Source organism: Podarcis bocagei, assembly GCF_964188305.1.
Source record: "Podarcis bocagei genome assembly, chromosome: 5".
NCBI lineage: Eukaryota > Metazoa > Chordata > Lepidosauria > Squamata > Lacertidae > Podarcis > Podarcis bocagei.
Window position 1 is genome coordinate 97407055 of NC_138129.1, and position 933464 is coordinate 98340518.

At 45.2% G+C, this 933464-nt stretch overlaps 4 protein-coding genes and 3 long non-coding RNA genes across 12 annotated transcripts; 3 read left to right on the forward strand and 4 right to left on the reverse strand.

Annotated features, from left to right (window-relative positions):
- Nucleotides 1-237874: 237874 nt before the first annotated feature.
- BRINP2 (BMP/retinoic acid inducible neural specific 2) lies at nt 237875-336758 on the reverse strand. 2 transcript variants are annotated; one of them, XM_081194372.1, is made up of 8 exons: nt 336631-336758; nt 280983-281323; nt 260852-261042; nt 256164-256363; nt 251476-251581; nt 248962-249198; nt 241981-242203; nt 237875-240319 (listed from the first exon to the last, which is right to left on the reverse strand). In XM_081194372.1, exons 2-8 carry the CDS (start codon nt 281246-281248, stop codon nt 239206-239208), a joined length of 2337 nt encoding a protein of 778 aa, XP_081050498.1. In that variant the 5' UTR covers nt 281249-281323; nt 336631-336758; the 3' UTR covers nt 237875-239205. The 2 variants fall into 2 exon arrangements, with proteins under 2 accessions (XP_081050498.1, XP_081050499.1); XM_081194373.1 differs by lacking the exon at nt 336631-336758 and adding an exon at nt 334285-334303.
- A 5384-nt stretch (nt 336759-342142) lies between these two features.
- Nucleotides 342143-625379, forward strand: LOC308587148. The gene is made up of 3 exons (XR_014008232.1): nt 342143-342159; nt 616145-624563; nt 624619-625379. It is a non-coding gene; the product is annotated as an uncharacterized lncRNA (long non-coding RNA).
- On the forward strand, nt 380187-623771 carry ASTN1 (astrotactin 1). 2 transcript variants are annotated; one of them, XM_081194294.1, is made up of 23 exons: nt 380187-381195; nt 463365-463552; nt 480303-480696; nt 483516-483662; nt 487021-487128; nt 500095-500244; nt 502511-502678; nt 507423-507507; nt 547325-547399; nt 548011-548148; nt 551466-551616; nt 557764-557930; nt 559980-560174; nt 560925-561052; nt 568534-568638; nt 569765-569953; nt 601413-601681; nt 603680-603813; nt 606372-606523; nt 609348-609483; nt 609650-609750; nt 610236-610419; nt 614486-623771. In XM_081194294.1, exons 1-23 carry the CDS (start codon nt 380853-380855, stop codon nt 614718-614720), a joined length of 3942 nt encoding a protein of 1313 aa, XP_081050420.1. In that variant the 5' UTR covers nt 380187-380852; the 3' UTR covers nt 614721-623771. The 2 variants fall into 2 exon arrangements, with proteins under 2 accessions (XP_081050420.1, XP_081050419.1); XM_081194293.1 differs by having other exon boundaries at nt 380201-381195; nt 483489-483662.
- Nucleotides 431024-444571, reverse strand: LOC308587884. 2 transcript variants are annotated; one of them, XR_014008556.1, is made up of 3 exons: nt 444446-444571; nt 433720-433815; nt 431024-431133 (listed from the first exon to the last, which is right to left on the reverse strand). It is a non-coding gene; the product is annotated as an uncharacterized lncRNA (long non-coding RNA). The 2 variants fall into 2 exon arrangements; XR_014008557.1 differs by having other exon boundaries at nt 431030-431130.
- Nucleotides 619817-746174, reverse strand: PAPPA2 (pappalysin 2). The gene is made up of 22 exons (XM_081194270.1): nt 745697-746174; nt 728184-729246; nt 709912-710057; nt 705052-705345; nt 701534-701726; nt 695297-695418; nt 694441-694933; nt 693296-693424; nt 691801-691892; nt 681653-681846; nt 680362-680493; nt 675871-676006; nt 674373-674583; nt 666899-667070; nt 664064-664241; nt 663669-663882; nt 650659-650827; nt 649586-649718; nt 648756-648865; nt 646628-646699; nt 627076-627174; nt 619817-625937 (listed from the first exon to the last, which is right to left on the reverse strand). The coding sequence occupies exons 1-22, from the start codon at nt 746157-746159 to the stop codon at nt 625863-625865; spliced, it is 4890 nt and encodes a 1629-aa protein (XP_081050396.1). The 5' UTR covers nt 746160-746174; the 3' UTR covers nt 619817-625862.
- Nucleotides 746175-781349: 35175 nt separating this feature from the next.
- LOC308587164 lies at nt 781350-784784 on the reverse strand. The gene is made up of 3 exons (XR_014008249.1): nt 782763-784784; nt 781886-782422; nt 781350-781827 (listed from the first exon to the last, which is right to left on the reverse strand). It is a non-coding gene; the product is annotated as an uncharacterized lncRNA (long non-coding RNA).
- Nucleotides 784785-786203: 1419 nt separating this feature from the next.
- On the forward strand, nt 786204-892735 carry COP1 (COP1 E3 ubiquitin ligase). Of its 3 annotated transcripts, none has more exons than XM_081194387.1 (20): nt 786204-786755; nt 789821-789880; nt 792470-792567; nt 795972-796048; nt 796945-797064; nt 800508-800576; nt 806649-806708; nt 808369-808445; nt 809676-809730; nt 813602-813716; nt 816127-816262; nt 827857-828000; nt 838347-838455; nt 840902-840983; nt 844344-844460; nt 859142-859259; nt 864638-864762; nt 865537-865697; nt 889761-889805; nt 891619-892735. In XM_081194387.1, the coding sequence occupies exons 1-20, from the start codon at nt 786328-786330 to the stop codon at nt 891634-891636; spliced, it is 2214 nt and encodes a 737-aa protein (XP_081050513.1). In that variant the 5' UTR covers nt 786204-786327; the 3' UTR covers nt 891637-892735. The 3 variants fall into 3 exon arrangements, with proteins under 3 accessions (XP_081050513.1, XP_081050512.1, XP_081050514.1); XM_081194386.1 differs by having other exon boundaries at nt 786209-786755; nt 809673-809730; XM_081194388.1 differs by having other exon boundaries at nt 786210-786755; nt 795972-796036; nt 809673-809730.
- The last annotated feature ends 40729 nt before the right edge of the window (nt 892736-933464 follow it).

A 933464-nucleotide genomic window follows, 5' to 3' on the forward strand; every position in this document is an offset into this window, starting at 1 on the left:
AAAGCACATCAAAGTGCAAGTAGATAAATAGGTACCACTCCGGTGGGAAGGTAAACGGTGTTTCCGTGCGCTGCTCTGGTTCACCACAAGTGGCTTAGTCATGCTGGCCACATGACCCGGAAGCTGTATGTCGGCTCCCTCGGCCAGTAAAGCAAGATGAGCGCCGCAACCCCAGAGTCGTCTGCAACTGGACCTAACGGTCAGGGGTCCCTTTACCTTTACCTTTATTTTCCATGCAAAAAATCCATAGTTCACTTTACAGTGCCTCCAGGTAGGGCTGGGAATTTTGTTCAATGGCATTTATTCCAGTGACAAGTTAATCCAACAACTAATACAATTCAACACAAACTCATAGTGATTCAAAATATCAGAAATGTCTGCCAAGCAACAGTCCTATGCCAGATGGCATGCTCTCTGACGCTTGTTACTTTTTCCATGCCTATTTCTTGCTGTTCACAGTCTTAGTTGGCTGGTGCCTGGGTAACATTTTTTTTTTTAAAAAAATCCCTTTTTATTTCTAGTGGCAGTGCTGCCATCCTATCACTCAGATGTGATTATGTAATGACATTACAGAAGGCAAAAAAATGGAAGTTATTTCAGAGTGAGGGTCTTTCTTCCTGTATAGGCACTGCTTCGTCTCTGTACAGTGGTACCTCGGGTTATGAACTTAATTTATTCTGGAGGTCCGTTCTGAACCAGAAACTGTTCTTAACCTGAGGTGCGCTTTCGCTAATGGTGCCTCCTTCTGCCGCCGCAACACTGGCGTGTGATTTCCATTCTGATTCTGGGGTAAAGTTCGCAACCCGAGGTAACTACTTTCGGGTTAGCGGAGTTTGTAACCCGAAGCATTTGTAACCCGAAGTGTTTGTAACCCGAGGTACCACCAGTGGCAGAGCTTCATGCTCCGGCACCGGGGGGCAGAGAGCAGGCAGGGCGGGGCTGGTGTGCGTCCTGGGGGCGTGGCATGCTGCCCGCAAGGTTGTGGCACGCTGCCCTCAGGGGCGTGGCGCATCTCCTGGACGCGTGGTGCCCAGTGCGGGTGGGGGGCAGCCGCAATGGTACCCCACCGGGATTGCGCTGCCAGGGGCGGTGTGCTCCCCCCGCACTCCTCTTCCTCTGCCAGTAGATACCACTGTATTAGCTTTGTTTGCTCACAGTGACGTTTTCACACGTCACTGCAATTAGGAATAAGGGTTTAAGAGCTGGGGAAACGGTGTTGAATCTGTTGTGGACTAGGGTTTCAAAGATGCTCCTGGAAGAGAATCCATGGTCCAGGGAGTGCAACAAGGTGGGTTTTCTCCCTGCATGGGTGTGTGTGGACCTTATTTCTGAATGTGCACCTTCTCTCTGTACTGGTCCTCATGAAAAACCAAAAAGCCTCTGTAAAAAAGAGCTGAACGCTCTTTGTGTGCTTTTTGCAAAGAGAAAAATCACACAAGCAATCCTACCATCTGGGCAAAGCTGGGTGCTGGATTTCTTCCTCTTTCCCTTCACAGGCATGGTATAAAACCTTCCTGATTCTTAAAACTATTGCTCTGAATGATGTCTTCCTTTCTTGTGGCAATCATACTGGACAGGACTAAGAGCTGTGAACACTCCTGTCTTTTATTTCCCTGGCATTCATCCCCTTAGCAACATATCAGCATTCTTTAGGAGCAGGTTGCATTAACCTTGTCACTGGCCTGTGAGTGCAGGAGCTATAGTGAGAAATGGATCCACCATGTCAGGTCACCATGACTAGTTTCTATACAGCAGCGGGTGGTAGGAGGGAGAGAGAAAGAGAGGAAAAAAATACCCTTGATAGGCTGCCCAACACTTCATAGGATGACAGCCAAGCTATGCTGCTGCTGCTCTCTTGATAAGCTGGCTGATGGCCAGCTAGATATGCAGTTGTCACTGTCAAGGTGCCAACCTGGTCCAGCGATCAGCTGTGAAAGCTGTATGTGCACACAACAGCATTCAGAAACCTGAGCAACCATAGGCAAAGTAGACTAGAGTTCTTTCACACCTGCTGCTCAAAACACTGTTTTGCCTCCTTCCTATACCTAAAGCATTGCTAAACTTCTGGAGTCCAAGGCAGCTGATCAGTCACCCTCCTTCTGCTGGTCAAGTGATTAGTGTGGATCATGGGTAGGCAAACTAAGGCCCGGGGGCCGGATCCGGCCCAATCGCCTTCTAAATCCGGCCCGCAGACAGTAACTCCAGACAATGGTTGGTGAAGGTTGGTATAGATCTTTACAATATTCTGCAGTGATGCCTCAGTTTTCTAACGTTATGGGACACATACGAGACACACGCAGAGCATTAGCTGGTATAGGTTTGTTCACTCTTATTTAATTAGCCTTTGGTGCTTGACAGACACCTTGAAGAAATTCTTGGCGAACAGGTGAGGTCCCTGCAGATTGGAGGTGGGCAAATGGTGTACCCATCTTCCAAAAGGGGAAGGTTCTTAAGCCTTATCAGAGGAAAACTGGCCACTCTCCAGGCACTCGGCTTAAGCTCCTTGTTGACCTCCCCATGTGCGTCTCCCGGCAGGATCAGGCTAGGTCACTATCGGCGATCCTCCTCAAGCGTGAGAAGAACACACCACTCTTCCCTCCTCCCTGCCTCCCCCAGGGAGGGGAAAGAGACAGACAGAAATGTATTTACATGTCTTTATTTCTGTCCTTGCAGCAGTACAGAGAAACGCGTCTGCACTCTTCAGACTCCAACAGTAGAGAGATTAAACTCCACCCCTGTACTTCCAGTACAGGTCAGATGACACTCTGAGCTAACATCCGGTGCTCAGTACAGTGAATAGACTGCCCCTTTGTTCCCATGGTACAGTCCCAAACATCAACATCCTGTTTTGTTTTCCAGCCACCTGCAGCTCGCTCCCGCATTGCTGCTTTTCCGTAACAAAAAAGAAGACCCAGGTAACCAGCTTGATGTAAACAGCTGCTAAAACACATACTGTATATATTCGAGTATAAGTTGACTTTTCCAGCACATTTTTTATGCTGAAAAAGCCCCCCTTGGCTTATACTCGAGTGAGGGTCCTTTCGGGCTGCTCCTTCCTCCTCCTCCTCTGCCACCACCAGGTTTGTGGTCTGGTGAACTGGGTTATACACGAGTCAATAAGTTTTCCCAGTTTTTTGTGGTAAAATTAGGTGCCTCAGCTTATATTTGGGTCGGCTTATACTCAAGTATATACAGTAATTAAAGGGTCTGTCTTTGAGCATTTAGAAAAGGATGCTGTGATTACTAAGACCCAGCATAGGTTTCTCAAAAACAAGTCATGCCAGACAAACCTCATTTCTTTTCTTTTTTTTTTGATGGAGTTACAAGCTTGGTGGATCAAGGGAATGCCATGGATATATAGAGTATGTTGATTTCAGTAAGGCTTTTGACAAAGTCCCCCTGTGAAGAAACTAGACAAGGTAACTGTTAGGTGGATTTGTAGCTGGTTGTTTAACTGAACCCAAAGGCTGCTCACTAATGGTTCTAATCATCCTAGTTCATCATCCTGGAAAAAAGTGACAAATGGGGTGTTGTCTCGGGGTTCTTTCCTGGGTCTTTATAAATAACTTGGATGAAAGAATTAAGGGGAAGTTCATCAAATTTGCAGATGACACCAAACTGGGCGAGATAGCTAATAATGCAGAAGACAGAATCAGGATCTAACATGACCTTAAGGGACTAGGCCCAAACTAACAAAATGAATTTCAATGGGCACAAATGTCAGTTTTTACACTTAAGCAGGAAGAACCAGCTGCATAAATATAATATGGGGAACACCTGACTTACCTGTAGTACATGTGAAAAGCATCTGGGGGTCTTAGTAGACCATAAGCTTAACATGAGTCAATAGTGTGAGAAGCAAAAAACAAACAAAGAAAGAAAAGGTAATGCTATTCTAGACTCCCTCAACAGAAGTAGAGTCCAGATCAAGAGAAGTAATAGTACTGCTCTATTCTGCCTTGCTCAGAACACACTTGGCAGAATGTGTCCAGTTCTGGGCACCACAATTTCAGAAGGAAATTGAGAAGCTGGAATGTGAGCAAAGGAGAGCAACCAAGATTATCAAGGGTCTGGAACCCAAGCCTTAAGAAAAACCTTACCCCTAACCCTAACCCTAACCCTAATCCTAATTCTACCCCTAACTATACCCCTACCCCTACCCCAAACCCAACCCTAACCCTACCCCCTACCCCAAACCCAACCCTAACCCTAACCCCTAAAACTAACCCTAACCCTAACCCCTACCCCAAACCCAACCCTAACCCTAACCCCTAAAACTAACCCTAACCCAAACCCGACCCCTAACCCTAATTCTACCTCTAACTATACCCCTACTCCTAAAACTAACCCAAACCCTAACTCAAACCCAACCCTAACCCTAACCCCTAAAACTAACCCAAACCCTAACTCAAACCCAACCCTAACCCTAACACCTAAAACTAACCCAAACCCTAACCCTAACCCTAACCCTAACTCGAACCCCAACCCTAACCCTAACCCAAACCCAAACCCAAACCCTAACCCTAACCCTAACCCTAACCCAAACTCGAACCCCAACCCTAACCATAACCATAACCCTATCCTCAACCCTACCCCAACCCTAACTGTAACCTCAACCTCAACCTCAACCTCAACCCAAACCCTAAACCATACCCTAACCATAATCCTATCCTCAACCCTAATACTAACCCTAACCCTATCCTCAAACCTAACCTAACCTAACTTAACCTAACCTAACCCGAACCCTAACTCGAACCCTAACTCGAACCCTAACCTGAACCCGAACCCGAACCTGAACCTTAACCCAACCCCAATCCTATCCCAAACCCAAACCCAACCCTAACCCGAACCCGAACCCGTACCCGTACCTCAACCCTAACCCAAACCCTAACCCAAACCCAAACCCAAACCCAAACCCAAACCCAAACCCAAACCCAAACCCAAACCCAAACCGTAACCCTACCCCTACCCCTACTCCATCCCCTAACCCTAACATTAAACCTAACCCTAACCCTAACCCTAAACCCTATCCTAACCCTAACCCTATCCCTAACCCCAATCCTATCCCAAACCCAAACCCAAACCCAACCCTAACCCGAACCCGAACCCGAACCCGTACCCGTACCTCAACCCGAACCCGTACCTCAACCCTAAATATAACCCTATCCTCAACCCTAACCCTAACCCTATCCTCAACCCTAACCGTAACCGTAGCCCTAATCCTAAAACCTACTCCTTCCCCTAACCTCAACCCTAACTGTAACCTCAACCCAAACCCTGAACCTTACCCTAACCTCAACCCTAACCCTAACCCTAACCCTAACCCAAACCCTAACCCTAACCCTAACCCTAACCCTAACCCTAACCCTAACCCTAACCCAAACCCTAACCCTAACCCTAACCCTAACCCTAACCCTAACCCTAACCCTAACCCTAACCCTAAACCTAACCTCAACCCTAACCCTAACCCTAACCTTAACCCAACCCTAAACATAACCCTAACCCTAACCATAATCCTATCCTCAACCCTAACCTTAACCCTAACCCTAACCCTAACCCCAATCCTAACCCTAACCCCAAACCTAACCCTAACCCTAACTTTTTTTGTTTCTGCTTCCCTCACTGAGCAGCAGCTGCATGTCACAAGACAATGTTTTCATTCCACAGTCCAGATACTGTTGGATTCCCACGTGAAAGGGAGACTGGATGTGATGTTCACTGGTTTCCTTTGTTCTGTCGTTTCTTTGTTGTGAGTTGCTCTCTGCTCTCACAGAGGCAAGATGTACATTTGTGTGTTCTCGGTATAGCTTAGCAATAAAGTAGCAATGTAGCCATACCTGATTCATCCTTTCGTTTGCGGACTATGAGATTACACTCTGCTGGGCTCAGGACAAGATGAGCCATATCAGCTCAAGGGCCGAAGCTGAATTAAACTAACAACCCTACCTCTACCCCTACCCTACCCCTACCCCTACCCCTACCCCTAACCTCAACCCTAACCCTAACCCTAAACCTGGAGGAGGAGGATTGATGGATCTCTGCAGTGGTAAGACTGAGAAGTGAGCTGAATTAAACTAACAACCCTACCCCTACCCCTAACCTCAACCCTAACCCTAACCCTAACCCTAACCCTAAACCTGGAGGAGGAGGATTGATGGATCTCTGCAGTGGCAAGACTGAGAAGTGAGACGCTCCATCTGGGGCCACGCCAGCTGGCTTTTCACCCCTGTTTCCAACAGATGGGGCAAGCTTGTTTTCTCTGGCTCTGGATGGTAGGACCAGTACCAATGGCTTCAAGTTACAAGAAAGGAGATTCCGACTAAACACCAGGAGGAATTTTCTGACACTGAGAGTTGTTGGACTGTGGAATGGACTCCTTTGGAGGGTGGTGGACTCTCCTTCCTTGGTGATTTTTAAGCAGGGGGTGGATGACCATTTGTCATGGGCGCTTTAGTTGAGATTCCTACATTGCAAGGGGTTGGACCAGACGACTCTCAGGGTTCCTCCCAACTAAATAATACTATGATTCTATGAAAGTCCACCAAATAATGATCTATGGAAAGCCCAACATTTTTTGAGCTGCTCTTCTATAAGATATAAAGGTTGTGGGAAGTGAAAGCCTGAAGCCTTTTAAATTAGAAATTATTAGAATTATGAATGTGAGAAATTTTGAAATCTGAGGTGTAGGAATAATGGAGGAGACGGGAAGTTGGATGCAGGTGAGCTGTGCAGGAGCAAGTTGGCAAGCCTGCTTCAAGCAGGCTGCCAACTAGCTGTGCAGAAGCTCCTTTTATTAACAGAAGTCAACAATTGGAAACAGTAGTGAAACCACTCTGAACACGACGCATCTCCATCTAAGCACATTTCCAGCATCAGCAAATACACGTGTTAGCAGGTGTTTCCCCAAAATGTTCCCTGATACTTGATTACATCTGCGTCCCCTCGTCATGCTCCAGCCAAGCGTTAGGTCTAGTAACCAAATCTGTGAGAGGACAACCGGTCAGGCGAAAAACCCTGTTTGGTAGCCAAGAAGCCACATGTTCATGGAGCGGGGGTGAAGGCTCCTTGGCACACTGTGGCATGCCGGGTGCGAGGTGTGCCTCAGCACCAGCGGAGCCTTACCTCCATAGCTCCAAAAGGTCAGGGGGAAACCCTGTCTTCTGGCCAAGAGGCTAGAGTTCAGGGAGAGTGGGGGTGCAAGGCTCTTTGGCACACTGTTGCATGCTGGGTGCGAGGTGTGCCTTAGCACAGGTGGAGTGTCACTGCCACACTGAGGGAGTCCTCACTTGGTATCAAATGCACAAACTTCTGGATGCCCAGCCGGATAGTTCAGCAGCTAAATGAAGGCAGGTGTTTGCATCAGAAGCTGAAGAAGTGGGCTTCTGAGCACCCCTAATTTGTTACTTACAACCAATACCAAGATGAGAGTCTACCAGGCTTGAGTGATGAGCAAGCTGCTTTACAGTAGAGAGAGGTGGGCAGCTTACACCTGCCAGGAGCGATGCCTCAACGCCTTCCACATGCGCTGCATCAGGAAGATTTTGGGCATCGCATGGCAGGGCAGAATCTCAAACAGAGATGTGCTCTCCCTTGAACACATTTCCAGCATCTTCACATTTCTGTCTCAGTGACGTCCACGCTGGCTTGGAAACGTTCACAGAATGGAAGACTGCCGAATCCCCAATGATGTACTGTACAGGGAGCTGGCTTCAGGCACCAGGCCCATTGGCAGACCAACGCTGTGTTACAAAGATGTCTGCAAACTCTCCAATGGTTTGACTCAAAGGCACACTTTCCCATTGTCTCCCAAGACAGACAGATGCCAACAATAACCACAAGAAATTTATTTATTTCCAATATTTATAGACTGCTTTTCACCATAGAGGGTTACAAAGTGATTTTACAGCAATCAATAGTGGAATTCATCAATCAAACTTTACAGTGTTGAAAGCAACAGCAAACCACATGTAAAAGCAGCAGCAGCAGCAACAACAACAACAACAACATTTTTTTTTGGTCCTGTGAGCCTCCCAACCAACAATCAGACTGACTTCTAAAGCTCAAAGACAATATTGATCTACACTACAAACTTATATCTGTGTAACTTCTATACCAGTTTAACTGTCCTGGTCTCCATAAAAGAATCATGGGAGGTTTTTTGGCGATGCTTCTGAGAATCATTTGTTAGAGAGCCCTCCCTGCACAGTATTACTGTTCCCAATGCTTCCTGGGGTTAAGAAAATACTATTAAACCATTTTAAGACAACAGCAGCAGCAGCAGTAGCAGTGACAACAACAATTATTTATACCCCGCCCATCTGGCTGGGTTTCCCCAGCCAATCTGGGAGGCTCCCAACAGAATATTAAAAATAGAATCAAACATTAAAAACTTTCCTAAACAGGGCTGCCTTCAGATGTTTTCTAAAAGTCAGGTAGTTGTTAATTTCCTTGACATCTGATAGGAGGGTGTTCCACAGGGCGGGTACCACTACTGAGAAGGCCCTATGCCTGGAACCAGTGGAAGACACTCGAAGGAGAACCTCAGTGTCTGGGCTGAACAATGGGGGCGGTATAGATATAATCTTAGACCTTCTGACCTGAAACACCAGTCACTGTTCTTTGCTTCTCTATTTGTTGCATGGGAAATTGGCAGAATCTCTGCAGGGAAATGTATGTCAAAGCTTTCCTTCTCAACTCACAAAGGGATTCTAGACCCTCTGCCTACAGGCTTTTCATCAGAAGAATTATTTATTCCACAAGCAGCCTGCAGGCTTATAAACACAAGCTGCCGTCTTCAGTTGAAAGAACAACTCCTTATTGATTTCCTCGGGGTCTGAAGGCAGATCTTTTCCTCTCCATCCCTCTCTGTGGGACTAGCACAGAAGCAGAAGCAAAGCAAGGAGACAGAATCCGAAGTAGAGGAGGTACCAATTGCTTGGATGAAGGAACCATAGAAACCATGAGCAGGAGAGCATGTGATTCCACTCAGCAGAATGGGCCTGGCTTTCAACTATCTTGCCTGCTGGGGATGGAGGGGGTACACCTGGCTTGACAGCAGTACAGTGGTACCTCAGGTTAAGTACTTAAATCGTTCTGGAGGTCCGTTCTTAACCAGAAACTGTTTTTAACCTGAAGCACCACTTTAGCTAATGGGGCCTCCCGCTGCCTCTTTAAAGGTATGGTGTATTCACACTGACTTCCACAGGGATTATTTCCAAGTGTTTCATTTTTGGTTTGGTTTTAGTTTGGTCTCTGGAATCAGTTTAAAGTTACATTCTACATCCCCTCTTCTTACCACCGTTCATTCATACACATGGGCAGAAGCTGTAAAATGGAAAACAAGTGCAAACTCTCACAGTGACCACATTTCACAGACTCATAAAATTGTTTCGTAGTCTTTTTGAAAAGGCAAATCAGTGGCAGAAAGCTAAAGAAAGGATAGAATCCCTTCCAATGTTTCAACCCCCCCCACCCCTCAAAATCAAGCTGTGCTTGCTTAGAAAATTTCAGCTGATCATGAAAAGGAAAACTGAGCCAGGCCCTCAGCTGCCGCTAATGTTTAATCTATGCAGCCCTGAGCAGGGTATGTGCCAGCATGGAATTCTGGGTTGCAATGCTGATTCTAGATGCCAAATCAGTGGGCAAATGCCTTTGTCAAAAAGCCAAATTAGAAAGATGTTTGGAAGTCTGTCTCAAAGTCAGGAAGGATGATATGTGTTCAGGTTCTCTCTTCTCTGATATGCAGCAAGCAAGCAAGCAAGCAAGCAAAAGAAAGAAAGAAAGAAAGAAAGAAAGAAAGAGATGACCTCAAACATAAGTTATAAATTGGGTCAATTCATTCCTTCCAAAATCCAGGGTCTTAATTATACTTGAGCTGGTGTCCCTGGGCAGGCAGGGATTTTGCTTCCAACACAACAGAAAACTGTAAGTGATTCTGCTATCTAGACCAAGATAGAATTGCCGTAACCATCTTACAGCTATATCATTAACATCACCATGACCATTTCTATTTGCTCAGGTGCGATGTGCAGATGTATACACACACAATACGGTTGGGAGAATCCAGAGGTTGTTGTTGTTGTTGTTAATTAATTAATTAATTTCTATACCGTTTTATATTTTTAAGAAAAATCTCAAAGCGGTTTACAGAATATTAAAACATCAATGAAACATCAATAAAACAATCTGAAGAAGGTCAGAGTATACAGTCAAAGCAACATAATTAACAGAAAAATATTATCTTAAAGATTTCAAAATAAAACATTACAAAGGCGGTCAACTACAGAATACATATTCAACACAAACAAAGTTAACAAAAAAACCCCCTGTAAACATTTCAAGAAATAAAAAATAATAAAAAATTGCTAAGTGAAGTCAAATATAAAATGCACATTTAAAGCAGCATAATTAGCAAGAGAATAAAATATTATCATAAGCATGACATGGCTGTTTGGCAGGCAAAAGAACCCAATAGTTAGGGTTTGTTGTCAGGCATAACTAAAGGAGGGAGAGTTCCTGCAAAACAGCCCAATGCAGGCTGTGTGTGCTCAGGGGCCACAGAATGCAACTTTTGTGGCAGGTCTCACTTGTGCCTGCAAAAACCAGCTCCTAGCATCCCATGATTCCACCCTTCTAGCCAGTGCTGCCCCTATTAAAAATAGCATCCTGGGTGAGGAGTGCCTTAGCTGCATCTTCCCCACCTGCCACTGTGCCCAGCTTTGCAGGGCCACCCAGAGGTTTGACAGCCGGAGCCTGGTGCAGATGTGATGTCAGGGGCCCCTACAAGGACTCATGCATGTGTGTGCAAAGCTGGGGGCCACAGGTGAGAAATATTGCATGCACAGACCAGAAATTCTCACCTGCAACTCCACCCTGCCCTGGGATGAAGTGGAAGATAGAAGCACTTCATTTTGTTTCCTTACATGGGGATAAGGGATTAAGGAGCAGGTTGTACTTCTCTTGCGCATCTTCTCCAAATTGCAACCCTTTTCTGGTGGGGCTTCTTCCCAGGGCTCAGCACTGCAGGTCTTCAAGCAACATACACAAGCAACATCTTTCCCCCTTCTTTGGTAGAGGATGGCTTGCTACTCATCACTCATATGAAAGAGATCTTCACCATTAAAAATGAATGACATATCTCGACCAGACCCAAGAATAACCATCAGCTCTGAAATCAAGGAGGCATCTTAATGAAACAAGCCAGAGTGCTGTGAAATTCTGGGTGAGAGAAAGTGTCAGATACTACTTTATTTACTTACCAGATCTATATCCTGTTTTTCTGCCAATGCAATATTCCTTTCCCTTAGTGAATTACTTATAAGGGAACCATTTTATGCAGGGTGCAAGCTGCATTTCTCCCCCAGTCAAGAGACAGAATTAATTTGGGGTGAGACAAGTCACTGCGTGAGCATATTATAGTTATGTGCCCATTTAACAAGTTTCCAGGGAGCAGGAGCACAAAGGATCTACAGGCTCCCTACTTCCTCTCTGCTTTCCAAGTGTAAAAGGAAGAGAGAGGTACAGTAAAAAGGTTGAGCAATGCATTGCAAACTGAACATAAAGGGAGCATGGAATCTACTGTGGTTCCAGTCTTTTCAAACATGAGGACCCCGTTTAACTGCAGATAATTTTTTCTTCTTATTTTTTATTATTTATTAATAAATCCGAAGGTCTCAGTGTGGTTCACAAGATAAAAATACAGGATAAAAGCACAAAATAGATAGTGAAATAAAAAACAAAACAAAAACTGCCCCTCCCACAACACATTTAAAAGGCTGTGGAATATTAATCAGCCAAAGCTAGATAGTAGCCGGGTTTCTGCAACATGCAGTGAGAATTCGTGAATGTTATACAAGAGTATTATATTTGTTAGAAGCGGATTTTGCTGAGTGATTTTATTGTACTGAGCCTTTCAGAATTTTTTCTATATGACAATAAAGGTTTGAGATTGAGAGTGAATCAGCCAAAGGCCTGTATGAAGAGGAATGTTCTTACCTAGTGCCTAAAGATGTATAATGAAGGCACCAGACAAACATTCCAGAAACAGGGAGCTACGGCAGAAAAGCCCTGTTCTTGCCAAAAATTAATAAAAAATTCCCAATTGTGTATATATTGTGTATACATTTGTTATGCTTCTGTGAACCCTTGTTATCTCTTATATAGGCATTATGCCACGATGACATGCTCACAGCACTTTGATTCCCATTCAGCAATTTTTGGAATTTTAGACTTTCTCCAATATTTTGCATAATGGTGCCCGGTGGCAACTATTATATACAGTATTAGCTCTCTTAAATGTGCAGGTACCTTATTCATATAAGTCAGTAAACATAAAACTGGTTCTAATTCTGTTTGTGCCCCAGACCCTTTCACTGATGCTGATGAGTTTGTGGCAGAAGCAAGATGCAAATCAAGGACTTCAGACTTGCAGCTCAGTCTCTCAGCCACTCTGCTCACCTGAGGCCATGCCACCTTGCACTCCCCAGAGACATTCCACCCTTTCTCCTGCAAAACCAAGAGAGTAAGAAGGCTGGAAACCAAGTGGGTGCACAGAGAGAGAGAAATTGCCACCTCCTGCTAAACGTAGCTATGTGTTCCTTCAAAGTGGGGTAAACTCTGTTGAGAGATCAATGAAAGGTTCCAGCCCTCCTGAATGCCTACTTTGTTGTGATCCAATGATATCACCATGATTTATAAATCATTGTTGTGCCCAAGGTTAGTTTTGTGCTTTGGTTAACCAACACTTGTCCTGGTTATTGTGACTGAGTTAATAGAGACCCCACACACCTGGAATGAAGGGGAAGAACACCTCTGCCTGCCCAGTGTACAGACAGAGTTGTGCTTCAATCCCCATTTTTAGAACAATGGACAGCTCCCATCTGCTGGGAAGGTGCATCAATTCCTGTTGATTCAGCACTGGTTCCCTTTAAAGCACAAACAGCCCTGCAGGAGTAGCATGTAGTGATTTCCTCAGAAACACTTCCAGTGAGCCTTGGAAGACCCCGGTGTCCTTTCTGATGTTCTGGGCCATTAAGGGATTTGTTTCCCAGCATATAAAAGGTGCTTAATTCATTTCCTATCCTCTGCTGACATTCCTTTAAGGTGAACGTGACCCATTTGCACAAATCCTCTGATGCCTCTAATTGACTTGAAAATATCTTGTATCTCCTTGGAAATGTCACCTAGGCCTTTAGAAGTGCAATTCCAGGCAATCAGGATCAATAGATGTTGCTTTGGCTAAGCGTATTAGCAAATGGTTGGCATTCTATGGCATTTGACTTTTTTACTTCAAGCTTCTTAGCCAATAGTGAAGATTCTGGAATGAGAACGATGGTTGCAGCAGTACCAAGGGATCTGGCTTGATAGTGAAGGCAGCTTTAGGTGTCTCTCTACTTTTCTCAGCTTTATGTGAGGTGGTGGACAGTTCCCATGCATTCAGACAAGGGCTGAACTGAAACTGCAGACAGGCCAGGTTAGATATAATAACCCCAGGCTAGCAAACAGTGGTGTATTGGCCCAAGATTCAGCTATGTGCTTGCATGTCCCTCCCTTCCTGGCCTCAATGCTTTTATTGGGGCTTATTTAGACTAAAGTTTCCTGTGATGTCCAAAGTGGGAAATAGCAGGTTAAATAAGCCAGAATTGAAGCATAAATGGCAGGATAGAAGTACACCTCAACCTGGTTTAGTTTTCACTAAATTTTCAGCACTGCCTCCTCCTTACTGTGATAATATTTGAGCACTCTTGCCAGCCTCCAACTGCTTGTTCACTCACTTCAATTGCCCTTTAAAAGTGAATCTACCTAATTTGCGCTTTCCCAAACACTATGTGGACTGAAACAAGTCATCCTTAAAAATTCACACTTCTCCAGGTTTCGCAATCCAGTTCTCTGGTCAAGTTATGTTTACAAAAACGCATATACTAAGGTAAAGTGTACATACAACTGCATATATAGTAGTGGCAAGAACATAGGGAAATGCAATATATTGGGGGGGGCAGCTTTGCAAAAATGTGTATATCGGAAGAAATTTGCACTCAATTGCTAACGAATTTCCATGAGGTCTTTTTAATATTATAAAGATCACGAATAGATGTGGAAATGTGGAGAATTGTACTTAATATTGAAAAATGTGAAATGGACAGATTTGCCCATTCCTATTTGTGTGGGAGTGAGGAAGAAGAAGCAGCCAGAAAAGAATGGAGTCAAAGCAGGAAGTGCTGCCAGGAGAGCATGGTGTCAAGCAAGAATGTCTGAATATTCATCTTTTCATTCCATCTAAGTGCCTCTTTGAGGGACGCAGGTGGCGCTGTGAGTTAAACCACAGAGCCTAGGACTTGCCGATCAGAAGGTTGGCGGTTCAAATCCCCGCAATGGGGTGAGCTCCCGTTCCTCGGTCCCTGCTCCTGCCAACCTAGCAGTTCGAAAGCACATCACAAGTAGATAAATAGGTACTGCTCCGGCGGGAAGGTAAATGGTGTTTCCGTGCGCTGCTCTGGTTCGCCAGAAGCAGCTTAGTCATGCTGGCCACATGACCCGGAAGTTGTACACCAACTCCCTCGGCCAATAAAGCGAGATGAGCACTGCAACCCCAGAGTCAGTCACGACTGGACCTAATGGTCAGGGGTCCCTTTACCTTTACAAGTGCCTCTTTGGAAAAATTTGCATGGAAAAAATTCCCTAGTTTTTTACCCTGAAGACCTGAAAAATGGAGAATATCCTGCACCTTCCTAATTTCAAACCATTGGGACAGAGCAATTTTAAAATGAAACAAAACTTCTGAATAGAGGCTGTCGATTGAAAACTTGGAATATGCGAATGGCACTCTGTTTTAATTGTGCAATTAATTGACACAGTGTGTTCCATACATCCAAGCGCAGTTCTATGACAAGCTGTTCACGGGACACAATATACTGTAATGATGATAATACTAATCTTTTTAATTCAGTGCTTTGGTGGCTGTGCCCCACCACTTCCCTCACCTCCTTCCCTTCCTCTAAGCTCTGAAGAGGACTACAGCAGCAGGATCCTCACCCCTCCCCATTATAAGCAATATGCTCCAGGCTGCATATTGCAGGCAAAGGGTCCTCCATTTGAAAAGCAGATGGGTTAGCTGAGAGTTCAAAATATATTCTCTCCAGATACTTAGAAAAAACTGAAAAATATATTGTGGCTTTATACTTGTTCTGTGTTTTTTCCAAGTATCTGCGCAGAATATCTTCTGAATTTCTCTGCAAACCCACCTGCTTTTCTAACCCCATAAAAGTCAAGCTAAAGGTGAATGAGGGGGTGATCTTGGGGGATAAGAGTCCTTGAGCAGGAAAGATATGCTGATAGTAATCATGCAATTCTTTCACTTAGAACAAGAGTCAGTGTGGTTAGATTCCAGACCACAACAGGAGATACCCAGATACAAAATTCAGCCATAAAGGTCATTAGCTGTTTTGGGGTCAGCTACTATTTCTTAGCACACAGGGATGTTGTGAGGATAAAATGAGGTGAAGAGGAGAGAACCATATATACTGCTTTGAGCTCGTTGGAAGAAAGACATAACATAATGTAATTTTCAGATTATTAATGTTGGCCAAGATACATTATTGGTCGCTGGAAGTTGAACTAAAATACTATGGCATTGTTTTATTATGCATTATATTATGTATGCCACTGTGTATTCTGAATGTCATGTGACCAATAAGTGATTTAGATAAACGATTAAGCAAACAATGTACAGTTTCTGAAGGCAAAGACTTTCCAACTCACTTAGCCAGGGGCAACTCCAGAAAAAGTAGTTTGGGAAGTAGCAAAGACCATTATTACGGGAAGCAAGGATTTAATCTTAGGCAGGAAGAACCAGCTGCACAAATAGAAGATGGGGACATCTGGCTTGCCAGTAGTACATGTGAAAAGGATCTAGGGGTCTTAGACTACAAGCTTAACACGAGTCAACAGTGTGGTGATGCAGCAGCAGCAGCAACAACAAAAAAAGCTAATGCTAAACTAGCCTGCCTCAACAGTAGTGTCCAGATCAAGGGGAGTAATAGTACCATTCTATTCTGTCTGCCTTGATCAGACCACACATGGAATAATGTATCCAGTTCTGTATGTCACAGGATGTTAAGAAGGATGTTGGCAAGCTGGAATGTTAGCAAAGGAGGGCAACTAAGATTATCAGGGTCTGGAAACCAAGCCTTATAAGGAACAACTGAAGGAGTTGGGGACCACTGGCCCTGTTAGCTAGGGATGATGGGAGTTGTAGTCCCAAAGCATCTGGAGGGCCAAGTTTGGCCATGCCTGCTTTAGAGTCCCCTCTCTGAAGAGCCAGTGTGGTGTAGTGGTTCAGAGCGGTGGACTCGTAATCTGGTGAACCAGGTTCGATTCCCCGCTCCTCCACATGCAGCTGTTGGTGACCTTGGGCTAGTCACACTTCTCTGAAGTCTCTCAGCCCCACTCACCTCACAGAGTGTTTGTTGTGGGGGAGGAAGGGAAAGAAGAATGTTAGCTGCTTCGAGACTCCTTAGGGTAGTGATAAAGCGGGATATCAAATCCAAACTCTTCTTGTCAGGTGAGGGAATCCACCAGCTTGCTGTGCTCCTTCCTTTAGGACTGTTGACTTGGGTAAGGAGGCTGGCAGCAACCAAAGACTTGAGTCAAACTTGTCCTCTGATATATTTGTTTGATTAAATTTCTATCTTGTACCTCCTCCCAAGTGAGCCCAGGGTAGCAAACTACCAAACAATAAAACAATACAATTAAATTTGCAGCAATCATAAGCATAGAGTTTTTATCAATTTCTCTAACTGAAACACCAAGAATGGCTCCCATTGCCAGTTTCAGATTCAGATTCAAAGTGCACAAGAAGGTTCTGCCCATGTTTCTACCTTCACAGCCTTTTTATCCCAGGAGCCATTGCAAGGAAGAGCAAACAGCCCCAAATGGCTCCTTCTTCCCACAATTCATTCCAGCCCCCGGAGCTTATCAAGCAAAAGACAAACTCTATTAATTTCCGGCAACTAATTCCTCCAGATGTCTATGGGTCTTGGGCACTCAGCACACAGATCCGTAAAACATGTTTGTATGCTTTTCTATAATTCATCACCATGCCTATAAATCTTTGAGTTTCCCCCGTAAACAAAGCAAGAGGCAAAATGTAGCACAGAACAATCTGTACGATACTTTTGGCTGTGTTGTTTTTAGGGAAATATAGATTTTCAGGGAGATGATAGGAGGATAATGTATGATGGAGTCGGCATCAGCTAAATGGGGAAAGTGCTTTCTGCTGACAATAGATTAAGAGGGGGAAATGGACCATCGTCAGGGCACTTTACATAGACAGAGAAACTTGAAAATATGTACTGGAGTATAGTCAGGGCTGTGTGTACAGATATTATAATTCTGTGCAATGGGGGGGAAAGTGAATTCTGCAACCTATATAAATTATGCAAATTGAGCAAATGTGCATAATTTGCCTTATTTTACATAATTCATTCTCCAATTTGCACTGTTCCAGTTTTGTTACACTTGAGAGGCAAGAAGCTTTGCAAGCCAAGTATCATTTGTAGCCGCCGGAAATTGTATTCAGTCTTCCTTGCCCCTACCTCACGCCTTCTGAGATTTCCAGCAGATAATTGTCCACACACTTTTCAACCATATCTTCATGACCATAAGAGCTAGGAAGTTGTACTTTTTAAAAAGTGAAAATTGGGATTCCACAAGTCATTCAACAATACTTCTAACATTTTAAGCTTCATCATCCCTCCCCCTCTTTCTGCAGTTCCTTAAAGTTATTTTCATCTTTCCCTGTATATCCTAATTTATCTTGTCTTACTCTTTTTATTCCTTTGTTATTATATGTGTTTTTAAAACTGCAAGTTTTTACAGTAGTCCTTCAAATGTCTAAATCTATTTGCAATTTGTAAATATTCAATAAATCATTTCTATTTCTTTTCCTTAATAAAAGGTTTGTTGTCTTGATTTCTAATTATTCCAGTAAGTTTTGCTATTTCTGCATATTCCATTATTTTAACCATTCTTTTCTTGTCAGAACTTCCTATTCTTTCAATTTTTGGGCAAATATCATTCTTGCGGTGGTAGTTGTATACATCAATAAATTTCTGTATTGCTTAGGTAGCTCTGATTCCATTATCCACAAAAGAAAAGCTTCTGATTTATTTTTTTTACAAATGTTACCTTGATCATCTTTTTCAATTCATTATATATCATTTCCCAGTAAGCTTTAACCTTATTGCAAGACCATCACATATAGAAAAAGGTACCTTCTTTCTTACCTTACATTTCCAATACTTTCTCGATTTTAATTTGTACATTTTTGCCAATGTACTATATCTTAAGTACAATCTATATAACATTTTCATATAGTTTTCTCTTAAACCATTGCATGCTGTAAATTTTATATCCATATTCCACAATTGTTCCCATGCCTCCATTGCTATATTATGACCAATATCTATTGCCCAATGTATCATTGAAGATCTCACTTGTCTGTCTTTTGTCTCCCATTCCAATAACATCTCACACATTTTAGACATCACTTTAACTTTACAATCTAACAGGTCTTTCTCTAGTTGAGATATTTGTCCTCCAAACCCCCATTTCATATCCTTTTTAAATACTTCGTTCAACTGATGATATTGCATCCGTGTTGTTAACATTCCTGACAAATCCTTAAACTCTTTTAACTTTAATTCTCCACCTTCCTCTCTTAACAAATTTCTATAGGTTACCCAGTTTTCCATCATGTTTTTCTTCTTCACCACTTTGGTGAAAGCCAAAGTGGTGTTTTTGTCTCCAATAAATTTTTATATTTATCCCATACCCTGTACAATATTTCCCCTAATTATGTGGTTTGTATATCCTTTATGAACTTTCACCTTTTCATACCACAAATGCGCATGCCAGCCAAATATATTATCATGACCTTCCAAGTCTGAAATATACGAGTTTTTCAATAACAATCGCTCCTTCAACCAGCAAAATCGGGAAGCTATGTTCTGTGTTCGGTACAACATCCTTCACCTTGGTGGAACTGTGCAGTCCTGAGCAGAGTGAACAACACTAACCCAACAAGAGGCCCTGTGAACATGAGAAACTGCCTCAAACTGAGCCAGACCACTGATCCATCTTGCCCAGTACTCTGTGCACAGGTTGGTTGGTTGGCATCCAGTCTTGGTTGGGAGGTTGGTTGGTTGGGAGACAGTCTTGAAGAGTCTGTCTTCGAAGGTGAAGTCAAACTACTGGAGACCTATATGGGAGAGACATGTTTTGTTGCAGCTAGGGTATAGGATTGTGCTGATGCAAGTGTACCATGGCGTTTATTCATTCTGCACCCCTTCCAGCAGTCATAAGGAGCTAACTCCTAGGGGCCGAGAAATCTTTGGTGATCTTCGGCCTCCCAATAAAATATTTGAGGAGCCTGCCCCCCTCCCAAATTCATAGGCATTGCCATTCAAATGCTGTATGTGCACCACATCATGTGATCAATTATTTGGGTCAGGGCTTCCCTGGGCTTCCCAGTATTGTGATCAATTATTTGGGTCAGGGCTTCCCTGGACTTCCCAGTATTTTATGCAAATTGGCACTCCTTTCAGCAGTCATCCCACCTCTGGTCACTGCTGTGGATACACTCTGTACATAGGCTTTCTAAGATCTACAGGCAGAGAGTTCCCCCCAGCTTGTAGTTGCGGAAGATGGCTTTTCAGGTATGAGTTTCCATACCTGAACCTCAGAATAATATGTGTGAATTATGCTACACTGCTAAGAGTTTTCATTTCCCTGCTCTGTATTCATGGGCACCAGAAACCTGATCGTGAAAAGTTCACAGGATTCTGCTGGGTAACATTCCGTATTTCAAAGCTGTGTGCTTTCGTGGTGATGCTTGTTCCCCGATAAGCTGAGACCAGGCTTGGAGTAAATGTCAGATGACTGTAAGGAGAGCCCAGCTGGATCTGACCTAAGTCTTATCTACTTCAGCAGCTTATTTTGCACTGTGGTCAACCTGATTCAGCCTTTCCTCATTTCCCTTTACCATGCACCTTTCTTCCCTGAGTATCATAGCTGTCAACTTTCAGCTGTCAACTTACAGGGACCAGCAGCCTTGAAAATAAGGGACCTGGAGCCTCACCTGTTCCAGGCACTCCAGCCTTCCTGTCCTCCTGCAGTCTGGTCAAACTCATGCTGGTAGCTTCGAGAACACTGTCCCACCAACTTTGTAACCAGAGGTTCAACTGAATAGAATCTGAATCACATGCACCACAAGGCCTAGGCAGCCTCAACTTAAGATGGCTCCCCGGCCTGGCTTTGCACTGCAAAGTTTGCACGTGCAACAAAATGCCGTCCAGCATTCAAAAAACCCCTCAGCTTGCATTAACTAGCCACACACACACAGCCTCCCCCCCTCACCACGAGATCGCCAGTCACCCACCATTTTAGTCAACCAGCTGCTTTCTTTCCCCCCATAAGTCAACCGAAGGAGCCTCCAAAACAAATTCAAAAGCCCCCCCATGAGATCGCCTTTCCTTTCCCCCCACCATGTGTCCCCGCTCCAGACAGACCTTTTTGCCAGCAAGGGTGAGTGGGACATCGATGACGTATCTATCCGATTCCGATCCAAGCACTCAGCACAGGTATGTTCAACTTCTGAGCCCCTCTGAGGCAAAGTCAGAAAGCCCAGCCAGCAGCCAAATGAAGCCTCAAGGAAATCCACCATCCCCTTTCTGCTGGGAAGCTCTGAGCAAAGGCGAGTCCCCAGGGAACACAGCCGATTTGATCAGCACAAGGCATGCAAGCTCCCAGTCATTCTTAGACTTCTTATTGGGTGAGCAACACAGCCAAGCAACACAGTTGGAGCGTCCCTCCTCCCTGGCCGGCAGGGAGAGAAGCTGCTTCCTTTGAAATTTAAGGGACATCATTTAAGGGACATTTAAGGGACATCCATCAATAAGGGAAAGCAGCGGGACATGGCACAGGAATAAGGGACTGTCCCTCCAAATAAGGGACGCTTGACAGCTATGCTGAGTATAGTCCTACCCACTTCCCGAACTTCCACCTTTCCTCCATGCAGAATTTTCACCAAGGAGTCCCTCTTTCTTCCGCTGCATTCCTTTTGGAAGTGAGGGGCTTTTAAATGCACTCGTAAGCAGTGCCTGCCCTGCATTTTTTATGATGAGCTGGAAATTAATTCCATATCCAGCCGCATCGGGCTATACATTTCCTGCACGCCGTGTTTCCAAAAAGGTCTATAACTCTCTCTTGACTGCCGAGTTGCTGAGTTATGGGCTTCACTACCTCAACCTTTGTGACTGGCCCTTGAATAGAAGGCTCCTCTTGGGCTGAGAGAGAGAGAGAGAGAGAGAGCACATGCATGTGCGCGCACTTCATTTCTCTTGCTGAAAGCTCCTTTGCATTTTGCTGATTGCACCCAGAATGACCTTGAGATATTAAAATGGGAAACCACTATTTGCATATTAATACCTATAACTCAGGACTGTTTCAGACAATATGTTTTATGGATATAGATCAAATCCACCATGTTACGATAGGTTTTCTTGGGAAGGTTCGGATGAATTCCAATTCCATGTCAATTTACCTTCTCTCCCCTCCCCTGAAGCTCAGGCCATATCCTGATCACGGGAACAGTTTATAAACTGGAAAAAGCATTTAAACTCCCATCGTTTTTGTGATGTGCAAACTGCCCTCAGCTTGATCTGGAAGCAGCTCAGTATTTATTTATGAGCTTTCTTGATGAGTTTTCAGATAAAGCCCATCTGTTTTCCAGACGTTCCCTCCCAGTTCACAACGTTAGCCTACTGACTCCTGGGAAATGCCGTGTGGCTTCATCTGTCAACAGTGCCAGCCATAGTGGGGAAGAACTATTTGGAAATTCTACTTCCTCTCTCCACCCTGGGCTAGCAAACCGTCCAGCAAGCAAGAGACAAAAAGGTCTTTGGGCCGGTGGTTGGTGCATTTCTTGACTGTATCACCAAATGTCAGTAAGGGTTGCACATGGACCTGCAAAGCAGCTAAAGAAGGGCTGTCCGATCTACTGAACACTGTGCAGAATCTCACTTAATGCTTTGATCTGGGGTGCCTTTCTTTAGCATAAGAGGTGGCAGCTCCCTGCTCCCTGGAAAGTAAAATGGAGAACTCTTACAGAGTCTCTTGTTAAGTTGTGGGTGAACATATCAGACGACACAGTGATTCTTCAAACAGCTCTTGTTTATTCAGAGGCCAGAACAGAACTGAACTGAAGGGTTCAGTCAGTCTGCTTATATAGAGCTCCAGTACAACGTAACTGTAACAATTTTCTAAAACTATCCAATCACTGAACGTCACTTTCGATCCTTCATTTGCATAACTATCTACAGTATCCCCCTGCTGGTCCAGGGTGAGAACTTCAGTACATAACATCTCTCTTGGCTTCCATGAATGTGATACACTTTAATGGGGAGAAAGTGGGGAATTAAGTGCATTCCCGGTTTTCCTGAATTTAGTGCCACTCAGCTTTGTTGGGTGTCGTCAATTTCTAACCCTCATCTGTGTTTATTCAGGCTAAGTGTCTTGCTTTTAATAATGTGTAGTAACCATCACCTTAGAAGTCTAGGCCAGGGAGTCACCATATTTTCCCGTGTATAACACCCTCCCCCCCATGTATAAGATGACCTCTATTTTTGGGGACTCAAATTTGAGAAAATGGGGGGAAATGGCCCAGAGTTGTTGAGCCTTTTTTTGGGGGGGGGGTGCCGAAAATCACTGACCTGACTGGCAAACGCTGACAATCGCTCACGTTGCTGAAGACAGCAAGTGTGTCCCCACTCGCCAACAGCAGCCGGTAATCACATGCCCAATTGCCGCAGTGTCAGCCAATCTGCAGCAGCACTTGCCGCAGCAACCACACACCCACCCAATAACCACAGCAGCAGCCAAGCCGAAGCAGCCCTTCACCGCTGACAACCAATCACTTGTCTCCCCTATGCAATATCCATGTATAAGACGACCCCTGTTTTTTAACATTAAAAAGGTAAGGGTAAAGGTACCCCTGACCATTAGGTCCAGTCACGGACGACTCTGGGGTTGCGGCACTCATCTGGCTTTATTGGCTGAGGGAGCTTCCGAGTCATGTGGCCAGCATGACTAAGCCGCTTCTGGTGAACCAGAGCAGTGCACGGAAATGACGTTTACCTTCCCGCCAGAGCGGTACCTATTTATCTACTTGCACTTTGACGTGCTTTTGAACTGCTAGGTTGGCAGGAGCAGGGACCGAGCAACGGGAGCTCACCCTGTCACAGGGATTCAAACCGCCAACCTTCCGATCAGCAAGCCCTAGGCTCTGTGGTTTAGACCACAGCACCACCTGCGTCCCTTTTTAAAGATTATTTTATAGTAAAAAAACCTCGTCTTATACACAGAAAAGTATGGTAGTTTTGTTTGACAGCATTTCATAGAATCATAGAATCATAGAGTTGGAAGAGACCACAAGGGCCATCGAGTCCAACCCCCTGCCAAGCAGGAAACACCATCAGAGCACTCCTGACATATGGTTGTCAAGCCTCTGCTTAAAGACCTCCAAGGAAGGAGACTCCACCACACTCCTTGGCAGCAAATTCCACTGTCGAACAGCTCTTACTGTCAGGAAGTTCTTCCTAATGTTTAGGTGGAATCTTCTTTCTTGTAGCTTGGATCCATTGCTCCGTGTCCGCTTCTCTGGAGCAGCAGAAAACAACCTTTCTCCCTCCTCTATGTGACATCCTTTTATTTGAATCCACTGAAGTAATTGAGGAAGGAGTTCATGCCAGGTCAGCTGTCTGGCCCCTCCCTCCTTGCCAGGGGCAGATGGGAAGGTGCTACCCCTGCCCCCTACCCAAGCCTCGCTTACCAGGGTTATGTAGTAGGATTCTGCTGTCTGAGGCAGCCACTTCACTTTGCCTGCTCCTTGCTCCTACCACAGAAGCTATAAATTGGGCTCAGGCCTGGGCTGCTCTTCTTCGAATTGTCCCAATTTTTATCTGTAGGGAAGTCTGGAAGATGCTCAGTCAATTCTGGGTACCAAAGGAGCACTGGACCTCGCCTTTGAGGCAGACCCTGGGCGAGGTCCTGGTGTTTGCAGTAACCCAAGAGTATGTACCATACTCTCCAAAATTTCTCCAAAGAAAACAGGGACATCCCTTTCCATAATGATAATTTTACTATTTATACCCCACACCTTACTGGGTTGCCTCAGCCACTCTGGGCACATTGCAACAAATATAAAATCATAATAAAACATTAAACATTTTTTTTCAAAAAGCTTCCCTACACAGGATTGCCTTCAGATAATTCCATACCCTCCAGCATTTCTCCAATGAAAATAGGAAAAGCGGGACATTCTGGGATCAAATCAGAAACCGGGACGGCTTCTCTAAATCAGGGATGTCCCTGGGAAACAGGGACACTTGGAAGGTCTGCTGGATCATTCATGGCAGAGCAGACATCTATTGAAGGAACCTGCTGTGTGCCTCCTCTCTCTGTGTTGCACTCAAATGGGAGGATGAAAGGCCTTGTGGCATAATGTGAACGTGGTTTAATGGGGAGGGGGGGGAAAATCCTGACACCCCCTACGGTCTGACAAGATAATAATCCACTTCCCTTCAGCCCTCTGATTCAGTGTGTCTCTGTTGATAGCAAAGACCAAGTTCAAAAGAATAATCCCCTCTTCTGTAAACCTCGTCTTGCTGGTGCCAGTGCAAATTCATAGAAAGAGGATCAGATGTGATTATTTATTTATTTTTTCAAAAGGGCTCTTTAATTCTGTGTTGAACATCCTTCCAAGTTTAGGGAAGAAGATTTAAGACATACATGTGGGATTAACTCACTGTTCATTTTTATGCGACAGACTTCCTTATTATTCTACATGACATGGGAGACTGGCTTGCTTAGTCATTTTATTCAACAGGCTTTTGCAGAAGTATTTGTTTCTTTTTTAAAAATGCATATCATAAATATATTCTTCCTAAAAGAAAAGCATCACCCTTGATCTTCAGCCAGCCCAAGCAAGCATTGCTGAAATATTTGCAGCCTAAAGCAGGTAGACAGATTTGAACCAGTTGAGAATACTGCCGATTTCTGCTGATTAAAATGAGAAGATTAGTCAGCCCTGCCATGGGGACTTTGGATTACCATCAGACGAGTGAATAAAAGCAAGGGGACAAGTTATTAAATATAAAATAATCCAAGGATGAACATTAACTACAACAAGGCTGCTGTGAGTTATACATGAAGGAGCAGCAGTCGTTGAAGCAGGTCTATGACTGGAGATTTGACTACAGAAGCAGAAGTTTCAAAAAGATGTTATTGTCCCTAACCTGGGACTGCATCTGCAGAAAATCCAAGTTGCTTGGGTAACAGTACGAGTGAGAATAAACTTGTGGTAGATCTTGAAAGGGTCACGGTGTGAAGAGGGGAACTTATTCTGCCAACCTTAACTGTTGCATAGGAGAAGGGACTCTCTGAGGAAGATGCAAAATAGGCAATCAACTTTTGAGCTTCACATAAGGAATATCCCTGAGCAGTAACAAATGCACAGGGCACCACATTGTCTTGAATTACACTATTCTCCTACAAATTAGCGTGTTTGACGCAGCCCAACAAACTACCCAAAACATACTCGCCTTGCAAATGTTTACTTTTGTCTCGAATGCTTTTGGATACACTTGGATGCCCAGATTGCTGCTCCTTTTCTTGGTACCACAGCTGCTTCCTCCTACGCCCTTTTGGTTCTTGGTCTTGCTAGTCCTCATCGCCATTCAATCCAACTGACGTTTTTGCAACAATGAGAGAGAGATAAAACTGTATTCGCATTAGCCAATGGCCGTAGCAACAGTAAAACATTACAGTATACGCAGAAAAGGAAATTTGATATAAAAGCACAATCTAAAGTCCTGAATCAGCAGGCCCTTATTCTGATTGCCCCTGCTATGAATCGAGCAACCTTTGCTGTTATCTGCTCATTTTGATCTGATAGAAGAAAGGACATTGTGGCAGTGGTTGAGCGCCCTGGGATGGTTAGTACGAGTGGGGTGATGATCTCGTTCCTCAGGTCTTTGTAGAGAGTACAGGACAGGAGGACGTGTGCCACTGTTTCGGTGCTACCATCTCCACAGGGGCAAAGACATTTTTCATGTGGGATCTTTTGGAATTGACCTTCAAGTACCACAGGTGGCAAAACATCCAGTCTTGCAAGTGTAAAAGCATGTCTGTATTTTAGGATAATACGTTTGTGCAGATATGGGGCCAGAGAATCACAATGGAGAGGTGGAAACTGAACATACCAAGGGCAGAATTTCCTTATAGTGGCCAGGTTGTTCTGGTGCTCAATATCTTTTAGACATTGACCAATTAGACTGTTTGCTTTAGTGGGGCCCATAGGGAGTAGGTGTTGTGGGGATAGGCCACAAGAGTGAGGTTTTTGATAGACAGTTTTAAGCCTGGCACTTTTATGGGAGTCTTGAAATACTAGGGATAGTAAACCAGGGAGATTTGAGTTTAGGTGGAGCCAGAAGTTAAGAGTTCTTTGCCAAGTCCGTACTTCTGCTGAAGGGAGACTTGCCTCCAGTCTAAATGATGCGTTTGGGATGCATGGCAGTACAGAAAAAAATCTGCAATAGAAACTTTGATTGAACAGCTTCCAAAGTGCTAATGTGGTTACCAGTCCAAATCTGAGCCCCGTATAGTAGCTGTGCTGGGGGTTTAGCTTGGAAGACTTCTAGGGCTGATGGTATATGGTTTTTTGCAACAATAAAAAAGACTTCCTCCAAAATATTTCAGGTGCTCCATGTAAATGTGGCCATTTGCATTGAACACCCAAGGCATATGAGGAAGCCTCTTCTTTTTTTGTCACAAAAATAGCACTGTTTTTGAAGTAATAATAATTCAAGCAACATAGGGTAGGAGAATCTATAACTTTTTTTTCTGGCTTAGGAAGTTTCCCTTCATCTTAGTTAGACAGATTCTTGGTTTGCAGCCCAAGGAGGACAGACGGGTGGTAATTTTATTCTTTATTGACAAACCATGAACTTACAGTAGTTCCTGAGATGGACACAAAATGCTTCTGGTGGTTAGGCAGTTGGTGCCCCTCTCTGAACTTGTGCTCCAAGGTGGGCTGTTGGAGCAACCATGTCATCACACAAACTCAAGTACCATAGTTTGACGGTGCAAACAGAAGCATCCTGCAACTCCTACACTGAAATTCTTGCTGCGCTTGCCTCTTCAACCCCCTCCTAGTTCTGGGAGACAGTGCTGGAGGGGACGCTGCTATCCCACCTCCCTTCAGGCACTGTTTCCCCCTGAAATATACTCAGTCGAGTAGTAATTCCATGCTCTTTATTTCAACTCATAGGAACAGTGATTGAATTCCTCCCCAAACCTCAGGCTTTATATACATTATTTACACAATGAGTACCATCTCAGTGGTTGATTATGTTTCCCTCCTGGGGTCTGATTGGGCTGCTGCTGCCGGCCAATCAGTTGTTGCATCCTAGTATCCTACTAGTCTAATAGGCTGATAAACTTCCTCAGGTTGTTGCATTCTAGGATCCTACCTGCCTATTCTTCTAGGATCCAAGCTTAGTACATAACACCCCCTCTGCTCCTGGCACATCTTGCCTTGTGGGAAGCATGAAAGCCCATAAATCGCTACTCCTGGATCAGCCTCTGGCACCACTAATGTTTCCACCCACTCCCTTGGAGCCTTCCCAATCCCTGACATTCACTCATTCATTCATTAAATTTCCATCTCACCCTTCCTTTCAAAGGAGCCCAGGATGGCAAACAATAAAACACCAAAGAAATAGTGTGTGTGTGTGTGTGTGTGTGTGTGTGTGTATGTACGTATGTATATAATAATTGCTAATAAATTCAAGGTTGCTAGGCAACTACTCTATTCCGAACTTAAAAATGGAAAACGTAATGCTGGTGGTCAACAAGAGATTTAAATACTGTCTCAAGGCAAATCTAAAAAAATGTAGTATAAACACCGACAACTGGGAAACACTGGCCTGTGAGCGCTCCAGTTGGAGAACAGCCTTTACCAAAGGTGTATGGACTTTGAAGACACTCGAATTCAGGACGAAAGGGCGAAATGTGCTAAGAGGAAGGCACACTTGGGAAATCCACACCGTGATCAACTCCCGCCTGGAAACCTATGTCCCCACTGTGGAAGGATGTGTGGATCCAGAATTGGCCTCCACAGTTACTTACGGACTCATTAAAATCGTGTTTATGGAAGACAATCTTACTCGGCTACGAGTGATCGCAGAAGAAGAAGAATTTAATAAGTGCTAATAAGTTCAAGGTTGCTAGGCACAGTATCTTTTAGCCATAGGGTACCAGGGTAAACAGGAATATTCTTGAATTCCTCCTGAATGTTAATAATGAGGAAGACAGACACACCTTACTTGGGGCATTCCATAATGATTGTTTCAGAAGGACACTATGGCAGCGGTGCCAACTTGAATAATATATTGGGGGAGGGGAGGTAAACTCCACCCTGCATAATCAGATTACATGATGCAGTGCATAAACACAATGTCAATGGCAATGCCCATTAACTTTGGGGGGAACTGGCCCCCTCAAATATTTTATGGGGGGCTGAAGACTCCTTGGCACCTAGGAGTTGGCTTCTGTGCACCCTGGTCAACAATGTCAAAAGTCGCTATGAGATGAAGGATAACTAACAGGGTCCCACTCTCTCTGTCCTTCACCTGATAGAGATGACCAACCATGGCAACTAAGGTGCTGAAACTGGGCCTGAAACCAGGCTGGAATGACTCTAAGGAACCTGCTTCTTCAAGGCACACCTGCACTTTGCTGGCTACCATTCTCTCAGCCACCTTGCCCAGGAAGGGAATGTTAAGAGACTGGGCAGTCTATTTCTAAAATGTCTGCATCCATGGCTTTCTTCTCCCAAGACTCAGGAACAGGGGTGGACCATCCCATTTTACTACCTGATGTGAAACAGGAAGGTCTGTCCATCCCCCCCCCCCCACACCGCAAGGCTGATACTTGAGTCTGCCTCATGGTGGGCTGGTTCTGTTCAGAACCACTGCTAGGCTTGCCTGGTGGTCCCTGGAGCCCTTTGGAGGTTATTTATTTATTTATTTACTTATTTATTTACTTATTTATTTACTTATTTATTTACTTATTTATTTACTTATTTATTTATTTATTTACTTACTTACTTACTTATTTATTTACTTATTTATTTACTTATTTATTTACTTATTTATTTACTTATTTTGCTCTTTGCGAGTAGAGATTGGTGCTTAGGCAGGACCAAGATTACTCGCTTTTTCCCTCCCTCCCCATCCCCTTCCTCTCTAGACCTTAGCTATTCCGGCTGCTCAGAGAACACTCCACATAATAAATTCATAACATTTCAAATTCATTTGTCACTCTGGCATTTGTTCTTTACGAGTAACAAATTAAATGACACAGACCCATTTGTTTTCGTTTTTCATTCATTATGGAACAAACGCACGGCCCCAATGCCCGGACGCCGTGCAAGTGGACATCCGTTTGTACGGAATGGAATCTGGTAAAACATGGATGTGATGTGAATATATTTCCAAAATACTGCATATTGGTTTTTCCCCAGGTATAGGCAACATCTCAAAGTGCTGTTTGTTTGTAATATCACAATAAGTAGAACAAGCATTGCCATCAGGACAAAAGTTAAACTTGGTGGTCAGTCTAAGGAATGGAATCCAACGGTAGTGGCTGCTAGTAATGATATATTTAGACCTATTATGGCTTTCTTGAACAGGGATACTTTCCTGTTCAGGCACTCAGAACTAGGGATAGAAGGATCTGTCAATTTTGGTTCTCTGTTTCTCATTTTTCTAATCCGAAATTCTGCTCCCCACATTTCTGCAGCAATTTGTGTGCAGTTTTAAGTGCTGTACACATCCATGCTGGCAATTTCCCCCAGCATGGTGCATATTGGTATGCTATTTTCACTATTTATCCTTTTTATTTACATTCCCTCCAAATCTATGCATTTTTGTAACACCTGTGTGATTACATATTCAGATGAGTGTGAATTTTGTGTTGTTGTTTTTTTAAAAAAATTATTAGGTTTTCACAAATTATAAAAACACACACAAAGATGAGTGTGAATTTTGAAGGATGCTTGTGTTTTAGAATCATAGAATCATAGAATCATAGAATCATAGAGTTGGAAGAGACCACAAGGGCCATCGAGTCCAACCCCCTGCCAAGCAGGAAACACCATCAGAGCACTCCTGACATATGGTTGTCAAGCCTCTGCTTAAAGACCTCCAAAGTAGGAGACTCCACCACACTCCTTGGCAGCAAATTCCACTGTCAAACAGCTCTTACTGTCAGGAAGTTCTTCCTAATGTTTAGGTGGAATCTTCTTTCTTGTAGTTTGGATCCATTGCTCCGTGTCCGCTTCTCTGGAGCAGCAGAAAACAACCTTTCTCCCTCCTCTATGTGACATCAAATATATAAATTTGAACATGGCTATCATATCACCCCTTAACCTCCTCTTCTCTAGGCTAAACATGCCCAGCTCCCTTAGCCGTTCCTCATAAGGCATCGTTTCCAGGCCTTTGACCATTTTGCTTGCCCTCCTCTGGACACGTTCCAGTTTGTCAGTGTCCTTCTTGAACTGTGGTGCCCAGAACTGGACACAGTACTCCAGGTGAGGTCTGACCAGAGCAGAATACAGTGGCACTATTACTTCCCTTGATCTAGATGCTATACTCCTATTAATGCAGCCCAGAATTGCATTGGCTTTTTTAGCTGCCGCGTCACACTGTTGGCTCATGTCAAGTTTGTGGTCAACCAAGACTCCTAGATCCTTTTCACATGTACTGCTCTCAAGCCAGGTGTCACCCATCTTGTATTTGTGCCTCTCATTTTTTTTTTAGTTCTCCTACGGGTTTGTGCCTCTCATTTTTTTTTTTAGTTCTCCTATGGGTTTGGGAAGCACACACTGGAGACATTCAGCTTTTAAATTATGAACTGAATTGAATATCTGCCCCATCCCTACCCAGGATATATAGACAATATTTGAAGTTGCTGGCCAGCAGCTGAAGAAGGAGCCAGATTCAGCCCATGTTTCCCATTGCTCCTGCCAAAGGACTGCCAGGTCCAGCTTTATCTTCCAGAGGATGATTCTCATATGTCCTGTTATCAATTTGTATCAATATATCAATTGTATTAATATAGTAGTCCTCACTTATACTGATGGGTTGTTGTTGCTGTCCAGGTGAGTCACAGCAAGGCCAGTCTAAGATCTCTTCCTAATAAAACGAGAGCCTTACCTGTCTCACAACACGAGCAAGATCCATTCTGCTTGTGGCCTCCTCTGCAGCGTGATGTCACACTTGACGTGTCATGCATATGATGTCACACGTGCGCAATGGCCCCCTAAAGTTGGGTCGAACCTGGCACCTAGGTTGCCCAGGAAAGCAGGCCACAGATATCTCATCATTACAAACAGTCTTCGCTGCTGCTCAGCTTGACATGGGTCAGTGGGAAACTCTATACGATTTGCTCTTGTGACTTCTGCACTTGGGTGTGCCTCAGCCCCTTGCACGTCCCAGCAGAAATAGGATATAAATCTATTATGCAAAGAAGCCTACAGGTGCAGAGAAAATGAGTCCTAGTAAAATATGCAGGATGAGAGATTAAGTTCCAGGGCTTTGAAAGAGCCCCCGCTGCTAAATCGTAGTGAGGCTCAGCGCAAATGAAGCACCGATCTTGCACAAATACCTTGCGTAAGCCCTCTTCTCTCCAAAAGCAATTAAAAATGGAATATCTCAGCTACTTGTGATATTCATTTTGAGATGCGTTTTGCATTACATTTGCCTGACATAAAGATGAGGTGACAGATGTTGCAGCATGAAGAGAAATGGTTCTGAGGGGCACCATTCATAACATGGGCATTTGAGCATCATTGCTTCCCTTTTTATTATTATTAAAATCCCCCACAGACACACGTAGCAAAACTCATGCCTCCTCCAAAACTGGAATGATTTAGAGGAGAATCCGGAATACAGGATCAAGCTCACACCAAAGAATTATCAGATGATTGACTGGCCCAGCAATCATCTCCTCCTCCTCCTTTTCCTCAGTTTTTATTTTGTAAGGCTGAACTGGATCTTGGTGAGTTATTATTTTCTTGTCAAACTGTGCATATTTGACAAGGCAGGATTATTATTATTTTTGTTATTGTTGAACACGTATATAAATTATGCCAATTCAAAACAGTTTCCCTATTTTTCATCTGAATCCTGGACACAAACACAACTTCTTACAGGCTGTGAGCCATGTGATGTTAACAGCTTTGACCTGTTTGCTCCTTGTTCCACCCATGTACACATGGTTTGTTGTGGGGCTTGCAGAGAGAAGCTACTGCTTTTTGTGCCAATGGAGCTTACATAGGAGATTGTCCCAGTGGATTATGTTCCATATCAATCTTCAAGCTTAGTTGGCCAGATCATCAAACATTTGATAATCAAAGCAACCTTCCAGTCTCAAGGGGAAAATTAATGGTAAGTCCAGTGTAAGCGAATCCTCAGTATAATCTAAGTGGGTTAATTTTAGTCACAAGCCCAAACCACCAGCGGTTTGTTCATGGGCTGCAAACCTGGACCCCACTCTAAAGGGAGAAACTCTGCACATGCACAAAGCTTGCCCCTTGAACTGGAGCTCTTTCCAGCTTTGCTTGGTGCCCTCCAAATGTTTGGAACTTACAGCTCCCATCTGTTTGGCTCAAATGGGAGTTGAAGTCCACAGCAACTTTCAGGTGCCATTTGGGCAAAGGCTGGCTTGGGCAGATGGACAGCTCTCCCTCTTTCCACCCACTGTGCTGCAACTTGCTTCTTCTGTACTTACAAAGTTTGCAGACAGGCAAGGAAGCAGCACATTTAAAGGCACGTTTGGGGGGGTCGTCCCCCCCCGGTGACATTTCGTATCCCATACTCTGCTTTTGTTCTAAAGCATTGGCTTTAGTGATAATTTGGTTCGGTCCTAAGTTAAAACTGTGCTTCTGCCTTCTCCTGCGTCTTTCCCAGTGGCCCCTCCAGGACGGGCCCCCCCCCTCCTCCTCACAAATCCATAGCCAAATAAGTTACCCTGTGAAATCACATCTTCCCAATACTTATTGGGATCTTGGGGCCAGGGCCTTGGTGGCCGTAGCAAGCAGAGCTAATCACTAAAAGGAAATGATTGATAAGACATGCCTAAGCAAAAGGTTGGAAGTCTCCCACAATTTTATCAGCTAATTTTTTTATATATAAAGTGGTTAAGATTACAACAGCAGACCGCAGCAGTTGGCATCTCTGCCCCCTGCAATCGTAAATCCCTTAAGATTTACGCCTGGCCTAAATAAAGCCTTCCAAAATGGATAGCAGAGAAATTGCAGGAGGGAAAACTAATCCCTTCCTGCTCTCTAGTTATTATGAAGGTATTGGGGCATTCAGCTTCCTGTAGAAAGCGGTTTAATCAGCGACAAAGAAAATAGGTTGAAACAGCTACACAGCAAGGAAATCAATTTGAGCACCACTGCTGGACTGAACGATATTGGCACCATATCCTTGGCCCGTTTCCTCAGGCCTGGCTTCGAATGCATCCCCTCTGCTAGCTTTTGCGCAAACCAACAGAGGTAGTTGTACAGATGAGGACTGGGGGTCAAATACTTATTTACGCATTACCGAAAAAGAACAAAAAATTGCCAGCATTTGCCCCTTTGGATCTTGAAAGTGACATTTCCAAATGAAAATTCAAATCTGAATTTTTAAATATCCCAGTTCATAATGTGTGTGCTTTAGACTTCTTTGCATCTGATTTTGCCAGCAGTCACATTGGACAAACAATATTGAATGGGAGAAAATGGGAATTGTTGGGTATTTCAATAGGAGTGAAAGAAGCATGTGTGTTCAAAGATTGGCATATCTGCATTACAACAAAGAAAATATAATTAAAGTCTAAGAAGCTGTTAATTTCAAACACTATTGTGGCATATGAAAAGAAATATTACCACAATTGCATATCAGCTACCATTCATCAGCAAATACTAATTACCAGTATATATGAGCTGTCAAATGCAAACCTCGATTGCATGTCAGCTGTCAAATGTTGGTAAATTTTAATTTATTATCAGATATTGTCAAATATAAAAAGCATGTCAGTTGCATCCAGAATCATATACTGGAGTCAAATATCATTGTGCATGTAAGATACACATCAAAGGGGGATACTATCATCTTCAGAAGACACCCCATGATAGAATAACCAACAGTGAAATTATCAGAGGAGATTTGAGGGGAGCAAATTCATTTATGATCTATGTTCAAGCATTTGGTATTTTTATTGTTTTGTTATTTAAATATTGCTGCCTGAGCAATTTAAGCACACACCCCAAAGAGTGTATAATCTAAATAGAAATACAGAGAACATAGACTTGCTTCCATCTGCTTTTGACTTCAGCTCCCTTTGTCCCTACTGTATTCATTATTGGGTTGAGCCAATATGAAGGGTGATTTTTTGGGGGTGAAAACTTCATTTAAAAAAAAAAGTGCTCTTCCCTCTTTTGGCAATTTCTCCTGGGATCATTGCACAATGGCTGAAAAACAATTATTTAATTTTTATTATTTCAAACATTTGCTTTTTAGATATTCAGGGTAGCTGAAAGCGATTCCCATTTGGATACGATCTCCCACGAGGCCAGCACAGGAAGCCCTTTTTCTAACGGACTTCTAATTTTCCCTTAGTAACATCAGCACATCACAGGGGCAGAGGAAGGAAAATAAGTGGCTTTGAACACTTATAAATAGCCTGGGGGGAAAGAGCATGAGATTGTAATTTAAGGCAAAATGGAACCTGGTGAAAACTCGGCTTAGCACTCATTCGTTTTTCCTTTTGCCCCAGAAGACAATAGGCAAGGCTGCAATTGTACGATGTACTGGGAGTGACAGGCACATCAAGGAAAGGAGTGAGCCGGAGCCTGGTTTGTGCTGCCTGACATCTTACCACCAACACCACTATGATGGCAATGCAGAAGTTGCAGACTGCGAGAGCTGCGGCTCATGCACTGGGCAACCTCCTCTAAGAGCAGGAGTTTCTGCTGCCTCTTTATGAAGAGCTGACTGCATGATCCTTCGTGCTGCACACCCAGCGGCAAGAGAATAATGGAAGGAGACAAGACCAGTGGCAGGCAGTCTCTGTATGAGCAGGGGTTGGGGGCTCAGAGGACTCTTGAATTATTTCATTACTTTTGCCATTGCTGCTGCTGCTGCTGCTCTCTCCCAGACTTGCAAATGACTGCCTTAGGCTATTGTGTACATTGCAACCATCTTGCGTGGTCTAAACACATTTGCTTCAGCTGTGAAGGGCATGCCGCCATCTTCTGGACTGTATAAAGCTATGGAGGGGCCTGGCTCCGGGTGCAAAGACCAACATTTAGGAATAACTGTATACCACAGTAGTGGCCCCAGTTTGCTGGGGACTTTCTTTATAGCATACCTAAGCCCTACTGTGAATGAAATAAGCTTTATAGAAAATCCAGTCCTGCTGCCCACTTTCTTGTGTGATCTATTGTTACTTCTTTTTTGTACCCGACACTGGATTTCAGTGCTGGGCATGTGGGCAGCGGACACTGAGGGGAGCTTAATTTATTTCCAGTCGCGGACATCAGCTGGCTACACTTCCAATTATTCCTCCATAGCTGTTATTAAAATCTACCTCTGACAGTGCAGCCTTATTAGCCGGAGATTTACAAAGCACAGAAGCCAATATTGATGTTTCACTTCTGACGTCACCTGGCAGGAGGCTTCCCTCTCCTTCCTCTTTTGATTGCCCTGCATTTATTGCCATGTCCTTTTTCCTGGTTGGGAAGGAGGCTGCAGAACACATTTTGGGACTGCATTTTGAGGTATTCTGGATCTTCTCCAGCTGGGGATCCACACACCCCATGGGCCATGTTTGACAGCTGGGAGGGGCACACACCTTCAGTCACCTGAGACACCAGAGACAGAGACATCAGGTGGTATTTTGCACAGTGCAGGGAAGTCCCAAATATCAGCCCGTGGTCGTCTGTATGGGGCTCTATGCAAGTCCAGGGCTTCCATGCCTAGTGCTATGCAAACCCTGATGATCAGATCATCACCGCGGTGAGACTTTTATATGCACAAAGATGGAATTATTCATCATTACCTAAAACGAAGGAATGGTTGTTAAAACTATTGAACTTAGCTTAAATGGCAAAGCTGGTGGGTTTAATCAGAGAAAAACAATTGTCAAAATTTACTGAAGGTTGGAAAATGCTGATAGACTTTTTGCATGGAAAAGAAAATGAAGTTATGGTATCTGGGTTTGAGGACTGAAGAAAATATTGGTTTATAGAAAGTGGAATTGTTGGGCGTTGTCTAGGAGTGTGTGTTTTTAATAATTTTCTATAAAAAGCTGACAAACAAAGAATCAGGAGTTCTTTTTTTCTTTCTTCTTCTTTCCTTTTGGTTCATAAAAAGATATTTGATATTAACCTTTGCATATTTTCTTTCAAATTTAAATAACATTTATTGCAACAAACAAACAAACCCCAGTGACCAGCTGATCCTTGTCAGTGCTTGTGTCAAACCCTCTGAAATTTCTCCAGTGAAAATTGGGACGTCCCATTCCATAGTAATCATTTTACTAGCTACACCCCACCCATTTGACTGGGTTGCAGTAGCGACTTTGGGCTGCTTCCAATATATATAAAAACAAAATAAAACATTAAACACTTTAAAAAAACTTATCTGCCTTCAGGTGGCTGAGGGGGTCAGATAACTCCATACCCTCCAACATTTCTCCAATGACAACAGACATCCTAAGGAAAAACAGGACATTCTGGGATCTAATTAGAAACTGGGATGGAGTCTCTAAATCTGGGACTGTCCCTGGAAAATAGGGACACTTGGAGGGTCTACTTTAAGTTCAGCATTTGCCAACTGCTGCTCACCACTCTGTCCACAGGGCTCTGCAAAGCACCTCCTTTGGCCCAGTGACACCTCTACCTGCCCAACATATATGGCATCATATATGATGCCAGTTGGGGGGCGGGGCTTGGATAAAAATGGGCTGGCAGGCCAAAGAGGGAAGACAAGGTACAGGGGAGTCTTGTGAGGAACGGTTGAGGAAGTTGGGTATGTTTAAATTCCTGGGAGTTTACCTTAGCGAGGACCTCACTTGGAAAATCAACATAACTCAGGTGGCCAGAAAGGCCCAACAGAGACTCCATTTCCTCAGGGTCTTGTGAAAGAATAATGTTAAACAACAATTGATGACCTCCTTCTACCGGTCCACAGTAGAAAGTGTCCTCTCGTTGTATCACAGTGTGGTATGTTGGCTTGACAGCCACGGACAGAAAGTCTTTACAGAGGGTGGTGAACACAGCACACGGTATCATGGGCTGTCCCCTGAGCCCGCTAGATGACATCGCAAGGGATCGTTGCCTTAGGAGAGTGAGAAAAATTCTCAGGGATGACTCATACCGCGGCCATGACCTCTTTAATCTTCTACCCTCAGCCAGGAGATATAGAAATATAATCAGCCGTACCAACAGGCTAAAAAATAGCTTCTCTCCGTGGGCTGTTAGGCTGCTGAACAGAAAATAGCATAGCGAAATTGACTTGCGAGGTGGTGTGTTGTTCGATAAGAGATTGAGTGTTTGGGAGGGAGGCTTGTTTAATTTCATTGTACACAGGTTGTACAATGACAATAAGGGTATTATTATTATTATTATTATTATTATTATTATTATTATTATTATTATTATGCCGGGATAAGAGGAGACTGAGAGGAGATATCATAGCTATCCTCAAATATCTAAAGGGCAGCCCTAAGGATGATGGGGAAATCTTGTTTTCTCTGGAAGGGAGGACCAGTACCAATGGCCTCAAGTTTCAAGAAAGGAGTTTCCGGCTAAACATCAGGAAGAACTTTCTGACAGTGAGAGCTGTTTGACAGTGGAACAGTTTCCCTCTGGAGGTTGTGGACTCTCCTTCCTTGGAGGTTTTTAATCAGAGGTTGGATGGACAGCTGTCATGGATGCTTGAGCTGAGATTTCTGCATTGCCAGGGCTTGGGCTAGATGAATTCTAGTCAATTCTACGATTCTATGAAGATCAGGACTAGATTTCATTAGGACTTATTTCTAAATAAAACAGCATAAGGCATAGCTGTCAACTTTTCCCTTTTCTTGCGAGGAATCCTATTCGGAATAAGGGAATTTCCCTTTAAAAAAAGGGAAACATTGACAGCTATGGCATAAGGTCAAACTGTAAGATAACAGTAGGCAAGTTGTATGGAAAGCCAGAGGACTTCTTTCCCCATTGACATGATTAAAAGGACTAGGCTGCAAAATGGCCTGAAAGGGAGAAAATGAAAACAACAACAGGAAAGGCAAGGGGAGGCCAGGGAGCAACTTCTAAGTTGGTGACTTCCAAATGGGACAGGAAGATGGATCAGAAAACTAGTAGGTGAAATCAGCATGCCTTGAGTGTCCAAGAATAGCTATGGTCCACGTGGGAGATATATGACCTTGGCCTGAAGGAACAAATAAATACCTGTGGAGACTGCTTTCCAGTTGTAAGTTATGTTTCTTGTCACGGTGTCCATTATGTTTGTTTTGGCTTAATGAGGACTTATTAATTGACTCTTGAGACAGGAATTGAGCAGGCTGGCTTGGGGAGTTTCTTCTGCTTCTTCCACTCCTGTGATCCTCTGATGGCTCATAGATGATGCCTCATTAACACACCAGCCACTTATGTTTAGAGCCATGGGAGAAGCTGGACAAGCATAGCAAGGGGTGGGCTGAAATTAACGGCTTTGCACATCCATGTCGTACACGTCTTCTCCCAAAGAATCCTGAGAACTGTAGTATATTAAGGGTGCTGAGAGTGGTGGTGGTGGGGTTACTACGGTTCCCAGGATTCTTTGGGGGGAAACTGTGTGCTTTAAATTCTCTTTAAACGTACAGGGCAGCTGCAGCTGTGGTGGGTATGACCATGGAATTGATTTATAGTGTAGAATAAAGTGTCATTCAGGGGGGAGGCAGTGGTCCCCTCCAGTGTGGGGACCAGTGTGGGGAGCCAGTGTGGTTTAGTGGTTAAGAGCAGTGGACTCGTAATCTGGGGAACCAGGTTGGCGTCTCCACTCCTCCACATGCAGCTGCTGGGTGACCTTGGGCCAGTCACACTTCTCTGAAGTCTCTCAGCCCCACTCACCTCACAGTGTTTGTTGTGGGGGAGGAAGGGGAAGGAGAATGTTAGCCGCTTTGAGACTCCTTAGGGTAGTGATAAAGTGGGATATCAAATCCAAACTCTTCTCCACCCCACACTTGTTTCACATCACATAAGAATGCTGTTTGGGAGCCTCTGCTGTATTTCGAAATTACCCACAGTGTTAAATGCAGGTGTTTAAAAATGTAAACAGCATCAGGTGTGTGTGTGTGAGAGAGAGGGGGGGTTATTTTTATAATTAATACAATTATTTTGAAGGATTTTTAAAAGCATTTTATTATTTTTGCTGTCAGTGTTTTAGAAGTGTTGTCATGTTGTTTTTGTTGCACCCCACCTCCATCAGCTTAATGAAGGGCAGGTTATACATCTTTCAAAGAAATGAACCAATCAGTCAGTCCTGGGATTACAGCAGGCAGAGAGGGAGAGATGAACCCTTCCCTCCCCTGTTGCAATCCGTGGGGCTGGGGTACAAAATTGAATAAAATATGGGGTGGGGTGGAGCCCATACATACTCAGTGTTATTATTGCTAATGATTGCCTGGGTTTCCCCCCCTCATCCCTGGATTTTTGCATCTTCTAGTAAATGTGTTTTGCCTTCTAAGAAGTATCTGTAAAGGTCATTTTTATATGTGATTTCTACCATTGTTGCTTTTATAAACAGATTTTTTAAAAATGCTTTGCGTTTTTACAGTGCAGTCCTAAAGCAGGTTGAGAAGCAAACCAAAGGAATTTCTCAAACCTAATGCAACCCTGTCAGGTTTGGGGCAGCTGGATGGAATAAGGAAAGAGGAGTGCTCATCAACATTTGTTTCTTCGTTTTCACAGCCAGCAAGGTATGTGCAAAACAGACAGATCTCTGCCCCGATGAGTTTAAAATCTGAACTTCAACAACTCCCCCTACTGCTTTTTCAAAGTGAATTATCTTGTACTCTTTCAGGTTTGTGGTACTGTGTTTCATCTGGGGGAAATTCAGAGTAAGCTATCATTTAAAGGGATTGCATTATTTCTTATTTTATAGTCCAACTTGTCCCAATAGATCAAATATTTTACAATGTTTTCATGGCACATGTGACAATAGCAATGGCTTTGCAACATCCGGCAATGAAGCCTTAATGCTGGCAGAAACACTGACACTAATGTTTAGGATCAGGGCATCAGTTGGCAGCTAATGGAGTGGTGCTGAGCTAAATTCTACTGCAATAAAGCTGTAATGTGGGGAATTAATGGTGTTATCACCCAGAACTAATAACCTGTGCCATCACTGAGGTTTATAAGGAAACTTGTGAAATGCCCATCACCTATGATGGGAAGGATATTTGTGCCTGGCAGGGGCAAAGGTGTTGCAGGAATTCTGTTGTCATGGCAAGCTTTGGCTCCATTGCGCTGTGTTCCAAATACAGCATTTTACTTTCTCCATAGGAATGAGTGGCAGCCGTTCGTTCCAGCTGTTAAGAATGAAACCTACTGTTATCTGCGTAGCCTCATCCTGCCTTCTGTTTCTTAGCCACGCTAGAGAGTGACAGCCCAAAATGTTGAGGACTAGATCTATGAAACATTCATTCATATCAATGATCTTGTTTTGGCAGACTTCTCCTTTTAAGGAGAAATAGCACAGGAGACTTGTAATATTTGTTTAATTACAAGCACAGAAGATCAGCATGGGGGAGCAGTCAAGGACTCAGCATTGCTGATCTTTAAGCAGTATCAGCTCCCCTGTGATGATCATTTGCTTGAATACTTCCAACTAGCTGCCTAAATTCACTATTCTGTTCCCATGCAGCTGCTGGCAATGTTCTGTTATCCTACACTATGTCTTTTTGGTAAGTCCCACAGTGTGTAATGGGGTCTACATGAAGTTAGCCTGCATTATTGCTGTTGTTGTTGTTGTTTAGTTGTTTAGTCGTGTCCAACTCTTCGTGACCCCATGGACCAGAGCACACCAGGCTCTCCTGTCTTTCACTGCCTCCAGCAGTTTGGTCAAACTCATGTTGGTAGCTTTGAGAACACTGTCCAACCATCTCGTCCTCTGTCGTCCCCTTCTCCTTGTGCCCTCCATCTTTCCCAACAGCAGGGTCTTTTCCAGGGAGTCTTCTCTTCTCATGAGGTGGCCAAAGTATTGGAGCCTCAGCTTCAGGATCTGCCCTTCCAGTGAGCACTCAGGGCTGATTTCCTTCAGAATGGAGAGGTTTGGTCTTCTAGCAGTCCATGGGACTCTCAAGAGTCTCCTCCTTCATGGATCACTGCCTTGTCATGGTGAAGGGGCTTGAATAATTCAGAGAAGCTATGAGCTATGCCGTGCAGGGCCACCCAAGATGGACAGGTCATAGTGGAGAGTTTTGACTAAACGTGATCCACCTGGAGCAGGAACCCGCAAGCCACTCCAGTATCCCTGCCAAGAAAACTCCATGGACAAAAGCAGCCTGCATAGGAACACAAATTAATCCAAACACAGATGATTAATCAATCAAAATGCTTTAATAGGTGACAGCCCATGGATATCTTTCTCAAACTCACTGCCACCTGACAATATATCATGAGCCAAAGAAGGATCCCACCTGTTTCAACCACAGCTAAGCAAAGCCGTATTGAAACTACTTTCTGCCAAAGAATGTAAGCAATGTTTTGAAAATGTAAGGAGATTGGGAAATACGTGAACACAATTCACGCACAGGAAAGGAATTTAATTTCACCACACTATTGTTTGCAGTGATAAACTCGCCCCAGTCCTTTGTGCTATTGGTTGCTGCCTCTCCCGTCTCCGCTGTTTCTCAAGCAAAAGGTGTGTTTCTGACGCAAAGAAGCAAATATCAGATGTACCTCTGTCTGACGTTCAGCACAAGGAACACAAGGTTTAAATGGATTCCCTCTCTGGTATCTGCGGGAAAATAAACTGACTTAAAATACTGTAACCAGTGGGATCTTAACCCTATTATAATGACTCAGAGAAGCACAATATCTATTTTATTTGACGACCAACAAAGGACTATAGGTTAAAGTGGTAGGCTGGGTCCAATAACTTGCAAACCCCTGATATATTGTGGCAGTGTTGCAGCAATGTACCCTTGCATACATCCAGCTGAAGTACATGGGAAATCAATTGCACAACCACAACACTAAATGATAGAACACCAGATACCGGGGACAAGCAGAATGTCATCACTTTCACACCTTGCAGTTGACCTTGTACAGGAGGGGTGAAGATGTATTTGGAACTTTTGTAGCCCAAAGTTCCCAGGGCAGAGAACACATACAAATTAAAGCCAAACAACACTTTTAAAAAGGTAGTATGCTGACAGTATAATGCATGAAACAAAACGCTCCACCAAATCTCAAAACAATAAAACCATCAAGCAGCAGCAGCAGCAGCAAAAATATGTACATAGCTTGTTCTTCTGAGAATGTGGGTTACCTTCCTTTTCCTGGGACCCCGGCTGGAATTCGCCCTACCTACTCCTGTTTGTTGGTCTCCAATTCCCATCAGCTCCAGCCATGGCAAATAGGGGAAATGGTGTGACTTGTAGTCCAACAACACCTAGAGTGACATAGGGTTCCTTCCTCCTGTCCTGAAGGCATCAGACAGTTGCCTTGTACAAACAGACTGCTATGTTGGAGGGGCTCCAGGCACTATCTGCACAATGCATTTAAATCAGTTTCATACCACTTTAAACAGTCATGGCTTCCCTCAAGAATCCTGGGAACTATAATTTGTTTACAGGTGCTGAGAGTTGTTATTTGTTGTTTAGTTGTGTCCGACTCTTCGTGACCCCATGGACCAGAGCACACCAGGCACTTCTGTCTTCCACTGCCCCCCGCAGTTTGGTCAAACTCATGCTGGTAGCTTCGAAAACCCTGTCCGACCATCTCGTCCTCTGTCATCCCCTTCTCCTTGTGCCCTCAAACTTTCCCAACATCAGGGTCATCTCTTCTCATGAGGTGGCCAAAGTATTGGAGCCTCAGCTTCAGGATCTGTCCTTCCAGGGAGCACTCAGGGCTGATTTCCTTAAGAATGGATAGGTTTGATCTTCTTGCAGTCCATGGGACTCTCAAGAGTCTCCTCCAGCACCATAATTCAAAAGCATCAATTCTTCGGCAACCAGCCTTCTTTATGGTCCAGCTCTCACTTCCATACATCACTACTGGGAAAACCAGAGCTTTAACTATGCGGACCTTTGTTGGCAAGGTGATGTCTCTGCTTTTTAAGATGCTGTCTAGGTTTGTCATCACTTTTCTCCCAAGAAGCAGGTGTCATTTAATTTCTGGACAGCTGTCACCATCTGCAGTGATCACAGAGCCCAAGAAAGTAAAATCTCTCACTGCCTCCATTTCTTCCCCTTCTATTTGCCAGGAGGTGATAGGACCAGTGGCCATGAAATGTGAAATGAGTGCAATTGTGCATTAGTTGGAGCATTCTTTGGCACTGCCCTTCTTTGGGATTGGGATGTAGACTGATCTTCACCAATCCTCTGGCCACTGCTGAGTTTTCCAAGCTTGCTGGAGTTGTTAGGAGACCCACTAATTCCCACGCAGAGCTATCATTCTCAGAGTGGCTTAACCTTCAATTCCTCTTCCCAGGGAACTCTAGGAAGTATTCACTATTGAGAATAGCCCAATGAGAATGATGCTATGCCATGAATTAGTGTAGTTCCCAAGGGCATTCTTGGTAAAAGAAAGGGAGAGATGCTCCCACCCCATGAAGATCACCAAGCCTTTGGGTGCTTTTTCCACCCTGTCCCTGAAAAAAAACAAAAACCCTCCACAAAAATCCCAAACTGGATTCTATACTTTGGCCCAGGACTGCTTTATATTCAGTGCAAAAGCCTGTTGTGTATTGGCTGCTGAATCAGGGGGTAAGTAAAATTACCACTAGACTTTTCTTTACCACACACACACACACCCTTAAGAATGTCAAATAGGATGCTGAACAATGGAAAGCTGTTGCAGAATAGCTGCAATGCAGACATTTACTGTCCGGAGAGGCAATTATGGGAGGATGAGTGGGAGTCGGTGCGCTGGCATTTTGTGCTTATGTACATGTGGATCAAGATGCATCTGTCTCCTCCAACAGATATTTAAATTCTAGAGACTCAAGAGAAAGGATGGAGACTATGGCTGAGCTAAAGTCAGAAGAGCACCTGTGAAAACTTTCATCAGCGGCAGAAAAAGTCCCTTTCTTTTGGGGTGATTTCTTGGAGAGGGAGACTGTGAACAAGAGCAAAAGTGTTCAACCCACGGAGAGCGACTACAGAAAGCATTGCTTTCACTGCTTTGTAACAGTGTCAGGTAGCTAAATCTGATTTGTTGTGTGGCATTGTGGCATCTCCCTGGCTCCACCTTTTTAATTTGGATTGTCACAGAAACATGTGACCAGCACAGTTTGAAGAACTCTGGTGCCCATGAGTTACACATAGATCTTTGAAAATGCATCCCCAACATTTCCTTTTTTAAAAAAATACAATAAGGGAAATACCGGTAAATTAGGGCAGTGATTTACCAGGGACAGGTAGCAGAAAATGAGAACCCTCCTATTAAATAGGGACAGTATGATATTTCACAGATCTGGCAATACAGATCACATTGTCTTCTCTCTGTCTCTCTCTCTCTTTCCCTCAGACCCAGAACAGTTTGCCTTCTGTTATTAGAATAGATTACTTGGTACCATCTACTGGAAAAAATGCTGCTAAGTTGTTCAAACTGGATAAAGAACTATGTCCTGTCAGCAAGCAAATAAATCATGGGGAATTTCCCATTGTTGGGTAAGATGGTTGCTTTATTACTGCAGCCGCAGCCATGGCAGAACTTGTCCTCGGTTTGGCCCAAGCAAAACACATGATCAGCCAAAGCATAGACATGTGTGTGCCTCAGTGCCAGGGGACAGCAAACAAAATAATTACCCAACCGTCCTGCAGAAGGCAAATGAAGCAGGACTTTGCTCCAACTGGTGCCACAAGAAGGATATTAAAATTAATGCTGGTAAACAAGAATAAAATTAATGGTGTAACTAGAGAGGGCTTCACAGCTGTCACTGTACTGCATGGAGAATTTTGGAGCGTTTCTGTGGTAGGGGAAAAGAATTCAATTCGCTGCTATCATGGAAATAAAGGAAGGCTATAGGTTTGCCACCAGGACCCTAATCCAGGATTTAAGGCTTGGGTCTGTCAGAAGTATGGCCAGGGTAGGGGGATGGTGACAGGGGCAACGTGGACAGGGAGTGCAAAATGGGCACCGTGTACGGAATATTAAAAAAAATTAAATCAAGCATATTCTTTTCAGTGTCTACTTATTTTCAGCAGGTTTTCAAGACAACAGATAAAAAGCCAGGTGCTGGCATTCCCAGAGGATTAGTGAGGGCAGCAGGCCCAAGATGAATGGTACCATCACAGCATTTCATTGGCCTTGAACCCACAGCCTAACACATTCAACCATTGTCTGCTGCTGGAGTGGATGGAGGAAGAGGAGGAGAAACGCTTGCACTGTGAGGAATCCTCTGACCTACGGTACCTTCAGGAAGCTCAGCTGGTGTCTGTGTTATGCCAATGGAGTGGAGAGAAACAGGGGATGGAATGAAGAGGCCTTCTCCTAATCCTCTTCGCTTCCTGAACAGAAGTGGTACAGCGCTATGCCAAATCTGGGGATGGCATAGTTAGCTCCCTCCCATTGCAGTCAGTGAGAGAGCAAATTAAAAACTTCCTGCCCCCCACCCGCAGCAACAGAGTGGGGGGCAGGAGGCAGTGGTTGCTTCGCCACCGCTGGATGTTCCTCACATGCATAATGAAAATATGACCAGTTAGTTCATGTTCGTATGCTTATATGCTATCTTTCCCCCCCCCATCATTTTCCCACATGCATGGGAGACCCAAATGGTCTCCCACTCACCCAAAGAGAATGGCAAAACTGTTTGCTTCTGATCCATATCACCTTCAAAGGTTCCATTTCTGCATTAATATGAGGTTTGTTTGTTTTTAGATCCTGCCAAAATACATATTTAAATATTATTTCAATATGTATTTCGATCTCTCTCTCTCTCTCTCTCTCTCTCTCTCTCTCTCTCTCTCTCCACCCACCCACCCACCCACCCACCCACCCACCCACCCACCCTTTATTTATCAACCTGCTGAGAATTCCATTGTAACAAAATCTGTGTGATAGCTAAGCTCCAATCTGCACATTACTTCACATTCAGGATATTCCATCTGCAAATGTGCGAGTGTCAGATTCCTCAAGCGTGCCTCCTCAGGCACAGAGCACACCTAGGTCTGCTTAGTTTCCGCAAGATGACTCCATAACATGCTCAGACTAGGGACGGGGAAGAAATTCATTGGCTTAACACTTTAATATGAACATATCTAATTCACATTTACCAAACCGATGTGCAACCTGTGCAACACCCATCATTCAAAGATCCCAATTCTCAGAATTTTGCTGAATTCTCATCTTAACTAAACCAAACGAAACCTTAGCATTGCACTGCAAGTACTTTAAAAAAGAATTGTAACATGGCATGGCATGTTGTAGGTGGGCTCAGTGGCGTAGCGTGGGTTGTCAGCACCCGGGGCAAGGCAAGTAATTTGCGCCCCCTAACCCGTGGATTTGCACCCCTAACCCGTGGATTTGCGCCCCCTAACCCTAACCCCCAGATGTTGCGCCCGGTGCGGCCGGGCCCCCCTGCACCCCCCACGCTACGCCACTGGGTGGGCTGAATAAAGATGTTTCGCTCCTTTCAGCATTTCCCCGGAGATATGTTTGAAACTGTTCTGTGACCTTTATGATATTTAGTATCAGCAGCCCAGTTTCACTGCAGTTCAACTGGAGGCCATTCCTTTCATAAAGGCTCAGCTTGTCCTAAAATGTTATTGAAAAGGGAAGGGGGCGTTTGGCACTATTTAATGTTTAGAGTCGTTTCTGTGACTTTTTCCAATCTCACCCTTTTCCCCTCCCCTCCTTGCCCCTGAGGTCACCTGGGATATTCACCAACCATATTATTTTTTGCCATTTCAACAGGTATTGCACAATACTTTCAAATATATCCTTGAAACCAAAAGAATGTGCTTTCTACAAACCTCCACTGAATGAACTGTCCATATGTTTCTGCTCTCCACTTCCTGTTACTTAAACAGTTCCTGATCCTCAAGAGGCGCCTACCTCTTATTCCATAACTGTTCAGTTTACTTAGGACTTTTCGTGAGGTATTTTGTTGGAAGCTTTTCGAAAGTCCAAGTACACTATGTCAACAGGATCGTGTCTATCTATGAGCTTGTTGACACTCTCAAAGAACTCTTAATAGGTTAATGAGACAGGATTTACCCTTTCAGAGGCCTTGCTGACTCTACTTCAGCAAGGCTTGTTCTTCTATATGCTTGGTTATTTTTTATTTGAGCATATTCTTCACTAGTTTTCCCAGAGCAGACATTAAGCTAACTAGGCTGTAATTTCCAGGATCCCCTGGTTCTCTTTTACAAAACTGTTGTGACATTGGCTATTTTCCAGTCCCCAGGTGTGATCCTAAAGGCAAATTACTTATTTTTGTTAGGGTTTCTGCACTATTAAGGATGTTATCTTTTTCATCTGGCCACTCTAGTAAGCAGAGCAAGTGTTCAGCTCTCACTCAATTCAAATGATGGTCCCCTAAATAAAAAAGGTGCCCAACTAGGCTCTGTTTACTGACCAAGTGCCTGCTTCCCCCACTGTAGCCCAGCCTTAGTCTTTTCTTCATTTTACTGGCTTCTTGGGAGGAGGAGGGTTAATATTCAGTCCCCACACTGAAAAATAACCTTTTAAGTTTGACCTCTTAAAATATTTTTCATACTAGGATTGAGCCTGCTGAGGTGAATCCTCCAGCTGTATAATATGATTGTACTAAGGCAGCTATAAAGTTCCCAGCAAAAGTCATTTTTAGATTTCTGAAACTGTTACCAAAATACTACTATACTTCTCCATTTGTCTGAAATTTCAGCATTTCCAGACACTGAGGACCAGTTCATACATTCAGTTTACACCCAATGACTTGCAGCAGAATGTGTGAAGTGACTCTATTGAAGAGGTCAGAGTTTGAGGCCATATCAGCTTCTCTCTGTGGTGTCTGATCTGTGATGGCTCATTCATAGTGGGCATGCAAATCCCCATTGATCCTGCTGTCATCAAATGAGCATGTGTGGGTAAACCACTTCCACGTAGACCACATAGACGAACAACTCTGGCCAAATTCACACAACCAGAAATAGGTCTTGAACATGCATCAAGTCTGAGGCCTGATGCAGAGTGGGAGAAACCCTCAGTTTCTCATTTCACACACTACATATACACATTTGGTTGGTAAAAGTTAAAGGTAAAGGACCCCTGGACAGTCAAAGGCGACTATGGGGTTGCGGCGCTCCTCTTGCTTTCAGGCCAAGGGAGCCAGCGTTCGTCCACAGACAGCTTTCCGGGTCATGTGGCCAGTACCAGAGTGCACGGAAACGCCGTTTACCTTCCCGCTGGAGTGGTACCTATTTATCTACTTGCACTGGCGTGCTTTCAAACTGCTAGGTTGGCAGGAGCTGGGACCGAGCAACGGGGGCTCACCCCATCATGGGGATTTGAACCGCCGACCTTCTGATCGGCAAGCCCAAGAGGATCAGGGGTATAGACCACAGCGCCACCTGCATCCCACATTTGGCTGGAGAAGTGCCTTGCAAAACCCAGAGGCAAGGACTTCAGTGGGTAGCTTCATTTTGGTTTAAATCCCTACGTAGCCATGAAGCTTACTGAGTGATCCTGGGCTAGTTGCTGTCTCTCAGCCTGACCTACCTTATTGGGGGGGGGGTGAGGGAAAACTAGGGGAACAGGAGAACCGTGTACATCAGCTTGAAGTTCCTTGGAGGTGGGGAATAATTGTAAAAAAAAAATAAAACAATAAAAAAATTGGATAAAGGGCAGTATAGAAATTTAATAAATAATAGTAGTAGTAGTAATAATAATAACCACTCTCCCATCAACTGGAGGGCGCCCTTTGCATGCCCACGTGTGGCACCCCCAATCCCTGAGACACCGGCAGGAGTTCCTGGTCCGCCTCCCCGCTTCACAGCCCTTTGAGGTTCCCATCTAACCTCAGTTCAAGTGTACCTGTGGTGGGAGGAGGCGGAGCCAGCAGAGTGGACCGTGAGTGAGCAGTCTTCACTCTGGTCCTCTCTTCGCGTAGTAAAAGGGGCGGAGCCTACCTGAGAGCACATAGTAATAATAATAGTTGTAATAATAAGGGACTTCCAGGTTAGCGCCATCGGGGAATGGTGGAGTTCCTCCGACTGGAGGAACTGGCTCCGTGGAAACTGGGTCTTCCCGCTGCGGCGAAGGTGGGTACCCGCTAGAAATCCCAGGCGGAGGAAGCCTGGGAACGTGGGGTTTGGCAGGGCACCAGGAGCGCCCCCCACGCACCGGGAACCCCATTTTGGGGCTCCGGAGTGAAGTGGGGTGAGCGGCACGGTGCTGCGAACTGATTGCTACTTTCACAGAGTGAAGCCGCACAGCCATTGCCGGAGAGCACTGACTTTTTCCTGTGGACAATTGGATTTAAAACAAGTACCCGTGAGTAGAAACGGAAAATTGGATTAAGAAATATCTTAATTTGGCACCGAAGCGGGAAGGTTCAAAACAGGAAGTCCGCCTTCCGCTTTTTGTACATAGACTGAAGCAAAAACCTTGTAAGCTAAAGCCTGGAAAGTCGTTTAAAAAGTTTAAATTTCCTTCATTTATAATTACTGAAACCCCCTTGGAAGCAGAAGAAAAAAGGGGGGGGGCTTTGTTTAACGCCTGCAGGAGAGGGAGTGAAGAAAGATAAGTTTCCACCGTCTCTAACCTGGGAACGGGGTGTCAGAGACAGAAATTCTCGGAGAGGTTCATTGACTGTGAATGGAATACTTTTACAGATAGCTAAAGAAGAGAAATAAATTGATTCCAATGTTGCCTTCTGCATTCTAAAGAAACAAAATATCTGAAAAATGAAAGTAATTTTCCTTTGTTGGACTTGCCTTTAAAAAAATGGTTACAAATAGAAATTGTCTCCTCTAGAGGGAGCTTGTTAAATTGTTGCTGCGTCTACTTGAGGACTCTACAGCTGTCAGATTAAGATTGTGGGACCAGTCCTATTTGACCTTGACTAAATATGAGCTGGGAGGAAGTTTTGGTGCTTGCTTTATGCAAGACAAGTGCCTTGCTGGAACAGATGCATGAGAAGATGGATTTGATGAATGAGAAAATGGATTTGATGACTGTTGTGGTTAATAACTGTGGACAAACAGGGAATATTGATACAGAAACTATTCAGGGACCAACTCAGGAACCTGTACTGATTGGGCAAGTGCAGAAGATAATGGAGGAGGTTGCGGTTGCACCTCAAATAATACAAATGGAGAGACCCGAGGCTCTACAGGAGCATAAGCTGCTGTCTTTGAAGATTGAAGTTGGAGTCGGCCAGGGGGAGTCTGGAGCTGAGGAGGTTCTTAACTTTGGAGAGACCTTGAAGTATATTTTTAAATATTTTTTGGACTACATTGATGATTGTGGGGAGTGGGACTCTGGGGAATGGGCTGGTTGGGTGAAGGGAGACGAAGATAATTTTGGGTTGGAATCCCCCAGAGACCTACTCCCCAACGAGAAAGGAAAGAAACTAAGAAAGAGACCAACAAAAGACAAGGAAAAGGGCAAGTATAAACAAGAAGAAGAAGATCTGCAGAAGGGACATGGAAGAGACTTAAGGGCCTCAGACATTAGATTACCAGGTTGATGGACTAGATGGAATGGACAGTAAGGACTGACACGACCCGAGACCAGGAAGAAGAGACGTTGGATGAAGATTGGAAGAAAATTTATAAAGAATTTTTTTCCCCCCTAGGGAATCAGCCTAAAATTAATGAACATTAGGGAAAATGTTGGAATGAAACTATATGACTCTAGTAGAAAAGATATCAGGAGTTATGTATAATCGAGTATTAAGCGTTAAGCTCTAAAGTATTTTTTGGTAAGATAAGGTTAAATAACTTAAGGTAATTTGAATAACAGAATATGGGGAAAGGATGGAAAGGATTTGTTGAGTTAATCAATAGGTTAAATTGTTAAGATAAATTATTTAGTAAAAATTGAGAAAGATGGAAAGAATTTGCTGAAATAATCAATCAAACTAGAATACAAAAAGGGAGGTGTGAGGAGGTCAATGAAACAAGCAAATGGAAGTTAAAGATATGTAATATGGGATTTGTGTCTTTTTTTCCTTCTTTTTTTATCTTTTTGCTGTATTGTTGCATTGGTTTTTATGTCTTGTTTTTTCCCCTTGTTTTTTTCCCTATGTATGTGTCAGGGAACTGACATCAGAGCAACAGGAGAAGGAGAGGCTCTCTGATTCTGCAGGGGAAGGTACCAGCACTAGGAGGAGACGCAGCTTGATAGAGGGGAAAGGAAATCAGCATAACACCAAGGATCCAGGAGAGCAAATGGCAGAAGAGGTGGAAGGGCTCCAGGATTCTTCCTTGGAAGTCAGTGAGGAGAGCACTGGTCCTCCACTACCCACGCCCTCCCTGCGCAGGAGACTTCTGCGCAATGAGAGGCGGAGACGATTGGGTGTTAAACAGCTTTTATGCTGGCAAAGGTTTAAGAAACGCCCACAGACAGATTCTGCTAGCGACTGAAGCAGCCACGCTGAGATGGGCTGTGCAGTCAAAACGGTTTAAACTATGCAACCAAGCTTCCAAACGGGAAGGTTTACGCACGAGTAACTCCCAACCATTACAGTATGGTAGTGTTGTTTTTAATTTTTTTTCTTTCTTTTCTGTAATTTTGAAATTATTAATAAATTTTTTTTTAAAAAAATAATAATAATAGTTGTAATAATAATAATAATAAGGATGGGTGGATGAGACAAAGTGATAGAGAACTGAGTCCTGCCTAACAGTGGCCTAGTCCTGATTGGTAGGCAGCCTGGACAAACCAGTGACCCCCTCGAGTCGCAGCCCTACCAGATTTGGCGTTTTACAGCTCATCTGACAGGCTCCACCTTCTTCACGCACAAATGTCACCACTCCTAAAAATATCCTGGCAGGGGAGGCGGAGTGCAAAGGCACCGCAGATGGCTCAGAGTTCCGCACGCAGCCAAGTGTGAGATTCAAGATCGGGGCTGTCAGTTCTTTGCCTAAAGCCACGCATGAAACCTCATTAAGAATCACATGGCCCCCTCTCCCCCTCTCCCCCTCCTCGTGCATATCTCCTCCTTCCTCCCTAGCCTGCCTGCACTCAAGCGCCCTTATTAAACATGCACTTGTACGTAAGGAGCACTGACTTCCCCTTAATTGAGGCATAATAATTAGAGCATTAACACATTAGGAGGGTGAGACCGCATGTTTAGCTTTTGTGATTAATTATCTGAGGACTGTAATAAGTTGTAAAGACATTAATTACTCTGGCATGTTTATTGCAATAGACTGCAGAGCAGACACTTTGCAGCAGCATGCAAAAAATAATAATAATGGAAGTGTGTGCTTGTGCACGAGAAAGAATGGGTGACACCCTGTGATGAAATGCTTTTATTTCAGATGGCAGCCAGAAAGTGCATGATGGGATGTGAACACCCTTGCCTGCTTCCCTTTCATCTTTTAGCAGTATCCCCAGAGGTTTGTGGTTGTAGCATAAACTACAGTCAAATACATACTGACCCCCTGCAAGCTTGAGAGCCACATTACACATATGTGATGAAGGTCATGGAGGGATGGAAAGGTTGTTAACAGCTGCTTCATGGCTGTGTTCCATGTGGGCTGTTGGAGATCCGAACAACCACGCCCTTTGTCTTCAGTCAGTTGCTGTGCATAGCCATGTGCTTTTGTATTCTGAGAGTGTACGTTTCACATATTCACCATCTGCATGCCATGCAAATCTAGCCTGCAAGTACTGGTACTTCCAAGTGTTCAAACTGACCCTGGTTCCTCATATTAAGGAGTAAAGCTGTTCTGGGCTGCACCAATTCAGACTGCCAGTAAGGGCTTACATGGTGGGGTCAGGGATGGTGCACCCCATTTCACTGCTTGATGGAAGCGCTGCTGACAACGGTGTTGATTTTTATTTTTTAATTTTTTAAAAAAATATTTTATTTAATTCAACATTAATACATCCATATTACAAATATACAGACAAACATACGTTTCATACAATCCTTAAAAATATTCATACATACCCACACTCAATCCCACACATACTTCCTATTCCCACCACCATCCCTCACCCTTGTGTTAGACTTCCAATCTGCTCAATTGCAACTTCTTTCCACTTCTATTACTTTCTTTCACACACTTTTAAACCAACTTTCTACTTCTTTTTCTGTCACACATTGTTATCCATCTTATTTAGTATTTCAGTATTTATAACGGAACTTATTTATTCTAATAGGACTTCTGATTTTTCAATGATTTTGCAAATATCCTTTAAACACCTTCCAGTCCTTGTCTATCTTCTGTTTTGAGATCTTTCCAATTTCTCCCATTGTTTTGGATACAATGTAGTACTCCAATAATTTGACAAACCACTCTGTTTTTGTCGGTATTATACCACTTTTCCAATTTTTCGCAATCAATAGCCTTGTGGCTACTGGGCAATGGTGTTGATTTTAGGTGAGATCACACCGAAACCACATGAGTTCTCAAACACTCCTCAGGATTGTGCATGATTTCCGCGAGATCTCATTGGAAATTGGTGCAATCTTGTCCCAAATTGGTTCTGGCGGCAGAGGTGGTGTGGCCCACAGAGGTGCCACAATCCACCCAACAGCTGTGGATTGGAACCCTGGTTGGAACACTCCATTGGTGTCTATGCGGAGAGGCGGTACTTCTGCCCAATCCTGAGTGTATTTATTTATTTCACTGCACATAGACATAACTCATATCTAGCCAGTCAACAAGAGAATTAATGTGAACTCGGATACCACTCTTGTCGAGAGAGAGGCTGCCAGAATCAGACTCTCAGCACTTTTCCAGAGGAAAATCTCCCTGTTCCAGCTGGCAGCTCAGCATCATGCTGCTTGTTCTGATCTCATGGTGCAAAGGGCTGAAGCCCCATGATCCACTATGCCAGGGTCCCATCCCTCCCCAGCACTGACCGTTGCTGCAAGAAAAACCCTGTGGTCAAGGGCAAGCAGCATAATGCAGTTGAGCCCTTTGTCCCATCATGATGAGAAATAGAGGCGAAACTGGCTCCAACCCCCCCCCCCAAATCTATCAGGCTATGGCGTGTATGACCCGTGTGTGCGTGTGTGGCAATGCGTCACCACTCTTGCTGCAAGATCAAACACAGGAGAAGCTTGCTATCCTTTGCGCCCACTGCAGCTCAAAGGTGTATAGCCTTTCCGCCTTGGCCTCATTCTGGACGCTTTGAACACTTGGCTCAGGTGTAATAATTTCTAATGTGGCTTTGTGTCAAAGTGAATTTTTTTGGTGTGGAGGGGCATGCTGATTCAGCTCCTTTCCGAGGGCTCATGGGATTCTAGCTGTGCCTCTGATGAGCAGGGGAGATGGGAAAAGCTTGGTGCTTTCCATACAATTCTAAGCCTCTGGCAGGTAGCGTCCAAGAGGTGCTCAACCTTTTGACTAGGAAGGAGTCCAAGAAGGAACTTGGTGTTGGGTCCTCTTGTAGATTTTACAAGTATGCAAGGCACCTTATGAAAGGCAGATGAGCAGTTGAGCTGCATCAGCTGAAAGAAACCTTGCCGAAGTTGGTACATCTGGCTTGCCTTTTCCCAGTCCAGGTCGTTTGGCATCCACACTGAGATGATCACTTTATGCGCCTGAATATAGGCAGTCGCATCAGGGTCAAACCCCATTTGGTTTTCCAGGGACCAAAAACAATAACTCATACCATTTACTATCAGGGCAACATTTTCCACAAGCCGTGTGTGTTCCTGTGATTCCAGCATTCCACAGTATTCGCCATGTCTTACCTTCCCTTTGTCCCTGACTCCTTAAAAAAATCCTTATGCCTTGTAGGAAGCAATGTAGGGATGGTTTTGTTTTGCAGCTTTTTGAGAGTACTTGCAGATTGCTGACTTGCTCAGCACACACTCAATTAGCTGAACTCATTACTGTCTCACGTTTAACAGGCTTACATTGAATTAGACCTGTTTGCTGGATAGGGAGCTATACTAGCACTGCAATATTCATACTGTTTTTAATTGCTGCATTAACCTTTCATTCACTCCCCTGGCATAATTTCAGATGAAATGCTTCTGTTCGGTGTAATGCAGCAGGCAACAAAGCAGATTGAATGGAATGAGCAGGCTTAATTTCTAAAACGAGCAGGGCGATGTGTCAAGGTCGCTCTCCGCAAATCTCTATGCAGGCTTCCCATTCTCTTCTGTATACTCCTTCAACTTGCCCCATCCTATGTCTTCATACTTGTTTTCAGTTAGATCCCTCTCACTGACTTTTATCCTCCTCTTCTCCCACACCAGCTGCCCGTGTCTCTCCCCATCTTTTGCCAACGAAACCAGTATCAGGCCAGTAACTACAAGGGAGAGGCTGGTGTCATGAGCTGTTTGCAAATGGCCTCTTGAAATTCTCTGTCCTTCTTGTGGGCACAGAAATGGGGGTGGGGGTGGAATTTATTGAAGGCAATGCTCACCACCAGCAATGGCAGTAGCACAGCTTCTTTCTTATCCCCTAAAGAGGTGTGTGTTTGTGCGTGCACACGTGCGCGACACTGCAAATGGTAGAATGAGCAACAGTGCTGACAACCTGCATTTTGCAGCCTCCACAATGACCAGACCTAGTGTCATTCTGCAGCATAGTGAGGTGAGGAAAATGGCATCTGCCACAAAAAAATGTTCAGTTAATGTTCTTCAAAGTGGCATACTTTTTCTTGGGGAGCAAGGAGAGAAAAAGAAAAAACTCAGACATTTTTGCAGGATAAAATGTCATTTGAGAAATTTTGTCTGCTGAACTTTACACCTGACCAGTGAAGGGGCTTCCAGAGGGTTTCCATCAATGGATGTGGATGCACCCATAAAGAAAAAGTAACAAAAACACCCCTTGCTGGATTAGAAAGCTTTGGGTTCAAGGATAGCAATTCAAATATTCAAATATATAAAAGGATGTCACATAGAGGAGGGAGAAAGGTTGTTTTCTGCTGCTCCAGAGAAGCGGACACAGAGCAATGGATCCAAACTACAAGAAAGAAGATTCCACCTAAACATTAGGAAGAACTTCCTGACAGTAAGAGCTGTTCGACAGTGGAATTTGCTGCCAAGGAGTGTGGTGGAGTCTCCTTCTTTGGAGGTCTTTAAGCAGAGGCTTGACAACCATATGTCAGGAGTGCTCTGATGGTGTTTCCTGCTTGGCAGGGGGTTGGACTCGATGGCCCTTGTGGTCTCTTCCAACTCTATGATTCTATTATTCTATAATTCATGGCTAATGCCTGGAGTTTCAGGTGAAAGCAGCTGAAATGAGAAGTGGCAAGGGCAGTAAGTTTTTCATCTTTCAACAGAGCACTATTGTTGTATTTTGATAACAGGAGTGTTTCACAGTACACTGCTTAAACTATTTTTTAAAGCTTCTAGCACTGGGTTAACTAGGTGGCAGAAAATTCATAATGATGGATACAGAGGGAAATAGCATTGCTCAGAACCATGAGGGGTAGTTTCATATCAGGGAGAAAGCACTCCATTGCTGGAGGCGGAGGTTGTCTCCAAGTTCATTCATTCCATTTATTGCTCTCCCATAGTAACTGTATCTACAACGGAAGCATATTTAAGCCCAAAACACTTCTCTCTAGCCAACAGCTTGTTAGACTTGTAGAAGTCAGTCGACCCATAACCTGTTAGACTTGGGTCCACCATTTGTTCTTGATACTACACCACACTTTGACCAGTGTGATCTGCAGAGTACGCACAGCTCCTGCAGAGTCTTCCAGCAAAACGTTAGAGTTTTCTTGCTTTCCAGTAGTCACCCTTTTCCTAGAGTTCCCAGTTCAGAAAACTCATTTCCTACTCAGTTCAATACAAAGTATAAAGTCTTTATTGTCTTGTGGCACAAGTCAAGCATAAACACACTAGCTACATTAACTTTAAGATATACTGGTACATCACAAACTGATCTACTATAATATAGTTCTTCTGGCCTTAGAAGTAACCCTTATGAAGATACAAGAAGACAGAGAGATGCCCCAACCCTTTACAATGCTAGCTCACTATACTATAGTCAACCATACAGCATGTAAACTTCAGCTTCTCCACTGATACTTTGTTGTTGTTGTTGTTTAGTCATTTAGTCGTGTCCGACTCTTCGTGACCCCATGGACCAGAGCACGCCAGGCACTCCTGTCTTCCACTGCCTCCCGCAGTTTGGTCAAACTCATGCTGGTAGATTCGAGAACACTGTCCAACCACCTCGTCCTCTGTTGTCCCCTTCTCCTTGTGCCCTCCATCTTTCCCAACATCAGGGAAAGTGTCTTTTAATTTCGTGGTTGCTGTCACCATCTGCAGTGATCATGGAGCCCAAGAAAGTAATATCTCTCACTGCCATATAAAACCATGGCCAAAAAGAAGTTAGCAGTTGACCCGTCTTTGCTTTGAATATGTAGGACTTTGACTCCTACACCATTGGCATGAGTACCTAACCAGGTAGCCATGTTGTCTAGAGCTGAATGCCTAGCATGATGTCACTTTGCTGTTTGTTGTTTAGTCGTTTAGTCGTGTCCGACTTTTCGTGACCCCATGGAACAGAGCACGCCAGCCAATCCTGTCTACCACTGCCTCCCGCAGTTTGGTCAAACTCATGTTTGTAGCTTCAACAACACTATCCAACCATCTCATCCTCTGTCGTCCCCTTCTTCTTGTGCCCTCCATCTTTCCCAACATCAGGGTCTTTTCCAGGGAGTCTTCTCTTCTCGTGAGGTGGCCAAAGTATTGGAGCCTCAGCTTCAGGATCTGTCCTTCCAGTGAGCACTTAGGGCTGATTTCCTTCAGAATGGAGAGGTTTGATCTTCTTGCAGTCCATGGGACTCTCAAGAGTCTCCTCCAGCACCATAATTCAAAAGCATCAATTCTTCAGTGATCAGCGTTCTTTATGGTCCAGCTCTCACTTCCATACATCACTACTGGGAAAACCATAGCTTTAACTATACGGACCTTTGTCGGCAAGGTGATGTCTCTGCTTTTTAAGATGCTGTCTAGGTTTGTCATTGCTTTCCTCCCAAGAAGCAGGCATCTTTTAATTTCGTGACTGCTGTCACCCCACTGATACTTGGTCCTAAACAAAACCCCAAGATGGATTTCTCCAGTTGAAGCAAATGCGGTAAAAAAGAAAAACATGAAAGAAGAATGGATAACATATAATGCTTTATTGTTAGAAGAGGACGGCCAAATTAAATTTAGAAAATATGAGGAGATAAAAGACCAGCTTTCTGGTTGGTTGGAATACCATCAAATATATGAAATATTTAAACAAGATAAAAAGATTGGATTTGATAATCAGCCCTCTAAACTCGAAACAGAATTAATAAATAATAAAATCAGGGTAATTTTGATAATATATTGACTCCTCCTGGAATGGGAAGTTAAGGAGGAGGAGGTTAAGGCAACAATGATTAGATGAGCACAGGACATTGGAAGTCCAATAATCATGGCCGAATGGGAAGAGCTTTGGAGAACAAATATGAAATTTACAGCATGTTATAACATCAAAGAAAATATGTTAAAGATGCAGCACAGATGGTATCTCACCCCCTCAAGACTATCGAAGATGTATAAAAATTTAGCGAATACTTGTTAGAGGTGTGGTGGGACTAATGGCGACATGTATCATATGTGGTGGACATGTAGGAAGATCAAAGTGTTCTGGGGCTTAATTTATGAGGAGTTGAAAAAAATGTTTGGAATAAATGTTTTAAAAGTCCAGAGGCATTTCTGTTAAGCATCGTTGGCAGGGACATCCCGAAGGCCTTTAGGGAGGTATTCTTATATGCAGCGGCCCCAGCTTGGACTTTGGTGGCAAAGGGGTGGAAGGAACAAGAAGCCCCAACAATACTGGACTGGCATTACAAGCTACTGCAATTTGCTGAAATGGCGCAGTTAACAAATACCCTGAGAGGCAATTCAAAACAAAAATTTATGGAAAAGTGGGATAGATATAAACCATATGTTCAAAAATACAGTAAAGGTTTGCTATCTATGCTAGCATTTGATTGACATTGGAGTGAGACTGAGTTGAGAAATAAGACTAAGAGCACATATTGATATAGGAATGCATTAGATAATATGTAAAGAAATATACAATAATAAGAGTACATTCATTTGTAAAAAAGGAATATACAACGGGATAGACAAAAAGTCTGGTGTGTTGGTATGTATATGATTTTTTTTGGGGGGGTTGTTTTTGTTTCTTCTCTTTATTCTTTCTTTTATTTGTTTCATTTTCTTTCTAGGTATATAAAATTTGTATATAATTTATGTATACATGTTGGAAGTTATATTATAGTAAGTCCTGTATTGTAATATGACAGCGTTTACTGATGTAATATAAGAATGTTAACAAATAAATAAAATGCAAATTTAAAAACACACACAAAAACCCTCTTCTCAGTGAATACCTCACACTCCTGAATGCAGCCTTGGCTTTATACCCCCCCCCCCCAACCAAAGTAATTTCCACCCTAAAGTTCTCTTTCTGTGGATTTGGATGTTGCCTATTCTTTGGAAGTTCTCTTAGTATTCAAATCTTTGCAGAATGTTTTCTGTTTATTTGGTTTTTGTATGCAGTAGTTGATATGCAATGATATTCAGTATTCGCCAGCGCTGGACAAATACTATTTCTACTATTGTAACCTTATAGCGATGTTTCTCCTACTTTCCAGCATAAGCAAAAGTGGTACATTCTCACCTGTTCAAATGCCTCTTGGTGTCTTTTCACGTGCCTTAAGATACCAAGTAATCATGATCAAACGTTGCAGAAGAGCATAAGGTGTGTGTGTTTTAAAACTCTTTAAGAGCTATTTTTTGGGGGGTCCTCTGCTAACTGGTTCCCCCCTTCCCTGAAGGTCAGCTAATTTGGCTCCAAGCTGCCAAAGGAGACACCAGACTGTTTAAGTAGCAGGCTGCAAAGTCACCGGCATGACTCTTCCACTTCTGGAGTGCCAGGCACAGTATGCGAGCATTAATTAGAGCTAATTGCGTATAATTAGAAAGCTCCTTCCACCCCTCCTGTTTTCTTAATTTCTTTCCTTGAGGCAGGGCCATCAAAAGTAGCGTTTCCATGGGCCTCTCCCAAAGATCATGAAGTCTTTGCATGATGCACAGATGTGGTTTCTGACATTATTAGTTATATTAGTCGGGATGGCTCAGAAGGAAATAATGAAATAAAAAGAGGTGCCTGCAGGCTAGATGACCTCCACAAAGAGCAAAAAATGCAAATGACTATGGGAAGCAGGTACGTTAATCACTGTGAAAAGCAGTGCTGTGGATGCACTGTATCCTGATTTCAGTAAGGCTTTTGACAAAGTCCTCCGTGATATTCTTACGGTGAAGCTAGTAAAATGTGGGCTGGACAACGGTTAGGTGGTTGGCTGACCAAACCCAAAGAGTACTCATTAAAGGTTCCTCGTCATCCTGGGGCAAAGTGACAAGTGGGGGGCTGCAGGGTTCTGTCCTGGACCCCTTGATGTTCAACTTCTTTATAAATGACTTGAATGAAGAAATTGAGAGGATGCTCATCAAATTTGCAGATGACACCAAACTGGGAGCGGTAGCTAATGCTACAGAAGCCAGAATCAAAATTCAAAATGACCTTAACAGATTGGAGAACTGGGCACATGCTAACAAAATGAATTTCAATAGTGACAAATGTAAGGTTCTGCACTTAGGCAGGAATAACCAGCTGTAGAAATATAAAATGGGGGGCACTGGGATTGCTAGTAGTACATGGGGAAAGGATTTAGGGGTCTTAGTAGACCACAAGCTTAACCAGGGTTAACAGTGTGATGCAGCAGCAGCAGGAAAAGAAAAAGGAAAGAGCTATTCTAGGCTGTGTCAACAGAAGTATAGTGTCCAGATCAAGGGAAGTAATAGCGTGCAGAGGACAACGACGGTTATGATCAAGGATGTGGAAACAGTTGAGGGAGCTGGGTATGTTTCGCCTGGATAAGAGGAGACGGAGAGGAGATATGAAAGCAACCTTCAAATATCTAAAGGGCTGTCACATGGACGATGGAGCAAACTTGTTTTCTCTTGCTCCAAAGGGTAAGACCAAAGGCTTCAAGTTACAATAAAGCTGATTCCAACTAAACATCAGGAAGAACTTTCTGCCGGTAAGAGCTGTTCAGCAATGGAACGAACTCCCTCTGAAGGTGATGGACTCTCCTTCCTTGGAGGTTTTTAAGCAGAGGTTGGATGGCCATCTGCCATGGATGCTTTAGCTGAGATTCCTGCATTACAGTACAGTGGTACCTCGCAAGACGAATGCCTCGCAAGACGAAAAACACGCAAGACGAAAGAGTTTTCCATTTTTTGAGTCGTTCCGCAAGACGAATTTCCCTATGGGCTTGCTTCGCAAGACGAAACGTCTTGCGAGTTTGTTTCCTTTTTCTTAAAGCCGCTAAGCCATTAATAGCTGCTAAGCCGCTAAGCCGTTAATAGCCGCTAAGCCGCTAAGCCGCTAATAGCTGCTAAGCCGCTAATAGCCGTGCTTCGCAAGACGAAAAAACCGCAAGATGAAGAGACTCGCGGAACGGATTAATTTCGTCTTGCGAGGCACCACTGTACAGTTGGACTAGATAATCCTTGGGTCCCTTCTAACTCTACAATTCAAGGATTCTATGATTCATTCAGTTGGTGCCAATTTAGGGGCAATGATGCAGCATTCCTCGCAAAAGGAGCCTGTCACAGCACCCATCCAGGCAACCCACACTGAGTGTTTAACAACACCCTAGGCCACTGAAAGTGGATTTCACCACCTGTTCCATCACCAACATTTTGTTTCTTTTTGAACATATATTTCAAAGGAGAAAAGGCAGGAAGAAGAAAGGAGCTCCACTCTTTTAACTGTGTTTAAGGCATAACTGTGTATTGTTGGGATGGGGCTGTGTCTCCTCCCTGAAACAACCTGTAGTTCTTTATAAAAATAATAATAAATTTTATTTATACCCCGCCCTCCCCAGCCAAGACCGGGCTCAGGGCGGCTAACACCAGGTATAAAAACAATTGATTAAAATACAACTTAAAAACAAGATTGAAATACAACATTAAAATGCAGCCTCATTTCAGTAGAAACTCAAATCAAAAACTTTTTGGGGATGAAAACGTCAAATCTTCACCAAGGCCAACTATCCAGGCTGGTCCTACGTGGACCAGAAAAAAGCCAGGGAAGTCCCCAAATAGGAGTTCCATCACAGAAGGAGAAAGGAAAAAGGAAAAAGGAAAGAGGGGAAGGGGATCAAATTGATTCCAAGCCAAAGGCCAGGTGGAACAACTCTGTCTTACAGGCCCTGCGGAAAGAAATCAGATCCTGCAGGGCCCTGGTCTCATGAGGCAGAGCGTTCCACCAAGCCAGAGCCAGTGTTGAAAAGGCCCTGGCTCTGGTTGAGGCTAATCTGACTTCCTTAGGGCCCGGGACCACTAGGGTGTTGCTATTTATGCACCTTGAGGCTCTCCGTGGGGCATACCGGAAGAGGCAGTCCCGTAGGTATCAGGGTCCTAGGCTATGAAGGGCTTTAAAGGTCAAAAGCAGCACCTTAAATCTGACCCTGTACTCCACCGGGAGCCAGTGCAGCTGGAAAAGCACTGGGTGAATATGCTCCCATGGCAGGAGCCCCGTGAGGAGCCTTGCTGCAGCATTGTGCACCTGCTAGAGTTTCTGGGACAGCTTCAAGGGCAGCCCCGTGTAGAGCTATTATGGAACCCACAATGCACAAGCTCCATCTCATGTGTAGGTGCCCCTGAGCAACTGAGTGTACCGATACTGAGAAAGCCCTACACAAGCAGGAGCTCACTCAATGGGGCAACACACAGCTGTTGGAGGAAAGAGGCATGAGCACAGTCCAAGTAACACATGAGTAACACATGAACAGGACTGATAAGAAAGATCAAATGCACAGCCAGGATCACATGGCATACCATCTGCAGGAGGCTGGACTGTTCACCCCCTGGCACCTGTTTGTGTAGATAACTAAGCACTGGTCAGGCTAAAAGAGAGGGACGGCCAAAGTATTTAAATATGCATCTGAAATATTTTAATTGTGCAACTAAATGCTGTGAAGTGTGAATGTGACATCATGCAGCTTGGCCTACGTTTTGGTGCGCCAGGATTGGCTGACTTGAAGAATAACGGCCATCACAGTACTTGGTGTTTCGCTTGCACTTTTAGAGCGTGCATGACATTCCACACACACTTTTGTTGCAATGACTTGCACGAGCCCTTGCAAGGTAGGCCAGTATTGCATAGTGGGGACTAAGAGACAGTGGGGGACCTAAGAGATGAGATCAGAAGTGGGATAATTTTTCTGGTTTGTAATTTGGTACCTTCACCACTGCAGCAGCCACCCCCAACCTAGTGCCCTCCAGATGTTTTTGGATGGCAGCTCCCAGTCATGCTGGCAGATGCTGCTAGGGGTCCAAAACATTCTGGAGGGCACCAGGTTGAGGAGAGCTCCACTTCAGCAAACCTGCAGTTTTTCCTCTGCGATGTGCAAAAAAGGCATGCAAATCTGTGAATCTGAAGCTGTGTTTCCATGTCTAGATTTAACACACCAGCCATTAGGTAAGGGGTAAAGGGACCCCTGACCATTAGGTCCAGTCGCGGATGACTCTGGGGTTGCAGCGCTCATCTCGCTTTCAGGCCGAGGGAGCCGGCGTTTGTCCGCAGACAGCTTCCGGGTCATGTGGCCAGCATGACTAAGCCGCTTCTGGTGAACCAGAGCAGCGCACAGAAACGCCATTTACCTTCCCACCAGAGTGGTACCTATTTATCTACTTGCATTTTGATTTGCTTTCGAACTGCTAGGTTGGCAGGAGCAGGGACTGAACAATGGGAGCTCACCCCGTCGCGGGGATTCGAACCGCCCACCTTCCTATCGGCAAGCCCTAGGCTCTGTGGTTTAACCCACAGCGCCACCCGCGTCCCATTACTCCCCTCTAATATTTGCTTCAGGAGTTCACAGAGCACCTTGGAGCACAGAGGCATGACAAAGTCAATTGTCTAAAATGGAAATGTTTTAGGTATTTTCCTCCTCCTCCTCCCTGGCACCCCCTTCCCACCCAGGGGCTCCAGCGCCTTTTACTGTCTCCATCTTCCGCCTCCCACAACTTCCCTCTCTTAATGATAATGAACTGCAAAGCACCTGCGCTCCATCTTGATGAGAAGCCAGCTCTCATACACCCAACAGCAGGAGGTCGGCTACCACCTGTGCTCATTCAGAGCCATTTGTTCCCTCTAATTGGCTGCAGACCTGGCGAGCAGGAGGCAGTGCCTTCAGCATTAGAAGCGGAGGCTGGGAGATACACGGTGACCTCGGGATGAAGGGAGGGTTGAATCATGGGAGAAGAACCTTTGGTTCCCAGGCTGCACAGGGAACACACATGGAGGTGAAATGGATTTCCAGGACACCAACACAGCAAACATCTGGAGGTTTCTTTTCAGAACCATTAACTGTCAAGCTCTGGGGAGCGAAGCATCTATCATCCTAATCTTGGAGTGCTATTTAGGTTTTAGCCAAGAATTTCAAGGAGTTTAGACTTCAATCACAGATAGGCTGGGATTGCAAAGTACAGTTTTCACTCTGGAGAAGTATTTTCATTAGCTGGAGGAACTTGACATAGATGAAGTACACCACACACCCAGATGGGCTGCGCTGGCCTGGACCTTGCCTGTGACGGATGCGAACAGAAGCGTGAAGCTGCTAACAAAGGAAACCATGTCAGCTGCTAAAAAGCTTAAGCACTTGGCATGGCCAGATGCAGGAAACAGCTGTGAAACAAAGCAATAGCACTTTGCAGCCCAGCCCAGTTGTTAAAGAATCCACTCACCTCCTCATTTTTTCTTTGTTTTGCGCTTCTGGTCATTGACCGTATTAAATATATTTGATTTGCTTTGTTTTGCCTGCTTAAACAAGAACAGTTTAGAACGGATATCAAGACAACAAGAGAAACAAAATGTATGGAGCAAGGACCCTTTTGGACTAGATTGCTGTTCTTGTGAGTGTACTCTGTAACATGCCATTGATGCAATAATGGTGTGTTAGCGGTAGATTTGTTTATGAGCTGGTCATGCATCTTTCTGTTTTATTATTTGTTCTGCAATGCTTCTCCATTATTGCCAGCTGGTGGGGCACTCTTGGCCAACTGCACAAGAGAAGCAGGGCTAGATAGATAGATAGATAGATAGATAGATAGATAGATAGAATGCAACATTTGTAGTATGAAAAGTTACAGGGTTTTAGCAGGAGACTATGGCCCATGCACTGCAGCTGAAGCAACATAACCGCCCTGAAACTTTTGTAGGTGCAAATAGTGCTGAAAGTATGATCACATATAACCACCCCAATAGCATCATGAGCACAAATCATCAGCAATGCACATTATAAAGGACACCTGCTGCTTACTCATGAGACCCATGAGGTCAATGCACTGGTTGGAAGGCCAATAGATAAAAAGCTTGCCGACTTTTAACCTGACCGGTCCAGTTTCTCATGCATCAGCAGAGCTTTCTGTTCTTGCCAGAGGCACTAGATTATGAGTCCGATGGGGGCAGTGACATGGCAGTGATGATGGACTCAAGGGCATCCTGATCAAATTTGCAGATGACACCAAACTGGGAGGGGTGGCTAACACCCCAGAGGACAGGATCACACTTCAAAACGACCTTGACAGATTAGAGAACTGGGCCAAAACAAACAAGATGAACTTCAACAGGGAGAAATGTAAAGTATTGCACTTGGGCAAAAAAAATGAGAGGCACAAATACAAGATGGGTGACACCTGGCTTGAGAGCAGTACATGTGAAAAGGATCTAGGAGTCTTGGTTGACCACAAACTTGACATGAGCCAACAGTGTGACGTGGCAGCTAAAAAAGCCAATGCAATTCTGGGCTGCATCAATAGGAGTATAGCATCTAGATCAAGGGAAGTAATAGTGCCACTGTATTCTGCTCTGGTCAGACCTCACCTAGAGTACTGTGTCCAGTTCTGGGCACCACAATTCAGGAAGGACACTGACAAACTGGAACGTGTCCAGAGGAGGGCAACCAAAATGGTCAAAGGCCTGGAAACGATGCCTTATGAGGAACGGCTAAGGGAGCTGGGCATGTTTAGCCTGGAGAAGAGGAGGTTAAGGGGTGATATGATAGCCATGTTCAAATAGATAAAAGGATGTCACATAGAGGAGGGAGAAAGGTTGTTTTCTGCTGCTCCAGAGAAGCGGACACGGAGCAATGGATCCAAACTACAAGAAAGAAGATTCCACCTAAACATTAGGAAGAACTTCCTGACAGTAAGAGCTGTTTGACAGTGGAATTTGCTGCCAAGGAGTGTGGTGGAGTCTCCTACTTTGGAGGTCTTTAAGCAGAGGCTTGGCAACCATATGTCAGGAGTGCTCTGATGGTGTTTCCTGCTTGGCAGGGGGTTGGACTCCATGGCCCTTGTGGTCTCTTCCAACTCTAGGATTCTATGATTCTAGGAGGAGGAGGAGGAAGAGCTGGCCACTGTGTTCAGCTCTGTGCTTTGCCTCCATGTATTTTTGGACATGGTGGGGGGGAGAGCTGGGGCCACCCCAAAAATATTTGGGGGACGCAAAAGGGCTCACACCCCTAGTTCTTGCACAGCTGGAAACTTTCTGACTATACACCATCTAGGGTAAAGACTTTTCTGGCTCCCCAATGGTGGCAAAGAGACTGGTACTGATGAATTGGAAGAACAGAGATACAATTCTACTTTATCAATGGCTTGACAACATGACAATGTTGGCAACATATGAATGGACAGCTTATAGACACAGACTTTCTTTGGATAAATACAATGATATCTGGAATGAGTTTACTCAGAATATATTATGTTATTGATAACTATGTGTGTATTAGGAGAATAAGATTAATCACATCTGTATACTAATGAATGGAAATGGGACTGAATATTTTTTCTCTTTTTCATTCTCACTCCCTTTCTTCTTTCTTTTTTTTACACCATCTTTTCATAAATGAAATTCTTCTAATAATTTTTTTTAAAGAAAAACTCTTCTGGCTCCTCCTCACCCCCACCATGACTCTTTGCGAAACCTTGACCACCTGTGTATTTATAGCTCAGTCAGAAGATCCATTAGCATCTTCCCTTTTCCTCCAGGCCTTGTTTGCATAGCATCAGCACATTTCTGCTTGCCAGGAGAGCTGTGAAGGGGAGCCAGGGAGCAGCACACATTCCTAAAGACTCTCTGGACATTTTCTCTGCCATTCTTCCTTTTATTTGATCCCTCTACTGCTGTTACACCCTCATTCACATTCCAGGCTTTTTCTTTTTGCTACATTCCATTCTTCTCACTTCACATTTTGCTTTACCTTTCCTGTCACTTAGACATAATAATTTATAGCACAGACAACTTTCACTCTGAAGGGTCAGGATTGTTAGCCTTCAGTGATTCCATGCATATAGATATGGTGCACTATCTGGAAAGTGGTTAAAAAGTTGGATTCCCCAGAATATCTCTCTCTCATTCTCTCTCATTCTCTCTCTCTCTCTCTCTCTCTCTCTCTCTCTCTCTCTCTCTCTCTCTCATCTATCTTCCTTCCTTCCTTCCTTCCTTCCTTCCTTCCTTCCTTCCTTCCTTCCTTCCACCCACCCACAGAAGCACACAGTCTTACTGGCATGGCCCTGGCATCATGCTGAAAGTCAGAGGCAGAAAAGATGGCCAAGTTTCAGGCTGCTTCACTACCAGTCAAGGTTCCTGATGCTTGTAGTCTATAGTCTGGAACCCTCAGAAGCTGAGGCCAGTGGTCTGGAGTCTGCAAAGCTTGAGACGGGACTCTTGTAGATGTCACCCACCCACACCCAAACAAGGGGAAATAAGTGCTTCCTACAAGGAGACAACATAAAGGTGAAGAAATGCTTCTCTTCAGATCAGAAGTTTGGCTCCTATACATTCACAGTCTTAGGCCAAGGAGGTGGATTTGGGGAGACTGGAGGAAGAGATTCCTGGGGCCTCAGTGCTTTGTCAGTCTGTGTTGGAGCAAGTTACTCACTTGGAGTTGCCCTTGATGATATAACCACTATGCTGCTACCCATGAGCTTGAATTCATGGGTAAATTATATGGATGTGTCAGAAGACTTATGGGTTGTGTGTGTGTGTGTATCTATCCCAGTTAGCAACTCACACCTGTCTGTTACTTCCTCCTCCATAGAAAAGTGTTGTTGATGCTGCCTGGGGAAGACAGAAGAAGATTGCAGGGGAAAGGTAGGCACACCCATTTAGGGTTTGTTTTGTTTTGTTTTGTTTGAAGTGATCCTGATGGAACACAGGCCTGGCCCTATCAGAACTAGGTTGAATGAGGCATATGCCCTAGGCAGCAGGTGTTGCGAGGTACTGTCATAGTCCTGGCTGTCCCCTAGAGGTTCCTGCCCACCCAACATTCTGCAACATGTAGCAAATAGACACCCAGTGGGGTGGCGAGTGGGCAGCTTTTAGGTACTGAGGGCAGCGCATGTGTCAGAAATTACTTTTCTGAGCAACTTCCACTCAGCCCCAGTTAAGTAAGATACAACTGCTAATCAGTTTGTCATCTATATGTAGAATGAGCTTGGGGTGCCAGTTTTTCCTTCACCTCAAGTAGCTAAAGCTTCCCCAACCAAGTCTGGCTTCCAGGGTACCTGATACTGAGTACTCAAGCATTGATGTTTCAGCATTCAAGGCATCAGAAGGGAATAAGGGCCTTGCAGAGGGGAGGTCACCCACACCAATTCCCTCCTTTCATACCTTAATAGAATAAAATTAATTTAATTAGTCTGTAAGGTAAAGGTACCCCTGACTGTTAGGTCCAGTCGCGGATGACTCTGGGGTTGCGTGCTCATCTCGCTTTACTGACCGAGGGAGCCAGCGTTTGCCTGCAGACAGCTTCCGGGTCATGTGGCCAGCATGACTAAGCCACTTGCGGCGAATCAGAGCAGCGCACGGAAACACGTTTACCTTCCGCCGGAGCAGTACCTATTTATCTACTTGCACTTTGATGTGCTTTCGAACTGCTAGGTGGGCAGGAGCTGGGACTGAACAACGGGAGCTCACCCAGTTGCGGGGATTCAAACCGCTGACCTTCTGATCAGCAAGCCCTAGGCTCTGTGGTTTAGACCTCAGCAGCACCAGCATGACTATATAAAAAAGAACAATGCACAATACAGTTACACTCCACATAAAAGTAAAATATGTTTAAAGCCCTATGTAAATATAGGCATGTGCATATATTGGAAGTTGCCATATATTTTCAAACTACCTGTAAATGTCTGTTTATATAGGAATCTTGGAGTGACGGTACAGTGGTGCCTCGCAAGACGAAATTAATTCGTTCCGCAAGTTTTTTCTTCTTGTGAGTTTTTCGTCTTGCGAAGCACGGTTTCCCATATGAATGCATTGAAAATCAATCAATGCGTTCCTATGGAGACCATCCGGGGACAGAGGGGAAGCGCCGCTCTGTCCCCTCTTTTGAAGCAAGGGGCTGCGGGGAGAAGATCGCTTCTCCCCGCCGCCCCTTGCTTCAAAAGAGGTCCGGGGAAAGCGGGAAGCGCAGCGCGGAGAAGATTGCTTCTCCCCGCCGCCCCTTGCTTCAAAAGAGGTCCGGGGACAGCGGGGAAGACGCGCTGCGCTTCCCGCTGTCCCCAGAGCTTGCGGGGCAAGCTTCGTTTTGCGAAGCAAGCCCATAGGGAAATTCGTCTTGCGAGGCAACTCGAAAACGAAAAAACCTTTCGTTTTGCGAGTTTTTCGTCTCGCGAGGCGTTCGTCTTGCGGGGCACCACTGTATTTCTTTTTTTCGTTCAGATAAACTACATGTTCTGATTCCCCTGTCTGTCTTCAATCCCACCACCCCACACACTGTCCAGGCTCCAGACTTATGTTGACACAGAAACATGGGCCTAGTCCCATTGCTGGTGTGAAAGCTGGGGGTTTGGGTGGGTGGGTTGGGTTGGGTCTTTGGTAGGGGAAGGCTTGAGAGGAATAGAGACGAGTGAGGGAAGGGTGAAATCCCCTCCTTCTCCCTGCCATTTCTCTCATCCTAGGAGAAAAGTTTGCTGGGCTTTGAAAGCACACAGGGAAGACAGAGCTTCTCACCCCACTGTTCAGAAGCCCAACACATACGGCAGCTCTTTGCCGCACAATCCCTTCATATTTTCAGGCTTTGGTGGTAGATTTCAACTTCTATTTCACATGTGAGTATTAATCTCAAAGAAAGAAACAGGTAAACTTTGAATCAACTCTGAGGGGCTGAGTTCTGCGAATCGTTTCATTAAGATTCTACTTAGCACTCGCTGCGAGTTGAAGACAAGCATCCCCAGAGACAAAGGCAACATGCAGAACAAAGCATGCTTTAAACCATCACGTTTTAAGAGATGGGGTTTTGTTGTTTTGTTTTTCTTTACAGGCAGTCCTATAAGGAAATGGATAAAACTCAACTGGACAATTCTCCCCTCCTCAGCATGTGATTGAAATCTCTGCATGAAACAAGCTGTCAGCAGTAGTGAATGGAGCACATCGCTCTCTCCTCTCTTGACTCCTTCGCAGTCAGATTGCCAACCCACATTTCTTATTAAGATGCTGATAGCTAGGAAAGTTTCTCCAGAAACTACGACTTCCCCCTGTGTTCTGTTCAGCACCAAGGCCAGAGGGTGAGTGAAGGATAGTGGATCAGCCAGTGTCTTTGCTGTGAGGAATACATTCTGCAGACAGGAAGCATTCTGCACGCAAAGCAAAGGGACACTGGGTTCAGGTCTAAGAACGGGGACCAGGTAGCCTTAAGTCAGGGATGAGGAATGTGTGCCCTTCCAGATGTTGTTGGATTCCAGGTGTTGTTGGGCTCCAGATGTTGTTGGACTCCAATTCCCATCAGCCTCAGACAGCATGGCCAATGGTAAGGGCTGATGAGAGTTGTAGTTTGTCAACACCTGAAGGGCCACGGGTTCCCCATCCCTGGCTTAAGCCTTGCTCTAGCACTGATCAAGGAGAGCCTTCTGAAATATTGCTGCAGCATAGTTTCCCTAGGCGGAATCACACCATAGGTTTAAAGCACATCACTTCCCCCAAAGAATCTTGGGAACTGTAGTTTTGTCCTCACAGAGTTACCATTTCCAACCCCATTAACATACTGCAGTTCCCAGGATTCTTGCAGGGAAGTCATGTGTCTCCTTGCAGCCCCTTTGCCCTCTTTGTCTTGACAAGTTCTGGCTCTTTTCATTCAGAAGGGCTATACAACTCTTGTGAACAATGTGGATTGATATAGGATATCATTCCCAAGGGACATTCAATAATCAATTTTAAGAACGCAAAGAGCCTGGTGGATCAGACCAATGGCCCATCTCCTCCAGCATCCTGTTCTCGCAGTGGCCACCCAGATGTCTATGGAAACTTGAAAGCAGTTCTGTGCATCCTTGGTTGGCAACTTGGTTGACACTCCTCTGAAGTCTCTCAGCCCCACTCACCTCACAGAGTGTTTGTGGTGGGGGAGGAGGGGAAAGGAGAATGTTAGCCACTTTGAGACTCCTTCGGGTAGTGATAAAGTGGGATATCAAATCCAAACTCAGTGGGGCTGAGAGACTTCAAAGAAGTGTGAGTGGCCCAAGGTCACCCAGCAGCTGCATGTGGAGGAGCGGAGACGCGAACCCGGTTCCCCAGATTACGAGACTACCGCTCTTAACCACTACTCTGCACTGGCTCTCAAGGGCTGTTTTGAAGTTCACAACAATGGATACAACCTCTTTTCTCATCTGCAAGGCTTTGAAAAAGTGGGCCAAACTTGGAAGGGTACCAGCTGGCAGTTACATTGGCTTTGCAGGATTGAGATGTTGCACTGGGATGAGATCAGTTCATAATACTTCATATGTGGCAACCGCAGCTTGGGTCAAATTAGTGAGAGGGGTGCAACCCCATGGAAACGTGTAAAAGCTAAACACACTCTTGTGCAGGAGATTTCCCTGCTGGACTGTTCTTCATGTCTGAACCTAGGGCACACTTTGCATCATATGCTGTTGAACGTTTTATCATATTTGCATTGTTGCAACTGATCATAAGCTAAGAATATCTTTAATGCTGCTATGCGGTGTACTACTCTACTTTGGAAACTGAGGAGATAAACCTGACTTGGGTGGGGTTCCAGCTTCCATCAGCCCCAGCCAGCATGGTCAATGACTAGGGATGGTGAGAAATGTAGTCCTGCAGAATCTGGAGAACCTGGTTCCTCACTCCTCTCCCTAGAGCTAGGGTGTTGTATATTGAAAGAGAGGTTTGGAAGAGATTCCTACTCTCCAGTAGCAGAGTTAACACAATGGTGATTGCTCCAAGCACATTAAAACTTGGTTAGATTTACACCTGCCCTTATCCACATTTAAACAAACATTTCCCCTCATGGGGACACTTAGACTAGAATAAATAAACTGGCTGACTGACCGAACCCAAAGGGTGGTCATCAATGGTCCCTCTTCATCCTGGAGAAGAGTGACTAGTGGGGTGCCACAGGGTTCTGTCTTGGGCCCGGTCTTATTCAACATCTTTATCAACGACTTGGATGATGGACTCAAGGGCATCCTGATCAAATTTGCAGATGACACCAAACTGGGAGGGGTGGCTAACACCCCAGAGGACAGGATCACACTTCAAAACGACCTTGACAGATTAGAGAACTGGGCCAAAACAAACAAGATGAACTTTAACAGGGAGAAATGTAAAGTATTGCACTTGGGCAAAAAAAAAAGAGAGGCACAAATACAAGATGGGTGACACCTGGCTTGAGAGCAGTACATGTGAAAAGGATCTAGGAGTCTTGGTTGACCACAAACTTGACATGAGCCAACAGTGTGACGCGGCAGCTAAAAAAACCAATGCAATTCTGGGCTGCATCAATAGGAGTATAGCATCTAGATCAAGGGAAGTAATAGTGCCACTGTATTCTGCTCTGGTCAGACCTCACCTGGAGTACTGTGTCCAGTTCTGGGCATCACAGTTCAAGAAGGACACTGACAAACTGGAACGTGTCCAGAGGAGGGCAACCAAAATGGTCAAAGGTCTGGAAATGATGCCTTATGAGGAACGGCTAAGGGAGCTGGGCATGTTTAGCCTGGAGAAGAGGAGGTTAAGGGGTGATATGATAGCCATGTTCAAATATATAAAAGGATGTCATATAGAGGAGGGAGAAAGGTTGTTTTCTGCTGCTCCAGAGAAGCGGACACGGAGCAGTGGATCCAAACTACAAGAAAGAAGATTCCACCTAAACATTAGGAAGAACTTCCTGACAGTAAGAACTGTTTGACAGTGGAATTTGCTGCCAAGGAGTGTGGTGGAGTCTCCTCCTTTGGAGGTCTTTAAGCAGAGGCTTGACAACCATATGTCAGGAGTGCTCTGGTGGTGTTTCCTGCTTTGCAGGGGGTTGGACACGATGGCCCTTGTGGTCTCTTCCAACTCTATGATTCTAGGATTCTATGAAATCACAGGCACTTAGCTTTGCAAATAAATGAATATTTTGCTCATCAAATTTCCAGAAGTTAACAGCAACAGCATCTGCTGGCAGTAAAATAAAGACAAAAAAAAGTTTCCAAATTACTTACAAAAAGGATTATGCAATCTTTGAGTTAGAAAATATGCAGGTCACCAATCTCCCTTTTGGAGAGATTCAGTTCACTTGTTCCAGGAAGCATGAAGAGAAAAAGACTGAGAAGCGGTTGGGAGCAGGGGCCACTCTGCTATCTTCAGCTCAGGGCTTAGGTTAACCCTTTCATGCATGCAAGTGTGAGTCAGTAACTGCACAACACTGAATTGCTAGCTGAAGGTTCTTGTTTAATTGATAGCTGGTGGGTCCTCCAAACCATTGAAATGTGTGCTTTGCCACCTCCCTAGGTTTGAAGGAACAGGTTTTGCAGTTTGATCCTACTCAGGGGAAGCAAAAGAGCCCTGTATTTTACAGTTAGCTGGCTATCGTGAAGCAACCTGCTTTGGGGAAACTGATGCTGCTGTCTCAACCCTTATAATGCTGCTATTGGTGCTTGACTACTCCCGCTTGGACTACTGCAATGCGCTCTACGTGGGGCTACCTTTGAAGGTGACCCGGAAACTGCAATTAATCCAGAATGCGGCAGCTAGACTGGTGACTGGGGGCGGCCGCCGGGACCACATAACACCGGTCCTGAGAGATCTGCATGGGCTCCCAGTATGTTTCCGAGCATAATTCAAAGTGTCGGTGCTGACATTTAAAGCCCTAAATGGCCTCGGTCCAGTATAGCTAAAGGAGCATCTCCACCCCCATCATTCAGCCTGGACACTGAGGTCCAGCGCTGAGGGCCTTCTGGCGGTTCCCTCACTGCGAGTAGTGAGGTTACAGGGAATCAGGCAGAGGGCCTTCTCGGTAGTGGCACCTGCCCTGTGGAACACCCTCCCATCAGATGTCAAAGAGATAAACAACTACCAGACTTTTAGAAGACATCTGAAGGCAGCCCTGTTTAGGGAAGTTTTTAATATTTAATGCTGTATTGTTTTTAACACTCGATTGGGAGCTGCCCAGAGTGGCTGGGGAAACTCAGCCAGATGGGCGGGGTATAAATAATATATTATTATTATTATTATTATTATTATTATTATTATTATTATTATGGCTGCTACCATACTACTCACCCTATATTTGTACTGTAAGATTTTACAAAAAGTACTTTTTAGGCCTCACTTGCTCTAAAATGCTGCACTGAAATTTGCTACCCGTTGGGAAAGTGGGGAGCAGGAAAAACAGCAGCTTGCTCAGGAATCCCAGGTGGCAAAGGTTAGCCCGGCCATCTCTGGCTAATATTGACACTTTAGAAGCTCCAATTGCTTTGTATCAATGGAATTCCTCACTGTACTGTGTTATTGGCAGAAATAAGGAAGACAGAAGGGACATCTGAGCTAGTGTGCATCCACTTATCTTTGCTTCATTTTATCAAAATCAACCTAAATATGGGCACTGACTGCCTGTGTACATCCTCTGATATTTTATCTTCAGCTGTTCCCTTGATGCATGGAACAGGCAGCTGTTTCCTGCATCTGGAATCTATTAGAAGGCCCTCTAGCTCAGTATGTTCTTCTCTGCCACATGGCACGTGTAATTTGGTGTCTTCTTGGGCTACTTGCCCTTCAATAACCTTTACAAGCCTGTACTAGGCACTGCACTGAATTATATGAACTGGGTGACAATTTAGGGGTTCCCCCAAATTTACCCCCATTAGTCAGGGGATGTGGGAGGAATATGGTTTCTACTGTTTGCTGTTTGATAAGTGAATTATAACTCCATCTCATCCCAAGTGCCTGACTAGAATTAAAACAAATATACAATGGGTGGTACACAACTAAGATTTATTCAGGGTAGACCCATTGAAATTAATGGACATGAGTAACTTGGGAGAAACTCTGTTGAATGCCACTCAAAATGTCTACAATTTAGGATAAAATGGCTGCAATCCCCTTAAAACTAAAGATATTCAAGTAGCCAAAAAATTGTGCAGAGTAGTACACCCTGTTCATTTCTCATGCACACCTCTTGATTTGTTTTATGTACCTGTTACGCATATTGTTCAAATGTTCCATTTCCATTTCCAGAGGCTAAGTTTCTTTAATAGAGGTTGCTCCAAATTTTCTCTCAGAATTGTCTCTTTTACTGATTGCCCAGTCCCCATTTATCCTTTGATTGACTGACAATTTCACCTGATGGACGCCCATTGCTACAGATTACTGGTTTTCTCACAGTCCTGTGTGTGTGTGTGTGTGTGTGTGTGTGTGTGTGTGTATATATATATATATATATATATATATATATATATATATATATATGCAGGTTTTGGTGTTTTCGGGTATCTTCCCATGTAAGAGTTGGGGTGTCTAGGCGACGTTTCGACGAGGTCTCACTCGTCATCTTCAGGCTGGTGCTTTCGGCTTCTTGTTACTAGAACAGAGCAGGATCTCAGTGTTTGAGTTCCTATAAATACTGTTGAGGGGGTGTGGTGTATAGCCTCCATCGTTCTGGGCAGAGAGGAAGTTCCCAGGTTATTGTGCCTTTTCTTCTTTTGTTCATTAATTACTTGAGGGATATCTTGAGTGATTTCTTGAGTGATATTCTGAGTACCACTTAGGAGGGTCATTAGGTGTGGATTAGTTGCTAAAGCTTTCGTGTCTTGACCTCTTGAGCTTGTGAAGAGTTTTTCTGAGTTTTTCTGAGAAGAGTTTTTCTGAGAAGATGGCTGTACTGCACTTAGTTGTGCTCTGGCTTGGCTTCGTGTATAGGGGCGAGCTGTGGTTTTGTGCCCTGTGCCAGCCAGATCTGTGTAGGGATTGCAGGGGGGTGCAGCATCCGGAGGTGCCACTATGGTTTGGCTACTGGATGGTATCTGTAATTTATCTGTGGAGAGGGTCTGGGTTTGGGTCTGGTGTGGTTGATTGGAGATGGCGTTCTGTGTGCCTCTGGTTCTGGTGTCGGTTTTTGTGGGGAGGGCTAATTTCCAGATGTCTGGCAGGCGGGACGTGTCGTCACGCTTGTTCATGTTGTGAGGGTGTTTCTCTATCTCGATGGCTTCCATGATTATTCTCTTGTGGTGATGTTCCATGTTAAAGAGCAATTTGGAATCTGCAAAATTAATTTCGTGTCCTGTTTCTTTCATGTGTTGGTAAAGAGAGGAAGTTTTTTCTTCTTTTTTGACGGCATTCTTGTGTTCTGCGATACGTGCATTTATTCGTCTGTTTGTTTGTCCAATGTACGTGGCTGGGCAGACTTTGCAGGGTATTTCATAGACCCCTTGGTTTTCTAACTGGATTTTATCTTTTGGGTTTCTGAGGATATTGGCTATTTTTTGGTTGGTGCAAAAGGCTGTTTTGATATTGTGTTTATGGAGGATTTTGCTAATTTTATCTGTGGTGCCCTTGATATAAGGAAGGAGGGCCATGCCATTGTTTTCTTCTGTGTCTTGGTTTTTGGGGGGTGTTTCTTTTTGGATTAGCTTCGTAACCCTGTTTTGCTGGTATCCGTTGGCGATTAACACATTTGAGAGATTCTGTAACTCAGTTGTCAAGTGGTCTTCGTCAGCCAGGCGTTTGGTTCTGGAGATGAGAGTCTTGGCTACGGAGTTTATTTGTGCAGGGTGGTGGTGTGATTGTGCATGTAAGTAGCGGTTGGTGTGTGTTTTTTTCCGGTAGATAGTGTGTCCTAGGGAGCCATCAGGTTTTTTGTAGATTAGGACGTCAAGGAAGGGAAGTTGGTTGTTGGCTTCTATTTCCATAGTGAATTGTATTTTGGGGTGTAGGCTGTTGAGATGTGTGAGGAAGCTATCTAGTTTTTCCTTCCCGTGTGGCCAAATTACAAAGGTGTCGTCAACATATCTGAGCCAAAGTTTGGGTTTGTGTTCTGACTTGTCTAAAGCATTGGTTTCAAAGTGTTCCATGTACAGATTTGCGATGACCGGTGAGAGGGGTGATCCCATAGGTGCTCCTTCTATCTGTTTGTATCTTTGTCCATTGTGGATGAAGTACGTGTTGGTTAGGCAGTGGTTGGTCAGGTCCAGGATGTATTCGGGGGGATTGTATTTGTTTTGAATGGCTGTCAAGGCTTCATTAATGGGCACTTGTGTGAAGAGAGATACAACATCGAAGCTCACAAGTAGGTCATCGGGATGTAGGTTTTGCTTCTTTATTGTTTCTATGAACTGGAAGGAGTTTGTAACGTGTGAAGCGATAGATTCTGCATAGGGCTGAAGTTGCTTAGCGAGAAATTTAGCGAGATTTTGTAGAGGTGAGCCTATGGAGCTGACTATTGGTCTGAGTGGTGTTCCTTCTTTGTGTATCTTGGGGAGACCGTAGAGTTTGGGGCATCTGGATGATTTTTCTCTGGGGATGATTCTTAGCTGGATTTCTTCACTGATAGGAGAGGCTTTTATTTTGGATTTGGTGGTTTTTTCCGGATAGGTGGTGGGATCTGTTTTTATAGGTTGGTAGGTAGGGTCTTGGAGTAGATTTGATAGTTTTGCTTGGTAGTCCGATGTGTTCATCACAACAGTGGCATTACCTTTGTCTGCTGGGAGAATGATTATGTTGTTGTCTTTCTTCAGGTTGGTGAGTGCTTTCTGTTCTTCTTTGTGTAAATTGCTTCTGGGTGGTTTGCTGGAGCAGAGGATGTTGGTGACTTCGAGTCTGATTTTATTGGCTTCATCTGGGTTGATTTTGGTTAGGCTAGCTTCGACTCTGCATATGATGTTTTCCGTGGGGATGCGTCTCGGGGCGACTGCAAAGTTGAAGCCTTTGGAGAGTACTTTGGTTTCAGTTGAGGTGAGGATCCTGTCTGATATGTTATGTACTGTTTGTTTCATGGGTTGTTGTGGAGGGTGGCTGGGCTTCTGGCGTTTCTCTAGTTTGTGGAGTTTGTTGGTGTGTGTGTCTGTCTTATGTGAGGACTCTGTTTCAGCTCTCCAAACGGCTAGTTGTTTGCATTTGTCCCAGAGTGCAGGGTGGATTTTGTTACACAGATCCTACACAGATCTGGCTGGCACAGGGCACAAAACCACAGCTCGCCCCTATACACGAAGCCAAGCCAGAGCACAACTAAGTGCAGTACAGCCATCTTCTCAGAAAAACTCTTCTCAGAAAAACTCAGAAAAACTCTTCACAAGCTCAAGAGGTCAAGACACGAAAGCTTTAGCAACCAATCCACACCTAATGACCCTCCTAAGTGGTACTCAGAATATCACTCAAGAAATCACTCAAGATATCCCTCAAGTAATTAATGAACAAAAGAAGAAAAGGCACAATAACCTGGGAACTTCCTCTCTGCCCAGAACGATGGAGGCTATACACCACACCCCCTCAACAGTATTTATAGGAACTCAAACACTGAGATCCTGCTCTGTTCTAGTAACAAGAAGCCGAAAGCACCAGCCTGAAGATGACGAGTGAGACCTCGTCGAAACGTCGCCTAGACACCCCAACTCTTACACGGGAAGATACCCGAAAACACCAAAACCTGCATTCCTGTACCCGTGAAAATCTACGAAAGCAAATATATATATATATATATATATATATATAATATTTATTAAAAGTTTAAGAATTAATGAAAAAAGTAAAAAAGAGAGAAGATAGACAATACAAATCAATACATTACAATACATATAAAAAAGCAAAAGACACAATACATCAAAACAAAAACAAAAGCAAAACAAAAACAAAAGCAAAAACAGTTAAAAACACATCCAACATTTCCATATCTTTGTCTTTCATTAACTTGTTTCATCGACCTCCTCACACCTCCCTTTTTGTGTTCTAGTTATTAATTATTTCAGCAAATCCTTTCCATCTTTCACTGTTTTCTGTCATTTAATTATCTTAATTTATTTTAACCTTATCTTACCATTAAAACCCTAAAACTTATTTATACTTAACTCCTTATAACATTTCTACTAAAGCCATATATTTCATTCCAACATTTTTCTAACACTCATTAATTTTGCAACATTTCTCTAAATAATTTTTTTTAAAAAAACTTTTTTTCCAATCTTCTTCCACCGTCTCTTCACCCTGGTCCCGGATTCTGTCAGTCCTTTCTATCAATACCATATGGTCCATCAACCTGGTGACCTTCTGTCCGAGGCTCTTAACTCTCTTCCATGTCCCTTCTGCAGATCTTTACTTTATCTTCTGCTGATCTTGTTCTTAATTTCCTTCCTTTGTCACTGAGGAGTAGATCTCTGGGAAACTCCAACCTAACAATGTCTTTATTCCTTCTCGACGGGTCAGCCCATTCTCCATAGTCAGAACTAAAGTCCGATAGATATTTCAGAGCGCCACTCTCCCCCTGACCCAAATCCAGATCCCAAAGGCCAGAGCATCCCTGCATTGGAGGATCTATCCAACTTTCCTTCTCCAATCCAAGCAGAGCTCCTTCCCACCAAATCTGACTTTCTCTGGATTCGATCATAAAGGGCAACAGCTTATGATCATCAAATTGCCTCTGTGAGGCCGGGGCTCTCTCCACTTGAATTACTTGAGGTTCAACAACAACTTTCTCCTTCGTCTTCTCCACAGCTTGCCATGTCGAAACAGATTCCTGGGTCAATTCCTGAGTAATTTCTGTATAGATATTCCTTTTTGTCCCAACTCAGTCATTTTTTGTCCCAAATTGTCAATTTTTTTAATCCACACATCCGTCTTCTCATGAAGCTGTTCCAATAAAGCACTTGTCTTGCAAAATGCAATCAGTAAGGCTTCTTCTGTCAACATTCTTGTCCAAGGTCAGACTCTGATTCTCACGCTCTTTAATCTCTGCAGCTGGAAAATTCCCCAGCTCCACTCCTGCAACAGTTTCAAAAGCTCTCTCTAGGGGAAACAATTTCTATTTTTATCCATCAAACGCAGATCCAGCGACAGAATTAGTTTCGATTTTCAGTTACTTTTTTTACTCCTTTTTAAGTGCAAAATGAAACAATGGAAACAATATATTTCTCTTATTTAACTATCTGTCAACATACGTTTTGTTCACAGTCAATGAACTTTCCCAAAACGTCAATCTTACTGGCAGCCCGTTCCCAGGTTCGAAACGGTGGTGATTTATCTTTCTTCACTCTCTCTCCTGCAGGCTTAAACGATCTAGAATTTCCCCCCCTCTTCTCCTGCTTCCAAGGGGGGTTTAGTAGTTTTAACCGATGGAGATTTAGTCCTTTACAAAAGACTTTCCAGGCTTTAGCTTGCGACGTCTTTGCTTCAATCTATTTACAAAAGAGGAAGGCGGACTTCCTGTTTGAGACCTTCCCGTTTCAATGCCAAATTAAGAAGTTTAGAGATCCAATTTTCCGTTCTACTCACGGGTAGTTGTTTAGAGTCCAATTGTCCACAGGAAAAAGTCAGTGCTCTCCGGCAACAGCAATGAGGCTTCACTCCGTGAAAGAAGCAGTCGATTTGAAGCACCGCACCGCTCACCCCACGTCGCTCCGGATCCCCGAAACCGAGTTTTCCCACGAGTAGGGGAGGCGCAAAAGGTGCCAGCCGAATCCCACGTCCACAGGCTTCTCCCGCCTGTGGTTTTTAATGGGTCTCTGCCTTGCCGTGGCAGCCAGACCCTGATTTCCACGGAGCGGATTCCTCCCGATCAGAGGAAATCCGCCATTGCCGGAGGCGCTAACCCGGAAGTCCTCCTCACAGTCCTGTGTATAAGCCCTCATCTTCTCTTTTGCTGATTTATTGTGCAGGTTTGATGCATCAACCTGTGCATTCTGAGATGATGTCAGGCTTCAGAACAGAATAATTCCCCACCTCCCCCACCAAAGATATCAAATAAGAATAAATTCAGGATTAGAAGAAATAAGACTATGGTAAATAGATGAAAGCTACACTGCTAAGCAGAGAGTACAACAGGGATTCCTAATTATATCTTGCTTCTAACCTAACATACTCAATATCAAATTATAAGTTACACAAAATAAAATTAAGTATAAGCAAATTCAAAATATTTCAGAAGAGCACAGTTTGAGCAGCATAATTTGGTATAACACCCCCCCACCCCAGAGAAAAGCAGACATTTCCACCTTCAAACATTCACCAACTTTCAATACACTTTGGCCTTTGTTTTCCTTCATTGCTGATTCTTTGTGCTTCCTGTAGTAATTGTATGGATGCAGTGCCACCTAATCAAAGACCACACAGTGATTGGGATGATGTCACAACCCTGGATATCTGTAAATAATACGGTTCAGTACAACCAGGTTGAGTTATATACTGGACCAAGTTAAGTGACTCATTGAACAGTTTTACAAGAAGTACCAACATGTAGTCGAAAGTGCAGTTGTTTTTCATCGCTGCTGAAAATGGTTGCTTTTGCTATTTTTATCTATGTGACTGCTTTGGGAAACAATATTTAGAGTTACTTTGTCATACAGATTTGGGGTTCAAAATATGGGATCAGATCAAGAATCAGAGACCAAATACTCAAGGATTGCAAAAGCTCCAGAGTTCAGCAACAATGTTATACAACTGCATTTTAATATTTATATCTCTCCTTGCCTCCAAGAAGCTTAGGGTAGTATACATGTTTCCCCTCTTCCATCTTAGCTGCACAGTTAGGCTGAGACATGGTGACTGGCCCAAGTTGGGAATGGTTGTGATTTCCCAGGAAATGTCCTAGTTTATAAATCAATATTTGCACCACCTTATAGTCCAGGTGGTTATAAGGAATCAGTTGCTGTACTATGACTCCCACAATCCATTGCTGGCTGAGGCTGATGGAGTCCAAGAACTTCTGGAGGACTATAGGTTTCCAAAGAACAGTGTTCCTGGAAACCACAGGTAAGCTTGCCAACTCTTGAATCGACACCTGCTGGTGTCTCTTTTAAAGGCCACCTTGATCCATGAACTTTTGTAAGCAACAAGTGGGAATGTTTAGCTGTAAACCATGAAGGGTTTTGCCTTCCGATTTCTGCATATCAGACTTCTGTGCAGGGAACAGCAGCAGCAGCAGGCCAGACCAGTTTCCTGCCCAACTGACAGCAAGCCACAAGGTAATCATTTTTAGAAGCTTTGATTGTAACAGACAAGAGATTGCATATGATTGCAGACATTCTGTAAGCCATCCTGTTAAGCAAGGCTGGCTTTAGAGACAATGCATTTAACACCACATATAATATCAATACATAGCAAAGGGATGAAAATCCAAATCTACACTCTGGTACTTTGTAGCTGTTATGTACTGAGCTGAATCTTAGAACAATAGGATCCAGAATGCAGCAGTCTGATTGGTCTGCAGGAGCCACCCAATCCAGGTGGAAATGAATCAGCGACCTGATTGGCTTGCAGGAGTAGCCAATCAGGCTCATGGATGAAGTGAATCATCAACCTGGTTGGCCTACAGGAGCAGCCCGGAATTAGCCAATCACGCAGGGCCCATTGTGTAAATAATGTATATATAGCTAGACGTTTTGGGGGAAGTTTCATTCATTGCTACTATGAGCTGAATAAAGAGCATGAAATTTGAACTCGACTCCGAGTATATTTCAGTAGCCTAACCCAGAGTTTGTATGCACCAAAATTTATAATTCCGAATGCTCAGTTTGGTCAAAAGGATTGCTAAGAAACTACAGAGCCAGTTTGGTGTAGTGGTTAAGAGCGGTAGTCTTGTAATCTGGTGAACCAGGTTCGGGTCTCCACTCCTCCACATGCAGCTGCTGGGTGACCTTGGGCCAGTCACACTTCTCTGAAGTCTCTCAGCCCCACTCACCTCACAGAGTGTTTGTTGTGGGGAAGGGAGGGAAAGGAGAATGTTAGCTGCTTTGAGACTCCTTCAAGTAATGATAAAGCGGGATATCAAATCCAAACTCCTCCTCCTTCTCCTCCTCCTCCTCCTCCTCCTCCTCCTCTTCTTCTTCTTCTACAGTAAATCAGGTTCAATATGTATTAAAAGGCTACCATGGGAACCCATTGCAGGGCTGGGTTGGAAGTAGTTGACGGGGAACAAGTTTGGGTCAACTATAAATGCTTGGGTTATATGTGCATGTGTGAGTGCAGGTAGATGGAGATAGGAGGTTGCAACAGATGGAGAGTCCCTGCGCTGAAGATACTGTGTTGAAGATGCCTGCTTTGTGGGGTGGAGAGGTGATCCATTTCCATGCAGAACTTGAGAAAACCACTCAGCAAAAAGCAGAAGTTTGTTTGAAAGAGAGCAGCGGGTTTTTTTGGAATCCATTTGGATTACTTTTGTTCGCAGCAAAAATAGCGTACAGCACAAAAGCTGCAATGTTGTGATTATTCTTTCCTCTGCCATTATTTTATTTGACTTTTAAAGTCTGCTCTGTTGGCCCATTTCTCCATGCTATCATTTCCACGGAAAGATTCACAGGTGCTGCTAGCACCAACATGAATGAACCTTCCACTTTCGTGAACATGAAATATATATTTCATTATCCAAGAGTTAACTACTCTTCTGTTCTCCCACATTCGAGCCTGTATGACTGCTTGGAAGCCACTGCCATTTCCAGGTAATGTTTGACTCTGTCTTCCTTTAACTGGTTACACACAGTCTCTCTCTTTCTCTTTCTCCCTCCCTCTCTCTCTCTCCCCCCTCCCTCCTTTCCTACTCACCTTATGAAAAATGGGCTTGCTATCTGCAGCTGTCAAGAGTCTGCAGAGCAAGGAGTACGCCTCAGTGAATATACAAATGTGCTATTGGACTGAAGCCTCCCCTCCCCAACCCCGAATGGCTGGTGCTGAATACAAATTGCTCCGTGGGAAGGGAGAGTTCTCCTCCTAATGTTTGCTGCTTCTGCCGCTGATCTCCCATTGATTTAGGGAGGCATTAAGAAGAGGCCATTTGGGAGAATACCTGGTTGCCCAGAGACAGCCTGATTGTGAATGTACTATCATGTAATACATGATATATATATATATATATATCTGCTTACTTGTTCAACCAAGAAAGTCAAAGGACGAATTAAAAATGAACCAACCCAGAAGTACATAAAAACACACAAATGACTCGCTAAAGAAACCCTTTAAAGATTTACCATGCATGCTTATAAAACTCCAGACCTGGCTTTAGCAGCAGCAAGAACAAACATAACTGAAATATATGTTCCATTCATAGTGTAAAAAAGCTTAATTCTCATTGGCCAACCTTGAATCTAATACAGCAAATCCTGCAATAAGTTTTTCTAGAGTTGGTCAAAAATCTGACACCTGAAAAAATACAATATGTAGAAGTGGGCAATACCCTCTTGATCAGGCACCCCCAAACTCGGCCCTCCAGCTGTTTTGGGACTACAACTCCCATCATCCCTAGCTAACAGGACCAGTGGTCAAGGGTGATGGGAATTGTAGTCCCAAAACAGCTGGAGGGCCAAGTTTGGGGATGCCTGCTCTTGATGAATGTTCTAATCCTGCTGATAATATTTGTTTAAATAACATTAGAATTCCTGTGGATGTTTTGCCTAACTTCAGAGTTCACCATCATTGAAACTCTATGGCAGCCCTCCCTAGCACGGGGCCTTCCAGATGTTTTGGCCTTCATCTCTCATCGTGCACTGTCTTGCTGGCTGGGGCTCATGGGAGTTGTACTCCAAAACATCTGGAGAGACCAGGTTGGAGAAGGTTGTATGGAACTCCCTTCCTCCACAGGAAGCCCTTGCATCCTTCCTCGTCATTCCTTGGAGGACTCCCTCAAATGCACTTCAAATTTTGCTATAGCTGGAACTCGCTGGCCACCAAAGGCATATGAAACTTTCCCTTTGCTTATACCCCTTCATGTTGAAGATAGGAGGTGGAGTGCACCATAATGTGTTTGTTGTTGTTTAGTCGTTTAGTTGTGTCCGACTCTTCGTGACCCCATGGACCAGAGCATGCCAGGCACTCCTGTCTTCCACTGCCTTCCGCAGTCTGGTCAAACTCATGTTAGTCGCTTCGAGAACAGTGTCCAACCATCTCGTCCTCTGTCGTCCCCTTCTCCTTGTGCCCTCCATCTTTCCCAACATCAGGGTCTTTTCCAGGGAGTCTTCTCTTCTCATGAGGTGGCCAAAGTATTGGAGCCTCAGCTTCAGGATCTGTCCTTCCAGTGAGCACTCAGGGCTGATTTCCTTCAGAATGGAGAGGTTTGATCTTCTTGCAGTCCATGGGACTCTCAAGAGTCTCCTCCAGCACCAGAATTCAAAAGCATCAATTCTTCGGTGATCAGCCTTCTTCATGGTCCAGCTCTCACTTCCATACATCACTACTGGGAAAACCATAGCTTTTACTATACGGACCTTTGTCGACAAGGTGATGTCTCTGCTTTTTAAGATGCTGTCTAGGTTTGTCATTGCTCTTCTCCCAAGAAGCAGGTGTCTTTTAATTTCGTGGTTGCTGTCACAATCTGCAGTGATCATAGAGCCCAAGAAAGTAAAATCTCTCACTGCCATATAAAACCATGGCCAAAAAGAAGTTAGTAGTAGATCAGTCTTTGCTTTGAATATGTAGGACTTTGGCTCCTACACCATTGGCATGAGTACCTAGCCAGGTGTCCATGTTGTCTAGAGCTGAATGCCTAGCATGATGTCACTTTGCTAGCCTGTATCATTTTGGCCTACAGACCAGGGTATTGAATATTTGAATGTCCCCTCATGTACAAGAAAACTGGGTCTCTTTAATAGGATGCCTGGTGAAAACTAATGATGTTGTAAAAACCACAGCAACCCCTATCCTCACCCACATGCCCTGGGTTGCTGTGTGCAAGAGAAACCTGGCAGACAAACAGCGACCTAGCGGAGAAGCAGTCCCATCCGCCATGTCCAACCTCTGTTACACATGCCAGGTCAATATCTCCATATCTTATCGCAAAGTATTGGAAAACACAAGATTTACCCACCCGGGAAGAATGGCAGATGAAGTTGATATGGAAATGGCGGAAATGACTGGCAGAATCCGAGACCAGGGAGAAGAATCGGTGGAAGAAGACTGGAAAAAGTTTAAAGACTATTTACAGAAACACTGTAAAATTAATGAATGTTAGAAAAAAGTTGGAATGAAGTTATATGGCTTTAGTAGAAATGTTGTAAGGAATTAAGTATAAATAGATTAATAGAGTATTAAAGGGAAAAATAAGGTTAGAATGTGTTAAGATAATTAGCGGACTTCCGGGTTGGCGCCATCGCCTAATGGCGGACTCCCTCCGAGCTCCGGAGGGAGTCTGCTCGGCAGGGGCTGGGTCCTACCGCGCCGGCGACGCGGGGACCCTTAAAAACCACGGGCACGGAGCCCGTGGACATGGGGACTCGGCTGGTACCGTTAGCGCCCTCCCGACTCGTGAAGGAGCCTTTTTAAAGGCTACGGATCGGGTGCCGGGGAGCGGCGTGGTGCTGTGAGTCTATCGCTTCCCCTGCCGAGCGCAGCCGCATGCCATTCGTCGGAGAGCGCTGGCTTCTTCCATTGAAAATTCGGCTATTTAACAACAACCCGTGAGTAATTGGGTAACCGGGTATAAAAGGAGAAAAAAAGGAATTTTTTTTCGGATTCGGCACGAGCGGGGGGGGGGTCTAAAAAGGAAGTCAGTCCCCTCCCTGATTGTAAACATGCTAAAACAAGGACTGAGAAACCAAGATCGATTCAGAAGCTTATTGCTGACAAAAAATATCAATTACACGATGGGATATTACAAGAATTGTGCTGGAGGAGAAAAGTCGAGGGTGAGAGGGAAAAGGCAACCCCCCTCTGGGAACCGGGGCGATTCGGAGAACCTGGCGGAGAGAGATGGAGAATTTGACAGCGGTCAAAGTAGCTGTCAAATCTTGAGAACATAAAGAGGACTTTGTTATAAGTATTTTGCTGGTAAATTTTGTTACAATTGGACATAAATATGGACACAAAATGTCGGGGGAAAAAAGAAACAACAACTTGACTTTTGGATTAGAGGATACAAAGTTACTGCAACCCCCCTAGAGGGGCTTTGGGACATTACAAGTGGCGTATGTGGAAAATTACTCTGGGATGGGTACAGGACTTATCTCCTGGGAAAGCAGCTAAACTGAAATATTGTTTTGTCTACAGAGGTGACAACACAATAGAATTTTTCTATTGAAGCAAGGTAGGAACTGGACGTAAGTTTTTGTTCCTGAATAACAAACCTCTGTAGAGATACTAGATTTCGGAATAAGAATGGTTTTGCAGCTGAACAAGATAGAAACCTGAGAAAGTAAGAAATAAAAGAGCAAAGGACCAACTACGCCACGGAAAGAACAATGGGAGGAGCAACTATGACCAAAGGAAATTAAAGGCCTCTATTAGACTGGATTTTTGAAGTTAAACAGCATCAAAACAAGCAAATTTAAAGAAAACCGGCAAGATGGATTGAGGAAAATTTGGCTGTGGACTTGAGACCTCCAGGCCGACAACATACAGACTGATGGACATGGGGAATCTAAACCGGGGAAGGGAGGGGGAATTCTAGAATCCAAAGGCTATGTAACCAACTTTTTGAATCTTCTTCTATCTTTTATCTTTTATCTTTCTATATAACTTTGGTATTTTGATTTAACATGTTTTGAAAAAAAGGGGGAATTCGTGGAAGGAAACGGGGTAGATCTTGGGGGAAATTTTTTTTTTCTATTTTGTTAAAGATGAGGAGTGATGTTAAGATTGTAATTCAAATTGGTTAATAGGCACAACATATTAGGTTTAAATTGGGAATGAGAACTTGTGGAACCAACTTAGGGAAAGGGGAATACAGTCGGGAGGGGAAGGAGGGAGTCCCAGAAAGAAGGTTATGAAAATAAGGGGTTAAAATTGGTTTTTCTGTTTCTTTCTTTTCTTTATCTTTTCTATTTTTTCTATTCTGTCACTATTGGAAATTTTAATAAATAAGATTAAAAAAAAAAGAATGTGTTAAGATAATTATAGGATAGAAAACAGAGGAAGATGGAAAGGAATTGCTGAAACAATTAACAGAAGTGGAATACAAAAAGGGAGGTGTGAGGAGGTCGTGGAAACAAGTGAATGAAAGATAAGATAATGAAATTGTTTGATGTGTTTTAAATGGGTTTTGTTTTTGTTTTGTTAGTTTTATGTGTTAGTGTTTTGTAGTGTTTTTGTATTGTATTGTATTGTATTGTCCTCTTTTTATGTTTTTTCTTTTGTAGTGTTGTGTTTAAACTGTTGGAAAACTAATAATTTTTTTTAAAAAAAAACAATATCTCCATCTGTAATCAAGTCATGAATGGCAGTGGTCTTGTGGATCATTGATCTGGCATTGCACAGCAGCACCTTAAGGTCATGTGGGTCTCCCTTGTTGATTCCAGTATCCTTCTGGTCAAGACCAGACCCGGAGGCAGGGATAGTCTCCAGACAATGACTAAACCTGCCTCCTCAGTAATGACATGGTCTGGTCTTAGCGTAACTCCTCCTGCCCATGATCACTGAGATTGGGTATCTCAGTGCACCCCCCCACCCCACCCGTGGAATATGCCCCAGCCATTCTCTTGGCTGGGGCCCACTCCCAGGGCAGCCAATTCCCTCTCTCCTTAAAACAACTTACAGTGGTACCTCGGGTTACATACGCTTCAGGTTACATACGCTTCAGGTTACATATGCTTCAGGTTACAGATTCCGCTAACCCAGAAATATTACCTCGGGTTAAGAACTTTGCTTCAGGATGAGAACAGAAATTGTGCGGCGGCAGCGGGAGGCTCCATTAGCTAAAGTGGTGCTTCAGGTTAAGAACAGTTTCAGGTTAAGAACAGACCTCCAGAACGAATTAAGTTCTTAACCCGAGGTACCACTGTATATGATTTAACTAACATAAAAAACTAAATTAAAACTACAAATGCAAATGAATATGCAAGCATATCACAATTTAAAAGCAATTTAAGACAACTCCCACCCCAAGTAAAACAACACCCACTCCCATTAAACACTAAATTAGAACAACTCAAAGCAGTTTTAAAACAGTTTAAAAATGTTTCAGATAGTTGGGGCCACAATAGCATACTCCAACCCCAAGGTCCAGTCAGCTGTACTCCATCAGTCAGTCTGGACCCCACCCTCCTGGCTCGGATGGAAGTGGCCAGCCTGCCAGACAGGGGGCAGCTCCAGCAAGACTCACAGCCAATGGTCTCGGGCTACAGCTCCCATCATCCCTGGCCATGGGCCATTTATATTGGGGCTGATTGGAGACGCAATTCAGCAGCAACTGGAGGGCCAAAGGTTCCCCTACACCTGCTCTTCCCCATCTGAGAGCAGCAGGGCAGGCCATGTGGCCACCACATCTTCCTCCTGAGGCAGCCTACTGGCTGAGCCAGCCCTGGCTGTCACCAGTTTTTGATGGGCCAGTTTCCTGGGCTAGATTTGAAATGGAACCTGCTCAGAGAAGTTAATTAATTTGGGTTTGAATCTAATAATAATAATAGCAACAATCATAGTAGTAGTAATTGTTGTTGTTGTTGTTTATACCCCGCCCATCTGGCTGGGTTGCCCCAGCCACTCTGGGCAGCTTCCAACACACATAAAAATAACAATAAAACATCAAACATTAATAGCAACAATCTGATCCAATACAAAAAATCACAATAACTTTAAAAACAAACAACATATATAAAATAAAGCAAAATTCAACAATCCATTAGAATCCAATAGTAAACAGTAAAACTAAACAGCATCAAATAATAATTAAACAGTTTACACGTATCAATTGCAATAAAGAATTATGAATTTATAATCAATAAAAAATACAAGCAAATGACAATGCATAAAATACCACAAAACCATGTAAAAGGATCAAATTGAGAAACAAGGACACACAACTTATAAAAATATTTTTGTTTTTATATTTTTAAAAAACCTACCCCTCAGTTCCTTTCTTCCCAGCTGCTTTTGCTCTTCTCAAAATCATGGTCTGGGAAAGGCTCCCCGGGGGGCTGGAGGGGGGGGCAGAGCAGGTGGGAAAGCAATTGCCTGCAGAAAGTCTCTCTCCCCTCAGGCCAACAGCAACTCGTTGAAACTCAGGCCCAGTTTGAAGTGGGCCTCACCGCCTCACGTCAGGTCTTTGCTATGCCAGGCAGTGGTGGCAGGGACCGTTGGTGAATCAGGCACCTTCTAAAATGAAGGCTGTCCCCTTCCATTTCCCTTTTCAAAACTGCCACCTGCAATGTTGACATTCACCACCATCACTCGTAGCAGGGCTCCCCCCGCCCAGCTCAGTTCCGGCACCTCTCAGGTGGGCACCCTTCTAAGAGAATGGGGGAGGTGTTTGTGGTGAGTTCCAGTACCTATTTTTCTAGAAAAATAGCCCTGGCTAGTAGCCACAGCCAAAGATTTGCCTCCCCTGACAGAATCCACTTGGCCTTGGCTGAGGAACTCCTGCATGCTCAGCTCTGAGGAACAGCGGAGCCTAAGGGTCGGCTAGGGAAGCATTTCTGCTGACGGCTCCTTGCTAATGATCCCTCGCTTCCCCCCCTGAGCAGCGGCGCTGACACTAAAAGCAGCCATAACAAATGTTCCTGAAAGGGATATGTGTGTAATTGCAAGCTTTGTGCCATAGATTTCCATTCTATCTGATTGATTTGAGCAGACCCGCATGCTACGCTGCCCTGTATATTCATCCGTCTCCCTCTCTCGTCGCTTTTTCCAAATGCCAAGATGCCTTTCAGAGGTCTTTCTTGTGGCTTGGTCCTGTTCTCTACTTGAGTAACTCCATGGAGTGCAGTTTCTTTTTTTCGTGGGGGTGGAGGAGGTTGAGTGGGTGTAAACAAGGACAGGACGTATCCACCTGGATAAAACGGTCAGTGATGTTTTAAATGTTCATCAGATTGCCTGTTCCAGTTTGTTGGCAGAAGGGCCAATAGCAGGGAAATGTATGTCAGAACACGTCTCCTGTGTGTGCGTCCATCTGGCTTCATTTGTCTCCATGTTGGTTAGAAGGAGCGATGGGCAAACTCCCTTCAGTTCGAATCAGAAATGGGTCACCAATTACATGCATTTTTAGAGATCTCTCAGAGGGAGAAAATCTGATCTCCCCCCCCCCCCAGTTCTGAATTGACTCACAACATTGTGAGCTGCAAAATCAGTCTATTATTTTGTCCACGTTCTAGGCACTAACTTCAACTCCAGCAAAGCAAAGCACATTTTAAAGATTCCAGCGACTAATGGGTAAGCCCCATAGCACTCTGAAGCTGTGCAGCCCAATAACTTAGGCTTAGGGGACCCAGGCAGAAGGGTAGGGTATAAATAGCATCAGCATCAGCATCCTACCTCTGTTGTTATTGTTTAGTCGTTTAGTCGTGTCCAACTCTTCATGACCCCATGGACCAGAGCATGCCAGGCACTCCTGTCTTCCACTGCCTCCTTTGGTCAAACTCATGTTAGTAGCTTTGAGAACACTGTCCCACCATCTCGTCCTCTGTCGTCCCCTTCTCCTTGTGCCCTCAATCTTTCCCAACATCAGGGTCTTTTTCAGGGAGCCTTCTCTTCTCATGAGGTGGCCAAAGTATTGGAGCCTCAGCTTCAGGATCTGTCCTTCCAGTGACCACTCAGGGCTGATTTCCTTCAGAATGGAGAGGTTTGATCTCCTTGCAGTCCATGGTACTCTCAAGAGTCTCCTCCAGCACCATAATTCAAAAGCATCAATTCTTTGGCGACCAGCCTTCTTTATGGTCCAGCTCTCACTTCCATACATCACTACTGGGAAAACCATAGCTTTAACTATATGGACCTTTGTCAGCAAGGTGATGTCTCTGCTTTTTAAGATGCTGTCTAGGTTTGTCATCACTTTTCTCCCAAGAAGCAGGCGTCTTTTAATTTAGCTCTGTAAAGCTTCCTAACTCAAGGAATCACTAGCACAGGGGTGGCTAACTTTGCTCCAAGGGCCACATTCACCCTGGAGCAACCTTCTGGAGGCCACATGCCTCTGGTGGGGATGGCTACCTAACACCCTCAAACACACCTTCTCACATGCACTAGTAGATCACTACTTCACACCTAGTGCACATGTGCACAGTTCCCCCTCTTCAGCTGATCACCTGAGACTGGGGAGCTGCTGCTGTTAATTATAGATTGTGTGTGTGTGTGTGTGTGTGTGTGTGTGTGTGTGTGTGTGTACCACAATGGATCTGTAAAATCAGTACGTAATTAAAATATGGAACAGCAATTCCATTGGGGCAATGATACATCCCAATTTAAAATATACAGTAAGACAATTAAAGAGCATAACAATAGAACAGTTGACAAACAGGTGAAACAATGTCACCAGAAGTTCAGAGGAACGCTTGACTGAGCAGGTTCAGGTGGGATGCCAGCACTGATGAGGCCTCTTGTATTTCAGCAGGGAAATGTCCCTTTCCGCTCATCAAAGGGGCCAATTTTGCATCCCCACCAGAGTGCTGGGCTCTACCCACCCCAGTGTTGTGTCTTTCCCCCACTTTTTGGTGCCACCATCAAAATCGGTGAGATGGAGAGAATTTGGCATACGCAAAGCTGTCTGTTTTACCCAACAGAGCAAATAGCAGAAGAGAACCAGGAAAACAGCACCATAGTCTTCTCCCCCAGCTCTGCAGTCCTGGTCCAAATCCTGACACACACACACCCAAGGCTGCATTTGCCAGATGTAACACTGCAAGAGATGGAATCCACTCTTTCATCTATTTATACTGAGTGCGAAAGGTCTCAGATTGCAGCAAGTTACATTGGGACAAAGAAGCAAGGACCAATCTCTGTTTGAAAATATAAAACTACCATTTTAAAAAATCTGTCTCTATCGCTAATTGGAACATATGGCTGAGGCAGGAAGCAGAGGTAAAGAAAAATATAATAAATCATTATATTAGCAACGCTGGAGATTCCTTTTAGATTTTGAAGTAGGCACAGAGTCAGTAGTAGCCAAATTGGGCAGCATTATCAAGTGGGTTTCCGTCCACTTCTGGATTATAGATGAGAGATTACATGCTTTTCATTGGATTACTGTCAGAAAAGCAACTGAAACATTTTTGTCATGCAATTGTTTACATAGGCCTGATTCAGACAAACATTTGCAGCATTTGATGACTCAAAGGTGGACATGTGCAGAGATGTCACTGAAGGTCATGTTGTGTGATTTTGTGTGTGTGTGTGTGTGTCAGGTGGATGGAAGTTCCCTCTGTGGTGTTTGATCTGCAATGGACAAACCTTGACCCGTACCAGCTCATGTGATTTGCCTAATTTCTTTGCAAACAGTAAGGCATTTACCGTGGATGCCATCAATCTTCTTCTGTATGAGTTCACAGTCTGAAATGTATTATGCAGTTCTGAATATGCAAAATTTAATAGGAACCTTTATGAAAACTGGCTCCTTGCAGTCCCTTCTCCCCTCCCCTCCCCTAAATGATGAAAATACAAATACGCTTCCAAAATAGATTATGCCATGCAAGGCTGACATGCTTTTAGGGCATATATTCTTTTAACTGCTGCATGGTTGTCAGAAATTCAGTAGGTACAGTTTTTGCAGGCAGGAAGATGCCATTGCAGAGAAAAGCTAACCTGTTGAATAACACTGTTAAAGGAACAGAATCTTTGCCCATGAAGCAAGTCCCTCATCCAGTACAGTGCATATTTATGTGAGGGCTGAACTGATTTGCAAATCAGTGCAAAAGTATATGTTGGCTCAAAATGCAGACTTTCAAAAACATTTCTCTGTTATTGTTCTGTTCAAGTATGAACTATTGTAGGACTCGGTCCACAAGGCAAGGGTTGACAGAGATGTCCTGATAACACTTCTCATAACTGGTAGCACATATTTACATAAGCTACAGTCTATATGGGTGAATTCTGAGTATACAAGATCCTATGCAGAAACCGCAAGATAGACAATCACACCAGTGAAAGGAAGCAGGAGTGAAAGGGGGAGGGGGTGATGACAGATTCTTCTTGACATTTCAGTTGCTATCAATTGGAGTTGATGGGTGCTAATGACAGAATCCTGCCATTGCTGGCCTTTACTTTTTAGCAATAAAACCATTCCCAAAGGAAATGTGTGGGGAGCTGTGTTATGTGAGATTACTTCCACTTTTCTACATACTGGCACGGCATGCTGATAAAATCATAGAATTGTAGATTTGGAAGGGACCCTGAGGATCATCAAGTCTAACCTTCTGCAGTACAGGAATATGCAGCTGTTTGCGTCTCCGCTGCTCCACATGCAGCCGCTGGGTGACCTTGGGCCAGTCACACTTCTCTGAAGTCTCTCCAGCCTCCCTCACCTCACAGAGTGTTTGTTGTAGGGGAGGAAGGGAAAGGAGAATGTTAGCCGCTTTGAGACTCCTTCAGGTAGTGATAAAGCGGGATATCAAATCTAAACTCCTCCTCTTCCTCCTCCTCCTCTTCTTCTTCCATACAAATTTGCTATCCAAATATACAGCTTTCAGAGTGCAGATCTATATCATTTGTTCTACAATACATGGGTATCATTACCAGCCAGTGACTGTGCTCCCCATTCCATCTGTGTCAACAATATAGCACAGATTTGCATCATTGTTACACGTTACATGTGCCCCCTTTGGCCACAATGGAATTTACTTCCAAGTAAACATGCATAGGTTTGCACAGCTGACTGCACATTCTCTTCCACTTATAGAAGTCACTTTTTCACGGTTCAGATGATATTCCCAACCATGATGCTTGTTCAGAGAACTTGCATGCCACAGAGAATATTTGCATTTTGCATAGGTGAGGATAAGCATATAGACCTTCATGGCAACCATATATTAGCATCACCTTTGGCACTGTGGTCTAAACCACAGAGCCTAGGGCTTGCCAATCAGAATGTCAGCAGTTCAAATCCCAGCAATGGAGTGAGTTCCCGTTGTTTGGTCCCAGCTCCTGCCCACCTAGCAGTTTGAAAGCACGTCAAAGTGCAAGTAGATAAATAGGTACCGCTCTGGAGGGAAGGTAAACGGCGTTTCCGTGCGCTGCTCTGGTTCGCCAGAAGCGGCTTAGTTATGCTGGCCACATGAGCCAGAAGCTGTACGCTGGCCAGTAAAGCAAGATGAGTGCCGCAACCCCAGAGTCGTCTGCAACTGGACCTAAAGGTCAGGGGTCCCTTTACCTTTACCTTTACCAAGGAGAGAGAGAGAGAGAGAGAGAGAGAGAGAGAGAGAGAGAGAGAGAGAAAGGCATACACCTTTGGAGGAGATGCAAATACATACACAACAGCAACAACAACAACAACAACAACAACAACAAAAACAACAACAGAAAAAGGAAGGAAGGGGCATTTGCCTGTTTTCCAGTTCAGCACTGTGAATAATGAGGTTAAAGGCTGGAGGGAGAGTTCCCAGAGGGATGAGCTGTATACATTTATGGACACAGCATACAGCCTGGATGGGCCTGTATCTGAAACGATCTCCCTCTAATTTTCTACCTCACTGGCAATCCAGCACAGTGCCATCAATCAAAGTCAAAGAGAGGGACTCAGAAAACCACCTCCTCCCTTCATGCTGAGTTGGGGAGGGGAGGGGAGGGGAGGGACAAGACCTTGCTTACAACCAGAGGCCTGAGCTGGAATGGCCTGTGCTTCTCAGGCTTATGCTCAGCAAGCAATCTCTAATGCCCATCAAACCTGCACCAACAGCACCACGGACACCTGTATACTTATTTGCCCTGATGGCTTAAAGCTGAATGAAGGTGTGAGATGGGGGAGGATGCAGAAGCGGGGTTCTGCTGCAGAAGGGGCAATTGCTCAAATCCGGCCAGATCCTTAATTTAAAGGTGTTTGTTGGTGCACCCAGACTTGAAGTTGCCTATGGGAGCCCTCTAGGCAACTGTTATCCCAGAGGAGGCTGGAAGGTTTTCATCTGGGGTGGGGAACCTGTTCCTCTCCAGGAGTTATTAGACTTCAACTCTTCCTGTCCCTGACTATTGGCCTTGCTGGCTGCTGGGAACTGGAGTTCAATGGCATTTGGACATCATCTGCATCCCGGTTCTTCCCTTTTTTTTAATCAATATTTTATTAAGTTTTAACAATAAAAAAGTTCAGAAAAATACAAAGACAGAGAAAACACAAAGTTACAAAATACAAAAATACACACTTTAAACACGAAAAAAGAAAAAAAGAGAAAAACACATATAGAAAAACAAAAAAAACAAAAATTCCCTCTTTCTTAATTTCATCTTTAGTTAACTTATTTTCCTGACTTCCTCACGTCTCCCATTCTTGTATCCCTTTTAATAATTAATTCAGCAAATTCGTGTCCTATTTAGTTTATCTATTGTTAATCCAATCTTACATTTTACCTTGTTGCTAGAGCCCCTGCAATTCATTTCAATGTCATCAGCATTCAAAAATTTCACAGTACTTCTGCAAATAGGTTTTAAATTTCCTCCAATCTTCTTCCACCAACTCTTCTCCCTGGTCTCGGATTCTGCCAGTCATTTCCGCCAAGCATCCCCGTTCTTCCATGGCTTCTGCCTCCTTGTCAGTAGAACCCTGTGCAGTTACTTGGTGGGCTCAGGACTTCTTGCAGGGCCCAATGCCACCTTAGCTCTTGAAGGTGAAGGGGCCCAGGTACAGTGAGGTGTCCATAGGACTCCTTACGGCAACAGCAGATATTTCTGGATTCCTACTTAGAATCATAGAATTCTAGAGTTGGAAGGGACACTGAGAGTCATCTAGTCTAATCCACTGCAATGTAGGAATCTCATCTAAAGCATCCATGACAGATGGCCATCCAATCTCTGCTTAAAAACCTCCAAGGAAGGAGAGTCCACAACGTCCTGAGGGAGTCTGTTCCACTGTCAAACAGCTCTTACTGTCAGAAAGTTCTTTGTGATGTTTAGTCGGAATCTCCTTTCTCATAACTTGAATCCACTGGTTTGGTTCTGAGCCTCCAGAGCCAAAGAAAATTAGTATGCTCCAGCTTTCATGTGACAGCCCTGTAGATATCTGAAGATGGCTATCATATCTTCTCTTAGTTTCCTCTTTTCCAGGTTAAACATATCCAACTCCCTTGACTGTTCCTCGTAAGGCTTGGGTTTCAGATCCTTGATTATCTTGGTCGCCCTCGTCTGCACACATTCCAGCTTGTCACTATCCATCTTAAATTGTGGCACCTGGAACTGGACACAGTATCCCAGGTGTGGTCTGCCCAAGGCAGAATAGAGTGGTACTATCATTTCCCTTGATCTGCAGCCTAGAATAGCGTTAGCTTTTTTTGCTGCTGCATCACACTGTTGACTCATGTTAAGCTTGTGGTCCACCAAGACCCCTAGATCCTTTTCACACGTACTGCTAGTAAGCCAGGTGCTCCCCATCTTATTCTGGTGCATTTGGTTATTCCTGCCTAAATGCAGAACCTCACAATTGCCCCTATTGAAATTCATTTTGTTAGTTCGGGCCCAGTTCTCCAATCTGTTACCAGTCCCTAATCTGTTTTCTGTGGCATTAGCTACTCCTCCCAGTTTGGTGTCCTCTGCAGATTTGATGAGCATCACCTCAATTCCTTCTTCCAAGTCATTTATAAAGAATTTGCACAAGGTCTCAGGGTCTCACATCTCTTCCTCATATATGGCCCCTTTGGGGTCATGGTCAGGCTGAACTCTGGCATCATGGAAGAAAGGTTTCCTATCCCCTCCAATTAGGTGGTTGTTCCCATTTTATGGATCAGGGAACTGAGGAAGAACTTAAAAATTGCCTGAAGCCACTTTGGATTAGCTTAATAAACTCACATTTCATGTTGAGGCAAATTATGCATGTTTCTTGCGCAGGTAATAAGCTTCATGGCTTTTTCTACCCAGCCTGTTGAGATGGCAACTAATTCCCATATCTAAATTAAGACAGACCTTACACTGACTCTCTGTCCATCTATAAAGCATTTTCTCTCTCTCTCTGTATCAAGAACCATTGTAGAACATATAATAGCTGTTGTATTTACATTCATGTTCACTGCACTCTCAGTAATGAAATATAATTCACTGGTTACTTCCAGAGATTCTTTTGGTTCAATAAGAGAAGCAGATCATAGAAAGGGAATATTGAGAAAATGTAGCAGGACTATACAAGATGGGAACAATGAAGGGGGAAATGATAATTACCTGAGAAAACAGAAGGGGCGGGGATATTTGGTAGATAGTAAAATGGTGCGTCAACATCAACATGGATAAAGAGAAAATTCCCCTCCGCCCTTGTAATATTTCTCACCTGGAAGAACTCCACAAACACCCACTAGAGCAGGGATGGCAGATTTTATGAGAGCCAAGTCAAGGCTTCTTGTGGTGCTTGCCTGGGCATGACTAACAACTGCTAATGAACAGGTTGGAAGGTGAAACTAACCTAAAGGAAATGCCTTTGCCCCTCAGGGACCATGTTAAAATTACTAAACTGTACAGTTAGAGTAAAGGTAAAGGGACCCCTGACGATTAGGTCCAGTCGCGGACGACTCTGGGGTTGCGGTGCTCATCTCGCTTTATTGGCCGAGGGAGCTGGCGTACAGCTTCCGGGTCATGTGGCCAGCATGACTAAGCCACTTCTGGCGAACCAGAGCAGCACACGGAAACACCGTTTACCTTCCTACCTGAGCAGTACCTATTTATCTACTTGCACTTTGATGTGCTTTCGAACTGCTAGGTTGGCAGGAGTTGGGACCGAGCAACATGAGCTCACCCCGTCACGGGGATTCGAACCACCAACCTTCTGATCAAGTCCTAGGCTCTGTGGTTTAACCCACAGCGCCACCTACATCCCTTGTACAGTTAGAGACCGCCCCCCAAATTCCCACGACAGATAGATATTCCTCATGATGCAATAGCTTTCCCTTTTTCAAAACCAAAGCTACATATGGAAACCTATCTCCAGAGTTGGCTAAGTTGTTCTTGGCCCCCATTCCTTCAGGGCTCCTGTTTCTCAGCTGCTCCTGATGTCTGGGGCTCCAAGGGAACCTACTTCTTATTTCTTATTTCTTTATTCATTCATTTATTTTATTAAATTTCTATATCCCCCTTCTTCCAAGGATCACAGGGCGATTTACAGTATAAAACTCAGAAATGCACAACACAGTAACAAACAAAAATGATCCCTCCCCACACCCAGTTTAAAAGGCCTGGCTATAGGGGAATGTTTTTGCCTGGTGCCTAAAGATTAGAGCAGGAAGCCAGAGGCGAAGCTTTGTTATTCCGCTAAGCTTACCCTTGATTGCCACAGGGTTAGGTGGTCCTGCGCTTCGTAGCAAATTATATCATAATGAAACTAAAAGGGTAACTAAATATTCAAAAGTATTTTTCCATGGTCAGAGGATCAAGTGACTTTTTTTTGCCTAGTTGACTGACCAACATGCCAGCCTAACTCAAATTATGCCAACTTACTTGATAGTTTGCCCCACTGAACTGAGTGCAACTTACTTTTGCACAGACATGTATAGGATTATGCTATTGATCTGATTCACCAATACTCTTATGCTTTTATGTCATGCAGAACACCTGGTGAACAAGAAAATTTGAGAGAGAAATTATCATTCCATGTTTCAAATTTTGATTTCCTCGCAGAAATGTGAAATATAAACTAGGGTTTCAGAATTTGATTCATGATTTTTGTCATGAATCAGGCTTGAGGTAAATTTCACAGTTTGGGAGGCTGACTGGTGAAATTTCAGGAATAAGTTGTGAGTTTCTAGTTTTTAAAAAGTAGCTTTGCTAACTCAAATATATTAATGTTCTTTTAAGTACCAGCCATTCCCTGAAGGTATACACTGGGGTAATATTTGAGCTCTTCTTCTTGGTAAAGGGTAGAAATATGCTAGCAATTTGAGGGCGATTTGCTAAGTCCCTGATTGTCAAAACTGGCTAGATTTCAAATGTATGCAAATTTTCATTTAATCTGCGACGTTCTCCCAATTACATTGTTCTTACAACCCACTATCCTGAGTCTTATTTAATATCGACTCTCCTCCATCCTTCTGCTTTGTAGACAAGTTTTTATAGAGGCTGTTGAAACAGATTATTTTTTTTTATTAGCAGCCTGAGAGTGGAAGGTAATAAAGATTAATTTTTAAAATAATCCATTGAGTCACCCTTAATTTCCTGTGACTTCAGTATCTGCAAACCAAGTTCAGAATTCTTTTGTTCATACAAGAGTCATTTTGAGGTGGGTGGGTGGGAGAATATGATATCACTATTGAAGAGTCTGTTACACAAGGCATGCGACATTCCTGATTAACCAATATGCTTTTTAAGTATGCAGTTCAAGCTTCAATGGATTCATTGCGGCATTAATGCAAGATTGCAGCATTAAAATCGATTATAGCTTGCAGCCTAAGGAGGCACCTGGTAAAAATGAAGCATACAGATCTTCACATCAGCAATCAGACTTTACAAAAGGTACATGAAAATTTCACTCCATCATTTCAGAGTATATTGAGAGTGATGTCTGTGCAGTGTTGCATAATGCTACGTACCGTAGTTGCCTGCTAACCAAATAACAACAACAACCTGGTGAAGGTGAAGTCCGTTCCCCACATCCAGCACAGAAGTGAGCGTTATCACCTGCTAATTTCTGCACATCAAGTTGGTATAGTTGAGTTGTGAGCAAAGTTTGAGCTGGGCAGCATCTGGTTCTGTGGATCACTTCATGTTTCTGGGAGGGGGAATTGACTTTTGGGATGCCTTAGTTGGGTTATGTGCTGTGAATACACCACTTTTACTTCTCTGCGCTTGGATGCACTTGGAAGTTTGCATCTAATTTTGCACTAAGATGCACTGAAGTGATTTCCATTTTGCTCTTCACAGTTCACATTTCCCCCTTTGCTTCTTCAACTTCCTCCTAGCTAAAGAAATCCATTGCAATGGGGACAGAATAGCCCAGGTTAGGGCACAGATAGTTGGACAATTTCTCTTTTTTAATTGTTTTTATTTTTATTGGAAATTTTATTTACAACATAACATAAACCCCCCACCCCCCCAATACAGAAATCCACCCTCATTAAACACGAACATAACAAACAATGAGCATAACATACAACAATACAAACAACCAAATAAAAGACTTCCTTTATCCTGTATCTGGCCTCCTTATTTACTTCTTATAAGCTGTTTCCTTTATGAATAATTATTAAGATTTTTCTAAATATAACTTAAATATCCACAAAGTCTCCTGCAGACATTAATCAAAACAAGTCCAGGTATGAATTTTAGGGCACTGCTTTGTGAAGTATTCTCTGCATTTTCCCCATGCTTTTTGAAATTCTTGTCTATTGTGATCTCTAATTGCCTTTTGCTCTAGCCAGTTCAATATACGCTAACAGTTTGTCTTACCATTCCTTTTTTGTTGGCACAATTTCTTTTTCCAAGTTTTTAGCAATTAGGATCCTAGCCTCTCCTGTGGCATAGAGGAATATTTTCTGATCTTCTCTTGCTATACCTGCGTCCGTTATCCCTAGTAGAAAAGCTTCTGTATTTTTTATAAAGTTATACTTAAACTTTTTTTAAGCTCATCATATACTATGTTCCAGAAGCTTTTGATTTTTTCACAGGTCCACCAAGCATGTAGAAGTCTCCCTTCTGTTTAGATAGTTGGACAATTTCATGGCATTTCCCCACCTGCTCCTTTCTGCAGTCTAGAATATTTTGGTTGTCATATTGGCAGCCGATCAGGTCCAAGTGCTGCTGAATATTTTGACTAGGAGGGTGATGCTTTGAATACAGCAACCTGGTGAGGGTCTTGTTTTTTTGGTTGTTTTTTTGACAGAGGTAGCGTTTGAACCAGCTTTGCAGCTCACTCGCTTAACCAGCCCTACAGAATGGGCTATGAATTTTAAAGCACATGTTTCTCTAGCTGTATATAGATTGCATTTCTCTTGTTGTATTCAGCACAGTTCCAGAACTGAGAGCTCGCCTGCTCACCAGAGTTTTTCGAGTCATAAACTCAGCAGCACTGGCAGAGATTAAATATTACAGAAGGAACATGATCAAAATCTCCAAGATGGCATAAACTAGGGAACCTTTTTATTTAAAAAAAAAAATAGTTCAGACAGGTATTAAAACCAGCTTCTGTGGCCTGAGTGCCTGATGAGGTATTGGGGGGATAACACCAAAGAAAAGAACAGAGCAGCACAGTACAGACTACGGTTATAAAAACGAGATTGTTAAAATTTACAGCATCAGCAGGAGCTCAGAACTAGAAAGGAGCTATAAGAACTGACATGTGCGCACACTCACTCCTCTCTCCCTCCCTCTCTCAGTCTTTCCAAAAGAAGTTCTAGCACAAACAGAATATCTGACAAAAAATTTGGTAGCTTTTTATAGGGTTGCCAATCTCAGAAGCAACTTGACTTCCAAAGTAATAGGATTTGTAAGATAATTTGGTTGTTTTTATGATATGGTCTTTTTTCTTTTTAGTTTCTTACCTTTAGGGTTATGCAGTTGAGCTTGGAAAGGCAAAGGCAAAGGTTCCCATTGTTCATGTGAAGGAATGTCTGTGCCCTGCATCATACTCATCAATAAGCCATTCTGTCCCCTACAGTGGTACCTCGGGTTAAGAACTTAATTCGTTCCGGAGGTCCGTTCTTAACCTGAAACTGTTCTTAACCTGAAGCACCACTTTAGCTAATGGGGCCTCCTGCTGCTGCCGCGCCACCGGAGCACGATTTCTGTTCTCACCCTGAAGCAAAGTTCTTAACCCGAGGTATATTTCTGGGCTAGCGGAGTCTGTAACCTGAAGTGTATGTAACCTGAAGCATCTGCAACTCGAGGTACAACTGTGTGCCCCCCCCAATCTTTAGATATGAAAATGCAAAATAGTCATTGCCGCTCTTTATGAAAGCAAATTATTTCCACGGGGCAGAAAACAATTTGATTGTGAGAAATTTTTTGTCGTTGGCAACAATCTGTCTCAAGAGACAATGACATGCTCCCCAAGGTGTGAAGTCAAACTGTGTTGTTTTTGCTCTGGGGTACAAGCCTAGGAGGTATGTATGGAGGTGCTGGGCTGCCCAGATGACAAGACTCACCTCTGAGCCTCACTGATGTGATGCAAAGGAAAGCAGAGCAAGACATTTCGCACCAGCTGAGCTCCAGGAGTTGCCAAAAGGAGGCACAGAAGACACCATCCAGGTGATATACAGGTGGTACATCACCCGGAGTAAACTATCAGAAAGGTATAGAACCAACTCAAATTTATGCTAGAGGGGCAGAGAGTTAGAGGGAACGTTCTACCACATGTGGTGGGGTTGCAAGAAAATAAAAAAAAACTTTTGGGACCTCATATATAATGAATTTTTAAAAAATTGTTCAAGATAACGTTTAACAAAAAACCGGAAGCCTTCCTCTTAGGTATAATGGCACCAGATATCCCTAGAAAGAAAAGAAGAAAGGGTGAAAGGGAGACAAAATTCCATCAAAAGAGGAGTGGCAAGTAAAACTGTTAGAACATATGGAATTAGCATATATGATGGGAAAAAATAGAGATTGATCAACCCAAAAGTTTAAAGGAGTGGAAGATGTATAGAAAATATCTAAAAGAACAGTGTCCCCATATAAAAACTTTAGAATGCTTCAAATATCTATCAAATTGAAATAAGAAAAAAAGAATACAAACAAAATTTAGTACAGATCAAATTTATTGGAATATCAGAGGCAAGGAATTGATGAAACAAGGACCCATATCAAGGAAGTTGGAAGTTGAAATATTTTTGTGTATCTTTGCTTGTTTGTAAAAGACATAATGTATATTTTTTCTTTTGTATAATTTTGCTATGTCTTTGTTAGTTTTATTTTTGTTTTCTTCTTTGCTTTTCTCTTCAAAATGTTCTTTGTGTGTATGCATTGATTTTAAGCCAATAAAGATTAATATTAAAAAATACAAGACACCATCTGTAATGGGAATTGGGGGTTGCTCGTGCGTAAGTTGCCGCCACTCTCGGTGAGGTTGCCTGGATAAACCTTTCCCTGGCTGGACAGTCCTGATTCCGCGTCTGTCTCAGTCACTGGCAGAATCTGTCAGTGGGCGTTTCCTGAACTTCTTCCAACATAAAAGTTCCTTGACGGATAGTCTCCGCCTAGCCTCCCTGCGCGGAAGTCTTCTGCGCAGGGTGGGTGTGGGCAGTGGAGGACCAATGCTCTCCCCGCTGGTCTCTGGCGAAGAGTCCTGGAGCCATCCCTCCGAAGCCCGCCTCTGCCCGCCTTTCTCCCTGGTGTAACGCTGATTTCCTTCCCCGGTCACTGAGTCCCCCCTTTTCCTGCTGGGACCTTCTCCGGCATCGCTTGGGAGCCCTTCCACCACTCCTGACTGCGATGGCAGTTCCCTGACACCATCCAACCGTCTTAGAGTCTCCAGTCCGGATTTTTGTAGGGTTCTATTCCTGAGCCTTTTCTCCTCCCAAAGATATCCCACAAGGCAGCAGAGGTTTGTGATCAGAGTTTTCCTTCTTCTATGTGGGCTATGCTATGAGCCCCATCGGCCCCTCATTTCTGTCTACGGCACGTGCAGAAACTGCCTTCTTGACTGTTGGACCCACTATTGGTCTCATCTGCTCAATCTGCTGGAGCCTGTATTCGCATGCAAGGTAAGTCCCTAACTAACCAAGGGTTTGAGACCCTTTGGTTCCCCTCACCTGGTTTAGCCAGCCAGTCAAAGCTGTTTCCCAGGGTGTGGCCGCTGTCGCATGCTGACAACTTATAGGAGTCACAGGTGGGAGCTGAGTGTAGGGTGGGGACCGAAGGTAGGCAAAGTACCCCAGAAGGAGCAAGATATGTCTTCTGCTAGATGATACTCCTCCTCCCCTACCACCCCATACACCCCAAATGTGAATATTCACCACTTTTTAAAAAATCTGTTTAGTGTTGCTGTTTGTTTTAAGTACGGCAGCATCAGTGATGTCCTTCTACCTGGTTACTGCTTCTATCTCATCCCTAAAATGTTTACATAGATGGTCCCAGACAATTAGGAACTGGGGTGATGACATTATCTCCCATTTTATTTGAATATACGATGCTGTTGCTCAGGGAAATCAGTTGGGAGAGACATCAGTGCTTCCTGGATTGGCAACATGACCGGTATCAGCCAATGAGGGATCATAGAAAGACTGCGATGATGCCCTATACCACATATTCAATCAGAATTTGGTCAAAATCAAGGGCATGTTGGTACATGAACAGATAAACGCCCCCCCCCCCATTATTCAGTGCCCAAAAGAAAGAAATGGAGGGCATTTTGAGCCACAGAAATTGTTTCCCAGTGGGCCAGCCCTGGAAATTATTAATGGATATGGCAAGTACTATGATTTTGATGATGCAGCTTAGCTAACTGCCTTGTAATCCATTTAGACAGTGTCTGTGTCAGGATTTATTCCCTGTCATGCCCACTCTGTGAACTGATCTTGCTCTCTACGCCAATAATGGGCTATAACTCTCTCTCTCTCTCTCTCTCTCTCTCTCTGTGTGTGTGTGTGTCTCCCTCTGCCCTCTTTCTTTCACCAATTGTGTGTGTAAGAATGGGCACATATATGCATAAGTGTGTGAATGAGAGTGGAAGGGGAGGAAGTGTGATTTCCATTTTTTAAACACATCTCTTCCCAACTCTCTCTCTCTCTCTCTCTCTCTCTGTGTGTGTGTGTGTGTGTGTGAGAGAGAGAGAGAGAGAGAGAGAGAGCTTGCACATGTGTGACAGTGGAATGAGTAGGTTATTATGGTGGTCTGGGCAACATAAGTTATACCCATTTTTCCCCTAGTGGTATGGGGAACAGCTGGTTGGTCCATAATTTGCTAGGTCTCCAGGTGGCAAGAAAAGATTGCCAGCATTCTGGCAAGGCTGATCCTAGCTCACAACTAGGGCCCTGTGACTTGACCTCCTCCTGTATCTACATCCCTAAAACTTCTTTTCTTTAACCAGTGCCCTAAATCCCTCCACAGAGCTCCACAATTAATTAATAAGCATCATGATCACTTGCAGGCAGAGCTTCATTTGGAAGGGCATGCAATTGCTAATGGGGAGTTAGTAATCCATGAAGTTCCCACATGTAATGAGAACTGAAGGCCAATTTCCACATGTAAAACACTGCTCTTGATTCTCAACACCCTGTAAGAAGAGGGAGGGAGGGAGCTGTTTGAAGCCTTCAAGCTGCCAGCTTTATGTGATCAGGAGTAGACACACAAGTTTGCAACTTGTTGTTAAGAGCACAGCTTTTTATACGATGAATATATTTTTATGGCCCTTTTATACGATGGGGGAGGGGGGGAGGACTGCTTCCATAAATTATTTACCTAAGTTGTAAAAGGCCAACGAAATTGCTCTGCTTCCATGTTCACAGCATCTAAATCCCAGAGTTTATTGGGGCCTGGACAGCCCTCATATTCCACTGGTCTTTTAAAACTTTGTTTGGCTGTTCCTCCTTCATAAAGACCACAGTGGGCTGCTTTCTTGCCTGGCACTAAGCTATATTGATTCCTTGAGTCCGCTGCCAGCTTACACCTTCTAGCCCTGAAACTGGCTTCCTCCTGCGCACCCCACCCCCACAGCTGTTTTCTTTCGCTCTTTTTTCTCTTTCCTTGCACAAATCTCTTTTTAGATCTGCTCTTAATCCTTTCTTCTTCTTTTCCCTCGTTCTGAAAGGTTTTCGATGGAGACCCATATGTTTCCATCTGGTGTGAAGCCAAACAGGAAGGTATAGTAATCATCCACAAAGTAAGTGGCAATTAAAGCTCAGGAATCTGTTTGCAATTTTCTGGCTATAGTTATGTGCTGGTGGAGAAGCAGTCCTGGCTAATCATAAAGGCAGCTGATTTGACCGAGTCAGACAAGAGGTATCACACAAATACCTCCCGATACGCCATGCCCTGCTTCTGCCTTTCTTGTTTTCATTCCTGCTTTGCCCACATAAAGACGCGAATAAAGGGAAGATTTGGTGAACAGCTCAAGATTCTAAAGGGTGAAGGAACATCATGAGAATAAGACAATATCTGCACTTGTTCTTACGCTCTAATAGCTCCATTTGTCAGAGAAAGGCTTAATTTTGCAGTACAGTGGTACCTCGGGTTAAGTACTTAATTCGTTCTGGAGGTCCGTTCTTAACCTGAAACTATTCTTAACCTGAAGCACCACTTTAGCTAATGGGGCCTCCTGCTGCCGCCGCACCGCTAGAGCACGATTTCTGTTCTCATCCTGAAGCAAAGTTAATATTTCTGGGTTAGCGGAGTCTGTAACCTGAAGCATATGTAACCTGAGGTACCACTGTACATGTTTTCTACATGGGCAGACCCTCCAAGTGTCCCTATTTTCCAGGGACAGTCCTGCATTTACAACAGCTGTCCCAGTTTCTGATTCGAACCCAGAATGTCCCACTTTTCCGTGGGATGTCTTTATTTTCATTGGAGAAATGTTGGAGGGTATGGAGTTATGCAACCCCTTAGCCAGGGGAATAAGTAACTATACAACCTTTAGAAGACATATGAAGGCAGCCCTGTATAGGCATGTTGTTAAATGTTTAATGGTTGGCATATAAATAAAAATATTATTTATTATTGTTGTTGTTGAATAGGACAAATGTTGCAGGGTATGTATGAGTGCTATTTATTGTTTCTCCTTTTTTGTGTCTTATCTTACTCTGTGCACTTGCAATTTTGTACCTTTTATTTTTCAATAATGAGTATAAAGTAATAAAAAGGTTAGTTTTGTATTTTGAATATTATCAGTCCCATTGGTTTTTGTTTCAGGCACGGAGGCTAGGTTAGGGGTGGGTGGGTTTGAGTGTTTTTAAACTCCCTCAGACAAATTCTATGCACATGTTCCTGGGAGTAAGCTCTACTGAACATAATGGGGATTTTCTCCCCCACCCGCGTAAAAACCCTCACTATTACTTTAAACTGCACTCTGTCACAGTGCAAAGATCTGGGGCTTTTGCTATGATTGGAATCATAGCATTTTAGGGCTGGAACAGACTCTAGAAATCATATTAAGCCCAACCCACTTCTCAATGTGCACTTGAAAACACTGAACAAGTACACTTAAAAAATATTAAGAGGATGTGCCTGTGATCACAGGGGTGATAGTTATCACCTGAGGACTGTTCAACAAGCGAGACAGGTTGCTTGGCAGGGGGCATGTTCTTGTTTGCCTCAGGCCGTGAAATGTCTTGGGCTGGCCCTGCAAGAACTAGTTTTGCCTATTGCAGATCAGACATTTAAATTCAGGAAAGGCTGTCGCCTATAGTTTCCCCATATCTTGTCATCATTGAAGAGCACAGAGGCAAACACCATCCATTCTTTTAAATCAGCGCAGGATAGGCTACTGCAAAGTTTTAAAAGAAAAATAGGAGGCGGAGAAGCAGCGTTTTACTGAAGGCCATGCGAGGTGGCCTTTTTCTGTCCCACATTTGATGTGAGCTTGAAGGTGAAGGGAGAATGGGGCACAGCAGCAGCCGTGCATTTTAAAGAGAGATAAGCCCACCAATGTGAATATTTCCCCAATTACTGGGCAAATAAATGAAAAACCAACTTGTTAAAGAGGCGCTACCCTGCCATCATCAAAGCAGCAGCTCCAGCGATGCTCTCTTTTCCCTTTTAAACCGCATGCTTAATCAGAGCTGGGTAAAGTCGAGAGCAGACGAATAGGAAGCAAAGGGAGAGGAATCTAGGTCAGAAAGACTAATCTCCCCGCGCATCTGGGTGACCTAGAGTCCAGTGCTCTTTCCTGAGCCAAGGCATGAAGCCAGCAGAACTTGTACTGACTTACGGCATTGCAGTAACGCCAAAGGGACCATCTCTGCTGATGTCATTCGGACAGGGTTTTTTTGTTTCAATGTGGGTTCTTACATCTGATTTGCGTGCTACTGAAGCAGTTGGGAGTTGCTCTCAATTGGCCGGATCCTGGTCTACCCCAGTAATACTTCTTAAGAACCGTGGGAAGGAGGGAAATGACATGGAAACTGTCGGAAATCAAGCCTTTATCAGGAGAAACTGGCAACTCTCCCAGGCACCCGGCTTGGTCTCCTGTTGACCTCCCTGTCTGCTTTCCTGGCAAGATCCAGGCAGAGGTCGCGATAGGCGATCCTTCTCAGCGTGAGAAGAACACACCACTCTTTCCTGCCCCCCCCCCCCAGGCAGGGGAAAGAGATAGACAGAAACGTATTTACATGCCTTTATTTCTGTCTTTGCAGTGTTACAGAAAACATGACTGCTCTCTTCAAACTCCAACAGCCGAGAGACAAACACCTCCTGTACTTCCTGTACAGCTCATATTACACTCTGAGCTAATTCCGGTGCCCTCTGCACTGTGAATTGACTGTCCCTCTGTTTCCCACGGAACAGTCCCAACATTCCCATTATGTTTTGCTTTCAAGCTAGCAGTAGCTTGCGGCTGCATTGCTTCAATATCGTAACACTGGCATCCCAGCTAGGAATGAATGGAAATCTCAGCCTGTTTGCAGGCAGCAAATGGAGGGAGCCAAGTTAAGTGATTTTGGTTATTGGCTGCTGAGAGTTTCAGCAGTGATGGCTTTGGCTTCACGTTCATTTCCTTTTTACTTTTTGGGTGGGCTCACTGCTCACTGCTCCTTGGGGAATCTGCCTCCTAAACAGGCACCCAACCCAGCAGAGGCCTGCCGCCTTTTTCAGCTTGAGGGCCACACACTCCCTTCTGGGGGCCACATGGGTAGGGCCAGAGGCAAAAGTGGGTGAGGCAATGGATGTACCGTATTTTTCGCTCTATAGGACGTACTTTGTTTTAGAGGGGGAGAACAAGGAGAAAAAAAATCTCCCCCTCTCTGCGCAGCACCCCTTCAGCGAAGCGGCAGGAGAAACGGAGTCCCTTCCATTTCTCCTCCCGCTTAGCTGAAGGGGCACTGCGCCTTAGCTGAAGGGGCACCTACCCTTCAGCGAAAGGAACCTGAAGCCTCCGGAGCGCAGCGCATGACCCCTCTCGCTCTCCAGATAGCCTTGGGTTCCTTTCACTTGTGGGGCTTGCAGTGGGGAAAGCTGAGCTTCCCTCACCGCCAGCCCTGGGAAAGCCACCGCCAGCCCCAAAGAGCAGGTTGGGGAGCAGTGGAAAGGCTGAGCGCAGCCTTCCCGCTGCTCCCAGAGGTTGTTGGGGCTGGCGAGGGAAGCCTGGGTTCCCCACCCCCCAGCCCCAGGGACCACACATTCGCTCCATAAGACGCACAGACATTTCCCCCTAGATTTTAAGAGGGAAAAAAGTTTGTCTTATGGAGCGAAAAATATGGTAATTTGTTTGTACAGTAAGTTAGTGTCCTGCAACCACCCAAGCAAGAGGTATTTGTGGGTTTAAGGACACATTCCAGCCAGGCAAAGCCACTCGGGTGAGATGCAGGGCCAGTGATGGGTGCAGCCCGGGGAGAGTTCTGAGGGCCGGATAGAAAGCCCTGGGGGACTCCTTTTGTCCCTGGGCATGTGGTTCCCCTCCCCTGTGACATACCAATGTTCCGAGGGCAATCTGGAGTGGTAGAAATAGCACCAACTGCAGGCCTTCAGAATTACAATACATCCTGGCATCACAGAGCATTAGCAAGGGCAGAGAATCACAGCCATTGGAAGATGGCTTGCTGGAGGAGTTTGGCTATTATTATTATTATTATTATTATTATTATTATTATTATTATTATTCAGCATAAACATACAAAATAAAAGCACAAAATACGTAATAGAAACAAGAACAAAACAAACCCATAACTCCCCTCCCACAAACACATTTAAAAGGACATCACATGTTAATCAGCCCAAGGCCTGGTTGAAGAAGAACATTTTTGCCTGGTGCCTAAAGGTGTAGAATGAAGATGCAAGGCAAGCCTCCCTCAGGTCACCTGACACCCAGGTCAGACCACACACCCCCTTCCTACGCCCCTGAGTGAAGGTCAGCTGCACTTAAAGGGTCCCTGCTTGGCCCATCCACCTGTGAAAAAAAGACAGTCACGGAACCAAGAAATTACACAAAAGAATTTCCGTGAAAATCCCTGAAACGAGAGGTAATTGACTATAGAATTGAATAACAAAAATCAAAAAAGAATTTGGCAAAATTAACCTAGAATTAAACAAAGACTTAACGAGATGCCAGCTACAAAACTCATTTCACTGAACTAATCAGTTTCCTCAGAAGGAAATAAAGAATTTTAAACCTTAAATGATTTTAAGTGATATCAAACAAACCCAAGAGGAGGGCTGAAATGCTTCTTTGAGTTTACAAAAAAGGTATAAAAACCTCAATGACAAGTTTTAAACATAGCCCTATTTAAGAGAACATTATAAACCTTAAATGGTTTTCAACGATTTCCAGCAAACTCAAGAGCAGGGCTGAAATGCTTCCCTGAGTTTACAAAAAAGGTTTTAAGAAAAACTTACAAAGGAATACGAGATAAGCTGTTTAAACTCAAAAACAGGGCTGAAGTGCTCCTGACTACTGATGTTAAAGACCTGGCCCATGCTTTGCTTCCAGAACACCAGCCTTGACTGTCAAGGTGGTGAGGGAACTCTTTGGAATGAAGAACTTCACAAGTCATCACCACCCCTTCTCACAGTTTCTGTCACAAAATGCCACTCCCAGGAGAGACATGTGGCTCAGGCGCGCTGCAGGCCATGCGGTGAGTGCTGCCTGGCATTTTGTCACACCCCTCAGTGGCGACACCCGGGGCGGACCGCCCCCACTGCCCACCTTCCTCTGACCCAGCCTTCCAGACCTCTTGTGGAGGAGGCACCCGAAGAAGGACCTCAGGTGATGATTGCAGGGTCTGCAATGGTTCATCTGGGAAGAGGTGGACCTCGAGGTCTTGTGGTCCTGAGTTGGTTTTAGGGTGTATAGGTCAAAACCAGCTCTTTGGATTGGGCACAGAAGCTAATTGGTGGTGCAGCCTCCATAGAGTGGAGAATTTCAGGAGGACATCTTTTTTATCAGCTCTGGGTAGATCACATATTTTAATGATCCTTTAAAATGTCCCTGAACACAGAAAAAAATAGCATTTTAGAGAGAAGGCTAGCAAATAACCTTTCTCACTCTCTCGATATTTTTCTGTGTTCAGGGATTCAAATAGCTCCCCAGCAGAAATGTACTGGCCTAACAAATGTTAAAACAATTAATGAACCTGACAAATGTAATGTTGGGAGTTCAGGTTTCATAATAGGTGCCGGTGTGTAGATAATTTTTAAGGTGAATCTATCACTTAGACTGACTGAAGCAAAGCACTAATGACAATTTTTACAAAAGAAAACGCTTTTGTCAGGAACGCTTTACAAAAATTTCAACTTTTATTTCGTGCTGCATTGTCTGAAATGAGGCAATTTGTCACTTTATTCTAGTGATCATGTCACTTAAGAGGCAAAGGGCAGTCATGCATAGCACCCAGCTAGAACCTTTTTCTTAAATACCTTTGATACATGTCCATTTCAAAAGCATTTGAAGTGCTATAATGCTTAACAAACCTTTCTCCCCCAACATTGAACTTCTGCTGAAGCAGGTCAGCCCCTGTTATTCCACTTGGGTGGGGTATTATTATTATTATTATTATTATTATTATTATTATTATTATTATTATTATTATTTCCATTTTGAACTGGTCCACATTCTAGAGGAGTGTTCTCAGCTGCTACCTGAAAGACTCCAGAAACCCAGCGTTCATCCCATCCCTCCCAAACTCAGCTTCAGTTCTGCAGCCTTTCTCTATACCATAGTTTTTTGATGTAGAATCACACATAAGTATCCCTTAAGTGTTAAACCTCCCAAATTTATGAAGAAGAGCTGCAGGAGTGGAAAGCCCAAAATTAGCTTCTTATAATTGTACTATTATCGTATTATAAACTTTGGACACATCATTAAGGAATGGAGGGAATTAAAGGAAGAAAAAGTACAGGCTCCCAATGGGTCCCTGCGGGATCCTTGAGGCAATTAGCCTTAAGCTTCAAAACATATTTCCAGTTTTATGGCCTGTTTTCAGAGCTTAAAATAAATTTCCACCCAATAAACCCAAGTATCACCCCAAACAGAACTACAACAATGTATTAATTAATAGCAAGAGACCAGTCAGTGGTAAAACTTTATTAAAGTCAATGCATTTATCATCCTCTTCATTATTTGTTTAGATTCATGATCTCCTTCCCATCCCCCAAAGCTGGTGTGTGGCTTCTAAAAACAAACATTATAAAAACATTTTAAAGCCATAGCCCAGACATAGGCAAACTCGGCCCTCCAGATGTTTTGGGACTACAACTCCCATCATCCCTAGCTAACAGGACCAGTGGTCAGGGATGATGGGAGTTGTAGTCCCAAAACATCTGGAGGGCCAAGTTTGCCTCTGCCTGCCATAGCCTTTTGACATTGCCTGTTCATTGCTCCATCATGGCCAGGCCTCATGGAGTCTAAAAACATCTGCAGGGGCACCCAATCCCTAATCCAGGTCTATATTGTCTACTATATTGTCATCCCAAACTCTGCAACAGTGCATGTCATAAACAGGATGATAGTGTGCCATGAGGATTAAATATGTTCGATTTAAGACTTCTTTGAGCCCGAAGTGCCCAACCTCTGTACGATGCTGGGCTTCCGTATGATAAAAATCAGAGGCGCAGGGTTGATATGTGGAGCTTGTAAAGTTGGTAAGAGCTGCCTTTCCCAAGAATCAGTAACTTCGTATTCTGCATATTTCTTTTAAATCTTGTGTTGCTTTTGGTTTTAAGTTGTGCCATTTTGCAGCGTCCTTTCTAGTTAAGTATAATGTGTGATTTTCATACGTACATTTATACATGGGGGAGCAGCGGCACGTGGCGCACAAGTGTGACATTACATGTGCGACACACGACATCACGCATGTCTCTCGCCACTGTGGGGTCTGGCATCTCCTGACTAGTGAAGCCTTGGGCAATGTCACACCGGACCCCTGAAAATATCGAGAGGGCTGAAGACATCTCTGCTTCCTAGAGGTGGCAGGCCTGGATGCAATGATTTGGCATTGCAGTATATCGTTCTGATGAACCTCTGCTGGAGCACAGGAAATGGGTAATTCTGCTGCATCTTTGCATTGGATGGGAATGTGCAAACATCTCTAGGCAGAGGCACAGCAAAATAACCTGCCCTAAGGTGTTGCACAGGTGGCGCTGTGGTCTAAACCACTGAGCCTAGGGCTTGCCAATCAGAAGGTCGTGGTTCGAATCCCTGTGACGGAGTGAGCTCCCATTGCTTGGTCACTGCTCCTGCCAACCTAGCAGTTCGAGAGCACGTCAAAGTGCAAGTAGATAAATAGGTACCGCTCTGGCGGGAAGGTAAACAGCTGCTCTGGTTCGCCAGAAGCGGCTTAGTCATGCTGGCCACATGACCCGGAAGCTGTCTGCGGACAAACGGCAACTTCCTCGGCCAGTAAAGCGAGACGAGCACCACAATCCCAGAGTCGTCCGCGACTGGACGTAACTGTCAGGGGTCCTTTACCTTTACTGTGGTGAGGCACCCAGTGTCTCACATACTAAAGTACAGTGGTGCCCCGCAAGACGAATGCCTCGCAAGACGAAAAACTTGCTAGACGAAAGGGTTTTTCGGTTTTGCGTTGCTTCGCTAGACGAATTTCCCTATGGGCTTGCTTCGCAAGACGAAAACGTCTTGTGCTTTTTTTAAAAAGCCGCTTGAAGAGGCGCAGTTGCGACGGACCGTGCTTCGCAAGACGAAAAACATCGCAAGACGAAAAGACTCGCGGAACGAATTATTTTCGTCTTGCGAGGCACCACTGTACAGGGAATGAGCTTCTCTGAAAGTGTGTAGCTCTTGGTCTCATGTGATCTAAAAGTAAATCTTCTCAGAATGAAAAGAGTGGAATAGCAATGTTAATTTTAATCCAATTTTAATTCAGAAAAGAACTATGTTGAGGTATCAGACGTTTGAGCATCAGTGGTTTTCTCAAATGGATTGTGGTTTGGTAGTTCAGCTTTTTGGTATAGGGGGTTGCTGAATGTGTGTGGGGCGGCTTCCAAGAGGGTGCCCATTTCGCCCCCCCCCCCGATGCCACTGCACATACCAGTCACCCCCCTGGCCAAAATGTCATCAGCAACACCAACCACGCATTAGCTAGTGTTGGCATCTAATGGTGGGGTCTGGCCAGGCATTTTCTATTTTTCATGTGTTCACTATTTTTCAAGTGTACAAGTGTATTTTTCAAGTGTACAGGCATTTTTTACATGTTCACTATTCACATATAAGGCAAGACTAAAATGAGTTTCCAGGTAGATATTTTCCCCAGGCTTGCTGCCAGCTCTGACTTGATGTTGTAGACAGACCAGCTTTGTCTCATCTGCTGCTGCTTTTCTCTCTCCTTACACTCAGCTGCCTAGAGCCCGTGCTGAGTGTTAGAGTCCTGTTCATCTCAAGCTCCCCAAATCCTTTTCACCTGAATTCCCCCCCCCCCCGCCCTACCATGGGAGTTATTTACTTAGTTTTCTTTATTTAACAAAATGTCTATACCACTTGATTGTTTAAAAAAGTACATTTGTAAAAAGTGGTTTACAAAAATATAAAATAAAGCATTAAAATTCTCAACAGAGAAACAGTTAATAACAGGTATTTGAAATTACTCCAGAAAAGATTAAGATCAACAGTAGCTAAAAAGAGATTTTTTAAAAAATGTAACTTCCACATGACTAGATAGTTCTAAATTACTTGGTCTTGTTTCCAAAGTGGAACCCATTGCATAAGTTCTTCTCTGTGACAATTTTTCTTTTCAAATTTTGTTGCTGGGGCTGGGCATGAATTGTTTGTTGTAGCTTTCAGGGCAGTCATGTTTTCCCACAGCGCATGCACCACACACATACACACACAATTAATGTGAATGTGCACTTTGATATAGCACAACAGCCAGCAAACTCGATGCGATCTGGATCTTGATATTTAGCTGCATATCATAGCACTGAGCCATTTTTGATGCTGTGCTGTACTGTTCAAATAAGCATATTAGTAAAACAGCACTGAATAATAATAATAATATTGATACAACCATATCAAAATGCCTATGTGCATAGGTAACACCAGAGGGGTGTGTGTGTGTGTGTGTGTGTGTGTGCGCGCAAATGAACTGAATTGCAGCAAACTGTGCAAGCCTCAATTCTGGAGCTATGTTTAGAAATCCCCCCCCCCCCAAGATAAGCCAGAATTCAGGAATGTAGGGCACAGCAAAACCACGGCTCAAGAAAGGAACAGAAGGGGGAGGGGGCCTCCAATTAACCTCTTACCTCAAGTACTTTATAAAGCCCTCTAGTTTGTTAAAAGAACCATTCTGGGTTAGAAAAATACCTATTTTAAACACCTATTTTATATAATCTAAAAGTGACAGGTGCCCCTGCCCCCGTTTTGCCGGAAGTCCAGACCCTTTTCCCAGAAGACCCACCTTTTAATATAACACAAATTGGATAACCATTTCATTTCATTTTTAAAAAAGTTTGTTTTAGGGTGGCCTGTGTCTGTTCTATGTGCCGTACGTGTATGTGGCCATCTCTCTGTCCCTGATCTGACAGAGCTGGTTTCAAGCCACCCTTATCTAAGGCATGGGTTGCTAATCTGAAATGTTTGGGTTGTACCCCTGGATGTGCCTGTACGTGTTCACCCCCTCGATGTATGAAGAGCCCTGGGGCAGAGGTCTAGGCAAACATTCAGAATTCCCCGGTGGGTTAGATATTTTCAGGCCCCGCTGCCCCACATCCTAGTCATCTCCAAAAAGAGTTCCCATACTTATGGGGTCAATGAGATGCTCTCCTCTGTCTGTTTTGTATGGGTCTTGTCCTCTACCCTCTTTGCTTATTTCCGCTGGAGGCGGGAGGAGAAGGCGGGAAATGGGGCGATGGAGGAAGAGACACATTATGTCTCGCCAACTTTCACTCTCCCTCTGCACTCCTGGACTTCTCTGTCAGATAGCTATTCTTGCCTGCCAGCCAGCCAATCAGAGGCATTTTGAAGCTTCTAGGGCTACCATGAGAAAAGCAATGACAAACCTAGACAGCATCTTAAAAAGCAGAGACATCACCTTGCCAACAAAGGTCCGTATAGTTAAAGCTGTGGTTTTCCCAGTAGTGATGTATGGAAGTGAGAGCTGGACCATAAAGAAGGCTGATCGCCGAAGAATGGATGCTTTTGAATTATGGTGCTGGAGGAGACTCTTGAGAGTCCCATGGACTGCGAGAAGATCAAACCTCTCCATTCTGAAGGAAATCAGCCCTGAGTGCTCACTGGAAGGACAGATCGTGAAGCTGAGGCTCCAAGACTTTGGCCACCTCACGAGAAGAGAAGACTCCCTGGAAAAGACCCTGATGTTGGGAAAGATGGAGGGCACAAGGAGAAGGGGACGACAGAGGATGAGATGGTTGGATAGTGTTCTCGAAGCTACCAGCATGAGTTTGACCAAACTGCGTGAGGCAGTGGAAGACAGAAGTGCCTGGCGTGCTCTGGTCCAGGGGGTCACGAAGAGTTGGACACGACTAAACGACTAGACGACAACAACAAGGGCTACCATGACCATAATCTCCCCTTCACCATTCACTTTCAGCCAGCCAGCTGATTCCTTCGCCACCGGTCAGTTTTGTTTCTGACTGACTTAATGATCCATGGCTATTGTGCATGTTGTTGTCGTTTTTACAGGGTGCCCTGCTTAGCAGTGTGGCTTTTCTAAAGACCCCCCCCCCAATTCTACACACTATGGGCTTTCCCCAAGCCTGTGCATGCACAATGAGGTTTTGGCATAGTATTTGCAAGTGTTCCCAACAACTAAATGCCGTACTGCAGAGTGCTCCTGTTCATGGTGCCAGCCAGTCATACCTTTTTCCAGAGTACCCCATTCCATCACTGCAACCCCATTTTGAACACCCTCCCCAAACAGCCGCCCAGTATTCTATGCTTAGTCCTCATTGGGCTGGGCTGAACTTCTGGAGCCCCAAGCCTGCTGTTATCTCCCACCTGTGTGTGTGAGGGGGTCTCAGAAGTGTGTGCAGGAGCCAGGCCCTGTGACCAGTAGGGCTTCGCAGGACTGGGGCCTTCCTAAGTTTGTTCTGGAGAGGCAAGGTGTGACCGCACAGGTGAGGCTGCTTGGTAACTCACTGCACCTGGTGGCAAGAGCTAGGAAGGGATATAAGGTTAGCATTTCCCTTTGGCTCTTTGCCATAGCAACTCGTTTCCTGCCTTGGGCTTCTTGCTTCTCGGACCTTAGCTTCTTGGCTCCTTGCTTTTTGACCCTCAGACCCTCGACTTCGTGACTTCTTGTTTCTCAACCCTTGGACCCTCAACTTCGTGACTTCTTGTTTCTTGACCCTTGGACCCTTAACTTCATGACTCCCTGCTCCCTGACCCTTGGACCCCTGTCTTTTGGACCCTCATTCCTGCTCCCACCCCGCCATCTTGCCCCCAGTCCCGACGTCCTCAGCTGGGACTTCGATCGCCTGTAGACCAGACCCTGACGGGGGGCTGGGGCACCATTCTACTTCATAGGGAATTAGATTAAGGAAACTGAGTTCCCATTTAGTATATAGGGTGATGGCGATGATAAATTGCTGTAGTCCTAATTTTTACACCCCTGATCCTCTTGGCATGAATGTTTACCAAGCAGGCTGCAACTTTGAGAGACAGCCTTCTGCTTTGCTAACTTCATACCGATGGCTGGCCACATTAATTTTTGTCAAACCAAAGAGATCGGTCAGTTGAATCCAAATGGGTTTCTCCAATTTATTGATAGAGCTTCACAGAGAGAGCAATTTTCTGAGCTTATTTTCTACTCCATTGAATGCCGTGTTACTGCAAATGAATGCATTCCCCAGTTGGCGAGATGGAGAATACAGCTGTAAATGCTTTATGCTTCATTTGGATAAAGAGTTGGAGATATGAGATTACACAATATAAAGAGGATCTAAGGGCCGTACTTCATTAAAAAAAAAGCTGTACCCCTGTTAATAAAATTCAATGCGGCTGATAAAAAAAGTCTTAAGAGATTGAAAAGCAAAGTTGTGTAATCTGAACCTGTGAAATCTCCCAGCTAGAGTTAAAGTCTTATGGTACCCTGTGTATAATTGGTCCTCATTGCTTTCTACACTTCCAAGGACCTAGTGAGCATCATTCATGCATGTTTAAACTCAAGGCCAGGCTAGACTTCTGTAATGTGGGGCTGCTCTTGATAAGCATATAGAAACTTTAATTGGTGCAGAATGCTACAATTGCTGAAAACATATTACACATGTGCTCCAGGATCATAGAATCATAGAATCATAGAATCATAGAATCATAGAATCATAGAATCATAGAGTTGGAAGAGACCACAAGGGCCATCGAGTCCAACCCCCTGCCAAGCAGGAAACACCATCAGAGCACTCCTGACATATGGTTGTCAAGCCTCTGCTTAAAGACCTCCAAAGCAGGAGACTCCACCACACTCCTTGGCAGCAAATTCCACTGTCAAACAGCTCTTACTGTCAGGAAGTTCTTCCTAATGTTTAGGTGGAATCTTCTTTCTTGTAGCTTGGATCCATTGCTCTGTGTCCGCTTCTCTGGAGCAGCAGAAAACAACCTTTCTCCCTCCTCTATGTGACATCCTTTTATATATTTGAACATGGCTATCATATCACCCCTTAACCTCCTCTTCTCTAGGCTAAACATGCCCAGCTCCCTTAGCCGTTCCTCATAAGGCATCATTTCCAGGCCTTTGACCATTTTGGTTGCCCTCCTCTGGACACGTTCCAGTTTGTCAGTGTCCTTCTTGAATTGTGGTGCCCAGAACTGGACACAGTACTCCAGGTGAGGTCTGACCAGAGCAGAATACAGTGGCACTATTACTTCCCTTGATCTAGATGCTATACTCCTATTGATGCAGCCCAGAATTGCATTGGCTTTTTTAGCTGCCGCGTCACACTGTTGGCTCATGTCAAGTTTGTGGTCAACCAAGATTCCTAGATCCTTTTCACATGTACTGCTCTCAAGCCAGGTGTCACCCATCTTGTATTTGTGCCTCTCAATTTTTTTGCGATCTGTACTGATTTCCCATTACTTCCCAGGCACAAGTTGAAGGTGGTGGTTTTCATCTAAAAATATATGAGTGGCTTTAAAAGGTAAAGGTAAAGGGCCCCTGACAGTTTAGTCGCAGACGACTCTGGGGTTGCAGCGCTCATCTCGCTTTACAGGCTGAGGGAGCTGGCGTTTGTCCGCAGAGAGTTTTTCCGGGTCATGTGGCCAGCATGACTAAGCCGCTTCTGGCAAAACCAGAGCAGCACATGGAAACGTCGTTTACCTTCCCACCGGAGTGGTACCTATTTGTCTACTTGCACTTTGACGTGCTTTCGAACTGCTAGGTTGGCAGGAGCTGGGACCGAGGAACGGGAGCTCACCCCGTTGCGGGGATTTGAACTGCCGACCTTCTAATCGGCAAGTCCTAGGCTCTGTGGTTTAACCCACAGCGCCACCCGCGTCCCTATGAGTGGCTTAGGCCCTATCTATATAACTCAGCACAGACTTATTTCATATCACCTAGTGTGAACACATGTTTCAATGGATTCAGTTCACACATCCTATTGCCATTCATAAACAAGATAAGAAGCACACATGAAAACCATGTGAAGCAAGCCCAAGTGTTTACTCATCAAGTGATGAGAGGCCAAGTGATGTGCACGCATGCGAGAACCATGTCTCAGAGTGCAGTCTTTAGCAAGCTGCAGTCTTTCAACCTCAATGACCTATCCCACAAGGGTTTTGTGAGGGCAAATGATTGCAAATATGTAAGTGCTATATAAATGGCAGGAAGGATCAGACTGGAATAGGTAGAAACTATTTTATTTTTTCATCTGTTCTACCAAGATACTCAAGGCAGCATATAAAAATAAAACCACATAGATTGCGTGCTGCAGCAGGGTTAAGTCCTCCTCCTAACTAGTGCTGCAGTTTTGTCTAGTCAGTCTGAAGGGATGGGGCAGAACATATGGGTAAAGCCATTGGGTTCAGTTGACTCAGGCAGAGCAGCACTCGTGCATTTTATGGTGTTTCTTCTGGAATGACTGATTTACACAGGACCAGGAAGTGAGGGATCTCGTTTACTGTCAAGTAACCATTAATTTAAATTTCACCTAATTTTAAAAGTGAAACTGGCATTGATTGGAAAAAACTTTATCACCCAATTCCAGTTAATGCAGTGGTGCATTTATTTAAAGAAACATTAATGGAGATTTTTGTGATAAATGGTGATGAGCCCAGATGAAGATGCATCGTTAGATGTGGGGAGCAGCACAAAGTCCATAACAGCACCAAGTCCTTTCAGAACGAGTGAATCAGGTCTACATGTTAGTGTAGCAAACAGCATGGCTGGACGGATCCTACTTTGTAACACACACACAATCCAGTCAAAGTGAAACACTGATCTCAGGAAGAACTTCTGAAACACTTAAACTTTCTCACCCACTGTGTGCACTCCAAATGTGATCTCTATTGGAGGATTAAAAATAGGAGGATCTGAATTTTGCAATAGAAATCTCCAGCCAAGTAATGTGTGCAGAAATGCATATACTATGATTACATGTGCATATATTAGTGTGGGTATATCAGAGAAAAATAACATACAAAATGGCATTGTATATTGTTTTAATAATATCAACAAGTGAAGTATACATGATTAAAATTTTATAGATAGATAGATACCTTCAACTGGGAAGTTCTCCTGCCTCTTTTGAGCAAGAGTCCCCAGAACTGCTAAATGGGTTGTGTCAATTCTTGCTACAGAATTGCAGATCCAAAACATTTTGGGTCGTCTAATGCACTGCAGTAGCACGATTCTTGTGACCCAAATTATACCTGAATCAAATAGTCTGAAAAATCTCAGTGATTGAAGCAATCTCACAATTCCCCTGGATAAAGTCTTCCATTGCCCAATTGTAGCAGCTAGGAAGCATTGCCTGGTATCCAGCACAAGCTCTCCTTTGCTGCAACATAAATCCACAGCTGTGTGTTCTTCCTTCAATTGCCTTAGTGACCAGCTGTGAAGATTCCTCTTTTCTGAATTCTCTCCAGTTTATTTTTAAAATCCACAGGCCCAGTCCTTCAGTCTCAGTGCAAGTACTCCAACAGAGACCAAACCAATGCCAAATAGAAGACTATTATTACCTCCTGTGTTGCATCTGGTAATCCAGCTCAAAATGGTATTTGAAGTGTTTGCAAATGATACAGTGCTCACTCTTTTTTCAGTGGGAGTGACTTACAGCCTAGTCTAGTGCATTTATGTTCCAGTGTGTTTGGTTTGGGCCAATCCCGGGTTAAATGTGCATACATTTGAGGCCTTAGATGACTTCTGTAAATTATCTCATCAATATATTTAATTTTTCATTTTGTCTCTGGCACAATCTAGGTTGGATTCTGGATTTTAAGTGGTCCACCCGCTGTGGGTCCAGCTTGGACCAGACTCCACAATCAAAACCATGTTGTCATTGCTGTGCAATAAGACCTAAATGCCAGTGAAGACTCTGGATTAGTTTTCTAGATTCTAGGGGATGCATCTGCTTACGCCACATTATTCTTAGAATGGACGGGGTAGGATAAAAGTATAGGAGTGTGTGTGTTTTGTGCGTGTCCCACAAATGCAGTCTCTGGTTTCCCACAACACCCCATCAGATGCTTTGACAACAACCATTCCATGTTTCTCCCCCAGCAACTGGTAGTCAGAGGTTTCACTTAACTCTAAAAGAAGAGCCCCATTGAATCAGATCAACTCTCCATTCACCCAGACCAGCAATCCTGCTGACCAGCCAGATGTTTCTAGAAAGTACATAAACAAGGTAAAGGTAAAGGGACCCCTGGCCATTAGATCCAGTTGTGACCGACTCTGGGGTTGCAGCGCTCATCTCGCTTTACTGGCTGAGGGAGCCAGCGTACAGCTTCCGGGTCATGTGGTCAGCATGACTAAGCTGCTTCTGGCAAACCAGAGCAATGCATGGAAATGCCGTTTACCCTCCTGCCTGCCGGAGCGGTACCTATTTATCTACTTGCACTTTGACATGCTTTCGAACTGCTAGGTGGGCAGGAGCAGGGACCGAGCAATGGGAGCTCACCCTGTTGCGGGAATTCGAACCGCCGACCTTCTGATCAGCAAGTCCTAGGCTCTGTGGTTTAACCCACAGTGCCATCCGCATCCCTACATAAACAAGACATGAAGGTAATTGTCTTCCCAGATCCTGGTATTGAGAGGTGTACTTCAACTCAACAGGAAGGTTCCATTGGGCTATCATGGCTTATACCTTTTGACAGACTTATCAGCCACAAATCTGTCTAATTCCTACTTGAAGCCATGTAAGCATGTCCTTACTGTGTTTTGCAGGGAATTCCATAATGTGTGGTGATGAAGGCCTTGGGTCGTCATCCCCCCCACCCCCGAATCTGAAGCAGCATGGAATCTTGGAACAAATGTCTCAAATCAAAAGTAGCAAAACTCGCTGCGCAGCATAATACTGCATGCAGGAAAAGTGACACATCGTCTATAAATTGTCCAACTTGCAGAATTTGTTCCAACTTCAAAATTTATAATAGGCGTGCTCTGGAACTGGAATCAGTGGAGATGGAGAATATGCCAATTTTTATCCCTGATTTCCATACATTTGGCGCGGCTTCAGCAAACCTTTGTGTATCTCATGGCAAAAATGGAATCATTCTCAAGAAAGAAGAGTAAGAGACCATCTCTGTTGCTACCCATGGAATAAACGCCGGCAGATTCAAACAACGTGATAAAGGGGCATGTATTGGATTAGATACCTCTGTGGAAATGGAAAACAGTAACAAATAACAGAAAAAATGTAGGAACATCATGTTTTTTGGTTCCAAGTGGCACAGATCAGAACACTGGCAGTGAAGCTCGCATCCCAGCCAGGTACAAACAGGCCCTCGACTGTCCTTGAAGATTTTTGTTTGATGCTCTCTCCAGAAACAAAATGCACTTGCTTCCAACCTTGTTGAGATCTGGGCTTGGAGTTAAAGTGGAATGAGAAACAGCTCTGAAGAGCTCCATTCTAGAGCAGAGTTGGTATCCTATGTGGGTCAGGCAAGCTATATGATGTCAGGGAACTGCCATCAGAGGCAAGAGGAGAGGTAAGACGCTCCAATGATGCAGGGGAGGGAACTAGCAAGGAGAGAGAGAGAGCTTCCGCTGGGGAAGGAAATCCAGGGGACACCAGGGAGAAAGGGGAGGCTGAGAGTACTGCGGAGGGGAGGCTCCGAGACTCTTCCAGTGAAATCAGCGGAGAGAGCACAGGACCTCCGCTTGGCACGCCCACGCTGCGCAGAAGGCTTCCGCGCAGAGAATCTAGGAGGAGACTTGGCGTCAAAGAATTTCTATGTTGGAGGAAGTTTAGGAGACGCCCACTAACGGATTCTGCCAGTGACTAAGACAGTCACGTTGTAAGGGCTGTCAAACCAGGGAAAGGTTTAGCTATACGACCAGCTTGGAGCAGTTTGCAGTTTACGCACAAGCAACCCCAATTCCCATTACATATGAACTACCTGCATGACTGGCAGGACTGAATAAGACCTGGACCCCTGACTGTTGCCCAGGTGGCCAGGAGAGAGAATCACTGTAGGATATAAGAATGACTTTTAGAAGGCATCTGAAGGTGGCCCTGTACAGAAAGTTTTCTAATGTTTGAGGTTTTTTGTTTTTAAATATTTTGTTGGAAGCTGCCCAGAGAGACTGGGGCAACTCAATCAGCATATACACTATTATTCTTATTCTTATTCTTCTGGGTGGCCCTGCCCCCGTGGTCACTGACTTTTGATACACTTATTCAGGAACGTGCCAGACAACATTATAAAAATTAACAGACCCCTGTTAGCTTTGTTGCCTGTGGTTAAATATGCTCAAAATCCTCTTCTGAATCAAGATTGACTTGTCTTTTTGCTAGCAACTCCTAGGATAGAAATAAGACCATGAATAGAATATAAAGCCATGAATGGCGCTCCAATCCAGGGCTGGTTTTCCTTTGCTCTTCACTGAGGTGTGACCTTCCACCTGCAACCCCTAGTTTAGGGAGCTGCCAGGGTTTAAGGCAGAGTTTTTTCCAGGCCTACCTGGAGAAGGAAGGCATTGAACCTGGGACATCTGCATGTCCTTCCATTCAGAGCTACGTCTACCAAGGAGGTGACTGCCCTATGCAGTAGTTTTTTAATATCGTCACAGAGCAGCCAATTGTCAGTTAAATTGGAATAATCCAACTGATCATTATTTCTCTCCCCGTCCTCCATAGCTCAACATCTTACATGCATTTGAGACATTCCCTGGCTGCTCCAAGGCTTGGTCCCTGATTCAGGTCATGCTTGTAATTTTCCGGGTGCCTTCGGCAAAATTGAATACTTGGCAACCCTACCTGCCGATGCCAAACGACACACCAGTTTATACAAGATGTGGAATAATTTGCTAAGCAGGAGTTCTGCCAAGGCATATCCAGGGGACCATAAATTAAATGTGAGCCAACAATGTGATGCTATTTCAAAAGGGCAAGTGCTATTTTGAGACAGATCAGCCGAAGGTTTGTGTTTTCCACCATCCAATACAGACAATAGTTTATTTCTCAACTAAGGTTGTAGGCGAGGGGGGAAGCACCCTTAAGATTTGTCCTTGATCCTTTAAAAACACATCCTACCACCTTTGAAATTCCTCAGGTGGTTCTTCCAACCAAGAACCTCCACCTTGGCCTCAAAACTCTGTAACACTTGTTCACAGCAATTTGGGCCATGGCAATTTGGGCCATTTGCTTGCTCACAGGTTCAGCCCATGGCATCTCAAGTGAAAGGTGCTCAAAAATATCTCAGCTGTGAGTCCCTGGGGAGCTGGTGCTCAGCACAGGAGACAGTGCTGAGCTTGATCTGTGAATATCTGATGCAGTATAAAGGAACCTTGGTCATACGGAGAGCTTGGATCAGGCTGCAAGTCGCTTCCTAGCCATCCCCAAGATCCCTTCACTGCCCATTTTCATCAGCAAATGTGTGTTTCTACACCACACACACACACACTGCCTGTAGTTGATGCTATCTGCCAGAGATATATTAATCCTCACATTTGTGTAGGATAACTCAACCAGCGGCTACCTGTCCTGATATTTGAACAGAGCTCCGTGTAGAGAGGCAGTATACCTCTGAATGCCAGATGGAGCAGACAGACAACAAAGGGAAAGGTCCTTTGCACTCTGCTTTAGAGCTTCCCAAACTTTCACTGCTGGAAACGGAACGTTAGTCCAGATGGTCGCTTGCTGTGATCCAGCAAGGAAATTCTTCCGTCGTTAATTACAGAGCCGGGATTTAATCAGAAAGGCCCCACTTGCCTTGTACTTTGAGAAACAGGTTGGAGTGGGTAGGGGGAGAAAATACTAAACATTTTCAGCAAAATGTCTCGGATGAGGAAATGTTTCCCTGTCTTTTTAGTATATCTTGATATTGGCAGGTTATGCTTCTATTTATAACTTTTCAGCTTTCCAACAGCATAAATTCAAGCTGTTCAAATAAAAAAGCATATAAAATTCTGAAATCTGCCTGGAGTGTAATTTTGCAAAAAAAACCCTTCATTATTAAACATGGGCACAGTCTAACGCACAGTTAAGGATGCTTACATTCCTTTGAAGTCAATGGGATACTCCAGTTTATTTTTAATCTGGCAAAATAAAAATAAATAAAAAGTTTGCAGTCCAGATTTATGGGTCATGCAGGTGAGATATAATCTTGAGTCGGAATGTGAACCTGATGTAAAGTATGATTTCTTTTAAAGGCCACAACGGTGCACTGGTCAGCTTCAGAAACATGCCTAAAATATTGTTCTGATTTTGGGAAGGTGGACATTTTGACCATGGTTCCCCCCCCCCTCCCGAGAGGGTGAAATTGGTATTGATCCAACAATACCAAAGGAAAAGCCCAGCACAATTCCCCCAGCTTAAGGTGGGGTTTTGTTTGGGAGTAAACTTGAGAGAATGGGCAAGGAAGATGGAGCAGTGGGGGAGAAGCAGGGTATGAACATCTTTTCACATCAGGATCATCTCAAAAGGCACAAGACCCAATTCAACATCACACCAAACACTGCAGCTCAATCCAGCTCTGCATTGTCTTTTTTAAAAATATATATATATTTATTAACCTTTCAAAATTTATACAAAAAAAGACAAAAAACAAAAATACAAAAATTAAAAACACATATAATTCCATTCACTTATTTTCTTTTAACTTATTTCTCGGACCTCCTCACACCTCCCCTTTTTGTATTCCAATTCAAATTATTCATTCAGCAAATCCTCACCCTCAATTTTCACTTAATTTTACACCTTTCTTTCTTCTTTTCCCCCCAATCATCTTAATCATTACAGCTGGTAACCGCTTAGATTCATAGATTCATAGAATCATAGAATCATAGAGTTGGAAGAGACCACAAGAGCCATCGAGTCCAACCCCCTGCCAAGCAGGAAACACCATCAGAGCACTCCTGACATATGGTTGTCAAGCCTCTGCTTAAAGACCTCCAAAGTAGGAGACTCCACCACACTCCTTGGCAGAAAATTCCACTGTCGAACAGCTCTTACTGTCAGGAAGTTCTTCCTAATGTTTAGGTGGAATCTTCTTTCTTGTAGTTTGGATCCATTGCTCCGTGTCCGCTTCTCTGGAGCAGCAGAAAACAACCTTTCTATCTCCTCTATGTGACATCCTTTTATATATTTGAACATGGCTATCATATCACCCCTTAACCTCCTCTTCTCCAGGCTAAACATGCCCAGCTCCCTTAGCCGTTCCTCATAAGGCATCGTTTCCAGGCCTTTGACCATTTTGGTTGCCCTCCTCTGGACACGTTCCAGTTTGTCAGTGTCCTTCTTGAATTGTGGTGCCCAGAACTGGACACAGTACTCCAGGTGTGGTCTGACCAGAGCAGAATACAGTGGCACTATTACTTCCCTTGATCTAGATGCTATACTCCTATTGATGCAGCCCAGAATTGCATTGGCTTTTTTAGCTGCCGCGTCACACTGTTGGCTCATGTCAAGTTTGTGGTCAACCAAGACTCCTAGATCCTTTTCACATGTACTGCTCTCAAGCCAGGTGTCACCCATCTTGTATTTGTGCCTCTCATTTTTTTTGCCCAAGTGTAATACTTTACATTTCTCCCTGTTAAAATTCATCTTGTTTGTTTTTGCCCAGTTCTCTAATCTGTCAAGATCGTTTTGAAGTGTGATCCTGTCCTCTGGGGTGTTAGCCACCCCTCCCAGTTTGGTGTCATCTGCAAATTTGATCAGGATGCCCTTGAGTCCATCATCCAAGTCGTTGATAAAGATGTTGAATAAGACCGGGCCCAAGACAGAACCCTGTGGCACCCCACTAGTCACTCTTCTCCAGGATGAAGAGGAACCATTGATGAGCACCCTTTGGGTTCGGTCATTCAGCCAGTTACAAATCCACTGAGTGGTAGCATAGTCAAGACCGCATTTTACCAGCTTCTTTACAAGAATATCATGGGGCAGCTTGTCAAATGCCTTGCTGAAATCAAGGTAGGCTACATCCACTGAGTTCCCTTCATCTACCAGGCTTGTAATTCTGTCAAAAAACGAGATCAGGTTAGTCTGACATGACTTATTTTTCAGAAATCCATGCTGACTATTGGTGATCACAGCATTCCTTTCTAGGTGCTCACAGACTGTTTGCTTAATGATCTGCTCCAGAATCTTCCCTGCTATTGATGTCAGACTGACTGGGCGGTAATTATTTGGGTCCTCTCTTTTCCCCTTTTTGAAAATAGGGACAACATTTGCCCTCCTCCAGTCTGCCGGGACTTCGCCTGTTCTCCAGGAATTCTCAAAGATGACTGCCAGTGGTTCTGAGATCACATCTGCCAGTTCTTTTAATACTCTTGGATGCAGTTCATCTGGCCCTGGAGACTTGAATACATCTAAACTAGCCAAATATTCTTGTACTATCTCCTTAGTTATTCTGGGCTGTGTTTCCTTTGCTGAATCATTTGCTCCAAATTCTTCAGGTCGGGCATTGTTTTCTTTATCGGAGAAGACTGAGGCAAAGAGGGCATTGAGGAGTTCAGCCCTTTCTGTGTCCCCTGTTTGTATTTCACCATCTTCTCCTCTGAGTGACCCCACTGTTTCTTTGTTCTTCCTTTTGCTACGAACATACCCATAAAAGCCTTTTTTGTTGCTTTTAACCTCTCTAGCAAGCCTGAGTTCATTCTGTGCTTTAGCTTTTCTGACTTTGTGTCTACACGTGCTGGCTATTTGTTTGAATTCCTCTTTGGTGGTTTCCCCCCTTTTCCATTTTTTGTACACATCCTTTTTTAATCTTAATTCAGTTAAAAGTTCTTTAGATAGCCACCCTGGCTTCTTTAGGCACCTTCCATGTTTCCGTCTCAATGGTATTGCCTGACGTTGTGCTTTTACTATCTCCCTCTTAACAAACTCCCAGCCATCATGAACTCCCTTTCCTTTTAGTATTGCTGTCCATGGGATCTCACCCAGCACTTCCCTAAGTTTTATGAAGTCGGCTTTCTTAAAGTCAAGAAATTGAGTCCTAGTATGCTTGGCTGCTCCTTTCCGCTGTTTAGTAAACTTCAGAAGAGCATGATCACTCGCGCCTAATGATCCTTCCACTTCTACCCCACTAACCAGGTCATCAACATTGGTTAGGACCAGATCTAAAACGGCTGTTCCTCTTGTTGCTTCTCCCACTTTCTGGACAATGAAGTTGTCTGCAAGGCCAGTGAGGAATCTGTTTGACCTTATGCTCTTGGCTGAGTTTGACGTCCAACAAATATCCGGGTAATTGAAGTCCCCCATTACTACTATCTCCCTTCCTTTTGCATGCTTGGCCATCTGTTCCAGGAAGGCATCATCTATGTCCTCCGTTTGGCTTGGGGATCTATAGTAAACTCCCACAATGAGGTCTCTGTTATTCTTCTCTCCCTTAATTTTGACCCAAATGCTCTCACTTTGGCTTTGAGGTTCTAAATCTTGGATCTCTTCACAGGTATACACATCCCTGACATATAACGCCACTCCTCCTCCTTTCTTGTCTGGTCTGTTTCTCTGAAATAGATTGTATCCCCCCATTATTACATTCCAATCGTGGGACTTATCCCACCAGGTTTCAGTGATGCCTATTATGTCATATTTAGTTTGCTGTACCAAGAGCTCAAGCTCATCTTGTTTATTTCCCATGCTTTGTGCATTAGTGTACAGACATTGAAGTCCATTAATCATTCCCCCGTGTCTCTTATTTAAGGATTTTTTCCTCCCACCACTAGGTCCGCGTGCTGTTTGCTCCATTTGGTCTATGACATTTGGATGATCATCTTCATTAATTGATAGACTCCTACCTTCAGGAGCACTGTCTCCCTCCCCCACATTAGTCAGTTTAAAGCCCTCCTGATGAGGTTTCTGAGATTTTTGGCAAAAACATTTCTCCCAACCGTTGTGAGGTGCAGCCCATCACTTGCCAGAAGTCCATCTTCAAGAAACTGCAGTCCGTGATCTAAGAATCCAAACCGTTCCTGATTCAGTTCAACATCAATCTAACATTCACTAATTTTATAATATTTCCCAAGAAAGTCCTTGAATTTCTTCCAATCTTCTTCCGCCGTCTTTCTTCCCTGGTTTCGGATTCTGCCAGTCATTTCTGCCAGTCCCATGTAGTCTATCACCTTCATCTGCCATTCTTCCAAGGTTGGTAGGTCTTGTGTCTTCCAGTACTTTGCGATAAGTATTCTTGCTGCCGTTGTTGCGTACATAAAAAATATTCTGTCCTTCTTTGGCACCAATTGGCCGACCATGCCCAGCTCTGCATTGTCTGCCCTGAGCAATAGCAGCAGTCCACAGTCTTGGGACAAGATTTCCCCAGTTCGGCTACCTAAGATCCTTTAAGTGGAATTTGCTGCCAAGGAGTGTGGTGGAGTCTCCTACTTTGGAGGTCTTTAAGCAGAGGCTTGACAACCATATGTCAGGAGTGCTCTGATGGTGTTTCCTGCTTGGCAGGGGGTTGGACTCGATGGCCCTTGTGGTCTCTTCCAACTCTATGATTCTATGATTCTATGATTCTAAGTGTGGTTGTTGAGGACTGAACCTGAGACAGTCTGCTAAGCTTGGGCCATATCTCTAGCTATATATCCCAGAATATTGGCTGGAAGGGATGAAAGCGGATGAAGGCATTCACCCTCTTTTGCTTTTCTCCATCACTGATAGATCTTCCATGATGACAGCTGTGGCAGCAGGAGAAGTGCTTCTTCTGACAGCTGACAGCTGCCAATTTTGCCCCAGAATGCCACCAAGTAATGATGGAACATCCCTCAGAGGAGCATTGGGGGAGGGGACTGCCAAGAGGGGCTCCTCTGGTGGTGGCCAGTTGTCCTCACGCGCCCCAAATTGACAACACACACCTGAAAAACTGCCAGCACACTGTTTTGTTACCCACAAATGGATAGTGAATTTTTTTGGGGTGGGGTGGGGCAACTTGGCTCTGCACTCCCATCTGCTTTCAAAGCATCACCCTCTTTGTCTGCAAAGGCAGTCAAGAAGAAGAAGAAGAAGAAGAAGAAGAAGAAGAAGAAGAAGAAGAAGAAGAAGAAGAAGCAGCAGCAGCAGCAGCAGCAGCGTTTGGATTTGATATCCCACTTTATCACTACCCAAAGGAGTCTCAAAGCAGCTAACATTCTCCTTTCCCCTTCCCTTGTGAGACGACTGAGGCTGAGAGACTTCAGAGAAGTGTGACTAGCCCAAGGTCACCCAGCAGCTGCAGGTGGAGGAGTGGGGAAGTGAACCTGGTTCACCAGATTACGAGTCTACTGCTCTTAACTACTACACCACACTGAAATCAGTGGTGGAAGAAAACGCACCAGTCCCAGCTTGTATGCCAAATCTATAAGCACACAATATCAAAAGCAACACGATGGCCAGAAACCATAACAATGTGGACAACTTATGGAATAATTCAAAACATCAGAACTAACAAACTGAAGTCTCTGAAAGTCCTTAAATGAATCACGGTGCCAGACTTTACCTGGCGGAGAGCAAGCTGTGAAGCTTTGTATCATCAGCAAATGTCCAATTCTGATGTCCAACTCTGAACTCTGCTGAAGAGTGTTTCCGGATAACAACTACTGTTTCGTTGAATTCTTCACCAGCCAATTTGTTCAACACTTGTAAGTAGAAAGATATGCAATTTCTTCATTAACCCATCTTTTTCCCCGAATAGATATACAGTGGTACCTCAGGTTACATACACTTCAGGTTACAGATGCTTCAGGTTACAGACTCCGCTAACCCAGAAATAGTACCTCGGGTTAAGAACGTTGCTTCAGGATGAGAACAGAAATCGTGCTCCAGTGGCGCGGCAGCAGCAGGAGGCCCCATTAGCTAAAGTGGTTTTTCAGATTAAGAACAGTTTCAGATTAAGAACAGACCTCCAGAACGAATTAAGTACTTAACCCGAGGTACCACTCTATAAGCACTTCAGGTTCTCAGAGCACTGAATAATATGACCACATGACACACGATGATGGATCAGGACTTGTCTCCTGCCTTCCAAAGAACAGATTTAAGTCAACAGCGTATGAAATAACCTCCAGCAATCCCAGTCCTGGACAACAGAGGGCAGCAACACACATCACTCACCACTTCTGTATAGCACCTATGGACACTCTTGGGTGCCATGCATGGAAATGGTGCCAATTGGGCAGGTGCTTCAAACACACTCTGCGCCACTTGGTGCCTTGAAAAATGCCACGCTGTCCTCAACCACCCCTGGAGCACGAAACAGCAACATTTTCCAACTGGTCTTTGTTTCGTATTTAGCAGTAGCTCAAAAGTAGAAAACCCAAAAGCCATCTGACTACGATGACCTTTATTAGGCACAGTCAAAATGCCACCAAGTTTTAAATTAATCAAGGTACTGTGTGCCTAATCAATCAGACAAAAACGCAGAGATTTAAAAGAGAAGAGTTTAGGGAGGAAGAATATATTTCCATTAACTGGAAGAGACATGTGAAACAGGTATGTTCTGAAGCCCTTCTTAATGTGTGAGAGCGACTGGGTCATAGGAGTGTCGTGGGGCATGGCGTTCCACAGATAAGGCGCTGCCAAATTAAACAGATGGAAGCACAGGGCAACAGATGTGATCTTTGGCATGTGTGGCTATAGGAAAAAAGTGATTAAAGACAGGCAGGAGCAGCAGTGCCAAATATAGACAAATAATTTTTAAATGAATACAACAAGGGATGAGAAGCTAATGCAATAAAAAATAAAAAGAAATGTACGGATACAGATTTCTTTTAAAAAGGCAGATTCTTTGCTAGGAATTTTCAGAAAAAGAGTTGAGAATAAAGCTGTCACTTGTGTAATACCTTCACAGAACTATAGTGCAACTATACTTGGAATAATGGGTTGCATCCTACTCAGAGTAGACCCATTGAAATTAATGACTGTAAGTTGGTTCAATAGGTCTACTGCTCCATGTAGGACTAGCACTTGATACCACCCCATGTGTACGGTTCCTGCACCTCAAAAGAGGTTCTGCCCGGACACTGAGGTCCAGCGCCGAGGGCCTTCTGGTGGTTCCCTCGCTGCGAGAAGCCAAGTTACAGGGAACCAGGCAGAGGGCCTTCTCGGTAGTGGCACCCGCCCTGTGGAACGCCCTCCCACCAGATGTCAAGGAAAACAACAACTACCAGACTTTTAGAAGACATCTGAAGGCAGCCCTGTTTAGGGAAGCTTTTAATGTTTAATAGGTTATTGTATTTTGGTGTTCTGTTGGAAACCGCCAGAGTGGCTGGGGAAACCCAGCCAGATAGGTGGGGTATAAATAAATGATTATTATTATTATTATTATTATTATTATTATTATTATTATTATTATTAAAGGGCAATGAAAATGGCCCAAGAGCTGGAGCAGAGGTTTGAGACTCCTAAATTTAGAGGGGGGACATGAAAGAGCAGGTGTGGGGAACCTTTGACTCTCCAGATGTTGCTGAACTGCAACTCCCATCATCCCTTCCATTGCTCATGCCTGCCAGGGGTGATGGGAGTTGTAGCTTTGCAACATGTGGAGAGTCAAAGGTTTCCCACACCTGTGACAGACAGAAGAACAGCAGCAACAGAAAGCATATCTGTTTTATTAGCAGGGACACCATCTAGGGGGGGGCAAGGGGCTGAGGCCCCCCCAAAAAAAATTTCAAGGAGGGGGCTGGGCCCCCCTCAATATTCTGCACTGGCAATTTTCACCAGGGACACAGAGCAGCAAAGCGTCTTGACGATCGCCAGGGCACCTTCTGGGAAGGTGCGCTGGCAATTTCGAAGGAACACGACCAAGCGCCTCAGCAGGCAACGTGAAGGAGGAGGGGGAGGCCTCACTGAGGTAAGACTGTGGACCATGAGCATCAGGTGGGTGGGAGATGCCAGGCCAATGTATCTCCCACCCACCCACATGATGGCCACCCCCAATTTTAATGCAACTTGGCGCCTCTGTTCATTAGACTGAAAAGAACGGAAGCAAGTTTGATTATCCGAAAGCTGATTAGCAGAAGTGATTTCCCAGAGTTTAGAGACAAAAATAAAATAAAAATAAAAATACAGCAGAGCGCTGGCTGAAAAGAGAAAGACAAAAAGGGGACGGCAGACATGCTGAGGATGTTGGGTACCCTGGAAAAGTTATATTCCCAGGGTCCTTGCTGTAGCAGAGTGCCAGGAAAGGGAGGAAGGGGCAGTGATCATCGCCATGGTAACTTGCATCACAGTAACCGGGTAACTGGGTTCGTTTCCAAAGGAGAACATACAGCTGAACTAACAAAATGAAGAGTGCGGTTAACAGATTTTGTTGCCCAGGCAGGGAAAGGAACAAGGCTGAAGAGCTGAACAAACAGAGACAATTTTACACCTGAAGATTGTAAATGTAATCAATATGTATATTTAAATTTCCCTAACTCCAGTTAGTAGAAGACACGAAAGATGATAACCAGGAAATCAGTGAGAAATTAAGACAAACAAAAATAGCAAAGAAGGACTGCTGCATCTCTGAATCTGTCACAGAGTAAAAATGAAGGGCATCAAACTCAAAAGATGAGACAGAAGGAGGAGGAAAGAGGCTGATAACTGCCATGTGCAGAAAGAAGGGAACCTGCCCAGTTACTTCCCCACCCAAAGGATGGAGAGAGTGGGAATGACAAAAGAGAGACATTTGCTGGAAGACATGGTGCCATGGAAAAATGTTTCAAGCTAAGCAAGACAAGAGAATTGAGAAGGAGGAGAACCAGAGTGGCCATTCAGGAAAGACTCTCCTCAAGAAGAAAGCAGAGACACCACCTTGCCAACAAAGGTCCGTATAGTTAAAGCTATGGTTTTCCCTGTAGTGATGTATGGAAGTGAGAGCTGGACCATAAAGAAGGCTGATCGCCAAAGAATGGATGCTTTTGAATTATGGTGCTGGAGGAGACTCTTGAGAGTCCCATGGACTGCAAGGAGATCAAACCTCTCCATTCTTAAAGAAATCAGCCCTGAGTGCTCACTGGAAGGACAGATCGTGAAGCTGAGGCTCCAAGACTTTGGCCACCTCATGAGAAGAGAAGACTCCCTGGAAAAGACCCTGATGTTGGGAAAGATGGAGGGCACAAGGAGAAGGGGACGACAGAGGACGAGATGGTTGGACAGTGTTCTCGAAGCTACGGACATGAGTTTAACCAAACAGTGGGAGACAGTGGAAGACAGGAGTGCCTGGCGTGCTCTGGTCCATGGGGCCACGAAGAGTCGGACACGACTAAACGACTAAACTTTGTACTGTTTTATTGCTTTTTTATTGTTTATTGCTTTGTACTGTTTTATTGTTGTTAGCCGCCCTGAGCCCGGCTTCGGCTGGGGAGGGCGGGATATAAATAAAATTTATTATTATTATTATTATTATTAAACAATAACAAGAAGAAAACTGATGGACAAGAAAGGAGGGGGGAAGAAGGAAAGCAACCCCAACCAACAGTTACCTGGGTTAAATCAACTAAAGAGTGTCCTGAAGTTCCATCAAGAGAAAATAGGCACCAGCAGGAGAGCACAAGGAAAGGAAAACAGAACCTCCTCATCTTAACACAGGCTGCTTCTTCCACTTCCTGGTTCCATTGCAACAGATGCTATATAACAGCATTGGGTCGTGGAGAGCAGGGAAGGTGGAGCAGCTGCAAGGATTGTGCAGGGCTAGGGCTGAAACATCTTCAGGAGATGCCATTACTTTCCATGGATAAGGTGATGATGAAAGGCAGGAGGACTAATGCCTTAGCTGGAAGGGGCACACTCTTCAGGATGCCTTGTCTTTCTTCTTCCTCCTCCTGTCCAAAATTTTCCCTTCCTCCTATTCTTGGAACACCCTGACATGCCTTGCCACCATTCTGCTTTCCTTCCTCTGCCTCGAACCTGCTATCAGGGCATGTCTGGAGATGTGTGGCTGCAAATGGCAGAGGGTTTGGTATATGGGCCTCACTTGCCATTCTCTAGGACTGTCCTGCTAGCAAGGGGGTGGGGAAAGGTCATACAAATATGAGGTTATTGGAGTACAATTTGAAGAGGCTGGAGACCCCACAAGACCCCCTAGCCAAGCCTCCTGGGCATCAGATGTTCAGTCCTGCAGATGACAGTTTGTGAACAAGATTAGGGGAAAGGATTTATGCTGCGTTCCATTGCTGTTCAAAAATAGTATTGATAGGGCTGCAAACTTTAATTGGTTTACATAGTAACTTAATCAAGTTTTATCTAATTAATTGATTGGAGCCAATTTTAATTTGTTGTGCTGTCTTAAGGGTGCACTAAAAGTTTTGTTTGGCTTTGCTGTGTTACTGTTATGCGGAAAGAAAAAGAACGTATTAAAGACAGCCCTGTTTTCTACCAAAAAAGGGGGGGGGGTAAATGTGTTTAATAAATCACAAGTCATTGTGCACTTTTTTCAGTATATCCATAAGACAGTTGTGATTTTTGAACCATGCTAACTTATTTACATTTAATTGATTAATCACTGACTAGGCCAATCAATTTAAGATTTTTTAAATCAATTGATAGCCCTAACCACATCTATACTGTTTCCTGTCTTCACACACACACACACACACACACACACACACACACACACACACACACTCACTTTCAAATACTCCCTACATGCTATTAGAAAACTCATTATCACCATCTTTATCTAATTTATTTGTGCATCAATTCCAGGTATATGCTCGAAGGCAATTTACTAGCATATCCTTAAAAGCAGCAAAAACAGTTTCTAAAACAGTACAAGAACATCAAAGTATAGGTTTAAGAACAACACAAAACAAATGCAAGATGGAATCTAGATGGAAAAGCTTGTCAAAATAAAAATGCCTTCACTTGTTTCCACAAACTACAGAGGCATACCAGAGGGCGGGGGAAGCAAAAATTGCCTCTCAGACTATAGAGTGTGTGACATGAGTGTGTGGTGACACACCAATACTATTGCAGCGAGATCAAAGGCAGGAGAAACTTCTGGTCCTTCTCAAACTGCGGCACAAAGGCATGTGAATTTTTTCACCCTTCCTCTTCGTCTCACCCTCATTTCAGATGCCTCGAGTGCTGCATGTAAAATGTAGTAATTTCTAACATGGCTATTGTGGTAAATTGTTTTTTTTTGGGGGGGGGGGCTATTACAGCTCCTTGCCAAGGGTGCAAGGGACCCTAGTTATGCCTCTGGGTCAATGGCGTAGCGTAGGGGGTGCAGGGGGGGCCGGCCGCACCGGGCGCAACATCTGGGGGGCGCGCTCGCACTCGCAGCTCTCTGCCCCTACCTGACTCACTCTCTCTCTCTCACTGCAGTGCTGGCTGTGCGAATCCGATCCGAGCCGCCGGGTCGCCGCCCACTGTGGAGGGGGGGTGCCAGGCGTGCAGTGCGGAGAGAGAGCGAGGGACTATCTGGGGGAGGGACAGTGCAGCGGCCCCCAGCGCAGCGCTGAGCGCGGGAGAGAACCACACCAGACCAGCGCAGGCAGCAGCAAGAAGAAGCTGGCAGCGGCGGCAGGTTAGGGGTTAGGGGGCGCAAATTACTTGCCTTGCCCCGGGTGCTGACAACCCACGCTACGCCACTGCTCTGGGCACCAGTCATATCTTGACAAAAATGCTGTTCTGCAGAGCAGAGGCAGCCACACTGAAAGAATGAGTTACTGTCAGGTAAAGGTAAAGGTAAAGGGACCCCTGACCATTAAGTCTAGTCGTGGACAACTCTAGGGTTGTGGCACTCAACTCGCTTTACTGGCCGAGGGAGCCAGTGTTTGTCCATCCGGGTCATGTGACCAGCATGACTAAGTCACTTCTGGCAAACCAGAGCAGGGCACGGAAATGCCGTTTACCTTCCCGCCAGAGCGGTACCTATTTATCTACTTGCACTTGGATGTGCTTTCGAACTGCTAGGTGGGCAGGAGCAGGGACCGAGCAACGGGAGCTCACCCCGTCGCGGGGATTTGAACCACCAACCTTCTGATCGGCAAGCCCTAGGCTCAGTTGTTTAGACCACAGTGCCACCCATCTACTGTCGGTTAAGCTTCTGATTTTTTGAGACTTTAGCATGTAACTCTGCCTTTTTTATCTATAGGTTCAGTCAGAGTCACCAGTAGTGCTCTGTTGTGTTTGGCCTGCCAGCAAAGATGTTTTGGAAGAAGGCTTGGGGAACATGGCAAATCTGCCTAAACATTTTTGGAGATGGCGCAGGAGTTGATGCAGGGATCCAATTTTCAGCACACCCTCAAATCAAGATTCACATCTTGTCCTGCCCTCAGACCTATGAAGAAAATGATCTAGAGCCTTGAATTCCATCCTGCCAGCAATGGCCAGTTTGAATTCACATTTAACATGTAGTGGGAATTCCCTCCTGGACATTTTCAGGCATCTCCACTTTTCAGAGTTGCAAACACCAGGTCTCGTTGGCAGACATCTGCCTTGTTTGTTATGAGCCACAGGATTTCTCAAAGCTGATTTTATATTTAATCACATCTCAACTACCGAGGATGAAGTTTTGTTACCGCTGTAGGGTATTTTACACACACCCTTGTGTTTGTGCTGCTTTGGAAATGGTGTCAGCTTGCTGGGGAATGGCTGGGTCGTCTTCCTTGCAGTAAGCATTTGTTTCCATGCCAAATGACTGCGAGTCCCTTATTAAATTGCACTTAGAGGCAGCGGCTGTCAAAAAGGAATGGAGAGCTTTCCCGATAAGTTAGAGCCATTCATTATTAAATTATCTTCATTCACTCAAATGTCTCGTTTTCATTGAATTAGATGAAGAGTGCTTGAAACCAGCTGCTACCAGCCGCTATGGATCTAAGGAATACCAGGACTGCACACTTAATGCGCAGTCCCCCTAGCAGTGCTGCTATGCAAAAGTCTTCTCGTTTCATTGAGGATTGCACCCTGAGTGGCTTCTTATAGGAACTCTTTTCAGTAACTGTGTTTGGGAAGTTTGCATTCCATAACATGTTCTTATGGGTCCAGATAATCCTTTTCCTCCAACCATGTCTGAAGCTGACCACCTACCTGCTCTGACCTTGGCCACCCACCCCAAATAGTTTTGTAAATGTAAGTTCACCTACAGTGAGTGAGCCTTCTATCCATTTCAGTGTTGCAAAACCATGCATGTGGTAACCAACAGGGCACAGCTAGTCCATATTTTTTTTCTGGAGTAAATGCAATGCATGTGATCAGAAAGTATCCTAGCAAAACTATGATTCAGGACTTTAAATTGTGCTCTTATATCAAATTTCCTTTTCTGTGTATACTGTAATGTTTTACTGTTGCTATAGCCATTGGCTAAGGCGAATAAAGTTTTATCTTATCTATCTATGAGTTATGATGACCTTATTGAATTGCATTAACTATTTTGATGAATTTCTTGTTGCTGTTTGCTATATTTAATATGATATGTGTTTGTGATTGCAATGCCTGCTGTTTTGTTAATGTGATTATTGCAAGCTCAACATTTGTTGGAAAAGTGATATGCAAATATTTCTATATCAAATCAATTCTTAATCCTCATCCTATCTGATCCTTCCTACTCTAACCACTACACCACAGCACCCACACCAGCCACCCTTTTCTTTCTCCCTCCCTCCCTCCCTCTTTCTCCCCGCCCACCTCAGCTGTCACACTTCACTCTCAGCCAGTTAAGAACACAGGCACATTCCAATGTTCTCTCCCTCTCTCATTCCCACCCCCTTGCGCTCACTATTCCTTACATCTTACAAATATCTTCCCATGTAACATTATACTGTGCACAAGCCAGTTACAGTGACAAACACCACAAGGTGCGCATCATGCCCAGCTGGGACATGTTGGGCACAGCTGCATCCTCACTCTACTTATTATTATTTTTCTCTTTCAATTTGTGTAGTTTCTTAATAATTTTGGATGGGAGATGATACTAGTGGATAGTTGCTGAGAGCAGAAGCCCAAGTCGTTCCATACAAGAGTGATTCAGTGGCTCACTCCCCCTTTTCTTTGAATAGCTGACCTCCGAGCCAACCACTTGAGGCCATTTCCCATCGCATGGAGTAAATGCACCATAGCAAATTATCAGTTTACTGGTGAGTTTGATTGCACATGTCTGGCACATCCTCTCTATAGGCGTCTACTTAAAACATCTCTATGTATGCAGCTGAAAATGTAAGATGGAAAGTGATCCTTGGTAAGCAACTAAACTCCTAGTGGCTATTTATTTTCCTTTAAGCAGACCGTGTCCACTGTTCAATTTACAGGGGGCAGCAGAGGAATGCGTTTACCTTCTGTGATGTCTCTCCCCACTCCAGCTACAGGGGACATGGGTTGGCTAAAATGGAAGGAAATCAGGGTCATGTATATGTAATTTACATGCCCTTCCTTTAAAGAAGCAGATATACAGCAAATTGTAGCATAGGTATCACATCTGGACCAGCATAGAGTGCCTTTCCCTCACCAATGATCAGCTGCAGATTGTAGAATGAAAGAGCAGACAGCATAACTTCTGTGCCGGGCTGAGTCTTAAAAAACTGAAGCACTGGTAGCCCTCCCACTCTTGACAACATCCTGATTAACACTGTGCCAATTTTTCTTCTCACAGCTCATAGCTTATGGAATTACTTCTGTAGCTCTGTGATTTAACACTCTGCATCAGACCGCACCTGGAACAGTGCAAAACCCAGGAAAGTCCAGCTGAAGCAATCAAGGGCATTGATTCCCTAATGTCTTTTCCCATGAAGGCTTGGCCCAATGGCCTGATCTAGAAGTGGCTGATACCAGATGCCGCAGCAGAAGGCGCAGCCACTCTCCTCTTAATGAACCAAAGGCTGTAGCTGTCTCCCACTGGGAATGTTTCACTCCTGACCTCAGCAGGTGATCCTCTTTTATGTTCCCAAGCAGAAGGATTGATCAGCTCTCTACGCGCTCCTGGCTGAAATAATTGCAAACACCATTCTTTTTCATAGAACTTGTCTGCAGAACATTTCCCAGGACTGCCCCCTGACAGGGTCCAAAAGCGGCAACTGCACTTTCTTCCAAGCAGTCATCACACTAAGAAAAGTGTTTTGATCAATAAAGATATGGATTTCAGACTGAATCGAGAAAAGGAGTTCAAAGCCCAACAGGAAGAATCTACCCGTCCTTCAAAGTAAGGGAAAGCAATGTCAGAATAAGAGTGGTGTGGGAGAGGCAATTAGAGATCAGCAAACTAGAAATGTTACATTTCAACAGGTCTCGCCACCAGGATTACTGAATGAAGACAAAATGTACATCAGTGCTCAAATTATAAAGCGACACATTATGCCTGCCGCTCATAGGCTTCTCTTTCAGCTTCTGCCTTCTGGAAGAAGGTATAGGGTTATAAAGGCCAGGACTAGCCACCTCAGAAAGAGTTTCTACACAAATGCAATTCTGGTTCTAAACGCAGCATAAGGGGTCTCTATAGTACAGTGTATTTTCAGAGGGGCTTTCAGAGTTTTTAGGGGTTTTTGAATGTTTTATGTAGTTTTTCAATTTCATTGTTCTGCATGGGACAATGGCAATAAAGATATCATATATCGTACATCGTAAAACAGTATCTAGGCATTCCGTAACAAAAAGATAAGTTAACTAGACCGACCTGCCTTTCTCAATATTGTGGAACTGATGCACATAAAAGAAGATGCAGGAAACAGACATATAGTGGTACCTTGGGTTAAGTACTTAATTCGTTCCGGAGGTCCGTTCTTAACCTGAAACTGTTTTTAACCTGAAGCACCATTTTAGCTAATGGGGCCTCCTGCTGCCACCATGCCGCCGGAGCACGATTTCTGTTCTTATCCTGAAGCAAAGTTCTTAACCTGAAGCACTATTTCTGGGTTAGCGGAGTCTGTAACCTGAAGCGTATGTAACCTGAGGTACCACTGTACTACATAAAAAGGTCAGGTGATCTTACAAATACCACACAGAACAAGCAGCCTTCAGCACAAAGGACAGCAACAGACAGAAGTAATGTCATCTATAACAGCTAAAACTAGAGAATGCACCAACGCAGTCCATAAACAACTTGTAGAAATTTTTATTTCTCAATAGCTATTTCACTTTATTTTCCTATCCATATAACATTAGCTCTGCCTGTTAACCCACTGGATTCTGGCTCATGGCTAGAGCTAGGAGCATACTTACGTTTTCCCTTCTTTTGTACAGATATGTTTGCCTTCCTGCATAATGATGTTGTATATTTGGAGCACTCATGCACAAAAGCAGCTATGGTACTGTTACAATGCAGACCCAAATAATAGTTGCTCATCATATGGACATTGCTATCTGCAACAGGCTCAGTTGCCCATGGTGACCCTAATCAAAGAACACTGATACCTCTCAGAGCAGTATAGTATAGATAAAAATCATTATGCAACCCATGCACAATTCACTTAAGTGCACATCAGCTTGTAAATCTAGCCATTCTTTTTGGAGAGGTGGGGGCAACCTGACAATTATATTCTCAAACCTGCTGTGTGTTTGGGACATCTATCTGCCACAGAATTTTTTGCCCTGGAAGTGGAAAATCGCATATATTTGACACATGGACTTAGCTTGGTCCAGAATTCATCAAAGCTTAGCCCTCCTAAAAAATAAAAAAAATAAAAATCTGTTTTCAGTATCAATTTCAGTCCTGGAAACGTAAGGCAATTAATGCACTAGCATTCCCATCATTTCCTGAAGAAAACCACTCTCCATGTCACAAAGCATTGTGGACTCCACTTCCTTGATCTCACTGTCTGCTCTGGTCTCTTCTGATTCCATTGGCTCCTACCCTGGGTCTTTAACTGTCCAGAACCACCTCCCCCCTTCCTCCTTCCTGTGTTTCTCACTCCTCTTCACCTCCCAAAACCAATATCCATCTCTCTTTCAAGCATATAAACTGGCTTTTATCCTTCCGGCTGCTGGCTGCCTGCTCGCTCTCCATACCTTCAGCTACAGATGGCATAAACGCTGCAGTCCTTGTGAAGACAGAGAAAACAGCCAGACAGATGTGTTGTTCATAGCTCCCCAGCCAGGCATAACTAAACATTTACATTTATTACCAATTAGAGGAGAAACAGACTGCAGTTTTATGGACTGTATGTGTCTGGGTGTATTTCTCTTTCAGCTCTCGCTGGAAACTTCTAAATACTTGTTCACAGTGGCACAATTCCCAGCAGTTTTAAAACAAACCTTCCTTTAGTCTCCAAGCTCCAGCATGAACCCCTGCAGAGCCAAAAGGAAGTGGAAACAATGTGCTGTAAAATTGGATTAAAGAAGTGTAATCATTTTCCCAACTAATAATGTCAATGGTAAATAATGCAAAAGAAAATGTATGTATGTAGAGGCACGAGCACATTGTTTTGAATATCAGTACTACATTGATTCATCATCCTTTTCCCCGCAATCCTATTTAAGTAGAGTTTTTTCTCCTCCTGTGCCTGTCCCCATCACCAGCTATTCTGCCTTCTTCATCTTGTTGTTGTTTTTGTTTGGTCATTTAGTCGTTTAGTCGTGTCCGACTCTTTGTGACCCCGTGGACCAGAGCATGCCAGGTACTCCTGTCTTCCACGGCCTCCCGCAGTTTGGTCAAACTCATGCTGGTAGCTTCGAGAACACTGTCCAACCATCTCGTCCTTTGTCGTCCCCTTCTCCTTCTGTCCTCAATCTTACCCAACATTAGGGTCTTTTCCAGGGAGTCTTCTCTTCTCATGAGGTGGCCAAAGTATTGGAGTCTCAGCTTCAGGATCTGTACTTCCAGTGAGCACTCAGGGCTGATTTCCTTCAGAATGGAGAGGTTTGATCTTCTTGCAGTCCATGGGACTCTCAAGAGTCTCCTCCAGCACCATAATTCAAAAGCATCAATTCTTCAGTGATCAGCCTTCTTTATGGTCCAGCTCTCACTTCCATACATCACTACTGGGAAAGCCATAGCTTTTACTATACGGACCTTTTCTTCATCTTACTTTTCCTGAATTAATCACCAGGAGGATTCCATCGGATCAGAGAATCTTACAATGAACAGGATGCAGTTACAATGCTATATCCAAAAGGATGGCAACCCCAGACACCAGTAAATAAAAATCACAGTGGCTACCTGATCATGCAGCCGGGGCCAAATAAGGGCTAGCAATGGCAGTTTAAATTAATATGTGAACATATTCACAAGGTGTGCTGGGGAGCAGTTTTTCAATGCTGTCAGAAATGTTCCCGAAAAATGATCAGTACTTTTGCCAAAGTCCAAATGTATATTGAAAATTCAGTAAACTACTAAATTTTGAGAACTAAATTTTATGATCAACTACACCAAGTCATTTCAGACAGAATTCAAATATAGAAAACCATTATTCAAGGAGTTGACAAATGGGAAGTCATACATTTTAGACAAGACCTATGTGAATGATAAGAGAGAATGTGTGCCCAATGGAAATTAAGGGTGTGGGTTCTAAACCACTTATAAGTTCCCATTTCAAACCTCAGCTATAAAGTCCTCAGACTGCTTAATTTATTTCTAAGATTTCTTCACTATAAGTTCCCAGGGCAAATTGTAACATTATAAACATACAATTTAAAACATGCAAAACAATTTATGTGATTATAAAAACAAGTAAAAGCAAAAGCAGCACAGTGTAGATCAAAGAAAACAAAGGATGTAATTTTAAACTGAGCTAAAAAGGAGGGGGCAGGTCTATGAAACTGCTGGTCAGAACCCCCAGCCCCTGTCTCTTGAGATTTGTTGTTTTCCCACTCCAGGTGAGATGCAGCAGGTGTCTCAGGTAAACCAATTTGGCTGGTACTCTGGTGTCTTTGCAGCACCAATGAAGACCTTTATTATTGACACAACCGTTTTAAAATCAGGCTTTTAAAATGCATCTTGACCTCTTGATTCTACAGTAATCTGGTAAAAGTGTTTAATTTACTTTGTGTTCAGTTGCTTAAGTTTTGTGCTGCATCATGCAACATTGTAACATAGGAATACTAGCTGGAAATTATTTTTTCATTTTTTTGTTGTAAGCTGGCGAAATAACTTCTTGTTATGGTATGACATGTAAATGGTGTGCATAAATTAATCAATCAATAAATTACTTAGCCTGGAGAAAAATAGGGGATAAAGTAGGAAAGGAATGTTGACTAGGGCTTAAATTAATCAGGGGGCAGAATTTCTCATGTGAATGTAAACAATGATGGGTTGGGGAGCGTTATATGCAGTTTGAAGCTTTATGCTATAATATATATTTTAGGAGTATATATGTAGGTTCATGTTTGGGTAAAAAAAAATTGAGTCCAAGGGTGGAATCCAGTAATAGCACCAAGTCTCTCAGTCCATCAGGGCAAGTTCTTCTTCTTGTGCAATGAAGTGCTCTCCCCCTCTCCCCCCCTTGAACTCCCCAAAATCTGTTCTATGTGTTCCCCCCACCCTCCGAACCAGATTTAGGCAGGGCACAGAATGCATGCGGTGGGGAGAAGAGGTGGGAAAGCCTCAGTCTCATTGCACAAGTAGAAATCCTTGCACTGATGGGACACAGTATTTTAATACTGCCCCGTAAAAGTAAGTCTAGAAATTCAAAGCAAAATCAGGAAAAGAATGCAAAATCAAATCCATAACATCAGCCAATTTGAAATGCATGCAAAATATTCCATCCCCCTCCGTTTTAACTATGTGACTATAGTACTCTGAAGAATGCAAAGAAAAACACAGAACAACTGTCCATCACATGAAGAAAGATTTCGCTATCATTAAGTATTTTAAGCACAGGCAAAATTGAATATACAGTCTCAAAGGCAAGTTAGAAATCCATAAAATAATCACTTCCTAGAGATGCTGTAGGAGCTCCTTCCTTGGAAATGTTCAAAAGAATGGCTGAATAAGAATCTGTCGGGTTTAGTATATCATACATATCCACTGTGTCACGAGTTGGGCCTGGTAACCTCTGAGATCAATTTCAGCTATAACTCTACTTTAAAAAAAACAGCAGCAGCAACAACTCTACTTGCTTATTGCTGTTTTATCCAAAGATGTTGCCAAAGTTCACAAGCACCCTAATTTGGAGTGTGAAGTTGTCCTGCTCTTGGTGCTCAGCTGTGTTGTGAGCATGCTTCCTTAGTAAGGTGAGAGGGTTGAATTTCCAAGTGCCTCTCTGCCATTGTCGGAATATGACAGGGTTCATGTGCATTACACAATCAATGCTGCACACATGTCAATATGACAGCTCGGTTGAGAAAAGAATCCAAAAAAAGTTCCCCGAGAAAACTTATAATTATTGCACTGATTCTGAATCAAGTCGAGTTGACTCATCACTAGTGCTATCAAGTCCATCTGCAATCAGTGGTAATCAGTGGGTGTTCACCTTTTCCACCTTGAGGAAGGTGGAAGTGGGGGCAGGGAAATGTCGGAGGCTGTCTGCTTTGCCTGACACAACCAAGTCCAAGAGCAGTCCAGCTCAAAGGTGATTCGACCTTACTGAGAAGGACCATTACACATAGGGTGGCCGTGCACCCTACTTTACAGAAGGCAGTCCTCTATCTGAAAGGCTCCCAGAAGACAATCCTTTGTAGGCATTTGAAGGGCTACCCAGACCCAGTGGTGAAGCTTCATGCTCCAACACAGGGGGGTGGAGAGCAGGCGGGGCTGGGGCTGGGATGCATCCTGGGGGCTGGTCGTGCCACCCGCAGGGGCGTGGTGTGTATCCTGGGGGTGGGGCGTGCCACCTGCAGGGGCGGGGTGCCCAGCGCAGGTGGGAGGGCAGCCACAATGGCACCCTGCCAGGATCGCGCTGCCAGGGGCGGTGTACTCCCCCCGCACTCCTCTTCCTCCGCCAGTGCCCAGACCGACTCCAAGGTAAAGACAGAGAACCATCAGAACAGAGAGCACTCTTTTCTTATTTAAATTTGGGCAATCATTTCTAATTTGCATGTACACATATAAATTAGCATGGACACATTTTGTGTAAGTCTGTGCTTTCTTCTGTCCTCTTCTTTCAAAGTCTTGCCCCATCCATAGGAGAAATGTCTAGTCAAGTGAGTCTAACGTTGTACTGCCTGGACCCATGGTAAACACCCGCCAGGCCATAGAGATATCATCTGCATGACTGCTCCATGCGTCCTCCTCCCAAAAAACATGGAACTTCCTTTTGCCTGAAAACTCCCCAAAGCCTTGGTCTAAAGATTGATCTACATGTTACTCTTCCACTTCTCAGTCCTTCTCTTCTCTTGCTGGAGAGATCTGCTCTTATGAGCAGTGCAGCACATGCTGGTATCCAAGAGTCACAGCCTCAGCAATTTCTGCAGCCTCAAGCACCCTCCCCTCCTCCAAGATATATACTGGAGATTGTCCTGAGTATGAGTATCTTTCAAAACTGTTGGAGAACATTGTTATTGGGGCCAGCATTTATAACCAAGGTCGTGCATTTAATGGCTGGGCTGTTTTAGCACTTTATCATCTTCCGACTTGATCTTATCAGATATTCTTGTGTTGGAGTTTGAAACTGCAGCCTGCAGCCTGCAATGGAGTGAGCTAGAAAACCAAGTGAATAAATTAGTATCCAAATGAATAAATGATGCACACTGAATTTTTATGAAATGCCTTCCATGAAAGGGGGGGGAAACAGCGTGGAGATGTGGCCATCTTATTGTTCCTGGGGCTGGCCGGCCTTCCTCTATAAATATGCACGCACATGGTTGTTTGATATGGGTAAGTATCATGCAGTCCCAGGAAATTAGATATAACACACGAGTCTGTGCTTATTCAGACAGCCAACACAAAGCCACCAGGCAACATGCAATATTTGAGAGGCTCCCACAAGTAGTGATGGCCACCAAGTTGGATCACCTTAAGAGGAACTTAGGGAAATTCATGGAGGGCAAGGCTATCAATGACAACTAGCCATGATCGTAACGTTTCTACCTTCAGTGTTGGGAGTCAGTATGCTTCTGAACACCAGCTGCTGGAAATAACAAGGGAAGAAAAGCACTTCAGCACTCAGAGCAGGCTTCCCGGCTTCCCAAAAACTTCTGCTTGGTCCCTGTGAGTTCAGGATGCTAAACTAGTTGGGCTTTTGGTATGATTCCGCAGTTTCTTACACTCTGCTGAGCCATTCCTCCCTTCCTCTTGAGAAAGCTTTGCCATGGGCCTGCAGTCCCAGGATAGGCCATTTTGCAGGCACTGTTCAAGTCATCTCAGTGATTAGCCTGAAATCTTTCAAGACCAGTGCCCCTTTCAGGCTCCATCTTTTTCTCTTCTCCATTTCTGGCTGCCAACCACAACTCGGGACCTTGTTCGCACTCCCCAAACTCCTGACTTCCCATTTCTGGGGCAGCTCACAACCCCAGCAGGCACAAATGGCACCGTTTCCAAATGCCACAGACTATGACTGAGCCATCTGGACCCAAGAGAGAAATATGGCTGCATGCAGGACAGTAAACAAGCCCTCACATTTGCACATCAGCAAGCAAAGTGCATTGACAGAGCAGTTCCTATTGATGGCAGCTGTTCCGATTTGAGGGAAGACTGCAGTTTAAGGTTAATGTTTCTGATGTTTCTGATGCATAAAGCACATTGCATTGACCAGTCTGTGGCAATGAAATACACGGTGGTTAATACTCCCCTCGCTGTCTTCCAATGATGGTTTGCTCCATTTCTCCACTCAAAGAAAAACTAGACAAAGAGGCATCAATTAAACTTGCAGTGGCCTCATTACAGTTGCCTTCTCTACCTTTCCAGCAATCCCTCCGCCTGAAATTCACATCAGACTGTGATGGCTGCATTTCCTGCACCCTCTTGCTTGGTTGCCACAGCAACGGTGTCCTTTGAGGGGGGGAGGGGATGCATTTTTTATTTAAATACCAAAGAGTACAGAGAGTATTAAGCTTGCATTTCTTGCTTAGAGAAACAAAAAATTACCAAACAGGAGACACATACAAATGAACCCTTGCCCTTCCCATATCTCCTGTGGGATGGCTATGGTGCCTCACATCACGAAAAGAAGTAGGTGAATGGAAGGATTAAGGGAGAGTCATGGAAATCAGGTGTGCTTTAGGACCCAGGGAAAACGTCAGGAGCTGCCAAGTCTTGAACTGGGAACCTTATTTTATTTGGTATTTTTGTATTTGCTTCTTCATTCATTAAATTTTTAATCTGACCTTCATCAATTCAGCTCCCAGGGCAGTTTAGAGCATTTACACTAAAATTAAAATTAAAATAAAAATATATTGAAAATTAAATTTTGCAGCTTAAAAGCCACAGTATACATGGTGTGGTTCGTTTGCCTACCACTTTTTAGCCCAAAGGCCTCCAAGGTGGAGAACGACATTAACACACATTCATATAAAAGAAATATAAAATAAAAGTACAATACATAAAAAGACATCAATCAAAACAATGCAAAATAACCATAGATCTAGAGCTAAAACCTGTGGGCAGCTGTCTTGTATGTTGAGCCATTGGACCATATGTTGGTGGCATCTACCAAGACATTTTAGCATCCTGAAGTCCTGGACAGGCCCACCTACCCTGGCTGGTCATCCTCCTGCCCAGAAAGGGTTGGAAGACAACTTGCTTGAGCAACAAGGCCACCTTGAACTCCGAGGCATCTCTGCATCCTTTGATTTCTCTCCAGTCTTACCTCCAGCTTGCTTCTTGCTTCATCCCACAGTTTCTGGCTCTCAACTCCCTTTGTGCCGTAGTAAGTTACAAATAAGTATTATTCATAATAATAACGAATACCAAAAAATGCTCATATTCATGAAAATAACATACAAAATGTGTAGTTTCAGGAGAAATGGTTTTGCGAAACTGTGCCTATTAGGAGAAATTCACAGAAAATGCTGGTGGATTTTCGTGAGAACTTGTTGTATAAAAAGCAAGCCCCAAACCGATGTGGAAATGTGGAGAATGGGGCATAAGGTTGTAAAATAAAAAAATGAGAAGGTGAGATGAGAAGAAAGGTAGAGATGTTGGCGAATAGAGCAGCCAAGGATGAACTGAGCCACTGACTGCTACACATGAGGCAGTAGATGCCAAAATCTGGGAGGCAGGTCCATTCAAAATTTGGGTGTGATCTCAAGATTGACCCACTCTGGAAGAATGGCAGATGAAGCTGATGGACTATATGGAACTGGCAGAAATGACTGGCAGAATCTGAGACCAGGGTGAAGAGTCGGTGGAAGAAGATTGGAAGAAATTTAAAGACTATCTACAGAAATATTGTAAAATTAATGAATGTTAGAATGATGTTGGATAGAAATTAAGTGGTTTCCAGCTGTAATGCTTTAAGGGAATATGAAAAATGGGTTGTTAATAGGGAAAAATCTAATGTTAATATTTTAAGACCAAAGATTAGGATAAACAAAGAGGTTAAGGATTTGCTGAGCCAACAAATTGAACTGGAATACAAAAAAGGGAGGGTTGAGGAGGTCCGGGAAACAAGCTAAGGAAAATAAGTAATAGAAAAATGGAGTGGTTTTTTAATCATTTTTATTTTGTATTTTTTTTCTTTTTCATTTTGTATTGTAATATCTTTAAAAAATCTTAATAAATATCTTTTTAAAAAACAACAAAATTTGGGTGTGATCTGTTCAGAACAGAGGGAGGAGGGCATTCTTCCTCAGCACCTATGAACAAAAGGTGAGCGTGGAATATGACTTTGGGATGTATCATCTTTCCACACTCTCGGCTGCTTTCCTCCCTCCCTCCCTCCCACAGAGAGCAGGACCTTGATTATGCCACTCTGAAAAGTGCCACATACCATGAGGGCACTTTATTAATAACAGCAACAATAATAAATATTGTGAACCCACAAATCACTGCCGTGTCATGCTGGCAGGCTAGAGGGACCCATTCTTAGGCTTTGCCACGACTGCTGGCAGCCCTAGAAATGACTTAGAAATACAAGATCTGATCAAAAGCCTATTAATCTGACCATGAAACCCTCCAGAAATGATTAAGGAGCAGAATCTCTTGACTCACGTAGCGCAAGAGTCAGAGCCAGCAGAGAAGAGACAAGGCTTTGAGGTTAATGCAGAATGGCTTTGACAACCTCCAGGTATATAACAATAACACAATTCTGCCCTTGGGCACCAGGACTTTGTGGAAAATAAACAACACGTTGGATGTAGGACATCATGTAAGTCAGGGAAGAGACTGTTTAGCAATTCCAAGTCATGAGCAGGGCTGGCAAGAGTGAGACTAAAAGCACAACTTGGGTTACAGGCCGTTAGTTCTACTCTCCTTTTGGTTCGGAATGGGTGTTCTAGGTAACAGACATGAGGAATAAAGTCAGGAATAAGAAATGAGAGTGGTCCATTTTGTGTCAAAAATTCACTAAGCACACAAGGACTTCCAGGAGAAGTCACAATGTTAGGGAACCCAAGAGTTAATGAGCAGATTAAAAATAAGTTGCTACCACAGAATTGTGGGGAGCAGCTTTTATATGTGTTATTAGTATGCATTAGACTGTAGTCATCGAGGAAATGGATGGAGGAGTTGCTGAATTTTGGGGACATTGTTGACTACAGCTTAGGTGACAATAAATCTGAATGACTAGGTTACAGACCTACTTCTGTGTAAATTCTGCAAGGAAACGTGCACCCAGGCTGGATCTAAGCTTCTTTTTTCATAGGAATAGGGGAGTTTATCTGAGAATGAGGCCTTTATTGCTGGTATCATATTGTCTGTCTTTGGAACAGGCTCTCACAGCTTCTAGCATGTGACTCTGCTTGGGGAAATGAGATGTGCAAGAGTTTAAAATGTAAAACATATATGTGTGTTTCATTTACCATAGCACATCATGCCCCCAATTCTACAGAACTAGCTTTGGAAGGAATGGACACATCTGTCAATTTTGATTTCTCTCAGTTCTCATTTTTTCTAATCTTAAATTCCTTTCTTGATGTTTCCACATTAGATTGTGAATATATTTTTTGAAGTCTTCATGAATGTTCACCTGTGTTTTACTGCACACTTCTGATACACACATTTGTATGTGATTATGCCTAATATATTCATTTTTTTGCAAGCAGTTTCTCCTAATATTTATTTCTGTTTGCTGTTTTCACTAATATGCAAGTGTTAATGCACATTTTTCTAATGTCTGGATTTTTGTTTTATTTTGAGAACTGTGTTACGAAATTCAGAGACGTGCGAATTTTGGATAGCGGTGCTTCAGTTCATGCACTGAAATGTGAATTAGGTAGGTCTGCAGTGAAATGTGATCTGCACTGAATTTCTTTTCCATTCCACATTCTTCACTCTTCCAGGGTCTGCTCTGAAGGCGCATGAGGTGAAACAAGTCTTGGTCTGCTCAGTGCCTGAAGGGGAGACTGCCTTAGAATTCCATATAAGCTGTCTTGGCTTCCTCAGTGGAAGAAAATGAAATGTTCCTTTATCACATTGGGAAATCATGAAATAGCCTTTCTCATGGAATTAGGACTTTGTTGAGTATTCCCCAATCTTGATTTTCAGGTAGAAACTAGGGTTTTCTGGGGTAATGGGAATACTTCCCAAAGCACACACTGCTTGTGTTTTAAATAAAAAAATTCCTTCCAGTAGCACCTTAAAGACCAACTAAGTTAGTTCTTGGTATGAGCTTTCGTGTGCATGCACACTTCTTCAGTGTTTTAAATAGTCACCCTTTTTTTATCCCATTGAGTGCCATTCTTTTCCTAGCTGTATTCTTCTTCCTGGATTAGTCACCAGGGTATTCTGGAACTAATGGCACCATGAATAGGATACGTCCATAATGCTTCATAGCCAGATTTGATTATGTGATGACATCAGTGAGAGCTAGTGTGGACAATTGAGTGAAAGAAAGAAGCCAGGGTAAATGAGCAAGCAAGCCCTCTCCCAGGGGGTGCTGAAAAAAGAAAACAAAGGATTTCATCTCAGTCCTGGGTGGAACCAGAGCAACATAAAGCTCGATTTGTTGCATAAAAGATCAAGACCTACAACTTGCTTCGCAACGGTATTGATCCTTCTGGCCTGTGAATTCTGGTAATCAGCCGTTCAGAAACCACAAAGAAGTAGATGAGAGTGTCAAGGGAGATTCTGGTCAAATATATTATTATTATTTTCAAAGAGAAACCTTCACTCATGCACACAGGGAGTGGCGGTGGTGGGGAGATATCTATGTGTTAAGTGGAGAGAACATTGAAGTGCTTTTTATCTGAGGCCCTTTATCATTAAACAGCTTTTAGTGCTTGGCAGGACTGGTAGATAAATGCTAGTGGAATCTAATTGGGGTAATCTCCAGTTCAGTCACTGAGCTCACCATCCAGAAATGTCTGCTGCCCCAACTCATAAAAGTCAAGCCATTTCCCAGAGGGGATGGCCAGACCATCAGCCGGTGTTCATCAAGGCAGCTCTGCTGAAGGAGAGACACGGCAATTTAGCTCAGCAGATCGTTTGGCCGAGTATCGGCTAAACAGTCAAAGCTCCTGTGTATGGCCAAAGATTTATGGAATCCCATTCAACTCTCCAGGCCCAGACACTTCAACAGGCTATAATTTTAGACTGCTCGGTTAGCAATAACAACATGGAAAACTAACTTGGAAAATGCTGGACGTCCACACGCAGAGGGGGAAGAGAGAGAAAAATGTCGCCTACAGCACTTTGATGAAATGGGGAATGAAAGAGCAAGACAGAAAACTTAAAGCCAATTGTCTCAAGCAATAGAATCTGCACAAAGGACTGCAGGGAGCACTTTGCCAGTTTTCACAATATCCGCAACAAATGGAACAATAATACGAAGGTGCCTTGTGCATCTGCTTCCACTGTTTCCTTGCCCTGTTCAAAATGGCCCTGATGACACTGGAACCGTTCAAAGAGGGATAAGAGGGGCAGGCCCCCCCCCAACATGATAACATGGATGGTCTCCTGAGATTCTGAGCTGCACAGAAATGCTGAGTCAGTTTTTAATATCATGACGTGCCCGTTTTTAATATCCAGAGGTGGGGATGGGGGTCTTGTTTGTATTTTTATTTTATTTTTTTACAGAGGAAGCGTTCGAACATGCAATCCCAAATGAGCGCTAAAGTGATCCAGCTCATCAAGATTTACACCACGTGATTCTGTTGATCATGTAGCTCAGCTCTCTCTCATTTCCATCTTTTCCAACTGGGAAGATGTACAAATGGCAGCACTAAGGTCATTCATTGCTCTCCTTCTGCCATTCACTGCACAGGGACTGGTATAGGGGCACATTTGTGGTAGCCTTGCTTCTGGAATCTGGAAATCCAGAATATGATTCTGGAGGCCCGTTTGTGCCCATGCTGGACTTTTTGCTTAAATGGCCAGACATTGAAAACAGGCCCACAAAGGGCTGAAATCATAAAATCACAGAATTGTGGAGTTGGAAGGGACCCCAAATGTCATCCTGTCCAACCCTCTGCACATAGCTGTCAACTTTTCCCTTTTCTTGCGAGGAATCCTATTCGGAATAAGGGAATTTCCCTTAAGAAAAGGGAAACATTGACAGTTATGCCTCTGCAATGCAGGAATCTCAGCTAAAGCATCCATGACAGATGCCCATCCGGCCTCTGTTTAAGAACCTTCAAATTGCTCAGTCTTTTCGAGATTGACTTACTCCACGTGTGTGTGTACTTCACTGCTGCGACTGTCAGAACTGGCACCACGTACTGTAATACTCATTCTGCATTTGTAAGAACTGGGTTGTTTGGTGTGGCAGTACCTAAACTCTGAAACTCCCTGCCTATTGAGATCAAGCAGGGTTCCCCCCCCCCGGGCCCCTGCTAAAAACATTCTTGCTTTGGCAAGGCTACACAGATGCTTAGAAAGCTGAGGTAACATTAATCTGTTTTAATATTTGTACCTTTGTATGTTTTGAAGTGGGTCACGAAGAGTCGGACACGACTAAACAACAAAAATGTTTTGAAGTAAGGGTGTGAATTTTTCTCAGTTTTATTGTTTTATCCTTTTGTAAACCGCCTTGAGGTCTGTTTGTTTTTACAACCAAGTGGCGTGTGAATTTTATAAAATAATAATAATAATAATATAAATCAATAAGATGCCTCTGGGCTTCTTCGGTTGCCCATTTGCATTGCACAATGACACCAGCAGCATGCAAAGAGTCCCAAAAGTATCCATAAGTCCTGAATTGATCTAGATAAAATTATTAATGAGACTTCTAACTGCTATTCCAGAATTAAAATTTAAGACAGGCTCTGTCCACAGACTTCCATTCTAGGAATAAAGCCAAAATGCATAAGGGTAAGAGGAAAGGGGAAGGAAAACCGGGTCATATGCAGAAAAGAAAAGAAAGACAGGATGAAATTATATGTTCACAGTTCTGTCTCCACCCTAACTTGATTCCTTCAATTGCCAGAAGCCATCAGGAGCCTGATTAATTTATCTTATAATGAACTGGTTTTTCAGATTAAGATTTTGTTGTGGTTATTGCTGCTGTTGCTATTTTATGAATGCCCATCGATAAATAGTCCCTAGATGCCTTACAAAAAAGAAGACAACAATATTATAAATAGAACATAATAGAACATACACTCTGTCCTGGAATGAGTTGTGATTCTCAGCGGTTGATGTTCAGAGCCATGATGTCTCTGCCAGAGAGTGGGTGGAAGGGGAATAGAACCACTGTGGCCTGTTGCCATTGGTGGTCTTATTCTCAGTGTGCCAGTGTGGTGTAGTGGTTAAGAGGGGTGGACTCGTAATCTGGTGAACCGGGTTCGCGTCTCTGCTCCTCCAAATGCAGCTGCTGGGTGACCTTGGGCCAGTCACACTTCTCTGAAGTCTCTCAGCCCCACTCACCTCACAGAGTGTTTGTTGTGGGGGAGGAAGGGAAAGGAGAATGTTAGCCGCTTTGAGACTCCTTTGGGTAGTGATAAAGCAGGACATCAAATCCAAACCCATCTTCTTCTCAATAATTTTGCCAAAACCTCTTTTAAAGCCATCCACATACACACTAGCTTTTCTTTGCCCAAAACTCCATTGGGTGGTCCTAAGTATTACAAGAGGAGGAGAAAAGATTCTAGATTATTTTTTTAATGATTCAAGCAGGTGGGAGGGGAGGAGGCAGATGAAATGGGAGTCATGACAGTGGTCTTCCCACTGACAGGTAGCAACTGTTGTCCTAAATTACCACCCCATTAAGATGCAGTGCCATTTCCAAGGAACTTGTGGGATGAAGTTGCGGCCATGGGGATGCGTTCAGTAACCGGCTGCTGCAAAATGGGCAGCAATAGCAGCAAAAACAGGGTGAGGGCTGTTGCCTTTTCACATTCTTTATTCTCCCCCTCCCCACTTCAAACTGAAAATTCTCAGCAGAGAACTTTCAATGGAGAGGAAAAATTAGTTGGAGATTCTGCCGCTGCCTCCTCTCCTGTTTCCACAGGTGACTTAGATGTAGAAGAGGAGCCACCAGGATGCAACCTGGCCCCAAAATGTCCACAAATCGGTCATATAGACCAGTGTTCCCCAACCTTGGGCCTCCAGCTGTTTTTGGACTACAACTCCCATCATCCCTCGCTAGCAAGACCAGTGGTCAAGGATGATGGGAACTGTAGTCCAAAAACAGCTGGAGGCCCAAGGTTGGGGAACACTGATATAGACTACTGTCCCCCCAGTGGCATTTCAGGGACCAATCAGAAATTGCCCCCTGGTCACAGAGCACGGAGGCCCTGAGCAAGAAGCCTTCTAGGATTCCTTAACAAAAAGCTGCTCTAACAGAGGGATAAACAGAAATGCAAAAGGAAAAGAATTAACAAGAACAGAGTAACTGATTTAGCTGTGTTTGCACCAAGCATACTCATTTGTGTCAGGCTCGTTTTGGTGGGGATTGCTGATTGCTAATTCAAAAGGCTGGCTGCCCTGAGGCTAGGAAAACAGTTTTAAAAATTGACTCACCATTCAAGCAACACAATGGGCTGAAATGATGGGTAAATGTAATCTCTTTCTCCCTGCTCATTTCATTTATGAGGCTCTCATAGTTTTGGAGCCGGGTGCAGGAGGCTAAATGAATTCATACGCTGCCGCACGCTGTGCCCATCTGAGCATCATTCATGAGGTATACAAACAGACCGTATACCTATGGCGTTCAAGGAAGCATGCATACTCACATGCACTCGGCATGAGCTGGAAATAATGGGGGGAATGCCTCATTTTTAGATGATTTTTATCTGCTGTGCCTGTCTTTGTTTTATTGGTTTGTAGAGTTATCATTTGGTTTTATTGCTTTCAACTGCTGTAAGCCACCTTTGAGTGATGTGAGAGCATTGGAAGGGCAAGATTGGCCCCTTGCTCGCTTGCCATACACGTGGCGCAAAGGAGGCCCACTGTGGGAATGGCAAGAAGTATACTCAAAGCACATTTCCCCCTCAATGAATTCTAGGCACTGAAGTTCCAATTCCCAGCTACCCTTAACAAACTACAGTGCCCACAATTCTTTGAGGGGGGAAATTGCTTGGAGTGTTTTTCTTAGGTATGAAGTGTATGCAGCCTGTTTGTCTCCTTTGCAAAGACACCATTCCGTTGCCATGTCCACCTGATTTTCCATTTCCCCCAACAAGAGTCAGGATTCTATGGTCACTGAGTACGTGCAGTTCTTACTGGGCTGTTTAGGATCTCCCACAGCACCCCTAGTCTAGTCTAGTTCTAGTCGAAACAGGGCCATCTTAAGCATAGCCAGCGCCGTGGTGCAAAGATCTCTCCAGCACGCCCCCCCCCCATTTCCCAGAGTTGTCGACCTTTTCCCAAGCCTCTGCGGGGATCGCTCTCCTCCTGCGGAAGCCCACCAGCCATATAGTTGGCGGGGCACAGCTTCCATCCTAAGCCTCTGCAGCGATCGCTCTCCCACCGCGGAGGCTTGGGAGACAAGCTGCACGCCCGCCAGCCATATGGTTGACGAGGCGCAGCTGGCGGGCATGCAGGGAAAGGGGAAGCCGCCAGCAAAGCCGCGCAGCTCCCCCACTCGCTGGGGCGCCCCTGAGAGGCCGGTGCCCTGGTGCAACGCACCACTAAGCCCAATGGGAAAGACGGCTCTGAGTTGAAAGATGTTTTGTGCAAACCCTGAGGTGTTCCTAAGATGTTTTGTGCAAACCCTGAGGTGTTCCTAAGATGTTTTGTGCAAACCCTGAGGTGTTCCTAAGCCTGCTGATACCTCTTGTGCATGGATGGTGCTGTTTGTTGACCTAAAGGCTGGCATGTGGAGAGCTAAGTTCTCTATATGATTATTATGTCATTTACTTTCAGCAGGGTGTAATGCCATCTAATGCCAAATTTAAAAGTTTGCGTGTTTAGCTACCAGCAGTGGCCAGTGCAGTAAGTGGAGCCGCTCTTCTGACACCAGAATCACTGTGGCTTACGTGGATGCCACTGGGGTGGGGCAGGGTGGCAGCAAGGTTAGAGCTGCCCAGGACACACTGGCAAGGGTTGGTTCCACTAGTGTGTCTGCACAACCTCACCCCAGCGCCATTCAGGTAAGCTGTAGTGATGCCAGTTTTGTGAGGGTGGCACCACCAACTGCTACTGCCAGCTAAGTGGAGAGAAGGAAACTGGATAGAGGGTTTACTCCCAACATCAGAAGCCAGTATAGGACAGGCTATGGCAAAATAAATGGGCATAGCAAGCAGGAGGCAGCCTTTGGGGCTGTGTAATAGTGGAGGAGGCTCAGAATAATTCTACAAGTAGAATCATAGAATCATAGAGTTGGAAGGACCACAAGGGCCATCGAGTCCAACCCCCTGCCAAGCAGGAAACACCATCAGAGCACTCCTGACATATGGTTGTCAAGCCTCTGCTTAAAGACCTCCAAAGTAGGAGACTCCACCACACTCCTTGGCAGCAAATTCCACTGTCAAACAGCTCTTACTGTCAGGAAGTTCTTCCTAATGTTTAGGTGGAATCTTCTTTCTTGTAGTTTGGATCCATTGCTCCGTGTCCGCTTCTCTGGAGCAGCAGAAAACAACCTTTCTCCCTCCTCTATGTGACATCCTTTTATATATTTGAACATGGCTATCATATCACCCCTTAACCTCCTCTTCTCCAGGCTAAACATGCCCAGCTCCCTTAGCCGTTCCTCATAAGGCATCGTTTCCAGGCCTTTGACCATTTTGGTTGCCCTCCTCTGGACACGTTCCAGTTTGTCAGTGTCCTTCTTGAATTGTGGTGCCCAGAACTGGACACAGTACTCTAGGTGAGGTCTGACCAGAGCAGAATACAGTGGCACTATTACTTCCCTTGATCTAGATGCTATACTCCTATTGATGCAGCCCAGAATTGCATTGGCTTTTTTAGCTGCCGCGTCACACTGTTGGCTCATGTCAAGTTTATGGTCAACCAAAACTCCTAGATCCTTTTCACATGTACTGCTCTCAAGCCAGGTGTCCCCCATCTTGTATTTGTGCCTCTCATTTTTTTTGCCCAATACTTTACATTTCTCCCTGTTAAAATTCATCTTGTTTGTTTTTGCCCAGTTCTCTAATCTGTCAAGGTCGTTTTGAAGTGTGATCCTGTCCTCTGGGGTGTTAGCCACCCCTCCCAGTTTGGTGTCATCTGCAAATTTGATCAGGATGCCCTTGAGTCCATCATCCAAGTTGTTGATAAAGATGTTGAATAAGACCGGGCCCAAGACACAACCCTGTGGCACCCCACTAGTCACTCTTCTAGTCACTAGTCACGCAGGAGGGTCTCTGTTGTCACTTCTGAAACGTGGTGGCGTAAGATAATGGTGCATAATGCAACCGAGTAAAAACATCCAAGCCTAAATCTCTTGCTTTTGGACTATAGCAGTTTGGTCATCAGGGGAGTAATTAAACCCTAGTTCAATAATTAAGGCAGAAATGGCAGTTTGTGCAGAGTGACTGCCATTTGTGATTGAATACACACTCCCAGCAGGCCAGCTCCCTCTTACTTTGTCTAGTGATTGTTCTGCTCCATTAGACACGTAACTGTCCAGTCAAGGAAAAATTAAAATGACTCAGGAGTCTAGGATTAAATTCATTATAGCATTTATTAATCCAGGGGGAAAGGCCAAATTAATCGCACCCAGGCTTGGTCTTCTCTCCAGTCTGAGCCTTGGTGAGAATTGGGGGCGGTGGGAGGAATTCTCTATGCAGCCACCTGCCATGTCCCACAATGATTCTGTTTTTGCAAAAACTAAGGGGAGACAGTGAGTGGCATTCAGCTAAATTTTATTCCGAACAAACCCCCTGAAATTAATGAACATGACTAAGTTAGGTCCATTAATTTCAATTGGTCTACTCTACTAAGAAAAAAACAGTTGAAGATCACCCAGTTTGTATATATATCAATTGTCACGAAGCTTTATGAAAGCCCATGGAAAGATTAGGTACTCCATGCCACAAACATACATTTCTTCCTTGAAGTCACCACATTTGCTGTTTGCTGCAAAACAAATCCAATAAAAATAATAGGATGAGGATTTAATTCTACATGACAGAAATGAAACATTTGGAAGCATTCTATTGTTTTAGAAAATGTGGACTCAAAATATGATATTTGAATGTTTTGCCCTTGTTGCACAGTCTCCTGCTTGGTTTCTATTGGGTATCAAATATCACGAAACATGCGCTGTCATTGATTCATGTCCTTAAATGGAAGAAATAGTTTTATTACGACTTAAGCTTTTGTGTGCTAGAGACCTCCACCTCATATGTATCTTTGTTGCTTCTGCTGCAACAAGCAAAAATGCTGCAACAGACTTCTACTGGTACATGTCAACGATGAAGCATAAGTAACATTTCAAGTCAGTTTTCAAATACTGTACTAAAGAATATCAGTCACAAAATAATGATTAATAAGTACCTCTGCATGTCAACAATCAAATAATACTGCTAAGCATTCGAACCCCCAGCACCCACTCTCCAGATCATTCTAGTCTTACTGAAGGTCTTTTCCTTAGGAATTCATTGTGTGTTTTGTAAGAGCAGGAACTCCCACATTTGCTTCAAACATTTAGAAGATATTCAGCGTTGGCAGAGGTAGATTTTGTGAAGGACGTTGGCTAGAAAATGAACTAAATAAAAGGGTGCCAGCTATATTTGGAAGTCATGTCAATCACCCCTCTGTGTTAAGATAAACCACTCTGAATCCCCAAAGGTCTTATTGTGACATGATATAATTAAGAATGGGTTTCACTGCTGGGTTTCACTTTGGGTTCTGGCAAAGAGGGGAATTGTTTCATTCAGCTGTAAGTGAAAGGCCAGCTGGCCTCTTTAAACACCAGAGACCCCCTCAGCCCAAACAGATTTCTGCTGATGGTTAGATTGTGGTTCTGGGCTTCCTCAGGACTGGAACTGAAGCTGGCTCTGGAAAGGGAGTGGCTCGTAGGTGTGTGACAGGAATAAAAATGTGTCCGGCTTGGAACTCGCTGTACTTCCTCCCTCTGCTAACTGCCATCTCCCTTTAATTGGGTTTTTGTGTACACCAGCCATTATTATTTCATTCTGGCAGCTTGTTCTACACTCAAACCAACCAGATGAATCCTCTCTCCCCAAAGGACCCCATTATGTAATCTAGAGCAAGTTGAATTTTTCAGACAGAAGAGTCAAAGGAACCGGGTGGGGGGTGGGCAGAGAGAGGTGGGGGCAGGTACTAGTTTTAAAAGGGGTTAGGGGACATAGGCGCCGACTCCATGGGGCTTGAGGGGGCCCGAGCCCCCTCAAAAATTCGTTTGGGGGGGCTCAGCCCCCCCAATAATCTCGGGCGGCGGTGGGCGCGTCCGCGGCTTTTATAGGGCGCCCGGCGCGCACCAGCTCGATAACGGGCACCGGCGCGGCGGGGGGCGCCGGGCCGGGGGAGGAGGGCGGCCGGCCTGTCTCCTTGGCAACCCCATTGAACAGCGCCGGCTCCCCCGGGAGGGCCATCCCCCCGCGCCGCCGATCGCCAACACCGCCGACGCTGTGGCTGCCCGAGCCCGAGCCTGAGCCTGAGCCCGACCCGGAGCCCGAGCCTGAGCCCGAGCCTGAGCCCGACCCGGAGCCCGACCCGGAGCCCGAGCCCGACCCGGAGCCTGAGCCCGAGCCCAAGCCCGTCAGTCAGTCAGTCAGGAAGGAAGGAGAAATGGGGAGGGAGACGAGGGAGGAAAATTGCGCGCAGGGTGAAGAAAGGAGAAGGGCGAACGAGACGAGCTTGCAACCCAAAAAAGGGCTGGAAGACTGGGAGGATGCAGGATCGGGAAAGAAAGCGACGCCTTCCCCGCCCGCAACGTCGCCCGCTTGTCATTGGCAGCGCAGCGGGCGCCCAGAGGGGCTGGGCACCGGCGCAGGGCCGCTCCGCAGCCGCGGAGGACAGCTGCGCGGCTAGCAAGGTGCGCCGCGTAGAGCGCGGCCCTTGTGTGGCCCGGTGGCCAGGCAAGCTCGGGCGGGGACCCCCATGCGAATCTAAGACGGGAGAAGAGGGCAGAGCAAAGGGGGTCCCTTCCCCAACCTCCGGCTCTGAGACTTCCCTGCGCCCCAGAAAAGCGAAAGGATTTTCTCTTCTTCTTTTTTTATAAATATTTTATTAAGGTTTCAAATACAAAGTTAGAAACATACACTGAAGAAAAAAGTAAAAGAACAAGAAAAAGAAAAAAAGAAAAAGAAGAAAAGAAAACCAACCATTCAACACATTTTTTATATAACTAACTGGACTTCCTCGCATCTCCCTTACCCTGCATTCTTTATAATAAAGATATCAGCAAATTATTACCTTGTTTCGTACCTTATTTTGTACTTTTCAAATACTATACCTCTAAATTTAACATACTTTTCATCAGTTACTTATATCTTAAATTAAACATAGTATTACCTTAGACTTTGACCTTTTCTTACTTAAAATATAATTTCCTGTTTCCCAAATCTAATTGCTGAAGCTATAGTTTCCGAATCGTGTAAATTTTTAACATTCATACAACTTATATTGTTTTTGTAAATAGTCCTTAAATTTTTTCCAGTCCTCTTCCGTTGTTTCTTCTCCCAAATCTCGGATTCTGCCAGTCATTTCAGCCAGTTCCATGTAGTCCATCAATTGCGTCTGCCACTCTTCCAGTGTGGGCAAATCTTGTGTCTTCCAATATTTTGCGATAAGTATTCTTGCTGCTGTAGTTGCATACATAAAGAAAGTTCTATCCTTCTTTAACACTTTCTGGCCAACAATGCCCAAGAGGAAGGCCTCTGGTTTCTTGGGAAAGGTATACTTAAATACCTTTTTTAACTCATTATAGATCATTTCCCAGAAGGCCTTCACTTTTGGACAAGTCCACCAGAGGTGAAAGAATGTCCCTTCAGCCTCCTTACATTTCCAACATTTATTATCAGACAGGTGATATATTTTTGCAAGCTTGACTGGGGTCATGTACCACCTATAAATCATTTTCATAATATTTTCCTTCAAGGCATTACATGCCGTGAATTTCATTCCGGTGGTCCATAACCTTTCCCAGTCCTCAAACATGATGTTATACCCAATATCCTGAGCCCATTTTATCATGGCTGATTTGACTGTCTCATCCTGAGTGATTTTCTCTTCAACCTGCCCTCCATCCTCTTGCAGAAAACTCTTTGCCTGCCCTGCCCGTATCTCGTTTTTGCTTTTTAATTCCACACACGCACCCTTCGGACTTTGTGGCAATCGGGCGCACGGGTGCGTTTCCTAAGAGAGTGAGGACCCCCGCCTCCTCCCCACCTGCTCCCTCACCAGCCAGCCAGCCACGCGCCCTAGCCGGAGAGCCCCGGCCGTCCCCGTCGCGCAATCGGCTGGATCTCCCTTCAGCAGGCCGTGCTCACAACTCGGCCCAGGGACCCCCCAGCAGCGGATCTCCGGCCCAGCTGAAGAATCCGGCAACAAGCCCCCTCCTCCCCAATCGCTCCGCCGAAATACGCTCCAAAACCCCCCAGATAGGCCGCCGGCCGCCAAGTCTAGTGGCGCCCTGAGCGAGGGTCTCTCCCCAACACCGCCACCTCGAACTGCGTTCTCCCGGCTACCCGAGCGAACCAGCGGCAGGACCCCGGTATAGGCCCCCCCAATATTTTTTATAAGTCGGCGCCCCTGTTAGGGGACAGAAATGGCAAGACTGGAGTCTGTGCGTTTCAGCTGAGGTGGGAAGCTGATGGCTCTTCTCTCCCCTCCCCTTCTCTCCCCCGTAGTGTGACATGATGTAACACTTATTCATTTATTCTGAATGTTTGTGTCCCACTTTTCTTCCATAAATAATCCAAAACAGATAGCAACAAAAAATTAAGGCATTCAAAAGCTGGGGAGGGGCGGGAGGCGAGCAGAGAGAATAATCAAAGTGACAACAAAAAGAAAAACATTCAACAGCAAATGATTCGCCCAGAGAGTCAGCAGAAGGTTTGCTTTACTAAACTTCAGCATGGCAGGGAAGAGGGGGAAGAGGCTGCATTTGACAGCCGTGACTGGTTTTGACCACTGACTCCTGGCCCCTCCCTCCCTGTTTGAATGTGTAGGTGCTGGGGACAGTAGATCGCCAACATGGCTGCTCCCCTCCCCCAGATGTTGTAGCTTCCATCAGCCTTGACCATTGCTGGTTGGAGCTAATGAAAGTTGTAGTCCAACAATATCCAGAGACGCTCTGTTGTCTACCCCTAGCATAAGACAGAGGCTGCAGAGAGCTGGCTGGCAGAGAAGTTGAAGAGCACAGACCAGGCACAACTCTTCCACTAGGAAGTCACTTTTAAGGATGAAAACCTTGTGTGTGTCCCACCAGCCAACATCCTGATACATCTACAGAGCAGGAGATGAACCCCTTAGGTGACCACACTGGCCCCAAACATTTTGCCACCTGAGCCAGAGCAGCAATTGCCCATCACCGCCATCACTCCCCATGCATTTCAAGGTGCACAGTGCATTTGAACATGCCCAGAGTTGGTTTTAAAGAAGCGTTTTATTCTGAATCAGTACACAGAGCAAGCTCAGGCCACATCAACTATTATGTCTGCCTCCTTTTCCTGTTGCACTTGCCCACCAAACTGAGGCAAGGCCAGAAATAAAATTTTACGAAAAGCTACAGTATATATTGTGAGTTTTTGCACGCCTCACCTCCCTTTCTGCGGCACCCATGCTGTCATTCTTAACCCACTGGGCATAAGGCCTGTTCAAATCAATGGGGATTGCTCCTGAATAGACATGAATAGGATTGCAATGCCATTGACCTTGGAGGAGTTACTGGTTTGGCCTCATCATATCCCTGCTTTCTAAGAAGCCCTCTTAGGCATTAATGCTCCCATTTTAGTCAGTGTGGGCCATGCGCATGGACCAAGTAGCCCTGCTGTGTAGCCCTTACACAAACAGCACAGGGGTCTGTACTCTGTGAATACAGCTGTTTGCATGGAGGCTTCTACATGACCTGGAACCCTGGGTGGTTGGGGTTCTGGATCACACTGAAGCCTTTGTGCAGACAGCTCTGTGTGTGAAGAGGCCTTCAATACAGGTGGTTGTGCCTTCTGCAGAAAGGGTAGGGGGCAGCCCCATATTGTGTAAGATGGGAGCCTTAATGCCTGGAGATCCCTGTGCATTAGATGGTAGCTTTAGCCTTTCCCCTTATGCTGCCCCATAGTTAGGGCAAAGGTGAGCGTTTCGATTTCCTCCCTTTTATGAACTGAACTGCCTCCAGTTTGACGCATGTAGGTAACTCATAGGCACCTACAGAGAAGATGCAGCTTTATAGATCGCCCAGATGGATAGTGCCTGCCACTGCAAAGTACTGCTTGAAGGGTTGCACAATATAGCAAATGAACTCACACCCTGGCGTTTGTGAGCATCAGCCCGATGCAATTAAGCAGGGCGGGGGAAGGGTCCACAAATCTTATTGTACCAAATCTCATCGAGCCAGCAAGTTAACGCCCACCTAATAGCCTCCCATAATTAGTAGTTGGCAACTGGTCTGAAGAAATGCCTAATGCCAGTAGACAGTAATGATACCATTGGTAATAGTGTCGCTAATAATGACGGCATTGTGGGGGGTGGATGGAGTTAAGGTTACGAGGAGTCTGGTCCAGAATATACATAATTTGTAAGATGAAAGTGAGTGAGGAAGAGATCATAGAAAGAAAGAAAAAGGAAGAAATATATGAATGGCTTGTTAACAGGTCATCTAAATCTTACCTATTTCCCCTGAAAATTGTTGCAGGGTGTGTAGGCGCAGACATACAAATACACACCAATACACTGCAGAAATCCGGAATTCATTTCCTGGGCTTGTTCTCAACACTTGGAAAGGTCACCCTGATCCTATCTTTGAGACTTTGGAAGTTGAGGGGGGCTTGGCCCATGGTCTTCTGCAGCAGGCCCTGGGTCTCCAGTCCCATTTCCTCGCTTATTCATTTGCTTACATTGAAGCCACCGTCCATCTTAGTTTGCCCAGAGGAATCTTCACACATAAAGAAGCATACATAAATAGGTGTCATGGGCCTGTGCTCCCAAGTCCTTTACAGGTAATCCGAAACGGCCTTCACATGAAAAGCCTCTTGGGCTAACCGACAGCCTCCGTTTCAGCAACTGTTGCTGGGGGAGAGGTTACCTGTCATGGCCTTCAGAGGCAGAGTCCTCCACCAACAGCAGCTCCTGAGGCAGGAGACGAATCCAGATCCCGGTGCATCCTGTCTGGGTCTTTGGTCACACCTCTGCTACAACACTCTAATGATTGGTCCAACAGCAGCCTGTGCAGAATGATAGCTAAACAAAGGTGGGGAATGCTTGAATAAATGCTCGCAGCTGTGTCTGGCCAGGCTAAGATGGGACTGGAAGAACAGTCCCTGCACCTGTAGCTAACTCAGATTGGAATATGCTCTAATAGCAGTGCCCTATTTAAGGAGAGAAAATGCAACCCCAAGTGTCGGCACAACTGTCCAGGATAGGCATGAGAAAGAGAAGTATTGTGAAGACCAAGGGAGTGTGGGATGTGAAACACAAGAGCAGTCAAGTACAACATTCCTAGAGTGAACATGTTTACACATAGGGAGGAATGTTTGTCCAGCCAGCAGGTAAACTTCCTGTTTCCTTCTGGGCTGGGACAAACTTCCTCTGCATGTGACTAGAGGTGGGTGTGGACTCACCTGTGCAGGTAACAACAAAAGCACAGGGCAGGACAGCCATCTCTCTCTTCTTTGACTATATGCATCAAAGAAGCAACATCTGCTTAGCCAAAGATGCTCTCTTGGCTTTCGCCAAGAGAGGACAGAAGGACTGTCTCCTTATGAGATAGTTTCCAGGTGTATGTTACTTTTCCAAGCTAAGTCTGCCTTCTGGGATCCGATTGTGAACAGAATGTGAGTAAACTGTTTTTATACTTTTATAGAAGACTGTGTCGTGTCTTATCTTTTATGAGGGAATATTGGGAAAATACCAGAAGAGTTATTATAGAGGCTTTAGCGAGCCTGAGCAAACGCATCCACTGTAAGTTTAAAAGGGGGAATGTTACTCTGCTAAATTGTGAACGTGTTAACACAAGTTGGAAAGGCTACAATCAGACAATATATCCTCCCCTGCATCCCCGAACATTCCCACAGGGAGTGACGTAGGATGTTGGGAGTGCACAGGAGGACACAGCAAGCCATGTTGGGTGAAGGTGTGCTGGGGGGGCGTTGCATGCCAAGTGGAAGCAAGGGCAAAAAGGAGCGAAGTACCAATAAGAGCAGCCAGATCCAGGACAGGTGCCGGGAGGGGGGTGGAACTTTCTTGGACTTGATGTGAGACCACCACCCCCATCTCAACCCTGAACCAAACGCCGCCACCTCATCTGCAGGAGAGCTAGTATCTATGGTTCTTGCTCCTCCTCCAAGGTACAATATTTTGTCTGGCTTGTTCTGCCTGACTGGGGAATCTGGAACTACTGACTTCCCATTGTTTGGGTTCTCAGTTCCACTCAGGGCTGGACATCACTGCAGATCATCACTTGGTTGACTATGTCTGCATCAGGCAATTTGCTGTGTCCGCAGCCTGTCAACCTGTGCCGTAGCCTCAGGCCTGGTTTCCCTGACCTGACACCTGAAAATATCTTTAAATATAATCAGTCAATTGATCACAGAAAAAGCCGCTGATAAATCAACAGAAATGTTTCGACTGTGGGACGGCCATAATGATAACGCCTTGAAAAGAAGCTCTTTGTTCATACAGAAACTTGGATGAATGCAAAACAGGTTGATTCACCATGTGGTATCAAGATTCCAGTGACATCATGCAGAGCAGCACCAAATGGCAGGTGCTCCAGAAGAAGAAGAAGAAGAAGAAGAAGAAGAAGAAGAAGAAGAAGAAGAAGAAGAAGAAGAAGAAGAAGAAGAAGAAGAAGAAATCTTTTGCATAGCTTTTCCTTTACTTTTGTCCGCAATAAAAAGAATAATTAATGGCCTCCAATTTGGACACCAGGCATGTCACAGAATTCGCACTAAGCTGGCGGTACCTCAGGCATGCATTAATCATTAGAAATTCCTTGAGAGTGGGGGGGGGGGAAATGGTATCCCAAAGGCACCAATTACGTCTGTTTAATATTGATAGCTGTATATATAAAAGACAGAACTTCTCTCCGTTTTCTAGTCTTATTTCTTTACAAACTGGCCCTTCAGGGCTGTCTTCTCTGAAGTTACGGTATTTTTTATTTGTGTAACGGAAGAAGATGATGGAGAGCAAAAGCCTGAACCACGATAAAATAAATAAATAAAGTTGGGCAATCGCAAGCCTTTAAGACTATAGCAATCTATTCTGTGGACTCATTATGACCTCAATATGGCAAAATATTTATGTTCTACCTTTTAAAAATTAAACTCTACCGCTGATTTATTTATTGGGCCATATTCCTGCCTTACCTCTTATCAAGGGGTCATGAGTTGGCTCATAGTATAAAGGGGGGAATCACAACCACCTATGAAAAGCACAATAAACAGAGCCATGAGCAGCAAAACTAGGTGATGGGCCATGACAGAGAAGACCCTGTTTAGCATGACCACCAAACTGTGATAATGTGAGTTTGGGGTCATGGAGGAACAGGAGGTCCTTTGGATACCCGAGTCTCAAGCCTTGCTCTGTGTTAAAACTTGCTCTCTGAATTATGCCTGGGAACAAACTGGGTCCCCCTGAAACGGCAGGGTATGCCTCCTATTATTTGTACTAGTTAGCAGCCAAACTACTGTGTTTCATATTAAGTATCATTTCTTTGCAGTCTTCAAAGGCAGCCCCACATGGCAGGCACTGCAGTAATACAACCGAGATGGCCGCATCTCCTTTTCCCAGGAACAGACGCAGTAGGTGGACCAACTAAAGCTGATAGAAATGGTTATGAGCTACAGAGGATACTTCCTCAAGGCCAGATCTAACTACATTCCCAAACTGTGAATTTTGCTCCTCCAGGAGGAGTACAACCCAAATGGTGGCCTGTCCATATTTTTACTGCATTTTTATATATTTAACACTAAGTCACATATTGCTTCACAGCTCCTCTCATTCTGTCCATCATTTCACTTTTCCTCTTCAATTTTTATTAGAGTTGTTAATTAACTGTTAGCCTCATGATGCATACATTCACCTATTTGCCAGTCATCAAACAAGACTTTGAATGAAACCCTCCTTTTCCTTCGGCTTTCAACACTTTAGGAAAAGTGAGAATGTTTATAGAGGCATTTGTCTACAGAAAGCACATTTTCAACAGAAAAAGACAAAAAACACTAATCCTGCCCAAGAAATAAGGAAAGAAACCAACTCCAGTAATTGTGGCAAGAAACCATATATATAGGTCTCTTTGCTCATCCCAAAGAGATTCTACCCTTCCAGCAGAAACAGAGGATTCCTGTTCTGCATTTGTTCCATGGAAGCCCATGCAAAACACAAGTTCTCAAAACCCTTGCCTCTGCCACCTTTTCCTTCCCCTGCCCCAGTTGTTTGGTGGATCCTTGTGGGTAGCAGGAAAAAGGGCAGGCTGAAAGGTGCCGTGGCAGCTACTCTGGGTGCCAGCAAGTGTTTTGTGTGTCCTGGCTCAGCAGGAAGCTCATGCACCCACCCTTGGACTAGCTGGCATATGGAAAAAGTGGAGTTGGTTGTCATCAACGTACTGCTTACACTGTACTTCTAACCCCAAAGCAAGCTTCTTCCAACAGCTTCACATAGGTGTCTGGCAGGACAACTGTCAACTACAGGAGTCGCAAGCTACATAGCTAAAGTAATCTGAGTTCAAACGGTTAGGGAAAGCTGGAGCAGTCTGACAGTGAGCCCACATAGATGTAACAGCTGGTGATACCTGGAGCCAAGGAAAGGTCCAGAAGAGCGGGTAGAGTTTCTCTCTTCTGCTCCCAGACTGTAAATGAAGATCCGCTTCCACTAATGAAGCAAGGAGTGGATGGCTCAGAACCACAATTAATTGAGGGGGCATCTTTCTGGTCAATTCACTTCAAGATGTGTAGTGAATGAATTCCTCAAGCATTTCCAGCCTCAGCCTCCCATGCCTGACTGGAATGGGCCAAGACATCACCCGCCACCAGGAGTTGCACAGAAACCCCCCACTTTCCCCCCGATGAGGGGTGTGCATTCATTTCAGACAAATCCCAAACCAAAGCGGGGCTTGTCTGAAGTAAAGGGGGCATCTTTCAAAGCAGCCTTAACCAATTCAGGCTCTTGATCCTGAAGGTCCGGGATTAGTCTGGAGATTCAGAGGGGTACAGAGATATTGTTCCTATTAAAAGGGATGGATTGCCCCCCCCCCAAGTTCCCCATCTAAGGAAAACATAAGGCAGGGAGAAGGGACAGAAGGGGTGTCAATTTGTGACTGACAGCTCTAGCTCTGGTCTACTTGTGGAAGCCAGGCCTATGTGATTACTTTCTCAGCAAACAAACCTATTTGGATTTTAATCATTTCTATAATTAACTTCCTCTCAGGAACTCTTCTTTTTTTCTTTTTACTTCCAATCAAATTTAAGCATAGAACAAAAATGAACAGTTTTATTCATCACCATTCATTCATCATAGCTCCTTAACCTCCACACCTATCCATCTGAGGTTTTGCAGGTTACATACCTAGGGTCATTTCTATCAGGTCTGCCATTTTCAAACAAATGCTCCAGAAAACCACAGTGGGAGTGAGTGAACACATCCTGTTTCCCCTTCCAAACTCTAAAGCACCCCCCTGCATCTATCCATCTGAAATTTGGTAGGGTTCATCCCCTAAAAAGGACAACTACGCTTTCAGAGTTCCTCCAATTCTGCCAAAGATAACACAATTATTGTATGAGATCTGGTAGGCCTCATCCACCCAGAAAGGGTTCCTGTGCCTGTAAACTTCACCCATCACTGTCAAAACATTATCGCAAGTCAATGGAGAGACATATGAAGCCTTGAAAGTGAAGTTCTGGATCCAGGCAAAGCGAGTGCCCTCTGTAGCACTCTAGGCCAAATCAGCCTACTTTCCAAAGTGGGATCTAAACCGAATTTTGTCTTCAGCTCATATCCTCAATAGCAACTATCTACTTCATCTACTCAGACCCCAAAATGAAAAAAAAACATTTCCCACTTCTTCACAAGTTGGAAGGTTTCTTCAAAATAGATCTACCTATTGCCTCCAGCATAAAAGACTGAAACATCCCATATTGAGGAAGGTATCATTATTATATATACTGTAGTAGTAATGATGATGATCAAGTCCTTATGTTGCCAAAACAGCAACATATATGCATGAAAGGCGAGATATCAGCAGGTTGGGGAGGGGGGAACCCCAAGGTTTGCAGAAGAATACAAAAATATTTGGAAGAAGCCTAACTGAGGAACCCAAAACATCCCAATAAACACTAAACATGGCCCGTGAAATGCTGACTGGCTCTTGAGGAAAGAGGGAGGGGAAGATGGAGTTTCCTAGAAGTTGGCATGGCTGGCTGCCTTGGTGGCTGGGACCCACTGTGACTGGTGGGGCAGAAGACAACAGTAGCTGAAGCCAGAGCAAACTCATTCTAGTTCCCCCCCCACCCCACCCCCGAGTGCTATAATGGCAACACAGACTCCAGAGGAGGAAGGCAACAGGCAGTGACACCCCTGAGATTAGATGTAAGTCAGAAAGCAGGCAGGTGGGGGCTGGCTAAGGGCAGACTGAGGTTGGTGGGGCCATACCCCTTCTACCCTAGTAATGTTCAAATAATTTTGAGAAAGGACTGCTCGGGAGGCTTTATTTCAAAGCTTCTGGAAACGTGTGAATTTCCACGGCTGGAGAAAAGAACACTTGAAATACAAGGTCTCTGGGGAATTCTCTTGAGACCGTTTTTGTTTTAGCTGCTGCTCCCTCTGATGAGGCGTCTGCTCAGATTCCCTTGAGGGCTTTTCCAGACAATCAATTTGTAGTGCAGCAAATGCCGCCAGTTCGTTATGCAGTGGTCAGACATTTTGCCTCTGGATTCTGCTTCTATCTTGGACCGTTCCATCTGCCCAAGGCTGGATGAACTTTGATTTGCTCCTGGGGAAATGGCTGGATCTATATGCACAGCAGACTCAGGTGGGAACGGTGTTGTACAGTCTGGGGTGTGTGTGTGTGTGTGTGTGTGTGTGAGAGAGAGAGAGAGAGAGAGAGAGAGAGAGAGAGAGAGAGAGAGAGAGAGAGAATATTGTACAGTACCACTTTGGTTTCCAGAGAGGGGAAGACTTACAGTATTAATAATGCCTCAGGTGGAGCAACATCGCAGCCAGGGAGAGGCTCTGCAAGAACATTTCTCCCTGTTCTGCTAACTTTCCTTGTGCAAGATCTTAATGTTTGTGGTTTTTGTTTTGCTCTGTTGTACACAGGATCATTTAAAAATGGTACCCTCATTGCATTCTTCTGCACCTTTCTTTTAGGATCTCGGGACAGCAAACTCTTTTTATCTCCTTAACACCCAGAAAGGTAGGTGATGCCAAGAGAGAGTGGAGAACATGGGCTGGGGTTGGATCTACAACTGGATCCATTGGGTATAACCCGGGGTGTCTTTAATAAAAGCTCACTGCACAGCTCCACGCCAGGCTCCTTCCATTTTAGGAACTTTTAGCATTCCTAAGATATTTCCGTCATGATAAAATAACGAAACAGTGCTAAGTTATAGTACAATTCTATGTATATCTACTCAAAAGTAAATCCCACTGTGTTCAATGGGGCTTACTCCCCAAAAAGTGTGCAAAGGGTTACAGCCCAAAGGAGTTGAACCTATGTCCTAATGTAGTTTGAAACTGTAGTTACGGCTTAGTTCCAATTGATGTCATTATGGGCTTATCCACACTTACCTTTGTGGCGTGTGCAGCCCAAAGCCCAAAAGCATGTTTTGCTAGTCAAGCACAGGGCTTGTGCACAGAGAGTTCTTGAACTTTCTAGAGAGGACCCTCTCTTCCTTTGCCTCCTCTGGGTGGGAACTCTGTAACAAAGGAGACAATCGTTTACATTTCCTTCTGCCTGTGAAGAGATTCTTATTTTTCTACTATGCCTCCAACCTGACCAGACATGTACAGTGGCACCTCGGGTTAAGTACTTAATTCATTCCGGAGGTCCGTTCTTAACCTAAAACTGTTATTAACCTGAAGTACCACTTTAGCTAATGGGGCCTCCTGCTGCCACCACGCCACCAGAGCCCAATTTCTGTTCTTATTCTGAATCAAAGTTCTTAACCTGAAGCACTATTTCTAGGTTAGCGGAGTGTGTAACCTGAAGCGTATGTAACCTGAAGCGTATGTAACCTGAGGTACCACTGTATGGCTAAAGTCCCTGTTTTCAGCTATGTTAGCTAAGACTACCAACTTTTATTTTACCGCAACTTATTTTTCTGCACACTACTTTGCTGTATTTGCTGCCTTCATTGAAATGTAAGTAAACTCTTTTTCAATTTATTTTACTAAAAACGTGGGGCTCATTCTCTGTTTTGGGGGTGAAGTGGGGAAGGCCTACAGACCACAAATAGGATAAAAGGCATAACTGTCTAATTCCTAAGCTTCAATAAGCTGCAAAAATTATAAGGGTTTTTGCTCTGGTTATGATCCCTTAAAGAACTGTCCAAATGCACAGTGAATAGGCAAATAACTTTCCAGAATATATAGTAGATTCTCCTAGCCCCAATTTGTAATGCCTTTAGAGATGGGAAAGAACTCCCCCCCCCCAATTGCTTGTGACTTATTGATAATAAAGAGGACAAGAGAAAGGGTTTGTACTAAGTCACGCCAGAGAAGCATATATTAAAACAACTTTCCCATTTTGCCTTTCTAATGAAGGTTGATCTTCATTAAGTACTCTTAAGTTGAGGTGACTCCAGAAAAGATGGAACATCTATTTTGTACCACTTGTGAGTTCCAGCCAGAGCATTTAAGAGTAATCAAGTATGAATGAGCGGCGATTAGCTAATTGTTGAAAACTGGAGAGATAGGTGTTGCTAGGTAAACAATATGATGAATACACTGTAGGGATGATTAACTGGGCAAGCTGTGTGGCTTCTCAAAATGGAGCAGCATAAAGGGATGGAGGAGGAATTCATCCACTTGACTTTTTGCGTGTTCAGACCCAGAAACCTCCCCCCTAAATAAATTCACACTTGGCTCAAATTTTTGGTTTGGTTTTTGGAGGAATTTAGGCCACAACTTTATTGATTACAGAAAGTGACTGGTTGCATAGGCTCTGGTTCGACTAGCTCCCTGCCATACAGGTAGCGCTGACCCAGGGCACCAGCATAGGTCAGCCAAGGGTGAACACCTGGATAAGCGGAAAGCCGGGAATGGGCTAACTCCGCCCCGCAAATGTCCCCCTGGACTCAGGCACGGGCACAACCCCCTCTCAGGGGTTGACCAAACCATCGAGTCCCTGGATTCCTTTAACGGAATACCATTCACATAGGGATGCGAGAGCATTCTCCCATCCCTATCACCTGGACCAGAGCCTATCCGCAACCTTACAAGTTGTGACGCAGCAGGCGAAACCCAAATGGCAACAGCCAATCAGCCAAGTGGGGAAAATTCCTGCCGTGCCCCTGTCCCAACGACAGACGACACACGACGGCATAGCAAGGTCAAGCGCAAAGCCCTAAAATTAGGGAGAGGTTGGCGGGTGTTCCGATGCACGCACCAAAAGAGGAAGCTCTGGGTCACGTGCATGGGCATAAATGGGTCCCTCGAACCATTTGGACTTCGTCCCATTGGCCAGATTGAACCCAGCTTCGAGAGACCTACCAATCGGGTGTTGTGGCTGACTAATCGTACCCACCATAGCTGTCAATTTTTCCCTTTTCTTGCAAGGAATCCTATTCGGAATAAGGGAATTTCCCTTTAAAAAAGGGAAACGTTGACAGCTATGATACCCACCCACAACACAGGGTTTCAGTTGTCCAGGCCTCACCGCAATACGTGCCCTCTTTAAGGGAGGACCCGATTTGCTGTGGATTGACCCAATATGACACTCCTGAATTTTCTTGCAGCTAGAGAAGCAACTCCCAGCCAGATTATGCTCGTCTCTGAATTTTGCAATGCAGTTTCAGTGCACAAAAGGTGCAAACCCAAATATGTATTTTACATAAACAATATGTGGGGTGGGCGAGCTTAAAAACCCATAGAAAATATTCACTTTACATTAAAAGTCCATATACAGTGGTACCTCGGGTTGAGAACTTAATTCGTTCTGGAGGTGTTTTCTTAACCTGAAACTGTTCTTAACCTGAAGCACCACTTTTAGCTAATGGGGCCTCCTGCTGCCGCTGTGCCGCTGCTGCTCGATTTTTGTTCTCATCCTGAAGCAAAGTTCTTAACTCGAGGTCCTATTTCTGGGTTAGCGGAGACTGTAACCTGAAGCGTATGTAACCCGAGGTACCACTGTACTTGAAATGCAGACCTTTTGTGCATCCCTTCAAAAAATCTGCACAAAACGGGACTCAGATCAGCAGCTACACATGCCGGGTTCTGCCCAACTTTGGGGGTTATGGAGTGCGCATGTAACATCACATGACACATGTGCTGGGAGGAGGCCCAACCAGGTCCACTGTGGCTGTAGGTAGGCCTGAAGGGGCCCATTGTGCTCATGGGAAGTCCCAATGGGGCCTGCCACAGACTGCAGAATATTGAAGGGTCTGGCCCCCTGCTTGGAAATTTGGGAGGCCTTCCCCCTGCCCCCCCCCCAATGTTGCCCCTGCCCCCAGAAAAACTGAAAAGCAGGACTGAGACTATTAACAGCAAGCTGAGATGGCAAGCAGACCATGGAAATCACTCTGGGAAAACAGTGGCAGCCATGCTCAGCCAGAGGGGCTCCTGCCCCTGCTGCCATGGAATTCGCTGGACTGGCATCCCCATTCCCTGGACGGCAGAGGGATCTGTGGAATTGTACAGCAAGCATTGACCCTGTTGTGCTTCATAGAACCAGGCGCATGTAATTAACATTGCTTTCACACAACATAGCACAGCCTAGGAATTCAGCCTACTTCAGATCCAATCTGGAGCATGCATACATTTCCCGACTATCCAAGGCATGTATCTTACTCTGATTATTCTAACTTAATTCAGACACAAAGTTGGGTGAGTCAGCCTCTCGCTAGTTTGATTTTCTGGAATGTTTCTAATCTGTTTCTTGAGTATATGATAGAAGCAGCAAACAAAGAAACAAAATTAAACACATTTGTCTCAATGCCCTTCTTATAAATAGCAGAAATGGCCATTAGAGCATTTACAGGTAACAAGGGAATTATCTGGGCTGCAAAGGCTCGATTTCAATAATCTCTCTGCTGTCTTTGTAAAACTTGCCCCCTTTTTTTCCAAATGCATTCCTTTGGCTTTCTTGGAAGTGTCAGGTATGTAGAGAGCTTTTCTGTTGCTGTTGTTATGAGACTCTCTTTCCTCCCCGCCCCCCACGAATTGCATTGCCTGACACATCCTGTGAAGCTGTGAGCAAAGATGAAGGGCTTGCTGGCTTCTTTCTCTCTTCCCTCCACCCCTTCTCCCTGACAAACTCAGAAGTGCAGTACAGGTGGCAAATTAGCTCCAGTTCCTTGTTAATTGGCAGGCATGAGTGTTTTCCTGCTGTTCAGGTTGTCATACGCAACTTCAGCACATTTGCAGCTGTGTGTGTGTGTGTGTGTGTGTGTGTGTGTGCGTGAGAGCGCGCACGCACACACACACTTCTCTTTTTTGGACCTTTATAAAAGTTTTGAGGACTCTTATCCAGCCACCTTTCCCTCCCTGGGGGCTTCTTGTGTTCCAAAGAGACAGTGAGTCCATTATGGCAGGCCCTGGCGCAAGTGAAGCTGTGATTAATGAGATCTCTGCTCAAAAGCCTCTCTTGCTCCCACTTCCTGCTCTGTCCTTTTTTATTTGAGCTCTCCAGCGAGGCACAGAACAGAGAGCCCTAAGTGACATGTGGCAAAGCAAGGAGACAGGCAGGGAAAACAACAGGCAAGGAAGAGGGCGAATTTAGCTAGTAGTAAAAAGGCAGAGATGGTACAACAGTAGTTGTCATGGTGCTTCATTTCTCCCAAAATCTGGAGGGCTGAAGAAGACTCGCTTATTCCGCATCTCACATCAAGCAAGAGTCTGCAATATATGCACAAATGGGGCACGTGCGTGGTGCTGTGGTCTAAACCACTGAGCCTCTTGGGCTTGCCAATCAGAAGGTCGGCAGTTCGAATCTGTATGATGGGGTGAGCTCCCATTGCTCGGTCCCAGCTCCTGCCCACCTAGCAGTTCAAAAACACACCAGTGCAAGTAGATAAATAGGTACCACTGGGGTGGGAAGGTAAATGGCGTTTCTGTGCACTCTGGTTTCCGTCATGGTGTTCTTTTGCACCAGAAGTGGTTTAGTCATGCTGGCCACATGAACCAGAAAGCTGTCTGTGGACAAACGCTGGCTCCCTTGGCCTGAAAAGCGAGATGAGTACTGCACCCCATAGTTACCTTTGACTGGATTTAACCATCCAGGGGTCCTTCATCTTTTTACCTTATACAGTGGATGCTCGGGTTGCAAACGTGATCTGTGCCGGAGGCACATTCGTAACCCGCAGCGCCATGTCTGCGCACGTGTGGGTCACAATTTGGCACTTCTGCGCATGCGCAAAGCGCAATTTAGTGTTTCTGCACATGCACAAGTGTCGAAACCCAGATGCAACCCGTTCCGGTACTTCTTGGTTTGGCGCGGTGCGCAACCTGAAAACGTGCGACCTGAAGCATCTGTAACCTGAGGTATGACTGTATGCACAAAATAAAGGACTATCCACCTAAAACAGGTCAATAAAAATGATAAATTATTAATTTATGCAAATATGAATGCAAACTGGAGCTAAGGAAAGAGCAAAAACCTAAGCATTGCAGGTTTGCAAACATAGAGGGTGCGCAGGTCCAGCCATGGCATCTAAAAGAAGAAAGGAAACATTTTTAAAATTGTGGTTGATTAACATTTGCTGCTTTTTGAACACAAAAAAATGCAAAGAGCTTGTGCTGAAGGAAACCTCATCCACATTTACCTTTCCTTCACTCTTTCCAGGCATGGTCCATATTGTAAAGCTCTGTGTTTGAGTGCGCCCCCCCCCCCCATTCTGCTCTAGAGAGTTTTCTCTTTTAAAACCCACTCTTTAAAGCTGATTCGAAGCAAACTGCAATCTGTGGGAAACTCAAATTGATACTTACTCTGATTGAGTGCGAAACAGCAGGTTTTAGCAGGGAAAGCTCTGAGGCAAAAAAAAACCCCAAAACAAACCACCCTGACCCTCTTTCTGTGCTTAGAAAGAGTGGGGGGAAAGATTGTGAGAGGCTGATTGAGGATTAAATCTGAGGATATATCTAAACCTATCCTACATGTGGCACAGCTGGGCCACCAGCCGAAGCTGATGGAAGGCACTCTGAGCCGCTGAGGCCACCTGTGAGCCTCAAGAGCAGGCCAGCTCCCACCCATCTGGTCTAGGGAATCACCCACTAACAGCGCCTCAGCCTTATCTGGAATGAGTTTCATTTTGTTGGCTCTCATCCAGTCCATTACTGTTTTTGTTTTAAAGATATTTATTGAGAGTTTTTAAGATATAACAAAAAATGAAAAATAAACATACAAAATAAAAAACAATTAAAAACACACATTAGTTTTCAATAACTTCCGTACACTTATTTCCTCAGACCTCCTCATACCTCCCTTCTTTGTATTCCAGTTCAGTTTGTTGGTTCAGCAAATCCTTACCATTTAGCTTTTACCCATTTGTGAACCTTTTTTCATGTCTCCTAAAGCATTACAGCTGGAAACCACTTAGTTTCTATCCAACATCCTTCTAACATTCATTAATTTTACAATATTTCTTTAAATAGTCTTTAAATTTCTTCCAGTCTTCTTTCACCGACTCTTCTCCCTGGTCTCGGATTCTGCCAGTCATTTCAGCCAATTCCATGTAGTCGATCACCTTCATCTGCCATTCTTCCAGAGTGGGTAGATCTTGTGTCTTCCAATACTTTGCGATGAGTATTCTTGCTGCTGTTGTAGCATACATAAAAAAAGTTCTGTCCTTCTTTGGCACCAATTGGCCGACAATGCCCAGGAGAAAGGCCTCTGGTTTCTTCTGGAAGGTATATATCCAGTCCATTACTGAGGCAAGGTACCAGTCCAGCACTTCCACTGCCTCACCTGCAGATGTAAAGGAGAAGTAGAGGTGAGCATCATCAGCATCTTGCTGGCAACATACTCCAAACCTCTGGATGACCTTACTCAGTGGTTTCATGTAGATGTTGAACAGCCTAGCCATAATGGATAGGATCGAACCCTGTGGAACTCCACACTGAAGGCTCCACAGAGCTGAAAACACAATTCAGGTAGGACCAGAACCACTACAAAGCGGTGCCACCTCCCCCCACCAACTTGGACAGTCACTCCTGAAGGATACCATGGTCAATGGTATTGAAAGCCACTGAGAGGTTGGGGAGAAATAACAGAGATACATTTCCCTCATCTCTCTCCCAACAGAGGTCATCATACAAGGCGACCAAAGCTGTTTAATGCCAAAAGTAAAAGTAAAAATGCTATCTAGAACTGAACATAGAAAAACATTCTGTTCCAAAATCAAGCATTCAGATCATTATTTAGAGGTCCTTTACTGCTCCAGTACATCATAAAGAGACTCCATATCTCCATAAAGACATTTTCTTGCTGCTGACCCTCTCATATAGATGAATGCGAAGTCCCCGATTTTAGCTATCCATTCTCTCGCAGATGGTGCTCTCATTCCCGCATCCTCATCTTGACTAATAGTAATTCTGACAGACGTCAGTAAATAAAAGATTAACAACTAATCATATTTGGCTACTGCGGGGAAATTGTGGCAACTGTGAGCAAGGGCAACAGATCGCAATATAAATGAACAAGCAACGTGTTTTTTCTTTTCTTTTGCCAGGAGTGATGAAAGAAATGCTAGGAGTGGTGACATTCTTCCACCCACCCGCCCTACTGTCAAAATGTTTGTGAAAAACAATAAATAGCTTTTGGCTTAGTCCTAGTGTCAATCCACCTCTGGTACTGTATGTCAAAAACCTGCCATTACAAAAGCACATTTTTCAAAGAAGAAGAAGAGAAAATCGCATGCTGAAGGAGATCATAGCACTGCCAGAAACCTGCTTGCCATTAGCTGTGGGTTTGTTATTGTTATTTTTCCCAGAGAAGTAAAATTCAAACACTCTGAAGAACCCTGTCGGTGCCTTTGATTCAGAGGAAACCATTTCCTTTTGGGGGCGAATTGGGAATGCTGGGTTCATGAAGGAGTCAAGCAGGGCCCAGCCAGGCAAATCTCTCTCACACACGCACGGATATCGCTGTGAGCAAGGATGCCATTGTCAGAACTCAAACTGAGTTCCCCCTCTGCCCAGAACCTGTTAAGAGACTTGCTGGCTCTATCACTTTATGTCTGTCATTCTAAGAAGTCATATTATCCACCCTTTTTGGACCCCGGCCCATGTCCCCTGCACCATCAAGCATCTCTTTGCCCTCGCTAATAACCCCCATCCAAATAAGCAAAACACTGCAACAGGCATCCCCAACCTTCGGCCCTCCAGATGTTTTGGACTACAATTTCCATCATCCCTGACCACTGGTCCTGTTAGCTAGGGATCATGGGAGTTGTAGGCCAAAACATCTGGAGGGCCACTGGTTGGGGATGCCTGCACTAGAACTTGTGGACATCCAGTGACGCTGAACGTTGGGAGATTTAGAACAGATAAGAGCAGCACATAGACCAGCTATGGAATTCGCTCTCCCAGGAGGAAGTGATGGCCAAATTAGATGGCTTTAAAAGAGGATTAGACAGATTCAAGGAGAAGAGGACTATGAAGTGTTACCAACCATGCTGGCTATGTGAGAACAGGGTGCTGGACTAGACAGGCCATTGACTTGCTTCAGCAGGCTCTTCTTGTGTTCTTAAGCAGCATTTCTTGTTCCCACGATATTCAGCACTTTGTGCCTTGTAGTTTGTTTTCAAAACAGGCATGTGTATTCTTTTTTGCCCCTCGCCGGTCTGTTCTTTGTCTCTGTACAGCTTTGAGGCCTTTTTAAAGCAATCCCGAACAGGCCAGATCTTGACAGCCTGGCGAACCTTGCAATATACGCTTTTAACTTTGCCGGGTGTGCAGCATCTTAATGAAAAGCTAAGAGGGACAGGAGCTACTGTGCAAGCACCTTTGTTGCAGAAGACAAGACAGGTGGGCATGTTTAAAGCCAATGTAAGTTTGTGAAGATGGGGGGGAAAGTGAGGTTATGTGCAGCCAGATGAACAAAAAGGCCCAGATAAAGGTTGGCGGAAGAGTGGTAGATTGTTCTGTAGCATGAGCTGTGTCCCAGCATCCTCTATATTGAGGTTATTGATATTGTGCATATGGAAGCAGCCGGATGAATAAAAACAGACTCTTCCTATATACTTGACACTCTAGTACAATTAAAGTTCACTTTCCTCCTAGTTCTCCGTTTCCCGATTCTGCTTTCCTCCTCCATACCCCCTCCCTGAGGTGGCCTTTTCTCCCTTCCATTTCAAAGTTGCCTCTCCAAGGTTGCTCTCAGAGATCATGTTTAATGGATAGATGTCCTAGCCATGCATTATGCAAAGTTGTTGGAGAGTTTGCCTTGATTGTGTGTCTTTAAAAAATGCATACAGCTTGGCGTTTCTTTGTTTGCTTTTTTTACAGATTCAACTGGATCGAGAATAACAAGTTGAGCTTAATGTGTCTCAGAGCAAGATTCCTGCATTAAGAACTTGTCACAGGTGGAGCAGAGAAGATGAGTGCTGTGCTAAAATTTCCCTTGCAGTTCTCTTACCATTCTCTATCAATGAATGAGAAGAGAAATTGCATTGAAAAATCGCCAAAGGAGAGGAGAAATCTCAGTGAAATTCTCATAGGTGGGATGCAGCGGTTTTGTCACTCTTATTGAGGTGATTGAGTGGTGTCTGCAAGGATCCTTTCTTTTGTTTTAGAAATCGCCTATCTAGTGGCCAACGTTATGCAGCCTCCCTAGGTGCCCGTGCTTCGGAATATAGGACACTGCCTCAAACACATATATATTCGGACACTAATTTATATTCTTATGGCCATCCTCCACATGAAAGGCAGCTTTGCTGTCTGCTGCATATATAAGGCTTACTTAGGTTTTGACTAGTTCCAGCTGAACTATTTAAAATTTTAAAAGATGGTGCTGTTAAGGTGCTACACTCAATATGCCAGCAAGTTTGGAAAACTCAGCAGTGGCCAGAGGATTGGAGAAGATCAGTCTACATCCCAATCCCAAAGAAGGGCAGTGCCAAAGAATGCTCCAACTACCGCACAATTGCACTCATTTCACACGCTAGCAAGGTTATGCTTAAAATTTTACAAGGCAGGCTCAAGCATTATGTGGACCAAGAACTCCCAGAAGTGCAAGCTGGATTTCGAAGGGGCAGAGGAACCAGAGACCAAATTGCAAACAAGCGTTGGAATATGGAAAAAGCTAGAGTTCCAGAAAGACAACTACTTCTGCTTCATTGACTATTCAAAAGCCTTTGACTGTGTCGACCACAGCAAACTATGGCAAGTTCTTAAAGAAATGGGAGTGCCTGATCACCTCATCGGTCTCCTGAGAAATCTCTATGTGGGACAAGAAGCTACAGTTAGAACTGGATATGGAACAACTGATTGGTTCAAAATTGGGAAAGGAGTACGGCAAGGCTGTATATTGTCTCCCTGCTTATTTAATTTATCTGCAGAATTCATCATGCAAAAGGCTGGGCAGGATGAATCCCTAGCCAGAATTAAGATTGCCGGAAGAAATATCAACAACCTCAGATATGCAGATGACACAACCTTGATGGCAGAAAGTGAGGAGGAATTAAAGAACCTTTTAATGAGGGTGAAAAACGAGAGCACAAAATATGGTCTGAAGCTCAACATCAAAAAAACGAAGATCATGGTAACTGGGCCCATCACCTCCTGACAAATAGAAGGGGAAGAAATGGAGGCAGTGAGAGATTTTACTTTCTTGGGCTCCATGGTCACTGCAGATGGTGACAGCAGTCACAAAATTAAAAGATGCCTGCTCCTTGGGAGAAAAGCAATGACAAATCTAGACAGCATCTTAAAAAGCAGAGACATCACCTTGCCAACAAAGGTCTGTATAGTTAAAGCTATGGTTTTCCCAGTAGTGATGTATGGAAGTGAGAGCTGGACCATCAAGAAGGCTGATCGCCAAAGAATTGATGCTTTTGAATTATGGTGCTGGAGGAGACTCTTGAGAGTCCCATGGACTGCAAGAAGATCAAACCTATCCATTCTTAAGGAAATCAGCCCTGAATGCTCACTAGAAGAACAAATCCTGAAGCTGAAGCTCCAATACTTTGGCCACCTCATGAGAAGAGAAGACTCCCTGGAAAAGACCCTGATGTTGGGAAAGATGGAGGGCACAAGGAGAAGGGGACGACAGAGGACGAGATGGTTGGACAGTGTTCTCGAAGCTACCAGCGTGAGTTTGACCAAACTGCGGGAGGCAGTGGAAGACAGAAGTGCCTGGCGTCCTCTGGTCCATGGGGTCACGAAGAGTCAGACACGACTAAACGACTAAACAACAACAGGTTTTGACTATTCTGTGCTGGAGCTTCCAGCTGTCTCTGCCCCCAGGCCTGCTAGGGGAACTTGTGTGTTCTGGGATCTGGACAGAAGGAGTTACTTTAAATAATATCATCCCCTTAGTCAATTTAGCCCTGTGTTGGACATGCTCACTAGCAGCAACTCTCCAATATTTGGGGCAGGTTGCCAGGGATCCTTTTCACTGGCGATATATGCTAAGGGTTGAATTTAGACCCCGAGAGGAGCACATGCTACACCCCTGAGCTGCAGACCCACTCCCCATGGATTCCAGAGCTAATCTGATAGCAAGCCCTTCTTCTTTGTTCTACCCCACAGCAGAAGGTAAATGGCTTCCTTTTATCCGCAGAGAAAGGAAAGAATGACAGACCCATTGTCTGAAGATGTGACTTCCTGGTTCATATTGACACACTCTCGCTGTTTCTGTCTCCTTCAGGGCAGAAGTGGTAGCTGTCCGCAGGAAACAGTGTAAAAATCTTGGATTTTGACATCGCTGTAATTAGGTAGTAGCATATCTGTGCCTCTTCCCCCGAGCAAAGTTGGTAGCAAGGACAGGAATCCATGTTCCTTCTGTGTCTCAGAACTCATTCCATGTGGGAAAAAGTTGAGTTTCACTTAGTTTTAAAACCATTAAAAATTATCCTACCAATGCAAATGCAAACACAGCCCATCATTTGCTCAGAGAACATGAAGTCCACTTGTGCCTTTTGACAATCTGTGGGGTTTTTTGAAAAGTGAAATGCAGTGATTAGGTGGGTGTCGTGAAACTGACCGCAGCCATGGCTTGTGGGGAGATAGATGATTGACAGTTTCAGTGCAGCCATAATGTGCAATGATACACCCTCCCCACAGGAAATCCTGTACCTACTCCCTCTGGTGGGAAAATTTCACATAGTGGGAATTATTTTGCTAAGAGCAATGGCCTACAGGGAAAGCGTTAATCAACTTGGTGCCCTTCCCTCCTACTGTATCGCATTTTTTAAAAGGGGGGGGGGGAAATGAACTATGTGTGATCTGAGGCCTAGTTAAATGGTACTTTGAAATCTTGTTTAACCCCCCTCCCCATAACCCCAAGTCTGCCCCCTTTCTCTCATTGGCTGGTTTGTCTTTCCAGCCAAAAATAGCAGCCACCCCATATTGCACCAAAGGTCAATCCATTTAAATTGAACAAACATAGGGAGGCACTCAGCTCAAATGACCCACAGCTTTATGTAAAGGCTCTTCTATCATTACTGTTAGCTTTTCGCCTACTGTTCCACTCCCTAAAGTTTATGATGAGGTCAACACCTTTCCTCCTAAAAGCCTTCTTGCCGAATACTAATTAGATGCCTTTGCTATTGAAGCTGCAGCAAAAAGCAATGAATTTTTACTTTAATACTGAGGCTTCTGGGGGCTGGATCCTAAGCCACATAAAGAGGCTTGTGCAAGGGGACTTTGTTCCTCTCTCCACACAGCCCCTCCAGATGGTCAGAGGGACTCCGTTCAACAAGATGGGGCAGGGTGTTGGGAGTTGCTGGGCAAATTGCCCAATGAGGGGCAAAACTATTTTGCAAATACACCTCATTCTGAGCAATTCCCCCGCTGCAATAGGCAATCTGTACCCAGTGATGTGCTTCTTCTGGGGGGTTGCCTGGCCCTCTTGAAAGGCTTTTGCAGGCAAGATGTCATGTCTGGATGGCTGCAGAGGAGTGGTGGGAGGCAGCAGCTGGTGAACCCCCAAGGGAACCCCCAGGGGGAGAAGGCTCAGAGTCACAGTGAGTGGTCAGAGGGAGAAGAGGGAGCAGACTGGTGTCAGAAGCTGAAGAGGCGACTGGGGCAGAGGGCAGTTCTGATTCAGGGGCTGGAGGGAAGGGGAGCCAGGAGAAAAAGCTGCCAGGCGGCTGAAGAATCCCAGGAGTCTCCCCCTCCTGCTGTGACCAGCTTCCTTCCCTACTGGTCTCCCAGAACAAGCAGAGAAGTGAAAAGAGCAGCAGAGAGTTTGGTTGTGGGCAGAAGTAGTCTCTGATTGCTTGGGGGAAACCCTGGAAGACTTAGGCAGCTGCGGGAAGGCAGGGGCCTTCAGTCCTCACAGCTGCCTCACTGGGGAAAGACAAAGGTATCCACTCTGAGCTTTAGTAGGCTAAGACTTCAATATTATGATACCCATTAATCTACCAGTCAGTTGGCTCCTGAAACAAGCAGAGGGGCCTAGATGGAGGAAGTGGATAACAAAGCGCCGTCCCTTCCTTGTGAGAGTTTCCTTCTGCTTGCTCTGCTTACATTCCTTTTTCAATAATAATAATAATAATAATAATAATAATAATAATAATAATAATAATATTTTATTGAGACTTTCCATAATACATTATACTAAAAGAACAAACTTTTATTATCCAGTCCAAGGCAATGTCTTAGCATCAAACTGTGTGTGACTGGGTGGGTAGCTTCTCATACTTCAGTTAAACAAGTTCAGTTATTGTAGTGTAACTGCTCAGGGGATTTTGTGGGCTAGAACCTTACAAACTCGCCCTTGGCGGGGGGCAGTTTTCTCTTGAAAGAAACGTATATACAATTTTTAGGGACAGTTAAAAATGATACGGCAATGTGATGAGGTGCAGATAATATTGCAAGACAATTTTGAGGTCTTGTGGGGGAAACGATTATTATTTTTGGGCACATTCTCCAATAAAACTTGTAACTGCTGATCCAATTTCAAACTGAGCTGAAAGGAGTTTGTCCATCACAAAAAAATAATGACTTTTAATAAAATTAAAAAGAGAATAGTTTCCTGGCACTGTGCTGATTTGATTTCTTTCCTGCAATGATGATGGTGGTGGTGATCTTATTCCTTGCTGTGAAAGTTGCTGTTTCAAGGGGGCATGAAGTGCTAGCAAAACACACACCCCCACACACATTTCACTCTTCAGTACATTTTTTGCACCTTTCTTCAGCCTTTCTTTCCCTCTTCTGCTACTTCACTTGCAGGCACAGAGGACACATTGCCACTGAGGAAGGCAACTGAGACAACACTGCTTGCCTTCCCACACTGCACTGCAGATTCAGTACTGGTTGTGTGGGGTTATCAGATTTGGCTCAAGACATTTTGCTTTCCAAGGCGAAGAACAAGGTGGTGCCCTCCCGCATGCAACATCTCAAAGCTGTCCAGATTGGTAGCTGAATCTTACTTTGATGCTAGCGATGGGCCAGTGTCTTCCATGGCATCTGAAGGCAGCAGGCTAGCTTAGAAGATGGGGGGTGGGCTGCATGGCACAGACAACTCTGTTCCACTCCCCAGCATCTACCACCTGAGGTGGCTGCCTCCCTGGTGCCTAATGGTAGGGCCAGCCCTGGTCAGTATGAATGGCAAGCCATTGCAGAACGCGAAGAGCAAGGCACATTGGATTGCCAATGTCACCCATCTGCAGTGCACCAACATCCATATTCTCCCTCAAATATTCAACAAAGCATGCCTGGATCGTGATGTGGGAGACCGCTTGCCCTCTAATGGGAAATAGTTCCCTTTAGCCACTCCTAAAAAGGAAGGCACATTTCACTGAGTGCCATTTTCGGCCCCTGCCTGCAATTCAGCTGAGCACTAGAGGTATCACCATTGCATTGGCTTGGGAAACGTTATGTCTCTGATCAGGGTTCCTCTTGCAATTCCTGTCTCCCAGACTCAGCAGCCTATCAGGGTGTGTCTCTAAATTCAGACTGATTACGGTTAACGTTCAGGTATTATCAGAGACAGGGCCTATATCAAATATAGTGGGAGTTTGTTTTCCATCTCACTTCCTTTTACCACTTAAATCAAATTGCACACACAAATCACAAAGGCTCAATGGGGATGTTGCACCTGGGTCAGAAGACTGTTATTCACCTCCTGTCGCTCCCCCTTCACATCAGCAAGTGCAAAACAAACGATAAGGCTGGGACGAGTTCCTATTTTTATCCAAATCTCTTTCTTCTATACCTGGTTGCAACAACTAGATTTTCCTCTTGGAGAAGCTACCTAAGTACATTGTGATTCATCACAGGGAAATTTCCCCCTGCGGCTATAAAAAAGGAGCCATTTCAACCCTGCACATAATGAATGGCCCCGTAGCCTGAGGTCGCTGCCATTGCTATTGAGTCTGCCTTCATGCAGCAACCAAAATTATCCCGATCAATGGGCTGCCCTTTCCGTGTATTTTGCAGAGAATACATTGTGCCCACTGCAGGGCTTAATAAGAAACGTGTTATCCGCACAGATGGGCAGGGAGGAGAGAGTCCAATCTAAAAGTTTGAATGCCCATTCAGGAAGCGCGCAAGTTCATCTATTCCAGGAAGATCCCTCAACAAGTCTCCCTGGAAGCCTTATAGTGCAAAGCTTTCAAATGCAGTTGTAGCTAGGCTGGGTTTGAAGAAGCTGCTAGAAGAGGAAAGGAAGAGCGACCATGGAGATGGGGAAGCCCATCCCATTTTGCTGTCTGAGGCAAAACAGGAAGGTGCCACCGCTCCCCCACACCACCCGCCTTGCTTACTGAGGTCACATAGCAGCAGCTCCTCGGAGATCTTACAAGAGTTCCATGAGAGCCAGCATGGTGTAGGGGTTAAGAGCGGTGGACTCGTAATCTGGTGAACTGGGATTGATTCCTTGCTCCTCCACATGCAGCTGCTGGGTGACCTTGGGCTAGTCACACTTCTCTGACGTCTCTCAGCCTCACTCACCTCACAGAGTGTTTGTTGTGGGGGAGGAAGGGAAAGGAGATTGTTAGACGCTTTGAGACTCCTTAAGGGAAGTGAAAGGCGGGATATCAAGTCCAAACTCCTCCTCCTCCTCCTCCTCCTCCTCCTCCTCCTCCTCTTCTTCTTCTTCTTCTTCTTCTTCTTCTTCTTCTTCTTCTTCTTCTCACAAGAGCTTCATGAGATCTCACCAGAAGCCACAGCTGCATGACCCCAGCGAGGTGGGCAGGGTACCTTCAGGGGCGCCACTCTGTGGGATTCTGCCACCTGAGGCAACTGCTGCACTCTGCCTCATGGTTGGGCCAGCCCTGCCAGTGAGAATGGAGAGCTCAACCCACTCTGTACAACTGCTGAGCCTCCACACAGACCTTGAGCAGGCTTTGCTGCCACAGGCAAATAACACACGCCGACCGACACCAAAGATCTCATGCAAGGGTTCACCCCACTAGCCTTCCCTCTCTTGTAAGCACCGCTCAAGGGCAGTTTATTCACTTAGCAGAATCAAATGGTAAATATCTTCCAGGATTATACCCTTTGTGCTGCATGTGAGCACTCGGCGTAATTACAAGATGGATCCATAGCCAGAGGCAGATGTAGAGGAGTGCAACCACTGGGTGCAGAGCCTGGGGGGGGCACTGGGGGCGCCACAACTATGATTTACAATGGAGCGAGAGAGACACAGGGGTGCCGAATTTTGGCATCCCACGGGGTGCCGCTGAAATTTGAGCCCCCAAGATCTGCCACAACACATTCATAGTCAGGACCCAAAGAGTGGCTTTAGATGTGTTCAGTGCTGTTTTCGACACTGCTCGGTTCTTGGAACTGCAAGCCCCTCTTTTCAGTGCCATCTCACAAGTTGCACTTTAAACTCCCATAGGTTTCACATGGCGGTGATGTTTGTACATGTGTATATATTTGTATAGATACATACACACCTGCCCAAACTTCCCTTAGACTTATGGAAGTGCAGTTTGTGACCCTGGACAACATATTTTCCCACTTGCCGCATAACAACCTGCCTATGCAGCTGTTGCCTGTTTTGGCATGTGCCCAACATACGCCAGGAGTTCTCTTAATAGGGAAGGAGGCTTGCATGCTACCACATCAATTAATTTTCCATCCTGCCTTTCAGACTCAAGAAAAACCCCTCCCCACAAGGCAGCTTGTACAGCCATAAAACCTGCTAATGTTCAAAAACATAAAATAACAATAAGCAAAATAACCAAATAAGAAATAAAATGTAATGGCAATAGCACAAATGCCTAATGAAATGAAAACATGCTGTTGTAATTCTAGAGGCCATCTGGGAAAGAGCTTGGAAGGCTTGCCTGAACAAGGAAATGTCCCAAAAAAAGCCCTGCCACTCTTCACCTTTTAGAAAACTGGGGGTCAACTGACTCATGGTGGTTAACGCATCACTTGCAGTTGTGCGAATCTCTTTAAAACATTATGCAGGTGTGGGAAGTATCAGGACCATCTGGGTAATAATAGTCCCTTTTCTCCACCGTGCGGTTATTTATTTTCTTTTTCTAAAAATAACCCACTTCAAATTGCACCCAGAAGCAAAATGGGGAACCAGTCAAAGTCTCCTCGAATCACTACAATAGGTTCTCCACAATGCATTGCAGTCAACAGTGCTATGAATTGATCATTAACAATCTATCTAAATCCATCCTCTATATGCGAGTGAAACAGCAACACAGATATTGTAGAGTGGCTTAGTGTGAGGAGCATGTGTGTGTGATATCTAAACATATCTAAACATGCAAAAAATGCTGACTGACAGCCTCCCTTTCCCACTGCCGCTTGAACTCATCTGTCTTTTCAAAACTAAAAGCGAACAGCTGCCAGGCTTCCCCTTGCTTTCTACAGGCACAATCCAAAGCTTTAAGCATAGCAGAAGCCTGCCTTATTGACATTGAACATCCACAGGGCCTAGCTGAACTGAAGACTGATTAAGCCAGGGTCACTCCTGGAACAGAGGAATCTGTTCCAGATCAAAAAGATCTGAGCGTCTCTCTCATTCACCCTGAGAAGAATTTCCCATTGGTGTGCAGGCTTTTGTGAAGCTCTTTGCAGTCAATATTGTAAGAACCTACATTAACATAATATGAAATAACAACCTGGGGAATTTGTACTGAAGTGGTTAGTTCAAGCTCACTGCCACGGAGGAAAACACAGAGATTAGAGTTCATCTTTCCATAAAGCTGCTCTTACGCTGGGGAGAAAGCAACTTTGGCTGACAATGCTCAACAGAATAATTACTTAGCAAAGGGCTTGGTGCATAGTCTAAAAATATCCTGCTAGTGGCAAAGACCACATATCTAAATGCCAGGTGTGTTCTGCATCAACAGCCAGGTTGGTTTGCCCATTGGAGAGAAGCTACAGGCAGTGTTCATCCATTCACTGAAATGGTTTGATCATTTTTGCAAGGCAGTGAACAGGCCTATGATTCTCTGCCCTATGTGTAACATAGCACAGGAGGCAGTGTTCCATGTTGGCACATGATCCATGTAAACCCCACTGGCTTTTGCAAAAGCAAGTCCTGCCTCACTACCATCCTTAGAATTCTTGGAGACCTTGATCACATTTTGTATACGAGGGTGATCCCGTCAATGTTATGCACAGTATGCTATGTTTCCCCTGCACAAACGTGGGATGGGGCACAACACAACTTGCTTAGCACAGGAACCCCAGTTAGCCACATGCCAATGACACCAACAGCAGTAACTGGTTAGGAACGTAACATGCTGGGAATCTGACACAAGGAAGACTTGCGCCAGTAAATACCTTGTGTTTTTAATGCTGCTGTGATGGGCACAGACCTTGATACATTTATTTATTTTGGCAAGGGCTGAGGTGGTGTGGAAGGTTTTGATCACCCCCCATGCTCTGCCCCTGGTCCCTCCTTTTGGGCGTATGTGCATTTGCGCACGTGTGTGTCTGCATGTGCCCCAGGCGCTGGCAAAGGACACAACATTGTTGCATGGTGCGCAGCATGGTCCTAAGCCTAGGCTTCTTGCTTCCATACCAGAAGTCTTGTCCATGTTCGATTTCAGGAATTCTGGTATCTGGGTTGGGCTGGGAGTTCATCCTGGGGCAATGCATGGAAAAGTGAGTGTGAAACCAATCCATGCTGCTAGTATGTTGCTCAGTGCTAGACTTTGGACCCCCTGCCTTCCTTGACACAGTGAAACCTGTGTAGGGAACTGCATGTACAGTGGTAGTGAATACAGTGATCTGGTACCTGAGATAAAAGGTTCAAGCATGTGCACTATATGAGCAGTGGCGGAGGAAGCTGCTCAGGCACCTGGGGCAGCACGCCCAGGGGTGGGGTGAGCCGCCCATAGGGGCATGGCGCACCACGGGGCCTCCTCCCTCCTCCTCCCTCCTCCCACTCAGCCAGTGGCATAGCGTGGGTTGTCAGCACCCGGGGCAAGGCAAGTAATTTGTGTCCCCTAACCCGTGGATTTGCGCCCCCTAACCCTAACCCCCAGATGTTGCACCCAGTGCGGCCGGCCCCCCCTGCACCCCCCACGCTACGCCACTGCACTCAGCCACCCTAAAGCTGGGGGGGAGCCAGCGGGTGGACCATTTGGACAGCGTGGAGCCTGTGTGCGCCCAAGCCACTGCGTCTCTCCCACGAGAGATGTGTGTCTCGGGAGCACTTGGGAGTAGTGAGTGTCTGCCGGCATTTTGTCACCCCCCCCCCAGGGGTGACACCCAGGGAGGCTTGCACTCACCATGCACCCCTTCCTTTGCCCCTGTATATGAGCATGCTCCTGGCTGGTTTTTACTCTATGACACACACATGCTAGCTAAAATAGTGATTTCTCTCTGCTGGTCGGCTGTGAAGCCTACATGCAGCAGGGGCAGTAAGTGAATCTAGATAAAGCAGCAACCAGGCATTAGACACCCCTCTCACCTCTGGCCCTGAAGTCTGCTGTGGTACAATCCAGCAACAGTCACCTCCCACAGGAACCAGCTGATGGTGTGCTTTATCTCAGTCCCATTGCAGAGATGTGTTCAGGATTTGTGAAAATCTGGGAGAGTGGGGGGGGGGGGGAAACCTGCCTCTAAGCCAGAGAGCACAAATTTCTCTCATACTAAAAATGCCACCGGCAATCTCCAAGAGAATCCAAGAGACCGGGCGAAAGAATTTCTCATGACTTGGAGGGTGGCAGAAAATAGAACAAATGTAGGCCAGCAAGAGGTTAAGGAATGGCTCCGCTGGAGACAACAGAAGGCTATTAAGAGCAGGAAGAAGGAAATACTAATGCGTCAAACTGTGTGTGATCCTCCCTGCGTCTCTTGCCATGAAACAGTTTTCAACAGGAAAACAAAACACAAATTGCACGATTTTGATGAAGGAAGTTGCCGCAATAATCTTGTGGCTGGCAAGCGGGGGTTGGTTGCCAAGCGATTCCAATTCCAATTCCCTTATTTGTTTCTAGTCCAAAGACCATTGCAAAACAGTATAGAAGTAACAGTACAGAAGTAAGACAAGGTAGCAGAAATAAGAATGAATAATTAACCTGGGCGCAAATGAATTATAACATGAACAGTGCTGAATTTCCTTGGCCTATTGTCATAAAAATTGATGACAGGAGATTCTTTTAGGTCAGAGCGTTTTCAAGAAAGACAGAATGACACAAATCTCTTCAGAATACAATCCTTTGTTAATTAACAGGTAATAGCTAATAAGGACTCATTCACTCCTTTCATTCATACATACTGGATGGTTGGACCCATTAAGAAAGGTGATCAGTCTTTCATAAGAGTCTGTTGGGCGGCTACCTCTGCAGCAGGTGAGCAACGCAACTGTGCCAGGGACTTCCCAGCCATGATATAGTTTCAGGTTCGATCCTTGTATTGTCTTGTACTGCAGGGGGTTGGACTAGATGACAGCTGTCGTCATGCTGATTCCCCAAATAGTTATGAATAGTTATTTGTCCCAACATGTCTTTTGAGAACAGTGGCTGCTGTCTGGTGGGCCAGGCACACACATTAAAAACAAAACAAAACCAGCCCAGCTCTTCCTCTGGGTCAAGCCAGAGGTGACTTGTCTCAGCCTGTCCTCTGCATGTCCTGTGACTCATCCAAGCAGCTGGCACATCCTGTTTGTCCATCCTATTAGCTAGTTCAACAGTCCATCTTTCCTGTTTTCTTCAGAATCAAACAAGCCCTATCTTCATCTATATTTTTATCTTCAGGACATGCACATCTCCATTCATACCATTAGGCTTACTAAATATATATCTTCAATTATACCATGAGATCACTTTTTAGGCCCCTCACTATCACACTTTGTCCTGTAAAAGGGGAGAAAGTTATTAAAAAGATTAAAATGAAATAAAGCATAAGTGATGCAAATCTGAATATAAGTATGTAAAACCAGAATATACTTGAAATTCTGTATCTCCCTGACAGCATCATCTCTTAAGAATTTTTGTCTCTTGTCAATTTCTGCCTATAGAAAACATACATTTTTCATAGCTTTATATTTCTCTTGTCCACCCAGAATATGGAACTCAACTTTCCTGAAAATCTGCCTCAGATTTCACTCTCTCGCAGGCATGGCCAAAGTCCATCTGGGGGGCTTAATCCGGCCCTCTGATCAGTTTAATCAGTTTTCTAAATGAACATAATATACTATCTGAAACCCAGGCAGCCTTTCATGAGAACCATTCAACATCAGACTACTGTCTAATGCTGGCCTTCCTAGCCGAGAAGTATACCAGGCCTCTACAGGGTAAACTCTTCATAGCCTTCATGGATCTGAAATCAGCGTTTGACTCCATCCCCAGATCCCACCTATGGTCCAAATTAAATTTGCAGGACAAACGACTTCTCTTTCTTATAAAAGCCCTGTACAATGGAACCAAACTGCAGGTCCAATGCGGTCAACAGGGACAGTTATCAAACAGCATCAAGATGACTAGGGGGGTGAGACAGGGTTGTATTTTGGCCCCCACATTATTTTGTCTATTCTTAAATGACCTAGAAGAGAGCTTAATGGACCCAGATGGACACCTTCCAAAATAGGAATGAGAAGGACCCCCTTGTTGTTATATGCTGATGACACGGCCATCATCTCACGTTCCAGACCGGGTTTGAATTATCTGCTGAGGAAATTTTCTGATTACTGCTCTGGAAATGGTTTATCCATTAATTATGATAAATCTAAAATTTTAGTTTTTGAAAGAAGCTTCTCCCGGTCTAAATGGGTGCCGAATGGCCATAACCTTGAACAGATCAAATACTTCAGTTATCTAGGGCTCACATTCCATCATAAAGGATCCTGGAAGCACCATTGGCAAACCTCCCTTCAAAAGGCAGAGATCACAATGCTAGCCAAACTCAGATTCTTTTTCACAAAGGGCGGCAAATATGTTCCAGCAGCCTTAAGGGTTTTCAACACAAAACCCGTTTCCCAACTCCTGCACGCTGCAAATGTCTTTTTTTTTAAAAAAAAAATGATATTTATTGAAAGTTTAAAATTACAGAACAGAGTGGGGGGGGGAGTCAATACATATAAAAAAGAAAAAAAAGAACAAAACACACAATACATCAAGACCAAAAACAAAGGCGAAAAAATTAAAAACAGATCCAATATTTCCATATCTTTGTCTTTCATTAGCTTGTTTCATCAACCTCCTCACACCTCCCTTTTTTGTATTCTAGTTATTAATTATTTCAGCAAATCCTTTCCATCTTTCACTATTTTCTGTCATTTAATTGTCTTAATTTATTTTAACCTTATCTTACCATAAAAAACCCTAAAACTTAAAACTTATTTGTACATAACTCCTTATAACATTTCTACTAAAGCCATATAGTTTCATTCCAACATTTTTCTAACACTCATAAATTTTACAATATTTCTCTAAATAAATTTTTAAACTTTCTTCCAATCTTCATCCACCGTCTCTTCTCCTTGGTCTCGGGTTCTGTCAGTCTTTTCTATCCATTCCATCTAGTCCATCAACCTGGTGATCTCCTGTCCGAGGCTCTTAACTCTTTTCCATGTCCCTTCTGCAGATCTTCTTCATATTTATACCTACACTTTACTTTGTCTTCTGCTGATCTTGTTCTTAATTTCCTTCCTTTGTCACTGAGGAGTAGATCTTGGGGAGACTCCAACCTAACAATGTCTTTATCCCTTCTCAACAGGTCAGCCCATTCTCCATAGACAGAGCCAAAATCCAAAAAATATTTCAAAACATGTTTCAAAGTCCCTCCAAAGTTAAGGGCCCCCGCCACTCCAATCTCCCCCTGGCCCAAAACCAGATCCCAAAGGCCAAAACATCCCTGCAAATGTCTGGCATAATGGGGACCTGCCAAAGCTAGACGGCTTTCAGGCAAAATTTTTACGATCTCTGCTGCAGGTACCCAACTGTGTCCCCAACTCCATACTTCTGTTAGAAGCTGGTGAATGCCCAATTTCAACTAAAGCATGGTGGGCTGCCCTAAAACATTGGCTCAGGATTTCAGTGTTTGATCTAGGGAAGGGCTTGTATCAACACCTGCCCAATGAGGAGTTTGTCAGCAAATGGCAGAGAACCATTTGTTTTTGTTAGATTGACACTCCAATCTACCACTTATTTTTTCTATCTGTTGTAGTTTGCCAAGTGAATAGTACCCTTTTGTTACCTGGTAGTTACACTGCCAAAAGATCTCCTGCCCCCTTCCCCCTTTGTTTGACAGATCAGGAGAGGCTCAGAAGTCACAGGCGGGCAGGCATTGCCTAGGAGGGCCACTAGACATGCGGTTTCTCTGCTGGGCAAGGTGCAAAGCCCTTATTTCACACCCTGTGAAATATAAATGTGCAGAGTTTTTTAAAAAAACTGGGCAATGGCGCACTGCCTGCCCGTGACTCCCAAGCCTCCCCCAATCTCCTGCCCCCCTTTGTTTTGACTGATTGGGGAGGCTCGGGAGTCGCAGACCGATGGCAGTTGCCCAGTTTTTGATTCCTATTTGTAGCATTCCAAAGGGCATCTGTTTAACTATCTGTTTAGGAGCAGGGTGACGGACCAGACCATTTTTTTATCTGATCCAGCAGTGACACTCTTACGAGAAGTGCTGTGCTCTTGGGGAAGTGGGTTGTTTTCTTTTCTTTTTTTTTAAATAAATATTTTATTAAGTTTTCACAATAAAAAAGCGTACAAAGACAAAGAAAATACAAAGTCACAAAAAACAATACAATACAGAAATGCAAACATTAAACACATCAAAAGAAAAAGAAAAAAGAGATAAAAACACATATATTAACAAAAAAACAACAACAAAAATTTCCCTCTTTCTTAATTTCTCATCTTCAATTAACTTATTTTCCCAACTTCCTCACGTCTCCCATTCTTGTATCCCTTTTTAGAAAATTAATTCAGCAAATTCATATCCTATTAATTTATCTGTTGTTAATCCAATCTTACATTTTACTTTGTTGCTAAAGCCCCTGCAATTCATTTCAATGTCCTTAACATTCATAAATTTTACAATATTTCTGCAAATAAATTTTAAATTTCTTCCAATCTTCCTCCACCGTCTCCTCTCCCTGGTCTCGGATTCTGCCAGTCATTTCCGCCATCTCCATGTAGTCCATTAGTTGCATCTGCCAATCTTCCAAGGTGGGTAGATCTTGTGTCTTCCAATGCTTTGTGATGAGAATTCTTGCTGCTGCTGTAGCATACATAAAAAAAGTTCTATCCTTCTTTAACACTGATTGGTCCACTATGCCCAGGAGAAAGGCCTCTGGTTTCTTCGGGAAAGTATATTTAAATACCGAAGTGGGTTGTTTTCTAGTCCTGGTCTTGGAACCTTGACCTCAGTACCCTCTGAAGCTCATCCTCCCTAAAATAGTCGCTCTTGGGTTCATAGAATCATAGAATCATAGAATCATAGAGTTGGAAGAGACCACAAGGGCCATCGAGTCCAACCCCCTGCCAAGCAGGAAACACCATCAGAGCACTCCTGACATATGGTTGTCAAGCCTCTGCTTAAAGACCTCCAAAGTAGGAGACTCCACCACACTCCTTGGCAGCAAATTCCACTGTCAAACAGCTCTTACTGTCAGGAAGTTCTTCCTAATGTTTAGGTGGAATCTTCTTTCTTGTAGTTTGGATCCATTGCTCCGTGTCCGCTTCTCTGGAGCAGCAGAAAACAACCTTTCTCCCTCCTCTATGTGACATCCTTTTATATATTTGAACATGGCTATCATATCACCCCTTAACCTCCTCTTCTCCAGGCTAAACATGCCCAGCTCCCTTAGCCGTTCCTCATAAGGCATCGTTTCCAGGCCTTTGACCATTTTGGTTGCCCTCCTCTGGACACGTTCCAGTTTGTCAGTGTCCTTCTTGAACTGTGGTGCCCAGAACTGGACACAGTACTCCAGGTGAGGTCTGACCAGAGCAGAATACAGTGGCATTATTACTTCCCTTGATCTAGATGCTATACTCCTATTGATGCAGCCCAGAATTGCATTGGCTTTTTTAGCTGCCGCGTCACACTGTTGGCTCATGTCAAGTTTGTGGTCAACCAAGACTCCTAGATCCTTTTCACATGTACTGCTCTCAAGCCAGGTGTCCCCCATCTTGTATTTGCTTCCAAACAACCCAGTTATGGAGCATTCAACCTGATTTATCTACTCAAAGTTTGCAGGTAGGTTATAAAATGTTGGCTGTTTTTTGAGGTTCATTCTTCTTCACTTGCAGGGGTGCTACACAATATTGTGTTAAGCAATTGCTACCCCACACTTCCCAGTGCAGCAACCCAGAGGTGTTGTTGTTGCACAATAGTGTGGGAAATTGCGGTCAGACATAACTATGCATGAGTGCTAGTTAGTGCATGAAGGGGTTAATACAATAGAGCTGGATTCCAGCTGGTTCATGCTTTCTCCTCTGAGAGAGAGGAAATGAAGCCCTCGCTTCCTATTCTGTCTCTTTCCATGTCATGGAACATGCCGAAGTGAGCTCCAAACTTAGAGCACGTGTTTGAAGCTATCTTTCCGTAATTTCTATCCAAGAGTATTCTGCCTTCGTTCTTCTTGCTGCTTGGATAGATGCATGCATTTGGAACATTTTGTAAGTAAAGCATTTTAAACTAACAGTGTGCGGTCTGTTCATTGCAAAAGGGGTAGAAATAGAGGAGCGCTGTTTTTGGATTAAATGAGATTATAGTTTAACAACCTGTATTCCCAGCGCTATACTGCTTCTTGACTTTTATGTGTTTAAACTCTGCTACTGGGGTCTCTCTCTCCTGCTGGAGAGTAAGTTTAGCCCATGGGTAGGCAAATTAAGGCCCGGGGGCTGGATCAGGCCCAATCGCCTTCTAAATCTAGCCCACGAATGCTCCGGGAATCAGCGTGTTTTTACATAAGTAGAATGTGTCCTTTTATTTAAAATGCATCTCTGGGTTATTTGTGGGGCCTGCCTGGTGTTTTTACATGAGTAGAATGTGTCCTTTTATTTAAAATGCATCTCTGGGTTATTTGTGGGGCATAGGAATTCGTTATTTTTTTTCTTTCAAAATATAGTTCACCCCCACCCCCCAAGGTCTGAGGGACAGTGGACCGGCCCCCTGCTGAAAAAGTTTGCTGACCCCTGTTTTAGCCCCATGTTTTGAATCCAAACACCCAGCCGATCCTTTTGTTATTCACCCCACATGTGGGACACAGGGATCCATATTCCGCTGTCTGACCCCCATACAAATAGCACCAAATCACTTCAATTGTGCAACCTGAACTTGCCATTATGCAGTTGAATCCCATCCGCAAAATAGTCTAGAAGGAGTAGGCATCAATGCATGTTCAAATATTTATCGGCCCAGGAGATTTGTTAAAAATACCCTGAGGTTAGACTACCAGATCCCTCACAAACCATGGATTGTGCTACACTTTTAAATTCAGCGTTTAATCAGAGGCGAGACAGCTGTTCCCCTTCATCCTCTTCCTCACCCCACCCTGCTGCTGGGTGGAAGGAGCAGAGAGAGAATAGGTGGGGTGGGGAGCTGTGTCTGCCTCCGCCTCCCAATTCAGAGGCTAATTGTAAAGGTACAGTGAGAATCTCTGTGTTGTGATCTGGCAATGCTGTCCTAAGGACATCTCTCCTTCAGAGTTTTGAGTCAAAGGTGCTTCTTTGCATGTGGCCATCAGCCTGCTTTGGTAAGCAGCTTCTCCTGCCTTGGACGTTGGGGCAGCTGCCGTCAGAGAGGCAGGGCGGAGAGCTGAAGCAAGTATAAATAGAACCACTCAAGCTTTGTAACAAGCACTTCTTAACATTCCAGTCAGGTTCGGAGACCTACAACAACAGCCGCAAAAGAGATGGGGAGGTGAAGAAATAGCAGGAACTCTCCAAGCGCTCTTGCAAGCTGTCAACTGGCAGGTTTCTTCTATTGACAGTGCTGTCAAGACCCCCTCCTGGGAGAGAGGGGTGGCTAATCCGCCTTCCCAGCCTCTCCTCCCTCTCACGCCTGTCAGGCACAAGGCTCAGCTAATCAGGCAGCCACTTCCTTCAAAAGTTGCTTTTGATTCCTGTCCACCTCAAGCGGGATGGAAACGTGGGTGGATAAATGGTTATGGTGCCCCTGTGTGTTGGGTTGCCAGCTCTTTTGCAGTGGCCCTGCTCCTGTGGCCTTAAGAAGCAGTCTGGGTGGCAGCGGCGTAGCGTGAGTTGTCAGCACCCGGGGCAACGCAAGTAATTTGCGCCCCCTAACCCAGGGCAAGGCAAGTAATTTGCGCCCCCCCAACCCCTAACCTGCGAGTTGCCGCTGGCGCTGCCGCGCAAACAACGCTGCTTGCCCGGAGGAGGATGGAGGCAGAAGCAGCCGCCGCCTGTGCCTGGGCCGAGGGGATGGCGGCGGCGGCAGGGTGCAGAGGCTGCCCGTGCCCGGCCAGGCGTCGGTGGCGGCGTCGGCGCTGCTGCAGCGGCTGCTCCTCCTGCGAGCAGTGAGCGGAGCGCAGCCACAGCGACGGCGGGGGGCGCGCGCGCTAGGGTGCAAGGCTGGCGGTGGCGGCGGGGAGCCCGGCGGAGGAAGGAACTTGTCCCTTCCCTCTGGACTCGCGCCCCCCCCAGATGTTGCGCCCGGTGCGGTCGGCACCCCTGGCACCCCCCACGCTATGCCACTGCTGGGTGGCGGGTGGGGATCTCTCAGAGAAGCTTTCCCACTGCTTTGCATGGCATCTGACTATGTCCTACTCAGAGCAGGCCTACTGAAACTTCCCATGCCAAGAAAAGCATCGCCTGCTAAATTCCTGCATCTCAGAAATTTGTAGAGCAGGTCGACACCTTTCTGTTACAGTGAAGGGCAAAATGTCCCCTTTTTGTTCAAGACCTATCAGTGCAATGCACAGCTCTTTTCCTAGGTCTCTGCACCTCATTGCGCCGAACTCGGGGAGGCTTATTTCTGAGCAAACATATACAACGCCATGTGTTTTGTAAATTTGTGTTTTGTAAACTGTCGGCAAGCACATATATTGCACATGAAATATGTAATTAAAACATGTTTTCAGCATGAACTGATTTTGCATTAACAGCTATATATAATTCACGAGGGAAGGAAGATGTTGCTTGGGTTACCTTCAATACCATGTCAGGGGGAAAAGGCGTATAACTTTTACATTTACCCATTAAACTAGCTGGTGTTAAAATATGCCTTAAAAGTAGGTAACATCCTGTTTTGACTGCCTTGAACCCTCCCCTCTCCCTTAAAAAATACTTCCTGGATGAGGTGGCAGTCTTGCTCTGTGGTCTGTACCACTTCAGATGGTAGGCGTGCATATGAGGAGCTACCTGTTACCTTCCCCGTTCAATAAGAAAAAGAACATCTTGGTGCATCAAAAGCTAGAAGGTCATGTAGAAGTTGCAGAGTCCAGGGCCAGCCCTCCCATGAGGCAGACTGAAGCAGCTCCTGTGGGCAGCGGAATCCCTGAGGGCACCTCACCTGATGAAGAATCGAGACATGGCGGGAGTGGCTTCAGGTGAGCTCCCATGAGAGTCCCATGAAATCTCGTGAGATCTTGCGGGCCTTTGTGTGAGATCTTGCTGCTGTGCTGCTTCTCATTCCTCGGGTGAGATAAGTGACACTTTGGCAGGTGGGTGGGTGGAGCTGGGGGGTGGCACCTTACTGTTTTGCCTCGGGCGGTGAAATGGGATGGGTTGCCCTTGCCAGGCAGTTTTACCCAGTGATTTTTTGGAGAAAAAAAGGGAGGGAGGTGCTGGTACTCACCATGAAATTGCTACAGTGCCACACTTGTTGTCAGGAATTCAGCCTACACATGAGTAGGACGCTGGAGTACACTTGAGTACCCCCAGGAAAAAGCACTGGTTTTACCACCTCATCTGCTGCTGGTGAGAATCAGACCCGAGAGATGCTGCCAATCTCTGGCAGCAAGTCGACTTTTTATTCTGTGGCTCAGAGGTCAGCGTTGTTGTTTTTTAACTTCTCACAGCAGCGGTCTGACCCCAGCAGCCACCTAGTGAAATTTCTAAATCATCGCTTTTAGAGAACAGCCAAATAATGTTTGCTGAGAACGAATTGCCTTCCTTTGCTGCTTTGATATTATTTCAAAGAAATTAAGAAGCAACATTAAAAGCATTCTTTGAGGAGAAGAGCCTTGCAGTCATCCACTCTCCTTGCTGATTTCTCATCAGGGGGCCATCTCTAGCAGTTTCAGTAGTTACCAGTTTCTGCCTCAGTGCAGAAGTTACGTATCATTGTGGCCTATCATTGTGTCCGCCCCCCCGCCCCCGAATAAGAAACAAAGCATGAAGGGTAACTTTTTACTGTACCAGCTTTTGTTAAGAATATCTTTTTTCTTGAATGGAAATAAATCCAAGCATTCCAAAGATCGCAATGGTATTCACTTTGTTGGTCACTGCAATGGCACATTCTTCCCAGCAAAATGTCCATCAGCAAATGAGGGACTGAGGCCGAGGAAGAGACAGAATTGTTTGTCTAAGGCTACTGATGGCACAATCCTGGACACGTCTATCCAGGAGTCCCTCTGAATTGAATGAGACGTTATCTGTAATAAGTATGTTCAGGATTGCAGCCTCAGGGACTTCTTGCACCAAGTCCCTTCCACCTCTTAAATTCCATGATCCTATGAAAACCCACCATTTACAGTGGTACCTCGGGTTACATACGCTTCAGGTTACAGACTCCGCTAAGCCAGAAATAGTGCTTCAGGTTAAGAACTTTGCTTCAGGATAAGAACAAAAATTGTGCTCTGGTGGCGCGGCAGCAGCAGGAGGCCCCATTAGCTAAAGTGGTGCTTCAGGTTAAGAACAGTTTCAGGTTAAGTACGGACCTCCAGAACGAATTAAGTACTTAACCCGAGGGACGCAGGTGGGTTAAACCACAGAGCCTAGGACCTGCCGATCAGAAGGTTGGTGGTTCGAATCCCCGTGACAGGGTGAGCGCCCGTTGCTCGGTCCCTGCTCCTGCCAACCTAGCAGTTCGAAAGCACGTCAAAGTGCAAGTAGATAAATAGGTACCGCTCTGGCAGGAAGGTAAACAGCGTTTCCATGCGCTGCTCTGGTTCGCCAGAAGCAGCTTAGTCATGCTGGCCACATGACCCGGAATAAAGCCAATAAAGCGAGATGAGTGCCGCAACCCCAGAGTCGGTCACGACTGGACCTAATGGTCAGGGGTCCATTTACCTTTACCTCTGTATAAAGATTGTGGGGATGTTTTACTTCGCCTTCATGGGACATGTCAGGGAGAAATTCTCCTTCCCCCTTTCTATGAACGGGGACTGCACAAAGGTGCTGGAATGGGGCGGTTGTCCAAAGGATCTTTCCACTGAATTGTGCCTCACGAGCCAGAGCTCCTCAAATCCTGTTCTGCTGGCCTAAACGGCATGCAAAATTGACTCCCTGAGTCCATAATATCCCACCATAAAATTTATTCTCTGGATAGTGACGCTGACAGCAGCAGCAGCTCTGACAGTCATCAAGAGATGTATCATATCAGCTGGCAGCAGATGTTGGCGCTCTGGCTGGCTTAACTTCCCTAGCATGTTAAAACATACAGCACAAGAGCTGGGCTAAGTGGATGAATAATAACCCCCGCTGGTCAAAGCCAGCACACAGCAGCCCGCAAGCTCACAGGGAGACTTAAAAGGGTCTCCCGGATTGGCTGGGTCAGACGGTGCCTGGGGAAGGAGGATTTTTGCAGGTCATGAAGCAACTTTAAAGTTCAGACAAATTTTCCTGCACAGATTTACAGTTCCCTTTCGCAAAGGAAGGTGGGCACTCGCCACCCACCCTTGCAATCTTGATCAATTCTCTTCCCCTCCCCCCACATGCCAAAAATAGGGATGGGATTCAGTGGTGACAGAACACCTCTCTGTGCTTGTTTGTATTTTACAATTTGAGTTTTAGCTCAAGGTGACATACAAAGCTAAAATTGTGTTGGTGTTCAATAAAAGAACTAGGGTGAAAATTTGACTGAAGTGTTGAGTTGCTTTTTTGCAGGGGGCATGTTCGGCTATTGTGCCAGCTTCAGGTTGCTCAGCTCATGAATATCCGTATTCCAGGTCTAGGATTGCTTTCCCAACCACTACCTGGGTTCCACTTGTGTCTTAGAGACTTGCAGATGAAACTTTTCCTAACATAACTGTCAGGGGTTTAGGTGCAGAGGCACGGGCAAGGGAGGAAACAGAGAGCGAAGGGGAGGAGACAGAGGAAAGGATGAGTGATGACGACGACCCGAGATCTCCCAGTCTTTCCAGTGAATCAGAGGATTCACAGAAAGGAGCACCAGTGGCCAGGGCAAGGGGGGAGTCTAGGGAGGCACCCCAGGAAGATAGAGCCAGAGGAGACTCAGGGGGGAGCAGCTGGAGATCGGGACCAGCGTCACCGCCAGGAAGCAGGGAAGAGGAAAGGAGCCAGGAGGGAAGCGCTGGCAGCTCACCACAGGAGGGAGGGCAGGAGTCAGGAGTGGCCACACCTCCATCGGGGAGCGAGGAAACGGTTAAGAGGAAAGTGGAAGGTTGGGCGCGCGCGCCAAGTTCAAATGCAGAGGAAGGCGGCGCAGTGAGCAGCCCCGAAAGGGAACCGGGTCCTAAAGCCCGGCGCAAGGAGGCAGAAGGGTCCGGGTCAGCGTCAGAAGAATCCCGGAAGGAAGAAGCCCCGGGGGGTAGAGGGACCCAGAGGAGGACAGTCAGGAGGAAAAGGTGGAGCAAGGCTAGGATATTAAGTTGGTGCGCACGGGGCGGAGACTCAGACGGAGCCTCGCCGATCTAGCTAGTAGACGTAGAGTTGCAGACAGCAGCGTGAGAATGGAAACTGTAATTCAATAAAGACTTTTACTTAATGACCGCTGGCTAGCGTGATCCTCTGTGAGCTAGGATCTTGAAGCAGCTCTGACAGTAGGCTCCGTCCCCACATTGTGGGCATCTGCAGCCTCGAGGAGAGGAGAGAAACAGGCGCCCACTAGCGAGCTCACGAACGGCAGGAGACATGACGGCTGAGCAGCAGATAGAGGACCTCAGAAAAGCAGTGGCACAACTGAACGCCGAGGTTCTCGCATCCAGGAAGAGAGAGGACGAGGCAGCTGCCGCCTGCAGGGATCTCCAGGTCAGGTTAGACGTACTGGCAAAGCAACCACCCCGGCAGGAGGGAATTGGGTTGGCGAGACGGACAGGCGGGCTGCTCTCTCACTTCGATGGGAACCTGCAACAGTATCCCAACTTTAGAGCCGACGTACTGTGCGCACTGCAACTGTTGCATAAAGACTTTAGAGATGAACAGGAGAGAGTGGGGTTCATCATGTCCCATCTGCATGGGGAGGCGAAAGCATGGTTGCGCAATTTATGGAGAGATAACGATCCGGCGCTCCAGAATGCGGATGCCTTTATTAAAGCGATGGATGGGTGTTTCTTATCAAGTATTGACATTGATCTTGCACGGAAGGAGGTGCATGGGCTGAGACAAGGGAGGGCCAGCGTCAGACAGTATCATGCACGCTTTTTCGCCTTGGTCAGCGCCCTGGAATGGGACAGAGATTCGGCTCCTGTAAGAGACCTCTTTTGGGAGGGACTGCACAACTCGATTAAAGATGAGATAGCGAGGGGGGAGAGACCCCGAACCACCCAGGAGGTCGTTCAGAGGGCACTGGCCGTGGGGGTGAGGCTGGAAGGACGTCCGTGGAGCAAGGACGAAGGACGTGGAGGGCGCGAACCAGCCGGGGGCCCCTCCTTCTTTCCCAGAGAAGCAGCGCGAACGCAATCCACGCCTCCGCCAGGAGGAGGAGCCGAACCTATGGAGGTTGGAGGTGCAAGGGCTCAGTCAGCAACCAGAGCCCTAGCACCGGCAGCAGTGAAGGCGAAGCCTCCTAGAGGGACCAGGAAGTGTTACGTCTGTGAGCAGCCAGGGCATATGGCGAAAGAGTGTCCCCAGAGGCCCCACAAGCTTACTGCAGCCTCAGCAATGGTGACTGCAGCAACGCAGCAGGGAGGACCACAGCAGGGAAACGACAATGTCTGGCTGGAGGAAGAGGCACTGGGGCCCAGCCAGACGTGTTAGTGACGCAGTCCCCAGAAATTTTACAGCCAGTGAACCCCCTCCCGCCCAAACCAGTAGTGAGGCTCACAGCATCTCTCCAGCTGCCCAATGGAATCACCATGGACGTGCCAATCACCATCGACTCCGGCAGCAACGCGGACTTTATAGGGCAGGAATTTGTCGACAGGCACGCTGTGCAGTTGCTGCCGGCCACACTGCCCCTGCAGGTTGTCACGGTGGATGGCAGGGAGCTGCTAGGGGGGCAAGTGGTGAAGCAGACGCCACCAATGGTGATGCGACTTGGGAATCACAGGGAAGTCATCAGCTTCAACGTCACTCAACTGTCTGACACGCCCATTGTATTGGGTATGAGTTGGCTGGACAAGCACAGCCCAACGATGGCTTGGTTCCAGAGGCAGCTGGTCTTCGGCTCTTCCTTTTGTGCTGAACACTGCATCGTACCCAGGCAGGAAGGAGAGGAAGAGGAGTCACAGCTGCTGCTAGGCACACTGCAAGCGATTCCCCACAAGTACGCAGAATTTCTGGAAGTTTTCTGCGAGAAGGAGGCGGACAGGCTACCCCCTCACAGACCATATGACTGCAAAATTGACCTGCTGCCGGGGGCGGCGCTGCCTAAAGGGAAGCTGTATTCCATGTCTCAGGACGAACTGCAGGAACTCAAAGACTTCATCGATCATAATTTGGAGCGCGGTTTCATCCGGGAGTCTAAGGCAGTGGGGGGCAGTCCTGTATTCTTTGTTAAGAAGCGAGACACGCCCCAAAAAAGACTCGTAGTGGATTACAGGATTTTGAACAGTGTGACCAAGCCGTCGGACTTCCCCATGCCCCGCATCGACGACCTCCTGGCGAAGGTACGGAAGGGAAAGGTGTTCACCAAGTTGGACCTGCGGGGGGCGTACAACCTCATTCGCATGCGGGAAGGTGATGAGTGGAAGACAGCCATGTTCACGCCACTGGGTACCTACGAATACAGAGTTATGCCTTTTGGACTGCAAAATGGCGCTCACGTTTTTCAAGCATTTATGCATCACGTGTTGGCGGGACTTCTCTACAAGACGTGCGTCTGTTTCTTGGATGACATCCTGATCTTTTCGGAGTCGCAGCAAGAACATGACAAGCACGTCAAGGAAGTGCTGGGCAGACTAAAGCAACACAGGCTCTACGCCAAGCTGGAGAAGTGCCAATTTGACGTGCCGGAGGTGGATTTTCTGGGCTACAAGCTGTCTGCCAAGGGGCTCGCCATGGACAGCGCCAAGGTTCGAGCGGTGTTGGATTGGAAGAGCCCACGCAACCGGAAGGAGGTCCAACGGTTTGTCGGCTTTGCGAACTTCTATCGCAAGTTTATCAAGGGCTTCGCGATGCAGACGGCGGCCATCACTGACACCCTTAGCTCCAAGAAGAAGAAGTTCATCTGGACAGAGCAGGCGGAGCAGTCCTTTCAGGCCCTCAAGCGTCTCTTCGCGTCGGAAGAGCAGCTGCTTCATGTCAACCCCAGCATGCCGATGAGGGTGGAGACAGACGCTTCGGACAGAGCAGTGGGGGCGGTCCTGCTGCAGAAGGACCCGCAGGGCGTGTGGCGGCCGGGAGCGTTTTACTCCAGGAAGCTCAGCAAGTCCGAGCAGAACTACACCATATGGGACAGGGAGTTGCTGGCCATTCATGCAGCGTTCAAGGCGTGGAGGCACTTTCTGATCGGCGCCAAGCACACGGTGCAGGTTTGCACGGACCACAAGAATCTGGAACACTGGCGCACGGCACAGTTCCTGAACCAGAGGCAGATACGTTGGGCTGAGTTCTTTGCGGACTTCGACTTCCGAATAGAGTATGTCCCGGGGGACACCAACATCATGGCAGACGCTCTCTCCCGCAAGCCACAGTATCTGGAGGACGCAACACCAGCGGCCGCCATGCACATCTTTGCACCGACAGTGTGGGCGTGCGCCGCGGCGACCGTGGACCTAGAGGCGGTGCGGCGAGCGTTGCAGGGGGACTCCTTCGCACGAACGAAGATGGCAGAGGTGCGAGGGGGCAAGGCAGCGGCCGACGGTTTCCAGCTACGAGATGGCTTGCTCATCCGTAAAGGGGCCATCTACGTGCCGGGTGACGAACTTCGAGCCAAGGTGCTACAGCAGCTGCACGACGCACCCACGGCCGGGCACTTTGGCAAGGAGAAGACGGTGGAATTAGTAGCCAGGGATTTCTGGTGGCCTGGAATGAGAGGGGAGGTCGCAGACTACGTAGCGAGGTGTGACACCTGCCAGAGGGCAAAGCCGGTGCACAAACCGCCGGCTGGACTGTTGGAGCCGCTGCAAACTCCGGTCGAACCTTGGGAAAGGGTGGCTCTGGACTTTGTCACGGATCTGCCCAGCTCAAGGGGCAAGACGGCAGTGTTGGTGGTGGTGGACCTGTTCTCCAAGATGGCGCATTTCATTCCGTGTGCTAAGGTGGCCACGGCGGAGCAAACCGCCAAACTGTTCATAGACCACGTGTTCAAGGTTCACGGTCTGCCACGGTCTATTCTGTCCGACCGCGGGCGGCAGTTCATCTCGAACTTCTGGCAGAAACTGATGGGCTTCCTAAACGTCAAGATCAATCTGGCGTCGGCGAGACACCCGCAGACCAACGGGCAAGCGGAGCGAGCCAATGCCATCATGCAGCAGTACCTGAGATGTTATGCAAACCAACAGCCTGCGACGTGGGTAGATTACCTGCCGCTTGCAGAGTTTGCCTACAACAACACGAAGCACGTATCCACGGGCGTCACGCCGTTCTTCGCCAACAACGGGCGGCACCCTAGAACCTTTCCGGGACTGGAATGCAGGGGAGAAGGGGAGCCGCAGTCAGCAGATGCGTTCGCGTCGGAGCTGCAGGAAGTCCACGATCAGCTGCGGCGCCACCTGGAACTGGCTAAACACGCATACAAGGTACAAGCGGACAAACACAGAAGGGTTGGTGAAGAGCTCCACGTGGGAGACTGGGTCTGGTTAGCAGCCCACGCAGTGCCGGCCAGGTCGTTGGCCAAGAAGAAACTAGGGCATAAACAACTGGGGCCCTACCAAGTCGAAGAGCAGGTCAACCCGGTGGCTTTCAAGCTGGCGCTTCCGGAGGGTTCCAGAATGCATCCGGTGTTCCACAGATCGGTGCTCACTCCCTACAAGGCACCGCACAGGTTCCAGGAACCCGGAACGGCGCCGAGTCCGCTCAGAGAAGGAACGGGGCACGCGGGAGTGGCACAGGAGGAGCGCATCAACGAAGTCACGGAGATTTTGGACTCCAGATGGGGGGAAGAGGGAGTAGAATACTTTCTCGCCAGGGAGGGCACCCCGGCCAGTGCGAACAGCTGGGTGCCGGGCTACGCTTTAGACGAACCTCTGCTCAAAGACGAGTTTCATGCCCTCTTCCCACATAGACCTATGCCAGCAGACTTTTTCGACGACTGGCTTTTCACGCCCACGCTTTCGGACAGCACGTTCAGGGGGTTCGACTCGGACGAGGAACCAACACGAGACGTCCGTTCCCCGGAGGGGTCACCCTCGGGATCGGTCTCAGAACCCTCGTATTGGTGGGACGATAGGCCGGAGGAGCAGTTCCGCAGGAAGTGGCTGGACTGTTCCGGCAGAGCAACGCCGCCTGGAGGAAGTGCGGGAGAGACGGACATGGACATTTTCGGGGACGACCCTGGTTTCGAGCACGGCGGCACAGAGATGGAAGAGGAGGTGACTGTCGTCAACGAGAGCAGAGAGGAAGAACTGGAAGAGTTCCGCTGGAGGCCTGCCACGGGAAGCGACCGATATCCGACGTTCGTCCCTTTGCAACAGCAGCCCCCAGTTCCAGCACCGGAAGGAGGGGAGGGGGGACTGGGGGGCTTCGAGGGGGGGATGGATGTCAGGGGTTTAGGTGCAGAGGCACGGGCAAGGGAGGAAACAGAGAGCGAAGGGGAGGAGACAGAGGAAAGGATGAGTGATGACGACGACCCGAGATCTCCCAGTCTTTCCAGTGAATCAGAGGATTCACAGAAAGGAGCACCAGTGGCCAGGGCAAGGGGGGAGTCTAGGGAGGCACCCCAGGAAGATAGAGCCAGAGGAGACTCAGGGGGGAGCAGCTGGAGATCGGGACCAGCGTCACCGCCAGGAAGCAGGGAAGAGGAAAGGAGCCAGGAGGGAAGCGCTGGCAGCTCACCACAGGAGGGAGGGCAGGAGTCAGGAGTGGCCACACCTCCATCGGGGAGCGAGGAAACGGTTAAGAGGAAAGTGGAAGGTTGGGCGCGCGCGCCAAGTTCAAATGCAGAGGAAGGCGGCGCAGTGAGCAGCCCCGAAAGGGAACCGGGTCCTAAAGCCCGGCGCAAGGAGGCAGAAGGGTCCGGGTCAGCGTCAGAAGAATCCCGGAAGGAAGAAGCCCCGGGGGGTAGAGGGACCCAGAGGAGGACAGTCAGGAGGAAAAGGTGGAGCAAGGCTAGGATATTAAGTTGGTGCGCACGGGGCGGAGACTCAGACGGAGCCTCGCCGATCTAGCTAGTAGACGTAGAGTTGCAGACAGCAGCGTGAGAATGGAAACTGTAATTCAATAAAGACTTTTACTTAATGACCGCTGGCTAGCGTGATCCTCTGTGAGCTAGGATCTTGAAGCAGCTCTGACAATAACATAAAGGAGATGGAAAATTTCTGCACATCAGGCCGTTGTTAAAAGGACAAGAGCAGGATCAGTGCTATCTACAGATTCTACACCAGCAGTGAGGCATCTGTGGCCTTCCAGATGTTGCTGGAGCACAACTCTTATTGCCCATAGTAGCTGGAGCTGATGAGAGTTGGAGTCCAACAACATCTGGATAGCCACAAGTTCCCCACCACTGATCTATCTACATCAGGGAAATGATGTTCTCTCCAGATATTGTTGGACTTTTAACTCCCAACAGCCCCAACCACCATAACCAGTAGTCAGGACTGATAGGAGCCATAGTCCATCAACCTCCACAGGTTTCCCATCACCAGTCTATCTGCACCATCCTTTGTGTGGGATAACTAGTCTCATATAGCCAACAAGCTTAAGTCTAATTAAGGCATGAAGGGGTTAATATCACAAAGTAAGCTGTCCTGCCAGGCTTAGCTATGCTCCACCTTGGGAGGAACTAGTCTTTGTCCCCCTGTCTCCCCCAGGAATCTGAGAAGCTCAGTGTGCGAAGAGGTTCTGAGCTGGTTAAGCCCCATGGCTCTAACAAGCCATTCCTTAATTCCTATACTAATAATGTAGGAACTTTCATCACTTTGTAACAGCTAAGTTTCATTGCCTGTGCAACCTATTATGAAGCACATTAATCTGACCTTTGAAGAGTTGGTAAGTAAACCATTTTATAAACTTACAAAATGTGTGGTTTCTTTCAAATAGAAACTTTCAAAGGAACTTAGAAGGGAATATTTTAAAGGTCTAACAGCCTATATTCCGACTCTTTACTGCTGCATGTTTCGTGATTTTCAATTTCTGCTGGGATTCTCTCACCAAAAAGGACTTGCCCCAAACTTGGATCTTGGCATCCATAAATTCTCCTTTTATGCCTGTTTTTTCCTCTTCAACCAACACTTTGCTTGAGAGTATGCCTCAGCTGTATGCTTATTGATCGCGTTTCTCGAAACAGGGAACATGAAAACACTGTTTATATCTCCCAACTAAAGAAGCTGGTGTCAGGTAGCACCAATGTGCAAAGAAGGGGTCATGGTGCAGCCTTGCATTTTAAGATGCCGGACTTCTGGATACAGTTTAACAGCATAGCACTTATTTCTCTCTTCCATAGATTCACATTGGCCTCTTCTTGCTGTATTCTGCCAACAAAAGGAGGCTGTAAAAGTCGTTCAGATGGAAAAGCATTTAGTTCAAAGCCTTTAGACAACCATTCATTTGCAACCACCTACAACTTAGAATTAGCAAAAAGCTGGGAAATTGGGGTACTTTAAGGACTTAGACTTAAGGGCTATCACAAAGCCTTCCTGTGCTTGAATTGCCACACTCTCCGTTTTGTCCAGAAAGACATGGAAGTTAGTGCCTCTTTTCTGAAGGATAATTCTTCCTTCTTTTTGCCTTCAAGCATGCCAATGGTGGAATACCTTCATCATAGACTTGTGGAGTTGGAAGGGACCTGGAGGGTCATCCAGACCAACCCGCTGCAATGCTTTTGCTTTTTGATCTATCTTTAAGAAGGTACAGTGGTGCCTCGCAAGACGAAAAGAATCCGTTCTGTGATTCTCTTCGTCTAGCGGTTTTTTCGTCTTGCAAAGCAAGCCCATTGACGGATTTGCCGATTAGCGCTATTAGCACTTTTAGCGGCTTTTAGCGGTTTTTAGCGGCTTATCTGCTGATCGGATCAGCTGATAAGCGGCTTAACGGCTTAGAAAAAGGGGGGGAGGGGAAAAAACCCGCAGGAACTCGCAAGACATTGTCGTCTTGCGAAGCAAGCCCATAGGAAATTCGTTTTGCGAAGCACCTCCAAAACGGAAAACTTTCGTCTAGCGAGTTTTCCGTCTTGCGAGGCATTCGTCTTGCGGGGCACCACTGTAATGTCAAATGATCTTAAAGTGCTTACCATACTTACTTAACGCAACTTTTTACGTTTGATAACTTATGAGAGGTAAATTTTAAATGCAATCAAATAAAATATGTTTTAGGGCAGAACATGTGCTTTGCCTTTGCTCAAGCAATGGAGGGGCTGCCTCCTTGAGATACTATTTCCATACTTTGAAGCCATTTTGTTGTGGAGCTGTAGGGTTTGATGAATGAATCTCTTTCTGTTCCTGTACGTTTGCCCATAAATCTGTTCTCTTCTGTCAGGGGTTCAGGAGCAGAGGCGAGGGCAAGGGAGGAAACAGAGAGCGAGGGGGAGGAGGCAGAGGAAAAGATGAGTGATGACGACGACCCGAGATCTCCGAGTCTTTCCAGTGAATCAGAAGATTCACAGAAAGGAGCACCAGTGGCCAGAACAAGGGGGGAACCTAGGGGGACACCCCAGGAAGAAGGGTCCAGAGGGGGCTCAGAGGGGAGCAGTTGGAAATCGGGACCAGCGTCACCAACAGAGAGCAGGGGAGAAGAAGGGCGCCAGGTATCAAGCGCTGGCAGCTCGCAACAGGAGGGAGGGCACGAGTCAGGAGTGGCCACACCTCCATCGGGGAGCGAAGAAACGGTCAGGCGGAAAGTGGAAGGTTGGGCGCGCGCGCCAAGTTCAAATGCACAGGAAGGTGGCGCAGTAAGCAGCCCGGAAAGGGAGCCAGGTCCTAAAGCCCGGCGCAAGGAGACAGGAGGGTCCGGGGGGTCCGCGTCAGAAGAATCCCGGAAGGAAGAGACCACGGGGGGCAGAGGGACCCGGAGAAGAACGGTCAGGCGGAAAAGGTGGAGTAAGACTAGGTTAGTAAGCTGGTGCACAGGGGGCGGAGACTCAGACGGAGCTTCGCCGGTCTAACCCATAAGACGTAGAACTGCACGCAGCAGCTTGAGAATGGAAACTGTAACTCAATAAAGACTTTTATAAAGTGAACGCTGGCTAGCGTGATCCTCTGTGAGCTAGGATCTGGAAGCAGCTCTGACATCTTCCATTTGCACATTAAGCTGCAACTTCTTTTAACTGGCACCAAAACTGACATTAAATACATATACTGTTAATGAATGAATGAATGAATGAATGAATGAATGAATGAATGCATGAATGATTTGGGACCTGGCTAGCTGAACAATCGTCTCCTTGAACAGGATGAACCTGTTTCCATGATGTGGCCATCTGAAGAGGGCCCTTTGAGGTGCAGATAACAGGGATATAAACTCACGAGTTTCTTGGCTGTCCAAAGGAGCCCTGGGCCACCTCTTCCCTGAGCCTTCAGTTGTCAGCTGAAAACTGTTCTTTGTGAACATGCTTTTCAATAGGCTGCTGGGTGATTTCTAAGCTTTTTGCTGTGTTGGCTCTGGTACTCAATTGCTTTTGTGGGTTTTTTCTCTTCTGGTGGATTGTGAGCCACTCTGTGGACTTCATTTTGGGTAGATGGCATGGGGTAAGAATTAGTTTGTGAATAAATAAATCTCTGTGTACCGTGTCATTTTGCCCCTAGGGTAGCATTGTAGATATAGCTGGTGCTGTTGTGTTTTTAGGTGCTGAGGTATTCAGAATTGTTAATGACATTTTGGGTCTCTCTCTCTGTGTGCTGGCAGGAAACACTCAAAGCCTAGTTCTCACAGAGGCAGTAAAACCTGTGTCTCGGTTATACCACTTCAGACTCCAGGTTGAGGCTGGCATGACTGAACGTTACTCCTTGCACAAATAAGTAAATAAATACCTCCACACAAATAGTAGGTTTATCTGGGAAATAGTTAGAACTCCCCCACCCCACCGGGATATACTAGCTCTCCATGCGAATGTCTTTTTATTGATTTGGTTTTATGAAGGAACATTCCACCACCTGAGTGCCTACCTATACTCTGAAATGGTGCAGCTCAGAGGGATCTTCTACTGAACCTGGCAGGCGGAGGAGCCCAGAGATATATATTCCACAGAGGACATTATCCTGCAATATGCACTTGGGAGCTTCCACCATGTTTTGTGGGCATAAAGGTAAAGGGACCCCTGACCATTAGGTCCAGTCGCGGACGACTCTGGGGTTGTGGCACTCATCTCGCTTTATTGGCCAAGGGAGCTGGTGTACAGTTTCCAGGCCATGTGGCCAGCATGACTAAGCCGCTTCTGGCGAACCAGAGCAGCGCACAGAAACGCCATTTACCTTCCCGCCGGAGTGGTACCTGTTTATCTACTTGCACCTTGACGTGCTTTTGAACTGCTAGGTTGGCAGGAGCAGGGACTGAGCAACGGGAGCTCACTCTGTTGCGGGGATTCGAACTGCCGACCTTCTGATCGGCAAGCCCAAGAGGCTCAGTGCTTTAGACCACAGTGCCACCCACCTCCATAAAAATACGCCTCCATAAAAATACATACATGGGAGGAAGGGAGTTCCATACAGCCTTCTCCAACTTGGTGCTCTCCAGATGTTTTGGAATACAACTCCCATGAGCCTCAGCCAGCAAGACAGTGCACGTTGAGAGATGAAGGCCAAAACATCTGGAACTCTGAAGTTAGTCAAAACATCCACAGGAATTCTATTTTTATTTAAACAAATATTATCGACAGACTTCCAGGTTGGCGCCACCGGCCATGGCGGATTTCCTCCAATCGGGAGGAATCCGCTCCGTGGAAATCAGGGTCTGGACCGCCATGGCGAGGCGGAGACCCATCAGAAACCACAGGCGGGAGAAGCCTGTGGACGTGGGATTCGGCTGGCACCTTTGTGCCCCCCTACTCGTGGGGAAACCCGATTTCGGGGCTCCGGAGCGACGTGGGGTGAGCGGCGCGGTGCCTTGAATCGACTGCTTCTTTCACGGAGTTAAGCCGCATTGCTGTTGCTGGAGAGCGCTGACTTTTTCCTGTGGACAATTGGAGCTTAAATAACTGTCCGTGAGTAGAACGGAAAATTGGAATAAGAAATTTCTTTTAATTTGGCACTGAAGCGGGAAGGTCTAAACAGGAAGTCTGCCTTCCGCTTTTTGTAAATAGATTGAAGCAAAGACACGGCAAGCTAGAGCTTAGAAAATCGTTTGTAAAGGATCAATTTTCATCATTTAAAATTACTGAACCCCCCTTGGAAGCAGGAGAAGAGGGGGGAACTTTTTCTGGACTGATTAAACTTGCAGAAGACAAGCAAAGAAAAGCAATTCTCCACTGTCCTGAACCTGGGAGCGGGGTGTCAGGACAGGCGTCTTTGGGAAGTTCATTGACTATAGACAAACGTCTTTGACAGATAGTTAAAAGAAGAGAAACATATTGATTCTATTGTTCCCCTTCGCATCTAAAAGGAACAAAATGTTGACAAAATATCTGAAAAATGAAACTTTGTTGTTAGATTTGCGAGAGAGAGAGAGAGAGAGAGAGAGAGAGAGAGAGAGAGAGAGATGGATACAAATAGAAGCTTTTTCCCCTAGAGGGAGCTTGTGAAACTGTTATTAAATTCGAACTGGGGAGCTTTGCAGCTGCAATAGATTAAGATCGTGGGAACAGACTCTGACCTTCAACAACAATGTACTCGGAGGCTCTGGTGTTGGCCTTTTGTAAGACAAGTGCTTTATTGGAACAGTTACATGAGAAGATGGATTTGATGACTGTTGGGATCGGAAAGTTTGGACAGGCAGTGGGCACTTATATAGAACCCACTCAGGAATTAACTCTGGAGTGTGCTTTGACAGATCAGATGAGGGAGGAGGTTGTTGCTGGACCTAGTGAGGCAGAGATGGAGGGAACTGTGGCCCAGCAGGAACATGAGTTGTTGGACTTGACGAATGAACCTGGAGAAAGCCAGATTTGGAGAGACAGAGTTCTGTTTGGTTTGGAGATGGGGGGCTGGATAGACCCCCCCTATGCAGGGATGTTTCGACCTTTCAAGTCTGGCTTTGGGCCGGGAGGCATTCAGAGTTGTGCGGGCCCTTAACTTTGGAGGGACTTTGAAACATGCTTTTAAATACCACATGGAGTTCAGTGTTGACTTTGGAAAAGGGGCTGATCTGTCGAGAAGGGACAAAAACATTGTTAAGCTGGAGTCTCCCCAAGTGAAAGGAACAGAAGACAAAGTAAAGCACAGGTATAAATATGAAGAAGACCTGCGGATGGGACATGGAAGAGATCCAAGGGCCTTGGATATAAGGTTACCAGGTTGATGGACTAGATGGATGGGATAGAAAGGACTGACAAAACCCGAGACCAGGAGAAAGAGACGTTGGATGAAGATTGGAAGAAAGTTTTAAACAATTTATCTAGGAAAATCTTGTAAAAGTAAAGAGTATTAGAAAAATGTTGGAATGAAATTATTTGGCCTTAGCAGAAATGTTAAAAAGAATTATGTAAGAATATGTCATGGTTAAGAGAATTTGGTATAAATAAGATTTAAACTTTAAGTTTTAGAGCCTTTTATGGTAAGATAAGGTTAAAATAGATTAAGGTAATTTAATGACAGAATATTTATGAAAGATGGAAAGGATTTGCTGAGATAATTAATAACTAGAATACAAAAAAGAGAGGTGGGAGGAGGTCGATGAAACAAGGTAATGACAGTTAATAATTTGGGAATATTGGATTTGTTTTTAAATTTTTTGTCTATTTTTGATTTTTGATTTTGATGTATTATGTGTTTTGTTTTGTTTTGTTTTGTTTTGTTTTTCGCTTTTTGACCTTGTTTTTTTTATTGATTCGTATTGTTTAAATGTTACTTGTTTTTTTCTTCTTCTTTTCTTTGTTTCTTTGTAATCTTAAAATTCTCAATAAATATTATTATAAAAAATAAAAATACATAGGTCATCCTGTAAATAGAATTGCATGGCCTGTTTCTCATCAGTGGTTAATAATTTCTGCTGTGATCTTATGCATTAATTATTTTTATCTGTGACCCTGAAATATTAAAGTCAAACTGAGGGAAGAGAGTAAAAGAAACTGAAATGGGTGGGGGGGTGTGTGTCACATTTCGCCCTGTTGCTAAAACCAGCGGCGTAGCGTGAGTTGTCAGCACCCGGGGCAACGCAAGTAATTTGCGCCCCCTAACCCGGGGCAAGGCACGTAATTTGCGCCCCCCCTCACCCCTAACCTGCGAGTTGCCGCTGGCGCTGCTGCCCAAACGACGCCGCTTGCCCGGAGGAGGAGGGGGGCAGAGAGGCGAGGAAAATGCAACGGCCCAGCAGCTGCAGCAGCAGCGGAGGAGGCGGGGCTGTGAGGAGGGGCTGCCTGGCGCGTCCTCCGCGGTGAGCGCTGAGAGCCGCTGCCTGCCGGGCGCCTTCAGCCGGGCGCCGCGAGACATGCGGCTCTGCTACAGCTTGCGCCCGAGGCTCTTCGGCGACTCCGGAGGCAGCGAGCGCGCCCCCCCAGATGTTGTGCCCGGTGCAGCTTGCACCCCTTGCACCCCCACGCTACGCCACTGGCTAAAACGGCAGGTTTCTTTCCCAGCCAGAATATTGTATGCTTGCGACTTCCGGTCGGTGCCAGCGCTTAATGGCGGTCCTAGCTCCGAGCTCCGGAGAAGGACTGCTTCGCAAGTTCGGGTCTTACCCGCTACGGCAAGCGGGGGACCCCTAAAATCCCAGGCGCTGAAGCCTGAGAACAAGGAGACTCGGTGGGCACCTTCGCGCCCCCCGGTACCGTGAAAGAGCCTTTTTAAAGGCTACGGATCGACATCGGGAGTGAGCGCGGTGCTGAGAGTCGCTACCCAGCCTGCGAAGTGAAGCCGCGTCGCCATAAGCGGAGAGCGCCGATTCCTTCCTGAAAAGAAATTCGGACTGATTCCCCGTGAGTAAGAACTGAAAAATAACCGGGACTCTTTCAATTTTAAAAATTGGGCTAAAAACGGGGGAGATTTAAACAAAGGAAGTCTGCCTCCCCCCGACTGCATGAAAGCGAAAGCAACGGAGCTCTAAACCTGCATCCGTTTAAATCCGTCCTTTGATCAGCTAAACCGGACATTTAAACCTTTGATCTCCCCTCTAGCAAGCAGGGCAGAGGGGAGGCGAATCTGACCATTAACTGCATGACTTATTTGGAGGAAAAAAACCTCTGCTGTCTCATCTGTTTGAATGTACGAAACGGTCTGCCTTCTTAGTACACTGAACTGACTCTTCCCTGTGAAGTGATACTTTGATACAAAGTTTCCACACTGCCTGACTATTGTATATCATAAGAAGAAACAGTATAAATTGGGCAACTGTGGCAATTTGAAGTTATAAGTATTTAGTAACATTGACTTTGACTGTGTTAATCTCCCTTTTTCTTACTTTTTGGACTGTCTCCTTTGTTTTGGTACTTGGAAATTTTGCTCTATGGCCATTTTGATTTGCTCCCTCTAGAGGATAAAGTAAAGTTCGGCACGGCTTAAGACAGTGGAATTTTCCAAGGGAGAACAAATCCCGTGGGAATTGACCTTGACATGAGTGGCCCACAAGAAGAGATAGTCACAAGAGCCAAGATCAAGCAACAACAGCAACAACAACAGTTGCAGCTGCAACAGGCAAAGAAAAGAGGCTCAATCTCAGGCGCAACAGCCGGATCAGCAGGATCAACAGGTCAAGACAAAGGAGCAGCCGTTTCTATGGAAGCTGTGACAGAGGCCCTGCTCAAGATAAACCAAACCCTGGAGTCTTTGACAAAACAGACTTCAGAGAACACACAAAAATTAACAGAAATATCAGCAAGATTAAACCAGAATACAGAATCTATAAATAGATTGGTAGAGGAGAACGCCACCACGCGCCAAATTGCCGAGGAGGCCAAAGCCACTGCCGGAGAGACACAGGAGAAGCTAGAGCCGCTTGCCAAGAAGGTCTATGAGCATGATGCAACTTTGGCCTTGTGGGAGTTACAGAGGAAAGAGAGAAATTTAAAATTAAGACTGATTCCGGAGAACGAAAGAGACAGCCTTGTGGAATACTTGACACGGGAGTTTGCGGATTGCTGGGACCTTGAGGAAGACGAATTTAAAATTACGACTGCTTTCAGATTGGGTAAAAAGCAAGATAGAAAGACACCGAGAGACTGTTTGATCACACTCAGATCCAAGGAGGAAAGAGACAAAATATTAGGATTACACTTTGAAAAGGCCCTGCAAATTGGAAATTCAGCTGTACAGATCTTCAAAGACATCCCAAAATACATTTTGGATTTAAGAAACTTTTACAAGGACTTGGTTCTCTTGCTAAAGAAGAACACTATTCGCTTTAGGTGGGAGTTTCCACAAGGACTGTCATTTGACTACAAGGCAAAGAAAGTGAAAATAAAGACAATTCAAGATAAAGACAAATTTTTGGCAAGATACCAGGAGGATTTACAGAAGGGGACTGTGGACGTACTTGCAGAACAGAGGAGAGCACTGGACATCCTGAATCTCTCGTTTGGACAAAAACCACCACCATCAGAAGAAGAGCAACAACTTGGAGCTGTTGGAGGAGCCTTAAGAAAATAACAAGATGGCTCTGCAATTCCTTAGTTGGAATTGTAATGGGCTCAATGGGCCTTTGAAGAGAAGACAAGTATTTCATATATTGAATAAAGAACAATTGGACTTGATATGCTTACAAGAAACTCACATAACCAGAGCCCACAGGAGATTACTTTCAAATAAAAGGCTAGGACAAGAATTTATTTCATCAGATAAAGTTAAGAAGAGAGGAGTTGTAATATATGTGAAGGAGAAATGGGCTCCAAAAATGATATTCAAAGATGAACAAGGGAGATATCTGGCTGTGGAGATACAAGTACAAGGAGAAAAATTCTTAGTTGTTGGAATTTATGCACCAAATGAAGGCAAATCTGACTTCTTTAAGAGACTTCATGAAACTTTGACGGACTATTTGGATTACAATATGATAATCATGGGAGACATGAATGGCGTGGTCTCCACTAATATGGACAAGACACAAAGACTAACAGTCACTAAAGAAGGGAGACTCCCTAAGACTTTTTTCGAAATGACAGAAAACATGGACTTGATAGACATTTGGAGAACAAGGAACCCTCTGGAGAGAGAGGGAACCTTTTTCTCCCAAGCAATGATGACCTGGACCAGAATTGACCAAATCTGGGTTACTAGTGGACTGGCTCCAAAGATTAAGAAAGTGGAAATCTGCCCAAAAACTTGCTCCGACCATAACGCCGTGAAGATGGAGATGAAACTCACAATAACTGGTCAATTTAGATGGAGAATGAATGACACCCTCTTTCGAGATAAGGAGATTCTCACGAAGGCCCAAAAGACCCTAAAAGACTATTTTGAAATAAATTTGAGGACCGACGTGGAGAAAAGAGTGATTTGGGATGCAAGTAAAGCGGTTATGAGAGGATTTTTGATTCAACAAAATTCAATAAAGAGGAAAAAACAAAATGAGAAAAAAGAGAAGATCTTGGAAATGATAAAGGAAGGAGAGAGGAAATTAAGAACAAAACCAAAGTCTCAGGACATTTTAAGAGAGATCAAGTTATATCAAACTCAATATATGGAATTGATGAACCAAGAGATTGAATGGAAGATAAAGCAAATGAAGCAAAAAACTTTTGAATCAGCAAATAAATGTGGTAAACTTTTGGCATGGCAATTGAAGAAAAGGCAGAAACTAAATACAGTTACAAGTCTAGAGGTGGATGGAAAGAACATATCTAAACCCAATGAAATCAGAAATTGCTTTTTAAGTTATTTCAAAAAACTCTACACTCAAGGCCCGCAAAATGAAGAAGATATAGACAAATTCCTTGGAAGATATGGATTACAAAACATCTCTCAGCAAAGTAAGATGGACCTGAACCAGAGAATCTCAGAACAAGAGATAGAGGCTGCCATTCAGAATATGCAACTGGGCAAATCTCCGGGACCAGATGGACTGACTTCTAGATACTACAAATCGCTGAAGGAATGGTTGATTCAACCATTAAGAGAAGTTTGTAATGAGATCCTTGAAGGAAAAAGGGCACCTGAATCGTGGAAAGAGGCATATATTTCACTCATACCAAAGTCAGAGACTGAAAAGACCCAACTCAAGAACTACCGCCCAATATCATTGCTCAATGTGGATTACAAAATTTTTGCAGACATTTTGGCAAAAAGACTCAAAAGAGTTTTGATGGAGATGATTCATAAGGACCAAGCAGGCTTTCTCCCTAAAAGACACCTGGCGGACAATGTAAGGAATGTTATAGACATTCTGGAAAAGCTAGAGGTGAATATAAACACTAAAGCAGTATTGATCTTTGTGGACGCGGAGAAAGCCTTCGACAATATTTCTTGGAGTTTTATGAAGAAGAATCTTCATAGGATGGGGGTAGGCCGGGGTTTTGAGAATGGTATGGCTGCAATATACTCTGAACAAAAAGCCAAACTGATTGTAAATAATGTTGTGACTGAGGAGCTTAAGATAGAAAAAGGAACACGACAGGGGTGCCCGATTTCCCCATTACTCTTTATTTCAGTTCTGGAGGTGTTGCTGAATATGATAAGAAATGACCAGCAGGTTAAAGGTGTGCAGGTCGGAGCTAAACATTACAAGTTAAGAGCGTTCGCAGATGACTTAGTATTGACTTTGCAAGAGCCAAACACTAGTACGAAAAAGGTATTAGAAATAATACAACAGTTTGGCCAGGTAGCTGGATTTAAGTTGAACAAGCTAAAAACCAAAGTTTTAGGGAAAAACCTAACAGATATGGAAAAGGAGAAATTTCAAGAGGAAACAGGTTTGACTGTGGTCAAGAAGGTCAAATATCTAGGGGTTTATCTAACATCCAAGAATCAGAATTTGTATAAGGACAACTATGAAAAATGTTGGTCAGAAATTAAAAAAGACTTAGAAATATGGTCAAATTTGAAACTGTCAATGTTAGGCCGAATTGCAGTAATTAAAATGAATGTATTGCCTAGAATGCTATTTTTGTTTCAGACCTTGCAGATTATTGATAAGATGGAATGTTTTAAGAGGTGGCACAAAGATATCTCGAAATTTGTCTGGCAGGGCAAAAAGCCCCGAATTAAATTTAAAATACTGACAGATGCTAAAGAAAGAGGGGGTTTTGCCCTGCCGGACCTAAAATTGTATTATGAGGCAGCAGCTTTTTGCTGGCTCAAAGAATGGATGCTCCTCGAGAATACAGACATCTTGGATCTGGAAGGTTTCAATAACGCTTTTGGTTGGCATGCATATCTTTGGTATGATAAAGTTAACAGTGCCTTCAAAAATCACATTGTCAGAAAAGCATTGTTTAATGTTTGGATAAGATATAAAGATCTATTGGAAAACAAAACCCCTAGATGGGTGTCACCAGTGGAGGCTAATGCAGTGAAAAAACTCAATATGGAGGTCGGATGGCCGAAGTATTGGGAAATTTTAGAACAGGATGGAGATAAGTTCAAATTACAAAGTCAGGAGAAATTGAAGCATAAAGTGGAAAATTGGTTCCAATATCGTCAAATAATGGAATTTTTTAAACAGGACAGGAAAGTCGGCTTCCAGGTGGAAAAATCAAAATTAGAAATCGAATTGTTAGAACCCAATACTAAGAATTTATCTAGAATGTACAACTTGTTGTTGAAATGGAACACACAGGATGAAACAGTTAAATCGGCTATGATTAAGTGGGATCAGGATGTTGGACATAACATTATGTCAGCTGACTGGGAATGGTTATGGAACACCGGTATAAAATTTACGGCATGTAATGCCTTAAAGGAAAACATTATGAAAATGGTATACAGGTGGTACATGACCCCAGTCAAGCTGGCAAAAATCTATCATTTGCCCGATAACAAATGTTGGAAGTGTAAAGAGATTGAAGGTACCTTTTATCACCTTTGGTGGACATGCCCGAAGATTAAGGCCTTCTGGGAAATGATCTATAATGAAATGAAAAAGGTACTTAAATGTACCTTTTCTAAAAAACCAGAGGCCTTCCTCTTGGGCATTGTCGGCCAATTGGTGACAAAGAAAGATAGAGCTTTTTTCATGTATGCCACAACAGCAGCAAGAATACTCATCGCAAAGTATTGGAAGACACAAGACCTACCCACTTTGGAAGAATGGCAGATGAAAGTGATGGACTATATGACATTGGCCGAGATGACAGGCAGAATCCGTGACCAACGAAAAGAGACGGTAGAAGAAGAATGGAGAAAATTTAAAAGCTATCTTAAGGACTACTATAAACTTAATGAATGTTAAAATGTCGTAGTTTCCAGAAACAAAGGGGTACAGGGACATAAGGTCAGAGTGTAAGAGAGGACTAAGATGATAGAGATTGGAAAGTAATAACTGGGAGTTGCTAGTTGAACTATGGACATTGGGATGCAGAGAGGGGGGGTATGGGGAAGTCCTAGAAAGGAGGTTTATGAAAATATGTTTGAAACTATACGTGTATGTTTGTCATTCTTAATGTTTGTCTGTTTTTCTCAAAAATGTTGTAAAACCAATAAAAATTTTATAAAAAAAAAAAAGAATATTGTATGCTTGCAAGGCTCCAGCAGGTGTTTAAGCTAGGATCTGTCTGGCTTCCTAGATCATGGGTAGGCAAACTAAGGCCCGGGGGCCGGATCCTGCCCAATCGCCTTCTAAATCCATCCGTGGATGGTGTGGGAATCAGCATGTTTTTACATGAGTAGAATGTGTGCTTTTATTTAAAATGCATCTCTGGGTTATTTGTGGGGCGTAGGAATTCATTCATTCCCCCTCCAAAAAAATATATAGTCCGGCCCCCCACAAGGTCTGAGGGACGGTGGACCGGACCCTGCTGAAAAGGTTTGCTGACCCCTGGGATGACTGGTGCAAATTTAATCTTCCTTCTTGATGGATGGCAGCTGCAGCAAAAGGGACAGCTGCTCTCTGTCCCCTTAACTGGACAGACGAGTTCTTATAGTAGGAGGAAAGTCGTCTCTGAGACCTTGGCCAATCAGAGTGCTTTCCAAAACCTGCCTCGCAAACAACCCCAGGTGCCCCGGCTGCTTAGCCTGCTTGCTGTTGCTGGACATATTTATTTTATTTCCCTACCTGGATCAATAAACGCAAGTCATCTTTCCGGCCCTCCAGTTTAATTGCAAGTGATGATTAAAGGCCTATTTGCTGAGGTTTAACTGCTTCTCCATTCAGAGTCATTAAACCTTCACTAGGGGCCTCACGCTTCAGCTGCCATGAACTGCTAAACGCACTGTCATTTACCATTGTGCTACCAAGCTAGATCATCCTGGTGGCCGCAGTAACACACGGCTTGCACCCTTGTTCTTGCACCCAACTACAGGATAGATGCACAGAACATTTAAGCTGGTCAAGCTTCTTCTGGCACAAAAATAAGTAATGGGGAAAGTATAACCTGCCATTTGTTTTAAGCTACTCTTAAAGTAACAGCTTAAAGGGGAAAAACCCCGGATGGTCAAGTCCAAAGGCGACTATGGGGTGCAGTGCTCATCTCACTTTTCAGGCTGAGGGATCTGCCATTTGTCCACAGACAGCTTTCCGGGTCATGTGGCCAGCAGGACTAAGCCGCTTCTGGTGCAACGGAACACTGTGACAGAAACCAGAGCGCACGGAAACACCGTTTACCTTCCTGCCACAGTGGTACCTATTTATCTACTTGCACTGGTATGCTTTCGAACTGCTAGGTTGGCAGGAGCAACGGGAGCTCACCCCGTTGCAGGGATTCATACCACCAACCTTCCGATCGGCAAGCCCCAGAGGCTCAGTGGTTTAGACCACAGCGCCACCCGCGTCCTGTTCAAGTCATAGGGTCAGCTAGAAATAAAATCAAGGGGAATAGAGGGGGAATCTTAGTTCTGTGTTACTGGAGGAAAAATGTTGCCTTAGGAGGTGCTTCTAATATTTACCCAAATCTGCATGTGAACATAGAAAAGGATGCTGTTATTCTTCTTATACCTAGAGCTACTTGGATTCTGAAAGTTTACATATGCAGAGTTAGTGCAACATTTGGATTCACACACAAATCTTCTTTCATATGTACACAGTGGGTTTCTATCCTCGATTTCATGTGCACTTTTAAAAATGCCTCACTATCGCAGAGCTATTATCCCACATTTTGGGGGGATCTTAAAAAGCTGCTTATAAAGAATTGTAAAACTATATTTTTCTGGGGAATACATCATAGTCACTGCACATTTTATATCATTTACTCTAGTGGCAACATAACTTTGTCTAGTAAAAGTGGTAAGTTACATTGTGGGTTTTTCCCCATTTCTGAAGATGCACAGGCTGTTCTGTGGCTTAGCCAGAGTTATCTATGCTGCGATTCTGGCAGAGTGCAGGGGGAAAAAACCCAACCCCCCCCCCATGTAATATTGGATGCAGGATTCAGCTTCCTAGGAGTTCAGCTTAAAATTTCAAAACAGCACATTTGTAGCCTTTATGCCTGAAAAAATGTGTGTAATGCCTGCTAAAATTTCAGAAGTGCAAAGTCTATTGTAGTAAGATTTTCTGTGATTGGGCAGTTGTTTAGCTCCTTATCAACAAGTAAAAATAATTCAAATTATAGTACAAACTGCAGATAAAATTAAGCAAAATATAAGTTATGCAAATGTGTTTTATTTGCTTAATTTATACAAGTTGCAGGATTCAATTTTCTTGGAACAAAATGTTAATTAGCTGGCTGAGAAATTTTAGCATGCCTCTACTCTGAGCTTATTTTATATAACATAGTACAATGGTAGCTTGGTTTTTTAACATAATCCGTTCCGGAAGTCCGTTCATGTTCCAAAATGTTTGAGAACCGAAAACTGAAAGTGGAAGCCTCAATATGGAAAACCTAAAATGAAAGCCACGTTTTCTGTTCAATTTCTGAGGCACATTCAAAAACTGAGGCATTTACTTCCGGGTTTTCGGTGTTCGAGTTCCGAAACGTTTGATTATGGAGGTGTTCGAAAACTTGAGGTAATACTGTATACAGTGGTACCTCTGGTTACGTACTTAATTCGTTCCGGAGATCCGTTCTTAACCTGAAACTGTTCTTAACCTGAAGCTTCACTTTCCCTAATGGGCCTCCTGCTGCTGCCACACTGCCGGAGCACAATTTCTGTTCTCATCCTGAAGCAAAGTTCTTAACCCGAGGTACTATTTCTGGGTTAGCGGAGTCTGTAACCTGAAGCATCTGTAACCTGAAGCGTATGTAACCCAAGGTACCACTGTATAGGCTGTAAGGTGAACTGGAAAGTAAGGGCTGCACAATCTCTCTCTCTCTCTCTCTCTCTCTCTCTCTCTCTGTGTGTGTGTGTGTGTGTGTAAACAGTTGGTCCTGGCAAGTATTAACCACTCTCAATTCCAACCTGATAATTGCCACCTGCCCAGATTTTAACTTGTTTGAATTAATTTTAAGATGTATTTTAAACAATTGATGTCTGTTTTTATGTATATTGTGTTGTTTTTATGTTGTTAGCCGCTCTGTGCCCGCCTCGCCTGGGGGGCGGGATACAAATAAATTATTATTATTATAATTATTATTATTATTATTATTATTATTATTATTATTATTATTGGGTTTTAAGACAATAACCCCTAGATTCTGAATTAACAGAGCTCTGCTAAATTTCCTGTAGATTTGTTTTTTTGGTAGAATACATTTAAAGCAATGAAACTGAAATTTGTACCCTTCTGGTGCAAGAGTTTGAGATGCTAACTTTCAAACTTTTTATCCTATGTGGGCCCAAAGACTGGAAGAGATCCACAATGTATTGAAATAATTTGTGGGAACATCATGGAGAAGATGCAGAATATGTGTGCAATAAAGCTTAGGGTTTCAAAATCAATCAATCAAACTTGGTTTAAGGGTGGGGTCCAAGGGTGAGCACAGTTTGAATTTTGCATAGTATCTGATAGCAGGCTAAACGGAGACCATTTTGATGTATAATGTGCAGTTGAAAGCTGACACCCTGAGGTGTTAGGATTTTTTAATTATTAAGTGAAATATGAAAAATAAAAGTTATTCCACTAGTTAGTATACATTTTGCAGGGTCTGTCCTACATATCTTCCATGATGCTCCCACAGATTATTCTTACTGGGCAAAAGGATACTAACTTCTATTATTATTATTATTATTATTATTATTATTATTATTATTATTATTATTATTATTATTTTAGAGCTGTTCATTTAAGTGTACCCTTGCAAAAAAAAAAAGAAGGAAATTTTGTATGAAGAATTTAAAGTAATGTTCTGGAACAGTATTGCCCATCTGAAAGAAAATAAAAACAAAGAATGCATGTTCCACATGGAGTTGCGATGAAGGGAGATGATTGTGGTCCTTGCTTCACAGCCTAATAGCCCTTGCAAGAGAGGTTCATTTCGATGACTGGCTGGTCTTATTTGATCATGGAATGTGAATTTCTTGGTAGAAACTGCTTTGATCTCTCCAGTGCAGAATATGAGCTGGGGAAGTTCAGCAGGGAATAAAACATCTGAGCAGCTGCATAATAATTATGTATCATCTGAGTGCAAAAAGTGCTTGGCGTAAGAAGAAGAGAAGAAGAGTTTGGATTTGATATCCCGCCTTTCACTCCCTTTAAGGAGTCTCAAAGCGGCTAACATTCTCCTTTACCTTCCTCCCTGACAACAATCACTCTGTGAGGTGAGTGGGGCTGAGAGACTTCAGAGAAGGAGTGTGGTGGAGTCTCCTTCTTTGGAGGTCTTTAAGCAGAGGCTTGACAACCATATGTCAGGAGTGCTCTGATGGTGTTTCCTGCTTGGCAGGGGGTTGGACTCGATGGCCCTTGTGGTCTCTTCCAACTCTATGATTCTATGATTCTAAGTGTGACTGGCCCAAGGTCACCCAGCAGCTGCATGTGGAGGAGCGGAGACGTGAACCCAGTTCCCCAGATTACGAGTCCACCGCTCTTAACCACTACACCACACTGGCTCTCAAAGGGGATTGCTGTGCCCACATTCAGAAATCAGAAAGAGGGGCACGTCCAAAAACCTTCAATGAGGGATTCCAGCCTTGGCCTAGTTTTTTGAAAAGAGATCGCCTCTGTGTGCCTACCTGAGGACGCGGAACAGAGTGGGATTGTCTCTGGCTCCTTATTTTATACCCTTCCCCGGCAGTGGCGTAGCGTGGGGGGTGCAGGGGGGGCGGCCGCACCGGGCGCAACATCTGGGGGTTAGGGTTAGGGGGCGCAAATCCACGGGTTAGGGGGCGCAAATTACTTGCCTTGCCCCGGGTGCTGACAACCCACGCTACGCCACTGTTCCCCGGTTCCCAGGACTGGCCTTCAACGACAGTTCCTCCCACAGCCCCACTGCACCTGCCAACTGACTCCATCACCTGTGCCCCACAGATGCTTCTAGAACCCCACAAGCATAACCTGAGCAGAGCCCCTCCTTCTGCCCCAACTCCCTAGCATATACTTGGCATTCGGTGTTACACTGTCATTCTAAGGCTGGAGGTTCTGAGTTCTGAGGATCAGAGTACAGTGGTACCTCGGGTTACATGCACTTCAGGTTACAGACGCTTCAGTTACAGACTCCGCTAACCCAGAAATAGTACCTCAGGTTAAGAACTTTGCTTCAGGATGAGAACAGAAATTGTGCTCCGGCAGCGCAGTGCAGTGGGAGGCCCCATTAGCTAAAGTGGTTCTTCAGGTTAAGAACAGTTTCAGGCTAAGAACAGACCTCCAGAACGAATTAAGTTCTTAACCCGGGGTACCACTGTAGACTTAACCCGAGCAGTTCGAAAGCACTTCAAAGTGCAAGTAGATAAATAGGTACCGCTCCGGCGGGAAGGTAAACGGCGTTTCCGTGCGCTGCTCTGGTTCACCAGAAGCGGCTTAGTCATGCTGGCCACATGACCTGGAAGCTGTACGCCGGCTCCCTCGGCCAATAAACCGAGATGAGCGCCACAACCCCAGAGTCGTCCACGACTTGACCTAATGGTCAGGGGTCCCTTTACCTTTACCTTACCGCTGTAGAAGCATTTCCTCCTCTCTCCTAAATGCCCCTCCTGGATGCCCTTCAGGACAGCCTTGTATAGCTTTATGTTTTTCTCAGGATAGGGGCAGGGAAGGTGCAGTGTGAGGTGTGCAATCTTAGGTCCCAATCCCCACCTCCATTAAAACAAGTCCAGGCAGCATGTCATGGAAGAAGTAAAATGATCACTCTTGGCTGCACATTACGCCACTCGGGTTTGGGGTTTGATGAACTCACCTGGGCTTACTCTCTAGAGTTCAGTCCCCTACACTGAGAGGAAGAGCCCAGGGAACAAGCTCATCTATTAGTCTCACACTTTTGTGCAACTTACCTGTGAAGCGGGTGGCGCTGTGAAGCCTAGGGCTTGCTGATCTGAAGGTTGGTGGTTCGAATCCCCGTGACGGGGTGAGCTCCCATTGCTCAGTCCCTGCTCCTGCCAACCTAGCAGTTTGAAAGCATGTCAAAGTGCAAGTAGATAAATAGGTACCGCTCAGGCGGGAAGGTAAACGGCGTTTCCGTGCGCTGCTCTGGTTCCCCAGACGCGGCTTAGTCATGCTGGCCACATGACCCGGAAACTGTACGCTGGCTCCCTTGGCCAGTAAAGCAAGATGAGCGTCGCAACCCCAGAGACGGCCACGACTGGACCTATTGGTCAGGGGTCCCTTTACCTTTATTGTTCAACTTGCAGTGGAGGTTTTCCCACTGACTTATCCATGCAGTCCCTCAGCTTGTCTGATTTTATTTTAAAAAATGAAAATTTGGTTTGCTTAGTCATCTCAACGTAAAAATAGATATCTTGCTATGGTTCAGCCAGGACTATTAAAAATTTGACTGCAGATGCTATAGCTTAAATTTTCCATTGTTGTGTTCTGATTAAATAAAACAATTCTGCACTGTGTTCGTGCCTACTTGGTGCATTATTTTGTCCCAAACAAAGGAAAGAATGTGTGCCTACTGGAATCATCTATGATAATGTAGGTTCAAGACTCAGCCTTGCCCAGTGAAATGGCTGGGTCCATGGGCCTTTTCTGAAGCTAATAATACAGCAACTTTGGGGTTAAGCATTTCTGCAGCACTTTTGAAACTATACTGAATCCTCTTAAGATGAGGAACTGATTCGAGAAAATGATTAATTGTATTAGCCAAGCTGTGCATCGATTTGGAAAGCACACATGGCATTGCCCAGCCTTGAATTGCATCAGCCACCAGGTAAGCAGGTTTAGGGATTCAAGGGAGGCAACAGTAATGAATGCATTTTAAAACTGGCGTGGGCAGGGGCAGCTAACATTTCACGGCATGGTTTGGCAAGGCCAATCTTAATCTGAATTGTGCCTGGAGTTCACCCATCACTAGTCCTAGAGCCTCCGCAGCCTGATCCAACCCTCACTACCTGAAAGCTGCACCTGTTCTGTGCTACTCATTGTCTCCTTTGGGAAAGGCTCGTGGTTCAGGCCCAGTTTCAACCCCAGCATCTCCAGGCAGAGCTAGGAAAGCCCCATCTGTAAGGCTGGGAAGCCTGCTGCTATCAGTGCTGACAAATATTGAGCCCGATCTGGGACAGGTAAACTGAAGAAGTTGCTGCGGACTACAACTCTCATCATCCGTGAGCATTGGTCTTCGTGCCTGGGGCCAATGGGAGTTGCAGTAACAACTTTTAGAAGGCTGCAGGTTCCCCCGTTCCTGTGCTAGGTCTGACTTTGCATAAGGCCGCTTCTTGTGTTCCTGTCTTGTGGGCACTCAGCAAAGTGAGGTCAGGGCAATGGTATTCATAGAGTCATAGAGTTGGAAGAGACCACAAGGGCCATTGAGTTCAACCCCCTGCCAAGCAGGAAACACCATCAGAGCACTCCTGACATATGGTTGTCAAGCCTCTGCTTAAAGACCTCCAAAGTAGGAGACTCCACCACACTCCTTGGCAGCAAATTCCACTGTCGAACAGCTCTTACTGTCAGGAAGTTCTTCCTAATGTTTAGGTGGAATCTTCTTTCTTGTAGTTTGGATCCATTGCTCCGTGTCCGCTTCTCTGGAGCAGCAGAAAACAAACTTTCTCCCTCCTCTATGTGACATCCTTTTATATATTTGAACATGGCTATCATATCACCCCTTAACCTCCTCTTCTCCAGGCTAAACATGCCCAGCTCCCTTAGCCGTTCCTCATAAGGCATCGTTTCCAGGCCTTTGACCATTTTGGTTGCCCTCCTCTGGACACGTTCCAGTTTGTCAGTGTCCTTCTTGAACTGTGGTGCCCAGAACTGGACACAGTACTCCAGGTGAGGTCTGACCAGAGCAGAATACAGTGGCACTATTACTTCCTCAGTGGGTTGGAGGAAAGGCGTGCAAGACCCTTCAGGCTTGAAAGAATTTCCATCCCAATGAAAGCTCCTTCCAGTAAGAGCTCCTGAAGCCCTTCCTTCCTTCCTTCCTTCCTTCCTTCCTTCCTTCCTTCCTTCCTTCCTTCCTTCCTTCCTTCCTTCCTTCCTTCCTTCTATGCAGGAGTACTGCATTCTGCACAAATCCCTTGGAAGGTCTTCTCAAGAGAAGACCTGATTTGGTGGGTTTTTTGGAGGGTTGCAACAAGCAAGCAAGCAAGCAAGCAAGCAAGCAAGCAAGCAAGCAAGCAAGCAAACACTCTCCTCTAAAATGCCATTGGGCACAAGGAACATTTAAGGGTCTTGATTCTTGCCTTTTTCATGGAATCATAGAATGGTAGAGTTGGAAGGGACCCAAGGGTCATCTATTCCAACCCCCTGCAAGGCACAAATCTCAACTAAAGGAATCCATTACAGGTGGCCCCCCAACCTCTGCTATAAACCTCCAAGGAAGGAGAGTCCACCACCACCCAAGGAAGTCCATTTCACTATCAAATAGTTCTCACCATCATAACGTTCTTCCTGGCGTTTAGTCAGAATCTCCTTTCTTGTATCTTGGAAGGCACTGGTTCGAGTCCTACTCTCCAGAGCAGGAGAAAATAAGCTTGCTCCGTCTTCCATGTGAAAATCTTATCTCCTCTCAGTCTCTTTTCCAGGCTAAACATAAACCCAGCTCCTCATAAGGAGACCCTTGATAATCTTGGTTGCCCTCCTCTGCACATGTTCCAGCTTGTCAACATCCTTCTTAAATTGTGGTGCCCAGAACTGGACTCAGTATTAGAAATACTTTAGCTGCTTTGTGATGGCTTTATGCTTTATTCTGTTAATTTATGTCTAAATCATATTTCTATTATTGTCACAGTCAGCCTGCCAGCTTTGATAAATAGATAGATAGATAGATAGATAGATAGATAGATAGATAGATAGATATAGATAGATAGATGATAGATAGATAGATAGATGATAGATAGATAGATGATAGATAGATAGATATAGATAGATAGATAGATTAGATAGATAGATAGATAGATGATAGATGATAGATAGATAGATAGATAGATAGATAGACAGATAGATAGATAGATAGATGATAGATAGATAGATAGATGATAGATAGATGATAGATAGATAGATAGATAGATAGATAGATAGATAGATGATAGATATAGATGATAGATGATAGATGATAGATGATAGATAGATAGATAGATAGATAGATAGATAGATAGATAGATAGATAGATATAGATAGATAGATGATAGATGATAGATAGATAGATGATAGATAGATAGATGATAGATAGATGATAGAGATAGATAGATAGATAGATAGATGATAAATAGATATCCACTTGAAATAAATGTTAAGAGAAATCAGTGAAGTACCAGCTTCTCTTCCAATGGAGAAGAAAACATGAACAAGGAAACACAAACCTTGATCCACACACACATCCATCAACACTTAAGGCTCTCCAAGTAGGGATTTACATGAAGGTATCTAACACCCTGGAACCATCCAAAACATTTTTTCCTAGGCAATCAGACTGAGCTTTGGGACAGAGTCAGACCTGTGTATGGCAAGAGCAGATCTCAGCAAGCCAGACCTGGAAGCTTTCCCAGTGGGTCAGAGAGTATCACCTGATCCACTGTGACCTATTGTGCAAGGTAGTTTGGTACGACTGGTCTCCTGGCATTTTCCACCCACATCTGGGTGACAGTGCGCAGGCTGAATCTTGCCTGACGTTGCCCACTGTGGGTTGGTGCTCTGACACAAGCACTGATGCATGAAAGTTCAGCATGTAACATTGGACTATTTCAGTGCTTCAAATAGCAAAAGCAAATGCAGAAGGAAAGACTTCCATGAGCTAGGATGCAACGGAAGGAGTCACAAGCATGCCAGTAAAAAAACATAGCTAGTAAACATGTGAATAAAGTGAGTGTGGTTCCAAGGAAGTGAAAAATATTGAAGGGGGCTGGATAGAACTTGAGTAGGGGCTCATTTTACCACCTGGGCCACCCCTGAGCTAAAAAAACCTCAGCAATGGAGTTTTTAAGAGGGTGTGAAATCCCTTACCTGGTAGTTTCCAAGAAAAAGCCAAGTACCTATGAGGCTTGCTTTAATTACAATGCACCCTTTGTTTATAGGAAACTGAACGACTGTGATGATCTATCAGGATCCTTCATGATTCCATGGGATAAACCTGGACTGTTAACACAAACATGTTCTGCAAACAGTGCAAAAAACATTCCCCCCCCCGGCACTCCTAGAGAATTTTAATTGGACGCAGTGCTGTGTTCAATTTCATGGCAGGCAGGTGAGTTCTCCTGGGGTGTAGCTGGAACAAGCAGCAAGTGTGTATTACAAGGATACAACTAGAGTGTGCAGCTGCCTGGCAAAGTCACAGCAGCGGGTCATTCTTGGCACGCACACACACCGTAGCAGCTGTGTGTACTAGAAGGGGAATAACTGGGATATGCAGCAAGAGAGCAGGTGTGTTTTCTTGTGAGATGGTTAGGTCCTCCGGCATCAGCTAAGGGAGCAGTTTAATTGCTAATCTCAGCATCTCTCAGGGATTTCAGCTTCAACTCAGAGAAGGTGAAGTTTAGCTTGCAGGAATACAGCAGAGTACAGAAGACAGGACAGAACAGCAGGATTACATTCTGGCCCCTGCTACATATTGTGGTGGTTAGGGAGTAAGACAAGCCATAGAACCAATCGGGAGTGGGGCTTGTGGGAGATTGCAGTCAAACATAAATATGCATGAGTGCTAGTTAGTGCATGAAGGGGTTAAGGCAACAGAGCTGGATTCCTAGAATCAGCTATGTCACACTCCCTCTTCTCTGATGAGGGAGGAAGTGAGGCCTTTTCTTCCTGTTCCCTCTCCCTCTATGTCATGTAATTGTGCCTAAGTGAGCTTGCAAGCTCAGAGCATGTGTTTGAGATTATGTTTCTGTGTTTTCTATTCAATAATATTCTGCCTGTGTTCTCCTTGCTGCTGCTTGAATAAATGCATCAATCTGACATTTGGAAAATTTTGTAAGTACAGCTTTTAAAACTTACTTAACAATGTGTGGTCTCTTCATTGCAAGAGGGGTAGAAAGAGAGGAGCACTGTTTGCAAGTGGACTAAATGGGATAAAAGGGTCAAACAACCTATATTCCTAACACTATACTGCTGTTTGTGTTTGTGGCTCTACTGCTCCTCAGGGCTCTCTCCTGCTGGAGAGTGAGTTTAGCCCTGTGTTTTGAATCTAGTCATGCTGCTAATTCTTTTATTATGTACCCCACACTCATGGGTCACAGGGTTTCATTTTTTCCTCCCACAAGACTCATTGGCTTTTCATATTAGGCCTGGAACATGCCATAAAACTGTAGATGATCAGGTGGCTGTTAGAACATTCATTTACTTGCTTTGGCAAAATGTTACCAGATGGTTGTGGATAAATTGCCAACTCTCAATGTCACCTACTACCAGAGAGGTTGCTTTGAGGCTAAAAAAAATGCCCCCTTGATCTTTTTGGTGGAATAGCAGAATATACTGTGTGAGACAATATTTATCTAGTTCCCTTATCATCATTTTTACATTTTTCACCCAGTGCTCCCACATTCAAATGGTGCTAGTTTACTCCAGCAACAACTTCATCTCTACTACTTCAGTGGGGAGTAAACTGACAGTTCAGAGGTGAGATGCCTCACTGCCCAAGTTACTGCTAGAGTAAACATTTGCATGAGTGTAAATTTGCAAACACATCCACCCCATACTACATATTTCTATCATATCCTACTCCTCCTCGAAATATTCCATCAACGGTGTCTTGAAAATTTTTACGCATCACTTGGGAAGACAGGTGAACTAATATCAGTGTACTGGAAGAAGCAAAGATCACCAGTGTTGAAGCGATGATTCTTCAACATCAACTTCGTTGGGCTGGTCATGTTGTGCGGATGCCTGATGATCGTCTTCCAAAGCAACTACTCTATTCCGAACTTAAAAATGGAAAGCGTAATGCTGGTGGTCAACAAAAGAGGTTTAAAGACTGTCTCAAGGCAAATCTAAAAAAAGTAGTATAAACACTGACAACTGGGAAACACTGGCCTGCGAGTGCTCCAGTTGGAGAACAGCCTTTACCAAAGGTGTCATGGGCTTTGAAGACACTCGAACTCAGGACGCAAGGGAGAAATGTGCTAAGAGGAAGGCACGCTTGGCAAATCCACACAACTCCTGCCCGGAAACCAATGTCCCCACTGTAGAAGGACGTGTGGATCCAGAATTGGCCTCCACAGTCACTTACGGACTCGTTGTTAAAACCATGTTTATGGAAGACAATCTTACTCGGCTGTGAGTGATCGCCAAAGAAGAAGACATATTTCTTTGCACCCAGATGTCTTTGCACTTGCACACACACACATTCCATCTATTAAAGAAGCCATTTAGTCAATTTTGATTTGTTTACTGCTTTCCCTTTTTACCCCTCCAAAAAACCAAACCAAACTAAACATAACATAACAATTTCTCCCTCATCCCACCCCTTACAAAATATATTAAAACAAACATTTGGATAAGATGTGTAACTCAGCTGGAGGAGTCGACTGAAAATGAACATCCCACTCAAATTTTAAAAAATGCAAAAGCAGAAATACTTTTTTTTAAAGCCAATTAGTTAAAATCAATACATAATAAATAAACGCTTGAAAGGCCAATCATCCATTGGGCTCTGAATACCCATTTAAAAACTGCCTGTGTGCCACTGGGAACACTCTTCAAAAGTGTATCCCCCCCCCCCCGGTGAAATTAGCTTTGTGTGACAGGACCATGTGTTGTGAATGGAACAGAAGAGGGTGACGTGTTCCCTGGGGATGGTTGAGAGAAAGGGGCAATTTAGGCACACTTTTCATGTGCCAAACGCTACCACTCACCAGTTACTGAAAAGATCTCACCCCAAAGGGGTGGGTCAGGAAACAAAGCAAAACTGTGGACCCCAGGTGGTGGTCAGGCAGCTGAAATCAGGGCTCTGCACTGTGTTCTTAAACTCATTCCTTTAAGAGGAGCAAGTTTCACTGGTGCGAGAAACGGACTTCCACTAATGTCCAAGAAAGCGTGCTTGGGGTGGCAGCTTTAGAAAGTAATGCGGATAATGTAAAGGCGATGACATTGTTAGAAACACCCATAAAAACAATACAAAAGTAAACTGCGCCAAGGGAGGCAAGGGCCAAAGAACGGTTCTCCTAAGTGGGTGTTTTTGAAGCACTTGACAGAATCCTCGTTCAATCCTTTTGCTGCTCCTCTCTCTGTGTGTTTAAGGGCTACTGACCAGATCACAAAGGCCAAGTCTTTAGTGCCATTCCCACAAGTTTAGCCCTCGGTCATGTCTCTCTCCCTCTCCCTTCTATGTCTCCATCTCCTGGTTTCTTCGTGGGCCTGTACATTTTCTTGCATGCTCCACAAACGCAGCCTGCAAGAAAAGAGAGGATGCAAGGCAGACTCCTCAGCAACTGAAGCAAGACGTTTGCAGCAGCAGCAGCAGCCGCCCTGCCATTTGGTCTCTTCTTAGCTGCTGTCGTGCCAGAGATTTGTGGCGCATCTCATCCCTGGGTTTGGTGCCACAGAGTCTGCAAACGCTGGAGTCTTCCAGGCTGGCGGCTGGCTGTCTCGCCGAAGAGCACGGCTGGCATGAAAGTAAGGCCTTTGGAAGTCTCAGCTTCTCATTCCCCAGTCCTCCCCTCCGGGAGCTACAAGGACAGCCCTGCCCCACTCCCAAGGCTAGCTGCACAATTTACCAGTCTCATACTCCACTGGGTTTGGCAATTTGGCATTGAAGGCCTGCAGGGTGGACTGGATGCGACTTACCTCGTTGTTGGCCAGCTTGAGCCTGTGCCGGAGCAAGCAAGAGAAAAGATCAAGGCGGGTTTTCCCAGGTGGAGAGAGGCGGTTTACCCGGTCCCTGATCTCAATCAGTTGCAATATAGCAGAGTCTTGAGAGCCTTGAGTATACGGGTAATCCAGCTGGAGGACAAGGTCCCGGATGGCATCAGACTCAAAGGGCAGGCTGTAGCCAAAAACCTGCAAGCTATTGATCCTCATGTAGCCTAGGTTCTTGGAAGAATCCATCTCCAAAGGCTCATAAAATATGGTTTCGTTTGAGCTGTCGTTAAGAGATTTGATGCGACTCCTCAGGTAGACATGGACCGTCTCAAAGAAGGTCTTCCACTTGCTGCCTAAAGTGAGGGTCCAGTTTTGGCACTGGCCAGAGGCATCCACGTTAGTCCTTTCCCAGTCGGGAAAGCCAGTTTCATTGGTGGGCATGAACCAGCTCTCTGAGTGGCTGCCCCCAAATGGGTTGACATAGATTGCCATGACTGGCTCCAAGGTGCTGTTCTTGGTGAGACAGATCTGGAGGGAGAGGGCCAGCATGAGGTGGACCAAACCTGGCTTGTACTTGTTGCTCTTCAGGGTTACCAGCATCCTCTTCCTCCAGGAGGGGTCAAACCAGGTCCCCAGGCGCATGTCATTGCTGATGAAGATGGAGTGCACTTCAATGCGGCTGTCCCGCTTCTGCAAAAGGTACTTGATCTCCAAGTCCTGCAAGTCAGTCTCCAAACCTATATAGTGCTCCAGGGACTCGGCCACCTCTGGGCGGCACAGGCCCAGGGTGAGCACATAGCCATAGTTGCAGGACCCACACTGGGTGGCGTTGTCCTCTGCGCAGGCGGCACATCCTGCTCCTTCGCCCAAGGCACATGGGATAGTCCCCTGGCAGGAGGGCTGGTCATGGGGGCAGCTGCAGCTGTGGCTTTCTTCCACAAACGTTCCTGGCACAGAGGTCTCACTGCAATAGAGGAGGGACTGAGCATGGCTCCACCAGTAGGTCAAGGGCCTGACAGAGGAAGGCACAAAGCAGATGAAAAGTTAACTTTGCATCAACACAGCAAAGACGTGTGTAATTAGTCTGAACCATTTCCCATGTTTCAATCACCCCCTAAAAAGGAAAGCAAAATCCTTCTGCAGTAAACCATAGTACTGCATAAAGTATACACACTTTCCACATAGAAAATCAGGGGGCTGGAATTCCACTTGAGAGGGATGCATGCATGTGTTCTGTAATTATGAAACCTTCTCCGCAGGTGGTAAACTGGCAAGTTGCCAGTGGCTGGTAGTGTTTGATGGAACTCAGTCACCTGAAATCCCTTTATGTAATTATGGGAGAAGCCTGCTCTAGGGATGAGAAGGAGCTGGCCCCTTTTTCCCTGCCTTTCTGTGCCGCATATAGGAAAAAGGAATCAGTCGTGATCCAAAGGAAATGATAAGTGTGAGCAGCAGGCTTTGAGCTAAAATGTTCGCATTGCACTTTTGCATAAATAAAAAACAATTACTCTGGTTAATTATTATTTTAGACTCACTAAGTTGGGGAGGAGGGTGCAGGGTGGGGTGGCCAGGATCCTGCCCTCCTGTTAAAAAATAAAAAAGCAACCCTACCATTGGCAGTTGTGGGCGGGAAATAAATGAATAGATAGATCTATCATCTATCTATCTATCTCTATCTATCATCTATCTATCATCTATCTATCATCTATCTATCAATCATCTATCTATCTATCTATCTATCTATCTATCTATCATCTATCTATCTATCTATCTATCTATCTATCTATCATCTATCTATATCTATCATCTATCTATCTATCTATCATCTATCATCTATCTATCTATCTATCTATCTATCTATCTATCTATCTATCATCTATCTATCATCTATCTATCATCTATCTATCTATCTATCTATCATCTATCTATCTATCTATCTATCTATCTATCTATCTATCTATCTATCATCTATCTATCTATCTATCTATCTATCATCTATCTATCTATCATCTATCTATCTATCTATTTATCATCTATCTATCTATCATCTATCTATCTATCTATCATCTATCTATCATCTATCTATCATCTATCTATCTATCATCTATCTATCATCTATCTATCTATCTATCTATCTATCTATCTATCTATCTATCTATCATCTATCTATCTATCTATCATCTATCTATCATCTATCTATCATCTATCATCTATCTATCTATCTATCTATCTATCTATCTATCTATCTATCTATCATCTATCTATCATCTATCATCATCATTATCTATCTATCTATCTATCTATCATCTATCTATCTATCTATCTATCATCTATCTATCTATCTATCTATCTATATCTATTATCTATCTATATCTATCTATCTATCTATCTATCATCTATCTGTATGTATGTATGTATGTATGTATGTATGTACATACATGTATGTATGCAGCTCCTTCCCAGTCTGTGTAACATGTAGAACACTAAGCCTCTTGGGGGCTTCAGATTCCATATTAGATACTAGATCCTTCCCACTTGGACCCCAAAAGAAAACAACCACAGTCCAAACAGAGTTTAGACATGCTTCAGCACACACAACATAGCAGGCTGGAGGCACATCTATCTTTGTACTGGATTGTGCCCAAGCAAAGCTGTCCAAAAAATATACCAGACCTCTCCTTGGGAAGTCTGAAGCGAGGTTGCCTGTGGCAGCGTTTGGCCAGATTGAAAAGACGCCGGACAATCCGATGGGTCTTCTTGGAGAGCATCTTCAAGGTGCTGCCCAACTTCTGATAGCGGTGCTGAATATCAGGATCCATTGCCCAGTACTGGGAGATGGCTGTTAAGTTCAAGAAGTGGTCCACAGGGAACTTCTTCACCAGGGACTGTAGTTCCTCTGCCAAGACAGAACAGGATGTCAGCAGGAAGGATAACACTGGAAAGCAACACTCAACCCCTGGAAAGTCATCACTCATTTAAGAAGGTAGAGGACCAAGTGGTAAATCTTGACCTGGACTGTATCGCTTTGGGGCTCCTCCAAGGGAAAAAAATCCCTGGCACATAGCAAACTCGAGTAACAATGGAAATGGGGCAGTTTTATCATTTGATTCCAGGAGGTTGTGGAATTTCCTTCCTCGGAGGTTTTTAAGCAGAGGTTGGGTGGCCATCTGTCATGGATGCTTTAGCTGAGATTCCTACATTGCAGGGGCTTGGACTAGATGACCATTGGGGTACCTTCCAACTCCACAATTCTATGGTTCTATGAGTCACCTAGAACTCTAATCCTTCTCTCCCTTTTCACAACAAACAGGTTGCAGACTGGGCACAGCCCTCCTCTCCCTATCCATGCTTCTTCTATGCAGACACTCTTCCATGCCACACTTTGTGACATACCCGTAGTGCACTCTCTCAGCAGAAGCAAAAAAGGGCTGCAGGTGGTGCCCTGGGGAGAGTAAGCCCTTAGATCATTGGTTCTCAACCTGTGGGTCCCCAGATGTTGTTGGACTACAACTCCCATCATCCCTGAGCTCTGGCCTCGCTAGCTAGGGGTGATGGGAGTTGTAGTTCAATAACATCTGGGGACCCACAGGTTGAGAAAGGCTGCCTTAGATGCTCCAAGAAAAAGATGCAGAAGGAGCTTGAGGGTGTGTGAACGACCTGGCTGTACCCTAGGGGACAAATGCAAAAATAGAGGGCAGCACCAGCATCAACCTAGACTGCAACAGGCAAAACCAGGTAGGTGTGAACGCAGTTACTTGTTGTTTCCCAGTACATTTTGGTATCTGTTATTCAGAGGCAAATTATGCAGCAGTGATATATATATATTCCCTGCTAACGCTCCATTTGGGAAAGGACTGTGTCTTTAAACCACTACCTCACAGTGAGGATGACAGAAGTGAACGCAAGGTTGTTTCCCACTAATTGCTATTTCAGAATATTCCGTATTTTGAAATACTTGGAGGGGGGAATGATTAAATTATATAGCAAATATAGAACAGAGTGGGTAGCTCAGTCTGTAGAGCAGGAGACCCTTACCTCAGGGCTGTGGGTTCAAGCCCTACTTTGAGCAAAAGAAAATTCCTACATTGCAGAGGATTGCACTAGATGACCCTCATGGTCTCTTCCAATTCTATGATTCTAGGAAAACCATTGCATTTCTCTACAATTGCTGCTCCTGTTCTGTAGAGCAACATTCCTTGTCAAGACACAACAGACACCTACTTTCTGGAAACAACTGAAGAAATTTTTGCCCCGACAGACTTTCCCAGCTGGGTGAACAGGCATATTTTTTTGTTTCTCTCTGTGTCTCTCCCCCCCCCCCCTCAAATATACTGTATCTGCTGTTTTCTGTTTTGTTTTCATCTGTTTTTTAAGCTCTTTGGATTGTATCTTGTATGCATAGGCTCAGAAGCTGACTGCACGTGATGCACCGCATCCAGCATCACCTATAAGCTGGGCTCTGCCCATGGAGACCAGCAGAGGAGACAGGAAGGGACTGCAGGCAAACATGTTGGGAGGCAGGAGCCACAGGCCGCCTCTACTTTCAAAGCCTTGACTTATTTTGCCTCTCCTTCAGCCGCTGACAGTCCCCATGTGCACAGGGTGGCAGCGTTAATCTCCAGCCATACAGCTGTGGTGAAATAACTGCTGGCTTACAACAGATTTATTAAATCTGACATCCCATATTAGATTGTAGGAAAGGAAGAATATATATATATATATATATATATATATATATATATATATATATATATATATATATATATATATTTGCTTTCGTAGATTTTCACGGGTACAGGAATGCAGGTTTTGGTGTCTTCGGGTATCTTCCCGTGTAAGAGTTGGGGTGTCTAGGCGACGTTTCGACGAGGTCTCACTCGTCATCTTCAGGCTGGTGCTTTCGGCTTCTTGTTACTAGAACAGAGCAGGATCTCAGTGTTTGAGTTCCTATAAATACTGTTGAGGGGGTGTGGTGTATAGCCTCCAACGTTCTGGGCAGAGAGGAAGTTCCTAGGTTATTGTGCCTTTTCTTCTTTTGTTCATTAATTACTTGAGGGATATCTTGAGTGATTACTTGAGTGATATTCTGAGTACCACTTAGGAGGGTCATTAGGTGTGGATTAGTTGCTAAAGCTTTCGTGTCTTGACCTCTTGACCTTGTGAAGAGTTTTTCTGAGAAGATGGCTGTACTGCACTTAGTTGTGCTCTGGCTTGGCTTCGTGTATAGGGGCGAGCTGTGGTTTTGTGCCCTGTGCCAGCCAGATCTGTGTAGGGATTGCAGGGGGGTGCAGCATCCGGAGGTGCCACTATGGTTTGGCTACTGGATGGTGTCTGTAATTTATCTGTGGAGAGGGTCTGGGTTTGGGTCTGGTGTGGTTGATTGGAGATGGCGTTCTGTGTGCCTCTGGTTCTGGTGTCGGTTTTTGTGGGGAGGGCATCTGGAAATTAGCCCTCCCCACAAAAACCGACACCAGAACCAGAGGCACACAGAACGCCATCTCCAATCAACCACACCAGACCCAAACCCAGACCCTCTCCACAGATAAATTACAGACACCATCCAGTAGCCAAACCATAGTGGCACCTCCGGATGCTGCACCCCCCTGCAATCCCTACACAGATCTGGCTGGCACAGGGCACAAAACCACAGCTCGCCCCTATACACGAAGCCAAGCCAGAGCACAACTAAGTGCAGTACAGCCATCTTCTCAGAAAAACTTTTCACAAGCTCAAGAGGTCAAGACACGAAAGCTTTAGCAACTAATCCACACCTAATGACCCTCCTAAGTGGTACTCAGAATATCACTCAAGAAATCACTCAAGATATCCCTCAAGTAATTAATGAACAAAAGAAGAAAAGGCACAATAACCTGGGAACTTCCTCTCTGCCCAGAACGTTGGAGGCTATACACCACACCCCCTCAACAGTATTTATAGGAACTCAAACACTGAGATCCTGCTCTGTTCTAGTAACAAGAAGCCGAAAGCACCAGCCTGAAGATGACGAGTGAGACCTCGTCGAAACGTCGCCTAGACACCCCAACTCTTACACGGGAAGATACCCGAAGACACCAAAACCTGCATATATATATATATATATATATATATATATATATATATATATATATCTCACACCATCACCTTGACATTCTTTGGAAATTCAGACAGTATTGGGAAATAAATTATTGAAAAAACAATTTTTGTCGGATTAATGTTATTGAAGATGAATCCAATATTTTGTCTCTTGTTTTAGGAGCTGGGATGTCCGCATGCTTTTTATAAACTCCGTAAGTATCCTGTATTTGAGGCTATAGTATTGACTAACTTTGTTTTTAGATTAACCCATATTTACGGTGAATAAAAATGTCATCAGCCCATCCCAAATATGTGCAACTCCTCTGTTTTTTCCTCCTCTGTTATCCTTCCATCCACCTCGCTTTGCAGCTCTCTCCTGTGTTGAATTTAAGACTGTAAGCTCCATGGGGCAGGGCCTGTGTCCCCCAACCCCTGCCACTGTTACTCTGTAAAGCACCTCATGCAATGATGACACTATATAAATAATAGAAAACTAAGATACCATTTTAAAAACAAAAGTAGAAATTTACAGTTCAAATGTTTTTTTAAGAATTCAGCCCAGCCCCACTCATATCCCAGATTAATTTCCAAAAAAGTGTGAGGAATATGTTAATAACCAGTGCCTTTTGCAAGGCTCCACTCTTCCGTGATGGAGGGTTGTCCACTGTCTCCCTGTATGAGTTACTGTACTCCTCTTATCTCTTTCCAATCAACCTCTGTTTGTGGAAAGGAATGGCAAGTTCTGTTAACTTTCAGATTTTCATTTCAGCCCACAACATAGCAAGGGAGGGCAAGGGAGCCATGACTCTTTTGGGTGCAAATTTCTGAGGGGGCGCAATCAGGTGCTCCCACAACAAGCTCCCTCAGAGCTGCGGGAAGCAAGCTCTGCCCAGGCTGGGCCTTTGGGGTTGGGGTGGCGCTGCCTCCTCCTCCTCATGGCCAGTGAGGGGACACCCTGGGACAGCTGGGAGGGAGGGGAGGGTGCCGCTGCTGCCCACTGAACAGGAAGGTCAGAAAGCACTGCCAGAGCCACGTGCATTGCCGAGAGTGCCCCACCGCAAAGGCAGGAGGGCGAGGCAACACAGTGGCATTCCTGGTTTCGCGTTCTGTGCCTTATCTCTGCTCCCAAGTTGGGATGAGTTTGCAAGGAGAGACTCCCTTGATTAGACGCTGGCTGGTGAAGGGACCAACCATTGCCCGATCCATTGGAGGCGGCACAACACTTGCCCCGCCCTGGGCGCCGGCAACCCACGCTATGCCACTTATTTCAGCCCCATAGTACCATTGAATCACATACTCAGTAATTAGAAGAACAAGGATTGCTACTTTAGAATTCACCGTTTCCAAGAAAACATTAGCCTTGCAAAATCACAGATTGCAAAATCACATTAGCTTGCAGGACCTCCCCATTTTGTTTCCCCAGCTATCACTACGATTTTGGCTTCTATTGGGTTTCTTTCTTACTTTCTTTTCATTTTTTATAGCTTTGCTGTCATCTGTCAGGCCTCAAAATCCTGCAAGCCCTGAAGGAGCAAGTAGAATTCTTTTAGAACAGAGGGAAGTGGAACTCTGCTCCAGCTATTGCTAATTAGCTGCACTTTTACTGCCTCTCTCCTGCCTTTACCTGATGACTGTGCCATCACTTTCTTGGGAGCTGCAGAAGTCTTGCATTCACCCAGTACAACCAGTGCCTTCCCTTGCCTTCTGTCCTCCACCTCTCCACCCTCCCCAGATCCTTAGTGGTGGGGGTGAAGAAGGGCTTCCTTGGTGCCCCCTTCATTTGTTGTTGTTTAGTCGTTTAGTCGTGTCCGACTCTTCGTGACCCCATGGACCAGAGCACATCAGGCACTCCTGTCTTCCACTGCCTCCTGCAGTTTGGTCAAACTCATGCTGGTAGCTTCGAGAACACTGTCCCACCATCTCGTCCTCTGTCATCCCCTTCTCCTTGTGCCCTCCATCTTTCCCAACATCAGGGTCTTTTCCAGGGAGTCTTCTCTTCTCATGAGGTGGCCAAAGTATTGGAGCCTCAGCTTCAGGATCTGTCCTTCCAGTGAGCACTCAGGGCTGATTTCCTTCAGAATGGATAGGTTTGTTCTTCTTGCAGTCCATGGGACTCTCAAGAGTCTCCTCCAGCACCATAATTCAAAAGCATCCATTCTTCGGCGATCAGCCTTCTTGATGGTCCAGCTTTCACTTCCATACATCACTACTGGCCCCCTCCATATCTCCCACCAAAATAAGGGCTGAAAACTTCTCAGCCTCAAAAAGCCTGCTGAAAAGCACACACACAAAAAAGACTTTTGTGCTCCACACAAAGTGACAGCAGATTTGTCAGGAAAAACTGGAGGAAGCCCAATGAGTAACAGCAGCTGGAGGAACAGTTACCATCTTTCTCCAATTTGCTCACCTAAGAGCTTAACAGGTGACATGAGAGCTATGAAAGGACCGGGGGTGGGGTGGGGGCCTAAAAATCCAACAAAATAGCTTCAAACGTTCAGCAGTAGCTGCGGGAACAAAGGGGTGATGAAACATTCCTGTCAAGCCAATAGTGTTTTCCCCGCAGACTTTCTTCATGATTTCAGCTACCTTTAAAGCACTTTTTTTTACTGGAAATTATATCAGCAGATGAGTCTTCTTCTTCTTCTTCTTCTTCTTCTTCTTCTTCTTCTTCTTCTTCTTCTTCTTCTTCTTCTGCTATTATTAAAATAATTGCTTTGCATGTGTATTTATCTATTTATTTGCCTTGATAAGGTTCATACTTATCTTCTGATCAATTTGTTTTTGGTTTTATAATACACCGATTTAGTGGTTATATGTTTAAGCTGTTCTCAGCAGCTGTTTTACTTGTAGTATGATCATGAACATTTTCCCCCCCTAACTGACCATGCTGGAAATATGCAGAATTAACCTGGGGACTGGAAAAGATCTATTTGTACTGAACACATTGATGACACATTTGAATTAGCCCCACGACTCTAAAAAAAAAATGCTGTGTCTACCTTCTTCTAACATAAAAGTTTAGGAAAAGCCACTGCTGTTAATTTACTTAAGGAAGTCCTCAGAGCCCCAGAACTGCCACTCTCCCTCAGGTTCAGCTCGTCGACCGCCAGATGTCAATAACCATCAATGGTCAAGCACTTCCTAGCTGGCTCTTTTTACAAACTATAGGTTCTGGTTTCCAACCAAGTTTAAAGGAGGTTCCCAAAATTGCTTCCAGTTCCTCCTGCTGTCTTTCTCCCTTTCCAGACATTTATCTTCAAGCTTAGCTCCATCACCACACACTCAGCCAATCTTTGCCTCCCCACATTTTCCTAGTCTTCTCTGGTTCACTTAGTAAATTTGCCTGCCCTTCTTGTGGTTGTTGCAGTGGCTGGCATCTCACAAGACCTGCCTTCACTGCTTCCTTCGTCTTCCGGCTCATCTGCATTCTCTGCCAGGCTGTTCACAAGAGAGGTGCAACAGTGAATGGCTCCTTGCCTCAGTCAGCTGTCATCCTCCTTCCTTGCTGAGTCAACTGGATGTGGGCAATCATCCACCCATCGTCCCGTTCCTCATGAGACCCACGTTTCCCAAACTCACCTGATTCCCGAAACTGTTGGTTGTGGTTCTCCCAAACTCCCTGGATCTGAAAAAGGCTCTGTTCCATAACCTGGATGTCAGCCTCGGGGCAGTTGCATTGTGGGAAACCGAACCCACAGTAACACCAGCAGTCATTCTCTCGGCATATCAGCTCCCCCTCCGAATTGCAGGTGATGTAGCTCAAGGCAGCAGCCACAAAGCGTTCCCGCAAGTACTCGGGCAGCAGGGCTTGCAGGCCTGTGAAAAGTAGGCAGAGACATTACAGGCCTCAGCTCAGCCATATCTGCATTAAGGAAAAACAGGTACTATGGAAACTTAGGAGCCACCTCCTAGGGGGTGTTGACCCCCCAATAAAATATTTGAGGGGCCCTCCCAAAGGTGATGGGCACTGCCATTCAAATGGTGTGCTTGCACCGCATCATGTGATTGATTACGTGGGGTGGGGCTTAGCTGGGCCCCCACAATATTTTATTCAAGTTGGCACCCCGTATGGAAACTGAAGAGCTACACTCACTTCCCTAGCAGATTTTTTCGACCTATGGAACACCCTATGGAACAATGGCTTCTTTCATGATATCTGCCCTTTAGATGTTGCAAAAGAACATAACTCCATTGATTTGTGAGTTTTATCTGTTTGTGCGTATACTGAAAAGTCCCACACCTGCACATGCTTAAAGTGAGTTGGCTGGAGACTGAGGACAAGCCCTGGTGACTGTGCACACATCAAAAGATGGTGAATTAAGGGAGGACTCTGACTTCCACAGCAGAGCAGCAGATGATCTCAGGCGCAGGCAAGCTCCAGCTTCTCTGGCTAAAATGGACCTCAGGGAGAAGTCCTGGGCATGGCGTCTGTCTGAATATGCTATCTTCAGCAAGAGTAGACAAAACTAGCCCAGTTGCCTGACGGAATATTACATGGGCAATATACAAAATTTACTGGAGGCAACACATATTAACAAAACGATGGACTTCATGTCTTTGGTCCATGATTCTATAGTAATAATAATAATAATAATAATAATAATAATAATAATAATAATAATTTATTTATACCCCGCCCATCTGGCTGGGCCTCCCCAGCCACTCTGGGCGGCTTCCATAAAAACCAAAAATACAGTAAAATATCACACGTTTAAAACTTCCCTGAACAGGGCTGCCTTAAGATGTCTTCTGAATGTCAGGTAGTTGTTTATCGCTTTGACATCTGCTGGAAGGGCGTTCCACAGGGCGGGCGCCACTACCGAGAAGGCCCTCTGCCTGGTTCCCTGTAGCTTTGCTTCTCGCAATGAGGGAACCGCCAGAAGGCCCTCGGCACTGGACCTCAGCATCCAGGCAGAATGATGGGGGTGGAGACGCTCCTTCAGGTATACTGGACCGAGGCCGTTTAGGGCTTTAAAGGTCAGCACCAACACTTTGAATTGTGCTCGGAAACGTACTGGGAGCCAATGTAGGTCTTTCAAGACCGGTGTTATGTGGTCTCGGCGGCCACTCCCAGTCACCAGTCTAGCTGCCGCATTCTGGGTTAGCTGTAGTTTCCGAGTCACCTTCAAAGGTAGCCCCACGTAGAGTGCATTGCAGTAGTCCAAGCGGGAGATAACCAGAGCATGCACCACTCTGGCGAGGCAGTCCGCAGGCAGATAGGGTCTCAGCCTACGTACCAGATGGAGCTGGTAAACAGCTGCCCTGGACACAGATTTGACCTGTGCCTCCATGGACAGCTGTGAGTCCAAAATGACTCCCAGGCTGCGCACCTGGTCCTTCAGGGGCACAGTTACCCCATTCAGGACCAGGGAATCCTCCACACCTGCCCGCCTCCTGTCCCCCCAAAACAGTACTTCTGTCTTGTCAGGATTCAACCTCAATCTGTTAGCCGCCATCCATTAGTGTTTGTTTTTAAAAAGCACTGAATGGATGATATTCCAAACTTCTTATTGATTCTTATTGATTATGGATTTTCTCCACATCTTCATAAAAATATGCAGAATCCTCAGTATTTAACCCCAATTTACCCCTGTAACATACACAAGCACTGTGTGTTCTTCAATGAAAGAACACACACGTTCAAATAACTTTGTTTCTGTGTATGTGGTGCAGTCATATGACTCACCCAGGTGGTCAGCAGGCCTGCAAGAGTTTGCATGATCCATGACTTAAAGGCGCATCCTCTGATTGATTTTGAGTGTGATCAGAGCTGAAGGTAAGTTACAGATATAAATGAAGGGATTCCTATGCAGAATCTGCCTTGGGCCAGGAAACAGTTCCAGCCACGGCAGCTGGGCTTAAGCCTTCAACTCAGGGTGAAGAGAGATCTAACTCCGTTCCCATCCTGAGGCCTTCTGCCATGGAAAGGAGGTGAAGATTGTGAGCCAGGAGCAAGCAACACACCAAGACAAACGCATTTTAACTTAGGATTGCTATTTCCACCTTGTGAGCAAGTTAGAAGATGAGTCCAGTTAGTGTCCAGTGGATATTGTGGATGCAATTCCAGGCAGGTGGAAGGAGAAAAATCCTTACCGAGAAGTTGAACTTTGTTCTCAGGGCTCTGGACAAGAACAGAGCTCACAGAATCCAGGTTGTCGTAGTTACTGCAGCCAAGTGGCCCCGTTCTGGTTTCAGTGACCTAAGCAATGGAAGAGGGCAGCTTTACCATAAACAACTGAAATGCAAAGATCAAAGGACCTTTGCCCATCCTTAACATACCTGCTCTGAACATTAGATTGAATTGTGTGCATATGTTTTGATGACAGAATTTGGTGCTAGTAACGCCAAGGTTGCAGGTTCGATACCCATATGGGACAGCTGCTGAAGGAGCTGGACTAGACAATCCGCATGGTCCCTTCCAACTCTACAATTCTACCATTCTACCTGGAAAGTAGAGCCCTTTCCCAATGTTCTCTTCGACCCTCACCCTCCCAAAAGGCTGGTTTTCTCCCAGTGGAGAAATACCCCATGTATTTTCAAGATCCTCTATTGCTCTGCTCACATTCACACCACCCCCTCCTCACAACTGCATTTGTTTTGGTCCTTAAACAAAAACCCTCCATTCAAGTCCTCCAAGAAAGTGTGTGTGTGTGTGTGTGTGTGTGTGTGTGTGTGTGTGTGTGTGTGTGTGTTAACTATGAGCGTTAGCGTGACTTCAGCCTAGCCACCTCACATTTTAGTAGTCATCTCTAAAGCCACAAACAATGGGGTGAACAGAGAGGCAGAGATAGAAACACGTTCCAAGAAGGCAAAAGAGTGTATCTCCACGTGCACAAGACTTAAGCTCCAGATGGAGGGAAATCATGCAATCTTTAGAAGCTTAGCCAGGGATATTTTGAAACTACTATTTAGGCTAGCTTGCCAGGAGCTGGGGTTAAGCCAGGCATAATTGCTTGTATACATTGATTTGCATTTTTGTATGGTTTGAGTTTTGTAAGGTTTGAGCCATTTTGCACACAGAAGCGGTCCTATGACAAAGCATGGAAGCAGATTTTGTGTGCCGTTAAGGCCAGCAGAGTGAGAGACAGAGAGATATGTGCCACTGGGCACAATCCACCAGGACTGTCTCCTGTGCAAGTCTCATCAAAATTTATGGGAGTAGAACTGGAAGAGTGTGGATTCTTGCACAGCTCATGTTTGTTTCAATTGAGCCTCGCAGGCAAACATTGCTGGTGGATGGGACCCATGTTCAACTAGCGGGGGAGGGGGGAGGGACATTTGGATTTTCTACCCTGGACATTGAAACCTCATGAGCTGGCCCTGTTTACACTGAATTACCCTCAACATCCTCAAACTGTGGGTGGGTGTATAAACACAGAAATCCAACCAAAGTGACATTAAATGCGACAAAACAGAGAGAGAGAGAGAGAGAGAGAGAGAGAGAGCTTTGAAACAGTAAAACTTGAGCCAAGCACTCCAGGCTTATGAGAATGCAAGAGGCCACTTTGCTTCTAAAAAGGAGGAATAATTGTGCAGTAATTGGCTTGCTGATGGAGAACAACCCTGCCTCTAGCCACCGCCCCCCCATGAAAGCTCACCATCATTAGCATGGCCGATTTCCCACAAATAGCACAAAGGCGCCAATTGTGGTCTGACTCCCTGCTTGCTGCCCCTCCTGTTTCCTTGGCGGGGGGGGGGGGAGCGGAATGGGAGAGGGGAAGGCTGACTAAAGCGATAGGTTTATAATTGCAGAGCTGGGTAGCAGATCTCAGGGATGGCAGCCTTGCTTAAGCAACCTGCAAATTAAAATCCAGGCATATGTGATGGGGCGGGTGGGCAGGCAGGCAGGTAGGCAGGCAGGCAGGGGGAGAGTGGCTAAGGGGGGGGAATAAAAGCAGAGTTGTTGCACAAAATGAAATGGAACAGGAAAACAAGCGTCTTTTCTGGTCTGAGTCTGACTTTTGCAGTACATTGTTGGAGGGAGCTGGGGGATTGGAATCCTGCCCCCCCCCCCCAAAAAAGGAAAAGAAAATCAGTTAGTGGGGCTGGGAAAGGGATTTCTTGACTTTGGCTCTGGGGTGCAGTCTTGGGTGAGGCAGGGTCCAACAACTGCTGACCCCTGCCCTTTGGGCTCCCCCCCATATGTTTTGCACATCTGCAAGCCCTGCTGATCTCTCCATCTCATAGGAAGATGGTGCCATTTTGGTTACATAATGACCTGCACTCAATGAACGAGGTCATGATTAGGGTACCTCCCATTTTCCAATATCCTGCCACACTGTCATGTGACCGAGGAACCAAATCTGGAATGGGATGACATAGAAAGGAGGAGCAGGCTTGAATGCTCCTCTATACCTGGGATCAACAGGGGCAGGCGGTGTGCTAAGCACCTACAACCCCATTACCTTCCTCCGTTTAATGGGGACAATTTCACAGCAAGAATGAAACCTGCCCCATCCCTCATACAAGACAGCGTGTCCTGATGGATGTGGATCCTTCAAAAGCGTGAGATGGTTTTTCTGTGAATCCTCCAAGGGTCCCTTGTGGTATGTATCTTGCTTATCCCACGCACAATAAACCACCCTCGACAACAATAAAAAGGACATTCTGTATACTGTGTTTACTGTGATATAAGTAATAACCAGTGCCAAACCTCCCCTCTATCATACTCACAGCCCATACTCATATCTTGGAATGCAATACTATCCCCCCCACCCCACCCCCACACAAACACACACACACCCCAACCTGCAGTTCCAATTTCAAGCAGCAAAAATAGGACAGAAAGGCAATTTTTCAGTGATCGGTTGTGTGAAGACCTCTGAAGGCAGCCCTGTTTAGGAAAGCTTTTAATGTTTGACGGACTATTGTATTTTAATATTTTGTTGGAAGCCAACCAGAGTGCCTGGGGAAACCCAGCCAGATGGGCGGGGTATAAATAACAAATTGTTGTTGTTGTTGTTGTCAGCTGTGCAGTTTCTTTTCCTTCTTTTCCTCAGACCTCCTCTGCAGTGGCCTCCCACCAGAGCATTTGGGGTGTGGAGGAATGGTGGCTACCGCACAAGCTCCCCTGCATTTAACAGCAAGAGTTGCCATCTCCCCCACTCCCCAGGAAGCAAACTACCTCATGATTGAGTTTCATTCTGAGAAATGACAGGCAGTGAGCCCTGGGACAAGAGCCAGTGCTACTACCATTTTTTGGCCACAGCGGCTGCCCCCCATAACAAACCCCCTCAAATGCAAAATTTTGCTGCCCGCAAATCACCCCTGTTACAAGTCCTAAGTTTAGCCAAAACTTCTCAAGCAAGACCAGTCCAAAATGGTGTGCATGAGGGGGAGGAGCAAACATGGGCCCCTCCCACTCATTCCCAGTAACAGCAGAGGCCTGTTCATGTGGAACCTTAACCTGGGCAATCTCCTCCCTCTTTCAAAGATGTTTTAAAATGTTTCTAATGTTGGTTCCTCTGTTTTGTTTTTGTCAGGTTGATGTTGTTTAAATGCTTAGTTGGGGTTGGCGGTTATTTTAATTTGGGTATAACTGTGAACTGTTTATTATTGTTATTATGGGTTTCTATTGATTTACTGGTTTGTCTGTTGCTTGTATAGGATATTTTGTTTTTTAATATTTGATGCTTTGTTGTGGGGTTTTTATATGTTGTAAGCCGCCCACAGTGGCTGGGGAAACCCAGGAAGATGGGCGGGATATAAATTTAAAAATACAGTGGTGCCTCGCAAGACGAAATTAATTCGTTCCGCAAGTTTTTTCTTCTTGCGAGTTTTTCGTCTTGCGAAGCACGGTTTCCCATAGGAATGCATTGAAAATCAATCAATGCGTTCCTATGGAGACCGTCCAGGGACAGAGGGGAAGCGCCGCTCTGTCCCCTCTTTTGAAGCAAGGGGCGGAGAGGAGAAGATCGCTTCTCCCCCTTGCCGCCCCTTGGTTCAAAAGGGGTCCGGGGAGAGAGGGGAAGGCGCAGCGCCTTCCCCTCTGTCCCCGGAGCTTGCGGGGCTGGCAACGGGGAGAAGCGATCTTCTCCCCGCCGCCCCTTGCTTCAAAAGAGGTCCGGGGACAGCGGGGAAGACGCGCTGCGCTTCCCGCTATCCCCGGAGCTTGCGGGGCTGGCAACGGGGAGAAGCGATCTTCTCCCCGCCGCCCCTTGCTTCAAAAGAGGTCCGGGGACAGCGGGGAAGACGCGCTGCGCTTCCCGCTATCCCTGGAGCTTGCGGGGCTGGCAACGGGGAGAAGCGATCTTCTCCCCGCCGCCCCTTGCTTCAAAAGAGGTCCGGGGACAGCGGGGAAGACGCGCTGCGCTTCCCGCTATCCCCGGAGCTTGCGGGGCAAGCTTCGTTTTGCGAAGCAAGCCCATAGGGAAATTCGTCTTGCGAAGCAACTCGAAAACGAAAAAACCTTTCGTTTTGCGAGTTTTTCGTCTCGCGAGGCGTTCGTCTTGCGGGGCACCACTGTATTATTAAATTATTATTAAAGAAGAGGAAGAATCAGATGAATTGGGCAGCTGCATAGGGGGCCTATGTACCAACACGTAGCATTGCATCATAGTTATCACTGCTCAATTTACACCTTCACATATAAATTAGCACATGCATGTTTTATGCAAATCTGTGGCCTATTCTGCTCTCTCTCTTTCCCCCCTGATGCTGAAGTGGTGACCCAATCAAGGCCTAGATTGCAGCAACACGCTCTACACAGAGATGCCTTGGAAGCCAACGGCTTCATGTGCTACGGAACATCCCCCTGCCTTTTGGCTCGCCTCCAGGGTTACCTTGATGGCAGCTGTTGCTATCTGGATGTGATGGAGGCGCCGCAGAGTGCTCTCCCGATCAATGAAGTATGAGGCTGCCAGCTGGTGCAGGGTTTCCAAGGAGACCGTGGCATTGCTACCACCACTTCCTGCCAGGCCGCCGGCTTCCGCTTTCCGACTGAGCTTGCGCTTGTCCACAAAAATGGTCAGGGACTCTTCTCCTGCAAAGGCATGAGGCACAGTGTTTAGTGAGCTGCACATCAGGACTCAGATGCTCTGGTCTCAGTGTGCCTTTTGGGTGACTGTCCAATCACCAGCTTAACGAAGGGACAAAACGCACATCTCACAGGAGAGCTTCAACCAGAGAAAATGTTGAAAAGTTGACCACCATCCCATCACGATCACCCCTTGCCTCTCCTTGTCTGTTATGTGAGGCTCACGGCTTTGTTTTCCGGCAGACTCGCTTCACCCACAATCTCCCAAAAGCTAATTCACTCCCCCTGGCTCAAGTCCTTCAATGGTCACCAGTCCATATCTGGAGTCCACAGGTGGGCAAATACCTTTAGCAGGTGAGGCAAAGCTTAGCCCCACAAAGGTGACAGCACCTTCTTATCGGCAAGTCCTAGGCTCTGTGCTTTAACCCACAACACCACCTGCATTCCTGCGGATAGAAATGTTTTAATAAATTAATAAGCCTGGTGTCCTCCCTCAACTATACGGATAGTTTTGGCAGAGGAACGCGGCAAATCCAGAAGTTCTGTATCAGGGACTGGCATCTGACTGGCTCCTTGCTTGTCACCTGACTCTCCAGATCAAGAGGATTTTAGGCTGTTCCAGCAGTGTTCTAGAAACATAGATAGCTCAGTCAGTAGAGCATGAGACTCTTAATCTCTGGGTTGTGGGTTTGAACCCTACATTGGGCAAAAAGATTCATGCACTGTAGGGGGTTGGACTAGATGACCCTTGTGATCCCTTCCAACTCTAGGCTCGCCATTCCTTCCTTTGACCAGTCCCCTTGGTGGCACGGGGGGGGGGGGGAATGAACCAACTCGTGATCCACACAGTTCCTGGTCTTGAGCCCCATAATGCTTGTTGGTGCCTATACTTCAAGCTTTATAAAGCACCCTAGGTGTCTTTTATGGAAGGTCCATTTAAGCCAACTCTCATTGAATAAATTAACAATGATTATGATTATGGCTATGATTGTGATTTATATACTGCCCTTCATTAGAAGATCTCAGGACAGTTCACAAGATTAAAAAAACGAATAATTAAAACAAAAACAGCAAAACAATAGCCCCCCCTCCCACAAACACATTTAAAACTGAGGATATCTCCTGCCTCTGGGCAATTTCTACACACACACACACACACACACACACACACACACAATCAGATCCATTTATAACTGGAACATGCTAATTCTATATATGGGTGTCAACAGCAGTTCCACAGTGGACTTTTAATAGACCTACAGAAGATCAAAACACAGAAAACACATGTTCAGACTAAGGAGGGGAGAGGAAAAAGCAGCCTTGGCAAGTGAGGAGGTATTATCTTAAGCCAATTGGTCACTTGCACAGCAAAATGTCACTAATTGTCTTTAGCTGTCTGGCAAGCTTGTTTTGTTGCTATTAGTAGACATGACTTATGGATTTCTAAAAATCCATACCGCTACTTTAAGCCCTGCCTTGAACTGCGGCTTTAATCAATAACAACAAAGTCTTCACGCCAATTTGTATTAGTGTGAGAACTTTGTTGCCAGATTATGGGGAAAGGGCGATTCAACGGACCCCAACGCCCCACGTGAGGTTCCCAAAGTTGCTCGGTGTGACAAGAGGCATGGGGAGACACATGGGCAGACTGAGAAGGGGTGTGGGTGGCTTCAGCAAAGAGAGCCAGCCCACCATAACATCACGAAGAGTCAGGATGGTACCACTCAGCCATGGAGCTCCCTCACCTTTGACAATGTGCCTTCTCTCAGCTGACCCCATCACAGGGCTGTTATGGGAAGGATGAGAGGGCTGTACAAAAACAGAACAGACTAAACAACTCCTGTGACTGCCCATTGTGGCTTTTCTCATGGTAAGTAAGCATTTCATCTGCTTTGGACCACAGTCTTGTGCTTGGTCTGATGGAGAGCTAGTGGTGGGAAGACCTGGTCCTTGGGCTTGTGGAATCTGTGCTGTCCCGCAGAGCCAAGGGGGAGTCTTTGTAATCTGCCTGTGCTGGTCACACAATGCACTGGGGATCAAGCTTACCAGACAAAGTGCCTCTCACCCCACCAAGATCGTCGGATGAGGCCAACCTGGCAATGCTGCGACCTGCAGAGGTTCGCTGCAGTGCTTCTCAAAGGATGTGGCAGGAAGATTCGAGAACAATCCAATATTATAGTTCACGAAGGATTCATGTTGTTATGTAGCTGCATTATTCTATACTTTCCGGATGCCCTGTGATGATATTTTAAGTAGTTGTGTTTTATGCTATAAATCAAGGGCTGCTAGGAGTTGTTTCTTTTTGTTTTCAGATGTATTTTTTATCAATTAAAAATTTGGTGTGGTGTGAGCCAATTTTTATTCCGAAAGTGTGGCCCAGAGAACTTTTTTTGAGAACCACTGCCTTCCTGTGGAACTGCCTGTGCTCCAAATGCAATTTCAGTACTTGAAGAAAACACATTTGTGGAGGCCTTTCCTGACCATGTAGTGCCAGTTGGATTTTATTTCCTTTTAGTTTCCCAGCACTGACTTAATTTGAGTTTTATGATTATTTTTGGTTGTTGTTTTTTTGTACACCACTTGGCTATTATGTATGAAAAATGGTATATAGATTTTAATAAGCAAAACAAAATACGGCCAGCGGTAGCGAGTGCAGGATGGGGCGGGACAGCCACCAAAGCCAGGATGGCAGTGATACACGTGACTAAGAAGTCATAGGGTGGCTCTTGAGTGTGGGGTGCCTGGGTTTTCCCCATGCCAGGCCCGTTTTATTCACCTTTGCACTTTTCCATTCAACATGGTATCCCCACTGAGTGCCCATAAATATATGTGTGTAATGGGAATTGCGGTTGCTTGTGCGTAAACTGCAAACTGCTCCAAGCTGGTTGTATAGCTGAACCTTTCCCTGGTTTGACAGCCCTTACAACGCGACTGTCTCAGTCACTGGCAGCATCCGTTAGTGGGCGTTTCCTAAACTTCCTCCAACATAAAAATTCCTTGACTCCAAGTCTCCTCCTAGATTCTCTGCGCGGAAGCCTTCTGCGCAGCGTGGGCGTGCCAAGCGGAGGACCTGTGCTCTCTCCGCTGATTTCACTGGAAGAGTCTCGGAGCCTTCCCTCCGCAGTACTCTCAGCCTCCCCTTTCTCCCTGGTGTCCCCTGGATTTCCTTCCCCCGAGGAAGCTCTCTCTCTCTCCTTGCTAGTTCCCTCCCCTGCATCATTGGAGCGTCTTACCTCTCCTCTCGCCTCTGATGGCAGTTCCCTGACAATGTGCATAGAAATCAGTAGTATCCGGAAGCTGTGTTGAAGTGTAGGGCTCTTGGCCGCCTTCCCCTACCTGCTGCCCTAGAGATATTTCAGACTTCACCTTCCCTAAGCTTCGGTCTAGGCTGGCTTTGGTAGTTGTGCTCCAAAACATATGGAGGGCACAACTTTGCAAAAGGGCCGTCTTGACCTTTGTGTAAAAGACTCTGGAGTCAATGTTTGTTTCAGTCAGGCCCCCCAATCTTTATGCTCCTGGTGCTTTGAAATGTGTGGCTGCTTCTCCATGCCAGTTCTGCCTTGAGCTGAAAATACGTGTGTGGCCATAATGCTTGGGATGGGAAGAGGAATTTGAACAATTTGAACCCTGTTGTATGAGCAGCACTATTGGTTGCTGAGCTGTGGTGCCAGCACAGAGGCCTCCCATGAGGTTCAGCCTGATCTTTCTATTTCTTATTCCCCTTGCTGACGAAGCTGCGAAGAGTTGCCTGCGACACACTCATGGCACTGCTGCCTGTGGGCTGCGTGTCAGTCTGCTGAGATGTGGCACTATGATGACCAGGGGGCAGGTGATGTAGTATGACTGTAACTGTTGTCAGCGGAAGGTGCCATGACTTGTAGGGTTGCAAAACTATCGTCGTAGACTCTGTTCAAGAGGGTTCTGGGCATTACCACCAGGCATACTGCTTGCAGCTCGATGGTTGCCATCGTATGATCAACTGTGCACTGGGTGCCAGCCTAGGCGCTGGCACAGCAAGGACATTTTGTACAATGGAATCGAACTGCCTGACTGCAATCCTTTGCACACTTTCTTGGGAGTAACCAACCCCCCTCCCCACTGTATAATGGGACCCGCTTCTGAGTAAAGATACAGTGCATGGGACTGTAAGGCTGCACATCTATGGATAGTTAATTGGAAGTAAGCCCCACTGAACTCAATGCAACTTAATTCTGAGTACACATGATGAGGAGCTTTTGTTCCCACGTTGACAATCTGCAATCTCACAACCGATACACACCTTGAACTCCTTGAAGAGGAAGAGTGGGACATAAATTAAACAAATTAATAAATTAATAAAACTGTTACAGTAGTACAGAGATAACGGTGTGCCTGGAACACATTTTTTTAATATAAAAACACAACACTTAATTCAGGTACTCGGCCGATGTGGCTGAAGACTATAGTTTTTGAATTTAAGAGAGAAAACACATGGGAAGAAAGGGGAACATTCACCTCCAAGTGTGGCAGAGAGCAGGAAATGGGTCCCGTATTTTTTAATCAGGTTCTCGGTGATCTGCTGGAGGCTGGGCCGACGCCCCAGAAGGCGAATGTTGCGGATGAATTCTGGAGCCAGGGGCAGAGGCAAGCTGAAGAAATCTTTCCTTTCCAATGCCAAATTATTCACCTTCCAGCGAGCAAATTCTCTGGAGGAGAAAGCCAAGAAAACAGTAATGGCAAAGTAAGCGCGATTATAACTGTATCCAGGACCCAGGCCTGGTTTTTCCTAATATAAAAAAGGAGCACGTTTCCAGCACCTAGGAATAAGGGGATAAAGGACCCTCTGAAGATAACACAAATACAGACTGTCTATCGTGAGTTAAGTATACACATGGGGAGGGGGGTCAACAGGGGCGAGAACACTAGTTCCACTTCCATTACCTCTCCAGCCATCCTCACAAGTTGGAGGGTGACGTCCCAAACTGGGGAGCCTGATTTTCCAGGCTTCTAAAACACACAAGCCACCCCCAGGAGTAAAAGAGGCTCCCTGCTTCAGACGCTCACCCTCCAACTCAGGGCAGCCTGTCCTGTTTCGATGCCTGAGGCAAAACAGGGGCTGCCTTCACACTGCCCCTGAATTTACCGGGATTGTGTGGTTTTGGCCCCCAGTGGGAGGTCTGCGAAATCTCACCAGAACCCAGAAGCTGCAGCCACTGGTCCTTGCTTCCACAGTGGCAACAGTGGTAGGGTTGCAGGAGAAGTGAGAAGGGGTGGCGATATCTGCAAGAGTCTCACAAGATCTCACCAGAAGCCACCGCTTCTCCTCGCTCCTCCGGTGGAAGAGGGGGAACTGCCCCTTGGGATTCCCCCCCAAAATGGCTGCCTCAGTCCCCCTCTGGCCAGTCCTGCTCCAAGTGAGACTGGGAGAGGGATGGGGACCAAGTTGCACACTAGTCTCTACGGTCCACCTCTTCCTTCACCGATTTCCCTACCACAAAGACAGAAAGCCTGAAGAACTAGAGAATTCTGCACAATATTCTGAGTGTTCTGGGTTTCTGTATGAATCCAATCTTTAGCACAGGCCTTGCAGTGTGAAGATTGTAGGCTTAATTTAAAATGTTCCAGAGGGGGAAGTGAGCCCTGCCAAAGACACTGAAAAGCTGTTCTGAATCAAATGAATCATACTGAGATAGATGGACCAAGTATAAGGCAGCTTCTTATGTTAATACCACACCCTTACATGTATGATGCTTCCAATATGGGATCCAACTCACACAAACATGTAATACCAATTCACACACTTTACTTACCTGACAGTACAGACATCTCCGGAAAACGATAAACAACAGCAACTGAAAATATTACATGCAAAGTGTTCTGAAAACCAGGGGTTTACAGAAAACACCCTGAAAAAATGCAATTAAGACTACAGACCTAAGTATACTTACTAGGGATTAAGTCCCATTGAGCTCAATTAGACTTTTCTGCATAAACATAGAGCCACACTCTAAATTATTTTCTGTTTTCCTTTCCTCCCCCCCCCTTCCCTCAAAATTCCTCATCTGCTCCCCCTGAGCAGAAACCTCCAAATTCACCTGGACATTTAAATTTTGCAGCTATTATCATTTTCCCCACTGCGTGGAGAGTTGCTTCACCAGCCCAAACAGGACATGCAACGTTGGTAAGAGGCAGAAGATAACATTCACAATAACAGTTCGACTGAGAACCTGCAATTGTGTTTTTGGTTGGCTTCAGGTAAAGATGTATGGAACACCACTACCAATAAATTTCCTTAGTCTTACTGAAACATTCTTATTGCTTCCTTAGGAATTCCTTGGATGTTTTGCCTAAGCAGGAACCTCCAAATTCCCATCAATATTTTTGTTTCAGACAAATGTGATGGCAACTCTGTTGAAGACTTCATTTTCGTGCCTAGTACCTTGACAGTAACACTGATTGCTACAACCAGAAATGAGTGATGCCAACAGCTTGTGGAAACACATAGTGGCACTAGGCCAAGAGTGCTGAAGGAATTCAGTTCATATCAGCTTGATCCTATTCCTTCAAGGAATATTTCTGATCCATACCCCATCTGTATGAACCAGCTTTCCAGATGGATAGGACATTAGAGAGATTTATACAAGGCAGTCTATACACCACAGTAAATACTGGCAATCTGTAGATCTGATAAAGTGCCCCAAATTATAAAAGGAGGGAAAGGGCATATATTTGCACGGCTACTCTTTTCCTTCCCCCAAGGCAGGATAAAATAGCAAAACCACTTAAGAGTAACAAGACTACTACACATCTGCTTCGTCCTATGTTACGGTTGTCAAGCTAAACCACAAAGACATTGGCTTGCCTTTTAAAGGGTTTGATGCAACTCCAGAGGTGATGCTCTGGATACTGCTTTGCTTCCATCAGTCCCGCCTGGCATGGCCAACGGGCAGGGATTGTGCGAAACATAGCTGAACAACATCTAGAGGGGCAAAGTTTCCCCATCCCTGCTCTCTTGGGTTCTTACAGGAAGAAAACAATGGCTAGAGACCATGGGATTTGCTATTTCCTCTGCCTATTGATTCAACTGAGGAGACAATGGAAACTGCAAATTCCATGCTGCCTGGTGGGAAATTAGTCTCTTGAGCAAGCTCAGGAACATAATTTACAGTGAAGGAGAAACCGAAAGGCTTCCTGCATTTTAGTGATGCCACTCTGCTGCTAGTTACTCCTACCCCATCTGAAAGTAACCGTTTTTGTCTTGGAGAGGGGGATGGGGAAACTGGCAGGGGAAGAATGTGTAGTCCTCTATTTGCCAGGTTCATAATTGTGTCTACTTCTGCCATTATCAGTACAGTTGCATTTGAGTCTGGTCATTGCATGAAACCAGACTATCACCACCAAGTCCCAAGAAGCCAACCTGACAAAATCTCTTCTCCTTTAGAAGCCCAGCAGCCCTGCTGCCCTTTTTGCACGTTGACACCTTAAGGATACTTGTACCACTGTGACTGGAGTTGTATCTTCCTTCACACTAGATCTTGGCTTATAAAAAAAGGCCCCCATTTATGAAACAGCTTTTACACTGAGAGCCATTTCGGAGTTTAGTTTTTAAGTCTTTCTGTGTGCAAAATATAGGCTTTACTCCAGATGATTCACTTTAAATTCTGATTATTTACTTCAGTTTGACCTTGGGGCAATCTCGCTCTCTCTCAGTCTGACCTGTCTCACAAGATTGCACTGAGATTGGGGAGACAGGGACGTACCTTGCGTATGGCACCTTGAGGGAAGAACGGTGAGGCAAAAATGTAATTAACAAAAGCAGTACCTCTTTTGGGCCACCTATCAGGCCATTCTTTGTATTGAGATCTCGGCCAAAGATAAACGTGTTGACACTCAGCAATTTTATACATATCAGTTTAACATCTGCTGCCTGTGGAACAAGTCATGAGCTACGTGCCAACCAGACCTCCACTTAAGAGGCCTCACATATTCTTCACACTATGATGGCTGGCATGGAGATGATTTCAGCAGCCTGCTGTGTCCCCTAACAATGCGGCTGTAAACAATGATCGGCCAATTTCATTCTAATCTTGACAATTTCACTGTAATTAAAACCAGGCTGTGGCTTGCAAACACTTTAATTAAGTCTGATTGGGAAAGATGGAGGAGAAGCAAGGGAGTATAGCGCATGGCTGGCAAAGCCAGCAATAACACAGAGTTCTAAGACTTCTGAGCATGCCACCCACGCAGCTGCCAAACTAAGTTTTAAACCAGGCTAAATGTGGAGTGGAGCAGAGTTTAGGCTCAAATGACAGTTGCGAGATTGCAAACCCTAAGTCAGTTTCGCCAAACACCTGGTAGTTGAGGAACATGTTTTACTTAATTATAACTGAATGCACAATTCACTCTTCAACCTGGAAAGCTTATTTTTAAAAATGCTAAGAATAAAAATTAAATCCCACCAATTTTGGTTTCTGTTCAAGTCACTGAGATTTGTCCTGGGCACAAACTTTGTGCAAATTGCAGTGCTTCTGCATTGTTGCATCTCCAGTGTGCTCACACACAATACAGAAGGTGGGTTTATTTATTTTTTCATACAACATAGTTTGATAGTTACTACAACATGGCAGTGGCAGCAACAAAAAGAGCATATCTCTTAACCAATACAATCTATTCGGTGAATCTCGCAGCAGAGCTCTTTTTAAGTCTGGTGCAGACCAGGGTTGCATCATTGACAAAGGACCAGTCAATATCCTGCTATGAAAAGTATCCGCCATTTTGAATCCATGCCAGTACAGTGGGTTTATCTATTTGCTCATTTTCACTAAAAATCCTTCAGGGCAACTTACTTTTTTTTTTAAAAAAAAAAGTGCATTAGAATAAAACCCTCAAAATCTTATTAAAATCCTTTTAAATATAGATTGGGAAATAGTGGAGAGATCTGATGGATTTACTATTATTATTATTATTATTATTATTATTATTATTATTATTATTATTATTATTTTGCTGTTGTTACCCATCCTGTGAGATGGAATATAAATCTAAATAAATAGATAAACACACCTATTTATGTATGTTATACTGAATGTACAAAGTTTAGTGGTTATTGACATTCACATGTGAATGCTAACCAGCTGCAGATTAATCTGTTTCCCCCACTTTTGGATACACAATAAAACATTGACAATGACGTTTAGATGACTCTCAACATTCACCGATTCAAATGTTGTGTTTCCATTCCTCTTTTGAGTGCTCTGCATGATAACCAATAAGAGAAACACAGGAGGAGGTTGGGGAGGCGACTGGGAATGGAAAGTTTACCAATGGTGGGCTGGTGCTCAGAGACATTATGCCTGGGTACACATTATCATTTACTTTGGCTCCAGTGTGCTCCCACTCCTGCTGCTTGGAGCCATTTACACATTGTGTTAGCCACAATACACATCTATCTTGAAAAATATATGCAGGCCTTCTATCCCAACACTTGTTAGATGGAATTTCAGTTATCCAAACATGAGTAACCTCACTATACATACTTCAGATTCAGATATCCAAACAGCAGGACCTGAATGTAGTTGTTGTTGTTTAGTCGTTTAGTCGTGTCCGACTCTTCGTGACCCCATGGACCAGAGCACGCCAGGCACTCCTGTCTTCCACTGCCTCCCACAGTTTGGTCAAACTCATGCTGGTAGCTTCAAGAACACTGTCCCACCATCTCGTCCTCTGTCATCCCCTTCTCCTTGTGCCCTCCATCTTTCCCAACATCAGGGTCTTTTCCAGGGAGTCTTCTCTTCTCATGAGGTGGCCAAAGTATTGGAGCCTCAGCTTCACGATCTGTCCTTCCAGTGAGCACTCAGGGCTAATTTCCTTAAGAATGGATAGGTTTGATCTTCTTGCAGTCCATGGGACTCTCAAGAGTTTCCTCCAGCACCATAATTCAAAAGCATCCATTCTTCGGCGATCAGCCTTCTTTATGGTCCAGCTTTCACTTCCATACATCACTACTGGGAACACCATGGCTTTCACTATACGGACCTTTGTTGGCACTGCATGAAGTACTCAAACCAAATAAGCAGCTTAAACAATCCTGTGTTTTTGTGTGGTGGGAAGAAGGGGGGGGGGGAGATCAGACAAATAAGACAGCATTTTTCCTTCCTTGTTTGCTTTTTGAAAGGTTTCAGAATGTTTTGCTGGGTTAAAATTTTGTGGTCAGGAATGCATTAGAAATTTCCCCATAGGAATAAATGGAAATCATAGACTTGCTATGTGAATCCTCAGCTAACAAACTATTTCCTGAGAATGCCTTGTGTTCATCTTCCAAATAAATAATAATAATAATAATAATAATAATAATAATAATAATAATAATATTTAATATCCTGCCCTCCCTGGCCAACCTGGGCTCAGGGCAGCTAACATCAAAGTATATAATACATTAAAACATAAAATCCAGCAATTGACTGAAATACAGCTTAAAATCAGCTTAAAATCAGAATAAATCAGATGGCAACCCCACAATTTATAACTATAACTATAAGGGTTGGGAACATGAAGTGCTCACCAGGCTCAGTTATTTGTATGAGCCACTGAGAAAAGTTAGAGAGGCCACTTACAGTGGTGCCTCGCAAGACGAAATTAATCCGTTCCGCGAGTCTCTTCGTCTTGTGGTTTTTTCGTCTTGCGAAGCACGGCTATTAGCGGCTTAGCGGCTATTAGCGGCTTAGCGGCTTTAAGAAAAAGGAAACAAACTCGCAAGAACTCGCAAGACGTTTCGTCTTGCGAAGCAAGCCCATAGGGAAATTCGTCTTGCGGAACGACTAAAAAAATGCAAAACCCTTTCGTCTAGCGAGTTTTTCGTCTTGCGAGGCATTCGTCTTGCGGGGCACCACTGTATATGCAAGGTCTTGTAAAAAGAGGGGGGTGAGACTGGACCCTGATCAAAGACCTGGCAGAACAGCTCCGTCTTGCAGGCCCTACTCTATTCTGAACTTAAAAATGGAAAGTGTAATACTAGTGGTCAACAAACGAGGTTTAGAGACTCACTCAAAGAAAATCTTTTTTTTTTCTTTTAGTATAAACACTGACAATTGGGAAACACTGGTCTGCGAGCGCTCCAATTGGAGAACAGCCTTTACCAAAGGTGTCATGGACTTTGAAGATGCTCAAACTCAGGACAAAAGGAAAAAACATGCTGGTAAGAAGAAGGCACGCTTGGCAAACCCTCACAGTGATCAACTCCCGCCTGGAAACCTATGTCCCCACTATGAAAGAACGTGTGGATCCAGAATTGGCCTCCACAGTCACTTACAGACTACAGTGGTACCTCAGGTTACATACGCTTCAGGTTACATACGCTTCAGGTTACAGACTCCGCTAACCCAGAAATAGTGCTTCAGGTTAAGAACTTTGCTTCAGGATGAGAACAGAAATTGTGCTTCGGCAGCACGGTGGCAGCAGGAGGCCCCATTAGCTAAAGTGGTGCTTCAGGTTAAGAACAGTTTCGGGTTAAGTACGGACCTCCGGAACGAATTAAGTACTTAACCTGAGGTACCACTGTAACTGTTAAGACCGTGTTCATGGAAGACAATCTTACCTGGCCACGAGTGGTCGCCAAAGAAGAAGAAGCAGCTTGTCTAACAAACTATTTCCTGAGAATGCTCTGTGTTCGGATAGAGAGACCTCTGGGTACTGCTGTTTAATGCATTTGCCTGAAACCAGCTTCCATCCCATTGAAAACATGAGCCACATTCACTTCACAGTGAAGCTGAGGTGTGCGTGTTTCAGACAGTCATTGTGCATGTGCAGGTGGCAGGTTCATGGGGAGGAGTTGGTTCCAGATGTAGGGAAACCAAACAGGTAATGTGCATTGTGTGGAGATATCCCCACCCCCTTTTTGATGTGTACAACAACATGCAAATGTGACTGCTGGCATATACATAACCTGTAATCCCAGATACCATGGGAGGGGGCTGGTACCTTCCTGCCCTGCCCTCGAACTTCTCAAAACAACAGAGCCAGGGATGGGAAAAGATTCTGGGCTAGGCAAGGCCTCAGCTGGATCCAACAGGACTCTTGGGTTTTAATACGTCAGTTCTGACATCACCACAGAAAGTTGCCAAAGCTGTGCCCAACCCTAGTGTAACGCCTTTGTTCCCAACTCCTGGAAACACTCACTGCTGAACAAGCCACTAGGAAAACTGTGGCGGGAAAGAGAGAGAAATGAGACCATCAAAAAGTAGCCGTGTTGATTCTGAGTTAAGTACTGCATTGCCCTGTTAAAAGGCTGTGGCAAAGGTTAAGAAAGGGAGGAATCTGCAGTGGGTAAGGTTGGCCTAAGTTCACCTGCGCTTCTGTCTCTCTGAAACAAACAAAAAACCCCACTCACAAAGGGTTAGCAGCCTGCCTGCTGCAGAGGAACAGAAAGATTAAGGCCGCTCTAGTCCCACAGGGTTGACTCTTCCTGCCCCATTTCTGTCGCCAGAAGCCTCTCAAGAGAGCCTGTGGGTGTGGGTATCCCACAGCAGAAAGGGTGTGTGTGTGCGTGAAGGTAGAGAAGGTGTGGGGAGAACCCAACTCTCTCAAGGCCAGGGCTTAAGAGAACAGACCTAGCTCAGGCACTGGCGCCAGCGATGCTGTTGTTGTTGTCAGACGCACTGCCTTTCAGCATCCCTTTCCTCCCTGTGTGCACTCATTTCCCCAAGCCACATCCTGGCTATTAGGGTTTTCGTAAGCTGGGGAGGGGCCAAACACACCATTCTTTCAGGAATAATCAGGTGGGCTTTGGTGATGCTCATTAAAGTGAGGAATTGACAGGGCTGATTAGAACGAGGCAGCTTGTGAGCAAGAACCGTGAAAAACTGCCAGGCTCAGAACTCCGCAGAAGCTCGTCCATCATGACTTGCAATGCCCCCGTGCCTCTACCTTCCCACTGGCTAGAAATCTGCAAATGATGCCAAATGACATCAACCTACACAAACAAGAGCAGCAGAGCGGGGGAGGCTGGAAGCAAAACTTGAGCAGGGCAAATAAAGTGCCCTTTAGGGAAGTTGACAAATACAAAAAAAAAAAAAAAACCATGATTGAGTGTGGCTGAATCAATGGCCTCCTCATTAGCTCATGTGGGTTGCCCAGTACGTGTAAGGCCAAGAACACAGTAACCCAGACCCAAGAGGGGCCTAAAACAAAATGTTGCAGCGTGTCTTCTCCCCTAAAAGGAGTGCTCTAAGAAGGGAGTGGAGGGAGGGTTTCAGCCATTCCCTGCAAGCAGAGTATTCCACTTCCCTCTCTTTATCTCTCTCTGTCTCACACATACACATTCTGTTTTTTTCTTTTCTAGCTGTCACTCAATATTCCGTAGCTATTAAGCATGCTCACTCCTTATTAGCCAGGGTTTTTTTGGGGGGTGGGGAAAGCTGCCTTCTGGATAGTTTTTTTTTTTGGGGGGGGGTATTCGTTTTGCATTGCAAACATTGCTGTTCCCCCAGTCATGCTGATTCTTGCCTCTAGTTGTAACTTCCCCAAGTTCACCAGCACATGGAGAGATAGGAACATAAAAGCACCAACAGATGCACCTGATACATGTAGCATCACCGAATTTATTTACTCCTTCCAGGGACAGACCATCCTGAAGGAGGCCACTTATGACTGAATATTCCGTGGAATGGTTGAATGTCAGGACACTCTGTTGCTAGGTCTACTGCCGTCCAACTTGCAGGTGGTGATTTTCTGCACCGGGGGAAGGGGGAGACACTTTTGTGTCCATGGAGTAGGGTTACCAGGCGTCCCCATTTCCCAGGGACAGTCCCCGGTTTTGCGAATAAGTCCCCAGACAAATTCCATCCCTGGAATGTCCCTGGATTTCATCTAATGTCCTGGGGAAATGCAGCGGCGGCAGTCTCAGCAGCCCGGAGCAGTTGGCTCTGGCTGGCTTCAGGAGCTACTCGGAAGTCCCCATGTGATGGTGGTGCAGGGGCTCAAAGATGCAGCTTCCGGGCTGCCTCCACCTTCCCTGACCCCCAGCAACTAAGCTGTGAAGGGAAGCTTTGTGCTGCCTATCGGAACAGCCTCCCAACTCCTACTTGCGTGCAAGCAAGAGGGGGCAGGGATCTCTCAGTTAGGCAACGGGAAGCCTCCCTTCCCAGCTGAGGGATCCCCGCCCCCTCCTGCTTGCACACAAGTAGGAATTGGGATGGGGCTGCTCCGATGGGAAGGGAGGCATTGCGCTGCCTAAGAGATCCCTGCCCCCTTCTGCTTGCACACAAATAGGAATTGGGATGGGGCTGCTCCGAAAGGCGCTGTGAAGCCTCGCTTCCCAGCTGAGGGATCCCCACCCCCTCCTGCTTGTACACTAGTAGGAATTGGGTTGGGGCTGCTCTGATGGGAAGGGAGGCATCACACTGCCCAAGTCTCGCCAGCGCCGCTGCTCTCGGCCCTCCTTCTCCGCCTTCCATACCTGACCCACCACACACCACTTCCCCACCACCACCACCGAAGAACCAACAACATGAGCCCAGGCTCATGAAGAAAGGAGATAGAAACCTTGTAGGAAGGGGGAAACGTGGTGGTTGAGGTCAAGGTGGCAGCCGCCCCTCTGCCACCGCCATCACTGCAGCATCAACAAACATTTATTGATTGATTGATTGATTGATTGATTGATTGATTGTGTCCCCAGATTCACTGGGAAAAAAAATCTGGTAACCTTACCATGGAGGCTCCTCCCGTTTTTAGAACTCTGAACAATTTGGAAGGTGACAGAAACTAAAACCAAGTGATGACATGCCCATCCCTGCTGCTGCCTTCACACATATTTTCTTTATTATTCTTACAATTTTTGCTACTTTATTTACACATCACCTTATATCTGAAGGGCTCAAGGAGACTTACATATAGCAAACAAATATTAAAAACAAATATTAAAAACGTAACTCCTGGAGAGGGCTTTAGTCTATGCATTATGCGAATCTACCAACCCCAGATGTCAAATCTTTATTGCTTAGCCAAAGGCCACCATCAGTCATATAGCAATGCAATGGAAAAGCCGGGACACGCCTCAAAATAGGATTAAAACATATGAATAGAACAACCCACTGCGATATCCAATATATATCCAATATATTTTACACGATGATAGCTTTAACTTTCATTATGAAAGCAACAGGTTCTTGCCAGTTTATAATTAGCCCAACACTAACAACAGAATTGACAAGTCCTCCTGCTACAGGAATTCTTCATCTGCCCTTCATTATTCTAAATCATGCAGGCAGTCAATCACATGGGATTCTACCCATTCTTTTTTAATAGGCAAAACTACAACTAGAAAACTAGCTAGGTCATATAGAATCCTCCTACAGGTCTGGTAGTTAATAATAATAATAATAATAATAATAATAATAATAATAATAATAATAATAATAATAATAATTTTATTATTTATACCCCACCCATCTGGCTCGATTTCCCCAGCTACTCTGGTCAGCTTTCAGCATATTTTGAAACATAATAAAACACCAGACATTAAAAACTTCCCGATACAGGGCTGCCTTCAGATGTCTTCTAAAAGTCAGACAGTTGTTTATTTCCTTGACATCTGAAGGGAGGGTGTTCCACAGGGCAGGTGCCACTACCGAGAAGGCCCTCTGCCTGGTTCCCTGTAATTTCGCTTCTCGCAGTGAGGGAACTAGCAGAAGACCCTCAGAGGAGGACCTCAGTGTCTGGGCTGAGTGATTGGGGTGGAGACACTCCTTCAGGCATACTGGGTCTTTAGAGCTTTCAAGTTTAGAGCTTTCAAGTTTAGAGCTTTCAAGTTTGGCACCAACACTTTAAATTGTGCTCGGAAATGCACTGGAAGCCGATGAAGATCCTTTAGGACTGGTGTTATATGGTCCTGGTGGCCACTCCCCGGCACCAGTCTAGCTGCCACATTCTGGATTAGTTGTGGTTTCCGAATCACTTTCAAAGGTAGCCTCACGTAGAGTGCTTGGAATTATCGTTCCACAGATGTGCCGAAAAAGATAAGAGATAGGTCAAAGCCAATCGCCCTGCCACACCCTTTCAACTAAAATCAGTAGCGTCTGGTAAGGTTGGCCAGAGCCATGAAACCACCCTCCCAACATTGGAGACATTTCACCTTACCTAGATAGGGCTGGAGTGGAGCAGAGCAGAGCAGAAACACAGCTGAGGTTGCACAGATGCACCGGCAGAACCAATCTGGCGCTTCCACCAGTGTGCCCCCCCCAGCCCTGACCTCCTTGCTGCCCTGCTCCACCCCAGCCCCATAGAAGCGAGCAGAAGCAATGCAGATGGCACAAGGTTGGCTCTCTGGCTCTGCCCCACCACACCAGGCATTGCTCACTAAAATGATCTGAACAGAGAATCAATGACTCTGCCATTTTACACGCTGTCCAGCGACTTCTAGTTCTTCTGACTGGTGGTGCAATTATTTTTATTATTATCATCAGTGCAGAGAAAAGGAGACTGGTGTGGCACACCGAGCCCCAACCACCATCTCAGGACCATTCAGTCTGCTTCCCCTCAATGAGGTAATGAACTGAGACAATCCCCAGCCACTACTGCTGCTTGTCTTGGATGCCAGAAAACAGCAGGTTCCCTTCTCTCTTCGGCTTGTGGGGATTGATCTTGGCACTTGCTTTCCCCCAGAGGAGAGCAGGGAGCTTCTGGGACAAGTCCCCAACTGCCACCCATCTTGACAGCTGGCTCCCTTCTAGCTGCAAGACAGGCACAGTACAGGGAACCGATTCCATGCCTCACCTGGTTAACAGAGCAAAGCCACTTGGCTCAGACTCAGATGCTTACAGAAATACAAAAATATCAGCTTCCTCCTGATTAATAGTGCTTGAGAGCTGATGTAGTGTACTAACTGAGCAACAATAGCAATGAATCAGGGTGCTTGTGGTTTCCATCTTGCCTTGCCAGGAACTCACAAGGTTCCTTAGGCAAGCCACCCTCTCAGCTTATCCAACTGCAATATGGGGTTAATAATATGATTCTACGTGGGTGACGCTGTGGGTTAAGCCACAGAGCCTAGGGCTTGCCGATCGGAAGGTCGGTGGTTCGAATCCCCTTGACGGGGTTAGCTCCTGTTGCTCGGTCTCTGGTCCTGCCAACCTAGCAGTTTGAAAGCATATCAAAGTGCAAGTAGATAAATAGTTGCCGCTCCAGCAGGAAGGTAAATGGCATTTCCATGTGCTGCTCTGGTTTCGCCAGAAGCGGCTCAGTCATGCTGGCCACATGACCCGGAAGCTGTACGCCGGCTCCCTCGGCCTATAGAGCGAGATGAGCGCACAACCCCAGAGTTGTCCACGACTGGACCTAACGGTCAGGGGTCCCTTTAGTTTACAAGGCTATTGTAGAGATTACAACAAGATATGTGAAATGCTTTGTGAGCTCAAAGGTGAAATATAAATACTGTTATTATTAAGTAGACAGGCTTGTCTTTGCATCACTGCAATGGCTAATGCCCTCCACTGATTTCTTTATTTCCATTTAACTTTTAACTCCTGTTCCAAGAAAACGGCCCTGTAACTAAAGCTAAAATGGGAACCAATATTTCCCCAAATCTGAAGCTTCCCATACATGAAATTGCAGTATTTAGAAGCAAGGTATTTTTAAAGTGCAAAACTGGGCTCTTGCCGCAAGGCACTGACAGCCTCACAGGTCTGCTGTGAGGATGAAACATAGATACAGGGCAATTTGTCTTGAGCTTTTGACATAACTTGGAAAGACATTTATAGAGAACGAAGCTTGTGCAATTTGAAAAGGTTGAGTGTTAAACATTTTTGAATCCTGATCAACAGTAATTACCAAACCTGAATTATCCTTTTCTTGTTTGTCAAAACCCAGGTTTACAGTTTGTGTCCCCGAGACAAACTATGAGAAATATACCAAGAACTAATCTTAGTTATAGCTTGTGATTTTTCTGAAGTGCTATACATTCTAGGTCAGGCTTCATCAAACTCGGCTCTCCAGATGTTTGGAGACTACAGTTCCCATCATCCCTAACCAATGGTCCTGCTAGCTAGGGATCATGGGAGTTGTAGGCCAAAAACATCTGGAGGGCTGAGTTTGAGGAAGCCTGTTCTAGGTGGTGGGGCCTACAGATTTCAACTGCTGGTTGGCGCTGAGCTACTGGAATATATTACACCTAAAATGGTACCAATTGCATTGGCTGCCATTGCCATTGCTGGTTATAACCTTAAAAGCCCTGAATGGTAGGAGACTAGTCACCTGACCCAAACCCACCAACCCACCATGTGTCTGTTCCTTGAGTTTGGCATTGGAGGGCTTGTTTACGTGCCCACTGGAAAAGACAGTCCGGTTGATGTGTACTCATAATATAGCCTTCTCAGCAGTAGCTCCACAGTTTTGGAAGTCGTTCCTTCTGAGATTTGGCAGGCCTCATGCCTGCCAATGTTTAAGAGGACCTTGGCACTCCCCTCCCCCTTGATGGCTTTTAGGGGTTAATGTATATCAGAGTTTTAATATTGAAGTAGTTATGGAATGTCTATTTCATTATAAATGTTAATACTGCTGTGATTTTAAATAGTGTTGCAAGTTTATAGCTAAATAAATAAATACCCTGGAATTATCTCCCCATGGAAGCAAATTCAAAATGGAAGCTTCTGATCTGGGAAAACCATCTAAATTGGAACAGCTTCAGTGCCTCCCAGTTTCATCCACAGCCCTGTCTCCTTTCCCTAAACAAAACAGTGCCAGAGTCTGGCACAAAAATAATAATCACAGTGGCCATTTCCTCCAAATACCCAAAGCAGTATCTTAACTGCGCACTTAATTTATCTCCCTGTAAATCTTTATTTTATTAGCAGTCCTGGCTTCCTTACAGAAAGCAGTTCTACAAGAGTTGAAAAATTAACCATTGAGACCTTTTCTCTTGGAGCATCAAGAGATGCACTATATTGGGAGTTGGTACTGTATCAATTGTGTGGTTATCGTCTAGTGGAGGAACAAGGAATCTTTTTGAACAGGTCAACTCAAAGGAAGTGTGACCTTCCAATCTGAGCCTCTGTAGGATGATGGCAGACTGAGCTTTTGTGGATGATCTAGTGATCAAGGGAAGCAGGTGCTTCCAAGAGAAATGAATTCCTGTTTAAGATCTTCTAGTCACATCAGCCACAGTGAACCTCTGGACCATTTATTTCGCTTAGGTCAGGCATGTCCAAAGTCCGTTTTGGGGGCATAATCTGGCCCAATGGTCGATTTAATCCGGCCCCTGTGGCAGTATATGTAAAAGCTCAACAACTTTGGTCGGCCCTCACACATGTTCACTTCATCAAATCTGGCCCTCTTTGAGAAACGTTTGGGCACCCCTAGTTTAGGCACTTCAATTCAGAGACCATTCCAAAAATCCTATTTTGAATCGTGGTTATCCTAATATCACATCAGCCAAATTTGAAGTTCGGGAGCTTAGAAAGAAATACTCTTCTTCAGAAAGTTCTGAATAGAAACACTTGCACTTTGCCTTTCGGTTACGCAAATAAATGTTTGCAATGCCGTATGCCTAACTATTGGCATTTGCAACAAGACGTACCAAGCTGTGAAAGGAAACCTATAACTGCAGAGCAAAGGACAAGGGACACTCAAGGCTGGTCGATTCATGCTGGCAAACATATTCAACCCTCATTTCAACTGTTTACCCAGTTTGGAGCTCCAGTCCATCACGGCAGACATTGTATGTTCTGCAAATACACCAACAGGATGCATTCCTTCAACAACCCAGGTGCCCACCAGTGTGTATCATTTTAAAAAATTTGGAGCATCACTTGAGTAGCTTATGCTATCAAGGGCAAACCCTAGAGATCTGGCCCACCAAGCCAGTGTTTCAGTGGCCCAACAGCCCCTGGTAGAATCAGGCAGAATCAGGCCCAAGACATTTTGACACCCGAGGTGGACCACAAAATGGTGTACCACCCCCCACCCCTGGAAGAAGCTACTACTGTATTTAATAAGTTAATGTGTGTTGTTAAATGTATTTATTTATTGAGCAATAATTATATACCACTTAATTAAAAACAACAACCCTCTAACAAAAAATAACCCCCCAAAAAACCTCATCAGAAAATGCCAATGAAATAAAACTTTATAAACAAGGCGACACAATCAAATTATCAAAATATAGATAAAACCAACACTTTTACAAATGAATATAGATAATAAAATTACATATCGCGGTAGGCTTGCCTAAATATTTTTTTTTAAGCAGGCGCTGAAAACAGGGTAATGACGTCACCTGCTTAATAAATGACTCAATGGCGAAGAGGATCAACCAGCACTAATAACGATATAATACTGGCAATATTCTCAAAAGTCAGAGTTAGGTTTATATAGGGCTAATTTTGATATGGTAAATCTCATGTGCATAGGTTAAACAACAGAGCCTAGGACTTGCTGATCAGAAGGTCGGTGGTTCGAATCCCCGTGAGGGGGTGAGCTCCTGTTGCTCGGTCACTGCTCCTGCCAACCTAGCAGTTCAAAAGCACGTCAAAGCGCAAATAGATAAATAGGCACCACTCCGGCGGGAAGGTAAACGGTGTTTCCATGCGCTGCTCTGGTTCGCCAGAAGCGGCTTAGTCATGCTGGCCACATGACCCGGAAGCTGTATGCCGGCTCCCTCGGCCACTAAAGCGAGATGAGTGCCGCAACCCCAGAGTCATCCATGACTGGACCTAATGGTCAGGGGTCCCTTTACCTTTTTAAATCTCATGTGCAGCCAGGCCAACTGCGTTGCTGCTATCTTGCGCCTCTGTTATATTTGGTCCAGCCAGTCTCTCTCCTCCTGCAGTTCAGGCTGTGAGTGCCTGTTCAATACTGCTTTGTAAGAACCTTAAATCAGTTTGTTCAAATGGAAGTGTCCACAAAAAGATCCTTATTTTATGTTTTATTTATCATTACATTTCTGTTACTGCTGTTACTAATAGTACTTTGGCGCAAGCTTTTCCGTTTTCATTGTATTTTAGGGTCCTGACGGAAGTAGCTTGCACTGAAAACAGCCACCACAATTAAGAGCACAGAGAGGTGACAGGCACGAGAATAAAAGTGAATTTTTAAATCCCTCCTAGGAGGGAGCACAGCTGACAGCTCCCCTGTCACCAACGGAATTGTCAATCTAAAATGATTGCTTTTCCAATCTAATTTTGATGCCTGGATAGTTCCGTTGCAGCTTGCCAAAATGAGAAAGTCAAGTGAGTAAGCAAGCCAACTACCATAACCCATTGTTGTTGTTGTTTTATTAAAACAAACAAAACCAAACCAACTGAACCACTGATCCTGCCTCGTACAACCGGCTTTGCTCATTTTCTCTGAGAACAGCCACTGAAATATTTATGACAATCTTTCCTAGTGACATCGCCATGAAGTCTATTCAAGCCAATCCCTGAAATGTTGATAATCAAGCTGTAGCCCAGCAGTGCTTTATGCCAGTTCTGAGTCTGATAAACAGCATTCCAAATGGGGGCATTTCATGGGTTACACTTTAAGCCTCCCCCAACCCATGCACTTTGTTTCGTTTTGTTCTCACAGGGCTTCAAAGATCACCCCTCCTTTCCCCAGTGGCAGTGGTTCTCATACTGCCAGATGAACCTCCCTAGCGGGATATCGTCTCTAGAGCAGGGGTATGGAGCCCTTTCCCAAGGGCCACAGTGCCCTCTGGGCAGCTTTCCAAGGGCCACGTGCTGTCAGGGACAAAAGCAGGCAGGGCAATGGATGTCAACTTGACCACCGTACAGTCTCACACCCCTCTCCATCCTCCCTCTAGGCAAGCAAAGGGCACAATCAGAGTTCACATTATGACCAGGCTGAGGCATTCAGAGTGCAAAACTGGAAGAATGAGGGTGTGCAGCCTGTGGAAATTTATTCAGGCCACATTCAGATGCCTCGAGGGTCAGATTTAGCCCCCCCAGGCCTGAATTTCCCCAACCATGCTGTAGAGCAGACTTTCTCAAACTTGGTTCCTCCGATGTTGCTGAACTACAACTCCCATCATCCCTAGATAGCAGGGAAGGGGAAAGCTGCTGTAGAATATTGTGTGCACACAATACTCCTGGAAGGGATAAGATCCTGAAGCTGGTAGTACGCTTCTTTCCCACCAGCAAAGACAATAAGGGGATCCATGCAGATACAGAATGGATTTATAGAAGTGACAACATCTCCATTGCCCCATTATCTGAGGAAAAAGCTACAGCTTTGTTAAGGTGGTTCCCTATGTATGGTTTTAAGACGGGCCAACAATATTGTATTCCGTTCCTCTCCTAAGGCTAGTGTCGAGCTGAGTATCTCAATTTCACAGCAGCAGCTGTATGAGCATTGGAGGCAACCATCTTTGCAAGCTCATCTATAGAGAATCTGGTGCTGAGAGAGGGTGTGAGTAGAGTAAGTTTAGAAGAGGACCCTGAGTTCAAAAGGTTTGAGAAACACCTCCTCTATATAGGTTCATGGCCAAAAGTCAGAAGCAAAATGCAAACCCAGTCCAGATTTAAGGAAGTGCCCGTTTATCAATATGAACGACAAGCATCTGAAACCCTACTGAGATGGAACAATTAATAGACTGTATGGGACTGGCAGAAATGACTGGCAGAATCTGCGACCAGGGAGAAGAGTCGGCAGAAGAAGATTGGAAAAAGTTTAAGGACTATTTACAAAAATACTGTAAAATTAAAGAATGTTGAATGATGTTGGATTGAAATTAAGTGGTTTCTAGCTGTAATGGTATATGATAAAATGGTTTTGGGTTTTTTTTTATAAGTAAGAATTTAAGGTTATAACAGCCTAAGATGATGGAGAGAAAATAAGGTTTTCTTGCTTTTAAAGTTGTAATGCTTTGAGATATGGATTTGCTGTACAAATAATTTGAACTGGATATACAAGAAGGGGAGGTATGAGGAGGTCAGGGAAATATGTTATGAAAAATAAGTTGTGAAATTTATGTGTTTTTAACTTTTTTCTTTTTATGTCTGTCTTTTTTTCTTTTTGTCTGTAAAAAATTGGAAAATTTAATAAATATCTTTATATAAAAAAAGAGATGGAACAATTAAAAGGTTAACTTCTGCTGGCCTTCAGTTCTGTGGCTGAGTTGCCATAATGGTTGGTTTGGTCGGAGCCAACCTTTTTCCTGGATCCAAAGAAAGGGGCATATTGCTGCTGGGGCTGCCTAGCAACATAATATCATGCTATCCAGGACAGGTTTTGCCTCTGGGCAATTGCTGTTGACTTCTCCCTTCCAGCAAAAATCTCCACTAAACCGCAGTGTAGTTAGGAATGGATAGATTTGCCCATTGTACACATTTTGTCTAATGCACACATTTTTAAAAACATTTTTTTCCTACTATAATGCATTTTTATATGTTTTCCCCTACCATGCACTATTGTAAGTACTCTTCCCAAATATGTACAGGATTGGAGAACCTCATCACACAATTCAGAGAAGTGTGGCTTTTCAAGGATTGCTGCATTTCAGTCTGTGATTGGTTTGGGATATGCAAGAAATGTGAACATATTTCTCCATCATCCCTAAATGTAGTGAAGTAACCAACCCATAGATGTGAGGACAGGGTGAGGACATAAGCCTAAATGATGGGAAAGGAGTAGAAGTTGAGAACTTGATTGTCCCTCTGTTGTAGTTCACAGGGGAACTAGCATCTGATCTCCATCAGGGCCAGCTTCACACATTTTGGTACCTGGCAGAATATCCAAAGGACACACTTCCCTCCCACAAAGTAGCACAGGGCAAAATCTCCTCCTTCAGCTCCTCTTAACTTAAGTGAACCAGAGGCCTCTTTCAAGTCCTGCCTGCATCAATGGTATGTTCTGTGGTGACCCAAGGCAGTGTCTTCTTCTTCCGTCACTGTGTCCCAATTGTGAACTCCCTTCTTTAGGATTTGCTGAAATAATTTTGGAAATTGGGATGTAGAAAGGGGAGGTTTGGGGGAGTCTGAGAAGTGAGGGATATGAAAAAAGGTTATGAAATTATACATGTTTGTTTGTCTTTTTATTTGTTTGTATTGTTTATAAAAATTTTGTAAAATCAATAAAAAATTTATTAAAAAAAATAAATTGTGAACTCCCTTCAGATTGTTCCCCTCATTACCAGCTTTTCATTGCCCCCCTCCAAAAAACCCCTTTTACCTTGATTTGTTAGGAGTTTGTTTAGGGGTGAACTGAGATTGTGTCTGTTTAATCTAAATGTGAAGAAATATTGTACTGGTTTGCTGCCTGCTGCCCTGAAATCCTCTTGGGATGAAGTTTGTCTAGAAATACAGGGACTCAATCCATTTCTATATACCGTAGATTCCGGCGTATTAGGCGACTGGGCGTATTAGACGACCCCCCAAATTGGCAGCTGCAATTTGGGGGTTCGACTTATAAGCCCAGTCACCTATTATGCTGGGCAGCTCCGCACCAGGAGAAAGCTGCCAGCACAGCAGCAGCGGGGGATGGGCTCCGCTCCGCGCCGCCCATACCCGGCGCATAAGACGATCCCCGACTTTTTAACCTCTTTTCTGGGGTTAAAAAGTCGTCTTATATGCCGGAATCTACGGTAACCCCTTTCAGTCCATAAGGTGAGATGTGCTGGTGATGGAACTGATGGAAAAAATCCCGGCCCGTCTCTTTGGCTTACCTGTAGATCCTGTACCTGGTGGCGAAACCCTGCCGAAAGCGCTCCATGAAGTCAACATACTCTGGGGCTCGGTGAAATGGTCCTCGATCAGTGAGCAGCCAGTCCAGCGGTACTTGGCTGGAGGAGGCTGTGGAGGCATGCTGTTCGTGTGGTGTGGCAACAGCTGCAGCCAGCCCCCAGCACCCCAGAGTCAGGACCAATACTGAGGACACCCATGGGACCATCAGCCAGAGCCCGTTAAACTGAGCGCTGCGCTGCCACCTCATGCTTCTCCTGCTCGGTTGGCTTCTTCATTCTCTCACCACTCCTTCCCTCTCGGCGCTCCTTCAGGATTTCCTGCACTGAGAAGGCACAAGGAAAAGAAGATGGGTCAATCCCCTTTTTACTGAGGTAAGGAAGAGACAGTAATTCTCTGAGAAGCAGAATAAAAACAGAGTAAACAACACGGGGTCCAACCAGTACATTGAACTCTGCCACCTGAGGAGGGCAGATGGGAGCCAACCTTCACTCCCATTCAGAAGCAGGACTGGCACATGCCCACTGCTGAAACAGCCATTTAGGTGCAGCAAGTGGCAGCACTGCTGGGTCAGATCCATGAGGGGCCTTTGAAGTTCCTGGGGGCACCAGGCTTGACTGACTAAAGCACACAGATCCCAAGTGGAGTGCTTACTTGCCCTCATGGTCTCCATACTGCAAGTGCTTCGTGAGTTTGTTGTTCATCCGGGGCTGTCTGGGGTAAAAAGATAGGGTAGAAGCAAAGTGCCAATGTTCCTTTGCTTTTCCCCCTAAAGGGGTTCAGGTGCTACAGCTGAGAGAGAGCTGCAGTGAATGTATGAAGTTGTCTTATACTGAGCCAGCCCCCTGGTCCATCCAGCCTCACCTGTTCCAACTTTCTCCAAGACAATGGGACCATTGAGTCTTGTATGGCCAGCCCCTCCTAGAGACTGCAGGTCTCCAGGGATTTCAGCAACAATCGTCCCAGCCTGGTGCCTGAGACTCTTTAACTAGAATTACCACATGCAAACCATGCTCCCACATGCAAACCAAGTTCTCTGCTACTCATCTGCATCATCTCCATATAAATATCCCAGGCTAGACACCTGAGGCAATGCTCACTCAGGTATTGCAAGCACTAAGCACTTGCACAGCATAGCTCGAAGCATCATTCCACTTCCCATACATTTAACTCAGTCATCTGTACAATTTAGGCTGACAACTGACCAGGTGTGTGGCCTGGCCTGGCCTCTTGCCTTTTAAGAGCAGCCTGGTGCTCAGAAATAGGCAGGTGAAGTTTTTCAAAGCATGAGAGATGGCCTTTAGGACTTTCAAGATGTTCCCTCACACACGGATTCAAGGAATGCATGGAATTCCTGCCACCAACATCCATCAGTGCCCCCCCCCCGTGGCCCCACCTCCTGATCTATGCACATATCGGACTAAGCAGGTAGGTAGAGGCAGCCTTTACTGATGGCATAGTACAGAGCACCTGGGGGCTGGCTGTTGGATTAGTAGGCAGAAGCCAGGAGGCACAGTCCCACTCCCCATTCAGCATGCACAAACCTCTGATTGCCGTCATACCAGCTGTTCTTAAAGGCACAGCTACAGCAGCTTCTTCAAACAGGTCACAACTGCAGTGGCTGCTTGAAAATTAGCAGCTCCACTTCTAACAGGCCTATAGCATAAGCCAAGGGTCGGCAACCTAAGGCCCATGGGCCACAAGTGGCTCATGGGGGTCGTTTAACTGGCCCATGGACCCCCGCTGCCTGCTCAGTTGGCTCCAGTGCGCCACACTAAACCAGTGTGGAGCAGAGCGGGAACCGCCTTCCGCAACGCTGGCTGGCTTCCCATTGGCTGCAAGAAGCTCCTGCAGCCAATGGGAAGCTGTGCACACCTCCTCTGCGCTGGAAATAGCGTTTAAGCATGCGTGCGCATGCACTCCAGCCCACCGCGGTGTCTGCAGGACCGTGAACCGGCCCAAGCCACAATAACTTTGCCAACCCCTGGGATAAGCCTATATTATAACTCAGGACGGACCCATTGACACTCAACGGCATGACTAGCTTGGGTCCATTAATTCTGTTGGGTCTACCCTGAGTACGATTTGGTCGGTACCAATCCATTGCATGTATGTGGGCTGAGATGCCCCCAGTCACTTGGTAGTCTCAAGCCTTGCTTATCCTGACACAGCAACAGAACCACTGCATTTCTCAAACAACCCCGAAATTTATCCAGCATGTATCCATCACAAGCGGCTTCTCTTCCTCTTCTGGGGCAGAGTCCTCTCTACCTGCCAGCCATCTGTCACTTAGTTATGCCCCACTTGTTCTGCAAGAGGGCACCTGCCATGCCCCCACCTCCCAGAGCACCAGCCTTTTAAAAATAAAATACTGTCAACCCCAATTCGGCGCATCACGCGCCCTGCAAAAGCGAAGGGCTTATTTCTTTTGTTCTAAGGCTTCAGTTGCTGAGGAAATGAAATGCTGATTGACAGCAACGGGAATAATTTGTCAGGATCACAGCGCCAGTTGCCAAACCAGCTAGACAAATAAAATAAATAAATCCCAGACAGACAAAGCAAACAAACACAATATAAACAAACAGCTGAAAGAGCATCTCTCGCTCCCAGTCTGGGGCAGCATTTCCCTGCCCCCTGCAGAATCCAACTTCTATTTCAGAACTAAAATAGATGTGTAGATTATTTCAAGGAGGTTGGTGTGATAGCAACTTTGCTTCGCGTATAAATCTCATCCCGGTTGTAGATGAGAAGCATTTGAAAATCTGCTCACAGGAGTCTTTAGTTCCGAGTCTGTGTGTGATTCTGTTCTTTTCTCAAAGTACAAACATTTTGTTTTCCCACCCACTCCAGAAGAAACAAGAGCAAGAATAGAATGAATTCTGGGACCTTTACCACCATCACTGCTACTATTCATTTATTTATATGCACCATCAATATGCAGAGTGCATAGGCAGAGTAAGATTGGGGGTGGGAATAGTCCCTTGCTTTAGCAGCTTAAAATCTGAATGGAACTCTCTATTCAGGTGACAGGCTAGCAATCTCAAGATGTACCTACTCCACCCCTGATGCCCTTCAAAAAAGGGCTATAACTTTGTCACATCTGTTGTTTCTTTGCTTGCAAGAAGACTTGCACAAGCAGCTGGTACTTCCAGGAGGCTGGGGAAGAGACTTGCCATCATTACCCTCCCCGGCATTTGCTTTTTGCTGCTGTCAGTCTCCTCGGGAATAGGGATATGGGAGCCAGCTGTATGTCATTTTCGAGCCCTCCCCTCTGAACAGTATTTAAGCCAGACTCCTTGGAGTGCGGCAAGGCCAGCACCACAAACTTTATTGTTGGTTAACACCTGTTTTGCTTTCTGTTCTTAAGTCTACATTTATTCATTTGGGGAGGGGGCAATATTGAATTGATTCTGTGTTTGCCAAATTGTTGATTTCCCCCCTGTATTTATTTCCCCACTGGGGAGAGGCGCTGCAGTGATAGCTGTACGTGGGACAGGGGCAGACGTTGCCCTGGAGACATGCTGCCTTGGCGTTCTCCTACCCTGGCGTACAAGTGGCACACAGAGCCGGTGACCAGTGGGCCCTGGTGGTGTTACCATGTGGTGTGTTTTCTTTCCAGGGTGTGTTTTGCCACCGCCACCCTCCTTTTCTTCTTCTTCTTCTTCATTTTTCTTTTTTTAAAAGATTGAAGTGAAGGCCCAAGACAGGTGTTGATCATCATGTGAGCTGCGCACAGGTGGTCTTAAGCGAGCGAGCGAGCTACCACCATTCCTGTGGAGCCTCCTTTTATTGAGACAAATATGCAAGCCAGGCAAATACATTTTTGGGCTGTGACCTTTACACATCTTCCGTCCCGAAATCGTGGGGTGGTACAAAGTTATTTTGGCACCTGTTCCACAGCGTCATTTTCCCCTTGCACAGTGTATGACGAATGGAGACAAACGTCTCATGGAAAAGGGTTACAGACAGGACACTGCAATCTGCTGAGATCGCGAAAGGTCAGGCAGAGGTGGAACTATGTACAGACAGCTGTGGCTTGTCGGGGGGGGGGGTTGCCCCTGCACCCCAAGGTCACGCGTGCAGGCAGACTGTGGCTGCCTGCTGGCGGGGAAGTGTGCTCTCTCCGGACCCCACTCCCCACTCCGCGATATCCCTACAGAAGATAATCTTTATTGATTTTATGATTACATACTATACATATACACATTACTTTACATTTGCATTTACATTTACTCCGAGTTGACTTCCCTCCTTCCTTCTTCTGGCTTTTTTATGTTGTCTCTAAGTTTTTCACATTATCGATTTTGTATATTGTTGTTCTTCTTTCAACTTTATCCGTACAGTGTCTATATACAAATAAATATTTCTGTATATACATGTCTTATTGTTTGTCTATATTCATTTACAGATACCATTAGTTACCTTGATTGTATTTTACATTTTAATTCATATTGTCATTAACATCCAATAAAGCTTCTTTTAATTTCCCATTATGAGGTTTATTTTCATTCTACTGATTTCACTATTTCACCTCATCCTATCCTACCTTATCCTTTTCTGGGCTGGGTATGTGTCTAGGACGTCATGGAGGTTGTACCAGAATAGCAGCAGCATAGCTGCCACTCCATTCTGGTTTAACTGGTATGCAGCCTTGCTTTGGGGAAAAGTACCAGGAGAAAAACAGCAACACAATTTCTTGTTAAAAACACGGGATAAATGGAAAGGAAGAACGAGATTGAGCAAATCCCTGCATATTAAAACAAAAGCTGCTGCGGCATTGGCACAAAAGCCGGTGGGGGGCGGGGGCAGCTGCCTTGAGAGGTTTCTCAGTCCGGAATTGGTGGCTAGCAAGTTGTACATCAGAAAAGGGTCTCAAACTCTAGACCAGGGATGGAGAACAATGTTGTCGGACTACTGCCCCCATCATCCATGACTGTTGACTTTGCTGAGTGGGGCTGATGGGAGTCAGAGTCCAACCACACCCAGCGAGAGGCCCACTGGCTCTCTATCCCTGGTCCAAACAGTTTGATGCTGTTAGGAGCCACTTTAGTCAGCTGACAGGTTAAGAAGGAAGGCCTGACAGTTCTTTGCTGCTCTCAGGAGAAAAGAGTGGCTTGGTTCCCCCATCCCCAACAGCTGCCTCACCTTCACTTTTGATCAGATTAGAGGTTTCATCAAGCCACATTTGTTCGAGTGCAGAACTGTAATCTCGGTCATGGAAGATTTCTGTCCAAATAGGGAATGAACGATGCAGAAAATTTCCGTCAATTGAGAAAGTACAACATAATGTGTCAGGAGATATTAATGAGAAAAGGTTTATCAGAGCCTTCCTGCAGTTATAAACCATCGTGTTTTTGAGTATTTAATAAAAAATTAACTAGTTTTTAAAAATCTGTTCTGATTCGTTACCTGTTATTTTTAAAATTCAGAGTGTCCATTCTGTTTTTGGATTTTTTTAACGTTTCAAACTGGGAGCTAAGGAAGACACTAAATCAAGACCTGGTAGTAATGAGCATTTTTTATTTTTTAAAAAATGTAGTTGATCCATTTAATTTAGTTATTACAACTTAATTTTTTGGTTATTAAATCCATTGAGATCCATCATATGTGTTGCTCTATGGTTATGTAATTTATTCTCTTTCTTCATTATTTTTGCTTCCTACTTTTTATCAGTGCAAGACCCAAGTGCTCTTCCACTGCCAGTAATCCCTTCTACTATTAAACAAATGCATGCCAAAGTTGTAAAACAGTTCCAAATACTATACATTAATTCATTGCTCACTCAGAACTCATTCAGTAAGTTTGCTGAGGCCCTCAGATTTTTATGAACACCATCTGTTTTAACTGACTGCTGCTTTTTTAGTTCATTGTTTTCAATCTGCTGTTTGTGCATTAATTTGTATGATTATTATTATTTATTTATTGTACTGTTTTCTTTCTTGTTGCTCTGCTAGCCCCTCTGTTGAAGGTGAAAGATAGAAATAAATAAACAATTCTACTAAACTCTGACCCAGCTACATGCACATCACTGGGCAAATGTTATTGTAAAATGATGTTTTCCCCATTCCATTTTATTCAACAGGAAAGGGCGGGGGGAGGGGGGAAATCAAGGCGCTTTAACGAAAATTGACTCCTGCTCCCCAGTGGAATATTCTTTAGTTTTACTCAGCCATGTTGCTTCAGCAAAGAAAGAAGTATTTCAATCAGCTCTAATTGATTCACATGCTGTATTCTGGCTTTCAAACAGCCCACTAACCTTTATGGGCTCCTTGGTTGAAGCAGGCCCCCCACAGAGCAAGAAGCATCAAGGGGGGGGAGCAAGCAGAGCTCTGCCAGAAGAGTAAATGCAAAACCTGCAAACAGGGTCTCCATCACCACCTTCCGTAATAAACCGCTCAAAGTGCGAGAAACAAGACATGTCAATCACAGCATGTGGCTTGCCATTCTAATGCAAATATAGCAAAAGCAGCGCACCTTCCAAGGCTGGCTTGCTTTTCGGTTGGCAGACTATTACTATAAGGGCGGACTTGGGGTGCATACAAGCCTACAATGATCTGTGCAGCAGCCTTGTTGTGAAGGAGTGCGCACAAAACCTTTCCTTGTAGGTAACAGAGAAATCCATTATGCAATTCCTTTCCTTGCCTTGCCTGAAGGCAGGAGCTGATTTCCCCCACCCCCCACCCCCTCCCCAGGATCTCCCTTTGTCCTGAGGATGGCACTGATTTGGCCATATTCAGAGTGAGTCAGAGGGGGGAGGGCGGCAGTTGAGGAGAACCTGGTACAGTACTGGAATTTGTGGTGGGGAAGGGGAGGGGAGCTGCTGAACACAGGGCCGTCTTACCCATAGAGCTAGTGGCACAGGGCGCCAGGGTGCCAAGTTCTAGAGGGTGCCAGGGAAGAGGCAGAGGCTGGACGCGGCGCCTTCCGGCATGAGCTCGCCGCCCTCGCCCACCTCTGCCATGCTACGCCGAAACAGCGCCACGCCCAGAGCCTCCATCTGCCGTGGCCACCGTGGCACGAAGCGTCCAGCTGAGCCCGGAGGTGCTGCGTCCAGCCTCTGCCTCTTTCCCGCCGGAGGAGCTGCCCTCCAACCGCTGCCTGCCTCCTCCAGCCCTGCCGGCAGTGCCGTCCTCCCTACAAAACTCTGGGAAACGGGAGGGTGGGTGGGCGCCGGAGAGAGAAGAAGAAGAAGAGTTTGGATTTGATATCCCGCCTTTCACTCCCCTTCAGGAGTCTCAAAGCGGCTAACATTCTCCTTTCCCTTCCTCCCCCACAACAAACACTCTGTGAGGTGAGTGGAGCTGAGAGACTTCAGAGCAGTGTGACTAGCCCAAGGTCACCCAGCAGCTGCAGGTGGAGGAGCGGAGACGCGAACCCGGTTCCCCAGATTACGAGACTACCGCTCTTAACCACTACACCACACTGGCTCTGCACCATGGCACCGGATATGCTTAAGACGCCCCTGGCTGCACAGAATTCCAAGGCAGGTTAGGAAGAGCTGTTTCTTAATCGCTACTTGACTCACATAGGAGCAGAGTCAGGGGGCACAAGAGTGCTGGGACTTCCATGGAAAACATGGCTCCTCTTTAAATAAATGCCAGCCAAGATGCCCCGGAATTGGGTAGAACTATGAGGAAGTGGGTGGAAAACAGTTGCTGGAACACTAGGTATTATTCCCATATGTTGCATTAACTTTGCACTTGAGTCATGCACAGTATATATGGCAGGCTGATCCTGGAGCCAATTCTCTTGCACACAACCTCTGGCTGTGCAGCAAAGCCCTGATCCAAAAGCCCACAGAAAAATGCCAGTCCTTGGCTCCCATGAATCTCTAATAATACATTTTGGATGTGACTGGTAACTGTCCTGCTGTTCTCTTATAAAGGACCTCAAATGGCTCTGCTAGCGCATGCTGTTCATAACCTCCCTCCACCCCACTCCTCCTGCCATTTCAGTCCTGGACTCTACTAATGCATGTCAATCAGCACTTTCAATGCACTCCCTGCTATTTCATTTCTGGATCCCCACCTGGTTCTTCCGCCGAATCTCCATCAAAGCCTTCATTACCCCTTGCTGCTCCTTCTCTTCCTACACACATACAACATTGCCATTGCCACCGGGTGTTATTACTGGCTTCCAGCATCCCCACCTATCCCTGCTGCGAGTCTCCTCCTGACCACACAGCCAACACACCTTAACCTTGACCTGCCACATGCTGGCTGGTCAAGCTCCAGCCAAGTACAGGATGAGAGAAACTATTTGCGTGTCGAGGTCCCCAGGTCCACCCCAATAACTCACACATCACACAGAAGTTTTTGTTTAAGATTTTTGGCATAATTTTGGCCACAACTTTATTAAAATACAAATTTGTGAGTGGTTGCGTAGGCATTGGTTGCGACTATCTGCCCCCACCATGGGGGACAGACTGACATTCCGCACAATGCGAAAGTCAGAATGGGGGAATACACTTGGGGGTTACGCGGAGCAGGGAACCTGCCCTCACCCCAAATGCAACCAGGAGCTCATTGCTATGGCCCGACCCCCCTTGACAGAGTGGACAAGCAATAGTTAGCCCCCAATTCCTTTAACGGAATCCCTTGCAGCAGCAGCATTAGAGGGCCGGGCACAGCCAATCCATGCCCCTCAACCAACCAAACCATAAACCAATGCCTAACCGCGAACCTTACAAGTTGTGACGATTTGCTACGCAGTAGGCAAAAACCAAATGGCCCCAGCCAATCAGCCAGATGGACAAAATTCCTACCAGGCCCCCGCTCCAAAGCAGACGACCCCATGACAGGCATAGCAAGGTCAAAGCGAACAACCCTATTCTAGGGAGGGAGGGACGGGCAATCCGATGCACGGGCGAAAAGAGGAAGCCCTAGCCTCGTGCAAGGAGTTTTACTATTTCTGGCTGTCAATCAACAAATGGCAACATTAACTTCCTCCCAACAACAAGGGAAGCCCCAATCGCATCAGTGGCCAACGATCAATTAGCCCGCCCCCCAACTTTGGAGTGTCCTGGCGGTCCCCACCGCAACACGTGCTCTCCATGAAGGAGAACACGCTTTCGTATAACGCACAGCTTAGGGAGCAATTTCTAAGGCTGTTTCAAAATGGGGCTCGCACTCCCACATAGCCAATAATTGAGACCAGCCAGCAGCAGGTGGGCCACGAACCAGGCTGCATGTATTCCATTCTGCTATGACATGGGTAGGTAAACTAGGCCCGGGAGCTGGATCCGGCCCAATCGCCTTCTAAATCCGGCCTGCAGACAGTCCGGGAATCAGCGTAGAACGTGTCCGTTTATTTAAAATGCATCTCTGGGTTATTTGTGGGGCCTGCCTGGTGTTTTGACATGAGTAGAATGTGTGCTTTTGTTTAAAATGCATCTCTGGGTTATTTGTGGGGCATAGGAATTCATTCATTCCCCCCCGCCCAAATATAGTCTGGCCCCCCACAAGGGACAGTGGACCAGCCCCCTGCTGAAAAAGTTTGCTGACCCCTGTGCTATGGCCTCGGGGTACAAATGCCAAATGGGACATCAAGGACAGAAAGTTGGGATCCTGGAAATCTCAGCTTTCATTAAATATTTTTCTAGAAATTCAATCAGGGAAGAGGTATGAGTAGGCTAAATACTTTACAGCAGGGTTAGCCAAAGTAGTAGTAGTAGTAATAATAATAATAATATTTTTTTATTTATACCCTGCCCATCTGGCTGGGTTTCCCTAGCCACTCTGGGCTGCTTCCAACACAATATTAAAATACAGTAATGCCTCAAACATTAAAAGCTTCCCTAAACAGGGCTGCCTTCAGATGTCGTCTAAAAGTCAGGTAGTTGTTGTTCTCTTTGACATCTGATGGGAGGGTGTTCCACAGGGAGGGTGCCACTACCGAGAAGGCCCTCTGCCTGGTTCTCTGTAACTTGGCTTCTCGCAATGAGGGAACTGCCAGAAAGCCCTCGGAGCTGGACCTCAGCGTCCAGGCAGAACGATGGGGGTGGAGACGCTCCTTCAGGTATACTGGGCAGAGGCCGTTTACGGCTTTAAAGGTCAGCACCAACACTTTGAATTGTGTTCAGAAACGTACTGGGAGCCAATGTAGGTCTTTTCAAGACCGGTGCAGGCCTTCCAGATGTCTTGGGCTCCACCTCAAAGCATTTCCCCTATCATTATTGGCCAAGCTGGCTTCAAATATAAACAGAGTAGCAAGGGGAGAGGGGGAGGCTTAAAAAAATTCCTCGTGGGTTGTCCACCTTATTAAAATCACCTTTTCCAAGCTGCTTTACTCCCCACAGAAGAATCTATGCGTGGGTGCGAAAACAGATGGTGAGGGAGAATTTTAATTGTAAAAACGGCTGCAGGGAAAGGGTTAAGCCAGCCAGCAAGCAAACACACATATGCACCATCTTTCTGGCCAAATCTTTCATGGGCTGTGTTAAAAGTTGAACAAACACAAAAACAGTTGGGAGACTCTCCACATCATTTCCAGGTTCCTTCTTAAATGCTGTTCAGCCAAGCCTGCTGAGTGAGGATGGATACAGGAGGCCTGTAGGGCTTTGCCCCGTCCCTCCGCACATGGCTGTTTCTGTCAAGCGCAAACTGCTGCCTTTTTCTTTTTTTCCTTAAAAAGTCCATGCCTAGGGACCCCTTTTTTCATTAAGAGCCTGTCACCTGTGCGCTGCCACCAGAACGCTGCCTTGCGCTCCGGGCACCAAACCCTCACTGCCAGCGCCAGAGAACCACTGTCTGGCAGAGACAGCTCATTCCAAGCTGAAGCTTCGCCCTGCTGTTTTTCCTGCTGCTGCTGCTGCTGCTGCTGCTGCCGCTGCGCATGCAAACAGGGAGCGGCTCTCACCTCCTGTGGGCCCTGGCGCAATGAACTCCCCTGGGGACTCTGAGGCAGCCGAACGGAAAATGTGACAAACAATTCAACACAGCAGTGATCATCTCTCCCCTGAGGGCCCTGCAGAACCGGCCACCGAGGAGAAAAGGAAATAAACTCACAAGCTGCACAATTCTGGCAGCTGACAACTGGGCTTCCTAGGGTGGTGCTTTGCACCAGACCTTTGCTGGTCCAGTAGAAAAGCCACCTCTTTGTGGAGAGCTGGGCCGGTGGGGTTGGGGCTCAATCATGTTTTGACATCAAAGAATCACAACAGGGCAATGGTGAACATTTTTAAAAAATAATAATAATACTATTTTTAAAATATTTTTAAGGGGGTCTTCTGGAGGGCACAGTGGGATACCTATGGGAACTATATATATATATATATATATATATATATATATATATATATATATATATATATATATGCAGGTTTTGGTGTCTTCGGGTATCTTCCCGTGTAAGAGTTGGGGTGTCTAGGCGACGTTTCGACGAGGTCTCACTCGTCATCTTCAGGCTGGTGCTTTCTGCTTCTTGTTACTAGAACAGAGCAGGATCTCAGTGTTTGAGTTCCTATAAATACTGTTGAGGGGGTGTGGTGTATAGCCTCCAACGTTCTGGGCAGAGAGGAAGTTCCCAGGTTATTGTGCCTTTTCTTCTTTTGTTCATTAATTACTTGAGGGATATCTTGAGTGATTTCTTGAGTGATATTCTGAGTACCACTTAGGAGGGTCATTAGGTGTGGATTAGTTGCTAAAGCTTTCGTGTCTTGACCTCTTGAGCTTGTAAAGAGTTTTTCTGAGAAGATGGCTGTACTGCACTTAGTTGTGCTCTGGCTTGGCTTCGTGTATAGGGGCGAGCTGTGGTTTTGTGCCCTGTGCCAGCCAGATCTGTGTTGGGATTGCAGGGGGGTGCAGCATCCGGAGGTGCCACTATGGTTTGGCTACTGGATGGTGTCTGTAATTTATCTGTGGAGAGGGTCTGGGTTTGGGTCTGGTGTGGTTGATTGGAGATGGCGTTCTGTGTGCCTCTGGTTCTGGTGTCGGTTTTTGTGGGGAGGGCTAATTTCCAGATGTCTGGCAGGCGGGACGTGTCGTCACGCTTGTTCATGTTGTGAGGGTGTTTCTCTATCTCGATGGCTTCCATGATTATTCTCTTGTGGTGATGTTCCATGTTAAAGAGCAATTTGGAATCTGCAAAATTAATTTCGTGTCCTGTTTCTTTCATGTGTTGGTAAAGAGAGGAAGTTTTTTCTTCTTTTTTGACGGCATTCTTGTGTTCTGCGATACGTGCATTTATTCGTCTGTTTGTTTGTCCAATGTACGTGGCCGGGCAGACTTTGCAGGGTATTTCATAGACCCCTTGGTTTTCTAACTGGATTTTATCTTTTGGGTTTCTGAGGATATTGGCTATTTTTTGGTTGGTGCAAAAGGCTGTTTTGATATTGTGTTTATGGAGGATTTTGCTAATTTTATCTGTAGTGCCCTTGATATAAGGAAGGAGGGCCATGCCATTGTTTTCTTCTGTGTCTTGGTTTTTGGGGGGTGTTTCTTTTTGGATTAGCTTCGTAACCCTGTTTTGCTGGTATCCGTTGGCGATTAACACATTTGAGAGATTCTGTAACTCAGTTGTCAAGTGGTCTTTGTCAGCCAGGCGTTTGGTTCTGGAGATGAGAGTCTTGGCTACGGAGTTTATTTGTGCAGGGTGGTGGTGTGATTGTGCATGTAAGTAGCGGTTGGTGTGTGTTTTTTTCCGGTAGATAGTGTGTCCTAGGGAGCCATCAGGTTTTTTGTAGATTAGGACGTCAAGGAAGGGAAGTTGGTTGTTGGCTTCTATTTCCATAGTGAATTGTATTTTGGGGTGTAGGCTGTTGAGATGTGTGAGGAAGCTATCTAGTTTTTCCTTCCCGTGTGGCCAAATTACAAAGGTGTCGTCAACATATCTGAGCCAAAGTTTGGGTTTGTGTTCTGACTTGTCTAAAGCATTGGTTTCAAAGTGTTCCATGTACAGATTTGCGATGACCGGTGAGAGGGGTGATCCCATAGGTGCTCCTTCTATCTGTTTGTATCTTTGTCCATTGTGGATGAAGTACGTGTTGGTTAGGCAGTGGTTGGTCACCTCCTAAGTGGTACTCAGAATATCACTCAAGAAATCACTCAAGATATCCCTCAAGTAATTAATGAACAAAAGAAGAAAAGGCACAATAACCTGGGAACTTCCTCTCTGCCCAGAACGTTGGAGGCTATACACCACACCCCCTCAACAGTATTTATAGGAACTCAAACACTGAGATCCTGCTCTGTTCTAGTAACAAGAAGCCGAAAGCACCAGCCTGAAGATGACGAGTGAGACCTCGTCGAAACGTCGCCTAGACACCCCAACTCTTACACGGGAAGATACCCGAAGACACCAAAACCTGCATTCCTGTACCCGTGAAAATCTACGAAAGCAAATATATATATATATATATATATATATATATATATATATATATATATATATGCAGGTTTTGGTGTCTTCGGGTGTCTTCCCGTGTAAGAGGGAAGTCTTCTTCTCGGGTGTCTTCTTACACGGGAAGACACCCGAAGACACCAAAACCTGCATTCCTGTACCCGTGAAAATCTACGAAAGCATATATATATATATATATATATATATATATATATATATATATATATATTTAATTAAAATGGGAGGGCAGAGTGAGATCTTGGGGGTCCGCAAAAACCCTTTGGTGCCATGACATCACAGCAGAAGACCCACAAAGACAGTTAAACAGCAACAGCCATTTTTCCTGCGTGGGTATGGACAACCCAATTCACTTCATTTCTGCTATAAGGAAAGCCTGTTACAGTTGCTAGACAATCTCAAAAGGCTCAGATTTTATTTAAATTTCAGCTCAGAGCGATTAATGGTCTCCCTCATAAACTCAGAGAGATTTCACTCTGTCTTTTAAGCCCCACAATTCCAATGTGGAAATCTTTCGTGCACAGAAGTTGAACCCAGCTTGCAATTTTAAGTGCAAAATGAAGCTTCCTGATCAGCGTCTCTGTAATTACCAGCAGGCCGAGATGAAAGGATTGCGCTATTCCTAGGTTTGACCTCACAGCCCTCCAAGGGATTTAAAACACATTTTCCTTTCCTTTGGAGAAGAGTCCTCTCTATCTTAGCCCCAAGTCGCCTCTTTAGTGAGCACAAGGGCTGTTGGAATGAGAGGGTAGGAGAACGTGTCTTATTCCTATAATTCAGGCATCCTTCCTTGGGCTGACAGTTCCCCTGAAACAAAGAGAAAGGGCTGTGAGCCTTTCCAGGATGTGTTGTTGTCGTTTAGTCATTTAGTCATGTCTGACTCTTTGTGACCCCCTGGACCAGAGCACTCAAGGCACTCCTGTCTTCCACTGCCTCCCAGAATTTCTCAAATTCATGTTTGCAGCTTCGAGAACACTGTCCCACCATCTCGTCCTCTGTCGTCCCCTTCTCCTTGTGCCCTCCATCTTTCCCAACGTCAGGGTCTTTTCCAGGGAGTCTTCTCTTCTCATGAGGTGGCCAAAGTATTGGAGCCTCAGCTTCAGGATCTGTCCTTCCAGTGGGCATTCAGGGCTGATTTCCTTCAGAATCGAGAGGTTTGATCTTCTTGCAGTCCATGGGACTCTCAAGAGTCTCCTCCAGCACCATAATTCAAAAGCATCAATTCTTCGGCTATCAGCCTTCTTTATGGTCCAGTTCTCACTTCCATACATCACTACTGGGAAAACCATAGCTTTAACGATACGGTAACAATGTGTTGTTACTCAAACCATTAAAACACACTCATACTCAGTCAAGAAACACTATATGGGCCATTGGATTTATACTGGGACATCGGCACACCTTTCCATTTTATTTATTAGTTGTTTTGTTATGCTTCTCCAATGTTTCCACATTTCTGCCATCTGGAGGGGCATTCTTGTGCTACTGTGCAACAGAAGCAGGGCAAAACAAATCAAAACCCCAGAACATTTGTGGTATGAAATGTCACAGAAATTTAGCAAGAAACTGGAGCATGCACGGATTGCAAACAGCACAGTATGTCCCTCCCCCAAAAACCAACTACTGCTGATACAAATGGAATGGAAGTGTATAGCCACACGAATAGCCTCAACACCACAAATCATGATATATGATCCATAGAAAGGGTGTGCAGAGCAGCCCCAACTTAACAAAAGACGTATCTTCATATTAACTGCTGGCATAGTTCCAGCTTTTCCTGACACCTTCCAGAAGCTCCACCACTTGGGACCCCTCTCAACTAGCTAGTTCCTCCACAGGATGAAGGTCCAGGGTATATGGTTGCCAGAGGCACACTTATGGATGGTGCCTCTTAGGGCAGGCAGTGGGAACTTCTAGGCGGGAGCAAAGCTCACTGGGGGTACAGCACTCGTTGGGATCAGCACCTGGTGGGGCAGAGGACAAATATTGGCTCTGCCTGGTTGTTCAGAGAAAAGGCTTTACTAGCACGAGGACAGAGCAAAAACAGAAGCCCTCAAACCAAGGAGAGAAGAGCATGCCGTCCCTATGGGATGCCAGTGTGGTGTAATGGTTAAGAGCGGTAGACTCGTAATCTGGTGAACCGGGTTCGCATCTCCGCTCTTCCACATGCAGCTGCTGGGTGACCTTGGGCCAGTCACACTTCTCTGAAGTCTCTCAGCCCCACCCACCTCACAGAGTGTTTGTTGTGGGGGAGGAAGGGAAAGGAGAATGCTAGCCACTTTGAGACTCCTTAGGGTAGTGATAAAGTGGGATATCAAATCCAAACTCTTCTTCTCTTCTATGGCTCCAGCCTTCAACCTGAGATTTTATCTCTGCCTTTGAAGGCTAAAACTTTGAAACTTCAGGCTGAACTCTCATGACCTGTCCTTGCTACCTGAATACCAACCTATGAAGCCAAGGGTTGGGTGGAGTAAGCCAGGGAGCAAAAGGCCAAAGTGGAGAGTAATAATTTCCTCTGAATTGTCCACCAGCTTTGTGTTTCCTCAGGGGTCAAAAAAGAGAGAGTTCACTATTGCTTGCCAAAGTAGGGCCAAAGCACCGCCCCGGGAACATCAGGGGTTGAGATGCTGCTCCATCACATCTAGGGACTGGTTCATGGGCTGTGGAAGCCGACGGAATCCACCAAATGGCACCTCAGAGCTACTGGCACAGGGCGCCAGAGCTGGGTGGGGTTGCTGTCTCATCTCCCTACTAGAAGTTAGCACCAGCTCTGTTTGAGCAGAGAAATGACCTCATCAGGTCCAGGTGGGACTGAAAGAAGGCCTGCTTGGGAGAGGCAAATGTTTCTCCACCCTGCCCTGCTCCCCCCCACTTCTGCTTCCATGGACAGATGGTATTAATGGGGATAATCACCTTGATGGCTCAAGGCACAGGTGGGAAACTTTTCTGAGCACAAGGACCACCTTTCTTTGTGGGCAACCTTTCTGGGAGGGGGGGGGGCTGCATGCCAGGCACTGGCAGAGTCTGTGTTTCAGCCATGAGGAAGCAAGAGGTTCCTAGACAGGTATCTCTTCACACATTCCGGCCAGGCGGAAGTACCCAAAGGGGGGGGTGCAGAGGAGGGTCACTATGAGTTGTGTTTGGGGGAGTCCTGCATTTGGTCCCCAGACCAAAGATTCACCCCACTGTTCTTAAGAGATGGCCCCACAACTACCAGTTCCAGCTGCTTTTTCTCTTTGCCCAACTGATGATTAAAGAACAAGTAGTAATAATAATAATAATAATTAATAATATTTATTTATTTTATAAGTAATATTTATTGAAACAAATTTTTTTTAAATTACACAGAAAAAGGAACAACATTACAAAAAAGAGAAAGAAAACAAAAACACAAAAAGAAAAAGAAAAAATAAAGCTTTTCAAATTCTCCAATTTCCGTTACCTACTTTCCATGACCTCCTCCTCCTCCCATCTCTTGTATCTTAGTTGATAATTGTCACAGCAAATCCTTTCCATAATTCATAATATTTTATCCTTACGTTACCTTACTCTATTGTCATCTTATCTTAAACAAAACGACCTTAAAGCTTAAAACTTAAATGAAGTGGGCAATAATTATTTATTTATACCCTGCCCATCCGGAGTCTGGGAAACTTGGTAGCAACCCTACAGAGCCCGACAACCAAAGCATGTAAGATTTAGAAGTGAGAATTATTTCCAATTAAGCTATAGGATTAACTTTGCTTTTCATTACTTATAATTTTGTCTTACTCTTATGCCTCGTACAGCACATTATACTCCAGCCTCATTATTTTTGCATCATTAACATTTATTATTTTAATCTCTCTCCATTTGTCTCCATTGTATATTTTGCACGGGTGATTGCTCATATTCATGAACATCCCCATCAGAGTGTTACAGTTCTTGCATTTTCCTTACAGAGTGACCATCCTTCTTATCATTATTTTCAGTCTAATATGTATCTGCTGCCATCTTAATTGTAACCGGGACCCAGGACCAGGAAGGAGCTACTGCAATCTATTTCATTTAAAGGGGTGATTTACAACCCAGTGAGCAATTTGATCATCTGGCCATTGATTTTGGCAACCTAATGGGAAGTTGAAAATCTGGTCCTAAGGAAGAAAAATTGGGCTTTTGTTCAGGAGTCTGTTGATGATAACTATTTATAACTTGCTGGACAATTTGCCTAGGCATAAAGCCTAGTCATAGATATTTTCAGACATTTAAATCCTTTAACACTTGTGCGTTGCCAAGAACACAGTATAAACTACATGTATGTGGACTAGAAACAGGTTGCTAGCTTAATATGCAAACAGCCTGCTGAGATGATTTGAACAGGTCACTGGCAAGAGTTGAATGATGTTGTTTTTAGCTTATAGAACTTCCTCGCAAAAGGAGGAAAAACAGATAAAAGGGGGAAGAAGTGCAGGCTGGCAATTTGATGCCTGGACATCATGTGGATACTGCAAAAAACGCTTGCATGCCTAAGGAGGACCCATACAAGCTCCCATAGTCAGCCCCATGGATTGTCTGCAAGGCTGGTCCAATGCATTTCTGCACTAGAAGCAGACCACCTAATTCTGCCCCCATCCCAGCCAGGGAAGGACTGAGTGAAGATTTACATCAGAAACTAGGGGAGAGTGGAAATAAAAGGCCATTGGGGGGGGGGTGAATCATGCCAGGAGGGTGCAGAGGCCAGGAGATCCCAGAGGGTAGCTCCCACCATTTAGGTTTGCTTTTGTCATGTAGGGCTGGACCATAAAGAAGGCTGATCGCCGAAGAATTGATGCTTTTGAGTTATGGTGCTGGAGGAGACTCTTGAGAGTCCCATGGACTGCAAGAAAATCAAACCTATCCATCCTGAAGGAAATCAGCCCTGAGTGCTCACTGGAAGGACAGATCGTGAAGCTGAGACTCCAATACTTTGGCCACCTGATGAGAAGAGAAGACTCCCTGGAAAAGACCCTGATGTTGGGAAAGATGGAGGACACAAGGAGAAGGGGACGAAAAAGGACGAGATGGTTGGACAGTGTTCTCGAAGCTACAAACATGAGTTTGACCAAACTGCGGGAGGCAATGGAAGACAGGAGTGCCTGGCATGCTCTGGTCCATGGGGTCACAAAGAGTTGGACACGACTAAATGACTAAACAACAACAACAAGCTCTTGTGACTTGTGGCAAACTGCTCCTGAATCTGAGGGTTTCAAAAGCAATTTGTGGTGTGGGATGGACAAAAAAATAATAAAATCCACTAAAGGAGCACAAGCACCCCATGGGAAGCAGCTCTTTGGATCCAGGCCCCCAGGAAAAGGACACAAATGTCTGCATCCAGAACAGACTCCCAATTCGATACCCTCCCCCAGAATCTAAAACAAAGGGATAAATGTTCCTGACCAATGGAATCTAGAAAACAATATGAAAGTCGGGGGGGGGGATGATTCTAAAATGCTTTACTTAAAGCCCCTCATGCACAAAGGACTCAAAAGCAAATAAAAATAGATTGTTTACAATGCCAAATATTTTAACACATTAAGAGCATTTTGTCAAATAATGAGTATGGCCTTAAATAGTGAGCAGTAACTCTAGTTGTCAGGTGTTTCATTCAACCTTGTTGATATCTTCAGTGGCCTAAACGTTGCAAATACTCAGGAAAGTTTCAGGTTCTGCTGTTGAAAACTGAAGTTCGCACTGCTGATAAAGACTGCTCCTGCTCGCAAGTTACTGTACTAGGTAGATATCTGACCACTGTGGAATCTAAAGCAGTTGCCCTGATTCATACTCTCCTTGCCAACTACCAGTATTCAGAGTTTATAGCAGCTGCAATTATTCAATGCAATCTGACCTCCTGACCTCACTAAGCCTTTGAGCAACCAAGTACCTAGTTTTTCATCTACATCTTGAAAATATGCAATATTATTCCATAGTGAACCCAGAATAATACAGTATTTATTTTAATGCCTTTATAACATGTGATGTTTCACATTTTTGCCCCTGTCCGGGTCACAACCATGGCCAGTACTGTCCCGCTCTTAGTATACTACTGCTGGCAATACAGTCTAGTTAAAACCGAGGTTTTCACAAAACCTGGTGCCTTGGAAATCCAGTCCCTTTATGAGGTTAAACTGAGCATTCAAAATTACTAATGACCTTTATAAATGTTGCTTTTAAACTGCTGCAATTCATCCCATGGCTTTTGACAATCACTTGCCCAAGGCTCTGCCTGTACCTGTTTAAATTCGCTGTTTGTACGTTGGGAGCATTAAGCCTAAAGTGCCTGAAGTGTTATCTTGAGTTGCAGGAGTGTGTTGGTGTGCACCAGCACATGGTTGGTGGTGGGGGTGAGGGTGGGTGGGATGGATGGGCTGTAATCATCAGAAAGGTAAAGGACACGCAGAAAGTACAGACAGAACATGGCACTAGCTTGAACATGGCACTAGGTTGAACCAGGGGCGTTTTGCATGCACATATTCACTGAGCTACATCCCTTCACCCAGAGGTCCTGCCCATCCTTGCCGCCTGGTATCTTGGAGATGCTACCAGATGAGCCGGGGATCTTTGGCACACAAGCCATGAGCTCTGTTGCTCAGCTGTGGCCCCTGTCCCCCTTTGTGCAAGGATCAATGCAGAGAAAGCCGTTGGCACGCTGGCATAAAATCCATGCACAGCTGCACAAAGAAAAGTCCAAGGCGCTGTTGGGGCTGAATTCTCCATGCAATAGCATCCCTGAACACTGCCCTAGAACAGGGGCAGCAGAAAGGTATTTAAATATACCTTTCCCAAGAAACCAGAGGCCTTCCTCTTGGGCATAGTTGGCCAATTGGTGCCAAAGAAGGACAGAACTTTTTTTATGTATGCAACAACAGCAGCAAGAGGATTGATTGCAAAGTATTGGAAGACACAAGATTTACCCACACTGGAAGAATGGCAGATGAAGGTGATGGAATACATGGAATTGGCAGAAATGACTGGCAGAATCCGAGACCAGGGAGAAGAGGCGGTGGAAGAAGACTGGAAGAAATTTAAAGACTACTTTCAGAAATACTGTAAAATTAATGAATGTTAAAGGGATGTTGGATTGAAAATAAGCGGTATTGGTAAAAAGATTAACAAGAATATGTGAATACGGATTGATAATGGTTTAAAATATATAGTTATAATAGGTTAAGATATTGGATAAAGATAAATGATAGAGGGTAAGGATTTGCTGAATTAACTATGTGAACTGGAATACAAAAAAGGGGTGTGTGAGGAGGTCAGGAAACAAGTAAATGAAATATAAGACATGAAAATATTGATTTCTTTTTAACTTTTTCTTACTTTTTATGTGTTTTGTCTTTGTATTTTTGTATCTCTTTTTCTTTTATTATTGTTATTCTGTTTTATTTTTTATTTTTAATCTTGTAACTTTTTATTGTTTGTAAAATTTCAATAAATATCTTTTTTAAAAACAAAAAGAACAGGGGCAGCAGAGAATACCCAGGACTAAGACTCTTTTGCATGGCAAAAGGCTTCTTGTGGTGTCCCACAATGATAAAGGCAAAAGAGTTGTTGCTTTTAATTACATTTATGTACCATCTTTATCTTCCAAGGATCTCAGGGTGGCGTACACGGTTCTCCTTCTCCCCATTTCATCCTCACAACAACCCTGTGAGGTAGGCTAAGCTAAGCGATTGTCTGATGTTTGCTGGGGGGGGGTTAATACACACACACATGCGAGAGAGAGAGAGAGAGAGAGAGAGAGAGAGAGAGAAAGGGAGAGCGCTACTTATATTTCATTTAACAGTAAAACCATTACGCTGTTTTCTGTTAATCCTTGTGCTATTCATAGCATTCCTATTCTTTCTCTGTGTTTGCTAGATTGAATGGTTATTTTTTTCTGAGCTCTGGCATTATCAGAGTTATTGTTTTCCAGGCTGAAATATATTTTGCCACACAACCAGTCATGATAGAAGGAAGCAAGGGGTTCATTGAAATCTGCATGGAGGAAAAGGCTTCTGCATGGAGGAAAAGGCTTCCAGGAAAAAGCAGCAAAAAACTAAAAACCAGAACAGCAGCTATAGCCGCGGACATGCCTTGGACCTGGTGTTTACCTCTATGGATGTTGGTGATCTGACACTAAGTAAAAGCGAAATGAAAGAAGTGCCATGGTCAGATCACTTCCTGGTGCAACTGGACTTCTCTGCGACCCATCCCCTCTGCAGGGAGGTGGGACCAATTTGGATGGTCCGCCCCCGCCACTTAATGGATCCAAATGGTTTCCAGAGAGTGGTAGGGGATGCTTTATCCCATGTTGATGGCCTTTCAGCCGATTCCCTGGTGGCCCGCTGGAATGTGGAGTTAACCAGGGCTATTGACTGTTTGGCTCCGAAGAGCCCTCTCCGATTGCATGGAGCCCGGACAGCCCCGTGGTTTTCCACGGATCTGAGGGCAATGAAACAATCGTTGAGACGGCTAGAGCGCCGGTGGCGGATAACTCATTCAGAATCTGACCGGACACAGGTTAGAGCTCAACGTCGAGCCTACCAAGTGGCGATAGCGACGGCGAAGAAGAATTTCTTCACCGCCTCTATTGCATCTGCAGAAAACAGCAGCAGGAGACTTTTTCAGGTGGTTCACAACTTAGCGGAACCACCTGCAACATCGGGGCCCAGTACGGGCCACATGTTCTCCTGCAATGATTTTGCAAAGTTTTTTGCAGATAAAATCGCTCAGATTCGGGAAGAAGTAGACTCCACCGTGGGAGCAGGGCCGGGGCGGGAGAGTGCTAGAGTTCTGTCTAGTCAAGTTGAGTGGGATCAATTCCAATCTGTTACATCCGAGGATGTGGACAGGCTGCTTGGACGAGTGAAACCAACCACCTGTCTCCTGGATCCTTGCCCATCCTGGCTTATAAAAGCTAGCCGGGAAGGGCTGGGCGATGGGCTTCGTGGGGTGGTGAATGCTTCCCTCCGTGAGGGAGCCTTCCCAGACCCGCTGAAAGAGGCGGTTATTAAACCGCTTCTTAAAAAAACATCTTTAGATGCGGCCACGATGGCCAACTATCGCCCAGTCTCAAATCTTCCATTCCTGGGCAAGGTGATTGAGCGAGCGGTTGCCGAACAACTCCAGGCACGTCTGGAAGAAGCGGACCATTTGGATCCCTTCCAGTCAGGATTCAGGCCTCATCATGGGACTGAAACTGCCTTGGTCGCACTGGTTGATGATCTCCGGCGGGCTAGGGACAAAGGTGAGAGCTGTTTCCTAGTTCTGCTGGATCTCTCAGCAGCCTTTGACACCATCGACCATAACATCCTTCTGGACCGTCTAGAGGGGCTGGGAGCTGGGGGCACTGTTATACAGTGGTTCCGCTCCTTCCTCCTGGGCCGTGTCCAGAAAGTGGTGGTGGGGGATGAGTGTTCAGACCCCTGGGCTCTCACTTGTGGGGTGCCTCAGGGTTCTGTCCTCTCCCCCATGCTTTTCAACATTTACATGCAGCCGCTGGGAGAGATCATCAGGAGGTTTGGGCTGGGTGTTCATCAGTATGCGGATGATACCCAGCTCTACCTCTCTTTTCAATCAGAACCAGTGAAGGCGGTGAAGGTCCTCCGTGAGTGTCTGGAGGCGGTTGGAAGATGGATGGCGGCTAACAGATTGAGGTTGAATCCTGACAAGACAGAAGTACTGTTTTTGGGGGACAGGAGGCGGGCAGGTGTGGAGGATTCCCTGTTCCTGAATGGGGTAACTGTGCCCCTGAAGGACCAGGTGCGCAGCCTGGGAGTCATTTTGGACTCACAGCTGTCCATGGAGGCACGGGTTAAATCTGTGTCCAGGGCAGCTGTTTACCAGCTCCATCTGGTACGTAGGCTGAGACCCTATCTGCCTGCGGACTGCCTCGCCAGAGTGGTGCATGCTCTGGTTATCTCCCGCTTGGACTACTGCAATGCACTCTACGTGGGGCTACCTTTGAAGGTGACTCGGAAACTACAACTAATCCAGAATGCGACAGCGTGACTGGGGGCGGCCGCCGAGACCATATAACACCGGTCTTGAAAGACCTACATTGGCTCCCAGTACGTTTCCGAGCACAATTCAAAGTGTTGGTGCTGACCTTTAAAGCCCTAAACGGCCTCGGTCCAGTATACCTGAAGGAGCGTCTCCACCCCCATCATTCTGCCCGGACGCTGAGGTCCAGCGCCGAGGGCCTTCTGGCGGTTCCCTCATTGCGAGAAGCAAAGCTACAGGGAACCAGGCAGAGGGCCTTCTCGGTAGTGGCGCCCGCCCTGTGGAACGCCCTTCCAGCAGCTGTCAAAGCGATAAACAACTACCTGACATTCAGAAGACATCTTAAGGCAGCCCTGTTCAGGGAAGTTTTTAACATGTGATATTTTACTGTATTTTTGGTTTTTATGGAAGCCGCCCAGAGTGGCTGGGGAGGCCCAGCCAGATGGGCGGGGTATAAATAATAAATTATTATTATTATTATCTTTGACATCAGCTGCAGAAGTTGCACATGAAAACAACAACACGGTACATTTCACACTTCAACCTCTTGTAGCATCTTTCTTTCAGACCCATGTAGTTGTGATGTCCACACAACTAGGGCGCACTCAGGCATGGCTGTGACATTATGTCCAAAAGCCGATATAGATGCAACTTTGAAGTGTGCAATCACTCATTTCTGTAACATACATTTTGAAAACTGTGTTCACTGTAAGTTAAATTGAGCAACAACAGCCACATATTGTTATTTTTTAACAATGCTGAACATGGCAGGATTAGCAGCAGAGATCAGCTAAAACCGTGCTGCGAACCAGATCCACAGTCTCCCATTCAGCCCCGATTTAAACAACACATTATGACACAGAACAGTATATATAACTAAATTAAGCAGTGATGGAAGTAAAATTGCTACCTGCTGCTTCTTAGGCAAGACTGTGTTCCTCCGCCTCCAGGGCTTCCCACTGCTTGCCAAGTCCACTGGGTGCTTTCTCCCTCCCTCCCACTGCCGCTCTTTGAAATCCAGGGACACGGTTCTGGCATGGCAGAGAAGTTGGCGACCTCACATTCAGACCACAGGTGGGCATTCTTCCTCAGCATTACCTACATTTTGGGCCGATGCTCACTAAGGTTTGGCCATTAAAAAAAACCAACCACATGAAATGCTGTTACCATACATCACCCTGCTATGAATATCTCTACCTCTCTCGCGCGCACACACCCAGATCTATTTTCTGCCTGGTTTAAAATGTGCCCTTTTTGAGGACCAAGATAAAAGTCTCCTTTGTTTGACCGGAGCCCCCATTAAAGCCCTCTTCCCCATCCATTTTACCAGTCCACCCCCCTTTCTCCACTTGTGCACACAAAGAGGAGATGCATACAGTATATACAGGCTTTTGGAAAACAGCACCTCAAAATTGCAATTTTTATTTATAGATCTTAGAACTGCTTGGCTGGTGGTAACACTTGCTTGGCAGCTCATTAACGGCACAGTTCGGTTTTTCAAAGCCTGGAATACAGGTGGGTAGGGTGGCAAGACACATCCTTGATGAGGAGAGCTAAAAATGACTGCCGCTCTGGCTCCCAGGGTGCAGGGTCCTGCCAGCTTACTCAGCCCCTTAAGGCCAGACTAGACAGGACAACAGTTACACAAAAGCAAGTAACACGAATGTTCTCTGATGTAAAAAGGCTGCCGCGGGGCAGTAGGCCATGTTGCCTTTTCAGCTTTCAAATTCTGAAAATTCTAAAAAAGTTGTGACATGACTTGGGAATTCGAAAGATATTTTGGTTAGATTAATATAATTTAGTTTTGCTTGGTAAGCAAAATGTGTGTAAAATTGCATAAAGGTAAAGGTAAAGGGACCCCTGACCATTAGGTCCAGTCGCGGACGACTCTGGGGTTGAAGCGCTCATCTCGCTTTATTGGCCGAGGGAGCCGGCGTACAGCTTCCGGGTCATGTGGCCAGCATGACTAAGCCGCTTCTGGCGAACCAGAGCAGCGCACGGAAACGCCGTTTACCTTCCCGCCAGAGCAGTACCTATTTATCTACTTGCACTTGATGTGCTTTCAAACTACTAGGTTGGCAGGAGCAGGGACCGAGCAACGGGAGCTCACCCCGTTGTGGGGATTCAAACCGCCGACCTTCTGATCGGCAAGGCCTATGCTCTGTGGTTTAGATCACAGCACCACCTGCATCATTTGCGACATGCTAGTGATGTAGTGGTGATGTATCAATAAAGCTGCTCTAAGTGGATTCTGGGGAAAAGAGGGAAGTTTTAAAAGAGGGTGTCACCCCATGCTTGGGGTTCCAACTCCTGTGGGGACCTGTCGTGCAACAATAAAGATAATGGTTTCATGGGCGGGTTTGGTGTGTGCAGGCTTCCCATCAGCTCAACAACTCTGGTTCCCCTGAAAAGTATGAAATAAAGTCAAACCATTTTTGCAGGTAAAAAAAGAAAAAAAATCGATGTGTGTGTGTGGGGGGGGTGGCAATACATTTTCCGCACCTGATACCATCTGACCTTGCTTTGCCACTACATGGTCTACTGACCGCTGTTTTGCTCCAAATCACTTGGCTGGAACTTCCTTCTTTTACTGACCACATAGACCCGTGGGGGAGGATGCACAGACCATATTTAACTTGAATGATGGTGCCTGGAGGCAGCGCCCTCACATTTTGCATAACCAGGAACAGATGCAGTCCTAGAGACTTCCAATGCCACCTTTGTCATAGGGGAATGTTGCAGTTAAGTCTCCTACACCAGAAAATGGTAGCTATCCTATTCCAAAGGACTTGGAAATGTTAAGATTAGAACATATGAATTTTTAAAAATAATTGGGAGGGGGATAAAAGGAAAACGTTTGCCCCCCTGCACCAATTCCAGGACAAAATCACCACCACTTGGCTTTATGTCTGTGTGTATATATCACTGGAAAGTGTTTAGAGAATTTCATGTGCATTATCATTGCATAACCTTGTAAGGTGGGGCGATCTTATTATTATCCCCATTTTGCAAATGGGAGCTGTGAGAGAATGATTTCCCAGAGGCCAGCGAGAGGCCGCCTAGTGGGTTATGGCCGAGGCAAGGTTTTGAGCAAGGGGATTTCTTACATCCATCTCTGTCTCTCGGCCTCTCGGCCACTACAAAGCACCAGCTTGAAAAGCAGTTGGTTTGACATGCTTGTTCAAAGTAGTGATGCGCAATCCTTCCAACACACTTCAGGCATTTCCTAGTCCTACAGAAACTCCTTTCGCTTCTCTGAAATTCCCCTGAATCTTTTGCACAGCCAGGAAGCTTCAAAATTGTCTTCAGTTTTTGCTTTAGACAAAATGTACAGGACAGTCTGTGCCACTGATCTGCGTCACTGGAGCAGATTTGGGAAGGCATTTCCTCTGCTGGGCTCTACCACCACAGAGGCCCCTTCTGTACTTGCTGAAGCTGCAGGTGAAAAAGAGTGTAAAGCATTGGGCATTGGGCCATAGCTGTCAACTTACAGATTTGAAAATAATGGACCAGCAGCCTCAAAAATAAGGGATCAGCAGCCAAAATAAGGGATTTTCCAAGGACAGGTATGTTCAACTTCTGAGCCCCACCGAGCCAAAGGCAGAAAGCCCAGCCAGCAGCCAAACGAAGCCTCAAGCTGTGGTTCCCAAAGTGCAGCCACCCGGCAAAGGGGATGCAGCAAGGAAAACCACCATCACCTCTCTGCTGGGAAGCGCTGAGCAAAGGCGAGTCCCCAGGCAACGCGGCCGATTTGATTGGCACAAGGCATGCAAGCTCCACCCCCCATTCGTTCTTAGACTCCTTATTGGGTGAGCAACGCAGCCAAGCAACACAGTTGGAGCCTCCCTCCTCCCTGGCCGGCAGGAGGAAGGAGGGAGGGAGAGGAGCTGCTTCCTTTGAAACCCGGGAAATTTAAGGGACATCATCAATAAAGGACAGCAGCGGGACACAGCACTGGGATAAGGGACTTTCCCGCCAAATAAGGGACGGTTGACAGCTATGCATTGGGCATTACAGGGGTGGAATGGCAGCGATGAATCCAAAGCTAGAATCTTTCCTGGAGTGGATGCAACAAAACAGGACAAATTAATAATAACTACCCCAGACGTTCCTCCCTGACAAGTGGTTTTGGATGTAGCTCCATTCTGCCCCATTTCTCCTGGTTTGGGGTCTGAAAGTGATCCTTGTAGTGCTCTAAAAAAACAACAACAACCCCAAATTGGTGTTGCACAACTGAATTGTCATACCATTTTATGTATCCCACTAAATGCAGTGATCTGCATTCTTTTGACCAGCAAAAATACAGGCGGGATCAGCAAACCTTGTTGGTAGAACTACCCAATTTCACCTCTTTCCCTCAGCTTTCTCACAGGGCCATGGGCCAGCAGCATCTGGTGAACCCAGAGGCTATGGGGCAAAAAGCCAAGCAGCTGGTGGAAGGCAAAACCAGGGGTAGCGAGAGGTGAAGGTAATGGCAGTTGCTAAGTAGAGCACCGCAAGGTTGCAATCCTATTCACACTCATGTGAGAGAAAGCTCCACAGTGGGACTTGCTCGCGAGTAAAGCACAAAGGACCATGGTCAGGCCACATGGATGCAGACTTCAAGCAGGAAGAGAGTGTGTAAATATTTGAAAGGGGAGAAAGAGGAGGGGGCATTGGGCTCTGGGGCAGACAGGGGTGGGGGAGCTCCCATGCCTTCAGACCTCTGGGCTGAGAAGAGGACTTCAATGACACCAACTCTCCCTCTTACTGTGCTTAAGAGGCTCCCCACATACTTAGGCCCCTCTGCACACAGGCAGGCTGAATTCCCACTGTTTAGGCATGTGACCATTCTTCTCTCTGCCAAAACACATACAAGCAAACAAACAAACGAAATACCACATTTACTCAAAAACAATGTGAACTTTTTTGGCCAATTTACGTCATGGAAATTAGCGTGCACATTAGATTTAATGGCACCAGCAAATACTTCTTTTGTTTCAAAGTTCTGAAAATTGAGGTGCACGTTAGATTTGATGGGGCATTAGATTTGTGTAAATACGGTCAATATGTGGGTTCCACTTACCCTTCAAGCACAATACAGTGGTACCTCAGGTTACAGACGCTTCAGGTTACATATGCTTCAGGTTACAGACTCCACTAACCCAGAATAGTACCTCAGGTTAGGAACTTTGCTTCAGGATGAGAACAGAAATCATGCTCCGGCTAAAGTGGTGCTTCAGATTAAGAACAGTTTCAGGTTAAGAATGGACCTCCGGAACAAATTACCGTATTTTTTGCTCTATAAGACTCACTTTTTCCCTCCTAAAAAGTAAGGGGAAATGTGTGTGCGTCTTATGGAGCGAATGCAGGCTGCACAGCTATCACAGAAGCCAGAACAGCAAGAGGGATTGCTGCTTTCACTGTGCAGCGATCCCTCTTGCTGTTCTGGCTTCTGAGATTCAGAATTTTTTTTTCTTGTTTTCCTCCTCCAAAAACTAGGTGCGTCTTGTGGTCTGATGCGTCTTATAGAGCGAAAAATACGGTAAGTTCTTAACCGAAGGTACCTTGCTGGACAATATGCACCTGCTGGCAGTCCCTATCAAGAGCACCACATTCCTGTCCCTCTTCCTCGAGTCACCCAACCATATGCAACTCTGCCCCTTCTGCTTTCAATACAGTAAGAACCAAGTGAACTGCAGAGAGCTCAAAGCATTTCATGTTCACTGCCTTCCTTACAACAACCTTGCAAAGTAGGCGGCATTATTGCGCGCATATTGCAGGTGGGGAACTGTGAGAATCCCCAAGGCTTTCCCAAGGCCATCCACTGAGTTCATGGCGCAGGTGAAATGTGGAACAAACACCAGCAGACTCACAACTCGGGTCCATCAAGATGACACATCAACTCTCACACCGCTCTGAGTCACTTTCAGACCCAGCGAGGCCCAATCCCAGTGACAAAAGAAACCTGTTTGCTAATGATTTTTGTTTCATTTCAGACTAATAGGAAGCAGCGGGGGTGGGGTAGCAGAAATTAGAGGTTAAAAGAATCCCTGATCGGATATTTTTCTCCTGCGGCTAATGCAGGATTGGTCCCCAAGCAATGCTCTCTCCTGCTTCCACTTGTCCACTTCTAAACGACTGTAGCAACAGGGATTCGTCTGCTTCCCCAGGGAGCTAATTCCACGGTCTAGTGGCTTGGACTGCTAGGAAATGGTTCCTGATAGCCATTTTATGCATTTCCTTTCCTTAATTTCAGCCTATTAGTATGGTTTTTAGAGTTTCCCCATTTTCCCCAGACTCCAGCCCAGATTCTTGGAGCTGTAATTTGGCCTCCTCAAGTCGAAATTAAAGAATGAAGAGCAGCATCTAGATTCTGTAGCTCTTACTATTTCTAATACATATATTTTTATCCTCTTTTATATAAATCCTATATTTCCTGTTCACCCAGCTGCACTTTCTCCCTTGTCGCAGCACGACGCCCATCTGTTCTCCTAGAAATAGGCTTCGGATATTTCCGACATCATGTTGGATGCTGCTCGGTCACTTGAGAATCCGGCAGACAAGAAGAGAACAGCAAACACTGGCCCTCCCTGCCTCCCGTCCCCAGGAGGTATAGCCATCTCTGCAAAGGGGAGCCTGAAAGGCAAAGGAGGAGGGGGCCAAATCCAACAGATGACATGTAAGCTGCAGCCTGCTGGAGAGAGCTCCCCGATGGCTAGCTGAGGAACAATCAAGGACCAGGCAGAAAAGGATGAGTTGAGGAAGAGCAGGATCAGGTGGGGAGGCAGGGGAAGGACTCATAGCCCAGTGGTAATAGCATATGCATTGCACGCACATGGTCCCACATTTCGTCGCTGGGGAAAAGAAGCTCTGGTCGAACAACTGGAGAACTTCTCTGCATGTGGGAGAGGCGGCAATACTGCAGGGTGCAGGGACCGTTCTCCCACACCAGAGCCTTTTCATGCAAATTACCTGGGAGTGGAACTACAACGCCCACCCTGGAAGAATGGCAGACGAAGGTGATAGACTATATGGGACTGGCTGAAATGACTGGCAGAATCCGAGACCAGGGAGAAGAGACGGTGGAAGAAGATTGGAAGAAATTCAAAATTTATCTTAAGAAATATTGCAAAATCAATGAATGCTAAAATGTTGAGGGTATAGAAAAAAGGGGATTAAGCTGTAAAAGGTTAAGTAAAAGAAAAGAACAAGGGAAAATTAGATAAACTTAAGGGGGAGGATTTGCTGAAACTAATTTGGAAATTGGGATGCAGAAAGGGGAGGTATGGGGAAGTCGGTGAAGTAAGGTTTAAGAAATAAGGATTTGAAATTATACATGTTTGTTTATGTGTTTGTCTGTTTGTATTGTGTATTGTTTGTGTTTATATAAATTGTGGAAAACCAATAAAAAAATTATAAAAAAATATGGGAGTGGCACTACAACGGAAGGCTCCACACAACATTTAATATATCCTGCTACTAACATCACAAGTAACTTCTATTCAGCAGCAAATGCCCTTTCTAATGCCAATTGAAAGATCCCTATTTGCAGGCTCAGGTGAGGGATTAATGACATGTAGCCTCTGATTGGCAACATGAATGGCCTCTTTAAATGGCACACCCACACCCAGCCACAATATCAGACGAGCTTCCTAAATGGTTCCATGCTGAAAGGAATCTCAGGGCAGGGGCCGAAGGCTTTTTTCTGATAAAACAATGATGGGAGTTCACTCATCTCCTGCGCATTGTCAAGCTTGGCTCACAGGTTAGGTGCATTACTGTTTGCTTCCATAGGGTCTGCCCATCTCTCATTTGCACAGCCTGGGTGCCCAGAATCTGAACCTACAGTGGTCCCCCGCAAGACAAATGCCTCGCAAGACGGAAAACTCGCTAGACGAAAGGGTTTTCCGTTTTGGAGGTGCTTCGCAAAACGAATTTCCTATGGGCTTGCTTCGCAAGACGACAATGTCTTGCGAGTTCCTGCTGGTTTTTTTTTCCTTCCCCCCCCTTTTTCTAAGCCGCTAAGCCGCTTATCAGCTGATCCGATCAGCAGATAAGCCGCTAAAAGCTGCTAATAGCGCCAATCCGTCAATGGGCTTGCTTCGCAAGACGAAAAAACCGCTAGACGAAGAGAATCACAGAACGGATTCTTTTCGTCTTGCGAGGCACCACTGTATAAGCCAAAAAGTCTTCTGACATTTTTAATCAGGGGAAAAAATATTGGAAGGCTGTAAATTTAAATCAAGGAATGGTAGGAGAGGAACTACTTAACCTTTCCCCCCTCCTGCTATCGGTCTACTCAATATCTCCTCTCTCATAAGCTGTATTCCCAGAGACAGTGGGTGGTGCTGTGGGTTAAACCACAGAGTCTAGGGCTTGCCAATCAGAAGGTCGGCAGTTTGAATCCCCGCGACAGGGTGAGCTCCCGTTCTTCGGTCCCTGCTCCTGCCAACCTAGCAGTTCGAAAGCACGTCAAAGCGCAAGTAGATAAATAGGTACCACTCCGGCGGGAAGGTAAACGGCGTTTCCGTGAGCTGCTCTGGTTCGCCAGAAGCAGCTTAGTCATGCTGGCCACATGACCCGGAAGCTGTCTGTGGACAAACACCGGCTCCCTTGGCCAGTAAAGCGAGACGAGCGCCGCAACACCAGAGTCGTCCGCAAATGGACCTGACCATCAGGGGTCCCTTTACCTTTACCTTAAGAAACAGCTTTGGGAGAGTGAGTTTGACAGTAAAACAGTGAGAGGGGCAAACATCGACTCCTGCGCCACCCCTCCACTAAACCTGGCATCTCCTCTAAGCTGCATTTAAGTTCAAAACAAAACAAACCAGAAAGAAGTCCAGAAACTTTTCACAGGTTTAGCTTGACCCTGAAAACTAGGCCTCTGTCGTGTTGCTATACCTCACGCCGACATGTTTCTTGCCTCTCTAAAGGCAGTGAAACTCCCAATACACCATCTGTAGTGCAGGCAGCTGGAAGAACATGGCCAGAGAGCAGGCAAAGTGTGTGAGATGTGGGAAATGGGACCACATGTCCACCGCAAAGCGGCCACCCCCGACAAAGCAAGTTCTGTGAAGACGCCTTCAAGGTCCAACACCAGTCCCCCCACTCAGAGCATTCTGCACAGTGACACCTTCCCCCTGTGGCTGTGTTTCCCGATCCCACAATGAATTCTACGGAGAAGGCTACTAGAAAGAAAAACAAAAGGCAGAAAGCAGCCACTGCAGTCCAACGAAGTTTGGAAGCTGAAGGTGGTAAAAAATAGCCTATGGCAGTACCCTCGCCCACTTCACACGTCTTTGGATTTTTATGGCCTCTTTGGACTGTATTTAACAAAGACACTGCAGAAGCAGAGCAACTTCAGCTCATGCAATGGAACTTTTCCTTCCTTTGAACACCCCACCCTTTGCTCTCAGGGTCCCACCAATGCTCCAAAGCAGATTTGAGGTTTGTGTGGAGTCACATACATACATACATACATACATACATACATACGTACATAATTTTATTTTTGTGTTGCCTTTCCATAGTTCAAACCATGCTCAAGGAGGCTTACAACATGAAAAAATGCATAATTACACATAACATAAGCAGTCATAAACAAGAAATAAAACATCAAAAAATACACAAATCAAACGATTTCCACATAAAACATAAGGTAAAGGTAAAGGTACCCCTGCCCGTACGGGCCAGTCTTGACAGACTCTAGGATTGTGCGCTCATCTCACTCTAGAGGCCGGGAGCCAGCGCTGTCCGCAGACACTTCCGGGTCATGTGGCCAGCGTGACGAAACTGCTCCGGCGAACCGGCACCAGAGCAGCACACAGAACGCCGTTTACCTTCCCACTATAAACCGGTACCTATTTATCTACTTGCACTTAAGGGTACTTTCGAACTGCTAGGTGGGCAGGAGCTGGGACCAAAAGACGGAAGCTCACCCAGCCGCGGGGATTCGAACTGCGAACCATGTGATCGGCAAGTCCTAGGCGCTGAGGTTTTACCCACAGCGCCACCCGCGTCCCCACATAAAGCATAATAAGCTCTAAAATAAATATACAAAAACTATTAATTTCAATTAATAGCAGCAATTCCCTCCCCCCCCCCAAACAATACCCCATCCCAAGAGTCTGTTCAGCAGCCTCAGCTTTTGTAGCTGGAGTCAGTCTGGGCTCCACCCTCTCAGGCCAGATGAAGAAAAAAGCCTGCAAGGCAGGGAAAAGGTCTTTCAGGACTCACAGCCAAGATGTGGAAGGAGAAAGGAAGTTTCATAGAGAAAGTGGAAGTTGCTGCACTAATGCAATGACTTTGTTGGATCCAGCCCTTCTTATTTTGGAAGTCTTGTCCACAATGGGTGGGAAACACATTACAGAAATCCTTTGTCCATATGCTTCTCATAAGAAGCAGAATCCCAAATGGAGGACAATAAATATTGTATGGATGACAAGCCCCAAATGATGCATTCACCTCTTTGGAGGGCTGAATGAAACAATACATCTTCCGTCAGTATGGTGCAATTTACACTGCCGTGATGCTTACGCTGTTTTGATGCCAGATAAGGAATTTCCCTTGGCACGAGGAAATCAGAGCACAAATTTGTATAAGCGGGAAAACATTATTTTCCTACAAGCCCTTTTTTTTTGGGGGGGGGGTTGAAGCTCTTATGTGCAGTTCTAGCTTAAAGGAGGAAGGCTGGTGCTATAAAGTCCACTGATTACCTTCTTTTGTCCTACTGATGTGGCAAATGGTGGGACTACTCATAATTTGCCTGGATAAGGTGTCAACTATACCCATGACAAGGAGAGATGAGCTGCAGCTAGGATTTGGGCTTTTACAATTGTTGCTTGGAGGCATTTATCTGCAGCTACTGGTGGGTTTTAGCATAATGGAAATCCTGTGCTCGTTTCATATGACAATACAAACATATTTTGTATTTCATATCCAGTGCATCTGATGACATTTGGAGAAAGAAGCAGCAAATAGATTAGACTGCTAGAAATGAAATCACCCATCAATTGCGTAGCCAACACATAATGACCATTGAGACATATTTTTTAGTACTGTGGAGACCTAAGTGTAGGTTCAGTGGGCTGTGTTGCAAGGCAGGTTTCTATAAGAATCCTGAACCTAGCCTGGCAGCAGATGGGAAGCCAGGGCAGGTCTTTTAATACTGGATGTCATGTGCGGACGACAGTCTGTTCCCATCACCACTCTAGTAGACTTAGCATTCTGCACTAGCTGAAGCTTCCAGACCAGACCCAAGGGCAGCTCCACATTTAAATATTGCCTTTTAAATACTGAATATATCTACAAGTAGGGACGCGGGTGGCGCTGTGGGTTAAACAACAGAGCCTAGGACTTGCTGATCAGAAGGTCGGCGGTTCGAATCCCCGTGACGGGGTAAGCTCCTGTTGCTTGGTCCCAGCTCCTGCCCACCTAGCAGTTCGAAAGCACGTCAAAGTGCAAGTAGATAAATAGGTACCGCTCCTGCGGGAAGGTAAACGGCGTTTCCGTGTGCTGCTCTGGTTTGCCAGAAGCGGCTTAGTCATGCTGGCCACATGACCCGGAAGCTGTACGCCGGCTCCCTTGGCCAATAAAGCGAGATGAGCACTGCAACCCCAGAGTCGGTCACGACTGGACCTAATGGTCAGGGGTCCCTTTACCTTTACCTTTATATCTACAAGTGGATCTTTGCCCTTTGCGCCACTCTTTTTTTAAAAAAAAAATTGGGGGGGCCCTATGCCTCCTAAAACCAGGCTTGTTTTCTCCTGTACAGTTGTAGACCACCAGCCCCATCCGGTTAAGAAAACAAAGCCAAGAATGTGTCCTTCTGCATGGGTTTGGCAATGACAGGTTGTGATACTTGCATGGTTCTCATGGCAGCCACAAAGTCCTGAGTCACCCCTGTCAAAGCAATCATGGCATTAATACTGAGGTCCCACCATTCCTCTAGGGCTGGTACATCAACAGAATCCCATATCTGATTGCGCAACAAAAGATGTAAACCTTCAAAAATGGAAACCAACCAGATAGATGAAATGCCAGCACCACCTTCTCCAGGGACTGGAACAATGATGGCGCCAGAAGCTGGCTTACTCCATGTGAATTCAGAATTCCAGCATTTTCAAACTCTGTGGGAAAGAGGGCCTTCAATTCCACACATGGCCCAACTTGAGTTCAGAAAAGAGACAAGGTTGAACAACGCAGCAGCCGGGGAACAATAAAAGAACCTCATTGCTGGCTTGGTTGGGCTTTAAGGTGAAAAATAGCCGGATTAGAATGTCAAATTGCTGAATCCTGCAGACCTGAATCATCAAGTCCTTTCAAGCTGTGTGCTTTCTTCCTACCCGGCAGCTGCTAATTAACTCCCAGCTTCAGGAAATATATCCTGAAGCTGCGATATATATATATATATTACACACACACACACATCGGGTTGTGTGTTGTCAGCCAAATAATCAAAATGAAATCACTCTGCCTCCGGAGGCAGTGGGAGAGAAAACACCAATATTACAGACTGGTTGTGGTAGGCAAATAGACTCAAAAGGGGCTCACACATCACATGCACACCTACCCCCCTCTAGAGCTTCCAGCTGAGCATCCCAGCAGGGGCCGGAGAACACTTTCAACACAGGCTGTATTACCCAAGTACAAAGCCCTGACTCGACCCTGAAGAATGCACTTCTGCATTCTCTTTGAATAAGGTTTCATTTGAATATGCAGCAACCCTCTGACAAAGGGTTTGCCTCAGCAACTTTTGGATTCATTTAAAGCTGCCTTAGCAACTGTAACTCGGGCCAAAAATCAAAGCAGGCTGTTTGTTTCCACGTTCTTTTGTTTTGCAAGCAAAAAGTGGGATACACCGACTCTCAGGACCCACAATGACAGATCCTTCGGGGTTTATAGGAAGTGGGGTGTTTTCAACATCACAGGTAGGATGGGCAGATGTGAGGACATGATTGCTGTTGGACTTGACCCCCCAATAGCCAGCTGTCAGGGATGACGGAAGTTTTAATCCAACAATGTCTTGTGGAGCCACAGGTTCCCCATGACTCCTGCAAACAAAGGAAAACTTGGGGGCTTCCCCCAGACATCTGACTGTCTACAGTGAGAAAAAGGGTTTTGATCACATGGGCCTTTGGCCGGATCCAACGGGGCTCTTTATATGTTCTTTCTCACTAGTGCAGTGGGTGCCATTTCCCCACCTCACAGATACGTTTAATTGATCTTTTAATTGGTGCTGAAACACTTTCCTTTCAGACTTTTTTAAAAAAACAAAAACAAAAACTGAAATACCACTTAAATGAAGGTGTTATATCACTGTGATACATGTTATTTTAATGCATTGCACTGCTACAGCACTATAACACTCTTAAATGACAGCCAAAGCAGCCATTCCTAGTCACTGCAATTTCAGCAGTGTAGCTAATATTGGTGAGTAGAAAGATCAAGTCCCTAGCTCAGGGAAGCCATGCAAATATATTGCGTTTAATTTTTCAAGCCAGATGTTATAGTTCCACGGGTGTGGACCATTATCCTGAACCTTCCTTATATCTAGTTTATTTCCTGGGGGTGGGGGTAGGAATATATTGGCTTACAACTCCACACACAAATTATTGTGCAAGCTTGCCAGAAAGAGGGGTGTGTGTGTGTGGAAACTATTGTGCAAGCTAATGCTGGTGAGAGCAATGGAAGAAGCAGGTGGCATCATGTATTCCTAAAAGTCATCTGAGATTCTTGGGTGTTCAAGACCATGAGGTGGAAAGCACAAAAGTACAAGGACGAGAAAACAAGGATCTAGAAGAAAACGTGGAATGCTGCTGCTATCCAATGGAGGGGAGTGCCAGTCTTCTTGCCCCTGCCCAGACCAAACAAGCAGGTCAGCTGCCCCTCCGCCCATGATTACATGCCTGCAGCTCTAGCTGAGGCCAGGTGGCACTGGCCACACTATCTGAACCTGGCTGTTCCTCCATCACTGGGTCCACCCACCAACGTTGCGACAATACTAAAAAGACGCTAATGCGTGTAAGTAATGCAATAGAACAATCTGGAAATCTCATCTGTCTTTTTGACAGCTCGGTGGCAGTGAAAAGTGGTACAGCAACAGCTTCTCCCATTCTGCATTTCATTCCACCTGCTGAAAAAGGTAAAAAGGTAAAGGACCCTGGACAGTTAAGTCTAGTCATGAACTACTCTGGGGTTGCGGTGCTCATCTCACTTTACTGGCCGAGGGAGCCGTTTGTCTGCAGACAGTTTTTCCAGGTCATGTGGCCAGCATGACTAAGCCTCTTCTGGAGAAACCAGAGCAGCACACGGAAATGTCATTTACCTTCCCACTGGAGTGGTACCTATTTATCTACTTGCACTTTGACATGCTTTCGAACTGCTAGGTTGGCAGGAGCAAGGGCAGAGCAACGGGAGCTCACCCCGTCACGGGGATTCGAACCGCCAACCTTCTGATCAGCAAGCCCTAGGCTCAGTGGTTTAGACCACAGTGCCACCCACATCCCAGTCTGGAACAGGTAGGACTCTTCTTTTGGCAGCATAGCAGGCATAAGAAGCAGGACCAGAAGGCCCAACTGCCACCTACCTTAACTAGTTCCAGTGCGATGGAAGAGTTTGCCATTGCTGCTGATCACATTAGGGCAGCCATGACACTGTGCCCTACTTATCAGAGGACAGTCCTTCATTTGAAAGGCTGTCAGGCCCAAGTCCAATTTAAAGGACTATCAGAAGGCAGAACCAGCAAGGGGGGGGGGAATGACCTTGAAGTTGTCCATTGGTACTTAGCACTTGAACAACAGACTGAGCAGGCACTCAGGTCAACTGGACCCAGCCTCTCCCACTAGAGGTGAGATGTATTCTATTTCTATTCCATTTATGGTGGTTGTTTCTAAATATGCATATGTGCTTGTGAATTGGCATATACAAACCTGGGGCAAATCTGTGCCTTCTTTTTTGTGATGTGTAAGGGACAACCCTCTGATCCCCTTTGTGCCCCAGGAACTGTGCCTCACCCTCAGTAAAACCCTCCCGTCCCACTTTGCTTCTGCAGATAGGACAGTGACCACAGGGCGGGAGAGCTATAGCACCTTGAAAGGAACACAGTAGAAGTGAATGGGGCTTCACTCGCCAGCTGTACAGTGTTGGTTTGTCTGGGGTGGAGCAACTAAGCCAGGAGAGAATAGCAAAACTACCGTATCTTCTCTTGCAGCAGTGCTGTTAAATGGAACAGGCGTGACTTCTGAGTTGCAACTTGGCAATTCTAGAGATAGGCTGGAAAATGAGACACTAGAAGCCAGACCTTTCTTGCCTCAAGGGGCACAAGAGCAGTTGTTCCACAGTGCCTGTGGCGGTATAAATTCACCTTGCTGCAATAAAGTTAATGGCACGCACTGCGCTTCCCTTCTTTTTGCAAGCTGGGTTTCCAGTCCATTGCATGTCCAACAAGGTGTCTGGCCCCTGGTTAAAGTATTCTTAATTGACTGCAGAAGCTGATTCAGGAAATGGATGTAGCATGACAAAAATCAATGCTAATCGCCCTGACAATTAGCTAATGCCTTAATAATTGGAAATCCAGGCGGTGCCATGGTATACTGTACATCTCCAGGGATATCAGTGCTATCACCTTCAGAAAGGAAGCAGGATCATACCTAGCTTTTGGAAAATTACAGCTTAGAACTGCCTCCTAATTAAAAAAGGGGGGGGAGAGTCGCACCCAGGATAATAATTGGAAGGAATTTTAAAGGAAGCAAAAAGAGTTCTGACTTGTCGACTTAAATTTATGAGGGGGAAGCAGCTGTCTTCCCCTGTGCTGAAATGGCCCCCAAAGCTAGCCTTAAGATAAAGAAAAAAAGTTGAGGAGAACTTGAAGATTCCTTACCCAAGACATTTTGGTGACTCGTGGAGAAACCGAAATTGCACACAGACCCTACACACCTTAACTTGAGAGGTACAGCCCACCGGAATACTGTACAAGGATAAGATGGGTTGCACCCTATTCAGAGTTGTCTCCCACTTGACCCCCTTTAATGGCCTCCCTGTCTTGCCTCATGAAGAAGGCTTGTGTAGGAGAACTCCCCCAGAGGCCATTCAGCGACTTTTGAACAAAGCAATCCCATGCGGCAGAGGTCCGCAGGCAACAAGGCAACTGCAAGGACAGGGCCAGACTGCCTGTCTGGGAATGACGTGAGAAAGAAGAACCCACCTGATTGGCCCCCCACGTTTGCCACGTAAGGCAAATAAGGCATCATGAAAAAGTCGCCACAGCTACAACCACCTGACAGAAGTTCATTTTATACTACTACAATCGTACCTCTACTTACGTATCCCTCTGGATACGGAATCTTCGGGTTACGACCACGGCAAACCCGGAAGTGTTTCACCGTGCATGCATGCACAGAAGTGCTCAATCATGCTGTGCGCATGCACAGAAGCGTGCCTCTATTAACATTATTTTTGGGGTGCGGACGGTCCCCCAGAACAAATGAAGTTTGTATCCAGGGGGTCCGCTGTATTAGGTTCTGCTGTTTAAAACTGACTGCAGTTATGAAGGGGGTTGATGGAGAGAAAGAAATTGTTGACAGGATGCATGAACTGTGGATTAACCAGCCTCATATAACCAACATGCTTAAGTCTGATACATGAAGGGGTTAAAACCATAGAGCAAACTGTCCTGCCAAGCTTAGCTCACCTTGGAGGGATTAGGTAATCAAACCTCTGTTCTCTCCAGCTATCAGAGAAGCTCAATGTGTGTGGAGTCCTGAACAGGTTGCTCCAAGCTCAGACCTCATGGCTCTTACAATTTACTCTTGAGTTCCTATACCAATAATTTAGGAACTTTCACAACTGTAACTATGCCAAGTTTTACTGCCTGCACAACTTTTTTTGAGTGCTGTATGGAAAAGCACATGAATCTAACCTTCAAAGAGTTTGTAAGTCAACCATTCTTAACTTACTAAACAAATGGTCTTTTTCTATGCTAAGGGAAGAAGGAAGATTTGGAAGTCACAACAGCATTATTTTAAAGGTTTAACAGCCCATGTTTCCACGCTTTACTTTGCTGCATGTTTTATGATTTTAAATCTCTCCTGGGGTTCTCTCCTCTAACAGTACTTGCCCCAAACTTGGATCTTGGCATCCACAACTGCTCCTTTTATACCTATTTCTTCATTGCCACCAACACGAACTGGGCAAATAACATCCAGAGGCCATTTATCCTCCTCATTTCACCTGCTAGAAGATCCTTCCTCCATCAGCATTCAAGCAGCTCCCCCCCCCCAACTGCTGTTTCACCAACAGCAGTACTGTGTCTCCTCCTCCCTGGGCACCCCTTCATCCCCCTATTTTAAAGGTCTCAAAAAACCCCAAGAACAATTACAAAAAGTAAATATGGCTATGCTGGCCCATAAAAAAAATTCCAAAACACATATTAGAGAAAGGCCCAAGTTCCTCATAACTCCTAAATACCGTATTTTTTGCTCTATAAGACTCACTTTTTCCCTCCTAAAAAGTAAGGGGAAATGTGTGTGCGTCTTATGGAGCGAATGCAGGCTGCGCAGCTATCCCAGAAGCCAGAACAGCAAGAGGGATTGCTGCTTTCACTGCGCAGCGATCCCTCTTGCTGTTCTGGCTTCTGAGATTCAGAATATTTTTCTTTTCTTGTTTTCCTTCTCCAAAAACTAGCTGTGTCTTGTGGTCTGGTGCGTCTTATAGAGCGAAAAATACGGTAGGTTAGATGGTTAAAACAAAACAAAACAAAAAGGCCAGGAGGAGAGGAGGGGGGAAAGGCTATTGTTCAAGCAATCTTTCTCTACATCTGGTAAGATTCTTAGCCAGAGGTAGGAGTCATTCAAATTACAGTGGTGCCTCGCAAGATGAAAAGAATCCGTTCTGTGATTCTCTTCGTCTAGCGGTTTTTTCGTCTTGCGAAGCAAGCCCATTGAAGGATTAGCGCTATTAGCGGCTTTTAGCGGCTTATCTGCTGATCGGATCAGCTGATAAGCGGCTTAGCGGCTTAGAAAAAGGGGGGGAACCAGCAGGAACTCGCAAGACATTGTCCCATAGGAGATTCGTTTTGCGAAGCACCTCCAAAACGGAAAACTATTTCGTCTAGCGAGTTTTCCATCTTGCGAGGCATTCATCTTGCGGGGCACCACTGCAGACCCTTTCAGGTCTTTTGCAGGATTCAGCTTGCACCAAGGCTTTCTGCAAAGGAGAAGGGGCGTAATGGCTGGACCCCCATCCCTGCAAACACCAAAACTAGCTGTTACTGAATTCTACCTCCACCCTTAGGTGAAACACACAGGTTATTTTGGTTGGCAGAGAACAGGAATAAAAGAGCAAACAGGCAGTCCTTGTATAAACAGAGGGAGAGATTACTTTTAGGTACTGACAGTATGCTAGGTTGAAAGGAAAAAGTCAATGGAAGTCCAATTGAGTAGCTCTCCTTAGAGGCCTCCGTGCTCCTTCTGAGAATCAAGTCCCATCTTCTGGAAATACAACATCCACTTCCTCCAATTTAGGATCCTGCCACACATATTGAATATATGTAATTGGTTATTTGAAAAATCCTGCCAGCTGCTGCTATCAAATATCATGTAGCTCTGGTTTTCTCTTCCTCCAGTGGTTGAATGTGCTTAACTGTGCAGGTCAGTGAGAAGGCCACAACGATGCCGGGTCTTCCTGGCTTGCTGCTGTCTTCGAGTGTCTGAGCGAAAACACACTACGTGAACTCGCATTATTTAAATAGAACTCTTGACCCATGACACTGTCTGTGGCGCCCAGTTTGTGTTCATATCCAGGTTGCAGCCAAGCGCACTGAGCCATGTGACCCCATCCTTGTTGCACTACCAAGCCATTTGGTTCTTCATGGGTTAATTCAGGAGGTAGAAGTAGGGTTGTCACTAAAACAGTGCAAACACTCTTTCCACCCAAGCAATTATCAGACACAGCACAACCTATACAAAGGCTGATATTGTGGGTGCACAATGGAAGAAGATGAGGCCATCTCCTTAGCCTTTTTCAGTTGTAAGGAGAGCTTGTTTCATAAATGGTTAGTGGGTGCTTCAGTGTTTGCAGGTCACACCCTACCTGTGCCTTTGCGAGATTGGGGGACACGGGTGTTGGGCAGACAAGAAAAAGCTAAACAATATGAATTCAGCCAGCCAAGCTCTAGATCTGTATTTCTGCAGTCGAGTAAGTTAACCTTCAAATTATTTTATTTTGCCGTCAGCTAGCAAAGAGTCATGGAGGGACTCCATGCAACTGAGTGGTGTAAAATGGGGTCTACTTGAAGGGGAGTCTCAGTACTAGAAACAGGCCCCAACAGTAAGTCCAGAAAATGAAACCTGGTACAATATAGCAGCTAAGAAACTGGGCTATGAATTAAGGCAGCCTCAGTTTGAAATGGATTTCTGAAATGAACTTATTCAACGGCCTTAAGCAAACCACTCAGTTCGCCCCAAAGCCATTTGGAATTAAGAAAACCCACCTGCAATGAAAGTAAGATTATGTAAGTTGTGCTTTGTATATTGTAAAGAGCTACTCAAATGCTATGAATGGTTATGATGATGATATCACTGTCTCAAGTTCTTATGTCCTAGGACTTGTCTAAAATTGCCATGTCCAATTTTAAGAAGCCTCATTTTGAGAAAGGATGCATAGAATGGGAGACAGTAAAGGACTGGAAGAAGTCTGCTGTTTGCCTAAGGCTAAAGACTGGCTTCAGGAACCTACTCACCCACTTCAGGTTTCTGCTTCTTCCAGAAGAAACCATTTCTGAGCAAACTCCTAACAGAAAAACATGCTTAGACACAGCAAGAGCGCACAGACTGAGAGGGAAGGCTGGCCCCTGCTGGTCAACAAAAGGCATGGCATCATGCGCCTTCCTCCAGCTTTTCCAAGGATTGTTCCCGAGACCCAGCTAAGCTTGCAAGACTTGTTGGGATTACAGTGCACAGCTCACGGCTTTGAGCAATGCAGTTCGCCCTGTAATGTGGTAGAATATATTCATCAGAGCAGCACTTAAGTATTATTAAAGGCAAGACAAGGGCTACACATTGGCTACAGCAGAAGAAGCAGCAGAAACTCCAGAATCCAATGGGTTTGGAAAGTTTGGTTATTCTATTTGTTAAAATGGAACATAAACCCCCAAAATTCTGCAACTGGAATTAACTGAAAAAGCTACAGAAGTGTAATGGACAGAGAGCTGGAACAGGAAGGGCCTGGGTTCAAATCCTGATGTTGCCACAAAGCTCACTGCATGGACTTGGGCAAGCCCCTTTCTCTCAGCCTAACCTGCCTGACACGGCTGCTGCAACGCTCAAACGGTTTCAGCTCGTCCATGTCACCCTGGTTACCTTGGCAGAATAGGAGCCAAGTCCATGAGGCCAAGGTCCCTTCAGTCCCCCCAATAAAATATTTGTGGAGTGCCCCCCCCCCAAAGTTGATGGGCATTGCCACTCAAATGGTGTGCATGTGCCACATCTTGTGATCAATTATGTGGGGTGGGGGGTTTACCTGCCCCCCCCCATATTTTGCTTGGAAGAAGGAACGGGAGACCAAGTTCCACCCTGTCTCAGTCCTTGCCTCCCTTTGTAATTCTGCGCATCTCTACTCTGATATCCTTGGCTAACCAACTGTTGTCCCTTTGTAGCAGAACCCTGCCTGTTCCCCACTGTTGCCCCCTCTGCAAAGAACTCATTCTCTGGACATGATGAGGTGCCCCTCCCCCCTCCAAACCCCATCTTTATCCCTAGGCCTTTGGTTTAATTCCTTAATCTTCCTCTCCAACTGTAATTAAGCTTAAATCCCTGTAACTGCATTTGCTCACATTTATCCTTTCATCTTCTTGCCTCTCCTACCCCCTCCCTTCCTCCCTCAGTGTCCATTTTAGATTGCAGGTTCTGCGGAGGCAGGGACCCGTCCATTTCTTTATTGCTTACAAAGCTCTGTAATGTGTCATGCAGATTGATGGGCACTATATAAATATAACCATCAAGATGATGCAAATCTACGCTCTTCGTTCCATTGTTGAATTTTAATGCAAGGTGTTCAATCCCAGGCATCTCCAGGTAGCTCTGGAAAAGACTTCTGCCTCAAGCCCTGGAGGACCCCCGAAAGTCACCCAAAAAGCTTTCCCAGCAAGCTCCCCCAAAGACTTAAGGAGCAAAGTAGGGTTGCAAGGTCCAAAAGAGGACAGGCTGTTGCTGCACCCTAATATTTGTGTAAAAGGGAATTCCAGAAAGTGCACTTTGCCGTGTAAGCTATACCTGCTGAAATTATGTCTTCTATGCAAGTATCAAGACACAGCCTGTCCTTTTTCACACCTGGCCACCTTTTCTCGAGCCTCAGTTCCTCATTGTAGAACAGGAACAGCACTGCAGGAATTGACATTGCAGGATTGATGGGAGGCTATGAACACTTTTGTGAGGATAAGTTCCACAGAGCTCAGTGGCTGCATTCACCAAGTCAAACTGTGGTTTAGTGTGAACGCGTATATTCGTCAGGGAGGAGACTGAAGATTCTTCTAGCTAAGCCAAGGTCTGGCTTTGTGTGTCGTCTGAACTCTGTCCTGCTTAAACACAATCTGTAGTTTCCAGCTCTGGATGACACACACTGCTGAGCTAAACTGGGAAGCAGCAAAGCAGCTCCAGTCTTCTTTCTGGAAGTCAGCACGTTTACCCAGCCCCAGTGAGGCTGACCATCAGCGCTGGATCTAGGGTGGTGGTGAGTGAGGTTCCCCCCCCCCACAGGACACTGAGCTAAGGGGGTGAAAAATTGAAATATGCATTTGGGGGTGCCAATTTTTGGCCTCACACATATTAAGAGAGATTGCCAAAGTCCACCCCTGCTGACCTTAATGTGCAAACCACATTAAGCGTTGCTTACTTTGGAGGAAACATGTATAACACTGGGCTGCACATGACAGAGAAGTTCTGCCCCTGCTCTTGAGACTTAAGCTGTGGTACACATGTTTAGCTTGAAAAGCTGAGAAGGTTGTTCCATACACCACTGCAATCTTATGTTGCTCAACAGACAAGAAGGAGGGGGCAGAGATGTCTTTCCCTGATGCCCATTACCTCTCTTGTTTCCCTGAATCAAAATTCAGTTCACTGAAGCTGCCCTCTGCCCATGCGCAATGGCTGCCTAAAATGTACACCACTCAACTAATGGCTTTCCATGCTTCCTCTTGTCCCGCTGCTTCCCCCCATGGAAAACCGCTCCTTAGCACTCAATCAGAGCAAATGGCCATCCACGTTTTCCCCGGATTGAAGTTTGTTCCAATCTAGAAGCAAGTGGGAATGCCTTGAAGAATATTTAAAGGAAGACAGCATGAAGGTGAACTGGCAAGCCTATGACCAGAAGTAGACAAGACGAGGTAAGTGATGGGAAGGGATGAAGAAGGAAGGGATGAAGAAAGATGGTAAAGATGTTGCAAAATAAGGAAGGTGAAAGGGGATGTCAGTGAAGGATAGGTTGGGAAGTCCAAATAAGATGATGACAAAATGATGAATGCATGTAAAATATAATCCAAAAAAGGCGTAAATTAAAAAAAAAGAAAATAAGTTTGTTCCAATCTATCGCTAAGGAGTGGGTCAAGTGGAAAACTTGTTCAGACCTGTACTTTCTAAGCAAGAGACAAGCAGAAGTGTGGACCAGCCCTTAGTTGTGGCTTCCATTTTCTAACTGATGGAAGGTGGTTGAGCACATCAGACAGCAGTATTTCTCAAGAAGCTACAGGATGCTGATGGATCATGTCTGGTATCACGCAGCTTCACACGCCATCGATGGGAGTGTGCTGCAGCCTGAGTAAGCAGTAATGTAAACACAGCTTTAGGGAAACAGTGGGCCACAGAGATGTAAGTGCTGTCTTTCTGAAAGAGAGGGAAAGTGGTGGGGTGGGAAGAGAGAGAGAGAGGTTATACGCATGCACTCATCATGCCAAGGATGAACTGAGGAGCAGCGTCTCATCCTAGAAAGCCCAGGGAACCCTGAACTCCCCAGGCCTTGCCGTGGCTCTTGTTTGCGTGCCTGGGAGTAGTGGGCCTCCTGACACCTCCCCCAAGGGGATGGAAAGCTCCACAGCGAATTACTGGTCCCTCCTGAGAGAGGATAGGAAGGAGTTGGATGACGCAGGAAACTCATTTATTTTGCCCTCTGGCAATGCTCCGTAAACATCTTGTTTTGAAGGCGACGGAGCCTTTCTGAGCTGCCTCTTCCGAAAGAAAAATGCCAGTTCATTTAAATACCAGCAGCCTGAGCGCTAGGGAATAATGTTAAGGCTGCTAGGCTGTGCCTCTTCCCTGCCAACAGAGTAGCATGCACTTCTAATGCCAACGCATTAAATCCAGCACCTGAGCACATGCAGTTACATCAACACCCTAAGCATTCATGGTAAGTATTCCTAAGCTCCCTTCTTCTAAGGACTTCAGGTGGGAGAGTCAAGTGTGGCTGATCCAGGTTCAAGACCCCACTTAGTCATGAAGCTCACTGGATGATCTTGGACTGGCCTTATGAGGAACGGCTAAGGGAGCTGGGCATGTTTAGCCTGGAGAAGAGGAGGTTAAGGGGTGATATGATAGCCATGTTCAAATATATAAAAGGATGTCACATAGAGGAGGGAGAAAGGTTGTTTTCTGCTGCTCCAGAGAAGCGGACACGGAGCAATGGATCCAAACTACAAGAAAGAAGATTCCACCTAAACATTAGGAAGAACTTCCTGACAGTAAGAGCTGTTTGACAGTGGAATTTGCTGCCAAGGAGTGTGGTGGAGTCTCCTACTTTGGAGGTCTTTAAGCAGAGGCTTGACAACCATATGTCAGGAGTGCTCTGATGGTGTTTCCTGCTTGGCAGGGGGTTGGACTCGATGGCCCTTGTGGTCTCTTCCAACTCTATGATTCTATGATTCTATGGTCATGGTCCCTCCAGCTACCCAACGTCACAGGGTTGTTGTGAGCATAAAGTGGCGCAAGGAGAACCATGTGCACTGCCTTGAGCTCATCGGAGAAAAGGGAGGGTATAAACAGAATGAATAAATAAACGAGTGGTTTCCCTGCCTGCTATTTTATCTATGCAACAAACCTGGAAGAGAGATGGTGCAAGTAAACATTTGAACCAGAGTTTCCCGCCACATCCTTCTCATCTGGGAAGGGGTTCCTTTTGCAGAAAGCAAAGGAGATCACTTTTGTTCCCCTTTCTCTCTTGAGACCCTATGTGATTCCTGAGGAGCACCACTTTACCTAGTCAACTCAGTGACCCCCAGTCCACTTGCAGATATAGAGACCCCACAGCAGAACCCTGGAGAACAACACAACGCTAGCAACTTACCCTAACAAAATGTTAAGAAGGCATTCCCTAAAAGGGAGAAAATTGGGGCCAAGTGTGGTTTTCCAAAGATGAGCACCAGAGACTAGGGGCAGTTTAAAAGCATGGCCATGGTGCACATAGGATGAGAAAAAACAGGCAGTGCAAACAGGTGGAGAAAAGAGGGGATTTACTCCAGAGGGGGGGGGAGGGAGCACATGTTCCCATTGTTGGCATCCTATATTACAGAACAACTACAGTTTGTAGGGAGTCTCTGTTTTGTCTGCCTCAAAGCTAAACTTTTATATGATTTCTCCTGTCCCAGCTGAATAAACTACAGTGGTACCCCGCAAGACGAATGCCTCGCAAGACGGAAAACCCGCAAGACGAAAGGGTTTTCTGTTTTGGAGGCGCTTCGCAAGACGAATTTCCCTATGGGCTTGCATCGCAAGACGAAAGCCCATAGGGAAATGCTGGTGGTCGGGAGCAAAGACTTTCGCCCACAGCCGGCCTTCAGAAGAGGACCTCTTCTGAAGGCCGGCGGGGGGCAAAAGTCTTTGCTCCCCCCCGCCTGCCTTCCCCCCCGCCTGCCCCGGGCGATCTTAAAATGCTGGCGGGTGGGAGCGAAGCGTTCGCTGCCGACCCCCAGCATTTTAAAATCTCCAAGGGACAGCAGAGAAGTCTCTGTCCCGGGGAGATTTTAAAATGCTGGGGGTCGGGAGCGAAGCGTTAGCTGCCGACCCCCAGCATTTTAAAATCTCCCCCTGTCCCGGGGAGATTTTAAAATGCTGGGGGTCGGGAGCGAAGCGCTGCCGACCCCCAGCATTTTAAAATCTCCCCGTGTCCCGGGAAGGTTTTAAAATGCTGGGGGTCGGCAGCGCTTCGCTCCCGACCCCCAGCATTTTAAAACGCTGTTCCGAAGGGGGGGGCGGGGACACCTGCCCCAGCCGCCCCACTTCGGAAAGCTGTTCCGAAGTGGGGAGGGGGGGCGGGGACACCTGCCCCAGCCGCCCCACTTCGAAAAGCTGTTCCGAAGTGGGGCGGGGGGGCGGAGACACCCACCCCAGCCGCCCCACTTCGGAAAGCTGTTCCGAAGTGGGGAGGGGGGCGGGGACACCCGCCCCAGCCGCCCCACTTCGGAAAGCTGTTCCGAAGTGGGGAGGGGGGGCGGGGACACCCGCCCCAGCCGCCCCACTTCGGAAAGCTGTTCCGAAGTGGGGGGGCGGGGACACCTGCCCCAGCCGCCCCACTTCGGAAAGCTGTTCCGAAGTGGGGCGGGGGGGCGGGGACACCTGCCCCAGCCGCCCCACTTCGGAAAGCTGTTCCGAAGTGGGGCGGGGGGGGCGGGAACACCTTCTGAAGGCGGGCAGGGGGCGAAAGTCTTTGTCCCCCCTGCCTGCCTTCCCAGGGGCTTTTAAATCGCCCCGGACAGCGGAGAAGTCCTCCGCTGTCCCAGGGTTTTTTAAAATGCTGGGGGTGGGAAGAAAAGCCCTTGTCCCCCCCCCCCAGCCTTCAGAAGAGGTCCGGGGACAGACTGTCCCCGGACCTGGTCTGAAGGCGGTTTCCCTAGGAACGCATTAATTGATTTTCAATGCATTCCTATGGGAAACCGTGCATCGCAAGACGAAAAAACCGCAAGACGAAGAGACTTGCGGAACGAATTAATTTCGCCTTGCGAGGCACCACTGTAATGCAATAAACAGAGTTGTTTGCCACCTGCGTTATCTCACAAGCTTTGTTCACTATCTAGTGAATGACCCACAATATGAATTCTCTAAAGATTGAATGTTGATTAGCAGAAAATCCAATTACTTATCCTCACACTTGCATTTATTTTTTTAAGTTTACAAGGAGGCCAGAAAACCTTTTTTTAGCCTGAGGGTGACATTCCCTCATGGATAAAGTCCTGGAGGGGCACAGACCAGTGTTGGGTCAGGCCAAACTGTGGACACAGCAAGAAATGTAACTCTTATCTTTGTAGAGCAGGTTGCATTCCAGCTGTACGAAAACCAGGTGTTTCTGCAGAGGCCCTTTTGAGGAAGGGTCTTAGCTTAGTGGCGGAGCATCTGCCTAGAGGGACTCCTGCCTGAACCCCCAGCCACTCTGGGTGGCTTCCAGCAGAATATTAAAATACAATGATTCATCCAGTATTAAAAGCTTCCATGAAGAGGGCTGCCTTCTGATGTCTTCTAAAAGTCCGATAGTTGTTTATTTCTTTGACATCAGGTGGGAGGGCGTTCCACAGGGCAGGTGCCTCTACCAAAAAGGCCCTCTGCCTGGTTCCCTGAAACTTTGCTTCTTGCAGTGAGGGAACTGCCAGAAGGCCCTCAGCACTGGATCTCAGTGTCCGGGCAGAATGATGGGGGTGGAGACGCTCCTTCAGGTATACTGGGCCAGACACAATAGACAAAACTGAGCTAAAAAAACTGATTGTGCAAGGCAGCTTCCTATGTTGTCACGAGCCCCTATGAACAGGTAACTCCATCCTGGCAAATGAGGCACATCGTCGTCACAGTTCAAAGACTCAAATTTAGCCAAGCAAAAGCACTTGGGGAGGGTGGCAGAACCAAATTGGTGAGGATCATGGCTGGGTGGGGTGGGGGGTGGGCATGGCGTGGAGGGAGTCCCAAGAGTTGGCCTGGAGGATCACCCATGGTCCACAGGCCCAAGGTCCGCACCCATAGGAGAGCCTTAAAAAACTCCAGGGTTCAAAGTCAAGGGGCTACTTAAGATCATAATTACATTCCAACTGTAGAACACTTGACTATCCAGATTCTACATAGATTTCTATCCCTTTGTGCTCTTTACTGGAAGATGTCAAAGATATGGGATTCAAAACAAAGCATAAATAAAATGATCCCATGTAAAATTGGCAGTTGCACTTACTGTACACCTGACTGATTAATATCATTTCTATTAATTGCAGAACCCGAGTTCTCTTGATGCGTAATTTGACTGGGAGGTGGAAGGGAGTGCAATACGAACAGCCAGGTCTGTAGGGCAGTATTTTAATGATCTGCACATTTAAGCTCCTCTTTAACACTGTCCATTTTTCTGGTGTTCATGCGATAGAAGCACAATCCACGAGGGAGTTCTCCTGCACAAGCACCATTGTCCTGAGTGAGAATTACCTTGCATTGCTCCCATTCTGCTCGAGGAGAACTGTGCAGTAGAATTTCCACGTGGCTTGAGCTCCAAATCTGTAATACAATGTGTGTGTGTGTGTGTGTAACAATCTAGCAGCAGCATATTATTATTATTGACATTTTGGGCTGTCATTGTCAACCTGATTATGACTTTTAGACACCCTTGTACTATTATTATCCAGATTGCACCTTTCACAGCTGAGAAGCCCAGACTATTTAAGACTGACAAGAGACTGATGCTTACAAAAAGAGACATGTGCACACGCTACATTTTGCCAGAGGTACCACTGAAGGTGTGGGCAGACCCCACCCCACCCTGATGCTTCAGACCACAATCACCTATATCTCTCATCTACCTGTTAAGTCACAATTGCTATAATGAATTAAACGGTCCTATATACTGGACAGTGTTCTCAAAGCTACAAACATGAGTCTGTCCAAACTGCAGGAGGCAGTGGAAGACAGGAGTGCCTGGCGTGCTCTGGTCCATGGGGTCACAAAGAGTCGGACACGACTAAACGACTAAACAACAACAACAACAAATATACTGACTAAGCAGTTAATCTTTGAATGTATCCAAAACAAAGCCTTTGGATCTTGCTGAATGTGGCTCCCCACCTCTTGAAATCCAAAAATGCAGCCATCTGGTCCCTGTACCCAGAGAAGAGTAAGCACACTTTGGTGTAGTAATTCAGCAGACCTAAGCCATAAACTGCCTGGGAACAATTGGTGCACTTTTTTGTAGATTACAGATAGCTGAAAACTATTTGTTTCTCAATTCAAACTGAATGCATGCTATACGCTTATATCTTGGGGAAAATATTTTTGGAGTGTGTAAGAAAACCCATCCTTCAGTGCACCACTGTTTTTGCAAGAGCCCCCATTAAACATATGCATCTCTCCTTATTGGAGATACAGCAAGCAGCCTTTCTTTATAGGCATCTGTTGCATTTCCACATCTGGAGTGCCTGAATCATCCAATCAGGCCCAATGCAAGTCTGTCAGAATAGCCAACGCCCCAACAGAGGCTGCCATTGTAAAGGAGCAGTGAACCAATCAGAGATGCACCAGGCGGCTTAACTTGAGAACAAGAATTTGTATGGGAATGAATAACTATGGGGAAATAGGAATTTTGGCAGGTGCTGAATGTCATGCAAGGAGGAGAGGAGCCTTTCCACCCAGGGCTCTCCGTTCTACAAGGTTATCAAGGTATGGGGGTCCTCCTCCTCTTGCTTCTAACGCTGTGATAGAGGTCTGTGCAGTTTGCATGCTCTTGCAACTATCCTGAGAATTAGCTTTCCTTGTTGCACCAAGGTCAAAAATTAGCTTTCTTTGTTGCACCGAGGTCAAATGTGGCCCTTGGAACCAAACAAGTCCAACTGATGGTAACATCAGGCCCCAGTCCATCTATTTGGCAGATGAGACATTTGTCCCAGGTGCTGGATCAGCCAGCAGGTGATCAAGTGAGGAACAGCAGTCAGAAACTGTACAAGAGAAAGAGCCAGAGGGGGAATATCTGTGTTTGAGGATGGGTAATTGAAAAAGAAGGGGTGCATCACACAACATTACAAAGACCTCAGGCCTGTGCAGTTTGGGGAAAGAGGGCACCTACCCTCAGATAAATCAATGCTTTTGGGGCACAAGACCAGATTCAACAACGTATAAGGAATTCTCTGTCAAACTGGGAGGCTTTATTACTGTCTGTAAATGTTACACCGTCTCCAAAGCCATCATGGAAGCAGAGAAAACCATGAGAGAGTGGTCAGCTTTACTCTACCGCACACATAAAGTGTGTGTGATGAATAATCACATATGCTGCACTGTTGCAAGCCGTAGGTCATCCATCCTCAACTGCAAAGTGGCCAGTTATTTTTTATTTTATTTTATTTATTAAATTTGTATACTGTCCTTCACCCGTAGACCTCAGGGAGGTTTACAGCATAAAAATACAAGATAAATACACAAAATGCATAATATAAACTAGAATAAAAAGAAAAAAACACAAACCAACATCCCCCCCCCCCGCTATTAAGGAACAGGGAAGAATTTGCCAACTGATTTGGTCTTGGCAGACCCAGATGTGTACCCATTTTTCTCATGTCCTGACTATTTTTTGCAATATGAATACTTCAGTTATTTAGAGGGATTCGCCAACACCTGCAATACCTATAAACAAGGGATACCATTTATTTCACCAAAAAGGTAAACCGAAATCCTTGCTGAAAGTTTGTGCCTATATGAACCCTGGCATTAAACATTAAACACCCCTAACCTGATAACAGGCAGAACTGGTTTAATATCTGGTTTCCATCGCATATTGTTTTCCCCACCCCACTCTTTGCCTTTAACTCTAGATACACAATAGACCGAAGTCCAACACCTCCACCTGCATCTCCACGCTGAAAAACATCACCTGTTGAATATCTGCCTTATAGCTCATGCATGTTCAAAAGCTCTGGTGGGGGGGGGACAACGACAAAACAGGAACAAGACTTACTGCACTGTCTGCCACTCTCAGATACTTTCGGCTAGGGAAAGAAGCAGGCAGCCAAAATTTCTCCCTGACATCATCTGCCATCTTCTCTCCTCCCACTTCTCAGCTACGGGGCGTCAGAGCCCTTGCTTTGGGAGATCCTGGCTACCAGGGTATTTGAACTCTTTGCCCTCCCCTCCACCGGCAACAGCACAGGAGAGCTTTACAGCCACCCACCTCTCCTCCTTCCATTAAGCTCATACTTAACAGAATGCCTGGTCTGAAGGGAGGCAAAACAACCACTCCACACCACTGCAAGCACTTATGCTTAACAATAGCCTAATGAATTAATTGAAAATGCCCACTGGAGCTGACTAAACCCATGTCATTATATGTACTTTACTCTCATTTTACATTTATCCCCTCCGAAAGTAGAAGGATGCAAGCCACCTCCCTATTAAGCGAACACCAGGGCTCTGGGTTTAACAAAATGTGACCACTTCACACATTTTTAGATATACACCTAAGATGTTCTCAGTGCGCTGTCAAGTATTTATATCATCCAGGGGTACTCATCAGGGAACAGTTATTAGCCTCGTCTTCTTATTAAGTCTACACTTGGTGGCAAGCCCAGGTATGCCTAGTCTACATAATGTGTGAAATGATCCTTACATTACATGAAATAAGAGCTGCTGATCTGGTACTGAGCAAACCAATTAAGAAAGGAACTTACATGGAGTCCAGCGGCAAGCCCTGCCAAACACCATATGAATATCCACTTTAAAACGGATATTTCCCTGTAACCCACAAAGCTTGTATTCACATTGCCATGCCAACAACTTGAGCTTCTTTTTAAACAGACACAAAACAACTGATTTAAAACAAGAAAGAACCCTCCCATGTTCAGAATTTTAACATCAAGTGTGGCGACTTTATTGCTCTCTTATTCTCTGCCGACAACCAGAGAGGGCTAATGTGCAATGTTGGGTGTAAATTTAGTATGAGCAATAAAATATATACATTTCATCCAACTTGCTTATCAACTATGCTCACTGCTAGCCTGCAGAATGAATTGTTATCGATGGTCTCCACAACTGTGGCTTTCAGGAGGTGGCTGTTCTCAGGACAGAGGGGTATCTACTGAGATTAGACCCAGGATTTCCTCAGAACAGGGCGTCTGATCTTTTGGCATGGTGGAGGAGGGATACAAAAGATGGTTAAATCTGTAGAATCCAAGTGGTTTTACTTCCTTAGCAGAAAAGAAGGGGAGATTTCTTATTCTATCTGAAAGCAGATATTTCGGTGGATCCTATTTCGTCAACAAAGAGCACTGCAGGGTGGGTGAGCTGATGGGGAACGAAGATTCTGTCTTCTGAACTGAATTGGGAAGGGCTGATTTACATGGTATCTTAATACTGGGGAAGGAGATGGAATTAGCAGCCCTGAAACTTAGAATGTAGAACTCATGAATTGCATGTTGCCCCAGTTCAAGGGCTAACAACCAACCTTTCTGCCACTGCCCCTTCTGGGAGGGGGAAAAAAGTTAATTTCATTTGGCCAAACTTCCATTACAATTTGTTTGGGAGCTATAAAAATGGCCAAAACCCTCACCACAACGGAAGATGCTAGGGTTCAAGATTCACCTGTGGAAGCATCCCCCACCCTCAGGTCCTGACAGGTCCTGACCCATCACCCCAGGGGGGAAGATGGAGGCTGCAGCTACTTGGCCTGGTAATGGACATTCACGCTGCTCATGCTCACAAGCGCTCATGATTACAGGTGCCACGACTGAGCCTTCACATCTGGCTCTGAGCTCCGAGCGAAACGAAGTGCTTGCACCCTCCTTTCTTCCCTATGGCAAATAGGAATCGATCTTAGAATGGGGCTGGGGTGGATACCCCCCCCCCACAACACACAGATTCCCTGCCAGCTTCCACCCCCACCCCAATGGAAAACATGCCCTGCAGACACAGACCTGGCTGGGGATGGGTGCCAGCTAACCGGGTGCGGCAATTATCCGTGGACTCGATCCGCCGGCATGTCCCCCATCCTCCGCAGCCAACTGCGGCCCGATCCCCACCACGGCCGGATCCCCAGCCTCTCCCGGGAGCACTCGGACCACGCAGGTGCTGCTGCGCAAGACCCCTGCCAGCTGCCCCCCCCCTTGCTGGGGGCACCATCCCTGGGACTCCAAGACAGACAGGTGCGCCATCCCTAGGCACCCCACGCTGCCCGCCCCGACGGTGCCCAGGTCGCTTCCTCTGTCCCGCGCATTAGGTGCCCCCCGCCCCCGTGCCCTCTTTGCCCCCCGCCGGACCCAGCCCGCCCCGCCCCGGCGAAGGAGAGTTCGCAGGAACTTTGGAGACTTACCCCGCAGCGCTGGAGGGACGGCGAGGCGCAACTCCACGGCGCAATCCAGAGAGGCCGCCGACCGCGGGATCCCGGCGCCGCCGCCTGGCTCTCCTCCTCCTCCTCCTCACGGCCTTCCGGGAGAAGTTCGGCGCGACGGGCGGAGGCATCGACGGCGGCCGTGGGCAGCTGCCCCGCGAGGTCCTGGCCGGCGCAGGCTCCCCCGGGCCGCCGCGCGGGCGCTGCCCGTCCGCATCCCGGGCGGCGCGGCTCCCGCGGAGCGTCGGGGTTGCCTCCGGCAGAGAGCGGGAGAGGCGGGCGGGCGGGCGGGGACGGCGGAGCTGGGGCGGAGTGGCGGGGCAGCCGACGCCTGCCTGCCTTCCTTGGCTCCCTACCTGCTGCTTCCCTTCGGGCTCCGCGGGGGAGGAAGAAGGGGCCCCCGACTCGGGGAGGAGAAGGCGCCCGGCAAGCGGCAAGCCCCGGCCCCGCGGCGCGCCGCCGCCCCCCTGCCCATGCTGGGGCTCTGAGCGCGGCCGCGGCTCTTCCTGGACGCCGCCGAAGCTGCCGGCCCCTCGGAGCGCCTCACCTGCCGGCTCCCTCGCGGAAAGTGCCTCCCGGAGCACAAGGCGGCCGGCCTCCCTCCGCCGCCGCCCGCCTCGCTTGGAGGGATGCGGCTCTCGCAGCCAATGGGGTCCTCGCTCGGGCTCCCTGCGCGGCCCTGATTGGCCCGGGAGCCTCGCACCGGACGGGGGGGGGTTGGCCGTGGATCTCTCTCTCTCGAGCTGCGGCTCGGCTGCCCCTTCTTGCCGGGCGCGGCGGCGGAGAAGAACTTCTCGCTGCTCCTGCCGCCGCCGCCTTGTTTTGGAGCGAAGAGCTGCTCCGGCTGGGATAGGGCCGGCGGCGGAAGGGTTAAGTCTCGCCTGGCTCGACCGCAGAGGGATCAGAGAGGGGGGGGATTTGGGGTGCGGGGGGGCTGCTCTCTCGCAGTGGCGTAGCAACGGTTGTCAGCACCCGGGGCAAGGCAAGTAATTTGCGCCCCCTAACCCGTGGATTTGCTAACCCTAACCCCCAGATGTTGTTCCCGGTGCGGTCGGCCCCCCCTGCATCCCCCACGCTACGCCACTGCTCTCTCGGCCCCTCCTGCTGCTGCTCCTGAAATATCGAAACAGATTTGGCTTGGGAAAGGAGCCCGCCGTCGAGAGCAGAGAAGAGAGCAAACGCGAAGCATCAGCCAGACGGATCTTTGCAGGCAGGAGGAAAGCGAGGGCCAGGCGGCGAGAAACTGCTAAAAACCTCTAGCTCTCCAGGGAGAAAGAAGGGCATCGTTCGCTGGGCGGGGCTGTATTTTTTTAAATTTATTTTTGGGAGGGTGTTCCAGATGCAGCCTTGCTCTTGTTTGCAAGGGGCAGCCTACAATCAGGAAACCCAAGCACCCGAGAGAGAGAGCAGCGAAATGTAGCCCAAAGTACTGTGAACTTCCATTGGGAGAAGTTTGAGCACGTGCCTAACTCTCCCAGAGACATTAACGGGGCTTAAAATGGGTTAAAGTCGTCTGGACATGCCCACAGCATCTAACACAAATCCATGCCTCTCATCCTTTAGTGCACACATTCAGATGCTGCCCTTTCCAATACCTTTGTACATATACTTAATGGTCGCACATGTTCTAAAACCGCTGGGGTCCACAAAAGCACTACATTAAATACGCCTCACCACCACTTGTTGTGTGTAATATCAGGCAAGTCAGTTCCGGGGGCCTAATCCTGCCCGTCGGTTGGTTTAATCTAGCCCCTGTGGCAGTTTCTTTCCTGGGGTAAAATCTTTTTTAAAAAACTCAACAATTTTAATCCGTAAAAAAAAGGTTAACAACTTTGGTCGGCCCTCACGGCCTTTCACTTCATCAAATCTGGCCCTCTTTGTAAAAAGTTTTGACACCACTAAACCTCTTGTGGGTCTCCTTGATTTTGGCGTAGCACAGGAGCCAAATGGCTGAGGTGTGTGATCTGAAAGTCGCTGGTTCAAATCTTAACTCTGCCATGAGTTTACCAAGCTGGTGTTAGGCATGCTACTTGTTTGCAATATAAAAACATTTTCCAAGATCCCAGGATTGCAAATATGACCGTTGCAGGGGGCTGGACTAGGAGCAGTGGCGTAGCGTGGGGGGTGCAGGGGGGGCCGGCCGCACCGGGCGCAACATCTGGGGGTTAGGGTTAGGGGACGCAAATCCACGGGTTAGGGGGCGCAAATCCACGGGTTAGGGGGCACAAATTACTTGCCTTGCCCCGGGTGCTGACAACCCACGCTACGCCACTGACTAGGAGGCCCTTGATATCCCTTCTAACTCTACAATTCTACAATTCCTTAATTTGCAGTATGGGGTCTACCCTACAGGGTTGTTGGTTTTTTAAAAAGTTTTTATTAACAATTTCAACATAACAAATTATCAAAACATATCATATTCATTATTTTCCCCCCTTTCCCCCCCTTTCCCCCTTCAAACCCTCCCTCCCCCCCCCAGACTTCCCTCAGCTCCTCTCTCTGATTTCTCAGCACATATTATTCTCTGCATGTTATAAAATTATACATATCCTTACATTATCTATCTACCATGTTATCAACTAATAAATTTGTGTATGTTTATTCAAAACCTGCCAATTCATTTTGTTGTCTTTTTAGATAAATTGTAAAAAGCTCCCATTCTTCCTTAAAGTCGCAGTTGTCCTTGTACCGCAGTTTGTATGTCAATTTAGCCAGCTCTGTGTAGCTCATCAATTTTTCTTGCTACACTTCTTTCATTGGGATTTCCTCATTCATCCACCCTTGTGCTATCAAGACTCTCAGTGGCGTAGCGTGGGGGGGTGCCAGGGGTGCCGGCCGCACCGGGCGCAACATCTGGGGGGGCGCGAGTCCAGAGGGAAGGGACAAGTTCCTTCCTCCGCCGGGCTCTCCGCCGCCACCGCCAGCCTTGCGCCCTAGCGCGCGCGCCCCCCGCCGTCGCTGTGGCTGCGCTCCGCTCACTGCTCGCAGGAGGAGCAGCCGCTGCAGCAGCGCCGCCGCCGCCACCGACGCCTGGCCGGGCACGGGCAGCCTCTGCACCCTGCCGCCGCCGCCATCCCCTCGGCCCAGCCACAGGCGGCGGCTGCTTCTGCCTCCATCCTCCTCCGGGCAAGCAGCGTTGTTTGCGCGGCAGCGCCAGCGGCAACTCGCAGGTTAGGGGTTGGGGGGGGTGCAAATTACTTGCCTTGCCCCAGGTTAGGGGGCGCAAATTACTTGCGTTGCCCCGGGTGCTGACAACTCACGCTACGCCGCTGAAGACTCTTGCCACTGTTGTAGGATACATAAATAAGCTCTTTGTTTTTCTTGGCAGGTCTTGTCCTACCCTACAGGGTTGCTGAGTCTGTGACATAATATGTGAGCACGAGACTCTTAATCTTAGGGTGGTGGGTTTGAGCCCTATGTTGGGCAAAAGATTCCTGCTTTGCAGGGGTGGACTAGATGACCCTAGTGGTCCCTTCCAACTCTGTAATTCTATGATTGTTGTAATCTTGGGTCGGTGGTTGTGTGCAGTTGGAGAGTGCGGTTTAATGGATCCAGGAGACTGATGGAACAGTCTTAACAAAGTTGCCAAGTATCTCCTTTGCCAGAGAAATTTCAAAGTAAAAAAGCCCACAATGAATAGGAAATAGGGACACAAAAACAGGATGGCTTTCTCCCGTGAAGGCTGAAAAATAGGAACTTTGTGGCAAGGGGCGGGGGAGGGGACACCAACAGCTCTTTAATTGGGGAGAATCATAAGCCCTTTTTATGGCAGAGGAAGAGAACTTTCACTAGTGGGAAAACGTAGCCTCCTTCCCGAATCAGTATTTCCTACATTAATTCAATCCTTTAATTTTTGAAGGGTATTTTCAAGGCTATGGTTGCCTGCGCTTCTAAAAACTCAGAATCCTGTGGGGAGAGAGGAACCGTACCAAGCCGGGAGAGGCCTGGTGGCAGAAATGGGTACATTATATGCTAGCTTATGCAAATGTGGAATACCCAAGATTACTTTAGAAGCTGTTTATTCAGACTTTGTTTATCTGAGATTATTGTGCTTGTATCCCAGCCTCCCTCCAAAGAACCCAGGACTTCACGCAATGGTTCATATCTCGCCCCCCTCCATGCAGACACAACTGCCCTGTGAGGTAGGCTCAGTGAGGGGAATGGAGAGTAGCAGGACTATGGTCAGGTCAGCCAGTGATTTGGGCATGGGTCTCTCTGACCCAAGCCACACAGTGGGCAAGGCTCAGCCTCAGCCCCATCGCCACCCTCTCTCTTTCTTCTTGCTGCAACCTCTAAGTCCACCAGGACAAGAGAAGTCAGATTCAAAACAGTGGCTCAGGATTGGGGGGAAATATACACTTCAGAAGGGACGCAGGTGGCGCTGTGGCTAAACCACAGAGCCTAGGACTTGCCGATCAGAAGGTCAGCGGTTCGAATCCCCGCGACGGGGTGAGCTCCCGTTGCTTGGTCCCTGCTCCTGCCAACCTAGCAGTTCGAAAGCACGTCAAAGTGCAAGTAGATAAATAGGTACCACTCCAGTGGGAAGGTAAACGGCGTTTCTGTGCGCTGCTCTGGTTCGCCAGAAGCGGCTTAGTCATGCTGGCCACATGACCCAGAAGCTGTACGCCGGCTCCCTCGGCCAATAAAGCGAGATGAGCGCTGCAACCCCAGAGTCGGTCATGACTGGACCTAATGGTCCCTTTACCTTTTATACACTTCAGAATATGGATCGTGGCACCTCTAAATGGGGGTTGCAACCCTTCAGCACCAATGGCCATGCTTTCAATTTTGAGAGAGTGCTGTGGGTGCCGGTCACGGTACGATTGTCATGGAAAGCATGTCACAACACAACATGGATGCTGTCAAGGGCATTGCGTAACACAAAACTAGAGAGAGTGCTATCAAGGTGAAGCTATCCTCATAATTATATTTCCATACTATAGAAGGCTTAACACAAATTCTTGGATTTCTGCCTGCTATGCAGCTGTTAAAGGCACAAGAAACCTCTTTCCTTCAATGCCAACTCTAAAACAAAGCCTAGGCTGCCATCCTGTACCCACTTACCTGGGAGTAAGCCTCATTAAACACAAATAAACTTCCTTTAAAGTAGATGTGTGTACCATTGTAATGTATGTTAACTATATGGTGAATTCTTAATGTGTTCTGCACAGCAGGAGACATGCCTAAGGTTCTTTGCAAAGTTTTCACACTTTCATGGGGATGGGGGGGGGTCTTTAAAATCCACCTACACTTACTGCATAATAGTAGTATTTACAGAAATAACTCCTAAGGGTGTTCTTTATCCCAGATGAACCCATCACAGGAAGGATGAATCCTGGTTGCTAGGGGGAAAGAAAGAGCAAACTAAGGAGATTCCAGGGATGGGGAAACAAGTTAGAAGCAATAGGAATCTAAGTTGGGGTGCACTAAGGGGGGTTAGGAGGCAGAAGTTCTTTAGGGCCCCAGGGACCCCTATTGCCTGGTGTTCAAATGCTTGGGTACCCAAGGAAGGTCTTCAGGGGCACCAGGTTGGGGACTAGAGAGACTTGAGCTGCTTCCTGAGCAGTCATATTTTGGGGCGGGATTCAGTTAAAGGTAGAGGGACCCCTGACCATGAGGTCCAGTCGTGGCCGACTCTGTGGTTGCAGCGGTCATCTCGCTCTATTGGCTGAGGGAGCCGGCGTACAGCTTCTGGGTCATGTGGCCAGCATGACTAAGCCACTTCTGGCGAACCAGAGCAGCGCACGGAAACGCCATTTACCTTCCCGCCGGAGTGGTACCTATTTATCTACTTGCACTGGCGTGCTTTCGAACTGCTAGGTTGGCAGGACTGGGACCGAGGAATAGGAGCTCACCCCGTCACGGGGATTTGAACTGCCAACCTTCTGATTGGCAAGCCCTAGGCTCTGTGGTTTAGACCACAGTGCATACCAGCAAATTCAGGTTGCCCACTTGGAGCAAACACCTGCCCTGCCCCCCCCCCCACTGGATTTTTTTGTGATGGGGAAATACTTTGGAAAGTGTGGGATAGCTCTTGTTTGATACAACACCATAAAACTTTCCTGCACACAAATCAGAACAGGCGCTCGGTGAACAGATTGTATGGAAGCAGGCCTTGCATCTTAAAAATAACAGCTGTCGTAGAAGCCAATTCCTAGGGTCCGTGGGGACTTTGGTTCCCACAATAAAACATTTGAGGGGGCCGGGCCCCCAAATAGTTGATGGGCATTCCCATTCAAATGTTGTGTGTGCACTGCATCATGTGATTGATTATGTGGGGTGGGCCTTACCTGGGCCCCCCACAATATTTTATTAAAGTTGGCACCCCTGACATCTATAGTTCTATAGTGCCAGAACTCCACACACACACACCCCCCAAATGGATACAGACCTAAATAAATGTTCCCTTGTTCCCCATTGTTGGTCACTAGCAGAGCATGAAGGGGCTATTGCTGCATTTTTCAGATAAAGAGCATGATAACAACATTTTCCTGTAGAGGTGAGAGAAGAGCCCCTCAGTGTTGTTATTTTAGGGTCAGTTAACAACTGAAAGGCCTTGGGCCAAGTTTGGCCTCCTGGGAAGCAATATTTGGCTCCTCAAGTTGTCAACCTAAAGGTAAAAGGCATAAGGGGACATTCTGTAGCAACAGAATTGCTTTCAGAATACTTTAGGGTGGGAGGGCATTGAGACCCTGCCTATTACCCCTCATTCTCTTTTCAAAGGCTGGTAAAACACCATCACAGCCCCGGTCTTAGAATGTCAAAAATGGCACAACAAAATCTCCCTGTTTCCCCCTTTCTTTCTCAAATGTAAGAGGAAGAAGAAGCTAAGATATCAACTTGAGCAGAGGGAGGTGAGAAGAGCGCTTTGATTCTGCCTGGGAAGCAAAGGACAGTGGTAAAGATTAAGGCTTTGGAAGGTCTGGGAACAGAAACGATTCGGAGATTTAGGGGACATCAAAGAATTAAACATTAGGATTAGCCAAGTGGCTCATGGGAACCAGATGTTCAGAATGTAAGGGAAAGGACGAAAAGTTTTGGCTACATGCTCTGTTTTTCCTTTCTTCCCCACACCTCCTCCTTTTGCTTCTGACCTTGACTTCTTACAAAGCAAAGCTGCCCACTGATATAAACAGAAATCTGTAAACCGTGGGGAGTTTTGGGTTGTTGGCTGTTGGCTTTTGTCTTGTTTTTTTAAAAAAAGAAGGAAATTCAGGGTTAGTTGGTAGTTTTTGGATTTGAAAATGGGAAAGGGAGGACCAGGACATACTCTTTGAGACCTATTTCCAAATACATATGCGAAGGCCTCCAAAATGCTACTGAGGATCACTATAGATGGTGACAGCAGCCACGAAATTAAAAGACCTCTGCTTCTTGGGAGAAAAGCAATGACAAACCTAGACAGCATCTTAAAAAGCAGAGACATCACCTTGCCAACAAAGGTCCGTATAGTAAAAGCTATGGTTTTCCCAGTAGTGATGTATGGAAGTGAGAGCTGGACCATAAAGAAGGCTGATCGCCAAAGAATTGATGCTTTTGAATTCTGGTGCTGGAGGAGACTCTTGAGAGTCCCATGGACTGCAAGAAGAACAAACCTCTCCATTCTTAAGGAAATCAGCCCTGAGTTCTCACTGGAAGGACAGATCCTGAAGCTGAGGCTCCAATACTTTGGCCACCTCATGAGAAGAGAAGACTCCCTGGAAAAGACCCTGATGTTGGGAAAGATGGAGGGCACAAGGAGAAGGGGACGACAGAGGACGAGATGGTTGGATAGTGTTCTCCAAGCTACCAGCATGAGTTTGACCAAACTGCGGGAGGCAGTGGAAGACAGGAGTGCCTGGCGTGCTCTGGTCCAGGGGGTCACGAAGAGTCGGACACGACTAAACAACTAAACAACAACAAGATTAGTCTATACAAGTGTGGGAACGAAGCAGTGATGAAAGAGGGCAGACCACACAGCTCTTGCCAGTTGCTGGGCAATTCACATCCACATCCCTCTCTGAGCTTAGAATACCTAGTAACACTTCAGCGGGTGTGCCAGGGGGAAAGAGATCAGTCAATTTAATGGGGGGAAGTTATCCATTATCTGAATAACTGGGAGGTTCCCCTAGGCCAAGACCAAAGAGGCAATGTGAGGTGACTGTCTCAGGTGGCAGGATCCACATGGGCAGCAGAGCCGGATTGAGATCTTGATTCCCCTTCTTCTCTGGTGAGGAACATGGAGTGGGTGACACCATTTTGTGGTTCTCCTCAGGTGCCCTGCCCTCGACTCCTTTACTAGGGCCTAGAGGAGCTCTGGGTGATGTGGAACCCAAGCCCCACACTGTCGATATTGTACATCTTTGGGGAATGGGAGTAGAACTTTCTGGTCCAACCTAAGGTGAGATTTACTTTGCCTTTAGCTTACAATGCAAGGCTTTATATATGGAAGATAGTTCTATTAGCTACCACTAACCTTGAGAGCTAAATGGAACTTCCATGCTCAAGAGGCACACACCGTGGAACCCTAGGAAATAGCAACAGTGAGAAATCTACACCTCAAAATCTAAATTTCAAAAGCTGGCCAGATCCCAAATTCATAAGAAATGTTGACTCTTATTTTGCACCCCATCCCCTAATGAAACAGATCCAGCAATGCTTAAATTGTGGGATGTAAACACAGGAGCAGTCAATGACAACATTCCTAGAGTGTACATGTTAGAAACATGGGGAGGGATGTCTGTCCAGCAAGCAGGTAAACTTCCTGGGGACGGACTTCCTCCACATGTGACCAGAGGTGGGTGTGGCCTCACCTGTGCAGGTAATGACAAAAAGCACAGGGCAGGCAGCCATCTCTCTCTCTCTCTGCCATCACCTTTCGAAGAAGCAGGATGCCCTCTTGGCTCTCAGCCAAGAGAGGAGAGGCCTATCTTCCTATAAGATAGATTCTAAGTGTATTTTACCTTTTTTAAGCCTGTCTGCCGTCTGGGATCATATTGTGAACAGATCGTGAGTAAACTCTTTTATACTTTTATAAAGACTGTGTTGTGTCTTGTATTTTAAGAGGGAACAAAGGGGAAATTACCAGAGTAATTATTATAGAGGTTCTAGCGAACCTGTGCACACGTTACCGTTGCGAACAAAAGGGGAATGTCTATAAACTCTGCTGATATTTTGGGAACTTGCTAGCACAAGTTGGACAAGGATATAATTAGTCAATATATCCTCTCCTGCACCCCAGAACATTCCCACAAAGGGTTATGGGCCCAGTATTGCATATTTCTGCGTATTTTTGAAGGATTGCATTGGATTGTGATTTTGAGTTGAGTAGTATTTTTCTGAGTTAACTTCCTGGTAAGCACATGGTCCTTTGTTCCATTGTGCAGTGGGGATTAAGCAACCCCCCCCCTTCCCTCAGAGTTCACAGTGACCCAAGGCAGTGAAGAATTGTTTTGCATTTTGAGATTTTTGAGATTTTGATTTTAAAATTTTGAGAAATTTTGAAATTTTGAAGAATTTTCAAATTTTGGATTTTAAGATGGCTAGAGCAGCTTTTGATAGTGATGCAAAGCTAGGAATGCCTGTGCTGAATGAGTACAATTTCATGCACTGGAAGCAGCGCTTGATAGCATGTTTAGATTATAAGCATATTTTGGAAGCTTTAAAGCCTCAGCCTACAGGATCGTCTGAGGAGGATTTAGCCAAGATAAGTGCTTGGAAACGCATGAACAGCGAAGCTAGACACATAATTTTGAGTGGACTTCGTGATGAGCAGCTATCATTAATAAATAGTACAGATGATGCATCTCAAATCTTAAGAGATATTGAGCGCGTGTATGGAGAATCTAGCATAAACAGCTTCAGAAACTTGGTGTGTAAATTAACCAGATTGAGGATGAATTCAAAAGAGGAATTCACAGAGCACATCAACAAGTTTACTGAGATTATTCAAAGAATTGATCTGACTCCCAAAGCTTTTGATGAGGATACAAAGATAGCATTTTTGTTATCATCACTTGGACCACGTTTTAGCGCATTTGTAAGTTTGATGGCTCATAGACAAGGTCTGACTTTTAAAGACTTGATTGGTTATTTAAAAGAAGAATGCAGAGATAGAGCTGAATCTCCAGTGAGAAATGCTAGAAGCAAGGACAGCAGTTATGCATCTAGGCAATGTACAAAGTCCAAAGAGATGCCTAAGAAAGTGATTTGCTTTAATTGTAACAAAGAAGGACACATTGCAAAGAACTGCAGAGCTCCTAAGGCAAAGAAACACCACCCCTTTCAGCCAAAAGGGGAAAAGAAGGGGAAATGTGAATGCACATGGTTACTGCAAGAAAGGAATTTAACTGTCCAGAATTGTGAAAATAAACGTAATAAATGGATTTTAGATTCAGGTGCCAGTTCACATTTTTCATATAAAAAGGACTATTTTAATGAGATTAATGAAATAAATGATGAAGAAGGATCTGAAATTGAGATTGCAGATGGCAACATTGTTAAAGCAAAAGGTGCAGGTTCCATGAGCCTGAAATGCAATATAAACAATGAATGCATTGAGAACACAATCTCTAGAGTTTTGTACGTTCCAGAGCTGAGCTGCAATTTAATCAGCGTGTCCACTTTGGACAAGAAAGGTTTCCAGATCACATTTGGAAATGGAGAATGTAAAGTGACTAGAAATGGCAAAGTGTTTGCTCAAGTAAAGCTAATAAATGGTGTATATGAGCTTGATCTTTCAGAGAACCAGTCTGCAAAAGTGGCACATTCCAGCCAGAAGGATGAGGCAGATCTGGACCTATGGCACAGAAGGCTTGGACACAAGGACACCAACGTCATTCTGGATCTACAGAAAAGAAATCTTGTAAGAGGTTTGCAGGTAAAGCAGAGCAACAAAGCTCCAGCAAAGTGCATAAGCTGTATTACTGAGAAGGCTATAAAACCTTCATTTCCACGTTGTGCAGAACAAAGAAGCAACAAAGTGCTTGACATAGTGCACACTGACATATGTGGACCCATGAATGTTCCCTCACTGGGAAAGAATAGATATATTTTAATATTTCTGGATGACTTTTCAAGATTTTGTGTTGTATATTTCCTCAAAGAGAAGAGTGAGACAGTGGAGAAGCTCCAGGAATACATTGCCATGGTCAAGAATAAATTCCAGAGAGCTCCAGCTGTGTTAATGAGCGACAATGGAGGTGAGTACTGCTCCAATGAAATGCAGGCTCTCCTGGCCAAGGAAGGAATTGCACATGTAACCACAATTCCTTACACACCACAGCAGAATGCCATAGCTGAGAGAAAGTTTAGGTCCATTATGGACATGACAAGGTGCATGCTAAAGGATGCACGTTTGCCACAAAAGCTATGGGCCGAAGGAGTATACACGTCGGTCTATTTGCAGAATAGACTGCCAACTAAAGGTGCAGAGCGCACACCATTTGAACTTTGGCATGGGAAAGCTCCCAATCTGTCGCACATACGTGTGTTTGGAAGTCCGTGTTACTTCCACGTGCCCAAGGAACACAGACACAAGCTTGACTCCAGGGCAAAAGCAGGTATCCTTGTGGGATATGCTTCTGGAGGCAAAGGATACAGAATTATGGACTTACAAACTGGTAAGACAAATGCATACCATGCGGTTTATTTTGATGAATATGGAAAAGTAGACACTAAGAACACTGTTGTGGATTCTTCAGATGAGTCGGAAAGGACTCAAGAGTTTGTATGTTTCCCTTTTGAGACCCCACAAAGTAATTATCTGCCTTCGAGTGTTACAGCGCCCCCTACAGGCGACGCACCAGAAGACGCAGAGGACCAGAACCCTGGCGGCACCAGAGACGAAGATGAGGACTCAGATGGGGACATGCCTGCGTTGGAGGAGGATGAGGAAGCTGATGCGGTCGCACAACCAGAGGTCAGGATCTCATCCAGAACCAACAAAGGTGTCCCACCAGTACGGTTGTCCTACCTTGCAGGGTCGGCGTTTCCACAGGAACCTTCCACTTGGGAAGAGATACAGGAGATGCCAGCTGCAGAAGCCAGTCTCTGGAGGAAGGCCGCGCAGGAGGAGATGGATGCACTGCATCAGAACAAGACCTGGACACTCACTGAGCTGCCTCCCGGTAAGAAGGCCATTGGCAGTAAATGGGTTTTCAAGGTTAAGAAGGGGTCAGAAGGAGAAGTGCAGCACTACAAAGCTAGACTTGTGGCACAGGGATTTTCACAGCGTTTTGGTGAAGACTATGATGAAGTTTTTGCACCAACTGTGAGGTACAGCAGCGTAAGAATGCTTTTAAGCATTGCAGCCTCCAAGAAAATGAGGGTGAAACACATAGACATTGCTACCGCTTTTCTACATGGGCAGATTTCAGAGGAAATTTATATGAAACAGCCTAAAGGTTTTGTAAAACCACATGAGGCACATTTAGTGTGCAAACTGCAGAAAGGACTTTATGGACTTAAACAGGCTGCCAGAGCCTGGAACCAGAAGTTGCATAAAATGTTGACGCAACTTGGGTACAAGCAAGGCGACGCTGACAAGTGCTTGTACAGTAAGTCAAATAATGGACAATTCTCATATATCCTAGCATTTGTTGATGACCTGATTATTGCCACAGCAAGTGAGAAAGACTATACACAGATAGTAAAACACCTTAGCAAGGAGGTGGAGGTCAAGGAGCTAGGAGATGTCCAGTACTACCTCGGGATCCAGGTGGAAAGAGAAGAGGACGGCTCATTTCTTCTCAGCCAAAGACAGAAGATCCACGAGCTAGTTGAGCACATGCAGATGCAAGACGCACATCCAGTTGCTACACCGATGGCTACTGACTTCCTGAAGAATCAGCAGGATTCGAAGCAGTTGCCAGACAACAATGACTACAGGTCGGCGATTGGTAAACTTTTGTATTTAGTTACCACATGTAGACCTGACTTAGCTAATGCTGTGGGGATTCTTAGCAGAAAAGTTAATTCTCCCACTGAGCATGATTGGGCAGGTGTAAAGAGGGTGGTGCGATATTTGAAGGGTACCATGAATTGTAAATTAAGGTTACCAGCCGTCAGAGACCCTAAGTTGGTTGGGTATACTGATGCTGATTGGGCTGGGGATAATGCTGACTATAAATCAACAAGTGGTCATGTTTTTATGTTTGGGGATGGACCTGTTTCATGGGGCAGTTATAAACAGATCTGTGTAGCATTATCTTCCACAGAATCAGAATACGCTGCAGCAACAGAAGCCTGCAGAGAGATCGCCTGGCTTGATCAACTCATAAAGGACTTTGGGTTGGTGAGAAAAGAGCCTGTCAGCTTGCTAGAGGACAATCAAAGTTGCCTGAAGCTGACGCAGAGTGAGAAGTTCCTGGCCAGAACAAAACACATTGGGGTGTACCACTACATACGCCAGATGATCCAGGATGGACTTGTGGAGCTATCCTACTGCAGCACCCAAGAGATGACTGCTGACATCCTGACAAAACCCCTACCAAGAGAGAGTTTCCAGAATCTACGTGTCAAGCTGGGACTCTGGGTGGTTGAATAAAGTTGTTTATGTTTTGTATATGTTGTATTGCCTGAGAAGGGGTATGTGGGATGTAAACACAGGAGCAGTCAATGACAACATTCCTAGAGTGTACATGTTAGAAACATGGGGAGGGATGTCTGTCCAGCAAGCAGGTAAACTTCCTGGGGACGGACTTCCTCCACATGTGACCAGAGGTGGGTGTGGCCTCACCTGTGCAGGTAATGACAAAAAGCACAGGGCAGGCAGCCATCTCTCTCTCTCTGCCATCACCTTTCGAAGAAGCAGGATGCCCTCTTGGCTCTCAGCCAAGAGAGGAGAGGCCTATCTTCCTATAAGATAGATTCTAAGTGTATTTTACCTTTTTTAAGCCTTTCTGCCGTCTGGGATCATATTGTGAACAGATCGTGAGTAAACTCTTTTATACTTTTATAAAGACTGTGTTGTGTCTTGTATTTTAAGAGGGAACAAAGGGGAAATTACCAGAGTAATTATTATAGAGGTTCTAGCGAACCTGTGCACACGTTACCGTTGCGAACAAAAGGGGAATGTCTATAAACTCTGCTGATATTTTGGGAACTTGCTAGCACAAGTTGGACAAGGATATAATTAGTCAATATATCCTCTCCTGCACCCCAGAACATTCCCACATAAATTACATGTAGACAAGGTGTCAGTCACAGTGGCAGGCCTTGTTGGCTCTCACCAATTCAGATAGCAGTAATTAATTTATAACATAGATGCTTCTGGAGGGTAAAAGTAAAGACAGAAAGAAAGGATGTGTCAGGAAATAACTTTTTCTTTATGACAACAATTGAACAGGCATTCTTCATCCTCCTGTGCCTACAAGGGCTTCTCCTTATTTGGTGAAGAAAATGACTAATGTAGCAGAGTTGATGACCTTGGCTATGTTGACACCTCCAGGCTGAGTACAGGGGATGACCAATTGTTAAGAGAGCATCTTCTGCCTATTGAGCCAGAGTTGCTTGTTGACCTTGGTGCAGGCACAGTTCTGTCTGAATTGTTTAATTGTAGCCTCAGTGTTTTAAAGGCACCTGAAGAATGACCCAATGCACAATGCCTGATGCATTAACCTTCCTCATACATAGAACAATTGATAACCTCTTTGTTATCTTCATTGCTCACCAGTTTGCCTACATCCTTCTTAAGAATTATGTATGTGGCTCCTGTCTTCCTGACCATTTACTGCACTGGCCAGGGCTGATGGGGCTACAGGCTGTGTGTGTGTGTGCGCATGCACGCGCGCATGGTGGGGAGAGCCTGGTTGTTGTAATGTATTCTTTCATTTCTTACGATTATTCTGTTATTGTAATTAAATTATCTCTTCGGTTTCTGCCAATATATGGGAGAGTTCTGTCCAAGGGGTGCACTGGTGGTTCTACACACCAGCCAGGCTTGCCCATATCTTGGGTCTAGAATCAGACAGCTGCTGGGAGAGCTGTCCAGATGTGGACACTTATTGGTCTGTGTTCTGAGGTGGACACCTTGCTTCTGTTTTCTGGGTCTGAGTGCTGGGGGAACATACTACCCCACTAGCATTGGTTGCAAGCACCCCATGGCCATTTTGCTTCTTAATGATTTTATGTTGTGTCTTTGTAAGGTTCTCTTTCGATGTGTGCTTTTTTGTCCTGATGATCTTTTTAGACATACTGTACATGTTATATGAATATATATAATATTCTGAGAATTGCTTTGAGCACAAAGTATTTGTGGAAAATGCAGTATATAAATAAACTGAGTTTGCCCACATAATCAAAAATCGAACAATTATTCTGAATGTTATCTAGCTTGCGCCATATTGCAAACAAAGAAAAGTGGGCAGACACTTACAGCAAATTCACCCCCCAAAATCATAGAACATCAAATGAGAATAACAAGTAATGCTATGGAGCATCAGAGTTTTGCACTGTTTGAAAAGCAGTATTTAATATAGTTGTTTTAAGTGGCGCTGTGGTATAAACCACTGAGCCTATTGAGCTTGCTGATCGGAAGGATGGCGGTTCGAATCCACAAGACTGGGTGAGCTCCCGTTTCTCTGTCCCAGCTCCTGCCAACCTAGCAGTTCAAAAGCATGCCAGTGCAAGTAGATAAATAGGTACCACTGTGGCAGGAAGGTAAATGGTGTTTCCGTGCACTCTGGTTTCCATTACGGTGTTCCGTTGCGCCAGAAGCGGTTTAGTCATGATGGCCCCATGACCCAGAAATCTGTCTGGGGACAAACACTGGCTCCCTCGGCCTGAAACAAGATGACCGCCGCAACCCCATAGTCGCCTTTGACTGGACTTAACCATCCAGGGGTCCTTTACTTTTACCTTTAAGTTTTAGATTAAACTATAAAGCCCTTTGCAGCCTTAAGCCACCACACCCTAGATCATTACCACAGTAATAGTCAGCACTCTGAATTGTGTTTAAAAGCTAAAATGCAGTCAGTGCAGTTGTGCCGCAACAAGTGTGCTAAGTTCTGGACTCTCAGCTCCAGCAAGCACACAAGCAGCTTCTGAATTATCTTCAAAGGCAGATTGCAATAACCCAACCTGGAGCCTACCAAAGAATGCAGAAATCTGACTGGGACATCATTGTGGAGCTGCAGCTGGTTTTGCACCATCTTTTATTTATATATTTCAATTTAATTTACAGTATATCTCTCCTCCTAACAGGTCAGAGTGAATGACACTGAAACATAAAGAGATTGGGGATGGGGTGGGAAATAAATTGGTGTGTTAAGTTGCTTAGAATAAAACCTAGAAACTTAATTTTCATTTCTAACCCTAGACATTTTTGCACCTGAAGCAAAAAGTTGAAAAGATCCTTTCTTAGATATTCACTGGAGCTTTTAGAATTATTATTTTAAAGCACGTACAGACTGAACTCAAGAAAATACTGTGCCCTGTGAAACTTGATGCATGAAATGTTGGTTTCATGTTGCTTCATTTGCAAAGGAGAGACAAGTGCAGATGCTGGAGCAATAGAATAAAATTGTTACCATAAAATTGTTCCAAGAGCTCTCCCAGGGTTTTGTTTCCACTGGGAAAATCGAGGCACAGTGGAAGCTAGTGTCTTTAAGAAATGTGGTTTATTGTAAGACGTATTTACACCTGGAGTCTTCAGTGGAGGGGGTGCTGAACATTATACCCCAAGCGTGCTGCTCCTTGCCCCTCTCATAGCTTCAGCAAGCTTGGGTCCCAAGTAGTAGTCAGTCATGACTCCCCATCTCTTGTTGCAGCCTCCTCCAGCCAGTGCCAATATGGTTCTGCCGACTTCCTCCTCCTTGTTCCCAGAACACATTTAGATTTCAAAAAGGACAAATTTTCCTGTGACATCATGCCCCCCACTGTCACCTTGGCAACCTTTGAAATCTTTTTTTGTCCACTCCTCCCAGCAGAAGGGAGGGATGGCCTTTGCATTGCCCAACACCTGGCTCCCCATTGTTTCTCATTTGCTCTGCACTTAGCTACCCAGCCAGGCTAGTTTGCATAAGCTAACCCAGGAATTTCTTGCCTGCTGCAGTTCTGCAGCTTGTATTTCCCTTCATGTCCCAAATATTAATGAAATACTGCTGTTTATTAATTTCTACCATTAACTAACAAGACTCTGGTACCCTAGATCCATGACAATATCCTCCTGGCATTGTCCCTTGTTGTCAGGATGTGAGTCACTAAAGCTTTTGTATAGTCATTAATGGCAGACATGCATAGAGTGCATTAAAGCAATCTTGCCTCAAGGTTCTGAAAGCATTAATAATGTTCATAGTGTCTCCACCTAAAAAAACCCAAGATTTGCAGTCTCCTCACCTTAGAGAGTCGGTAAGAAAACTCTCCTTTCCAGGAGAGGCCTTCAGAGGTGTTTCTGAGGAATAAGCAGAAGTGGAGTGAGCGTGGTAAACTGCCCCTTGTAAATAACACCCCCATTTAATTTTAATCTCTAGAATACAGATTTTAGCTGAAGGAGTGTTATTTTTAATGTAAATAAGTTTATAGGGAATTTTTAATTACATCTGCTTCTTCATGCAGAAGTGGCACATGTTGTTGTTGTTGTTGTTGTTGTTGTTGTTAACTTTGCTGTCTGGTCTTTGACTGCAATAAAGATTGATTGATTGATTGATTGACTGATTGATTGACTGATTGATTGATTGATTGATTGATTCATTCATTCATTCATTGAGCCCTATTTAAGAAAGGGCTTAACTTCATGAGTATTGTACTGTTCTTTTGCCCTGACCATTAAAGGAATAACAGAGCTATGCCATGAAAAGGCCACTGTATTTATTTATTTACTTATTTATTTAGCAAAAAAAATGCCACTTGATAGAAGAAGAAGAAGAAGAAGAAGAAGAAGAAGAAGAAGAAGAAGAAGAAGAAGACGAAGCTCCCAAACCTAGGTGATCTGGCATCTTTATAGTTTTGTGCAGTTTACCAACCAACCAACCTTGAATTTATTCCACTGCACTCACAGTTGAGCTATTAAAATGACACACTAAATTGAGTCCAGTTCTGTGGTCTCATTTGACTATTGTTCTATTTTTTTAATATAATAATATTTATTGCTTTTACAACAATTTGAACACTTACAAAAGAAAAAACAATACATTATAATCCAAAAACACTACACAAAAATTAACAAAACAAAACAAAAACAATTTAAAAACACATCAAAAGAAAGAAGAAGAAAAGAAAAAAGAAAAAACATCCAATATCTTATCTTTCTTTCCCATATTTCCACGGCTTCCTCACACCTCCCTTTTTGTATTCCACTTCTATTAATTATTTCAGCAATTCCTTACCATCTTCCCCTGTTTTCTATCCTGTAATTGTCTTAACACCTTTTAACCTTATTTTCCTTTAATACTTTATTAATCTATTTATACTTAATTCCTTATAACATTTCTACTGAAGCCATATAATTTCATTCCAACATTCTTCTAACATTCATTAATTTTACAATATTTCTATAAATAGTCTTTAAACTTTTCCCAGTCTTCTTCCACCGACTCTTCTCCCTGGTCTCGGATCTTGCCAGTCTTTTCCGCCAATTCCGTCTAGTCCATCAACTTCATCTGCCATTATCCAACACTTCTGTGCTTCCAGGAGACAACCATTCTCTCAGCCAGCAAAAAGCAGATGATTCACAACAAAGTTTAGGGGTCTGGCAGGGCAGGTCCACCTCCTTCTTTAGCATCCGTCAATATCTTAAGTTTTACTCGAGGCTTCCTGCCCTGCCAAACCAATCCAGAAACATCCCTCTGCCACCTCCTGAAACAATCCCTCCCATCCAAAACTTGCACATTTTGACACAAAAGCGACATCCCCGGCAACACAGCAACAGCTCGGCCCAACCATAACAACTTCAGATTTGTCCATATTTCCCAATCCCCCTTCTCTTCAATCCAACGTCCTTCACAGTTACCCTTAAGTAAATTCGCATTTTTGGCAGTCCTACTGACCCCAACAATCTCTCTTTCTCAGCCGATGTTGATCCTGCAGCCATTTGACTATTGTTCTAAGTTGGTGTCGGGACAAGTATGTCTAAAAGGATGAGATAGTAGTTATAGCTGTTAAGTTTTAAAAGTGGATTGCTCAAAGGGCTGTAGCTGAGTTGTAAAAGACATACTTGGAATGTAAAAAGGCCCAGGTGGTTCAGTCCCTTGATATCTCCAGGTAGGGCTTGGAACGACTCCTGCCCCAATCCCTATAAAGCCACTGATGGATAATGTTGATGATACTTAACTAGATGGACCAATGACCTGGCTTTCTACAAGGCAGCTTCCAGGGTCTATGTTACATTCCCAACTCTCAAATACTCTGTTCTGGGAATGTGACGTAACCAGGCTCCAGAAATAATGGAGGGCTCAAGCTGCCAAGACAGATGGGGCAAATGGCTGTGAAGTCCATGGACAGGCAAAATGCCAAAACCAGAGCAGAAGGCCAAGAGGTGAATATGAGACAATAGGACATGTTGTGAGAAGCCAATGGGTGAAAAGGCAGGCATGGGGATTGCCTAATAAGGGGCAATATGGAAGTGAGTGCCCTTGCTGATCAACTTGTTGCTCAGACTGAAGGGCACCAAGAAGCCATGAAGCCTTTGTGGAAGCAAAATGTTATTGGTTCCCCATGATCACCTGACTCCCTAGCTGGTGTAGTGCCACTTAAGATATTTCTGTTTGGTAGCTTGAACTGTCCACGGTTTCCTCTTTTTGACCAGCTTGCCCCAGTAGTGAAGAAAGTACCAAAAATTTTTGGGCTTGAACGAGGAACCTTATTGTGGCTTGACAAACAGTCTGAGACAGGCTGTGTTAAAGCTTCAAGCTGTCTTCACGTGAAGAAAGGAATAGCTTTGTACATAAAGAAGGCAACTCTATTGTGTGCTGCCTCTTTAAGGAAGAAGGCTGAGAGTCTTCAGGGTGAGACGGACAGGCTTAGATGTAAATACACTTGAAGAAAAGTTTCTGTTTTGCAGGAAGATACATCCAGGGCTACTAACATGAGTTTGACCAAACTGCAGGAGGCAGTGGAAGACAGGAGTGCCTGGCGTGCTCTGGTCCATGGAGTCATGAAGGGTCGGACACGACTAAATGACTAAACAACAACAACAACATCCATGGGGTTTCACGCAGTTTGATTTTTTCCAAACAAATTCTGTAACTTTTTCTGTTTTTATCAGAATTGGATACAACTGGAAGCATGATCATCCCTAAAGCCTGCCCAATTTCAGAACGATGACTGCAGTGGTTCTCCCACAAGGTCAGATTTGCATAATATCTGTAATAATGAAACAGAGGAGAGCATACCTTCCAAGTATCCCGATTCTCCCGTGAAAGTCCTAGAATTACAGAATGTCCCTATTTCCTCTGCCAGCTCCACCTGCGCTGAGCTTGGGGAGGGGGATGAGCCAGAGTTTGTCTCGAATAGTGGCAGCAATGGCAGTGCTAGCTGCAAAGGAGCATCCTGTTGCCTCTCCATGGCCACTGCTGCTGACCTTGCCCTTTCGGCAGCTCATAGCGGCTGCTGGAGAAGGAGAGGCTGCTGCCATTGAGACCCAACCCTGTGTGAAGCGCCAGCTCTGTGGGGCAGGCAGAGGGCAGGGCTGCCCTGGGTGGGAAGAAAGGGGCAGCAGAGCGGAGCACAAGGAGTCTTGATTATTATTATTATTATTATTATTATTATTATTATTATTAATAATAAAGAAAAGCTTTGTGCATCCACGTCTAATCTTGTCCCTTTCTTAAATGTATTTATTGTTGTGTGTTTTCTTTTTGTAAATCCACTAAATAATAAAATGCAATGAAATTGGGATTAAGGGGTTTTCTCGGGACAGTGAAGGGTGTGTGTGCTGTTTCATGTAGTTGGTCCAGTGGCACTCACCCTTCTCCTGATCGAAAGCGCTCTTGTGTTTAAAAAAGAATGGGGGAAATTTGTTGTGTATGTGCAGAAATACTGTAAACAATCTGGTACATTGGCAGGTTTAGATTAAGCACTTGTAAGCAGAGTAAAGAAGAAGAGATTGTAAAGGTGTACCAAGTGGATAAAAATGATAACAAGATGCAGAGAGTGATGTAAGATGTAAAGAACCGGTAGAAGGGAGTGGAAGGAAATCTTGAGGTTTAAAAGGTAAAGGGACCCCTGACCATTAGGTCCAGTCGTGGACGACTCTGAGGTTGCGGCGCTCATCTCGCTTTATTGGCCGAGGGAGCCAACGTTTGTCTGCAGACAGTTTTTCCGGGTCATGTGGTCAGCATGACTAAACCGCTTCTGGCAAGCCAGATCAGCACACAGAAACGCCGTTTACCTTCCCGCCGGAGCGGTACCTATTTATCTACTTGCACTTTGAAATGCTTTCGAACTGCTAGGTTGGCAGGAGCTGGGACCGAGCAACGGGAGCTCACCCCGTCGCGGGGATTCGAACCGCCGACCTTCTGATCGGTAAGAAGGTTTGTAAAATAGTAGGGTTTTTTATTAGAAGTATAAATGTTAGATGGTATCTTTATTTTATTGATTATTATTTTTGCAAATAATTAATAAAAAGTTATTTACAAAAAAGAAGAAGTGCTCTTACGGGGGACAAAAAATGGGGGAGGGCCTGAAGTGAGGAATATTGGAGCCTAGGGGAGAGGGGTGGGGGTGGGGAATGTTTGTGCCAGTCAGATAATTCCTCTCTCCCAGCCTTCTCCCACTGGCGTTCAACTTCAGGCTAACTCACCTAGGGATCCAGTTGCGTTGCTAAGCGGAAGGGAATAAAGTCAGCCCTGAGCCTCTTCCTGCTGTTTTCTGAAACTTCTCCAAGAGCCTCTTGCGGCAGCCTGCTGCACAGAGCTCCCAGAGAGATTTGAGAAAAGCAGCAGAAAGAAGCAAGCATCTCTATGCAGCAGGAGTTTCCTTGCTGCCTCTTCCTTTCATTCGGCAGCGACTCGGAAGAGAGCCTGGGACTAAGCTATACAGCTGCAAATAAAACGCTTCAAGTGTGTTTTAAGCACGATATACAATGTGGCACCAGATGGCAATGGTGAGCCTCATGGAAAATTCAATGTCTTTTTTTAAACGCTTTTTTTTAAAGCATTTTCAGAATGGTTTTTTATATGTGTGTAGATTCCACCCTTGTTAGTGGTGTGAGCCAACTCAGAAATGTGAGAACTTTCCCAAATGACCCCAATCTGCCTCGTAATTTGGGATATACACAGAACTGTTTCGCACCCTTACTGCCCACTGTATTTCAAGCACATCCCTCCAGGCCTAGAATCAGATAAAATAATAATAATAATAATAATAATAATAATAATAATAATAATAATAATAAATTTTATTTATACCCCGCCCTCCCCAGCCAATACCGGGCTCAGGGCAGCTAGCAACCAATAATAAAAACAAGTTGATTAAAATACAATTTAAAAAACAAGATTAAAATACAACATTAAAACATTAAGATGCAGCCTCTTCACAGGAGGAGAAAGGAAAAAAGAAAGAGGGGGAGGGAATAAAACTGATTCTAAGCCAAAGGCCAGGTGGAACAACTCTGTCTTACAGGCCCTGCGGAAAGAAATCGGATCCCGCAGGGCCCTGGTCTCGTGAGGCAGAGCGTTCCACCAGGCCGGAGCCAGAGCTGAAAAGGCCCTGCCTCTGGTTGAGGCTAATCTAACTTCCTTAGGGACTACTAGGGTGTTGCTATTTATGGACCTTAAGGTCCTCCATGGGGGATACCGGGAGAGGCGGTCCTGTAGGTACGAGGGTTGCCCAATGGCCACAGCCCTTGCCAGGTCCTGGCAGTAAAGAACCAGCCCCCCCCCCCCCACATTTGAGTCCTGCACCAACTGGCCCTGCTGGTATGAGCAACAGAGGATTTATTTCCTTTTGTTTAGTGTTCACAGTTCTGGCTCCAATTGATTTCAAACACGCTTACTTGGATGCAAGTTCCATTCAACGGATCAATGAGAATTTCTCCCAGCAAGTGTATTTAGTTTTGAGATTCAAAACACATAATTAATCATATGACTAGCCCCGTTTGCTTTGGCATCGGGAGAAACAGGGTGAACACGACTCCTTATTTTAAGTCTAAGGCTGCCTGCACAACTGGCCATTTACTGTGGACTTTCGCTTGCGCCTACATCACATTTTTTGTGTGGAGCAAATATGCTTCTTTTTTTAAAAGATTTTTATTGAAGTTTCACAAATTATATAATAACAAACAAGACAATAATACAAACAAACAAAGAAACAAAAACAAGTATAATTTCAATCCCTTATTTTCTTGTAACTTACTTCCGCGACTTCCTCATACCTCCCCTTTCTGTATTCCAATTTCCAATTATTAATTCAGCAAATCCTCTCCCTTGTTATCCATTTAAATTTTTAGACTTTCTTTTCTTTTTACTTAATCATTACAGCTAGAAACCACATAATTTCTAAACCCACGTCATTCTAACATTCAATAATTTTACAATGTTTCCTAAGATAGTCCTTAAATTTCTTCCAGTCTTCTTCCGCTGTCTCTCTTCCCTGGTCTCGGATTCTGCCGGTCATCTCTGCCAATCCCATATAGTCTATCACCTTCATCTGCCATTCTTCAAAGGTGGGTAGTTCTTGTAACTTCCAATACTTTGCGATGAGTATTCTTGCTGCTGTTGTAGCATACATAAAAAATGTTCTGTCCTTCTTTGGCACCAATTGGCCGGCCATACCCAAGAGAAAAGCCTCTGGTTTCTTCGGGAAGGTATATTTAAATACCTTTTTCAATTCATTATATATCATTTCCCAGAAAGCCTTAATCTTTGGGCATGTCCACCAAAGGTGAAATGAAAGAATGTACCTTCAGTCTCTTTACATTTCCAGCATTTATTATCAGACAAGTGGTAAATTTTTGCAAGCTTGACTGGGGTCATGTACCACCTATAAATCATTTTCATAATATTTTCCTTTAAGGCATTAAAGGTAAAGGTACCCCTGCCCGAACGGGCCAGTCTTGACAGACTCTGGGGTTTGTGCGCCCATCTCACATCTATTGGCCGGGGGCCAGCGCTGTCCGGAGACACTTCCGGGTCACGTGGCCAGCGTGACAAAGCTGCATCTGGCGAGCCAGCGCAGCACACGGAACGCCGTTTACCTTCCCGCTGGTAAGCGGTACCTATTTATCTACTTGCACCCGGGGGTGCTTTCGAACTGCTAGGTTGGCAGGCGCTGGGACCGAGCAGCGGGAGCGCACCCCGCCGCGGGGATTCGAACCGCCGACCTTTCGATCGGCAAGCCCTAGGCGCTGAGGCTTTAGCCCACAGCGCCACCCGCGTCCCTCATGCCGTAAATTTCATACCGGTGGTCCACAATTGTTCCCAGTCAGCAAACATAATGTTATGCAAATATGCTTCTTTTCAGGCCATTGTTATGGGATGTCTGCATACCACAGGAATCAAAGCATTCTTCTCCCGTGTTTCCCCTATTCAGCTCCCCCTGCCTCAGCAAACCTGACTTCTTTTATTTATTTTATGCCCAGTGGCACAGCTGTGTAACTTCCTGGCAGGGAGGGGAGAGATGACCCATCCTACAGGGTATTTGCAGGGTGAAAATGGCCTCTAGCTATTTCCTATTTCCATCCCTCTAAGAATCAGTCTAGGTTGGCAGGAGCAGGGACCAAGCAACGGGGGCTCACCCCATCGTGGGGATTCTAACCGCCGACCTTCTGATCGGCATGCCCTAGGCTCTGTGGTTTAGACCACAGCGCCACCCGCATCCCACCTAGCAGTTCAAAAGCATGTCAAGTGCAAGTAGATAAATAGGTACCACTCCGGCAGGAAGGTCTATGGCGTTTCTGTGCGCTGCTCTGGTTCACCAGAAGTGGCTTGGTCATGCTGGCCACGACCCGGAAGCTGTCTGCGGACAAACATCGGCTCCCTCGGCCTATAGAGCGAGATGAGCGCGCAACCCCAGAGTCGTCTGCGACTGGACCTAACGGTCAGGGGTACCTTTACCTTTAAGAATCAGTCTATCACGTTAACTGGGCATTTTCCCAATACACCAAAGTATTTTCTCTCCTCACCCCCTTAAATTGCCATGGGTGAGAGGGGAACAATAATGTTTGTGAGTGGAGGGAGGAGTATTTGACCTTTGCCACCCCCCTACACCTTGGTTCCAATGAAACCCCCCCCCCATGCCTCAATACACACAAGATGGCAACGCATTCAAATGCTGCAGCTTTGAGCTCCCGAGAAGGGGGTGTGTTGTTTGGAACAATATGTGTATGGATGTGTTTGCACAATGTGGTACGAGGTGCAGACCTCACCTACTCATGCATACTTTTGGGGTTGGGGTTGTGATAGGAATTTTATAGTCTTAGATACAGTGGTGCCTCGCAAGACGAAAAGAATCCGTTCTGTGATTCTCTTCGTCTAGCGGTTTTTTCGTCTTGCGAAGCAAGCTCATTGACGGATTAGCGGATTAGCGCTATTAGCGGCTTTTAGCGGCTTATCTGCTGATTGGACCAGCTGATAAGCGGCTTAGCGGCTTAGAAAAAGGGGGGGGGAGGAAATAAAACCCGCAGGAACTCGCAAGACATTGTCGTCTTGCAAAGCAAGCCCATAGGAAATTCGTTTTGCGAAGCACCTCCAAAACGGAAAACTCTTTCGTCTAGCGAGTTTTCCGTCTTGCGAGGCATTCGTCTTGCGGGGTACCACTGTATGTGTATGGATGTGTTTGCACAATATGGTACGAGGTGCAGACTTCACCTACTCATGCATACTTTTGGGGTTGGGGTTGTGATAGGAATTTTATAGTCTTAGATATATGGTAATGTTCATAAGTGTACCAACCAAGCACGTACACAGATCAGCACAGGAAGACTGAACTGAAACCATTTTGATTCCTAAACTGACCAAATGTTTTCTCTGCAAGGTCAAAGTGGGAAACCTCCCCATTGTCTCTTTCCTCACAAATCCTGTCTTAAGACAATTTAAGATATGAATAGGGTGTGAGCCTGTGACCTGGCCCAGGAAATAAGTATTTATCACTACAAAAGAATGGCCAGGCTCCCCAGGCAATCCAATCAAGTAACCTGCCAGACAGGAGATAAACAACAACAGGAGAAAAACAATATTCAAATTTCTGTTTTAGACCGCCTTTTCTGTGATGTAGGTGTGATGTATCTGAGGGGTGGTCTTAGGTTACATCATTTCTGTGATGAACGTATGATGTTTCTGGGGGTGGCCTTGATCTACAGGGTGGCAATTTCAAAAGTCTTTATAAGGCCTTGAGGGCCATTTTTCTGGGTCCCTCCTCTCTCCTGCGGGTGAGGGGAGCACCCTGTTGCAACAGATCAATAAAGATCAGGCTTACTAGCTGCTTTGCTTCTCAATATTCTTTGGTTGGCCTGTTATTCTCTCCTACCTATAGGGAACCTATGTAAGGACTCTATATGGGCTCTTGGATACCCCATAAGGGAAATTTTTTGTTTACAACAGTGTGTTGTGCGACATGCACAGAGTGCAAAGAGACTGAGTGTTTGTGGGGGGAGGCTCGGTTAATTTCACTGTACACAGGTTGTACATTGACAATAAAGGTATTATTATCATTATATTATTATTATTATTTGGGGTTGGAAAAAGGGAAACTGATCAAATGGCTCTAGACCATTTGGAGACTCTGCCACACTCCTTGGCAGCAAATTCCACTGTCGAACAGCTCTTACTGTCAGGAAGTTCTTCCTAATGTTTAGGTGGAATCTTCTTTCTTGTAGTTTGGATCCATTGCTCCGTGTCCGCTTCTCTGGAGCAGCAGAAAACAACCTTTCTCCCTCCTCTATGTGACATCCTTTTATATATTTGAACATGGCTATCATATCACCCCTTAACCTCCGTTCCTCATAAGGCATCGTTTCCAGGCCTTTGACCATTTTGGTTGCCCTCCTCTGGACACGTTCCAGTTTGTCAGTGTCCTTCTTGAATTGTGGTGCCCAGAACTGGACACAGTACTCTAGGTGAGGTCTGACCAGAGCAGAATACAGTGGCACTATTACTTCCCTTGATCTAGATGCTATACTCCTATGTTATTTATTTGGATTCCAGAAGTCTGCTTTTCCATTCCCCGCTTAAAGCAGAACAGCAATGACTGTGTGCCACTAAATTGTCCCATGCACAAAATTCTATTATATCCCCCAACCAAGCCCAATGTTATTTGAATGGATCTGCAAATCAGTAACAGAAAGCCAAACATTTCCTCCAAAAAGCATACTGGGGGGTGGGGGGGGTGGGGAATTGACTGGGGCTCCCACTGAGAAATATGGCGCTTAAAATGACTCTTAACTCAGTCTTCAAACTGATTAGATTTCAAACAGTTGTCCCTTTAATACACAGTAGTATATTAAAAGAATGGAACTTTGTGAAAAGGCATAAATAATGCATTCAGATAAATAAAACGGGAGCAGCATAATTACCAGCTCTGCTCCTAGCCGCACCCATAGAACTCCCATAGGCAATTGCCAGAAACTTTGTTCATTGGCTATGCGTATTCCCTGATTAATCATCTAAATGAAAGCAACTAGATCAATTTCCTTGAACATTTTTAAAAAAACCAAACAGCTTTTGTCTTTGCATTGCAAAAGAACAAAACTATGCATTTGGTGGTTAGGCTGGGCTTTGCACTATATGAAGAGCTGCAGGTGGTTAATCCCTAGTTGGGTGGCCTGATCAGCCTCCTCCAAGCAATTTTTTCTCTGCCCCCACCAATTTTGGCAGCTCTGGCAAATATATATTTGACAAGGCATTGGGGAGGGGCACCCCAGCACTCTGAAGGTGATGTTGATTGGCTCTTTCCAGTCTTCAGACTGGTCATTGGATGAAGGGAGACCCTCTTAGCTGACCTGAATGGACTAGCGGAGGAGGGGGTGCCCGTGTCATGTCTCATTGTGTGCATTTTAACCACACTATGGGCCACACCTGGTGCTGGCATGTGTCTGTCAGAGGCTCTTGGGCTAAAAGGAGTAACTGCCTCTCCTTTAACGTGTGAGCTCCCATTGCTCGGTCCCTGCTCCTGCCAACCGAGCAGTTCAAAAGCACGTCAAAGTGCAAGTAGATAAATAGGTACCGCTCTGGCGGGAAGGTAAACGACTTTTTCGTGCGCTGCTCTGGTTCACCAGAAACAGTTCGCCAGCTTAGTCATGCTGGCCACATGACCCGGCTCCCTCAGCCAATAAAGCGAGATGAGTGCTGCAACCCCAGAGTCATCCGTGACTGGACCTAACGGTCAGGGGTCCCTTTACCTTTAACCGCCCGGGGTCCTTTACCTTTACCTACAGATTTGGGGGGACCCCCCCTAAAACCTAGAAATTAATAAATGGTAGGATTTTTATTATCTGGAGTATTGAAGAGAAGATTAGTGGTCAGTGGAAAAGTACGGGCCACTTTCCAAGCCAGGGCCTCACCTGGGATAGAGGCATTAACATGACAAAAGGGTTGATGGCCTATCGGAGAGCTTGGGCTGACAGAGGTTGCCATGGTGATGGGGTGTGGGTTCGAAGTGACAGGAAAGAGAGTATTTCGCAAGGTGTGCTGGGAAGAATGGGAAAACAAAAACAGAAAGATTCATCTTGGGCAGTTTGGTGGAAGGCTGGCTGGGAGAGATGTCTTGGACTCCATGGCTTCACTACTGTGGGTGACAAGCCCCTCATGAAATAACTGTGCTGCAAGATCTGGACTCCCTCAATGCAGACTGAAGGTGTAAATAGGTGAATAAACTACGACAGTCTCTGCCATGTCTCAATTCTCCAAAGCAACACAGACCCGGAGTGAGTGCCTGGAACCCCCTGGAAACTTGCAGAGAGAGGGGGTGGCATCCAACTTTTGTAACAATATCATGATGTCTAACCAGTGAGATAACTTCAGCAAAGTCCAGCAATTGAGAACTTTACTCCGTGTGATTCATTAGGCTTTTGGGCTTAGGAAAAAATGAAGCAGGTTGATAAAACCGGGAACAGTATGGAATAGATAAAGATAATTCTGCTTTCCCTGGAAGCCTGCAGAGTCACTGACAGAAACTGAGTGGCAGCTGGTTCAGGGAAGGCAAAAGGAAGTAGTTTGTTCAACATGTGAAAATCTTGATCACAGGATGTTGTGATGCCCACTAGATAAATTCGCTGTTGCTAAAATACTTTTAATTAAAAAAATATATTCTGTTCATAGTGTCAACAAACATTGCTAAAACAGAAGCTTCAGCAAAACACATCTGCTTAGCTTGGAAGCATGGTAGGAAAAGAGTCTCCTCAGAGGCAGGAGGAAGTACAGTGGTACCTCAGGTTACATAGGCTTCAGGTTACAGACTCCGCTAACCCAGAAATAGTGCTTCAGGTTAAGAACTTTGCTTCAGGATGAGAACAGAAATTGTGCTCCGGCAGTGCAGCAGCAGCAGGAGGCCCCATTAGCTAAAGTGGCGCTTCAGGTTAAGAACAGACCTCCAGAACGAATTAAGTACTTAATCTGAGGTACCACTGTATAAAAGTTTACCTCCTTTGTTACAGAATTCTCCACCAGAGGAGGCAGGTGAAGTCATCACACAGAAGGTCCTCTCTAGGAAATTTAAGAAGCCTCTGTGCTTGTCTAGCAAAACATGTGTTTCTGATTGGGCTGCAAACACCACAAAAGAAGAAGAAGAAGAGGAGGAGGAGGAGTTTGGATTTGTTATCCCGCTTTATCACTACCCGAAGGAGTCTCAAAGCAGCTAACATTCTCCTTTCCCTCCCTTCCCCACAACAAACACTCTGTGAGGTGAGTGGGGCTGAGAGACTTCCGAGAAGTGTGACTAGCCCAGGGTCACCCAGCAGCTGCATGTGGAGGAGCGGAGATGCGAACCCGGTTCACCAGATTACGAGTCCACCGCTCTGAACCACTACACCACACTGGCTCACAGGATTCCATGAATCCTCAGTGGGTATACATTTGTTTAGTCCTAATGATTTTTGGAATGCATCAGAGAGTTTACAGACCCTTCTCCAGAGATTTCTGCCTTGAGAATGATAATGTTGGAGTCAGGGGTGCCCCACCCCTTGCAGTATCAGAAAAGCATGAAAAGCCTTGAATAGATTAAAAGCCATATTGTGACATTTTCCCGTGTTGACAGCTGTCAATTTCTTTATCACTTTTGTAGGCCTTTTCACATAGTGACGGAGACAGAAGCTTTTAAAAATTATTATTACCGGAGCATTTGGTTTTAAAAGGACAATAATTGGCAGGAGGCAGTAATGGCAGGTGCCCCCAAACTACTAACTCATTTATGTGTGTTAAAAATTGATCAGGCTTCCAGCTGGCAGTACCTTTTAAGAACACAGTTTTGACTGGAACAAGAAATAGACACCACTACAGAATTGTGTGCTGTTTTTGAGTTTTGCTATTTTTTGTTGAAATGAAAGAGTTATTATGCGGTGGAAGCATTCAGAGTTCCAAACAAATAAATGAATTGCAAAATCCTCATTTTGGATCCTGTCAAGACTACTACTATGGTTACACTGCTTTCCTCTTGTTCTGATCTCAAATGTGGGGAAATGGGTGGGGCTGGCTTTGGTACCAGGGAATAAAAGGTAAAAGTAAAGGACCCTTGGATGGTTAAGTCCAGTCAAAGGTGACTATGGGGTTGCAGCGCTCATCTCGCTTTCAGGCTGAGGGAGCCGGCATTTGTCCACAGACAGTTTTCCAGGTCATGTGGCCAGCATGATTTTCAGAGGTTATATTTTCTGAGAATCCTCTGGAAAAACAATCTTTCAAAGGACCTGTTGATGGCATTTTACCATTGTACAGTGGAGAGTGTATTAACTTATGGTCTGTGTGTGTGGTTTGGGAGCTGCACGGTCAGGGGAAAAAACAATGCTGTCCTGGGTTGTAAAGACTGCGGAGAGAATAATTGGGTGTACTGTTGTAAATAAAAATATGCCCTTTTCCCTTATGGGGTATCCAAGAGCCCATATAGAGTCCTTACATAGGTTCCCTATTGGTAGGAGAAAATAACAGAGGCCAACCAGAGAATATTGAGAAGCAAAGCAGCTAGTAAGCTTGATCTTTATTGATCTGTTGCAACAGGGTACCCCCCTCACACGCAGGAGAGGAAGAGGACCCAGAACAATGGCCTGCAAGGCCTTATAAAGACTTTTGAAATTCCCCTTCTCTAGATCAGGACCACCCCCAGAAACATTATGCATACATCACAGAAGGGGTGTAACCTAAGACCACCCCTCAGATACATCCCACCTACATCACAGAAATTTAAATGTTGTTTTTCTCTTCTCCTTGTTTATCTCCTGTCTAGCAGGTTACTTGATTGGATTTTCTGGGGAGCCTGGCCATTCTTTTGTAATGCTAAAATACTTATTTCCTGGGCCAGGTCACAGGCTCACACCTTATTCAAACACAGATTAAAGGAAGAGACAATGGGGAGGCTTTTCCATTTTTAACCTTGCAGAGACAGGATTTGGTCAGTTTAGGAATCAAAATGGTTCCAGGTTTGCCTTCCTGTACTGATCTATGTATGTGCAGTTATGAACATTACTATATATCTAAAACCATAAAATTCCTATCACAATTTCCCCCCTTTGGGGCTAGAATTTTTCTTAAAAATTTTTGCCCCACAAATAATAACATCGTATGTTGTAAATGGATGTCTTTGTATGAATATATCATATAAAAATAACACATGTTGCGTTTTGCTACTAAATTACTTGTGGCATTCTAACACTTTGGGAGAGGCCATTTACTCAATAGTGTTCTATGCTTTACACCTAGCAGGAAGGTAAGGTCCACTAATGACTGAAAAGTGCAGTTTGCTTCCCCCCCCCACCATTTTTGTGTTCTCAGGTGTCAAGGTAGCTCTTCTGTGGTCTCACACTGACATAGTGCTACAGCAACACATCTTGTCTGTTGAATCCCCTCAGGGCTTTCATTTAACCATGTCGCCTGGCATTCACCATAGCTGGCACAGGTTTTGGGCATCTCGTGAGGGAGAGGTCTTCGCCTTGGCCTTTAGCTATGGGATTTTATTATAGGCTGTGGTCTTGGGCTCATGAGAAGTTGCTCACTTGCACTTAAAGGACCAAAAAGCTAATTGCAGCCTGGATACACTTGCCCAATTCAAACTGAGTCCAATTTGAATTTATCTTGCCCCATGGTTCTCAACTCTTCAAACCAATCTGTTAAAAGAAAACCATTCTTAACAAGGGCAGTTGTTCAAATAAGTCAATTTAAGTCTATAAGGGATCATTCCTGCTAAACCAAAGCATATCCACCTTCATGTTTCTTAGAAGCTTCTCCTTGGTAAAGCAAGTTTTAGCACATTTTAAAATGGATAGGGAAAGTTGGCATAGTGCCAGGTGGAACAATGAAATGTGGTTATAAATTGAGCTGAACATTGGACTACACAATAGTGTGAGCTATTAGAAAGTATAAAATGCATGAGAATTCTCCATTGGTGTGTAAGCAATAAGACATTAAACATAAAAACAGTTACACACAGAAAAAAAATTTGCCCCCCTTTGTGGAAATCACACTGTCAGACACATTTCAACATTCTTACATAATAACACATAATACAAAAAATAATAATTAAATATCTGTTACATATCTTGACACAATTGTGATCTTTTACGTATGTATCTTTTGAATCCTGGAGCACAGTCTTAAGGTTCAAGTGAAAAAATGTCCTTGCAATTCAACTCCTCCCCCCTTTGTCAGGTCCACTCCCCCCCCCCCGGCAGTCTATATCCTTTGAAAGAGATAGCTGTGGGCACTTTGAAAACTCTGGCGTTGCAGGTCTTGTGATGGCGAAGGGGTTGTTGCTGCTTTTCATCATTGCACATCTGTAGAAGTGATATCCTGTAAGGGGGCAGGGTTTTGGGGAGACTTAAAAACACAGACAAGAAAGAGGCAAAAGGCAAAAAGGATGTCCTCCAGTTTCCATGGGAAGCTGCAAATAATAAAAAATCTTAGCACATTAAGCATTTTATTTATTTCAATATTATTATCACATTTCCACATAATTACTGTTATTATCTGCTAAGTTTGTTTGCTTTCCTTCACTTAATTTTTGTTGTTGTTGTTCTTTTCATATTATAAAATAAAAAATTACTCCACATGTATAGAAAGAGAACTGTAAAAATACAAAGGTTAAAAAATAAAAAGAAAGCAAAAAATTAGATTACCAGTTAGATGAAAATGGACTTGACACAAAGACATCAGATTCAGAAAATAACTATTATTAAATAGTACAAAGATATTATCAAAACCACACAGATTACTACTGGACTGGGGGAAAAAATGGGAAAACAATGGGGAAAACTTAAAATTCACCGTGTGCTATCCAATAAAAGAACTTCATGAGACTGACTTTCAACATGTGATGAACATGTCCCCAAAGTAAAACACACACACACAAATGACCTATGAGGAACCAAAAATAAATAAATGCTAAGACACACAATTAATAAGTAACCTGAAGTAATCTGTTTTGGCATTCTAACATCCCAAATGAAAATAAAAGAGTGTTTCTTGATGTGACAACATCAGCTGTAATGTTAATACTGGGAAATGAGTTAATACCAATAAAAAAATGAATGGCAATTTTAAAGTTGTGCAGGTACCTTGCACTAGCCAAAATGACAGAATTAGTAAGAAATGCTCAAACAATGTTTGGTTGTGCTTCGATTAACTTCATAGACATCATGGAGAAACTGATTAAATAAATGAAAACAGATTATTTGTAACTTAAAGTGTCAAAGCCACAAAGAGATAGAAGGAAATCAACTAATATAGCAGGGATTCAGACTTGTTTTGCTGAACAGAAAGAAAGTGACTGTTTGGCTTTAAGGGAAGAAAGACAAAAGAAAAACAAATGCAATTACTTTTTATAGAGTATTTAAATCACTGTTTGCATCCCCTCATTATCATTTGTGCTGTGGTAGAAAAGAAAGGACACTCTGTTAAAAGGGAAAATTATTTCATGTGAGAGGTCTGTCAGGAAATGCTGTTCCTAAAATGCATAGGCATATACACACCTGTTGAAAGGGAAAATTATTTTATGTGAGAGGTTTGTCAGGAAATGTTGTTCCTAAAATGCATAGGCATATACACATACACACACACACACCCACACAAAAAAAAAAACTGTTATAAAATTTAAATTCCATGGGGGGGGGAGAAACTACTCAAGAGAGGAACTCACAGTGGGAGTGCTTTGATATTTACCTGTTTAAAGAATTTGGCATGTCCAGTACTTAACTCTATTGTCTTAAGTAGCCCTGGAGCAAAGACACATTTAGGGTGATTTCGGTCAATGGTTCCAAGTTTTTGCATTTGGATAAATTTCTCTCTGCAGTTCTCGAAGAAACCTCCTCTCCCCCCTTACAGCTCCCCCCTTCCTCTCTCTCTCTTCTTTAGCTGATCTAGCCTCTGTGCATGTGCAGAGTTCATGTCTCAGCAAACCTTTTATACCATTGAAAATGTTGCATCTTTTGGCTCAATTAGAATAAGGAAGGGAAAGGTAAGGAGTAGATTTTAAAAATAGGGTTAGATTTTAAAACAACAAAAAAGAGAAACTCAGCAATTTAAGTATTCACCAAAGCTAGCAATTTCAGCCCAAGCTTCCTTTATGTACAGGAAAGGGCTATCATTATTGGTCATTTTATCTGGTCATTCGCGGAACAATCAACCGCTCTCTTATTTATGAGTAAAAATGGCCAGGTAAGGAGTGGTTTTTTAAAATAGGGTTAGATTTTAAAACAAAAAAGAGAAACTCAGCAATTCAAGTATTCACCATTCAGCCCAAGCTTCCTTTATGTACAGGAAAGGGCTAATATCCCTCTGGCCATTCGCGGAACAATCAACCGCTCTCTTATTTATGAGTAAAAATGGCCAGAGCGTTAGAATTCATAGGATTTTTTAACATTCTCAGTCATTTCAGCCTTACCATTTGCAGACAAAAAATTATTATTATTATTATTAATATTATTATTTTCTGCGCCTTAATTTACAGGAATGGCCAAGGCTAATTGTACTTGATTATTCATTTGTATGTGCTTAAACTTTGAATTGACTTTTAAGTTTGATTAAAAAAAAATAGTAGACAAAATGATAAATACTGTAATCACTCAAATGCTTGATATTACCAGTTGTGCTTCAAAACATCATGGCTTTTACCTCTCACCTTTTAAAACTAAAAAGCAAAGCTAGGCTGAATTTCAACTCCATTACCACACCAGAATTTAAGAATTACCCTCCAATGCTTGCAGACACATGGTCTTCCACACAGCCACAAATTGGGAGAGTTGAAAGGGACCCTGGGGTCATCTAGTCCAACCCTCCAAAATATAGGGTTCACAGCAAGATTTCGCAGCAAGATTTGTACTACCAGAAACACACACATTCACCTCTCACCTTTAAAAACAAAGAGCAATCTGGGCTGGATTTCAACTCATCAGCCACAAATTGGGAAAGTTGAAAGGGACCTGGGGTCATCTAGTCCAACCCTAAAATACAGGGTTCATAGCAAGATTTGTACTACCAGAAACACACACATACTTATGTACACAGACACAACTGGGGAAGAGATCACAAGCCATGCGCCTATCACAAACCATGCGCCTATCATGTACTAAGGAAAAGGAAAATAAAAGTACCCAATTCTATACAGATCTTGAAGCTAGTTTGAGTGAGTGTTTACTTCCTTAGACTAAAGAGTGAAAATTCCTATAGAAATTATCTTTAAAAGAAGATTGAAGTTAACATTTTTCCTAAGATAGGGAGAGGATCTTTTATAAAGCAAAGTTTAAACAGCCATAGATTTGATTTAAAAGGAATACAAGAGTGAACAATTTTTCCTGAACTTGCAGAGGAATAGTAAGCCTAATTTATGCCCCCCCCCCTTTGCAGTTTCCTTTAAAGGAAGCTTACTCGGGAGTAAATTTACCTGGCACAGAATAAGAAGGAGAAGGGGAAAAAACCCTGAAAGAGACAGAATGAAACAAGGGGGGGCATTTTCTAAGAAAAGAGGCCAGGACGTATCAGGAGCCTTACAATAACTCTTCTGTCCAACCAAATCAAAGTTAAAACTGGACTCACATATTTTTCTTAGAAGGAACACCATACTTTCATAGGCATATGCTTAATGAAGTACATACAAGGAGGAAGACTCTTTTGAGCCTCTCTCAAATAACAAACATTTGCACACTTCATTCTCATTTTTTCGTCTTTTTTAAGATTGATAAGGCCCAACATGGCTTTCTTAGATTTAAAATTTTGAAGCAAGCTTGCATTTTTATTTTAGATGGCACATTTAAGATAAGCAGCTGCTGGATGTTACCTAAGTACAATTTAAACACTGGAAAAACGCTTCTTAAACACAAATTGAAGGGGACTGTCAGAGTCCAGGCGGGAAGTAAGCACCAACTGGGCTTCTTTCCCATCAGGAGTCTGTGGGTTCATTTCTTTTGATTGAGGTGCACCCATTTTAAGAATTTTTTTTTTTTAATAGCGCTAGCTTTTACTGCAGTCAGGGTTTTATCCCCACTTTTCAGGAAACACAATAAATAACCCACAGTACACTCAATTTGGACAACTCCGAGAATTAGTACTGTGACACACCGCCGTTCGTCTGGCCTGACTTACTAGGCTGGTACAGCTGTTGGCCTTTCCTGGCTACTAAGCTAACAGTGCGGTCAGCGATCTCAACCCCCCCCCCTTGGTCATTACTCAGCCAGGGAGCCCACAGCAACCTCCTGCCTTTTACAATCTAACCTGAGAGTTCCCTACTGGACGCTTGCGTAGCGCAGTGCCAGATTGGGACTCAGAAATGACAAAGAAGGAAAGGAATCAGGTGCCCTTGCTTTCTCTGCTCACAGGTCATCTCTAACAAAGATCGCCATGGCAGAGGTGCGGCTGCACCTGGGAGTTATAGTTTTGGGAATTATAGTTTTCAGTGCAGAAGAAATTGCACAACCTTTCTGGGCAAAACTCCGAAGGAATAGGTTGGCATACAGAATTAAGTGGAAGAAATCACACACAACCTTTGCCTGGGCATACTCCGAAGGGCTAGGGCTGGTGTTGAGATCGAGGGGACAGAAAGAAGAAGGCAATTTTTAGATGAGGAAAAAAGTAGAAATTTTAGATTTGAAGGGAAAAGGAAGAATTAAAGAATTTTGGTTGCTGTGGTTTAGAGACCCCAACCCACTACCCGTGTTTCCTACTTAATACTCACTTCCGCATGCGCTGTTCCTGGTGATCCCACGATGTCTTGACTGGTTGTTTAAGGCCGGCCTGATCAAGCTTTGCTTCCCCTGGTTAGACTCGCTGAACTCCAAGTTATTGCCAGACCCTGGGACCGATGGAAGACTGGTTATTCCTCCTGGCAAACTGCCTGGTGCGCGCTGGATAACCAGTCCTTCCTCGTTTCCAGAATCCGGGTAACCAAAAGTCCCTTCGTGCGTGGTCGCCATCTGTTGTAAATAAAAATATGCCCTTTTCCCTTATGGGGTATCCAAGAGCCCATATAGAGTCCTTACATAGGTTCCCTATTGGTAGGAGAAAATAACAGAGGCCAACCAGAGAATATTGAGAAGCAAAGCAGCTAGTAAGCTTGATCTTTATTGATCTGTTGCAACAGGGTACCCCCCTCACACGCAGGAGAGGAAGAGGACCCAGAACAATGGCCTGCAAGGCCTTATAAAGACTTTTGAAATTCCCCTTCTCTAGATCAGGACCACCCCCAGAAACATTATGCATACATCACAGAAGGGGTGTAACCTAAGACCACCCCTCAGATACATCCCACCTACATCACAGAAATTTAAATGTTGTTTTTCTCTTCTCCTTGTTTATCTCCTGTCTAGCAGGTTACTTGATTGGATTTTCTGGGGAGCCTGGCCATTCTTTTGTAATGCTAAAATACTTATTTCCTGGGCCAGGTCACAGGCTCACACCTTATTCAAACACAGATTAAAGGAAGAGACAATGGGGAGGCTTTTCCATTTTTAACCTTGCAGAGACAGGATTTGGTCAGTTTAGGAATCAAAATGGTTCCAGGTTTGCCTTCCTGTACTGATCTATGTATGTGCAGTTATGAACATTACTATATATCTAAAACCATAAAATTCCTATCACAGTACTCTTCCCACCTTCATCAAATCTATGCTTCTAGGTGCCATAAGAAAGCTGCAGAGATAGCACACGATAGTGTGCAACCCGAAAATGATCTCTTTCAGCTTCTGCCTTCTGGAAGAAGGTACAGGGTTATAAAGACTAGGACTAGCCGCCTGAAAAACAGCTTCTACCCAAATGCGATTTTGGTTTTAAACGTTTCTCTATGGGAGTATATTGTATTAAAAATAGTGTATCAGAGTTTTTAGGGGGCTAATCAGGTTGGGATAGCTGGGATAGCAGGCTTGTTGGGTTTTGAATGTTTTGTGTAGATTTTTCAATTTCGTTGTTCTGTATGGGACAATGACAATAAAGATTATCATATCGTAAACTGCTACTGGTGCATGGAGGACAATGACAAGTGCCAGCATGCATGGAAATGCCGTTTACCTTCCCGCCGCAGCTGTACTTATTTATCTACTCATGCCAGTATGCTTTCGAATTGCTAGGATGGCAGGAGCTGGGAGGGGCAACAGGAGCTCACCCTGTCATGGGGATTCGAACCGCCAACCTTCTGATTGGCAAGCCTAAGAGGCTCAGTGGTTTAGACCACAGTGCCACAGCCTTATCCCACAGGGTAATAATAATAATAATAATAATAATAATAATAATAATAATAATAATAATTTTTATTTATACCCCGCCCTCCCCAGCCAAGGCTCAGAGCGGCTTACAAGCAATAATAAAAACAAGTTGAATGATTACAACTTAAAAACAAAATTAAAATACAACATTAAAATATTGAAACATTAAAATATTAAAATGTAGCCTCATCGCAGGAGGAGAAGGAAAGGAAAAAAGAAAGAGAGGGAGGGAATCAAATTGGCTCCAAGCCAAAGGCCAGGTGGAACAACTCTGTCTTACAGGCCCTGCGGAAAGAAATCAGATTCTGCAGGGCCTTGGTCTCGTGAGGCAGAGTGTTCCACCAGGCTGGAGCCAGAGTTGAAAAGGCCCTGGCTCTAGTTGAAGCTAAGCTAACTTCCTTAGGGCCTGGGACCACTAGGGTGTTGCTATTTATGGACCTTGAGGCTCTCTGTGGGGCATACCAGGAGAGGTGGTCCCATAGGTACGAGGGTCCTAGGCCGTGAAGGGCTTTAAAGGTCAAAAGCAGCACCTTAAGTCTGTACTCTACCGGGAAGGGTAGTATTGTGTGTGTGTGTTTAATTGTAGGAAGTGAAGTGTGCAGTCCCACATTGCAGAGGAGCAGCACAGAGGCTCCAAATGCAAAACAAAGCACACAGTGAAAGCTTGTCCCTTAGGGATGGCTTAATTTTAAATGGTGTAGAAGAAGGACTTCTGACATGCTGATATCACAAGGAACATTCAATAAGCTGCCTGTGACACTATAGCAACCTTTCCAGCACTAAGGGAAATACAGCAGTCATTGTTATCAGGGTCAGAAATGAAAGACTAAACTGAAAGACTACCATGCTAGGGTTCTGTACAGATGGTACAGAAGGGGGAAGCAAGAGAAAAGGAAAAGAAAGAAAGAAACTATAGAAAGATAGAGTAAAATAAAAGGACTTCCAGCTCTCTGCAGCTACATATGATATTCATTATTTAAGATCCAACCATTCTACCTTCTATAAACCAGTATTTTTTTCAATCTTCAAATCCATATATTACAAGTTCATTTTCTCTTTCATGCAAAAAGTCCATAAGAAATTTCCAATCCTTAACAAATGTCAGTAATGATTTTTTCTCTAATTAAACATGTTAGCTTAACCATCTCAGCCAAGTCCAATAATTTTATCAGCCAATCTTCTATAGTGTGTAAGGCTGTGTCTTTCCATCCTTGTGCATATAGCAGTCTCGTCACAGCAATCTTACATTGGAGTAATCTTCCAAAGTCCTTTTCTAATTGTATGCCCATTAGCCTCAAAAGAAAGTGTTCTGGCTTCAGTTGGATATTAACCTTTAGAATCTGCTGTATCAATGTATGTATTTGTATCCAATAACTTTTAGCTTTTTCACAAGTCCACCAGGCATGATGAAATGCTCCTTCATATTTTTGGTGCTTCCAGCAAACGTTTGAAACATTGTTATACAGTACATTCTAAATAGCTTCTCGGGAGTTAAATAAATGTTGGGAGATTCAGAATGAATAAAAGAAAGTTCTTCTTCACACAGTGCATAGTTAAACTATGGTACTCAAAGGAGGCAGTGATGGCCAGAGACGTGGATGTCCTTATGTTCTTCTTATGTTCTTAGTTAGTGATTAGAACAATGAAAAAAAAAATTGCTTGCTGGGATGGCAATACTTGCTTCAGACATGATTCCATTGGCCTCAATACTTTAGGTGGCTGCAACCAGAAGCAAAATAATAGTACAGTGGTACCTCTGGTTACGTACTTAATTCGTTCCAGAGGTCCATTCTTAACCTGAAACTGTTCTTAACCTGAAGCACCACTTTAGCTAATCGGGCCTCCCGCTGCCACTGCACCGCTGCCGTGCGATTTCTGTTCTCATCCTGAAGCAAGGTTCTTAACCCGAGGTACTATTTCTGGGTTAGCGGCGTCTGTAATCTGAAGCGTATGTAACCTGAAGCGTATGTAACCCGAGGTACCACTGTATCTCTTATTTTTGTAACACTAGGCTACTTCCCAGCCATGTAAAAGTCAGAGGTTTACACATAGATAGTCACACACACACACATAGCCCTTCATCCAGGCATGCGAGAGGCATAATAGCTGTTCAAAAACACATTCCAGGCAGGCAAAAGACTCAAGGAGGGTGCAGAGAAGGGTTGGCGAGAACCTCATGTTCCCATCATAAACATCTAGATGGCTGAGGCCGTTAGAGGGAGAGGGAGCACCACACAGGAACCACTCTATCCTGCCTAGATCCAGATCCAGCTGAGAGCCCTTTCCTTTCAGTTACTAGTTGCCATTGCTGAGGCCATCAGTGGGAGAATAATCAAGTTCTCATTGTGCTTAGATTCTGCCTGGCATGCTGGTGTAAAGGGCCTTGAAGAACAGAAAGTGGAGTCTATAGCTTTGAAAGGAAGTGCTTTTCAGATTCTAAAACCTTTCCTGTGTGATCCAGCCTGGGTGGTAGAATCAGTGTTTGGGAAGGTAGAAAGGCTTTGCTGGATACACATGGCTGTATAGGTCAAAGGTGACTGGATAAAATGGAGATCATGAGGGGCCTGGACTGGAACCATGTAAGTGGATAAATCAGAGGTGGAAGATTTTTCTAACCTCATGGGCCAGATCCTCCGGGCCACTTTCACAGGTGTGCAACAAATTTTGCAAAACACACTTTTACTTCAAGCAATTCTCCTATGGGTATTGTGTTGACTTTTGCCCTGGAGATCCGGATTCAAATCTCTGTTTACTTCTGAATTTGAGAGACTCAGGGGCGTCTTACCCATAGAGGCAAGTGGTGCAGGGTGCCAAGTTCTGGAGGGTGCCAGGGAAGCGGCGGAGGCTGGATGCGGCACCTCCCGGCATCAGCTTGCTGCCCTCGCCGGCCTCCGCCATATGCCTGGAGCCTCCGCCTGCTGTGGTCACCTTGGCACGAAGCGGCCAGCTGAGCCAGGAGGCGCTGCGTCCAGCCCCCGCCTCTTCCCCGCTGGAGGAGCCACCCTCCAGCCGCTGCCCGCCTCCTCCATCCTTGCTGGCAGCGCCGTTCTCCCTAAAAAACTCTGGGAAAGGGGGGGCGAACACTGCGGGTTGCGAACGTGCCTCCCACACAGATCACGTTCACAACCCAAGGTTCCACTGTATTTTTAATTAAGTGTAATGCAAAAAATGTAAAGTGTGACTATGACAGACACAGCTTTACACATGCACGTAACACAATGGTAGACTCACCATGGAGACATGACCTCTTCCTGCTTCTTGTTGATAGTAAATCTGGGTTTTCTTCTGTATATAGAATGGCATCCTCACAAATACTAGCTCCAACCAAAAGAAATCATGAATGGATTTCTTTAAAATAGATTAATCTGGTGGACTTTGTATGTTTCAACTTAATCTGGTTTTACATTAGACCCATTCTGAACCAGAGAGGGCTTTTGGCACTGTCCTGCTCCTGAGTAATGTGCGTGAACCCTGATTCTTTGCATATTTGAAATTGCGGCTGCACTTGAAAGCAGCTGTTGTGTAATGGATGGTATGCTGGATGCAGCACTTTGGGACGGCTTGGTCCAGTCACTATTGTGCTGCCAAGCCTACCTCAAGCGATTGTTGTGAAGACAAAATGGGGAACAGAGAAGCCATGTATCAGCAGATACATTTGTAGTGTGATCTTGTACATGTCAGCCTGGATACCTCAGTTGGTTAGAGCATGGTGCTGATAAGGCCAAGGTTGCAGGTTCAATCCGAATATGGGACAGCTGCATATTCTTGGGGTTGGACCAGATGATCCTCAGGATCCCTTCCAACTGGGGATGGAGGAAGAGGGTGTGGTGGGGGCAGGCCGCCCCGGGTGTCACCACTGAGGGGGGTGACAAAATGCTTGGCGGAACTCACCGCGGGGCCTGCAGCACACCCGAGCCACGCGTCTCTCCTGGGAGTGACGCGGTGGCTTGGGCGCCCGCAGGCTCCGCGCTGCCCCAAATGGTCCACCCGCCACCTCCCCCTCAGCTGTAGGGAAGCTAAGTGGGAGGAGGCAGACAGACTCCTCAGAGGCCCCGCGGAGCGTCCTGCCTTGGCTGGCCCCGGGCACAGAGCGCACGCGCCGCCCCAGGCGCCTGATCGGCTTGCTCCGCCGCTGCTTCCAACTGCATAATTCTGTCTACTCAGAAGTAAGTCCTACTGAGACCAGTGAGGCTCATTCAGGTAAGCGGGTATAAGATTGGAGATTTCACAAGAAAATCCAATATTCAGGTAACTTGCAACTTGCACACATTTAACTTGTGCTTATTCAGCGTTTTGCACTTGGTAAAATACTTTTCAAAAAGATTATGGGGGGACAGAAACAGTGCAGGCATCGGGGGGGGGGGGAGAGACTGGCAACCCCACCTGCCATTGAACCCAGGGTGTTTTGACAATACGCGATTTTGACTTATAACACACTGTTCCTGGAACGTAACCCCTGTGTAAGTTGACAGATGTCTGTACATTCATATTGCTTTCATTTGTGCAAGCATTTTAATTGAGGGAGCTGCTGTGAAGTCTCAATAAGGTTGAAAGGTGTGTTTCAAATTGAGAAAAATAACATAGGAAGCTTCCATATTTTGATTCGGGCCTTGGGTTGTCTCCTTACAGAGTTCCAGGTTCACAGGGAGACTCTCCACTAGGGAATCAATATCTTCATAAACAACAAATACTCCAAAAGCAAAGTCCCTTGATTAACACAACCCAGGTAAGCAGAAGCCCTTGCATTTTACGCCCCGTTAATATGAATGGAATTCTAAAGCCATTAAAAAAAACAACCAACAGCTTTCACTTGGTTAAAAGGATTTTTTTAAAGTGTTTTGAGATAGCAGTGGGGATTCAAAAGATGCACGTTGGATAATCCACCCCCCAAAAAACCGTATTGTTTATAAGCAGTTATTAGCCAAAACAGGTAAGCATAGCCTCCAGAGGCAGTATACCTTTGAATGCCAATACTTGGGGGACAGGCGAAGCTGTTATCCTCCTTCCCTGCCTGCATGATTCCCCCAAAGAGGATGCTGGAGTTTTGATCCTGCGGGGCTTCTCTCCCGTGGCCTCTCTCACTTGCACGTTCAGGGGCACGGAAGGGCCTTTTTTCTTTTTTAAAAGGGAAGCCTCCTTGCACCCCCAAACGTAGCTGTGCATCGCCCTCCCCTCCCCAGCAGCGCTGCACAACCCAGGTGGCGACTAGCAGCCTGAGCGCGCGAGTGCGCGGCGAAGAAGATGCAAAGGAGGAGGAAGGCGCCGGGAACGGAGACGAGCCCGCTTTCGTGATCGCCTCCTCCGCCTGCCTTGCGCTCCCTTTCGGCGGCAGACAAAGGGCCTCCCTCGCTCGCTTCTCGCCCGCCCGCCCCCTCCGCAGCCCGGTCGCATCGCCCAGCAGCAGGCACCCAGAGCCCCGCTTCTGGACCAGGGAGCGTCTTCGCTCGGCGCCCGCAGCCTCAAGATGGCTTTCGCTCGCCTCTGCATCTTGCTCTCTTGCTGCTACTGCTGCTGCCGCCTCCTCCCAGCCGCCGCCGCCGCTGCTGCCGGGGCCGCCGCCGTTGCCGCTGCCGCCGCCGCCGCGGGGCCGGCCGAGGCGGACGGGGACCCTTCCAAGGAGATGGAGTGCAAGCTGAAGAGCATCACGGTGTCGGCGCTGCCCTTCCTGAGGGAGAACGACCTGAGCATCATGCACAGCCCGTCGGCCTCCGAGCCCAAGCTGCTCTTCTCGGTGCGCAACGATTTCCCGGGGGAGATGGTGGTGGTCGACGACCTGGAGAACACCGAGCTGCCCTACTTCGTGCTGGGTGAGTCCGGCCCGCCAGGACGGCCTCCCTCGCCCGACCCCTCGGCCTCTGCTCCGCGCCCAGCGAGGTGACCTTTCCCGTCCGCACGCGGCCCTGGCCTGGCCGGCGCCGGGCTTCCAGGGGCCCTCGCCCCGGCTGGCTCGGCCGGCCACCCTTCCCCGCCGAGGCCCGGAGAGCGAGCGAGAGATTGCGCGGACCTTGCCACCTGAGCAGCGGCGGCGGGTGAGGCAGCCGAGGCGACGGCAGGCACCGGCTCGGCTCCGCCACGGGGCCCAGCGGGCGTGAGGCGTCGCTGCGGTGCCCCTTTTCCCGGGTGGCGCTTGCGGGTCGTTCCCGGAGCGAGAGCGGAGGCTGCGGCAGCTGCTTCTCCCTCAGCCGCCTTTCCCGACGGGAAGAGCAGCCGCCTCCTGAGCCACACCATGAGGCCGTCTTGCTCCGTATTGCCCACACGGACTGGCAGCGGCTCTGCAGGATTTCAGGCGAGGGAGTCTCTCCCAACAGCCCTCCCTGGAGAGGCCGGGGATTGAACTTGGGCCTCCTTCTTGCGGGGCAGGCCAGGGCCAAGCAGGGCGGGGCCTACCTGCCCCCAGTGCAGCACCTGGAGGGGGCAGGTGGGGGCAGCTGCCACCCCTTCCAGTCTCTGGGCAGCTTGAGGAATGAGCTTGGGCCTGCCCAGCGGGTGCTGCCAGTGGCCAAGGTGGCCTGCCATGGTCAGTTGCTTGCTTGCCCAGAGAGGCAGGGATGCTGTGCCCAGGCAGCAGGCCCTTGAGCTGCCATTTGCCTGCCTGCTTGGGGTCCGAGGGGGAGTTTGGGGAAGAGAAGGTGGTGCCTCTGGTTACAGCAGCACAGAGGCTTCTGCACCAAGGGGTCACAAATCTCCCAGTGGCGGTTGCTTGTCCTTAGAAGCAACTAGGTTGCTGTTCCTGGAACATCCTGAGGTGCTGATCTCTGATACTAGCCATAGAAGCCAAGCAGGTTTCTTTTATCTATTTATCTATTTGTTTCATTATTTGGTGACATATGGCGGCACGAGAGTTTCCAGAGTCTAAAAATGCACCACCATTATTGCAATGGCAAAGGCCTAACTAACCAGGTAACATTTAAATTATAATAACACAGGTCTGAAAAGCCTGAGGGGGTTGGAGAAGGAGGTTTCTACCAGGTTCCAATAGGACAAAGGCAAACCTCTGGGAGAGAGTTCAAAACCTGAGGTGCCACCACATAAAAGGCCCAGGCGTCCTTGAGGTTTCCTTTCTGCATGCTGCAGGAGACGTGTACTTTGCTTTTTTGTATACAGAAGCCATGCACCCATGCTAGGGACCGTTTGTGCATGCAGTAGCAGGTTACATTTTCTCAAAATCCTCCATAAAATGTGCACATGCTGGTGAGTGAACATTTGAGATATGACTTGGATTATTAAGTCTCAGGGTTTGACCTGAATTTTCAGGGATTTAGCTTTAAGAGTTCAGGGAAAGCCACAGAATCTCAGGGTGAAGAGGCAACTGAAGACAGCATGCTATTTTCAGCCTGGCTTGAGGGCTTTTGCTATTCACTTCTCCTCCATGTCAGTCACCTCAGGCACCAGGAACCCCTCAGGCACCCTGATGTGCTAGGTGCAATCCTATGTCATCCTCTCTAGGTGACATAGGTTTGAGAATGTAATGCTACCAGACTCAATCCCCTTTTAACTGACAGGAGCACCTTTGCGGCCAAACATGATCTGATGCTTGTAATCATGAGTTTAAAACAAGCAGAACCTACATGTGGGAGGATAATTTTCACTGAGATTGGATTGTGTAGGAGGGTGAGGATGAACCCTTTCCTCCCTTCCTGAAGTTCCAGCAAGGTCCCAATATTTTACTTAGCAGGAATGCCTTTATCATCACTGCCAGGCTTGCACCAGCCATATGCATTCCTTTTGGCCTCAGCTTCATGCAAACTCTGTTTTTGAAAGGGATTGACTCCATTTGGGAGCTCTACTCAAGAATCATAGAATCATAGAGTTGGAATAGACCACAAGGGCCATCGAGTCCAACCCCCTGCCAAGCAGGAAACACCATCAGAGCACTCCTGACATATGGTTGTCAAGCCTCTGCTTAAAGACCTCCAAAGTAGGAGACTCCACCACACTCCTTGGCAGCAAATTCCACTGTCAAACAGCTCTTACTGTCAGGAAGTTCTTCCTAATGTTTAGGTGGAATCTTCTTTCTTGTAGTTTGGATCCATTGCTCCGTGTCCGCTTCTCTGGAGCAGCAGAAAACAAGCTTTCTCCCTCCTCTATGTGACATCCTTTTATATATTTGAACATGGCTATCATATCACCCCTTAACCTCCTCTTCTCCAGGCTGAACATGCCCAGCTCCCTTAGCCGTTCCTGAGTGGACCCAATCCCTGCAGTGCTCTGCAATTCCCACTAGCAGACAAACAGTTCTGTTGTTCATATGACATCAGGTGCAATTGGACATGGCTGGGGAGAACTGGCATCACGAGCCAAATGGGGCTAATTTGGCCTGTAGGTTAGATGTTCCTCATTGCCCAAACTCTTTTTTTATATGATATTTATTAAAGTTTCAAAGAAAAGATTACATAGAGAAAAAGAGAAAAGAAAGAAATAAAAAAATAAAAATACAAAATACAGAAACAAGATAATAAACATTTAAAAAGAAAAAACACATCAGTCTTTCCGTACCTTACATTTCATTTCCTTACTTCCCTGACCTCCTCACACCTCCCTTTTTTGTATTCCAGTTCTGTTAATTAATTCAGCAATTCCTTTCCCTCTTTGTTTTTATCTTAATCCTTTAACTTAATAAATTATAACTTTGAATTTTCATCTATTAACAATCCATTTTTACATACACCTTAATAACATTGCTGCTAAAACCACTTAACTTCATTCAGACATCATTCTAACATTCATTAATTTTGCAATATTTCTGTAAATAGTCTTTAAATTTCTTCCAATTTTCTTCCACCGACTCTTCTCCCTGGTCTCGGATTCTGCCAGTCATTTCCGCCAGTTCCATATAGTCCATCACCTTCATCTGCCATTCTTCCAGAGTGGGTAAATCTTGTGTCTTCCAATATTTTGCAATAAGTATCCTTGCTGCTGTTGTGGCATACATAAAGAAAGTTCTGTCCTTCTTTGGCACCAATTGGCCGACCATGCCCAAGAGAAAGGCCTCTGGTTTCTTCAGGAAGGTATATTTATATACCTTTTTCATTTTGTTATAGATCATCCCCCAGAAAGCCTTAATCCTTGGGCACGTCCACCAAAGGTGAAAGAATGTACCTTCAGTTTCTTTACATTTCCAACATTTATTATTGGGCAAATGATAGATTTTTGCAAGCTTGACGGGTGTCATGTACCACCTGTATATCATTTTCATAATATTCTCTCTTAAGGCGTTACATGCTGTAAACTTCATACCTGTGGTCCATAACTGTTCCCAGTCAGCCATCATTATGTTATGTCCAACATCTTGTGCCCATTTACGGTAATCATAACAGATTTCACCGTTTCATCCTGAGTATTTCATTTCAACAGCAAGTTATACATCTTTGACAAAATCTTAGTTTTTGGTTCTAGCAGTTCTGTTTCTAATTTTGATTTTTCCACCTGGAAGCCAATTTTCTTGTCCAAATTGTATGCCTCCATTATCTGATAATAATGAAGCCACCTCATTGCCCAAACTCATTGCTGTAGTGCCTCATTCTGCATTGGATAGCATTTTGTGGTTGCATGCCAGTTGTGGGTATGCCCAAGACAAAAGTGGGCATCTCCACCTGCACACACAAACCTCACAATGCATGCACGCATGTGTACACATAGCACACGCATGGTCATACAGAGGAAGATTTGAACCTACAGCTTCCCCATCTAGGTCACTGTGCTACACTGGGTCAACGCATCATGGCATGAGCGCTGTTAAAATGTGTTTATCATGCAGCTTGTGCATTATTTGAAGGAAAATAGGTAAATCTCTCATCTCAGGACCCAAAACAAATATACGTCAGTTGCTCATTTGTTGAGCTAAAAATGATTATCAATCTTATAAGCAAAGTAAAATTTAATTGTGCAGGCTGCTATATTTGTTTTTTTTATGATATCAGTACATAACCCCCACTCATTCTGTCAACAATCTAATTCTCCCTACGTAATTATTACAACACCCTCCAATCATCTATATGCAGCTCACCTTCTGCTTGAATGACTCATGCATCCGTCAAAACTTCAGTATTGTCTGCATTGCATGGTCCTTCCACATGTGCCTTATCTCTTGCATGCAAATTATATAAAGATATGCAGAGTCCTGTTGTTGTTTTTCTTCTTATTGCCTGATGTGCAGCTGTGTGTCCTCCCTCCACACCTTAAAGTTCTACTGTCCAAAAATACTGTCAGATTTGTTGCATTCTCACAACTTAACCCTATCTAGTATAGCTATTGAGATGTTCACTATCATATATACTTGGTCCACGCTTAACGCTGAAACACAGACCAATGTGCTTGACCCTGTGTCTGTTTATTTCAGACTACAGGTTGATCAAGTGAGTCCCAACCTGCAAAGTGAAGTGCTACCTAGTTTTATCACTTCTTAGTGGCTATCAGCAAAGCACTCTTTTTTTGTCCTAGTGTAGGAGTCTGGAGTATGTAGGGATTTTGGGGGGCGGGGGGAGGAAACAACGAAAGAAAGTAAAGAGAGAGAGAAAAGAGCCATCCAGAGAGCATATGTGACAAAGGATAGTGAAGGAAAGAACAGTGGCCTTTTATTTTAACTCTCCATCATCCAACCTGTAACCCCCCATCAGCTCTAGAGCTAGCCAGCTAGCAAGGGACTGATTTGGAGGAGATCTTCCATTTCTTCCACATAAGAGCCTACAGGTCTGTGATTCTCTGAGGGCCTACATCAAAGTGGCCCTAGTTTTTACTGCCAGTCTCCTATTTTTTGACACCTGGCCTTGGCAAACGCTACATACATACATATGTACAGAGTTTTATTTGTATGCCACCTTTCCATTAACAGTTCAAACCATGCTCAAGGTGGCACACAACACTGCAAATTTACATAATTACAAACATAAAAAGTGGTCATAAACAATAAATAAAGCATCAAAAGTTGTTGTTTAGTCATTTAGTGGTGTCCAACTCTTCGTGACCCCATGGAACAGAGCATGCCAGGCACTCCTGTCTTCCACTGCCTCCCGCAGTTTGGTCAAACTCATGCTGGTAGCTTCAAGAACACCATCCAACCATCTCGTCCTCTGTCGTCCCCTTCTCCTTGTGCCCTCACTCTTTCCCAACATCAGGGTCTTTTCCAGGGAGTCTTCTCTTCTCTTGAGGTGGCCAAAGTATTGGAGCCTCAGCTTCACGATCTGTCCTTCCAGTGAGCGCTCAGGGCTGATTTCCTTAAGAACGGAGAGGTTTGATCTTCTTGCAGTCCATGGGACTTTCAAGAGTCTCCTCCAGCACCATAATTCAAAAAGCATCAATTCTTCGGCGATCAGCCTTCTTTATGGTCCAGTTCTCACTTCCATACATCACTACTGGGAAAACCATAGCTTTAACTCAAAAGTACGGAACCAAATTAAACAATGTCCACGTGAATCACAATAATTTCTAAGATTATGATACAAAAATCGATAACAGCAACAATCTGTCTCCCCAAACCCCTAACCAATACAAATAGCCTAACCCAACTCACTCTTATTCTGGCTTTTGGGGAGATGTTTGGAATGCCTTTAAAAATATTTCTTCATGAGCTCATGGATGCAATAGAGTTCCTCTTCTTCATATTTCTGCCTACTTGCCTCAGTCTCTAGGTTGTGGAAAATGCATTTTGACCACAGTGCACACCATGGAAATCCTTGCAGATGGGCAAAGAATGCCAAAGTTTCTTTTAAATGTACCTTTTTCAAACAATCATGATTAGTTTACTCAGCACATCCTGCTTCAGAAGACAGCTCAGTACAGGCTGCTTCAGGTAAATTAATAGAGTATAGAGCAGCTGGAGAAGTCTGAAGTGCTGGTAGTTTATATGATTCTAATGAGACTTGGGACGCGGGTGGCGCTGTGGGTAAAACCTCAGTGCCTAGGACTTGCTGATCGTAAGGTTGGCAGTTCGAATCCCCGCGGCGGGGTGAGCTCCCATCGTTCGGTCCCAGCTCCTGCCCACCTAGCAGTTCGAAAGTACCCCTAAGTGCAAGTAGATAAATAGGTACCGCTTTATAGCGGGAAGGTAAACGGCGTTTCCGTGTGCTGCGCTGGTGCTGGCTCGCCAGTTGCAGCTTCGTCACGCTGGCCACGTGACCCGGAAGTGTCTTCGGACGCCGCCGGCTCCCGGCCTCTTGAGCGAGATGGGCGCGCAACCCCAGAGTCGGTCACAACTGGCCCGTACGGGCAGGGGTACCTTTACCTTTTAATGAGACTTAGCCCAGGTTCGGAAGACATGCTAAGCCATTGGCTTAGCTCAGTGTGGTGCAGGAACAAAAGGCTGGGTTTGGAGCAAAGCAAATGTGAGCTTCTCTTCAGAAGTCCATACACTCATACATTTCCACTAATCCGGCCCCCTGGTTGGTTTAATCTGGCCCCTGCAGCTGTTTATTTCCAGGGGTAAAATCCTTAAAAAAACCTTGCCAACTTCAATCCTAAAAAAGTTTGACAACTTAAAAAGCTCAACAACTTCAGTCCTAAAAAAAAAAAAAAAAGATCAACAGCTTTGATTGGCCCTTTGGTTGGTCCTCATGGCCCTTCACTTCATCAAATCTGGCCCTTAGTTTGGACTAAGGCAAAGTTTGACTAAGTGTGATGTGCAAATCAGGCCACTGTGCAGTAATAGTGAAACAAATAAAAACAAAACAAAAACCACAAAAAAATTAGTTTTACTAACACCTGCTTATTCCTAGCCACAGAATACTATTTCAAGACAAAGTTTTATAGTACTTCTGGAAAATATAAAGCTCAGGTATTAGTTAGTTAATTAGTTAATTAGTTTCACAAGCCTATAGCAGTTACTGAAAAGAGCACTGCATGTGCTTGTTCAAATATGCAGATATGAATTGGTTGAAACGTACATTATGAATCAGCTAAAATGGCTTAATTGTAAACAATGTTTAATTATAATAATAATTATTATTAGAATTCACATACCGCCTTTCATTATATTGCTAAATGTCCTTATGTATGTGAGGTTTTTTTCTTTGCAGTGGTATATTAGTATACAGCTGTTACTAGTCCCTTGTGGTCTATGCAACGTGTCTTTGTGTTGGTGGGTGTATGGTGGGGGAGGGAAAAGAGAGAGCTGAGGTTGTGAAATGTACATGGTAAATATAGACAGAGCAGATTGTGCTAGTGCTGGCTCATGCAGAGTTGGCATAAGGCAAGCTCCCAAACAACCGAATCGAATTCCTGCCTCCCCACCCCACCAAAAAACTTCTACTTCATCCCTACATGTTAATATGCCTCTGGGCTTCCACACAGAAGTTCGTGCCCATGACTCAGTTGCAGCGATGGGGTGGCTGCAAATTGGGCTCTTGGCGCATTTGCTACAGCCTCTGCTGCAGAAAGACCTGGTGAGGTTGCCATGGCAACACACAGCGGAGGCCTGTGCTATTCAGGCCAAGGTTTTCCCCACTCACAATGCCAACCCATGGGGGCATAACTGGAGTCTCAATACAGTTTAGGATAAACCACCAACAATTTCTTCTCTCCCAATCTGTGCTTTTTCAGCCTCCTGAACTTTTAGGTGTGTGAGAGAACAGAGGAAACCCGGATCTTGGAGTATGTGTAAAATCTTAAGAGGGTTGCTGTGATAATTGCATGTATGTAAATAGCTTGATTTGTAGCTGTTCATTATTTATTTTCAACTGTTTAACACAAACGTGACATGGTGCTTGCTCGGTGGGGTTATAATGTTGAAAAGAAAATGAATAATAAACATGGTGCAGAATGAGAGGAGAGCGCTCAACGATGGAGATGCAGGACTACAGAGAAGAGATAACTAAATGTGCCATAGTTGAAAGGTTTGAGGAGAAGGGAATGTTGTGGTGGGCAGGAGGAAGCTGATCTAGGCACAGGAGCATTGTAATTAGAAGACACAGGTGGGAAGGAGCAAGAAGGTCGTGAGAAATAAGACATAGAAGGTCCAGGGCAGTGGCCCCAAATTTTCTGATAAAAAGTGGGTCACACTTTTGTTTCATTGAAACTGGTGGCATGCTCACATGAGAAAAGATAAGTGAGCGTTGCCCTCCTTCCCTCAGGCAAACTTCCTGATTGGAAGGCGACAAACTTAGAGTCGAGAACCCCCTCCAAGAGTAGGTGCTTCTACATCTCTGGATCTGGAGTGTTCAGGTGAGCTGAATCACACCAGATTCAGAGACTGGATAGACTTCTCATCCTCCCAGCAGAGGCCACCTGGAAGGAGGCAACAGAAAAGACCTCTGCAAGATAGTCATCACCCCCTTGTTAACTGAATGCACTGAATGAAATGAGATCATGCGTGCTGGTATGCCCTTGACATGGGCACACCTGCTGATCTCCCCTCAGCTTCCATATGTTCAGCACTAGTGTGAAAGGGGCCTATGGGTGTACAGTTGTGTGTGAGGCCATCCATGGGGCAATCAGCATTTCTGATCACACAAGGGAGACCTGTGAGCATAGTGCATCATTTCTAGAGACACTTTTCACACTAACACTGATTGCACAAACATGAAGGTATGCTTTGTCCTCCTGCTTGTACAGTGAATGCTTTGTGTTCGTGTGTAACATAAGTATAGACTTCTATTCCTATCATGCAGAGTTCCGGCAGGCAGGCTATTTTGTATGTTGGCTTTTTTGGCACTCAGGAGCCATCACAATTTAATTATTTGTTGCAGGCAGCATACCATTGTGCCCTGACATACATTTTAGGAATTACTAGCATGGGAGCTAGAATTCGGTACAGCAGTAAACAAGGATTTAGTATATGCTCAGAGGAACACTTTTATTACTTCTTCACATTGCTGAAGGTTCTGAAAAAAGCTGTGGACAGATTCCTAGTCCACCTTGATTGATTGATCATTAATCAATATTCATTGTTAGTGACCAAGCCACTAAGGATGATAGCATATAGCTTAGAAAAACACGTATGAGTGAATGTAATAACCTTTATGTATTTAGTTTTCTAGTACCTTTGAACAGGAAAAAGATGGAGTGAAACTAGATTGTTGCTCAGTTGATGCGGGATCCATATCAAGCAGCCTCTGAGTGCTTGGGCCTTTGGAGTCTGATGGGAATAATTCAATTCATAGCAAGGAAGGAAGAGGTTGTATCTGTGTATGTTGTTAACCTCTGTTAGGAAGAGGGCAGTTTAATTGGTGCAAAAGTCATCTGGGTTCATATTTGCAACCTTAGACCTCTTCATCCTATATAAAGAAAAACTGTGATTTGAATATGATGGGTTGTGTAGAAAGGAAACTGACCTGATCTACCAAAGGCAACAGCAGAAAGGGTTGGAGCTGAACATAGGGAGCTATTCAGCAGACAACCACAATGCTGGCTGTTTCTAGGACTCTTCATTTAATTACCGTATTTTTCACTCTATAGGACGCACCCAACCATAGGACGCACCTTGTTTTAGAGGGGGAGAACAAGGGGGGAAAAATCTCCCCCTCGCTGCACAGCGCCCCTTCAGCGAAGCGGCAGGAGAAACGTTCCATTTCTCCTCCCGCTTAGCTGAAAGGGCGCTGCGCCTTAGCTGAAGGGGCACCTACCCTTCAGCGAAAGGAACCCGAAGCCTCCGGAGTGCAGCGGGAGCTCCCGCTGCGCTCCAGAGGCTTCAGGCGGCTATCTTTGAAGCCTGGAGAGCAAGACGGGTTGGTGTGCACTGACCCCTCTCGCTCTCCAGGCTTCAGTGATGGAAACCCGAAGCCTCCGGAGCACAGCGGGGGCGCTCCCACTGCGCTTTGGAGGCTTTGGGTTGCTATCGCTGAAGCCATGGAGCCTGCATTTGCTCCATAAGACACACACACATTTCCCCTTAATTTTTGGAGGGGAAAATGTGCGTCTTATAGAGCGAAAAATATGGTACACTGTGTTTTTCCCTCTCTCACACACACTCAAGATGGGCAGGCAAGGAAAAAGTTCTTAAGTCTTCTCAGGCAAATTTTTAGCTCAGTGTTCTCCTCCCAAGCTGCTTACAAGATATGGGGCCCCCATGCACTTTCTCCTTCAAGTGGGAGAGCATCAGTGAGTATGTGCATGCATTTTTGAGTTGAAAAACAACTGGAGAGGAAAGGGTTACAAGAGAAAGGGATAAGAAGCTTCTCTTCCTGCCACTCTCCCACTCTCAGTTGCAGCCCCCAAGACTGCTTTACAACACACACTGTTTGGGGAAAGTAACACACAATTCCATGTCATGTTTATCTGGTGAGGTCCTGAAAGTAGACTCTTTTGAAGTTAGATTTGCAGCAGTGTTGCATCAGCAATAGCCAGGTCTTCAGATGCCTGGCCCTGTTTCTTCCTGAGGACTCTCTGAATACCAGTTGCTGGATACCACAGAAGCGGAGAGTGTCCTTGGAATTGAATCCTGTTTGCTGGTTTCCCACCGGCCTCTGGTTGGTCATTGTGAGGATCCTGGACTAGATGGATCATTGGCCTGATCCAACAGATCCCTGGAGAGGTTCCAAGTGGTTACAGTGGTTACAGTGAGGGGGAAAAGTATTTTATCCCCTGCTAAATTTTCCCGTTTGCCCTCTGATGTTATTCTGTCTCTCACAGCTACAATAAACCTACCAATAAAATTATGGACTGGTCATTTCTTCATCAGAGGGCAAACGGGCAAATTTTGAATTCTGGTGCTGGAGGAGACTCTTGAGAGTCCCATGGACTGCAAGAAGAACAAACCTATCCATTCTGAAGGAAATCAGCCCTGAGTGCTCACTGGAAGGACAGATCCTGAAGCTGAGGCTCCAATACTTTGGCCGCCTCATGAGAAGAGAAGACTCCCTGGAAAAGACCCTGATGTTGGGAAAGTTTGAGGGCACAAGGAGAAGGGGACGACAGAGGACGAGATGGTTGGACAGTGTTCTCAAAGCTACCAGCATGAGTTTGACCAAACTGCGGGAGGCAGTGGAAGACAGAAGTGCCTGGCGTGCTCTGGTCCATGGGGTCACGAAGAGTCGGACACGACTAAACGACTAAACAACAACAACCAAAATACTTCCTACCCCTCACTGTAGGTGTGTTTTGTGGTTCCTGAAAATGGACTCCACTTGAACCCTCTTACATGTCTAGTCCTGAAGTTGTAGGGATGACTCTGGAAGCTTGTTTCTCTTGCAGTAGCATCCTAAGAATGAGAGCTGAATTTTTGCAGCCAGAGAGCTCCACATCTGTGGCAGCTGGTGACTTGTCTCCTTGGCTCAGGTTTTCAGCATTTCTGTATAAGGATGTACACCGTCATTTTCATCTGAAAACTTACTAGTGATAAGGATTCACAGGTGTTGCAGTTGGGGCAAGGTGGTTGCTGGCTGACCCTGGCCGGGAAATTCTTGCTGGACTTGCAGTTGCTCAGTCCTGTCGATAGGCAGACTGTTTTGGAGACCGTGTCTGCATTACCAGTTCCATCAGCAAGACAGCATATAGGAATGACTACAGTGGTCTTTTCATCTACCCGTCGCCTGTGCTTAGTCTGGCACTCACGAGTCCAGTTTTGCCTTGCAGTGGGCTTGAGGTTGTGTAGAAAGCACTATTCTGAGCTTTCTGTATGCTTTCTCTTTGACTTAGGGCTGTGAAAGCAGCAACCACGACCTTCAACTAGATGAAATACAGGAGAGAGTTTCTTGGAGTACATGATGTCTTAAAAAAATTAAGCTGCTGGTGTCCTTTTTGGTGATGTGCACAATATGGAAGTGAGCGTTATGTGTGGATGGTGTGATGACTGTGGGTTCAGATCCTCCATCTTTAGGGGTTGAGTCTAGAGATTTAGGGTGGGATAGGAAATGGTCCTCAGAGCCAGTTCTAGATGCTAAAAAGAGCTTGTTGCACCTCTGGCCTAAGGAGATCATGTTGCCCCCCTTTGACTCCTCTGATGCCAGTTCAGGAGCCTTCCTGTGTGCTATTGAAATGACATCTGTTAAAGCAAACTATGGCCCTTTGAATAAGGAGCTCCTCTCACTGAAAGTGGAGCTATTTATCAAGATATATCTCCTTTTTAAGGCACAGTCTAAGGTTTACTGATGCTGCGCCATTCAAACAAAGACGAAGAACCTTGGAAGAAGACTGGAAGAAATTTAAAGACTACTTGCAGAAATACTGTAAAATTAATGAATTTTAAAGGGATGTTGGATTGAGTAGTCTTGATTGAGCGTGGGTAGTGGAGGACCAGTGCTCTCCTCACTGATGTCCAGGGAAGAATCCCGGAGCTCTTCCCCCGCTTCCCCCATTTGCCCTCCTGGATCCTTGGTGTTACGCCGATTTCCTTCCCCCTCTACCAAGCTGCGTCTCCCCCCTGGTGCTGGTACCTTCTCCTGCAGAATCGGGGAGCCTCTCCTTCTCCTTTCACTCTGATGTCAGTTCCCTGACAGAACTGGAATACAAAAAAGGGGGTGTGAGGAGGTCAGGAAACAAGTAAATGAAATATAAGATATGAAAATATTGATTTCTTTTTGACTTTTTTTTCTTTTTATGTATTTTGTCTGTGTATTTTTGTATCTCTTTTTCTTTTATTATTGTTATTCTTTTTATTTCTTATTTTTAATTTTGTAACTCTTTATTGTTTGTAAAATTTCAATAAATATCATTAAAAACAAAAACAAAAACGAAGAATCCCCTATAGCACAATGGATCAGTGCACCTGGCTGTTAACCAGAAGGTTGGTGGTTCAAGCCCACCCAGGGACGGTTGTGGGCAAGATTCCTGCATTGCAGGGGGCTGGACTAGATAACCCTTGGGGTACCTTCCAGCTTCTGGGATTTTGTGATTTTATTTGTGTTTTGGGGGTAGATAACTTTTCAGCTGCAAGGGCTGAAAACGTTGCCTTGTGGTCCTTGTCCTTATCCTGTGGCTTTGTATTAAAGCTTGAAACTTTTGTGTGCAGTCAACCGAATGAAAGTTGCTGCTTACACTATATGCTGGTCTCCATCTGCTTCTGTTCTCTAATGACTTGTCCTATCCAGAATGTATTTAAAGAGCATACGCTGTACCCAATAAAAATCTGGAAAGATTAGTAGGCATTGCCAGTCAGGATTTCTAAACTTGGTGTTTGAGCTATGTTTGTGTGGGGTCTCGTGATTTTAGAAGTTGGTTTTGCATTTGTACTGTGGCTTTGGTAGTTCAACAGGTCTGTATAAGAGTGCCTTTTTGACAGTGGAATAGCAACCTCAGAAGGCTTTCCTAATGTCTTTTTCATGCCAGGTGAAAAAGGTGAAGACCTTATTTTTCACCCACACTTTTAAGCTACTGTATGTTTTAAAGTAATATTTGCTGTCTTGTTTGTAAGCTACCCAGGAAATATTTATCAATGGGAGGCTATATCAATTTAATAAATACTATTAGTACTAAGAGTAATATCCAGAGGAGTGTTAGCCATTTGCAGCAAAAACATAGCAACACTTTGACTAGGAAGTTCATTGTGAAGAAGGCAAGCAGCCCTGATGTTGCTTATTAGTATGTTCCCAAAATTTAGCAGAGTAATGTGGGGTCCCAGTACAGTGCAGCAGTGAATGAACTACTCAGCTAATATGGAGAATGTGTGCAGTTTTCAAGCTTCTAATGAGATGTACTACCTAGGCCGTTCTGAGTTATTTTAGTCATATGTTCCACATTCACAGGGATGCATATTCTCGGGAAGCTAAATTATATTACTAATTCCACATTTTGTGCTCTTTCTGTGGCTAGGCAGATTACAGGATCTGCACAAGTATGTTTAATTTAATCAACATATTCACAATTTATGCACAAGATTAGTTGAACCCCTCTCTTTCCATAATTCATTGCAGCTTGGAGATTAAAATACATGGCACATCTGTCACCATGTAATGAATGCACCAAGTGATTAGGCTATCATATGATAATTGCAATCATCACCTGGCGCTTATGGCTCATTTAATGGTTTTCTTTGGTAGGAAGCAATTAAGAGACTGGAATTGTCAAACCAGGAAATGCTATGCAGGCTTAGCTTTCCTTTGAACAATGAAATGTTGCCCTAATTGCATACCACCTGAGGGTTTTTTATGTACTGTATTCCTATACTTGTTCTCTGCAGGTCTCTAGAGCAGAAATCACACCCCAGCTCCAGTTGTCTCACAGTTTGCTAGCAAACACTGGTTGGACTTGAACTTTTATGGCTGTGTTTTGATTTTTAACACCCTATTATGATAATCAACTTAATTATGGGAAGTTTCAGGCACTAATCCAAGTGGCAGTAGGTTGCACTGGGGGTGACAAAGGCCCTTGGAGCTAGGAAACTGTGGAGGAGACAGCAGTTTCTGCCAAACCAGCGGCTGCCACCACACAGCTTCTGGTGATGTTGTGAGCTTAGACAGCAGCTGAACATTTAACAATCTACAACATGGAAAGCTGCTAGAATTCAAATTAGTGGTTATCCTCAATTCAAACAAGCAGATTCAAGGACACATTCTAGTAGCTCAATTTATATTTGCTGCCAGAGAATTTCAAGGTTGTTTGGTTTTATCCCTTTAATATTATATTTCTATAAAAACATACTTAAGGCAATGTACAAAAGAAGAACAACAACAATTTAAACATGCAAAACAATACACAAATATCCTTTATTTATGTAGTGCAATATTTCAAAATTTGTATGTTGTTGTTGTTTAGTCGTTTAGTCATGTCTGACCCCATGAACCAGAGCACGCCAGGCCCTCCTGTCTTCCACTGCCTCCCACAGTTTGGTCAAACTCATGTTGGTAGCTTCGAGAACACTGTCCAACCATCTCGTCCTCTGTTGTCCCCTTCTCCTTGTGCCATCAATCCTTGTGCCCTCAAAAATTTGTATATCTATTTCTATTTTAAAATGTCTCTTAGTACAAGTCATTCCCCCACTTTAACATGGGGAAAGGGAGCTCAGAAATAACTGCAGTCTTGTTCTTACGTTTCACTGCATATGGCTTGGGGAAGGGGTTTCAACAAACAAACCCTTCTCTATTTCTTTTCTGCCTTCACATTCAGCAGTGGGATATATGTATGCTCTCTTGCGGAACAGATGATTTGTTCTGGGTTGGTATAGGTGAGGGAAAAAAGTATTATAAGTTTAAGAAAGAGAAGACAGGTGTATTTGCTGGCGAACACTGTACATAAAGTTCAACCAATTGTATTTGGCTGTTTGACTATACTGTTTTGTTATCTACCTGGAGGATCTTGTTGAATGGGCAGTTTATTTATGTAAAACAACAACAGCACATAAACAAACAAACAAACAAACAAACAAACAAATATATAAGTAAATCAGGGCAACAGTAGCCAATTCGGAGTAAAGGCAATTTATACAGAAATCACTATCCTTGCTAGGAATCAGCTTTATTTGCTCTCAGGTGACTTTGTCAAATAGCCATATCCAATTGGCAAAGTTGGCAGGAGCAGGGACCAAGCAACGGGAGCTCACTCTGTCGCAGGGATTTGAACCGCCGACCTTCTGATCAACAAGTCCTAGGCTCTGTGCTTTAACCCACAGAGCCACCCACGTCCCTAGCGCCACCCGCGTCCCTCCTGCCAACCTAGCAGTTCGAAAGCATGTCAAAGTGCAAGTAGATAAATAGGTACCACTCTGAAGGGAAGGTAAACGGCGTTTCTGTGCGCTGCTCTGGTTCGCCAGAAGCAGCTTAGTCATGCTGGCCACACGACCCGGAAGCTGTACGCCGGCTCCCTTGGCTAATAAAGCGAGATGAGCGCCGCAACCCCAGAGTCGGTCACGACTGGACCTAATGGTCAGGGGTCCGTTTACCTTTACCTTTAATTGGCAAAATAGACGTGTGACTCTTAATGGTGGATATTTTTGCTTCTTAAGTAATTAAGAAAGGACACAGGTCAGTATGAAAAGAAGCATAAAGAAAGAGGAGGAAGAGGAGGAAAAAAGAAAGGGATGAAGAACTAAGAACTAATGAAATTAAGATTAGCTAAGAACTAATGAACCTCCCCAAGCTCAAGTCCAGAAACAAATCAACAAGCTTTCTCTAAATAAAAGTTTTTGGAGAAAGATCTTCTTGAGCAATGAGTTCCACCATCGCTTCTTCCACTGCTCAGTCACAGGGGCATTGTGAGACTTGCAACAGCAGAGTCTAATTTGCTAAACACCAAATAAGCAAACACTGGATAAGGAAGAAATATATAATCCTGAGCTAGATGATTAAAGGCAAATGAACTAGATGAAGGCAAATTAAGCTTAATGCAATGCTCCACTTCATGAAAGAAAAAAAAAACAACCAGCAACATTAGGGCAACTCTAGTACACTAGCACAAAGCCAACACCTTTTGTCAAGGCCACATTTCAGAAATAGAAAGGTTGGAAGAAGGCTTATGTACACAAGAAGCTGGCACAGGGTGCCACTGCAGGTAGAGTATGGGAGTAGCCCTGTTGGCAGTCAAAGAAGGAGATAAAAGAGAAACTAATATAGGGAGTTCTGTAGGTACTGTGCCATAGAGAACCATGATATTAATTAGGGATGGATGCAAACGTGGGAGTCCATGGAGTTCTGCTGAAAAGGCACCAGCCAGTGCCTACAGCTCAATACCAGGCAACTTCCCTGGCCACACAGCACCAGGCCCTAGCACTGTGGCACCTGCCAGCTGGCCTTAATTAACTTCAACTTTCACCAGCTATTTTTACTGACCTGCTCCTACTTGAGCCATTGCTCTCTGCTACTCCTGCTGAGAGGGTTTGGCTCCCACAAGGCCAGCTCCTTAAGGCTATAAAGAACTGCTGGTTGGAAGCATTGCAGCGAATTGAATGTACTTGACAAGGGCGACAGGGGCTGTCTGTAGCTCTGTGAGGGCAATGCGAGAAGGTGACATGAGGAATTAACCTGTCCTCGGAACATCCACCAATGTGACAGTAGAGCAGGAAACAGGGAATAAATAACACACACACACACCTGTCCAGAGAAAGTCCTTCTTTGCATGACATTGTAAAATTAAGAGGTGCTCTTAGTTTTGTTGATAATTAGGGTTACCACTTTAAAAAAACTTTTTTTTGTTATGTGATTTTAATGTCAGCATACTTAAGGAAACTAATAATTTCTTGGCACTAGGGGAAAGCTTCATTTGTGTGTGTTTCAGGCTGCACTGAACCAAGCACCGAAAAATGAAATCCCTTTAGTCTGTTATTCAGAGTAGACTCACTGAAATCAATGGACATTACTACTAACAAGTCCATTAATTTCAACAGGTCTATTCTGAGGAGTCGTCAGATGAATACCACCCTGAGTTTGGGATTGGGTGTGTGTATGTGTAAGTGAAAGAGGGAGAGAATGGAACCTGAATGATTAGGCCATGGAAGGTTTGGGGGTTCAGGGTATTTTTGCATTTTGAAGAGCTCCTGTCAGACAATGTCTGTTTGCGCTGAAGTCAGAATTGGTGCTTTGCAACAGACCTTGCTGCTCTAAATATTTTTCATCTGTCTTCACCTTTGGAATGCAACTTGTAGCCTGCCTTACTTGCACTGGCATCTTTCCACAGAGATCTCATTGATAATATTCTGGTTAAGCAGAATTGAATCTGGTATTCCTGGATACTTAAGCAAATGCAAACTTGTCCTTTAATGTATTATAAGAGTACAATTTGAAATTACTTAAGATAGTCAAAATTGCAGGCTGCTGAATCTTCCTTACAAGCTTTTCCTGCAAATGGAGAGGACAAGAGGTGTTCTAGTCTGCTGCCTGCTTTCTTATTATTTTTCCTTACTACCAGGCAGAAGAATTCTTTTTGTTCTGCAAGGGAGCCCTTTAGTTCCTTGTCATCCCCCCATGTAATTCATTTTTGTAAGGGAGTGAATGCAGCAGTACAGGCTATCCACAAGCACGCATTACTATCTCAAGCTGAGTAGCCAGGGGTCAAGCTACACATTGAAGGACTCTTAGATTATAAACTGTGTTGGAGTTGGGTATAAAACTGCAGGATAAGAAACTGGGTGGCAGTGGTCAGGTTGTTGTTGCTGCACTAACGCTCCTGCTTGCCTAGATGAGAAAGCATGAGCTCAAGCAATTAACACAATGAGTAACAGTGCCTCTTATGAAGTGGACTGTAGTCAGTGAAAGCATCTGCCACAAAAAAAAATTTAGTCCTTAAAGTGCCTCAAGACTTTTGCCGCAAAAGACTTAACATGGCTCCTCCTCTGAAAAACAGAATGCAAAACAGAATCAATGTAGTTGGGGGGTGGATGAGAACCACCAGCCAGATTGTGCATGGAAGAAACACCAGAATTTCCTGAACCAAAATAAAACATGCAAATAAAATTATACACACACACTTTCTACTCTTTTTACAAGCTGGTGCAATATGGACATTTTTATTTACTTACAGTGTGCACTTTAACTTAAGTTCTCTGGGTGATGTACAACATATAATAAATACAGTCAAATCATAGAATGCAAAATACAGTTATTTAAAACATGTCTTTAAAGTATTAAGATAGTCGGTATAAAATAGAGAAAACTAAAACCATATAATTACAGCATATAATTACAGCCTGAAATTTTACAGGAGTAAAATGGGCAAATCCATGTAGTTAAGAGGCACTATGTTCACCATTGCCATTATTTCCCAGAGACTGGCCATGCCCATCCTACCCAGTTCATGAGCTTTCCAGGGCACCTGGGTAGCTATTATCGGAGAGGGGCTCTAATCTTGAGGAGGAGAGTTGCAGAGAAATCAGAAAATTCATCTTAAGTTCCATTGGTTTCCATGGGACTGAAGCACAACAAACATTCTCTAATTTGATGCCAGGGCACTCTGAATGGTACAAACTGGGTTGAAATAAGCAGCCATATCTGCAAAAGGGTGAGGTAGGTGAGGTGATCCATGGGCATGGCCTGCTTAGGGTCCCCAACTAGATTTAAGATGGATAAAAGAAAGTTCTTCTTTATGCATGTGTAGTCAAACTATGGAACTTGCTCCTTCAGGAAGCATAGTTTTAGAAGACAAATTCGGGGAGCAGAGGGCTATAAAGGGCTACCAACCATGATGGCTCTGCTCTACCTCCACAGTCGAAGGCAGCAATTTTTACGAATATCAGTTGCTGGAAACCATGAGAAGGGAGAGTGCTCATGTTTCTCCTCGCTTGTTTCCCTCAGGCATAAGATTGGCCACTGTGAGAATAAGATGCTGGACCAGACGGGCCATTGGCCTGATCCGGAAGGGCTCCCCTTCTCTTCTTCTGTTCATATCCACCACAAGGGAAAGAAGGTGATGCAAATCAGGGGCTGGATTTGAAGGAGAGAGAGAGACAAAACTTTATTCGCATTAGTCAATGGCCATAGCAACAATAAAACATTACAGTATACGCAGAAAAGGAAATTTGATATAAAAGCACAATCTAAAGTCCTGAATCAGCAGTCAGTTAGTGGCCCTTGTTCTGATTGCCCCTGCTATGAATCTAGCAACCTTTGCTGTTATCTGCTCATTTTGATCTGATAGAAGAAAGGAGATTGTGGCCGTGGTTGAGCGCCCTGGGATGGTTAGTACGAGTGGGGTGATGATCTTGTTCCTCAGGTCTTTGTAGAGAGAACAGGACAGGAGGACGTGTGCCACTGTTTTGGTGCTACCATCTCCACAGGGGCAAAGACATTTTTCATGTGGGATCTTTTGGAATTGACCTTCAAGTACCACAGGTGACAAAACATCCAGTCTTGCAAGTGTAAAAGCCCGTCTGTATTTTAGGATAATAAGTTTGTGCAGATATGGGGCCAGAGAATCACAATGGAGAGGTGGAAACTGAACATACCAAGGGCAGAATTTCCTTATAGTGGCCAGGTTGTTCTGATGCTCAATATCTTTTAGACGTTGACCAGTTAGACTGTTTGCTTTAGTGGGGCCCATAGGGAGTAGGTGTTGTGGGGATAGGCCACAAGAGTGAGGTTTTTGATAGACAGTTTTAAGCCTGGCACTTTTATGGGAGTCTTGAAGTACTAGGGATAGTAAACCAGGGAGATTTGAGTTTAGGTGGAGCCAGAAGTTAAGAGTTCTTTGCCAAGTCCGTACTTCTGCTGAAGGGAGACTTGCCTCCAGTCTCAATGATGTGTTTGGGATGCATGGCAGTACAGGAAAAAAAATCTGCCTTAGAAACTTTGATTGAACAGCTTCCCAAGTGCTAAGGTGATTACCAGTCCAAATCTGAGCCATGGGCTGGATTGTTTTGTCCAGGTTCCCCCATCAGGGCACAGGAAACTGGCCTTGTGGGCGCATTACACTTTGGAATGGGGCATGCGGGGGAAGGACTGACCTTAGCCTGCTTGTTTCGGTCTTCCTGTAGTCTAGCATTAAGATTCTAGCATCTATTTAGATGGTTCATGTATTTGCACCAGTTTTTGTCTGCAGTGGTCTGGAGCAGTTGGATCTCCTGCTATTCCCCCCCCTCTCTCTTGATAGGATTCCTCTTCTTTTCTGTCTAAATCCATTACTTCTGGAACTCATCAGAAACCCGTCAGAGATGCCATGGGATTCCCAGTCTCATTGTTTAGTGCCACTGTCCTCTTAAAGGCCATTGTGTTTTGCTTCTGCCGCATCCACAAAGATGAAGAAAAGACGGATTCTCTGGTTCCACCCTGACTGTCTCCCCAGTCTCTTGCCACTCTTAAGAGCCTGAGTTTGCCTGGCACTTGTTGTCCTTGCTAAATTGAAATGGAGAGGAGAGTCTCCCCTGGAGATGACGCTAATTCCCCTTGGCAGCATGCAGTGGGTGCCACAGGGGCTCTATGACATTTGATGGTCTCCTGAGGCAAGCCTCTGGCTGCAGGTTGGTTCTTTATTTGCAGAGCGAGGCTGTGGAGGGGGGAGAGAGTCTGTACGGTATCAACCTTCATTTATTTTCCTATAGCTCCTACCATTGTTAACTAAATAGCTTCTGCCTGCTCAGAGTTCTCTCCCCCCCCCATCAAAATCCTCTCTTGTTTGGAGTCACAGATTTGTCTATGGGTACTCTGTGCTGCACGAGAATAGTATCCGCAAGGATCACGCGTGTCTCCATAGAACCATTTAGTTGTATGTTGCGTTTTATAGATAAACATGCAGAAACAAAGGCAAACACACCCATCTCCTGTTAGTGCACTCATACCCAATATTTCACAGAAGAATCTCAGATATGCCAGAAAACTGTCCCATTGCCAGGGCCTGTGTAGAAATCCTGTGCCTGTACCAAGTCAAGAGGGATGCGGGGGGCGCTGTGGTCTGAACCACTGAGCCTCTTGAACTTGCTGATTGTAAGGTCAGCTGTTCAAATCCATGCAATGGGGTGAACTCCTGTCACTTTTTCCCAGTGCCTGCCAACCTAGCAGTTCGATAGCATACCAGCACAAGTAGATAAATAGGTACTGCTGTGGTGGGAAGGTAAACAGTGTTTCTGTGCACTCTGGCTTCTGCCACGGTGTTCTGTTGCATCAGAAGCGGTTTAGTCATGCTGGCCACATGACCCAGAAGGCTACCTGCTCCCTCAGCCTGAAAAGCGAGATGAGTGCCACACCCCATAGTTGCCTTTGACTGGACTTCACCATCCAGGGGTCCTTTACCTTTTACCTTTACCTTATACCAAGTAGGCCAATTGGTCCATGTAGTTCAGTATTGTCTACTCTGGCAGTGGCTCTTCAGAGTGTTGAACAGGAGTCTTACTTGGTGTGCCTGGAGATACCACAGTGTGCTGGGTAACCCATGAAACATGGTCCAGGTTCGGTCCAGAATCCAAAGGTTCTGCTGCGAGTCAGTCCAACAGGGCCAAGGCAGAACACGAGGCAGGAAACCAGGCAAGGACAGGTGCAGAATCTACCATACAGCAATGTTGCTCCCGCAACCTGGGGTCCAACAGCCTTTATCTTTGTTGGGGTAGCAGCCGGTCGTGATCCCCCAGCAACTCACCTCCCTGTTTTGCCCAAAGGTGAGCACTCCTCCTGCGAGTACTCAGGTCTCTCCTTCTCTAAGACCTTAGTCTCTGCAGCTTGGAAGACGTCGGTGGGTTGCTAGACCCAGGGGCCGCCTCAGCCTTCCCTGAGCAATCAGTAGTGGAGCACTGTAAGTGATGGCCCAGCTGAAGGCAGTGAGGTAATCCCCGCATCTGGAGCCAGGGCAGGCTCAGGCCCCTGACTTAGCCCAGCTGGTGTTTGTGGGAGGGGAACCTGTGCAGACTGGGACTCGTCAGGCCCCAGACCTGGTTCAGATGATGCCTGAGGCAAAGGATCCGGTGCGGACTGAGTCTCCTCTGGTTCCGAGTCCGAGCCTGAGATTGAACCTGGGAACTTTCACATACAAATGAACTCAAACCACTCCCCATTTAGGAGCCTTAAACCTGCTCAGAGTAATTGGCACCTAGGCAGAGTCCGCCCCCCCCCCATCAGTGGCTGATCCATCTAACTGGTGATGCCATGGACTGAACCTGGGGCTTTCTGCATGCACTTTGCCACTATTGCCCTTTGCCAGCAGTTTTGGCTAGTGCTTGTGTTTTGATGTTTCTCTAGGAACCACTGTTTGGATATTCCTGAGTTCGCAGTGCTCAGGAACTCAATGACTTCTACACCTTCAACCCAAACATATCCTATCAGCTCAGACTCTTAATCTCAGAGTAATGCATTTGAGCCCCATGTTGGGCAAAAAGATTACTGCATTCTAGTGGGTTGGACTAGATGACCCTCATCATCTGACTCTTACAATTCTATGATGCTATGCACAAACAACTCTTAGATTCATCCATTGGAACATACTTCTGCCGTTTGGAAGGAGGTGGTTGGATGCTCACAGGAGAATTGCTTAGGGAAAAGTGCATCATACCCACACAGAAAAACAGACTTGCCCCCACCGACTTTACATTTATGCTCTGGAGCATGCCCTTTTTTGTTCTTTCCTTATAAATCTGCTCCATCTCCGGGTTTTATCTACCAAGGTGTTTGCATTCTGAGCCATTTGCCACCTTCATGCATCTCCCTGCTTGGAGTTTGATGGAGTGTGATTGTTCCCCTCACCCTCCGATTTTTACTGCCTGCCTGATCTGCAGGTGTTTTGATGTTGATAGTGTCTTTTAATTCTTGGATCTGTTTGTTGCTTGTGTTTTGCTCCTTTGAAATGCAGCCAAGGAGGCAGGCTGCTTCTCTTGTCCTTTAGTACCCGTTTTGTCTTAGTTTGCTTCAGCAAAGCCAACAAAACTTGATGCCAAGATCTTAAAATGGATCACATTTGAAAGTGAGGCCACATTGACCGTGGTGGCCCAGATTTCTTGAATTGTTGCAAAAATGCTGCTAGATCACTATAAAATCATATGGATTGCATCCAATACTAGGTCTGGCTAAAAGTAGACCCACTGAAATTAACAGACGTGACTAATTTAGGTCTGTTCATTTTAGTGGCTCTACTTTGAGTAAAACTTAATTGGATGCAATCTAATATGTGATGATCATTGGTAGGATGAAATAAATGGGCTTTATTTGCATTGTAGGCACAAGAACCAACATCTATATGTCCTTCGTATTCTTTCTGTTTTTGGTAATTTTGCTAACCATGTGAACCTATTCCTTCAAGGGATAAATCATTTGACCTAGATGACAGTCCTGAGCCAGTTGATAGGTGTTGCTACACATACCTTCTCTGGTGGTGGTGAACATCCCCGTCATTTGCTGGTAGTTGGAGACTTTGCTATGCAAAAATCACGATGTGGGAAAAACCATGAAGCCAGCCAATGCTGGCTCCATCCTTATTTCAGACATTGCGATATATCAGTATATCACAATGTTTAGCTGGGGATATATCACGATGTTGAAAACCAGATATTGCCCAGCCCTACTTGTAATGCCATCACAGAGGCATTATCTGTGATGTCATACACTGAACAACTTCCTTCATAGACCCTAAACTATTATCAACTTTTCTAGTTCTTAATAATTTGAAATGGTTTCCTGCCCTTAATTTTTCATTATCTCTTTCTCTTTTATTGTGTTGCATATTCCCTTCCAACATATTGAGTCCCAAAACTGGGATGTGTGTCTTCCTGGTTGTGACTTGTGTGAGTTCATGGAGCCCAAAAAGACACACTTTCTTCACAGTGATCAAAAATATGCATTTTGGGGTACATTCTGGGGTGTGTGAGAGATATTGGCACTCAAATTGGCCACTGTACTCTCACATAAAGAAAACGGGATGTCCCATTTTTAGGGGGGGGCACTTGCAAGGTATGGTGTTGGCGGGGCAGGGATCCCCAAGGAAGCTGGTGCCTGCATGGGGGAGCCTGGTTCCGTCCCCTCAGAATTTTGCGCCCGGGGTCATGGCTCCCTTGGCCTCCCCACAGTACACCACTGCAGACAAGGAGCTTTAAAACACAGTCCATGCCTGGAAATAGCAGAGTGTAGAGGCGGTTGGAGAATGGATGGCAGCTAATGGATTGAGGTTGAATCCTGACAAGACAGAAGTACTGTTTTGGGGGGACAAGGGGTGGGTGGATGTGGGGGACTCCCTGGTCCTGAATGGGGCAACTGTGCCCCTGAAGGACCAGGTGCGCAGCCTGGGAGTCATTTTGGACTCACAGCTGTCCATGGAGGCACAGGTCAAATCTGTGGCCAGGTCAGCTGTTTACCAGCTCCATCTGGTACGTAGGCTGAGACCCTATCTGCCTGCAGACTGTCTCACCAGAGTGGTGCATGCTCTGGTTATCTCCCGCTTGGACTACTGCAATACGCTCTATGTGGGGCTACCTTTGAAGGTGACCCAGAAACTAAAACTAATCCAGAATGTGGCAGCTAGACAGGTGACTGGAAGTGGCCACCAACACCACATAACACCGGTCTTGAAAGACCTACATTGGCTCCCAGTATGTTTCCAAGCACAGTTCAAAGTGTTGGTGCTGACCTTTAAAGCCCTAAATGGCCTTGGCCCAGTATACCTGAAGGAGTGTCTCCACCCCCATCATTCTGCCTGGACACTGAGGTCCAGTGCCAAGGGCCTTTTGGCGGTTCCCTCATTACAAGAAGCGAAGTTACAGGGAACCAGGCAGAGGGCATTATTGGTAGTGGTGCCCGCCCTGTGGAACGCACTCCCATCAGATGTCAAGGAGATAAACAACTATCTGATGTTTAGAAGACAACAGAAGGCAGCCCTGTTTAGGGAAGTTTTTAATGACTGGTGTTTTAATGTACTTTTAACCTTTCGTTGGAAGCCGCCAAGAGTGGCTGGGGAAACTGAGCCAGATGGGCGGGGTATAAATAACAACAACAATAATAATATGGAGGACTATTACCTAGATCAGAGATGGGGAACCTGTGGCCCTCCAAATATTGTTGGACTGCAACTCTTATGTCTTATTGTTGGCCTTGCTGGCTGGGGCTGATGGGAGTTAAGAGGCCAACAAAATGTGAAGTGTTCCCATACCATATTATCCCTTAGCTAGATGCAGTCTCTGTGTTCATATGCAGTACAGTGGTACCTCAGGTTACAGACGCTTCAGGTTACAAACTCCACTAACCAGGAAGTGGTTGCTCCAGGTTAAGAACTTTGCCCCAGGATAAGAACGGAAATTGCGCACCAGTGGTGCAGTGGCAGCGAGAGGTCCCATTAGTGAAAGCACGCCTCAGGTTAAGAACCATTTCAGGTTAAGAACCGACCTCTGGGAAGAATTAAGTTCTTAACCCGAGGTACCACTGTAATGCTACTGGACAACTAGATGTTTGGTGTGACAAATGAGCGCTGCTTGTAATCTTCACAGAAGCTTCTGGCTGCCAACTGTGCTGGATGAAGCTTTTTGTTTGATCCAGAAAGGTTCTCATGAACTTCCATGGCCTTAGTAAGCCGACTATAGAGTAGCTCATGTTTTCCCTCATCCAGGTAGCATTCCCTCCTCTCTACATGGTTGCTGCAGAGTAATTCTACCCTCCTTTGGAAATCTGTACAGAAGCTTGTAATTAGGGAGAAGCAGAGCAGCCTTGCCAGAGGAGAGATGCTCTCTGGAAGGACCAGAGGAGTGACAGGCCTGGCTCCTTATCAGCCGGACTTGCTAACCTGTCGCTCCTCAAAAATTTCAGCCGTGCTTGTTGCATCTAATCAACCTGACAGGCAGCAAAGGCATTTACACTCTCTGGCTCTCCTTTCGGGCTGCATAGAGCTCTGCCTCTGCGGGAAGCGGTGAGACGTGACACGTGCCAGCTCTTGTCCACATCACCCTTCCATTCTACCTCCCCTGTCATTTCTGTTAACTCTGTGGTGGACTGGGAATCACTGTGGGTCGCGCTTCCTTTCTCCTCCCCCTCCAAATGCAAATCATGACGGTGCAAACAGGAGTTGGCAGAAGCCAAAGGCTGTTGCCTTGCTTTGGTTTTTTTTAACTTTTTGGTTACACAAGGAGCCCTTTTGCACCCGTTTTACTACTGCTTTCTTTTAAGAGGTGTTTAAAACTTTGCCCTTCGGTTCAAGCAATTACAACCAACTTCTGATTCTGTTCTGTTCTTTATTATGTCATAGTTTCCTGCTGTCAGTTGATGTATCTTTATAATAAAAATTGTTGTCAGTTGCATCCCATTTCAAAATGCATGGCTATGTTCAGATAAGGGCAATATCTTGCAAATAAGTCATTAAGATCTGGTTTTTCTGTGTGCTTGTTCGGTACATGAGGGTTCTCAACCCCCCACCCATTTTTTGTGCACTCATATGCACTTCAATTTTGCTGCTTGCCTTCCACACTGCTGGACAGAGCTTGGCAGAAAATAACCTGGGTGTGTTTTTTGGTTCCTCCCCTTAGCTGCTCTACTCCCTCCATGCCAGTGAGCGTACAGAATCAAGGTCCAGTTTGTTTATTCTTAAAAAAATTTTTTTTGAACAGTTCTGATTGACCACTTGAACACTCAGAATATCTACTTGTACTTGTCCTCTGCTCTTCCTCAGTAGCATGTTGGACGCCTTCCGGCCTGAGGGGCTCATCTTCCAGCGTCATAACTTTTATATGCCTGTTGTCTTTGTCCATGGAGTTTTCTTGGCAGGGATACTGGAGTGGCTTGCCGGTTCCTGCTCCAGGTGGATCACGTTTGGTCAAAACTCTCCACTATGATCTGTCCATCATGGGTGGCCCTGCTCAGCATAGCTCATAGCTTCTCTGCATTATTCATGCCCTTTTGCCACAGCAAGGCAGTGATCCAGGAAGGGGTACTTGCCTTTACTTTGAACTAAAAGTCTAAACTAAAAAGTCCTAAAAATTAACCAAATCTGTTAATTAACAGATTCTACCACATTCCCAGATTTCCATAATATTCCCATTTTAGCTGGAATTTCTGGTGCTTTGCATATTTGTATAATATCTGTCTTTATCAGTATCAAGATATTCATGGTGAATTCTAGCTTTTGTTCAGCTGCTGCATTCTACAAACATCTCAGTAAAAGCACTAATGTGTTCGTATCTGCTTCTGTTCTTGCAATAACATCCAGGATAACTACCTTATTTCAGTTTTACCTGCATGCTTTAATTAATTCCAGTGTGATTATTGCTTCTCATTACATATATTACTCTGTCCACAGAATGGAGCTCAAGGATATATACCAACTTATAAAAAAGGTTGTAAAAAGCCTTAACTGTGAAGGCCTATAAGTCTTTTAGACATGCCATCTAAAATACAAACCCATTACTTGCTTAATAAACTGCATTACTAACAAGGTAGAGCAAAATCATTTCATAGCCAAGGAACAAGCTGGATTTTAGAAAGAAAAAGTATTTGGGACCAGATTTATGGTTTAAGCCACCTACTTTCTCATTATGTGCAAGAACAGTAAGAGAGCAGCTTTATTTGTAGACCTTACAGATGCTTTGATGTGAATTGAGACAGACTCTGCGCTAAACCAGTGGTACTGTCTCGGCAGGACTTTCGAGTCAACATCCAGGACCCAGTGCAGCAGAATGAATGAGCAGGAGGGGACCCCCAAATGAAGCAGACCTAGTTTACCGTATTTTGAAATGAAATACATACCATTTAAAGAGCACCCTCTCCCTGTCTCCAATAAGACTATAATGTAGAGCTTTCCAAACTGTGTGTCACGACACATTAGTGTGTTGGCTGCAGTTTGTAGGTGTGTCGCATGAACGCTCCCCTCGCTTTCCCTGTGGCTGGAAAGGGGTTAGTTTAACCTCTGGTTTGACAGTAAAACTGAATGACTGTGTTTCGAAATGATGCATGTCTAAAAATTGTGTCACCAACATGAAAAGTTTGGAAAGCTCATGCTATAATGTCTGGAGGCTAAAATTACATAACTACACTCCTGGGCAAAACTACCACCCCCCACCCCCAATATGGAAGTTTGGTCAGATTTGAAGTGGAACAGGCCACCCTCAGATTAGATAGTGAATTGGAGGACTCCATCAGCATGCAGAGGTATTTGAGCTCACAGTCATTCATTCATTCATTCATTCATTCATTCATTCATTCATAGAGAATTTGAAAAATGCCCCAGAGTGGTCCAGCAACGAACTGTGAGCTTGTAGGAGCTGCAAATTGTTAAGGGGTGTGAGGCACAAGAGTAGAGTTGGGCAGGGGAGGAAAATGGAGGGAAGAGAGTGAATTGAACTGGTTTAGCCTGAAACAGCTTAAAGTAAGGTTACCAATTTTTTTCAATGAATCCTGGGAAACTTTAATTAATTAACTGCCTTTCGGAGCAGCCCCATCCCAACTTCTACTTGCGTGCAAGCAGGATGGGGTAGAGATCCCTCAGCTGGGAAGGGAGGCTTCCCGTTGCCTAACTGAGAGATCCCTTCCCCCCTCCTTCTTGCACGCAAGTAGGAGTTGGGAGGCTGCTCTGATAGGCAGCGTGAAGCCTCCCTTCACAGCTTAGCTGCTGGGGTCAGGGAAGGTGGAGGCAGCCCGGAAGCTGCGTCTTTGAGCCCCTGCACCACCATCACATGGGGACTTCCAAGCAGCTCCTGAAGCCAGACAGAGCCAACTGCTCTGGGCTGCTGAGACTGCCGCTGCTGCATTTTCCAGGGACATTAGATGAAATCCAGGGACTTCCGGGGATGGAATTTGTCCGGGGACTTATTTGCAAATCCGGGGACTGTCCCCGGGAAACAGGGACGTCTGGTAACCCTAGCTTAAAGTAAATATCTTTTTTTAAAAAATACATTTTTATTAGTTTTAACATATAAATTACAAAACATACCACACAATTTATAACAAATACAATCTTATTCGACTTCCATCAGCACCTCGGATGATCTTCCGTTTTAACCACTTCTTATGCATTTCTTAACTTTATATTGTCTTTACATCTCTTAACATACCATCACCCCTTTTCCATTTTTACAATAATTCCAATTATACTCCTCACAGAACTTCTTGCAAACCTACAAACGTCGTCTGGTCATCACAAATACTTTTCAAATAGCTCATAAATTTACTCCAGTCTTCTGTAAATTTCTGGTCTCGCTGGTTTCGGATCCTTCCTGTTAATTTGCCTAATTCTGCATAGTCCATTAACGTCATCCTCCATTCTTCAGTCATCGGAAATTCTTCTTGTTTCCATTTTTGGGCCAATAGTATTCTAGCTGCTGTTACTGCATATAGAATAAGCTTACAATCCTTTCTATTTATATCACTTCCAACCATGCCCAATAGAAATGCTTCTGGTTTCTTAATAAATGTATATTTCAACATTTTTTCCAACTCATTATATATCCTCTCCCAGAAGCATTTCACCTTTTTGCAATCCCACCACATATGATAAAATGTTCCCTCCTTTTCTTTACATTTCCAACATTTGTTACTAATTTTATACATTTTTGCTAATTTAACAGGGGTAATATACCATCTGTACATCATTTTCATCACATTTTCTTTTAATGCATTACATGCAGTAAACTTTAACCCTTCTTTCCATAATTTAATCCAATCACTCAGTTGTATATTATACCCAAAATCTTTGGCCCAATGAATTATAACCGACTTAACTTCCTCATCTTTCAAATGCCATTCAAGTTGCAATTTATACATTTTGGACAAAATTTTAAAATCATTATTTAATATCTCTTGTTCAAATTTAGATTCATTTTCATCAAATCCTTTTTCTTTAAAATCTTGTTTAAACATTTCATTGTCCTGGTAATAATGTAACCAATCATTAACATACTCTTTAACTTCTCCATATGGTTTCATTTTCCATTTACCTCCTTCTCTACATATTAATTTCCCATATGTTATCCATTTCCCACTCATACTGACCTTTCTCAAGCTTAAAGTAAATATCTTGGAGGTAGGGAATAGGGTTTTAGATGCCGTGTATCTAAAAAGTTTGCTTGTACTATATGGAGAGATTTCAGGATCTCTTCACCACTCTCCAGAAACCCCTCTCAATGAAAAGCAACTAAGCACTCTGGTTTGAGGCTGGCAGCCAGCTCTGAATCTCAACCTTTCAGTAATTTATAGCACAGGTGTTTGGGGAAGGCTTCAGGACAGGTGGCAAAGAAAGAAGAGGTCTCTTTCTCCCTTTCCTGAAATCTCCCCTATCAGCAAGCCCTGAACAGCACAGGAACACTCTCTTTAGCTGCGAGGGAACACTGCGGTGTTTTGTTCCTGGTCCCACCACTTTTCACATGCTAACATTGGCATGAGACTGTTAGCTAAGACTTTGTGCTTTGACAGCCAGATGACAACCCCCGTCCTGCTTGCTGTGCATGCTTTTTGATTTATGTCAATAATACCATTAACAAACTTCAAAGTCCAAGTTTCTTCCCTGCCATCTGCTCTGAATTATAAGCTATCAATATTACAGTACAGAGATGGCACTTACCTTGCTAGCACCATTAAGCCTTAATGACTTTTGAGAAAGTCTGGACATCTCTGCCAGAGACTGGAGCACAACTACTGATGAACTAAAGTAAAATCAAAATGGTCATCTTTGGGAAGGGACCTAAAAGATCAAAATGATCTCTGGATGGTTGGAGCACGTACTTCCAACTTGGTGTGTAATTTGACAAATAAGCTCTTTTAGAAAGGGATCTTTTAGCTCCTAAATTAACTACCTGAAAGCCAGCACAAGCCATGTTAAATTTCACTTGTGGCAGAGCAGGAAATTTCATAGCATTGTGAACTTTGCATTAAAAATCTTTACAGGGAAGGTTGTTGTGCCGTTAATGTATGGGGCGGAACTGTGGGGGTTGAATGATCTAAGTGTCCTTGAAATAATTTAAAATCAGTTCTTGAGAGCAATTTTGTCTCTTCCCCATGGTGCTGAAGTAAATTGTGCTTGCTTCAAAGCCCATTAAAGTCCATATCATATGCGGCATGGATTTTCAAGAAAGATGCCAGCTGCTAATAAAAGACATTCTGTCTCAAGAATTCATAAATCTTGTGTGAAGAATAACTGTATGCAGATCAGAACAGTATTTGGGGAGAAGTTGGAGAAAGGAAGTAGGTTGGAGCCCTCCATTCCACGAATCTCTCCATATCCCTCCTGCCAGATTGCAAAGCCACTTTTTAAATGAATAATATTTTGGTGTCACACCACCACAGAGAACGGTAGGAATATACCGGTAACCAGTACTCTCAAGATACAGAGCTTGATCTAAGATTGGTCATAATAATAACCTTTAGCGAAGTGGGAAACAGTTGGCTTCAACAACATTGTGAACGAACCTTGGTGATGAAACTTATACTGGAGGACATCCATAGATTTCAGTGAGACTGGAGTAAGAGGTGTGTGGACTAGTGTCTTCCTCTGGTTTAAAACGAGGAGTTTTGAATGAACACCCAATGGGCAAACATCAACAGTGTTTAATATACCACCATTCTGATGTCATTCTTTCCATCATTTGGTGAGCATTTAGTCTTATAACATGCCTCCTTTTCATTGAGGAAGCTCCTTAAAGGTTGAGAGTTTAGCACAGTGAGCACTTTCTAAGCCAAAAATTGGAGATCTGACCAAGGTGGTAAGTGCTGTGGCAAATCAGAAAGGTAACATGAGAAGACCGAACATAGTGTTTGTGAGAGGCAAACTGACATGAAAACCCAGAGCTCCACATCCAGAGTTTCAGCATGGGCCATTCCAGAGCTTTTTTCAGCCGGAACTTGCTGGAACTCAGTTCCGGTACCTCTCAGATGGGTGCCATTGCTATTCTAAGAGAACAAGGGAGGCGTTCATGGTGAGTTCTGGCACCTCTTTTTCTAGAAAAATAGCACTGGTAGCCAATCTATCAAATCTGAGATCCTCAGGAAGTATTTTTCTCTAATGTGATATAGCTGTGACTTCATCTATGTGTTCCACTTCGTCCTCCTGCTTTTGAAGTCTAGCCACTGCTTTTTCTGTGCCAATCAGAGCCAGGAGGGTAGGATTTGAAACGAAGAAACTCCGAGCCAGGAGGAAGGCAACAAAACCCCTCCCTGCCAACTAGTTCCCCCCAAAGACTCCAATCTTCTCTCTTCCAGCCTCCTTTCCTCTGTGTGGGCTGGAGGAAAAGCAGCAGGAATGGGGAGTTGTGGGGGGAAACAGCAGGGGAGGGGATGGTTAAGCACCCTCCTTCTGCTCCAAGTGTCAGTGTTAAAACATTTCAACTTTCAGATTAGAACATACCGGCTTTAAAAGGATTAGGTTGAATCAGAACACTGAAAAGCTGACAGTTCCTTAAGATGAGAGGTCACCCCATTATGAATCAACAGTGCCCAGACTTAAAAGCCTCTTGTGGGGAACAGGGCTGAAGCATCTGGGTGGAGGGAGCACACTATGGCTATGCAAACATTTCTCCTTTTACTGATCCAGTGGATTCAATATGTGGGCTTATGATCTCGGTTCTCTGAGAGGATCTTAAAGGCTGTCACAGCTGCTGTAGTACAGGAGGGACCAGTCCATTTCTGGTTGGGAGGTCAGCCATTTCTAAGGGCGCTGTATTTTGCTTGTTCTGAGGGATCTCTATACTAGATGTTCTAAAGATCAGAGGCGTTTGGTGGCTTCAATTGTTTTCTGAAATTGCTTTGCAATGAAGGGCAGGTTCAAAACACTTCTGAATAAACAAATGAACAGGAGATGATACAGAGCAGATTTGTCCCAAATGTTTCTTTAATACCATCAAATGACTTCCTTACTCTCTGTCTGCATTCACTTCACTGCATGCTAGTAAGACTGGGACAATGGACTGGTTGGTGGTCACTTAGTCTTTTAAACTAGTTACAGATAGGTAGCCGTGTTGGTCTGCCATAGTCAAAATAAAAAAATTCCTTCCAGTAGCACCTTAAAGACCAACTAAGTTAGTTCTTGGTATGAGCTTTCGTGTGCATGCACACTTCTTCAGATACCACACTTCTTTTAAACTAGGGCAGTCTTGGCTTGCTGGAGCTCACAACCAGCCTTTCCATTGCTATTTTAGATTATTGCAGGTGGTAGATGATCACCCTTGGCTCACCATGGCTTTTGTATTCATAGAAGTTTCGTGTCCCCATCATTTGCTGCATTTGCAGCAGGCTTGTGTATACAGGATGCTAAGCAGGGAGCAAAACAGGCAGTAGGACTGTGACTAGGAGCTGTCCTTACAACTTTCAGTGTTGCAGATAATGTGCCTGCTCGCCATGTCTGTTATAAGCAAGCATTTCATTATATCTTCCTTCCATTCAGATGTTCTACTTGAACCATCTCCTCCTTAGCTACGGAAGCTGATGTTAACAAATATTTATTCTTTGCTTGATCTCTTAGCTGTACTATAAGGTCCCAGGGTGGGCTACAAAAATAAAAATGTACAATATGTGCGGCAAGGTCCAGCCTGAGGGCCAAAACCACAAAGAGCTTCTGGTGGAGCAGGCTTCAGGATTAGCCTGAATACAAGACTGAAAGGAACATACAATGCTGCCTTATACTGAGTTGGATTGCTGTGGGTTGTGGGGGGTTAATTGGTTTCTTTTGCTTTATTATGCATTTGTGTTTTCATTTTGTGTTTCTTTGTTGTGAACTTCCCTGTGCTATTCAGATGAAGGGTGATATGCAAATTTAATGAATATAAATAAATAGGTCAGTATTGCCTGCACTGACAGTGACTCCCCAGTGCTTCAGACAGGAAACAGTCCCAGCCCTATCGAAAGATACCAGGGACCTTCTCTGTACAAAGTAAATGCACCACTGTGCTATTTCCCTCTCCTTACAGAAGACCATACCAAATGCTTTATTGCATTCAATGTGGCTCTTTTTCAAAACAAAAATAGCTGCCATAGGACAGGCTGATCAAATTTGGGACTATAGGTGAAAATTTCCCTTAATTTCCCTGTGCTGCATTCCACGTATATCACTTCCCACCATCTAGTCTGGCCCTCAGTAAATTCATTGGGGTGTGTCTGTTGTTGTTCCTAAGTCTGCGTGCAGATGATGGCAGACTGGCTGTTTCTGCACTCACATTTTGGGCAATGGCATGTAAGTGCTGACAGCAGACGACACACGTCTCCTTAGTATGTGGGCATATGGCAATGCTATACACCTTTTTTTCTTCCCTTCAGAGCATGAACCAATGAGATTACTGCAGTAATTTGATTCAGGTTATGGGAACTGGCTGGCTCATAATCAAAGTTCATTGAGTGCTTTTGATACAACCTTTAATTTGCGACAAAGCCAGGAATGGAACATAGCTGCCCTATCTTATAGGTCGCTATCTTATCTCCCAGAGGCCATGGCAGCAATTTAAGTGAGTCCTATTTGTGCCTACAAATAGTTGTCATTGCCTGATAGCCGACATAATGGCACAAACATGAAGAAAATCTTTAAGAATCTAGAGACTAATAGAGCCCAAATTATGCCAGAGGAACTTGATAGCTTTTTTAAAAAACTGATTGAATTACTAAATGAGCAGGACTGATGGAAAGCAACAGCTGTATCTGGATTTCAGTAAGCGCTCTGAAATAATGAAATAATGGCTTGCAAAATCTTATTAAAGAAATTAATTGAACTTGGCTTGGACCAAGGTGCCTTTTGCATGAATTGAAAGCTGGCTAAGCGACTACAAAAGAGCACACAAGTGTTTGAATTGTGGGAAGGATGTACCGTATTTTTTGCACCATAACACTCACTTTTTTCCTCCTAGAAAGTAAGGGGAAATGTCTGTGCGTGTTATGGAGCGAATGCCTGCGGGTGGCGGGGGGGATCTGCTGCAGTCGTGAGCAGAGGATCCATGGTTCCCCTTCCTTCCCTCCTCCGTGGTTACAAAGCATGGATCCACATGGATCCTCAGGATTTTTGCATTGGGCTACTCCAAACTCACTGTCAGATCACATGTCTGTGGCCACAGCATGAACCACAAAAATCATTCACCCACTGTTTCGTTTAGAATATTTTTTTCTTGTTTTCCTCCTCTAAAAATTACGTGCGTGTTATGGTCTGGTGCGTGTTATAGAGCGAAAAATACGGGTAGATAGGGAACTCGACATTATAGCCACTAGCCCCATCTTTCCCTTGCTTCGTGAAATTATGGTCAGCCTGAAGCCTTCTCTAAAGACTAGCTAGAAGGCCTGTCACATAACGTAAGGTGTGCGTGGGTTGTCTCAAACACACAACCACGCACCTGTACCTTGTGCACCAAAAGGTTCCTTGCAGGAACTGAGGCCTGAGCCTCACTGGAAACACCTGTGCTCTTTCATAAGTACCCCCTGGCCATTCCCAGTAGACTTTCCAGTTGGATTATGGCCTAAATAAGTCAGCTGTTCTCTGGTCCTGCTGCTGTGTCTTAAACAGCAGCCCAAAATGCAAAACAAGTGAAGAGTTCCCCACTGCTTTATCTCCATGCTTAATTTCTGCTTCCCATTCTTAAAAGAGGGGGCGCAATGCCAACTTTTTGGGGGTTTTTTTCTTCTTCTTAAATGGAAGCACGCATTCTGCCCTTGATCTCTGGTTTCTTCTAGTATTGTGGGTGCAATAGTGTTGCCACAAGCCTGCTGGGTCTAAAATTAGCCATGGCAGCTGTGCCTGTGTTGGGTTGGCACATGGAGGCTTCTTGCTAATCCTTCTGCTTTGCCTGTCTGCTCCACCTTCTGGCATGTGGAGCAGCTGAGCTCATAGTGTGGGTGGGGAGAGCTTCTGACATTTAGTCAGAGAGAGGCTGCTCCCTCACGGAGTGGAGTTTTTCTTGCAAAATGCCTTTTAAAATCACAATACTAGCATTGGCCAAGGTATGAGAAAGTTCTTCTGCTCTCCAGCTGAGGAAATTGACCGAACTGGTAGAGATTAAACATGGTAGTGAATGCTTTGAAAGTGATGAGGGAGGGAGAAGGAATGAGAGTGTTTTTCTTTCTGAGTAGTTTTGGCCATGGATGGTTAACAGAAAGCAGTTTTTCAAGGCTCCTGGAAACCTTACCCAGTTATAATCAAGGCCTGCCTGGCAATCATTTTGTCCATATTTTCACTTGTAGGGGAAATAAGTTATTTTTTGTAGGTTTGTTTGGATAGATTTTCATTCATCTGTATGTGTGTGCATGCGAGAGAAAAATTCTATGTATATGGTTATGTTTTCTATGTATTATTTTCTATCTAATGGCTGAGATGTGCTTATCTTACCGCCATTGGGCACAGTGAAGTTGTCTTCCTGAATGAATGAATGTTTATTATTATGGCTAAACAGCCAGCATACAAAAACCAGAATTTCAGCATAATTTTTACATGAACATTAAAACAGTCAGTGTAGAATTTAGCAATCAATATACTAATTAAATAGACTTAAAATATGTATGCAAGGAAATATAAACTCCATTAAAAGTTTTTTTAAAAAATAAACAATTTGACTGTGAGCTGTGTCAATTTATGACTGTTTGTGGAGCTGTATAATCTTTTGCTGTCTTTGACTTATGGCTATTGCAAAAAATCTAGCTGCATTTCTGGTGGCATAAGGATTCCAGTCAGACAAGAGGTCTGTTGTCCCCGGTACTTTTCATGCAAGCAGGGCTATGAGACTGGCTCTGATATCTGAATAAAATCTGCGGTAGAACAGAACATGGCCCATGGTTTCAATTTGACCAATCTTACAAGGGTGGATCTGCTCATCGTGGGGAGTCTTTCTGTATCTGCCTTCCAGTAGTGCAGATGGCAAGACATTGACTTTGGCTTGCGTAAATGCCTTTCTAAATTTGGAGGTGGTCAAGTTTGTCAAAATATTGGGAAGTGCTGGTGCCATTCTATTGAAATTAGGCCTGCTTCCAGTTGTATTATTGCCTTTGGGACACAACTGGGTATCAAAAATATGGCTGTTCAAAATTTATTTTGCACACCCTCTAAAGGGTATATTGATACAACTGAGAATCTTTGCTGTAAAGACTCGGAGAGCCAAAGGGATGAATTGTCCTCCACTTTTGAAGAAGAATGAGAGAAGTGAATGAATGAATGAATGAATGAATGAATGAATCGATTTATTTCGGTCACTGACCAGAGTGGAATGAGAGAAGTGCCTTTAAGCTTCTCTGTATATTTGCAATAGCATTTTTCAGTTGTGACTCCCATGTGCCTGATGACTGGTATAACATTCCTAGATATCTACAGCAGGTTACTTGCACTATTTTGTGGTTGTTTATTAGCCATCTGTATTTCATCCTTTTCCTGGAGAACACAATAATCTTAGTTTTTGACATAGTTAATTTGTAATGATTCATTTTTTGCAATAGCTCTCCAAGGCTCTCAACAATTGCCTCAAGCGCACTTTCGACAAAGACAAAAGTACTACATTGTCTGCATATAATAATATTAGCAGGGATTTGTTTGACAGACTAGGGTAGTGAGTGTGTTCTGCTGGTAAGCTTCCTGGGAGAGAATTTATATAAAAACTGAAGAGAGTAGGGGCAAGGATGCATCCCTGTTTCCCTCCGTTGACAGCAGGGTGGAGCATGATAGATGACCTTTGCTATTACATCTCACCTGCAATCGAGTGTTTTCATAGAGGCAGCGTATCAAAGTCAATAAAGGACTACCTAGATTTGTTTCTTCAAGCTTGTCCCACAGTCTCTGTCTTGGTATAAGATCAAAAGCAGATTTAAAATAAACGAAGGCTTCATAAAGTGCACCTCCAACTGGGGTTGTGTATTTCTCAGCCCGGTGCTGTAGGACAAGCCTGTGATACACCTGTGGAACGATCTTTCCTGAAGCCCGCCTGCTCATCATTTAGAATTTTTTCTTGCTCAAGCCCATACCCACATCCATCTGTTCTCTCTGAATAAATATGTCTCTAAATCAGTGGTGGGCATGTTGCATGGGATGTGTGAGAGAACAGAGTCCCACTTCCAGTGCAGACTTATGTTTATCTGCAGCCCCATCCCAAATCCCCTACTGCTCATTGGGGGAGTGAATGCTTAAACCACCCTCAATGCTTCTCAACCGAGTGACATGGAACAGCTGAACAGTGTGGGAATGAAGGCTGCAGTCATACTCTTTTTCTCTGCTGCTGAGCTGTTTGGCGGGAAGAGACATCACATCATGTAAAATTAGACAGGGGGTTTCATGTGGCTTGTGGTCAGCAGCTTGCCCACCATTGATTTAGAGACAAATGTCTTTTTTTTTATACAGAGAGAATACGCCGATTGAACAGATAATGTACAAAAACCTGTCAAGATATGCACATTCACCAAGGAGATTATTATGCATATTGACCAGGAAATGTCACAATTCTCTCTTCATGCACAGATTATGTGCACATTTCCCAAGAGGCATAGTGAATGTGCACAGTGGCCAGTTTTTATGCATATTAAGCCACTCAACTTGTATTGCCTATTATATAGTATGTAAGATGTTGAGCCTTAAAAATCTGAACGTTTGAAAGCCATGCAATAAATCAGATTAAAAGTTAAAGTAATAATAATTCTTAAGAAGTCTTATCTAAAGCATCCATGACAGATGACCACCCAACCTTTGCTCCCTCCAAGGAAGGAGAGTTCACAAACTCCTGAGGGAGACCATTCCCCTGTTAATCTAGATAAAACCAGGGTTATTAATACATAATTGCATGCAGTCTGATGTCTATTTTGAAAATTCGTGTAATGTTCTAATATCATTATTGAACCAGTCCTCCAAAAATGAAAGAAAAAGAAGGGCAGTGCCAAAGAATGCTCCAACTACCGCACAATTGCACTCATTTCACACGCTAGCAAGGTTATGCTTAAAATTCTACAAGGAAGGCTCAAGCAGTATGTGGACCGAGAACTCCCAGAAGTGCAAGCTGCATTTCGAAGGGGCAGAGGAACCAGAGACCAAATTGCAAACATTCGCTAGATTATGGAGAAAGCTAGAGAGTTCCAGGAAGACATCTACTTCTGCTTCATTGACTATGCAAAAGCCTTTGACTGTCTCGACCACAGCAAACTATGGCAAGTTCTTAAAGAAATGGGAGTGCCTGATCACCTCATCTGTCTCCTGAGAAATCTCTATGTGGGACAAGAAGCTACAGTTAGAACTGGATATGGAACAACTGATTGGTTCAAAATTGGGAAAGGAGTACAGCAAGGCTGTATATTGTCTCCCTGCTTATTTAACTTATATGCAGAACTCATCATGCGAAAGGCTGGGCTGGATGAATCCCTAGCCGGAATTAAGATGGCTGGAAGAAATATCAACAACCACAGATAGTAGTGATGTATGGAAGTGAGAGCTGGACCATAAAAAATGTTGATCGCCGAAGAATTGATGCTTTTGAATTATGGTGCTGGAAGAGACTCTTGAGAGTCCCATGGACTGCAAGAAGATCAAACCTCTCCATTCTGAAGGAAATCAGCCCTGAGTGCTCACTGGAAGAACAGATCCTGAAGCTTAGGCTCCAATACTTTGGCCACCTCATGAGAAGAGAAGACTCCCTGGAAAAGACCCTAACGTTAGGAAAGATTGAGGGCACAAGGAGAAGGGGACGACGGAGGATGAGATGGTTGGACAGTGTTCTCGAAGCTACCAGCATGAGTTTGACCAAACTGCGGGAGGCAGCGGAAGACAGAAGTGCCTGGCGTGCTCTGGTCCATGGGGTCACGAAGAGTCGGACACGACTAAACAACAACAACAAAATAAGGGCAACTCCCTACTGCAGCATTTCAGGCATAGCTGTTAACTTTTCTCTTTTCTTGAAAGGAATCCTATTCGGAATAAAGGAATTTCCCTTTAAAAAAGGGAAAAGTTGACAGCTATGATTTCAGGCACTCTGACTTGTTGGGGAGGCTTCCATAATTTTATTTCCTCATCCCAGGTTAGCTAATTTCTTCCTGGTGATTCCCACCCACCACCCAATGCTTCCTTTGCAAAACAAAGCCATGGTTTATTCCTGACTGACTCTGTTAGAAAGTCCATGTGTAAACTGAGATTTTTTTCTTCACTAGTCCGTTACCGTGGCAACCCAGTTCCTATTCTGTTTCGGCTATGTCAACGGGGCCCTGGAGATGATATTGGTGACCTACAAAAAAGAGAGGGTATCCAATAGTTAGAGTATCCAATATTTTTGATTATCTAGAAAGAGTGTATGTGCGAAGAAACCAGACCGCCCAAAAAAAGAATCCTCATTTCTCTTTGCAGCTGCCAACAAAATGTGAAAGATCAGACACAGATTTCTCCTTGGTTCTTGCATTTATGCACAGCACATTTTTATAGATGCTCTTGTGGATAAAAAGATGAGGAGGCTACTTGTTCCAATTATTGTGTGGACTGCCCTCTGTTGGGTTAGGTACCTGTTTGTGCCAAACTGGTAACAGCAGCTACAAAACAAACAGTTTCTTCAATAAGAATTTCCTGTGCATCTTCCCTTACCCTGGCTTTATACTCCGAATACCTTTCTAAGCTGCAAAACTGCTTCATTTTCATGGATTGTCTAGATTCTCCAACACATGTTTAGTAGACAAAACTCGGGGACTATTCTGCATATTACATGCTAGCCACAGATATTTCCCCTTCTTGTTTCTTGTGTAACTTGTATTGTAGTTCCCCCTGCAATTGGCAGTTTCTTTCATCCCTCCTCCCTGCTTCTTTTACATTTACTTCTTCCTCCTATAACAGATTCCCTCTTGTATCCCCATTAAATATTGCAATCTTTCACCTCTCTCATTTTCTCCCCTGACCCTTTCCCCTCAGAAGAGAGAAGAGAAAGTCCTCTTGTCTCCTGATCACCTTTACTCAGTTCCACATTCTTTCCCTTCCTGTGGATATTCACCCACAGGAATGGTGAACGTTGGTGTTGGTGTGTGAAGTGAAGGGACAAGAAGATGCAGCTCTGAGCATCTCTCCTTTTTATGCCAGTCAGTGCACCCTTTGTTCCTCCTTTCCCCCATTATTTCTCTTTCTTTTATCACAGTCACTCTGTTCATCCATGGTCTCTTTTCTCTCCCTTCTTCTCTTTCCTTCACTCCAACTTGGGATGCTACAGCCTCACTTTCTAACCAACTCCCAAACTGCAAGCACCAGGATGTTGGTTCCATTCTAACTAAAATCATATGGGAACAGCCAGGTGGTACGACCCCCAACTGAGGAAGTGGCAGGCTCACCTGAAAGTGGACGGAGGTCCCTGGTCCATTGTTTGAGAAGTGGTGCCTTGGACAAAGCACTAGCTCTGATACAGCACTATTGTGGGATGGATGTGATAACCCCTTAAGCTCCTTGGCAGAAGGGTAGGATGCACCTGTGATAAATAGGTACAGGAAGTCCTCTGTTGTGGTGATAAGCTTTGTGGTGGATCCAAGTAAGAACCCAACACAAATCCTACAAATTAGTGGGAAGGATCCACATAACTTTAGTTATGAAGAACCCAAGCTAACCAAATATTCTACACTGAAGTTATTTATCCCCAGAGCTTGAGAGGGACCCTGATCCTATAGATTGGAAAAGGACTTTATTTGAGCTACCGTATTTCTCATCAAGGCTCTGCCCTGGAACCTGTTTTTCAGCAGAACTTAGTCTTGAAACTTATGAAGGAATAAGAAAACAAAAATTTCTTCAAGCATATTCGAGTGTGTTTCTTGTTCACCACTGAGTGACCACAGCTCTCTTAATCAAATCTGGGGTTAAAGAGTGAGTCTTGTAGCTTTGAAGATCAGGTCTCCATGCACACTTGAACCTAAATCAGGGAAGGAAGGTAAGAAGGAAGCGAGGAAGGAAGCGAGAGCGAGCTGCTTGGAATTCTGCTTCTGAAATATCAGTTTAGCACAACTCTCCAGGGAGGTTGTATTAAATTGGCTTGGTTAAATCAATTTAAAGCTTTCATCTTTGGACTAAATTGATGGTATGACTATTGCTGCACCAACTGTGCAGAACAGAAAAGGGGGGGGGGAGGGAAATCAAGGATTGTTGACACTCTTAGCATTAATTAAAACAAGTCACTGTTGTGTGTAGGAGATTTTAGGATAGGTTGGCATTCTGGGAGTGCATCCCAGGTTGGACATTGAGTCCACAATCATGGTACTTAAGAGTGGACTCACGCTTTTCTTCAACATTTTGAAGGGCTAATTTTCATTAGGGGTTAGCAATACGCTGTTTTAAATTCAGGTATGAGTATTTGTGTGTGATTATTATTTCAGACTAATAGAGAGAGATTTAAATTTATTTGGCTATTGGCCACAACAGAATACACATTTGCAGCAAGGAATTAAAACAGTAAAAAGTTAAAGCTAGGATGCAACATAATGGGTGGTAATAATATAATCAAATAAAACTCAACAGAAGGCAAACTGTGTCAAAGGTTTGTTATTATGATAAAAGTTAATTATTGTAATTTTGTATTATATTTACTATTATAAAGTGCCCCTAAATACCAGGTGCTCACAGAGGGTTTTTTTAAAAAAAGGGGCTCTTTCTACCAGCACACAAATATTCCTTTTCTCTGCCCATTCACAGCACATTCTCACATGTATGCCCCCATTTCCACTACTCAGATGCAGTAGTGATTTGAGCCCTTCTGCACTTGTCATTCATACTGCTGTCTCAAACACACTGAACATTCACACACATAATCTAACAGTTGACCAACACTATGTTCATGATACTTAATGCTTTCTCTTCCAAACCTAAAACTGAACCTTTCAACAGTGTGCAATCCCATCTGTCCCTTGGAGTTTATGTTTTGACAGTCCTTTACGTTTCTAAGAAGCTGGAATTGGGACGCTTCTGAACATTCACTTTTGCTCATTTTGGGGGAAGAAAATCCTGTAGTGCTTTTGAGAAGCAACAAAATACCCCCCACAAAAAGAGCTTCTATTTCTTGAACTTGCTGCTTTCTGTAGCACTTTCCTCATCAATAGGGAAAGAGAGGATATCATGACATTACGTAACCAGTCCAATGTGGCCGTCAGTATTGTGACTTCTATAGAAGGTAGATTTAAGTAAATCTGTTTCAGTAGATTAATGGATGGATGGATGCTTATGAGGCAAACATAAATGACCAGTGGACATGAGTGGACAGTGCTTGGTTGTATTAAATTGGCTTGGTTTAAAGCACCCAGTAGTGATGTATGGAAGTGAGAGCTGGACCATAAAGAAGGCTGATCGCCGAAGAATTGATGCTTTTGAATTATGGTGCTGGAGGAGACTCTTGAGAGTCCCATGGACTGCAAGAAGATCAAACGTATCCATTCTTAAGGAAATCAGCCCTGAGTGCTCACTGGAAGGACAGATCCTGAAGCTGAGGCTCCAATACTTTGGCCACCTCATGAGAAGAGAAGACTCCCTGGAAAAGACCCTGATGTTGGGAAAGATGGAGGGCACAAGGAGAAGGGGATGACAGAGGACAAGATGGTTGGACAGTGTTCTCGAAGCTACTAACATGAGTCTGACCAAACTGCGGGAGGCAGTGGAAGACAGGAATGCCTGGCGTGCTCTGGTCCATGGGGTCACGAAGAGTCGGACACGACTAAACAACTAAACAACAACAAAGCACCCGTATTTGGGCTAAATGGATGGCATGACTAAATTGGTGCCATGACTATTGCTGCACCGACTGTGCAGAAGAGAGAAGAAATAAAAGCCATTGTACACAAATTTTGCTATGGGGACAAAAGCCTGTACTGCCACCACCCTTCTCTGGTTGTGAACTTCAATCAAGTGCCCCCTCTTATTCCCTTTCAAAGCACGCCACCCTCCAAAGAGGCCTCATACCTGCCTTCAAAGTATCCCTCATCATAAGTTGCAGCCCCCTCCCCATTCTCCAGGCTGTATGTGTATCTCCCCTCCTCTCAAGCTCCTTCCCCAGGTGGCTCACCCAAACACAGAGGTTGTTGGAGAGCTAGTGACACCCAGGGGGGCTGGCCTGAGCTGTAGTTGCTCCTCTTATCCTCCTGTGACTGTGGCAGCAACCTAGGGTCTCAGCAGCGGTGGTAGATGCCCAGCTGAGGAACAGTAGCAGCCTCCCAAGCTGTGTCACCCTGGCCTCCAACCCCTGCATCTGATTTGGAACGGGTCTGATTAAAATGCCTTAATCTTCTGGCTATCCAGAATGAATCCATTCTTTCAATCAGGTCCTGCTGAAGTGCTCCCACCAATGTTGTTAAAAGTGCAACAGAGCCAAGAGGTCTCTGTGAAGTCTGTGGCTGCCAAATCTGTCCTTGCTACCCCTTTCTTCAATCTACTGAATGACATTGTGAGCTTCTAGAAACAGTCAGAGCTGAGCTTAAGGCTTTGGAAGCTGCTGATCTGAATCCCAGAGGTGTAAAATTTCTGGAAACTTTTTATCCATGGAGTGTGTGGAATCCCCCATTTATTTTGATGGAAATTTGAAAGGAAAGGAAAACCCTGGGTTTTTGGTTGGTTTTTTTAAAGCACCCTTTATAGATTGAAAATTGGTTTGTTACTTTAGGAGCATAAGATATATTATGTATAACTGAGTTTGCCATAAAATTGTCATGTTTGGTATATTGAGAATACTCAGGCAATAATTACAAATAGAATTTGCTTTTAATTTTTGTTGTTACAAATGGAGCTACAAAATGCTGAACTTACAAATAACTTAGCATATCTTTGGCTGTGCCAATTTATGAGGAGCAAAAACACGCACAATAAAAACAGAAGTAACCATCATCATTAGAGTAAAACAGATTATTACGTATTCTGAAAATTGTTGTGCCTGCTCCAGTCTTCCTCTGTCAACAGGCATAAAATACTAATTTCCATAAAAAGAGCTGAGAAACAGGGTAGTGAACCAAGACTCAATGGATGCTACGTGAAATTTAATCAGTCTGTTTCTCAACTGTCACTTTCAGGTTCCTGCTTCTTCATATTTGTTGTCATATTTATCAATATCATATTTACTTCTGAAAACTAAAGGTTTTCGAAACAAAGTGTGCACTGTTCTGCTATCTGGTACTGATAGGAGTTGTAGTCCAGAACATCTGGAGAGGGTGAAGGCTGAAATACGTATTGAACCATACATTTAAACCTATGTTTTGAGACATTTCTTTTTTAAATTGCAGATTAACATGGTGGAAACAGAAAGGTGCAGAATGGTGGGTGTCCCTTTCGCATGTTAAGTGGCACAGACCAGAAATGCAAATCCTTTTATAGAACCCAAGCAATGGTGGTTCTTAGGCCACATTAATTTAATCTGCAGCAAAAGAATGTGAATTTGTGCTCATATACCAAGTCTCAGGTGCCATCACCTTGCTCTCACAGGACCTTTGCATTTGGCCCTTTTGTGTGTTGACAACTGACAGCTGAAGCATCTGAATGCTGTGATTTTACACTCGCCATCTGCTGGAGAGACTCATCGCAGTGACACAAGTCAGTTTCACTTTGTGGCTGATGAGTGTCAGCCTTCATTTTGATAAGAGTGGGAATGAGGAGCAAACTGGAGAGGCAGATGCCTCTGTCACGTCAGAGGGAAGTGGTAGCAAACAAAGGAAGCAGGAGGGTAAAGGAAACTTTCAGGGATCTGGCTCATTATTATCCATCATTATAAGCTGGTAGTGGCATTCCTCCTTTGCAAAGTAGTTTCCCTTCCCCTCTTTCCTGAACTAAATATTTGGAAGCCACCAGAAACACACACACACAAAATACATCCAAGTGATGTTCACTCAAGTCCATTTCACTTGAGCAGGCTTGTTTGTTCTTCATAACTCAGAGCTGCTGCTGCCCCTTCTTCTTCTTCTTCTTCTTCTTCTTCTTCTTCTTCTTCTTCTTCTTCTTCTTCTTCTTCTTCTTCTTCTTCTTCTCCTCCTCCTCCTCCTCCTTCTCCTCCTCCTCCTCCTCCTCCTCCTCCTCCTCCTCCTCCTCCTCCTCCTCCTCCTCCTTCTTCTTCTTCTTCTTCTTCTTCTTCTTCTTCTTCTTCTTCTTCTTCTTCTTACCAAACAACAACTTAAACAGCATTGTAGGTAAACTGCCCTGGTTATTATTATTTTATTTATTTATTAAATTGGTATACTGCCCTTCATCTGAAGATCTCAGAGCACTTCACAGCACTCAAATACAAAATAAAATCACAAAATACACAATAAAAACAGGAACAAAAACAAAGCAAACCCACAATCCCCCTACAAACACATTTAAAACTATATAGTTCCAAGTGATACCCCTTTTCTATACATTTGAGTTCAATATGGAAGCAGATCAGCCTAAGATTACAGGGCTCAGTTCTTAGTATGGTGAATTCATATTCTTCTTCTTGATCTGATCTTGCAAATTAGGACACTATCAATATTTATTACCCCCTGTTGCAAATTGAGGCTGGGGGAAACAAGAAAAGAAGCTAAGAGAAAGGTCTAAGGTGCCCAGATGAGTCTAGAAGCAAGAGCTGAACCTTGAACCTTCTGTTTCATAACCTGAGTATCTTACAATACAATATCGTGCATATACAGCTTGGTGAGGAAACATGGTGCCGTTGAACCAAAATTTGTGAATCAGAATGGACAGGAGCCCACTTCTTTCAGCAATGATCCTTGATTAGCTACAATGGTTTGTACGGCCAGTATAAGAAATGCCGTTCTCTCTAGTGGGACTTTGTGCCCTTAGTGACAACAGGGCACAGGTAAATTTCACTATCATACTGTGATCACTGCCTGCCTGGAATTACACAAGTAGGAAAGAAATCAGATGAGTGATGGATGGGCAACCCAACACAAGTAGCAGTAAGGGCTTGCGGAACATTATTTCCTTCCTAGGATCAGTCCTTGCAAGGCAAAAATATAACCTAAGGAGCATTGACTCAAGCAAAGATATGCACATGGGCATGCAAAAGAGAAAGGGAACATACTCATATGTATCTTGGTGCTTGCTGCCCATTGATTCGGCTATTGTGATGTTTTACAAAAAAATATTTTTACGGCCACCTTGTTTAGTCATTTCCTGTGTCTTTCAGCATGTTGCTCCCAAGTTTTCTCTGTGTACAACAGTTGTACAAAAGTTGCACAGGTGTGTCCAGAAGACTCTGGAGGCTTCTGGATTGCTCCTTGCTCACCTTGAAAAACAACAATAATCCCAGCCAGGTGCATAGGACAGGGAAGAGAGTGTGGAGAGTTCTTTTTAGCAGCTGTTGTTTGTGCCACTAGCATACTTTCTGTCAATCCCTTTCGAAGCATCATTAATTCCCAGCACAAAACCTGAGTAAGCCACACACACACACACACACACACACCTTCTGCAGACTTGTGGTGTCCAGACTTCATGGTCATCGGGTTTGGAACTAAACTAAATGAAAATGAATACTTGCATCATTTTGCTGTAAAATTTGAGTTTGTGCTCTGAGTACAGAAGGACAATGATTAAAATCTGGGGTACAACCCAGTGGAAAGTTACCTTGCACAAATCCCCTTTGACTTGGTCAGGAGCTGTGTAAAACAAAGAAGGAGAGGGGTTTGGGAGAGTGAAACAGCCTTATGCCAACTGCTGATTTTCTGCATGGTCAAGACTGCCCATCTCAAGAACAGGTACAGTGGTACCTCAGTTTACAAACTTAATCTGTTCTGGAAGTCCGTTCTTAAACCAAAACCGTTCTTAAACCAAGGAGCGCTTTCCCTAATGAGGCCTCCTGCCACCGGTGCCCTTCCACCATTCGGATTCCGTTCTTAGACCGATGTAAAGTTTGCAAACTGGGACACTACTTCCCGGAGTACTTTGCGGTACTACTGTATTCATTATTTCTTTAAAATCCACAGTAATAATGGTACAATTTAGAACAAAAAATGTAGTGGCGTAACAGCACCGTAGAACCACAGAAGATAATCCTGAAAGCAGAATTTAGCAAAATAAATGGGCCTTACACACACCCTCCCCAAAGAAACATCAGAGAAGGAGTTTTTGTCATCTCTTTAGGACAAAGTTTTCACAAATTCAGGGCAGTTGCTGGAAGGTTCTGTTTGTGGTCTTCCCTGCTCAAGCTTATTCCACAGATGGCATGGACAGTAAGGTTTGCTGAGCCTCCCAACTGGTGTGTGGGTTCATAAGGGGAGAAGGGGTCCTTAAAGCAAGAGTGTCCCAGGCCATGCAAGGAAAGGTTAAAACCAACACCTTAACTTGGGCTATGAAGCAAATTGGCAATCAGTGTAGCTGGTGCAAAACAGACTGAATATGTGTCTGCTGATCAGTACCTCTTGTGCAGGAGTATTCTTTCCTAGCTGAAGCTTCTAAATCATATTCAAGGGCAGCCCCAGATGAAGCGCATTGAAGCTATCAAATCTAGATGATACAGAAGCATAGTGCAGCATGGCAAAGTCTGACTTACATTATTATTGGCTAGAGAAGGAAAAAGACACCCCTGGCAACACCTCTGGCTTCTCAAGGAGCAGTGCCAGATCAAGGAGCACTTTTTGCTGCTCATACAAGGTCACATAGACCCCATTAGTCACAGACAAACTAATCTGCTCCACACCAGTATGGTGTCACTTAAATTCATGGTTCAGAATATGAGCCTTAAAAAAACGGTAAGGTAAAGGACCCCTGACAGTTAAGTCCAGTAGCGGACAACTTTGGGGTTGTGGTGCTCATCTTGCTTTACAGGCCAAGGGAGCCGGCGTTTGTCCGCAGACAGTTTTTCCAGGTCATGTGGCCAGCATGACTAAGCCACTTCTGGCGAAACCAGAGCAGCGCACGAAAACACTGTTTACCTTCCCGCCAGAGCAGTACCTATTTATCTACTTGCACTTTGACGTGCTTTTGAACTGCTAGGTTGCCAGGAGCTGGAACCGAGCAACAGGAGCTCACCCTGTCATGGGGATTCGAACCGCCAACCTTCCAATCGGCAAGCCCAAGAGGCTCAGTGGTTTAGACCACAGTGCCACCCGCGTCCCCTAATATGAACCTTGTGTCCAATATGAACCTTGGAGACACATAATTCATTTTTTCCAATCTGAGGCAAGCACAATAATCCCATAGTTTTTCTCTGAAATAGTTTATAATTCAGGCTGGGGGCAGGGGGAAATCTATGCTTGCCCCTGAGTGTGGACCTAGTGCAATTGCTGCAGAGCTCAGAGCTTTTGAGAGTCTTAGCTAAATCTCTTAGCTACTCCACTAAACCAGCAACCAGCTCTTGAGTAAATGTCCATTCACCCTAGATTAACATCTTGGTAAAGATAACAAGCATTGTAATATTAGGAGAAAACACATAATCAGAGGAAAGGCTATCATATGAAGAAATTAAATTAGTGAAAGCAAAAGCAGATGTCATTAAGCAACAGAGCCCATAGAAATCTTATTTAAATTATTGAAATAACTTATTGACTCAAAGATGGTGTTTGCTTTTTGAGTGCACATGCAGATATAATAGGTATCTTTCAAAATTGACTTTGAAGTTACAATATAAACAGGGCAATCAAACAACATAATATGTCCCAATCAAACACTTCTCAGTGGTTAATAACATTAGGAATAAATTATTGATGATTTCTTGCAGGATGGTAATTTTCTTTGTTCTGCTGGGAGAGAGAAGAAAATGAAAACAAGCATTGAATGGTTCTCACTAATAAACGTAAAGCTACATCAGTTTCATTTCCTTGACCTGTGTCTTGAGTTGCTACCCAGCAAGCAGTTGAGAGAAGCAGGAATCTAACTCTGCCAAGAAAATGTGTATCGATTTATCCAGGCAACTAAAATGGTCTCTTATTTTCAGAAATCCCATTTCTCTCTAGGGGAGAGTAGGTATTCTAAGGAGGCAGTTTTCTCTCACTTTTTCGGCTACTTAAAAATAAAAAAATGAAAAAATTGATTACCATCCACAGTGGTCCTAACCCTGTGAGACAGAACGTTTTGGTTTCATGCACATCAATACCCCTGCATGATGTCGTGAATTGTTCCTTTGCCTTTGTGTCTGTTTGACTTGCCCATATGCACTCCTTGAAGTTGTGGTCTGATTCACTTGCCTAAAAATAGGCCTTGTGAAAGGTGAGGTCAGTGCACATAGCATTGTGGTTCTGTGATTGCCCCATCATGCAGTCTTCTGTCTGAAAAGAAGTAATCATTTGCAGTTGTGTGCTTAAAATTGCTCTTGTTATTCAAGGGCTTGTGTCAACGGTAATGACACAGTCGTGTCATGCCCAACCCAGGGTATACTTTTGCTCATGTGAATTCACCCTGCATCCCAGTGGAGTTCCCCGAGACAGTGGTTACAAGTCTGCAGGGAGCTTGTTGCTAGCTTCAGGAAAGATCTTTCACAAAAGGAAAACCCCCAGGTACAGCTAATTGGTTTGTAGATCTCAATATAGAGGAAGGAAGCTGAGGAGTGTTAAGCATCAAAACGATCCTTTTAGAACCTGTGCATGAAGGAAGGTGAGTTAAATGAATCGAATCAATTTTAGAGGGAGGCAGAGGTAAATGAGTACCAAGAATTCTGAGGAGTGACGTCCTGCTATGTCATACCCCATGAAACCTTGTAGACAAGGTCAAAACATCTGAGTCTCCAAAAAAGATAAGACTTGTAGAGGAATGCCCCATCCTAAGATTACCTTTCCACCAGCCGCCTTGCAGGTCTTGGACTGTTTGGTGTTTGACTGCTTAGCAGACTCGGTGGACTCCAAAACAAGATGCTGTTTACACAGGGGCATAGCAGGGGGTCAATGAGGACTGGACTGGCACAGCGGGTTTTGTTCACCCTCTGCACCCTGCCCCTGCTTCTGCCCTGCATGCATGCACCTTGGGCGCTGGCAAATGCTGCAACACCACTGCTTTACACACCATTTATTTTTAACTCATGAATGTCCTTGTATGAGATTGAATAGTTATGGAGATGAAAAAGCAACTTTGTTCAGCTGAAACCACTGGTTCACTTGTATCAAAATTTTCATTATCTAAAACTTTTTCAGGGTGTCCCTCCTCATCACGTGTGGTTAACTCACCTTAGGAAGGAGGGTGTTAAAATCAGATACAGAAGATGAGACAGCAAATCTATTACACAGGGAGAATGGAAGGCCCCCTGTGACTCCTTAATGGAAGGGAAAAGGGAAATTTAGACCATGAAATTCCACAGGGCCACCCCTATTTTCTATCCACTTCCTCTTTCTCATAAGTAGAAGTTCCCTCTCTATCTTTCTCTTTGTCTAAAAGGAAAGTATTTGAGAATACCTGAAGACCATAACCAAGTGAACGATCAACATTAATTAGATTAACAAATGCTGTCAGCTAAACAGGAGTAAATCTCAAGGTCTTTTCTGCTGAGTTGTCACTTTCTCCAGCTTCTTATTGTTCTGTCTTCTTGCAGATTGATAGAACGACTGTGCAATACTAAGTGCACTTTGTGCATTGCCAGAGCACTGCTTTAGGCTGCCCCACTCTTTTATATCTGGGAGAATAAGAAGGCTGCTTGTCAGTATGTGGTAGAGAGACGGGGAGAACCCAGAAAAGCACTAGTCTCTAGCAACTCCTCCCAAAAACATTCCCAGTTCCAGCAGCATCCATGGAACTTTGTAAGACAAACTTGGAGGGAGCTGGTTGCCATGGGCGTAGCCTGGATTTTTGTTAGGCAGGGACAGCCTTTTGTTGGGGGGGGGGCAGAACCTCATATTTGTATTGATTTTGATGGGGGAGCAGCTGCCCCCCTTGGCTATGCCTAGGCTTGTTGCAATGTTTTTTTAAACAAAATTGCCTTGCTGCTGAGCAGGGAGCAGATTTCTCCAGCGACCGACTGCAAAACATACAGAGCGGTATTGCACAGAATGCAGTGGTACCTTGGTTTATGAACGTAATCCATTCCAGAAGTTCGTTTTTAAACCAAAGCACTCTTAAACCAAGGTGTGCTTTCCCATAGCAGCGGGGGACTCAATTTACAAATGGAACACACTCAACAGGAAGCGGAACATGTTCTTATTGCAAGGCAAAGTTCACAAACCAAAACACCTACCTCTCGGTTTGTAGCGTTCTTAATCCAAGTTGCTCATAAACTAAGCTATTCTTAAACTAAGGTACCACTGTATTGTAAATAGCCATTGATAAAAACATCCTTGGATTCAAATTAGGTGTGACTTTGATCATGTAATTTGCTGTTTAGTAGCTGGTTTTTGTTTTAATACCTGCTATTGAATTCCATTGTTTATGCTCCGCGAGAAGTACATCTTATTGTCTGTTGTGGTCATCCAACATTCAGCTTCATTGGATAACTCCAGATTCTAGTATCGTGAGAGAGAGAGAGAAAATGTTTCCCTATCCATTCTCTCAACACCATACTTTATTTTTTACACCTCGATCATGTTCCCACTACCTTACCTTTTTTCTAAACTAAAATGCTTCAAATGTTGTGACCTTTCCTTATAGCAGAGTTGTTTCAGCCCTATAATAGTTTTGGTTGCCCTTTACAGAACCTTTTCTTGCTCTACATTATACTTTTTGAGGTGCAACAACCAGAATTTTGCACCATATTCCAAGTGCGGTCGCACCGTAGATTTGTAGAATGACATTATTATATTGGAAGTTTTATATTTGAAACCTTTCCTAATGATGGCTTGCATGGAACTGACCCTTTTTTCATGGCTGCTGCACACTGGGTCAACTTTTTCATCGAGCCATATTCATGGTCAGCCACCACCAGTTCAGACACTGTGTTTATGGGAAACTAGCTAGGTTTGTTTTTTGCCCCAATGTGCTTTACTTTACACTTGCTTAACACTGAATCATATTTGCCAATTTAATGCCCATTCAGATGGTTTGGAGAGATCCTTTTGGAACTCCTTGCAATTTTTTTGTTCTTGCCACCCTGAACAATTACAAACACCCGAGTCCTCACCCATAACTCCAGGTCATTTATGAATCAGTTAAAAAGCACAGATCTCAGTACTGTTGCTTGGGAAAAACCCATAACTCAAATCTCTCCATGCTGAAAATGCCATTTATTCATACACTCCACTTACTTTTTTTTAACCAGTTATCCAATGACTCACAAGTCTTTGGTGGGGAACTATCCTGAAAGCTTTTTGGAAGTCTGTGTACTCAGCACAGTGCCTGTTGGATCATCCCTATCCACTTGGCTGCTGTTCACCATGTGAAAGAGTTCCCATTGGCACCAGTCGAGGTGTGGTCCTAAGCTACTTGCTGTTGCTATATCTGTTACATTGCTTTTGAAATCAGGTTTATGATGGGGGGAATTGGAAGGTTTTAAGTTTGGAATCTAAAAACCTGGATACAGAGTTCTTTTATTATTATTTTAAAAAGGGTATGTCAAAGATGGGTGTTAGTTCTTCTATTCCTCTCAGCTCCAGCCATCATGACTAGTGGTTACAGATGATGGGAGCTGGTATTCTGGAACATCTGGAAAGCCACATGTTCTCCATCACTGGCCTAAAGGGACACAACTTTGGGTTTTGTAGTGAGTATCACATCCAACACCTGCAAAGCAGAAAACAACGACAACAATATACCACCCTATACCCAGAGTGTGCCGCTTGAACTTGCCGATCAGAAGGTCGGCGGTTCGAATCCCTGCGATGGGGTGAGCTCCTGTTGTTTGGTCCCTGCTCCTGCCAACCTAGCAGTTCAAAAGCACGCTGTGCAAGTAGATAAATGGGTACCTCTCAGGCGGGAAAGTAAACAGCGTTTCCGTGCGCTGCTCTGGTTTCGCCAGAAACCGGTTAGTTATGCTGGCCACATGACCTGGAAAAGCTGTCTGCGGAAGCAGACAAATGGCAGCTCCCTCGGCCTGTAAAGCGAGATGAGCGCCACAACCCCAGAGTCATTCGCGACTGAACTTAACTGTCAGGGGTCCTTTACCTTTATACTACCCTATACCCAGAGGTCTCAGGTTGGTTCACAGAACAAAATCAAAATACAAAACCACCAAATACATAATCAAAATAAAAACAACAACAATCCAATAACCGCTCTCCCCCACAAAACCCCCCGCATTTTAAAAGAGAATAGGATACCAATCAAATCAACCAAAGGTGTATAGATGCTAATAGGAATAGAACTCTGGAAATGCGTAAGCTCATGTTCTAAGGTAAATCTGGCTGCCACATTCATTGGTATGGTGCTGAGGCCCACAGGCCCCCATCTTCTCTGAAACTGGAAGGTTTTTAAAGCTGTTGTATTTCCCCAGAATCTTTCATGTACTAGAAGGCATGGTAGCCATCTTCTGAATCTGATGCATAACCGGACGCCTCTTGTGTCTTTAGTCAATAAATCCACATTCTTCCCAGTACACAGAGGGAAAATGCAGCCAGCATTTTTGAGAAATATATCAGTATTGTCAATTTCCCTGCAGGTTCTGGGAATATAGCTGCTATTCTTGTGTCATGTGCTGAGGGAACAACCACCATGTTCAGAACCATGGGCAAATTGAAAGGATCCAGAAACAGTGAGCCAAATAGGCTTACTCTGTGTACTGGGGGGTTTCCAGATAGGTAACTGGACTGTTGAAGGGAGCCAGCATTTGTCTCTGGATCCCAGTACTATAATGTACTTATAGTAATGGGCAACTTTGCTTTTGCCAGAAGAGCAGGAGCAGGAAAGGAGATGGGCTCTTCCAACTGGAGTCAAACTTTCACTTGGGGAACATTGATTTAGACTTTCACATATATCTGTCATCTCAGTATATGTGCTTGTGCAGGTAATATCTCTTGAGTTGGAATAATTATCCTAAAGAAAACACTGAGTTCCCGTAGGAAGCAATATAGCCCACAGCTGTTTTCAGCACTGGGCTGACATATTTTATTTTATTCTTTTTACTTAGATAGATAGCCCTCTCTATCCCTGGGGGCTGAGGGTGAGGAGCAGTCTTGGTAAACAGAAGCAATAGAATGCGACAAAAACAATTGCACACAAACATATATATATATATAGAGAGAGAGAGAGAGAGAGAGAGAGAGAGAGGAATGTTAAAGTACACAGCCAAAATAATTATTTATTCATCCAAACTTTCTACCTTCTAACTTTCCACCTAGACTCACCTAGCATGGAACTTGTGCATGGCTGCCTCGAAACCCCAACACATTGCAAAAAGGTTCTAAAGCATGTGCTGAGCCTCTCATACCTGCCAAGGTTGTGTTTTGGTACGACCCTGGGTATGATTGGGTTTTGCCTTTTTGTCAGATGACTTGGCTTGAGTAGCTTGCAGAAGTAAGCTCAAGCATACAGAAATTCAGATCACCAGCTTCCTCCACTCAGTGGAGCTACTGTATTTTTCACTCTATAAGATGCACCAGACCATAAGACGCACCCAGTTTTTGGAGGAGGAAAACAAGAAAAAAAAAATTCTGAATCTCAGAAGACAGAACAACAAGAGGGATCGCTGTGCAGCGAAAGCAACGATCCCTCTTGCTGTTCTGGCTTCTGGGATAGCTGGGCAACCTGCATTCACCCCATAAGACGCACACACATTTCCCCTAACTTTTTAGGAGGGAAAAAGTGAGTCTTATAGAGCAAAAAATACGGTATGTTGGGGTTCTAGAGCAATGTATAGGAAGTTGTGGAGGAGCCACAGCTCCAACAGAAAATGACTGCTAATGCACCCCTGTTGTTCAGACTTGGAAAGCCTTAATGCTTGGGCAGAATGTTGATGACCATTGCACATGCACAGACTAATATTATTTGCAATGTGTGAGAGCTAAGTCCTCCATGTGGACCCCAGAGCCCTAGTTGAGCTGTACCACTTCAGGATTGCAAGCTTGGATGTCCTCCCCCATTAAAAATTCCCTGCAAGCCACTAGGAAGGTGGTTAGGTTGGAACTCTTCTTTAAATGCCAGTTTCATATGTGCATAGTATTTCTTTGTAATGTGGGGGCAGGATTCAAACCTATCAATCTGAGGTAGTACAGTCCAGCTAGATATTCATCTAGTTGTTCCTGTGTTCCAGCTCCTGTAGGTCAACAGAGTTCTTACCAGAAGATTACAGGGGAATCTGTGCCCATGGTGTAATGTATTGCTGATGACATGCCCAACATAGACACCTCCTGCTCCATAAGAGGGGAAAGCTGGCTTAAAAAGACACAATACTGTAAGTTTAGTAGGCTGTGGTCACCTCAAAGGATAGAATAGATGGAGCCCCCCAAGCCAACATGAAGTATATTAAATTGCATTGCAAAGATAATAATGACTGTCAGGGGTTCAGAAGCAGAGACGCAGAGAAGGGAGGAGACAGAGAGCGAGGGGGAGGAATACGAAGGAAAGATGAGTGGGGATGACGAACCGAGATCGCCGAGCTTATCCAGTGAGTCCGAGGATTCCCAGAAGGGAGCGCCAGCAGTCAGAGCAAGGGGGGAAAGCAGGGGGACACCCCAGGAAGAAGGGTCCAGAGAGGAATCAGAGAGCAGCAGTTGGAGATCGGGACCCACGTACCCAGACGGGAACAGCGGGGAGAAAGGGGACCAGATATCGGGTTCCGGAGGCTTTCAGAAGGAGGGAGGGCATGAGTCAGGAGTAGTCACGCCCACCTCGGGGAGCGACGAAACGATCAAGAGGAAGGTTGAGAGTTGGGCGCGCGCGCCAAGTTCAAATGTAGCGGAAGCTGGCGCAGTAAGCAGCCCAGAGAGTGAACCAGGTCCCAAAGCCCGCCGCAAGGAGGCGGAAGGGTCAGGGGGGTCCGCGTCAGAAGAGAGTAGGAAAAAGGAGACCCCGGGGGGCAGAAGGACCCAGAGACGGAGGGAAAGGCGCAGGAGGTGGAGCAAGGCTAGGGTATTAAGCTGGTGTGCTAGAGGCGGAGACTCAGACGGGTCTTCGCCGGTCTGACCTAGAAGAAGTAGGGCTGCATATCGCAGTTTGGAAATGGAAGCTGTAATCCAATAAAGACTCTTTTAACCTGAACGCTGGCTAACGTGGTCCTATGTGAGCTGGGACTGAGTGGCAGCCCTGACAGTAAGACCCGTCTCTTTTAAGCTTCGGACACCTGATACCTCGCAGCGGAGGCAGAAGCAGCGAGAGGAGGAAATTGGTGTTTGGGAGCGAGCTCACAACGGTTGGCAGAGATGACGGAAGCAGAGAAAATTTTAGCGCTGCAACAGGCAGTGACCCAATTGAACGCGGAGGTACAGGCATCCAAGAAAAGGGAGGAGGATGCGGCAGCCGCCTACAGAGATCTCCACGCCAGGTTTGAAGCATTGGTTAAGCATGGGCAGCCAGGACCCAGACCGGAGGGGGTTGGGTTGGCACGGAGAGCAGGAGGGCTTGTGGCTCACTTCGATGGGAATTTACAACAGTACCCCAATTTTCGAGCAGACGTAATGTGCGCACTGCAACTGCTGGCGAAAGACTTTAGGGATGAGGAAGAGAAAGTGGGGTTTATACTATCCCATTTGCATGGGGATGCTAAAGCGTGGCTACGCAATTTGTGGAGGGATAAAGATCCGGCGCTTCAGAATGCAGATGCCTTTATCAAAGCGATGGATGCGTGCTTTTTATCTACCATTGACGTGGATCTTGCCCGACGGGAGATTCATGGACTGAAACAAGGGAGGGCGAGCGTACGCCAGTATCACGCCCGCTTTTTTGCGCTGGTCAGTGCCTTGGAATGGGACCGGGATTCGCCCCCAGTCAGAGACCTCTTCTGGGAGGGATTAAGCAGTGCTGTTAAAGACGAAATTGCGAGGGGGGAGAGGCCCCGGAGCACGCAGGAGGTGGTCCAAAGGGCGCTGACTGTGGGGGTGAGGCTGGAAGAACGTCCGTGGTGCAGAGACGAAGGACGTGGAGGGCGCGAAGCAGCGAGAAGTTTCTCTTTCGTTCCCAGGGACGCTACGCGTGCGCAATCTACACCTCCGCCAGGAGGGGGAGTGGAACCTATGGAGGTGGGAGGAGCCAGGGCTCAGTCAGCTACCAGAGCCCCTGCACCGGCGGCAGTCAAGACTAAACCTCCTAGAGGGACCAGGAAGTGTTATATATGCGACAGCTCTCAACACTTGGCGAAAGAGTGTCCCCAGAGGAGCTCCAAGCACACTGCAGCCTCCGCAACGGTGAAAGCGGCCACGCAACACAGCGAACACCAGCAGGGAAACGACGATGTCTGGCTGGAGACAGAGGCACTGGGGCCCAGCCAGACGCATCACTGAAGCAGTCCCCAGCGATCTTGCAACCCACAGACCCCCTCCCACCCAAACCAGTAGTGCAACTCACAGCATCTCTCCAGCTGCCCGATGGCGTCACTATCGAAGTCCCGCTTTCTGTGGATTCTGGAAGCAACGCAGACTTTATAGCACAGGATTTTGTGGAGCAGCACGCTATACAGCTATTGCCGGCCACTCTGCCCCTGCAAGTCGTCACAGTGGATGGCAGAGAGTTGCTGGGGGGGCAGGTGGTGAAGCAAACGCCGCCAATGGTGATGCGCCTTGGCAACCACAGGGAAGTCATCAGTTTTAACGTCACACGACTGTCGGACACACCCATTGTGTTGGGCATGAGTTGGCTGGACAGGCACAGTCCGACACTGGCTTGGTACCAGCGACAGCTGATCTTCGGCTCCTCTTACTGCGCAGAACACTGCATCCTGCCCGGACAGGAGGCAGAGGAGGAGGAATCACAACTGCAGTTGGGAACGTTGCAAGCAGTCCCCCACAAATACGCAGACTTTCTGGAGGTCTTCTGCGAGAAGGAGGCAGACAAGTTACCACCGCACAGGCAATATGACTGCAAGATTGACCTCCTACCAGGGGCGACGCTACCGAAGGGGAGGCTGTATTCCATGTCTGAGGATGAACTACAGGAACTCAAACAGTTCATAGATCACAATTTGGAGCGCGGTTTCATCCGGGAGTCCAGGGCAGTAGGGGGCAGTCCTGTTTTCTTTGTGAAGAAGAAGGACACGCCCCAAAAGAGGCTGGTGGTGGATTTTCGCCTCTTGAACAAGATGACCAAGCCCTCTGATTTCCCCATGCCCAGGATTGACGACCTACTGGCGACGGTGCGCAAGGGACGCGTGTTTACCAAGTTGGACCTGCGAGGGGCGTACAATCTCATCCGCATGAGGGAGGGCGATGAGTGGAAGACAGCCATGTTCACGCCTCTGGGCACCTACGAGTACAGAGTGATGCCGTTTGGATTGCAAAACGGTTCTCACTGTTTTCAAGCTTTCATGCATCATGTGTTGGCGGGACTCCTCTACAAGAAGTGCGTCTGCTTTCTGGATGACATCCTGATATTCTCCGAGTCGCAGCAAGCGCATGACCAAGACGTTCGGGAGGTGCTGGAGAGGTTGCAGCAGCATAGACTGTACGCCAAACTGGAGAAGTGCCAGTTCGACACGACGGAGGTGGATTTCTTGGGTTACAAGTTGTCGGACAAGGGGCTAGCCATGGACAGCGCCAAGGTGCGAGCGGTGTTGGATTGGAAGAGCCCGCGCAACCGGAAGGAGGTCCAGCGGTTTGTCGGCTTCGCCAACTTCTATCGCAAGTTTATCAAAGGGTTCGCGATGCAGACGGCGGCTATTACGGACACGCTAAGCTCCAAGAAAAAGAAATTCATCTGGACGGAGCAGGCAGAGCAGTCCTTTCAGGCACTCAAGCGTCTCTTCGCGTCGGAAGAGCAACTGCTGCATATCGACCCCAGCAGACCGATGCGGGTAGAGACAGACGCGTCCGATAGAGCAGTGGGAGCTGTCCTGCTGCAGAGGGACCCACAGGGGGTCTGGAGACCGGGAGCGTTCTACTCCAGAAAGCTCAGCAAGTCGGAGCAGAACTACACCATCTGGGACAGGGAGTTGCTTGCCATTCATGCAGCATTCAAAGCATGGAGGCACTTCCTGATCGGCGCCAAGCACACGGTGCAGGTCTGCACGGACCACAAGAATCTGGAGCACTGGCGCACGGCGAAGTTCCTGAACCAGAGGCAGATACGTTGGGCGGAGTTCTTTGCTGACTTCGATTTCCGAATAGAGTACGTCCCAGGCGACACCAACATCATGGCGGATGCACTGTCCCGAAAACCGCAATACCTCGAAGAGGCGACGCCAGCGGCAGCCATGCACATCTTCGCGCCAACAGCGTGGGCGTGCGCTTCAGCCACAGTAGACCTGGAGGCGGTGCGGCGGGCGTTGCAGGACGACTCATTCGCGCAGGCGAAGATGGCCGAGGTGCACAAGGGCACGGCGAAGAGCGACGAGTTCCAGATACGGGACGGCTTGCTCTTACATAAAGGGGCCATCTACGTGCCTGGAGATGAACTTCGTGCCAAGGTACTGCAGCAGTTGCACGACGCACCCACGGCCGGGCACTTTGGCACGGAAAAAATGGTGGAATTAGTCGCAAGGGACTTTTGGTGGCCCAGACTGAGAGGGGAAGTCGCGGACTACGTCGCGAGGTGCGACACCTGCCAGAGGGCCAAGCCGGTGCACAAACCACCGGCGGGACTGCTCGAACCGCTGCAAACGCCGTTTGAACCGTGGGAGAGGGTGGCCCTGGACTTTGTCACGGATCTACCCAGCTCGAGAGGCAAGACGGCTGTACTAGTGGTGGTGGACTTGTTCACCAAGATGGCACACTTCATACCGTGTGCGAAGGTGGCCACGGCAGAACAAACAGCCAAACTGTTCATAGATCACGTGTTCAAAGTGCACGGGCTGCCGCGGTCTATACTGTCCGACCGCGGTCGCCAGTTCATCTCGAATTTCTGGCAGAAGCTGATGGGCTTCCTGAACGTCAAAATCAACCTGACATCAGCGAGACACCCGCAGACCAACGGGCAAGCGGAGAGGGTCAATGCCATCATGCAGCAGTACCTGAGATGCTATGCCAATCAACAGCCTGCGACGTGGGTGGATTACCTGCCGCTCGCCGAGTTCGCCTACAACAACACGAAGCACGTGTCCACAGGGGTGACACCGTTCTTCGCCAACAATGGGAGGAATCCCAGAACCTTCCCGGGACTGGACAGAGTGGGGGAAGGGGAACCGCAGACGGCGGACGCTTTCGCGTCTGAGTTGCAGGAGGTCCACGATCAACTCCGACGGCAGCTGGAGCTAGCGAAGCACGCATACAAGGTGCAAGCGGACAAGCACAGGCGGGTTGGCGAAGAGATCCGAGTGGGAGACTGGGTCTGGTTGGCAGCCCACGCAGTGCCGACCAGATCGTTAGCCAAAAAGAAGTTGGGGCACAAGCAACTCGGTCCATACCAAGTCGAAGCGCAGATCAACCCAGTAGCTTTCAGGCTGGTGCTCCCGGAGGGTTCCAGGATGCATCCGGTGTTCCACAGGTCGGTGCTCACTCCCTACAGGACACCTCACAGGTTCCAGGAACCAGGAACAGCACCGAGTCCGTCTCAGGAGCGGTCGGAGGCGGGAAGATTGCCACAGCAGGACCCCATCAACGAAGTCACGGAGATTTTGGACTCCAGATGGGGGGAAGACGGAGTGGAATACCTCCTAGCCAGAGAGGGCACCCGGGCTAGTGCTAATAGCTGGGTGCCAGACTATGCTTTGGAGGAACCCCTGCTCAAGGACGAGTTTCATGCCCTTTTCCCACACAGACCCATGCCAGCAGGCTTCTTCGACGACTGGTTGTTCACGCCCACACTTTCCTCCAGCACGTTCCATGGCTTCGACTCGGACGGGGAGCCCGCACAGCGCACACATTCCCCAGAGGGGTCACCGGAGGGTTCGGCGTCCGACACCTCGTATTGGTGGGACGATCGGCCAGAGGAGCAGTGGCGCCGGAGGTGGCTGGAGATGCCAGGTCAAGCGACCGACGCAGAGACTGACATGGACGTGTGCGGGGAGGATCTCGGTTTCGAGCACGGCGGCACTGAAATGGAGGCGGAGCAGCTCACCGTTGACGAACGCGAGGAGGAAGACTCGGAGGTCTTCAGTTGGCGGCCAGCAACGAGGAGCGAACTGTATCCGGCATTCACTCCTGTGATGATGGAGCACCCTGCAACCACCCTTGAAAGTGGGGAGGGGGGAAGGGGGGGCTTCGAGGGGGGGATGGATGTCAGGGGTTCAGAAGCAGAGACGCAGAGAAGGGAGGAGACAGAGAGCGAGGGGGAGGAATACGAAGGAAAGATGAGTGGCGATGACGAACCGAGATCGCCGAGTTTATCCAGTGAGTCCGAGGATTCCCAGAAGGGAGCGCCAGCAGTCAGAGCAAGGGGGGAAAGCAGGGGGACACCCCAGGAAGAAGGGTCCAGAGAGGAATCAGAGAGCAGCAGTTGGAGATCGGGACCCACGTACCCAGACGGGAACAGCGGGGAGAAAGGGGACCAGATATCGGGTTCCGGAGGCTTTCAGAAGGAGGGAGGGCATGAGTCAGGAGTAGTCACGCCCACCTCGGGGAGCGACGAAACGATCAAGAGGAAGGTTGAGAGTTGGGCGCGCGCGCCAAGTTCAAATGTAGCGGAAGCTGGCGCAGTAAGCAGCCCAGAGAGTGAACCAGGTCCCAAAGCCCGCCGCAAGGAGGCGGAAGGGTCAGGGGGGTCCGCGTCAGAAGAGAGTAGGAAAAAGGAGACCCCGGGGGGCAGAAGGACCCAGAGACGGAGGGAAAGGCGCAGGAGGTGGAGCAAGGCTAGGGTATTAAGCTGGTGTGCTAGAGGCGGAGACTCAGACGGGTCTTCGCCGGTCTGACCTAGAAGAAGTAGGGCTGCATATCGCAGTTTGGAAATGGAAGCTGTAATCCAATAAAGACTCTTTTAACCTGAACGCTGGCTAACGTGGTCCTATGTGAGCTGGGACTGAGTGGCAGCCCTGACAATGACCTTTGTTTTTTCAAACTGAACTTAATGGACTTTAAAGTGTTTTAACCTGTCTTTGGGTGGATTGTGTTATTATTCCAACTAGAACAGCTTCCCGACTTTTCTCGTTATCAGAGCATCCTGGAGTTTGGAAAGAAAACATACCTTTTCCACTTTTGCTTCATCTCTCTCTTTTTTCCTCTAAAGGGCTGTTTGTGCCTTTAGGATCAGGAAAACTGGAATCTTATGTGACGCCTCCCAATGGAGCTTTGATTCTATGCCCAAAAGGCACTTAGTGCTTCACTTAATATTAACAGGATGTGAGCGAGGTTTCACTGCGACCTTTGGAACTTTCTATAACAGGACACTTTGAGTATTTAAAACACACACAACACAAGCCCAGAGCGGCAGGACTGCAGTTTAGCATAAGGCTAAAGTGTTGGTGGAAGACATTTATGTAATGTTAACAGCCAATGAATACCTTACACTAGTGAGTATCTGGACTGAAATGACACAAACATTCGTATTCTATGGCTAGAAAAAAAAGAAAAGAAAAAACAATCTACCATATTTTTCGCCCCATAGGGCGCACCTATTTTTTGGGGGGGGGATAAAGAAAAAAATATATTTCCCCCCCAGGTGCGGGGCTGGGGCGGGGGAAGCCCGAGTTTCCCCAGACCCCAGCTCCCAGAACAGGCTGCTATCCGCAAGCCACGGCTAGCGGAGAGCTCTGCAAAGCCCGAAGCCTGGGGCGTGCTGAGCTCAGCGCAGCCCAAGCTTCTGGGTGCAGGCAAGCTCTCCTCAAGCCTGGAGAGCGAGAGGGGTCGTTGCGCACCGACCCCCCTCGCTCTCCAGGCTTCAGCGAAAGCCTGCATTCGCCCCATAGGACGCACACACATTTCCCCTTCATTTTTGGAGGGGAAAAATTGCATCCTATAGGGCGAAAAATACGGTATGTCAAAGGAATATGAACTCCTCAAATCAAATCAGATTTTGGGAAATGGTGTCTTCACAGGCAGAGACTGCAAGTTAGAAGGAAATTTGCTAAAACTTCATGTATTCTTTGGGATACAATAGTTGAGTTTTGGCACATCCTGTGTTTTTTTGGGAAGTACTTTGGGATGGGCCCAGTGTTTCTGATTTTTGCTGTTCCAGTTAGCCCCTCCCACCCCTCTTACTGTTTGATTGAATGATGGCCTCTGTCTTCTGTATCTGGTGGTCTCTCCCTGTCTCTGTTCCTATTCTTTTTTCATTCTCCTTTTCTTAAACAGACAAACAAACACCTAAATGTTGGAGTTTGGTATATATTGCAATGGTGTGCAGAAATAGTCAAGTAAGACTGCCATTTAAAATATTAATAGAAAGTTAACTTTTATTAACTCCAAGCAAACAACACCATTCTGAGCACAAGTTGACACATGTCCACTATGGAGTCAGGAGCTTCAACAAAAGGGACCATAACACTAGGACACAGAAACAAAGACTGGCTGGTGAAGAAGGAACATAGAAAGTAAAAGTGTGAGGAACACAAGCTACATGACAACAAATGTTATTAAAGAGAGAACTAACAGGAGGAAGAATAGGTAGCCTTCCATTGGTCACTGCTGGTTCGAGTCCCTACAAGCATTTTTGCTTTTACTCCCGAAAGAGAGGAACCATTGGTGGTGGTATTGTTGGCACAAGTCACTTTAGATGGGAGTATGACCCTTATTGGTCACAACTGGCTAGTTCATAGCCAATGGTCCTGGGTGTGATTCTGGTGCTGAACCTCTGATAAGAGGAGATTCTTGCCTGTTGCAGGTAAACAGGAAGGGGGCTGTTTAAAAGCCTGGATCATATGTGTAGATTTGGGTAGGAAACCTTTGGCTTCAATGTTCAGAGTTCAAGGGACCGTTGAACTGGTGAACCAGCTACTGGAATGTGCAAAACAGGGTGGACAAAACAGGATGTGCCAGATGTTTGAATGAGTCGGAGGACATACTGAGGCAAAGAACTGTTCTGAAAGGATATGAACTGTTCTTAAAGGAACGGCTAAGGGAACTGTTCTTATGAGGACTGTTCTTATAAGAACTGTTCTTATGAGGAACAGCTAAGGGAGCTGGGCATGTTTAGCCTGGAGAAGAGGAGGTTAAGGGGTGATATGATAGCCATATTCAAATATATAAAAGGATGTCACATAGAGGAGGGAGAAAGGTTGTTTTCTGCTGCTCCAGAGAAGCGGACACGGAGCAATGGATCCAAACTACAAGAAAGAAGATTCCACCTAAACATTAGGAAGAACTTCCTGACAGTAAGAGCTGTTCAACAGTGGAATTTGCTGCCAAGGAGTGTGGTGGAGTCTCCTACTTTGGAGGTCTTTAAGCAGAGGCTTGACAACCATATGTCAGGAGTGCTCTGATGGTGTTTCCTGCTTGGCAGGGGGTTGGACTCGATGGCCCTTGTGGTCTCTTCCAACTCTATGATTCTAGGATATGCTGAGACTAATAATTATTCATGAAGATAATGTGACGAAAGCTATCATTTAGTCCAACCCCCTGCAAATACAAAGAAAATGCAGCTGTCCCATATGGGGATTGAACCTGAAACTATACAAAGGCTGGAAAATCCTTGGCACAGAACGTTGCTATCCTGCTGCAGAGGTGGCCGCCCACAGACTCTTGGAAAAGATCACCCTTTTTAGTGAGTCTGCCCATCTGGTAGGTGTGAATGAGAGGAGTGAATGAGTTCTTATTAGTTATTACCTGTTAATCAATAAAGGGTTATTTAAAGGAAGATTTGTGTCATTTTGTCTTTCTTGAAAACACTCTGATCTAAAAGAATCTCCTGTCACCAATCTTGTCACACTCCTCCAGATGTTGCTGGGAGTTGGAGTCCATCAACATCTGGGCCAAAGGTACCGCAACCCTTGTGTAGACCCAAGATTTGGCTACTGGCAAAACAGTGCAACCCGTGTATTACCTTTCAAAAATGTCGTGGCTGCTCCGCTTACGAGCACCAAGCATAGCCTTAGCTGCAGTACCGTAACCCGTTGCCTCTGCTCTTGTAACTGGAATGGCAGAATAAGATTTGGGTGTAAGAAATAGAGGAAAGGGTGTGCTAAGAGCAGAGAGGGTTGTCCTAAAAAGCCAAGTGACTGTTTGCAGAAAGTTCCGAAAATATGGGTGACTCTGGGAATCCTGGGGAGATTTTGTGGAAGGAGGAGAGTGTGTTGACTGCTTGACAGAGGCAAGTGGGGCAATATCAGAAGTTTAAAGCAGCATGGCAGGGGAAGGCCTGAAGGCAGCAGGAAAAGATGGGGCCAGTGTGGTGAAATATATGGGGAAGGGTATGGAAGACACAGAACAGGAGGGTGGTGTGGTTTTCTCTTTTACCGAAGAAAGAGAATGTAAGCTTCTGAGTTGCACAGAGATCTTCAGGCAGCACTTTGTTCATGTGCTTTGCTTGATGCAAAATCCCTAAGAAATGGATGAGGCAGAATCAATTGCAATGCTTTTTTGAAAGAAAACCTGCTTTGTTGCACTTTTGCCTTCCTGACCAAAGAATTGTGCTGAAAAAGGACCCAAAAGTTCCCCTTTGAAAGAAAGAAAGGGGAATAAAAAAAATACACTAACACAGCAGGATTAGATTTCTTTTAAAAATAAGGAATTAATTTAAGTAGATAATCCAGTCAGATAACCAATTTGCAACCTGGTCACCCTGTGTCTTCAAACTTCACAGCTATCTCCAGAAATGTTCCTGTGAGTTTTATCTGCTGAAGTTTCAAAGATTGGTTCTTTCAAAGGAAAAGGTGGGCCTGAACCCAGCTCTGTTGGAATAGTGAGGAACTAATGTTAGTGGGAGCCAGAATAGGTATTTTTTTAAAAGTCAATTGAAGTCGATGGGAATGTTTCAGCTGTTATTAATGAGCACCAAGAACAACCCCAAGAGACTATTTTTCAACAAGCAAATGAAAAAATGACCTATTTTGTGGGTTTTGTAAGAAGTGGAATGGTTTAAAAAACAGATCAAAACCCCATTGCTGCTTGCAATGTGTCTATGGAAGTAATTCAGATAAATGAAAAAAATGTACACATACATTTATGTATGTATCTTCCTAGAATAATAGAATAGAATAATGTGCAGTTGCGTAAAGGAGTAGGGTGAAATTGATTTGTCTTGCTTATGGAATGAAAAAAACAAAGCATATCAAATATATCCAAGATTGTTTGGGATGTACTGTAAAAGAAGGTGTCAGGATCTGTCAACCATCGCAGGGAACCAAATCACTGTAGCTATTTGGATCTGGCTTGACTTTACCTGCCCAAGCTGGCCACTGGCTCCTCCTCTTCCATAGGGAGGTGTATAAAGTACTTCCTTTACGGATTAACTTTGCTTGAGTTGACCCTTCCTGAACACTTTAACATGTCTCAGTGGGAAAATGGTTGGAAAGGGAAGCGTTAAGCACTCCCATCCCTTCTCTATTGCAAAGGAGATGGGGACATGGACCTTTGTAGCACAAAGTGTTGTTTGCCTCAAATATCTCATCTGTGAATTGCTTTGAATGGTCTTGGCTGAGTAGGAATGCTGCAGAATTGGAAAGGTTTATAGAAGCACAGACTTTCATGGAGCACTAATGACATCTGCTGTTTAGGGCCTTTAATCTAACAAGCTCAGAGTCTTTATAAACTTTCGTTGCTTGGATTTGATTGGTCAGAAGGCTTCCAGAGCTGTGTTGTTTAATTTGGCATACTGTTCCAGCAAGTGGAAATAGGTAGTTGCTATTACATTTTTGTGTGTGGAATGGGTCAGGCATGCATTTGTGGGAGAGACCCTAATCACAAACCTTACCTTTGAAACCAGGAGAGTGCTGAGTGGCTTGGGAAAACATGCACACTCTCTCACACACATACTGTTCATTGGATCACAGTGTGACTAGTACCCATGTTCAGGCCTGACTATTTGGCAAGCATGAGTTGGGGAGTCCTGTATTTGCTGTGTCCTGCAGTTCCATCCTGAGTGAGTCCTCTGGTGTCATGACACAGGGCAGCAGGATGGGGGTGTCTTTAATATTTCCCTTGAGATGTTCCAGGCTGGGAAATAAGAAAATGCATGGGTAGCCTCTTAACCTCACTGAGTAGCTCTGGCAGCCTTCCCATTGCAACACAAAAGCAAGCCTCTATAGTCATCACTGCAGACACTCCAAGTGTCCCTATTTTCCAGGGACAGTCCCGGATTTACGGAAGCCATCCTGGTTTCTGATTTGATCCTGGAATGCCCCACTTTCCCTTGGACATTCCTATTTTCAATGGAGAAGTGTTGGAGGATATGGAATAGGATTCTCAGTTTTCATTGGAGAAATGTTGGAAGGTATGATTTGCCAAGTGGTTGAGCATAGGCAGTGAGTTCCAGTCAGAGGTGCCAACCTGAAGGAGCGTTTCCACCCCCCATTGTTCTGCCCGGACATTGAGGTCCAGCGCCGAGGGCCTTCTGGCGGTTCCCTCATTGCGAGAAGTGAGGTTACAGGGAACCCCTGAAGGACCCTATCTGCTTGCGGACTGCTTCGCCAGAGTGGTGCATGCTCTGGTTATCTCCCGCTTGGACTACTGCAATGCGCTCTATGTGGGGCTACCTTTGAAGGTGACCCGGAAACTACAACTAATCCAGAATGCAGCAGCCAGACTGGTGACTGGGAGCGGCCGCCGAGACCTTATAACACTGGTCTTGAAAGACCTACATTGGCTCCCAGTACGTTTCCGAGCACAATTAAAAGTGTTGGTGCTGACCTTTAAAGCCCTAAACAGCCTCGGTCCAGTATATCTGAAGGAGCATCTCCACCTCCATCGTTCTACCCGGACAGGGAACCAGGCAGAGGGCCTTCTTGGTAGTGGCACCCTCCCTGTGGAACACCCTCCCACCAGATGTCAAAGAGAACAACAACTACCACACTTTTAGAAGACATCTGAAGGCAGCCCTGTTTCGGGAAGCTTTTAATGTTTGATGTATTATAGTATTTTAATATTCTTTTGGAAGCCGCCCAGAGTGGCTGGGGAAACCCAGCCAGATGGGCGGGATATAAATAATAAATTATTATTATTATTATTATTATTATTATTATTATTATTATTATTATTATTAAACCAGACAGAGGGCCTTCTCGGTAGTGGCGCCCACCCTGTGGAACACCCTCCCTTCAGATGTGAAGGAAATAAGCAGCTATCTTCTCTTTAAAAGACATCTGAAGGCAGCCCTGTTCAGGGAAATTTTTAATATTTAATGCTGTACTGTTTTTAACATTTGATTGGGAGCCGCCCAGAGTGGCTGGGGAAACTCAGCCAGATGGGCGGGGTATAAATAAGAAATTATTATTATTATAACTTGGGCCCCAGCCTGTGGGTGTCCAGTGGTGCACATGCGATGTGACGTCATGACATAATGTCATGTCTCATGCCACCCCCGCTCTCCAGCACCGATGTTGTGCTTCTGTGGCAGCAGCAGGCCCCAACAGAGGCCCCGTGGTGGAGACGGAGGCCTCGATCCAGTCGCCGCAGAGGTGCCAAAGAGCTGCAAATAAAGCCGTGGGCAGCAGTGGGTGGAGGCTGGGCACCCACAGTGAATTGTTTCTGGGTGCCCAGGCACCCAGGGCCCCCTGGAGTTGGCACCAGTGGTTCCAAGCCAAGACAAGACCTAGCCTGGTGAGTAAGATCTTGCTGGGTCAAGCTTGGAAACAAACATTTATCTGATTGCCTTTTTGAAGTGGGAGCATTTTGTAAATTGGAAGAATCTTTCTTTCTTACAACGAACTTTGATATGCGTGGGCAGGCAGGTTAGTAATCTTTTTGTGGGTCAGATTTGCAAATATTACATAAAAGTGTCCTAGTACATTCCCTGAGTCTACTGCTTCACTGGGTGATTTTCAGGTCAACGAGAGATAGAGGAAAGATTTCTCTCCAGTCACACTGTTCATAACACTCCTAATTTTGTAACCCTCTGTCATACTTCAGGATACAAGAATCTGCCTTATATTGCCTCATAAAATCTAGTGCTGTCTATTGCTCCTACTGGTAGTGATTTGCCAAGGTCTCAGAGGTAATTTCTTGGCCTGTTGTCAGAAATCTTGCATTGAGCTATGGCCCTTTCTCAATTCCGCCTTTTTCTCAGTCATTAATGCAGCCTTGCAAGTGGCCACTCAGCCACGTGTCTGGAGCAAGTAATAATTCCTTCTCAGCCTACAGCCTATGACACAGGGATCTCACATTGTTCTGTGTCTAGGTACATATTGTCCAGTAGGCTGTTAACCTTTTGTGCTCACCTGCAAGGTTGCAGCCATGGACATTCAATATTCTCAAAAGAAATGTCTTGATTGGGAAATCATTCTCATGGCAATCAAGCCTAATGTGGAATGCAATATGTCCTGGCTCTGAAATCTAGGGAGGCAGGAAATAATGGAAAACCTGTCAGATAGATAGATAGATAGATAGATAGATAGATAGATAGATAGATAGATAGATGATAGATAGATAGATAGCTTTCCTGCATGCGCATATGTTTGGGACATGTATCTACAAAAGTAGATTGGCCGTTATCCTAATGCAGCTCTAAATCACTGTTCCTCACATCACATGTGCGTTGTTATTATCCACAGTAAACATAAGTGAGCATCATTTTGCCTGTTGAAAATTTCCATGTTGAATGGAATACACAATTAAGTCAACTGTGCAGTCCATAAGCACTTGTTGTTGTTTAGTTGTGTCTGACTCCTCTTGACCCCATGAACCAGAGCACGCCAGGCACTCCTGTCTTCCACTGCCTCCCGCAGCTTGGTCAAACACATGCTGGTAGCTTTGAGAACACTGTCCAACCATCTCATCCTCTGTCATCCCCTTCTCATTGTGCCCTCAATCTTTCCCAACATCAGGGTCTTTTCCAGGGAGTCTTCTCTTCTCATGAGGTGGCCAAAGTATTGGAGCCTCAGCTTCAGGATCTGTCCTTCCAGTGAGCACTCAGGGCTGATTTCCTTCAGAATGGAGAGGTTTGATCTTCTTGCAGTCCATGGGACTCTTAAGAGTCTCCTCCAGCACCATAATTCCTTCATGGATCACTGCCTTGTAGTGGCGAAGGGGCTTGAATAACTCAGAGAAGCTATGAGCTATGCCGTGCAGGGCCACTCAAGACGGACAGGTCATAGTGGAGAGTTTTGATCAAACATGATCCACCTGGAGCAGGAACCGGCAAACCACTCCAGTATCCCTGCCAGGAAAACTCCATGGACAAAGACAACAGGCATATAAGCACCTGTGCTAGGGCCTTAATTGTGCATCCTGCCAATACATTTTCATTGCACATTTTCATTGCATCACTGACTTAAACTTGCTTCCTCTTCAAAACACTTATCCACCACAACAAAGATGGGGCTTTCCACACTGGAAGTCGGAAATCACAAATATTCAGGGCATGTCTAACTGTAACCACTAAGAGCTACATCTGTCATCTCTTTGTGCCAATTACTTGAAGTCTCTGACATAACTTGCTGCTGAGAGACTGATTACGATGAATGCAGAAGGAAGCGGCTCAGTGAAGGTGAAACGGATTTCTCTCAGTGCTTTGCTTTCCACAGGCGAGTGACCTCCTGCTGCTTCCGAGCCTCTTGGAAGAAGCCCGTTTCCCAGCCGTACTAAGCCTGCCACATTCAAGACCTTGCTGATTTATATAGATCATCAATTTGACAATTATACACACCTGCAGGCTTAATTGCCCCCATTTCCTTGAGCCGTGGGCAGATTTATGACTTTATCCAATTCTTGTAACTCTGAAACACGCTTGATTAGACCCAAAAGTCCTTTGCACTGATCAGTCTCTCAGCATTGCTGGTCTCTGGACCCTGTGACAGATCCTCCTTCCCTCCCTCCCTTCAGGAAAGATAAATTAACGAGCTGCACTCAGCCAGGTCTTCTTTCCATCTTTCTTTTTATTTGGCATGCTGGTGTATTAAAAAGCTGCTATGCTGTAACTCTGCGGGTGGAGTGAATTTGGAGGAAATAGGTGCTTGTGGCATACAATGTTGAAATCGTATAAACAAAATCAATTTTTTCTTTTTTAAAAAAAGGACTTTGGAATTTCACTTTGCAGTGTTTGAGTTCTGAGTGGATGCTGGGTTGTTGTTTGTGGGGGCAGATATTTATTTTTGTAGATCTGCGAACGCTCATGACAGATCTTGAATTTCCATCCCCTTCCACTGAAATGTTCAGGGTTATATTGAGCTGAAGAATGAAAATCAGGGAGGCATTGAAAGGAGAAAGTGTTGTAAAAATAGGTGATTTCTGTTAAAATAAAATTTCTAAACACTCTAAACAACTGTGTCTGAGAACAACTGACCATGGAACCAGCCATAACGGAGTCATCCTGCCCTGGACTTAATCCTAAGTGGCACCTAGAACCTGGTGCATGATGTGCTGCCAGACTAATTGGAAACGATGAGCACAGTGCTATATAGAGTGAATCTGATGTACAATTGCCAAGACTACAGAAGAGGAAACCTATCAAAAACAAGGAGCCTGGTTTAAGGAAGTTGAAAGGGAAAGAGGGTCAAGTCTCTCCACATCCCATGGGAGTTATTCAAAACCACGATAAAAGAAGCTCAGCTAGAATTTATACAGCAGGTCAGGAAAGTTCCCACCCTGCCAGTGTGTTAACAAGCCACAGGCAAGGAAAGATGCAAGAAGGCTGCCTTCAGAAAACTGAAGTCTTGCCCAAATTTGGAGAACAAAAAGGAACACCAACTTTGACAAAATAAGGGACACCAAAAGACAGAACGAAAAAATCCAGCCATTGTATATTTGGACTTTCAAAGAGGTTGTGACAAAGCCCTACATCAAATCTTCCTGAGTAAATTTACAGGCATGGGAGAAGAGGAACCTGGCGGCTTGGTGGATCGTGTCCTCAATCAGGGAGAGCACGTGTTGTGGTGAGATCACCTAAACTGTCTCCCTGTTGTGGGGCGGGATCGCCCCACTGGTTGCCCCTTGGTTGCTGGGGCAGAAATTTGGCCTGTTGGGTTTTCTTTTGGCTGCTGAGGGGCTATATAGGCTGCTGCACGTCGCTGAGAGCTTTCTCTTTCCTTCGACATGCATCAGATCACCCACCCTCCTTCCCTTTATTTTGGGCTGTTCTTTGGCCTTGCTATGCCTGTCTAGGGGTCATCTGTTTTTGGAGCAGGGGCCTGGTAGAAATTTTGCCATTTAACTGGTTGGCTGTTGCCATTTGGTTTTTGCCTACCGTGTAGCAAATCGTCACAACTTTGTAATTTGGTGGTTAGGCATTGGTTCAATGCTTTGTGGAGGGAATGTGGTTGGCTGTGCCTGCCCCTCCATTGCTGCTGCTAGGAAATTCCGTTAAAGGAACCCAGGGACTCGCCTTGCCTTTGTCTGCTCCCCTTTCTGGGGTTAGGGCCACGCCAGAGTCCCTGGGAGCATATGGGGTGAACTGGAGCCTGCACTCAACTCCGTGCTCCCCAAATATGTTTTCCCTTACTGACCTCTGGTGGAGCCCAGTTGTCAGTCCTGTTCCTGCCATGGGCTACTTTTAAAATGAGGCTGCATTTTAAATTGCATTTTAATCTGTATTTTAAATTGGGTTTTTTTCTCTCGCCCCCCCCCCCATTATGTTTTTACTGTAATTTTTCCTGTTGTTAGCTGCCCTGAGCCTGGCTCTGGCCGGGGATGGTGGGGTATAAATAAAAGTTGTTGTTGTTGTTGTTGTTACAGTGGTACCTCAGGTTAACAACTACAGTGGTGCCTCGCAAGACGAAAAGAATCCGTTCTGTGAGTCTCTTCGTCTAGCGGTTTTTTCATCTTGCGAAGCAAGCCCATTGACGGATTAGCGGATTAGCGCTATTAGCGCTAATAGCGGCTTTTAGCGCCTTATCGGCTTAGCGGATAAGTGGATAAGCTTAGAAAAAGGGGGGGAAAGGAAAAAAACCCCCGCAGGAACTCGCAAGACATTGTTGTCTTGCGAAGTAAGCCCATAGGAGATTTGTTTTGCGAAGCACCTCCAAAACGGAAAACTCTTTCGTCTAGCGAGTTTTCCGTCTTGCGAGGCATTCGTCTTGCGGGGCACCACTGTACTTAATTCATTCTGGAGGTCTGTTCTTAACCAGAAACTGTTCTTAACCTGAAGCACCACTTTAGCTAATGGGGCCTCCTGCTGCTGCCGCGCCGCCGGAGCACAATTTCTGTTCTCATCCTGAAGCAAAGTTCTTAACCTGAAGCACTATTTCTGGGTTAGCAGAGTCTGTAACCTGAAGCGTGTGTAATGTGAAGCGTATGTAACCCGAGGTACCACTGTATTAGGTAGTCAGGAACCAATGCCTAGGCAACCACTCACAGCTGAAATTCAATAAAGTTGTGACCAAAATTATTGCCGAAAACCTTAAACAAAAAATCTGTGTCTATTGTGTATTTATTTTAGGGGGTGGTTTTGGGGGTCTTTACACACAATTGAAGAAAGACCAGGAAGCAGAGAATAGAAATAAATGGACAATAGAGGGAAGTAAGCAGTGGAGCCCTCTAAGGATCATGATTAGAGCATGTACTTTTTAACTTGATCATAAATGATCTGGATTTAGGGAGATTGAGATTGCTAAAAATTCCAGCCTTGTGTTTACACTAATGGAGTCTGAGCTGGTGATGGCTGACCAGGAAAGAAAGATCTTGGAATTGTGGCAGAAGGCTCAAAGAATATAGATGCCTGGTGTGTGGCAGCTGTGAAAAAGGCCAACTCCACATTCAAAATACAGCTATAATTGTATCTTTATAGATGGCCACATTTAAGACTACTGACTACAGGTTCTGGCCGCCACACTTCAAAAAATAATACTTCTCAGCTGGAAAAAGTGAAGAAAAGCGCAAACAAAATAAGGGCTTGGAGCAATTCCCCTGTGAGGGAAGGTTACAACATTTGGGGCTTTCCTTCATTCTGCAGTACTTACAGCCTGGGGGTCACCAAATGAACCTGAATGGTGGGAAATTCAAGACAGAGAAAAGGAAATGCTTCTTCACACAGCATATAGTTAAAATATAGAATTCACCAGCACAAGATGTGATGGCCACCAACTTTGATGGCTTTAATGGCCCTGTTTAGGGAAGCTTTTAATGTTTAACAGACCATTGTATTTTAATATTTTGTTGGAAGCCACCCAGAGTGGCTGGAGAAGCCCAGCCAGATGGGCAGGGTATAAATAATAAATAATACATTATTATTATTATTATTATTATTATAAAAAGGGATTACACAAATTCATGGAGGACAGGACTATCAATGATTATTAGTCATGATGGTTTTATGATAATGGCAGGATTAGAGGCAGTGTGCCACTGAATACCAGTAACTGAGGAATATACACCTCCCATCTGGCTGGGTTTCCCCAGTCACTCTGGGTGGCTTCCAACCAAATATTAAAATACATCAAACATTAAAAGCTTCCCTAAACAGGGCTGCCTTCAGGTGTCTTCTAAAAGTTTGGTAGTTGTTGTTCTCTTTGACATCTGGTGAGAGAGCGTTCCACAGGGCGGGTGCCACTACCGAGAAGGCCCTCTGCCTGGTTCCCTGTAGCTTTGCTTCTCGCAATGAGGGAACCCCCAGAAGGCCCTCGGCGCTGGACCTCAGCGTCCGGGCAGAACGATGGGGGTGAAAACCCTCCTTCAGGTTTACAGGACTGAGGCTTTAAAGGTCAGCACCAACACTTTGAATTGTACAGAAACGTACTGGGAGCCAATGTAGGTCTTTCAAGACCGGTGTTATGTGGTCTCTGCGGCCGCTCCCAGTCACTAGTCCGCATTCTGGATTAGTTGTAGTTTCTGGGTCACCTTCAAAGGTAGCCCCACATAGAGTGTATTGCAGTAGTCTAAGCGGGAGATAACCAGAGCATGCACTACTCTGGCAAGGCAGTCATCAGAGTACTTCTTGCATTTTTTTGTTAAAAGGGGTGCTGGCAAGATGTGATGATCTCATTTTTGTTTCTCTGGGGAAGAAGCTTATGAAAGAGGGAGTGGCTGTATGTGGCACCAGAACATCTCCCCAAGAGCAATGGAATGGCTTCCAACATGATGGCTGCATATTGTTGTTTTTTTAATAAATATTTATTAGGTTTTCACAAATTTTAAAAGCACATACAATACACACAATACAAAAATATACATACAATAACAAACAAACACGTATAATTTCCACTCCTTTTTTCCCTTAAACTTATTTCCTCGACTTCCCCATACCTCCCCTTTCTGCATTCCAATTCCCAAAATTGTTTCAGCAAATCCTTCCCTCGATGGCTGCATATTTTCAGACACATCTCTCTTCGTGCTTTAAAGAGAAGCAAGGAACCCAGTTATGGGTGCTTGTGTGACACTGATAATAGAGAACTACAAAATAGCAGCGGCTTCTTACTTTTCACATAGAGGCAAACGCCGGAGCAAAAGCCAGCTTTTAGCTAAGTGTTCTCCCTCTGGATAGATGATGAACAACCAGCCGTCTTATTTTCATGCAGTAAGCCTGAATTTGCTGAAATAATATCTGATTCCAGTTGCCCTCTTGGCCGTTGCCATAATGAGCACTTAAACAAATTAGCCTGCAGGAATGGGCTGAGGTTTGAGTCCTTCTCATCTCTATAATGCACCCCCCCCCCAGTCCCACCACAATTGTCCGTTTAACCTCGCCTTCACAAATATGTTCAGATGTCAAGCCAAGTGCCTGGCAGATGGTTTAGAATAGATGGCCATTACCTTGACTGTCTGCCTTTAGCAGATATTAATTACCTTGATACAAACATCCTAGCTGACTTTGTGTGATGAAGGTGGCCCTGGGAATGACACACTCCCCTCCGTAGCGAAAGGGTTTTTTTGTTGTCATGTGGACAATTAGGATGGTTAAGTTTTAATATTTCGCCCTCTGTTATTTTTCTGCTCATCCTGTCTCCCTTAGACTCTTTTATTAATCTCTTGAAAGATACAGATACCCCACAGGTCTCCATCAGTGATAAAGCACCTTGGGGGCAATCTGAGCTGGAAATAGTCCTGACTGCTTTTCCTCTGCTTGGAGTGGCTACCTGCTATGGCTGAAGCTGGTTTCCTGTAGAGGAAAGTAACTCCAATGTCCAGGCAAAGCTTAGTTTAGTTTCTTCCTCAGAGGAGCCTGGAACAGAGAACAGGACTGTTTGCTTGCTGGACACCCTTACTCTCTGGTCATTCTGTTGCACTCAGAGGGGCCAGCTTCAGTGAGCCCCCGCCCCCAGCTTAATAATTAATCCAGCTTTTACTAATTTGCTGTAATAGGCTATAAAGAGACTGATTTATGCATATATAAATGCAATAATACTGCTGTTTAGTTCACATCAGTTATTTTGAAAGATCAACATGTCGTGGGGTTTTGTTTTTTGTTTTGTTTTTGACTGAACTACATTTAACAATGTGGAAGATTCAGAGCGTCTCCCATCAGGATTTCCTGGTGCTTGGATCATTATATCATTTCAGTTTTTAGGCAACACAGTATGAAAATATTAAACTTGCACACCACTTTTCTGGGTGACAAGGCTTCGTTGACATGGATTTAGGCTCAATCGCAATCTTCTATAATGGTGTGAACATAAATTGCATAAGGATAGCAAATACCTTTGCTCACTAAAAATCCAATAGAAATGATGAATGGCATGATTTGCTGTTATATGCACAAAGAAATAGTGATCACAAGCTGAATGACTAAATATACAGCCCTCCCCTTAATACCAATCGCCTGTTTATATAGATTATGGGTAGATTATCCTTGATCACTTGAATAATAAATAAATAAATAAATAAATAAATAAATAAATAAATAAATAAGGCTCTTGCTTGTAATTTATCCAAGTGTAAGTCTCTGGTACAGATTTAAACTCAGTTAATTTGCAGTGTTCTCCAGTTTTCGTATCTCTACATACTGCAACATCATGTTGCAAAGCCTCCTTTGTACAGGTTAGTGTTTGTTGCAAATCGTTAGGTGTTTTATGTGTATAATTGTGTTCATGCAAATAGTATTTGGTATCTTAAATTATATACCTTTCTTTTTATCAGTTTTGAAAAACAAGTTTGTTTGTTTGTTTGTTTGTTATCTTGCCCTTTCTTCCAAAGGAGCCCAAGGTGTAACAACAATAGCTCTTAAAAATAGAGGAGCAGGGCTGGACATTTAATTCAGAATTAAGTCAGTCAGTCATTTGCTTGGAATCTGACAATGGGGGCCGGTTTGGTTACACAAGCCCTTTCCACGTATTTCCCACATACAATTGCATATGTGGCCACATAGCTGAACTGACATGGAATTAGCCGTCTTTGAGATTATCCTGTTCATTTCTCTCCAGCTTGCAGAATTGAAAATTCCTGAAGGATTGTGTCCAGGACTAAGATCCATCTTAATAGCATCCAGATCTCAGCAACTGGGGCGTAGAAGTCCTTCCGCAGTACACCAACCTTAAGCCTTGCTAGTTTTGCAGGAGGGGCAACCATTCACTCCTGCCAGTGAACCACACTGATTATGACCTTGAAAAGGACTATCAGTCTCAGCTTTAGCCTAGTTCTGCCGGCACACATTACCTTCAGTAGGGAAGGGCCAGGGATACGAGTCCTTGGCATGTTAAATTATGTGATGGGGAATTTGTTGCATTACCCTGAGCAAAGGATACAGCTCATGAATCTATATGATGGGATACCAAATTTAGAGCCAAGAAGGGAAAGAGCTGAAAAAGGTTCAGAGTTTGAAAGATATTGATGGTCGGCTTGGTTCCCCTGTGTGGCTCCCATTAAGGCCTTGGTTGAGAAGCCATTAACTTTGGCATTAACTTCTAACACCTAGATTAAAAAATAGCCATCTGGAGCCAGGGGTTAATAACAGTAAGGGAAAACACTCGTTACCCTTCAGAATGCAGCGTATGGTGGCATCAGATGTGGCCTGATACCTTAGCACCTAATGAACAATGGCCTTTCTGGGCTCCCAGCTGGTTCGGCAGTCAGAATGGCAGCAGATGCTAAGCGTCCTGAGGAAGGAAAGATGGAGAGGAAAGAGGCGCAGTCCTCACAAAGTGCAGGATGGGAAGTAACTCCCATTGGATCAAACTATAATCCTTCTGTCCCTCTTCTCTCTCTCCCTCCCAGCTGCCTTTGCATTTGGTGCTGCTCCACTTCTGAGTGTGCACTGTGGTTCAGTTGAGTCACATCTGCTTCTGGCTTTGCCCTAGAGGCCTCTGTGGGTGGCTCTACTCTTGCTTCAATAGGAGTATAGCATCTAGATCAAGGGAAGTAATAGTGCCACTGTATTCTGCTCTGGTCAGACCTCACCTGGAGTACTGTGTCCAGTTCTGGGCACCACGGTTCAAGAAGGACACTGACAAACTGGAACGTGTCCAGAGGAGGGCAACCAAAATGGTCAAAGGCCTGGAAACGATGCCTTATGAGGAACGGCTAAGGGAGCTGGGCATGTTTAGCCTGGAGAAGAGGAGGTTAAGGGGTGATATGATAGCCATGTTCAAATATATAAAAGGATGTCACATAGAGGAGGGAGAAAGGTTGTTTTCTGCTGCTCCAGAGAAGCGGACACGGAGCAATGGATCCAAACTACAAGAAAGAAGATTCCACCTAAACATTAGGAAGAACTTCCTGACAGTAAGAGCTGTTCGACAGTGGAATTTGCTGCCAAGGAGTGTGGTGGAGTCTCCTGCTTTGGAGGTCTTTAAGCAGAGGCTTGACAACCATATGTCAGGAGTGCTCTGATGGTGTTTCCTGCTTGGCAGGGGGTTGGACTCGATGGCCCTTGTGGTCTCTTCCAACTCTATGATTCTATCATTCTGCTGAAAGTTAGCCTGTGGTGAGCCAGGACCCTGGGGAATGACAAGCTGAAAGATGCTGATAGTAAGATATGAGAAGGACTTAGCTGCCCTTTTCTGGCCCTTCTGAGTTGTTGCATGCTCAGAGGAACAGCAGCATGCCATGCATGGAGGAAACTGATGGGTGAGGGGAGAGTTATACAGTAGGACCTGATGGGAGTAATTCTGCCTCTTGTTTTCCATGAGTGCCCATCATAGGATTGCACCCGGTGGAGTTAGGCACTATTATAAACCATCCTAGAGTTGGCCTCTTCTTCTTTACAAACGTTCTACTATTCTAGCCACCTTACATAAGGAGCAGCCAATGTGGTCTACAATTCGCATCACCCCTGACCGTTAGCCATGTTGGCTGGGGCTGATAGGCACTGTGGTCCAAAACACCTGGGAGGGTACCACATTGTCCATTCCTGCCCCGTGGAAGGAACTGAAATCGCTGGGTCCTGGCTGTATCTGGGAAGACGGAATGTGTATTTCCAAAGTTGCATTATGAAACTCGCAAAATTTAGTTGTTATTTTTCTTTAGGAAGGAACTCTTTAACCTACGCTTCATAATAGGATCCTAGGGCAAGTTACAATATAATTGAGTCCTGTTTCAGAGTTAAGGGAATGGTTATGTTACCTTTCCACCCCGTGAACGCAGGCAGGCATGTAAAAGCAAAATTGCTCCTGGCCTATTGGCTCATATCAAGAATCAGGATTAAATAAGCAAGATGATAATAGTCTATGCCAAGGGGTCCCACTGGTAGAAACAATAAGACAGGTAGATGAAGCAGCAGACACAGCCCCTGTGTAGTCATGAACAAAGGCAAAGGGGTGCAAAGCAAAGGTGAAGACTGAAGCTCATCTGCAGCTGAGCATGTCATCTAGTTGCTTACTTAGTCACTGTGTAGTTTTTTATACCTTGCCCTTTCTCTAAGACAGGAATATTGGGTGGCTCACAACACAAAGCATGCAATATAGAATAAATACTGAAATACACAAACAAAATGGGGACGCGGGTGGCGCTGTGGGTTAAACCACAGAGCCTAGGGCTTGCCGATCAGAAGGTCGGCGGTTCAAATCCCCGTGACGGGGTGAGCTCCCGTTGCTCAGTCCCTGCTCCTGCCAACCTAGCAGTTCGAAAGCACACCAGTGCAAGTAGATAAATAGGTACTGTACCGGCGGGAAGGTAAACCGCGTTTCCGTGCGCTGCTCTGGTTACTTAGTCATGCTGGCCACATGACCCAGAAGCTGTACGCCAGCTTCCTTGGCCAATAAAGCGAGATGAGTGCCGCAACCCCAGAGTCGGTCACGACTGGATCTAATGGTCAGGGGTCCCTTCACCTTTACCTTTACACAAACAAAATAGGCTGAAATGAAGTATCTTCAAACCTTTCCAGAGGCTGTTGAGGCTAATCTTGTCACAGCTCCTGCCTTGGGCCTGAGCTGCATAAGTGGCTCACTGGGTTAAATCCTTGCTGGCATTCCAGCTCAAGGAACACTGTGGGCTTCAGAGCTGGCAATGACGAACCAGAGAAGTCTGCCCTCCTTGTGAGTATTGGCTTGTTTGCTGGAGGATCAGAACCTGGAGGGAGAAAGGCCTAATACAGAAAAGTGAGGAAAAGGCAAAACAGATAATAATATTTATTATTTACAAAGTGCCTCAAAAGCAAGGCACTTATCTGAGAGGATTTTGAGGCAAGAGGATTTGGCAGGATATAAGACGGGGTGTGTGTCATTTTTAAAGTAGGAATTGAGGGCAAGAAATGAAGCATCAGCCTGGTTCATGAATTCAAGTGTCAGCCAAAGTCCATATGACGCTCAGCCAGCCAATGAAAATCTGCGTATAAACAGGTTGTGCTGCTTTGTTAAGCCACGGTCCTGTGCTTCAGCAGTCTTGACCTGGAAAACCCCAAAGAGCTGCCCTGATCTCAAAAGACAAGTTTGCAGGGATGTGATTACACACACACACACTTACAATTTTACATGTGCATCCTTCATCCTGAAGCATCCGGTTCTAGAAAGCCCTGGTTGTATCCACCCCTTTACATCAGGGGTGAGGAACCTCTTTCAGCCTGAAAGCCACCTTCCCCTGCCAATCGCCAGAGCAAAAGTGGGCATGACCAGAGGCAGACGAGACAGTAGGCTATGTTCCAGCAATGCAAAAGCATGGAAGAGGGTTTGTGCTGCAGTTCCCTGGCTGTACTGGTCTTCTTCCTTCATCCGCAGAGATCTCAGGCAACACTGAAGACATCCCATTGGTGCGCTGGAGGCAGCAATGGCTGGAAAATGGCACACTCCTCTTCCATATCCACCACCAAGATGGCACGCCCAACTTGCCCGGTTTGGAACCCACAGAAGAACCCCAGAGCGAATCAGCAGAGGAAGAGCTAAGGATCCTTCACATCTCTGTCATGGTAAGTACAAAATTTGTCACCACAAGTATGTTCGAAGCTGCCTTATATTACCCAATGCAGTACTGATTCATCCAGCACATTCAGCACTGACTGGCAGTGGCTGTTGAGGGTCTCAGGCAGGTGCCTTTTCTGGTCTTACCTGGAGATGCGAGAGATTGAACCCAAGACCTTCTGTATGCCTAGGAGGTGCTTTACCACTGACCTATAGCCTCCCCACCACCATTAACTCTCAATGCGGTTGCCTTCCATCCCATAATCAGTTATTCCAGACCTCAAGGCTATTGTGAAAAGGGTAATTTTGAAGTGAAATGCCTGGCAATTAGTTGCAATCGCTACAGAGAACCTGCCTAAAGAAAAGCTGAAAGAAAATATGGCGATCCTTCATCAGTCAAAGCATCTTGAGATACTTTTGAAGGAGCCAAAAGAGTTTCTCTGGGAGGAGCAAAATTCCTTGGAGGTGGTTCTAAATGTCATCAGTTCAACCCTGGATTCAGAGCAAGCTTGAAGGTTCTTCCACAAGCAAAATGAATCACCTGAGGAAATTAAACGAAGCAAGGATCTATTCATATATCCTTGATTTGTTTATTACACAATCATTTACACCATGTGTGCTGCTTATTGTGAACAGTGCCTTGAAATCGACACACCATGGTACATGTTTGCCAGAAGTGTCCATAATGAAGGCCACTCTTCATAGCAGGACTCCAGATGATGCTGAGGCCCAGCCAGGATGGGCAATGGTCAGGACTCATTTCTCTTTGAGGCTCATTTCTTCTGAAATCAGGAACTGTGGTGTAATGTCAGGTTGACTATCCAGGATCTTAAACCACATACCAAGTGTGGTTTAAGATTTTGGGTGGTAAATGGGCATCAAGCCACAGTTCTCTGTTTTGGGCATAATGGGAAACTGTGGCTTCCACTAACTAGAGCTGGTGCCTGTAACTGGCACATGAAAGAGAGAGGCAAGCAGCAGCTGAGTGGGGGGAGTCTTTGGACCCAAAGCTCATTCTCAGCTCACAGAACTAAAATTCACAGGAGCTGGGACTGTCTTGTCTGAACCAGGCTCTTCAGTTCAGTGGCGTAGCGTGGGGGGTGCAGGGGGGGCTGGCCGCACCGGGCGCAACATCTGGGGGTTAGGGGGCGCAAATCCACGGGTTAGGGGGCGCAAATCCACGGGTTAAGGGGCGCAAATTACTTGCCTTGCCCCGGGTGCTGACAACCCACGCTACGCCACTGCTTCAGTTAGCTCTTCTTTGGTCCCTTTCTCACGTAACAGTAAGCAATCGTTTAGTGCAAGTGAATGAGCCTCAGTGGGCCTTATTCCTTCAATGCTTCCCCATCCTAGACTGCTAAACAAGCCCCGCCCCCAAGGGCCCTAATATTATCAATATTCAGGGGGTGGGCTCCAGTGCCCTTCATACCTCCTTGCCTACCCCTATGACAATCGGAAGAAGAATCAGTTATGCAAAAATAGGCATATTTAATTTACATAAATGAGGCCACTTAGTTCAGTTTCTTTGGTAGTGTAGAACATTTATTTATTATTTACTAGTACAGAGAGCGCGTGGAGCTCAGTATAAGTGGCCACCCCCTGCCGTTTGCCCCCCTTTTCGTCATCAGAGGTGTTGCACGTCCAAACGGGGAGATTCCATTTTTAGCTACTGTCTTTAGTAGTTGCTGGTAGAATTATTCTTCAGGAATCTGTATAGTACTTAAAAAAAATATTTAAACTGTTGATTGAAATGCAAGAATGAGGAGAATGGGATTCATGGCCAGGAAGAAAGGAAGATGCCTATTGCTGTGGCTGCCGGAAACTCCTCCCAGACCTTTTCTGGTCTTAGTGCTTTTGGCAAACACCCCTGGCATCACCTTTTAACACACACACACACACACACACACACACACACACACACACACACACACGTAATTTAGCTAGGGCAGGGATGTTAAACTCCCACTCACCCAGCCAGCACATCCAATGGTTGTCATGAGTCCCAAGGAGTCATCATGGGGGGCTGGTCAGACCAGGACTCGGGGGGAGGGAGCTGGAGGAGCTGCCTCTTGATGACCCAGAGAGAGGCCCAGTGGGTTGGGGTGGTTTGCACCAGGGACTCAAGAGACAGAAGAATCCCTGCTGGGAGAGAGTTACAGAAGAGGAGTCAGATCCTGGGGAGGGTCTCAGTGGCATAGTCCCCCAGCACTGCCCCCCCCCGACACCACCCAGGTGCGCTGTGACCACTTCACTCCCGGCTCCTTTGCCAGCCATGCTTCCAGTCATGGTACCACTGGAGCCCAGCTCTAGCCCATCCTCTCAGGAGGAGTCTGCTGCTCTGTCTGGTTCAGAGCTGTTGTGGTCACCTCCTCCATCGCCTAAGTCACAGGGACGCCAGTGCAGGCGTGAGCGGACAGCTCAGGTTCAGCCCTCGAGAAGGAGTTCCTGTTTGCTTGCCCAGTTCAGACGATAGCTCAACTTGCTGAAGTTGTGCTTGCCCCATTTCCATATAATGGCACCCAAGTGGGCACGTCGCTTGCTAGTTTGCTTAGCTATGCATATCCTATTTGAACCCTCTTTTGCCCCTGCACCACGCTGATCTGAGCCTTAAAGATTTTGGCAGAAACCATGCTCCACGTTCGAGTTCTTCATCCTCCAGTGAGAGCCAGGACAATGGTCATGGATATTGTCAGTTTGAGAACATCTGGCGGGCCACCGGTCCCATCCTTGAACTAGGGTGTGCTTATGTTTCTGATTAGTGGACAGAATTCTGCTCTAGAAAACAAGTTGCTTGTGGGGCTCAGAAACCAGCGCTTATGAGTGTTGGGGGGAAATGTTTTAGTAATGCTTTTTCAGTTGGGTGCATAGCCTACAGATTTGCAGCTTGCTTGCTTCCTGTTTTGAGTGTGGACGCTTTGGGAACTACATTTTCCATACTCCCAGGTGCTAATGGATGACCCACACAAGAATCCAGGGTTTAAAGATGAGGCCTCTGCTGCTGCCCGCAGCCTTCCCTGCCCCTGTTTCATGAGGGTGGGCCATGGGCCATTAGAGACAACCAGCAACAGCTTCCATGTTGGAGAAGGCTGTGACCACACTAGCTCATCAATTCAAAGGAGACTTGGATTGGCTCTTAATAGGCTTGGGCTTTCAGAACAGGGAATCGTTTTCTGCACTCTTTTCTCACTGTCATGAGCTTCAGCACCATCACTAATGTTACGTGCACAGACTGGCAGCATCCCCCAGGGTTCCAGGCCTATCTGGAGGTGCCAAGAATCGGATCAGGGGCCTTCTGAAGGCAAAGCACCGAGTTACAACTCTTCCCCAAATTAACCCATGCCATATTCTGTCCAGATACCACATTTGTTTCTCTCTTTTTTTGCCCATTTGTCATTCAGCTCCTGTTCCCAGCACCTAACAGCTGCCCAGGCTTCACAGCTAGGGTGGTGGGTCAGCAACAGCAGGAGATCAATCCTTTCCAAGAATGCCCTGGTTTTATTCTAAATAAAGAGCTGGGACTCAAGCCTGGCAGTGGCTGTGTGCATCACCTGGCTCTTGCCCAAGGCAGGACTTCAGAAAACCTGGTGAAGAAGCCTCCTAACATCCGTAGGCTAGTGAGAGATCATGCTTGTCTTCCCCTCCTCCATCCACAGGAGCGGAACTGAATCTGACAGCATGCTACATTTCAGATTCCTCTTCCACCACCGCCTCACTTTCTTGAGCATACAGAGCCTGGAGTCTTGGAGGTGCAATCCGATTGTTGTAAGACAAAGGGCACTTCCAGGATGGACACTCGGCCATCCTGATTCATTTGCAGGGAGGAGAGATGATATTGCATCAAAGCACCTGCTGCCTGAATCGGCTATCACACTATTTCCTGTCATTTTCCTTTATTGGAAAAAAAACAAACCCCAATGTTTTGGAGAGGCAGGATTGTTGCGCAAAACTTCCCAATCTGCTATAATTATGCAATGTGAATTTGCTGGTATGTGACTGAACCCCAACCCAAAATAGTAACAGTCTGGAAGAATCTCTCCTCCCTTCCTCCCTACATCCTGACCCCCACTGGCTGGTTTCTTCACATAAACTTTTAAAAAGGGAAAGCAGGCGGCGGGGGAGAGGGGGAGGCGGGGAAGCCAGCCAGAGATAAAATTCAATGGATGCCAATAAGGAAAGGAAACAAAAGATCAATGTTGGCGAGGTAGACTTTTCTTTTTTAAGCGATGTTGAAGAATTGTGCAATTCCTTTTGCCAGCAGAAGATAATTAGCTGGAGACAATGTGTCGTCAGGCTGCGCTGATACTGAGGACGGGGCTGTTTAATGAAGCCTGCCTTAATGAGAATGTCAATATCTCTCCCAGATTGCTGCCGGGGGCTAGCTCTCTCCCTTCATGTTTTGTTTTTGATTAGTCCTGGAGAAAAATTAATAAGCGGCAAAAACAAAACAGTAAAGAGCAGTTAGAGCCTCTTTTCCCTAGACACTGCCTATTGACTGTCAGATAGAACCCTAAGTTGTGGGTCGGATCCTCTACTTGAGTAAATGGCAGTAGGCTCCTTGGGTCAGAGTGTTGAATTGCACCATGTAAACACCTGCTTCTAGAAGTTTGCTCATTTGCTGGACTTCCTGTATTTGTACAGCTGTGTGCTGCCTCACATAGGCAAAGGTACCATTCTCTCCTCAGCCTCTCCATCTGTAAAATGGGTGTAATACTATGGGGATTGTTAGCATTATTGAGGAGCTGTTTCTGAGCCAGGAAGTGCAATCCTAACCTGCAATTCCCTTGCCTGAAGAGGGTTGGAAAGGAGAGAAGGGGCTTCTCCACCGAGAGAGAAGCATGTCTGCCACAGAGGCCATCACTATGTCCAAAGATAGCTCCCCGGGGTGAAGAGCTACTGCTGATGGTTCTCTGATGAAACAGGTACCCAGGATCAGCCTGCCCCTCTAGTCCAGCCTGGAGCTGCTGCAACTAATCCCTTCCCCACTGAAATCAACTGAGGGATCAAAATCAGCCACTCTCTGCCCTCCATACCCTGCTTCCCCGACTGATGTGAGCCCACAGGGCTTGGGAAGTGGCAGTGAATCCACCAGATCTATTTCCTACTCAGATCTACAGCAAAATACAGGGGCTTGTGCTAAAGCGGCAATGTGAGAACCACGTGGCACACACTGTCCTGAGGTTCTAGAATAAAGGGCAGGATTTAAAAATGTGCAGTGCTGGCCCAACGATGAGGCAGAATGAGTCCATCGTCTCAGGCGGCATGGGTGTGGGAGTGCCAAATTGATACTCCTCCACCCCCTCCCCTTTCAGGCCTCATTACTGGGCAGGCTGATTGGCTGGCTGGCTTTAAGTGGCCCTGGCCTTGAAAAGATAATACAATAATGCACACGAGCACTTTTTGGGGGAGAGGGGCTTTATAAATATTAACTATATTGTTTGCTGCCACTTGGATTCTTACCTCCATTGCCTCAGCAAGTATTTGCCTACTTCCTTTTTAATGGAAGAGCTTTAGATACTTGAAAACTGTTGCCATGTCCCCTTAAATCTTATTTTGTCTAAGCTAAGCATTTCCTGTTTCGGCAGTCTTTCCTCAGTCATCACTGGCTCTCAACTTGTTTATCATCTTTCTGATCACTGCTGAATTCTCTGTAAACTGCCTGCATCGTTTTCAAAGTGTGGCAACCAAAGCAGACTTAGTGCAATCCGGACTCCATGTCACCACAGCATTCAAATGGAACTTACTCCCTGATAGATGTATATTGTTCTTGTTGGCCTCTGCCTGACTCAGGAGACAATGGAGTGTGCCTCCAGGGGTGACTTCAAACCACTGCATTTGCAGCACTGATTCGACCTCTGTGGGTCACAGTGTTTATGGAGATCCTGGGCTGCCCAGATTACAAGACTCCCCCCCCAGCCCCCCAAAGGAAAGCAGAGCAATACGTGTGGCACCAGCTTGGCCTCCGGAGTTGGCAAAAGGAGGCATACAAGGCGCCATCTTAGGGACTCCACTTTAGATTTGTGTAGGGGTTTACTCCTTAGCCTTTTCTTCTCCCGAAGATGTCTTGTAAGGCAGTGGAAGTTTAGGCTCAGTTTTCCTTCTCCTAGATAGGCTACCTTCCCAGGTTGATAAGCCCCATCTACCTCTTCAACGTATACAGACAACTCCCCATTTGTGCAGGGTTGCATTCCAGGTCATCGTGCACGCCAGTGGAGCCTCTTCCACTTAGACCAGTGATGGGGAACCTGTGGCCCTCCAGATGTTGGACTCCATCACCCCTAATTATTGGCTTTACTGCCTGGGGCTGCCCATCTGGAGAACCATGGGTTTCCCCCTTCCCTGGTTTAGGACATGGGTAGCTAATAGGGTAGGGATGCGGGTGGCGCTGTGGGCTAAACCAAAGAACCTAGGACTTGCCAATCAGAAGGTCGGTGGTTCGAATCCCTGTGACGGGGTGAGCTCCCGTTGCTCGGTCCCTGCTCCTGCCAACCTAGCAGTTCGAAAGCACGTCAAAGTGCAAGTAGATAAATAGGTACCACTCCGGCGGGAAGGTAAACGGCGTTTCCATGAGCTGCTCTGGTTCGCCAGAAGTGGCTTAGTCATGCTGGCCACATGACCCGGAAGCTGTATGCAGGCTCCCAATAAAGCGAGATGAGCGCCGCAACCCCAGAGTCGGTCACGACTGGACCTGAAGGTCAGGTACCTAGCCAATAGGGTACCCTCAGCCATGGGCCGGTCCGCCGTCCCTCAGACCATGTGGTGGGCTGTACTATATTTTTTTTTGGGGGGGGGAATGAATGAATTCCTATGCCCCACAAATAACCCAGAGATGCATTTTAAATAAAAGGACACATTCTCCTCATGTAAAAACACACTGATTCCCGACCACCCACGGGCTGGATTTAGAAGGTGATTGGGCTGCATCCGGCCCCCGGGCCTTAGGTTGCCTACCCCTGCTGTGGATTAAAATTCACCGGTCCCATCCAGCATGGCCAATGGTCAACAATTATGGAAGCTTCAACCCACAACATCTGCCAGCCCTTCTCACTGAGCCCAGCCCTTCAAGACAAACAACCTTGGCTTGGAAACGTGGGACTGTTTGCCCTCATCTTCCTTTCTTTTGTAGCCTTAAACTAGGGGTTGCAAACCTGTGACCCTCCAACTCTCACCAGTCCGACCCAGCATGGCTAACGGTCAGAGGGCACTGTGTTGGCTCCCCCTGACTTCGACTCTCTCTCCTAAAACCATATGCTCTTGTCTAGTGATCTCTGAAGTGGCACTTCAGGCTCAGGTGGGAATTCACGTTGAAAACAGAAAAGCCCCACTACATATTAAAAACTGGCGTGTCAGGAAGAAGGCTCCTCTAGCCTAGTCTTTTCTGTGACAGCTAGTTTTCTAGGTGCAAGTCCTCTGGAGGACCATTCAGTCATGTGAGCCATCGCCTGCAGTCTTGACACGGGTTTAGCACCCAGTGAGAGCCAGCGGTTCATCTTTCTCTGGTTGAAAAAGCCTTTCCTTTTAAAAAACATCTACTTTCACACATCCTTTTTAAATTTTAACCAGAAGTAGTTGTTTTTATCCAAAAGGCTCCCCTAGAGCATCATTATCTGCCATGGTTTGGAGAATTCCATGCGAGTTAGAAAGGACAAGAAATTTGCTATTATATTCTGGACCTATCAATGAAACCACCCACACCGGTTCTTTTGGGTTACCATTAGAATGAGAGTCTTTGGTTTTATGTGGGTGGTAATTTTGGTCCAGAATAAATGTGTGGCATTTGTGGGAGAATATTTGCATTTTTTAAAAGTGTAATGAGCTGTTGCTAGGTGACAGTGCTCAGCCATTGTGACTTACACCAATCACCCAATGAAAGCCTGTGTACGTGGGATTCTTTTGCAAAATTAGAGTGCACCTAAAATGACCTTTGATGCTCAAGTCTCATTGCTGGATCAGACTGAATTTGAAAAGCAGAGAAAAATATCCTATTGTGGTTGCATTTTTACAGACTTATCAAGAGACACTTGATGCATTTATTTTGCATTTTTGAAAGTTCTAAGCACAAGTGGGTGGCATCAAAAGATCTAGCTGTTCAGGAGCATTTTATTGAATTATTACACAAAAACTTGAGTTCTTTGCTCATTTCCCCCCTTTGTCTTATTAAAATGAAAAGCCACCAACTGCAATTGATCAAATGAAGTGACACACTTGCCATTTGACATTCTCTGTTTCATTATGGGTGGATGTGTTCTTATCTCTGAGATTTCAGAATGAAATTTAGTACTCGTGTTTCAGTCCCTGTTCAACCTCCATACCCATTTCAAAGGTTGAGGGAAGTAAATGCAAAATATATTGTAATGCAGAACCTCCCTTGAGTACTGAGTTATTGGAGCTGGTGAAGGCATTCAAGGTGCAATTGAGTGATTCATGCTCAAACCTCAACTCAACCCTCACTTCTGTTTTCAAGGAAGCAGGAAAGGAAAGAAACACCTTGTGATGTGACTTGAGGTCCACAAGTGTGCTTACCAGTTTGCCCATGGCAAGTGCTCCTTTAGTCAGGCAAGGGAGAGGCTGGGGCTCCTTGTGCAAGACCTTGAAACATGTGGCTGGTTTTTAAGGCCTCCGAAGTCATTGTGAAGTCTGTTTTTCCTGCTTTCTGAGTGCCTCCAAAGCTTAGTGTGATACTGGAGGCAACAGGACCTTGCCCCTCCCTCCAAGTTGGGGTGGGGATAGGGTAGAGTTGGTGGCAACCACAAGTTTTGGCTATTTGCTAGTGGTAGTAGCATTGTGATGATTTCAGGGTGTATGAAAAGGAGCATAAACAGGAGAGAGCTTACCAATGGTGGTGATTACTCCCTGCTGTCACTGCTGGCATCAGAATCAAAAGATGACTAGCATTAAGGAAAAATGGTGGCCACCAGCAGTAGGGAGCATGTTCAACACATCTTCCAAATACAGTGGTACCTTGGTTTACAACCATAATCCGTTCCGGAGGTCCGTTTGTAAACCAAAACAGGTTGTAACCCAAGGCGCGCTTCCACCAATGGGGCCTCCAAAAAAAATTTGTTCATAACCCCCCCTCCCGAAAAGGGTTGTAATCCAAAAAAAGGTTGCAAACTGGGACACACACAGTTCTGGGTTTGATGTGTTTGTAATCCAAGACGTATGCAAACCAAAGTACCACCGTACCACTTTCTGGAAACCACAGGAGGGGGAAGTGCTCTTGTGTTCATCTTCTTCTTCTTGGCTTCCCTCAGGCATCTGCTTGGCCACTGTGAGAACAGGATGTGGGACTACATTGGCCATTGTCCTGATTTAGCTGGCTCTTCTTATGTTCTTAAATAGGTGGTGGCCATATCTGCAGAAAACAAGAGGAGGACAAGGTTTTGTGAAGGCTTCTGGTCCTTCCCAGTCCCCCCTCATTAACTTCCTGTCCAGCCCTAATCACGATTGAATGTTTAAAATTATAAACATAATTCTCCGTTTCAACTTGGAGAATGCCAAAACAACACCCCACACCAATATCTGTGGGAATGTTCAGGGATGCAGGAGAGGATATATTGTCTGATTGTAGCCTTTCCAACTTGTGTTAGAAAGTTCACAATTTAGCAGAGTAACATTCCCTTTTTTAAACTTGCAGTAGATGCATTTGCTCAGGCTCGCTAAAGCCCCTATAATAACTGTTCTGGTATTTTCCCCCTATTCCCTCATAAAAGATAAGACACGACACGACACAGTCTTCTATAAAAGTATAAAAGGTTTACTCACACATCATTCTGTTCACAATAGGATCCCAGAAGGCAGACTTAGCTTAGAAAAGTAACATATACCTAGAAACTATCTCATAAGGAGACAGTCCCTTTGTCCTGTCTTGGCTGGAAGCATCTTTGGCTAAGCAGATGTTGCTTCTTCGATGCATGTGGTCAAAAAGATAGAGATGGCTGCTCTGCCCTGTGCTTTTGTCATTACCTGCACAGGTGAGGCCACGCCCACCTCTAGTCACATGCAGAGGAAGTCTGTCCCAGCCCAGAAGGAAACAGGAAGTTTACCTGCTGGCTGGACAAACACTCCTCCCCATGTGTAAACATGTTCACTCTAGGAATGTTGTACTTGACTGCTCTTGTATTTCACATCCCACAATATCTAGGTCTTATATTGAAGGGGGTGTGGTGGGGAGAAGAGATGCCACATGCTATATCATCCCAATACCTGAAACAAAAGATTTCTAAAATGTTCTGCTTTGCTAGTTGTAAGCTGCCCAAAGCTTTAGAAACAGGGCAGGTCCAAGTGGGAACCTGCAGTGTAATGTTGCAGTGTCCTTGGAGTTATGTAAATTCTAACAGGGCGCTAACATTTGGGACTGGACTAGCACCAAGCTGTTCACTCATTCTTGAACCTTAAGAAAGTAGAGCCATGTTGCTGTAACATTATACCACTCAGCTTTGGGACTGCCTGTGTGATGGCCTGGGATTTGGATGCTGAACCTGAAGAATCCCAGCCTGCACAGGATTCCCTGCCTCCAGAACCAGCTGAGCCGGAGCTGGGGCATGAGCCCGAAGGGTCCTCACCTGTGCTGGATCCTCAGTTGCAGGCACCAGCTGAGTCTGCTCTGGCTCCTGAGGGGATGGAGGACCTATTGCCTGCAGGTGCTCCATTCTCAGCCCTGGCAGAGGAAGCTGAGGTTGCCTCTGGGTCCGGTAACCCTCCAGCCTCTCCTGAGCTGCAAAGGCTCAGGGCAGAGAGGCGGAGGGAACTAAGTTCCCGCAGGAGGAGTGCTCGCCTCCAGGCTAGGAGAGGCGAGTCACCTGAGGATCGCGGCCACCCTGTGCCTTGGGATAGATAAAAACCAGCCAGCCCCAGTCCCAAGTTGTGGGAGCAACTTCGTTGGTTGACAGTTCCTGCCTGAACCCTGTCCTGCTTCCCTGCTTCAGCTCCTGACCTCACCCGACTCCCTGCCCTGCATCCAGCTTCAACTTTTAGGGACTGCCTCCATACTGCACCTTCGACCTCGGACTGGACTCGGACCTTGCCTCTCGGTTAGCCCATGGGACCAGCGCAGCCTGCCTGCCTGTGCAATCCGCAACAAACCCTCCCTATAAACAAGTTGTGGGTGTTCCCATCTCCAGATGATGCTTAGGAGCTGTCTGCACAAGCGTGCAATGAGAAGAGAGTATTATTATCCCACTTTCCTGTGCTGTGTGGCAGAATGTAAGGGTGAGCTTGGGTGAGAATGTATAGTTAATGAACATCTCTCAGCCACCCTTCCACCTCCCTCCCTCCCTCCCTCCCTTTAAGCTGTAATGTTCTCTGGCCCTTTCATAACTTAAACAGACATGAGTGGATGATTAGTTTGAATTGCAGCCAACTTTCTACTCTGAATCCTTAAAAGCATTTAGCACCCCAGATTTGGGAGCAGGAGGGGCAGGATCCTAAGTCTCCCCCCTCCAGGATCCTCTAGGTGTTGAAGAGAGCACTTTCCCCTCTAGTTCCATTTAATGGCTCCCAAAGATGCCCCTACAGTTCTGAATGTAGTGGGACCCCCAAACAGGAGCCTCATGGAACAATATCCTATTCATTTTCCTCGTTGTGTCCAAGGCTGGAATGAAGCAAACAGTAGCCTATTTGCAACACCTGCCCTCCCTAAAAAATTTTGCTGGGAGCAGATTTTCATTTTCCTGTGTCCACTGAAACTTCTGGATAGAGTGAATAGAATGGATAGAGTTCTGCTACATGCAGATGGAGACCTGAGGTGTATCATGGGATCAACGGCATTGTCTATTCTTCAGTGTGATGGGACCCTCTGCTCATACAGTGGTTCCTCGGGTTACATATGCTTCAGGTTACATACGCTTCAGGTTACAGACTCCGCTAACCCAGAAATATTACCTCGGGTTAAGAACTTTGCTTCAGGTTGAGAACTGAAATTGTGCTCCGGTGATGCGGCGGCAGCAGGAGACCCCATTAGCTAAAGTGGTGCTTCAGGTTAAGAACAGTTTCAGGTTAAGAACGGACCTCCAGAACGAATTAAATACTTAACCCGAGGTACCACTGTATGTGCATTGCAGAGGCCTTGGGTGTGTGTCTTCGTGATGGCACTGTGCAACCCCAGATTTCAGGCGTAGCAGCAGGTTTCAGATTCCCTAAAACTTTGTAAAACTCCAGTTTTGTTAAATTGTGGTTCCTGCTCAATCCTAACCCCATACCAATTGAAATGTATGAAACCAGTTCAAATACTTTTTGGGGTGGAATTTGAAAGTATATCTAATTTTCAGTTGTTTGGTGGATTCCATCTTCCCTGGTGTGTAAAATGAACACTCAGGGTCTGAATGCTCTTTTATTGTGTCTGAAACATCAAAAACCTAAAAGTTTGATGTGTTAAAAAAAATTGACCAGTTAAATGTTATGCAAAACTCTGTTTCAGTTTTAATTGGGTGTATTTTCCCCTTTTTAATGAGTGCAGCTGTGGAGAATAGGATATAGTAAACTGAACCCATAAGAGCTGGCTTCAGGATCTTACCTGTCCTCAGTGCTCTGTGCTTTGAAAAGTCTTTGTTCCTCTGCTTAATCTGTTGGTATATATTTTCCCCATTAGGGAGGGTGGGAGCATTCCATTTCCATTAGGCCAAGAACAGTGGTGGGGAGGGGAGGTGTGGCGGAGGAATAATAATCTTTAGAAAAGTCTTTGCTAGCTGCTGGTTCTATTACCCACTTAGTAACTCTTGCTTAATGTCTTGTCCTAATGGAACAGATGATGGTTATTATTTTATTTTATCAAGACTATTCACTGCATAAAAAGGAAGATGGAAAAGACTGGAACATGGCCAAGAAAAAACATGAAGCTCTGCTGGTCATTTATTTATATATTTTTATTCCTTGACGTGCAAAATTTAAAGGGAAGGCAACCCAGCAGAAGGGAGCTGTGGCTTTGCTTATCGGTTCAAGAGTCAGGGTGCCACTTGCTGCGTCAGATTTCTGTTCTGTTTGTTTATTTGTTTGTTTTAACTGAGAAAGTTGAGATTTTGAGAAGCCCAGTAAATGCTTGCAAAACCTTCTCTGCCTTTGTGCATTTTCCATGCTGGTTTGCAGCTGCTCTTGTTCCCACGTCTTTTACTAGTTCAGGGATCAGGGGGGATGATAGTTCTTCGCCCAAGCAACTCAGCCGACACTCCTGGGTTTGCCATGCTGTTCTGACAGTTACATTTCTTGCCGGTGCTGCACGGCAAGGCTTTGGCCACGATCCAGCAGGCGTTGTGTGCTGTTATGCACGACTAGTTGGGGCAGAATGTGAGTGTGGATGTCCATCCCTTTGAAGTACAGCAGATAGATAACCCCTGGATTTGGATATACCTGCATCCACATGCAGATGCTGGAAAGAACATCCTTTCCAAAGGGATACACAAACCCCATACACAAACTGAGCCAACCGCAGGCAACTTGCAACTGGAAAGGCATGGCAACAGTGATGTTGCACCAGTCAGAGAACTGTCACCTGTGAGTACCCCCTGCAGGCAGCTATAATCCAAAATGTGTTGGGCCTAATAAAACCACTTTTGTGCACCTTAAGACTCCCTCCCCGTTTTCTTGTGATTGGGGCCTTCCCTTCTGTTTTATGCTCAGGTAATTAATGGGACACGGCTGCCTTATTATTGACCTATTTCTTCTTCTTTTTTTATAATCATATTTATTAGCATTTCCAATAATAACAGAATAAGAAAAATAAAGAAGATAAAGAAAAGAAAGAAAAAGAAAGACAAATTTACATTCTTGCTTTCATAACCTTCTTTCCAGGACTCCCTCCTTCCCCTCCCGACCGTATTCCCCTTTCCCTAGGTTGGTTCCACAAGCTCTCATTCCCAATTAAAACCTAATATGTTTAACCCTTTAGCCAATTTAAATTTATACAATCTTACCATCACTCCTCATCTTTAACAGAAATAGAAAAAAGATTTCCCCCCCAAGATCTGCCCCAATTTCCTTCCACGAATTCCCCCTTTTTTTAAAGAAAACATGTTAAATCAAGATACCAAAGTTATATAAAGAAATAGAAGATAAAAGATATAAGAAGATTCAAAAAGTTGGTTACATAGCCTTCGGATTCCAAGATTCCCCCTCCCTTCCCCGGTTTGAATTCCCCATGTCCATCAGTCTATATGTTGTCAGCCTGGAGGTCTCAAGTCCACAGCCAAATTTTTCTCATTCCACCTTGCCGGTTTTCTTTAAATTTATTTGTTTTATTGATGTTTAACTTCAAAAATCCAGTCTAATAGAGGCCTTTAGTTTCCTTGGTCTTTGTTGCTCCTCCCATTGTTCTTTCCGTGTCGTAGTTGGTCCTTTGTTCTTTTTATTCCTTACTTTCTCAGGTTTCTTGTCTTGTTCAGCTGCTAAAACGTTCTTATTCCAAAATCTAGTATCTCTACAGAGGTTTGTTATTCAGGAACAAAAACTTACTTCCAGTCCCTTCCTTTCTTCAATAGAAAATTCTATTGTCTCCTTTTAATATAAACACCTCTGTAGACAAAATAGTATTTCAGTTTTGCAGCTTTCCCAGAAGATAAAACCTGTGCACATCCCAGAGTAGTTTCCCACATACGGCCGCTTGTAATGTCCCGAAACCCCTCTAGGGGGATTGCAGTAACTTTGTATCCTCTAATCCAAAAGTCAAATTATTGTTTCTTTTTCCCCCCAACAGTTTGTATCCATATTATATCAAATTGTAACAGAATTAACCAGCAAAATACTTGTAACAAAGTCCTCTTTATATTCTCAAGATTTGACAGCTACTTTGACAGCTGTCAAATTCTCCGTCTCTCTTCGCCAGGTTCTACGAATCGCCCCGGTTCCCAGGGGGGGTTGCCTTTTCCTCTCACCCTCCACTTTTCTCCTCCAGCACAATTCTTGTAATTTCGCATTGTGGAATTAATAATTTTTATCAGCAATAAACTTCTGGATCGATCTTGGTTGCCCAGTCCTTGTTTTAGCATGTTTACAATCAGGGGGGGGACTGACTTCCTTTTTAGATCGCCCCCGCTCGTGCCGAATCCGAAAAAAAATTCTTTTTTTCTCCTTTTATACCCGGTTACCCAATTACTCACGGGTTGTTGTTAAAAGTCCGAATTTCCAATGGAAGAAGCCAGCGCTCTCCGTCGAATGGCATGCGGCTGCGCTCAGCAGGGGAAGCGGAGGACTCACAGCACCACGCCGCTCCCCGGCACCCGATCCGAAGCCTTTAAAAAGGCTCCTTCACGAGTCGGGAGGGCGCTATCGGTGCCAGCCAAGTCACCATGTCCACGGGCTCCGTGCCTGTGGTTTTTAAGGGTCCCCGCGTCGCCGGCGCGGTAGGACCCAGCCCCTGCCGAGCAGACTCCCTCCGGAGCTCGGAGGGAGTCCGCCATTCGGCGATGGCGCCAACCCGGAAGTCCTATTGACCTATTTCTTCTTCCCCTGATGTCCACCTTCCTGCAAATAGTTTTGCACGCTTTTGTAACTTAACTGAAAAGGAAGTATGAGTCTTAGATTGAGAGTATGGGATTAAACAGCAACAACCTTCCCTTCTCTTGATCTGTGGCTCAGCTTCAAGGCACCTGTTTAAGCTCTAGGCCAAGGGTGGCGTATTGGACTCCAAATCCTGTCAGCTCTAGCCAGTACAGCCAATGGTCAAGGATTATGGGAGTTGTAGTTTAGTGCTTTAGGCCACAAATGCAGCCTCCGGCAAACACCTGTTTCCTCCCAAGAGATTAAGGAACATGTATCCATCAGCTGGCAACATGGCTTGCATTTTTCTCTCACCCTTGACTCCAACCAAGGCCACCCCTAAACATCTGTAATGCTGGATGGAAATTGATATACAAGCAGCTGCTTCTTCTTCTTCTTCTTCCTCCTCCTCCCCCCCCCTCCTCCTCCTCCTCCCCCCACACCAAACAAATTCAGTTGGCCCCAATGTCATAGCAAGAGCTTTAAAATACATGTTGATTAATTTAACAGGAAGATACCCAGCAGCTCCCCTTGTGTTTCTGATGCTAATGGCATGACTGTTGAGAAAATCCACGAAAGGCATGAGAGTCCAATACAACAGGAGGCCTCTTTGAAATGATCTGGAACTCCTTTAAAGCACAGCTCCCATTCATTTCAGTGGTGCTTGTTTAGGACATCAGTATTGGTGGTGATTCCCGTGACCCACAATCTGGTATGGAGTCAGAGGAGTGAATGAGGAGCAGAAAGTGGAAAGCTAACTGCTAAATTAAAATACATGACAGTGTTCTGCTGGTTGTTAAAGTCTGCTAACTGTGCAGCAATTTGCTGAGTCTTATTTTCTCTGTTTCCTTCTGAAGTGGTTCTTCCACAGTTAACAGCGGCCACATTTCTATGGGTTTTTCTTCTTGCAGCCTTGAAAAATAGCAAATACAGTGGTACTTCGGGTTGAGTACTTAATTCGTTCTGGAGGTCTGTTCTTAACCTGAAACTGTTCTTAACCTGAAGCACCACTTTAGCTAATGGGGCCTCCTGCTGCCGCTGCACCACCGCCGCACAATTTCTGTTCTCATCCTGAAGCAAAGTTCTTAACCCGAGGTAATATTTCTGGGTTAGCAGAGTCTGTAACCTGAAGTGTATGTAACCCAGGGTACCACTGTATTGTTTATTTTTTGCTTTTAAAAAGATAATGTGATACTTGGGGAAGGTACAGGTGCACAGGGCACGCAACCTCTCTGTTGCAATTACACCAAGCCTTTTCCTGGATGTTACCTGAAGTCTCTTGGATTTCTGTAGGGGGGCATGATTGCCTTGCTGCTTTCCATCCTGTGCTTGGTAATGATCCTGTACACCCGCCGGCGCTGGTGCAAACGCCGCCGGGTGCCGCAGCCACAGAAAAGCGCCAGCGCTGAGGCAGCCAACGAGATCCACTACATCCCCTCGGTGCTGATTGGGGGCCACGGCCGCGAGAGCCTGCGGAACGCCCGGGTGCAAGGCCACAACTCCAGTGGGACCCTGAGCATCCGTGAGACCCCCATCCTGGACGGCTATGAATACGACATCACGGACCTGCGTCACCATCTGCAGCGGGAGTGCATGAACGGTGGCGAGGATTTTGCCAGCCAGGTCACCAGAACACTGGACTCGCTGCAGGGCTGCAATGAGAAGTCAGGCATGGATCTTACACCAGGTAGAGCAGAGACTTAAACTTTGTGTATACTTGCCTTCAATATTGTATATGGTTGAGTGGGTGGGTTGTTGCTGTGTTAGGCATAGATTTCATAGAATCCATAGGGTCAGAGGTGGTCCTAAGGATCATGTAGTCCAGGCTTCATCAACCTCGTCCCTCCAGATGTTTTGAGACAACAATTCCCATCATCCCTGACCACTGGTCCTGCTAGCTAGGGATCATGGGAGTTGTAGGCCATCTGGGGGGGGGGGCAAGGTTGAGGAAGTCAAACTCCCTGCAATGTAGGAATATGCAGCTATCTCTTACAGGGATCAAAACTGTGACCTTGGCATTAACCAACTGAACTATCCAGGTCCTTATTCTTTTGTACCCAAAGCCCATCTTTAACCTAAACCCACAATATGGGACCAGCTTTCAGTTCTGTTGCCCCCTTGTCCATCTTTCTTCTCCCTACCCCCATGTGGTCATTCAAAACAAGCCATGCAAGTCTGGATGCCAGATGGCCCAACTTTCTTTGCAAGGGATGCTCATGGTATTCCAACCAGGATGGGATAAATTGGGGCATCCATCCCACCCACAGCTTGGATAGGGACTCAAAACAAGCATCACAATTCATGCATAAATAAAGTTAGCCATGCATCGTTAAATTATTTAATCATTTCTTTTTTAAAAAAAATTATAATACTGTCTTTATACACTTTCATGGCACAGAAGATAAATTTTGAGAAAACAAATGTTACAACAGTAAAGAACAAATAACTTGTCCTGATAAGATTACAAACTTTTATCATTCCACATGTTAAAGTTTCATTTGCTTGCTCTTAAGTACGAAATGTTAGGCAGGTTTTCAAAATGGTAGGTAAAAAGCCAGTTTCCAGTTTGCCAGGAGAGACCCGAAATGTGTTTGGGCATTTCCCGGAATGCACAAGATGTAACACCGATAGAAGGGGCAATGGTGTACCGGAAGCCTCCATTCCCAACAGCGGCGTAGCGTGAGTTGTCAGCACCCGGGGCAACGCAAGTAATTTGCGCCCCCTAACCCGGGGCAAGGCAAGTAATTTGCGCCCCCCCAACCCCTAACCTACGAGTTGCCGCTGGCGCTGCCGCGCAAACAACGCTGCTTGCCCGGAGGAGGATGGAGGCAGAAGCAGCCGCCGCCTGTGGCTGGGCCGAGGGGATGGCGTCGGCGGCAGGGTGCAGAGGCTGCCCGTGCCCGGCCAGGCGTCGGTGGCGGCGTCGGCGCTGCTGCAGCGGCTGCTCCTCCTGCGAGCAGTGAGCGGAGCGCAGCCACAGTGACGGCAGGGGGCGCGCGCGCTAGGGCGCAAGGCTGGCGGTGGCGGCGGGGAGCCCGGCGGAGGAAGGAACTTGTCCCTTCCCTCTGGACTCGCGCCCCCCCAGATGTTGCGCCCGGTGCGGTCGGCACCCCTGGCACCCCCCACGCTACGCCACTGATTCCCAATATTCTGGGTGTGTAAGCAGCTCCTTAGGCTTCCCTGCAATTAGCATGCTTAGTGATGGAAAGAAGGTGTTTAGAAACATCCATCATTGTTGGGAAACCCGGTAAAACATAGTTTCTGCTTGCAGGAGGGTTTCTCAGTGTGTTCGGCTGTGCTTGAAAAGGTCTGATTACAAGTTAATCATGTAAAAGTCTGACTAATGCCCAGGTACACTGGAGGTGGGGCTTCCACTCACGCCCTGCCCTCACCGTGGCTTGTATTGTAGCTCATGTATTAAGGCCCAATGCCTGCGTCTGGGACTCAGCTATACAGCTGCAAATAAAACATTTTAGTGCAAAATACAATGTGATACTAGATGGCGATGGTGAGCCTTATGGAAAATTCAATCTATTAAAAAAACCACACACTTTAAAAAGCGTTTTCAGAACGTTTTTTAATGTGTGTGTAGATTCCACCATGGTTTAAGTGAGGGCTGTAGAGCAGGAAGAGCTGCAGTTTTTCAGTTGCTCTGTATTTTCAGCCTAGCACAGGAAAGCACATTCAGCTGTTGGAATACTGCAGTTGTGGGAGAAAGAATACTGCAGTTGTGGGATAGCTTGCTCAGGAGCAGCTATCCAGGGCCTTTTTTTGTACAGCAGCTTCTGAGCAGGATCTGAGCTGCTAGCAGTGATACATCTTAGATCCAGCAGGCATTTCTGTTATTTGCAATGGAAGGAAAATTGATTGGCACAATCGACAGCTTTCTTCCTATGGCAAATAGTCGGTACGTATACATTTATTTGTGTGTGTGTGTGTGTGTGTGTGTGAGAGAGAGAGAGAGAGAGAGAGAGAGAGAGAGAGAGAGAGATTTCTGGTTGGGATCATGGCTGAAACAAATGGCTAAAGCTACCCCCATAGTGCAGTTGCATTTTAAACTAACATCGAGTCTCATTTGGGCAGTGAGAAACTCCAGCCTCTGTAGCCATACCAATGTGTCAGTAGTTGAGATGTTAACAAGGGCCCAAGCTTTCTTCCCAGGGACTCTGTCCAGGGGTAATTCATACATCAATAAGAATCTGTAAGTAATTTAATAATACTTTAGCAAGCAAGGATCAAATAATCCCTTTGAACTTGTTTGCTGTTGGTTCTTTGGGAGTTGCGAGTAGAGTTGGTCAGCTCTGATCATACAAATGGGTAGTTAACCGCATCGGGATCTTGCCCTTACTGCTCACTGGTGCACACCTGCAGATGATCCTGATGTTACTTCCTGGATAGCTGGAAATGAATACTTTCTCTTTCTTTCCTTCTCCTCCTTCTCTTGCCCTTTCTCCTTTTTTTGTCTCTCTTTCTCAAAAGTTTTTGCCTTAAATTCTTCCTGTTCAGGAAGTGACAATGCCAAGCTGTCCTTGATGAACAAGTATAAGGATAATATCATCGCCACCAGCCCCGTGGACTCCAACCATCAACAGGCTACGCTCCTGTCTCATACTTCCAGTAGCCAGCGCAAGCGGATCAGTAACAAGTCACGAGGTACCATCTAGAGCTTCCTTCTGGATCAGTTGGGGTGGGGTTGGGACAATCATGAAGGCGCATTCTGAGAAGAGCCCTGCTGGCGGCACTGGGCGAGATATTCCCATCTCCATGAGATAGGCCAGTTACCTGTTCTATCTGGGGTCACACTCCCATCAAAGGAGCAGGTATGTAGATTCTAGGTTGCTCCTGGTTCCATGTTTGTCACAGGTGTCCTCACTTGCTAAGGCTTTGGTTGGTACACCAACCCTGGCTGTTCCTGGACTGAGATAGCTAATAATAATAATAATAATAATAATAATAATAATAATAATAATAATTTATTATTTGTACCCCGCCCATCTGGCTGGGCTTCCCCAGCCACTCTGGGCGGCTTCCAAAAAAAATATTAAAATACTCTAATACATCAAACATTAAATGCTTCCCTGAACAGGGCTGCCTTCAGATGTCTTCTAAAAGTCTGGTAGTTGTTGTTTTCCTTGACATCTGGTGGGAGGGCGTTCCACAGGGAGGGTGCCACTACCGAGAAGGCCCTCTGCCTGGTTCCCCTGTAACTTGGCTTCTCGCAGTGAGGGAACCACCAGAAGGCCCTCGGAGCTGGACCTCAGTGTCCGGGTAGAACCACCCGGCTTGACCACCTGAGACTGGAGTTGTGCCAGGGTTTGTCCAGAAGCTGCAGCTAATGCAGCGTGTGGTAGCTAGGCTACTGGCTGGAGCAGCCTGCCATCAAAATGTTGTGCCGTGACGGAAGGAACTGCAGTGGCTGCCCATATGCTACCAGGCCAGGTTTAACTTTGCGCCAGTGTAAGTTCCTTCCAGTTGCTGCCGTCATTAGTGATCTCCCTCCATGCTCCCGAAGTTTCCTTCTGCTGTTGCCCACAGGGCTGCTTTTAGTGTGGCAGTGCCACATGGTTCAAACACTTGCAGAAAGCAGGAATTATGGTGACCAATATCATGAGAGTTCTTTTCAGGATAAACTAAAAGGAATGCTTTGATATTATTTCTTTTCACTTTGAAGCATTTATGTTATGGATTGCTTTTTCTCCACAAACCGGCTTCCAGGTAACTGTTTTTAAAATTTTCAATAAAGTTGGGGGGGGACCCCACACACCAAAAAAACTAATGTCACATGGAACTCCCAGGTCGGGATAGGTTGGCAGGGACTGGCTAAATATGTAGAGGCATAAAAAAGGGGGGAAAAACACCCATTACTTTTAGCCTTGTCTTCATTGACTGGGACCCTGCGATAGATATGGACGTTGGCCACACAAGAATGCCTGAAAGACACAGACCCAGTCTCTCCACACACCCCCTCTCCTCTACTCCTTCTAATGATGGCCATTTCACTAGTTAATAATAGCACTGACAGTGCTGTGCCAACTTATTAGATTCTGCCCCTAATTATGGTAGGCAAATAGAAAGAGCTTGTCATAATATCTGGGATGTATCTACATCTCTGCCTCTTCTTCTTTTAAGCACATCTCATTACTGGCTGTTATTGAATCATCTCTCTCAAGAAGTGCTTCCTCCCGCCCGCCCCATGTGGAGACAGGATCAGGTCTCTACATATTCCTTTACATCAGGGGTAGGGAACCTTTTTCAACTCGAGGGCCATAAGTTGCTGCTGCTGCTGCTGCTGCTATTATCCCTATTGGAGTGAGTCAAAGAAAGCAGTGCAATAAAAATAATAGAAGTACAAATAACAATTAAAAAGGCAGCATAGTATATCTGGAAGAGACTTAAATCAGGTAAGCAGAGGACCACAGCTCTTCATGGGAAACTTTCCAAGGGCTTGTTAGAGAGAGCACCGTTATGTGTATGTGTATGTGTATGTGTATGTGTATGTGTATGTGTATGCAGTGGCGTAGCGTGGGTTGTCAACACCCGGGGCAAGGCAAGTAATTTGCGCCCCCTAACCCTAACCCCCAGATGTTGCGCCCAGTGTGGCCGGGCCCCCCTGCACCCCCCATGCTACGCCACTGTGTGTATGTGTATCTGTATGTGTGTGAGAGAGAGATAGAAAGAAATTACCCCTTTCCCCTTCCATCTAGTCATTTTCCAGCTGGGAACCATTGTTCCCAAGCTACTTTTCACCAGCAGAGAATAATAGAATTCTGGAAGGGATCCCCGAGGGTCATCTAGTCCAACCCCCCTGAAATGCAGGGATCCTGCCCACAGCTAAGAAAAGAGGTAGAGTGGAGTTGTGGCACCTAAGGCGCAGGGACCAAATATGTCCCTCCAGGACTTTCTGTCTGGCCTCCTAAGGTTCCCTCCCCAACATCACCAGCCCTGCTCTACCCCGTCCTGAAGCGCTTTCCCCTGTTGGGAAGTGTTGTGCGCTTATGCCCCTTGCTTGCTTGGAGGCCATAGAATTGTAGAGTTGGAAGGAACTGCTAGGGTCATCTCGTCCATTGCTGGAAATGGAACTGCATCTGTAGAAACGTCTGATTTTTGTGTTGCTGGGGTGTAGCCCATTGTGCGAAGGCCATTGTTCTGACCACTTTTGCCTTGGGACTCTGCCTACTTCTGACATGAGGCAACCCCTACAAGGTTCCCCACAAAGAACTGGGCTGAAAAAGGTCCCCTAACCCTATACAGGGACGCGGGTGGTGCTGTGTGTTAAACCACAGAGCGTAGGACTTGCCAATCAGAAGGTCGGCGGCTTGAATCCCCACGACGGGGTGAGCTCCTGTTGCTCGATCCCTGCTCCTGCCAACCTAGCAGTTCAAAAGCACGTCAAAGTGCGAGTAGATAAATAGGTACCACTCCGGCGGGAAGGTAAACGGCGTTTCCATGTGATGCTCTGGTTAGCCAGAAGCGGCTTAGTTATGCTGGCCACATGACCCGGAAGCTGTATGGCAGCTCCCTCAGCCAGTAAAGCGAGATGAGCGCCACAACCCCAGGGTCGGCCACGACTGGACTTAATGGTCAGGGGTCCCTTTACCTTTTTAACACTATATAGAAAGTCTGTAAGGATTCTGTCCCCTTTTTCTTCACACACACACACACACACACACACACACACACACACACAGAGAGAGAGAGAGAGAGAGAGAGATTGAGGCACCTATCCTCCCAGTGTTATGATTTGCAGCCTTGCTTTAAAAACAACAACACACACCAAATGAACATGGTGGAAATCGAAACACAGGGCACTGTGTCATGGACCCCATGAAAGAATCCTCTTAAGCAGAATTCAGTGAAGTGCAGTCTGTAATTTCAGCAGGAGCCTTTGCAACCTATGATGAGAAAAGGAAGAAGTCTGTACTGTGATGTTGTATAGTCTGGGCAATGGGGCACAAGAGGGCTCTTCTGGCTACAGTGAGCAGCTGGTTTCCTTTCTCTCTTTTCCGTGTAGCTGGCTCTGCATTTCTGAACCCTGAAGGGGATTCTGGGACAGAGGCAGACAACGATCCCCAGCTCACCTTCTACACAGATCCATCACGGAGCAGGCGGCGAAGTCGGGGTATGTGGCAGCATCTGGAGGGGGGAGAGGGCAAGCACAGTGGGCAAGGGGTAGAAGGGCATGTCAAACTGGAGACCCTTCAAGTCTAAGCTGCCCTAGCTGTGTGCCAGATCACATGCCTGATGTTGGTGAGCGCTAAGGATAGCAGGAGAATTCCATCTGAATGGCCAGTTCCTTAATGCTAGAGTTTCTTCAGCACATTCAGCATATAGGCTATGTTAGCTTTGGTTCATTTGCTAAGGGGGCAGGAGGCCTAAGTGAGCAGTCGTTTGTACCAAGCATTCAGCATTAAGGCTTCACTGCAGTGGAATGGATTCTCCTGCCTGCTGTTCCATTTCCTCACTTTGCCTCCCGTCTGCTAAAGCAGGAGACAGTGGCGTAGCATGGGTTGTCAGCACCCGGGGCAAGGCAAGTAATTTGCGCCCCCTAACCCGTGGATTTGCGCCCCCTAATCCTAACCCCCAGGTGTTGCGCCTGGTGCGGCCGGCCCCCCCTGCACCCCCCACGCTACGCCACTGGCAGGAGATGGCAAACCTGTAACCCTCCCAGATATAGTTGGGCTCCAACTCCCATCATTCCTTGCCAGTGTTGCCAGTGCTCAAGGATAGTGGGAGTTTTCAGGGGGAAGGCACTTGGGAGTGTGTGTGTGTGGGGGGGGAACGACACTCAGACACAGACCTGAAAACACATTTCTGTGCCCTAGGGTGTGTCCTAGATTTCTCTGGAGAGCCAGTGTGGTGTAGTGGTTAAGAGCGGTAGCCTCGTAATCTGGTGAACCGGGTTCGCGTCTCCGCTCCTCCACATGCAGCTGCTGGGTGACCTTGGGCCAGTCACACTTCTCTGAAGTCTCTCAGCCCCACTCACCTCACAGAGTGTTTGTTGTGGGGGAGGAAGGGAAAGGAGAATGTTAGCCGCTTTGAGACTCCTTTGGGTAGTGATAAAGCGGGATATCAAATCCCAACTCTTCTTCTTCTCTCGCCACCATTATGCTGCGTAGGGCTATTTTTGGTCACAATGGGATCCCACCTCACTCTTGCAAAGCCTTTTTGCCATTGGAAGGAATGTTTCACTGCTTTGCAACCTGTGTGCACTGCACTTTGCAGAAATTGTGCCCCTTATTCCAAAGGACCCCCTCCCCTAATTTCCCACACTTTTCTCTTATCCCTCCCTCAACATACCTTGGAGACTATAATGGAGGTGCATTTATCAGGCTTTTTTTAAAAACAACAACAACAACAGGGGGCTTCTGCAAGATTTCACTCATACAAGACTTCTGTGTTAAATGTTTTAAAAGACTGGTTTATGTACTGTACAGCCTTAGAAACATATTTATCTACTGTAACAAAGAGAGACTACCGTCACAAAGTCGTACTGTCAGATGACTTCTAGTCTTAAGTTTTCAGGATTTTGCTTTTTCAAAATCGTATCTTCAATTTGCACCCTTCCCCATTCTTCTCATGCCAAACTCAAGGAAATCGACCCCTCCATGTTTTTTGCTTGACTAGCTCCACACCCACAATGGCTGCTTTGCAAAAACCAAGTCTGCAAGCAAGCTGTTCTTTTTGGCATTTGTGTGGGTTTTTGGGGGGCTGCGAGTTTTCTTCTTCTTTCTCTCTCCTCCCTCTGCCCCCTTCCCCACTCCTCAAAACACAGATTTATTCTTTTAAAAAAGCAAGCAAGCAAGCAAGCAAGCAAACAAAAGCTATCCAGGAGAGTAAAATGCAACAAAGAAAGAAAAAGTAAAGGCACCGCTGCCTGCCAGATTTGCCAAGTTTCTATAGATGGATCTTTCCAGCTGGCAACATTTGCTCTTGTTCACTTCCAGCACGATTAGAGAGAAAAGGGTCCTTGTGAAAGTATTTCCTGTCCTCCTGCGCAAAGGAGGGGCAAGACAACAAAAGCAGCAGAGCACAGCAGACATTCTGTCAAGGACAGCCCACCGGTGTGGATGGCAAATCATGGAATACCAATGAATATCCACGAGGGGCGGAAGCAGGAATGTGTGACAGCTAGCATTCTAGTCTCACACACAGGTGGTAGAACGCCCCATTTCTGGCATTGAGCCTCGTGCCTGCTCTCCTCTTGTCCCTCTGAATTTATTCCCCCTGAATTTTATGCTCCTCCCAACCCCATTCATATTTCCTTGGGAGTAAAGTAACGGTAGAGGACCCCTGGACAGTTAAGTCCAGTCAAACTTGACTATGGGGTGTGGCACGCATAGAAACGCCATTTACCTTCCTGCCACAGCGGTACCTATTTATCTACTCCCGCTGGTGTGCTTTCAAACTCCTAGGTTGGCAGGAGCTGAGACAGAGCAACAGGAGCTCACCCCGTTGTGAGGATTTGAACTGCTGACCTTCTGATCAGCAAGCCCAAGAGGCTCAGTGGTTTAGACCACAGCGCCGCTGCTCCCTTTCCTTGGAAGTAGGGCCTACTGAGTTAGAGTGGGACTTATTCCCAAGTGAAGAACTTTATGTTCACCTTCCCTCTGCTTCTAGGTTTTTCTCTTCATACCTCCTTCCCCTCATAATTTTTCTCAATGGTTGCACACTTCTTTCCTTCTGTTACCTTTTAACTTTGCGTTTCTCGTGCCTCACCCGCTTCCTTCTTCCCTCTGTGCATTGCTTCTTGGAAGCAAGTCCTGAAGAGTCCGGTGGGACTTGCTCTGAAGTAACTGTGCACTGCATCCCATCTTCCTTGTCTTACAACCTTTTCTCCCCTCTTTGGGGTGTGCTCCTTACAGGTGGAGACTACTGCTCAGGAATGTTCAAGCGATTAGATATTTGTGAATTCCGATACAATGACCGGATACACCCGGAGGCATAGGAAGGGTGTGTGTCTGTGGGGTTGCAGCCCACCCCTGGTGTCATCCTTGAGGAGATAACAAAATGGCATACTGCAGGGGGTGGCACTTACCGCGGGGCCTGACCTGCAGTGCGCCTGAGCCACACGTCTCTCCTGGGAGTGACACGGTGACTCGGCGCCCCATGCTGCCCAAAATGGCAGCATGGGGATTGCGTCTGCTAGGCGGACTCCGTGGGCACCTCGCCGTGGCACCCCCCCAGCAGATCACCACAGCACCCCCTGGACGGCCCCCCCCACCGGGGTGGTTTGCCCCACCACCCCCTCTCTGGGTGCCGGAGCAGCTAGCTACACCCCTACAGGGCCTTGCAGAGCCAGGCAGAGGCCCGGGCCAGGAAAATAATGTGGCCCCCCCTTTTTTTACCCTGGGGATAACTGAAGTCTTATAAATAAGTAAGTATATAAATAATTTTCACAAAAGTTATAGAATCATAGAATAGAATCATAGAATCATAGAGTTGGAAGAGACCACAAGGGGCATTGAGTCCAACCCCCTGCCAAGCAGGAAACATGCTGACAAATAATTTTATTTCAAGGCTTGAACAGTATCTGCATATAAAGACAAAATGGAAAATATAGATATATAATAGTGCTTTTGGCAAGGCCCCCTTTGGAATCGGAGGCCTGGGCCAAGTGGCCCATATGCCCCCCCCCCCCGTGTTTGGGCCTGCACCCCTGGATACACGTTCTTTGGATTTCAGACCTTCTCAGGATTTTTTTAATGCCATATCCATTATATCTAAAATTGTGTATTTTGGGAGCTTTAGGAATAGGCCCCATTGGGGAGGAGGAGGAGGCAAAGTGGGGTGGAAGTGAAAGAAGACTATGTACCTGTCAGGGAACTGACATCGGAGGGAGAGGCGAAGGGGAGGCTCCCAGATGATGCTGGCGAAGGACCCAGCAGCAGGGGGAGAAACAGCTCAGGAGAGGGGGAAGCCAATCAGCGCAACACCAGGGATAAAGGGGGGCAGACGGGGGAAGTGGAGAGAGGGCTCAGGGACTCTTCACCGGACATCAGTGAGGAGAGCCCAGGTCCTCCGCTACCCACGCCTTCCCTGCGCAGAAGACTCCCGCGCAGTGAGAGGAGGAGGAGACTGGGTGTCAAACAACTTTTATGCTGGAAGAGGTTCAAGAAACGCCCACTGACGGATTCTGCCAGTGACTGAGGCAGCCACCATGAGAAGGGGCTGTGCAGTCAGAAAGGTTTAACAAGGCAAATTAGCCTAGAGAGGCACCAGTTTACGCAGGAGTAACTCATAGCCATTACAGTAGCATAAGAGGAAGCAGGCAAGGCAGCCTGGAGAGCAAGGAGCAATGTTGAGCAGGAAGATTAAGGAGGCAGGGATGGTGGGAGGGAGCAGGGGAAGGAGAGGGCTGAGGGAAAGGAAGTGGTGAGAAAAAGGGAAGAAGGTAGCAACCCCCTAACTCCAGAGCAGGGGGAAGGGAGATGATGAGAGCAGAGGGAAGCTGTGCATTTAGACAGAAGTGTCCTTCAATGAGATAGAATCATAGAATTATAGGGTTGGAAGAGACAACAAGGGCCATCTAGTTGACCCCCTGCAATGCAGGAATCTTTTGCCCAATGTGGGGCTCAAACTCACAGCCCTGAAATTAAGAGCTTCATGTTCTGCCCACTGAGCTATAGAGATGTGGTACCCAAACTTTTCACTCCTTCCCAGCCAGGGATCTCTGACAATAAGAGGATGTCTGTGTTTCTGAGGACCCTTGTGGCCTTAGGCAGGATAACCCTGCCTGTGTACTTAGTTGCAAATTTTTATTACAAATAACTGATTAGTGTGGAGACAGGACAGAGTGGACCGTGCCATGGACTGGAAATATCTCCAGCAAGGATGGAGGGATCAAATACGGTGTTATTTTCTTTCCCTGTTGAAAAAGCAACCAGATGTGCCTCATATGATTACTAAATGGTGAGGAAATGTGCCCAATATATGCTTAGTTGCAAAGAGTTTCCCAGTTACTGCTAGACCATCTTGGCTCTTCCCCAACCCCTGTGATGGTTACGTGTTATCTTTTCTCCCTGCAATCTTCCTCTCCACCAAGGCTAGCAAGTGGTTAATGGGGCATTTCTTCCACCCTCGTCATTCTGCTCCCCACCCAAACTCCAGCAAGTGCTTCTGGCCTTCCCCTTCCTCGGCGGATGAGCTGATGTGGAAAGAGTTTTCTCAGCACAAAATTTTGGAAAGCATTGCCCCTGAAAAATGTAGTTGTGAAAATCAGAATGCAAAGCTTAAATCATCTGAAGCCTTCCCCACCCCCACCCCTTTAAGAAGAGCTCCCAGCGGAGCCGACACAATCCATCATCTTTTCCAGACTGATAAACACATTTCTATGATAGATTTCTCTCTGCATGAGCTGTCTGGATGAGATCTCTGAAACCCAGGCTCTGTCTGTTCGGCTCGCATGTTGTGGATCCCTAAGGCAGCTAACTCTGCAGTGTCAAGGAGCCAGTTGTTACGGAGAAACCAAACCATGGAAAGGACTGGGAAGAGGGGGGTGCATTAAATATTTAGAGAGTGCTCATCTCTTCCTTTGGACTAACATATTTTAAGGCCAGGTACTCAGTCCTGTTTCCCATGGTATTCCGCCATATTGAGGCCTCTTCAATCCAGTTGTTCGTGGACTGCCCCCAAGAAATTTCAGGAATCAGATTCTTCTTCTTTTGACTTCCCACAGTGTTTTTGGCCCACCTTCCCAAGTGGCAGAAATAGAGCTGATGGTGCCTCTTTCTTTATCCTGTTTTGTGAAAAAGAAAGAAAGAAAAGTGAATCAGTTTGTTCTCTCTCTGCTGCCTGGTAAGGGCAAAAGGGAAAGGAGTAAATGAATTTCCCCAAAGCAAAGAAAGGGGTACCCATTTCCTCTCCCTCCACCTCTCCTCACCCCCCTTGCTTCTTATCAGACAGCAGGGAAGGGAACAAGCAGGTCCCTTTTTCTGCCCCCCCCCCCAGCAATATTTCTATAGGTTGTCAAGCACAGTCAACAATTTATAGAAAAAGCTTTTGGGAGGGATTAGAAAAAGGGAATCGATCCATCATTCTTTCTCTTTCTCAACATCCTGCCTTGTCAATATCTCTCCCCCCCCCACCCCAATCTGTTGACAATACAGTGACATCACGTCCTTCCTTCTAATTCCACTCCGTGCTCCGGTGCTGCTGCGTCCAGGGAAGCATTTTAGGGACTCGCTGGCAGCCAGAAAAAATGCAGGTGGGAGAGAGAGGGGGGGCTGGCTTGGGTGGCTGGGTGGGGGGAAACTTTTGCCTTCCTTTCCTCCCTCCCGTTATACCCCTCTCCTGCATTCTTAGCCAGCTGCTTCTCTGCACAGCCCTCTTGTGCTCCTTGTGCCTTCTGTGTTTTTCCTTCCCTCCCCACCTAAAACGTGGTTACAAAGCACGGATCCACATGGATCCTCAGGATCTTTGCATTGGGTCACCCAAAATTCACCATCAGATCACATTACATGTCCATGGCTACAGCCTGCACCAAAAAAATCACGCACCCACTGTTGCCTGGGGCTGCAATGGTGCAAAAACGTGGTTACAAAGCACGGATCCACATGGATCCTCAGGATCTTTGCATCGGGTCACCCAAAATTCACCATCAGATCACATTACATGTCCATGGCTACAGCCTGCACCAAAAAAATCACGCACCCACTGTTGCCTGGGGCTGCAATGGTGCAAAAACGTGGTTACAAAGCACGGATCCACATGGATCCTCAGGATCTTTGCATTGGGTCACCCCAAATTCACCATCAGATCACATGTCTGTGGCCACAGCATGAGGCACAAAAATGATACATCCACTGTTTCTTCAGAATTCCCCCCCCCTTGTTTTCCTCCTCTAAAAACGATGTGCGTGTTATGGTCAGGTGCGTGTTATAGAGCGAAAAATACGGTACTTTCTACTTCTTTACATTACCAACACTTCTTTTCACTTCCAGTAGCACCTTAAAGACCAACTAAGTTAGTTCTTGGTATGAGCTTTCGTGTGCATGCACACTTCTTCAGATACACACGAAAGCATGCACACGAAAGCTCATACCAAGAACTAACTTAGTTGGTCTTTAAGGTGCTACTGGAAGGAATTTTTTTATTTTGACTATGGCAGACCAACACGGCTACCTATCTACTTCTTTTCACTTGTTTTATACATTTTTGCCAATTTAACCGGTGTTAAATACCATATAGTTCTCTTTAAGTAAGGTACAAGCCGCAATTTTTATATTATTCTTCCATAGTCTTTAAAAAAACTTGTAATGCGATAAACAATGTTTAAATTTGGAGGTAATTAGAGATAAAGATTTTATTGACATGCATGAATGTAGATAATACAAAGGAACCAAGGGTAGGAGTAGAGGGAAGTCCCATAATGTGGATTTAATATTGATTCTGTATGCAGCTGTTATAAATGTTTTATTTTATGGGGGGTTTTTAATGCAATGATTTTGGGGGGTTTTTGGTGGAAATTAATAAAAATATTTTACTCTCAAAAAATGTTAATGTACACTCCATGAAATAACAATAGACTGGGTGAATCTGACCAGAACTGTTGTTCTGAGCCATGAGTGATGGGAGCAGCTTACACTGCCTCTTCCTGGCCTTCGCCAGTATCAACCATCTTCCATGCTTTAGGATCAGTTGGGGAGGCCATGTTGGTGGTTGTCCCAAATGGTGGTGACCTATGCCATTGGCTTCTCAGAAGCAGTCACTCATTTGTGGAATGCCCTCCCTTGAGAGTGTGGTGCGTCAATCTCCCTCGCTATTAACATTTAGAAGAAATTCAAAGACGTTCCTGTTTACCCAGGCATTGGCTGGCTGAAAGTTGTGTCCCTGGCAACCCTGAAATTGTTAGTTTGAGAGCAAATAATTGCTTTTTAGAAAGTTGCTTTAAACTGTTAGAACTTTTAATTGCATAAGTATTGATGTGTTTGCTTCCCTGGGCTCCTTGGGAGGTGTAGTGTATATATCCAGTAAATAACAATAATACAAGTTTTCTACATTTTGGTTAGGCGGAGAATTCACAGCAAGCTTCTGGTGAATCAAGATCGCTAGTACTTAGTTACTCTACTGTAATCATCAATTTCGACCAGCATTTTATCATTCCTATAATTTGCAGATAAGGAGTTAAGCCTAAAGGAGTCTGGCTTGTCTAAGGCTACCCAGTATGCCCAGTATGCAGAAGAGATGCTCCAAAATGTGATTTTGCAATGCACATTCTCATTATTTCTGCACCTCACAATTACCTATAGCAGCTTTAGCAAGTTAGACAGCTCATCCCCCAGCCCCCTTTTAAAGGAACAAGTTTTGTGTGTTTGGTACACATACCTTGTAGATACGCTCCTGTAATTGTTTATGCAAATGAGCTCTAAATGTTTTGGCCAGAGGTATAAGTGCTTTTGAGGATTAAACCTGCCTTTGTCAAATGGGGTCCCTGCTGTTCTTTGTAGTGACCGGCTTCCTCTAGACAAAGAAACATTTACATACATGTTATTAGATGCCTTTAAGAAAGAAAATTATGTAGCAAATCGTAAACAATGACTTTTTGCTGTCAAAGTAGCTTTAATTCAAAGCTACTTTTTCCTGCAATGGCTTCCTTGCTGATCTTCTACCGACATTGCTGAAAGCAGGAATATACATTTCTGTGAGCAAGGCAACAGCTGATTGGGTTAATTTGGCCCAGAAGGTTCCCAGCCCTTGTTGGGTGGCAGTTAGCTGTTGTCCATCTGGATGCCAAGCTGCCCTTTCAGAACTGGACCCATTTTGGGGAAGAAGTGATGGCGCATGGCACAACATGCACAGCTTGTTGGGTCGGAAAGCCTTGCCTAGGCAGAAAGCCAACATCTGTGTTCTCAGTTCCCAACAAGTGGTTATCTTGAGAGCTGCAAAACCAGACCCTGGAAAATACCAGGGCAGTTTGAATCTATCTCTGAAACTGCTGCCAATTTGCCACTAACATTGGCCCCCGGCTAATACTTCAGCTGTCCAGAAAACGTGGCATCATCATAAATGGCCCCAAAATCATATTATCGTATCTGCTGATGTAACCATTAGTGTGATACCTCAACCGGCCATGCACTAAATTTGATTGGCCTCATCTGAGTACTAATGACAGAGCCAATGAAGTATAGAGGCTAAGTTTTGAGTTTGTATGTGGAGGATTCCAGTTCAGGCATCCACTCGGCTATTAGGCTTGCTGTGGGAGTGGGAGTGGGGAGCAGGGCAGCCACTGTAGTTATAATCACGTTCAGTTGTTCTTTCTAGTATTTGACATGTACTCAATGCATTAGAATAAACCCAAATTCAGAAAAGTTCTCCCATGTGCTTATAATGCAGTGAGACACCAACAAAAAGGAGCAGGAGGGGGAAGGAAATGGGGGGGGGGATAGAAAGAGACAAAGCAAAGAGGAATATGAAAACGGAACAAAACCAGTACTAACCAAGTAAGATTACGATAACCAGGGAAAAGAGAAAGTTTAAAGAAGAAAGGAAGACATTTAAACATTAGGGAAATAAGAGTGTTTTCTTACAGCTCTGCTGCAGCCAAGGAGACAGTGAGAGCACAGCAAGCTAAAACTGGAAGAACAAAAGTTTTGTGAATACTGTGAACTCCAAGTACAGGTGGCACAGAATCCATGCAGACAATTATAAACTGTGCAAGCTTTTCTTTCATAATTGTATGATGTGATAACAGAAGACAGCGAGCAAATAATAAAGAGGAGCAACATGATTTTGAACAAGAATAAAGCCAGCCACCTAGAAAGAGCAATTAACCATTCACAAGCAGAACTGAGACGGGAGGTGCAAGAAGGCAGCCTGGGAGATTGATCAGCAATGTTCCTCAAGCCAGTAGGAGATGTGAACCAGCAGAGCCAAAGGCACACAGAACTTGTGTCTCCAGGAGGGATATTCTACAGACCCCATGGCATGATGGTGTGCCAGGCAGGCACTTGATACCTTAGACAGCATCACTGCAGTGCCGGTGCTTGCACTGAAGAGTAGAGTAGAGAGCAGAGAAACATCTGGGGGCGAGGCAAGGGTAGTGGTAAAGAGAGGAATGAGAGAAGCAAGAACTGCATCTAGCTCTCAGCTTAGCTTATAGATAGAGCCAGAGTGATAGAGGCAGTCGGCTAATTTAATTTATTTATTTCCAAAGTTATCTTTTTTTACTCATTTGCTTGGAAACTAAACAATTCCAACTATTTTTTTTAAAAAAATTAAAACAGCTACTTTCAGTTTTTGCTATAAAAGTGAGCCTTCAAACAGGGACTAAAACTCACAGATAGTCTACACTGCTCATATCTCACAAGGCCTGGGGCAGGGCATCGAAAGCTGATAAACATGAGTGTTTGTCTGAAGCTTCAGGTTTTATTGTGCCAACCCTTCCCGCCTATCGAAATGTTTCCTCTGCCCTGCTGGGACATCATACCGGCTGTCAGAGATAGTGGATGGCAGGATGCCTTGATGCCCAGGGGAGTTGGAGAGAGGCTGCCACTCAAGAGTGCGTCTCTGAGACAGTGATAGATCCACTTTGCAGGGAGCACACAGGCTTGGTGGAGCACTCTGTGGCGTGCCATTAATTACCCCAGAGACCCTGACATCTCCATCCTTGATGTTCATCAATACAGTTTAGGGTACTCTTAGCTGACACTACTTTTGGAAATTACCCATCTCCTTTCCTAGAGCATCACATATGAGGCAAATGGTGAGGCAAAGGTTGTGCATTAGATGCTGTTTTCCCATCAAGATCCACAGGGCACACCCAAATCCTTGGGACCTCATTGACCACATCCTTCTCCCTTCGCTCTGCATTTCATCTAAGGGTCTGTGCACCTCTTTCTCTCTCTCTCTCTCTCTCTCTCTCTCTCTCTCTCTCTCTCTCCGCAGTCCCTTGCCTTGCTAACTTTCCACCATCCACTGGTTATTTCACCACAGACAGTAGAAAACTGGGCTACTTGTGGCCCACAGGATGAATGGGTGGTTTTACCTGAAACCCAGGAGAGGGGCGAAAGGAGATCACTGCAATAACTTGACAACACAACAACCAACTTGACAACCAACTTAGTTGGTCTTTAAGGTGCTACTGGAAGGAATTTTTTTATTTTGACAACACAAGTTAGCTTGAGAATGACAGTCAGTGGTGTTCATTATCTGGACAGACACATATAATAGGCTCCACTCTATGATCACAGGCCTTTGAGTGTTATCGGAGTGACATGGGATGAACCTCAGGTACAACAGCTCACTTGGTCATGCTGTCACATTTAAAGAAGACCAAAGCCAGGTGGCATTGGTATTGCACTTCTGTTGGAAGCCAGCAGGTCGATGACCAAGGAGGAATCCTCAATAGCTCCCTACCTAACACACCCTGAGCGGGAAGAAGACAAGGAAGCAGGTGACTGACTCATCTCCCTGTCCTCTAGATCAGTGTTTCCCAACCACTGTTCCGCGGCACACTAGTGTGCCGCGAGATGTTGCCTGGTGTGCCGCGAGATGTTGCCTGGAGGGAGGCGGGCGAGTCGGGCGGCGAGAGGCGGCACGGCGGCGGCGAGGAGAGGCCGCCCAGTGCGGGGCTCTCGCCGTCTGCCTGCCTGGCTGCCTGCGAGCTCGGCGGGCAGCGCCTCCGTCCGCAGCGCCCGCCTCGCGGCTCTCATTCCCTGCCCCTGCCAAAGCTCACCCAGCCAAGCCGTGCTCTCCTTCCTGCCTCGCTTTGCTGCCTCCTCCCCCCCACCCCCAAAGCTTGGAGGTTCCCCGGCAAGGGGGAGGGAAAAAAATTGAAGCTTACACTTTCGTGCGTCCCTCCCGGCGTGACGCTGCGCGCTGACGTCACGGGGCTGTAATGGTGGTGTGCCTCGAGATTTTTTTCATCAAACAAGTGTGCCTTTGCCCAAAAAAGGTTGGGAAACACTGCTCTAGATTGAGGCAGACACAACTAGGTTGGCCATGCTGCTCTCTCAATCCAGACTCCGAAATAAGCCAGCCACAGAATGCAGTCAGCAGTCAGCTCTCTGGGCTTTCCTGCTCAGCTACTCTGCTTAACAGATGGATATATATTATTCAGTAACAATTTCCACATCTCCTCTAAAGCCTAATGTCTAGTGGATTAGGGGCCCAGACTGATAAAGTGTGCTGTAAATTGAGACCAGCACCCTCAACTTGCCATGGGGTGGGGCTTTCTTCCTCTGACCTTTCCGTGATTCACATCGTGTGGCAATGTGCTTTCTGTTCAGTTCTGTTCCAGTGTCAAGGAGCTGTCGAGTGAACCCAGCTCATCCACAGGGCTGGCACACACGCGGAAGGCACAAAACACAGTTAGTTCTTTATTAACAGGAAATAACAACACAACAGAGTCCTCTGGTTCGCCTTAATCCAGACGTTACTGAAAATGACCACTAGGTCCGCCCTTCCCCCTCTGAGCCTTTCACTCTGGATCCCTCCCAAGCAGATGAAGGCTGCGTTGAGAGGGCAAGCTCTGCGCCTGTCTGGCCTGTTGCTCAGCAACATGCAGGACTCTCCTTGAGTGTGGGGTGTCAGAGGGGTAGGAGAGTCAGCAGGACTGGGACTGTCCTGCTGCTGGGTAGCAAGGGCAACCTCTGACTCCTCTCTGTTTGTGTCTGTACAGTGTGAGCACAGTGTCTCTCGGCCTCTAACCCTGTCCTGGGAGGCCCATCTTTTCCTGACTGCCCTTGATTGCTCAACCCCCCTGCTTCTCGTACCTGCCAGCTCATCCCTTTCCCAGATAGCTGCTCAGTGTCCCACCGCCATGATCCCGGGTCTAAGCCATCATCTTCTGTGTCCTCCCTGAGGGGCTCTTGGGTGGGTGGCTTCCACTACTCTTCCTCATCTGTCCCTGACATCCAGTTCAGATCAGAGGCTGTGCAAGTTCTCTCTCTAACCTTGTCTAGTTAAACAAACAAAGAAAGAAATGTTAATTACATGCAGCTGCATTTGCCTTGATGGCCAGGCTCGTCTTCTGTTTTTAACTGATGTAGCTCTGAGTGTTGTGGCCCATGCCTAAAGGTGGGTTTTCTCTGGGTCTATACTGTCACAGTGACTTTATTTTCATCTCTCCTTTCCTTTGCCATTTTAGTAGGTTCACCAAGGAGTCCTGTTAGCAAGACTACCCTGACACTCATCAGCATCACCAGCTGTGTCATTGGCCTGGTCTGTGCCTCCCACGTCAACTGCCCGCTTGTGGTCAAGATAACATTGCATGTTCCAGAGCACCTCATCGCTGATGGTGAGCCAACACTCTGTCACCCTGTTTCACTTCCTTCTGGATAAGTAAAAGGACCCCTGGATGGTTAAGTCCTGTCAAAGGCAACTATGGGATGTGCGCTCATCTCGCTTTCAGGCTGAGGGAACCCACGTTTGTCCACAGTCATGACTAAATTCATCTTGCGCAATGGAAACCATGACGGAAACCAGAGCGCACAGAAACGCCATTTACCTTCACGATGCAGCAAAACCTATTTATCTACTCATTCTTGTATGCTATTGAACTGCTAGGTTGGCAGGAGCTGCCTCAGAGCAACAGGCGCTCACCCCCTTGTGCAGTGATACTTACGATAAGTTTCACAAACTGTGTATGCATACACCTTGATGATATCCCATTGACTAAGTTGGCCTACTTGAAACCTGGTATTTCTGTGTCTGTCAGCTAGGGAAGGGAGGCAGCATGCAGAAACCATTGACACTCCACCCTGAGCATTGAATTACTGTGTGCACAAGCCCAATAACTTCTGAAAAATCTTTTGGCTATCTATGCCCTCCCAACAGGGCCAGGTTAATCTTTACAGTGTACTAGTATACCACCATAGTGCCAGAGCCAGACTGGGATATTCCAGTGTGATAATTACAAATAATAAAGATTCAGACATGATGTTTGCACAGGAACATATATGGCCAAGGTCCTGTTGAGACTTTCAGGCTGTGAATGGAGACCACTAGTGGGCAGGAGGGACCAGCCTGACAACCCCTGTTCTTTGATGATAAACTCTGCATCTCAGCACCGCCAGCACCTGCAGCCTTATAGTGCTGACTTTACACATTGTTGTAAGGATTACAGGGTGATTTCAGAGTGAAACATAAGTGAAACTTTGAATGCTTCAAACAGCTGTTTTAAATGCTGGATATTTGAATGTGGGAGCTGAGCACTGCAGAGAATTTGCCTCTCTTGCCCTCTGTGTTTAGCTCCTTTTATTTTCCCCACAGCCCTCGTTGTGGGCCAGGATTTGGGAAAAAAAAACGATAGCTTTTTCAGTATAAGCAGGAGGACAGGAACAGCAAATTGTAACACCCAGATTGCTTTTGTGCTGAGAAAATATGGCTTGTTGGTCATAGACCCCCCATATTTTAAATGCTGGTTCCAACTTCCCAGCTTGTAGGAACAAATGTTCTCCCCTGAAAATACTGAACTGGGTGCTTGCACCTTTGCCAAGCCTAGGCCCCCTCACCTTCTGCTGACAGATGGCTAGAGTGGGAAAAAAAGGCTTTGCAACACATGCCACGCATAAGTAAGCTTATAAATGAACAGCCGAAAAGGGTTTTAGCTCAGGAACCCAGCACCCAATGCAACAATAGTGGCTGATTCAGTAACAGAGGTGTCTGGGCCATACTGTGGTGGGTGAATCTCACGGGACTGAAGGTTCATCCGATGCAAAAGAAACCAGTCCCGTCCCATATGACACTGGATTTTGGTAGAATGTTAGGTTAGAACCCTTCACCCAGGCTAGCTACTATTCAATGTGATGCTGGGAGTTCTTGCTGATGGAAACACCTCCAGTCATGTCAGCCCCACCTGCAGTCTGAAGTGGAATGGTCTGCAGACAAAAGGAGCGGGACCAATGTGGGAGAGGGCAGGTTTCAAAGAGCAGTGATCTGGCTGGCTGCAGGCTGCCCAGAGAAGCACAACAGGCAGGTAGCAACCGGTAGAGTGATCGGATTTATAGAAGCTGGCTTGTGAGAAGAAAATTGTCAGTGGGAGAGTTGGGATCTGAATGGGTTTTGGCTTGAGGATCCCAGTTCGCTCCTGTGATTATTCCCATGGTAACTAGCTTCCTTCTATGCTTTCGTGTTTGACGGAGTTGCCTCCCCTTATTCTAGTTCCTCCAGGTCTTCTTTGCATTTATCTCAGTTGGCCAGGTGAAAAGCTACACCTGCTGAAATCCCCTGCCTTCTTTGTCTCTTGGCCACCCAAGGGTGCCCAAAATCATTCTTGGGTTTGAACCTACGTTGCCTGGAACATTCATTCGCGCTATTAATCTCTTTTGCTTTCTCTTTGGCATTAATCCTCTTTAGGGATTTACCTGGGTTGCAAGAGAGGGAGAGACTCTCAGCAGATTTAAACCTCACATATGAAAACGCCCCTCTCAAAATCATTTATTTGTTGCATTCGTTTATTTATTGCATTACTTGTTTAATGAGTCAACATCTGCCTAATAATAATAATAATAATTAATCTTAATAACACCCATTTTTTCCCCCAATTCCTGTGCACTTTCTAGGAAGCCGTTTTATCTTGCTAGAAGGCAGCCAGTTGGATGCCAGTGACTGGCTAAATCCTGCCCAGGTGATTCTTTTCTCCCAGCAAAACTCCAGTGGGCCCTGGGCATTGGACCTCTGCGCTCGACGGCTTCTGGACCCCTGTGAACATGAGTGCGACCCTGAAACTGGTAGGTGGGTGCTGTGAGAAGATGGGCATGTGTCTGTAGGCACCTGTATCTCTCTCCCTGTATTTGTATATCTGGAGGATGGAGGGAGCTTGTCTATAAGTAGCAGAGAGAACTGGGAGAGCTTTGCCAAGTCCCACAGGCTGCCAAACAAACATTGGCTGTAAAGTCCTTTCAACAAGGCTGCTTCTCCCTCGATTCCGCCTACATAGTGACAACAAAACTCAAAGAGACATACAAAGCTGCCTTCTACTGAATCTGACCGTTTGTCCATCCAGCCTAATACTGTTGGCTTTGCTTGGCTACAGCTCTTTAAAATCTTCAGGCCAAAGTCTTTGACAGCAGCTTTTGCCAGAGATACTTTAACTGGAAATGCTGGGGGTCTCAAACTTTATTAATATATGCAAAATGTGCTAAATTAGGAGAGAGAGAAACTTGAGATCATTAAAACAACAACAACAAATCTCTTGAGTGTTCCAGGCTCCTCCTTGTAATTCCTTAGAGCTGAATCTGAGGCAAGGATGGATGAACCTCTCATTCTCTTATTTTTCCAATATTTAGTTTAGTTTGCCCCATTATTTTCTTAGATTTGCAATTTTTAAAAAGTCTGCATGAAAATTCATATGCATTTTATGTGCATTTTACGTGTGCAATTTTGCTTAGTACAGTGGTACCTCAGGTTACATACGCTTCAGGTTACATACGCTTCAGGTTACAGACTCTGCTAACCCAGAAATATTACCTCGGGTTAAGAACTTTGCTTCAGGATGAGAACAGAAATCGTGCTCTGGCGGCACGGCAGCAGCAGGAGGCCCCATTAGCTAAAGTGGTGCTTCAGGTTAAGAACAGTTTCAGGTTAAGAACGGACCTCCGGAACGAATTAAGTACTTAACCTGAGGTACCACTGTATACATATTTTTATAAGCAAATTTTCCCTAAAGGACACGTTTTTTTATATTCTCTTCACTAATACAGGCATTTTTGCACGTGCTTTTGCTAATACATGCATTTCTTAATATAAGCACAATTAATTTTTTATTGTATATGTGTTTGTTGTGAAAAGTTTTGATATCTTTCTTAATGGATAGCAGCATACAACTATGTTCATTCATAAATAAAATAAGCCGCCGCCCTACATGGCTGGAGAGTTATATTGTTAAAGCCAGAGTAGTGTGCATTTTGAAGGAGAGCCATGGGGAAAGGTGAATTTGGTACCTAAATGCTAATGAGACAAATTTCCCCCTCAGGAGAAGGGGCAGGCAGCCCTCCTTGCTCTCAAGCATCTTTTGCACTCACTCCCCATTCTTCTTCCCTTTGTAACGGTGACTCACTTGCCGTCCCTGCATTCCACTACAGAGCTGGCCTTCCATTTATTCACAGCCATCTGCCATGGCAGCTGCCAACCCTAGCAGGCCTCTGAGACAGAGAGCATCAAGCATCCTCCTAGGGGGGCCTTTTCCAAATTCACAGGTTTTTGTCAGTGCTCTGAAAAAACAACAACCCCACAATGTTTTTCTTTAAACAAAAGAGAAGAGCTTCTGTTGAGGCTTTTGTTCATTTGGCTGCAACCCGATTCGGGTGCTGTGAAGATCATGGCGGGTTGCCAAAAGGTAGTGTAGTGGATTTGAGTTACTCGTGCGTAAACTGTCCCGTTAGGGGGCTTAATTGCCTGGGTTAAACCGTCCTGACTGCACAGCCCATCTCAGCGTGGCTGCCTCAGTCGCTAGCAGAATCTGTCTGTGGGCGTTTCTTAAACCTTTTCCAGCATAAAAGCTGTTTGACTCCCAGTCGTCTCCGCCTCTCACTGCGCGGGAGTCTTCTGCGCAGGGAGGGCGTGGGTAGTGGAGGACCAGTGCTCTCCTCACTGATGTCCAGGGAAGAATCCTGGAGCTCTTCCCCCACTTCCCCCATTTGCCCTCCTGGATCCTTGGTGTTACGCCGATTTCCTTCCCCCTCTACCAAGCTGCGTCTCCCCCTGGTGCTGGTACCTTCTCCTGCAGAATCAGGGAGCCTCTCCTTCTCCTTTCGCTCTGATGTCAGTTCCCTGACATCCAGCACTGGTTGCTTGAAGCAGATCCAGGCTGAGCGACAAGACCTTCCACACACACAGGCCAGTGCCTGGTTCTTTGCTCTGTTAGCCACACACCAGCTTCTCCTGCTTCATTTGTTGCACCCCCAAGACAGAAGCTGTTGGGAATGACACCACAGACCCTTTACGGACTTACCCACACTTGCCTTTTCCACCACCCTTTCCAGGCACAGACTCACTCTTAAAAGCTCCGTGTCAGATCTTGGGGTTGTTGTTTTTTGGCCCCAGAGTGTTTCCCCAAAAACCCTCTCTAATGCTCAATCGGAGCAAACATCAATCGGTTTGTTCCAATTGAGCTTTAAAGAACAGGTTTTCACAGGGAAAGCTCCAGAGCAAAACAAATTTTGTGCTTGGACATGGACCTTTAAGGCACAGACCATGCCTGCAAAAAAGTAGAGTGAACTCCTTAAAAATGGGAAGAAAAGTACCTCTGAGGGTGTGCAGAATGCCTTTACCTCATCACCGTGAACAAGAGCAGTGTTCTAAACTGAGGGCATTTGGGAAAATGTTGCCTGCAAGCATGTCTTTAGGCAGAGGCTTCAGTATAAGAGCTGCACCTACAGTCTGGAGAAAAACTCGCAGCTGGTTTCTTGTACCTGTCTCTCCCCTGGTTGTTCCAGCAACCAGGGCTGGCCCAGGACATTTTGCCACTCATGGGGGCAACCCAAGCCTTTCTTTCCTTTTGCTTGAAAAACTTACCAGCCCAGTGGAAGAAGACACTTTTCTCTTTTTTAATGCTCATCCTAGTAGATAGTTTATCAGTGAATTAACGGATGGAGTGGAGAGTTGAACCTAGCCCTGGTCTTGCCCTGAATATTCCTGCCCTCTTATCTGCCACCTCTGTAAACCTTTGTTGCAGCTTGTCTGGCTTTTCCTTGCTCATTGAGCTGGAAGAAGCAAAGAGAACAGGAAAAAAGGAGGACAGCAGCAATCTTTAAACCAAAGAAAGGAGGTGAGCATCGAAAGATGCTGTAGAAAATAGTTAATGTGTTTGCAGAAGCAGTTGAGAAAGTGCTCTGCCAAAAGATAAAGGAACTTATTATTCAAGGGACAAGAAGTGACAGCCACATCTCACAAAGGGTATGATATGCTCAAAACACGTTAGGCAAGAAATTGGTCTGCTTCTGTAAAGAAACAATTTTCCACAGGGCTCTTTGACATCCACCTCCTTTTAAGCGTCTGATTTTGCATCAAACACTGAGGCTTTTGAAAGGAAGGGGGTAGTTTTGGTGAAGAGGTGTTTAGATGAACACATTTTATGCCTGCTTCTTTGCTTGTTTCAAATCACGCAACTTAAAGAATAACGGGATCAACAACTATCGTTTCTCTCATCTGCTTCATTGATGGGAATAAAAATTACGGAGGGTACCATATATTCAAGCTGGGATGATATTTCTCAGAAAAGAATCTTGCCTGGAGATGAAATGCTGGTTTCTGATATAGACCTACCTTAGAGCTAATCAGGAAGAAAGGTCCTGCAATGCACCATTTAGAATCTGAGAGAGGTGTCTGAGTAAATATATTTGTTGATGTATTTTGGAAGCAGTTGTCAGCCCTGAGTAGCTTGGGGAACGAAGGGCTACAGTAAGCGAGAGTGCTGGATCCCCATTTAGCAGGTTGTGCCACCCAGTTTAGGGTAGGGGTGGGGAGCATTTCCTCGTGGGCAAACATCTGGGGCGTGTGCATGCTGCTGGGGCATGGACGGGCAGAGTCAGAGGCAAAAGTGTGTGTAGCAACAAGTACAAAAGACAAAGAGCTTTCTGTAGACACATCTCTCCACCTTCCAGGCAAGCAAGAGACATTGCCACCGTTCAGGGACACATTTCACCCAGGCAAAAGAACTCCAGAAGTGCACAGAGCAGGTCTAATAAGGGAGTGTGGCCTTAGGAGGGAGAGCAAGCCTGGAGGGCTGCATTCCCCCCCCCCCATGGGCTGGAGGCTCCCCCCACTGCTGGCTTAGGGAATCTCAGTTGGAGGGCCTGGGAGAAATTAGAGCCCAGTACTCCTTGTCCTAAGGGACATGGGTGGTGCTGTGGGTTAAACGACAGAGCCTAGAGCTTGCCGATCAGAAGGTCGGCGGTTTGAATCCCCGCGATGGGGTGAGCTCCCATTTCACAGTCCCAGCTCCTGCCCACCTAGCAGTTCGAAATCATGACAAAGTGTAAGTAGATGAAAAGGTACCACTCCGGCGGGAAGGTAAACGGCGTTTCCGTGCACTGCTCTGGTTTGCCAGAAGCAGCTTAGTCATGCTGGCCACATGACCCGGAAGCTGTATGCTGGCTCCCTCGGCCAATAAAGCGAGATGAGCGCCACAACCCCAGGGTCGTCCGCGACTGGACCTAATGGTCAGGGGTCCCTTTACCTTTACTCCTTGTCCTGGTTATTTTTCCTTTGTAGCAGGAGAATAGTGATCTAGTCATTGAACTAGTGACAGGGGAATGACAATAAATGTAGCTGAAGACTTGCATAAAGTATTATGATACTGGTCATTTTATTTCTGGCTTCTTTCCTAAAAATTCCTGGCATGAAATTGGTTGTTTTCCACTGCTGCTACACACTTGAGTTGATGAGGTCCACCAGAAAAGCAAGGTCTCTGTCCCTGATACCCATACAGTTCGTTCATTATTTTCCTTCTCTTGTTTCTTCTTCTGCCTCCAGGCGAGTGCCTTTGCTATGAAGGTTACATGAAGGATCCAGTGCATAAACACCTTTGCATCAGGAACGAATGGGGCACAAACCAAGGGTAGGTGACTTTTACAAGTCTCCAGAATCATTGCAAACCCTGAATGGAGAGGGCAGTCCTGCATGCCTGCCACTTATGATTGCTGCAGTCTCTAGTGAATTGCTCAGTACAGTGTCTGCTGCAACTTCTTGGGATCGGTATCAGCGGATGAAGTCCTTGCAACAGCCAGCAATATGCCCCTCCTGGCTCATTAAAGCTTGCCAAGGGACTATTATTTATTCGCTTTTTTCTTTTTTTGTTTTGTTTTTTGTTAGTGGCTTTAGCTTGCTCAAGGCAGCCTAAAGCTACTTACAACCAAAGTAGGACCAAATGGATCTAGGCTGTGGTCAACACATCCTTGTGGGAGGGAGTGATCCTGGGAAAAAGCAGTGATCCCAACAACACCTGAAAAGCCCACTCTGGACCCACTGAGTTGTGACAGCTGCCACCCAGTCACAACTGAGAGCGTGGTGATGCAGCAATTGCAAGTGCTGAAACAGATTAACTTGATGCATTTTGAGAGGGGTACAGGCCTGATTATGGGAGTGAATTGGCCTTGGCCACCTTAATGGGTGACCTTTATTGGGAGAAGGACAGGGAGAGTGTGATCCTGTTACACTTGATATCTCAGCTGTTTTTGACGCCATTATCCATGGTATCCTTTTGAGCTGCCTTAGTGAGATGGGTATGGGAAGCACTATTTTGCAGTGGCTCAGGCCCCCACCTGCAGGGTCTGTATCAGAGAAAAGCACTGTGTGTTTGTTTTTTGGCCTCCTGGCAGTTGTGCTCTGGGTTGCTGCAGGGTACCATCTTGTCCACAATGCACTCTACATGGGGCTGCCCTTGAGGTTGGTCCAGAAGCTACAGCTGGTGCAAAATGCGGCAGCTCAGCTACTCCTTGGGGCAGGATATCGGCAACGTGTACCCCCCTCTATTGAAATACTTGCACTGGCTGCCAGTTAGCTACTGGGGTAAGTTCAAGGTGCTGGTTTTGGTGTATAAAGGAACCAGGATACCTGAGACTGATACTGTCATAGACCTGGTTGATCACTGCACTCTGCAGGTGAGAGCCTCCTGCAGATTCTGTCTTTTCAGAAGGTCCTTTCTGCAAAATGTAGGAATCAGGACTTTCGGTGCCGTCTCACCTCCGCTTTGGAATTCCCTCCCATCACATATTAAACATATTAGATCTTCCTCTTTCAACGGACCTTTTAAGTTCACAGAATCATAGAATTGTAGAGTTGGGAGGTACCCCAGGGGTCATCTAGTCCAACCCCCTGCAGTGCAAAAATCCTGCCCACAGAAAAGTTGAGATCTTTCCCAGTCAGGAATTGTTTTGAATATGCTTTGGAGTTGTTGATGTTGATGTTGCTGCTGCTGCTGCTGCTGCTATTTGCTTTATCACTTGTTGTTTGCCACACTGAGGTTCTTTGGAAGGAAGGGCAGGATAAAGGCAGTTCTTAGTAACTGCTCTGAAAGATATGCCTGTATTGCAAGCTAGCTAGCAAATTAGTAAAACTCCTCTGTCTAAGGACCAAAATTCCAAGGTTGTAAGTCATTAGTACAGTAGAGAGACAAGTGTATGGTTGCTGCTTTTATTGGCTTAAGTGCAAATGCACTCTGTGTGTGTGTGTGTGTGTGTGTGTGTGTGCTTGTGTGTGTGTGTGTGTGTGTGTGTGTGAGAGAGAGAGAGAGAGAGAGAGAGAGAGAGAGAGAGAGAGAGAGAGAGCACACTGCCCCCTAGTGTTCAGTAGTGCTTACACAGAAGACAAAGTTTGCAGGAGCATTCCTGAATGTCTCCATGTTCTAAGATTACCAGATCATTGCCCAGAGATCTCAGATTTGCCTTGAAGTAGCGCAAAGCAGGAAGAGGACCACTTTTCTGTGAATATAATATCAAATATAAATATAACTAAATCATAAAGCATAATCTTCCTTCCTGCCTGCCTGCCTGCCTACAATTTTTTATTTTAAATGTGAACAAGATTAAGGGATCATCATAATCATCATCAGTTTGTGATGGAATGTCATCAAGTCCTATTGCTCCCAGGGGGACTTTGTGAATCAGTGTGTGCTGCAGCAAGAAGCCCTGTCTTCTCGCTACTAAGGCGGTGGGTGGATGAATAATCTTTTTCCGAAGTCTTGGAGGAAAAAAAATTGGTGTGGAATGAGAACAGTGCAACCCTTGAACCTTCTTGTTAGGGAATCTAGTGGTCTTCTACCTGATTCTGAAGTAGACCATTGATCTGATCCAGGTCATGATCTGCCTGGATTGGATCAGGTGATTTTGCTTTGGTCTCCAAGCACAGCAGATTTCTTCTCCATTCTTAGAGATGGGCAACGTGATTGGCTTCTTATTTTGTTCTCTGTGAATGGTTTAAGCACTTTGATCATGCATGCTTTGTGAGTTGTGCTACAGACTTGATTCTGCACATTTATCATTATTTTTTATTACGGTCTTTTCCATGAGTATGACCCATCCAGAGTTAAGGATATTGAGATCTCAGTGGGTTCCGTGGGAGAATCAAGTACATACTTAGGTCCCATTGATTTAAATTGAAGTTAACACTAAACTTTTTGTGTTTTGAGGTTGTGTTATATGAATCAATACATTCATAAATCATTTTCTGAGTATAGAAATGTGTACTGCTTTCCTTTCCTTTGGAGCAAGGCTGGGGAGGGGGGGGGTCTTGTCACCTTGGCAGCCCCATACATAATACCCAGGCTTGTCTTTTTTTGGGGGGGGGTTCCCTGTTGTTATTATTATTATTTTGCTACTTGCACTTTAGATCTGTTGGATCCCCTCACTTTTCTTTTATTTCTTTTTTTCATTTTTTAAAAATCTGCTCCCAGCACTGCTGCCGAATTACCAGGAGAGCACAAGTGCTGACTTAAGTGTGTGGGAAATTGCTCAGATTAGAGCTTAATCATAGTGATGGCCTGTGTGCTAAGGAGAAAAGGGGTCTAGCCTGCTGGCATCCGTAAGAACGCTAAGTGTGGATTAATTATCCCTTCACACTCTTTAGCCACACTATCATAATCACAATCATGGTGGTTAAAGAATGTCAAAAGAGGGCAGAATTTGATTCTGTCCCCCCCCCTTCCCATTCAGCGCAGGTTTATGGCTGAAGTGGGGATTCTAATCCATGTTAATTAATGGAAGTAGTAGACCAGCAAGTTTAATTAAATTAAAATGCAGTGCAGTGTTCTTGTGTGAGAGAAAAGCCAGGCAAGCTCCATAAAGTTGTGCAGCTGTAGCTAAACCCCACATGCGTTCTCCCTGCCTCCCAATGACATGGCTTTGGTAAGTACTCTCATTGTTGGCGAGTCTCAGTGCATCGTGATTCAACACTCCCTGGGTTAATTAACAATAATTGCCCGTTAACATCCGAATGGGGAACCTATGGTGACCAGGATCAAAACAACCCAGGGTCCCAGGATTACTGCCTTTTTCAGTTTCCAGTAATCACAGTTTCCCAGTTTAGGAAATCCCAGACCGAGAAGGGAGGAGGGAAGGGGTGGCTCGTGGAGGTGTGAGGGCACAAGGACAAAACCTTTGCATATCTTAACTTACCTAACTGAGCCATGCATGTCCAGACTGAGCAGTCCAATTGCCAGCTCGCTTTGCTGGGGAAATGTGCAAGGCCATTCAGTGACCAAGCTCAAGCACCCACTGCATTCTGTTGACATTACCCACACACTTCCCAGCACACCAAAGGGTTAGAAACTTGGCATTTAAAACAGAAAGGAAGAAACCAGAAAGCTCAATTCAGTACGACCTTTTCCTTTATATGGGGAAGGCTTTTATAAGAGCATGGGAACTTCAAGGAACTACAGAGATTTTTTTCTTACGGTAAGAAATACGTTTTTTTAAAAAAAGAAAGTGCAGAACTTGCCCTTGGTCATAAACACTCTAATCAGAACGTCTTTGGGCCTTTGTTTTTGAAATGTAGCTTCAGATAACACTCCTCCAGCTCACCATCACACGCCTCAGCCGTCTCATCCTCCCACCCAAGTTCCCACTGCCTTTTCAGGGCTCTGTGATTTTCATCACTATCTGATTCTTCCAGGGGACGGATCCTATGTCTTCCAAGGCTTTGTTGTCCTCCCTTTGCTCTTATTTGTAACCCCCTAGGAGACTCATCTTGTCAATTTGCAGTGGATTTTTATTTTATCTGTTTGCTTACAAATCTTCAGAAAGAAACAGCACACCAAGCACACTTTTTGCATCTCCTTGACCTGCCCAGCTACTCAAGATTGCATTTAGACCTTGCCTTTGCTGATATGCCTGCAGATGTGATTGTACGCCAGTTAGTGCCTTCCTTCTCCTCCTTTTCTCCCTCTCTGCCTTCTGCTGGTCCTTGAGGGACACAGTTACCTTCAGATGCCCTCCTTCAGATGTTCCCCCCTTTTTATATTCTTCCATCTCCTAGCCTATGTCCTCCCATGGCATGTAAGGTTCTCTAAGGCTGCCTTGCACAAGTTCTGTACCCAGAGTGGAATGAAGTGGCTGAAGCAGATGAGTCTGATGGTTTGGAACCAAAAGCTGTTGGAGCAGGAGGCAGATTAAATGGTTATGAGCATACTTGGGAGGAACGGGATGCAGGTGGCGCTGTGGTCTAAACCACTGAGACTAGGGCTTGCCGGTCGGAAGGTCAGCGGTTCGAATCCCCGTGACAGGGTGAGCTCCTGTTGCTCGGTCCCTGCTCCTGCCAACCTAGCAGTTCGAAAGCACGTCAAAGTGCAAGTAGATAAATAGGTACCGCTCTGGCAGGAAGTTAAATGGCGTTTCCGTGCGCTGCTCTGGTTTCGCCAGAAGCGGCTTATTCATGCTGGCCACATGACCCAGAAAAACTGTCTGCGGACAAACACCGGCTCCCTCAGCCAGTAAAGCGAGATGAGCGCCGCAATCCCAGAGTCGTTCACGACTGGACCTAACTGTCAGGGGTCCTTTACCTTTATACTTGGGAGGAGATGGATTAGTTAGGTCTGTAAAGAGAATGTTATTGCTTGTATGGTGTGGACTTCGTGAACCCATAAATTCTGGGTTCAAATGCCCCCTCATCCTCAGAGCTCATTGGCTAACAGTTGGCCACTGTATGAGCCACTCCCATCTCTCAGCGTTGTAAAGAGGTATAGACCATTTGCACTTTTTTTTTAATAAAGTGGTTACTGGGGGCGTAGTATAGGGGACACTGTTGGGTCTCAGAGGATAGGCAAGTTTTCAGATCTCCCCTCAGCCATGAAGTTTACTAAATGGCCTTTACTCACTCAGTATCTTTCAGCCTAACTTACCTCACAGGTTAGTTCCATGTTTTGTATGTAATCATAATGCATTTACATAATTCTGAGTTCACTGGCCAAGCCCAAATAATTTTAGCACCTGAGGGCAGAAAATCCAAATGTGCTCTCACCATCCACCCACAGCAGTAAAAAGGACCTAAAATGGGTGTGATGTGGCCAAATAGACATTTTTATAAACATCAAGTCTAACAAGATGCCATGGAAGAAAAGATCAGCAGTAGCTCATGGGGCACGACTTCAGCCGTGTTGTGTCCATCATGCCATAACTATGTATTTCATGTTCTATCTAAACAGTTTGCACTGAATACATGCAGTAACTGGCAACTAACTGCCCTTTAACAGCATCCGGAATCTGATGCCCAAAATCATCATCTGCCTCATATTGTAGGAAAAGCCCTTTGGCTGCATGGATCTGCTTTGTTGATGATGTAGCTTCAAACTAGGAAAGAAGGGGATGGAAAGTCTGCAGCTCCGTTTATTTCCTTTCCCCCTTTAGGCTGGCTCAAGGACTGGGTTAAGCGGCTGGTGGGATACAGGCAGCTGATTTCTCACCAGTAAATGTCTCTGGCAGGAAATACTGCAGACTGAGATCTTGCAGTGTGCGTTCAAGTGGCCTGCTTTGAGCAACTTGGGATTTAGTAGCCATCAAACAACACAATTTATTGCACTCATCCTGCAAATGAGCTTGAAGGAAAGGGACTGGATTGTCTGGGTCAGACCATTGACCCTATCAGCTCTTGTGCCATGAACCACTTGACATTCTTCACAGCAGATTAGAGCTTCACAGTCTCGGGGCATATTCCTAACTGGTACTGCAGGAAAGAGGACTACTAGGTACCAAATTATAAGAAGGAAAAACAACAACAAGCCACATGGGCTGCCTAGATTAGAACCGAGTTGAAACTTGGCAGAAGTGGGGGGCGAGTTAGTGCACCCCTGAAATATGACCCCCCCCAACAATAGGTTGACAAAGGAGCTCAGATGATATGACCATGTTTGTGGAAGAAAGGAACACATCCTCTTTGAGCTTCTGCACAGCTCAAATGCCTCGCCATGGGAGATATTCCCTCTTCTCTGTCCTTAGTGACTTCAGTGCATCAGGTGACACATTCCTCACACGATCCTTATTTGGCTGGAACTACAATACCTTCTCCACTCACCTGGCAGTGAGCTCCATTGAACGCAATACGATTTTAAAATTTGTGAGCAAAATTTTGATAATGCAGTACTCCCGTCTGGATAAATTGGGGGGGGGGAGGAAAGTCAGGGGTAGGGAGGAGGGGGCTGCTTCTAAAAATAGACACCCCCTTTGCTTTAACTATGATTTGTTTGCATACTTCAAGACTACTCATCCCCTCTCACTTTCCTGCTGCCAAAGAATTAATCTCAGAGCATGGGCACGACTTCTGGCTTATGTAGCTGTGCACAGCTCCAGGTCCACTTGCTGGCTCTCTCTCCATAGCAACAACACCATCTTCAAAATCATCTGTAGAATGTAGAAGCAGGGCAGTCAAGTAAATGCAGTGGGTGGCTTGTTGTGAAAAATGCTCATTTATAAGAGGATAACTGAAGTGGTCAAAGGAAAAGGATTCAGGACATAGTTTGGCACAATACTCATATGCCAGGCAGGGCCGTCTTAAGTATATCCGGCGCCGTGGTGCAAATATCCCTCTGGTGCCCCCCCTTCCCAGGGTTGCTGACCTTTTTACGGCACTGCCGGCAGCTTTGTGGGGCTGGAGGAGGCGGGCAGCGGCTGAGGAAGAGGCGGTGAGGGCTGCGAGCTGATGCTGGGAGGTGCTGCGTCCAGCCTCCGCCTCTTCCCTGGCACCCGTGCCGTGGTGGCCATGGCAGGTGGAGGCTCTGGGTGCGGCGCTTCAGTGTGGCATGGCAGAGGCAGGTGAAGGCAGCGAGCTGATGCTGGGAGTCGCCACGTCCAGTCGCTGCCTCCTCCCTGGCGCCCTCCAGAACTTGGCACCTTGTGCCACTTGCCTCTATGGGCAAGATGCCCCTGGTGCCAGGTCTGCTTGCTGCAACTTGGGCAGGGGTGGCCCTGGAGTCAAGGCTTAGAAAGGCATTGGAAACATGTTCCCTGGTCTCACAGGAGATGCCGGTCATCTTGAGGAAGCTGTGGAAGGCGTTGCAAGTTGGATGAGTGGTTGTTTGGCCAGGGAGGGTTTTCTCCGAACTCAGTTGGGTGTCTGGGAACTAGGCTGAAGAGAAGGGGGAGGAGAGAGCTTCCCCCCTTGATTCTCTCCCTACTGGGGCAGCCCCAGGCAAAAGACCCCATGTATCCTGCACAGTCCTTTCCCAAGCTGCCCTACATAGAATTTTCTTATGGAAGGGGAGATTTATTTTTAGAGTAGTGAGCAAAAACTTTATACTTCTCTTGTCTAATTACACTTTTAGTGCACCCCTATCTTTGGCAGGATGCCCTTTTTGAAGTCATTAGTCTTCTCAGCAGGAAGAGATGATCATCAAAGACTCTGTTTCCCAGCAACCCCTGCTGTGTCGTTATGCGCCAGAGGATTGCTGAGAGAGCCTGCTAAGTCTGCTCTTTGCTTCCCCAGCCTTAAGCAGAGATTTCTTTGAACTGGGGCCCAGGGAGAGGGCTGCCGACTCTCTATCTCCAGACTCCTTTCTGAGAATTTCATTTTGAAACCAATTTAGCAATTAAAAGCAGCACAGGACATCAGAAAATGCAGGACAGGGGATTGTGAAATAAATAGCTGTGCAGAATTGTCCTAAAAGGGGTAGGGTGGGGGGAGCTTGTTCTCTGTTGGGTCCATGAACCCCTCCCAGATTACGCGCTGCGTACTGCAGGTAGGGCCTGTAATCCTATGCAAACTGGTTATACAGTATACAAAGGCTACATATCGCTACCAAAGGGCAAGTCACCAAATGCCGTGTTTTTTTTGTTTCTCCTGAAGCAAACTTTGGGATTTCTTTTCAGGCAAACGGTCTGAAGAATTCTGATGGAACCCAAAATATTCCAATGCTACTAGCAAAATATCAGAAGAAACCTGCTAGATCAAACCAAAGGCCTATCTGGTACAACATCCTGTTTTCCAAAGTACAGTGTTACCTCGGGTTAAGAACTTAATTCGTTCTGGAGGCCTGTTCTTAACCTGAAACTGTTCTTAATCTGAAGCACCTCTTTGGGGCATCCTGCTGCCACCGTGCCGCCAGAGCACGATTTCTGTTCTCATCCTGAAGCAAAGTTCTTAACCCAAGGTAGGCGGGTTCCAGGTAGGCGGAGTCTGTAACCTGAAGCATCTCTAACCCGAGGTACCACTGTAGCCAGTCAGATGCCTTTGGGGACAGATGCCTTTGCACAAGACTTGGCATCAGGTGTGAAATGAAAAGAAAAGAAGGGAAAGCCCTTGGTCAGTTGACTGGTTAAATATAGTCAAATATTTGTTTAATTTTGTCAGAACAATAAGAAACAACAGAAATAATTATACTATTTAGAAAAATTACTTTCTTCTGAGAAGCCTGTACTCTTTCTAATTAGGAGAATCACTACCACATTCTTTTGACTTCAACTGATGGGTGAGGACCCACAAGTTGTATCCCTTTTGCATCCCTCCATAGCTGACCTTAGGTGAGTCACAGCAATTGTGCCATCCACTGCCATGCCTTTTTTGTTGTTAAGGTAAAGGTAAAGGTACCCCTGCCCCTACGGGCCAGTCGTGTCCGACTCTAGGGTTGTGTGCCCATCTCACTTAAGAGGCCGGGAGCCTGCGCTGTCCGGAGACACTTCCGGGTCACGTGGCCAGCGTGACGAAGCTGCTCTGGCGAGCCGGACCAGTGCAGCACACGGAAACGCCGTTTACCTTCCCGCTAGAAAGCGGTACCTATTTATCTACTTGCACTTAGGGGTACTTTCGAACTGCTAGGTGGGCAGAAGCTGGGACCGAAAGATGGGAGCTCACCCCGCCGCGGGGCTTCGAACCGCCGACCATGCGATCGGCAAGCCCTAGGCGCTGAGGTTTTACCCACAGCGCCACCCGCGTCCCTGTTTTGTTGTTACCTAGCTTTAAAAACGTGGGTGGTGCTGTGGTCTAAACCACTGAGCCTAGGGCTTGCCGATTAGAAGGTCGGCGGTTCGAATCCCCGCAACAGGTTGAGCTCCCATTGCTCGGTCCCTGCTCCTGCCAACCTAGCAGTTCGAAAGCACAAAGTGCAAGTAGATAAATAGGTACCGCTCCGGTGGGAAGGTAAAGGGCGTTTCCGTGCTCTGCTCTGGTTTGCGGCAACCCCAGAGTCGTCCGTGACTGGACCTAACGGTCAGGGGTCCCTTTACCTTTACAAAAGGAACAACAAACGAATGGAAACACAATTACAAGATGCAAAGGGAAACAAGGATCACATGGCACTGAAAGCTCTCCTTAACAATGTTGTTGGAAATCAGATGCTCCTAAGTTTGAGCTGAGCAGAGACCTGAAGCTGCTATTTGCATTTCCAGGGAAGCTCCCATTGGCAGCCAGGGAGGATTTCCTTGAAATGCAAATGGAAGGTTTAGAAGGGGAAAGTTGTTAGGACTGTGGGGAAGAGTAAACATTCCCTCATTATGGGTCCTGAGGTTGCTCAGGCTTCCCTGCAGCTCCTGTTTCCATAACAAAATTGCGCATGCTCATTCCACACAACTAACATGTCTCATTTCAGCCTTGCATCCCAGTAAGTAAAGAATGCAGTCTTACTTGACTATTAACAGCGCAATCCTATGCTTGCCTACTCAGATGTCAGCCCCACTAAGTTCAATGGGACATCCCAAGATATGTATATGTATATAGGCTTGTAGGCTGAGTGTGTTAGATATACTCATATCTCTTAGGCCCCAGACTATTTCACAGTGGCTCTGATCTACCACAATGCATTTGGCTTTCCTTTGAATAAATGTTTTGTTTTTTCCACATTCCATAAGAATTCTGCAGTTTGATGTCTGAGGGTACAGATCAATATTGTTCTATTTATGGAGATGGTTAGCTATGACCTTCATGATGTGAGATGGCTCATTAGGACTGAAATTTTACACTTACCTGGTAGAAAGTCCCAACAAAATCAAGGGGGTTTACTTCTGAGTAAACATGTTGAGGTGTGCCCTGTAAGAGCCATATTTGGTGTGGTACAACACACAATTTTTTCCATAGAACGCACAGCAACCGTCTCCATGTATGAATCATTTCTCCTTGCCGTCCCCAAGAAACGGGTTCACTGCCTCGTTTTAGGTGTCTCCGCTATTATTTTCTTCAATTTTGTAGGGTTATGACATCAATTAGTACATCTTAAAAGGGAAATTAGACACTAATAATAAAGTAGTGGTTTTAAATATTTATTTAACAATAATGTATGATTAAAACATGTTTTAATGTTCATAAATGGATTCTTTGATCTCTAAAATGATGGCAGGAGGCGAGGGGGACATCATACGCCTACTCATTGGAGATGAGCCATAACTCAGGTGCAGGCAGAAGATTCTCAGTTTATTATTGTTAATTTTCCCACAATTAGCCCTGCTGAAATTTGTTTTCCTGGCATTCATTCTCTTTGTGCTCTTCCCAGCGGCCATTTCTCCTTTGGTTACTAAGTGTACTTTTGCACAAGTAGCAGTATACAACGACAAGCTGAATTCTACAAGTTGTATAAACAGTAACTGAGAAACTTGGAATAATTTGGTTTAATTTCCAAAGAAGGGTGTCAGTCATATATATGATTTGAACTTCTTAGGGTAGTTCTCTGCTACCCTTACTTTGACAAAGCTGGCCCCATGGAAGATTTCCCTTCTGTTTTCACAATTGCATCTCTACTTCACAGTTTGTGATGCTGATCATTACGCATACCATTGTGCTTTCAGGTTGCTGCATAAAATGTGAAGTAGCCATGGAATCCATTTAAGACTAGATTCAGAATAGCTTTTAAAAAGAGCTGAAAGCAGTTTGAGAGAGGCATCATTTCCTGTGGTGTACGCCCGCATTTCCTTTTCCCACTGTTGACCTTGCTTAAACAGGTTTTGAAACAAATACTTTACAAAAAGCAAAAACCCAACAACATTATTTATTAAAAGTTTGTCCTGCTCTTCCATCTTTTATCCTTGCAAATAACTTCCATGGTAGTTTTGGCTAGTACTGAGTGTCCCATTTGCATCCCATGAGCTTTTGGACTGAGCAGGAATTTGAACAAAGATCTCTTCAAAATCCAGCACTGTATCCCAGCCTTTCCCAACGTGGTGCCCTCCGGATGTTTTGGAACACAACTCCCATCATTCCTGATCCCTGTCAGGCTGATGGGAATCATAGTCCAAAACATTTGCAGGACACCAGGTTGAGAGAAGCTGCTCTATCCAGTCTACCAACCTTATAGACCACAAAATGCCTCTTTCAAAGTGCTTTCAACTCCAGAAAAAAAAATCAACTGTCTCTAGTATAAGATTTCATTTAATTGTGTACAGCTGGAGCTTCAACACTTTATCTCTTAGCAGAAGCAGCAGAGAAACATTCTCTATAGGTTCTCCCCTTTTCTATTTCCCATTTTTTATCAGTTTCTTTAGGCATGGGAAGAATTCTAACATGCCCACCTCCCTTTAATCTTATTTTCCAAAGACTAAATGTTTCCAGTTCCTTATAGAAGGCATGTAACAGTTCCATTTCTGAAGTCCCATTAGGACCTACTGCATGTATGTAGCTTACCCATTCTGTCAGGCCTCTCTCCTGGATGAGTCTCTCGAGCTGTTATAATAGGGTGGGGGTAGGTGGGGGGGTCATTATCTGTCTCTCCTTTGAAGTTTTCAGCTTTCAATTCAGAAACAGGTAGCTGCAGAGCAATATTTAATTCAGATACCACTCTCTGTCTCTTCTCCCTCCCCCCTTTCTCCTGAAGCTTACACTATTTATAGGTGTACTTGAAAGCAAGTCAGCTATATAAGTAGCTCATTACCGGCCCCACATTTCACATTTAATGAGTTCTGCTGCAATTCTACCATTGGTTTCTGAAGCTTAGCCTCCACGTTGCACAATGGTTTCCATAGCAGGGATCCCAGTGGCTTTCAGGTCCGATTCTGTTTCAGCCAATTTCCTTCTGCTTGTAGACTTGAAACAGTTCACAGAGGAGGAAAAATTGACAGAATTTTGTTTTCAGAGAGCCAACTGGGGCTCGGCTACAATTTCTTTTAGCTGGCATCCTAGTTGGAGGTGGCGACAGATCGTCCTAAAGACTAGGTCTTCTTTTGTTGTACAGGCCACACTGGCCTGCATGGGGCCATACTAATGACCCAAGAAGCCAAATGTCTCTAAATTCCTGCTGGCCAATATGTGTTTTGAAAGGAAAGGAAGCTTGGTGATTGAACTTCTTTCACTTCTAGCCGACTCTTTTTTCTGCGTAGTTGAGAAGTAGCTCCCTTTCTATTCTGCTTGATGAAGAGTTTTGATTAACTCAACAACATCTGTACTCCAGTCCTGCTGAAACAGAGGTCATAGCTTAGCAGCAGAGCTCCCAGGTTGAAGCCTTGGTGGCTCCAACTGAAAAGTTCCCCTGTAGGTGATCTCATTGGACAGCCACGGCAAGCCACAGTCAGCCTTGGGTTAGAAAGGCAAGGTTCTAAAGCTGTGACCTATGGCCAAGAAGGCAAACACTATAGCCAGTGTCTCTTATCCTATTCAGTTACATATTGACATATATGGGTCAGCGTCTTCAGAACCTCTGAGGTATTTTGTAACAATTTCACAGTTGGGCAGAAGTTCTGAAGTAGCCATCAGCTGGTGCATTATACATTAGCCCACAGTGAGAGTGTGGAATTGCTATTGCACACATAACATTCCTTTCTTATGCGCAAAACTGTGGGAAACCCCTTTTTGCCACACTTTGATTGAGACTTGATGGGATTTCCAGGTTCTGGGTCAAATTGCTCTGTGGACCATATCAAGTCTAATTGGTTGGCTGTTCATTCATGGATAATACTCAGGATAGAGAACTTGCTGTTCCTGACTTAGGCTCATGTTAAAATTCCCCAAAAGTCCTACTTCCATTTTAAACTAGGCTGGTCTCCTGACTCCTAGTGTGTCGCAATGATTTGTTGTTGCTGCTGTAGTTTGATTATTTAGGGCTGCAATGTTTAGTAGACTAATTGGTTAAAATAATCATTTTAACTCACAGATATGGTGAGATCCAGGGCTCATCCAGAATTACTTCTGTGCCATGCACAGGTCTGCTATTTAAAGCTCCCTGTCTGAGCTGTTTTCTTTTCTTTTTGCTCCAGCAAAACCCCACTCTTTACCACTTAATCAGAGCAAATGTCAATCCACAGAAACCCCCAAATTTCTGTTTTTTCCACGGATTCGGCATTAAAGAGCAGGTTTTCCTGGGGAAAGCAGAGGGGCAAAAGAAAAAGTGCTTGGACATGGAGCTTTTAAGTGCGGACCTGTTCCTAGAAAGCTCAAGGCAAAAGCTAAGAGTGGGTGAGCCCCCAGAGGGCCCCCATAATCACAGCCAGGGCTTGCTGCAGCCCCCCAGCCCCCTCGCTGAATGGCTGCCCAGCCAGTACAGTGGTACCTCGGGTTAAGAACTTAATTTGTTCTGGAGGTCCGTTCTTAACTGAAAACTGTTCTTAACCTGAGGTACCACTTTAGCTGGTGGGGCCTCCTGCTGCTGCTGCTGTGTGATTTGTTCTCATTCTGAAGCAAAGTTCTTAACTATTTCTGGGTTAGCGGAGTCTGTAACCTGAAGCGTCTGTAACCCGAGGTACCACTGTATTGGGTGGATGTGGCCGCCAAGGGCTGCATCGGCTGGCCAAGCTCCCCACTGCGTGGGCAGTAATAATAACAAAAACAGCAATAATAATAAGAAGGCACTGCTTCAACGCATGCACCACATTTAAAGACAAAGAAAGAATGCTTTTCTTTTCCTTAGCTGTCATTTTGCTCTTGTGCAATTATATACAGCAATATACAGACTTGTGCAATTATATACCGCAATATACAGACTTAACCAATTAATCAAGTGATATTTACACGTGGATGTATGTATGTATGTATGTATGTATGTATGTATGTTCTTTACGTTTCCCCAGAGACCTCCCAAAATAGATTATGAAAGCCTGTACACCTGTACATACACCAGTGTACATTTGTAAAAGCATGTTCTTATTATGGCACCCGTGTCCTTTACGTAGCCCAGGGAGGGCATGCAATGGGCTGCTGCCCTTTCTGTCACCCTCTGCTGCCTTCCTTCCGTTCTGCCATGGGCTTCATGGGCTGTTGGCTGGCGTGTCACTTGAAGGAGGATGGAAACAAAGTGATCTGCAGCTGGCCAAAGTAAACTGGGTCATGAACCCAAACAGCCCAAATCTCCCCAGGCAGATTCTGTCACCTCACCAGCGCCCCAAATTCTAGACATGGGCCATAGCTTCATTCCCTTGCTTTAGAGACGACTGTGCTAGTGCTGAACATCTGCCCAGAACAAGGCAGTGTCAATGAGCAGTGTTTTTCATTCTCTTCTGTGCTGAAGAGGACAGCGGGTTTTGAGACTTATCTTGATAGAATTCCTGCCTCCCTTGCCTGATATTGTGGAGGATTGTGTGTGTGGATACTCAGTGATATAGAAAGGACATTCTGCACATGTTCAGGAGCACTCTAGGAAGCGTTTTCTGGAGAACACTATACACGGTAATGTTTTTGTGGCTTCCCTCTTTGTGTGCACATCCTGTTAAAAGGATGATGGCTTTGGTGAGTAGAGGAGGCTCTTGCATTCTACCCCTCCTCCTTCCCTTCCTCCCATGTATCTTGTCCAGTCTTGCCCTCCCTAACTGAACCTGTCCAGTGGACTGCCGTCCTCAGGACCCTCCCAGCTCTGGTCAGAGGATTTCTCTCCCTCTGTCACAACGTCTGCTTGGAAAAGTGAGCAACTTGGAACTAGCAAATCTTGGGCAATCTAAGAAAAATGGGACCCAGGAAGCATTCTTCATGCAATAAATTGGATCGCTAACATCTTGTGACGTTCTGCTTTGCTGGGCACCCAGTTTGGTGCAGTCTCCTGTTCAGAAAGAGAGGCACAAGGGTTACCGCTTGTTCTGCCTCTGCCTTCTCCATCTCCCCTCTTCCTCCTGTGGCAAGCAAAGAATACAGCAGAGATATGAGGAACTGCAGTCCCCTCTTCCCACCTTTCTCCTCCTCTCTAACACAGAGAAGCAAACCATGGTGCTAAGGTGCTGAAACCCAACTGGGCTGATACCCGCCCCCTCTCTAAAGTATCTGCTGATCCAAGGAGGTGAGTAGCAGCTGCCGGTCCACTTGGGGATGCCAGGCATGGAGTTTTAAAAGAGAAAGCCATTGGCCTGGCCATGGCAGCTTCCCTATAGCCAGCACTGAAGGCACATGCCAGATTTGTTCCTGGGCTGTGTAGGCAGGTGTCTGATGGCAGCGGTGGCAAAGCAGTTGGCAGCTGCCATGCCAGCCCAGAAGCCAGTCACCTGGTTGGTGCTCCAGGAGCCAGCCTGGATTCCTTTCTCTCAGGGAGGAGGCGGGTAGCTTGACTCTAGAGCAAACAGGTGGGCATGTGTAAGGAGTGGTAGTGGGCAAACCAGCTTCAGTGCTGCCAAGCCAATGGTAGTGGTGGCGGCCCATTGAATTGTGGTAGTCAAAACAGAATAGTCAGGGTTCACTCACCCCCTAAGTTTGGTTGGCAGGGGTGTCCAGGAGGGCCTTGTCAAGGTTAGGCATGGCAAAGTGCCACAGGAGGACCCAGGTCAATGCTGGCCAGCTTTTCCAGCAAACTGGTAAATCCAGTGAGTGCTGGGCAGAGGAAGAACTGAGGCTTGTGGGGTAGCACATGGCCACAACTGGCTCACAAATTGGCAGCTCTGTTGAAATGACCTTAGAGGTGGCACTGAAGACATTCATTCAGTTAAAAGATGGGCTCCTCATCTACAGCCAACTGCCCACCCAGCTGCTCCACTTGAGCCTGGCTCCCTTGTGGACTGAGGTTTGGTGTGGCTGGTTAAAACAGCTCCCATGACTTTCTTGGAGATTCCTCAGTTTTCTTGCTCCCACTTCCTCTGTTTTCTCCCACGGTGCCCCTTTTCGTTCTGCTGCATGCATCCCTTTGCCTCAGGAGTATTCAGTATCTTGGACACAGGGGACGGGGATGCCAGGGTCGGTAGTGCAAAAGGATTGAGGAACCAGTGATGGTTACCAGCTGTCAGGGAACTGACATCGGAGCCAGAGGCGGAGAGAAGGCTCCCAAGTGATGCTGAAGAGGGACCCAGCAGGGAGAGAGGCAGCTCATCAGCTGGGGAAGGAAATCAGCGCAACACCAGGGATAAAGGGGGGCAGATGGGGGAATCGGCGAGAGGGCTCCAGGACTCTTCGCTGGACACCAGCGGGGAGAGCACAGGTCCTCCGCTACCCACACCCTCCCTGCGCAGAAGACTTCCGCGCAGGGAGAGTAGGAGGAGACTTGGCGTCAAACAGCTTTTATGCTGGAAAAGGTTTAAGAAACGCCCACTGACGGATTCTGCTAGCGACTGAGGCAGCCACGAAGTGAAGGGCTGTCCAGACAGGAAAGGTTTAACAAGCCAACTTAGCCCCTATATTCATCACACCAGCACTGCATTTCCACTCTTTTTTGAAGCTCTTCCCTGCCACCCAACTCTTGCCCCAGTATTTATAGTTGCTTCTTTTTATAGTCACACACACACACTGCCCTGTTGTTTGCCTCAGCTTTGCAAAATTGAAGGACGGTGAGATGAAAAGCTTCTTTTTCCGTTCCTTTCAGATCTGCCTTCTCCTTTCCTCCCCGGGTCTCTCTCATTCTGCTTTGCAGCTCCCAGCAGCCCATGGAGAAAAGCGTCAGCATTAGCATTCTTTTCACAATAACCTCTCTGGGGGGTGGCAGAAGAGGGTGGGGTAGAAGAGGGTGAGCAATAGAAAACCGAGTCACTGACAATCAGAATGCTCGAAAGTAATAGAGTTTGAGAGTCATGAATCTTAGTTGAAAAAGAAACGCAATGCAGTTGAGGACTGGGGTCATATAAGCAGGCATACGGTTACTGTAAATTTGGGCCTTGTTCTTATATTTGGTGGTCCCTATATGATCCTCCACAGGAGTGTGTAGGGGAACTGGCAGACCTGAGGCTCAGGGGGAATCTCACAAAGTCCATGTGTGCAATAGCAATGGCCCCTCTCAGGAGCCAGCAAATCTACAAACTGGGCCTTGGTCCTGGTTCACACATGAAGAAGAAGAAGAAGAAGAAGAGTTTGGATTTGATATCCCGCTTTATCACTACCCTAGGGAGTCTCAAAGCGGCTAACATTCTCCTTTCCCTTCCTCCCCCACAACAAACACTCTGTGAGGTGAGTGGGGCTGAGAGACTTCAGAGAAGTGTGACTGGCCCAAGGTCACCCAGCAGCTGCATGTGGAGGAGCGGGGAATCGAACCCGGTTCACCAGATTACGAGTCTACCGCTCTTAACCACTACACCACACTGGCTCCCTCCCATGCATATATATCACTTTGTTTCTCTGCTTGAGCTTACTGTTGGGTTGGGTTGTCACATAAACCTGAAGCCTCCAGGATCTAGTTCTGGCTTGTTATGTGTGATAAAGCTATAACATCCCCAGTAGGACTTTAATATCACCTCACTCTTGTCATGCTCCACAGACACTAGGAACCTACTTTTCTCTGTTCAGGGAATAAGCCTTTCAGGAACATATATGACTGGGTGGAATTACTCCAATGCTAGTGGAACTTCACCCTCTGTGGCCCTCACTCTTTTCAGCTGTCTGCCTAGTAGAGCTGGCCCAGAAACTGGCATGCTTACCATAAAATTGATTGTACTATTATTTGATTCCCTCCCCGCAATTTGAGGGAGAGCTGGGCTTGCGAGTCATGAATATTGGTCTCAATCTAAAAGCTCTCTTCATTTAAACCAACATGTACATTTGAGTTTTATTAGCTAGTCCTGTCACATTTCCCCCCAAAATTAACATACAATGAAGGTCTGGAATGATGTTTCCATGAGATGCAGGAAAACACTGGTGATTCTGTTCTAGCTATTGTGATATCATCCCTGTCAAGACAACACACAGCATTTGAATTCCTGATTGGGTATCAAATGTTAGTCATTTGGGGTTGCCTACATAGGCCTGGCCTGCTTACCAAACTACATAGAACTAGAGTTTGCATAACTTTAGGGGACGCAGGTGGCGCTGTGGTCTAAACCACTGAGCCTCTGGGCTTGCCGATCAAAAGGTCAACGGTTTGAATCCCAGCGATGGGGTTGAAGATTTTCAGTTCTAGCTTTTCTCAGACTGATGGCATGGTCTCTGAAGTAATAGCTACTTTAATCTGTTGGGTGGATTTTGTACAGTGGTATCTCGGGATGCGAATGGGATCTGTCCTGGAGCCCCGTTCGCATCCTGAATGGAATGTAAGATGCGATGGCGTGCATGCATGGGTCGCGTTTTGCCACTTCCACGCATGCGCGTGATGTCATTTTGAGCGGCGTGAGTGGCGAAACACAGAGGTAACGCGCTCCATTACTTCCAGGTTGCCGCAGAGCGCAACCCGAAAGCGCTCAACCTGGAGCACATTCAACCTGAGGTATGACTGTAGTTAGAACAGGATGTATTATTTTACAATCTACCCTCCCTGTTGCTCGTTTGTGTGAGCAGAATGTTTAGTGTGATCAGTGTAGTGTTTAGACATCATAAAATGGTAAAGGGGACCCCTGACCATTACGTCCAGTCGTGACCGACTCTGGGGTTGCGGTGCTCATCTTGCTTTATTGGTCGAGGGAGCTGGCGTACAGCTTCTGGGTCATGACTAAGCCGCTTCTGGCAAACTAGAGCAGCGCACGAAAATGCCGTTTACCTTCCTGCCGGAGCGGGACCTATTTATCTACTTGCACTCTGACGTGCTTTCGAACTGCTAGGTTGGCAGGAGCAGGGACAGAGAAACGGGAGCTCACCCCATTGTGGGGATTTGAACCGCCGACCTTCTGATCGGCAAGTCCTAGGCTCTGTGGTTTAACCCACAGCGCCACCCGCGTCCCTCTTAGACATAATATGCTTAGTTTAAAACTTCATCCCTTTCAGCATTAATGTAGAAACTTTGAGACTAGGCTGTATAGCCTTCCCATATTTACCCAGTCTGTGGTAGTAGACTGGATTTCCCCTTTTAATAAAACAATCATGCAATAAACTGTAAAGTAAGCATAACAATTGAATTGCATTCAATTCCAGCATTGCCAATAACAAAAACAAGGCAGGCAAATTCTACTTCTAGATTACAAAATACATGGCTGGGTTAAAATGGATTCTCCAAATGGAGACCAGACAGACGTCCATCTGCCTCAGAAGCATAGTGGAAAAGAGATTGAGTTCTGAATCAAGAGGAAGTAGAAAAGATTAAAACCTTTGTGTCCTTTTACCACCAGAGAACTCAAGGGAAGTGACATGACACAGAGCTCTGTCTCTGTCAATTAAATTGCTTTTATTTGCAACCTGCCTATCTAGCACTTTGCAGCTCTGTGGTTGTTAGTCCCTAGAGTTACTAAACAGCAAGAATGCATGGTTATTTTGACTGCAATCCCTCACATAACAAGGGGTGTGGTAGTTGGAGAATGGTTCTGTCTTCCAGAGACAGAACCAGTTCAGAAGAATAGCTAGGTTTCCTTGTGTTTCCTTGGCCACATGTAAATGTTGGGCTTGCATTGGAACAGTTTCCCCTAATTTGCCGGTCTTTTTGAGGGTGACAAATTGGAGGTGGCCATTTCAAAGGTTTCAATTTGACCCCCCCCCCAAAACTGCCTTGAGGTAAAGGGACTTAAACTTCTGGTGCAACATCATTCTTCTTTTTACTTACTGATTTTGCTGGCAGAGCCCATGGCTTTAAAAATCTGCAAGAAAAAGGAACACAAGAGGGAAAAGGGGGAGAGATATAAGAACCTGCCCTGTGCTGGGATGGCCGGCTACTCTCTACACCTCGGTTATTTTACCTCCTCTCTAAATCATTGCATCCCTGTCCTTTTATTTCTCTCTGGGGATTTGTTTCAACAAAACAAAATCATACCTGCCTAAGTTATACCACTCCCTCTTGCAGTGTCAGACTAGGCTTAGCAGCAGTTTCAGATTTCTATGGAATCTCTAGAGTTATGGGAGACCTTCTGCCTGTGGCCAGAGGATCACTCCCAAACATCAAATGGAACCTAGAAAGGTCAAGTGCTGCTTGTTCTAGGATATTGGGAAAAGGATGAGGCATGTGGTCAAAGCTACAGGGCAGTAAACCAATCACTAAAAGTTATTGGAAGGGCAACATATAGAATCCAAGTGGAGATGGAAGTTACAGAAAATGCACACCAGGCACACGCCCCACTGTCAAGTCCCACAGAAGTCAGTAGAGAAAGTCTTGTCCTGGTGGCCATTATCAAAAGTGCTGGTGGATATTTTAAAGATCCTGGCAGTAGCTACAGCCATGAGACACCTATCATGTGAAAAGTAGCCATATGTAAACCTGGCTTCACGTAGGTGCTTCCATATTAGGTTTTTACTGTGGAATTTCCACCCTTTGTTCACACTTCTGGGAATTCTGATGTCTTCTCTAAAGACAGAAAGAGGGGATCATACAGCCTATTTCTGCTTCTACAGTTTATCTCTGCTTCTCTTCCTTGCAGCTCATTGTGCCAGCTCCTCCCTCTCCCAACCCCTAGGGACAGTTGGCCAATAAAAGAGAGATAGCAACATGTACAATGAAGAAAATCAGCCTTCAGATCAATACTGCTCTCAACATAGGTGCCAACTCCCTGGGGCCCTGAGTGCCTGAGCACCCACAAAATTCCCCATGAAGGGGCCGGGCACCCACCAATTTCAGTGCCAGGGCCATGCACACTGCATGGCACCCATGGCCCTGGGCACCCATGGTTGCAGGGCCAAGATGGCGCTCCTGGCTCTCAACCTTCATTTGCCGGTGTCATTTTGAATTCTTAACAGTCAAATTAACAGTTTACAAGCTGATAGTCTTCTTTTCCAGGGACACTTTCTGCTCCTTGACTAGTCATTTCCGGTTCCTCTTCTTACTCCATGAAGCAGCACAAGGGCAGGTTAGGAATGGTTGTGGACCTTTAAAGTCCCCGCACTGAAACCACAAGTTATCACTGCTTGGCTAGACTGCTTCTACTCAAAAGCCTTGGTGCAAAAAAACCAACCCCGCTGGCTACTCTCAGTTCCGTGTTGTAGTAAGTCCTTGCTTTCCACTTTCCCCATCCCCATGCAGTATTCAATGGTTGGAAATGCTTTACCAGTTGCATTGGCACAGAATGATATAGAAGCTTCAAGGGTGCCATTCTGAGCTTCTGAGCAATCTGGTGACTGGGCTTCCTAGTGACCAGGGGGTAGGGGTGCTCCTGAGGGGGGCACAATTCTTACTTCTACACACACTGTCCTAGTCAGGTACAAGAGTGAAGTGCTCCTCTAATTTTAACTCAGAAAAGTGTGCCTTGGCTATCAGATACTTGGGGAATGTCTGAGAGGGAAAGATGGATATCCTTTATTTTGACTGAGATTTTATTTTCTTTGAGCAAACCAAATCCCTCTTAGAGCACTTCATGAAAGAGTGGCCCTACTTTTCTCAGATCACTTTTCAAGGCTCTGGCCTTTTTGAGACCTCCACTCAAAGGCACTTCTTGGAAAAGTGCTCACTGTTTTTGTCCTGTCTTCTTGGTTTTCCCCCTTCCTTTCCTTTTCACCTTTCTTGCCCTTCTGCTCTGCCAGAATCCACGCCTCTCCTTAGAACTGTCAGCTCCTTCTTCAGGGAGGTTTCCTCTTCCTTTGAGAACCTGGGCTTTATCCTGAATGTTTGATTTGTTCCTGTAAATTGCAGGCTGCTATCGCTCCTTTCAGAGAATAATGACACCATAGGATCAAACCTAGGACAATTTGCATTCAGGCAGCTTCTAGCGAGCCCTGAAGAGACCACGTAATCTCAGGAAGCGGACCTTTTCATGTGCAAGGTTTAGTAAACAGGTAGCATGGGAGCAGCATAATAAATACTGCTTTTAACATTTTCAGAAATTCAAAGCGTGGGTTTCCAAGTGAATTTTCAGAAACCTTGCTTCCAGCAACATGGAACACAAGCCAAAGCCAGATAAACAAACCGTTTGGAAGGCTATTGCTTTCTTGCCCTGCTGCTATTCACTCTCTGCTCCCCTGATTATTCTTTATAAACCATTCTTGTTCTGTACATCTTATAGAATGATTAAATAGGTACTAGCATCTAGCAGCATAAAAATATGTGAGATTGTAGGAGATGTAGAAGTGTTGATTCTGAGCTGTATGGAAAGCCATGGTGGATCTGGACCCTGGATTTAAGAGACCTTTGAGTCTCCCCATTTAGATGGTCACATGGAGTGACCTCCCCGGGTTGCAAGCTTGGGCAGTGTGTATGGAAGTCCTGGGCTGCCCAGGCCACAAGATCTCTCTCTTGGGCTCGCTGGTGTGGTTCAGAGGAAAGCAGAGCAATACGTTTGGCACCAGCTTGGCTGCAGGAGTTGCCAGAAGGAGACGTACAATACACCATCCAACGATATTAGCGACACCATTCTGGATTTGTGTAAGTTTTACTTAGCCTTTTCTTCTCCCAAATATATCCCAACAAGGCAGTGGAAGTTTAGGACCAGAGTTTTCCTTCCCTTTGATGAACTACCTTCCTAGGTTAATGAACCTCATTTTCCTCTACTGCATATGCAGAAACTGCTTTCATGACTGTTGGACCCCACTGTTGATCTTGTCCACTCAATCCTCTGGACCCTGTCTTTACATGCAGGGTAACTCACCAAGGGTTTAAGACACATCAGCTACCCTTACCTTCTTTAGCCAGCCAGTTGAAGCCATTCCCAGGATGTGGCCGCTGTCACATGCTGACAAGCTTCTACGAACCGCAGGTGAGAGCTAAGTGAAGGGTGGCGACCGAAGGTGGACAAACTACCCCAGAAAGAGCACAACATCCCCCCATCTTTGTACAGCTGGCTACATGTCAGTCACACAAAGGCTATACATATACGGCTCTCTCTGTCCTGCGTCCTGGCATGCAGGGGGCATCATCACCTCTCAAAAACACATTGCAGACAGGCAAGAAAAGTACCCAAGGACTGTGTGGAGAATTCAACCTGGAGAGAGTCCCAAGGGCAAGGTGTGAAGCGGAGCATTTGGCCCCTGGGCCTGAGGAACCTAAGTTGCTGACTCTGATACAACAAAACATGTAAAAAAATGAAATGAAATGTTTTGAGCACTTGCAGTTTCACATTTTAAATTCACTTAAATCAGAGTGCCACCAGGACTATGGGAATAAAACAGAGCTTGCTTCTGCTCCCGGTGCTAAATGCATTTCCTTGGGAATAAGTATCATTTTCTGGTAAAAAAGTACAATATAATTTTTTTAAGTCAAGATAATCAAATGAGCATCTATAACCATGTATGTGCCTGGCTGGGTGCCCCTTGGCTATAAAATGTTTTATCAAAATAGGATGAAGGAATGGAGTCTGTGGGATTCAACATGCCCATGCCAACTCAGGTACTGGCGCAGGGCCCAGTTGCTGCTGCCTCCATCACCTGCCACTCCCAGGTGGCCATGGAGGGGGTCTGGACCGAAGAGGCCTGGGCTTCAGACTCAAGTTCTAGCCTTAGCTGCACCCACTGGTGGAAAGCAAAGTATTCTGCTAATGCATATTTTGCAACCAGATATTTTTTGTTGTTTAGTCGTTTAGTCGTGTCTGCCTTTTCGCGACCCCATGGACCAGAGCACGCCAGGCACTTCTGTCTTCCACTGCCTCCCGCAGTTTGGTCAAACTCATGCTGGTATCTTCAAGAATACTATTCAACCATCTCGTCCTCTGTCGTCCCCTTCTCCTTGTGCCCTCCATCTTTCCCAACATCAGGGTCTTTTCCAGGGAGTCTTCTCTTCTCATGAGGTGGCCAAAGTATTGGAGCCTCAGCTTCAGGATCTGTCCTTCCAGTGAGCAAGATATTAAGATGATCATAATATTAGAACTAGGCATCACTCAGTGAAATTGACTTTTTCAAGGTAAGCTTAAACTTAACAGATCGATTTACATGGTGATGCCCATTAGCTTAGATTACATAAATGGATGGAGCATAGAGATGTCAGTGGCTGTCTTGATAACAAAATAGTGCTTCCACATACAGGGACAGGTATTGTTGTATTGTAGTTCCCATTAGCACCAGCCAGCATGGCTGCTGGTCAGGTATAATTGGGGTTGTAGTCCAGTACCATCTGAATGGCTGCAGATTCCCCACCCTTGACTTATAATGCCCATGATGCCAAGCGCCGCTGAGGTGTCCTCTTTTTTGCTCTTCAAAATAAGGTAACCCTAATATTGCCCCAGTGCAAATTGTGTGTCCTGAACTCCGATGTATAAGGTGTCAAGACCCACTGGTGTACACAGTCCCATATGCTAGCCTGTAGTTCAGCAGTCCAACAGATCAAGAAATTTGGTCCAGCTTTGATACAGTAAGCTAAGTCTAAAGTCCAACAGTCAGACCAGGCTCCTGCTGCTGCAGATGATCCAGGATCAGGGAACCTGGTGATCAGTCCCCAAAAACACAGTCCCATGGAGCTTCTGGAATACCCAAACTGTGGTCCATCAACGTGGAAAGTTGAGCAGACACAGAGCTTCTGCCCTGCTTCCCCTTCTGTCCTGAATCTCGTCTGAAGCATCTTTGCTTGCTCCAGCTGAGCAGCTGGGTCTCTCCACTTGACAAGGCATGTGACCCTCACCTGCCCTGAGCCAGATCCAGCTGAGGGAACTCCTCTGAGAGCTAACAAGCCCCAAGATCCCCACCTGGTCAAGTGGTGAGCTGCTCTGTGTTCCTTTGCCTGCCCCAGTCTTCTGGAATGCAACCTCCCGCTGTTCTGGATGTCTCAGAGCCAGGGCCAGATTTTGGTTTGATGAGGCCCTAAGCTACTGAAGGTAATGGGGCCCTTTATATGTCCAGCTGTCCTTTGTCAACAACAAATTGTCACTGTTTTTGTGTTGAATATATGCTATATGGTAATTTATGGACCTAATAGGTATCTAAAGCCATTTGCACATAACAACACATATATTTTATCAAAGGTTTAATAAATAAATAAATTGGGGGGGGGCCCCAAGAGAGTAGGCCCTAAGCTATAGCTTGTTTAGCTTATACACAAATCCAGCATTGCTCAGAGCCCACCGTGTTCTTGGAGATAGAGGCTCCTTTGGTGATGTGTCCCCCTTCTCTGACTCTCTTGAACTGATGGCTGCCCCCTCACCATCCCCTACCATCCCAACCCTAAGCCCCCCAACCTCCCCTTCTCCATCCTCTGCTTCCCCCGATATGTACCAGTTGTATCTGCACCCCTCACCAGGATCCTCTTCCCCCCTCCCTGTTGTCCTGCCAGTTCATGACACTGAGGGGGTAATTCTTCTGTAATTCTGGGATGTCCTACTTAAAGCGGGACAGTTGAGGGGTACAGAGAAGTACACCTTGGAAAGAAATGGATTAAAAATGTACCCTCTGGACCTTGTTTCTACTTCCTTCTTATTCCCAAGCAATTCTGGGAACCTCAAGGGCTACAGACATACTTCACAAAGAAATAAAGTTGCAATCCTTGGCACCAGCTACCGAATCCCACCTCCTTGTGCTGTGGACTCGTGGAAGTGTTGACGATGCACAAGCCTGATCTGTTTGTTTTATCTCAGCCCCACCAGTCACTGACTTTTATGAGGGTTGAATTTGCACTCAGTTTAGAAGCCTGAGCAAAAATATTAGACCTGTCATTTCCCACTAGGGCTAATCCACTCTCATCAGGCACTGAATTGTGTTTGATCAGCCCCGGTTTCCTTTTGTGAGATCTAAAGAGCAGGCAGCCGAAATACTCGCCAAGAGGTATGGAATCGTAGCACCAAGCAACCTGCAGGGAACATGAAAGAAGGGAAAAGAGAGACACTAAAGAGAGAAAGGAAGATGGGAGAAAAACAAAGTGACATAAACGACAGGGGGCAAAAGATATCGACTAAAAAGGTGGGTTGAACAGAGAATGTTCATCCATCTGTTACTCATTTTGGGGAACAAGCACAACAGCTCCAGAGTTCTCACTGTGCAGAGAGAGAAAAGCCAATGGCTCCTTGGGGGATGGTAGTCAAAATGATGAGAAAAGAGAGGCTCTGTGGGGCACGAGACATTTCAGAGTGTTTGAGTGACTTGTGTGCAGGAAAAAGCAGTTAGGACAATACATCAGCATGGATTCTTGGCCTTGGTTCTTCCATTTCCTGCCCCCATATGCTCCACCCAGTGTTTGTCGTAGGCTTCAGCATCAAAGTCATTCACAGGCAGCCTTCTCCCCTAGGAGTCTGGGGGCAGAACTAACAAAACTGGTCTGCACTTTCCACTCCACCCACCATTGCCAAAACTCTTGTATGGAATGGCACCGGTCATGAGTTTACTTCCTAAAGGTAAAGAGACCCCTGACCATTAGGTCCAGTCATGTCCAACTCTGGGGTTGTGGTGCTCATCTCGCTTTATTGGCCGAGGGAGCCGGCTTACAGCTTCTGGGTCATGTGGCCAGCATAACTAAACCGTTTCTGGCGAACCAGAGCAGCGCACGGAAATGCCGTTTACCTTCCCGCCGGAGCGGTACCTATTTATCTACTTGCACTTGGATGTGCTTTTGAACTGCTAAGTTGGCAGGAGCAGGGACCGAGCAATGGGAGCTCACCCCCTTGTGGGGATTTGAACCGCCGACCTTCTGATCAGCAAGTCTTAGGCTCTGTGCTTTAACCCACAGTGCCACCCGTGTCCCTACAACTACTATAATTCACAAAGTGGGTGCTGTAAGGCAGTTGCTAGTAAGCCATGAAAGAGCACGAAAATAAGAAGTAGGTACTTGTCTTAGCTCAAATCACTCTGTATGATGAATTGCTCTGGATTTGCCAGAATGTGTGCATAGAATCATAGAATTGTGGAGTTGGAAGGAATCCTGCGTGTCGTAGAGTCCAGCCCCCTGCAATGTAGGAATCTCAACGAAACCTTTTGCCCTTCTGCAGGTCCACCACACATGAAAAAAAGTTCCATCTGACATTTTACACTTCCAAAAGATACTTAATTTACTTTTATACATTTTTGCAGTTTTATACGGTGTTAAATACCATCTATACATTCGTTTTTATAGCTGACAATGGCCCTAAAAGTGAATGTTTCATCCCTCCCCATCTTCACTTCTTTCCAAATCTTAACATAATTATCTTCAAATAGATTAGGGTTTCTGGCTGTCAACCAGACTCCCAAAAATTTCAGTTTTTTCACAGCCTTAATGCCGTTTAATTCTTGAAGATTCTGTTTCATTTGTAATCTGGGGAACCGGGTTCGCTTCTCTGCTCCTCCACAAGCAGCTGCTGGGTGACCTTGGGCCAGTCACACTTCTCTGAAGTCTCTCAGCCCCACTCACCTCACAGAGTGTTTGTTGTGGGGGAGGAAGGGAAAGGAGAATGTTAGGGGAGTGATAAAGCGGGATATCAAATCCAAAATCCTCCTCCTCCTCCTCCTCCTCCTCCTCCTCCTCCTCCTCCTCCTCCTCTTCTTCTTCTTCTTCTTCTTCTTCTTCTTCTTCTTCTTCTTCTTTTCTTTTCCTCCTCCTTCTCCTCCTCCTGCTCCTCCTCCTCCTTCTTCTTCTCAAGGCGTGCTGTAAATACCTAGGTTGCTTCCATGTTTCATTTAAAACAAGCTGGGAGGTTCCTTCTCAGGCAAAATGAGAAATGCCAAAAGTAGTGATGCCACCAAGAAAAAAAATGTTTTAAAATATATCTTTTTGCTTTCTCTTGGCACTTGTATCCTTATATCTGCTCAGCATTGTCTCCACCTCCATTCTAACCCTCTTCCCCTCACAACCCTATATTTCTGAATTTGTCTTATTAGGCCAGTAATTCTCAACCTGTGTACCAAAACACTCTAGCGTACCACAAGAGAGAAATAAATTGAACATTTAAAAAATATCTCAGCCCAAAGGATTCACCCAGAAGATTCAACTCTGCATGATTCATTGCTGTGGTTCTGGCTTTGCCTTTGCTAGTGACAAGTAACCACTTCTGGGTTTGGAACATAGGAGGCTGCCTTTTTCTAGCACAGTTGACTATTTCTTCATCTAACCCAGTGTTGTCTGCTCTGACTGACAGCAGCTGAGTCTTTCGCATCCTTTTTCGCTGAAGAAGCCAGGATGTGGACCCGGAATCCATATGTTCTACTATGCAGCTACAATCAGTCAGTAGGTGATGGGGAAAGTGGCCTTCACTTCTTCCTTAGGGTCTGGAGGTCACGTTCAATTTGGGGAAATAAGGTTAGCTTGGGTCAATCTGACACAAGAGCTTCAGTAACAGATGAAGTGAGGAAGTAGGAGAGCTGGACAGTCCAACTCAGGGGGCCTTTTGCTAATAATACAAAAATACTTACCTTTGACTAACTAGTTCTAATCAGTAATCAAGGACAATGAACCATTAGCGAGTCTGTATTGACAGGAGCCTTGCTCAAACCTGGCTCCACAGAGTTGTCTATCTGACTTAATTCACTCCCCTCACACCCAGGGCCGGATTTAGGTTTGACGAGGACAGATGTGAATTGTGGCTAATGTCATGTGCATTAAGAAGAAGAAAGCTTTTGGCCTCACCCAGGGCGTGGGTGATGAGGCCCTAAGCTACTGAAGATAATGGGGCCCTTTATATGTCCAGCTGTCCTTTGTCAACAACAAATTGTCACTGCTTTTTGTGTTCAATATATGCTATATGGTAATTTATGGACCTAATAGGTATCTAAAGCCATTTGCACATAATGAAATATGTATTTTACCAAAGTAAGTGTTGAACTGAAATACAATTAAGAAGAAGTATATTAATAGTGAAATGGGGGGGGGGGGAGAGAGAGAGAGTGGGGCCCTAAGCTATAGCTTGCTTAGCTTATACGTAAATCCAGCCCTGCTCACACCTAAATGGAAACTTCTCCCTTATTTTTTTTAAAAAATGCTCACCCCAGTGTGTCTGTGGAACAATAGTCCTTCTGATCTTTTGCTCCTCACTCACTGCAAGCCTGCAGAATAGAAAGAAAGCCCATCTACCTGAGTATTGAGAGGTATAAATGAGGCCCATGAAGTACGCTTTGTATAGCTCTTTGGAAATCTTGCCTTATTCAGGCTGGTCCTGCTATCAAAAATGAATGAAAAAATTTCCCGTTTCAGCCATCGATTTCAACAGCAGAAAAAAGTACAGTCATATCTATGCCTTGAAACAACATCAAAATACATAATTCTGCAATCAACCTTTTGTTGTTTGTGGTGCTGTGACACTTGGGTTAGAAATGAAAGTGCTTATTTATTGTTGCAACAGTCACCACCATTTTCTCATCCATTGTATTTATTGGGAAATTATCTTCAATCTGAATCGCTGACCAAAATGATACCTAATTACGTGGAACGGCTCACAAGTGCCCTTTTTACCTTTACCATCCCCTTTCTTCCTCTTCCCCTGTCTGCTTATTCCACCCTTCCTCCAAGGCCATCCAAGCTGTGTGCCTGGCTCCCCCAACTTTTAAAACTTCACAGCAAGTGGAGAAATAGATTAGCGTGTCAGTCGTTCCAAGGACAACCAGGAAGTTTTCTGGTGGAGTGGGAGTTTGAAATCTCTTCTCTCCACTCTTAAGTCCCAACACTCATTCCACTATTCCACATTGTCTTCTCAGGGTGCTTCATTGCTCAAAGAAAACTGAGAGTTCTCCAAACGTATACCTTTTATTCTCACAAGTGATTAGGCTGAGAGACAGTGACTTACCAAAGTCACTCAATGAATATTATGACTGAGTAGGAAACTCTGTGGTCTATACGGGACACTCTGCCCATTGTACCATATCCTAGTCCGACTAAACTGGTTGCCAATTAGTTTCCGGGTCCAATTCAGAGTGTTGGTTTTGACCTATGAAGCCTTAAACAGCTCAGGACCACAATACCTCAAGGATCACCTCTCCCTATACGAACCGACCCGAACCCTGCGATCATCATCTGGGGTCCTTCTTCATGTGCCTCCCCCACAAGAGGTCCGGAGGGTGGCTTCCTGTTTGTAGAATGCTCTCTCCAGGGAGGCTCGGGTGGCGCTGTGGTCTAAACCACAAAGCCAAGGGCTTGCCGATCAGAAGGTTGGTGGTTCGAATCCCCCTGACGGAGTGAGCTCCCATTGCTCAGTCCCTGCTCCTGCCAACCTAGCAGTTCGAAAGCACGTCAAAGTGCAAGTAGATAAATAGGTACCACTCTGGCGGGAAGGTAAACGGTGTTTCTGTGTGCTGTTCTGGTTTCGCCAGAAGCGGCTTAGTCATGCTGGCCACATGACCCAGGAAAACTGTCTGAGGACAAACGCTCGCTCCCTCGCCCAGTAAAGTGAGATGAGCGCCGCAACCCCAGAGTCAGACTTAACAGTCAGAGGTCCTTTAGGGCTGGGTGGTGTGATGTTTTCAACACTGTGATATATCACCAGTCAAACATTGCAATCTGGCAATACACAGCAATGCTGAAACAACAAGCTGCTTTACCCCTAGCCTGCGAGGGTGAAACTCCCGCAGCTCTCACTGCAGGAGCTGCTGCTCTTTCACCCCAGTGCCTCAGGGGCCAGGACAATGCAGCTTGTTTGCACTGCTCAGCTGGGGGGGGGGGCGGGAAGACTCCCGTCCCCCAGCTGAGTGAGCCCCATGCCTCTCTGGCTCTCATGTGAGGCACTGGGGTTCACTTACCTGGGGGCAGTAGCAGTTTAGAGTAGCAAAGGGAGGAATAAGCTGCATTGGCCCAGCAATACAGCTTGGCCCTCCCTTTGCAGTTGAGGGGCAGAGCATGTTGGTGGCTTCACCCAGCAGTATATTGTGGGTGGAACTGCTGCTACTCCTGAATCCCTCTGTTTCCAGTGGCCCAATGGTGAAATTGGTGTTGCTGGCTGAGTGGCTCAGGAACGACGTCTGTTTCATCGATATACCACTGGGTGAAGCCACTATCGCAGTCTGGCCCTCATATCGGTCCTAACCCTTTCATACAGACTTTTTTTAAAACAAACAAACCCACGAACTCCTCAAATGCATAACAGATTAATGCAGAAATGTGACCAAATGGACTTATGAACACATACAAAATTGCCTAGAAATAGGCTAGTGTATCCATTTGTGGGCTCTGGGATTGCTGTTGCTAGTTGGATTTCTTCGTTTTGCAATGTTCACATTGTTGGTGCTTTGTAGGCAATAGATAGCCTCCTTCATGAGGCCCAGGGGACTGACAGATCCTCATGAACCTTTCATTGCAGAGTTGGGGTTAGATCACTCTACACCCATGAGGCCTCTGAAGTTTAGAAAGCCACTTGGCTTTGCTGGTGTAGAGGCAGCTCCCCTGAGTTGGATCCATGGTCAGTGGAGTAAATGGTTTTTGAGCTTGTTAGCTCCCTTGAGGGTTCTGTCACAGACCTGAGAGGCAGGCTAAACCTACTAACTAATACTTGTGGTGAGCCTGGATAGTCTAGACAGAATAATCAAATTGTAGAGTTGGAAGGTAGCCCAGGGGTCATCTAGTCTGACCCCCTGCAATGCAGGAGGCATCTTTCACCCAACGTTAGACTCGAACTCACAACGCTGAGATTAAGAGTCTAATGCTATACCGACTGAGCTACACCAGTGTAAAAATTCAATTTATTACACTTGCATCTCCAAAGCTACTACCCTCAACCACCTGGAATGCTCATGCTCTCTTGAACAACTCTGTTTTTCTCTCGCTTATGGCTAAAATCCCTTCCTTTGAACACCTATGTTGGATGATGGATGAATTATCTTCACATTGATTCACAATCCAGGCAGAAATTACAAGTATAACAAGAATGCTAAAAAGGAAAAACGGGAAAGGAGGGGGTTATTGTGCTAGGGGTTGACTCATAATGGTGGCTGCACCTTATAATTTTCAGCTGCCCTTCAAAATATCTTGTGTTTTTTGTGTGAGTCATGGGCTGTAATTATACCTCAGCCAGAGCTGTACCAATGTCACCACAGGATAACACACAACTTTTCAGACAACTGTGGGCAAGTCTTTTGAAGCTCTGAAGTTGTGGGAACAAGATTTAAACTGGGGTGGGCAGAAGACAGACTGGGATCTCCTGGTAGATGGATGGATTTGGGGGGGGGGCAGAAATTTGTATGTTTTTATCACTCCTAATTGTTTAACCATAGCAATAACTTAACTAAATTAGGCTGCTGAGGTGAAGAAAGCTAGCCGGGAGTGGACTTTGGTATATGAAAAGAGTGAGAGCACAGTTCTAAAAACAAAATCCTAGTCTCAGAAGTACCTTGCTCTTTAATTCTAGCTATATATCTTTTGCTCCTGGCTCTAGCTGGCAGATAGAATCATAGAATCATAGAGTTGGAAGAGACCACAAGGGCCATCGAGTCCAACCCCCTGCCAAGCAGGAAACACCATCAGAGCACTCCTGACATATGGTTGTCAAGCCTCTGCTTAAAGACCTCCAAAGCAGGAGACTCCACCACACTCCTTGGCAGCAAATTCCACTGTCAAACAGCTCTTACTGTCAGGAAGTTCTTCCTAATGTTTAGGTGGAATCTTCTTTCTTGTAGTTTGGATCCATTGCTCCGTGTCCGCTTCTCTGGAGCAGCAGAAAACAACCTTTCTCCCTCCTCTATATGACATCCTTTTATATATTTGAACATGGCTATCATATCACCCCTTAACCTCCTCTTCTCCAGGCTAAACATGCCCAGCTCCCTTAGCCCTTCCTCATAAGGCATCATTTCCAGGCCTTTGACCATTCTGGTTGCCCTCCTCTGGACACGTTCCAGTTTGTCAGTGTCCTTCTTGAACTGTGGTGCCCAGAACTGGACACAGTACTACAGGTGAGGTCTGACCAGAGCAGAATACAGTGGCACTATTACTTCCCTTGATCTAGATGCTATACTCCTATTGATGCAGCCCAGAATTGCATTGGCTTTTTTAGCTGCCGCGTCACACTGTTGGCTCATGTCAAGTTTGTGGTCAACCAAGACTCCTAGATCCTTTTCACATGTACTGCTCTCAAGCCAGGTGTCACCCATCTTGTATTTGTGCCTCTCTTTTTTTTTGCCCAAGTGCAATACTTTACATTTCTCCCTGTTAAAATTCATCTTGTTTGTTTTGGCCCAGTTCTCTAATTTGTCAAGGTCGTTTTCGAAGTGTGATCCTGTCCTCTGGGATGTTAGCCACCCCTCCCAGTTTGGTGTCATCTGCAAATTTGATCAGGATGCCCTTGAGTCCATCATCCAAGTCGTTGATAAAGATGTTGAATAAGACCGGGCCCAAGACAGAACCCTGTGGCACCCCACTAATCACTCTTCTCCAGGATGAAGAGGAACCATTGATGAGCACCCTTTGGGTTCAGTCAGTCAGCCAGTTACAAATCCACTGAGTGGCAGTGGCATAGCGTGGGGGGTGCCAGGGGTGCTGGCCGCACCGGGCACAACATCTGGGGGGGGGCGCGAGTCCAGAGGGAAGGGACAAGCAATCGAGGCTTGTTTGGGGTGGGGGGTCGTCGTCTCCGTTTGGCCGGCCCCCCTCGAGGAAGCGGGAACCTCTCCAAGGCGCAGCGCGCCGTCGGTGGAGGGAAAAGAGCCACGCAGCAGCAGCAGCAGCAAAGCCGGGAGGAGGAGGAGGTGGAGGCGCCGCCTGCCGCAGGATCCGATCCGAGCCTGCTAATCGCTTGCTGGGAATTAAGCGGCTCAAAGAGGCAAAGGAAGAGGTGGAGCCGCTGGCCCAGCCGGGAGGTAGCTGGAGAGAGCAGCGCGCCTGGGCGTGGCGAGGTTGGGTAGGTGCGCCCTGGCTGACTACCCGCCTCCCGGGCTCAGTGTCTCCATGACCCCTCCAGCGGCGATGGGAGAGATGGGGGGGGGGGTCTGGAGCAGCCCCGGCTGGCCTGCTCCTGCTTCTCCCCCGCCTCCTTCCCGTTGCCAGCGCCTTGATCTCATCCGGATCAGGGACGAAACACGCCCATCCTTTGCTACTCCTTGTCGGGTCACTGCTTCATTTCTCCAGGGAGAGAGAGAGGAGAGGAGAGGTGCCGGGGATTGCCAAGCGCGCGTGACGCAAAGGGCCTGCCCACGCGCAGGCTGAGCTCCGCGTGGCGGGGGCGGAGGGAGGCGCTCTGCACATGCTTAGGAGGCACTCGCCAGTGGCGTAGCATGGGGGTGCAGGGGGGGCCGGCTGCACCGGGCGCAACATCTGGGGGTTAGGGTTAGGGGCGCAAATCCATGGGTTAGGGGATGCAAATTACTTGCCTTGCCCCGGGTGCTGACAACCCACGCTACGCCACTGCTGAGTGGTAGCATAGTCAAGACTGCATTTTACCAGCTTCTTTACAAGAATATCATGGGGCACCTTGTCAAATGCCTTGCTGAAATCAAGGTAGGCTACATCCACTGTGTTCCCTTCATCTACCAGGCTTGTAATTCTGTCAAAAACTGAGATCAGGTTAGATCTTGGGGTTCAAGCCTGAAGTCTGCCCACTCCTGACATGCAATCCCTGAGCACGGCTGGTCAGCACAACTGACCTATAGCTTAGGCACAGTCCTTTTATGTACTTCCTGTTAGCCCTTCTCTAACCTCTAGCTGCTCACCTTATGGTGAGGCCACTGCCGGATTTACATATAAGCTAAACAAACTATAGCTTAGGGCTCCACTCTCTTGGGGCTCCCATAAAATTTAAAGGGGGAAAACGTGGATGTACATTTCCAAAATATAAGATAAAAAACAAATAAAATAAAACCTACGTACAGCAACAGTAGCAAATGGCTTTAGATACCTGTTAGGTTAATAAATTACCATATAGCATATATTGAACACAAAAAACAGCCACAATTTGTTGTTGACAAAGGACAGCTGGACATATAAAGGGCCCCATTACCTTCAGTAGCTTAGGGCCTCCTCAAACCTAAATCCGGCCCTGGGTGAGGCCAAAAGCTTTCTTCTTCTTAATGCACATGACATTAGTCACAATCCACATCTGTCCTGCTGTTCCTTGAGAAATACTGTGTTTAGATTGCGTTTCCCCCCAAACCAGCTTTGATATAATTTGAAAATGCAAGCCATAGGAATACATCCATGTTCCCTCTCCACACACTGGTGTAGACAGACAACTGGTGAATTGGAAGCGCATCCAGTGATGTGAGGCACGATGGGGAAATTGTGCTGTTTTATTAGCCGTGACCCCCGCTAATTGATTTACAAACCTCGATTAGCGGTTTATTGCTGCCCGGCACGCTTCCGCCCCTGCTCCTCTTGGTCACGGTCAGCAGAGCTTCGCACAGCGTTGTAAACTGTCACCTGCTGGATTCAGCTCCCGGACAAACACACAGAGTCCCGTTTGTCTCTATACAGCATTTATTTCCAACATTTCTCAGGTATTTCCAGGGCTAGTTGCAGCCATCACAGCCCTGCGTCTGTTCCCCACAGCTCACATAGTGGGACTGGCAAACTTTGCCCGAAGCTCCTCCCAAGCTTCTAAAATTGACGTCAGAATGGTGAGGCATCATGGGAACAACTTAACCAGTTAAGTTCCAACTCCAACACCCCCCTTGCATCACATTCTGACCACACCTTTTTGAGTTCAACACCTTCCCCTTTGCCTTGTGCCCCTTCCCGGCATCTTTCCCAGGCACCTGTTGAACCCCTTCAACACTCCCAGAATCACACTGTGCGACACTTTTCCACGCACCTGTGACCTGATACCCTACTGACCCATTAGGGCCAGCAGTTGTGTCTTCTCCGTCAGACGTTTCCCCCTCTGACTTGACAATCCTTCCGTGAGCTTCCTCCATTACCGGAGATGAAGCCTCACACCTGGACACTCCTTTCACAACCCTTGGAGATGCCCAAACCTGCCCTGACCCCTGACCCTGGACCTGGTCCCCATCACTGGGTTCAGCCACAGCCTCCCTTCTCCCTTGAGAAGACTTTGCACCTGTCACCTGGTGACGTATTTCCTTTTCCTTGAAAAACTCCTCCAGAGCAGACCCAGTAAACTGTGACCCTCGGTCGCTCTTGAACCCTTGCACCCTGGTGGAGAACCTTAGTTCCACCCCCGCAACCCAATCCTGGATCAGTTGCGTCACCCCCCCCTGTGATTTGAGAGAGAAACACCAGCCAACCTGGCTGTGGTTGCCTGTCAGCGACAGCACATACCTGGCCTCACCCAGACTCTCAGACCTCTTGGGTCCTGACAGATCTGTGAGAACCAGCTCAAAGGGCTCTTTGGTTACCCTCCCAAACCCGGGAAAACCAAGCACCTTTGCACCTTTGCATGCCCTGCACCCTTGGGACCTCTCACATTGTGTGATTTTACACCCTTTTGTGCACCTGTGCAACTTTTGCACATGACTGGGAACCTTAGCACACTGCACCTGTGCCTTAGCACACTGCACCTGTGCTTTACCAGCATTCCCACAACCCTCCAGAGGTGACTCCAGAACAAAGACGTTGTTCCCCCTCTGCATGTTGACCCGTTGTCTCCCCCCTCTGAAAATGGAACAGGTGTCATTTTCAAAACGAGCATTGTATCCCTGCTTCATTAGAGCTGATACATATAAAAGACAACACTTCAGTCCCGGCACAACGTTGAACTTTTGCTCCTCCTGGAAAGAAAAGAACACGTTAGCCACCACACCACAGACTGATTTTTGTGTTCCGTCTGTGAACCTAACAGTCATCCCTGTCAAAACAGCCCTGCATTTCCGCAGCTTCCCAGCAGATGTCTCTGGGATCAAATTGCAATTAGCAGCAGAGCCAATAACAACACTCTGCTCTGGCCTTGTCCCACGAGTCTCTTGCTGGCACCTGGCACGTCCACCAGCCTCAGTCTTGCGTTCCCAGGCTGATAACTCCCAGACTGGTTGCCATGGAAACCCGACTGGTTCCCATGAGAATTCAGCAGTTTGTTGACCTTGGCAACATCCTGTCTTGTCTCTCTGCTCCGGTGGGGGCAATCTGCCACGCAGACGTTGAACTCCAGTGGAAAAACACTGCCTGGGGCTCCTCCCAGCTGGCTTGGCCTTCCTCCTCCCGGAAAAACACCTCTTGCCAGATCCGCCCCCCCTGAACTGCCGCTTCATTCCAGCACGTACAGTGGAAAACTTTGAACGTGCCTTCGGAAACCTTCCGCCCCCCCGACCTGCTCAGCAGCACTCCTTGTGGCTAAAGCATCAGGGACAGGGGCTCCAGCCATCTTTAGGCTTTTGTATTCCTTCCTCAGGGCTCTGGCCTCCTGCTGAAGCTTCACAGCAAACACAGCAGGACATTTCCAAGTGCCAATAGTCCCTTTGCCCCCCCTCTGGGGCCCACAGCCTTTCCCAGCTGTGCACCGGCTCTCACGTAGGTGATCAGCGCCATCTTGTCTTTCTGTTCTGTAGCAGCCATCTCCCGGCCCTTGCTTTCCGCCTCCAGCCTCACAAACACCCTGGAGCGCTGAACGGCCTCTGGCTTCCTGGCACCCAGAACAGTAGACTTTAGATCAGCAGCCAGGTTGCCCAACTTCTTAAAGTGAGCCTCCCACAGTCCTCCAAGACCTGGCAGCCTGCCATCCTCTTCCGTTCTCCCAAGGGGCCCCAAGCTGTACTCACAAGATCACCAGCTCATCCAGCACCCGTCCGGAGAAACGATTCCTCAGCTGCTCTCAGCTCTTGGCAGTTCTCAGCAACACAGGCACTTCTCTGCGTCTTGCAGCCTGCTTGTTTGCTTCGCAGCTCTCCTTGCCTTTCAACACCAGGCAAAAAATCCTTCCGCCTCCTGCCGGCCCCCTGCTCGACGCCGCAGATCAAAGCTCCCGACAGTTTTACAAGCGGTGATGACCCATAACCTGTGCTGTTTTATTAGCCGTGACCCCCGCTAATTGATTTAGAAACCTCGATTAGCGGTTTATTGCTGCCCGGCACGCTTCCGCCCCTGCTCCTCTTGGTCACGGTCAGCAGAGCTTCGCACAGCGTTGTAAACTGTCACCTGCTGGATTCAGCTCCCGGACAAACACACAGAGTCCCGTTTGTCTCTATACAGCATTTATTTCCAACATTTCTCAGGTATTTCCAGGGCTAGTTGCAGCCATCACAGCCCTGCGTCTGTTCCCCACAGCTCACATAGTGGGACTGGCAAACTTTGCCCGAAGCTCCTCCCAAGCTTCTAAAATTGACGTCAGAATGGTGAGGCATCATGGGAACAACTTAACCAGTTAAGTTCCAACTCCAACAGAAATGACCTCAATGAGTTTTGAAGCTGGTAATGTGTATTGACTTTAAAAGCAAACTAGATGCTTTTACTGTTACATATGGTCAAGCTACACCTGCTGGAATTCCCTCTTCTGTACAACTACAGTCAATACTTGGTTTCCAAACGCCTCCATTTTGGAACGTTTTGGCTCCCGAATGCTGAAAACCTGGAAGTAAATGTTCCAGGTTTGGAACGTTTTTTTGGAAATTAAATGTCTGACGCAGTTTCCACTTGAGTGCAAGAAGTTCTTGCAACCAATCAGAAGCCGTGCCTTGGTTGCTGAACATTTCGGAAGTTGAACAGTCTTCCAGAATGGATTACGTTCGACAACCAAGGTTTGACCGTATTAAAGGTGCTGAAAGAAACCTGTCTTTTTCTGCATCTGCACACCCTAGCTATTAGGTCTGCAGTGAAAACAGAGAGACTGGCATATCTATCTCGTTTGTTTGTTTGTTTGTTTGTTTGTTTGTTTGTTTGTTTGTGATGCAAAAAACATGTTAAATGGGGAGGGGGGAATACTGAATAAGTTGAAGGCTGTAATGTAGAATCTCTTGCATTAAAAATTAAATTGCTATAGTATGGGTGTGGGAGTGTCCATTATTAATCAGTTTGGGGTTGTTTTTTTGCAAGCCTAAGTTCCTATTCAGGGTTACTGTAAGAAACCTCCTCATCACTGATACAAGTGAGTGAAAGAGTCTGGGAAGTCCCATAGCCTAGCATCCCACCCATGTGGGACTTAGCATGCTATGTGCTGGACTCCATTAAGAAAGATCTCTGCTGTGTTTACTTACCTCAAAGTTACCTGAAGGGTGTTGAGGAGCTCCTTCCTTGGGTGCCACAGCAAACCATCTGTGGCGGAGAGTCACTCACTCTGTCCTGTCTTGTGTTTGGCTGCTATTGCGTGCTGTCAGCTCACGTGCAATTATGAGGTGAAATATTGTGAGGTGTGTACTCTTCTCTTATCCAAACCTTTGGTTGAGTGAGTATCTCCTGTCTTCCTTTGTGCACTGCTGTTCTGGTCTTCTGCTCTGTTGCTTTGTCACTGCTTGACTTGTGCTTTCATTTTATGGTTTTAATATAGTTGTTCCAGTTCTGACATTTTTTGTAACTTCTCCTGAGCCATTTGGTGACAAAGAAAGAAAGAAAGAAAGAAAGAAAGAAAGAAAGAAAGAAAGAAAGCTTTCATGGTTTCTGTGGTTTTGTTTTTCTCCAGGCCATGGCCATATACCATATTCCAACGTGGATTTGATTTGGTGCTGGGAGAACAACCTTCTGACAAGATATTCAGGTAAGGTTTTTTCCCAATGCAGCCAGAGTGACCAACCATGTACATTATCTCTCCTTGTTCTCTGCTGTTCTTTCTCCCTTTCCTGCCTCAGCATATAGTAGGGAAATGCCATTTCAGGTAGAGTGGCACCAAATATTCACAAGTGAATATTTTCAGCATGAAAGGGGCGAACTACCGGGGAGAGAAAAAACATGCCTGACAAACCTCTCTCCTTGTGCACACAACCACACAGCCCTATTTGGCAACACCGTTTATGTCTTGGAACCCGACTTCTTCCTATGAACTGTGACTTTTCTGCATAGCCAATCAGATTTGGCTAGGAGGTGACATAGCTGAATGCAGCAAAGCTAACTCAGAGTGAATCCAGGCATTGGCCCTTCAGCCACAGATGCTGTCGGCAGAGTCTTGCAGGCAGAAGTGTTCCTCAGCACCTCTTCCTGGAGATATTTAACTCTAGATGCCAGTCACTGAACAGGGAACATTACACAAGCAAAGCAAGTGTCCTGCCAACTGAGTCATAACCTGCTAGAGAATTGCATCTAGATTCATGTCCACAAATAATGCTTCTTCTTGGGCCGCGTATCCAACTGGTTTCCTCTCTCTGAATCCAGATTCACCTATACTCTTGGGGAAGGGATGTGGCTGCCGCTGAGCAAGAGCTTTGTCATCCCACCCGCTGAACTGGCCATCAACCCATCAGCCAAGTGCAAAACAGACATGACAGTGATGGAGGATGCTGTGGAGGTCAGGTACGTGCTTGTTCTAAGCTTTAGAACGATCAAAGGGTCGCTCGGGTTCCTGGAAGCCATTTCCCCACCCTAGTAGCTGCTAAGTTTTCTTCCTCTCTGTACTCTCATGCTTAGAGTTGTCTCCCAGGACACCTGAGTGGCTCCACTTCTCTCTCTTCCTCTTCCCTGGACACACCTCTGGTACAGGACAGCAGGCCAGGGCACGTTCGGCAGACGACACACACTTACCATTTGGGCAACAGATTGAGACCTATTTCTCTTTTACTAAGGGCTACAGCCCCTGCTTGCATTACTTGCCAGCCCCACCAACCCTGCCATACTCCTCTGGTCATGCCCAAACCTCTCCTTTTACAGCTCAGCCAAGCCTCCTCTCCCTTTACGCATCACCCTCCAAAAACCTGCAGCAGGCCAGGGGGCAGGGCAGAGGAAAGGGGGAGAGGCTTTACTTGCCTGCAAAAGGAAATAAGGCAGTGGGGCAGGGCGAGGGGCAGAGGACAAATGAACCCCACTGCGCTCGTCCAGCCCCTGCTTCTGCTCGAGTGATGCCAGCTTGGCTATTGCACCCTTCTCGTGCCACCCTCCCCAGATCCAAGTCTTGCTGGGCTCGTGCGAGGCTGGGACTGAAGGGTGCACAGTTGCCGCGTCCCCACAGCACCCTTGCAAGGCTCAGATTTGGGGAGGGCAGCACTAGAAGAAGAAGAGGAGGAGTTTGGATTTGATATCCCGCTTTATCACTACCCAAAGGAGTCTCAAAGCCGCTAACATTCTCCTTTCCCTTCCTCCCCCACAACAAACACTCTGTGAGGTGAGGGGGGCTGAGAGACTGCAGAGAAGTGTGACTAGCCCAAGGTCACCCAGCAGCTGCATGTGGAGGAGCAGGGAATCGAACCCGGTTCCCCAGATTACGAGTCTACCACTCTTAACCACTACACCACACTGGCTCTCTTGTCTTCCAGAGAAGGGTGCAAGAGGCACGTGCCCCCCGCCAGCAAGGCGAGGCTAGGGCAGGGCTGCCCCCTCTCCCAGCAGCCTTGCAAGGCTGGGATCCAGAGAGGGCGGTGCCTCCTGTACACCACGCAGGGGAGAGCGCAGCCAGCGAACAGCACCTGGCCGGTGCAGAGCCTCCAGTACAACCTGGCCCTGTGCTCTTCTCCATGAGTCTTGGTTCCTCCAACCCCGGGAGAGGAGCTCTGGCCTGTGCCACACTGGGGGCACCTGCGTGGGGCGCCTGCTTCACACCCCTTCCAAAAGCCACAGTCAGGGCCCCTCAGGCAGCCATATGCTGCACCTCTGAAAGAAGGAAGCTGGCATTTTTAAACGCGTCCTTTCCCCTCTCCACCCTACAACAGCAGTGGAAAGAAGCTCCTTTCCCCTCTGCCCCGCGAAGAGGGAGAAAGTAGCTTCCCTTGTGAAATGCAGGCTTTTCTCTCCTTCCTCCAGTCATGCCCACAGTGGTAGACGGACAAAAGGGATGCTCCCTTTCTTTGGCACCTCTCTCTGCCCACCTCCAGTGGCAGCAGCAAAAGGGGGGGTGCAGGAAAGCTTGCAAAGCCCTCCCTGCTAGGGTGTGTTGAATTTGTCAACTTTCAAATTCCCCAAAATGAGGGGTGCCAAAACGTTGTGACATGACTTCGGAAGTCAAAAGTGTCAGGGAACTGACATCAGAGTGAGAGGCGAAGGGGAGGCTCACAGATTATGCTGGCGAAGGAACCAGCAGCAGGGGGAGAAACAACTCAGTAGAGGGGGAAGATAATCAGTGCAACACCAGGGAGAAAGGGGGGCAGATGGGGGAATTGGAGAGAGGGCTCCAGGACTCTTCACTGGACATCAGTGAGGAGAGCCCAGGTCCTCCGCTGCCCACGCCCTCCCTGCGCAGAAGACTCCCGCGCAGTGAGAGGAGGAGGAGACTGGGTGTCAAACAACTTTTATGTTGGAAGAGGTTCAAGAAACGCCCACTGACGGATTCTGCCAGTGACTGAGGCAGCCACCATGAGAAGGGGCTGTGCAGTCAGAAAGGTTTAACAAGGCAAATTAGCCGAGAAAGGCACCAGTTTACGCACGAGTAACTCATAGCCATTACAAAAAGATATTTTGGTTAAATTTATATAATTTAGCTTTGCGTGGTAAGTAAAATGTGTGTAAAATTGCATATAAATCATTAAAAATGATTGCCAAGTACTTGCAGTTATGTCATAAATTAATATTATTGTACATTGTTGTTGTTGTTTGTTGTTATTATTATTTAGCATTACCTGACATTCCCAGAAGGTAAAATTAAAATTCTTTGGTTTTCCGAAAGCAAGTTTACCTGCTTCTTCTTCGATCACAAGCTAAATGTTGTCCAGTCACAAAACTAATAGCAGGTTTGAATTCCTCACACCCCAAAACATATTTTTATAGACCCCTCACTGAAGAAATTTGCAAAAAATGAGTTCCAGCCCATAAAATGATATGCCCTTCCCTGACTCCATCAGGTTTGGGTTTCTGCCTCCTCACTCATGCACCTGTCCACCTCTTTGCCCCTTTTCAGCTGAGCTGCACCACGGCCCAGTCACTGAGGATCTGGCAGGGCAGGCTGGAGCAGTTCCCCAGTGGCACACGGGCTGCGCTGCTGCTTGCCTCCTCACGTTCCAGATGCCAGAATTGCCTCATTGGTGTGAGGCATGCAGTGCCAGTAGAGCAAGGGGGCTGCTGGGGACCCTGCCCTGTTCCTCTGCAGCTCACCTGTGGGCTGCCCGCTGCCCACAATGTTCACCTGGGCTCACCTGCCTGGGATGCCCACCTGATCCATCATCATGCTGCAGTTCACATGGCTACCTATCTCCACCCACACAAACTGCAGCATTATGCAAGCACACAAATGCACAAAAATAAATATATAAAATAAACGGGCATGGTGCATCAAAACACCTATCCCTCATGCAAATGGGGCATTGCCTGTACTAAGAAATGGGTAGTTAATGAGTAGTTAATGCCTACTACATTAATTGGCTGTATTTTTCCACTTTTCAAGCTACTGGTGGTCCACAGAAATGGTCATCTGTGCACAGCCACAAAGAACTCACATCATCTGCAGCTACCCTGTCTCTGTGCTCAGTCATCCTTTAGCAGAGACACACAGCTCCATGTATTAAGCCACTTTAATACTCTCCTGCTAAGCATAGTAGGCCTTCCAGATGTTGTTGGCCAATGGCCAGGGGTGATGGAATTTGTAGTCCAGCAGCGTCTGCTCTAAAGCTCCTAGAACACTGATGTGCTGCAACGAATAGTAATATTAAAACAATGAATATTAACAATTGTATTTTTCTCTCTTGCAGGGAAGAACTGATGACTTCCTCCTCTTTTGACAACCTGGAAGTTCTTCTGGATTCATTTGGGCCGGTTCGGGACTGCTCCAAGGACAATGGTGGCTGCAGCAAGAACTTCCGCTGCATTGCAGATCGGAAATTGGATTCTACGGGTTGTATGGTTCGTGTACTTTTTATTGAGAGTGATGCAGCTGCCTCTTGAGAAAGTGGGATTGCAGAGATAAATGTCTGTTTGCACACATGATTTATTTGGGGTTTCAATGTATTTGTTTGGCGTATACGTTTGGCACCAGATTGGCTGCAGGAGTTGCTGGAAGGACACATAGAAAGCTCCATTCATCCAGCCATCTTAGGGACTCCACTCCGGATTTGTGTAGGGTTTAATCCTTAGCCTTTTCTTCTCCCGAAGAAATCCTTCAAGGCAGCGGACAAAGCCCCATATGTTTGTATTATCTTTCAGCTCTGTGGCTGTTCTTTGTCTCCCGTCTCCTACAGTTCCCCCATTTTATGCCCACCTTCCCCCTTATGCAAGACAAATATAGACTTGACACACTGCCTTGCCACACCTGGTAGGAAGCTGGCATGACACTTGACTTCCTAATGAGTACGATGCACACTCTTTCTGTATGTTACACGCTCTTGCAACTACAAGTTTGCCACCTTCACACTTCACTTTTTTAGGAATACACGTAAAACATCTTTGATGTACATTTGTGTATTTTTTAATGTGTGAAGAAGTCCTTCGATGAATTAGCGTGGGTGCCAAAGGGAATGAATGAGTCATACTCTTTGTTGGTACAATCTGCTCAGTAGCTATTTAAATATTAGCAAAATTCCCCTGGAGCTGCGGAGATGGTATTCTTTCTAATAAGTGAATGTGGAAGAGACAGGGTTGGGTGAGCCACCAAAACCTGAGGACACAACAAACAACCTAGATAAGTGGGAGCTCCATTTTCTACTTGATTGGTGTGTTGCCTACCCCAGCTGCTCCATTGAGCAAGTGCTTTTGCACATGCAAACCCAGCGTTCAGGGTGTTGAGGTTGGGATGTGGGGCCGAGGAGTTGTCTTCTCTGCCAGGTGTTTTGGTGAGAGGTAGGACTGCTCCCCCTGGAGTGAAGAAGGAAAGCTTTAGTGGGCCCTGCCTGTTCCTTCCACTAGGAGGAGTCATCCCTAAGAGGAATGTCATCAATCATTCCCCATAAACAGAAATTCACAGCAAGACATTTTTCTGGTCCTTGCTCTTTTTATCTCACTTTCTGTCATGCCCTGTGCCACAAGACTCAAGAGTAAGTTGAAATAAACAAACCACCAAAATAGAAGAACTCCCATTTCGAAAGCTAGCCAGGAATGTGCTTTTGCAAACTTCCCAGCTGAAAAGTTCAGAAAGTATTAGAGTGCAACCTCTGTTTGCATCCTTATTGTTCAAATTTGGACAAACGATTCTGTGGTCAAGAATGTGCACTCAGTTATTATTATTATTAGAGATGAGCAGAGCATATATGAAGCCCTTTAAATGCTCTCAACCACTGTGCAGATGCCTACCATTATTTCTTGACAGCTGCACGAGAAACAGAAATTCAGCAGGTGTGACTTACCTTACAGGTACTCTTCTGTGCCTTCCAGAGCTTCAGAAGCCTCTGATGGCAAAGGAGGCAGCAACACTCATATCAAGCTATTTCACTGTATTGTGTTATTGTTCTTAGCTAACTTGTTATAAGTTGCCTTGAAAATAAATTTTATAAATAATCATAATACAAACAAACAAATATAAGGCCAAATTTCATAGGCCACAGTCAGTGGTGCCTTGATCTGTGGAGGACTCTGTCCGGAGACAGCCCTTCTTTTTTAAATTCCTTGTCCCCTGAAAGCTGAATGTGCTACATTGTGCATTAGCTGGGAGAGATTATGTGCACCCGTTGGAACAAGCAAGCCTTTCCTTAACTACCATGAAACCACAGAAAGTTCATGTGCACCTATGATTAGTGGGAGAACTTCTGGCTGAGAATGTGGTGGGTCGGTTCCATGCAGGCTTGGGCATCCCTATATTTATAAGTGAAGCTCCCACATGGGGTCGGGTCCTGGCGACTTAATTCTCTGTCTCCAGAGTCCACTCCTCCTGCTGCCGCCGCCACTGTCTATCTACCAGCCCCCAATGCTCTGGAGGAGATGCTTGCTAACTGCTCTGTGGCAGATGTTCCCTTCCTCCACCTCCCCACCTGCTCTCACGCCCCCGCAGCCCATTTCACTGCACCCTTTTGCACAAGGACTCCCAGGAGAGATAGGTGGAAAGCAATCCATCTGCTTCAAACTGCGCCCGCGAAGCTGCTGCACATGTCCCGTTGCTGATGCTCTTCCTCTGCACCTGCTCTGCACTGGGAGAGGCGTTGTGCCAAAGTCGGATGTGCGATGAATTGGGGGAGCGATCAGCAGGTGGAACACTTTCTGCACAGAGATCTCTGAAATGACTGCTGACAGGGCCACTGCTGACAGCAGCAGCATGAGCAGAAGGAGTGAGCAAGGGAGTGGAGGAGGGGAAGAGAATGTACCCATTTAATTCCACCTCTGGCTTCACATGTTCAGGACATTTAATACATAGGTATGAATAAAATTGTGAAACACGTAAAAACACAGTTCATTCACTTACAACAAAACATATAATACAGTGGTACCTCGGGTTACATACGCTTCAGGTTACATATGCTTTAGGTTACAGACTCCGCTAACCCAGAAATATTACCTCAGGTTAAGAACTTTGCTTCAGGATGAGAACAGAAATCGTGCTCCGGTGGCGCAGCAGCAGCGGGAGGCCCCATTAGCTAAAGTGGTGCTTCAGGTTAAGAACAGTTTCAGGTTAGGTATAGATCTCCGGAACAAATTAAGTACTTAACCTGAGGTACCACTGTATGATGATCCATATATAAGATAAATCCACAAATAAAAACCTTAAGCAATTAATATAATCTCTTAAAGCAGCAGGAAAATGTCCTTAAATGGATTAATGTCTGTTTTGCAATTCTGACACATATAAGAGGCCCACAAGGACTTAAAGGTTTCCTGGTCTTGCTTTCCATCTCATGAATGCACAAAGGTGGTAAATTTTGCCACCACAGCCAAATGTTCTTTATAGTTAGTGCAACTTGAAAACAGCATACTTTGAGACATATTTTTGCTGTTGTCAAAAGCATGGGTGAGAATTTTGCAGTGTCCAATTGTTCTTGCACACCACATGCTTAACTGCATGTCATTCCCCATTTAAAGAGCAAATCTAATGTGCTTTCATATCTTTGCTGACTTCATGGCTTCTCCTCACAATTTGGTTTCACTCCCCTTTTATTCTTCAAAGACTGTTTTCAAACCTGTTTCTTGTTTGGGATACTTGTCTGCAATGGCAAATGTGCAATTTTTGCTTTAGGTAAAAAAATAATCACAAACATTTGCAGTACTCTAATCATAGGAGGCAGAGTCTGAAAGGTTGTATTGCAGTTACAACTCCCAGGAAGCCAAACCCATGTATTCCCTCACAAAAACACACACCATATCCTTGAAGATGCTATTATCCTTGCTGATCAAGGCTTGCCTTGTCTGTGGGCCACTAATGCAGACACAATGGTTTCAGAATGCGCAAGCGGAACTTCTTATAACTTAACCCCAAGGCTCAGTGGCAGTCTGCAGAGCAAAGGCCACAGGGTACAATTCCTGACATCTCCAGGTTGGAGTGGGAAGGCTCCCTGTCCAAAACCCTGAAGAGCCACTGCCAGTCAGGATAGAATAAGACTCAGCTAGATGGAGCAGTCATGTGACTCCATCAGCATAAGGCAGCTTCTGGTGTGTTGGAGGTATTAGTATGATATAGAACAAGGCATCTGGTATATACATCCTTGTAATCAGAATAGAAGGGACGCGGGTGGCGCTGTGGGTTAAACAACAGAGCCTAGGACTTGCTGATCAGAAGGTCGGCGGTTCAAATCCCCGTGATGGGGTGAGCTCCCATTGCTCGGTCCCTGCTCCTGCCAACCTAGAAGTTCGAAAGCACGTCAAAGTGCAAGTAGATAAATAGGTACCGCTCTGGTGGGAAGGTAAACGGCATTTCCATGCGCTGCTCTGGTTCACTAGAAGCGGCTCTGTCATGCTGGCCACATGAACTGGAAGCTGTCTGCGGACAAACACCGGCTCCCTCAGCCAATAAAACGAGTTGAGCGCTGCAACCCCAGAGTCAGTCACGACTGGACCTAATGGTCAGGGGTCCCTTTACCTTTTTAATCAGAATAGTTGATGTACACTTTGCACAAGTTTTAAACCTTATTTCCATCTGAAGAAAATGATGAGGCTATAGGGAAGTAGCAGGGGGTGGCGACAAAGCAGAAGAACATGTAAGGGGGTGACCCCCACCAGTGTAGTATGCAACACCGGAGCGTTGCAGATGTTGTAGTTTAGCAAACACATGCTTTGCTGCTGAATGGTGCAGGTTACAAGGGAAAGTGCAGGGAGCATCGCACTGAGGCACTGTTGCCTTTTTATTGCTTATGCTACACGAACTTGAGGCACAACCCACTAGCAAATACCTGCCCCTGGTCCATGTAAAAGAGTGGGAGCTACAGAAGAGTATGACGGTAAATGGTTCCTGCTAATGGCCACAAAGGAATCAAATCAATTTGAGGGAGGAAGGCACGCGCACACACGAACACGTACCTCACCTGCCCACCCACTCCCAACTTGCTTGCACATCTGGTCAGACAGATGGGAAGCCAATGAGATGGGGCTGGGTGCTGGGCAGGATCTCCAGGCTTCCTCATTTGCCTGTTTGCCATCATCCTGAACATCTGGGCTTGCTCATCAAGTGCCAGCATTCGTAAAAACACCTAAAGTGCTGTTGTGCTTCAGAATTCCAGCTGGCACTGGAGGGGGAAGTGCGACATGGGGCAGGATGAGAGCCAAGTGAGCCCACAGGGGGCCGTTTGTTTTGGAAATTGCAGAATTAGTGTCAGCAAGCAACCTGTGACTTGTTGTGTGAGCTTCAGTCACCAGGACTGTGAGGGGGAAATCATTTCAGGAACAAATCCTCTGTTAACACCTCATGAGCCAAAATACATGAAGAAGGATAGAGAGCAGCCCGGTGACTTTTTCCACCGTGTGCCTCAAAGGGCTCCATTTGAAAGAAGAACCTTCTTGACAGTATTTTCTCTGAGCTGGATAGCTCTTTAACTCGCTGCATTCCAAGTTGTTCTTGTGTTCCGTATCTCAATCCAAAAACTGAAACGAATTGGAAAGCCTAGGAAAACAGTCCCTGGATAACTGGGGGCTCCTGATTCAGTTGCTTAGATGTCTGACCATGGAGGTAGCACCATGACCATTTTCTCAAGTAACCAGAGATGGATGCAGTTCAGAGTTCACTGCAAGCACATTGTTCGCCTAAAAGCAACTGAAGTCAGTTAAAGGTACAACTCTCTCATCAGTCTGCAGAGGCACAATCCCTGCAGGAACCTGAGTCCATCCTGAATCCAGCCGTGTGTGTGTGTGTACGTGCGCATGCACACACAGAGATACTTCCTCACATCTAGTGCATCCAATAGTTTCCGGGTAACTATGAAGAAAGCAGTTGCCTGGATGAGGGTGACGATGAATGGGGTGATTGCCTATTCACCCACCGAATAGAGGAGCACTTCCTCGGGATTGCATTGAGGCTAAGGAAGACACAGTGCCCAAGTTAGAGGAGATAGGAAGACTTAGCAAGAAGAAGAAGTGTTAAAACAGTTGAAGTGAGAAATAATGGAAGAGAGCAAGCTACTCCGTCACATCAAATGAGAGAAAAGGGCCAATAGTTGCAGGTATTATTACAAAGATGAAAGCTATGAGATTTTACAACTGAGATTAGGAATGTAACACTAAGGTTATGAGCCTGGAGTGTGAATGGTATTGTGGAATTATCTAGTAGAAAGAATGTGGGAGAGGAGGAGCAGGAGGAAGGGTGGGGGGAAGCAGAATCGGTTCCAAGAAATGAGAATCAAGGAAATAGCAGAGAAGACACTGCAGATCTTGCCACTGATTCAAACAAAAGAGAAATAGTAGGGTTCTAATTGAGTTTTTCTCACTAAACATGGTGCCTTGAACTGCCCAGATGGGAGATGCAGCGAAGTTTGTTTTTGTACGGTTGTTGTTGGAAGGCATCCAGCGGAGGTGCGATTATGCTGTTGCGTGCCATTAACACAATTTTGTGTCGAGCGAAGCAGAAAGCAAGAGCTCTGCAATCTCCCACCTCCTGTGTGTGGCTAAGCTGGTTTGTGCTGTTGTGCTTTCTTGTCATGCTAGTGTCCGCCTGGCCTCAGCCCCATGAAAGATGGCACTGGCTGCTACGATCGCCACATTGGTGTGGACTGTTCGGATGGATTCAATGGTGGTTGCGAGCAGCTCTGCTTGCAGCAGATGGTGCCTTTGCCAGAAGATCCTGTTCTATACAATATCCTTATGTTCTGTGGGTGAGTTCCACAAACGTCTTTAGTATCTTCCAGGAATGTGGAACATCTTTTGTTGAACTTTTTGTGTGTGTTTGTAAGTCTGGCTGTGCTTATTTTTCTTTTCTCAGTATTAAATGCACCATTTATAGCTGCTATGCTGCTAATCTACACTTCAAACTCCCTTTGTAGCACTCAGTTACTCCTGGATTTCTCTTCAAAACAATAAGCTAGTGGTTATTCCATAGTAGCGCTGAGCATCCAAAGTAGCTCTGAGTAACATGTCTCACTAGCACAAAGATTTTCACTTCTGCAACAAGGCTTTCCCCCTCTCCTCTCCTGACATGCTCCCTAAATCTCTTCTGGGTCTCCCCCAAGCCTCCAGAGCAGATATGGGGAGGGCATGGGGTGCACACAGGAGGAAGGGGGGGAGTCCCATTGCACAAGAGCAAATCCTTGTCCTGATGGGGCATGTTAGTTGGCTACTGCCCATAGTCCTTAATTAAGAAGTTGAAATAATGATGATACAGTAGCAATACACTTTGCTGTACAGAGTGTGTTCATTTGGTGAAATAACTGAATCTTGCAATGGCAGGGAAGGCTGGGTCACACCTTAAATATGCTGGGATCTCCTTGGAAGAATTCCCAAGAATTGGGAAGAGCCCGTTTCCCTCTTTCCATTCTGTTCACTGTGCCCCATGTTCTGCCATAAACGCTATAAGCAGGAAAAATCCTAAAATTTTCTAAGAATGATTTGGCAAATATTGCCTGTGTCCTCCTGCACCCCTGCCTTCTTGCAGCTACTGAGGTGCCTGGGTGCATTGATCAAGAAAACAGGGGAATCTCACTGAGGGCATACCATTGTATAGAGCAGGGCTTCCCAAACTTGGGTCCTCAGCTGTTTTTGAACTACAACTCCCATCATCCCTAGCTAGAGGACTAGTCATCAGGGATGATGGGGAATGTAGTCCAAAAGCAGCTGGAGACCCATGTTTGGGAAGCCCTGGTCTAGAGGATTCCTTTTCCTGCTGTGATTCGATCAAAGTTGAAGCATGTTGAGATCCTGCAAGGGGCGGCAAGAGACATGGCCTGAAAAATAGCAAATTGTGAAAGCTCCGTGGCCTGAACAAAATTCAGAAATTTAATATATTAGAAGAATGGTGCTTGCTAATTTATCAGCACTGCTCTGGAAATTAGATTTAGTAATCTGGAATGCCAAAATCCAGGAGAATAGTTGGGAGGAGTAATTTCATACGTATCCTTACCTGTATAGTTCTGAGATGAGTGGGTTGCTTTCTACCTGTCAGAGGTATGGGAGTGACTCCCTCAGTCAGAGAGGCTGGAGTGAGTTATAAATAACACCTCATTAGGATGCGTCATTTTAGGAGGTGAAATTTATTCACTGAGGGGTCTTTTAAATATGGTTTATGATGTGAGGAATTCAAATTTGCTATTATGTGATTGGACAACATTTAGCTTGGTAAGCCTACGTTTGTTTAACAAGCAAATAAACACACACTTTGTTTACAGATCAAAACTAAATTACCGTATTTTTTGCACCATAACACTCACTTTTTTCCTCCTAGAAAGTAAGGGGAAATGTCTGTGTGTGTTATGGAGGAAATGCCTAGGGGTGGCATGCCTACGGATTTTCCTCCTCTAAAAACTACGTGTGTGTTATGGTTGGGTGTGTGTTATAGAGCGAAAAATACGGGTATATAAATTTAACCAAAATTCCCAAGTCATGTTACAACTTTTTAGCTCCTTTCATTTTTTTGGAATTTGAAAGTCAAAAAATTCGACACACCCTAATACCTCACGCATTACTTTCCTAAACTTTTCTCAACATTTCATAGTAGACAGTTTGCCCGCCTCTATCAATCTTTCCAATGCATTTCTGAGATCGTTGGAGAGATCCTCCGACACAGTGTCTCACCACAGCGTTGCAGCAGCAAATTACTTGTGCATGGGTTCTTCTATTGTCAAAAGTATGCTTCCAGAGCCAGGCATCTTCCCTTCTACAGCTCTCACAGCAAGATGTAACCGTGTCCCTTGCATTCCCTCCCACGGCAGATGCATCGAAGATTACAAGCTAGGCATAGATGGTCGATCATGCCAGTTAATCTCAGAGTCGTGTCCAGAGGGTGGCGACTGTGAAGAGAGCCGAGAGCTCCCCATGAACCAAACTCTCTTTGGGGAGATGTTCTATGGTTACAACAATCAAACTCGGGAGGTGGCACCTGGGCAGGTGCTGAAGGGGACGTTCAGGTGATGGATAAAGGCTTGCTGTTCTTTTAGTTGTCTATGCAGCGGTATCCGTGTGTGTTGTGCTTTTACAGCATACGCAAAACTGCAAAAAGGGGCTGCCTCTCAGTTCTTAGAATACGCAGCTTCACAAAGGAGAGGGGAGTGAGAGAAGAGAGGGGTGGGAGGGAGGCAAATGTAGCAAGATGAGTGTCTTAGCCAGAGCAGGGCAGTTGCCCATAATTAGACAAGCTTCTGGAGGAGTTCTGATGGGCAGAATAAGAATGGAGGCTGCGTATAAGAAACGTTTTAGGGAAAGAGCAATTTCCAGTTGAGAAGTGGAAACAGGGATGCTTAACCTCCCACCCCCATCTGCATCTCTGCTCTAGCTGTTCTTCCTCAAGCATTGACACCACCACAAAAGAGGGGCTCATCCAATCAGAGAGCAGTCGGCAGGGCAGAGTTTTGCCCACTTGTTTGCAGGATGACGTATTCATGGCCTGCTTGTTGCTGGTAGTGGCAATTCTCTTGGGATGGTGTAAGGTGGTGGCAGTGAGGTCAACGTGGCCCTGGAGGTGTGCGTGCACCAACCTCACCCATCCCTGTGAATGGAGTGTTGGCACTGCCAGGAGGACAGTGAGAGAGCTGGTTTGACATGGGTTGCTTCATCCATGCTCTTGTAGAGAGGGCTGCGCTTCTCTTCTCAGCGTCCTTTGAAGCAACCTTTCCTGTTGTTTTGCAGATTCTGAACTTGTCTCTCTTGGGTTTTTCCAGGCAGAATAACTTTGCCCGTGGTTTGGAGCAGCAGTTGCCAGATGGGTTGGTGTTGGCCACCGTTCCACTAGAGAACCAGTGCCAAGAGGAGCTCTCTGAGCCTACCCCTGACCCAGATTTCCTTACCGGTGAGTAATCCCAGCCAGAGTTCTTCCGTGTCCATCCAGCCTCTTGTCTAGTCTCAAAAGCTGCACAGGGCAGTATCAAGTTACTTCTTAAAATTTTGTTGTGGGCAATTTTGAGATTAGTGCAGGTGAGAAAGCAGCCAAGAAAGGTAGCAAAACATAATAACGGCATCAGATATGCCTCTGAGAAATTTTATTTCATTGCTTCTTCCCTTTGGACACTCTTTTCTTGAAGTAGGTAATATGGATAAGTGTAAGGGCAATATGATTTGAGTGGGTGTTCAGTGAGTCTGTAGGAGAGAGATTCTATGCTCTTTTTGCTGATTGCATAAAACTTCAATAAAACGTAAATAATTAAAGAAACTGCTCTGCAGATGGTGCATGAAAAAGGAAGTAGTTTGATTCCTGCTGGCTGATCATAAGGGGTTTTTTGTTTTTTGTTTTAAAAAGGAAATAAATGCTTGATTTTATTTACCAGTCCAAGCAGATCAGGCGTTACTCTGAATGTGCACGAGGGAGCAGAAGTGCTGAGTAAGGAGGTTCTCTGTTTTTTCCATAATCACTTCAGAGACGAGATAGGCACTTTAATATGGTCAGGACCTGAATGTGCTGAAGTAAATAGCAATTCAAAGGTACCAGGGCCTTCTGCGTTCTTCCAGGTATTCCGGAGGGGGCCTGTGTCAACCTCAAAGCCTAGGTACAGGTGGTGACCATTTTCTGTAAGTCCAATTGATGTGTGAGCACCACCACACGGGTCCTTTTGGACCTGGAAGAGGGCAGGAAGGGGGTATAGCGAGGATGGGGTGGGCTTATGCATGCTCTGCCAATGTGCATGGGACCAGGAACAGAGCCCCCACCTGTTGCAGCACTCCTAAGGGGAGGGAACCTGTTAACTGCATGGAAATCTGTTGCTTCCACAAAGATTGTAAGAACCATAGGACCAAGGGGAGTGCAGGTGGTCTGACTTGTTGTAAGGTGGCTCCCTATGTTCCATGTGGTGGCTGCCTTGTAACTTGCAGGCTGGACCTGAAGTTTGAGTGAGTTGGCAGCCTAATTCTATTCCAGTTTTGCTAGCAATCACAGGTCCATTCCATCCCATTTTGTCATTTTTTTTTTTGAAATATCATACTGAAAGTGCACATTTCAATTCTACACATTTTGAACACACTTTTTATATGAAATGCATATTTTTCAATGTTCCCCCCCCCCATAAAATAAATGTTTTGCATGCATAAAATATGTGAAGAGCAGTCCAGAATCTGAAGAAGTGCATAAACTGACTGAGAGTTGTGTTCAGATTTACAGGCAAGTGCTCATCCATACTTTCATTTGTGCTGCGTCTTTAGGCACTGGTTGGGGGTTTAAAGCACTGTATCTGAGTGGGGTTTTTTGTTTTTTTGGTCCCAGCACTTGCCCCGTGAAAACCACATTTTACCATTGAATCCAAGCAGATCTGACCATGACAAGGGACTGATGTCAATATCCCCCCACTTTCAAATCACCTTCCTCAAGCTCAGTTGAGAAAACAAGGTCCAGAGATTGAGGCTTTCAGCACCCTTTTCCCTCCGCAGAGGTAGGGAACATGTTAGGATTGTCCGCCCTTGGAGGCTAATGGACCCAATAGGTTTCCAGATGGCTCTGGTGGATTTTCTGGCAGATACTACTGGTGCTCCTATTGAAGCCTTGGCCAACCTCTGGAACATCCAAATGGTTCATGCCATTGACAGGATCGCCCCTGAGCTCCTCTCCCACTTGGTGGAGCCTGCTAGGCTCCCTGTTACACTCCAGGGCTTAGGGCAAGGAAACAAGCTTGAAGACTGCTCAAAACACGAGTGGTGGGAAACTTCAGTTGAATGCAATCAAACACTGGTGAGGTGTAATAATCGAGGTTATCTAGTGACAGTGAAGGCAGCAAAGAAGGCATACTTTGCTGCCTCCATTGCATCCTCATCGTGCCTTCTGGCAGAGTTTTTCAAGGTTTTCTGGCAGAGGTTTTCAAGGTAGTGCAAGGCCTGTTACATTTAGCCCAAAGGAGGTTGCAGAACTGAAAGTAGCTTGCTGTGACTTGCTTGCAAAGCATTTTGAGGATAAAATCGCTCGCATTCACTGGGATCACAAGCTAATTGTTACAACAGTTGAATCTCAAGGGGTGTCCAGAGCACTTTCTAGTCTTGTTGTGTTGGATGAATCAGAGAATCGTACAACTGTAATGTTGGAAAGGTTCCTAAGGGTTATCTAGTCCAACCCCCTACAATGAAGGAATCTCAGCTGAGTTTCAGTTTGTAAGGCTTGAGATGTAGACAAGGAGCTTGGGTCAGTCAAGGCAACCACTTGTTCTCTGAACCCTTGCACCTCTTGGCTGATAAAAACTACCAAGGAACCAACAGCTGGGTAGGCCAGGGAGGTGATTAAAGCCTCCTACCAAGTGGGGGACGCGGGTGGCGCTGTGGTCTAAACCACAGAACCTAGGGCTTGCTGATCAGAAGGTCGGCAGTTCGAATCCCCACCTTGGGGTGAGCTCCCGTTGCTCGGTCCCTGCTCCTGCCAACCTAGCAGTTCAAAAGCATGAAGTGCAAGTAGATAAATAGGTACCGCTCTGGCGAGAAGGTAAACGGCATTTCCGTGCGCTGCTCTGGTTCGGCAGAAGCGGCTTAGTCATGCTGGCCACATGACCTGGAAGCTGTCTGTGGACAAACACCGGCTCCTTTGGCCTATAGAGTGAGATGAGCGTGCAATCCCAGAGTCGTCCGTGACTGGACCTAATGGTCAGGGGTCCCTTTACCTTTACCAAGTGGGGGTAGACCCTGCCTGCTTGAAGGAGGCAGTGGTAAAACCACTCCTCAAGAAGCATTATGTATTCTGTGCTCTCATTTTTATGTTGTGAACTGCCCTGAGATCTTTGGATGAAAGGTGGCATATGATGATGATGATGATGATAATAATAATAATAATAATAATAATAATAATAATAATAATAATAATAATGTTTTCATATATCGTCTTTTTCAAGTGCAATAATACCTTATCTCCTATCGTGTTCCTCTTATCAGTCAGAGCACACTGCTTCAAAAACAACTGCCGCTACAAATTAGTAGGCATGAGATAATGAAATGAACTGGAGCAAGAACAGTGCAATAAGATCTTGCTCCTGAGGAAGGCAGCACTTGAAATCCCGTAGGATGTACTGTAATGAAGGCTTTGTTTCTGTGCATGATTTCGGAGCTTTACCTCCCCTATCCTCCTGGTGGGTGTGCATACATAGTAGACCAGGTACTGAAGGAGTCAGTGCTTCTGGAGAACGTCAGGGGATAGCTCCAGAAGGTGTGGCATTCGGCAACTTGCCATACAACCCTGCAGCAAGGGGCTGCTTTGGAGGAGAGGCTGAGCTGTTTTATGGGTGAGGGCCAGAGGGGGCTCTGTGGAATGAATGTGGCGGCTCCCCATTCAACACTGGCTCGAGGGACAGATCATTGCCACTCACCATCCAGCCCCTTTCTCCTCCCTTGCAGCTGGCATTCAGAAGCTCCTGAGTGCCTATGCCCACACCCCTTGGCATGGGTTGAGGCTGTGCCTGCCCCTTGGGAGCCCATGGGAAATGTCCAGCTTGCTGTGTGTGGAAGACAGCTCATTAAAAACGCAATTAGTGGAGAAATTAACGTGGTGGGGCCATGCCTTTGGGACAGGCCTCTCAAGAAAAGTGGGGGGGGGCAGAGAGTAGGGGGGAGGCTTGTTATCTTCAGAAGCAGAGACTGGGCTGCAGAAAAGAAACAAGCACAACCAAGCTCCTTTCAAGTTGTATTTTTAATTGCCGTAGAGTTGCTGACCCACAGACCTTCCTTTAGTATAATTAGTGCTTCTCTTCCACCTCCACACCTTCCAGCCTCTCGCGCTGCCTCCCACTCACCCCTGTTCCCGCTCCTGCCCCACACCTGCCTCTGTATTTCTTGCAGTCTGAAGCAACATTTAATTAGGCATATTCTTGAATTAAGTGCTTTAACCAGTTTGGCTGCTTGAAAGCAACTGGGCTGCCGTTGCCCAGGAAATTGGGCGAAGGTGAACGGCCGTTATGTAGCACATTAATTGCTTTGCTTGCCCAGGAAAGGAGGTTTGTTAAGTCCAAAAGGTAAGCATTCTCCCAGGGGAGCAGCAGGGGGAAAAGCATAACAGCCAACTAAAGAGGACTCGCAGTGAGATACAGAAATCAGATTTGAGAATGTTGCCGTTTTTTAATGAACCGTGGGGGCCTCACTTGTGCTTTTTTTCTGATGGTACTCACCGGTTCACAGTACCAGCACCTCCCCACCACCACAGAGATGCTCAGCCACACGGGGAGCCGCAAAGGCATGAGCAAAGCCCCAGTGGAGCCTGACTGCTGTCGTCACACCCCCAGGGCTGGCTGGGGTGCACGAGTCCCACTCCCAGAAGAGCGTGAGAGTGAGTGGCACATGACGTGTGTCCTACTTCCCCCACTGTGCCCTGCTGCTGGCTCTGTGCGCCCTGGTTGCCTAGCGTGTGATGGACAGGGCGGGAGCCGTCAGTGAGTACTGGCACCTTTTTTTTCTAGAAAAAAAGGCAGTGAGCCTCACTCTGAGGAACCCAAGAACTGCAAGTCAGGTTCTAGGGCACTGCAGGTTCTATGTGCACAAGACCCATTCAAATGGAAAACGTCTGTGCATGCCTCCAGATCCAGCAGCTTCACAGAGGGAGAATTTATGCAGGGAGGCAGGCACAAGGAGCAGTAGCAGAGAAGAGGCAAGGAATGGGTTAAAAATGGCCACAATTTTTAATTGGTAATAGTCATGGGGAGCTGGCACAGCATGGGGCAAGAATCCACCCACTGATGGAAGACATCACTCATGATCTGTTAGGTAAAGGTAAAGGGACCCCTGACCATTAGGTCCAGTCGTGGCCGACTCTGGGGTTGCAGCACTCATCTCGCTTTATTGGCCAAGGGAGCTGACGTACAGCTTCCAGGTCATGTGGCCAGCATGACTAAGCCGCTTCTGGCGAACCAGAGCAGTGCACGGAAACGCCATTTACCTTCCTGCCAGAGCAGTACCTATTTATCTACTTGCACTTTGATGTGCTTTTGAACTGCTAGGTTGGCAGGAGCAGGGACCGAGCGATGGGAGCTCACTCCGTCGCAGGGATTCAAACCGCCAACCTTCTGATCAGCAAGTCCTAGGCTCTGTGGTTTAACCCACAGTGCCACCCACATCCCTTTTTAGCCTGTCCCTAAGAGATCGCTTTCTGAAGCCTTTGTTCACATAACCAAGCAGGCACACCCTGGCAGAAATGGTTTGGTTTCTTTTGAGTCACAACAGTGCCCAGAGTGGCCCTATAAGTGCTGGTTCTGGAGGGGGGGGAGAGGAAAAAAAGAGTTAGATAAAATCACTATAAATTGTTGTGGTTTTTCAGACGTTTAATCTGAAATCAAGCTGAGTTTGAATTTGTTGGTGTCTCTGGTAACTTCTCTCTCTTCCATCATGGATGTTGGCAAATTGGATTTTAAAAAGGCAAAATAATATTAGAATTGGAACTGTCAAAAATGCACAAGGGAAACTGTGTTTTAATGCTCAGGAGCCTGGCAAAGTTTTTGCAGATTTTTATATTGCGGATGTATGCTCTTTATTATTTTATTACTACTCTTGCTGAATGTTGTATCCATTGGATAGAACAATAAATTTATATATAATAATTGGTTTAAACCCAGCTCTGCTATGAGGAAGGCAAAAACCACACAATCCCAGGCCAATTTGGGCCCTGTGTAAAATTCCTCCTCAGCCCCATTAACAAGAAACCAGCATCCAAGGGGAGCTGGTGGGTGGACAAGACACGGGGGCAGGAGCACCGGTGAAGCAGCAGACTGGGCTCCTGTTTATAGCTCGTCCACAGATCAAAGGAGAGTAAGTCTTCACTCTGGTCTGGAAGTCCACCCTGGGGGCTAGCCTAGGCTGCTGATTGGCTCTCAGAGCTGGCCTAGCTCCTGCTCTGCAGTGATGCCGCCAACCTGGAAATCAAGCAATGCTCTGCTGCCTTGCCTTGCCAGGAGCGCAATCTGGCCTGCCACAGAGATGTCAGCAAGCTTGGACTTCATATAGTTGCTGGATACAGTTGAATATGAATTAGGTGGGCCCCAAGAGTGGCTTTTGACTGAAGACCAATTTATACATTTAGCACAAACACAGTGTGTGGGGGGGGAGGGGGGTTTCTGAGCAGAGGTGATGTGCTTATGTCCAAGCTTATATCTGAAACGCCCTGCTCCCATATATGAACCTGCCTGGGAAGATGGCCTTTTCGTGGCTGCTCCCAGACTCTGGAACTCGCTCCCTGGAGAAGCCAGACTGGCTCCCTCCTTGTTGTCCTTCCTCAGGCAGGTGAAGACCTGCTTGTTCCAATGGGCTTTTGGGAGCTGATTGCTTTTAATGAAAGGGCTGGTGCTGTGCTGTTTTTGTTGCCGTTATTGGTATGGTTTTAATAGATTTTATGCATGTCTGTGGTTTAAGTTCTATCAATGTTTAATAGTTGCTTAAATGCTTCCCCCCTTATGTTTTTAGCTGTTCATATTCTGTATATAAGCCACATTAAGTCCTTGTCAGGGAAAAAGGCTGGGTATAAATAAACAAAACAGAAAAAGGCAAAAAACAAAACAGAGACATCACCTTGCCAACAAAGGTCCATATAGTTAAAGCTATGGTTTTCCCAGTAGTGATGTATGGAAGTGAGAGCTGGACCATAAAGAAGGCTGATCGCCGAAGAATTGATGCTTTTAAACTATGGTGCTGGAGGAGACTCTTGAGAGTCCCATGGACTGCAAGAAGATCAAACCTCTCCATTCTGAAGGAAATCAGCCCTGAGTGCTCACTGGAAGGACAGATCCTGAAGCTGAGACTCCAATACTATGGCCACCTCATGAGAAGAGAAGACTCCCTGGAAAAGACCCTGATGTTGGGAAAGATGGAGAGCACAAGGAGAAGGGGATGACAGAGGACGAGATGGTTTGACAGTGTTCTTGAAGCTACCAGCATGAGTTTGACCAAACTGCGGGAGGCAGTGGAGGACAGAGGTGCCTGGCGTGCTCTGGTCCATGGGGTCATGAAGAGTCAAACACGACTAAACGACTAAACAACAACAGGATGATATTGATGCGTTCTAAATACTTCATCATTGAGGGGCAGCAAGGAGGGCGTCATCCCTGTCCATCAAAAAGCAGCTGCCTTCTCAGCAAGCTAGAATCAAGTCTTCTTGGCATGCTTATTTCCTAATGGAAGTGGTGTGGGGCAATTTAAACTTGTAAACCTCCACCCGGGACAGTCTAGGGGGGAAACGTTACTTCTTGTTTCTGCTGAATGTGCAAACCAAATCACATAATGGGGCCAAATCTGAAATTCAGGAGAGTTGGGTGGGTGCTTTTGTGCTTGTCTGCTGATTTTCTGTGCCTCCCCCAGTGACAAAGCCAAGCTTACCTGTTGTTTTGGTCACAGGGATGGTGAACTTCAGTGAGGTGTCTGGATACCCTCTGCTGCAACACTGGAAAGTGCGCTCCGTCATGTACCACGCCCAGCTCAACCAGCTGACCATCTCCCAAGGTAAGTGCCTCTTAGCCCAGTGAGTGGGGTGGATTGTGGTCTGCCACACTGCCTGAGACCCAGGAGGTGGAACTTGGGAGTTTCTTGTCACAACAGTTAATTAAATTATGGAATTGACTACCAGAATATGCGGCGGGAGCAAGAAGTTTGGATCACTTTTGAAAAATGGATGCACTCATGGAGGAGAAGTTCTTTAAGTCGCTTCAGGGCTCCTTTCGGTGTGGGAAGAGATGAATAAATTTAATAAAGTAGCAAGCTAAAGGAACTATTCAATATTGGTGCTGTGTACCCTCCATGTACAGAAGTGGGGCACCTCTGAGTGTCGGGCACCAGAGAGAGACGATGGAAAGGGGCTGTTGAAGGTTCCCATACCTTCTCTGAGCTACTAAGAACAGCAGTTGCTGTCTTAGCAAACTCATCAGCAAATCTCTTTGGAGGTTTGCTTTTTGTGGCCCTTTCAGATCTGCGTACTAGACGCAAGTCTTCTGCACTCATCTCCTCCTTCTTAGGAGAAAAATGGCCAATGGTGAACAGTGGTTCTTCCAGTTCAGTGTCAGACGCATCAGATGGTCTGACTGAGGCCTTTGCGCTCTGGTAGTCTGCTGTGTCATCACTGTCACTGACAACAGCAGCAGCGCCGCCCACTGAGCTGGAATCCGAACTCTGATCATCATCCTCAGCTTCCTCTTCTACCTCTTCATCATCTGCTTTTTTCACATCATCTTCATCCTCCTCTGAGTGACTCTGGAAAATTCCCACATTCCCCCCCCCCCACTTAGGATTGTACTCAACACTCTTTGTGAACCTAATGGACTTAGAGTCAGTCATGAATACCCTGTATGCACCTTTTTCGTACCCCATGAACAAACCATGTGCCCCACGCTTCCCAAGCTTGCTGCTCTGTGGGGTGTGGACCCACAAGTCAGAACCAAAGATTCTCATGTGCTTGACGTAAGGTTTCTTACCAAACAGTTTTCACACCTTGCTTGTGAGCTTCCAAAGTATCTCGTCCATTTTGGAGCAGAGAGTCCCTTGGTTTTCAAGGAGAGGTTTCTCCTGCATGCTTTGTATTTCTCTCCCTCCACCTTCAACCTGCCCCTGAATTGCAGCTTGTTGTGCTTTGCAGCTTTTGGCAATGCCCTCCATTCTCTAGATGGAGCCACATCCCGAGGAGATTTTGTGGCCCTGCTGGACCAGTTTGGCAACCACTTTATACAAGAAGCTGTCTATGGCTTTGAAGAGTCCTGCTCTATCTGGTATCCCAACAAGCAAGTCCAAAAACAGCTCTGGCTGGAATATGAAGATATCAGCAAAGGTAGGGGCCGTGATGGTCATTATCTTTTTAAAAACATACACCACGTAACTGCGGAGATAATCAGTGGTCTGCTAATGTGATAGAATTGGGTTGACACTGTTCCATTGTCAGAAAAATTCTGCACTTGGAATAATTTATGCCTATTGCATCATTTGCAAAAGGTTGCTTAATCTGCACAATAAATTTTGATTGCAGTGTTTGTGTTTTAGTGGCTCTCAGGGGTTGTAAAGAATATGAGAGGAAGGGAAACAGTTGAAGGGCAGAAAGTAATTGGGCTGTGGTGCTGTGCAGGGTGGAGGAAAAGGCGAGGGAATGAACAATATCTGAACATTTCAATAGGCCCTGTCCTGTAAATGGACTACTTTCCTTTCATATATTTCCCTTACCATTTTGTGTTCTAGAAACTTAGGGTTTGTTTGTTTTTTAAAAAAGTAGAAATTCCCAATGATGCTATAAGAGACCACATTCCAGACTTCAGATTGATTTGCAGAATATGGTCAGGCACGCCACGGCAGACAGGGAATTAGAGAGCAGTAGGACTGTCAGGGAGCAGTGATGTTGATGTTACTTCCTTCTGAAAGAAGAATGGCTCAGTGATGAATGGGATGGTGCCGTCCACAAAGGGTGCCTTGGTGACCTTGTGTTAAAAGCTTTGTGTCTCAATGTTTCAGCGGTAAAATGGCGGCCATGTCACTGGGCTGTCTTTCACAGAGCTTATGCATTAAAAGATTTAGGTGCTTTGTTGTAAGTGAGCAGCCAAATACTTTCAGACAAGTGGTGAGGCTGTTTTTCTATAAACAAAACGAAAAGAAACAGTAAGCCCACAACCTGCTTAGAAGCTAAATTTTGGGGATAGCACCCAAAGCCAAAATTGCATATAGTCAAAACACATTGGGTGCTGTCAGGGAACTGCCATCAGAGCATCAGGTGGTGGAGGGACTCAGGCAGGATGAAAGAGACTCAACTGCTGAAGCAGGGACCAGCAGGGGGAGGAGTGGGTCTCTGAGGGAATGCGAGCAGGAGGGAGGGCTCAGGGAGGCTTCCAGCGAGAACAGTGGGGAGGTATCGGAGTCTCCCATAGGGAGACCCATACCTCGCAGGAAACTGTCACGCCGTGAGTCCAGGAGACGCGTTTCCGTTAAGGAACTTCTTTGCTGGAAACGCTTCCGCAGACAGCCACTGTCGGACTCTACTAGTGACTAGAGCAGACATGTCTGAGGAGCTCCGTCACACACGGAGGTTTGTGGGGGCGCACAAACTCTGAGGGAGCACGTTTTCACGCACAAGCAGCTAATCAAACCCTCACAGCAGTCCGACAGTCTTTGTACGCTGCCTGTGCAAGAGAAGGCATCATGAGCGAACCAACCGGAACCGGAGGAGCAGGGGCTGGAGCTGGTCCAAGCTTGGAAGATAGATACCGAGCGTTGGAGGTTCAACTGGCCCTGCAGACGGCGAGGCTGGAGGAGAGAAGGGCTCAGGATGCAGACAAGAAGGGGAGAGCCACTCAATTCCCCAGAAAGGTACCAGGATTGGTGCAGAAATTTGGGGGGGACCCCAAGGACTACCATGCTTTTAGGACAGAGATGCAATATGCCCTTAATGTGCAGTTCGATGAGTTCCCTGATGAGGAATCGCGAGTTGCTTTTGTAATTGGGCATCTTGAGAAAGGGGCTAGAGACTGGGTGCGACCCCTAATGGCAACGCACAATGACATACTAAAGGACACAATGAAGTTCTTTCGTGCAATGGATATCATGTTTTCCAGCGATATTGAGGAAGGGGTGGTGCGCAGACAGCTAATGGCTTGTAAGCAGGGGAGTCGATCTGTCCGTGAATATTGGACTGAGTTTACCATGCTGATTCACAGACTGAGTTGGGATTTATCGGCGGCACCCGTTCAAATGCTATTTGAAGAAGGTCTTTCTTCGGGGGTGAAAGACGAGCTGGCACGGAGCCCCAGGGCGGAGTCTATGGATCAGCTGACCAAATCTGCGCTGACCATAGGAGCGCGGCAGGAGGCAAGAGCCTTGGAGAGGCGGGAAGGGAGAGGGGAACGTTGGAAGGAGTTCCGCATTCCAGACATTCCTGAGCCAGCTTTCCCGCCGGCAGAGCCGATGGAAATCGGAACAGCGCGCGCGCGCGCATTTTCAAAAACCAGCGAGGGAGCTAAGAAGGAGGGAAAGGGCCCCCGGAAATGCTATCTCTGCCAACAGCCAGGCCACTTTGCCAGAGTCTGCCCCCAGAGGAAGGAATGGCAAGGGATGGTGGGAGCTGTTGAGGGGGGAGAAGAAGGGGGAGCGGAGCAGGTAAAAGCCAACGCCTGGTTGCCACAATTGGGGCACTGCAGCCAGGCCAAAGAGCAGTGAAAGTGCCCGTGCCAGAAGCTCCTCGACCTGCTCTGGTGATTGAAGTGTCGCTAGAGCTGCAGAATGGGCACCCCCTAAAAATAAAGGCGCTATTGGACTCAGGCAGCTCCTGCAATTTTATGAGCAAGGAGTTTGCTGCTGAACACCAGATACAGACCATCCCTTTAAGCAACCCCCTGCAGGTGACCACGATTGATGGCAGGGAGTTGTTGGGAGGAGGAGTCCGCTTGCAGACTGTCCCAATGATAATGAGGGTGGCAAGGCACACAGAACTGATAGCGTTTAATGTGGCCACCCTGGGAGGCGCTCCCATTATTTTGGGAATGAGCTGGCTAGCTCTACATGATCCGCTGGTTGGCTGGCATCAAAGAGTGGTGTCCTTTGGTTCAGCACATTGCCTAGAACACTGCAAAGGGGAGAAGGGTTCAGTAGGGGCCCAAGCCACCCTAGCAGGGACTGAAGTAATGGGGAAGGTGAAGGTACCACCACAGTATGCAGATCTCAGCGACGTGTTCAGCGAGAAGGAAGCTGACCAACTACCACCTCATAGACCCTTTGATTGTCAGATCAATTTACTCCCTGGAGCACAGCTTCCCGTGGGCAAGTTGTATGCCATGTCAGACAGGGAAATGCAGGAGTTGCGAGGGTTCATTGACAAGAACCTGAAGAGAGGCTTCATCAGAGAGTCCAAAGCAGCAGGGGGGAGCCCAGTGTTCTTTGTGGACAAAAAAAATGCAGACAAGCCGAGACTTGTATGTGATTTTAGGCGGCTGAATGCAGTGACTGAACCGGTGGCGTTCCCTATGCCCAGAATTGATGATATTTTGACCATGGTGAGGAAGGGAAAGATTTTCACAAAGCTGGATCTAAGGGGGGCGTACAACCTGATACGCATAAGGAAAGGGGATGAATGGAAAACCACCATGTTTACCCCTTTGGGGGCGTTTGAATACCTCGTTATGCCATTTGGATTACAAGCAGGCTCCGCGTGTTTTCAATCTTTTATGAACCACGTGCTGGGCCCTTTGCTCTACAAGAATTGCGTTGCCTTTCTAGATGATGTGTTGGTGTATTCTGAGAATGAGGAGCAACATGTGAGAGACGTCAGAGAAGTGTTGAGCAGACTGCAAGCCAACAGGCTGTGGGTCAAACTGGAGAAGTGTCGGTTCCATACCAAGGAGGTGGAATTCCTGGGGTACCGCCTGTCAGACAAGGGATTGGCCATGGATCCCGGCAAGGTACAGGCAGTGCTGGAATGGAAAACACCCAAAACCAAGAAGGATGTGCAGAGGTTCCTAGGGTTTGGAAACTTTTATCGTAAGTTCATCCGCAACTTCGCCCATCTGACGGCGCCCATCACTGACTGTCTCAGCAGTAAGAAGAAGTTTGTATGGACGGCGGAGGCGGGGCGAGCGTTTGAGGAACTGAAAAGGGCCTTCGCCTCTGAAGAACAACTTCTGCATGTGGATTTACGAAAGAAGCTAAGGGTTGAAACAGACGCATCTGACAGAGCCATAGGGGCGGTGCTTCTTCTGCAGCCGGGGAAGGAGGAGTCGGAGTGGCGTCCGTGTGCCTTCTTCTCGCGGAAGCTGAACAAATCCGAGAGGAACTACACGGTGTACGACCGAGAACTGCTTGCTATTCATGAGGCGTTCCGGAGATGGAGGCATCTGCTAGTTGGTGCACAACATAAAGTGCAAGTGTGCACGGACCATAAAAATCTAGAGTACTGGAGAACGGCGCGAGTGCTCAACCAAAGGCAGTTGAGATGGGCCCAAGAGTTCTCCAAATTTAACTTTGAGATTTGTTATGTGCCAGGCCCAGAGAATGTTAGGGCGGACGCTCTCTCACGCAAGCCTGAATATTTGGAGGGGGAGGGAGCACCCGAAGAAACCCATATCATTCCAGAGGACCGCTGGGTGTGTGGGGCGACTTTGGTGGGGCAAAGGGAATTGGTAGAGGGTACGGTGCAGGATGCATACGCCCAGGGGAAACTCAGGGATCTCAGAGGGGAGGAAGACAAACCCGGTGGTTTTGAGGAGAGAAATGGGGCATTGTATTATAAGGGAGCGTTATATATACCTGAAGGGGAATTGAGGGAGAAAGTACTCAAGCAGCTGCACGATAGCCCCACAGCAGGGCACTTTGGGCAACACAAAACCATGTGGCTGGTTACCAGGGAATTTTGGTGGCCCAAGGTCAGGGAAGATGTGCGGGAGTATGTGAGAGGGTGTGAACAATGCCAAAGAGCCAAGGGGGAGAGGCAGGCGCCGGCTGGTTTATTAGAACCACTGCCCACACCTGAGAGACCGTGGGAAGCAGTGGCAATAGATTTCATGACTGATCTGCCAAGGTCTAGAGGGAAAACAGCCATCATGGTTGTAGTAGACCTGTTAACTAAGATGGCCCACTTCATAGCCTGCTCACATGCGGTTACAGCAGAAGAAACCGCCAAATTGTTTGTAGAGAATGTGTTTAGGTTGCATGGCGCCCCCTTGAGGGTGGTTTCAGACCGAGGGAAACAATTTACTTCCAGGTTCTGGAGGAAGCTCATGAGCTTACTGCATGTAGAGGTTAATTTCTCGACGGCCCGTCATCCTGAAACCAACGGGCAGGCGGAAAGAGCAAATGGGGTTCTCCAACAATATTTGAGGTGTTATGTTAATGACAGAGAGAATGATTGGGTGGAGAAGCTGGCGTTGGCAGAATTTGCCTACAACAATGCAGAGAACGTGTCCACGGGGATGAGCCCCTTTTTGGCTAATCACGGGTGCCATCCCAGAGCCTTCCCAGGGGGGGAGGGGGAGAACTGGAGCGTTCCAGCTGCAGAACAGTTCGTGGAAGAAATGGAAGCGATCCATCGCCAGCTCCAACTCAACTTAAACAGGGCTAAGGAGGAATATAAGAGGCAAGCAGACAAAAACAGAAGGGAAGGTGAAAGCATCAGGGTGGGGGACCAGGTGTGGCTGTCAACCCAAGGGTTGCCATTCAAAGGGGGTTGTAAGAAATTAAGACCCAAAAGGCTGGGTCCGTTTGAAGTCATACAGCAGGTCAATCCAGTGGCTTTCAGGCTCCGGTTACCGAACCACATGAAGCTGCACCCAGTTTTTCACAGGTCGTTGCTGTCACCGTATAGAGGAGACAGTGAGGGGAGGGTCACTAGGGGACCAGCAATGGAGGAGAAGGAACACAGCTACCATGTAGCGGAGATCCTCGATTCCAGGTGGAAGGGAGATCAAGTAGAGTATTTGGTAATGTGGGAAGGGGAACCGGAGTCGGAAAACACCTGGGTTAGGGCAGAGGATGTCAATGACGAGGTTTTAATAGAGACTTTTCATCAGAGGTTCCCACGTAAACCTCAGCCTGTAGCGAGGTTCCGAAGGGAATACTTTGCCACCACCGACGAGGAAGAGGAGTTGGAGGGGTTCCCAGATTCTGAAGAGGAGGAGGATTCAGCTGGCCAGGACGACGATCGATGGAGAGAATTGTTCGAGACGTCAGAAGATGAGGAAGATTCGTTTCGGGGTTTTAGCCCTTCACCTCCCAGGGGGGAGGAATTGGGAGGGGGTGAGGGGGGCCCTGGAGGGGAGGTGGATGTCAGGGAACTGCCATCAGAGCATCAGGTGGTGGAGGGACTCAGGCAGGATGAAAGAGACTCAACTGCTGAAGCAGGGACCAGCAGGGGGAGGAGTGGGTCTCTGAGGGAATGCGAGCAGGAGGGAGGGCTCAGGGAGGCTTCCAGCGAGAACAGTGGGGAGGTATCGGAGTCTCCCATAGGGAGACCCATACCTCGCAGGAAACTGTCACGCCGTGAGTCCAGGAGACGCGTTTCCGTTAAGGAACTTCTTTGCTGGAAACGCTTCCGCAGACAGCCACTGTCGGACTCTACTAGTGACTAGAGCAGACATGTCTGAGGAGCTCCGTCACACACGGAGGTTTGTGGGGGCGCACAAACTCTGAGGGAGCACGTTTTCACGCACAAGCAGCTAATCAAACCCTCACAGGTGCAATGGAGGGAGGGATTGCCAAAGCTTTTTTTCTTCCTGGGTGCCTGTCCCCTTACCACTCCTTTTATTTATTTATTTTTCAATTGCCAAGCACGTGAAGCTGAACACACTCAAGTTAAATGTGCATAAGTTGTGAGTGTGCTGTTTTGTGGATTTTGTAGCCAGAGCTCTTTGGGACGTTTTTAGTGCTGTGCAGCTAATTTTGCAAAGGACGCGGGCGGCGCTGTGGGTAAAACCTCAGTGCCTAAGACTTGCCGATCGTATTGTCGGCGGTTCGAATCCCCGCGACAGGGTGAGCTCCCGTTGTTCAGTCCCAGCTCCTGCCCACCTAGCAGTTCAAAAGCACTCTTAAGTGCAAGTAGATAAATAGGGACCGCTTTATAGCGGGAAGGTAAATGGCGTTACCGTGTGCTGCGCTGGCTCTCCAGAAGCCACGCGACCCGGAAGTGTCTTCGGACGGCGCCGGCTCCCGGCCTCTAGAGCGAAATGAGCACGCAATCCTAGAGTCGGACACGACTGGCCCGTACGGGCAGGGGTACCTTTACCTTTACCTTTAGCTAATTTTGCATAATGCCAAATGACAGTTTGGCTGAAATCCTGTACATACTAACTCACTTTGGTGACACACATAGGCTTGCAGTGCTCAAGGAGTATGTAAATTGGGTGTCTAGAGGGGGGCACTGCAAAAATGATTTCCTTTTTCGTGTTTTGGGGTAGAAGGTATTTTTTGTTTCCTAGTTAAGCTTACAGGGAGTTGGAGGCATCTGTGTTACCTTGTTTTGATCTCCCCCCACTCCCCCAAGGCCAGCCAGGAGGCTGTTGATTGGAATAGTTGCCTCTGCTAGAAAGTTTGAGTCTTGCAGCCATTTGATGGGTTAATAAGCTCACTATGCCATTTACTATAAAGCAAGTTCTTGTTCTGTACTGTATGTTTTCTCCCTGTGGAGCCAATGGCATTGTGGGTATGTATAGAGACAGGCTTAGTGAGTGTAGTTGTGGTTGTTGTGATCTGGCATTAACAAAAGTACATTTGGGCAATTATAAAGTGGTTTCTTTTTTGCTAACTGGTTTTGCCTCCTTTTGGAATTGTGTGCGTTTCTTTTGTTCAGGTAAATGCCTAGGTACTAAATTCAGTACTTGGCTGCTTAGTCCCCTGCTACTGAGCTGTTGAACTTTTAGCCCAAGGCTCACATAACAACTTGGAACAGCCTTTATCAAGCTTAGGTCCCCAGATAAATGTTGGACTACAACTCCCATCACCCCTAGCCAGCGGGACCACTGGTCAAGGATGATGGGAGTTGTAGTCCAACAACATCTGCGGACTCAAAGTTGAGAAAGGCTACCTTGGAATCTTAGGGATGTCTGATGACCTGGGCTAGAAGGGGTGGTCATGGCCACCCTACTTGTAGGGTAGGCAGCTGCTGAATATTTGGCAACTGCTGAGTCATCAGTTATGTGTTGGAGTTTGGGGGCATCACCTTCACACACACACACACACACACCCCTCTTAGGGGCCCATATGCAGCTTGCAGGCCACAGGCTAACCATTCCTGATTTAAGCTAAGAATAGCTGAACAAATGTAAACCAGCTGGCTTCAGCTTTCTTAAGCAGACTCTCCAGTCGCAGTCAGTTGCTGGGAACAACATTTGTTGTTCCTGGCCAGACCTTGCTGCTTCTTGCTTCTCGTGACCTTGGACTCCCAGCTTTATTGACCCACAGACTAACTGTCTACATGAAGTGAGATACTCCTGACCTTAAGACTGGACTGAACCTTGCATACAGGCTCTGCCTCCCGGCCAGTGCTCCCCTGAGACTTGGTTGGCCTCTCCCATCACTGAGCTCTGCCACGGCTGAGCAGCACAGGACTACGACATTCATACTGCTGGGTATTCCTCCTAAGGAAGTTGCGGGAGGTTGTTGGCATCCATCTGTCTCAAGAGACCATGGAGTGTGCCTCTAGGGGTGAAGTCAAACCACTGTGTAACAGCACCAAAGATTACCTGAGCTGCCCAGACGACAAGAGCCCCCTCTCGGCCTTGCTGATGTCGTGCAAAGGAAAGCAGAGCAAGACGTTTGGCATGAGCTTGGTTGCAGGAGTTGTCAGAAGGATGAGTACAAGATGCCATCCAACCAACTTGGGGACTCCACTCTGGATTTGTGTAGGGTGTACTTCCCAGCCCTTCCTCCTCCCAAATGTATCCCACAAGTCAGAAGAGGTTTAGGATAAGAGGTTTCCTTCTCCTGGTAGGCTACCTTCCCAGGTTGACAATGTTAGTATTTCACGCCTCTGATGCTGCAGATAAATCACATGCCTGTCTGGGAAGAGTGAAGTTGCGTGTTGAGTCCCACAATTGCCACCCCAAAAAATTCACACTTCACACATCAATTTTTGTTTAGGTTTTTGGCATAATTTTGGCCACAACTTTATTCAAATACAAAAAATGTGAGTGGTTGCTTAGGCATTGGTTATGACTATCTGTCCATGCCCTCAGGGACAGAGCTGGCATTCCGGACACCAACGGAAGCCAGAGTGGGAAACAAGTATTGGGTGAGAAAGTGAAGTCGGGCATCAATCTCCCACTACTCACCCTCATGTTCCTGTGGGGCTTGCACGGCCCAAGTTCAACTCCCTGAACAAGGACGAAAGAATGGCAAGCCCCTGGATTCCTTTAACGGAATTCCCATTGCATCATTTGGAGGGGTAGGCACTTACCCCTCCAAGCACCAATTTACCAATGCCTAACCGCCAACCTTACAAGTTGTGACGATTTGCTACGTAGTAGGCAAAAACCAAATGGCACCAGCCAATCAGCCAGATGGCAAAATTCCTACTAGGCCCCCGCACCAAGGCGGACGACCCCATGACAGGCAATAGCAAGGTCAAGCGAGCAAAACAAAAAACCACCCTATAAAAGGGCGGGAGGGCGGGTGATCCGATGCAAAACGGCCAAGAGGATGTCTAACGTCTGGCCCCTGTATTTATAAACTCTAACCCCTCCTCCCATTTGGCAACAGCAAATCTGCCCCAGCAACCCAATCATTAACCCCTTAGGAGGCTTGGGTCGCTCACTAATCTGCCTAGTCATGGCATGGTGGCTTGTTTCCCCCAACCGCAACACGTGCTCTCTGCTAGGGAGAACACGCTGAACGGAAGACAGTCTTATCTCTTCTGCTGTATTAGCTATTGTACTGTACTTTTGCTTTTACAGTGGTGCCTCGCAAGACGAAAAGAATCCGTTCTGTGATTCTGTTCGTCTAGCGGTTTTTTACGTCTTGCGAAGCAAGCCCATTGAAGGATTAGCGGATTAGCGCTATTAGCGCTATTAGAGGCTTTTAGAGGCTTTCAGTGGCTTATCTGCTTATCGGATCAGCTGATAAGCAGCTTAGCGCTATTAGCGCTATTAGCGGCTTTTAGCGGCTTATCTGCTGATCGGATCAGCTGATAAGCGGCTTAGCGGCTTAGAAAAAGGGGGGGAAGGGAAAAAACCCCCAGCAGGAACTGGCAATACATTGTCGTCTTGCGAAGCAAGCCCATAGGAAATTCGTTTTGCGAAGCACCTCCAAAACGGAAAACTCTTTCGTCTAGCGAGTTTTCCGTCTTGCGAGGCATTCGTCTTGCGGGGCACCACTGTACTTGTCTCTGTTCTCCTCTTGGAGCTGGAGAGAGGAGACTCTATGATTCCTTTGTCTGTACATAGTGTGTAAATAAATACGTAGATTAGCTCTACGATGTCTCACGTTTCTTGCTGTGTTATGCTAGAACAGTGTTTCCCAACCACTGTTCCGCGGCACACTAGTGTGCCGCGAGATGTTGCCTGGTGTGCCGCGAGATGTTGCCTGGAGGGAGGCGGGCGAGTCGGGCGGCGAGAGGTGGGGCAGCGGCGGCGAGGAGAGGCCGCCCAGCGCGGGGCTCTCGCCGTCTGCCTGCCTGGCTGCCTGCGAGCTCGGCGGGCAGCGCCTCCGTCTGCAGCGCCCGCCTCGCGGCTCTCATTCCCTGCCCCTGCCAAAGCTCACCCAGCCAAGCCGCGCTCTCCTTCCTGCCTCGCTTTGGTGCCTCCTCCCCCCCCACCCCCAAAGCTTGGAGGTTCCCCGGCAAGGGGGAGGGAAAAAAATTGAAACTTACACTTTCGTGCGTCCCTCCCGGCGTGACGCTGCGCGCTGACGTCACGGGGCTGTAATGGTGGTGTGCCTTGAGATTTTTTTCATCAAACAAGTGTGCCTTTGCCCAAAAAAGGTTGGGAAACACTGTGCTAGAAGATTAGTGTGCATATATCATTTGATATATGTCGCTGAAGCGCACTGGAGAAGAAGGGAAATGCCTTTTCCAGCGCATACCAGAGGATGCTCGGAGTTCAGGGGCTGCAGGGCACCCCAGGGTGTTTTCTAACGGACAAGCCCCATAAAAGGGTGCTACAGTGCTCTTGTGCAGCACTGATTCATTTCAATGGGCCTTGCCAGAGGCATAGCTTGGGGAGGCGCACTGGGTGCCACACTGCGAGGGTGGCACTTACTGTGGGGCCTGCAGTCTGCCCGAGCCACGCATCACTCCTGGGATTGACGTGGGGGCTCGGGTGCCTGCAGGTTTCGCGCTGCCCAAAACGGCAGTGTGGGGCTTGCATCTGCCCCCCGCCTCCCCCAAGCTGCTCTACCGCTTGGGGGACTCCCTACAGGCTCTTCACTGCTTGAAAAAGCAACACAGGCCTGCAGGGCGCCGGAGTGGAACATAGCTTGTACACTGGGATTCTGGCGCATCCTGCCCTGTCCTGCCCAATGGATGCCTCGCCCCCTTGTTCAGCACATGTGCCACCCCAGGCGTCCAAGCCGGCTAGCTACACCGTTGGGCCTTGCAGAGGAGAATGGGCCCAAGAGATTGGACCCTTTTTTCCTAAACTCAAACATAAAACCCCTAGGAATGACTCTTGTGGCAGCTTCTGCCATTTCCACCATTCTGGTGGTTAAAATCTTGTTAAGCCTCAGGAAATACTTTGGCTTATTTTCCTTCTACGTACTTTTCTTTTTCTTTCTTTTTTTCTTTTTAATAATCCGATTTCTAAAGACTTGGTAAATCCAATTGATTGCTGGCTTACCTGCAGAGGGGGGAAAAGGAGAGTGATCGTGCGTTGCACTGAGGTGGATTTGATGAGTTATCCCCAGTGACACTTATTTCTGTGATTTTTGGATGTCACAGGGACACCTTGGAACAGGGACAAATCAATGTAAAGCATTACACACGACTGCAAGGGAACCAGGTAGTGCTGTTTGCCAAGAAGGATTTAAGGGCTGTAGCGACTAACAAATTGAACATGATTCAACAGTACGGTACTGCGGCAAAGTGCCATTCTAAATTTATTAACAGAAGAGGGATCTTCTCGCTTAGACTCTGGAAATCTACAACTACTGGGCTTAGCAGTGCTAAAGTTTTCTTTGATCCACTGTCTTCACTTCTGGGCACCAGTAGTGGAATTAGAAGTGGGGTGATTGGGGAATCCTTCCAGGGCCAGCACAGTCGCAGCTCAATTGTCAGGGTGGTCACCATAATACCAAGGGCTGCAGACTCTTGGACCAACGCAGTCTTGAGGCTTAAATGCTCAAAGCATTTACTACTGCTCTATGCCAGCTGCTCTGGCTTTCTGTTTGCTTCCTGGCCTAGTTGAGCGCTCATGGGGACCTTTAAAGCCCTTAACCATTAAGTCTTAATGGTTTAGAACCAGGTTACCTAGCACACCAGCAGTGCATGGGCCTGTGAGAGATTTGAGATCAGCTACAGAGGCCAGCAGGTATAAGGGGCAGGGCCCCACGGCTAGAGAACTCCCCATGGCTTGCCTCTTGAGCTGCCCAGTCAATGCTCAGTCTGAAGGTCACTTGCAGCTGCTTCTCTTACTCAAGAGCTAGTTTGGCACACGCAAGTGCTGTGACCCAAAATGCACGTTACACAAAATTGCACTTATCTGAACACGAGGAATTAGTACCCAAACCTCGCTATACACACCACAGATTCAGATATCCAAACACTAAACCTGCACGTGGTACTGTAAACAAATAAGCAGTCTTGAAGAAGCAGGGCTTTGTTGTGTTTTGTTGGCACACGGCAACTGCTTCATCAGAAACCATAGCTGGAAGGAAGGGGGTGGGTCAGACAAATAAGAGAGCACTTTCTTTTTTTATATAATATTTTATTAAGTTTTAACAATAAAAAGTTTAGAAAAATAGTAAAAACAAAAAGAGTACAAAGTTATAGAATACAAAAATACAGACATTAAACACCAAAAAGGAATAATAAAAAACATATAACAAAAAAGACAAAAATTCCCTCTTTCTTAAATTCTCCTCTTTAGTTAACTTATTTTCCTGACTTCCTCATGTCTCCCATTTTTGTATCCCTTTTGAAAAATTTAATTCAGCCAATTCATGTCCTATTATTCTATCTATAATTAATCCAATCTTACATTTTACCTTGTTGCTAGAACCCCTGCAATTCATTTCAATGTCCTCAACATTCAAAGATTTTACAATATTTCTGCAAATAAGTTTTAAATTTCAAAATAAGAGAGCATTTTCCCCTTCCTTGTTTGGCTTTTGTAATGTGTCAGAGGGTTTTCCCAGGTGGGTTTTTTTGGTCATCTGGAGGTGGTTTTTTTGGTCATCTGGAGGTGGTTTTTTTGGTCATTTGGGGGTCAAAATTCCATGGTTAGAAAATTTCCCATGGGAATCAAGGGAAATTGTTAACTCAATATGTGAATGCTTGCCTAACAAACCATTTCCTGAAAATGCATTGTATTTGGATGGGGACAGCTGTGTGTATTTTCTTTATTTTAATTTTAATTTTTGAATTAAATTTCCATATTACACTTCATCCAAGGATCGCATGGTATTACCGTGTTGCACAGATCCAAATCCTGACTTTCCTAATTTATTTATTAGATTTATATACCGCCCTTCATTATAAGGTCTCAGGGTGGTAAAATACAGGATAAAAACATGAAAATAAGTAAAACAAAACAGCAAAACAATACCCCCCCCCAAAGCTCGCTGAGTGATCGTGGGGACCTTTATCCAAGCTAACCTACCTAACAATATTTTTGTGAATGATAAATATGAAGGAATCCATATATACTAGTGCTGCGTGTGCAGAAGATTTCTCCTGCATGTTTTCACGTATCCCCCATCCATCAATGGGAAAAGAAATTGCATTTCAAAAAAATCATAGGGGAGAGAGAACTTTGGTGAAATTTTCAAGGGTTGGGATGCAGGACTTTTTGTGTGTGTTTATCTTCCTTAGTTTCAAGGTGGGCGAGGAGTTATTCCTTCATTCTATAAATCATCTCTCTGATTGCCTGCCCTCCGCAGCCTTCCTTGCCTTTCTTGAAAATGCCATGACATCCTCAATTGGGCTTCGCTGTAAGGGCAGGAAGGCAGGACGGCTTCCTCCTGCCCGCCTGGCAGCTGCTCGTTGTTATTTCTTTAAGTGAACTCTTTCTTTTTTTTAGTTAAAAAGAAATCATTGTAGTATGTAAAAGGTAAAATGAAGGACTTCCTTTAAAAACATAATAAGTGAGTGCATTAATGTCGTGCATTTGACAACTAGCCTTCCTGCACTTCAATTAAAGCTCAAGGGATGACATTGGGAAGGGTCTCCTCCCATGAGCTGCTGTTGTTTTTTAATAATAGAGTTTTATTAGGGCTTTTCAAAATACAATAAGAGAAAATATTAAAGAGAATAAAGAGAGAAAGAAATATTTTAAAAAGGGCTTCCAACTATCCATCTGTCAGTTATATACTGTGCTTTTTTCTAGGGGGACGCACAACCCTATACATTTTGTGAATCTAAGTTTGGCCTCATTGAGGGGCAGTATTTCAATATGAGTAGGAAAAGGAAAGTACCCCATAACAGTTTTTTTCTTTAGAAAAAAAGCACTGGTTATATTTACAATAATTCTTCAGAATAGTGAAATGTTCAATCTAGACTAATATTCAGCTATTCCTCTCTCTGCTAGATGTTTTTCCAGTCTTCAATCCAGGGCCGTCCAGTTCATTCATTTCTTTTGATGCAAGAAGTCCAAAGAAAATTCTCCAATTGTGCTAATCTATAAAAATTGACAAGAGTTTCTCTCCAGTCCAACATCACAGCATTACCTCCAATGTTAGGAAACCTTCAATCCTCCTCCTTTATTTCCTTCAAAATGTCCTCACTGTGTTTATCTATTAGGGCATAGAGTTGTTTTTCCAGACCTCAGGAAGGCTGCAGTGGTTTGGGTAAAATGTGTAATCATTAGAATTAAGTGCAAAGGAAAACACAACACCATTATGACCATTAAGCACATCAACCAAAATCCACACACACACACACACTCACATGCCTTCCACTTATTAGTGTCCTGGACCAGTGTCCAGCTTGCAAGCACAGGTCCAAAATGGGAGGGAGAAAGCAGCTGGCAAGGAAAGGATAAAGCATTGCAGCAAGGATGTGACCTTTTGACCTATCACGACATACAGCTATGGTTGGCCTTTACTGCTGTGTACAGTCCTGGTTAGGAGACCTTCCTCTCTTTTTTGCATTAACTGGGATGGTATACTTGGATTCACTCAGAGGCTATCTGTTTTCTTTTGCTGTATCCTCCCCCACCCCACAGTTGTGCATCAAGCACTTTAAAAAACCACAGTTTTTATCCTTTTCATGTTTCAAGCAACACCATTCATAACCTCTCTTACTTTTTTAGATTTCGCGTTTTCTCTTTTTCTTCTCCCCAAGTTTCTCATTTCAGCTTCTCTTCAGTCCTGTCACCTGCCATGTTCCCCGCTTCTTTTTCTTCCTTTCTCTTTTCCCCCCTCTGTGCATGTCAAGAGCTTTATATCGATTGAAAAATTGCAAGAGACAAACCATTCTCTGTCACCGCTGCTTTGTCCCCCGAACCTGCTAAGCAGCAATTCAAAGCTGTCCCAAAGTGGTCCATTTCCAGCACGGTGGGGTGGCTAAGAAATGCCCTGCATCTTCTTGGCTCCTTCCCCCCCCTCCCCAAGTTTAGCAGCCTTGTTTTCTTTGTGGGGGTTTCTTCAATAAGGGTCTGGCAGCAGACTATTCCTTGCAAAACATTTAGACATGGGCAGTGAAAATTGGGGAGTAAATGGTCTTTTCAGCTCAGGCACAAACCTTTATCTCCCAGTCCTTATAATAAGACTCAGTTGTGCAAAATTTTTCTCTCTGAGGTGGGATTAAAGATTTACTGGGTGAACTGAAACCATTGGTACTATTTAGAACCTTGTGGGTTCCTTTCTGCCTTGTAGTGTTGGCCATGTGTTTAGAGCTGCATGTTGCAGCATGCTGGTAGAAAACCGGGCCTTAAGTTGCCAGGACCCCAGAGTTAGTGAAGGGGGGCAACTTGCTGCTTTGGTCTTCTTTTCTTTCCAGACCTAGGGCGTGCCTATCAGCTGATAATAGAATTTCCATGCCTGTGTGGTCTCCTGGTCTTTGTGCAGCACAGCTGTACAGGTATAATAATAATAATAATAATAATAATAATAATAATAATAATAATAATAATTTATTATTTATACCCCGCCCATCTGGCTGGGCTTCCCCAGCGACTCTGGGTGGCTTCCAAAAGAATATTAAAATACTATAATACATCAAACATTAAAAGCTTCCCGAAACAGGGCTGCCTTCAGATGTCTTCTAAAAGCCTGGTAGTTGTTGTTCTCTTTGACATCTGGTGGGAGGGTGTTCAACAGGGAAGGCGCCACTACCGAGAAGGCCCTCTGCCTGGTTCCCTGTAACTTGGCTTCTCGCAGTGTTAAGCCAAGGCTTAAGCCAGAGTGGTTCAGCAGCAAGCAGGAAGGTAGATCTGTGTTTTACTCCAGGCATGCCTTGGACTAGAAGTGGCCAACTCTTTGGCTCTCGGGAACTGGACTTTCCCGGTACAACTGTGCCAGGAGCAGTTACACCTTCTTCCTATAATGACTTCCTGCCTTTTCCACAGCTGTTTGGCCATGAAACACCTGACCCAACCACCCATGTTTGAGAAGCTGAGAGCTGTTTCTCCCATTAAAAGCTTCTACAGTGATGCAAAGGGCTCTACCCCCCCCCCCAGTTCCCCAGTGGTTCCTGGAAGACAGGCATGGTCCAGTCTTCTAACCACCTCATCCAGGGTGGAGGGGCCATCCTGTTCTCCAGACCAGCCCTGCTTCTTGCTGTGAATAGTCTGGCTGAGCTCCCAGAAGTCTTCTTCTTCCCCCCCCCCCAACTTCTTCCTTTGAAGGTGACCCGGAAACTACAACTAATCCAGAACGCGGCAGCTAGACTGGTCACTGGGAGCGGCCGCAGAGACCATATAACACCGGTCTTAAGAGACCTACATTGGCTCCCAGTACGTTTCCGAGCACAATTCAAAGTGTGGGTGCTGACCTTTAAAGCCCTAAATGGCCTTGGTCCAGTATATCTGAAGGAGCGTCTCCACCCCCATCGTTCTACCCGGACACTGAGGTCCAGCACCGAGGGCCTTCTGGCAGTTCCCTCCCTGCGAGAAGCCAAGTTGCAGGGAACCAGGCAGAGGGCCTTCTCGGTAGTGGCGCCTTCCCTGTGGAACACCCTCCCACCAGATGTCAAAGAGAACAACAACTACCAGGCTTTTAGAAGACATCTGAAGGCAGCCCTGTTTCGGGAAGCTTTTAATGTTCGATGTATTATAGTATTTTAATATTCTTTTGGAAGCCGCCCAGAGTGGCTGGGGAAGCCCAGCCAGATGGGCGGGGTATAAATAATAAATTATTATTATTATTATATTATTATTCCTTCTCCATAGATCTTTACTACACTGTATCCCTATTTCTGGTTTCTTTACCCCTCCACCCCACCCTCCACTTTGCAGCTCAGTGAAGGGCACAGGAAACACTTCGACAATGGCGTTCTGTTCAGTTGGCACCAAAAGTCACAAAACCTAAGTGCAAAGTCGATTTGACGAAAGTAGTTTGTGTGGGCACGTGGCACAGAAGTCCCAGAAGACTTCTGGGAGCTGAGCATTTTTCCAAGCAAACACCATCAGCAGAGGTAGCCACAAACACAGAACAGACATGGGTATGATAATACATTAATTCAATATTCCTTCCCCCAAAACACTGGGATTGAAGAGCCTTAGTGAAATCATTCCTTCTGATTAGAACCTAGACTTGTCAGTCGCAGAGCAGCTCTCCCTCTACCATGGAGGTTACCTCGTTTGGAGAACTTGGGGAGAAATGTTTCATATTTTGCAGACATACTGTCTGCTGCTTTAAAAACAACAACACCTGAATCTCCAAAGCATCTCAAAGCATTGATTTTCAGAGAGCGCTCCAGCTTTGGCTTGTACAAGCCCCAAATCTGACTGAAGCGGCCTTGCTTGGGTTTTCGATGTGGGATTCATTTAACTCTCTTTGCATATCTCTAATTCCTACATTGTGCACATGAATGCCCTGTGGTGGTAGTTCAAAATCATGCTCAAATGCAAGGGAAGAGTAAGATAACCCACGGCCGCTGTTTGTAGGCAATGTTTCAGCAGAAGGTTAGCAAGAACAGTGGAAAAGTGCAGATTCTGAAGTTAGCCGCTGAGAAGCAGCACAGTTGTCCCATGGCTTCTGGCAGCAAAATCTGGCCTGTTGTGGGGGGAGGTCTTGGCACAGGAACCTGGGCAAGGTGCTGCCCGGACCTGCAGCATCCGTGGTCTGAACCAGTACATTAAAGCTCTCCAACATTCCCTGCAGCCTCCTGCAGCTGTGCAAGTTGGCAAACACTGCAATGCATCTGGATATGACCCAGATGAAATCCAAATGTCCCCCTTCCCTGCTGAAGGATGTTGGCATCTCAGAACTGACAAGCAGAGCTTAACCTTTCATCTTAATACAATGGCTGTTCCTCCCCTACAGAGGAAGGGGCTTCCTGCTGTGTGCACATTCACATGGCTCTAGCTCCAGGACATCAATGCCTTTTGCTCTCTATAAAGTGGAAAGTATCTGCCAATCTCTCTTTTCAAAGCCATAAAGAAAATGAAACTTGCCAGTAGATCAGTCATGTTGCCTGGCTAAAGCTATGTATGGATAACAGAGAAGGCGTTGGCTGCACTCCGGGTTAATGTGGAAAAGGTACTAAGCTCCGCCTCCTTGATCTCACCAGGCCTACTTAGCCCCGCCCTCTCCCTACCCCCATGACTGGTGTTACTGAGCAAAGACGTTTCTCTCCTTGTTTCTTGCATTTAAATTGAGGAGCTGTCCAGCAGACAGCTATGCAAGCAGGAGAGCCCAGAGGGTGCAGATATTTGTAGGTTGGTAGGTTTTTAGTCTTCCCTTCCTCCCGAAGGAAGGAATTGTGCTCTTTCCTTCACTAATGGAGGGCAACGTACACAACGTAACCCTTTCATTGTGAGCAACAACATTCTTAAAACAAGTTCAGGGATTATTAAATGGAAGCTGTTGAATTAACAGTTTGTTGATAGCCATGGATCTTACATGCATCTTGACTTTAAGGGGCATCGTGCCTTTCAGGTTCAGTATTTTTTATTTCAACATATTACAAAAATAAGAGAAAAAAGAGAGAAGAAAAAAAGAAAAGAAAAAAATAGAAAATGAAAATACAAGGTAAAAACAGTTAAAAACAGATCAGTCTTTCCATATCTTGTCCTTCATTTGCTTGTTTCCCTGACCTCCTCACACCTCCCTTTTTTGTATTCCAGTTCAATTAGTTAATTCAGCAAATCCTTTCCCTCTTTGATTTTATCTTAATCTTTTATCTTAATATATTATAACTTTAGATTATCACCTGTTAACAATCCATTTTTACATATTCCTTTATAATATTGCTGCTAAAAACCACTTAACTTCAATCCAACATCATTCTAACATTCATTAATTTTACAGTATTTCTGTAGATAGTCTTTAAATTTCTTCCAATCTTCTTCCACCGACTCTTCTCCCTGGTCTCGGATTCTGCCAGTCATTTCCTCCAGTTCCATATAGTCCATCACCTTCATCTGCCATTCTTCCAGAGTGGGTAAATCTTGTGTCTTCCAATACTTTGCAATAAGTATTCTTGCTGCTGTTGTAGCATACATAAAGAAAGTCCTATCCTTCTTTAACACCAATTGGCCAACCATGCCCAGGAGAAAGGCCTCTGGTTTCTTCAGGAAGGTATATTTAAATACCTTTTTCATTTCATTATAAATCATCTCCCAGAAAGCCTTAATCTTTGGGCACGTCCACCAAAGGTGAAAGAATGTACCTTCAGTTTCTTTACATTTCCAACATTTATTATCGGGCAAATGATAGATTTTTGCAAGCTTGACTGGTGTCATGTACCACCTGTATATCATTTTCATAATATTCTCTCTTAAGGCATACCTGTGGTCCATACTTCATACCTGTGGTCCATAACTGTTCCCAGTCAGCCATCATTATGTTATGTCCAACATCTTGTGCCCATTTAATCATAGCAGATTTCACCGTTTCATCCTGAATATTCCATTTCAACAGCAAGTTATACATCTTTGACAAAATCTTCGTTTTGGGATCTAACAGTTCTGTTTCCAATTTTGATTTTTCCACCTGGAAGCCAATTTTCTTATCCAAATTATATGCCTCCATTATCTGATAATAATGAAGCCAATCTCGCACTTTGCAGTTTCAATTTGTCTCCCTCTTGTTCCAAAAGTTCCCAATATTTCGGCCATTTGGCCTCCATATTGAGCTTTTTCTGAGCCTTCGCTTCCATCGGTGACAACCACCTTGGGGTTTTATTTTCAAGTAGGTCCTTATATCTTATCCAGTCATTAAACAATGCTTTCCTGACAATATGATTTTTAAATGCTTTATGTGCTTTGACCTTATCATACCACAAATATGCATGCCATCCAAATACATTATTAAAACCTTCTAAATCCAAAATGTCTGTGTTTTCAAGAAGCAGCCATTCTTTCAGCCAGCAAAAAGCTGCTGATTCATAATAAAGTTTAAGGTCTGGCAGGGCAAATCCACCTCTTTCCTTTGCGTCCGTTAGTATTTTAAATTTTATTCTAGGCTTCTTGCCCTGCCAGACAAATATAGAAATATCTCTCTGCCACTTCTTGAAACAATCCATTTTATCCAAGATTTGCAGTGTTTGAAACAAAAACAACATTCTAGGCAATGCATTCATTTTTATCGCAGCAATACGGCCTAGCAGTGAAAGCTTCAAATTTGACCAAATTTCTAAATATTTTTTCACTTCAGTCCAGCATTTTTCATAATTGTCTTTAAATAAATTCCCATTTTTAGCTGTCATGTTGATCCCCAGGTATTTCACTTTCTTAACCACTGTTAAGCCTGTCTCATTCTGAAACCTATCTCTCTCAGTTACAGATAGGTAGCCGTGTTGGTCTGCCATAGTCAAAATAAAAAAATTCCTTCCAGTAGCACCTTAAAGACCAACTAAGTTAGTTCTTGGTATGAGCTTTCGTGTGCATGCACACTTCTTCAGATACCTATCTCTCTCAATCGCTGTTAAATTTTTCTCTAAGACCTTTGTTTTTAACTTATTCAATTTAAATCCTGCAACCTGACCAAATTCTTGAATCAGTTCCAAAACTCTTTTAGTACTAGATTCTGGCTCCTGTAATGTCAATACTAAGTCATCTGCAAATGCTCTCAATTTGTACTGTTTAGCTCCGACTTGTATACCTTTAACCAATTGGTCCCTTCTAATCATATTCAGCAGGACCTCCAGGACCGATATAAAAAGCAGTGGGGAGATTGGGCAACCTTGTTGTGTCCCTTTTTCTATCTTAAATTCCTCCATCACCACGTTATTAACAATTAATTTAGCCTTTTGTTCTGAATAAATTGCACTTATACCATTTCCAAAGCCTTGACCTACCCCCATCCCCTGTAGGTTCTTCTTCATAAAACTCCAAGAAATATTGTCAAAAGCTTTCTCCGCATCCACAAATATCAAAACTGCCTTGGTATTAATATTCACTTGTAATTTTTCTAAAATATTGATTATGTTTCTCATATTATCAGACAAGTGTCTACCCGGGAGAAAGCCTGCTTGATCTTTATGGATCTCTTCCACTAGCACTTTTTTTGGTCTTTTAGCCAAAATATCTGCAAAGATTTTATAATCCACATTAAGCAGTGATATGGGGCGGTAGTTCTTGGGGTGCGTCTTTTCAGTCTCTGTTTTCAGTATAAGTGTGATATATGCTTCCTTCCACAACTCTGGTGCCCTTTTCCCATCCAATATTTCATTACAGACTTCCTTTAGAGGTTGTACTAACCATTCTTTTAAAGATCTGTAGTATCTAGAAGTCAGTCCATCCGGTCCTGGAGATTTACCTAATTGCATATTCTGAATGGCACCTTCTACCTCCTGTTCAGTTATTTTATAATTCAACATTAATTTGTTTTCTTGAGAGATTTTTTGTAATCCATTTATTTTCAAAAATCGATCTATATCAATTTCTTTCTGTGGCCCTTGTGTATATAATTGTTTAAAGTACCTCTGGAAACAGTTTCTAATCTCAACTGGGTTCTGTATGTTCTTTCCTTCCACTTCTAGATTTATAATAGTGTTTAGTTTTTGTCTTTTTTTCATTTGCCAGGCCAACAATTTCCCACATTTATTAGCCGACTCAAATGTCTTTTGTCTCATTTGTTTAATTTTCCATTCTATTTCCTGATTCATCATTTTCATATATTGTACTTGATATAACTTTATTTCTCTCAAGATCTCTTGCAATTGAGAAGGACAATCTGATTGACTTTCTTACGCAGGAATTTGCAGACTTTTGGGATTTAGATTTGGAGAAGGAAGATTTTAAGATAGTGAGTGCTTTCAGGCTTGGAAGAGGGGGGAAGAAGAACAGGGTGAGAGATTGTTTGATCACCCTCCGAACAAAAGAGGAGAGAGACAAAATTTTGAGTCTGCACTTTCAAAAGACTCTGGAAATACATCAGTCAAGAGTGGAGATATTTAAAGACATCCCAAAACATCTTTTGGACCTTAGGTCCAACTACGGAGATTTGGTTGCCCTGCTGAGAAGTAACAGAATTATCTTTAGGTGGGAATTTCCCCAAGGCCTATCTTTTAGCTTCAAAGGAAGAAAGATAAAAATAAGATCAGTGGACAACAAAGAAAGATTTTTGAAAGATCACGGAGAAGATTTGCAGAAAGAATCTGGAGAAGAGCTAAGAGCATTAGAAAGAGGAATACTAGACATAGCAACACTACCTTTTGGACTGGACTGCTTAGAGAAAGCGATACCCCCGACGGAACAAGAACAAACACTTGGTGCAGTTGGAGGAAAAGCAAAATAACTACATCATGGCTCTGCAACTATTAAGCTGGAATACTAATGGTCTCAACTCCCCCCAGAAAAGGAAAAGAGTTTGTTCATTTAAAGGACAAAGTTTAAAAAAAAGAGTAGTGATTTATGCAAAGGAGAGTTTATCACCGAAATTTATCTTTAAAGATGACCAAGGAAGATTTGTGGCAATTGAAATTCAAATCCAAGGAGAGAAATTTTTGATAGTAGGAGTTTATGCACCAAATGAGGGGAAATCTGAATTCTTTAAAAAGTTGCATGAGACCTTGATGGACTATTTGGACTATAATGTGATTTTGATGGGGGATATGAACGGAGTGGTATCTACAAATATGGACAAGGCACAAAGACAGGTAGTCACTAAGGATGGTAGACTACTGAAAACCTTTTTTGAGATGACAGACAACTTGGATTTAGTTGATATTTGGAGAACAAAGAATCCCTTGGGTAGAGAGGGAACCTTCTTCTCTGAAGCCAAAATGACATGGACAAGAATTGACCAAATATGGGTAACTAGAGGAATGGCACCAAAGACAAGAAAAGTGGAAATTTGTCCAAAAACCTGCTCCGACCATAATGCTGTGAAGATGGAGATGAAACTAACACCAACTGACTCTTTCAGATGGAGGATGAATGACACTTTATTTAGAGATGAAGAAGTGACTAAGAAGGCCCCAAAAAACCTTGAGAGACTATTTTGAGATAAATATGAACACTAATGTTGAAAAAAGAGTAATCTGGGATGCAAGCAAAGTGGTTATAAGAGGGTTCCTGATACAACAGAATGCAATAAAGAAGAGAATCCAGAATGAGAAGAAAGATAAAATTTTGGAGAAAATAAAGGAAAGTGAGAAGAAATTGAGAGCAAAACCAAAGTCGCAGTATTTTATTTTTAGCATTCGTATGGTTTCAGATTGGATCATGCGTTGAGATTCCTGCAGTGCAAGAGGCTGGACTGACTGATTCTCAGGATCCCTCCCAACTCAACAATTCTAGGGTCCCTCCTCTCCTCCCCCCACCCACAAGCTCAGAGCAGCATATCTGAGATCATGTGGCTGTTATCTTCACAGCAGCCCTATGAAGTAGACTGACTTACTTCAGCCACTTTGAGCTCCATGTATGTGTGAGGATTTGAACCCAGGGCTCCCTGGTCCATGTTTTAACATCTTATCCCATGGATTACACTAAGTTCAAAACTGTACATTGTGAAATACAAGAACTCCATATCAGTTTTGCTTCTTGAATTGCTAGGGTCAGGTCTAATCTGCATAGATAGGTGGATGGCGGGGGACGGGGGACGGGATGGAATCTGAATCTGCAGGGGACGGGGGACGGGGGACGGGATGGAAGCCTGGCAACAAGTGCACACATCAGGGTACACACCCACAACCTTGTACAGACACACCTTTAGTTGTGCTGGAATACTTTCCCTGAAAACTGGACATCTCAAATGCTTCTGCGCCATTGTTTAGCAATTACATATTTCTGGGAGCACTTATTCCAAGAGATGAGAATCATCCAGCTCCAAAAAGGGGAGATCTGAGTGGCCCAACAAGCAGTCCAGAAGCAGAGTGGCAAATGGGAATGGCAATACTCACTTTGCACATGCAACACTAACGTTGACACGGCGCCATCCTAGCTTCAGTCGCAGCTATTGCCGCCAGCAGGAACAGTTGGCATTAAATTTAGAATAGAAACCAATTAAAAGATAACAAGCTAACATAACAGAACATATGCTCTGGATAGCAAGAATCTAAGTGTTTAAAAAAACATGACCTCCAGCTATCACCGGGGAAGTTTAAATATTGGTTCGAAAGGCCCACAAAAGTATTTCAAAGCAGATATATCTGGCTGCTGGAAACTACTCTGACCTTGGCCAGGCAATTTGTATTAATGAGGGAGAGTTGGGTCAACAGGGTGCTTGGAGCAAAGGATCTTAGAAGATCTTGAGCAGGGAAATTAACGCCTTGATCTAACCAAAAATACAAATTCTTCTCTTGCGGGTAGGGAGGGAGCGAGACCCCAGCTTCTGTGTTCAAAATAAATGGCACAGATGAATGAGGCTGTGTAAATAGGCTTATTTTTGCATGTATGTGCTCAATTAGCATCTTGCCTCCTAAATATCGTACATCAGCATTTGTATAATACATAAGTTTTGTGAGACAAGAATGGGGTGAGAAAGAGGCAGTAGAAAATGACAGGCAGGGAAATGTTCCTGGCAATTATAATAGAGGGACAAATATTCATTTGTACCAGGCCTCAGAAATAGAATGAAGTTGCAGGTTAGCTACTGTCAGCTGAAAAATGTTGTTTGATTGCTGCCAGATATTCCACAAAGTCATTAGTCCTATGCAGCCATTGCTCTCCAGAAGGGGCAACGTGAATACAAAGAGGCTGTTTTCATATGGCTGCTTCCAGCTTCCTTCACGTTCAGGAAAACGTGCAGGGTTCCAGATTGCGTGGGGAGCGTGAGCAAGTGCGACAGGCCTGAACCACATGGAAAACTGGAAGGTGCCACGGAGCAGCCCCCTTGCTCTCTTGCTGCTTCTCCAGACAGGTGAACAGGGCTTTTGTGTCAGACGCCTTTTGATTTGCAGCTTCGGATCACCTGGATAGCCGTGCCAGAGAGTGTAAGCAATGCATAGTCTCCCAAAAGTCCCAATTTCCACACCACTGTGCTTGACAAAACAACAGGCAGGTTCCTTGTTGTTTTCTCTGGGATTCACGCCTTCCTCTGAGTCAATCAGGACAAGTTGGGAGCTCATTGGGATTTGCAAAATCAATGTTTGTGTTCTGAAATGGAAGCAGTTGGTGAAATGGAATAATTGCTTTTCTCAGAATATTAAATAGGGACCGTCCTCTCTAAAGTTCTTCATTGTGACTAGGCCTCTCCTGCCTGGTCCCCTGATTACAGAGAATATCAGTCTTGGGAGAGGAGATGCTTAAGGTGAAGACATTGGCTCCTCACAGCTATGTCAAGATAATTATTTGCATGTAAAGGCTGGGGGAAAAGTTGTGGCAGGGAGCAGATGACACGAAATGCAATAATTCAATAGGTTAGGGGGGAATAAATCATAGACAGTTTCCATTAAAAAACACAGCACCTGCTGGTTACTGGGGTTGTTGGTTTTTGTATGCTATAATAATAATAATAATTTATTATTTGTACCCCGCCCATCTGGCTGGGTTTCCCCAGCCACTCTGGGCGGCTTCCATAGAAACCAAAAAACACTAAAATATCATACATTAAAAACTTCCCTGAACAGGGCTGCCTTAAGATGTCTTCTGAATGTCAGGTAGTTGTTTATCAACTTACCTGTGCTAGGACAGGTAGACACACTTTTAATTTGATATACCAAGACACTAATTCTATCAACTTACCTGTGCTAGGACAGGTAGACACACTTTTAATGTGATATACCAAGACACTTATTCTATCCTTAAGCAGGAGCGCATTCTCAGGGTCCCTTAACACAGATCAGTTATGCCTTAACTGTTAAGAGATCCTGGGTATACATTTAGAGCTTTGTAATTTTTAAGTGAAATGGAGGACCGTGCGGCTTCTATTGAGGAGGGGTGGGGTTGTGGGGGAGAGACTTCTACAGACTGGTCAGCCCACCCCTAGAGCAGTGTTTCCCAACCTTTTTTGGGCAAAGGCACACTTGTTTGATGAAAAAAATCTCAAGGCACACCACCATTACAGCCCCGTGACGTCAGCGCGCAGCGTCACGCCGGGAGGGACGCACGAAAGTGTAAGTTTCAATTTTTTTCCCTCCCCCTTGCCGGGGAACCTCCAAGCTTTGGGGGTGGGGGGGGAGGAGGCACCAAAGCGAGGCAGGAAGGAGAGCGCGGCTTGGCTGGGTGAGCTTTGGCAGGGGCAGGGAATGAGAGCCGCGAGGCGGGCGCTGCAGACGGAGGCGCTGCCCGCCGAGCTCGCAGGCAGCCAGGCAGGCAGACGGCGAGAGCCCCGCGCTGGGCGGCCTCTCCTCGCCGCCGCTGCCCCACCTCTCGCCGCCCGACTCGCCCGCCTCCCTCCAGGCAACATCTCGCGGCACACCAGGCAACATCTCGCGGCACACTAGTGTGCCGCGGAACAGTGGTTGGGAAACACTGCCCTAGAGACTGCCAAGCAATGTTTGGATAGTATGGGGGTTTTTGCTAAGGTTGCTGTCTTTCTTCTGGCCCTGCTCTTTACATTTCTTTTCTTTTTTTAAGATATTTATTAAAAGTTTTTAAGATATAACAAGAAAAAAGAAAAAGAAACATACAAAATAAAAAACAGTTAAAAACACACATTAATTTTCAATAACATAACTTCCATACACTTATTTCCTCGGACCTCCTCATCCCTCCCTTCTTTGTATTCCAATTCAATTTGTTAGTTCAGCAAATCCTTACCATTAAACTTTTACCCATTTGTAAAACCTCTTTTTTTCCATATCTCTTAAAGCATTACAGCTGGAAACCGCTTAGTTTCTATCCAACATCCTTCTAACATTCATTAATTTTACAATGTTTCTGTAAGTAGTCTTTGAATTTCTTCCAGTCGTCTTTCACCGACTCTTCTCCCTGGTCTTGGATTCTGCCAGTCATTTCTGCCAATTCCATGTAGTCAATACATTTCTGGGTGTCAAATGCCTGTTTAGGGGCAGCTGCTCAGAATTAGCAGGAAAAAGTGACAATAATATATTTGGTGCTATTTTACTGCACATTTAAGTGTGTGTGTATGTGTTCTCAGAAAGCACCCTTTTATGCACTTAGTGGAGATTTTATATCATCCAAATGCTCTTTCATCCATCTAGACCACTTGCCATCTACTATTGGCTCAGATACAGAGAGTCCTTGTTACAGCCATTGGTAACATGCATATCTTTCCCATCAGACATAAGATAAAGATTTCAGATCTGTCATGATCTGTAATTTTATAGCACCATCTAGTGTTCATAGGCAGCCTTTTCTGTTGAATGCATTACTTCATTTTACTTCCCTTCCTGGAAGGAAAATAGACCACCACGTTTTTATTAAAAACAAACATAGAATTTTGGCAGCATCTGAACCATGGCTTTGCACCATTGTTGCTCACTGCATGCAAATGGGCATATTCAAAAGTAACTTCTTTCTAAGAGAGACCCGTTGTGTCACATCACTCACTAGCAGAGTTGGCTTAATTGTCTGCACTAATCCTGTTTCAAAAGCACCATAGCCCTGAGTCAGGTAAAGTGGTCCTGCCTTCAATCCCATTGAAATCAATGGTACTTGAGTTGGTCATCATGACTTAATTTTTTCTGTTGATTTCAGTGGGGCTCAGTTATGACTAACTGCCCTGGGATTGCACCTGTTTTCCTTATGCCAACCCAAACTATCTAAAAATTAGAGCCATGTTGAGTTAGAGCAGGGGTTGTCCACCTGGTTCCTACCACCCACTAGTGGGCGTTTCAGGTTTCTAGGTGGGCAGTGGGGGGTTCTATGGCACAAGCTCACTTCTCCTTCCATTGAGCACTGGTGGGTGGTAAGGACATTTTACCATCAAGAAAGATGCATTTAGTGGGCGGTAGGCATAAAAAGGTTGACTACCCCTGAGTTAGAACAAAGGTCCATCTATTCCTGACAATGGCCAATAGGATGTCTGAGAAGCCCACAATTCCCCCCTCTGTCTTTCTGCCACCCCTCTTTTTCTGACACCCACTTCTCTCTCTCTCTCTCTCTCTCTCTCTCTCTCTCTCCTTTTTCTGTTCTTCCTCTCCCAGCCAATCCTAATGGTCTGACCAGTTTAGTTTGAAGTCCATATCGTGATATCAGTTTCATTCTCTCTGACCTGGCAATATATTGTGAATCATGATGTGTGTGTGTTTGCTATGCAAAAATCACAATGTGGGGAAAGTATGAAGCCAGCCAATGTTTCTATTGATTCTTGCAGCCCCTGTTAACTCTTCCTGCTCAGCTCTCCCCGGCCCTCATGCAGGAGGCAGAGAATCACAGGAGCAAGCACCAGCAAAAATCAGAATGCAGAAAAAACCACTGAGCCAGCCAATGCATAGCTCCATAGCTCCATCCTTATTTCAGACATTGTTGATATATTGACACATTGCAATATTTAGCTGGTGACATATTGCGGTGTTGATAGCCAGATATCGCCCAGCCCTCTTATGACCTTTTTGATATTAAGTGGTAGTGGTCTGGCTGCACATCATTTCCCCCCATATGTCTTCACTGCATGTGGTTCTCAATTTAGAAACACAATTTTTCAGCATACAAAATGCAGACCAGGACCATTGTTGCTTGCACTTGGTGCAATTGCCTTAATTGCACATCATTCCCCTTTTCAAAAGTTCAACTTTTCTAGTGCTTATCTAAATTACTGTTGCTCAGCAGCCACCCCACCTCAATTTGGCATTTTTCAGTTCTTCTGCTTCTTCAGAACATTTAACTGCCTATGCAAGTTTTGCATGGAAAATCAAGTGTATTTTGCACCATTCTTAAAAAATGTGGAATGAGACCTGGCTGAAGGTTACTTGAGGAACCGTGCACTTAGAACCAGCAGTATTCTGGGAGGAAATAACCCAATTTCACATTTAGACTACTGAATCAAGATTTGAGAAACAACAGCATAATTCTTGCCAGGATTATTATTATTACTATTATTATTAATTTCAATTCTCTATATACTCCTTTATATTTTAAAGAAAAAATCTCAAAGTGGTTTGTTGTTGTTGTTTAGTCGTTTAGTCGTGCCCGACTCTTCGTGACCCCATGGACCAGAGCACGCCAGGCACTCCTGTCTTCCACTGCCTCCCGCAGTTTGGTCAAATTCATGCTGGTAGCTTCGAGAACACTATCCAACCATCTCATCCTCTGTCGTCCCCTTCTCCTTGTGCCCTCCATCTTTCCCAACATCAGGGTCTTTTCCAGGGAGTCTTCTCTTCTCATGAGGTGGCCAAAGTATTGGAGCCTCAGCTTCAGGATCTGTCCTTCCAGTGAGCACTCAGGGCTGATTTCCTTCAGAATGGAGAGGTTTGATCTTCTTGCAATCCATGAGACTCTCAAGAGTCTCCTCCAGCACCATAATACAAAAACCTTCCATCATATGTGGTGGGTTTGTAAGAAAGTGAAGGCTTTCTGGGAAATGATATATAATGAACTTTAAAAAATGTTGAAATATACATTTGTAAAGAAACCAGAAGCCTTATTATTGGGTATTGTAGGTAGTGAAATACATAAGCAAGATAAAACATTGTTTTTGTATGCAACAACTGCAGCAAGGATATTATTGGCCCAAAAATGGAAACAGGAAGAGACCCCAGCAAAAGAAGAGTGGCAGAAGAAGTTAATGGATGATGCCGAGTTGGCGAAACTAACTGGGAAAATATGGAACCAGCAGGACCAGACCTTTTTGAAAGACTGGAATAAATTTACATTATATTTGAGAGACAATTGTAAACAATTGACATTGTTAGTAGGGCTACAAGAAGTTTTGTAAGGTTAGAGATATCAATTATTACCAACATGATGTTTAAATGGTGTATTTAAGATTTGGATTTAAGGGTAATAATAATGATAATAACAAAATGCAATATCAGAGTATAATTAGGAAAACCATTAGTTGAGGAGGAGAGAAGTCTCAGGCCAAGATTGCCAAGTGGTTTTTATATATTATATGTAAGATGGATGTTTTGTCAAAAAAATATTTATAAGATTTAATTTTTTAAAAAAATCATAAGCATAGAAGATACATATCTGCTGCTGTCACTACCAATCCTGCCAACGGTGGTTCACAGCGGCGGCTGTGGAAGCTCTGACTCGATGACTTGGGACTGCATTAAGATAATAATAATAATAATAATTTATTATTTATACCCCGCCCATCTGGCTGAGTTTCCCCAGCCACTCTGGGCAGCTCCCAATCAGTGTTAAAAACAGTACAGCGTTACATATTAAAAACTTCCCTGAACAGGGCTGCCTTCAGATGTCTTCTGAATGTCAGGTAATTATTTATCTCTTTGACATCTGCTGGGAGGGCGTTCCACAGGGCGGGTGCCACTACCGAGAAGGCCCTCTGCCTGGTTCCCTGTAACCTTACTTCTCGCAATGAGGGAACCACCAGAAGGCCCTTGGCGCTGGACCTCAGTGGGAACAATGGGGGTGGAGACGCTCCTTCAGGTATACAGGACCGAGGCCGTTTAGGGCTTTAAAGGTCAGCACCAACACTTTGAATCGTGCTCGGAAACGTACTAGGAGCCAATGCAGATCTCTCGGGACCGGTGTTATGTGGTCCCGGCGGCCACTCCCAGTCACCAGTCTAGCTGCCGCATTCTGGATTAATTGCAGTTTCCGGGTCACTAAGAGACAGCCAAAATGGTCTCTGGCCTTTTCAGCAGCCTTGGCTTTTTGTAGCTGGAGTCAGTCAGGGCCCTGCCCAGGGCCAGGCCTGGTGGGAAAAGGCCTGTGAGGCCTGGAACAGATTTTCAGGACTCTCACTCAAGATGGTGCTCCTGTTTGCTGATCTATGTATGATTTTGAATGCCAGTTTTAAAGAAGAACATTAAGCAGTTGGAAATTATTCCAAAGAGATCTATGTTCTGGAAGGCAAGTCATACAGGGGAACACTTAAAAACAATGATATAAGCTTGAAATCTGCACAGGGTTCTTGCAAATGATTGCACACCCCTGTGGGTGCAGATGTTTTATCTCTCTAGTCCAGGGCACCATGAAACTTGACCAGGTCACAACTCACCTTTTCCTGATTCTATCCAATCACATTTCTTACAGGTAACTCCCCATCAGATGAGTCTGAGGAGCGTGAGCGAGATCCCAGGGTCCTTACGTTTCCAGAGTACATAGCCAGCTTGTCAGAGTCAGGAACCAAGCGCATGGCAGCCGGCGTGCGCATGGAATGCCAGAGCAGAGGCCGCTGTCCATCATCCTGTCCTCTGTGTCATGTATCCTCTGGCACAGACACTGTACCTGAGCCTGTCCTCCTGGAGGTCACAAAAGCAGCACCCATTTATGAGCTGGTCACCAACAATCAAACTCAGAAGGTGAGTGGCTTTATATGGGAGGCAGGACTAAATGTAGTATCAGTGGTTGCAAATAAGTGAGCATTCTAAAGGGGGACAGGCTACTCTCTTACTCGGTCTTAAGTATTCAAATTTTCATATAAACAAGATTGTGTGTCGAGGTACTCCAAACCACCTATAAATAATTCACACCACACATAATTTTTGTTTAAGGTTTTTGGCATATTTTTGGCCACAACTTTATTAAAATATATAAATGTGAGTGGTTGCTTAGGCATTGGTTATGAGTATCTGTCCCCACGCCCAGGGACAGAACTGACTTCCGGATTCCAATGAAAGCCAGTAAGAGAAAACAATATTAGGCAGAGCATGGAGCCGGGCACCAGACCCTCACACACACACACACACACACCGCATGTTCCCGGGGGCTTACATGGCCCTAAGCCCCCTTCAGGGGTACGGACGAAAGGATGGCAAGCTCCTGGATTCCTTTAATGGAATTCCCTTGCAGCAGCAGCATTGGAGGGGCAGGCACTGCCAATCCTTACCCCTCCACCAACCAATTTTTAAACCAATGCCTAACCGCAACCTTATAAGTTGTGACGATTTGCTACGCAGTAAGCAAAAACCAAATGGCACCAGCCAATCAGCCAATTGGACAAAATTCCTACCAGGCCCCTGCCCCCAAAGCAGGCGACCCCATGACAGGCATAGCAAGGTCAAACTCAAAAGCCCTAAATTAGGAAGGGTGGGCGGGTGATCCACAGCAAAACAGCCCTGTCAGTGGTACGTGACTTCATTTTATAACCTTTGGTCCAACCCCCTAAATGGCAACACCAAAATTTGCCCAGCAACCCAACTGCCCAATCACTGCGGATGGTCATCCAAACTAACGCGCCCATCAACAGAGGGGTGGCCTGCCAGACCCCACCGCAACACGTGGTCTCTATGAATGAGAACACGCTTTATCTGAAGGGGGCAGAGGGAGTGGGAGAAAACATGGTGACATTTCCAATCTTCTCAAACAGTGATGGCTAGAAACAGACTTGAAGCAGAATAACTGCAGTCAGCATAGCAGTGCTTATTAAATTCTCCCCATCTGAATTACCGTATTTTTTGCTCCATAACACTCACTTTTTTCCTCCTAGAAAGCAAGGGAAAATGTCTGTGCGTGTTATGGAGCGAATGCCTACGGATGGCAGGGGGATCTGCTGCAGTTGTGAGCAGAGGATCCATGGTTCCCCTTCCTTCCCTCCTCCGTGGCTCGCTTTGCTCGCTTTGAAACAGCAAAGCGGGAGAAGAGCCACTGAGTGGGGAGAAGAGAGGGACAGAGAGCCTGGTTACAAAGCACGGATCCACATAGATCCTCAGGATTTTTGCATTGGGTCACCCCAAATTCACCATCAGATCACATAGCATGTCCATGGCTACAGCTTGCACCAAAAAAATCACACACCCACTGTTGCCTGGGGCCGCAGTGGTGCAAAAATGTGGTTATAAAGCATGGATCCACATGGATCCTCAGGATTTTTGCATTGGGCTACCCCAAACTCACCGTCAGATCACATGTCTGTGGCCACAGCATGAACCACAAAAATCATACATCCACTGTTTCGTTTAGAATATTTTTTTTCTTCTTTTCCTCCTCCAAAATCTATGTGCGTGTTATGGTCGGGTGCGTGTTATAGAGCGAAAAATACGGTACTTTCTGTTTGCAGAAGAGGACTGATATGTTAATGGCTTGCTGGTCTTCTATTATTGAATTCTGAACTTCTGTTTTGATCACTACACGTGTGCAGGTCTGTTGCCTGTTGTACTCAGTGACCTAGTCCTAAACCAAACCATGGCTTAGTGTGAAATGAGCAAACGATTTGCAAGCCTCTCAACAAAATTGGTCAGAAGGGGCCCCCCTGCTTTGCAGCCCTTGGGTAGGATGAAAATTCAGCTCATGGCGGGGATTCTCTTGATGTTCCTCCTGTGCTATTCCTCATTCCTGTTCTCCTTTTATTTCTCTCTCAGCTGTTGCAAGAGGCCACCATGAGTTCCCTATGGTGCTCAGGCAGTGGGGACGTCATCGAGGACTGGTGTCGGTGTGACTCAAGTGCCTTTGGTGCTGATGGGCTTCCAGCCTGTGCCCCCCTCCCACGCCCTATGTAGGTGTCCCCCACCATCAGTTTGCAGAATTGAGATTTTGCTAAATGTCTTTTGGGAAACATGACCTCATGTGATACTGTTTGTTGTAGCAAATATTCTTCCAGCACCAGAAATAAAGAGAGAAACAATGGCTGAAAACTGAGGATCTTGCCTTTCCAAACAGAGTTACCTCTCTTGAGTCTTTTTCACAGAATCATGGTGGTGGTGGTGAATTGGATCAGACGGTTCCTTTTTGAATCTGGTGTGGGAGAGAAGGCACCCATGCCTGATCTCCATGCCTGCAGCTCCTGACAGTCCCCATAATGCTGTTAGGAGCCCAGATGCGAGCAGGGTGTACATCAAAAAGTGTATATCAAAAAGTGCAGGAAGGCAACTGCCTTTCTGCTCCATTGCTTCCAAAGGAAAGTGCATTTTACTGGTGTCTGTTTTTTATTGGGTCTTAAGAGTATTTCGCGTGTATGTTTTATTGCTGTTTTTAGGATGCTCTGTTTATGTCATGAATTTTCATGGCAGGAAAAAGGCAGGTTGCAAAAAGTAAATATTAAATCAATATTGTAGTAAGCCTGCAAAGAAGGCTGCAGGTGCAAAGGCAAGCTTTTGCTGTCCACCAGGGTAAAAAAAAAAACAGCAGCAACAACAACAACTGTTGGGAGTTCAAGGTTTCATAGCTTACTCAGCGTAACGAGTTTGATGCTGCTTGTTTCTATATTTCATTTTGGCCTTCTCCCGAGGAGTGCAGGGCAGTGGTCACTGTCCCATTATGCCCGCACCGTGAGAAGGTAGGTTGAGCTGAGGTGTCGTAATGGAATGGAATCTGAATCTGCCTGCTGGATTTAGAGTGTCCATTTAATTGTCCCCATTTTGGGTTCTGTGCGAGGTGTGTGTCTGAAAGATCTCTAGTTGGGCCCTCGCCTGCCCACCCCCTTTGTGTTGTGCACCAAAGACAGGGCATGGCAAAGTGTGCCCTGTTCATCTCATTAATGTTACCCCCCTACCCTTGTGGGGGCTTGAAGGTACAGTGGTACCCCGCAAGACGAACGCCTCGCGAGACGAAAAACTCGCAAAACGAAAGGTTTTTTCGTTTTCGAGTTGCCTCGCAAGACGGATTTCCCTATGGGCTTGCTTCGCAAAACGAAGCTTGCCCCGGGGACAGCGGGTCTTCTCTTTTGAAGCAAGGGGCGGCGGGGAGAAGCGATCTTCTCCCCGCAGCCCCAGGTCCGGGGACAGCGGGAAGCGCTTCCCGCTGCCCCCGGACCTCTTTTGAAGCAAGGGGCTGCGGGGAGATCGCTTCTCCCGGTGCTCCGAAGCGGGGTGGGGGGGAGGGAACACCTGCCCCCACCGCCCGGCTTCGGAACGCTGCTCCGAAGCGGGGCGGGGGGGAGGGAACACCTGCCCCCGCCGCCCGGCTTCGGAACGCTGCTCCGAAGCGGGGCGGGGGGGAGGGAACACCTGCCCCCGCCGCCCGGCTTCGGAACGCTGCTCCGAAGCGGGGCGGGGGGAGGGAACACCTGCCCCCGCCGCCCGGCTTCGGAACGCTGCTCCGAAGCGGGGCGGGGGGGAGGGAACACCTGCCCCCGCCGCCCGGCTTCGGAACGCTGCTCCGAAGCGGGGCGGGGGGGAGGGAACACCTGCCCCCGCCGCCCGGCTTCGGAACGCTGCTCCGAAGCGGGGCGGGGGGAGGGAACACCTGCCCCAGCCGCCCGGCTTCGGAACGCTGCTCCGAAGCGGGGCGGGGGGGAGGGAACACCTGCCCCCGCCGCCCCGCTTCGGAACGCTGCTCCGAAGCGGGGCGGGGGGGAGGGAACACCTGCCCCCGCCGCCCGGCTTCGGAACGCTGCTCCGAAGCGGGGCGGGGGGCGGGAACACCTGCCCCAGCCGCCCCGCTTCGGAACGCTGCTCCGAAGCGGGGCGGGGGGGAGGGAACACCTTCTGAAGGCTGGCGGGGGGCAAAAGTCTTTGTCCCCCCTGCCTGCCTTCCCAGGGGCTTTTAAATCGCCCCGGACAGCGGAGAAGTCCTCCGCTGTCCCGGGGCGATTTTAAAATGCCGCCCGCCAGCATTTTAAGATCGCCCGGACAGCGGAGAAGTCCTCCGCTGTCCCGGGGTTTTTTAAAATGCTGGGGGTGGGAAGAAAAGCCCTTGTCCCGTCCCCCCCCCAGCCTTCAGAAGAGGTCCAGGGACAGACTGTCCCCGGACCTGGTCTGAAGGCGGTTTCCCTAGGAACGCATTAATTGATTTTCAATGCATTCCTATGGGAAACCGTGCATCGCAAGACGAAAAACTCGCAAGACGAAGAGACTTGCGGAACGAATTAATTTCATCTTGCGAGGCACCACTGTACTTGAATAAGCAGAACACATTATTAATTGAGCATCGTTGCTTAAGCACCATCACATGCTCTGTTGAATGCAGTATAGTGAAATGAAGGCAGAAGGGCGGGGGGTACTCTGTTGTCAGAATTTTGCTGAATTTGAGTTGGCATTCCCATTGACATTGTCAGGAGACGCTTGCCAAGGGTTAGCCATAGCCTGACCTCTGTTTTTGCTCTCCCCTCTGCAGGCTGAGGTTGTCCACTGTTCATGAACCTAGTAGCTCCCTGGTAGTTCTGGAGTGGGAGCATTCGGAACCCCCAATTGGAGTACAGATCGTTGATTACCTCATCCGCCAGGAGAAGGTGACTGACCGCTTGGACCATTCCAAAGTGGAAACTGGTGAGTGCAGTTTATTCTTTTATAAATGCATTTACACAATTGTTTTTGAAAATTTCTAAACAGTGTCTTTCATCCAAAACATGGATTCCAGGGTAGTGTGCATAAGAATTAAATATTGATGCAATATAACACCGTATTCTTAAAGGTAAAGGTACTCCTGACCGTTAGGTCCAGCCGTGAACGACTCTGGGGTTGCGTGCTCCTCTCTCTCTATAGGCCGAGGGAGCCGGCGTTTGTCTGCAGACAGTTTTTCTGGGTCATGTGGCCAGTATGACTAAGCCGCTTCTGGCGAAACCAGAGCAGTGCACGCAAACACCATTTACCTTCCCGCCGGAGCGGTACCTGTTTGTCTACTTGCACTTTGATGTGCTTTTGAACTGCTAGGTTGGCAGGATCTTGAACTGAAAACAGGAGCTCACCCCGTCGCGGGGATTCGAACTGCCAAACTTCTGATTGGCAAACCCAAGAGGCTCTGTGGTTTAAAGAAGGACTAATACTAAGTCACAGTGTTGCCAAAATAGTTTGTTCCAGTTTAGACGACAAAAAAAGAGCTCCCTCCATAAGAGCATAAGAAGAGCTCTGCTGGATGAGGCCCAAGGCACTTTCAGGTGCAGCTTTCACAGGGTCCAGCGAGAGAGGGGGACCCGAGCACAATAATATTCTCCCAGTTGGGTTGTCCAGCGACTGGTTTTCAGAATCATACTGGATCTGGCAGTGGAGGGTGAACGTAGACATCATGGCTAGTAGCCATTGACTGCTAATATCACCCACTAATTTATCCAACCCTGTTTTAAAGTCATCCAGGTTCCAACCCAAATCCAAAATCCAGTTTTAAAAACCATCATTATGATCATAAGAATCTCCATCGTTTCTCAACCGTTTGAGCTAGGAATGAGCCAGAAGGCTCCCTCCACATTCAACAGAGCTTGGTCCCCACAAAGAGGTCCAGAGTGGGTAGATGGGAATAAACAGGAGGGTTTGCAATAATTTCTGAAGACTTTAAAAAGTTTCCTTCCCCTTTATGTTTAAATGGCAAGCTTTGGTTTCATTGTGCCTCAGTATCAGCCTGTGTCTGACTTAAAAATGAAGCCCCAAAACGCCTGGGGATGATGCCACAATCATTTGCAAAGAGTCAGGACATTTTATGAAGGGAAATGGATGCCCCCATATTAGTCACCCTATTCTGTGCTCTACATCATGATCACACTCATTTGGATATTTCCTACATTGTCTTTTTGTGCAAACAATTATACAGGACTCACTTTTAGAGTTGCCATCAAAATCCGGTTTAAAGCAAAATTCAGGGTTTGAGTTTGAGGTTCCTTCTAATGTAGAGCACCTGAAGAATCTCAAAGGAAACAAACATTGGATAAAAAGTTCCAGATTTCTCAGGGCAAATGCAGGAGGGGAATGTCCAGCACTTCCGTACAGTGGTACCTCGCAAGACGAATGCCTCACAAGACAAAAAAATCGCAAGACGAAAGAGTTTTTGGTTTTTTGAGTTGCTTCGCAAGACGAATTTCCCAATGGGCTTGCTTCGCAAGACGAAAACGTCTTGCAAGTTTGTTTCCTTTTTCTTAAAACCGTTAATACCGTGCTTCGCAAGACGAAAAATTTGCAAGACGAAAAAACTCGCAGAACGAATTAATTTCGTCTTGCGAGGCACCACTGTACATTGCCATCGGATTTGAAATGAATTTGGAAGTTCATCCTCTCGTGGAATATTTGGTGAAATGTCAAGGCTCACGATTTGTTTGTTTGCTCAGTTCACAGTACTGCTTGTGTCATTTAAAGCCTCAAGCAATTTGGGACTGGGTTATCTAAAGGGCAGCCTCCTCCCATTGGAGCCTGTCTACATTCTTCAATCACCACAGGAAGTTTGGGCTCTCTGCCCTTTAAGGTGTGATGGATAGGAGCTTCTTGGTGGTAGCACCCAGGATGTGAAATCTGCTGCCCTGTGAAATTTTTCTGACCTCTTCTCTCCCTGCCTTACAGAGCCAGTAAAAAAAATCAGTGCTTGTTTGGCACACTCTTGCATAAATGAACCATGAATGTTGCTGCCAACTCTTCTGTTACTTTTCCACGTTTATTTCTGCTGGTTGCTGCTGGATGGCTTTGATTCTTATTGCTTTGCTTGTTTAAGCAATTGCTTCTATTTGGGGGTTGCAGCCACCCTGAAGGGTCAGGAAGGTGGGGTGCAAATACCTTAAGAATTAATTGTCAATCAGAAGCAGAGTAAAATGGCTTTGGTTGCCAAACTCCTCTCCAGCTTCAATTTATTATTATTAACGTAGTTATGACTATTACTATCTATATACTTATTTTTATACCACCCTTTTCCTCTGACAGGGACTGAAGGTGTCTTACAGATAAAAATGAGAACAGCTAAACACATAGAAAACCCCAATAATTAAAAAGCAATTAAGCATTAATACACACTCACATATAATACAGTGGTACCTCGGGTTAAGTACTTAATTCGTTCCGGAGATCCGTAATTAACCTGAAACTGTTCTTAACCTGAAGTACCACTTTAGCTAATGGGGCCTCCTGCTGCTGCTGCGCCGCCGGATCACAATTTCTGTTCCCATCCTGAAGCAACGTTCTTAACCTGAAGCACTATTTCTGGGTTAGCGAAGTCTGTAACCTGAAGCGTATGTAACCTGAAGCATATGTAACCTGAGGTACCACTGTACAATTTATTAAAAACATAAAAATAACATGCTTTATTAAAAACATGCAGACATTTCCTATGCTCCTCTGTCTTCCTTGCTCCTTGTCCATCTGCATTATCAGATAATGGCTGGGTTGCCTGTTTCCCTAGAGACGGTGCTGAGTTTTGTGGATGACATCATCTCTGGGGCCAAGTCGCCCTGCGCCATGCCAGCGCAGGTGCCTGACAAGCTGTCCGCCACCATCTCTTTGATCATCCGCTGCCTGGAACCTGACACCACCTACATGTGAGTAGCAATACCAGCTGCTGACTTGTCTCAAGCCCACATGTGGCAAGCAGCAAAGGGGAATAGACATCTTTTGAATTAAGATGGAGATGCAGGGCACATTTGCTCATGCAGTCCAAACATATATGCTGCATGTATCTGGTGATATTTTCTGTTCCATCATCAGGTTCACTCTCTGGGGTGTGGATAACACAGGGAGACGTTCAAGGTCAAGTGATGTGACCGTGAAGACTCCTTGCCCGGTGGTGGACGATGTGAAGGCCCAAGGTAACAGTTCTGCTGCAGAGACCTGCCCGTTGGCAAAAGAAGCTTCTGCGTACAGCGCTTGAGGATTTTATTTTATTTTTAATCATTTTTGTGTGTGTGCAAAACCTATTCCTTTAACTATAAATTTTAGAGTTTGGGGTTGAAAAATGATGCTTTGAAAAGGCACAATATATTATCCTGTATGCACATCTGTGTTGCAAGTTGCAAAGCTAGGTTGCTGGTAAAGAGCCTTCAGGAGCTCATCTTTGAAATCCTTGTTCCATCTTCACTGTTGCATTGGAACACAAAAGGCCTGTCTTCCCTTGCCCTGCTTGCCAAGGGTGGCTGTTTCCCCAGCAATCTCCCTTCGCCCTTCCCCAAAATGCTGTGTTGAGGAGGGCAGCTGTGATGGGGAAACGCTTTTTTCCAAGAGGCGCTATTTAAACTCCAAACTACCCTTCACTATGTCGATCAACCTTTCACCTTCCCTTCTTGTTTAAAACCAGAAATAGCAGACAAGATCTACAATCTCTTCAATGGCTACACTAGCGGGAAGGAGCAGCAAACAGCCTACAACACCCTGCTGGACTTGGGCTCACCAAGCCTTCACCGGGTCCTGTACCACTACAACCAGCACTACGAGAGCTTTGGGGAGTTCACCTGGCGATGCGAGGATGAACTGGGCCCCCGGTAAGATGAGACCTTCTGTGCCATGCCGGTTGTTTCAGAATACAGTATCTGCCAAAGTTATTGTCACTAGCCTTGACCTCTTTAAGCAGCAACATGTGAAATGGAAAAGATACTGGGAGTGTGTCTATGCCACAGCATGGCTTAACTGGTTTAAGAGTAATTATCTTTCCCCATAGCAGTCCGAAAGCACATCAAGTGCAAGTAGATAAATAGGTACCACTCCGGCGGGAAGGTAAACAGCATTTCCGTGTGCTGCTCTGGTTCGCCAGAAGCGGCTTATTCATGCTAGCCACATGGCCCGGAAAAACTGTCTGTGGACAAACGCCGGCTCCCTCAACCAGTAAAGCGAGATGAGCGCCGCAACCCCAGAGTCGTCTGCGACTGGACTTAATGGTCAGGGGTCCCTTTACCTTTTTACCTTTCCCCAAGGAGTGTTGGGAACTATGGCTTTGTGAGGAAATAAGAATTCCAACATAGTTGCCCATATCGTCACCAAATGGGGATCCACAGGATTCTTTGAGGGGAGCCATAACAATTAAACTGATATAAAAGGGGCACACATGTATGGCATTGTTCTGTCCTTTAGTTCAGGGTAGTAACACGTATTAGATGCCAGAGGGCTGACAAAAAAATAAAGAATGCTTGATTAATTTGCACACCCTTTCAATAGGCCTCAGAGCAGATTACCCTATAGCAAGTGGGGTGGGGGTGTCTACCTTACTATTTTCCTGGTTATGGATGAGCTTTATTCTTACTTACTAGTAAGGGATGTTTAAAAAAGGATTCAAGAGAGATGCAAGAGTTAATTCCCTTTAAAAACAAACAGACACTGAAATTAAAGGAGTCAGGTGGTGTCACATTATTATCACCCAGCAGCATTTGATGGAGATCATTTCATCAGTCTCTAAGGATTATGATAAAACTTAGGGATCCAACTTGCTGCTTGGATCAGCTGCCTACAGACGGATCAAATCCACTTGTGACTGACAGGGCAAGCGGCTTGCAGATTCCACCTTAACTAAGAGACCAGCTGCTCTGTTTCAACATTTCGTCCTTAATGCACTTGTCATCTTGCATACCAACAGTGTCCCTCCTGCTCTGAGGGCTGGAGGGGACAAAGTAATAGGTCTTTTTCACCCTGGAAACACTTTGGAAGAGGCACCACAGCTCCTTGTAGTATTTATCCTGTTTTTGCCCTTGGTCAAACACATTTGGCAAGTGTTTGTATTGCTTCAAAAATCTACACAACCTGCATGATTCTGAGCAATAGTGGAATCAAAGAAATGGGGGTGTACATTGCAGGAAGTGAAGCCGAAATCCCCCTTTAACTCTCTTGGAGTCAAACTCAATAAGAAGACAGAGATCTGTAGCTGGAGTTCACTAGTTGTTGTTTCAAGTCTGGTTTTTTGCCAAAAGCAACCATAGTCTCACTGGGTTCAAGTCCCTTGGCACGTCATGATACATGTTTGGCCCCTCTCCTCACTACACAAATACTGTTTTCCTAATGAAAATCCCTTTCTAACATGCTGTTTACTCCATTAGGGAAAATCTATGTGTTGCAGCTTCAGAGGAGAAAATGTTATTGGGTGGGGTGGGGTGAGCTCCACTGTAGACTCAATCCAGATTAGAGACCTTTTCTTTTTTTGCCAAAATGTAAAGCAATCACTGTTCCCCATCATCTCACGTGGTTTGGCCCTAGAAGGTCTCTGAGGGGGAGGACTCTTCATGGCTTCTTATGCTTTGCCATCCTTGAGCACTTCTTCAGCAACCACTTGGCTTTCAAGTTATTTCCTAGCAACAGTAGTTGCCATGACAAAGAACAAGCACCCAAGAAAAAGCTGAGTTGTTGGTAACTCTGACATCTGGAAGCTGAAGGGCTGCAGGCTTTGCCATGCTGACACTTAAGCCAAACATCTGGCTTATATGACAGTGAGAGGTTAGTGGCAGTCTGTCAAAGAGGAATCTTGGAGAGTACAGTCCAGCCTGAACCCACTTACATCTTGTGTCCCCAGTCTTCCTCTCAGGAGCTCAGGGTGGTATCCATGAAGCCTCCTGCCATTTTGCTCTTGCAACAACCCTGCTTGGTACATTAAACTAAAAGACAGTTGCTTGCCAAAGCCCATCCAACGAGCTTTGCTGGCCCAAGTGATGCAATCAGACCACTATGCCACACTGGTTCTGATATCCTGGAGAGCTCAGCTGATGAAGTTCTAATCCAGCAGGGCCAATGGTCAGGGGTGATGGGTGCTGTAGCCGAACAACATCTGGAGGGGGTCCCATTCCAACCCTGCCACCATATTATTAAATTCAAAATATTTCAAGCAGTTCAAATTGTTTCATGCACTTTCTCTCAGTAGCTCATACAGCAATCATAGTGACAGTTAAATTCGATTCACCTGCATGTTGACCTCCACGGCCTGTTTTAGAGGTCAGTGTGGCACACATGTGAACTGGGACTGAGCAAAGGTTCCTACTGACTCCATTGCACCTTTCGCTGACCTCCAGGAGGGGGACAGAAGCACAGCTTTAATTAGGGGGTTCAAGGGCTTCTTAATTTCTCCACCTCCCCCCATTTAAAAGTTCAGCCATGGTTCAACTGAGCCAGCAACACATCAGACTTTGGAAATGGGGTCTCAAATGTCTTTGGGGAAGATGCTGAATAATATTAGTTGCCACCTCCCCCCAACCCAACCCCGTACAATGCCATTGTCCTAATGTAGCATGAAAAGTATTTTCCCCAGAACATCTGTCTTGAGCCATAGCAACAGGGGGCTTTCTGGAGGGGACACACAGGGGTACGCATACCCCTAAAAATTTTGTGAATCTTTGTACTTTGGTCCATTTACTGTATTTATTCCCCCCCCCCCGAACTGAACTATAAAACGGTGATTTTCTTGAGTCGAAATGAGAGTACCCCTAAACATTTTTTTAGAAAAAAAGCACTGCATAGGAACATATGTTCTATGAGAAAGTCAGCAGGAGGGTTTTGCCATGTTTTAAACTTGAAACAGAGAACTGTACCCTGAACATGTATCCCAAATACAAACAAATGTTACGATCCAGCAAACAGAGGATGCTAAATTAATGACTTGATGCAAAGGCTTCACTTCTCGGGCTTTAGGACAAGCTGCCCAAGGAGGGTAATGCAAATAAAATCTCCTCGTGTGAAGGCTTTCATGAGAAATCTAGGTCAAGGTGGTCCCCACACACACCCGGCTGTGATCTAAGTTCCAGCGTGGTTGATGTCTCATCTTTCTCACCACAATTTCTATTCTGCCATCTCTCTGGGGAAGAGCCATAGCTCACTGGTAAGGCTTCACATGCAGAAGGCTCAGATGTAACTCCTGGCGTTTCCAGATGGGACTGGAGGAGAAACTGCCTTAAACCCTGGAGAGTGCCTGCCATTTTGAGCAAGCCACACCCACCGTCCCTCCCCTCACATCATACATGGCGTTGGGTGTGAAGTGGCCTTTCAGATTGAACAACTGGAAGCTGAAAGTGGCTCCCAGTTGGTTGGTTACTGCAGCAAGGCCAGTTCCCAACCACCCAGCGGTTTATGGGCAATAGGGGCACGCGAAGGAAAAGTGCAGGAAGACTCACAAAGCCCTTTCCCACATTCCCCATTTCAACCTCCAGTGTCATGTGTTGAAAGGGGGAGTGTGAGGTGGGCTTTGCACTACCAGCATGGTTCAGGGGTCAATTCTCGGTTCCTCCTGTGTCCCCACCACCACCTCCCTGTGAGACGCAAGAGAAAGAAATCTGAATGTTAAAATGCAGGCTTCATTCTGGCTCCCCTCCTTGGCAGCAGAAGCTTGGGAAACCCACAAAGCATTTTGACAAGTGAGCAGTACAACCCACCTGTCAATCATGTGACCTAATGACACCGGGTGATCAACAGTTGTTTGACCATGCCAACTTGGCCGCTAAGGCTAATCTTGATAAGCATCTGAGAAAGTCCCCCACCGCTGGTGTAGATGGTGGATTGATTCCGTATAAGATTGCTCCCTGTGTTCCTGCTTAGGCCCATTTCTACTTCCCTTCCCTTGTCTCTTTCTGTCCTCTCTAGAAAAGCTGGTCTCATTCTCTCCCAGCTTGGGGACCTCAGCACCTGGTGTCATGGCCTCTTGCAGGAGCCCAAGATTGGTCTTCAGCGCATGTCGCTCAAATTCCTTGCCTGCCGTTACAGTGAGATCAAGCCATACGGATTCAGCTGGATGGAGCTGAGTCGGGACCTCAAGAAAACCTGCGAGGAGCAGATGTTGAGTGTCCTCTACAATGACTACGGGGACAGAGACAACTGAGAGGAATCAAGGAAAGAAGACAAAGGACTTCCTCAGAGTCGGGAGGAAGACAGGGAGTTTGGAGGTGCAGGATGGGTGGGTTTTGTACATGGATCTTCAGGGCATCAGATAGATCTCTAGGACAATGTTTAGCCAAGGAGAGGAGAACTCACTCGCTGCATTGGTTAGCCTGGCTTGACATGGTCAACAAACTTCTGACATTTTCAAGCTGTGTGGGACCCAGTGGGTGGTGTTGGTATTTTGGGTGGGGGTGGGGATTGCTCTGCTAGGTTTGCCAAGAGGTTCCTCGGAGTGGTGTGGGGAGACAAAGGGGTGTGTGTGTGTTTTGGGGAGAGAAATCCTCCTTCACACTGGGGTACAAAAGTGGCAGCCTGCTCTCTTCCCACACCCAGTATAATTTCAACCGAACAGCCAAGGCCAAGAACATAGGGGAATCGCTTTTTGGGACTGAAAAATGGAGGAAGAAAAAATGGAGACAGGTTCAAAGGAAGGTATAAAATGCTTGGAATGAGATGGATTAATAGCCTAACTTTTACAGAGAAAGGTTTGTGCCTTCTTATGGTTTCAGCTGCTCTCTGCCATGTCTCCATTAAAGCAGGCGCCTCCTCTTATCCATGCCGCTGTAGAGAACTTTTTCTAGGATGTAGCTAGAGTTTCTCTATCTGCGGCCCCCATGGCTGCCTTTATGGCCTATGACTTGAATGTACTTCGTTGGGATTCATCAGGATCAGCTCAGACACCGCAAAGTTGCAGAGTGGCAGGATCCGCAATATAGCACAGAAGCTTCCTTAGCTTAATATGCTGGGGACGAGACCAGGATCAGAGACTACAGCATATAACGAAACTGGATTCTACCACCAGGAAATGAAAGTAGAATAAATTATGCAAGTATAATTTGTTTATTTGTTTTTTTAAAAAACCCTGGATAGCTCAGTTGGTTAGAGCATGGTGCTGATAATGGCAAGGTTGGAAGTTCAATCCCCGTATAAGACAGCTGCATATTCCTGCATCGCAGGGGTTGGACTAAATGATCCTCAGGGTCCCTCCCAACTCTATAGTTCTGTGATTCTGTAATTCTATACTTGACTTATGAGATAGAAACTTGGAAGCAGAGCTTCAAATAATTTGTCCCATGACACTGCCATCCAGCCTATGTCAGCAGGTGCTATGACTATATGGCGAACTGTGAGACAAGGAAGGGCTTGCAGTGATCAGTGTATCAAGATGGGGTGAGGGTCACAGGGGGCTATGAAGAGGGGGGGTCTTCATTTGTTAAGGGAAGCCTCTTCCCACACGTCTCTCTTAAGTCCTTGTGTGCACAGCCAATGCAGATGGAGATGAGATTCTGGACATACAGCACTGTAGGTACTAAGAATCCAGAGATATGTAGTTTCCCAGCAGATGCCGAGTACTCAGTGGGGAAGTATATGTCTTGGTGTAACTGTGACATTGCTGAGTGGTGAAGAATTGATTTGCTGAAGAGTTTTGTCTGCTGTCTACTCTCTCCTCCCCTTGGTTGTCTTCAGCCTGCTCTAGAGGGTGGGGATTGTGGCTGCCGCTAAGCAAATATCCCAGGTGCCAGGAGCCCTGAGACTTACTTAGTGCCCAGGCTGCCTAATGACTCTGCTGAGCACTCAAGTGCCCTCAAAGCCGGCTTGTCCCAGGATTCCTTAATGGCTTAGAGGTGTGCACAAATTCGGCCAGCATCCTGGAGCCAGAGAGGAACTTCTCAGGGAAATTATGGGCAGGAAAAATTTGAATTCTAAACCAGGTAATAATAAAACGCAGTGACATGACTAGAACCAATAAAATTGGGAAGGGCTCATATTAGCTTTAATTTGCTGGTGGTGGCATGAATAATGAGATGAGCCCAGCTGACATAAGCTGTTGGAAGGAGGCAAAGCTGCCCCCAACACTTTTGATCTTTGAGTGGGAGCACAGCTGGAGGTCTCATGGCACAACTTTAGCATCTCCCCCCCCCCCATGCCCACGCTCAACAAGTCAGAAGCTAATGATTCTTTTTCAGGTATTTTGGCAGCAGGTAGTTTATTGGAATTAGGTATCACCAACGCACCAGGCAACAATGGTTGCCTGGTGCTGCGGGTGTCATTTCAGATTTCACGCCAGAGTCAAGCAAGTTAGTTCTTGGATCCATTCAAAGTCAAACTTTGAAGGGGGGGGGGAGTGTTTCTTGTTACTGCACCTGTATCTTTTCCCTACAGGTGGCAGAAACAGCTAGGGAATAGTTTTGGACAGTAAAACAGCTGGAGGAGGAAGGATGAAGCACCTTTCACAATTGCAGTCTTTGGCAGAAGCCTTTTACTTTAAACCAAAAAATTGTTGGGAGACTGTTGCCTGCATCCAGATATCCAGCTTAGCCTTCAGTGTGCAAGGGCCAGTGAGTCAGTGCAGAGAAGCACCTTCCCATTTTGCCTCAAGTGGCAAAACAGGGCAGCCCACGCCTGTAAAGGTCCATCTCAGTGGCACCATGGTCAGGGAAGCTCTGGGTTGGCGGTGGTACCACCACTGCCTCTCCCCCTCCCCAAATGTGCAGGATACTGTCCTGCATCCTGTTTTCAGCAGTTGCCAGCCAAATCTTCTGGACAGCTCCCCGTTGGTTGGTTGTTTCCCAGCAACTGTTGTTTCAGGAGTACGCTTGCTCTAAATTTGGATTTTCCTTTTTTTCTATCATAGCTAATAACTACAAATAGAACCATCTTCTGTGTGTGGAGTGAGTAGAGTTGCCCAGATCCTACTCAGTACTACCAATATCTAAACGTAGTGCTAGATGTAGCAGGTAGAGATGTTCCTTCCAAGAGACAAGAGGCTGCTATTTTTACAAGTTGTATACAAGGGGTGACTGACAAGAGAGGAAAATATTGAGGTGACTTCCTCACATTCAAGGCATGCTATGATGCTAGCTGCCAGATATCTCCAGCAGAGTGTCATCCCTAGAGATGGCCTCATAAGTGGTCTCTTTGTTCCTTCTTTTGTCTCACCAAAATGTGATGAAGAAGCATATAGTCACTGCCCTCTTGAATTTAACCTGAGTACCCTCAGTCAATTTTGAATTATGGTGCTAGAGGAGACTCTTGAGAGTCCCATGGACTACAAGAAGATCAAACCTCTCCATTCTGAAGGAAATCAACCCTGAGTGCTCACTGGAAGGACAGATCCTGAAGCTGAGACGCCAATACTTTGGCCACCTCCTGAGAAGAGAAGACTCCCTGGAAAAGACCCTGATGTTGGGAAAGATGGAGGGCACAAGGAGAAGGGGACGACAGAGGACGAGATGGTTGGACAGTGTTCTCGAAGCTACAAACATGAGCCTGACCAAACTGCGGGAGGCAGTGGAGGACAGAGGTGCCTGGCGTGCTCTGGTCCATGGGGTCACGAAGAGTCGGACACGACTAAACAACTAAACAACAACACCCTCAGTCAAGTTGCCTGTAGTCTGTTCAACTATAGACTGTAGCCTGCCTATTATCTGTTAGATAATAGAAAATGGTACATGATAGTCTTTCTGAGTCCATCGTATTTCTCAATGGTATAAATTAAAAATATAGACAAGAAGTTGCATGGAAGAAAGGGACTTTAGCTCAGCAGGAATTTGGTTGTAACATGACAAATTCACTGGTAATGACACAATGACAGAGTCCCGAGTCCATCCCTTGTTGAGTGCTCTGAGGAGGGCAAGCAACTGCTTCTCCTTGCCCCTGATGGGAGAATATCTAGCAGAGCTGTTACTCACTAGAAGCCCTACAGCACAATGCTATGTCTACTTAGAAGTAAGCCCTATTGAATTCAGTGGGGCTTACACCCAGGTGGTTGGGTTTAAGATGGCAGACCTAGGCCAAGGCACTGTGTATTTTAATTGAAATATTCCAGAAGGGAAAATATGTGCTTGTTCTTAGATGGTGCACATCCTTTTTGCAGCCAGGCACCACCTTAGAAGATGAATTCCCTACCATTTGGGAAAGGAGAAGGAACATCTGTTCTAAGATGATGGTGCTGCCACAATTTTTGTAGCTACTTGTACTAAAAATAATGAACAGGTTTGAAAAACTGCTGCCAAATTGATTGGGACACCTTCTAAATAGATTCACAAATTAATTGACTAAACGAGATGCCTCTAATTTCTCAAATCATTTCCGTTCACATCCATGCTTAGTCTCTCATAGTATCTTTCTCTTGCCCCCACCCAACACTTTATTTTGCCAGGGCTCATCTAATGCTCAAGTCCTGCTCCCAAAATTAGTGACAAATTTTTGCTTGAAGTAGTTTGGGAGTTCCTTGTTGCAGAATTCTGAACTTCCACCCTGAACGATGAAGGTTCCCTCTCTGAATTGCTGAAATAGTTTGTGTTTTTTGTTACTAATTTTGCAGGTATTGTTCACTGGATTTTTATAGCTTTGGAGCGAAAAACTGACACTATAGCATTGTGGGACCACAATAGGACCCAATATCCCATGCCCATTGCCACTCACAAGTAGGCCCAAGAATGCTAACATGGGATAATTATTGAAAACTTCCTGTTAATGTAAATCAAAAGAGCGCGCTTACTGTTAGCATTTGGGGGCCTCTTTGACACCAGATTCTGCCATTTGTTTTAAATTGCAGTGCTTTATTCTGCCAGTTGCCCAAGGCAGACTTAGCTTACGATCCTAAGGTTTAAGAACAGCACATGAAAAAGGGACGCCTTTCCTAAGGGTTGTAGCCTTTCCTAAGGCAACTTCTGCATCCTTAGGTACATCTCTAATCCTCACCGCAGCTTACTCCCATTTCAGGTCACTCATCCAACTCCTGCTTCCTTTCCACAGACCAGCATGCAATTCCACTGCCAAACACACAAACACACAGTCTTCTGCTTCTACACTTCTCTGCCCTTAAATTCCCCACCCCCTGCTCCATTATATGGCTGGAGGAGGTCAGGGTCAGGCCTTCGTTTTAAACCACCCATGTAAAACTGGCAAACAGGAGTTCCACCATCTTGGATATGGTTGCTGCCATACAGGGTTTGTTTGCAGACACTTGGGTTGGGCCATTGAGCTTGGACCGTGGAATTCATACAGGGATATTGGTTCTTTTTTTAAAAAAAAAAGAAAGAAGAAATGCCCCTGTCCGCAATCTGACTTCTCATTTATTATGGAAAGATACGACTGAAGTGGTTCCCCCCGCCCCTTTACTATTATTTCTTCAAGATCTTGTATTGCTGTATTTGCATGGTTACCTTTTGCTTGTTGTGAGATTATTTTGGTTATCGATATGATTGGGTCAGTTGATTTTTTCCTCAAATGTCTTATTTACTACAATTCTCATTTCTTGGTGTTCTCTTAAAAATATGAAGCAAAGTTTTGCTACTGTAGATGGATGGTGGCTGGGGCTGGCGGCAATGTCAGGAAAGTCAGTATTATTGTTGTTATTCTTTTTAAAAACGTTTCAAAGTAATAATTGTAACACTCTGTAAAATCCAGATTACCATCTAACTGAATATTAAATGGCGCTGTTAGTAATTTGTGGGGTTAGGAAATTGCAGTGTCTCTTTATATTTTCAAACCAGCTGACATCTATTTTCCTCCCTTTTTTGGTGTTGGATGAAATGTTTAGGCTATACTTCCTTTGCTTTCAAACTTAATTTCCTCATTAGTTTGCCAAGAAAACCCTGCACATTTTTGTCGAAGCTAGTAATGGGGGTATATTTTCAGTCTGAGGAGTTTTAAATGCAGAATCCCCCCATTCAAAAGTGTCCCTCAACCCCTTTTGAGTGGGACTCAGACCCCTTGAAATCCAGGTCTGGTTTGAAATGGGGTTTGGCCCTTGCTGATAGCCAGCTCTCCTTAGCCAACTTCTCCATACTGTTCCTAAGTAACACCACCTATATGCTTCAGAAGAGCACAGCAGAAATGGATTTATCATTTTCCCTGCCTCCCAAACTGAATCAGGAGACAGACGAAACTACAAACCCTGTGCTCCACTGCTGTCATTTCATCCTAGGGAGCATGGGATTAAATCTTTTTTTGCCTCCGGATTCAATTTGGGAGCCAGAGGAAATGATACATTATTGTTTTTGAGAAATTGACACTCCACTTAAGGGAAGTCCAGAAACGACAGCTCTAGCAAGTTTTCCTTCTCGTTGCTTGAAAAGGTGTTTGGGAGGGTTTGCATGGCAAGGGGAGGCATGCTTCATCTATCCTGCCCCCCACCCCCGGAAAAAAAACATTCTTGGAAAATCTCCAAAAAGAAAACCCAGCTTTTGTGGGAGCATTTTCTAGGAAAGCTTAAAATGACAGAAAGAAAAAGGGTTTTGAGGCAAATGGGGTGAGGGTCACACAGAGACCAGGATATAGTTCTCATCCATTGAGGGCCCCTGCTTTCCACATGCGCATGTAGGATACAATTAGATGTATCAGAACATGTGTGTGTGTGTGTGTGTGTGTGTGTGAGAGAGAGAGAGAGAGAGAGAGAGAGAGAGAGAGAGAGAGAGAGAGAGAGAGAGACTTTTCTCCTGATCCAGAGCTGAAATCTCTTCCCACCTGTCAAGCATCCTTCCTTTTCCTGACCTTGCACAATTCCAGTTTTCTTCCAGTGAACATCGCAAAAGAACTGGCTTACTTCAGTAAATGAAAATCGGCATTACATTATAACAGGTGAGTCAATGGCAAACGAAAATTTGCAGGTTTGTGTTTTATTTCCTTGGTTAAATCTGCTCAAACGACGTCGCCGTCCATTTTGTCGGTCTGATCTTGCCTTTCTTTGCAGACAATACTTTCGCTTTCAAGTCACAGGCAGCAAAATGGGGAAAGACACGAGGATAGGTAGATTATTTATTTCCATAGATTTTTATAAAAAATAATTATCAAATACAAATAAAATAAAATAAAATAGCAGCAGCCTCAATTGTGAATAAAACCCTCCCTCCAAAAGGGGACAAGATGCTCCAAGTTGCTAAAGGAAGTCCCATATCCCCTGAACCGTAAAAAGAAGCAATTCGCCCCAATTAATTTTCCCACTGGCCTGCCATCAGCTTCTCCAGCTGAATGTGGCTTCTTCATCCTAAACCTTCAGCCCTGTCCTTGGGGGAGTTAACAATTTATTAAACACTGGAAGTTATTAATACTGGAACGCCTGTTTTAGACAAACTAGAAAGCTGTCTGGTAGCCAGGTGACCAACCAGGCATGTACCTTTTTGAAGTCTGGAATCTCTGCTGAAGGAGTTGTATATGAAGCAACTGGCTAAGGTGTCAAAAGACACCGCTGCTGCGAATGTAGGGTCACGTTTCTCCAATACAGAAAATAAAGCCCCAACTCAGCCTCCGTGGTGAACCCTTATTATAATGGGACCATTTCTATGAAGATAATGTCCCAAATCCAGAGCTGGTTTTGTGCTTTGAAGCACCTGCACATGCCATTGGATGTGTTTGATTGGACCAATTTTTGCTGTCAAACCCTTTTTAATGATGATGATGATGATATTAAAACACGTCTACAGTCCACACGTAGAGGTTCTTTGTTAAGTGCAGCAGCTCTAGGCAATAATCAAAACTAACTTTTGCATAAACCTCTGACGAGAAGAAGCCTTTGCCTGGCTCAGAAATTAGACATTATTTCAAAAGGAATATGGTCTGCCAAAGCTGTTCTCTTAGTGTCTCGCAGCAGCTTCAAATGGTACCTTGCTGCAGAGGAATAGGAGAAGCTTCCTGTTCTTCCACAAAAAAATATGTCCTACTCAAAACCTTCATTGCCTCCCACCTGGGAGACACGTTCATTATCTCTGTGCCAACGGCTTACATGGCTCTCATCATGGAAACGACCCGGAGTCTGAATTTTGGAAGGGATGCTGGTGTAGAGGAGCAGGAAGCACACTGGACTTGTGCAACCTGTGTTTGTGCAGCAAAATAGCATCCAAAGCAACTCTACGCAACTTGTTCTTTTGTACCCAGACGAGAAACAGCTTCTTGGCATTTTGTCTTCCCTTTACAGGCAGTGAAATGGTGCGCCTAAACAAATTGGAAGTGCTGGTGACAGGAATTGTCATCTCTCTCGGGAACTCATGCTGAGTTTGTAAAATGAGCTATGCTGCTTCAAATGCCACCCTCCTATTCAGCCAAGTTCCTTCCTGACCATCAGCCTCTCTGATGGGCTGAAAGCCAGCCCTCACTCTCTGGTGAGTCATACATGTGTTTCCAGACATGTTACTGTCTCACCCATATGTTACATGTTCAGGTGTATGGGGGAAGCCAACAACGCTGTAATCATAGAACTATAGTTCTGAGGGTCACCTACTCCTAAGCAGCCCTACAAATCACTTTTGTGGTTCTGTTCAGTTTTGTTTTTTTAAGCTACTTCCCGTCTACATGGTTGCAGGAATGGCTCCACCAACAAGTTCCTCCCCTTGCCTGACTCTCCCATGCAACTCCTCTCGCCAACCATTTCATCTCAGCTACCTCCAAAACCCGAAACAAGCCTGGCCTGCAAGGGATGTGTGGGGCTTTCTTGAAAAAAACTGATGGGGAAGGGGAATGCTATGTGCATCGTCCCTCCACTCCTGCTATTGCTATTGATTGGCAAACGCACGTTTCCCAGTTTAGCGTGCAATTTTGCCCTTATTAGCATTTAGGTCATGAGTATTTGTTATATTCCAGACTTTCCTATTCTGAGGCATCACATAGCATTAGGCAATTCCAGTCCAAATCATATAGAACGTCCTACAGCGAGGTCCAGAACCTTTTGAGCCAATGTCTTCCAACAAGAGTGCCTGGCAGCAATTGCTTAATTTCAGAGTATTTTACAGCAAGGTTGTGACAACCACCAAATAGTACGTAGGTGCTAGTTTAAGGCAGAAATTAGGAGGAGAAGGATGAATAAGCTATATGCCCTTTAGGGCACACATCGTGGTGTGTCTCAGAAGTGGCATCTGGCTTTTGGTATGGGTAGTGCCCAGGCCACCTGCAGCTTGTGACATTTCAGAGGTTTATTTTATGCAGGATACAGCAACTGCTTGGTGGTTAGATGCAATGCATGCATCTCTGGGCAAAATGTATTATATATATATATATAAAAAAGAGCAGCTGCAGGTTAGCCTACATTGCCTTAGGAACAGGTTGGGTGGGAAGTTTAACTCCTTCGCTCCCTGCCCCAGGCCCAACAAAAATCTCTGAAGCCGCCAGTTGCATTTCAAGGGAAGCTTTAGCTCGTGCCATTTGGAGCTTCCCTTGAAATGCTAATGTCGGGCCTCACCATTGCCCTGTGAAACTAGAGTGCAACCTATCCCACTTTGCATTCCTGCAGCTGCGCCTGGTAGTGAGCCAGCTCTCTTGCGTGGTTGTGTGTGTCTTGCTTTGCCAGGACTGATCTTCTCACTGTGAGAACGCAGTGGTAACACTCCACAGAATAAAACTTGAGAACCACTTGTCCAGAGCAAACATATACCACATGGTGTTCTGGAGCAGTAAAGTATCACAGTGCAGTGTGCATTCTAGAGCAGGGATCACAACAAAAACATTTCTTTTTGAGGGGGTGGACAGGCCGTTCCTTCATCTGTGGAGGGTTTTTCTTTTCCTTTTTGAATGTGTGTGGGATGCTTAGGCATGCTGTGTGTGTTTGTGATTGAGAAATACATTTGGGCAGAGAAAGGGAGAGGTGCATGTGTGGTCTGCAGGTGGGTGTGGCAGAAAAGGAGAGGTAATTGTGTATAATCTGTGAGAGATGTATATGGTATATGTTTGAGCACGGCACCAGTATGTGTGTGTCAATATTGTGTTGTTTCCGGAATCAGCAGCAGCAGAATGTACATGACTCCCCATTGGAACGACTATACTCCCATGGCAGCCATTTTTGTGACTGGTGCCCACAGCACTAACTTGGATTTTGAAATGTGCCTGCAAGTCCAAAAATGTAGGTGACCCCTGTAGTTCAGCAGTAAAAGCCCACAAAAGTTGCCCATTAGACTATGTGAAGTACCTCTGGGTCCCCTGTTGCAGGATTGGAAGAATCTCCCACCTGTGTCCAAACAGGAAAGCTTTTTAGAAAGCTGCGTCTTTCTGGACACAACATGGCAAACACACTCCTGGATGGGAAGGCTAGGATAGCAAAACTGAAGACAAGTTACTTGTAGACTTGTTTGCAAGTCTGCCCTGATGTATGGACCCAGTACAGTAATGTTAAGTTACTTTAAAAACAGTGTTCTTTTTAATGTTCAAATGTGCAGATTTTCTGTTGTAGCCTTTGGCCTTTATAGGTACCAATTATCTGAGACTGGTGGGGATCTCCTGTTACACTGAAGTACCCATCTTGTGGCCAGTTTATGCAGTGGGCAGAATCAAATGGTAAAGTTTTTCCTGGACTGCGCCACCAATATTCTCTGCCCATAAGGAAAAACAAATGGAATGTCAAGGAGAAGGGGGGGCTGTGTGGGGCTGGAGGGGGCCTTCAAACATGCAATCTTACACCAGAAAAACAACAACAACAACATTACTACTTGACTCTGCCGTTTGCATAAACCAGAAATCCTTCTGCGGCTGGAAATCCCTCTGCATCTGACACCAAGTTTTCTGATGTCCCATACTTCACAGCAGCACGTTTTAGCTTAATGATCAGCAAATAAAAATATAATATAGATTTGTAATAAAATTATGCTTAAATATTTGCAGACAAATCACTTTCCCCTCTCTTCCCACCCCCCACCCCCCACATTTGCAAAAAATCAAGCCCTAGACAGTGAATGAGGGTAGCTGGGCAGACTGACAAAATTCAGAGCAAAGACAGTTGTAGGTGGCAAACCATTTATACAGTAATGCACTGAAGGCAGCCTCGGGGGCCTGATCCAGAGCCAGATTGCCGGCAGAGCTGACAAGGCTGTGGAACAGGCCCTTGGCCGGCACCTTGATTCCGATGGGAAAGAAGCTGAATGGGTGTTGTAAGGCTGTTGGCTTCCTCCCTGGCGCTCCTTCCCCTCCCTTGCTCTCTGCCTCCTTGTCATTGCTTGCTTTCTTCCATACACGCTTATGCCTCCCATAGCACCAGGTCTCTGTGCCCCTGCGTTCCACTGGAGTCCTTCCCATCAGCCCTGCGTCCCGCTCCTCCTCAAGCCTGTGTCGTATCCTCCATTCGCTTCCCAGACGGCACAAGCGGCCCTGGCTGCTGTCACTGGTTCTCTTCTGCAGATGGGTCTCGACAGGTGCACTCGTCCCGGTCACAGCCAATAGGAAATACGACCACCTGGGGAGAGTGGGCAAGAAGCTTGCTTAGGGAGCAGAGTGCATCCACCTGAAAGCAGGTTCCTCACTTGGTATTGAAAAAAGCCAGAATGAAAAAGCAGGCAAAATTAGTGGAGATCTGGCATGCCTTCTCTGGTCTAGAGCCTTGCACAAACCAGATTCAGTGCACTAAGTGTTTGCTGTTCTCTTGAAAGCTTTTCAGATTCTGATGAAAGGGCTATTTGAGCTATTTGGCCTTTGAGACCAAACTCTTTGTCTGACCTGAATCAGTTCAAATAAAACAAAAAAGAGGGATTGACTGGGTATTTTGCAGTGATGCAAGATGTCTCACTTCAGCCCTACAGAGTCAACCCTTCTCAGCTGTTTTGTTTGGCTGCTGCTCAGAGGAAGCTTCACCACCACTGTGTTTCCTCAAGCCATTGACCTCTGCCATCCAGCAAAACTCTTCCCTCCATCACCAAGATGTCAAGAGGGGAATGGGTTCTGCTCTGGGCACAAGATCCCAAGAGCTATACTCCCAAACCCTTCTCTTCTTCCTGAGTGATGGAACGAAAAATGATTCAAGATGCACAACAAAACAGGATGGAAGAGAAGAACCAGACTTGCACATATCTGGAGCGAGGACTGACTCGAGATCTTTTGTACAGATAACATGCAGGTGGCAAGAGAATATGATCAAGAAGAAGGAACTAAGCTGAGTCCCAACCCAAAGGAGGATGGCCATATATGATTTACAGGACTGCAGAATAACAAAAGATCCCAGCCAACATTTAAGACCAACCTGGTGTTAAAAGTCAACAGGCTGGGGTTCCCATTAGAACTCCTATAATTCCTCTTTTAAAATAGCTGCACGGGTTGCCAGTTTGTTTCTCGGTCCGATTTAAGGTACTCACACCAATGTTTAAAGCCCTAAATGTATTGGGTACCAATATCTTCTCTACAGACTTTCGTGTTAAGATCAGCAGAGAAGGCCCTCTTGGTAGCACCCTCAGATGTACTGGGGGGGCAGGGGGAGACTTGGGAGAGGTCATTTTCTGTGGGGTTAACAGCAGCTTAGGGAGGTGGTTGGGAGAATACAGACTGGCAGGGCAAGGGTTAAGCACTCTCTGAAACTAATGGACCCCCAACATCCCACCTACCTTCCTGGAGGAGACAGTGGAGGAGCAACAGTCCCCTCCATCGTACTGGCAGTAGGCCCGGTTGTTGGCAGTGTCGCACCAGCCATCAGCTTCAAAAGGCTGGAAAAAAGAAAAGGGCATTGAGTAAGCAGGAAGACAGAAGAGGAGACTGCTCTGGGGTCAAAAACAATGAAAATACTACTGACTGAATAACTAGATATAATAATATATGAACATACTGCATTAATTTGACTACAAATTACATCTCATACTTCCCAGAGTCACAAAGTTTCTTGTAACTTAAGTGAATAAGCTGAGCAGTAGTCTAAGACAGACTTCTTCAACCTGATGTCTCCCAAATGTTTTGGACCAACTCCAATCATCCCTCACCACTGGACCATGCTGGCCAGGGCTGATGAGAATTGCCGCAAGGAAGGTCATTTCAATAGAAAGATTAAAAAAGCTCCAAGGTCCACCAGGCAATTCTTTGAAACATTGTACAATGGCATTTGCAACCTTTATGGTCCCAAATAATCCTGGGAATCAAAGTTACTGCACACATGCCAGGATTTTATGCAAACAGAAAAGGAAACTGAACACAAAATTCAGTTTCCTAAGAGTCTTGGCATTATTGCTTTTTAAGCTGTTGGCACTTATGGCTGCAAATACCGCATTTTTCACTCCATAGGGCGCACCGGACCATAGGGCGCACCTAGTTTTTAGGGGGGGAAATAAAGAAAAAAAATTATTTCCCCCCCAACCCCAAAGAGCAAAGAAGCCAAGACAGCCAGCAGGATCCATTCTGCTGGCTGTCTTTGCTTCCTCTTTAGCCACACACAACCTCTCCAACCGGGAGAGGCTGCGCACGGCTTCATTTTTAGCCGTGGGGCTGGGGCGGGGGAAGCCCGAGCTTCCCCCGATCCCAGCCCCCAGAACAGGTCCGGAAGTGGAGGCAAGGTTGTGCAGCCTTGCTGCCGCTCCCAGAGCTTGCGGGCTGGGGGAGCGCTACAAAGGTTTGCGAATAGCTGCTTGAAGCCCAGGGAGCGCAGTGGGAGTTGGCACTGCTCTCCCCAGGCTGCAGGCTGCTATCCACAAGCCTTCAGAGCCCGGCAGAAACTCCCGCCGCGCTCTGAAGGCATGCGGATAGCTGCCCGAGGCCCGGGGTGCGGGCTGCAGGCTGCTATGTGCAAGCCTTTGGAGCCTGGCGGGAACTCCCGCCGTGCTCTGAAGGCTTGCAGATCTCTTCCTGAAGCACCGACCCCTCTCGCTCTCCAGGCTTCAGCGAAAGCCTGCATTCGCTCCATAGAATGCACACACATTTCCCCTTAATTTTTGGAGGGGGGAAAGTGCGTCCTATAGAGCGAAAAATATGGTATATGTTTGTAATGCACGGGCAACTAAGCAGAATAAACTATGTTGTAAAATATGCTGAATTTTCAAAGTTCTGCATGTTGTAGAATTCAGTTTCGCTTGGCACAGAATTTTTGTTTGTTATATTTTTCTTTAACCACAGACTACCCCCCATGATTCTTTACCAGAGACCTCTTAGCACTTTTGTCAAAACATATTGGGTGATTGCTTTAGACTGATGGCGCAGGTTTAAGGTAATAGCTTTAGGGCCAATGATAAGAAAAGAGCAGTTCTCATATAAGTTTGCACGCTTTTTAGTTAAAAGGAAAGCCAGAGTGACACACAAATAGACAGACAGATAACAATCTACATTTTACACACATTTCTGAAGTAATCCTCACAAAAGTCCTGTAAGGTGACTACTATCCCTGTGCTGCAAGCATTGAGGGTGAAGGGATCTAACACTAAGTGATTGTGGTTTGTCCAAGGCTACCTCATACGCTCATAGCAGAGACGAGATTTAAACCATCAACCTCCCAGGAAACTCTCTCACAGAGCAATCCTACACTTGCCTACTCAGAAGTAAGCCCTTTTGATGAAGCTTCCTACCAGGGCTGCAGCCTCATTATCACACCAGCTGGGCAGCATTCTGCCTCCAACAGCAGCTGATCAGCTTCCAAGGAGAAGTATGAGACAAAGAAAACCCCTTGTGTTACAACACAAAACAATCTGATCAACAAAAGGCAACACGTGGGCCAATAATGCATTGGCAATATTTATGAAACACTATCAATTGTTTCTTAATTCATAAACAAAAGCCATATAATACGTGCAAGAAGTCACAGACTAATAGAAGTCAAATGAATATTCCATCAACAGGAATGCTTAGAATGGTGTGTAACCACAAAGAAACACTGGAGCTGAGGCAGAAAGCCTTTCCACAGTGCATATCTATATCAAAGTTTGTTTGAGAATGAACTGGAGCCGGGTGGTGATGTAAGCACAGCAGCAACAAACAGCAAACAGAACAGTTCTTCTGGGATAATGAACTGGTTCATAGGCACCGACTCCATTGGGGCCTGAGGGGGCCCGAGCCCCCTCGAAAATTCGTTTGGGGGGGCTCTGCCCCCCCCAATAATCTCGGGCGCCCCTCCAGCAGAGCGCCACCGCCGCCCCTCCCCCAGCCCAAAATGCACAGGGTCGGGCTGCATGACTCCTGCCCTCCCTCCCGAGCAAAAGCTCCACCCAATTTCCTTCGTGGCTGATTAATAGGCGCAGCACGCTCTCCCCTATTCGCTCACGAGGAGGCGGCGCCACTTTATCTGCATATTCATGAGCTTATTTATTATTCATGAGCTTTCGCGGGCTCCCCCAATGTTTTTTATAAGTCGGCGCCCCTGAACTGGTTCAACGATATTTCTCCATCAGCAAGTTAATAGTCCTCAAAGGTACATAAAGTGATCATGGATCAGCTCTCACGCAAAAGTTGCTGTTTGTTGCTGCTCTGCTTACAGCACCACCCAGCTCCAGTTCATTCTCAACCAAACTTTGATATAGATATCAACTGTGGAAAGGCTTTCTGGTTACATAAATATTGCCAATACATTATTAGCCCACCTGTTGCCTTTTGTTGATCAGGCAGCTTGCATGTACAGCAAGATTAAGACAGCTGGCTGCCTCTGCCGCTTGCCCTCCAGGTAAATGTGGTCTCTAGTAAGTGTCATAAATGTTTGCAGTTAAGCTGTCCTGACTACCACTGATGTGAGTTTGCTGAATCCTTTTTAACAGCCATATAAGCAGGAGGCCAGGCTTGTCCTAATGGAGTCCATATGTTAAAAGTGTGCATTGTGTGTAGTACTTTCTTTTGTGAAGAAGACTTCAAAAAGTCAAGACTCAACACAGGTAAATACCATCAAACAAACAAAGAAATGTTAATAAATCTTACAATTAAGAGTGTGTCCCTTCGAATCTACCCTATGATCTTGGATATCTGTAGAGCATCGTATACCTGTGCATACATTCAATGTACATTAGGAGGAAGACACAGATGCTGTCTAGCTCCTCACATTTCTTTCTAGGAATACACGATTAGATGGTCACTGAAATAAACATTCCAGAAGGATTATTCAACTCCCAACAGCTTGTACAAAATATCTGGCACCCAGGCCCTATTTTCCCTTTCCAGCTAGCCCTTGCAAGAATTCCTGAGAATGCTTGTCTCCCACTTATTGAAAATGACAGAATCAGGCACACAGAGTGCTTGGGATAATTGTCAGCACCAGGATAGCAGGCAAAGAAGAAAACAGCATAACTAGAGAGAGGGATAATCTGGGGACCATCTCCATATTCCCCCCCTTTTTTGCAGAGTTCAACGTGGCAAGGATTTTTCCTCTATCCGTATCATGACTCATTGGCAAAAACCAAAAATGCACTTTTTATCAAGTTTCCATATAATTATTGCAAACAATTGCCTGTTGCCCCGGATGCTAGTCCAAAATGACTTCCAGATTAACATCTGTGGAGAGGAGGTGCTGGGTTGGGGCGAAGATGGTTTGTCCTCATAGTATATACATATGACCACTAATTGCTCCCCTCCCAACCACTTCAAGCCACCAAAAACATATCCAAGCTGGAACAAACACGGACTCATAAGACAGCTCTGGAGAAATATGACAAGTCATGTTAAAAATTATTTGGGGTGGGGGTGGTTGGTAAAATATGAGAGAGGCTGGCAATTTGGGTTGAAGCATCCTGAGAGAGAATGGATTCCAATCAGTTTGCAATGCAAGATGCCTGCATTCTTGGGTGGTTCCTACCTCTCCAATTGCAGCCCCATAGAAAAACAGCCCACAATATTCAGTAGGTCCAGGCTAAAACTCTGGAGAGGCTTTTTGTGCTTTTTGTGTACAGCAGGGGTGTGCTGGTGGAGCGTAGGGGAACGATCCATTGCAGGAGATGGCCTTCAGCTCACATAAGATTTGGTAAAAGTTATTGTGCTCTTTCATTATTTCACTGCTGGAAGATCTAGGGAGAGTGTTAGTATAGCATCCTAGCTGGATAGGTATGAATTCAGAGAGCATCCCCCCCCCCTATTTTCTCCTCTCCCTTCTATACATGCACCATCTTCTGAAACTACTAATCCCAACCTTCGCCAGAAGACCTCATAACCAACAGCCACGCATCTTGCTACCATATGTGAGAACCTGTTGCTCAGTGCAGACAGATGGAACAAATTGTTCTAGAATAAGGACCAGTTTCTTCTCTCACCCTTCACCTCCCGTGTCTTGCTTTAAAAACAGGACCTACTTCTTCCACCAAGTGCTTGCAGAGTTCCGATTCAGAACTGCAGAGAAAAAGAGGACCTCCAAGCTTCCAGCAGAAGCGAAGTTTCCTGCTTGGCAGGGGGTTGGACTCGATGGCCCTTGTGGTCTCTTCCAACTCTATGATTCTATGATTCTATGAATCCCAGCTTTCATGCCCAATCCCACATCAAGCAGAGGAAGTCTTCAATTGTCTTTACCAAATACAGCAGCCTGCTAGACCTCCTGCATGTATCCTTCAAGACTTCCTTCATGCCATGGTCACCTGCTCATCTGTAGGTTGAAGCAGGTAATGAAACTCTTGGAAACTGTACAGGAATTAGATTCCTGGTTTTCATGCTGTCGGTGTGCCACATGGTATTTGTGAACTTTTTTGTGGGCTACCAACTTTTGTGGACTTATCTGAATGGCTATAATTATTTCCAACCTGTAGTATGAAAAAGGGAGAAACAGTTCAATTGGTCTGCAAAATATTCTGAAGTCTCATTATTACAAGTCACTAAGAAGTTATTATTATTTTTTTGTTTGTTTTGGAGCCAGGCCTAGCACAGTCTGGCAAGTGTGAATGACTGAGCACCAGCAGACGGAAATCTATCTGGCTCAAATACCCTGGAAAAAAGTTCTGATAAGCACAGACTGGGAACATCTAGATTTCAACTCCTGGCACTTCGTAGATGAGACAGGCCCTCAGAAAGAAGCAAACATATGCTCTCTTGTAGTGAGTACCACATGGTGGTACTTTCAAGCAATGCACTGGCAGCACCAAACTGATGTGGCAAAAACTACAGATGGCTTTAGCAACAAGATCTCGCTTCTGTTTCATGCTGAGATATGATAATGCAAACCCAATAACTGGATTTCCATATTTGAGTTCACACTACAAAAAGAAACACAAGTGGCCTATGAATGGCAGGAGGCCCGGGGGGGGGGCGGAGCAAGAAATCATGAAACCTTTCATGACCAAATGCACATGGAGCAGCTCACCAGCTGACACACATTGGAAGTTTGGAGGTGCCTGAGGCCCATGGCATAAAACAGCAGAGGCAAGTTTGTGGCTATGGGCTTTCAGCCTTACATCATTTCACTAGGCCTCTATGTGTACACCATTCTCTTTCTTACTCGGACAAACACATACACACACACATTTGCCCATGCAAGTTGATGAGGCAATGAGCCCAAGATTTCTTGGCTGCTTCTGACTCCCCACTGGAAGATGACTAGGGAATGCAGCCTGTGAGACAAAATTGCCATGTTCATTGTTTGGATTCAGTATTTTTCTTGGCCATCTGATGGCTGCAGAATTCCTTTCATTTTATCCTCTGCTTCTCACCTCCCTGCTGTCTTTTTTCACTCTTTCTGTGTTGAGATGCACAGGAGAAAAGGAAACTCAGGGACAACACAGAAGAAAATGAGAAGAGAAGATTACTGGGTGTTGCACCAAGGCTGCTGCACTGGGCACACAACTTGGGAGGCAACTGGAGATGATGGAAGCTCCTCTATAAATCTGCGTATCAAGATTAACACCAGGCTTACAGTAACAATCTGCAAGAAACCTGTTCAGTGCCTGTTATGCAGTGGGACAACGTTTCAAAATAGCACTGTCAGTAGATGTCTTCCCAATACCTTAAGTGGAAGGCACAGGCTCTCTCCTTACAGATTGTAGGACAACTACTACTCTGGATCCAGGACCTTCCTAGCTGGTCTCTAATCCAAGAAAAAAGAACTCCAACTTAATAACAAGAACTCTAACTTATTTAACGTTAGTATCATGGTCTCTAATCCAGGCATGGCACTTTCAGCAACTGCATTAAGTCAACAGCAGCCAATTCAGCAACAGAAATGCTGCCACTCACGGCTCATATTTTTTGATGCAGCTCTCATTTGGTGAACAAATTGCCAGCCGAGTTGCCAATAATTTAACTTCATCTGTGACACTAAGACACAAGATTTCAGCCCTGTGCTGCTTTTAAGAGAAAGCTTTCCTCCTCCTCAATCTGCCTTTTGCTCAAAAATGTCAAAAGTAGACGCACTTCCATGCAAGGAAACAGCCTCTGCCAAAAGCCAGGCAAACTCACAAATCTACCTGTAATCTTTTATGCCATTTTTAATTCAAAAAAGCTTAGAGCAATTTTTTTAAAAGACCCCCCCTCCCCAAATTAATCTGCAGTGAAAAGAGTTATTAAAACACCAATTTAAAACACTTTCCTGGTTATTTATTTTGAAAGTAGCATAGATGAAGCTGCAACACTGAACCAGCCTGAACAACCTAGAGCCAGCAGAGAGCAGCACTGGCAAAGCTTTTCGAAAAAGCGCCAGTCCTTTCCTAATAGGGTTTTCACACAATTAGACTTAAATCACCCATGAACCTCTCTTGAAGTATTTGTATGGCTTTGTGATTCTCATTAACAGAGAACAGAGAACCAAGTGGAAGCATTTGTAATTAAAATGTGCTTTCCGGTCAATGCAGTCCTAAAGTAAGGTAGTTTTATTGCAAGTGGAAAAGTGGAGGGAAGGGCCTCCACCTTCATGGTAGAGATATGATTCTGACTAGAGCCAGCCTGGTGTAATGGTCAGAGTGTTGGACTAGGACCTGGGAGAACAGGGTTCGAATCCCCACTCAGCCATGAAGCTCCTTGGGTGACCTTGGGCCAGTCACCATCTCTTAGAGACTGAGTCTAACCTTCCTCACAAGCTTGTTGTGATGATGACATGGGGAGGGGGAGAATCATGTCTGCCACCTTGAGATCCCCGTGAGATAAAGGTGGTATATAAAAGTGATTAATAATAAAATAAATAAATAAAAACTAGCAATGTTTTGAGTCTTAGGCAATAGGCTGCTATTCTACCTCAGTTCTCTTTGGAAATTATTAGGTAGCCACAGTGGGGACCAGCCATCATTTATACCTTTTCAAGACCTCTGTGGGGCGAGTGAGTTCCAGTAGCTCAGGAATTTGAAACTGAATCACCAACATTCAAACACAAATGTCATCAAGGAAGGAAGGAAGGAAGGAAGGAAGGAAAGGGTGCTTTCTCATGGATTACTTCTGCAGATTTCTTTTCCTTCTCATTCTGCTTTTATCAGAATATGCAATAACACAGCCCAGCCCACACCTTTGCAAATGTTCACATCCTTAGTACCCCATCCATACCAGTGAGCAGTGAATGCTAAGTACCTATTGTGTTCATGCTCCTCACCACACGCTACCTGTCATACCTCACTGAGCATGCGCACAAAGTAACAAGCAGGGTGTGGTTTTTGCAGTTGTCCAGCCACAGGAAGTATCTGATGGGACACTTGTTGTGCATCACAATTGCTGCATCTGCACTTGGGTTGTTTGTTTGTTTGTTTGTTTGTTTGTTTGTTTGTTTGTGTGTGCGCATGCAAAATTTTTATTAGCTCATTAACGAATATACCAGAACATCATACAGAATATAAAGGAAAAGGAAAACAAAGTTAAGGCTATACTTAAAAAAAACCATTAGAATTAGTTTATAACTCTTGTACCTTGTTGCACTATTTTTCAACCAAAAAGATCATCAGGTTTCCCCCCCCCCCACTAATTCTCACAATATTTGTCCATTTTACATCTTTACAACATCGCACCTATCCTTTCTTCCAAGGTGTTCTGATCAGTGGCAGAGCTTCATGCTCCGGTACGGCACAGGGTGGTGGAGAGCAGGGTTGGCGCATGTCCTGGGGGCGTGACACACTGCCTGCAGGGGCACGACGCCCAGCGCAGGCGGAGGGCAGCCGTGATGGCACCACACTGGGATCCTGCTGCCGGGGGCAGTGCGCTCCCCCCGCACTCCTCTTCCTCCACCAGTGCTTCTGATTCTCCCCCCCCCCATTAAAATAAACAGTTCCCTAGTAGCTAGCTGTCAGGAACTGCTGAACTAATGACCTGTCTTCTAATAATATTTGATCCTTTATTAGCCCAAACAAAACGTTAAAAGATCCATTGGCACTACATATCCTGCTATTATTTCAACATTTCCCCCCCACTATATCAATCCAATTTTAATTTTTATTCTGAGACATGCGTAGAATCCCAGCGTCAGACGCCTTGCACCTCCAGCATAAATCACTCACTAAGCTGCAGTGGTGTTCAACACCAACGGAAGAAGAAGAAGAAGAAGAGGAGTTTGGATTTGATATCCCGCCTTTCACTCCCTTTAAGGAGTCTCAAAGCGGCTAACATTCTCCTTTCCCTTCCTCCCCCACAACAAACACCCTGTGAGGTGAGTGGGGCTGAGAGACTTCAAAGAAGTGTGACTGGCCCAAGGTCACCCAGCAGCTGCATGTGGAGGAGCGGAGACGCGAACCCGGCTCCCCAGATTACGAGACTACCGCTCTTAACCACTACACCACACTGGCTCTCAGTGTGGCTCTCAGAGCATATTTGTTCCATGCTCTTCGTGTGTAGACTCACAGGGAGGAGTGAACGGGAAATCTCTTGTCAAGCCATACAAAGCCCCCCCCCCTTCCCACAGCTTGATGATGGGAAGCTTTCATTGAGACTCAAACTACCCAGGCTTTCTGATGGTGAGCAAGCCCCACACTAGTATTAAGATTAAAAATAAACAAACCCTATGCCTAGTAAGATAGGCACCCCTCTTTTCATGAAAACAAAAGCAACACCCTCCCCATATTTCCTGGAAATGAAATGGCTCAGGCAGTAAAGGATCCTTGGACAGTTAAGTCCAGTCGAATTCGACTTTGGGGTGCGGCGCTCATCTCCGCTTTCAGGCCAAGGGAGCCAGCGTTTGTCCACAGACAGCTTTTCCAGGTCATGTGGCCAGCAGGACTAAACTGCTAATGGCTCAGGCATCCCCAAATGAGTCAAACTGGAACTGAGGAGGCATGGCAATAGCTCATCCCCACTCCCCACCAAAAAAATACCACAAGTTGCATCACAAACAAATGAAACATAAATGGTTCCGCTTTGACACAGCTACACCTTTAGAGTTTTCACATCTTTACAGGACTAAATGGATTTTTTTTCCTGGCAAGGAAAAATCTGGATCAACCAGGGAGGTGGGAGAGTGCATTGAATGCAGAGCTCAAGCATGGTGCCATATGGATTCCCATCCTCCTGCCCTCAAATGAGTGCCTGGGACACAGCAAATGGAAGAAAGAAAAAAAGAAAGAAAGAAAGAAAGAAAGAAAGAAAGAAAGAAAGAAAGAAAGAAAGAAAGAAAGAAAGAAAGAAAGAATCCGTCTTGGTCTTTGTAATATTAAATGAATCGGAGTGCAAACAAGAGAGGAAACCAGAATGGGGAAGTTTTGGCCAGTTTCCTTTTGCCAAGGCTATTGTGAATGCAATGGCTGGTACTGCTGACTCCCTAAAATAAACCCCATCTGCCTCCAGTCAAGTGGTTTTGTTTTTTTACATGTGTGTGTTCGTGTGTGTAAGGAAACACCAAAGCTTTCTATCTGGATAACAAAACAAAGCTGTAATTTGGCCTCTGATGAAGGATTTGTGGAAACAGGTCCAATGACCAGGAATGTTGTGGACTTCCAGATATAGCCATTATATGGCAGCGTATCAGATTAACCAGGGAATTTCATTTGGGTATTTTGTAACTTTGCAATGCCGTTGTTTGTTTAAAACCAGCTAACCAACCAACCTTGTGTAGTTGGGACGTTAGGAACATTGATTGCTCCATTTTCGTACCTCGTTTGAGTAATCCCTTACATTGGTTGTTGTCTCTGGTGTTTTTCACCTTTGGGGTAATGGTTTCATCTTGACAACACCAGCCTGGGTTGCTACCCACAGCAGTCGGCCTTTTTAAACCTCTGCCCAAGCCAACACTTGCTTAAATATGCGACAGGATAGAATGGGTTATGGAAAACAAGCCTCAAAGCCACAGGGGCCTCCGGGCCCATTTCGCATCTGGTTTCTGCCAAGTTTATATTGCAGGACTTAAAAAGGGAGGAAAAACCGTGCTGGATGGTAGATGGTGGAGGGGCTACGGCGCTTCTGACTGCTCCCTTCAGCTGAGGGGCTTGTTTCAGCAGGAGGCAACCACTCCTTGGCTCCCATTCAGATCAAAGCTTTAAAAAATGTCTACCTGTTTCTTCTGCCTACTTGATAAGACACAAAAGGCTGCACAAATGCAAAGCAGCTAATGTAAATACAGGGGGAGTCAGAAGAAGCACTGCAGCAAAGAGTAAGAAAGAGGAGGGGGCCCTCAAGCTAAGCAAACACACAGAATGACTTTGGGCTCCTCCACTCTTCCACTTACTGGATAGGTTTTCTGTTCGCCCTGATGCTTCCCCCGGGAATCCTGGTCTTTCGTGCCAAAACCAGAGCAAACATCAATCTGCATAAAACCCAGTTGATGTTTGCTCCGATTCAGCAGTAGAGATCTGGTTTTCCTGGGGGGAAGCAGCAGGGCAAGTGCAAGCCCAGACGATCCCTCAGACAGCAGTAAGTACTGTGACTCTGTGAGCTTGTTGCTGATCTCCACTGGTGGATGATTTGCAGAAGAGGACCAAGTGGCAGGTTTGTAACTTGTCCTCTGCAACCCCTCTCCCCAAAGCAGTTTCATGCTTGGTGGTGTCTAAGAAGTGCAGGGGTGGGGGTGGTTGCATTGTGGAAAGTGGCCAGCTGAGAGAAGATTAAGGAATTCCCTCCCACTGCTTCTGCACTGAAGATCTGCGTTGCAACAGAAAGGTAGCAACCCAATTCCCCCCAGGGTCATGTTTGCCACTGTCGGTGTGATGACCAGTGCCGGATTTACATATAAGCTAAACAAACTATAGCTTAGGGACCCACTCTCTTGGGGCCCCCCCAAAAAATTCACTATGAATATACTTCTTCTTAATTGTATTTCAGTTCAACAATTATTTTGATAAAATAAATATTTTGTTATGTGCAAATGGCTTTAGATACCTATTAGGTCCATAAATTACCATCTAGCATATATTCAACACAAAAAACAGCGACAATTTGTTGTTGACAAAGGACAGCTGGATGTATAAAGGGCCCCATAACCTTCAGTAGCTTAGGGCCTCATCAAATCTAAATCTGGCCCTGGTGATGACACCTCCTGCCCTCTGTAGCTCTTTATTTCCTTTTAGCAGAAGCGTTATTCTACCACTCACAGAATCATAGAGTCATAGAACTGTAGAGTTGGACCCCAAGAGTCATTTAGTCCAACCCCCTGCAATGCAGGAATCTCAACTAAAGCATCTATGACTGATGGCCATCCAACTTCTGATAATCACCTCCAAGGAAGGAGAGTCCCAAAAGAGACCATTCCGCTATTGACAGCTCTTGCTGTCAGAAAGGTTTTCTGAATGTTTAGTTGGAATCTCCTTTCTTGCAACTTGAAGCCATTTGTTCGAGTCCTGTCCTCCAGAGCAGGAGAAAACAAGCATGCTCCCTTCTCCATGTGACAGCCCTTGAGATATTTGAAGATGGCCATCTTATCTCCTCTCAGTCTCCTCTTTTCCAGGCTAAACATACCCAGCTCCTTCAAGTGCTCCTGTAAGGCTTAGTTTCTAGACCCCTGATCATCCTGGTTGCTCTCTTCTTAAATTGTGGTGCCCAGAAACAGAAACAGTATTCCAGGTGTGGAAGGCAGAATAGAGTGGTACTATTACTTCCCTTGATCTGGACTTCTGTTGATGCAGCCTAGAATAGCATGCACTTTTTTGCTGCTTCTGCTGCTGTTGAATCATCTTAAGCTTGTGGTCCACCAAGACCCCTAGATCCTTTTCACATGTACTGCTAGTAAGCCAGGTGTCTCCCATCTTGTATTTGTGCATCTGGTTCTTCCTGCCTAAATGCAGAAACTTACATTTGCCCCTATTGAAATTCATTTTGTTAGCTTGCGCCCAGTTCTCCAATCTGTTAAGGTCATTCTGAATTCTGAATCCGTCCTCTGTGGCATTAGCTACCCCTCCCAGTTTGGTGCCATCTGCAAATTTGATGAGCATCCCCTCAATTCCTTCATCCAAGTCATTTAATGAAGACATTGAACAACTACAGGCCCGGGACAAAACCCTGTATATGCTTTGAAGCTGAGAGTTGGCACAATCCTCGTCTCTCTTCGTTACTTTTTGACCGGGTTGATGACAGTTGGAAAAGGTTCAGAAAAAGACAACCAGAATGATCAAGTGTGTGGAAGGACTCCCCTATGAAGAAAGGCTGCAGTGTCTTTGGTGTGGAGAAGCAAAAGGCGACATGATAGAAGTTAATAACATTATGCGTGGCGTGGAGAAAGTGGCTAGAAAAAAGGTTTGCTCTTTCTGTCTTAACACTGGAGCCCATGAACATCAAATGCAACTGGAAGATTCAGGACAAATAAAATCATAGAATCATAGAATCATAGAGTTGGAAGAGACCACAAGGGCCATCGAGTCCAACCCCCTGCCAAGCAGGAAACACCATCAGAGCACTCCTGACATATGGTTGTCAAGCCTCTGCTTAAAGACCTCCAAAGTAGGAGACTCCACCACACTCCTTGGCAGCAAATTCCACTGTCGAACAGCTCTTACTGTCAGGAAGTTCTTCCTAATGTTTAGGTGGAATCTTCTTTCTTGTAGTTTGGATCCATTGCTCCGTGTCCGCTTCTCTGGAGCAGCAGAAAACAACCTTTCTCCCTCCTCTATGTGACATCAAATATATAAATTTGAACATGGCTATCATATCACCCCTTAACCTCCTCTTCTCTAGGCTAAACATGCCCAGCTCCCTTAGCCGTTCCTCATAAGGCATCGTTTCCAGGCCTTTGACCATTTTGGTTGCCCTCCTCTGGACACGTTCCAGTTTGTCAGCGTCCTTCTTGAATTGTGGTGCCCAGAACTGGACACAGTACTCCAGGTGAGATCTGACCAGAGCAGAATACAGTGGCACTATTACTTCCCTTGATCTAGATGCTATACTCCTATTGATGCAGCCCAGAATTGCATTGGCTTTTTTAGCTGCCGCGTCACACTGTGGGCTCATGTCAAGTTTGTGGTCAGCCAAGACTCCTGGAGGACTTCACCATGCAGCACCCATAAGAGTCAGTGATGGCCACCAACCTTGGGTGGCTTTAAAAGAGGATTAGATGAATTCATGGAGGAGGAGAGGGCTATGGAGGGCTATTAGCCACGATGGCTCTGCTCTGGCTCCACAGTTGGAGGCAGCCGTGCTTCTGAAAACCACAAGAGGGGAAAATGCTCTCCTGCTTGTGTCCCGCTTGCTGTTTTCCCACAGGCATCTGGCTGGCCACTGACAGAACAGGATTCTGGACTAGACGGGTCCTTGGCTTGATCCAGAAGACTCTTATGACAGATGCTTGGCTTTAAAGCTCTCCAAAAGCCCCATGCCAAACCCACATACTGTCTGAAACCTCTATCTCCCCATTGCCAGCCCCCTGCTAGCCTGCCCACAATTATAATCCAAAAGCCTCTTCCCTGTGAGAAAGGCTTCAACTGTCTATGCTGCACTCAGGGTGGCTTCAGGTTTCCCATAGAATTTGGTAAGAATTTGGAGCATTTGGGTAAGAAATGGAGATGGCCAGTGAAAGGGGAAGGTCTATGGTCCACTGGCACAAGCTTTGCATGCAAAAGGTCTCAGAACCGTAGAATTGTAGAGCTGGAAGATACCCCAAAGGCCATTCAGTCCAGCCCCCTGCAATGCAGGAATCTCAACTAGTCCAGGCTTCCTCAACCTGGTCCTTCCAGATGTTTTGAGACTACAATTCCCAGCGTTCCTAACCAATAGTCCTGCTAGGTAGGGATCATGGGAGTTGTAGGCTGTAAGAAAACCCAGAGGGCCGAGGTTGAGGAAGCCTAAGGTTCAATTCCCAGCATCTCCTGGTAGGGCTGGGCCTGTCCCCTGCCCGAAACCCTCAAGAACCTGTGCCAGGGTAGGCAATACTGAGCAAGGCCAGGCTGAGGGCTCATCAAGTTCACCATCCTGTTTTCACAGTGACCAACTAGATGCCCACAGACAGGACCCAAACACCAGAGCCCTCTCCCCTCCTTTGGTTTCCAGCAACTGGTTTTCAAAGCATTGCTAGGATTCATCAATAGCCCTCACCTCCATTAATGTGTCCAATCCTTCTCCATTAATCCTTTCTGAAAGCGAGTTCCAGGGTTTAACTATGTGCTGTGGGAATTAAGTCCTTTCTTTTACTTGTCTTTTTATCATCTGTCCACCATATGTCCCCAAGAATCCTAGAAAGCATAAATTATTCCTCACAAAGCTGCAATTCCCAGCATACTTAGCAAATTACAGTTCCCAGGATTCATTGTGGGAAATCATGGGCTCTAAATGTGTTTTAAATGTATGGTGTGTATACAGCCTTGATCTATTTTGGCAGTTGTACACATTCATGTCACCCATTCAGTTGTGCTTATGTACCCCCCTCTTAAGGGACATGGGTGGCACTGTGGTCTAAACCACAGAGCCTAGGGCTTGCCGATCAGAAGGTTGGCGGTTCGAATCCCCGCAACAGGGTGAGCTCCCGTTGCTCGGTCCCTGCTCCTGCCCACCTAGCAGTTCGAAAGCACATCAAGTGCAAGTAGATAAATAGGTACTGCTCCAGCAGGAAGGTAAACGGCATTTCCGTGCGCTGCTCTGGTTTGCCAGAAGCGGCTTAGTCATGCTGGCCACATGACCCGGAAACTGTCTGTGGACAAACGCCGGCTCCCTCGGCCTATAGAGCAAGATGAGCACCACAACCCCAGAGTTGTCTGCGACTTGGCTTAACGGTCAGGGGTCCCTTTACTTTTATCCCCCTCTTAAAGAAAATCCAAAATGATCTGTTTCATCTGCTTAATAATGAACTATAACCATAGAGAGTATACGGATTGTTCCAAGGGATCCAAATAATTGTCAGTTACTCAAGTGACAGAATTAGTAACAGCAGCTATGCCAGCTCGTTTCATGAGAACTTAATGAAAACTGGCCTCCTCTTGAGCTGTGACAGTTGATGCAAGCAGAGTATTATCACTTCGGGGTGTGCATCTTTCAGAATAATCTGCCTGAACTTAATTGTTAAAGGAAGATGGTGCTGCTGCTGCATCCTAGACAACTTTGTATTTTGAGGATGACATTTGTGTAACAAATATGGCAAGGCATTTGAAATGTATTTGTTAATCACTAACTTTATTCCTTCATTAATCTTTTCTGCCTCGAGACCTTCATTGTCTATTGCTATCCTCATCCTTCACTTAGTTGCTGTATGCCAGTTTCTTCTCCACCTGCTGCTTTCCCACATAGATCTCACTACTCGAGTGTAGAAATGTCACCACGCATGGAGCAGCCCTCAGGCCTCTTGACTGCAAAGAGAGGCTGCTGCCACAGAAAGGAAGAGCCAGTTGGAAGACCACCAGCTGTCAAATTCTGTCATAAACCCAACCCTCCAGAGCCAAAGACAGCGTCAACCACAGTGGGATTAAAAGGAGACACCACCATGCTCTGAAACAACTGGTACCGACCACCGCTGGAGACCAGAGCATGGGGGAAGATCAACCACAGGATCCTGATGTGGCCTGGCAATTGCTCTCCTGTTAAGCTTCCAGGCATGAGGAAGGGAGTCTTCTGTGTGGCATCTTTCTCCCGCATTCCCAGCTCTGGTCATTTTATTGAGAATCTCATCTTTGCCTTTGCATGACAACGCCAGAGCAACTCACTTCAAAAACGGAACACACTGAAGTTGCCAATAAAGGAAGCTTACATTCTGAAAGCACAGACCCGTGCCTTTGGGCACTAGTGAAAGCCTTCCAAGGGCTGATTCAAGCGTGACAGCTGAAGGGTGAATGGAATTCCCACAACCCAACCAAGAGCACATTCACATCACGTATTTGCAGCATCATGAATACCACTTTAAACAGCCATGGGAGCTGCATTTTGCTAAGGGTGCTGAGCATTGCGACGAAACCCGTATTCCCCTCACAAAGCTACAATTCCCAGAGTGCTTTATCAGTATATCCCTTTTTCCAGGGACATCTGTGAATTGCAGCTGGGGCTGCTACTAATTCTGAATCCACATGCTATAACATCAAATGCTGCCCTATACAAGTTGCACGTTTTGAGTTTCTTTGGAAACAAGCCTTCATATCTGACAAGACCAGTGTCCTCCCCAAGAATCTAACCTACATTTTGGCCACGAAAGAAAACAGAGCAGGGGATGACAATGACCCAGTGTGTGATCTCTTCAAGGTAAGTGGCAGGCAGGGGCAGGAAACTTTGTTTGTTTTGCAGTAGAAAAAGAAGAAAAGACTGGGGAAAGATACATTCGAAAGCTTGGGGAGGAAAGAAGCACAGCAGTTGACAGGAAAATGCAGAGGATCAAAAAGGACTTCTGCTCAGGTTGAGGCATGAACAAGACTGGAAGTATATAGAGGAGCGGCAGAAGTGATGATAAAGTTTCCTGGGCAAAGTGGAAGGGGACGATTAACCCACGGTAGGCTGCCTCGCATTCTGCCAGGAAAACAGCAGTTGGGTCCAGTTGCATTAAAGGCCTGCAGTGTGTAGAAGTGAAACAAAAGCTCTCAAATGCAAAAGCATTTTTTCAAAATAGAGATTTCAAGGTTGAGGCTTTGTATGTGGAGATATGGAATGTGCATACCTTAGGACTAATTGTGATACCACTGCTCTCCCCTAAATTAATCATCCTCATCAGGACCTTGGCACACCCTTTTTTGTGTTAAAAATCTTTTAATGCATCTGTGACACCTTCAGCAGCAGCAGAAATTCAAATTGAAGCGGCACCTGTTTACCGTTAACATTGGGGTGAATCTCTTGTATTCGTAGAGGGCTTTATTCTTGCAAAATACAGCCCCTTCAAAGGCAAGCTCTATAAGAAGACTGGTATCACCAGGGACTGAAGGCTTCATCATTATACAGAGTGCACAGCTCCATGAATACAAAAGCCCAAACAGAGACAGCAACTTGAGTATCTCTGCAATTTCCTTTCTGTACAAGTAAAACACTGCAATGTTTGTACTTAAGTGATGCAGTGGATAGTGGATCCAAGTGTGCAATAGCAGACTGAGAAGACGTGGACATGAATGCCATCCTGAGTGACTTGGAGGATGGGTGAGATAACAATATAAATAACAATAAAGAATACTCTCGTGCTTGGTGGGACACTGGGAAGGGGCAAATAAAATGATTTTTAAGCTGGCTTTTGCTCATGCCACTTGACTACCCTTTGTCTAGTTACCTGGCCCAAGAGCAGGGCACAAATCTCTCCATTTACCCAATCAATAGTTATCCAGGCAAAATTCAGGGACTCAAGCTACTAGACTATATTAGGAATTGTCAACAGCTCTAAAATTGATCACTGGTTTCACCAGCAGATTCCAAGTCACTCTGTGCTCTGGCTATCCATCCCTCATCCAGCCATTTTAGCATTTTTGGTCATCTGTTTTTCTCATGATAGTACTAGGATGAACTTCGCGGGTAGCTTCAGTAATTCACAGTCCGTTCCACCACCAGCTGACATCCCTGATGAGCTTTCCAAATGCCTTTCCCTGTCCCCACTTTTTTCACCCTTCTTTTTGGGTTTCCAAATGCCTCATTCCTCTCTACTCCCAACCTCCTGGCAAAAAGGGACTGAAACGGACAGAAGATTGATAGGCCAAGGACAAGAGGGAAGCTGGGAAGTTAAGCTGTTCAAGCACCAGAGACAGGAGAGAGAAAGAAATCCAGATGACATAACTAAATAACCTGAGGTGTATGTTTCCCCACCCCCCTTTACAGCTCAGGGTCTTCTGCGGAACACAACTCAAACTGTCATGCCCACCCCTCCCTCCAAAGAATTCTCAAAATGGTAGCTGGGTAACAATTCACAGCCTTGGTCAGACCAGCCCTGTGTCCAGTTCTGGGCACTACAATTTAAGAAGGATGTTGACAAGCTAGGACATGTGCAGAAGAAGGCTACAAGATGACCAAGGGTCTGAAAACCAAGCTTTAAAAGGAATGGTTGGGGGAGCTGGGTATGTTTAGCCTGGGAAAGAGGAGACTAGGAGATGATCAGAGAAGTCTAGAGTTGGGAGGGGCCCCAAGGGTCATCTAGTCTAACCCCCTGCAATGCAGGAATCTCAGCTAAAGCATCCATGACAGATGGCCATCCAACCTCTACTTAAAAACCTCCAAGGAAGGAGAGCCCACCACCTCCAGAGGGAGACCGTTCCACTGTCAAACAGCTCTTCCTGTCAGAGGTACGATAGCCTTCTTCAAATATCTAATGGGCTGTCACATGGAAGAACGAGGAAGCTTGTTTTGCATAGCTCTGGAAGGTAGGACTCAATCCAATGGATTCAGGTTACAAGAAGGGAGATTCCAATTCACCATCAGAAAGACCTTCCTGACATTAAGAGCTGTTTGACAGTGGAATGGACTCTCCCAGGAGATGATGGATGCTCCTTCCTTGGAGGTTTTTAAGCAGAGATTGGACGGCCATCTGTCATGGATGCTTTAGCTGAGCCAGTGTGGTGTAGTGGTTAAGAGCGGTGGACTCGTAATCTGGTGAACCGGGTTCGCTTCCCTGCTCCTCCACATGCAGCTGCTGGGTGACCTTGGGCTAGTCACACTTCTTTGAAGTCTCTCAGCCTCACTCACCTCACAGAGTGTTTGTTGTGGGGAGGAAGGGAAAGGAGAATGTTAGCCGCTTTGAGACTCCTTTGGGTAGTGATAAAGCGGGATATCAAATCCAAACTCTTCTTCTCTCTTCTTCTGTCAAGGATGCTTTCAAGTAAAGCATGCATTGCATGGGGTATGACTAGATGAATTTTTGGTGGTGGTTTCTACTTTGCAAAAACATAAACCTTCAAACCTCTGCATTTCAGAAAATGGGATCTTCAATTTTGTCAGCCTGGTGTGTCACAAGAGAAGATGCAAAGACACTAGAATCTGGCACCATTTATCCATTCTGCATAAACACACACTCCTTACCTCGCATGAAGAAATACAATGAATGGCTTTCGGATCTGGATGCCACTCCAGTCTTCCAGTGCACACGATACTCTGAAGAAAGGAAAAAGCAGAAAGTTTCATGTGGTGCAGGAATTAAGGTGTGCCTCTCTACAGTATCACTGAATGTAAGAAATTAGGAACTGTTGGCCTATCAGATATTGTTGAATTAGCAGCTCCTTGGCTGATGGTCAGGAAAATGGGAGCTATAGTCTGGAGGGCTCCAGGTTCTTCATTCCTGCTTTAAGTATTAAAGATTAAGTATTACCAGAATGACCAATGATCTGTAATGTTTACATTCAAAGATTCCACCTGTGAAGTGCTACAGATTTCACATGCAATCTTGCACTTGGGACAAAGCTTTGCAGACAGTCAAGTCCAGGAGGAAGAGAAGTGAATCAGAAATGTACAAAGCATTCGAGGAATTGAGAAAATAAACAAAGGATATGTGTCTTAGCAACCGGTGTTGGAGAATTCCAACTCAAGGCCTTCTTTCCAGTTCAGAATGACAGACCCTGCAGAGCAGGGCCACAAAACAACCCCCTTCCCTGCTGCAACATATCCCACATGGCTGATTCAACCTAACACACAGCAGTGTCCAAATGAATGAAACCCTGAGCGTTCCCACACTTCCTGAAAATTCTTCGGAGGAACAGGGTAATCTTGGTTTGAAACTCTGGCTCTTGATAGTACTCTCTGCTTTTATTTTCCCTTCCACTGTGCTTTCAGTATGCTTCAGTTTTATTTTCAGAAATATCATTCTTGATAGACCCAATTAAGGGAAAACAAAGAAGTTATAATATCTGAGGCATTTTAGCCATTCCATGGAGGGGAAACAGGGCAATAGTTCCTAAGTCAGCCATTAGCAAGAAATTGGAAATCCTAGCCAAATATTCAGACCAAAACCAGCTTGGACCAAGACAGCTTGGAATGGAACCACAGCTGAAGAGAAGAGGGAATCTGCAGTTGTTTCCAGACTACAGTGGTACTTCGGGTTACAGACACTTCAGGTTACAGACGTTTTAGGTCAGTGTTCCCCAACCTTGGGCCTCCAGCTGTTTTTGGACTACAATTCCCATCATCCTTGACCACTGGTCTTGCTAGCGAGGGATGATGGGAGTTGTAGTCCAAAAACAGCTGGAGGCCCAAGGTTGGGGAACACTGCTTTAGGTTACAGACTCCACTAACCCAGAAATAGTACCTCGGGTTAAGAACTTTGCTTCAGGATGAGAACAGAAATTGCGCGGCAGGAGTGGGAGGCCCCATTAGCTAAAGTGGTACCTCAGGTTAAGAACAGTTTCAGGTTAAGAACAGTTTCAGGTTCTTAACCCGAGGTTGCACTGTAATGCTCTTGCCACATTTAATTTACCCCTTCCTGCTAGAATACTCATGTGCATCTTTTCTGTACACATGTATTTCCACTTCCCAGAAACATGTGAGCTTCAGAGGATGTCAGAGAGTTCCAGCATCTGCCCCACCTGTTAAGCTTCATTCAAGTGAAATCCCTGTTGAATACTCTTTACATTCATTCAGTCCCCTCCTTCAAAACAGTGGTTCTGGGAGGACAGAATGAGAAATCATTAATCCCTTATTTTTTGTGATTGTTGGCAGCCAATAATACTCCAGTGCTGACACTCTTTGTTGCTACTTCAGTGGTCATTTCTCTGTGCTCTTGTAACTTTTTGACTGATCTTGGCTATTGAGGGACCATGTACTAGAAGTGATGACATCAAAATGGTATGGAGTCAATGATGTTTAGCTACGTGCTGACATTACTATGAGCAAATGAAGCTAATTCAAGTAAAGTGAATGGCTTCCTGACCAAACATATGGATGACCCTAAATGTAGCCAGCCAAGGATCACTCAATGTATGACCTGAATTTTCAAAAATCATCCAAGGTGGGGGGGGGGTAGAGAATTAGAGCCTGGCAGAGCTTTTTAACAAAAATCTCCCCCATTTTGGTTCTGCAGATCACCAGGGAAGCTTCTTGCATAGCAACAAGCCAGAACAACTAAGGTGGGAACGGCTGGTGGTAATACTTCTAGCACAGGTTTACTTTACTTTTGATAATTTATATACTGCCTTCCACATCACCTGGGCCACTTTACCTGGACTCTAGTAGGCTTCAATCTGTGGTCCATGGTATCTGCAGTGACATTTTCAGGCAGTGTTACGGGATCTTTCGGGAGAATTAGACAGGAAGGTGTGCACACAGCACCTGAAGGGTAAAAGAGCAGGTAATTACCTTTTGCACCTGGGCATTGTGAAGCTCTACCTAAGCCCTTCATGTTGCCTCCCACTTTGAGACTCTAAGAGGCTACAACACCAATCTTGCACTCATGATGCCTGTGATCCAAAAGCCACAGGAAGTCGTGTGCAAAGATATGAATAGTTCTAAAGTTTGGACTGCTCGGCATTTATGATACACAGCCCAAACTTCTAGGCTGCTCAATAGCCTTTGAATGAAGGTGGTGAGGTCCAAAATTCTTCTCCAGCTCAGATGAAAACCCAAATCCAATAAAAACTGCTGGCTTCCATGCCCTGCTTCTCTCTGGGCTCATCCACAATGGAGTTTAATGTGAAGCTGCTTCCATCAGTATTTGATGTATGTATTTATTTCTGCAGCATCCAGATGATGTCCTCCTCACTGAAAAGGCACTTACCTCCCCCCATCTCCAGATAATTTTGGGTTTCTCCAATCCTCCAATAATGAGATAAATCAATCAAAAATTAAAATAACATTGTTGAGTTAATCCATAGACTATTATAGCAGCAATTAATCTGAAATGTACCATCAATTAAATCACTGGTGACTCATGAACTTTTTCCTAATTCTTGAAGAAAGTGAGAGACTTGGCTTTTTGGAGGGAAGGGGAGAAGCTTTCTTCCAAGAACCTGAAAAAAGGAGGTTGCAGGAGATAAGGGGAGAAGTTCTTACCAATTCCATAGCCTTCCTCACACTTGTACTCCACTGAGTTAAGCTCTTCAGGTGGTGAACATTCCCCCTGCAGATCTTCACACAATTTAAATTCCTCTGTCCACAAGCCATCTTTAGTGCAAAGAATTGGGACCTAAAAGTACACAGGATGCAGAACTCATCACCCAGCAGACCTTCTTAAGTTTGTCTGTGGGTTGTTAACAACAACAACAACAACAACAACAACAACAACAACAACAACAACAACAACAACAACTTTATTATTTATATGCTGCCCATCTGACTGGGTCAGCCCAGTTAATACCCCCCCCCCTCAGCTAACGCAGCTCTGGACCCCTCAGTCACCCACCGTGACTCTTTTGCAACTCTGATGATAATTTTTTTTTCTTCTTCTGCAGACATTGCGATGCTGTCTTGAGCAAAAATCCAGATGAGGTGCCCAATGCAGACTGCACAGCTATCGCTGAAGCCAGAACAGCAAGAGGGATTGCTGCGATCCCTCTTGCTGTTCTGGCTTCAGCGATAGCCGCGCGAAGCCTCTTCAACAACATTGGATTCAGATTTTTTTCTTCTTGTTTTCCTCCCTGCTCCTGTTTCCACAGGCTGGACTACCCTTCTCTCTGTTTCTCTATCTAGAACAAAATAAAACCAAACTCAAGAGCAGGGGTTGGCAAGGTTTACCTCGCTTGAGCCAGTTCACTCCAGTGGAGATCCTTCCGTGGGCTGGAGCATGCACCCCTGCAATTCCCGGCGTCTGTGTTGGCGCAGATGAAATTTCTGGCACCGCTAAAGTGAGTGCCTGTGCCGCGCTGATTTAGCGCAGCACGCAGTGACTTGTCAAGCAGGTGGCTCGGTTCAGGGCTGGCTTGTGGGCCGGTTAAATGACCCCCGTGGGCCGCTTGTGGCCCATGGACCTTAGGTTGCCGACCCCTGCTCAAGAGATAGCAGCAAGCAAGGCAAAAGGAGGCAGCCAAAATGTTGAACTGTCAAATTTGCTATTTCCGCCCTTCAATGGAAATCTTAGATGCTCTGGGCTATTTAGTAGATCAGCCACTATACTGAATGATCCTTACCTTCTTATTCTGTGGGCTGCAGCTGAGAACACATTGGCTGTCAAGCTCAAAGCCATTTGTGCAGTTGTATATCCCCTCAAAGACGGGTGGGGGAGGCTTACACAACACTGGAACACAGCTACCTTCTTCCCAGAAGCCACTTTCGAGACACTGAATATTCAGGAACTTTCTAGGAGGGGAATTAAAAACACAGGAAAAGGCTGGTTATGTCATTGCATAGTGTAGCACTATTTGGAGGGGGTGTCATTCTTTGTTTTAACCTTTGCAATAGAGAGTGGTGATCAACTGGCCAGCTGCTTAAAAACTGATTGCAAAGTACTTTACTTTGGGGGGAGGGAACTGAATCTGCCATCATATTTATAGCTGTTTGACTACAGAACAGGAAGCATGAAGTGTGACCTAAGGGAGAATAAAGCCAGAATATGTTTGAAAAGGGAGAAGCAAGTGTTGCTTTTAAGCAAATGGGAACAAAAGGACGAGTCAACAGAACAGAGGGGCAAAGCAACGGCACACATTTAAAGCACATAACTTCCCCCAAAGAAACCTAGGAGCTGTAGTTTCTTCCGCACAGAGCTATAATTCCCAGCAGCCTTAATGAACAACGGTTCCCACTATTCTTTAGGAAAAGTTGTATGCTCATATCCCTCAGGCTCCCTTCCCGTGGAAGCTTGTTCAGGAACATGAATTTGCCCTGTATCTTCCCCTGTGAAGACAGGTGCAAATAACTAGTTCTGTGATCTCCTTAAACATTCTTTGACTCCCTTTTCATCCAAAGCACAACCACCTCCCTTGCTAATCTCTTGCTATGTCAGATATGTCAGTTTGTCTTTTTATTGCTGGTCTTCATGTTTCTAGCAACGTGTTCCTCAAATTTAGCCTCTCTTATTGTCCACTTGCATTCCTTACGCCAAAGTTTTCGTGTGTTTTTTTGTTCTCACTTGGACAAGACTTCCATTCTCCAAAGGAAGCCTTTTTGGCTTAAATCACTTAGTTGATTGCTTTTAAGCACACAGGCACCCTCTTGGCCTTGGGGGTACCTTCCTTGGTCTGCGACCTACATTCTAGCTGAGCTTCTAATATTGTGTGGACAGGTGGAGTCCCCCAAACCCTGGGCGGCCCCCGTGTGGAATAACGACACAAGACAACGTGCTATGGGATTAAAATTGGCCACAACTTTATTATGTTTCAGATGTGGATAGACCTTGGCTCAGGCATTGGGCGTTTATCCCTCCCAGTCACCCGCTGGGGATCTGGGGAACATCAGGGTTATCTAGTGTGTGGGGGTGGGGGGTGGGCTGGCTCTGGAGAGCATATGTTCAAGCAGAGAGAGCCCGCCCCCGTTACGCCGCCATTGCAGGGGAGAGCAATGACAATCTCTAGGTGTATAGCCAAAGCCTCCCCTCATAGCAACCCCTTTAACGGGGAACCAACTGACAATTCCCAGGTAAGATCCTCCCCCTATTGTGTGGGCAGGGTGGTCCCTCCCCCTACCTGGCTTGGTCACCTTGGCAATGCCTCCCCAGGCAGGATTGGGCAACTGGCTGAGGTAGGCAGAGACCTCCAGGTATCTCACCTGGGGAAGGCAAAGCCAAGCCTGCGCTACTGGTTCCACATAGGGTCCAGGGGGCTGTGCGCAGCCACGCAAAGGGCGCCCCCCATTTAATGTGGGGAGCGGTCATTGTGGTTTTAAACAACTCCCAAGCATTTAGGAGAGATTTGACCCTCTTGACTTTGCCTTTCAACTTTCCTTTTAACAATACCCTCATTTTACAGAAGTTTCCTCTTTTGAAGTCAAATGCAACTTTATTTATTTATTTATTTACTTATTTTCCAGCTGTCAATCTGCGCACAGTTTGAACTTGATTACACTATGTTCACTGTTCAAATCAACAACACTTGCTTCAGGTCCCAAGTGCCACTTAAGATTATGTGGCATGTGATTCAATGCCGTCTGAAAATAGCAACAGTCTGAAAAAGCCCTGGGATTCCCATATCTCAACTCAGATTCTTAGGAACTACAGTATTTTTCCATGTATAAGAAGCCCCCACGTATAAGACGATCCCTGGTGTTTTTTTTAACCCTAAATTAGGAAATCAATATTCCCTTGCTGCCGCTGAGAGAGGAGGGCACGTTCTTGTTTGTTAACTGTATTCAGTTATGAAAACCACTGAAGGGAAGATGATATGCATCACATATTTAACTCAGAATATGTTAACATTTGAGGACATATGTGCCTTTCAAGCTGAATTGTTTTCCTTTAACTTGATTTTGGAAAAACTAGATAATTTGATTTTTATTTTAAATAAGCTGCCTGCAGTAAGTAATATATCAGAACAGGCTGAAAAAGTGCTGCCTGCTGAACATTTACAGATACAAGCTGCATAGCTCATCACCCCTTCCCAAGGCTCGGGATGAGAAGATCGGTTTATTTCCACTTCATGCCAATTCTACATGTGTTCATTCATTAAGTCCATTCTATATTGTTTCCACCATCTGTGATGTTTAAAAAATCCATTCCAAAAAGTATGTATTTTGTTCTAACATATTTCTTATATTTCTTTAACTCAACATATTTTATCCTAAAATGCAAATTTAAATGCATTCTGGCACATTTTTTGAGCAGTGTATTACAAGATTCAGGGACATACACAATCCAAAAGATAGTTATGTTCTGATCTGCACTTTAATCTGAGAAGTACAGATTAGGTCGGTTTAAATAGAAATCCCCATAAATCAAATTTCCAAGACCAAAAAACCTCAGAATTAATGAAAAGTAAAGGGAAGGTAAAGGGACCCCTGACCATTAGGTCCAGTCGTGACCGACTCTGGGGTTGCGCACTCATCTCGCTCTATAGGCCGAGGGAGCCGGCGTACAGCTTCCGGGTCATGTAGCCAGCATGACTAAACCACTTCTGGCGAAGCAGAGCAGCGCACGGAAACGCCGTTTACCTTCCCGCCAGAGCGGTACCTATTTATCTACTTGCACTTTGACGTGCTTTCGAACTGCTAGGTTGGCAGGATAATGAAAAGTAGATATATATAAATTCAAGACATCTTGGCAAATCTGCTTGTCTTGCATAATTTATACCAGTCACAGAATTCAGCTTTTGTCGTTCAGAATTTGAATTTGCACAGGTGCAGAATTCTTTAGCGTGGGGTGCATTGTTTATGTCCCCAGACATCCCAGTGGAGATGGTTCCTTGCCTGCTTGAGCCTCATGCTTCCTGAGAATATCTCATTCCCACAAAGAAGCCACTGCATCCTTCCCTACAAGGCCCCCTCTCGTATTTCTCTTCAAATCCTTTGAAATCATGCAGCCAGTTACTCTGTCCCTCTCCCTCCATCCACCTAAAACTCTGCAGCTTTGAGTCTTACAACAGAGCCTCAGTCAAGTCAGTCTCTCCAGGCCTTTTGTCATTTCTGTGGCTCATCTCTGAATTCTGTCCAGCTTGTCAAATACTTCTGGTAAAGAAAAGTGAAATTTCTGCCAGAAAATACACCAAGGGCATCAAGCGGTAATAAAATAATGCTGCTTAAGTCTGAACACTTTTCAAGAAGAAATATCTGTTGAATTTATCCTTGTCAATGACTAAAAGCAACTCAAAAACTTTCTGACCAGTTGGTTATGTTGGCCATCATCACTGATGATCAGCGACAACCCATTATTATTATTTAATAATAAAAGTATCCACTCGCTGAGCCAATTATAATGCACAGTTGATCATTTTTAAGAGCAATGAGAGCCACTCTCCAGTACCATAAAATTAGCTTTAATCAATCATTGGTAGCTTTATAACTATAAATTTAACGGGAGAGGAAGAGGTGGGAGAAGCTTCTCCAGAGGGAAAAAGCCTGTTTTCCTCTTAATTCTCAATAAGGCAGCTATTCCACCTAGTCTAGGCTGAGTAACTTATGAGCCACCAAGTCTAACACTGTCCATGAGTCATGTCTATGAGGAAGGAGATCCCTTGTGTCCCTTGTGGGTTGCCATACGTGGATGATAGGTCACAGGTTCAGAAGTCTGCTCCAGCCCCAGTCATTTCAGATGAGATGTAAATTGACTAGACCAGAAAACCAAACAGCTTCTGTTCTAGCCAATCAAGCCAAAAGGTTGTTTTCTGCTGCTCCAGAGAAGTGGACGCGGAGCAATGGATCCAAACTACAAGAAAGAAGATTCCACCTAAACATTAGGAAGAGCTTCCTGACAGTAAGAGCTGTTCGACAGTGGAATTTGCTGCCAAGGAGTGTGGTGGAGTCTCCTTCTTTGGAGGTCTTTAAGCAGAGGCTTGACAACCATATGTCAGGAGTGCTCTGATGGTGTTTCCTGCTTGGCAGGGGGTTGGACTCGATGGCCCTTGTGGTCTCTTCCAACTCTCTGATTCTATGATTCTAAGTAAAACCATACACATTTTCCACTTTGCAAAGGGGAAAAGGCTACTTAAGTCCACCTGGAAATGTGCAAAGATCCTTTCAAGTTTTACAGTTTTTAAAGATTTTCAGGTATGATTCCTGTAGTCACAGGCGCTATTCAACAGGCAGCCCCAACAGCAACTGCAACACATAGGGACGTGTCTTACAACGCTATTGGTCGTACATATGAGACTTGGCTTTTTGCAAATTCTGACTGAAGCGCTATAAAATTTCACCAAACTCTTTTGGCGTAAGAGACTGGAAGAACACGAACAATGAGAATATGTACTGCAAGCAGTGGAAATTCAAAGGTACTCTCTCCAAGATTCGGTTCCTTTCTGTGGGACCAGACTAACCCCTCCCCCACTCCTTTTTTAAGCAAAAAAGATGCCAGTACTCACCATGAAGTTGCCACACTTCTGAAATCTGGGGGGGAAAGGTGCTGATCCAGTGTACTCTTGAGTACCCCCAGAAAAAAAGCCCTAGCCCCAACAACTGGATCTAAGTTGGATCATTGGTACATTTACCAGATAGCATCCTTTCCATGCCCTCATAAACTTCAGGTATCTGAAGAAGTGTGCATGCACACGAAAGCTCATACCAATAACAAACTTAGTTGGTCTCAAAGGTGCTACTGGAAGGATATTTTTTTTATTTTGTTTCTCATAAACTTAGAAACTAATAAGAACATATTCAAATCCTTTCTTACATTGTGTTCTTATTCTCTACCCCCAATCCATCAAGCACATCAAGGGGCATGGGCATAGCCAGGATTTATTTAATGGGGGCAAGCTTTATGTTGGGGGGCGAGCGAACTGAGTTATCTTAGATTACTTGATTTAGGGGGGGACAGCTTCTCCCCGCCCCCCCCGGCTATGCCCATGTCAAGGGGGGGGAATCATTCTGAGTCAGGAAACTCAACTGTGGCTTGTTTTCTTGAACCAGGGGCTCTGGGAGTACTGGAGTGAAACCAGCTGCCACCTAAACTACCCAGTTGCAAGTATTGCGGACTCATCAGACTCAGAAAGTAGAGCTAGAGAAGTTCAAAACGTTCACTTTAAAACTTCTAAACCATGGGTCGGCAAACTAAGGTCCGGGGGCCAGATCCAGCCCAATCACCTTCTAAATCCGGCCCGCAGACGATCTGGGAATCGGCGTGTTTTTACATGAGTAGAATGCGTGCTTTTATTTAAAATGCATCTCTGGGTTATTTGTGGGATATAGGAATTCATTCATCCCTCCCCAAAAAATATAGTCTGGCCCTCCACAAGTTCTGAAGGACAATGGACCGGCCCCCTGCTGAAAAAGTTTGCTGACTCCTGTTCTAAACAGTCCCCCCCCCACACACACACCACAGGAATCTGATGCAGCCACTGGTTGGCACTGTTGTTCTTTCCCAGAGCTGCTTCCATACGAATGGAAACAGTGAATGGAAACCTAGCTCCCTAAGAAACTAGAAATGTGTTTCTACACTGGCTGATTTTAATGTACCATTGGATTTATTTTGGGTTTAAAATGTTTACAGCCTTACATTAATGCATCCTTATGCTTGTATTTTGTTTGCAGACTTGGTCCAGAAAAGCAGCTTAGAAATATTTCAACTTAAAATAATATAATGAACTCTGTTATATCTGAGATCCTAGCTGAATGTTACAAACATCATTAGAAAAATAAAAGGTAAGTAAAGATGCACTCATTGGCCGATTTCCAGGATGTGTCACTTTCTAATGTATTCGCTCTTTGTCCCATTAACAACCCACCCCACACACAGAGAGAGGGAGGGAGGGAGGGAGAATACTGCAATTAAGTGTTTATTTTGGAACATACTTTCTCTGAAAATAGGCATTGTAAATGCATTGTGATACTTATCTGTGCCAAGAACTGGATTACAACATTCAGAGAAAGGTGAAATCCAAAGGATAGCTGAATTCTGGTCTGCACATTAGTCTGAGCGGACAGATCAGGTAGTTTGCATTAGGCTTTGCAAGGATCAGATTCTTCAAGCATTCCTACATACCCTGCCACTGCCCCGTTTTAAATGAATCCCGGAATGCCTCATTTAAGTCTGGCACCCTGTCTTCTGGGATCGCTTTGGCAATCATCAAAGGGGCACCTCTCAGTGGCTGCAGAGAAGGAAGAGGCGGAGATCTTGCCTACAAGTGATGCTCATCATATGGAAAGTATCTACATGTAAGCCAGGCTCTGACTCTCAAGTATTCTGAAGCTCTGGAGCCCTAGAGCTGGAAAAATCTGGAGGGGGGTGGGGCACACAAGCGATCATATAGGGAGGAGCAGGGATTCTCCAGTTCAATCACACTTGTAGCCTTCTGAGTTCAATCTTCAGGTGCCTGCAAAATATACTTGTCCTTACCTAACCCTGAAACAGAGTGTTTGTGTCTGGAGAGAAGGGAGGGGAGTTAAGTACCTGTTCACATAGCCAGCTAAGCAGCCAGTTTACTGAGAGGTACTGGGAAAGGATGAAGCAAGAGGCGGGGGGAAGAGAGAGACTTTAAAAACTTGCTCTTAACCCTCCTTTGTAACAGAGCCACAACCACTTCTTCTGATCCTACAAAACTGACATTTATTTAGGATTAGCAGCGGAGCCAAAGCAAAAATTAAACAAAAAAAATCAAGGGTTTTAAAAAAATAATCCAACATTTAAAGGGCAAAATTTGAAAGCCTCGGGAAGACATATGAGGCACTGCAAGAGGTGTGTTTGATGTGAAGGCCTCAACATCAATCTTGAAAACATCACAATCCATACAGCAGGGTGACTGGCCCTCCCCCAAGTGTGTATTAGCAGTAGCCAGGTTTAGGTGCCAAGGAAGATGGCAATAAATTAGTCCAAAAGCTTCACATTATCTGCCAATGGCAGGAGATCCAAGGATTCCAAGCAGCAGAGCAGGAAAGAGTAGAGGTATTTACTGGTAAACTGGATGGAAACAAAACTGTAGCCTTAAGGGCCAGTATCCTTATCTCTCATGTTTTCTCAGTGAAGAGCAAAAACATCAAAACAGACACCTCTCGCTCTTCACTACGAGACAGATAAACACCTCTAGTCTACAGCAATATTCCCTTCCTTCGTGGTAGACTATGGGCCGAACTAGATAATGTATGAAATGCATGCAGAGCTGACCCAAGACGTTTTGGCACCTGAGGCGAAGCACAAAATGGTACCCTCATACCCACCAGGAAAGAAGGGGTGAATAAAGATCTACATCAGGAATAAGGGGTGAATCCCCGTGAATCCTGCCACCTGAAGCAGTCACCTCACTTTGTTTGCTAGGTGGGTCAGACCTGAATGCATGGATAAATTTCAGCATCTGTGGATCAGGATTGGGGTTGTGCTGTGAGGGTTTAAAAAAAACTTTCCTCCATGCAATAGGTCTGGGGTAAATCCCCCTCCCTTTTTATGTCAGGGCTGCAACACAGGGTGAGTTAAGTCATGTTAATACAGATTAGTTACCCTTAGAGTATATTTTTTAACCTCTATTTTGGTACTTTCAATGAAGGCAGCTAAGAGTATACAACTGCTAGACTTTTCTCAATGTTTGCTAATGACCAAATTATGATTATCAAGGGTATAATTGTGTATGTATGTTTCTGAAGTAAACTGCATTAAAAAAAATCTAACAAATTGTTTTGATGTCTGAATCCTAACTGACAAACCAGACTTTTTGCTTCATTTTAGATTTCAGCATTACCCTTCCGCAGAGCTGCTCCCAGGGCAGCTAACAGATGAGTAGAACCATGAAGATGTCCTGGGTTTGTAAAATTCTTCAGCAGGGTGGGAGTTCTGCCCACAAGCTTTGCTTACTATCTCTTCCTCCCTGAAGTTTTCTCTCGTTTTGGCTAGGAAGCAGGATATAAAAAGTTTTATACTGCTGCGTTTGTGGGAGTAGAGGACCCAAACTCCGCTCAGTTTCAAGCATTTTACATTTAGGTTTCTCTTACTGTGGAGTAAAGTGGAGTCTCGCCTGCTGCAACAGGAGGAGGGCTGGGCCAAGAGGAGCAGTGGCTGAATCTTCTCTTACAGCCCTGTTCATTTTTAAAGGTTTTCTGGGTGGCGCAGGATCCACCAACCCTTTCATGTGTTCAAAATAAATCTTGCAAACTGAGCAGGCTTACTCTGCAAGCACAAACATACACGAAGAAGATGATTTTCATAATTTAGCTGGAGTGCAGCTTGTTGAGTTTACAGGGCAAAGAATTTGGGTTTAGTTGGCACAGACACTGGAATTATTTTGGTGCAAAAATATGAACAGGGCTGCATACATTTCCAGTTAATGTTGGGTGGCCTGCAGCCAAGCTACACTCTTGATCATCCTAGCTCTATCCTCATTCACCCACAGTGGCCTTTCTGAAGAATTTCCAGGTCCCACCCTGCTGATTATTTCCATTTCCATTTCCCTTCCCCACATCCACCTCTTTCTACACTTTTTATGATCTAACTTCAAATCAACTGCAATGTTTGGATAATGTGGGACCTACTGGCGGGAGAGGGATATACCAAGAAAGGAAAACAGAGGGTGAGGATAAGATCAGCCTTTGGTGCAAAGGCATGGGTGTCTGTAGCTTGCTCATGTTCTTCTTCTTATTCAGCATGACCACTGCTCTGGGCTGGCATTATGTTCACTAGAATAAGTTCATCAATGGCAAATAACGGCTGGTATAAAGGATCCTCAAGTGACAATTTGTTTACCTACTTCCAGATTCACGTGCCTCTGGCTCTGAAAGATGAATGAACCTTGAATAGGATGTGATCCTGCAAACAATATTTTTTTTATTTGGTACATCTGAGTAGGAATCAAGATGGGAGGGGGAGGGGGATTATTGCTTTGTTTTTCTTCCTATTTTTATTACATAGTTTGTCTTTTTTATATTGTGATTTTATGTTGTGAGCCCATCAGGGTGCCATCTTCCTGGTTCATCCTCTCTCCTGGACAGAGGTCAGCCTAGCCAGTTCTCCATGCCCTGGCAACTTCCTGATTGGATTACTATGGTATGTTATATGTGAGGCTCTGTCTGAAGACGTTCCAAAAGCTTTAGTTGGTTAAGAACACAGCTGCCAGGATTTTGACAGGTGTAGCAAAATCAGATCATATCTTGTTAGTGTCAAAAGAGCTGGCTGCCTACTTCTGAATCTAATTCCAAATACTATTGACTTGTTAAATCTCTCTAAACAACTTGGGACCCAGGTATATTCCACACATTAATGTGCATACAGAAAAATCACATCTGAAGTGTTCATTTGCTATATAAGGTCACCATCTGGAAACATCCTTCCAGCGCAATCCAATGTCTACTAAGAAATAGGGTCAATTGAGTTTAATAGAGCTTATAAAGTAAGTATAGAATTGCAGACATAAAAGGCGGAGAATGAAGCAGGCTTACTGTGAACAGAAACTCAAATTTATGCCACAATGAAAGCCAAATTCTGCAAACTTGTCAAGATAGCAAGTAATGCAAATTTTACTCATGCACACACTATTTTGTAATTGTGAGCATTTTTTCTATCCAAAAACAATATTGTTAGGGGAAAAAATAAATGTTGTGTTTAGAGGGTAGAGTTCTACATTAAAAAAAGAAGCTGGAGAGGTTCAGTTTTGACATTTAAAAATGATGAAGGTTAGCATAAATTCACTTATGTACTATTTTAACTGTTTCCTTACCAAAGGCAGATTTTTCATTTGGATTGTAAAAAGGGGGTGGAGAGGGAAGGACTGGATTTTCATAGCACTGGAGGATAACAGAGCTGATTCCATGAGGTAGGACAGAAAAATCAAGGCTCGAGGGAAAGGAAGAGAGGATCTGTCTGTTTTGGCTTTGCGTGGTGAGGCCCCGTGACCACCCTGTTCCCTAAGGTGCAAATAACTAGACAACACACAGCATATTTAAAAAACTTGATTATTTAGAAAACTGAAAGCAATTAAATAATTGTGGAGTTGGAAGGGACCCTGTGGACCATCTCGTCCAACCCCCTGAAATGAAGGAAAAGGCAGCTGTCCCATGCAGGGATCGAACCTGCAACCTTGGCATTATCAGCACCACGCTCTAACCAACAGAGCTATCCAGGCTGACATGCTAGTGAGTTACAGATATGAAGGTTTGGCCATAGGCACTGAGGTAAGCAACTGCACATGTCACTCCTGCCCGCCCTCTGGGAGCCAGCAAGTAGGGGCTGCCCTACGACCTAGGTCAAATCAGGGCATCCCCCAAGCGGTCCCCATTGGTGGAGTGGCATGGCCCTAGCCCCCTAACCTTACCCGTGGAGGGGCAGGCTGAGGCTACAACCTCCCCTCCAAGCAAGACTAGGCTTACCCAATGGCTATCCACCTTACAAAGTTACAAAAATACACCCCGTTTAATTTGTATACAGCCCTTCATCCAAAGAGCCCAGAGTGGTTCACAACAGAAAAATGCAAAATAAGAATACAAAATACACAATGAAACAAAAATTAAAGCGAACGAATAACGCGCGCCACCTCACACAAACACTTTTAAAAGAGAAGCCATGGAATGTTAATCAGCCAAACGCCCGATTGAAGACAGACATTTTTGCCTGTCACCTAAAGATATGCAATCAAGGTACCAGAGGAACCTCTCTGAGGAGGGCATTCCACAAATGGGGAGCCACTGCAGGAAAGGCCCTTCTCTAGACCTCCCCTGGAGATTATGCCATAACGTTTTACTGGAAGTAAGTCTTGTTAATTAAAAGTCCTCTGCAACCTGGGCTGCATTAATAGGAGTATAGCATCTAGATCAAGGGAAGTAATAGTGCCACTGTATTCTGCTCTGGTCAGACCTCACCTGGAGTACTGTGTCCAGTTCTGGGCACCACAATTCAAGAAGGGCACTGACAAACTGGAACGTGTCCAGAGGAGGGCAACCAAAATGGTCAAAGGCCTGGAAACGTTGCCTTATGAGGAACGGCTAAGGGAGCTGGGCATGTTTAGCCTGGAGAAGAGGAGGTTAAGGGGTGATATGATAGCCATGTTCAAATATATAAAAGGATGTCACATAGAGGAGGGAGAAAGGTTGTTGGACTCGATGGCCCTTGTGGTCTCTTCCAACTCTATGATTCTATGATTCTAACCTTAAAGCTGCAAAATACTATGGACAAGTCCAAGAACAGCAATTCATTCATATATATATATATATATATATATATATATATATATATATATATATATATATATATATGCTTTCGTAGATTTTCACGGGTACAGGAATGTAGGTTTTGGTGTCTTCGGGTGTCTTCCCGTGTAAGAGTTGGGGTGTCTAGGCGACGTTTCGACGAGGTCTCACTCGTCATCTTCAGGCTGGTGCTTTCGGCTTCTTGTTACTAGCTCTGTTCTAGTAACAAGAAGCCGAAAGCACCAGCCTGAAGATGACGAGTGAGACCTCGTCGAAACGTCGCCTAGACACCCCAACTCTTACACGGGAAGACACCCGAAGACACCAAAACATATATATATATATATATATATATATATATATATATATATATATATATATATAGTAACAAGAAGCCGAAAGCACCAGCCTGAAGATGACGAGTGAGACCTCGTCGAAACGTCGCCTAGACACCCCAACTCTTACACGGGAAGATACCCGAAAACACCAAAACCTGCATTCCTGTACCCGTGAAAATCTACGAAAGCATATATATATATATATATATATATATATATATATATATAGTCAACTCATATATATGAATATCTCACTTTCTTACCTTTTCTGGAAGACCAGAAGTGACCCTGGGTTGTGTCAGTGTTAGCCATACTCAAGAGTAAAACCACTAAAGTTTATTTATTTCTTGTATGTATATCCCATCTTTCCTCCAAGGAGCTCACACGGAGCATACACGGTTCTCTTCCTCCCCATCACAACATTGCTATGAGCTGAGTTAGACTGAGCTCACTGTGACCGGACCAAGAACATCTAGCAAGTTTCATGGCTGAACAGGGATTTGAACCCTCCCCTCCCAGATCCTAGTCCAACGCTCTGGCCACTACACCACAGTGGCTCGCTGGCTACCACCCATTAATTTGAATGCATCTACTCTAAGTAGAACTTAGTTGGCTATGCACTGACTCACGAGACATCATCCCATAACTCTGGCTCTAAAGGACAGCCTTTTGGATTCTATCAGCTTTTAACTCCAATCCCTTGCAAGTCAAACAGCCTTATGGTGATTTCAATTACCGTACCAGCCATTCTAAACCTTCTCTGGGCTAAGTCATGGCTTATATTACCTTCCACCTCACTCTCTAGAGAAGGTCAGAGGCTGACCTTACTTTCTCCTGCTTCCACTCCTCCACCTTGCCTTCTGCACCTGTTCCTGGACGCCAACGTTGATTGACATTTTAGCCACGAAAGCTGACTTTCACAATACACTTGTATGCTTGGGGGAAATGCCAGATCTCCCAGCAGGAGCGGGACTGGCCACCATCAAACCCACTGGCCAAGTGCAAATACTCCAGTGGCAACATCAAATCCAGCAGGTGCTCTGGTAAGACTGAAGTGCAAATGCTAAGGTGAAAGAGGCAACAGGGGAAATAGCAAAGGGAGATAATATATTTCCTTTACTCACTTCCTGGGCTTCTCCTCTGTGGTTTCCGCCACGTGGTATCCAGGCTTACACTTGTAGCGGCAGACAGAGCCCACATCATGATTCCCTTGCAAGCAGCGGGGCACCAGCAGCTTAGCATTGGGAACCGGGCGCGGAGTCTCACATTCCAGTTTGCAGTAAGCTTCCGGGAGTGACCAGAGACCATCGTCCAGGCAGGTCAGCCACTGACTCATTCCTGACTCCGAGTAAGAGAGGGAGAGGGGGGTGAAGAGAGCGAGAGAGAGAGAAGGAAAGGGAAGGGAAGGAGAAGAAGCACCCACTCAGAATTATTTGCAAAGACAAGAGCATAACTTTCTGAAGCTCCAATGCACCATCAGAGCTGCCTAAGGGTCATCAAGCAAAGCTCATCAGCATACCTTGCAGCTTTGCTGGCTTGATACAGGAGAAGAAGCATCGCTTCATGTAGGTGGTCCCTTTAGGGCAAGAGAACTCTGCATACAGGACATGTGACTGGTCTGGAAACTGGCAGTCGATGGGGTCGCAAGTCACAGACCTGTCCCAACGCCCATAGTTACAGGTCAAGAGAATTTCTTTCTGAGGGGGGAAAGAGGGGAAAGGTTGCTGTGAATTTCTACTGATTGTCGCAAAACTGATACAGCAATCTAAGAGCTGTCCTTGGCTCAGGAATCAAGCCAGAGTCCAGATGGGAACCGCCAGGAGGTTGGCTTCTGCTTCTGGGCTGGCAGGTGCCTGGTCTTGGTTTACAGCACTGACAATTGGCAGATCATGAGAGCTGCTTCCCCAAACTGACCCACATCAGTCAAAACTCCAACGCAGTGCTAGTGGCAGGCGGAAGTGAGAATCGTGCCCTGACCTCAGGCTTGCAAATGATGGGAAGTGAAAAAGTGGTTGTCAGCTAATGTGTTGTTGTGGTGGTTGTTCTTTTACAAAATGAGTTAAACTAGGGTAATTCCCTCATTTCATACAACTGCAATTTTGCGTAATTCATGTCGATTTTGGTTGTGGAAAGCCCTGCCTCCCCAACCACCCCTCTGACTCCCAAGACATCAGAATGCTGTACACTCTCAGCATATTATCACGTTCAGGAGGTTCACATTAGAAACATTTTCTTGTTAAAATAGAATCATAACTGAAAGCTGAGATTTTACAAAGCCAGCTCTTCTCCCCACTTGCTGCAATTCTGGTAACGACCAGGAGTCTTCCTGCACCAGGCATTTAATTGGGGGGGGGGGTGAGACCTATGTCAAGAGTGCCAATCCCATTGTGCACTTCTGCCCTAACTTGCCTCACTTGTGATGCTAGCAGTGCCTCCTCCTCAGCAAGGCACAAGAGCAGGAGCCCTCAAGCAGTCTTTTCTGCCAATATGTTTCCTGCTTGAGTGCCAAACATGGAAATGCTAAACGAGGCAGGTTTATTTTGCTGGTGTGTGTGTGTGTGTAAAATTAAAGCAAAAAGGATACTTTGTTTCACCCGAGAACGCAGTGTGTGCAAGAGAGGACCCAGGGCCCAATCCAAATTGCATCTGCCCACATCTGGATTAACTGGAGAGTCATATGATGGAAGAGAGACCGAGCCACCCAGATAGAACCACCTAAGGCATGCATCTTTCCAAGCCACTGACAGGCCTTCATAAATTTTGATCAAGTATCTCTTTTAATTCTTTTCAGACTGGCTTCCTTTCCCAGTGATATCCGGACTGCCCTTTCAGTGGCAGGGACTAATTCAAAAGCCTTTAACAGCCTGAATAGCAACTATTTTGGTCAAAAGGCTATGCTAAAAGACAGCAGGGTTAGGCCACTGGTTGGCTGTATCTGTTACCCAAACCACACGCCATTTTTGCCTCTGGGTTGGAGATTTGAGGGTCAGTGACCCCCGCTTTCAGGGGCTGCATGTATCACCCCAGGGGTCTCTCAGTTGCTGAAACCAACAACAGATTGTAAATAAAATGTTAAGTTTTTCACATATGGGCAGCCACTTTTCCCGATGATGAACGAATGGCACGTGATGGCACAATTCCCAGTTTAGATGCTTGGGACAACCTGTTGAATTTGTGCATCTATCGTTCTTGTGATTTGATCTGAATAAAAATCAGTCAAAGAAGGAGGCAGCATCCATCACCGGTCATTTCCTGCTGGACCACATTAATGATCGTAATACTTAGTATCTATCTAACCCTTTAAAAGTATTTCATATGTTTTATTTCTATAATCTGTTGATAGGTCATTTTATTATCATCATCCCATTAATGCAAATTGGATAGCACCGTGGATAACAGAAAGTAGCTTGCCAAACCTATCTGGCAAGTTCACGAGAGAAGCAAATTATGAACCAGACACTTCCTACCTAGCTCCCAGCAAGGTTTCTTAGCTATTGTACTATAATGGGTCTATTAAACTCCTCAGAAAGCCCACTAGCTGACTCAGTGTTACATCAGAGATCAATTTGGCCTAAAACACGACTAGATTATGTGGCAAAAGAACCATAGTCTGGCACAAAGGAAACTGAAGTTTCTGCATTCAAAGTAAATTCTGCAAATAGTTATCATTTGCAGGAAGTTCATTTCTTTCCACCCCAATATTTCGGTCTCGCCTTTTTTTCTTTTCTTTTCTTTGCCAAACATTAAAATATTTTTGGCAGGGAGCAATGTGGTAACTGGAGAAAAAGAATGGGAAAGTGAGAGAGAACAGGGGTCACTCAAAGGCAGCAATCATAACTGGAGACCATTCGAAAAAGCACATGAAGCTACAATGATAAGCTTCATGCAGGTCTTCAAGCCTATCTTTACAACCATAAAGTCCACACATTTTTGTTTCCTTCATCACAGCCACCACCTGTGAAACATTGCCACAAGACCCCTTTGTACTGTACAACGTACCGTATTTTTCGCTCTATAAGACGCACCAGACCTAATTTTTGGAGGAGGAAAACAAGAAAAAAAATATTCTGAATCTCAGAAGCCAGAACAGCAGTGAAAGCAGCAATCCCTCTTGCTGTTCTGGCTTCTGGGATAGCTGCACAGCCTGCATTCGCTCCATAAGATGCACACACATTTCCCCTTACTTTTTAGGAGGGAAAAAGTGAGTCTTATAGAGCAAAAAATACGGTATCTACTGAGTACACTGGGAAAGATAAATAACTGGTGGGATTGCAGTGGCAAGGCCTCTCTGGAAGCCCCATCTACCCTCTTGCTGAAGCATGCCTGCAATAACATCACAACCCCATGTACCCACCTGTCCTGGGCGCAGCAGCTGCCCATGGCTGGCGTGGAGGACAAAGCCCTTTTCGCAGGCAACAGCACACTCCATATGCCCCTGGCTGCTGGGACTGCAGTTGACAGCAGCAGCATGATGGATAAATGGCTGCACACAGCTGCCAACCTCTCCACAGGTGTGTTGGGTGCAGCTGCGGAGAGAAAGGGAGGAGAATCAAAATGCAGCTTCCTGTATTGCAAGGTGGGACCGCATCCTCCTCTTAGCACTGTGACAAAACAAGCTTGACACAAGGGAACGCAGAGTGTCACCCATACAACCCTAGCATCAACCGTATTTTTAATCTGAATTTCCAGAACCCCCTCGGTGTGGCATCAAAGAAGGAGGAGAAGTGAGAACATGAGGCTTTTCTCCCCTTGGAGCAGCCTGGCAGAATTAACAGATCCAGGATCCTTAACTATGTTGTTCAGTTTTTTGGCAAGAAACAGCTGAAGATTCTGTTACACACAGGGAGGGGTTACTTGAGACAAAAGGTGATCGAGTCTCTGCCTGCCACTGGTAGGAAGTGATAATGGCATAAGGCTGATTCCAGAGGGCAGAAGCAGATGTCCAAGATGCTCATAGAAGTTTCTTATCTCAAGTTAGAGAGGGATGTCTTAGAAACATAGGTGAATATGCCACAGAACCATCACCACAGAGTAGAAGAAGAGTTTGGATTTGATATCCCACTTTGTGGTTCGAGGACCCGACCCAGGCGAAGTGAAATAAAGACACAGGGACACGTGATATAAGGTTAATGGGCTAGAAAAGGCCACAACTTTATTGGTTACAGCAATTAAAAGGTATTGGCTTAGGCATTGGATCGAAACAAGTGGGTTATTCACCAGTAGGTGGAGCCTGTTGATGCTAATCCAACTATAGGCTCACCCCTGCTGTCACCGAGGGTCGTGCCAAGGCCTCCCGCCAAGCAGGCATCGGACGGAATACACGACCCCCAGATTCCTTTAACGGAATACCCCTAAAAATTGAAGGCATAGGCGATGGCCACACCTAGCACTTCCACACACCGCAACACATTATTCCAATGCCTGACCTACCCACCAATACCACAAAAGTTGTGACGATTGCTACGAGGTAGGCGAAAAAAACAAAAAGCCTAGTGCCAAATGGAAAAACTCCTACCAGGCCCCCCAGGCAACCAGGGTGACCAACCTAAGGTCCATAGCAAGGCCAAAATCCTAAGCCCTAACTAAAAGGGAGTGGAGGGTGGGTGACTCGGGATAAACGAAGGAAGAATGGGGCCGGGGAAGGCTGGCGCTGCAGCAAAATGCTGCTGAACACGCCCCCTCCGTGGCTCCTGGTTGGATGGCCACCGAGGGGGCGTGAGCGCCAACCAGGTGAGCGGGCGGGCAGGGGGCCACGCCCCCTGCTAGCCGGAGCTCGAACCACAACCCCTCCCCTCCCTTTCAGGGAGGAGAGTCTTTATCAGTACCCTAAGGAGTCTCAAAGCGGCTAACATTCTCCTTTCCCTTCCTCCCCCACAACAAACACTCTGTGAGGTGAGTGGGGCAGAGAGACTTCCGAGAAGTGTGACTAGCCCAGGGTCACCCAGCAGCTGCATGTGGAGGAGCAGGGAATCGAACCTGGTTCACCAGATTACGAGTCCACCGCTCTTAACCACTACACCACACTGGCTCTAGTATTTTAAGTCCATACCATATTTGCATAATAGATGAGTGGTGCCCCAGGTGGAGAGAAGGACATTATCCTGATGGAATGCAAAAGGCTATTGATTAAGTTACTGGCAGATGTGTAGGTTTGGCCAGCCAAACAGAAGGAAGTTCCACATGATCAAGTCTAATTAATGACAGGATAGAGTTGTGTACTTGTGCCAGCAGCTGGCAAAGGCCTTAGGTCCCAGATTAGGCATCAGGATACAACTAAATTTATGCCCTCCCCTTTCACTAACAGCAGATCCCTTTCAGATCCCTTTCACTGACAGCAGTCAGCCTGCACCAAAATACATTTTCTCTTTGTGCTTGCAAAGAGCCCACACTCATTGCAGTGTCACCTGTAGAGCAGAGCTAAGAGCCAATGAGTTCTGGAACATGTGCTGAGTGCCAGCTGAACTAAGCACCTCAGTAAACACTAACTTCATTTCAGAATTTAATGAACCGCTGCTCAAGCGCCAATAATGTACGTCTCTCCCAGCTCCCTCAAACTCCACATTTCTTCCTAATGTTTAGTGCAAGTTGTATACAAGTTATATGTGACACAGGGCATTCTTTCTGTGATTTAGTTTTGGCTGGTGGGTTCACAGTGTGTGATTACTCCAACACTTTTTTATATCAAATGTGCTGATTCTGTGCCCTCCCTCCACCAATACCCCATGCCCTGCTGGCAAGTTATTCCCCGAGGGCGCTGCCCATGAGAGACTATACTGGTATCCTTTAACTTTCAATCCCTTATTTGCATATGTGGACCTGAGTGAAAACTATCTACGGTATCTCCCTGCTGGCCCAGGGTGAGAACTTCAGTACATAACATGCTGGGCTCACGCTGCACAACCAGCAGGGCCTGATCTCAATGAGCGAGCAAGTCTACACAGGTAACCTGGTCCTAAGTTGTTATAGGAAAGGACTTAAATTTTGATGGACCAAGCCTGTATTACTTTACGTTAAACCACTTATCATAACTTACTGATTTAAGCCAGAGATGCCAACTTCTAAATACCAGGGGGTCAGGTGGGAGGATGATTCTGTTCTTTCGAATCATGGAATTGTATTTTGCTACATAAATTTACAAGATGGTGGCGTGAAGCCTTTTCTCTAAGTCAGGGGTAGTCAACCTTTTTATACCTACCATCCCCAATGCATCTTTCTTGATGGTAAAATTTCCTTACCGCCCACCAGTGCTCAATGGAAGAAGGAGTCAGCTAGTGACGTAGAAGTCCCTACTGCCCACCTAGAATCCTGAAACGGCCACTAGTGGGCAGTAGGGACCTATGTCACGACTCAATTGAATTGTTATTTTGGAAGCTTAACTATAGTTTGGAGACAAACCATGGTTTGCAACTGGCCAGAATTGTAACTGCGCTTTGACGTGCATTTGCAAACGGTTGATTGTGCAGACTAGTTTTGAGTGATGACTCAATTAACAATTACCAAAATGGCCACCACAAAGATGAGAGGAAGTAGTGCCTGCTGTACACCTGATAACTGAAAGAACAGGTGTGTGTGTTTTTTTAAAAAAGTTATTTTTAATACAAATTATTATAAAAGTAAAAAAACACTATCTTAGTAGCAATATTCTTTCTTCTCTGTCACACGGGAAGGAATACAGCTTCTAATATGCTAGTTATGATGTTTGCATAATCTAAAAGTAATTGGTCTTGACTTGCTGTTATGAGGGACAATAGAGAGCACCACCACCCGGAAAACAGAAGAAGAGGAAGTTCTGAAGGAGGGAAGCAGCCGGGGACCTGCACAGAATCAGCTTAGCAATGGACAGCCACGATGGAGCCCCCCTGGATCCAAACCATATGTGTAGAAAGAGCATTGCCAAGACTAGTAGTCCAACACTGAAAAGGAACAGACTGTTTTGAAAGGGTTTCCTTTTGGGGGAGGGGGAGAGGCAAGGACAAGTGAAAATGGCAAGAAAAGGGACCGCAAGACAAAATATTTCTTTTCTCCCTACACGCAGACATGTTTATGAAGTGAGAAATGGTTTTAGGGCAGCTGCTAAAAATTCTTTCACTAGCTTAGATTTCCATTTGCTTCTTTTTAATATATATTTTACAAGCACATGTGTTTGTCAAATCGTTGAGCTTCTGGGGACTTCAACAAGGATCAAATGCAATACAGATCTCCCCCTCCCACCCACACTTCCTCAAGACTCCATTACTGCAATGAGCTCTTCGTGAGGCTACGCTTGGGCCTAGTCTGGAGGCCGCAGCTAGACGGTGGATGGGGGACAGACGATTACCAGCACTGAACTCCAGTGCTCAAAAGCATGCACTGGCTGCTCATATGCTACTGGGCCATGTTCAAGGTCTTGTATTAACTTACAAGGAGCCAGTGTGGTGTAGTGGTTAAGAGCGGTAGACTCGTAATCTGGTGAACTGGGTTCGCTTCCCCATTCCTCCACATGCAGCTGCTGGGTGACCTTGGGCTAGTCCCACATCTCTGATGTCTCTCAGCCCCACTCACCTCACAGTGTGTTAGTTGTGGGGGAGGAAGGGAAAGGAGATTGTTAATAATAATAATAATAATAATTTATTATTTATACCCCGCCCATCTGGCTAAGTTTCTCCAGCCACTCTGGGCTCTTGTTAGCTGCTTTGAGACTCCTTCGGGTAGTGATAAAGCGGGATATCAAATCCAAACACATCTTCTTAACTAACCCCTCCTCTCGCTGACTAATCCCTGATGTATTCAGGGGAGTCACTGTTGGTTCCATGGCTCAGATGCCCAGCTTGTATCCACCAGGACCCATGCATTTAGGCTCAGCAAGAGAGGGGAGAATTGCATCTGGCAACCTGAAAAGCTTGCGCTGACAGACCAATGGCCATAGCACTACACTGACTTCCTCTCCAGGTGTGGGGCAGGAGAAGGATGTGGCTCCCTGCCAAAAGCAGGGTTTGAGGGCACTGCTAATCAGCTGAGCTTGCAAAGTCCTGTGCCTTTGCCTACATGGTTTAATTTCAAGGCCAAGGAAGTGGGGTTTGCAGGTGCTGCCAGAAAGTGGCACTTGCCTGTGTACCTTTGCCTGTGCCATTTGGCTTCAAGCACAGGTGGTACTGTGGTCTAAACCACTGAGCCTCTTGGGCTTGCCAATTGGAAGGTCGGTGGTTTGAATCCCCACGGCAGGGTGAGCTCCCGTTGCTCGGTCCCTGCTCCTGCCAACCTAGCAGTTCGAAAGCACACCAGTGTGAGTAGATAAATAGGTACTGCTGTGGCGGGAAGGTAGACGGCGTTTCCGTGCACTCTGGCACTTATCATGGTGACACGTTGCGCCAGAAGTGGTTCAGTCATGCTGGCCATGTGACCTGGATGTTTGTCTGTGGATAAACACCGGCTCCCTTGGCCTCAAAAGTGAAATGAGCACTGCACCCCATAGTTACCTTTGACTGGACATTACCGTCCAGGGGTCCTTTACTTTTACCTAGATCTCAGGGTAAAGGGAGGTAAAGGGACCCCTGACCATTAGGTCCAGTCGTGACTGACTCTAGGGTTGCAGTGCTCGTCTCGCTTTATTGGCCAAGGGAGCCGGCGTACAGCTTCTGGGTCATGTGGCCAGCATGACTAAGCCGCTTCTGGTGAACCAGAGCACCGCACGGAAACGCCGTTTACCTTCCCGCCAGAGTGGTACCTATTTATCTACTTGCACTTTGGCGTGCTTTCGAACTGCTAGGTTGGCAGGAGCAGGGACCGAGCAATGGGAGCTCACCCCGTCGCGGGGATTCGAACTGCTGACCTTCTGATTGGCAAGCCCTAGGCTCTGTGGTTTAACCCACAGCGCCACCCACGTCCCTTGATCTCAGGGTGCTTCACAACATAAAATCACAATATAAAAAACAGAAAATACAGAATGAAAAGAAAAACAAAGCAAACCCCTCTTTCACAATACATTTCAAAAGGGCATAGGATGTCAACCAGTCAAAGGCCTGGTTAAAGAGGAATGTTTTTGCCTAAAGGTGTATCACAAAGGTGCCGGCCAAAGCTTCTTGAGGAGAGCATTCTACAAATGTACTGCACACTTTCTTTTACCATACCTGCTCTGATTATATGTGTCTGGAATTTTGAATACCCCATTAACACTGGGGTTCTTTTATATGGGACATATATATGTTGTGGCAGTGACAAAGAGGTTTTCTTTCAAGTAAGTGCTGGTCTCCACAGCTTCACTTAAAAAAAAAAAGCTTTTAAACTCCCACTGAGCATGTCCAAACACTGGACACTCCCAAAGTGGCTCTATAGTTCCCCTTGTTTACATTTTTGGTTTACTTACAGCATCTTTGGCATGTGCCTGAAATACATAATGACCAAAGAGTCTCCAAATTGTGTTTTGCAAGCTAAGTGAGTTCTTTTATACAAATTTTAAAGTGCAAGCTGTAGCCCTCCATGAGCGCCCGCTGTTCTCTGAGTGAAACCGAACCTAGTTGGGCTTCATGGAATTTCCCAGGTATCAGGGAAGAGGGGACACAAAGGCTATTTATTTTTCATTCCAAGCATCTGTTCCCACTTCTGCTTTGGGAGCATGGGCTTCTAATCCCCCATTCCAGAGTGACTTCCTCTGCAACAAGCTTTACAAAAAGGGTTGTGTGGTACAGTGGTGCCTCGCAAGACGAAAAGAATCCGTTCTGTGATTCTCTTCGTCTAGCGGTTTTTTCATCTTGCAAAGCAAGCCCATTGAAGGATTAGCGGATTAGCGCTATTAGCGGCTTTTAGAGGCTTTTAGAGGCTTATCTGCTGATCAGATCAGCTGATAAGCGGCTTAGCGCTATTAGCAGCTTTTAGAGGCTTTTAGCGGCTTATCTGCTGATCGGATCAGCTGATAAGCGGCTTAGCGGCTTAGAAAAAAGGGGGGGGGAACCAGCAGGAACTCGCAAGACATTGTCGTCTTGCGAAGCAAGCCCATAGGAGATTTGTTTTGCGAAGCACCTCCAAAACGGAAAACTCTTTCGTCTAGCGAGTTTTCCATCTTGCGAGGCATTTGTCTTGCGGGGCACCACTGTACAAAGAAGCCATGAATGGGTAAAGGGGAATAAGCACTGACCAAGACTGCATGCAGTGAAAATAAATCCCCTTTACTCCAGTTGCAGAGCAGCCTGCAGCTGAACCACAATCCATGTGATCTTGCCCCAAATGGATGTGATCTTGCCCAAAAATAGCACCAACGGCAGCGCTGCTTCTCTGCCATTGGCAGAGGGGGTGGGGCAGGTGGGGCACCTGTGGAAGTGCCACCCGAGGGGTTTCTGCAGTTCCCTCCCTCATCGTTATATGGTGCAGTTTTCCTGTTGTCTTCTGTACCCAGCACGAACTCTAAAGCTCTTGATGGCCTGATTGCACCATGCTTTTCTGCTATTGTATTCCAATATGCTCCTGGTGGTCCCCCCCACACCTTTATCAACTCAAGTTGCCCCAAAGTTTCCTGCTCTCTTAAAAAAACACTCTGCTGTTGTCTCTTATGCCTTCTGGAACATGAAGTTAGTACTTCTCCCTCACCTCTGACTTAATCCCTCAGCCCCTTCTTACACACTTACCCTGGATTTGCCCACAGGACAGAGCAGCTCCTGATGGCTACTCTCCACTTTCTCAGCAAGGGAATAAAATAGCAGTGCAATCCTAACCATGTCTACTTGGAAGAAAGTCTTACTGAATTCAGAGGGGCTTGCTTCTTGCCAATCCAAGGCAAGGAGCGTCAGGATTACAGCCTTAAGCAACTGTCTCTTTGCAGGGGTTTGACGTGACAATACCAAATCCTGAAGAGTTACCTGAGTCTCTGGCGGCCATGCCCCTCGTGCTCTGGGAGGCAGTTGCTCGGGTTGGGAGGGTCTGGTGGCGAACGTGTCCGCAAGGCCACCGCAGAGATGCCCACGGAGAGGGAGGAGAAGTTGAGCAGGGCGGATGTGATTTGGCGGAAGGAAACGTTGTCACTTAAGTTGATGACCAGTGGATTCTGCTGGCACGACAGCTCATACGTTGCTAAAGGTGATTAAGGAACAAAGTAACTTTGGGTCCCTGTGAAGTCCCTCTAAATTAGAGAAGATAAGCCCTCTGAGTCTCTCCTCCGACTGGATTGAGATTTGTCTCTATTTCCCAGGAAAAATAGGTGAAACCTGGAAACACCTCAAAGCCAAGCCAAGGGTTCAGAGTGATGCCACATACACCCTGCCATTCTCCTTGGCCAACTTCCACTGCCTCACAGTGGCCAAACACTTGCCCCTTCCCCTTCCCTTCATTCAATGGTGAAGGGAACAGTGATAAAAGCACAGGAGGAGGAAAGAGAAGGAAGCAGCATGCAGAGAGGTCCCTAAAGACATCCAGCACAGTACCAATCTTTCTCCACAACATGTAGCTGCAAGGGAGTTCAGTATGTTTTGTGTCACACATGGGCAACAGTAAGGCCCAAAGGCCATGCCAGCGCCCCACAAGAAACTAGTATGTGATTTTAGAAAACACACCAGGATCTTCTGCTATGAAACAGGGCTTGGGCAGCAGAGCTTCACAGCTTCCTCAGTCGACACGCAACTGTGGGAAGAGTTCCAAGGCAAGTAGGAAGTCTGAAAACCACTGTTCTGAAGGAATGCAATGCCCTGTCAACAAAGTAGCAAGTAATATAGCGCATTTGTGAAAACCCTTCTTCTCTATGAAGCAATTTATACAGGCAGGGGCACAGTGAGGGCTATGCTGTTTCAGACTACAGGTAGGGCTCCAATGTTTCAATGCTCCCCTCCCTACACACATTTTTAAAACTCCATAACTCTACAAAGCTATCAAGAAAAGCGTTCTAGGCTAAACTCTTCCCAGGCAAGCTAGTTCTTTATGTGCAAGGGGTCTCGGTGGGAAGCAGCCAGACGTTCAAGCCACCACAGGTGGTCTGAAAGGAGGCAGCACAGCAACAGACACATCTGACTCGTGGTTTTGCTTTCCACTGAATTGTACACACATATTTCTTTCTTCCCAGCTCCATTGTGGTCTCTGGTCAAACAGGTTTTGCAGGTCTTATAAAAAACACTTTAAAAACTATTTAACAGAGGCAAAAACAGAATTAACGTATACATCATAAGCAATGATTCTGCTGCCAAACCGCCTACAGCTCCCAGGGAGTGAGGGGAGGGTGGAAATAAACAACACTCCTGTCTGTCTGAAGTCCACTAAAATAACCTTGCTCTTTACAAGAAGGAAATGGTAAAAATGGCAAATAAATGTTAGAACCTAATGACACACAAGAACCTGGATAAAAACCAAACTCACTGATTGCACACTCACCAAGGAAGTGGCTGTGCCCACTGATGTCACCCAGCTGAACTGTCACAGTAGACTTAGGCTGGTCATCCATGGTAGTGCCATCGGACACCAGGAAAACAAAGAGTGAGGTAGCTATGCTGGGTCTGTTGAAGCACACCTGGGCTCCAGGATACCGCAAAGGAGGAGTGCATTATGGAGTGTGGGGGAAAAACAGGTACGTTACATAGATAGGTAAACAAGCAGAAACCCTCCCCTACTGTATTCCTCACCCCAACTGGCACTGGCCAGCAACCCTGAAGTTCTTCTTTGTTCCACTTGGCTCATTTGCTCTCTGGGTTGTCTTCTGAAAGATCCCTTAAGCAGGGCTGGTGCTCTTCTATGGGGAACTTGGCACATACTCTGCTACTACATGGCAACCCCCGCTCTTCCTCAAGAAAGCCCAACTAATAAAGGACCGCATACAGTACAGTGATATGTAATCAATTAGATTTTAAGGTAAGTGATGCATCGTTTCAGGCAACTGAAACTTATTACAGGGCAACACTTCCTGTATTGGTAAATGGACAAGCCCAGCTGGTCACAGATCATTCTAAGAATCCCCTAAATTTTAAACATCAACAAGCTGTAGTGTCTTCATCTGATGCTCACGAAGCTGTTTGCCAAAATCCATCTTTTCCATTTCAACTCTGCAGCAGTATCAGTGAACACTTCAAGGTTATCAAGACCCCCATCTCTGAACCAAAGAGGAAAGGAAATGGGCCGCGTGTCCACAGAATCACCTTCACCTTTGGGCGGGGGGAACTGAATCCCTATTTTATCTCATGCAGGTGGTTGAGCACTTCTTGCCATCTCTTGGTCATTTTTTAAAAGAAATGCACAATTGTTGTTGTTGTTGTTACTGCTGCTGTTGTTGTTTAGTTCAACAACAAATTCCCCAATCCATAAATTCTGCCGGTTCTCAGTAAACAAGGTAACTAGGGCATTCACACCAGTTAGTGTAACTTAGCTATTCTCTTAATAAATTTATCCGACTGCTTTATTAGATTTTAAGCATAAACATCATCAACAGAACTGGTAACAGTTATTTGATACTTTGCTACACAATGGTAACGATTCTGTATTCACTGCGGAATAGTCCAGTGGTAGAACAGGAAATGATCTATTGACTTACTGCAAAACAGAGGGCAGAAGAAGAGACATGGAAACTTTGAGAAGTTCTGTTCCATGAGCCTTGCCAGGTCCTGCCTGATTCACCCCTTCCATCCTTAGGGCACTTACTGCCTTCACTTGTTTCAACTTACTGTCCCAACAGAGAAAAATGGTACAAATCTGTGGAACACTTCCTCCCTACGAGGCCACAATGACCAACCATTCTGAATAATTTGGGGGTCTCCGGAACCTCAACTATATCCAAGCTTTAGCATTCGTGAGGGTTCAGTAGGAACCCTTGTGAAGGTCCAGCCTCTTTCTAGGCAAGCAAGAGGATGGCCATGAACCCTAGTTGGAACCTGCCAAGATCCCATAAGAGGTTGCTCAAATGAGTAGGTTCACGGCACTCTAATCTTCCTCAGATGCAACAGCAAACCATAGTTTTGTCAAATTGGGAAATAATTATTATGCTGTTTATGTCAGAGGGAGAGGGAGAATGCAAGCACATTCCTGATCCTGTAAATCAGCCTTTCCCAACCTTGGGTTTCCAGATGTTGTTGAACTACCACACGCATCATCCACAGCCAACAGGAGAATCAGTCAGGGATGGTGGAAGTGGTAGTCCAATAACATCTGGGAACCCAGGGTTGAGAGAGGCTGCCTGTTGTCTAAATGCAGCCCGCCTCTGTCTTCTCTACCGAATCTACTTCCCCCACTTCTCAAAATTCAGCATCACAGCCCAAAGCCATTTTCTTTTAGATTTACCTAGGCATTTCAATAGATTTTACTGATTCACAGCACAGTCCTATCCACATGCCCAATGAATGTTCTACTGGCTTCAACACAGACTAAGTTGCAAGCCCTGCTGAGTTCAACAGAACCTACTTCCAGTTAAATATCTGCAGGGTTCTGCTGTTAATGGAACAAGTTTTAATCCATTTGAAGAGTTTTATCTGCTGTTTTCTTGTTTCAGTTTGCATTTGTTTTATGTTGCAGCACAGCACCCTGAAATCTAATATGACGGAAGGGTGATATAAAGTGTTTTAACATAAAATAAAGGGAGGTGAGGCGAGGGGAAGAAACAGACATTTTTATTGCTTGGCCATAAATTTATGGATGGAAAATAATAAAGTATGCAAGCAGTGCCAAAAGTGAGAGTTTTTAATATAAACATCCATGGATGAAGGGAGCCGACCATGAAATGTAATAAAACTAGAACGTGCTTTAATCTCTGGTGAAGAGTGGAACGCAAACCTCCCGCAAGTTCTGCAGAAAGGGAGCATTCTCCTTTGTTACTGCCCCCAAGGAGCGAATGCCGGGAAGCTGCTCCATCACGTTCACTGCTGAGACAAGCAGGAGAGATTGGGGTGCGGGTGGGCAGGTCATGACATAAGGAAAGAGAAACAAGCAAAGAGGCAAGATGTGTTGACAGTCAGCAGCTTTGACTATTTGGGCCTCATTTGAATATTTTTAAATATTTTGGTGGCATAATCATAATGCTGGCTTTTTCACTTTTAATACCATTATGATATAGTTTTGCTGCTTTGTAAGGGTTTTTTAAAAAGTTTATTTTATTATATGCTGTGGTTGCAAATTGCTTTAGGAAGGCTTGTCATGAAAAGCAGTACACAAATGTATTAAATAAATTAGGGAAAAAATAAATAGATATCATTCTTTTTAATGGTTTGGACACATTTACAGAAGGTTGGATTTATTAATGGCCATTAGATTTGACAGCTGACTAGAAAGACAGCTTGCCTATCTGTACCAAATGTGCTTCCCATGGTCATATATTTGGGTACTGCACTGTGAAGTCCATAAAACTCAGGTGTAAATACGTGCAAATAAGGACACGTCTTAAGGACACTACAGTCTCTGTCATGCCTCATTCCAAAGGAACACAAATGCTGCTTGGGTGCCAGACCCCTGGAATCTTCCTACTGCTCAGCAGAGACTGGGGTGTCTGGTGACAGCACCTTCCCATCTCCAAAACTTTTTAGAGCTCCTCACTTTGTGTAGAGGGAGAGCTAATCTCACTTGCATGTGGCCTAGGGGAGAGGGGAGACTGCCTTCCCACCCAGTGCCTTCTGCCTAAATGTAAAAAGGCCCACAAGGTGGCTTCCCAAGAAATAAAGAAAACAATAAAAACTGAAACCAAGTGAAAACAGCAGTGCCTGGTGAGGTCAATAATGAAGGCACCTGAAGAACATGTCTAGGTAGGGCATTCTACAGTAGGGGAATCAGATCCTTCACTGGTTGTCTTACCACGTGGGCAAGTTTTTACTGGAAAAGCTGGCCCTCCCAAGATCCTGATCTCAGACTCTTACAGGTCAAAAAATTGTGCTTGACCATGAAGCAAGAAGATCTTTTGTGACTGTTACAATATGTTTACCATAGTGAAGCCCAGTGAATGACCTGGTTACCATGTTCTGAATCAGCTGAAGTTTCTGAATGGATTTTATAACCAGAATCTTACTAGAGAATGGATAACTGTGACATGATTGTGTTTATGCAGAGAAGGTCCCAGTCAGTGGGCTACTGAGAAGACGCTAGATGTTATTTAGCAAAGATAGGTGTGTGCCAAGCCTTCAGGATGTCAACACCACGCTGCAACAACTGAAACTCATATGAGAGAAAAGAACAGGTCTAGTACATCCTGTACTTTATCCAAAGTTACATCCAAGTTGGAGCAGATTTGAGTGGTTTTATCCCTGGAGCTCTCATTGCATGGCATTTGTGCAGACACAACTGTAGTGGTGAAGTAAGCTTTCTTTGTCAATACAAGACTAGGCCCCAAAGCAGACTCGAGTATGCATTTGACAGACTCATCCTGGTTCTTTCCCCACTGGCGTTCCAGCCACTGTCCCTGTTCTGTCCATCATGCCACAGAGAACATAACTGTGGGAAAGAATGCCTAGAGATAACTTTGTTTACCGCATGGGTCATCAGTCAGAACTTTGGCAAACTTCTAGCCATGCCAGCAGGAAAATCCCCTAGGGCTATCTGGAAATTTCAAGCTTCCTCAGCTACATGGCAAGCCACGTGAGAGAGGTTCTTGCTTCAAACACCACAGGGCCTGATACCAGTGTGTGAAAATTGGGATCTGAAGGCACTAAGTCTAACCTCCAAGATTCACTTCTGGGAACTGCTGCGGAAAGGAAAATCTCAAGTAAATCTGGAAGGTCCTGCTCAGACCAAACATCTGTAGGATTTTTGAGTTTCTGTGAGACTGGCAAAATGTGCAGAGCACTAGAATAAAACCTTGTGAGGGTTCAGCAAATCCCCACTTTTGGGAAACTGTACATATTATCTGCCACATCCTCTCTATGTACCCTTGATACTCTGAGTGCCCAAAGCACTTACTTTTAGCCAAACTCTATCGTCCAAGAGCATTTTCTCCCTGTCCGCATCTTGAAGGGCACCGTGACTGGTACAAGGGAACCAAGCCGCATGGGGGTGATGCTCCAGTGTGTCCTGGGGGTGAGGCTTGCACACCTGGAAAGGAGGGGTTTTCAGAGCCGGGAGAGGGGGGGGTTGGGAAAGGAAAATAAATTTCAGTCACATTAGAACCAGGGAAATCAGAAACACACAAGTGAAGCTCAGCACAAAACAGTCCCTTAATTGTACCACCAAGTTTGTCGGCAATGAAAAGGGGTGAGGGCATAAAATTCTCCAGTAGTTTAAGTTCTCTTACCACCACTTTTGGTAGTAGCTGTCACTTTCCCCACATGGTCTCTTGGAACAATGCATCTTGTGAGATGGCAAGAATAAAAAAAAAATTAAGGGGGGGGGGAAGCCTATTAAGAGAAATCCTGCTTAGCCCACATCCAGCTTCCCAGAATTCCCTTTGAATGTTTTCATTTTCTGTTAGCCATGGCTGCAACTAACTGGGGTCCAGAGACCTTCCACTTGAGCGTACAAAGCCATATTTTATTCAATCAAACTTCAGCTCCTTTAGCCCAGTACTATCAGCCTGGTGGTAGCTTTCTATGGCTCAGCCCTCACTGAGATGGTAAACCCACACCTGGGCTATACCACTTTGGATTGCTAAAAAAAAGGGGGGGCTCACATCATTGAATCTTCCACCATACAAAAACCTTCACAGAGGACATAAGCCTATCAGGAAGAAAATGAGAGTAGAACCTGGCTGCCTAACATCTAGTTTTCCGGGTGGCAGGAATGTTGTTGTTTTTTATGGCAGAGTCTCCATAAAAGCATGCAAGTCTCCACCTGGTCTCTGAAGCAATAATGGCAAGACACAGGTTGCCCAGGACAAAGTTCATTGCCAGCATTTTGAGATCCTTTAACTGGGGGTGCCTGCAAATTGTGTGCTCTGCCACTGGCTCTATAAGCCTTACCCTCACTTCTAAGAGAGAAACGGGGAAGATCTTCATGACTGCCAAGAACAGACACAGAGGTAGAAGTTCAGGAATGGCTGAAGGTAGGCCTCCCCCATAGACCTCAGTATCTATAGTTGAAAGGTATGCATGTGGGGTTGGAACTTATCCACTGATGTTGCCAGTAAAGTTCAGTTCATCCCAGTTCAGAGCAGAATCAATAGCTGGCAGACTTGGGAAGATCACAGAGGTTTGGGACATGTTCTTCTTCCAGGAATAACATAAGGGCTTGAATATGAAATAAAAATTCCCCTCACCCTCACAAGAGGTTCTCCTGTCACCAGGGAAACTGGGCATGCCTTCTGGTCCTGGTGGGAGGCATAAGCCTCTGATGCCCATTGATCCACGTACTCTTTGGGGGTGTAGAGACCACAATCCACAATGCTGCTGCTTTTCTCAAACGGCTCACAAATGCCGTCGCCATCAGATACATAGCACAGGCTTGGCTCTCCTGCAAATTTGAAAGAACAGCTAAGATGGTGCATTTGCAAATTTATTTTGTGTTATAAAAACACTCATGATACTTTTGTATTCAACATAAGAACAATTCACTAACATATATGCATTTGCCTGCACTCTTTCACTTCTCCCTATAACAGAAATTAGTATCTCCTGGTTTAGAAGACATCTGAAGGCAGCCCTGTTTAGGGAAGCTTTTAATGTTTAATAGATTATTGTATTTTAGTGTTTGGTTGGAAGCCGCCCAGAGTGGCTGGGGAAGCCCAGCCAGATGGGCAGGGTATAAATAAATTATTATTATTATTATTATTATTATTATTATTATTATTATTATTATTATTATTATTATTATTATTATTATTATTATTATTACTATTATTATTATTATTATTAAACCAATTCACTCTTTCTTCCTTTTAAAAGATAATTCAGAGCATGACAACTAAGTTATGTTACATTAGGCTTAGTATATGTTGGATATTTGATTGATCCCTTTTCCATTTACCTCCCCCCGCCCTGCTGCCATTTTTAGTATTTCTTTCCTCTGAATGATTCTATGAATGTTTGTGTCCCACCCCCTCCAGTGTTCCTCTATTACTCTCTAAGGCCTGGGTGGCCAATTTGGGGCACTCGGGCTGATACTGACTTCAGCTTCCATCATCCATGACAGGTGGACATGCTGATGGGAGTTGTCAACCACATTGGCTATCCATGCTCTAAGCACCATGCGCAGCTAGACCCATGTGTGTTCTCCAAATAAAGTGTCCCTGAGGTACATTGATGAAGGTCTATAGTCCATGAGGCAGAAGATACTGGTTTTCTGATATGGAACAAGACAAGGTTCTGAGTATTTTTACCAAGCCTGGCCAATCCAGAAGCTTGATAGGTAAAGGTAAAGGGACCCCTGACCATTAGGTCCAGTCGTGACCAACTCTGGGGTTGTGGCGCTCATCTCGCTTTACTGGCCGAGGGAGCCAGCGTACAGCTTCCGGATCATGTGGCCAGCATGACTAAGCCCCTTCTGGCAAACCAGAGCAGCGCACGGAAATGCCCTTTACCTTCCCGCCGGAGCGGTACCTCTTTATCTACTTGCACTTTGACGTGCTTTCGAACTGCTAGGTTGGCAGGAACAGGGACTGAGCAATGGGAGCTCACCCCATTGCGGGGATTCAAACTGCCGACCTTCTGATCGGCAAGCCCTAAGCTCTGTGGTTTAACCCGCAGCGCCACCTGCGTCCACCAGAAGCTTGATACTGCTTGTCAATTACAAGGACTGATTTTGCACCCTTGTTACCTCCCATACAGGAAGAGAGGTCCGAGACCAAAACTCAGGTAGCCCATGTGACTAATCCCCTGTCTCAGGCTATGCAATTTGCGATTGATGTCCCTGGCACACTTTTTCCTTCTTTCCCCTCCTTCCATAACTTTGTTATTCCTTTATAATGCATTTCTACATACTTATGGGCAGTTGCAGACTAGGCTTAGGAAAACAGAAAACAAAAACTAGAAGTGGATATTCTGAAAACATGCTGTCTGCAGAGAAGAAAGCCTGCTGTTTCTCGGATGCTATTATATATGTGGTAAGCAGTCCTGAATCCCTGACTTTTCAGTGTCTAAAGTGATTTTTAAGTCTGCCCACTGCAACCGTGTGAGGTAGGACTCGAACAGAGGCTGAGAGAAACTACCTTCTCAAGGCCACCAAGAGAGTTCATGGCATCTGTACAGCATCTGAAGCCAAGGAGACCCTGGTCCAAGTCCAACACACTCTCGACTACTTCATACACTGGTCAATGGGAATGTTGCCACTGATTTTAATGGAATGTGGCTTTTACCCAAAATGCTTTATAGACCCATGCCAAATGCTTGACAAATGCTCCAATGGTTCTAATATTTTGAAAATTGCTTCTTTTTTAGAAGAAGAAGAAGAAGAAGAAGAAGAAGAAGAAGAAGAAGAAGAAGAAAGAAATAGCACACACACCCCTTCCTCCAACATTTCCTGATATATAAAGGTAAATGTCAGGGAACTGCCAAACTGCCATCAGAGGCACGGGAGAAGGAGAGGGTCTCTGATTCTGCAGGAGAAGGTCCCAGCGCTAGGGGGAGACTCAGCCGGGAAGAAGGGGAAGAGAATGAGTGTAACACCAGGGATCCAGGAGAGCAACGGGACAGGGAGGTGCAGGGGCTCCAGGACTCTTCGTTGGAAGTTAGTGAGGAGAGCCCAAGCACCCCGCTGCCCACGCCCACCCTGCGCAGGAGACTCCCGCGCAGTGAGAGGCGGAGACGATTGGGCGTCAAACAAATCTTATGTTGGCAACGCTTTAAGAAACGCCCACAGACAGATTCTACGAGTGACTAAGGGCAGCCACGCTGAGATGGGCTGTGCAGTCCGGAGGGTTTAACCAGGCAATCTAATGCTCAAACGGAGCAGGATTACGCACGAGTAACTCCCAACCCATTATAGTAAAGTAAGGTAAAGGACCCCTGGATGGTTAAGTCCAGTCACAGGTGACTATGGGGTGCTGGCCACATGACCCAGAATGTTGTCTGTGGACAAATGCTGGCTCCCTTGGCCTGATATATAAAATGCAACGCCTGCTTTAAGGAAAAGGTTTGCAACACCTTAATCAACTGGCTTCTGAATCTTTGTCAGAACCTGAAGTACCTGCAATGACTTAGATTCTGACAGGGAGGTGGGGACCACCCACAGACCTGCAGAAGTACGAGATCTGGACCCTGAAACTGAACCCCCCAAAAAACAAAAACGGGGGGCTACTGGAATTCAAGACTCCCAACAACTGAGGGAGAACCCCCAGAGATTGCAGCCCCTAATTCAGGCCACAGTGAGAAAGCAATGTCATTGTCCCGAATAGACTAGCATACCAAAACAGTATTTCTGTGTGATGAGCCAGCCTGAGATCTATGGACGAAGGGTGGTATACAAATGGACAAGAAAAGAAACTAGAGACTGAGGAGGAGGAAGAGATATACGCTGAACAGGAGGAGCAGAAAGGAGGGGCTGAAATGTTACAGAAGGCATATGAGAGCCGGAGGCCTGCCAAGATGGATATAAAAGAAAATAAGGATTGGAAGAGGAAAACTTGGTTTGAACTTAGAAATGAGGAATGGAAAGATCTTCCTTTGTGGGGATTTGAAGATCTAGGGTCTATTAATTTGATCAAGGTGGAAGCTGGAGCTTTTGGGACATTTGGATCCAAGAAATAGGATTTGAGCTCCACCTTTAAACAAGGAGGCCTGGCTGGAAGGAATATGGACATTATAGAGAGAGTGCCCCTTCGAGACTGGGTGTTAAATACAAGGGACTTTCAAAGAAGCCGGCAGAAAGGGACTGAGAGAGATTTAAGAGCCTCGGACGTGAGGTTGCCAGGCTGATAATAGATGGACTAATGGACTATGGTTTTGGGATTGAAACCGGGGAAGGGAGGGTGGGGTTTGGAAATCCAAAGGGGGCTTGATCTTCTTTATTCTGTGTTTAATTCTGTGTTGCTATTAGTATAAGAATGGGGAATTCGTGGAAGGGAAATAGGGTCGACCTTAGAAAAAGTTTTTTTTTTATAAATGATTGAGGTATATAAGTTAAAAGTTGATATATTAACTGAACTAAATATAATAATGAATTAAGGTTAAAAATTTAATATAAATAAATATAATAACAAATTAAGGTTAAGAAATTTGAGATAAGAACTTGTTGGATAAATATTTGGACTTGGAATACAAGAAGGGGAGGTGAGGGGAAGTCGCGGAAAAAAGTTATTGAAAATGGGATTGTAAAGGATGAATTCTTTTTTTCTTTTTCTTTTTTCTTTTTGTTTTCTGTATTATTTGAAACTCTAATAAATATTATTTTAAAAAAAACACACAAATGAATGAATGAATGAACGAACGAATGAAATAAAAACTGCCCACCAATGCCCACAGTGTGCTCAGCAAGAAATGATAGAGAGATAATGGAGTGCAAAGATCCAAGCCAGAGTCCTGTCCCTATAGAGGTCTAAATTTTTCATAAAGGGGAAGAGCCTGGGAAGATATGAAAGTACTAAAAACAAGGCAGGTACGTAAACCAGTCAACCCAAACACCAATACTGTCATTAAATTCCACTAAAAAGCCTGAACAAACAGCCTAGTCTTCAGCTAGGTGCTGAAATAAAGAAAACAATAAAATGCAACCGCGTCATAATTGGGAAAAGAATTCCAAACTGGGGTGCCACCACCAAGACAGCTCTCTGAAAGGGCCTCTGCTAAAGATTGTACAGTAGGAGAACGCTCCCAGCAGATCTTAACAAAATGGAAACCCATTTTTTACATCTCTCCATTAGGAGAACTCTCTGTCCATTTTCATGACATTTCTCTAACTGTTAATTTCCACATTTTATTTGAGCTTTCACACAATGTAAGAGCCACTTCCAGAACTATAGTGGAATGTAATGTGTATGGGTTGCTCGTGCGTAAGTTGCCGCCTCTCCAGGCTTTGTTGCCTTGCTAAACCTTTCTGTCTGGACAGCCCTTCACTTCGTGGCTGCCTCAGTCGCTAGCAGAATCCGTCAGTGGGCGTTTCTTAAATCTTTTCCAACATAAAAGTTGTTTGACACCCAGTCTCCTCCTACTCTCTCTGTGCGAAAGTCTTCTGCGCAGGGTGGGCGTGGGTAGCGGAGGACCCGTGCTCTCCCCGCTGGTGTCCGGTGAAGAGTCCTGGAGCCCTCTCGCCAATTCCCCCATCAGCCCCTCTATATCCCTGGTGTTGCGCTGATTTGCTTCCCCATCTGCGGAGCTGCCTCTCTCCCTGCTGGGCCCTTCTCCAGCATCATTTGAGAGCCTTCCCTCCGCCTCTAGCTCTGATGTCAGTTCCCTGACATGGAACTACAGTAGAATACAGAATAAAGTTTAGCACTCATTTCTGTATTATTTGCAAACAGATTGTACCTAGAAGCAAATAACATGGAAATGAAATCAAGGAGGCATCCGAATGTGGAAATTAATTTCATAATTTTATTTCTGGTTTACAATAAAATAAAACCATAAAAACCAGGAAATTTTTGTATTAAAACATACAAGAAGTTAAAATACTGCTATGATAATTTCAGTTACCCTTACATCGGCTGGGTACATGCATGTTCCAGTCATGACAAAAAGGCAAGCTTTTTAGGTACCCGAAATGACTGCGTCTTAGAAGAGTTGGTCATAGAACAAAGCAGAAAGGCTGTGACCCTGGACTTCATATTAATGGGGCCCTGGACCTGGTATGAGATTTAAGTGCTGAACCATTTGGAAGACCAGGTGGCGCTGTGGGTTAAACCACAGAGCCTAGGACTTGCTGATCAGAAGGTTGGCGGTTCAAATCCCCGCGACGGGGTGAGCTCCCGTTGCTTGTCCCTGCTCCTGCCAACATAGCAGTTCGAAAGCACGTCAAAGTGCAAGTAGATAAATAGGTACCACTCCTGCGGGAAGGTAAATGGCGTTTCCGTGCGCTGCTCTGGTTTGCCAGAAGTGGCTTAGTCATGCTGGCCACATGACCCGGAAGCTGTACACCGGCTCCCTCGGCCAATAAAGCGAGATGAGCGCCGCTTTGGTAACGACTGGACCTAATGGTCAGGGGCCCCTTTACCTTTACTTATCATAGTGCTATCAAATTCAACGTACATACAAGTCGATAATTGCCAAGAATATCCAGTGCAATCACATTTGACTTCAAAAGAGGGATATGGTGCTCATTCTCTATTTCCTTAGCTGATTACTTTTCAATCAGTAAATTCTGAAACAAATATATAATCTTCTGTAAAAACCATCATCTTTATAACAGAGATGTGGCCCAGCCAAACGAGACTAAGGATCCTCCACAAGCAAATATCCCTCTTTAATTTAGCAAGGGGTTTATATAATTATGCTTCCTGAACTAGCAAAATTTCTCTTGAGAGTGGTTCCTTAAGCACTTAAAGCATGCATATGGCAATCACAGGTTAGTTTTTGTAATGCTCTTTGGTCTTCTCATGTTACATTAAAACGTATCATGTGGGCTTTGGCATAGTTAATCTCTGCTTTATCCCCCTTGCCAGTTCAAGCAAGGGCAAGTCCATTGCATTAACTCTGGTGCTTGCTCTTAATCTGGAGTATAACTGATGGAAGTCAGAAACCATTGTCTGAACTGCAGTTTAGTAAGTACTTTCAGCAAAAGAAAAAGAAAGGCCGTTCAAGACTGTTGAATGCCTTTCAAGCATCAAAACAGAGGAACATTTCTGTATTTGCCCATGATGTAGAACCTTTAAGTCCCTTTACATCTTGGACTTCCGGGTTGGCGCCATCACCGAATGGCGGACTCCCTCCGAGCTCCGGAGGGAGTCTGCTCGGCAGGGGCTGGGTCCTACCGCACCGGCGATGCGGGGACCCTTAAAAACCACGGGCACGGAGACCGTGGACATGGGGACTCGGCTGGTACCGTTAGCGCCCTCCCGACTCGTGAAAGAGCCTTTTTAAAGGCTACAGATCGGGTGCCGGGGAGCGGCGTGGTGCTGAGAGTCCATCGCTTCCCCTGCCGAGCGCAGCCGCATGCCATTCGTCGGAGAGCGCTGGCTTCTTCTATTGGAAATTCGGACATTTAACAACAACCCGTGAGTAATTGGGTAATCGGGCATAAAAGGAGAAAAAAAGAATTTTTTTTTCGAATTCGGCACGAGCGGGGGGGATCTAAAAAGGAAGTCAGTCCCCTTCCTGATTGTAAACATGCTAAAACAAGGACTGGGAAACCAAGATCGATTCAGAAGTTTATCGCTGACAAAGATGATCAACTCCACGATGGGATTTTATAAGAATAAGAATTGTGCTGGAGGAGAAAAAGTCGAAGAGGGAAAAGGCAACCCCCCCTGGGAACCGGGGCGATTTGGAGAACCTGGTGGAGAGAGACGGAGAATTTGACAGCTGTCAAAGTAGCTGTCAAATCTTGAGTATATAAAGAGGACTCTGTTACAAGTATTTTGCTGGTTAATTCTGTTACAATTGGACATAAATATGGATACAAAATGTCGGAGGGAAAAAGAAACAACAATTTGACTTCTGGATTAGAGGACACAAAGTTACTGCAACCCCCCTAGAGGGGCTTTGGGACATTACAACTGGCGTATGTGGAAAACTACTCCGGGACGTGTACAGGTCTTATCTCCTGGGAAAGCAGCTAAACTGAAATATTGTTTCGTCTACAGAGGTGACAACACAATAGAATTTTTCTATTGAAGCAAGGTAGGAACTGGACGCAAGTTTTTGTTCCTGAATAACAAACCTCTGTGGAGATACTAGATTTCGGAATAAGAATGGTTTTGCAGCTGAACAAGACAGAAACCTGAGAAAGCAAGAAACAAAAGAGCAAAGGACCAATTACGTCACAGAAAGAACAATGGGAGGAGTAATAAGGACTAAGGAAAATTAAAGGCCTCTATAAGTCTGGAGTTCTGAAGTTAAACATCATTAAAACAAGCAAATTTAAAGAAAACCGGCAAGATGGATTGAGAAAATTCTGGCTGTGGACTTGAGACCTCCAGGCCGACAACACATAGACTGATGGACATGGGGAATCCAAACCGGGGAAGGGAGGGGGAATTCTAGAATCCAAAGGCTATGTAACCAAATTTTTGAATTTTCTGCTATCTTTTATCTTTTATCTTTCTATCTTGATTTAATATGTTTTGGGGGGGAAAGGGGGGAACTCGTGGGAGGAAACGGGGTAGATCTTGGAGGAAAAATCTTTCTTTTTCTATTTTGTTAAAGATGAGGAGTGATGTTAAGATTGTAATTTAAATTGGCTAATAGGTACAACATATTAGGTTTAAATTGGGATTGAGAGCTTGTGGAACTAAATTAGGGAAAGGGGAATACAGTCGGGAGGGGAAGGAGGGAGTCCCAGAAAGAAGGTTAAGAAAATAAGGGTTTAAAGTTGGTCTCTTTGTTTCTTTCTTTTCTTTATCTTCTCTATCTTTTCTATTCTGTTATTATTGGAAATTTTAATAAATATGATTAAAAAAAAAATAAGTCCCTTTACATCTTGGTTTACCTGAGCAATCTGCTGATACCAGGATCTGTTGGATCCTTGCCTAGCTTGTCTCCATGAGGCTGATATGCCTCCCACATCAAGAATGTTGTTAAGCAATAATTTTAGATGTGGGACTAAGATGTCAGAATGGACTTTAGAAAAGTCCCCTGTGAATCTGTCCATCTCTAGAGCATTCCCCTTGTTCAGTCTGTCATTTACGGACCACATTTCCTTACCAATTATGAATTGGTTCAGAAACACCCTGTTGTTTTCAGATAAAGCTAGAATGGAAAGGTCCTGCAAGTATTTGTTTATAGTAGTCAGATATCGATATTTATAACTTCTCATAAAAAAGTGACTAAACTGTTAATTGTTTTAGTGCCACATTTCATCTATCCTCCCTTAATTTTAATTCCTAACAACTGTTCCTCTCTGCTTTTTTTCTTATTTTTTTTACAAGTATTTTATTAAGTTTTCACTATAGAAAAACATTCAAGAAAATATACCAAGACAAAGAAAGTACAAAATCACAAAAAAGCAATAATACAAAAATACAAACATTAAACACATCAAAAGAAAAAGAAAAAGAAGTTAAAAACACATATATTAACAAAAAACAAAAAATTCCCTCTTTCTTAGTTTCTAATCTTCCATTAACTTATTTTCCCGACTTCCTCACGTCTCCCGTTATTGTATCCCTTTTGAGAATTAGTTCAGCAAATTCATATCCCTCTGCTTTTTTTCTTAAATGCCTCAATTAAATTTCAAACTTTTGTTGTTAAATTCATAGTAATATCTATTTACAGACCATCATTACATTTTTATTTCCCATCTCTAATATCTTCCGTTCATTACATCTGCTATTCTTTAAACAAATGAATTTTCTTGAGAATCTTTTTCTCTCTCTCTTTGTGTTCCTTTATGCATGGTACTCAATTCATAAATGCACTGACCACCCCACCCCCCGAGTACTGTCTTCATGGAGTCTTACAAACAGCCCTCCATAATAATACTGGCACAATATTGTTATGTATTGGTATGCGTTTTTGCATTTTTATAGTGAAAGGTGCCCTGTGATCTCCAGATGATGGATGATATAGAAATTAATCAATTGATTGAACTCACACTTCTGGCCTGCCATTATGTTTGAGTAATGCTTTGACCCCCTCAACTGAGTCCATCCACCCTCTCTTACTTGTTTTTATACTGTCAAACACAGTCACCAGGTGCAATTACGCTGGTGACTGTCACTAAATATTATGTCACCAGTTACTGGAGCGTCCTCAGATATCCCCGATGTCTAAATCCCTGGCTATTTCCACCAACTGTTTAGGAATCAAGGTCTTGCCTAGATTTCTCAGCACAAAAAAATGTAATGTCCTCTAGCATCTGCAAGAGTCTGTAAAACAATAAACTGACATTTGCACAGCAAATTGGCTGAACCTCTCTAGGAGTCAGTTCCCCATGCTGCTCTCTAAGCATGGATTCCTAAGACATTCTTACACCCTCAAAATGCTACTTTAAAATAGATTGGCAAATCTCAATTTCTCCCCCAGTTCTGCAGTCCTATCGATAGAGATCCAGCCTCAATCATACGGATTCAGAGGTACAAATAGCTATCAGGACCTTGAGGTCATCCCTGGGACAAATGAAGCCCTGCCCCACAGTTCCCAAGCTTCTTCACCTGCAGCAATAAATTTCCAGGTTCTGTCAAACCTCAAATACTGGATTCGGAAGAGTGCAGACAAAGAAGGCAAGGATACAACAATATGATTCTGTGTTTTAATTTTTAGTTCTCTCCCTCCCCCCACCCCACAAAGAAATTGAACAAAATGAATAGTCATTTTTTTTAAACAACAACAACAACAACAACAACAACAACAACAAAGAACAGACAAGCTTTTCTAAACTCACCGACACAGTGGAATCCCTTTTCTTTTTTGCAGGTTCGGGAGCAACCATCTCCTTCTATTAGATCCCCATCATCACATTCCTCTGCAAGACTTCTAAGAAAATAGTAATACTTTGCACTTATAAAGCATTTTAACATGGGCCAAGAGCTTCATATACTTTAATGTTTTCTAATCCTTTACAACAGCTTCTCCATTATGAGTCCCCACATGTTGTGCAGCCACTGATGAAATCAGCTTGCATTATATTTTTTGCTGCCACAAGAAGGAATGTAAAAAAATAAAATAACGGTGCAACTTTTTTACTTCTGCTTATTTGTTTTACAGTTAGGATCTTTTTGTTTTTAAAAATTTGTTAAAACTCGTTTTTTCTCTTATTTTTATCTAGGCATTAATTTTGTTAGGCCTTTCTGGTTGCTCTTTCTTTATTCCAAAATGGGTGTCTATTTTTCACTCCACAGCTCATCTTTCTTGTTAATATATAGGACCATGTTCTTTCTCATCTGCTCTCTTTGAACTGGCTAGCATTCCCTTATCACGTTCAATTTAAAATTCTACTGCATACTTTTATATGCTTGCACTTCATTATTCCTGTTTATCTCTCTCCTTTCCATTTGTGCTCCTTCCAGAGCTTTACATTCTCCTGACCCCTATCTCTTGGTGTCTCGCTCGCTCCAAGGTAATATGAAACTAGGTCTTTTGGTGGGACGAAAACACTCACAATAGAAAAATGGGATATAAATGGTAGTGAATTGATTGATTGATTGATTGATTGATTGATTGAAAGGGGTCAGCCCACAAACCTGAAAGCTGCAGGACAAGTACATAAATGAACAAAACTATTATTAATTTGAAATATTAAAGGGGAAGGAAAGTGAGCTCCATCCCCACAAGGGGACCCCTGAGATAAGACTATTCTTGAGGGGTTTGGGATTTTAGGTTTCACACACCCTCCCATTCCCCGCCCCAGGAAGGTCCTTCAGAGCAGCCCCACAAAGAAGTTATTCTCCACTGATGCAGACAATTTCATAGACTCCACTTCCACAGAAACGATTTAGGTTCAATCTAATCTAATTTCTCTGGCTATGCAAACTCTTCCACAGGCTATCTAGGCATATAAGAATGAGGATGAAAGTAATAAGTGACAGGTGGCAGCGGCATCCCTAAAAGCAACTGATGGCATCTTCATTTGGAGATGCATTCAGGTGTGCATCGGAACGCTCATCCACCTCCTGTCTGCAATTCCTAAAAGCAAGGCTATCCAAGACAAAACCATGAGTTGCTGTGGGTGTCTAGGAAAACGGAATATGAAAGCAGAAAGCTTTGTGGAATTAAGAGAAGAGGTTCAGCGTATCACTTAACAGTACAGATCCCCCCCACCCCCCTATACTCACATGAATGAATGGAAAGCAGGAACACTTTGATAGATGAGGCCGCAGTTAAAATGGGGTGAGTAAAAGAAAGAAACCTCAACATTTTCAGATCTCAGGGCTCCTCACCTGCTTACTTTACCATCCCCGCAATAGGGAGAGCCATGGATGTGGAACAGAGGAGGGGAGGCTTCACCTACAGCAGCTCCAGCCACAGCCTGCACTTGGTAGCGATACAGCTGGCCTGCCATGACTTCCCTGCAGAAGCAAACAGAAGTCAAAACTTAAGACAGAATACTTTCCTGCCTCTTCCTAAGCTGAATTTCCCATGTATGCTAAGGATGGGCAGCTAACGTCCAAAAGGCTCAAAAGCCCCCCCCCCCCCCATTTCCAGCTGATCTCCAAACGCAGCACCAGATTCCAGGGACTTCCCTCTTATTATCCGACAGGGGCTCTTTAATTTAAAGCAGTGGTTCCCAAAGGCTGTAGCACACCAAACCGGTGTGGCAGGAGAGGGCGGCAAGGGTGGGGGGAAAGTTCAAGAACAATTAAAGAAACATTTAAACATTTCAGTGTAACGTGGTATAGTATTTTGTATTTTTTTGCAGAATACTGATAAATATATTTTCAAAATCAAGCACTGCTATGAGTTGTTGTTTTTAGTTTGCCAATGTATTTCTTTACAATGTAAAGTTTGGTGTGGTGCCAGCAAATTGTTCCTCTCAAAGTGTGGCCCAGAGAAGAAAGCTTGAGAACCACTTCTTAACAGGGTGAACACTAGCATACGGCTATTTTCGAAACACCACTTGCTTGTCAATCATCCCATTGCTTTTGTATTCACTGGCTAAGACACCAAAACCAGTAAGTGGCTTCAGCTTAGCAACTGGGCAGAATAGAAGAGTTTGGATTTGATATCCCACCTTTCACTCCCTTTAAGGAGTCTCAAAGCAGCTAACATTCTCCTTTCCCTTCCTCCCCCACAACAAACACTCTGTGAGGTGAGTGGGGCTGAGAGACTTCAGAGAAGTGTGACTGGCCCAAGGTCACCCAGCAGCTGCATGTGGAGGAGTGGGGAATTGAACCCGGTTCACCAGATTATGAGTCCACCGCTCTTAACCACTACACCACACTGGCTCTCCCGTACTTCCCATATGTTTCCCCTCATAGCTGAAAAAGCTAGTCTAATTTAAGCTTTTCAAAGGGAAAGGGGCCTGGGGTGTCCCTGGGAACCAGCAGCTAAGAGAACGTTCCTGAACACTAACACCTTCACTCACATGTCAGTAAACTTTCGTCCTGGCTGCGTCACCATCGCTGGGGATCCATCCAGAAACGGGGGGTCCCGGAGAACCCTGTACCTTACAGGTTTGCAGTTGGAGCAGAGCGGGCTCTGTGGCATGGATATCAGAAGTGCAGCATCTATCTCCATCTGCTCATCAAACGTGTAGATCTTTACGCCAGACACCTTCTTGTTAAGGTTGAGTTTAACCGTGAGGGGGATGTCACAAAAAGTGTCCATGGGCCCCAGGTGTACAGAGTCCCCGTGCTCTGTCAGGATCTCAATGTCTGACAGAGCCTTGGGCGAGTCCGTAGAAAAGTAGGTTGTCCATACCATTAGAGACTCCGGGTAAACAGGATGCAGAAAATGCAGTTCCAAGATGCAGCCGAGAGGCTGAGGGCAAGGGGTGGTCATGCTCACGTTGAAGAGATTGAACTCAGGGCTCCAAGCCTGCAAGCTGGGCTCACAGGGCTGGTCCACATCTGGAGGCCCTTAAAGAAAAACAGAACAGGGGAGAATTGGGTGAGCTGGGCAGCTCACAACCTTAGGGGTAGGACTGCATACAAGGACCAGGGCTGGACCAAAATGAGGAGGCAAAACCCAAATATCTGTGCCAGCATTAGAGCGTGTGAGCATCTGTCCATGATTACAGAAGCAGATACAAACATTAATAGGCTTCTGCCTATATGAAGAGGCGAGATTTATGTTTGTGTGTATTTAGGGCTGCAAAACTATCCTAAATGAATGTCTGAAACACGGAGGATAAACCTTTTTTTTTAAAGAAAAGGAAAATGAAACAGACAAGGTTATCTGTAGCTCCCATCTGTTACAGGAAGAAGGGCTGGGAACTTTACCTACTGCTTCTTCTGGAGTCCAGTAGCCAGAGGAATCACAGATCCGAGGTGAGGAGGCCTCATGTACGTATTGGCTGAATGTCCCATCTTCAGCGCAGTCTCCACAGAGGTTCCCTGTCTCTCTAAAAGACAGAGAGAGAGAGAGAGAAGGGGAAGGAGGGGTGGGAGGAGGAGAGAAAAACATACTCTGTTCAATCTCTTCTAAGTCAGACTTCGAGTGACAAGCTACGCAGTTTCAATGGCAACACTCATGATTTCCCAAGGCCTTATACAAGACGTGCACAAACTGTGGTCCACTGCTGCAAACTAAGAAACACGTTACAGTGGAAGAGAGTTGGTGGTTCCTCCACACTGTTTGCTAGTTCGTTCTTGAGTTTATTGTTCTAGCCAAAGGCCATGACAAACTTGTATTAGTGCACTCCAATGGTTATTGCAAACCACCCTGTGATCCTTGGATGGAAGTGTGGTATAGAAATTTAATAAATAAAAATAAATTCAGTGGCCCCAACTTTCACTGGAAGAATAAGATGTGAACCTGTTCAGGATCTGGAACTGCAGGTGCTTATGGGGCAGAAGATGAGGGCCTTTTCACCTCCCTCTTGCCTTGCACCCTAAAGGTCCTGGATCCAGTAAAAACATCACACACTCCAATAGAGTGGGTGAGGGGAGGTCTGTGCAGTTGCCATTTTGTTGTACTTACAGCAGAAGACCTCTGCTTTACATCCTGAAAGTCCTTCCACCTAGCAGTAAAAACATTTCCTTTTCAGGGTGGAAGGTATAACAGACCATTCCTATTGACAGACGAGACACGCGTATTTGTATGAGCGCAGGCATTTTGGTGAGCTGCCGTACTGTGGGATGTGAAACACAGAGCAGTCAAGTACAACATCCCTAGAGTGGACATAAAAAGGGGATGTCTGGACCAGCCGGACAGAACTTCCTGTTTCCTCCTAGGCTTGGACAGACTTCCTCTGCATGTGACCAGAGGTGGGCGTGACCTCACCTGTGCAGGTAACAAAAGCACAGGGAAGGCAGCCCTCTCTCTCTCTGACTCCATTTTCATCAAAGAAGTATCAGCCTAAGAAGCTCTCTTGGCTCCCAGTCAAGAGAGGACAAAGGAACTATCTCCTTATGAGATAGTTTCCAGATATATTACTTTTGTAACTTAAGTCTGCCTTCTGGGATCCATCTGTGAACAGAATGTGAGTGAGTAAACTCTTTTATACTTTTAGAGAAAACTGTGTTGTGTCTATTTCTTTTATGAGGGACTAAAGGGGAAATTACCAGGTAACTTATTTTAGAGGCTTTAGCGAGCCTGAACAAACGCATCCGCTGTGCAAGTTTCAAACGGGGGATGTTACTCTGCTAAATTGTAGAACTTGTTAACACAAGTTGGAAAGGATATAATTAAACAATATATCCTCTCCTGCCTCCCTGAACATTCCCACACGTACATGGGTTTGTGAGGCCAGATTCCACAAGGGCAGACACGTCCCTACCCCATCCCCACACCCAGTGTGGAATGGCGCATAATGTTGCTTGTGGCCTGGCTGCAGCACCACTGATATTAAGAACCTGCTCAGTGCCATGTAATGCACTGTGATGTTTTCAAGGACAGAAATATTTTTATTTACAATGGACGCTCGGGTTGCAAACGTGATCCATGTGGGATGCACATTCGCAACCCACAGCGTTCGCAGCCCACGTCTGTGCACCCCCTGAACAGTGCACAGGGGACCGAGAGAGAGAAATTGATCCATCTGGAAAGCTGAAATGTTTGCATTGATGGAACGTTTGCCATAACTATTCCTCTGAAAATGTATATAAGCTGATATTTCAATGATGGATATGGATGTTTTAATTTTTTAATAAGACTGTTTTATTGTGTATTTTAATTATGGAGGTTTATACTTTAATGTTTGTGGAACTCATTTTAATACGCAGTAAGAATTCTATTTTGGCAGTAAGTGGATTACAAATTAAGAATGAATAATGAAATAACGAATGCATTATACACACACCTCTAAAATTATCCTAAGATGATATCCCAGTGATAGGAGCATGTGCCATTGCTATTATATTTTTACCTCAGCATTCTGCATGGCGCCTTCAATGGAGGTTCAGTGACTGCCATGCCTTGTGCTTTGCCTGAGAAGTAGCAGCTTTCCCTTATGGTCCACAAATAATAATATCTTGGAGGTCCCGGGCCTCAAGGCGGTTGAACTGGCCTCAACCAGGGCCAAGGCCTTTTCGGCTTTGGCCCCAGCCTGGTGGAACACTCTATCTCAGGAGACCAGGGCCCTGCGGGACTTGACATCCTTCCTCAAGGGCTGCAAGATGGAGCTGTTCCGCCTAGCCTTTGGTCCAGGCCCAGTTTGACACACACACCCCCCCCCCCATGGGACCCTGTAAGTTATCTCTTTGGCCCTTTTATCGGCTCATGTGGGACCAACATGGATAGCTGGCCCTGATGAATGCTTGAGGTTCCCGACCCCTATGGTTGCAGTTCATGGGCAGTCATTTAATTTTATCCTGATTCTATTTTTTAAGCTGTATTTTAATCAATTGTTTGAGTGTGTTTAAATGTATTCGATATTTGATGTTAGCCGCCCTGAGCCCGGTCTTGGCCGGGGTATAAATAAAAATTTACTAACTTCCTTACTACCTTGTACTGCAGAATGGAACTGGGAAGACACTACATACAAATTGGGGGGGGGGGTGTTCCTATCTCTCTCAACCAGCCGGACCAGAATGGTAAATATGGATAGAAAAATAAGGTCAGCCCAGGTCATAAAAAAGCTTTAAGACAAGAAATGTGCACAGGAAGGGGTAGGGATCCAGCACAGAGACTTGAGGAAACCAGATGCAGCAATGACCACCAACTTGGATGTCTTTGAAAGGGTTTTAGGCAAATTCATGGAGGATGGATAGCAGCCACGACGGCTGTGTGCTCCCTCCAGTCTTGGAGGTGGTTTTGCCTCTGAAGAGCAGAGGGCTGCCCTGCTTTGTGGGCTTCCCAGAAGCACCTGGTTGGCCCCAGTGAAAGAAGGATGCTGGACTAGGTGGGTTAAGCCAGGAGGGCTCCTCTTATCCTCTTAGACAGACAGGCATCCCATGGTCCCAGAGAGACGGGACTCACGGACGGTTGTGGTAGTAACATTCTAGATAAATGTCAGAGTGCGTTGAGGGAAAAGCAAAAAAGAGGAGGTTGCTACAGAAGTAAATACCGTATTTTTCACCCTATAGGACGCACTTTTCCCCCTCCAAAAATGAAGGGGAAATGTGTGTGCGTCCTATAGGGCGAATGCAGGCTTTCGCTGAAGCCTGGAGAGCGAGAGGGGTTGGTGCACACCGACTTCGCGCCTGTCTCCCGAGGGTTGCGCAGAGCTGCCTGCAGTCCTGGGCTTCACGCAGCTCTGCGCAACGCTAGGGAGCCCGGCGGGAAGTCGCGCCGGTCTCCCGCCGGTCTCCCGAGGGTTGCGCAGAGCTGCCTGCATTTTGAAGCCTGGGGCGCGCAGCTCTCCGCAAGCCTGGGGAGACCGGCGCAACTTCCCGCTGGGCTCCCTAGGCTTCCGGATAGCAGGCTGTTCTCGGGGCTGGGGTCGGGGGAAGCTCGGGCTTCCCCCACGCCAGCCCCTCGCCTGGGGGGGAAAAATATTTTTCTTTCTTTATTCCCCCCCCCAAAAAAAAACTAGGGGCGAAAAATACGGTAAGTGGATTTTTTTTAAAAAAAATGCTGTTTACTTTTAAGTGCTTAAAATATGGTGACTCTCCTTCTTCGAATGGGCCTTTCAGTTATCTTAAGTGAGGAATTTTCACCCAGCAAAAAAATTCAAATTCCTACCGATGGCACTAGTCACTTGCCTCTGGGCACCTAAGGACCTAAATGTTCCATGACTCTCAAGTCAGCTGTCGCAGGGGGGGGGGGAGAGACCTTCAAAGAAGAAAAATAAAGCAAGCAAGTGCATGCATATATGTTTAATTTAATCCAGTTGCCCTACAGGAGGAGAAGGACATGCGTTGTGCTGGCCATGAAGTTATAGCAGGGCTGTGGGGGTGGGGGAGGGAAGGGAAGAGTTCCGAAGTACACAAGCGCACTTATCACTAAGGTTGCCTATATCTTATGCTGGTTACGGCAGAAGGCTCAAGATCAGGTTTTCTGTTGTACTAATACGTTTCTTCTCTCCTCCCCCCCCCCCAACTTGACTCAAACATAAAGCCTCAGAGAAGGTTTTGCCAACTGGCAAACAAGTGAGAAGAATTGCCAGCTCATCTTTATCACCTTCTTTGCATTCTGGAATTCCTACGCTGGAGGCCAAGTTCAGCTTTCCCTGAGGTACACATGCTCAAATAAACACTTTCCCATCAAAACAAGTACGTGCGGGTAGTATGGGAAGGAACACCATACGCAGAGAGGGTGGGGCAAGGTCAGAAGGAAGATCTGCAAAATGTATCTGCCATGGCAGGCTGTTCCAAGCAAAAGCATTTGCCTACACAGGTATTTTCACATAGGAAAGCCACGTGTATTTCACAACATACATGCAGAGCCACAGTCCTATCATGGCACATAGTGAGGAACCTGCCTCACCCTCTGACTACAGATTTTGGGCTTCATTAAGGATCAGAAAAATGATTATTTATTCCACCCACAAAGCATTAAACACACACACAAAGTAAACAAAGTGATACTGTTTATATACCCTCACACTGGCACAAAGAGATCAGGTGTTTTGGCTTCCAATTCTAATTAACCACCATTTAGCATTCTTTGCCACCTTCACTGCCACTGGGTAGACTTGATGGTGAGCCCTTGCCATTGTTCGGTTGCATTCAGATGGATCCTTCCTCCACTTGCGTTCAAGCCGTCTCCCAGCTTATTTCATCGTCCTAAGCTCTGGAGTAGACCAAGGAGCCAAACAGGCTCCGCAAAGTGAAAGAGGGTGCACAGAAGTGATCGTGTCACTGACCCGAGCCATTCAGTTGTTCCAGAGAGTCAACCAGAGTTTCAACAGGAGCACCAGTCCTATCAGGCAGGAAATCCCCCAGAGCTGTCTGGAAGCCCATTGACTCTTAGCAGTCTCTGAGAGCAGACCATCCTAATAGGTCCCCTGCCTCTGCGGAGGGGAAAAGGTGCTGAAAGCCTAAAGGTCATCAGGAAGTGATCTCACCATGATAAGAGACTGATGTCAATATCCCTCAGATCACCCTCTTCCTGCCCAGTTGAGAAAATAAGGTCCAGAGTGTGGCTTGCCATGTGTGTTGGGCCGTTGACATATTGAGACAGCCCCATGGTCATCATGGCAGTCATGAGACGGTTGCCTCAGCATGGATGTTGAAGCCCCCCAGAACCAACAGTCTGGGAGTCTTCAGCACTGCCTCCGGGACCAGCTCTGTCAGCTTAGGCAGGGAGACTGCTGGGCAGCAAGGCGGGTGGTAAGCCAGCAGAATCCCTAATCTGTCCCGATCGCTCAACGCCAGGAACACACACTCTAGATTCCCACCCAACTGGACAGAGAGTCAAGAGAGAGGGAGAACAAATTTCAGCAGAAACAAGGAAAGGGAAGAGGCACCTGTTTACATCAGCAAATATGTAAATAACATATCTGCAAAGGAATTTACATACCTAGTTACGTATAGTGTATGTAAAACACACACACCACCAACAACAACGTAGAGAATTTAAAGTAAATTTCACACCAAGAGTCTGTGGTGCAATGGCAGTTGAATAGGTGAAGGAAAGGATAGTCAATTCTGACTGATTCCTTTGATATCCCAAGCTAACAGTTGTGTAAATTCTGGGAAGGAATTTAGACCAAAAGGGAGAGGTTTTATTTGTATTTAATTTTTATTTACATTTCATTTATATTCTGCCTCATGGCTTTAAAAGGCAGCTACACTTTGCTGCTGGCATCCTATGTGGCATGAGGGCATCTCCCCACACTTCCTTCAGACACAGGAGCAAGGCAAGCGAAGACAAAGGGATGCCAGCAGTTGGGGAAGGGAAATATTAAAGGCAGAGGTTGCAAAGCTGCATGGTATTGGGGAGTGTTCACAGCTGCAACAAAGGAAGAACAGAAAAATATGACTCATGGAAACAAAGAATAACAGGTGGGGAATAGGGGGACCGGCAGCCCTTGAAACCTCTGCAAGACTAATTCACAGAGATGTTCTTTTCCCCTTGCGTACACACTCAGCTACGACTGCCTTCCTCCCCTTCCGCAAAGATTCCTCTCTTACCTTTCATAAACCACCCCACTAAGAGGGGGTGGCCAGTGTATGGTAAGGGTTTCCTGGCTTTGCCCAATGACCACCGCTGGCATGGGGATAGGAGTGGGCCTCCTGCCCTGACTCCACTGCTGGTACACCAAATCCAGATAGCAGTGCATCCGAGCCACTTGGTTTGGGGTGAAACTGTCTGTGCAGTTGTCATCTGTGGGAGAAAGAGAGGCAGCTGGTGAAGCAACTGAAACGTAGTGCTAGACAGCAGGGGGGCGAGGGTGGGGCAGCCTGGGCAAGAGATCCCTCGGTGCAAGGGGGTCAGGTAGGATTTGTGTGCCTCCCACAGTGACCTGGTCTTCCACCCCTGTGCTCCTCCCAGAATACTCTGTGCATCAGAGAAGATTCTGGGGCAGCACAGTCCTTCACATCACAGGTGCTTAGGAAGACTGGAAGCAGCATGACCCTCTGGCTTAGCTCACACTGAGGCCCGCTCCGCAGTTTCCATTTAAAGCAGTATCATACTACTTGAAAAGGGACGCGGGTGGCGCTGTGGTCCAAACCACTGAGCCTAGGGCTTGCCAATCAGAAGTCCAGATTTTGTTCATGCAAAGCAGATAGAAAGCTGCTCCTCATACTGTTTTAAAAAGTGAAAATTATGTAGGTTTGCCTATAAATGCTAGCTGAATGGAATTCCTCCCTCATCCCTAGCAAATGTAGAGTTTCCACATCTGAAAGTGACACAGACCAGAAATGGAATGAACCCTCCATCCCTCTCCTAATATAAACATACAGTATCTACCAGTATGTCCACTCTGGAGAGGAAATTACGAATTCTCAGAGCATGTTATGCCATCCATTTGCCAACAGATGGCAGTCCTTCAGCAACTGCTTAATCTCATCACAGGTGCTAAGTAAGCGCAAGACTTCTTCTTCACGAATAGCCAGGAATGTTGCCCTTGTTGCATCAAGGAACACTAAAGACGGAGGGCAGGCATTTCGAAGAAGGAAGCTCAAAAGCTCAGCGATGAATGCATGACTCTTGAAAACAAATAGTTGTTATCAGCCAGGATGAGAGAAGAGTCAACCCAGCGCCAAAGCTCAGAGCCAGGGGAGGCCACCTGCATTGGGCAGCAGAGCTAAGAGGGCCAGGCTTGTTGGGCAGGGAGGAACTCAAATACATACTTTTGATGCTGCACTTACGAAAACATAATCCATAGTTCCTGGCACTAACTATACATAGGATCTGCTCTCTAGCTTCCATCAGGTCACTCCTACAGATTAATCTTCTCCATTAGGTTTAAGCCCATAATCCTCATACGCTTCTCTGCTTATTCCTACAGATCAAGCTGCCCAAAACAGCATAGAAGTAAGACAGGTCATCTTTTTCCCCCCCTTGGCAGTCCTGCCAACTATAACGAAGCCAAATTATGTGTAATTGCAATCGTGTCCATGCTACCCTTTTCTGTCCTCTCCCTTCCTTGTCTTCCACATGATTGAATGAGGATTGCTAGCTCATTGCATCCATATCTTCTTTGCTTTGCATTTTTGGTTCCTTTAAAGAGCTTGCCAAAGAGGAATGCACATTTCCCGAGAAGTAATACCCACTCTGTGGAGCTTGCTTCTACATAGAATTGTGACCTCAAAAATGTAGATGCCTTGGGCTGTAATACTTTGCACACTTACCTGGGAGTAAGCCCCAAGGAATCCAAAGGGACTTTCTTCTTAGCAGACATGCATGGGCTGGAGCTGTTGGTTTTGTAGCAGGGGGTCTGCCATGGTCACTTGAGGCCAACCACAACAGAGGGGTCAGGTCAAAAGGACAGCAGATACAGGACACCTGCTTTTAGTATCTCCAGGCCAGAGCAAAGGTCACCAAATGGAAGCAAGCAATTCACAAGAAAACATGGGCTCTTCTCACGAAGACAGTCGCACCCTCTAGGTGCAGAAACACATCCCGGATTTGAGTGTTGACTATGTCTACAGCATATAGAGGGATTGTCTGTCTCTAATGCTGTAGAGATTGTCTTACACACAAATGTTCACACTGCATATTTTTGAGTGAGTAAACCTTGTCTTTAAATGAATTTCGCTCATTGCAAAACAGAAAATAGTTTCCATAAGGGTTCCCCTCAGAACAGTGCTGATCAAGATTTCCAACTCCTGAGAATGAGGCAGAAAGACAGAAGACACTTTTGGAAGGGAAGAGCTCTTCTGAGAAAATGTTGCTACTACAAAAGTACTTTCATACAAAAGTACTGAAGCAACTGTATTCTCCTATGCAGCTCTTAGGGTAAGGGACATTTTAGGGGACCCTTCTTAAATGAATTTATCTACTTACACATTATTTACAATAGATTTGAGGTAGGTATAGGTAGCCTTCCCAACCACCGTTTCTTGCCTTCCCCTCCCCTCAGTTGCCCCTGCAAGCAAAGTGAACCAGGAAAAGACTAACAGAGCAGTAGTCAGTCTTGCAGAGCCCCTCAAGGGGCTGGAGGTAACATATAAATGGCCTACGACCCAGAACGTTAAGAACTGGCTTTTCCCATATGAACAGGCTCAGGCCTTAAGATCTGCCTCAGACTGTTCCCCATATTCTGTAACCGGTGGAGATCTGGCAAGGAGGCACAAAACAGAGGTGGCCCTTGACTCGTCTTCACTGGGTTAGTCTACCAGGCTCCCTCTGCTTTTAAATGTGCAGCCAAAACACATTGCTTCCAGCAGACTTTTACTTATAGTTCTGACCTCCATTCATAATTGTGGCTGGTCACTGTGTTATTATGTCATTACTCTGGAGTAGATACAAGACAGCGAAATTTATTTTTTACTGCCAACTATGGGATCCAGTCATTGGGCCATGCTGAAAATACTGTATTTTTCGCTCTATAAGACACACCAGACCACAAGACGCACTTAGTTTTTGGAGGAGGAAAACAGGGGAAAAAATATTCTGAATCTCAGAAGCCAGAACAGCAAGAGGGATCGCTGCAATCCCTTTTGCTTTTCTGGCTTCTGGGATAGCTGCGCAGCCTGCATTCGCTCCATGACGCACACACATTTCCCCTTACTTTTTAGGAGGGAAAAAGTGAGTCTTATAGAGCGAAAAATATGGTACATTGAAATATTGGAACTGCAAAGCAAGTTGCACGTGAGTGGTGGTGGGCAAGCTGTATTTCTCTAGCTGAGCCTTTCTGCCAGGCACAGTGAACAAGATCCCTCCCACTAGTAGTTCCTAGGTGATGAGAAGCTTTAAAAAACCTTTGAAAGGGTGTGGTGATTTAGAATTCATGAGATCTGGAAACAAAATGCATGTGATTCTTGAATGATTTGCCTTTTGATTACTGAGATTTTCAAAAACACAGCCCTCTTTTCTTCACCTAATGCTTATCTGTGAAATCTTGAGACCTCCCAACTTACTATTCTGAAAATGAAGGCAGAGGTTCTCAGCATCTCACTGGATTCAAAGGCTGACATGCCATTCATCTGAAGCCCCTCTCTGAACCTCGTGAAGAAAAAGTTCTCCCCCTCCCCTTCCTTACCTGTGTAGCTCATATAATTGTTGAAGGGAGTTCCAGAGAAGTGGGTCTGGCCACAAGTGTCATTGGTCGGATCCGGATCCCGGCAGCGTTTGCTTTTGGGAGTAGGTGCTGTATCAGCACAAAGATCTCCAGTCTCCATGGATGGTGTCGTCTCCCTGCACAGGTCATCACAGGATTCCCTTTCATTTACTCCCTTAAAGACATGGTAGAGTCCCAGGATGTGTCCCACTTCATGGATCATGGTATTTGTATGACCCGGCATACCATAATAGGCCGGATTGAGGACCACACCGCCTGAAACAGCAAAAGCATTCAATGTCACTCAGAGAGAGGAGTGGAATCCTGAGCTAAAGTAAATGCCAACTTTTCCAATGAGAAGTTCCAAATAGTGTTCCTCATCATGAGAAGACTGGCTCTGCTGCTGCTGCTGCTGCTGGGAATGGCCTCTGTAGAGCTGACCATCTTTAGCTCCAGCCCAAGGTGAGCACCCTATGACAGATCAACAGATGGGAGAGGAAGCCCACTCAGCTACCTTAGAGTATCCATGCAGCCGACTAGAGTCCTTCCTGCCAGCAGAACTACTTATGAGTAAGTATACCAATCTGCATGCCAGCTCATTAGGAAAAAGGGATTCAGGTTGAAGTCGTTCCCGGTCTGCTGCTTTGCTCCTGAGGATGAGCTTCAGCAACAAGATGCATTCTTTCACGAGTAGACATGTTTGAAGCAGCAGGCTGGACAGAAAAGTGATTCTACTGCTGCCTTTCAAGGCGTACACACCCAAAAAGTGTGAGTGACAGCAGAACTTATTTTGGGGAGGGGGGCAGAAGTCTACTTCTCGTCCCAAAAGGAAGTGGCTGCAGCAAAGACACCCCGAAAATTAACTGCCACTAATGTGTGTGTTGGGACGCGGGTGGCGCAGTGGGTAAAACCTCAGTGCCTAGGACTTGCCGATCGCATGGTCGGTGGTTCGAATCCCCGCGGCTGGGTGAGCTCCCGTCTTTCGGTCCTAGCTCCTGCCCACCTAGCAGTTCGAAAGCACTCTTAAGTGCAAGTAGATAAATAGGTACTGCTTTATAGCGGAAAGGTAAACGGCGTTTCCGTGTGCTGCACTGGTCCGGCTCGCCAGAGCAGCTTCGTCACGCTGGCCACGTGACCCGGAAGTGTCTCCGGACAGCGCTGGCCCCCGGCCTCTTAAGTGAGATGAGTGCACAACCCTAGAGTCGGACACAACTGGCCCGTACGGGCAGGGGTACCTTTACCTTTACCTTAATGTGTATGTTACAGACATTTCCACAGGCGTTCTTCCATCTTTTTTTCATGATTATTCTGTCCTTTAAGAATACTTGTCAATTAAGCAGCCAAACATTCTCAAAGTGAACACCAATTATTTGACCGTTATCGAACACTGTCAAATGTGGGAGAGGGGGCTGAATCTGATGCCCCCTTCTTTTCATTATTCCATCCTTGTTTCTAATATCTAAGGCCATGGGATACAGGCCAGGAACTGTTCCGTCTTTTAAATATCATACATACATGTCGAAACACTGTTGCCTATAAATAATAACTCTTTTTGTTATAAAAAGTAAACTTGGGTTGTTGTTTTTCATAATGAGTAAGTCACACTATTTAGAATTCTGAAAAATGAATGTGTTAATATTTTGCCATAAATATTTCTGGTGAAGTAGGCTCTCCTCCCCAAAGTTTTGGTCACAATAAATGCCTTAGCTGCTAGGGTTCTCTTTGTTACAAAAGGCTAACACAGTTCTCCCCTTGGCAAATCAACCTTATCTGACAGTATTTGACCCTGCTTAAAGAAACACTTTTCGACAGATCAAATGGCCAGGCCACCTTTCTCTGCCATTTTTGCATGGCAAGGCGGCAGGCAGGAGAGCTCCATTCACTGAACGGGGAGCTCCTTAGCTAACAAGCAAAAATTAAACCAGGAAAAGAAAACTGTGGCTGATTTCCCAGCCAAACCCCAGTCTGAGACAGGAGGCTCCCTTGCTGAAAGCAAAGGAGAGGAATGTGAGTGAGTGAAGAAAGAAAACCTTGCTAATAGCTAAGTTAATGGGATGTTAGAGCCCAGCCATAATCCCGCTGTGTCAACCGCTAACAGCAAACAGCAAAGTGAGTCTGATTGCTGAGGGCACGAGGGGCCTCAAAACCTACTCTTCCCACCTTCAAGTAGAAACTTGAAACCCGTTCCACTGGAGAAAATATGAGCGGGAGAGAGCCAGCTACTGCTGAGAAGTGTCTTGGCAACTTTGTGCTCAATCCCCCCTTTCTCCAAGACTGCGAGCTTGTTTTCAAACTGGGTGAACACAAAAAAATCCATTTAGTGGGGGAAAGGTTGCCCGTTCTCTCTGATCCCTCTCCTGTGTGAACATTTCTGCATATTGCAAGGGCCAAATTGGCTGCCCAAGGTCTCTGGGAAAGTGGGGGTGGAATAGTTTTTAAAGCTTCTGCTGCCCTAGGATATCATCTATAGCAGTCACACCTCCCCTTTCTAGATACCATGCTGGCCAGCTCATTTAGTTTTACTTGTGGACTTGTTAGGAATCAGCTTTGATTTTAAAAACAAAAAACTGTCAGCAAGTGACTGCACAAAGGCCAGGGCCACCCATCAACCATGGAAGTTAAGAGGTGTGGACTGAGTTCATGATGGCCTTTGCTTAGAGATCAAAACCTCAGCAAGCCAATAATCCTAGTTTGTCAAAGGCCAATGCTTTGGCTTCTCTTCAGGAACAGAGAATTTACCACATAGGAGCTTAGGCCTTCATAAAAAATCCCAGCAGGCTACAAGTACTTAAGCAAGCACTTCGCCACACAAGTCAACACCCCTGAACTTTTGGATCTAACCAACTAAGCTGAAAGGTCAGTTCTGATGGCTGCAACAAGACCTGATGTTATGGCCCTCAAGTATCTGGGTCAGTAGAATGTGCTATAGGACAACCAACCTCTGCATTTTCAGGATTCACACTTTTCTCCAGCCTGGCAGTCTAAAGTATATTGCGCCAAACAAAACTGATTTCTCTTCAGAAGACAAGGCTCTGTAGTAAAGTGTGTGGCATCTAGCAGTAAGTGGCAAATATGGGAGACTTTCTTCCTCCCCCCCTCTCTCTCTGAAGAGAAAACCTGAAGTCACCCAATGAAATGGTTGAGCAACAGATTCAGTTAAAAGAAATATACGGCATTAATAAGTAATATACAGCATTCACTGCCTCAAGTTGTGTTGATGGCCATTGGATTGGATGACAGAGATTATAGGAAGGAGTATTCAAATTAACGGCATAAAGCTCTATCAAAGTCCATGGGAGACAAAAAAAAATTGTCTCAGATTTTAATGTGTTATTTCTCAAAATTGTTAGGGTTAATGTGAGGCTTGAGACACTGAGTGTTTTGTTATTATTCAGATGATATTTACTGATGTACAGAAGGGCTAGGGGTTTTTTAGATCTTTTAACAGCTGCCAATGATGTTTTGGCTCAGCAATGGAAAACAGCCACACCTACTTAAGGAACGGCTAATTAAAAGTTCTGGAAATGACCAAAATGGATATGCTTGTGATCAACACCAGAAAAATGGCTTCTCCCGTCTGCCCCCAATTAAAGTGGGAGGAAAAATTGGTTCCATTTCTCTTTACTCCACTGCGATACTAAAAAGAGTATTTTTGCAACATTTAATTTTTGAATGTAAAACAAGATGAAAGAAAAATCGGTGACTGTTTAGTCAAACCTGTTACTATATTGGCTATAAATATTATGATGGCATGCAGGAGCCAGAAAAAATGGTTTTGAGGACTGTATTTAGCCCACAGACCATCAGCTGGACATTCCTGCCCTAAGTAGGAAGAAAAGGAGATAAAGGGTCTCCAGGGGGCTTTGAACCTTGGAAAGTTGTCACTGAGGTGAAGTGTGGTGTGCTGGAGGAAAAGAATGAGAATCAAGAATGGGGAGCTTGCCTCAACACCCCAGCTCAGGCAGCTAAAGGAAATGGTTTGGTGAATTTTTTTGTGCAGCTGTCCAGTGTTCAACTTTGTGAGCAGGTATCTTGAAAAGATCTACAAGATTCCTGCGAAACCCAAGCCACGTGCATTGGAAAATGCCTCCTAAAAGGGAACAAGGAACTCTTGAAGTCTCTGAACTAGATCTCTCCTGCAAAAATTCCCACATCACAAATCTGCTTTTGAATCAAAGGCAAAGTCCTATGAGTGGAACCAAACGTATTACGTGCATTTTTTTAAAAAAATGCAAATCCTGTGCCAAGAATTATATACAACATGCACATTACTGGAGAAATAAATCCAATACATTTCCGTTGGATTTTCTTCTAGGTAAGCATGTTTACGATTGCAACCCTGCCAGTGGTAACACGCAAAGAAATGAGGGGGGGGGGCTGGTGGCATGAAGCAAGTTAATGCAGCAGGTTAAGGGTACCTCAAGGAACAGCAAAGGTTCACAGTCAGCTCTGGAGGATGACCAGGTGGAGAAGCAATTGGAACCCACTGAGAAAGCTGCAAAACATCTTCTAACAAAGATGGGCTGTCCCCAGGGGGAAGGTCAAGTAGGGGAAACTGTGCTTTGGGGGATCCCACATTTGGAACCAGCAGCCATGGACACCAGCCCCACTGCCTGGCTCACCCTGTCGCCATCCACTCACCCAAAGCTCTCCACCTCATCCCTACCAAGAGCAAGGCAGCAAGGGAGAAGGTGCAGTCCCTCAGTGCCATTCCTAAGTGACATTTACCTAATAGGACAGATAACATAGATTCTGTCTGCAAGTCTGCATGGAACCTTCTTTGCAAAGGTCAGTGACAGAGGGCGACCCCCCAATCCAGGCACACCCAAGAGCGAGGCTTACCCAGGTGGCTGAGGGCATCCTTGTCCCAGGGCCAGGTGGCAGCACCTGCCAGCTCCTCTCGCACAGAGCTAGCAAAGTAGACATTCAGGAAGTGAGTGCTGTTCAGCTGAAGCATCTCCTTCAGCTCCTTCACACTCATATATGCCCTGCAGAGAGAAGGAGAGAGGTAACACAAAACAGTACAAATTAATTACCGTAGTAACAACACTTTGCATTCATGCAGTCCTTTCCCTGGGTGCCCATCTCAGTGGTAGGCCATGTGGCCTCATGCCAAATTCCTAAAACCTCTTCTCCTTTGAAGTGGGTCTTGGGAAGCGCATGAGCACAGCCCAGTATCTTCATCAGCGTCTCTACTAGGGACAGCTTCACACCAGCATGATGACGCACTTTTAGGCAGACTGTATATTTGGAAAGAGTGGCAGAGAGAAAAGGTTTTAAGAAGCTGTTCAAGAAAAGCCCTGCCTGTGTTCACCCTGGCCGATGGATCTTTGCACACAGGCTCCCAGTACTTCCTGGAATGACCATGGGAAGTTTTGCGGTGGAGACGTGCTCATTTCAGGCAGTGCTGCTGTGCCAGATGCCTTCCACGGCTGCAAGTGGGCTTTAAAAGAAAAATGACCTGCAGAGAAGACCCCCTCAGCCACCTCGTTCACTTAAATAAAGGTAAGCACTACTCTTGCCGCAAACCAACAAATTCTGAACAAAGTTTTTCTGCTTCCTGTGAAAGAAGCAGAGAGAAAAAAATACCTCTTTCACAGGGAGCAAAGACTTTCACAAAAATAGGAGGCGAGGTCTGACCCAGCATTATTCCACACAATCCCTGAATCAACTTGGATTTCCCTATTCTAGATCACTGTACCCTGGATTAACTGACTCCACTGAGAAGGACTGGATTTTTAGCTGATGCCAAACTTCCATCTGTGTGGTGAGATCTGTGATGGCCACATTCTCACATGCAGACCACTGTTCGACGCCTCCAAGTGATAAGCACACATGCACACATAAATAATCCCTAAATAAGAGAACAAGGAATGAGCGTTCCTATTATGGCACAATTCTAAACAGACAAGCAAAATGTAATTTCCTCAGGGGAACTAAGAAACGCCGCTCAGTAGCCTCACGTCTTAAAATAAATCTTGGTTCCCAACCTGTGTGCATCTAGGAAAAACCACTCCAAAAAAACCACTCCAAAGGCTTGCAAGCCATCCAAATTCCATGGACTGAGGTCAGTCATGTTTGAAGGGATATTCCTGCCACTCTCCAGGGGAGACATTTTTCTCACTGCTGCCTGCAGGTCCCTTGACACTAGTAAAATGTTTCCCGCCTCCCCATTCGCTTTGACTTCATTATCAATCACCCCAGGGTTGTTGGCTTTTTCCATGAAGTTGGGCCAAGCAGATTTGATCTGATCCAAAAAGAAAAAGGAAAAAAAGCAGCTTGATGTGAGGAAGGGGGAAAACAGACCTTCAATTACAGTGTGAGAGGAACTGCAGACATCCAATGATGAGCAGCCCAGCGAAAGACCAAACAACATGGAACAGAGACCAAATCAAATTTGGAATGACCGACTCCCTTGGGCTTCTGCTTTTGCTGGTGTCTCCACTGGTGCTTTCATCCGTCATAAACAAGTGTTAGTGCCAATGTTACTCTATTCCACAGTTATTCATTCGTATCCCTTAGGCCTTCTGCATAGACTTCTCCCCCACCCACCCCATCCCCTCAATGGCTCCTAACCCAAGGATTCTGTGACACATTGTCTGCACATTAATGGATAGTTGGAAACGACTCTGTATTCTATTTCTGATCTTCTAGGAAGAGTGTCTGTGCTTAAATAGACAAATGACAGCACCCACTCACAAGAGAGGTTTTGGCAGGCTCAAGGAAACTCCAAGGTTTGCAGAAGTACAAAAATATCTTCAGGGGAAATCCTAAAAGGGGGAGACCCACAAAATTAAACAAATAAGGACCGAGTATCTTCAATGGACATAAAATGCTTACTGACCATTGTGAGGAAACAAATAACCTGTTGGGATGGAGAGGCAAGAAAATGGTGTGGCTGGAAAACGAGCCTGGAAGAAGAGGGTAGCGACAACCATCCTGGCTCACACTATTTTTAAATATCTCCAAGGACAGAGGTGAGAGCGGCCCATAAAAATCAATGGAGAAATCCATTTTCTTAAACACAGATGGGACTGAACACCAGTGTGTCTACCCCACGCCCAAAGAGTAGAAGGCAAAGACGATAGTTCATAGAATCATAGAATCATAGAGTTGGAAGAGACCACAAGGGCCATCGAGTCCAACCCCCTGCCAAGCAGGAAACACCATCAGAGCACTCCTGACATATGGTTGTCAAGCCTCTGCTTAAAGACCTCCAAAGAAGGAGACTCCACCACACTCCTTGGCAGCAAATTCCACTGTCGAACAGCTCTTACTGTCAGGAAGTTCTTCCTAATGTTTAGGTGGAATCTTCTTTCTTGTAGTTTGGATCCATTGCTCCGTGTCCGCTTCTCTGGAGCAGCAGAAAACAACCTTTCTCCCTCCTCTATGTGACATCCTTTTATATATTTGAACATGGCTATCATATCACCCCTTAACCTCCTCTTCTCCAGGCTAAACATGCCCAGCTCCCTTAGCCGTTCCTCATAAGGCATCGTTTCCAGGCCTTTGACCATTTTGGTTGCCCTCCTCTGGACACGTTCCAGTTTGTCAGTGTCCTTCTTGAATTGTGGTGCCCAGAACTGGACACAGTACTCCAGGTGTGGTCTGACCAGAGCAGAATACAGTGGCACTATTACTTCCCTTGATCTAGATGCTATACTCCTATTGATGCAGCCCAGAATTGCATTGGCTTTTTTAGCTGCCGCGTCACACTGTTGGCTCATGTCAAGTTTGTGGTCAACCAAGACTCCTAGATCCTTTTCACATGTACTGCTCTCAAGCCAGGTGTCACCCATCTTGTATTTGTGCTTCTCATTTTTTTTGCCCAAGTGCAATACTTTACATTTCTCCCTGTTAAAATTCATCTTGTTTGTTTTGGCCCAGTTCTCTAATCTGTCAAGGTCGTTTTGAAGTGTGATCCTGTCCTCTGGGGTGTTAGCCACCCCTCCCAGTTTGGTGTCATCTGCAAATTTGATCAGGATGCCCTTGAGTCCATCATCCAAGTCGTTGATAAAGATGTTAAATAAGACCGGGCCCAAGACAGAACCCTGTGGCACCCCACTAGTCACTCTTCTCCAGGATGAAGAGGAACCATTGATGAGCACCCTTTGGGTTCGGTCAGTCAGCCAGTTACAAATCCACTGAGTGGTAGCAGAGTCAAGACCGCAATTTACCAGCTTCTTTCTTATGTGGTCTCTTATTTAGGGCAAAACATTTGCAAAGAGCAAGGCCAATCCATCTCACTGTCCCAATATTGCAGGTTGAAAGCGCTTGCATCTGCTGTCCAGGTGGATCAGGTGCCCAGCAGGGGCTGGGATGAAGATGAGAGGGTGGGTTACAAGTTCTCTGCAATAATATGCCTTGCTCCTATCTTCGCATTGGGTTGACCACCGTGAGAACAGGATGCTGACCACTGACCCCGCAGGCTCCTCTTATGTTTACATTGCAGGCTGGGCTGAGAGAGTGATGTTCATTCTTATTTACTTAATACAATTAGCTGTGTCCTGCATTTTAGGGCGCCAAGTGCTTTAAGGTGTCTTATAAGTAACACCAGAGCACAACAGAATATTGACAAAATAACAATAACGATCAAAAATATAATATGGGTTATTTCACAACCACTTATTCTCATCCTTACACTAGTGCAACAGCCCTTGCGTTGACATCCAGTGACAACCAAAATTGGTTTGCTTTGAGAGCATATGTTGCAGCCCGCATTTATTTGTTTTATTATTTATTTATTGCATTTATATCCCAACCTTTTTCTCCAAGGAGCTCAAGGTCGTGTTCAAGGTGGTTCTTCCCCTGTTCATTTAATCCCCTAGGGTAGGCTGAGAGGCATTGACTGGCCCAAGCTCACTCAGTGAGCTTCATGTCCGAGTGGAAATTTGAACCCTGCTCTTCCAGGTCTTGGTCCAACACTCTAACCACTGCACAACACTGCCTCTGTTTCATGACACGCTTTCCTAAAAGCAAAGGGTTTTACACTTCTCTCACACGGATCCATTTCACTGTGCTTGAGACATCAATGGGGGGGGGGATTATCATCTTTGCACCTCCCCACAATTGTCTGAAACTAAACTCATTAGGAGGGGGAGCGTATGTCTCAATGTCAACTTTAAACCTCCAGAGAGAGCCTGTTGCTCATTCTGATGAACACAGCAACAACACAGTATTGAAGTTGGGGCAGCAGAGTCTCACAGCAAGCATGAAGTACGTGAATCAGTTTGAGAGGAAAAAGTCAGAGACAAATGACTTGTGGGAGAGAGCCGGATTCAGCCAACCCATTCTGCTGGAAGAAGCCACCACAAGGACTCCCACTAGCATAACAGGGTTTCCCTCCCCTCTCCTCCCCCTGTGTGCCCCTGTGCCTCCCCCAAATCCACTCTGGAGGGTGGGGAGAAATCCCGGAACAGTGTGTGGGGTGAGGAGAGGTACCGTATTTTTCGCTCTATAACACACACCCGACCATAACACGCACATAGTTTTTACAGGAGGAAAACAAGAAAAAAAATATTCTAAACAAAACAGTGGATGTATGATTTTTGTGGTTCATGCTGTGGCCACAGACATGTGATCTGACAGTGAGTTTGGAGTAGCCCAATGCAAAAATCCTGAGGATCCATGTGGATCCGTGCTTTGTAACTATGTTTTAAGTGGGGAGGGAAGGAATAGCACTCAAGGGACATGGAGCACGCGTGGGGTATGTGGAGAAGGATGCTGCTAATAATGCAGGTGAGGGGTTTAAGGGGAGAAGAAGCACGTGTGGGGTGGGTGGAGAAGGATGCTGCTAATAATGAAGAAGAGGGCTCCTCTCCTCTCCCACTTTGCTCCTTTAAAGCAAGCAGGCTCTGCTTTTCTCCTTCCTCCGCGCTCATCCCCGGCCTAGCGAGCTGAAAAACTTTGCTGCTATGTAGCGAGCTGAGTGGGGAGGAGAGAGGGACAGAGAGCCTGCTTGCTTTAAAGGAACCAACCGGACAGGAGCCGCTGACACTCATGTAAGCGGCTCTTCTCCTCTCCCGCTTTGCTCCTTTAAAGAAGCAGGCTCTCTGTCCCTCTCTCCTCCCCACTCAGCGGCTCTTCTCCGCTTTGCTGTTTCAAAGCGAGCCACGGAGGAGGGAAGGAAGGGGAACCATGGATCCTCTGCTCACGACTGCAGCAGATCCCCCCCCCCCCGCCACCCGTAGGCATTCCCTCCATAACACGCACAGACATTTCCCCTTACTTTCTAGGAGGAAAAAAGTGAGTGTTATGGTGCAAAAAATACGGTAATTAAGTTGGGCAAGCTTGTGGTAAGAAAACAAATGGCATTGAATTTCACCCTTAGTTAACAATCCAGTCCTGGGCATGTTAAGTGGAGCTTACTCCTATACAACCACACATAGGATCACAGCCTGCACCAATCCTGTGTCCTTCAAGACACATTGCAGTTCTGCAGGAGAGTAAAAAGGGGGAAAGCTGCCACTGAGCACCGCTTCCTCCATAGAATCATAGAATCATAGAGTTGGAATAGACCACAAGGGCCATCGAGTCCAACCCCCTGCCAAGCAGGAAACACCATCAGAGCACTCCTGACATATGGATGTCAAGCCTCTGCTTAAAGACCTCCAAAGGACGAGACTCCACCACACTCCTTGGCAGCAAATTCCACTGTCAAACAGCTCTTACTGTCAGGAAGTTCTTCCTAATGTTTAGGTGGAATCTTCTTTCTTGTAGTTTGAATCCATTGCTCCGTGTCCGCTTCTCTGGAGCAGCAGAAAACAACCTTTCTCCCTCCTCTATGTGACATCCTTTTATATATTTGAACATGGCTATCATATCACCCCTTAACCTCCTCTTCTCCAGGCTAAACATGCCCAGCTCCCTTAGCCGTTCCTCATAAGGCATCGTTTCCAGGCCTTTGACCATTTTGGTTGCCCTCCTCTGGACACGTTCCAGTTTGTCAGTGTCCTTCTTGAATTGTGGTGCCCAGAACTGGACACAGTACTCCAGGTGAGGTCTGACCAGAGCAGAATACAGTGGCACTATTACTTCCCTTCCTCCAAATCCATCTTTCTGGTTCTTGGCAGTTACAACTACCAACTCTTTCAACAGCTACTGATCTCAAGATAGCTGCTGTCAGAGAAACTGGTCAACATGTTTCCAAAGACAGCCACAACACCTGAGGACTAACTGGGTCTCCAACACCAGCTTCTCCTCCTTTTCCCTCCTGGAAACAGTATGAGATGGGTGAAGATGAGCTAAACTTGCTTCTCACAGTAGGGCTGGGTAAAATTATTATCTACCATTTTTTAGCACAAAATGCAAGATCTCTGTAACTATGGGACACAGTTTCAGGTTGCCCACCCCATAGGCAGCCAATCTGGCTATGCAATAGGGTGACTCTCTGTCAGAGCTGTGCTGTGGAGGCGGGCAATGAGTCTGCTTCAGCACAACGTGGGATAGCTAAGTTGGTAGAGCATGAGACATTTAATCTCAGTGTTGTGGGTTCAAGCCCCATGTCGGGCAAAAGATTCCTGCGTTGCTGGGGGTTGGACTAGATGACCCTGGGGTCCCTACAATTCTACCATTCTATATATGATCTAGTTAAACTAGATTCAGAGTGTGTTTTGTTGTTGCTGCTGCTCATCTTCTTCAAAAACAAAACTGCAGCAAAACATGAGCAACATGAGCGGGACGGGACAGATAGGAGTCTGAATCACGTTGTGAAGACTTTGCATCCCAGAGAGATCAGTCATGCTGGTCACTTAAGTCTCTGGACAAAGGGGTCAGCAGCTTCAGAGCCAGTGCGGTGTAGTGGTTAAGAGCGGTAGTCTCGTAATCTGGGTAGTCTCCGCTCCTCCACATGCACCTGCTGGGTGACCTTGGGCTAGTCACACTTCTTTGAAGTCTCTCAGCCCCACTCACCTCACAGAGTGTTTGTTGTGGGGGAGGAAGGGAAAGGAGAATATTAGCCGCTTTGAGACTCCTTAGGGTAGTGATAAAGCGGGATATGAAATCCAAACTCTTCTTCTTCTTCTTCAGAAGACCAGTCTGCTTCTTCTGGCACTCACCATCAAAATGCCATCCAGTTCCTCATTTTTAAAAAAATTAAAAATAGGTTTTAATGTTATACAACCCAGTCACGGCAAAGAAAAGAGCATTGCGTTAAGATTATGGTGTCATTTCACATGGTGTTAAAACACGGACAGTCCAGGCAGGTTCTACACAGACAGGTTTGTGAGGCTGGTAGAAGAGCTTTACTTGCTTTCCCCCCTTACGTATGGAAAAAAGGGAGACCAGGTTTGAACCCTGCATCCTTTTATGCAAGAGGGGCTATAAAGGAAAATACCTTTGATGGAACCTGGTTTCCCAGTTCATCATTCATCTAGTTCATGTCCTCCAGGGACAGCTAAAAGCTATTCTCTCAGACGTTCCCAGAAGCTACATGGTGGATAGCAAGCGCCCAGATGCTGACCTGGGCGGTGAGGTTCTTTCTGACCCAGATACTTCTCTATGGCTGAAGTCATACATAATACTGAAAGGGCGCTGAAAACACATTCTTCAGATGTGCTGCCAGTCCATTCTCACAGATGTAGACAGTGAGGCCCCTCCCCGATTTCTGCCTCTTCTTCCTCTTGCTCCATCTGGGGGAAATTAACAAGGCAGCCAGATGCAAGAGGCAGGCAGGGCTCCCATACCTTTATCAGTTGCTTAAAAGGAGGATTACAGAATAGGAAGCTCCTTCCAGGGGTGCTGTGTTTATCTGACAATTATTCACACATGCAAGACGGTAGGATGTGGCAAGATTTTCACTAATTTGAAACACTAATTTAGCAACTTGGTAACCCGGAGAAGAGGATAAAGACACAGCAATTGTTTTTAATTGCGCTTAGAACAAAAAATTGACAATAATTCTTCTACTTGTTGCCAGTCTGGGGCGCTTCCCCAGATGGAAGACAGCAATTTCCAGATGCACCGTGCAAAGCTGGGAAGAGCCTCCTAGTTGTGGAAACATCTGTGCAAGGGAATAAGGGAGCGAACAGCTGGAGCCAATTAGCATATTGTGCCTTCTTGGGTTCTCTTTCAAATTTCACTTCTGCGCTACAATATAACTTTGTAACGAAGTGCACAAACACACGTTTGCATGAACAAGCGCACATACACACCAGAGACAGATGTTTTGCTCTAAAGTCCATGGCTGGCAGCAGTGGGCACCTTGAGATAAAACCTTTCCTTTGCTATGCCTGGTATGTTGTACACACATTGAGTCTCTCCCTGAGCTCCAGCTCTTATTCTGGTTCTTGGCTTGAAGCAGAGGAAGGAGGGTAAGGTGGTCCAATACAGACAATCTCAGGGCTTCTATACTTTCAACAACTGTATTGAAGAGGAAGTCTCAGCAGGTGCACCTTCTTGCATGCCTGCACGACAAGCTCCCCCGGTCAAAGAGAGAGAGAGAGAAATCCTCCCTCCACTAGGAGGAAGGAATCTTAAAGGTCCAAGAGTTCTGTGCTCCCTTGCATCTCACCATTGCCTCAAGGCAGAATTAAGATTACACAAAGGCATTCTGCTCAGGTGTAAAAGAATAGAGAGAACATTATGCCCACCAGCGCCAGTCACACAGCACAGGTTGGAAGGTGTACTTATGGAGACACCCTGGAAGATCACAGGTGTGTGCTGCTTTTACATGTGAGTAGAACACTTGAAGTGTCCCAAAGAGACTACCAACTCAGCGCACCCAGTTCAGAGTTAAGGGTCACTACTTCACTCCCCTGCCGGAGCGGTCATCCCTTTAAACAAGGGTTTCAAACTTTCTGTCTTCCGACATCAATGTTATCTACTTGCAAGTCCACCCAAGGACCCTGAGTGCTGCAGAGGATCCCGGGCCTTTAACCAGGGCCAGCCCACTCATGAGGTGGACTGAGGCAGCTGCCTTGAGTGGCAGATACCTGCAGGGTGGTCGCCCACCCCTGTTGCCGCTGCTAGAGAAGCAGAGGTAGGGGCTGCTTCCGGTGAGATCTCATGAGAGCACCAAGCTGCTGCCCTGTGACCCAGTAAGCAAGCCTTTAGCAGAGAGGTAGGGACGGTGCCTTCCTGTTTTGCCTGTAACTCTCCTAGGTCGTGCATTGCAGAAGAAGCTCAGTAATAATGGGAAATAATCCCCCCCCCCCGAAAAGCATGTCTGCCTTTACTTATCTGCTCACTGAAAATCCCCAACCAGCTTCTGAGGAACTTCCTGGGGCAAGTGTCCCAAAACTGCTGTCCTAAAGTGAAGGAGCAGCAGGACTTCTGATTCAGTCAAAGCTCTTCTAACCCTTTAGTGGTTCATCTGCAGTAGGGGGCACAGGACTCCCACCTCCCCTCACAAACATTTACCCTCCTTATTTCCCCACTGCTATGGACCACTATGGACCGCTATGGAAAGATCTTCACCACTCTGGTGCTTCTCTGGTGCTATCAGTACCTTTGGAAGGGCCATCTGGATCAGGACAACAATGGGGTGGAGTGGGGGGAGACTGAACACAAATACATATGAGGCTACATTTTGGAAATACAGAAAACTTTGGGAAGGCTGATCATGGATCTGACCATGTAACATGCAGTTTTCCCCTAGGTCCAGCACCTAGGACACCCATGTCTCCTACAAGCAGGCCATCTGCAAGGGACATTCCACCTCTGGTTGTGCCCACATTATGACTTGCAAAGCCTTTTGTTCTCTGCCCCTTGCTGCTCCTCACAACTCGGTGCACATCTTGCCACACTCTCCTCTTACTTGCCCTTCTGCGTGCCAGTACTTACGATCACTTTACGAGCAACAGATGGAGTAGACATTCATCATGTGCTTAGATCTCTGGACAACATTATTATTAAGTCTGACTTAATTTCTACCCACCCTCCTATAAAACCGAATTGATAACAGCTTCTAGGCTGTCCCCTTTCTGTTGCTTTCCCAGACTCCTCAAACATAGGAGTCTCCAACTGTCAGGATCCGGGCCAGTATATGGCAGTGCGCACATGGGCATGAGTCAGAGACTGGGCTTGGGTGCAAGAGATCCATCTGGCTGTCAGCAGTTCACAGATCATGGTGGTGTCATAATCAATGTCGAGAGAGATTTTGTAACCAAATCAGGGCAGGAAAGCAGGTGCAAGGAAGGAAGGAATGCAGACAAAGGCACAGGAACAAGAGTGAAGAGCAGGCAGGAGGCAGGAAATACAAAACAGAAGAAAAAGACAACAGGGACCTGTCACAATCCTTATTGGCCACATTCTGGAGCTTTGTTCCTACTTTGCCATTTCTGAGCACCCTTTCGTACTCACCATCCGCATGGTGGGAAAACGGTGGCATTTTGCCAGTAATCCAAATCATGGTCAGTACCCGGTTGAATACAAAGGAAGCGCACCTCTTCTCGTGGCAAAAGAGGGTCTCCCAGAGCTCCTGCAAGTTTGAGATTCCTTTTGAGAGCAGAGGGTCTGGTCTCAGGACCACCCCACCGAGCCCTATCGTGTTGCAGCATGAGCTGCAGAGAGGCCCATCTTCTCTATTTTTATTTATTTATTTATATTTACATTTTCAAAAACAGGAGCAGAGAGCATATTTAACCCCCCTTCCTTTCCCCTGTCCCACTTACAACTTCGTACCAAATACAGCATATATATATATACCATATGACGTCCCTTCCACACTTTCCCTGGTTCCTTTGCTTTTCTGCTACGCCACGTAAGCCACATCTTTTTAATCATCCAACTTGTTATCTATTAAATTAACTATTTCAACTCTGCTGGATTTACTGGAGACCAGCAAAGCTATGTATCTGTCTATACCGGTTCTTAAAATATTCACTAAACATTTTCTATTCCTCCTTATATTCCTTATCTTCGTTTTCTCTTATCCTGTTCGCAAGACCAGCCAGTTCAGCACATTTGAACAATTTACACTGTCATTCTTCCTTAGTGGGGACTATATTTGTTCTCCACCTTTGTGCCAATAAGGTTCTAGCTGTGGTGGTGGCGTATAGTAATAAACTCTTTTGGGTTTTGGGGGGACCTCGGTTGTTACCATCCCCAAGAGGAAAATCTCAGGTGTTTTGGGGAGAGGCCCATCTGCTCTAGAAGGGAGGGCAAGGAGGACCGCAGGTTGGAGCCAGGAGTGCTGGCCAAGGAGGGAGGCTGTGAGGCGCAGCCCTGAACTCCAGCCACACACACTTCCCACCCCCCTGGAAAAACAGAGAGGAGAAAAGCAAAGCTAAGAATTATGGAAAGGAAAGAGAAGGGCAAGGGACACCAACTGGAAGCAAAATGACACTGATTCAAAGAGACAAGTCGGGAGACAGACTAATAAAGTCCGAGACGTGTCTCAAGAGGAACCGCCTGACCTGTGTCTGAACAGGACCCAGAAGTATTTGGCTGACCCTAGTCGATAGCCACCACATTGCAAATGTTCTTTTCAGTACAAAGGGCAGCGTACTGACAGCCTCTTCACACACTATAAATCTCCTGCATGGAAAGCAGCTCAGCAGAGGAAAAAGCACACCCAGATAACGTGCAAACATACGTCCCACACACATTTCATTTTGGGTGTGTTCTACAATAACGCTCAATGAACAGGTCTCTGGAGGAGCCCTCAATGCCTTTCACTAGGTATAAAATACATTTTGATCACTCGTGTGTTCTTAAAATGGCGAGTCCCTGAATCTCAGCATTCTACACACCATGGAACATGCACGAGGACACTGGCCAATAAGAGGTTCTGGGTAGTCTTCCATTGAGAAACAGAGAGATTCCATGACTCTGCCCTACACAAAGCAGCAGAAATAAAGTGTGGTGGCCCATGCCCTTTAGTTTGCTGGCATCACACCAATGTCTCACATTGGGGAACTTCAGTCTTTCTCTATACCAATGAAAGCCAGGTGCCCATTGCCACATCTACCACATCACTTCAAAATGCCAAGGCCCCTGTCACCCCAACTGGTGCACTTGCCCACTCCAAATAATCTACTTACTTTCTGAACCAGCATCTACTGAGGAGGAGTAGAGACTAATACCAAGTGCTAACTTGCTAACTTGGTGGCACTGTGGTCTAAAGCACAGAGCCCAGGATTTGCCTATCAGAAGGTCGGCAGTTCCAATCCCCATGACAGGGTGAGCTCCCGTTGCTCGGTCCCAGCTCCTGCCCACATAGCAGTTCGAAAGCACATCAAAGTGCAAGTAGATAAATAGGTACCACTCCGGCGGGAAGGTAAACGGCGTTTCCGTGTGCTGCTCTGGTTCACCAGAAGTGGCTTAGTCATGCTGGCCACATGACCCAGAAAAACTGTCTGTGGACAAATGTCGGCTCCCTCAGCCAGTAAAGCAAGATGAGCGCCGCAACCCCAGAGTCGTCTGTGACTGGACCTAACAGTTAGAGGTACCTTTACCTTTAACTTGCTAAGCTGTGCATGACACCATTTTGTAAGCCTGTCACAAGTCTTCCCTTTTTTCCCCTCACCATGGAGAGTTTACCACAATGCTCTTCAGTTCACATGACTAACTTTCTCCATACAAAAAAGAAAAGAAAATTAAAATCCCCATATGCAGAAAACTGCCGTGTCAGTGAGAAGGCTAAGCTAAAACCTTTCTCTCCTGGTATTTAATTTTTCTACCTGCAGGATGTTTTGAGGTCATTGTTTGAATGCAGGAACATTCAGTCATGAGAGCCCCTTCCAAAAATCTGAAGCGGAAGAGCCAAGACAAAGGTTTGCCACCTCCTGGAGAATTAGGCTCCAGGTCACTCACTGTGCTACAAAACCCAGGAAGAACTTAAATCCAAAGCTGATGATCTATCTACAGCTCTACCCCAGCTGCCTAAATACTTTACAGTTACATAAAGTAAAATATAAGGCTTAAGTTCACCTTCCCAGTTGCCCTGTTGTTAACTGCTTTGCTTTACTCTGGCACAGCAGACCTTGCTGAGTCAAGAATATAGCTAGCTAAGCCTCCACAAAACGTGAGACAAAGAACAAACATACAGTGGTGCCTCGCAAGACGAACGCCTCGCAAGACGGAAAACCCGCAAGACGAAAGGGTTTTCTGTTTTGGAGGCGCTTCGCAAGACGAATTTCCCTATGGGCTTGCTTCGCAAGAAGAAAGCCCATAGGGAAATCTCCGGGGACCTCTTTTAAATGCTGGTGGTGGGGAGCAAAGCCTTTCCCCCAGTCCGGCCTTCAGAAGAGGTCCAGGAAGGCCGGCGGGGGCCGAAAGGCTTTGCTCCCCACCGCCAGCATTTTAAAAGCAGTCCGGGATAGCAGGGAAGCGCTTCCCGCTATCGCGGACGGCTTTTGAAGGCAGGCGGGGGGGAGCAAAGACTTTCGCCCCCCGCCCACCTTCAGAAGAGGTCCTGGACCTCTTCTGAAGGCGGACGGGGGGCGAAAGTCTTTGCTCCCCCCTGCCTGCCTTCCCGGGAGAGCGGAGAAAGGCAGCGCGTTTCTCCGCTGTCCCGGACGGCTTTTGAAGGCGGGGGGGGGCAAAGACTATATATATATTTTCTAGGGGTTTCATTTTCACCCTCTGCATGCAGCCCCAGTGAGGATGAATTGTTTATTACTGGGGCCAGATGCCAGGCAGCCCTGTTCAAGGCCAGGGAGGAATTTGTGTGTGTTGTCTGGGAGGAGGCAAGGTCTGTTTTTCTCAGGCAAAATGTTGCTCAAGAGATATCAGAAGGAAATGTTTCAAAATGGATGAATGACCATTACTGATAGGTAAAAGAGGATTTACTCTGCTCGATTATTTTGAGGACAGGTTATAACAATGTATAGAAGCCATAGCAGAAATTGGCAAATGAACAGGGTGATGTTTAGGGAGAAGGGATGAATGTATTTTGAAATGATAGTTGGAAAAGTTATTTTATTGCCTGCCCTTGCCCCAGTAGGCTATGCTCTTTTTAGTTGGCTACATGTTGTACAAGCGTGCAAAAGACTTATGTCTGGGCCATGAAACACCTTGAGCGACACCTACGACACTTGATCTTAGCCAAAAGGCCGAGAACTGTGCACACGGTCCTTTCTTCTTGAAATTAGGATGGGATGAACTGCGATTATAATAAAAAATACATTGTTGTTGTTGTTGTTCCACATGTGTCTGCGTGTGAGATAATGAGAGAAACTTCAGTTGCAACCACATAATGGAATATCGTTTTCCTCCGGCGATAAATCTAGCCCAGTCTGCATCTTATTGCTCTGGCTCCTTGGGGCTCGTTTTGTTGGGTGTTTTTTAATGGTAGCTGGTAGACAGAATCAATCACACAAGCGGTAATCCCCTGCAAATGGAACTTAATAGATTTTTTAAAAGGCAGCCTATTGACCCAGAGACCTTAATGGCTCAGGAGCTGCTTGAGTCTGGCGTGCAAATTCGCCAGCAGACAGTTTATAAATGCACACAAATCGAAAAGGGTAGTAAAAATCCTTTTAAGTGGCAGGCCCTCCAAAAGCACAACAGAGAATTTCCAGCATTAGAGCTCTTGGTATTTACATTATAACCTCCCATGGTTGCCTCAGTGAGATGCTGAATGGATGGCCGGCAGGGAGCCAGCATCTTCCTGCCACAGCTGAAGAGGATGACATCACCAGAAAGACAAGCAGGTGTCCAGCAAAGTTTTAGGACTTCGGATTAAGTGAACTGGGCAATAGATATCAACATCTTGAATTGACCTTTTATTTTAGGTGGAGCTATCACCATGTTTTGCCATATGTGAAATTCTGGTGAGAAACTAGGAGGTCCCTACTTGAGAAAAGAATCAAAAGGAATTTTTTTAAGCCTTGCAAAGTGAACATCTCAATATTGCCACCAGATTTTGCATTAAGTAACATTTCAAAGCAAAATGAAAGACTCCTGATTTAGCAAAACAACCATGGAATTTTGAGGGAACCCAAAAAGATATTTGCAGTTCCGTTCTGTGCATTGTTTCTTTTTCGACTGATCAATGTGAATCATTCTGTCAGGCAGTGTGAAAGGTGGGATAGAGTCTTGCACCTCTGGGCCTTAGGTGTGAGTCCTGGCTCTGCCTTGGGATCACTGTCTGGGCCTCAGGCAGATTCAATTCCCACTCTTTGCACAGTGACCCCAAAAATAGTGTATGGATTAAATGAATGCAGGTTATAAAGCACTCTGCAAATGAAAAGTGCTATATTAGATTGATGATTATGACAACGCCCACCTGCATAGTTCAGTTTCCTGGGTCATAGATGTTGTTTTTTAATTTAGGATGGCCATAAACGTAAAGGTAAAGGGACCCTTTACCATTAGGTCCAGTCGGGGCTGACTCTGGGGTTGTGGCGTTCATCTCGCTTTACTGACCGAGGGAGCCGGAGTACAGCTTCCGGGTCATGTGGCCAGCATGACTAAGCTGCTTCTGGCGAACCAGAGCAGCGCACGGAAACGCCATTTAGTTTCCTACCAGAACGGTACCTATTTATCTACTTGCACTTTGACGTGCTTTCAAACTGCTAGGTTGGCAGGAGCAGAGACCGAGCAATGGGAGCTCACCCCATTGCAGGTATTTGAACCGCCGACCATCTGATTGGCAAGCCCTAGGCTCTGTGGTTTAACCCACAGCGCCACCCGCGTCTACTCTTATTCACAAGCTGAAACACAGTACAGTGCACTTGTTTACAGAACTTATCCGCACCTCCCGTAAGATGTGGATGGAGGATTGCCTTGACATGTGCAGCGTTTCGTTCACATTCTATTCAAAGCAAAGAAGGGTCTCACTCAGTTGCACCTGTTCTAGTGCACAATGAGAATGCCATCTCAGTTTATCAAAGGATACACGCGTGGGAGGCTGAATGTGACTTCGGTTTTCCTTAACTGGACCGAGATGAATGGAATAGTTACTAGAGATCTGTAAGTTCTCTAGTATATTTATATAAATATATATATAAATATATATATATATATTTGAACATGGCTATCATATCACCCCTTAACCTCCTCTTCTCCAGGCTGGGCATGTTTAGCCTGGAGAAGAGGAGGTTAAGGGGTGATATGATAGCCATGTTCAAATATATAAAAGGATGTCACATAGAGGAGGGAGAAAGGTTGTTTTCTGCTGCTCCAGAGAAGCAGACACGGAGCAATGGATCCAAACTACAAGAAAGAAGATTCCACCTAAACATTAGGAAGAACTTCCTGACAGTAAGAGCTGTTCGACAGTGGAATTTGCTGCCAAGGAGCGTGGTGGAGTCTCCTCCTTTGGAGGTCTTTAAGCAGAGGCTTGACAACCATATGTCAGGAGTGCTCTGATGGTGTTTCCTGCTTGGCAGGGGGTTGGACTCGATGGCCCTTGTGGTCTCTTCCAACTCTACGATTCTATGATTCTATGATTCTAAGTTAGGAGCACTGATGCTGACTGAAGCTCCTTCCAGCAGTACAAACTCCAGTAGCTATTGCTTAGTGAATGTAAATGCTTAATTGCCCAGATGTGTAATATTTACAGGTAGGTTGATTATTATATTATATTATATTATATTATATTATATTATATTATATTATAATTATATTTTAGGAGTATTTTATGCTCTTACTTATTTCTTCACACAGAGGAGGGTGGACTTATACTAGAGTGGAGTCTAGGAAGTCATCATCATCACAACCGTATGACCAAGAACCTAAAATCATCACATGCTTTAATATGGTGCTTAACATAAAGAATCCAACATCAGATATGGCTGCATAAAAGCCTCTTTGTTTGCTAAAGAATTATTTGCAAAACTGTTATCTTCTGCAACAAGACTCTTCCCTCATTTTATTTCTTATGAAATGAATTCTCATCCAAATATATATTTAAATCCAAGGCACTGAGCATTCCAGGTAGCAGAAGACTGTATACAGGCCAGAAGTCTCTTTTTCTCTGGGATATGAAAGGGCACTCATTATTATTATTTTCTTTGGGGGGGATTTGTAATGTAAGAACCACATTCTAAACTCTGTACCAGAGAAATTTTTAAAAAAATTAAACCCCCAGCCTGCTTCTCTCCCCACAATGTTACCCTTGGCAGCCGAGGGTCTCTGGCTCTTGGAGTCGTCTCCCCCATGGCCTCTTCCAGGCTTGTTTGGACTGCAGGGCTTATGGAGCCTTCGGGTTCCATGGCCTCTTGCTCTGAACAGGAACAATTCCCATTTCCTAAAATAATGGCCCTGACCAAGCCAAAGAAAACTAAAAACAATATATTCATTTAACAACACTAACAATTTCACCAGAACTTGCCAACTCAAATGCTAGCTAACTCATTCCAGAAAGGCTTTCTACTGGACCTGAAGAAATCCCAAAAAACTCCTCTAGCTGACACTCATCTTTACTTTTGGACACAAGCAGGCCCCTTGGTGGCGGTCGGGGTGTGTGTGTGTGTGTGTGTGTGTGTGTCAGTATTAGCAGCTCTATGCGGAAGACTTCCATGTCAATTGGCAAGGAGACGCACATCGCCGTTTAAGGAGTCTCCACATTCACTGGCTGAGTCTACAAACAACACGAGGGATATTCAAATTACAGACATGAAATCAGCTTCAACAGTCATTCTCCCTTCCCATGAGAGCTTTAGCGCTGCGAGGAGAGCCCAGAGATCTCTAGACAAATAATTATGCGCACCATTGCCAAACTTAAGTTCCAATACAGAGGTGGTGAACATTTTAAGTAGTATAAAGCCGTTAAATGTCTGAACGTGAAACAGGGCAGAAGCAGGTATTGGAAACCTGTGAACCTCCAGAAGCCATTGGACTACAACACCCATCATCACCGGCCAGCCACTGGCCATGCTGGCTGGAGCCAAGGGAAGTGGGAGTAACGGAAGAGGGAGGACCACAGGCTCTCTGCAGGTATGTGCCTCTGCAGCCTCAGGCACATTTACTCCTTTCTCCTGCTCCCACCCACCCCACCCCCCATCAGCAAACATCTCTCTCCCTTCCACTGCACTGCTAGCACTGCATCAGCAGTAGTCAGCGCAGACCACAGTTCACATTAGCCTAAACCCAGAGAAATGAATAGTATGAGAGGGGAATCAATGGACATGATCCTGTGGACTTCATTGCAATGGGCTTTAGTGCCTAGGAGTCTCCAGGCAGGAGGGCAGGGCCCTCCCTCCCTCCCTTGTCCGCCCACAACTTACCGGTGTGGAGATTCAGGGTCAAAGCACGTCTTCTTCACGTTGGTCACTCTGGGGTTGCAACAGTCCCCGTCGTCAAAATTGTCAAGCATGTTGTTGCATTCCATGTTGCAAACCCCATCCCGGCGCACCCAGTCGTAGCAACGCCCCAGCCGGCGGCAGTCCCCCCCGTCGTAGCCAGTCAGCGGGTGCTCGCACTCGGGGTCACAGTATTCATTGCCAATCTTGCTGGGCTCACAGTTCATCAGGACCACGCGGTGGCGGAGCAAGGAGCTCTGCACCTTGTGTACGCTCAGTTGCCAGGTGATGTTATAGCGGCCAAAGGCCCCGCTCAGCACTCGGTGCTGGTGGGCAATCTGCTCCTGGCTGACAGTAGGATGGAGCCCCTCATCGTCATGAATGTTGACGACCCGGTAACGGACCACCTTCTCATTCCTCAGCGGCCAGTGGCTGTTGTAGTAGGAGATCAACTCCACGTTGTCGCAGACGGTCTGCCCACAGAGAGGGGGCACGAGCGGTGAGAAAACCGGAGGCTCTGGCACTTGGAAGGACTCCACCAGGGGGTAGGCACCATCTTTGAATGTTACCCATTGCTGCTCCAGGCGGCTGAACCTTGCACTGAGCACCATGGTAGCTTCTCTGTCTTCAACCTTTCTCAAGAAAGCTCTCTGGAGTTTCTCCTGGGGTAAAGCAGCATTCCAAATGGCCAGCAGAGCCAGGTGGCCACGGAAGTGGTGCCCGTCCTCTGAGCTGTCACCTCCCAGAATCAAGGTGCGGCAAGAAGCCATGAAGGGACTGTGGAGGGCCCCAGACTGCTGGGAACTACGAGCCACCCGTTCCCCGTTCAGGTACAGCAGCATCTGCTTCCCGTTGTAGGTGGCAGCCACATGAGCCCACGTATTGAGTTCATAGCGGTGTGGTACCGATATGGTGGAAGATCTCTTGAAGCGGTCTGTCCGGAGTGAGAAGAAGAAACGGGCATCCTTCTTCCCGGTGTTCTCCTGCGTGCGGATGCCAAGAGTCCAGCCCCTGTCACTGGCAACGTGGGAGCAATTGTCAAACACACCTGAGTGGAGGAGAGAGAGAAAAGAAGAAAATTCAGCACAGATGCTAGTACAATGACCACACTACCTCTCAGCTCTAGAACAGGAGGAGTGATTTTAGGATGAATCCACACCAGATCTTCAAACTGGCTTGGATCCAAGGGCACTATAGTGGCTACCCTCAAAGAACCCTGGAAACTGCAAGAGATGTGAAGAAGTCTTTGTTTAAGAGGGATGACAATTTCCAAGGTTTCCTGCTAACAAATCTAAACCAAAACAGGTTGGAAACGCATTTAAAATTTGGTCCACCAGACACCAATTCCAATTCGGTTCAAATTTGTACCCACAAAGATAGTATCCAACCCTAATCATTAACCTGGGCTGTCTGGAATCTGCTACATCAGTCATGGCACCATGAAGGCAGTGAGAAAGGGCACATTCGCTGCACCACATCCATCTAAAGATCTTACTGGAGAAAGAAGTGCTTTGTTCCAAATCTGAGGCAAGAAGAGGAGGAAGACAAGCAGTGTGAAGGCTTCTCTCCAGCACTGAACTTTTTTTTTTGGGGGGGGGGTGTCTCCCAAGTTTGCAGCAAATGCCAGTGGTGACAACTGGCCAGTCCCTTCAACTGCCACTGAGAAATGCACACACCAAATCCCTGTAGCTGCTCAGAAACGTTTTTATCAGATTGCTTTTTTTAAAGGAAAGCGAACACACTGGCCGGAGCATAGCAAAAATTATGGCTGAATCAGCATTAACCTCAAAAGAATATACTTCAGTCATCCTAACTGCAAATCTGGGAGAAAATGCATACTGTGGGTGAGCGCCACCACGGTGACTTCTCTTTAAATAATACGCCAGTCTTCTTGACCCTGCACTGTGAAAACTTCTATAAACTGGAAAACAGCGATCGATGCCTTCCTGCTGTTGTACAGCTATGCACAATATCATGTTTCACTTTGTAGAAGCCTTATCCTTCCATACACAAACATTCTACTCCTCCTCTGTCTATGATATTGCCACCGGACGGTCGTGGGGTGGGCAGTCATTCCATAAGACGACTCAGGCATCTCCAACTCCTGAACTATGCAAAGCTCATCATTATAAGAACTGTGCCTGAGTTTTATTCCTCTCCCTCTTCCTTCTCTGTCACATTTCTCTTGTATGTGAACTTTTTTCCCCATTTAGATTGTATTATTATTATCATCATCATCATTATCACTATTATTTATTATCAACAAAATGTATTATTATTATTATTAATTCATTGTCACTATTATTTGTATTACTAGATCAGGATCTTTGCTTGCAACTCAAGGCGGTCTGTAGTCTTCAAGGTTGCAGCAGCAACCAAGTCAGGCTGCGTCCAGGGATCAGAACCTGCTTTGTTCAGCTTTGTTCCCTACCAGTGGAGCTATCCAGAGAGTCAGTGCTGACTGAGCAACTACGGTAAGCCCCTAGGAAAATCGCAGCGGACAGGCCCTGAGTGGCTACTCTTGCTCTCAGTCCTGTCCGTGTTAAACAGGCTTATTTCTTGCCTCTTCAACAGAACAATTATTTTCCCAGCTGGCTTACTGGGAGAACTGAATGTAGCCTGGAGAACCACCCTAGCTTCAACTCTGCAACCAGGCCACTCATATTCTGCAGACTGGGTATTTGCATGCATTTTGCATAAATTAATTGGCTGAAATCACCCATGTTTGAGGATACTTAATTTTTTGCAGGTGAAAAGGGGGGTGGTAAGTAATTAAAGGAGAATGACATGGAAATATTTCTATGCTCTTGTCCTCTTATCCATGGGGGTTAGAATCATGTTTATTTAAATGACATCTGATGACCTTAGGATGCCAAATGTGTTACTAAGTGTGAACAGTTGCAGGAATATCTTGTCAGGGGCTCATTGCCAGCTCCAAAATTCCCTTCTTGTTGTCAGGGACTCTGAAGCTTGAAGTGGGAACCTCATGGCCTGAAACTGGAGCCCAAACTAGCAAACTGTGCAGTGGACCTGAATGCATTCAACTGCAAGAACCCTCTTAAGGCACAGAAAGGAATAAGAATACGCAACACTGGCCCCGCCTGAAGCCTCTAGGTTGGCCATTCACAGTAGCTCTTGGCCAGGTCAACAGAAGAATGCCTTCTGCTCAGTGAAGCTGGAGAATATATCCACCACATCTAATGAAAGGACATTTTAGCTGTACATTTAAATATTTTTTATAGCTTGAGGAAATGCTTTCATTAATGTTCTTACCCATCCTGAGCCTTCAAGGTAAAGAAACGTTATGTATTTTAAACACATACAAAAATACTCTGCTACCACTGTTCTAGAAGCATCCCTTCCCAGAAGATTTCCCTCAAGAATCTACTTCTGTTCACAGCCCCGATCTCTCTTTTAAGGATGAGTTAGCGCAAAACAACCACAAGGATGCTTTTTTGCGCTCTCTCTCACTGCCTGTTCCTCACTATCCAGAGGAGGAGCTTCCACACATTCAATTTCATCAACAAGTGTCTGCCTGGAGCTCTGCATTGTTACCAAAGGGCTTCCACATCTGGAGCCCCATCTGGCATTGGCAAACTTGCTCCCTCCCCTTGATGCTGTTCCAGCTCTTTGCATTTGCCCACTGCCGTCCGAGACTTCGCCCTGCTAGAGGCCCAGAAACTACTGCTCCGGAAAAGTCAAGAACATTTTCCGGGCCCCTGCGTCAGAAGCCCAGCCAGCAAGTAGGAATATGCCCAGGAATGTGTCTGATGCTGCAATCTGAGAGCTCCACTCCAGCATCGCTTCGAACAAGCAAGCAATTCCCTTTGTCAGGAAGCCAACGTGTGAAACCATCCAACATAGGAGCAAGGAGGTGGAAGCAGGAACTAAGGGGGATCTGGTTCAGAGGAACCTGTAATAAGGGCTTCGGCTCAAGCAGAAAGGAGAGAACCCAGAGGCCCTCCAGAAGAGCTGTGCAGCAGAAGGTGGCATCTGTTGCAACAGGGCATTGCCAGGAGGTTAGGAAGTGGGAGGATCTAGAGCACAGGTGGAGAACCTGTGGCCCTCTGGGAACTTGCTGGACTCCCAGGGGATGATGGGAGTAGGGAGTCCAACAGCACACAGAAAGCCACAGGCTTTCTCCGCACACAATTTCAAGGCTTTGCTTCAAAGTGTCATCCCTGAGAAAAGCTAGTTATGGCCAAGGTTCTAGCATCACACCATAAGACTCAAGAGAAGGCCTAGTCCTAAGATACACTCAGCGTAAGATACACTGAGTGCTGCTGGTCCCAAAGGCAAGCTGCTAAGCCTCTGGGTGGGGGCTGCTCCCTGAGCCATCATAATCACCAGTTTTGTAACATCCTGGACTGCTTGTCTGCATGCTTCTGGCCTCAATTCAAAGTGCTGGTTTTAACCTTTAAAGCTGTAAATGGTCTGGTGCCAGGATATTTGAAGCCACGCCTCCTCCAAGGTCTTCAGAGGAGGCCTCACTGATGGTTACCCTCCTTCATGGAGGTTCTGGTGATGGTTAGCAAGACCTCAACCCTCCTCTGTGGTGGCTCCCTCTCTTTGGAACTTGACTGCTTTTGCAGAGCCAGTGTGGTATGAGAGCCAGTGTGGTGTAGTGGTTAAGAGCGGTAGTCTCGTAATCTGGGGAACTGGGTTCACATCCCCGCTCCTCCACATGCAGCTGTTGGGGGACCTTGAGCTAGTCACACTTCTCTGAGTCTCTCAGCCTCAGTCACCTCACAGAGTGTTTGTTGTGAGGAGGAAGGGAAAGGAGATTGTTAGCCGCTTTGAGACTCCTTAGGGTAGTGATAAAGTGGGATATCAAATCCTCCTCCTCGTCTTCTTCTTCTTCTTCTTCTTCTTCTTCTTCTTCTTCTTCTTCTTCTTGCAAATACCTTCAAATACCTTCCCTGAAGGAGACCCTCTGGTCTATAAATCTTTGGACTGTGAAGCTCCCTACTGTGGTGAAAGGGGATAGCTAAAAGGAAAAATTGTCTGGAACTCGGGGGGGGGGAGATATATGTAATCAGCTGTTATTGCATGTTGCTGTTCTGAACCTTGAAGGCTTCAGTCCACCTGTAAATGATTGGCATTTAATCCCCTCCCAGGGGAATCTCTATTGAGCAGAGATTCAGCCCCAGGTTCCCTCACCCCTTTTTCGCTGGTTCTGCTGCCTTTCCATTATCCCATAACACCTGTTCTCCCTGCTCTCCACCTGTTTTCAGAACATGTTGATAATTATTCTTGCAGATGAGGGTAGGAATGAGAAGACTGGGTCTTGGCATAGGATTCAGAAGTCAGTTCCTGACTCAGATCTGGATAATTTATAAACCACACACACACACAGAGACCTTTTTTTAAAAAAAACCCCACACGGGCCATGTGGTTTGAATTAGTGTTACTGATGCGGCTCTCTGTATTGTACTTTAAAATAGGGAGGAGCAAGATGAAAATGCTTAATACGAGTTTTATTATTCCTCTTGGTGTCATCTTGCCTACTTTCCTTGCTCCATGGTCAGTGATGCTCCCATCCTTAGATTGCTTTGACTCCTGGATATTACTATCATGAGTATACTGTGCTGACAATCCTTCTCTGCCATGCACTCCCACCAGGGTGGGGGTGGAAAGGGCAGGATAGGACCCAGAGTGAGGTGGCAGACTGTAGGTGGTGGTCTACTGGCCAATTGCCAGGAGACCACCTAGAGCCTGCAGGTTGTTGAGATTCTTGCAAATGATGTTGACACAGCATGGCTGTTAAGCAAGCACAAAATATTCACTGTGCGTCTTCATTCTGTAAATCTAAAACATGCGGGTGGACAAGAGGGATTTTGATTTTTAAAAAGAGAAAAAGGTAAACTACATAACAATGAAGTTAGCCCACCCCTGATATGGAACACACTCAGGTTATGCAAGATGCTCTCCATAAACAATTTCTAGTATTTTAAAGTGACGAGGGCAGGGTATTATCTATACGGAATACCCCCACAAATGCCATTTTTGGATGACAACCCATCCTATGTCAAGGTGTGGGAGAATGACTAGGGCAAGCCTTTGAGAGGAGCAAAATGCATTACATCAGCTCTCCACCTGTTTTCAGAACCTGGTGATAATTATTTTTGTAGATGAAAGGAGGAATGAGAAAACTGGCCCCTTATGTAAGAAAGATGGCACACTTATAAAGGGGAAAAATACAAGTCTCATAGCTGGCACACTGGCCCTGTAAGGCTTCACCTAATACATCCAAGCTACAGTCAGTATTGTTGGAATGTGTGTGAACAAATTGGTTCATGGCTTTGCTCTTAGTGCGAACGTGCAGGAGTTTTGGATTCCTGCACAAAAACTTCAAGCAAACCTATACGGAAACAAAATCAAGTGCAGCACATATCTGGAAGTGCCCCAAACTAGCTTCTAAGCAACACTAGGGTGATAAAATCTGCTTCCGTTTAGGCTGCTTTACGTTGTCCCACAAACTTACCTCATGTTATTTCAGGAGCGTGGATGCAAGAAGAATATCACTAGTTATATTTTACAGACAATAATAAGACTAAAATCAGAAAGATTCCCTTTTCTCCTTAAAAATGGCGGTCTCTTTATGTTGTTCTTTGCAGTCTTAGTTGTACTTTTTAAAAAAAGAAAGTGAGGAACTGAAGGACAGAAGTAGGAGCCCTGGGTTTGGAAACGGTGACCTGAAATTCCCTCCCACATAAACTTTAAACTTCTCTGGTCAGCTACCAGGGGCTGAGGATATAAATGCAGAAGCTCCCAGGCAATGGCTTTGCCATCAGCCTTCCTGCCAGTCACTCTCTTTCCTTCCTTCTCTAACCAATCAAAGCACTGCCTGGCTCCCATCCAGGGAAGACTTTGGGTGACAGAAGTACCTAATTGAAAGGGTCTCCCCAGGACTGACTCTCCGGAGGAACAAGGTCATATGCCTTGGAGGCTTCCAACTTTCCTCTCCTGTGCAGCTGTACAGCCCAACGGCCATTCTGAATAACCCTTTGTGCTTTTTGTCAAGTTGCCCACCTATGACGGTTGCAAAGGTCCTGCACCTGGCAGACCCCAATGCACGGCAGGTGGACCACATTCAGCTTGGGGAGTTGGGTTCCATGTCATGTTGGTCTGCTCTGGAGATATTTCCACATAAGTGCTTGGCTCAAAAAGAGCAGGTGGGGTTTTAAAGCTGCTACTGGTTGGAGGATGAATGGCGGCTAACAGATTGAGGTTGAATCCTAACAAGACAGAAGTACTTTTGGGGGACAGGAGGCAGGCAGGTGTCCTGAATGGGGTAACTGTGCCCGTGAAGGACCAGGTGCACAGCCTGGGAGTCATTCTGAACTCACAGCTGTCCATGGAGGCGCAGGTCAATTCTGTGTCCAGGGCAGCTGTTTATCAGCTCCATCTGGTACACAGGCTGAGACCCTCCCTGCCTGCAGACTGTCTCGCCAGAGTGGTGCATGCTCTAGTTATCTCCCACTTGGACTACTGCAATGTGCTCTATATGAGGCTACCTTGGAAGGTGACCCGGAAACTACAACTAATCCAGAATTCGGCAGCTAGACTGGTGACTGGGGGCGGCCGCCGAGACCATATAACACCGGTCTTGAAAGACCTACATTGGCTCCCAGTACATTTCCGAGCACAATTCAAAGTGCTGGTGCTGACCTTTAAAGCCCTAAACGGCTTCGGTCCAGTATACCTGAAGGAGCATCTCCACCCCCATCGTTCTGCCCGGATACTGAGGTCCAGCGCCGAGGGCCTTCTGGCGGTTCCCTCGCTGTGAGAAGCCAAGTTACAGGGAACCAGGCAGAGGGCCTTCTCGGTAGTGGCACCCGCCCTGTGGAACGCCCTCCCACCAGATGTCAAAGAGAAAAATAACTACCAAACTTTTAGAAGACATCTAAAGGCAGCCCTGTTCAGGGAAGCTTTTAATATTTAATAGGTTAATGTATTTTAGTGTTTTGTTGGAAGCCGCCCAGAGTGGCTGGGGAGACCCAGCCAGATGGGCGGGGTATAAATAATAATTATTATTTATTATTATTATTATTATTATTATTATTATTATTATTATTATTATTATTAGTGACTTCAAATTGTAGGTAACAGGCCAAAACATTTAATGTTCCTCCATCTAAAAAGCTAGCTGTCAGGGTTATAACATAACTTTTTCTCTAATCTGCTAGCTTTCTATGTGTAGGGAATATGTTTGTATAGAAGAAAATTCACCTTGGGAACGCCCATTCCCGGCCTGAAATAATACAGTCTAGAAACAGTTTTGCCACATCAAATCCTGCAGTGTGAACTAAGCCTGAGCATTAGAGGTTTCAATCGAACGATCTTTGAACCGTTCTGTTCTATAGTTCCTTGCTGTTTTAAGGCTGGTGGAATATGTTGTGTTGCACGTCTCAAACACAAGCCATCCTCGCATATCAACATATTTTGAAAAATCTGAAAACGCTAACAAAGGGTCTCTAGAAACAGAAGCTAGAAAAGCACCTCAGAAAAATCTGGGCTAGAAAGCACATCATTTTCCCCCCAAGCTGCTCCTTGCAATGCTGCCCTGCCCCCCCCCCCAAAACACATTCCTATAATTATCACATAATTAGCAGGAAATGAAACAGGAGGACTGTAGAAAACAGCTGCATGGCATAAAAAGGCAATGAAGAGTTCTGAGAAGTTCGGGCCAGAAACTTTTGGCCCACCATTAGAAACACAGCTCACCCGTCACTTGCACAGTGGCTCTTTTTCTGAGAGCCCAGTAAACTTATTGTCTTTGCCAATGGCCTGGGATGGCAGAAAGGATGGGGCCTGGCAAATGACAGGTGGACTGAATTCAAATCAGCGGACCACAGGTTGTGCAGACCAGGAGGGAACTGTCCTAGAATTCTTCGGAACGGTCTCCCTAAGCCCACCTGGTGTTTGTGGACTGCCATAATGGTAGGCATTGGTCAATAAATAAACAAACAAACAAATTTATTATTTGTACCCTGCCCATCAAAGTCTGGTCAATATTGCTTTTTAATTATTATTATTATAGGGCTAAGAAAAGTGGAATGCTCCCCAGCACCATTTTTTCTTTATTAATTTATATATTGCTTTATATGCCAAAATGGCTTCAAAGCAGTTTACAACTATAAAATCAATACATAATTAAGATACACAATTTTTTTTTTAAAAAAAAAAAAAACACCTGTCAGTACAATAAGACCAGTTCAGGGGAATGCCTGCCTAAACAGGTGTGTTTTCGGGAGCCAAAAGAAACTAACATGGATGGGTCGTCTTGCATTTCAGCAGGGATGGCATTCCACCACACTGGTGCCACCACTGGAAAAGCCCACCCCCGTATTACCACAAGATGATACTTATCAGATCATGGCAAAATCTACCCTGGCCCCTTTAGCTGACAGTGGTGCCCTTACTGGGCAGTGAGGAGGAAGATGGTCCAGAATTATTTGAGGCTTTGTGTGTAAGTAGCACCACCTTAAACCAGCTCAGTGACTAATAGGCAGCAAGAGCAAATCTCACAATGTATGCCCAATAAAGGGCCACCACTTGTGAGTTCTGCAACAGCTGCAATCTCCAGACCAGCTTCAAGGGAAGCCTCACCTACAGAGCATCATTAAAATAGCCCAGATGTGAGGTTACCAATCCACATGTAACAGAGGCCAAGTTCTCCTGTCCAGGAAAGGGCACAGTTGGTGCAGCAGCTGAAGCTAGTGATAGGTGCTCTTCAGAGGGAGGGCAATCCCATTTGTAACAAGCAGACTCCCCAGTACTTGTGCCCACTTACCCACAGGGTTCAGCTTCGGCCTGTTAACCCTCACCCACTGCACCCAGAGATTGGTTCAGCTTAGGTACAACCTCTGCCAACTTGGTTTCATTGGGAAAGCAGAGCTGAGCTTCATCAACCTTCTCATGATCACTCCTAATGGCCTCATATAGCATTGGCCCAAATCAGTGGCGTAGGGTGGGGGGTGCAGGGGGGCCGGCCGCACCGGGCACAACATCTGGGGGTTAGGGTTAGGGGGCGCAAATCCACGGGTTAGGGGGCGCAAATCCACGGGTTAGGAGGCGCAAATTACTTGCCTTGCCCCGGGTGCTGACAACCCACGCTACGCCACTGGCCCAAATGCAGACACGTCCTGCCCCACCTCTAATCTCTGGAATCACTGTAAATCAGTGCCTCCCATTCCCAACCCACGGAGACGGTTCAGGGAGACAGCACATTCCATGGTGTCCAAAGCAGCTGACAGATCTCACAGCATCAGGAGGGCTCTTTTGAGGGTCTCTCCCTCAAAAAAGGTCATCTGTCAGGGTGGCCAGGGCCAGTTGCATGCCAAACCCAGGCCTGAACCCAGACTCACAATCTGTTTCCTCCAAGAGTGCCAGTCAGTTAAACTAGGAAACCTTGCCAGGCTTACCTTCGTGTACGCCAAGGGTGCCCCCCCCCCAGTGGCAGCGAAGCCAGTGTTTTCTGCTGCTCCGACTCGTTCAGCAGGGCTTGTTTCACAAATGTTTCGAGTTAGACTCAGCTGCTGGCTCTATAATCCACAGACCCACGCTGAGGGGGTGATGAACCTCTTAACCACAACTTAGCACTTAGGCAGGAAATCTCATCAAATTAATATTTCTAGTTTTGCACAGTCTTCGGGAAACTGATGTGGTGAGTGACAAAACAGGCAGCTTACCCAAGCTACATGGTGAGAGCATGTTCCTGCGAAGCCGTTTCATGCTATGAGGTAATCCACAAAGCTTCACAGGCACTGTGATGAGCCTTCCCTGGTCCAGATTCTACTCAGAGCGCTTGAGATCACAGGAAAGCAACAGGCACCACAAGAACTTCAGCATGACTTGAAGCTTGCTCAGCAGTTGGGCTTCTCAGTCACCCCATGTTAAGACTGTGCACGGTATAGCTTTTTAACATTCAAAAAATGCTACACTAGGTTATGTAGCCCAACCTGAAGCAAAACAGGAATCCAGAATTCTGCAAGCTGCAATTCATTCTGGAAATGTGGAAGTCTGGTTCAATCCATGCAGTGAATTTTGCCAAGGCTATCCTTGGTCTAATCCCTATACTAGAGGTTTCCCCAACTACCTGTTGAGACTGCCTTGCTTTTAATGCCCTTGGTCTGGTCTCTTGGGTGCTTGTCCTGCCCTGGCTTTTATTGTTCTGTTTTATATGTCATCATTACGCTGCTGCCACTCAGCCGTGTTGCTTGCCTTTGTATTACATTTCAATGTTATTTTTGGATTCTATCTATTTTATTCTGGGAGCCAGTTTGGAAGCCTATGGGTAGAAAAGCAGTCTAGAAATACTAATTCTATATATAGATATATACTATTCCTGCAAATGTTGTTGTTGTTGTTTTAAGTTCTGCATTACCACCGCAGAAAACGATTTCAATCAAGGACTAGCAGAGAGGCAAGGACTTTGAAGGCAGTAAGGGTGAGAGTGAGGAATTGTATGTGCTCGTAACTAAAGCAGGGAACAAGGTGGGACATTTGAAATGATGTGCCTCCTGACCTCCTCTCATGGAGATCACCAGCAGGCTTGTGACCTAATGGATATCGCACGTAGAATTGGTTGCAGGAACAGGCATCTCTAAGCAGGGCCAATGTGCCTGGCCAGAACAACTAAGGCAGCTTGAAAAAGGACCATCATGATCACGTAAACTGCAGTGACCACATTAACACACACACACACACACCTCAAAGCAGCACTCCATACAAATCAGCCCCACTACACAATCTATTGCAGATCAGAAAACCTGTGGAACTCCTGCAAGAGACTACACGGAGACTGGTCCCTAGTAAATACTGGATTTATTTTAAGAAACTGTGGGGAATTTACGCACCCAGGTGTGTCAGAAAATAATACCACTTGGGCCACTTCCCACAAATATCCAGTGCCTGCATTTGGTCCAATGCCAAACTGTGGTTTACTGCAGCCTTACCCAACCTGGCGCCCTCCAGTGGTTTTGGAATACAATTCTTGTCGGAACATTTTATCATATGTGGTGGGAATGTAAGAAAGTAATAAACTTCTGGGAAATGATATATAATGAGATGAAAAAGATGTTGAAATATACATTTCTTAAAAAACCAGAAGCATTTTTACCAGAAGCAAGAGTATTGTTGGCTCAGAAATGGAAGCAAGAAGAAATACCAACGAAAGAAGAATGGCAGACAAGATTAATGGACTACGCAGAATTGGATAAAATGAAAGGAAGGATTCGAAACCTGTGGGACCAGAGATTTACAGAAGATTGGAAGAAATATAGGAATTATTTGAAGAGCAACTGTAATCAACAAATTACGCTAGTAGGACTACAAGAAGTTTTGTAAGGAGAAATATTGCAAAGAAGAGAGCTATTAGTTATGAGATTTAAATGTAATAGTGAAAATAAGAACTGTAAATTAAGTGAATAGATTGGAAAATTTTCAGATGTGATTGATGGAAGTCAAAAAAACTGTATAAGATGTAAAAGTATGTTTAATTACTGTTGAAAATGATATGTTGAAAACTAATTAAAAATATATTTTTTTTTAAGGAATACAATTCTTGTCGGTCTCAGCCAGCACAGCCAGCATCAGAGATGACTCCAGCTAAAACATGGAATCACAGAATCTCAGAGTTGGAAGGGACCATGAGAGTCATCTAGTCCAGTGTTTCCCAAACTTGAGTCTACAGCTGGTTTTGGAATACAGTTCCCATCATTCCTGACCACTGGTTCTGCTAGCTAGGGATGATGGGAGTTGTAGTTCAAAAACAGCTGGAGACCCAAGTTTGGGAAACACTGATCTAGTCCAACCCCTTGCAATGCAATACTCTTGCTTCTGGTAAAAATGCTTCTGGTTTTTTTAGAAATGTATATTTCAACATCTTTTTCATCTCATTATATATCATTTCCCAGAAGTTTATTACTTTCTTACATTCCCACCACATATGCATTTGTGCCCAATGTGGGACTCAAACCCAGAACTCTTGAGATTAAGAGTCTCATGCTCTCCTGTCTGAGCTATCCCGGGCCCAGGAGGGCAAAGGTGTATGGTTCTATTGGCAGAGCATCAGACTCTTAATCTCAGGGTTGTGGGTTTGAGCCCACGCTGGGCAAAACATTCCCGCATTGCAGGGGGTTGGACTAGATGACCCTCAGGGTCCCTTCCAACTCTACAATTCTATGATTCTAAGGCTGCTTTAGTGTTACATGAAGAAGCCTTGGGCTTATGCACTCCCTTTCCACTTTTCCTCCACCACCACAGTCACGAGGAGCAGACTGGAAGCTTTTGCTTCCATTTTAAGATAACTGCATTTTGTGGCCATGTCTCAAGGCAGTCAAGCTGTGGCTAGTCTTAATTATGGCTTAGAGGGCAAAGCCAACTTCAAATTGTGGTTTCAGATCCTGGCTTGTTTCCTTCAACCATAGTTAAGACAAACCACAGTTCTGAGTTGCAACTTAACAACAAATCACAGTTAGTCAAAAATGGAAACTGAAGCTTCCCGTTTCCTCCTTGTGGCCACTCAGGAGAAGGAGCACCTAACACAAAGCCAAAGTTCAGAGCTGAACTCAGCCAGGGGCCATGCTCAGAAGTAATGCTAAACCAGGAAGGATGATTTCTCTCTGCACCCAGAGGGCTCCCACTTTGCTCCTCTTATAGCTGGGGAGGGAAGCAAACCACAGGCTTAGCTCTGAATCCAAACCGGTTTTTGAGGTTTGCTTCTCCTCAACAAACCTTGACCAGGAAGCCAAGAACAAACCTTGATTTCAGCTGATGGCTTGTTTGGAGAGAAAAGTTCAGATGTAACGCTAAGACTGCCACTCTGTGGTTTGTTCCATCACTTTTGAAAACTTAAAAATGGTTTATAGCTGGGTTGTTGTTTTTTAAGCCAGCTTGTTTTTAACTTCAGACTTGTCTCAATGGTTGTGATGCTTTTACATTTTAAGTAAACGGCTGAAAGCTATTTCTTTTCAATTAAGCAGCACACAAATTCTGTTTTGATAAAATAAATAAGGGAGGAACAAAGTGGAGGAGCCTGAGCTCATGCACAGCACAGTTAAACAAGCCATACTTTGTGCCCTAAGCCCTGGACACATTAGATTAGTGGCTTGAAAGACAGCATTTGAAGGCACACTGTTTTACAGGGCAGAGGAGGGGCAGGGATGTCTTCACCCAACAGTGGCGTAGCGTGGGGGGTGCAGGAGGGGCCGGCCGCACCGGGCGCAACATGGGGGGGCGCTCGCACTCGCAGCTCTCTGCCCCTACCGGGTTAGGGGGCGCAAATTACTTGCCTTGCCCCGGGTGCTGACAACCCACGCTACGCCACTGCCACCCGATGCCCATGAGCTGGCACAGACCTGTAGCCAGAGGGGGCTAAGGGGGCCCTGCCCCCCCAAAAAAGGTTCCCTGCTGCAGCTCACCCATTTCCTTACAAAGAAATAATTAAATCAACAGGAAGGCCTTCCTTTCTTAAAGGTAATCCAATCCCCCCACCCCAGCCTAGCATTAATTAAACTATACATTTCTTCCTGCCTATTTTATTCTTTGCTCATAACTCTTATTTGTACTTTTCACTGTGCAAGCCAGTTCGAGTATCTTTTTGGAAAGGCAGAGTGAAAATGATGTGACTGAATGAATGAATGAACGTCTGCATTACAGGCCAGACTGCGTAACTCCACCCTGGAGCTCAAATTAGTTTGACCCCAAATGTCCAGTTCTGTACCTCCAATATTCATCTGTAAAACAGGAAGATATCTCTGCTCACATGCACACCAGTTGTGATTTAACTGCTCAAGTTGCACGGCATGGCAGTTGCATCAGAAACCACACAGTATTACAGCACACCATTGGGCAACACCCCCTGGATGAGGCCATAAGAACCAAAACAATTATTTGGCAATAGTGTTTGGTGATGTAGGAGCTGTTTGTCCCTCCACCCACCACTGGCATCAACCTGTCTCTAAGTTTCAGGCACCTGTGTACGTGTGATGCAGAAGAATCCAATTTCTGGCAGAGAGGGAATTTTTGTAGTTGCAGCAGCTGGAAGCATGGTTAAAACTTCTGACATGCAAGATGCATAGACACTATACATTTAAAGCACATTCAAAGCATAGTTCCCCCCACACACACACACCCCTCCCCCCGCAAATAGAATTCTGGGCACTGTAGTTTGTTAAGAGTTGCTTGGAATTGTAATTCTGTGAGGTTAAACTACAGTGCCTTGAATTCTTTGATGGAAAGAATGTGCTTTGAATGCAGCTAGTCTTTTCTGGTGCTTAAGAAATAAGCTTCCCATGATAGTTTGGAATGAACCAGCATTGCTCTGGTGGTTTTTGAGCAGGAGTGGGCAGACTTTAGGGTTGAGTGGCTGAGTTTGGTGGTGTTGTTGTTATTCTTTACTAGAATACCACGATCTTTCTATCAGAGACAAGTGTAAAAGAAACACAGTTAGAATTAAAGAGCAGGACACACGGTGAGTCCGGGAATTTATTTTCAGTACCAGAGCTAAATGAGCTCAAAATCCTTTCACACCAAATCCACTTCTAGTTGGCTTTCTTCATTTCAGCAATGAATTTAGGTGACAAAAGTCATTTTGTGGTTGCCTTGTTAAACAACTGCAAAGTCAGAAACCTTTGCTCATCTACTGCAAATAACTCTGAGATCTACCACTAGTTCCCAATCTACTTTCTGGGCACCTGGGTCAGAAAGCAAACAGAGAATTCTCTTTCTTGCACCAATTTCCACTGCTGCAAAGGCACAGTGGAACTCATAACCAGGCAGAAACCTGATCTCTCATGGAGGCCCATGACAAGTAACATCACTGTCTGATTGATTCCATGAAAATCTAAAGAACTTCACATGTGAAAAACCCAAAAAAATTCAGAACCTTCCATATGTCATATATTCCAACGGTCCCCATTTACCTTGGACAGTGTATATTTTCTGATAAAGATGATAAGATGCATCCATATAATTTTGTTGGTCAAAACTATTGGGTTGAAAGGGTTTAAACCTATACCTACTTATTTGGAAATAGGTCCCAGGTGATCTCTGTGAATTCAGCAAGACTCACCCTATAAGCTGTTTATTTTAAAGTTATGTTTTTATTATGACTTTTCTGTATTGGATCAGATTGTTATTAGGTGTATGATCTTTGTTGTCTATTTTCTTGTTTCTTCAGCTTGTAAACCACCTTACGCATAGCAATATAGAAAGGCAGGAGACAAATTAAAAGGGAAATGGAAATGAAATACACAGGCCAGCTTCAAGCCATGCATAGAGCAACAACTCTTGTTGATTTGAAACTGTTTTCCTTGTAAGTTAAAAAGCTTTCCTTGCTCTGTAGTGCAGTACATGCTTCAGCAATGTGAGCAATGTGTAGAACACAAGGAAGGGTTGCATTCAGCACTCATTCTTGGTGCATTATCAGGAGTATCCACCAGTAATCAACTACTCCCATTTTCATCTGTGAAATGTTAGAGTGTAAAATATGCTTGCTGTCAGGGTGCTTCCAGACCAGGGCTTAGTACTGCAAACCGGTCATTCAAGATATTGCAAACAGGCCGTTGGCATGACACTTCCCCCCCCCCCCAACTTATTGGTTCTCCGGATTCATTGGGGGGAGCAGGGAATACTGGCTGGCTTTTTGATGCTGATGGCTTCCCATCTGTGTAAACGCTGCAAAAAAAAGTGTTCGTATGCATGAACAGCACCAAACCTACACCATACACCCATCTGGAGGTACTCTAGGGATAGAAATTTGCTGGACAGTCCGGTTATTCATCAAGTCAGAAAGGTGAAGTGAGTAATGTATAAAGGGGTTCAAGGGGAACCACAAAAGAATCAGGAAAATTGATTCAAATCATTCTGAATACAGAGTTGAAGAGCTTTCCAGTTATTAGTTGCCAAGTTGCCAAGTTTAGAATCGTAGAATCATAGAACTGTAGAGTCGGAAAGGACCACAAGGGGCACCGAGTCCAACCCCCTGCAATGCAAGGCTCTTCTGCCCAATGTGGGGCTCGAAGTGACGCCTGCTCTACCTACTGAGCTAGCCTTCCTTCCCTTTCAGAGTGGGTGTGGCAGACAGAACAAAAGCTTACTTCTACCAGGAAAGGTGAGCATTCTTAACAGTCCGACCCTCTGCCTATCTACGGTGGCTCTTTGTGCCCAGTCTTGGCCCCTCCCTACCCCCACCCAACACTTTGTCGAAACTTCTTGAAAAGTAATTGGCAAAGGGCATCTGCGTTTATTTAATTTTTCCCCAGGGTGGGGCACGTTAGATCGATAAAATCTAACTGAAAGTACCATCAGCGCCATCCCTCGGGTCCAGCTGGGAGTCCCTCTAGCCTTAACTTGAAGGAAACACGCACGTCGTCGGGCGCTTGGATACCGCGCATCTTCGACTTCTCTCGGCTTTCGAGGGCGCCTGCCTCCTCCCCGCGGACCTGGCCCAGCCTTCACGCCCTTCCCTTCCCAGCGCCCCTCCCGCTTACCTGCGACGACGGCTGGGTTGCTCTGGCCGCCCTCGGGCTTCAGCCACGCCTCGACGGTGAACTCGAAGCGGGGCAGCTCGGCCACCACCCCCGGGCGCAAGAGCAGCTGCTCCCGCCGGCCCGAGAAGTAGAGCGCGGCGACGGCGCCCGGAGCGGCAGGCCCGGCTCTGGCGCGCGCGCGCCGCGGGAAGGGGCTGCTCTCGCCCCACGTGTCCTCCACGCTGCTGCCCTCGGCGCTCCGGGCGCGCCTGGGCTGCCCCGGCGCCGCCGCTGCCGCCGCCGCCCGCCCGGGACGCGGGTAGGTGGCGTCGGGGCGCAGCAGCCGCGCGGCAGAGCGAGTCCTGCGCAGCCAGCAGCGCTCCCCGTCGGGCGACTCCGGCGTCGGGCTCCCGCCCAGCAGGCCCGCGGTCGCCACCAGGAAGGCGGCGGTGGCCACCAGCGGCGTCCAGCCGGGACGTGCCATCCTGCGGCGCGCGCCTTCGGGGCAGCCGCTTCCTGTCCTTGGGTCCGTGCCGGTCCCTCGGCTCCCTTTCACATGGGTCGGCCCCGGGCGCGTCGGTGGCTGCCGGGCTTCAGCTGCTGCAGCCCCTCTGCTCCGAGCGCCGGAGAGCGGTCAGGTGCATCGCCTCGCCCGGCCAACTTCTCCCCCGAGCGCCCGGCCCAGCAGGGTCCCAGGACCGAGGGGGGCCTCAAGGGCTTCCTTCGAGCATCCTCGACGCCTCGCCTGGGTCCTGCTTTAGTTGGTCCGTCCGGAGGTCCCAGGCGGCCGAGCGCCGTGCGCTGCCCCCTCGTTCCCGGAGCTCAGCTTGCGCGGGGCGGCCGCTTTCTCGCGTCGTGGCCACCCCAGGTGGCTCTCCTTCGATCCCGCTGGATTCCTGCGAAAGAGAACGGGAGGCAATAGGAAGAAGCGTGCGTCTGGAGAGCTGCTCGCTCTCGGCTTTGTTTGAAGAGGATTGATGCTGCTGCTGATGGCCAATCTCATAAATTCTGCACATCACTCCACCTCCTGCCTTTCTCGGTGCCCCCTCCCCCCTCGCCCCCGCCTCCCGTCATCCTCTCTCTCCTCCCCGCGCGCTCGGAGAGATGAGGGTGGTACCCCTTGGGGGTAGCGGGAGTGGTTTTGCGACCGGATCCCATTCACTCTTAGAAGCACTACCGTGCTCGGGTGGGCTTACGCCCAAGTAAGTAAGGTCAGCCACTGAAACGAGTAGACCTTACTTCCGAGGAAGCGTAGGCGTGTGGGCTGCTTTCCCGTTACCTTGGCCTTGCTACCTGCCTGGCAGCCCGTCAGTCCCAATCCAGCGCCTCCCTTTCCCTTTCCGATCCCACTGATAAAGCTCCAATGCTACGCACAAATTACTTGAGGGTAAATCCCATCCACCTCTGTGAGACTTATTCCTGAATCAACATGCCCTTAGGATCGGGCTGTGTGACATTAAACTCGGTGCGGACTACTGCACCAACATGTTCAGGATCGGGGCTTTTGGAACCGAAGTCGTCTGAATTTAGGGATTTTCAAACGCAGCATCCCAACCTTACACACATCCACGTGAAAGTCAGTCCCTTTAGTTTACGTGCAACTTAGTTTTCCAGCAAAACCTTGATGCTGAACACAGCATTACGTGGAAATCCGTGGCTTCTGAGTAATATCAGAACCGGGATGCCCGTGACGCGGGAGACGATCCCTCCAACACGTTTGCTCTTAAGCCAGACCCACGTGCGTTCTGTGCAGTCCCCCCGCTTGACACTTGTGCGCATTGCTGCACCCCCAACCCGGAGCGACCTCCGAGTAAAACACGCTCGGGCGCTTGGACTCGCCTTTGAATTCGGAGTCTCCACGTCCAGGTTCCCGACGCGTTAAGGAAAACATTGGAGGAAGAAGCCTTGTCATTGGCTCCAGGAGGGTGCGGCTATCGCTCCCGAAATGGATTTGGGCGGGACTCCAGTCGACTAAAAGAGGGGTGGGTGAGTGCGCTTTGGAGGGAATATGTTAATATTATAATTTGGCTGCCGGCGGGGATCAAGAACCCGCCGGCTTCCTCAATTTGGGGCACTGCGTGGTAGCTTTAATCTCCTGCGAAGCTGGCCCTACGAATGATTTGGAAAGGCCCTTTCCAGTGCGCCCACGGGGGCGCAAAAGGGGCGGTTTCGCCTGGACAGTACGGGCTACTGAAAAGACACAGAGGCAGATGGTGTTGAGCAGCCTCCGCCAAGTTGGCGCCCTCCGAGGCTGATGGGAGTTGCAGTCCAAGCACCTGGATGGCGCCCAGTTGGCGACGGGTGTTTTTGTGCAGGGGTGGGGAACCCGACGTCGCCGGACTCCCAGCCATTCGAGCCAGGGGTGAAGATCCAGCTACATCTGGAGGGCCGCACGTGCCCCACCTCTGCCTGGGGCCTGCGCGCAAAAAAGGAGCCGAGCGGCTCTGTGCCGATTCCAGGCCTGCTCCTCCTCGCGGAGGTTTCCCTGGTCAGTCGGTAGACAGACCTCGTGCTTAGCGGTTGGGGCGCTTTGCCGCGCGTTCCCAGTGCGCCACCTCGGTGCCGGACGGGACGCGCAGCAGCGCACCGGCGCTTCCTTCCGCTCGCGACCTTTGCCGGTTGGCGTCTGCGGGCCAAGCGGGGCCTTCTGCCGGGATGCGCTGGGCGGCCCGGGCCTCTCGCTACGAGCCGGGCTTGGAGCCACGCCGGCGAAGGGACCCCTCGAGGGATCTCTGCGCCATCCGAAGCCGCCACCTCCTCCTCCCCGGGTTTAAATGGGGGGAAAGGGAGCAGGGTTGTCGAGTTGCACCCGGAGCTTCTTCAGGCGGCCGCGCGTCAAAGCGACAGGCTGCCAGGTGGCGAGCAGGGAATGCAGAAGGAAAGGGGGGGGGGTCCGGAAGGAGAGGGAGCGAGGTGATCTCCCCGCACCGCGGAAGGACCCCAACCTCGAAGTAAGAAAAGCGGGTCTCGCAAGGGCCTTCCCGCTTGGAGTAAAAGGAAGCGACAGCGACAGGGGATCTCCGACGGCGGCTGCCTGCCGATCGCCCACCCTGCGCGTCTCCTCCGTCTCACACCCTGCTCCATTCTTGGCAGCCCCAAAGTTGGGGAGAGGGTGGCTTGCTTTCTTTCTTCTTCTTCTTCTTCTTGCAACCTCCTCCCCCCGAAATGGGGTCCTCCCCCCCCCCTCCACCACGCTATAACTCATTACCTTCCTAGCTCTTCAGCCCCCACCCCTCAGCTTCTCCCCATCGCGCCCTCCAAGCCGGGAAGGGGAGAGACCCACAGTGTCTAAAACCTGCAGGAGCCCCCCTCACTTTTATTCGGTGAAAGTGGCTGCGCGAGAACCTTTACACGCAGAGAGATCCAGCGCAAAGGTTCGGACAAAGACGGGGCTCTCCCCGCTCTGCTTTTGCAGTTCTTTCTCAAATGCATCAGCGACCCCGACCTCCTCTGTGTGACATGTGCGGGAAAGGTAAGCTATACAAAAGTCCGATCGGCGTGAATTCAGAAGATTGGGAGCGGGTGTCAAATTTTATTTGAAGCCTACCTGCCCCCTAGCTTCCCCGTCCCACACTTACCCCACACAGATCACCGCCCTCGGAGGAGACACACAAGTGGATTTTGAGTTTTTTGGTGTGTGTGTTTTTAAAAGCGTATAAAAACCCACCCGCAGTGCCAGAGGGAAAGACTCGCTCCGTGCCAAAAACAACCCATTTAATGGAGGGGGGGAGAGACTTTAGAAAGTTGCTTATTTGTTTATGAAAAGCCCACCTCCCACCATTGCTCCAGTGAGGGTCCAGAAAGGCTGGTAGGAGCTGTTTTGAAATCTCAACGTGAACTCCCCCCCCCCTTTAACTCCTTTCTTCACTGCAAAACACTATCTGTGACGATCAGACGAAAGCAAAGGTTGCCAGCGAAAAGCTGGGAGTGGGAGGCCCTTCCAGGGTACAGGCTTTCAAATCAGGAAAAAAGAAAGAAAGAAAGAAAGAAACTTGGAGGGAACGGATTTTAAGGAAGCACAGCAGGCACTGCCTGGGGAAGAAGAAAAAAAGATATTTATATTAAGTTGGGGTCGGAGTAAGGGGGGAAGTGGGGCTGACACAACTTGTTGGAAAAGCTCAAAGGATGAGGAGAGGGAGGCACAGAACTCAAAGCAGGAGCGGGATGGCCTTGGATGCAGGTAAACTTATAAAGGAAAAGGCGCTGGAAGAGACGACTGGATAAACAGGGAGAGAGAGGGGAGAAAACACAGCACTATAAGGCAGGGCAAACAAGGACAGAAAGAATATTGAGCTGGAAATCTGAAGATCAGGAAAGAGAGTAGGCTCTAAGCACCACCAGGAAACCTCTGGTGAAAACATAGAGACAGCAATCCGGAGAAACACACACAGGAATATTACAAAAAGATGGTTGCAGATTTCGTTCTTTTCAGAGAAAATGCCCACTCCCTCTTTGAAGTCAGAGAGACTAGATCCAAAACATCCTCAACGTGGACTGACACGGAGGAAATCCATTTAGGAACAAATTGTGCGGTTTAGTAGTTAAAAGTGTGAACTGGAAAGACACCCCCCTCCTCCCCCTTTCAAATCTCATCTCGGACATTAACTCAAGAAATGGCCTTTGGGAAGTCACTGGGCCTAAGTCTCCCCTTCACAATATGGGGAGGGTGGCTTTAAGAATCACTGAGGCAACGTAGGTGACATGCCTTGAACCCAACACACACCCACACCCATGGTATACATTGCTGTGTATTATGTTTGTTTCAGTCCCTGCTGAAACCTCAGGCAAACTGGGATGGTCTTGGGGGAACATTGGCCGTTTTCATCAGCATCACTAAAACCAGTTTTAAAGTGTCCTGTTTTTGTAAGGGCATTTCCACATGTAAGACATACATCAGTATATGTGCGATTCTTGCCTCTGGAAAACATGCCCTGGTAGGAATGCGCCATGTGGACTTTCCATGCTGCATTAACAAAATCCACACATGCACAAACAGGAAAGAAATAACAGCAATTCTGTGCAAGTGCTCTACGCTTCATGGGGCCAAGATGCACCTTTAGTGTTTTTTTATGCATCTGCTCTTGCTTTCTGCAAAACATCAGTGATGTTCAGAAGTGATGCTTTCCAGACTTAAAGGCATTCTTATCATCACTTGTGAAAGCTCCGTCAGTCTCCCAGCCTCAAATTCTCCATCTATAATAAGGGATTAATTAGTAAAGACTTGTCTCTCAGGGCTGTTTGGCAGGAGAAAGGCCATCAAGATTGCAAAGGATTCTGCCTGGGTGTTGGGAGTTCTCCACAAACAATTTAAGAACCCCAACAAATAATGCAAGATCTGAGATGTTATCAATCCGGCCTCTCCTTAATCAGCTACCTAACAGGCTGTTTATTGCATGCATCTGAGAACTGCAAACATGTATTGTCTAGGAAGGTATACCAAATTGCCCCCTGATAGCACGGTGAGCCAAGTTTGCTGTGAAATGTGGTATTCTTGGGTTACCTGGCAAGCCCGTTGTGTTCCTTATCTCACACTGTGAAGGTTATTAACTGCTCTTCTCAGTCATCCTCATCACAGCACAAAAAGCCAGGATAACTGCATTGACTCCCCGGGGGTTGAACTAGATGACCCTGGTCCTTGCAGCCACAGCAGGCACTGTGATTCTGCAGTGGTTAGACTTCACCCCTGGAGGCGCACTCCATTACTGTACAGATGCAACAATCCCACCCTTCCTCCACATGGAATGGATGCTTCTTCCACTCCCCATTTCATCTACCCACAAACCCTGTGAGATAAGTTAGGCCAAGAGATAGTGAATGGTCCAATGCCACCCAGTCAGTTTTATCACTAAGTGGGGGCTTGTACCCTGGTCTCCCAGGGTTCTTGTCTGACATCTTTGCCATACAGGCCCCACATCCATAGACTGAACTGCAGAACTGGTGGTGCCCAGATTTTGATGAATGGATGTTATTTTATCCTTGAAGGGCTTTGCCAAAGGTCACCTTAACCTCCGAAAGTTCTTCCCATAGCTTTGCAGGCCAGACTGAAGAAGGCCATGAACCACCCAGAGAGCTCTGCTGGGAGGCACGACACAAACTCCGGTCGCCAGGGAAGTGCTGCTTCTTTGCAGTCACCGTTGCCATAGAGGAGACTCAGAAATGTTACCTATGTTTGGTCAGATTTGCACAGAGCTTTCTACCCCTTGCCTACCTGTCCTTACCTCTCCCTCGCAACTGCCTGTTTTTAATGTGGATTTGAAGCTGCTTGTGACACCCACCTCATCCGAGGGTTCAGCCTGCACGTCTCCATACTGAATGTAGGTGTGGTGTAGTGGTTAAGAGCGGTAGTCACGTAATCTGGGAAACCGGGTTCGTGTCTCCGCTCCTCCACCTGCAGCTGCTGGGTGACCTTGGGCCAGTCACACTTCTGTGAAGTCTCTCAGCCCCACTCACCTCACAGAGTGTTTGTTGTGGGGGAGGAAGGGAAAGGAGAATGTTAGCCGCTTTGAGACTCCTGAAGGGGAGTGAAAGGCGGGATATCAAATCCAAACTCTTCCTAACTGAAGGGAGGGGGCAACTATACCAGCATCCCATCGAGCACCAGCCAATAGTGCAGATGGGAAACATCAATATAGATTTCAGAGGTATAAAACCTCTGAAGTAGTCATGCGCGGACAAAAGCAAACACAGGAACCCACATATTCATTCATATCCTGGTGTGGACACAGCCCAGGCCCTAGAAAATGCTCCCAAATCTTCTGTGCTGTGCAGATGTGCAAAAGTTTCCTTAGCAGACAAGCTGCTACTGTGCAAAATGTCCCAATAAAGGGAGAAGGTTTGGAATCCAACGAATTTGAGCACTGCTGTTTTGTTTTTAGCCTCCTTGTGCTTCCTAAGCTACTGTTGATTGTTTAATTTTATTTATTTTAAATATTGCCAGACTGCTTTTCAGGGCAGAGCCCTCACAAGAGAGCTTACACAGAATAAAATATAATCATGTAAAACAACAGTCTAAAAAAACCTTAAAGACCAGCAACGCACCATTGCAAATTGGCGAAAGCAAATTAAAAGCAGCACTATGATTCCTTCGCTTACTGACCCGTCTTCAAACTAGTATCTCAGTGAAAAGCAGCTTGAGGTGTGTGGGTTTTTCAAGGCCCATTTAAAAGTTTGCACTGGTGGGGCCATATCCATACCAGCTGGGAGGGCGTTTCATAATTGGGGGCCACCACCAAAAACATAGATTCCTCTCTCCTGCCCAGTATTCTGCCAGTTCTCTTTTCTCTTCTCTCTGTTGCTATCATCACCTCATTTCTAGCTGTAAGGTTGCCAGACTGCTTGGTGTCTGTCTGTCTGTCTGTCTTTTTTAACAGAAGAGATGACGGGCCAAACAAGTTCAATAATTCTTCCAAATAAAATCATACTTGGCTGGAACAAGGTGATCCATCGTCTGAGTGTTCATGTAAGGCAAAGAAAGGCCCCCACATGGCTGCAAAATATTGTGGTGACTTGTAAGTTCATGAATCAGTTACTTCACAGAAATAATCTACAGCATATTTTTATACTACACAAGTAAAAGTCAAGGTATCCTCCCAGCCCTGGGTTATAGTTCAATGGGCTGTGACCAGGAGGAATATAATCAAAGGTGTGAACAATAGAGTGTTAATTGTCTCCCTCAAATATGAAGAGCAGACCTAATTTTGGGTCGTTAACCATCTGTTGTCCTTTTATTTTTATTTTGTAAAATTTATATACTACTTGATTGTAAAAGAAGAAACCTCAAAGAGATTTACAGAAAATAATCATTAGTAAAAACAATTGAAATATTCAGGAAATTAAAACCAGCAATAAACAAAAAACATATCAGCGTTCCAAATATCTGGATGCAATTTCCCAGCACTCAATCCCAGAAAATGGGAATAAAATGACAATCCCAGAACATATGCCAGTAAGTGACCTTATTTAGGCAGCACCATCAACGTGGGTGGCGCTGTGGTCTAAAGCACTGAGCCTCTTGGGCTTGCTGATCAGAAGGTTGGCGGTTCGAATCCCCGTGATGGGGTGAGCTCCTGTTGCTCGGTCCCTGCTCCTGCCCACCCAGCAGTTCAAAAGCACGTCAAGTGCAAGTAGATAAATAGGTACCGCTCTGGTGGGAAGATAAATGGCTTTTCCATGCACTGCTCTGGTTCGCCAGAAGCAGCTTAGTCATGCTGGCCACATGACCCGGAAAAACTGTCTGCGGACAAACGTCAGCTCCCTCAGCCAGTAAAGCGAGATGAGCGCCACAACCCCAGAGTCGTCCACGACTGGACTTAATGGCCAGGGGTCCCTTTACCTTTACCAACTGTTAGACCAGCCTTTCTCCACCTTGGATCCCCTGATGGTCCTGCTTGCTAGGGGTGATGGGAGTTGTAGTCCGACAACATCTGGGGACCCAAGGCTGAGAAAGGCTGTGATAAACCCTAGACCCAAGAAACAGGTGTGTCAGTGGGCGTTTTTTAGTCCAGTGTTTTTCAACCACTGTTCCGCGGCACCCTAATGTGCCGTGAGATGTTGCCTGGTGTGCCGTGGGAAAAATTGAAAGATTAAAAAAATATATATGTCAAATTTTCACCCACTAGGCGGGCGCCGGACTGTGTCCTGGGTATGGGTGTGTGTGGGGTTTTTGACCCCACCCTCGGCCAGCAGGGACGGCGATTTGCGTTCCTCAGGGGGACACCCTCCACTTTTCTGATGTCCGGGCTGTGATTGGTCCAGACTCCAGCCTGGACCTATCACAGTAGGACATCATCTTCCGACTTCCTTCCCACCCAAGCACAGTTTGCGCAGCAGCGGAGAGAAGAAGACGTCGCGACTCGAGTCACCAGGGGACCGGAGCAGGAGGAGACAGATGGAGACCAGGACTCGGCGGGAGTCGGCACTGCAGAGAGACCGCATCCGGATCCAGACCAGGCCGCAGGTGCAGCGTGAGGTGAGGAGGTCATCTGGAACCAGTCGGTCACGGTCGTGTCTCGGAAGAGAGACGAGTGAGTCCAGCCCTGTGCAGCAGCAGCAGCCCGGTAAGTTTATATATAGTCAATATAGGCACAGAGTTAAATTTTTTAACATTTTCTAGTGGTGGTGTGCCTCGTGATTTTTTTCATGAAACAAGTGTGCCTTTGCCCAAAAAAGGTTGAAAAACACTGTTTTAGTCATCTCCTCAGGGTTTCCAAAGGAAGCAGCCTTTGTGAGAGCCCATCATCAAGCTGTGGGAAGGAGAGGGGGCCTTTGTATGGCTTGACAAGAGATTTCCCATTCACTCCTCCCTGTCAGTCTACACATGAAGAGCATGGAACAAATATACTCATGGTGTCTGAGCCAAGAGCAAGTAGGTGCAGAGGATATTTGGCGGCCTCAAGGCAGCAGGGCAGAGTTGCCTACTTGGAAACTAAAGCAGGGGTTGGGGAGTGTTCGCCATGATGAGAATTACCTGGGTCTCTTGTTCCTGTAAAAGCAACCTCCACTCTTTTTAAACATGTGCAGACATGCACCCAGGTTTTGCCTAGTGTGGAAAATGAAATTTCAGATTTGGTCAGCAGAACCAATTCCTCCTCCCCGTCGTTCTGAGGCACTTAGTCTGAGGTGTTATCTTGTTTCCTTTTGGCTGCTCCACCGAAGACTTTCCATGGCATGTATGAAGTAACATTGGAAGACGTCGTAGCAAGTTCCTTATTATTTAGTGCATCAAGTGCCTGGAGACCCTCCAGCCTAGTTGGTAATGTTTCTTCTGACATCAGGGAAAAGATTAAGAGGCACACACACACGCACGCACCCCCAAGTCTGAAGAAATATGGCACAATTGGCAAGTGAGGATTGGCTGAGAGAGAGAAAAGGAAAGAGTGGTTGCGGTTAATGTGCTGGCTGAATGGAAAGTGACTGCTCTGCCTGGTGTTATGAAACCTTGTGCATGTACATTGGTTCTGCTCCATGTTGGAAGCAGGTTTTTTCTTACTTGTACAGGGGGCATCTGGGGGCAAAGGCACAGCTCCCACATAGCTGCACTAGCTATTGCTAAAGTTTCCTTCCATTGAAACACACTCTCTCTCTCTTTCTCTCTCTCTCTCTCTCTCTCTCTCTCTCTCATCCTCCTAACACACTCATCTCAATTAACTGATTAACAATAAAAATAAACATCACGAAAGCACCCCCATAGCAAGTAGGAGGCCTTACCATAGTTTTAGGGTTTTCCGGCCTGAAGAACAATTGGTGACATCTTGCATGCATATTCATTCATTGCACACTGTATCTGAGGGCCAAAGATGTAATACTTTCCAATCTTGCTTCCTCCCTCTATGAGGCAGACCACTTTAATTCCCGCTGTGGGTGGGGCCACAGTTGTACACCCGACTGAGCCACGCTCAATGCACAAAAGGGTTAAGAGGAGCCCACAGGTGGAGGCCTGCAGGCACAAACATCCTCTACATACTTTTAGTCTTTGTTTCTGGGCCCAATTCAAAGTGCTGGTAGTGACCTATAAAGCTTTACACAGCTCAGGACCTCAGTACCTTAAGGACCATCTCTCCCAATACAAACCAACCCAGACCTTGTGCTTCTCACCTGAGGCCCTTCTCTATGTCCCCCTATCGAGAAAGGTTCAGAGGGTGGCAACAGGAGAACAGGCCTTTTCTGTGGTGGCTCCCTGATTGTGGAACACTCTCCCTAGAAAGTCTCGCCTGGCACCATCATTACCTGTCTTTAGGTGCCAGGCAAAAAATTCCTCTACCCAGGCCTGCGGAAGGTTCCATGACCAGTCCCTGGCATCTCCAGGCAGGGCTGGGAGGGAACACTCTCTGAAACTCTGGAGATCCTTTGCCAGTCAAGGACTTCACCATACAGCTCTAGATGGAACAATGATGAAAGGAAGCTTCTTAGGTTCCTCAATTATCATGGCTGATGGAAGAAAACTATCCCAATTCTGCAATGTAACAATTGGTCAGATGTTGACAGCCATTACAACCACATGGTGTTATCTGCAGAATTTAATGTCATCTGTTAATGTCGTACCAAAGAGTTGGATATCATGGAGACAGTGACAAGGAAGAATGGATGAGGCTTCATACCCTATCCATAACTGCCATCCTGGAGTATGTTGTTGTTTAGTCGTTTAGTCGTGTCCGACTCTTCGTGACCCCATGGACCAGAGCACGCCAGGCAATTCTGTCTTCCACTGCCTCCCACAGTTTGGCCAGACTCATGCTGGTAGCTTTGAGAACACTGTCCAACCATCTCGTCCTCTGTCGTCCCCTTCTCCTTCTTTCCCAACTTCAGGGTCTTTTCCAGGGAGTCTTCTCTTCTCATGAGGTGGCCAAAGTATTGGAGCCTCAGGTTCAGAATCTGTCCTTCCAGTGAGCACTCAGGGCTGATTTCCTTAAGAATGGATAGGTTTGATCTTCTTGCAGTCCATGGGACTCTCAAGAATCTCCTTTTTGACCGTGGAGTGGATGGCATGGACACTAACAGCATCACTGTTGGGCTCAACATTCCATAGAAGAAGGAGGTGCCCAAAGAGAAAACTGTATCTTAGCTAATTGAGCAACTTGGAGGTGCTGCTATTCTCTTGTGTGATCCCCAGTATAATTTTTTCCCTATTCTGCCCTCCTCCAAACACATCTAATGGGCTTCTCTTCCTAAGGGTGGCATTTGGTCTCTTTCTTGATTTCCTTTAGGTGAGCCCTAAAGCCATTTGTTTTCTGATCTGCTTTTGGTAATCTCCATATGCAGTGCCCAGGCTTGCGCCCCGGGGAGGTCACTTCAGTACTGCTAACACAGCGGTTTGATTTCACCCCCAGAGGAGCACTTCATGGTCTTTCAAGAAAGACAGATGCCAGCAAAGCAATGCTAGCATGGTTGTTATTTTTGTCAATTGCATGCATATTCTGTTTCAAATACTGCAGTGCAGCTGGTTGTCATGATTATGTGGTTTCCTTATCTACCTCTCTGCCCTCAGAGGGGCTTAGAATATAAGAATCACAAACTGAAACAGCAAAACAACATGATTAAATGTGCCCCCAGCAGCTTCAGCCGGTGGTGACAGTAGAAGCAGAAGCACCTCCATCCACACCAGGTGAACGGAAGCCAGTTGCCATTTTAATTCCCCTCCAAGGACCCTCATGTAGTGTCATTCTGGAGCACTGTGGGGAGTTAAAATGTCTTCTGGGGACCACAAGCTAAACTTCCCAGGATGCCCTGGAGTAATGCTTCAGCAGGAATCGTAGCAGGAGATTAAAACAAGTGGCTACCAGACCCAGTGGTTCAGGCTGGGGGCCATGGGCCTTGGCAGGTTGCTGGAACCCCATCAGCTGCCCATGGATGTCAGTTGTTGGCGCCAGACTTGGTGGGTGGCATCAGGAAATCCTAGGGCATCCTCACTCCTTCCTTCAGGATGATGCCACTACCAATATTTTGTTGGGTTTTGTTCTTCCTTTTTCTGCTGTGTTCTTTAAGGCCAGTGGATAATTTTGTTTTCCTTTTAAACCTGCTTATTTATGTATTGAATTTGCATACCGTCCTTCATCCAGAGATCCCAGGGCACTCCACAGCAGAAAGATACAAAAGGAGGATACAAAATACATAATAAAACAAAAACAAACCAATACCTCCCTAAACACATTTAGAAGGCCATAGAATGTTAATCAGCCAAACGCCTGGGATTTCTGTGCTTAAAGATATGTAATGAAGGCACCAGGCGAGTCTCCCTGGGGAGAGCATTCCACAAGCTGGGAGCCACCACAGAAAAGGCCCACTTTTGTGCTGCCACCCTCTGGACTTCTCATGGAGGGGATACACAAAGAATGACCTCAGATGGTGATTGCAGGGTCCAGGTTGGTCCATATGGGGAGTTAAAGGGGTTAAGAGTTATATGAGAATGAGTGTTCACCTGATTTGATTGTGGGGTGGTTATATGTTTTCCCACGAGTCATTTGTTGACTTCACACTTTTCAGTGCAGTTCATTGTCTAATTGTGCGAAAATAAATCTCTAGGATGTGTTTGAATCTCTTCTGCAAATGCTGACAGTACCTTAAGTGTGAGGTTTGGGTTTGAGAGTCTTTTGGCGGCGGGGGGGGGGGGAGATTGCTTTTCTTCTTTTTTTCAAGTGGGGGGGGCTCACAACTGAGTGGCCAAGCACTTTCACAGTGGCTTTCCTTGAGTCCTATCTGGCTTTCATGACGTTGGCAGGACCCAACAACTCTCTTGTGACCTGAATTCTGTGACTTCAATTTTAAACACACACAGCACTAAAGAATAGAACCATTAAATAGGATATGGACATCAACAAACACACAGTTAGGTAGCAACCCAACAGAGGAGTGACATCTTTGGGAGGGATATGTGCAACAACTGTCATCAGGGAGATACTGTCTTCCCTACCTTTGGGTTTTATAAACAACCACATCACCTGGGAGAGTGGTTCCAGGGCCTTGTATTGACACCTGAAACAGATTTTGGGGCCTCACACAGTTTTCAGTGAGCAAATTGGAAACTGAACACTGAAGCCGCTACTCATGTTATGAAAACAACCTGGCTGCATAAGCCTCAGATAGAAGACATGTTCTGGTTGTTTGGCTGGAGGAACATCTTGTCCACAGTGGATAATTGCATTCTATATTCTGGAGTACAGCAGGAGTTAGCAGTATCTGGAAGAGATACTATCAAACAGGTTGTCTTCATTAGCACATGATACTGATACAAAGCACAATATTCTGTTTCATATGTTCTACAGCTAAACGCCAGCACTGAAAACCAGTTCTCGGACTGAGCCCTACAACTGAGCCCAGCTGTCCTATTACAGAAGTGTCTGGGCCTGACTGGACAGGTTTGCTTCGTGCCGAAGGACCAGGATGGACCTGGGGGCCACATCACGTCCTGTCAGCACCGGCATGCTGCAAGGAAATCTCCCCTGCTTTCGTTCTCTGAAGATGACCTGCCCCCAACACCTTGCTTCGTAACGTCTCTGTTAAAAAATGGCTGTTATACTAACACCTTGGCTATTACGGTACTAACATATTTCTTATGTAATGGTTCAAAACACAAGTCAAATTCCCCACCTCCCCTTTGAAAACACATTTTCCCATACTGCAACGCTCTAGTGTTGCCAAGGAAATGAATGACCCAGCCACAAATGTACAAGTTGACGCCTGAAATGCTGCCATGATAAGGCAATTAAGGACCTCTGTTTCAAATGCCTTGTTAATACATATTCATGTTCTGCTCCTCCACCTGCTGTCTGCACTGCTGCTTTTTATGAGTGAGAGCATAATGAGCCTAGGAAGTGAGGGGAACAGAAGGCAATGGGTTGTATCATATATACCTTGTTAATAGCAGGTAATTTTTATTACCCCGCCTTGGAAGGAGAATGTTTGGTTGAGGCAGGTAGTTATTTTAGTGAGAAGAACTAGGGACAGATGGGAGCAAGAATCTGGGAAAAATGTGGTCTCCACCACTGCCCCAACCCCATCCAATCAGTTCAGGTAATCTTTCCAACTGGATTGTGGTGGCTCAGACAAAATGGGGGACTTGCTAAGTGTTCAGTCCTGCTGTGGTATGTGAAATCCATGGATGAACCTGCACACTGTACCTATGAGAAAACCCCATACATTCAAGGTACATTTGAAGCATGTGAGTTCCCCCAAAGAATCCCAGGAACCATCTCTTTTCACTCACAGCCCTACAATTCCCAGTACCCTTCAAAAACTACAGTTCCCAGGATTCTTTGGAGGAAGTCATGCGCTTTAAATGAACATTGGATGTGATTTATTTTATTTTTTTTATAAAATTTTTATTTGGTTTTCTGGTTTTATAGAGACAAAACATACACAAAGAAAAGACAAAAGACAAAAACATGTATAAAATCAGCAAATCCCCGTTTCATAAACTTGTTCCCTGACTTCCCCCCACCTCCCCTCGTGCATCCCAGTTTCAAGATTATATCAGCAAGTTGGTATTTCTCCTCTTAACAATCTTATTCATCTTATTACCTTTTTTATAATAAAAATTAATTTTCCTAAGTTGGACTTAAGTTCTCTTCCATCGATTTTCATTTTATCTTAATTAGGAGTCATATTAACCAAACCTAGAAGTCTTAAGAGTTTTTAAGAGTCTCTTCTTCCCTCCCTCCCCTCCCCGGTTTTTGTCCCTTCCCAATAAAGATCCAGATTCGAGATTCTCAGCCTGGGTTCCTCACGTCCGAGGCTTTCAAATCCCTTTCAGTCCCTCTCCGCCTGTCCTGTTGGTAGTCCTTTATGTCAGTCGTCAGGTCTGGGAAAAGCTCTTTCACCATCAAAGTGTATCCTCTTCCCACAAGGGGGTTCAAAAGTAACTGCTGGAGAATTTCCACAAAGCCTATCTCTTCACAATCAAAGTCCAAACGGAGGCCCCAATCGTATTTCTTTATTTTAGTTTTCTGTATTCCATTTTGTCCCGGGGCCTCCTCCTTCTTCTTCTGTGTCTTTCGCCGAGTTGTAGTAGATATGTTCCCAGCATTTCCTTGCTTGTGTTCCGCAGATGTCAGCTTTTGGTTGTTGCTTCCCAGGATTACTTCTTCTTTTTCTTGTTGTTTAGTCTCTTCCAGCTCTGTAGGTATTGTTTCCCATTCAGCTGTGGATTCTTTCTCATTGAGGTCCTCAATACTAAGAGCAGAGTTGCCTGTTCCCAAGGTCATAGTCTCAAGTTGTTTATTCATGGCCAAGCTCTGTTCTTGTAAGATTCCCACCAATTGAAACATCCTTTCGATTTCCACTAGTAACTTTCCTTCCACAGCCATTGTATCCATTGTAGTTTCACAGAATTCCCCCTAGGGGGAATCTGGTTACTTATTAGCCTTTTCACCAACAATCCTTTAACTGATTATTATTACTTTGTTTCCAACAGTTTTAGCTCAATTATAACTCGTCTTAGTCCAGAGGGATCTTAGATGACAAATTTTCCACTTTAAATCGGCCGTTTGACAGCTTTGACAGCTGTCAGACTCCGCAGCTCTTACACAGGCACCAAGGCAGGACGTTCCCGGGCCCGGGAGGGGGGGTTGTTTAAAGCAAAAAGAAGGTTCCCAAAACTCCACTCTCCAGCCCAAAATTTCCCTTAGTTAAATCTCGGAAGTTAATGTCCTTTTTAACTCACCCCACCAGGGGTAGGCTCTCCAGCTTAGCTCTTGCGCCGTTGCTTAGATCGTCTGCAAGGGGGGGTGCGGACTTCCTTTTAGACACCCCCCGCTCGTCTCCAATTCAAGGTAGAATTTTTATAAAGTCCCAATCCATCTTACTCACGGGCGATTCTTTCAGTCCAAATTTTCAAGGAAGGAAGTCAGCGCTCTCTGGTTATGGCTCGCGGCTTCGCTCCACCGAGGTAGCGATCGACTCTCAGTGCCACGCCACCCCCGTATCCCCTCCGCAGCCTTTAAAAAGGCTCTTTGCGAATCAGGGGGGGCGCTTAAGGCACCCGCCGAGTCTTCAGTCCGCAGGCTTCCGCGCCTGCGGTTTTTAAGGGTCCCCGCGTCGCCGGCGCGGCAAAGACCCATCCTCAGTGGAGCCGATTCCCTCCGGAGCTCGGAGGGAATCCGCCATTTCCAGATCGCGTCAACCCGGAAGTCTCTGGATGTGATTTAAATGTATGGTGTAGATCTGCCTTGTGGAACAACCTTTATAAAACCTTTGCAAAGTTTTTTTTTACTTTCTGAATTAAAGCTGAAGTTCTAGGACTTACTGGCAAATTTAACAAATGAACAAATCACCAGGTCCAGGTGGGAGCTGCTAAGAGTTCTTAAATTGCTGATCTCCTGTCAAAATATAATTTAATGAGCCACCTGTAAGATGCCTGGGAGGTGGGCACATAACATCAATTTTTAAAAGGGGGGTTTGTTTGCAGTCGTTGTGTACCTGTGCGGCCGTGCATCTAAAACACTGCCATCCTATCTCACCACTTCTGGCCTGCTCATGCCTTTATCTGGTCAGGCTGGGACAGAAGTGACACCGAAAGCAGCTGCAACTCCCACAAAGTTACTATGGAATTTGCTATCATAAGTTGTAGCATTGGTCCCTAAGGTGGATGGCTTTAATGGGGGTGGGCGGGCAAATTAAGGGAGGGTAAGGCTAATCAATGGCTGCTGCTAGTGACAAGGGCTCTGTAACACCTCTAATATTGGATGCAGTGTGTCCCAGAATACCATTTGCCTGAGAACAAAATTGTGGAGAGTGTACAACTAGTTTAATGGCTGCACAAGTGGACTCTTGGCTCCTTAGACTTACTTATTTCACAGAATTTATATACCACTTGATTGTATCAAAACAAAAACAACCCTCAAAGAGGTTTATGAATTATGTAAAATGTGAGCTAAATGAGTCACATTGTGAATCACCTTAGGAATTACTGACAGCAGTGAACTTCCGGGTTAGCGCCATCGGCAATGGCAGAGTTCCTCTGACCGAGAGGAAACCGCTCCACGAAAATCGGGTCTTGCCGCCGCGGCGAAGGCGGAGACCCTTCAAAAATCTCAGGCGGAGGAAGCCTGGGAACATGGGATTCGGCTGACACCAAGAGCGCCTCCCCTACTCGCGGGGAAACCCTTTTTTGGGGTCCCGAAGCGAAGTGGGGTGAATGGCGCGGTGTTTTGAATCAACCGCTACTTTTACGGAGTGAAGCCGCACAGCCGTTTGCCGGAGAGTGCTGACTTTTTCCTGTGGACAATTGGACTCTAAACAACTACCCGTGAGTAGAACGGAAAATTGGACTACAAAATATTTTAATTTGGCACTGAAGCGGGAAGGTTCTAAACAGGAAGTCCACCTTCCGCTTTTGTAAATAGCTTGAAGCAAAATTTTGCAAGTTAAAGTCTGAAAAGTCGTATACAAAGGACTAAATTTCCTTCAGTTAAAACTACCAAAACCCCTCTTGGAAGCAGGAGAAGAGGAGGGGGAATTTTAGATTGTTTAAGCCTGCAGGAGAGAGAGTAAAGAAAGATAAATTTCCACCATCTCAAACCTGGGAACGGGGTGTCAGAGACAGACGTTTTGGGGAAGTTCATTGACTGTGAATGAAACGTCTTTTGACAGATAATTAAAAAAGAGAAACATATTGATTCCAATGTTGCCTTTTGCATTTAAAAGAAACAAATATTTGAAAAACGAAAGTAACTTTCTTTTGTTGGACCTGCTTTTAAAAGATGGATACAAATAGAAATTGTCTCCTCTAGAGGGAGCTTGTTAAACTGTTGCTGGAGTCGATCTGGGGAATTCCACAGCTGTGGAGATTAAGGATCGTGAGACCAGACTTTGACCTTGGACAAGAATGTGCCTAGAAGAAGTTTTGGTGCTTGCTTTTTGCAAGACAAGCGCTTTGTTGGAGCAGCTGCATGAGAAGATGGATTTGATGACTGCTGCAGTCAGTAATTTTGGACAAACAGTGAATATGCATATAGAAACCATTCAGGAACCAACCCAGGAATCTGCTTTGACAGGGCAAATGCAGAAGATAATGGAGGAGGCTGTTGTTGAGCCTCAACTAACACAAATGGAGAGACCCGAGGCCCTGCAGGAGCATAAGCTGCAGTCTTTGAAGACTGAACCTGGAGAGGGTCAGATTTGGAGAGATGCAGTACTGTTTGGTTTGGAGATGGGAAGTTGGATGGATCCCCCTATGCAGGGCCATTTCGGCTCTTGGGATTTGGTTTTGGGCCGGGGGGGGGGTCTGGAGTTGTGGGGGCTCTTAACTTTGGAGGGACTTTGAAACATGCCTTCAAATACTTTTTGGATTACAGTGCTGACTGTGGAGAGTGGGCTGACCTGTCGAGGGGGGATGGAGATATTGTTGGGTTGGAGTCTCCCCGAGACCTACTCCTCAATGAGAAAGGAAAGAAATTAAGAAAAAGATCAACAAAAGACAAAGTAAAGTGCAGGTATAAACAAGAAGAAGATCTGCAGAAGGGACATGGAAAAGACTTAAGAGCCTCGGACAGAAGATCACCAGGTTGATGGACTAGATGGAATGGATAGAAAGGACTGGCATAACCCGAGACCAGGAAGAAGAGACGATGGATGAAGATTGGAGGAAAGTTTTTAAAAATTCATTTTGATAAATAGTGTAAAATTAATGAGTGTTAGGAAAAATGTTGGAATGAAACTATTTGGCTTTAGTAGAAACAATATAAGGAGTTATGTATAAATAAGTATTAAGTTTTAAGTTTAAGTTTTAAGGCTTTTTATGGTAAGATAAGGTTAAAATAAATTAAGGTAATTTAATGACAGAATACAGTGAAAGATGGAAAGGATTTGCTGAGTTAATTAATAGGTTAAACCGTTAAGACCGCTGGCATAGGAAACACCTCTTACTGGTTTTTCCCTCCTTCTTACGCACCTCGCTGGAGTTTGAAAACCCGCCCGCGCTCGCTCCTCCAATCTCCATTGGCTCCTCGGGCGGCACAGTAGACGCTGGCATGTCTGGAATGCGGTTGTCATGCCAACGCTCTGCTCTCCCTTCCCGCCTTTCCAGAGCGCGTGTCTCTTGCCGGACTCCCACAGCGAGCGCCAACTTGGTCAGCTGGTCCATCGATTCCGGGCGGGGTGAGCGGGAAAGTTCGTCTCTCACCCAAGGGGATAAGCCCTCCTCAAATAACATTTGTACTGGTTCCGAACTCAGATCCCACCCAAGTTTATGGATCAGCATAGCAAATCTCGACCAGTACTCTCTCACTGACTGGTTTCCTTGTTTGCACCCCATCAGTTCTTTGCGCGTCACACTCATTTCAACATCACTCGAGAACATGTGATCCATCGCGCTAAAAAACCTTCTCAGGTCCTTCAAGGCAGCGTTCTCTGCCGCCATTAGGGGTCGAACCCAATCTCTGGCCCTCCCCTGCAGGTGCCCCACCACGAAAGCGAGTCTTCCCCCATCGTCGGCAAAGTCATCATGCTGCAGATCCAGCGCATACTGCACTTCTGTCTTAAAAGTGTTATAATCCCTGGGGTTGCCCCCAAACGACTGCACAAGTCCCGGTACCTTTCTTGCGATGGGGGTAATCTTCCCCTGGGCGGGTTGCCAAATTTGTCGAGAGAGCAATGAGATTGAGAGCTGCTACCTGAGTGACATTAGCGTCGTCACCCAGATTCCTCTCCTAGGATTTTACTATTATTATCGTTATGTTTTGCTACTATTATTTTGTCGTCCCCTAAAATGTATTTTATATAATTGACTTTTTAGTTTTATTCTTTGTGTGTCGTATTGTTGTTTTATTGCTATGGCCGATGGCTGACGCAAATAAAGATTCTTATCTATCTATCTTCCCCTGGGCGTCATGTAGAGCCGCTAGTAGAGCCAGTTGCTGCTCCAAGTCTCAGTTTCTCTCCTCCAGACTCTGTCCGCCTTTGGCTCCCTCTCCTGTGCCTGCTCCTCCGGTTTGACTCATGACTGTACCCCAGTCCTCTTGCACACAAGCAACATAAGGGACTCACAGATTGCTGTCACGGGAATTGGGGTTGCTTGTGTGTAAACCTCTAGCTGTTCCAAACTGCTTAGGGGCAGTTGTGTCTTTCCCTGACTGAGCAGCCCTTGGCGCTGCTGCTCAGTCGCTCGACGAATCCGTGAGTGGGTGTCTCCTAAATTTCCTCCAGCATAAGAATTCCTTAACGGACAACCTTCGCCTCGCCTCTCTGCGTGGAAGCCTCCTGCGCAGAGTGGGCGTGCCCAGTGGTGGTCCTCCACCCTCTTCACTGACTTCACTGCTAGAGTCTCGGAGCCTCACCTCCGAGATGCTCTCTCCCTCTCCCTTCTTCCTGGTGCCACCTGGACTTTCTTCCCCAGATGACGTTCTCTCTCTACCCTTACTCGTTCCCTCTCCTGCAGAGTCTGGAAGCCTCGCCTCCCCCCTCTGCTCTGATGTCAGTTCCCTGACAGGAGGTGTGAGGAGGTCGATGAAACAAGTAAATGAAAGATAAAGATATGGAATATGGATGTGTGTTTTAATGTTATTGTTCTTTTTTGCTGTATTGTTGTATTGCTTTTTATGTTTTCTTTTCTCTATGTATTGTAATGTATGTCCTGTTAATTTTTTTTGTTTTCCTTTTTTCCCCCTGTAATTTTTAAACTTCTAATAAATATCATTTAAAAAAAAAAGGAATTACTGACAGCAGCAAAGTACGTACTTCCCACCAAACAGAAATAATAAGACACCCTCCTGAAAACATGCCAGTCTAAGGCACTGGTCTTCAGCTGGTGGGTCAGGGCAGCCTAATCCCAGGAGGGGGGCAACAGGAGCACCAGCACCCAGGAAGGTTATGGTGAAAGACTAAGAAGTAGGTCTCCAAACAAGTTTGGGTTAAAAGTGAGTGCTGGGTCTGGAAAGGTCAGAGCTACCTGTTCTAAGGTGTTTTATATGGCAGAGATGGCAAAAATGACTGAAGATCGCATTAAGTTAGGAAATGAAATTGATAGGAATGTTTTATGGGAACTGACTGCCATTCATCAGTTTTAGGAAGGGAAGATGTAATCTGGACAATGACAGATATTCTACATTTAACTTTGTGTGAAATATTATTATCAGGTGAAGAATTATTGATGAGGTGGGCTTGTGTTTGATATATTATGCATATTTTAGAGCACGGAAATGTTTTATATATAATTTGGTGGTTGTAATGTAAGGCATCTCATGTAAAAAAATTGAGGCATCTTCAGTAGTATATTTATGGTATATATGATATTTCTCATCAGGATTGTTGACTTTGTATTGTGTCTGTAAGTGTTGATTATTTGAATTGATGAAGAGATGTTTACCTTTCCTAAGAACTGTTCTCTAAATAATTCCTTGTAGTGATTATGTTTCAGTTATTTATTTAGCATATTTATTACCCACTATTCAACATAGTTCCCAGGATGGGTTACAACATGATAAAAACACGATAAAAAATAAAATAAAATAGTGAACAATTTAAATAACAACCAACCAATAACACAAAATGGCTACTTGGGAGACATAACACAAAATGGCTGCCACACCTAAAAGAGCAGAAAAAGAGACCCCTTCCTCTGCCACCATCAATTGGGGGGGGGGGGCGACATTCCTACATTGGCCACTCACAGAAATAAGCTATTTGCACCTCTGCTTTGCTCAAAATGGAAGATTGTGCGGGTGTCCAATTCTAGCATCCAACGAAATGTGGGGGTATATTTTGTATAGGAGAGGCTAAGCCAGTACAAGCAGGAACAAGCAAGAAGAGCAAATGGCCCCTTGTACATTATGGATATGTGACTATACCCCACCTTTCCTTACAAAAGTTCAAGGTAGCTCATCACAAAAATAAAATATTATTTCTTATATTTATGGACTCATTTTGCAGCTGCCATAGGAGGTACTGGTGGGCACAGGCACTTGGCTGGCAACCTGTGGATGAATATTAGGGTTCAGTTTCAGGCAGAAATAGAACCACACAAATGGACAGCCTGAAAAGGAACCCCAACTCAGTGGTATCCTGCCAGGTTTCACAGTAGCTCCACCACCTTCCTGGGTGCGCTAGACCACATTGTATGTGCTTTCAGGTAGGGATCATGGGAATTAGATCCAGTTTGCATGTGAGGGTGAATCCATAGCTGCAGATCTTTCCTCAAGCAGCAACACATCTTCTGCTAACAGTTCTTCCAATGCTGGTTGCACATGCCATGGCTCTGCTTCATTCCTGGAACAAGAGTTGGGGTTGGTTGGGTCGAGTAGACACCATTAGAAATTCACTCCAGCCAAGATGCCTAGGTGCAGCAGCAGACATGGAGGAGAAATGCAAAGCAGAAGAGGAGGATGGGCAGTTTCTTCAGAGAGCCGTTCTTTACAGAGGATGTTTGCCAGCAATGCACTTTAATAATGTAAAATACATTTCAGTATTCACATCATCACGTCAGCTCAACTCAAGCTGGTTCAGGCAGCGTTTATGATGGGGTGTATCTAGTGCTAGTCCAGCTCATTAACTCTGACTCCATCCCATACTACAGGTGCATCACCTTCACGGTGGCACACCAGTGACCCCTTCTGAGGCCTCCTCTGCCTGACACCTCATGCTTGGCTGTTCATGTGGCAAAAAGACAAAACAAAAAACAGCAGAGCTCAATCAGATTTCAGCTAATTTTAAAAACTTGCTTGTATAATGTTATTCTGGTAAGACCTTTACACAGGGCAGCCTTTAACACAGCCATTGGCTCCTTTCTTCTGAACGTCGCTCAAGCTCCTTGACAGATGGGCACAAAATGCATATGCAAGTTAACTGCAAGCAGCATGAATTAACACATGATGAACCATAATGTATTAATCTTTATTAATGATTTCAGATTTGAGATTTACGCAGTACATGATTACCATGCGTGGTTATTCTCCTTGCCCCATGGTTTCACCCTCGGGGAATAAAATAACACAAACAAAGTGTTTTGTTTAAAATTGCTCTTTGAGAATAGTGACAGGAGATGAATGAATAACAGAGACTAAACTGTGGAACTTACTTTTGCTGTGTTCTGACTGGCATATGCTGTGGCAGATAGGCAGGCATGCAGCTGCTTGTATCTGGACTGCCACACAACCCCTGTCAGTCTCCTGCAACACAGCTGGGCTCAAAAGGAAGTGAAAGAGTTGACTATCCAACTCTTGCTGGAACCAGGCTCTTCCAGCTGGAATTGAGACAGAAACTGGTTGACAGACAGGCGCCTTCTTGACAGTGGCAACATACGGAGTCCTCTGCCAAGCTGCCATGCAGACATTGTTGCTGCTTCTCCTGGATTCAACAGCTGGCTAGTTTATGAGCACTGGAGGCTTACAAGGTAAACAGGCAGGGCCCACTGAAGATAAGTCAGGGCAAAGCAGAAAGTGAACAAGAACAGGACCTTGGACAGCCCCAAGGCTGAAGCCCTCTCCTTGTAAGGCAGTTGCAGGAAGGTGTTGTCTCAGCAAGAAGCAGGACCCAACTGAAGCTTTGCAAACCTGACTAGACCTGAAGTGGGTAAGCTCTGCATCCCTTATTTTTCAGTCTTCAATATCTCCAAGGCTCTGGGGATAGAAGTCCTGCAAGACTTTACGCTCTCTGAGGCAGAGAATGGTAGCAGGCCACTATAGGTTAGGCAGGAGGTCACTGAGTAAGGTGCAGAGAGCTTCCCTTGGCTGCGCACTGCCAAGTCCTTGCTGGAGCCTGAAAACTTCCCTTCTTGGCCTTGCCTCTGCCTTCTTCACTAGAACCAGAACACCTATCATGGGATGCTTGGGATGGAACCCTTCTACCTCTGAGGCCATTGCTTGAAGCACAACATAATTGGGAGGGATGTGTCATGACGCATGATGTGTGGTGCACATTGTAGAAAACAAATGTCATATTGTGCATTCCAAGTCCCCAAGATGTGCTTTGGTAACATGCATTGTCCAACAATTTGGAGTTGCTTTGAAGAATGAACACAGGTGGGCTTTCATCTGGGTTTATAGCATTGGATTTTAACTTGTTTGCCAGATTCAGAATAGTAATCCATTCTGAATAGTATCAGCCATCATCGACTTTGCAGACTTTTGAATATTCTGTGTGCTCTACGTACATTACCTTGAGGCAGAGGTTTTCAACCATTCTGAGTCCATGGCTGCCTTGACCAGCCACATTCTTTCTGTGGAATACTGTACAGGGGAATCCCCACTTATGCAGGAGTTCCATTCCAGGCCATGGCGTGCATCACTTGAAGGTGCATAAGCGGGGATTCCCCTGTTCTGTCCCTGACCCCTTTTAGGACCATGTTCAGTGCATGCTTGGGCAGCACTCTTTCAAAATGACCAACATCATAGCACAGAGATGCATGAAAAAGTAGAGAAACATATCTCGTTTGTCTTGAGTAGTGAGTTTCCGGCTTTGTGTTGGAAGTTGTGGAGGCAGGGAAGGGATGAGGGATGGGGGCTAGTGCTGTTTGTGGCACCTCTGACCATCATTCAAGTCACCCCAGGGTGCTACAGCACACTGGTTGAAAACCACTGCCTTGAGATCATTACAACAACTGTGTAAGGTAGCTCAGGTTGACTTGTGAGTTCAAGGCTGAGGGCAGTTTCAAGCTGAGTGCACCTGTCAGTTTTGCTTGATGGCAAATTTGGGTCTGACAATTTCACTTTCGATGGTATACTTAAACATTTTAGATATACAGTTAAACGTTTTAAATATACACCTAGAAATTTGTGGAGGTTGCCATCTTAGTCTGTGCAGCAAAAGCTGAAAAAGAAAGCACCTTAAAGACGAATGGCAGAAGCCTTTGCAATGTCTTAAGAGGCCCTGAGACAACATTTGGTCCAGGAGCCTCCCAGATCATTCCTCACAGTCTTAGCCTTACATTACAGGATATATCACACACCAGCATTGCTCTGGCACCCGCTCAACTACCTGTAGGGAAAGGCCTTGGTGAAGAGGGGACTGATTTGCACCCAAGCAAATTAAATGGGGGCAGGAATAGGCAGGGTCGGGTGCTTCTGTTGACCATAGGCTGTTCCGCCATTTGTGGCAGGCAGTTTTGTGGCGTGAAGCCTGGTGCGAATGCCCTGGCTGCCCTGACCCTCGAGGCTCTTCCTGGAATCCTTTCCCTGTGTTATTCAGTCGGCAGCTAATGCACTTTGAAGCTCTATCAGCTATCTGTCTCCTGAAAATCTCTGCCTTTGTTTGTGCCTAAAGACCACCCTGGTTAGACAGATATGTGGAGCGCTAAGTGTTGGGTGGCTCCAGCGGCTAGCCATGGTGACCTCATTGCTGAAGCGAGTGCCGAGTGCTTGATTGGAACGAACTCCGTGAGCCAAAAAGGCTCTTTGAGTGGTGAAATTATTTTTCTCGCAGAGCTTAATTCAAGTGATGAAATATTCATAGGGCACTAAAGTGAGTGGACTGGCTGGCTGGCTGCTTTCTTATGGGAATATCAATAAGGCTGGAGACAGCCTTAATCCAATATTCAAAGAGCTTCATTGCCTGCTGTTGCTTTGGGCTCAGGCTTCTTTTCGGAAACCTTGCTCTTGTGCCTCCTCCCTCTCCCAACACCAGCCGCTCCATTTGGACAAACAGGTACAGATGGGTTGATGGGAGAGGAGGAAACCATGTGAGGGGGGACTGAGCAGGGAGGGCAAGGCATGGCCCAATGGTCAGCATGGAGGGGAGACACTTCAGGAACTTGGAGAGAAGCAAGGTCTTGAGCCCTGCCAGACCAGACCAAAGATCCACTTAGCCCAGCCTTTTTACCAAGAGTGGTCATGATGGGGTGGGACCTGAGAAGCTCAGGACACAAGGCAGCAGCCTGTTCTTGGTCCTTAACACTGGGTGCTCAAGAGCTCTACTGTCTCTGCTTATGGAAGTTCTGTTAAACAACATGGTTGTTGATGGAACTAAAGGTAAAAAAAGAGGTAAACGTGGCCCCTAGAAGGTTAAGTCCAGTCAAAGGTGACTATGGGGTGCAGCACTCATCTTGCTTTCAGGCCGAGGGAGCCAGCGTTTGTCCACAGACAGCTTTCCAGGTCATGTGGCCAGCACGACTAAACCACTTCTGGTGCAACAGGACACTGTGACGGAAGCCAGAGTGCATGGAAACCCCATTTACCTTCCTGCCACAGCGGTACCTATTTATCTACTTGTGCTGATATGCTTTTGAACTGCTAGGCTGGCAGAAACTGGGACAGAACAACAGGAGCTCACCCTGGCACGCGGATTTGAACCCCCGACCTTCTGATTGGCAAACCCAAAAGTCTCAGTGGTTTAGGCCGCAGCACCACCCACGTCCCTCCATGATTTCCTTTTGTCACTGATAAAATTCTAAAATGCTGCATATTTTTTTTAAAAAAATCCAATCTGCTGCAACAGGTTTTGTGATTTGAAATTCAGTAGGCCAATTAATGAGTTATGTTTCCTCCCCTATGCCCCATGGTTTATAATCTTTTCTCCAGTTTGCATCAATTTTCTCATTCTAGATTTGTAATTTTGGATGCCATCCACCTAATTGAGCAAATGAAGTTGGGCCTGTGTGTAAAACACTCTGTTGATCTCATCTGCCAGCATCTAGAAAATAGAAATTTAAGCTCCTTTTCCTGACCCAGCCAATATAAGCATATTTTAAGCACAAACATGAACACAGCTCCTGTTGCTAAATGTTAAGGCTAAAAAAGATGACCATAGTGGGAGCTCCTTTTCCTGTTCTTCCAGTACGTTCGCAGTGTGTATCTTGTGCACTTTACTAATGTAATTTAAGTTGATCAATAAACAGAATAATTGATCTCTTGCAAGAACCTTTACGTAATTAAGAGGCTGGCCATGTGGCAAAACTTCTTAGATTGTATCATTACAGTAAGAGTTGCACCATGCTGCTGGAAGCAATATATACGCAACACCTGCCTGAACAGTTGTTTCAGAAGGATTTCTCTACCAGTCTCATGCAGTGGGTGGACACAGATGAAAAACAGAGTTTCATCTTCTCAATTCCTACCCTGCTCAGGGATTTCAAAGGGCCAGAGTCACTATGTTCTTTGAGAGTTGACCTAAAAGAATGTCAGATTATGAGATTAGCACACTTCAACAGGATGTGGTCTGAAAATGTCTTGGTAGGTATCTTGTGAGCCGTATCTGGAAGTTCTCCAAAGAGCCCAGTGTCTCCCTACCTCTATTTTTCCATTGCCCATCTCCTTTCTCTGCAGGCTATGAACCTGACTGACCAGATAAATAGGTACCTTTAGCAATTGCATCCAAGAGCATTAAGGTTTTCTCTTCCTTGCATAGCAAGCTGTACCAGCCAAAATTCCATTTTCTATACATGATGAAAGTCCTGTCCCACCTTTGCCAGAGCTAGCATTACCATTAGGTATGGTGAGGCAGCCACCTAAGGTGACCTATATTGAGGGGGTGGGGTGGGATAAGGAGTGGTGGCAAAATGTTGGAGGGCAGAATTGTGTGTGCTGTGTGTTAGCTTACTGCCCTCAGGTGCGGTGCAAAATGCTGGTCCATCACTAGTGTCAACACAGATTCATTTTTCAAGAATACATGTGATGTTTTCCACCTCTGTGACATATGTTATTCCATTTTATTTTAGAAATTGATTGGTCCAGCGCTCTTCTCTTCTCCCCCAGTAATGATTTCATTGAGTTTTGAAATAAAAATAGGCAAAACTGAGTAAAACTGAGTAACAGTCTGTCCCCTCCTAGCTGCTTTTCAGAAAATATAATAAGTCGCTCTGAGTTGGCTCCAAACAACTCCAAGTAGGAACAGACCAACTGAAATCAATGGGCATAGCTAATTTGTCCATTAATTTCAGTAGGCCTTTTCTGACAAGGAGTTATTTGGGTACAACCATGTATGTCCAGTCTGCTCATTTTCAACTCCTCCTTACAGCAACAGCTTAATAGGCATCTCTGGCACTGTTTTTAAGGGAAGGGCTTACCACTGGAGGAGGAAGAGGAGTGTGGGGGGAGCGAAACCTCCCCCAGCAGTGTGATCCCAGTGGGGTGCCATCGCAGCTGCCCCCCTTGCCTGCATTGGGCGCCATGCCCCCACAGGTGGCACACCACGCCCCCGGGACGTGCGCCAGCCCTGCCCCCGGTGCAGGAGCATGAAGCTCCACCACTGGGACTTACGCACATGAGCAAAGATCAGGAAGGAATTCTGGTGCTGCTCATTTGTCTTTCTCTAGCTTTCAGATGTTGGCAACAGAGTCACCCTGATGAGATTCTCACAGCTTGCTAGAAGACGGGATGTGAGAAAAACATGGGAGTGGGATGACTTAGCTGTGATTCCTGCATTGTAAGGGGGTTTGAATAGATGACCCTTTGAGATCTGTCATGGACTGATTGGACACGGAGGAATGCTGGGAGGAACCAGCTGGGGGACCCCAAGGGAAGAAGGATCAGAGCCTGGGGAGTGGTGGTGGTGGGATGATGATGACTGGTCAGGTGGGGAAGAGGAGGTGTCAGAAGCTAACAAGGCTTAGTAAGCTGGGAGAGTCTGTGGAAGATAGAAGTCCGGAATCAGAGAGAGAAGCTGAAGCAGGGGAAGAGGGAGGCCAAGAGGCAGAGAGGAGTCATGCTGCTGAAGAGTCACAGGCGTCTCCCCCTCCTGCTGTGACAAACTTCCCTCCCCCCTTGTCTCCCAGAACCAGAAGACGCTTGTAAAGAGTGGAAGAGAGGTTGGCTTCATGCAGGCACAGTCTCTGATTGCTTGGAGAAAGCCATGGAGAGCAAGGGTGTGGGGTGGCGGGGACATTCAGTCTTGGCAACTGATTAATGGGGTGAGACCTACCGGGGATGAGCTGTTGTGTTCATTAGGTGTGACTCTCAACCAAGTCTGTGCAGATTGTGTTCTTGCTAAGAAAGAGTTAACTCCAACTTAAACAGTGTGATTTACTGCTGGCTCACTCCTGAGAAGACTCTTCCAGCTCTACAATTCTATGACTGTCAAAAGGACAAACAAGGGATGGCCCAAAGCATAGGGTGGCATTTGCGGGGAGAGCACTTGGAGGTGGGATGCTAGCTTCCCATTATTCCCAAGAATGCCACATGTGACTTACAGCTACTAGAGTCCTATGGAGCCAACTGGTCCCTGGCAAGTTCAGCATGAGAAGCCCCTGCAGTTTCTTTCAGAAACCTGTAGTGAGGGTTCGTGCAGCCTTCTGCCCCACTTTCTTCCCAAGCTCCCAGCCCCCAGGGTCTTGATCCTGAAATTCAGGCCCAGCCCAAGTGTTCTTGAATCATAGAATCATAGAATCATAGAGTTGGAAGAGACCACAAGGGCCATCGAGTCCAACCCCCTGCCAAGCAGGAAACACCATCAGAGCACTCCTGACATATGGTTGTCAAGTCTCTGCTTAAAGACCTCCAAAGAAGGAGACTCCATCACACTCCTTGGCAGCAAATTCCACTGTCAAACAGCTCTTACTGTCAGGAAGTTCTTCCTAATGTTTAGGTGGAATCTTCTTTCTTGTAGTTTGGATCCATTGCTCCGTGTCCGCTTCTCTGGAGCAGCAGAAAAGCTCCCTTCCCATTACCCAAGAGGTCATGCTTTTCTTTGAGGAAGTGTTTGGTGACTTATATAAGAGTGCATTGCAGAACCAGAATCCACTATCTATGGTTGTCCATCAACAGCTACTGGTCACAATGGTTGTTCTCTACATCCACTGCCTCTGAATACCAGTTGTTGGGAATCACGAGTTGGGAGAGTGCTGTTGCACTTGGGTTCTCTTGTGGCCTCCTATAGGCATATGGTTGACACATTGAGAACAGGATGCTAGACTAGATGGGCTATTGGCTACATTCAGCAGGCTCCTATGTTCCTGTGTCCTTCCAAAGCAGTCTTTGCTCCCCCCCCCCCAACTTTTTCCTCCCTTTTCTGAAGCTGGTTCTCACTCACTTTTTCCCTGACAGGCCTAGCAGGGTGTGTGGCAGAGCAGATGTGATTTCTCTAGAGGCCCATGCAGATGAGGGCTTCTGAATGACAAATGAAGATTGTCCAAAACAAACTGGACCTCGGAGAGAGGTGGGCTTGGCAGCTTTTACAGTGTACTCAGTTTCACAGGAATGCAACTTGGGAAACCTCTTTCAGGAGGCTGCACAACAGGCCAGGCCAACTTTCCTTGTTCCATGCCCGTTGGCTGATACATACAGAAGCACAAAAACACTTGGCGTAGCGGCCCAGCACTCCTGAGGACCACTGAAGCCCCTCTTGCCTAAGAACAATGTATTTGATTGATTGGTTTATCACATCCTGTCAAGCTTATCCAGCAGTTCACAAGGGCCAGAGGTGCTTAGCCTTTGCGTGCTTTCAAGGAAAAGATGGTGAATAGTGACTGGGTTTCATTATTCCTTTGACAGAGGAGGCAAACTTAATTACGTATCTGCCTTCTAAATTGCCCCTCTCTTTGAACAAGCAGCAGTGCCCCTAAAAACCCAAAGGGGGCAAGTACTTCTGGTGGCTGCATTGCACATTATGCATTTGAGACCAAGAGAAAAAGGCCCACTTTTGCATGCAGAAAGGAAGCATATTAGCATTGCCCTTTTAGAGCTTCCTGAGTCCAGAGGTGCCAGATGTTTGCCATGTTTGCTCAATTATTTTGAGTAGCTAGACTAAAATAAAGCTGTTCTCTTCTGAACAGAAATGTCTTCAGTGTGACGTTCCTGGGACTGCTAAAGCTGTTCCCCTATTTTTCACAGCAGTCTGACAAACAGAGATTTTGTCTGCTAAAACATTTCTATCCATTTATTTGAAAAGCATCGCCTCCTGAATTAGCTGTCAGTCATGAGGATAGCTCAATAAACCTGGCTGGTCAAAGGGCCTGGGTCTGAACTTTAAGGGCCCCTCTCCTCTCTCTTCCTACTGAGGGGAGTGAAGGAAGTAAGCAACCTGTTTTGTGCTTGGCTGAGAGCCCTTGCTTTTAGCTTTGCCCCCTGTTCATCAAGCTCCATCTGAGCTACCAGACAGACTGTGTTCCCAACCTGGCCATGTATCGCCTGTGCCCTGAGCTGGCTCCACCCCACTGAGACAAAGTTAAGTCTCCATGTCCAGAGGTAGCATACCCATTGTTGGATGAGGCCATTACCTTCATGTCCTGTTTGTAAGCTTCCAAAGGTATGTTTGACCCAATGTTGGAAACAAAATGCTGGACTAGAAGGACCCCTATCTAGGGGGATAAATTTTATTATGTATGCCTGTTAATGCTTTATACAAGGGGAAACTGCTTGCAAAAAAAGTGTACATTAGTGAAAAAACTATACTAAAAATGTGTTCATTAGGAAAGATTTGCACTAAAATGCTGATGAATTTTTGAGGATTTTTTGCAAAAGCAAATTGCTGTAGGAATATGGAGAACTGAATGCAAGACTCAAAAAATGAGAAATAGAACCCAAAACTCAGATTTGTCCATTCTTACCTTGATCTAACCTAGCAAGGAATTCCATGTGTTATGTTGTTAAAAGATGAAGGAGCAGAGGTTGTAAGAGGTGGCACCACCAGATCGCAGGCTGGAGTGGGACTTTCTTCTGACTAATCATGGGTTAGGGTCAGGAGCCAGCCAGTGAAATTTTATTAGGAATTGCTTTGTGGGAGGAAGACTTTCATTTTCGAAGAACTGGGAGTTTGCAGGAGTAAGTGTGCTCTTTCAATAGGACTTTATGGTGCCAGAAATGCCTGAGTATTTTATGGAACAGGAACGTTCCGAAGTAGCTAGGTATATTTTTCCCAACAATCATGCACTCTCTTAAAAAAAAAGAAAAAGCTTGATTCAGAGTACAAATTAATTTCCTAGTGCTCAGGGGCAGGTTAGAGGTCTCTGAAGGAGAAGGGAGGAGGAAGCAGTCTTGCCATTCAGAATTCTCTGGTCCCGAAATTCTGCAGGCATGGAAATTAGGGTGGCCGTTAGATGCAAAAGAAGCACTTTGAAGAACTGTCTTGCAAGCTATACCTGCTGAAAGCCCCTTTTCTCTGCAAAGTTGCAGGAGCCCAGTCCTCTTTTGCCCATGGCCACCAAACCACCACTTCTCTGCCTAATCAAGAATTTGTCAGTGAATCACAAGCATGAGGCAGGGACTAGTTCACTGTCACACAATAGCTGGGGCTCTATCCACAACCCCCTTCCCAAAGTGGTCAAGCTCTTATAGGTAAAGGTAAAGGGACCCCTGACCATTAGGTCCAGTCGCGGACGACTCTGGGGTTGCGGCGCTCATCTCGCTTTAATGGCCGAGGGAGCCGGTGTACAGCTTCCGTTTCATGTGGCCAACATGACTAAGCCGCTTCTGGTGAACCAGAGCAGCGCACGGAAACACCGTTTACCTTCCCACCGGAGGGGTACCTATTTATCTACTTGCACTTTGATGTGCTTTTGAACTGCTAGGTTGGAAGGAGCAGGGACCGAGCAACGGGAGCTCACCCACGTCCCTCAAGCTCTTATAGAGCACTTGTTAGAAGTTTGTCTTATCTCAGCTTGTAAATACCACACCCTCCAACATTTCTCCAATGAAAATAGGGACGTCCCATTCCATAATGATAATTTTGCTATTTCTACCCCACACATCTCACTGGGTTGTCCCAACCTCTCTGGGCAGCTTCCAACATATATAAAAACATAATGAAACATTAAACATTTTTTTTTAAAAAAACTTCCCTATACAGGATTGCTTTCAGACAGCTCGCGGGTTGGATAACTCCATACCCTCCAGTGAAAATAAGGACATCCTACCATACCCTCCAACATTTCTCCAATAAAAATAGGGACATACTAAGGAAAAGTGGGACATTCTGGAATCAAATCAGAAACTAGGATGGCTTCTCTAAATCAGGGGTGTCCCTGGAAAATAGGGACACTTGGAGGGTCTGAAATACCCATCCAGATATTTGTGTGTCAAACTGAAAGAATTAAAAGCTTGTCCCATATGCTTACTTCTAGACCACCCAGAAATCTGGAATACACACAATTTTATCATTAAAACAGTTTGAAAGGAGACCATTTTGAAGACCATCTCTAGAAATGAGGGACAAGAAGTATTATAGCACTACCCTGCCAGGCCACTCAGAGAGCTGAAATGTGGTTGATGTACAGCCCAAGACCCACTGATTAGCACTGAAAGGGCTCTATCTGTACATCTCTCATTAGAAGCAGGGGGCATGGAATGCACCCCAAAATGACCAAGGCACTGATAGACCACCTAGAAGACTGCAGCCATGTAGCCCAAGATACAAGTAAACACAGTCCCAGAGCTGGACATTTTTGCACCTAACAGTCAATGTTTACCTCTTTGTAGAAGCCAGTATTTTGCCACACAGCAAGCCAAGGCACAAGTGGGACTGAATGCTGGGCCATGAGAGTTCTGCTGCCTTTTCAGAGTTGGAGGGAGGGAAGGAAAACTCCCACTTGCAGCAAGGAAGACATCTCCGTGTGCAAATTGCATTTGCTTGCACACACAGAGGTAAAGAAACAAATATCTGTTGCCTTCAGCTTATCTTGCAGTGTTGCTTTTTTTTTTTTTTTTTTTTTAGTATACAGCAACTAACAAGTTACAGGGAACCAGGCAGAGGGCCTTCTCAGTAGTGGCGCCTTCCCTGTGGAACGCCCTCCCACCAGATGTCAAAGAGAACAACAACTACCAGGCGTTTAGAAGACATCTGAAGGCAGCCCTGTTTCGGGAAGCTTTTAATGTTTGATGTATTATAGTATTTTAATATTCTTTTGTTTTTGTTTTTTTAAAAAATATTTTATTCAATTTTCAAACATAAAGAAATCACCAAACATATACAATCCCTTCACCCAACAAACCACAAACAAAAAGAAACATACATCAACACAAACATATAATATAAAGAAACATAACTGTGCATAACGTATTTTTTGATAACTAACTGGACTTCCTCACATCTCCCTTCCCTGCGTTCTCTATAGTAAAGTTAAAAATCAGCAAATTATTACCTTATTTCAATTCTTATTTTGAACTTTTCAGATATTATGTCTCTAAACTTCAAATAATTTTTGTCAAATACTTATCATCTTAATTTAAACATAATATTGCTTCAGATTTCAGCCTTTTCTTAACCATCACTTAGTCTCCTATATCTTTCAACTAAGTTGCTGGTACCATATTATTTTCAATCGTGCAATTTCTTAGCATTCATACAGTTTGTACTGTTTTTGTAAATAGTCCTTAAATTTTTTCCAGTCCTCTTCCATTGTCTCTTCTCCCAAATCTCGGATTCTGCCGGTCATTTCGGCCAACTCCATATAGTCCATCAGTTGCGTCTGCCATTCTTCCAGTGTGGGCAAATCTTGTGTCTTCCAATGTTTTGCGATGAGTATTCTTGCTGCTGTTGTTGCATACATAAAAAAAGTTCTGTCCTTCTTTAACACTTTCTGGCCAACAATGCCCAAGAGGAAGGCCTCTGGTTTCTTAGGGAAGGTATACTTAAATACCTTTTTTAACTCATTGTAGATCATTTCCCAGAAGGCCTTCACTCTTGGACAAGTCCACCAGAGGTGAAAGAATGTCCCTTCAGCCTCTTTACATTTCCAACATTTATTATCAGGTAAATGGTATATTTTTGCGAGCTTGACTGGGGTCATGTACCACCTATATATCATTTTCATAATATTTTCCTTCAAGGCATTACATGCCATGAATTTCACACCAGTGGTCCATAACTGTTCCCAGTCCTCAAACATAATGTTGTATCCAATATCCTGAGCCCATTTTATCATGGCTGATTTAACTGTTTCATCCTGAGTGTTCCATTTTAGCAACAAGTTATACATTCTTGAAAGTACCTTAGTTTTTGGTTCTAACAGTTCTGTTTCTAATTTCGATTTTTCCACCTGAAATCCTATCTTTTTGTCCAGATTAAAAACCTCCTTGATTTGAGCATAATGTAACCAATCTCGCACCTTATTCTTTAGTTTCTCCAAACTCTGCAACCTCCAAGTGTCTCCAACTTTCTCTATTATTTCCCAATATTTCGGCCATGCGGCCTCCATATTGAGTCTTTTCCGGGCCTTAGCTTCCATTGGTGATAGCCACCTTGGGGTCTTATTTTCTAGTATTTTAATATTCTTTTGGAAGCCGCCCAGAGTGGCTGGGGAAGCCCAGCCAGATGGGCAGGATATAAATAATAAATTATTATTAATTATGATTATTATGATGATGATGATGATTATTATTATTAACAAATGTAATACACAACATCCTCTGCCTGCTGCTGCTTTTCCTTCAAGGAACTAAAGTCAGCAGACATGTTCCCTCCCTTCTGTTTCATCCTCAAAGCAACTCTAAGATTGTTTAGGCTGAGCCCAGGGTCAAGCTTCATAGCCAAGTAGGGCATCCCACAGTGACCAAACTGGGCCACAAAAGCTTATGCTGTCACAATCCAGGGCATGGGCGCCAAGAGTCCAGGACCGACACCAGGACCAGGGTATGGGCGGTGGTAGCAGTCCAAGTGGTGGGTCCACAGTCAGGCGCAAGTCCAACGGAGATCAGGGACCAGAGGAGGCCAGGATGCAGGATAACTGGAACACAGGAGCAGACCACAGCATAGCACGAAACCACATTGCTGTGGCAAAGACCCGCAGTGAAATGCAAGTCTTATATAGTCCTCCCGAGCTTGCCTCCAGGGGCAGTGCATCACATCATCTGACCATGCCTGCTGGCCTGCATCTGATTCCCCCAAGGCAAGCCTGGCCCTGCAAAGACTCGCGGTGCTCATTACACGCCACAATAGATTTGTTAGCTTTTTGCTAACAAGTGCTGCAGGATTCTTTCGTGCTTTTGCCTCCCTAGATCAACATCAATACCTCTGAAGTTTAAAACAAGTGGCTGACAGACCCTTCTTCAGCAGGTTGTGAACATTCCATTTTTTTAAAGGTGAGGGGGGAGGATATTATAGGAACCCTTTAAGATCCCCTTCATTTTAAGTGATTGAATGGGATTGGGCCCAGTCTCATGGCTGTGTTACCCTGCCTCTCCCGCAACCGTAAAACTCTTCCATTTTCATGTCCAGATATTGTTTGCTTGCTCATTGATTTGTTTATTTATTTATTTAGTCTTATTCTCTCTTGAGCAAAGTCTGCCCTCTAGCGGAGAGAAAGAATAATGATAATCAGTAGTAATCCTGTCACCAATCTTCTTTATTATTTTTTAATTTTGTAAAACTTATACACCCGTTGACTGCAAAAAAACACACCTCTCAATGCAGTTTACAAAACATAAAACAGTAACGTCAAGGGGGGGGGGGAATACAACTCTACTTTAAGATACAGTGGTGCCCCGCAAGACGAACGCCTCGCAAGACGGAAAACTCGCTAGACGAAAGGGTTTTCCGTTTTGGAGGTGCTTCGCAAAACGAATTTCCTATGGGCTTGCTTCGCAAGACGACAATGTCTTGCGAGTTCCTGCTGGTTTTTTCCCCTGCCCCCCCTTTTCCTAAGCCGCTAAGCCACTTATCAGCTGATCCAATCAGCAGATAAGCCGCTAAAAGTCGCTAATAGCGCTAATCCGCTAATCCGTCAATGGGCTTGCTTCGCAAGACGAAAAAACCGCTAGACGAAGAGAATCACAGAACGGATTCTTTTTGTCTTGCGAGGCACCACTGTATAAGCAATTTAAAATAATAAAACAGATTAAAATTACCTCAACTTCCCTTTAGTATCAGCTGCCTGAGGCAGTTGCCTTACTCTGTCTATGGAAGGGCCGGCTCTGTATTCCCTCCAGGGCGGGTGGGGAGACCAAAGCTTTGCCATCTTCTCCAAGATTTACTGGGATTGAATGAAAATCAGTGTCCTTGAGTCCATCAGGGCACATAGATTACTCCAGGAGATATTAGGACATTGGGCTTATCCACACTTCACCTTGTCCCACAGCTTTCCCCCAGGGAAAACAGCTTTTTAGCGCTCAGTTGGAGCAAACGGCAATTCGGGTTCCCCCTGGATTGTCATTTGTTCCAATCTATAGGTAAAGAGTGGGTTTTCCCTTGGAAAGGAGCAGGGCAAGGGGAAGACCTCTCGGGCCTGTGCTTTCTAGGCACGGCACAAGTGGAAGTGTGGACGAGCCCATTCTGTCAACAGCAAACAATGTGACATTGTAGTGAAAGAGGTGCCTGTCTCCCTTATTCACATGATGGTGGTCTTCTCCTAAGTTACTGTGTCCTGAAAAAATTAAAAGTTCAGAATGCAGCAATTTGCTTTTTTATTTTACAAAATTAGGGAGCCTTATTTAACTAACAGGTTATAACTATAACTAAATTATTTAACCATAACACGGGCATGTCAACACATAGCTCCTTATACAACTTGAGCACAAGATGGAAGAGCTCACAGCATTAACACTTGCAACAGATCCAGATCTCCCAGGGAGGCCTCACAAAGCTCTTGCTCCCCCAGGAAGGCCTCCTTCCAAGGCCATGCAAAGCCACAACAAAATAAAAAAAAAATTCCTTCCAGTAGCACCTTAGAGACCAACTAACTTAGTTATTGGTATGAGATACTATCTGAAGAAGTGTGCATGCACACGAAAATTCATACCAATAACCAACTTAGTTGGTCTCTAAGGTACTACTGGAAGGAATTTTTTTTATTTTGTTTCAACTACAGCAGACAAACTTACCTGTAATGCAAAGCCACAGTTCTGGTTGCAGAAGAGAACATGCCAAGCACTTGTGTCTTCACAGCTGGATGGGTGAGATTGGCCAAAGGCTAGCCACTGACCTATTATTCTCCTACTCCAAGGACTTGTCATCCAGCCAGGTGAGGGGGCAAGGCCTGCCCCCTTCTTTGGGAAGCATCACTAGCTAGCTGTTTCTATGGCAATCTAGCTATATTTAACCAGCTCTTTAGACATAATAAACAGGCTGGACCACTGAGTTAACAAAGAGACTGGCTTGACTGTTTCAGCAGTTCCTTCTGCTACTGACTCCCATCTTACAGATACAATACAAAACCACTGGCTTGGAAGGAATCCACAGATTTCATTCCAAGAAACCAAGCCCTTCAATCCTCTAACAATATGATAGTGAAATTGCCAGACACTCTATAGACTCAATAGGAATGGTTCAGCTAAAAAGGTGCAGATGGTAGCCCTAGCCTTACCATGAAGTAATGTGGAAGGGGCTTAGGATTTTTGGCATCACTAAGAGCTGTGGTGCGATACAGACAGAGCTGACTCAAAGGCACAAGCCACTGGAAGGTTATCTTGGTCTACCAAGAGGCATGGAAACTGCAAAAGGGCATTACTGATCATTTTGACGACAGTTGTGTTGAGGAACTTTGGAGTAGATAGCGTCTCCTATTAATTAGTTGAAGAGGCTGTTATTTGGATTAGGTAAAAATGTCTTTGACCTGCCCCAATTGCATATATAACATTGGAGATTTCTTATCAGCAATCGATATGATACATAGGGTTTTAACCTTTTCCTACGGCAGGGTTTTGGTGCATTTAACCATAGGCTGGAGGCAAGAATGTGAAAGCGGAAGATTTTCCTGGGAAAAGCCTGTATCGCTGTCTCCCTGACCAGGAACCCTGTCAAAAAGGGTGAGAATATTTCGGCAGCGGAGGACTGGAGGTGCCGCCATCTCCTCCTTGAGCATGGATGGTGCTACGCTGGGAGTCCCTTCTCTTGGCCGGGGCCTTCCCGGTGGCTGCTCCCCGACTCTGGAACTCCCTTCTCTGGAGAAGCTAGACCGGATCTCTCTCTCTCTCCTTGTCCTTCCCAGAGCAGGTGGGAGACCCTCTTTGTTCCAAGGGGCTTCTGATTGCTTCCAATGGAAGGACTGCTGCCCAGCTGTTTTATATTGCAATGATTTGGGAATCATTGCGGCAGCTAGACTGGTGACTGGGGGCGGCCGCCGGGACCACATAACACCGGTCCTGAGAGATCTGCATTGGCTCCCAGTACGTTTCCGAGCACAATTCAAAGTGTTGGTGCTGACCTTTAACGCCCTAAATGGCCTTGGTCCTGTATACCTGAAGGAGCGTCTCCACCCCCATCGTTCAGCCCGGACACTGAGATCCAGCGCCAAGGGCCTTCTGGTGGTTCCCTCATTGCGAGAAGTAAGGTTACAGGGAACCAGACAGAGGGCCTTCTCGGTAGTGGCGCCTGCCCTGTGGAACGCCCTCCCAGCAGATGTCAGGGCAATAAACAACTATTTTACTTTTAAAAGACAACTGAAGGCAGCCCTCTTTAGGGAAGTTTTTAATGTCTAATGCTGTATTGTTTTTAATATTCAGTTGGAAGCCGCCCAGAGTGGCTGGGGAAACTCAGCCAGATGGGCGGGGTATAAATAATAAATTATTATTATTATTATTATTATTATTGTTATTATTATTATTATTTGCCTGACTTTAATATATAGATTTAATATAAATAGCTTCGAGTCTACCAATGTTTAATTGTATTTTCCCCCTATGTTTTAAGCAATTATTTTTCTCTCTCTCTTTTTAAAAAATCTGGAAGTCCCGTCCTATCAGGGGGGGAAGCGGGGTAGAAATAAATCAGAATGATCCACACACAGAGCTTCTGAAACAGAGTCAGCGAGACTCCTACGGATGCAGCTGGAGCTATTGCATCTAGCGATGGGGTTGAGATTCCTGCAGCAGCCCCGCTTTTCTTCGGGGTCAGTCGGGGGCTTAACCAACTCCAGCAGAGGCGGGTGGTTTGGTAGGCCCGCTCCGGTTGCTAGGCTACCCAGCCTTTCGCACCTTGTGCGCAGGCGCGTTGCCTTGCGCGTTCTGACAGGAAGGGGAAAAAACCCAACGCAAGCCGCCTGGCGACGTTCATCTCGTTGGTAGAATGCTTTTTGTCAACCGACGGGCGCTTGTTAATAAAGTTTCAACAACGAGGTGGTTTCCCCGCCTCCTCTTTTCCCGGGAGGTGAGGGGAGGTTTCCAGGAACCAATCAGGTTCCTCTCCCGCATCCCTCTCCCCCCTCCATCTCTGGGTTGGAAGGGGAGGCGGCCCGCGGGAACCAATCAGGTTCCCGCACACGGAGTGGAAGGGGCGGAGGGAAGGCGTCGGCGGCGTCGCCGAGCGAGAGTTTTTATTTTCCTTGTTGAAACTTTATTGTCCCCTCCCTCCCCGTAGACAGTCGCCCGTGCTGAGGGGAAATGATGCGCTGACTGAACCGGGCGGGCGACCCGTCGAGCCCAACAGGCCTCGGGATGTCAGGGAGCCGGCAGCCGCCTCCGCCGCCGCCGCCCCAGCAGCAGCAGCAGCACTCGACTCCCGCGCCGGGGCCTGGCGCCGCGGCGGCCCCCCCGGGACCTTCCTCTTCCTCCGCAGCCTCCTCCGTCACCACTTCGGCCTCCGCGGCGGCCTCCTCGGCGGCGCCGGGCTCCTCCTCGTCCTCCGCCTGCGCCCCGGCGGGGCTGGGGGTCCCCGCGCGGCCTGTGCTGGTGGCCGCCGTGGTCTCCGGCTCCTCCTCCGGCGGGGGGCTTTCGCGGCTGGCCGGGGCGGCCCGGGCCGGGGCCTCGGGGAGCGGCGCGGCGGCGGCGGGCGGCGCGAGTGGCAGCAGGAAGAGGCCGCTGCTCACCCCGCTCTGCAACGGCCTCCTGAACTCCTACGAGGACAAGAGCAACGACTTCGTGTGGTGAGTTGGGCGCGGAGGGAGGGAGGGAGGGAGGGAGGGAGGGAGGGCGAGAAGCCGCCACGGGGATAGCCGAGAAATCCCCATTAGCAGCGACGCTCCCAGGCCAGAAGGGTTTCCTTTCTGACAGGTAAATAAATGCCCACCCAGAACGGCTCTTCCATGTCGAGGTGTCTTTATATTATTCTGTTTTGTGTTGAGCTTTCAAAGTCTCCAACTGGTGTTTTGTTTTGGTACTGACCGTAAGAAAACGACTTGATTCGGATGCTAGTAATAATAACAACAACAGTGGCTGCACACGTGCACACTGATGCAGAGTATAAAGTCCTGGAATTGTAGAGTTGGAAGGCACCACGAGGGCCACCTCGTCCAACCACCTGCCCAAGGTGGGAATCGAACCCGCAACCCTGAGGTTAAGAGCCTCACACTCATCTCCCAAGCCTTCAAAGTGTGCCTCCGTCACCAGTCCCTATCTTGCAGAGGGATTGCTATGGAAGGTTATCGGAAGGAAGCCTTCTTCACATGAGCGCGTGTGGAGGGCTGAGCCCTCAGGAGAAAGTGCCCAAATGCACAGAATCTCTATAACAGCCCCGTGAGGTAGGTCAGTGTTGAATTGAGCTTTGAGGATGGGACCAGGTAGGCCTTTGTTCCAAATGCAACCAGAGCTGTTTTTTCCTTAATGCGCAGGGATAGGGGCATGTTGCATTTATGTGTTCATGGCTGAGGAGTGGTTTGAACTGGGGATTTAGTACCTTATGTTTTAGCAGAGTTCTTACATGTTCTCCTAAAAGCAAAATCTGCTGTGTTCTGTACAGTTTATTTGCTTGTAGTTATGGCTGTGATTGCAACCAGGTAAGGGAAAAGTTCAGCACCCTTGAACTCATCTCTCCTATGTAGGTGACTGAGGTATGCCCCAGATTTGAAAAAGACAGGCCTGCTGTTGGAAAGTTGGAAGGACTGTAATGCACAAGTAGCTTGTGGTGTTGCTCTATAGCTAATTTTGGCAAAAAGGGTTTGAGGAAACTGGCAAGATTTTAATCAAAACCTTCTTTGTTCTCCTCAGCTTGGGTTGTTATTTATTTCTTATGTGAATAAATCGAGCCACACTACAAATCCTCCACTGAAACATGGTGATTTCAAAAAACTGTTTGGAAAGACTTTAGGATGTACAACAGTTTATGGTGGCTCTATTTCTTGTTATACAGATAAATTCCTTAATAACAAACACTATTTTGTAAATATTTGAATAAAAATATTTATAAAAAATAAATACCAGTTACAACCCTGCCAGCTTCTATTCTCTATCCACCCAGCTCTTGGAGAAGTAGATCATAGGCTTCCATTTTCATGCATAAGGATAAAACCAGTAAGAGAAGATCTGTCAGAATCTCTTTAGCTAAAAATTTACTTAGCTAAAACTGAAGCCTTATTAACACATTCAGAAAACACTGTGTAGTCAGTGAAATAGACATAGGTAATGTTGACTGTAAGGTTATATTTTATACGGCACTGGCAGGACTGTAGCCTAGGGCAGTAGGTGACTTCTATCTGTCCTGGTAGAAAGATGCAGTGTGGAATTCAGTAAGTTTCTTCAGGATACAGGGCAGGGTGAAGCAAAAGATTGCTTGGATCTCCATGCTTACTTTCTCTTAAGACAGTATGAAAACTGAAGTGACTGCTACCTTTGTTTTAAAAATACTTGCTTATCTTGGGGGTGGGCAGTTTTTTGCTGTTCCTTCTATAGAGGAAAATAGTCTATGCAGATTTAGTTCAAATACTGTTTGTTGTTGTTGAATCTGTCTTTTAACCGAAAATGATCTGGAGTCTTGAGTTTCATTCTAGAGTTCTTAGGACAAATACTGTGAACATTTTGTTTCTACTTTGAGGATTGATACACTAAAAGAGATTGATGCACCCTTTTGACCTTTCCTAACTTGTGAGGCTTGAGATTTAGTTGTGGGCTCTCCTTCTCAACACTGTTAAAGAAGATGAGAAATAGTCTAGAAGGATCGCACTCATGTATGTAGATAAGGCAATTTGATAAACATTTTATACTTGGGATTTCATACAGCTTTTGACAAAATCCCTCATCGAAAGTTGCTAAGCCAACTTTGGCCTGTAAGAAGGCAGGTGGCAACAGTGGAAGAGATTTGGGTATTGGAGCAGCTGGCACCTCTTGCAGACTACTAGAAGGCAGGAGGCAGGCAGGGATGGTAAAGCTGTGATATGACTTACTGGAGCCATCACAGAGAGAGTGGCAGTCATATTCCAGTTCTAGAGTGCCACTTTGGAGGATGAAAAGATTGTTGTGGAGGCAAAGTGAATTTGAGAAGAAAATGCCTAGGAAGTACTGAAGATATTTTGCTAATTCCGCCACTTTATCTTTTTGAAGTTCAATTCCCAATGAAGGGTGCCTTTTGATTTATGTAATTTCAGATATCATTCCAGATATATTATTCCAGATATAGCTTACATCTCAACATATTTAAGCAGAATACTTTAGGTGGAACTATTGCATTTACTGCTTTTATGCCATTTTTTGGGAAGGTTTTTAAAGTTGTTGCACATGAGATTATTTGAATCAGCTGGTTGGTTTCAGCACAATTCAATGGTTTCCAAATAAATTGATATAGGCTTTAACAATGGGCTGGTTTGCACACCACATTAAACCATAGTTCAAAATAAATTGTGGTGCTTTAATCCTCCTCTGCTTCTCCCTTGCTGCTGCTTATGTGTCTGGAAGGAAGCAAGCCATAGTGAGAATCGAACCCAGATTCTGATGCAACAGAAATCCAGACTTTGACTAGTTTCCTTCTTTATGTGGCAGGAGCTGGGTAGGAACAGCAAAGTGTCTGCAATTTCACCATTGTGCACTAGTGTGCTCCTTATTCCCATTAAACCATCATTAACTATGCTTAACCAGGCCAGTGTCTGTTGGTATTTGTTTAATGTTCCTTAGGTGCTGTTCATTCTCTCCCTCTTCTCTCCCCCCTCTCCAGTAAATGGAAAGGTTGCCTGTTTAACTTATGTGATGCACTACTTACACACCTTTCCCCTCTTTGTTCCAGCCCCATCTGCTTTGATATGATTGAAGAAGCTTACATGACAAAATGTGGGCACAGCTTTTGGTAAGATTTGTTGACCAAACTGCATATCATGATAAATTTATTTATAAAATTAAGTGTTGTGGATTATTGGATTATTGAATGCACACTGTGGCTGGGGTGGCTTTTGAGCAAGTGGCACAGAATGACATTGTCTGAATGAACATTTTCATGGATACTTCCTAGAGATAGATCCTGAAGACTGTACTGGAACCTGCTTTTAGAGTATTTTCCTAGTTAATTTCGTACACAAAACTTGTTAATCTGCATTGGGGAATGTCATCTATTGTATAATATCTGAAGTGGTGTTTTTTACCATAAGATCACTGATCTGTGTAGCAGCTTCCCAGTCCACGTAACCATGATGGGGAGAGATTTGGGCTGCTCTTAATATTAGCCTGAAATGAAGGGTTTGCATGTATAATCTTCTCTGCATTGGACATTTTAAAGCATAAGTCAGTTGAGATGTTGCATAGTGCAGGGGAAAATGGTGAAACTCACAGAAGTGCTCCCATGTCTGTGTCCAAGATAATCACCATGCAAATGCTTAGAGTCATTATCCAAAATATAAAATGGATATCACTTGGTAGTTCCTAAAAGTTTATGGACCTTCATAATAAATAAACTTTGAATCAGTAAACAAATTGGGGATTCACAATCAATAAACAAATTGGGGATTGAAGCAAATTAGATATATTAGGATTATATTATAAAGTAACAAAATTCTTCTAAAAATCTGGTTAAAGAGATTGCATAAATTATACCTGTCATCCCAATATAGGCTTGCAAGAATGTTTTTAAACTACTTTTATTCATCTTCCTTTCATGATCTCTGAGCACTTGATCAAAATACTTGCACATGGTTGCTGTTGGATGAATGGGGCACATTACGGGTAGTGTTGAGGTACCACCTGCCTTGCTGACTAGCAGTCTTCCTACCTGATCTGAGGTGTTCTCAGATGTGATTTTGACATGCCCCAGGCTATTGATGATAACTGCTGACTGGGCCAAGGTGGTAATTAAATGCCTTTCTGAGAGTGGGAGTGGTCCTAGGCCTGCTGAGAGATGAATCATTAAGATTATTCTGCTCCATCTTGGACCAGGAGATTTAACAAGTACAGTGGTGCCTCGCAAGACGAAATTAATTCGTTCTGCAAGTCTCTTCGTCTTGCGAGTTTTTCGTCTTGCGATGCACGGTTTCCCATAGGAATGCATTGAAAATCAATTAATGCGTTCCTATGGAAACCGCCTTCAGACCAGGTCCGGGGACAATCTGTCCCCGACCTCTTCTGAAGGCTGGGGGGGGGGACAAGGGCTTTTCTTCCCACCCCCAGCATTTTAAAAAACCCCGGGACAGCGGAGGACTTCTCCGCTGTCCGGGGCGATCTTAAAATGCTGGCGGGCGGCATTTTAAAATCGCCCCGGGACAGCGGAGGACTTCTCCGCTGTCCGGGGCGATGTAAAAGCCCCTGGGAAGGCAGGCAGGGGGGACAAAGACTTTTGCCCCCCGCCAGCCTTCAGAAGAGGTCCAGGACCTCTTCTGAAGGCGGGCGGGGGGCAAAAGTCTTTGCTCCCCCCCCGCCTTCAAAAGCTGTCCTGGACAGGCTTCGCGGACCTCTCCCGCTGCTTGCGGAGAGTTGCCAGCATGCCGAAGCCTGCGCGCGCTGAGATCAGCGCGCCCAGGCTTCGCGGCCCCGCCGCCCGGCTTCGGAGCATCGTTCCGAAGCCGGGCGACGGGAGGAGGTGTTCCCTCCCCGCCGCCCAGCTTCGGAGCATCGTTCCGAAGCCCGGCGGCGGGAGGAGGTGTTCCCTCCCCGCCGCCCGGCTTCGGAGGAGCCTTCCGAAGCCCGGCGGCGGGTGGAGGTGTTCCCTCCCCACCGCCCGGCTTCGGAGCATCGTTCCGAAGCCGGGCGGAGGCGGGAGGTGTTCCCGCCCCGCCGCTCGCCTTCGGAGGAGCCTTCCGAAGCCCGGCGGCGGCGGGAGGAGGTGTCCCCGCCCCGCCGCCAGGCTTCGGAGGAGGTCCGAGGACAGTGGGGAAGACGCGCTGCGCTTCCCTGCTGTCCCGGAGATTTCCCTATGGGCTGTCGTCTTGCGAAGCAAGCCCATAGGGAAATTCGTTTTGCGAAGCGCCTCCAAAACGGAAAACCCTTTCGTCTAGCGGGTTTTCCGTCTTGCGAGGCGTTCGTCTTGCGGGGTACCACTGTATAGGCCAGTTGCAGGTGATGTCTTTATCGACAAGCGTCTTGAGTGGGTAGTTGCTTACCTACTCCAGGCTCTCTTGGGTAAAACTGATAGTCTAGAGCCATTTTAATCAGGGTTCAGGTCCAGTTTTGGTTACCCTGTAATGACCTATTTTGTGAAGAAGGTATTGGTTCTACTTGATCTCTTGGTGGCTTTCAGTACTATCCAAAATGTTTTATCTACTTGATGGTCTTGATTGGTCTTTTACCTTAAGCCACCTAGGCCATAGGCCTACTTCTGCAATATTTATGGTATACTATGCAAGTAGAAAGCAAGGGATAAAAGAACGTGGCACAACATACCCAGTTGTACACATGCTTTTGCTTGCTGTATTTTCTTTCTCATGGTTCTGGTTTGTTTTCCCTTCAACAGCTATAAATGTATTCATCAAAGCCTGGAAGACAACAACAGATGTCCCAAATGTAATTATGTTGTAGATAACATTGACCATCTTTACCCCAACTTTTTAGGTAAGTTTTAGGGTTTGTTGGTGTTGCAACATTGAATAATTATATTCCAACTTGGGTTTTAATAAGCAGATCTTGTATCATCTGTTTGCTCCTTATTTTTCTAAACATCATTTTGTTAACTTTACAGAATTTGGGTGGCATTCAGCCAGATTTTACTCAGAGTAGACTCACTGAAATTAATGGACATGACTAAGTTAGATCCATTAATTTCAGTTGGGTCTCTGAGTTAAACTTAGTTGATACCACCCAGTGTTTCATAGAATGCAGTCTGTAAGCAGGTTGTGCTTTAATATATTTTCTATTCAAGCAGCATGTTGTCTGACATACTGAAAAAGTGCTTAGAGCACACTTTGTTTACTGGATTTGGCTTAATTCTTATGGGCATGATGGATACAGAATGGAATGTTGCTGTAATAAAGAACCTGGATATAGTGTTGTGCAAAATAGATAAATTACCCTTGTGTCAAGGATGGCATATTTGGAAAGTATATTTTGAAAAATGTTTTTGACATTGAATTTTAAGTTGTTGTAACCCTCCCTAAGTATTATCTAGCTAGGTTTGCTTAGTAAGCTAGGTTTTATACTGGATTTTGCCATAGATGAGGGAAACATTTGGAATATAGCAAGTATGCGTAATTTTTGCTACTGCGGAGCAACAGACTTTAGATCTCTGGTTGGGATATATGTGTGTGTGTGTTAGAGATGCAAACTGGAAAGCATTTTAAGCTCTTTCAGAACTGCTGCACTGCTGTTATTTCTTGTGTTCTGCTTCTTACTTCCACAACACCATCTGTCATGATGGAATATCTCATTGTCCTTCTATCAACCTGCTGTGTTCCTTCTTTAGATCACGTCTTTACTAGGCTATTGTAACTTGTGCTGCCCCTGAGCCCTTGCGTGTGCCACATTTACTATGCACTCCTGTCTTGTTAATCTAATACAGAGTAAGAGCATTCTGTGCAGGGATACTTTACAATAATTTAACACAAGATCCCTTGTAGTGGGGAATGAACCTTGGGTGCATATTTGCCGTGCCAAGATAGCATAACACACAAGTTAGCACCAAGCAGAATCAAGGATGTAGGTGGCTTGCACAAGCACTTTCTCCTCCACGAAAATATGCCTGCCTATTTTACTGACTTTCCACCACCCCAAAATGTGTCTTTAGCTGCCAGCTCTGCTGCCTAATACCTGACAGTGATAACCCTACCTGCCCGCGGACTGTCTCGCCAGAGTGGTGCATGCTCTGGTTATCTCCCGCTTGGACTACTGCAATGCGCTCTACGTGGGGCTACCTTTGAAGGTGACCCGGAAACTGCAATTAATCCAGAATGCGGCAACTAGACTGGTGACTGGGAGTGGCTGCCGGGAACACATAACACCGGTTCTGAGAGATCTGCATTGGCTCCCAGTACGTTTCCGAGCACAATTCAAAGTGTTGGTGCTGACCTTTAAAGCCCTAAACGGCCTTGGTCCTGTATACCTGAAGGAGCGTCTCCACCCCCATCGTTCAGCCCGGACACTGAGATCCAGCGCCAAGGGCCTTCTGGTGGTTCCCTCATTGCGAGAAGTAAGGTTACAGGGAACCAGGCAGAGGGCCTTCTCGGTAGTGGTGCCTGCCCTGTGGAACGCCCTCCCAGCAGATGTCAAGGCAATAAACAACTATTTTACTTTTAAAAGACAACTGAAGGAAGCCCTCTTTAAGGAAGTTTTTAATGTCTAATGCTGTATTGTTTTTAATATTCAGTTGGAAGCCGCCCAGAGTGGCTGGGGAAACCCAGCCAGATGGGCGGGGTATAAATTAATAATAATAATAATAATAATAATAATAATAATAATAATAATAATAATAATAATTATTTATTATGCTCAAGTGTGAGCTCCAGTACTTTAATGTCCCCACTAGATAGTGCTCAGGTGCCGCTTTAGGTTTCATATAGGTAACCCTTTCTCCAGTATCAGTAATGTCAGATGATCTAAATTGTTGTGTGAAAATATCACTACTACTAAGGGGTTAATTGGAAACAAATGGTGCTTTGGCAGTGAACTGACATGGAAAAAGATAGGGGGTTGGGGTTTCCTTGAAGATGATTCTAACCTTCTCCCCACTTCTTTGTCCCAAAATGTATTCCCCTGGAAATTTAACAGTGCACTGTATACCCCATTGTATTATGTCTAGATCAGTGAGAGAATTAGCCTTATGTAAGTGAGTTACATTGTGCAGTGAAATGCCTACATTTGATTACAGCAGGCATAGGCAAACTCCAGCCCTCCATATGTTTGGGACTACAATTCCCATCATCCCTGACCACTGGTCCTGTTAGCTAGGTGTGATGGGAATTGTAGTCCCAAACATCTAGAGGGCTGGAGTTTGCCTATGCCTGGATTACAGGCATACCGCCCCGACTTATTCACATCCCTAGATATTTTGCTCTAGGAAATCTAAGGTACTGACCTGTTTGAGAAAGTGTAGTAACCAGCTGGGAATATCTAAATGTGAATGTTCTTGACCCTATGCTGTAGGCAAGACTCATTTACTGCATAACATTTTTTGTGCTCAACGGGAAGGTCCCTTGCTATGAAAAAATTAAGTGGTGTTGGTGGTTTTTATTACTTTGAATGTGTAAACAAACTACACATGGAGTGAAATTCTGGAGAGAACATAGGTTAAAGTGTTTGTTTTAATTATTCAGATCTTATTTATTTAAATATTTAAAGCCTATTTATTTAAATATTTAAAGCCTACATCAGATGATCTCGGGGTAGAGTACACATATATCTAAAAGTAATTGTAATTAAATATAAGCAGCAGATCAAAACAGCAAATAATGTTAAAACACATTGCTATAGTATTAATAGTTCCCCAAAGCCTGAGAAAATAACTAGGTCTCAGTGCTGAAATGCAAACAAAGTTGGCATCAGGTGGATCTCATATGGGAAGATATTCCACAGGAGGGTGTGTAAGTCCTAAAGGTGGGATAGTTGAGAAGGGCCAATACCTTTAATTTGGACCGGAAATGCATTGGCAGCCAGTGCAGTTCCTTAAAAACTGATTTTATGTGGTTGCCTCAACTGTTCCCTTTATGGCCTAGCTGTCCGACGTTACTTCGTTTTCAGCTGTTCAATATTTTATTTCATAATGTGTGGCTTTATCAGCAATTTATTTACACATACTTAAACCATGTGTTCTGCAATGTTACTGTGTAAACAAAATAGACAAACTATAGAAAAAGTTGTGAAATGATTTTAATTCAGTCACATTAAATGAGTAAAACTGAGAGGTTGGAAAGATTCCTTTGTTTGATTTGCCTACTAAGACTAATTTCCTAGTAAACATGCTTCAAGACAGTACACACACACACACACGTAAAAATTCACTGTTTATTTCTTTTCCTTTTGTTTAGTGAATGAACTTATCCTTAAACAAAAGCAAAGATTTGAGGAAAAGAGATTCAAACTGGACCATTCAGTGAGTAGCACCGTATGTCCAAATTTCTTACTCTCATTTTTCTTCTGGGTAATAATTTTAGTTACGGGTACTGTTTGTTCAGATTTGTTGCTTAAAACCACAGGTCATCATGGTAGGAAACTATGAGAGATGGATGTGGAGATGAAAAATGGAACAAAAATATTCTTTAAAATTAAATTTTATTATTACTTTAGATTTTGTGATAGGTTTTTATATTCTAGGAATCAGTTATGCAGTTCCAACATACATATTCAGCTTTTTCTGTTGTGTATGGGGGCTTGGATTTGAGTGGAGATCAGAATGTGTGTAAATAGTCATAGGTTTTCAGATGTAGCGTACCGTGTGTAATTAGTTTATATAACTACAATCCTAGACTAATATAGAGTTGGGAGGGACCCTGAGGATCTAGGAATATGCAGCTGCCCCATACAGTTTTGAGCAGAAATGCTAAGAGGTTCATTCTTCATGCTTATAGTAAAATGATTCACAGTTTTTTTCAATTAAACCTTACCCTGGAAAATAGGGCTCTATATTTCTTTTAAGAATTATTATTAAGACATCGACTTGCCCAAAGCTAGTGTACTTAAATGTTTCCCCTGAAATCTCTACCTAAGTTTCCACTGTACAACTTCAAGGTTTGGATCCAAATAACTATAGGCAGTGTTTTGCTCATTCAGTGGGGCATTCTGTTCCTTACCTATTGTCTCTCCTGAGGGTTAGATGGAAGCTGTGGAATAGTGTACAGTGGGGTGGACAGCACTTAAGATGGGTGAAGCTTTTTTTGTGAGAAATGCATTCTCTTTATACAGTGGGGCATGTCTGTAATCTATAAATTGCTGCAACATTTATTTGCCTGTTTTCACCAACATATAACCTGATGGTATGTCTGTTTGTTTTCTTGCTTTTAGAATGGCCACAGGTGGCAGATATTTCAAGATTTGCTGGGAACAGATCAAGATAACCTTGATTTGGCAAATGTTAACTTAATGTTGGAACTCCTGGTCCAGAAGAAAAAACAGCTGGAAGCAGTAAGCTTTTCCCCTTCTCTCTGTTAATAAATACATTAAGAAGCATTACTTTTTGTTTGGTGAAATTCTAATACAGTCATTCCTTGGTTCTCGAACAGCTTAGTTGACGAACAAATCGGCTCCCAAACGCTGAAAACCTGGAAGTAAGTGGGGAAAACTTACTGGGGAAACCCAGCCAGATGCCCGGGGTATAAATAATAAAATTCCAGTTTTCGAATGCTTTTTGGAAGCCAAACATCCAACGCAGCTTCTGCTTGAGTGCAGAAAGCTCCTGTAGGCAATTGGAAGCTGTGCATTGGTTTTCAAACAGTTTCGGGAGTCGAACAAACTTCTGGAATGGGTGAAGTTCGAGAACCAAGGTTCCACTGTACAGTACAAAGGTGACTTCCTGGCGGTTGCTTAGCATTGTTGCTTAGCCATTTTAATACAAGTAGGAAAGCTTGTAAATGCCACTTACCTGGTAACTTGTGGTGAGTTATAATAGAATTGTAGAGTTGGAAGGTACCCTCAGGGTCATCTAGTCCAACTCCCTGCAATGCATGAATCTCAACTAAAGCATCCATTACAGATGGCCATCCATTCTCTGCTTAAAAACCTCCAAGGGAGGGGAGTCTGTCACCTTCTTAGTGAGTCCATTCCACTGTGGAACAGAAAGTTCTTCTTGATGTGATGGAGGGACTCGAGTGAGGCTGCTTCACCTGCAATAAGAGCTGGGTGAAGCTACCAAGGCACTCTGGCCCTCATACCACAGAGGGACTGTGCAGGCAGGCGGCTTCTTTAAACTGCTTCACTGAGGGCCTGTGGCTGCCTGTGCCTCAGCGAGCTGTTTAGCAAAGCCCCCAATCCAGCTTGCATGAGCTGGATGCTGTGGGCTTGATTAACTGAGAAGCAGACTTACTTAACCCTCCGCTTCTCAGCTGATCAAGTCCCCCATTGGCCCGTACATGGGGTGAGCAGACTGACTCTTTCTCCCCACCCCACCCCATGGACCTGCCTCAGTTGCCTTAGCATGGGCAGATGGGCAGCAGTTTTGAAAGAGACAGAAGCTGCACACAGTGATGCTAATTGTTTCCATGGCTGGCAACTGCCGTCTTTCTCCTCACCTTCTTTCCGACATTGTGATGCCCTACCATATTGTGATGTTTCACAGTGTTGAAAAGCAGATAACACCCAGCCCAACATGTTGTAACAAATCAAGCTTGCACTACTTGTAACCCACCATGTAAAGCAGTGCCCTCGAGAGAGCCATTGGCCAGCTACAAGAGATATGATAAACCTGTTGTTTGCTTGGGTTTGTTAATATCTGGTGGACCAGGATCCAAAATTGCTGGGCTACATTCAGATTTCTGGGTTTAGTCCTGGATTAAATGAATCTGATATTCTGATGGAAAAAAGGTCAACAAAGTGTCTATCCTTGCTTTTTGCACCTTCTCACAGCCATTTGCACTTTTATCTTCTGCTGCATTAACATCAGTCCCTAAGACAGTTGGATGGCACATTGTACGCCTCCTTCCTGCGCCTCCTGCAGCCAAGCTGGTGCCAAGTGTATTGCTCTGCTTTCCTTTGGACCCCGTCAACCAGGATGAGAGGGGAGTCTTGTCATTTGGGCAGCATAGGACCTCCATACCCTGGCTTGCCCCCCCCCCCTGGGAGGACTCTGGTGCTTTTAATGCAGCTATTTGACTTCACCCCTGCAGGTGCACTCCATTGTCTCTCAAGACCAGGCATAGGCAAACTTGGCCCTCCAGATATTTTTGGGACTACAACTCCCATCATCCCAAGCTAACAGGCCCAGTGGTCAGGAATGATGGGAGTTGTAGTGCCAAAATATCTGGAGGGCCGAGTTTGCCTGTGCCTGCTCAAGACAGATGGATTTCAACAACTAACATCAAAATCATTTTTTCTTTTTTGAAAGGACACTACTTTCCCTCCCCGCTCCTCCTATTCCACTGCTGTGTAGAGTGGGTACATATGCACCTTAACAGATTTAATGACCTTGGTGTGCACTAATATGCATAAATTCTTGGCTTGAAAAGCTATTGAACTTTTTAAAGGCTTATTTTTGTATGTTTATACAGCTTTAGATATTTCTAAGGCCTGTTGTGCACAGATTTATTGTATTTATTACACTTATATTCCACTTTTAGGAGAGTTACCAGGAAGTCTCCTATCCAAGCATTTAGCAAACTCAAAGCTGCTTATATTCAGTACTGGTTGCTACATGATGTGCCTTCGAACCACAACTATGGCATGTAGCACAGATATGCATAAATGTATGAACTAACAATATTGGAATTTGCTTAGGAAACATTTTTGTCCCGTTTAAGTAGACACTGAAAAGGGGAGTACTTTTAAAAGGATATGTAGGCTTGGTTAATATTTGCCTAACCAATAGTGAATGCAGATCTAATTAATTGGGTTGGGGAAGTGTGATGCGGTATTTTTCAGCTGCACAACCTTTTCCCTTAACTTAGTCTTCAGACAAAAACGCAATAAAGTGGAACAAATAGCTGTATGCCTGCATTTAGACTCTCAGTTCCTCAGAGAAATTATCCTGGTATATATACAGTATGTATATAGCCTCCAGTAACAATTTACTCTGCTTATTTTCCAGAATCTTTTGTGTTAATTGTATCATTGTCTTTTAGCAGCATAAATATATTTTTTAGAAGGGGAGGATAGCATTGATAATAAAGGATATTGGGCTGGTGCAGATAAAATGCTTGTACTAGGTAAAGAGCCAGATTTAGGAATATTAAGACCCTAAGCCAAAACTTGATCTACTTTGTGGAGCAAATTCTCTCCAACCAAGATTTTCCTTATTGCAGAATCTGAAAATCTAATTTGGAGTGGGTTTCAGATCGTAAGTGAAGTGAAAATGGCCTGTATTTGTATTCCCAAAGCTGGTTCTATAATACATGACCTGGAAAGCTTGTCTGCAAACAAATGCTGGCTCCCTTGCCCTAAAGCGAGATGAGCGTCTTACCCCATAATCAAGTTTGACTGGACTTAACCACCCAGGGGTCCTTTACTTTTTACCTATAAAACCAATAATGTTTGAAACCTAAACATCACATGGATGTGTAATGACAGTCGTTCCCATTTCTGCCAGCGAACGAATGTACAAAAAGATCTGGGTGAATAAATGGGTTTTTAACTAGTGCTGTAAATCCACCAGAGTCAGCATCAGTGAAATCTGAAAGGTGAGGGCATTCCATAATTATCAAGGTGCCACCCATGCAGATTGCCATGTAATGTACATGCTAGGCTTTCCTATTGTACAGGGTTTGTGTACATATTTCCATTTGTAGTCATGTATCACCTTAGCATCTTGTATATGCACATTTTCAGAGAGAGAAAATATTTGCATGTATCTTAGAAATTTACTTTTTTATTTTATTTGGCACATAGTCCCGTTTTTATGTCTAAACCTTCTGTTACAGGAATCCCACGCTGCCCAGCTACAGATTTTGATGGAATTCCTGAAGGTTGCCAGGAGAAATAAAAGAGAGGTAACGTAACCTACTTAACACAACCTACTTGATTTACTACTATTGATGTCTTTTTTTCCATTGCACTATTTTTAATAATGCGAGTTGGCATATCACATTGTGTTAATAAAGAAGGTGTGTGGGGTGGGAATCCTTTCCAACAGAATCTTTAAAACACATGGATTTGAAAGACTCCATATCATACTGTGAAGGATGGTTTGTGTTCTTGTGTTTCAACTTGAATTGGGTGTTTCTTTTGCTTAACTTTTAATATGCTGGGAAAGAAGACTGTCAAGGACATAGTTGTTGGCAGTTGCAGGAACTTTTTGGAGCAAATTGCAGCTGGGGCTAGAATTGGGCAGCATTACAAATTATTTTCTAGCAAAGTTTTTAAAAAGTCTTAATGTGGAAACCCTGCTACTGTGTACATACATATACTATAGATTCTAGGATGATTTAATTTTCCCCCCTGAAATAATATTGTGGCAGGTCTTATCCCATCTTTATAAAATGTGGGACAAGGGGAGATGGTATCTGTTTGGAGTATTGCGAAAACATGAAGTTTTGCTTTAATTGATTTATAATGGGGGGAAAGTGTTAAATCTCATAGGATGCAAGTAGGTTTACAGCAGGCTTGTTGGCCTATTAGGTGGGGGGAAAGGAAGTTACCCTACATGGCCAGTGTGAATATTTGTCCTTCCAACTTAAATGAGTGTGCATTTAGGGCCATGGGGTTGCGCACATGTGATTTCAGATTTACTCTGCCCTTGCCCCTCAGTATTGGTGATGCATCTAATGATGATTAGCCTGGAATAAATAAACTATATTTACTCTTAAACTCACTGACTATTTAATTTTAGATGTTGTCATCATCATATCATTATTATTTCTATTTCTATTTTTATACTGTTTTTCCTGTGTCCCTGAGTATATAAAAGCCTTTCCTCTTGGTCACAAATCTTGTAGTTTTTTTGCAAATAGTCTTTGTCTTGTCCCTGAACACCCCACTTATGAATGGTAAATTGGATTTAAAATTAGTTGGCTACTTTAACTTTCTTGTTGGCCAGCAGTAACCGCAGGGTACGTTAAGACTTCCTGGAATGGTCTCTTGGTACCCTTGGGAAGGATCTCCCAAATGCCATAAGAAAACAAAAAGGTGTGTGACAGTGGAAATATGTTTTTATTTGTTCCTGAAATGTATACCCCAACTTTAAATAGCCAATTGGCTTTAAAAAGTTAGCAGTGTTAACAAGCCTGGAAACAGAGCGAGGTTTCCACTTAGCAGTACCCAGTTGATCGGTGCCATGGTCTAGTTGAAGTCGAGAGAGAGCTGGTAATAGTGAGGCAGCAAGAAAATAATTTTGGGGGAGGTGTGGGGAACTCAGTTTCTGTACAATGACTCCAAGGCTTCAGAAGATAAGGTAGTAGCATTCTGTAAAATTGCCAAGAGGAGTGAATAGGAAAGGCCTAAGCTGTACATTCTTCTGATGCTTCTGAAAAGAAAGAACTGGGTTGACATAGAGACTAAAATCCTCTCAGGAGATACCAAGGAGGGCGGGTTTTCCATATTGCAGGGGGTTGGGCTAGATGACCCTTGGGGTCCCTCCCAACTCTACAATTCTCTGATTCAGTCAAGGCCTGCACCTCCTCCTTTAAGTGAGCAGGCCAATTTAGGAGCATATCAATATAATCCCTTCTCACTTAACTGAAGCTTGGCCAGCTGAAAATTATTCATTAAGTTTCTTATAGCATGCCCTTCCTCCCAAAGGAGACAAAGGCAACAGCTACAAAGGCAGCTACCCTGGAAGTGTTGCACTACTTTATTTAGCTGCGTACATATACTGAACATTCTGGAGTTGTCATCTTCCTAAATATATCCATTCAACTGATGGTCCTCCATCAACATAATGAAGATGTTAAGTAGCGAAAGAGAGACTGTCACTAGTTATTGCGTGGTAATTGTGGACAAATAAAAACATGAATTCTCCAGTGCCGTTGTTAGCTCCTGCTAATCACTTTTCATGTCAAACATTGTTGCTTAGGTCATTTGCACATGCGTATCGGATGATTGATTTATAGGGGAGGAGAAATGACAAAGGCAAAAATCATTCAGATCACAGATAGTTCATTATTTCTTGTATTCCCAAGGTAGGCTTTTAGCTTCAGTAGTAAATTTTCCATTATCCTTTTTTTAAAAAAAATATGTTTCAGCAATTTCACTGCTCAGTTAGATGAAAATAGCCACAATAGCATGCAGCAGGGATTTTTGCTGGTTTAATGCTCATTTCCATAAGCATCCATCCATTTGTTTGCCTTTTGAAAAATGTGGCATTCAAATCTCTGAAGTTGATTACTCAAAACTACAGTTGCTTTATGATCAGCTTTCTTTTTGTTGCTTTTATAATCTTTATGGTTTTTGGAAAGTGTTCATATAACCAGGGGTAGATTTGACTCTGGAACATACAATGAATTATTGGCAACAACACATTTTATAGACTTTGTAACGAAAGCATATGGTGCCTATGTAAGTACACCCATCACATTTCACAACTGGGTGAGTAGGTCAAATGAAACAATCATTTGAAGCATATATTTGGTATGATTTTCCATTATTGCATTTACTGCACAGATGATAGCTTCGGTTTTCCTTGTTGGCAGCAGTAGTGGGTCCTACCAGTTGTGAAGCTGCCCCTCTTGATGTCCTGGACAAGCTGGTGATGTGTCACTTAATCCAGGGTTTGTTCAACTGTAAATTCAGGTCTCATACGAAGAGATGCTATTTGGGATGTTCACATCATCCTAGGTTTTTCTGCTTCAAGATTTCATAGGCATTTAAGTAGGCAGTGTGCCCCACCCCTCTATTTGAAAATGAAGAAAAACTATCATCATCCACTGTTTGATTTTGCATACTGAAACCATCTGGTTACAGGTGTCCACAGCACCTTTAGTTTTATAATAATAAAATAGTCTTCCCAAACTGGTGCCCCAGATATTTTGAATTATGGCTCTCACCATCCTCGACCATTAGCTATGCTGGCTTAGTTTGATGGGCATAGTAGTCAAAAACATCTGGAGAGAACTAGGTTAGAATCAGGTAATAGAGAGTGATCTCTGGCTTGGAATCTTGGTCCGAGATTGCAACAGTGCTTACTGAAGAAGTAAACACTGCAAAACCTTCTTGAAAACTAAGTATCTTGTTGGTGGTACTTCTAAATTCTGAGCAAGAGTGTCTGGGGTAAATTCTGGTTTGTTTTTTTCAGTGCGCCAAACTGAATAAGGTTTTTCTTGTTTAATTCTCTGGTGAGTGGTCCTTTGGTAAAGAAGTTATCACTTTGTTTTATTCTACCCAGAACCTTCAAATGTAATGTTACTTTCTAAACCACTATGTGGCCTGTTTCATATTGCTGGAGCACTTCCTTCCTTCCTCATGTGTATTATAAACACAGGATCTGGAATTGTGATACAGTTAGGAATTGTATGCTATACTTTGTGGGTTTGGATGGCACATGATGTGTCTTCAGACATCCTTTTGTGAATGATGCTAATGGATTGTAACATTCCAATGTGGCATGAAGCATTGTGTGAGTGTGGTAAACATATCCTACGAATAATGAAGAGGGTCACACTTATCTCTCATTTTGGTAGTTTGGTGCTAAAGCTGATAATAAAACCTGGAGATTTTATTGATTGTTTTGAAGGTGACTATTGACACTCTGCCCTGTGTTGAGGGCAACTCTCAGCAGCCACGTTTTTGCAAAGATCTTTCTGTGACAAAAGTAGTAATCTAACGGCCATTGATTGAGATTTGCCATTAAAACTGACTAGCTGCTGGAGTGAGAGTGCTGCTTGCTTGTAAACGTTTGCAGGTGCAATTAAAATCTCTGACCACAAAAGCTTTGCTGCCTCACAAGAAAGTTCTCTGTCTGTCTGCTCTCTCTCTCTGTAGCGGAGGGACTGACTCCAAAAGCTCTAAGAGCAACTCTGGAAATAGTATAATGTGATTCTTTTTTTCAAGATGATGCTGTTTTGTTTTTAGTCAAAGTGCCCCAATTTTGAAATATTCCTGGCTGATAAGGAACCTGCTCAATCCTTTGTCCTTCTCCTGACAGCTAACCAATGAAAGGGGGAAATGGGTCTGTGTGGGGGGCTTGGAAATGGGGGGCAAGCAGGAAACCTCAATCTGGCTCCAGCGCTTGTTGCTTTTTTCCTCGCAGCTTTGGTCTTTAATCCTATTAAAAGGGTCTGGCTTATTGGACACTAAAAAGGGAGAGCCCATTACATGCGGCAAAAACAAGGGAAGGGAAAACCACTCAAGGGAGTTTTGCAGCCTAAAGAAGAGACTCCCTTTCCTTCTTGCAAACCTCCCAGGAGGACCCTTTCTGCCATTCCATCATGTCTACCAAGAGAAAAAAGTAAAGCAGGCACCGATCTCTGCACGGATAGAGTTTTGCAGGCATTGGCAGGCTCTCTTCCTCCCCAAGCTGTTGCAGAGGCACATCACAGTTAGCAAAAAAAGCAGAGCAAGGGTGGGGGGGGGCACACAAGGCAGGCAGACAAAGAGGGGAGGCTCAATGTCAGTAGGGAAGTGGACAGACCCTTCCCATTGGGGATGTGCTGACTGCACACATATATATCCCAAGAACGAAAATGGGGGTGGGGTGTCAGGATGGGTTAAGAAGGGGGGAAAGGGTAAGGCAGGGCAGATTCCACAGATCTGAGGAGCCGGCCAGGGTAATGAGGGAGAGAAAGCAAATGAGAAGGAGACCAAAGAGGACTGAAGGAAGGTTGAAGGTGTAGGGGAAACTCAAAGAGGCTACCGTATTTGAAGTATGGGAGGGGGGATTAGAATGCCACAAGGAAGAAGCTTCTTTTCGGGGATGCGGGAGTAGAGGTGTAAGGAGAGGGAGAGAACTGAATGAGGCAGGGAGCAACAAAGAGGCAGAGGACTAGGGACAATTTGGAGACCTGTTTTCTTGGGGAGAGTGGGCTGTCCCATAGATGGAAAAGTGGTTGGTGGAAAGAGAGATGGGGGAATTCCTCAATGCAAAGGTCCTTCTTTTGGGGATGTGGGGGGAGGGGATGTTCCCATCCTTGTGAAGAACTTGGGACATAATGGATTCAGGGAGATGATGAGGCAAAGAAAGCTAGGACTTCACTGCCAGGACAAAAATGGTGGAAGGAGGAGAGGCAGGGCAGAAAAGCCTTAAAGGGCCAGCGAGTAGAGAGGGAGAGGGAATGGAGAATGGGAGGATCACTTCAAATACGAGACAAACTGCATCCCATATTAAATCAATACAGAGCTTAGCATTTTACTTTCAAATACAAGACGATTCTGCATTTTAAGGAATGGGTGGCAGCCCTAGTCACAATTGAATCTTACGTATCATGGCTACTGTGCAGTATGGGTTGATACCACTATTCAGGTAAACTGATGGTGTCTAGATAACTCCTCCCCTTCTCTACTAGTAATTAGTCTGTTTTGATTTTTATTCAGTGGATTTAGTGGGCCCTGGATGTGACATATTTTGATATAAGCTAGTTGTTTGATATAATGCCTAGTTGTATTTTAGCTGCTCCTTTCAAAAGATTTGAAATTCCTAATGTTAACATTGATGCATTGCCAATTCCCAAATAAACAGAATGTTTATCACTAGGCAAATTAAATTCAGCTTGGTTCAAGTTGAATTATTTTACTTGTTTCCGAAGGATTTTTTTGCCTATTTGCTATTATCTTACAGGCTATAGCAATACAAGTGCTGGGTGGGTTATCAGTGACTTTCTAATTATGTGAAGCATAATTGCTTTTAAAATCACTTTAAGAACCTTGGATGTTAAGAGTACCACATATTAACGTTTAATAATGTTGGGCCCCTTTATTACTGAAGCTATGCAACGTAATGTTCTTGCCTGTGACATTTTTGTTTGTTTATATAATGCACATTACTTTGTGCACAGTGACTACCTGAGATGAGTATTTTTTCCTAACCCATTTGCGCTTCCTTCTCTTTAAGGAAAATGATTTATTTTATGCTAGTGTCAGTGTTTCCAGTACAAATTGGCTTAGATTTTGCTTATCCCTTTTTTCATCCACAGCAACTGGAGCAGATCCAGAAGGAGCTGAGTGTTCTGGAAGAAGATATCAAACGAGTAGAGGTGAGGCACTGAGCCATTGTTTGCAACTTGAGCAGTTTTTCATTTCCATTAAACTGTCTGCATTGCTGTGAGCTGCTGTGTTAAGTTTATGGCAGTTACTTCAGTAATGATGAAAATGAACAGATTAAGCTTTCTGGTTAATTTGTTCACTTGAATGCTTGAGTTTCCGCTTGATGAGAGGGTATTTCAAATATATGTATACCTTCAGTGTATTCAGAATTTATTTCTCTGTGTGTAGCTTTCTGTGTGCTTCAGCTTGTGAGGTATTGGGAGTTGCATCATAATCCTAGATGGCTCAAAAGAAATAATTATTATGGGTCATACTTCACTTCGGACTCTGATTCTACACCTCTGCTGCCTTGTGGGATATATTCGGGAGAAGAAAAAGCCAAGGAGTAACCTAAACAAATTCAGAGTGAACTTCCTAAGACAGTTGGGTGGCACCTTGTACGCCAAGCTGGTGCCAAATGTGTTACTCCGTTTTTCTTTGGCCCACATCAGCAAGGCTGAGAAGGGGGTCTTGTTGTCTGGGCAACCCACGACCTCCATACACACTACCCAGGTTTGAGCCCCAGACAGGTCACTTCTGTGCTGCTAAAACAGCATTTCGACCCCATTGTCTCTCGAGACAGATACCAACAATAAGAACTTCCCTTCAGCCCATAAAATGATAGTTCCAGAAAGAAAAGGCTGCATCCAAGTGGCAACATTCAAGTAGACAGGAATAGTGATCTCGCCCCTTCTGTTTACTTTGTCCCTCTCTTTTTCTGGAATAAGAGCCCCATTTTGAAAGTTATTGCAAAGATGTGGCAGTTCCTGATCCCATGTGGTTGCAGCATATATAAGTACTGGACTGAGGCTAACCATTGGGGCTCTTTGTTGGAAAAACATGTTTGATAAGCGGAGCCCACATATTGCTTATATTTATATAAGTAATGTAACTGTGTAAGACTACAGGGAACTGCCACCTATTCTGTTGCAGATGTGAATGAAGGAAGGCTATAAATGTGAATATTCAGGTGCTTGTTAAATTTCTTCCAGTAAGAGAAAAGCTGCTTAGTAATCCTGTCTAGTTAGTTTCCAGAAGTACTGTACATTAGGACGTTACTGTCCACAAAAAATATAATAACCTTTTAACCATAGTTTTAGTTTTGGACTTTGCAGTTTGACCCTACCAGTTTAAGAGTTTTGTTTGCCTATTCAGATAGGCTGCCTGGTAGGCTTCACTTATCTTGAGAAGCTAATTTAGAAATGCTGGAATGAACTTGCTATTTATTCAAATGCATCATCCTATGTCAGAGCTCCTGTCTCACCATTAAGCTTATAAAAGTGTTTGGACATTTTGAGAGATAGCAGCTGACTTTCTTCATCTGGGCTGATATTAAGAGGCTCAGATGGAAGATATTGGTCCTAATTGTCCCAGCCTGCTCTTGGAATAAAGCACTTTGATGATAAGCTCAGTGTGGCTTAGCTGCTTTAGCACCATAAAAAGAGAAAATAGCATTAGCTTCTCCAGAAAATGCTAGGAATGTTCTATGAAACTAGCTGAGTTGAAATGAAAATAATGAGTTAAGTAATATCTTCCTAAAGGTGCCTGCTGTTAATGGGGGTGTGAATCTTACTTTGTATAATTACTGTGCTGCATCTGGTTATATTGCAGGAAATGAGTGGCTTGTATTCACCAGTCAGTGAGGACAGCACTGTGCCTCAGTTTGAGGCTCCCTCACCTTCCCACAGGTACTACTCTGTTGTTTGCTGACATGTCTGGTATAGAACACACTTCGTAAAATGAAAACAAAACTTGCTCCACCCTCATCTTCCCCCCTTCCCTCCTTCTCTTGCCATAGTCTACACTCATCTGCTTTACTAATGTTTCTGTCTTTTTGGAAGGAAATACAGTTTGTATAGAACTAATGGGAATGGATTATGTCCTATGGGGATAGGAAATATTTTGCAGCCCAAGGTTTTGATTCCCTTTGAAGCAACTGTCTAGAGTTCGCTTTGTGCTTCTCCCCAAAATTTTGGGGCTAGTACATTTTGCCAGGAATTTGAATCGTCCAGGAGGAAGAAAAAAACCTTGGGAGACATTTTTTTTGCAGTCCAACAAATTACCCAAACGTATACTTGCCCAAAGGGAAAACTCTCCCTCTTACAACACCATGGAACAAGAAATGTCTTAGGGCCTCTGTTGTTCCCACCTTGAAGAGAAGATCCTTGTCACTAGTAATCAGAGTCCCGAAACCTACATCTAGCTTCCAATGGGAAAACACCCAAACTCACTCCAGCAAATTTACCAGTGAAGCAGCCCCAGTTGAACACAATTCTAATAATCAGTAAGCACTTTCAGAAAGTCAACTAGATAACAAAACTGCCCCTCCTTCCCACCTTAACCACACCTTTTCTGCCAATGAAGACCAACATTTTGATTAAAGATCACACTTCATTGATTAGAAGAATAGAAGAATGGTGAAAGGAAGTAGAAATCCATATGATTTCCATACAAAGTGGATGGTGTGGTAGGGGAGGCATGATCAAGCAAGGCAGAATGGGGAGTGCGGTGCAAGGGAATGTGTGTGGTACAGCGAACTGCAATAAAATCAGCAACAAAGTCAACCTCTTATGTCTGGCAAGGTGTAATACTACCTCCCTTTAAATGCCTTAAGGTTTGCTTTCCTGGCAGCTTCACGTTACTGTGATGATAGCTTGTAGTGAGCTTTAAGCCCCAGTTTCAAGGCAAATGGTTGCTCTTTAAGTGTGAGGAGATGCACTGGAATGCCATTTACTAGCTTCTAGAAAGGTAGAAGCGTAGAGAAGGTAGACGGTAGACTGAGTGGAGATGTTCCCTGATGACAAATGGTGACACTGTGACTTTTCTGGCTACTAAAGTTGCACATGGAGAAAATGTATATGACTTGCACTATATATTTTAACGCCTTATGTAGATTATTTTCTTTATTTTTTCAGTAGCATTATTGATTCTACAGAATACAGCCAACCTCCTGGATTTAGCAGTACTTCCCAGGTAAGAAAATAACCTTGGCATGTACAAAGATGGGGAAGTTGACCTCAGACAGCTCAATCTAGGAGGGTGATATGGATGTTCTTAAATATTTACGGTGAGGAGCGAAAACTAGTTTGTAGCTTAAATGCAGAGCATTTAAAGTTTTCAAATATGCTGATCAGGATATAATGCTAAACCATAGTTACAAGAATAAGCCTAGTCTCTTCCTAGACTTACACAGTTCTCCCCTCCTCTGATGCAGCTAAAAGGAGAAGTTAATATTTTATTAGCTACAGCTTGCTGTGCTGTCTATACTGAGACAGTCTTAAATATGGCAAGTGAAAACATACAAATTTCAAACCATACTTTTTGAAGCTTTTTTTTTGAAGCTGGTTTGTTTTCCTTATCCATAGTTACAATTAACCACAGTTTAGCTATTTTGTCACTCTTCACATTTGTTTACCCTGTGGGACAGAGTGTATATATTTTGTCTCTTGGAGCAAATAGATTTGGGGATATTTTCATTGTGAAAACAGTGCAGTGGGGAAGGTTTTGCTTACCACTTATCTAGTGCCCTAATCTTCATCCAGTCTGGGTTTCCCTATTGACCCTTCAGATCATCACTAATCACAGATAACAATGGCTCTCAAAGTGAACCATTCACAGTGGGATCAGGTGTTAAACAGGGCTGTGTTATTGCCCCAACTATATTCATTATTTTCATTGCTATGCACTTTGTCGAAGGGAAACTCCCCACCAGAGTAGAAATCATATATCAAACAGATGGAAATCTCTTCAATCTGAGCAGGCTGAAAGCAAAGAGTAAGGTTACTGTTACTTCCGTCATAGAGCTTCAGTATGCTGATGACAACGTAGTGTGCACACACTCAGAGGATGACCTCCAAACCATCCTAAATATCTTTGCAGAAGCTTACAAAAAGCTTGGCCTATCATTCAACATCCAAAAAACCAAAGTGCTGCACCAACAAGTACAAAATAACCCCTCTGCAGCGCCACAAATCCAACTCAATGGTGTAACGTTGGAAAATGTCGATCACTTCTCCTACCTAGGCAGTTATCTTTCCACAAGGGCCAACATTGATGCTGAAATCCAACATCGCCTGAGCTCTGCGAGTGCGGCTTACTCCCGATTGAAATGCAGAGAGTTTGAGGACTGGGACATTCGCAGGGAAACCAAAATGCTAGTTTACAAAGCTATTGCACTACCAACCCTACTGTATGCTTGTGAAACATGGACCACTTATAAATTCCATCTCCAACTCCTCAAAAGATTCCATCAATGGTGTCTCTGAAAAAATTTACACCTCACTTGGGAAGACAGGCGAGCCAATATCTGTGTACTGGAAGAAGCAAAGATCACCAGTGTTGAAGCAATGGTTCTTCAACATCAACTTCGTTGGACTGGTCATGTTGTGTGGATGCCTGATGGTCATCTTCCAAAGCAACTACTCTATTCCGAACTTAAAAATGGAAAGCATAATGCTGGTGGTCAACAAAAGAGGTTTAAAGACTGTCTCAAGGCAAATCTAAAAAAATGTAGTATAAACACTAACAACTGGGAAACACTGGCCTGCAAGCGCTCCAGTTGAAGAACAGCCTTTACCAAAGGTGTCATTGGCTTTGAAGACACTCGAACTCAGGACGCAAGGGAGAAACGTGCTAAGAGGAAGGCACGCTTTGCAAATCCACACCGTGATCAACTCCCGCCCGGAAACCAATGTCCCCACTGTGGAATGACGTGTGGCCTCCACAGTCACTTAATGACTCATTGTTAAAATCGTGTTTATGGAAGACAATCTTACTCGGCTATGAGGGATCGCCAAAGAAGAAGAAGAATCTTCATCCAGTCTGGGTTTCTCTATTGACCCTTCAGATACTTGCGAGAGATATGTATATTTCCTACATAAAAAGGTAAAGGTACCCCTGCCCGAACGGGCCAGTCTTGACAGACTCTGGGGTTTGTGCGCCCATCTCACATCTATTGGCCGGGGGCCAGCGCTGTCCGGAGACACTTCCGGGTCACGTGGCCAGCATGACAAAGCTGCATCTGGCGAGCCAGCGCAGCACACGGAACGCCGTTTACCTTCCCGCTGGTAAGCGGTACCTATTTATCTACTTGCACCCGGGGGTGCTTTCGAACTGCTAGGTTGGCAGGCGCTGGGACCGAGCAGCGGGAGCGCACCCCGCCGCGGGGATTCGAACCGCCGACCTTTCGATCGGCAAGCCCTAGGCGCTGAGGCTTTAGCCCACAGCGCCACCCGCGTCCCCATATTTCCTACATAGTTCGGCCCTAAAGAAGTTTTTCGAAATACTTCCTGCTGTATACTGAATATAACTACTTGAGATGGCATAGTAAGCAAGAGAGTGAACAGATCATTGAAGAAAACAGGCTGTGTGATGTGAAGCAGCTTGATTTTATCAAAAATGCATTATGGCAGATTGATCATTTAGTAACAGAGCAGGTTCTTAGTTTTGTTGCAATACAAAGGTACATTGTACAATACTATCATGCAAGACATGGCAGCTGCAGTCTTCTGGTTCACTTAGAGTTCAGTGTTGCTTTGACTTTTGAACAAACTACACCTAGCAATCTTTTTGGAGGTGTGTTCAGTTTTTGTGTAACATCAGCTTGTTTTAACACTATATTCTTAATGGGTCAAAGGGGTGGATTGATTTCATTTGGAAGTGGTCCTGGAACCCATACCGTAGTACAGATAGAATGGATTGAGGTTTGTTCTAAATGGGCACACCTTAAACCAAATTCCATACAAATCAAAGTGGAACTTACTCATCAGTCATTCCTAATTAGTTTTTTGATGTTAGTATATGAAATGCAGAGTGGCGAGTCCACAGTCTTGTTAACATTTTTCAAAAATGTAATCACCATTTTTTTGTTGGTATACATATTCTATAATTTACATTGGTAATTTGAGTTCTTAATGAGTACCATTATAATTAAGTAGCATGTGACTGCAAAATCAACTGGGGATGAGAAGACAGTAAAGATTCTTGCTTTCCAAGAAAATGTATAGTTAAGTTATCCATAAATGCCACAGATCTATACATAACTCAGGACTGCCATGGAAATGTGAAGGACTCACAAACTTTATTCTGTCTGGTTAAGTTTGGATATTGAAAACTTGAAGCCTTAGCATTGCTTACCCCCACCTCCCAATTTTAAATCATATTCCGTTTGTTTAGATTCACCTCTGTGAGTGTATGCCTATAGTTTTGAATTTTGAATTCTATTCTGTTTATTTAGACTCATCTGAGTTTAAAATGTTGAGTTGTAAATGTGCAAGTGTTGTGCTTCTACTAAAAGCTGTATTAACAACAAGAAATTGCATAAAAAAATTCAAGATAGCAATTAATCCTGAAATTTGTATGCTTTGAAGTATTGTAGTTCCATAAGTTGCCTTTGGGGGAAAGGGAGCTCAAGAAGTATTTTCTTGGTCATTTGTTTCCTTGAAAGTGATTAGTATAAAGACATTCCATTCCCTCCCCTCAACTTGGAGAGCTGGGTGTCATTTCTTTTGTAGTGGTATGACAAGAAATTAGAGAAGTTGCTGTTGTATCATCTGTTCACCAGAATACTGTGATCTTTGGTTTGTGTGATATTTCTCTTACAAATCTTATGCCTGAGGCATAAATATAGATCTCTTGTAATTATTACCTTCATATCAAAAGGATTATAGGTAAAAGACGTCCCATGTGGACCACTGACAAAATCAGAAGCAAATACAAATGTTAACCCTTATTTTGATTCTTCGCATATCTGAAATGTCTATCTACTGTTTATTCGTTGAGCAGTAGAATCTGCCAAAGGGGTTGCTTCTGAATACAGCCTTTCTCCTCCCCCTCCTTCTTTCAGGCTAAGAAGCAGCCTTGGTATAACAGTACGTTAGCATCAAGGAGGAAGAGGCTTACAGCCCATTTTGAAGATCTGGAGCAATGCTACTTTTCCACCAGGATGACTCGAGTATCAGGTAGAATACCTGTTAGCTACTGAATGGGGTACTTAACTGTGTCTTTACCATACATCCAGTTACCTGTATTCTCCTGTCCAGCATGGCAATTTGCTACTCACCGAGGTTGACTTCTCTAGGCGACCAAGATAATTGACACCCACTGCCATAATATTGATTTGTTTCTGGTTTGTAGTTTTGTCTGCCCTCCAGTTCCTTATTACAGTGATCCCTTGGGTAACGTAACTTTCTGGGTTTCACCGTGCACACATGCGCAGAAGGGGTGCTTCTAGATGTGGACTTTTCGGGGTACATACGGACCCTGGAATGAATTAAGTTTGTATCCAGAGGGTCCAATGTAATTCTCTCCATTGGTTCATATTATTGCCCTCCACCCTGTCAACCAGATACAAAGCTTTGTCTTTATTTAATTCGTCCCTGCTTTGTCCCCAAAATTCAGTCTGACTTACTGTACAATATGGCAGACTTCTCTCAGTCCCCACCCACAATTACTTAGAATCATAGAATCATAGAGTTGGAAGAGACCACAAGGGCCATCGAGTCCAACCCCCTGCCAAGCAGGAAACTATATTTTACTTCAGCATGAACCTCTAGTCTTCTCTTTCCTTGACTATCGCAGCTTTTCATTATGATTGGGGTTTTTTTATATGTATATTTTATAACCTACTATGAACCATCTTGAGAAACCATATGGTAGAATAAATGTTTAAAAACATTCAAAAATAGTATATTAATTGCCTTCTCTTGTGCCACCTCAGTCTCCTTACCTATGTCTATATCTAAAACTTCACTGCCAACAGCATTCACCTCTTTGGCTCCTCTTTTAAATTCCCTACATAGATTCCTGTCCCTATCTGCAATCAGCATAAATTAGTTTTCTTTAACTTCAAAGTTCTTCGTGGCCTTTCCTACTCTGTTTTCTTTTTTTAAAAAAAAATGATATTTATTGAAAAAAGATTTTTTTAAAAAAATTACAAAGAAAAAAGACAAAAACAGAAAAAAATAAAACCATCATTTTCAAATTCTCCACTTTCATTACCTTCTTTCCATGACCTCCTCCTCCTCCCATCTCTTTATCTTGATTAATAATTGTCGCAGCAAATCCTTTCCATAATTCATAATATTCTGTCATTACATTACCTTACTCTATTTTCATCTTATCTTATAAAATACCTTAAAGCTTAAGACTTAAATCTTATTTTTACCAACTTCTCATAACCATTACCTTTTTGCCTAATTCTTAAAACATTTTTACAAGAGCCAAGTAATTTCATTTCAACATTTTCCCAACGTTCATCAATTTTATAAAACATTTCTAATGATAAAAAAAGAAAATAAAAACAATCCAATCTTCTTCCAGCATCCCCTCCCCCCGGTCCCAGGATTGTCAGTCCTTTTTATCCCATTAGTCTGGCACATTAACCTGGTGATCTTATATCTGAGGCCTTCAAATCTCTTCCATGTCCCTTCCGCAGCTCTTCTTCATATTTTCCTTTCACTCGTGGGAACTCCAGCTTAGTAGTGTTTTTGACCCTTTTCAACAAATCAACCCCTTTCCCATAGTCCAGACTAGACTCCATGTGGTATTTTAAGACATGTTTCAAATTCCCTCCAAATTTGGAAGTCCCAACAGCTCCAAACCTCTGACGGCCCATTGCCAGACTCGGAAAGTCCAAACATCCCTGCATAGGGGGGTCAATCCAACCCCCCATTTCCAAATCAGTCCAAACTTTGTCTTTCCAAATCTGGTTTTTTCCAAGTTCATTTGTCAAATCCAAAGGCTCATTTTCCTGCTGGGCCAAAAGTCCCTCCATCTCTGGCGCCCAAGATTCTGCAACATCCTCTTCTCTCATCTGCTCTGTCAGGACACACTCCTGTTTAAGTTCCTGGGTGGGCTCCATATAGTTTCCCACTTTCCTACTCTGTTTTCATCTGTCCCTGTATTCATGTCTGTCCTGGGAAGTGGTGTATGAATTAGGGTGACTTCTTTTTGTGGGGGCTGCTGTAGGGCACCCTGTCATCTGCCCTGCACCACCAATAAGGCTTTCCTTTTCCTCCCTTCCTAAAATGAGACAGGGAGGGTGCAGGTGGAAGAACTTGCTGCCATTGCTGAACCAACAGTGAAAGTAGTATCTGCTTAGGCTGTGATTCCATCTGGAAAGGATGGGCCTAGCCTCATGCACTAATAATATCCAGCTTAGACGGCTGTAATGTGATTTGTGTGCACCTGCCTTTTTTGAAGACTATTCAGAAACTAAGTGATGTAGAATTTGGCTGTCAGAATGTTAGTGTGGTTAAGGATGTCAGAACATGTGTCACTGAATAATGTACCACTTGCACTAATTGCTGAGGCTCCTGAGTGTTCTACCATCTAAAAATCCTATTCCCCCCCCCCCACACACCTTTGTAGATGACAGCAGAACCTCAAGCCAGTTGGATGAATTTCAGGAGTGTCTGTCCAAGTTCACTCGCTACAATTCTGTCCGACCCCTCGCAACACTGTCGTATGCTAGTGACCTCTACAATGGATCCAGCATAGTATCCAGGTAATATACGTAATGTTGTTGAAATGCTAGAAATTCTACAAAATGGGACTTCATAGGGTCAGGCAAACTTCTTCCTTTACTTGAGGGTCTATCTTTGGCCTCAGTATTTTGCCTGCATGAATGCTGCCCACAATTTCTCCCTCTTGGTTTCCTTCTTAAGCTTGGTAAATCAATGAGTGGGCTTGAAATTAAATTTGCCAAATGAGGCACAAGCATTGCAGCAGGAACTTGCTGTGAGTAGAATAGTTTGGAACGTAATCAATGAAAAGAATGCTGTATGTTTGAATTGAGTTGGGAGGTCAGTGAATATAGGAAGAAACTTGAGTCTTTGGAGATATTCAAGAATGTTTTTGTGTATTAAAGACATACAAATAGTTTAAAACGCTGAAATCTTAAAGATGACATCTCCTCTAATTCCAATCTGCCTAGCAAGAATATAAGAAATATATATAGTTGGTTCAACACATGGTTCAACCTGCAGTCAGAAACAGACAGAATTGCCCTGTAGGGTACTTCAGCTTTTTTAAAAACAGCTCACTGTTTTTTCCCTTTCTTCCCTGTTATGCTGTAAGTAGAGCATTTCCATTAGAATGTCAACTTTATTTTAGAAGAGTAAATTGACAAAGCTTGAAGCTGAGTATCTTGGGAGAGCTTTTTCTCTCTCCATAACGTTCTGAACACCTTGGAGTTGAATTCTTTTAAGATGCTAAATTAGGCATTAGGAAGTAATATGATCAACTTCAGTAATAGCTCTGTCTTGGAGGATTCAAAATGCTGAACCAAACATGCTGTTAAAACAAATGAGTATAACTTTCTGATGAGGTGTAAATGTAGACATGATGAAGTTACATTGATAAGAAAATGGTTTAATGCCAACTAAATTGTTTTTTGTTAAATCCATAATTTGTCAGTAAGTCGCAGAACCATTTTATGTTGGTTTTTCAATCAAATAAATTAACAATTCCTAGTGTAGAAATTCACAAAGATAAGGAAACTTCATAAAAGAAATTGGAAGAATGAAAAATGATTGAAAGAGCTTGCCTGTTATAAATTTTTGAAGGACATCTTTTTTAAAAAAAATGCTGTGGTGTCCATTACTTAGATATCAAAAACATGTTTGAGAACACTAAATGGACATACTGTATTTTTCGCTTTATAAGACGCACCAGACCACAGGACGCACCTAGTTTTTGGAGGAGGAAAACAAGAAACAAAATATTCTGAATCTCAGAAGCCAGAACAGCAAGAGGGATCGCTGCACAGTGAAAGCAGCAATCCCTCTTGATGTTCTGGCTTCTGTGATAGCTGCACAGCCTGCATTCGTTCCATAAGACGCACACACATTTCCCCTTACTTTTTAGAAGGGAAAAAGTGAGTCTTATAGAGCAAAAAATACGGTACTAATTAAAATTTAAAAAATGTCTAGTTTGGTTACATTCTTTACTGTCTATGCACCTCCTGTCTAGAAATTGTCCAAAAGATAGAAAACTAAATAGAAAATAAAATTAAAAGGGCACATAGAAAATGAAACAGGTTACATTTGGGATGATAAGTCAGCATGATGCTGACTGACAACTCCCATCATCCCTGACCATTTGCTGTGCTGGTTGGGATGGATGCCAGCAGTTTTTTGCAGGCAAGTCACTGTTGGCCCTTGTCTGTTCTGCTACCTTCTTTGGGTCAGACTATAAAAGGCCTCATACTACCTAGAAAAGCTCTGCTGGTTGACCCAGTGGGGATGTAATGGAAGCAGCAAAAGTATGTCTTCTTGGCCATCTTCACTGTCACTATAAATAGGCTCAATAATGAGCACCTACTAATTTTGCTTACGTTTACTTGGAGTTTTTCTCTGCTTGCGCTCTAGCTGTCTCCCCTGTCTGTTTCATTGCCCTCAGCTCTGCTCTACACCAAGGAGCCAGCGAGGCTCTGTCAAGTGGGAAAGGGAGCTCGGGCAAGTGTGTCAATGGCCTGAGCCATCTGTATATTCCACTGATCAGGCAGTGTTTCAGCAGGAACCCCAGTCATATTAGATGGGACAATTCCCTAGAATCATATGGAAACCAACTAGATCCTTGAGCCTCTGAGGGTTCACCATCCTAATAGGTCCCCTACCTCTGCAGAGGGGGAAAGCTGCTGGACACCTAAAACTCCACAGGAGGCGATCCAACCATGATAAAAGACTGATGTCAATATCCTTCCACTCTCAGATCACTCTCTTCCTGCCTGGTTGAGAAAACCAGGTCCAGGGTGTGGCCTCCTGTGTGTGTGGCCAGTGACATGTTGAGACAGCCCCATTTTTGTCATAGCTGCCATGAAACCTTCAGCTCCCACAGCATAGATGTCTGAAAGCCTTCAAGACCACTTCCAAGACCACCTCTGTCAGCTCAGTCAGCAAGACTGCTGGGCAGTGTGGTGGGTGGTAAACCAGCAGACTCCTTAATATGTCCTGATTGTCCAATGCCAGGTACATTCACTCTAGATTCCCACTCAAGCAGACAGGAAGATTGGAGAGAGATATGAAATACAGCCCCTCCCCCATCCCCACCCTCAAGACTGATGCTGCATTGAGAACCCAGGTAGGCACAGCTGAGTAAGACCAAACCCACTCTGTTTACCCATCCACAGTGCTATTTTTCTAGCACAATTCCTCTGGCTAGAGATAGGGCTGGCATGTGGCACAACCACAAACTGTGTGAAGTTGTGACCAAAAAGGGACTAAGAAACTCAGTAAATTAACAGAAAGCACCAGTATTGCAAGTGACTCTTTATACATGCATACATACATAATTTTATTTGTATGCATAGTTAAAACCATGCTCAAGATAGCTTACAGCATAAAAAATTACATAATTACAAATAAAACAAAGTAGTCAAAAACAGTAAATAAAACATCAAAAAGTACACAGCCAGATCGAACAATTTTCACATAAATAATAAGATCGAAAATAAAGATACAAAAAATTAATATCTATAACAGCAACCCCCCCAACAAAACATTCTAAACAATACTCCATCCCAATAGTCTGTTCAGCAGCCTCACCTTTGGTAGCTGGAGCCAGTCAGGGTCCTGCCCTTTCAGGCCAGGTGGGAAAAGGCCTGCAAGGCAGGGATGCGGTCTTCCAGGACTCTCAAGAAGGCAGAGGATGCATTTGAGAGGAGGTACTATTTCCTATGGAAAAGCTAAATCATGAGGCTCTTTTCTCTTCCCTGCTAAGTTCTGACTACTTCCAGTTTCCCATTTCTGCTGTTATTGCTTTGCTGCTATGATTTTCTTCTGATTACTGCATAGGATTTGGAGTTGCATTAGTCACCCCAGCCAATTTGGAACGATGGAGTAAATGGGATAACATCTGTTACATGCTGCTTTTATTGGCAGCAAACACTTTCAATCCCTTTCAGATAAATGGCAAGAAGAGGCAGGATGCTATTTAATGCTTCTTAAAATATTCCCAAAACATGTTTTCACCTTTTGTAGCAGATCTTACAAGAAGTATAACAACAATATATCATTTAATTAATAGCTGTAGTTTACTAGCCCACAAGGTGGCAACCTCTCTTTGCTTTGGAATCAGCATTGCATTGCATCGTTTGGAATATGAGTTCTGTATCCAGTAGAAATTTGCAGATCCATAGCACTTTGGCTCAACAAAGGAACATTTGAGGCATTCTTTCTTTCTGAATTTATTCTATGACCATTTTAGCAAATGTTGATATTAAATAAAGATCAACAATGGGTTTTTAAAAAAATCAATAGAAATGTGCTTCAGGTTTACCTAAAGGTAAAGGTAAAGGACCCCTGACAGTTAGGTCCAGTTGCAGACAACTCACCGCTGACCTTCTGATTGGCAAGCCCAAGAGGCTCAGTGGTTTAGACCACAGCACCACCCGTGTCCTCAGGTTTACCTAGAATAATATAAAATCAATATAAAATGCTAGAAAGATGTGGCGAACACCTTGTATATAAATAGTGTGGGGGGGGGAATTGGTCTTAAGAGCTATTTCACACATTTCATTTTTGTTGTTGTTGTGTGGACAAAAATATCTGTCTGTACCAAACATATGTATTGTATAGATCAGGGGTCTGCAACCTTTAAGGCAAAAAGAGCCACTTGGACCGAAGAAAAAAAAACTGGGAGCCGCAAAACCATTGCGACATTTAAAACAGTGGGGAGTGTCAGAGCACACAATGCGCCTCCTCCCCTCACTAGTATCGGCCCCGGAGCCGCGGCAAAGGTGTAAAAGAGCCACATGCGGCTCCGGAGCCGCGGGTTGCAGACCCCTGGTATAGATGGATCAGGGACCAGAAATTGGCTGAGAGTTCTCACTAGGTGCATTTATGGTGGCATACACACTTACTATGTCATGTATGTAAAACAACTTTTGAACATAAGAGTCTGCACATACAATTTTGGCCTACTGATAACTGATCACCCTGGCAGTCTTCAGAAATTTGATAAATGAGTAAAAATGTCAGCTTATTTGGATTCTGGTCTACAGTTAATGCAGCTAAACAACTTCTAATGTTTTCCCCATGGTGAAAGTCAGTACTAAGACATATAAAAGATGAATAAAGAATCTGCAATGTTTGAATGACAATGATTTTTAGGAATTTATTTAAATAATTGAAGTAGAGAGGTTCAAGGGTATGGCAGAATTAAATTATTTCTAAAATTGCACTGGTAACTGATAGAACAGGTCTATAACTGGTCTACTGTGATGTCCTTTGATACTAGCAACTTGTATTTATTGAGTGCGGTTAAGAATATTCTCAGTAGCTGTTAATGTGTGTGGCACAGGAGGTCAAAAGTGTGTGTTTAGGTTGGAGTAATGTAGCCTACAAAGAAGGATAAAAACTCATTGCAAAGGTTTACAGTGATTTTCAATAAGTGCTTCAACTGTACACATGGTTACTCTTGCGTAGGCAGAATGTTAGGTTGGCCTAAAGGACACATGGCAAAACTTTATTTCAGAGGTGCTCAGAAAACCACAACCTCATTAGTGAGCTATAGGGAAAGAAAGGACATGGCACCCCATCAGGGCATGTTTCTCAGTCTTGGCAATACATGCATGGTTTCCCCCTTTTCTTTGCTATGCTTTCAACATTAATAACTGATTGCTTAAGCTGTGATTGAGGTGTATGTTCTGATGGGATATGGCACCACCACCTTTCTGAAACTAAGCAGGTCTGGGTCTGCTCAGTGGTTAGACAGGAGGGCTGTTGGAGAACTCTGTGTATGCCATCTTGAGTTCCATAATAAGGGGGGGAAATATAGAATGTTAAAATTACAACATCATATGGGCACATTTTTCTGTTTTGGTCTCCATGGTACTGGGAAAGGGTTCCATGTGGGAATAAGGAAGATACGATAGCAGCCTCTTGCCATAGTACTTCATGACTATGTCATGAACCTTTTTTCTCTCACTTCTGATTTTAACTTCTTCATAATAGGGTAGAAGATGCATGAGAGAAATCCATATCTCCTCTTGGACTGCTTTCTTCAGGCTTACTTTACTGTGCTTGGCTTGTGACTGGTACAGATTTCCTTGTTTCCATACCTCCTTGTCACTAGAAGTTAGAAAGTTAAGGGTTAAATCATCCCTCAGATGAAAACAAAACTCGGCTTCCAGTACAAAGCCAGTAACTCCCTACTCGGAAAGGACAAATAAGATGTGCTTCTCTACTTTCCATGTATCTCTGTGCTATGTGATGTTATCTTTGAAAGAGTGCTGCTTGAGTCTGTGCCTCTAGCCCATCTCTATGATCCCAGTTGCTGAGGGGAGGCCTGAGTCACTGCCAGTTGGGGCTGCTTAGGAATCGTGTTTCAGGTTTTTTTTATTGGCTGCCACCTTACAGAAAGAACATTGAGCAGGGCGGTGAATGACTCATAAGTTTTTAAACGCCTTTTCAAAGCTGTACTGCTTAAATTTTAATCCTTCATAAAAGGATAGGCAAAACCACTAAATGACAAAACAGCCCAAGTTCTTACCAAGTACAGGGGAGTCCCCACTTGTGAACTACTGGCACACATACTCCCACTTACACACACACTAAAAGTGGCACACAAAAGGGGCAGGGGCAGAACAAGGGAATCCCCATGTGGTAGCTCGGAATGGAACTCCAAAATAAGTGGGGATTCCCTTGTATCCCGCAGGGGAGCCGCAGAAAGCATGTGGTTGTTCAAAGGAGCCGTGGGCTCAAAAAGGCTGAAAACCTCTGCTCTAGGGGATGCCAGGGTGTAAAGATGGGTAAGGACTCTCCTGAGGAGCCAGCAGGAAGGTCCCTTCCATCTATGATTCTATGACCCACATCATATTTCTTTAATGTAGTAAAAGTGGATTTGGGTGTCAGGTCTTTCAGTTCAGATTTCTAATTTATTTCAATAGCTTAGTTTGAAATACACATGTTTTGCCAGAGCTGTCTTGAAGCATAGCTAGAAGAATACCCTGAAATAACTGTCCTTGGGCCAGAATAAGAGAGACGTTTGAGGTTTAGTAAGAGCACACTGACTTGACTGTGATAGCACAAAGGTCTACTAAGGACAAGGGTGGGAAACCTGTGGCCTAGGCACCATCAACTCCAGCCAGCATGATTGGGCATGATAAGAGTTGTAGTCTAACAACATTGGGAGGGTCACAGGTAGGCCTGGGCGATGTATCGATACATTGCCTAAAACCAGTTTAAGGTTAAAATCGCGAGAGTAATTTCAGAATTTCAGAGCAGGCAATGTATTGTGAATCCCTGCTCGCCTCTGGCTGCAGCCAGCACTGCATGCTTTAATCCAGAGACCCCAGCCAGGCCACCTGATGTTTGCTCACTCGCTCCCTCCTCAGGCCAGCCACCTGCCTCAGGAGTCTGGCAGCACCTTCATTTCTTTCCCCGGCCATGTGAGTGTCAGTGGGTTGCTCCCTTCCTCGCACCAAGCACTGAGCGGAACGGAGCCGCTTCCTGTGCCTTGCGTGATGCTCTGGAGGGTGGCTCCTGGTAGCTGCCATTTGCACAGCGGAAGGCCACAACTGCTGGCTCCTGGGAGGCCAGCGGTGCCTCAGGGCTCTTCAGTGCTATGCCATGTGGTGCCTTGGCTGGTGCGCCCCACCTGGGGCAGTGCCGCCTGCCCAGCCTTGCCAGGAAGTGGCAGAAGCTGATCATGGTGATGCTGATCATCTGCATGGGTAACAACTGCCTGCTTCTTTCCCACCTTCTTTCCCCCTTTCCGACATTGTAATATTTTTGGATATCACGAGGTTTAGCTGGTGATATATTACAATGTTGGGAAGCAGGTACTGCCCAGCCCTAGTCACAGGTTCCTCAACACTGACCTAGTCCTAGACTATAAAGGTCTAAATGAGACACTGTGTGTTGACCTGTTTGGAGAAAGAGGGACAAGATCCTGGCAACCTCAGATCTTTAGCTGTTAGCCAAATTTTGTGGACACTGCTTATTTTGTGGACACTGCTTACAGGGTCTGTTCACCCAGGCTTGCCAGTGCTTAGGTGTGAATGGTACTGCTTTGATGACAAAATGGTTCATGCTCAGAGAATGAGTTTTCTGTTAGTATGTAGATGTTGGCAGTTATGTGCAGTGCTGTGTTCAGCGGTAGTTCATTGTGAAGCCCTTCTAGACGGTGCCAACTTTATGGGACCTGGCCATTTATGTAGGCTTCAGTTGGCAGGACTACACTTTGCCTCCATTCCAGAGTATTGTCTAGAAAATACAATGGCACTAAAGCATGTTCACACTTCAAAGTATAACATAAAATTAACAGAACTGGCTTGGCAATTCTTAAGAGTGTTTGTAATGTCTTCTTGAATTGTTTTCTGGTATTTTGCATCTTGATTGTCAAAACAATAGTCTCATTATGGATTTCCCTGGCATTGCTTATAATGGTTCTATGATGAATTAAAAAATAGCTTTATTGTGTATGCTTGAGAGATTTTTAATTTTTAGGGATAAAATTTGCATACTTTGAATTCAGGAAGTTAATAAATGTAAGCCACTAAGCCTCCAGTGGGACCTCTTTTATTTAGCTTTAGCTGATCATTTTTAGCCCCTGATATTTAGGAGATGCCATCTCCCATTAAAGCTGTTAAAGCTTCAAAGAAATCTCCATCTGCAGATAATTAAATGATTTTTTTAAACATTTAATCTTAATTTGTAGCCTATTTAAAAGTATATATCAAGATACTGCAGATGTTCATTTGGAGGAGGGCATCTTTTTCATCTCCAAGAAACAATATGGTCCTTGTATAATGCATGAACTTTGGCTTGCTAATTTGCAAAACAAACTTACTTTTTGGACTGTAAGTACCACAGTGCTGTGTTCTTAAAAAAAATAAAAAAGTTCCCAGGCAATCCAATTTTCCACTAGGAAGATTTAAAATTCTGTGCCCCATATAAATGATGCAGATTTATCAAGCTTGCCCAGTTGCTAACTTTGCATTTGCTCTTCAGTTTTTTCTCTTTATTCATAACTTGTTCTGGTCCTACTAATTTAGGGAGGGGCAGAAGCCTCATTCCTAACCAACAAAACTATTATTTTGCCATTTCTGTTACGTCAGCATATATTGTCTACATCCTCTCTGTCTTTGCAGTGGTAAGGACTAAACAAGGTTAAAAAAAATAAAGGCTGGTGAGATTCTCAGAATACTGCCTGTTAGGTTTAGTATCAAGTTCTGTGCTTTTTTGTCATCATAGAATTGCCACATACCTACATGTCACATATCCTGACAGTTGCAGAACCACCAAGATAACTGTAACTGTTTTAAGTGGCAGTGCATCATGTGCCAACTGTTTGCGGCGCCGGTCAGCAAACAGTCCTTGATCTCTGAAGCTATGCAAGGGCTGAAGCTGGCATGTCAAGGGTTCTTATGTCTGAGCCAGCCCACAATATGTCTCTTTGGCTCATGCTTTCTCCAATGTATTGTTTTATGCAAAACAGGTTGTTCAGGTAGAGTTTCCTTCAGGACATTATGCAGTTGTGAATGGACCTAACTGCTACCTTTAATTCTCTTCTATTTATATATAGAGGCAGAATAACTGGGACTTTGAGTAGCTCCTCCGTTTCAAAATAAGCTACTGTGTGCATACTAAAGGTTTTTCTTCTCTTCTACTCAGCAGATGAATATTGGCAAGGCAGTTCTTTATCTCTTTGTTGACTTTACCCCTGCAATGTCTCTGACTCTCAGGCTTCTGACCTTCAAGCAAACTGTGTCATTGGTTAATATGCACACTATTTATATTCTTAGAAATAATTTTAGATAGCCCATTAAGTTTTGCGGGCACATCATTAAATGCTAATTTTAGTATTGACAAGTTATATCTTCTTAGGGAGTGAAAATACAGAGCATGGAATATAACTATTCAAAGCTTACATGTCTAACAGTAACAAAATCTCCTCAGGTAAGAGAGGATTTTCAGTTCTAATAACATGGACCTTTACCAGACATGGTAATATTTCTCTTTCAGCATCAGAAGGCTGAGGGTATAAATTGAATCCAAGTAGATGAATAGCTGACATCAGTTTAGTTATGCCATAGCACAATCCACAGGGCAAGAAACAGTAGCTGACACAGCAGTTCAATTAAGATTGTGGTACAAATAAATCCATTGTGGTAGAATAGGCTCCTGGTTGTAAAACCCTTTCAGAGCAAGTTGACAAGGAAAAACACTGCGAGGCGATCAAGTGCACTGCAAAATGCAATTCTGCTAGGAAGCTTCTACAAATTAATCCTGAAAGCATACCTCTCTCCCCTTTAATTTTTCCCTGATCAGCATTGAACTGTAATCATTGTTATTTCTCTGGGGCATTAATCTGTACCTCACAAATGGCACCATTCATCTTCAAGATCAGAACTTGGAGAAGAAGTGTTTCTCTTGCGATTGGCACCCCAGGCTTGTAGCTAAGTAACCAAGACTGGATGGCTATTTTCCCCACTCCAGAGGTGTGGCCGAGTAATTTGGTTCAGTGGAACATTGTGTTGCTTTCTCAACTCACGATGGAGAATGACCACGAAAGACCCGTATGTTTGCAGAGGTTCAATATGTTGTCTCATCCACTCAATCTGCCGGAGCCTGTTTTCGCATGCAGGGGAAGTCCCTGACTCAGTAAGGATTTGAGACCCATTGGCTCTCCTCACCTGGTTTAGCCAGCCAGTCAAAGCTGTTTCCCGGGGTGTGGCCACTGTCACATGCTGACAGCTTCTAGGAGCCACAGGTGAGAGCTGAGTGCAGGGTGGGGGCCAAAGGTGGGCAAAGTACCCCAGAAGGAGCATGACAAGCCCTCCATCAGAGGTACTATCCCTCCCCTATCACACCCCCCCACCAAATAAAGCTACAGTGCTATTCTGTGCATTAACTGTAGCCAAATAGACATTACAATAAACTCACAACTTCCTCCAAGGAAAAAAGCTTCCCTTTGCAGAGTTTTCCTCTTCCCTTCCATAACATCCAGTAGAACTTGTCTCAAATCAAAACACTCCAGTGTTACCTGCTCCTCGTTCCTGACTGCCAGTAGCATGGAGCAGGACAATGTGGAATGTCGTTACCAGAACGTTAGACAAGTCCTAAGAGATATTACAAAGGGGAAAGGGGAAACTAGGTGTAGAATATGTCCTTACTGAGAGGCATGTGTTTATGGAAATATCCTATTTGGCCTTCGTGCTACACAAAATACAACTATTTTAAGAAGGTCTTGCTTTTTGAAAAGCACTTGCAGGTTTGGATGTCGTGTGTTGAAGCTTTGGTGCAATTGATTTTACCTCTCTGGCTAAAGTGTAGAATCTACCCAAGTTGCTCCTTTTTTTCTTTCCCTATATTAACATTTAGCTCTTCCAGCTTAAAAGTGGCATTCTCTGTATGGGGAGGGGGGGGTGAGGACTCTTAATTGTAAAAGAAATCCATTGACAGCTGCCCTGCAGCATATTTATTCAAACACCACAGGTCAAATCCTCCCCTGTACTTTCACAGTGTGAGCTGTCAGCTTTGACATTTGGGTATTTGTTAATGTGGAAGGTAAAAAGGAATTGAAAAAAACTGGGGGGGGGGGAGACACTGGAGCATCTGCATAAAGCTCTCCAGCTGCAGGTGAACTATTGTGGAACCACACACAGTGGGAGAAGTCAGCATTTCAGAAAGAGTCACTGGCTAGATGAAGGCATGGCTTAACCTGGTCAGGTCAGTGCTAGATATTCTCCAGCAACCACTGTGGGCCTGCTATGGTGTCATTTTATATAATGCTGAAGAGCAGACAAAGTCAGAACAACATTGCCTTTTCCTACACCATTTCCCCCCACCCACTATTTTTTTTTTACTCAAGGCATCTTCTTGTTTATTTCTCCATTGGTTAAACATCCTTCAACATTTTTAATTAAGTGTATTTACATTTAGGGAGGGGTTTGCTAGTTAATGGTGTAGGTGAGAGGAGGTTTCGGCGAACATAGGAGATATAAGGTTTGTTGTCTTTTTAAATGATGCCAATGTTGAAAGTTTTTTTTATTGTTCTGATAAATTTAAATAAAATAATAATAATAAGCTAGGAATATGCTTTGTTTGGTTTGTGTCTTACGCTTTTCTTTCTGGTTGCATTTTTGTTTCTTAGTATTGAGTTTGATCGAGACTGTGACTATTTTGCTATTGCTGGGGTGACAAAGAAGATTAAAGTCTATGAATATGGCACAGTCATCCAGGATGCAGTTGATATTCACTATCCTGAGAATGAAATGACCTGTAATTCCAAAATCAGGTATGTGTTTGTTGCCTCTTGACTGTGATTTGGAAAGTAGGGATAGTTCATATATGGTAATGTAACCACCTCCAACCCATATTTCTGATTGTATGTCATTATTCCCAATAAGCACCTATCAGGTCAGTTTGTTGTTGTTGGAATTAGCCTGTGTCCTAGGTAACTAAGTGAAAAGCATGGATTCCTTTACTTCCAAAAATGGGCACTCATTTCCATGTTGGTAACATTACTACAGTTTTATTATGAAGAATATAACTCCCACAATAAATATTTATTAAAAGCATTGCAGGCAATCTTGAATAAATGAAGAGAGGTTGTTTAAAACCCTGTTGAAAAACTTGGCCCCTTATCGAAATTGGAAATGGTGCACCTGATTTGAGACCTGCTTATTTGCCATCCTTGTAGGATAAATGGAGTATTGTTTTACTGTGTTCTTCATTGGGAAGCTGTACCTGTCTCTATTTTTGTGCATCATAATGAATATTTTTCTGCTTTTTGAGAAACTGTATTTTATACCTTTGTAAACGTATGCCAGTCTCTTCCTGTACAAATTTGGTCCATCTACCCTAACATTTACTTTTGAAAAACCAATCCATAATTGAGATTCCTGCACAGTGCTTGATTTTCCAAGTCCTTGAGCAATTATTTGCAGATCAGAAACCATGCATGGTTAGCTAACAACTGGGGGAAGTGCACAGCACAGTGGTGAGAAGTGACTAATTAGTTTTAGGCCAAGAGGGTTGCATGCTGGCCGTAGGTGGAATCAGATCCAGGATAGGTGGAACCAAAGACAAAAGTTTTCTGATTAGGAATTGAGACTGTCCGACTTCAATTTTCAACATGGCTACTCAAAAGGAAGCCCATTGGGTTTGATAGGGTTACTCTCAAGCATACAGAGACCCCCCTCCATTATAACTTACTTAAACCCCTCAAACTATTTAGGGTTCAGTTACTACTAAAATCTTTACTAAGGCAAAATGCAGGGATTACACAATCCCTTTATTATGTTGGCTGCCTTGGCTGTCAGCCCATTTCCTAATGCAGTTCAGGGTGCGGGTTATTACCTTTTAAAGCTCTGAACAGCTTCAGACCAAGCTCCTTAACAGACTGTTTCCTCTTGCATGAATTTGTCCACCTTTTAAGATAGCTGCTGTCTCCTCTTGTGTGTTTTGCTGCCTTCCGAGACATGATTGGTAGCAATGCATCAAAGGATTCTCCATGGTTGTGCCATATCTGTAGAAGTCCCTGCCTCAAGAGTTTAGGTTATCTTCCTCTTTATTTGTGTTCCAGGATTGAAGACCCTTCTAAGAAAACAAGCTTTTGATTCCACTGTTGCTAAATTCAATTTATTGATTGTTAGGTATGGCCCCTTTCCGTTCTTGTTCCATGATGCTGCTTAGTCTGGTAACTGTATTTTTAGTGATGGAGTATTGTTAATTTTGATGTTTGTTTGATATTTTGTCAGCTGCTTTTATGAGACTCATTTTTTGGGAGGTGGGAAGTAAGGTGTGTATGTGTATATATAAGCAACTTCAAAGTAAGATCCCTTTTCTGATTTTAATGGGCAATATATGGCAGAAGCCTACTAAATTATTCTCAGACTGTGGGTAAGGGGGTGTCATACAAAAAAAAATCTGATTGATAATTTTTATCAGATAAAATAATAACTTTTCCAATTGTTCTGAAGTTAAATACAAATATTTAACTTGTGGTACCTCGGGTTACAAATTTTTCAGGCTACAAATTGGTAACCCAGAAGTAGTTACCTCGGGTTGCGAACTTTGCCCCAGGATAAGAACAGAAATCGCGTGGCGGCTGCAGTGGGGGGCCCCATTAGTGAAAGCGCGCCTCAGGTTAAGAACGGTTTCGGGTTAAGAACGGACCTCCGGAACGAATTAAGTTCGTAACCCGAGGTACCACTGTAGGGGAAAACACATTTAAAAGCTAAGTTAAATCAGGAGGACATAAACAAGAGGGAAGGAAGGAATTCTGATGAGATGGAACAATGGGGCAACCCGGTGTTAGGGCAGGCATCGCAAACTCGGCCCTCCAGATGTTTTGAGACTACAATTCCCATCATCCCTCACCACTGGTCCTGTTAGCTAGGGATGATGGGAGTTGTAGTCCCAAAACATCTGGAGGACCGAGTTTGCCTATGCCTGTGTTAGGGACTACAGGTTGCTCACCTCTGCCCTAGATCCTGGGTAATGCTACGGTGATAGCAAACTTTTTACAACCTTCTGATAGTTCCAAGGTAAGTCAGAGCAATTGAAATGAATGGTAAGACAGCTTTACCCGCCCTAGTGCTTGCATCCTTCTGCTCGGCAAAGAGTGTAAGCTAAACAAAGTTTTGTACCCTCCCCTGCTCAAGAGAAACAGCCTGCATACCTTGAAAGTACCTTTTATTTATTTTATTTAAATGGTTTACATACACTTAAACTAAATCATCTTTAAGCAGAAAAGGGTAAAAATAATTTAAAACTTAGATGCTTGCTGAAACACAAAGCTGGTGCCAGAAGTTTAATTGAGGGGGCCTGTCAACAGGGAGGGAGTTCCATACAGTTGGGCCTGCAATACTGAATGCAAGGCTCATGGTTGATGCAAGCTGTGCATTCCGCCCATGGGGTACCACTAACATTGACTCACTGAAGAGCTCGGTGTTTGAGCAGATATAGAAAGGATTAGGCAATCCTTGAGATATCCTAGACCTGAATCATTAAGGATCTAGTAAAGTAACACAAGAACCTTGAACCTGGCCCAACTTTGTATGGGCTGCCAGTGGAAGCTTTTGAGCACTGGAGTTATGTGCTGGTGATAGTCTGTCCCCATCAACAGCAGCATTTTGCATCAACTGGAGCCTCTAGACCAACCCCAAGGGTAGCCCCACATAGAGCACATTCTAATCTAGTCTTGAGGTTACCAGTACATGAATCACTGGGGCCAGACTGTCCCAGAATAGACATGGTTGACATACCAGCCATAACTGGTAAAAGGAAGTGTTAGGTCAGGTGGGGCAAGTGGGCATGGCTTTGGGGGAAACAGCCTTGGAGTCAAATTAGGACCTTATTAGTTTAAACTGGAGTAAAAATTATTTATTTATTTATTTATTTAAATTTGTAATCTCATTTATTTTTAGATTCTGTTTACATGATATTAAAATGTGACAAGTGGTGATTAGGCAAATGTAGTGCACCTGCTAAAGAATTAAATTGGTCCTATTTATTAGCATCAGATTAGAACAGAGCATGTTTTCTAAGCTAAATGGTACTTTTAACACAAAAGTAGCTTGTATCTTTTGGCTCGTAGTGTTGATTTAATGCAAGCTGTTCAGTATGCTCTTTGGGGAAATGTGGCTTCTGGTTTTTTGTTTTTGCATATTACAAACACTTTTAGTTAGCTGAAAGTTGACAAAGATCAGTAAACAGGAAGGAGACTGTTTCAGTCTTGTGATAATTTGATTTGAATTAAAAACAGTATTAAAGGTTTATGGTGTGTGAAGAGACTTGAATAGATGTTAACGGACCACTTAGTGATTGCAAAGTACAATATTCAATTTGGATGTTTTCTAATTTCACCTGAGCAGTCTGTGTCTCAACAAGAAAGCTGCGTGAAATGATGCCAACACACTGTTCTCAAGGGCCTGACATTTCTCATATGTGTCCCCTGCCCCCCCCCACACCTCACCTGCTCTGAGCTCTCCAGCTGTTCTGTCTTGCTGGAGTGCTGTTCCTCATGATACAGTCTGGGGGGAGGAAACTATTTTGCCATTCCCCCCCTTCTTCTTTTCCTGCTGATCTATTTTCATAGGAACTGCTATCACTATTTGAATATATGAAGCTGCCTTTCTGAAGTCAGACCATTGGTCTGTTTTGCCTGTATTATGTACTGTCAGTGACATCAAGATTGCAACTGGAAGTCTGTTCCTAGAGAACCAAGCTATGACCTCCCCATTAACAATTGCTTGCTTCATAGCTCATCCAGCAATTTCTTCTTGCCTTTGCCAAAGTTCTGGGGACTTTTTAGTTATTTAAAACTTCTCTGTACCTTCAGATATTAAGTAAGAGAACCACTTCTAAAAATTAAAAAAACCCATCTGAACCTTGATGGTCCAAATTGTCTGTTATAATTTATTTACATAAATGTAATTGGGTCTACAAGTATTCTTGCCTTTCCTATTGTAGTTGGAGACAGGCAAGAAGCTAACTATATGTTCAGATACTTCATACTCACTAAATCACTTAACATGTTTAATTAACAGTACACATTCAAATGCTTTGCTAGAAAAAATATAGTATTTTCTGATTGACATTGGCAATTATATATGCCATGAACCCCATTCGTCCCAGCAACCACTGTGGCTGTTATGGGACTTCCAAAATGTGGTTTGCAAGTTTTTATTAGGTGGTCCTTGGTGTGTGTCTATTAAATATATTGATTTTTAAATGTATTATTACTTATTCATATTTTATTGTATTAGAATTAGAATTTCCACATGGTCTGTGGAGTAAAAAGGTTTGGGAACCCTTGCATTGCTTGCTTGTGTTAAAGTCCTTCCATTTCCTTTACCTGTTCTCTAGAATGCTGAAGTGTCATGATATGTTTGCAAACATTCTAGGTCTTAATAATAAAAGTGTAAAGGAATACTGGCAGACAGTTGTAAGAGAAGCAGTCTGACACCGCCATTTTCAAAATAAAGCCCTCTTGCTTGGTCTGGCCTCCTCTCCATGATTGCCCTGGTGCCCACCTCCATCTCCAGAGCATCCACATCTACCCACACCTGGACAATCTCTTCACCCAATCTCCAACATGGGAAGAAGCACTGCAACATCTGGCCAGCGTGATAGCAGCCCTGGAAGCTCATGGCTTTGTAATCTACTGAGAGAAGAGTCAACTTGTTCCAATGTGTCAACTGGTTTACTTCAGTGTCTTCACATAATAATAATAATAATAATAATAATAATAAATTTTATTTATATCCCGCCCTCCCCAGCCAAAGCCGGGCTCAGGGCGGCTAACAACAATCAAATAATCAGTCAAATAATCACACAATCTGAAAATATTTCATTATAAAAATTAATTAAATCAAATTGATGGCAACCAATTAAGCAGAATTATGTGCAGGTTGCCAGAGGAGGGAGTCAGGCTGCGCCCTGACCAAAGGCCTGGCGGAACAACATACCAGAGTCTGATCTCCCTCTCTCCAGAGCACATCATAAAGATGAAAGCAGCAGCCAAGCTACTTTTCTCCAGCAAGAGGGTGAACATCAAGCTGATGTAATGGAACCTAGGGCTATCCATGTTGGCATCTCAAATAACCCCATTGGCCAAGCATCATGCTCAACTACTCCATGGGGCCCTTCTACTTCATCAGTAGGCCATCATGCACAGAAAGCAACTACACATCAATGGAACCTCACAGGACAGGGCAGTCTGCATGTGTCAGTGAAATCACATACATCTGAAACACCATTGGAAAAGCCTGCAGACACCCTCTGAACCTCTGGAAACCCTTGAAAAAGCTTTTAAAAGGCCAGTTTGCAAAGTCAGACAAAAAGATATCACCAAGGGCAACTGCTCCACAATAAGGAGTATAAACAAGCAAACTAATAAATCACAGATGTAGTATTTTTCTTTACAATCTCATGTATTTGATAGAAGCAACTTTATCTCGCGAGTCAACACCCAGACACTGTTTTGGTACAATCAGTGTTTCTTCCCACAAAGGGGCTTAATCATTGAGCTGTACAATGAAGACTAAGCATTATACAATCAATAGCTTAGAGAAATGGGCAAATCTGTCCCTGTACGCATATCTCCCAAGGGAAGAACAGAAAAGGGCTCTCCAGCCTTCTGTTCATTAGTCTTCTTTGACAGTCTGGCAGCAGTGGTGGCTCTGTCTTCCTCATTGTTGGAGGGTGATGTGGAAACAGCAACAAGGGGGATAGACCGGTACCCCAAAGTGCTTGGCCTTGCTGGTGCTGGTGTCCTGTGGAGGAACATGGTGATAGGCAGCTGGCTCTTTTTCCTCTTCAGCTGGTCAGACATCTCTGTATGGCTCCATGCTGTCCATAAACACATGCTGGATCTTTAGGCTGCCCGAGCATTTCTTCTCCTGTTGTTGACTACCAGGTTGAGCCAGAACCAAACCCAATGATTTTTTTATTCCAATATAAATCCATTCTTCAGGTAAGTATCAGTTGTACTAATCTGAGCATTTCCCCATGATTGTATTTCCGTAGTAGAAAAGCTGTAGCCTGTTGAATCTCTGACTGCTGTATAGCTATTAAACGCATAAAAACTCTTCCGCCCAGTGTCAACCCTGAACCACTAAATGGGAGGAGAAAACAGAAGCTGCTTAAGCCCCCAGGGATTCCTTTTGCCAGTTGTCCAAACAACACATTTATCAGTTCACTCATTGGCTAAAAACACTTAACAGGCAGGAGCATCCAGTCTGACTCATTTCACAGAAATTGCTCAGAAGGGCAGCTGTACATTGTGCTGCATAACTTTTTTTCTGGAGGGATCTAGAGATGTACTTTTGTTTAAAATGCAAGGTCAGAGTATGGGGCTTTGGTGGAGAGGCCAGTGAAGGGCTTCACAGACGCCATGGCTGAGTTGGCATGCTCCCGTACTCTTCCATGCTATTCTACTCTTATTCTTGGTGATACAGTGGTACCTTGGGTTAAGTACTTAATTCGTTCGGAGGTCTGTTCTTAACCTGAAACTGTTCTTAACCTGAAGCATTACTTTAGCTAATGGGGCCTCCTGCTGCTGCCACGCCTCAGGAACACGATTTCTGTTCTTATCCTGAAGCAAAGTTCTTAACCCGAGGTAATATTTCTGGGTTAGTGGTGTCTGTAACCTGAGGCATATTTAACCTGAAGCGTATGTAACCTGAGGTACCACTGTATAGTGATGAAAGCAATAACTGGGTCTGGCGGCATACAAAATCAATATTGGCAAAGTATAGTTCTGGACTACACTTGCCACAGCAGAAAGCTACCGTAGTTATTATTGCTCACATGCTATTGGTAAGAAAACAAACACCAGACTGCTTTGTTCTCCTGAATAGCTAAGTATAATGACCACAGAAATCAACTGAAAGTTAGTGCTTAGCAATCCTGTGTATTGCCCTTTGGCACGCTTCCTTACCCATTATATTCTTTAAAACTTGCTCCTTCTTTCATGGAAGGAACACTCTGTACACTGCTATAAAAATATCTGTGTTCATCTTGGTGGAGCCCTAACCTCTTAAAGAGTTTCATTTATCGCTGCTAGTGAACCACATTATACTGCTTTATAGTTCCATACACTTTCACTTGCAACATGTATTGGAAAACTGTTACGTGAACTAGGTCTCAGAAGGCCTATACATTTGTATACAGCAAGGCAACAAACATAGTTAATATCTTGGCTTGGTTTAGGAAAAGCATTATAATGAATTTAAAGCTATAATTCTCAATTTTGTGTCAAACACCTGACCGTTATCTAAAGAGAGACAGTTACTATAGCCAGAAGTCAGGATATGAAATTTGGGAGGGCACAAAACCAAACCCTGGGTTGCTCTCTCCTGTGCTATCCACAAAGCTTCTCTTGAAAAGTCAGGAGTCCCCCTGGCACATTCTGGGCTCTGTCATAAGAGTGCTGTGAGAGGGAGAAAATGTCCCAAATTCGAGAAGGAACTAGGAGCAAACATTGAACCACGAAAGTAACTCCCTTTCTTCACAACTCTCTGCCTTGAAGACAAAAAGCACTGCCTCGTTCACAAGTCTTTTCTTCTTGTTTTTCCAACGTTGTACAACATGGTGGACACAGTACTCCAGATGAGGGCTGACTCGTGCTGAATACTTGGAAACTTAAGTGTAGCTTAAAATCACATTAGCCTTTTTTTGCAGCCACATTGATCCAGTAGCTCATATAGCTTAAGGCTATCTGCTCTGATTGACTGTGCCTGAGATTGTTTTAACTGGAGTTACTGTGAATTGAATTTGAGAATTTCAGCATGCAAAACATATGGCTTCCTGCTGAGCTATGGTCCCTCCCACAACAAATTTTCTATACTGCACTCATAGTACATGAATCATTAGGCTAACGCGCAAAATAATTGACACTTTGAGAGCTGTGTGCAGAGGTCCTGCAAATAGAATGTATGGTTCTTACATGGCTTAAGTTTGCCTGTCTAGTGTGCACCTGAAAATATTAATCTATTTAAGGCTAAATTCAGCCTATTCCAGCATTTTTGAAAAATGACAGAGACCCGAAATCAATCTCTTAAACATAAAGATAACTAGGCTACTGTATTGACTCTTGTACACATAAGATGGATTCTCCCTCCCCCTTTAATTGACAGGCAAGATATAATTGTATCTGCACATTGCTAGGTTATTAAGGGCAATCTGCTTTGTTTATCCTCCAATGGTGCATTAGTCACTGTGGGAACCAAAATGTGTAGTGCTCAGGACCTTTACCAGCAATGTCCCCACATCTTCTCTGTACCTGAAGTGGTCTCTGATGGTTGTTAACATGGCTAGGAGTTTCTGGCTTCTAAGCCCACTATCAGATTAGATCTGTGCATTATTTCAAAAGTCAATGCTACTCATTTTTTGTTCCCCCAAAATTCAGTTGATGTTTCTGTAGGTCTTGGGAACTCATCCCACCTTCTTGTCCCATCCCTTAGGAGAAGGTGAATGGGGATGGGGGTAAAGAAGAGAGATTGTTTTCATGTCTTCCAGTTCTGTGTGGACCAATGGATGCATTACTGAGGCCTACATGGCTCCCTTACATTTGATGGGTATTTTATAATATTGAACCACTGGTTCGGCAAAGCTTGCTTTTGGCTGTAGCGTTTTTCAAGCTGTTCTTTGTGATCCGGTTGCTGGTTCCTGTAGGGTGATCAAGAGCCTCATTTTAATCATCCCACCCTAGGTGGTGACTGCTACTGTAAAATTCAATATTGAGAGGAAACATGTGTAAGAAGGAGAGAACGAAGAACTTCATCTGACGATACCACCCTAGTCTATTCTGCTGGAATAATGTATCATTGAAGCTTTCAGGCACACATCTGCTTGGGGAAATGGGGATACTGACTTGGGAGGTGCTAATCAGTATAGTTTCCCCCTCAAAATAGTTTGGGTTATTGATCCCCTGTGTCCACTGGTGATTGAGACACATTGCTTTAATACAGTTACAATTTTGCTGTTAGGAAATGAAATATATCTTGATAGCAGTGCATACTATTTGGAAACTACTCAGTATGTGAAGGAAAGAGACTTGGCTTCAGCCTCTAGATTTCTGCTACATGTCTGTCCTCTCATCCCACAGAGAGGGGGTGGCCCATTGAGGAATGGCACCTGCGATAGAAGAAAAAAGACTTGTAGGAAAGACCCTGTCCTGTATTTTGTGATTTAAAAGTTCAAAAGACACTCTATGCCTACACTTTATTAAACAGTTTTATTGGAAAGAGTAAAACGGAAGGATTATGGAAGATCTTCATTATAGTTATAAAGATCTTTATTACTTGCTGTACTTGGTATTGCAGTGCTGCATCGATTTTACTGTGCTGCCCAATGAAGAACTGAAATGTCATCTTTGCTTTTCCTTGTTTTATTGTATTTAAATTACGCTGACCCACACCTTACCTGTACATTCAATTTTATTTCCCCTACTCTTTAAATGTCTCTATTCTGAAATCTCAGATACTGATAATACAAGATCATATGACATATAGTTTCCTGTCATATGGATAAATAACAGGTGACTCTGGTTAGTAGGGTCTGGCAGTTGGCAATAGGGACAAGCTTATAGGTAGGGAGCAAGGATCAGTGTCTTGCTGAGATGCTGGACCTTGCCAGATCATGGACAGTTTTATGAACAGCAGTCCCTTTTTTAAAAATGAGCTGCAAACTGAACTCCACATGCAGACCCTGGGGGTGATTACATGCCTTTCATTCCAGCGGTATGGTGTTGTTACCTCAGACAGATTTATGAGAGTGAACAGGGTTTTTTCAGCAGTTCCGTTTAATGCACTAAAAAGTAATCTCTGTGTTTTTTGATAAGGAAAGAGAAGCTTCAGCTTCAGTTTCTGTTGTTTATTACAATAAAGTTAAATGGAACTCACTGTTTAGTTATAGCTTTATGTCTTCTTGAATTTAGACTGTAATTGGCCTAAAGAAGAATTTGGAATATAGAATGATCAGCACATAAGTAGTGAAAATTGCCTTAAGTAGGCAACAGTTGTTTTTGATAAATAAAGTACCCTGAGCTATTGGAATACTTATTTTGTCATGCATACAGTTGTAGCTTAAAGGAAGATGCTTTCTTATGCGGGGATTATTTCTCTCTTACAGCTGTATCAGCTGGAGTAGTTACCACAAAAACCTGTTGGCCAGCAGTGACTATGAAGGTACCGTCATCTTGTGGGATGGGTTCACAGGGCAACGTTCAAAAGTCTACCAGGTAAAGAAATTCTGTGTTTTGATTCCGAAAAACAGTAGTTGCCGTCAGCTAATGCAAGTTTCTTGCTAAAGAAGGATCTAGTCAATTTCTTTTTCATTTCAACTTTGTCAACATTTATTTGTAAATGCTGCTGAAGTCAATAATAATTTGTGGGTCTAAAAATAATGAGCAAGAAGTGAAGTTAGTGAAAAAGACAGTGTAGTTCCATTGTTTTCTATAGTCCTTCCTGTCTTAGAAGTGGCTAAGACCATAGTGATTCTGATTAAAAACTCTTGATCTTCTATGGTTGAAGGTTACTTTGACAATGCATGACAAATATGCATATAAGGGCCTTTCCCCTCTAAGTCGCTGAGAAAACTCTTCTGCATGCAGAAGGTCTGAGCACTAGACTTTCTGCAGGTGCAGGGAGCTGTTGGACTGGGTTAACTAAAAGCAGGTGTAGAATTATATGGTGCTGTGAGCCTCTTAACATCTGATCTCAGGAAAATTTGATACAATAGCTTCTTTTGTGGTTTTCATTATATATCATATGATAAATGTCAGAATAGTAGATACTTACAGGCAAAATAAATAAATAAATCAGAGTCTCTTTCCTCTCTACCCCTCCCCCCCAGTGGAAAATAAAATGTCTTTAGTAAATTACTATTCTGCTATTAATGACGGAGGATAGAGGGTGACGTTTCTCCTGGCCCTGGAGTAAGGGCCAAAAACTAGCCTCATAATTCAGTCATTTCAAACATTTACCAGAAGACCACCATGGGCTTTCAACAAATGACTACTAGTACCTTTCTGTCATTTACCAATATAGGGGAGAGAAATGGGGAAGTAATGGGGGGGGTGTTGGACATTTTCATCCATATAATAAGACTTCTCTGAAGCAAATGCAGATAAGCTAGTTCATGTGTTCCAGTGAATAAATGGCTAGTAGATAACCTGCAAATAATACATGAATATAGGAGCAGGAGATGCAGCTAGGGGCAGGTGAGTGTGCTTGGAGTAGTTCAGGAGTGCAGAACCTTTTTCAACCTGAGGGCCACGATCCAGGGGGCTGCATGGCAGCAAAGGGTGGGTTGGGGGGGGAATGGCTGGAGTTACAGCTGTGACTCTTAACCCATGGCCAGTTGGACTACATTGCAGCCACACCAAAGTCAGCGGTTTCTACACAGGCTCTCCATCCAGGCAAGCAAGGTTGCATTATAACCAGGCCAAAGCACTCAAGAAGTGCTTCAAGCAGTTCCAGGGTGTGTACTGGGCAGGAGGTGTGGCCTTGTGAGAGTCCCAAGGCCCATACAGAGTGGGTTGCATTCATTTCCTGAGCATCTCTGGAGTAGCGTATAATATAACTGCTTGAAATGCCTGCCTGGAGTGCTTACTTTTGAATAGATGTGCATTTGGGTAAGATTCCAACTTGGTGGGCTTCTGCAGACTCCTTTTAGGGCGGGAGGGGGACTTCCTTTTGATTTTGATTGAAATGCATGATATGCAGAGGATATGGAGCACTTCTTAGATTATTTTCTTCAATTCTTTGGCCATACTCCCCAACCATTTTAAATTGTTCTGTATTGAGTTGTAAACTCAGTTCTCCAGAGTGTGTTTCTACCTAGATGGAATTAAATATATGTGCCCAACGTTCAGAAAAGAATAGAGTTGTGGAAATGGATCTTTCAGCAGAAATTAAATGGCATTCTTCTAGCTCTTGAGAATACTGGTATCTAAAGAACAGCATATTGATATTGCTTTGAACGTTCTACAAGGAGGTTAATACATACATTTAGAAGCAACTGTAGATACTAGGGCTTGCCGATCGAAAGGTCGGCGGTTCGAATCCCCGCGGCGGGGTGCGCTCCTGTTGCTCAGTCCCAGCGCCTGCCAACCTAGCAGTTCGAAAGCACCCCCGGGTGCAAGTAGATAAATAGGGACCGCTTACTGGCGGGAAGGTAAACGGCGTTTCCGTGTGCTGCGCTGGCTCGCCAGATGCAGCTTTGTCACGCTGGCCACGTGACCCGGAAGTGTCTCCGGACAGCGCTGGCCCCTGGCCTCTTAAGTGAGAATGGCGCACAACCCTAGAGTCTGTCAAGACTGGCCCGTATGGGCAGGGGTACCTTTACATTTACCTTTATAGATACTTAGTATTTATTGATTTTTCTGTTTTTAAAAAATGGCAAAAGCCCACCAGAGAGCAGTAACAAGGCAAAGCACATACTTTCATAGTGAGAATAATCTGAGGTTCTCATTTCTCAAGATGGAAATAAGCAGCAGTTAAAAATACATTAGAATATTTGTAGCTCTCTAGCTTCACTCTTTGGGAGCTGCTGTTTGGGTTTGAGTAGAAACAAATATTCCATCTGAGTCTCAGTAAGTATAGTAAAGTTTCATCATATTAATTTAACCAAAACATATTTTCATTTATACCTAATAACATTTGTGTTCCTCTTTCTCAAAACAGGAGCATGAGAAAAGATGTTGGAGTGTGGACTTCAATTTGATGGATCCTAAACTTTTGGCTTCAGGCTCTGATGATGCAAAAGGTAAGACTCTGATTTTCTCTCTGGGTACTCCCACTCTGCCTGATGATGATGATGATGATGTCCAGTTAATATGCCAAGGCTAAATTCATATGGAGCATCCTATGTAGTTTCAGAAATGAAGGCTCAAAACATCAGTTTTCCTTAGGAGAGTTTGATGATCTTATGAATAATTGGTAAGGTGCTAGGGGGAAAGGCTCTTGATGACTGAAAGAATGGCTTAGGTTTCATCACAGAATGTTCTCTTAGCTCTGGTACAGATGTAGCATTCCCAGACTTCTAACTATGGTTAGGCAAGTGGAAGTGTCAAGAGCTCATCCTACACTCGAGTAGGACCGTGGCAGAGACACATGCCCGACTGGCACATTCTCTCCCTCCTGGTCGATCGTTCGGGAGCTTCAAAAGCTTTCTTCAGCCCGAACATCACAGCGACTGATGCCAACAGACATTGGCAAACTTAGGGATCTGCAGAGTCTGCGCAGCTTGCATAACAGACCTCAGCAACTCAGCATTTTGGCTAATCTACTTTATTTACATATAAACACACACGGAACACTGCAACATGGCTCCCTCTCTCTCTAGCATCAGACAGCAAAGAGAAAGAACAAAGGACGATAGTCCCACTTCACAGAACACAGTAACACGAACATCCTGTCTCCGTCACTTCCCACTTTGTGGAGTCAAAACATATACCGTCATGTGACAGACAACAATCCCATGACTGCAATCACGGAGCAGGAATTCTAACAGGAAGTGTGCAGTAGGTTTGCATGCTCCTGTCACCTTCCATATCCACCTGAATCCCCCATCCCGTCCCTTTCTCTCTTTAACCATAGTGTATTGTTGTTGGCATTGACATAAATGGATGAACCAGATTCTTCCATAAACAGAGTGCTTAATTCATGGTTCCAGGGATTATGGGCCAGTGTCACCGATAGCGCTAACGCCATTGTAACACTGATTGTAGTTAAAGGAAGCCATGCAAGAAAGGAAGAGAGCCACTGGACCCATAGCACTCTCTTCCTTTCTTGCTGTTCATGGTTAGGAGGCTAAGAATGTTGAGACTGCATCCAATCCTTGGCCTGTTTCTGTCATTAATGTATGCATTTCTTCTATCACGTTTCCTTCAAGGGAAGAATTTTAAACACTGTTAGCTTAAATTAAATAAAAACAGTAGTAATATCCACAAAATTGATCCCCTTGCATATTTTATCTGCAGCTATAGCTACTCCAAAGTAAAATAACAGCTAAATATAGCTTTGAAGTTGGAACTACTTTACAGAATCCTTTCCATCTTATCTGAAAAGAATAAATATATTGCATAGTCATGTTATATTAACTTTAATTCTCTGCTTCAACCTCAGGAGAAGCACTGACAAAATGGCAGGTTAGCCATGTCATTATTCTGAGTGGAGGAGGCAGGGTGCAGTCCTCAAAAACATTTGTATTGCAGGGGTGACTTGGAGCGCTGCCTATTCTGTATTACCTTTACAGCTGAAATGAGGGGTTTGTCAATGGATTATGATGCTTGCTTAAAAGTGCATGGAATTTTTGCTTTTTCGGTGTCTAAGCCAAGGCATGTAAGGGTCAAAGTAAAGGATGAAATGGGCACCCACGTCTTTAACTTGCTAACTAGGCCATGATACCCTGCCATCAAATTAGAGTAGCTTACTACCAGTTTACTAATTCCCAGAGCAGGTGCATGATGCAACGAGTCATCAACCTGCACATTGTATTTACTTCTGTATGCACAAGTGGGGATAACATAAATGTTTTGAAATGGTAGCATTGAAGCCTAACCTAAGGCCCAGGCTCACAAAATTTTATTTCTGAATCTATTGGAACATTAGCTGGTACACTTTCTGTTTCTTATCCATAATTGCGTGTATCTCTCCCTATCAAGGTTTTTTCCTCACACAGAGATGTTAGATCAGTGTTGTCTGGCAGATCACCTTATGTGAGTGCATCAGAATCCAGCTGGATGACAAAGGATCTATTGCTCTTGCTTATAGAAGTCTGAATTTAGCAGCCCCAGGCATCCTTATGCACTAAAATGCATTTATGCACCTGGGAAAGGTTCCCACCATTTTAGAATAGAGGCCTGAAGTGTGTTCAATCCACAATGTGTTTACTCTAAGATGGAATCTCTGTCACTCGAAATACAGGGTGAGTCTTTTAAAAGAGGCCCTATGGAACATGTGTACTCTGTATCTTTTAAAGGACTCGCCCTGTATAAAACAGATTCCATTTGCCAGATTAGGTTGGAAGACATTCCCTTGTAAAGATGATTCCTCCCACTGGACTTGGTAGGCAGGGTCTTCAAAGACTTCTGCCAGCTCTTCAAGGGGAAAGATTTGTCCTGCCATCCAGACCTACCATGCCTATGGCTCTGTCCGGTTGGGTCTTTCCTTCGTGTTTGTGAAAAGCTCTTTGCATGAGCCTTTCCTGTGAGTGTTCTTTCCTTTAAAACAAAAACAAAAAACCTGGTCTCTCCTCTACTATTCTAAGTGTTGGTGTGTCCTCATTATTCTTTTTGTGTTTCTTTTCCCCAGATCTCATGTGCCATTCTCCTGCATGTATATCCTCATACTTTTACCATCCTCTCCCATGCCTTTTCCTGCCAACCTAGCAGTTCGAAAGCACGTCAAAGTGCAAGTAGATAAATAGGTACTGCTCCGGCGGGAAGGTAAACAGCGTTTCCGTATGCTGCTCTGGTTTCACCAGAAGCGGCTTAGTCATGCTGGCCACATGACCCAGAAAAACTGTCTGTGGACAAACGTCGGCTCCCTTGGCCATTAAAGCGAGATGAGAGCCGCAACCCCAGAGTCGTTTGCGACTGGACTTAACTGTCCGGGGTCCTTTACCTTTTTTTTACCCATGCCTTTAGAACAACAGCAATAATGTTTTCTTTCTTTTGTATGTCTTTTCTTCTGGTGTGTGTGGGGTGTCTCCATCCTCCTGCCAGCTTGCCCCCCCCCCAAGTATAAAACAGGTTCCATTTGATAATAAACACAATGTGTATTGATCATACCTTTGAGTTAAATGGCCAATCATTATAAATACATTAAAAAATTATGAGCATCTTAGCAGAACTTGATTTGGGGATAAATGTGGCACAGCTTCATCTCAATGCTGGGATTTGATGTTTTGACTTGCCTTCTAATTGTGAACCTCTTAGACTGTTTATGTGTGGATGGGTGTCTCAGAATAGTTGCTGTTGCCCTTAGAATATTAGTAGTACGTGTCATTTATTTCTATTGTTAGATTCCTGGTTAGTGGTAAAATAACCAAAGGTAAACATTATAGGAAACTCACTGCAGCTTAACCTGCCTATTTTGTTTGTCTCTCTCTTTTTTTCTTCAGTGAAGCTGTGGTCGACCAACCTGGACAATTCGGTAGCTAGTATTGAGGCCAAGGCAAATGTATGTTGTGTGAAATTCAGCCCATCATCTAGGTACCATCTGGCCTTTGGTTGTGCAGGTAGGTGTATGAACTGCCACTTCGTGTGAAAGGGCAGAATCACTTGTGTTTCCAGATTGCACTTGCTAATTGGGCTGTTTGTCTATTTCCAAGCTGTGATCAGGGGTCCAATTATGCAGCACTTAGTAACTCTGATCTCTCCCAGGTGACCAGAGGGCAGATTTTATATACTCCTGCAGCCCTGTCTTTTGGTCAGAGAACAGCATTTTTGTAGCGTTCTTCAGAGTGTCATTGGGTGCAGCTACTTCTCCTCCCCCTTATTCTTTTGAGGTTTCCCTTCTCCTGAAAAGGAGTTGAGTTTGGGAATCTACAACAGTAGGGTTTGTGCGGGAAGAAGCCATCAAAGCGCATAACAGGATAGTGCAGGAGCATGTGTAAAAGCCTAATATCCTATGCAGACTTATCTGGAAGTAAATCCCATTTTGTTCAGTGAGTTTGGTCTTTTCTCCAGTTGGTTTGGCAAAGAACTGGAAAGTGGAAGCTTCACACAGATCACTAATGCCACCCTTTCCCAGTAGCTGAGAACAGCAGCTTAGGATCATTGTGGAAGCAGCACTTCTTTGGTTTTGCATGCCAATCCTTATGTTTGGGAAAGGATGGAAAGAGAAGTAGTAGCATGATGAGTAGGAGATGCTATAGACATTTTTGCCAGCAGTGCAATGGTGCTTACAGCGACCTTTCCTGCACAAGAGGCAGGCTGCTGCAATTCAAGAAAAGCCTCCTGACACTTCCTGTTTGAATCAGCGAATCTGCTGGAGAATTAGACTCTCAACATGGCATTGGAACACAAGGGCTGGTGAGCTGGGAGCAAACTATCCCAATAGTGGCTCCTCCTGAGTGGTGCAAATCTTAAATTTAGCACTGACTAGGAGTCCTGATTTTGGCAGGGATTGGCTCCCATGGAACCAATTCCAGCGAGGGTTGCATTGGATGACAGTGTTAAAAGGTGCTGAATGCACCTTTTAACTTGCAGAAGTCTTCTGGTGGTTCCTCTGCAGCTGCAGTTTCACCTGCCTAACATTTGATGTTGTATGAGTTCCAGTGGAGGGCAGATAGGCCTGGCTTGGAATCATAGGCTATTGGGCCAAATTAATATGTCTGGCAAGCCTGATTTGGTCAACTGATTAGAGATTCCCTCTTCCCGTCATACGGTATGCTTTTAAGATTCCTGAAGGGTGGGCCCTTAGAATTAAAAAAACTTGCAAGACATTCTAGCCTCCTTAGTCTTCAGCACTGATGCAACAGAAAGCCAGCCCTCTTGTATTGTGACATGAGGTGGCTACATAATGCACTGAGCCACTCCTGTAATCAAGATAGATGCTCTGGAAAAGGATAAAGAGATGATTGATCCTTTCCCTCATCGTTGCTCATACCTCCCTAGGAAGATACATTAATGCCTCATTTTGAGTCCACCCCGTTTAGCCTCCATTTTGTGGAACGTCCGCAGCAAACCTAGAAGTACCGGAACGGTTGCTTCCAGGTTTGCCGCACACACAAAAGCACTAACTCGCACTTCGCACATACGTAGAAGCACAAAACTGCTCACACATGTGCGCAGAGCAGCACTTTGTCAAGTGTCCCTTTCATCGAACGTCCGGGGCTCCGGAACGGATCCCAGACTCAAAATGAGGTATTTTGTATTGAGCTCCTATTAGGACTGAGTTCTCAATTTATGTAGCAAGTAGTAATAGTAGCAAGTAGTAATAGTAGTGAGTAATAGATTTCTATATGTATGGACATCATGTATCCATACACGAAAGTAACAGGTCTTCAATCTTACAACCTTACATACTGCATTTTAAATTTTTTGAGTCGGATCATGGAATGGATGCATCAGCATAAGCTTAAATAGATTTTCATGCTAACTCCCCACCCCCACCCCACCAAAGAGAGCGAAGGTAAGAAGGAAATTAGAGAACAGTGGAAGAAGGAGGTAGGAGAAGAAAACTGGTAAGTCAGTGTTGAAGAACATGTTTAGTAGTAGTAGTAGGTAGGTAGGCAGGCAGGTATAAATAAATAAATAAATAAATAAATAAATAAATAATACCCCACCCATCTGGCTGGGTTTCCCCAGCTACTCTGGGCAGCTCCCAACAGAAATAATAATAATAATAATCATAATAATAATAATCATCATCATCATCATAATAATGTGATAAAACATCAGACATTAAAAAGCTTCCCTAAACAGGGCTGCCTTCAGATGTGCTTATGCTAACACCATTCTTTGGAGAAGTTTTAATTTTTAACATTTTTGAGGTCCCAAAGGTCTTTGAGAGTTAATGTTCTTAAAAACTAGAGATTCTTCCTTGCATCTTTGATGTAAGAAGGGACATTACAGAAAACTATGTGATATGTGTATCCATCAAAGGATTGGATTTGAAGCGCTGACTTCTGAGCAGGAGCCAGGCAGAAAACCCTTTGGCACTGTCATTTTCAATTAGAGTTGTCAACAGCTACTGTTCCTGTCTGATTGAAATGTGTTGGCCATACTGCTACTTTCAGCACAATTAACTTTTGCATCTTTTTGGTATAGAGAATTCAATTTTTCTTTCATACTGGGCTTGTTTTTCTGCTTCATTTGGTGGCGTGGCAAGAGTGAGATTTTTTTTGACAGCGGCTCTTTGAGAATCTTCAACACATAGGCAGAGGTTCACAAGGGTGTGCAGGGCCAGTTATGGAATGGTAGAGCTCAATAAGAACTTAGTTGGATACAAAGCGCAAAAAACTAGATGTCGAGGAACGAGACTAGTTTTATATGCGTAGGGATTCTTTGCTACATAGAAGCATATTCAGCAATGTGAACCGTTGCCTGTGGCTGCAGTCTTGACAAAAGATTACCACATTAGTGAGAACTAGGTCTATATCTCGGCAGACATAGTGGGAGGGAAAATGAAAAATGAGCAGGTAATGTATTCTTTTTCACAAGTGGAAATAGGAAATAATTTGGCACTTTCCCGCATATTAGCTTTGGTTTCCCAGCTTCTGGAATTAAGAGAGTGATGCTATTTTATTTATAAGCCTTTTACCTCTGTGCTTTACCAGCACTCGTTGCGTGTTTATCTTTATAAATTGTCTGTATTTCTTGGTGGCAATGATTTAGAGGGAGCATAAAAGGGAACAAGGTGTAGAGCAGTAATGCATGTGAAAGCCAAGAATATAGTCAGTGGGAGAAGCTAATGGAACTTCTGAGAGTGAATGTTTTGTTTAGCAATATTTATAAAATGTGTTAAGATGTTTTAGGGGTGAGGCAGTAATTATTGGTGTTACAGGTGGTTTTCACATGTGTAACCGGTCCGCACATGCTTTAAAAAAGTCAGTCTTCATATTCCTTACTTCTAATTCCATCTGGTATAATGTACAGTGGTACCTCGGGTTCCGGAGGTCCATTCTTAACCTGAGGCACCACTTTAGCTAATGGGGCCTCCTGCTACCTCTGTGCCGCACGATTTCTGTTCTCATCCTGAAGCAAAGTTCTTCACCTGAGGTACTATTTCTGGGTTAGCAGAGTCTGTAACTTGAAGCACCTGTGTCTGGGCATGAATTATCTGGGTACATTTGTTGTTTCCATCTATTTCAGTACAGTCTAATGGTGCACCATATGAAAAGCTAGTAAGAGTCAGAAAATGCTAGCCCTGTCAGTCTCCATACATTTAGGGCATCAAAAGTAGTCTAATCCCAAAGCCAATCTAGAAGCTGAATTTGCAGGAATTGAGACTGCTATGTCATCCAGGAAACTGAGCTGAAACCTACAGTCAATTTATTTCAGAAGACCTTACTTCAATGTCAGTTCTTAAGGTAGCATACTTGGCTTCACATTAACTTTAAATTGTACCAGGGGTCCATCAGCTGCAGGTGTCATTTCCCAGTGGTCAGGGATGATGAGATTTTACTCCATCAGCATCTGGGGTTCACAGGTTTGCCACTCCTGGGTTAGGACAGCAACTGTTTCCAACTGGGTTAGGACAGCAACTGTTTCCAACGTGCGAAAACAGGAGCTTAGTTGTAGTCGTTTTACACTGTGAGAGGCAAATGGAAATGTTTCTGATAACTTTTCAACAGGTTTGTATCTCAGAGCCCTTACACTTCATATTAAAAATGGATAAACAAATAATGGTGTAGAAAGGAAAAAAACTGCATCACATTGAATTGGAGGCTCAAACTTAAGGAAGACTGCAAAGTTTATTCAGCTGTGAAAATAAAATGGAAATTGTTTTGCCTACAGCTTTCTATTGGTATGCTGTCTGAGTTGGAGCATTCTTTAGTATAAACTGTAATCACAACTGAATATAAAATGCTGGTAATGACTCTCTATTGTTTCAAGATGAAAACTTTTCATTCTGAAAGTATCTTTATAAATCTGCTTTAGCAGTGTGGTGAGCCTGCATATTCGCCATCTTTCTGGGGAACAGACCTGTTGGATTAAATGCCATGCCATGCATGACTAGGGCTGCAGTCCAAAGAACCATGTAACTGAATCTGTGTGCCCAAGAAGGACTTGAGAAATGAAAGTTCCAGTTCCTACACGTTGCATAGCAAATCACTTTTATAAATTATGAGATTTTCCAAAGCAGATTGTGATAGAGCACTGATCTGGTTCAGTCCTGGAATATAAGCCTAGAAGATTCTCCAGCTCTTACAACCTCCAGGTATAGGGCAGTATGTAAATTCAATAAATAATAATAATAATAAATAATAATGTTAGTTTCCCAAGACAAGAGAATTTTGATTACACTTTTATTTCACTTCCCCTCCCACATTGAGAGTTTTCATGTCTGAAACTATATCCAGTACTATAGCACTATATCCAGTACTAATGGTTATGCCGTGCATCCATTGATTTATTTGGCATTAAATGTGTTGTTTAGCACAGCCTTGTTACTAAAACCTGCAAAAAGTTTGCTTACCTGTTTTTTACTCATAAGAGTATGAGTAAAAAGTAGGCTGGTAGTAGTAATTTTATTACTTATATGCCACCCATCTGACTGGGTTGCCCCAGCCACTCTCAGCGGCTTCTGGAAAAATATATAATGTAAAATATAGAAAGGTAAATGTTTTGCAAACTAGAAGTGCAGCAGACTGGAGAAGGAGAAACTGTGCTCTGTCCCTCCTTCACAAACTCACTCACTTATCTGAAGGCAATTCCACTCAGATTTCTGCATGGAATTTCTGGTTGTCAGTGGTTATCAGTCCAGTGCTTAGATAAAAGACTCATTTAACATCCCGTTCTTAAGAATTGTTCGTAGCTTCAAAAGTACACAGAGCATCATCATCATCATTTATACTCCACCCATCTGGCTGAGTTGCCCCAGCCACTCTAGGCAGCTTCCAACACATATAAAAACACAATAAAAAACCAAACATTAAAAACCACCTGATACAGGGGTGCGTCAGATGTCTTCTGAAAGTCGTGTAGTTCTTTATCTCCTTGACATCTGATCGCGGGGCATTCCTCAAGGAGGGCACCACTGCCAAAAAGGCCCCCTGGCTGGTTTCCTGTAACTTCACCTCTCACAGGGAATCACCAGGAGGCCCTTGGAGCTGGACCTCAGTGTCTGGGCTGAAGAGACACTTGTTCAGGTATACAGGACCAAGGCTGTTTAGGGATTTAAATGTCAGCATCAACACTTTCAATTGTTCTCAGAAGCATACCAGGAGCAAGTGTAGATCCTTTACCAGTCTAGCTGCTGCATTCTGGATTAGTTGTAGTTTCCACATCATCTTCAAAGGTAGCCCCACATAGAATGTATTGCAGTAGTCAAGCAGGAGATAACCAGAGTATGTACCACTCTGGTGAGACTCTGGTAAGACAGTGCACAAACTGGCAGGGTCTCAATCTGTGTACCAGATGGTGCTGGTAGACAGCTGCCCTGGACACAGAATTAACCTGTGCCTCCATGGACACCTGTGAGTCCAAAATGACTCCCAGACCCTGGTCCTTCAGAGTCACTGTTACCCCATTCAGGACCAGGAAGTCCCCCACACCCACCAGAAAACAGTAATTCTGTCTTGTTGAGATTCAACCTCAATCCATTAACCGCCATCCATTCTACAACAACCTCCAGACACTCACATAGGACATTCACTGCCTTCACATATATCATGTGTTAATTTGCAAGGTAGGTTTGTGGTGTTGCAATGGCTAAATATCTTCAATTTTTCGGGAAGTCCTATTTCCAGTTGAGCATTGTCCCAGCCCATTTCTCTGCTGTGCTGTGCATCTCTGTCAAACTGTTACACCTCATCTGTAAGCTGTGGCTGATCTGACACACTGGAATTAACCCAAACTCTGGTGACTCCCTAAGTCTAGGGCTGGCCCACCTATGAAGCAGGGTGAGGTGACTGCCTCAGGCAGCATGATCCACGGGGGCAGCAGATACAGATGTCTTATCTTCCTTTCCCCCTTGTTCCTGATGTAGATCTTCCCTTACTCCCTCTTCCCTGCTGGGAGGGGGGCAGTTTTGGGGTTCACCCCAAAATGTATTGAGCTGGCCCTGCCTAAGTCTACACATGAAGATTGTGCCCTAATTTCTGTGTGGTGGTGGTTGAATCCCATATTTGCCCATTAGATCAAGGAATGTCCTAATTCTTCACAACAGCATGATAATTCCGAATCTTGGTAAATAGAACAGGTAGTATTGCATGATACAGTTACATTTCATTTTGCATTTTGACTCCCTGGCTTTGGATGTGATTCTCTTTTTGGGCCAGACCCTAGCAGTTCTGCTTATTGGTAGCCTGGACCTCCTTACGGAAAGTGACCTTCAGCGTTTGTTCTATTCATTCCTGTATTTCTATGCGATAAGTAGAAAGTGCATTTCCACATTCATCTTTCTTTCCTACCCACCCTGCAACAAAGACCATTGTGTGTTCATTCTTTTCTTGTGGTTTTCTTATAACATTCTGAATATATTAAAGCCCCTTTTATTATAACGATTTCTTATATCTTAAACTTCTGTATTAGGCATTCACCTTTCATTCAGAGCAGTAGATAAAAGGCACTGGAGCATGAGTCCCCTTTTCTACATTTTTTCTTGATGCCCCAAGCTAAAAATTAGTGGGACAGTGTTTTATAACTGGAATACTTATGTTGCCCTGAGGGCGCAAAATTGGCTTTACATGAAGGCTGTTAAAATAAATAATGTCCGCAGGTAAAAATCTAATAAATATCAGGGTTGCTTTTTGAGCAGGTTATTTTGGAGTCTGGAAGAATTCTTGAAGTCCATGATTCCTTCAAGTGGTTGTTCAGAGTTCATTTTTCACTGGTATATTTTGGTATAGGTGTGGGGAAAAAACAAGAAACCAAAGGCCCAGTGGGCATCATAGAATCGTAGGTAAAGGTAATGGTACCCCTGACCATTAAGTCCAGTTGCAGACGACTCTGGGGTTGCGCGCTCATCTCGCTCTATAGGCTGAGGGAGCTGGTGTTTGTCCGCAGACAGCTTCTGGGACATGTGGCCAGCATGACTAAGCCACTTCTGGTGAACCAGAGCGGTGCACAGAAACACCGTTTACCTTCCCACCTATTTATCTATTTGCACTTGATGTGCTTTCGAACTGCTAGGTGGGCAGGAGCAGGGACCGAGCAACGGGAGCTCACCCTCTCGTGGGGATTCAAACCGCCAACCTTCTGATCGGCAAGCCCTAGACTCTGCGGTTTAGACCACAGCGCCACTCACGTCCCTACCTGAAATGGTAGAGCTGGCTAATTTCTCACAAAACATGAGAATGGTATCTATATGGCACGGCCTACATCTCAGGTTCCAAAAATGCTATAAATTTACCGGGGGGGGGGGGTGTGTGGTGGAAGTTGGGAATCTAGGGATTATGGTTCTTTCTCAAGGCACCAGAAATAGTGAATGATAAAATCTAATGAAAAGGAAGTTTTAAGTTCTGTTTTGCAGGTGTGACCTGTATTATAAGTGTTATATGTGAGAAAGCCAGCTTCCCATGCTGTTCTGCCTGCTGTGACTCCCTTCGATCATTCCAATCTGTTCGATTGGGAATGACACAAAAATATATCTGGTAGATGTGGAGCATTCATAAGAAGGGTTTTCATTTAAAGTAAATCCTGTAATATGCTGTGTGTTGAGTGAAATAACTTAGAGCGAATCCTGCTCTTTTAATCTGGCTGGGGAAAGAAGGGCCTGTCATGGAAACCAATGAACATAATAAATTTGTAGAGTTGGAAGGTACCCTGAGGGTCATCTAGTCCAACCCCCTGCAGTGCAGGAATCTTTTGCCCAATATTGGTCTTGAACTCATGAGATTAAGAGTCTTACGCTCTACCCAACTGAGTGGAAGTCTAGATTAAGTCACCATCTTGGTTGACTTGAGGAGTAGGAATAAGGTATGGAAACATAATGTTTGCGTAGGCTCTGGAACGGATGGTGAATTTTATTTTTTGGATATTCATTTTGGGGATACATTTTTGGTTTTGCTAACTCCCAGTTTTATTGTGCCTTTTCCTAAACGTTACACCTTATAGGTTATAGGTTACTTTTAATAACACTTCCATATAAAGTGGAAGCAAACTCATTGGTGTGTGAGTAATGTTTAAAATTCACTTCATTCCGTTTCCCCCCTTGCACTCTCCTAAATGCAGAATCACTGTCAGTGCCAGCTATTGCAGCTTCCATTAGAGAGAATAATGTGATACCCCTTCAGGAGTTCCCCTGGCTGCAGTCATGTTGGAGGAGCTTCCAGCCATTGACTCAAATAAATTGCTTGATGGAATGACACTTTTAGATACAGATGATATGTCTGGTGCTGTCAGTTCTATTCTGCATAAGTTTCCACATATATCCAAGATAATTTCTCGCTTTCTCCTTCCTTTGTTTTCCATTGCAGGGACCATGGCCTTGATGCTGTTTATGGCTAGCATTTTTTCCAGGAATATTTTTATTATTACAGGATACTGTATATGTAACATATAAATGTGTTCACTCAGTTTCCTTGGTTTTTCAACACTTACAAAAGTATTCCAGATTAATTCTGTATTCTAATGCCTGCTCAGTTTTTCAGGTACTGAAATGGCAACAGACACATGCAAAAGAGACATTTCACCAGACTAGTTTAACTTTGAAGTTTGCAGAAGGGGATTTGTGGCATGCTCTCCTCATGAAGGCTTGCCTGCTGCCTTCATTACATTTATTTAGGTGCCAGCTAAAAATGTTCCTCTATAACCAGAACTTCTGCTGATTAAACAATCTAGGGCCTTTTAAACTCTCTCGCTCTGTGTGCGTGCATAACTATGTTATGTATTTCTACTTTATTATACTCTGAACCACCCTGTGAACCGCGGATGAAGGGTGATATATAAACTTAAATAATAATAAAAATAAATCCTTAGGGAACAGCCCAGTGAGAGATAAACTTGTTAGAGAATTTTGATACCTTGTGTTTGATGCCTTTAGTTTTACCTTGATAAATGTTCCTTAAGATTTACAGCAGCTCATGGCAAGAGTTTTGTGCAGACTGATCTGCACAAAAAACAGGCAAAAAGTGAATAATACCTGTTTTACCCTGTTTGGTATAAAAACTGGAGTTACAGCATAGATGTTAGTGTGAGATGAATGTCTGTGATCAGTAGAAGCTACATATATAGCAACAGACCGCCTCCCTATTTTTCTATGGTGATCCCATTTTAGCACACCCATGCCAGATTCATGGTGCCCTAGAATAATAGAATTGCAGAGTTGGAAGGACCCTGACGGTTATCTAGTCTAACCCCATGCAATGCAGGAATTCTGACCACAGCTATCCCTGAGTGGGCTCGAACCACCAATTTTCTGGTCCATTGTGCCACACTAATGACTGCACTGGCTAAAGGAAAATTTATTACTGGTATTATATGTGGATCTGTCCATCTTTTTCCAAATATATCCCATGATCCTAAGAACCTATGTACTGATAAAAGTATATGTCAGTTGCACAGATGAGAGAGCTGACTTCAGTGTATGTGTCTTCAGACTCCATTTCTTTAGAATAATGAATAGCAGATTCACATACATACTTTTAAAACTACCTTTCATCCACTCTTCCACTCATTCTCAACTGGTTCTTTCACCCAAACTGATTAAGTTCTTGAATGAGGTATGCAGTAGAAGTTTATTTAATGGAGCCTTTACAGGCTGCTCCATGACAAGCTTTAGAAAAGTCAATAAAAATGTCCCTGGCATGTGAAGGCTGTTCCCCATATCCTGATGAATGTCATCTGTAACCTCAAGCCATAGAGAGACTGTTCAATGCAAAGGGTTTTTTAAATAGAAAAAAAGGCTAGCACTTGTTTTTTCAGTTGCTGTTCCCCTTGTTTAATGCTGCACAGGGAGGTAACAAATCCACAGAGAAATGCTACTGTTGAATGGCCACTTAAAAATAATGCAGTAAACTGCTGATAAAAAATAATGCTGAAATAGCTGTGAAGAGTTTGGTTGTGGGATCAAGCCTTTGCTCCACAAAAGAGCATAAGTGAAAAAGATCCTTCAGAATGCAAGAATGTGATCTTGTCAGGAGAGAACCAGGAACCAGACTTTTTTTTGTTCGTTCCAGGAGAATCTTTGGATTTTTATTCTGACTTTTGTCATGGATGTTCCCTAGGCTCCTAACTTTGGATCAATGTACATGAAAATGAAGGGCCCTTTCACACAACCTGTTTATTCATCATTCAGCCTGATTTGCGTCCACAGAGGTTAGATTTATCTGGTCTCCATTGCACATTCGTTCTGATTCGTTTGTGAGGCCATAAGTGTTTGTCCTGCATTCATCCTGGTTTGCTTTAACACATCTTCCCAATAGTCATTTGTTCATCCCACACTTTTAAATTCATTTCCTCATCACATTCCAAACCACAGAAATTCTCATCCTTTTTAAAAAGTGAAATTGTTTCACCAGAATAACAGCGTCCTTTATTCCGCTTTAACTGGGCAAATCTTAAGTTCCAGTATGTGCTTTAATCCCTCCTGCAAAATGGTGACAGTCAAGGCACCCAAAATCTGTATTCATGACATGCAAGCTCTCCATCCCAATCCATATGATGATATATGGGCGCATGTATCATAAAGATAGGAATGGCTCTTTTCTCTACCACATGGACTTGCCTTCCAATGCACTTACGCTAATGAACTCCAGTCCCATTTTTAGATTCCCCTGAATATTGCAGGAAGACACAGTTTTCAAAATTATTTTAGGAGCTTCTCATGGGAATCCTATCCTGTAAATACAAAGAAAGTGAGTAAAAATAAAAGTGAAATTCAGTAGGGAAATTTCAGTTGCAAAAATAAGTACACGGTCTTGATAATATGGAAGATCTCTTACTGACGTCGTCTTTGTCAAACTGCTGCTAATATCAGAAGAGTTACACTTCCCTTAAAATAAAAGCAACTTTGATCTGTTTTATGGATACATGGTAAGGCTGGTTAATTGGTTCTAATGTATGTGCTATAGGTAATATTCAGCCATCATTGCAGACAGATTACTAGTAGTCATATCACGTTGTGGAACTGACATAGTTATTTAATTGTTGTAAAATGTCTGTTACCTTTTCATTCAGTGCCTTCATGAGCTGGATTACCAATATTTTAGTACTGCAATGTTTGTTTTAAGATACACAATACTTTTCCAGTCTTCTGATTGCTAGTTCACCAGTGGAACAACTCTTTTGAGAAGCTAGTTCCAGGTGGAGCCCTGCTTTTTCCCCAGAGCTGGGGCTTTAACACAATAAAGGTATGATCACAACACAATAAAGGTGTGTGTTGAGGTGCTTGGTAGTCCATTTTACTTTTCAATATATAGCTTGTCTCTCTATTCATTGTGCAGGGAAGAGGGTGAATGGCTGAACCACTAAAGATATTCAGCTTTGGATTATAGGGACCTAAGGCAGTGCCTCTTGTTCTCTGTCTTTAGCACTAGCTATAAGGAGGGCCCCACCCTGATTCAAGCCCCACAAAAACCTTCTCTTTCACTGATTCCATAGAGCTGTGGTTACCAGAAGTACATAAATCTTTGGTTGAAATTAGGATGTTACAAATCTTAGCAGAACTTTGGTTTTGGGTATCTCAAAACTTTTCTCTGTTGGTTCCCCATTGTATCGTACTTCTCAAAGTATTTGGTTCCTATAATCCTTGGGTTTTGGGGTATCAAGAGGTCATTGCAAGCCAGGGTTGAATGTTCTTTGAGTCAAGGTTCCTTGCTGGCCTGGCAGGAAGACTAATAGGATAGACTCAAGGGGTATTGGCAAAGCTATCATTGTTCTTCTGGTCTGTTCTTGGTGCTCATTATTAGAGGAATTGTCTGGCTGCTTTAGAGTTCTTTAAATATAGAGCCCAAGATGTATAGGATTGCCAGGAGCATGCCTAGTTGTGAGCAATTTCAGTAAATCATAAATCAATTTGAGAGGCTTCTGCCTGGGTACTTGGGATATTTATTCCTCTCACTTAGCCTGGTTTAATCTTGGCTTCCTTAGCTGGTAGCACTTTTATCTTGTTCTGTGAAAGGTCCATATGGTCTGAAAAAGAGAAGGGGGAGAGAGAATCTCTTTAATTAGGAAACATGGCCACCTGTTCAGGCATTAATGAATGTGATGAGCATTAGACATGAGGTAGCTACTTAAACAATGCAAGTTTGAATTAATAAAAATAATAATGAAACCTCTATTGGCACAGACAATAGTTTCTGTAATAATCAGTTATTAAGTGGCTAATTTTAGAGCGCAGGGACCATACAGTTTCCTGGACTCATACTGACCAAAACAGAAGTTGATTGATTGCATAGGCTATGCAGGCAGGCCTGCTATGATGGGGCCATATGCTATCAGGCTTGGAGTTGTTTACTGCAGAATTTGGAAGGAGAATTCAAAGCTGAAAGCAGATGCTTCTGCCCCGCTGCACCTTTTCCCTGTCTGTAGCAATCCAGTTTCTTATCTATTCCCTCCTCTCATCATTCTTCTGTTGATGCTTGAAGTCTGCAGCATTCCAAATGTGCCTACTGAATAGATGGAAGCGCTCCAGCCTGAAAGAAGGCTGCAGTTTTCAATAGAATTCAATCAACTGTTATCTTGCAGTACAATCTACTAATACAACCTTCTTCCAGAGAGGTAGTCTGGTTTAGTCTATTGCAGCAAGAATATAGTTTGTAATACTTCAGTTCTAGCAGATTTGCCAAAGTGTAAGCTTAAATGAGCTACAGTCCACTTTGTCAGACATGTGAAGTGTTATCCTCAGTTGACAGATATACATACACAAGAAATTGAAAGCAGCGAGACCCCAAATCCAGGCAATACTAGAGGTATAGGTTTCCTGTGCAAAACTCAGATTTTTTCTGAAAACAGTCCTTTCACTACAATAGTAATTATGCTGTCAGCAATTTTGCAGCGTTACTATACTAATTTAACACCTGTAATAGGAGAGAAATCCATGGTCTCAATTAAACAAATACTTTCTGAGACCATCAAATCTGTTTTAAATATATGCAAACACCGTATTTTCTGCTGCTAGCCTGCAATAGCTGTTGATTGGAATAGTAAGCTTTCCTAACTTTTCAATTGAGGAGACCCCTCTCCCCCATTAGTGTTCCTTTGTTTTGTACTCTGACCTAAATAGGTTTCGGTTCCTCTTCACTGGCCACTTAGCTATGCAGCTCCCAATACCAACTACCATAAGCCACATAATTAACAATGGTATAGCGTTGTATTGAAGTTTATGCTAGTCATAGTTGGTTTTCAAACCTTGGTTTAAAAATATATTGATGCCCTAGTTTCAAAAATAAGCACAGTTGGCACGTGGAAGCATAATAGTACAACTCTGAAGCAGAAAGGCAAGAGCTATTCAAGGAGATGGGGATTGCAGTGTACTCCCAGTCCTTCCTGGTCTCATAACGTTGGGTGCTCTGCATCCCATGAAACAGCTAACTGGTCCCTGCTAGTTTCTGGTGGAATTTTCTGCATATGGTAGTTCCCTTCAGATAAGTGAACTCGGCAGTAAAGTTCAAAAGGAGGAAAACAGAGAACACATCTTCATTGAGGACTTTTGCATTGCGGATTCACTTGTGCAGCTAGCTTGTGAACTAGAACAAATGTGGGATTAAAGGTAAAGGTGCCCCTGACAGTTAAGTCCAGTCATGACTGACTCTGGGGTTGCGGCGCTCAATTTGCTTTAGTGGCCGAGGGAGTTGACGTTTGTCCGCAGACAGTTTTTCCGGGTCATGTGGCCAGCATGACTAAGCCGCTTCTGGCAAACCAGAGCAGCACACGGAAACGCCGTTTACCTTCCTGCCAGAGCAGTACCTATTTATCTACTTGCACTTTTTGGCATGCTTTCAAACTGCTATCTTGGCAGGAGCTGGAACCGAGCAACAGGAGCTCACCCTGTCACGGGGATTCAAACCGCCAACCTTCTGATCAGCAAGCCCAAGAGGCTCAGTGGTTTAGACCACAGCGCCACCCGCGTCCCTAATATGTGATTAGCAGCCCCCAAAGCTCCCTGCTTGCCAGATCAATGAATAGCTGAGATCCACATCCTTGACTAGCCGGCCTTTGATTAGAACAATAGTCAGATTCTTGATCTAGGGCATTATGTTCCATACTTCTTGTATTAAGGTGCTTGGTAAACAAATAATTGAGCAGTATTAGTAGCACTTTGCATACACTGATTTCTTTTTTCCTTCTTTGTCACACCTCTCCCCAGATCACTGTGTTCACTACTATGACCTTCGGAACACTAAGCAACCAATCATGGTCTTCAAAGGGCACCGCAAGGCTGTTTCATATGCAAAGTTTGTTAGTGGAGAGGAAATAGTCTCTGCGTAAGTATTTTCCTTGGTGTTTGTGAAAAACATCTGTGCTTACTGATTCTACTTGGTGTATTTTCAAAGACATTAAAATATATGGCTTGTGGGTGGGGGTATATGCACATACCATGTGTTGGTATGAAGTGTCATCCTGCTAAACAGATTGCTGTGCTTTTGATAGAACAAAAATAAAGGACTATTTCACACCTCCCTTGGTTCCATAGACTATGGCTTCAAAGGAGTCCAAGAAAAAAATAGCTAAAGCGGACATTTGCTTTATTTGTAAAATAAATCAAAAAATTGTCCAGTAGCAATTTAGAGGGTGGGATGGGGTGGGGTTTCTCTCAGAAGGGTAGTAGGAGATGGGTGATTGACTCAGTGGGTATGGTAAATCTGTTGACTGCAATTAGTCCTACAGGAAAAAACAAGGGATAGTATGCAGATGACCAAAAATAGTTTTAGCATATGTAATGAGACAAGAATCAAATATCTCTATTCAGACCAGGTCTCTCCATAGTTTTCACCCTCCCACTGTATATAAGGGTCTGGTGACTTCTGTTTCAGTGTATCTGAAGAAGTGTGCATGCACACGAAAGCTTGTACCCTGAACAAACTTGGTTGGTCTCTAAGGTGCTAAAGGACATTTTTTTATTATTATTATTTCGACTGCGTCAGACCAACACGTCGACCTACCTGAATTTATTTGTAAAGTTTTTATTTAGCAGTCCCTTTAGAAGGAGGAGCAGAGAGCATGCTGAAACAAATGCTAAGTTCTGAAAAAGCTTGATCAGATGTGAAGGTGATAATAGAAAGGCAGTTCAGTAATACTTGTTCGTCTTCATAGTTCCATCCTTATTTCAGACATCATGATCTATTGATTTATCATGATGTTTAGCTGGTGGTATATTGCCATGTTGAAAATCAGATATCAACCAGCTCTATTTAATACCTAATGTTCTGCTCCAAGGCAAGATTCTTCTTACTGGCAGATGTTGCAAGAGCTGCAGGAGTGTCCCCTGGTGGTAACATACAGTTGCCATTTTGCTGCTTATGGAATGTCATTTCATCTAATCCGAGAGGGGGAACCAGTAATGGAGAGAGAACTTGCTTGATATCTGGAATAAATTTAGGGTTAAGAGTCCTCCAAAATCTTATTCTTTATTTCAGACTAGGAGTGATCTTTACCCTTGACTAGCAAATCTATTATTAGAACAAAATTGGGCATTTAATCTGGGGCATTTTAAATCTGGAGATTTTAAAAATGCAATGCACCCATGGCAGAGTCCTATTCCTCCAGCTGGGTAACCTTTTTGGAACAAAAATGTCTTCATTTCTCTCCAGAAAGTGCAGGTAGTGGGCGCCTGTCCTATCTTAACAGGAGTGCTTTTCAATGATGGTGTTAGCAATGTGCCCTCACCCTGCTGAAAGGAGGCTGACAGACTTCTAAGGATGGAGGGGGGATACTTAATTAGGATGTGCTTTATGCCTGATATTCATTTTATTCTCCGTGAGGGAAAATTTACTGAATTAAATAAAGATGTTGCTTATATTAGTTGTGATCCTGGATTATGGGGTTAATTGGTGCAATCTCCTGCTTCTGACATACGTTCTAGGGCTTCCCCGGCCACCTTAGCGATCCTCTACTGCCAGAGACTCAGAGCAAGAGCAAATCCCATAGTCTTGGGTCATGTACAGAGTTATAGTTGAACTGAACTCCTGTAACAGGAGGTCTGGAATACCATGCTAAGAGAACTAGTGAAGAGGGGACAATATCCTTTGGCACAGCAGGTCCTCATCCCTAATCCTGAATCATAAAGTCCCATGAGGAGAACACAACATTTAGGAGCTGGAGCTACTCCAGAGGCAGATATAGGTACCAGAACCATGGGAGACAGTTTAAATTGGCCAGTAACCAGTTTACCTTTACTCAAAGCATTAGCTACTCTAGGACTTCTTAATCACATACATACATACATACATACATACATACCACAGTGTGGTATGCTGGCCTGAAAGCCACGGACAGAAAGTCTCTAAAGAGAGTGGTGAATACAGCACATGATATCATAGACTGTCCCTTGAGTCTGCTAGATGACATCGCAAGGGATCGTTGCTTTAGGAGAGTGAGAAAAATTTTCGGGGATGACCCACACCCCGGCCATCACCTCTTTCAAGAAGGACACTGACAAACTGGAACGTGTCCAGAGGAGGGCAACCAAAATGGTCAAAGGCCTGGAAACGATGCCTTATGAGGAACGGCTAAGGGAGCTGGGCATGTTTAGCCTGGAGAAGAGGAGGTTAAGGGGTGATATGATAGCCATGTTCAAATATATAAAAGGATGTCATATAGAGGAGAGAAAAAGGTTGTTTTCTGCTGCTCCAGAGAAACGGACACGGAGCAATGGATCCAAACGACAAGAAAGAAGATTCCACCTAAACATTAGGAAGAACTTCCTGACAGTAAGAGCTGTTCGACAGTGGAATTTGCTGCCAAGGAGTGTGCTGGAGTCTCCTACTTTGGAGGTCTTTAAGCAGAGGCTTGACAACCATATGTCAGGAGTGCTCTGATGGTGTTTCCTGCTTGGCAGGGGGTTGGACTCGATCGCCCTTGTGGTCTCTTCCAACTCTATGATTCTATGATTCTATGATTCTTTAATCTTCTACCCTCGGGCAGGAGCTATAGAAGTATAATCAGCCGTACCAACAGGCTAAAAAATAGCTTCTATCTGTGGGTTGTTAGGCTGTTTAATGGAAAATAACATAGCAAAATTGACTTGCGAGGTGGTGTGTTGTTCGATAAGAGATTGAGTGTTCGATAAGAGATTGAGTGTAATTTCATTGTACACAGGTTGTACAATGACAATAAAGGTATTATTATTATTACATACATGCATACACATCAATACATCAATTTGGGGTCAAGTGGGAGTTACGGTTCAAACTTCCTTGATGAACAGGAATCATAAAGCCACTCCTACTTTTCCAGCCATATTAGAAGTGTCCCTGGGGATTACATTATGGTACTGTTCTCACAAGCGAACAGTAAATGAAAATATTGCTTCATTTCAAAAATATAAAAAGATTTATCTTCCTTAGCCAACTTGAACTCTCCTGCCATTCAAATGACACAAGAGATCTATTTTTTCCAACTGAGATTAACTGAAGTACATTTTCTCATACTTTAAATAATTTCTGTTCTGAAGTTACAGAGGTTTGGCAACTAAAAGAGAAGCATTGCTTTTCAAACTTCTATTAAACTGAATGGTTAAACCATAGGCAGTGTCAAAACCACAAAGCATTTTGCCTGTGTAATCAGATGGCAACATCATGCGTGGGACCTTGAAAGGACAAAAGAGGCCTGTCCTACTTGAGAGACAGACATTTGAAAATGCTTGTTACATAGCCCTAGGTTATATTGACAGAGCTGTCCAATTCAGATGAAGCAATAGCTGGGCAAGGGTGTGCTGCGCAGAGATGTTGGGATCTCTTCTCTTCCACTTCCCTCCCAGCACAGTGTGCTGTATTGTAACATTGCAGTCAGTGGAAGAGCTTTATCAGTGGTTAACTGCAGTTTAAAAAAAATTGTAAGAAAATATTTGCTTTTTCTAACTAAGCTGTTTTATGAATCACATCGATTAAATCTGCCCCATGACCTCCAGGCCATTTGGAGCCACCTGACATTTACCAGTTCATCAGTTCTGGTGCTGCTTTATTGCATCCTGTGCATTGTGAATAGTGTGTGTGGGGGGGTACGCTTTGGGGGGGAGTCTATGCATCTCCAAGGCAAGTGTTTTTTTTTCATTTTGTACTCTTCCCCTCCATGTCTGTTAGCTTAATTTTCACAATTAAAGTAATTAAAAGATTTCCCTTCCCCTCAAAGGAAATCACAACATCAGGAAAGCAAAAAGTGTGCCTGCCTCTTCTGTGGCAGTCTGCAGACACAATTTGTTCAGGTCCCCAGACTTCCAATTTCACATTTCAAGGTCTCCTGCCATGCTTGCATTTCTCCGATAGGTTTGTGACATTATGGGGAGTGTTGAACTATTCCAGTGTTCACTAGAGTCTCTACCCATTGTACACTTTTTGGTTCTATAGTGTAATTCCAATCTCCCGCCTACACAAACCTGCAGTGGTGCAGTTCCAGAGCCTCTCTACTTTCACAACTGAGCCTAATTGAAGGTGCTGGTGTTTAAATGAAGCTTTAAATGAAGGAAAACCAATAATCATAATTTATTATTTATATGTGATTGGGTTGTTGAAAGGGGTGACTGGCAGATATTATTGGACTCCCAAGTCCCATCAGCCTCAGCCATCATGGCCAGTGGAGAGGAATGATGGGAGTTACATTCCAACAACATTTGAAAGGCACCACATTGCTACCCTTGGTCTAAATGGCTTTCTAATCCAAATATCTGAAAGTGTTGTTTCCTTCTGTATCATCCTGCCTGGGTATTAAGATCTTCAAAGCAGGCCCTTCTCCGTAGAAGAAAATACATTATGTACAGAAGAGAAGGCCTTCTCTGTGATGGCTCCCTGACTTTGGAATACCCTCACTGGTGCTGACAGTTTAGACTTTCTGGCACTGGATTAAAACCTTTTTCTTGATCCAGGAATATAAAATTATAGTATTTTTAGCTAGTTAAATAGTTTTATTCCTCTAAATTGTACTATATTGCTATGTTTCATATTGTATTATTTCTAGATTTTTTAGTTTCTATGCTCTGAAATCCATATTTTGATGAAGCTATAGCTTACACATTTTAAGTACGTACCACCTACTAGGTGGTCCCATTGAGTGCAGTGAAACCTGCAGACTTGTCTGCCTCTTCCCTTATCTTTCCAGAAGCAAGAGCATATGTCCATAGTTGATTGAAATAGCAAACATTTTCATAATTTGTCACAATAATACACAGTATGTTGTGAGATGTTTTATTGATAATTACTGACCACAAAGGTTTGGTATATTCCTCATTTTGAGTTTTTACAGAAAAAAAGTAAAAACCGTGGTGTGGTTGCAGTTTTAAAGGAGTGTACACATAGACTTCACATGCTTGCATTGAACTCAGAGTTCATTTTAAGACACGTGACATTTAATATAACTGAAGTTTAAAATAAACCAAAATACAACTTACATTTTTAAAATCCGATTTAGGCTGGTTAGCAGATAGAGCACATTGTGTACCCTGGTGGATATATGCTAGGCCAGCTCTGTGGAATGCGTCTTCCTTGTTCAACTCTATTGAGAGATCATGTTGGGAATACACGGATACCCACGTGTGCAGTGGTTTTGCCTGCCCTGACAAATGTCCATGTCTTCTTAGGAGGGCCTTCCTAGCACTTTGACATACAGTGCAAACTAATGACTTATGGGTGATTCATACGTCTTTTTTCAGGTCAACAGACAGTCAGCTAAAGCTGTGGAATGTAGGAAAGCCACACTGTCTGCGTTCCTTTAAGGGTCACATCAATGAGAAAAATTTTGTGGGTTTGGCATCCAACGGAGACTATATTGCCTGCGGTAAGTAAAACAACTGTTCAGCAAAGGGGACCAATATGTACTGCCTGCAAAGCTGTAGGAGGGTCCAGCACATGCTTGTGTGGCACAATGAAATGAAAGCACCTGATTTGTCACAGCACATTGTGACTTGCACCCCAATTATAAAAACTGAAAACTTTTAAAGCACTGGGGCATATGGTGAGTGATTATCTCTTCCCTCTTCTGAGATTCTTTAAAATACTTTAAAGCTGTTGGCATAGCTGCCCCTTGCCACTCTTTCCTTTAGCTGAATAATAAGCCAAATACTTCAGTCTTGCCTCACAGGATGTCCCTTCCAGACCTTTTATCACTTTTGTAGCTTACTTCTGAATCCTTTTCAGTTTGTTACCATTCTTCTTGAACTCTGGTGCCTGGAGCAGAGCACAAAAGACTTTATATGAAGTCCCGCCACTGCATGGTGGAGTGATAATAGGACATCTTGAAAATAGTGCTTATGTTTCTACAGTACAGTTAAAAACTCTTACTAGCCTTCAGAACCACTGCCTTGCACCGTTTTCTACACTACCTGAATTTTATGCGTCTGGCAAGTGTTGGCTACGACGAGTTGTAAGTAATGTTATGCAATGCAATGCAATGCAGTGATCTTCTACCTTGGAGTTCTCTGCTTTAGCTGTAACAGTTAGCCCCCAACCCACACTTACATACCCCATCAAAAGCTATCTGAAATGAATATTTAGGAATCCTTGCACATTGCCAATCTGCCTCCTCTTTCTTTATTTTTGCTTTTGATTGCAGGAAGTGAAAATAATTCCCTCTACTTGTACTACAAGGGTCTCTCAAAGACACTGCTAACCTTCAAATTTGACACTGTCAAAAGCGTCCTGGACAAGGACCGTAAGGAAGATGATACAAATGAATTTGTCAGTGCTGTGTGTTGGAGGGCACTGCCAGACGGGGTAAACATTTTTGCTCATTTTCCCTTCTTGTTGTATCTTAGTGTGGGTTTAGCAGGTTATTTATCTGGGCCCAGTGGGTAAAAAGGTAAAGATGTGTCAAAGATGGTGAAAGATTCCCTTTTGGGTAAGGAAGCAACAAAAATGTGGGTTACTGCAACAACATGAGCTGTGTCCCTGTCCTGTGGTAGCCTCATCTGGAGGGTACTGCATTCACCAGGGCTGCCTTAAGACGCTAAACTACTGGTGCTGCAAAATTTACTACATTTTTGTGGAGGCTGTATTAGTCATCCACAATGTGTATCCTGTGGAAGTTGGTTGTACAAGCAAATATTAAGCTGCCTTACACTGTGTAAGATGTTGGCGATGTTTGCTTTGATTGCCCCTGAGGTCTTTTCCAGACCTCCAGTCTGGTATTCTCTTAATTAAACGACCCGGGTGCAATCCTTGGGACTTTCATCATGCAAAACACATCCTCTTCTGTGGAGCATGTTGATAATTAGAGCTTGGTGAGAGTGCAAGCGTTGCCTTATGCTTAGTTTTGAGAATATTGTTTTGGTCAATGGTGTTCATTGCTTCGTTTTGCTTTTCATTGTTTCTTCCCATTTCCCTGGCTCACTGTTAGTGGGTTAGCTTGTTCAGAATGAAGTATACACTTCCAGATTTAACAATAAATACATTACTTCTGGTAAAAGAGCCACCATAGCTGCTAGAGGGCCATGAAAATTTTGTCCCTGGTTTTTTCGACTAAGGGACACGGGTGGCGCTGTGGTCTAAACCACAGAGCCTAGGGCTTGCCAATCCGAAGGTCAGCGGTTCGAATCCCCGCAACTGGGTGAGCTTCCATTGTTCGGTCCCAGCTCCTGCCCACCTAGCAGTTCGAAAGCACATCAAGTGCAAGTAGATAAATAGATACCGCTCCGGTGGGAAGGTAAATGGTGTTTCCATGCGCTGCTCTGGTTCACCACAAGCAGCTTAGTTATGCTGGCCACATGACCCAGAAGCTGTCTGTGGACAAACACCGGCTCCCTTGGCCTATAGAGCCAGATGAGTGTGGAACCCCAGAGTCATCCGCGACTGGAATTAATGGTCAGGGGTACCTTTACCTTTACCCATGTACTATCTAAAACCAAAGTGGTACATTGGTTGCCAGATGTGAAATATATTGGCATTTTTCTTTTTCTTTTTCTTTTTAAAAATTTATTTGGTTTTCTGCTTTTATAAAAACAAAACACACACAAAGAAAAGACACAAAACAAAAACATGTATAAAATCAGCAAATCCCCATTTCATAACCTTGTTTCCTGACTTCCCCCCACCCCCCCTCGTGCATCCCAATTCCCAAGATTATATCAGCAAGTTGGTGTTTCTCCTCTTAACCATCTTATTCATCTTATTACCTCTTTTATAATAAAAATTGATTTTCCTAAGTTGGACTTGAGTTCTCTTCCATCGATTTTCATTTTGTCTTAATTAAGAGTCATATTAACCAAACCTAAAAGTCTTAAGAGTTTTTAAGAATCTCCTCTTCCCTCCCTCCCATCCCCGGTTTTTGTCCCTTCCCAATAGAGATCCAAATTCGAGATTCTCAGCCTGGGTTCCTCACGTCCAAGGCTTTCAAGTCTATTTCAGTCCCTCTCCGCCTGTCTTGTTGGTAGTCCTTTATGTCAATCGTCGAGTCTGGAAAAAGTTCTTTCACCATCAAAGTGTATTCTCTTCCCACAAGGAGATTTGAAAGTAATTGCTGAAAAATTTCCACAAAGCCTGAGTCCAAACGGAGGCCCCAGTCATATTTCTTTATTTTAAGTTCCTGTATTCCATATTGTCCCGGGACCTCCTCCTTCTTCTTCTGTGTCTTTCGCAGACTTGTGGTAGATAAGTCCCCAGCGTCTCCTTGCTTGTGTTCCACAGATGTCAGCTTTTGGTTGTTACTTCCCAAGATTACTTCTTCTTTTTCTTGTTGTTTAGTCTCTTCCACCTCTGTAGATATTGTTTCCCATTCAGCTGTGGATTCTTTCTCATTCAGATCCTCAATACAGAGAGCAGAGTTGCCTGTTCCCAAGGTCATAGTCACAAGTTGTTTATTCATGGCCAAACTCTGCTCTTGTAAGGTTCCCACCAATTGAAACATCCTTTCGATTTCCACTAGTAACTTTCCTTCCACAGCCATTGTATCCATTGTAGTTTCACAGAATTCCCCCTAGAGGGAATCTGGTTACTTATTAGTCTTTTGAAATATATTGGCATTTTTCTTAGCTCTCCCACCCCAGTATTAGACACTTTCTCAGATACAGTGTTGGAAGCTAGTCATCGCACTTACTTAGAGGAAAGCAAAAAAGCTATTGCTTGTGGACACATACACAGTTTGATTATGTAGATTAGGCATGGTCTCGATCTACCAGTATTGTTATAATGAAGCCATTTCTTTTCATGCCTGTTTGTGTGTGTTCATTTCGGTATATAAGTAGGTTGACTTGGGAAGGACTTGCTAAGTAGAAATGCCGTGTAGAAAAGCCAGAGGCTTCTGGATGTTGGGGAAAAATGGAATGCAAATCAGCCATGGAAAAAACCTAGAATCTTTTTCAGAGAGAAGCCAGGAAATAGTAGCAATATAAGAGGATTGTGAAGAGCTCGTAAATCTAGCTTTCTTCTGATGGGGCCAGAATTATCAGTTTGCCTTCATCAAGAACTATTAATTGTGTAGTCTTTGTGCAGCATTGTGAGAATATCCAAGTAAATCAGGAAACTGGATCTGAAGTGCCATTCCCCATTTGTGTGATTGTGTGCGGTTAGCGTATCCTGGAGCTGCCAAACCTAGCACCTGTTGCTCGAAATAGATTGAGAATTCAATTTCCTATGTTGCTTTCATTGTTGTTGGAAAGTTGGCATTGGGGATGATTGATATGAACTGACCTGATCGCATTTCACAGACCAGTGTGCAGATATGAACTTAGTTATCCATCAGCTTTCACACTTCCCAAATGTTCAGTGCAGTTGTCGTCTCAGTCAAAACACTGGAAATGCATATTTTGAGATGAAGCTATGTTTAGGTGTGTAGATAAATATATGTAAATTTTGTGAATTTTAGGTGAGGGGGATTTCAGATTAATGTGAAAAGGTGCATGGAACCAACAAAGGTGGACACTAATTCACCTATCCCTAATTGACCTACTGTGCTGGCAAAGGATATTCTGAAATGCATTGTTTGGATAGTTCCAAGATCACTTACTGTAAATTTGGGGAAAATAGGTTTAGTCACCTCCCAAGTGTTGACTTCTAAGTCACACTCTGAATCTGCATCTTACCCAGGATAATCACTTTAGAAAGAATTCAGCCACAGGGAAATGGTAGAATTATCCCTCTCATTGATGAAACTGGCCTCAAAATGCCAGAGAAGGCAAGAGGCTTTTAACTATTCTGACCTCTTCATCCTTTCAATTGGGGGTGACTTGAATGTCTTCAAGGCATGTAGCGCTAGACCATACAGTAGATAGTTAACTCCTTATTTTATTAAATATGTGAAATGTCATCTCACCTTTAAAATGTTATTAATTAGAAAAATGCTTAAAATTTCTGTACAATTTGTGTAAAATGTTTGAGACAATCAGAATTATGTCATCAATGTTTGTGGCCATTAGTATTGTGTTGGCTACATTTATATTGTATTATCCAGCTAAAGTTAACTGCTCTTAAGCTGCTTTGATTTTAGTGGGGAGCATGTGGTACCTGGTCACTGCATTTTATTTCTTCTGTGCAGTCTGCTTTCAGTGAAAAGTTTTCTGTTTGGCAGTAGTGCCAGTATGCACTTGGACTGCCTTTCCTGCTCAGTTTTGTCCCTAAACAGCAGAAGAGACTTGCTTAGCCTGTTATGAGTTAGACAAGAAGCTCAGTCGTTAATGTAACATTTACAAGCAAGTGCATGCTACTGAAAAAGAGTGATGTTTTGTGCCAAGTAATTTTAATGTCACAGTTTCTCAAAAGAATTGCAAATTGTGCCAGTGTGTATTTGCATATAATACTTATTAAGAGTACAGTTCCTATCACCTTCTAGATCCCCACAGTGGATGCCGTTTCTTATGTGAATAATTGGAAAAGGTGCCCAGCTGACTGTAGCAACTCTTTACTCATTATTACCACCTCAGGAGTCCCATTCTTGAGATCAACATGAGCCTGTCATGGTGTTATTATTAGTGGCACAGTTGCCGACTCAAATTTCAGTGTTTTGACACTTCAGTCCTTCTGCAAGGCCCTTTAGATAATGTGATTATGCAGAGTGCAGGATTTAGAATTCATTTGAATCTTTTTTTAGCAGGCTCGTCACAATTCCCATTTGCTACCTTCTTACCACAGGTAGGGCTCTCTAGAGATTATTGTCCAGGAAATTGTTTCTCACTAACTGAAAGGAGATCTAGGGAAAGGTCCCATGCCACCATTCCTCAGTCTGTGTGGTATTATTGCAATTAGCAGCCATATGTTTCTCTTGAGTTCAGAAGTCAAGTTTGCAGAACAACTCTTCAGCACACTTCTGCATGGTCTTAATTACAAAACCAACCACATCTTAATTGTCTTTTAACTTTGCGAGATTGGCAGAAGAACAGTCACAAAACTTATGATTTGTTTTTGGTTTTTTAAAATTATCTCTGAGAAAATAATGGTGCCTTTATTATCTTGTACAGTACAACATTGCTTAATGTTCCATCCATTCACTTTTTGAAAATTACTAGAAAACAGCTTTCCTAAGAGCTTGGGTCCTGATTTTCACTCCTGTTATGATTTGTTTTCTTACTATTATACCTTTGGTATTTTCTTTTTTTTATATATATAAAATTTTTATTGGTTTTACAACATTTTTAAGAAAAACAAACAAACACAAAAAGTAACAGACATACACGAATAGTTTCAAACATATTTTCATAAACCTCTTTTCTTGGACTTCCCCATACCCCCCCTCTCTGCATCCCAATGTCCATAATTCAACTAGCAACTCCCAATTATTACTTTCTAATCTCTGTCATCTTAGTCCTCTTTTATAGTCTAGCCTTGTATCCCTGTACCCTTTTGCTTCTGGAAACCACAACATTTTAGCATTCATTAAGTTTATAGTAGTCCTTAAGATAGCTTTTAAATTTTCTCCATTCTTCTTCCACCGTCTCTTTTCGTTGGTCACGGATTCTGCCTGTCATCTCGGCCAGTGTCATATAGTCCATCACTTTCATCTGCCATTCTTCCAAAGTGGGTAAATCTTGTGTCTTCCAATACTTTGCGATGAGTATTCTTGCTGCTGTTGTGGCATACATAAAGAAAGTTCTATCTTTCTTTGTCACCAATTGGCCGACGATGCCCAAGAGAAAGGCCTCTGGTTTTTTAGAAAAGGTACATTTAAGTACCTTTTTCATTTCATTATAGATCATTTCCCAGAAGGCCTTTATCTTCGGGCATGTCCACCAAAGGTGATAGAAAGTACCTTCTGTCTCTTTACACTTCCAACATTTATTATCGGGCAAATGATAGATTTTTGCCAGTTTGACTGGGGTCATGTACCACCTATAAACCATTTTCATGATGTTTTCCTTTAAGGCATTACATGCCGTAAATTTAATACCGGTGTTCCATAACCATTCCCAGTCAGCTGACATAATGTTATGTCCAACATCCTGAGCCCACTTGATCATAGCCGATTTAACTGTTTCATCCTGTGTGTTCCATTTCAACAACAAGTTGTACATTCTAGATAAATTCTTAGTATTGGGTTCTAACAATTCGGTCTCTAGTTTTGATTTTTCCACCTGGAAACCGATTTTCCTATCCTGTTTAAAAATTTCCATTATTTGGCGATATTGGAACCAATTTTCTATTTTATGCTTCAATTTCTCCTGACTTTGTAGTTTGAACTTATCTCCATCCTGTTCTAAGATTTCCCAATACTTCGGCCATCCGACCTCCATATTGAGTTTCTTCACTGCTTTAGCCTCCACTGGTGACACCCATCTAGGGGTTTTATTTTCCAATAGATCTTTATATCTTATCCAAACATTAAATAATGCTTTTCTAACAATGTGATTTTTAAAGACACTGTTGACTTTATCATACCAAAGATATGCATGCCAACCGAAAGCATTATTGAAACCTTCCAGATCCAAGATGTCCGTGTTCTCGAGGAGCATCCATTCTTTCAGCCAGCAAAAAGCTGCTGCCTCATAGTACAATTTTAGGTCCGGCAGGGCAAAACCCCCTCTTTCTTTAACGTCAGTCAATATTTTAAATTTAATTCGGGGCTTTTTGCCCTGCCAGACAAATTTCGAGATGTCTTTGTGCCACCTCTTAAAACATTCCATCTTGTCAAGAATCTGCAAGGTCTGAAACAGAAATAACATTCTAGGCAATACATTCATTTTAATTACTGCAATTCGGCCTAACATTGACAATTTCAAATTTGACCATATTTCTAGATCTTTTTTAATTTCTGACCAACATTTTTCATAGTTGTCCTTATACAAATTCACATTCTTAGATGTTAAATAAACCCCTAGATATTTCACCTTCTTGACCACAGTCAAACCTGTTTCCTCTTGAAATTTCTCCTTTTCCATATCTGTTAGGTTTTTCCCTAAAACTTTAGTTTTTTGCTTGTTCAACTTAAATCCAGCTACCTGGCCAAATTGTTGTATTATTTCTAGGACCTTTTTCGTACTAGTGTTTGGCTCTTGCAAAGTCAATACTAGGTCATCTGCAAACGCTCTTAACTTATAATGTTTAGCTCCGACCTGCACACCTTTAACCTGCTGGTCATTTCTTATCATGTTCAGCAACACCTCCAGAACTGAAATAAAAAGTAATGGGGAAATTGGGCACCCCTGTCGTGTTCCTTTTTCTATCTTAAGTTCCTCAGTCACAACATTATTTACAATCAGTTTAGCTTTTTGTTCAGAATATATTGCAGCCATACCATTCTCAAAACCCTGGCCTACCCCCATCCCATGAAGATTCTTCCTCATAAAACTCCAAGAAATATTATCAAAGGCTTTCTCCGCATCCACAAAGATCAATACTGCTTTAGTGTTTATGTTCACCTCTAGCTTTTCCAAGATGTCTATTACATTCCTTACATTATCTGCTAGGTGTCTTTTAGGGAGAAAGCCTGCTTGGTCTTTATGAATCTTCTCCATCAAGACTCTTTTAAATCTTTTTGCCAAAATGTCTGCAAAAATTTTGTAATCCACATTAAGCAGTGATATTGGGCGGTAGTTCTTGAGTTGGGTCTTTTCAGTCTCTGACTTTGGTATGAGTGAAATATATGCCTCTTTCCACGATTCAGGTGCCCTTTTTCCCTCAAGGATCTCATTACAAACTTCTCTTAGTGGTTGAGTCAGCCATTCCTTCAGCGATTTGTAGTATCTGGAAGTCAGTCCATCTGGTCCCGGAGATTTGCCCAATTGCATATTCTGAATGGCAGCCTCTATCTCTTGTTCTGAGATTCTCTGGTTCAAGTCCATCTTACTTTGATGAGAGATGTTTTGTAGTCCATATTTTCCAAGGAATTTGTCTATATCTTCTTCATTTTGCGGGCCTTGAGTGTAGAGTTTTTTGAAATAACTTAAAAAGCAATTTCTAATTTCATTGGGTTTAGATATGTTCTTTCCATCCACCTCTAGGCTTGTAACTGTATTTAGTTTCTGCCTTTTCTTCAGTTGCCATGCCAAAAGTTTGCCACATTTATTTGCTGATTCAAAAGTCTTTTGCTTCATTTGCTTTATCTTCCATTCAATCTCTTGGTTCATCAATTCCATATATTGTGTTTGATATAACTTGATCTCTCTTAAAATGTCCTGAGACTTTGGTTTTGTTCTTAATTTCCTCTCTCCTTCCTTTATCATTTCCAGAATCTTCTCTTTTTTCTCATTTTGTTTTTTCCTCTTTATTGAATTTTGTTGAATCAAAAATCCTCTCATAACCGCTTTACTTGCGTCCCAGATCACTCTTTTCTCCACGTCGGTCCTCAAATTTATTTCAAAATAGTCTTTTAGGGTTTTTTGGGCCTTCGTGAGAATCTCCTTATCTCGAAAGAGGGTGTCATTCATTCTCCATCTAAATTGACCAGTTATTGTGAGTTTCATCTCCATCTTCACGGCGTTATGGTCGGAGCAAGTTTTTGGGCAGATTTCCACTTTCTTAATCTTTGGAGCCATTCCACTAGTAACCCAGATTTGATCGATTCTGGTCCAGGTCATCATTGCTTGGGAGAAAAAGGTTCCCTCTCTCTCCAGAGGGTTCCTTGTTCTCCAAATATCTATCAAGTCCATGTTTTCAGTCATTTCGAAAAAAGTCTTAGGGAGTCTCCCTTCTTTGGTGACTGTTAGTCTTTGTGCCTTATCCATATTGGTGGAGACCACGCCATTCATGTCTCCCATGATTATCATATTGTAATCCAGATAGTCCGTCAAAATTTCATGAAGTCTCTTAAAGAAGTCGGATTTGCCTTCATTTGGTGCATAAATTCCAACAACTAAGAATTTTTCTCCTTGTACTTGTATCTCCACAGCCAGATATCTCCCTTGTTCATCTTTGAATATCATTTTTGGAGCCCATTTCTCCTTCACATATATTACAACTCCTCTCTTCTTAACTTTGTCTGATGAAATAAATTCTTGTCCTAGCCTTTTATTTGAAAGTAATCTCCTGTGGGCTCTGGTTATGTGAGTTTCTTGTAAGCATATCAAGTCCAGTTGTTCTCTATTCAATATATGAAATACTTGTCTTCTCTTCAAAGGCCCATTGAGCCCATTACAATTCCAACTAAGGAATTGCAGAGCCATCTTGCTATTTTCCTAAGGCTCCTCCAACAGCTCCAAGTTGTTGCTCTTCTTCTGATGGTGGTGGTTTTTGTCCAATCGAGAGATTCAGGATATCCAGTGCTCTCCTCTGTTCTGCAAGTACGTCCACAGTCCCCTTCTGTAGGTCCTCCTGGTATCTTGCCAAAAATTTGTCTTTATCTTGAATTGTCTTTATTTTCACTTTCTTTGCCTTGTAGTCGAATGACAGTCCTTGTGGGAACTCCCACCTGAAGCGGATAGAATTTTTCTTTAGCAAAAGAACCAAGTCCTTGTAGAAGTTTCTTAAATCCAAAATATATTTTGGGATGTCTTTAAAGATCTGTACAGCTGAATTTCCAATTTGCAAGGCCTTTTCAAAGTGTAGTCCTAGTATTTTGTCTCTTTCCTCCTTGGATCTGAGTGTAATCAGACAGTCTCCCGGTGTCTTTCTATCTTGCTTTTTACCCAGTCTAAAGGCAGTCGTAATTTTGAATTCGTCTTCCTCAAGGTCCCAGCAATCCGCAAACTCCCGTGTCAAATATTCCACAAGGTTGTCTCTTTCATTCTCCGGAATCAGTCTTAATTTTAAGTTTCTCTCTTTCCTCTGTAACTCCCACAAGGCCAAAGTTGCATCATGCTCATAGACCTTCTTGGCAAGCGGCTCTAATTTCTCCTGTGTCTCTCCAGCAGTGGCTTTGGCCTCTTCGGCAATTTGGCGCGTGGTGGCGTTTTCCTCCACCAATTTATTTATAGATTCTGTATTCTGGTTTAATCTTGCTGATATTTCTGTTAATTTTTGTGTGTTCTCTGAAGTCTGTTTTGTCAAAGACTCCAGAGTTTGGTTTATCTTGAGCAGGGCATCTGTCACAGCTTCCATAGAGACGGCTGCTCCTTTGTCTTGTCCTGTTGTTCCTGCTGATCCGGCTGTTGCGCCTGAGATTGAGCCTCTTTTCTTTGCCTGTTGCAGCTGCAGCTGTTGTTGTTGTTGTTGTTGCTTGATCTTGGCTCTTGTAACTATCTCTTCTTGTGGGCCACTCATGTCAAGGTCAATTCCCACGGGATTTATTCTCCCTTGGAAAATTCCACTGTCTTAAGCCGTGCCGAGCTTTACTTTATCCTCTAGAGGGAGCAAATCAAAATGGCCATAGAACGAAATTTCCAAATACAAAAACAAAGGAGACAGTCCAAGATGTAAAGAAAGGAGATTAACACAGTCAAAGTCAATGTTGCTAAAGACTTATAACTTCAAATTGCCACAGTTGCCCAATTTATACTGTTTCTTCTTATGATATACAGTGATCAGGCACTGTGGAAACTTTGTATCAAAGTATCACTTCGCAGGGAAAAGTCAGTTCAGTGTACTAAAAAGGCAGACCGTTTCATGCTTTCAAATGGGTGAGACAGCAGAGGTTTTTTCCTCCAAATAAATCATGCAGTTATTGGTCAGATTCACCTCCCCTCTGCCCTGCTTGCTAGAGGGGAGATCAAAGGTCTAAATGTCCGGTTTATATGATCAAAGAGCAGGTTTAAACGGATGCAAGTTTAGAGTTCCGTTGCTTTCACTTTCATGCCGTCGGGGGGAGGCAGACTTCCTTTGTTTAAATCTCCCCGTTTTTAGCCCAATTTCAAAAATTTAAAGGGTCCCGATTATTTTCCAGCTCTTACTCACGGGAATTCAGTCCAAATTTTCTTTTCAGGAAGGAATCGGCGCTCTCCGCTTATGGCGACGCGGCTTCACTTCGCAGGCTGGGTAGCGACTCTCAGCACCGCGCTCTCTCCCGATGTCGATCCGTAGCCTTTAAAAAGGCTCTTTCACGGTACCGGGGGGCGCGAAGGTGCCCACCGAGTCTCCTTGTTCTCAGGCTTCAGCGCCTGGGATTTTAGGGGTCCCCCGCTCGCCGTAGCGGGTAAGACCCGAACTTGCGAAGCAGTCCTTCTCCGGAGCTCGGAGGTAGGACCGCCATTAAGCGCTGGCACCGACCGGAAGTCCCTACCTTTGGTATTTTCTAGTCAGGCAGAGGCAAATGAGATTTAAGTTCTTTCTTAAATCTGAGAATGGGCTTGAAATATTTGGAGGCTGAAAAGCAGAGTGAACCAAGACTGTATGCGGTGAAATAGATGGGGAATAGCTGGGTTTTTTGTTGGGGAAGACAGAGCCCGACAGCAGTTCTTTCAGAATGGCATAACTGCCAGCACTTGTGATATGTGAAACCATGCTATTTCTTTTTGTGCGGTAGAACCAGCTTTTCAGATTTATTGCCTGTGCCACAAAATATGTTTTTAAGTATACCAGATGGTTATTTTGGTCATCATAGATGTAATAGCTCCTCTTCCTGAAGTACGAATATGAGATTGTGATTGGATTGTAGCATATTTCTCCCACACTTTCACCCACCTCTCCACAATTTACAAATTCATTTAAATATTTGACTCCTTTATTTTAGTACCCAAGTTAAAAGCAAATTGCGGTTGATATATGTTGGCATTGATCTTAGTTGTAGTCTCCCCTTGCCAGGGTTTGCCTCTTCCAAGTCTGCCAATTGTTAATTACCCCTTTTTTAACATTACTACCTCTGAAAACAAGGCATGTGACCTGACTTCTTACATATTATTTTCCAGTGGGATATAGTGTATACAGTATCTTTCTGGCGTTTACAAATATATATTATAATCTAGGGCAAGTACACTCAGTTTTTATAGCAATTTAAAATGTGAGATTTCTGGAGAGGTGATTTTCTTCTCGCATCCAATTCAGAAAATAATATGCAAATGTAGGTATGCATATGCGCGTACATCTACAGCTGTAACCACACACACACACACATGCTTTCTGAGACATATATTTATAAACTAGATTTAAGAGCATTGTGTTCCACTTATCAGCAATTGTATCATTATAATAGTAATTACCTGGATTAAAACACTAGTTGAACACAAATTGCAGTTGATAGACTTTAGTGTTAAAATTGTTTTTCTCTAATTCCGATTGATAATCCATGCTAGTTGCAGGTGCCTCAGATCTGTTTTGACCCAAATTGTAGTGCCAACCAGCTCCCAGCATCACACTCACCTTCTGGATAGTAAAATACATTCTCCTGCTGCCACTGAAATCACTTACTTTATCTTATTAGTATATTTTCCTGATAATTAATAACCCTGAAAGGGGTGCAGAGAGTGAAAAATTTAGAAAGCATGCAAGATGTAAAATACCTTTTATCCAAGGCAAGTGGAAGAGCTTAACTAGTATTAATTAGCACAGGGTTCCTGAATTGGCTTTTGTCAAGCAGAGAAAATTATTAGTCACAGGGCACAATTGATCAGGCATGTCTTATGTATAAACGTTCTTGAAATGAATTCACAGAGTCTCTACGCTCTTCTTATTTATGAAAAAATAAACTAACTTCAAGATGATATTAAAAAGGTATGAATAAAACTAACCATGCCAGAAATACAGTTTGATACAACAATATCAAAATAAACATATCTTTCTGCGTGTGCTATGAGTTTCACAGTGGGGCAGTTCTGTGCCATTGGATGTGTATGTATGTTTTGTGTGGGATGTATATATGTAAGTATTTATGTATGTACATGTCAGGGAGAGGCAAACGGGGAAAGAGCTAAGGGGAGAGGCCAGCACTTATAGAGAGCCGAAAGAGATACAGTGGTGCCTCGCAAGACGAAAAGAATCCGTTCTGTGATTCTCTTCGTCTAGCGGTTTTTTCATCTTGCGAAGCAAGCCCATTGAAGGATTAGCGGATTAGCGCTATTAGTGGCTTTTAGAGGCTTTTAGAGGCTTATCTGCTGATCAGATCAGCTGATAAGCGGCTTAGCAGCTTAGAAAAGGGGGGGGAGGGGAAAAAACCAGCAGGAACTCGCAAGACATTGTCGTCCCATAGGAGATTCATTTTGCGAAGCACTTCCAAAACGGAAAACTCTTTCTTCTAGCGAGTTTTCCGTCTTGCGAGGCATTCGTCTTGCGGGGCACCACTGTAATTAGTAGTCTGTCGTCTGACAGCGAAGAGGAGGCAGGGAGGGGGGAGGATGAGCCCGGAACTAGTCATTCTGTAAACAGAGGAAATCAGAGGCGGGGTTTCCGCAGACTTGCATGTTGGGCAAAAAAAAGTAAAAAGAAACCAGACTGGGTCGGACATGCTCTGAAGCACTGGAGATGTTCCTTTGAACTTTGTAAATAAATCAAAGAGACTGTAACTGGCAGCGAGCCTGGAGTTTTTATCTATGCCGGCTTGGCAGCACACACCTCTTACAGTACGTATATGCAATGTAACTAAACATTGCAATTCTGCTTCTTCCATTGATTGGGCTTGTGCAGGAGGTTCCTTTAGTGGATCTCGCTTTGAAAGCAGCAGGTCAGTACTAAATTCAAATAAACAGTATTATTAAATGTTACCCACAGAAAATGGAAACACAGAAAACTTTCAATCCAAAGCTGGGAAATGTAAAACACTCTCAGCCCAGACCCTTAAGAACATGTACTCTTGTCCCGGCTCTATTGCAGAAGTTGTAAGCACAGAGGATTAAAAGTTTATTTATGAGAAATATTCATAAATATTGTTTATAACAATATAATATAATTATAAAATAAAACCATGTAAATTTTTAAAATCAACCAACAAGAATCATGGAACAAACAGGAATACAGTGGTACATCTAGTTATGAACTTAATTCATTCTGGAGGTGCTTTCTTAACCTGAAACTGTTATTAACTAGAGGCGTGCTTTCGCTAATGGGGCCTCTTGCTGCTGCTACACCGCCTGCACACAATTTCCGTTCTCATCCTGGGGCAAAGTTCTCAACTTGAGGTAACTCTTCCAGGTTAGTGGAGTTTGTAACCTGAAGCATTTGTCACCTGAGACGTTTGTAACTCGAGGTACCACTGTAATAGCTCAGTCAGTAAAGCATGAGATTCTTAATCTCAGTGTTGTCAGTTTAAGCCGCATATTGGGTGAAAGATTCCTGCACTGTAGAGGATTGGACTAGTCACTAGATGATCCCCATGATCCCTCCAACTCTACAATTCTATGATTCTGTGAAAACAGAAATGCTCTAATTTTTTATTAAACATATTTGTTGCTCCTCCTCCCCCCCAAAAAAGCCTCAAAGTGATTTGCAAAATAATTAATTAATTAATGCATATATAGATCCAGCATAAAATAAAACAGAGAAAGACATTTTCTTAATTTCCCTCATAAGCTTGGTGGCACAGGGGAGTGTTCACAGTCATTTAAAGGTTAAAGCAGAAGGCTCCTGCGGAATCTTTAGACTGATAATACTGATGCCTCAGTTTCTTGTTGCTGTCAGATGAGCCTCACTCACTTGGGATGACCAATCACGCTCCTGCAGATGGGCCCAGTTGTAAGAAGAGAATCTAAAATGCCATGGATATTGGAGGAAAAGGTCATAATGGTGTAGGATTCCATGGTATATTGGGAAAACTACTAAAAGCAAAGAGGAAGAGCTTGAATTATGACAAGTGGAATGCGCCAGGTACAATGAAGCATGCAGTATAACCAGAAATTTTATGGGGTCCAATAAATCCTTGAAAAATGCAAAGAGAATTTGATTTTCAGAAAAGGTTAGAGCAGTTACTCAAATTATGAGGCTATCCAGCTTATGGTCTACAAGGAAGTCTCAGAGGTGGCATTGACGACACCATTGTTTTGGGAGACCTTAGCATCAAGGACCTTAGCATACACACACCAAAGAATTCTGGGAACTGTAATTTACCCCTCACAGACCTAGAGTTCCTAGTACCCTCAATAAGCGACAGTTACAGTCCCCAGAGTTCTTTGCAGATGGGTACAGGGGTACCTTGTGTTACATACCACCCCTCTTACGAATGCTGCAGGTTACGCGCTCCACTAACCTGGAAGTAAATGCCCCTTGTTGCGACCTTTGCCCCGGGATGCAAGCGGAAGTCGTGCTCCAGTAGCGCGGCAGCAGCGGGAGGCGCCATTAGCGAAAGCATGTCTCATGTTACGAGCGGTTTCCTGTTAGGAACGGACCTCCAGAATGGATTAAGTACGTAGCACAAGGTACCAGTGTATATGCTTTAAAGGTCTGCTTTGTATGCCTTAGATTATAATTGGCCCAGTCCATTAGTCAGATACACATTCCCATCCATCCATCCATGGTGTGTACAGGGCAGGATGCTGATGATCTGAAGGTAGAAAAGCTTTCTCTGAGTTGGAGCTTGTGGGTAAGGAGATGTGAGACCAACCTGCTGTATGCTTGACGCTTGCCCACCTTGATTGCTTAAAGTATCTGGATGGGTCTTGGAAGCAGTTAATTATGCCTTTAAAGAGAGGTGGTTCCCACAGTCCCAAAATCCACAAAATATAAATAATAAGATCTAGACTTGCTTGTCCAAGGCTATTTGTGAGAGGACATGCTTTCCAGTAAGTTTCTTTAATTCCCATAGGACGCTTCATTCGCCTTGTCCTGCAAATTTGGTGTGAAGATGCACTCATCCCAGAACACAGAAAAGAGATATTTTCCCTATTTTCATTACTGAAAATCATGAGGCAACCTCATTCAGTGTCTCATGTTGTCAAGCTATTTTTACTTGGCAGTGTTGAGAAATGACATCTCTAAAAGCTTCCATGTGCTTCTCCATATGGCATGTGTCCTACTGAGCTGTCCCATGAGTAGGCATGCTTTCCTGTTTATCTGTTGATATTGAGGGGTTGGGGAAAGAATCAGTGTTATGTTTTACAATATTGCCACCGCAATGCAACCTGTCGAGGCACAGTTAGCAAGATAAAGGAATTAAGTGGAAGAAAAAGAAATAATTACAATGCCTATAGCCTTTTGAAAAATTCTGTTAGATGAAAGTGCTAGTGTCAGATATCATGGTTTAATTGATGAAAGGTCCCAGCCAGGGGGAAAGGTGGGAGATAAATAAACATCATCTTCATCATGTGTGGGTGTGGGTGTGTATTGGGTACCATCTCTCTTCTAAAATAAATGGGGTTGATTCATGCATCTTATAATATCAAGTGAGCAATGTTCAAAACACACAGGGGTTTTTTAACATAGGTTCCAAAATTTCTCTTAGAATTCTAGCAATATCGGGTCATGTTTCTGATCCTCACTGCTGGCTTTGAAGCCATTAGCGGTGTGACAGAGAGTTCTTAGTTCTTAGAGAACTCTTGTAACAATCCCCAAATGTCTCCCTGCTGTTGTATGGTATCCCCGAAGTCCCCTTCCTCCTCCTCCTGTACTATTATGGCTTTGGTATTACATTATTTAATCCATTACCCATGGCATTGTTAAGAAATAGTAATAAGCTGTTACCAGTTCTGTTGATGCTGAGTGTAGTTCAAGCAATAAATCAAAATTATAAGGTAGATTCATAATTGAAGCTGCGTGACTCCCCTGAGACGAGGTCACAGAACTGTGCATGGAATTCTGCTTCCCCCCTAACAGAAGGAATCTGTATGTCTAATTATATTAGCAAACCCATTCTCCCAAGTGCTGGCCCTTGTGTAATCAAAGTGGCAGCAGCATCCAAACACAAGGAGATGTCAGCAGACTTGGAGAACCTCAAGGTTTACAAAAGTACAAAAAAGATTAGAAGAAAGATTCCTAAAGTGGAAGGGTCCCAAACATAGGCGCCGACTCCATGGGGCTTGAGGGGGCCTGATCCCCCTCAAAAATTCGTTTGGGGGGGCTCCGCCCCCCCATAATCTCTGGCGCCCCTCCAGCAGAGCGCCATCGCCGCCCCTCCCCCAGCCCAAAATGCACAGGGTCGGGCTGCATGCCTCCTGCCCTCCCTCCCGAGCAAAAGCTCCACCCAATTTCCTTCGGAGCTGCTTAATAGGCGCAGCACGCTCTCCCCTATTCGCTCACGAGGAGGCGGTGCCACTTTATTTGTATATTCATGAGCTTATTTATTATTCATGAGCTTTCCCGGGCCCCCCCAATATTTTTTATAAGTCCGCGTCCCTGGTCCCAGAACAGCCCAGTGCAGACTGAGCATGCTCAGTGGCCACAGAATGCTGACTGACCCTTAAGGGTAGAGAATGGAAAACACGAAAGAGGAGAACTGGAGTATCCTGAAGACGCAGACCCTACACTACAACATTTTGTTGTAACCAGGAATAACATTTCTCTTGAATCCAACTTGGATTCTGTGTGATTCAAGTTAGTGTTCGGTTAGAAGTTACTCAAGAACAGGGGTAGGCAACCTAAGAACCGGGGGCCGGATCCAGCCCAGTTGCCTTCTAAATCTGGCCAGCAGATGGTCTGGGAATCAGCGTGTTTTTACATAAGTAGAATGTGCCCTTTTATTTAAAATGCATCTCTGGGTTATTTGTGGGGCACAGGAATTCGTTCATCCCCCCCAAAAAAAAATATAGTCTGGCCCCCCACAAGGTCTGAGGGACAGTGGACCTGCCCATGGCTGGAAAAGGTTGCTGACCCCTGCTCAAGAACAACAAAGCAAAAGAAAGCTGCATTAAACAAGCTTTCCCTCAATTAACTTATTTGCAGAAGCCCTTAAATGACCTGCACTCCGTGTGTTCTTTAAAAATAAAATTTCTGCATGAGCTAACAATAATTCTGACCTGGATTAAACCTGCCTTTTTAATTAATTTTTCTTTTGTTTCTTTATTTATATGCATTAACATGTGTTTAATTTAAGATGTAATGTAGCCAGGAGCTTGGACTGCAAAGGGGGATGTAATAAAGGGTCTCTTAATAATGGCTCTTTGTAAAATTGGAAGCTGAACACACCTCCAACATGGGCAAACAAAATGCCTTTTGTCTACACTTTCAGCCTTCCTTGAGTAAAATGAAGGATTCTGCCTAGTTTTGCAGAGCCAGCTGATCCAGATTGTTCCCCTTTATGTATATTTAAAATCTGTGCACAATCCCTGGTGCTAAAGGCATTGTTACAGCCTGGTCTCCAGTGATGAGTTGGCATTGAGGACAGCAGAATAGAACCATGCAGACGTTGCTCTTCTTATGCGAAGGGCTAAGTATAGCTGGTTTTAGCTTTTTAAAATGCCATCATCACCATAGTGGCATGACTTTCCTATTTCTTTCTACAGAATGCTTATAGTATTTCAGCTAATAGTCTGGAATAGTCAGAAAACTCTCTTTACACGGTTCCTTGAAGTTTCTACTGTATTAAATTATAACAAATGTAACTTGCAACAAAATGTGTAGCATGTCATCAGTACCTAGACCAAAGTACCTCTGAGCAACTTACAGAATGCAAATCTAAATGGCATGAAACATTAAAACCCAGTGTAAAAAACAGCAGTACAAAAGACCTAAAGTGCACATCCAAAGTGTGTGTGTGTATCCATCCAGTTAAAAAGGAAGTGTACAAAAGAGGCCACAGACATAGCCAGTTACCCTCCCAATTAAGGACTGATGGCCTTGGGCAAAATGTTTTTGCCTGGCACCTAAAACAGAGAATGAGTGCCAGCCATGTCCCTTGGGAAGAGCATTCCCAAAGCAGGGACTCAGGTTTGGGGTTGGTTGTAGCCCAGGACAAGAATGTTTCCTATCTGTGGGCTGGATAGTGGGGAAGTGTCATTTCCCCTTCTAATCATGAAACATCCTTGCCTAATTAATGGGAGGGGATATTTAATCTTATGGCATACGGTAGCGGATGCCACCACTGTATACCAATTGCAGCAGATCCCAACTACATATAACACTCTATAATAGGTTATCTTTTGGATTTTGTGTGAGGGAACTCTTAGATACTTGGAGACTCAGGCAGAAGCTGAACAAATAAGAAAGTTTTATTTTACAGAACCAAAGTGGATAAAACAAAGGATGTATCAAGAGGTAATGTTCTTTCAGGAAACAGTTATTGATAGTTATACTAAATCTAATGGATGTTAAGGTAAAGGTAAAGGTACCCCTGCCCGTACGGGCCAGTCGTGTCCGACTCTAGGGTTGTGCGCCCATCTCACTTAAGAGGCCGGGGGCCAGCGCTGTCCGCAGACACTTCCGGGTCACGTGGCCAGCGTGACAAAGCTGCTCTGGCGAGCCGGCACCAGCGCAGCACACGGAAACGCCGTTTACCTTCCCGCTATAAAGCGGTACCTATTTATCTACCTGCACTTAAGGGTGCTTTCGAAGTGCTAGGTGGGCAGGAGCTGGGACCGAAAGACGGGAGCTCACCCCGCCGCGGGGATTCGAACCGCCGACCATGCGATCGGCAAGCCCTAGGCGCTGAGGTTTTACCCACAGTGCCACCCGCGTCCCCAATGGATGTTACAGGCTTCTAAACAAGGTAGTAAATGCACAGCTTCTTTCAAACTCCAGTTGCTTAGGTGTCCCCCCCCCCTAAATTGCAAATCTATATTCTTTTTTGTTGAGGGCCTCCCACTGGAAGCATATCTGACACCAATGCTTTCAGTGTTATGGTACCAGTCGAAGACTTGTCTCCTTGTCTGTGCACTTTATGGCATGTTAGCTGCCGCCATTGGGAATTGATGTTTATTTTAACTAAGTTCCAGTCTACCCTGGTACCATTTGCATTAGTGTCACCAAGTGTGTGGAAAGAATAGGCAGATGGTGTCAATGTATGCCCTTTACTGTCTCCTCTAATTCCTCTTTAGCTTGGTTGCCTTCGTTCCAATTGATGTTCCATCCAAAATGAGGATGATGCTGCAGGTTCTCAATTGAGTTAACCTTGGCATTAATACTTCACATTATTAAATTTCAGTCTCATCATGTCAATAAATCAGTTATATGTGCACATCTAATTAACTATCCAATCAGTAAAAACAATGCTTCAAATTATTACAGTGTATTTCATCAGAGAATCCAAAAGCCATGTTGTGAATTTCAGCCATGTAGAGGGGCCTCTGGCAGGTAGTTAAGGAATATTTGGGAGCCACAGATCAGCATACGGGGGCATTGTGACCATCTGATTTACCCCAAGGTGAGATATATCAGTGGTGGGGCTCGCAAGAGTTTTTCCAGAGGGTATATATGGAGATTATCCCTTCATCTGATTCACTAACTGAAACACCAGGCATTTCCCGCAATTATTTTAATTGTGCATTTTCATAAATAGAATTACCCTTGTTCTCCATTACCTTGAATTAAAAAGACTAGTCTTGAAATCCTGTGGCCATCAGACTTAGAATTTTCGCTCGATAACTATCTCAACCATTACATCTCCTTAAGGAAGAAGTGTCTTTATTTCATTTCCCTTATGCAGCTCATCCAAAAGAGAATTATTGTACTATAGGTTGATACCTTCAATTATTCACTAATGCTCAAACAGCATGCATTGCAACAAAGAACGCCCTCTAATCACTCCCCACAGCATGGTAACATCACTTCTGTGGAACATAATGGTTTCTCCTTTAGTGATAGGCTATGTGATATTACTGCCAACTCCATTAGGGATTTTTGTCCTTGTTGTACATAATAAAAATCCTTTTATTATTTTTCTGGAGAGAGTGGTCCATTTGTACAATAAGTGGATGAATGCTTTTAAGCAGATTTTAAAAAGCTTAAAACAGTTGTTCCACATGAATATATGGTGTTTCTACCATTTGGTTCTGTGTTCTGAACTTCAACAATTTTTTTGCCTGTCAGCAGGTTCCAGTGTTGATAGGCATTATAGATAAGGCTCCTGTTTTGCTAATGCTTTGCTCTTTTCCTGAGAGCAGTCTGTGGCTGCATTCCCACTGGGGAAAATGGCAGCCATTTACTCAGGGGCATGAGTATGAATGTTGAAATGCAGCCTATTTATAGAGACAATTTGAATGCTTTCAATACTATTTTATAACTTTCACAAAACAGTAGCTGGTTTTTCTTTTTAAAAAATCAATAAGGCTTAGCAGCTAGAATGAAAGGTTGCATTTTAACACATGGGTAGATGCAATATTCAGGGGAATAAAAAGTGATGTGGGAACAACTGAGAGTTTCTGCTGGGCAAACAGGGCTTGGTAACAAATTGAATGTTTCATTTGGAAAACTCAGGATCGGTTCCACAGGTCTCGTTGAGATTCTAAAAATGATGTCTGCAGGTAAGAAAAACTAAAGAACTTGATAGCTAATGAAAACAGCAATATAATCTCAAATATGAGTCATTTCATGCTTTTGAAATGTGATGCTTTCAGACATGCTGAAAAGTGTTCTTGGGTCAAGGGCACCCTGCTTTTGTTTTCGTGTTCATTGCTGCGTGCATGAGCCCTGAGAACCAAACTAGGCACGACTCAGGAAATTCATGAATAGCATCTCCAGCTTTTTAAACTTAACCCAGAAGGCATCTTCAGGGTGAGGATAATTCAGATTAAGATAATTGCATGGCAAGAATTGATCAGTGACCCCTTTTGAACATTTTAAAAGTGGGGATCTTATTCACTAATCCCCTACACAACACCTAGTATGGCTCTAAAAGGGGTCAAATAGAGAGTTAGAGTTTTTAAGAAGCAACAATACATTTGAGAATTTCAGAAAGAAGTTGAGAGAGGACAGTATGTTGGTTGGCCCCCCCAGAAGAACTATAGCTCCCATCAACCCCAGCAAACATGGCCAGTGGCCAGTGATGATGGGGAGTGTAGTTCAACAACATCTGCAAGCCCAAAGGTTCCCACACCTAGCTTAAAGGAATAACAGAAAGGAATGAGAGGATGATAAACAGCAGCTATAGATTTCACAGAGGGGAAAATTGAGACAAGAGGGCCAAGTGATAGAATGAGAAGTGTTCTTAAAGAAAAATTAGGGGAAACAAATTAGTAGTAGTAGTAATTTGTACCCCACCCATTTGATTGGTTGGAGAATCTGTAGGAGTAAAAAATAAAACACATGGAAGAAATGCTGTTGGTAAAGTCTTGTGCAAAGCCTTGACGGGAGAAGTTCTGGGAGCAGGTTTAGTGAATTAAGGGTAGAAAAATTCCAGGTTTTCTGAGAAGAGAGGGTTATACAAGAGAATATTGTTTATTATGAGAGAAGGGAAAAGGAGAATATTCACAAATGGTCTGGATAACCATTACAAGAATATTATTTACATGACTGAGGTGTGGTTTCTACAGCCTAGAAAGCAAATTTCCAAACCAAAATGAAGTTATCACATTGCAGAGGTAAGAGGGATAGCCCCTTCCCTTTGCCTTGTAAATAAAGGGGGGGGGTTAGATGTCCTCTTTTTCCAGGACACGTCCTCTTTTTCATGGGTAGAGCATCATAGCAATCCATAGCTAAAAGTAGAAGTCGGCAAATGTGTACTTTTTTCCTCTTCAAAATACGGCAACCCTAAGTTAGAGAAGTATGTCTGACCCTATCATTGTTTGTTTTTAGATAAGCAGTGAAACTTTTATCACAGTTGGGCTTTCAGCGTATTGCTTTTTTAATTGGCTACTTCTTTTAACATTTCCCCATAACTTTACTATTCTATAATATTTTACAGTTTATAAGGCACATTGGCAATCTACAGGAGGGATATAAATGCTAGAAATTTTAAAAACTGAATATTATTAAACCATCATATCACATTCTAATGTTATGGAACATTAAAATGTCCTCTAAATCAATATCTAATTCAAAAAGCAGAAGTTGCGATATCCATCTTACTCGTGTGGACAACACTGATCTTAGAATTTGGAAAATTTACAAAGCTGTGATTTATTTTTATTTTTAGCTCATAGGCCAAGAAGGAATGTCTGAAAAGAGTCATTCTTGTGGACTGAGTTATTACACTTACACACACACACACACACACACACACACACACACACGTATTCAAACTGGTCCAAAATAGCTTTGTTAGAAGCTTGGATTAAAGGAATTTACATCAGTCAGTTCACTATTTCTTGAAGCTCCTAACATCAGTTCAGAGCCACTCATCTGGTTGTTTGTGGTGTACAAGAATCGCTTTAATGCGATTAGGCAGGGATGTTTTACAAAAGATAAGCTTTGGAAGGAAAAGCAGACATGTTTTGAGCCATTTCTAAAGAAAGAGGGGGAAAGTGACAAATACGTTCAAAAAGAGCATGCCAGGCATAAGTAGAAAGAGGAGAGGGAAATTTGTAATGTTTGATATGACAAGAGATCTTGCGCCTAACTACAAATTAAATTCATGATATGCCTAGGCTAGAATATAATATAATAGGAAGGTGAAGTTGAGCTAGACTTTTGAGAAATCTAAAAGTGGAAGCCAAAGGTTTCTCAACTGAATGAAAGATGAAATTGTGGTTGTGTCCTTCTTTGCTTCGAGATGTAACCAACATTTGTTCTTGACTGAATGATGAGCCCAGGTTCAGATGACAGACTCAATCCAACAAACATCATCTGGAGGGCCATGTCCCTGGGTAAATGTGGTCCGTTACTAGTTGGATGAATAAACTGAAATCTCTTTATGTTTGGCAATTGGTGAGCTTAGACAAGGCGCATGAGACCTGTTGTTGTTGTTATTGTTTAGTCGTTTAGTCGTGTCCGACTCTTTGTGACCCCATGGACCAGAGCACGCCAGGCACTCCTGTCTTCCACTGCCTCCCGCAGTTTGGTCAAACTCATGTTGGTAGCATCGAGAACACTATCCAACCATCTCGTCCTCCGTCATCCCCTTCTCCTTGTGCCCTCCATCTTTCCCAACATCAGGGTCTTTTCCAGGGAGTCTTCTCTTCTCATGAAGTGGCCAAAGTATTGGAGCCTCAGCTTCAGGATCTGTCCTTCCAGTGAGCACTCAGGGCTGATTTCCTTAAGAATGGATAGGTTTGATTATCTTGCAGTCCATGGGACTTTCCTCCGGCACCATAATTAAAAAGCATCAATTCTTTGGCGATCAGCTTTCTTTATTAAGGTCCAGCTCTCACTTCCATACATTACTACTGGGAAAACCATAGCTTTAACTATATGGACCTTTGTCAGCAAGGTGATGTCTCTGCTTTTTAAGATGCTGTCTAGGTTTGTCATTGCTTTTCTCCCAAAATTTTGTTACTGCTGTCGCCATCTGCAGTGATCATGGAACCTTTTGTACTAGTGGCTAAAAAACAAAGTAAACTTTGTATTTCTTGTTTAGCTCCCACGCAAACAGATCTGGATGTGATTTCATATTTGTATGTTACTTTGAAATACATCCTGCTTTTCTCTAAATGGTTTCCTAACTTTTTCAGGTGCAGTGTTTTTAAAAGATAAGTCAGATATCAACTTCTCCTTAAAGTTGGAATTGCAGAATCAAAAGTGATCTAAGTATACAAGCAGCCACGTCCCCTTCCTAGTGCCTGCAGCATAACCCTGATGACTTTTCTTGTTTTGCAGGAGTCCAATGTGCTGATTGCTGCTAACAGTCAGGGTACAATTAAGGTAAGTTAGTCTATGCCACTCACTTAGTAGCCACAAGGTAACTGAAAATTGGAAAAGCCCATTCCTGGATTTCCTCCTTACTCCCAAGTGTTTATAATGTGAAGTGATTTATTTGCATCTGCTGTAGGCTGGGGTGTGGGAATAGAGTGAGCTTGGAGATCAAATATGCCCAAATAATGAAAAGGTGAGGGGTGTAACAGTGTCCAGAAGGCCATTTAGGGCCTCTCTGGAAGGTAATGAAACATGAGAAGACTGTTCCATTTTTTTATGGTCTCTGTGCAAGTTGCACATGAAGAATGCTGCACCAACACAGCTAAGAACTCTGGAGCTTAGAGTTCTGGAAATGTTCTAGATATTCCCAGTCCATCTAAGAAAATGATGATCTCACCAAGCAGCAGTACTTTGAACCTTGGCATCCCATTGCCTTGGTGAGCACTCTTGTGCCCTTTCTGGACTTGTTCTATCTCTTGTCTTTCCTCTTTCATTTAAATTGGAAACAAAAATTCAGAAGCTGACTCCATCTCTGTTACAGTGCATCTAGATAATTTGAATAATTGAGCTGGTTAGCTAGGTAAATTATAACACTAAAAGGAAATAGAGCTAAAAGCTAGGGTATTTCCCTGCTGATAATCTGTCTTTCTTCTGGCCAGCTACAAATCCCTAAAGTAGCTTTGGAAAAGAAGCTCAGAGCTTGAAAACAACCTTGAATGGGGTTGCTTTAAGTGCTCCCTTTTTCTTATTATTAAGCACCATTTAAATGATTCTTCTTTGAGTTTCTCCCTTTATAGTCCACAAGGCTGTCACATATTTGCTGTGCAAATCTGTACTGGGAGATGGTTATGCACCTTCAACTTGCTGGTTTGGAGTAATTATAATAAGCCTGAAGTCAGTACAGATGTTGGTGGGAGAATTGGTTGTGAGCTTACCACCTGTCATTTCTAACATTCTTTAAAGGGAACCTTTGAAAGACTGAGATTGTAACATTCTACCCTATGTGCATTTTGTACTTAGAAACACTCTACCTTGTGCCAAAGGTTCCTTAAGCAATACCTTCATAGACTGCAGTACTAAATGACATGAGAATGAAAGGGACTAGACCAGGGATCACCAACCTATGGACCGGGGGCCGGATAAGGCCTGAGGGACTCGTTTATCCGGCTTGCAGTGACTCCCGTCACTGACTCATACCGGTGCGACGCGGGGACCCACTTCCAGGTCGGAGGAGCACCGTAAAAAGCTTGTGCGCATGCTCACGGACCTCCTCTGACCCGGATGTGCACTGGAAATAGTGTTTGCGCACGTGCCCATTGCACAATCATCGCTGGAGACACCAGCCCAAGGCAAGGAAAGCTTGGAGACCCCTGGACCAGACCACTTTCAAGGGCCACATTAGACAAGGAGCCACGTTTGTCTCTTTTCTATTCCTCGATAAAACAGGATGGGGATTCATGTGCAATCTTTTTATGAAACAAGGAAATGAGCCAACAGACCTCACTTCATCGCTTCAGGCTCTTTTTCTTCTAGCCTAGCTCACTTGTGGTATCGGGAGCTAGGCTAGAGGAAAGAGAAGTTTGGGTGAATAATCATGTGGTATGGGGGTCTACCTCTGTTCATCTATTTTATCTGTGTCTTGTTAATAAAAATTGATTTTCTTCCTGCCTCCCACTTAATGCATGCAGCCATGTAAGCAACAAATATGGTTGCCTGCGCCACCTCAAATATGGCCCTAAGCTAGAAGGTTGTTTGTGAATAAGGAAATAAAATGGTGCCTGCTTTTCCCTTATTAATTGTTTTCTGCTTTTCTTTTAACCAGGTACTGGAGCTAGTATGAAAGATGTTCTCTCTCAAGGCTTTGAATACTTGATCCTGCTTTCATCGGGGATTCTCAGCGGGGCACAAAACCGAAGCTAACCTGCTCTTCCTTTTCAGAGTGATCACATTTTGGGGGGTTTGTTTTCACGTATGGGACACTCTTAGGACACTGTGGGAATCTGGGAAGCACCTGGGAATTCAGTACCACCAACATTAACTCCACAGACTTTGCTGCTGCTGGTTCTATTGCTTGTCTAATTTTTATGATGGGGGAGGGAGACGTGGATTATTTTAAATAAAAGTGGATGCTGAAAAATGAATAGTCAAAGTTCATTGAGCCACACATAGAAGCAGATGGCCCTCTGATGATAGACATGGTGACAGGTTTGCCCTTGTACCAGGCTTTTTTCAAGGGCTTTGCTTTGGAGCCACCTTCTGGATCACCACGTCTGTCCTTTTTTCTCTTCTCCCCCACTCCCCATTCCCACGAAGCGGGGAAACATCTGTTATCCTGACATGCGTCTTTCTAATTTGAGGCCATCAAGTAAAATTTGGTTTAGTTGCTTTTGTTTTTGAAATGATTTCTGAGTTCGGGCAAGTTTACTTTTGCAAACGCTGAAGCCTACCAGAGCAGTCTGTTTAACAAACATTAATTCCTCTATCCTGATGTGAGGGGACCACTTCCAAGGCCACGCAAGCAGCTCAGTCTCCAAGCCCACCTGCTGCCCGGCCCCTTCTCTGGACTGCCAGCTAAGTCAGGGTGCCATCAGTGAAGTGGGCATGTGTTGCCTGGGAGCAGAGTTGGCACCATTATCTCATTGGCAGGCCACCAAACTGTCAATAATGACTTTCTGTCCCTTCTGATCTGAATTATATTGAAATTCTTTAACTGGAGGTGAAAGGCCACAAAGCCTGTCCACATACGGTCCAGTTTGTTCAACCCCTCCCTGCCACTAAACACCCCATCCCCCATTTGTGTCACTTGTAGAAGCCAAGCGTTTTGAATGTTGTAATATATTTTGGGGACAGGCTATGGTAGCCTTATTTTTTAATAACCATGCATACACTTAATTGTACAAGTGAAGAGAATGGGGAAATAAACTGTGATTTCAAATGTTCCATATTGTTGATTTGTCAGCCAAAAAAAATGAAGGCTTGTTTGTTTGGGGAGGGTGGGGGGTGGCATTTCAGAAGACTTCACACCCCTAAAAAATAGGGCTACATTGTTTTATAGTTGAATTAATTAAATAGTTGGCTTAATCAGAAACAAAAATTTTAAAGGGTGATTTCAGTTAATTGGGTAGCAGATTTTTCCAAACAATCTTTTTCATGTAAGCGCGCACGTGCGCGCGCGCACACACACACACACACACTGCAGATGGCAAACATGAAAATAAGCATTCACCTTTTCTCTCACATTGGATGGAATAAATCACACCAAGCCATGTGTGTATTCCCTGAAAAAAAGAAAAATATGCTTCTTGCTTCAGAAATGGAAAATTAATTGACCAAAACACATGATTACCAATTTTATTTCCAGTTTCTTTAGCTGGATTGCAGTTCTAGTGAAAAGCGCATGGCAACATGTGGACAGCATGCTGTACTGAAATCTCATTTCCTGGCCAGGCCTGGTTTAAAATGGAATCCAGAGAACCCCAACTTTCATTGAAAAATAAATGGGCTTTTTCTCATAGTCACAGCAGAAGAGAGTTTTCTACATGTGATTTTCCACACCATCCACCCACCCTTACTCAGAGGAGGAGAAGGCCACCTTCACATTACAATATTGACCTGTCTTTCTGGGGCTAGAGGAGGAGTTCCGTTTGGAATAAATAACTTCACATGATGTTACAGAAGTTCAACATGTCTTCCAGCATTTCTTTGGTATTTGTCACATACATGAAGGCATTATTTCCATGTAAATCACATGCTAAAAAAGGTTGCTTACAAATAGCTGATTCAGTTTTTTCTCTTCAACCATGTGAACCTTTTTTTTAAATGAAAGCATCAGTTTTTATAATTCTGATAAAAAAAATATCCGGGAGCAGAATCTAGGGTGCTATGTTGATGGTACTGCCATAGCCATCTTGACTGGACTATTGCAGCCTCGCAAAATGTGATCGCATACCTGTGCCACTACTCCCTTCTGTTGTTGCCATCAGTCACTTGGGGGGCGGCATCCCCAGTTGTCAACCCACTGATTTTTCAATCTCTCTAGACATAGCAACACGGGAGAATCTCTGGCTGCCACTCCAAAGAGTTGGAAGAAGTGAAAGATTAACCAAGGACAGACAACACTACGGTAGTCTTTCCAACTGAAAGAGTGCTATCATTTATTTATTTTGTTACATTTATATCCTTCCTTCCTCCCAGGAGCCCAAGGGGTGGTGTACAGGGTTTTCTCCCCATTTCGCCCTCAAAACAACCCTGTAAGACAAGTTAGACCAGTGTTTCCCAACCTTTTTTGGGCAAAGGCACACTTGTTTGATGAAAAAAATCTCGAGGCACACCACCATTACAGCCCCGTGACGTCAGCGCGCAGCGTCACGCCGGGAGGGACGCACGAAAGTGTAAGTTTCAATTTTTTTCCCTCCCCCTTGCCGGGGAACCTCCAAGCTTTGGGGGTGGGGGGGGGAGGAGGCAGCAAAGCGAGGCAGGAAGGAGAGCGCGGCTTGGCTGGGTGAGCTTTGGCAGGGGCAGGGAATGAGAGCCGCGAGGCGGGCGCTGCGGACGGAGGCGCTGCCCGCCGAGCTCGCAGGCAGCCAGGCAGGCAGACGGCGAGAGCCCCGCGCTGGGCGGCCTCTCCTCGCCACCGCCGCCCCGCCTCTCGCCGCCCGACTCGCCCGCCTCCCTCCAGGCAACATCTCGCGGCACACCAGGCAACATCTCGTGGCACACTAGTGTGCCGCGGAACAGTGGTTGGGAAACACTGAGTTAGACTGAGAGTCTGTGATTGGCCCAAGGCTATCCAGCTTCATGGCTGAGTGGGGATTTGAACAAGATTCATCCTGGTCCAGTACACTAACCACTATTCCCCTGTGCATGATGCAGTAATGATAATGTAGCAGGTATGAGAGAGGGACAGCAGCAATTAGATCTCATTTTAATACTCACTTATTCCTCATCACCAAACAATGATGCTTAGCTGCAGTGTTCATAAGCTTCCAGACTGGGACACGGGTTAGATCGGTTACCAATGCTCTTGCTTTGAACATGTGTAACGGAATGAATGAAAATTGCTTGTCTTTTTAATGCTTTTGCCCCCCACACCTTATGAGGAAAGATGATTCTCAAGAGCACCTGGACCCAGATGACATTTAACACCCTCTGCATTTCTCAGTTTTTCTGGATTTAGGTGTGACCATCCATGTATGAACTTGAAATTAAGAAATACTTTTAGATGATCAGCAAAGGAAAGCCCGTTCACAAGGAAGAAATTCTAATTTCAGAGTTGCCTTCAAGGTTCAATTAGCCAAGCAATGGGTGTCAGTCTGGAAGGAAACATCTCATTCTTACGCTGTTTCTCTACGGGAGTGTTTTGAAATGGCACCAGATTTCAGAATATTCTAGCATATTGATTCCAACAGTCTGGAAAATGTGGATGATCGGTGCATCAGACATCTTGTAACCTGAAAGCCACCAGCTCTATAGACTGAGTTTCAGAATAGTAAATAGCAATTACTCGTTAAAGGACTTGTGTGGATATTCAAGAAAACTTCACCAAGCATAAATTCTGCCATCTGCCATACGGTACTAGGTAAAGGTAAAGGGACCCCTGACCATTAGGTCCAGTCATGACCGACTCTGGGGTTACGGCGCTCATCTCGCTTTATTGGCCAAGGGAGCCGGCGTCCAGCTTCCGGGTCATGTGGCCAGCATGACAGAGCCGCTTCTGGCAAACCAGAGCAGCGCACGGAAACGCCGTTTACCTTCCCCCCGGAGCGGTACCTATTTATCTACTTGCACTTTGACGTGCTTTCGAACTGCTAGGTTGGCAGGAGCTGGGACTGAGCAACCAGAGGTCACCCCGTTGCGGGAATTCAAACCGCCGACCTTCTGATCGGCAAGTCCTAGGCTCTGTGGTTTAACCCACAGCGCCACCCGTGTCCCTTGCTGTATGGTACTAGCACTCAGCAAAATAGCAATTCAAATCTTTCAGTTTTTTGTCACCTTTTGTGACTTTTCTCACCTCTCTTTTTTTCTCCTTCATGACTTTACATGCCAGCCTTAAGCCTTCTTCAATGGACAAAGCAGTCTCAATGTGGAGACTTGACCGCCGTTGCTCTGCTCCAGTTTTCTGCAACTTATTTTTGCCAAAGTGCTTCTATCCTTCCTATTTTTCCTCAACAAGCTTTCCGCTGGGAGCAAAACAATGTGTGCTTCATGGCTTTCATAGTAGTAAATTTCCATGCGTGTGTGTGATAAGCTCGTAATTGTTTCTCCAGCTCTGCAACATCTTTGTCTTTGCACCGCCAGTGTCTTTATTTAATTCTCAATTACTCTAACAAAACAGATACTGGAATAAGAGGAAAGCTATAGAGTGTGTTCTGAGGAAGCTCCTCAAATTAAAATTAAATGGGAAGCTGCTTTAATTTCTAATACATTTCTGTTCTCTGTCAAGCTACATGCAGATTTCAGTGTCTGGCTGTAATTAGAAGTGCAGCACTCCCTGAGCAAAGTGACAACTTTTTCTTTTAAGAAGTGGCAAGTCCTTCATCTCCATTCCCTTTTAATTTCCTTTCCTTTTAGGTAAAATCAATGTATTGTTGCAAACCACCCCAATCTCTGAGAGCTGCAAGATTCCAGGGGTCCCAGGCACTTTCCCAAGGTTTGGTTTCCTTGGAATGAGGGACAGCAGAGATTCAGGTGTCTTTATGATCTGTGGTTTATTTGCACATAGCCTATGATGGAAGAGCTCACAGCCCTAACACCCCAAGGAGGTCTTGCTTCTCCCATAGCCACAACCTTGGATTCCAGCAGAAACCAAGATGTCCCTCACAGGTTTCAGCCTGACACCTGCTTCAGGCACACACCTCAAACCTGGCTTTTGGTTCTTCTAACTACCAGTCAGTTGAGGGAGGGGAGTCCACCCATTTCTTCTCTGGCACAGAGACACTTCCTTTGTTACCTTAACAATCCATACTTAGGCCATTACCAAGACACTGGCCCGACTAGTCCAGCAATTGAATCGGAAGGGACTCGGACATACAGCCTAATCTCTAATCCCCAACACTCACAACACTGTTATGTCACTTAAAATCATTCATTAATGCATAAGTTGTGTGATCAAATTCTCTACCTCCTCTGTGGTTACAGGTGGCCAGTGAGGTAAAACGCTTGGCTTGTTAAACTGAGCTTCCTTATCATAATGCAGTTTTTGTGATAGCTTAAAGTGAGAGTTCTTTTAAGTTCCTGTTTTGTCTCATGATTGTCTCTCTGAGTAGCATCAGTTTTCTCTCATTTATTTAGGTGCTGGTCCTCAGCTTGCTCTGTGTTTAAAGTTCACAATTTTTATAAGGTGGCTTTAGGTGGCTTTCATTCTACTAGTGGTGCTGGCCAGCCTGAGAGTGAGTTGTCCTTTCAATTTAAAGCACAGCTGCATCAACTATTTTATTGCAAAAATCCACTTTAAATGCAGCATGTCTGTAGAATAAGCTACAAAGCTACCTTCATTGCTTTGATATCATTCAGCAGCCTTCTGTTCCCAGCTTTGCATTACCATGTTTCTTCCTTGCCCTCTAATTTGCTTACATGGCTGTAAGATCAGATTAGTTATGATGACCCATGTGATTCTGTAACATGAAGAGGGAGCATTGTAACATCGCCAAAATTACATGGACCACCACCAGGGTGGAATTGATTTAAATCACTAGTCAGTAAGATTTGATTTAAATCATTTTTTTACATAAAGACTCATTCTTGCTGGTATAATCTTAATATTTACAACCAGATGAAGGTTTCATTTTTGGAATAATAAATTTTCAGAGTAGTTTTTACAGTTATATCTAAAATTACTGATTTGGTTATACTATTAGAAATACATAGATAATTATGAAATTATTGTGAGGTTTAACAAGTTAACCGTTTATATTTGGACAACTGTTCTGCTGTACTTTATTGGAAGGAGGAAAACAACCATTTCCTTAATAAAAATTTAAACAATTTATTTAACTAAAACAATAACATTATAGCATATCATTGGTTTTTATCCACCCTGACCACCACAGTCAATTCAATTAAACTGCAAGAAGAAAAAGAAGGTGGAGCCAAGAAGAGTCTTCATGTCATGACTGATTTCTGGATCAAAACAATACTCTCCCCAGGTCTCCCCAGGTCACTTTTGATAGGCAGCTGGGGGGTCATCTACCTGCCATCAGGTGATTCTAACTTCAAAAGAATGTTCCTCAACCTTCCTCCTTGTGCATCCCAGTCTTGCACTTAGTGCCAACTGCAAGCTGCGCTCTTGGCAGGGATCAGCCCTGGAATTAGGACTAGTATGTCTGGGGAAGAAAGGGCTCTGGGCCCAAATTCAGACCCCTGGCAGGCCAGCAGTCCCCAATCCCTGTTTAGTCACTCATCCTTAAGTGCCAGGATTTTTTTTCGTAAACAGAAGGTGGCAATCTTTGCTTAGGAGTAATTTTCACTGGCTGGTAACTGACTACATTGATCTGTATGACTTTAGGCTGGGGTCTTCCAGCACTGAGTGCTCCTCCATAAAAATCAGTTCCTTGCAGAAATAAGGTCAGAATAAAATGCTAGAATGCGTTACTCTGCCATGCTAGTTTCTCCACGAAGAGGATTTTTATTTTTATTTATTTGGGGAGGAATGTTCTGATAGTCCTATTGTCCACCTCAATGAAAGCTACACCCTTACCCAAATGAATTCCCAAAGCTTAGGGTAATGATAACAGGGTTTTCAGTAATGGTAAGAGATGACAATCACTGAATGGGAATGAGGGTCTGTCTGTTGTTTTCAAAAAAAAAATTTAACAACAACCAAAAAGACTACAGAGAATTACTGGGAAGTTGGTTCCATCACTTCCATTTTGTTTTTCCTGACCACCTTTAATCACTCAAACAGTACACAGCAGCAAGCAAAAAGGAAATGGATGGGATGCTGTTCGCTTCCACAATACGCATCATGTTTGGAGCCTGACTTAATAGCGTTGAGTTGGAGACAACATGGATCCTTTATTTCTACGTATTGTTATGCCTCGTCCATCTCCACTCCTAAATGTTTCAACATTTCCATCTAGCTGATTCTCCAGCACTGCTGCCTCAAACATGCAGGAGCTTTTTCTGCGCATTTGTACTTTCATGTGCAAAGGGAAGTTGCACAAATATATCTGTTGGTGTTTTAAGAGGTTTTGAGGCATCTGATGAAGATCTGCATTTTTAAATGAGCTTAAATATATATTTGTAAATGTTTGTATCTCTTATGCCAGGCAGCATATCTCATGCCAGGCATCTGAGTGCATCGGCAGATGTGCTCATCTTAAACAGGGCCCCTCTGACAGAGCCTCAGGGTTGCAAAAAGAAATTACAGGCTAGGAGCAAAAGGTCACACTGACCATACAAAATTACAGAATACAATTAAGCTATAAAAACACAATTATTATGCCTCCCATTAAAGACTTAAACCAAAGGGTGAATTGAAGAAGTTGCTTTTAGAACAGCTGTTTCAGCAGGAAAAGGGGGGCTGTAAACTAAGAGGCTTCTCTCTGAAGTTGATTCTGGAAACTGTTTTTTTACTAAGTTCCCTTTCTTCTAAAAATCTATATATATTAATGTATAAATATATTGGCTTAAATATAATTATGCAAATGATTTAGAAATTAGAAATGTTAGATTCATGTTAGATTCTTATTTCATAGAATCATAGAGTCATAGAGTTGGAAGAGACCACAAGGGCCATTGAATCCAGACCCCTGCCAAGCAGGAGACACTATCGGAGCACTCCTGACATATGGTTGTCGGACCTCTGTTTAAAATGAAATTAAAAACCATCTGGTTTGCAGGGAATAGGGAAAAAGGGGCCAAAGGTTATCTGGTAATTAAGGTGCCTTGTCGAGGTTAATGGCTACTTGTTTGCCATTTATAAATAGAAGAAAATTAGCTCTCTGTCTCCCATAAAAGGTAATAGGAAATGGGTGTATCGTTTTATGATTGGTTCTAGCAAACAGCCAATAGAAATTTCAACCAGGCTGATTGGACAGAGGCAGCCAAAGGAGGAGCAAGGGGACTGGGCTGAGGGAATATAAGTGCTGGCCATAATGGCAGGAGGCCAGGCCAGAGCTTGGTAACCATATACCACTGTGCCTCTCATTTATTTGTCTGACAAATAAATAATTATTTTAATTTCTCTATTGCTGCGTTGAATATTTCATTCCAGCTAAGCGTTAACCACAAGCAGGGTGCTACATTTTAGCAGCCTTCTCTACAGCCTCCAAATGAAACAACTGGTGAGCCAGGATAGCTCAGTTGGTACCCATCTCAGTGTCATCGGCAAAAGATTCCTGCACTGCAGGGGGTTGGACTAGATGACCCCTCGGGGTCCCTTCCAAGTTTATGATTCCACAATAGCAAAACAATAAGAAAGATGAAGTGGTAAATCAATAGCATAGTCAGTGTTTGAAACAGGATGAAATTCAGTACTAAAACATGAATCTCCCTGAGTATTAATCTCTCTCAGAGGCTCTGATAGTCCCTTCTTTCAGGGGTGGGGGGTCTTCACCCAGTACTGAAAAGACAGTCCAACTCAGCATCAAGCAATCTCAGCAAAACCATCAACCCCAAACCTTAGAGCAATCCCACCATATATCTTTATATGACCCTATTGATTGACAGCCTCTCCAACATAGCAGGGGTGACTTTTGATGCACAAAAGAGAGAGGGGCTTTTTCCTGTTGAGAGCTGCATTCCCTCGGGGCCAACGGAAGAAGCCACAGACAAAAGTGTTTGGATTGATCCAGATAAAAGAGGGTTTCAATCTCCACCATGGCTGTCTAAGATCAGAAAAAAGGATCCACTGGATTTTGATGAGTTTGCCTGAGATAAGTCTATAGGGGTGCTTGTTTTGTGGTTTGGAGTTCTGGAAAGCAAGTGGAAGTAGTTTCTGATTTTAAAGACAGTGTGGGTAGGGTGGGAAAGCTCCCCCCCCCCCCAATCCACATTGGCAGAGGGAAAATATTAGTAAACCCAAAATAGTGCCCGTTCAGAAAGTACATAGGGGGAGGAGGAGCAGGGGAGAAACACTTCAGGAAGCCAGGAAAAATTAAGGAGAAAGGAACAGGAAAGAAGGAACTCTGCTGAGATAGAAGGATGGGGGTTTAAGGGCCTGCGGAAAATGAAGCCAGCCTGCAGCTTTCTACCTGTGCCCTAAATCTTGCATGGATGCTAAGCTGAGTTTATAGCAATTCCTTACAGGATGAAGGAGAGAGAGAAGAGGCCTTCCTTGGCCTGAAAGGAAATGTGTATCTTTTCTCCCTAAGGCCAACTGACAATGTGTACACCCAGATTGCTTTTCAAAGGGATCAGGTTAAAAACTCGAATCCAGCAGAATGAACATAGTGTTGAAAGAGGAAAGGCCTTCACTTCTTTTGTAATACATTGGCAGGACTAGCGTCTAGTGGTAGAGGAAAAACACACGCCCTCCCTACAGCACAAAGAGGAATGAGATGTTCAGTTCAGCATTCCACTCCCCAGGGTCTTCTCTAGCTTCTGATAGCCAAGTGCCCTGGAGCTTTCTGATGGCTGTTACGACAAATCTTTGCAACAAGAAAAGAATGCTCTTCTTTTTATGCTTAATCCTTGGTCATTGGGGCAGGAAACTGAGAAGCTCTTGTTTTAATACTGCCTGCCAAGGGAGTTTATTCTTGGATCACCTGGTAGAAGAACTAAAGCCCAATAGCTAGATGTTGGACAACACTTGTAATCCATGCGACCCTCAAGGGACCTCAAGTGTGACAATGCCATGGTGACACTGTGGAGGTGGTGGCCCCTTTGGCAGTCTTGGGACCCTCGCACATGCCTGATCTCACCATGCTCTGCTATCCTGGTTCACCTGGCTCCACAAAGTTGGTGGCTCCACAAAGTTGGTGGCACCAGGCATTCAGGCTCACGACAACATTTTCCTTGTGTTGGTGGTTAGGACTAGGCTCCGGTGGGACATGCCCTTGGCACAATCAGAACAATGTGTTGTGTGAGCTCATTATCCAGAAATCCAGTCTGCATTACCATCACGCATGGCATGCAAATTGCATGAGTCACCTGGCCCCCACAAGGAATCAGTTTTGCAGTGCCTAGCTTTTGAAGTCTAGTCTCTGATCTCACTATGCAAACGATTTTATATTTTGGCGACAGGATGCAAAAGCATCTCAATAGCCACAGCTGTTGGAGGGCATTCTGAAATGGATTTGGGGATGGGGGCTTTTCCTTATTCCCCCCTTCCAATCATTTATAAGTGTGCTCCAAATTTGTCTTCTGGGATTACTGTTCTGAAGGGTAGAAAACAAGAACCCATACCCAGAGTTTTTAATCCATCCTAATATTCTTTTGAAGTTACAATGACCTATTTTGCATGCATAAATGTATATGAATTAGAACACATATTAGATGCTCTAAGTTTGATGGTGTGTGGGGGTCCAAGCTTTAAAATGCAGTACAAAGTTATGTTAAATCTACCTGCTGCTCCAGTTATTGAACTAGTTACATCTGAATCAAATCTGATCCTCAAAATTATCTTCTTTGAACAGTGATGTTGAACATCAACAGATGTTCTCTGTTTGAAGCTGCTTAGTGAGCAAGCAAGTATTTCATATCTGTATATTGGGGTGGTAGATAACTTGTGGTGCTCCAGGCATGCTTGGACTCTCTATTATCCTTGGCCACCAGGCAAGAGCTGGCTGGGACCAGGTAGCCACAGGCTAGTCCCCCCTGCTGTATATGATCTTCTCTGCCTTTCTGCCTAGCTCTTATTGACATATTCCCTATTTATACAAATATCTATGCTTGTTGTGGCCTAGCATGGTACTGGCCAACTGCCATGGATTCCTGCATTTCAGGGGTTGAAATAGATGGACCCCTTCCAACTCTACAATTCTATGATTCTATGATATCCATGTCCGGGTAATGGCAGGGTGGCAGAGAGCATGCATTTCTTGCATGTGGCTCTGGAGTTCACACACACAGCTGTTGCTGCAACATGAACTTGCCCCATGGGAGAAACCAATCTTGCACTGCCAGAGAGGGGTGTGTGTGGGAATGGGAACTTCCTATCCTGCCAAGCTGCAAGGAGAACTTGGCCACACAGTGTCAGGTGCAGGTGAATGGCAAAAAGATTGTGGCCCAACAGTGACATTTTCCTGTCTGCACAGATGGGCTACTGTGGATCTGAGATAGAAGGAGAAACTCTATGCTGATATTGGAGCCAAGTAAAAACCACTTTCACAAGCTACAATGGGTCTACTCTGAGTAAAACTTAGTTGAATACCACCCAATGAGTTACCGTAGTTATCCCACCAGCAAGTGATCAGTTTGTATAATAGTCATGGGGGAGCCAAAAAACCACTTTATTACTGCTACTGCATGATGACACATGTTTCAGAGAGGACCCTAGGGGTGGCAAGGGTGACAAATGATATATCAAAAACTGATTAAATGGGCTGTGCAGGTGACAAGGCAGAGAGAAGATATTATAATGAAAAAATTATGTATAATCAACAGGAGGGGTGGAGGAAGAAGATGGCAAATGAAAGTTCCAGAGTATGGATTTGTCTGCAAGGTCCTTGTTTAAATAACTAGTTTGTCTTGATTATAGAATCTAGTGTGAGTTGTCAAAATCCCCATAAAACAATTGAGGTGTTTAAGAAGGAAAATAGAAACCAGGCAGCTGCAGGAACTTGAGAGTTGATCAGGAATTACTGCCTAGACTGTTTAATGTAGAAAATCCTACAGGGATGTTACCAAATTTCCAGACCTGCCCCAATTGGAACCTCAACTCGCTATTGTGCCAGAGAGTCCTATGGATCTAGTAAATTATGCTACGTCTCACCCAAAAAAATTTGGCCACTTGTGGAGTTGCGCAGGGGGAATCCAGATTGGGTTTGGAACAGGTAGGGTAGCTTCATTTTAATTACGGTCATTTTGTCTGAGAGGGGTTGACATGTTCTGAACCTTTTCCAACTCTACAATATCCACTTGGAAGTGAGATGACCAAGATTGCACACAGTATTCCAAATGCACCAAGGATCTGTGTAATAGATTTGGATTATTATATCAGCAGTTTTATTCTCAATTCCTTTCCTAATGATGCCTAGCATGGAATTTGCCCTTTTCACAGCTGCTGCACACGGGGTCATCCAATGAAGCTGAGATTCTGGACAAAGAGAAGTGTTTTGCTACAGCAGCCAACCTAACAGAATTTAGTACTGCATGGTAAAAAAAAAAAATCAAGGCTGATATAATTTCATGGGAGATGAGTCTATCAGTGGATAATAACCATGAGAAGCCAAATGTTTTTTTACATATACAGAGATAACATATCTTTGGGTCCCAGGTGCTTAAGACTGGGGTGGGGAGCCCTAGTCATATGAAGGGCCATCGTCAGTCTGGGGCAGCACCTGAGGGTGGGCAGGCCAGAGGCAAACGTGCATGAAAGTTGCAGCTCTGCATCTTCCTCTCTGGGACAACCCACCACTCTCAGCTCTTAGTCCTCCATTTTTACTCTCTTCATACCAGAGGTCTGAATTGCTTGCTTTTCAGAGCTTTTCTCCCACTCCCATTCCTTTATCAACTTTGGCCCTCCTCAGCTCCTTTTCCTTTCTGCCCTCCTTCTCTCCCACTAGACTCCCACCACCCCACAAAATCACAGCAAGGCTTCCCCTACCCCAGTGTTTTTCAACCACTGTTCCGCGGCACACTAGTGTGCCGCGAGATGTTGCCTGGTGTGCCGTGGGAAAAATTGAAAAATTCGAAAGATTTTTTTTTTTTTAAAAAAAAGTCAATTTTTCGCCCACTAGGCGGGCGCCGGACTGTGTCCTGGGTATGGGGGGGGGAGTTTTGACCCCACCCCCGGCCAGCAGGGACACCGATTGACACTCCTCAGGGGGACACCCTCCACTTTTCTGATGTCCGGGCTGTGATTGGTCCAGACTCCAGCCTGGACCTATCACAGTAGGACATCATCTTCCGACTTCCTTCCCACCCAAGCACAGTGTGCGCAGCAGCGGAGAGAAGAAGACGTCGCGACTCGAGTCACCAGGAGGACCGGAGCAGGAGGAGACGGATGGAGACCAGGACTCGGCGGGAGTCGGCACTGCAGAGAGACCGCATCCGGATCCAGACCAGGCCGCAGGTGCAGCGTGAGGTGAGGAGGTCATCTGGAACTAGTCGGTCACGGTCGGGTCTCGGAAGAGAGACGAGTGAGTCCAGCCCTGTGCAGCAGCAGCAGCCCGGTAAGTTTATATGTAGTCAATATAGGCACAGAGTTAAATTTTTTAACATTTTCTAATGGTGGTGTGCCTCGTGATTTTTTTTCATGAAACAAGTGTGCCTTTGCCCAAAAAAGGTTGGAAAACACTGCCCTACCCCACAATTTCCCCTGTAGCAGCCACATATTTCCTCCCTCTCAACACACCCAAAGCAGAAGAGAGAGTCCTGGTGGGACTGTGGAACAGAGGAGTGTGTCCAGGGAGCTGTGGGCCGCATGATGTCAGGCAGAGGTTTGCAAGTGGCCTGGAAGTTCCCCTCCCCAGCTATAGACCAATAGAGATGGCCTCCACATTCATGGCATTCCTGTGGGTGCATATAACTGCCTGGCAGCTCCCTTTTGGAAATGAATGGATAGACTAGATCAGGGGTCTGCAACCCGCGGCTCCGGAGCCGCATGTGGCTCTTTTACACCTTTGCCGCGGCTCCGGGACGGATACTAGCGAGGGGAGGAGGCGCATTGTGTGCCCCAACACTCCCCACTGTGGCGGGCGCTGTACTGGCTGTGACGTCGCATGGGGGCGGTGCATGCGTTAGTCCTGCCCGCCCGCTACATTGTAAGGGGCATGTACGCTGGTCACTGTTTTGAAGGGGAGTGAAGAACACACACACACACACACACACACACACACACACAAAGGTAACTTGTTCATTTAATGTTTATTTCTATGACGAGGAGTAATTCTGAGGGGTCAAACAAAGAAATAATAAAAAAGTTATTTTTATAATGACTAGTTTTGCGGCTCCCAGTTTTTTTCCTTCGGCAATGGGTCCAAGTGGCTCTTTTTGTCTTAAAGGTTGCAGTCCCCTGGCCTAGATGGACCTTCTCATTCAGTGATTGGGAGCCTGTGGCCTTCTGGACATTGTTGGACTCCTGCTTTCATCATCCTCAGCCAGGATGACTAGGAATTGGGGTGATGGGAGCTGGAGCCCAGTGACATTTGGCAGGCCACAGATTCCTCACCTCCATTTTAATCAGGAATAGAAGAAGGCAGCAGTTTCAGTTCTAACCTGCACTGGTTACAATCAGCACTGTTTTCGTTTTGCTGCAGTTTGGTTTTCGCCAAATACGGAAAGGCTTGTCTTGCTTTCTACTGTTTAATGTACCTTTACATAACTTGCATTCATTTCAGTGTAAAGGAAATGCCAAAATTGAAAGAAAGAAAAATACAACCCAACCCTCCTTAATTGCGTATCATTTGCAGACTTAAAAACAACAATGACCGTGTGAACAACTACTGACCTTATTTGATTGGTTTTCATTCCTGACCGCAGAACATGTAGGTAGCAGCAATTTCTGTTTCCTTTTCTGCTGTTGTCAAATTCTCTGACATCCTTAGTCCCAACTTATTTAACAAGGCAATGTTTATGTTATTTTTTTCCCCCAGACCATGTTTTAGCAAGCCAATCTATATGAAGGATAAGATGCAGTTAGATCAGCAGTCATCCCTAGCACTTTCAGGTAGAATCAGAAGCAAACTCCCGTTTCACTGGATTTTTATACCACATTTAGGAGCTCCCAGGCTTTCAGAATTATTTTAGACCTCAGGATTGATTTCCAGACATGCAGCCCACATGTAGGCAATTAATTTAATTTCCCCTGATTAATTCTAGATCAGACTGAGTTGGTGCTTGCACCCATCTTTAATCCCAAACTACTGAACAGGTATCCATACTGTGACAGAAGAAGAAGAGGAGGAGGAGTTTGGATTTGATATCCTGCTTTATCACTAACCTAAGGAGTCTCAAAGCGGCCAACAATCTCCTTTCCCTTCCTCCCCCACAACAAACACTCTGTGAGGTGAGTGGGGCTGAGAGACTTCAGAGAAGTGTGACTGGCCCAAGGTCACCCAGCAGCTGCATGTGGAGGAGCGGAGAATCGAACCCGGTTCACCAGATTACGAGTCCACTGCTCCTAACTACACCACACTGACAGGCTGGAGGCATTGTATTCATTTAATATGGCGCTTATATACCATGTGCTCCTCACAGTGGCTTAAAGCAGTTTACAGCCCATTAAATGACACAATAGAAACAGCAGCAAGACTGTTAGTAAGACAGCAGCCAAGAACTATAAATATAAAACACAAAACCTTTAAACATTAAAAACATGCTTGCAAACAGTTTGAGAAGAAGAGTACTTCGTGGGGGAAGGGAGTTCTAGGGCTTTGGTACCACCACAAATAAGTCCCTGCCAGGCCGTCCCACCAACTGCAGTGGAGACCCAGCAGTGGTGGTCGCAGGTACAAGACCCTGGGTCCATACCTACTCCAAGCATGAGGCTCAACTGGGAAAGAGCCCTTTCTAGCTATGCAAAGCCTGATGGGTTTGTAGCTGTACTATTGATGCTGACAGCAGCATGTGCCCACTGCGGGAGTCTAAGTGTTGGCGATAAAAGCCTCTTTAGCAGGTATGGAGTATGATGAATAGTCAAGTCCTGCATTTTTATGCATTCAGAGTACAGTCGGAGAGAGTGCTGTGAACAAAGCAAACATCTATTCGTAGGTCTTTATCATCATAATTGTGGAAATGTATGCTGCCGTGAGCCAGGGAAAGCAGGCATCCTTGATGCATCAGAATCAGGCGACATTAGCTGCTCAGCGAAGTCTCAAGCCGACATTGGCTGGGTGTCTGCTGTTTGCACTTGAAAGCAAGCAAAAATCTTGCAAACAAGAAGTCGGTTATTTCAGGATGGCTGAAGTCACCGAAGAGAAGGGGTCTCTAGGAAGTCTTCAGGAAGATGCAACTGAAGAAGGGAATTATGCTTTTTAGTTTGCATGATGCCAGCTGGCTGAGCTAGGCTCCAGGAGTGTCAATCAGACCCGTGAAAAAACTAAATAAATAAATGCAATATTACCATAAGCACAGACCATACCTGCTGCTGTTGCTGCCAGTCTTGCCAGTGGTGGTTCATGGCAGGTGGTGGCTGGGTAAGCTCAGGCTCGCAGACCCTCCAAGTGTCCCTATTTTCCAGGGATAGTCCTGGACTTAGGGAAGCCATCCTGGTTTCTGATTTGACCCCAGAATTTCCTGCTTTTCCCTAGGACACCCCTATTTTCATCAGTTAAATATTGGAGGGTAGGGGCTTGATGACCTGGGTCTGCACTAAGAGACAGCCAAGATGGTCTCTGGCTTTTGGAGCTGGAGTCAGTCAGGGCCTCGCCCTGCCAGGGCAGGTGAAAAAAGGCCTGCAAGACAGGGAGCAGGTCTTCCAGGACCCCCAGCCAGGGTGGAGCTTCATACTCCAGAACCGGGGGGGGGGGCGGCGGCGGAGAGCAGGCGGGGGTGAGGCTGCCGCGCATCCCAGGGGCGTGATGCGCATCCTGGGGGCGTGGCATGCTGCCTGCAGAGGTGTGGCACCCAGCGCAGGCAGCTTCAGCAGGACAGTTGCTCAGCCACCTCCGAACCCAGTTTATGATATGGAGATAAAAATGACTTACTTTTTACATAATGGTTGTAAGAATTACTGACAAATTGCATAAAGTGCTTTGAATACTCTAAAGCACTATAGATATGCCAAGTGTTATTTTATTATTTAAAGTCAATGAAGTATGCAAACTGAGAGGTTTCATCAGCATAAGGATTTTGTAAAAAATAAAATAAATTATGCAGCTAGAGAGGGGGAAGTAGAACCCAGGTACTAGCTTTAAGACTTCAGGAAACAAATAACATCCTCTCTCTCTCTCTCTCTCTCTCTCTCTCTCTGACACACACACACACACACACACACACACACACACACCCCTGTGTAAAACAAACAAGCCTTCATCTGGAAATCCCATAGCACCCACTGGGGATCACATTTTGGCACCTGGAACAAATCACAAAATGCCCCCCCCCCAAGGCGGTGAATGAAGATCCACATCAGGAACCCAGTGGGGGGGGATCAAATCAACCTCACTGTAGGAATTAAAGGCCACCCATCACAAGGGAGGCCCCCTCTGAACCATGCTGGGTGGGGGCAGAGCCCAGGAGACCCCAGAGGGCAGCCCCCTCCATTCCCACCCTAGGGTTGGGAGGAAACTAGCAATGCTTGTTATTCACTGAGAGGCTGTTGCAGAGGAGGCAGATTCAGTCTCCAAGGACTGCTTCACAGCCAGCAAGGCAGCAGCAGCAACAGGAGGAGGCAACAGATAGACAGAAACTTGACTTGCATGAGCCACTAGCCATAGCAATGAGATAAAATAGACTGGGGATAGAGCTGTAAAAAATACATCCTGGAGGTTTACATCAACACAAACGACAGAATTGTTACATGATCCTTTAGCCACAGATAAAACATGTGAGACAATAGGCTTTCTTTTGATTAAAAAAAGAAGAAGCAGAGCAATGTTAGAAATGTAATCAAATAATAGATTTTATCCACATTGCTCCTGCTAATTTTTTTGCGGTTTTTGCTGTCACCTGGTTATCTTGATCTGCCAGAAGAAAAGAGACAGTAGCAATGACTGAGTGATCTGATAGAGATAATCATAGAGGGGTAATAACCTCGCTCCACAGCAGGCAATGTATGTATTCCCTGGAGTTTGGGTCTGCTGCCCCTGTGGATCCTGCCGCCTGAGGCAGTCATGCCACCTTGGCTCATGAGTGGGCTGGCCTTTCACTCTCTTCCAAATCACCCCGCCCTTGGACCATCTGGAGTGATCTGGAGCTGCCAGGGGGCGGGGCATGTTGAAGCAAATTAATACAAAACTGTTTTTTTTAATGAATCATAGAATCATAGAATCATAGAATTGGAAGAGACCACAAGGGCCATCGAGTCCAACCCCCTGCCAAGCAGGAAACACCATCAGAGCACTCCTGACATATGGTTGTCAAGCCTCTGCTTAAAGACCTCCAAAGAAGGAGACTCCACCACACTCCTTGGCAGCAAATTCCACTGTCAAACAGCTCTTACTGTCAGGAAGTTCTTCCTAATGTTTAGGTGGAATCTTCTTTCTTGTAGTTTGGATCCATTGCTCCGTGTCCGCTTCTCTGGAGCAGCAGAAAACAACCTTTCTCCCTCCTCTATGTGACATCCTTTTATATATTTGAACATGGCTATCATATCACCCCTTAACCTCCTCTTCTCCAGGCTAAACATGCCCAGCTCCCTTAGCCGTTCCTCATAAGGCATCGTTTCCAGGCCTTTGACCATTTTGGTTGCCCTCCTCTGGACACGTTCCAGTTTGTCAGTGTCCTTCTTGAATTGTGGTGCCCAGAACTGGACACAGTACTCCAGGTGAGGTCTGACCAGAGCAGAATACAGTGGCACTATTACTTCCCTTGATCTAGATGCTATGCTCCTATTGATGCAGCCCAGAATTGCATTGGCTTTTTTAGCTGCCGCGTCACACTGTTGGCTCATGTCAAGTTTGTGGTCAACCAAGACTCCTAGATCCTTTTCACATGTACTGCTCTCAAGCCAGGTGTCACCCATCTTGTATTTGTGCCTCTCATTTTTTTTGCCCAAGTGCAATACTTTACATTTCTCCCTGTTAAAATTCATCTTGTTTGCTTTTGCCCAGTTCTCTAATCTGTCAAGGTCATTTTGAAGTGTGATCCTGTCCTCTGGGGTGTTAGCCACCCCTCCCAGTTTGGTGTCATCTGCAAATTTGATCAGGATGCCCTTGAGTCCATCATCCAAGTCGTTGATAAAGATGTTGAATAAGACCGGGCCCAAGACAGAACCCTGTGGCACCCCACTAGTCACTCTTCTCCAGGATGAAGAGGAACCATTGATGAGCACCCTTTGGGTTCGGTCAGTCAGCCAGTTACAAATCCACTGAGTGGTAGCATAGTCAAGACCGCATTTTACCAGCTTCTTTACAAGAATATCATGGGGCACCTTGTCAAATGCCTTGCTGAAATCAAGGTAGGCTACATCCACTGCGTTCCCTTCATCTACCAGGTCCTGCCTGAAGCCTTGCTGTCTAATCATGTAAAAAAGAAAAGGGGAAAAGCTTAAAATATGGAAGGGGAATGATAGTAAAATCCAGTATATGCTACTGGAAACAAATGCATTTTAAGTTTAGCAGTTTTCAATGTACAGAGCCCTCTGAAGAAAGGAGGCAATTGAAGACTATGCACGGAAATGAGAAAAAAAGCAGAGGAAATCCACAGAACTGGCATGTCCAGACAAGCTGGGGGGGGGGAGGAGTCACCAGCAACAATGGAAATGGTAAATCTGGATTAAAATGGGGGCGGGATGGGATGGGATGATGTTTTGAGGAAGAGGAAGTTGTAATGCAGACGTTGCAAGAAACAAAAACCCAAACCCTTGCATGTATGAGCAGCATCAAAACCATCATGAATTGCTGACCTGGACCTTCCCTGGAACGGGAGGTACACATAAAAAAATGGAACTATATTGTCAGTGTAGGAGAATTAAGGTATTCAGTGAAGAGAGAACAATAAAAGAGTCGCGAATAAAAGAGAACGAAGCCCAAAGAATGACAGGAGCAGAGGAATGAAGTCTGGAAAAAGGAGGCACAAAACTCTGTGGGACTTGCTTCTGAGCAGCCATAGCTAGGCCAAGACTGCACATGTAGCCCCTAAGGCAAGTGACTCTAGCTTTTTGAGGGAGTGCCCCAAATATTCTCCACTGCCAATCCCCAGCCGTCCAAAGCTTGGGGTCTCTGAGAGCGTCATAGTCTTCCAGCAGCTGAGTCCAGACTGTTGCCTGGGAATTCTGCTCTCTCCCAATGGCCGTGTCTCACTGCCAGTTGGCTCCACTGCAGGCCAATTCCTTTGGAGTGTGTTCCTGCGGTCTCCCAAGCTGGTCAAAACAGATCGTCATCCAAGCCCTTTCTGTACACCACGTTACTCTGTTTTCCCCTGTGCAATAGCACTCCATGGGTGTAGAGTGGGGGTAGGGAGGAGCAGCTGCCCCCCCATAAATAAAAATTTTAAAATGGCAAACTGAGGTCCCCCCCTTAACAAAAGGCCTGCCCCCCCAGCAAAAATCCTGGCTATGCCCATTCCAATCTTTCACCTGCAATTGTCACCTATAGTGTATCTTGATTTCAGTAAGGCTTTTGACAAAGTCCCCCATGATATTCTAAGCTGGTGAAATGTGGGTTGAACAAGCTGTTAGGTGGGTTTGTAGCTGCTGGGCAGACCAAAGCCAAAGAGTACTCATTAATGGTTCCTGATCATCCTGGGAAAAAGTGACAATTGGGGTCCCACGGGATTCTGTCCTGGGCCCGTTGCTGTTCAAAATATTTATAAATGACTTGGATGAAGGAATTGAGGGGATGCTCATCAGATTTGCAGATGACACCAAACTGGGAGGGGTAGCTAATGCAACAGAAGACAGAATTGGGATTCAAGATGATAATAACAGATTGGAGAACTGGGCACAAGCTAACAAAATGAATTTCAGTAGGGACAAACGTAAGGTTTTGCACTTAGGCAGGAAAAACAAGACGGGGAACACCTGGCTTACTAGCAGTACATGCAAAAAGGGTCTAGGGGTCTTGGTGGACCACAAGCATAACATGAGTCAACAGTGTGATGCAGCAGCAAAAAAAAGCCAACACTATTCTAGGCTGCATCAACAGAAGTCTAGTGTCCAGATCAAGGGTAGTAATAGTACCACTCTATTCTGCCTTGGTCAGGCCAATTCTGGGCACCAGAACTGGCTGGGGGTGGGGGGTGGGACATGGCAGCTCAGCGCCAGGCCGTGCTGCTTTGGGGAGTGACGTGCTGAGCTCTAGGGTGCATGCCACCCCCAAAAGTAAGTGCTGCTGGGGGTGCCCCCCTGCTATGCTACTGCTTCTCTGGCCTTGCTGCCGGGGGGCATGGAATTCCAGCACATGTTTGCCTTCAGAAGAAACTGCTTGTTGTGTCTCTCTTTCCAAATTACTGATTTTTATTGTTGCTATTCTATGAGTCTCTGGGGAAATTAGTATCCCATTGAAATGAACTCCTTGCACCCCTCCTCACCATAGGGGAGCAATTCAGGCACCTGACCCAACTTCACGCCACTCCAGCCTCGAATGGAGAAATCCTGAAGAAGCTGCACATTGCCTGCCAATAGAGCCACTTGACCCCCCCCCCCCGCATCAGAGCTGGCAGACCTAACTCAGCCATGCTGGTGGAGCTGCAGGCTGCGCTTCCTTCCTGGGGATGGACTCAGATGGGCTTCAGGAATGACAAATATGCAGAAGTCATTTGCATAAACAAGTTGGGAGAACAATGCCTGTTATTTACACAATTGCATGCTGGCAAGAAAGGGGGGGGAGAGAAACTGCAGAGATAAATCTGCAATGCAAATGAAGCTTATTTGGAGCTGTGGCCTGGCTTGTTTATAAGCCTGCCCCAGGAGCCTGCAATGGGTGGGGGAGAGGAGGGGAGCATCTACTACTGGCCCCCTTTCTCCCCTCCCTCTCTTTCCTTCCATTTCTTCTTTAAGAGATTAATGGCGATACTTTGTCTTCTGATATGACTGCAGTTTATGAATTCCCCAACTCGCCCTCATCCTTTAAATTACCCACATAATAAAATATGCATTCGGTGATTTCAGGTTATAATTTGATCTGTTTAGAGAGGCGGGGAAAAGAAGGGGGAAAGTGATGGAGACGGTGTGCCTGACTTATTTGTCTTCACTGCCCTTCCCCTGGATGCCTGGGGCGAGGCTATGAGGAAGGAAGGAGCCCATCAGCCCCACCTTTGGGCTCCTTATCTAGGGGTGCAAGTGGCCCAGGAGGGAGGTGGTGGAGGAGGGTCTTCCCCCTTTGCTTCTTCCAAGGAACATGCCATTTCACACCCCCTATTTCTACTATATTGGAAGCCAGGGTTGGCTCAAGACATTTTGGCACCTGAGGTGAACCATGAAATGGCGTCCCCATCCCTGCCAGGAAAGAAGGGGGCGAGTGAAGATCTAAATCAGGAACAAGGGGGAATTGTGATAGGAATTTTATGGTCTTAGATATATGGTAATGTTCATAACTGCACATACATAGATCAACACAGGAAGACCAACCTGGAACCATTTTGATTCCTAAACTGACCAAATCCTTTCTCTGCAAGGTTAAACTGGAAAAGCCTCCCCATTGTCTCTTTCCTCACAAATCCTGTCTCAAGGATATGTCTGTTTGAATAAGGTGTGAGCCTGTGACCTGGCCCAGGAAATAAGTATTTTACCACTACAAAAGAATGGCCAGGTTCCCCAGGCAATCCAATCAAGTAACTTGCCAGACAGGAGATAAACTGTGACAGGAGAAAAACAACATTAAAATTTCTGTGATGTAGGTGGGATGTATCTGAGGGGTGGTCTTAGGTTACACCCCTTCTGTGATGTATGCATAATGTTTCTGGGGGTGGTCTTGATCTAGAGAATGGGAATTTCAAAAGTCTTTATAAGCCCTTGCATGGCATTTTGGGGGGTCCTCTTCCTCTCCTGCGTGTGAGGGGAGCACCCTGTTGCAACAGATTAATAAAGATCAAGCTTACTAGCTGCTTTGCTTCTCAATATTCTCTGGTTGGCCTCTGTTATTTTCTCCTACCAATAGGGAACCTATGTAAGGACTCTATATGGGCTCTTGGATACCCCATGAGGGAAAAGGGCATATTTTTATTTACAACAGAATAAAGATCTACATCGGGATCTGCGGCCCCTGGCCCTGAGGACGCTGATGCCCAAGGAGGACTGGCCCTGACAACAGTTTCCAAGCACAGAGCAAACAGGTCCACGCCCTGTCCAGATTTGGAGAAAATGGTGGCCAAGCAAGTAGTGGACATGGGTATCATGGTGCCTTGTGTGAGGCCAAAATCTGGTGGCCCCCACAGCCCTTGCACTGCCCTCCCAAAGCCAGGTAAGGGGGCAACCAGCTTTGGGAAGGTGGTATGAGGGGCACTGGCAGGATCCTAAAGCCCTCCCACTTCCTTCCTAAAGCACCAACTAGGATTTGGGTGGGAGGACTCTAGGACCCTGTGAGAGCCTCACACCACCTTCCCAAAGCCTGGCACTTTGCTTACCCAGCTTTGAGGCGGCACCCCCTTGGCTCAGTGCCCAGTGCATTCCCAGCACTCCTCACACAGCCCTAAGTTTGCTCCTGGCCAAACTATGCTGGAGAGTACAGGAGGGAATAGGAGTCCAGCCTAGTTGAGGACACAGAGCAAGTAGAATCCCTGCCCAGAGGAGATTTCAAGATTCCGGACCAGGGGTAGGCAATGTGGTGCCCTCCAGATGTTGCTGCTGACAACTCCCATCACCTCTGGCCACTGATCATGCAGCCTGGGACTTATGGGGCATGGTGTCCAACAGCATCTAGAAGCAGTGCTGGTGCCACGCTATTTTCCACCCTATGCAGGACTAACTACTGGCACACGCGCACGCAGGTTTCTAATTTCAATTTTCGAAAACAGAGGTCTTGTAGGAAAAATGAAAATCACAAAACTTGAACCTCCTAAATTTATTTTAAATTGCAAAATTCAGTAATACTACTATCTTTGATTATCTTTACCAAACACAATAGAAAATGTTTTAGCGTTCAAATCATTTTGAATAATCTTGTGAATTGTGATGTTAAAAATTAAGTCTCTTAAAGTTTTGATTTCAGGCATCAAAATCTAACTTTGTGCGTTGTTCTTTTCCTTTGCAAATTTTGTCACCAATTCCTTCAGGTGAAGTGCTGCTGCCTCGGTACCTTCAATTGAGACAGTTGCCAAGCCAACTAATCTGTTTTGCAATATTGTTGAGTGTACGATATAAGCTTTTAAAAGTTTGAGCCTTGAGAAACTTGCCACTGACCCTGCAAGTGTGAGAAGAATCCTTAGCGCAACAGAAACATTAGGTACGGAATCAAGGAGTTTTTACTGCAGTATGAAAAGAAGTAGTGGACGCATGCACTTTGCTATTAAATTCACAGCACAGATCTTCAGCGTTAATCTCTTTGTTTCAATTATGCATCCTAGGTAGTGAACTATTGTTTCTTGATCTTTAACTGTACAAATGTTCATTCATGACAGGATCAAAAAGGGCTAGATAGTCGACAAACTTCAAAAAATATATTGCTAGTACTGTACAACTTTTCAGCTGGACCACAGAATGCCAAGTTTTGCATGTCAAGAACTCTGGCCAAAGCAATCAAGCATTCCAAGATCTCTCACCAATATTGTTCTTGCCTATCTTTCTGTTGGGTAAGACCATCAATTGTTTTTCCTTTAAATAAGCGCAATTCAAGTTCTCTCCAAGTCTCCAAGTTCTCTACAAAAGCTGACCGAGTACTTGGAACCCGCTAAGTTGACTGAAGCCTTAAGGAACAAGTCAAATAAAAAAGTCCGGAAGGAGTGGGAATGCCTGAATGACCTATCGAGTCAAGGTTCAACAACCAAGATTTGGTTGTGTTTAGAATTAACCCATAAGTGGGAAAATTTCTCCTTATACCAAGATGAGGAATATATTGAAATACAGAGAAATTGTTTAGTTATAGGAAATAAACCACCGTGAGGTCGATGGAAGTCAAAAAACTAAAAGTATAATAAAGTATAATATTAAAAAACCCTAAAAGTATAATAAAAAAGAGACCCAGAAGGGTCAGCATCTTGGTAGAGAAATGACATTCTGGGATGTCTATTACACTTACCTTGTACTATACTTATGTTCTTACTTTTTGCGTTTGCTCCGGTTTGCTCTGTTTTCTTTTTTGTTGATTTTTTTTGGATTCAGTTTTGGATTCAGTTGAAATGTTTGTATACCTTGAATTTTCGCCTTGCATTTTTGCTAGGTTGCTTGTCTCTAGCATTTTTGTATTGTCTTATTTTGCTATGGCTGTATGCTAATGCAATAAAGGTTTGATGATGATGATTTAGATGAGTTTGTATACTTTGTTTCATTTGTATCTGCATAATAATTCAACAAAAATTTATTTATTTATTTTTTAAAAAGTTCTCTCCAAATCTAATAGTTGGTCAGTATTCCTCTCATGTGAAGACAGAATTCCTTCAAGGTTCTCCCAGTCTTTTGAACCTGTATCTTGTAGGGTTGATGCACTTTTTTTTTCTTGCTGAACAACTTACAGCAAAAACAAAAATACACATATTTTGAGGCTGAATATATCAACCATTGATGGCACATTCCATCATTTGCTAGTCTCTTCTTGCAGCACATTGGAGAAAAACTTCTGTTTTTAATAGCCTTTGGGAAAATCATGTGGTACCACCTGCTGTGGTCCATGTTGCATTATATGCTGTTGCAAATTATCACTGCAATTGTTAGGCCAGTTAGCAGGGTCCCTGTAATTCAAATCAGGCACAAGGCCGTCTTATTTTGCAGACTTAGCAGTACTCTCATTTTTCTAGACATCCTCTTTTTCCTTTGTGTGCTTTCCAGAAATATCTCCAATTTATGAAACATATATCTTAAGGTTTATATCACTTGTAATAGGAGCACCAACATTCAGCTTCCTCCATGCTAGTTTCAACAAGAATACAGTCATATTCTTGTTCTTCGGTTGCTTCCTGTGTAGAACGGTTTTTCAGGAAGAACTCCTCTTGCTTTCCTTCCTGCTTAGCCCTTTCTGCCTTTCATTTGCGGTACTGAGCTGCAGAGCGTCATTTTTCATCAGCCGTGGCTCACTAGAAAAATGAATACATTTTCTAAATAAGATTAAGATGTGACTGTAAGATTTAAAATTAAATGCATTTTCACTCTCTCTCTGTGTGTGTCTATTTAACCTCCAACCAACACTACTACCTATTTCATATACATAAAAACAATTCTAATGTAGGGATTACTTCAGAAATGATAAGATCCTTCAAAATATAAAATCAAGGTAAAATATGATAAGAAATTTCTAACGAAAACCAATCTGTAGTAAACTGTGCCCCTGAAAGGTCAGTACTGTGCCCTTCTGAGCTCTGTGCCCTGGGCAGCTGCCTCATTGACCTAATGACAGCAGCAGCCTGTCTGGAGGGCACCACTTTGGCCACCCCTGTGCTGGACCAACCAACCAGAGCACTGCAATTGCACAAATCCCAGACTTCTTCTTTTTCTAAGCTTACAACTTATGCAAAGAACATAAGAACAGCCCTGCTGAATCAGACTTACAGGTGTGTCTAGTCCAGCAGTTCCAGGGAAGCTATAAGGGTTTCATTGTGAATAAAGGAGGCAACAGATCTCCCCATTGGCTGATCCATAAGCTCCTGCCACCACTAAACCTTATGCAGGGACTCTTTGTCCAACAACACTTGCTTTCCGTCCCATCTCCGCTGTTCCAGTGCTGGGAAAATATTTGGCATGACGACTGGCCTTGCCTCACATCCTCATAAGGAGAAAGCCACACTAAAGCGGTTGGTGGAGAGAGCTGGGACACTGTACATCTACACATTAACAGCATCCTAAAACATCCCAGAGGGGGTTTTAAGCTCACTGCTGTTTTCTTGTTTATTAAATGTCTCCATAAACCCCCTAGGGGTGTGTGTTACAGGATCAATTAGCCCGAAGAGACCAACTTCTGTCTCCGATTTTCTTAATGCCATCTACAAAATGATATTCAATAGCTGGGATTAAAAAGTTGGAAGCAACAGAAGAGCCCAATAATTATTACAAACCTATCCAGACATGTGTTTCATCTTTTTAGCAACTGTGGGGTTAAATAATCTTTTGAATGTTTTTAATGCCCGTTTTAAACTGTGTTTTCTCAGGAAGCAGGATTCACCTAACCAGCCCCATCAGCAGAAGCCATGCGTAAGGGCTTCTGCTCGCACAATGAGGATTTCGCCTTCTCCTCCTCCACCCGTACACCCCAAAATCAGTTTGGGTGGAGGATAGGGTGAACCCACAAAGGGAGGAAACTGCCTGGGAAACTGGAATGCTTGGGAGGATATAACAACTGAACGAGGAAGACATTAAATTCCACCATCTTGGTTTGTTTTATAATTTTTGTAAACTGGTTAGAGGTTTTCTCACAATCAAGCTGTACCACATTTAATTTTTGTTAAATAGATAAAAAAACACAAGTATTCACTCTTTCTTCTTGGAATATGCAAACAGTTATATGTAGTCGGTACTGACTACACTGGGATCCCCTATGCTTGCAGCCATGTAAATAGAGGAGTAACTCCTACCAGGATACCCTCTGCCCACTGAGGAGAAGAAACCTTTATTTTAAGGTTTTGACAACAGCTGGTCCCTGAGTCTACCCAAAGCACATCCTTTCCTCTCCTCTAGATCAGGGATGGAACATCTCTGGTTTCCCAGAGGTTGTTGGACTCTCATCAGCCCATGGGAATGTGGGAATTGTAGTCCAGCGACATCTGGTGGGTCACATCCCTGCTCTAGAGAAAAGAGCCTGAATCGCAGATTATGAGAGTCCTTGGATTAGCGATAGAACACATAGCTTGCATGTAGACCATGGCTGGGGAATGTGTAGCCCTCCAGAACTTGCTGGACTACAGCTCCCATAATCTCTGGCCATAGGGGTGCCTGGGGCCAATGGGTGTTGTAGTCCAAAATATCTGGAGGCACCAGGTTCATGAAGTAAGCACTTTCGCATTCAATCCCTGTCATCTCAGTTTACCTCCTGGTTCATATCTTCCCACTGTCATGAAGACGCTAGATGGCTCTAAGCAAGCCAACCGAGTGCAATATGGTGCAAATGAACAGTGCGGCCGATCTTTAAGCAGGGTAGTCAACATGGTGCCTTCCATAAGTTTTGGACTACAACACTCATGAGCCATTGGCTGATGGGAATTGCAGTCCACCAGACCCAGAGGGCACGACATTGGCTACCTCACCTTAAAGGGTTCTTAGAATGATTTCTAAGATAATGAGCAAGAAATGCTCTGACCACTTGAACATGCTGTACAAATCCTGCTGCCAATTACATTCGACAATACTGGGGTGGATGAAGCCGTTTCTTATATTCTTCTAACTCCTCCCCTTTTATCAATCCTTGCCTGATCTATAATGCAATTGTGTCCTTATGCCTGGAGAGAGCATTCATCACTTCAGCCACCCAGGGCTGTCAAATTTTCATTTCTCAGTATTGGATTCTGGATCTGACTGTAGGTTTTAATTGCTCTAATATGCCCTTTAATAATGCTGTAACATTTCAATGAATTGCAGTTGATAATAGCAGTGCTAAAAGGGTATGCTGGTACTTTTGGAAATGAATTTATCACACCCTGCTGAATACTGATGGCTCTGTGGGGAGTCTGAACCCGATCCTTTTAGCCATCGTTTTTATGAAGCCATTTCTCAGAAACTTCACAAAGCAGAGTTTTTGTCATTTTGTAGTTTGGAAGTGTGGGTTAATCTCAGCATGTCGATGTGGTGTCTGTAGCAATGGAGTGCCAAGCGATTAAAACCATGGGACACAATGGTCTGCCAGGATTATCTCCTGCACAAGCACCATTGAAATGAATAGGAACTTAGTCACAGAACAGAAAATTTATTACCACTCAACTCTAGCCGTTTACTCTTTTTCCTCAGAGATTGCCTTGTATCTTTTTGTTTCTTTGTTTCTCAGTATTACTTACACAGGAGAGAGACCAACTTGTGGGATCAACCACTAGAGACTTTTATAACTGGCTAAGCAGAGAAGATGGGCAGAAGCCGCTTAGTCATTACAAACCTGTTGAAAATATTGTGGATGACAGAAGAAAGACTGGATCAGCATGCCTTTGGAGGTTTCAGAATCTTGGTGGGACTGTGCCCCACTTTGCCCATGAGAGAGGTCTCCCTTGCCTAGGAGGAAGCTTGAGCAGTGAATTATATAGGTGCTGGTGGCTCTTCCCCATCCTGGGACAGGCAGGTCTTGATCGGAGCAGGTGCTTCGATTAACTTCCTCCTCCTGAGTAACCTAATGTACAGCTAGCCAGCTTTGAAGGTCCTGCCAGGTTCATCATCTCCTCTGCTCTTGTGGCCCTGGGGAAGATGAGGTGTGTGTCCGCCTATCTGTCTGATAGCTGGCCAGGAACCAAGACAATAAGTGTAGAGATTTGATGGCTCCTTCAGGTGTGGCGATCTGCTGGAGAATCCGGCTCTCCTTGCACCTCCTCTGAGGAGACGTCAGGTTTTAGATGTGAGCAAGGCTGATCCCTTAAACCTTATTTCCTAGCCTCTAGGCCAGAGCTTTCCAAACTGTGTGTTGTGACATGTTAGTGTGTCATGAGAACGCGCTGAATGCTCCTCCCAGGGCTGGAAAGGGATTAGTTTAACCTCCAGTTTGATAGTAAAACTTAAGTACTGTGTCACAAAATGATGCATGTCTAAAAAGTCACCAACATGAAAAGTTTGGAAAGCTCTGCTCTAGGCCTTCCTCTGCTGCCCCTCAGACTCTTCCCCAGACTTCCCTCTTCTTTTTTCTGGTCCTCCTTGCACTCTCTTCCTGTTTTTCCCTCTCACATTCTTTCTTTTCTAAATACCCTAATTCTCAGGGTCTTCTGCCTGCACCTTTTCTAGACTCCCTCAGATCCATCCATCCATCCATCCATCCATCCATCCATCCATCCATCCATCCTTCAAATGGTCCTTTGCCTCCTTGTTCTCAAATGACCATCTCCAGCTCTTCTGCCTATCATTCTTCAGGCTCCTGCTTCTCACTCCCCTCCCTTCACTCCGGGCTCCCTTTTCCTAAGCTCCCCTCCACTGTTGAGTCTGTCTCTGACATCAGAGTTGCCTAACAAATGGCAACAGAAGGGCTTAGGCTGCATTTCTATGCATACTTCTGACTGAGACCCACTGAACACAATGGGATTTAAGTAGACATGTGGAAGATTGTTCTGTTACTCTCTTTTGCAACATCAGCATTGTTCAGCCACTTTCATGACCACCACCCACCAATCAATCAATCAATCAATCAATCAATCAATCAATCAATCAATCCCCCTTTAATATACTATGGTTATTAGACTCCATGTAATGTTTTTGGTGACATGAGAAGTGAAAGAGTTTATGAGAAGGCTGTAATCTCATATGAGTTATGGTTGATCTCGTAGGGGGGAAATGCATTTAGACCTTCAACAAGGCTTAGATTGTAGAAATACAAAAAAGATTTGCTGAACTGTGCTTCACCTACTGAGTTCCCTGGGAATTTGAAATTACCGGTATGTGTCGTTCTCCCCGTCCCCTCAAAATCTGTTACTGGAAAATAAAATCGATGTAAAATGGTTCTGTTTGCATGAATCTGCATAATGACTATGGATTAGACATTTTGTAGCTGTATGATTTTGGAAGAATTTCTTTTAGTCTACGTTGCTGGTCACAGCTGAGAGAAGATTAGAAAACAGGGCAGTAAAAGCAAAAGCAAGAAAACAAGAAGAGTGTGCTGGTCCCGGGGGGAAGGTTACCATTGGCGTAGTCAAAGTCCGGTCCTGGGTCACTAGCCTGGAAACAGTTCACAAGGAGCGGGGCAAGGTCCGAAGCAGGAAGCCGGGCGGGGACAGGAACACTGGAGGGTCAGGTCTGGGCAGGAACAGGTACTCAACGACGACGTTGCTCCCGCAACCTGGGACCGGGCTGACTGGCCTTTATCTTCTCTGAGGCCAGGGGCGGTCCCGGCCCCCAGGAGACCCGCCTCTCCTGGCCTTAAGGCGAGCACTCCTCCTGGGAGAAACCAGTTCCCTCCGCCTCTCTGCCCTGAGCCTCTGCAGTTCAGGAGAGGCTGAAGGGTTACTGGGCCCAGGGAGAGACTCACCTGTAGGCACTGAGTCCTCAACCACCTCTGGAGCCAGAGTGGATTCACCTGGTGCCTGCTCCTGAGGATCCGGCACAGGTGCAGGCGCCTCAGAATCAAGGCCCTGCCCCAGTTCAGCAGGCCCTGGAGGCGGGGACTCCTGTGCAGGCTGGGATTCCTCCGGTTCACCCTCTGAATCGGATTCCCAGGCCATCACAAAGAGTGTTCCTGGATCAAGCCAAGGCCCATCTAGTCCAGCATCCTGTTTTCACAGTGAACAATCAGATGACAATGGGATGTCCCCAAGCGGAACCTGAGTATGACAGCACTTTCCCCACTTGGGATTCCCAGCAGCTTACATCCTTCTCTTATGGCTTGTCTTTGGCTTGATCTAGACCCGAGGTGGAGGTGTGTCACATAAAACTGCAGGTGAGTAGGGTTGCCATATTTCTAGAAGTAAAATCCAGGACACAAAAGGTTTTTTTTGGGAAAACAAAGTTGGGAACTTGTTATGTGTGCCGGCGTGGTTGCTCAAGAGCAATCAGGCAAGACTCCCCGTTGGTCTTTTCAAGGCTTTATTATCTGTCCAGAACGTTCACAATGCTGATCGACTCAATTCCATGTCTGCTCAGTCGCTAGCAGAATCTGGGAGTGGGCGGTCCTTAAACTTTCCCCAGCAGAGCAGTTTTTTGACCCCCATCCTACGCCTCCCCTCTCTGCGTGTAAGCCTTCTGCGCAGAGAGGGCGTGGACAAAGGGGGACCTGCTTCCCCCCACTTTGCTCAGGTTCGGTGTTGTGGCTCTCCCTTGCGTCTTCCGAGCCCTGCATCCCTTCCCCACTTGGAGGCATGGCTTCGCTCCTCCCCGGAGCGTATTTGAACTCTGGCCTTCCACACACAACCATCACATATGCACTGAGGTTAACTCGAGAAGCTACTTCACCAGCCACTGCAGGCAAACTTGGGTCTGCTAGCAACTCCACCAATCAATGCTTCCTTCCTGGCAAGTACTTGCATGGTATACATGTTTGCAAACACCCATGTCTTGCCTTCACACATGCAGTGTACGAAGGGCATAATCCAGTCAAAGTTAAGCCCTTATGAGTCCCATTGGTTTAAGTGCTAACTTCTATTTCCCCTGTGAAATCTAATGGGGTCAAAAGGGCTTATTTTTGGTTACACCATGTCCCATATGTGTAAGGAGGATGTGACCGTGAGCACTGAGCTTTTAGTAGCTGGGGATAAAAAGGTGGGTGGTTTTAATCCTTGCAGCTTCCCCATTTCAGTGGCATTTTATATTATAATGAATTTAATTATTTCCTTTCTCTCTCGCCTCACAAATCAAGCTTGTGATCTTTCTGGGGTCACATCTCTTAGGAGGCTCCAATTTGGCAGTGCTCATTTTGGCTCCGTATTTTCCTTTGCGTAGGAGTCTCCCCCAAACTCCTTCCCTTCCCTTCCCCTCCCTTCCTCTTCCCTCTCCTTCCTTCTGGCTCTGGGTGACCTTCACAAAGTTCAATTGATTGTTTGATGTCAGTCGTGAAGCCTTTTATTATTTTTGTTTTAGCTAGTCCAATGTGGATTTATTGACAGGGCCGAGACCACCCCAGGGCTTTTCCGGCAACCTGACCGCAGCGTGTGGAGAAATAATTAGTTGTTGAAGTGTCAGGAACAGATGTCGAGCTGACATCTCCTGTTCGTGGGTGTCAAAGCTGACCATTCTCTGCTTCTCCATAAATTACTGCTGCATCCCTGATGCGGAGATTTTGTGTCATTAGAGTGAGAGCTTTCCCTCTTGAGGAGCATAAAAGTTCTCTTGCCGCTCTCTCTCCTGTGCCCTTTGCTACCTCTATTTCCCCAGCCATTCCAGGATTTTATGAGTTTTGGCTTGGAAACAGGCATTAGGATAACTAAACTTCGCTTGCTCCACCTTCCTTCCCAGGCTAGGTCCGATCAGTTGTTAATAATAATAATAATAATAATAATAATAATAATAATAATAATAATAATATTCCATTTATATCCCGCCCTCCCCAGCCGAAGCTGGGCTCAGAACGGCTAACAACAATAAAATAATACAACATTCTAAAATCATTTCATTATAAAATTAATTCAAATCAAATTGATGGCAACCATTAGGCTAGAGTTCTGTGAGGATTGCCAAAGGAGGGGGTCAGGCTGTGCCCTGACCAAAGGCCTGGTGGAACAGCTCCATCTTGCAGGCCCTGCGGAAAGATGTCAAGTCCTGCAGGGCCCTAGTCTCTTCTGACAGAGCGTTCCACCAGATCGGGGCCATGGCCGAAAAAGCCCTGGCTCTGGTTGAGGCCAGCCTAACCTCCCTGAGGCCCAGAGAGAAACGAAAGCAGCAATTCATAGAATCATAGAATCATAGAGTTGGAAGAGACCACAAGGGCCATTGAGTCCAACCCCCTGCCAAGCAGGAAACACCATCAGAGCACTCCTGACATATGGTTGTCAAGCCTCTGCTTAAAGACCTCCAAAGGAGGAGACTCCACCACATTCCTTGGCAGCAAATTCCACTGTCAAACAGCTCTTACTGTCAGGAAGTTCTTCCTAATGTTTAGGTAGAATCTTCTTTCTAGTAGTTTGGATCCATTGCTCCATGTCCGCTTCTCTGGAGCAGCAGAAAACAACCTTTCTCCCTCCTCTATGTGACATCCTTTTATATATTTGAACATGGCTATCATATCACCCCTTAACCTCCTCTTCTCCAGGCTAAACATGCCCAGCTTCCTTAGCCGTTCCTCATAAGGCATCGTTTCCAGGCCTTTGACCATTTTGGTTGCCCTCCTCTGGACACGTTCCAGTTTGTCAGTGTCCTTCTTGAATTGTGGTGCCCAGAACTGGACAGAGTACTCCAGGTGAGGTCTGACCAGAGCAGAATACAGTGGCACTATTACTTCCCTTGATCTAGATGCTATATTCCTATTGATGCAGCCCAGAATTGCATTGGCTTTTTTAGCTGCCGCATCACACTGTTGGCTCATGTCAAGTTTGTGGTCAACCAAGACTCCTAGATCCTTTTCACATGTACTGCTCTCAAGCCAAGTGTCACCCATCTTGTATTTGTGCCTCTCATTTTTTTTGCCCAAGTGCAATACTTTACATTTCTCCCTGTTAAAATTCATCTTGTTTGTTTTTGCCCAGTTCTCTAATCTGTCAAGGTCGTTTTGAAGTGTGATCCTGTCCTCTGGGGTGTTAGCCACCCCTCCCAGTTTGGTGTCATCTGCAAATTTGATCAGGATGCCCTTGAAGGACTGTGCCCTGGATCCCCACGCCGGTGAGGCAGTGGTCCAGGAGTTTGTGATCGACCATGTTGAAGGCTGCTGACAGGTCTGAAAGAATCAGCAGCCCTGACCTGCCTCGGTCCAGCTGCCTGTGGAGATCATCTGTTAGGGTGACCAGAGCCGCAACTAACCTGTCAAGGGTAATGTGTGAATCCCTGGCTCAATGAGGGGGGTGGGTGGGAAATACTTGGAACTAAATTCAAATCCTACCTTTACCTTTGTCTGCCAATGTCCATTCAACAACACATGCACTCACCGTATGGCCTACAACAGCTCCAAAGACTGCCAGTCTGTTTCCAGGGACTCAGCTAGATTGGCAAAGAAAAAGCGTTTTATGTGTGTTGTATATTGCAATATAACACTGTGACACTAGATGGCACTGTGGAGTCCTGCCTTTCCCACTGGATTTCCCTGTATGATTTTACCTGAATTACTTCTTTGACATGTCTAAATACAGCCCAGTTACAGCTCAAAGTGTTGGTTATAACCTATAAAGCGCCACACAGGTTAGGTCCAAGCTCTCTGAAAGACCATATTTCCTCTTGTGAACATGTCTGACTTCTGAGATCTTCAGGGGAGGCCCTTCTTTCAGTCCCACCACCCTTGCAGGCACCCGTGGGGGACACAGGAAAGGGCCTTCTTGGTGGCTGCTTCGGGACTCTGCAACTCCCTCCCTGGAGAAGCTAGACACTCTCCCTCCTTGCTGTCCTTCCGCCAGTCAGTGAAGATCTTCTTGTTCCAACAGGTTTTGGGGAACTGACTGCTTTTAATGAAAGGGCTGGTGCTGCGCTGTTTTTATTGTGATTATTTGTATGGCTTTAATATATTTTATACGTGTCTATAGTTTAAATTCTATCAATGTATAATTGTTCTTTAATGATTCTTTTTCTATGTTTTTAGCTGTTTTTATTTTATATGTAAGTCACGTTATGCTCCAGTTGGGGAGAAAGGCAGGGTATATAAAAACTTTATTTTTATTATTATTATTATTATTATGCGTATGGATATGAACACACCAGGTGTTCTCAATTTTCTAAACAGAACCAATATCTGTGCAGAGAATCTTGCTACTGGTGGAGCAGTATTTGCTTCACACATAATAGATTTGTCAAACAGGCACTGAGGAGCATTTGCGCTGCATATTATATTGTTGGGCACCATGTCGTTTCAAAACCACCAGCAGCAGCAGTGCACAACATGCCTTCATTCATCCTGCCTCATTGGCGAGGGCCTTCGTCCTGCCTGGAACACAAAAAAAGTCAGAGGTCTACTTCAGTTACTTCTCTCTCCACCCTGCTGTTCCCCAAGCCTGCCTGAGGGTTGTGATAAGGCTTGGCATCTCTCTAGGCCAGGCCCTCTCCTTTTGCAGATCAGCTCATGTCCATTGCTAGGGCACTAGTCAAGCCAGCGTTCATTTTCACCATTTTGGATATGGCCCTAAGGTACTAGGTGAAATTTCTCAGAGCCTCACCTTAGGCTTTCAGTACCTGTGGAGGGTTGTCTATGGGTTTAAACTTTCTTTAAGCATTGGAGAAAGAAACCAGGTGGTACAGGAAGCTCCAAAAATACCTTGGGCCTTTCCAGAGCAGGTACTGCTTGTTGTGCCCGTAGATGAAAGCCCCTGATGCGCATGATTTGCATGAACAGATGACCTGTGGCCACAGCATACATTAAAAACACACTTATTGCACTTTAAGAGTCATGCCTCCCCCCCTTCCCCAAAGAATACTGGGAATTGTAGTTTGTTGAGGAAGCTGAGAGTTGGTAAAGGTAAAGGTAAAGGTAAAGGGACCCCTGACAATTAAGTCCAATCGTGAACGACTCTGGGGTTGTGGCGCTCATCTTGCTTTACAGGCCGGGGGAGCCGGCATTTGTCCGCTTCCACAGACAGTTTTCTGGGTCATGTGGCCAACATGACTAAGCCGCTTCTGGCGAAGCCAGAGCAGCGCACGGAAACGCCGTTTACCTTCCTGCCAGAGCGGTACCTATTTATCTACTTGCACTTTGACGTGCTTTCAAACTGCTTGGTTGGCAGGAGCTGGGACCGAGCAATGGGAGCTCACCCCGTCGCGGGGATTCGAACCGCCAACCTTTCGATCGGCAAACCCAAGCAGCACAGTGGTTTGACCCACAGCACTACCCACGTCCCTATCTGAGAGTTGTTAGGTGATGCTAAAGAAGCTATAGTTCCCAGGATTCTTTGGTGGGGGGAAGCCATGACTCTGAAGTGGAACAAGTGTGTTTTAAATGTGTGCTGTGGCTGCAGCCATGTCGTTGAGGGGCTGCCCCAACCTACATGCATTCATGATTAGAGGGAGAGTAGGGAGCTCTCTCTCTCTCTCTCTCTCTCTCTCTCTCTCTCTCTCTCTCTCTCTCTCACACACACACACACACACACACACACACACACACACACACAGAGTCCCTCCCTCCATCCCTGCAGCTTAGGCTAGAATCTTTTTCCAGATGGAGGGAAATGCTTATATTTAATGATTTTGAATCTTACCATTTGTTTATTGGCAGTATGTTGGTGGCCTAGAAAATTCTGCAAATGAAATATAGGTAATAATTACCTTGAAGCAGTACAGTGGTACCTCGGGTTACAGACGCTTCAGGTTACAGACTCCACTAACCCAGAAATAGTGCTTCAGGTTAAGACCTTTGCTTCAGGATAAGAACAGAAATCGGGCTCCGGTGGCGCGGCAGCAGCAGGAGGCCCCATTAGCTAAAGTGGTGCTTCAGGTTAAGAACAGTTTCAGGTTAAGAACGGACCTCCGGAACGAATTAAGTACTTAACCCGAGGTACCACTGTACAGGCTTCCTGCTCAGTGAAAACTAGACGATAGACAGGGCAACCAGCCTGCCTGCCATTAATTAACTGCTCTTCTCTCATTCACCACTGCAGCACCCTTGAGGAGGCTTTTCTCCTACCTTCTGGTAAGTTGTCACAAGGATAATAGTACCTTCTTGTGAGTTCCTTGGATAATCAACCCTCTCTCTCTATTCCAGGACTTGTGGTACCTCCCAATTTCATTTCCCAGTCTTTGTGCTCCCCCCTTCCTTCACTGGAGTTCCATAAATCCTTTTCACCCAGGTGGCTTGGATAAATGTCCCATCTTTTCAATGGTGGGTGGACCTTTTTATTTCTGCATGCAAAAAATTCCCCCCTGTATCTCTTATCTGGCTTCCCCTGAGGCTTGAAGAAATGGATATTAAAAAGGCTGACATTAGCAAGGAAGATAAATTATATTAAAGACCAGGCAGGGAAGAGCCTAGTTTGTCAGCAATCAAATCTTCATTTTGAATTCTTCACTTTAACTGTGTTCCTTGGAAACAGACCTGGCCCACCAATGAGGTGGGTTAAGTGGACACCTTGGGCAGCAGCCAAGAAAGGCAGCCCCAAGGAAGAGGAAGAAGAAGAGCAAGAGGGAGCCGCCTCCTTGCCGCTGCTTTATTTACACAGTGAGGGTCACCATAGCTGCTGTGTAGGACAGTGGCTTCTCTCCTTCATCCATCCCCCAGGTGCTGCTCCATGTCAAAAAGGCTTGTTGCTGTCCAGGCGGCCACACCCACACCAAATCGTCCTCCTTCCTAGCCTGCCCATTTGCTCACTCATTCGCCTCCTCTAGTTGAATTCTCTTTTGCACAACCCATTTCCTTCCTGGGCTGGGTAAGACTCTTATGCCTGGAATTCTGGAGAACCGCTGACTGTTAGAGTAGACCATAATGAGGCGCCAGGAATCTAGCTTCCTATAGGTTCCTGTGGAAAGGAAGGAGGCAGCAAGGCAAACACACAGAGAGAGGACTTCCTATTTCAAGATCTGCTAGTCTATAATATATTTGCGTGGCAAGTCCCCTCCCCCATGTGAAATGAAGACACTGGACACATTATTTAAGGTTAATGGGCATAAAAAGGCCACAACTTTATTGATTACAGAATTGAAAGGTATTGGCCTTAGGCATTGGCTCCTATCGACTACCCGGCTTGGAGACCGGGAAGGGTTAACCACAAGCCGTGGGAGTCCTGTTGGAGTACGCCAACTAGCATCCCATGGGTGTCACCGCTTAGGGGCGTGCCGGAGGCCCTTACCTCCCTAGGTTTCGGACAAGGCAACGCCCCCCGGAGTCCTCTACCGGACTACCCTTTCCTTGGGGGAAGGTGATGGCGCTTCCGCTCAGCTGGCAAGGGGAAAGAGGGCGGTCCCCGGGCGTCCCTGGCCTTAAGTATGCTAGGCCACACCTCCCCAGCCCGCCGATTGGCGGGCCGAGTCGCAGGCACGCCTGGGGATTCCCTGGATCTCAGGGGGGGGGGGCAAAAGCCCAGCCCCCGCGTGTGTGGGAGGGGGTAACCCGCAACCCCCTCTCCTCCCGAGGTCGGAAATGGCTTTATTGCATTTGTCTTCTGATCCCAGGAGCTCAAAGGGGGCGCATGGATTCTTCCCCTCGTAATTTAATCCCCACAACCACCCTGTGAGGTAGGTTTAGGCACACAGAGACTGGCCCAAGGTCATCCTTCATGACAGAGTGGGGATTTGGTCTCCCAGGCCCTAGCCCATCACTCTAGCCATTATGCCACACTGCCTCTTCATGCTATCCCTGACCATTGGCCATGCTGGCAGGATATTGGTGAGGGCTTCGTGATATACAAACATGAATATATTTCTTTATTATAATTGCTACCAGGTGCCCAGGGCAGGGGTACCTTTACCTTTACCTTTTACCAGGTGCCCAGTGTTGTAGAAATGCACAAATATCATTATCATCATGCTTATTGCTGGTGAGTGCTTGGTGCTGTACAAATGTGGAAAGTGTCCTTGTCAGGCTGCATGGGTGGTGGGGAGTTGATGCTTTTTGAGTTTTGGCTTAGGTGCCAAAATGACTCGGGTTGGCCCTGCTTGGTAAGCACCACAGGTCTCTCTCTCTCTCTCTCTCTCTCTCTCTCTCTCTCTCTCTCTCTCTCTCTCTCTTCTTGGCTGCCAGTGTTTCTCTCATATTGCCACTTGACATGGTGGATATGACTGGCATGAAACTTCCCTGGATGACGCCAGCCAAGAGGAAGATTTTAAAATATGCCCACTCCAATTAACTTCTTATTCTCTACTGATTTCAGTCACTGCTAGATAGGTATCTAACTGCTATCAATGTCTTTGAAAATCTATCCTTCTTTGAAAAGTCCTTTTCACTTTCAATATCCTTAGCATAAGAACACGGAGCTGCCTGATGATGGGGTGCATTTTGCATGCTGGGAGCTGTAGGGGAATGGTTCAGAATATCCTGGAGGGTGATTTTAAAACGGTTAAAATGACTGCAGTCTGTACTGTTCATTTTTAATTGTACAGTAAATTTCAAATGTTCCAAGTTAAACTAAAACAGCAACCCAATTGCACCTGCTAAAAATTAGACCACTCTTGTTGGAATCCTCACTTGCCTTTTCGTTACTTCCGATGAGGCACCAGCAGAAAGGCACTAACTTGGAGGTTGTGCCCCAGTACCTTCTTTACTCAGAAGCAAGTCCTGCTTATGCCAATGGCCCTTGCTGTCTGGGGTAAACATGCAGTGGCCTGCACACTGGAAACTGGGCAAGGCAGGAAAGAAACTGGGGAAAGCGACTCAGCTGTGGTAAATTAGGAGCCTCGCCTGATGTTTCATCAGCTGAAAGGTGGCTCTCAGGGCAAGCTGGGGGAACAGCAGCTGCACTAGGATGGAGGGCCAAGCTGTGGCATCCTCATGGGGACTCCCCACTATGCAAACTAACTGCCAGTGCTGCTGGCCAACTGGGGAGGGGGCTCTGCAGGGCTGCTGCCACAGCCCATGCCAGCATCCAGATTCCTCAACCAAAGTGCCAAGAGAGGCACAATTTTTGCATCCTTCCCTGGCCTGTGCCCCTGGTGGGGGCCAATTTAGCCAACCCCTAGATTATCGGGGCTACAAACCTTGGCAGCCTTCTCAAATTCCGGCCTCCATTATTATTTTGGGTACACTATGATAGTGAAACCAGTATAACACCAGTATACACACTTACTCACAGAGTAGATGAGCTTAGAGTTACTGCATGGTAAATACAGTATGTGAAAAAGGTGTGAATAAAGCCAATTGTTCCCCCTTCTTTTGTATAACTCAAATGTATTTGTTCATCCTATCCTAAGTGGGCCTGCACAAGTATGCAACTTGGCTATGGTGTGACATATTTGTGGTACGCCGTGGTACCTAGCCTTTATAAAGGCATGCCCTGGTGGATAGCACCATTTCATAACACATGACACCAGTTATGTGTTTGTTGATTTGGACCTTAATGTGAAACACTGCAGCCATCAACTGGGCAAGACTGACCACAAGTCAGAGGGTGAACATCTGTATGCCTACTCAGGTTCTACCTCCTACTCAGCCCGGGGCACCAGATTATTTGAAATCAAAGGGTTGGACTTCTGGGTTGGCGCGATCAGCTAATGGCGGATTCCCTCCGAGCTCCGGAGGGAATCGGCTCTGTGGAAGAGGGGTCCTGCTGCCGCGGCGACGCAGGGACCCTCAGAAACCACAGGCGCTGAAGCCTGTGGACTTGGTGACTCGGCAGGCACCATTTGCGCCCCCTCCGACCCGCGAAGAAGCCTTTTTAAAGGCTTCGGAGCGGGGGACGGAGAGCGGCGTGGTGCTGTGAGTAGACCGCTTCTTCCACGGAGTGAAGCCGCAAGCCATGGCTGGAGAGCGCTGACTTCTTTCCTTGATCATTTGGACTACAAAAGTAACAACCCGTGAGTAATACGGAAATTGGAATTAAAAATTTCTTTTAACTGAATTCGGCACGACCGGGGGAGGTGCTAAAAGGAAGTCCGCCTCCCCCCCCCCTTGCAGGCATCTTAAAGCAAGAATTCGGATAACTAAGTTCGAGAGACTGTCTTTCTCTCGTTGAGATAAAAACTTTTAATTTCACGATTCGACTATATAAGTTTGGTGCTGGAGGATTAGAATCGACTGGGAGAGCTGAAGTTTAACCCCCGGGATCCGGGAGCGACCCGAGAGAAAGCCTGTGGAGGACTTAAATAGAGTTTGACAGCTGTCAAAGGAGCTGTCAAAGTCAGGAAACTTTGCTTTGTGCTATTTTTACCGGTTATTTTTGTTACATTGGACTTTAAGCTTTGGAAAATAAAGAAGAAATAAGAACAAAATAACCTGATTGTTGGAGAAAGAACATTGTAACCAGAATCCCTCTAGAGGGGGTTCTGAGATACTACAATGGCTGTAGATGGAAAAGTACAGGCAGAGTTGGATAGAGTGTTTCATTTCCTGGGAATATTGCAAGAGCTGAGTGATGTTATGGCTACAAATCTTACAACCTTGAACTCTAAAGTAAACAAAACTGTTGAAACTGTTGAAGATCTGATTCAAGAAGAATCTGCAGCTGGAGAAGAAGAAATTTGTGTTGTTTTAGAGGAGTCGAATGGAGGAGCTGAAA

What these genes read in the sequence shown, in the direction of transcription:
- BRINP2 (XM_081194372.1), bottom strand. Translation starts at nt 281,248, where the DNA reads ATGAGGTGGCAGCGCAGCGCTCAGTTTAACGGGCTCTGGCTGATGGTC. An exon ending in GAACAAAGTTCAACTTCTCG is followed by an intron (nt 249,199 to 251,475) that starts GTAAGGATTTTT and finishes TACTTTTCACAG; the next exon opens with GCCTGCAAGCCCTGCTGCCC. An exon ending in TTCAGACTTCCCAAGGAGAG is followed by an intron (nt 240,320 to 241,980) that starts GTCTGGTATATT and finishes TTCCTCTGTCAG; the next exon opens with GCCCTTGACCTACTGGTGGA.
- ASTN1 (XM_081194293.1), top strand. Translation starts at nt 380,853, where the DNA reads ATGGCTTTCGCTCGCCTCTGCATCTTGCTCTCTTGCTGCTACTGCTGC. An exon ending in GAGCAGGCGGCGAAGTCGGG is followed by an intron (nt 487,129 to 500,094) that starts GTATGTGGCAGC and finishes TTGCCATTTTAG; the next exon opens with TAGGTTCACCAAGGAGTCCT. An exon ending in GAATGGGGCACAAACCAAGG is followed by an intron (nt 507,508 to 547,324) that starts GTAGGTGACTTT and finishes GTTTTTCTCCAG; the next exon opens with GCCATGGCCATATACCATAT.
- PAPPA2 (XM_081194270.1), bottom strand. Translation starts at nt 746,159, where the DNA reads ATGGCACGTCCCGGCTGGACGCCGCTGGTGGCCACCGCCGCCTTCCTG. An exon ending in GACTCCAGAAGAAGCAGTAG is followed by an intron (nt 694,934 to 695,296) that starts GTAAAGTTCCCA and finishes TTTTTCTTTAAG; the next exon opens with GGCCTCCAGATGTGGACCAG. An exon ending in GCAGCCCACAGAATAAGAAG is followed by an intron (nt 649,719 to 650,658) that starts GTAAGGATCATT and finishes GTGTACTTTTAG; the next exon opens with GTCCCAATTCTTTGCACTAA.
- COP1 (XM_081194386.1), top strand. Translation starts at nt 786,328, where the DNA reads ATGTCAGGGAGCCGGCAGCCGCCTCCGCCGCCGCCGCCCCAGCAGCAG. An exon ending in AAGAGCAACGACTTCGTGTG is followed by an intron (nt 786,756 to 789,820) that starts GTGAGTTGGGCG and finishes TCTTTGTTCCAG; the next exon opens with CCCCATCTGCTTTGATATGA. An exon ending in TCTGGCCTTTGGTTGTGCAG is followed by an intron (nt 844,461 to 859,141) that starts GTAGGTGTATGA and finishes ACCTCTCCCCAG; the next exon opens with ATCACTGTGTTCACTACTAT.